This window comes from Elgaria multicarinata, chromosome 4, assembly GCF_023053635.1.
Source record: "Elgaria multicarinata webbii isolate HBS135686 ecotype San Diego chromosome 4, rElgMul1.1.pri, whole genome shotgun sequence".
Lineage (NCBI taxonomy): Eukaryota > Metazoa > Chordata > Lepidosauria > Squamata > Anguidae > Elgaria > Elgaria multicarinata.
Genome location: NC_086174.1, coordinates 41,494,982 through 42,515,164, shown reverse-complemented (window position 1 = coordinate 42,515,164; position 1,020,183 = coordinate 41,494,982). Strand labels below are relative to the sequence as shown.

At 42.5% G+C, this 1,020,183-nt stretch overlaps 5 protein-coding genes and 1 non-coding gene across 8 annotated transcripts; 3 read left to right on the top strand and 3 right to left on the bottom strand.

Annotated features, from left to right (window-relative positions):
* Positions 1 to 11,925: 11,925 nt before the first annotated feature.
* CLIP4 (CAP-Gly domain containing linker protein family member 4) lies at positions 11,926 to 57,972 on the top strand. Its single transcript, XM_063124160.1, has 16 exons — positions 11,926 to 11,953; positions 17,616 to 17,763; positions 24,713 to 24,852; positions 25,368 to 25,461; positions 27,446 to 27,607; positions 32,304 to 32,422; positions 32,875 to 33,111; positions 39,422 to 39,557; positions 40,720 to 40,857; positions 45,111 to 45,188; positions 46,509 to 46,652; positions 48,400 to 48,534; positions 50,757 to 50,880; positions 53,548 to 53,612; positions 54,359 to 54,431; positions 55,294 to 57,972. The coding sequence occupies exons 2-16, from the start codon at positions 17,631 to 17,633 to the stop codon at positions 55,619 to 55,621; spliced, it is 2,106 nt and encodes a 701-aa protein (XP_062980230.1). The 5' UTR covers positions 11,926 to 11,953; positions 17,616 to 17,630; the 3' UTR covers positions 55,622 to 57,972.
* A 5,852-nt stretch (positions 57,973 to 63,824) lies between these two features.
* Positions 63,825 to 774,541, bottom strand: ALK (ALK receptor tyrosine kinase). The gene is made up of 30 exons (XM_063125395.1): positions 774,400 to 774,541; positions 760,545 to 761,714; positions 547,910 to 548,029; positions 512,057 to 512,215; positions 386,899 to 387,100; positions 267,794 to 267,921; positions 208,788 to 208,919; positions 193,452 to 193,586; positions 191,770 to 191,870; positions 172,918 to 173,087; positions 148,519 to 148,613; positions 146,469 to 146,594; positions 120,303 to 120,465; positions 113,785 to 113,932; positions 107,827 to 107,958; positions 106,535 to 106,679; positions 103,919 to 104,101; positions 99,850 to 99,951; positions 98,956 to 99,108; positions 94,566 to 94,673; positions 92,065 to 92,251; positions 82,897 to 82,987; positions 81,687 to 81,751; positions 80,154 to 80,283; positions 73,952 to 74,049; positions 73,080 to 73,172; positions 70,331 to 70,432; positions 69,305 to 69,439; positions 67,212 to 67,302; positions 63,825 to 64,535 (listed from the first exon to the last, which is right to left on the bottom strand). Exons 1-30 carry the CDS (start codon positions 774,539 to 774,541, stop codon positions 63,864 to 63,866), a joined length of 5,478 nt encoding a protein of 1,825 aa, XP_062981465.1. The 3' UTR covers positions 63,825 to 63,863.
* Positions 774,542 to 785,123: 10,582 nt separating this feature from the next.
* LOC134398547 (U2 spliceosomal RNA) lies at positions 785,124 to 785,314 on the top strand. Its single transcript, XR_010025421.1, has one exon. It is a non-coding gene; the product is annotated as a U2 spliceosomal RNA (small nuclear RNA).
* A 72,852-nt stretch (positions 785,315 to 858,166) lies between these two features.
* LOC134398328 (ankyrin repeat domain-containing protein 9-like) lies at positions 858,167 to 859,224 on the bottom strand. The gene has a single exon (XM_063125607.1). It carries the CDS (start codon positions 859,222 to 859,224, stop codon positions 858,331 to 858,333), a length of 894 nt encoding a protein of 297 aa, XP_062981677.1. The 3' UTR covers positions 858,167 to 858,330.
* A 14,121-nt stretch (positions 859,225 to 873,345) lies between these two features.
* On the bottom strand, positions 873,346 to 890,005 carry YPEL5 (yippee like 5). Of its 3 annotated transcripts, none has more exons than XM_063124159.1 (3): positions 889,903 to 890,005; positions 879,891 to 880,051; positions 873,346 to 875,474 (listed from the first exon to the last, which is right to left on the bottom strand). In XM_063124159.1, exons 2-3 carry the CDS (start codon positions 880,029 to 880,031, stop codon positions 875,250 to 875,252), a joined length of 366 nt encoding a protein of 121 aa, XP_062980229.1. In that variant the 5' UTR covers positions 880,032 to 880,051; positions 889,903 to 890,005; the 3' UTR covers positions 873,346 to 875,249. The 3 variants fall into 3 exon arrangements, with proteins under 3 accessions (XP_062980229.1, XP_062980228.1, XP_062980227.1); XM_063124158.1 differs by lacking the exon at positions 889,903 to 890,005 and adding an exon at positions 883,589 to 883,809; XM_063124157.1 differs by lacking the exon at positions 889,903 to 890,005 and adding an exon at positions 881,248 to 882,324.
* A 58,441-nt stretch (positions 890,006 to 948,446) lies between these two features.
* On the top strand, positions 948,447 to 970,026 carry LBH (LBH regulator of WNT signaling pathway). The gene is made up of 3 exons (XM_063124161.1): positions 948,447 to 948,722; positions 953,092 to 953,191; positions 967,342 to 970,026. Exons 1-3 carry the CDS (start codon positions 948,697 to 948,699, stop codon positions 967,528 to 967,530), a joined length of 315 nt encoding a protein of 104 aa, XP_062980231.1. The 5' UTR covers positions 948,447 to 948,696; the 3' UTR covers positions 967,531 to 970,026.
* Positions 970,027 to 1,020,183: the final 50,157 nt, after the last annotated feature.

Here is a 1,020,183-nt window from a genome sequence, read left to right as displayed (position 1 = left end):
TTGCTGCTGCCTTGACAGATGTCAACCAGAAATAAGATTTTAAGCTCATTAGGCTAAGTAGCCCTCGGCTAGTTTGTTGCATTTGTAACAGGACTTTTTTGTTACACCCTGCATTTTACTAATTAGCTTTATATATATTGCAATACATTTCCCCTAATTTCTAAACTGTACTTGGAAGAGGCAGTTCTAAATCAGTTCTTCAAAGAAATATGGTTCGAATGGCAAGTTGCCATTGCACAGACAACTGCAAGGGCAATGCATGACCTTGGATAGATAATACTGATCAGGAAGATAGCACAACAGACAGTGTCAAAAGAGGTTAGAGATGGAAAAGCCTATTAGGTTATCCAGCCCAGAGTTCCTCAGCTTTTTCTGACCTGCAACGTCAAAGCAGTTTGGTTTTCCTTCTGAGATATCACGTGTGTGGTCTTGAGGACTTTCTCCAACAAGGCTTTAAGTAGCTTCAGCGACCCTCCTGTTAACCTACAATGCCACGTTGCACAATTATGCTTCTTAAAAGTTAAATAATTCTCCAAAATCTGCGTTTATATATACACTTGTTCTCTTTTGCTTCTACTTTGATTATTTCAAGTGTTTACATGTAAAGTACAAGACCTCCTGCAGCAGGTCTTGGGTGGCCTATGAATTACTCACCAGGGTTATATTTCTCAGCATCACAATTACACTTAGTAATCTTCTCTGTGCCAAAAGGCGGGATGAACACAAGCAGGTGCAGTTGATTAGTCTAATGAAAATATCCTTCAGGTGATCTTGGATGGGTTCCAATCCACTTTACTTTCAGTACAAACAAGAGATGCAATCTGTTTGCATGCAGAGCAGGTGAAGAATATTCTCGCAAAAAAAAATCACAGGCATGGAAGATCTAGTCTTATGTAAAGTTTGGACCATCATCATCATCATTATTATTATTATTATTATTATTATTATTATTATTATTATTTCTTGCCCGCCTCTCCACTTGGATTGAGGCGGGGGAACAACAGCGAATATAAAACACATAAAAACTGATTAAAAACATAGTATACATGATTAAAACATCCTAAAAACATTCTAAAAATTCCACTGAATAGGTCTGCCAGAATAGATCAGTCTTTATTGCTTTTTTAAATGCTAAAAGACTGTCAAGTTGAATCTCCTTCGGCAGGCCATTCCACAGTCTGGGAGCAGCAGAAGAGAAGGTCCTCTAGGTAATACCTGTCAGCCTAGTTTTGGCTGACTGAAGTAGATTCTTCCCAGAGGACCTGAGTGCATGGGGCAGATTGTACGGGAGAAGGTGATCCCACAGGTAGCCTGGACCCAAACCATGTAGGGCTTTAAAGGTAATAACCAACACTTTATACTTTGCCCAGAAACTAATTGGCAGCCAGTGAAGAGATTTTAAAACTGGTGTAATGTGGTCACCACTAGGTGTATCAGTGACCAGCCTGGCTGCCATATTTTGGACTAATTGAAGTTTCCGGGCTAGGCACAAAGGTAGCCCTATGTAGAGCACATTGCAGAAGTCGAACCTCGAAGTTACCAGCGCGTGCACTACCATCTTTAGGTCTTCCGACTCTGGGAAGGGGTGCAGCTGGCATAGCAGCCGAAGTTGATAGTAGGCACTCCTGGCCGTCACATCTATCTGTGCTGTCATTTGGAGCAATGGATCCAGAAACACCCCCAAGCTGCTGACACAGTCTTTCAGGGGGAGTGTAACCCCATCCAGAACCGGTTGACACACCTCCAAACCCAGGTTGCGGCCTCTGACAGCAAGCACCTCCATCTCATTTGGATTCAGCTTCAGTTTGTTTTTCCTCATCCAGCCCATTACAGCCTCCAAGCATTCATTCAGAGGAGACACACTATCCTTAGCTGACGCTGATGTCGAAAGCATAGAGAAATATATTTGGGTGTCATCAGCATACTGATAGCACCCCGCCCCATGACTCCGGATGATCTCTCCCAGCGGTTTCATGTAAATATTAAATAACATTTGGGAAAGGATGGCACCTTGCGGTACGCCACACAGCAGCTCCTTTTTTGAGGAGCAGCTATCCCCAAGCATCACCATCTGGAACCTGCCCGAGAGATAGGACTGGAACCACTGAAGCACAGTGCCCCCAATTCCCAATCCCCTCAGGCGTTTCAGAAGGATACCATAGTCGATGGTATTTAAACATTATTAATAATGTTTATTTACTACGCTCAACATCTAAGGTCCTCCTCCAGGTGCCTACTCCAAGGGAAGTTTGGGGGATGGCAACAAGGGAGAGGGCCTTTTCAGTGGTGGCTCCCCAATTGTGGAATGATCTCCCCGACGAGGCTCGCCTGGTGCCAACATTGTTATCTTTTCGGCATTAGGTCGAGACTTTTCTCTTCTCCCAGGCATTTAAGAGCATATGTTGGGTTTTTAACTGACCCAGAATAGTTGTTTAAAATGGATATTGTATTTAATATTTTTTTTTTATGGTTTTAAATTTTGTGTATTGTTTTTTAATGTTCAGTGTTTTAATCTTTGTAAACCGCCCAAAGAGCTTTAGTGGTATGTAAATGTAATAAATAATAATAATAATAATAATAATAATAATAATAATAATAATAAACCATTTTTTTTTGGTTTAAGAGTATTTTACAATTCTCATTCCAAGTTTCCTCCACAGAATCACTGTGACAATACTAAGTCCCAAAAGTAATTTAGTACGGGAGACATAGTCCCATCCCCTTGACCAATATGAATACGGTGATCTTGAGATGGAGAGTTAATCCCACTGCACAGCCGGTCACATATCGGCTGGATTTCCCTAAATACCTTTGCTTATGTGGCTTATGTGACTAATTAACAGTGAGGTTAATTTAGGAAATCTTGCCTGCATGCATGCAAGTTCATTTCTGTCTCTGTGATTGTGTGAACCAGCCCAGAGACATCCAAAGGAGAATGAATGGGTGATTTCAGTTATCCTCACATAGCATGGATAAATACATGTTCTGTTCATAGTGAACAGTAAAATGTCTAAATATCATAAATCAGGATTGGACAGAAATTAGATCTCCAGATGTTTTGGATGGCAGCTCCAAGCATTCCTAACCATTGGTCATGCTGGTAGGGGGGTTGGGAGTTTAAGGCCTAAACATCTGGAGATTCACCTTCTGTGCACTCCCGTCATAAATGACTATGCCCCAGAACAAGGAAAACAAAAAGGAACACATGGGAGGCAAAAAAGGATTTTGAGGGGCATATCACTAATAATATTAAGACCAGTAATAAAATATTTTTATATACATCAGAAGTAGGAAATTGGCTAGAGACGCAGTTTGACCATTGGGTGACAAGGGAGTCAAATGAGCACAAAGGGAGGAAAAAGAGAACGCTGAGAAGCTGAATGGATTATTTGTACCTGTTTCCACTACAAGATAGATACACCTGCCTGAACAGATATTTTCAGGAAAGGAGTCCGGGTGATTATAAGAGATAAAATTCTAGACCTTATTGACCAATCGAAAACAAATCACTAGTTCCAGATTGTGACATCCGTGCAAGAATCTTTAAAGAACTGAAATGTGAAATAGCTGATACTCTACATGTAATATTTTCCTAAGATTGGCTTCTGTACAGAGGACTGGAGAGTGGCCAATGTAACAATGTAATAAAGAAATTAAAATTGGGAGGGAATCCAGGAAATTACAGACCAGTTAGCTTAACACCTGCTCCAGGTAAATTGGTGGAAAGCACAATTAAAGATAAAACTATCAAGCATATTAAAGGATTAGTCTTAATAAAGAGGAATCCACATGGCTTTTGCAAATATGAGTCCTATTTCACTAGCCTTTCAGTGTTCATTGAAGGAGCCAACAAGCATGTGAAGTGATTAAATGTTGCTTAGTTTGGACATAGGAGAAGAGGAGTGGTCCTCTTATGGACTGGTAACTGGTTAAAGAGCAGGAAGCAGAGAGTAACAATAAGTGGACAGTTCTCACATGGGATCCCCAAGGATCTGGTTTGGGACCTGCACTTTTTAACTTGTTCATTAATAATCTGGAATTAAGAGGGAGCTGTGAGGTGGGCAGGTTTGTCATCACCATCAAATATTTAGGGTGGTCAAAACAAAAAGGGACAAAAATATCTCTCCAAGCTGGAGAAATGGGTATTAAAGTGATAAATGTGATATAATGTCAGCAAATGTAAAATGATGCACATTGGGGCAAAAACTCCTAACTACATATATGCTGAAGGGGTATTTGCTGGTAGTGTCTGATCAGGAAAGCTATCTTGCTGTTGTAGTGGATAGCTCAATGAAAATGTCAACCCAGTGTGCAGCGGTTGGTGTGAAAAAAGCAAATTACATGATGGGGATCACCGGGAAAGGAACTGAAAATAAAACTGGCAATACCGTGTTTATGGTATGGAATACAGTGTACAGCTCTGCTCATCACCACATCTCAAAAACAATACTGGAGAGCTAGAAATAGCGCAGAAAGGGGCAACCAAAATAACCAAGGAAATGTTGCAACTGCTTAGGTTCTGGGGAAAGGTTTTCTTTGGGGCTGTTAGCTTAAGGGGGAAAAGGCATATATGGAGGGACTTGATAGAGATGTATAAAATAATGCATGGTGTGGAGAAAGTAGATAGGGGGTTCTCTCTCTCTTTCTCATAATAAACCTAGGATCATCCAATGAAAATTCAGGAAAAGATCAAAGGAAACACAACACATAATTATACTTTGGAAGTTGCTGATGTAGTGATGCCCACAAATTTGAATGGCTTTACAAGGATAGAATAGGTATATCAAAACTACTAGTCATGAACAACTATTGCCTTCAGTATCAGAGGCAATATGCCTCTACATGCCAGTTGCTGGGGAACGCTAATGGGAGGGTACAATTGCTTTCATGTCCTGCTTGTGGACTTCCCATGGGCCTATGTGGGAACAAAATGCTGGACTGGATGTGGCTTTGGTTTGATCCAGCATATGTTCTCTTATGTTCTTATAATACTTTTTGAGGTATGTTATATTGAGAAGGGATGAATTGAAAGCACACATATCTAAACCAACACAAAATGTCACATTCTCAAAGAGGGAGCCTGGTCTTCTCCAGGTATAGTATGCAGACAGGGAAGAGGTAAAAACTTTCCTGACCACCCTCTCCTTGCCCAGGCTGTGTGTTTGCGTTGACAATGATGGAGAGCTTTGTTGCTGAAGTACTTCCTACACTTCCTTGAAATCTCTCTCTTGGAGACCTTAAAATATGCCTCAAGGCCATATCAAGTCTCTTTTCTGTTTGTCTTTCTGCTCCCTGCCTATCAAGATAATGAATGTTACTGATGCAGCCACCTTTCCTCCATCCCCCCCATACAGGTACAAGGCTCTTCTGCAGTAGAAACTGAAATTGGTTTTACATGTCAGGGATTCTCTACAAGAAACACTGAGGTGGAGTATAAGAACCAGTATAAGAACACTGGTTCATTTTAGAGATGGTATAAAGTATGCTGAAAACAGTAGGGACCCCATGTTTTCTTCATGCGGGTCAGTAATGGTCAGCAATACTAGTCCTTAATTAAACAGAATCGAATAACCTATGCTGAGATGCTTTACTGTGAAGCAGTTTCACAGTGTGTACAAGTACACACTTAGAGATTGACTCAGGGTATCCAAGCAATTACTTTAGCATCTCATGTCCATTAGATTTGCACAGAATGGAGCCAGTAGCAACTTAGCAGCTGAAAAACCACTTACAAGACTTTGTTTCACTTAAGGTAAATCAGAAAATCAATATTAATGCAGACAGAGAAAAACAGCTGCATTTTTTCTTCTCATGTGCGTAGTCTTTAATTGTCTTATTCATCACAGCACATCACCTCTATGACATCCTTCCCCCACCTGGTGTTCTCCTGATGTGTTGGGCTTCAATTCCCATGCCAGCTCAGAATACTGGAAATTGCTATCCAAGGGCAGTATCCAACGGTGTCATTCTGCAAACTCAAATAGTGCTAGAGGAGCTCCACCGAATCTTTCCATTGCACAAGCGGTTGCCCATAAGGTCTTGCGTAACCGATTGTGCAAGCAGTTGTAAAACAGGTTTGACAAGTGGACAGTGCAACCAGTCATACAAGAATTATGCACACACAAGCACACAGTGGGCTGTTCAAGCATAATGCACAACTGTGCTTGCACAAATGTAACTTTAGTTGTAGTCTCCTCTTGCAAATAGTTTGGAACTTAGTGTCTGCTAACACAACACCATTTATGCTAATAGGATGACACAGTTGGATACTGCCCCAACACATCTGGAGGGCACCAGGTATGAGAAAGCTGCGTTGTGACAAAGGAAATGCAGCTGTGCTAAATATGCTGCTTTTGAAATAAAGGGTGAATCACATTTTTGTGACACTTTGTCATTTCCCCCCACTAACACTGGAAGGAAAATATAGATGCAATGTTAACAGTTTTCCCATGATACTGCCATTTTTTCATTAGGAAAAAAAAAACTGGGCCTACTAACACGTTTAAAGAGAAAGAAAAAGTTCAAAGAAAAGAATGTTGGGATATTATGAACTCAGCATAGTTTGCTTTCCTTCCAAGTAAATATATTTGGGATTCTGATGCAAGTCTATCAGACTAGACAGCTACTATTACTTTAGTTCAGTTCAAAGATCCCAACATTCTAATTTCTGTCTAAAACAGAGCTTTAGTGTTTCCTTTCCTTTTATTTTATTTTATTTGGAAAGGCCTCATTTTCAGAAGTTTCAACTCTAGAACAGAAATGTGTAAGTTTCCACCAGCTATTGAACTGAGTTTGGTTCTGGAGTGAACCAGCCCATACACAGCTGCTTGACTTTGCTTTCTTGAAGGCTGCAAATAAGATAAGCACACTCCATGTTCCTGCTTGATACCATTCCCCCCACTCCGTGACCATATTTTCCTATCCACATTGCAAGAGTGAGGATTGCCCTCACTCTGATTTGGCTTCAGATGTCATCACACAGCCAAATCAGAGTGAGGGTAATGCTCTCTATCCTCACTCTGGCATCATATAGGATTATTTATTACATTTATATACCACCCCATAGCCGAAGCTCTCTTGGTGGTTTACAACAGTTAAAACCAGTGAACATTAAAAAGCATAAACATTTAAAACCATCAAAAGCATAAAAACAAAAATATCCATTTAAAACAAACTATTCTGGAGTCAAAAAGAGAGAAGTAATGGTTCTCATATATCAAAGCAGGAAGCCATGATTGCTAAGAAGTGGTAAAAAGGGATAGATAGATAGATAGATAGATAGATAGATAGATAGATAGATAGTTTGCATGTAATGACAACCCAGAGAGTGGGTTGTCATTAAAACATGGGTTATTGTTATGTGAAAACCCCACACTATGGTTTAACTATGGGTTGTTATCTATGAACAATCCAGGAAGAGAACCCATGGTTTGTTGTTGGGTTGTGAACTCTGGGTTGTTTGTGGTTAACAACCCATAGTTAAACAATAGTGCAGGGTTCACATGTAAAGATAACCCATTAGGCAACAACCCACAATTCAACAACCCATACTCATTATATGTGAATCAGGTCTAAATGTGTGTGTGTGAGCTTCCCTGTAATCTGCCTTTGTGTCAAATGCATTTGTCTGAGAACTTTTAGTTTAGCATCAAGTACAATCCATCCATCCATCTTAATAATAATAATAATAATAACAATAATAATCCATCACCTAAAATTGTTAGATGCTGTACAAAAGTTAAAAATAATACAAGCTCACAGCGTAAAGACATGACACTTAAGGAAAGAGAGTAAAAATGAAGTAGCATCATTTGGGAAAAAACAGCATGAATAGCTGCCAGTGCAAGCTAATGGAAGCATCCTGTCACCCTCTGTCCTTTGCAGAGCAATTAGCTGCTTTTGAAGTCAAAGAGAGTCTTCTGAGATTTAATATAAACTGATTTCCAACATTCCAATGTACTCTGGTGCAACCAAGAAACAGAAACCATATCGGGCTATCCAGCTGCAGCTAAATGATTTGGCTTTTACTGAGTTCTATGGAGCAAACTTTTTCCAACCCCACTTTGAACACAGTATCTGATTGGAATTCTGACGCAGGTTCTTATCAGAGCCTAGAGGTTTTATTTAATTTGGATGAACTAGGCCAGGCCAAGTTTGGAACAGTAGCAGTGAATGAAAAGGTAGAGAGTGGCATTGGGGGAAAGGACTGGGATAGTCTGTTGCCCCTCCTGTCAAAAATGGGCTCTTAAGCTACGTAGTAAACAATACTTATAGTCAACAGCATTATATTGGTACACTATTGTATATATGTGACACTATATCCAAGATCGGTGTTTTATCAAGGAAAGCAATCATGAATGTAGCAATACATGTTAAAGCTACTATGGTGCACACACCACAGTGAATCAAGAAGGCAGAATCCATGCTCCCTGACCCAGAAATGCAAAAAAAATATGACTCCGCTAGTTCCAACAGATAGGCCTAGTCTTGCCCTAGTATCGATCATGAAATGTGTTTCCAGAATTAGCAGTAAATTATGTTATGTGTGCTGTCCCAACCCTTGTTTTTCTTAAACTATGCCATCTCAAAGTCAAAGCTCTTCCCAAACCATGTCTGCTCCAACTAGTTGTGCAACTTACCTGTCTGAACTTGCATTTTCTCTAACTTCTGGCAGCTTTTTTAAAAAAATCAAAAAAACTGGATGGGCAGGTTTTAAAGACAGCCTGGGATAAAGTCTTCGCTCTCATGGAGGAGGTGGTACACCTGTCTCTATCTGACTTGTACCATTTCAGACTGCAGGCAGAGGCTCACACTATTTCATTTTTATCCCAGCCTTTCTCCAAAGGGCTTGGGGATAAAGTACTCAAATATTCCCTGCATATAGAAAGCTAGAAATCAGAGGGGAAAGTACCTAAAAGTACCTTTCTCAACAGGAGTATTTCATCATATGTACTCCATGCCTGCAGTCTTAAGGTTTTATGTTTTTCAGCAGGATGTGATGCACTAGTGTTTTAGAAAGCATATGTAGTAAACCTGTGTGTACATTGTAAAACTTCAGTTGCAAGCACTGAGTTCATGTGATGGAATACTTCCCTTGTGGGAGGGAGAGACATCTAGTTCAGGCTTCCTGTCTGTATTATAAAATTCTGCATAATCTAACTCTAATATCCTTTTTGTGCATTCATTTTTGCCAGATAATAGGAATGTTCTTTATACATAATAGCCCATACAGGATAGACGGCAGAATTCATGAACAAGCTTCTTCCATTTTTCTTGACTGGAGTATGGTGCTAAAAAATCTGGACACATTTACAACAAAGGGTTTATTTCCCTGTCACATGCAAATAATTTTAAATTGTTGACATCACAACATTTTTCACATGGACATGGCAGGCTGAAGTGACAGAATCTTCTGCATTAACTATTAAAAGGTATAGGTGCCCAGTCTTCCTTTGCATACGATTCCCAGTGACTTTGAAACAGACAAAGTACAATTAGAAGATATATTCCAATATGGGTTAAAAAATTTGGTGCACATAGTGAGAAAATAGGTACATAAAGTAGAAACAATTCCCTCCTGTACCTATAAAAGAGGTACAACAGAAAAATTAGATTCTTCTTTTGTTTAATGCTTTTATTACACTTTTGTTTTACATTTACAATAAGAAATACCAGATCAACATGAAATCACAAGAAATATTTATTTTATTTATTACATTTTAATACTGCCCAATAGCCAAAGTTCTCTGGGCAGTTCATAATTAAAAACATAAAATACAACAGATCAAAACATATAAAGCTTTAAAGTTGGTTTTTTTTTTTTTTTTAAAAAAAAGCAAAAACTATGTAAAGCCAAAATAAACCCAGCAGCAGTTACAGCCCAGGGAAAGCCTGTGTGACAAGATGTGTTTTCAGGAGGCGTGTAAAGGATGATACATTTTCTGCCTCCTGAACCGCATGAGGGAGGGTTTTCCAGATGGTGGGTGCTGCTACAGAGAATGGAGAGTAAAAGAGCTTCATTATTCTATGGATTCAACCTATATTAACGGGTAAGTGATGCCTGTCCGCTTTTTAAAAAACATGTTATGGTATCTCTTCCAAAACGAGATGCAGGTGTTGGTGGGAAGTGTCCAGAGGAACCCGTATTGACATATGAAAAGGAAACTACAGGTAGTAACCAACAGAGACATTATTCTGCTAGCGCTAAATGACTTTGCACTAATGGAAACTAACAGTTGCATAATAGGGAACTAGAATGGGAAAGTATTTCATGCAGTAAGACTTCCCTGTCTTCTCCCTCCTACGGCTCCATATGCGTCCCCTCCCACAAACCTGCTTTTGTTACTTGTAGACTGGCAATCACATCTGGGGCTAGTTGAACTTATCCTCTGTTCCTCCCCAGTAGCATTTTGACCATCTTCCGACCTGGGGGGTCCCATCTTCCATAGGGAAAGTGGAAGGTAAAAGGAAGAGGGGCCGACCAAGGGCAAGATGGATGGATGATATTCCGGAGGAGACAGACTTGACCTTGGGGGAGCTAGGGGTGGCGACAGCCGACAGAAAGCTCTGGCGTGGGCTGGTCCATGAAGTCACGAAAAGTCGGAAGTGACTGAACGAATAAACAACAACAGACTGGCAATGGGGCAGCATCCACCCAAAGAGCAATAGGCTAGTTTAGGCTGCAGCTTGCTGGCTGCTACCAGCTCACTGCCCACTCACACACATGCTGCAACACAACAGCAGGAGCAGTGCACATCCCAAGCTGCCTCTTTGTGTGCTTTGATCAGGGCCCTTTCCCAACAGTGCTAACTGTGATGTCTTGGGGGAAGTTTGTAGGTGAGATAGCCAGCTCAGGGCAGCAACAAGCAAGCATTGTTGGTACTTGGAGCACCTCCCAGAGGATGTAAATGGCCAGGTGCGTGGGGTGGGGGGCAGCCTATAGGAAGGGCTACCGCCCCTCCCAGCATCTGCTGCTTGTGGCAGCTGCTTTATTCTGCCTAGAAGGGCTGGCCAGAATTTACAACCCAAATGGTGCCATCCTAAACATGTTTACTCAGAAGTCCAGTCACGCTCAATGGATCTTACTCTTTACTAAGCATACTTATGGTTGCAGCTGAAAACATCACACAAAAATTGGAACATAAACACCCCTTCTCCAATCCTCAATGTTACATTAAAAAAGAAAAGCTGCAGCTATAATGAAAAGAATATTTTTAAAACGTAAAATGTGCTCAAGTGTGCGCATACAACTAACCCATGTTCAGTGTTCAAAGCACTTCAAAACACCCCTTTCCTTAACTGCAGTTCTGTCACCCTACGCTTTGCAACGCCTATGAAAGTTATTCCTAAGCCAGGCCAGGCTGCTCCTTTGCCCCCGATAAAACACTCCCTTTCCTAAACAAGCGTGCGGGTGGGCGCTGAGTTTATGCCACTGTAGGCGCGCCGAGCCACCCACCCAACACCTTCACCCCAGGACTAGCTGAAGAATGGGGAGAAGCGCCTTGGATATGGGCGTGGCTCCAGCCGCCGTTTCCTAGGAGCTGACAAACCAAAGCGGCGCACCGAGCCGCCAAAGCAATTCGGAGGAGAAGGAAGAGGAGCCACTTATGTAAAACTCAGGCGAGGGGGCGGGGCTAAGGTTCGGCGCAGAACAGAGAGCGAGCGCGCGCGCGCGCAAAAGAGAGGGGAGGGAAAGAAAAGGTCGACGCGGGGGCGGAGTTTAAGCGTTGCCACCGCCGTTTGCTTGGAGACCGCGGCTGATCGTCGATGGAGGTGGTTGGGGGCGGGGCACGGGAGGCGAGCCAGGCAGCCTGAGCCTCGCTCTTTTCTTCCCCGCTCCGCGCCTGTGCGACGGGCGGGGGCGGCGCTGGGACGGAGGGCGGCAGAGAGGGCGGGCTTCATCCATCCTCTGTCCTCCCTCGAGTCAGGGAGCGTCGATTGGCGGAGAGGACAGGTAAGGGGATGGCATGAGGGGCTGCTATTGTCTGTCGCCTTAGCTTGACCTCTTTCTGCCGGTCTGGAGGGGATGTGAGGGAAAGAGACCCCAACACCCAAAGCGAGGGGGCTGCCTGTGTGGGGGTGTGGGGAGAGGGGAGGGCATGCAAGCAAGCCCACCTTTGTGATGTGAGGGGGGTGGCCTCTACGACGCGCTGTGAGGCAGCTAAGCGCCGGAAAGGGGGGCGCCTCTGACATGCCCCACGTGGAGTGGGGTGGCACAGTAAGGGGCGCGCGCAGGCACTGCGGGTGGTTCTGGTGGCGGACCTTGCGGGGTGCTGAATCCGTGGAGGTCAGTTAAGCAGTCGTTAAAGGTGACTTTTAGTTAAAAAAAATTTGAGGGCGCGGGAGAGAGAAATGAATGGTAACCATGTGTGGAGTGCAGCTGAAGGACGAAGAGAGAGAGGGGGTGTACACGGTGAGAATTGAGCGCAAATGCAATCTAGTCTGAATGGGTGTGCATGTCTTGGGTGGGTTCCTGAGTTTTCATTTTAAAAAGATACAGCAGGAAGGGAGACGGGGAGAGTGCGGCCCTTGCTCTGAGGGAGGTCACCCCCAAGTGTGTGTTTTTGTCGCATAGTCTTGCAGCGCTTGTATGACTATTCACCTTCAGAATCCAGTGTTTCTGAACCGTTTTCCCTCTTGCAAATTTGCAAGCAGTTAGCAGCTTTATCTCTTTTGACTTAGGTTTGATGGGAGCTTGCCAAGTCATAGGTAAGGCCTTAGGCAGAGTCTATATCTCTCCGTCTCTCTACCCTCACCTTCTTTATAGTGTAAGGTGTGAAAGTAACAAATCCATTGAGTTTTAGGGCTTGCATGGGTAAGTCTTTTAAGTGTTTTTTTTTAAAAAAAAACTTAGTAAAACTGCAGAATTGGGATGGAGGAAGGGAAAAGGAGTAACTTTGCAGCTGGCTTTCTCGATTGACTGCTGGTTAAGAGAAAATAAGATTTATTCTGAGTTGGTTAAAAAAAAAGCAGGGTGGCAAGAGTAGCTTTCAACATAAGTAGTTCAGAATTTACGATTGTTGTTGAAATACAGTTTGCATCTAATTCCATCCAGAGGTTCACAATATGAACTCCAATATTTCTTTTCTTGGGTGTGTTTCTTGTTTGGACTAACTTGCTGATTATTTCTGTTGGTCGATATTTTTCAGCCAATAGCTTCTCTAACCACTGCATTAGTTAAATAGATACTATAAAATATTTTAATGGGTATGTTTTGACTTTGGCATGGTTCTTCTCTAAAGATCCAGAAATATCACACATTCATTAGTTGAACAGGAAGCTTCCTTTAAGCTATCAAGTGAAGGGTGATCAATGCTTTCCATAACAAATTAGACACCTAACTTTTAAAGGACATACTAATCTGTGCTGCTCACAGCCTTCTGTAGATTGCATGCCTTCTGTCTTCTCATGTTTACCTTATTACTGTAAGTATTGATTTAACTATAAGTAATTAAATGTAAGTGTTTAGTTCAGAAAATAAATCTTATTTGGCAGACACATTTGACTTTTGAAATTGTATGGTGCTGAAACTTTTGCATAGAGAAGTTGGCTGCAGACTGGTAAAGCCTGTTTTGCATTCAGTAGTATGTGATAACCTAATGTGCTGACATATTTTCTTATAATGAATTCAGTCTAGAACATATATAACTACTAAATGTATGTAGATTACTAACTTTTTTTCCAGCAAATATTGACTTCTGCAGTTATCAAGTCATGAATCAAGTCAGGCTAGGTTGTGGGGATCCAGACTGTGAAATCTGTAACAAAACTGATTGAGCAAAACTGATTGCTAAAGCTCATCTCATGAGTGCTGGCTTTCAACCTGTTTATGTTTGGCCTCTTCGGATCAGGGCTGGCCCTAGAATAAATTGCACCTGGGGTGAGGAGTTGTCATGATAAAACAGCAAAGTAAAACTGTGTTTTGCTGATTTTTATTGAAAACAAATGACAGCAAATTGGAAGATAGGGTGGGGATACGTTAAAGCTAATTGATGGAAGTTCATTTTTGCAGCAAGTATCCAAAACCCTGCAGAACTTTGAAGAAAAGTTTAAGGACACTTACAGTTCATCATCCCTGTAAAGTCTACTCAGATGTAAGCCCCACTAAGTTCAGTGGGGCTCACTCCCAGGTAAATGGACATAGAATTGTAGCTTGAGTGCTTTTTTCACTCTTTCTCACTGCCAATAGTGCACTCAACAAACATTGAACTTAGCTTGGCACCTCTTTCGCCTTGGTACCTACAACAAGTGCTGGGCTCCCTGATCCCTTAACGTTTCAGATAACTTGCTTTCAGTTGCTAACTGATAAAGCAAATCTTATTTTAAAGGGCAGTGGTTGGGGAGGGGGACAGATGGCTGAGACTGCTGAATCCATCCAAGACAAATATGTAGTTAGCACATCTCACAGGTCCCAAGTGAAGCGAAGTGAAGGTCAAATTCCATCTTGGTAACTGTCTTGCTAACAATAGACTTGCAAAGGTATGTTAGCAATTATTGTAGCACCCTTTTGCTAATAAATATGGTTTGTCTTATTTATCATTAAAATTCAGATTCCATGTTTAGTCAACTCTCAGTTCACGAATAGTGAAGTTTTTGTAGAGTTGTGAGAAGGTTGGAAGATTTGGGATTTAGACTAGGGGCCACAGCCTGTATAGTTGGACAAATGCCCTCACCTCAAAATATATGGAAGCCTTCCCTTTCTGTCCACAGCCAGTTGGCAATAAATCCAGTTCTACCTTCTGCTATGGTAGCATTCCTGTGAGATGGTTTTTCTCTTGAGTGAATGGGGCTTACTTGCAGAAATGTTTTCATTCGTCCTGAGATATTGAGTTATTATGGTGCCACAAGGTGAGGAAAGTGAGAACATGGTGACCTTATCTGCCCTGCCCCTTCCTACCTTAATATGACTTACACATTTCCGGTATGTATGTGGCACCAGGTATCTGTAAGTTGTTCATGTCATTTCTCAGTTCTTCTAATTGTTCATTAAGGTGAAAGGTGCTAAAGAAACTGCAAAGCTACAGTTGTAATAACAAGCAATTAATTTTGTTCAGCTTCTTCTCTGTATGCACCAATACGAGTTGGAGGTATAGAAAATGTTTTTGAGAAATTACTGTGGGATCTCTGAGCTTCTTCTCAGTTGGGGTACCTTGATCATGGCTGAAGTACCTCTGGCCTCATTTTCCTTAAACAGTGTTTTCTCTCCTGTTTGTCCCCTTTTTTCTTGTAAGTTCACATGTTTCCAGGTAGCTGTGCTTCCTTTGCCACTGCTTCCTCCATGTCTCTTTGCTTTTCTAAATAAATAGACTATACAACTTTTTTCTTTCTCATATTGAAGGCGACTTCATTAGACTTGATAACTGTAAGGATCTCTTATGGATGGAGTACTGACTAGAGACTAATCCTATGTAATTTCTTTCAGGCCACTTAATTCCTGTTTTTATTTATAACAATACTTAAATTGTTCCCACAGGCTATGTCCTAACTAGTGAAGAAGCAATGATGAGTTTTGTAACAGCTTCTGCTGTAAATATAAAACTTTAGAGTTTTATGTAAAACAGCTTCTGCTGTAAATATAAAACTTTTTCATAATAGTAGTAAATTTTTCAGACTGCTCTGAGGATTAATGACATCACTGAAAGAACAATATGTTATCTGTATTTTGGGATCATGTATTTTGACGGTCAGCAGTGACATGCATAAATATGCATGATGCTAAAGATGAGCAAACTTAGAATTATTACATATTTATTATATGGTAAGAGTCGTGTAAGGCAGGGTGGGCAGAAGGTAGATCTCCAGATGTTTGGGGACTTTTAACTCCCAGAAGCCCATGGCAGCATAGCCAGTGGTCAGGAATACTGAAAGCTAACGTCAGAAACATCTTGCAGTCTTTCTGTCCACCCCTGATCTAAGTATGCAGGACTCAAACATTTCAACTTTTGTTTAGATGTCACTGGGTACATTGCTGAATTTAGAAGCACATCCAGGCTGTAAACCTGATTGACAGGCAAGCCCTTTCAATTTTGAACTTGGCTGGGGTTGAGTAGTCCGGAAAGAAACAGAATAAAAAGGGCAAATATGCCCTGGAGTTATATGTAATCCAGGGAGAAATAACTTTCTAAGTCAATATCTTGCTAAGTGTGCCCTCCAGTCAACCTTCAGAGATATGTGGTGAGACTATATGCAGAAGCATCTGAGATTTTCTGTAGTCTATCCTTTTGAGACATATAGTATATATATATATATATATATATATATATATATATATAGTACACCCAGGCACACATTCCTAAATAAAGAATTGCAGCCTTCTATATGCTCCCAGTGGAGGCCTGACCCAAATAAGTTATACAAATGCTGAAGAGCTTATCTTCCTAGGATTTCAGAGTACTACTGCAGCCTTCGCCAACCTGGTACCTTCCAGATGTGTCTAAGAGTTAAAACAAACAAACAAAATAACATATTGGTGCACCGTAAGTGTTACATAAATTATTTGGCTTGACCTTCTGATCAGCTAGATATGGATGAGAAATAGTAGGCTCCCTGCATTTTAATGAAGCTGTAGAACAGGAGGCTCTGTATTTACAGGGAGATTGTAAATGTGGGTTAACTCATTCCACTGGAAAGAATCCCCAAATTTCAAACTATAGTACTCTGGATAACCCAAGCTGCTTCCTAACGCACAGAGAAAAACTCACAAACAACGTTGTATTTTTATTTCTTTGTTTTTATAAGATTACATTTGAAGAAAAAAACGTGTTTAACATGTTATTCAGAACTTGGATTTTGTCCATTAATACCTTATTGTTGAAAGCAAACGTAAGTTAATAAAGCAAAGCTGTTTCTGATTGATGTCTTCAATTTTCTCTATTTGCCTGGCACCTCTCGCTTCCGCTCTCCCAGTTTTATATAACTGAGTTCTAAATTGGTACAGATGTGATTTGAAATAGTTTGGCAGGGACTGAAATGGAGGCAAATAGAACAGGCAAACAGAAACTAGGAATATAACAGGTGCCCATGAAAGTTTTGCCAGAATAGATTTGTTAAGTCTTCGAAGTGCCACAGGATTTTGAGAAGATCTGCTGGGCATTTAAGTTTTGCTGGATGTGTCATTCATCCTGCTGTATGTCCCACTTGGTTTTTGAGACTTCAGCAGGAGTTGATCACTTACTTCAGCCTCATGAAAGCTAGTGGAACTTTTGCTTTTTTAAAAAATGACAACCTAATTTGCAGGCTTAACACCACATACAGGATTGTGATGTGTGGACTTGAAGTAAAATAACACTTTTGACTAAGATCGGCTGATGCTGTGCCAGCTTTTCCATTAGTAAGACCTTACTTCACTGCCTTCTTTTGTGTTTTGTTCCAAATTTTGAGATGGTACAGAAACAATGGGGTTCAGAAGGTTTTCCAAGTTTGTGCAATGTCTTGATTTGGACTCAAATGAATTTGTAGTAATGAGTGTTATTGCCAAAGAGTCTCTGGTTATTACTATTTTATGTGTGTTTGAAAATGGGAATGTTAGTGTAAATTGCATTGTAAGATAGACATTATAACATACCATGCCATCTATACTCTTTGAGGGAATTCTTTCTTGTTTTGTTTTGTTAAAGGGGGCTTTCTAGAAGATGACCATAGAGGATCTTCCTGACCCTTCCATAGAAGGAGACTCATTGACTAGAAGATACCAGTATTTCATTCCAGGCTCTGAAGATTCAGTAACCTATTCGGTTTCTGCAGCACCAATGCCTTCTGAATGTGGTATGGATATTTATAGAAAGGGAGAATGTTTTCAAAATGTTGAGTCAGGGAAGATGTATGGTTCTCAAAGAGATACTTTTAACTCGGAAATTAAAGTTCTGTTTGAAAATGCTACATCTGTCTTCCTCACCTGAAATGTGTCTAATCATTGTATGCTAGATGCTGTAAAGTCAAATCAATTTTAGGGCCTTTCCAGATAGTTGTTTTATTATGTAGATAAAACATGAAAGATGCAAATATCTGTCCACAAGGTTGTTTGTAGCAATATTTTGGTGTGAGGCAAATGAAATTGTTGCTTTATCAAGTCACTAATTACGGTTTGAAGTGCTGTGTGAAATGTTTGTACAAGTGTCACAGGAGCCTGTTACCTAGTGCTCATGATATTGTAGGTGTGAGAAAACCAGTGTAGTGTTGTTGGTGAAATACTAGACTTATTATTTATTTATTTATTTATTTATTTAGAATATTTATATACCGCTCCCTATTGAAAAATTTCAGAGTGGTGTACAAGGTAAAATGAAAATAACAGAATAAAACAGTTAAAACAAAATTTAAAAGAAGCAAAAACAGAAATCCAAGGCTGCATGTTCATATAAATCTAGACTTGGGAGTTGAGGATGCAAAGCTGGTGCAAGTCCTGCAAACCAATATACTGCAGCAGAGACAACCTGTCCGCAGTGTTGATCTTCAACATAGCTTCAGTTCCAGAGGGCATGGAAATTCACACCTTTGACTATAGTATGATGTGGACAGGAAAACCCTGAACAGTAAATAGCTTTTTGGCTAAGAAGCAACCAATAAACAGAGCTTTACAGTAATGGTATGTGTTAATAGTAATAGTATGTGTTGTCATGGGCTTCATCAACATGAAGTAATTTTTAACCTCTTTCCAAAAGGATCATGACAGGTTTTCAAATTTCAGATCTCTATATTTTGTTTTGAGACTGAATTGTGTCCAGTTGTGTCTCTCCTCTGTTGGAAGGCTCTTTGATCTATCAGAGGCTTCCATGAGTGGAAAGGTGGAGGGGTAGCTTTTGGTTGCTTCCCTCTGCATTCTCCTCCCACCCTGCTCCAGTCTGTTCCCAGCATGGGAGCTAGAATGGGGCCTGCAGAAGAAAATTACCTCCTCCCCTTTCTGCTCACAGAATTGGATACAACAATGCATGTGTGCATGCACATGAATACGATTGCTGTAAGCTGGCTCCGTTTGTCTTCATTTTAATATTTTCCCAAAATACAGCCCTTACGATAGCCTCAGGAAAAGTAGAAGTTCAGTGACCTTCAGTTTTCATCCCTTGGCTAAGTGAAGCATTTAGTTTCCATTCCTTCTAAAAATAGCCATAGCTGTCTTGATTCCCCCCTCCCCCAATTCATTTCTCTGTGTCTTTTTTTCAAGGTTTGTAGAGATTTTTTTTAATGGGAAGGCTGCCATCTCTGCTTTGCCATTGGTCCCATCTGTGTAACTACCCTGATAAAAGATTTTCCCCTTCTCACTGTCTGCATCCTTGCCTGGGTACACCAGAGTGACATGGGCACTCAGGGTCCCACTCCTTTTATTACAGACAGCATCCGTTCTCATGATGTAAGATATATCTGTGAGTGTGCATTTGACAGGCTCATGGCCAGACATGCATCTCATTTCTCTATGTGCTGCAGAAGATACAGTATTGTTCTCCTAGATGCCTGTCATTTTGGCCAAGACCCCATCTCAAGCCCAATAGCATTGATGCAGAGATAGTTGAACCACCACGGACCACAATTATCTTTGCAGTATGCTGTTAAGATTCATCTCTGCTTGAGTTCTCCACTTAGGAAGGTGTGTTCAATCCCTACTGAGAATCGTTGTTAGCTACCTGGAGTTCGTGGAATTAAATCTCTCCTGAAGCAGCAGGTTCTATGACTGATGACATTGCCTCTCTTTCACCTTAAACTAGGAAGCTTCCTATGACTTTCCATTTCCTTGCCCAGTTTTCATGGGTTATAATAGCTCTGCATGATACCAGTATTATGTTTTATGCCCCAATAATCATGCTATGATTTTTGCTGATGGTTCTAAGTCGCAAGGTGTTGTGAGAGAAGGGATAGTCCATATCATATGGACTACTCTTTTGCCAGAAGCAGGCTACTCTGTGGCCTTGAATTGCATTAAATTCTTGCTTTTGGAATAATTTGTTGCATGTGCTGATTCTCATCATTCATTTTTGGCAATTTATTGCAACCCTTAGTATGTTTACTGAGAAGTAAAGTGAAACTTACTAGTAAGAGTCCATAAGATTACAGCTGTGCTTTTATTCAGGTTCATCACACATCCATTTCTTTATCTTTTCTCGGTTGGACACTCTTTATTATAGACTTTTGCTGGTTCCTAAATATGTTGGAATTAAAAGCAATGAACTGACTGAACAGGCTGCCAAGATGGTGACCCACCTTGATATTCATTACATAAGAATCTTGTGTAGTTACTTTACCCTAATCTTCAAGTCTAAACAGCAGAAAGAGCTATGGGAAACTAAAACAACACCAAACACAAACTAATATTCCAGGCATAGTCAAATGTGACTGTGAAGAATAGCAAGTAGAAAGTTGTCCTGGCTCAGCTAAAGATTGTACTAGTATACATGTCCAACTGAAATAAAGCCAGACTGCTCACTTGAAGGAATGATATTAAAGGCAAAACTGAAGTACTTTGGCCACATAATGAGAAGACAGGATACCCTGGAAAAGATGCTGATGCCAGGGAAAGTGGAAGGCAAAAGGAAGAGGGGCCGACCAAGGGCAAGATGGATGGATGATATTCTGGAGGTGACAGACTGGACCTTGGGGGAGCTAGGGGTGGCAACGGCCGACAGAAAGCTCTGGCGTGGGCTGGTCCATGAAGTCACGAAGAGTCGGAAGCGACTGAACGAATAAACAACAAACATATCCAACTGAAATGAATAACATGCCACCAGCAGATTCTGACTTTAAAAAGTACAGCAGTAAATCAGTTGGTGACAAAACAAAGTCAACTGTTAAGACAAGTGATTTAGCTGTGGAGCAAGCATGATGTACATAATTTGAAGTGATGACTAGATTTGGAGCAAGTTCTTCTGGAGTTATCACTCAAGATTTCTATAGTAATTAAGACTCTAGAAGAACTTGTTCCAAGTCTAGTAGTCATCACTTCAAATTATGTACATTATGTTTGCTGCACAGTTCAATAGTTCATTTACCTTCAGTGACCCCTCTTCTTGGTTTTCTCAAAATTTTTGAATGAATGTAAGTCTCCAGTGCAAGATTTTCTGGAAGGCTGGTCCACTCAAGCCCATTTTGAAGGAGAAGTCTTGATCATAGAATCATAGAGTTGGAAGGGGCCTTTAAGGGCATCGAGTCCAACCTCTGCTCAATGCAGGAATTCACCTTAAAGCATCCCTGACAGACGGCTGTCCAGCTGCCTCTTGAAGGCCTCTAGTGTGGGAGAGCCCACCACCTCCCTAGGTAATTGGTTCCGTTGTCGTACTGCTCTAACAATCAGGAAGTTTTTCTTGATGTCCAGCCAGAATCTGGCTTCCTGTAACTTGAGCCCATTATTTCATGTCCTGCTCGGATGACCGAGAAAGGATCCTGGCTGTCCTCTGTGTGTCAACCTTTCAAGGATTTGAAGAGTGTTATCATGTCTCCCCTCAGCCTTCTCTTCTCCAGGCTAAACATGCCCAGTTCTTTCAGTCTCTCCTCATAGTGCTTTGTTTCCAGACCCCTGATTATCCTCATTGCCCTCCTTTGAATCCCCTCCAGCTTGTCTGCATCCTTCTTCAAGTCTGATGCCCAGAACTGGACACAAGATGAGGCCTAATCAGGAGCATTCTAATAGCAGAACGCTTTTGATCTTAGCAATGAAAAAACAGTAAAAGACTTGTGTCAGCCAGCTTAATCTTTATTTTGCTAAATCCTCTGAATGTGCAGGAGGTTCCCAGTAGATAATATATATGCATAGAGAGTTACCTGAAAGCAGCATAGATCTCAAAACTTTATCTCAGTTAAGCATATGTTGCTTGACTGTCAAATTCTAAAAAAAAAAAAAAGTTTGCCAAGCTCACCTGATCTTCAACATCCTTCATTTGTTGGCATAAGATATTGAACGGCACACAGTGAATGCATTTTTTTTAATGACTGTCTCGTTCTCCTCTTCACGTTCATGTGGGAGTAAATGACTTGTTCTTGAACAGAAAGTGCAGGCTAAGTCAGCTTTGTAAACTACACATCCCCTAGATGGTGTTGAAGCCAGTATACCAGGGATAGGCAACCTGGTGCCTTCCAGATATTTTGGACTACAAGTCCTATAATTCCTGACTGTTTGGTTTATGAGAGTTGTCTAAAACATCTGGAGGGCACCAGGTTGGCTACTTCTGCAGCATAGTATGAGGTGAATGGATGCCCATTACCAGACGATATGCATTCCTTCAGCTGCCAAAGATGGAATTGTCATGAAGCCAGAGTACAGTGTTACGGACAGACTCCAACAGAACTGCTGCATTGTTTGGGGCTATATGGCTGAGTTACCACTGCTCCCTAAAAATCCCAATTTGCTCATCTGCTTGCCCATGTAACAGAACAGGAGCTCCTCCTCTAGATCATCCCGGTATGTATGCCCCTATGTTGGAGTCTGCTCATCATTACCAGGAGTGGTAAATTTTGAAGCACAGGTGCTCATCATGGCAAGTTCCCATAGCCACTCTCCCAAGGAGGGTGTAAAGATTCAGGCAGCTAAATTAATCCTTATCAACCAATCAGGCAGCTATGTTAATCATTGTCAATGGACCAGTTCTAGCAGTTTTCATTTTCTGCAGGAGCTGGTCTTTTGTGAAACTAATGCGTCTCCATTGCCCATTCAAGACCAAACCACCCCAAAATACTTTGTATTATATAATAGGGAACCATCTATTTTTGCCAGCAAAATCCTCCCCACTCCCAGTTACTCTGGGGATTGCAGCTAAGCGCTGAGAGAACGGGGGATCCTAATAGATGGCATCAGCATCCCTGGTAATAAGAGCTCTGGCGCTAAGCCTCAGCAAACCCTGGCTCCACTACACCATTGATTACCAGCGTTGTTGCTACTTGTCCTACCCTCTTGTTTGCCAACAGATTTTATCTGCTGTTTACTCCTCTCCCTCAGTGTCTCCTTTAGCAGTGCTGTAGAACAGCTTCCCCCAACCTGGTGACCTTCACATTCGCATCATCCCCAGCCACGATGTTGATCCCTTTTGCAAAACTGCCTTATGAGCTGGGGACCTCTGCAAGTTTTTTTCATAGAGTAGTAGAGTTGGAAGGGGCCTATAAGGCCATTGAGCCCAGCCCCCTCCTCAATGCAGGAATCCACCTTAAAGCATCCCTGACAGATGCATCTTGAATGCCTCTAGTGTGAGAGAGCCCACACTCCTTTTCCATCCTAAGTACCTTAGATGTGTGTGCTCTTCTGCATGATGCTGGAAAGAAAGCAATTGTCAACGCTAATCCATTTAATTAGAAAAAATCTTAGTTGCACGGCCAGGGATGAGGTTGACTAATGTTAAAGCTCCACCTGTTAATAGCCATTCTGATGCCTGACCTAACTGTGCAGTCACTAAAGTATGCTTAATAGTCCCACAAATAAAACTAGCTTCAACTGTACAGTGCTCCTAATGCCAATAAATCGATCTGTTTATCCTCTCCAACAGCTGCATACATCAATATGTTTTTATTCAAACCACATCCTTAAATTTACTTAACTGACAACAAATGCAGTTAACTAAGATGTAGTGAACTGCTGCTGTTTGTTCTCTATGTAAACTCTGTAAATTCTGAATAGCCAGCAAAATGCTGAAATTGCCTGTAAGGCAACTTAATTAGACCACTCAGGTTTCTGATGAGATACTTTATTTTTGATTCTAGTAATTATTTGTTATGTAAATGAATTTAAGTGTGTGTGTGTATAAGATTAACCCACCCTTGCCCTGTGGCTGTAGTCCAGTTTTCTAGAGTTTTGCTAAATTGAATATAACGTTTGGGCAGCTTAGCACATAGAAATCTATCAGGGCCAAACTACAAATTCCATTGTGTCCAACTTTTGCATGAACAGATTTCTTTTTAAAAAATAAAATAAAAAGTTGCTTGAGTTGAATCTTTGAATGAAACACTCAGGATTCCCTACCAAGTGTATTTTCCTTCAGAATTACACCTCCCCTGGCTGCTTTTCTTCCTGCATGGGTAGAGGAGCTTGGGAAAGGCAACGTTGGGAGGAAATTTATTGATTAGAGAGGCAATAAACACCTTTTTGCCATTACTATGTTCCTGGATTGCAGCCCCAAGCAGTGGTTTTTTCCCCATTTAAAACCAAGCCACACAAACAAATATGTCCAGTGGGATGTTGTTACATGGATCTCTGCACAATGCTAGTTCGGTTCATAGTTCCTTCATGAATAGGAATTCCTATTTTTCTATTCTCTGCTGTGTAGAACATTTACATTTATTTGTATATTTAAAATATTTGTATCCCGCCCTATATCACTAGATTCTCAGTACAGATAAAAACATACAATATAAAACAATAAATATACACAGCTAAAAACAAATTAAACCATTAATCAAGTTAAAACCAATATATAGCATAAAAGCAGTAAAAACAATTAAAACAGTTAAAACAATATATTGATATGTGAGAATTACCTGTCCTAATTGTGAATGTTGTTTACATTTCATATTTTCACTGAGCATTAATTAACATTCATTGTTTGCCACCAAGCCAGAAAATTTGTTAATTGTTTGTTTATATAATATGTGAATGTCATGTCCATGAATGGGAGCAGGTGTCTTCCCATGCTTTCAGTTCCTGAAATTCTTCAGCTATTGGGCGGTATAGAAATGCAATAAATAAATAAATAAATAAATAAATAAATAAAATTGTTAGAAAATAAATCTACTTTTTCTTCCACAGAGTTCTCCTTTTTTGATCCCAATGATGCAGCATGCCAGGAAATTCTCTTCAGCCCCAAAACGTCTGTGTCTGAACTATTTGCTATCTTAAGACAGTGGGTCCCTCAAGTCCAACAGAACATTGATATCATTGGGAATGAGGTGAGAAATATATTAAGATTTCCTGAGCATTTATAAAGGTCCTTTTTAATTTTGTAATAGTGTATTGAACTATCAACTCTGCTTTTATTTGAGAGCTAAGGTGTTCAAAGGTGTCACCGCTGCTTCCTTATAGGCTAGAAATTTTACTCTTGTTATAATAAAAGAATAGATTGTTGGAATTCTAGCAAGAGCTGGTGAACACTGTAAAAAGTGCATTGGGAACTACATACCATTCTAAACTAACATGTACCTATCAGGGTTTTTTTTAAAAAAAGAAAAATATAGTAGTGATGGAGGAATAAAGATATTGAATTGGTGAAGTGTACAGTGATAATGACACTATCTCTCTATTGGTATGAAGCGTATAACAGAATTGCTCTTGTAATAAACTAAAATGAAATTCGCTGCTAGGCATCACTGTGAAACCGATTAACTTTTATATGCCTGAAAGTAAGTAAGACTTGCTAAATAACTGCATCAGCTTCCTACATGGTCTTGTTCTGGTGTTTCTGCAGATCATCAAGAGAGGCTGCAATGTGAACGACAGAGATGGTTTGACTGACATGACTCTTTTGCATTACACATGCAAGTCAGGGGCTCATGGTATTGGTAAGTGAAGAAATCAGGGCTCTTCAGTGGCCATTGTCTGTGTGGCAGCAGGAGTAGTTGTCCTTCTCTGCCTCTTGCCCCCCTCCCCGGTTGTTCTGCCCCATTCTCTAGAGTTTTGGTTGAAGGGGACTGCACGAATGTGGCTCTCCATGCCGAAAAGAGCAGCTACGGCTGCTTCTAAGGATTGGTCTGTGGGAATATCCAGGATCAGCCTTTTGGATGATGCTTTGCCCCATCCAGCTGGGTCCCCTGACCCTCTGTAGCATTTTCAAGGGGTTGGAGAGGCTGCCGTGGGGTGGAGGGGCCAGGAAAGTGTGCTTCCACTAGCCCAGTTGCACACCCCTAAATCTGGACCCAACCCATTATATATATTCAAAAGTTTAGCTGCTTTCTGCCCACAAAAGGGCCATCAAAGTGGTGTACAAAATCACAATAACTGAAACAATCAAATTACCTAATTAAACAATAATAGTGAAGTGAACACAAACAGAATCAGCAGTATCTTAAAAATGAACCAGCTTTAAGGGTGGGGCTGGGGGTAACCATTTCCAAAGCTCACCAAAAAAGGATAGTTTTCCCCAGTTGATACAAAGACATTAAGATAAATGTCTGCTTTGGTTTCCCCACTGCTAACGCTTCCATGTCTGGAGATGTTTGAGCATCTGCAAGACCATCCCACCCTTCCTTAGAATTGGAGCCAGGAGTCTTGTGTGTGCTTACTTCACTGTAGTCATGCGCCATGGAACTCAGTTTACACTGCTTTACTCCCAAATTTTCTAAAGGCAGTTTCCATAAAGATGAAACCATCAGATTTCCACTTCCAATTCTCTGCTTGTTCTATGGCTCTGTTTGTTTTGTGGCCTCTTACAGGTCACTTTGTGATACACATCTTTCCCTAACTGCAGTTTAAAATGGACTATAAACCCCACAGGGTGGTATTAATTAAAAGGAAATTTGATACGTTGACATTTTAAAATAATGATAAATAGAACCACATGCAGGACATGGTGCAGATAAGATGCTTCCTAAAATAATTTGATACTTTAAAAGGAAGGCTTTTAATTCCAGAACAGGGGTGGGCGACTTGTGTGTCTTTGGCCTCCAACTCCCATTAGTCCTAGCCAGCATTACCAATGGTAAGGGATTATGGGAGCTGTAGGCCAAAGCATCTGGAGGCCAGGTCCCTCCCCCCTGTGTTCTTGCATTTGCGTGTCCTTAGATACATGTAAGACCTGTGATTTATGATCCACTTGACTCAGAGTATCGCCTTTAACCTGTCTTACTCCTATTCATGTCAACAGATATATTTATATCAACACAAATATTCTGGCCACATGTGCATTGACATTGCACCACTAACTATATGACCCACTGTGACATGAGTTGGCTGTGCATTGGCCCTCTGCCACCGTGAGCTGGAATACTGATACCCAGTGCACGGAGCAGTATTGTTAATGATTTGGTTGCTGTGCCAGCATCTGTGTAAGGGAGGAATGGTGTAAGTTGTGAGTAAACCCATGACACACCATTGGTGTTGTAAAAAGTATAAAAGATCTTGCAGACTCTTCTCATACTTCTCCTGTGTTCAGAGGGGTGAATTAAGGCTTAATTTAGCTTAAATCAAAGTGTTTTGGACTGCTTGATATGTTATAAAAGTCCTACGGAGAAGGCCTTTCTCTATAGAAACTAATACAAAACCCACCATCTTTTTGTATGTATGCTGTAATTACATGTAGAGAGTATTATAAAGTGTATTTTCACTGGAGTTTTTCCATGGTATTCAAAGGCAATAGCTGGCTGACTTATTTCTTGTAAAGCAACTCTTGCTAGGAGTGCCTTGGCTTTGTCGTTGTTGCTGTAAAAGTGCCAACATTCTTTGGACATGATGCTTGATTATCTAATGTGTCACAGTAGCCTATTAAACACTAACAAAATCAGATACAAAATGCCTTTTTTTTTAAAAAAAAAAAAATCTGCTTTGCAGGGGATGTGGAGACTGCAGCCAAATTTGCCTCCCAACTTATTGACTTGGGTGCAGATATCAATTTAAGGAGCCGTTGGACAAATATGAATGCTTTGCACTATGCTGCCTACTTTGATGTTCCAGAGCTCATTACTGTCATTTTGAAAAATGCAAAGCCAAAAGGTAAATCTTGCCAATTGTAATAGCAATGGATGCTGTGTTTCTTACCCTTGTCAACCTCCTCGCATCACAAAGAGCTGTTTCCAATGTTGCTTTTGGGTATGAAGACTACTGAAAAATTGGACAAGGATGCAGAGCTTAAGGCAGAACTAGATGTTGTGATAACCCAGTGAGGCTGCTAAAATTGGCAGCACCATGTCGAGTTTGCCTCCTGACCATTTGTGGTTTGCAGTGAATCTTAATTCTATTGTGATGTCTTCATGTTGTACATTTTCCGCACTCCTGCTATACATCATTGACTGCTACTGCGGATTGCGGGCCAGGGAGATAGCGAACTTGGCACGTCTAGTTTTCCCCTTTGCAATCTATAGATAGCCAGATGGATATTTAACATCCATGTGTTCATCTGAACATCCTCAAATCCTTAGTTGTGTGTCTTTGTACCATTCAAAATGGCATATTTTGAATCTTACAAAGACACTCATTTTACGCTAAGTGTGTAGAAGGCAATATCAGAAGTGAGACTTTTGTTCCAATGGGTACACATAAAATACACAATCTTTCTCTAATCTAGATGTTCAGATCCCTTTTTCAAATGTTTTCTCATTTTCTGTTTTACATAATTGAATATTATTAACATGCCAGGTTAATTACAAGCATGTACTTATTTGTTACAGTTTTAGGCCGCCCAATAACTGAAGTTCTCTGGGCAATGGATAAATTGAAAACACAAAATGCAAGATGATAATAAAATAATCACAATAAAACAGCACATGATAAAACTAGCAGCAGGGTTAAAAACAATGCATTCAACCCAAAATTCCTGCTAGCAAATGTATATTTTCACATAGCTATTGATACTATACTATATTAAAATACTTACACATTATCTTTTCAGATTGCATACTGTAGCATGTGATCTTCATAAGTGCTAATATTTTCAGCTGTCACTTTGAATGGGGTAATGCATTGAATCAGTGCTGGAAGCTATTGTTAATCATCTTTTATTTTGGCAAAGAATAAATATGAGAGAGCTGAAGACTTCATAAACTGCTAATGGGAGGGGTGGAAAAAATTGAGAGGAGAAATGAAAGACATGTTTGGGGTGATTCTCCTAGAATGCTGGTTACGTAATGCAAGAGCAGAGAAACAAACTTGTTTTAGTTGCCTGTTTCCTGACTTTTTGATCCCTTTTACAGGGAAAGCATTGGTGTTGGAAAATATAGCTAATCCATTCAGTAGGAAATCTTGTAGCACTTCTCTGTGCTTAGTTTTTATTACTCTTTGAGCAAGCACTGTTTGTTTGGAAGTGGATTTTTCTGAAAGGATTTTAGGCTGGAGCTCTATAGTATGCTGCTGAAAATGGCATCCCTGTGTCAAGCTCTCTTCTTTTTCTAGATAATGGGCCCGTTCAGAAGACACCTTAAACCATGGCTTTAACCACGGTGGTTAAGCCAGAAAGCCAGGCTGAGTTTAGAAGACACCTTAAACCACAGTAAATAAGGCTTTTTGCTTTTATTCACTGTGGTTAAAGCCGTGGTTTAAGGTGTCTTCTGAACAGCAATGTGGCAATGTTCACTCCCTCTTAGAGATTTCCTTATATGCATTTCCCTGTTTATGCGCCACATCATTGGCTCTTCTTACTGGCAGGAAAATGTGCAGCATGATGACATCACATTGCAGAGGAGAGAAGGAAACCTTCATATTTGTGCTTTGCAGCACCCTCAGGTTGCACACAATGGCAATGTTCACAATTAGTGTTAAGCCAGAATTCCAAAGAATCTTGGCTTACTGTGAATTTGCTGAGTGCTGGTGCATATAGTCTGTTCATTCCCTCTTGGGTTCTCATGCATGCAGGAATGACTAAAGTAAGCAGGAGTCAAAAGCTTAGCATTCCTGACTTCTTGTGTCCCTTGCTAGTCAGGGTTCTCGGTTTACTATTACTGGTGACAGGCCAGGAGCCCCATTCAAATGGCACACTTAAGTTTTGATTCCTGGTAAGTTTAGCCACCTTCACTGGTGGGAGGAGCCTTGCAGGAGTGAACAGGAACTCATGGTTCTTCTTCATGGTCTCTGTGCATCACACATATGGGTTCTGCGCCTACAAACAGTAATAAAGTAGAAAGAAGTGTCTCAGCGACCGAACGCAATAATTGCTCGTGGTCCACAGACCTAGTTTCCAACGAGGCAACCACAATAGCGGTCGAAGAAGAACTGAGGAGATTGGCGGGGACCCCAGTAGACGGGCGCACTGGGATGGTGGGGGAGGGGTTCCAGCCCCAAAATTCTTAGCTTTACAATGTCCCCGGATTGAGGCTCCCGAATTGAGTGGTCATCTGTGTGAATGCACAGATGACACTTGAAGAACCACAGTTACAGGTAAGCAACCTGTCCTAATCCAGATTCTCTAGAATTGTGTTCAAATATAGTTCTTGCCTGAATGTTAGTGAATATGTCTCTTCATTGAAAATGGTGTCATCTGACCTGGGAGGTATAACTTAGAATGAGTGCCATTTGATCTGTTTTTATGTCTTCGCTTGAAAATTTTGTCTGTTTTAACATTGTTGCCATGTCCAGTGTCACTAACGAGAAACGTTGACGTTCATATTACTACCATTTCTTCGTCTCAGAGGACTTGTTATAACAAGTGTTCTTCTATTTTATTTACTTATTTATTACATTTTGATACCACCCATTAACCAAAGTTCTCTGGATGGTTCACAAGACAAAACCTAAAACCATAAAACACAACAACATTGTACAACATAATGTAAAAAACACACCTTTAGATCAGGATGTAACCAAAGTAGAAAACACATATTTATTGCCCACCACTGAAAATGGTATTTAGACATAGCTCTGGAGACAGGGGAGGCTGACAACCAAGCATGAGGTGGCAGTTGCACAGTTCAGGAGCACTCCTTGTGAGTCCTGGCTGCTGGATGGCCTCCCTTTAGCACTCTTTTATGCTGTTTTGAAGACTAATCTGTGACACAGCCTCTTTTTGCATGCAGAGAGCATTGCCTCGATCAGAGTAACTGTTGAAAGAGTGGGCAAACAGATCACTTGGCAAAGATCAGCAGGTAGAAATTGTGCTGCTGTTACATGTAATCCTCAGCCATTAGGACCTGCAGGAACATGTTATGTTCTCTCTGGTGTAAGACAGATTTGCCTACAAATTCTTGGGTGTACGCTCTCTTTGTATGCCTGATTCAGGAAAGGGAGGGGTTTACGTAATATGCTTGATTGACTCCCTGAAGACTGAAACTCTCAACTAAATAAAATGAGATCTGGAAGATGTTGCAACAGGCTGCTTGATATTGGCCGATGGCATTCATTTTACTACTTCCAGGGGCTTTATCTACAAACAGAATGTACTTAAGCTTGTGGAGCAACATCTCTCTCTGCTAATTAATCCACTTGGGTGCAGTTGTCAAGACTGAAGTTGATCTTGCCCAGAAAATTAGGGTGCTAACAGACAGGAGTTTGCAAGTGTCAGCCACACTCAATCAAATCTGCAGGGGTTCTATGGTTCTCCAGAACACTTAGATCCCCCCACCCAACTTTGCTATCACATTTTCTTGGAATCTGGAATTGCAAGTTGCAGACGTGGGAACTGACATTTGGGTATGTTGATCCTTGAGTTGCTTCACCATATACCCAAGGCTTGTTCTTTCAATGTAGGCTAAGTTTTTACTATGCAGACGCATCTGGAAGTTAGCCTGGGGTGAAAGCAAAATAAACTCACCCACGCTGGAAAATTGGGGCTTTAGTATGTAGTCAAGCAATCCTACAATTCTCTCCATGTGTTTAGATTTATCCTACACACTCTTATCCCACATTTAAACCTGCTTTCAAGTTCAACCAAACTGGTGTTCAGAAAGAAAAGGTCTAGAAAGGATTGAGATATGCTTTCCCCCCCTATTTTTCAAAAGAAAACATATTTGATTTTCAGAGCAATGAATCCAAATATTTGTCTTGTTGTTATAAAACCTTCTCTTAGGTTGGCTCAAGCAATTGTATATGTCAGTTCTAAACTACTGAGATGTTAATTAGATCCTAGGACATGGTTTGAAGACACATAGTGCAGCAAGCTTGTGGAAGTGAAGGCCAGACTTGATGGGGCACTAATTGTGTGGATGCAATTAACTTGCATGGTTTTAAAATGGAAAATAGTATCTGCTGGGGCCGTGAACAGAATCAGGACTGCAGGGAATGGGAAGGGTGTGTTTAACCCTTCTCTCCCTTCAACCCCCCCCCCCCCCAGCCATAGTCCTGATGAAAATCCCACCCACAGCTACTGTTTTTCATTGGGACCATGGTGGAGTGGGTGTGTGTGTATGTGTGTGGGGAGGATTAAACTCTACCTATCCATTCCCTTGCAGTCCTAATGTTCTTTAGGGTCGTCCACAGCTGCTATGTGACATTTAAACACACGCTAATTACATTCACATCAAGTTTGGCTAGAAGCAGCTCTGGGCTTGGTCTGAATGAACCCATTGTATTCTGCCTTGTCTTCTAAGTTGGAAGAAACAAAGGATATAAATGTGTATAATATTACTACTACTGCCGCTGTGGCTGATAACTGTGTTTACCATTAGCATTTGGATCATGGATAAAACCAACATATGGTACCAATCTAAAATGTTCAAAAATTGATGCATGTTCATTCTCATCTGTACCTGATGCTTAATTTTAGATGTGGATGCCACCTGCAGTGACTTTGATTTTGGAACAGCCTTGCACATTGCTGCCTTCAACTTGTGTACAGGAGCTGTAAAGCGTTTATTGGAACATGGAGCCAATCCTGCCTTTAGGGTGAGGTTTTGATTCACAACCTTTTTTTGTGGAGGGGTTTTTATCTGACTGTATTTGACTGATTCTTTGTTTACAGTAGTTGTCCACAAATGTTCCTGAAAGTTTGATATTTTAAAAGTAATATCGGAAATGTTTCTCGAAAATTACTGTGTGTGTGCCTGTCTTTAGGCACAGCTGGGAAAATAATTTAAATTCCTAGATGCCAGCACTGAATTTTTAGGACCCTCATAAATGGTTGCCTCTAATTTTAAAAAAGTGTTTTTTAAAACAATCAGTTGCCTCTGCTTTTTTAAAATTACCTTTGCTTTAGGCATTTAGCTAGAACATTATTTAAGCCATGGTTGTTGGTTATTAACTAAGTTATGCATGTGCTAAAGCTTTGTTTTGAATTGTGTTAATACCGCACCTGTATTTGCTCCCTTCCTGCTTTTTTTGTTATTGCTGTTCTGCAGAATGACAAAGGGCAGACGCCAGCAGATGTAGTTCCTGACCCAGTAGACATGCCACTGGAGATGGCAGATGCAGCAGCGAGTGCCAAAGAAATCAAGCAGATGCTCTTAGATGCAGTACCTCTGTCTTGTGACATTTCCAAGGCCATGCTTCCAAACTATGATAATGTCACTGGCAAAGCCATGCTTGAATCCCTTGGCTTAAAGCTGGGAGATCGGGTTGTCATTGCAGGACAGAAGGTATGTTGGATAAACTGTGCATAAGGAAAGCAGACTGGATTGAAAAGGCCTCTGGGCTTGATATGGAGAGACAGCCAATGCATTGATGGTGCTATATAAATAAATAATAATAAATAATAATAATTGAGGTGGGCTGTTCCAATCTCAAGATAGTTGTTTGCCTGATGAAGCTCCTAAATGTAGATCCAATCTTTGTTGCTGCTGCTTTTTCCTAATTTATTTACTAATTAAATTTCTTTCCTGCTTTTCCACAAAAAACGGCAATCAAGGCAGTGTGAGGAAGAACCTAGTTAGCAACACCAACTTAGTGGGTATGCATAAGAGGAAGCTTGCTGAAGTTCCTTGCAGAGAGTTGGAATAAGAAAGACTTCAAGTACTCTGTTCCCAACCTTTGGTTGTTTTAACTTCAGAGACTTATTCAGCTTGTGGATACATCGGCCTGATATTTTGGCTGACAATTATTGCAATTCATGGTTGCTTGTCTTAGAACTCATTCATATTTTTGAACACTATTGTTTGTGATGGCAGAAAAATTCACAATAATTCTGTGCAAATTGGATTTTTAGGTGATAATGAATCCTACTTCTGCTCTGAAATGTAATAAAGTATGAAGCCATTTCCACAGCTACCCACGCAAGCAGGAAATAAAACCTTTATGCAAAGCAGTGTGCTTTCACTGTCAATCCTCTCGACTTACACTCTGTGTGTAGGGAGGCAGGCAGAAGTGGCAGTAAGGTCTGCACATGATTCTGCAAATGTTTCCCAGCCATTTACTGTAATGAGCCAGAGGAGATTAGTTTGTAAGGGGCATCTATAACTCTGCATCTTTTGGATACGTCAGTGGATCACACCCACATATAAAAGTCACACAAGCCTTGCCCGCACAAGGAATATGCAGCTGTTCTCTGTCCTAAAACTAACCATGCAAACATGGTGTCAGATTGACTTACTGAGACTTTGCAGAAGTTGGTTTCTTCCCTTGTTCATGTAAAACTGCAGTACATTTTGCATTTCAAAATCTACTTTGCATACTGTAGAGAGTCATAATAATAATAAAAATGTGTTTGTTACCCGCCTCTCCCTCTGGATCGAGGCGGGGTACAACACAACACAAATGCAAATGCCATAACCATGTTCTTGCTAGCACAAAGTTCCTGAAATTCACAGTTAATAACTAATAGTGAAATATGTTAATTTACCATTGTGATTTGTTGATTATTTTTAAAAGGGGACTTAAATATACTTTAGATAACAGGCATCTGTGTTATTCTGGAGGCCTGATCTATTCCGGACCCAGTCAAAGTAGATTCCTTGGATTGCCAAGATAAAACTAGACTACTTGTGAAAGGAATGAATGTTTATTGATAGAAAACGGACATAATAACAATGCAAAGAAAGCTCACACATCTCTTCAGTCCACAGAGCTGGCAGCTCCCAAAGAGCTGGCATTTGCTTGGTCCCCAAATCAACAGCAAACAGAGATCTTTCCTTTGAACCTCAAGTTCTCCAAATTGGTGTGCATGTTCCCTCTGGAGAGAGGCCAAATTGGTTAGGCCCCCAGCTCTGTCATTTATACTCTTTCTGATATTCTAGTATGTGTCCCAAATCATTGCAGGCAGGTAATGAGTTACCTGTCCTATGACTAACAGATCCCAACATGGGGCAGAGGGATTCCTCCTCATCTCCTTAGCAAGATAGAACAGTAAAGCAAACAAAGGAAATTAGGTAGCTACTTAACTTGAGGATTACACCCTTATCAGACAGCTAGCAATTGTTAAGCACGAATATTGGTGCTTTCTTGCTTAATGCACATCTCTCTCTGAGAAGCCACAGAGTGACCCAATATATCTAGGGGCTACACTAAGAAACAAGCAAATTGCCCTTTAAACAGTCCTTTATACATTCAGTAAACAGCATATAGGACAACTGTGTAAGTTTACCACCAAACCTGACTCCTCACTGATTCTAGCTCACTACAGCATCTATGCCAATAGGTAGTCCTATTTCAGAGCTACCTATTGGCCTTTTCCCAATATTGATTTTTTGGAAGAGTTCTGGGTGTCATTTCTTCGCTGGTTGCTACTTCCAGAAACTGGCAAAAAGTAGATTAATTCTTACCCTTTAATAATTTACTATGTTCATAGTGTGCAGTGCATCTACCTTTTGTGGGTGAGGTGGGGAAGATACTAAGGGCATAATCCTATGCATGTTTAGACAGAAAAAAGTCCTACAACTCCCAGCATTCCCCAGCTAGCATTACACCCTAAAACATTTAGGGAGAATTGCATCGAAGCTTCAGTGTTTCATCAGAAAAATGTCATGTTTGTGCTAATAATTTGCAAGTGCAGTTATGCAGTGTTTTTTATAGTTTATGCCATTTTGTTTTAATAGCTAATAAGTGGTCTGAAATTGCTGGTTTGTGTCTTCAAATCTCCACAAACATAATTTTGCAGGAATGCTGCATTTTGGTAATCTGGGTATCTGCACATATTAGAAATTCTATTTTTAAACATTATAAGCAGATATATAATCATAGAGTTTGAGGGGTCTTGTAGGCAGGGCCATTGCGAGACTATTTTGCACCCTAGGCAAGGCGAGCGACTTGCACCCCCCCCCCCCCCAAATTGCCAACTTCTAATTCAGCCTTCCCCAACCTGGTGCCCTCCAAATAGCCAATTAAACATGTTGGGATTTACTTCTAAGTAAACACACATCGGATAGTGTGATAAATAGTAGAACATGCCACAAACCAACTCCCAACAAAGCTCTCTGAGCATTTCAGTACAATTAAAACAACAAAATATATGATAAAATTTAAAAAAATGAAAATGCAATTAGGAAGCGAGGAAGGAATCTTGCTGGTAAGGGCTACCAATCCCAGGCAGTCTTCCTCTAAATCAGCCTCTCTCAACCTGGGGCCAGGTAAACATGTTGGGACTTGCTTCGAAGTAAATGGTGATGAACCATAGAAAATGCCACAAACCAATTCCCAACAAACCAATTCCCAACCAATTCTCTGGGCAGTTGCAATATAAAATAAAATAACATATATTTTAAGAATGCAATTAGGAAGTGAGAAAGGGATCTTACTGGTAAGGGGTGTTCAAACCTATCTGTACCAGTGCCAGCCAGTCTTCCCCTAAAACAGCCTCCCCAATCTAGGGCCCTCCCAATCGCCAGTTGTGGGACTTACTTCTAAGTAAACACACATAGGATTGTGTGATGAATCCTACAAAATGCCACAAACTAACTCCCAGCAAAGCTCTCTGGGAAATTCAGTATAATTAAACAAAATGCATTATGTAAACAAATACAATAGTAAAAATGCAATTAGGAAACAAGGAAGGAAGGGGTATTTAAACTTATGGCTACCAGTCCAGGCCAGTCTTCATATAAGCTAGCCATCCCCAACCTGGTGCCCTCCCAATTGTCAGTTAAAAATGTTGGGACTTACTTTTAAGTAAACACACTGAGCCTCTCCTCTTCACCTGAATTTTGCCTTCGCTAAGGCAGCCACAAGCTTGCCCACGTGGCTCCTGCAAAAACTGCAGCAGGAGGAAGAGGACAAAGACACCCGGGAAAATACTAGAATGGCATCTGCAAGGGCTGTTAACCTTTGCCTTGCTGTGCTGAACGAGGCTGCCTTGCTCAAAGGATAGTACTTTTTAAAAAAACAACAACCCCAGTTTCCTGAAACTGCTTGCGCTGATAGGTAGGTGGGGTGGAGGGGGGTGATTATTATGTGGTGGAGGCCCCAACATAGGCATGGGGGAGGCAGAGCCGGAGATGAATTTTTTTCCTCCCCCCCCCGCCCCGCCCAGCCTCTTGCTTCCATACTTTGGTGGCTAGGGAGGGGAGGCCCTGATATAGGTTTGGGTAGCAGCCCGTGGAAGCCTCTATGGGTGGGGAGTGGGAGGAGAAGGTTTTTGGGGTTTTTTAAGCTTCTGCTAGCAGATGCCAGAGTGGAAAGTGGGGAAAACCCTTTGCACAAGGTGTCTGCCATCTTCTTACCTTCCCAACGATCCAGCAGAAGCCCGGAAGGTTATGGCAGGGGCTGGGGAAGGCTCATTTCCGGAAACAGGCGGCCCCAATCCTTCTCATGCGGTGATCGGGGATGCTGGGACGTTGCCATGGCGATGATCCAGCAGAAGGCCGGATGGGGCTGGGAAAGGCCTGTTTCTTCAAACGGACTATTACAGCGCCTCCTGCATGGCGATCCGGGGTTTTTCTTATGCGCAGATCAGCTACGCCACTAGCATAAATGGAAAGATATCTGCGTGCACAGCGGCGGAACTAGCGACGGTTTAGGGAAGGCTGAGAGGGAAAAAGGAGGAAGCGAAGTGTCCTCCTCAGGCACTGCAGTGCACACCTTTCATCCCATATACGGTATAAAACTGTGACCCTTAAAGGACAGTACTGCGCTCCTCTGAAGTTTCCATCCCAGGCGGCTGCCTGACTTGCCTAAATGGTAGCACCGGCTCTGCTTGTAGGCCATCCAACACTGCTCGATGTAGGAAATCTAGAGCTAGGGCATCCCATAGAGATGGCTGTCCAGCCTCTGTTTGAATACCTGCCGCAATGAATGGTCCCCCACCCTTCTAGGAAAATGGGCAGAATTCAATGGGGCACTTACAGTCTGGCCGATTCTCTTACGCCACGCCAATTCTGTTGCATAAGCAGCCCCCACCGTTGTGCAACATCGAATTAGGGCTTTCAGGATAACCCAAAATGAGCAGAAATGCTGGTTTCTGGAAGGAAGCAGATCAGCAGAGCTCGCATAAGGGAGCTCTGCTGACCTGCCTCCCTCTAGAAACTAGCGTTTTTGTTCATTTCAGGGCTTCCTCTAGGAAGTGCTAAATCTCCCTTGCATAAGTGGAGGGTCCTGCTTATGCCCCGAAATCGGCGCACTGCTTCCAAAAGGGAATTGGCAGCAAATGTCCCTTTGGATTCTGTCGGTTGATTCCATTCTTGAATTGCACTTACAGTCATGATTTCCCCCCTAATGTTCAACCACAATCTACCCTCTTGTAACTTAAGCCCACTAGATCAAGTTTTCTGAGACCAGTACAAATCTTGGCCCTCTTCTATGTGACAACTATTCTGGAATTTGAAGAGTGCTGTTTTGTTGCTTTCCTGCCCCTCTCTCTGAGCAGGGGGTTGGACTTGATGGCCTTAAAAGCCCTTTCCAACTCTACTATTCTATGATTCTCCAAACAAGTGACATGCCCTTTTTTCCATTTCTTATACATGTTGTTTTCAAATGTTCAGTGCCTAAGTAGAAATTAAAGATCTCCTTCACATGGATCGTAGCAGAGATCTCCTTGAAGGAGACCATTATTGACACTTGTTTAACTGAATCAGGGAAGGGCACTGTAGAATAAATATAGATAGTTACACATAGTGGCCTCAGTCCAGAGGATTGCAAGCTTAGTAGGCTTCATGAGCACTGTCAAAGCTGACATTACTATCAGTTATATGGCGGTGAAGAGGGAAATGGATGCCTGACCAGTTTACTTTCTAATACAACCTTCTCGAACCTGGTGCTTTCCAGGTGTGTCGGGCTACAACTCACATCCCCCAGCCAACCATGGGGCATCTGGAAGTTGTAGTCCAACACATCTGAATGGCACCAGGTTGGGCAAGGCTATTCTAATAGGTGATCACTTCTGGCCAATGCTGATTACAGCTTGGAGGATGAGGTGTATGGTGCATGAACACAGAATACATAACTCTTGTGCTGGATCTGGGCTCCTCCCCCTTGCATAGCTGCCTTTTTCTGCTAAGGTGATGCAGAACCATGAGCATAAACAAATTCCACACCTGGAACACTCATTTTTCCTAGATTGGAATGATCTGAATGCATTGGGGTAGGTGATCTCGTGCCCATGTGCACCAGTGTGCCCAGGGACACCTTTCTTGGGATCCACCAAAGGTGCCTTACCAGTTCCACTTCATTTTTATTTTTTTTAATCTAACACATTTTCTTACTGGCAGCTGGTATTGATGTGAAATATTAATGCTGAAAACTGCATTCAGAAGAGTTGTTCAATGTCTTTGGGCTCAGACCCCACCTCTGTCTTGCATTCAGACTTTTGGGCAGGATACTTGCCCTTTGCCACGCCTCTCATGGCAACCATTTTGTGGTGGTGCCCAAGTTAGTTTCTCAAATTGCCAGATGCGTCCAGAGCTCCAAAATGTTGCTTACCCCTTGAATACATGAATCAAGTCATCACATTCAATGCCTTTTTTCAGTTTTAAAAATAACTCACTACAAAATTGGAAACATACTTTCCCTGCTTCTTTCTTTCAGGTTGGCACGTTACGATTTTGTGGCCCAACCGAGTTTGCCAGTGGACAGTGGGCTGGCATAGAATTGGATGAATCCGAAGGCAAAAACAACGGGACTGTTGGAAAGGTGCAGTACTTCAAGTGTGCACCGAAACATGGTATGGTGTTTTGTTTTAGATACAGTGCCTTGCAAACTCTTTTCATGAGCTGCCTTTTGACTTGATGGGGCGATATCCCAGGGATCGTCCCTGTGCGTCCACATGACACACAGGGCATACCGGGAGCAGGGGGGGATGATCTTTCCTTTGCCCCGGGATATCGCCCTACACATTTTTCTCACTTTTCCCTGCGGTCTCAGGATGATCCCAAGTCTGCGGGACGTGTGGCCCCCTGTTGCGGTTTTGTCCTAGCTCCCCGTGAGTCAACGCGAGGAGCCAGGACACAGACACAGGGCACGGAGCTCTTCAGGAGCTCCATGCCAGTCGGGGGTGGGGTGGGGGGAGCAGGAGGTTGTTGGGTTTTTTTTAAAAAAATTACTTACTTTTGCGAAGGAGCGCTTGAACGCTCATCTTGAATTTTAAACAAAATCCAAAATGGTGGGCGCCAAATGGTACATCCTCTTCCTCCTGGGATGTCGCGCACCACATGTAGACGAGGGGGACGATCTCGCGATCATAAAATTGCAAGATGATCCCCCTTCACCACCACCCCCATCTAGCCATGCCCTTTGTCACATGTCTGTCATCCTAAGCAAATTCGACTTTCTCTCATAAAACCACATTCATGGTACATAAGCAGCTCTCCTGCTAAGCCCTTAAGTAGGTATCAGGAGCATCTTCCTCCTTGCATGCCGAATAGATTGCATTGTAATTTAGATTGACATTCCCCATTGGTATTGCAAGTTGGAAAGTGAGCAGTGTGCTCTGTACCTCTGTTACCTGTGGTATCTGTGAAGTCAGTTACATTTATATTACACAAGATTGATGGTTGATGGCTATGCTTAGGAAGGCCAGAAGCGATGGCACAAAGGCTGGGACACCTTAATGAGGGCAACTCTCGTCTCAGTCAAAGGCTTTGTGTGTGTGTGTAAAAGTTTAAGTCTTCAAATTTGTTGTGTGCTTCATCTTCTAGCCATAAAAGTGAAATATTTTTGTAAGGATAAGCATTATATTAAAGGCCAAGTACAAAGCTCTCAAGTATCTAGTATCCAGTACTCCTCTAAATACTCAAACAGTCATAAATGTTTGAAAAGGGCCGTTGAGGAATAGCTGAGCTCTGCAATTAATAGTCTTTATCTGTCTTGTGACTCATCTCCACTAGGTATCTTTGCACCTCTCTCTAAAATAAATAAAGCTTCCGAACACAAAAAGAAAACCAGAGTTTCTTCCTCGCGAATTTTGCCTACGGTCAAGTCCAAGAAAATTGACATAACGCATGTAACTTCCAAAGTTAATTCTGGTAAGCATTACAGTTCCTTAGTTTTTATTTTGAAGTCAAAGGGCACATTAGGAACGTAAGCTATTTTCTTCCTCAAATTATAATCCATCGTTTTCAGAAAATTGTTGCTACGTTGGTGACAGTGGCTAAGCAATAAAACCAGACGTGATATTATTTTGGGGCAGATTGAGTAGGCATAAACCCACTGTTGCAACATGCATTGGTTTTTTTTTTTTTTACCTCATCTCCACAAAATTGGTTTTTGTTTTTTTAGTGTATTTATTGTTATTGTTTTGATTTTTGTAAACTGTTTTGAAATCTCTGATAACTAAACCAGGAGCTTGGTCCCGATAGCTCAGTATTGCCTACGCCAGTGGTAGACAGCCTGGTGCCCTCTACATCCTAATCCGCAACTATTGGTATGTGAGCTGGGGTTTATGGGACTGGTAGTCCAAAACATCTGGGCAGGCACCAGGTTGCCTACACTTGGTATACACCGACTCGCTGCAGCTCTCCAGGGTTTAAGCATGACTCTCTCCCAGCCCTACCTGCATGTGATAGGGACTGGATCTAGGACCTTTTGCGTACGAGTCAGGTGCTCTACGCCATAAGGACATAAGAAGTGCCATGCTGGATCAGACAGAGGGTCCATTTGATCCAGGTGTCAACCAAGGACCAACAAAGCAGGACATGGTACAACAGCACCCTCCCACCCTCCCACCTCCCAACTGGTGCACACAGGCTTACTGCCTCAGATTCTGGAGGGAGCACATAACCATCAAGGCTAGTAGGCATTGATAGCCTTCTCTTCCAGGAGATAGCCTTATCCAATTCCCTTTTAAAGCCATTCAAATTGGTGGCCATCACTACAACTTGTGGTAGTGAGTTCCATAGTTTAACTCTGCACTGTGTGAAGATGTACTTGCTTTTATCTGCACTGAATATCCCACCAATCAGCTTCATGGGATGTCTCCGGGTTCTAGTATTTTGAGAGAGGGAGAAAAATGTCTCCTTATCCACATTCTCCGTATTCTCCCTGAGTGAGATCCCTTCCCTGTACCCCAGTATTTCAAATATATGCTGCACAAGCTCTCTCTATTTTTTCTATTAATAATTTTAATAGATTCATGTACATTTAAGTAAAACATAGTTTGAAATAGTTTATCATGGGAATATGGGGAAGCGTTGGCCATAAAGTGGTTTTGTGCACATTTTTTAAGGTTTCTTTTTGGTAAGTGTAGTTTCAAATGCGCACATTTTTTCCTGCACACTTTTTCAAATGTATATTTCTTTTGTGCGGATTCGTTTTTGCAAACAGAATTGCAGTCTTTGGAAGAATTCGGATTTCAACATCTAACTGTGTTCCAGTTGGTGTGTAGGTTTGATATGAAATTGATTTGAAATGCAAACCAAAATTTGGCAAATTTGATTTGAAAGGCAAACCAACCAAATTTCTCACCCAACCCTACCTGAAACTCTTGTACCTGAAACTCTTGTACACTCCCATTGAAACCAGTGTGATGGATTTTTTTTTTAAAAAAAGAAGCAACCAGTAGAGAATAAAAGGGTTAGGGTACTTCATTCAAGGCAAGAAAAAGGATGGTCCACACTCACCTTCTGCCCTGACTTGCATGAGCCTGGCAGGACTCTACCACTCTGTGAACTATGAATAGATGACATGATAATAGCCTACCCGACCCTCATTCTCCTTAATGGAGAAACTCATTCCTTCCCCTCCTCCCCGTTGCTTGAATTGGTGGGACGTTTGGTGGCAGACCTTCTTTTAAGTAGTAGATGAAGGAACTAACGCATTTTGTTTTTGCATTGCTTTTTTCAAAGCCTGCTTTTTTTTCTATTAATGTTCATTCTGTTTAAAGGAATTGTTTGTTTCTCTTCTTGTTTTTAATATCAGATTCTCTTAGTAATGGCTCTTTCATTAGACTTGCTTCCATAGAGTAAAGTCTTGGTAAGCTGATCTGTAAACACATTTGTTCTTGTTAGGTTTTTTTTTAGGCTGGTCTGATAAAACATCTAATAATAGATTACATTCATGAGTTAGTAAAAAAACAAAAACAGCTCAACAGCTGGATTAAGCCAGTAGGTTTAGCCAATGAGAAATGAAGCCAATGAGAAATAAAGCTCTCTGCCCTTTATGATTTCTGCAAGCAAGATCAGCTGCACACTTTTGTTCTTTGGTAATCGTGAGCAGGTTACCATGGAACATTTCTAAACTTCATTACTATTTTCCATATAAATTTTATTGAGGGTTGGTGCTGTTCTAGCACAGGCTGTTCTTTTAGGCAAATAGTTGATTCTGTTGTCGGCATGCTTTTATATATAAATCCATTTTTTAAAAGTTAGTTTTGAGTGCTTCAAAATGTTTTGGTGCTAGTGCATGTAAATCTTGGGGCACAACGTGATGTGATGGGGGAGATCTGTGAATAGACTCTCCTGTGGTTTAATTAAGAGCAGCCACATAGCCGTGGGGTGTTTCAGATCTTGATGTCTGTTAATTTTATTGCTAAAATTTTAAGAAGTTCTAGTATCATAAAGTACTTTACTTGTTACCCCATTTAAAAGGAATACGAAAGAAGGAAGCCATGTTAGGTCTGAATAATCCAGCTTGTCATTCACATCAGTGTCAGCTAAACAAGGGGAGGGCAGAATTCAGGCTTGCATGATCTACTTTATTTTTTACTAGAACGCCGAGATCCATCAGCCAGAGCCAAGCAAAAAAGATATTGACTCAGTTGACTCATGTAACAACAATTCATGGGTTGTTCCCACTTACCACCTCTGCTTTGCATCTGCTTTGGGAAATGATGTGTTTAAGTTCTGGGTTGTTTAATCCTCAACAACCCAGGGTGCCAGGTCTGGATGTGACGGCTGACAACCCAGGAACTCAGTGTTCCCGGGTTGTGTAGCAAAATGAATGCAAAATGAATGCAAATCTACAGGGGCCCTTCTCCGTGAGCCCCTGCCAAAGGAAGTGAGGCAGGTGGCTACTAGGAGGAGGGCTTTCTCCGCTGTGGCACCCCGGTTGTGGAACGAGCTCCCCAGAGAGGTCCGCCTGGCGCCTACACTGTACTGCTTTCGTCGCCAGCTGAAGACCTTTTTATTCACTCAGTATTTTAACACTTAATTTTAACTTAAATTTAAATTTACTGTTTTAACTCTGTATTTTAATCTTATAATCAACTTTGCTGTGTGGTTTTATCCTGGTTGCGCTTTTTATACTGTATTTCGTAATTGTGTTTTTAACCTGTTGGATGTTTTTTGTGGTTTTAATTTTTGTGAACCGCCCAGAGAGCTTCGGCTATTGGGCGGTATAAAAATGTAATAAATAAATAAATAGATAAAAGTGGAAGCTGTGGCGTGGCCCTGACTAACTATGGGTTGTTTAACCTATAATTAGTTGTTACGTGTGAATTGGTCACATACTTAGTATTAAAAAAAATCTGAGCCCAGGAATTTGTATTGAGTACCATAATTGGACTGAGCTCACAGTCCCTTCACCCAAGAAGCCACTCCAGGTTGTTCTTCCCCACCCTCTACCTTCTTAACTTCAGCAGCATAAATTGTGGGAGTGGGTGGATATTTTTTGTTGCCCTTATTTAAATAGTAGGTAGTCAGAAATCCTTGCTTATCTACTTCAAAATGCTGAGAGATCTACCAGTAGATCTCAGTCTGTCTTCTACCCATCCATGGCCAGTTTAAAATAACTGGCTGTGGATCCTGAATCCATGTCCCCTGGGTTGCCACCAGAGGTTTTTCCCAACTGATGCCTGAGATTTCTTACCTGGATGCTAAAACGAACCTGTCCCCTTATACATTCAGGGCATGGCCTCTACCACTGAGCTACAGCCATTCAGTATTTTGTTTTGCAGTTGGAGAAGTATGATTTAAATAAGTGTCCCTCTCCATTTTTCCTCTTATCTGTAAAAGGGTGAGTAGATGATCCCCAAATTGTGTGAGAAGTACTGAGATTTAAGCTGATTCAGGGCACAATCCTATGCATGCTCAGACAGAAAAATGGTCTACAACTCTCAGCTTTTTGTGATATGGTATGGGGGTGCTGTTCAAATACCAGTGGACAGGAACAAGTCCTTGAGCATGCTTAAAATTCCCTACCTACAGGCTGGGGAATGCTGGGCATTGCAGGACTTTTTTCTGTCTAAACATGCATAGGATTGTGCCCTTAGTCCCATTGCCTGATGTTTATTCTTGAATATTGCTAGACTTTGATGGCTTCATTGATTTGCTTTGGCTCACAGGCTTGTCAACAATGAAAAAAGAGACGACGTCTGACTCCATGTTTTTGGTCGGCGAAGAAAGAATGAAATCTCCACCAGGTAAAGAAGGTAATGTGTACTCCAGATGTTTTTGGCTGCTGTAATTGGCATGACCATGTGGAATCTATTAGGGCTGTGCACCGCTTCAGGCCCAAACCCAAAGTGATTCGGACCCTTCCAAACCGGATCCGAGGTGATTTGGGCGAAGGCCAAGGCAGCCTCAAGCCGAAGCCAATTGCCTCCGAAGCTTCGGGCCACCTCAGCGCTTCAGAGCTGACCCCACCCCCCACCAGTTTCCTTACCTGCTGCTTCTGTTGCTGCCACCATCTTTCTTCTGCCGCCGCCGCTGGAAATGAAAGGGAGTAGGCCACGCGATTTTAAGTTATCGCGCAGCCTATTCCCTTTCATTTCTGGTGGCACCGGAAGCCACCAGAAGAAAGACGGTGGCAGCGATGGAGGCATCAGGTAAGCCCCCCCCCCCTTGCGTCCAGCAGCTTCCACTCAGAGACGCTGAAGCCAGGAAGTAGGCCATGGACTGAATTTCAAATCAAATTCTTGTAACCTGCACTGCTTACGGAGATCTCAAAATGTCTTGCAAAATATAACTATTTCAGAAAAACAACAACCATGGAAATTGTGATCTTTCCAATAAGGGCACACCCTGCAAGGAACTGCAGCTATTTGGGAGCTCTCTGCAATGTTTCCCCCTTAACAATACAGGTACATGCTAAAGCTTAATATGTGAAGCTCACCCGAAATGTTTACCATTTCCCACAGAAAGATAAATTAGCATTACCTTCAGCTTTGTGGGTGAGTAAGCTGAGATACACTTAGGGTCACCATCTTGCCATACACTCTTCAGTGTTGGTTAGAACAGGCCAGAAGAGGAAGGTATAAAGAGAAGAAAAAGCTAGAGATCAATCTTGTCGGTAGCTTGTACATCAAGATTTCACAAATTGAAATGAAAGTGATTTACCTCCCAATCTTATTTTATAGACTTGATTTTAATATTAATATAGTGCGTAATAGCATGCAGTAGGCACTTCATAATTCACCCACAAAATGTCACTCCCCCTGTTTCTCATCAAAGATTTAATAGACTAGCTATCAAAAGCAAAGGGCTGATGTCTTTTATTACTTGAAGCTGCATTATTTTTACAATTATGCTCCATGCTTACAAGTATTACATTGTATTAAACTAGGCTTGAAAGACTAACTAAGTGATGTCCATCATGAGCAGTTAGCTTTGGGCGTATGAGTTTTTTTATTCCCTTGCAGGTAGGAATGAAAAACCTGGTAAATTGATATTTCCTGCCTTGTGTGCAACTTGTGTGTCTTTCTGATATCTGAATAAAACTATGGTTTTATTATTGTTTTCAGCAACCTCCTTTGGATCCAGAAGCTCTTCATCTTCCACTACATCTTTGGACAATAAGCAAAATTGTCCCACGAAGTGGAATTCCAGAAGCAAGAAGAAGAAGGAAGACTTGAAAGCAAATTCTGTTGCATCCAAAGGAGTTGCCGGTATATTTTTTTGGTTTCATTATTCTTTAGGAGAAAAAAAAAAGTGGGAAGGAGAGCACCACTGAACGATGTGTAGAGAGATTGAACTCTGGTGCTGTAAAAGATGACAAATCTTTGATGGGTGCAGTCATTATTCTTTAAAAATAATTGACTGTAAGGATGAAAATGATGATGGCAGAAAAGGGCCTGTTAGTGCTCAGGGTGAACCTAGACTTCTAATGCAACTCTTAAATGATTAGAATAAGGTCTCTGCAGATTTTCCAGATGAGCCTTTATTGTTGTTATTTGGAGTGTCAATGAGATGGCTAAATAACTGTTATGGGAAACTCAATGCAGTGAGGGCCACCATCCCAATTCAAGGCCCTGTTATGGAAACTCCATATTCTGGAAACTGTGCTTTTCCTGTTCACTTATCCCAGGATGGGAGGAGAATCCATGTTCTCCAAAATATGTCTTTTTACTGTATCGGAGACAGCTTTAGGTGTGAATTGTGTGCAAATTCCACTCTGATTCAACTTCTTAAACTTGTAAACAGTGTGTTGTTGTTGTTCTTACAAGGGAAAGAGCCCTAGCTCAGTGGGAGAGCACATGCCTTGCATGCAGGAGGACTCAGGATCAGTCCTGGCATCTCTAGGTAGGGCTAGGAAAGAATCAAACGCAGGAGAACCACTGCCAGTCAATGTCAACTATGCTGGGCTAGATGGACCAGTGGTCTGACTCAATGTGAAAGGCAGCTTCCTATGGTCTTTCTATTATTAGACTGATAGGGCTGGCCATCAACACATGCTCCACGGCCAGGTTGCAAGGCAGTCATGCTGTGTTCTTGTAAGTAGGCTGCCACCTTTCACTTAGTCCCTTTGGTGTGTGTTGATTAGACATAGCTAAAAATGAAGAGTGAGGCTGCTGCGGGAAGTGTACTTACAACGTTTGGGTCAGATGTACAATCTTCTCTCTAGCATTGAGTTCAGGGGATATCAGTACTGCTGATTTGCAGAAGAAATGAGCTACATGTGGCACTGTTTGGCTGGAACCCCTGATTTCAGTGTGTGAGACAACTGAAATCTGAGACTGCAATCCTCTGCAAACTTCCTTGGGAGGAAGCTCCGTGTCATCCAATGGGACACTTCCGAGTAAGCCATGTAGAAGATGGAGCTGCACATCAGCTTTGAATAGAAAGCAAGTGCATTTGTCTTTTGTAGCACGAAAGTGGGGGGAAGCTGGGCTCTCACCGCAGGAGAGAACCCCCAAACCAACTCTCTGTTCTCATCCCTGCATACTCTATGTAGCTTTCTAAACCCTCCTCTGAATTACATCAAAATAAGTTTGTGAGTTGCCTTTTTCCAAGCTGCAGCAGGCCTTTGTCTGGTGCCATGAATATACCCAAGGGTGACGCAAGGAAATAGATTGTCCATCACAAATGGGAGTGCAGGTCAGATTTCTTTGGGCTGCTGCAATTTTGGTCCCACTTCTTTGAAGGCAGTTTCTAAAAACCTCTTGGGTATAAGCCCTTGTAATCGTGCCAGTCTTGCTTTCAAATATTCTGTGCATATTAATTTTGCCAAACTTCAGAAGAACATGCAGGCCTATTTGATCCTCTGTCTGATTGTCTGGTGAGATCCTGTTTAGTTCCATTAATGCACCATCCTCTGAGATGCCTCTCTGTATGAACAATTTGTACTACTGCTTTTCTCCTTTGATGTGATTCAAATAACTTCTCTTCTCTGTTTTTGTATATCTAATTGAACAGGGGGAAATAACACTTTTCCGTTAGCAAAGAGGAATCCTTTTGATGAAGGACAAATTCAGATTGGAGACAGAGTCCTGGTGGTAGGACAAAGAACTGGAATAGTTAGATTCTATGGGGCAACCAAGTTTGCACCAGGTAAGCTGCCTGTTGGTCTTATAGGGCAGAATTGTTTTGGACTGATACTCAAAAGCCTACCTTGGAAGTTGTAGATGTGGAACGTAGAGTTTATTATATCTGAGGGGGTCATTTTATGACAAAAATGCTCTTCAGTTTTGAGAAAAATGCAGTTAGAAACAATATATTGTAAAACAGCAATGTAATACAATAAAATCGTAACTCAAAATCAATTGGTAAATTAAAAAAACACACCTTTTCAATAGAACCACATAGCAATGATGTTAAATAGCAGTACTAGAAATGAGCGTAACTGTTCCATAAAACTGCAGGTACATCATATTTTAACCTGGTGCCTTGAACTCTGGAAAGAGTATTCCATAACCAAGGCCATCACTGACATCTCTTTAATTGGATTTTTTTTACTATTAGAATGTGTGCCTTGTGGCAGGGACCCACGGTTTTATTCTTGCTTTGTATAGTGCCATGTGCACTGATGGCACTAAATAAATAAATAATGAAACTGGCCCACATCTGAAGGCAAAGGATATGTTTAGCTGTGGGTTATTTCAGAAGCAGTTGAGTTAGCATGGTTAAAAATATCTAGCTGCATTTTTTTTTTAAAAAAAGACAAGTTAATGTTCACTGTTTGCTGAAACAAGCACTTAACCTCTTGTAACTGCACTCCCAAATTCAGCTGCTCAGCCCACAGACTCAGTCAAGTGAATTCCTGCTTCAAATAAAGGATCCTACTGGCTTCAAAACATTGCAGTGCTGTTTCAGAACAGCAGTGTGCAGGGAACAGGAAGCATGAATAATCTGGGCTTCTGTTTTCTGCACTTGTTCAGAAGTTGCAGAGTTGCACTGCCAAACCGCGGACTGCGCATGCTCATTAACTGTTGTTTGCGGCTGTGACAGTGGTGCACTTTTTAGCTCCTGCTTCGGGGGCTTTGGGGATCCATGGAAGCTTGCCTTTGTTTGGCCGCTCCCCTTCTTCGTCTTTCCCTCCTGAACATGTGCTTTGATTTGCCAGACGGCTTTGCACCTCACTCAGTGCAACGGAAAGGAAGTGCAGTATTCTCACAACAAACCTTGCTGTACAACACTGGGCATTTTTTGCTGTGGCTCTTACATAATTGCAGGTGTTGGGTTTCTTTTGTGTATGTGATGGTGCCTCTACCTCAAGCATAGTACTTTTGCTGTGAAAAAAATAATGACGAGAAGGCGGAAAATTATCTTGAAAAAGCTCCAGCTTAATGTGAGTTTTGACCTAAGGGAAAACTTGCTCTTTTCGCGGAGAATGTTTCCACTGTAGCATCTCACTTGACAGCTTTAAAATACAGCAAGCAAAGGCATATTTAGTTGCATAAGCGTTGTTACTGATAAACTGGCAGGAAAACTATCACTGTTGCCTTTTGAAGGCTGGAAGAAAATCACGTCTCCCCAGCTGAGTCTTTTAAATGCATGATGGAGTTCCGGCTGCTTTTGCTTGTAATTAGCATTGCCCTTAAAACTGTACCCTAAGCTCCAAATGACTTGAATTTTAATTTTGACTCTTAATAGGATTGGATAACGTAAGAAATGGTAATAGCGCATTCTGGAACTTCTCCACTTCCTACAGAATTAGCAAATGTGTTGCAAATTGTCGTGTCTAAATGGGTTGCTGTCTGCCGAGACTGTCTCAATGACCTGTGGGAAGATGCATTGTTCAACTGTGCTTTCTTGTAAAGTTCTTCCCATCCTACAAGGGCAGGTTGAGTGAAAGTAACCAAGTGTTCATTTTGAAGTGGTTCCCTCCATGCTTCTGTTTTTTTGGAACAGGATTGAAGAAGGCAGCCTTGACTGGCCTTGTAAATTGGAGGCTATCTGATTTTCATGCTCTATTGGTCTGTCCTACTTAGAACTTAAATGTTTTAGATTGCCCCCCCCCGACCCGCTTTCTTTGCCTCACTAAAACGATGACCTTTGTACATAAAAATGGGATTAAGTGCTACTTTACAAGTTGAAACAAAATTTGAGAACACGCTTGTCATCTTGATCATTTATTCAAGCTGATTTATTTAAGAACCATTCTTCTCCGCCCCGCCGTTCATTCCTCCTTATTTGCTATGGTGATTGCAGATTCAAATTGCCAAGAACATTTCTGTACAAAGAAAAGCCCTTCTGTGCAGCAAACAGTTTTATGAAAGAATGCATTTTTGCTCACCCACAACTCTTCAAATATCTGATTTTGACTGTTGCAGGGTTTTGGTGTGGAATAGAACTGGACAAGCCTCACGGTAAGAATGATGGTTCAGTGGCCGGTGTGCAGTACTTCAGCTGCCCCCCAAGATATGGCGTCTTTGCACCACCATCCAGAGTGCAGAGGTAAGTGTGGAGTTTCCTGATGGCCAGGCAAAATGGTTTGGGCTTCACTTTGATTCAGAAAGTCCTTTCATTCAGAATCTGCTTCCGACTGGAGGGAGGCCTAGAGCAGTGCCACGCACTGCCAAGATTTAGATCATCCCTGTTCTGAGACTAGCCTGTCAAAGTGAAGCAATCAGTCTTTGGAACTAATATGAAAACCATCAATAAAACAGAAAGCTATTTAAGGCTTGTTTGCTGTAAAGAAAAGTGGTTGTGTCAGATTTTTCTCAATTTTTAAAACTCTTGGTTTAGTATCAATGAATTCTTACAATTTAAAATTGTTCTCACTATAAGAGATCTGGTCCTTGCAAGAGGGATTTCTAAAAACATTCATTTGACACACAGTAGTACAAAGGGAGTGCCGTGGCTCAGTGGTAGAACAGATGCTTTGCCTGCAAAATTTCCCGGGTTCAATCCCCAGCTTCTCCAGGTAGGCTGGGGCAGACACACGTCAGTCTGAAAACCCGGGGAGCTGCACCCTCTCTGTTTAGCCAGCATAGAACTAGGTAGACCAATGGTCTCCCTCTGTATAAGGCAGCTCCTTGTATTCTTAAAGGAAAAAGTCTAAGTAAGAGGTTTCTTCTTCCCAGGGAAAGTGTGACAAAATGATAAATTATGTTATTGTTTATATGTGTATATTTAAGTGTTTGGTTCAGGTTTGGATTTCCTGTGGCCAATTCTTTTATTTTCAGGAAATAGTAAGTAAGTGGGAGGGGGGAGTTAGAATGGTGAGCCGTGTGAATGGTGTCATCTGATTGGTCGGTTGATTTGAATGGAGAGAGAAGAGGGGGAGTGAGAGGCAGTTAAGGGGTTATTGGGCAGTTAGAAGAGTCAGTCAGAGTGAGGGTAGGAGTGAGTGGGGTTTAGTAGAAGCTTGTTTCAGGATAGTATTAAGGAAGTGGGGCTATAGGGTTTGGAGGTGGTTAGTATTCCCCAGGAGGTTGAGGGAAGCAGATGTATGTGGATAAAGTAGAATAATCTTAAAGTGTCTCTTAAAACCTTTTTCTGTATGAATAAACTTTATTCTTATTTTGTTTAACAACCACGTCTCCTCACATATGCGTTACTTCAGATAAGAACATAAGTGCCGTGCTGGATCAGACCAAGGGTCCATCTAGTCCAGCACTCTGTTCACACAGTGGCCAACCAGCCATCGGCCAGGGATGAACAAGCAGGACATGGTGCAACAGCACCCTCCCATCCATGTTCCCCAGCAACTGGTGCACACAAGCTTACACACTCACACACAAAGGTTTATTATTCCTTCATTCTTTTAGAAGATAAAGAATAGGGTGGTGGCAGCAAAGGAGAGGTTTAATGATAGACCTCACAGAGCGCACTTAGCTTCTTGTTGAGTGAAGCTTCTTCCTTTGGCACCTAAAGTACAGTGAGGATTTAGGAAACCACCCAGTTGTGGGGGAGGGGTGATGAGGATATTTATTTAGCACTCATTTTACTAGGTGCCCTTCAGAACTGTATAGAGACACCATTGCTGCCCATGGGCAACTTTCATCCTTGGCAACTTATGGCAGTATCCAGCCCACATGGTTGGGGCCAGTCTTTGTGGTGAAGCCAGTATATGGTCACGTGGAGGTAGTTTTTCAAGCAGATTCCACAGGCTACAGCATTGTGGTAATGGGTAGCAGATGAATGTTGGTGCATGGGAGGGTTTGCAGTATTTGAGACTGTTTGAGTAGGGATCTAATGAAAGGAAGAGAGGGACACAGCTTGACTAATGACAGGGCTAATGGTAGATGATAATGCCTGAGCCAGAGGAAGCAGGAAGGTGAATAAGGCAGGGGTGGAGGCAGTGGCTTGGAGATCCTGAAGTGGAAAGACAATGAGCTGAAAGTGGATGTGGAGAGCCACACAAGGGTGATGTGACCTTAGCAGAAGGAATGACATGATCTTGGCAGCACATTCCAAACTTGCTGTAGAGAAGATGGAACAGAGGTGGGAATGACAATAAATAAGAATGCTACGCTAGTTGGACATGCAGGGAGAGTTGGGGGGATGTTCATGGTTACCTTCCCCACCGTGGTGGCACTGTCAGAAGGCCTGTGCCCAATCTGCCCATTTTGTGTGTCCTGCTCACAGTTTTGATCTTTAGAGTTAATAACCAAAATGAAAGAGATGAAGAGCATATAGAGAGTGGTTTGTGGCCTTGAAGTGTCCCTGCAGAGTATTTGATCCTCAATGTCCTTATGCACTGTGGGAGCTTCAGCACATTCTGATTTGCTGTTGCAGGTGGGGGTCAGTTTGCAGGGACCAAGACAGGTTTTGTAATCTGCACAGCCAGTTTCCCACTGTTCATATTCTAGAGACAAAGAGAGCTTCTAATGATGCCAATACTGCATTTCCACATATGCATGGTGCTACTTAAACCAGTTTCTGTGCAGAGATGCCATAACTCTTCCTTTACTCCTGCTGCATTTAATTTTGATTCCTTTGGATCAGTGTGACCCAAAGGAATTCATAGGCTTTGGAGGAATCTCACTTTTTTGTTAATTCCAACTTTTGTTATGCACTGAAGTCAGTCGCTGCCAGCTCTATCATAAATGAAAAATTGGATCCATACTTTTTGTCTTTTTGAGAGAGAGAAGTATTAACACGTGGTTTCATTTTCAGACTAACAGGATCACTAGACTCCCTTGCAGATGTTTCATCAAGTAAAATGAATAATTCTTTCCCTGGTAAGAATTGGAAATACATCTCATTTTGTTGTTCTTTGTTATCTATGCCAATTGCAAATATTGTATTTTAGGGAGATGGTTGTGAGTGAGACTGAAATGAAAGGGAGGTTTTCTTTCTCTCATATATATATATATATATATATAGAGAGAGAGAGAGAGAGAGAGAGAGAGAGAGAGAGAAAATTCCATTTTTTTTCTCTCTCTCTCCATTTTCTCTCTCTCTCCATTCCATTTTTTCCTGTGGAATATGGCGAAACCCTTGCCTCCATATAGTGTATCAGGTTATCTTTTCTTATATGGTCTAAGATCCAAGCTATCCGTCTGAATTGACAATTGTCATCTCTGTATTCAGATTTTGAGCAACTCACGACCTAGTTCAGCAGGCTTGGTGCTGTGCAGTGTCCATTACTTTCAATCACACAATTCATAGCTGAAGCTTAAAATGCAGAGTGCCATTGAGGTTGAGCAGACACCTCTACTATCAATAAGGGCCTGGATAAATGAGGGTAGAAGGGAGGTGGCTGTTCTTAGTTTCCTGTGCTGTGATTTTTCAATATATTACAGCAGCCTTTCCCAACCTGGCTTCCTCCAGATGTGCAGGGAATGGTAGCCATTGGCCATGCTGGCTGGGCGTGATGAGAGTTGTAGTACAAAACATCTGGAGAGCACAAGGTCAGAGAAGGCTGTTACATGGGGTTGCCACTTATTAGATTGTTCTAAAAAGTTCCTTCTCATTTTGTGTTCAGGTTTTCGACGCAGTTTCAGTACAACCTGTGCATCTTCCCAAAAGGAGATAAAAAGGAAAAATTCTTTTGTCAAGTGAGTGACATATTTTTAAAAACACACACAAGCAGAACATGTATATTCTGTCATCTGCTGTGATTAGATCGATTAAACTCTCTTTTTGTCGCTGGAGGACCGCATCTTTGTGATTAAGGATGCCTTTTAATACCATTGTAACTCCCAACTCTCATCCTGAATGCTTCTGGGAAGAAACCATGCCAATGATGGCTTTTGCCTTCCCATGAGTCTTATTTCTGCCCTGGGTGGGAGTCGTAAGGAACAGCCAGCTGTACGTTTAATAATGAAATAACTAAAATCAGAATGGTAGGGAAAGAGGCAGAATCTCAGCCCAGAGAACTGTTGTCCATATTCTCTGCCATGCAAGTGAGACCAAAATGGATGACTTCTTAAAAAATGTTTCTCTCCCTATTCCCCTCCCTCCCATATTTCCTGCTTCATTTTAATGGGGCCTTGCTTGGGGCCAAACTAGATGTGACATTAAATATTTTTCTGCATTTAGTGTGTGTGTGTGTGTGTGTGTGTGTGTGTGTGTTTTAAGTGAAATTAGCAGCTGATAGGAAGGGGGGGGTGATAATTATTGGGATCTGTCAGCTGAGGAGGGGAGTTTAAACCTTTCCTCCAATCCTGTATCCCAACAAGAAAAACAGCTTTTTCAAAGCTATAATTTGCATCGGGAGGAAAGCATCACCATGTTACACTTTCTGTGACCTCCCTGACCTTGTTGTACCTAAAGTACCTGGTCTTTCTTTGTAAAGGGGCCCTACTGGGGTCTTAATATTACAGAGGCAAATCTCTCTGTGAGCAGGGGCAGCCTTAGTTTTATTCTTGTTTTACTTTTCAAAACAAAGCATCATTTGTTGCCTTCTTCGCCACCCAGATCCAACAACCCTTCGCTGCGGCGCAGTTGGAGCAACACCACCACCGCTACGGCCAGCACCGAGGGCCCTGTGAAGCTGCACGAGGGCTCCCAGGTCCTCCTGAGCAGCTCCAGTGAGATGGGCACCATTCGCTACATTGGGCCCACGGACTTTGCCCCAGGTGTGTGGCTTGGCCTGGAACTGCGGAGCGCCAAGGGCAAAAACGATGGCTCTGTGGGTGACAAGCGCTATTTCACTTGCAAGCCGAACTACGGAGTCTTGGTGCGGCCAAGCAGAGTCACCTATCGTGGGATTAATGGGATGAAACTTGTGGACGATATCTGTTGAAGAAAATGCTCTAACCCTGGGAAGTGAGGATGTAAGAAATAAAGTGCACAAAGGATTCCTGCCCATCACCTGCATGGAGTTCTGTCGTATCTAATGTCGCACTTCTGTAACATGAACAGAGCTCTCGCCTGATTGGAGCGCATTAGGACTCGGAGGACTGTGATCTTAAGAGCTTCCCCTACAGAACAGTCCTTGCCTGAGTGCTGCTTGTATAAAAGACACCTTGGGGTTGAGCTGCCATATTATTTGAATAATAGACTGTTTTCTCTCTGGCTCCGTATTGCCATGCTTTGCCACTTCACAAATGAGCTTTTTCATCCTATATCCTAATGAAGCTGTAATGTGACTTGATATAGCAGAGCTTGTTAAACAAAGGAGTAGGATTTGTCAGCTGCCTTCGCCTTCTCTAAAAAAAAAAAGCAATAAAGAAGGAGGAAAATGACAATATTTAAGGATGGGGGAAATATTGAGAAGCTGTTTGCTTATTATTCAGACAGCTCCCCCAAAGCACAGACTAACCAATTGGAAAGAGACGAATGTGCTCCTTCAATGCTATGTACATAAAAAGCCTGAATAAAGGGCTGGCAGGGGGAGCTAATAAAAGAGCACAAATATTTTCAGGTTTGTAGTCAAAGCACTTTTTAACAGTATCTAGGTGTGTGTGTGTGTTTTTAAAAAAGTCAGCAGCATGCCAGAAGCACTTTCAAAAATACAGTTGGCACAAAGTTGATGCACTTTTATCTCTCCTCTCTGGAGAGTCTTTACCTGATGTTCAGGAGAAATGGTTTTCTTAGTTGAGGCGGCAGCCTGTTGCACTGCAACATTTTATATGAACCAAAAGCTCTCTAGTAAAGCTTTCCAGCCAGGAGCTAGATTGGCCGATGGGTCACTTTAAGGTCAGATAGAGATAACAGGCCAAGATCATGTGTGCATGGAGGTGCACCCCCTCCTGCCTGTAGAAACAGGCATCCTCCTCGCATGGGGTGTGTGGGTGTGGAGAGGGAGTGTCTCCCTCTTCTGGTTTGTGACCACCTAAAGTCATTGCCAGAGTTCTCAGCTTGGGTGAAGCACTTCAGCCTGGTCTGATCATGGCTGCCATATTGGAGGAGAAGTTGCCAAAAACCTTTGGATGATTCCAATGTTACTGTAGCTGCACGTTTCTCTTCCTCCTAGGAGAGCAACTCAGGATCTTTAGCTGGAGCCACTGTGTCAAGCCAGCAAAAGTCTAGGGGGTGAGTTAGGCCATATGGCAGTTGTCCACTTGAAATCAGACAAAACTGGAGAACAGCCAAAATAATCCAACTGAATGAAGAGACAGTCTCAGTTGTTGAAATTTTGTTGTTGTTGATGTAGCCCCTTGGGCTTCTTCAAGGAATTTTGTTTTTCTAAGATCCTGAGGTTTGGTTTCTTCAATTCCATTGAGTTGGCTACTTCGCCCACCAACCATCAGTTGCCAGCTTGGAGTCAAAAATTAAGATGGACCTATATCTTGGTGCTTGCATTCCCAGAGCCATTTGGACTTTGATGTTCTGTACAGTGCGCAATAAGAATTATCTATCACTGTGGGCACATCGTTTAAAAAAGCTCGTCATAATGTTTTGTGCGGAAGCCTTTGCTATTTTTCTGTAATTGCTACAATGTTGTGAGAAGCATGACCTATTGGTGTATCTTTAAAAACGCACACAGCATTTAAAACACTTAAATAATGGAGTGATTATGAATTTATAATTTCAATTGATATGAAATACATCATACATCTTAATTGTTTGGCATATTTTAATTCTTCTTATATGTATTCAGATAACTTAAAAGCCACAAAAGCCACAAAATGGCTTCATTCTTGAAAATGAGGTAGCTTGTCAAATTGCACTTAAAAGTCCATTTAAAGGGATATTAGTCTCTTTTTTGACTAAGTTTGAGCTATTTATAAAAGTATGTATTATATTTTCAGCATTGCTAGAACAATTATCCTCATCTGCATTAAACATGAAAAAGCTGCAATATTGCTAATGCATATTTTTAAGGTAATGGTAATAAATTGTGACTATAAACATGCATTTAGTTATAAGTCATCTGAAAACTAGTGATAAGTATTTGAGGATGCAAATGTACCTTAATGCACTGAACCTTGCCATGGCCAACATCTGTTTCTTTGTTGTTTAAATTGTGTTTTTTTTTTCATAAGACTGCTGTTGATAGTTGTGTGACTGTAACGATGCCCATTGCTTTTAAGAAAATTGAGCTATCACAGTATCCTTTTTTGAATCACTTTCTTTTTATGTTAACTTGAAGATTATGTATTTAGGATAGTGAGCAGCAGCTGTAATGTAATAAAGCAGATGTTTTAAATACCCTTTTATGTCTATAAGATATTGCTGTACTCTGTAGACATGCCAATCTTGAACATAAAAATGTTTATGCATTCCCTGTATATCTCTCAGCTTGTATTCCTCTTTTGCCCTCCTCCAATTCTTTGAGTAATGAAGCTTCCAGATAACATTAAAGGATAGAAATATCTTGATACTTGCAAAGGGAATTGCTGCACAATGAGAAATCTATCTCCAAAATATCTATCTGCATATATAACACTCACACATTATTACTGTCTTTTATGTGCTTCTCTATCATCCCGCTAGCAACCATAGTAATGGAACTTAGTTTACTTCAAAACTATTCAATGTAGTCAAATGTAGAGCAATCCTATACATTTCTACCCAGATGTAAGCCCTGTTGAGTTCAATGGGACTTACTCCTGAGTAAGTCCCGTTGTTTTAGTCAGATTTCTTAGCCATCTCCAGATAGTTCCTGTAATGCAGTCTGAACTTGCACATGACTATGGATTACCCTTGATGAAGTTCTGATAATGTGCAACCCATACTCTCAGATGTGAGTATATACGAATTACTGTATGCATGCTGGGGCAGGCTTGGCCCTATTGCTCAGCTATACATTTACTGTCCTTAGTTTGCTGAAAATGTGGATAGCTTTATAATGCTATCCACACTTGCAGAAGTGGCAACAGTTTATTATTTGTTGTGCTATCTTAGGTTACAGAAGGCCTCCGATTTGCCAACTAATATGCTGGTAGTCTAAATATGTAGTCCAGTGGTCTTCAACCACCCAGAAATGGGTTGGGAGATCAGTCCAGATGGGTTATGGCAAAGCTGTTGCTGCTATATTGGGCAATTGTAAAACTGGGTCCCATGGTGCATCTTGAAAGTCCGAGGTGGGTCTCTCCTCTGGACCATGTTCTATACTATGCGCACACTGCCATCGTATTAGTTGGTAATACTCATTAGTTGGTCGTATTTCCTGTCTGTCTTGCATTAAGCAGCTCCTTCCCACCCTGTTTGTGTCCTGAGCGGGACAGGGCCAGTGCTGGCAGTCTCTGGCTCCTGCAGATGAGCCGCTCCTTCCCACCCTGCTCACATTCCAACCGGGGTGGGAAGGAGCCTGACTCAGCTGGGCTTTGCAAGAAGCTCCTACAAACCCTGGCAAAGTCAGACCACTCCTCCATGCTGTTTGTATCCTGATCAGGATGTGAGTGGACTAGAAATGGACTCAGGTGGGCAGAGATTCTTTTTTAAGAGTACATCTCTTCTCATTCCTGACCATTGGCCAGCTTGGTTGGGGCTGTTGGGCTCTGTATTCCAAAACATCTGGGGGGGCAGTGGGGGAAGGCTAATGTCAATGCTGCAAAATCCAAGCCTTAAAACAGCACTGGCAATGTGTTTAGAACAGCTGTACCTTTTCGTCCGGGTTAATGGATGTTCTGTAACCAACAAAGATGTTAATCTCTATCAGTTAGCCTAGATCCAAATAGAATTTTCTTGACCTTGGAGTCAAAACAAGGTTTATTTAATATTACTATGTTTACTATTAACTTCCCCCTAGAGAACTTGCTGCAATTGTTGTTAGACAGATGCTCAACCACTCTACTCGCTGGCCAAGCCGTATCAGTTCATGTTCTGACCAGATGCAAGGCTAATTGGTTTGTTGAGTTATTGCAGACACTACACAGCCAAACAGATGCCTTCCTTTACAGTCATTTTATTTTGTCTTCATGCCTTTAGCTTCACTACACTTGATTACAATACAAATACAATACAAAATACTTAATGACCATATATTAGTATTTTATCTTGAGAAGGATCCCTGAAATGCATAGGCCCTTGATTTATGAACATGTTGCATAAGCTTCTGTACAAATGTGACACACATTCCTAATGACGCTTTGATACAGAAGGAGAGGCTGAGTACAGACATCCATGTGTGGGGTTATGTAGCTGTGAGAGGACATTGAAATGGTAGCACTTGCTCAGGGTTTAGGCATAGGCGATGGCCTCAGTTACAGGAGTGGATGCCCAAAAGGAAATTGTTAACGTACAGCTGCTGGACCTCGCCATGCACTGCAAAATGACCATGGCAGCAAAGTTGCATCATTGTGAACCTCTTCAGAAATAGGGTGAAAGGAAACGAGCGAGACACTGCATTAGACGGTGCTGTGCTCCTATTCACACTTTGGGTGAAGTCCCATAAAAAAACTGGGTAGGACTTATTTTTGAGTACTCATGCATTAGATCAGGCAGGAAGAGTGATGAACCCAACTCAGCCGATTGTATTTTTCAATTTGTCTACCACCTGAACACATGGACTTCCTTACTTCCAATATTGCATGGGGAAGCAGCATGAATGTTCAGACTACAGCTCTCAACATGTTTTATAAAGTGTGTTCTGATTAGGAAGTCTCCCCCTGAACTACTGTGAGAATTTCCGTTCCCTCCCTGGAGGAGGTTCAGAAAAATTCCCCTCTGCAATTTTGTTTGCAAATAATATGGGGCACAACAATGGATCCAGTTCTTGTATCAATGCTGGAGGAACTTAATTCCTCCAGTTCTCCTTTATTAGCCAATTGCTTCCTTCTACCACCACTATAATTAACACAACCGTCTTCAACTTGTTCTCCAGTATGGCCACGCTGGCTGGCGATGATGGGAGTTGTAGTCCAACACACCAGAAGGGCACCAAGTTGGGAAAGGCTGAAGTAACTATCATTTAATGCAGTGTTAATTGAGCCAAAAATTTGAGAATTCTGTTATACCACTACTGCTCCGCATAATATTTGGAAAAATGGCCCAATTTTGCCATCTAGAAATAGGATGTATCATTGGGGGTAGGGTGGGCCATTTTTGTTCAGAATTTCCCTTCTTCTGCTCCACTTTCTTCTCATAGTGCCATGGAGAATCAATTCTCTTCCATACCTGGACTTGCCTTAATTCTACCTGGGTCTCTTCTGCTGAAATGTAATCTATTGCGATATAAATGATAGGGGCAAATGCAGATACTGAAGTGATGTTGTGTTAGACTTACTGGAAGTCTATGTGCCTTCAAAGGTGGTTATTTCCTTCGAATTGGCCCTGAGCCGCTGATTAGACTGTGGAAAAGAAAAGTACATTTAGAAGGCACAGATGGTAACTCCATGGCACTCCTCCAGCTGTTTCATGCCCATTGTTGCCTAACTCATCATGAGGCTAAGGAAATGGCCTCTGCGCAGAAGTGTTATTCTGTGTGGGTCTACCAAGAACCACTATTCTCAGTCATGAAGGTATGGCAGCCTGCATTATTACCTGCATTCATGCCTTGGCTAATAAAATGTAAGCCTTGAAAGCTATTTCCTCCCCTTGGTATAGTACTATGATACTGTTGTGCTGCAGCATGACTCAAATCCTTTATCACTTACCTGTGCTAGATATGTAAGAAGATTTAAAGTTCCATTTCTGCAAGGATGCAGTTCTATAAATAACCCTGGAGTTGCATGTTCTGAGATACTTATTTTGAGGTATGTAAGCTTCACTAACAAGTGTCTTCAGCATAAAATTCAGCCTATCCTCTGCTTCTGTGTGTGCAATCTTTACTCTCATACTTGCAGGAGAATCTTCACTTGAGAAGCTTTCCATGAGCTAAACCATCTAGCTGTACTATAGAAGCTCTTAGCAATTGCTGTTCCTCCAGCAGTGAAACAGGCAGGGTGAAGAATCTGCAGCGTGGCATTAATGTCATGACATGACCCGACATGAACAAGCCATGCAATGATTTGCAAGGACTGTGCAAAAGCTTAACCTCTTACAGCAGATGAGTGCATCTTCACGCTCCTGTAAACCTTGCATCCTACAGAATTTGGCATTCTACTTTTAATAATTACCCCTTGAGCAAGTCATGTGGATAGAGCATGCCCCCTGCTGCAAGCAAGTGGGACTCTCAACACAGTATCCTCCACAGAATGATTGACATATACAGCTTGCTTCTGCTGCGATGAATGGGGGAGAGGAGTAGTTACAAATGAACCACGCCATACCTAAAGAACTGCTTTATAAATACCAGAAAAAGACAGAGACTATCTGTGAAACCGCAGTCTGGAGGTAGGCTTGAGCCGTATCTGTTGGGGCTACACTTCAAGGTTCTTAGTTGTCCCATCAAAGGAAGAAGATGCATTATTGTAAAATTGGGATCCAGGATTCGATTTTTCCAACTGTGATTCAGGGTCATTTCCCGTCGATTTACTGTTCCTCCAGCAAATCCGTATCTATGGAAAAGGGGTTGCCTTCCGCCTATCATTCAAGAAGGTCACACTACTTCATTTACATATAATTCCCAATCAAATCAATGGGCTTTATGCAGGAGGTACAACTGGCCTTCCTTCTCCTTAGCAGCGTTCTTTGGAATAAATGTGAGAGCTAGGTTAATATGCGATGTACAACTTTCATTTGTTTCATTGAGCCTTATGCAGTGGTTTATTCCCATTGCTTGAAGTGTCATTCGAACAACCACGTTAAAGATCCCCCACCCACCCCGATGGTCGACATGCCAACATATTACCTGCCTGCAACAGTGGTGAGACATCGTAATTTCTGATGCCGTGCTTATGCAATCGGCATCACAAGCATCACCAGCTCTAACAGTTCTGCCTGCTTCATTCACATAAGACAGCCATTCAGGGCCCTGCTTCAATGGCAGACTATTTTGGCAAGCCCTTTCAGATCAGACGTTGTTAATGGAGCATTCTCACAGGCTTCGAAGTGTGCTAGAATGTGGATCTCTGGCGTGTTGGTTGAGGCTGAGACTGCAGGGAAGTAATTGTTACGCCATATGCTGAAGTCCCGATTTTTCAGTTGGAGAGTTGGCCAGTGATGGTGTTCTAAAAACATCCCTTCTCAGAACACACCTGTTTCATGAAGCCTTTGGCCATGTGCCTTGATGTTAGTGTATTAATAAATAATATCTTCATGTAGTGGGAAATTGGGAGTAACAAAGCAAGACTGCTTTACCGAATGGCTAAACTCTGCCCCCCTTAATATTAATGCACTTGTAACTGTGGCATTATTTCATTGCTGTATAAAATGGCCATTCCTATCCTGATCATCCCCATCTCTGAAATTTGCCATCACCGCCCCCAACACGAATACACACTGAAGATTAAGTGCTAGTTTTAGCTGCTTGATGCTTGCCACCGCACAACCGCAGCAGACAGATGTTTCAAAAGGGAGAGAGGGTCATCTTCTCACCAAGATAAACCACTGAATTTCCCCATGTTGCTTAACTTTCTGCATTTTTCATCTCAGGGACGATAGGCGTGAGATCCATGTTTCTGTTGCCCTGTCAATGGCACCATGGTTTTTGCATGCTTGTAGAAGGCCCATGCTGTAGCTGCAATGCTGTTTAGATACCTGCATGCCCTTTGGGAGGCCATGTTAGCTGATTTTGGTTTTGGTATGAGTACAACATTTCCCCGCCCTCTCCTCGAACCTCAGACATCAAGAGGCCTTCCCAAGTATAGGAAACTCTCAAACATTAAACACTGGGACAGTGAGTCTTGAAACGGCGCATAAACAACAGAGAGGAAGCAGTGCACAGGGACGGGCATAGCGAACAAGCATGCAGATGATGTGATGCAACAGAGAGCGGGGCCTTGCTGATAATACTGACTGTGTCCTAGGGTGGTGGTTTTCTCTGTGTGTTTTGTGTAGGAAGGGGCTCTGACAAAGTGAAGCTTCTTCAGGGTTTGAAAAACACAGCTTCCAAGGGTGGCACTTCAGAGCAAATTGGCACATAACGGAAGGGAATCTTGGTCTGTTCTCGTGCTTGCTGTGTGGGTGACGCGGACGTTTGCTCCGAGGCTCACGAGTCACGCGGGAAGAGAGTCAGGAGCCCTGGAGGCTTTCAACGGCCCTGGCGGGTCTGGTTCCTAAGGTGAGGGCCCTCGTAACTGCTGGCACAAGGGTGGGGCCGAGGTTTCCAAGGGCAAGCCCTGCTGCTGGTATCCATAGTTAACGTTACCACAGGGGAAATGGCGGAGCCTGAACAGAGGCACTTCCTTAACACTGGCTGTCAGTGAAGATGGTTCTAGAAGGAGGGAGGAGCTTGGCAACCTCCCAGTCACAATGCTGGGTCCCAAAGTACAGTTCCCGTCATGCCCTGAACCTTCCCTCTCAGTTGCCTCTTTCTCTGCCTGTGAAGTGTTTTTGACCACGGGCTTCTCTGAAAACCAGGAGCCGTACGTCGGGTTCCAGAGGTTGGTGGGCTTGTTTCTGGAGCCCCGGCCTTTGTGGAGCTCAGTCGCAGGATTGGACTGTGCATACGCCATGTTGACATGGCCCCCTTCCAGGGGAGCCTGTACGTTGGCACGGATCGGCGGGTCAACACCAGCCGCTTTCATGAGGGGCTTTCCTGGGGGGAGGGCTGAGGCCAGAGAGGGCGGGGAAGGCAGGAGTGGCACGGCACCCTTTTTCTCCTGCTGAGGCAAGACCAACAGAGGAGGAATTGCTTCGGGGTCTTCAGGACGCACTGGGACCTTTTCCTCTTCTTCAATGCATGGGCCATATTCCACAGGCAGAACGGTGTTGATGACGTCAGGATCCTACAAGGACGCAAAATGAAGAGTTCAGAATATGGGTGTTTCTCCCACGTGTGACACTCAAAAAGCTCTGGTGGGAAAATCTCCCTTTTATTCATAATGATTTTTTCTTTGGCTCTAGGCGCGGGTGAGGATTTCATCTCAGTTTGGTTTTGATAACTTTGGGCCTGTTCAGGCGACACACTAAGCCACCGTTAGGCTGCTCACCCTTTTGCAGCAAATGGTTACTGAGTGTGTTTAGATGGAGGCTCGGTAGCCACCATGGTTAGGAATGGTTCACACGACATGCTAAGTCATGGTTCACACGACGCACTAACCCATAATGTTTAGCTCAAAATGCTTAACCACTGAGGCTTAGTGCGCCATTTGAACAGGGTCAATGTACCGAAATTTGCAAAGTTCTCCATATTTAGGACAGAAGGAGGTTGAGATTTTTAAAAATAAAATATGGGAGGGAGACACCAAAAAGGACATATTTGTCCATCCAGGCCAAGTGCTTTGAATGTTTAGCTCTTAAAAGCCTGGCTTTGAAACCGTACGTGTTCAACCATATTAGTGCTTAATAAGAGTTGCTACCTCTATTCTTTTTTGGACCTGCTCTGTGCTGGAAATAGCTGTGTCTATTGAATTTGGCTGGTGCAGATGGGTGACAATTTTGTTTCAGTTAGTTCTTGATAGGAATTTACCAACAATTGCAAAGCTCTTTTGGAAGAGAAAGAACTTGAGATTGAAAAAAATGAATGCAACAGAAAGCAAAACTGGCAGATTCGCCCAATCCCTATCTGTCTTCCATAATACGAGAATTCCTGAACTACTGCTCTGTGCAATGTGTAATTAATACTGTTACTGTTATTACTACATTTATATCCTGCCTTTCCTCCTCCCCCTAGGGGGCTCCTTGCAGGTCTCATCTGCCCTCCCTTGCAAATAGCAGAGCTCTACTGGTGCCTGTCCATCTCCCCCCACCGACCCCTAACCCCCAAGAGCCTGGCAGCACCTATGGTGAAGCAAGGGGCAGAAGGGGAGGAGCCAGGAGCTCCCCTTTGGGAGCACAGGAGGCAGGTACAGCATTGGTTTCTGCATCCCCTGAACCTACAGAATGGCTGCTCTCATCCCTGCAATTTCTGTGATCCTTCCATTGACACTGGGCTGGCTGAGAGTGAAGGAGGAGCTCTTTTGCATCATGGGGCTGAGGAACAGGAGCCTCTCGGGTGTCTCAGGGGATCCCTCGCATGGCAAAGGCTCTCCCTCCCACCTGCAATTGCAGAGCTCCTGACATCACCACTCTCTGCCTCCCCTTGTTTTAGAAGCCTTCAACTCTGGAAGAAAGAGCCATTTGTCTTAAGGGTGGGAACTTCATTAGCGACCCATCTTGACTGCCAACTCATTTAAACTACATGTGGCCTACGTCGTTTCACTACAACCATAAGCACTTTTCAGGTGGTTAAGGGGAAGGAGTTAGGTAGGAGCCATTCCTCTGACACTTCTTTGCATCTTTCCTGAGGAGGCCTTGCCCATGCTCTGGGAGCCCTCCGGGCAACTGGACATAGGCACCATTGTACAGATGTTCTTCGCTTCGTTTCGCTCACTTAGCATACAGATATTATGAGGGGTATACATAGATGGGAAGGAGGCTGTAGGTGCTTATTAGTACGGCACAGGGAAGAGAGAGCTTATGGGGTGCAGGGGGTGGAAGGGAAAGAGGGGGGCAGACTGAATAGTAATAAGTGAGGGTAACACTAGGGCATAAGGGAGCAAGTGGGGAAAACACAGAAACAGAAATACATCACATTAGAAGCTTACTAGAGGCAACACATATACTGATAAAAAACGTTTTAATGGTCTTTTGAACTGTGTGAGTCCTTGTGTGTTATGAAAGTGACAGGTCAAGGGTTTATAAAAAGTTCCCTTGACCAGAAATGCAGACATTGTAGTTTCTTATTCCCCTGTTTAGACAACACCAAAGTCTAATAACAGTCAGTGACTGCAGTAAAGAGGAACTAAGACTCTTTTTGAAATAAATAAATTTACATTGAGGAGGGAGGTGATTTCGTAGAAAAGGGGTGGGATTTTCCAGGGAAAGACAACCTAGAATGTGTCACAGTCCGATAGATCTGAATGTTTTAGAATATGTAGCAAAAAGCAGGCCACCAATTTTAAAAAAAATGTTTTTAAGCCTGAATATGATGGGACTCAGAGTCCTCCTCCTAATTGCAGGGCCTTGCAAAGAGGTCCTATATTGTGAGGTTTCCTTTGTTGGCAAAGAAAGATCTCGTTTGCTGGTAAAGTACAGGCATGAGTAGTAACCATACGGCTGCTAGATTTGTAAGTGTGCCTTATGGCTGAGTGAAGTGTGTGTGTGTGTGAAATTTTCTTTATTCCTCAATAAAATGTACTGAGCCTGGGACGTTAATTCAGTTTTAATTGGTATGATCTGAGAGAATGAGAACATTCTACCTTAGGTTCTTGGATGAAGCGAACCTATGATATTTGGACCAATCCACGTCTATTTGAGAAGGATGCACCTAAGCATCTAATACCAGGGACCCTGGAAGTTTAGGCTTGGGCTTATAACGTCTGCCCTGGTTGGCTTGTCTGTCTCAGTGATTGGGATGTTCCCCTTTTGGCTTTCCTTGCAATGGACAGCATAAGAAGATGAAGCCAAGTAGACTGAGATACCTGGGTGCAGTATTCAATCCTTTCCAGTATTATGGCAAAGTTCGGCCTGTCTTCAGGCTGGTGCTGCCAGCACTGGGTCATTATCCGATATCTACAACAGCAGCAGGAGACCACATTGTAAATGGCAAGAAAGGAGATAGCGGACTGATTTAGGTAGACATCTGGTTTGTCACAGGAGACGAGGAGCCAGCACAATCAAGCAAACAAATTAAAATACCTAATCGCTTTGATTTATATCACTGATGCGTTAGAGCTAGACTTAGTCACACTTAGAGTAGACCCATTGAAATCAACAGGAATTCAGTTACTCATAACTATAATTTATGTCTCGTTGATTTCAATGGGTCTATTCTAATTATGACTCATTGTCTGAAATCACAAATCCATTCAGATCTGGATTTCAGGTCATGTCTGTCTACTCTCTTCATTAGCTTGGTAAAATTAAGAAGACATATTTTTCAGTTTATTTCTTGTCCCCAAGGCAGCAATCCGATGCACAATTACTAGGGAGTAGGCGCCACTGAAATTAACAGGACCTATTTCCAGGTAAATAAGCACAGGATTGTTCTGCAAACACAGCTGCTAACAACATGCCATAAAATTAAACGCAGCTAACTTTCCACATCAATCATTATGTAAGTATATTTTATTGAATGGATTTTTATTGTAAGCCATTATGAATAGATTAGAATAGTGGGGGAACCCATAAGAATGCAGGCTGTCTGAAGGTGGTGTTTTCTCCATATATCAGGAAGGCTACCAAGGGTTTTGGTGTCAAATCAAAAGCAACATTGCGGAGGTCAGTGTATAAGCTTTGCAGTTGATTTTCTGATTATAATGGAAACAGCACAGCTGAAGCTTGACTGAGGTCCACTAAAATGGGATAAAATCAGCTACTTAACCTGGAGTGGGTTTACATTAGTTTCTTGCCCATGTAATGTCCATTTACATGAGGAAGAAATTCCTGGTGTCCTTGATGTTTTATTTCCTGGCAGCATCAGGACGTATATCAGCAGGATATATTATTAAATGAATTGAATTCAGTTAGAGGCTATTTGCAAGAGAAGGCAAAGACTCTTGACTTATTGCAGGAGGATGAGCAATTTGAATATGACACCAGCCAGTGATTAGTACCCACCAAAATGGCTGTGAGCGCTAAACCTAAAATGGCTGACGACTGCCACAAATGGAAACATTCATCCAAATACATTAATAGCAAACTCATTCTCCTTATGTGGCCAAAACAAGCATCATCCATGCACAAGACAGAGGTATTCACAGGTTTGGGGGAAACCTAAAGTGTATGGAAGTGTAAGAAATCTTTAGAAAATGAAATGCTCAAAGGAGGCACCCCCAAAACAACACAATGAACACTGAGCATGTTGTCTGTCTGGAAAGGCAGATGGGAACTAAGGAGGAGGGAAATGGAATGGAATATCCTAGAAAAAGGCGTGGTTGGCTGGCTGGCACCTTGAACAGGAGCTGCAACATTTTGGCCCGTTTTACACTTAAGGGTGTAGAACACACAGGGACGATCCCAGAAGAAGGTAAGTCTGGGATTGCTCCCCCTGTGTGTCTACACGGAAATGCGACATCCTGGATGGGAGGAGGGACATCACGCCCATCACTTCTTTTTTAAAAAAACAGCGCAAAAGTAAGTACAAACAAAAGAAGCCCCGATCTTGCTCCCCACCCCACCCCTGATGGCCCCTGGACTCCCCCACCCCCCCGTCCCGGCTCCTTCCCGTAGGGAGGAGGGAAGAAGCCAGGACGGGCACCCACCCCACCTGCACTCCTCAGGATCGTCCTGGGATCACGGGAAAAACTGGAATAACTGAGGTCTCAGTTATCCTGGGGAAATGGAGGGATCATCCCTCCCTGCTCCCGGGATCCCCTGTGCATCATTTGGATGTACAGGGATGATCCATGGATCATCCCTGGAAAAAAAGGCTGGTGTAGAAAGGACCTCTGTTGCAGGTCTCACTTGTTTTAGCACATATGGCAATACAAAGACATCTTTCCAGAGCAGAGAAAATTCAGGACGCAAGTTTAGTTGTACTGATGGAGCATGTAGGTCTTTAAATGTTTCATACACTGGGCCAGGGCAGTTCTTGGGTGGATCCATCCGTCCTCCACTTGTTACGAACTCCAAGACCTCCTGGTTACTTTTGCTGGGATAGGGCATGTATCCAAGAGAGAATATTTCCCACAGCAATACTCCAAATGACCTGGACACAGAAGAGCAAGAAAGAAGGATATGGACATAGATGCTGAAACCCACACAAAGGTAACTTGCAAAACCCATTTATGTTGTGGGCCATAATTGTGTTGTCTGTGGCTGTGGGCTCCTTTTGCAGCATCGGAGGAATTATATTGTGCTTCTCACAGTGGGCCAGTTAGGATAACATGACAGCCCATGGGCTGCTGGGGGCGAGCAGGAGAGAGCGGATGTACTCTCTGTAGTACACTTCAGCTTTTACTCAGTAATCCACATCCATCATAGGTTGCTTATGGTGTCATCGAAACCTGGACCGCAGGTTTATTTAAGGGCTAAACAACCCAGACGTTATCCCAACAGAAGCCATGGGTTAACTGCAGGGTTGTTTGCCCCCTAAACAACCCTGTGGTCTGGATTTGGAAGGCACCCCAAGCAACCTATGACGGAGCTGCTTGTGGATTGCTGAGTGAAAGTGGAAGTGGCAGATGCCCTACAGGCAGCACAGCTGCTCTCTCTCCCACTCATGTATGACAGCCCATGAGTTGTTTAACCCATGGTTGTCGTGTCATACAAACCAGGTCACTGTGTCAGATGAGAGGAGCACATATCATGACTCCTTTCCACCCCAGGGTTGCTCCAGCACCTGGAAAAGAAGATGCTGGCAACGGAAGGAGCTGCAGCACGGATTCCTCCCAGATGATTTCTGATATTACTAAGTGGCACAGGAACGAGGCCCAGTGCTGCAAACCCTACACCGGCTAAAGGTAACATGGGAAGGGGAGCCCTCTGTCTTTCGGACGCAACGCAGACTGCCGCAAGGAGAAACATGGGCTGCTGCATTCAAAAACCTTTGGCAGTAAGACTGCTTGTAAAATGGATGGAAAATCCTGAGCAGGCCTACCAGGTGTCTGTTTTGGATGTGAATATCCCTTCCATAAAGGCCTCTGGTGGCATCCACTTGACTGGAAGCATTGCGCACCCTCCTTTTCGATAGTAGCTGGCCCTGTTTAGAAGGGGGGAAATTAACAAGAACATGTATTGACTCATTAACTAATTGGCTCCAGAGTGTGGCTATGAGAGTGGTAGGCATTTCTTTTTATTTATTTATTTTTAAAAAGTAACATGGCAAAGTCATGACTTATATATAATTCCCCAACGTACAGTAAAAGCAGGAACAGGATATGCAGTACACTCCTGACACGGCAAAGCAATTGAGAAAGTCATAGAATCATAGAATAGTAGAATTGGAAGGGGCCTATAAGGCCATTGAGTCCTTTGCAAGAATCCACCTTAAAGCATACCCGACAGATGGTTATCCAGCTGCCTCTTGAATGCCTCTAGTGTGGGAGAGGCCACGATCTCACTCAGCCTCCTTTCACCTTTGTGAGCAGGGTAAGCAACATTTATTTATTTACTAAGAATATTTAAAGCCCATCCTTCTGAAAGAATCTTGCTCGATGGCATCGCTTTGCACAGTATGAGGAGCCAAATCATGGCAATTGGATTGTGATGTGGGGTTAGTGGGAAGGTTCAGGGGGCTGGACCACAGTGCTTTTGGGAAGGCCTGAGGCAGGACAAGCATCCCTGTACCATGGGGGTACTAGGGATGTTGGAGGAATCCAGTTGGGGGATGGCGGTCAACAAGCTTCAGTCAGCTAAGCCCCCCTGGACTCTATTCTGTCTTCTGCCAGCTGGCCCGACCTGGTGCATAACAAATTGGGCCAGCTGGTAGAATTTCCTATTTATTATTATTATTATTATTATTATTATTATTATTTTGCCTATTAGACATCTATGCAAATCAGAGGCCTAAAATGCATAATTTGCACAAATTACAACCACAATTTGCGCAAATTATTCAATTTACGGGCATAACTAGTGCAAATTAGCACAACCTGTGGCTGTATTTTGTGCAAATCTCTATTTGTGGATTTTACAGTCAAGACAACGCCCCCCCCCCCAAAAAAAAACACCCATAAAATGTCCCTAGAACTCAATGAAAATGTATGGTTCTGCATAAGCAAGCCAAGCCGGGCACACTGCAAAAGACTGGCAAGCCCCAAATGGGCTGGATTTCCTGATGATGGACATCCCTAATGGATACCAGTATATTTCATTTTCCTAACAGGACAGATGGCAATTTTGTAGGCTGGGTGGGGTTTTAATCAGGGAAATGGTGTAGGAGGAGACGGAAGGCTTCAAGCCCCATCCCTCAATGCTACAGTCCTGATCAGATTCTCATACCCCAATGGTCTATCTATCTATCTATCTATCTATCTATCTATCTATCTATCAGCAATCCCAATGTCGTACTTGACCCTAACTGTCCTGTATGATTGGCCTGTTCACATCCTGTTGAAGGGTAAACTGAAGTGACATCATCAACTCATCTGACACCTGGGATGGTTTTAGTACAGCAATGGCCACAATTACACCAATTCCCAGTTGTGGTGACTCATGCAGACACTGCAAGTGAAATGCATAGTGATGTGATCATGTACACCAGGGATGCTGAACCCCAGTCCTGTGGGCCAAATCTGGCCTGCCAGGGCCCCCAGTTTGCCCTGTGAGTTGGCCACACCCCTTCTCCCGTGCCCTGCTCATTTCCTCAACCACCAATCGTTTGGTGGTTTCCCAGCTTTTGCGTCAACACGCCCCCCCTACCCCGCAATTCTAAATGGTTGAAATGCCTCTCCTTAGTTACAAGCAGTAAAGATTAAAGCAAAAAATGCTGTTATTTTGGCCTTTTTCACTACTGGAATGTGGCCCTGAGTGTTTCCCCGAAACTGAGGTTGAAAGAGGTTGAATACCCCTGATGTCGATAGATCTTCATTGTTGTGAAAATCCGCCTTCCCCCCCTCCACTCCCCCCTTTGCTTTAAAAAAAAGCAATGGGGGTCCAGAATAACCCATCTCTTTAAGTCTCACATTTTTACTATCCAGAATTGTATCCCTGTGGGTAAGGTTCTCAAGCAACAAATGGTTAACACACATATATGCCACTGCTAAGTAAAAGCCCCCAAAATCGGTTCTGTACCACATTATCCGAAGGGTGGCTCTATATATTGCATCAGGAGATGAAGTAATTCTCCAGCCTGGCATTAGAGGGCACTGTGAGAACAGCAGTGTTGCATTATGGATGAGATGGACGTCATTAAAGTCTCCTGAGCGCTTTCTGCAACTGAAGAATCATTAATCCCACCGCCCTGGATACATTCCAGGATGGATAATTACATTCTCCTGACCCTTTCCCCCACCCCCTCTTTTAGATGCTGTAAACTGAAAAGATTTACCAGTGACACAGAAAATGAAGGGGACGGGTGGTGGTGGTCAATAACCAGGAGAATGAAACTGAAACTTCAGTACAGGTGGAAAAAGGTGAAGAAAAGTGAGGATGGTTAGGACTGCACACTAATCCAGTGGAAAACGACCAAGGAAATGCCCAAGGAAACTGATCTGAGGAAATTGGAGTGAGTCTGTAGCATTGAAGTAAGTATTAATACTGTAAGGTAGTATTTGGAAACATACTAAGACCCTTGACTAGAGCAAAATTTAAAAGCCTTCCAAGATGTCAAGGTAGACAAATAAATAACTCTGTCCAATTACTAACCTCCTACCTGGTGATGCTAATAACAAACTACATTTCCTTACCTGTATATGTCCCGGGCCATGCCAAAATCTCCAATTTTAGCTATTCTCCCAGGACCTTTACAAGTAAGGAGGCAATTTCGAGCTGCAATGTCTCTAAGAAACAAAAAAGAGAAAGGAAAGTGGTTCGTTAAATAAAAATAAAATAAAGTTGGCAGACATCTGTGAACCGATGATGCCCTTGGATGAGCAAATGCTCAACTCGTTGGAAAGCTAAAGGCGCAACCGATTGACTATTGAACATTCTCATTTGTTTTTCCTTACAAGCCAAGAAGGGAGATTCAGCAGAACAGGATTTAAAACTCCACAAATCATTCCCACTAGTAAACAGAAGTACACACACACACACAAGCACCAAGAGGCAAAAATGGCTTTGCTCCTTCTTTGTTGGCAACTGTCTTGAAAGCAAACAAATGGAACAAAAAAACTCAGCTAGGTAATTCCCCCCCCCCCCCCCGGTTGGCGGGCAACAGTTGGAACAATGAGATGTTTGACTACCATGAGTATATATTTTAAAGGGTTTTAATTATTCCAACTAGGCTGGTAGTGCCTTATATGAAAATGGTTCAAAACATGTATGTACCCATTTAAAGAGTACTGGTACCCTTTTAAAAAGGGCTGAATGCTGCAGTGCAAAGATAATGCCTACTTGAGTCTTTGAAGTTTTGTCCTCCTCCTCCTCCTCCTCCTCCTTTTTAATGTTCTGAGGCACTGAACCTCTAGGGGGCAGGAGTGCACAGCCAACTTTGCCATTGCATTGCTCAATGCTAATATGCTTTTCTTTTTTTTTCTTTTTTTAGTTAGCCCATTGCAAGTAAGCCACATGTAAGGCATTCGGAAGTGGTTCCTCACCAACAAATGCTTCTACTGCTTACCTGTGAATGAAGTGATTTTCTTCCAAATACTGACAGCCACACGCAATGTCACGAGCCACATGCAGCAGGTCCAGCATGGTCAGCGAGGAGGGGTGAGTCTAAAATAATAATAATGTAAAGAACAACACTTCAGATGTAGGACCTCTCACTGAGTAGGGTAAATTTTAACGGAGGGCTTTGAAATGACCAAGAAATCCAACTGGCCACAGTGCTGGAATTAAATGCTTCAGAATCTGGGTGTTTTATCATATGTTTTACCAGATATTATTGGAAACCTGAAAAGAGCATAGATACTTCCTATGAAGGGTCTGAAAGCCAAAGGGGAGATCTACAGATACAGCAAGGATCTCTGGACAGAGGCTTCCATCTGCTAGTCTTGCTGGAAGGAACAGAAAAGGAACTATGGCTATAACATTACTTCTAGTAAGAGTTGACCATAAATTTTGAGAGGAACCTGCAAATCGCTATATCTACTTTTGGTTTCGTCACAGAATTGAGATCTGAACTCTAAACAAAGAGCTTTTCCTGTTTTCTGCTACATAACCTCTAGGTGGTGCTGTGCTATATCGGAATAGTACAAATACACAAGTAGGAAACTAACTTTTCTTTTGCTTTCAGAAATAACACTCAAATCACGAGTCTACAATAAATACCTCATGTAGGAAAGCTGTATAAAATGAAAGGTAGGAAATCTGGCAAGGCATCTGCCTGACAGATTTTATTGTTTCAGGTGAAGGTAGAAATTTCTGGTATGGCATGAGGCTTTGCTGGATTTTGCTGTGTCTGCACCAGGGTAGGCTAAAGAAATTCCAGTAAGATATATGCAACAGCATCCTTTTAATTTAGGCAGGTAGAATAACCTGGCAATTTCAATCTGCACTGCTATATTTTGCAACGTCTAAATCTATCTTCCTTCTCTCTTCAACTTTCTTTTAGAAATGTTTCCAGTCCCCTTGCAATTGATCTCCCCAGATCCTTCCCGTTTTAAATGATTTGACATCACTTACAGATTACTTATCAAAGCAAACAAGAGCAATGGCCCTTTTCTTTCCTGCTTAAGCACTTTTAAACCAGCAGATTCAGGCAGTAAGTGAGGAAACATTAAGGGCACAGTGAGGGGCAACCAGTTGTGTTTTTTTGAGGTACTCAAAACCCCCACGCAGGGATGCAAATTCTGACACCACTGAGCAGGATGAAGAATAAATATAAGGAAAAACTTCCTGACGGTAAGATCTGTACAACAGCGGAACAATCTACTACAGAGGTTATGGATTCTCCATCTCTGGAGGATTAATGCATGGCTTAATTGATTTTCCTGAACACTGCAGAGGGTTGGACTAAATGATCCTTGCGGTCCCTTCCAACTCCACAATTCTAGGATTCTATGGGGAAGGAAGAGGGAGTCCTGAGAGCACCTTGTCTGTGCCCAAGAGAGAGATACTGGAGTGATTACAGTGAGGGCTTCCAAGAACCTAATCCAGAGTTATTGCTACAGCAGAGACATTTTGCTCTATAAGAAGAAAGTAGCATTATGTCAAATACCAGCTTTGCTCTTGCATGCAGATTCCCCAAAGGGAAATGCTATAGCTCAAAGCTGTAGCAATTCCCATCTTTGTCCAGCTGTTTATACCAGAGGAAAGCATATCTTTGGACAGATTTGTCCCACTATTTCCGCCATGGGCCCCCTCTTCTGCTCCTCCACTCTTTTCTCTTGCCCTGTTTTCTGAGAGGGTAAGATGGGAGAGAGCAGCATCAATGAACTTAAGTCATTCTTTATACTTCTGATTTGTTGAACTCGCTGCAATCGTGGTACAGGAGACCCAGGTGATACCATCAGGATGGCCCTCGGCAGTATCGTAGACTAAGCTATTACTAAGTTTTATGTAAAACTCTTTTCTTAGTTTAAGAAAAAGAACACACACAGAGAGAGACTGTGCTGTCTTTTTTTCCTGCCTCTGCTAAAGTAGAAGCTCTTTCTCCGCCAAGGGCAATTTAACAGGGTAATTTGTTTGAGACATGAAGCATTTGGACCCTTTTTGTAGGGAGATGCAGAGCATTGGAGTAGCCTTGCAATCCACTTTACAGCTCCTTGCTGCTCTTGTTCCCCAGATGAAGGGATGGTGCAGCCAGCTGGAAATTGTATGGTTGCAGCTCAGAGGGAGGGACGGGCTGGAAGCATTAAAGCAACACCATCCGCCTTGTTAGGTCAAACCTTCCGAAAGGTGACCGCAAAACAAACTCACTCCATTGTTCAGCATAATCACTGCTTTAAGCAACAAGCTGCAGGACACAAAGGAGGGAAATTACTGCTTATCTTCCCCAAACCTCTCCTGATTGCTTTTCTACGTGCAAAACCCTTGAGCAGAGAAGTCTTTTAACTCCTTAGGAGTTCATTATGTTCAGAACCGGGGCACATTTCAATTCCAGGGATCTGGACAGCCCTGGGGTCTCTGCCTCGTATCAGTTTCATGTCCGTTTTGCAGAAATAATGACCTCCCCATAGAGAATTTTCTGAATTAAGGTGAAATGGAAATCATATTCAACATTAGATAAAATAAAATAAAACTGAGGGTGGACTGAGTGAACTCTATTGAGTCAGATTCCTAAGGTGAGTTTACACAGTCAAACATGCGCATAGGTTTGTCTCTCTTATCTCTATTCCATATGGTCTGTGTTCATATTAAATCCCAAAATGGGTGAAAAATAATAATCCCTACCACGGCTTGGAGGTCCCATTGATTTTTGTGAAGATGCTATCATGAGTTTACTCTTTTTCAACTTCACCTGTAGTTGCTTGCTTCTGTGTAATATATTCAGCAGAAACTTTTGTGGTTTGACTGTCGTGGTCATAATTTAAAAACACACAGTGTTTCCTTGGGAGCCTTTTTTTCTGTCTCTGAATCGTCTGAACAGAGAGTTAATGCTATAATCTACCACCAGTTGTCACAATTTGCAGCCAGGAGGGCTAATACCATGTTCTGTCTCTAGGTGTCACTGTCTGCTGACATATCTTTAGGTTTAAATACTCGCCTGGCTCAAAATGACAATGCTAATTTCAAAGCTATTTCACTCAAAGCAAACTCCAGCAGATGTTTTAGTTGGAAGCAGACTTAAAGGATTAAAAAGCTTCCCGTGTGTTTTCAGGTGGTGGGAGCAGGATGGGCAGGTGGGAGGGAATCAGAGATTATCGCTGAGTTCAACGGGACTCTCTCCCAAGTAAACACGCTGAAGCAGCAGCAAATTGAAGCAGTGAAACAAACTCTCTCTCTCTCTCTGTGTGTGTGTGTGTGTGTGTGAGAGAGAGAGAGAGAGAGAGAGAGAGAGACAGAAAAGCCATTTCACAAAACCATTTCTCCTCGAATTACTTGCTCAGTTTCATGGATTTTTTTTATTGAAACACTGCTTCTCATGAGCTCCAGTAAGGAGTAATGCTGCACTGTGTTGTGAGCAGCCACAACCATTAACAAAACCCATCCCGTATTTTTAAAAAGTCTACAAAAATCAGGGCCAGTCCAAGACATGTTGCTGCTGAAGCAAAGAACAAGATGGTGCCCCACCCATTCCATGTACAAACGCAGGCTGAACTGGCAAATGGATCTGTCTTCATCACGGACAATGGGATAGCATCCTTCACTGCACCTGAAGGCAGCAGGCTAACTTAGGGGGCACAGAGCAGGCCGCATGAGACATGCCTTTCCTCCAATGCCTTGCTGCTGCCTCTCAGGATCTACTGTGCCTCAGTCTGCCTAATGGTAGAGCTGGCCCTAAACATATCTGCTTCTCAATCCAGTTAACCAACTACAGAAGAACAGGCACGCATGCCAACTGTGAGTTCACTTTGAATAATTCCAGGCAGGCAACTTTGTCAGCCTATGGCAAGAAAGACAACAAAGAGTCCTCCAACACTTTAAAGGCTAACGATTTATTTTGGCACAATCATTCCTGGGCCAGATATCACTTTATCAGATGCAGGAAGTATTACTTCAACACTTATGCAGAATATAAAAGCTCACTTTCAATAGCTACTTGAGTAGCTTTGAGTAGCCGCATGTGAAAGGCAGAATATGGAGTGGTACTTTTTACCCAATGTTAGAAAGAAGTGTTCACACTTGTTTCTAACAGATATAAGTATGCAGAGAGAAAAACAAGATGTTACCATCGATAGTTATTCCCTAGGGTGAGTATTGATTCTATTTCAGTTTGTTTGGCCTTGCTAAGAGGAGACTGTTGAGTGCAGCCCTAAGTGCACTTAGAAGTAGGTTCTATAGAAATATTAGAAATACAAGGTGATTATTTTTACAGCAGTAGGTTGGATGCAGACTAAGTTATACTTGGAGTAGGACTCATTGAAATTAATGGGAAGATAGTTATGAGTAACTTAGAGTAGACACATTGACATCGATTAATTTATTCATGAATAACTTAAGTCCCATTGATTTCAATGGGTCTACTCTAAATTTGACTAAATCGGCATCCAACCCAGTGTATTTAGGGCTGGATTGTCTCTTGATATTGAAAGTTCTTGAAATTTCAAAAGAAAATCCAACGATTTAACAGTTTGGTTTACCTAAAAGACTAAAACATGTTTTCGGAAGCTGTGATGAACCTTGGTCACCTTTCTCCCCAATCCTTCCCTTGTGATGGGAGGAGATTGAAAGTTTCCACTAATGCAGAAGTTTTGGCTTACATCTCGCATGATCCCTCACCATTGGCTGTTCTGGCTAGAGCTGATGGAAGTTGTAGGCCAAAACATCTGGAGAGCCACAAGTTGTCCATCCCTACATGAATGTAAGCAAGGTTTCATGTTATGTTTGACTTGGGCCACTATTCATTATAATAATGGAACCTGGGGTCACTGAATCAAATTAATTGGCAATAAATTGAGGACAAATGAAAATACTCCTTCATACAGTGCATAACTAAGTGATGGAATTTGCTGCCCATGATGTGGTGATGGCTACTGGTTGAAACTGCAAAGTTTAGATCATTCAAATGAGTGTAGTTCTTCTACCAGAGAGCTTCCATGTTTAGAGGCAGTGTATCTCTGAATATTAGTTCCTAGGGTGGAGGGCAGCAATAGGGGAAGGCTCTTGCCTTCATGGCCTACTTGTCAATTTCCTGAAAGAACCTGGTTGGCTGTTAACTATTGGGAAAAAGACGCCAGACACGGCTAATCCTTGGACTGATCCAGCAGGGCTTTTCTCTTATCACAAGGTTTTTCATCCTTGATTGAGCTCTATTATCCTATTTGTTTTATGTGTCTTAAGGCACAATTACATTAATCAGCTTTTATTGTGTCCTTTCCAAAAAAAAATAAAAAAAAATCCTTACCCTTCAGCTTGTCAAAAGTGTGATACTACCAGAATCCACCACAAATTGTATGTATTCTGACAAGATAGTCTTGATTTACTAGTGCCTGTAAATCTCTGCATGACAGGGAGGCGCGGGGAAGCAATTATATGAAGTTAACATTTCCATGCAATCAGTGCTGGTCAGTAATGGGAAAACATTATAGTAGTTTAGAAGACATTTTAAAATGGAGCTATACACAGGCGGGGCTAGGCAGATGGCTGTGGGGCTGAGGTGTTTTTTTAATGACTCATGAGGGTTGCGCAGGAGTGCAGACACACAGCAACACATAGCGGGGGATAGGAACTCCATCCAATATGCACTCCTGCGCAGAGATATGGTTGTAATAAAAAACCAAAACCCACACTTGGTGGTAAAACCCATGCACAGGCCCCTCACAGCTGATTGGCTGTTCGCTGAGCCCAGAACTCACAGCGAACAACAACAACCTCGTAAAGGGGGGGGGGGCACACCGCACACGTTCTTTGGAATGGAAGCGAGAGAGGTGGAAAAAAGTGATAAAAGTAGTCCAGAATATTCTGGGGAAACTGAGAGGTGGAGCTGAGATCACCATGGGAGCAGGTGAACGCCATGTGCCCCGTTAGGGATGACTGTGATACAACCCTGCAATAAATGGCTGGTGTAGACTCCCCATCAGTGAAAAAAGTCTCTCGCTTGAAGTTCTAAAAATTAAAAGGAAAAAAGAGAAAAGAAAACTACAAAGCCCCCCCCCCCCACATAGTCTGCAACTGAGGAACTAAAAACTAAGCTATGTTTAACCTAGAGAGACCTACAAGAAGAATAGGAAACATAAGCCTCCGATTCTGGCATTAAGCAATTCTTTCCCCCTTACCGGCCTTGGCCGTGTCTCCCTCAGGAAAGATTTCAAGTCTCCTCCAGCCATGAGCTCCAGCAGAATAAAGCGTGGCAGAGCCTGCAAGCTCACCCCAATGCAGCGCACAATGTTCTGATGGTTGAACTTGCTGAAAGAGAGATTTATTTATTTTTTATTACATTTATATCCCACCCCATAGCCAAAGCTCTCTGGGCAGTTCACAAAAGTGAAGACAGAACTTTGGATTCAAAAGACACAGGGCATCTTTACATTAAGAAGAAATCACGTTGTGTACCCAGGGCGTTTGTGCTTCCTGCTTTTTATTATGGGCTGCATTACATGGGTGGAGAGGGGGTAACCACGTGGTTTGAATTGAATACTTCCCCTCTGTTCCGTTCTGTTGTGACAGCACCATCTAGTGGCAGAAGTTCCCAGTTTTTTCAGGATGTTACTCCTTTAAAGGTGGTTCTTTACATGGCAGAATTTCCAAGGAATACTGCCGGAGACATCCTATTAGTTGATGATGTCATGTAAAAGACCACAAACTTTTGTGAGTGGTCAATCACGAGCGTGCAATAAATTGCTCGTTTAAAGGAGCCCACAGTTTTGATCTTGATGGTTTGGGTTATTTATGTAGTCCACTAGCCGAAAGGTAACCACAGTTAGATTCGGTTGCAGACTAATACTGTAAGAATAGACAAAAGCTTGGCCAGTGAATTTCTCAAATGGAAGAAACACAATATCCAAGCCTTAAAATAAAAAGCAAACTTCCTTACAAGGCAGGCTGCTTAGCCTGGCAAAGACGGCCTTAGGAGGTGATGGGCTCAACTTTGGGGGAGATATTTAACAGAGGCTGGGTGGCCCCCTGTTAAGGATGCTGCAGCTGTATCCTGTATTCCACAGCCTGCAGTGAGCAGGGGGTTGGACAGATAAACTCCAACATGTATTCCATCTCTATGATTCTAAAAACAGTGGCCAGCCCTTAGCAATGGTTGCAACTATGCGTGGTGGAAGATATCTATAGTTCAATGTTAGTCACATCCCTTTTGTGCTTCCCTGAACTTTTGAGCAATTGTAGAAGGAGGTAGCAATGGGCTTACTATATTTCAGTGGCAATTACAAGGTTATTGCCATCACTGAAAGTCAACATTCACTTTGGGAGAATGTTATTCTTTATTGCTGCATGAGAGCCGGTGATGTATAGAAGCTGAAGAGACTTTACAAGAAACCAGGAAAGCTGTAGTTTGAATCTTGCCTCTGCCATAAATTCACCAGGCAGTTTTCTTAGGCAAGCCACTGTTGCTCAGCCTTAGCCCCACTGGCTGCAATTTGGGGATAATAACCTACCTTACAGGGTTGCTGTAAGGAGTACAACAGGATAATATATTGGAGTCACTTTGAACACCCTTAAAGCACTATATAAATGCTAAGTATTATTGAAATGGTTTTGCCTGCATAAACTCAGGCAGAGAAAATTTCACCCACCGCTTTAAATTCTGTTGGGCGTGTGCTTGAGGTGGAAAGGCCATTGATCAACTTGAATTAACACACCTGATTATAAGAGCTTCCATGAGGAAATCCAGCTCATCTTGTTCTGAACAAACCTCTGGCAAAGTCTAGACAAGAAAGAAGTGAGAGTTGAAACATGAGCAAATTATCTTTCTCGTGGAGCTGCATAAATCTGCTAGATGCCAGTCCTTTCCTAAGGAAATCTTTGGCCAGTTATAGTTGCCACTTTTGTTTATAGAACAGGGCCTAATCTACACCAAGCAGGATATTGCACTATGAAAGCGGTATGTAAAAAGCAGGAGCCACACCCAGCAGGATATAGAGCTATGAAAGTGGTTTATGGTATGTGTTAATGGGCCCCAACAGTTGTCAGTGCACTTCAATACCGCTATAAAGCAGTAGTGTGGCTCCTGCCTTTTATATACTGCTTCCATAGTGCAATATCCTGCTTGGTGTAGATTAGGCCGAGGCTTTTACAACCATGGGTCTAGGGGATGTTGTTGGACTACAACTGCCTCACTATCACTGGCCATGCTGGCTGGGGATGATGAGAGCTTAGTCTAACACCATTTGAGGATCCAAATTTGGGAAAGGCTGTATATAGACAGAGGCACTCTGTATCTAAGAGCTGTGAAACAGGAAACATGGTAGGAAATACTGGGATATTTCAGCAGAATTGGAATATCACAGTTTTGTTTTGCTTTTATATAAAAAAAACACAGAATTACCAGGGGAAGGTGCAGGAGTCGTGCAGGAGATTGCCGACGTCTGAGTGGCCATTCACGAGTGTGCCTTATTTCACTCACGTGAAGAAGCCCTAGGTCAGGGATAGGGGATTTTTCTGGCCTGTGGGCACAATTTGGGGATTTGAGAAACTATTTTGGCTGCCACCATGAAATGGTCGCCATGGCACGTATAGCTAATCATAAAGGACAAGTAATCAGCCCCAAAGACTGAGCACAAGGCAGAGGTAGCGTCTATCTCTAGGTGGTGTCTGAAATGTCTACCCATAGGTAATCCCTGCTAGAGACCAGAGGCTTTAAGTATGCGCTTCGGGATTAAAATTCATCATGTTGCTGAACTGAAGTGATAATGATTTTGACAGAGATTCTTGATTCTTCACTTTCTCTAAAGGGCCATCAACAGGAACATACACACCTTCCTCCCAGAGAAATCGGGAAAATGAATTCAGCGGACAAAATACGCCCTCTAAGCATTGCCATCGATAGTCTTCAATGATTTCTTCACTTACTTTTACAGCCACTTGCAAGGGACTGGGGTCGCTGGGAATCCCAACCACCTGACCTTCGTACACCTCCCCGAAGGCTCCATGGCCTAAGCCCCTAGACAGACCAGAAAGTGAACAAAGGCTTTAATGTAGCATGCATACGTCACCGTGTCCATTTCATATAAAACGAAGTCGTGTATTATTATATAAAGTTTTCATCTCCTGAACACACACGGTTATTATTATTATTATTTATTTATATAGCACCATCAGTGTACATGGTGCTGTACGGTTGAACGTTCCTGTAGGAAGGACTCACTGTTGTATTTGCTGGAGGTATCTGCTCTGCAGACACCTGTGGTTAAGGTGTCCACTTACACATTGCTGAAGACAAGGAGATGCATCATTTAAAAAGAGGCCAAAAATGGACATAGATTTGTATGAAAATTGCAAATGCTGGTTTATATGTACATGTGACAATGTATGAATAATTACTATAATTTAAACCACAAAGACTGTGATGGAACTAGCTCATTTATTATGGAATAAGCTTCTGTGGGAAGTGAACTGTAGGTGCATCAGATGAAGTCGACCATAGTCCACAGAAGCTTATAGCCTTTAAGATCCCTCAAGAGTCTGTGTTGTTTTGGTTGCAACAGACTAACATGGCTACCCTTTTGGAAATAATTTAAATGGAAATGCAGTACATCCCACCATAGTGGGGAAGACTGTGACCAGGTCAGTCTTCTGATAGTTCTTCGTCTTTAAACATGGATTGTACAGCCCTTCAAACAGAGGACTATCTTCTGACACCCTTCAAACAGAAGAGTGTCCTCTGTAAAGGAAGACACATGTCCACCTACCTGTGGTGTTTTGCACCTTGTTCAGTCGTGCTTCTCTACATAAGGTGTGTTACAAGTCGGTCATGTGGGGGTAATGTTAAGCTAATGTTACTACTGGCAATAGTAGATACTCAACAGAAGAACCTGCTAGTAACACCCTCCGCCCACTAAGGGCTTTGCTAGACCTGCTAAGTTTAACGCGCGCCGCCCAGCCTCCTAGACGGCCGACCCGCAGGGACGACGGAAGCCCTGCAGCGTCGGCCATGTTTTTTTTTTTTTTTAAAGGGGCCATGTGGGGCCCGAAGCCGCTGGAGAAGGTAAGTTTTTTTTTTATTTAATCCCCCCCATCCGCCCCCCTCGCCGTCTCCTTCGTCGCCCTCCGCCACCCCTCACCATCTCCTTCGTCACCCTCTGCCATCCCCTCGCCGTCTCCTTCGTCGCCCTCCACCCCCTCACCATCTCCTTCGTCACCCTCTGCCATCCCCTCGCCGTCTCCTTCGTCGCCCTCTGCCCCCCTCACCATCTCCTTCGTCGCCCTCTGCCATCCCCTCGCCGTCTCCTTCATCGCCCTCCGCCATCTCCCCCCCGGATTACCCACCCCCTGGCACGATGGGCACAGTGCTCGTATGAGCGCTGTGCCAGGTCCATGGCTTTTCGCGGCTACTCGCGAGTAAGCGAGTAGCCGCAAAAAGCCGCGGACCTTCCCACACGTTTCGCAGCTCCGGCCTGAGGCCGGGGCTGCGAAAAAGGCGCCCATAAGCGACTTTGCTTATGGCGCGCTGGAGGAGGCCTCACTGTGGCCTGGGCCCAGATTCCCCTGTGCGTCATCTGGACGCACAGCAGGGAAACTGGGTCTCAAGGTGCGCTAAGGCCTCGTCTAGGAAGGCCCTTAGTCTCCACTGCCAGACTGCCTGAAGACCATGGGTCCTTCAAGGTTGCTGGCATCCATTGTACAGATTAGGACAAACAGCTGTGTTTTCCCACAGGTCATTCTGATTATGAAGCATCATGGCTGAGAGAAAAAGATATGTGTGCCTCATCAACTATATAAGAAGTATGTGTGCATTTTCCAATCCAAAATTGAAAAATGGGTGGGTCTCAGTCGTGGCTTTACGTTGTAACCCACCCTGAGCTTCTAGACTATGAAGGCCTGATTTATGCACACAAGAGAATGATGTGGTGAAGTCCAGAGGTGGTAGAATGGCTTGAAGAATTTCAGATTGCAGATAGGGGGGCTCAATACTTAAATACTCTCCCAAAGTGGGGAGGGGGATTCCTGCAGGCAGAAAACTAGCATAGCTGGGAGGAGGTTGGGCTAGACCCTTTCTCCCTAATATGGTTGTTGTTGGTTTTTTGTTCTTGTTTTTTAATTGCATGGAGTATTTACATAGGGAAGCATTCAGTGGCATACCTTACATGCAGTGCAAAGTGGTACATCTATTACCTCCAGGGTCTATAATGACAATCTCATTGTAGAGATCATAGGCAGGCTCATATGGAAATATATGGACTTGAGGTATCATAGTTCCAACCTGTAAAGGTCTTTAAAAGTAAGTATTTGCAGTGATTTTTGAATCCGTCCCTGAAACAAGACAGAAGCGAGTGCAGTAATTTAAGGACGTGGGAAACATATTCCCAATGCCTGATCCCAGTTAGCAGTCTTGGAGCTGTACTCTGAAGTAACTGCAGTTTCCAACCATTTTTGAAGGTATCCCCATGTAGTTTGCATGGCAGAAGCCACTCCATGCCATGGGGGCTACTTATTCCTCCAGTGACAGGGCTGGATTGAGGAATACTATGAAACTGCAAGGTTGCTGCTTTAGGGTGATTGCAGCTCTGAAAGAAGAGGTTGGACTCTACTAGTCTGGACAGAGAAACCACTCATCAATAGTCTCTCCATCTTCTCTGTCTTGAGTTAGTTTACTGGCTTTCATCCAGTCTATTACTGAACTGAAGCACCAGGTCATTATTCCACCACTTCACTGGAATCAAATGAAAAGGAGAAGTAGAGTTGGGTGCCATCCATTTATTGGTGATACCTCAATCCACACCTCTAGATCACCTCACTCAGCTGCTTTACGTTGATGCTGAATATAGCATGAAAGAATCCAATGGAACTCTGTGTGATCCTATATATAAATGCCATGGGTGTGTGTGTGTGTGTGTGTGTGTGTGTGTGAATGACAGATGTTCCACAGTATCACCTTCTGTAATTGACCATCCAAGTAAGAACTGAACTACTGGAATGCAGGGTCTCCAATTCCCAAATCAGATAGCCTCTCCAGAAGGATACTTGGTCAACAGTATTGAAGACTGCTGAAGGACACTATGGTTGGAGCTACTGAATGCTGCTGAGCAGTCCAGGAGAATCAACAGGGTCACATTCCCCCTGTCTCTCTCGTAGCATACATCATCCATCAGGATGACCAAGGTTATTTCTGTACAGCTGTTGGTTATAGATTTTTTTGTCTGTTACCCCCAGCATGCTGGATCTCTAAAATGGGAACAACCAAATTCTGTATTGCACCCCAGAAACACTGTAGAATTATGGTGCACCAAAGCTAAACATTATTACTGCATATGTTGAACAATTCTTTATAAAGTGGGCTTCAGGATTAATTATTAAAAGAATACAGAAAACGAGCAAATAAATAAATCATGCATGCTGTTAAGATAGATTTTCTCCTGTGTGCTCATTACACAAGTTTTGTGTCACTGCTCATTCCAGCCGACGATTAATAAAAATGTAAAAATGTTGTATGTGCAGCAGCAAAGCCCATGAGGCCTTTGTGAGTCCAGAAGTACAACTTGGAAAATATAGGGCTTGCTGAGTTGACAGCTCTGGAATCTTTCCAAACACTTTTTTTATGGGGGGTGGGGGCGTGGAGTAAGAAGAGGGGAAAGGGAGTTATATCCCAATGTAGGGAGTCACAACTGGCTGGGTGTATTTGCGCAGACAGGAAACGGATGAAAACAAGTTTCAAAATCCCAGGAAACAGAAAGAAAATAAACAATAAACACAAAGCACAGAACAACACAGACAGCCCCCTTCCAAGAAAAACAGCTGAGGGAAAACACCACATCAATAAAACAAATTTCATCTAAAAAAAATGGTCAATTGATATGCTAGAAATCAACATAAAAAGTAAATAAGAGACGGAATTTTCTGAACCTCAAAGGGACACTTTGTAGGAGAAGTTGACAGATTTTTGACAGGTCTGTGATGGATTGGTTGTTCAAGAGGTAGGAGCATTGCAAAACTTTTCTTGCTGAGTTTTATAATTAGAACTTTAAAATATCAATACACAATGGTGGAATCATCACATTTGTCACGAGGCTTTCTTTTTAGGGCCTTTCAGGGGACTAGCTTAAAACCAAAGTTTGTTAATCATGAATTACACAGGATCCTCATTCAATAGTAATACTACTGTTGCTGGAAGGCTGCATTCTCCGGGATGCACATTGTGATACATGAGACAAACTGTGATGCATGATTCTTCTCCAAGCCATTTTTGCAACTGCTGGCCACGAAACCAAAGTACAGAAAACAACTGTATGGTGTGGTGGTCTGGCTGGTGCTCTAGAAAGCCAAGGAACCAGGCAGGAGCAGCACCTTTACAGGATAAGGTTGAACCTACCTGGCCTCTGAATCTATTCATAAGAAGAGCCCTGCTGGATTAGATCAAGGGTCCGTCTAGTCCAGGATTCTATTCACACAGTGGCCAACCGGCTGACGACCAATAACCCACAAGCTGGGCATGGTGCAACAGGAGCCTCCCACCCAAGTTCCCCAGCAACTAGTGTGCATATAGGCTTACTGCCTCTGATACTGGAGATAGCACATAACCATCATGACTAGTAGCCATTGATAGCCTTCTCCTCCAGGAATGTATCCAATCTCCTTTAAAAGCCATCCAAATTGGTGGCCATCACTACATCTTGTGTTATTCATACCTGGAGGGTTGATAGGGGAAATCATAGCACCCTCAGGTCATCATCTGTAGTGGTTCGCTGCAGAAAGCAAGATAGCACCCTCCATTTCCCAGCAACCTGCCACGTTGGCATAAAGAATAAGAGCCAAAACAGGCATGATGTGGGAAATATGCAATGTGGGAGACATGCAATCTGGATGTGTGTCCAGTTCTGAGTGAAGCTGACAACTCTGGAATCTTTTCAGGCATATTTTTTATGTAGAGGTGGGTGGAGGAAGGAGAGGAAGCTATGTCTCACATGTGGAGAGAGGGTTTTAACCCCTTCCCACTGCTCCATTTCCCCAATCTAAATGGCACCCCACCAAGTTGCTAATAGCCCTACTGGGAAAGTGTCATAGTTCAGTGGCATCTCCAGTGGAAAAGATCTCAGTCACATGGCTAAGAATGAGCTTGTCTGAGGCTTGGAGAACAACTACCTGTTGGAGCCTCAAATGCTGAGCTAGATGGAGCCTGAAATGCTGGAGCCTCAAATGCAGGAGCATCAAATACTGAGCTAGATGGTCAAATGGTATAACTCAGTATAAGGCAGTTTCAGATGTATCAAGATCTAAGTACCCATGAGTGATGGGTGCTTCAGGGCTTCCTGCACTGTTGGAGGAATTAACTGATTCTTTACAGAAACCTAAGCCTACAATAGCTATCTATAAAAGTCTCTTAGAATGTAGTAAAGTAAGATGTTCAGAAGGTCAACGATGAATGGAATGAGGAAGTGGAATGCGCTATACAATTTAATCAATGGAAAGTTGCCCTAGCTTCCATATGAACTATTTCTGTAGATTTAAAATTGATATTGATTCAACAAAAATTGATGTTTCCTGTATATTGGACATGGCAGAGGTTTGCTAAGACTTAAGCTGGCTAGCTCTGTTAAATGCTGGCAATGTTATGAGGACAATGCCTCACTGAGGCTTATGAGGTGGGCATGTCCTGTAGTGATTCTTTTTGGTTGGAAGTCGTTGGCCATATAAATTTTGGTCTTGAAAAACCTGTGATGTACATGCACTTTTAAATTACATCCCTGAGATGTGAGGATTACAGATAGTCAGCAAAAGAGGATAATGATGATAACCTTTACAGATGCAAAGCTTGGAAGGAAAAACACCCACCACCTATCAGCCAATGGGTTGAAGGTCTTACAGCTTTTGCTACATTTGAGCCTATCTTCCACATCTTTCAAAGTCATATGGATGCTTACTTAGATATATGGACTGCTTATATTAGTATATATATTTGAAATGGAAATCTGAATCCTTCCCCCATTTTTTCTTCTGCTTTTCCCTATATCAAGGGAGTTGATAATGAATGCTGTTTCATGATACAATTCTGCCCTTTTTTCTTTTTTCTTTCCGTTACCATTGCACTGCAGGTAGCAACTGAGACTGGGAAAATGGCAGGGGGAAAGGATGGAGCACCACCTTCTACAAACAGTGGCAACAGTCAAAACCAAAGTCTGCAGGGGATACTTTCCGGGTGGGGTGGGGGAGTATACATGGGGTTTTTTCACCCTAAGGCCCATTTCATGTGTATTTCCCCAAATGTAGGCATCAATTGTGAGCATTTTGAAATATATGGATTCTTCTTCTATTGATTAAAGTGTGTTTGAGCACACTTTTCAAAAGAATACATTTTTTCATGGACTTTTTTCAGATGTATGCAGACCATTGAACACACACACACACACACACACACGGGTCATGAATCACATTGCAAGTTTGGAAATATCTGGACTTTGAGCACTGATTGTGACTGAGTCTGTGTTCAGTCCGGAAGGTAAAAACTGGGTAAAGCCTGATTAAAAATGAACTGAAAAACAAAACAAAACAGATATCCCTACTAGTATTAGTCCCATCTTTCCTGAACATGAGCACCATCCCTATACATAAGCTTTTGTGAACTAACCAGAGAACTTCGGCTTTTGGGCGGTATAGAAGTGCAGCAAATAAATAAATAAACAAATAAATAAATAAATTCCACTACAAATCTTCTTTAAAGCTCTTGGATGTATATTGGCCACTTCTAGTAAATGTTAGATGGACTGTATGGATGGAACCCATCCATGGCTTCATTTCAGTTGTGTCAATTATTAACATTTATATACTGCCTTTTCTGCTAAAAATACATCAAGGCAGTGTTCAATAACTTAAAGCAATAACTCAAGATCTGCTGTGAGAAAGATCACTCCTTCTAGGCAATCGAAGCAGATGGTTCCAAGACCACGGTGATGGACTCCCCTCAAATGCAGGAACAAGACACCCTGCGACACGTCTGCTTTGGTTTCTCACAATGTCCCTGCTGTATAGATACAATAACTTAGGAGCCTCTTCTGTGCTATACATTTCCCATGTTTGATTAAGGATTTGAGGCTCCTAGCTGGCTTCTTGCTTTTCTTGCTATACTGGGATCACACAGCATGTCATACTTTCCAGTGTTCAAGCATCATAATCACACAGCTTTATAAGTTAAAATGCCCTTGTCATGATAGCAGCTATCAATTACTCTTGGTGTCAGCACGGAAAGTCATTCTTATCGGCACAGAGCTACCCTTCTGAAAAAAAAAGGCTGTAAAACACAGCTTATAAAACTTCACGTGGCTTCTTTCTGTCACTTTTCTGTATTTTCTGTCACACTGTAAGATAAAACTTGGTGACTCCCTCAGAGCCAGTTTGGGGCAAAGGCAATTCAGCATGCAGTGCACTGCGGGATTCAACGCAGTAGCAATGGAATGGGTGGCTGGTGGCTTATGGGCCCCTTCAGACCCTAATGTATCCCATGTGGTTGTTTTGATTGGGGTGGGGAAACATGCTTTGATTATACAAGCCCCCATGATCAAACTCCACAATCAAATCTAGAATAAGGCAGCTCCATACGTCTAACCTCAGGGAGGCATTCAACAGGGCCGCAGCCTTTATGCAATTGACATAGTTTTTGCATAAGTGATCTTTAGAACAATGCTAAGAGTGTAAAGGGTTTTCCAGGGATGGTTATTTATAGCACAGAAATGTAACTGCATTTACCCATGGTCTGTCATGACTCCCATGTTTAAAAGCCCTTTAGAAATGTCTCGTTTCCTCCACACTCAAAACCTCCCGACTCAAAACCTGGCTAAACCTGTGGATAAAAAGTAAATATTGAAAAGCTGACAACTTTTTATTCTAAATGCCTCATCAATATAAATAGCGGTTAAATGTTCTTGCCCTGTCAAATTGGGAAAGGAGTCTTAAGCCCATCCCTAAGAAGGGGTTAGATTGTTTTTCTCATCGTCTATATATTGAGGATGCCAGACATTTTGTCCTTGAATGTAATATTCAGGGGGGAAGCCAGTCTGCTGCGGAATCCACGGACCAGATCCTTAAAATCCAAACTCATTTGGTTCTGTTGCGGATTCCGCCGACACCCCTATCTGTCACTATAAATACATAGGGAGGGTTACAATTATCTTTCTTATATCATAGTTTCCTTCAGCTTGGTAATGTCTGACCCCAAAGCCCAGATCCTTAATATGGCAATGATGGGTTTTTCCCTTCTTTATTCAGTCCCCGCGTGTGTTGGGGGTGGGGAAGCAGCTGGGTGGGATGGTTTAACCTCCCTACCTGTAATGGTGGTCCGATCCAGATTAGGGCCTCACATGGTTATACTAAAGTAAAAAATAAAAATTAAGATCAGCTACGCATTTAGGGTAGGATGTAGCTTAGCCCTGGAGGCCATCGATTGGCTTTGCTACTTCTCGGTTTTCTAATTGTCACCATGGTGCCTGGCAAAACAGATGCATTTGCTATGTCACTCTAATCCAGCCTTTCTCAACCTGAGGCGCTCCAGATGTGTTGGACTACAACTCCCAGAATGCCCCAGCCAGCTCCGCTGGCTGGGGCATTCTGGGAGATGCAGTCCAACACATCTGGAGCACCCCAGGTTGAGAAAGGCTGCAAATCGCTAGGAATCCAGTCGCAGGCAGTGAATGAACCTGCTAAAGGTCATTGCACCAGATGCCAGTGCTGTCTAAGAGCCTGGGAAAATTATGGCTAGTGCCTGAAGAATTACTGAGTTTTATCTGTGATAGTTTTTTTTTTTGGATCACCCACAGGAAGCGGATGGTGAATTCTTTTGTCTGCTCAGAACTGGGGTGGGTAGCGAGATCTAGTTTTTTATCCATTTCCCACTATGCTTAAATGGTGAGTACAGAAGGCTGTTGTAAATGCAGCAGCGGTTTTGTGCTTGTGAATGACGATTGTGAATGAAGATTGTACACTTGTGAATGAGGATTGAGCTGAGCCCAAACAGAAGGTGCACGTGTGAAGTTGCTCATGCACATCTGTGGCAGGGCGCATATGGACATAAAGAAGTCAGACAGATTGGCTTACCTTATCAGAGCGATGTTTTTCCGGGGCACCTCTTTGAGATCGCTAATGGAAGTGGTCTTCCCTGCAAAGCAGTAATTGGGGTTGTAGTCGGTCATAATGGTGGAGGTGCGCAGCTTGCTCAGTTTATATTCGGGGCTCTGTAACTCCATCTGCATGGCTTGCAGTTCCTGGTGTTTCCGGCGGTACACTAGAAACAGAGCACAGTAAGTTAGAGCTGGGGACTTCCCTTTGATCATGTGTTGAATGTTGTGTCAGGTAATGATGAATGATTTACTGTGAGTGTTTTGTCTGCTGCTGCAAAGCACATTCTGGCTACAACGCTTGGCTTAGAAAGTAGGAAAGGAGGCTGTACTAGTATTTCCAGTTCATGTGGGTCTGAGAAACACAGTGATGTGGGTCAGGGCCCACGGAGGGCTGTGCTGTTCAGACAGATCACCACAGAATGATGGCCAGAGGCAAGATGTGTGTGGAGCGTGGTGCACTCACCAGCTGCTACTGCTGGGAGGAGTGGAGAGGGGGGAAGGACGTTTAGTGGGCCACTGCCCAATGGTTTGCCATGACTACCGGTATCTACCCTCATTAACAGCTGTGCCTATGCTGTGAGGACTGGGGCTGCCTTACTCCTGACCTTGGTTCACTGTCACGGATGTTATTTATGACAACATCTTTTTGGACCACGTGTGATTATTCCTCAGGATACACACATGGCCACTGTCAGCACCCGGCGTTCTCAGACAATGGCTTGGGCCAATCTCCTGAACCGAGCCCACCTCTACCACCAGCCAGGGTGGTGGACAGCTGGGTCTAGAAACAGATTACCCTTTAAAATGTTCCACAGTGCCCAGGAGGATTGTGGGACATTTTGAAGGGTGACCAGGAGCCCACCAATGTGGGACATATGCAACAGGTTTACAGGAGGCACATTAAAAAAAGAAAAGAAAAAAGGAACCACCACCGATTATTCTTTTATACCATGAAATCTTAAATATATTCAGTACCAGGATGAATGAAATGTCTGCTCCCCACAACACCTGGAATGGTGCTCCTCCTCACCCAGTGGAGGCTGGTGGCTCCGATGTCAGTGAGGTGGTCAATCCACTCCAGGTTTCAGCACTTTGGTGAGCTTCATTTGGTGAGCTTCATTAGAGTTCTGACTAAAACCTGGAGCAGATTCCCCGCCCCACTGACATCAGAACCACCAGACTCCACTGTGCTCACCACTGGGAAGGGCTCTAGCTCCCTTCTCCAGTAGTGAAGCATGAATTCCTGCATATACTTCCCCAACGTGGTGCCCTCTAGGTGTGTCGGACAGCAACTCCCAGCATTCCCAGCCTGGATCCAGGTTAGGGAAAGTCTAAGAAAAGTTTCAGTAGGTTTTTGGAACTAGTTTTCTCTATTAAATTTCTGGTGCTTCCCCTCCCCCCATTGTCCTTGGAAGTATTTTAAGTTTTTTAAAGGGGACAGCTCATTTTTTGTGGATTCCAAGCTTATCCAGTCAGTCCTTGTTCTAACCTTTCAAGTTCCTGTGGGAGCTTTGCCTGCCTGGGGGGAAAGTGCAGACCAGAATTAATTGGACATGCAAAAAGTTACTTTGAAAAAGTAATTGGCGCTGGGCCCGAAAGTTCCCACAGCACATTCTTGACTCTGGGCAGATTAACACAGTGCTGTAGTAGTTGCACTGTAGATGTGGGTGCATCGCACACCATGTCTGTTCCAATAGATAAGTTGCTTGGCTACATGCAAGAGGTGGGCGCGGGGGGTCGGGCCTGCAGAAAGCTGATGTGATAATCCCGTTCCAGTCACTGGAGTAAAGATTTGAGGTCATCATGCCCCCACAGCCCTCCTAACATATGATGCTTGCTTCTAATAATTAAGTAAAAGACCTATTCAAGATCTTGAGATGTGAATGTCCAAGGGGGAAACACACACACACACACTTTCTCTTTAATTTCCAAAATTCCCATGGAATTTAATTTACATTTAACCTGTTGGCTTGTTTAAATCAGGGGTAGCCTCTGGTGGATCATGGGCCTGATCCATCTCTAGAGACAGCTCATCTGGTTCCTAGTAGGAAGACCAAATTTCATTCCTGGTTTGAACCCTGCCTCGGCAAGCCACTCTTTCTGAGTCTCAGCTCCCTATCTGCAATAGTGGGAATAGTGCTGGACCTACTTTGCAAGGTTGTTGTTAAAATCACAACAAAAAGTATGTAAAGTATATTGAACATTTCTTTGTTATAGTTGTTGTCATTCTTGTTGATATTGCTTATAGCTTTTACTTTTACAGTAACCCCATCCACTAGTATCACTCACTTACTGGCATCAGCAAGAAGTGTGATTTCAAAGTGCATACGAGTTGTTGTTGTTATTATTATTACACCATCAATGCTCATGGCACTTTATAGAATACAAGATGTCATTTATGTGATTAAGGAGGGAGGACGCACCCCATAGAGTGACCATTGCTGATTTCTGCATGTTCTGAGCAAACAAGGTACTCACCTATCATGATCCCCGAGAAGGCTAGAATGAGAGCAGCAACCAGGGCTGATGTCACTACCGACAAGACCAAGGAGAGAGGGGGATTCTTTGTCGGCAGTATCAGTTCAGCTGGAACAGATACACAAAGATAAAAGGCATTAGTTGTTCTCAGTGCAACTAACCCTCCCCTCCTCCATCAGGAACTTTAGAAGTGGTAGTCGGACAGTACCTTGCACAGAGTATCTTCTATTAGGGCCTTTGGGGACATCTCATTTTTGGAATGTTACCTGATAAGTGCACACCTAACCATGTAATGTGTGACTGTGACAGGCAGGTGTTTGAAAACACACACATACCATATAGCAAGTAAACTTGTGGTAGAGCTGGGATTGGCGTCATGTCAATGAGTTATCAGGTCAACCATAATGAATAAGAAATGCATACTTGGTAAGATGAGAGCCATGTGCATAATACTTTGTGTACTGAACACTTCATAGGCACTGTCGTCTTCAGCTTTTTCCACACTGAGTGGGCTTTTTCACCTACTCTCTCACAAATGGAGAGTATTGGTATCCTAAGACTGGGTGGCAGTATACTCCTAGGGTTAGATCTAGGATCTGCCTTCTGTGAGAGGAAAACGTCTGTTCACAGATTTCTACACCTGATTTGGGGGGATGCCCCCTTCCACCCACTCCAGCTCATCCCATTCTGCAGACTCTCCTGACTCTCTGTGTAAGACTTTCAGTGGGCCTGGAGGGGTTGCCATGGGCTGGAGAGGACAGGGACCTCGACTTCTGCCAGCTCAGTGGACCCAGCTTAAATCTGGATCCAGTATCCAAAATGGTTTGAAGGACACGCCTGAAGGGCTGCCTATTAGGCCCACATGAACCTGCCCATATAGTAAGGTCATCTTTGGAGGCCTTTCTCCAGTTGGCACCTTTGCTCTCTGAGGGTGGGTGGGGAGCAGAGAGAGGGCCTTCTCAGTTGTGGCACAACATTTTTGGGATGCTCATTCCATGGGAGGTTTGCCCGATACCTGCTCTGACATCTTTTTGGTGCCAGGCAAAGAAAGACCTTTTACGTTTTCCCAGTTTAATAGTTGCTGTGCTGGTTTGAACTCCATTTAGTTTGTATTTTTTATTATTCCAATGTTTAAATATTTTTAATCTGTCAATGAAATGTTGGGTACTTGATTGAGTAGCAGGATATGAATTCCTAAATCAGTGTGTGCAACTGAAGCCATGCCTGCTGCTTCCATGACTTGGGGTAAAAGACTTGGAGAAGCCTGGCATGTACAGCAGATAATACGACCATCTTTTTGCAAAGAGACACCCTCAAGTCAACCCAACACAGGTAGGCATCCAGTCGGTGTACAGGATTGTTCTTCAGCATACGTTGCTTAGTGATTCATTCACCCCCGTTTATTTATTTATTTACTAGCTGTACCCTGCCACGCGTTGCTGTGGCTCAGTCTGGTTAAATTGAAAAGAAAGAAAAGAGAAAGCGGATGTTTCTAATATGTTTAATTTCACAATGCTTGTGGATATACAATATTTTTAGTTGTTCCATTGTCTGTGTAGATATATTGTCTGGTTTGCCGACTCTAGAACACGCAACATATAATTGTCCATGTGAGAAGCAATCTGTGTCTAGATCTAAACCGCACAATTCTAAAGATTGGCCCTGAGCTTTGTTGATGGTGATTGCAAATGCCAATCGAATTGGGAATTGCAATCTCTTAAATTGAAATGGCATATCTGTTGGAATCATAGGAATGCGAGGAATGAGGACATCTTCACCTCTGAAAGGTCCTGTCAAGATTGATCTCCGACTATAACAATTGCCACTTCGTCTATAGTTGGAGCATTGAATCTTCGCACATGTTCTCCAGCAGGCGTTTTGTCAGCATGAATAACTATCTTGTGTGTATCAGATGGCATCATGTCAATTGCTGTTTTGAACAAATGTACTAAATTGTTTTTTTTGTGAAGTAGCTGTTGCAGTTTTGAAACGACGGACCTTTTTATGCCGGTATAAATTCCGCAGCGTGCATTCAATTCATCATTGCCATCACCAATGAAATACATTTGTAGGAATTTATGTTGACTATCTTGAAACGGAAGGAAGGAGCCGGCTTTATGATAAATTTGTCCTTTGACTTTGAAAGTTGGCATAAATGGAGCTGTGATGATTTCTGCGCCGAACGACGTCATTTGGAAGCATGAGTCGTATTTCCTGATGTTAGATAGGAAATGCTTTGATTCTGCGGTATATCCGGCAAGCTATATTCACTCAGCCAATTGTGAGAGAATATGCAAATAAGAGAGGAGGCAGAGGCAGTGGACTGGCCTACTGGTTGGCGATATCACAATGACTTATAAGAGCAAATAGGAGAGAACATGCAAATAGGAGAGAAGGCAGAGGCAGTGGATTGGCCTACTGGTTGGCGATGTCACAATGACTTATAAGAGCAAATAGGAGAGAACATGCAAATAGGAGAGAAGGCAGAGGCAGTGGATTGGTCTACTGGTTGGCGATGTCACAATGACGTATAAGAGCAAATAGGAGAGAACATGCAAATAGGAGAGGAGGCAGAGGCAGCGGATTGGCCTACTGGTTGGTGATGTCACAATGATCAGCAGGACTGGTTTTGAGGAGGCCTATTTCTTCGATTTTAAGACAAACCTTTGACCCCATAGAGAACATAGTTACATAACAACTCTCGCGTATTCGAACGCAACGCTGTGTCAAAATTTCAAAGCAATCGGTGAAGAACTTTCGGAGATATAACGACAGTAACGAACGGTCTTTTTCATTTTTATTTATATAGATTTATTATATTTCTATACCGCCCAATAGCCGGAGCTCTCTGGGTGATTCACAAAAAGTTACCCCCCACCCCCCGGTCCCTTCCTTGGACAGATTCCCTGGACAAATTCATTGTTTCTTATTTGAAGGGTTTTAGTTTTTTTAAAAAAGCAAACAATATTTCACAACCTGTCTACTGCTTTACTTCCACGCAGAGCTCAAACCAACAGCTGCTCAGCTTTTTTGGACTTGCCAGTTTAACATTTTCTCTCTCCCAGTTTTTATGACTTTCCTTTCACATCCATTGAGTGCCCATGTTAATTTCCTGATAGAAAACCATCTGTTTCAATGGCTTGATCTTAATTGAGGAAAGTGGAACAATGGGCCATTGGAGGTCACAGATCCAGGAGTGATGACTGCAGCTGAGGTTCGCCCTCATTTCTGCTCAGCGGAAAGACAAGAGAGGAAATGAATGAGATGGGAGGAGATGAAATGAAATGCAGAGGCATGTGACAGGAGGCTTGCTGTGGTATCTGAGGAATGTATTGTCTCATTGGAGTAGCAGAGTTTATAGAAAGGTACTGATTCCATTAGATATAAGAAGAAAACTGAGATAGTAAGTAGCAAGTATGTGCATAAAGGTTGAGATGGGACATCATATTCTGATATGCAGGGAATTTTAAAGGAACCCAGTGCAGGTAACAGAATAGGCGAACTCTCATTTAGAAAAATTCTCAAATAACTGCACCATAGCAAAGGGAGAGGCTGCGGTAGAGGCTCAGTGGTAGAACTTCTAAGGTTTGATCCCCAGCATCTCCAGGTAGAGCTGGAAAAACTGCATGAAACCCGGGAAAGCTGCTGCCAGTCAGTGTCGACAATACTGACCTAGATGGACAATGGTCTGACTCAGTGGGCCCGTTCAGAAGACACCTTAAACCATGGCTTTAACCATGCTGGTTAAGCCAGAAAGCCAGGCTGTGTTCAGAAGACACCTTAAACCATGGCTTTAACCATGGTGAATAAGGCTTTTTGCTTTATTCACCATGGTTAAAGGCATGGTTTAAGGTGTCTTCTGAACACAGCCTGGATTTTTGGCTTAACCACCATGGTTAAAGCCATGGTTTAAGGTGTCTTCTGAATGGGGCCAGTATAAGGCAGCTTCCTATGTTGCTATACTCCCATGTTGACTGGGGATCTGTACTCTAGTGTATGTAGCACAACAGCCTTGTTGGAGATTCTTGTTGATTTATAGCTGAACCACAGATTAAAGAGGTTTATAGAACAAATCTACATGTGAAAATGCAAAGTTTCACACGTTGATCGTGTGAGTAAAGGGAAGAGGATCTGTGCCACGGCATTGAATGAAGGGAGGTTCATGGAGGCTTTAATAATTAATAATTGTGCAGGGTGTCCAATCACACAGATAAGTACAGTCAGCTCCCACTTCAGACCTCAATTCAAAATGCAGAGGTCGGGGCAGAACCTGGAGGACATGGGGGGCACATGTGCATCCCACTTCCTTTTACTCATGTGATTATCATGTGAAGGGGCTACTGATGGCCACAACTGACTCAAAGAAGAGCTTTCCCATCAGGTTTCATACCTATGCAAGAGACGCCATCCTCAGCCAATACATATCCATAGACACACGTGCAAACAACTTCTTGCGTCTTCATATCCCTGTGGCAGATGTCATGGTCACAGTGGCTACAGTTCACATACAGTTTAATGTTGACTTCACCATGACCCTCGGTCACTAGGAAGGAGATAAAAGAAATGTTACTCATTTTCTATAGGAGTTAGAAGGTAAAAGCTCCCACAAAACCGTGCACAGAAATGCCCATGAAAGGTCAATAAGCAGCAAGTGAAGCATCCAACATCCAACAGAGCAACTTGGGTGCCTTTGGCTGTTATGCCTTGGGTGGTGGGGATGTGGGTGGTAGGGAGAAGAACAAGCATGCCCCAAGGTGGCCTTCATGCTCCTCCTCCTTTCCATTTTATCCTCACAACCCTGTGAGTTAGGTTGAGCTGAGAGTCAGTAACTAGCCCAAAGTCCTAGTGAGCTTCAAGGCACAGTAGAGACTCAAACTTGGGTCTCCCCAGTCCCTTTTCAGCACTCTAACTACTATACCACACTGGTTCTCGTGTGTATGGTCAAGGCAAGTGATTCCTAATATGGCCTCTCTTAATATCAGAGTCTCCTGGCTTTGAATCCTTCCCCCCCCCCATCCAGAAGTCCTCATTGCAGTGTTAGATGGGAGCTATCTGTAAAGAGGGAGGGGGAAGGAAAGCTTATTTACACTTCTGCCAGGAAAACTATAGTAAGCAAGGGGCAAAATCTGCCTTTGTTTCATCAGAAGAATGTACAAGTCCTTTAGAGTACTTCATCATGCCTAATTTAGCAATGTCAGAATTTTCAGACTAGTACATCCCTTCAAAGTTACTAATATCTTTCAAACACATCATAAAAATCACAATCTCGGGTTGATGATAATACCTTTTAATGCTGGGGTAAACAATGAACCATATTGGCTATTAATAAAAGACACACCATCCTCTCCATCCAGCTCTGGGTCATTGTGTTCTGCTGCATCACCACCTACAGAGAACAGAAAAATATCTTAGAGAATACAGTGGTACTGCAAAGTTAAAGAAAATACATACAAAACGACAACAAAAAACCTTGTGGCACGTGAAAGACTAAGAGCCAGAATAGATACTACTATAAATCTGTATCTAGCAGCTATGCTCTTGTTGTTTTTTTAAAAAATTACTCTAGAGTAGGTGTAGGGACCTGCTACAGGTCTTGAAAGGCTCCAATCCCTATGCTAGGATCCTGATTCAGATCAGGCTCCCTGTGTCTAATCAAAAGTAAAAATGAAAAATAAAATACATAGCTGCTAGATATGGGTTTAAGGTAATGTCATAGGGTGGCCATGTGTCCTCTTTTACAGAAGACAGTCCTCTGTTTGGAGGGCTGCCAGAGGATGGTACTCTATTTTGAAGGTGTCCTCTGTTTGAAGGTTTGTCCAGTCCAAGTCCAATTTAAAGATAAAGAGCCATCAGAAGGAAGAGTTGGGCTTTGAAGCTGCCCATCAATAGCACCTGGACAGCTGACTGAGCAAGGCATATAGGTCACCTGATCACAGTCTTCCATACTATGGTGAAATGGATATTTCTACTGAAATTATAATAATAATTTCTAAATTTGCATCTCTCTCTCTCTCAATTAGCACATACAAATTAGCACATATAAATTAGCACCATTTTAATAGAAAGGAATATAAATTTAGTAAATGAATGAATGAATTTGAGTCTGTGGACCTTGGACTTAATATAAGTTGGAGTGGCTAGCTGACTATGGGTTGGATCTAGATTTCAGCAGGATCAACTGTGCTTGCAAAAGTGGTCTTCCCCTACTTCTCCTTCCTACAACAATCCCCCTGTCCCCCTGAAAATGCTACACAGAGAGTCAGGAGATGGAGTGAGTGGTGGTGTGTGGGGGAGGGAAAAGCCCCCCAAATCAGGCGGAGCGGCCTTGAGCGAACAGAACTTTTCCTCTCACAGAATGCAGAACTCTGATCCAAACAGTAAATATCCACCTTCAGCTGTTTATCTGCACTTTGATCACGCTATGCCTATTCATCACTAGTGGGAGTGCATTTGATGAAACTGGTTCTCATTTCCAAAAGTTTATGCCACGACATATCTGCTAATCTTTAAGGTGCCACAAAACTCTTTGTTGTTCTTCCTGGAATAAACTAACATGGCTACCCTTCTGGCATTTGTCATTATGGCAGGTAAAACAATAAAACCAATAATGAACACTACAAAATAAAGAGTATCTGACAGAGAAAAGGGCATTCATCTGGCAAAATGACCAGTAAATATCATACTGGGGCACAGTTTAATGCCTCTGTAGGCTTTTAACTTCCAAGATTTCAGTTTTATAAGATTGTTGTAGTATTAATGAAGTAAATGTATGTTTCAACGCAGTCCCAGGCAGATCCACTGAGGACAAAGATTACAGTTTCAAAGGAAAGGTACTAAATAAATTTCCACACAGTCATTTGATTGAAAGACTGAAAATGTCAGTGTACATAAAAGTTAAACTGACACACGAAGAGTATTAATCATCAGACAGCTTTTCTCTTTTATCCTGTTTGGTCAATGCCAACCTATCTAGGATGCAGGAAAGTGGCTTAGATGACCGATTTAAGATAATAGCTGTCATACGGATTCTGGATTATCATCATGCACATTACAGATTCCTTTCTCATCACCCATTCCTACTCTTGTCTAATCCAACCAACTAACCAATCAATCCCGAACACACTATTTTATTTTCATCTCCCTTGCTAGAAAATAGAAAAGGCACATTTCCAAAAGTAAGTAATCATACAAGAGGCATTCTGTTTTTCAGAGACAGTATACATATACATGCAGTTAAATGAGGTTTTGTAATCTCCTATCATTTACTTCTTCTGGGGTTTGCACGTATATGTGTTGGTTTCACATCACCATTTTGAAGTAGCAACTGATATGATGGAGTCACCACAAGTTGATTTTATTTTTTGCTGGGGGAATCATTTGTACCTTCTGAGCCACGGGTTGAGAACAGGACTTGCCACATCCTGATTCAATCAACATTTCATATGGGGCACATGCAGGATTAGATCCAGGATCATCCTCTTATAGATGGAAGGGCTTCGCTCACAGTGTTAGATAAAGGTAAGCTCTAACAACGGGAGGTGCCTCCCTCTGTTTTGCGGGGATCCCCCCCCCAGCTCACCCCATTCAGCAGGGTCCCCCAACCCTCTGTGTAGCATTTTCAGGGGCCAGGAAGAGCTGTCATGGGGAGGGGGGAACAGGGATACCTGCTTTTGCCGGCTCAGTTACACGTGGCTAAATCTGCATCCAACCCCCCAACAGGAATCTGAGATGTGTCACAAGATTCAAATAACCAATCAACCAACATTTAAAAATTGCCTTATGGTGACTTCACCGCAGCAGCCACCAAATGCCTTCTTGTGTTGTAGCCAAAGAGAAGGCGAGTAATATAAAGTGTAGGACTCCACCCATGGATGAGAAGATGAAGGGCAACCAAAGATATTAAGAACAGGTAGTGAAGACTATGGTCCACCTTTTAAAGGTGACTCATGATTTGAATTTAACCCATGCCACTGCTGACATCTGGCTCTGATACCTGCTGTGATAGGCCTCCAGTACTGCTGTTTTTGCTAGCTTCCCTGGCAACTGGCAACCATTTGCAAGGTAGCCAAAGTTTGGCTATGGAGATTGAGTTATTTGCCCTTTCCCTAGAGGTCACTGCCTCCAGGGCTGAGGCATGTTCATGGCAAACAATCTTCATGGCCAAAGTACCCTGGGGCCATAAAGAGGATCTTGCTATTTCTTCTATTCCATTGCTAAGGAACAGAAATGTCAAGAAAATGTAATCATGATTTGAAAGTTCACAGCAGGATCTTGAAGGTTTATGGCAAGGGTGGGGAGTGTGTGGTCCTCCAGATGTTGTTGGACTGCATTTCCCATCAGCCCTAGCCAACATAGATCATGGAGAGGGATGATGGGAGTTTCAGTCCACTGAAGTCTGGAGGGCCACATATTTCCCATTCCTGGTTTATGGCATGTCCTCATGGGAGAACTCACAATGCAAGTCTGGTTGATTTTGCCTAACATTCTGGACTGGGCCCACCAGTATTGGCTGAAACTTAGGTTAATAATAGGTATCATAGGAGTTTGACTTAGTTGCAGTGTAAGTTGCAGAGTTTTGATGTCACAGATTAGTGCCAAAACAAACCCCAACAGAAAATCCAAACCATGCGGACATGCCCTCAGTTTCCAGAATGCATGAGCCAAAATTGTTGTGGCTACCAAGGCGATTTGATTATGTTACATTTATCTAGCATTAAATGGCAGCATATATACAGGGGGTCAAGAATTCTACAGAAACCACACTCCTCATCAATGTTTGTAACTGAAAATCCTCTACATTCATTTTTGAAATAAATCAGATGTGGACTTAACATTACTGGAAAAATTGAGTTTCTGGCAGAATTTGAGGTTGTTGTTTTTTAAAAGGATCGAAGACACAAAGATGACAAAAACACATGATGAGTATTCTGCAGGACAATTCAGTGTTTAGGGTGAGCTCTGAAAATTATAGAAATGATTCTTTCTGAACAGTGGGAGCCCATCATAGCACCTCCTCCCTAGTTTTTGATGGTTTAGCCACAGTTATCCCACATTTTAAACTTTCCCCCCCTATATCCATGAGGTCTAGAAACTTTTTTTCGTTTCTGTCAGAGAAGAATTAGGATTCTCAGGATTCCAAAAAGGTAGCCCGGTCTAGCAATGGATAGCCAGATTGGTATAAGTACGGTCATGCAGATTCTTAGACCCCCTGCACAAGCACATTGCATTACATAACATTCAAATACACAGATAGATATAGATATGCCAGCTATAGGGAAATGTTGTTTCAGCATTTTGCTGAGCATTAGCACTAAGGGAAGGGAAGGGACACCTTGAACACGAAGCCACTTTACCTATATATCCTCCGCCTCCTCCACCTGAGGAGCACCCCCCTCCACCCCCTCCGAAACCCCCTCTTGTCTCCCACCCCCACTTCTTCATGGCCTGGGGGCAGGATTTTCCTCCGGTAGCGCCTTCCAGCAAGGATTTTCCGGACCAGAGGAAGGAAGTGTTATCATTCCAGCCACCTCCACCACCTGCAGTTTAACAGAAGGAAAAGCAGCTCACATAAGTTGCTGTTGCATCCAGAAAATGAAGACCCCCTCAGCAGGATAAAAACACATCCCCAATAGCATAGCAATGGTACAGGTTTCCTAAGAAAGACTGGACAGGAGCGGCAAATGGAAAGTAAGGCACATCGCCATTACATATGTAAATAGGTTTAAGTGTCACCATTTTGTGTAAAGGAATCCTGGGAGGTGTGTGTGAGAGAGAGAGGGGGGGAAGGAGGGAGAGAGAGATATATCTTTCTTAGAAATCCACTCCTCCTCCTACAGAACTGAGTTCTCAGGATGCAATGAAATGTGTGTGTGTAGGAAATAGATGAAGCCAGAAATTGGTGTCTGGTGTAGCAAGACTTTTAAAATGCTGAACCTAGCGGAGGCACCATTTTGACTCTCCTTCAGGCAGCAGAAAGTCCTGGGCCAGCACAGGGTACCAGCTAGCAGGGGATTTTCTTTATATCACAGGGGGCAATACAGGAAAGTCTAAAAAAAAAACCCCTTCTTTCGCAAAGCACCCAAACATAGCAGGTTAATACGGAAGTAGGGCTAACAAAGGGAAAACCCATAGCCTAGAGCTCCATCACACTTGGGAAAAAATGCTGGCTACGATGGCTTCTCTACTCCTGGTTTCGTTGCTCAGTTACTTCCTGTTTCAAAACAGGAAGTAAACAATGAGCACGAGGCCCATTCAGTCGGGCGTTCTAATCACGCTGCTTCTCCCACACACAGCAGAAGAGAGCAGCAACTTCCGGTTTTAAAAATATTTCAGACTTTTTCTGGTTTTTCTTGCAGCGGAAGGAAGGCCAGAAGGGGAGGAAGGCACGAGACAGGCAGAATAGGTCATGTGAGGAACCTGTGAAAAATCTGTGAGTGCCCAGTAACGTGTGCAATAAAACACTCATTGGATGGAGCTCTTAATGACAAAACATATGTTTTGCATTCAATCCCTGCCATCTCAAGTTAAAAGAATCAGGTAGCTGGTGATTGGAACAGCGTCTGAGATTCTGGAGAGCTTTTTGCCAGTCAGTCTAGGCAATGCTGGGCTAGACGACAAATAATCTGACTTGGTATAAGGTATCTTTCTATATTCCTACGCTGTGCACTTGTATCAGGGTTGGCCCTAGGTTTGAGGGGACCCAGTGCAAGATGTCTTCTAGCCCCCTGCCACTCTAGTGGGCCTCTCTGACCTTGCTGCCTCCCCCTGTAAAACATTAGAAAAATAACATTTTTACTAGGAAGCTAAATATCTTATATTCTGCTAGCAAGATTGGTAATTTTAGCAACTAAAAGAGAGCGAGGGATCACTGATAAGAAAGTGCAGATATTATTAAGTATCAACTAATAGATATAAAATAAAGGTTAATGAATAGCAGAAGGTACTAAAAATGAACAACATGGTGTGGGCATCTGGGAATGTTCATTACACAAATGCCACACCTTGGTTCTTCTCTCACAATCAGTACCACGGATTATAACAATGACTCTTAAAATAATGTACACAAATGAGCTCACCAACAACTTGCTATGATGTGCCTTTGGCAGGTTTCCCTACTTTCACAATGCGTGTTTACAAAAGCATCCCCACATTCCTGTATTCATCGGTATTAGTCTACACACACACACATTATCAATCTGGAATAGCTACTATACTGTGATTCCATAGATAATACACCAGAGATAAATTTATATTTAATGAATTTTAAAATCCACTAATTGCACGTACAAAAGGATGGTTATATGCTGAAAGAGGTTGCCAATCTGGGTTAAGTAAGTTTATGACTTGGTTGATATTAATTGATATTCAAGAGTTCTCATAAGCAGCAATTAGAAAGCAGAATTCCCGGTCCAGACATTAAAAAAAAAAAAAAAAACACCAGTGGAAAAAAAATCTCTTTGATGAATTGGTCAAAAGTTCATGACTTTTCTACTTCTTAAGCACCATTTCAACAACAACACAAATGTATTAAGGGGTAAATAACTCACTTTTAATCCACCTCGTGAACATTTGTGATTTGATCAAGGTAATATGAATAACTCTGTGGTACAGCAAGGAAATAAAGCGACAGCTCAGACTCCAAGTTCACACTCGTAACTCCTGAGCAATTCTTCTTTGCTAATGATCATGGCTGCGTTCCAAAGCAGTTATATGAATGTACAGGGGAGAACCATTTGGGCAGTGGAAGCTTTGCTCGATAAATTGTCACTGCAGCAGTTCCCTGGCAGAAGAGACAAGCTCCTGCTTTTTAACTGCTTGTTTCTCTGGCAGGAGGCGCTGATGCAGCAAACACCCCAAACAAAGCTCTGGATGCTTGGATATTGCTTCTCTGGATCACAACCGGTGGCTTTGACCAGCTGTCTAGTTACACCCGGCAAGGAACTTGGAACAAGTTAGTTGGAACAAGTTACCTGCAGCTCCTGGCCTCCCATTGAGCCCTGGAACAGATGTATCGTTCTCCAGTCTTTCGTGGTCAATTGTATAGGCTTTAGCCCTGTAGGCTCTGCCACCACCTCCTGCGGCAATGATCAAGGGGACTGGCTTTCCATTCTCCATCTTAGCGGGTGGAATTGAGAAATGAAGTTGGATTTTAGCTGCATCAGATATGTAAATAACAAGTTTGTCCCCTACATGCTAGTTGCACTAAGAAAGCCCCCAGGACTGCTGAGTAGTCTAAATTACTGCTGCATTATTTAGATGCCTGCATCTCAAAGATTAATGGAGACCATTCGTTCTATCATGTACCGTATGAATGAGTAGAAGCAGTAATAGTATTGGTAGGTACACAGAGATGCCAATGGCCTTGGGAATCTACCAGTTTTTATGTGGAAGAACTCAGTGACGCTAATCTCAAGGGCTTTAGCATTCATGACATCACTGCCTATGATTTATCAACCTTGTAGCACAACAACATTATCAACTACATGGATGTTGTGGTGTTAAGATCGTAGGACAACATACAGACCACAGGCATTCAGTTACTCATTCTTGCACTTGTAAAATAGTGTGATCTTGCATGTATGGCATGATCCTTTTAAATATTATATCTCTTTTTAATTCCAAGAAAAGTCACTAGACATCAAGGGGTTATATACTATGTTGCTCCTATGAGTAGACACTGAACTGCTATGGATGTCATGATAAACCATGGTTTATTGTGATGGGAATGAGCTGCAGTGAGCCAAACCCAATGAACTATAGCTAATCTTAACAATGGTTTGTTGGAAACAAGCTAACCTCAAATTACACTTAAGGCTTTGGATGTAAGACTACACTGAGATTAACCAAAAATAAATGTGAATGTTTCTGTTCTCTTCCTCACAGCTACACCAAAAGATGACGGAGGGAAATACAGATGCCAGAGGTTTGCTGTGGCTCATTTCTGTCATGATGAACCATGGTTTATCATAACGTCCGAACTGGCCTACAGACTTAACCATGGTCAGTGGAGACTGGTAGCTCTGATGCCAGTGGGGTGGTGAATTCGTTCCAGGTTTCAGTCAGAACCAGTCAGAAGTACCTTGGGTATCTCTTTTAGAGTTCTGACTGAAACCAGGAACAGACTCACTGCCACACTGACATCAGAGCCACCAGCCTCCACTGACCATGTGTGTTCTTCACACGGCAGCCACTTTCTTTCCCAAAGAACAAGTAAACCAAGCCTCTGAAGCTGAAAGGGCCTAGCTCGATGATATGTCCATACCTTAAATATATAACTTGCTCCTCCACCTCCACCACCTCCTCCTGCCCATTCATGGATGCTCCTGTTTACTTTAATTTCATCTTCAACCACATTATTTTCTCCAATACAGACTTTATGTATGACATGGTTGATCTGTAGATAAAACAAGAAGTCCATCTTCAGTCAGAGAACCGCATTATTTCTGTGCACCCAATATAAGACACCCAAAGCCACAAACTCCTCCTCTTACGCCCTCTTCCCCTTCTTCAGTACTAACAAAACAATGCGGCCCAGAGCTGCTGTTGCTGCGGTAACAACAGTCTAAGGATATACGTCACGTTAATTACATAGTATATAGTGGAGCCTGATCTTTATTTTTTACCTTAGAGGAGGTGTGTATGGCCCTGATTCTAACTGTGACCACCTCACACTGGGCCTGTTCGGACAACATGCTAAGCTATGGTTAGGCCGCTAACCCTTAGAATCATAGAATCGTAGGGTTGGAAGGGGCCTATCAGACTATCGAGTCCAGCCCCCTGCTCATTGCAGGAATCTACATTAAAGCATCCCTGACAGATGGTTGTCCAGCTGCCTCTTGAATGCCTCTAGTGTGGGAGAGCCCATAACCTCCATAGGTAACTGGTTCCATTGCCATATTGCTCTAACAGCAAATGGTTAGTGAGCATGTTTAAACCGTGGTTATGTAGCTACCATGATTAGGAATGGCTCATACAACATCCTAAATTCACCTGGCATGCTAAGCCATAATATTTAGCTCAAAATGCTTAAACAACATGGCTTAGTGTGTCATCTGAACAGGGTCACTGTGGTTTAAGCCTCGCCACAAAGCTGTTTGCTTCTCCAAATTGCACACTTTTTACAAAAAAAAACCCCTCCATAGGTGTCAATGGAGGCTCCTCCCCTTTTAGCCCCTGAACACATGCCGGGGGGGAGGAGGGGAAGGACTGTGAAGTAAACAGTGCGCGTGTGTGGAGGATGGTTTAATTCACTCTTTCTGGTGCGCGGTGGTCCCAATCTGAGTCAGGGCCATGCATGCCTAAAGTAAAGATAAAAATAAAGCTCAGCTATATACTATGTAATTAATGCAATGTGTAGTTTGATCCTTAATCTACAGCTGCAGAAGAAGAGGGGTGTAATGAAGAGGAAGAGTTGTGAGGTAATAAAGGGCGCTGTACTAGTTCAGACAGTGGGTGAGGGATCTCAGTGTTAACTATCAAAGGCATTGTGTAGCTAGTCTGTCTTTTCTTTCTTAATGAATTTTCTGAGGTAAGATGAGAGAAGCGGTAAGAGAACATGGGAGGTTTACAAAGGGATGACAATGAAATCTGGACACGCCCCTGCGCCGCAGCCCATGTAGTTCCATGAATGAGGCAAGGTGATGGCAAGCTGAGTCAGCACAGCAGGAAATGAGCTGGGGCAGGGCCTTTCTCCCAAATGAGCTAGGGTTGGTTTGTACTTGCAGGAAGCTTAGTGCATTGAAGCACAATATGATATGAAACCTCCTGGCCAGTAGTTTGGAGCAGTGGAGGCTGGTGGCTCTGACTTTGGTGGGGCTGTAAATCCACTCTAGGTTTCAGTCAGAACCAGCTAGAACACTAAAGGATCTGTCCAAGGTGTTGAAACTAGTTTGGCAATGGGGTTCAGCACTTTGGACAGCTCCTTTAGAGTTCTGGCTGGTTCTGACTGACACCCGGAATGCATTTACAACCCCACTGAAATTGGAGCCACCAACCTGTACTGGTTTGGAGTGCTACGTCTCAATCTACCACCTCAGGTTTTTATCCTTCATTCTGTTGCACATGCAGACCAGGCCGAAGCCAACTGGAACAGAATAGATAATAATTTTAAAAGCTCTATGAAAAAGAACTTATGCTCTTGCCTGGCTTACTGTCTGGGCTAATTTGCTGCTTCATCTAATCATAAAAGTGTTAGGTGGTCCCATAAAGTGACGGCATATTTTTATCTGCAAAGAAATTATCGGAAAAGAGCCCCTTCTTCCTGCCAGTAATTAGGACATTTGGCCTTCATGTGTATTTATTTCAAGGGTTTCTTCAACAAAGGTTAATGATTAGAACCACCTAACAGGTGAGAGGGAATCCAGGCCCTCAGCTTGGAGAAAAGGTCAGGGGCAGAATGAAGATTACAGGGTTTCCAAACCTGTCTAGAAGACTTCAATACATCGTGCTTCAGGACAGCTTTATTTATTGTTTTATTTATTTATTATTGCATTTATATCCTGACTTCCCCCCCCCTCCAATGAACCCAAGGCAGCGTACATCCTTCTCTCCATTTTATCCTCACAACAACAACTCTGTGAGGTAGGTTGAGCTGAGAGTTTGTGACTGGCCCAAAGTCACCCAGTGAGTTTCCATGGCCGAGTGGGGACTAGAACCTGGATCTCCCGACTCCCAGTTCAATACCTTAGCCACTACACCACACTGGCTCCCACTGGCTTTAATGGGATTAACACAAATCTCACCTCCAGGCTGTGAGTTTGGCTGGGCTGCAAGCCCAGCAGAAGCTGCCTCATGTGCTCCGCTGTATAGAGCAAAGCGCAATGTATTCATTTTTGGAAGTAATGCTAAATAATATATATATATATATGCTGTGGGGAGAGCAGCATGGCTGGCTGGCTGGGGAATGCTGGGAGTTGTAGGCCTTTTTCTGTCTAAATATGCATAGGCTCTTTGCACATGTTTTGCTGCCAAAGCTGATGCAGAGGAAGCAGAAGGAAAGATTCTGAATTGGGACGGGGGAGAAATGCATTCAGTTTACATTTTAATGCGAACACTTTCATGCGAACTTGCTAATTTTGCACTTTCTAACTACTGTGTGAACTGTTATTCTTTGAAATCCTCAGTCTTCTGAATTTTGCAATGGAGTTCTTCGATCAAAAAATGCATATATTAAAATATAATATTAAAAAGCATTGTACTGGGAAAATTGCGTGCAAAATATGCATTTAGGGGAAACCACATGTTTTAGGAGAATATGCACAAAAATGCTCATGAATTTTCATGCAAACTTTTTCTTTTTTAAAAAAGATTCAAAGTTCAGGTTGAACTGAATTGCAGACTGGAGAAACTGTCAAAGGTTGAGACGAACTGAACATGAGATTTCTAAATTTATGCCTATAAGTATCAATTTGCATATAAAAATTATATGCAAATTGGTGCCAACTTTGGTCTTCTTTTTGGATGATAGGTTTATTGATGATGTGCAAGTGTCTAGCCTAGTTTCATGTCATCTCACATCATCTTGAAAGGCAATGATTTTTCAAAGCATTTGAAACTTAGCTGTCACTCATCGACGTTCTCTTGCTGGTACCCATGCACCTGCCTCACTTGATTTCTCTGCAATTGATTACTATACTCTTTGATGATTGCCAGCTGAAGGTGTAAACTTCCATTGAGAAACACTGTATTTGAGGTGAAATGAGGAGATACGGAAGTTCTATCCATGTTTTTTTTATCTGAGTTGGCTCATTCAGTCATCACTTGATGTTACAATTATCAAGTGATTAATGTGCATGCCAGGTCTTGGCTTGCAATGTATCATGTAGGTACCCTTGTGTTGCTCTGATCAATTTGGCCTACAATATTGTAAAAAGAATGAAAACACTCTTGATCTCTCTTATGACTTACAGTAGGAAGTTCAGCCCAGAGGCTGAAAAACATACACCCAGAAAGAAAGTATCAATATAATATAAGATATTCATATAAGCAGGCAAATTCAATCCTGCTTTGAGTTAATTTTACCTTCACATGGAAGTATTTTACAAGAACCTGATCCACAGCAACTAAATTCTAAATTTATACTTTTACAGTTAGGGATGTTGATCGATAGGAGAGTCCCAGCAGCACGAGTCCACAGAAGGCTGTTGGTGCCATAAAAAACCCAACACCTGCTAACTCTAATTCACAATTGGAGAAGGGATGGTTAATCAAATGACTTAGTGCAATGACCCAGAGAAACGAATAGATCACAATTGGTTTTTTTCCCCTCTAAAGAAGGCTTCATGGCAAAGACATAACTGATTACAATCCAATCAAGTTAAAGCCACTTCCACAAGTCAATGTAATCTCTTTGCCTCGATGAAAGAATTACATTAGCACTCAATAAATCCTTGCTAAGATTACAGTGGCCTGTAATTTAATGACTCCATATATTATATGGTGCTGCAATGCCCAGATTATGGATACAAAACAGGAGATGGAGTCCGAATAGTTCTCATTCCAAAAAATGTTAACCTCTTGCATTTATGTGCATAGTGAGTAGGGATGTGAAAGGTGCACACACCATCCGCGACTTTTCTGATATTGCATGATGAGCTTTTGCACTGGAGACCCTCCATTTCCTTTGTTTGGTCTATAATGACACCATAAGCACCCAGTGTCTGGACCTTAGCCATATGAAAGATATTCTAGCCAAGAATATCTAATCCTCAGAGCAAACAGCACTGTGCTTTTTTTAAAAAAAACACAAACCCCCCCCCCCCACAACATTTCATATTTCCTTTGTTTTGGAGTTTTCATGTAAGGGACACAAAAGCAAGCTCAAAAAACTATTACAGAAAGAAAAGGGGGGAAGGAACACATCCTGAATTTTATTTATTATTGCATTTATATCCCACCTTTTTTCCTCCAAGGAACCCAAGGTGGCATACATAATCTTCCTCCTCTCCAATTTATCTTCACAACAACAACCTTGTGAGGTGGGTTGGGCTGAGAGTCTGTGACTGGCCCAAAGTCACCCAGTGAGCTTCCATGGCTGAGTGGGGACTAGAACTCGGATCTCCTGACTCCCAATCTGACACTTTAGCCACTACACCACACTGACTCCATGTTCAAAACATGGTAACAGGGGAGCTTAATTCCACGGTGTTACCCTCCCTTTCTTCCAGGCAACCCCCAAGTTTGCCATTCACGTTCACTGAATTTCATGTTCATGTTCAGAATTCACAGTCATGTTCTGAGAGTAGCTCCACGATCAGGAGTGAAGAACTGCTTTCACTCCAATGGCTGGATTTCATTTTCGGAGAAGCCACATTCCTGTGGTGGGTGGAGCCAAATGCAAAGGAATGGAGTAAAAAAAAAATGCCAGCTTGTCTTACTGCCAGTAACTAAACCTAAGGAGAGGCGTTTCAGCTTTTTAGGATGAGAGGAAAAAGCTGCACACAAGCTGGGAAACGCCCCCAACAATCAGTGGCTGGAGGAAGGAGCTGGGACCAGGGAAGGGATGGGATGTTCTGGGAGATCCCAGAGGGCCAGAATGGGACTCCCGGAGGCCTCAGGCCTAAGGGTCTGCGCTCCTATCCTAGATCATCCAAATTCCTCCCCAGAACCAGGTAAGCTGTGCTCATTCAGTGGGGAGAAAGTACGAGTGGCGAGGGGGGGGGCGAGCTTGGCAGCAGCAGCACCACCAGATGAGGGCTGAGCTCAGAGCTCTTCACCCAGTGCAGCTGCCACTAGGAGTCACTCACTCCACCGCCATCCCCTGCCAGTACCTTGTCCTGGCCCAGCAGAGTCAGCAGCTTCAAGTATGAGCCAAGCTCCCACTTGGCTTCAGATCACCAGACTTGACAGCAGGTTGCCGTCGTTTTGAATCCTTGAAAATGGAACGCTCGATGTGAAGATAAGGTGGAGGAGAGGGTGTGAGCGACTGGCGGTGGTAGCAGCAGACACATGGGTGGAGGGCAATGCAGGGTGGCAACAGGAGTGGGCAAGCCTTTGCTTGCCCACTTCAGGCAGAGGAGTGGCTTGGGTTGCCTGTGGCTCTTGCCTATTTGCTGTGTCCTTGGTGAAAGATAGGTATGATAGGAGCGCAAGCTAATTTCTAGGCCATATGCAACTGGGAAATTATTGAGAAGCTCAGTCAGCCAAGATTCCAGCAACAAGAACAAAAACGACAAGACCTGTTAACAATAATACACTTTTGTCAGGAGGGATGATCACTCACGCTAGGGCAGGCATCTTCTCCTTGTTGGCCCACCAAAATATACAAGGTATCGTTCTTCTGGAGTTTAAATATCCCCACCACATTCACACCATGTGACCTCATTATAGTGTTCTTCCCTTTGCCACCAGCTGCCCCATAGCCTGAGATGCTGCAAGTAAAAGAGAAGAAGGAATAAGCCAAAGAGCATCAGTGGAATAAAACTGGCACATCAAATGCAATTGGAATCATATATTCTGATCACAGAACAACCTTCCATTCCCTGGTGCAGAATTTTTCAGATACTTCATTTTCCCAAGTTTTTTTTTAAAAAAACCTAAGCTGTGCATCTTGGCTATGCCACAGTGACGACTTCAAGATTACCTAGACGCGGTGCCCTTCCAAGGCAGCCAGATCCAAGCGAAGGCTTGGCTGCGTCAGATTGACTGCAGAGCTCCAAGCGGCTCACAGAACAGGGGGAATCTTGGAACCAGACCTGACCATGTCCACGCGTCACTTCGTGTAACCCAAGCAATCATTCTTCAGTCAGGCAGCCTGGACACACGAGAGGAAGCGGTGGCCAGAGGATAGGGTCCCGTGAACAGATGCTACGAGGAGCAGGAGCCGTTGAGCTGATTTTCAGCAGGAAGCTATAACGGCTAATGAGGTGCACTATTGAGCAAGGCAAGCTGGCAGGGCTAATTGGCTGCAATTAGGGGCCATATTTTTCCATGTATGAGTAGATTTTGCATATAAGCAATAAAGCCAGGAACCCAGAGAGACGCCGTTAGTGCCTCATTCACCAGCTGTGAAGAAAGCAGAGCAGCAAACCCTGGGTCATGGCTGTTCCGCGTTTGTCAACGCCAATGGCAACAAAGAGGTGGTTTGTTCTGCCATCAACAATAGGCCGCAAATTTGCACAGTGTCGATGACCATCTTGTCGGAATGAGTAGCAGTTGTTGAAGTAATAGGAATGCATAAAACGGCCCTCTCTAGGGGCGCTGTGCATCTAGAAACAGGAATTCCGGTTCTGCAAAACAGACTTGCACATTGGCATTGTTGTTCCTATACCCTGCATTGAGCAGCAAGGGTGAACTTTTAAATGTGATGTCATTGGGGGCACATCTACATGAAGGGTTTGCCCCAGGGTTGAATCGCATTAGCAGTAAGTCATCTACATGATGCAGCCTCCGTTGCGAAGCCATCCGTGGCAAACTATGAAAACTCTACTAAAAAAGAGTCAGGTATTTAGCCTGACTTTTTTTGGCAGCGGAGGCTTGTCACAGCCCATGGTGAACCTGATTGGACGCCATGGGCTGGACAGGGAAGGGGGTGGCCCCTCACCTCTGTAAAAAAATAGAAAGAAAGAAAAACCGGGGGGGGGGAGAGGAACGGGGCCATTCCTCCCCCCATTTTAAATTTTTTATTATCTGTATCTGCAGATAATAAAAATTTTAAAAATGGGGGAGGAACGGGCAGACAGAGGGAGGTCAGAGGGAGGAGAGGTGGTTCACCCGGCAACCCCTCTCCTCACATCCACCTCTGGATATCTCATCCCCCCATTTTTTATTTCTATTATCTGTATCTGCCCAGCTGCGCAGATACAGATAATAAATTTTTTAAAAGGGGGGAGGAACCCCCGCCATTTTCCTTTTTTTTAATTTGTAGAAAGCGGGGAAAGTTCACACTTGAGTTCCTTCCCGTGCAGATGCCGGGAAGAAACGCAAGTGTGCGAGCCAGGCACCTTACGGCACGTCCATCAAGATGGGGGATTGGTGTGTTAAAATTTGGGGAGAGAATACAAAGCAAAAGGATGTAATGCATAACCCATGGAAGCACAGTCACCAAGGCAATTGTATGGCGCCCCTTTCCCAAACTTGTATTGTTAATAGCGAAAGAGAATAGTTTCTGATTAAAATCTTAACATTTGCAAAAGTTTTTTTTTTTTTAAGGTTCTCAAGCAAGCAGGTAAGGACACTTTATTATATGATATTTGCCCTCGTTTCCAATACTTGAATACAAAATACATACAGCTATGAAGTGCACACATATTTGCTTTCAAGACGCTTGGGTGGGGATGCGAGCACAGGGACAAAGAGATTTCCCCCCGCTCACAGCTTCTATATAAATTGGAGGAAAAAATGCCAAAATGCCCAGGTGTGATCCACTTTGTATTTACAGGTTTTTCCTTTAAGTTTGCATTAAGTTTTTACTGATATGAACAAGGGCATGGCATGTGTGTAGATCTGTCATACTTAGAGTAGACCAATTGAAATCAATCTAAGTGCATCCCAACCAATTTAAGCCCCATTTATTTCAATCCTACTCAAAGTATAACTACATCTGGTTCCAGCCCAACATAAAGAACAATACATAGGGGGCACAGTTGAGAAAGCAAATGGTTTTACACAGTGAAACTAAAAGGCAAGAGATGATGATTCATGACCCAATCAGAGTTCAAGGCCAACCGCAATTGACACAAGCATTTTATTCCAGTACTCTAATGTCCAGCTCATGGCATGAAACACATGACGTATAACCCAACCCATTGTGCTGACTCTATTTCTATTTCAGTGTTTTTACAGTTACATTTGACTGTACACATATAGAGGAACAGAGCTCTGAATTATCATGCAGTTGGTGTTTAAACCTCTGTTGCTTCACACCGTCATAGGTGTATATGGAGTCAGTGGAGTGAAGAAAAGAAAAGAAAAGGCACACTGAAATGGCCACTTCCCCTGTAATTGGAGCAGCATCTTAAGGCTTGTGTCATTCTTTTGTGCTACAAATGCAAACAACAGAATATACATGACCTCACAAACGCCTCCTATTTCTCCCACAACTGCATTTTCATGCAGCACTTCACATTATAAACATGGTGGACACTTGACTGTGTTCTTTAGCGTGCGCTGCCACAGCAACAATTGCATTTTGAAAAAAATAATGGAATGGCTGTAGCGTATCTCTTCCCCAACACTCAACCTTTTCTTGCAATTTCTGCTCTTTCCTGTACTCTCTCATCTGCTCCCAGCAAAATCAGTTCAGAGACAACAACAACAACAACAACAACAAAATCATGCTAGGGAACCTTTGGTTCCATTCACCAACTGGTGGGGGAGAAAGGAAGACAACTGAAGCAATCTTATACCCACTTACCTGGGAGCAAGCCCCTCTGAACACCATGGAACTAACTTCTGAATAGAAACGCATAGAATTGCACTGTAAAATACTGGAAGGGGAGTCCGGGTTGTTAAATATGTGCTGCTCTGGATCTTTTAAAGAAAAGCCCAGTCTCTAGCAATAACGGCTGGGCTCTAGACTCTCAAACTTGACGTAAAAGGACAACCACCCTTGCTCTGAAAGTGAGAACTGGCCTTGCCCTTTATGCCGGAACTGCAACAGCCAGCAATATTACGGCACTGAAACTAAAAAGACATCTCAGCAGATTTCAGCGCCATGCAAGGTGCTGCTGTGTGTGTGTGTGTGTGTGTGTTTCTTGCAAAGAGAATATAGTAAGGATTTTAGGGCATTTTAGAGGTATGTTGTCAAGCAGAACTCCATCACCATTACCAAAACAGCATCCTGTAAAGGGTCGAGTATGTTCTATTGGGCTGTGGGTGCCTGCTAAACCTACATTTACTATGATACATGAGCTGTACAGGTGTTTTTATGGCTAGCAACTAGATGTCATCAAGGTGGTTAGGATGGAATTAGCCCTGAACACACACACACATACACACACACACACACACACACACACACACACACACACACACCATAAGCCTCCAGTGTTCTGTATGAAACTGGTAATTGATCACTCCAAAGCATGTAGTTAAAAGGGACAAAATATCAATTGCCCATAGGCAGTCCAATTCCCTGCCTATCAAATTGATGGCTGGAGCTGATGGAAGTAGTAGTACAGCATATCTGGAGGGTGCCAGGTTGCAGAAGGTTGTCTTAGACACTTTTCCTTTGGAGGAACCACCCACAAAATCAGTCACATGAACAGTTATCGATAGCCTATATCCAATCCTCTTTTGAAACAACTTTGTTATCACTTGATGCATAGTATACGTTATGGACAGTGCCAAAGGCCAAAACCCTTCAACCAATACAAGTAACAGAGCTAAGCCACACACTACTCAGAACATAACAACCACAATGACCAAAGGTTGCTGGCCAAAATGGCCTAGAGACTGTTCCTTACCAAATCAGAAGGGCATTCATGGTGACTGCTCTCAGTGCAGGGATGTTCATTCAAATTACTGTGCTTGTGTGATATCCCAAGTAAGCTGGTATTACTTGGCATTGCGCATAAGGTTGTGATGTCTTGCCAGTAGAGAGGATGTTGTATGACACATCAACAACTCTAAAATAACTGGCACCAATTATTTAAACACAAACCACAAAATGCACAACATCCCATAAAAAGGGAGTCAGTATATTGATGACCTGTAACTTTTGATCTACTTGCGAACCTATCAGAGAACAAAATCAGCCCAGGGATACTGGTGAATTTTGTTTCTTCCTCAGGCATTAACATTAAAGAAATGAGACTTCTGTGCATATAATTTACTACTCTCTTTTACTTTGGGGTAATATTTTATATGCGTACATACTATATGCCAGCCTTGAAAAATTCTTCTCACCCATTTCCCCCACAGGCTAGTCATTCTTTTCTGGGTGAGTGAAACATCATTAGTTTTTTCATTATCATCAATCGACTTGAAAATGGGCAGAACAGCAGATTTGGTGCCTTTCCTAGTCAATTTCACTAGATTCCTGCTCTTTGTTATTTCCTGTGGCTGCAATACTGAGTCATGGCGGGCAGCTTAGAATCCAATGTCTGTAGTGCAATGCTTTTCCCCTCTGTCATCCCAATCAAAGCAGCAAAAGTAAACATACTCTGTATTGTGTCTCAGATATTTAAACTTATCACCCTGGTCTTCAGCCATGAGCTCTGCATGAAAATCAGTGGCACACGCACATCATTTCAGTTGGACTGTGTGAAATTCAATGCCTGGATTCTCAATTTCAGTGGAGAAAGTGATTAGTTTAATGGGGTTGATAGAGTGCAGGGTAAGAATAGGAGAGAGTTTAGTTTTGTCCATATTTCTAAGTGAACAGATCTAATATGATCTTTCCGGACCAATATGCAGATTGGAGAACACTTACCCTCCTAACTGAATACCCCTCTAAATTTTGCAATGCCTTTTCTTGGCTCAAAAACTACACACAAAAATGGGTATAGTAGGGAAAGTGGCATACAAAAATGCATATATTAGGGAGCATTGCATATAAATGCTGTGTTGGGGAAATTTGGACAAAAATAGACTAATTTGTCCAATCAGTATCAATATGCATATAAAAAGCTTATTTTAGTTTAAAATGCATATAAAATGCATATTGTAGGGTGAATTGTGTAAAAAATGCATATTTTATGGAAGGTACATTCAAAAACAGTGAACACGTTTTTGCATTCACAAACTGATGTGAAAATAGGACAAAATGGACTTATGAATGAACATATGAGAAACTGACACTGGTCGGAAATAGGCTGATCTACTTATCTCTACCTCCAAGAGTCTTGGCCTCATTGGCTCTTCTTTCAACTTCCTTTTAACAAATCCCCTCATTTTACACCAGTCCCTGGGCACCATTCAGATTGAGTCAGGTTCTCTCTCCTTTGGTCAGTTTATTTATTTTATTCATTTATTTCATTTTTATACCACCCAATAGCTGAAGCTCTCTGGGTGGTTCACAAAAATTAAAACATAATAAAACAACCAACAGCCTAAAAACACAATTACAAAATACAATATAAAAAGCACAACCAGGATAAAACCAGTTCCATGATGAACCTTTCTAAGGCATAGTTCTTTTGGATATCTAGAAATATTCAGAAACTCTAGGCATTCCTTATTTAATTCCCTAAGCAACTGCACATTCTCAGCTTAGGCAGGATCTACACTACTGCTTTAAAACAGTTTATAACAGTAGTGACAACTGTTAGGGCCCAGGACACACTCTATATACAGTTTTCAAACCATTTTCAAGGTGTCCTATCCTGCTTGGTGTAGATCTCGCCTTAGTCAATCTAAGGCAGAGGCTTCACTGTCACAAGAACAATACAATATAGGTTGCAAATGAGGGACTAACTCATGCCCTTGCATGTCCGCTAAAAATGTAATGTAGAGATTGCTGACCCATAAATCTTAGCCATGGTCAAATCTGCAGAGCTCTGGGATTCATTTTAGGTCATGAGCTGACTATGTATGAAATCTATGGGTCAACAGTTCACACACTGTATTTCTCAATGAGTCTACTATGCAAAGAAGCAAGTGTTCTTTTTTGGGGACTCTCTAATACCTGGTACACTCCAGTTCCAATCCTTGGGGAGGTTCTTTGAGACACATTAAGAGAAAATCTCTTCATTATCACTTCTCTTATTCCAAGACTAAGCCCTGGCTTGGAACATAGGTTTCAGAGATAAGGCTTGGGAAGTTCTCTGGGACTAATGAAAATAACAGAAGAACCCTTACCTGTAAGTATTGGTTGCAGGCACTCTCCAAATCTGTATACCTGGGAAATTGCCCTCCGTCCCTACCACTACACTGAGGTTGGCGTTCCTATAGGCATCGTTACATTGGGTCTGGGTGGGACCTTGAGGTCCACTGGCACCACAAGTGGTGAATAGCCAATTATCTGAAAGAGAAACATGCAAATATATGCTGAGTAGTGAATACATTCTTAATCTGGCAGTTGGTTTTGTTGCCTCACATTAAGGAAGAGTCCGCAAAACCCACCACTGAGGGAAAAACATCATGATCATAATAATCACCATCATATATTCTAATTCCAGTACAATTCTCCCAAGTGGTGTGTCACTTATGTGGCCAAAATGGCAGCACCTGCACACAACAGGGAGGTTTGCAGAAGCACAAAAAATCTTTAGGAAGCAAATACTAAAGTGGGGGTGGCGGTGGGACTCAAAAGCACCCCAATGAAGACAGAGCATGCCCAGTAGCTGCAGAATACTGACTGACTGTTGAGAGGAAAAACACTGAAAACCAGGGTGAGCAGGAATGGAAGAGAGCGTCTGGAATCCTGAACAAAAGCATTCCATGTTGCAGTATTTTGTGCAGGTCCCCTTTTCTAGAATATCATAATCATCTCACAGTCCCATAATGCTCGCCTAAACACACAGTCTACAAAGAACAACAAATCAGTCACTCCTTATATATGCCTGCCCGAGATTTGAGATCTGTTGGAGGAGCCCCTCTTCTGCGCCCCACCAACGCAAGGCATACATTATAGTGGGATGTGGGAGAGGGCTTTCTCTGTTGTGGCACTCATGGGGGATCTACACTACTGCTTTAAAGCGCTTTAGAACAGTTTTGACAACTGTTGGGGCCCAGGACACACTGCATATACAGTTTTCAAAACATTTTCAAAGTGCTTTAAAGCGCTTTAAAAGCAATAGTGTAGATCCCCCCCCCCCGGTTTGTGGAATACCCTCCCCTTGGAGGACCGACTGGCTTCATTTCGGCGCAAAGTTAAAACATGGCTTTTTAGCAAGGCCTTCAAGGACTAAATTCTCCATAGTTACACATAGTTTTAATTGATTTTAATTGTTTTATTGCTTTACATTTTTTCTACCGGTTTTAATTCATTAACAATTTAATACATTTTTAGCTGGGTAAATTATTTATGTTTATATTGTTCTGATTTTACCTGTACGCCTCCCTGAGATCCCAGTGATAAATGGGCGGGATATAATAAATAAATATTTGAAGACGTGGAAAAAGAAAGCACAACAGCAATTTCATTTAAAATAATAAACAAATCAAAGAGCTCACTATCTTGAATACATAAACAATGAAGAACCCAAAGAAACAAGAAACATCACTATGTCTGCTAGAATTTTATTCTTGATATAATTAATATATGACAATGTCTGATATTTATAGAAATATTTTATACAGCATAACCAACTTGCCACATATTTCTGAAACAGGTGGTCTTCAAATAATGAAAAAGGCCCCACACTGTAATATAAATCACCATAAATAATGAATTGAGTAGTATTCTTCAGCAGAAGCTTAGTCTCTTAATAGATAGTGGCTGTGTTCCAATGAATGGTGTGAAAAAACATGATGCCTCAAATCTAGCTGAAACTAAACAGATGTGAATCTGGTCAATACCTTGATAGGACACCACCTAGGGGACATATCTATCTATCTATGCCAGGAAAGAACAGTATATAAATGTAATAAATCTATAAATGTTGGCCGTTGGGAAAAAATGTTCCTAATACCAAGCCTTGGAGGTAGTTATCAAGGTCTCTGCTTCACAGGGCAGCAGATTTTGTTGTAAAGCCCTGAAGCAGAGCTGGCTGGAACCATCTGATTCTGGTCTAGAAAAGATTTGGCACATTTTTCATTGACTCTCTGTCAAATGTTTGTGCATCCCTTCTAGATTTTGTTTTGGATTGTAGAATCGCCAGCCCTACCACCAAACGTATTGGGATGCAAAGGGGTAGTAGTTGCAGTTTAGGAGGCTCATGGGGGTAGCTGAACCACGCATGTTCAGAAGACACCTTCCGTAAGAAGCTTGGCATAATGTCATCATAACGATATATCCACGGAGGAGCCCACAGCACACCCATAGCAAGGCCGAATACATCACAAGAGCTCCTGGAACTACAACAAAGATCCTGTTAAATCTGATCAGCTTAGGTGTGGTTTGGCCACGAGCAGAACCACCACTTCAACAACATGAATGCTGACCTCTGTTACACAATTTGAAGCCCTATAAGCAGTTGGTAATGCCAGAGGGCTGCTTATCCTAAAGTAGGTGCTGGACCCAAGGTGTGTGGGGGTAGTTCCAATGTTCAAATCTTATTCGGGGGCAAAGTGGCTCATAGCATCAAGTTATAAAGCAGGTATGAAAAGCCTTCTGGGAATCCCCAGAAGGCCACATCCTGCTCCCCTGGTCCCTACCCTTTCTTCTAATCACCAATGGTTTGGTGGTTTCCCAGCTTTTGTGCACGTTCCTCCCCAATTCTAAATAGTTGAAATGCCTCTCCGAAGGATTGGTTACTGGCAGTAAGTACTTGAAGCTAAAATGTGTCGGTATTTCCACATTTGTGTGTGTGTGTATTTAGCCAACTGCCAGAATGTGGCCCCCAAGACCTTTTCTGGGATGGAATTTGGTCCTTGGGCTGAAAGAAGTCCCACACCCCTGTCATAAAGGATGTAAATCCAGATCTATAATATAAATAGGACTTCTGCATTTACTTTACCGAGATGTCAAAAGCACTCATGAAGGTCCTATTTTCATAATGCCTCGGAGGAAAAAATGAGAAACCATATGGGAGAATCTACAGAATTTCAAATTAATGTATGTAAAGATTCCAAAATAGAATGTGAGTTACACTTCTCACATAACCCTTTCCTTCGTCATCTTGGTAGTTCTGTAAATGACGATCTCCCATGGAAATTTATGTACATCAGCTTAATTGCTAATAAGAAAACGGAGGGCCATCCTGCCAGGAATCCTGGTGTCTTAACACTTTGATATCCCAGTAGACCTGATCCAGATGCAATGGAGCATATGTTGAATAAAATGAGCAGGCAAAAACCTTATACCAGGAATAATAAGAAACAGTTGGATATCTCTGGTGAAAAATTAAATGTAGTTCTGCAGGTGGGAGCAAGCGACCTTGAAAGAAGTTAAAAATAAATAAATCACATAGTGAGAGAGAAGATTAAACAGGAATAATAAAGGTGCAAAGAAAAATCCCCATATCTCGTCAAGAAATAATGGCAATTTAGTAGTTCTTTCCCATACTATGAAAACCAAACTATTTCCTATATCGAGAGCCCATCCCTCATGTTGATTCTGTTGCTGACGATGCCGAAAACCAGACAAAGGAGACAGAAAGTACATTTGGGTGCACAAGAAAGAGACAAAAGGTACATGGTGCCCTTCATATTCATGAACTGCATTGATCAACAGGTATATGACTGTTAGCCAAAGATACCTTAAATTATTATGTTTTACCAACCTGGAATGCGAAAACTACAAGGAATCTGGAGCTACTTAGCTCTTTGTCTCCTTTGGAGCATGATCAAGAAACCACCACTACTACCAGCAGCAATGTCCCTCTACTCACTTAGAATAACTAAGAAGGGGCTGATGCTGTGTCGTTATTGGAAGTATGATCAGGACCAGGTGTCAGAGCATGGGAAGGCATTATCCTCTTGTGTCATCACTAGGACTCCGCCTCCTGATCTAATCAGCTGCTGTCTCAACACAGTGGGTTCATAGAATCAGGCAATGATTCCTACCCCCTTTCACGCCATTGTGTAACAGGCTATTTTGTTTGTACTTCCAGAGACGCCTCTCAAGAGATGTAACCCCCCACCCCCCAAAAACCCCACAAACACTACTCTTATACCTCTTGGACTGACATTTCCATTAGCTTAAAAATAAAATAAAATGCAGTTATAGAGTGATACTAAAGATGATGGCAAGATCATGCATCTTCTCAAAAGAGGCAGCAGCACTTGACAAGAGGAAAAGACAGGAAGAAAATAATGTCTCAGGTAATTGCACTTTTAGAAAAATGTAGTAGAGTCCAAATGACAAAAACTAATCAAAGTTGTAACAAAGAATTCAATTCTACCTTCACAGAGAAACTTTGCCTCAGATACTAATTCTAATGTATTTAATTTATTTAATACATTTATATCCTGCCTTTTAGGGTGTGTTCCTCTTTACTTTAAAGGGATTTTTACCTGTGACAGGTGTAATTCTAGCAAGACAACTAACAAAAAGTAAGGGATACAATATATAGAAAACATTTAAAACAAATAAAAAACAGTACCCAGTTATTTGTACTCAATTCTTATTAATTTTACTCCAATTTAGGAGCAAACTAGAGCTGATGTTAACTGCATGTCCTTAAAAGGGGCGAAAAAGTAAACAGCAGCCACTGGTAAACCTTGGAACTGTGGGAAAGAGAGTTTAACTCTTTTTCTCCTTGTCACAGTCCCTACAAAAATGGCCTCATGGAAGCTGTTACTGGCATTTCAAGAGAACCTGCCGCTGTTGCCCTAACCCTGAGGAGCTCTGTGCCCCATGCCCGGCTCCTTGCGGTTACGTGATGTTAATGGGTTGCTGAGGGAATGAGGCTTTAGTGACCCCAAAGTGACCCATCCCATGTAGGTGTGTATCTGTGTGTCTGTTTCTGTATATAATGTACCTGTGCGTGTGTGTGTACAACACCCCAGGGTCTTAGGTCTTTAAAAAATGAATCACAAGTCAGGATCACAAGTTGGAAATGAATCACAAGTTGGAAATGAATTACAAGTCAGGATTAATTAATGTGAGAATTTATTTGGTAGTAGTGGTTAGGGCATCAGACTAGGACCAAGGTGACCTGGGTTCAAATCCTCATTCAGCCATGAAGTTCACTTAGGCCATGGCTAGACCAGGCCTATATCCCGGGATCGTCCCGGGGTCATCCTTGTGCATCTAAATGACACTCAAGGGATCCGGGAGGGATAAACCTTAGGTCTAGCTAAGTCCTGAGTCATCTTGGGCCAGTCACCATCTCTCAGCCTAATCTACTTCACAGGGTTATTGTGAGGACTCAACAGGAGGGCAGACAGAAACATGTACAAACAAATGTAATAAATATGTGTCCTTTATTGTGTCCTTTAGGGCTGCTGGGCCCTTTGTTTACTCCCTTCTGGTTTAACGAGGAGAATTTCTAAACATAACTCCAAAACTGAAGCATGTGTGCTTTACCATCGCTTCCTGTTCCTTCAGCTTATTTACATCTTCGCTGACACAAAACACCACAAAAAAAGAGCCTCCACATTTGAATCCTGCACATTGGTAGGAATCTTGCTCAAGAATGATGCACACTGGTAAACACCAGGCAAAAATGAACTTGATGCAATTCTATGCATGAAGAAAGCAAGACAGGTGGGGTAGGTGAAGCAGTTTACACGTACCCTTTGTTAATGTGGGGGTGGGGGTCGGGGGGGGGGGAGAAGCAAACCAAAGGACTAACAGATGTGCATGAGTTCAGCACTCCATACAACATTCAGAAATAAAAAAAACCTGGAACAATGGAAGATCGCTAATGCATCATGTCCACTTTGGAAACAAGACCACGTAATCCAGAATGGGGAGAATTTCAGAAGCACTCCTAATCGGGAGGTGGCGTTGGGAATAAAAGTTTGGGACAAGGTCTGGCTTTTGGAGAGGGGAAACCGCTCTCTACTTTAGTTTTGGAGAGGGATGTGTCCCATCCTCTTAGTTTGTTAGAACACTAAATGTATGTGAAGATGCCATTCATAAAGACAAAATCTGAATATAAACATAAAAGAAAGGCCTGAGCCACAGACTGATCTAATTCCCCTACCCACCTTGAGTAATTTCCATGAATCACACATTGATCTAAAATCTTGATTAAATGTAACATTTGCCTGAAGCCTTAAGAATATCAAAACAAGTATCCAAAGCTCTTTTAAAGACTGCTTGTGTTACCTCAGAGGTCATTTCCAGTTAAAATGAATGTTTCTCCTTTGTATATTATGGATTTTTTCCCACCCTCCCCTCTAAGGACTGGGGGAAAGAATTCTGCAGGGTGTCACACACAAGCCATTAAAACATCATACAGATTGGTTTCTACAGGTTGCCACATGTTATGGCAGTTTCGAGTAATTCAATTTGGAGCACAGCTTTTGATCTGCACAGATGAAAGTAGCAGCGTTGAAATGGAACCCCTTTAACTAGCTCCAGAGACTGCAGTGTAGCATTTTCCATCTGCAAACAACTGTAATGCTGTTGTGCATTGTACTGGCAAATGCACGGCTTTCCCTTTGTTCTGCAGCGCAGAACACAGAAACACAATACTGGCTGGATAATGTTATTACCCAGAGCACGCCTGCAAGCTGCAAAGCCCAGTCTAGATTGTAACAAAGTTGCTGAACACAAACTCAGTTGTGCAAATTTTCAAAACACAAGAAACTGTTACCTTCACTATTGACATCTCATGTACAAAAAAGGTCTTTTTCTCTGATAGCTGAGAACTTAACTTTGGAAAAAAGTGCAGGCCAGCCCAACACCAAGGGCATTTTTACATTAGGCATTTATCGTGTGTTCCTGACTTATGGAGGTTGGCAGGTCCTTTTCACAATATCGTCGACCTCTGGCGCCTCTCTCAACATTTTTTAGGTTTATTCCGCCATTTAATAAATTGCTGAAAATGCAGTACTAACCCCCATCTCCAAAAAACCGCCATCAAAGAGGTAATTCAAGAATGGTACGATACTGTAGAAATCTTGCAGTGCCTCCTAGTCGCTGTATAAATGAAATAAATGGATCATGCCCACAAAGAAACCAGGAAAAACAAGGGGGAGGGTAAAGCATGTGTATTGAGCCTATCATTAACCACAAAATTTCAGGAAGATGAAGCCCCAGTAAGACTGTGGGATTTTTCCTTAATGTAGAAAATCCCCAGAAAGCATCTTGGTGAGGGATATCTTCAGTGGCCCCCTCCATTTGTTTGGCTTTTGAATACCTCACTTGAAAAAAGTACTTGTTCCCCATTTTATGACTAGGATGCACAAACTCCATGTGAAAGTTGTCCCTGTCTGATCAGATGATACTTTTGCATGGATGGATCTCATCACAATTCCGTACATGACAACTGTTCCTTAAATAGGCACTGAGGGTGTACATTTCCCCAAATCTGCACCTCCTGAGCCAGTATGTGAGCTGAGATAGAATTCTATCCTAAAACCTGCCCGTCTCTGAGCTTATCAACACAGTGCATCAGGAAAAAATGTGTACAAAATTGCAATACATCAGTGAAAAGCACTCTGAAGAAATGGGTATATGAGAAAAATGCACACACAAAGCCCATAAATTTCCACGCAGACATTAAAAACAACAATGTAGAAATGAGACAGAACAAGCTGAAAATCTGATCATTTCTCTGAGAACAAGATTGTCAGTTCCGTCCATCCTTACTAGCCATCTTGTTCCCACATGGCTAGCCAGATGCTTCTGGGAAGCCGACATGCAGGACTGGAAGGCTATGGCTGTCAACCACTGTTGCCCTCTCCAGAGAGCAGGTAGTACTCAGTAGCATCTTGCCTCTTACATAGGTGCTCCATTAGCTATCATGGTACTGTTTCCCATCATTCTGAATGTATTTGTTCTTGGCAAAGCAAAAGTTTAGAGATTTTCTGCACAAGGCTGTTAATCCACTGTATCTACTTTCATTTTTGTTGCAGAATTGAGATCTGAGCACTACATGAAGAACATTTCCTTCTCTGCTTTTCCACTACATAACCTCTAGGTGGCACTGTGGTATAGCAGAACAGTGCAAACACACAAGAGGAAATTGTGCTTTCTTTTGTCATCAGAAATAATACTCTATATTTACTGCTCTAAAAAAATCCGCCAAAAGTGCTCTTCAGATACAGAAACAAAACTGGAGGGTCACAATGTCATCTACAAGACCTGTAAACAACCGTGATGAGCACATGATAAATGCCTTGTGTAGAAAAGCCCTTAGTCTGTTGGTCTGACATACTCCCTGTACAAAATAGCCTTTACAACAGAGGGCAACTTAACAGTAATTTTGGAAATCTCAGTCAGACCTGTGGGAAGAAAAGGCACATATATTCTGCTGGAGTGGAAAGTAATTTCACTGTGCGCAAGTGTGAGCATGAAAGTGTAAGGAGAACGACAACAAGCATCTTAGCTGTGCCTCACAGGTCTTAGTGTATTAACATAAGTAGTTCTGAGCCAATGGTTAATTAAGCAGATTTACTCGAGAAAAGCTTTTATTAAGATTGGAGAAGATCAAAAGCATCACCCTTATATGTTCCATAAACTTAGCAGTATCTGGCTTAATACATTCTTAATATATCCTCCCACCACCCAGCCCCAATGCAATGCATAACAGAACTTTGGAACTTTTTCTAGACAGGCTGCTGCGTTAGTTATTTGTAGCCCAAACATAGAAGAGCCATGTGGCACCTTAAGGATGAACAGAGATATTGTGGCATGAGCTTTCACGGACTCGGAGAGAGACCATAGCTCAGTGTGACAGAGCACATGCTTTGCTTGCAGAAGGTCCCAGGTTCAATCCCCAGCTTCTCCAAGTAAGGCAAGGAAAAATTCCTACCTTCAACCCTGGAGAGCCGCTGCCAGTCAGTGTCAATAATACTGGGCTAGATGGACCAACAGTCTGACTCAGTATTAGGCAGCTTCCTGTGTTCCCAATTGGATGAACTCCACATGTTTAGACTACAACTTCCAAGAGTTCTGACTATTGGCTATGCTGGCTGGGGCTGTTGGAAGTTGGAGTCCAAAACATCTGGAGGGCACCAGCTTGGAAAAGGGTGAGCTTGAGCCTTCTTTTTTTATCATTGAATTTTAATTTATTTCGAAGTAAAGTTAACAAAATAAAGGCAACAAAAAGAAGAACATATATAAGAATATGATAGTGTAAGGCTTATTTCTTGAGATCTATCAGACTGATTTTGCTCATTTTTGTTTTAAACTGAAGCTTGAGCAGTATAGACATGGAGAAAATTTTAAAAGTTTGAAAAAGTTGAAGGCTCGAGCTTTAATAGCAGTTAATTCCTTCCACACCAAACAGGCAGGGCAACCTTTCTGCCAGCAGGGTGATACGACAGCCGTGCTCAGCCAATCAGTTTGGTGCAAAGCTGGGCCCGGGCGCAGCTGCACACTTAGGCTGTTGCTACCAGCTGGGAAGGAGGGAGGGAGGCAGAAGGGGACAGAGGTGGCCAATCAGGGTGGGCCAGAAAGGGGGTAGGGACACGCAGGGGGATTCATTATGTCAATGATGACATAATGTCAATGATGACATCATTATGTCAATGATGTTACGCTTACTCCGGTCAAGGAAGCTCGTAGCCTTGGCTTTATATTTGACTCCTCGCTCTCCTTTATTCCTCATATTGAGGCAGTAGCTAAATCTTGTTGTTTTTTCCTGTATAATATTGCCAGGATTCGATCATTTTTGCCTGTCTCTTCTGCCAAGACTCTTGTTCATGCATTGGTTATTTCTCGGTTGGACTACTGCAACCTTCTTCTCTCTGGCCTTCCTTCTTCTCACATCAGTCCGTTGGTTTCTGTCCACCACTCTGCCGCAAAGATCATCTTCTTGGCTCGCCGCTCTGACCATGTTACTCCGCTTCTGAAATCTCTTCATTGGCTTCCAATTCACTTCAGAATCCAATATAAACTTCTCCTGTTAACCTTCAAAGCTTTTCACGGTCTAGCTCCTTCCTATCTCTCCTCTCTCATCTCATACTATTGCCCCGCTCGTGCTCTTCGCTCCTCTGATGCCATGTTTCTCGCCTGCCCAAGGGCCTCTACTTCCCTTGCTCGGCTTCGTCCATTTTCTTCTGCTGCCCCTTACGCCTGGAACGCTCTTCCAGAACATTTGAGAACTACAAGTTCAATCGCAGCTTTTAAAGCTCAACTAAAAACTTTTCTTTTTCCTAAAGCTTTTAAAACTTGATGTTGTGCGGACTTTATACTGTTAGTTTTACCCTACCCAGTGCCTGTTTACCCTATCCTGTGCCTGTTTGCATTTTCTTCCCCTCCTTATTGTTTTATTATGATTTTATTAGAATGTAAGCCTATGCGGCAGGGTCTTGCTATTTACTGTTTTACTCTGTACAGCACCATGTACATTGATGGTGCTATATAAATAAATAAATAATAATAATAATAATAATAATAATAATAATGTATGAGCCTCATCTGCATTATTCATGAGCCCCTCTCTGGTGAGGGCACTGAGGGGCAAAAAAAAAAAAAAAAGGAAAAGAGCAAGACTAGTAGCACCCATAGAAACATGAGCTTTACACTAGTAATAAACCAAGATCACTACAGAAACAAAGGAATTGATTCTATCATTATTAGTCTGTAACTGATTTGGACTAGACCCTTCTTTAACAGATGTAGAGCCCAATGAACTGCATCCTAGAGTAATGAAGGAGCTAGTGGAAGAACTCTTAGAACCTTTGTCTATTATCTTTGCAAAATCATGGAAGACGGGTGAGGTGCCGGACGACTGGAGGAGGGCTAACGTTGTCCCTATCTTCAAAAAGGGCAAAAAGGAGGAACCTGGGAACTACAGACCAGTCTGACATCCATCCCTGGGAAAATTCTGGAGCAGATTATAAAGAAGTCAATCTGTAAACACCTTGAAATCAATGCGGCGATCACTAGAAGCCAACATGGATTTGTCAAGAACAAGTCTTGTCAGACTAATTTGATCTCATTTTTTGATAGGGTAACCTCCCTTGTGGACTGTGGGAATGCTGTGGACGTCATATATCTTGACTTCAGCAAAGCTTCTGACAAAGTACCACATGACATTCTGATTAACAAACTAGCTAAAAGTGGGCTAGATGGAACAACTATTAGGTGGATTCACAGTTGGCTACAGAATCAGATTCAGAGTACTTATCAATGGAACCTTCTCAAACTGGGGAGAGGCAACGAGTGGGGTACCGCAGGGATCAGTCCTGGGCCCAGTGCTCTTCAACATTTTTATTAATGATTTGGATGAGGAGGTGCAGGGAACGCTGATCAAATATGCAGATGACACAAAATTGGGTGGGATAGCTAATACCCTGGAAGACAGAAACAAACTTCAAAGTGATCTTGATAGGCTGGAGTGCTGGGCTGAAAACAACAGAATGAAATTTAATAGGGATAAATGCCAAGTTCTACATTTAGGAAATAGAAACCAAATGCACAGTTACAAGATGGGGGACACTTGGCTCAGCAATACTACAAGAACGAGAAGGATCTTGGAATTGTTGTAGATCAAAAACTGAATATGAGCCAACAGTGCGATATGGCTGCAAGAAAGGCAAATGCTATTTTGGGCTGCATTAATAAAAGTATAGCTTCCAAATCACGGGAGGTACTGGTTCCTCTCTATTCGGCCCTGGTTAGGCCTCATCTAGAGTATTGCGTCCAGTTCTGGGCTCCACAATTCAAGAAGGACGCAGACAAGCTGGAGCGTGTTCAGAGGAGGGCAACCAGGATGATCAGGGGTCTGGAAACAAAGCCCTATGAGGAGAGACTGAAAGAACTGGGCATGTTTAGCCTCGAGAAGAGAAGATTGAGGGGAGACATGATAGCACTCTTCAAATGCTTAAAAGGTTGTCACACAGAGGAGGGCCAGGATCTCTTCTCGATCCTCCCAGAGTGCAGGACACGGAATAACGGGCTCAAGTTAAAGGAAGCCAGATTCCAGCTGGGCATCAGGAAAAACTTCCTGACTGTTAGAGCAGTGCGACAATGGAATCAGTTACCTAGGGAGGTTGTGGGCTCTCCCACACTAGAGGCATTCAAGAGGCAGCTGGACAAGCATCTGTCAGGGATGCTTTAGGGTGGATTCCTGCATTGAGCAGGGGGTTGGACTCGATGGTCTTGTAGGCCCCTTCCAACTCTGCTATTCTATGATCTTCAGCTGTAGATTATTTATTCATCCATTCCTTCCTCCCTCCCTCTTAAACTCAGTGTGGGTGATCCTGTGCCAGGAAGTGAAAAAGGGCCCACAGAAGTATTTGTGAATCTAATGAAGAAGAAATACACTCCATCAACAAAATGGCCCAGGGAGGACAACTGAATATTGAGGAGGACAGCTAAGCCATGGAATGCTGGGAGTGTCCGTTAAGCAAGAAAAAGAAAGGGGAGGGGGATAATTGGCCTGCTTATAGCGTATGAAAAATAGGTCCAACACCTTGGATAGCTGCTTTAGAGTTCTGGCTGGTTCTGACTGAAACCCAAGAAGGATTCAGGACCCCACTGAAATTGGAATCATCAGCCTCCCCTGGGGAGAGCTGCGATGTAAATCACACAAAATTGGATTCATGCAATTAAGTGATTTCTATTTCTGCCCGAGTATGTGTTTTTGTCTTTTTGCTCTCTTAATCCCAATTTTGTTTCTAGGGATGCCATACTACAAGGAAGTATAAATTTGCCACGCAATTTCTGATAAGGAAGAGTGATTCAGACTCGCTATTCCAAATGTGCACTGAAAGCAGCCAGACAAAACATACCCTCAATAATTTCCAAGAAAACCATCCAACTCGGTAAAGCAGGAAGCTTTTCATTTCTGTTGTTTGTGCTTAATAGTGTCCCTGTGTGCAATGGCGTGGGACCAATCGCCATTACGGTTCTCAGCAATGAAAGGGACAAAGGTTAATAGTGGAGGAAAATGTGAAAGATGGCCTTCAAACTAGCAGTGGATCTTCACAAAATGTAGAGACTCTGTGTGTGTGTGTGTGTGTGTGTGTGTGTGTGTGTGTGTGTATATATATATATATAGCTAAGTAGAGAAATTGAAAGGAAGTAGAATAATGAAGAGAATAATGGGCCTTTTGGCTCCGTGGAAATTAAATGCCCTTCCTAGAAGAGCAAAAAGAGCACTGAGGGAAGACAGGGAAATTGCAGAGACGCTAAATGAATCCTACGTGTCAGCTGCTGTCACTGCTCAGGATATTCGAGACACCCACACCTGAACCATCGTTTTTTGAAGAATGAAGTCTGGAGAACTTTTAGGTAGACGTGACAAAGGAGGGAAGTTTTAGGCTAATGGAGAAATTGAAACAAAACAGCAAGGAGAGGTGTATGTGAATACTCGCTTCTGCATGTAGCTGAAAGGGATCCTGTTACGCTCCCACACTCCAGTCCTGAGGGCGGGGGGACTTGCAGGGGCTTCAGCGCTTACTCAGAATTCAGTTTCCTAGAAGGAGGGCACTGGAGACTTGTGGCGGTTCCTTTATTAAAATGTTTATTTACACTGTGCTCAGGATAAAGGCCTGTAACATCACAACTCCATGCAACCCCTGCTTCCTCCCAGATGCCCGGGATCTCCTCTCCAAGACACAAGCTGCTCTCCTTTTGTCTTAGTTTCACCCTTACCCCAGATTCATTTCCTTCTACCCCCTCAGGCCTTGTAGAACAAAGGTTACCAGTTGGAGACTCAGAGGGCTGAGGAAAAACTCTTTGTATTTGGAGGCATTGAATCAAGGTACATCTGGAGGTAATTTAGACTGACCTCAAACACATAACAATACTTTGAAGCCACTGATTGGCTCTTTTGCCCTAGTTTCATATGGGTAGAGCTGTCGCGTTAAAGCAGCCATGCCAATGTGTGCCTTTGCTCAACCACGTGCTGCCTTGCTCAAATGGGTTCCATTTCATTTCTTCTCTTATTCCCCTCTGACCTGTGCTTCTTTGACCTCCCCATACAGCCTCTTTGCCACTACTGAGCCCACTGCCTTTCCCCTGCCACAGTTGCAACTACATCCATTTCTATTTGTCTTCAAAGAAATGCAGCACAGCTCTCTCCTGGCAGTGCAGGCACATTATTATTATTATTATTATTATTATTATTATTATTATTATTATTATTATCATCATCATCATCATCATCATCATCATCATCATCATCATCATCATCATCTCACCTTTTTTCCTCCCAGGAACCCAGGGCGGCGTACATAATCCTCCTCCTCTCCATGTTATCCTCACAACAACCCTATGAGGTAGGTTGGGCTGTGAGAGTATGTTACTGGCCCAAAGTCACACAGTGGGTTTCCATGGCTGAGTGGGGACTAGAACCCGGATCTCCTGACTCCCAGTCCAACACCTTAGCCACTACACCACATTGGCTCTTCTTTACAATCTCATTGCAAGCTTGAAAGAGCCAGTGACACACTTTCTTGCTGTGCATCCCTGCTTATACGAGCATGTAACTTGCATGTATACTTGTGTACCGACCAACATGGAACTAATGGGGCCTTTAACCAAAGGTGTGGTGCGTACAGCGGATGTATGCATTATGCTCTTACAAATGGGGATCAGATACTTCTAAATTGGGGGAAATTGCTCTAATTTTCTTTAAAGTCTTAAAACATAGGTTTCATTTTTACAGACTTTTTGTTGTACTCAAAATGTACACATTTGTTACAGGATAGAGAAAAACGGCTTGGTTAGTATACCCACTGCCTAGCACATGGCCAGCATACTTGTTCTCATAGGACAGACCAAGATGAAGAGTTGGGAAATTAGTGTTTACCAAATAAGGAGGGGAAAGTAGTGCTATGGAACTAGCAGAGCAGGGTTGAAAGGCTATGCAACCAAGGGAGTACTGATACTGGTGACAATGGTGGACTGGTGGTGGTGGAAATGGACAGATGTTGGAAGAAAGGAAAAGGGTGGCTATTGTCTGATTTCAGACAATCCCAAAGGACATCACTTCCAGGAAGGTTGCCAAAAGTAAGGAAAATGCTGTGCGTACCTTCAGATTTCTTAGTGTTAGTTCCAAATTAAAAAATGGGGCAAAAACCTCAAGCCAACTCTAATAAGGGGCTGCATCATGTTATCAATAAATACCCAAAGGAAGGTCCTTTGGATGGGTGATGATGGGGAAACCAAATCGAGGCTGGACTATTATTAGGGACTTTGGAACCGCTAGAATTTTGGTAAAAAATAGCAGCATCCATCCTGATAGTGTTCTGACTACACTCCTTTACTTTCTTCCATGTAAATGAATGGTTGCCATTCACTCCTATGGGGAAAAGTGAAATGCTCTTCTTGGGGAATATTGATGCAATGAGGACAAAACCTGTCCTTCACTGGTGACAGTGGAAAGCCCAGGCCTCAATAAATCCCACCAGAGTCTGCAATACGTATTTGTGCAGAGCATACAGAGATGCTCTGCACTCCCCTGGGACTTTTGCAACACATGATCTGTCTCTCCAGGCACACACCCCTTGTCCATCATAATGACAGGCATTTTACTGGTAATAAATAATAATGAATTATTCTTCCACCCTCCCTTTCCTTTGGCAGCTGAAGGGAAAGAGACACTCACCACAAAGGCGATCAAATCCCATCACTAAGCCCAACACATCCGCATGAATGCATAGCAAACCAATCTTTTTGGGTCTGGAGCTGTTCATTCGCTGAGTTAACTGCCACTTAATATAGAAATACTATTCTGCAGACATCTTTATTGCATTATGCCAACAGTTCAGTTAGTATAATTGCATGTGAAGAGCCAACAAATGTAATTTTCTTGTACTTAATACTTGCTCTGCTGTTCCTTTCAGCTCCTTCATCTGATTAACTAATGTGACTCACAGTCCTTCCGAGAAATACCACGTGGCACTTGAAGCAGGACCTTCTCGCTCCTCCACAGACTTCTCAAAGACCCATGAAAACCATCTGCGGTGGGCAGGAGATGCAAGTGGGATGTGGGGAGAGAAAAACAACAACAACAGACCACATCCCGAAACACAAAACATCTTGTCAAAACTGATCTTGGCCATAGGAGAAAAACTAGGCTCATGAAAGATCTGAGGGAGAAGGAGTCAAGGATCTACTTTTGAATTGCCTAATCAAGCCATTCTTTTATCTGTACAGTTTGGTACAAGCAAAGTGTAATTCAGAATAAAATGGAGGCTAAAGTGTTGAGTATTTGAGACTGACTGATATTCATTAAAATGCCAAGTTGATCTAGAGCCTACTGCTTCTTATGTACAGTCCTTCTTTATTTTCCATGAATCCAAGAGTGTCCATCACTAGAGTAGTGCACAATCCTTTTGATAAGGTAGTGCACAATCCTTTTTTATTTATTTTATTTATTTATTACATTTCTATACCGTCCAATAGCTGAAGCTCTCTGGGCGGTTCACAAACATTAATAAGGACATTGATAAGGACAAGCGTTATAGGCGTGTGCCCTTATTCTAACAGGGACCTGGCCTTTATGAGAAAGGAGATCCTTTCTAGCTCTGCTTATGTGATTGTGGCATGAATGTTTTTCAGGCAACAGACTACTTTAACAAGTGCATGTACCGTATTTCTTCGATTGTAAGACGCCATTGATTGTAAGACGCACACTAATTTCAGTACCACCAACAGAAAAAAAATCCTAAGACAAACCTGCGATTCTAAGATGCACCCCGTTTTTAGAGATGTTTATATGGGGGGAAAAGTGTGTCTTAGAATCGAAGAAATAGGGTAACTGACTGAGGAAGCGGCTGCATATGTAAGGGTAATACTGTCCTTATATGCTGGATGTCAAATGCCTGTGTTCTTTTCCTCCCTTAACTTCTATCACCTAGAGTTATTATTAATTATACTCAAGGCATAGAACAGGGATAGTTGGGTTTTTATAAGAGAAAAGTATAAATAATTATTGGGGGGAAATAAATAATTAACAAACATGTACCATACTTAATTCCCAATCAGCTTAACAGTCCCTTTAACTTTTTCCGCTCTCCCTGCTCAGCTCTCTCAGAACTCTCTCTCTCCTTCTTCCCAGTCTTTCAGAATTTTCCGCCCATCCCTTGGAAGGTGGCCTCTGGTACATCGGGTTGCAGGGAGACGGCTGCTCACTTACTGTACATGGTTACACATATATATAAATAGGTTGAAGCACAGGGAAGGAAGTGTTTTTAAACAAGTTGGGAACTGACAAGAAGAATGCAAATGAAATAACATTAAAAATAAGCCATGCCTCACATTTTCCTAGCTGGGATGCTCCTAGAATGGGACAAGAACAACCTAGCCACAGTAGTGCATGCACTGGTAACTTCCCAATTAGACTACTGCAATGCACTCTACATGGGGCTGCCCTTGAAGATGACTCAGCAGTTGCAGCTAGTGCAAAATGCAGCAGCTAGACTGCTGGTGGGTACATCTTACCGAGACCATATAACACTGGTCTTAAAGGAATTGCCCTGGCTGCCTATATGCTTCTGGTCGGAATTCAGGGTGTTGGTAATGATGTTTAAATGGCTTGGGACCTCGATACTTGAGGGAGAGCCTCTCTTTATATATGTCTGCCTGAGACTTGAGATCTCTTGGAGAAGCCCTTCTCCGCATCCCACCAATGCAACACATACACTATGATGGGACAAGGGAGAGGGCTTTCTCTGTTGTGGCACCCCGACTATGGAATGCCCTCTCCTTGGAAGCCCGACTTGCGCCAATGCTGATTTTATTCCAGCACCAAGTAAAAACATGGCTTTTTAACAAAGCCTTTGATGGTTAAATTCACTAGGATGGCACATTGTTTTAACTGTTTTAATTGTTTTTACTGCTTTTAAATAATATATTGTTTTAACTAGGTTCATGATTTAATTTGTTTTCAGCTGTGTAAATTTATTTTATACTGTGTGCTTTTAACTGTACGCCGCCCTGAGATCTTAATGATATGGGGCAGTATATAAATGTTTTAAATTAAATAAGTAAATAAATAAAATAATAGATAGGAATATGAACTCAAGATTGTGTGCAAAATCAAAGCATGATGCAGGCTGAGTATGGAAAGGTGATGGAAAAAATACAAGAGGAAACCAAAGGCCTGCATAGACAATAATCAAGATACACTGAGTTCAAGGGAGGGCAGGGTCCCCATGAGAGGCCCCATTCCTGTTATACAAATGAACAGAGTCTTCATGTGCACAAGCTGAAAACTTGCAGATTCTCTCCGGGGCTTCAGAGTGGATGCTATAGGAAACATTGCCATGTGTCACCCTGGGCAAGAAGTCAACCTACCCGCTCAGAGGTTCATGCACATTGACCCTAATCACTGTGCTCTATATGCACTACTAATGTTCTGTGAAACCCTGGAATGTTTTGCAGAAAATATGGGCATTTGCCACTTGAAGTAGGAAAGCATCCCCATTTGCTGGTAGAACTAGTTGGCTTTCCTCTGTGGGCCACTTACTAGATGGAGACATAACACATTAAGGGTGCAATCGTATGTATGTTTAGACAAAACAGACCGACAACTCCCAGCATGGCCAGGCAGCCATGCTGGCTGGGGAATGCTCAAAGTTCTATGACTTTTTTTCTGTCTAAACATTCAAAAGATTGTGCCTAAGCCATGGTGACAAAGATCCATACTCTGGCTAGCTCCAGTTTCCAACGTATAGAGGACTTCCCAACGTAAGTAATAGGAGCAGTGCTGAAAAGGGGTTTGTTCTGGCCTGGCCTGAAAACAGATGAGTGTAATAATCATGAATATTCAACATTTTTGCTGGAATTAGCTGACCTAGCCAATAAGGATATCAAAAGGAGATTGCTGATCCCAAGCCAGTCATAGATATAGAGTAAATCCCATGGAACAACAATTAAAACAATGGAATTTCTCCAAATTCATGCCCACATCATTTAATGTGATGCATTTTAGTTGGTTCTTCGGTTGTGTGGGTTTTCAGGTCAGTTCAGAGACTCAGTGGAGGGGGAGCAGATTTTATCACTCAGTTGCAACCTAAATGTGACTCTTCGTTATAATCTGATTTGTTAAGAAGGAAATATTACAGCCTGTGATTCATCAAAGAAGCCAAAGATCACATTAGTTGTAATTACTTTTGGCTGGCTCCTATTGATCACTGCCCTCTGAGGGATTTCACTGTGGCGCTAATGCTGCCAGTTCACCAGCCTAGAAGTATATATACAACCATCAAGCTAACAACCTTGGCTGACTCCAACCTCTGTTTCTTGAACTTGTAGCTGGGTTGCCAAAGGGATGGCATAAATCCAAGCCTTATCTAAGGCTCAGAGATAAACCTCTCATATTTAGATATATGCCATTTTTATTCCACTCTTTCTCCAAGATGCTCAGGATGGGTTTTCTGCTTGCCCAATTTAATCCTCTCAGCAGCCTTGTGAGGTAGGTTAGACTGACATTGAACCCACAGAAACAAAGCTACATGGTGGGTTTTTTTTAAAACTAGATTAAATTTTAATCTTCACATATTGAGATCCATTGTGGTGTTATAGCTAGAGTGATGGGTTAAGGCTAATAGGGATGGGGGCAAACTTTGTTTGGTTTGTATTTTAATTATAATGTCCATATTTGAACTTCTCAAATGAATCCATGAACTGGGACACAACTAACTTTCAGTTTTCACATTTCTCCGAATTCTGAGATGCAGTTCTAATCAGAGAAAAAAGCATATAAAAAGGCATATAATAGGAAACAATGCTTGCAAAATAATTGTGCATAACAGGGAGTACAGTCTTCTGTTCGAAGGCACCCTCTATTTCAAGTGTTGTGTAGTCCTAGTCCAGTTAAAAGATCAATATACATAAGAAGGGAGTGCTGAGTCCTTTAAGTTGACATCAACAGTTAGCAACTGGACTGCAGACTGAGCAGGCATAGACCACCTAATCGCAGTTTTCCTCACTATGATGCAAGAGTAATAATTTGGTATTATGCCTCCTGTTAAAAAGGCAGTTAGCAGAAAAGCAAAACAAAAGGCAGAACAGAATTAGCGTTTACCACATGTACAAAAGGCTAAAAAAAGGAGATCACACCCTTCGTTAGTAAAGAAAAGGTAAAAGGTAATACAATATTCTTGCATAAAAAAACCAGTACAGAGTAGAGTTTCAAACAAAGTTGTTCAGTCCATTTCTTTATGTTCTACAACACCAGCAGGAGAGAGAGAGAGAGAGAGAGAGAGAGAGAGAGAAAGCAAACGAGTGTGCCCCCAGCAATGGTAGAAGATCAGAGATAGAGAAGGAGAAGGCAAAGGAAAGGGAGGAGCAGGAAACCATTGTGGCCTGCTTCAGACAACACGCTGAACCCAGCATTGTTTAGCATGTTGTCTGAACCAGGCCAATGTAGGCTGTAGCGATCCCAAGGTTAGCTATGGCCAAATTCCTGAGAACTACGGTAAGTGCAATGCTGCCCCCTTCCTGTAACAAGCAGATGAGGTTGCAATATTTCCAACAGGGAGACGGGCAGAGCTTGCTACTCCCCACCTCTATGTGGGTTCTTTTGACACAAGAGCTGAATGGGACTATTTTCACAAGGCATAGCAAGGCCCTTAACAAAAAGAAAGAAATTAAAAACGTTAGATGCATTAGTATTGAGAATGAGCCGTGTGTGTGTGTGTATGTGTGTGTTAAGAATAGGATGGCAGGCAATGTGAAAGAATATGAGGAGACATAAATTATTAGCCAAAATGTTCGGAGTGGAAAACTTTCAAATTCAAAGGCTGATATTGATGTATACAGTTGTTCAGGTACTGAGCAAGAGAAATCAGAGCCTTGGTCTGCAGCCCAGCTGGTTGTCACATAAATGCACAATGGGGTGCTTTCACTTATTTGTGGCAGTTGTGTTCTGTTCCCTGCTGGCCACGTGTCTCTCATCACAGAAGTGACAGTCCTGCATTCCAGCTGGGGGGAAAAATTCGGATTCTGCTACGGCTCTGCAGGGGCTGTCTGCCACTAGTTTGAAAATAGAGCTAAGAGGGACAACAGGGGGACAGATCAGTTCTTGAGCACAGCGTAATCAGATATTTACTTCCTCCGCACAGCCTAATTACTCATCCACCGCACAATACATCAACAAGAAGAAGAACTAAGCAGCAAAATAACACAGGGAAGGACTAAGCAACAAAATAAAACACGGAAGTTATTGACTGGCTGCTCTTCAACAAAGCTCTCAGAACGGTTTGCAAGAATAACCCCCTCCCTTTGTAATAAAATTGAATAAATTTCAAATAATAAAACATGTCACAAGCAGAGCAGACAAAATTGCAGAATGTAACCAACCAAAAGAAAATGAACAAGCCTAAAAGGCCTGGGCAAATAGAAGGTTCCACTTGGCACTAAAATGAAAGCAAAGACAGCACTAGGTGAATATCCCTGGGAGGTGGAGGAAATTGATAGGACAGGGTACCACAACTGAGAAGGCCCTGTTTCCAGTCACCATCTGCCTCACTTGAAACAGTAGGGAAATTCAAGCAGCACTGTAGAGGCCCAACTAAACATCTGGGCTGGTTCGTGCAGGAGAAGGTGGTTCTTCAGATACTAAACTTTCTAAGGCTTTAGGTCAAAACCAGCACTTTTAATTATTTTCAGAAATGGATCATAAGCCAGTGTAGCAAGTTGCCTGGCCCTGCTGGCAGAATCCTAGAGTCCCAGCACCTTACAGTTCTGGCTCAAAGTAAGGCAGGCAAAAAGAAAACAATGATGGTTACAAAATGATTCCCTGACACGTATGCTACATTTATTTTTCCTTATCTTTTCAGGGTCAATTCTTATGATGTTTTCTGAGAATTTCAGCTGAGGTTTTTGTCAGGACTGGATAAAAACTGCATCTGTCATGCATGGAAAAGAGTTGTGGGAATCCACTCTCAAAAGCACTCTTCATAAGTATTTTGAAGTAGCTTGCCTTCCTCTTTCCCTCCATTTCTCTGACGCTCAGCACGGTAAATGTAAATAAATGTGAGCACTTTAGGAACAAATCATGCTTTGACCTGCTTTATTGCACTTATATTGGGGAATGGCCCTTCAAGTGCAAGCTTTCATCCCGCTCTCTGCATGTTTTATATAGAACACATTATAAAACACATGCAAGATGTACAGCAATCATGAGGTAATGCTAGAAAGTCAAAGCATAGTACCAGGAATCTCTGTTCTTGTCAGAACCATTGCAACTGATGAACAACATTCATTGTAGAACAACATTCCAGAAGTGCTTTTTTATCTTGAAAATGCGGTACAAACACTCTAACTAATGAAATTAGCAGTAGGTGTTGTAATAACTATGTTTACAGCATTGATCATGGTATGAATACCTTTTCCCAGATACAATATGTCTATTTTTGAAGAAGATGTAGCTTGCAGTCTCACAATAGCAGGTTTGCTCATTACTGGAAGACACCTTCAGTCACTTGTATTTTCAGCCATCAACAGCTTTCACACGCAGCATCACCGGGGGTGTCTATATGGCCAATTTACCCTGTCGTGGCTGTGCAACAGCACTGCATTGTTTATATGACCGCAGCCGCCAACTTGCAGCCATGTTGGGCTCCCCACCACCACAAAACTGCATTTTTTCACGATGCTGTTTACCGTGACTTTTTCAATTGTCCCGATAACACAGTGGGCATGGCTAGATGGGGTGATATCCCGGGAATCACCCCAGGATCATCCCTGTGCATCCACTGGGGGTGGGTGGGGAGCACAAGGTTTTCTTCTTTTTTTTACCTTATTTTTCTCTGGAGCGCAAGTGCACTCCAGCTCCTTTTCCTTTTAAAAAAATGGTGCCCGCAACACACGCAATGTCCCTCCTCCCATCTAGGATGTTACGCAGCCGTGTAGACACAGGGCGACGATCCCAGAAGTGGGTAAGTCCAGGATCACCCCCTCTCCAGCCCTCTACACTTGTAGAGGTGCCCCATGTTGCTTCTTCTGCCTGTCACTGGTGGATTCACTTTGGATTAGGAAAGTGGGCATAGCTAGGGACGGCTCCCAGTGCAGCGTAGGCACAGGAATGCAGGGCAGGGGACAGGGGCAGGCTGGACAAGCTAAGTAGAGAGCCAGTGTGGTGTAGTGGCTAAAGTGTCAGACTGGAAGTCAGGAGATCCGGGTTCTAGTCCCCACATGGCCATGGAAACCCACTGGGTGACTCTGGGCCAGTCACAGACTCTCAGCCCAACCCACCTCACAGGGTTGTTGTTATGAGGATAAAATGGAGAGGAGGAAGATTATGTACGCCACCTTGGGTTCTTTAGAGGAAAAAAGGTGGGATATAAATGCAAAAATAAATAAATAAATGCCACCATGTCCATATTACAAGCTGGGGAACAAAAGTAAGGATGGTTGTAATGTCTAACGCATTAGTTCAATGAACTGCAGCAGCACAGATGCGCTGCTACAGGTTTTCAAAGTTGTGTCGAGTTCCCAGAAAACAAAACAAACAAGCTATTTAGGTTTTTTGGTCTGCTGCCCATTCCTGCCATCTGACTACGGTGCTGCGATTTTTCCTCTCTGGATAGTCTGCACTTAGTCCTGCCATTTAAACATATCGATTCCATTTTGCTGCAGCATGCTGCCAGTGTGTGTGTGTGTGTGTGTGTGTGTGGAATCAGGATCCAAAGGGGCGGCAAGGAGAACCAGTGTGGTGTAGTGGCTAAGGTGTTGGACTGGGAATCGGGAGTTCTGGGTTCTAGTCCCCGCTCAGCCATGGAAACCCACTGGATGACTTTGGGCCAGTCATAGACTCTCAGCCCAACCCACCTCACAGGGCTGTTGTTGTGAGGATAACATGGAGAGGAGGAAGATAATGTATGCTGCCTTGGGTTCTTTGGAGGAAAAAAGGCAGGATATAAATGTAATAAATAAATAAATAAAATATAGACAAGCCATAGTATCAAAAAAACACTCCCATTACCATCGGCCATTGGGAATGCAAACTTTTCTTAAAAATACTAGGGATGTGCACGGACCCCCCCAATCCACGCCGCTCCGCCCGTCTCCCGCTCCGCGGATCAAGATCCGGCTTCGCTGCCGTCACTATATGAACGGCGGCGGTGGCGGCACAAGAGAAACCACCCACCCACCCTGCCCCCTTACCTTCCTCTATCGCGGGATTCAATTGAGGCCCCGGTTGAAGTCGGAAGAGGCCTCGGCCTTCACTTCCAGTTTCAACTGGGGCCTCAATTGAAGCCGGCGACGGAGGAAGGTAAGCGTCCCTCCTCCCTGCTTCCTTACCTGGTGCCGCCGCCGCTGCATGGATGGCGGTGCCAGGTAGGCCAGCCCCCCGCCCCGGCCACCGCCCCCTTACCTTCCTCTGTCGCGGGATTCAATTGAAGCCCCGGTTGAAGCCGGAAGAGGCCTCGGCCTTCACTTCCGGCTTCAACCGGAGCCTCAATTGAAGCCGGCGACGGAGGAAGGTAAGCGTCCCTCCTCCCTTACCTGGTGCTGCCGCCGCCGCCGCATGGCTGGCGGCGCTGGCAGTGCCAGATTAGTCCCCCTCCCCCCCCCACTTACCTTCAGGCGAAGCTCCGGATTAAGGCGATCCTCTTTGCCTCGATCCGCAGCCCCCCTGACTCTCTTCGCCTCCGCCTTAAGGGTAGGCGAAGCCCCCCACTTCGCTCCTGCTTCTCCGGTTCGAGGAGAAGCAGAGCACATCCCTAAAAAATGCCTCCCTTCTGGAGCTGCAGTCACATCTTTCCCAGCTCTTTCTGGGAAAGCTACAAACGCACAGTGGATGATGGTAATAGTACAACCAGAGGGTGGTTGCACCCAAAGCAGAATGAAAAGAAGACCCCCCCCCCAAAAGAAGCATAAATTGCCCTTCGTATGTCCCAGCTTGTTTCAATTACAATTCTTCCTCAGGGGAAACTATTCAACATAAAATTAAGATATCAATATACTGGTAGCATCCAATCATTTCCTTAATCCATAGTGAATTCCCTAGTTGGACAGCTGGAAGTTCCAATAAAATTTACTACTCATTGAAAATCCATTATCTCCATACTGGTCTAGTCTAGAGAGGAAGAGCGCGAGAGAGCGAGCAGTAAGGTGGGGGCAAATAACTAGGGATGGCTATAGCCTTTGTGAGCTCACCTTGAGTATCTGGCCTCTCAGAGTCAGAGTAGCTTGATTTTTCTTTGACCTCCCTTTGTAGTTCAGAATCTTTTCTTCCTGTGACTGTCTATAGTGGTGGCAGAGACTTGTGGCTTTCCTGATGTTTTGGCCTACAACTCCCATCATCCCTCATCACTGGCTCTGCAGACTAGGGCAGATGGGAGTTGCAGGCCAAAACATCTGGAGAGTCACAGGTTGTCCACCTTCCTATGTGTCACTTTCCTATGCCAGGTGAGGTAGAATTAAAAATCAGTGGAAACTAGATGCACTTTATATTGAACAGAATTTGATGAAAGCAGACTTTTCAGGGCAATTTCCCCTGCCCACCACCCAGTCTTCCTTCCCCAGAAAAATAAAGCAAACAGACAACTTGTTGGGTATTGAAACATTAAGCCAGGTCCAAAACACAACTGCCAGAACAAAAAGATAGAGAAACAAAGGACTTCTTTCGATTAAGGGGAAATTGCATTTCCTCACCGGGGCAGAGTGCTTCCTGCTTCTCTTGCACAATCCTAATGGGGCTGCATTACATGACTGGAGAGGGTCGACCATGGGGTCTATAATGGAAAACTTCCCTTCCTCTTGCTGCTCATAGCCCTCAATGGGAAAGCGCCCTCTAGTAGCGCAACTTCTTCTGTACTCGACAGGAAATCCTGAGATATTTCAGTAGAATCGGACTATCACAGGTTTTTTTTCTTTTTTCTTTTTAAACGGAATTACTGAGGAAAAGCGCAGGAGATGTGCAGAAGGATGCTGATGCCATTAAAAGGACTCGCAAATTTCCGTGAGTGGCCAGTCACAAGCGTACTTTTATTTCACTTGTGTGAAGAAGCCCAAAGAGAGAGAGAGAGAACATCCACCCTTGGGAGGTATATGCATTAGAGAAATGTGTTCCAAGCCCAAGACTGAATGGGTGGGATGAACTTGTGTGATTTGCCTATGACTTTCCCACAGCGTTTCACCTTGCCTTCCCACAGTACTCAAGAATTTTTTTAAATGTCCTTTTCTTTGTGAAGAGTCTTATCCTAGCTCCCCAAATAAACAAAAATTCTACCTTCTAGCTCAGACATGTCCATTTTGCTCTATCTCATTTGCCAGGATCCCCCCCCCCCATATCTCTCTCTCAGTATATCCTACTGTGTTTGATGGGAGCCTGCACTCTTCTGAAGACTCCAACCATCTGGAATCATTCTCAGCAAGAAACAAATTCCTACCTCCAAGGCCAACTGGTGCGGGATCCTGTGTTGGCATTTCTGCAAACATTTCTTCCCACCTGCCTCTTTCCGTGAGCAGATTGCCTGCATCTGGACTGTTGTCTCTAGATGTCTTCTCTTCATTGACTGGAATGTAAAAAGTAGCCTGGTTTATAACTGTGCAGAGATGGTGTCTTGGTCTGGCAAAGTGAGGAGAACAACAGCTGGTGGTGCATCAAACCGGGCCAAAGGTTTGCAACCATATCACATGATGGCGTTAAAAGGAAAGGCAGGCTGGCATCCATGGCTGTGGTGGGTAGGGTGACCATATGGAAAGGAGGACAGGGCTCCTCTATCTTTAACCATTGTATGGAAAAGGGAATTTCAGAAGGTGTAATTTGTAGGCATGCAACACCTGGTGAAATTCCCTCTTCATCACAACAGTTAAAGCTGCAGGAGCCCTGCCCTCTTTTGTATCTAGTCACTCCAGGCAGGGCTCCTGCAGCTTTAACTGTTGTGATGAAGAGGGAATTTTACCAGGTGCTGCATGCATACAAATGACACCTGCTGAAATTCCCTTTCCTATACAACTATTAAAGATACAGGAGCCCTGTCCTCCTTAGTGGTGGGAGCTGAAACAAATGGAGTGTGAGGGTGGTGGGAACAGGAAGAAAGGAGGAATGAATACTGAACATGCAAACAAGATGAAGTGACATCATAACTATCCGAAAAATTACAGTGGTGGCTGTTTAATTATCCAGTTCCAGCATGTATTTTTAGCTTTTAAATTGATAGAATGCAATTCTTCTTTAGTTACAATGCAACAGCTATATTTTCTTATATATATATATATATATATATATATATATATATATATATATGTCTTCTAATGGTAAAAGCTCAAATCCAATTGTATTAGGATGCAAAAGTACAAGCAAATGGAACTCATTAGAAATAAAGAATAGATTCACAGATGGCATATGTTTATAGAGAGTGGTTATAAAATAGCTATAGAGGAGATAGAGTTTACACCAGAAGAAGAGCTGGATATTTAATACTGTGCTTTATTTATTATCTCAGTTGTGGGAGGCTCAGGAGCAAGAAAACGTAGCTTAGGCCCAAAGTCCGAGATCAAGGAAAACAAGTGCACATCATTTCACATACTTCTGACATGAATTAGTTATAAATGTTATGCTGTAATAATAATACGAACCCTGGCATACAGAACAGTGAAGACGTTTGCTTTACAAATGTGTTTACTGCAATGCAATGTATACAACAGGTATGAGCTCCCAGAAGAGCGATGATCCTTCAGTTCTAGAAGCACAGAGGTCTCAGTCAGTTGGCCTCTAGAACTGAAAGATCATTGTTCTTCTGGGAGCTCATACCTGTCATATACATTCCGTTGCAGTAAACACATTTGGTTGGAGTTGGTGGTGCTGCCATGGAGCTTCAAGGTGTGGCTATTTGGACAGCTGTGTTGTCCACTGTCTGTATTATGGTTGTTGTTTTTGCAGCTGTTCTGCCGAGAGTGTACAGGATCTCAACTAAACTATGCTGATGTTATCCCATTGTAAGCTGGCCACCAGCATGGGGACCATAAGAGTGCTTGACTGAGGAGTGCTAAGTTGCCCCACCTGCCTCTGAGATGACCAAGTCCTGGTTGACTCCCAACCCAATTCTTGGTTGACTGGGAGCCATAGGAACATAGGAAACTGCCTTATACTGATTCAAACTATTGGTCCATATAGCCCGGTATTGTCTGGCAGTGGCTCCTCAGGATTTCAGGCTGGAGTTTTTCCTCCCCTACCTGGAGATGCCAGGGATCAAACCTGGGACCTTCTGCACGCAAATCAGATGCTCTCTCACTGAGCACAGCACATGCTGTGGAACACACGTTGTGGTGCACATGATGTGGAAACCCCAAAATAGGACACACGAGTGAATTGCTTCTTGTGTAACGAGCGAAGGATTTGGTCTACCACGAGAAGATACACAGGCACTCAAAGCAGAGGTAGCCCATTGTATAGTTGCACCTCATAACTTAAAGGCTAATCATGGGCTCACTTACTTGTCAGGTAACAGTCCAGGCTGAGCGATACATTATCGAAAGCAATGATGGCTTCTGATCCAGCTTTCCAAGACGTAATAACCTGAAGCCAAAATCTGTAAAGAATAAGAGAAGATATCAAATTCTGGCAAATGAGACACTACCCATCACAGACGTATTTGGACTTTGAATTTGGAATAGCCAGCCCAGTCTTAGACTAAGAGAGGGAGAGCAATGGATCATAACCGATATCAGACATCTTGGTACCATGCAAACCATCTGTTCCAAGCACAGGGGTGTCCATCCAGGGTACAATTCATTCAGAGGTACTTATCAGAAAGATCAGCTGCTGGACACAAATGAAGCGCAACACCATGTGAACATAAGTATAGTGATGCATATAATAATAGACCACAAGGCACACATCCATTTTTTTCAACGTAACAATGAAACCTCCCCCACTACCCCTGCGGCCAACACTACGGCTTGCTTCTTTCTACCTTCCTGGCATATTTCACTGGGGATCATCTATGGCCAACCATATTGTGCTGCCTCTTTTTGCTTTATGACCCCCTTCAGTTCCAGGATGTGGTTTGGTAGGAAGAGAAAGAAAATGAAGAAAAGGTCTCTACTGCAGCCTTTGAAAAGTGTGGGTTTGGAAGTGCACTTGCCATGTACTTTCACAGGTGCATTATCTATTGCCATGTTACCAGAAATGCCCAGAGAACAGAGAACATAAGAAGGGCCTGGCTGAATCATCCCAGAAACCTCTCAGCATAAGCCAGAGGGCAGTCAGGTTCTTTGTAGAGCCGTGTGGCCCAGAAAAAGTAGCCAGTGTGGCTCTTCAGAAAGCCGGCGAGGCCAAAATGCCTGGCTCTGAGGGGGTCCTTCCTTAGAGCCAGGCATTGTGGAAGACGGTGTTCCAGGAGATTGCCTGAACTCCAATGGGACAGGGGTGGCTGAGAGATGTGGCATGGGGGACGGGACACACAGGAGTGTGGTGATGCTGTGCATACAGTCTCTTCTGCCTCAGGCATCAGGAGAGCTTGTGGATGTGGGACAGAAAGACTAGAACAGGAGTACAGAATCTTAGGCCCAGGCACCAAATCTGGCTCTCTGGGTTCCCCAGAAGGACACACACCCTTTCCTTGGTTCCACCATTTCTCCCAACTAGGAATCATTTGGTGGTTTCTCAACTTTTGTGCAGTTTTTTCCCCATGCTAAAAGGTTGAAATGTCTCTCCCAAGGCTTAGTTACTGGCAATAGGAACTTTAAACTACAATGGGCCCATTCAGAAGACACCTTAAACCCTGGCTTTAACCATGGTGGTTAAGCCAGAAAGCCAGGCCGTGTTCAGAAGACACCTTAAACCACGGCTTTAACCATGGTGAATAAGGCTTTTTGCTTTATTCACCATGGTTAAAGCCAGGGTTTAAGGTGTCTTCTGAATGGGGGCACTGTGCTGGTATTTATTTTATTCTTATTTTTTTCTATTTTGGGCCCTACCCCTTTTGATATTGGCCTTGCCCAGCACTGGGATGCGGTTCCTAAGACCTCCAAAGTGCAATTTGGCCCTTGGGCTGAAAGAGTTTCTGTATCCTTGGACACAAAAATGATGTTCCAGGCAATGATCGATCAGCAGGAATCTATGAACTGTTAATAGTCAAAGGCACAATGCCCAGGGACTCTCACTTGAATGAGCCCCAATAAAATGGGAGTTTTCTGGCTGCTAAATGTATGTGCACTCATTAAAAGAATACGCAGCCTTTAGGCTTAGGGAAAGGATAGGGGAGACAGTGTTTGTGTAAGTCTTGAAAAATGGTGCCAATAAATCAAATACAGGTGAACGATGATCTATAGAAAGTTCATGACATCACCTTTTATCCACAGAATAGATTCAATCTTTCTACCTGTAATAAATGCAAGAACTGAAGTTGTAATAATATTCCAGGATAAGTTTTCACAGCACCATGTAAGCCCAACATTTCTGCTTCCATTAACCAATAAATGCCTATCAGAATATGTACTGCCTTTCTAAGGGAGAGTAAATTCAGAACTGAAATTGAATACCATTGGACATCCCGGATAATTTCTTTTCTTGCCCATTTTCAAGCCAATTTGGCACAGCGAGAGATTCAATGAACCCAAATATTGCTTAAGAATCTTGGGGGTATTTCCTGTAACCCATTCTAAGCTGTGTACCAATTGTGTCGTCCCCCCCTTCTGCACAGCTTTAACCCATCCATCTTCCCTGTCATTGCAAGATTGATCCTCTTATGAGAAGTCAGAAGCATGTTGGGTTGAGGAAGGGGAGGAACAAAAGCATAACAGTCTTGCTCAATGATAAATGGATGCAGGCCGAAGAAAAGCTGGTTGTATAAATTGCCTGGTAAATGTGATGGGTTAATACCTGCCCTCTGTTATATCTCTGCAACTCCCATCAAACTGATGGACTAGCCTCATTAATTCCAGCTGAGCGGTTGAGATGTAGCAGATTGCACAATTTGTTCGTTTTGTATTTAGCAGATTTCTTAGGTGGTCAATTAGGGGGCAGGAGGGGGGGACCAAAACCTGGCTCCCATTTCTCAAGATAGAAACATAGCATATTCCTTTTCTATTCTCGCTTTGGACTGGACGATTCAAAAACTGTACTGAATTCCAGGAAGGGGCAGTGGCAACTATGAATCTGCCCTAATGATTTCCAAAGGGACTCCCTGTTTATTCTCAGGGACTACCGGTCTAAACTAAGCGTAACATTAAATATATATTTTCATTTAATGTAGACCGTTTTTGAAATGGAGATACCCACTTCGGGGAGGCCTGAGTGGGATCAGGACTATGGTGGGTGGAGAGGGGGAGTTTAGCACACACCCCACCCCGCCCCCACCCCCACTGCCATGATCCAAACACATACACAGAAGCTGCAATCTGCACTGAGAAGAAAGCTTCCGTTGGCATGAATGGGAACTTTCTGGCTCAGCAGTACCAATGGGGTGGAGGATGGGGATCCTGGTTAAACATCCCACCCCATACTCCATGGCCGTGATCCTGCTTTGGCTGCACCCGCGGTGGCTATTTACATTTTAAAAACCTCACATGCAGTTTAAATGAAAGCCACGTTTAATGTCACATTTAGTTTGGCACTTTGGTTTTAACTATGGCCTAATCTATACCAAGCAGGATGTTACACATTGAAAGTGGTATGAAAGCAGTATATGGTATGTGTCAATGGGCTCCAACAGTTGTCAGTGCACTTCAATACCGCTATAAAGCAGTCGTGTGGCTCCTGGCTTTTATATACTGATTTCATAGTGCAATATCCTGCTTGGTGTAGATGAGGCCCAAATCTTATCCTCCACTCTCCTAGAATAATAAGAACTTCTTCTTGAATGGGCCCTGGGACTAAGCACATATATAGCCCAAACAAGCATGAACTGGTGTTCTGGTTGCACATGGAGGCTTTTAAACTTCTCCTTGCAGTAGCAGCCTTCTGTGATGCTTAAATAGGGTGGCTGAGTGTCCTCTTTTATCGAGGACTGTCTTCTATTTTGATGGCATCCTTATTTGAAAGGCTGCCCAGTCTTAGTTAAAGAGCCATCAGAAGGTAGAGCTGGGCCCAGATGCTGCCCATCAGCAACCCTCAGACAGCAGACCGTGCAAGGCACACAGGTCACAGCCCTCCATACTATGGTGAGATATACTGTATTTCTATTTAAATTATAATAATTATTTCTTTGTGCTTTTTATGCAGTCATTCCATCTTTTGTCCTCTTCTTTTATTGATGCATATCCTCTGTTGGGTGGATTCACGAGTGGCCACCCTGCACTTAAAGTTTCTCAAGGTCGAGGCCCTTCTGAGCAGAAACTCTTGAGGCGCATGGGGCTGATACCAGAAAGACTTGCTCCTGCACCCCGCAGGAGCAAAAGTGCTTGCTGTGTCCACACTGGGTGGGGTTGAGATCCTGCTCGCTGACTGTGCTGTTTATTTTTGTGTGTGCATTCTCTGAAGTCACCCTGAATTTAAAAAAAATATAAACTTTTAGATTCCACCGAAACACATTCACTAGTTAATGAACATGCTACTAAGTAGCTTCAGGAGTTTCCACTTACTGGACTTTTAATTTTAGAAGTTTTTAATTAGAACTCAACGAAGAGTTGTTTATCATGAGCAGAGGGGAAAGGGTAACATATTTTTCAAGCCCTATTTGGTTTCCCCATTTCATGCATTAAATATGACACAGAGGAGCTTAATCATTCATCTGATGTACATGGCTTGCTTACCATGGATACCCTTAGGATTTGCAAACAGGATTTCCAAGCCTCACTGAGGGTCAGTGCCCATATTTTAAACATTACTAAGGCACTAAGTTGCCCCATTTCATACATTAAATATGACACAGAGGGGCTTATTCCGTCATCTGATTCACGGGATTTGTTTACTGCAGTTGCTCTTAGGACTTGCAAATAGGGTTGCCAGGCCTCATCTGGGGTCGGCATCCAGATTTTTACATGTCCTGAGGCACTTGTACCCCTACACCTCTCTCTCCATCACCTCTTCTCTTCCTGAACTACTACAGGACCAGATCAGAATCCTGGCCATTTTTTATTTTAAAACATATCTACAATATGCTGTTTTATTGTATTAAATTCAAAAGCAGTTCCAAAGATAAAACAGAAATAAAATCTCCATAAAACAATAAAATCACAATAAACCAAAGAATAATAAAAGCAAAGAAAGGAATAGGAAAAGAAACAAGAAAATGCACAACAAAATCTACTGAGGGGCAGAAAATAAAGCAGTTCATTTCAACAGCCATTCCCTCCCTCAGGTTTTCACCCATTTACTAAAGTGAGCATGGATGAGGCGCTACAGTTCTCTCTTGGTAGGGAGTTCTACAACACTGGGGCCACTACAGATAAGGCCCTGCTCCTAGTGGACACTAACCTAGCCTCATCATAACATTGAATTAGAGCCGGGTCTCATCCAAAGATCTTGAACATTGGGGAAGGATCATCATCATCATCATCATCATCATCATCATCATCAATTTATTTATTTATTTCTTACCCGCCTCTCCCTCTCAGCATTCTGCAGCTAGCATGGATGGAGGGTGCATGCTGGGAGTTGGAGGACATTTTTCTGTCTAAATATACATAGGTTTTATCAACGGGCTGGAGCAACTCCCTTATGAGGAAAGGTTACAGCAGCTGGGATTATTTAGTTTAGAAAATGGTTGACTAAGGGCAGACATGACAGAGGTGTACAAAATTATGCATGGTATGGTGAATGTGGGTAGGGAGACATTTTTCTCCCTCTCTCAGATAAAAGGAAGTACTTCTTCACACAGCTCATAGTGAAATTATGGAATCTGCTACCACAAGATGTAGCGATGGCCACCAATTTGGATGGCATTTAAAGTGTTTTGGACAAATTCCTGATGGCTATGTGTTACCTCCAGTATCACAGGCAGTATGCCTATGTTTATCAGTTGTTGGGGGAAATGGGCAGGAGAGTCCTGCTTGTGGGTTTCCCATGGGCAGCTGGTTGGCCACTGTGTGAACAGAATGCTGGACTGGATGGATCCCTGGTCTGATCCATCATGGCTTTTCTTATGCTCTTATGTTCTTAGCTCTTGGGCCTGGAAATGCACAGCTCTATTCTATGCAAGGTATTTAAGGTTTGACTGCCTTTAACTGCCTTCTTATGTCCAATCACTGATTGGAGGTAACAGCAGAAGAAGCTTCTGGGCTGGGGACCTGAGGGGCTACATTTGACCCATGAGCTGGAGGTCCCCCACACCTGGGATAGACCGCTCAATTTATTTACAGTCCATGTCTTCTTTATATGTGTTCACTCCTAAGTATGTTCTGTCCCATATCTGCATAATCTGCAAAACCCCACCCCCGCAATTGTACAAACTGTGCATTTTAATGACCCTGTTCAGACAAAATGCGAAGCCACAGTGGTTAAGAATTTTGAGTGAAACACTATGGCTTAGCATTAGGGCTGTGTCCCTCCATCTTGCCTCAGGGGCCATTTTGGGGGCTCCAAAATGGCCCCAATTTGCCTTGGGCCACCTTGGGGCTTGCCCACCTTGCCAAGGCAAAATTCGCCCCCATCCCAAGGTGGTTCAGCCTGTGCAGGGTTCCTGGGTGGCAGCTGCGTGGCTGTGTGGCAGGCCACCAGGAAAGATGGGGAAGACTGACCGGGAGTCCATTGGACTCCCAACTCCCTACTTCCCTGCTCTTGCTCCCTCCCTCCCTTCCTCCCCCCAAACCCAAAACTGCCTCCGCGCCATTTGTCCTCTTCAGGAAGGTATTGGAGACTCTCTATTCTGAATAGTTCTATGGCCACAAAACACCAGAAATGGCCCTTTATGGCCACTATTCAAAATAAGAGAGCCCCCACAATTTTTCTTTCAATTGCGGCTCAGCTTTGAAGAGGACACATGCGAAAGTAACTCCTGCCAGTGGCAGGAGGTGACCGGGGAGGCAGAGGGAGGTGAGTTCTGTGAGTCCAAATCAGCCTGCCTCAGCTCAGAAACAGGGATTCGGTCTAAAGCAGTGCGCAGTCACACGAACCATTCCTAACCAGGGTGACTACATAACCGCAGTTTAAACATGCTCACGAATCATTTACTGCAAAAGGGCTAGCAATCTAACCATGGCTTAACGTATTGTCTGATCAGGCTCAATGTTTGAACATGCTTCCTTTTAAAACATGCATTTCTAAATGCATTTTATCTCAAGGTATCTATTTTTACATGTATCCCAGAATACACATTTTTTAAAATGCATTTGGTATGAGTCAAAATCTGCACTACAGCATTGAGAGAAGTGTGAAATAGGATGGACAGCTACGTTCTGATCCTCACATTAGTCTGGAGGGTATGGATCAGGTATGTTGGAAAGATCAAATTCTTCAAGCATTCCTACCTGAAGGCAACAGAAACCTCTTTCCCTGCTGCCGACAGTGCACCAATGTCCTTGCTCTGACTTTATTTTCATTGAAATGGCTCCTACAGAAGGAGAGCAGTGCCCTAAAGACCCAGAATTAGCATAGCTTCATATGATCAGCAGTGTAATGACAAGCTTCACGCAGGGATTTACTTTCTTTCTAAGCAGACGGGAAATGTCTTACCAAGCAGAAAAGCAGAAATCTTCAAACTCTCCCTTTGAACTACCTGCTGAATAGCTGTTGAACTGAGGAAAGCTTAATATTTAAGCTTGAATTTGGCCTTGGGGTGAGGTCTGGCAACAGTTCAAATACCAGAGAGTAAAGGATAAAGAGAACCAGTTAGTACTTTTTTTTTTGGCTGCTTTTTCAGCATCAAATCACAACTAACCCAAGCAGCAAGGATGTCTTATCAGGTGTGTTTTCTTGCTGCACTTGCTTAAAGAAGTTACCATCCGTGAAGTTTATGTACATTTTTTTTTTAAGTTTCCTTGAATCTTAGGTTGTTTGGGACCAATGGTCGTATGTCTAAGTGGAAAGGAAATTTTGAATGGACTTTATACATGATAACTGTGTCTGAATCCAAATTGCTGAATCTGAATTTTTACAAATGTGAACATCTGAATAATAAATTGGTGTATTTACCCACTTAACTGGAACTAATCCCCATTAAACTCAATGGGACATACTTCTGAGTAGACGTAGGGCCTTTCTACACGTCCTGGCGTTCCAGGAGGGAGGGGGGGAGGATCTTGATATATTTTGCTGCTCACGAGATCCTTCCCTAAGTCCACACGCTTGTGTGACATCCCAGGAGTAAGGAGGGACGTCGCTCCCACCATTTTCTTTTTAACAGAGATGAACGCACTTGCGCTCCAACAAAAATGTAAGTAAAAACAACAACTGCTCCCGCTCCCCGCTCCCTGATGGACACAGAGCGCCTGATGAGGAGGCGGGATGAAGCAGGGCCAGGCGGCCACACATCTCCCGCAGTATCGGGATGGTCCTGATATCGCGGCAAGAATCAGGTTTTCCCAGGGATTATTTATCCTTGGGAAAACCCATGCTTGTCCCCCCCTGCCCCCAGGAGTCCCTGTGCATCATTTGGATGCACAGGGACTCAGACGTGACCAGTCCGGATTTTCAGGTTAGTGTAGGAATGGCCATAGACAGTATTAGACTATGAACTATGCAATTCAACCGGTGGTAACCCAAGTCATGGTATCACAATAGCCAAATTAAAATAATTGAAACACACACATACACACACACACACACACACACACACACACACACAGATATATATATATATGAGAAATATTAAAATCCTGCCCACCTTCAGCCAAAATGTTTAAACCCTGTGCCACCAGTTATCAATCAAAAATATAACGTTCAGTGCTGCAAACTACAAGACTTTCAAACATGTGGGCATCAACATTGACCAAATGACCTGGATTACTACCCAACATTGCACGTGATGAAAGCTCCTCCACACCTCAGGACCTTAGGATATTGGTCTCAATAAAAGAAAATTACATTGGATCTAAGTGGCAATGTTGCCAGAGGTCAATTTCTTTCTCACTTACAACCCAGCTTGGAGACAGAAATTGCCCAGGCTGCTCTGTGGACAGCCTAGCTGGGAGTTATGGAAGGAAGTGGAGCTTACTGGTCTTCTCATATCTCAGCAGCTTTTTCATCTATCAACCCTAGTATACTTCTAGGCCACTTGTCTGGGTTAGGGTCATAGGAAACCCGGGATCTTCTGCATGACAAGCATGTGCTCTAGCACTGAGCTATGCTAGAGGCACAGGACTGACTGCCATGGGTGGATTCCTACCTAGTGGCAAGGATTCCAGAAAGTAGTGCTGGGGAAGCCATCAAGGGCAGAATGAAGGCCTCCACAGAAGACTTAGGTGGAGATAGAGTTCTTGCATGTCTTTGCTTTTCCATTCATTTCAAAGGGCAGCTCTCTATTAATTACGTGGAGATGTCCGTCCCCCCATTCTGATGAATGAGGAACCTCTTGCATAAGTGGGCCAGGATGCAAGCATGCTGGGTTGTTTAATTTGCACTACCATGTTTAGGTTTAGGATTTGTTTGTCTTCTGATGTTGTTTTAGGGTTTTATTTTACTACATTGTGGCACATTTGCATTTTTATGCCTCTTGTATCCCATCCTGAAATGCTAGGACAAGGTTCCCCAACCTAGTGCCCACCAGGTGTGTTGGACTACAACTCACTATTGCAAGCCAGCAATGTAGGGCAAGTTAAAATGAAGGGCAAGTTAAAATTATTTAAATGAATGAATGTTGTGTCTCCATGTGCATATGAGTCCCTGTGCTCACAAGAGGTTGCTGGATCTGGCTGGTGACAGCGTAACTAAAACACAGTGCATGCATGATTTTTATTTTAGAACTGTTATTTGCAGCTTGTACCTAGTCGTTTATTTGCTGTGGGCAGGGCAGGCAGGGAACTTTTCCTCCCGAGAATGGAGATCACTCTTGTATTTATTCCCTTTCAGCATCTTTCCTTAAATAACAGTTTAGGCCCCAAGGCTTAGGACATCTTCTGAGCAATTTAATGCTGGCTTTCAGGCACATTCATCAGGATCATGTAGCTCTGCTCCAGCTACAATCCCAGAAAGGCTCCATAATCATTACAATCAAAAATCCATTAAAGTCAAGGATGGCTATCAAAAGAGAAACATGAGAGTCACTCACATATACTCAGGGTAAGATAATCAAGAGTGAGTCAGAGGCCTACGGAGATAAACAGAGACCATGCACACACAATGCTTCCCAACTTTTAGATGCCATTTCCCTGAATGACAAGGACTGTTGCTATCTTGGGTGATGATTCTCAGCCTGGCTTTTGCTCTGCCTCAACAGCAAACTTTATGAGCTCAGGCTCCAGCAGGTTTGAATTTCCTATTTGCAACGAAAGCACAAACAGATGAGAACTGACATCTTCACCTAGTGGGAATGAAAACACTGAACACAGATGTCAAAATCAAGTTCTGTCGCAGATGCCGGGTTTTCATTCAGAAATCAAGCACAGAGGGCCTTAAAGATCCTAAGGGTTAACAATTAGGGCTGAGGTGAAAAGGTGGCGGGCAACTGTGTGTGAAATTCCCCCAAAAACTTCATGCACCCCACCGTCCTCAAGGCAACCTGAAGTTTAGCAATCGAGGGACTGTAAAACAGGGCAAACCTGTTTGCTCATTCAGAGTGGGGGCAGGAAGCTTTATTTTTATTAGGAAAAATCAGTTGGCGGCAATGCGTATATTTAGGGAAATGTGTATAAAATGCATATATTGTGAGAAATGCATATGAAAATATGTACAAAATTTTGTGCTGACATTTTAGGGGAAATGTGGGAACAATGTGGAAATGGGACAGAAGAAACTCGATGCTGGAACAATAATAAATAGAGCGGAATCAAACGTCCAAGATTTGTCTGTCCCTACCCTCTTTCTGTTTTGGCTTTGTGACTTCATCTTGTAGCCAATTATGATTGGTTGCATAATGATGCGATGTAATCAGGTTGCCTATGTGCTCCCTGATTGGCTTGGATCTCCTCAGGGAGCCCTGCCCCCTGCCCCAAAGTGGTCTTGATGTTAACAAGCAGAGAAAGAAGCAGCCGTGGACAGGTGATGAACAGTGTGGGCGGAAAAAAGTAAGCAAGGGGGATTTCATGAAAATGCTCATACACTGAATACTAATGGGTGAAAAACTGGTGCAGTCATATCTATGATGCTTAACAGTTAACAGTTGCCAGATCCACAATCTTTAAAAAGTATGTCTGATTAAAAAACAACATCAATGGTACTTGAAATTAAATACTTTCACAACCTTTGCTCCATGAAACAAAACAGAACTTTTTCTTCCAAAAAATTCTATCATCACAAGAGTCCTGTAAAATAAGCCTGTTCTATCAATCCCATTTTACAGATGGGGAATTGAAGATGTGAAAGAATGACTTGCCATAACTGTATCCTTATCTTGCCTTGTAAATTTCAGCCTGCTGTGCAGTAAAGAATAACACTGGTTACAGAATTCAGCATCCTTCTGTGAAGCTCCACTTTTATTTTCAAAACACAACTTTCTAGTCCTCAAGGCTGAGATAATAGGCTTAAAATGTGTGGGCAATGACTGGTGAAATCTCGAAAGCCAGAGGGGATGTAAGTAGGATTTCCAGTGAACAGTGCTCTGGAGGCCCCCCCCCCCCAACAGCTCATTGCCCCACTCTTCCAATAACAGAAGGAGAATAAATTATGCAAACTCAGGCAATTTACATAATTGATACAAGTTGTAGAATCAAATTAGACTGACACGGAGATTTTGACCTTTTATAAAATACACTGTTTTATTTCTGTTTCCCCACCTTCCTCTGTGCTTTCAAATTTAATATAAGCTGTTTTGTGGATCGCTGTAGTATCTGTATGGATGTAAAGTCAGTCTACATATGTATGCATACATATATATCCCCCCCATCTCTCTCTCTCTCTCTCTCTCTCTCTCTCTCTCACACACACACACACACACACACACACACACACCGTCTCTAGTAAAGTCTCCCCTCTCCTAAGCCACTAGAATGGTCCATACTCCCATTCAGAGTTGTTCTGAACTTTCCTTTCATTGTTATCTTGCCTCGATTTAGCTCAGCTAAGCTTCAGGCAGATTTCTAAGAGCAATCACTCCAGTCAAAATCTCAGATCCAAGCACCACCAAAAGTTTCAGCATGTGGGAATTTTGCTAAGTTGTATTTCTTTCACCTGTTCCTCCTCTTCCAAAAATCAATAAGAACATATGAACATAAAGAGAGGAGCCCTGCTTGATCAGACCAAGGGTCCAAATATCATCTAGCATTCTGTTCACACAGTGGCCAACCAGCTGCCCATAGGAAACCAACAAGCAGGACCTGAGTGCAACCATTATTTATAAACCATTATAAAGCAGTAGTGTAGATCCTGCCTTGCCTAGTGTCACTTCTCTACCTCCGCTTTTGTTGCCTGATATTTCCTCTTTCTTTCAGGGAGAGGAAAGAGGAAGTAAAAAAGGGCACGTCGTAGCCCATTCAGGGGCCATCTTTATTGCGCAGCTTCTCGTGCACACAGCAGGAGATAGCAGCAACTTCTGTCTTTAAAAATAATACAAACTTACCGGGTGCTTTTTTGGTCATGTGAAGAAGGCTAGAAGAGGGGCAGGAGGCGTGCGGGAGGCAGACAACATTGTGAGATGGACCTGTGAAAATCTGTGAGTGCCCAGTAATGAACATGCAATAAAATGCTCGTCTGATGATGCCCATAGCCATCAGGACTAGCAGCCATATGCAGTCTTTTCGGGTATGTGTTTTTATAGCAATACAGGAGCGAAGCCGGGTCCCTGAGTCTGAGAAAACTTCCAAGATAGTCATGGTCCTCAAGCAGGCCAGAGACCCAACTAAGATGGAGTCTTATAGTACCATCGCATTGATAAATGTCAATGCAAAAATATTTATAGCAGTGCTAGTGGCAAGACTCAACTCATTTATAACGTCCTATATAAAGCCAGATCAATCAGACTTTACGCCGGGTCAGAGCATTGCGGATTCTATAAAAAAAGTTATAAATATAGTTCCTTTCTGTCATACTACCAAACAACCAGCAGCACTCATATCCCTTGATGCCGTCAAAGCTTTTGACCAGGTTCAGTGGCGTTTTTTAAAGAAATTGTTAGAAGTTATGGGCTTTGGATTCAAGTTTAAACATATTATAAATCAATTGTACTCTGCCTCCACAGCTCTAATTGGTGTCAATGGGATTGACTCTCAGCCTATGCAACTTCCCGAGGCACTAAGCAGGGGTGCCTGTTGTCACCCCTTCTTTTTTCCATCATAATAGAAAGTTTAGCCTCTAAGATAAGAACAAATGAAGAAATCAAAGGTATATGCATTCAGGGAGTAGAGCATAAATTGAATATGTTCACGGATGACATGTTCCTCATGGTCAGTGATGTCTCTAAGGGCTTACTTCAGATACAATGTGAGCTGAATACTTTTAAGGCAGTAGCAGGACTAGAAATTAACACTGAAAAACCAACCCTTATGCTATTAAATGTCACCTGAGGTAACAAACTTTCTTTGCGAAAGAACCGGATTTAAACCATGCTTTGGAGGATTCCGCTATTTGGGGGTGAAGACCTTCTTCAGCTATTTAAAAGGGATTTTGGGCAACTGCACCACCAGATGATGCACGATCTTACTAAATGGAGCCAATTAAGCCTCACATGGCTAGGTAGAATAGCTGCTATTCTATGGCTCCGTTGCTTAAATTATTATTTCTTTATCAGGTTTTACCTATTAATATTCCGGCTAAGTGCTTTTCCAGATGGCAAGCCATGTTGGCCTGGTTTGTAAGTGGGGGTAACCATTCTCGTATCAACAAGCAAACATTATATAGGAAACGCTCCAAAGGCGTTTTGGCAATGCCTAATTTGCAGACATATTTTGAGGCTTTTCAGCTCAGGCAACTTATCACAATAATTAAATGTGAGACTGGAATTCCATGGGTGTACATGGAAGTGGTTCCCCCAACAACCTACGATATCTGCTCTCCCCTTTTTAAATCCTTCCTGGATGACCATTAAACAAATCTCCAATCCATTCACACTTTGCTATCTGGAAAAAATGGTCAACGTATCTTCCCCCATCAGAATCTCCAATGCTACCCTTCCTGGACCATCCTTTTATTAGACATGGAGATAAATATGCCCAGTTTGCGGGGTGGGAAAGGAAGGGTGTCTATCGCTTGAGAGACTTGATAGATAAGGGGCGAGTAATTAATGATAGTAAGCTAAAAGAAAAGTTAAATGGCATTAAACCTACCTGGTTCCAACTGTGGCAAGTGAGAACTCTTCTAAACTACAGGTTTGGCCAGGGAGTAGATCTTCGTCCCCTCACTGCCTTTGAACACTTATGTTTAGGTCCCAAGGGTTTAACCTCAGCGATTTATGATTTATTGCTAGATTTATGATTTATTGCTAGATAAGTGGGAGGCTCCTCCCTGGCACTGAAAAACCTATGGGACGCAGACCTACACATGCAAACAGAAGATGAAATGTGGACGCCAATATGGACAAACATGTGATGTTTTACTGTTTATTGCCAATTATATATGATGTAAGTGTTTGTAATGTTTTCAATGATTATTGCTATTTAGGATGTAAGTGCTGTTTGGACTTTGAATAGAAGGTTGATAAGTGGTTAATTCTATCGGGAGGGGGAGCGAGTGGATAGAATGTGAAGTGAATGCTGATTGGCTGGTGGTTCAAAGGTTTGGATTGGCAGTTAGCAGTGAGAGGGAGGAGTTAGGGGAAGAGCAGTTGAGAGTTGAGTGTGGAGAGAGGAAGTGAGAGTCTGGGTTGGTCTGTGAAAGGGGTTAGAGCAGAGTAGGAACAATGTCTTTTATTATTTGGGGAACAGAGTGAATGGTAGAGGATAGTGTAGGTTAGCGGGTAGCGTAGGTAGGGTTACATATGAAACTATTGAAACAAACAAGTAGTGTGACAAATGAAACCTCAAGCTTTGTAAACTGCGTAAACTTAATGTTAAATAAACATTATTCTGTTTCATAAAGTGGATTGGATCCTTGAAGTACCTGGGATAAGGTACAGTGTTCTATGGTGGCAGCAGGGACAGAAAAGGGTGACTAGAGAGTGCTGGGCTGGTGACTGTGAGGCCAAAAAGGGTCACTGAGTCACAGAGTCAGTGAGAAGCATTCTGATGATGGGCTCCCTGTTTGGGATCCTTTGATTATAGAGAGGAATAAAGGAGACCAAAGGGGGTATGTCACAAAACCCTCCACTTTGAACTCTTATCATCCCGTATTCAGGAGGCAGCCCTAAAGGTATTACTAAAGTGGCATAAAACTCCAATCCAACTTACATGCATAACAAGCTCTATTTCCTCATTGTACTGGAGAGTGTGCGATGAGAGGGGCTTCTTTTTGCACATGTGATGCGACCGTAAAGCCCTAAAGCAGTTTTAGGAACTAGATTTCAAGGTAATCTCAGAGGCCACAGGGCAGAGAATTCTGCCTGAACTGAGCTTGGCTTTGTTGTCCCTGCCGAATGTCTTAAATCCATCCCTCATCCACAAAGAACTCGTAGCTATGTTGCTTATGGCAGCGTGTTTGGAAATGTCTGAGTGTTGGAAAGACCTAAAGGGCCCCACGCTAAATGGCTGGAGAGCAAAAGTGTGGGACATAGCTCTTTCTGAAAAGCTAACGTATCATCGCAAGGTCTCATGGGGCCAACTGAGACATAATCCTTTTCATACAATATGGTCCGCGTTTGACAATTATGTCAATGGAACTGCTGGTAGATCCAGGCCTCTGTTTACTTAATTTCACTTCTGGCTACCCTAATTATTGAATCTTGATCAAAATTGGAATTGATAATGTATTCATACAATACAGACACTGTAAGGCTCTGCCCGAAATATTCTTGCAAGTATATATTTTCGTCATGAAGAAACAACCATCAATGTAACTTTATCTTCTTTTGAAATAAAGATATATTTTTTAAAAAAGTCTTATCCTCCATGAATTTGTCTAATCCCATTTTAAAGCCATCCAAATGGGAGGTTATCACCTCATGTTGTGGTAGCAAATTCCATGGTTTACCTATGCATTGCTTGAAGAAGTATTTCCTTTTATCTATCCTGAATGTCCCAGCATTCATCTTCATGGGATGACCCCATGGGCTTCTAGAATTATGAGATAGGGGGAGAAATGTCTCCCTATCCATTTTCTCCACGCTACACATAATTTTATACATCTCTATCACGTCTCCTCTCACTTGCTCTTTTTCAAAGCTAAACAGTCCCAGGCGTTGTAGCATTTCCTCATAGGGGAGCTGCTCCAACCCCTTAAGAACATAAGAAGTGTCCTGATGCTGGATCAGACCAAGGGTCCGTCTAGTCCACCACTCTTGATCACTGTTGGCACTTTTCTGCACTTTCCCCAAATCTACGATACACTTTTTTTTAGTACCATTACCTTTCAAATACAACAAAGCCCAAACAACCTGAAATCACACACATCAAACCTCACAAGCACAACATTGCAATTAGCCTAGAAATACTTTCGATAAAAATAACACAGTAGTTTGCAAAAGAGTGGCCATATGGGGATTTTGTGGTTCAGAACTACAGCTCACTTTTATAGACTTTTTTTTCAATTCCATCCATAGGAAATGATTCCATTTGAATTCCATTTGCCTTTAAGGTAATGAGTGGCGACATGCCCCAGCTCTTGCTAGTTTCATGCTACGCTGGGCTATTAATGGAAAGCATTAAACAATGACTTTTATTTCTCCCCACTTCTGAGCAAAATGTTCCTGGTTACTTCACCAGGAACAGAAGTAACTGAACATTAGTGATGTGCCTGCATGCCATGGAATTAATTCCAACAGAGCTGCTGGCACCGATGGGGCAAATAAGCTCATTAAAACAAAGGAAACCCATCCATTTTGCACAGATTCTGTTTCTACCTTTGATTAAAAGAATGCAGATATCACCATTGCATATTCAGCTGGTTTTATCCATGGGGATCTGCACTGAAACGGAGTTTGGAAAACTGCTTCACATGTTATGGCCTTCACATTCAGAAAGTGTTCCCATGCAGGAAAAGGCATTCCGCTTCTATATAGAAAAAGAGAACCCACATGGTTCCAATAGGCTCTGCTTGTATATTTGGAAATAAGCAGACCATACGTCCCCAGTGTTCTCTCTCATTCAAAGGAAACAAAACACTGTAGTATTGTCCCTGGCTGCCTCATCATGTAAGAGTGCTTAATAGGTGTGTGCACTAGTTTCAGAAATGAATGCTCAATTACATGAATGTATTCTCATTCGCTTCACAGCGGAACTCTTTCACAAACAGACTCAGGCCTTAGCTAGACCTACCTGATAGTCCGCGACAGAGGAGGGAAGATCTCGCATTGCGATTAACGCGAGATCCCTCCTCCGTTTACACGCGAGGCGTGATGACCTCAAAAAGAAAGGCGTTGCGCCCGCCATTTTTTAATTTTAAAGGAAGAGGAGCGCACGAACGCTCGTGCGCTAAAGGTAGGTGCTTTTTTTAAAAAATAATTTCATTTCCCTGCTCCCCCCACCCTATCCCTGATGGGCGCAGCTCCTGGCTTCGTGTGAGTAATCGCACGGAGCCGAGTCAAACTGCGGCAACGGGCCGCTCAGCCTGAGACTGTGGAAAAAGTGGGCCCAAAGAGGAGGGCTGTATCCCGGGGTAAGGGAGGGATGATCCCTCCCTGAACCTGGGATCCCCTGTGCGTCATGTGGACGCACAGGGACGATCCCGGGGTTCGCCCCACGATAAAGCCTGTTCTAGCTAAGGCCTCACACTCAAGAAAGAGATACAGACTAACCCACTATCTCATTCAGTCTTGATAGCCAAGGGGGACAGGAGATAGACAAACACAGATGATGACACCAAGCCAGGGCTGGCCCAGGATATTGTGCTACCTGAGGAGGACCAACAATGCCGCTCCCCTCCCCCCCACTAGATGACCTTGCTAAATGATCTTGCCAAATACTACTAGAAGCTCAAAGAAGGGCCGTCCCCTCTTGTTTTTCCTTTGTCGTATGGTATTCATAGATGTAGTTCCAATTAACTGTCATGGCAGACGGAAGTAGTTTTGATGGGCCAACCTGGGTGGAGCAGGCAGACGGAGCTTTCAGTAGGTGGAGTCAGTAGATTTGTGGTAGTGGTTTGGCAGGGTGGATGGCACTCATAGCACCTGCTCTTTCTGGAGGCATCATAATCTTTTGTTGCCAGGAAAAGGAAAAACAAACAAACAAACAGACAAAAACCTTTGGTGTAATACAAATGGTCCATTTATTTTGCTGAATTTATGTCCTGGCTGAGGAATAATCTGGTGATTTCACTGCAGCCTTACTTAACTTTGGCAAGGGTAAATAATAAACCTTGTTTCAGAGCAGTCACCTGTGAAGTTCTCAAATGTGAATATGTAGCCACAAGTCATCCATGTTTAATTTTTTTATTCTGGAACCAGATGCCTATGAAAAGTTAATTTGTGGTTCAGAACACTAGAGTGACATAATCTTGATATGCCTGTATTGCATAGATATGGTATCACACCTGCTGATTCTATGTTCATTAAACTGGAATGACTACAGTTCTATAGAGCTATGCACTCCCTTCTTCCTTAAGGAGTCATGTCCAGGGACAGTGCCGAAAGGTTTCGTTACCTTTGGATGAGAGAACCATGGAGAATTGTGGCATCTTTGGAATATTTCTTTGTTTACAAATATAGAAGTCAACCTTATAGGAATCAAGCTGACTCCTAAAAAGAGGCAGCAAAACCTCAGATTCCCAGGGAGTCTCTAGCTCTGTTCAGCCATTTGGTAGTCATGGGTACTGAATGTGTGAAGGGGCATCCAAAAATGCACCTACTTATCCCTGACCCCTAGAAGCTGATGCAAATGCTGACTATGACTCCCAGCCAATGCACAAACATCATTGGTCAGAAGGGGGACTAGGTGTGTACAGATGTACACGTGTAGGGCTCCCTCAATAGAAATGCAACGATTGGTTGATCGTTGTTCACATCCCTTTGAAGGCAGCCCTATGTTCATACATCCATATGTATGTAAAGTCCCCATCAGACTGGCACGGTCAGCTGGGCATGGGCAGCGCATGCGTCACCATATGGGAGCGGGGCTATCTGGGCACATTCTTTATGCATCTGGTACATACCAAACACCTGAACAGGGCTACTGCTTTCATCCCTCTCTGTTTTATAAAACCCAGTTTTATCTAACTTAACCTAAACTTATTTGTTCTCTGTCAGCCACTCTCAGAGTCCAAAGGTGCTTTCAGATGAGGGTTTTATGGTGCTGTCGCTCAGCCTCATTTACAAAGGTTTATGGACACCATCACTGTGTTTTCTTCCTGCTCATTCCTTCTTTCTCCTTAACACAGAAAATCTGTTAAGGAGAACAACTTCTGACTGCCAGCACTAGGAGCCCTCTGGGAGCACCCTGAACTGTGGATGATGAAGTCCCCTGTTCAAATGTTGATTCTGTTGGATGGACTCAAACAAGCTCCTACCTCGGTGCTTCCAAGTGGAGGGCTCCTATCAGTACTAATTTGAAGGCATTATGCAGCTATTCCATCGGATTTTCTGCAGTAACAGAACAGATGGAAGAAGTGGTAGGAAAACGTAGGAGGGTTTTCTCTCACCTGGAAGCACCTCACATTCAAAACTGTAAAATTGTCTCAACATGATTTCCCTGCTTCTCTCATAGCTGGAGGATGTCACATTTCCAAACTCCGCATGGGTGTTGCATTCCAGAAGTCTGGAAAGAGATTCCCGGCTATCAAGGAACATTGTTGTTCTTTTGTTAAAGTCACTCCCTGGCTACTCATCCATTGCCCAGTAATCAAGACAGACCAAACTCCCAGCAATACTCATGGTCACTAATTCAGATCAAAAATGTAAAACAATGCACTGAAAACTCTGCTCTAACATCTTAACCACCCCAATTTTGAATAAAAGAAGTTAAAAGAGATGGGTAATCTGTATTACTGGAATCACTTCAGTGTTTATGAGCTTTCATGGAGAACTCTTGGGAATAGTTTACCTGTTTCCCCTGATATTTTTCCAGCTTGTATTGATGGCTTTTTATTTTGATGGCATAGTTGCTTAGAGCTTGAGAAACCAGCTGCTGGACACACGCGTATGCCATATCTTTTATGGAATGAATATTGGATTTTGCATAACCTGATCATACATTCTCTCCAGCCCTATTCAGGAATTCAAAAAGGAATTAAAATTTGCCCTTTTTCCTCATCACATTTGTTTCTCTTCAATTTGTGGAGAGCAACAGTATGAAGAGCAGAGCCTCCGGGACTCATGGAGGCTCTCCACATGTCCCAGAAAGCTTGAAAATCTGTGTTCTGGCTTGTGTGGTCAGCCTCTGCGGATACAGGAGGCTCTCCTCTTCAGACTATCACCCTCTACAAGTTGAGGGCGACAAACGCGATGAGAGAGAGGAGCGGGGCTGGAGCACTCCTTCTCCTCATGAGTTGATATTAACCCCTTTTTGAATGCCTCGGTTGGGCTTCTCACTCTGCCATATTCACATGCACACCAGAGCAGGGCCAGCCCTACCATTAGGCAGAGTGAGATACTCGCTTCAGGCAGCAAATCTTAGGAGGCATCAGCAAGGCATTGGAAGAAAGGCCAATGTCCCATGCGGCCCTCTCTGTGCCCCTTAAGTTTATTTATTTATTTATTTATTTATTTATTACATTTTTATACCGCCCAATAGCCGAAGCTCTCTGGGCGGTTCACAAAAATTAAAACCACAGTAAAACACCCAACAGTTTAAAACACAATTACGAAATACAGTATAAAAAGCGCAACCAGGATAAAACCACACAGCAAAGTTGATATAGGATTAAAATACAGAGTTAAAACAGTAAAATTTAAATTTAAGTTAAAATTAAGTGTTAAAATACTGAGTGAATAAAAAGGTCTTCAGCTGGCGACGAAAGCAGTACAGTGTAGGCGCCAAGCGGACCTCTCTGGGGAGCTCGTTCCACAACCGGGGTGCCACAGCGGAGAAAGCCCTCCTCCTAGTAGCCACCTGCCTCACTTCCTTTGGCAGGGGCTCACGGAGAAGGCCCCCTGTAGATGATCTTAAGGTCCGGGTAGGTACATATGGGAGGAGGCGTTCCTTCAGATAACCTGGCCCCAAACCGTTTAGGGCTTTAAATGTTAATACCAGCACTTTGAATTGGGCCCGGACCTGGACTGGCAGCCAATGAAGTTGTAAAAGGACTGGCGTAATGTGATCTCGCCGGCCAGTTAGCCTGCTGCCTTCAGGTGCAGTGGAGGATAGGGATGTCTGAGGAAACTGTTTGGAGGTGGAGCTCTACAAGCTTCTATCAGTTCAGCCCCCACCCCCACCCAGACTTCAGCTCATCTTCTACTACCTGACCCGACTCGGTCCGCAGCAAGTCGTGCCAGGTAGCAGATTTTCCATATATTTTTTTATTTGCAGAAATAGACATTTGCGTAAATAGCCTGTGCAATCTGCATAATTTGCAAAAAAAAAAAAAATGCCACAACATACGCAAATATCTATTTCTGCAAATTAAAAAGAGTACGTAAAATGTCCCCAGAATTTGGGGGAACTGTGTGCCTCAGCTCACAAATGCAAGCTGGGGCAGGCACAAGACAGAAGTCCGAAAAGCACCCAAAGGGCTGAATTTCTTGGAGATGGACATTCTTATGGGAGGATGCTTTGCCATTGTCAGTGATGAAAAATGATTCATCTACCTAGGGGAGGACGCTGTCCCATTGTCAGTGATGAAAACCGATGAATCGGTTTTCATCACTGACAATGGGACAGCGTCCTCCCCTAGGAATGTCAACATTTGTTCATGGGATGGATGGGGCACGAACTTGTTTCAGGCAGCAAAATATCTTGGGCTGGCTTTGCCCCACAGAGCCAGTTTTGTTATATACTTCTACCATTTCCTTTCCTTGCAACATCCCTATGGGAACTGGCGATGACTGCACAAATTCCACATGCATTTGTACTTGAGCCTACTTTTCTAACCACACCTGACAAAGTGGTCGCACTGATTACTTCCACAATCCCAAGGCTGCTTCAAAAACATACTTTGAATCCTAGAGATTATTTTAATTCTGCTTCGGTCTACCCAAGATCACAGAGAGTACACAATACAGGGAAAGGATGAGTGTTCCATCGGAGGGAAGCGTGCATGTGATTATCACTCCTGAAGATGCATAGATGTGCATTTGACCGTAGAAATACTTTGAAGGAAAGTAGCAGAATCGTGTATAGAATGTTAACGTTAGCATAGGGCCTTGCAAGCAAATACCACAAGTATACAAGTACGGATGTAGTTCGGAGGGGAGGGGGAATGTTACCTTGGCAACACATAAATAAATTATTTCTCTTAAACGATGCTAGCAAAATAGTAAAGCTATCTTCAAAGAAGAGCATAGACAAATGGAACCTAGCTAAATGAAATGAAGCAACTACATCTTCCTATGGAGGTCAAAGGCAGCAGAGAGGAACAGCAAAGTAAGACAAATGTTGATATTTTTATCTTACGTATTAATTATGCATCCAGTGTCGGCGTCCCTTTTGTACTAGCAGTCTTTGTGCTCTTTCAAGAGTCAGCAAGATGAAAGACACTTTCTGCATAATATCTCAGGAAGCAAGGTAACCCTTATAATGAAATCCATTATTCCTGGGGCAATGAGTTGAATGAAGAGCTAAGGCTCAGATCCTCACCATGCAAACAAACAATAAATGTATCATTTGCAAAATGGGCATATCTAGACGGCAACTTCCCATATTTCTAGGTCAGTGGGGGAAATTTCCCTCGGATAAAGAGATACTGTTGTGGCTTCTAGTCAATCATTCCTTCATTAGGCTGATTGCTGGTTAATAGCCCAGAATGGTGGGTTGCTGTCATCAACAGGAGCTGTAATGAAATGGTTGCCTGACAGGTGAGAGATCAGTGTTGGAATGATATATCAAGAGTTTGGAGATGGTGAGACCCCTTTAGATGAGAGGAGTGTTTGTGTCTGTATGCATGTGTGCATATTTGAGAGGGGCGGCGAGAGAGACAGAGTGTAACAGAAAGCGTATAAGAGAGAGAAAGAAATATTAGCTCACAGGTGCTGTCTTGACATCTTCTTTGCCCCAGGGTGGCACTGGATCTGCGTGGTGTCGGTTAGATAATGCAGCCACAGAATCAAAGCCACCCAGGGGCAAAGAGCCAAAAATATGTGGCTGAAAAGTTGAGGACTTACCCCAAGTTTTCCAGCCAGAGCGAGGGCAGCCTGGCTCTTCCCCCCAGTCTGTTCTCACTCAGAAGCTGCTCCGGAGTCACTCAAGGGGCATTCCTGGAGGATGGCGACCCCTAATTGGTCGCCATCTGCCCGAGCAGAGGGAGGGGGGATGGCCAGCAAGCAGAATGGATGCCGAAATGCCTCGTGAGGAGAAGAGTTTATTTTCTTCCGCACAGCTGCCGCCTTCTCTTGCTATTTTTTTTATCCCTGCCAGCTGCCTCCTACAATATCTTCTTACTCCCTCAAGCTGCCACCGTCACCACTGCCTCCTCCTTCTACAATATTTTCTCCCCCACTCCCCCCAGATGCTGCTGCTGCCTCCTCCTCCTCCTCCTTGCCCTGTCTCAAGGTGGAAGGGGGCGGATGACAGCCATAAACCCTGCTCTTGCTCCGTGGCATGGGGATTATCAGGCACAACCCCACAGGAGCAAAAGTGTGGGATTTGGGGGAAATGTGTTGCCAACGCATCGCCATGAAGACACCCTCACAGTCTTTGGGAGAGGTGGCAGGGGGAGGTTTGTTTTTTTAAAAAAGAAACCAGGAATAGCTGTGAGTCTGCTGAAGGTGAAATCTCTGATGAGACTTAGTAGATCGCCTGCCTGGGAGGAAGCCTGTTTGCCTCCCCTTATGCTCCACTTTCATATAATACCATATTTTCCCTGCTTTAAAAGAACTTGCCAAAAGTGCTGTTTAAAAACAGAGGCAAAACTGGAGGGACACGACAACATCTGAAGAACATGCAAACAATCATGAGCAGGGAATAACAAGCACACAATAAATGTCTTGTGTAAAAAAGCTTCTGCAAAAAAGAGTATTTCCTTTCTAGTTTTTCTACTACATTACCTCTAGGTGGCGCTGTGCTATGGCAGAATAATGCAGTTACACAAGTACGAAAATACATTTTCTTTCCCTTTCAGAAATAATATTTCATTTCCCCCCTCTAAAATAAAAAAAACAGGAAAATGCTCTTAAAAAACAGAAGCGAAACTGAAGGTTCATGTTGTCATCTAAAGAACTTATAAACAATCATGAGTAAGGAATGATGAGAGCACAATAAATGCCTCATGTAGAAAAGCTCTCATTCGTAGGGCCTAACTATAGATGCTGTTAAATGAGTCTTTTAATTAAACATAAAGGTTTATTTGTTTTAAAATGCAAATTGTATCAGATGGGTAGTGGTGATAATTAATGGGATCAGAGGAGGGATGGGATCACAACAGGTTTGGGGGATTTCCACCCCATGCAAATACTAGCCATAAGACTACAGTACAGGAATAAATGGTTAAATTCCTTTTCCATGCTTAATTCTGATGCCATTCATTGTTAGATCACAGCTGATTAATTTGCATTTAAAAGAAACAGCAATAATAAACTGCTTTGCACATTATATGAAAGGACACATTGAACATCAACTGTAATTTGACCCTTGGTGGTTACCCCAAACCACAGTCCGTTTTCGGTCCATGGGAGATGTTCTTTCAAGAATTCCAGACAGCCATGAGTCAAAAGATGCAAAGAATGAAAAAGAAGGAGTAATGTCTCCTACCTGTCTGACACATCATGGAGAGGCCTGACCATCTTCTGCCAGACACCCAATCCTTTTCTGTTATCAAAGTGCCAGAGCTTCCTGCTCTGTTCCTTCCCAGTTTTGTTCTCGACAAGGACCAGGGAAACATCTCCAAGCAAGATGCCGTTGAGGAACCAAGACATCCGAAGCTACAAGGAAAGGATTTGCACAAAGCCAATTAAAACAGAGCACAAAGAAAGAGCACAACCAACAAACTCTCCAAAATGGGTCAAATTCTTCCTGGCCATCATTCTCTTTAAGGCAGAGGTGCAGATGCTCAGGCCTGGAGGTTCCATCCTGGAATTCCAGGGTACCCAGATGGCCACACCCACTTTTCCCAGTCCCCTCCCCTTTCCCTCCAATTGTTGTTGGTTTCTTGGCTTTAGTGCGTTCCCTCTCCCCCCCCCCCCGCCCCATTCTAAAAGGTTGAAATACAGCATGGTCATCCTGAAACGAACAGAATGTTGCCATGAAGAACCTCAATGGCGGGTGTTCCCTGTAGCGGCACCCGCCATCTGGAAAAGCCTCCCTCATGAAGTTCAGGGGGCGGAAAACATAAAACCCTTAATTGCCTCCTCAAACCACATTTTTTCACACGGGCTTTCCCTGGGCTGTAAGTGCTGCTGTTCCCCCTCCCCTTTGGTTTTAAATGGTATTTTTTAAACTTTTATATTGTGTTTTGATTTGCTATAGTTTATGGTTTTAATTTTGTAAACTGCCCAGAGAGCTTCGGCTATGGGGTGGTATATAAACGTAAATAATAACGATGATGATGATGATGATGATGATCTATTGGGCAGTATATAAAAATGGAATAAATTAATTAATAAGCGCTTGTTTGTCTTGCTCCAATGTGTCTTAGGGTCACGTCTCTTATTATATTTATTTGCTAAAACAATTTTATACACTACCCACTCAAGTTGTATCATGGTTTACAACATTAATATACAATAAAAACTAAAAACCACAATAAACCAACAACAACAACCCACCGCCAACAAAGGCAACAGAGAGCAGCAGCACAGCTAAAAACAAAACAGAGCAGGACAAAACAATAATTCATACCCAAAGGCCAACGGAGACAAAAATCTTTCCATTTTTCTGTGGAAGATCAGAGGCTGTTTGAACACCCCCCAGAAGGGAATTCCCTGTTCCTGGAGCCCCTAGCAAAAATGCCTTTTTCCTGGAAGAGGCTAATTTAGAGATGGAATCTGGAACAAAGATTCATTTGAAGATCTCAAGTGCTCAGGGCAGGGAGGTGTGGCATGGGAGGATATACCCTAAAACAAGCCATTTAGGCCTTTAAAGGTAAGAATTAACGCTTTGACTTGGCCCTAGAAACAAACTGGCAGTGCAAATGCTTCAGGACAGGTGATGCATGGGAACAGGTAAGCTGCTGCATTTTGCATTAGCTAAAGTTTCTGAACTGTCTTCATATGCAAACCCATGCAGAGTGCATTACAATCGTCTAATCTATTGGCGAGGGGCTGAGGAGTTTGGATCCAGGAGTCCGAAGTATGCTATGGCCTCCCAGATGCTATCTAGGGGCCACAGCATTGTTCCCTTACTGAATTTTTAGATCTTTACACTGTTGCTGGGTTTTACTTTGGTTTTACACAGTAATTTTAAACTTTTTGAAGTTTTATATTATGTTTTATCATATTGTATTTTACCATTTTAATTGTTGTGAACTGCCCCGAGAGCCTTGACTATTGGGCAGTATAGAAATGTAGGAAAGAAAGGAAAGGAACCTCTTGTGCAAGCACTTGAGTCATTGCTGACTCCTAGAGGGACGCCTGCTTTCGCTGACGTTTTCTTGGCAGACTTTGTAGCTGGGTGGTTTGCCATTGCCTTCCCCAGTCGCAGTTACCTTTCCCCCAGCTAGCTGGGTACTCATTTTACCGACCTCGGAAGGATGGAAGGCTGAGTCAACCTGAGCCGGCTGCCTGAGAACCAGCTTCCACTGGGATCGAATTCAGGCTGTGGGGAGAGTTTCTGCCGCTTACCACTCTGTGCCACACGAGGCTCTATAGAAATGTAATGAATGAATAATCTACAAGTTGCCAGGTCATGAATGACAGTGGCCAGGTCTATCTCCCAGCAGAGGGTGTAGCCAGCATATCAGCCAAAGGTGATAAAGGGCACTCCAGCCACACCTGCCATGTGAGAATCCAGTAACAGTGCTTGGCTCAGCAGGATCCCGAAGTTGCAAACCTGGTCAATAGAGGGATGTGACTCTGTCCAGAACAGCCATAGTCCCAGGCAGCCAGTCCACTGAATCCCCCACTATCAACTCCATCTCATCTGGACTGAGTTCATGTTTATTCACCTTCATACAGTGAACCACTGATTGCAGATGAGCATTCAAGGCTCCCACAGCCTCACCAGGATTTGGTGAGCATGCTGCTGACAATGATCTCCATATCCCCTGACAATCTCTCTCATGGGCTTCATGAAGATCAGCCTTTCCCAACCAGGTGCCCTCCAGATGTGTCAAACTACAACTCCCAGCTAGCCCCAATCAGCATGTTGGGTGTTGTAATCCAACACATTTGGAGGTCACCATATCAGGGAAGAGAGACATAGATGTTAAACAGCTTGGGAGGCAATATTGAACCTTGAAGGTATATTGGTGGCAAACCCAGATGTGGGAAATGCCCCCTAATTTACAGTACTGGAATGTTTTTATTTTCTTTTTCTATCCCCCCATTTTTTTTCTTTTAGCAACCACTTTGCCACTTGTTTTTGCTGCCTCGAGGTCTCATTCTGGGAGTCCTATTAATTCATGCCACGAGGGCATTTTTAGCACAGCAATTATTTATTTATTTATTTATTTTATTACATTTATATACCGCCCCCCAGCCGAAGCTCTCTGGGCGGTTTACAACAAATTATGCAACAAATAAGCAAATTATGCTTATTTCCATTGCTGCAACCATGCTCAGTAAGTATCTAGTACTGATATTGCTCTTCTCCCAGTCCCATCTGACTTTCCATTACACAATTTAGCTGTTGGTCAGGTTTCTTTCCTTCCCTTCCCTTCCCAAGATCACTTTCTTCACCTACAGGCCAGGTGTGAAATCTCTAGCATATGCCGTTTATTACTTTGACAGACTTGTCAGCTCAGTTCTACCTTAAGTGCACATCCTCCTATAAAAAGTACAGCGCTAATACTTGCATGATCCAAAATAGCAAGAATCCCCATCTCCCTTTAGACACGGCCTAATAGATACAAGTTAAAATTGACAGCTTTTTCAGTAATGAACTCTTTTATATTCAGCTAGCAGCAGAGATGAGCTGAAAGTTGCAATAAGAGGGTGTTGCCTGCAATTACACCATCATCCCCCTTGATATTTCATTCAAAAATTAGTTTTTTCCTCTTCTCTGCAGGTGATTATAGACTTTCCAATTATGATCCATTGGTATTTGGATTTTTATTAATTAAAGTGCCATAGCCTGAAGAGATCCCAAGGTTTAGTCTAACAGTCCCTCTGTGATCCTTTTTTCCCCTGTATACAGAATTATTTCACCGTTTAGAACTTCCTTGATCTCACTGTTAAGAATTTTTTAAAAATGCAGTTTGGGCAAGGCTCAATATTAGTGTATTGTTAACATTGCCTGTTCTAATATGAATAGGTTAAAAATGACTAAATCTCAGCTAAAGAAAAGCACTATGTGGAAAAAAAATTTTTTTTTGAAGGCACAAATTTATGCAGTCCCAAGCCTAAAAACAAGAGAATATTGAGGAAAGCGATTTACATTTAATAACGAATTCTTTGGTGTCAAGTACACGATCAGAGAACATTTTTTAAAAATGTCCTCCTTATTTGTTATTATTTCAGTTAGAACTCCAAAGGAGCTATACAAGCTGCTGAATCCAATTTGGGGATAGGGATCAGTACTTTGTACAGCTCCTTTAGAGTTCTGACTGAAACCCAGAGTGGATTCACCACTCCACTGACATCGGAGCCCCCAGCCCCCAATGCTTGTTACCCTATGGTTGCTACATCCCCCTCCCCCTCCAGCAGCCTTCAGTAAGGCACTGACTGTCACGATATATCCTGGCATCCTACTGGGACTAAAACAGGGGTGGGCAACTTGTGGCCCTCCAGATTTTTTGGGTTACACCTCCCAGCATTCCTTAGTATTGGCTATACTGGCTAGGGCTGAGGGAAATTGTAGGCCAAAACATCTGGAGGGCCACATGTTGCCAATCTCCTGATTAAACGAATGCATGGATGCAGCAGTAAGCTTCTCCCCTGAACTACGCGTGTGCATTAAAAGACGTGTACAGAGCCCCACACGTACAGCTTATTCACGGCAGGTCTCTACACCTGTTCTTATTCATGTGCGTAGATTGGGGGAGGAGCTTGCTGTTGCAGTTCCATTGCCATCTGCCCTCATGCAGTCATTTAGCCATTTTATAACACAAGAAAACCACTTACACCCAAAGCTTTATAAAACTACAAGGCCATCCTGAAATGACATGATGCAACGAATGGAGCTGTTGAAGGCAATTTCTCCTGATTCTCCATGATTCAGACACATGTTAGATGGTGCAACACGTACTCCTGGAATCCGTCACATGGAAAAAGGTGAAAATCACACTTTGGCAGTAGCAGCGGTAGGACTCCAAGAATAATGGAGGGTCTTACTAAACATGACACATATAACCAAACCAAAGCAGCCTCCTGCCTCTCCCCCCCCCCCCAGCAAAAGCCACAGGGGAGGGGAATGATTTGGGGTAATCAGAGTAGTTAATGTTCATTGTTTTTAACTTTTGTAAACTACCCAGAGAGCATTGGCTATGGGGTGGTATATAAATGTAATAAAATAAATAAATAAATAGTTCACTGTCCAATCTTCGGAGTTGAGCAATGAAAAGGTTAGCACCTCATCCTCCTGCCTATAGTATGTAGTGCGAAGTTTGGCCATAATTCAACATACATTTTAGTACTTAAATCCACCTTCAATGCCTTGATGGGCTGTAAAATGGTGGGAGATCAATAATAATAATAATAATAATAATAATAATAATAATAATAATAATAATAATAATTTCAGCATTCACCTCATTTATTTTAAAACTATGATTTCTAAAAGTGTGAGATAGACTAAGAAGCCACAAACATTTGTGAAGGGAGGCTGGATCTCATAGTTGCCTGTTTTTGTTCTTTTAATAGTGCCAGAAAGTAGAGAGATGCAACATAGGAGGCTGCATGCCCCTCAGATTATACTTGCTGACTCTACTGAAGGCAAATGATGCCAATTTCCTTTTGTTCTTTGCTTTTGGGCTTCATCTGCTCATCGTCCTGCCTACTACCAAATGAACCCAGTGTGGCAACGGGAGGAAGGCAGAAGAGATCAACCTGCACAACCGAATGGGGACATTTTTCTCCTCGTTCTCTGACAGACCATGAACTGACAACCTGAGACATACTGGACAAGGATTCAGCATGTATTTTCTCGCTGCCGCCACCTGCCCAGCTCTGCCTAAGGGAGGAAATGCAGGGAGACCAGAAACCCCAGCCCTTTCACTGATAAGCCAGAAAGGGTCAGCTGATTCAAAAGCATCCTTTTCTGACTTGCTCTCCAATCTGAAGATAATAGGAAATCTACTTTTCTTGGCTACAGGCCACCTTTGCCTCTGTCTTGACATTGACAAGAGGCCCATGGGGCAAAGTGGCACCATAGAATGCTCTCAGGGCCAAACTAAATGTTCCTTTATGCTAGGGTGACCATATGCAAAGGAGGGCAGGGCTCCTGTAACTTTAACAGTTTTAGAAGAAAAGGTAATTTCAGCAGGTGTCATTTGTATGCATGCAGCACTTGGTGAAATTCCCTCTTCATCACAACAGTTAAAGCTGCAGGAGCTATACTAAAGTGACTAGATACAAAAGAGGGCAGGGCTCCTGCAGCTTTAATTGTTGTGATGAAGAGGGGATTTCACTAGGTGTTGCATGCATACAAATACGTGAAATTCTCTTTTCTAAGCAACTCTTAAAGATACGGGAGCCCTGTCTTCCTTTCCATATGGTCACCCTACTTTATGCAAGCCCCAATTTGGATCAGGACGATGGTGCTTTGGGAGAGGAGGGTTTACACTTTTTCCTCACCCATTTTTGTCCCAACAAGGAACATTTAGCTTTGCCATAAGTGAGCAACATGCTCTGAAAAAAGGGCAAGATCGGGCTGAAGCCTTTTATGCCTCTAGGCCAGAGGTGAGCAACTTTTCACCTACAACTGCCATTGTACGTCAAAACTTTGGGGGGCGGAAGTTGCCTACCCTGCTCTAGTGCCAACCCCACTCTTCCAGGCCCCACTCCTTCCTTGAAGAGTACAAGCCCTTAAAGGGACAGGAACCTAGAATCCCTGCTCCTCTCAGACAGTTTCAGATAAGCTTTTTGACTGCACTGAAGGACCAACCAGGGGATGTGGGTCATAGAATCATAGAATAGTAGAATTGGAAGGGGCCTACGAGACCATTGAGTCCAACCCCCTGCTCAATGCAGGAATCCACCCTAAAGCATACCTGACTGAAAGTTGTCCAGTTGCCTCTTGAATGCCTCTAGTGTGGGAGAGCCCACAACCTCCCTAGGTAACTGGTTCCATTGTTGTACTGCTCTAACAGCCAGAAAGTTTTTCCTGATGTCCAGCCGGAATCTGACTTCCTGTAACTTGAGCCCGTTATTCCGTGTCCTGCACTCTGGGAAGATCGAGAAGAGATTCTGGCCCTCCTCTGTGTGACAACCCTTTAAGTATTTGAAGAGTGCTATCACGTCTTCCCTCAATCTTATCTTCTCCAGGCTAAACATGCCCAGTTGTTTCCTTCCTGGTCTGGAGGACTCCCGTTTCTCAGGCTGTGTGTGTGTGTGAGTACAGACTCCTGCGATTCCAGTTCAGGGGTGCCTGACTCAAGGGCCTCTGATCCAATAGCTGCAGTTCTCTTGCCCAGGCAGCTGGTTGGCCACTGTATGAACAGAATGCTGGACTAGATGGACAGCAGGGCTCTTCTTATGTATGCTCTTATGATGCTTGGGCCTAGGTTGGTTTCCAGTGCCACTGGTCTGATAGATCTGGCTGCCCCCTCCTCTGAGTTGGAGTCAGAGCCCAGCCTGCTGCTCAGGGTGAGGGTCCTGGCAGCCTGGGCCTCGACTGCACAGAGGCAACAGAGAGGGCCTTCTCTGCTTTGGCACCCTGGCTGTGGAATGAGCTCCCCAGAGAGATTGGCCTGGCACCTACATTATATTCTTTTCATCTCCAAGTGAAGATCTTTTTATTCTCCCAGTATTTTAACAGTTTATTATCTTAGTCTTTTAACTTTACTGTTTTAAATCTGTATTTTAAATTTGTATTTTAATTCTGTATAAATCTGTGTATTGTTGCTCGGTTTTGCCCTGGTTGTGCTTTCATATTGTATTTTTATATTGTTTTTTTATACTGTTGTTTGTTTTATACTTTGAATTGTGCATCATAGTTTTAATTTTTGTGAACCGCCCAAAGAGCTTCGGCTATTGGGCGAAAAGAAATACAATAAATAAACAAATAAATAAGATCAGAAAACCCTGATGCAGCACCCTCAGCCCGTCTCTCGAGGCTTGTTACCAAACATATTAGACGGAGAGCTAAAGCATTTGGTAAATTGGAATGGATGCTTTAGTTTGCACACATGTCAGCTGCTTGGATGGAAGGAATTATTGGCATCATACATGGGAGCTCAGCATATCCACAAAGAGCAAAACACAGACTGTAATGAACTGGCTCAGATTGAATTAGCTGGCTTGCTGCCTGAATGAATGTCTTTGGCTTTTAGTTCTCAGTTCCTAATCTCTGCAGGAGGACATTCCAAGGCCTTTCGCACCTGCTGAAGTGAACGAGAGCAGGCAATGATCTGGATGCCCCACGCCACGATGGTCCGATGAGAATGGTGTTCATTTTGCAGATGAGATTGTCAGCGATGGCAGATGGCACTCTCCATACGATGGAGACTTAAACAGACTCACGGCATGTTTTAAAGGATCTGAAACTTGGTGCTATTGTTTCTGGGTTTCCCCCCAACCACAAACCTCTCCCTTGATAGGAATTTTCAGTAGGTTAGCCAGAAGCCAGAAACACAATTAAGAATGTAATCAACCATCCCAGGCTGATACCGTCTCATCACTGCTTTGAAAGCTGAACTGATTCGCTAAATAGGATGTAGAATGAATTAGGAGAACTATCCATTGATTGGGTCCAAGCTTAAAATAAATCACACTCAGGCATAACTACAGCAGCACCAATGCCCATATTGAACTGTGATTACCTCCCTGGGCAGCCTACCAGCTTCCTATAGAAATTGTATAGTGTAGGTTAGAGAGTTCATTTCCAGAGCATGCAGGAATCATTAAGACTTGCATGCAAGTTGTTGGCTTCATAGGAGTAGAAGGAAGAAGGATATAAACTATCACTGGGCATTCCATATCCTTGGGATACAGTTTGGATCTATTTATATCTGTGATTCTGCTATTCTCCTCCCCTCCCCCACTGGGAATACTCCTGCATGAATGTTTTCCATTCTCTGGATCACAGTAAGAGCCAATGCTCTACTTTAATGATACCGGAGCTTTTCAGGGCTAAATACTGGTTGGGAAACTAACAGTAACCTTGGATGCATATATTATATCTCCATCCATCAGATACCATTGGCACAGTTAATCCTAAAGTACAGGATGGGAATATGCAACAGTTAAAGTCAGCAACAAAAGTGGTTCATAGAGTTTACCGGATTAGAGCTGCCACCTGGACAGTTTTTCAACCTTCCTCGCTGGAGTCCTCCCACTTGGCCTGAAATGCTTTCTAGCTGAGGCTTAGTCTTAGGCTATGCATAACTTGAACCCTGCACTCCTGTGTGATTAACATATGCAAACGCGCCATGGCCTCATACTTCCCCCTGTAGGAGAGGTGGCAACCTAAGTCGAAAGGTCGACTATGACAGCCGCTTAGTAATTAAAGTTTTATCATGCTGGAGGCTTCTGCCTTCTCCATTATCTATTGCGTGGTTCAGGCAGGCAGATTGAGGAAGAGATTTGTGGGCAAAGAAGTCTGAAAGTTTGTCCTCTAACATGAATGCCCTGATTCAGTAAATGGAAGTTCCATATTCAGAAAACTCGGAGGAAACTTAATCATACAGTACGTGGATGGAAGGAGAGAGATAGCACCTGCAACAGAATATATTTCAACAATGATCTAACACAGATTTAGATGGGTCTAATCCTCTTGTGACTTGTGACATCCCTCCAAGGTCAGAGCGTGTTTTATGGGTGGATAGATGGATACATCATTAGGGGCATGTAGTTTTCTATCACTTGGAATGGAAACATTTTTTCCCATGCTGTACTAGATGGAGTTTCTTAAAAAGAGGCATATATAAAATATGAAGATTTGACATGCAGGGAAATGTTTATCTGAAATATTCACACCTCTGCACAAATTGGGTTGGGACGCCTCTGAGTTAGGGAAGTCTCTGAACATTTTATTGCCAGAAAGGACTGGCAGTGCTATGAGAACATGATTTTCACACTCTGATTTTGGTCATGACTTCTATGTAGAAGCAAAGTGAATAATGGAAAAGTGATCAGTCCAGCCTTCCAAATGAAAAGGTATGAAGCTGCCTAGGGTACTGGTGGCCAACCGTTTGGGCAAACGTGCCACAAGTCCTAAGAATTTGACAGTGCTGTTCTAGTGCCTGCTGGCTAGAATACATATGTTGTTGTTGTTGTTGTTGTTGTTGTTGTTGTTATTATTATTATTATTTCATTTCTGTACTGCCCAATAGTCGAAGCGAAAATACAACATAATAAAAATTGTCTAAAAGAAAAACTAAAACAATTTAAACCCCTAAACCAATTTAAATAAACAAAAATGATTATTTATTTCATTTCTATAGCTTCTATATTTTGGTGTGGCTTTGCCTCTAGTCTGAATCAGGGATAAGACCGTAGCATTGGATAGGAGATGTTAACAGACCTCATTCTACCACACCCAGGCCAACAAACCTGGCTCATGTCCAGGATTGCCACAACGTCACAGTACTGATGCTATGTGTGGAGTGCTGGGCTGAAAACAACAGAATGAAATTTAATAGGGATAAATGCCAAGTTCTTCATCTAGGAAATAGAAACCAAATGCACAGTTACAAGATGGGGGATACTTGGCTCAGCAATACTACAAACGAGAAGGATCTTGGAATTGTTGTAGATCACAAGCTGAATACGAGCCAACAGTGTGATGTGGCCGCAAAAAAAGCAAATACCATTTCGGGCTGTATAAATAGAAGTATAGCTTCCAAATCGCGTGAGGTACTGGTTCCTCTCTATTCAGCCCTGGTTAGAACTCATCTTGAGTATTGTGTCTAGTTCTGGGCACCACACTTCAAGAAGGATGCAGACAACTGGGCAACCAGAGAATGAAACAACTGAGCATGTTTAGCCTGGAGAAGAGAAGATTGAGGGGAGACATGATAGCACTCTTCAAATACTTCAAAAGGTTGTCACACAGAGGAGGGCCAGGATCTCTTCTCGATCATCCCGGAGTACAGGATATGGAATAATGGGCTCAAGTTACAGGAAGCCAGATTCCGGCTGGACATCAGGAAAAACTTCCTGACTGTTAGAGCAGTATGACAATGGAACCAGTTACCTAGGGAGGTTGTGGGTTCTCCCACACTAGAGGCATTCAAGAGGCAGCTGGACAACCATCTGTCAGGGATGCTTTAGGGTGGATTCCTGCATTGAGCGGGTGGGTAGGTGGGTTTGGACTCGATGGTCTTATAGGCCCTTCCAACTCTACTATTCTATGTTTCTAGGAAGAGCATTCTAAAGTTGCTATGCATTATGTTGCCTTTCTTTTCTCTCCAAGAATTAGCAATACTTTTATCTCGGATACAAATGGGGGAGAAATTAGTCCAGACCGCATTTTGATGAGAACTTTCCAAATTTCGCACTTTCAAACCACTAAACTCAGTTACCTTTTGAAATGTGCACTTCTCTGAAAGTCGTAATAGAGCTCTCCAATCAACAATGCATGGTAAGGGAAATAACATCCAACAATGCATTTTAGCATGAAAATCGGTCGCAAAAAATATTAGGCAAAATGCGTACAAAAATGGATGTACTTGGGAGAAATGTGCACAAAAACACTTACGAATTTGCACACCAACTTTAAAAAGAAAATCTCAGACACTGAGATGAATCAAATTTAAGACTAGATAAATTCTCAGCATTTGAGATGAAGTAAATTTAAGATTAGGAAAATAAGAAACTAAGGGAAAAAAAACAAAATGGAACAATTTGTCAACCCCTAACTGGGGCTGAAATGCAGTGGTGGAGATATCCACTTGCAGTAAACTTAAAGGACAGGTGCAGTTCTGGAAAGATACCGAAAATTTAGAGGCTGTCATAAAACTCTGTCACTCTTCCAGAATGTACAAATAACTGGGCCTAAACTGAACACAAAGGTTCTCTTTTGCTTACTTGATTCCAGTAAACTGATTTTATTAGATGTGGCTGATTGTTATCTGCATCTTCAGTTTTCTGCAATGCCTTTTAATGCTCTGCCTTTACTCTAGCAGAAGTTGACCCAAGAAGCATCAATTCTCTTGGGCCCAAAGCATCTCCCAAGGACCCTGTTTATGAGCATCTTCTTCTCAGTTAGATTTAAACTTCAAGGCATTTAAAAGTCAATTTTGTTAAATTTCTCCCCCAAATCACATGCAAAATATTAACTTTTTTTGGGGGGGGGAGGGAGATTTCTACTTTTGTATGATGTTAATTTGTTTATTCCACCACATCCCCAACATGGTGTGGTACAGTTATGTTACAAAATTCCAGAATTCCAGATTCACTCCTTAATCGTGCCTATGGAAAAATTCACCAGGATCTCTAGTCATAAACCTTCAGAGAAGTAACATATTAGCGAACCACATGGGACAAGAAAATCATAGACTTTACTTAAAAGTCTACTATGATCATGGCTAAACGATGTGAATCTCCTTGTTATTCAATTTCACTGATTACCCATTTACTTTGACTTCTCTCTGAATGGCCATCAGACACTTGAAGTAGATGTTGTTTGTCTCATCTCTTGAGTAAGGACAATGAGCAGAGATATCATGGAGGGAACCAAAAGGTCATTGAATCCAAGCCATGGCCAAAGGCAGATACTTCTTTCCGGGGTTGGGGGGGGGCAACTTCCTGGCCCTGAGAGCCACATGCTGTGCTGGTTGGTGGTGCACATACATACGCATGCACATGCACACATGTACAGTTACACCCACACATACACACTACCCTCCATTTCAGCAGGTAGGGATGGAAAGGTTTAAGTTTCTACTCCTTGCCCATTCAGATCAGGAAATGTGATTGCTGGAATGGGGGAGTTTAAAGCCCATTCTCTCCACCCACCAATACTGATTCAAACTTTTGGGATGGTGTCAGGTTAAAGACTCACCCCTCCAATCCCCCAGTGATCCCAATCCAGATCACTGTTTCCCCACTGCTGTTACATCTTTTTGTTCCCGAGGTAAAGGGGTTTATCTGGGAATCTCAGCGAGACAGGACTGCAAAGCGAAAATTTCACTGAAATTCAATTCAGCAGCATCCCTATGAAACCTGCTGTACAATTCCAATTGCCAGAGAACACAGACTGATTGTGAAATGCTCATTTGTGCTACCAGAGCTAAAAGTGGTTAAGGGGCGAGAAAGAGAATTTTTTAACATGTGAATCTAAGCCAACACAACCAGGAAATGGGAAATGATGGGAGGAGGGGAGATAAATATGGAAAAAGCAGAATTTTAATTTCACAATAGTTATTTTCCAGCTGTAACTATTATGAGTATGCTCACTTGCTCCTGTCCTCGGGGATAATTAGGGGGCAAGGACTTGGTTCTCTGCTTGCAATCGGCTTGGAAGTGCTGTTGAATTATTCCAGTCACATAGACTGATTGCTCCAGTAATATAGTATTTGAAGCCGCAAGCAAGGGCTTGTTCAGAATGGAGACTTTGACACAATATGAAAGGCAAGAAGCAAAAACCATAGCCAAGTTCTGTTGAGCCTTTTTATTACCAACAGCTGGATCTGTGTGGCTGATGTTTAAGCATCACGGGGAGTGACAGAGGTGGGGCAATGATAGATGGCAATTTTCTCTTTCCCTCCCCCAATTCGCTTCCAAATGTAAGTTTAATTATTCACCCTGTTTATGGACAAGGAAGAAAAAATTAATACATCTTGGGAAATGATTCATTCAGCTTCTGACAGCAGGCAGATTATGAGCAATATTCACACTTGCTGGTCTGTGACAAAATGGAGTTTTTAAATATTTAGAACTTGCACGTGCTGTTGGCTTGAGGGAAGAAAAAGGGAGCGTTGTAGGAGGAAGGAAGGAAGACAAGAAAGAAAGAAAGAAAGAAAGAAAGAAAGAAAGAAAGAAAGAAAAGAAACAGCAACCGTGGAAATTGAGTATATGTGTCACCTGGAATATAGGTAGCAAGCATCTCATTATCTGAAGGAAGATGTCCACTAGGACCAAATGCAATCAGACAATAAAGCAAAGTCTTTTAAGTTATGAGAGAAAAAGTCACTATAGCTGAAGGATAGTTGAGAGAAAGCAGGGACTAAGCCCTTTTCTACACATGGTCAATTGCTCACTCGTGATTGCTCAGTCACAGTGGTTTGTGGGTCTTTTACATGACCTCCACCTCCTCCTCCTCCTCCTCCTCCTCCCCCTCCTCCTCCAGGGCCTCTCCTGTGCTTTGCAACCATTATCATGGGGTTGTTGTTTTTTCCTAATGAGGAAAGTGTGGTATTTTTTTTAATGGCCTCTATAATGCTATAGAAATCTTGTGTAATTCTTCAATTCTTCTATACCACAGCACCTCCTAGTGGTTGTATAACGGAACATATAGAAAAACAGAGAAAGAAAAGCCCAGGAACAGAAACCTTGGTAAGGTACAGGTTAAAAACCTTCATGTAGAAAAGCCCTATAGGCCAAATGAGAGGCATGGATGTTTATTTAACACACACTTGGTGGTTTGGCTATAAAGCAGATGTGGTGGTGGTTGATGTTTAAAATAAAATGGAGCATCGAGAGAACAGAGAGGGCAGGAGTAAAACCCACCCCCTCCCCTGCCTTACCTTATCACTTTGCATTTGTTGCTTTAAGATGTTTCCTTCCATCCTGGCTCCAATACAGGAAAGCACCAGGCTCCGGAATAACATCTTAAAGCAGTGGAACATGGAGAGATAACGCAGAGGTGAAGGTCAGGTTACTTTCCTCTAAGCTATGAGCCACATCTAGTGTTCAAGTTTCCTCCTGCACCCTGGTAAGATAAACATAGGCCAGATCTACACCAAGCAGGATATAGCAGTATGAAAGTGGAATATAAGAGGCAGGAGCCACACCAAGCAGGATATAGCACTAAGGAAGTGGTATGAAAGCGCTATATGGTCTGTGTCAATGGGCCCCAACAGTTGTCAGTGCACTTCTATACTACTATAAAGCAGTAGTGTGGCTCCTGCCTCTTATATGTTGTTTTCATACCGCTGTCATGGTGCAATATCCTGGTTGGTGTAGATTTGGCCAAAGTTAATGAATTGTAGGTAGGTCTGATGGTGAGCAGTTCACTAGGTTATTCTCTTCAGCTGGATAACCAGATGTTGAGTTATACTGAGAGAACTGTGTGCAAACTGCTTGCCTATCTCCTTCTCTATGCCCCACTTTGGCAGATGATCCTGATCCTCGCAGTTTTGCACCAAAAGCAGGAAGAGAACAAGAAATGTTGCAAACCAGATAGAAAAAGCAAGCAAACAAACAGGCTTATTCAGATGAATACATCAATTCAAAAGAGACAAAAGCAACAGGCGAGATAGCACAGGGATAAGAGTGCCATCACCTGCCTGTCTGCAACCAGGTATTTCATTCCTAACCATAGTACCTATTTGTCCTCAGCAAACGTCCTGCCTTTATAGCAAGGGTGGAGAACTTATGGCCTTCCAGTTGTTTTGGCCTACAGCTCCCACCATCCCTCACCATTGGCTGTGCTGGCTAGGGCTGAAAGACATTGTAGGCCAAAACATCTGGATGGCCACAAGTTGCCCACTTTTATTTTATAGTGTTTCCACTGGAATGTAACGCTCTCATCCCTTCCTTTATCTTAAGACGAATGCAGGCTGTGTGGCTTCAACCCCAAGCTGGCTTTCTTCTCTCCACCACCCTAGCCTGGTTTGGTTAATATTCAGACTAATGAAGAGTTCTGGGGTAATTAAAAGCTTGTTTTCTGACATTTTAGTGGGTCCTAATAAAGATATTGCCCGACTGGGTTTCTAAGATATTGCCCAACTGGGTATCTAAGGGAACTCGTTGATCAAGATTATCAATATCGATAATCTTACCATTAATAGTAATCAAAAGATAGAAAATCAAACTTCATGGATGTCACAAATACAGATCCTTTGGGGTGCATGTCGCACTCTGTAATTATGGAAATTACGAAAAACCCAGGATGTTTTCGCTTGCCCTAGCATCTCCTATTTGCACAATCCTGCTGTAATTATTCTGTACACACTGCACACTAGTGGCAAAGCGGTTTCCAATTTTAATTTTATACGCCTCTTGGGTATGTCATTTTCTTGCTGCTACGAAAGAGCACCAGTGATTTACATCAGAGATGTTAATTACTTCTAAAGGCCAAACACTACAATTCTCATTCCCTTCTTACTTGAGTGAATCTATCATTCGCAGGAGTCCAACCGCAGTTCAAAGGAAGGGAGAGTCTTTGCTGCCATAGCTGTGCTCCCTAACCTACTAGGTTCCTGACCCTGAATGAATTAAAAATAAATCTGAAGCGAGAGGCTTCTCCCTGGCAGACAGCGACCTACGATCCTTTTTCTCAGGTCTCTCTTACTTCACATCCATACTAGATCTATACTACTGCTTTATATGGGTATTGAAGTGCACTGATAACTGTCGGGGCACAATCCACATTCCATATACTGCTTTCATAGTATTATTTCCTGGTTTTTTATTATTATTATTCCACATTATCTAAAACACTGCAACAAATGTCGTTGTGTGTCCTACAAAGTATATAGGTGGAAGAGGGCTATAGCGTTACCATGATGGGATCGTAATGATTTGACACAAGGGGTAGATCTGGCCCCAGTTTGAATGTCACATCTGATGGGGCTTCCTTCCCCCAATTTATTTTATTTTATTTATTTATTTATTACATTTTTATACCGCCCAATAGCCGAAGCTCTCTGGGCGGTTCACAAAAAGCAGGCCTAGAAGTCCAGCTCACCAGGGGAGGCACCAGTCCCCATACCTGAGATGGGCAGCAGGGTTGCATGCAAACCCGGCATTCCAAATATTGGTTTCTAATGGTAAGTGAATAGCGGAGAGTCCAGGATGACGGGATAATGGCCACTCCACACTGTGAATGATAACTTAATTGCTGTGCTTTACAACAAACCCCAAAACTGGGGAGGACATAGACTCATGTGGAAGTATGTTTAAACATCCATGTTCATATGTTTGGGAACCCTGATTGTGCCAGGGTTCCAAAGTCTATACACACAGTGTATGATGTCCGCTCTATAATGCCCACAGTGCAGGAGGGAAGGAAAACTGACAGATTTGCTCATTGTGTTGATATTTTAGCCCTGAGAATAAACCTGGGTTTCTATTTACTTCTATTTTTTCCTCCTCATGACTCTTTCCTATCACAATGTTCTATTTCACTATGACACCAAGTTCATGTTTTCTAGCCAAGGCTTCCCCTTATGTTTCCCTATTGTACCATTTTATTTTCTGTGTTTGCCTAAGAGACCTTATATACCCCAAGAGAATGCTTTACCACCCTTGGTGCAGTGCTCATTAAATCGTAGACCTGGGTACCACATGGGGAGAGACGCAGCTGGAGTTGCAAGACCAAGCAGGCACTCAAGTTATGTAGATGAGGGTGTCGAGGAGGGGTCATGACCAGAGAGTGAGAAGCTCGATTTGTTATCTAGTTCTCTACATTTGTAGTGTCTGATTTATCAATTAGAGTCCTTTTGGATAATCCTCTATTTATGTTACATTCTCTTTCACTGCCGATAATGTAATCACAAAGAAAGCTTCAAGCACCAAGCATTTAATAGATTTCAATTTTCTTTTTAGTCTGTAGTGATGTTTGTCTGTTTAGACTTAGTTTAGATCCCACCGGGGTGTCTAGAATCCATTTAATATAAGTTCTGAAGCTAAATAAGACCAAATTAACATTCTGGTATGAGTTGTCAGCTCTGAATCAAAGGGGAGGTGGCCAAGAAATATGCCAGGGCATTGGGAAGCGGCTACTAAAAAGGCTCAAATGAGCACACAATCTTTTTAACTCAGTTGGAATCACTAAAGGAAGACCATCTTAGGCCATTTGTACACCAGCCCAGTGTAGAGGGAGGCAGGGCCGGTGCCAGGTTTTTTTTGCGCCCCAGGCAAGGTGAGCTACTTTCAACCCCCTATCCCCAAGCGTCTACTGATCCGTGCTACTCGTGGGGAGGAGGGAAGAACCTGGGATGGGCAGCCACGCTTCCCATGGTCTCAGGACAATCCTGAGACTGTGGGAAGAATAGGATTTTCCCAGGAACTATTTATTCCTGGGAAAACCCGTGCTTGTCCCCCTGCTCCTGGGAGTCCCTGGATGCACAGGAACTTGGCCATGACCAGCCCACATTTTCGGGCTGGTGTAGAAACGGCCTTAATCTGTTTTTAACCAAAATGATTGGGATTCCAGGTCCCCTAATAACAACTTAACCAGCATTTAGTTTCCTCAGCATTGTTCATCTAAGGGCCTTTCTCTTGTATGTTTATAGATAATGTGATGCAGCAATAATCGGGGTTGAGGCTAGCAACTTTTTTAAAAAAAATTCAGATTAGACTGGAGACACTGGTGGGTCTTCTGTACTTGCAGCATTTTTATAACTGTTTCCAACTAATCCAGAAGCGAAGTCTTTTTGCACCTCCCTCCTCTGAGTTAGGTAATGATAGCCAACTTTTGCTCTATTTCTTTTCCTTTCCCCCCAATTCTACCTGTTTCTCCCGCCATGGTCCACCTTTCACCAGCAACTGAGATCCTCTGATGATACAGCCTTCCAATCCCCTGCTATGCCATTTCCCTAGTGCAACCTTCACCTCTTTATTTTGCAAACACTAATTCCCCCAATCTCCCTCTTTGCTACTTACTACGCTAGAGTCAGTATACTGTGCCATTTGCAGGTGTGTGTGTTAGGATATTAATTAAGGCATTTTTCTTGTCCGCAATAAATGTGCATGCGTGCATTTTTGAGAACACAACTCTGTAAGAAAGATGAAGTCTGTGTTTGGACATTTAAAGTAAGTGTGTTTGAGCTAATTTTGAGCTAATTTCCCCAACTTAGAAGTAGCTATTACGCATCTGAGTATGAACGTGGTAGATAAATCCACACAGTGAGTACCACATCTCTGTCCCCATAGGTCCGTGTTGCTTGTTACATGTGGGCACACATTGTGATTGAATGAAGTCACACAGCAACAACTGTGTACGTCAATGTACATTGATGGTGCTATAATAATAATAATAATAATAATAATAATAGTCAATGGAGGTAGCAGCTCATGGAGTGGGGTACTCTAACTCTGAATGTTAGAGGGGGTGACCCCTTTTGCGCTCAAGCTTTTCCCCCCAATTACATCCCATGCCAATCTAATCAAAGGCCCTTAAGATGGCCAGGTGTGCATCTTTTTCTGCTGATTTAAATATCTTGCTGACCCACGTACTTACCTCGCAGGGAGAGTTTTTCATGGGAGCTGGAAACACAGCACTGGTCACCACGACTGTTTCTGTGACTGCCGTCTCACTGGTGTTAAGCAAAAGGGCACATTCTGGAGGGGGGGAAAAGGAGGGGGAGATCAAGGTCAGTCCAAGTTTAAATGGAACATTTGTGCAGTAATCCATCCTATTTGGTTTGTTGGCGTGCAGATGCATGAATGAGAATACACATGCAAATGTTAGGTGTCCCCTTATTATAGAGTAAAGGGCTGCAACCCACGTCTTGCAGGCTGCATGCGGCCCTCTGCTGCTTTCTTTGTGGTCCTCCGAGCCCTGGGGAGTCCCCCCATCCAGCCCTGGGGGCCCCCACCCACTGTTTGCCTGATCAGCTGGGCTGCAGAGAAAAGACCTTTGTGTTAGCACTGCTATTAGCAGGGATAACATATGGCTAAAGGCATTTTTCAATATTCTTTGGATGTAGTAATGCAGTTTCAAATACTCTAGGGTCTTTCCTTGGGAATTATATGCAAGCGCTCTGTCTGCTTCCCTTCACAAACAATGTTTATCCCTGGCCTGGGATTTGTTTTCTTCACTTGATCCGTATCAAAAGGCATCCTTTTTTTTTTTTTTTTTTGAAAAAAAAATTGATTTCGAGTGAACCTTTGCTGTTATGAAAGATGCAAAAGTAATATTTCACTGAAGCTGGAGGCTGAAGGTCAATTCTATCATCATAAAGGCTGTAGGAAGAGAAATCCAAAGGAATGGAAACCTTAGCGTTCTGAATTACTGAGACTTGGAAATGAAACATTTTATTCCTCCTGCAATAAGTTAAAACGTTGAAGAACTACAAAGATAATTAACCAGGCTGAGGATCTCTAGACCAGTGGTCTTCAGCTGGTCCAGGCCTGGGACCCACCTCAAGACTCCCAACCTGAAACACAGGACCCACTTTCACAATTCCATATTTGCCCAACATGGCGGCAACAGCTTTCCCGTGACCCAGCTGGACTGATTACGTGACCCACTTTTGGTTCATGACCCACTGATTGAAGATCACTGCTCTAGACCATGTCTTAAAACTTCAGAGAAGGCACACAAAAAAGAAGAAGTCACAATTTCTGTTACACATGGAGGCATATCTTCCTCCAATTCCTGAAGTTTTCTTCTCACCTAAAAGAGGCTTCTATTTTTCTGTCTCATTCTCAGGGTACCTTCAAATTTCTTTTGATGGTGTTACTCGGGCAGGATCTACACTACTGCTTTAAAGCGCTTTATAACAGTTTTATAACGCTTTAAAACAGTTAATGTAGTGTAGATCCGGCCTGAGGTGGCCAAGGATGTGGAAGGTTCTTTCCTCCCTGGCTGCCTGCACTTCCTGAGCTCCATAGGAGAAATTACCTCATGATGCCTTTCCCTGGGCTTTAACTGAGGTGTGGCAAACCAGGGAGGAAGCAGGTGATTGTACGATACCCAAACTACCCCTCATCCACTTCATAACTAAGGTAAGCCCAAGAACCCTATAACTCACTCATGAGAATTTCATCAGGGAGAAAAAATTCTCCTTTGATTTATTTCTTTTAAAAGCAATTTCTTTTCAATTTTCAATGTCAAAGAAATGTTTAGCACAGCACCCAGATGCTTATTATACACATTTTATCCCCAGCCCCTCATAGTATGATGTCACTGTGATGTACCTTTCAACAAACAGAAGTGGTGATTCTGTGGATTTCCAATGTGCCACAGATGAGCCTCTTGGGAAGACAATGAACTTTGAGTCCAGCCACACTCTCCATCTTCAAAGGAGCAGTAGAAGCCAGGGGGCAGATTTTCTGCAAAAAGAAAAGAAAAGAAAAGAATTGCAGGAGACAAAGAACCTATCAACAACACCTGGCCACAGAATAATAGGGAGCATTGCAATGGGTTCTCCTTGGGGAAGGATTTTGTTCCTCCCTATGCTTCAGCAACAAACATGTACAGCGCTTTTCCTACGGGCTCCAGGAGTTCTATACCCATTATCAAAGCAACCCTTACGGTGGTGGTTTCCAACCTTGGCTCTCCAGATGTTGTTGGACTACTGTATCTACCATCCCTGGCTACTGACCATCCAGGCTGGGGATGATGGGGGTTGTAGTTCCTTGGTTTACGAAGTTCTAGGTGTATCGGACAACCGCAAAGTTTCAGGTGTATTGCGGCTGGCTGGCCCCTCTCCTTCCTCTCTGTGCATTCCTTAGTTGTAAGTGTATCATGTGACTGCAAAGTTGTAGGTGCATCACAGTAATGCAACTGCGAAATACCGTGGCTGCAGGTTCCTGCTACTAGCTGCCCTTTCTCCTTCTGCTCTGTGTATTCTTTATTGTGCACGACATATAAACCTGCGACTCCACTCTTGTGAATGAAACAGTGCTACTGCTAGGGTGACCATATGAAAAGGAGGACTTTCAGCAGATGTCATTTGTATGCATGCAGCACCTGGTGAAATTTCCGCTTCATCACAACAGTTAAAGCTGCAGAAGCCCTGCTCTCCTGACCAGATACAAAAGAGGGCAGGGCTCCTGCATATTGAACTGTTATGAGCTTTTCTGCATGAGGCTGTTAATCCGCTATATTTGCTGTCAGTTTTGTTGCAGAACTGAGATCCAAGCACTACTTGAGGAGTATTTCCTTTCATGCTTTTCCTCCAGAAAACCTCTAGGTGACACTGTGGTATAGCAGAATAGCGCAGGTATATAAGAAGAAACCATGCTTTCTTTCACTTTCACAATTAAATGCTGCATTTTCCCAGCTCTAAAAAAAACTTGCTGGAAGTGCTGTTTAGATACAGAAGCAAAATTGGAAGGTCATGATGGCATCTAAAGAACCCATAAACAACTGTGAGTAGGGAATGATGAGTTCACAATAAATGCCTCATGTAGATAAGCCCTTCAAGGGACTGTCTTAGGCTTAGATAGTATTCACTAAGAACTTGTCATTAACCAAGACAATTCCTTGTCTTTATGACTGAACAATTTACTACAAGGAACTGATCGTGCCCCTATCTACAAGGATTGCTCTTTGATTCAGTGTAGCAGGTAGTCCATCCTCACATATATTTACCCATACAGATCTGCCCTACCCACTGAAGTGAGTGAGCCCACATGGGTAGGAGCTCCCTGTTTGCACACACTGGTGGAGCACCAACTCCAATATGGCTCTGAATTAGGGTGCCTGAGTTTATTGTGGCTACTGCACATGATCACACTATTTGAAATCAGTTCTCTCCCAGTGCTTTTATTCCTTGAGTTCTGCAGAGACTGGGGCAGGATCTACGCTACTGTTTTAAAACTGTAATAGTAGTGACAACTGTTGGGGCCCAGGACACACTCCATATACAGTTTTCTAACCGTTTGCAAAGTGACATATCCTACTTGGTGTAGATCTGGCCTGCGTTATTGTTAAATTTCTGCTTTGGCTACAATCATGTCACAAGTTGGGGATCCTCTTTAGACCTTCAGATATTTTTTTTTAAAAAAAGTTGATTTAATGTACTGCTTGCAGTTTTGAAACTCATATATTTATTCAGTTACTGTCTTGCCACCTTAAGAAAGTTTCTGTGCAGAAAGTAGTATGGATTAATTTTTTTTAGCCATTGGATTCCTGGCCCTTACTAAATCAATATTAAGTCTAATGTGCTCATGCTTAAAGTGTTAGATAGGTCCACGGCTCTGCAGAACTCTGTTCTCTCTTCTTTTCTCTTTCTTGTTCTGCTCTACTCCTCTTACCCCTGCAATGGTGCTGTTAAATAAACATTTTATTTAGCCTGTCCTTTCCTTAAAGCTCAAAGTGGGCAACAAGATTTCCTTATCTCATTCACCTGCAGAGACACAGCATGTTATTTGTTTGTGTATTTAAAATATTTTCTTGTCACCTTTCTGCCAAGGTACCCAAAGTCAATAAATCAATAAAATGTTTCAAGTAGAACACTAATTATTAGGTTGCTGCTGTGCCCATTTTTCACCTTTGTAGTATTGGGGTGGAGATGAACCATCCCAATATCACCCAGGACATCAAAATACTAGACCAAATTCTTGAGTGTTGTGATAGCCTACAGATTAACGACTTTATTTATTTAGGTTTATAATTTCAATGACTTTCCACTTATCCATCCATCCACACATAGGGAAGGCTGATCAGTCTATTCCCAGTTCATGTCAGTTAGGCATCTGTTCATTGATTAGTCTGTTCTGTACTGTTTTTCACATACCAATTTGATTTTAAAAATAGGCACAGAAATGTATATTTAAATATGTATTTTTGAATGTCTTTTCTCACAAATTGTACAAGAAGTATAAAATCTGGGTCAAGAGGCAGCTCAACAACCATCTGTCAGGGTGGATTCCTGCACTGCACTGAGCAGGGGGTTGGACTAAATGACCTTATAGGCCCCTTCCAACTCTACTATTCTATGATTCTAAGTAGAAAACCTGGAGGATAACTGTATTCTGCTCAACACAATGGTCTGGGAGTTGCAGGTCAGGTCAATTTACTTCGAAATGAGGATCAAACAAAATCCTCCAGAATCCTGAGCCATCCATCCCATTCCAAATGCTCAAGACAAAGCTCCGTAAACCACTAAGCCCTTGAAGTGCCGGGGGACATTTCAGCTCAAGCCAGACATCTGTGTGTGCTCAGCTGCACACAGGAGTCCCTTGTGCAGTTATTCCAATGGAGGGAGCTAATCGGCGTGTGCAAAGAAATATGCACACAAATAGAATTAAATTGGGGGGGCGGGCGAGGGAAGCATTCTGGCCAAGCAGCTCCACGAGCACATCATTGCTCTTGTGCATGGCAGAGGTTTGTGGATTAGGGCACATGTGCTTGTGCTGCTACACACTTCCACAGCTCCTCTTCTAAAATAAAGAAATCAACATTACATCTGAGCTGAAACTAGCAGCAAGACAGAGGGTGTCAAGACAGTTGCCTGGGTCATCCCCATCCTCTCCTCATGCCGCCGCTCTGCTCCACTGAGAGAGAGGGCAATGCAAGGCCATTGTCTGGCCTCAGTGCTATCAGCTCTCATTGGGTATGTGTGGCGTTACACCCCACAAGTCAATTCCAAATGTATGTCTGTGGTTTGTAAGTCTGTGGTTTTTAGAATGTTGGCCTGAGTGGGCGGAGTTAGAATGTCTTGGGAGGGGGGAGGAGTGATATATAAGGGAATGACGGAGGAGATTGAAAAAACTTTTCAGGGAGACTTGTTAGGTACTCTTAGAGTCTTTAGTGCTCTCTGTGTTTATGATACTTAAGTTCTGTGAAATTTGAGAGTCAGTGTAGTGAGTGGTGTCTTTAGAGTGTGGTGTGCACATAGTGGATGTATATTAATCAATACTGAGAATAAAGAAAGCTCAAGAGTGATTGTGTGAGAGAAAGGAAAGCGCGTATGTGAATGAGTGACAGGATTGTATGAAAGGTTTCAAAAAGGTTTTTAAATATTGTTATTTGAAACAAAGCTTATGAACTTTTAAAAATAAATTTTGATTGTTTTGTTTTTAACTACCACAAAAATCCCACGTGTCTGTTTGGCAGTTATCATCTTAAGTTTACACATTTAACACCCACTCTGACAATCATTCACCTAAGCAGATATAACTCACAGCGCATTATTATATATATTAAAATCCTTCTCCATTTTAAACCCCTTTCTCCACATAGTTTGGAGGAAGGTGGTTCTTACCCCTTGCCTCAGGCGTATCAAGCGGTGGTGCTTGGCTTGAGCAGGGAGTAGCCTCGGCCGGGTCTGGTGTTCAGAGCCTGTGTCGTGGCAGTACGGGGTACCACAACATCATCACACTAGCTATGCTTTCCCTGCTTGACTGAGATCACATAGCCAGTAAGAAGAAGACATTGTTTAAAATGAATGACCTGTAGCAACTCAGAATATGCAGTGGGGACTATTTGGGGAGCAATGAGCATATCAGCCCCCCTACTTTTCTTGTTTGCCTGAAAAAATGTGGCGCAGTACTAAAAGAAATATTTGATTATAAAGCTTTTCCCTTGAAAGAAGATGCCACATTCATTCTTCTTTCATTGAATTTTGGTCTCTAAATCAGACAGAAGAGTTTGTCTCTTCCTCAGGGTGCTAAGTTCTGAATAAAATGTCAGAACCAAGTGCATCCAGAATTTTTCTTGAAACAGCTCAGTGTGCAGTCCAGTTTAATTCAATTCAGTGCCTGCTGTACAGTATACAGCATGCTGTAAACAAGCCAAAACAGTCAGGGGGAGACATTCAAGCATCAAACACTGCCTAGGGCCCAGGGAAAATAGGCAGGAAAGCTTATTGTGCAAGTAGAAATAGAGATGTATTAAAAGAACAATTGCTAGCCTAGTATACTACTTTCTTCTGTCATAAATATGTCTTTATGAACCTCTGGCTGTCTTGTACTCCAAATATACAGACTTCTTCACTTATTGTAATGTTTCCTCCATGTGGCAAACCAATGACAACCATTTTTTGCAATTCCACCGCAAGCTTTAATGTTCCTGGTTTGCATGTCAGACTACATTGTCCTGATTCTCTTTTGGTTTTCACGGGTCAGAATAATCCAGATTAGGGAAGTCTTTGCACAGACCTCACCAAAAAAGCTTGCTGTGGTTATCATATGCAAGTTAGAGTGGGTTCACATGTGCATGTTGATCATGCAAAAACTGAAATATCAAATGCACACGAAAGCTATCACAGTTCAAATGTTACAGATACAACTTTTGTATCACCTCATTCACACCTAGGGGCTGTGATATTTTCATAAGATATAGGAACTGCAATTAATTTTAACTATGGTTTATCTAACCAAGCTAAGATAATAAACCATGACTTTAAGTTGGTTTGCCACACAAACCATGGTTCAGATGAAATAAAAACCTGCAGTTAATTGAAAATCTAAAGGGTAGTGAACCCAATGCTTGTTCACCTAGCACTAAACTAAGATTTAGTGCTATATCCAAATGCAGCCAGTATATCCATGGTTATACAGTTACATATAGAGAGAGCCCGTTTACTATAGTGATGTAGTGGTTAAGAGTACTGACCTAGACCAAATCTCCACTCAGCCATGAAACTCACTGTGTGAACTTGGGCTAGTCACTATCTCTCAGCTTACCTTCCCCACAGGGTTCTTGTAGGGCTAACAATGGAAGAGGAACCATATATGGCACCTTGAGCTCCTTGGAGGAAGGACAAGATATAAATAACCAGATGTGTTGGAATACAACTCCCATCATTCATAGCTGGCATGGCCATTAGCCATGCTGGCTAGAAATTATGGGGGTTGCACTCCAGCATATGTGGAGGGCACCAGTTTGGGGAAGGCTGGTTTAGACCTTGATCCATCTCAGCAATTTCAATTTTCAGAGTCAGTACGACAAGCATTATGCATTATATGACTATGTAAAACACTTTGGGGCAAGCCATGGCCCTCGACTCCTCTCTCTGCAGCTGTAAGGGCATATGCATTATGAGGCGTGAAACTGACAAGAATTTAATGTATTTTGTAGAAGTGATTAGTTCTGTATGTGTCATGAGCTAACTGTGAGTGCTAAAAAGTATGCTTGAAAATGAGGCAGAGAAGTTTGGTTAATTCTTGGAAGCAAAAAGCTTCTTAGCTTAAGGGAATTGGGGGGAGTCATAACAGGGCTTCTGAAGTCAGTAGCAAACCTGGCTGCATTAGGAAGTAGCCCTCCTAGGATTAGATGCTAAAGCTACATGCAGGAGCATGATCAGGCTTGAAACTTTGGTTGAAGTCACCGACAGAGATGTTATAAAGAGTTTGACCTGATTGAAAAAAAAAAAGATCCTGGAAGAATGAGAAACCCTCCAAACTTAGTTAAATCTGTTCATCATGCCTTCTACATAGGTAAAAACAAAATCTTGATATTAACTGTTAGACTGAGGGCAACGTGAATTTTACTGCGTTAACAATATGCTTGCTACTATTTCTATTATAGTCTTGGCAATACGACAACAGGATTGCTCCTCAATAAATATAAACCCGAATTTCCTTTGATTTGAATGTAGGGTAAGGAGCGTCACACTGCAGCAGCAACAGCGGTTTATTTCCTGAATTTTTTTTTTTCATAGTGAGTTATAAATGCGCATCTACGAAGCTACGGAGGAGAGAGGAGTGAAGCTATCAGTTTTATATACGGAGCTCCACAGATTCATATAACAGATAAACCGGGAGCGGGCGGGGGGGGGGAGGAACGAGGCAGCAGAGGGAAAGGAACGAGGCAGCAGAACATGTCTCCTTCCTCTAGCTGCCCATTTCCCTCTCTTTGTTTTTGTGAACCACCCAGAGAGCTTCTGCTATTGCACAGTATAGAAATGCAATAAATAAATAAATAAATAAAATTGTTTTAAGTAGCTTTCTCTGTGGAGCTCCGCAGAATCAGAGAATTCAAACTAAAACTGGCCTGAAGGAACAAGGCAGCTGATTGGTGGGAAATCGGCCAATCACGTTATCCTACCCTCAAAGCTCCGCCCACATGTCAACATGCGATTTAACATCCCCAAAGACACATAACCATAATGCAGTGCAAACTCAGACGTGATCTAAAACTCGCGGTAAATTGGGAATGCGAAGATGCACATTATCGCGTTAAAAACCCAGCGCTACAGCGAATGGACGGCTGCATCATGTGTCCTAAAATGTGAATATGCACATTTAAGTCGGGGTAAACAAGCTGTATAGACAAGCCCTTGTAGTATTTAGGAATGTTTACAATCTACCTTATTATGATGAAAGCATGTTAGACTGTTTGAGCAATAAATATATCTTCTTTAATACCAAGGTCTGGCTTGGGAGGAGCTTCAAGGACCACTACCTATATGTTAATCCTTGGCACCCAAAACACTCATGTGGAGTTTATAAATCTATCACTGAGTTGGGTCTATCCTCAAAGTGGCTATTTCCTCATTTGGCCAGGTGAATCACAGATGCATCTGTTTAAATATGGGGAGCAAGCTAGTCAGATGGAGGGGGAATGAGATACTTGTCTCACAGTCTGGGGAACCGCTGGGGTGCCCCACCCACTACATACAGCTGATGGGACATCAGCTGGGGGCAGGGAACAGATCACTGTGTCTCTGCTGATAATAGCAGTGAGAAAACAGCAATCTGGGCATAGGATCCAATGTTACTCCTGGATAGAATAGACCCATTGAAACGAATGAAACAAACTAAATTAAGTCCCATTCATTTCAATGGGTCTGCTCTATGTAGGACTAGCGTAGGATGCTACCCTGCATAAGGCTTGCTGGGTTGGCCTCGCCCCCACCCCTCCAAATGATCCTGATACAAATATCAGAACTACTGGATGGGGAGATGCCTTGAACTTTCTCCCCAAAGTGATGCCATCCCCCAATCGCTGAGGTTTAAATATCCCCATCCCTCTGCACTGAGTTGTGGGTGGGTGGATGGGTGGGTGGGGGAAGTGTGTGTTGGTGTGTGTGTGTGCCGTTGTCAGGAAACCCAGCCCTTTTTGGTCTTTGTGGTGCACCCAACTTGTCTTGCATTTCTCTGTGTTTTCTCTGAATTCTGGGAACGTTTTCTGTTTTGTTTTGTTTTTAATTTGCAGAAATGGACATTAGTGCAAATTGCTGCCATGATTTACATAATTTGCACAAATCGTGGCTATAATATGTGCATATATCTGTTTCCAATCATCATCATCATCAATGGAAAATCCGCTAGCTGGCCTGACTCAGTCTGGCCAGCTAGTAGAAGACGAGCCCATGTCTATGGGGCTGAGCTGATGAAAGCTCATTGACCACCACCCTGAAACTGGATTGCTCCAATATCTTTAGCGCACACATGTATGTGTGACACCCCCCCCCCCCCCAACCCCAACCATATAGCACCTCCGGGTCAAACAGGCTGCTCACCTCTTATACAAAAAACTCTTGTGACATTAAAAAAAGACTTTAGGGGTTTGAATCCTCTAGAAGCCTTAAAAACAAAAACACCCCCTCCTACTTTTGAAACTGAAGGCAGTGCTGAGCCACTGATTACAGCTCAAATGCCTATTGGGTTCTACTGATTAATTGTTAAATTATTCTCTGTATTTCATTATGGATTGTTCTTGGATTGCACACATGTAAGGAGCTTTCCTCTTGTTTTGATTCAGAAAAGGGATGAAACAGCAAAGAGTGGTTAGCTGTAAAAGGAAATGGATACTTCTGATTTCTTCCTTGTGGTAGTGCTGGCCCATATTTTGTTGTCTCAGTCAGAGCAGCAAATGCCCCCATCCTCGTCAGGGTACACAGCAAGCACACAAGGCCAGTCACGTTAAGTTACTTTATCACCCATAGCAGAAAATCCCACAAGCACCTCTCCCCTTCTCTCTAGCAGTAAAATTATAATAATATCTTACTCACAACTTGCTTCCTCTTTTCATAACACCCAAAATTATCTTCCTGAGCTGACTATCTCCCTGTGCGTTATGGTAGGGCTGGTCCTGCATCATGGCCAAAGGCTCTTTCATGAAAAGCTAAAGTACGGTTTAACATTACATCCAAACCAGGCCATTGTGGCCACAATAAACCACAGATACCTTGTTTTGTTCCACTGCTGTGGTGGATGGTTGAATGGTCTGTAATTTGCCATTTTACAGGATGGTTACACTACTCACCATCTTAGGTGAAATACTTTGCAATACTTTCCTATTGAAAAGTAGAAGCTATTCACATGCTTAGCTGTGATTGTTTTGAGCAATAAAATGATTATTACCATAACAATATTGATTTATTATTACTTATAAAAAGATGGTAGTATACAAACAAAAATAATGATAGTCTAATTCAAAGTACACACTTTCTTACAAATATTATCAATTATAGTAATGACAATAACACTACAAGGTTGAGCATTCATTCTTTTTGTCATCCACAAACAGAACATACTTCTGGATAATTTAGTCTGCATCTAATATAGCTTTTTCACCCCCCTTTCTGCTACTTGCCAAATCCTGGTCATACAGGCATCTACAGATATTCCCCAGGTGATTGTTACATTTATGTTTGCTGCATATAATAGATCCAAAAATTCCAACTCACATTCTTCCAATCCCCTCCGTAAATCACATAATAAAGCAGTTAAGAGGTTCTGGGAAAGTTCACATCCTGCAGTACTTTTTATAAGTGAAATTATACCCCCTGTCATGTCGTAAGATTTCAGCAGAACAACCAGAAATGAATAAAATCTTGACAGACTTGCCTAACACATCCAGAAGGTTTGGTGGCTCTAGTCATACATTATCTGTGTTGTATATAGCAGGGGGAGGTAACCTGTGGCCCTTCATATGTTATTAAACTCCAACTCCCATCAGCCACAGCCAGTATGGCAAAAGGTCAGGGGTGATGATGATGATGATGATGATGATGATGATATTTATTTCTGTCCCGCCTTTTGCCCAATACTGGGCCTCAAGGCAGCCTTACAAAATTTAAAACATACATTGTAAAACCTAGGAAAAGAAATATACAAAAAAAGAAAAGAAAAAAAAAAGGATGGGAGTTGTAGCCCAATAACATCTGCAGAGCCACAAGTTTCCCAACCCTATTATATAGGAACAAAAGAAGCTGCTTTATACTACGAAGGGTGAGAATTTCATTTCAGTTTGGTTTTGAGATTAAAAAAAAAATGAACATGGGAGAAACTGAAACTGAAAGATGTGTCCATCCAGACCCAGGGTTTTTATGTGCTTTGCTCTGAAAAGGCTGGCTTTGAATCCTTGCATATTCAACCATGTTAGTGCATAAGAACGGTTGCCACCTCTTTTTTCTGACAGGCTCTTCATATGGAAGACACAATGGAGGCTGGAGGCTCCAAATTCGGTGGGGCTGTGAATCCATTCTGGGTTTTAGTTAGAGCCAGCCAGAACGCTAAAGGAGCTATCCAATCAGAGCCACCAGCCTCCACTGGGCAGACAGGTAGTTCCCTCCACACTTGGAACAGCTTTACAAGTTGAATTTGACTGGTGCAGATGGGTGAGAATTTCACTGCAGTGTGTTTTTGAGAAGAAGGTACCAAATTCTTCATATTTGGGAGAGAAAGAGATTTTTTAAAAAAATGAATCTAGGGGAAAACTCTACTTTATACCAAATCAGACATTTATACCAAACATTGGTTCAGCTAGTTCAGTATTATCAATGTTGACTGGCTGGAGCTCCCCAGGATTTTGGACAGGAATGTTTCGCAACCCTACCTGGAGATACTGGGGACTGAAGCTGACACCTTCTGCATGCACAGCACCGCTGACCCACACCCTGGACACCATTTCATTCAAATGTGTAATGCTGAATTTTGTTACATATTTATGGAATGACCTCAATGTCAATATCAAATGATGTGCAGTCACGTGGTATACATGCAAGTTGTGAATCAGCCCTTAGACACATTTCACTGTCTGGCTAAGAGCTGGGAGCTTCTTAAGAACATAAGAAGCTGCAGCTCGTGCAAAATGCAGCAACCAGATTGATTTCGGGAACCAGAAGGTTCGACCATATAACACCTGCTCTGGTCCACTTGCACTGGCTGCCTGTATGTTTCCGAGCCCAATTCAAGGTGCTGGTTTAAACCTATAAAGTCTTACAGGGCTTGGGACCACAATACCTGACGGAACGCCTCTCCCAACATGAATATACCCGGTCACTACGTTCAACATCTAAGGTCCTCCTCCGATTGCCTACTCCGAGAGAGGCTCGGAGTGTGGCAACGAGGGACAGGGCCTTTTCGGTGGTGGCCCCCAGACTATGGAATGATCTCCCTGATGCGGCTTGCCTGGCGCCAACGCTACTATCTTTCCGGGGCCAGGTTAAGACTTTCCTCTTTGCCCAGGCATATGGCAGCACACCTTAATCAACCACATTGATTTTTAACGGTTTTTAATGCTTTACGTGTGTATGTTCTGCATTTTAGAATTTTAAATTTTGTATATTCGTTTTTATCTCAATTTTAGAATTTCTGTAAACCGCCCAGAGAGCTCTAGCTATGGGGGTGGTATATAAATAAATAAATAAATAAATAAATAAATAAATAAATAAGAAGAGCCCTGCTGGATTAGACCAAGGGTCCATTTAGTTCAGCATTCCGAACCAGCTGCCCACAGGAAACCCACAAATAGGACATGAGTGCAACAGCACCCTCTCACCCATACTCCCCAGCAACTGGTGTACATAGGCATACGGCCTCTGTTACTGGAGGTAGCATATAGCTATCAGGGCTAGGAGCCAGTGATAGCTGTATCCTCCCTGAATTTGCTGAATCCCCTTTTAGAGCTATTCAAAGTGGATAACTATGGAAGTGAATTCCATAGTTTAACTATGTGCTGAGTAGGGATGTGCGAAGCTGGGAATTCTATTCCATTTAAACTTGATGGGATTCTGTAGCGTTTTCATTCTGATAAGTGATAATTATTATTTTTTAATTGGCAACCTTGCACAAGTGCACATGATCACAAGTCCGCCTGGCGCCTACACTGTACTCCTTTCGTCGCCAGCTGAAGACCTTTTTATTCTCTCAGTATTTTAACACTTGATTTTAACTTAAATTTAAATTTTACTGTTCTAATTTTGTATTTTAATCTTATATCAATTTCTGCTGCATGGTTTTATCCTGGTTGTGCTTTTTATACTGTATTTTGTATTTGTGTTTTTAGACTATTGGTTGTTTTATTATGGTTTTATTTTTTGTGAACCACCCAGAGATCTTCAGCTATTGGGCGGTATAAAAATGTAATAAATAAATAAATAAAAGTCTGCCTGTCCGCGATGTAGCCCCACACATACACATTCCCCTCTTGTCAATATCCTTGTCAGATTCATCCTCTCCACACACACTACCTCTTTTAGCCCAGCAGAGCCATATCCCATATTCGTCCAAAAACTCGCCAATGTCAGCCTCCAAAACTTGGCCAAAACTGTGTCAATTTCAGCACTTCCACTAGTGGAGTGGGGAGGGGAATTGACAAGTTCATTGACAAGTATGGAATATGGCTCTGCTGGGCTATAGGAATGAGTGTGTGGAAAGAATGAAACTGACAAAGCTATTGACAACAGGGGAATATGTTTCTGTGGGGTTACACAGTGGACAGGTAGACTTGCACTTGTGCACACTTGCACAAGATTAGCAATAATTTTTTTTTAAAAAAATACACCATTTGGGCAAATTTCAAGACCCTAAAAAAATTTAAATGTTCAAATTGCCAGCATGAAAAAAAATCTGGAATCCGTATATTGGCTTAACTCACTACAGACTGAGTCGATGCCAGTGGGGCGGGGGAAATGGATTGAAATTTGCAGGGCCAAACCAGAAAAAAAATCATCGAGTTTTCACCCCCCACCAAACAGAATTCTCATACATCTGGGACACTTCGGGCAAATCTACACACAGTCTTCGGGGCGCCTGGAGTGCGCCTGCAGTGCGCCCCAAAATCGATGCTGTAGACAGTACCTTAAGCGTTCCAAGAAGAGGAGGAGGAGGAGGCGGCCCCGCATCACCCCTCGCGGGGACGGGGTGAAGAGTTGCCGGGCCCAGTGGCTTCGCCGGGGAATCAGCTGCGTCCTTGGCGCTGCCCACCTGCCCACCGGCCTCCTGTTGCCGGCGAAAGAGCCACCTGGGTCATAGAGCTCGGCGGAAGAAGCCGCCGCCGGCTTCTTCCGCCGAGCTCTCCGACCTGGGTGGGCCCGGGTGGCTCTTTCGCCAGCAACAGGAGGCCGGCGGGCAGGTGGGCGGCGCCAAGGATGCATCTGATTCCCTGGCAAAGCTGCCGGGCCCGGCAACTCTTCACCCCGTCCCCGCGAGGGGCGATGCGGGGCCGCCTCCTTCTCCTCCTCCTCCTCTTCTTGGAACGCTTAAGGTACTGTCTACAGCATCGATTTCAGGGCGCACTGCAGGCGCACTCCAGGCGCCCCAAAGACTGCGTGTAGATTCCCTCTTCGTGAAGAAGTACTTTCTTTGATCTGTCCTGAATCTCCCACTAGTTAGCTTCATGGACTTCCATAGACTAGGAAGAGGAAAGGTAGCTTGGCCTAAGATATGTGTGTGTGTATGTGAATTATATTTTTGTGGACCTGTGCACTCTCAGTATTGTAGAACACAAGGAAAGAAAAAAGGAACCCTCTCTCAGTACCCAAACTCCCAATATCACTCCTCCTGTGTACCAGGCTATGCTGGTCACTCTGAGTACTGAAAAGGCAATAATACTGGCCTCAAATTTACCTACTCCAGTAGAGTTCTCCCCTGGTTTTGGCAGCTACATTATTGTGCTATGAGATGAGGAGGAATCTAGTAAAGCAATCATGAAATTGCTACTGGGAAAAAGAATATATCCAGCATATAGGTAATCTAGAAATGTCTGCGCAGATAAGTCCTCAGTTTACAGAAAACTTCCAGTCGTTATGTGGGGGAAGAGCATTGCTTTATTACTGAAGTGCTCTGTTACGATTTCCTTTGTGGGTAGTTTTGTGCTAGCTCACATCTATGAGTACAGTTCAAATGAATCAGCCCTTTTTCATCATAAAATGGCCTCCATAGAACTGTCAGGATGTTACAGTCACCTGCTCGTGTTTCATCTAAAACTCACACAACTCATTTCCTCTCTCAACAAGAGGATATGCCAGGAAAACTCATTCCCTAAATCTCATTCCGCACACTTCCACCTCCCACACACTGTGAATGAAGCTTGAATCACCATGTTTGATGGTGTTTCGGCTGCATAATTCAGGCTTCTGTACTGTTTCATGTGATAACCTGGGCCTTTGTCTTTCTTCCCTGTCTCTCTCTCTCTCTCTCCCCCCCCCTTTTTATTGTAGTAACTTTTCCAGAATTCAGAGTGGTTCCATTATCAGCCCTTGGATAGACGTCTAGTTGACAAAGGTATGTTATGCATGAGAATTATTTCTCTTTCAACAGAATTTCTATGCATTGCTCTGAGGTTGGGTCCAGATTTAGTCAGAGCAGACCTACTGAAATCAATTGGATGTATGTTCCCATTGTTCCTTATGGATCTTTCCCTCCTATTAACTGAAATAATAAGATCGTTTGTTTTCTATTGTTCCCCACCTCCCACTTTGGCTTGCTTGTCTCATCCCTACCTTTACACCTAACATATTTCTCTTTCCTAGTAGCAATACAACTAGTTCAAGGCAGATACTGGAAAAGCCCAATGTGTTGCTTGTGTAAAATGGCAGAACTCTTACTGCATTGAAGGTCACTAATTGGATCTTCCAGCCAAACAGACAACAAGAACATTTCCTGAATGACTTCTTTTTCAAAAGCAACCTTTGTTTTTTGTCCTCATTCTTTTGGATTATAAACCATGCCCATGACTGCACATGGGATTGATGTTGGCAGGGATGGCCTGTACTTGAGAGGACCTGTTTCAGAAAGCATTCAATGGCTAGGCATTATTTCACCCACAGAGATATGACAGTTGTCAACTTTTCTTTTTCCTAAAGCTTTTAAAACTTGATTTTGTTCTGACTTTATACTGTTAGTTTTACCCTACCCAGTGCCTGTTTACTCTACCCTGTGCCTGTTTGCATTCTCTTCCCCTCCTTATTGTTTTATTATGATTTTATTAGAATGTAAGCCTATGCGGCAGGGTCTTGCTATTTACTGTTTTACTCTGTACAGCACCATGTACACTGATGGTGCTATATAAATAAATAAATAAATAAATAAATAATAATAATAATATGACATTTGGAATTTCCTTCCCTGGTCAGAAAAGCTAATGACCTTGGTGTGTCAGAGTGAGCTGGTGGAGTTTTGTTCAATTTTTAGTGAGTGCAGTATTCTAATCACCAATTAAGGAGTTGTTTCCAATTATAGTCATATTGAGAGTAGGCCCATTAAAATGAATGGGGCTTAAGTTAGACTAACATTGGATACTACCCACTGGATACAACCCAAGATTCCCTTGGGTGACTGAGGCACTGGGTACTTCCTATTGATCTAAAAAAGAGAAGTGACATTAAGCCTTAGTGCAAATTTACTTACTGCACAGCTGTCCCTCATCCTCTCCCTCTGCGCAGTCTCTGGTGAAGTCACACACCTGTCCCAGCTTGATCACTGTTCCATTCCAGCAGTTGAAGGAACTCTGCAGAGCCATTTTAGAGCCAGAAGGAGGTCCTACAGACACGAAAAAGAAAGATCCATTCAAACCACTCCGTAGCAAGCTGTGTAGTACGCTTAGCTATGCCACATTCTCTACCAAAGCACCATAACGGTAAGAAAACTCAAAGGCTGCAAACTCCTAGAAGGATACAGATCCTGTTTACTGATGTGCTGACAAAGGTTGGTTCATGAAACCCATGATCGGAGCAGTTTCTTCCATTTCTTCTGATGATCTTTATATGTCTTTGCATGTCTATGGGAAGAATCCCCTGTGCAATTTCTATTCATTTTAATGGGGCTGGAGCAGGAGACATTCCCAGCGTCCCATGTGGACTGCTATGTTTTTACTGGAAAGTGTGTTTCTGGAAAGAAACTGATTAACCGAATGACTTCTCCTTAATGAAGTCCCACTGTCAGTACTTTCAGTAAGTAGTGTTAGGTTAAACAGTGTGCGTTGTGGCTGAGAATACTGCAGCATGATGTGTCCACTCAGGAAAAATGTTAGAAGCGTGGTCTACAGCAGGTCAGAAACTCAAGAGTCCATGGGCACAGTGGAATGCAGAAAGACCCCCAAGTGTGCCTCCCAGACCCCATTCTACCCACCATCCCTGCTTGCATTTTCTTCCCCACTCCCAATCTCCCCACCACCACTGCAGTGATCTCCTCCCTGCCACAATGATCCCCCTGCCCCAGAACAATGTTCTTTTTTCTGCCACAGTGTTTTCCTCCTCCTGCGCAGTGCTGCTGGGGCTGTTGCCAGCACCACTGCCACTTCCACCACAAATTTCTTCCTTCTTCTTGGCCACCATTCACCTGAGCAACAGGAGGTCAGGAAACTTCCACTGCCTCTTTATCGCGTGATGTGGTGAGCATGACAGAAGGAGTATGGGGAAGAAATTGTGGGATGGTGGTGGTATATCTACTCTTTCCCCAACAGCAATTTGCAGTGGTTTCCACAGACACTTTTTCAAAATGTACACCACGCCTGCAGACCCCAAAAAGGGCTGCCTCCCCTGGTCTAAAGTTTCCCACTTGCATCGAAAAGAACCAAGTCATCAAATTGCTAGGAAGAAGAAGGTAGCTTTCCTTCCCTCTGTTTCCCCCACCCCCCGTCCATGCATGTGATACCAGTCCAGAGAAAGGGCTATAAATGAGATCTCTATTTCACATGATGAATGCTCCTTCACCTGCTGGCCATGGTTGCTATTTAGAATGATAGTCTTCAAACTTCTGAAACACACGACCCAACTTTAGACCAAAGATGCCATTTGGAGACCCACTTCTTACATTTTGGAGCCACTAGCCTCCACCAGCTACAAGCAAATAACAAATAGAGACTTAGACCTCCAACCCAATCTGGGGTGGTTCAGTGACCTTTTTTTTTACACTTGTCTATTTGAAGAGCTATCAGAGGACCATCATCTATTTGAAGGCCTGTCCAGTCCTATTTCATCTTAAAGATAATGAACCATAACAAGTATCACCTATCAACAGTTAGCACCTGAATATCAGACTAAACAGGCAGGCACACAGGTCACAGTCTTCCATCGTATGGTATAATGTACTGTATTTCTGTTTAGGTTATAGTAATATTTTTTTAATGTGCATTTAAACTCATGCAGATCATGGCCCTCTTTTGTCTGCTTTTTTGGTGATGCATTACCTCTTTTTCTTGCTGATTTGCAAGTGGTCACCCGACCTGGGCCAGATCTACACCAAACAGGATATAGCACCGTGAAAGCGGTATGAAAGCAGTATATAAGAGGCAGGAGCCACACTACTGCTTTATAGCGGTATTGAAGTGCACTGGCAACTGTTGGGGCCCATGACACATACCATATATCACCTTCATACCATTTTCATAGTGCTATATCCTGCTTGCTGTGGCTGCTGCCTTTTATATACCATTGTCATAGTGCTATATCCTGCTTGGTATAGATCTGGCCTTGGTATATGCAGCTAGGGTTGTGTTCCTTCCTTTTACGAAAGCATCAACTCCAGAGCACAGTGGATGATGTAGGAACGTGTAGCCTTTAAGATGTTGTTAGAATGCAATGCCCATCATCCCTCACCACTGGTGGGGCTGATGGGAGACCATGTAAGACTGAGCTAATTAATCCCCTCGCCACATCTCTGGACAAGCTGGCCTTAAACCTGGAAGAACTTCGGATATAGAACTTTGGACCTTTTGTCTTGTTTTGTACAAGGCAAAAAGATGATGCTGGTTCACAAAAACAAACTCCAGTGCATATGAAAGCTGCTGTGCAGACCTAAAGAAACCCTGTGCAGACCTAAAGCTCCTAATAATGCATTCCCTCCTCTCTGCCATGTTCTGAGCACTACTGAGGGAACCCATTGTTCTGAAAGAAGGAAAGAAGCTTGTGCTACCATTTCTTTGTTTCCCCCCTCTTTTATGTGGATGAATGGAGTTCAATCAACAATGTAGTCACTTTCCAGATAACTACTAAATCTCTTAAAAATATAATAACCCTACAAAGTAAAACAAATGAGAGATTCCAAAAGTGAGTCATGGGCTCCATAGAGCTGTAAAAGATTTTAAAAAAAAACAGTAATAATTTTTATAGCTTTAATTTTACATGTTTATCCTCTGCTCTCTTTTTGTTATGCTCTCTCAGAAGACAGAAAATAAAAACTTGAGTTTTTGATTGACTTGGCCCATCTCCAGATGTTGTACACTCCCCCCCCCCCAGTTCTTGCCTTTCAGAAAAACCTGGAAGAAATGCAACCCTTCTGATTACTGTAATTAGCCACTACTTCATCACTGAAGGCATAGTACAGCACAGAAGCAAATGACATAAGAAAGAGAAAATGTTAAAGAAGTGTTGTGATTTAAAATGAGAAATAATAATAAGAGTTCACATGTGCACGTGCATCCCAGCAAGTCCCTACCCTTGTTTATAAGTAGTGCAAATCTCATGTCTCCATGGGGGCTAGTAGTCTTACAATGATTTATTTATTTATTTATTTATTACATTTCTATACTGCCCAATAGCCGGAGCTCTCTGGGAGGTTCACAAATGATTGGATAAAAAAATATGTTTACCCATTTCCCTTGCAACTGGAACAACTTTACACCCTTGAAATAAATGTACTACAAATAAACTAGCAAAGGTGAATACAAAACTAAACAAAATGTTCTTTTTTAAAAGTTCATTTGCCATTTCTTGAAGTTTGAAGTTGAAAACATGTGATATAGGATTTTCTGTCCTCCGTCTGGTGACCTTTTTCCTCAGCTCCTCTTCCTCCTCCTCTATCACCACGTAACATTTCTTCAGCTCCTTTCCCAACATTCTGTGCCTGTCCTTTCCTTGGCCCAGCACTCTTTAAGAGCTCACAGGAGTACACATTATACACACACTGCCACATGTTATATTACATGCACACTGAGGTGCATATACATTAACCTCCCGTTTGCCTCATCCCTCTCCCTTCCCAAGCAGTCCAAACCTTGAGCTTTGAAATTTTTTCAAGCTTTCAAAATTTCCTTCATGTCTACACTGCTCAAGTTTCAGTTTGAAATAAAAATGAGAAAAAATGATTTGGTAAATCTCGAGGAATAAGGCTTAGACTTCCGTATTCTTATATAAGACGATAAAGTTGGGCTGCATGTGAGGGTGTGAAAAGAAATCTGCACCTTGAACTTCAGGGTATTTCGTAAGCAAAGCTTACATATTCCAGAACTTGTGATTATGTTTGCAAAATGCATATTTTAGAAAAATGTGCATTTTAAATATGTGCATTTTCAGTTTAATTAAACTGGGGAAGTATGCATTGGAGTGCATTTTTTTTAAAAAATGTGCACCTAAATGCACAATTTTCCCATTTGAACAACAACAGCAAACCAAGATGGAATGAGCTTTGAGGTGGAACTCAGAGAACTTCGACAACCCTGGGCCATTGCTGATTCTCCCATCTTCAGTGTGGAATGAATGCATGGAAGAAAGCCTGCCATCCCTATGCACTGATTGCCTCTCTGTGCATAGAAGCACATATAGGCTCTCATGCTATACACACAGAGCTGGTGAACCTTTAAAGGGTAGGGAACCAGCTGCCCTTTTGATGCTCATTGTACATGTGCTGTAAACATGCACAAAATTCTTTGATAACTGGCAGCAGCTCAAGGGCAGATCTCAAGCAGACAAAGCTTCCATCAGCTGACCTGAGGAGCCAATATGGGCCTGGTCAGCCCTATATCACTGTTGATCCAGGATTGGTTCCTCAATCTATGAAGAAAGCAAGGTGCTAATTAGTCTCCCCTTCCCTCCTTTTCCTGGTTTGAAACCAGATTATCAACCTGTTTTAGAAGATGCTTCTGGTGCTTTGGATTCTTCTTCACCTGCTCCTTTAACAACTGGCCTGCTTGATTTGCCTTTGGGCCCTGACAAGTTCCTCCACTGTTGAGTACAGCTCAGGGGTTCTCCTAGTGGGCTGAGTCCTGAAACAACAGGGCCCAATCTACACAGGGAATTTACTGAGGGTATGACACATTATCCCCAATCTGTATTACGTATAGGTTTTCCTGACATAAAAACTAGTGCTGTGCTTATTTTTGGATCCATCCCCCTCACTATGAAAAAAGACATTGCTTTTTCTGCTGATTTTGCAGGGAGGGGGAGAATTTCAAAGAATTTTCTCCTTGGGGAGTGGGGCAGAGTTTCCACATACCTTTTTAAGTTTGGGAGGTGGCTGAAGGCTCTTCTATTTTTTAGTTTACTGTAAAAATGCCCCAAGCACAATACTCTACACAGAGAGGCTTCTCTAGTCCAGCACTTCTTGAACTCCCATGAGACCTCATGATCTTGCCCTCTCCAATAGACATTCAGGAAGAACTCCCAGGCTCCAGAAGCTTTGCGGAGAGACTTGGGCTGCTGCAAACAACAACAAATGGGACTTTTGGAGCTTTAGAAAAAAAATCCTCATCTTGCTCGCTCTATGGGGTTGCAAAGAGGAAGAGGATTTTTCTAAAGCCCAAAAGCCGTGTTTGTTCTTGCGTTGCAGAGCTTCTGCAGCCCCAGAGCCCTTCCTGAATGCTACAGGTGAAAGGCAGGTCACATGGTCTCCTGGGAATTGCTAGGATGGAGAAGAATTCTGGGCTCCTACAAGTACAGGAAAAGGAAAGGAACCTCTCGTGCAAGCACTGAGTCATTACTGACTCTTGGAGGGACGCCAGCTTTCGCTGACGTTTTCTTGGCAGGCCTTATAGCGGGGTGGTTTGCTGTTGCCTTCCCCGGCCGTGATTACCTTTCCCCCAGCTAACTGGGTACTCATTTACCGACCTCGGGAGGATGGAAGGCTGAGTTGACCCGAGCCAGCTGCCTGAAAACCAGCTTCTGCTGGGATCGAACTCAGGCTGTGGGGAGAGTTTCAGCTGCAGAAACTGCTGCTTTACCACTCTGCGCAAGGAGGTGTTTAAAAAAATTGAAAGAAATTCCCTCAGCCACTGCCTTCACTTAAAAAGGTAAGCAGGAATCTTGTCTTCCTTCCAAGGAGAAAGTTATTTGAAATTATCACCTCTCTAGGGCTTTTGCTGGAGATTTTGTTCCCCCCACCCCGAAATGTTGAAAATGGAAGAATGTAAATTTCCACACAGCAATAGTAAAAACCACATTTTCACAAAGTCCTTTTCTAATGGATTCTACAGTTATTGTGACTTCTGTGCATTTTGGGATCCAGTTCATCCTAAACACACGGTACTACTCTAATGGGAGGAGGCGTGGCTTCAGCGTTGCGAGGAGGAATACAAAGTGGTGTCAGCTAAGGGTGGACCTGACATAAATGAAGTTTCTTTCCCCTCCACTGACCATTTGTTTGTTTGTTAATATGTACTTGCAGCGTTGTGAATCTGTGAATAACACCCACACATTTCTGTATTTCTGCTCTCTCTCTCAGCCTGCCCTGTGAACTGAAGAGCCAGTGTATGACGCTTACTCCTGAGAAAGTCAGCACGTTTCTTTTGGGATGAACCCCCCCCCCCATCTCTGAATAGCTTAATGTGTCCCAAGATACATTCTCTCCTTTGTCCTTTTTATTTCTTTGCTTCAAGGAACAACTAGATGAAACAGATAGCCATATCTGCCCAGAAGTAATTCACGTTCTCTTCAATGAGACTTACTCCTGAGAAAGTCAGCACATTGCTTTTGCTGCTTCCCCTCCCTCTGCCTTTGGAATTTTTTTTCAAGCTTTCCCATTTCTTGTCTTTGTCCTTTTTATTTCCTTGCCTCAAGGAACGAGCTGAAAGCACATCTACTTGGAAGTAAATCACATTGTCCTCAATTGTACGTACTCAGCATGGGAGAGAGGGGTGGAGAATTGGGAGTTGCTTTGGGGATGACTTAAAAAAAAAGCTGTGGTCGTTTGCTGCATTGGACCTGTGCATAAAGTTAATACAGGGAGGGGGGAGAGCGAGCTTGTTGATGTCTGAAGACTCCCCCTAAATACAGCCAAATTAATGTGTTTTAAGTTTACATTTGTCTCAGGAAAGCAGTATTTATACCTTTGTCTCATTGTATTAATTCACCACGTGTCATGGAAAGCATAAATGGAAACTCAGGAAAATACGTTTCTGAACTGCAGCAGTGTCAGACAAGACCTCCATGTAGATTGGGCCCAGGTTACTGGAGTTTTTATAGAGAGACTTAATGTTTCTATATCCCTCTGCACCCAAACTCTTAGTATTGCCCATGGTTTCTTTTCCCCTGATTACTTGCCGTTCAGGCAGAGATCTGGGAATGTAGGTTTATGTCCTTTTCAAATAGCAACACATGTGCATCGCCAGCTTTGCTGATTTTTTCCCTTAAAGGAAGATGGCCTATGATCCTGTACAATTGCCAGATATCTGAGTAAGATGTTGTGGTGATGCCCACCTTTCTGTCCCTTAGGTATGTCTGACTTTGTATGTCTAGCTCAGTGGTTCTCAACCTGGGGCGCTCCAGATGTGTTGGACTGCATCTCCCAGAATGCCCCAGCCAGCTGGCTGGGGCATTCTGGGAGTTGTAGTCCAACACATCTGGAGTGCCCCAGGTTGAGAAAGGCTGGCTCTAGCTAGTGTGGAATATTTGACTGAGTGGGTGTGGCTAGTGATGGGGTGAGAGAGGGGGAGGGAGGAGTATAAATAGTTTGGCTGAGGGGATTGTGAGGCTAGTCTTGTCTGAGTCTGATGACTATTCTTGTGGAATGTCTGAGGCTTGTGCGTCTTGAGAATGTTTGCTGTGTGGGGAGTGAGAAGAGATATGATTTTAAGGGACTTGGGATTGTTGTTTTAAATATAAAAATAAGCAGGTTTGATCTAAATTGAAATAACAAAGATCTGTTCAGTTTCAATAAACTTTACTTTGTATTCTGTTACCACAAACCACGTGTCAGCTCGGATTTATTACCTACTATTTTACACAGTGTAAAAACATCTACCAATACACCTGCAGTTCAGTACCTCAACAATAGAACCTATTTTTCAAAACCCTTTACCTTGTTCCCTCACATATAGGGGAAAGGTTGTGTTGTTTTTACCCTTTCCTCAGGCTTTTCAAGAGGTGGTGCTTGGCTTGAGAAGGGTGTACTAGGCGAGGCCTTCTGTGTGAGGTCAGTGTCATCACGGTCTTCATTTAATGTTGCCTATGAATGGTAATTGACAGTGGGGGGAAACTGTCTGAGGTAGTTGGATAGGTGAACATGTACACATGGCCATTTTATTTTTTAGAATAAGGTAGAAGGGTGAGCATGAAGAGGATAAGGAAATGTGACTCCAAATGGTCATTCATAGGCCTAATCTACACCAAGCAGGATATTGCACTATGAAAGCGGTATGAAAGTCATATATAAGAGGCAGGGGCCACACTACTGCTTTATATTTATTTATTTATTTATTTATTACGTTTTTATACTGCCCAATAGCCGAAGCTATCTGGGCGGTTCACAAATATTAAAACCATAATAAAACAACCAACAGGTTAAAAGCACAAATACAAAATACAGTATAAAAAGCACAACCAGGATAAAACCACGCAGCAAAATTGATATAAGATTAAAATACAGAGTTAAAACAGTAAAATTTAAATTTAAGTTAAAATTAAGTGCCACAGCGGAGAAAGCCCTCTTCCTAGTAGCAGTATTGAAGTATTGAATACTATAGCAGTATTGAAGTGCACTGACAACTGTTGGGGCCCATTGACACATACCATATACCACTTTCATAGTGCTTGGTGTGGCTCCTGTCTTTTATATACTGCTTTCATAGTGCAGTATCCTGCTTGGTGTAGATTAGGCCATAGTGTTCCAAAATGTTGTGGTTACTACCTATTTTGCAAGGTATGACCTATAGCCCTAAATAACCTGAAATCAAAGTGTTTATCAGAATGGGGCACAGAATTTGCAGATTGGACAAGCTATTTGAAGGGTTTTTTTAAAAACAAAATATATAAAAAAATTATTGTGAATATTAACAAACAGTACAGAAAATACATCGTGAAAATGAAAAACAACAACAACCATACATTGTGTATATAAAATTATCATCATTTCCATCGTATGTACCATTAAAAAAAAAAAAAGTTTTTACAGGAGCAGAAATTGAGGATAATCAGTCAGTTCAGACAACTTCCCCACCCCAGGTAACTTTAGGAGAAACACGTATTCTTGATCACACCTGTGTCAAACTGTGTTCAGTTAAGAATGACTCTCACTTAAATAACAGAAACAAATATATGTTGCCTAGATCAAAAGGCAACCATGGATGATTTACAACTATAACAGCAGAGTACAGTATTTGTTCACAAGGCACTGCACAAATTTAAAATTCAGAAATGCACATTTTAACTGTGCTGTTTAAACAAATCCACTGATTTGTCGATAAATACTTTCAGCCTTGGAAGAAATCCATCATTCTTGAAAGCAACAGTAACAGCTGAAATTTTATGAATTGTATTATGAGGAAGTGCTGGAAGGGGCACATTATGATAATATAATAATTTGAAGAATATAAGAGCCACAGATAATGTTGGAGACACCCATTTTTGATGCTGTTGTTGTTAACAACATTGTTTTTATCTATTTGTCAGTACAGTGTAAACAATAAACATCTTAGTCTCTTCTTTCCTATCCCCACGCCCTTGAGAAAGAGCCTTAAAGCAACATAGGACACATTCCTACGTATGTTTAGACTAACAAAGAAAAGAAAAAAGGTCCTACAATTTCCAGCATTCCCCAGCCAGCATGGCTGGCTGGGAAGTGCTGGGAGTTATAAGACCTTTTTCTTTCTAATCATGCGTAGGATTGAGCCTTTAGTCTGTTGTCCTATAAACCAGCCTTCCCCTACCTGATGCCCTCCAAATGTTTGAGACTGCATCTCCCACCATTCCTGAGTATTGGCCATGGTAGCTGGGGCTGATGGGAGTTGGAAGCCTAAAATATTTGGAAAGCTCCCAGTTGTGGAAGGCTGCTATACACCCTTACCTGGGAGCAAGTCCCATTGAGCAGAGTGGGGCATATTTCTGTGTAAACATGGATAGGATTGCTGTCAATGTATATGTTCTCACCACCCCCAGACAATAGGATAAAGTGGAACTTTTGATAGACATCTTGTCCTTGGTTTGGCTCTCTGATTCCTGCTGGCAGCTCTGTTTCTCACTGTGCTCCCTCACTGAATGGAACAGGACTTGAGCGATGCGACTTCAGTACCACACCAGGGTTGCAAATCCTTCACGTTGACAACTCCAATTTCTCTTTTGTACAATAAAAGGTAAAAACAAAACAAAAACACCCACCCACAGAGGTGGGACCTGAACCCTCTTGGCAGAATGAGCCATTGTTTGCCTGACTTAGCCAACCTTGCTAAATAACAGAGCTACATCATGTTCCTTGGTTCTACAGGGAGTTGGGAATCACTGGTGATTCAATTAGACGTGAGCTTGATACTTTTATTTATATTGCCTGACAAAACTAAAAATTAATGAAGCGTGTAGAACAACAACCACATTTTTCTTTCTTTCTTCCTGGGATGATTTTATTGTGCAAATCAATTCTGGAGGGGAAAAGTCATCTCCCCTCCACTGCCCCACCCCGCAAAGGCTTTGTAATAAAAGGCTCAGGTTTCTAAGCAGGGTACTCTGTATTACCGTCAGCTAATGTTTTTTTATTGGCTTAGAATGGCTCTGTTTCGCTGAGTACTGCCCTTGTACTTTGATCAGGGTCACAGAATCACTAAAAAGATCTGATCTGAAAGCCACAACATGGAAGGGAGACTACGAACCGCCCCCTTCTGTCCTTTCAATAACGGAGCTATACAATTCTGAGGGCTGCAAAACCTCACACACGGAATATCCATTGCATAAATCCAGAAGACATGGAAACAAAGCTTGATACAAGCTTTGATGAAAACAGTCCAAAGCAAAACCAAACAAATAATCTGATTTCACAAGCTAAGCAGAGTGAATATCTGACAAGAGGCAAACCAGGGTGCTTCACAGAGTGATGGAGAGGCCTTGGTTGGTGTCAGCTGTACTACCTTTGTTTAGCATTCATTTAATATCAGCAGTAGATGTGCTAGGTGCAGGACAGAAGACATCACAGAACCGATAGGGGGCTGACAAACAAAGTAATAGGAAAGAGGCAATGTTGAATGACTAGGGTCGATAGAATTTGGTCGATAAATTATCCTTGCAAAGTAATACTATGGTAACAAACAATTCTCCACCTCTGATTTAGTCACCCAGTTTTCTTTGCCTCCTTTGTTCTCCCACACAGCTGCTCCTGTATTGCATGCAAGTTTTTCTCCTTTATCTTTGGCAGAAGAGAGAGGGAGAAAGTGTGGTGTCTGTGGTTCAAACTCTGAACAATGTCTGAATCCAGCCAATACATCTCTGAACACAATGATTAGGAGTTTTCTTCTCTTTTTATAAACTTCCATCAACTGGAGGGGGGCAGGAGGATAATCTGAATTGGGACCATGGCGTAGCAGGAGGAGAGTTCTCAATTTAATTTATTATTTTAAACCTGCCTTTTAGGGCTGTAATCAAACAATTCCCTTACAATGCTGGCCTCATTGACAGACTTTGGGTCTGTCCAAACAAGACTATAAGGCATGGTTAGGCCGCTAACCCCTTTGCAGCAAATGGTTAGAGAGCATGTTTAAACTGTGGTTACGCAGCCACCATAGTTAGGAATGGTTCACATGACATACTAAGTCATAATGTTTAGCTCAAAATAGTTAACCACTGTGACTTAGCGTATCAGCTGAACAGGGTCAATGAATTAGGTTAGGGGATTTCTTCCATTTTCAATACATACTCATGGGCCAACCCACCAGGCTTGATTCAAATTGGGACTGGGGGCTTTTCTACATGAGGCTTTTAACCTCCACCTTTATGGAGGTTTGTGCTTCTGGATTCTTTGTGGGATTAAGATCAGCTCATTTACACATGTTCCCCCCCCCCCAAACAGTTTTCTTTCTGTGCCTTTCTATATTTTTCATTATGCAACCACTAGATGACACTACGGTACAGCAAAATTGCACAATTACGAGACTTTCATTCCATCTCTTCTAACTAATACCATGCTTTCTTTGCTCTAAAAAAAGCCATTGAAATTGTTGCAGAGTGGGAGAGGTCCTGGAGGAGGAGGATGTCATGTAAAGGACCCACAAACTACTGTAACTGACCAATCGTGAGTGCATAATAAAAGCCTTATTTAAAAAGTCTCTGATAGTTATGGGAAACACTGGTTGCTGCAGCTGCTTTCTTGGTGGCTGCAGCTGAAGGGCATTAGATGGAATGGAGGCTTCTCTCTCTCCCTCTCCCTCTTTTTTCTTCTTTTCTTCCCTGTTGCTATGGCAGGCAGCATTTCAAGTACCTGTGATGCTCAGAAAAAATACATTTCCTAGGATCCGTGCATCTGGGATGCTGCTTTAGTAGAGAATGGGGAGTGAGCAGGAGAGGATGAATGGATGAAAAACAAAGGGGGGAGGCAAGGGGGGAGAGAGAAAAGAGAGGGGGCACAGAGGGGAAGTAGGGCCTCCCTCCCTGCCCTCACAGCTGTAGGGGAAATGCTAGCATGGGGTAGAGCCAGACCATGGTCTCCTCCCAAGTAGCGTATGGCTTCTCATAGTACCTTGGTGACATAGGGACTGCTGCAGCAGTTCCCATGTTGGTGGCATAACACAAGTCATCAGTGGAATAGCTAAGGCTGAACTTTAGGGCTCTGCAGCTAAGTGCGCCTCCCCAAATAATCACCCAGAGAGTAGCAGGTGATGAGCACATCAGGATAGCAAAAGGAAACTCCATTTTATCTCTGTAGCCATGGTGATACTATGGCTTAAGGGCTTTTTCTATCTATCTATTGCACTTCTATACCACCCAATAGCCGAAGCTCTCTGTTTTCTACATGAGGGTTTTAACCCGCCACTTTTCTAAGGCTTCTGTTTCCGGATCCTTTGCAGGATTAAGATATACTCCTTTACTCATGTTTTCCCCTGTATTTTCCTCCTTTCTCTTCCTTTCCCTTATGTTCCCTTACACAAGCACTAGGTGGCTCTATGATATAGCGGAATTGTACAATTACACTAGGCTTTATCCTGCCTTCACAAATAATACCAGACTTTTCTCATTGGAAAAAATAAATAAAACCTGCTAAAATGGTTGCAAAATACGGGAGATGCCCTGGAGGTTGACAATGTTGTGTAAAGGACTCACAAACTAGCAACTGAGGAATCATGAACGCACAATAAAGGCCTTGTATAGAAAGTGAAGTTAAAATGCAAAACCACACATATCAGGGTTGGCAAATATTCCTGCATATAAGGAATGTAGACACAGGTGTAAAGCATGAAAGCGCAGTGGGGAAGGAGAAATGATAGCTGTGTGCTTCACAACAGAAGTAATACTCATGGCCATCTAAAGGGCCTCCCCTAAAACCATTGTGACCAGTGTTTAAAATTACTTATCTGCACCACTGCAAGGCAAAATGATCTGCCCAAGGTTACTGATTCAGTTTCATAGCTGAGCAGAGATTTGAACCTGGTTTTCCTACATCCATTCCTAACCAGCACTCTAGTCCAGCTGATTCCAGAATGATGGATATATATATATATATATATATATATATATATATATATATATATATATATGAATGAGCTAACTAGAAACCTGAAACAAGATATTCCAGTGCCTCATGTGCCTTCTTCACTTCTCCCCTGGTATGCAGAGCATTCTAGTCTCCCAATGGCCATTGATCGCAATCATTTAAAAACCATCATTCTCAATCAGCCGTCAGGAAATTTCTACCAGCTACTGCTGTGAAACAACATACCGCATTTGTCTGTTCATTTATCACAGTTGACAAGGAGCTTGAATGAGCTCAGATATGCATTACACACACAGACACACTTGTATTATATAGGTCAGTGTACACAAACAGCAGCAACATGCACTGTGAGAGTTATTGGTGGTTTATGTCACCGGATAAATTGCTATTCTGCTCTCTTGGTTACATATTCAGAGCATGCATGCAGAAGGGGGGATTCAGGCAGAGAAAAAGATTAGATGGCGAAATATGTATGAAAGAAAGAGCTCAAACAAATTCTGTGTTGTTTTAACTTTTTAACGTTCAAGGAAAAGCATTGGTATTCAAGCTCAGAGGCTGGAGCGCTTAATTAATTTTTAATTAGAATGATTTATTTGATATTAAAAAATGGACATTTAATTTGGCTTTTCATTCCATTCCCACTGCTTCCGTTCACTGGAACCCAGGAGATGAATACGGCTTGTTTTTGCCAGGATCCTGTCTTGTGCAAAAATAGAGGACCGGGGAAGGGGTGGGTGGGTGCGGAATGAATTATTTTGAATAAACCTCAAAGTTAAAATTTGTGGGAGACATCTTTTATATTTACAACTGTGTTGATGTAGCCTGTGGTATCCATAAATTGCACTAGTCATTAAGCTGTAGCATGGCTGGCTAACAGTCTTATAAATTATTATTTAAACAGTAGCATTAAACAAATGGCACTTCAAGCTGCAACTTGACAGAAGAAACAAACAGTTGCTTCGAGTCTCTGTTAGTGTTTATCCGAGATCCATTCCTTAATCTTAGCCAAGATTCTTGAAGACACTGGATCTCAAGGTAGTGGACCCCTGGTCTTCTGCTGGATTAGCAGGACAGAGGGCAGACTGGCTGGAGGAACAACTAGAAAGCATTTATGTCTGTCTGTCTCTGGATACATTAAAACTACAGTATGTTTGGCCTTTGAAAACCTAAGGTGTTGGTGCCTGTGATTTCTGAGGATTCCAGAGGGCTGTAGGTGGGATTAGAGATGTGCAAAATGGTCTCTGTTTCTGGTTTCAGTCCAGCTGGTTGGCCATTGCGTGAACAGAATGTTGGACTAGATGGGCCCTTAGTTCTTAGGCAGCAGGGCTCTTATGTTCTTATGATGGCTTTTCAAATTTAAAATCCCCCACACTGAAACAACAGTCCGAGGCCAAAACTAAGCTGATACTTTCTTGTTTCCCTGAACACCAAATTCTAGTGCAATATTTCATCTTTTCCTCCCCCGCCCCATAGTCACTTAGCCAAATGACAAATGGTGCATTGTGTGTCTTAGTTGCAATGATTCTACAGCTGGATTCAGAAGCAGCATACAACTGTGTTTTCTTTTAATGGTCATATTTGGGCACCATGCAAAACCACAGTTTAGTGAGCAACTTGTGGGCCTCCAGATGTTGTGGCCTGCAAATCCCATTAGCTGCAGCCAGCATAGTCAGTGATGATGGAAGTTGTCAGCAAAATCATCTGGAGGGCCCATCCCTAGTTTAGTACGACAAGAATGAGCTATAGGAAGCCTCAGGATCGTGCATTCCCTAGCCCTCTTTCAACATGGCTGTGTGAAGGAGTTCGGACACTTTTGTTTCTGATTTCCATTTGCCACTGCTTAGTATATTATACAGGTACTATGGTTTGTTTACATAAGCCAGCTTCATAGCCCATTCTTTAAAGCTGGATTTTTTCAAATGACCCATGGTTGTCCAGTCGGGTAGGGGATGAGTTTACCCCCACCCCTTTAAGGGGAAAGGAAGAAGGAACATTGGCTATACTTCTTGAAAAGAGCGGCAGGTGCCAGCCAATAAGAAGCTGGCCAGAGGGGTAGATATAAAAGGCCAGTTCTGCTCTCTTTCTCCCCACCCTAATGGCATGGTATGATTTAAGCCAATCGCTCATTATGGGGCTAAGTAGGAAGGGGGCGACTCTTAATTGGCATCTGGAGAGCCCTGTATTTCATCTACTTCATGCTGCCTGTATGGGCACAAATCTGTTTAATGTGGCTCATTGTTTATTTCATTAGAGGCATAACTAGCCTGTAAAACACAGGCAGGAGGGAGAGAAAATGAGGCACCCTCAGGAGGAAGGGCTGCTTATCCCCTCTGAAGGTGGTTTGCAAACCACAGTTTGTGCTAACCATGGTTTCCTGTTATGTCTCAATTCCCAAACCATTGACCAACCACATTAGGGGCCGCTGCCCCTCTTCCAGAGGCTGTTGCACTGTGGAGATAATCATGAACTTATGTAACAGAGTTCTGAGCAGATACATAAGAACATAAGAAGAGTCCTGTTGGATCAGACCAACGGTCCATCTAGTCCAGTACTTTGTTCACACAGTGGCTGACCAGCCATTGGCCAAGGACCAACAAGGCAGGACATGGGTGCAACAGCACCTTCCCACCCAGGTTCCTCTGATACTGGAGGCAGCACATAGCCATCATGGAAAACAAAAAACAGACAAACACCTCTAAGCTATGTTTTGCCTATTGTATAAAATTTGAAAAATAGTATGAGAAAAAGCCAACAAGATGGCGGATATTACAAAATTGATTTTGTACAAAGCACAGAGTCCAATAATGTATCACCTACCATTCCAGTGCGGGGGGGGGGGGATTTGCTCCCAGAAATACCACTTATTTACACATTTCTATCTATCACTGAACACTGACTAACAAAATAGAGGAAAGCGTCTAGTAAAGGACAAATTACCCAACTGCTAGGAAAATGTAACAAAATGTGATGTCAGCACAAACTTTCCCACTTGTTCTCCTTTTGATAACCTTATGTTTGGCCTTCCCAGTGTTTTAAGGCCTGTCATTGATAACACTTTGCCTCCTGTTACCCTAAGCTACTTTTATTACTAAACCCCTTCAAAAGATTTGGGGAATGGAAAGCGCAGAGTGATAAAATAGGTACGCTCAAGGTCACCCAGTGAGTCAATAGCACAACCTGGTAATCGAAAAACAAGAGCCTTAACTCCCAAGTCACTCTAAAGCACCGTGTTTAATAGAACCAATAAAATCTCTTTGTGCTCAGTCTTTAAACACCTCTGATTCAGAGACACCTGGATGCTGGCAAAAAAACGGTACAAATGAAATTGAACAACAATAATGAATTCCCCCCTGAGATACAAGGCGGATCAAGGCGGTCTTCACTTTTAATTACCAGATTATGGGTTTCCAGGATCCAGGTTATCTTTTAATGCTGCGTTTTGGCCAAAGCAATGCAAATTAGAGCACAGCGCCAGGCTGTAAGACACTTTAATTAATTAAATATTATAGAGATACGCCTTTGTTTTGAAAGGATGTGGGGAGGGCTCGTGAGGCAAAGCTTCATGAACAGCTCTTTCCGGCGGCTACTTGTATACAAATAAAATTAAAATGCTATTTTCGGTGCATGCTAATGCCAAATTCCACCATGGGGGCTAATTATGCTTCTACTGGAGCTCTTTTTGCTTTAAGCTGATGGGACTGAGCTTTGTGTTCTGTGGAACGAGTTAAAGAGATACGTAAAGGGCAGAGGGGAAGGTAAGAACTACCACGTTTTTATAGGACCAACCAGAAATTTACAGATGTTGCAAGCTCTTGAGTTCCACTGAACTCTTCATCAGGCAAAATAAGTATTCAGAGCACAAAACTGTGGCTAACCACTTACTTGTTCATTTTCAATTTCGAGCTTGGTTATTTCTGCAGACAAGATACTTAAAATGGATAACCTCATTTACATCACCCTGAAATCCATGGAGGAAGGGCAGGATAGAAATCTATTCAATAAATAAATTGCGTAGTGCATCCATTAACTTTGGGTACTTACAGACTTTGTATGTATTATTTGCATCATCATTACCTGATTTTCATAAGATAAAGTAACTCACAACAGTGAACAGAGGCTATCTTGAGATAGGCACAGGTCAACATGAGTTCAAATTGCAGTGAAACGGTAGATCACTTGGTAGTTATGGTCAAACTACAAAGGGAAGTGCTTCATACAATAATTGTGAATTGTTAGGGGAAAGGCTGTCCTGGGATCCGATGAGCATGGTAGATAATTGCTGAGAGATGAAGGGAACTGAATTTATTTTCCCCTCTTCACTTAGGAAATGACAAGCATTTTTGCTCAGCTTGGCTCAAAACTCCTGTCTGGCTGAGTTTCAGTTTTTAGTGTTTGTACCTGGTGATGGGCAGTCAGGACAGATTGGGGATTCTGTTAGCAGACTAACCACCCTGTTGTCCATCAGTCTCCCTATCTGAACTGATTGATTTGCGTTGAGGTCCGACTCCATCAGGCAAATTGTTCTTGGGGATTTTAACATTCATGCTGAAGCTACTTTGTTGGGAGCAGCTCAGGAGTTCACAACTTCCATGACACCCTTGGGACTGTCCCGGCATGTCTTAACCCAAAGCATGGTGCTGGTCAACTGTAGCTCTGTGTTACTGCAGTAAACAGGGGGATTTCATTTTTCTCCTTTGACATGGTCAGATAATTTCCTGGTGAGGTTTAGACTTGCATCAATTGTTCCTTCCGTGCAGGAATAGTGGACTGATTTGAATGGTCCACTCCTGGAGGCTGATGGAGCCAGATGATTTCTGGACAGCCCTAGCCGATATTGTGTTAGCTTAACTAGCACTCCTGTCAAAGCCTTGGTCACTTAACAAGATATGGAGATAACTTGGGTGATTAACACAATAGCCCCAAGTGACATCACCCTCTGGACAGACCTTGTTCAGCCAAGTAAGGCGATGAAGCAGACAAGGCAATAACTCAGAGCAAGTGCAACTCAACACAATACTTTGAGGATAAAAGCACTTGCACTCACCTCAACTTAGATCCCACTAGTTCTCAGGTCCAATAGCAAATGTGTCCAAAATATTGTCTATTCTGATTTTGTTGGTTTCAGCTATTTTGGCTCAAGGACGAGGCCAAAGAGCTTGGAGAGGTTTGCTTGCCCCTTGTCCCTCCTGACTTGGCGGAAGACAGATGACTGACATGTAAGTAATGCTTCCTTGTGAGAGGCACCACTTCTAGCCACCTTTATTTTTATTTATTTATTATAGCTTTTTTATCCCACCTTTTTTCCTCCAAGGAGCCCAAGGCAGCATACATAATCCTCCTCCTCTCCACTTTCTCCTCACAACAAAAACCCTGTGAGGTGGGTTGGGCTGAGAGTCTGTGACTGGCCCAAAGTCACCCAGTGGGCTTCCATGTCCAAGGGGGGGGGGGCTATAACCTGGATCTCCTGACTCCCAGTCCAACACTTTAGCCACTACACCACACTGGCTATGTACCACCCCTAAAGGAGGTTTCTCGAAACCCTTAAGATTGTTTAAACTATTGGCCAGATACAAATCTTCCCTTTTTATGCAGATCTCTTGTGTGAGTGGTAAACATGCAACTTCAAGCACTCTTGGATGACACAGATTAACTGGATCCATTTCAATTTGTTTTCCCGACTTGGTTTGGGCACTTAATAGCCTTGGTCAGCCCTGATGGATGACCTTTACTGGCAGAAGGCCAGGGTGAGTGTGACCCTGCTAATTATCTTGGGGACCCCCAATGTATTTTGATACCATTAAACCTGAATCACACCATTGTGTGAATCAATCCAATTAGAAGCTTTAAAATAAGAATCCCTGTACAAATGTCACCTGATGTCTCATTTTAACTGACCAAAGCCATTCTGCTGTTTTTCTCTCCTCCCCCCCCCTTTTTTTTTTTTTAATATTTGGAATCTGGATCCAAATTCTACAGCTTGATTATATCTCCAAAGCGAACTACTAAAACATTCAGAACATTTGGTAAAGGTGCCTCCTAATAGGGTTTGGAAGTTGTTGGCAGCATGATATTACCCAGCAGATAGCTCCTTTAAAACTATAATTAAATAGAGATTTAGAGTACAAAACTGCCCATATTTCACATACTCCCTTTTTTCAATTATAAAAGTTGATATTGGATTAATATTTATCTTCATTGTTCCATAGGAAAACAAACAGAAAAATAACTGTTTGGCTGTAACAAACTACCTTGAAATGTTCTTCCCTATTAATCTTGCACAGAAATGAGGTGGATTTTACGTGTTTTTTTTTTTGCTAGGCTGCCCATAAAACGTGTCATTTTCTTCTGTGATTTGCTTAGTAATCAATGAACAACTTCTAACAACACGTTGTTGAATTAACAGCAATCAGCAGCGGAAGGAGAACTCTGCTTTGAAAGCAAGGAGCATATATTATAAACCACTTACGCAGATTGCAGATCTGGGGAAGCGTGTTCTCTCACCTCCACCCCTGCCCCACATGCTGGGAAAATAGGACATATGAATCATAAATTTCATCCTGCAATGATCACCTCCCATCAAATATTTTTCATCTTCACCACTGCAGGATTTTATCTGGATCACATTGACGATGGTGATGGTTGTATCACATGGGGCAGGAAGTGCTCTTCTGGGAGAGTCAAAGACGAGGTTGTCGTGACTGTGTGTGGTTCACTGCATGCACCTTTGGAACAGGTTTGCAATTCCTTTCACATTGCATTAATTCCAAGATGGCAACCCGGCCTATCTGGCTTGCAGAAGCCTTGAGTAAGGCCCCTTCCCCACCCCAAAGCCCCACCCCCTCAGGGAAGGGGGTGGGAGGGCAACAGAGATGAAGCCTTGAACCTTCTTATATTGTAACTGAGCCCATTACACTGTAACTAGCAAAGAAAACAGTCCATATAATGAGAACCATTCATGCTGCTGAACCTTAGCTTGCGAATGCTCCCTCCACACCGTCGCCCTGCCTCATTCTTGCTTTCTCCTCCAGTACCCCCGCCATCTCTGCTTCCCTCACCTCTGTTGATAGTATTAGCTGGTTTGATCTGATGTTACACTAAAGCTGGGTAGGTCGGAAAGGGAGTCTTCTTCCCTCTGGCTGTCACTGGTTTAACTCAGGGTGGGGGCAACATGTGACTCCCATAGCAGTTTCTGCCTCCCTGCAGCCACCAGCATGATTCTGCTTGCAAAATTACTGTGTCTCTTGCTGCTGCTGTGGCAGCAGCAAACTTGGCAGCAATTTCCCCAGAACAAAAAGCTTAAGTAGGGGAAAGGGAGTTGGGGGAAGGCAGGTAGGTGAGGGATTGAAGGATGTCTGGGGAGGGGCATTGGTGGGTGCGTGGGCGGGCCTGATGATTTAGAGCCCAGTTCTAAGCCTAACATGAGGGAATTCACCGACTACTACTTATAATCTGTAATTTTGAACATCCCATGTGAAATTAAATGCCCATCAATAGCAGCACACCACCAGCTTTTGAATGACCATGTTGGGAGTTGATCTGCCCAACTATCTGAGGACTGAGGCTCTTGCAGAAAGCATTTAGGACAAAGTGAGACATACATTGAAAACAAATAAACCAGTGAAATAATTCTGGAGAGAACCTGAAGGAAATCAATGCCAGCCCACCACAACAAAGCAGGAGTCTGTTTCCCCAACGCACACTTCTTTTTAGAGTAAATGCAATAAAGAAGTGCCAGTGTGAATAAAATTCCCAATTCCAGCTGCATCTACATAAAAAAGCAAGATGTAGGAGACTGAAGTAGGTGGGCTACAGCAAACCCTTCAGAGGACTTCCAACATGTATTCTGTTTCCCTGTGCATTTATTATGGGGTTATTTCCCCTTTACTCCGAAGAATAGGGATGTTGCAAGTAACTGATGAAAGGAATTCATAACAGGATCCTGCTCAGCCCATTCCTGAAATCCTTGCCCTCTGAAGGGCATCTAAACTTACCTGGGATAAAAGAAGGGGGGCAGAGAACGAACCAGCAGGTTCTTCAGGTCCTCTGTGGAGCACCATGTTCCCGCCAAAGAGGCCATGGGTACTACATGCCCCATGTCCTATCCTTGATAAGAACATAATGTTAATTGCATCTATTCATGTTGAGAAGTTTCTCCTTGGCAGAAATAGATGGATATAGAATGAGAACATGATCCCAGGTTCCCAGGTGTATTTTCATATCATGCACTCTATTCCCTCAGCTCTACAAGCCCCTCACCGGTAGCCATTTCCAAGTACTTCACTTCAGGCATGGGGCCGCTGTTCCAGCTGTCAGTGACCCTACAATGGAGAGAAGTGTGGCTATCACAATTATCAGTGCACAATTTTTGAACTGTCAACTACATGGAATTTTGAGCAATGCAGGAACCTATCTTTGCTCACTGCCTCACTCACGTTCTGCTTATACTTTATCTAGCATTCCTTTTGTAACAATAACCATCTTGTTTTATACATTTATGGATAGAACATTGCTAGATTAAGGCTAAATTCTTCTGAAAATTCCTATTACCTGAAGCCCCATTGAACACAATGGAAATTACTTTTGAGTAAACATTTATCTTATCTTATTTTATCTTTAAGGCTAAATTCTTCTGGAAAATCCTATTTCCTGGAAGTAAGCTCCATTGAACACAATGGAAATTACTTCTGAGTAAACATGTATAGGGTTGTGTTATGAGATTGCCTATTTAATCTTTCCATCCTGCCTTCTCATGTCAGCCTCTAAATCAGGGATGGGACAACTTGTGGCCCTCCAGATGTTTTGGCCTACAACTCCCAACTCCCATAAACTGTGGACAGTATAGCCAATAGTGTGGGATAATGGGAGGTCCTCCAATTGCCCATCCCTGCTCTAAAACCTTATCAATAAATAGAAGGGTGAAACGAAAGACATTCCACCATATGGTAACTACTTGTGCAAACAAGCCACAAGGATCCCCTGCCTGGTTTTTCTCCTCTAATACTAATATCCATCTTATGCTGCATGTGCTACTTTGACATGTCAAGAAATCAGCCTTGATGTCCCTATGCCAGGCCAATTTATGTGTTGATTGATGGCTTATCAAATGCTTCTAAAACTCAGTAGGAAACTAGGCTGTGACTGCTAGAGCCTTTGGTTCCTGGAAATCCTGTTTAAGCTTCTAATGAAAGTGGCTTCTTGAGGTCTCGTACAACTAACTCAGCATCCTAACATAGCAATGGGAGTCCTAATACCAACAAGAAAATGTAATAACATGTGTGCCTTTGAGAGTGTTCATCTAAGAATTCGACAGAGAAACAGTACATGGGCATGTGATATCATTTTGCTCCTGCCATGCTTTGAGATGGCAGGAGGAATAGGAAGAGAACCCTGGTATCCACTTTAACAGGCTAACGACTCCAGCCACTGATCAGACTTATCTGCTTACAGTGCCTAAACAGAAAATCAGAGTAGTCTGCTTTATTTAATCCCAAGTTTCTGTGTGGTATATAACTTATTCATGAATCCTGCAGCAATGTGAGCATCCCTGCATTGCTCCATTGCATCTTCTCAAAGGTTGCCTGCTGTTGAGATGAGCTGAATTTATTTTTACAATGTACAGCATGAAACTCATGGATGCACAAGTGTCATTCTTGCTAAGCAAATAAATACTTGAGTAATTAATTAATATATAGACTGGCTTGCTTCTTGGAGGGTTTCAGGGTTCCGCCCATGTCCTGGACCCCCTGAGCATCTCCTTAAGGATCTCTTGCCTCCTCAAGAGTCCCACCTTCCTTCTTTTACCTTCCCCTTTTACCAGTAACGTGGCACACCAGACACTTTTGGTTTAACACAACAAGTTACTAATATATTAAAACAAGCAAATTATAATTAAAGATATTTAGTCAATAGAGCTAAGTGAAAATTTGCAAAATGCTTGTTCTTTTACCCTAGCTGCATTTAGGCTTTTCCAGCTGTCTCTCTCTCTTGGTCTAATTTTTTCCTGCTCTCCCTCTCACTGCCTTTCTCCTCTATTTATACCTTCTTCCCCCAAAACAAAACAAAAAAACACTGCTTCAACCTTAAAGAAATGAAACTTGACTGGAGAAATGAAACTTAACTAGGGAAATGAATCTTAACTGCAGAAATGAAACTACTCTTCTCAGGGATACCCTCTCCCAACATAAAACCCCCAGGCCTCTAATGCCTGACATTTTTATTTTGCCTCTGTAGGCCTCAAACCTTCATAGAGGGCAATGGCCTTCTGTATTCCCTATATTAGGGGAAAGTAGTATACAAAGATATATGGCATGTGTCATGGGCTCCAACAGTTCTCAGTGCACTTCAATACCGCTATAAAGCAGTGGTGTGGCTCCTGCCTTTTATATACCGCTTTCATACCACTTTCATAGTGGAATATTCTGCTTGGTGTAGATGAGCCCTGACCGTTGCTGGGGTGGGAGTGGAGGACTGATTTAGTTTTCTTTCCCACTCATTCCCCAGGGACCTGGACAGATTACAACAAATCCTGATCTCACTGTGTTATCACAACCACCCTGGGAGATGGGTTAAAGTGCCTTGCCCAAGGCCACTCTGTACACTTCAGTGGGTGAGAAGAGATTTTCACCTGGGTTCTCCCACATCCCAAAATCATAGACATAGTGTTCTGTGCCAGTCCAGAGTGGTTGTAGTTAATACAACGGTGGCTTGAGAGCAGAGGTGAGTGGAACAAATCTCTTTCAAGGTCCATTTTCAGTATCACATAAAATGGAGTGACAGCTACCAAAGAGAATCAGACATGAGTGGAATGAAATTGTACAGAAATATTTTGGGGGGCAGGGTAAAGGATTTGTACCAGTCATGCGCGGCAGATTTGCTGCCGAGACGATTTATGGCTGTTATTGCAGAATGTCCGACTTTGAGCTTGGTTTGTGGGGGAAGAAAATCAGTGCCCGCCTTGGCTCCAGTGAACGCTGCCATCAGTGGACATAACTGCACACTATTTATGCTTCTTGTTGAATGCCATGAACACTGATTATGCCTTTGTGCTCCCAAAGGAGATGCAGCTTGTCAACCTTACAGACCATGCTGAGCTCCAGGGGCTTATTGTACATGACCCTGAGCATCCTAGAAGCAAAGCTGCTGAATGCTGGTGACCTCATCCATCAGCCCAAATCCATTTGTCTGCATGCACGCTCCGTGAGACAACCAGCAGTACAGTGGAGTGAATTTGACGGTCCCTCAAATCATGAGTCATAAAAAAGTGGTGTGGGGGGGATGAAAACAAAAGCCTTTACAGAACAATCTGTGGATTGGGTAAGGAATATAATTAAGAGGTGCTAAGCCACTCCAGATAAGAGTTTGAAAGACAAAATAAGAGAGAAAGAAGGAGGCAATTTCCTAGAGCCATTTCCACATATTTGCAGAATGCAGCACTTTATACATAAACAGAGCTAGACTTTTAAGTAAGAAGAAAATGAAAGCAAACATTGAACAGTGAGTACTGAGAACAAAATACCTTTCTTTTCTTGTTAACTTATACAAGCATTTTTCATTTAGGATAACAGCCACACCTGGACATCTCCGATCATGTAAGAAGTGGTTTTATATAATCTAGCTTTTACGTTACTTGTCCTGAGAGAGAATGAACTAGAATCCACCTTATATAGCAACTTACTAATTGCCTAATTAATAACTTATCATGTACCACCAAGCACAGGTGTTGGGAGCAACAAAGAATGAAGATTTATGAGATGAAATGAAGAAACACAAATTTGAAATGAAGTATCCAGAACAGGTCACTTCCATCTGCTGAGACAAGAAAGTGAGCAGCTATCCCATTTAATGAGCCACTGACCATTAGAATACATTGAGAAATGAATCCTAGGGAATGGGATGTTTCACCAAAACTCAGACAAAGAAATTGCTTGGATGGAGTCTAATAGGTTTATCAACCAATTTCTATAACTCAACTAAGTCTATAACACAGAACTATCAAAATTGCAATTTACATCAAGTGTTTCAATCCACCCTAGTGTGGACAAAGGCAAACTTATATTGCATTGCAAACATAGCAGGCAGCCTCAGCACAAACAGCTCATGCAGCAAGGAGAAGGTGAGAGGGAGAAAGTTTCCCACCCTCTGTCCTTCATTCCACTCCACCCTGCCCCAGAGAAGCTGTGAACATGGAATGTACCCAAAATCACACTTGCACATATGATTTCTCTTCCTTGAATGGTGGAGGAGAAAAATCATACAAATGAGGCCTCCAGCTAACCAGGCGTCATCAGAGAGTACCTTGTTCAATAGAATCATAGAGTTGGAGTGGGTCTAGAAGGCCATCTAGTCTGAGCCTTTGTGTGATGCAGAAAATCCAGAGCTAGAGCATCCCCAAGAGATGGTTCTCCAACCTCTACTTCAAAACCTCAAATGAGGGAGAACCCACTCACCCCAAGGTAATTAGATCCATTGTTGAACTTATCATTAAGATGTTACTCCTAATCAGTCGAAAACTACATTCCTGATTAGATCTAGTCCTGAGTAAGCAGACAACAAATCTTTGGCCCTTTTCTATGTGAGATCCCTTTAGGTATTTGAAGAGTGCTGTCATGTGCTGAACATGCCAAGTTCCTTCAATCAATCTCCCTCCCCTCCATATGTTTGTCATGTTGTCTGGCCTTGATCCCCCACTCCAGCTCAGAAGAGGATTGACTTTGCTTCAGAGGACATGACTGTGTCCTGCCCTTCTATCAAGTGAAAGCGCTTCTGATCGGCTCCCTTAGATATTGCGAGCTGAGCCACACAGGACAACCTTTCCCCATGGGGCCCATTTTCAATACTGCAGACTATCTTTGTTGCCCTCTAATGACCTCATTCCAGGTTGTCTGCATCCTTTCTATAGAGCAGTGCTCAGAACTAGATACAGTACTCTGCATGAGATCTGACTAATGCAGAATCATGTGGAACTATTACTTCTCAAGAATGTTATTAATGCCACTTCAAATCTCATTAGCCCTTATTGCTGCAACCCAAAAATGTTGAGATGTGTGGTGGAGGGAGGTGTGCCTATCTGCCACTCAATTATGCAAGGCCAGGGCTACCATCAAGGGCAGAGATGGATGAAAATTTGAGGAGGGGGTGAAAAACAGCACAAGTGTGTGTGTGTGTGTGTGTGTGTGTGTAGATTCTTCCATGGTTTGCTGATGTGCTTTGGAATTTACTTGCCAAAATGTTGGAAGCAGGTCTAGCTTCCAGGTCTATTTACTGTGTTATCTGTACAGCACCATGTACATCGATGGTGCTATATAAATAAATAAATAATAATAATAATAATAATAATAATAATAATAATAATAATAGCAGTTAAGAAAGTTAAGGAGTTTTGATAGAACCATCACCCTTGATTGTGTCCCACCGGATAAATAGATTTGCTAGGTTCTTTGAAACATTACAAAACCTGCAAAACCTGTTTATTGACTTTGCACACTACAGGCAACCATGACACTATAATACCATTTTCTGTCCCCAGCCATTGTCTACTGATCTATACCACTGACATGCCCAATATGAGGCACAGATGGTTTCCTGTGCTAACCATGGGAGGTGAAAAATTATACATTTGTCCCAAGATATATTTGTCAGAAACCTAAAAAACTAGGTCTACACCCTTTTCCTGCTTAATTTTTCTGAGTAAGAAACAGCCACCCGTTATGTGTATGGCATTCAGCAGCTAACAGTGCAATCTGATACATGTCTACTCAGAAGTGAGTTCTATTGAGTCCGATAGGGCTTACTCCCAGGTAAGGGAATGTAGGATTACAGCCTGGGTTTCTCCCAGTGCACACTTCACTTCATACAAAGCGGAAACACTGCACCAACTATAATGAATGTCTCTAGACCAATATTAACACACCTGCTGTATCTCAGAGCTGCAGTTCTTAATCCATAATGCATAGAAAATCTACATTTAGAAAGTTCAGTGAAGTAGCAGCAGCGAAATTAACTGCCCTGAAAGCTGTACCTAAACCAAAGAAATGACTCTTAAATTGGTCATCCAACTTCGCAAAGTGTTTCTTTGAGCGGCAGCAGGAGGCAGGTTGCAATGTGGTGGCATTTGCACTCAATGCCCTGAGCTCCACTTTGATGGAATCTTCCCTAACCTCCTCCCCCCAGATGTAATTACTGCTGTTTTTTAGTGAGCCATATAATTTTGAAGAGCCTGTCACCAAGGTATCACAAAAATGATAGAAGTGCCTTGCCCCAGCATCTAATAGGGATGAAATCAATGAGCCCCTGTCCCAGAGGCAGCAACACATCACACAATGTGGGCCCCACTGAGATTCGATACCAGCACGTTCTTCATGGGTAATAGTCATTATGTTAGCAAAAGTGACAGGACTGCAGCAGACCTTTGCAAAAAGTTAAGGGGGATTTTAAGCACCAGCAGAAAAGGCATACTGGATTTACAGTCTTGTGGACCCAAGTCTCTCTACTAGAAGGCAGCTGTGGAAGAATATGCCTGCAAGCTTCTTGCTTTAAATAAATTGCAGATTAACATTACTAGAGGCAATGGGAGATTGAAGAGCCCTACGTGTACAGGGACTTCACTGTTCTCACCTGTGAACGAAGCCACTCTGCACAATGGCAAATGCCTCCGATCATGTCCAATGCTTGCTCTCATATAATCAAAAGGTCCTGTGCATTTCAAATCAGCCCATTTCTCCTGGATGGCATCACAAAACAAAGGGGAAAGGACATAACTCACTCATGGAACATTTATTGCTAGATGGACTGACCATCTGAAGGTGCAAGGCAGCTTCCTATGTTTTGGTGGAATCAGAGGGAGCTCAATTACATCCCCATGGGGAGGTGTTATGATATGATGGCTCCCAGCCATTTACATCCTTTTGTTAAATGCATTTTTGACCATTAAAACAGGGCAGCCCCTTCAAGAAATTCCTGCAGTAGTGTAAATGACTACTTAATGTTTGCTAAGTACTACACAAGTGTTAAGTTGATGTTGCTTTCTCAACTGCTAATGGTATGGAAATTAAAGTTAATGTCAAGTTTACATTTAAAATTACATTGGCTATTAACCTGGCAAATTAATCTGATTTACATGCATTTTGCAAACTGATTTGATGCTCACTGATTAATGCAGTAAATTAGATGCCTTCAACTCCCATGAGTGATGATATAAATCAAAGCCCCGTCAGTTACATATACCATGTCAGGCTTCAGTGTTGGACGTATTAGAAGTTAAGTGAGAACATCACACTTTCCAATCTCATGCACAAGAGAATCTCAATGCAGGAACACAACTAAGTCCTGACTGGAGTCCTTTTGACTTCTCAATTGTGACACCCCGCTTGAGGGATGTACACCCCAAAGAAGTTTGCCTGGCGCCTACATGGTTATCATTTCGGGGCCACACAAAGACTTTTCTTTTCTCCCAGGCATTTTTGAGACATAGTACTAGATTTTTATGGCTGTTTTATCTCATCTTGTGCGGTTTGTTGTTCTGTTCTGCTTTGTATTTTATTCTTTTAAATAATTGTATTGTATTTTATATTTTAACTGTTTGTATGCCGTTTTAGTTTGTAATGCACCCAGAGAATGTTGGTTATTGGGTGAATTAATAATATAATTAATAATTAAATAATTAAATCATCATAATCAATTAATAAATAATAATTGCTTGCCCATGTCAAACACCCAGCAGCAGATGTCCAAATTTCTACTGAATACTATTCAGGCCTATTTTATTCCATTTGAATAGAGGAAAGAAAACAGCAACTCATACTTTCTAGAGTACTACAGGTGAAAATGGCCCCTTTCTGACACCTGCCTGGACCTGCCTTCCCTGTCTTATTTCAGGTGGGGCCAAGGTGTGTGTGTGTGTGTGTGTGTGTGTGTGAGAGAGAGAGAGAGAGAGAGAGAGAGAGAGAGAGAGAGAGAGAGAGAGAGAGAGGAGCAAATGTTAGATTCCAAGGTGAGGTCAGAAAGCAGTCAACATCTTGAGCAGGCAGGGTCCAAGCAAAGAAGAAGGTAGCCAGGCAGGGCCAAATCCAAAGAAGATGGTCCAAGCACAGAGAGGCCAGTTAAGAGAGCTAGACAATCAGGAAACACAAACGTAGAGTGCGGGGCTCATGCATAGTCATTGTTGCAGCAACTCTCTGTCCGAGACACAGGCGTTTAAGCCTGAGATCCCTGAGCTGCAGATCATCACAGGTCCTGTGGAAGAGGTCTTACTCACAAGGAATCCTTGCTCACAAGTTGCCCCTTACTCGAGGAGCTGTCTTTTGTAACCAGGCATTTCTTCACCTGGCCACCACCTTTCTCTATATCTTTAGCCAGTGATGTTCCCGGGGGCGAGGTGACATCCATCTTCACACCAGAAGCAGAGTCCTCCACTTCTCAAGAGGATGGACCCAATGCCATGTCCCCCTGAGGGCCTAAGATTTTCTTGATCAGACTAGGGCCCCTGAAGGGTCCTGTTCCCCAGGGACACCTGACTCTAGATCTTGCCCCGATAAAGATTCCTCCAGGGAGGGATGTCACCCCTCACTATCATGCACAGGCCTGGGATCAGCACCTGGAACTCTCCAAAAGCTGCTGGGGTTCCAGGGCCCCAACACGGTCCATAACTGTTAATGCCTGCTCTTGCTCCCCTGTACTGGGAGGCTGGCTTTATAAACAGCCATTTTGAATTCCCCCAAATATAGCAGCACTCAGGCATCGTGGGATATTTTAAACGGTGGCTTGTAGCCATCTTCTAATCTGCCAGGTATATGTGCAACTGGAGGTCCACAAATGTAGTATAGTGTCCATTAGAGGGCACATTGCTAAGGACTCCCTATGACCCAGAGGCAGGCCTCAGTGCTATAATCTCTTCTCTTCTGCCAGCTGTAGTATTGATTCTAAATGATAATCATTGTTCATTGCTCTAAGTGGAATTGCAACTGATTTTCTATACTGGGGGATAATGCACCTTATTTGTATGTATTGTTTATATGTCCATCCTATGTTACATCCACAGTAGTCTTCATGTCATGGTTTTGGGGTGGTGGGAGAAGGGAAGAGAAAGGTCCAATTCACATGAGCGGGCATTTGAGTCTCAGTACACATTTACTACAGCCTTTACAGTGGGCACCATTTCTAAAAGCAATCTTGTAATTAGCACTAAACTGCTTTTCTGGCTATTTTTAAAATAAAATAAAATGTTACTGAAACACCACTTAAACGAAAGAGTGTTGCAGAGCTGTAACACAATGCTATTTTTAAAAATACAATTTTAAGAAAAGTGGTTAATAATTGTGAACAAAAAAGGAATTTTACAAATAGCACTATCCTGTTATACTGCAATAACACTAATTTAAATTGCATTTCAATAATATTTTTGTATAAAAAGGGAATTATAAGCAGAAAATCATTTTTGCACTAATTAAAAGATCAATTCAAACAAACCAACGGGGTGGTAAAATGCAAAAGCTTAAAGTGAATGTGTGCTGAACAGTGATAGGTTCGCTTGCATAAGTCACTGCCCACATCAAAACTCTGCTCTTTTAAAATGACGGAAGACTGGACTTAAGAGTATCTAAACTTGTGGACATTGTGCTACTCTCTCATTCTCCTGAAAATGTTAACTTTCTGCAGTCTGAAGAAAGGTAAAAGGACAGGAAAAAGTCTGGGTGACAATGGTCAGATGAAGGTGTCATGTGGATGCCTGGTAAAAAGTGAATGAAAGAAGCATGGCAACCCTATGCTAAACACCTAGTGTGGAAGTACCCCATCTATCATGCCCTGACTTGGAAGCAAAGAATCCATTTGCTCTTCACAACAGAGCTACCCTTGTATAATGAGTTCCCACCAACTCAAAATAAAGCTTGTCAGGCTATGGTAACTATGGTGGTAACTGTCAGGTTACTACAAGGTGCCTTCGTGTTCCTGCTTATGCCTTTACATGAATGTGCACTTGAGTAGTTAAGATGTAACTGCTCTTCCTCCTGCTCTTCATAAGGCCCTGGGAAGATGGCTGAAACCTGGGGAATGGAGATTCAAGCACCTCCCATAAAATATTTAAAATCACCCCTCAAATCTCTGTCAAATGCAAAATAGACAGTGGGTTGGATCCGGGATCTGCCTTCTGTGAATGCAAGGGCTTTGCTCTTAGAAAGTGCCTTTGCCTGATTTTTTTAGGATCCCCCTCACTACCAGCACTACTGCTCACACCACTCAGCAGCATACACACCCACCCCTCTGTGTAACTTTTTCTGGGAAGTGAAGGGAGGAGGAAGAGGCAGGAAGTCCAGTTCCACCAGCCCAGTTGCATGTGGCTAAATCTGGACCTATCCCAGTGATTTGCTGATGAAAGGTAACAGAGAAACAGTGCTGCTCTGAAATAGGTCTATGAGACCTATTGTTCTATGAGAAAAATAGCCAAAAGCCACAGGAAGTTCATTATGTGATGATTAGGAGAAACTAAAATGTCATCAAGTCAGGAGCAAGTTTTGAGTTCTCCACCCCATTGCTCTTATTAAGGCTCGATGCTAAGCAAAAGAAGGGGAAGAGGAAGAGGAAAGGTTGGGCATGACATCTGGGATTCAAATCATGTCCAGTTTCCTTTTGTTTCATCTCGCTTCTCTCTCCTCCCCACACTTCCGAGTTTTATTTTAAAACTTGAAAGCTTTCTGATAATTCTGTGATATCTTAATTGGCCCTAATAAAAATATAACCCTACCACGGCTTTCGGAACTGCTCTGGTAAAATAGGACAAATAAGGACAATGTTAAATAGGCATACAGATTAATGTATTAGCATGTAAATGGAAAGAAGCCCAAGTCTTCCCCTAGGAGACTTGGAAATTATAGCTGTACGTACACAATCATTACTCACTGGCATCCAACTATAATATGTATTGTGGCAGTAGTTTGAAATGGCATAGAGAGGGAATATCTTCTAAAACTGGATTAGGAAGCTCCCAATCGCCTTGTTAATGTCTGTAAGATTGGCTTTGATGCCTCTGTAGTAGGAAGTCAGTGCCGTACTTGGACCTATAATTGGCTACATGCTAAGGAAGAAGAAAAAGGTATTTTTAAAAAAATGTATGTGAATTCACTCTGTTCTTATTCCAATGGGGTCACGTTCAAAGCCTCCCTTCAAAATAACCATTTCCTGGGTGCCTTCATTGCCTTGTTATGCTATGCTGTGATTTTGGCCAACATGCTTTGACCTGATTTCAGATTAAAAATCCATGTGGTGTCTTCTGAATAGGGCCAGTATGGGATGTTTTTAAACCATTAATTAATTATTTAATTCAATTTATATACCGCCCCATAGCCAAAGCTCTCTGGGCCGTTTACAAAAGTTAAAAACAGTGAACATTAAAAAGTATACAAAATTTAAAACCATCAAAATATAAAAACAACAGTATAAAACAACAGTATCCTTTAAACAACCGTTGGGTCTTCTTCTGAATAAAGCATTTTTGGTTCTTTTGCAGGGCATTTTACTAGAGATAGATAGATATCTATTTCTGAGTATTTCAGGTTTAAAAATACGGTTGCATGGAACAGCCTGCTGTGACTTCATATGTGCCTGGTCAGACCCTAACATCATATTCAGGGGTCCTTCTCTGTGAGTCCCTGCAGGAAAGAGGGCTTTCTCTGCTGTGGCACCCCAGCTGTGGAATGAACTCCCTTCAGAGGTTTGCCTGGCATCTACGTTATACTCTTTTCGACGCCAGGTTCTTATTCTCCCAGTATTTTAAAAGTTTATCATCTTAGTCTTTTAACTTTGCTGTTTTAAATCTGTATTTTAAATTTGCATTTTAAATTTGTAGATATTTATGCGTTGCTGCTCGGTTTACCCTGGTTGTGCTTTTATATAGTATTTTTATATTGTGTTTTTATACTGTTGTTTGTTTTATACTTTGATGATGTCTGATGGTTTTAACTTTTGTGAACTGCCCAGAGAGCTTCAGCTATTGGGCAGTATAGAAATGCAATAAATAAATAAATATTTTTTTTTAACAAGCCTGCTTCAATCATTCAATCCCTTTCTTGGCAAGGTATTTAACACTGCACTTATTAGGGGTGTGCTCCGCTCCGTTACGGATCACCGGATCCAAAGCTCAGTTCCGGATCGGCTCAGGGGAGGTCCGGATCAGCTCAAAGCGGTTCAGAACGCCCAAAGCGATCTGGACCGTTCCGAAGCTCCAGACCCAGGGAGGGGAGGGAGGGGAGCTTACCTGGCTCCCCCGTCCGCCACCGCTGCGATCCATGCGGTGACGGCGGCAGAGCCAGGTGAATTTGGAAGGGGGGCTTATCTAGCGCCGCTGGCTCCGTCGCGGTCCAGGTGGCGGCTTCAACAGGCGGTTCCCCCTCCAGATATAGATACACACATCGATACACTCTGAACATACATACACATCCATTCACTATGCCACACAACATCCAGCCCGAGCAATCCTGATGAAGACTGCTCTTTCTGCACTCCTATTGGTAGCAGTAGCAGCAGTCATTTTGGCTGCATGTGGATCACTGGTTAAAGCCTCCCTGCCTCCACCAATCAGAATAGCGGTTTCCCTGCTGGTAGGAGTGCAGTTCTTGGCTCCATTGGGATTGTGGTGGATGTGAGGTGCCTCTCCCAGCCATCCGGATGAAAATCAGTGTCTCTGCACTGCTAATAGAAGCACAAGTACAGCTATCTGTTCCCTGCTGCTCAGCTGGGCAGTGAGGAGACGGTTGGGCACATCAAGCCAAGCAGAGAGTGGCTGAGGGCTGAATGTGGCCCACAAATTGCCCATTTGTGTATCAGAATAATCTATATTAGTCAAATACAGAGGTACAAATACTCTTTTACTGGATGCCATAGTTTACAGGCATAATTGCCGTTTCCTTCTTGATAAATGGCAAACTTCACTAACAGTACTCTATCCCAGCTCCTTTGGTACTGTTGGATTCTTTTCAATCGAAATGGAAAAAGTACCTGGGTAAGGAATTATGTTTATTGGGATTCTCTCCCAATGTATTAACAGCCTTAGGCTACTCAAGTGCCAAGGCAGTGGTCAAACAGAGAATCTGGGATATTGCATTGCAAGAGCATGGAAGCTCATTGTCGTCCGCCAGCCCCTTAAGAAATAAGATCTTTGAGCCAAGTGCTTATTTGTCTGACCTGACTTTTCCTAATTATAGAACAGCCTTTACTTTGGTTAGATTCGATGGTTAGATTCGATGTTCTGCCCTCCAAGCTTTCGGAGGGAAGATTTCAGGGAATACCATTCCAAGACCGCCTTTGCCCCTGTAACAACGGGGATGTTGAAACGGTGGGTCATGTGCTTCTATATTGCCCCTTTTATTGGGATATTTGGATTGACCTCATACTACATATTCTACATAAATATCCGGGTAGAACTGCAAAATTTTATACCTCCATATTACTCTCTGATAAGATTTCCTGTATTACAAATAAAGTGGCCAAATTTTGTGCAATAGCAATAACTTGCCGTTCTTTAGTTCTAGACGAGTGTAGCATTTAAATTTAGATGGACTTGCTGATATAACTGTTATGATCCCTGACTCTATGGTAGGCGACGTAACGGGGCAATATATTTGTTATATATCCTTTATACTGTATTTTGTACTCTTGTCTGTTGTTAAATGTATTGTTGGTATTGGTCAATGACTGTAATAAAATATATTCATTCATTCATACTCTATCCCATATCTTCACTAATAGTACTCTATCCCATATCTTTATCAACCAATCTATTTTCTTAGGTCTCATATTAGATTTCCATTGTCTTACAAAATTCATTCTAGCTGCAGTTATTCAATACATAAAAGCCATTTGAAATTTAGAGGTATTAACATCTGTTACATAATTCAAAAGATATAATTTTGGATCTAACTTTAGAGTGTATATTTCATTTATAGTATTTCTCACAATAATTTCTTGCTCTTTTTCATATCTACCACATAAGGATAGCCCCCCACTTTTCTGTTGCATAATAAAACAAGACAATCAACACCTCCTCGTGGTTGAGCACTACCTGGAACATGAAGTTGTGGAAGACTGACACAAAAGTTGTACAGATATTTTTCAGTGCATTTGACAAAGGGGTGTGAATATCTAGTTTGGCCTTCAATCCTCTTTTCAGCTGTGAACATGTCTTAACTGATCAGTATTAACAGCAGCAGATAGCTGATCACTAACACCCACATTTACAGATATTAGAATCAATTTTATATGTATTCCTTTATTACATTTCTGTACCACCCAAACCCAAAGCTCTCTGGGGATTCACAAACAAAACTTAAACCATAAAATGCAGTAACATAGTGAAACATAATGGGCAGTATCCAACTCTGTCACTTCGCTTATGCCATCAGTGCTGCCCTAGCATAAGCAATTTCTACTGCAATGCCAATGGTCTATGCAGGCATGATGGATTTTTCCGGAAAACCCATCACACCAGCGTATGCTAATGGTATTGCACTACAGATTGTTTACAGTAGCACAACATCAATTATGTAAGAGGAGGGGCAGTATAGCTTAGTGGTAGAGCACATGCCTTGCATGCAGAAGATCCAGGTTCAATCCCCAGCATCTCCAGGTAAGGCTGGAAAAAACTCCTGCCTGAAATCCTTGGAGAGCTGCTGCCAGTCAGTGTGGACTGTGCTAGGCTAGATGGGTCAATGGTCTGATTCAATATAATGCAGCTTCCTGTATTCCAATGTTGGATACCACCCAATATATATATATATAAAAACACATTTAAAACAGAGTAAAACCAAAGTAAAAACCAGGGCAAAAGCCAGGCACAGGGATAACTGGGTGCCTCATTTTTTCCACCACTTTAAAAGATACAGCTGCTCTCCCAATTTTAGTTCAGATGTTTCTCTCTTACCAGAAGAGTTAGAGAAACTCACTTGTCTTTCAAATAAAATGAGATTTTTGGATTCTGAGAATGGAGTTAATTCACCACCACAGTACGTAATTCCATCCTCTGTGGTGCAGGCCACTCTAGGCATCTAGGCTCCCTAAATCCACCGCACCACAGTTAATTTTAGTAGTTGGGTTAACCATGCATGCAAAGTATCCAAAACAATAATGATTTGCTGATCCTCTCATACTATAAGAGTTTATAACTGAAAAACAGCATGGATATGGAAGTTATACATTGTTGTTCTAATATAGGGCTTGTCTACAACAGCCCTTTTGCCCGGGGTCATCCTGAGATTGTCCCTGTGCATCCAGATGATGCACAGGGGATCCCAGGGGCAACCAGCGATGACCACTCCATTTTCCTGGGATAACTGGTTGCCCAGTTACCCCAATTTTCCCCGCGGTTGCGGGACCATCTCGGGGACCACGGGAGGTGTGGGCGCCCATCCCAGCTTTTCCCTTCCTCCCTGCAAGTAGCGAGGCTGAGCATGGAGCTGTTCGGAGGGGGCTCCATGCCCTTGGGGGGGGGCAGCAATTTCGCAATCCCAGGGCACAGGCAGCAATTTCGCAATCCCAGGGAGGGGTATGGGCACATTTTTTTAAAAAATGTGCATATCTGTTGCTATGCATGGGTGCAGCTCCTCTTCTGGAAAAAGAAAAAAATGGTGGCCGTGATGTCCCTCTTTCCTTCCGGGACATTGCGTGGCTCTCAAGAAGCTGGGGGAGGATTGCGAAAGCAGGTAAGTCTGTAATCTTCTCCTTTCCTCCCTCTACACCCATAGGCTCAGTGAGGACAGAGCCATCCTAGAAGTTCAGATAACTCCAAGTGTTGGGGGAATTGCCTAACGTACACGGAGACTGTGGTATGTTACCGAGCCTCCACTGCTAATCTCATTCTGACCCACAATCCACCCAAGGCATGCTGGACCCTTCTGCAACTGAAGACCATGTGGCTTTTCACAATCTCTCATAACTAACAGCCACAACAGAAGTGAGAGATGCCTCATAGTGGGGTGATTCCTACCCAGCCTGGCTTTTATTGTTGGGCAATAGCCAAATGTTATAAAAAGCAACATCCATGATAATTCCTAACATGTAAACAGATTAAAAGCAGTATGAAAAGTTCAAGGGATCAAGTGATAACGGCAATTAGCATACAAATAACATAACAGATTAACTCACTGTAAATTAGTTCATCACAAAGTAAGGGCCATTTCTAATTAAAGCTGGACATAATGAAAGATGTGCATAGCTAATTCTAGCAGCATTTCTCCAATTAGCTGTTAAAATTATTAAAGCGTAAAAAGCCTATAACCAAGAAACTTGTCCTGATTTTATCTTTAGATAAACAACATTTAGTGTTAATTGCTTCTAATAAAGATGATATATTGACTTACATAATGTAAGGATATACCATTTGGCTGCTGTTGCTCTTAGTGGCTTATTACATTGAAATGGACACTAGCACTGGGATCTTAAACAATTGAATTTGGAATAAAACTTAACAGTAAATGGACACTCCAGCATGAATTAAAGTCTAGGGAAAAGGCTAGGATTAGTATAGATCTTAAAACCATTTCCAGCCCTGTCCTCAATGTATTCTATTATAAAGCACAGCAAAGTTAATTCCATTAAATCACTACGGACATTGCTGATCGATGGTGCTCATTGCTACTTATGTATGCGTGTGTTGTATACAATGTTGCAGTTGGAGAGATTTATCATTGCATGGCTACAAAAATAAGCAAAGTAAGATAAATGCGTGAATCACACTTGTTAAAAGAATAACTAGACTGTGACATAGCACATTTGAAAAAGGGCTAAGGAAACATTATACATAGCTCTACATTGGAAAGGGTCGCAGTGCTGACCTAGCTAGTGGGAATGTTTGCTCATTAACAAAAAGTGTAGGGTTAGTTTTCAGCTCAGGCTGGGTGTAGGTTATAAACTGAAGTTTATGTATAGACCCCAATCCAAATTAAGAGTTCAGATTTTACTTCAGTTTTAAAATCCAGACTTAAAAATTAGATTGTAAGTCTAGAAAGAACACATTGAGTCAAGATCATAGTGACTCAGCCGCTTAATCTTTACATTAAGGGGAAATCGCGTTGCTTACCAGGGTGTTTTTGCTCCCTGTTTTTTGAGCAAGTTTTATGGGCTGCATTACACGGGTAGAGATGAGCGACCATGTGGTTTGAACTGAATATTTCCCCTCTGTTCAGTTCCATTGAGACATCGCCATCTAGTGGCAAAAGATCCTGCTTTTTTCAGGATGTTAGCACTTTGAAAGTGGTTCTTTTCATGGCAGAATTTCCAGTGCATACTGTGAGAGACCTACTGGTTGTTGATGATGTCATATAAAAGACCTGCAAACTTTTGTGAGTGGCCAATCACAAGTGTGCAATAGATCGCTCATGTAGAGAAGCCCTTGCATTCCCAGAAGAGCTCAAACTAAATCTAATCCTTAATCACCTACCCATTGTTAATTGTCCACTCTTCCATTTACATACATTTATCTACTGCCTTATATAAAACCATCAAGCTGATGTTAAAGATCATTAGGAAAGGGATCAAAAATAAAATGTCCAATATCATAATGCCGTTATACAAATTTTGGTACGAATACACTTGAAATACTGTGTACCGTTCTGATCTCCACTCAGAAAGGATATTGCAGAGCTGGAAACGCCTGAGAAAAGGGCAATTCCCTATGTTTCTGTCCCATTTGTGTCCATTTGTTTAACTCAGAACAGCCAGTACTCTGAAATGGAAATTTAGCTAGATGTAACATTAAGAAGGTGACTGGTGACTGCATGCTTGATTTTTATTAACTAAACTGCAGCCATAGAGTGGGGAATGAGCCAGATTGGGGCTGCAGTGTGGGGGTCCTTTGCCCCAACATGAACCCAATCTGGATAGCCTCCATCACAGCTATTTTTTCTATTAGCAGCAATTGCAGCATTACTCCAGATCAAAATAGCAGTATGGAAGCCTGCAAGGGACATTCATGCCATGCTTTATTTCATGTTTAGTTTAGCCCTGAGGATTTCTCATTTCTACAGTTCAGGCCTCTTTCTTTCCTTCCCCACTTCTCCTCTGCCAACAACAGTGCATTCTCCCCCATCTGGTTTGTCCTCAGCTCTCACTCCACACATCAGATTTCTTGGGCCCATTTCAATAGCCAGGGTTCCCATCCCACAATAGGCAAAGCCTATAGTAGGTCTCAAAAGAATGCACTGTGACAGCACTGAAGGATGGCCATACAAACGGTCTGGGTTTTTTTGAATAAGCAAATGAGCACCTTCAGCTGAGGTAATGAGTTTCTTCAGCAGGGCTTCTATTGGAATGAATTGTTATTTAATTTAAATAATCTGTGAAAATTTCAGTCAGCTGAAGTGGAGGAGAATCAGCACTTCCACAGGACATATAAGAGAACACGGATCTGTACCTTTGGAGCCTGGTTAGTGGAATGGTGAATCTGCTCCAGGTTTCAGTCAGAACTGGAAAGGAGGAGAGCTCTGATTGAAACTCAGGGCGGATTCACAGCCCCACTGACATCAGAGCTTCCAGCCTCCACTGATCTGTCTTGAGCAAGCCTTCTATTTTTCTGTTCTTTTCGCAGTACAGACATCAGGACTTCCACTCCATTCCCCAACCTCACTTATGCAATCCCACTAAGCTCACAAATCGTGTTGACTTTTCCTAGTTTTCTCTGGTAATGGATCTTGATTAAGGAGATGAATGTATTAAGTGTGTTGATGATTGATACCTCTATCCTTTCACTCAATTCAAATCTTATTTCATATCTGTCATAGTCATTCACATTATCATCATCTTTGATCATAGATGTCACCCAGTTGTAAATAACACTTTCACATGCGGTACAATATAGCATCCTGTTTGCAGTGGAGGCTGGGTGCTCCAATTTTGGTGGGACTGTGAATCTATTCAATCAGAACCAGCCAGAACTCTAAAGGAGCTATCCAAGGTGCTGAACAAATTTTGGAAATAGGGTTCAGCATCTTGGATAGCTCCTTTAGAATTCTGGCTGATTCTGATGGAACCCGTTAATGAATTCACAGCCCCACCAAAATCAGAGCCACCAGCCTCCACTTCCTGTTTCCCACAGAGGTCTGCCAAGTGCCTCTGGGAAAACCACAAGCAGGATATAAAGTTAATAACTCTGCCCAATGTTGCCTCACAGCAACAGGCATTCAAGTTTCTGGATGTGAGGGCTCCATACAGCCACCATGCTAGCAGCTACTTATAGAGCTATCCCCCCTTATTAGGAAAATACAGAGGATAGGAATTGGTCTAAACTCCCCTTAAAACCATATAAGATGCTGACCATCATGTCTTGCAATCGTTATCTTCATAAATTACATATGTGTTGTGCAAAGAAGTACTTTATTTTGTCTGAACTCCCCAGCACTTTCACCGGGTCATCCAAGTTCTTATGTTTTGCAATTTTGGCAATCTAGATTGCAAAACTCCCACTGGTTCTGCCATCTGGATGTGCCCAGAAAAGCAGAAAGAATACATCTGTCACTGTCGAATAGTCAGAGATTTGCTATCCATATGCTACCATAATGAAAACAGCAAAGAATATTCACTGAATCCATTAAAAACAAATAAAAGGTCAGAAGCCAAGTTAAAGAAAGGAGGAAAATAACCCAATCAAACATTGTTGCATTGGAAGATTAAAATAGCTTGATCAGGGAGAGGAATCTGTTTCCTGAGGAGGCTCACTGGACAAGATATTGTTTTATTTTCACTTCTCACAACTTCCACGCAGATGAAATGAACATCTGTCGCTATAAAAGCTAGTATAGATCTAGACAGGTGCCTTGGAAAAATAATGTTACCTGCTGCAGACCAGCTTTTCTGTTCAGATGAACAACTTGAAAAGTAATGGTAAACCCGGGACAAGAGATCCTGATTACATTTAAAATGCCACTAGCCCAGCCAAGGCTTAGTACTGAGCCAAAAGCTCAAGAATACACAAATCATCTATTCTTTTTATAATCCCATGAGTCAAGCCCCTGTCATGATTTATTCTATAAATACCAAGTATGCCAGGTATTTATTTCTAGTACTGAAAACTCATCTGTTTATGGTGCGGGTCCATTCCATTTCCTTCACAATATATGGCAAGTGAATACTGAACACTCAGTAACTGGGTTCGGGTACCATGATAACCAATGGTGGTTTAAATAGATAATGGTTGGTTATTGTGTCGTCTTTCGGGATTTTTTCGCACCATGGTTGGTTATTCGGCCAAAATAACCAACACAACCAACCAACGCTGTGCAGAGTTGATTATCTGAACAACCGTTTGTTATCATGTCATATGTCGGGCACCATTGATTATTTCATCGCAAACAGTTGGTTATTTTCAGCAACTAGAGAGTCCCTTGGAAAGAGCGATCAAAGTGGCAGCTGCTGCTCTAATTCAGCTGGCAGAAATCACAATGACTGATGGGATACCAGTGGGAGGACTGGCAGGGGATGTGTCAATCAAACACACTGTTGTCCAATAGTGAACTTGATGCTGGTCTTAATCCATAACATGGTTGATTATAATCATGTTGTGTGGGAAGTACCCTCTCGATAATCAACGGTGGAGTTGAGTATTAATCCACCATTGACTATTGTGCTGTCCGAATGCAGCCAATATAAATTTATGATTTTTTTAAAAAACGGAATCCTCCTTTCAGTGTTCTTCAGAGCAGTTGATCCACAACAGACAGGGGCCTGGTTTAACATGTAACGACAACCCATGGGTTGTTGGGGCTGAGCAGCAGCAAGCACGAGGACTACCTTCATAGGATCATAGAATCATAGAATAGCAGAGTTGGAAGGGGCCTACAAGGCCATCTAGTCCAACCCCCTGCTCAATGCAGGAATCCACCCTAAAGCATCCCTGACAGATGGTTGTGCAGCTGCCTCTTGAATGCCTCTAGTGTGGGAGAGCCCACAACCTCCCTAGGTAGCTGATTCCACCGTCGCACTGCTCTAACAGTCAGGAAGTTTTTCCTGATGTCCAGCTGGAATCTGGCTTCCTTTAACTTGAGCCCGTTATTCCGTGTCCTGCACTCTGGGAGGATCGAGAAGAGATCCTGGCCCTCCTCTGTGTGACAACCTTTTAAGTATTTGAAGAGTGCTATCATGTCTCCCCTCCATCTTCTCTTCTCCAGGCTAAACATGCCCAGTTCTTTCAGTCTCTCTTCATAGGGCTTTGTTTCTAGACCTCTGATCATCCTGGTTGCCCTCTTCTGAACACGCTCCAGCTTGTCTGCGTCCTTCTTGAATTGTGGAGCCCAGAAATGGACGCAATACTCTAGATGAGGCCTAACAAGGGCCGAATAGAGAGGAACCAGGACCTCACGTGATTTGGAAGCTATACTTCTATTAATGCAGCCCAAAATAGCATTTGCCTTTCTTGCAGCCATATCGCACTGTTGGCTCATATTCAGCTTGCGATCTACAACAATTCCAAGATCTTTCTTGTTTGTAGTATTGCTGAGCCAAGTGTCTCCCATCTTGTAACTGTGCATTTGGTTTCTATTCCCTAAATGTAGAACTTGGCATTTATCCCTATTAAATTTCATTCTGTTGTTTTCAGCCCAGCTCTCCAGCCTATCAAGATCACTTTGGACACCTTCTGCATACTTATCACTTCCACTATCAATTAACAACCCAAGAATGTTCCTGGGTTGTGATTGTGATGTCCAAAGAAATTCTAGGTTCTTTCGGGGTTAAACGAGCCAGAGCAAACCTATGGTTTGATGCTGGGTTAACTCTGGGTTGTTTTACTCCTAGATATTGTTAACTGAAAGCAGAAGCAGGAAGTGTGTGGGAGGCAGGTGCTTGTTTGCTCCCACTAGAAATAATGCCTGGGTTAAATAACACAGGATTTGCAATTATGTGCAATCCAAGTCAGGGTGTACAACTAAAACCACTGCATAACCCATTTATAATTATAAATGATTAAAGCGGTTCACAGCCAAAACCATACTATGCGTTTACTCATAATAAGATGCATGCCAAGGACAATCAGGATCACAGCATGCAGGGATAGGATGGCTTATCCCTTCCTACCCCAACCATGATCCCCTGCCACCACAAATTGCCCGTTGCATGGCTACTGAGCTTAGTAAAAAAAAATCCACATTGGCACCAATGGAGGCCCCAATTTCCATCGCTGTGTTATGGTTTTATATTGTTGTGCTCCGTTACGCTCTTTTATGGTTTTCTAATATTGTTGTGGGTCATCCCATTTTTCATTACAACTTTATGATTGTTTTATTATTATTTTGTTGTTGCAGTAGTCACTTTGGCATTTTGTTTTGTTTTTAAACTGAAAAGTAGGATAGAAATGTTTTAATTAAATACATTTTGGAATTCTAGAAGGTTACAAAATCTGACAGATGGAGCTACCTTTTCCCCAAGGCTGCCTGTTCTACCGACCTGCCTTACAACATGTGGATGAGACATTTCTTCTTAACTACATCCCTTCCTAACTGCTTTCCCAGCGGCAACATTCTCTTTGTTCAGATCAAAGTGTTACCTATAGACAAGCTTTATTAGTTTATTGAACAACAATCCCCAAAACAAAAAGAAACAACTTGAATTCCATGTATAAAGCAAAAAATGTGTCTAGGTTTCACATGCATTTGTTATTTTTTTTACGGATTATTCATATTTCAGGAGTCCTGCCCATAGTAACGACAAATCTTACTTCCATCAATGTCCTAACCTCCAATGTGCTAGAGAGAGAGAAATAAAACTTTTGGAAGCAGCAAAGAGAAACAGCAATTATGTCTCCCCACTGTAACCATTCTAATAATGATAAGATGGTTTGTGGAAATATAATTCATTATTTTGTTTATCATAACTACACTGAAAATGCAAATTACTCTGTAAAATAAGCAGGGGGCATAATGATAAGCATTAAGCATAAGTGACAAGTTTCCAACTCTTTTAATAGTAATTAAACACAGTTCCAGTTGCACATAGGAAAAATCCGCCATCTGTTTTTAATCGATTTTTGGCAACCAGATAGAAAATTAACATATATTTTTTTCTGGGGACAACACGGGAAAACTCCTTAAGTTTGTTTGGTGACTTCATAGTGTCAATGCTGGACTGATGAACCAGTCTCAAAAGTATCACGTATTATTATTTTGCGTGAGTTGCCTAATTTATTAGTGAAACGTTCTACCTGGTTGAAGAGCAAATAAAAACCACAAAATCAGAGGCACTGAACTTCAGGCTTGTGAATAAAAATATTTAGGTACTTGCCTGTCCATCCACTGTTTATCCACCAGGGAAATGTAAACTGCTAGTGGAATGGATTCCCGCTTCCTTTGCAGCTCTGTTCCACCCCCAAATCTGTTTTGAGAGTTTGGGAGACCTTCTGGAGCAGACTGTGGCTGTACAGGGACAGCATACTATATAAATGAACTTTATTCCTGTGACACTGGATGGAACTAGTATTCATTCCACTTGGAGCTAACTGAAGAGCAATGCTACAGCATGCTAACGTGTGGAAAGGAACGACATTTGACATATGAAGCAATGATTCTTCATTGCTATTTAAACTGGTATTTTCTTCTTATGTGTAAGAAGAAAGCAGAAACCCATCCATCCAATTTGAGATTTTAAAGGGTGCTTGATGTGGATAGAACATCACAAGCTGATAGAGAGAGAGAGAGAGAGGGAGAGAGAGACCAATACCGATCGAGAAAGAGAGAGGCTGTTTTGCTGGGATATACGACTGCCTTGAGGGTTCTGTGATGCGATTAAATCAGTCAATGGAATTTTATGACCAAAAACAAAAGGGAAGGATAGCCATCATGAGCAAGGAGAGCTGCCTGACCCAGACTGAGATGAAATGAGCAAGAGGCTGCGTCTGCCAGAAGTAATAAGCCAATGAGGCCACACAAGCTGCACAGGTTGCTCAAGGCAAACGGAAGTAAAAAAAAAGAAAGGAGTGGATTTCAAGGGGGTCAAGTTTGTTGAGAGATCAATACAGCAAAGAGTTTCTCAAGGCAAGAATTTTTCCCTTAATTTAGAGCTCAGAAAGAAGTGGAATTAATTGCCGTCGCACATGTTCTACATAGTTGGCCTTTATGCATTGAGGATACATGGTTAAGATCACCGCCTTTCAATAGGAATTGATATTTCTGGAATAACTACTACACCATTCCATACATAAAATCTGTAGTGCTCATTAGAGTCAGAAAAGCATGCACTCCCCCTTTAAAGTAAGGGGGAAATCAACCTTTTATCAGCACCCTGATTGTGAAACTGAAAGAATGGTTGAGCAAGTGTGTTCAGAATAATTAACCCTTGCTAATAGATTTGGATGTGTGTGTACCATTGGGAAGAAATACTTAATAGTTCCTCTGTTTAGCCATAGAATGGGGATGTTTGCATGACTACCCAACTCAGCTGTGTAGCTCCCAATCTCCTGTTTATTGAATTACTCAGTTGCATTGTTGTCAAGTAGCAATGGCAACTAGGAAATCAGTGCCTGCAGCTCCTTCTCCAAGCTTTCACACTACCAAAACCCTAGCCCTTTAATAGTGCCACCTTTCCAACTGGAGGAACACAGTGAGCACTATGCCTGTGGAATATGCTCTCTTTTTAGTCTTTTACAGCTACAAACCATGGTAGCAGGTTGTGTGACACTCGGGCTGCTACATCAGTACCATGCAGGCATAGGTAGGCCTATGCTGTTATCATGCATGACCACAACAAAGTCTACCATCTATTCATCAGCCATGCACTTGTATAGTGCTGAAGTAATAGCCCCAATGCTTCTCTCACTGTCTCCTGATGCCCTTAGATAAGGGTGCTGAATACCCCATCACTATTCAGCAGTACTCAGAGTGTCATCAGATGGTGGAAGATCACATTTCCCTACTGTTGCTTTTCTGTCCCACAATATGGACGAGCAGCTTCCTCTTTCTCCACGTGGGGAAGAAAGAGGAAGCAAGCAACAACCACATGGCCCATTCAGTGGGCGTTTTATTGTGCTGCTTTTCCTGCACACAGCGGAAAATGATGGCAAGTTTCACTTCAATAAAAAACAAAGGATTTTCCAGGTCTTATCTTTTTGCCGAAAAAAGAGCTGCAGGCACTGATTTCCTAGTTGCTATTGCTACTGGAGTATGGCAATTGACAGCAACGCAACTGAACAAACAGGAGATTGGCAGTTACACAGTTGAATGTAGAATATATCGCTCTGGAGAATTTGCGTGCTTGAGTCGAGAAGCAAGAGCGAATACCTATCACGGATGATAACAAATTTTGTTCAATTTGAGGAAAGAATCTTTAATTCCTCCCCTCTCCCCACGCCAAAACCACTATGCTGCTGTCTGAAGAAGCTTAACGCAAAACGGGTTTATTAAGCCGGCAGCCTGTAAACCAGTTTCTCACTAAGCGTCTCGCAAAACAAGTTTCTTACTGAGCGTCTCGCAACTATAAACAACTTTTTAAAATCAAGTATAACAAGTTTCTTATCAAGCATCTCGCAACTATAAATAACCTTTGTTTAACTGTTAACTTTCTGTTTGTGTGGTTGGAACACTAAATATTACATGCTTGATACTGTTAACGACCTTCTGTTACATTGTAAATTATTTGTGGTACTATTATGATATTATAAAACGCTTCCTTTAATCATTTACCCCATTTCTGTTCATTATTTAGTATTGCAGTTTGTATGCTGGTTAGCACCACTTTATGCAGGAGTGGAAGATGCACAGGAGGTGGACAGTGTCATCCAACGAACACCCATAAGTGGCCAGGAACAAGCACGCTATAAAATGCTTGTCTGATTACGCTCTCTGTGTTGGAAGCTGGTAGTCTGTCAGTATACCATTAGACGATCCACCACTAAGCTCCATACTAACCAAGGTGTCTGTCCTGGGTGACTGAAGCTGTGAATAATAGCTGGGACTGCTAAGGTTAGGTGCTGCTCCCTGTTTCACGGAGGATGAGAGACAGGCACATGTACATCAACCATAGCTCCCTGTTATCCTGGATGCCTGTCTGAGGTTTAAGGCTTAGTTCCTTGCCTCAAGAAGTGGAAGAGCAGTGAGGACAGAAAGAAAGTGCCAGACAGGGGCAGACTGTAGGAGACCACAGCAGTGCTATCACACCAGCAAGTTAATTAAATGGGATGGGAGAAAAGGGGCAAGTTAGGTGCCAAAGCAGCGGCTACGTTACCAAGCTCAGAATAATGATAGGACTTGCTATACTATCACTAACTAAACAAAAGTAAGCTAATCATTTTTGCCAGGCACTTAAACATTTGGGTAAGCTACTAAATGATAGCATGGCACTAAAGGGTATTATGAAAAATATGGGATGTGCTTTCATCTCCACGATAGAAATTTAATGTCTTTGATTTCCCTGATCTTTCAGAGCTCAAATTTTCTGCCTCAATGTTTCATTAATGCAAGTACATGAACATAAAACACACTTTATTATTTAGTGCCTTGGGGCTTACTAATACCTACATATAAATCAATAATAGCAATAATGATAACCCTATAGGAGCAATGAACTTATACATGCCATTATTGCTTATTTATCTGCATAGTAAAGATAGAAGTATTACTACGTGAAGCTATAAAAGTCATGGGGGAGGAGTTCATTGTCAGTACCCAACTCTCCACTGGCAATTTGGAAATTCCTTTTGGGAGACCAAAGTGCGGGATTAATTTTTGTGGCTGTGAAAATACCCACTGATGAGAACCATAAGTACAGATCCCTTTGTTTTAGGATGAAAATGGTGATGCTTCCATCCGTGATACCCAGTGCATATCAAAAAGACATTAGAAAGTAGTGCCACCCAAACTTGCCTAGAGCAAAACTGAGCAAATTTGGGGTTTGTCCACAGGAAAAAGATTCTTGAATTTCTGGGGAACACTTAAGGAGTTTAAATAATATTTGCAAAATTTCTCAGGGAGTGAACTAAACATTTCTAGTACAGAGTACCCTACCAACCAAAATTAGACTCTTAAACTAGTTATTTATGGGAGACACCTATACTAATTCAAAAATCAGTTTTGTTATTCTAATGTGCATGTGTATGTCTGGGCTGTTGGTATTTATTGGTAACTTTTCTTTATTGATTTTAATTGGTAAGCTGTGTTTTTAAGGGTTTTTTATTGAAATTTTTAATTGATTTTTATTGTATCCACTTTGTGTGGCTTTAATCTTAAAGGTGGCCAAAAATAATTCTATGTAGATGTTTAAACATTTTAACATGTCCTTCTTATGTTGCATTACTTGTTGCTTACACCAAGGCTGGGCATGTGCTATACAGGATGGGACCCAAATTAGTCTTTTGAGTCAGGCTATGTTCCTTGGTGGTGACTTCTGGAGCCAATGAGATGATGGGTCCTCTTCCTCTGCATCTACATGATTAAAATACCACTCTGGTCCAACATAAGACTAGCCTTTCAAGCTAAAGGGCCATCTACTCCAGCATCTTGCTTCTCACAATGTTCAATGGGATGCCTCCTCAGCAACTGGCATTCATTGCGATGCTGCTTTCAACCTAAAGGAACCAGATACCCATTGTGATGAATTAATCCTGTTGAAGTGTGACATTGTCAAGGTCTGGTAGGATGAGCAGAATAATTCTGAAAGAAGGTATGATGAACTGGATGTTTACAATCTGGGGTGTTTCCTGATGCTCCTATTTTCCAGTGGTTGTAACCCCAGAAATGCTGGGGATGACAGTGGCCCAGTGACAGTCAAGGTAGTGGGACATGACAGCATAGGTGGCTGGGGTACCAGTGAATGAGACAGGGGATCACACTGTTGGACAGGAACACATTTATTCTGATAAGTGCAGGTAATGTGGAGATTAAACAGAGGGTCCTTGCTCTCAGGGAAGATGGTGGGGTTGCACTAACAGAAAATGGTTATGAAGTGCAGCCACAATTTGTAGAGTTAATAATTAGTGTATTTATATGCCACATACCCATAATAGTATTTTAAGCAGCTCACAGAAGGAGTACATCTTATTTACTGATGTTATCCACCAATGGAAGTGGAGTACAGAAGCCTCCAATTCCATATGCTATTGGACTGGAAGAGGACAAGCCCTGTTTTTCTGGAGTACCTTAATTACTGACTCTTTGTTTGGCAGCTGCTTTGTTCCTGCATCGTCTCCCCTTCCCGCCATTGAGGCTTTTTCTGGCAGCCACCTTCACCCCTCAACCTTCCAAGCCTTAGTCATCATTCTGCCATTCCTCTTTGTAATGACCCTCATTCACTCTAAGTGGACTGTTCCAAACGTAATGGAGCAATTTTCATCTACCCATCTCATGTCTCTTACTTTGCATTTGGGCTTTCATTTAATCATTTTTATGAACTGATTTGACTGTCTTTGTATTTAATCATTTTGCTTAATTAAGGGAAAGACCAACTATTGGTTTATGTGGGCTTTCTGCTCAGTCACTACCCATTTGTTTACAAACTCTTTTTCAGGAGGACTATTTGATTAGCCCCAATCACTTAGTTTAATTTGCTTCATTAATAAATGTAATTCTTGCCTATCCTAAAACCTACTAACTTGTCAACCTCCTTTCACAACTAACTGCTCCCAATTACTTGATTCCCATAGCTCATTTTTACTTTATCTCCTCTCCACTCTCCTCTTATGTTTCTTTTATTTCTTACTCACACCTAATTCTTCAGATCTTGATTTTATATCTTATTCCATTTGGCTCTCCTCTCCTTTTTCATTCCACATCGCTACCATTTATTATCTAGAGTTGACTTTAGCAGAAATCCGTATAAATGCATATACTTAGGGGGCATACCAGCATTTCCCCACATAAAGGATGTTTACCATTTTTATGGTTTCCCTTGGCTTCAAAATATTTATGTTGACTTCTGGTAAACACACTTTACAATTTGTGTGTGTTAGGATCTTGAGTAATGGAGGAATGCCACATAAAGCATCACTGGAGAAAAAGATTATCAAAAAAGGGATCTAATTAAGGATCTGTACTCCTCTATATTAGAAACCCTACCAGCTCTGGTCTCTGAGCTTTCTGGAGACACACCTTTTGATCCATCCACTCTATTTTCAAAACACGTTCAGGAATATTTAAAAAAGAAACGAATCTGGAAGTTTCCTGAAGAATTACTTTGAGATTATGGATGGTATCCAATGCTGTCACAGTGCTAGCATTAATGCCATTTCACTAGTGTAAAACAATGCTGGTGCAATACTATTAGCACTTGCTAGGGCTTCTCTACATGAGGCATTTATTGTGCACTTCTGGCTGGTCACTAACGGTAGTTTGTGGGTCCTTTACACAACACTGTGAACCTCCAGGGCCTCTTCCATGCTTTCTGGCCATTATCATGGCTTTTCTCTTAATTGAGAGAATGCAGTATTTAGTTTAAATGGTGCTCCAATGGCTTGCACATTTCTGGAATTCTGCTATACCTGCATGGTTGTGAAATATACGGTCTGTGGCAATATCGGGGGGGGGGGAACTCCTCATGATTTGCTTCAATTCCAAGGAAAAACAGAACCACTAGCATTTTACGTTGTATGGTGGAGATTCATTCAACATAGATCACAACCAGATTTTTAACAATATATGCCCACTTCGGCCTTGAGCATTTGGACATTATAACAACAAAGGAAGATCATACAGCACACTTATTTATTAGTTTATTAGTTTATTTCTTTTCTCTTTCTTTCTTTTGTCTTGATTTCTCCCCTAAGTTTGTATTAACCAACTTCTCTGTATCAGCTGTTTAAACCCCTATTGATAGGGGACTGTTCTATTTTTGTTTGTTACATCTGAAATAAAACTTTTTAAAAAATCAAAAAAGAAAAAAAATACCACAGCACCATCTAGTGCCTGTATAATGAAACATATAAAACTCACAGAGAAAAGAAATCCCCAGGAAAAGCACATGTAAGGAAGCCAATCTTAATTCTGCAAATAATCCAGAAACAGAAGCCCCTGTAAAAGTGTGGAATAAAAGCCTGATGTAGAGACACACAAAGAGAAAAAGCAGTGATTTGCCACCAATTTTTGGCGACATGGTTTGCCACCAATTTTTGTGAGGAAATCCCTGCTTTTTCCTGTTGCATAGCAAGCACTAATGATGTTGCACTGTTGTTGGTTTATGCTAGCTCTGTGACAGCTTTGTATACTACCATATGTTTGGATTTCTTTTCTTTTTTAATAGTAGAAAGTCTTGCAGACCCCTACCCCACCCCCAAAAAGGCTTCATCCAAAAGCAGTCCTTGAGGTTTAAATGGTGTCCCATCCCTTTTGGGTTGGGAGGAAATGTGGAATCAGAAGTTAGCAGTGTAATCCTATGCATGTCTAATCAGAAATAAATCCCATTCAGCTAAATGGGATTTACCCCCAAGAAAACATGTTGAAGGATCAGCCCAAAAATTTGGAGCCACAAAAGTGGGGAATGGGCCATTTCACAAAGCCATTTGTTCTTGAAATGTTTGGTCAATTTCACAAAATGTTGGTCAAATCAATCAATCTCTCGCTCTCCAGCCTTACCTGGGAGGAATACTGAACTCAATAGGACTTACTTCGAAGTAGGCAGATGCAGGCAGGAACAGGCGCGGATTGAGAGATAGCTCTGGTGCCGATAAAAGTGATTAAAATCTTTAATAATTCTCGTCTGCATCCAGACTGCTCGACGTTTTGGATTAAAAATAATCCTTCCTCAGGAGCTGATGCTGGGTGCCCTACTGCTGTTGCTCCTTACACAGACCCAAGAACATGTGTACAAAGCTAGGAACCACATGCAAGATTTACTGTATGAATGGACAACACCTGAGAATCCTCACTTGCAGCTCCTACTTGCCCTGGTCTCAAGCAGAATGATAGATGTGCTTCCAGCTGACCTCTTACAGCATATTTTATGGCTTTATTTTATTATTATTTATATAGCGCTTATAGTGTAACATTGCTGTTACACTATAAGCTGTGTTCCGCTGATTTTTGCCTATGACAAATGACAGCAAAGTGGAAATTCAAAAAGAAACATACTTTAAGGCTAATTGAAGGAAAATCATGTTTATAATTAGTACCAAACAACCAGTAGAACCTTGAAAAAAGGGTTACACACATTTGGATTTTGCCATTGAGGCTCACTGTAAACAATACATTAAAAAAACACAGCCGCTGATCTCAGCTTGGTGTTCCCCTCAGCTTGGTAGTCTGGGCAACCACCCAGCTTGCCCATCCCTAAGGCCGGCCCTAGATAAAAGTTTGCACTGTAAATTAGGTTTCTAGTCTACTAACTATTTAAAATGAATAATCTTTTCAGGAAATTAAAAAGAAAATTTAAACCAGAATGTAATCCACTTGCGAACTGGTTTACTGCACAGAGCTCTCTCATTAAGTTAGAGCAACGTTTGGTTTGAAATAACCTCTTTCTCAGTGAGGTATTACTGCTCTACAATTTCAGTAAATCCGAGCAGTTAAAATGCCACAGAAACTAAATGGCCCCAATTAATGGTAATAAAAATAAATTTGATGCCGAGAAAGAAGATAACGGAGTTCATCTCCTTACACTGAATCAACAGCTTTTCGATTAGGGTAGGCTTTAATTTAAGGGCAAGGGCAAAATTAAAATCATATGTAGTGATGTTAAAAAAAAATTCTTTATGACTCTGATCACTCTCGCTTTCCAAGTAAGGCAAAGTAGTTGTGGAAAAAATCTCTTAGCACCTTGTGGGTTCAAGACTGTAGGTCATTAATATTTTGAATTTTAAGTGGTGTTTTATTTGAATCTATGCAAGGTGTAACATAGTCAGGGCTAATTACCATTTTCCTATTTAAAGACACAGATAACCCTTTGGGAGTCACATAAATGCCCCCCCCCCAAAAAAAAACCCTGTGTAAATGCAATGGTGGATTTACAATGCTAGGGTGACCATATGAAAAGGAGGACAGGGCTCCTGTATCTTTAACAGTTGTATCGAAAAGGGAATTTCAGCAGGTATCATTTATATATATGGAGAACCTGGTGAAATTCCCTCTTCATCACAACAGTTAAAGCTGCAGGTGCCCTGCCCTCTTTTAAATCTGGTCACTCTAGTTTAGCTCCTGCAGTTTAACTGTTGTGATGAAGAGGGAATTTCGCCAGGTGCGACATGCGTACAAATGACACCTGCTGAAATTCCCTTTTCTATGCAACTGTCTTCCTTTTCATATGGTCACCCTAACAATGCATGTGTCTAGGCTTTGGAAAGTAGATATACTGCTAGTTGGGTGTTAAATAACCTGAAACTTAAGGTTTATTGGCTTGGATCCAGGGGTGTCTTTCATGAGCAAAAATGCACTTCTACTTGTGCAAGGCAGCCCCACTGAATTTCTCTGAATTTCTCCATCCTACTGCTGCCCCCTCCCCATGCTCCATCCCGCATTATTCAAGAGGGCCTGTCAACCCTAAGAAGCATTTTTAGGAGGCGGAACAGGCAGCTGTAGTGGGTAGAGGAACTAGGAAAGCTATGTGACCAGAGTGCCACTCAATCTCCTCTGGATCCAGCACATTACTTTTTTTTTTAAAAAAAAATAGATTTGTATATTAAGAAATGTATAAATGTGGGGGTCGTAATCAGACAGGAGAAATCACATTTCCTTACTGTCGCTTCCCCCCAAGACTTCTGTCCCATAATACTTCCTTTTTCTTTACACAGAGAAGAAAGAGGAAGTAAACAATGACTATGTGGCCCATTCAGTGGGCGTTTCTATCCAGCAGCTTCTCCTGCAGGAAATGGCGTGATGTTTCACCACAGCTGAAAAAGATGAATTTTCTGGGTCTTGTTTTGCGATGGGAAAACAAGCAGAAGGGGCGGGAGTTGCGCAGGAGGTGGATGGCATCATCTAAAGGACCTGGGAAAATCGTAAGTGGTAGCAACGAGCGTGTGATAAATTGCTCGTTTGATGACACGCTCTGTTAGATTGTTTTATAGCATATTTTGGAACTGAATCATAATTATTAAAACTATAAATACCAATAAAATAAAATTATACAGCCTCTGGAGCTGCTTCTGCAGCTTCGTCGTATCCTATCATGCCTCCTCTGGAGGAATCTGAGGAGGAGGAGCTAGAGCTCCCAGAGACATCAAGGAGCATCCATGGCAGGAGGCCCGGACCATCAGGGGAGGGGACCATGGGTCCGTTCCCGCAGGAGGAGGAGGTTTTGCTTCTGAGGCAGAGGCTGGTCAACCACCTAGCCCCTGACAGTCTGATCACCACAAGAGGTGAGTCAGTAGGGCTCCTTTAAGAATCATAGACTCATAGAATAGCAGAGTTGGAAGGGATCTACAAGGCCATCGAGTCCAACTCCCTGCTCAATGCAGGAAGAAGTGCTCAGTTAGAAAGAAGGATTCCTCAAGTGGAAGGGACTCCTCAGGAGCAAGGCATGTAATGGACTGCAACTGGTCCCCAGGTGGGCCTCAGGAAGCTCTGGAAATATAATACTGCAGTATCAGTCTAGCTATTATTGAAAACAATGTCTTATTTTCAGCTCCATTTACCCTCCTGCCATGGTTCCTGTTACACTGTTTTTCCAATTTCAAAAGTAGAGTTAATTGACACTAAGACCCATTCTGAAGACATTTTACTTCCACGATTAGCAAATGGCTTATATTATAACTGAAGTGACATCTGATGCATGCCATGTGGGATGACAGGCAAGGGGGAACATTGCAAGAGTCTGATCACTACGTGAGGAGAGTGACAGAGGCTCCCTCAACTCCACTGCTACAGATGCTGTGTGGTGGGAATCTTCCAGCAAGGCAGCCCTGACAGCTGCTGCCGCTGGGCCAACAGAGAGGGCTTTGCTTGCTTGTAAGATACTTTGAAAGCAGAGTGCCAATTAATAGGATTACTGCTGAGGAACTTCAGATGTTAGCTCTAGGAAACAACCCTCCAAAATATGCCTTTCCAGTTACACTTCTGAGCCTGGAATCCTGAAGCTAATTGCTTCCTCTCAGACCTGCTGAGTTTGAGAAAAGATGCTTTTATCAGACACACCATACCATAAATGCTAGACATATTTTATAAGCATTGTGTTTCTTTCTCCTGTTCTTTGAAAGGGGGAAAAAAAAACCCACACACCTCCTTAGCCATGTTCAATTTACTGATGTTAAGTAAAACAATTATTGTCATTTAGTTGTGCTTATTACTAAGTTCTTTAATTTAATTAAGTTTTTTGGTGAAATGATTTAGTAAATTAATTACTCAAAAATGAAAGAAAGTATTAGTAAGAAAACCATTAAATGCCATTAATAAGTCAATACATTACTCAGGAAATGAACTCAGCTTTTATTACTAGAAATTGCTATCAATTACTAAATATTGCTGTACCAATTACTGTACTTGCAGAATGGACAAATTATTGGGCGACTGTTAATAATGTCAGTTACAAATTACAATGGCAGAAAAGTGGTTAGTTAATTCTTTGCTCTGGGTTCACGTATTAGTGGGTAGCTTGTCACAAAAGGATCATTCCTCTTAAGAGAAATATGAAGTAGGTAATGCAATGACTTTTATTGGGGCAGCATTTGCCAGTGAGAAGGGATGGAAGCCTAGCCCTTTTAAGAAAAAGCAAAAAAGCAGAATGGTCAATAAATTAAAACAAAAGACACTCAAAAGCTTGCAGAAGAGTCTTGTGAGTCTGAGAGTCTCTCATTCATAGAATAGTAGAGTTGGAAGGGGCCTATAAGGCCATCGAGTCCAACCCCCTGCTCATTGCAGGAATCACTAGCGTTTGTTCAATGAAATATACCAGGTGACCATGTGTCCTCTTTTACAGAGACAGTCCTCCATTTGAACAGCTAACCTCTATTTTGAAAGCTTCCTCCACTTGAAAGGTGGTTCAGTCTAAGTTTCATTTAAAGATAATGAACCATCAGTATTGCTGGGACTTGAAGTTGCCCATCAACAGTACCTGGACAGCAAACTGAGCAAGACACACAGGCCACCGGGTCACAGTCTTCCACACTATGATGAGATGCATTTTATTTCTATTTAAATTATAATAATCATTTCTAAATTTGCTTGTATACATATTCATCAAGATATGCAAAATGTATGCAAAACAGCATAACTTTTTGTCCTCTCATTTTGAAAATGCATGTCTTCTTTCTTTGGTGACTCACAACTGGCCACCCCAGTTGGCATTCTGCTGCTGCTGTTGCTGAAGAAAATGGGCAGTGTAGCAATTTCCTCTAATAACCCGTCCCCACTACAGCCTCCAGTGCCCCCTCCAAAGGGTTGTGGGACCCTCTGGAACAAAGTGAGACTGTAAGGTGATGTGGAGAAATCTGCTGCCTCACCTGCTTCCTCCGCCCGGAAGCCTCTGTGGGTCCCAGTTATATCCATGAATGGAAGGAGCCCGTCTGTTTGCTTGGTGGAGGGCAGGGGCAGGGGCAGGAGTAGGGATGGATTCAACCCAACGTAGTTCTGGCTTTACACTAGCAATACTAAACAGCGCTTTTAAAGGAAGATGAACTTTAGCTCAGCAGTGACAAAGATGAAACTCATTACTCATAGAAGACCAGGGTTGCTTTTGAATACATTTCAAAGGACTTCTGATGAGGTTGATAAATGGATACTAGTTCATAGCAACATCCCATGGGACACAAGGTTGGTTCACACTAACCATTTACACATCCCTCCCATTATCCAGAAAGTGGCATTGTGAGTAGAGTGTGACACTGTACACATTTAGGTCAGGTCCCCAAATTACTTTTAAGATCTACCTTCTTGCAGCTTTTGTTTGGTGCTTTAGCCCATAACCAAAAGTGAGAGAAATGCAATGACAGGAGCCAGCCAATCCGATATTCATAGCACCAAGATCCTATAGGATGCAAAAGAGGATGGGGGAAATGGTCCAAGACATGCCAGAGGTCCAGTCCTGGAAAGAGCCTAGCCACGCCTTGTGTTCATTGTGTACCTTGCAGCCATATCAGTGGATTTTAAAAATGTAATCCTAGGGGGCAGGGGGCAATTTCTTTCAGGACCACAGCAGGTGGGGAATTGAGGTTTAACTTTTCCCTCCCTACCTGTGAACTCAACAAAATCCCCCACTCCATGTGCTGTGATTAGCGATGCGGGGGATGGGACACACAACTCCCATTGGGACCAATGTAGCTGGGGTTCCATTTTAAGGATCTGAAATGGCGGTCTTGTCTTGCTTTGGCTCCAGTGCTCTGTTTCTGAACTGGAGGCACTTGAAAGCAGCATAGTTGCCTCCTCGTCAAAACTGGATTTCAATATGATTTGTTTGGCCAAAAGTGAGACATCAGTGAACAGCATATACCTCAAATTCAAAAGGTCATCATCTCCAGGTTTTGCTTGATGACTGTGGGCTCCTCCAGGTCTTTTTTGTTTAGCTATTTAGACAGTGCTGACTGGCAGAACATTCAGGCATTATTCTGCCAAGGCAAACAAAGGGAACCTTCTGGCCTATCCATAATTTCCCCCTCTAAATTTCCAGTCTGAGTTTAACAAGTTACCAGCAGAACAGGCAGCTCAACTAAGTCTTCACAGTGCCCATGGATATGAGGAAAGTTACCGAGACATAACTGCATAATAACTCCACTAGGCTCAGAAGCATAGCATCCTTCAGAATGCCTTTACAGATTTTAATTTATCCTAACTCCATCTCAATGATAGAAGGGAGTGCTATTATTATTCTTTGACAGAATGGCAAAAATAGCTTTGTTCTGACATTGTTTCTTTTCAACCACACCCAAAGAAATTGGAAACAACCTAATGATTCATTCAGAGATAGAACTGAACCATGGGTAACTTTCTCAAGACCACATATGAAATCCCTTGAGTTCCTGAATCTACATCATCCAGTGCTGTTTTTCTCTCTCCCAAAGACATTCAGAGGCATAAGAAGATCACCTTGTCAAAAATAAATATACGAAACATATAACAGATCTTAAAAGTCTTAAAATTCTCCAAAATGGTTAATGTGTTTTTCTGGAGCTCAGTAAGATTCTACCTCTATTGTGTCCCAGTTCATTCTTGCCCATGTTCAGCACTGGCATTTGTCTCTTTAAGCATATGCTTCTAACCAGAGATGGGGAGCATCTGGTTCACAGTTACTCATCTGTGATGATTTTGATGTAAAGTTTTCAGGTCCTCAAAATGTGGATAGAATAGAATGTGGCAATAAGCAGACAGACACAAATGGCGGCTGTTTAAAGAGACCACAGAACTGTGTCACACACAAAAAGACATCTGGAAAAGGGGTAAGTGTTATATGCTGATGCTAGAAGCCTCAGAGCTGATACAGAGGAATTGAAATGTGCAGTACAGATAGGAAGATAGATAGATAGATAGATAGATAGATAGATAGATAGATAGATAATTAGAAACCTCATGGAACAATGGGAATCAGTGGCATATGGTTATCCATGGATATAAAAACTACAGAAAGGACAAGGAAGGGCATGTTAGCTTATTTATTTCAATTCTTTCTGACCTGCCTTGCTATGCTGAAATTAGTACTCAAGGCAGCTTACAAAAAAAGATTTACAATCATAAATACAAAACATAAGTAAAAACCAGCAAAGCCCAAAGCAGCACCATTTTGCCATTAGTGCTGATAGCCCTATTAGGAAACACTAAAAATGGAATTGGTGGATTGGAGATTAGGAAGGAGGCATTGAATGGGGGGAATAGAACTCAAGCAGTTCTATCGCCAGAATTTTGCACCAGGAAGAATAGGCTACTACCGGCTCCATGACCTCAAATCGACAGAATAACATTAGAATGGGAGGGGGGGGATGTAGTTACCTTTACCTGAGCTGCAGTTCTTCATCGCAAATGAATCAATGGCCGCTACACTCTTGTTCCCACTAGCAATATATTCCAAGGAGATCCGAAAAGGTTTCTCGAGGTGTCCCACTCTTTCCTGGAGAAGCACCCATCTGTTTTCATTGCAGCGCAAGAAGAAAGAACATAGGACAAGCATAGTAAGGAAAAGACATAGCTTGCAAAAGGCACAATTCCAGAAACGACTCTTCCACAACAGCCCCATCGTGCTGGCTCTCTAGACTTGGTTTGGTTTCCCTTCACTTAAGCACTTGATTTTGTTTTTGTTTTTTGGAAAAAAAAAACCATTTATGGAGAGGCTGAGATGTTATAAGAGAGAGATACCACCAGCTAATGATAGTTCTATCACTCTGAACTGTCACAGTTCTGTGCTTAGAAATCTTTTGCAAATGGCTTTGTGTGATTTAGAAGCAGCACAACTTTTGCATGGGTTGTGTTTATCCCTGTGAATGGAGCTGTGAAATATTTAACACACAGGCATCTTTTAAATCCTATCCCTCCGCCCCTTAGCCCCTCTGAATCTGTTATTTGGATTCAGAGCAATAAGTTTCCCTCAAGGGGTCATTGAGTAGTTGCAATTCCCAGCCTTATATCTCTAAAGCATTTTGCTTCACTCAGGCAAACGCCATCTACTTCCCAAACACTATTATGAGCTTTAAAATTAAAATAGGCCATTTCCCTTTTTTCTGTTTTATACTGGTCTTTGGCTTGGTTTATGAGAGATTTTAAAAACTGAATTAATGAGCCTGAGTACCAAGGGCCATGAACTAAGGTGTGATCATGTATGTTACACACACTGGTGAGTAACTCATTCTGCCTTTCTGATACTACTTAACAACAACAGAAAGCATGTCTATTGATTTAAATGGAATGGCAGATAAGTAACGGCAGGGCACTAGCTTGTTAAAGTCACTTTAAATCACTCCACATAGCGATTTGTCCAAGTGCAGCACTTCAGGAAATGTGCTTTGTGTTGCCATAGGGTTGTGTGTGTGTCTCTCTCTCTGTATGTGTTTTAAGTTTCAGAGTGTAGAGATAATTGCTCTGTATGGAAATCGGGTCACTTAAAAACCCATTAATGTGGTGCAGTGGTTCTCTCCAGGGCAGGATCTACGCTATACTGCTTTAAAACAGTTTATAACAGTAGTGACAACTGTTGGGGCAACTCCATATACAGTTTTCAAACCATTTTTTGAAGTATTGTATCCTGTTTGGTGTAGATCTGGCCCAGATAGTGCCTATGGTGTTTTCTGGCTTTGAGACTGGCTAACTCTTGGCAGTCTCTGTACATACGGTTACATGAAGATGTAATATGGACCTAAGGGAGTTGTAGTACAGCTCTCCAGAGGTGTTGGACTACAACTCCCATAATTCCTAGGTAGCATGGAATTTATAGCCCAACACACCTGGAGGGTACCAGGTGTGGGAATGCTGCAGTACTAACTCTTTATCCACTCCTGTTCCTTCAAGCTGTTCTTGCCTGGTTCTTCCCTTCTCAATGCCAGCCATTGAGCCTCTGTTCCTAGCTACAGCATCCCAGGACCACAAAGCATTTGCGGCCTTCTTTGGTGCATCTGACAGTGTAGGCCCCTGGCTAAGGATCAGGCAACCCTATTCATACCATATAGGTTGGAATTATAAGGGGAAATATTGGAGTGGAGAGGAAAGGGGAAATAATGGTAGTAAAAAGTTTTGGAGCTGTTTTTTCCCCTGGCTTGTTCTTTGGGCTGTTTTAATTTCTCTTCACGGATTCCTCTGGGTCACCAAACAGAGAAAAGAAAACTGCATAAAAGCAAATAAGATTTCTTGTTTAGCTTATTGCAGTTGGTCATCTGGAAGCAAACAAAAGAACAGGTGCCTGAAAAGGCCTGCTAGAAAAAAATGTCTCAGAACAACTCCAGCTGTAATTTTTCAAAAAAGAAAGAACACAAACTCGTCATGTTTCACTGTTAGATGTTTATAGGAAAATGGTCCAACTACTTCAAGTAAATTTAAGAGGCCAGTGGCAAGGTTTTTTTTAAAGAATAAGTATATTTTACAATTGCCACCTAAAGCTGGAAATATTTCTTATTAAAATGAACCACCTCTTTCCTGTTCCAAAGATGTTGCTCTTCGCTTGTGGTTTCATACCCCTATTACATGATCACCTGAGGAGGTCATTCCATTATCTCACTGGATACAGTTGTCTCCATTTGTGCCCACTGCCTTTGTGCTGTAAGAAAGCTTTACTTGTATGAGAATTCACACAATAAAGAGATAGAGTGGATAAAATGTTAGCCTTGGACTAGGAAGGCTAAAGTTAAAATCCCAGTTTAGGGGAAATCCTCATCTCCCATCCTAAACTACCTCACAGGGTTGCTGTGATTTTTTTTAACCCATTGATCCTGCCCTGAACAAGGACTGAGAAGAAACATGATAAATCAAGTATTTCTTTGATTACAGCTATCACTTGACAACCTGAATGCTATCATCATCACTGTTCTCTAGCAGAAAAATTACCCAACAATGGTTGCTAAGTTCAGCAATAATCTTTCAGATGTTAGATATCTTCCATTATGAAAGCTATTTCTTAATCTAACCTATATGTGTTGAACTCATTGTGATAATCAACTGGTGATGTAAACGAGCTCTCCAGCCACTGTTTATAACCGCAATATTTTATGTTAAATGAGATTACTTGCATCCAGGTCTGATATAAGTAATGTTTTCATAGCATTTCCTTTTCATTTCTTTGATTCTATTAACTTTTGGGAAAATGGGGTTGCCACGACACAGGCTCTGAACACCAGACCTCACGTCTGCCACCACTTCTTATGGGGCAACCCAGGCTCTGAACACGAGACCCGGCCGAGGCTACTCCCTGCTCAAACCAAGCACCACCGCTTGATACGCCTGAGGCAAGGGATAAAAAACACCTTCCTCTAAACTATGTGGAGAAAGGGGTTTAAAATGGAGAATGGATTTTAATATATATAATAATGCGCTGTGAGTTATATCTGCTTAGGTGAATGTATTATTATTATTTATTTATATAGCACCATCAATGTACATGGTCAATGATTGTCAGAGTGGGTGCTGAATGTGTAAACTTAAGATGATAAACGCCAAACAGACACGTGGGATTTTTGTGGTAGTTTTAAAATAAACAATCAAAATTTATTTTTAAAAGTTCATAAGCTTTGTTTCAAATAACAACATTTAAAAACCTTTTTGAAACCTTCCATACAATCCTGTCACTCTCACATTCGCGCTTTCCTTTTTCTCACACAATCACTCTTGAACTTTCTTTATTATCAGTATTGATAATCAGTATTGATGATCAGTATTGATTAATATACTTCCACTACGTGCACACCACACTCTAAAGACACCACTCACTACACTGACTCTCAAATTCTCCAGACCTGAACACAGAGAGCACTACAGACTCTAAGAGTACCTAATAAGTCTCCCTGAAAAGCTTTCCTGACATGTACATTGATGGTGCTATATAAATAAATAATAATAATAATAATAACAAGAACTCACAATCCCCTCAGTCATTCCCTTATATATCACTCCTCCCCCCTCCCAAGACATTCTAACTCTGCCCACTTAGGCCAACATTCTAAAAACCACAGACTTACAAACCGCAGACATACATTTGGAATTGACTTGTGGGGTGTAACGCCACAGGGGTCACTTCACACATATTTTCCACCTAAGAGTTTAAAGTCTCCCTTTTGAGTGCCAGTCAGTGGTAAATCCAGATCTATTTCTGTATAATGTGTGAAATGGACAATATATATATATATATATATATATATATATATATATATTGCAATAATACTGATTTTATGACATGCCATAGTGTGAAACCTCACATGATAAACCTGTGATCAATATTACTTCCATCTTATAGAAAGTGCTCAAGCAGAGGGTATTTTATGTAGATAAATTTATTTGCTTGGACTATAGGTCTTTAAAAATAAACTTGTAAAGAGATGTACAAATAAAATATCAAAAGACTTTACTTCTCGACAATCAGTTATAATTGAAACAACCTATCACATGCTCTAAAAAGTATTTTTAATGGGCATGCCTTGCTTTAAATGCAAAGGAAGCCACCTTTTCGGTTAGGTACCTGTTTCAGTTTGCAAATAAAAGTTATTTTGTTGTTGTTTTGCTTAATAAACAATGTCAGAAAAAATGCTGCCATGGTGGAAAAGGGGTGGGCTCTGGGGAAGGTATCATCCATTTTTCCATAAGGCCTGCAAAATCTCACACACATCTTGGGCCCTCCCTGTGTGACTGATATCTTAATCCCTAGATAGGCTATAATATTTCCTTATCTTATTTATTATGAGAAAAACCCTTGAGATTTTTCGTTTCCATTTTGCTGGTGAGGAACTGAATGACATTAGCATGCAAGATGTGAGGCTTCTAACACACTATTTCAGTGTGGAGTGCTCCTCCTCAGAGGGCTTCTTCACAAGAGTGAAATAAGGCATGCTTGTGACTGACTGCTCATGGAAGTTCACGGGTCCTTTTGACAACATCAGCAACCTCCTGCACGTCTCTCGTGCCTTCCCCCGGTAATTCCGTTTTTTAAAAAACCCTGTGATATCCTGATTCTGCTAAAATATCTCAGGGTTTCCTACTGTGTATAGGGGAAGTTGTGATGCAAAGCAGTCACTAGAGGAGACTATCCTTTTCAATTACAGACTACATGATCACCCCTCTCTGCCCATGTAATGTAGCCCCACTACAATAGCACAAGAGAAGCATGAAGGAAAGCCCTGGTAAGGAAACACAATTTCCCCTTAATCTAAAGAAGCCCAGGGTTCCAGTCAACCAGCCCTCTTCTAGGATGATCAGTTCCACTCCCCCTCTCCTCTAGTTTTCTGGTCCTCCCTCTTCCAACATTCATTGCCCATTAAGCATGCACTGTCCTCATTGGACTACTTTGGTGGGGGTTCTCCTAAGGTGGCCAGATGTTCATTGCCAAAAAAAAGTGGGCAAAAGAGGAGACAGTTTTCCATAGATTTGCACATGCTAATAGATGCAAATTTGGGAACAGCTACTAAAATTTAAATAGAAATATAATACATCTCACCATGTAGGACAATGGAAGACTGTGACCTGTGCACATGCTCAGTCTGCTGTCCAGGTACTAACTGTTGATGGGCAGCATCACTGTCCCTGCTGCTCTTCCTTTATATGGTTATCTTTAACTGGACAAGACAGCTCTTCAAATAGATTCTATTTAATAGAGGATGCCTTCAAAAAGAAGACTGTTCTCTGCAAAGTAGGGCCCATGGCCACCATATTTTCCCCTTTACAATTTTTTCTCCCTTAGTTTCTTCTTCCTAAAGTTTTTTTGTGTGTGTGGCCATCAAACCTTGGGATTCCACATGTGTTAACATATTTCACAAATATATATCATATACTATTAGTATAGGATACCTGATCTGAAGGCCAAGCCTAATACTGAATCTAAAATATGTTAATTGATTTCCCCTGTTCCTTATATTTGTGTACCGTCCCCAGTTCTTTTGTATCTTGAATTCCAACACTTAAACAACAAAGTTTGGTTTTCATTTACTTTTAAACATGCAATAACCTTTTTTTTAATTGCTAGGATATCAGTTTAGTCACACACTAAGAGTGAGGCTAAATTATCATGCTACAGTTTAGTCCCTAATTGTCACTGTCATTAGTTGCAGTTTGTATTGAACTAGGAGTCTGATTTTGGCCCATGATTAAGATAATAAAGAGCATAGCTAACAATTGTTGCTGACTAGTATTATTTAAACCTTCCATGACATTCACTTTGTCAAAGCTTTGACTCCAATACAAACCCAGGGCCAGATTAACAACTATGCTAAAGATGCTCTGGAGTGGAAAATGTAGAATATAAAAGAAATTAAAGGTGACAATGAAATGTAAGCATTTAAAAGAAAGATGCACAATTTTAAAATGAACATATGAGAAAGGAAGCCAGTCCAAGAAAGAAGACCAAGAGCTCATCTACACCAAGCAGGATATTCCACTATGAAAGCAGTATATAAAGGCAGACAACACACTCCTGCTTTATAGCGCTATTGAAGTGCACTGCAGGATCTACACTACTGCTTTATAGTGGTACTGAAATACACTGACGACTGTTGGCGCCCATGACACGTCTACACCAAGCAGAATATAGCGGTATATGGTATGTGTCATATGCCCCAACAGTTGTCAGTGCACTTCAATAAAGCAGCAGTGTGGCTCCTGCCTTTTATATACCGCTTTCAGACCACTTTCACAGTGGAATATCCTGCTTGGTGTAGATGAGCCCATAGTCATATTTATGGGCAAGAAAAAGAATGAAACAAACTGCAGAAAGAAAAAGACCATTGTTTTTAGATGGATTAAGGAAGACTAATAAGGTAATTACAAAACCAAGCCCACATGTAATGAGAAAAATATATGAGAGATCTAGAGGTAACTTGAAAGGAAAAAGAAAGTATTTTAGAAATTGTAATAATCCGCTTCTTTAAAAGGACCTGAATCTACAATGAAAAAGGCAAAACATTTTCTGGTCGGTACATGACTGGGAAGCAGAAGCCATGTAGCTGTAGCAAAATTTGAAGCACAGTATCCTAATTCATTACCAGTAACAGACTGGGAAGTGTTTCCAGCAGTGCCTCTCTCTGTGCAGATGTGCTGGCAGAGGTAAGAGTACGATTTACAGGTCAGAGACATGTGGAGCTCTAAATATGGTTCAGCATGGGGCTTCCCCGAGTTCTTTAATGCAGCCTTGACGGAGTCTCTTAAAAATCTGGCAACAAAAGCAGCTGAAACTATGTCACCTGGAAGCCCTAACAGAGAATTATTCCATCAGAGGCAAGGGGCTGAGCTAGCTTTGGAGGTGATTTACACTGAAGTGCAGAAGCATCTGTGTGTCGTGCAAAACATTCCTTACTGTTTTCAAGACAGATGGATTTTAATTCCAGGTACATGGTGGCCCCCGACAATGATTTCTGTTTCTTTGCTACCACCAAGCCTCTGGCTAAATGTGTCAAGAGTTTTAGGAATTGCTTTTCTGAGTTACTGGTGCAATAAACTTTACTTTCAAATTCTCTGGCCTCCCATAGTTTACCACGGAAACTATATTAAACTTTCAGAGCAGATGCCAGGCAGGTATTTTATGTTGCTGGAATTCAGGACAGTGGAAGACCCACTTGGGGCCAGATTAATTTAAAAATTTGCGGCATGAGTGCCTTGAAACAGTTTATTTCAGAAGTGAGTGATCCACATGAAAAGAGTGGGTAGTTTTCGGGCCAATTTCTCTACAGCAGGTGCATCCCAAACAAAAATCCCCCAAAGCACAAATATGTCACTAATTGCCATTCCCCTCTTTTAGCTGTCTTGGCAGAAGTGCCACAGAGTTAAAGCCCCATAGAGTACAAGTGTTCGATCCTGGAGAAGATGGGGCCATTGCTGAGATACACTGCACAGAAGTTTTGGCTCTGGCTGGTGCCCATATTCATTCATTCATTCATTAATTCTCTCTCTCTCTCTCTCTCTCTCATTGTTCTGAAAAGATAGAACGGCTTCAGTTTGTAGCTCTGGAAACCTGGCACTTTTGACTAGCAATGTGTTCCATTTGAAACTTGAATGCCAGAGGAATGGGAAACAGCATCTTCTGATGCTAGACGGTACAGGGTGAATTATATCAACTGCAGCTCTTCCACTTTTCATATTTCTATCAGGTTTCTTTTGGAAGTATTTTCTTTCTGTTGTTTTATAAAACACACTGCTGCAGAGAAATAGGAAAGGGCCTTTAAACACAGTCTTATTTCTTTCTTTCATTTATACCCTACCTTCCTTCCATAGAACTCAAAAGGGCTTACATAGGGTTTCCCATCTCCCATCCAGGCACTATCCAGGCCCAGGCCTCCTTAGCTTCAGCAAGATTGCTACATTATGTGCCAACTGACTGTGCCCAACTCTGAAGCCCTCCAGGCAGAAGAAGTACACTTATATATGCTTAGCCTGCAGTTGCTAGCAAATGTCAATCAGTGCCTTAAATTCAACATCACACAAGCAGACGTCCCATTGCTCCCCTCCCCTCTGCAATCCCCAACGCACCTTCTCTCCACATTGGCTGATGTGATACGAATACTGCGTCAGTGGCACTGATTGCAAGTGCATTTCTGAGCCCATCTTAAAGTGCTGGTTTAAACCTTTAAACGGTTCTGGGCCCAAGGTAAATGAAGGCCCGCCTTCTCCCGTACCAGCTTGCCTACAGCCTGAGGTTATCAACAAAGCCCCTTCTCACCTGCCTGCTCCTAAGGGCAGTTAGCTGGTGAGTACAAGGAAGCAGGTCTTTCAGTGATGGCCCTGCATTTCTGGAAACAACTTCTATCAGGGCTTCACCAGGCCCTTTACTTGCAGGTCCTTGTCAAAGTCTGGGCCATTAGTAAGTTTGGTTTTTATTTTAAATTTGCACACTTTTTATGGATTTTATTGAAACATGTTTTTATGGATTCCCAGTAACAGCAACAAAACCTGGTGTGAGGATGAGGCTCCGTCTCCCTGGTTTGGTTTCAGATTATAAGTCAGAATCTTCAAGTCTGAACTATAAGCATTCCAAATTCCCCAATACCTTCCAGGGGTCAGGAAGGAATCTTCCCAAGAGCTTATTGAATGGGAGGCTCAGGCTCAGAGATCGCTGTCCCACCCCCTCGGAACTCAATCTTTGTTGGAAGTGGAGGGAACTTTGGAATTGACAGATCCCAGAAGGTCAAACAGATGGAATTGAGAGGAAGTGGGTGGTGGTCCACCAGACTAGCTGGTCATCAGAAGTTGCACCATGACAACCCTCCCTGAAGGATGAGTCTGGTAAAAGCCTGTCCGGCATGGCAAGAAACTGTCCATTTAGTTGATAGGCATAGTCTTTGTTTGTTTGGCTAATTAAGCTTAGAGGATAGCTCCTAGCATTCACAGTCATTTCAGATGTGAAGAGGTACTTTTTATGGAATATAGATTTTGTGGATTGTACAGAGATTCTTTTTGTTGCCTCACATTTTGTTGGGAGGGCTTTTGTAAACCGCCCAGAGAGCTTCGGCTATTGGGCGGTATAGAAATGCAATAAAAATAAATAAATAAATAAATAAAATAAATCATGACACCTAGAGGTAGGATTGGATGAGTCAGTAACAACAAGAACTACAGGATCCTCAGTGTGATTATGGGTAGAGGTATGGTGTTGGGAATTAACAGGCCAGCTGAGGGGAAGTGGTGACACAAACCGTGTGCCTATCCCCTCTTCTGGTTATTTACCAAACCAGATGGTTGTCTGACCAGCTTGCCTTGGGTCTGGTGGTGTCTTGCTGAATGTCATGTTGGTCCAAAATATTTTTTTGGACCAACATGAGTGGCCAGCAACCACTCACTCAAGCACGTTGCCTAGAAAGAGGATATTAGCATTCATACTATAGTTGTTAACACCTTCTGGGTCCATGTTAGGCTTTTTCAGGAGTGGCCTAATAACTGTCTCCTTTAATGCGTCTAGCCCCATTCTGTTGTGTTTCTCAGAAAACTCCTGCTTTCAATGGGAGGCAAATGACGAGGCTTGCTAAGTAATCCACAAAGGTTTTATTAAGCAACAAACGTCTCTTCTACCTGAAGCGAGTCTATGCAAACGAAGCAAAACAATTGTCCACTCAAGGAGAATAGGAAACCACTTCCCAAATGCCCGTAACTTCAGAGAGCCTGGTGCGGAGGCAGGTTCTGGTGTAATTGAACTAACTTTCTCATGCCTTCCTTCCATGCTGTGTATTTGAGCTTCCGGCAGACCCTAGCATCAGATAGCTTTTTGGGATGCTCACCTCCAGAAGAAACTTCACTTCCCACTGAGTGTGTAGGATTTGGCCTTGAGGAGTTAAGCTCTGGAGAGGGCTGACTCTCAGCTGGGGGATCGCCCATGAGAGCTTCCTCCCCAACTGGTACAGGCTGGCTGGTGTCTGGCACTGCGTCTTCTAGATCTGAATCTGATTCTGATTGATTACCTGAAACATCTTCTCCCTAAACAGAGGCAGTAGGGTTAGACATGACACATTCCTTCTTCCACATATACTGGTCCTAGGGAAGTTATTATATTGGCTCAATATTTCTGAGAGCTAAAATCAGGGCTGGTGCCAGACTATTTTGTGCCCTAGGCAAGGCGAGCTACTTGCACGCACGCACGCACGCATGCACGCACACACACAACAAAATTGCCAACTTCTATTTTAAGAACAGATGTTTTGTAGAAAAAATAAAAAGCACAAAACTTGAATTTACTATGTTTTTTTCTTAAAACAGCTAATTTGTCTAAAACTGTGACCCTTAAAAGTCAGTACTGCGCCCCTCTGAAGTCTGTGCCCTAGGCGGCTGCCTAGTTGGCATAATGGTAGTGTTGGCCCTGGCTAAAATATAAGTAAAAGTTCCATTAAAAGATCCAAACAGCTGTGATGTAAATATCCTGTATCTCAAAACTAACATGTAGGAATGGCTACACCAATGGAGACCTCTGAGGCTCCTAACCTCTGTACTACTATATTTTTACTTAAAATTCCAGAAAGCCTTTAAGAAATCTTTCCATTCTTTAAAGCTCGTGCTTTTCTAGTATTTTGTAACTCTACAAAACATATGGTTCTTGTTTCCGAGTACTACAGCTTCACATACAATCTTTGCTGAATCAAAAATGTCGAAATTCTTGTACTGCTGATTTACTATAATATGCCTCTAGCCTAGTGGCAGACACCATTTGAGTACCATACCAAAGGCATGAATAGAATAAAACCACATCCTCTAAACCCTCTGAGTCTATTAAATAAGAGAGCTAAATTCTGACACCAAAAGCTCTTCAATGACAGGGTAAATAACTACAGAAATGATCATTTTTACTGTGCCTTCTGTTGCCCACTACTAATGGCAAATTGTATGTTACTAGACGGATTTGTAAAAAGATGGACAAAGGATAATCGATAAAAGATTGACTTTTTTGAATGGAGACATTCAAGATGCTCTATGTGAAACAGCAGTTCTGAAAATGACACAGTGGAGCCCATTCTTCTCCCTTGTACTGAATTCTTTTCCAATTGGACTCAATCAGGTTAATTTGTAATGTCTTGAAACTAACACCTTGCAGATGTATTTGTTTATATTTAGAAATTCTGTATCTGATCCTGCCTTTCAGTTTCAAGAGTTCCCCAAGGCAACTTAAGACTGCTTAAAACAAATACAAATATGTAAAATAAAATCACAATAATACAACTCTAAAATACAAAACAACTGGGAATTAAAAACCAGAGCAATGCTAAAAACAATTTGTAGCAGTGCATGTAAAATTAAAAATCCCAAATCCAGGTGAAATAAGGATGTCTTTCCCCAGGCTTTCCCTGTTTTGTTTTATTATTTTTGTAATGTTTTTATTGTATTTATCACTGTATTTTATGATTTTTTTAAAAAATCTAAAATGCTTAAACATCTTTTGATGACAAGTGGTATATAAGTAGTTTAAATAAATAATCAATAAAATAATTAATTTGAATGTAGGAAAATATAAAATGGCAGAATGTCAGTTTTGAAGCTGAGGAAGAATACAACAAACGAACAAAACTGAAAATATCTGGATCGCAGGGGGCAGAGGAATGAAAGACACCTCCTTATGATGAGGCACCCTCCTTATCATTCAACCGAGTGTCCCTGTCACAAATGCATTAAAGCAGGATGGGGAATGTGCAGCCTTCCAGATGTGCTTGGACTTCCAACTCCCATCAACCCTACCCAGAATAGCCAGTTATGGTAGGAGTTCCAGTCCAACAACATCTGGAGGGCCACACAGTCCCCATCCTTGCATTAAAGTCTGTAAATAAGGAGCTCATAGGAATTCCTAGTGCTTTTTGTCTTAGAAATATGTAGCGATGATAGTTGTGTCAAACTACTTCAGATCAGCACTCACACTCCTCCCTAATTCCCTGCAATTTCAAAGAAATGAAGGAACTTTGAAAACCACTCTGGTGGAAAAGGCAATGTGTTAATGAGTGCTAAAAATTGAGAGTGAGGGAGAAATGTTGCCTGTTCTCAATTTAAGGGATGACTTTGTGTCAGAGAAATCCAAAGATAATCTCCTCTCCCTCCACAGATATTATGTATTTGCAGCTGGTGCTGAAAATGCTTTCTCCATAATAATGCTGTATGGTCAAGTTCAGCAGAAGGAACTATCAATAGATGCTGAATGAGGTGTGAACAAATTACATGCATACCTAGTTGAAGCAACAAGGAAATGAAAAGAAAAATGTTCCATCTTCTTTGGCTGACCATCACTGCTGAAGGGACAGAAAAAGAGGGGAAGTGTGAACTGAACCATAGGAAGCCTGTCAGGGCCTTTGCTCATTAGATGGTAAGTATGCGACATTTCCCTGTGATTATTTTTAATTGTCCATGCTAACTTTATCAGGTTTCATTGTTGCTTTAAATTACCGAGAAGAAAAGTTGTGCTTTTGTTCTTGATGCTGGTTACCTGCTTTTTAACGGGATCTGTTCTCAACAGAAGCTAATTAACAACAAATTACTTTGAAAGGGTGGTTCTCAACACAGAAGGCAGGCCACTTCAGCCAGGCAATGGCGGTAGCTGGGGAGATTTTAGCCTCTATTTGATCTCTCCTAGTGCATGTTGGCACTAATAACCAGAGTGGCAGAGTTCTTGTGTCATTTACAGCACAATTTATGCATACCTATCTACTCAGAAGAGAGTCTTGTTAAGTTTAGTTCGGCCTGCTCCTAGGTCAGTAGACACAGAATCATAGAATAGTAGAGTTGGAAGGGGCCTATAAAGCCATAGAGTCCAACCCCCTGCTCAATGCAGGAATTCACCTTAAATCATCCCTGACAGATGGTTGTCCAGCTGCCTCTTGAATGCCTCTAGAGTGGGAGAGATCACCACCTCCCTTAGGTAACTGGTTCCATTGTCGTACTGCTCTAACAGTCAGGAGGTTTTTCCTGATGTCTGGCTTCCTGCAACTTGATCCCATTATGGATCAATGAGGATAAGACTTTATTTTTGCATAGTTTTGCTTCTATACATTTAATTTATTTCTGTTTATATTTATTTAGAGTGCAGTCCTACACGTATTTAGACAGAAGTAAGTCCTACAACCCCAAGAAAGCCATGTTGCCAGGGGAATGCTGGGAGTTGTAGGAATAATCTCTGTCTTAAAATACATAGGATTGCACCTATGCAATCTTATGCAATAAATCAGATTTCAAGGTGATGCACAACAATGTAGATATTAAAAATAAAATAATAATAATACAATACTGGTGTTGTATATGTCTACAGTATACACAGGAATCCTCATTTTCTAATGCCACAGATTATTTTGCATACAAATCTGCTTACTTTACATTTTGAGTGAGTAAACCCTAGTCTTAAAAAGTAGTTCATCTTTCTAAAAGATCATGTATTCCATAGGACTTTTTTTCAGTGTGTTCCCCCAAATTTTCAGTTGTTGTTGGGGGAAGTCCTTAGGGGAAAAGGCATTGTTTTCTTTCTAACATTTCCAGGGGATTCCACCCCCTTGCCCGAGGCTTCACATCTCTACCACGGCAAGGGGATGGGGGCACTGTTAAATAGGTGCATCATATTTCTCTCCCATTTGGCTGTGCTGCACAAGGCAGTGTGCCCTTTCCAGTTTGTCTTCAGTTCTCCACCCGTAAAGGGTAGAGGGAAAAGCACAACACAAAGCAGCCTGAAGAGTATCATTCTAGTGTTCGATGTCATAATTACTGCAAGATTTTGTAGAATACTCTTTTCTTAAACTATCTGCCAAACATTATTTCATACTGGTGAATGCATGACATCCCCCTATGCAACTAATCTTTAGAATTTATGCTTCTTGCACAGCAGAGTTTAGTACACCAGCTAGTTCCTCTGCCCTCCAGAAGTAAAACTGAATAAGAGAGAAAATATGTTTCTTTCAAGACATCTCCTGTGGAAGAACGATAACAATGCAGTTCATGCTGATGCAACTTTTTTTTTTAATTATGCCGTAGGTGGAGTTTCACATCTGATGTGCAAATAAATTAGATTTTTTATAATGCTTCCTTAATGCCTGATTGTTTTTCAGTATTGCCTCCTTCACACCCCTCTTCTCCTTGTATACATGAGCCTGATTACACTTCATTTTACAAAGTGATCTTCACCAGAAATAAAATTCTACTTCATGAAACCAGAAAGCAACAAACTGCTAGAAGAATGCCCAGTAAAACCATTACTCCTAGAATGGTTTCAAACCTAAGAGTATTGTGGTGATATGAGGCAGTTAATACTCCAAATAACCCTACAGGGAAAGGCATTATCATTCCATTTTACCAACAGGGAAACTGGGATTAGAAGGATTAAATGACTTGCTGACAACCATATGTAAATTGTCAGCAAAACTGGGTTAAGTACTCTCAGGGCAATCCTATGCATGATACTCAGAAGTAATGGGGCTGTTCTTCAATGGGGCTTGCTCCCAAGTACATGTGCATAGGATTGCAGCCTCAGTTTTGCATTTCCTCCTCATATGACGGTCACACCAAATCAGAAGTTAATAGAGTGTTTTATTGCCAGATACAGCCACAAAACTACTTCTGTTGGGGCTCCCTTTTTGCACGCTCTTGGTTCCATTCCCTTCTCCAGGGAACATGTTTAAACTCCCATCTCTACATAAGGCAGTACTTCTAAATTGCCACAATCACTACAATTCCTAGGCATAGACACTTCATTCCCATAAAGGGCATTTGCCTTTGAACATCACAAACACAATAATAGTTGCATAGAACTAAAGTAAATAAAGCAGCAGAACACTGACCAATGATTTACAGCTTCCACCAAAATGTCATACAAAGAGGCAAAACAACAGTCCAATTAGCTTGGTGGTTGGGGGATGCTGGCAACCAGGTTCATTGTCAGATCCTCAAAATATTCAGAGACAATCCCCTTTCCTTTTGCTAGATGCTGTCATTACTAAGGACTGGGTCTGGCTAGCTTAAGACAGGGCTCTCCAAAATTAGAGCTACTTCAAATGAAGTGTCAGCGGTAATTTGAAATTGCCCCATGTATGGGAAAAAGTGGCATGGTGTTGGTGTAATCCTTCTATACGCAACAAAAAAGTAGTTTTGAGGAATCTCCACATCGCAGCCATATTGTAAAAAGTGGCCATAATTGTCTTGTGAACTGAGAGTAAGCCCCAAGGAACTCAGTGAGACTTACATTTGAGCAGACGTGTATTACTAGGATTGCACTATTTTGACAGTGATCAAGGTGGCATGAACAAAGTTCCCTGTGGTCAAAAGCCAAGCCGAAAGATTACATACAGTATAGAAGTAGGTATAGCAGTCACCACAAAGTCTGGAGACATGAGCATTTTTGAATTAATTGAACTGTTTAACAGCATCGTATAGAAGACCAATTCAAATTAAATTGCTATTATGGAGTGCCAGGGTGAGGGTGAAGAGGAGTGTAAATGTCAAATTAGCTTTGGATTTATGGTCCAAATAATGTGCTTTCGTTTTTGTAAAAAAACAAAACTTGTAATATTGGAAAGAATCTCACAACTCTTTGAAAGACTATTGTAGGCATGCCTACATGTATTTCAGAACAGCGTCTCAGTTAGATTAATGATTAACTGAAAATGTTTAAAGGGGTTATGTGTACATTTCATAAACTATGGAGAATTTTACATGATCTACTATTTCTTGTGTATACAATGAAATGCACTGTGGTGCCTGTGTGTCATGACCAAGGGTCAGAACCCCTATGATCAGGAGAAGGGAGTAGGGACATCAAGGAGGAAGAAGGGTAGGTGTGGGAATCATCCCCGCAAAGAACGCCTGCTCTATGAGAGGAGAACCCCTGGTACGAAAATAACCTCCATCTGCACAGCCTAGTGACATTGCTTTGCCCTTGTCTTTGGACTCTGGAGATTCCATTTCCACCCCCCACCCCCCCGGCAGAACTGAAGGCTCCTGAGCTCTACTAGTACCAATGCCTGAAGGTTCAAGCATGTCCCCTTTAAGTCCTGGTAGCTGAGAGTAGGCAGTTAGAATCCCTGACCTCCCTCAGTTGGGTCCAGACCTGTGCTGGAGCAATATCCTTGTCTGTTACTCTTGGTTACCTGTATTTAGCCTGTTGAACACAGTTGTACTTGGTCCTGTCTGTGGTTCCTCTTCCCTGCCTGAACTCTGGGTGTTTTCCCCCCCTCAGCTCTTCCTGCAGACTCTTTCAGGAACATATATGGTGCTTGTGTATTGTGTAGAAGGGGTGAGCTGCATTGTGTGTGAGATGTGAGGGGTGTGTGTGTGCTTACAAGCAATGTGTGTGGTTTTTGTATGAAAACATTTGGAAGTTCACTCTGACCACTCCATGACATCAAAACAGCCCAGCCAATTGCTGCTAGTGAATTCATTGTTGCTACCACATCATCACAAAATCTCTTTACAAAATAGTTTTAGGCAGATCTAGTGAAACTGATTTTCTATCATTTCCCCCCTAATTAATGAGAAAACAGGATGCAATTTGGAGTTCTAGGTCTTGTATGAAGTGATGGGGTGAGGAACACCTATGTAACATTTCCTTAAAAACCTCAAAGAAGGCATAGTTCATAGCCTCTCTAGTGTGTGTCTTGTTGTTTTTTGGAGGGGATTTTTGGGGTACAACAACAATTCAGAAAACAACAACTACAAGATCATATGAAGGAAAGAAACAGAATAGCTTTTCTAGTGGCTTGTTACATAGCTCTCTTTTTTAAAAGTGTTTCTATGGAAAATTCCCATTCTGGGATACAGCCCACAATACAGAAAATGACAACAAGATCATAAAAGGGGGGGGGATAGAATAGGCTATATAATACTTAACATAAAGCAAGTTCCTGTAGTTTAACACGATTGCTACAAGGTTTGGTTTGTCCTCTGTGGATCTGTTGGTCATATTCTTCTTTTTGAGATTGTTTAGAATATCAAATAACCATATCATCAATGTCTGGATGTCATAGATTCCATCGCCTGCTTTATTTGCTTGGCAATTCAGGCAAAGCAGCATTTCTTGAACTGCACTATGGGACCCTGGTTGATTCTACTATCCAGTTCATATACCCTGGGTGTGGAGGACTTCACCAAAAGGCAGATTTATCTTTCTAGTTTCTTCCCTTGTTTTTTTGTGCAGCTCTCGACTACATGCACTTTTCCTTTTTCATCAAAATTAAGATTTATTGACTCTTGTGACCTCTTGCTCCAACCTCAAAATTTCCTGAACAAACATGGCCAGAGGGAAGCTACCAGTCTGGGTGTCTGCCCGGAAGAACAATCAATACTTCTGAATAAAATCTCACCTATAGATCACAGCTACCCTTACATCTACCAAGCTCAAAGGTTTTGTGAGTTTTCAGCTTGTTTCTCAAATGTTCAAACTCTGGGATGATAGAAAGTTCAGAAGCACATGAACTAGCACTAATACATTTTGCATGAATCTACAGTGTTGGGAAATAGCAAATCCCAGTTACAGAGAGGGAGGGAGGGAGAGAGAGAGAAAGACAGAGAGAGAACCACCTGGATGCTGATGGAGTCTGCATAGTGTAGCAGCCAGAAGGAAACTGCATGAAGAGAGGCCCTTGGGCAATATCTGTATTGCAGCAGTTGATTATGTTTGTCAGCTACTCTGCTTCAACACAGGAGAACTAGCTCTTCAGAGTACCTGCATCAGTTAGACTCCATGACATTGTTTTGTTAGGAATTCAAAAATTAAATATACTCTACGGGGAGTTATCAGCCCAGTAACTAAAATGCTACAACAGAAACACCATCCCCAGAGATATATGCATAATCTTCAACAAAAAGATGGATGTAGACAGTGGACCAGAGACGTTATTGTATATATGCAATATGTGCACGCATAGAACGAGAACACATATTAGGGCATTATAAAACGATAGAATGGTAGAGTAGTAAGTATTTTTCTTTCCAAACTCTCTGTAATCCCAATCTCCCTCATAATACCACCCTCAGTGGGGAAAGAAAAGAAAAAAACTTGAAGAAGGGGCTACAAAGATGAAAGAGGAACCATTCCATGACAGGGTATAAGGAATAGGTACATTAAAACTGGTTTTCTGTTCTTAAATGTCATGTCTGTTCTCTTTAAAAACAACAACCGAAAACCGTTCTGGGGCTCAGAACCTTGCAAGAAAGGTACACCTTCTGATTTGAAAACCAGTCCACAAAGTGTTCTGATGACTCATTTAGGAAGAATTACTACTCTGAATATGTTCAAAGGTGATTTTTATTCATGGTTTGCAGATGATAGAGCTGGGCCCTGGCACAAAATATTATTGCCACAAGGCTGCTCTGAATTTGGAGTGCACAACATTACACTACCCCCATGTGCAACGTCATGCTGCTACTAGCACAATGTTAGTCTGTCCATTCTCTTACTTAATCAGCTAGAAGGAAAGATGCTTTAAAATACTTTACCTATGGCAGTGTGCGTGTGTGTGTATGGATTAGATGATCTTCAAAGTCCCTTCCAACTCTGTCATTCTATGTGGACAGTATTGGTTGCCTGTTGAGTACTTTCAGTGGTTTCAGCTGCATGATAGCTTCAACAGTATAGACTCCCTATGTCTGTTCCAGTGAACAGGCAAATGAACACATCTGGAACTTTGGCCTACCGCTCTGCCACTGAAAGCCATCTAGCTCAGAGATACTGCTGGAACTGGAACTAGCCACTGCACAGGATAACAGCACTTATCCATATTACCCAGATAACATCTATTAAGAGTATGACCCCTAACAACTATAGTTTTCCACCATTGTGAAGCTTGAGTGAACATGGAAAGCCCTTAACACAATGTGTTAAATTGAGGTTTTTTGGATTTTTAATTGAATATCTATCTATCTATCTATCTATCAACCAGTGGTACTACAACCCCTCCTATGGAATTCCCTGCCTCTGGAGGTCAGGCAGGTGCCAAGTTTGTATTCCTTTCAGCGCCTCCTGAAAAAGTCATTATTCCAGGAAGCCTTTCCTTAATGACAAGCCATGGTTCACTGTACATTTTGCTTCTTTGAAAATCTATTTTAAAGTGCTTTATTTTAATTTTATTTTATTTTATCTTGTACACGGCTCTGAAATTTTGAATGAGGAGTGGTATATAAATATTGTAAAATAAATAAATAAATAAATAAATAAATAAATAAATAAATAAACCCTAACGAACTTTGGAGCTGGAGATTGTATGGCTGGCTGCTTCCATATTTCCCTTTTTAATCTATGAGGTAATGTAGCAACCTAAGTCCTGAGTATTCAGCAGCAGGAAACAGGCCACGGGCAATGGGAAACCAAACCATTCTATAGATTATCAGTAACTGGGTGTTAGTGGGTCTTGAGGAAGGGGAATGTCAGCCTGTGTCTCTTGAGCCATTGTTTCCATCAGCTTTGCCACACTCAAGAAACACTTTAAGATAGATTTTATGAGGAGGAATGTCCTAGTTACATTCACTAGCAGGCCACTTAAATGACAACACAAAAGGATTAGCTCTCCATAAACAACAGAATGGTCCTTGGTATTGAAGGAATGGATCTTCACCTCCCAGGGAAACAATCCACACCCAGAGTGGTATCTAAAGAAGGGATGTGCACTAGGCCTAGTGCAGGCAACTCTTTCTCAGACAATTCCCCTTGTTGCTTTTCCTCTAATATGCAATCCTGCCTGAGCCTCCACCTTCTTCAGTCCCTAATAGGTGAGCCACTAGGTCACTCAGTTAATCCTGGCAAATTGGGGTAAATGACAGGAGGTTGTAAAATGTCTCTTTGTCACAGGCAAACAGGGCATCCAGCGAGTGCTGTCCTAAACAGGCTATGCATTAACTCTTTGCCTCACTCAGGTATTGTACTTGCCTCCCAGGTAAATATACCTTTCCCTTATCTTTCCAGCTGCCTCCCTCCTCTGTTCCCCTTTCTTTCTGTCCATCTCTCCTTTCTTCCGCTGTCCTTTCTCTGGGGTATTCTCTCACAGCCACCTCCCTCCTTGCTTTCCTGTCTTTCTTTTATTCTCCCTGCTCCCCCCTCTCCCCTTCGCTGCTGCCCAACTTCAGGTGATACTTATTCTGGCTGATGGAGCAAGCTGCAAACAATGGTTGCTGACATCATTGGTTGAGCCATTGCTATCCACAGCTGCCCTGTCCTTGCTATTTGCACTGGCATGGGAGCCTGGCGATGCACAGGGAAAACCAGTGATGCCATAAGTGGCTTGTTGGGAGCTGGTAAGAGGCAGCAAGCCCTGCTGATCCCTCACACTAGGCCATAAGTTTTGCTACATATTCAAACAAAGAGGATAGGGCAACTCCATCCTTCTTCTGTTACAGACATTAATTTTGCTTCTAGACATGAATGAGCCAGCCTTTAGTCAATGGATGCCTAATAAGTACCCTAGTGGTGCCTTTGGCTGAGTTCTTATGGCGATTCATGACCTTCTGTTTAGCAAAGGAGCTTTTAAACATCTACGCCTCTTACTGAGATGGCTTGGCATCCTGATGGGATAAGTGGACATAAAACAACCATATGTAGTAGGTAATGCCCCATTTAAACAGTCACATTGTCACAGCCGGAGAAACCATGAATGCCTGGAGTTAATGGCATATATTACATTTCATGCTTACTGAGGTGGACCATGCCAATTCCAGAATTTGTCTAGTAAATTCAGGACCTGTGAGAGATCAAAGCTTTTCAACAGGAAACAATATATGGGCAAATAAATAGGCTCCTTGAAGCTTTGTAAGGCCATGATGACGTTAACACACGCCAATGGAAATTTAGCAGATTGGTGAACAAAAGGTCAGTGATATTAAAGCAGACTCTGTTGATAAAGTTTCCCTAATCAGTATAATGCAGCTGCTTTTATTTTGTTAGCCTTAGTAAACACTGCTTTTTAATAAATTGCTCTCAAACAGTAAGCAAAACCCATGAAAATAGCAAGGTCAAAAATGCCGTAATTATCCATACAGCACACATCTATCCTGTGTAACTTCTGTTAAGAACTTAAGGAGTGATTTCCCTCGGCGATAGTAAAATTAGTCTTTCAGTTATTTCACAACACAGCCATACATTAACCTATATAGTTTGAATAACATCACACTGATTCATATTAGTGCTTAGGTGTTTTCTTAATTTAGATGCCTTCTAAATTTATTATCTGCAGTTAACACACGCTTGGCAAGATCTCATACTTAGGTTAAGTAATGAGAAATGTGGCAAAACAATGTGGACCTATGTGCTACTGCTATTACCACCAAGAGCACGCTTCAAGGCATTTGTCCTGCCCCCGCAGCTTCCTTCATATGTATTTTTTATTGGATTTGTACCCTGCCTTTCTACCAAAAACTGGAATTCAAGGTGGCGCAGAGTGGTAAAGCAGCAGTTTCTGCAGCTGAAACTCTCCCCATGGCCTGAGTTCGATCCCTGCGGAAGCTGGTTTCAGGCAACCGGCTCGGGTTGACTCAGCCTTCCATCCTCCCGAGGTCGGTAAAATGAGTACCCAGTTAGCTGGGGGAAAGGTAATAACGGCCGGGGAAGGCAACGGCAAACCACCCCGCTATAAGGCCTGCCAAGAAAACATCAGCGAAAGCTGGTGTCCCTCCAAGGGTCAGTAATGACTCAGTGCTTGCACGAGAGGTTCCTTTCCTTTCCTTTCCTTCCTTACAAACATAATTAAAATTGATTAAAAAAATAAAATGTAATAAAATGTAACAGTAAGTCCTGACTTCATACTGATCCTTCACTGTCCTTGTAGTTTCAGGGTTGGATCCAGACTTTGAGTGGTCCTCCTGACTTCAGTGGTAAGTCCAGTTAAATTCAAGGCTTCTATTCTAGGTATGACGAAATCTGGATCCAACCCCCATCTAGGAAGCAAGGCCTGAATAGAAAAGGACCATATCTATCTATCTATCTATCTATCTATCTAGTATCACATTGCCAGGAAAATCTAATTTAGCCTGATCTCTGAACAAAAGTATGATTTTTACCTTTAGGAATATGATTTAATACCAGCCTTCCCCTCCAGATGTTTTGGACTTCAACTCCCATAAGCCATAGCTAGCATGGCTAATGGTCAGGAATTCTGGGAATTGTGGTCCAAAATATCTGTAGGGCACTAGGCGGAGGATGACTAATTTAATTCTTTTATCGCTTTTATGATGGCCACCTGTTCGAACTGCAATGAATTTTGCACAAATTTGGCAAAGTGAATTTGAATTCAAGGGCATAATCCTGTCAAAGTTCAACACTTTTAAGTTCCATTTATTGCCACTTCTTTCTTCAAATCTCTCCTTTTCCCTCCTACCTTCTCTGTGAAGCCTTTGGTAAAGGTTTATCCCTCATACTCTACTGTAACTACACCTAGGCATGTTTAACTGAAATAATTTCATAATATAAATTTGTACCCAATTTTTTTGCAAACACAAATTATTAACATTTACATGAAGTTGCAAATTCAACATTAATGTTTCAATTTTAATAAGACTGCAACATATGAAATCGTTTGGGAATATTTCTATTTTGTCTTTCAAAAATAAGTTCTATCTCTTGCTCAACAGAACCATCTTTTATTTTACTTCCTTAAGACAACTTTAGGACAACTTGGATATAACTGCTGAACCCTATAATTTAACTCACTGAATTCAATTTTACACCTTTACCCCAAATTCAATAATAACCATAATTTAAAAAAGGACACACATACATGAATTTTTTTTTAAAAAAGCGCTTGAGAACATACCACCCCTTCCCTACCTTAATTTTGGCTCTATTGAACACTCTACTGGGTGGATCAATAGCGTAATCACTAGAATCTTAACAACTATAGAGATTCTGACAAGGTTCACATGATCGCAGGGGAGGAAATAACCCATGGTGGCTTATTTTCCCCACTACATCTGCTCGTCACTTGCTTGGGGGGGGGGGGAGATTTGCTTTATTTCCCTTGCTGGTGCGGTTTGCCATGTTGTGCAAACCTGGTGAGGATGGCTTGTTGCCATAGTTACTAATCCACCTAGAACCACCTTGGTTATTTTCCCCTCCCTGACAATGCGAACAGGCTCATAGAGAGCTATGCACAAATAAAGAATAGTGCTACTAGAAATGATTTCTTCAGGTAATTCTTCCTCCATCACTTTTTCCTATCAGGTGCAAAGTTGAATTATTGATACTTCTGCATCAATAATATCAAAAAGTGAGCATCATCCGCTTGTCATTCCATATAAATGAGTTTCTCTAAAGCCACCATACAGCTGATGCAACAAGAGAAATTTGCTAAAATAATCTGTGTCTCACCCTTTCGCAAATATTCATTGGGTTCCTTTCAAAGCACCAGAACAGCATAGCTGGTTATTGTACCTTCAGGCCAACATCTATTATATTTATTATAGCATTGTCTCCTGGGAGCCTCAATCATAGACCTGGTCCCCTTTGTGATAGGCACTGTACAAAACACACCATGATTGTTTCCCCACAAAGGGCTTGCAAGCTTAAGGGATGCTTAAATCTTTGCTGCCCTATGCACAGTCAGTCACAAAATAAAAGAACAAAACGTGCTGAACACTGTAATAAAGTATTTCGGTTCCCTTAAAATTTCCCCAGAGAATAACCTCATAGATGTACATTGCTGATGCAATGTGGTTGGCTTGGCTTGTGCTTAGGTTGGGCTCTGCAGAGCTCCTTTCTTTCTTATTATTCTTAACACAAGGAACAAATATAACTTAGCTTTTTTAAAGGCCATATTAAGGTGTTTGGATATTGATTACTTGAAATGAGCATCTGCTTCTCTATTATTGGTTCACTTGAAACATTTATTTATTTATTTAACATATTTATACCCCACTTTTTCAGGCAAGCCTTCACAAAGTAGCCTGGAGTAATGTAACTGATCTATTCAAGCAACAGCACTAATTAAATAACAATGTCATAAAGGGTATCTAACTATAATTACAAAAGCTAAGCAGCAGTGCTTAAAAACAAAACCCAGCACAGCACTTCAGTGAATTAAAATGTAAAATAATAAGGCTTTAATTAAAAGTGGATTGGAATAAAAAAAAAAGTTTTAAATATTATTAAAGGCATATCCCTGAAGAAAGAGTTCCAGGTGAGGTCACCACTGAAAAGGCCCTGTTTCCAATCTAGTATATTGGAATGACAGGCCTATGAGGAGGACCTATGATGTCTATGTTAAGGCCTGGGCAAGTTCATATGGATGGATGGGCAACCTGGTGTCATCCAGACTGCAACTCCCACCAGCACCAGATAGCATGGCCAATGGTGATTATGGGAACTGAAGTCCAAAACATCTGGAAGACACAGAGTTGTTTATCTCTGGTTGAGGTGCAAACTGGGTCTTTCAAGGGGAAGTCAGCCAATTTCTATCTAAATTGGCTGACTTCCCAATCCACAGAATCTCCTTTTTATTGGGATTATCCAGCTTGTTTATCCTGCCTGGATATTTGTTCAGGTTTACTCTCAGGGGGATTAGCAAAATAAAATAAAAAATCCTTCCCCTACTTCTAGCAAAATCCCTCCATTGTCTCAAAGGCCTTCCATAGATGGAAGGAGTCATTCCAATGCAGAGTCTGGATCTAACCCATTATACTCATTTGGAATGAAAGATTCATCTTGCCAATTCATTGGGGCCAAGATAAGCAAAGTGATGCAGAAAGGGATGAGGATTCAGATGGGCATTTGTATCTTCATAAGAAATGTGCATGGAAGACTGATTATATATGGGGAACTCCTTCAGTCGCTTTTGAGGCAATAGTGAGGAGGAAGACAAAGGCAGGATCTCCACTACTGCTTTATAACAGTTTATAATGGTTTTGACAACTTTTCAGGCCCAGGACACATTACATATACTGTTTTCAAATCATTTTCACAGAGTTTTATCCTGCTTGGTGTAGATCTGGCTCTACTCAAGAGATGCATTGTCCAGCGGACAGAGACTTGGAGTTGCTACTGGGTTCACATTCTACCTTAGCTGATAGGTTATTGAGTAGGTATACTAATAAGGCTCAGTCTTACTGCTCTTCATTTATGATAACCGCCTATCTCAAATTACTCTAGTAACAATTAATGGAAAGATGATAAAACCCCTTTCTATATTAGAAGTGGTATAAAATAATTAATACTTGACTACTGGATGTCCCACCAAATTATCTCTGGTTTAGTCTTCGGATGAATATGGTCACTTTTGCCTTCATAGCCTTGGGGTCTAGAAATACCCCCCCCTCTCTCTTAATGAGAAGACCCTCAGGATTTAATGGGAGCTCCCAGGCTGAATGTAAAAAGTCTACATTCTGCAAATGGCCATGGACCTTTTGCCTATATGGCCTCAGACAAGCTGCTTATTTTTATATGCATCAGATTCCATCTGTTAGGTGAAGATAACAGCCATTCCCTGTCTCTCAGGGCCAAGGATAATCACATTATAGTGTGCAAGGCACTGCTATAATCAGTATTTTATTACCAGAAAGGTAAGAGGGCACAATAAGAGCAAATGGGTCCAAGTCAATGAAGCAGGGAGAGAGAAACAAATTGCTTTGAGTTGGCCCTCTCTTCATCTTTTACTAGTTTCTAGATACTTGTTTCTGCCCTCACCCTTTCCCAACACCCACAGTCCCACAGCATTTCTGCAGTAGCAAGCCCAGATCTGTGTTATTTTGCAATCAGCAAAAGGCACTAGTGAATCTATGAAGTCAAACAGCCAGGAATAAAACTACTGGAGAGGGGCGGGGGGAGAGGCACAGTGACCCAAGCTGAGTAAGTTACCAGCCAGAAGAGACTGAAGCTGTTCATCTTCTGTTTAGCTACCTTTTATGAACTGCCTTACACTTACCTGTGACCTTCACAAGAAAGCCCACCCATTTAGTACTATAAAGAGGAAATAACCATTGAGTTTACCAAACATCTATCCAATATGGAAACAGTTTGCAAGGACAATACCATGATATATAGGCGGTAATATAAGGAAACAGTAACTTCAAACTTTCTAAAGAAAACATTCCTATAGAAAAACATAATGCTGAGCAAGAATTATTAGTTCTCCTGTACAAAAAGTCTCTATTCAGAAATTAGAAGTGCTTCAAAGGAGAGCTTGCAAGATTGGGCAGCAATTTAAGGAATGTCTGGTTTCAATGGCCAGTTCTTTTAACTAAGCTTAGCAAATATTAGTTTGGTGAGTGGTTACCAAAGTGATTTTGGTGGTGGGTCCAATCTTCTTCTTTTTAAGCAGGCTTCAGGCCATTTTTTAAAATTTATTTATTTTGCAAAGCTTTGGGGAGAGCGATTTTCTGCTGACTCTTGTATATCATTTTAATGCTGACGTGTCTTTAAGCTTATTTGCTATTGTTTTATATATAGTGTTATAAATTTTGATGTTTAATTATGCAAACTGCCAAGAGGAAAATATTTTTAAAAGGTAGGATTAAAAATGATACAAAACACAGCAATCTCGGGGGGCCACAACCACTCCATGAAGGACAAGCGGCAAGTCAATGTTTGGAGAATCTTGGTGTACTTGGACATCACTCATTCACCCATTCCTATTTGTCTGAGATTCAATGGCTGTGATTCTGGAGAAAGGGGATGATTAGATTGCATCATGGAGTACTTACCTAAGTAATATATACCCCAGTTTGAAGAAGTTAAGTAAGTGTGGGTGTCAGGAAGAGGTATATGCATTACTGCAGCCACTGTTCATGCCAATTTAGGATGTCTATGTCATAATTTGAGACACCACCAATAATAATGATATGTTGAAGAAAGTGGTGTAGATGTGTAAGGATGAAAAACCCTGAAGCCTGTGATGACTTCAAACCCACCACCATTTTTCTGTCTTTTGAAGAATTTGAAAATCCAGAATACGAACATATAATTTTCTTAGAAAACAAACTAAGCCCAGCATAGGCACTATCTGCAGCTGGTAGAGTTTGGATGTAAGCATTTCAATTCAGCAAAACATTCCTCACTCTATTAAATTAAGTACTTTAGAGTTACACCTCCAGCTTATCCACCCCCAAAAAATTCTCTTATGAGTACATTGGTACTCTGCCAGATTATACTGTCTTGTACTTGATAATTATGCCTGTTGCTGTTGCCAGGAATCTAATGCCAATGAGATCACATGTTTTGGGGATGCCCTAAAGTTGTTCAAGTTTGATAGCACACGAGTCCTCGGATTATTTTTACTTTCTCTTCTTTGCTAAATTCCACTTTTGATACTTTAATGCTGGATATATAACTTGTTATTTGAGTAGCAGATAAAATATCAGGTGTTTTGGATTCAAAGAGCAGCTTTGGTGATTAAAACAATTATGTTGATAATTGAGAGCTGTGTGATTTCACCTTTAGTGGATGTTTGAGTTACTACTATGCTTTGTGGTGAAGCGATGAGGTCAAGAATATGACAAACGTCTTTACATTGTCTATTCATCAGTGTTTTTTATCTGCTGCTATTATATGTATATTCCTTTCTGTATTGTGCATTTTATATTTAATTGTAAACTGCCTTGAACTTATTTTGTGAAAGAAGTGTATAGTTAGTTTTTTTTAAAAAAAAACCCTAATTAAATAAATGTCATTTCTCTCTCTTTTTGAGCAGTAACTCCATGTGTTTCCTGAGTTTATTTCTTTTTTCCATATTCAGTTTATTTTTAGTCTATTTAGACAGAAACAAGTCCTATAAGTCTCAGCATGCTCCAGCCAGTCATTGCACCCTTCATATATTCGTCTCCTTCTTTAGATAAGGCTCCTGCCTTTTTCATGCTTTCCATCCTTATTTTTCTCTTCCTATAGGCTTCCTAAGTGAGAACGTGAGATGGATGGGTTATGTGGGCCATCTTTGATTTTACTAGTTTAAGAATTGTATTGGTATTTTTTTAAAAATAACACCAATAAAATTCTTAATATTAAAAAGAAATAAAAGCATCAGTGTACACACACACAGGAATCTTTGGTGTCATCAATATTAAAAATAAAAATCATGCTTGTGATTTTCTGGGATTTGAGGCAGCATCTTCCACAACTGTAGATTAATTCTCCCCAGGTCTATATGCAGGATTTTGTGAAATTCAGGCTATAGACTTTAAACATCTGCCCCCTGTTGCTCAAAGTATGACCTGGCTCTTGCAAAGAAAAGATGCTCAGGATCTCAGAACTGATTATATGGCAGAAGAAGACCTTTACACTGCAATAGAGACATTATTAATCATGGCAGCTACTACAGCAGCATGGCTCTGCTCTGAGATTGAAAGTGAGGCCAGTTTAGGGGCAGGAGTTGCTAGAAGACCTGACTCTCTCATTGCTGGGGGAGATTATCCCTCGCCCCCACTGATACACAAGATCTTGTTGTGACCTTATGCTGTGTTTTCTAGATTGTTGCAAGCTGCTTTCTTCTACAGAGATGCCAATTCTGATTTGCTCACATACAAGAGCAGAACAGAACACAACACAACGTACCCATCCACAACTGGTGAACACAACCCATTTCTGTGAGAATGGCTCACTAGAGGAACAGCAATCTGCAAAGTACTTTTGCTGTTGGGGCTGTTAGAAATGTTTCCAGTGCCAACCAGCTGCATCTAGATATAACAACTCAAAACATTTGTGTCAGATAACAATTACAGCAGTTGGCTGATTTAAATATGATGGGCAGTTGAACAGCTTTCACCTAAAATGTCTAGTTGTTAAAAGGAAAGGTTTTCAGTTTGTGTTCATGATCATTATATTCTGTTGTCTTTCAGTCAGAGCATTTAAGAAACTAGATGGGCCTACCATCTTTGAACAGATGGCAAGAGAAGGCATGGAGAAGACATGACATATATTGGTTCGTTAGTTATCCTGCTCCACCGCAAGGCTAGATTTCAATGTAAGGTATTTATTCATTTATTATATTTATTACATTTCTCTTGCATGGAATCCAAGGAAGCTTACATGATCCATTTTATCCTCACACCAATGCTGTGAGAAGGTTAGGCTGAGAGTCAGTGACTGGCCCAAAGCTTCATGGCCGAGTGGGGACATGAACCAGGATCTCCCGAGTTCCAGTCCAACACTCTAACCATTACACCACACCAACTTTCTGTTTGGATTGTTGTAGAACATTGGGTGGAAAGACTACCAAAGTGATTTTCCTGAGTCATTCCTGAATGGTAGTAACGACACCAATGGGAACTTTAAGAAGGGGTTACCATGATGTTCACAGTAGACTTTGTAGACATGATAGTGCAATGAGTTGAGGTAATGTAACATTCTGAGTTGGGAGAGTAGCAATGCGTAACTTCTGAATAGACATAAATGGTGGGTCTTCTGATTAATAAGTTAAGAGCTGCTAGTTTAAATTTTGAACACCTCTCCAAAGCACCTTATGGATCAACATAACCATGATCAATTATTGGCTGCAGAAGCACTAAGATCAATGGAAATACACAGAGGTCCATCAACTATGATTTCTTTTTGCATAAGTAGATGCACATATAAATGTGTAAATATATGCACATGAATGTGTAGATATATATCAGGATATATTGTTTAAGTCTGTGTTTTCCTATTGTTACCTATGCAAAATTTTCTGTATTACTCCCAACTAAAAGAGATGGATTTGCTTATGAACTTCAGTGAAGGAAACAATTAAGTTCTATGTTTGTTGTGATTCATGAAGAGGGAAAATGTATGCCTATGTTTAATTAAAGGGTGGAGATAAACTAGGTAGCAACTTCAGGAGAGATAGGAAACAAATGGGGTAAATTATAGCTAACAACTTATATTGTATGAAAATAGATTTAGCCCAGGGATATTCACACACTTTCACACTGAAAATGAAATTAATATTGATTATAGTTCTGAAAAATGATTTAATTGACTGAAAAATAAGAATACTCATAATTTAAACTGTGTTTGTAATGTATTTTCCTTCTTGCTTAATGCATATAAGCATATCAGTGACTTCAAAGCAATACTGTACTGATGCATCATAAATATTACAAATGTGAATGGTTATGACCTGTCTTTTTGGCTTGGCTTTAAATCATGAGGAAAGTAATAACAAAGGGTTTTAACGCATTAAAGTTTGCAAAACGCTGAAGAAAAATATGATTAAAATTCCAAAATAGGTATTTATCAAAATACCACTTAGAATATGAGGAAATGCATTGATTTGAGTCCAATACTATACATTAAACTCTGCCTCAAAGCCCCCTGGACAAACTCAAAGGTGCTAAATACACATTTTAAATGGAAGCTGAAAACCTAATAGCATGGAACATGCATTAGGAAAACACGCACACCCACCCACACCTAGACAGCTTCTGAGTTGGAACTAAACTTCAGATGAGGACTATGGATACTCCTATACACAGCAATCACTGCAGACTATGAAAGAAATAAGTAATTTCAATTCAACTCTTGGGTGGAGGTGTGTTATTTTCTATTGGCACTAGCCAATAAGGTATATGGACTTTTACTTGTTCTATCTATCTATCTTTATACAATACAATCATAGAGTTTGGAATGGACTTTGGAGGCCATCTAGTCCATCAACTGCTCCATGCAGGAAACAACTGCAGCATCCCTGAAAGATGGGTTGCTCAGCCTTTGCCCACCTCTGCCACCTGCCCTATCTGGTCTTTCAGAAGGAGTGCTATCCCATCCAAAACAATTCCGGGCTGATTTGTCTACTTACCAACAGGACCTCGATATCGGCTTAATGCCCCAGAGGTATACCATGGTCTAGGAGTAGACATTCTCAGGACCTCTAGATGTTTTGGACTCCAGTCAACCATAACCAGCATAGCAAAAAGCCAGGAATAGCCAGGGTTACAGTTCAAAACATTTAGACAACACTAAATTTTCTACCCTGCTATGCAGCTAAGAAGGGTAGGAAACTAAAAGGATTCACTCCTCTGGTCTGTCCTGCTCCACCTTGGCTTCCATTATTTGTTCTATGCAATAGCTAAAGTGATGACACATGTAGTGGGACAAGCAGCTAGATCACATCAGGGAATTGAATTAATTTCAGTACCATGGTCAGCAGTCCTGGAGCTAAGTACTAGGGGTGTGCCAAGTATGTCTTCTCTGCCTCAAAATTCAATCTGGAGCTCTGTAGAGGTGATTCTCTGCCTCAATTTTGGAGTGCCCCACCTCTTTCACCCCTCTCCCCACCTCATTGAATTACCCTTCAAAGAACCGCTCAGTATTCGGGTAACTGGTGTTAACAGACATGCTTACAGCTTCCTCATTTGTAAAGATAAAGAGATAATGCTTGGCACAGTGATAGCTCTTAAGGAGGGCTTTAGCCCCACCAAGTTTGAATCAGATCAGTTCATGCTTTGATTTTTTAAAAGAATTTTTAAATGGAAATTAACAAAATACTTACATCTGCGTTATTTTTATAGATAAAGAGATGAAACATGGCAACGTGATAGCTATTAAGGAAGGCTTTAGCCATGCCAAGTTTGAATTAAAGGGGATTAGACAAATAAATGCATGGATGATAAAGCTATCAATGGCTATTAGTCCTAATGGCTACCTCTAGTATCAGAGACAGTATGAATATTAACAGTTGTTGGGGAACTTGAGTGGGAGGGTGCTGTTTCACTCATGTCCTCCTTGTGGGTTTCCCATGGGCAGCTGATTGGCCACTGTGTGAACACAATGCTGGAATAGATGGACTCTGGGTCTGACCCAGCATGGCTCTTCTTATGACCCAAGAAAGCTTGGAGTTGCAACACCACCACCCATTCTAGACTTGACTCTGAAAAGGAAGATTTGAAATTGGCTGATAATCACTTGGGTAACTATTTCTCAGTAGCATTGATATATAAATAAGAATGCAAAGGAAATGACATGTGGCAGAAGTTTACTTCTGTGGACAACATCATTGGCCCATATGGTTGTGACTAAAAGATTTATGTTCTGTTTTCTCCTTTCTTTGCATTCTTCCTGGTTGTATGTCTAAGCATTAGTGGCCTTTAAAGGACTGCAGTATTTTCGTTTCCTTCACAACATGATTAAATCCTGACTAATAATATTTATGCTGGAGACCTCTTTGAGAAATCTGTTTGGACCCTTGGGCTAGAAGTAAAAAGTTACGAAAGAACAAAATAACTTTGAGTTACACTGCATGGCATTGGCACAAATCACTTCTAAACAAGCTAAATTAGATCTAATTGAACAGCAGATGTCCAATCCCTTGTCTGGAGCTGGTTTATGCTCATTATTCTAATCATTTAAGTCATTGAAAAAGAGCCACTTCAAAGTCCTCTAGAACTAGCCTTGTGTTATGCTGTGACTGTCAATCAGGGATGAATATAAACACTCCCTGTGGAACAAAAATTAACAATTTTTCCTCCTCATAAAAGAGACCACCTGTTGGAGGGAAGTGATTCAAGTAGCCACACTCCCCTGCCCTACTAAGCTCAGGTGCTAATCAGTACAAATTATCAACTCTTTCATTGATTTCCTTCCCCTGGGCAAATGAAGACAATGCATGCTTGCACAGAGATTCAGGTGATGCTACATCAAAGTGAGCCTAATAGAAAGGAAACCATGGTGTACATTTGCATTTTCAGAGTGCAATAGGGTTACAAGGTTTTTGGGGAAAGACTTTTATGAAAATAATCAGCACTCTTCAAAAAAACCTTGGGGTATGTTGAAAGCTGGGACCACAAACAGGACTCCCCAAGAAGGAGTCCAGCATTTTGAGGCCACTAAATAGAACCAGTAAGGTACAGATTTCTATTGGGTTAGGGGCATGGAATGAAGTCAATTAAAATCTAAGGAATCAAGAAGCAGAGGTAGTAGTGAAGTTCTGGCTGGTCCTGGCTGACTGGCCGACACCAGGATTGATGCACACCTTGACTACTAAGCATGTATAGGGCTCCTAACCAATAAGATGATGATTTGAAACTTACTCAACACTGAATAAACAAGAAAAGATGGTGTAAAGGTTGAAGCCTACAGAGGCAAAGTAAAAAGGGTCAGGCCTTAGAGGCCTGGAGTTTTTCTGTTGTATTCCTGAAAGGAATCATTTCATTCCTTTGGTTAAGATTCATTTCCCTAATTTCTCCAGTTAAGTTCCATTTTTCTGAGACTGAAACAGTATTTCTGTTTTTGGGGAGGAAGGTATAAAAGAGTGAGAAAACTGGAAAGGACCAGAGCATGAGGAAGCAGCAGCCAGGAGAAGCCTGAGTGCAGATAGGGTAAAATAGCTTGCATTTTCCAACTTTTATTTTCTTTTAATGCATTTGTATTGCTCAGCTCTATTGACTAGATACCATTATTTGTAATTTCCTTGTTTTAATTTGCTAGTAAACTGTTATGTTAAGCCACAAGTGTCTGGAGTGTCACTCACCCCACTTAGACGTCTCCTGGCTGCTGCTTCCTGCTAAACCCTACATTACTGGGAAGGGGGAGGTAAAAAGAAGGAAGATGCAACTCTTAATGAGGCTAGAGATCTTTAAAGAGTTGCTCAAGGGGTCTAGGACAAATGGTTAGGTTTTAAATTATTGCCATCATCTCTAGTAGGGTGACCATATGAAAAAGAGGACAGGGCTCCTGTATCTTTAACAATTGTATTGAAAAGGGAATTTCAGCAGGTGTCATTTGTATATATGGAGAACCTGGTGAAATTTCCTATTCATCACAGCAGTTAAAGCTGCAGATGCCCTGCCCTCTTTTAAATCTGGTCACTTTAGTATAGCTCCTACAGCTTTAACTGTTGTGATGAAGAAGGAATTTCACCAGGTTCTCCATATATACAAATGACACCTGCTGAAATCTCCTTTTCTATACAAGTGTTAAAGATACAGGAGCCCTGTCCTCCTTTTCATATGGTCACCCTATCTCTAGAGAATGTAAGTTAGAACAGAGGCTAGAACTTTAGAGTCCCCCCACCCAAATCAGGAAAATAGGCAATGGGTTATATATACACAAGACATCTACAATGAGTAACGCATGATGATGTGATGGCTGCCAACTCAGACAGTCTGAAACATGGCTTGTCACTGGCAATTTTACTTGTAACTTCTACGGCAACAGTGACTATTGGCATAGCTAGGAGCTCTCTGTCTGGAAGCACCCTGATGCAGGAGTGAAGAAATATCACCAAAATGACCCTCGGCCAAGTGCCTTATGAAATGCTTTAGATAATGACACAATAAAATTACAGGAGAAATCATCCATCCTTCCCAATATGGAAGGCAAGCACTAATCCAGACAAGCTTTGAGTTGTTTCTCTGCAACACGCTTGATGACTGTTTCCTTCAGACAAATGTATACCAATGTTCCAATATATCCAACTGTGCAAAATCTCTTTCAGCTTTACATTGGCTCCACAGACAACAGGTGTCCCTGTACTTCCAGTAACTTTCCAAAAAATCTAAGCTTTTGACTTTTTGAAGCAGATGCTTCTCCCCAGAAGCAACTATTTGTTAGATATCTGGTGCACACTTTGTACTTTTCTCATCCCATCTTTTCACAGACAATTCAGCATCCACCCGGCAGTTTTTAGCAGCCACAGGAAAAGTTATTCAACATTAAACTACAGCATCTGCTCCCAAATTCTTAAAAAGCCAATAATAACCAATTTTATTTTTATTTTTTTATGTTCTCAGGATGTTTCATTTCATTTTCTTGGCATTCTGTCCCAATTCTTCATTTTTATTCTTTTGTTTAAATGGATCTCAAAGAATTTGTCTTTTCTCTTAGCAATAATTTTTGTTTTGTTTTAAAAAAGATACCTACAACTTGGAAAGAAACTTAAATGCACCAGCATTTCCCAAACTCTTAAATACTACTAGTGATTTGATCAAACATGAAAAGACAGTTCCACATATAGAAGAACTGAAGGAGTGTTGTAAACTGCAAGTGAATCCAATTAAAAAAAAACATTTTTTAAAAAAAGAATTATATGCACATTTAGGTTTTTTACCAGGGGAAAGAATAGCACAGTAGAGTGAAGCTCTCAAATGAATAGTTAGCTCTCAGACTCTTAAAAAGCATCTAATTCACTACCTATCAGCTTTCTCTAAACTCAGGAAATAGAATGACACATTTGACTGTATCATTAAGTATAAGAACAGAAGAAAAACCTTGCTGGATCAAACCAAAGGTCTGTCTAATCCAGCATTCTGTTCCCATAGAGGACAACCAGCCACCTATGGGAAGCCACAAGTCACACATGAAAGCAATAGCACCCTGTTGTTCATATTCCCCAGAAGCAACTGGTGTACAGAACCATACTGCCTCTGATACTGGAGGTAGCACATAGCCATCAGGACTAGCCACTGATAGCCTTATCTTCCATGAATTTGTCTAATACCCTTTTAAGGCCATCCATGTTAGCAGCCATCGCTACAACTTGTGGAAACAAATTCCAAAACTTCGCTGTGTGAAGAAGTACTTTCTTTTATCTATCCTGAATCTGTCCTGAATCTCCCACCATTTAGCTTCATTAAATGACTCCAGTTTCTAGTATAATGAGAGAGGAGAAAAAGAACTCTTTCTATCCTCTTTCTCCACACCGTACATAATTTTATTCATTTCTCATATGTCCCCATTACTTTGCCTTTTTGTCTAAGTTAAAATACCTCAAATATTACTTTATATGAGAGTTGATTTAGCCTCTTGACCATTTTGATTGTCCTTTTCCAATTCCACAGTCTCTTTTTAAAAGTCTGGTGATCAGAATTTTATGCTGGATTCCAAGTGTGGTTGCACCATTTATTTATTTTTTAAAAAGGCATTATGATATTGGCAATGTTATTTTTGATTTCATGCCTAATGCTCCCCAACATGGAATCTGCCTTATTCACAGCAGCTGTACACTGGGTCAACATTTTCATCATGCCATCCAGCACAACACCAAGATCCCTATCCTGGTCAGTCACCCACTACTCACACCCTATCACCATATATGTGAAAGGAGGCGGTTTTGTCACAGTGGGCATCATTTACACACACTTACATTCAATCACACTTCCCATTTTAATTCCCATTCCCGCAGTTTGGAGAGATTCTTTTGGAGTTCTTAACAATCTCTTTTTGTTTTAACCACCCTCAATATTTTGAAATTGTCAACAAAAGCAGCCGCTTCACTGCTCACCCCACATCATTTGTGAGCAAGTTAAAAATCACTGGTCCTGATACTGATCCTTGGTGGAGGGGACCCCATTGCTTACATTCTTCCATTGCAAAAACTGTCAATTTTGGCTTTGAGCCTCTCTCCAGGTAGTGCCTTTGAGAGTCTCTACATTGAAGACCCCCCTCCCCCAGCACCATTACCATTTATTTCTTCTAAGCCAGCATACTGAGCCACATTTCACAATCCCAGCCAACAGTGAGGTTCCGTTAGAGTGAGTCTTTTGGGTTTATATTCACTCCACCAGTGACTGCCATGTAAATTGCATATTCATCATCCAAGTAGTTTGGCCTTACACACACCTGACACTTGAGTATCTCATTGTTTCTAGCCCCAAACTCCTGGTCCTGGATACAGCAAAGACTTAGGCATAGAGAAGACTTATTGTATGCATCAAATCCAAACAAGGTCTTCCAGTGGGTCCCACTAGAGCTGGTCAGATGAAGTGTGAGTGGTATCAATTCCACAGCTGTGTTTACATTGTTTGAATGAGCACATGCACCTACATTTCTTTTTAAAAATAGTTAGTTACATTGAATAACCTGTGATTGCAAGGCTGATCCTAAACATGGATAATAAGCAAGAAATAACACACCAATGATTATCAATACACTCCAATACCGCTATAAAACATTAGTGTAGATCTAGCTTGGGTTGGATCCAAGTTTATGCTGTATCAACTGCACTGTTGGGGACTTCACCACCTCCTTCTTCCCATTGCAGCCCATTCCACCCCTTAAGAAGCTCCATAGAGAGTCAGAAGACCCAGCTGAATGGGGTAAGCTGTGATTGTATGTGGATCTCTGAAATCAGGTGGAAGGATCTTCAATGTGCAGAGGTTTTCCTTTTGCGGACGGTCCCTTTCTCTCATGAAAGGCAGATCCTGGATCCAGCCCATTGTGTGTTGCTTGACCCTATGTCCAGATGGTCCTGGGATAAGAGAAAGATATACATCTTCATCTGTGATTGGCAGTAATATCTAAGGGACAGGGTAAATTCAAACTCCCTGATAGCACCTTCGTATGGAGATATATTACAAGACAAAACAAAGGACTGTGAAGAGGAAGGGTTCAATCACAAAAGAAGCAGCTGACAAGGAAAACTCATGGCACCTGCCAACTTGTCAGTCGTGGTGTTTAAAATTCATGAAACACAAAATTATTTATGAATTCTCCTGGGAGTTTCCAATATAAAAAGACATCCGTTTTAACAAAAATTATTGCTTAGTGCTAAGGTACTTAACCAGGCTGAGATGACACATCAATCACTTTAGCAGACTTTTTGAAAACTGAACCCAGCAGGAATTGGTAATAGCTGCCCTGGCCAGTATAAATTTGGCAAGGTGGCCCCCCTTGTTTCTTCGTTTAAGACAAGGGTAGGCAACATCTGGGGGTTAGGAGAGCCCAATGCTTCTTGGAGCATGATCTTGCTTGGAACCAAGCTTCTCTTCTAAATCATTGTGTTTTGCAGAGAGGATGTCAATAAATAATGAGATGAGACATATAGCATTGGATTTAGACAGGGCCACATTTATTCAAGATCTGCAAAGGGGGTGAAATCCTATAGGGCATCAAGTATGGCCTGTTTACAGGCCTACTGAGTAGGGTGAGCAATTCTTGGCCCATGAGTTGGTGCTGGGCAATTCACCCTCCCTATGGGCCTGCCCCTTTTGGGGTAGGGAGACCTTCTGGTGTCACCCACCTCCAGGCCGCAGGGCTCTGAATGGGTGAGAAATGTTAGCCTCAAAGGTAACCCTTATTTCACCAGCTAGGCCATGGGGCTCAAAGCTGGGAGCCTCAGATATTACCAGTCACCGCAACAATGCCTATTAATGCTCACCATTCCAAAATCCATTCTGGATGCCTGTACCACATGGTTTGCTTCTCTTCTATATCATTGTGTTTTTTGCTGCCACAACTGTGGCAACAAGGGAACATCTCAGGGGCAGCAAAATTAGCTAGGGGCCTACATTTTCCACCCCTGATTTATGGTATCAATGTAGCTAGATAACTTATTTCCAAACTCACCCTTGTCATAAGCGTCTGTGTCACATAACAGCTTGGAATGCTGCCACTGTACTTGATGTCATGTCAGTGGTAACTGACACAGTACAACATGTACAGGTTGCATCCTCTTCTTAAACAATTTTTACCTGCATTGCAGTTCGTAGGATCGATCAAAATGAAGGTTCTTCCCCAGGGTTTACCTTCAAGAGCCCACAGTCTGTATATGCTCTGCAACATTCTCCTTTTATAGACAAAGCTAGTTGGAGAGAGGAGACAGTGGTCCCGTTCAGAAGACACCTTAAACCATGGCTTTAGCCACAGTGAATAAGGCTTTTTGCCTTATTCACCATGGTTAAAGCTGTGGTTTAAGGTGTCTTCTGAACAAGGCCAATAGTGTTGAGGAGGACAGCATAGCTCAAATGGAGACCGCTTTGATTCACTTTGAGAGACTTGACACCTTCCCAGACACACATTATTCCAGCATTTCCTTACATTTATATTGATTTCCTTGTTCCCTTTGTTGTCGCCTTACTAAAAAGCATGCAGGGCAAATTCAGGCATACGTTTTCCTGTGGCCTTTGACCAACATAATGCTTTAAGAGTTTAACTTAAGGGAATTTTCTCTCTCTAGACAATGCAGAAGAGATGGGAACTCTTACATTGTGTCCTTTTTTGAAAGCTGATTGCTATCTCTTCACATCATCTTTCTGTTGGCTTTAAAGGCCATATAAAGTTGAGTCTGAATGGGGCTTGATTCGCACAGCCATTTGAGTGCATGTAAGCTTCTCAAATACTGCCAATCAATATGCATGGAAATACTGAGCATCCTCCATGCACCTACATGGTTCTGTGAACTGGCCCTGAGTGTAAGGAAAAGTTAAAGAAATTTATTTATTTATTTATTTATTACATTTTTATACCACCCAATAGCCGAAGAAAGAAAAACAAAAAAACAGAGCATGAAGTCGGAGTTGGTCACACATGTGTCTCCAGGTCACCAGGATTTGTAGGAAAGAGTGGCTACGATATTTGCTTTTACTATAATTCCTTCACTCAGCCAATGGAAATAAAATATCCATTTCCACAAATGGTGACTCTAAGGAGAACGAATCTTAATCAACATATATTAGTTTACATGTTCAAGGAGCGAATCAGGGATTGAAGTGAGTTTACAGAGTCAACAGCCCCTCACAAGACGGAGACAGGGCCAGCTCTTTTTAGGGGTGACTCCAAATCTACCCTCATTTCACTGGTTTATTTGCCAGCAATGAAACAGAAGCATTTTTGGTGATGGGGGGGGGGGAAGGCAATCATTGGGAAGAGAGGAGTTGCTAATAGTGAGGGCAGCAGTGCTCCTCCTGATGACAATCATTTTCATTTTTCAGAATGATGCTAAATTTTCATATAGTATCATTTTTAGGGAGCTTGCCAGTATCCTACAGGTGGACATGGGGGAAGGGCCAGTTTGGGGGCCCTTTCACTACCCCCCAGGAGCCCCAAATTTTGACTGAAAGTTCTCTTTAGAGAACAGCTGTGTTCAGACAACACTTTAGTCAATGGTGGGTTAATAGTCAACTCCCAGTTCATTATTTTGTACGTACTCCCCATGTCCCTACACAATAAACCAGTATTTGACTGACACAGCCCCCTCCCATCGCCCCGCTCCTCCCTCAGTCCTCCTGGTGCTATCCCAGCAGCCTCTGTGAGTTGTGTCAGCTGTAGCAGAGTAGCCGGCACAGTTTTGGCTGCTCTTGCTCAGGAAATCTATGGCAGCCAAAATAGTCCATTCAACCCTGCAAAATACTCCACTGAGCTGAACAGATAACACGCTAACCAATGGTTGTGCAGATAATCAATGCTCTGCAGAGCATTGGTTATCTCAGTTGATTATTTTGGGGAAATAGTCAATCGTGGGGTGGTTTTTGCCCGACAGACAACACAATAACCAACTGTTCATCACTCAGCTGACGATTGACTACTTAATTCACCATTGCTTATCATGTTGTCTGAACCCAGCCAACATCAGTCTCAACTTTTAGTATGAATTGGTCTCAACTTGCAGGCACAAAGATGGTTGGAGAATGAATTAAAGTGCTAGACACATTGGTGAGCACCCTGAGACATCACAATGGTAAGGGAGGGTTATCCAAGCCAATCTCTTGAAGGGATTGAGGAAAGCCAAGATGGGTGACAGTGACAGCAGCAGGGCCCGGTAAACCCCACTTACCTTTCCGGCAGAGCTCCAGATCGAGGCGAAGGATCCGCCTTCACCTCGATCCTCTTCGCCACGCTCCGCCGGCCCCCCAATCCTCTTCGCCGCCGCCTTAAGGGCAGGCGAAGCCTCCCGCTCCGCTTCTAATTCGCCGGTCCGATTAGAAGCGGAGCACATCCCTACTGGAGAGCATGAAAAGGAACCTTAGAAGCAGCTAACTTACAGGTAGGGTACCCACACTGTTGGAAAGTGCTAGGTGAGGATAGATCTTGCCACTGTAGATCATTGCCACATGGGGTCCCTTTCCATCAGAGGCAACATGGTACATCATTCCTTCTGGTGAAAACAGGGGAAGTACAGCAACTCTAGATTCTTATTATAGCACAGCATCATTCAAGTTAGTGGTTGCAGGAGCAGAATCCCATCCTAGAGATGGAGGTAAGTAGCTGCAGGATAAGCTAGAATGCCCCCAGAGTAATACTGGTAAGTAGATGCAGAACTAGGATGAACACTTATGGAGTGGTATGGCTAAGTATCTGTAGAACTAGAAGGAATGCCCACACACCCTGTAAGTAGATGCAGGACCAGGGTGGATGTCAAGGCTGCAATCCAGGTAAGTAGCCACAGGATCAGAATAAATGCTTATGTGGTGGTGCAAGCTATAGGTAAATAGTTGTGGGGTCAGGATGAACTGGTACTGAGATGGGAAAAGCTTTTCTTGACTGCTTGGTCTTGAACTTTCCTGTCTGCTGCTGTCCATGCTGTAAGGTCTCTTTTACCATTCCTAGCAACTAGTTTTCTAACTTACCTCCTTGACCTTCTAACAAGCTCACTGGATATTCCCCCTTCCTGCTACCCCCTTTTGTACCTTCTGCTTTTTCCATCCACGCTTCTACTTTGCCTTTCCTTTTCCTGCGCTTCCGACATTCAGGCTTTTATCTTGCTTCTGCCCTGCCTCCATCTCCTCCTCCCCCCTCAGAGGCTTTCAGCCATTTAAGGAGCTCTTGTCCAGATTCCCTTTCCTTCTGCTTATCTAGCCTTCCCTGTGACTAGCTATTGTTGCTGGACAAGCTAGGAGATCTGAGGGATTGTATGGCAACCTCTGATGGCTCCTCACATATATAGCTGAAATAAGGTCTTCATTTTTGGTTGTGGGGGGGGGACATGGAGGGCAATGAGAGAACTACAGATGTTCTTGGCTGTTGCAGATAGGCTGTACCTTTGTTTCTGATTTGCAGATAAGTAAATGAATGCAGAATGGGACCCAATTATCTATTTATTTTCCTTCCAAATCACACATTTTGTGATGTCAAAACCTGAATGCAAAGAAAACTAAAGTGCAAAGCTTTGTCCTTTTAAACACAAGTTTAAATCAAACTACTTTTTTTTTAAACCAACCAACCAACCAACAGCTCTCTATTTTCTTAATTTAGTAAATGGAATTAGTTACCTCATAGGAATTTATAAGACAGCCAGAGATATCCTTTGCTTAGAAGAGTGCCGGGTGATCATAGTGGGACATGTACCCCAATGGAGTTAAAAACAGGTGTTATGCTTTGATGGGGAGGAAGTACAGTATTTTGATCACCTTTTTAAAGAAATTGGGGTAGGGGAATGAGAACATAGCCCTCTGGGCATCCTAAGGGACATTTCTTGCTGCTTGTGACATTATGAAATAAAAGCCTATTTGCATGACCTGCAGTAGAAAAAATAAATAAAGCAGCTGTGTATAATTGTCAAAAGGCTGACATTTTCACATTGTATCAAAACCTCAGGTAGCTCTCAGCAATTTCCTCCCAGCTTTAATAACTAGCAGCTGTTCCAAAACAAAATAGGCTTGAAGATGCTATTTTGTTTTCATTGGTACTGGAGGGTTATCAACAAGTAAGAACCAGTCAAGTGTTTCCTTGTATTCCACCCCTCCACCATTTTCTTTTGGGTATATGTTTGAACTTCCTGAATAGCAAAAGGTTTGGCCAGAGCTACACTAAGCAGGATATAGGGCTTTGAAAACAGTTTGAAAATGGTATATGGAATGTGTCATGGGCTCCAACAGTTGTCAATACTGTTATAAACCATTATAAAGCAGTAGTTTAGATCCTGCCTGGGTCTAATAATTTTAAGAGTTGTTTAGAGGTACACAGAAAGCTGATTTTTACCATATCCATCTACTGTCATACTGTGACAGGTAACATCTCTTCAGTGTTCAAAGAGGAATCCTACCGAGCTCCATCTGGAGATGCTGAGGATTAAAAATTGGCCTTTTGAATGCAAAGCATGCACTCTGCCACTGAACTTTGACCCTTTCCCAATTTCTGTACCAATTAAAAGAAAATTTGCCAAGTTTAGTACCAAAGAAACAAAGATTCTGCGTTCAAAATAAATCATGCAAGTCAGCAGGAATAAAGCTTGATTTGGCTGTCATTCTTGTCAGGGTAAAAGAAATGCAACCAAAACCCCCAGACAAACAAAGAAATATGCAAGAGACTGAAATTATCACAAATGATTGCCTTTTTTCCAAGCTTGCCAACAACTGTATAATGCTAGAACTCATTTTGGTGGTATAATCCCAGCCAGTCATTCAACTGTGCAACATGTCACTGAGGCATCACTCTCAACTAAAAATGTCAGCCTGACACACTTTTGCCATATAAGATAACTGACAAGTGTAGCAGATCCCACTGCCATAGGGCCACACAACACTGTCAGACCTTTTCCTGGCTATTGATCCAGTGCAGTAACAAAACATCAATTCATTTTGTAAATAGTAGGGCCAGACTGCTGAGTTCTTACCTGCTTGCTGTTAATCCCAAATAGTTTCTTAGAATGCCAGTGGGGGCAGAGTGGATTAGACCAGAAGGATAAGAAGTAAAAGATGGTATAAGTAATTTAACTGACTGCTAATTCTGCATTGTATATATGTGTGTTGCTTTTTTTTGTTTGCTGCTGCTTTCAGATTGTTGTTAATGTGTTTTAATGATTATTATTTGTATGCTTTTTATATTTTGTAAGCCACGTTGGCCCTGTTCAGAAGACAACTTAAACCATGGCTTTAACCACAGTGAATGAAGCTTTTTGCCTTATTCACTGTAGTTAAAGCCGTGGTTTAAGTTGTCTTCTGAACAGGGCCTTTGAGTGATTCCTTTTTGAGTGTTATGATTCTTGGCCAACCTTCCTTTGCTAGGGAGATTGCTTGTCCAACAGGATGGGTAGTTGTGGTTCCATTATTATTATTATTGTTGTTGTTATTATTTTTTACATTTATATACCACCCCATAGCTGAAGCTCTCTGGGCAGTTTACAAAAGTTAAAAACAGTGAACATTAAAAAGACATATACAAAATTTAAAACCATAAAAAGTATAAAATACAAACAAAAACAGACAATATACATTTAAAAACAACTATCAAGGTTCAATGTACGGTTGACAACTGCACAAAGTCCAGGGAGCATTATTGCCCCACTGTGCTCTCCCATAGGTCAGCATTGCTGCCACCCCATGAGTTTCCATGGGACAAACCCTGGATGATTTTGGGTGGCAAATCTCTAAGGAGCACTACATTGGCCAAATTTAGTTTTGAAACAAGCTACATTTGGCCAGTGTAACATTCTGCAGTGGTTTGCTGCTGGCACCCCCTCCCCATTATGGCAGTGGGTTGTGGGGCCTGCAAATTGTGGCAGGGGCTGTATCAAGGGAATGCACCAGATGTTTGGGAGTTACTGGGAAACCTCTATCTGTTTGAATGAGATAGCCACCAAAGTTTGGAAATGCTAAAGGGAAGAGGCTGATGACACATGACGTGATGAAAAAGCAGGTTGGCAGTTTGGAACAACGAGAGTGAGATGGGCTGAAGGCCTTGTGGGATGCAGGATCTCTCTCTTTGTCTCTCTGGGGCTCTGATGCAGGTAGTGGATCTGCTGCCTGGTAGGAGCACATGCTGTCTGCATCCCCTTATACTGTACTTGTGCATAAATATTTGTGTATATTTATAAGTGAAGCAAATGTTAAAAAAATTCTGTATGTCTTCAGTATTCTCACATCCCCCCCCCCAAAAAAAAACTGTGTTGAGATGTCTCTGGAACTTTTTAATGCTCAGAAAAGTGGCAAGCACAGAGTGGTATGAATATATGGTATTGTCCCTTGAAATCCAACTACAGTCTTCTGAAATAGCAAGTTATAAGCTTATCAACTAGGCCTTAGGTTACATTTCTCCTGCTGTTCTCCTGAGGTAAAGTTTTCTATCTAAGGCTGGAATCTCCAGTCCTTTTGAATATGCTGCACACAAATGTATCTTCTTCTTTTTTAAATCACCTTTGTGATAGCCCATTCATGTCTATAGGCTACCCAGATCCCTGACGGAAGGAGTTAAATTAAATCCAATACAATAAAACCTCAAAGACATCATAATTACTAAAAAACAAAACCACAGATAAAACAAATAAAAGCCAGTAATAAAATCACACAGAGGCCTCACAGAGCAGAAAACTCTTTTTAAGACCAGACTTAAACTCTAAGCGACAGGGTCTAATGGATTTTTCAGGGGGAGAGTTTCAAGATATGGATTCACCACAGAGATAGATGGCCCTGTCCTTCGTAACCACCAACTATATTGTTCTTAATGGCAGGCCAGACAACAAAGCCTCTGAGGCCAATCTTAGAGCTCAGGTAGACTCATAAGAGCAAAGATGGCCTGTCAAATAAGCACGTGTGAGACTGTTAAGGACTTTAAAGGTGTAAACCAGTACTTTTAATTGAGCAGAGAAATTAAGAAGTAACCAATGTAGCTGATGCAGAATTAGTGTTATATTTATAGACCAATGGGCACAGCGCATGCGGCCTGGCAGTGGCATTCTGTTGTGCAGACTTCTACTGTTACTTTCTACTGTTAGTTTTACCCTACCCTGTGCCTGCTTACCCTACCCTGTACCTGTTGGCATTCTCTTCCCCTCCTTATTGTTTTACTATGATTTTATTAGATTGTAAGCCTATGCAGCAGGGTCTTGCTATTTACTGTTTTACTCTGTACAGCACCATGTACATTGATGGTGCTATATAAATAAATAATAATAATAATAATAATAATAATAATAATAACAACAACAACATTCTGCATCAGCAAAGCTTCTGGATTAAATGTAAAGCCAGACCAAAATCTTGCTTTAGTGTAAAGTAACAACAACAAAACCATTCTGTAGTAAAAAAAATCCCTTTCTCAGGGAGCTTTTCTGTATGCTCTATATATCCCACCATGGCTAAAAAGTTGAGCCCCACTGTTTATAGGACGCAGCCACCAACTCACAGCCAAATCATGCTATTCCCTGCGAAACTGCTTTTTTGGATGTGTCATTTTACCGTGACTGTTTACATTGCTCCGATGTCACCACGGTTATTTGCTGTCTGTCAGTGGTGGCTTCAGTGTGGATTAAAAGAGTGTAGTTAGGGGGCAGATCTCAGTGCAACACAGCTACAGAAAGGTGGGCTTGACAAGCCTAGTCATGGCCGCCATGGTGGTATTAAAGTCTGGGGAATGAAAGTAAGGGCAGTTATGATGAATAACACATGAATTCAATGAACTGTGGCAGCGTATCTGCGCTGCTACAGGCTTTCAAAGTTGTGCAATTGCCAGGAAACAACAACAGAAAGGGGTTTTGCGGGTTTTGGTCCCTCGATATTTGCTGTCCATTACTGCTTTCTGACAATGGTGCGACGAATTTTCCTGGCTGGATAGCCCATTCACTCCTGCCACATAACCCCATTGATGCCGCTTTGGAGCAGCGATGCTGTGGGTTTTGGGGAGAATCAGTAGACAAGTGGCATCGTATAGTTGGATACAGGGAGAAAGATTCTAGCTCAACCTGCTAGAAGCCTGCTGTACTAGTTTTGTTGTTGTTGTTGCTGTTGTTGTCGTCATCCTTAACCACTGAGTCATGAGAAACTGTTTCCACTGGCTACCTAAATTAAATTTCAAGCTGAGGGGCATGACTTCCAGGCTGGCTTAGTTTCTGGCAACTCTGACAGAAGAATCAAAGGAAGAAGCAGGAAAAGGAACAAAGTCTGTGAATGAAATACTTGTCCAGAGTCTGAGGGTTTTTAAATGCCAGATGAAGGGAGATCTGGCATTCATTTGAAGATGGGGGTCACGGGGGTTATGTTGCTTTCAATTTGGCTTCATAACACCTTTGGAGAAGTTAGTGACTTTCACAATACTCTAGGGATAAAGCGAATTCACTTCCCCCATTTTGCAGCTGCCGGTTACTGTAATTGTAAGGGCTTCTGAGATGTGATAATTTTTCTAGCTGCTGGGTAGACATTTGAGTTAGCTTTATAAAGCATGTCATGGCCGTGCAGCACATCTTTCATTATATCCATTGGAACGCTTCAATGTTGTGTGACCTGTGGCTAATGATACTTGCGTGGGAAAACTGCTGTGTAAAGGAAGAGAAAGACGAGCTGGGGAATCTGAGATGGGAAACTACTGCTTTGACCATGACTGATCATAAGATACCATTTTACCACTTCTAAGAATGGAAGCATCCCTTCCAATTATCAGGCCTGAGCAGATATACACTAGATGTTATGTCTGTCTCTACGGCTGCTTCTTTCCTGAGTCCTCTCAGCACATAAAGCATCTGCAAGGGACTAGGAAAAAGGGGGAAAGGGTTGTTTAACTCCTTCCTTCCCAGCAGTTTGTCCAGTTAAAATCCACTCAAAATCCCTGCACTCCCAAGTTGCTCAACATTGAAAATATTCAAGTCCCTGTGTAATTTATCCCTTGAGAAGAAAAAGAACTGGTGAGGGGTGGGGGTGGGTGGGATTTTGAGTGAACCAGTGATGAAAAGGTTTAATTAGTTTCTTCATCTCTCGCTACCAGTCATCAGGTCAACCTTGAGCCACTGCTTTCCATGGTAAAATTAAGGCCACAGGAAAATCAATAATGGGATTACTCATAGTTCTCTTCTCAAAGCAAAATTACAGGAGGCTTACCAGTGGCGTAGTGGAGACAGGGCTTGAAGTGATGCAGTGCAGGCATTTTTTGTTTGTTTATTTATTTTGCTACCAGGGACACTGGCGTCATCTGCCACCTCTCTCAGAATTCCCTGTTCCCTCTGAGCTAAGCTTCAATCTTCACAGGAGCTGAGGGGGAATGAATTTTCCCAGCAACCATATATAGTTGTGAGCTATTCCTGTCGTAATCCCAAGCATTTTGGCGTGGCCTGGTCCTTGATGGGCAATTAAGGCCCATCCACCTTAGAAAAGTCCTGCTCCAGGTGGAGATGAAAAGTGCTTGAATTGGTTTGTTGATACGGATTAGGATGGCTGTCTGAATCTTTGGACTCTCCTTGGTGGTGTGGCTTTGGGGGCTGTCCCGATGAGTTCCTGCACCTCAAAATTGACCACTGTGCCACTAGGGCTTATGTGATTGAATTCAGGTACATCCCAGACAGTCATTTGGGCTTTGTTTTAAGGTAAATAATGTGCCAAATGATGGCAGCTTATTATTAGCTGTCTTCCTCTAGTGCTGTAGATCCAAAGAAATTGCAAGATGAGATCCTAATGTCCACCCTATATTGAACCTACTCACTGCACTTCATATTGTGACCTCATTTTAAGAAGGGGAGTGTGTATTGATCGCAAATTTCTTTGTATCTGCTCTGAGCTGAATATCCAAAATAAGTCCTTATGCAAATGCATAAGTCCACGTGCCCAGATATCAAGGAGGCCTGAGCATGGAAGGTGTGCTTGGGCATAGGAGCATTTTAGTAATCCCAATACTCCACTGCAAGTATTAATGAACCCCTTTTTCAGTGATAATGAATAATCATATTTAATTATCCACATCCTTAGTGGAAGAGAACAAAGGGACAAGAAAACTCCCCTCCCTTCCTTGATCTCTTATTCCAAAGCATTGCTATTACAATCAGTTGTTTGTATCTTTTTTGGATTCCTGTGTACTTGAAAATGGGCCTTCAAAAATACAGAGGAAGACTGCAAAAATACTTTCAAGTTACATTTATTTTATAGCAAAGGGGCTTGAGTAAATTAACTCCTTTAGAATCAATAATCTTCCAAAAGAAATTAATGAATGTGATGGGGTATCTCTTTTTTTTATTGGTGAAAATGTCTGGAATTTTTGGCGGAGGGAGGCAGGTTTTGGAAGCTGCTTCAAGAGGCAACACTGTTGATTATGGGATGTGTACCAAGCCTCTCCTGAAGACTTGTATTGAATTATCTAATGAGCCTGTTTGGTTATTCATATAGTTACCTCTCACCAACCTCATTTCCTTTGATAAAAAATGTAACAACAAAAAGTTTCAGAAGTTTGCATGTGCTGTAGACATGGAGTTTCTACTCTGCAGAACCATGAAGAAATTTTTGATAAAAGCTGGCTCTCTGAGGATTTTGAATGCTTCTATTACAAACACACATACACACACGTCAAGAAAGAACATCCTTTTTAACAAGGCCTACAGGGAAGGAACCATATATAATAAATAAATAAATCTGAGAAAAAATGTTGAACCAAACTTTTGTTAAACCACCAAATTCTTTTGGGTTGAATCTGAGAAGCAGTTTTAAAACAAACCCAAGTAGGTCAAATCATTTCTACCAATCATGGCTCACAATAATTCTAAATGGCTCTCAACTTACTAATTTCTCATAGAACAAAATCATAGAACCATATAGATGGAAGGGATCTTGGAGGCCATCTAGTCCTACCCCCTGAGCATCTACAATGCCAGATACAACATCCTTGACCAACTGCTGTCCAGCCTCTTCTTCAGTACTTTTAGTGAAGGTAGTCTCATTATTAGGGTAGTTAGAACTTGGAGTCCTCCATCTGTTCTATGCCCTGATGGCAAGAACCAGGCAGAGCAGGAGGGAGAACGGCAGTGAAGTCACCTGTTGTTCTTACTAAAAAACACACAAATCCACTAGATCGGCCTCTGAGCCCATCTAGCTCACTTATTGGTGGTGGATGGGGATAGCAACAGAGAGGCAGTAGGATCCTGCAGATCCATGCCTCTCCTCTCCACTCCCTGCCCAGCGGAATGCCCCCTTCTTGATCTGTCCAAGGTCATCAGAGTTCACTGCTGTGACCTCGGAAGACCAGCCACTGCCATGCTTTCTGCACCAGCTGAAAGGGGGAGGGGGGATTGGCCTGATCTTGGATTTCCTCCTCCTGAGGTCTGAGAAATGTCTGACCTCAGAGGAAGGCAGAATCTCCCAGGGACCACAGGATTGCTCTGCCCTTCTGTCTTATGTAAGTAAATTAATTGGCTCAAGAAGATCCTGGCCTTAATGTCATTAATTAACTAATGAAGGATTGTGAAAGGAAGCAAAGAGAACTTCTAGAACATAAGAACGTAAGAGCCATGCTGGATAAGACCAAGGCTCCATCTAAGGGTCCATCAGTTGACACAGTGGCCAACCAGCTGTTGACCAGGGAGCTACAAACAGGACATGCAACAGCACCCTCCTGCCCATCTTCCCCAGCAACTGGTGTTAGCTGAAGGTTCAGGGGTTGCCACTTCAAATCTCTCTCTCCTCCCCACCCATAACTAAATGAAAAATGTAAATAAGGAATACAGGATGCAGAGCACTTTGATATCACACTATAAATCCATTTTGCCATGCTATGATTCTGCTAAGATATATTATACAAATAATACATTTGCATTTCCTCTGGGCTCCATCATGGCTCTTTTATATATCATGTCCTTCACAGTAGATGAAGACCAGAACTTCATGGACAGAGTAAAAATTTCAGCTGCAAAAACTGATGCTGTGTCTACAAAAAAAAAAAAAAGGGGGGGGGAACGTGCCAGCTTAAAGCTCCGGCAACAAATCCTAGATGGTGCTTTTGTCTTACTGGCTTAAGGCACAATCGTATGTATGTTTAGACAGAAAAATAGCCTAGAACTCCCAGCTTGCCCCATCCAGACTTTGTTGTAGGCCCATGCTGGCTGGAGCATGCTGGGGCTTATAGTCCCCTTTCTGCCTAAAACATGTGCAGGACTTGCGCCCCTGAAAACTAAGTCTTTGATTCTGCAATTCAGATTTATCCTGAAAAGATGTATGCACCTGTTTAAACTTCAAACATGCAAGTAGCCCAATTGAATTTAGCCAGATTAGGCACTTATAAATGGTACGTAAGAACATAACAGCTGTCATGTTAATAAACCTCTTAGCACAATAATATACTGCCTGTGATAATAGCCAGAAAGAGATGGTACTTCAAGAGTATAATTTCAGATGGGTTTAGAGGACCCATTGATGGGCCTTTGTTATGAGTATGGGACTAAACTGTATCTCATGTCATTCACTGTCATCTTCCACCATTTGGAATCTCAGGCCCCTGCTGAGTTGCAGCAATTTTTCCAAGGAAACCACCCAAAGGCGCAATTTTGCTTAGAAGCAAGATATGCTTTCCCCATGCGCGTTGGAGTGGGATGTGGCTGGTGGATGTCGCCCACCTGTGCCTTAAATATTGGCCACTGATATACTTTCCTCCTGTGGATTTCTCAAGGATCATTTCTGAGTCAAATACTCTATTAGTTTTTTTTTCTCATTCCAGCTGATGACAAAGGACTTGTGTACCATGTATCAGTCAGACTTTGTGTGAAAATACAATACATGCAACAGATATACCTCCATTCTATATTTCAGTATAATGCACATGAAACCATTGGATGAGCACATCCATAGATAGCATTCTGGCTGGCAGTGATGGGAGTTGTAGTCCAACACATTTGGAGTGCCCTGGGTTTCGGAAGGCTGGGCTAAGATATCATAGAATAGCCAGCTTTATCTCTCATTTCCACCAGCAAATCCTGGGGAAACAGTGGAAGCTCTGAACTGGTGTTTGGGGAGCATTTTGAAATGGATGAAGGTGAATAACCTAAGAAAGTAATCCAGATAAGGCAAAGATATGGTTGGCTGAGGATTCTGGTAATATTGGAGGTGTTATTGAGCCTGCTTTGGACTGGGTTGCACTTCTCCTAAAACAGCAGGTTCACAGTTTGGAGGAAGTCCTGGGTTTGCTGTTGCTCTTGGATGCACAGGGGATGGCTGTGGCCAGGAGTCCTTTTATCAACTGTATCTGATTTGCTATGTTAACTTCCCCAGAATTCTTCTGGACCTTACATTGGGACCCAGAGACATTCTGGACAAATTAAGACTTCAGCTGCCTCACCTGGCACATCTCTTTGGAGACTGGGGCCATTATTATTATTATTATTATTATTATTATTATTATTATTATTATTATTATTATTATTATTATTTGTATCCTGCCTTTTTTCCTCCAAGGAAACCAAGGTGGCATACATAACCTTCTTCTTCTTCCTCCTCCTCTCCATTTTATCCTCACAACAACCACCCTGTGAGGTAGGTTGAGCTGAGAGTCTGTGACTGGCCCAAAGACACCCAGTGAGTTTTCATGGCCGAGTGGGGACTAGAACCCAGATATCCCAACCCCCAGTCCAACACTCTAGCCACTACATCACACTGGCATTATATAAATTAAAGATCTGCATCAATGGTAGTTGGCCCTCTGCTGCTGATAAGCCTGATTCTCCCTTCAGCTGCTTTAAAGGGGAAAGTTGGGAGTCTTATCATGTGTTACAGAATTCCTATTTATTCTAGTCATTTAAATTCACCAACACCCTTTACAAATCTCTCTCTCTCTCTCTCTCTCTCTCTCTCTCTCTCTCTCTCTCTCTCTCTCTCTCACTCACACACACACACACACACACACACACCAAGAAGGTCACTGAATAAGTCCAATACCTGGCCGGTTTCCATTCTCTTTCTATCTGTTTACTTATTTATATAATTTTAAATTCACTTGCCATTTTTCCTTAAGTGGTTTGTTTTCTGGTCTCTGAAAGCACCATGGGTACCAAGAGGCCAATTGTCCATGCAGAGATCCCACATCACTTTGGGGCTTAACTTAGCCAACCCCTAATTTGTATAGTTTGGCCCATCCTTGTGTTTATTAAGGACTCTGGTACAGCCAAGTTGTTTGAAAGTTAAGACCACAATCTCTAAGGGGCAATTAAAAGCCCTGCTCTTCTAAGCCTTGTTACAGGGTGGTCCAGTTCAGTAAAGCATATAGTTTTACACTGAAAAATTGTATCAGCTTTGCCTTGGGGATAATTAAAATCATATTGTACCCAAATGCTACAGCAGTTGGAAGCTTTTGTATATCAAGCGTTGCTTTAATTAGAAGGCAGCTTGCATATTTATCTGCCTCAAACAATTCACTCCCTTGAGCATCTCAGAGAGGGAAAAATGAAGTTTGTTAAAGTGCACCAATTCAGTAAGTTCCCCTTCCCTATTTGTAAAATAATATGGGAAAGTCAGACAATTTTGGAGTCAGAGCAAGCCTTGTGTGTTGCAAGGTGCTTCATCAGCCTTAATGAGTTCTTGCAGTATCCCTCAGAGGAAAGAATTATTATTCCCATTCCCCAGGTGATGACATGTCAGATACACCGCCATTTCTGAGTAGCTCAAGGTCACTTAGTAAAATCAATGTCTGAGCTACAAATTAAACATAGGTTGTGACTCGTGCTCCTTTGTTCTCAGTGTAATTTACTTGGAAAATTAGATGGGAATCCATGTATTTCCACACAAACAAAATTAGCAGCAGCTTCACACTCTGACCAGATACAAACAAGGGCAGGGCTCTTGCAGCTTTAACTGTCGTTATGAAGAGGGAATTTCACCAGGTGCTGCATGCATAGAAATGACACCTGCTGAAATCCCCTTTTGTATGCAACTGTTAAAGATGCAGGAGCCCTGTCCTGCTTTTTATATGGTCACCCTGAATCCAGACCCACTCTCACTGAATCTGTTCAGTGACCTGGCACTATCTAACCGAAGTTCCTGGAGTAAACACTGCCTTGATTTCAGCCGGGACAATGTCCTATATAGATGCTGCTGAGCATTCCAGATTCTGTGTGGACATTCCTGCCTCCTAGATGTCAAGCTTTGCGTGTTCCCCCCTTCCTTCATACTAGCCTTTGTTCCATGGAACTCAGGGAAGCATACATACAGGGTTTATCCACACACTGACCTGACCTAGACAGGCTCAGCTTCAGCAAGATTGATGCACCATGTGCCCTGAGACATGAATGCTTCTAAAAGCAACCCAGCATAGTATTGTGGTGGACAGCATGATGAAAATGTGAACCCAGTGTGTGACTGCTATATAAAAAAAGGCAAACTCCACGTCAGGCATAATTAGGAAAGAAATTGAGAATAAAATTGCCAAGATCATACAAATCTCTAGTACGACCACACTTAGAATACCGTGTGCAGTTGTGGTCACCACAGCTAATAAAAATATACTGAAGAGTTGGAAAAAGTGCAGAAAAGAGCAACTAAAATGATCAAGGGGTTCGAGCATCTCCCCTATGAGGGAAAGTTCCAACAGCTGGGATTGTTTAGCTTGGAAAAAAAAGGAGGCTTGATAGAGGTGTAGAAAATTATGCATGGTATGGAGAACATGGATAGGGAGATATTTTTCTCCCTCTCTCAAAATACTAGTTGATTGCTGATTGCTTTAAATGGGTATTGGATAAATTCCTGGGGGAGAAGGCTATCAATGGCTACTAGTCCTGATGACTATGTGCTACTTCCAGGATCAGAGGCAGTATGCTGGTTAGCCACTATGTGGATAGAATGCTAGACTAGATGGACCCTTGGTCTGATCCGGCATGGCTCTTTTTATGTTCTTATTACTTTCCAAATAACGAATTGGCCTAATTATGCCATTTTCCTGACCGCAATAGATGCACACAGCTCCAGACTGACTCTATGCCAGCCTTCCCCAACCTGTCCCCACCCCCACCAAATGTTTTGGACTAATCCCCTAGCATTCTTGAACATTGGTTGTGCTGGCTGGGGCTGTTGAAGTCCAGTATAAATGGAGAGCACCGAGTTGGGGAAGGCTGCTATATATGCTGCCACTGCTGCTGCAGGTCAATTCCTCACTATGTATATTCAGTATATATCACATTAAAATGCAGCAGGTAGCGTCAGCAATAGGGATATGCAAAATCAGTGTATATCTGCAATGTTTTCTGCTTTGCCTACCAACACTCTTGTATATCCACAGACAGTCTGGAGTTTGCCTTGGGTAGTCTTGCTTTACGAGCTATTTCTGAGATTAAGGGTTCTTTGGTTCCCTCCCAGTCCAAAAAAAAATACAGCTGTGGAAACATGGACATTATTGCAGCAAGCCAGTACATGCATATTGGCTAGTTGTGGATGGGAACGTGCACTGGAATGTGCATTTCATTCGGAGCAATGCAATGGCGACAGACATCTACACTTGCATGAGCATTGAGATTGCTTCCCTACTCTTAATCTTCACCTAGCTAGATTGTGATTCTAGCCACTGGTTGTTGTTGTTGTTGTTGTTGTTTTCTTCCCCTGATGAAAAGTAAATCAAACAGGATTATGCACAAGGAAGGTCCAGGATAATTGTGCACACGAGCAGAATAAAAATACATGCGTCATAAATAAAACTGGGTGGATTATCCAGGCTTCCCTAGTGACAACCCTTTGCTGCAGGAAGACTGAATTAGGTCCATGTAGGTTTCCCTGCATTTGCACACAGCACGAAGTTTGTTCCGGGCAGTTCCTATAAAAACTGATGAAAAAACCCACACATTTTGATCATGGGAAAGTAGATGGATTTCTTCCACATTCCCTATAACCAATGCCATCTCTACCCATTTTGTTAATATATGACATTTTTTACTTTTGCTATGACTATGTTATCAACAGACTATTGATAAGATAAATACTTACCAAGTGAAATATAGAACCACACAAGCGAGTGGCAAGTTTATCCTGGCCCTGATTACTGAAATGTATCTAGATGGAAGGAACACAGCAGAACAATGGACCCATCTCTCCTCTGATTTCTTACTGTGAAGGTACAGTGGGGATTTGTTTCCTCGCCTCACAGGATATCCTGGCTCATGCAATCTCTTGTTCAGAGAGCAGCCCCGATTCAGAATAATTCATGAAGATTCTGACTTGGACTGCAGCAAAAGATTTCCAATATACAGCTCTCAAGTTGCCACCAACTAGAAGTAGTGATAAGTTTCTGTTTTTCAATACAATGTATTGCTTAGATCACAATGGAAAAGTTGTATATGTCCTGCAGCTTCTTGCAAGAAAAGGTACATTATCCATTGACCAAAAAGGAGTACATTGCATAATTCACTGTGTGCCTCTCTAGACAACTATTATTGTTGCTCCCTGTAAAGGGAAATCTTGCTTATCTAAACTTCAAACTATCCAAATGTTTAGGATATTTCCTGAGAATATACAAGGTGAACATGACCAGATAGTTTCTGGTAATGGCCTAATTTTGAGTGCATGCATCTCTTCATCCAATACCAAGAAGATGTATGCATCCAATACAACCTTGTTGTGCTGTATAACCTTGACTCTAGGACAGGGTCCTATGCAAATCCATTCATACTAAGGAGACTGCACCAGATGGTGATAGATCACACTCAAGACTTTCACATAATAGATGGTGCTCATATGCCAGAGTAGTTGGACAAATATTTATGTTTCATACATCTTTTAAAACATTGGGTTAATAGCACTGAACTTCCTGAGACAGCCTTCTCAATCTGGTGCCCTGCAGATGTGTTGGACTGTAACTACCACCATTCCAAGCCATGGAATGATGGGTGTTGCAGTCTAATGTATCCGGAGGACACCCAGTTGGGGAAGGTTGGCCCAAGATATGGTGGCTTCTTTGAATTCCATTGCCCCATTTCTCCAGCTCCTGGCAACTAGTTGATTTGCATCAACTAATATATACAGATGAGGGGCGTCTTTGCATTTTTTTTAAAACAACAACAACAACATGCTGCCTTACCGTAACTATCTGCATTTGCTTTCTTTCCTGGATGTGATCAGTGGCATTACACGGGCAGCCACATGGTTTGAAATACTTCTGCTCCGTGTGCTCAATTGACTTTATTGAGACAGTGCCATCTGGTGGCGTAATTGTAATGCAATGCGAGATTACACACTGGGAGATGATGCGATTTCCAGGATAGTCCCACATTATCTCTGGATTTTTAAAACCCGCACTCCCCCGATATTTCCAGGGGAAACTTCCTTGAGTGGCCAATCATGAATGTGCTATAAATTGCTGGTTAGAAAAGCTGTAGGTCTGACTTGGGTTTGCATAGGCATGTAACACAGTCAAAACCAGCACAAAGCACCAATTAGCACATAGTAGTAGCTGAAAATGAGTAGATAACTAGGAGCTGAAAGATACCAACTACATAATGGGATTTAAAACTTTACTGCAGCAGTTCATTATGTTTCCAATTTTAAAATATTTTCCTGTGTTTTTTATTTTATGTTTTTAATAACCTACAAATAGGAGTCATTGGTTTTTTGGTACATTTAGTAAATGAAAACAGAATATTGCTTTTAGTTACAATAAGTTTTTTTAAAAAAACATTTTTCTCCTTTAAGTACCAAACTTTCTAAAAGCAACTGCAGAAAGAAAAAAGAAAATAATAAAAAAAAAACCTGGGGCTTATCTACACCAAGCAGGATATTCCGCTATGAAAGCTGTATGGAAGCGGTATATAAGGCAGGATCTACACTATAGTGGTACTGAAGCGCACTGACAACTGTTGGGGCCCATTGACACATCTACACCAAGCAGGATATAACACTATGAAAGTGGTATGAAAGTGGTATGAAAGTGGTATATTTTTATTTATTTATTTATTTATTATACTTTTTATATCGCCCAATAGCCGAAATTCTCTGGGCGGTTCACATGGTATGCGTCAACAGTTGACGCATACCATGTGAACCGCCCAGAGTTGTCTAACAGTTGTCAGTGCACTTCAATACTGCTGTAAAGCAGTAGTGTGGTTCCTGCCTTTTATATACCACTTTCATAGTGGAATATCCTGCTTGGTGTAGATGAGCTCCTGGAAGACTTTATAAGTGTAATTCTTTGCCAATTGTAAAGTTATGTTGATTGTGGGGTGCTTCCAGATATGCAAAAAGGCAGATCCTTGCTCCAAGGAGTTTAATTCTAAAACTTGACAGAGGGGACGCAATAGCGGGAGGGGAAGAGGGGAGAAACGTGGAAACAGGGAGGATAAGCATTATTCCATTAGTGAGATGTATTCAGGATTAGTTTCAATAGGGAACAAAGCCTACGTGGATTGGAGGGATCTGAAGGAAAAGAAAGAGGCTGCGTCAGGCAGATGTTCTAGGAGAGGTGCAAGCATAAGGGGCAGAAAGAAAGAAAGAAAGAAAAAAAGAAAGGAAGGGCAAAATCATTTAAAGGAGCAGTTGGAAAAGGCAGGGAATTTAGAGATGTCAATGGGGTGGGATATTTATTTTCCTTGGTTTCCCTCATTTATCCCCTTCCCTTCCCTACCCAGAGATGTATTTGCATTTGGGAGTGGAGAAATAAGGTGTAGGGGAACAAGGCCGTGGAGGTCTTCGAAGGTAAGGATTTGTGCTGGATTCCTGAATGGACAGGAAAAGTATTTGATTTCTATTTGAAGGATTCTGCCATTAGATATTGAGGGGGAGGAGTTGCCTGTCTGGTTCCTTCTAGCCTAGTAAAGATATGATTTAAACTTGAAGAATATAAACATTACACAGTATCCACTGCCAAAACAGCACTAAAGTAAATTAAGTTGTGTTAATGTAAAGGGATCTCTAGTGCAAACAGCAATCACGTTAGCTGGTGCAATGGGATTCCCCTGAAAACCCATCATCCCCAGATAATGCTATTGGAATTGTGCTAGAGGTCCCTTAAGCTAGCGCAACGTAATTTTAGTGCTCATGTTGCATAGGATACTGTGAAGACTGAAGGAGGAAACTTCCAAATGCCTGAACAAAAAGCACTGCAAGTTGGATGATTGTGAAGACGTTTATTCTAATGTCTTCACAATCATCCAAATTGCAGTGCTTTCTGTTCAGGCACTTGGAGGGTTCCTCCCTCAGTCTGCACTGCACAGAATACTGCTCATTCTCAAACACTTTCCTAACGTTTTGGTGTGATCCGAAGGAGATATAAGCAGCCCATGGCTGTTGCAAGAGATACCACAGCGGCAATATCATCCTGCAGCATGAAAACGTCAAGACAGTTTCATTGATGAACTATCCAAATTGCATATTAAAACCACCAGCACAGATCTATAAATGCCTCCAAATGAATGCATTTGATACTGTATCTCTGTAAATGCACGGATATTATTTACCGTGGAGAATTTACTGTGCTTAATACAGGTCAGCAGTTTGCTGGCTAAAATTATATGCAAGACAGTAAAAGCATTCTATAGTCAGGGATAATAGACTCTGGCATTTAATTAAAAAAAGTCAAGAGCTTGTTTTCAAGGACCAAATAATAAACTTCATCGTATTCCCATTGAACGTTAACAGAAATTAAACTTAAAATCAATTGAACACAGAATAGGGGATACGGTATGTGTTTTAAAACATTTGTACATTAAATGTAGAGCAAGTGCCATCACTAAAAATAAAATAAAAATTCTATCCCCGCCCCCCATTTAAGCTCTTTCTTTGTACTACTTTCTATTTAGTTGTCCAGATGGTTTTATATGCTGTTATTGTGTTGAGCTTTCATACAGGTAGCTGATTTGTCCAAAAGGAAGGAACTATGCTGGTAAGGAATCCCATGCCTTTAGTTATTGAGGGGGATTAGATATATGTTCCTGGAGGTAGGGTTATCTTCTCCTTATAAACTAAACTAAAAACTAATTGTTTCTCTGAACTCCACCTACCCAGGCTCTGAAAGAGCAGCTGCAATGACTTGGAAGGCTCATAATTCTGGAAACACTGTAAATGCTGAGAGAGAAGTGTCACAGGATGATAGCTCAGTGGTAGAGCACATACATAGCATGCAAAAGACCCCTGGTTCAATCCCTCGCATCTCAAAGTACATCCTCACATGCAGTGCGTAGTTAAACTATGGAATTTACTATCACAACATGTAGCGACAGCCACCAATTTGGAAGGCTATAAAGGGGTTTAGATAAATTCCTGGACGAGAAAGCTATCAATAGCTCTTCATCCTGATAGCTATGTGCTACCTCCAGTAGCAGAGGCAGTAAGTCTGTGTACATCAGTTGCTGGGGAACATGGGTGGGATGGTGGTGGTGTACTCTTATCCTGCTTGTGGGTTCCTGGTTGACAGCTGGGCCAGATCTACACCGAGCAGGATATAACACCTGAAAGTGGTTTGAAAACGGTATATGGAATGTGTCCTGGGCTCCAGTAGTTGTCAATGCAGTAGATCCTGCCCTGGTTGGCCACCATGTGCATGGAGCGCTGGACTAGATGGACCTTTGGTCGGATCCAGCATGGCTCCTCTTATCTTTCAGATAGTTCTGCGAAAGACTCCTCTTCCTCATCACTGCTACCACTTGCTTGCTTGATAGGCAAAAAGCCAGTGAGCAAGTCGGCAGTGGCACCAACTGATCCTCCTTTTCATCACCATGGTTAATTTGGTCAGAGTGAGAGGCAGGTGAACAAGCAGATTGGAATGGTGAAGAATAGGCCCCTGCTGGGGTGTTGGATCTCAGCCGGTGCCCAACCATACCTGCTCTTGACGCCAGCCCTGCCTTTGATTGTCCTTCAGTCCTGACATCTGGCTGGCTCCTTGATCCTGTGTCCTGGTTATCCTTCGGATGTGACACACTCTTTGATCCTCACTCCTGGCTTTGTGCCACAGCTCCTGGTTCTCTGTTCGTCTCATACAGTTGCCAGCACTGTATGGCTCACATAAGGTGAGCCAAACCCCACTCTAAAATTTGGCTTGGCTCATGCTTAGTGTCCACAACCCCAGTCTTCCCTGCTGCTAGCTTCCCTTCACCTCTCCTTTTCCAGACCTGGGGGCTGTCTATATGTGTTAAAAGCCCCACAGTGGCGCTGCGTTGGTTACAGCAGCCACCTTGAAGCCACCACAGGGCTTTCCTGCAAAACTCCGCATTTTAAAAGTCAGGGGCTTACCCCGACTTTTTAGGCTGGAGAGAGGTGAACACGGCTCTTCCAGGGCCTCACCTCGCTACGTTGTTGAGGTGGAGGCAGCCCTGGACAGAATGCGACCCCAGATTGGTCACCTGAAGGCTGGGCAGAGGATGAGCTAGTGAATGGCCGCCGGAAAGCCAGCGCTGCCTTCTGCATATGGATTAGCCACCACCACCCTGCAGCTGCAAGGGTGCAAAACTGGCAGCAATCTAGCACCATCAAGGCGATCCCCTGCCTTGTGAAAGGGCAGGGGGAGGAGGGAAACCAGACACAGGGAATGGTGGGGATGATACTGGGCCGTGTGGGAGCTCCCCAGGCGCAGACTTTCTGAGCTTCCGAAGAACTGGAAATAGCCCAAGCTTCCTGAAAGAGTTCTCTCAAAAGCCTGTAAAAATACTGGGTCCATTCTGAATCAGGGTGTGGGTTTTGTTTTTTGTTTTGGCATCGCCACTAACACGATTGGTATACTGGGCTGAGTTTTGGCTATAGGATGAAAATAACTAACTTCTCAAGAAACAATTGCTTTAGCAAAGTGAAGCAACTTAGCCCCCTTTTTTTCTTGCTTACAAAAACCCCAATGCCAATTAACCTCAGATTCAAATGTGCACATTGAGCAATAGTAACTGCTGCTGGGACAGATTTAAAAGTGAAGGAAGGAAAAAAAAGCCATTATGTCAAGATCAATAACAATCTTAATGAAAATTAGAACACGTCTTATGCCTCTTGGAAATTGTTTGAGGATTACTAGTGTGCTTGTCTTTATTTCCCTTCCATCAACTCTATCATTCAACAGCACATCTACCTTGATGCAATATCGCTTTGAAACCGAGGGTTTTCAATGACCTAGAGCCAAGCTAATCCTCTGACCTACGGCATGGTTTACATACATAACTCTTTAACATCTCCAAAAAAGTTATTTTAATTAAGGAAAGTGACAGAGGGCAACATTTACTAGATCAAGGCAGGTGTTTAGTGAAACCATGCATGGATGTGTGCCTTTGCATTCCTTGTCTGAGGGTCAATGAAAGCACGTTTATGCTAGCCGTGTCTGGCCAATGTTAGCTGCATTCAGGTGTTCACTTATAGTGACGCTGATTTAGTGCTGAAAGTGAATCAAACTTGGCACAAGAGCTTAATTTGTTTATAACATTTCTATCCAATCTCCCCCCTGCCATAAACCCACACACAAAACCCTTAAGGTGACTTACAATCAAAATTTGATGAATTCAAGGGGTGCAGTGCATACTCAGGTTTGGTTTCCTTTGGAGAGGAGAAACCACTGGAGATTTATGGCATTCCTGTAATATGAATTTATTTATGAATATACAAGTTGAGCACGGGTGAGTTTAGGCAACAGCAGCCAATTCACTGTCCCACATCACATCCCCTGGAGGCCCCAGATGCTGTTAGCTTGCACAGCTCAGACTCCGCTCAGCCTGCTCAATGTCTCAGTTTTGCTCTTTCTGCAACACTGCAAAATCTTGGTTGTGCGGGCAGCACTTAATTGGGTCCGGTTGGCAAAGGGAAGAGAACAAATCAGACACAAAGATAATAAATTGGCAACAACTTTATTGACTCACTTGAATAGGCTTGGCGGTGGATCCTCTCATTGGCCAGCCCACCTGCTGACCGATTCCCCTTCCTGGCCCGCATGACAGGAGCACTGGTGGTGGATGGAAGGGCCAGAGGCACACCATGGCATGGGCCGCTAATTTGAATGCCTTTCCACCAACCTGGCCATGGCCAGCTTGCAGCCCCCATGCTGGTCTGGTCTTGGTGCCACATTCCCAAGATCCCTTACTGGAATCCTCACTGTGGGGAGAGCAGGGAGCCCAGTCCCACTTCACCTCACCAATGCCTATGTAAGCTGTGACACATGTTATAAAATGAAGCACCCACAAAGAATTTACTGATAGTCCAGAATAATTTATTTACAATGGGATTAATCTTGCCATAGCAAGGCAAACACCCTGCGCAGTCTTTGCCAATTGGTATGCTGATAAAATTCCTTCCCGGTCCTATTAACTGAATACAACTTCTGCCACTGCAAGACATCTTACTACTGGAGTGGGTGGTTAAGCAAGTCAGCAATTGCAATCCTGCAGCCACATGGGAGCTCTGCCTTTAGGAACCACAAGTTGAACTGGAGTCACAACGAAGGACAGATCTCACTCTGCTGCGTCTGCCTCTTTGGCCCTGCCTCAGTCAAAGTGCTGGTTGGCTCAGCAATCCACTCCTGGTAAGGAGATGCCACTGCTGAAGTTATGCAACCGCTCTTCACCAGCCTTTCTCTCTTTGCTGCTAGCCTCCATACCTCTACAAATCACAGCTCCTCATTAAGAGTGGAACTTGGCTTCCCTGAACGCATTATCCTTAGCCAGTGGTGCAAAAATGCCTGTTGCCTTCCAGAGCTATCTCCAGCTCTTTCCTTCTCATTGTGAATCATTTCTTGTGATTTCCCTAATGACAGGCAACTTGGCCTGCTGACCATTAGCAGATATTCTGCCCCCTTTAAACCTTTTTGACCAAATCCCCAAACTTAAAACAACAAAGTGTTTATTTAAAACACTTTTATACCAGTTTTCAACCCTAACAAAGCCCCCACCACAACAGTAGTTTACATAACAGAACAACAACTCAGCAATAACAAAACTAAAAACAGTGCTAAAAGCAGACAGGAGTAGAGTTAAACTTTCAATTAAAATCACTTAAGAGTCAAGCAGAATAAAAATGTTTTCACTGTCCACTTAAATGCCATCAGAGATGGGGCTAGTCTTGCCTCCTTTGGGAGAGAATCCTATAACCAGGGTGCTGCTACTGTAAAGGCCCTGCCTTGTGTTCCCATCAACCAAAGCATGCAGCAGTGATCAACATGGCTGCCACAATTTGCACCAGCTGCAATTTTGAATGCACCAGCTGGAGTGTGTTCAGAGGAGGACAACCAGGATGATCAGGGGTCTGGAAACAAAGCCCTATGAAGAGAGACTGAAAGAACTGGGCATGTTTAGCCTGGAGAAGAGAAGACTGAGGGTGAGACATGATCGCACTCTTCAAATACTTAAAAGGTTGTCCCACAGAAGAGGGCCAGGATCTCTTCTTGAGCCTCCCAGAGTGCAGGACACAGAATAATGGGCTCAAGTTAAAGGAAGCCAGATTCTAGCTGGACATCAGGAAAAACTTCCTGACTGTTAGAGCAGTACAACAATGGAATCAGTTACCTAGGCCAAATCTACACTACTGCTTTAAAGCGCTTTATAACAGTTTTATAGCGCTTTAAAGCAGTTAAAGCGCTTTATAACTGTTATAAAGCACTTTAAAGCAGTAGTGTAGATCGGCCCTAGGGAGATTGTGGGCTCTCCCACGCTAGAGGTATTCAAGAGGCAGCTGGACAACCATCTGTCAGGGATGCTTTAGGGTGGATTCCTGCATTGAGCAGGGGGTTGGACTTGATGGCCTTGTAGGCCCCTTCCAACTCTGCTAGGGCGTTACTAGACGAGGCTCTAGCGCGCGTTACCTTCCGCAGTCACGTCGAGGCTTCCAGATGACGTTCACGAGGATCCGCCGTTATCCTGCGGTGAAGCCTCTTTCTCCCGACTTTAAAAAAGTGAGTTTTAGGGCGCCTTTTCCTGCCGTCCCGCGGTAATTTGGAGTACGTGTGGGAGGATGTGAGGTCACTGCGGTCCGCACTGGGCAGGAAAAGGCGTGCTAAGGGGGAGTGGTCAGCGGCTTCGGTCAAGCCGCCTCCGCCATTTGCGCGCAGTCCGCCAGCTGGGGCAGCGCGGCGGAGCGTCTTTTTTTTTTTTATTCCCCCAGTGACAGTTTGCGCAGGACCGGAGGACCGGAAAAGTGGCTGGTGACTCCTTGCGGTGGGCAGCTACCGTGGCCGCATAATGGCGGTGCTGTACGCTGCCTGTTAGTGTGGGTACCAGGCTGGCAGAGGGCAGAGCTGTTTGTGGGCTGCTGCCATGGCTACGGCCAGATGTGGGTTGGCTCCTTGGGATGGGGCACAGGGCACAGAGGCGGTCATCGGCGGCGACACCTCAGAGGCATGATGGGAGATGTAGGCACAGAGTGGCCATGCAGACGATTGACCTCGGGTCATATGACACCCGCCACGACCCCCATCAGGAAGTGAGCGCATCAATGTTGACCCTCAACAGCACCAGCAGCACTTCAGCTGGCACTGGCACTGCCGCCGCTGCCGCCGCCAGGGCCGGCGGCGGCATCGCTGACGGCTGCGCAAGTTTGCGGTCTTTCGGACGTGCGCAAACCGTGCAGCGAGCGAAAAAAAAAGCCGCGGCAATCAGGCCGGTGTGGCTGCGCAACCGTGCTCGCGGCGGCAGCAGCACAACCGGCGCAAACTTCCGCCACAAATCGAAGGCAGGTGTGGATCATGAGGCGTCACGGCTGAACGGGAAAATCCGCTTTCACCGCTCCTCAACGACGGAACACCCGGTAGGTCTAGCAACGCCCCTATTCTCTGATTCTATGAAGAACAGCCCCACATGATACAGATTTGTTTATACTCACACTATCAGTGTGTATGTTACCTTCTTATCACAAGAGCACTGGAGGACCCCATATGTTTCCTTCTTATTGGTGATATAATGCCAATGGTGAAATAGTCTTAGCCTACTTTATAGCGATCACCAGCCACACTTCCTGTCAGCATGAGATCAGAGGTATACTCTATATATTCCTTGGCTGCAAGCCAAGAACTAATTCTGAATTTCTAAGCACCCTGGCTCCTGTTCAATGGATATTCTGCTTGATTTATTAATGGTGGTTAGCTGTGCACTAGGAGAAAGATATATCCTTCTAGTTTCCACTTGTTTAGGCAGAGGTGTGCATTATTTGAGGTTTTCTGTTTAGGAACCACCTCCTATAAACAATGTGCCTGACAGTGATCACTGTCTTTATTTGGTCTTAGGTGACATCAATAGATACCTAACGGACCACGTTGTCCCTTGTGTCCTTTACAATGGAGAACATCTCTGAAAGATGCCATCAGCACAAGAAGTGGCCTTACTGTTGGTTGATACACAAAGATTTGTGTCATTTCCCCATACATTAATTTATTTATTTATTGCATTTCTATACCGCCCAATAGCCGAAGCTCTCTGGGCGGTTCACAAAAAATAAAATCATAGTAAGACAACCAACAGGTTAAAAGCACAAATACAAAATACAGTATAAAAAGCACAACCAGGATAAAACCACACAGCAAAATTGATATAAGATTAAAATACAGAGTTAGAACAGTAAAATTTAAATTTAAGTTAAAATTAAGTGTTAAAATACTGAGTGAATAAAAAGGTCTTCAGCTGGCAACGAAAGCAGTACCAGGCGGACCTCTCTGGGGAGCTTGTTCCACAACCGGGGTGCCACAGCGGAGAAAGCCCTCCTCTTAGTAGCCACCTGCCTCACTTCCTTTGGCATGAAATTCTAAGGGCCAAAGTCTAACACTGAGATTTTTTGGTAAGGTGGCATCCGGTAAATCTACTGATGAGTATCCAGGTGATACATTCACAGAGAGACTGGATTATGTCTAGGCTAAATACAGAAGAAAAGAGGCATTAAGAAATGGAAATGTGATTTCACATTGCCAATTTTCCAAAATTTGCTGAGGATAAGAATTAAACATGAGTTTAATTCATTAGTGTTCTGAATTAATCATATTTAATTTAATTTAATTATCATACAGGTGATTCTTTTCATGCTGGGATCATTTACATAACAGTAGTACTAATATTTGCAAATTGCAGCCAGTTAAAGATCACCTGAATGTACAATGTCTAAATGACTATACTTTTTGAATATGATTAACCATTAGTGTGTCGTACAAAGGAAAAACAATCCTTAATCAAACTGAAAAAATAATCTCATTTCCATTTCCAAAACTTCAAGAGTTTAAAATGGTTGACGATACATGAAGCTGGTAATGTTCGAACTTTAAGCAAGTATAAAATGGAGGGCAAATTCCTGCTGCATATGTTCTAAACTCATAAGAACATAAGAAGTCCCCTGCTGGATCAGACCAAGGGTCCATCTAGTCCAGCACTCTGTTCACACAGTGGCCAACTAGCCATCGGCCAAGGATCAACAAACAAGACATGGTGCAACAGCACCCTCCCACCCATGTTCCCCAGCAATGGGTGCACACAGGCTTACTGCCTCAAATACTGGAGATAGCACTCAACTGTCAGGACTAGTAGCCATTGATAGCCTTCGCCTCCAAGAATTTATCCAAACCCCTTTTAAAGCCATCCAAATTGCTGGCCATCACTACTGTGGTAGTGAGTTCCATAATTTAAAAGAAGAAGTACTTCTTTTTATTTTTCCTGGATTTCCCACCAATCAGCTTCATGGGATGTCTCCTGGTTCTAGTATTTTGAGAGAGGGAGAAAAATGTCTCCCTATCCACATTCTCCATACCATGCATAATTTTGCACACATCCATCATGTCTCCCTTTAGGCTCCTTTTTTCAAGCTAAACAATCCCAGTTGATGTAACCTTTCCACATAGGGAAGATGTTCCAGCCCCTTGAACATTTTAGTTGCCCTTTTATTCACTTTTTCCAGCTCCATAATATCCTTTTTTAGGTGTGGTGACCAGAACTTAGTCCGAACTGAGTTTCTAGTTACATCTCTTTTCAGAAAGGTAATGTCAATAAATTACTGGAAAATGGATATTCAGAAGATATGTCAGAACTAGGCCTACTATCTAATATAAGAGAGCTAAACACACCCACACCCACACACACACAAAGACCCTTTCTAATGCTTTGAGCAATCTGTGCAAAGCAGTAAATAGATAGCAGAAAAAGCTTCATGACATCTGCAAGCTATCAATTTACATCTCAAAACTTGATGATGTTTTTATGTTACATTAAATATAGTCTGCTTAGGTGCCTTGGATAACTGATGCATATGGACTCTAATATTCTGCTTAAACCAAGGTTAAGATTTGTAAGGACTAATAATTATATAGAATACAATGGTCGGACTGGGAGTCGGGAGATCTGGGTTCTAGTCCCTACTCTGTCATGGAAACCCACTGGGTGACTTTGGGCCAGTCACAGACTCTCACCCCAACCTACTACACAGGGTTGTTGTTGTGAGGATAAAATGGAGAGGAGGAGAAGGATTATGTACGCCGCCTTGGGTTCCTTGGAGGAAAAAAGCGGGATATAAATGCAATAATAATAAATAAATAAAAATAGACATTTGATCTCAAACTTCCCTAACTAGAAATAATATTCAGCTTCAAACATAGAGTTGCAATGAACATACTGACTTCAAGCTGCTATATCTTTACCACCCAGATCCTAAACATGTTAACTTAGAAAAACACAAGAATAAGTATTTAGAAATAAGTATCCATAGTATTTCAGCCTTCTAAGGGTGGATGGAACTGTCTATATATTTCCTTTTCTACTGGAGAGCTGCAGTTGTCTCAGGGTATCAATTTCTTCTGTTCCTTCCGACATTAATGTTATCTGACTCCCTCTAACCAGGGAGGATTGCAGCCGAATTCACATAGGGAGGAACCAGTTCCTCATATGGTGCCTCTATCTAGACCTGGGATGTGGAATCTACAGGCTGCATTTCATGTGGGCTGCAGCAGCAGCCAACTCTCTGGTCACTGTGGGCTCACTCTTAATTGAGCTCCATCACACCAGTGATTTAATGCACTCTCACTACATTTTGTTTTTGTTTGTTTTTAAAATTAAAAATAGAAAGAAGGCCCCTCAGCAACTGGGTACACTTTAAAATGGTATGTGGATACGCTGTCACACTCTCCAAGGAGAAAATTCTCTAAAATTCTCCCCCTCCCTGCAAAAGAGGCAAAAAAGGGGCTATCTTCATTGTACCACAAACAGAAGTAACTAGTAGTCTTACAGTAATCAGCGTCCACATTGCAATTTACTTTGGGTTTGCCACAAATAACAACAACCGTGGCTGCTGCTTTTCCCATGCCATACACCTGCTTAAACCATACTGAAAATATGAATTTATGCCAACACATCCAGGAAAAGAGGAGTGCATTTGGATACTAAAAGGGATGTTGTGACAAGGTGCTATAGAAAAGACCTGACCAAGCTAAAGTGTATTATAATAACTCTGTACATTCCCCCAGAAAACACTGTGCTACAGTGGAGCTGAGAATAAGACTCAAGGGTGTTATATTGCCTGCATTTGGCAGTTAATTCAATCCCTGCTTTATAAACAAGCACCACAAGCAGAGAAGAGGTTTTCAGTCAATTAGAAAAGTGTTAACAAGCTGGAAGGGATACCTGAGTATAATCCAATGTGTAAAAACACACAAACTCAAACACAGCAGAGGGATTTGGGGAATTAAAGTCTCCCACCCCACCCCCATGGGAAAGCTGAAGTAATACAGCTGTTAACAAATTTACTCTGGAACAGACGGCTCATCATACACATTTGATATGGGGAGTTTGAGGTTAGTTATGCTAATGGTACTCAAGCATCTAGAAAGCTGCAGAGGTAGATGAGGTGGCAGGAGATAGGATGTATTCAGTCTCCCTGCCAAATGAGTTGCAGCAGGTGTCTACTAAGGAGAGGGCCATATTATTATTATTATTATTATTATTATTATTATTATTATTATTATTATTATTATTATTTCATTTGTATCCCGCCTTTTGCCTAATACTGGGCCTCAAGGCGGCCTTACAAAGTTTAAAACATACATTGTAAAACTTAGGAAAAGAAATGTACCAATAAATAAATAAATAAAAAAACAAAAACAAAAACATAAATGTTTAAAATACATGACAAAATTTTAAGTCTTTAACATAGATGGAGGACCAGATTATTCTCCAAATGCCAGGGCTATGAGTGATGTCACCCCAGTTGTAGAATGACCTCCCCAGAGTCGCCTGCCTGACACCTACACAGTGTAATTTTCTGCACCAGTCGAAGACTATTTTATTGTCCCAGGCATTTTAGCCCTTGAGTTTTAAAACCTGCATCAATGCATTTTTAGATCTTTGCAGTGCTCCTGGATTTCACCTTGGTTACCACTTTGGTTTTTATTCTGTTTGAAATGTATGGTTTTTATATTATGTCTTACTATGTTACTTATGGTTTTTGAAACTTATGGTTTTCAAAGAGAGCTTCGGCTATTGGGCGGTATAAAAATGTAATAAATAAATAAATAAATAAATAAATAAGTTTTGTCTTGTAAACTGCCCAGAGAGCTTCAACTAATGGGTGGTATAGAAATGTAATGAGCAAACAAATAAATAAATAATTGGAAACCACAGATGCTTCTTTCCTCTGTTTGAATTGGTTAACATAACTCATCTGTTAATATTCACAGCTATTGGTTCACATACTGTCCTAAATCATAGTGTGTTTCTAGATGTGCTTCATTCACAGAATTTTACAGTGGTCCAGACCCAATCTGGGCCCAGAGAGAAGGGTACATGAAAAAACTTTGTGTGGACCCCTTAACTCATCTGGCAGGTGCTGAACCTTCAATGTATGCCTGGAACTCCATTGTCCATAAAGGGCTCTCCATTCACTTCAGTGATATGCAAATGCCAAGTGAGGTGTACATGGATTTTCTACCTCTTATACTATAGTGTAACTTCCCTAACCTGGTGCTCTTCACATGTTTTGGATTTCAGGTCCCATCAGCTCCAGATAGTATGGCCAATGTTCAAGAATGCTGGAAGGTGTAGTCCAAATAATTTGGACGATATTTATTTATTTTATTTATTTATTTATTACATTTCTATACCGCTCAATAGCCAAAGCTCTCTGGGCGGTTCACAAAAGATCCCAAGCTGAGGAAGGCTGCTGTGAAAGTCCCTGCTCAGGCAGGAGGTTTCTGTATACATTGAGGGGTACCCTGTTCTGGAATGGTGAGCTTTAAGTATAGTATACTTACTATACTAACAAGGATACTGGCTCCAGTACTAAAGCAAGTAAATATTCTATCAGTCAAATGGATATATCTGAGGGATAAATACAGGCCCTAGAGACTAATTCTGTGTCATATTAGCAGTCAGAACACATTGGTTGCTTTTGGACTTTTGTCTATGGTTTCATAAACCATACTTTATGTTTTATGAAGCCATGGATGAGCACCATGGTTGCACACTCTTCCGTCAACTCTGTGCTTCCCTTTCCATCTTGTTTTGCACACTGGCTTTGGCACAGAGGTCATGGTTTGCATTTGTACAGAATTCCTCATTACACTGGAATCAGGGAATTCAGGCTTAACTTCAGTTAACAAACCAGAATAATAACCCAGGATCTGATGCTGGCTTATTATCATGGTTTGTTAGCCAATATTCCTTGATTTGGACATAATGGAGAACACTGACTTAACACAAGCCATAATTTCCACACTGAAGCCAGTATGTGAGGAGGAGGTGAAAGAAGCAATGGATCTTATCCCAGCTTCATAAACCATGGTTCATAAAGTAAGAGAAGAATGTCTGAATGTAGCTTATGTCTTCTGAATGTATACACTACTACTACACAGACACAATAAAAAGTTATGCTAAAAATACATATAGATTCTGCACACACCACATACACCTATAATAATAACTGCTATAATTATTCATGCCTGCCTACAAGGATTATACAAAAAATACTCAAAAAATACAAATGTCAGCTAATTAAAAGCCTGTTGACTTTTAAGAACAAGCTCATAATTAATCATAATATTATGGACCTCATCATATAGCCTTTACTAAGGCAAGTGACCCTCTAACAAGGGCCTGGGATGTGTGTGTAACTGTGCAACTACAGGTTGCATAGGAAAATAAAAGATTACAACAAGGGGAACCTATATTTATTTATACTTATATACCACTTATTTTAATACAATCTCTAAGCAGTTTAGATATAACAAAACAGTTGCAACTACAGTAACATCAACAATGGTAAAAGCAATAAATTGCTAATCTTTAAAAATGCCTAATCTTTATTTACTAGGGGAAAAATATTAGAAGCAAAATAGTAATTTATATGAAACCAGCATGAAGAACACAGACTTTTCTGCAGTCTCGCATTGCTGGCTAGCGAAAGGAACCTAGGAACCTGCTTTCTACTGAGTCAGGCCATTAGGCCATCTAGCCTGGTAATGCCAACACTGACTGGCAGCCATATTGAAGGTTTCTCTCCTAGCCCTACCCGGAGAAACCTGGGACCTTCTGCATGGAATGCACTCTACCACTGAGCTACAATCCCATCATTTCAGAGGGGCACGTGCAGGAGAATGTCCTGATGGCATTTGTTCTTTCATTTGTCCTTAGAGAAGGAAAAAATATAGTATTTCATAGTTGTAGTGTTCAAAATAAAAATATCAGGTGGTTTTGGAATCAGGTAAAAAATTAATGGTGCAATCCTCTGCATGTTTCCTCGGAAGTTAATCCTATTGGGCTCAAAGGGGTTTGCTCCATGGGAAGTATGTTCAGGATTGCAGCCTAATTTCCATTTTGTAAGAGCCAGTGTGGTTTAACAGCTAGAGCAGCCTTCTAGTGCTTTCAACTTGTATTGGGCTGCAGGCTAGGAATGATAGGAGTTGCAATCCAACACATCTTGAGGGCATGAGGTTGGGGTGGGGAAGGCTGTTCAATCTCCAGGTTCAATTTCCAACTCTGCAATGATGCTCACTGCATTATCTTGGGTGAGTCACTATTTTTCACCCAGGGTTGCAGTAAGGATGAAATATTGAGAGGAGAACCATGTGCAATGCCTTGAGCTCCTTAGAAGAAAGGTGGGAATTAAATGAAAAGAAGCTATACTGTTTAGCAGGAAATGAAAGGCAATAAAGCAATAAACACTATCATCTTCTTCTCTCCCCTCCTACTCCACCCACCCTATCAAAACAGTTTTGGGCCAATGCAGACTTCCAAGGAGCTAGCAGTCCATTCCAAACACTGACCACTGCAGCTAGGTTGGGATAGGGTGACCATATTTGGGAAACCAAAAAAGAGGACACCTAGTGTGTGTGTGTGTGTGAAGCCGCTTTCTGAGTCCTGCAGGAAGTACGTTATTCCCCCGCCACCTTAAAGAACCCGATTGGAGTGGAGGAGGGGAAAGGATTTCATTCTGCACCACCACCATCCACTCCAATTGGGGCCTTTTCTATAATGTCCACGAATGACCCACTTTCCCCTTTAAGACCTCAATTGGAGCTCGGGGTGGGGGAATGATGTGCCTCAAGAAAGCATGTCATTCCCTCCTGCCATGCTAATGGCAGACTTAAAGAGGAAGGTGTGTCATTCCAGGACATTATTGAAAATTATAGAAAATCCCCCCTGACACCATGGAAAGAACAAAAAACAGGACAAATCCGGGAAAATCCTGACAGTTGGTCACCCTAGGTTGGGATGAGGTGGGCCTTCACACAAGCTATCCTGCACTTTGTTAAATTAAGAACAGCGGTGTGTTAACTGAAACAGTGCTATGTGTTTGAGGTTTGAAAGGTGAATCAAAGGGCTCATCTACACCAAGCAGGATATTCCACTATGAAAGTGGTATATAAAAGGCAGGAGCCACACTACTGCTTTATAGCAGTACTGAAGTGCACTGACAACTGTTGGGCCCATTGAGAAATACCATATACCGCTTTCATACTGCTGTGTGCTGCTTGGTGTGGCTCCTGCCTTTTATATACCACTTTCATAGTGGAATATCCTGCTTGGTATAGATGAGCCCAAAAAGTAGAGATTGGTTTTTGTCTTGCAGAAGAAGATCGCTGGGGAGCAGAGAAGGAAGCAGGGTTTGCTTGGAGTTGTGATGCTGTAGGCCTTCTTCCTCAGCACAGTGTGAATATACCACTTTATAAAAGAAATGCCACAAGTCTCCAGTGCCTTCCTTCTTGGAAACTAAACTCTGAGTGAGTGCTGAAGCCCCTGGAAGTTCATCCCTCTCAGGACCCAACTGCAGAAACGTAATACTATATTATACAGATGGATTAGATGACATTGTTGCCCTTTATGGTAATGGGTTTGTGTTAGGTTTGCCTTTAAAAATATTATTTTGGTTTGGGCCAAGAAGTGCTTGTTTTTCAGATGAAGAAAGATATTTAAGGATGCACAGCTATCCTTGGTGTAAATTCTACTGAATTAAGTAGGCCTTACACAGCAGATATGCATAGGATTGCAACATAAATGTACTTAGCTCCATTCTTTGACTCTGGTTAATAGGTCTGGCCTTCAGTCAATGTCCCTTTCCATTTTTGGAATAATTTTATGAAATTGACATCTTTAATAATAATGATAATAATAATAATAATAATAATTTCTTACCCGCCTCTCCATTTTGATCGAGGTGGGGAACAACATGATCGAGGCAGGGAACAACAGAACATCACATCTGCCCGTGATTTAGCGATTTCAGTATAACAGTTGAAAAAATTATATGAAAATTACATGAAAATATACCTTCTGGTATATTGTTTAGTGAAAGGGGTGGTACAAGGCAAGATTAATTGAATAGAAATTATACTTAGCCTGGGGCGAGATGGACATCAAAGTCTCATGTTTGTCTTTCAGACATGAATAAAAAAAGGGGGTTGTATTAGGTGAAATAGCTCGACATTAGTTTCTGCGCTCAACCTTCCATTTGCCACATGCTGTTTACATTAAGGCTACAGAATGTGAAAATGCTCGGCCCACAAAACCCCTGGTTCCACATATTTTACAGCATATTAGGAAAATGAAATATCTGAAAGGATGATTGCACGTTTGGCGGGTAGCTCAGAGCCAGGGACTGCTGAAATCCACTAACCGCCTCCTGTTGCTTTTAAGCAGGCAATGAAGCATGCCCACAGACTACCAAAATGACAAGTTATGACAAGTCCTAAATCCCATGGAAACTTGCACATGAGCAAATGGTGCAGGATGGCTACCTTAACAACTGAAACTTTGGGGTCGTCCTGGTAGTGGGTGACAGAACATAATAGTGTTCCCTGCCAACCGCCCAATTTCATTTCAGTTTTGACTGCTTTTAACACACTCTTTGGATGATCATAATGATGATGATGGTAATTCAACTGCCAGTGCACCTAGCTGGATGGCAGCAAAAACAAGCTGTCCAGACCATACAGCCTGCACTGAACCTGCTGGACAGGCAGGTCCCTGGTGCATGAAGACTGCAAGATTCACAATATACACCATCAGTGAATCCCACCTCAGAAATAATCACAGAGTAGGGGTGTCCTGAGGCATACTGTACATGCTTCTTTGAGAATGAGCTTCATTAGAGTCAATGGAATGAATTCCCCAAGGAAGGATGTGGAAGTTGGTATGCTCAATATAGCACCTGTGAGGGCAGTACAAAGCAGTTCACATGCATAGCTCTCAAGTGTGCCTTTGGGATGCTTTGCAAATTACAGCTTTCATTTCAGGTGAGTGGTCTTGCACATGGGGATCATCTGTACTTCAGTTTATGTGCAAGATAACCATAGCCATGCCTTGTGGGAGCACTACCCTGGGTAAAAATGGCTAGGTGGGAAGTATGAAGACATTCTGCTTTTAAGGAAATTTCATTTGCATGCCTTCGTTTTGCCACATAGAAGTCCTTCCCAAAGAACTGAGGGCATAAAGTTTGAAAAGTCCTTACACTGTCTCTTTCAGCTCAGCGGGATGCATTGTCTCTTTGACTGTGCCACTTATCACTGCATGTGATTAGACCAGTATATTCAGTAAGGGCCTTTATGCCTACCATGTGAGGCACTGCTGTACAAAAAATGTGGTGTCTCCAATTATTATTATTAGTATTTATTATTATTATTTATTTATATAGCACCATCAATGTACATGGTGCTGTACAGAGTAAAACAGTAAATCGCAAGACCCTGCCGCATAGGCTTACATTCTAATAAAATCATAGTAAAGCAATAAGGAGGGGAAGAGAATGCAAACAGGCACTGGGTAGGGTAAACTAGCTCTCAGACTGCTCATATAAAGAGGTGTACAATCTGGCACTACATCCTAAAAATTTCTGTGCTGTGGAAGTGAGCTGAAAAGAGTATTATAAATTATTTTGCCCTATGTAAGAAGTGTCTCCTCCTCCTCCGCAATTTCTGGAACCACTTTAGCCTGGTTTGCATGACACAACAACCCATGGTGGGTTGTCAGTCTTGTATATTTCAGAGTGGCTTCTCATGGCATATGAACCCAGCACAGTGACATCAGTGTGGTTTGTTAATCCCACTGAAGCCACCCTGAGAAGCCATGGCTTGTTGTTGGATTATAAAGTGGTTTGTTTTCAGAGTGATGTGCAAATCCTACTTGACGGCTTGTGGCAAAAGGCTACAGAGTCGCTCAGCAAGAGCAGCAGAAACCCAGACAGCTCTGCTTGCTGCCTCATGTTCTCACTAGCCATATGTCAGGCTGGCAACAACTGTGTGCCTGAATCCAGTTCATGATCGCTGCTTGCTCTGCACTAAAGGGAGAATTGCTCAAATCGAGTAGTGGTCAACCATAGGTTTTTTGGGAAATTCCCCCAAATTTGTGCAAATTTCCTAATTTACACTCTCTCTCTCTCTCTCTCTCTCTCTCTCTCTCTCTCTCTCTCTCTGTGGGTGGGTGTGTTTACTGTCTGGAATTGTCTGCAAATTTAGTAGTACAAAAATAGGGGGGGGGCATGAGAGACCAAAAATACACATCCCCCAAAAAAGCTAAAGAGTGAAATGCAGTTTTATGGGATTTGTACTTTTAAACCATTTCCCCCCACTGTTGGGGAGTTTTGTACAGATTCATATTAACTAATGTTTAGTTAATGTGACTTTTAGCCTGGCTGGTGATGGTGGGGGGTCCCCACCCCATATTTTTAGCTTGTGGGTTCCCCACCCCATATTTTTGTGCTACTAAATTTGCATACAATTCCAGAAAGAAAGAAAAAACACACACCTGACAATCTGTGAAACACAGATGGACAAAGGGGAGGAACAAATTATGGCAAACTGAGGGGCACCCAATCATCCACCATAGTTTGTTTTCAGGGTGACTTATTGTGACGTGCAAACTCACACTTTGTGAAAGGGTGAAAAAGTCAGGCGGCAGGTGTCACCCCAATCCAATCACGTGGAGTTTGGACTGGTTGTGGCAGAATGTACAACCCACTCAATGTAACATAGCGCAAAAAGATGACATCCACGCTCAAATGCAAATGCTCATTCACACCGCATTACTTTATGCGCATGCAAATGCACATCCCCAACAATATTCTGCCACCATCGATTATTTGCACAGGTAAACCATGGGATGTAACATCAGTACCAGTTCTAATATGCTACCAACTTTGGATCTGAAAAGTACATTGCATGTTGCTACCGTCCGGTGGAAGGGATTAGATAACACAGCTTGTTCATAGAGTTGGCTGGGACCTATTTATTTATTTCTCCTACCCTTCCTCCAAGGAACTCAGAGTATTGTATTATAGGTGCGATAAGGTAAGCTTAAAGTTGGAACTCACCCCCAGGTCCAATATCCTAACCACTAAATCACTCTGGTCCAATGCTCTGCCAGATAGCACAACCAAGCATTCACCAGGTGCCTACAGGTCAATCTACAGAATTGAAACTTCAGTGTATCTCACAACAACCAGAGAGATGAAACCAAAACTTGTAACTCCACATGATTCAGGTAAATGAACCAAGCCAATGTTGTATGAGAAAATAAAGTAGCTCATCTTCTGTTCTAAACATAAATCCCGCAATGCTTGAAGGAGATCCTGTTCCCATGCCAGCCTACCCATGTCTTAAGCTTTTCTTCTGTTGCTGTAATCCACGTGCCTTCCTTATCAGAAGAGCCACAGAGCCTCCTCAGTGGTAGTGCCCTGGCTTTGGTATGCCCTCCCTAAACAGGTATGCCAGTCACCCATTTTATCACTTTTTATGCCGAATTAAGATATTTTATTTACTTAGGCATTTTCATTTAGAGTATATGATCCCTCAGTCTGCCTCAAAGAAAATATTATAACCTGACTTTTATTACAACTATTCAATATTATTTTGTATTCCATTAGATTTTAATAATTGTAATTTATATTATTCTACACCACCCCGAAGTCTGATTTGATGAAGGCCAGGACAGAAATGTTTCAAATAAATAAATATATCCCTTTTAAGCCTCAACTATTGCAAATCAGTGAGGTCCAGAACACTGAAAAAAATCCATTTAGTGCACATGTATTGGGGGCACAATTTCACATTGTCCGTATTTGCCCATTTGTCATATTGACGGGTCTTTTAGGTCAAATATTGTAGCCATTTGAAGTTTGGCATGAGCAAGTCAATGTCACTCTGGAATCTCTAATAGATTTCACCAAGATGGTTAAAAATCAAAACACATCTCTACTTCATCTTTCCAGGGTTTCTCAGCAAAGTATATTACTTGAATTTCAAATGGTGGGAGATATTATAATCTGTGCATACTGAAGAAAGGGTAGAAATTTATACTCCTGTTATTGGAATTAATGACAATTACACATGTGTCCCAAGGACAATAGAATCCTCCATCTGTAAAAGTATGAATTAAAAATTATAGTTTAGAATTGATATCATCACACACATAAAACCTTAATTACGGTTACAGAGGAAACACTAAATACATCATTCCAAAGCTTTATGTACACAATTATCATTTGAAATAATAGCCAATGTGTAATAATAATGTGTAACTTGAAATACAGTTAATGCCTTTCCTCTGAGAATGGTTTCCCCTCAAGAACAGTAAGGGGGAAAATGTAGTTTTATTATGTGAATTTTTCATTAAAAAAATGAAGAAGAACATATATATCTCTGGTCCCTGAGGTACATTGCCACTAAGAGTGACAGAATAACTACATCTGTTCCCTCCACCCCTTAGTGCACTAGCACTAAAATAGATTTACTTTAAGAATTCAGTAGTAGAAATCTAGAAACCCTCCCCCAGTTTCTCATGCACGGCTCAGTTAATGAGACGCAGGCATACTTTTACCTTATAGCTGCATCCCTTTGGGCATTACTAGATGTGCCATAGGGGAATTAAACAGGGCTGGCATCAAGGCTCAGCATGGTTGGGCCACATGCCTAGAGCCCACATTCTAACAGTGGACCCATTGACAAGAGCCCCCAGACTTGCTCCTCCTTCTCAACCTTGCACCCTACTTTTTCATTCGTCTTTTGCTTTGGCCCAAACCACATTGGTGGTGTGAAGGAAGAACAGTAGATGTTCATGTTCATTGGCAAGTTCATCGGCTCTCTGACTGGCAAACAAGCCGGTGATAGCAGTGATGAGGAAGAGGAGCAGGTGAGAAGGTTGACTCACTGAGAGACAGGGGGCTTTGAGGATGTCTTGCTTAAGGGCCCTCCAAAAACCTGGAGCCAAAACTGAAACTAGAGGTTCTACCACAGTTTTTGTTCTGTTAATTAGCAGCCTGAAAGGGCTGCTTTGAACATTGGAGGAGCAATCTTCTGGGAGAGCAGGTTTAACAACAGCTGTTAATGGCTTTTATATACTGCTGAGCTTATATCTGCTTTGGGGAGGGGCAGTGTGGTGATTTACAGTACAGAAAAGCCATAGGAGAAAGGATTAAGGACCTTCTACCACAGTGCTACTTCCCTGCCCCAAACCAGGAAGTATTTCATTAAGCCAATTATAGGAGCGGGTAGGGAGAAGGGAGCATGTGTGCATACAGGTTGTTCCCAATGTTCCAAAGTAGAAAATGTAATGTCTGAATGCAGCCACAGTGGATCATGGATCATCAGGGATTTGTAAATTAAGGAATGCCTGAGATGACTTCCCCATATGGTGTGGGGTAGGGATGTATGGATTTTGTCTAATCCCTATCATGTATGTTTCACGGATTGCCAGGCATCTTTTGCTCTGCCATCTGGTTGATAATGGAATTGGATTTTTCCCCCTCCTGAAAAGGACCCCCCCCCCCCAATTTATGTAACTCTCATGGTACACAATATTTTGTTTATTTTTCCTGCTGCTACACAGTGGAGGCTGAAGAGAAAATGGAGATGTATAAAACATTGTGTGCATTTTTGTTTGTCTTTTAAATAGCAAATAAATCTTCCACCAATTTTCATACTTCTGTATGACTAAATTTACTTACAATTCCGGATTATTATTATTTTTAAAAAACTCTGCAAATCCACAGAATTCGGAAGATGCTAGTCCACTGCAGAATCTGCGGGTCGAATTCAGAGAAATCTGAAGTCATTTGAATCTGTTTCAGATTGCTCTGACATCCATAGCATGGGGGAGGGGATCAGTAAATTGGTTCTGCCATTCACAATTTCATATTTGAAACTCAAATTTACATTTGTATGTGAAATTTCATCCCAAAATACCATGTGAGTGCTTTCGACTCCTTTGCACCTTTTGATTATTTTAGTTTTGGCAGACATCAGAAATGAATGAGGGAACATGGGAAGCTGCCTTATACTGAGTCAGACCATTGGTCCATCAAGCCCAGTATTGTCGACACTGACTGGCAGCAACTCTCCAGGATTTCAGGCAGGAGTTTTTCCTGCCCTATGTGGAGATGCCGGGGATTGAACATGGGACGTTCTTCATGCAGAGCAGATACTCTACAACTGAGCTACAGCCCTTCCCAAACGTTACAAGGTAGCAGATGTCAAATTCTAAATCAGAATCTAAATGAGTGGTCATGACAAAGTAAAAACATCTGAAGCATAAAACAACTAAAAACCATTTGTAAAACCCACAAATATGAGCCATTTATAAAATAAAAGTTTAAATCTGAAAAAGGACAGACTGATAAACATCAAAGACATCAGCTATACATATGAAAAAGCAGTCACCTACATGCCCAGATGCAAACTGTTGCTTGTAGAAAGGAAGGAAGCAACTTTTTAGTAACACATTGTTTTCTATTAGTAGGGATAAATTTGATCTTTTGCTGAGATGATCAGTGTTCCCTTCCCCCACTATAATTCATCCAGTTATTTTGATCTCTGGGACTGTATGCATACACAATTAGTTTCAATATAACATTTCTAGCATGAACAAGCATCACCTTTCCCTCACCTGCACAAACCTTCACTTTGCTTCTTCTCACCTTGAATCAGATTCAACACTGCATAACACATAGTTAGGCTGCTAACCCTTTTGCAGCAAATGATTAGTGAGCATGTTTAAACCATGGTTATGTAGCCACCATGGTTAGGAATGATTCACATGACATGCTAAGTCGTAGTTCACATGACATGCTAAACTATAATGTTCAGCTCAAAATGCTTAACCACCATGGCTTCGCAAGTTGTCTGAACAGAGGGTCACTGTGATTCTGGTTAAATGTCCTTGTTGAACCTGACATGGAGAATTGGAGTTTCATGTTGATCTATTAACCAGGATTTTAAAACATGCTTTGATCTTGATTTAAGATTCTGATTTAGTAAATTGACATTAAACCACAGTACCTGTGTCATATGAACCAAGGTGCTGGATTTCAGTTTAACTAAGATTGTAATGCCAAAGCTGGCGCATAAAGTGAGGAGGTGAGAGAAGACTGTGCAGGCTTGATGCTCATTTATGTGTTTCTAAACCATGGTTTAGGAAACAAGGATCATTGCTTCTGAAAGAACCCATAGTAACAGACAGTGCTGCAAGTCTTCCACTAAATCTTCTCAACAAATGAAATGTCTCATGGTGAAAGATTTCCCCCCCTCTATATTGTTCCTTCAAGACAGGAACAGTCATTTGCTGGAAATAAAGAAATGTTAAAGATCTCCTAAAGGGGTACTAAGAAAGCTCTGATAAGTAGCTTTCAAACTCAAGGGAAAATTTAAATAGATTATACCATGAAGATGACCTCCCTGTAGAAAGCTTGGCTAAATCAGATTCTACAAAAACATCATTTAGCCTAATTTGGAATTAGGCTTTAGCCCTTGATAGTCTATGCTCATTAAAATGAACAAGTGTAAAATCATAGGATTGAATTAAATGCTCCATCTTAAAGTAGCAGGTATCCTTTAACGATGATCCCTTAACCATTTGCTGCTGCAAACACAATTCAGATAGTCTGCTTTCTTTCTTACATCGATTTCTAATCCAATAGTGGAAAATGTGAACTAATTTATCTGCTGAGATATGTGTTTCAGACCTAAGAAGAACAATGACACATATACAAGCCTTTAGGGTACAGAAGAGGTATCTAAGGATTTTGTTCTGGGGGCTTACATTTCCAATTCTACACTCATAACTATTTCAGCACAGTTTTCAAGACAGTTTAGCTTTTAAAAAAATAATGCTAGAAAACCTTTTCATGCCCATATGATGCTAAAGCTTAGTAACCCATTTGTTGCTTGGTCTGTTTCAGTCTAATTTATTGTAAATTATTCTTCCAATTTCCAGTTTTGGAAGAAAACATATTCCCCATATAACAGTAAGATCAAACTTGCTTGGTTTTGTGGTCATTAATTAGAGCAGCCCCTTCAGGTACCACCTATTGCACTCTAATTTCAAGGGTGATTTCTTGAAAAAATGATTCCCCTTTCTAGTATATGTTGACTCTAAAAAGGGGATGTGTAAAAGGCCTGCCTACCTACACACACACACACACACACGAGCATGGTTCCAGACAAGCAGAGCATCCCTCCTAGGAGAAAAATCTGAAGGAGGAGGAACAGCCTCATCCAAACCTCTGCCAGGCTTGTGCTGGCATGGAGGAAGGAAGGAAGGAAAGAGAGGTAGCTTTCTTCTTCTTTATAACAGTCCCCCTCCAATTGATTCCAACAGGAGATAAATGAACTATGCTAACTCAAGGGTTGGCTTAGGTTTATCCCCATTCTGGGATTGTGGAGTTAGTGGTAGTGAAAGTCTTTGGATCTTGACCAACCTCTCCCATTCCCAGCATGCCCCATGTTGAACGGCTCCATGTTGGATCTGAGAGAGTGTGAATGGCCCCAGAAATCCTAATTTTTGTTCTCTCCAGCATCAAAGTTCTCATATCAGAGAAGTACCAGCTGCAGACCTTTCTGCAGCCTCACAGAGAAAGCTTGCAAAGTCAGGTCCCCTTGCCCTCAAAGGGGGAGATCAGAAAAACCCTACCTTCCCAGGATCCATAAGATCGCAGGCTTAGGGACGTTTGGCAAAAAACAACAACAGGTTGCTGACAATAATGGATGAAAAACAAATATTAAATACCATTGCACACCAGCTATCTAAGGAAACACTGCAGAACCTCCTTGCAGAAATTATCTTAATTCCCTACAATAATTTTAGAAACACCTAAAATGATTTTAGAGATTCAAAATGAATTCAGACATTAAAATAAAAATAGTTTCGCTGTATCTGAGATCATTACCAATAATTAATATTAAGTCCATCAAGCCGTTAAAAGATTTTATAGGCTGGTTAATTGTGTTGCTTTAACCGACAAACCAAGTCAATTAATGGATCAAGAAACACAAAGAGGATAAAATCTCAATATATCCCCAAACCCTTTTTTAATTGGATCAGGTTGTCCATCCCAACAATTTGTGTGTGTGTGTGTGTTGTTTTTGCTTCTCCGTGCATTGCCGGTTATGAATCCTTTATCAGTGGAATGGAGCTGACACTGTGTACGGGGGCCATATGTCCTACTTTCCAGAGAACAGCCTTCTATTTAAAGGGCTGATTTTATCCTTGTTGTGCTTTTATATTGTATTTTATATTATGGTTTTATACTGTTGTTTTATACTTTGATGGTCTTATTTTTTGTGAACCGCCCAGAAAACTTCGGCTATTGGGCAATATAGAAATTCAATAAATAAATAAATAAGACAATCCTTTATTTGAAGGGTTGTCAGAGGACTGTCCTCTGCTTGCAGGTGTCCTCCATTTGAAGGGCTGTCCAATCCAAGTGTAGTCTGAAAATAAAGAGCCATCAGAAGGGAGAGAGGTGGCCTTGATGTTGCCAACCTGGACAGCAGAGTGAGCAGGTACACCAATCATCAAGTCATGCTATGGTGAGATATATTCTATTTCTGTTTAAATTCTAGTCAGTCTTTCTAAATTTGCACCTATACTTATAAATGAACAAATGCACATTTTATGCAATTCTGGATAGAATTTTATCCTCTTTTTTTGATCCATTTCTTCTTCTTTTTTAGTGCTGTGCAAGTAGCCACCCTAAACCAGAGAATTACATCCCTTTGCACCTCCAATAATTTGTGCTGTTTCCTCAAAATCCAATGGGCACCTCATTTTCTTCCACATATACAAGAATTAGGATAGAAGAGTCAGATAACCATTAATTGCATAATAGCTGTTTAACATAACAGATGCAACTATGAGCTGTAATATGCAATGAAATAATTCAATGCAATGAAGCTTTTGTTTAGTTAGTTATTACATTTCTATACCTCAATAGCCAAAGCTCTCTGGGTGGTTAAAAAAATTAACTTGCCAAAAATACGACATAATAAAATATAAAATCTTTAAAAGTTTAAGACAGAATAAAAGAGAGCTCCGGCTATTAGGTGGTATAGAAATGTAATGTAATAAATAAATAAATAAATAAATAAATAAATAAAAAGCTTTTGCTCAGCTTTTACTCAGTTATGCCATTTTGGACTACAGGTGGGGCATGAAATGTTTGAATGGTCTGCAATATATTAAAACATATTTGTGGTTCTGATCACCGCTTGCTTTGTACGAATGGGAGATTTGCACAAATTGAGAGATGATGAAATGGGAGATTTGCACAGATCTCCCAAAATTTGTGCAAATTTTCTCCCCAGACTAAAATGAGGCTGATTCAACCTACTGAGGAAATTTGCTCAAATGGAACTGGGAATCATGAATAAGATGTTCATCAATTTGCTAATATTTTCGGCAGACAGGTGCTTGCGCTCACAGTCAGGGCTTCGAATGGGACATGCCAACATGTTTTGCAGCCGAAAGCTAAATTCTCATACATCCCTATGCTGAATCCTATTTTATTTTATTTTATTTATTACACAAGTTTTACATACTTTTCCCCAGTAAACTATCAAAGTGGTTAACAAAAATAATAAAAACATAAAATATAACATGTGCTGGCTAGGTCGTCTCTGAGTGAAAGCATACAATGAAGAGGTAGGTCTTGAGCAGATGTCTAAAGATCAGTACTGAAGGCACCAGTCTGATGTCAATAGGGAGAGCAATCCAGAGGGTGGCTGCTGCAACTCAGGTGAACACCGCTTCTGCAGGCAATTAGAGCCACATCATGGTGAGATTTGTTTTTAAATTTGTTAATTTCATTCAGTTAAAAAGAGATAAGCAAGAGAATATCATAAAAACAGAAATTAGATATAAGTAGTGTCAGAACACACATCAGTGTCCAATCATCATCATCATCATCATCATCATTATTATTATTTATATAGCACCATCAATATCATCATCATCATCATCATCCATGCTTTTGCTTCTAATAATCAATAAAAGTTGCCAAGTGTTAGCACGTTTTTTACGCTCTGTCTGCCATTCCTCAGTCTATCAATTTCCTTCTTTTTGATGATGGAGCTGTTATTATCCACTCCTCAATTGTGGCTGTCTTCTGTCAATAACAGTTTTTGCTGCTGTTAGTAAATCTGTTCCCATGGGGTAAGTTACTGTAGGCACACAACCTCCTGCAAAACTCCAGACAGCAAAAGCCTCAGGGGATAAGAGCATGCTATATTTTGTTGATTTCTTAACCATTTTAATCTAGAACCATTTCACTGCAGGGCGTAACCACCACATATTCAGGAAATCAGAAGAAAAGGTTACATCAACAACTAATATTTGTGTGACTGTATAGATCTTAATCAACTTGTTTGGAGACATAATATACCAATTGTGCAAAATGAGTTATAATGGGTTTCTCTCATATTTAAGCATATGGACTACTATTTCATTCCATTCAGAATCAGTAATTATGTCACCTATCTCTTTCCAGTAGTGTTTTGAAGCTGTTTCTGACTTCCAAATCTTTAATTATGATATTACATTTTGATTACAAACTTTATGTTTTCTTTGTAGTGTGACAGTATAGGTCAATTTTTCACACTACTTGTGTACATTTTCATAAAGGCACCAACTTTAAACCATTTATAGACAAATAGAGAGAGGCAGAATCTACACTAGTGCCTTATAACCGTTTATAATGGTATTGACAACTGTTGGGGCCCAGGACACATTCCATATACTGTTTTCAAACCACTTTCAAAGTGTTATATCCTGCTCAGGGTATCATTTTCATATATGTAGACACATGGTATAGCATATGCGAGCACATGCACTGCTGACAAAAATAATGTTTCAATTTGAACATGGTATGAAACACAGTGACACGTAACAGCTGTGCACTTTTTATAAAAGCAAGTACCAGATTTATACCATTTGTAGACCAATAGTGAACACTTTTCATGTCTGGAATATTGTGGTATAGCGCCTAGAATGCTCATATGTACAGTAAATTGTGCATGGTGTAATACACAGTGAGTCATATAACGACCTTATACTTTTTCATAAAAGTACCAAATTTACACTATTTGTGGACCAATACCTAGCAATTATTTTCAGATATGAAGGTATGTAATGTTACATATGTGTGTGCATGGTAACTGATTGAGCATGGTGATTTATAAATTTCAAACAAGATGATATGACTTGAATTCATAAATCATTAATATCTCTTGCATGTGCACAAAAGATTGTTAGCTGCATGTGCAAAAGGCTACCTTTCCATACACTGCTCTGTGTACTTGTGAGGCAGAATGATCCACAAATTTGATAATGTGAAACTATATTTTTCTGTAAAATGTATAACATTTTAACAAAGTATATCCCATTTTTTACCTGATTTCTATGAACTGTGGGCTGAATTATATGTGAACCCTCATTTCTCAAATTATTACAAATATTTATAATAAATGTGTATTATAAAACATTAAAAATACCATTGTATGGTTGTTCAAAGCTATCCTGATATATTAAAATGATTTTATGAACTCTGTTCATATTATTTTCTTTGATATGTATGTTAATGTGTGTTGTACCATGCTCAAATAGAAACATTATTTCAGTTGGCTGTGCTTGCATGCAATACTACATATCCCGTTATAATCACCATGGTGTAAATGAAAAAGCATGACATTTTTATTAGTCAGTTTATTGTAACATACCTAATTTGTTACACAGGCATATGCATGTGGAATATGACATGCTTCCATAAGTATAAATGATCACTATGCATTAGTGTACAAATGGTGTCAAGTTGGTGCTTTTATGAAAAAGTGTGCAACTATTATATGAATCACTGTGTGTTGTACCACGCTTAATTAGAAATATTTCAGTCAGTCACAAAATTGCTGCTATGGCATGGCTAGTCAAAAAGGACAGGTAAATTACTCTAAATACTGAAGATAGGGCAGAAGTGGGGGTAAGCCCCAACCCATTAGAACATAAGAACGTAAGAAATGCCATGCTGCATCAGACTGAGGGTCCATCTAGTTCACACAGTGGCCAACCAGCTGTTGACCAGGGACCAACAAAGCAGGACATGGTGCAACAGCACCCTCCCACCCATGTTCCGCAGCAACTGGTGCACACAGGCTTATTGCCTCAGATAGGTAGCACATAACCATCATGGCTAGTAGTTGTTGATAGCCTTCTCCTCCAGGAATTTATACAACCTGCTTTTAAAGCCATCCAAATTGGAGTCCATCACTACATCTTGTGGTAGTAAATTCCATAATTTAACTATGTGCTATGTGAAGAAGTACTTCCTTTTATCTGCCCTGAATCTCCCACCAATAAGCATCATAGAATGACACCAAGTTCTAGTACTTTGAGAGAGGAAGAAAAATGTTTTCCTATCCACATTCTTCATACTATGCATAATTTTGTACACCTCTATCATATCTCCCCTTTTTTCCATTAAACAACTCCTTTGAACTCACAGTTTTCAGTGTCAACAGAAAGCTATTCCTCAGAAGGCAAACTCTTTGCCTCCAGCCTCTCTGTTAGCAAACACATTTTTCCTGTCTCTTTTTCTTTCTCACTCTGGATCACCACCCTTGTCCTGACTCTCGTGCCAGGTCAGTACTCATAGTTAATTATGTATTAGTTCACAACTAAAGTAAATTTGGGGCCTTTCTGGAAAAGTCCATGATTGGTTGGCTATGCTACTGTACTATTATTAGGTAGAACTAGATGATCAAATTCAGACAGTGTTCTTAAATGGCCACTTCTAATTTCAACAGTTCCATAATTGAAAACACTGAAACCCCAAAGGTTCTATAAATCCATTCCAAAATTTAATTTCAATAAAATGTATAGAAGCCTAGGGCTCATCTACACCAAGCAATATATTCCACTATGAAAGTGGTACAAAAGAGCCACACCACTGCTTTATAGCTGTATTGAAGTGCACTGGCAAATGTTGGGGCCCATTGACACATACCACATACTGCTTACATACCACTTTCATGGTGTTATATCCTGCTTAGTGTAGATGTGTCATGGGCCCCAACAGTTGTCAGACCACTTCAGTACCACTATAAAGCAGTAGTGTAGATCCTGCAGTGCACTTCAATACTACTATAAAGCAGTAGCGTGGCACCTACCTTTTATATACTGCTCTCATACCACTTTCGTAGTGGAATATCCTGCTTGGTGTAGATAAGCCCCTAGTTCTCAATTTTTATGGCTGTTACATCCATGCTATCCTAGTTGTGATATTTTATTCTTTTAAATATTTGTATTTTATTTTAGATTTTTAGCTGTCTGTATAGCATCTTAGTATTTTAACTGTTTACCACCCAGAGAACATTGGCTATTGAGAGGATTCAAAATATAATAAAAATAAATAAATCACACACAAAAGGCAAAATGATGGAAGTTATCTTAAAGACCATGAGTGCAAAACAAATGTTTGTAGAGTATCTCTCCCTATTTGAACCGAATTTGTCTGCAACAGCAGCAACCCATTGAAGTCAAAAGGCAAACTGAGACATGTAATTTCATGATCATGAGTGCAAGAGTGAGGGGAGAGATCCACACAGCAGCACAATAGCACTCCTTTGAGCCCATATTTAGCCAGCAGCAACCACCATTGCACAGAAAAAGTAATCAGAGGTAACAATAGTAACCTTACAACTGGGAATGGAAAAATTCAAGGTGATGGGTTAATTCAAATGCTGATGGAAGCACCTATGAATTAAAACTATTTTTTTCCAACACCTATATGTTTAAACATAAATGAGCATATCAAAGTAATGTTTGTTATATGTTCACATATTCACCCTTCCCTGTACCACCCATGTCAATAGAAATGGACAGGTCTCCTGTCTTCTTACATTCCAGTGTGTGTGTGTGTGTGTGTGTGTAAAATATTCTCTGCAGCAAAATAGTGCAGGAGGGAGAGAGAACATCAAATGCCCTGCACCTTTATCTCCCCACAGCAGACAGAAGGGGTCGATTAGGGCAGTTTTTCACAGCCCTGTGCCTTCTTCCTGTTCTGAGGTAGGGGTCTAGGCAAATAGACTGGCTGGACTCCAACTTGTACTGGACCTGGAGTGGAGGAAGAGGAGGTTAGCGGGGCAGCAGAGGGCAGCACAGCTTGCCTGGTAGAAGACCTTCAGATGAGCCCAAACTAGGAACAGGAGAACCAAAGATGCCCAAACTCACTGAAATTCTACAAACTTCACTTCAAAGTTCAGTTCAACTCACTCCTGGGCTGTTGCTAGATGAGGGTTTAGCCCGGGCTAATACCCGGGCTCACCCCTGTGCATCCAGATGACACACAGGGGATCCTGGCGTCAGCCCGGGCTAAACCCTTCCTTGGCCCAGGATAACCAGCACCGGCTGTGGCCCGGTATTTCCGCAGCCCCGGGCTGAGTCCGGGGCTACGGAAGGTCTAGCCCAGCTATGCGGCTTACTCGCGAGTAGCTGGGAGAAGAGTGCTGTGCCCATTGGGCCAGGAGGGGGAATCGTGGGTGGGGAGAGCAGACCTGGTGGGAGAGATGGGGGGAAGAGCGGAACCGGGGGGGGAGATTGCGGCCGGGGGGGATTGGAGATCGCAGGGGGGCCATCAGACATCACAGGGGGGGGAATCGGGGGCAGGGGGAAGTGGGGAACCCTTTTTTTTAAAAAAGCCTACCTTATCATTGGTGCTCTCCTGAGCATATGGCCCCTTTAAATGGAAAAAAAAATGGCCAACGCCACGGGGCTTTCTGTCATGTGTTACATGTAGACAGGAGCGACAGCCCACACTATTTCTAGCGCGGGCTGTCCCCTCCACACGCCCAGATTTAAAGGTAGGTCTAGCAAGGCCCCTGTTCTCATTTGCAGTCTGTCCACACACACAAACATACACACCATCCCAGTTTGGTCAAATGGGAGAAGGTAGTTTTGTTTTGTTTTTTTGAAAGTGCACACTTTCCCCCAATGACTAAAGCATGAAAATGAGGATTTTTTAAAATGAAAAACACAATGAAAAACCCATATTTTTTTTTAAATGCACACTTTAAACACTTTAAAATGTGCCATTTAAAAAATTGTGCATTTCTTATTATGTGCATTTTGGAAGGGCGCACTTCCCCCACTGGCTAAATCATGAAAATGCACATTTTTAAAAGTGTGCATTTTTATATGCCCACTTAAAAAAAACTGCACACTTTAAACGGCATTTTTATTATTGTGTATTTTCCAAATTGTGTATTGCTTAATATATAGATTTCTAAAAGAACACGTTTTGTAAATGTGGATATAAGTTTGGAAATTTGCTAAAACTTATGGAAAACATGAGCTCCTTTGCACATGCATGTTCAGGGTTGTGAATGGGGCATTTTGAGTGACCAGGCAAGGTGAAACAAAACTTCTTGTACATCCCTATTCCAAGCCCTCGCAGCACTCAGCCTTGGAACCTCTCATTCCTTGTGCCAGTCCAGAAGAGTTGAGCATGTGAAGGAGGGCCACTTGAGCACCTCAGCAACATCTTTCCTTTGCCATGTAATAAATAACTCCCTGACCTCCCCTGACAAGTGAGTTTGGCAGCAGCCTCCTTGCAAGTAGGAGAGACCTGCTTTGCCTTTCCGTCCCTCATGGAAAACCCATCCGTTTGCATCCTCCCTGGTTATGCTTCCCTTCCCTTTACTCCCTTCCTTGATCCATGTTTGCCCACTAAGTGCCCTTGCCTTTGCGCCATCCCTTTTACAGCGGCCTCCTGCTGCATCCGGAACTGCTGCTGGCGAGTCCCTAGGGCAGCCTTCCCCTTCCCCCTGCCTGCCAGATACAAATGTCGGACTGCAACTCTCATCAGTCCAGGTAATGAGCATGCTGGCTGGGAATTATGGGAGCTGCAGTCCAATACATCTTGAAGGCACCAGGTTGGGGAAGACGGCCCTAAGGGTGCTCTCATGCAGGCACAAACTATTATTTTTTAAACCCAAGATACTGATTGGCTGCAGCCAGTGTCACCCCACATTCACACATGAAAAAACAGGTCTTGATTGGTTCAGGGAACCAAATTAAAACCCTATTTAGCACTCAGACAGAGAAGCCCTCTCAGCTGCCCTGCCTGATGCCTGCAGGGAGCACGGGTAATGGCCACGCTTCATCTGAGGCAGCACAACAACAGAGGATGCCAGAGAGTGTGTGCAGAACAAGCTGCCAGTGGTAGCCATGGAAGGACACACCCACACTGCAGTGCCAGCAGGATACTTGTGGAGAATCTAGGGCAGAAGGATAGAGAATTTGGGGGCTATCAAAGCAGGAGGGCTCTGCCCTGCAAGCCCAAAGTGAAAGTCCAACCCTGGCTTCTAGGAGAAAAACAAAAAAACAAAACAAATGATAGAGTTTGTCCTGGCTTGCCCAGTTTTTAAAATACAGAACAGAAAAAGTAGCAGGAAGTAGGCATCCAAAGTTTATTTCTGGCAGAGCTCCTGTGGCTTTACACCTGTGTGTGTGACAAGCTACAATGTAGCAAGAGAGTCTTCTCCCACCAGTGCTTTTACAAGTCAGGAGATGCTTAAACGCCTGAAATGTGGCTTGTCATACGTCTATTAAATATGCAGTACCCTTGCTCTAGGAACAAGGTTGGCAACTCTAGCCAAATGACAAGATCCAAATGTTAGATGTTTAGAAGCCAATGTGACTGCCTATTGACTCTCCAGGTATGTTTGCAGACCTGCCAGTGATAGAAAAAAAAACCCTAATAAGATATTCGCCAACTATTAAAATCTATTGATTAAGTCAAGTGTATAGGGAAAATAATACTGGAAAAAGAACGAGGGGGAAAGGCAGCACAGCTTTTAATTTCTCTGCTCAGTGAAGCTTCCTGTTTAAAGGCAATTAAATGCAGGCATCAAAAGTCACAAGGAATTGAGGGGTGGGTAAAGATTAATTTGAGAAGAGAAGCTGTTACAATTAAGATTGATCTTTCTGGAATGAGAAGTGGGATACATTTATCTGAAGAGCTTTTTTAAAAAATAGGTCCTACATTTTCTGGAGGAAGGGAAAAAAATCAAGGGCTTAAGGTTGTGTGGATAAGGGCGGTATGTGCTTTCCCCTTGAAACAGATTTTGCAATGCCCCGGATTCCACTGCATCATTCATTGGTAACTCATGTGTATTGCAGTGATAGAACAGTATATTAAAAATAACATACAAGAAATAATAATAATAATAATAATAATAATAATAATAATAATAATATATTTGTTACCCGCCTCTCCCTCCAGATCGAGGTGGGGTACAACACAAATAAAAACACCATAAAATACATACAACTAATTCAAACGTTTAAAACCAGTGCATCATTAAAAGCAGCACACCATTAAAAAAGGCCTCTTAAAATTCAGCTGGGTAGGCCTGCTGGAAGAGATCAGTCTTTATGGCTTTCTTAAATTCTGGAAGACTGTTAAGTTGATGAACCTCTCCCGGCAAGCCATTCCACAAACTGGGAGCGGCAGAAGAAAAGGTCCTCTGGGTAATAGTTGTCAGCCTTGTTTTTGTTGGCTGGACTAAATTCTTCCCAGAGGACCTGAGTGTGTGGGTGGATTGTACGGGAGAAGGTGATCCCGCAGGTAGCCTGGACCCAAACCATGTAGGGCTTTAAAGGTGATAACCAACACTTTATACTTTGCCCGGAAACTAATTGGCAGCCAGTGAAGAGATTTTAAGACTGGTGTTATGTGGTCACCCCTAGCTGTACCGGTGACCAACCTGGCTGCCATGTTTTGAACTAGTTGAAGTTTCCGGACCCAACAAAGGCTGGGAACTCTGTGGTTAGTGCATTTCTATCTCAGTGAGAAATACAAAGTAAACAAATCCTTATCTAAAGTTTCTTATCTAAAGGTGTGCAGCATGGGGTACTCCTAGATCTATCATTATCATCAGAGCCTCAAGTAGCCTCTATGGTATGGAGTGTCTTCTACCAGCTTCAGCTAGTATCCCACTTGCATCCCTATCTGGAGTGCCTTTGAAGATGGTTTAGATGCTGAAGCTAGTGCAGTATTTGGTGGCCAGGTTGTTGACTGAGACTATGTGATGTGAGCATAAATGTCCAGTTCTGTCTCACCTGCACTAGTGGCTAACTTGGTTTTGGGTCAAAATGGAAGTGCTTGTTTTAACCTATAAAGGCTCAACCTATAAAGGACTCTGATACCGCAATAGTCACCTTTCCCTGTATGAACCTAACGAGTTCCTGAGGTTGGCTTCAAAGGACCTTCTCTGTGTGCCCCCTCTCAGAGAAGCTGGGAGGGGGGAGTTTGGAATGGGCCTTTTCTGTGATAGCCCCACATTTATGGAAATCTCTCCCCAAAGAAGCTGACCTGGTGCCAACACTGTCATCTTCTCAGTTAGGGTGACCATATGAAAAGGAGGACAGGGCTCCTGCATCTTTAAGAGTTGTATTGAAAAGGGAATTTCAGCAGGTGTCATTTGTATATATGGAGAACCTGGTGAAATTTCCTCTTCATTACCACAGTGAAAGCTGCAGGTGCCCTGCCCTCTTTTAAATCTGGTCACTCTAGTATAGCTCCTGCAGCTTTCACTGTGATGATGAAGAGGGAATTTCACCAGGTTCTCCATATATACAAATAACATCTTCTGAAATACCCTTTTCTATGCAACTGTTAAAGATACAGGAGCCTTGTCCTCCTTTTCATATGGTCACCCTATCTCAGTGCTAGGTAAAGAAGTACCTATTTCCCCAGGCATCTGGATATTAGTAATGGCCTGATTTTGTTGTGCTGCTTTTGAAGTGTGTATTATAGGCTGTGTAGATAAACATTTTTCATACTTATTGTTTTTAAATTATGTTTTTATGGTGTATTTTTATTTGTATTTTACGCTGATGATGGTTGGTATTAAATGTGGGTATTTTTGTTTTATACCAATTATGGATTTGTGTATTTGTGTGTAAGTGTGTGAGATGGCTTTTTATGTTGGGAAGCCACATGTACATTTTAATAATAATAATAATAATAATAATGAGAATGATAACAATTGCATTTGTAACAAAGCCTGCCTGTTATACAGCTAGGTTTTACCTTCTTTCCCACTTGGCCTCATGCAGAGATCTGTGTAAACCAAGCCTGCATAATCTGTGATCTACCAAGCCTACTAGCCACATATGGCATCTTGCCTGGGGCTCTATAAATTTCCTGTTTTTGCAGAAGCAAAACAATTGTCAAACATCTGGCATGCCACTGTGCATGGAATGGCGGCATTCAGCTCAGTGGGTCAATCATACAGGTCTGGTATTTAACCAGAGATGTTACATACTTGTACATTAACAAAATGAAGGACAAAACCCCATCATCCTTGTGCCTCTTGTGTGTGCCTGTGCCTGTGCCTGTCCCTCTCTCCCCCCCTCCCTCCCTCCTTGTATGTGTGTGTTTCTTAGACCTTGGAAATAATATAGCAATTGACTTTACTGATTGACGGAACCCGGTAGAAAGAAAGGTTCTTATAAAAAATAAATAAACATACATTCCAATATATTGTTCTTTATGTTTCTCTGCATTTTCATCCCATTGCATGACTGGGAAAAGATCAAACCAAGCAAGATCAGGCAGAACTCCCCTTATTCTCAACAGAGCCAACCTTTACTGCTGTTATTTCAGCTGGAAAATTAGGTTTGGTAAACCTATTAAACAAGGGGCAAGAAAAGAGCTGCATTTGAGATTTCTGTTTTCATTTTATATATAAAAAAGGCATATGGCTAGTAGATTTGTGTGTGTGTGTAAATAATGGATAACTATAGTCATTGACTCAGAGAATTAAATGGTATAGAAAAGGTGCCATGAATGACTCTTGCAAACTGCGGTCATGGAAGCAAGAGTCTTTGAGTGCTACATGGGTGGGTCTCTTCTGCTAAGCCAGGTTTAAAATTTGTATCTATATAGGACTGTGGAAGGTGCAAAATATCCAGATGGTTGCACAACTGATGCAGTTCTGAACCAAATACAAAGCGAGTTGCTGAACAGAAAAATTGCAGGGATGTAGGGATGAGACAAAGGGCTGGCTTCAGATTGGATGGGACCTTGAGCAAAGTGCCTTCAGTAAGTACTTCCTGCCCTGCAATGTCGGGGCTGAGCAGCTGCAGTGGGGCAACAGCACTGGCAGCTGCAGCAATGGCACTGAGAGGAGTGCTGGGCAGCTGCAGCACATAAGTGAGGCACCATTTCAATTCCCCCCACTTTCCCCCCTATGTAGCGTTGCTCTGGAAAGATGCTGCATTGAGGCTATTGGGGGTGTTAAAAAGGATTGTTGTGTACTGGGTCCGGTGGGCCCCTTTAAAATTTTTGGTGTGCTGCTTCCTGGCAATGAGACACTATTTTAATCCCCTCAAAACACCCCAGTTAAAGCTGCAGGAGCTATACTAGCATGACCAGATACAGAAGAGGGCAGGGCTCCTGCAGCTTTAACTGTTGTGATGAAGAGGGAATTTCACCAGGTGCTGCATGCATACAAATGACATTTGCTGAAATTCCCTTTTCTATGCAACCATCAAAGGTAAAGAAGCCCTGTCCTCCTTTCCATATGGTCACCCTATTTTTATAGGGTCACCCTTCCAATCCAGTGCACAGACACACCTCCGCAGCAATACGCCCTGCAGAGATCTTAGGACTTCCTTTGCTGGAGGTATTTAAGCAGAGGCTGGAAAGTAATTTGTCAGGGATGTTGTAGTTACATCCTGCACTGCAGATCCTGAATTGAACATGGAAAGGAACAGATGAGCTTCAAAAGGCCCTTCTGACTGTATGGTTCTGTGAAGGCTGCTGGCATCCTTGCCCTTGAGCTGCCATTTTGTGACATCTGGTAAATTGTGTTCATTATTTCTGGAAAAAACACAAATGCCAGAATGTTTTTTTTAGGAGACGGGATGACATTTTATACACATGGCTAATCTAGATATCTGGATTCTTTCCCTCCCACCTCCCCTCCAAGATGTGATGCTCATCACGAACCTGACCAAGAGCTCCTGTGTATTTCCCAAGCCTGAAAGCACCTTTCTCAGCAACCCTGACAAAATTAAATGGAAAAATAATGGATTCCCCCCCACACACATCCTGTCCCAAAGTTTGAGCAAACTTGGCACTGCTGATGAATTTATCATCTTTTACAATATAAAACTTCTTTGTTCATCACTATGCTTTTAAAAACCCACAAAATGATCTTATCCTAATCCTGACCCTGTATTCAGTCAAGAATAGAACTGAATCCACAGTCAATGAAATGTCTGCCAGATATGCCTGCTGGTTTATTTCAGTTTCAGGAGTGATAATTTCATACCTCAACAATGGGGATCTTTCAAAATCAATAGATAAAATCACCACAAATGAATTAGTTAAAAATAAAATGTCTGAGCATATTATGCATATGTAAAACATAAATCTTGATGAGTTGGATCTAGCTGCAGACATGCTTGGAATAGACCCATTAAAACCAATGGGACTTAAATTCGTCTAAGAATGACTAATGTAATGTGAGTTTCTGCAGGTTTGAATGTGCACCAACAAAAAACAGGAGAACATATTTTTCAGCACTCTTAATTAGACTATTCAATATTTTTTTAAAAAAAGTTATTACATCTTACACATCTACTAACACTAGATAAGGTTTATTCAATATTACTTATTAACAGTCTTACATTCTAAATCTATCATCTTTTCTGTGATATTATCAAGTTCCAATGAAGTTTGTTTATGCCCTTTTAAAATAGTCATGATTGCAACTCTAACTGATGCCAATCTGAGACCAAATAAAATGAAAGTGTTATTTTTAATGTCAGGAACAAGATGCCTCAGCTATTGCAAGCTAAAATAGGATTTGCCTTTATAAAGTACATCAGTCCATTGTTGCTCCTTTTCTGTTCTGAGCTCATATGTAATTTAGTATTCACTTAGAAACAAAACCAAAACCAACAGGGATGTTAAATACTACAAAATAAACGTCACTTTTTTTAAAAAAAGTAGACTGTACATATAATGACTGAAGGTCAATATATATACATACATAGACCTGAGTACAAAATAGACATTATTTGTATCAGATGAGAATGCATTAAACTTCCCATACTTCTCTTCAAAATACATGCAAGCATCACTCAGGAAAGCCCTCTACTTCTGGGCAGTTTGCCGAGAAAAACAAATTCAAATGGATGCTTGTTTAATCTCACCCCTGGTTTCTGAGAAGAATTGATCCCTTTTTGGAGCTAGGCGGCTTGGCAGCCAACTCTCTCGTAACCTGAGATGTAGCCTGACCATGCACATACAGCTCTCCTCGGCATGGTCCTCAAACCCTCAGCCCTGCTGCCACACCTGGATGTTGAGATGTTCTGGCTGTTACATTAGGGCATGTCTACACCAGCCATTTATCCTGGGATCATCCCTGTGCATCCAAATGCCACACAGGGGATCCTGGGAGCAGGCAAGGATGATCCCTCCATTTTCCTGGGATAATCCTTAGCTGTAGAAAGGGCCTAGGATGGAACCTATTCAAAGCAGGAATAACCTTGTATATGTGAGGGAGCCTGACCAGATGTGCAGGGTGAGCTTCCCTTTCCATGCAATGGCCTACTCAGTCAGGAATATGCTTTTGCACAGGAACAGTGTGTTCTGTTCTGAGAGGGTCATAATTAAACAGCTTACCGAAGGTAATACTCTGTGAACATTTTCCCAAATAAGAACTATGAAGAATCAGTACCTATAAAAAAAAATCTTATCCCCTTCATAGAAGTGAAAAATAAAATAATTGCTTTGAGTGCTCAGGCCACTGCACAACTTGCTTCCCTCAGTGTCCTTGGCAATCATGTATCACTCACCACACATGCTTCTCTAATGTGAAAGGAGAATGGGGATTGGAGTATTTGCAGCCATGCAGTTCACATGTGTAAGTGATGTAGCAAATTGATAATGACCACCAATCAGATGTTTCACCAACCTTGAAATCACCTGTTTTGGTTCAGCTATATCTGTGAAGGAGGCAACATCCATTTAGGAGGAAGAGAATCAGAGTGGCCATGATTTTCTCCTCAGAATGCCCTTCTCTAGGTGCCATTTGAATTTGAGGAAATTCAAAATAGCTGCTGCCATTAAAAAAAAAGGCTTTTCTTTTGCCACTCACTGAAGGCCGCCATGGTTGCAGAGAGAAAGCAGTTGAATATCTACAGAACAATAAACACTTTTACAGAATGGCTGGATCATTCCTCCAGCAGCTCATTTTATTTGAGAGGTGTAGCATTAAATACTCCTTAAAAGAAAGAACAGTGATTGAAACACATTTGTTAAAAATATAAAGACATGGTGAGCTGTTCCATGGAACTCTATTTTTAAATGTGCAATACTAGGAAAACCCTTATTTACATTTGGATTTCTTTCTTCCTTTAAATAAGGTTGCCTTGCAACTCCACCCCACACCCCGATGCATTATTTGAAAGCATACCCAAAGCTAAAAGGCATCCCATACTGGTTTTGGGATGGAGGATGGTGAGAGGAGAATCAGAGAATAGCAGCACAATTCTATGCATGCCTAATCAGATATAAGCCTCTTTGAGTTCAATATGACTTACAATCAATCAGTAAATGATCATTAAAATAATGTTGTGGGGGCATTTTATGAAAATGTTTCTCCTCAAGTTATTCATCAATTTCACAGTATTTAGTCAAGTCATGGTTCCCTTACAGCCCTATGGCTGTGTGTTGTGAGAATCATAATCCACTTTGGAGCCATCACTCAGCAAAAAAAAGGCTAGAAAACTATTGAGGGGGGGGAAGGTTCAAGAAGCAACCTTCAACCTTCAAGTCTATGTTGTCACAGCTGGCAGAAGGCCCTTCATTTAGTTTTCTTGGCATCTGTCAATGAAACCAAAGCAAGTGAGTTGTGCATACCACAAAAACACCGTCTATCATGTTTAGCAGTAACCTTCAAATCTCAAGTGCTATTTTGCCGTTTAACATGCCAAGTACAGGATTGCCTTGGTATCTAATAAATATGAGTCCTGCAGACATTTCATCTTCAGCCCACCAGCCTGCATATTTACGTTCAAGGGTTGCATTCTGAGTTTAGAACACATTTTTTGCTGTATGGCAGCAGATTCAAATAATGTCCAAAAACTACGCTCTGTGCAAAAAATAAAAAGGCTGATCGAGAATGTTATTGGTTATGTTATTGTTAATGTTATTAAGAAAGGTTTATAAATGGTGAGAACTGGCTGTGGTTGACCAAGCAAAGGGCCAAATGACATTGGCTTGTATTGGTCACCTGGAGGGGAGAGGATGGGCACAGTTCCTCCCCACCCATCGTGCCTTTCTCACCTCCACCATCCACATATACATGTGGAGACAAAATGCCTGGATTTCTCCTGCACGCACACTGTTCCAACATGTGTAGGTAAATTACCAGATGGTTAATTTCTTCAGGAAATGTATTGTCTGATCCACAGAATTGTGGCACTAAATTGCATACAATTTCTCTCTCAAACTTCCACTCCCCTGGAATGGAAGGCTGGCAGAGGTGGGGTCCAGTAGTGATGGAAGATCCAGGGATACTCAAGCTCACTGAAATTCTCCGAATGTTAATCCAATGCTCAGTTTGGCTCACTCCTGTTTTTTGGTTTAATCAAATTGGAAAGGTTGAGCATTTTGAGAAAGTTGTGCATTTTCAAGCTGCACATTTTGCAAATGTGAGTGCAAGCTTGGGCATTTGTAAACATTTTTGGAGAATGTATGCTCCTAAATGGGGTTATGAATGTGAACTGAAACTAAATTCCAATACTTTCTTAGAGGAGAGGTGGCATCATCCTTTTTCTTCCAGCTGTTTTTTATGCTTAAAATTGCCCACCCACAAGACTGATTGTCACATGTGTTTTGACCAAGCAAATCTTTGAAAACTAGAGGAGTATTGGCTCTCTTGCTCATTGAGCCAATGAATGTGCCACAAATGAATGACATAAGCATGTGTGAGGAGGTGGGCTAATAAACAGTTTTTGTGGGCAAGAAAGATTTGTAGAGCATTATCACATGGGGGAAATTGTGTTTCCTTACCATTGCTTCTCTGCCCCCCCCCAGCTTTTGTCCTTCATTACTTCCTCTTTCTTCCTGGAGAGAAAAGAGGAAGTAAACAAAGACCATGTGGCCCATTCAGGGGCTGTTTTTATCATGCCGTTTCTTCTGCAGACAGCAGGAGATCACAAAACATCCTATTTAAAGAGAAAAAAACTCTTATTAAAAAGGCTTTATTTCACGAAGGCGATCCCGCAGGTAACCTGGCTTAGGATATAAAGGTCAGGAAGTTTATCCCAGGAAGCAAGAACATGAAAAGTTCAGCAAAGGTGTTTTTTTTTTTAAATCACCAGTCAAGGAAGCAGGAAGTTATGAAGTTCAACAGGAAGTCATTCTCAGGAAACAGAAACATAGTTGACAGTAATTAACAAGAAATTAGCCTTCTGATTGTTTATAGTGAGAAAGGGCAGAAATTTGGAAGATAAAAGCCAGAGGCAGAGAAAGAAAAGAAAAAGGAGGAAGAGGCCAGAGGAAAGAAAGAGTCAAAACTGTTGGAAATGGAGAACTGATTGAGAAGGCTGGACCAAGGACAGCAAGTTATTGCTTGGATAGGAGGCCTAGATAATATAGGAACCTAGTCTAGTTAGGTTAGTTTTTATCTCTAGTTGTTTGTTTGTGTGTATGTGTGTGCATGTGTTTTGATTTTAAAGATTTCTCCCCTCCTGTTGATGTTATACTACAATAACTTGTTATTTGAAATTGTATGGTCCCTTTTATGGGTACCCCACCCATCTAATAGGTATCACACACTACCTATAGTAGATACATGAGACCTAAGGCATGTCTACACGTAAGGGTGTAGAGAGAGGGAGGGAAGAGGATCTCGTGATATGCTGATCGTGAGATCCTCCCCCTGGATTCTCACATGGTGTGTGACATCTTGGGAGGAAGCAGGGGCATTGCGGGATACAAATGTTTTAAATAAATAAGTAAAAAAATTTGAAAGCAGAGGGGCCGGTCATGCAAGAGTGAGGCCCCGCTCCAACGAAATAGTAAGGAAAAAAGCTGCCCCCAAACTGCCCCCAACCCCCTCCCTGCCATCCCAGGGGTGCCAAAATTGCTGCCACCCCCTCCCCTGATGGGCACAAAGCTGCACCCCATGGCTCTGTGCCTGTTTCTGGTGCGGTGTTTACTCATGAGTAAGTGGGCACCAAGCGGGATGGGTGTCCACACCTCCCGCGGTCTCGAGCTGGTCCCTGGGCTGCAGGCAAAATCAGGATAACTGGGCAAACAGTTATCCCACGAAAATGGAGGGGTTGTCCCTGGTTGCCCCCAGAATCCGCTATGCATCATGTGGATGCACAGGGATGACCTAGGGATGACCCTGGAATAAAAGTCTCATGTAGACATGCCCCTAGTTTAAAGCTAGTTGGGTGGAGGAAGACGGAAACATAAATAATAATAATAATAATAATAACAACAACAACAACAACAACAACAACAAATGTATTTGTTACCCGCCTCTCCCTCTGGATCGAGGCGGGGTACAACACAAATGCAAACAGCATATAACTAATTAAAACATTTAAAACTAATACATTATTAAAAGCAGATTTATGGTGGCCAAGATTTACACTTGGCCACCAGAAGGGAAAATCAATAAGGGGTAGGGGTACTTCATTTTTCCTCTTTTCCCTCTCACTCAGGGAACAGGGCACTGCTGCTCTGTGACAGTTCCAACAATTGGTACAGAGAAAACAGGTTTTTATCGAAGTCCAGGAGAAGTTGTAGTTCATCAGTGTTTTCTTCCCTAGGACAAAGTTTCCCCCTCAAGATCTGAAATAATGCTTAAAAAAAAGAAGATGAATTACTAGACCTGACTAACTTAATCTACATGCTAAATTGTCACTATGGGGAAATACAGATTTAAAAACGGGTAAGAAAATATTTTTGTGGCTGTTATGGATGGATAAGGTGATTTTATTTTAACCTTGGATCAAGTGGTGGGTATTGTGGGAGCTGCTGCTGAGTTCTTCTCTCTCTCTCTCTCTCTCTCTCTCTCTCTCTCTCTCTCTCTCTCTCTCTCTCTGTTTTGTGGACTAAATGTGATTTGGCAGCTACACCTGAATGGCAATACTTCCAACTGCAACATTTGTTAGTATCTAGGTTTGGCCTTGCCACTTTTACCGCTTCAGTATCTCCCTTGCTATTGGAAGCACTTCTTCAGTCCTATCAGGCAAATCAACCGACGATCCATGTCTATAAATACTTATTATTTGTGAATAAATAAGATATTCAGCTTCTTAAGCAGGAATGGAATAGGGAACAGGATTGTCCCAGTTTGCCTAATCAATGGATTGCTGCCTTGGCGTCTGGATCTGATGTGTGACTGGAGCCATAACTAGATGGGGCGAAATCCTGTCCCTGTGCGTTCACATGATCCCTTGCCCCGGGATCTCGCCCTACCCGTTGAGCCCGGTTTTTCCGTGGTCCTAGGCTGAGCCCAATGGAATGTGTGGCTGGGCGTCCTGGTTTGTCCCGGTTCCTCATAAGGAGCCGGGACCCGCACACTAGGCGCAGAGCACCTCAGGAGCACTGCGCCCATCGGGGGTGGGGTGGGGGGAGCGGGGAAAATAATATTTTAAAAAAACAACTTACTTTTTGCACACGAGTGCATCTTCTCCTTTAAGAAAAAAATGGTGGGTGTGACGCCTCTCCTTCTGAGGCCATCGTGCACCATATGTAAACAGAGGGGATCTCATGATAAAAACATCGCGAGATCTTCACCCCTCCATCGCACAATAACAGGTAGCTCTAGCTAAGGCCTGGATCTCAGGCTGCAGCTTAGCCAGCAAAACCTTTTGTTTCATGTCAATTGGATGCAGCAATGTCCCTTACTCTCTCTAATAAGGGTTTGTCTAAGTCAGCTCATTGTTGGAGGTATAACACAGCTGATGCTTCCTTTATATTAAGCATGTGTTTGGCAATGCCCAGTAGTTGTTCCTTTTTGGGAAGGTGTCATTAAATAGATAAATTTTGTTTTGGAACATCCTTTAATATTTACTGATGTACATGGTGTTTTAAATTACCTACCTGCTTCCTGGAAGTTAATGCATGGGCAATGTAAATGGATTCTCTGTGCCCTTCTGACAGCTGAAAGACTGATATTACAACACTGGAAGGATAAACACTCGCCTCCTATAATGCAATAGATTGAAGTCCTTACAATGCTTTCAGCATTTGAATGGGTGGTGTATAGATGCTGCCTGTAAATGGATATTTATTTTTGATATGTGGTCTCTTCTGTTGAAATTTATGTATAGTTTTTTAGAAACCTGTATTTCACACACACAACACACACATTTCATATGTATGCATTGAAGTTGATACATTCCAATCTATGTGGCCACATTTTTCCTTTCCCCCTCTTTTTCCTTTTCTTTTGTTGAAAATTCACAATAATAATAATAATAATAATAATAATAATAATAATAATATACTCAACATGGCCAGTCCTACATCAATGGCATAGCATGTGTGCTCTCCATTTATTTCTGCCTCCCAGACAATGCTCAGACTATACAATTGCAGTTATGAGAATAGATTATGAAAATATAATTGCCTTGCTCTTGCCTGCAATTTTTTTTTAAAAAAGAACTCCTTAGCAAAGTGATTTATGTGAACAGATTGCCCAAAGCATTCTTTAAGCAGCAAAATAATACCATGCAGTAGCTATGTGACTAGTACCATTAGGGAATAATCTGACACTATTGTGCACCCTGGGAGTAATTATATCAGCTCTTTTAGCAGCCAGATAGAATAATTGATTTCTTTATTACAAAGGATCAATAAGAGTGCAGAGCCTGCCTATCATTAGCTGCAGCTTTACCTACAGAGAGACAAAGAAAATTGCAACAGATGAAAGAAGTGACCAGCAAGATCAGAATGCAACTGTGGTTCCACTTGCAGTTCCGTCTTCTTGCAATAAATTCAGTTTCAGTCACTTACTGCACTTCTGTTATCCCAGTGAAAAAGTTCTATGGAATTCAATAAGAATTAAATCAATACAGCTCTCTGGCTAAAAGTTCTGCCAGCAATCTACAGAATGTAATACAGCAGGCTACAGAATTCAAAAGCAGGAAGGCAACTCTCTGTTCCATTTAGAAAAACCCAGGTTCACATTGGAAAAGCTACCTGTGTAGGTAAACACGTCACGATTGAAGTGCCCTAGTTGAGGGTCCTTCCAGGTTCTCCAGATTAACTGTTGTATTAAGTGCACTACAGAGTATCAAACGCCATTGACAAACATTGTCGGTGGGCCAGACAATGAGAATCAATGGCTCTTCAGCAGAAAATAAGACTGTTCTGAATGTTTGCACAGTTCATTTGGGGGTGGGGGTGGTAAACGTGAAGTTTTTTTTTTATAGTGTGTAAAGTGTTTCCTGAAAACAACAACACTTCATTCTGTGTTTTATGTGCTTGTTAGCAACTATTTGTAGCTACTGACGCTCTTCTCTGTTGCTGCTTTGGTACCATTTTGCTAATGTTTTCTCTTCCCTAGAATTATTCCCTACCAATCAAGGACCATTTAATGAATGTGATCTCAGTCATCATGTCAGTCAGATTTGACAGTGTGATGTAGTAAGAGCCAAAGGACAAGCCAGAAGTATGAACCATGAACAAACAGAAACTAGAACCAAAAGGGCAGGCCAGATATCATAGCCAAGAGCAAAGCAGGGGTCATTTCCAAGGAATAGTCTGGAAGCAAGACCTGAAGGGCAAATTCAGAAGTCAGGACTGAAGAACAAACCCAGAAACACAACAGAATCAGGAAAACCTTGTTTACTCAGGCAATGCCTCAAACAGGGAGACTTTAAAAACAAAAAAAACCTTTCCTCTCCAGGAGGGTTCAGTATAAAGTGCTTGAATGTATAATGCCTAGTACTGTGGCCTAGTATACAAATAGCTACATACAGTTCCAAAGGTTTTCAGTTCAAGTCCTGGCTGATCTTGACATCACCATATAATATCAGTTGCTAGACAAATATCAGATGGCCATGCTTACTTTGCAACCCAGAGAAAAGCAAAACAAGCACTTTATTGGAAGTGGGGTTATACCAAATGAGCTCCTGTTGTTGCTACTGACTCCTTTTTGGTCAGTACAGCTTTGGTTTTTACATTTTGTGATGCTAAATAGGTGTCAACAGAAATTCCCTATGGAAGAGTTGTCAATAGAACTGCAGGAGGAATGCCACCATCTTATGGATCTTCATCATTCAACAACATTCAAAATCAAGATATCTTCTACAAGATCAAACCTGTTGGTGAGGCATTCCACAAAGGAAATTATGTTCCAGGCAGCTCACATAACATAAGGTAAACAATCAATAACAGCAATACATAATCAGTAAGCATTGCAATAACAACATATTACAAAAACATTATGAATATTTCAATAATATCACAACACAAATGAATGAAAACACTTGTCAACAATCAAACCAAAAATCTCTCTATAAATATTAGTATCTCATTATATTAAAACAATATCAACAATCAACCCATTAACTGGAGTTGTCAAAATCCCAACAAAGGGTTTTGGCAACTCACTTCACACCCAGGTTATTGATCTTTTTAGATCGTATCTGGTGAGTCTGATCCAATGCACTTATTTGAATCTTCAGTTTAAGGCTGTAATCTAATACACACTTACGTTGGAGCACGTTCCATTGAACCCAGTGGCGTTTATGTCAGAGTAGACATGAATAGGATTGGATGGTAACTGTTGCATCTAACTGACTCTATCTCAAAATGACCCTCTGAAAATCAGCACTACTGTCTGTCCCAACCTTTTTTGGTGTACCCCACAGCTCAAGACAAATCTAATTGATATGAAGCCAATGAATTGCAGAACACATTGATGGCTGCAAGGAAACCAGATATTTCAGAAATATGTACATACATTTTGGACAGAAGCAGCGAAGCCAAGAAGAGCATCATTTTCTGTATTCTGCTGTCTCTGCACATGCAGATTGCTTTAACAATTCAGTGAGAGCATTAAGCTAGATGTCTTGTTTGCAAAGTACCCATTGACACAGCAAGGAGGACAATTTCTTTTGTATGGACGTAATACAGTTGCCTGCTTTGTCACATACTGCTTAATCCCCATTCTATAAGGTGCAAGCAAAAATCTTTGCTTGGCTGGCTTAACCCCAATCAAAGAGTAGTGTCTGACAGCACTTTCTTTTTCTTCCTCCTGTAAATGGACATGAACTGTAAAGACCTTATCAGATATTAATACATGTAATTCAGGCTAACGGGGAAGAAAAAGACACTTGCTGACACAATGAGCAACTTGAGATATGAGAAAATCCGACCTGAAATTAATTTATCGCCGCACTGACTTTCAAGTGCATTAATTTCAGTGAAACACATTTTCTCCTTCTATTATGGGACCTGATTGTCAGAGGTGTCAAATAGCCACTTCTTCCCTTTGAAATCAGTGGAACTTAAGATTGCTCATCTCTTCCGAAAACCAGACTCATACTGGAATGTATATTAAAGATAGAGTATGATCATTTCCCCCAAATCCCTAAATCTAGTATTTCAGTACCACAAGTACTGGAATGTTCCTGTTCTCTCCTTCTGCTATAGGTGGAATGGGCTTGTATTCATAAGATTTGACCTTACAAAATCAAAGTGTATCCATGCCAAGAAATGGGGAAAAAATCTGCCAGAAGATGTGGTAATTCAGCAATTAGATCGTTGACCTTATGTCTAAGTTAAGAATGCTGTGGGACTGGGTGTAACTATAGCCTTGAGACCAGCAGCTTTCATACATTCAGAGTTAGCGGGCGGGGCTTCACCTGAAGGCCAAGAGTCTAGCAGACATATTCTTTATACAAATGATAGTTGGATGTGCTATTTAGTCAGGTAAATTTTGCTGGGGCAACAACTGACATTACTATAATATTTTGGTGATGCATTCTTTAATATTCATCCAATCAACTATATTAGAATGAATGGAGCCTGTGGACAATATTAAAGACAAATATTTTGGCTCCATACACTCTTATTGTCCTAGGGATGCTCAATATTTTCTTGTACCTATGCTTGGAAAACCACCATTCCTATTTTTACTCATGAGGGGGGGATGTTGGGGATGTTTTTTCTTTAAAGTCATAGAATCAAATATTAGAGTTGGTTGGTAGGTATCTTTGAGGTCACCTAGGCCGTAGCTAGACCTAAGGTTTATCCCAGGATTGTCCTGGGGTCAAACCTGTTCATCTAAATGCCACACAGGGCATCCAGCGCTCAGGCAGGGATGAACCCAGGATGATCCTGGGATAAACCTTAAGTCTAGCTACGGCCTTTGTCCATCTCTAATACTGCCTCCAAAACTGGAAGTAATATATAGCCATGGCTTCCTTGATTTCTTCTCCAGGTTAAACATACTCAGTTCTTTCAACTGTCCCTCATAAGACTTGGTTTTTAGACCTCTCAATATTACACTCACCCTCCTGTGGAAATGTTCCACTTTCTCAGTGCCCTTCTTAAAATCTGGCACTCAGAACTGACCAGGCTTAGATCTGGAAACAGAACTTGGTATTTCATGAAGTCTGCTTCAAAGGAGAGGCAGGATCTATAATGGAGGAGGCAAGTAGTATATAGGATGAACATATCCAGTTCTGTCAACTATTCCTCATAGGACTTGGTTTACAGATCTCTGAAAGCAAAGTGACCAAAATGGTGAGGGATCTGAAAATCAAGTCCTATAAGGAATAGTTGACAGAATTTGATATGTACCATTCTTTTCATATATGCAGTATTCAGGCCATATCTGGAAAACTGGGCTTTACAATTTAAGAGGAACATTGACAAACTGGCCTGAACAGTGCATATATGAAAAGAATGGTACATAAATGGAATAGAGTTCTTCTCTAGTCCATTTATGTCAGCCACTTCCCTCAGATATCTCAAAGTTAATCTCTGCGGGGAAGTATCTACTTGACAAGTGAATAAATAATAACACCCTCTGGGGGTATAATTTTTTTTTTTTTAAATGTAATATAGACCAATGTCCCAGCTGTGGTATTTCCATAGTCATATTAATAATTCTCTTTCAAGGTTGCCATTCTCTATTAAATTATTTACAATTTCTCATGGACATTAGATCTCAAGGACCAACATGTAGCAGCAATTCACACGAAGAGGGCTTTATATAATGGTAACAGTGCAGATCAATCAAAATTTATCCTCCAGGAAAAAGAGGCAGCAAAATCTTCATTACGTATGCCATGAGGCCATCCATTTTTCTGTCCTGTAAATAACTGTGGACACAAATGATGGACACTTGACACCTACTTATATCATCAACTGGTGTAGTCAAAGGAATAGTCATTTATCTGCCAAATTTCACATCCATGTGAGGCAGTGTTCAGCTTTAATAACTGGTTGAGGAGAAGAGGGTGATGCTGCCTCCCCTTCCCACTAAACCAAATAGTCATTCATTTGATTTAAATCCCAGCATTTAATCTCCTTTTTATACTCATGGAAAGAAGAAAAGGGATTCTGTTGGCTGCAAACTCATACAACTGGACATGTGATATGTGTAATACTAAAAGCCTTAATGAGCATCTCCTGTAAATAAGAGGTAGTCGGGGTTTCAAATTTCTGAATCAGAATGCACAATTCATCGTGGAGGGACATTGTTCAGTGACTTGAGCTCCTGTTCAGCAATGTTTCCATTCTCTTGCCTTCCTCCTCACACCCCTGCTCTGCAAAACAAGACCAAGTACATAATTGCCAAATGTTCCAGTTTAGTAGTGATGGGCAATTCTTCTGCAGAGGGTGGGTCTGAGTGAAGGCGTAATAACATTGTGAAGGGAAGAGGTCCAGGGTCCACATCTCTACACAACAGCTCACCAGGGGCAAGTGCCTGTGGTGCTCTGGTGAGAAGAATGGCCCACATCCTCTCATGCTGTTACTCACATACTCAAGCCCCAGTGCAAATGGCTCTGTGTCTACACCAGCCATTTATGGCAGGATAATATCGATATCGTCCCTACCGGGCCACATGGCGCACAGCTGATACTGCTATGATCTCGGCTCCACCAGTTAGTTATTCAGGAAGATCGCAGACGGGTTTTGTAGCAGGGAGTTTTGGCTGTCTCACTATAATCCTGAAGCCTGCAGCTGGTGTGACCCCCCCCCTTTGCGAAGCTGTTGCTGTTTGGTGTGAGCGCCTGGCTCAGCAACCAGCCAACCCACTGTGAGGGGTGTGTGCCTGGGCATTGGCGAGTGTTGTTATATCTGCAAAGGAGCGCATTTTTGACACAGTACCTATCTCCCCTTGTGTTGCTGTGTATTATTTTATTTTATTTATTTATTTATTGCATTTTTATACCACCCAATAGCCGAAGCTCCCTGGGCGGTTCACAAATCTGCACTGGTGCACAACTCTGAGGAGTTATTAAACATCTAAGGTCCTCCTCCGGGTGCCTACTCCGAGAGAGGCTCGGAGTGTGGCAACAAGGGATAGGGCCTTTTCTGTGGCGGCCCCCAGACTGTGGAATGATCTCCCTGATGAGGCTCGCCTGGCGCCAACGCTGCTATCCTTTCGGCGCCAGGTTAAGACTTTCCTCTTTGCCCAGGCATATGGCGGCACATCCTAATTACCCACATGTTTAGATTTTAATCGGTTTTTAATGCTTTATGTGTGTATGTTCTGTGTTTTAGAGTTTTAAATTTTGTATACTTGTTTTTACCTCAATTTTAGAATTTCTGTAAACCGCCCAGAGAGCCTTGGCTATGGGAGCGGTATAGAAGTTTAATAAATAAATAAATAAATAAATAAACAAAAATTCCATGCCCCACAGCCATCTGCCTAGTCCCACCCACTTCTGCCGATACACATTTGGAACCACCGTCATGGGGTGCATGTTCTCCCACAATGGCTCTCCTTTACTTGTGGGAAACATCGGTGGCGCATGCCCCGTGTGCACCGATTGCGGAAGAGGGAAGACTTGCAACCACCCCTCCTCCCATGCGAAGTGGCTGTAGGTGTAGGTTAGGCCTGGATCTCTCTGCTTTGTTAGTTTATCTTGTCAGAATTTTCAAATTGTGGGAAGCCAGAGACCTATCTGCAGCATTTGTCTCTGTCATATGTTTTAAAGGTTTGTTTATGATGAACATTTTTTGTAATTTAATCTTTTTGTGAGACCCCTTCGCAAGTATTGGTATTGCAGTATAAGGACAGAAATGAGCTTACTAAATAAACAAATAAGACACTTAAAAAATCACAGAAAGATAGGTGCAGAGGTTTTTGTGGAAGGGGAGCTTTCAAATATTTTGCATGGGAGGGGAAGTGATTTGCTTTTCTTTCCCCCACCTGGTAGGATTTTTCTTTTCTTTTTTTTGCAACTTGTATGAAAATAACATACATCACAGTTGTATTCCTGCAAAAAAACAAACAAAAAACTGCTGAATTTCTAAATGGTAGATGCAGGGTCAACCAGTTTAAGGCTTTGTTTGTTTGTGTGTGTGTTTCTGCTCAATTCGCACCAAAGTCACAGAAAATGCAATTGGATAGGAGTGAATAATGGTTGTGAAGCATACCGTGGCATAAGGACTTAAACGTCCAATATTTTTCAAGCAATCACCCAATACTACAGGTGCCCCAGACTCTGACAAAACTCTCTTAGTGTTTCCGCTCTTGGGAGAAAGAAAAGACTACTGAACACTGTAATGGTCCTGCGATATGTTACTTCAACAAACCTCCTTCAACACACTGTGATTAGAGAACCTCATTAAAACCATTCACTGCAGTCAGAAGCTAGAAACACCAGTCATAAAACTGCACCCATTCCTTTCACTGCCCCTGTCTCCACTCAGGTGTTTCCCTAAATGCAGGGCTTGGAGCGAAATGCTAGAGCTGTGCACAAGTGGCCTAATTCCCCACCCTATTTTTGGGTATAGAATTTTTTTTAGGGGGGGGGGGAATTTCATTGAATTTCTCTAACAATTTCTCACAGGTAGGTATCACCATTGGAAACAGCTTATTCCCCCCAACCCCAGCAAAAGGTTTTGGGCTTTTTTGCATTACCACTGCAAGTGGCAATGGTATTAACTGAGTCAGCAGCCTGGTGCCCATTTTGCATTTCCCACAATGTCCCATATATCTAGCATCATTCTAGGGCATTGAGGGGAGGGAATGCAACCACCACAAAAAGTAAGGGTGTGTGTGAAGAAAATGTGGAGAAAATTCTGAAAAGTGTCCTTTTATTTCTAGAAGGTAAGAAAAGGAAAATCTCAAGAGGTTCCTGAAAGTTTTCTTTCCCCATGAAAAGAGCTTCCATTTTCCTGCCTCATTTTCAGGGCAGTTTATAATTTATTTTGAATGTGTGTTGATGGTGTTTGGGACCTCAACTAATCCCTGTGAGGTGAGGCTGAGTGTGTCTATATTATTCTTTCTATTACACATCTTCCAATTGCTCTATAGCAGCCTTCCTCAACCTGGGGTGCTCCAGATGTGTTGGACTGCATCTCCCAGAATGCCCCAGCTGGCTGGGGCATTCTGGGAGTTGTAGTCCAACACATCTGGAGCGCCCCAGGTTGAGGAAGGCTGCTCTATAGTCTCCCAGGCTGCCTGCACTTCCTGATCTGAAAAGGCTCTATGGGAGGAATTAAATTTCAAGATGTCTTCCCCTGAGCAGCAAGTGCAGGAACCTAAGGAGGCTACAGTTAGTCGGAGAGATGAATGTATGATAAAATACAGGACACTCACACACACTCCATAAGTAAGGCAAGCACAAGAACCCTGAACCAAACCCATGAGAATTTCTCCAAAATTTCTTCTCCTTTGAATTTCTTTTTGGAAGCAATTTGTTTTCTATCAAATTGAATGAGAATGGTCAAAATTTTCACAGGATAAATTTTTGCCACAGCACTAAGAAATGCATCAATTTTTACAGGCACATTGTGTCTCTATCTTTCTGGATCTCCAAATCACTAATGAAGCTTTAGAAGCTTTAGTCTGCTTCAGAGGAACCCCATTTAGACATCTCCTGAATCTTCCCAAATCATCCTGGTTCGTGATTCGGCCAAATCCAATCCACACCCCTTGAGTATATGCAAATTGGTTTTCCAAGAAGGAAATTAATGCTGCTGGAACAAAGTCCCATCTAGACTTGCGTGCTATTTTCTCATTCGTTTTATAGGCGAGGTAATATGGGACAATTCTAATGGTTAAAGAACAGTAGCCAGACTCAAAGAAGGACAAGTCTCCTGTACCTTTAATAGGCATGAAAAAAATGGTGCCTTCCAAATTCCCATTTTACAGACAAGTATTAAAGGCAAAGGAGACCTGCCCACTTTTTCCTCTAGTCAGTCGAACTAATGCTAACGACAGCTTCCCTATTGCGATTCATAGGATCTGGTGGTGTCGGTGTTGGTTGTCCACTGCGACAGAGGAGGAAAGGTTAAACCCCACCCCCACCCCAGTGCATCATGTCCCAATCCTGATTGCCCTCTGCACTGACTATTTACAAATTTAAAAACATGCACACTTCAATGGACACATTTTGTGCCACATGTACTTTCCCCCTGTGAATCGGGATTCTATTACTGTGTTTTGGGTGCCTGATTCCCTTTTCTTCTCCACTGGACTTTTCTCCGCCGCACTTCGATCAGTTTATCATCCACATCGCCTTTTACTGTAATAAGCCAACATGGCCCCACTGTTATAATCATTCTCTCTGCAGCCTGCCATGTTAAATAAACAAAAAGAATGATGACTGGTTTGAATTATTCTTCTCAGTGTGTATTCTGCAGCCATGAAGGTAAAGTTGGTAATGAGAACACCAGGAATGTATATTGTACATATATTCAAATTAAATTCTAAATTAAATAAAGAGCAATTTGCTTTAAAGCATCTAGAATCAGTTTGCACAACTACGCTCCTGCTGTTTTGCTGTTAACCACAATCTAAGAGAACGCACAGAGAGTCTGACAAATTGAGACATCACTGGCAATTAATCTTAATTACACAACTGGAAGGGGGATATTTCAGCTGGCCAGAACCCAAAAACAGCAAAATGCTTTCATTTGCTATAAACCCTGGACATTCCTCTCAATGCATAAGACCCAATACCTAAACAACAGCAACGTAGCAGGCACAAAAAGGTTCTGTATTGATTAGGAGCCTATTGAGAGGCTGAAAAATTAGCGTTTTTATAGTGGAACCATACCGATTGACAGGCCTCTGACTTATTTAAACTTTGCACTAGACTTGTATTGGGAGAACATAGCCTGTTAAAAAGCAGGTAACTTTCATAGCCAGTGTGGTGTAGTGGTTAGAGTGTTGGACTGGGAGTTGGAAGATCCAGGTTCTGATCCCCACTCAGCTGCGAAGTTCACTGGGTGACTTTAAGTCTGTCACTGGCTCTCAGCCTAACCTACCTCACAGTGTTGTTGTAGTGAAGATAAATGGAAAGTGGGAGGACCATGTAAGCCACCTTGGTTTCCTTGCAGGAGGAAAAAAGGTGGCATATAAAGGTAACCTCTCATCGGCTTTCAGTACCATCGACCATGGTATCCTTCTGGATCACCTGAGGGGATTGGGAATTGGGGGCCCGGTGCTTTGGTGATTCCGGTCCTACCTCTCGGGCAGGTTCCAGATGGTGATGCTTTGGGATAGCTTCTCCTCAAAGAAGGAGCTGCTGTGTGGCGTACCATCCTTTCCCCAATGCTATTTAATATTTACTAGGGGTGTGCACGGACCCCCCGCTCCGCTTCTCTTGCAGATCCGCGATTTACGGATCGGCCCGCTCCGCCCCGCCCCCACTCCACCTATGTCCGCTCCGCTCCGCTCGGAGCTCCGGATCTGGATCGGAGCTCCATTTTCCCCCTCATAGGCTTGCATTAAGCTAAAAAAGTATACAACTTTTTTTCTGTGAAAGTTAGAAACCTCAAGATTGGCACCATGACACCTCATGGGGGTATACACACGCACGCCAAGACTCAAGGCAATCCCATCATCCTCTGATTTTTGGGGAATTTATGAAAATCGGGCACCCCATTCACACCCCTTTCCATAGCTCAAACTCACCACCACGATAGCTTGTCCAGGGATACATACGCACGCCAAGACTCAAGGCAGTCCCATCATCCCCTGTTTTTTGGGGAATTTATGAAAATTGGGCACCCCATTCACACCCCTTTCCATAGCTCCGTCAATTTGCACGTTAAAAATCTCAAACTCGCCACCATGATAGCTTGTCCAGGGATACACGCACGCCAAGACTCAAGGCAGTCCCATCATCCCCTGATTTTTGGCGGGGCTTAAAACTGCAGACATCTCAATGGGGCCATTTCAAAGGAAATCCCAACATGCCATGAATTGGGGAGTACAGATAAACCTATGAAATCTTCTTCCACACTTGAAAAATGGATTTGGAACTTCCAAAAGTCTAACTTGAGTGCAGGAAGGACTTCTCCCGTGAGTCAAAGCCAGACACACACAACATCCCTGCGAGGTGGGCAGGGGAGGAGGGAGGGAAGGCAGGCAGGCAGCAGACATTTCTGGGGGCATAAGGAAGTGAGCCAAGGATAAGCCAGTAATGCATATAAAATGGAATAAATAAATAAATAAATAAACAAAGGAGGGGTGGAATTAAAAGCAGCAGTGTTGCTGAATAAACAACAAGAAGAACTTTTTTAAAAAGGCTATATCTGTCTTTTACCAGTAATAGGGGGACGTGCCCGGGGGAGGGGGAAGCAGCTGCCAATTTGACTGGTCCTAGTGACCAGTCTTTTAAGAAGCAACACTGTCAGTTCAACTCATGAAAGACATTGCTCCACCACTAAGAAGTAAACGCTCACTTCAACTCATGATAGGCATTGCTCCACCAGGTTACTCTCTTTGGAGGGCTGTGATAGCCTCCCAAGTACAGGAGAGAGTGGGGGCACGTCCACATGGGATGCCCTAGGGGAGCTCATCCCCTTGCACCACATCTTTTCAGTTGTTCCCCAAAGTTAGGGTGGATAGCAGTGCTGTGTTTCTATCTCTTATTATTGGCTTAGTATATGATTTCAGGTTGTGTTTGTGCATTTGGTGGGGCTACTGTTTTAAAAAACACTGGGAAAAGTCCGTTCAGTCTAAGAAAGAGAAGTTTCCCAGAATCCCAAGTTACCCATTTTGCCTATCCCCTCCTCCAACTTTGGGATCATGTGATCATGACCGGGAGTTGACTCTGCCCCTCAGTCCTTCGAAAAAGGTATTTCCCGCCGGGTTTTTAAAAAATTCTAGCGCGCGACCCGCACCACGCAGAGAGGTGAGAGTAGTCTCAAAATGACCCCCATCCACGACTCTCTGAGCACAAGAATTTTCAGAACGATAGCTTCAAAAACAACCCAGTTATCCCCTTTTCTTTTCCGCAATTCAATCCTATGGGCGAAATGTTTCAAGATGGCGATCGGAGCGGTCCGCCTGAAAGAGGAGCTCTGAAAAATGGGCGCTTCTCTTCGCCTTGCTTCTAGGGGTCCGCGGTCTGCTTCTACTCCGCCTCTGGGCAAGGCAGAGCAGGCCAATTCGCTCCTGCTTCTGCGCTTCTAATCAGAGCGGAGCACATGCCTAATATTTACATGAAACCCCTGAGAGAGATCATCTGGAGGCATGGGGTGGGGTGCTATCAGTATGCTGATGACACCCAAATACATTTCTCTATGCCTTCAACAACAGCGTCAGCTAAGGATAGTGTGTCTCCTCTGAATGAATGCTTGGAGGCGGTAATGGGCTGGATGAAGAAAAACAAACTGAAGCTGAATCCAGACAAGAAAGAGGTGCTCGCTGTCAAAGGCCACAACCAGGGTACTGGATGGGGTCACACTCCCCCTGAAAGACTGTGTTCGCAGCTTTGGGGTGCTTCTGGATCTGTCGCTCCAAATGACAGCCCAGATCGATGCAACGGCCAGGAGTGCCTAGTATCACCTTTGGCTGATATGCCAGCTGTGCCCCTTCCTAGAGTTAGAAGACCTAAAGATGGTAGTGCATACGCTGGTAACGTCAAGTCTCGACTTCTGCAATGTGCTCTACATAGGGCTACCTTTGTGCCTAGTCCAGAAACTTCAACTAGTTCAAAAAATGGCAGCTAGGCTGGTCACTGGTGCAACTAGAGGTGACCACATTACACCAGTTTTAAAATCTCTTCACTGGCTACCAATTCGTTTCCGGGCAAAGCATAAAGTGTTGGTTACCACGTTTAAAGCTCTACATGGTTTGGATCCAGGCTACCTGCGCGATTGCCTTCTTCCGTACAATCCGCCCCATACACTCAGGTCCTCTGGGAAGAATCTACTTCACGCAGCAAAAACTAGATTGACAACTGTTACCCAGAGGACCTTCTCTTCTGCTGCTCCCAGACTGTGGAATGGCCTGCTGAAGGAGACTCATCAACTTAATAGTCCTTTAGCATTTAAGAAAGATATAAAGACTAATCTGTTCTGGCAGGCCTATCCAGTGTAATTTTAGGATGTTTTTAGGATGTTTTAATAATGTATACTATGTTTTTAATTCAGTTTTATGTATTTTATATTTACTGTTGTTCCCCACCTTGATCAGAATGGAGAGGTGGGTAAGAAATAAATTTTTTATTATTATTATTATTATTATTATTATTATTATTATTATTATCATCATCATCATCAACAAAAACAATACATAATACTATGTTGGAGTGAGATATGTGTAAGAAGGCAGATCAGGCATGAAGGTGAAAGTACCATTTATCCCTGAGCCTTTCAGTTGGGAAATAACCTGATGTAAAGGTAGCAACACCTAGTGATGTTTTAAACCAGACTTGCCAAAAGCTCTTGAGGACAGTATTCCTCTATCTTTGAGAGATTTAAACACCAATATTCAGCAGGTGTATCTTTTTCCATTACTGCATCCACTATGATGGGGTAAAGTATCCTTGTGGGGCTTTTCCCCCACCAAGAGCACTTAAAGGAACAGAAGTTCTGTCCCAGATGAAATATGGGACTGCTCTTTACTACCACCTTTAAAAGATAACACGCTAATAAGTGCTAAGAGGTGAGCGAAGGAGGGAGAAAGGGAGAGAGATTCTCTCAGGGCCAATCTGCATATAGCACTAACAGGACATTAGCTTCAGGCATAAAGCCAGTAGAGGATATGAATTTCAATAGAGGATATGAATTTCATATGAATATGAACTTGTTGTGCTGTACAGTTCAGCCCACCTCTGTTCTCACAGCTGCACTTTATCACCAGCCAGCTACTGTCCTACAGACAGGGGAGAAGGAAATCTTCCTTTGTTTCGCTGTCCAGCCCAACTATGAAGCAAAACCTTTCATAAGGAATAGGTCAAAAACAATCTCATTAACTGGATCTGTTGTTCTACCCACGTTTAGTTCGCTGAGTTTGCTTTGGTGACACATTTCCATACCCATGTCTTTTCACACACACAGTGAGTGCAGGAGGAGGGAGAGAGAGCATTCTGGCTGATAGCGCTATCTTTGACATTGCTACATCCCATTAGCCCAAAGTCTGAAAAGGGACATGTATAGAATTATGCATGCAGATGCTCCATGCAAGCAGAAATGCTGCACAATCAGGATTCACAGTCACATGGAGCCCTTTTTAGACCTTCAGCTTTTGGCACGGAGGCAATGATGTGGAGGCAGGGCCAAACATGCAATTTCAGTCTCTCCCCCATATGTTCATTCAATCTTAAATCTGTTGATGTTGGTTTTGCTCCATTTTTCATTTCCCCATCTTTAGGTTTGTTTTGGTCTGCTTCCACATTAGTTTGAATTAAAAAGAAAAGGTTGCATAAAATTGCATCTGCATTTTTTGTGTGCATTTCTCCAAATCTACAGATTTTTGTATGCATTTGTCCGAATATATGCATTTTTTTGCAGGTGATTTCCCCTAATATAATGCATTTTTGTAGGTCATTTTCAATAATATATGCAAGCTTGTATACACTTTCCACCTAATATACGGATTGTTTTTTGCAGACATTTTTTACTGAATAACTGCATCACAAAATTCAGAAAACTGTAAATGTCAAAGTACAACTGCTTTTCTGTCTGCAGGAGACTTTTGCTGAGTCCAGTCCCTTATACCTTCATGGGAATCATTCCCAAATCCATTCCATGGATTGAAAAATGGTGAAATTGAGCAATATGTGCATTTTGGTAACACTAATAGCTATAAAGCAAAGCATGAATACTGACTCCATTTTGGGAATCTACTCATATTTTTGGAGAGGACAATAGAAACAACCATCATGTAGTTTCCTGAGGAATATTGCAGCTTAACTAGGAGAAGATTTATTTCATTTCATTTGTTTCAAGCATTTCTGGATCACCTTCCCATCAACTAAGCACCAAAAGCAATGTACTATATATTTTATACGATTTCTGAAGATGTATTTCCTCAAATAACTATCACTTAATTTCTGATTCTACCACCAGAAATATCCCTAACATTGTAGAATCTGTATTTCCCCCGTGCTAATATTGGATGATTAAGTTTTGATGTTAAATCTGGGTTTCCCAGACATGATAGCAGTGACATTACTATGTGTAGGAAGGGAGACAAGCTACTGCTAATCAGAAATAATCACAGTGAATGCACAAATAAAAAGCAAAGTGGTTGATCTGAAAGCAGAATCAGGTGTAATTACTCTAAGGTATGTGTGCAAATAGAAATGTATCTAAATATATTAAGGACAGTGGACATAAACACAAAGGCCCAACCTGATCAACCACTCAAAGAACTGAGACTATTTGATTTGTGAAACAGCTTTTGCTTCACTCTTAATTCATCTAGGCCATCCTTCTGCAACCCGTCATGCTCGTTGAGAATTATGGAAGCTTTAGTCCAACATGTCTGGAGGACACTAGGTTGTAAAAGGCTGATCTAGGTGGAAGGATATAGGAAGTGGTCTACAGATGGTTCCACTGATGAAATCTCCTACAGGTTCCATTTTCAATGCCTTGAAGGACAGAAAAGCAACTACCCTTAAAGCAAAATTACAGTATTGTAGGAAAAATAGACCTACCCATGTTTTTCTCTGCTTGGGTTCAATGGGATTTTGATGCGACTTTCATTAACTTGGAGGATCTGAGCGAGATATTCCCCACTTTGTTGGAAGTATTTGTAGACAGCCACTTGAACAGTACAGTCTTCACTATTGCTTTTCAGCCAAGGACTCAAAATGAGGAACTTCGTGCTTTCTGTTGTACTAAGGTACAGGAATGAACCTGCAATAAAAAAGAAGACAAGAAGCCTGTTTACCAGAAAAGGTGCAAATGATCTTCTGGTTCACTTTCCGGGTATATTCTACGTTTGTGGTTATGTATGAGCAATGAAACTGGAAGCAGTCATATTCTCTGGTCTTGACACACCTCAGAGGAAGACACAGATAGGGAGTAGGTGCCTGTTAGAGATAGTGACTCATCATTCCTCACTCCTAGGACATGTCTACACCATAGGGTGTAGAGGGAGGGAGGAAGATTGCAAACTTACCAGCTTCTGGGATCCTCCCCCAGTGTCTTGATGGCTGTGCAATGACGTTGCGGCCACCATTTTCTCCCCCAAAGATGGAGAAGGAGTGCAGTTGCACTCCTCTGCAAAAAAGGTTTTTTTTTTTTTTAAAAAAAAACCACCCACAAACCACTCCCCACCCCCGATGGGCACGGACTGACCCCATGCAGCTCTGTGCTCATTTTACAGTCCCCGCTACATGAGGGGATGACGGGATGACCTGGGAGCAGTGGCCACATAGCCTGCACTCTGCAGGATGGTCCCAAAGTCTTTTGTCATGCTGGGTTGCCCCTAGGATCCCCTGTGCATCATTTGGATGCACAGGGACAATCCAGGGACTACCCTGGGAGATAGAGCTGGTATAGACATGTCCCTAGACTCTCCAGGCCAGAAGATGATGTTTTGCTGGATTCTTCAGACTTGGAAGGTACACTCCAAATCTCTTCCACAGTGCTCTGTCCAGAGTACTGACAGCCTCCACCTTGCCTGAACATATCCACGTGACCTCGCCTTGGTGGACATGACTCTGGCATGCTTGCTGTGACTTTGTCTTATTGAATATGATCCTGCTGTACCTGATGGGACTGTACCATTACTGCTATGAGTGTCTTACTGGTTGGTGTCTTTTTTGTAGCCTATTTCTCTTGCAAGCCTTAAGGCCTGCTGGTTCAAGACCTGCTGGTCCGAGTAGGATTTGCTTTACGTTCATATACAATTGTTCATGCTGGAATCAGCTTGGTGCAGCTGGATTGCTCATCCAAAAGCTACTAAACTTTAGAAATCCTGAACTGGCACTCTGGAGTCCAGAAAAGCCTCTAGGCGTTAATGTGCCTGATGAAACCGTATGGTGCCATCAGCTGAAATTAGTAAAAGAGATCTTAGTGCCCAGGCATGTTTAGAAGACTCTCGCATCAGGGTCAGAAGACATCCAGTGCATATTCAATAAGGCTTAATATATTAAATATTATGGGATTGTGAGAAGATCCAGCTTATTGAGAGCTATCAGTTGGGAATCTTCCTAACAAAAGATTACCTGGCAGATTTGCCACCGACTACTAAGGGACTCTTCAGCAGTATTTCTAGCTCCATTAACCTTCTGGTGTACAAAGCATTCCCAGGCTTACAACACCATGTTGCAGTTTTCTACTTGCAACCTAAGTACAGATGGGAATCAGCCTGATACAGGCGTAGTGTTGTTGTTGTTTAAATTACTTGTGTATTTGTATTGCATTTTCAGAACATAAGCAATACAACTAATCACAAAATGCACTAAATAACAGACAAGCAAAGACTAAAAAAAATAATCCACTCAATATACATAAAAACAAGAGCCAGACCAGACATATGAATAAAGACATAATTAAATAATGATTATTACTAGAATCATCTAGACTGATAAGTGTTCAGAGGAGAGAAATGTTGCAAATAAGAATAGCTATATTTTCTTCTAACATTAAGAAAGAAAAAGATTTATAGCATATGGCAGAAATGTTTTGGAGTACATAAAAGCAAGAGAAAAACAGCAGACAAATCTTGTATGAGCTAAAATGGTTTATTATTATTATGAACTGTGAAATATAAGTATTTCATTTGATGTGCCAATGTGCTGAAGCAAATTATGCTTTGATGCAATAAATTATCTTGATTGACTCCGGAGAGAAAAGTGATCCCCCCCTTTTTTTTTTGTCCTGGCACATTTCTTTAAGGAATTGGGACTTATCATAGAATCATAGAATAGCAGAGTTGGAGGGGGCCTACAAGGCCATCGAGTCCAACCCCCTGCTCAATGCAGGAATCCACCCTACAGCATCCCTGACAGATGGTTGTCCAGCTGCCTCTTGAAGGCCTCTAGTGTGGGAGAGCCCACAACCTCCCTAGGCAACTGATTCCATTGTATTCTTCCATGCTTCCATTTCCCAAGTGTGTGTGTGTGCGTGTGTGTGTGTGTGCGCATGCAGTTCTAATATTCAATTTGGACTTATGTTTATGCCTTTGGGACCTATAAGAAACCAGCATTTAGCTAGAGGATTAATGCCTTCTACATTATAAGGATGTTACATGTCTCTTTTTTCCTTACCAAACCAAATGTGTGATCTGCCTAGTGACTTAGATTTACACTCAACTAAATGCAAGGCTAATTCTTAACAAATGCCTAGTAGCAGCCTTGCCATCAAACAGTATTACATGGGTCCCCACTTATCCACCCATGTCTACGTAGCTGGGAAAAAGAACAAAACAAAAAGCCAAGACTTTGGCCTTAGCTAGACCTAAGGTTTATCCCAGGATTGTCCCTGCCTGCTCCCAGGATATCCTGTGTGTCATTTAGATGAATAGGGATGACCCCAGGATAAACCTTAGGTCTAGCTAAGGCCAATGACTAACAAACTGCAGATGCACAATAGTCATTATTAGCAATTCCAGAATTCCAAGCCAGATGCATGGAGGGAAGTAAATGGATGTGTGGTTATGGCAAGGTAAGTTAGAACAGATAAATCCAGGGGGGAAATTTGGAAGGATCCCTCAACTCAGTCTATTATTTTGTAAAAGCGAAAGAAAGCACAATTTCCTCTTGTGCATTTGTGCTATTCCGCTATATCACAGTGCCACCTAGAAGTTATGTAGTGCAAAAGCAGGAAAGGAATCACTCCTTGTATACTGCTTGGATCTCAACTCTGTGATGAAACCGAAAGTAGATGCAGTAAATTAACGGTCTTGTGCAGACAAGACCAAAAATTATTGTCATGTTCATGCTTGTTCCCTCTGGCATTAACACATTCTGGCAAGCTGACATGAGACACTTACATCAGTGAGACTTCTTTTATTGAGGAAATCACACGGTAGACAGGCTTAATGATTACACAGGGCCTTCCTAGACCTTCTGGCTTACGCCGGCAGGGAGCCGGGGCCGAGGCGCGCTAACGTTAGCGCGCCTCGCCCGGGCTTCCAGACGCGCAGGGACGGCGGGTCCCTGCGCCGTCCGCCATTTTTTTGTTGTTGTTAAAGGGGCCGGGTGCAGCCTGAAGACTCCGGGAAGGTAAGGTGTTTGTTTTTAATGGGGGGGGGTGAAGGATGGCAGGGTGGGTGACAGAGGGGGCGCCGCGCGCTGCCGCCGCCCGAACAAGCAGGCAAGCGGCGCTTGCCTGGGCAATGCCTGCCCGGGCAAGCGCCGCTCGCCTGCTTACTCGAGCGGCGGCGGTGCGCGGCGCTCCCTCTGTCACCCGCCCTCCCCCCTTGCCACCCACCCTGCCATCCTTCGCCCCCCCCGCCGATGGGTACAGCGCTCCTATGAGCACTGTGCCAGTTCCGCAGCTTTTCGCGGCTCCTCGCGAGGAGCTGCGAAAAGCCGCGGAAGTCTCCACACTTTCCCCAGCCCCAGCCTGAGGCCGGAGCTGGGGAAAAAGCGCGCCATAAACGCATTGGCTTATGGCGCGTAAGACCAGGCCTCAGCGCGGCCTGTCTCCGGATTCCCCTGTGCGTCATCTGGACGCACAGCAGGGAAGCCGGGTCAGAAGGCGCGCTAAGGCCTCGTCTAGGAAGGCCCATAGTCTCTAAAAAACACTTAAAGCTGAACAATGGTTAGATGCTTTTATGAAATGACCCTTAAGACAAACACTTGGAGAAGTGGGGGTTAGGGTACGCCACCATCCAATTTGAGCTTCTCCAGATGCTGCATATGCTGGCACCTCAAGGGACATGACTAATCGCCTAAAACAAAACCTTAGGGGAAGCGTTGCTCTGCGATACCAGAGCTGGGCAGGGAAGATCGGTCACGCATTTGTCAATCTCTGCTTGCTACAACTGAGCTGACCCTGGTTACCATGACTTTAGGAAAGGTTAAACCTCAGGCACAGGAGTCCAATCCTTCTGCTAAGGACTGGCAACTCCTTGCCACCGGAGTCTGGCCACACACCCACAATCCACAGCAAATGCAAGTCCAAGGCTATGAAAAGCTTCACAGTACTTTTCATGGCACAGTTCTTAGATATCTAAAGTCTAAATAGCAAAGTGTCTATGTGCAGAGTGCTTTCCAAGTCCCAATCAGAGATGGAATCCAATGCAGGAGGGAGGACAGGCACTGCGTCGAGAGATGAAACCTAGCAAAGCTTTTTCAGCTTTGCGCCAGCATTTAAGGCCTATTCAAAGCCACTTCTGACCTGTAAGCCATGCCCATGTGCCAAGAGGCCGGGACGGCACCAACTGCTACAATGATGCTACAATCTGAGTGAGAGCTTCCAAGAGTGGCCCCCTCCTTATCCAAAACACTCTTAAGTTCCCAGAGAACTAGCAGCTTCAAGGCCGCAACAGGAAGTAAGCAAGCTAGATCCCCTGGGAACTTCTTACAGAGATAAGCTTGCAGAGACATCTGAAATTCTCAAACCATTTCCTAATAAATCTACCTACTAGGTACAAGGCCGGCCTTGTACCTATACCTGACAATTATGAGCTAGGAGTTTCACCATGTGTATGACATCCGAAGAGTGGATGGGTGGTTCTATATTGAAGTGACAAATTACAAGGACATGTTTGATGAGGTTATTAAAGCTATCTATACACATTTACCTGGCAAGGATTGCACTGTTGAAATGTGACATGCTGTGCTGCAGCCCTTTCCCAACCTGGGATCCTCCAGAATTGCTGGACTGCAACTCCCATAATCCCCAGTGAGCATGACCATTGGCCTTTGGGAAAGGTTGCTGTGGCATATAGATATTCTCAAAGAGAAAGAATGCAAAGAACAAAGCTTACAATTACCCAAAGCAAGCCCAGGATTTTCAATCCCGGCTGGCCTGGGATAAGTGCTTAATGCAATTTAATTGCTACAGGAGTTTCTTCTGACATCCTCATTTTATACGCATCTAATCCATATTAAACTGTTTTGTTATTGTCTGGTACATGAATTCTCTGGGCCTAGTCTTAGTCAAATAAAGTGACAGAGATTTATATGAATAAAGGACAGAAGGACAGAAATAAATGAATTTTTACTGTAGCTCCCCTTAAGTTCAATATTTTTGTCCTCTTTGGGCTTTTTATTTTTATTTTATTTTAAGGAAAGTTGGCACAGAACAAACAATGAGATATATGTACTCATCACAGACATGGACAGAATACAACTACAGCCGAAATGGGATAATGGACAATTTCATTCATCCAGGTATCCTTGGTGATATTAAAAATGTGCAGATATTGTAAGTTCAGATATGCAGGGTGTTATAGGTTGTCATTTTGCCTGATAATTTAGTGTCTTGACGAAGCATAATTGAAGCAGAATTTTCACAGTGACTGCCATGAACAGGAAACGCAGAACTTCTGGTGCATACTAATTGCAAGCTAAATGATAAGCAAAGTAAGGCTGCTAAGGCTAAACTTTGGGGAGAGTTTCTGAATTATAAATGCAACAATTAAACTTGGAGGGAATGAAGTAGGCTCTTACTATAAAAGTTATGTCACAATAAAAATGTTAGTTAAGGTGCCACAGAAATCTTACATTGCTCTATCACAGGATAAGAGTAGACGAGACGCACCAAGAAGGCATGTGGATAATTATTCTGTTAATGTCAGGGCTGGCAGCAAAACAAGCACTGAATGGAGCAACAGATATGGACAGTTAGAACAGCCGGGTTTTCACTCAAAAAGCAAATTACTACTTGGGCTTTTATAGAGCTAGGTAGAATCCTATTGGCCCTTTTGGGGCACCCAATGATTGCTGAACACAACGTTAGAATGTTGCACTTTGTTGTGTTGGAGGTTCAGAGAAGAACAGACTAGCAGCTCCTCCTTCTGGCAAATCACCATGATGGCATGGATAGTAAGGTGTCTTGGGTCATGTCTACACCAGGTTGGGGATGGGTGGGGGAGGATCATGCAATGTGGTGATCATGAGATCCTCCCCCTCAGTCCACATGCACCATGTACATTGATGGTGCTATATAAATAAATAATAATAATAATAACATGCGCCGTGCGACATCCTGGGAGGAAGGAGGGTGTCGCACCCACCATTTTTTTCTATTGAAGATGAGCGCACGAGCACTTCATCGAAAAGGTTAGTGTTGTCCCTTCCCACTCCCAATGGGCATGGAGCTCCTGAAGAGCTCCGTGCCCCCATGCCTGGTTCCCGGCTCCTCACATTTACTCACAAGGAGCTGGGACGAAACTGGGACAGCCACCCACATGTCCCAAGGTCTTGGGATGATCCAGACACCACAGGAAAAACCAGGTTAAAAGCCATCCTGGTTATCCCGGGGAAAAGGAGGGATCATCCCTCCCCGCTCCTGGGATCCCCCTGTGTGTCATGTGGATGCACATGGATGATCCTGGGGCGATCCCTGGGATAAGGCATGGTGTAGACATGCCCCTAGGTCTACCTGCCAGATTCTGTAGGGCAAGACTTTTTGGTGCCAAAGAATGGTAAGCATCATTTGGCTTTGGTACCTCATCTGGTTGGCCAGCCAAGTATCTTTCCAGAAAAGCCATCCAATCTGACAACATGGCATTGCCAGGGTGGCAAGAAATATGTGGCCTGCTGACTACATTGCAAGCCTCACCATTTCGACATAATTTACCACCAGCCAATAGTATGTTTTACAATCATATCTTTTGAACTTCGACTGAGAACCGCAAGAATTGGAGCTCTAAATCATGTAGCTGTAATTGTGTCTCTCTCAGAGGAATGCTGAAATCACTGAGATGAGAATGAACAAACTGATTTCAGCTGCTTGCAGACACATTCTGAAGGCTGAAATAATTGCAAATTACAACCTTGCCGATCACAGCATGTTTGATCACTTTTGTGTCTTGCAAAACAAGGGCTTTAAAAACACACACACACCATGACACTGGCAATCGTATTGTTTGGTTCTGGGTAAAACCATGCAAGACAATTTCACAGAATGAATCTGGCCCCTACCATTTTGGTGCCAGCTATGGCATGGATTGGACCTTCCCTGCTTTACATAGCTGACTTTGAATTTCAAAAATTCTGGCAAGTGGCTGAAGCCTAGGGTGATCCCATGTGCTCTGGCCATTCAGGGACAGAGTCCAATGGTTTCTGGAAGGCCAGGAGGTAGAACTTACAACAAAACCTTTTCATTTATCTACAGTGTGGCAATAACATGCTCTGCCCCTTGATGAGAAACAGCATCACCCTCACATGATGTCCAGCCTAACAATCCAGACTCCATCTGTGCTCCAACTGAAAGTAGGTACTAAGAAAATATATCCAGAGAGAGTGAAAAATACAAGCAAAAGAGCCAAGCTGCAGATTATGGGTTAGATTCAGACTTGGGCCTTAGCTAGACCTAAAGTTTATCCCAGGATCGCCCCTGCCTGCTCCCGGGATATCCTGTGTGTCATTTACATGAACAGAGATGGGTGATCCCAGGATAAACCTTAGGTCTAGCTAAGGCGTTGGTGTCCAGCCCAGGTCGTATAATCAGAAGCAAGAGGTGTGCTAACATGTTAGCTGCTTCTTTGGTATTCATATCTTCCTCAGAGTTCTTCTGATTTTTAGTCTCTTTCCCAAGTCTTTGCATGATATGGAAAAACATGTTCTTTGACTACATGTTTTGGTTGTACATAAACTAGGCTCATCTTGTTTCTTTAGGAAGCTCTTTTTTTCTGATGTTGAAGGACAACTGTATAATACTAACAGTCCTGCTATACCTTCTCTCACACTGATGAAGCAACTTCATTTATTTATTTATTTATTACATTTTTATACTGCCCAATAGCTGAAGCTCTCTGGGCGGTTCACAAAAATTAAAACCATGAAGAGCATAAAAACAACCAACAAATTTAAAACACAAATACAAAATACAATATAAAAACCACAACCAGAATAAAACCATACAGCAAAAATTAATATAGGTTAAAATATGAGATTAAAACAGCAAAGTTTAAATTTAAGTTAAATTAGGTGTTAAAATACTGAGAAAATAAAAAGGTCTTCAGCTGGCGACAAAAAGAAAATAATGTAGTGCCAAGCAAACCTCTCTGGGGAGCTCGTTCCACAACCGGGGTGCCACAGCAGAGAAAGCCCTCCTCCTAGTAGCCACCTGCCTCACTTCCTTTGGCAGGGGCTCATGGAGAAGGCCCCCTGTAGATGATCTTAAGGTCCGGGTAGGTACATATGGGAGGAGGCGTTCCTTCAGATAACCTGGCCCCAAACCGTTTAGGGCTTTAAATGTTAATACCAGCACTTCATTCCACCTGTTAGCCACTCCTGATTTATTGAGTTTGGGGTTCATCTATTATTTCTGTCCAGAGTTTCCCCCCAAATGCAGTTATTTATCCATATTCATGTTTTTTAGTCAGCTTTGTAATTTTACACTCAGGTTTGCATGTACACATACTTATTTTTCCAATTCTTCAGCCTTTTCCTTCTGGTAACTTTGCATGTTCCATTTGGTAGCTTTTCCCCCCATTCAAACCTGATGAACCCATTCATGCAAAAGACAGCTATTATATGATTTTATGTGACACTAAGAGGTTATTAACCAAGGGCCAGTTAATGAAATAGTAACAAGGAAGCATTAAGCATGAACACAATTCATTCAGCAGTTAGTTCCATTTTACAATTGGGGAACAGTATAGCTCAAGGTGTTACAGATTTTTTATGCACAACCAACCAGCATCTTCTACTCAGTTCAGTCTATTTCACTAAACTATGCTGTATGTCATGAAAGAATGACAAATGAACCCTTATCTATTGTAATACTCATAGTTCAACAAACACGCTCTATAACACAAAAGTACGTGAAAATAGAGCAGACAGATCTTTCTCTCTCTCTCTATCATGTGGTAAGTGTGAATGCACAAGCACAATCAGGGTTTCTGAGCTCAATTACTCACTGCCACCATTCCTACCAGGAGATACAAGCCACTTACATGTTTACATGTAAGTAAATATACATGTGCTGAAAAAGTATTAGGAATAACATATTCCCACCAGGGTTATTAAGGGCGGAACTAGAAGTGTCCTTAAATTAAATGCATCAGTGCATTATTTAGTGCGCAAGTGTTTTTTAATTTCATGTGCAAATAGCAGCGTGTGTGTGTGTGTGATAATTACTGCGTTCACAGCAGATGATCGCATCTGCTTTCTCTCTGATTGCAGTGCTGACAGATATCCCTCCCCTGAAGCTTTCATTTGCCTTGAGAGGAAATACACCATTGGCTCCATTCCCCTCCCCCACCCCACCGCAGGTAGCAGCTTCAGAGGAGCAACTTTCATTGGGGCAGCAACAGGGGAGGATTCCCCTTTCCCGCCACCTGCTGTAATACCAATAATTCTCTCTCTCTCTCTCTCCCTCTCTCTCTCTCTCTCACACAGGCCACTATTTGCATTTTTAAAAACTGTACATTAAATGCAATGTCATTTTTCAAGACATGACTACTGACCCTAAGACATCATAATGACAGATTCATAGTCTAGCTAGGCTTTTTTTCACACTGATGAAGTACTAGGAAAACCCTTTATGGATGCAAGTCAGATGAGCATAGAGCTGAAAGAAGCATCTTTATAGATAAATAACATTATTTCAGTGACAGAACAACTCTCTTATGAGACTAATGCAACAATGCCACTTAAACTTCCATTTGTGCTCTCTGCAGTTCCAGGTTAAGGCAACACTCTCCAGGGCTTTGTTTGCCTTTGGTGTCCCTGGGATTCTTCCCTGATGATAAAAACAACAGATTTGCTGTGAAAACACAGCATTTGAGATATTTGACACCACCTGTTTCCAATACTGCTGCTTAAAACGAATTCTGGGGAACTGCATACAGACCTGTTCCATTTCACAATGCACTTGTTGTTCCACTGGGAATCCTTCATTAAGGTTTAGCTTTAGCCATATATCTTGTACTGAAGACCCCTTTCCCCAAAGTAATTCATTCAAGTCAATTAGAACTCCTGAATATACCCACACTCCAGTGCAGCTACATCTTCATTTTCCCACTGGAAGAACAATATGTCAATGGGGATTTGACTCAGAAATCCATGTCATCTTATGAGCTATCTTTTTTACTTTTTTTAAAATTGTGGGCAGGCAACATAGGCTGCCTATGCAATGTATGCAGGAAGAGAGGAACACTAAGATACAGTACAGTAGGTATTTCTCTTGTGCTATATCCATGGGAAATTAGAGTACAGTTCTGCCAAAATAAACAAACCCCTCTATGTTTTCAGGGACACAAGTTATTTTAGTGGTGCAATGCACAAATAAAAGAAGGAGAACCACATAGCTTCAGAGTATTATTGTGGAAGCATATACCCAGCTTCTCTGTTAACATTTAAGTATGCATTTTTTGCAATAAACAAACGCCTTATACTACGTGAGTCCATTGGTCCATTTTGCCAGGCATTATATACTAGACTGGCAGCTAGAGTGGTCAGGTGTCCTACTTTACAGAGGACAGTCCTCTGTTTGAAGGGCTACCAGAGGACTCTTCTTGAAGGTGTCCTCTAGAACAGGTCAGTCTTCCACACTATGATGCATTGTATTCTATTTTTATTTAAATTACATTGTATTTATCTTTTCTAATTTTGCATCTATGCTCATGAATTTAATTGTTTGGCATTTTAGTCTTTTAATTGTTTGTTATCCACCCAGAGAACATTGGTGATTGGGAAGATTAAACATATAATAAATAAATACATACAAACAAATAAATTAGCATATATAAATGTTATACAAATTGGTTGTCCTCTTTTTTGGAGATGCATTTCCTTGCTTTTTGGGGGGCAATGTGTAAGTGACGTCCTGACTGGCAGCCGACTTCCAATGAGTGAGACAAAGGTCTTTTCCAAGACACTACCCATTTCAAAACTTCTACCAGAAAACCAAATTTACTCAATGCAGCAAGCGTAAATTTCCAGTGGATTTTGTCAAAAGCCTTTTCAGTATCCAAGGAGACAATAGCAACCTGATCAGTTCTCTCTGAATTTAAAGCTATCAGATAAACAACTAGTTTCAAATTATCAGCCCCCTGCCTGTTTTTAATGAATCCTACCTGGTCTAGTCAGATTAGGATTGTAATAATTTATTGCAATCTGTCAGCTAAAATTGCTGCTAAAATTTTAAACAAAATAGGTCAATAGTTAGCACAATAAGTAAGACCCTTGCCAGCCTTAGCAATAATGGTAATATAGCACCATTTAGCAATGAGAAAAGAGAACCCTATTCAAATATATATTTATAAAGATGATAAAGCTTTGGAGCTAAGAGACTAGAAAACGTTTTATTCACAGGTTTGTGCATGCTGGTTTAGAATTTAAAATTAGTCTTATGTTTAGGTCATCTTGCTTGCTATTTCAAAGCTCCAGACGTCTACTCTAGCTTTGATTAAATTAATTCTTTTGGTGATTTGTCTGACTATTCAATTAATTGGTCAAAATCTGAAATGATGCTGATTGGAGAAAATATATTGTCTGGTATATTAGTTAGAAGGGAATTTTGATGGTGTCCAAAATGCATTGCATATTTGGGAAAACTTGAATAATAATAATAGTAATAATAATAATAATGTATTTCTTACCCGCCTCTCCATTTTGATCAAGGCAGGGAACAACAGTAAATATAAAATACATAAAACTGAATTAAAACATAATACACATTGTTAAAACATCCTAAAACATCCTAAAATTCCACTGGATAGGCCTGCCGGAAGAGATCAGTCTTGATAGCTTTGTTGAATGCTAATAGACTGTCAAGTTGACAAGTCTCCTCTGGCAGGCCATTCCACAGTCTGGGAGCAGTAGAAGAGAAGGTCCTCTGGGTAATATCCATGAGCCTAACTTTGACTGACTGAAGTAGATTCTTCCCAGAGGACCTGAGTATGCCGGGCAGATTGTACGGGAGAAGGCAATTCCTCAGGTAGCCTGGACCCAAACCAGGTAGGGCTTTAAAGGTGATAACCAACACTTTATGCTTCGCCTGGAAACTAATTGGCAGCCAGTGAAGAGCTTTTAAAACTGGTGTAATGTGGTCACCTCTAGGTGTACCAGTGACCAGCCTGGCTGCCATATTTTGAACTAGTTGAAGTTTCTGGACTAGGCACAGAGGTAGCACTATGTAGAGTGCATTGCAGAAGTCGAGCCTTGAAGTTACCAGCGCGTGCACTACTGTCTTTAGGTCTTCCGACTCTAGGAAAGGGTGCAGCTGGTGTATCAGTCGAAGCTGGTAGTAGGCACTCCTGGCCGACGCATCTATCTGGGCTGTCATTTGGAGTGACAGATCCAGAACCCCCAAGCTGTGAACACAGTCTTTCAGGGGGAGTGTAACCCCATCCAGAACTGGTTGACACACCTCCAAACCCAGGTTGTGGCCTTTGACAGTAAGCACCTCCATCTTCTCTGGATTCAGCTTCAGTTTGTTTTTCCTCATCTAGCCTACTACCACCTCTGAGCGTTCATCTAGAGGAGACACACTATTCTTAGCTGACGCTGTTGTCGAAGGCATAGAGAAATATATTTGGGTGTCATCAGCATACTTATAGCACCCTGCCCATGCCACTGGATGATCTCTCTCAGCAGTTTCATGCAAATATTAAGTAGCATTGGGGAAAGGATGGCACCTTGTGGTACGCCACACAGCAGCTTCTTCTATGAGGAGCAGCTATCACCATCTGGAACCTGCTCAAGAGGTAGGACTGGAACCACTGAAGCACAGTGCCCCCGATTCCCAATCCCCTCAGGCGATCCAGAAGAATACCATGGTCGATGGTATTGAAAGCCTCTGAGAGGTCCAAAAGTACCAGTAGGGACACACTCTTCTTGTCAATACTCAGGTGTAGATCATCCGCTAAGGCAACCATAGTGGTCTTAACTCCATATCTTGCTCTGAAGCCGGTTTGAAATGGGTCTAGAAAATCTGTGTCATCCAAAAGAGCTTGGAGTTGGTTTGCAACCACTCTCTCGATCACCTTGTCCAAAATTGGAAGATTTTATATTGGTCTATAGTTATTAAAGTCCAGGGATCCAGGGAGGGCTTTTTTAGAAGTGGCCTAAATTAAACTGAATTAATCTGAATTGATTAAACTAAATTTGAATAAGTTGATTAATGCGATTGCATTGTTAAAGTTGAGTCTGTGGGGTAAAGTTAACACACTAAAATGAACATCAAACCTTGGACTGTATATATTATATGCAAGATTCCTTTACTTATACCTGGGAAATAATTCCATAAATTCAATGCTTGGTCTGATAAATTTGGTGGGGTGGGTGGGTTCCTCTTCACCACAAATATCTGCCAATTAAGGAAGGTGGGTTTGGTTTCCCAGTTCTTGTTTTATATCAGCAGTCTTATTTGTTGACCTTCACTGCATTTTGGTCTTTTCGGGTTCGAATACATTATCTTTAAATCTGACTTTTTATTCTTGTTGTTAGCTATCTAAAATCCAAGTTCCTTAACCTCCCCCAGTATATATCCTTTTTGAGTTCTGTGTTGTGTTTTCTTCAGTTTTCTGTATTAATACAGCTTTTTCCATCTAATTCCATCATGAAGCATGGAATGGGTGCTGCTTCTGGCTCTGGCCATCTCGGGAGAGGGAGAAGAAGAGGTGTTTCTAGTCCCCCACCCCAAAATTAGGCACAGTCTTTTCTCTGCTGTCCCTGCTGGTGGTGGTGGTGATGGTCCTTCAAAGAGGTAGTAGAAGAAGGTGGCTGATTATCTCTATTTTTTATAAACAGAAGATGCAGAGCTGTGCATCAGTAAAGTAAAGGAGAAAAACTCCCTCCATGCGCAGGGGTGAATTAATTTCAGAGGGGTGTGTGTGTGTGTGTGTGTGTGTGTGTGTGTGTGTGTGTGTGTTTATGAGTGGAGGAAGGGTTTGAGGGCTTGTTTTTTTTTAAAAAAAATCCGAAAACGGAGTGGTTTTCCGACGAGTAATCCAGCATTGTGGAGAGACAGCCCCCCTCCAAAAGTCAGGGCAGGGAACTGCCTCATTAGAGTGCTGCTCCAAATTTTGGGGTGGAGAAGACTTGCTCTGCACACCTCTACTGTGTAGGTATCATATATCTCACACTTGGCTCTCTCATATTGCAGATGTGATATAGTGGTTAATTAGCTCTCACTTTTATGGTCAAGTCATTTCACTTGATACAATGCTTTACTTAGGCCAGATTATTTCTTATGAGAAGCTCTAATATTCCCAGGCAATCTCATCCCCAAATTGATCTGTGGAATGCAGAAATGACCCAGGCAGTTGACACGATTGCTCCTGAGCGCCCTCTTCTGAGTAGAGCTCGTACGGCTCCGTGGTATACCCCAGAGCTGACAGCGATGAAACAAAATAGGAGACGACTGGAGGGCAGGTGGAGACGAACTCCTGGTGGATGCAACCAAACTCTGGTAAGTGCTTATAGTAAGGCATATTCAGGGGCACTGAGGGCAGCAAAAAAACCAATACTTTGCTGCCACTATCAAAGCATCTATCTGTTGCCCAGCAGAGCTTTTCAGTTGTCCAGGGGCTATTCCATCCCAGCCCCAAGGACATGGTAGAACCATCTGAGGCCTATTGTAATGAATTTGCTAAGCACTTCCAGAATAAAATATTTGGCATCCGCCAGGACTTAGACTCCAGTGTTATATAGCAGGTGAATCTAGTGAGGTACCCAGAGCACAGCCTTGTCCAGTTTTCTTGGATGAATTTCAGTTGGTACAGCTCGAGGATGTTGACAAGGCGCTTGGACAGGTTTGTGTAACCACCTCTGTATTGGATCCTTGCCCCTCTTGGAAGCGATTAACACCTCTCTGCGAGAGGGAGTGGTCCCAGGCCATCTGAAAGAGGCAGTAGTGAGACTACTCCTGAAGAAATCTTCCCTGGACCCGGAATATCTTAATAACTACAGGCTGGTGGCGAATGTTCCATTCCTGGGCAAGGTCCTTGAGCAGGTGGTTGCGGGCCAGCTCCAGACACTCTTGGATGAGACTGATTATCTGGATTCATTTCAGTCAGGTTTCAGGTCTGGTTTGGGCATGGAAACAGCTTTGGTCACCCTGTATGATTACCAATGTCAGGAGAAAGACAGAGGGAGTGTGAATCTTTTGATCCTCCTTGATCTCTCAGTGGCTTCGATATCATCAACCATGGTATCCTTCTGGAGTGTCTGGCTGAGTTGGGAGTGGGAGGTACTGTATGACAGTGGTTCCGCTCCTACCTGGCTGGTCGGCTCCAGAAGGTGGTACTGGGGGAACATTGCTCAGCTTCGTGGGTTCTCCAGTATGGGGTTCTACAGGGATCAGTTTTGTCCCCCATGCTGTTTAACATTTACATGAAACCGTTGGGTGTGGTCATCTGGAGTTTTGGAGTGCATTGTCATCAGTACGCTGATGACACACAGCTCTATTTCTCCTTTTCATCTTCAACAGGTGAGGTTGTGGATGTGCTGAACCAGTCCCTGGCTGTGACAATGGACTGGATGAGGGCTAATAAACTGAAACTCAATCCAGACAAGACTGAGATGCTGTTAGCGGGTGGTTCTTCAGACCAGTTAGTGGGTGTTCAACCTGTTCTGGATGGGATTGCATTCCCCCTGCAGGAGCAGGTTTGTAGCTTGGGGGTTCTCAGGTGGCCCCAGGTGGCCTCAGTGGCAAGGAGTGCCTTCTACCAGCTTTGGTTGGTGGCCCAGCTACGCCCCTATCTGGACAGGGATAACCTGTCCAGTTGTCTATGCTCTGGTAACCTCCAAATTAGATTACTGCAATGCGCTCTACGTGGGGCTGGTTTAGAAGCTGCAGCTTGTGTAAAATGCAGCAGCCAGATTGATAACCGGAACCAGAAGGTTTGAGCATATAAGACCCACTCTGGCCTGCTTGCATTGTCTGCCTGTATATTTCTGAGCCCAATTCAAGGTGCTGGTTTTAACCTATAAAGCCTTACACGGCTTGGGACCACAATACCTGACAGAACACCTCTCACAACATGAACCTACCCGTACACTGCGCTCAACATCTAAGGTCCTCCTCCGGGTGCCTACCCCGAGGGAAGCTCAGAGAATGGCAACAAGGGAGAGGGCCTTTTCAGTGATGGTCCCTTAATTATGAATGATCTCCCCAACGAGGCTCGCCTGGCGCCAACATTGTTATCTTTTCGGCACCAGGTCAAGACTTTTCTCTTCTCTCAGGCATTTAACAGCATTTCATAGCATATGCTGAGTTTTTTAACTGACCCCAGAATAGTTGTTTTTAAACGGATTGTCTGTTTTTGTTTGTATTTTATGCTTTTTATGATTTAAAATTCTGTATATTTGTTTTCAGTGTTCACTGTTTTTAACTTTTGTCAACTGCCCAGAGAGCTTCGGTTATGAGGCGGTATATAAATGTAATAAATAATAATAATAATAATAATAATAATAATAATAATAATAATAATAATTTATACACTGTGACTGCCAGTATTCTTAAGGAGGTCATAGCTTAGCTGGGATTTATCCAAGTCCAGTTCAGTGGACAACCTTGTCTTCATGTATAAAATATACCCAAAGATAAAAGGCTCTGGAAAGACAAAATCTCAGATCCAATGTGTTTTGTTGACACTTACAAGAAAATTGGCAGAATACTTCTGAGAACCTAGACTACATGTAACCATTGTTTAGCAACAACATCAAAAAGTACAATTGGTTTATCTAGTAGACTATCAGACCAAATTAAAAGCTGACTCCTAATCTCCTCGACAGATTTTGATTTTCTTCCGGCTGACTGGGACATACGTCTTTAGATTTTTATTTATAACACTTCACCTTTAACTTCCTTGGACTCCCTCCCCCCTTCTTAACTGGATACAACTCTAATGAGGCCCTTGGGGATAATGAATAACAGAAACAGCACTGCAACTTCAAACAGATTTTTCTCCTGATATTTGAGCACCTTGAGAATAAAACCTTAGATGAAAGAAGACTTCATGGAAAGTGTTGCTAGCATCATGTTCTACCATGGGCACAATTAAAATAAAGTGCAACCACTGGAACCCTGTAGTAGCCCTGTGCTAAAAGCCCTGAGGTAAGGCAGGGTGTGCAACAGGTCAATCAGATTAACACACTGAATCATTTATCACAGTAAGAATATTTACCATCTGAGGCAATGCCAGCTTCGAGCATCATCGCCGCTTTAATTAAAGGGGTTATGAAATAATGTCATGCCTCCACAATCAGTGGTGCAGCGAAGGGTGGATTTCAGAGCTGGAGTTAAGGGGTTTGCAGACTAGGCGCTCCCACGTGACTTGCCACTGCCCCTTGTCACTTGCCCCAGTTGATAGGGCAAGTGATGAGGCAGCGTCATCAGCACTTTAGCCAGCAGGGACATGTCAGGACCCACCAAGTCTGCTGCTTCTTGCTGCAACATCCTTTCTTTTTCTTCTTATTTTGTAAAATGTTTTATAGTCAGGGGTTTATTATTTTCACTTTATTATTTTCACTTCACTCTGTACAGCATCATGAAAATTGATGGTGCTATATAAGTAAATATTAATAATAATGATATTTTCCTACATCAATTCATTCATTCATTCATTCATTCATTCATTCATTCATATATTTGATTGTTGTAGGATTTATAAGCCGTTCCATGAAACAGAGAGACAGAGCCGCATGTCATCAGCATTCTGATGACATTTAGCTCAAAAACCACTAATGACTTCCCAAAGGCTTCATATAGGTGTTCAATACCATTGCAGACAAGATTGCACCCTGCAGAGCCCCACAATTCAAGAGCTAAGGGGTCAATGAATGGTCACCCAATGTTACTTTCTGAAACTAACCCCACAGGTAGGGATAGAACCAGTGAAGTACAGTGCCCAACCCCCAACCCACAGAACTGGTTCAGAAGGATACCATAGTGGATGGTATCTGTCATGTTTCCAAGCCTTCCCACTGGCATGCAAGACAATAGAGATATCTGCCAAGTAATCCACAAAACTTTATTCAGCAAATAAGCATCTCTTCGCATCTGAAGAGAGCTTAAAGTCTAGGAACTTTCCACTAGGCTAAAACTTGGCTAATTAAGCAAGGCAATTATCCTTTCAACAAAAGAGAAGGTCTTTTCCCTGAGTCCCTTTAAGTTCAGGGAAGATTCCTCTGAAGAAGCCTTTGGTGAGAAGCTAGCTGAGCTGATTGCCTCTCGGCTACTTTTCGCTCCGTCTGTTTGAACCTGCTGAGGACTCTGGGATCAGCCAACTGACGTCCCTTCCCCCTCTGAGGACTGCTGAGTTCTCACATACTCTGAGTTATTAACATTTTCACTGATAAGGTCCAATGAAGATTCATCCCTGGCAGGTGAAGAGCCTGGGAGAATCACCTCCCCTGCTTCCTGTGTAAACTGGTTCCAGTTTCTTTGGCTTCAGATTCTGATTCTGATTGATAGCCTGAAACCCTTTCCCCCCCACTAATGGGAACAGGCCTGACCATGACAGTATCAAAAGCTGATGATTGGGTCACACTTCCCTGTCTCTCATAAAAGTCCTCCAACAGGGTGCCCAATGCCATTTCTGTCCCATAACCAGGCTGCGAGCTTATTCTCATGTAAATGTGTTTAGCATCACAGCAGCAGAACCAAAATCTATTTTATTCTTGTAGTAATGATGGTGCTATGGTTTAAATGAGTTTAAAATGTGAAAGTACAAATGCTCAGCAAATTTATTTTGTAAAAATCAGGTTTTGGATTTTTGCTTTTTTTGGGGTGCTAACATATCAGAATGCAGAAGTAGCTGTAAAGCATGGAATGGCAGTGGGGGCAGGGGAGAAGAGAATTATTACCTATGGCCATCTAAATTGCCCCCCCCCCGCACTGCTGCCTTAATAAAATCAGTAAGCCCAGGGGTTTAAATTACCTAGCTGGTCCTCTGAGGACAACCAGGATGGTAGAGATGAATACTGGGAATGATTATAAATACCATCAACACAGTCAGAAATATGTTACCAGCAATCACTATAGGTGGTTTAGGATGCTGCACACAATGGTAATTTAGATTACCTAGAAGCAAAGCAAACAGTGCTCTTAAGAACATAGAATTTACCAGCCAGGATGACTCTAAGGGGCAGACCAGTTCAATATTCCATTTTCCACCAACTGTGTTCAGCTAGATGAGGACCCTTTCTACACCTAAGGATTATCCCAAGCAAATGGAGGGATTGTCCCTGCCTGCTCCCAGGATCCCCTGTGTGTCATTTGCATGCACACGGATGATCTTGGGACAATCCCGGGGGGAAAAGGCAGGTGTAGAAATGGCTGAGGAAATTCAGAAGCAGGGCAGAAAGATGATGACCATTGCCAGGCAGTCCAAAGCATCTGATAAGCTTTGTGATGTGTTGTACACAACTTAGCAGCCATGTTATTCCCATGGAATAAGAAACATAGAGCAAATAAGATGACAAAATTACTGTCACAACTAGTCTTTAACCCTGATGATTCTGGGAGAAGTTGGCTCTCTCCTTTGATAATGTGTGGTAAAACAAAATGCATGACATGATGTCTCCAAGCTCTGACTTTCTCCAACTTTACTCTACCTCATTGGGTGCCACTTGTGACCACGAGGAAACCCGAAGCACAACCTATTTTATTTTTCAGAGCCAACAATGTATCTCCTAGAATGGCCTCATCTCCTCTGCGACTTTAAAGGATATCTAAAATGCTCTAGCATATCGTATCCCTAGCCTATGACCCAGACCACCCTATACAACAAAACAGTATTCCTTCAACTAGGACAATGGTTCTCAAATCACGTGTGTGTGAGACTGTGTGTCTTCCCTGAGGAAGCATGAGTTAATGGAAGGACCATAGCTTAGTGGTAGAGAACATATTTGGCATTCAAGAGGTTCCAGGTTCAATCCCTGGCATCTCCAGTTGGCCTGGAAAAACACTTGCCTGAAACCTTGGAAAGCCATTGCTGCCAGATGGACCAGTGGTCTGCCTCAGTAAAGGCAGTTTCCTGTGTTCCTATTTTCCCACCGAAACCAGAGACCCATTCCCAGGGATAATGGGATTGAACGGGAGTACATTGCAAAAATGTATTCCCTCCACCTACTCATGCACTTCCCATAATAGCCATGTACCCAAGATCCCAGCATGATCACACATGCATCGAAGCTGGCTTGGGAGCCCCGAACCCAGCACAAACAGTGGGTACACCCTAGTTCAGGGACATAGAAACGGCTAGTACAATGAGGTTCATACTAGCTAAATCAAAGAGGGTCAATGCAGAGTGTACAAAATAGATTAGAAGTGTAAGAGAAATTGGGAAAGGGCATACTATATAGTGTATTACTCTTGGCCCCTCCACTTCCCTAGAGATGCATTCTCATATGTGTTCACGCATAAGAGAGAACAGGTGAACACATCTATCCTGTTTTCTGCTTTAATACACATTATCTGTATGCTGCCCTGAGATCCTTATGATATAAGGTGGGATGTAAATGTTTTAATAAATAAATAATAAATAAATAAACAAAAATTTAAAATACGTTTTGACATGTGGTATTTTGAGCCAAGAATTCCTTCGGAACAGTTGGGAAATTGGAAAGCTGGTAGATAACTAAGATCCAATCCAAACATGTCCAGGACATATCAGGATCTATAAGGATCAGATTCCTACACCGTCCTTCCTATTTTTCTATATCTTTATGTGTTGAGCCCATGGGTGGGAATGTCTTTTATTTTATCTGCATCTGGTATTCCTTTAGTTTGTTTCTCTATCTATAATAATAAAAATATATGTATCTGTCTGTCAGCACAATGACTGTGAAACCTAGACACAAGCTGGGATTAATTTCTTTTTTTTAAGTACTAATTAATTTAAAAATAAATAAATATGTCCATGTGTTTGAAGCATGCATTTTTCTCACCCCATTATGCCCAGTGGTATGCACACCAAATAATATTGTGCACTTCTGCCATATTTTCTTCCACCCTTAGATAAATAAAATCCTGTGGGTGGGTGACATGAGGTAAGATTAAGTTACACAAGCAATTGCAAGGGTATGTGTGTCTTCCTGCACCACCTTGTTCATCACTGGAACACTTTTTTGCTTGTGGAAAGTCCCTTTTCAAGAAAAGACAACATACACACTATCATTCTACTGTTCCTCAAAATGTGATTGAAAATTTGATTTTGAATCAGATCCTAAAATGGATGCAGATTTGGAACACTGTTGTATCATTGATCCTCTATTTCAGGGATGGGGAACCCCCAGACTGCAGGCCTAATTCCCCAATCTTGCCTTCATCACTTTCCCCAGGCCAGACCTCCTCTCCAGGCATACTTTAAAACTCCCATCCAGAGTTCCATGATAGGGATTTAAATCGGTCCTTCTCTGCTCCTCAGATTATCTCCACTAGTGAGTGGAGAGTGCAAAATTTTCATCCTCATCATGGAATGCTCAGTAGGAAGGCTTAGGTCTCCCTACCTAGCATGTCATGACCAGTGGCGATCAGCAGAACAGAGACAGCCCAATTTTCATCCCCTTTGTGATACAGTCCACAGAGAGAGTTAACAATCCCTCCTCAGTGCACCAGGAAGGGGATGAAAATGCCTCTACTCCTCAGATGATCTGCATGGATAAGCAGAGAAGGGGGTGGGGGCTGAGAAGAAAGTATGTGTGAACAAATGAATGAATGAATGAATGAATGGGGGATATGAATACTGTGTGTGTGTGTGTGTAAGGAATGGTAACCACAGTTGAAATTAGGTGGTCCATTTGTAGAATCTTGTGTTCATAATGTCCATATGCATTTCAAGTCTGGATGGCTATCTAACAAATCTCAGTATTTCCGTTATTCAAATGAGATTGATTACAAGGGCCTGGACAGTCTACATAACAAAAGCATCTAAACACCCACATTTTCTGCACAAGTTGGTTGGTTTAACCTTTTCACTCTTAAGGGAAATGTAATACTCGTTTTGCAATACTCAAATAAAATAAAATCAAATTTTATTAAGGCAACCCAGCATGGGTTTTAGCCAGATACAAGAGTCATGATATAAAAACATTACAGCATTGTATTAAACATCAAATATTGAACTTTTACATATAAAACATCATATATAGTGCTGGGATTTTTACCAGCAATCTTAGTTATCAGGGGACACTAAGTCTTTCCTAATTTTTGCCGCTTTCACTGCAAAGCAAGCCAGGTTTAACAAGATGGATTTTGCAGTGTTTGTAAATAAGTAGCCAATTTTATCCAGATCTGTATAATGAGTAATTGAAGCCAGAAATCTCGCTAGATGTTTATCCCTAGGGGTGTTGTATAATTTACAGTATAGAACATAATGAACTGTATCCTCTACTGCTTGGTCACCACAAATACATAAACGTTGTTCTCTGGGGATGTTTTTGAATCTCCCCTCTCTAAAGTTGGATGGCAATGTCTGGAATCGCAGGTTAGTAAGCGCCTTGCGAAGGCCAGGGGTGGTAATTTCTTTCAGATATTTTTCTTCCCTATGGGTCAATTTTATGAGCCGAAAGCTATCAGAAAATCTAGAGACTTTAATTGCAGCCATGTCTATTTTACAAAAATAGCTCTGCAGTGCTTGTCTTATTGCATCACGTTGATGTTGTACGTCTCCACCTGAAATTACTTTAGGATCGAGGCCAAAGTTTCGTAATCTGATTCCGCATCGATCTATCCAGTTATTTCTGAAGGGAGAAATTCTCTGTTCATTTACACAGAGGCTTACTAATTTATTTATCGGATGTTGTATTCTAAGATAATAGAAAAACATAGTCTTCCAAATATAGTATGCTATAGGCAATACCCCAAGTTCCGCCCTTGCATAGCAGGTGGGAGTTCCTGGTAGGAGACCTAGCAGTGTCCTTAAGAAGTTATTTTGGACAACCTCAAGTGGGCGTACATTTGTGCCCCCCCCCATATTTCAGCACCGTATGTTATTTGGGGTACCACTTTCTCTATAAATACTCTACTAGCTGGGGCCACCAGCTGACCACCTCTAACCTTAGCAAATCTTAACACAGTATGCGTTGATTTTTGTGCTTTCAGCTTTGTTGCCGCCAAATGACTGGACCACATGCCATTTTGCTTGAAGCAAATACCTAGATAATGAAATTGGATGGTTTGTTCCAGAGGATGGCTGCTTAGCATCCATTTATGTTTAGGGGGGCGAGCTCCAAATACCATTACTTTAGTTTTTAAATAGTTTATACACAGATGTTCCTTCCTGCAGGCCTCTCCAAAAGCTTTAAGCATTCTTCTCATTTCTATTAAATTTTGTGATAATAACACCATATCATCCACATACATCAGTATGTTCAGTTTTCTCGAACCAACGGCTACAGGAAAGTTTGAATTGCCAGACAGATAACCAATAATATCATTTACATATATATTAAACAGGATAGGTGCTAATAGGCAACCCTGTCTAACCCCTATGGATGTTTTAACTTCCTTCGACAGTTGTCCTCCCCTTCCAGCTCTAACTTGGATGGTCGTATTTGTATATAGTTTTTTTATCAAAATCAGAAGACGCCTATCCATCCCAAGATGCCATAACTTGTACCATAATCTATCCCTATTAATCCTATCAAAAGCTGAGGTTAGGTCTACAAATGTGGCATATAGATGTTTTTTTGGGTGCCCAGAGTATTTCTCTCAAAGATGGTTTAGAATGAAACACTGGTCTATTGTCGATTTGCCACGACAAAAGCCGGCTTGTTCATCTCCTATGATGTTATTTTGAGCAACCCAATCTTCAACTTTTATTAAGAGTTGCTTAGTATATAGTTTGGAGGCCACATCTAGCAGACTAATGGGTCGGTAATTGGCCGGTGATGATTTGTCGCCCTTCTTATAAATTGGTACAACTATACTTTGGGCCCAACCGTTGGGAAATTTACCATGTTGGTTGATAAAAGTAAACATTTTAGCCAGAATAGGGGCCCACCAGAGCTTGTTTTCTAGAAAAATCTCTGGGGGTAACATATCTTCCCCTGGTGCTTTCCTTCTTTTTAAGCTAGAGATTAACCTTTTAACCTCACTTGTGGTAACATCTGGCCATGGGTCTGTCTCTAGAATGTTGGGGAGTACTATCTGTGTCAAGTAGGTTGTTCCCTCTGGATTATACATTTTTTCAAAATATCCCTCCCATTGCTTGATCATAATCGGCGCCGACATCTCATAGATGGGTTCCTTTAATTTACAGGCAACCAATTGCCAAAATTTAGTTGAATCCCAATCTCTGGAAGCTTGTTCGATATCGGCCCATAATTGGGCGAAAAAAGCATTTTGTTTTTGTTTAAGGAGCTTCCTATACATACTCTGATTTGTCACTAAGTCATGCAGGGCGTGGGCCTGAGCCCCGAACTTGGCCTGTCTGCTCAAGGAGCAGAGGACACGCCTAGCGTCTCTGCACTCTTGATCGAACCAACCCTCTGGATGGGGTCTTAACTTAGGGGGGGAAGTGGTTGAACATATAGAGCCCAATTGCTGTGTCATGTTATGAAATAGGGACAGAAGGTCATATTGGTCTGTTTTCAAAAAGCTGGTTCTTAGGGCTAACCACTCCCAACTGAACAATACATCCCATGTCTTCTCCTGTAGATTAATGTCCCATCTTAATCTCCGTTTACCTTGTTGGGTGTATGACATTTCTGGGGGCGTTTCATTGCTTATTCCCTGCATTCCAAAGAGTTCCAGAAGCACCGGCTGGTGGTTGCTCGCAGGTTGAGTCCCTATCGCGAAGTTTTTTACGTTCGGAGCAATTATTGAATCTATCAGGAAATAGTCGATAACACTTCCCCCTTTCTGGGAGGCAAAGGTGAAATTGGCCGTTGTATCGTCTGAGCCCGTGCCGTTTAGGATAAACATGTTAAATTTATACATAAGTTTAAATAGGTTGGCGCCAGCTTCGTTGAATGTACGGTCTCTAGATTTCCTTGTGGGGAGGTGTGCCAAATCGTCCTTGGTTAATGCAAATTTCTGTTGTGCAATAGTATATCCATCACCCATCCTTGCATTGAAATCCCCCATCACTATCATCGCACGGGGGGGGGGGTTTGTTGACTAATTGTGTCCATAAGGGATTCAAGAGTATCCTACATATCGGGGGTGTAATAAATTGAGCCCCTAGGGGGGATATAAATATTTATACACACCAGCCTGATATTTCTGTATTTAGTCAATTGGATAGCCTGCAAGTTTTGCGAGGGAGTGGGTATTTCCTTAATTTCAACATTCAGGTTTACAGATATCCCCAGGGCTAATCCACCACAACTCCTCCCTTTCTTAGCAATCTTTCTGGCGGGTTTAATGAAGAATTGATAGCCTGGAAGCTCTAGTTTTTTTTGTATCCATGTTTCTTGTAGCCCCACTATATGAAATTTGGATAGATATTGTTTGAATCCTATGTCCATCAGTTTATTATCCCATCCTGAGATATTCCAGGACAAAAACCTCAGTGGTGCTAAGGGTGGATCTGTGTGGGCTTTTCCAAAGAGATAGGAGGAGCACTTTTCTTTGTTCATTTTACTTCCAGCAGTTCTTTGTCAGTCACTGGGGGGCCTAGGTTTTAAAGGACAAGATGGCTTAGGCGCCATGACTTTCGCTACGGATGTTTCTGTTATTGGGCTCAATGATAGCTTCCCTGCATAGACTGCAGGGTTAGTGTTCGTCTTGGTGCATTCCCCCTCTTGATCCCTATTATCATTGACTGTAATATCATATTGCCTTATCTCGGCCCCAGGTGCTACAGTTGGATTATCAGAGTGTATCAATGGGTGGCCATCAAGCGCCCTTTTGATCACACTAATGTTTGGGTATAGTATACCTGTATTGTCTGTTGGATTTAAAGGCATGACCTGGTCTCTAATAGGGCTGGTTAGATCTTTATAACACCTCTGACCATTGGGGATATGACCCGTTTTAGGTCGACTTTCCTTAGGGGGGTGTATGGAAATATCGGGGGCTGAAGTATTCATTCCACCATCCGCCTCACTTGTCTTCTTTAGGGGTTGCAGTTCTTGTTTATTAAGCCTATCTTTGCCAGCAGCCCTTTCTTTTTTGATTCGCGGGGTTTCAACCCGTGATTTCACCATATGTTGGGATTTTTGAGGTTTAAGTATTTCCAACAGAGCTCTTAGTCTAGAAAGGGTTTGATGTTGATATATGCTAGGTAAGGCATCAAAACTCTCTATGAGCTTTATCTCTTCTGGGTAAAGTTGTTCCAAGAAGCCACTCCTATCCTCCATCACAAAAAGTCTCATGTCCCTCTCTTCTTTGTTTCCTGGAAGTGTTAAAGGACTTTTAGACTGATTAATTTCTGATTGAAGTGCGTCAAAAAGATCGCCCAGGTCCCCCAGCCTTGTGGGACCCGATTCTCTGATTTCGCCGTGGTTACATGGTGTTACGGAAGTCTTGGGTGAATAATCAGAAATGATTGTTGAGGCTGTATCCTCCAAGTTGATGAGATCACCAATCCTGGGATCCGATTGAGGCAAGTTATGAATATGCACATTCGTGTTGCTGGAAGATCCCAATGAGGACATTGGGGAGATATCTTTGAAATAGCTATTCACTGTCAATCCCCGTCTTAGGTATTCTTCTTTGTTTCTATATATCTTAGCTGCCAAATCCGAAGACGCGAAGGTAACCAGGGCTCGGTTTTGCAATACTCATGCTCGTGAAATGATGTTGACACTTCAATTGATCAGTGAAAAAGTTTGGATTTGGAAATAGACAAAACAGCCACATAGGTTATTATCCACCCCTTGTTCAAAGTTTCTTTTAAACTTATGGCTTTGTTTCATTTCCGTATCTGCTAGTTCACTGAGACCATGTCTCTCTTGTTGTAAGTAAAAAATTATTTCAGACCTGGGTGCTGGTGGTGGGTGGTACTGAGAGAGGTACTGGAAAGGGAGCCCAAGGAGGAGGAGGTTGGGAGGGGAGCGGTGCAGCCCAGGGCAGTAGGTGGGCAAGGAGATCAGGGCTTCAGCTGATGGAACTGCCTCTCCTGCTCACGCCTCTGCCATTCGCACCAGTTCCAGCAATTGCAAACCAACTGTAGGGTAAACACTAGGACACATGAAAATAGCCAATCAGAGACATTATGATGGAAAGCAAGTGTGGTGTAGTTGTTAGAGTGTTGGACTGGAAGTTGGGAGATCTGGGTTCTAGTCCCCACTTGGCCATGAAGCTCACTGGGTGACTTTGGGCCAGTCGTTGGCTCTTAGCCTAACCTACCCAGGGTTGTTGTTGCAAGGATAAAATGGAGAGGAGGAGAAGGAGGGTTCTATAAATTGCCTTGGGTTTCATGGAGGAAATAAGGTGAGATATAAATGTAATAAATAAATAAATAAACTCTACAGTTTCCAAGATGCACTTTGTTGATATGCATACACAGCAATTCCTATATATACAACAAGATCATGGAATAATGGAGAACTTTCATCTATGATTGGATGGGGGGAATTCTCAAATTGATGAGCAAATTATGATTTCTGTTGGGGTATGTTCACCCATCACAAGTGTCTGTGCATGTGTGTGTGAGTGAGAGAAAATGGGTCCATATTTAAATGCACTCACTTATGTAGTGGGAGCAAAAGGATATGGATTTGCCAGAAACGTTACACAGTAGGGGTTTTACTTTAATTCTGTTTTGATTTAAACAACAGTGGCCTTATTCTATAAACCCAGCACTTAATTTTTCTCCGAACAAATAATGAGACACCTAAATAATACTTTTCCTGGTCCTCTAATGTTTAAATCAGAAGAATTTCCCTACAATTATTTTCTCTATAATCGGCTCATAATGCTTTTCCTTCATTAATGAATCGTTCTTTTATATGTTGCTGTTTATTAATTTGCTGTCACTTCAAGCCAGACACAGAAAAAATATTTAATCAAAACCTCAAAGGAATTAATGTAGCTGACATTAAAATATATTTAGTGTTCTCTAATTGCAACAGCATTCAGTAGGAGATAAATGAATTAATCTTATACTCAGGGTTTTGTCTAATGCTTGCCAGCTTGTTGGCAGCATTTCAGAATTAATAGCATAAAAGGAAATGGATGTTTCAGGAGATGAGTGACAAAAGCAAGATCACTCATTTTATCTCAAGCTCTGCCTCAGCCATTTGACATTAAAGGATGCATTATTGTTGCTGTTATAGTCAATTTCATGGGAAAGGTAGAAGAAAAGGATAACAGAAAGTATCCAGATAATAAAGTTTTCACTACCTCTCAATATATAAAAAAGCATACATAGTAAGTCACCTCTTATTAAAACAACAGGCTAGGGTAAGGCAAAACCATCTAAGAAATATTGGCATTGTTATTGGAATTTGTTTGGCTTCTCTTCATATTCTTTAGGCTGTTTCACCTGAGGTGAAAATTCCAGATTTATTTGATTTTGGTTTTGGAAGGAATCTAGCGACAACTTAGGAAAGAGCACCTGCCCACCCATGGGGGATTTTGCAAACTCTTTTGGCTCCTTCCAAATTCCTCAGTTGTTTCACCTGAGGGCTATAGAGTTAATAGAGCAATTGGACTTCAAGCTCAGTTTAAACCAGAGCTGAATAAACTCTACAACCTTCAGATGAAACATCTGAGGCATTCCAAGGGAGCCAAACCAGGAATTTTGAGGAAGCCACCATTGATTAAGGCCTTTCCCCAATAGTCTCCCATTCCACACAAGAGCCGCTAGGAAGCAATACCATGGTATCATTTTGGTGCCTGGCAAAGTCCTGGGCAGGATCTACACTATTCATTACACCGTTGTTTAAGTGCATTGTTGCGTCCTCCCTTGCTACGTTACAAAATGCAACTTGAGCCCAGTCAATCGAAATACCTTTTCTTCTATCATTTTACCCGGGAACACTCTTCTTTAGAACGTTCTTCATTAGCTCTGAAGTAAACCTCCTTCTTCCGGTGACTCTGAGCTAGACCTGCCAAGATAAGCCGGCAGGGAGGCGGAGCGACGCGTAGGGACGAGGGAAGCCCTGCAGCGTCTTAAAGGGGCCACGTGCGCCCCGAAAGATAAGCGGTTTTTTAAAAAAAATTAAGCCTCTGTCCCCTCTTTCACCACCCTCCCTCCCTCTCCCCCTCCCCCTTGTCGCATTGTGCCAGCTCTTCCTCCCCTAGAAAAGCCCTCACGTCCTAATCAGGAAGCAAAGATCATGGTCACGAGACATGACTTTGAAAGATGGCATTGAATACAACGAAAGGTTGGGGCACATTGTTAGTTTTAAAACGATTTTAACAGAAAGTGGAACGGTTTTAAAAGTCAGAAGAAACGTAACAACAACAGCATCATGTGACTGCTGACGTCATCTCTGCCACTTGTTACGTTTCATCTAGACAAGTGTAGACGGGCTCTTGTTTCACCCTAACCCAGGTTTGTTTTTGTTTTTTAAATCCTCCATACATTGTATTTATGCTGCTTGGTGTTTGTTTTTATTTAATCCCACTGACTGATTTATACAGTTCTTTTAATGTTTTTCTCTTAATTTATAGGGTGACCATATGGAAAGGAGGACAGGGCTCCTGTATCTTTAACAGTTGCATAGAAAAGGGAATTTCAGCAGGTGGGAGGAAAATTCTGAAAGTGCCTTGGACTGCAAGAAGATCAAACCAGTCCATACTTCAAGAAATAAAGCCAGACTGCTCACTTGACGGAATGGTATTAAAGGCAAGACTGAAGTACTTTGGCCACATAATGAGAAGACAGGATACCCTGGAGAAGAGGCTGATGCTAGGGAAAGTGGAAGGCAAAAGGAAGAGGGGCTGACCAAGGGCAAGATGGATGGATGATATTCTGGAGGTGACAGACTTGACCTTGGGGGAGCTAGGGGTGGCGACAACTGACAGAAAGCTCTGGCGTGGGCTGGTCCATGAAGTCACGAAAAGTCGGAAACGACTGAACGAATAAACAACAAGGGCACCTGCAGCTTTAACTGTGGTGATGAAGAGGAAATTTCACCTGGTTCCCCATATATACAAATGACACCTGCTGAAATTCCCTTTTTAATACAACTGTTAATGATACAGGAGCCGTGTCCTCCTTTTCATATGGTCACCCTATCTTAATGTTTTTTGCTGTTCTTGTTTTAATGGTTTTTAAATTTTATTTTATAGTCTTTTAAACTTTTTGTGAACCTCCCTGGGAACCTGTTGAAGGGTGAGGTATCAATCAATCAATCAATCCATCCAACAAACACACAAACAATCAAAGCTGTGACAGCACAAGGAGGATCCCCCCCCCCCAAAAAAAATTCACATCCAGTTTTGCTTTAGGCAAAATGTTGGTGGCAATCTCCAACAGACTACTCCAACAATGGACCTATTATATCACCAGACAGGTTAAGATTATCCTTAGGCCTCTTCACTGAAATGAAAACTATGTTGCTCAGTTTTGACTGGATCATGCTGAGTACATATAATCAATAATCCAATTAATTGGTCTAGCAAGATGCAAGCACTCAGCATCTTCTGAACTTGGGAGTCTGAGGGATGTCAAGAACAGAACCGGTCTATGCAGCACCATCAACATCTCTCCAAAAAAAGAATGGACAAGCCAACTAACAAGGTCAGTGAAGAAGTGTTTTGAATAATAATAATAATAATAATAATAATAATAATAATAATAATAGGACAACAACATTCATGTGATAAATCTAATTCCCTATAAAGCTTCCAAATCAATAAATAACATGAGATTTTCTCCTTAGTCTGAATAAGACTTTGCACTTTGTCTGCTGTATCCTGCTTTTCATGTTTCGCTCACTCCATAGCCAAATCTTGCCCTAGACACCGAGTTGTCATATTATCCATTTGAACGTTGCTGTCTTGTAGACAGTGTCCTTCCAGCTGATCATGAATATGAAAGAAAGTAGAGGGGTCAGAGATGTATTCTTTATTCTAGTCCTCTCAGTGTAGAACCTCTTCCATTTGCTCTGTGCAATATTGGTTCCTCAGTGTACAACAGCTGAATCAATTCATCAGGCTATGGGCAGCTTTGGGTCATAACTGGAGGCAATCTATTATTGCTAGGAAGGACATAACAGCAACTCCGTATAAGCAGGTTTAAGTCATTTTGCCTGACATTTTCCTGACTTTTCCCCAGAATCATTTTGACAAGTTTGAGAACCCCTGATTTAGCGGGACCTCATTCTCCAATTATATCACACTAAACAGACATACCAGCTGGAATATTGAGCTATTAAGACGAAGTAAAACCAAAAAAAAAAAAAATCCTATATGACACACACACATACACACACCTGTCTTTCTCAGTTTAGCTCTCCTAGCTTTAATTAACTGAGTATTGTTTATAATCAGCTCCTTCAAAGTGTGACATATATTATATCCATGAATCAAGATAATAGATGTAAGGGTAAAATGAAAAGTAAAAAATTATGTGACATAAGGCACAAGTGTCTACAGTGATGTAAAGCAAACTCAAAGTTTTGCTACCACAATATGACCACACTTATAATCCAGCAATTAAGATCCCTTTGCAAAATGGATTATTATTTTGCATATAAGCTTCATCTTAACACTAAAGGGGGTATTATAGGATTGTGGTTTGTTTTATGTTCTTGTATGAGAGCAAAACACTCCAGCAGATTACAGCTGTAAAACCACTTAATAGGCAACATCCACTGGAGGCCTTTTGAAGAATAAATAAAGCAAAAAATTTCATGTTATTGACTCTGATGAACTGCAGTAGACAGGGAAAAGCATTTTCATTAGGATCACAAAACAGGAGGCTATAGAATCAGTATTGCAACACACTTCATTATATATTTTTAAATTTTGTTTTCCAATATAATCATTCAAAACATTTACAATACATCAACTTAACACATACGTAATATAGCTATAGTTGCTAAATTTCCTGGCTGGAACTTATTCCAATAATTGATGAATGGTAACCAACTTTTTGGGAACGTCTGGATGGAGTTCATTCTTCCATCCCATAGCAACTTATACCTTGTTAATTTATTCATCAGCATGGTAGCCCAAATCTTCTTTTCCCATTGTAACAAAAACGGTATGCATGTTGATCACCAAGCTTTTGCTAAGAGAATCTTTGCAGCTAATAACATATTAACTCACCATCACTAATAAATCTCTAGGGATCTGTTCTTTAATATCACCCAGGAGTATAGTTGTTGGGGTTAATTGCACCACATAGCCTGTGATTACTCTATGCTGTTTATTACCTTCTTTTCATATTCCTTAACAGGATTACAATGCTACCACACATGGGCAAAATTCACTCTACTATTACACCTCCAGCATTTATCTGTTACCTCTGGGAATATTCTAGAGAGCCTGGCTGGTGCACAGTAGCACAGATATATTATTTCATAGAAGTTTTCTCTAGAAGTCACATCTAGTACGCTCCTACAGATTTATGAACAGACATAAATCCACTGCTCCTCCGAAGTTGTTCTGTTCAATTCTCTTTTTCACTTTTGTTTAGTTACCTCTGTTCAATTACCATATATACTTTGGACAATAATCCTTTCTGTATTTTAGAGCTCAATGAATTCTCAAAAGAGGTATGAGGTAATAGAAACATAGAATCATAGAATAGTAGAGTTGGAAGGGGGCTATAAGGCCATCCCCCTGCTCAATGCAGGAATCCACCTTAAAGCATCCCTGACAAGTGGTTGCCCAGCTGCCTCTTGAAGGTCTCTAGTGTGGGAGATCCCACCACCTCCCTAGGTAACTGGTTCCATTGTTGTACTGCTCTAACAGTCAGGAAGTTTTACCTGATGTCCAGCTGCAATCTGGCTTCCTGTAATTTCAGCCCGTTATTCCGTGTCCTGCACTCTGGGATGATCGAGAAGAGATCCTGGCCCTCCTCTGTGTGACAATGTTTTAAGTATTTGAAGAGTGCTATCATCTCCCCTCAATCTTCTCTTCTCCAGGCTGAACATGCCCAGTTGTTTCAGTCTCTCTTCCTAGGGCTTTGTTTCCAGACCCCTGATCATCCTCACTGCCCTCCTCTGAACACGCTCCAGCTTGTCTGCATCCTTCTTGAAATGTGGTGCCCAGAACTGGACGCAATACTCAAGATGAGGCCTAACCAGGCCAAATAGAGGGGAAGCAGTACCTCATGCGATTTGGATGCTATACATCTATTAATGCAGCCCAAAATAGCATTTAGATCTAGCCACATCTACATTCTTCACATTCTGCTATGACTTGGACAGTTAGGAGCTATATAGATGGGATCCTGATATGAGTTCTGTCTCTCTTTCCCAGTATGTAGGGAAAGTTATAGGGCACATGCGATCTATTAGAAGAGGAAGAGGAAGAAGAAGAGGACTAATATTTTCTACCTAAAGACATTAAGGGTGCAATGAAGCCCCTTACCGGGGCTTCACCTTCCAGAGTCTTTGTGAGCAAGTTCCATATGTTCCATTTAGACAGCCATAGATGGCATTGCAATATTGCATGATCCCAGAAATGCACCACCTTTTGATGGAGGTTTATATTTATTACTTCATTTTAGCAAGTAAAAAAAAAAAGCAGAAGAAAGCCTAAAAACAACAGGAGAGGCACCGGAGGTTGATGATGTTGTGAAAAGGACCCACAAACGTCTGTTAGTGAGTGACCATGAGTACATGATAAAAGCCTCATGTGAAGAACCCCTAAATATCCAACGTCCTACTGGGCTCTTGCCAGCAGGGCAGGAAGAATGGCAGAGGCTACATTTGCCACTCTGTCCTCTGAGTATGGGAGCTGAGAATCTGTTGGATCCAGTGGATCCACAGCCTCTCCCCATGTCTCCCACTTTCCCACCTCCATCTCTCCTTCTCCTTCCACCTCAGAGCTTTCCATGGCAGCTGGGAGGGGCAAGGAGTGGGGAGATCTACTGGAGACCTCTCTCTCTCTTTGAAGCAGTATCTTTGCCTATGGCCTTGGTCGGGGAGATATGCAGCATCTTATGCCTCCTCAAATGCTGTCTACAGGCCACACAATTGCTCTGTAAGGCTGTAATCGTATACCTGGGAGTAAGTTCCACTGAACTCAATGGGACTTATTTCTGAGTAGACATATATAGGATTGTTATGTTAAATAGTCAGAAATGTTAATAATCCTCAAACTTCCTCAGCTGTAGGCCACCATACATATTTGTTGGTTGTTTTATTATGCTCTTCATGGTTTTAATTTTTGTGAACCGCCCAGAGAGCTTCGACTATTGGGCGGTATAGAAATAAATAAATAAATAAATAAATTTTAGAGTAAGTAAACTGAGGTAGATAGATATTAACTCCAAAATCTAAGTTCCATATTACATTTTTGTACACATAACTACATGTGCTCATGCATGGTGATCCACATATTTTATTATGTGGGTACATGAGGGAAGTCTACAAAAGCAGGGATTGTTTAGCTTGGAAAAAAGTGGGGGTAAGGGGAGACATGATAGAGGTGCACAAAATTATGCATGGTGTAGAGAATGTGGATAGGCAGACATTTTTCTCCCTCTCTAATAATACGAAAACCTGGAATCATCCCATAAAGCTAATTGGTGGGGGATTCAGGACAAATAAAATGAAGTACTTCTTCACACAGCGCATAGACTATGGAATTCTCTACTACAAGACATAGTGATGGCCACCAATTCCGATGGCTTTAAAAGGGGGTTGGATAAATTCCTGGAGGAGAAGGTTATCAATGGCTACTAGTCCTGATGGCTATGTGCTACGTCCAGTGTCAGAGCCAGTATGCCTATGAACACCAGTTGCTGGGGAACATGGGCAGAAGGGTGTTGTTGCACCGTGTCCTGCTTGTGGGTCCCTGGTTGAGCACTGTGTGAAAAGTGCTGGATTAGATGGACCCTTGGTCTGATGCAGCATGGCTCTTCTTATGAAGGCTGCCTACAAGGAGAAACAGGCAATGGAGGCTGGTGGCTGGATGTCAGAACCAGTTAGAGCTCTAAAGGAGCTATCCAAGATGTGAAGCTCCACTGGAGACAGGGATACTACTATGTGGAATCATTTCAAAAAAGATGAAGTGGTTCTACTTCAATCTTTCACCCCATGCACAAGCTTTATTCAGTAACCATAAACAATGATGGGAGTTTTGTTACTTGTGGGGAGTTTCCTAATGAAAAGTTGTTTACTCTTTTAATGTGAATGCTTTGCTAGGATCAGTTCATCCAATTTATTGTTATACCATATTCACATTTTTTTTAAAAAAAGAAGTATGTGTGTGCTACTTCTTCCGGAGTTGACTACTCAGGAGGCTGGGGCTCACTTCTCTATTGCTTGCACACTCCTGACATATAGAATACAGCCTCCAGATTTTTTCACTCTCCTTGTGGGGAAGTCATGAGAATGTTCCAAAATTCTCCTTTGCTCAGCTACCCAAAGGGGAGTAGTCCTTGAGACTCTTCAAAGCACCCTTTTCAAAGCACCATTCACAGAGTACATTCTTTCCTTCAAAGAGGAATCTAAGTACCTCTCCCCAATAGCAGCAGAACAAGAATTTCAGCATATTAAATCGAGAACGTGGCCTAAAATGAAACTGTCAGAGGGAATGAAAGAAACAAAACCAACAACAACCAAAAAACATCTATAATCTTAATTACCTCTGGACTATGGTAATCAAAACATACTCAACCACTGACTTCCTCTCAGAATGTAAATATTTCGTCAAAAAGGAAAAGACAACTAACATTCCACACAACTAATTAATCCAGCACACAGAGGGGAAAGTACATAGCTGACAGTACACTCATCATATTAAAAGACAACACACAAGTATGAAATTAACTTTGAGCAAAGGGTACAGCAAGTAGAATGCAATTATTATCATATGTGGCTTATCATTGTGAGTTCTTAAAATTATCTATCTATATCTATCTATACACAGAAAAACTCTGAACACTGAGCTCACATTTAATTTAATTTTTTACACCCTGAAGATAAGAACATATGAAGAGCTGTGCCGGATCAGACCATGGCACCATCTGGTCTAGCATTCTTTTCACACAGCGGCCAACAAGCTGTCCACAGTGGTGCCTATGATCCTGGAGGAAGCATATTGCCATTGATAACATTCTCCTCCATGAATTTATCCCATCCCCTTTTAAAGCCATCCAAATTGGTGGTGATCACTACATCTTGTGGACGTGAATTCCATAGTTTAACTACCAACTGTGTGAGGAAACTCCCACCAATCAGCTTCATGGGATGACCCAGGATCTAATATTATGACAGAAAAGAAGAAAAATGTCTCCCTATCCACTTTCTCTACACCATGCATAATTTTGTACTGCTCTATCATTTCTACCTTTAGTCATCTTTTTTCTAAGCTAATCAATCCCAGATTTTGTAACCTTTCCTCACAGGGAAGTTGTTCCACCACCCAAACTCAAAGATCTTTTTTTTTTTAGGGATGGGCAAACTCACTCATGTCCAATTCATCGAACGCTCCTCCTTCTGCTGCCATTTGCCCCACTCACAGCGCCGCGTGAGGTTCTGCTCTGGCTGCCACAGCGAGCCCATCTGCCCTCATTCAGAGCTTTCCTTGTGCGCAACAATGGAGGCTCTGGAAATTACACAATTTCCCCTGCTGCATAAATGGCAGCTGTAAAGGCCCCATTTACACAACTGGGGAAATGTGCAATTTCCAGAGCCTCCTTTGTCACGCACAATGGCGGTTCCAGGTGAGGGTGGATGGATGAGGGTGGGCAGATGAGGATGAATTAGTCCAGGGTGGTGGACACGGGAGAGTCCGTTGGACTCCTGGACGCAGTTGGGTGCCTGCGACATCCCTATCCTTCTTACTCAGTTACCGCTAGCTCAGATCCCATCAATTTATAATTGAAGTTTCCTGTTCTGTCAGCAGCGTGTCCCGCTAGTGCACAGGCAGCATTGAATACTGCCCTGTGTGTCCTACTTTAGAGGGTAGTCCTCTATTTGAAGGGCCATGCAGTCCAAGTCCAGTTTGACGATCTCATATTTTAAAAACAAATATGGTGGGATTGCTCATCTCTACCAACAGGGCTGCAACTACTTTGGAGAAGGTAGAACTTCCAGTAGAGGTTCAATCGCACACGGCATTAATGTTATCAAACTCTTTTTGCTCCCCTCAGAATCCTTGGAATTTCCTTTGGCTGAAATTTATTGACCCTTTAGGACAAGCCCTGCTTGCATCCACCTTCTCTATTTAGCCCAGTTCTGCAGAGAAGATATTGAGCTCCACATCGTGTGCATTATTACACACTAGCTCTACTGTTGCCTATATTAGACTGAAAAAAGGTTGGACTGACATTTTGCAGGGGTGGCTGTGAGCTTGGTTCAAACTGTGTACTTGTGTCCATAGCCCTACTATATACTCTACAAGCAGTATTATCATTGCTTTAGTTTGCAAGATGCGAGTTTCAGAACCTCTGGTGCTAGAAACACAACAAAGAGCAATACAAAAAGCAGAACCTTCAGACTGCAAGCCCGTAGGAAGGGCTTTGTTGTTTTCATTCTATCTTTTATATTGTACAGCACCTTGGTTTTTCATTTTTCTTTTTAAAAAAGGCAAACAATAAATATTATGATTATGATGTTAGGAAAGTCTTTTATGATGCTCTAATTTTATTCTAGCAAGGCCTGCATTATATATTAAACACATCGCTCGAAAAAATTGAAGTCGTTTCCAATATTGCATTCTGTTATAACTATATGCTGTTTTAACTCAATTCCTACATGACTTTGGTGGTGGTTTACAACCCAGCTGATACTCATTGAACTGAAGTTAATTAAAACTTAAAATGCAGCAGTGAGATTAAAGCTTTCCCAGTGAATTTAAATAATCCAGCCTTGCACAGTTGATCAGTCAAGGTTCAAAGTAACAGGACCTCAACCAAATTGTGTTCCTCCTCTATTGTGTAATTATTCTGAGCATTTTGTGTAGATGGGCCAATCCTGCCTCCTTCAACTGGGTTCAGTGCTGAGAACATAAGTATACGCGCTGCTGTTCTCTAACCATGAAATAACCTCCAAATGCTGGGAAATTTAAAATATCAGTAGTCTGCAAAGCATGACAACAAGTTCACCATGCACAATTTTACCTTATATGGTATTGAGTTAGTGAGATAGAGGTTAGATCTAAAGTACTGCTTTATAGTGGTATTGAAGTGCACTGATCTGTTGGGGCACATTAGACATCCTATATACTGCTATTGTAGTGTTATTTCCTGCTTTTTATTCCACATTATTCAAAATGTCATTGTGTGTCCTACGAGGTATACATGTGCAAGAAGGATATAGCATTACCACGATGGGATTGCAGTGATAGACACAAGGTGTAGATTTTTCCAGGGTAAGGATCAGGTCAGTAATTTGATAACAGGCACAAGAAACCAGAAGGCTCATCTGCACAAGCCCCACTGGAACGAACAGAAAAGCACAGTAATCCCAATGGATTGTGCCACTGGTCAATTGGCTGGTCAAATATTGGTCAAATCATGGTCAAGTATTAAAAGCATTAAGTTTCTTAATTGTTATTATGAAACAATGGAATTAAATTATAAACAACTGTATGTAAGGTTGTGCCAAATACTCTCATGCAGATGTTTTCAGCATGACAGGGGAATCAAAATATTCCCAGAACAGCAAACATGATCTGCCCATCTTTTCACTGACTGTCAACTGCCTGATCAGCATCTGTTTTGGAAGTGCCAGACCTCACATCTGGCTTGCCTAACTGTGGAGGGGGGGCATTGCGATGGAGGGGAAGAGCGGGACACATGGCTCACTCCCATTGGTGGAGGAAAATGGTGCCACAGACTGGAGGAGGAGTGTTCAGGGTGTTATCTGTCCATTCGCCCCCAACTTTCTCTGGGCTCTCTGCCCACTTTTGAGTACATACAAGACCCTGCATTCAGTGCTTTAATTTCTTTTCCTTCCTCCATTGAAAGTAGGGTGAATTAGCCATGGTGCTTCAATTTCTTCTCATTTAGTTGAGGCATTTAATTTGGCTCAGGTGGTTGTGATAATTTTTAGGGATGTGCTCCGCTCCGATTAGGAGCGTAGAAGCAGTAGCGGATTGGCCTGCTCCGCCTTACCCAGAGGCGGAGTAGGAGCGGACCGTGGACCCCCTAGAAGCAAGGCGAAGAGAAGCGACCATTTTTCGGAGCTCCGAGTTCAGGCGGAGCGCTCCGGTCGCCATCTTGAAAACATTTCGCCATAGGATTGCATTGCGGCAAATAATCGCGCATAACTAGGTTGTTTTTGAAGCTATCGTTCTGGAAATTCTTGTGCTCAGAGAGTCGTGGATGGGGGTCATTTTGAGACCACTCTCACCTCTCTGCGTTGTCCGTGTCGCGTGCTATATTTTTTTGAAAATCGGGTCAACCGCGCGGCTCAAACGGCGTTTCGGCTTTTCGCCCATAGGATTGCATTGCGGAAAAGAATCGGGGATAACTGGGGGGGGGTTAAGCTATCGTTCTGAAAATTCTTGTACACAGAGAGTCGTGGATGGGGGTCATTTTGAGACTACTCTCAACTTTCTGCGTGCTGTGGTTCACGTGCAATATTTTGTTAAAAATCGGGGTTTGGGTTTTTTTTTATTTTTTTTTTTATTTTTTTGGAAGCGATGACAGGCACATTCAACTCCCAATCCTGATGAGAATTGATCTCCTGAGAAAGCATCCTCCTCCAATCCCAGCGTTGGAGGGGGGACTAAGGCAGACCCACCCTGAGAACTTTCTGTTTTGTGTCTCTTTGTGGGTTGGCGTTCGTGGAGGGAACACTTACTTAGTTAGTGCTCCTGCTTTGGAGATAGATTAGGATAGGTTTAGTTTGGCGCGTGTGTGTGTTTGTTTGCTTCTTTCTGACTTATAGCTTAGTTTGCCCTGTGTTTTCCCCTTACTTTGATTTAATATAAACTTTATTTTTGAATTTTGGAGTGTGTGTTTGGGTTGGTTGGGTTGGTTGCCCCCCCCTTCCCTGTATTAAAGCCTGACTGTTCTGCTTTTGTGAAAGCTTTCTTTTGAAAGCATACACACACTTTTTGTCCCATTTCCCTACATTTATATTCTTAAACATATTTTATTATATTCTTTTACATAGTCTATTAGTATATATTCTCATACATATTATATTAGTAGTATTCATATTTTGTTCTTCTTATAGTAGTGGTTGGTTCTTTTCCCCCCTCCCCTCTCTTAAATCCTGATTGTGTTTCCTTCTATCTTCTATATACCAAAATATACCAAAAAAAATTGATTCTCTTTTTCTTCTCTGTGTAACTTGGACGGAGTGGGCTGCTTTTGTGCAGCCACAGATTGAGCATTTTGGGGAAAGCATACACACACCATTTCCCTATTCTTAAACATATTATTATTATATTCTTTTACATAGTCTTAGTAGTCTATTAGTATATATTCTCATACATATTATTAGTAGTATTCATATTTTGTTCTTCTTATAGTAGTGGTTGTCCCATTTCTTGTCCCATTTCCCTACATTTATTAGTAATATTCTTAAACATATTATTATATTCTTTTAGATATTCTTAGTAGTATATATATATATTAGTATATTCTCATACATATTAGTAGTAGTATAATATTTTATTCTTCTTGTCCCATTTCCCTACATTTAAACATATTATATTCTTCTTATACATATTCTTAGTAGTACCTTATACATAGTATTAGTAGTATTAATATTTTATTAGTCATCATGAAAAGAGGAAGCAGGCGTGCTGAAAGCAGCAAGGCTCAGGCTGCCAGCAGGCTGCCTCTCCTCCTGTGAAACTCAAACGGGCAACTCCTTGGCTGACTGCTCCAAAACAGAAGCAGGACAAGCAGCAGGCAGAGCCACTCTCTTCTGCAACTTGTGCCCGGCGTTCTCTTTTTGAGGGTGGGAATGGGAAAAGTGCCCGTTTGCAAGAGGCACGTGGCAGCAGTGCCATTAGAGGAGGAGGAGTATCCCCAACTCCTTCATTCTCCTTTCAGCCCACGAGCCCGATGATGGACCTAGACGAGGTCCTCAGCACAGTGGAGGGGGGGAGGAGGAGGAGGCGGTGGGCCTCCAGGATGTGGGGGCTGAGGAGGAGCAGCAGCAGGCCGAGGCTCTCTCCCCAGTCTCATCCCACACCCCTGTGTCTGTGGCAACACCAGAGAGCTCAGGCGGGCAATTGGTGGTGTCACCACGGAAACGAAAGACAAGCATTGTGTGGGACCACTTTGAGTTGGGAGCGGATCCCCGCTTTGCTGTCTGTCGCCACTGCAAACTCAGCCTAAGCAGGGGTTCATCGACAGGGCATTATGGAACCAGCAGCATGAAGATGCATCTTCATAGGCAGCACCAGGCGATCTTGCTGGGGAAAGAGGCGGGCAAGGCGACTGGTTCCAGGGGAAAGCCGAAGGCTGCTGCTGGCACTGCCACTCTAAGCTCTCCATCTCCCATCCCCACAAGGGTTAGGCAGGCAACCCTGCAGGACATGGGGTGGGGGAAGTATTGACCCACAAGATGGCGTTTTCCAATGCCCACCCAGGGTGCTACTGTGGTGGGGCATCTGCCGGGACTGACTCCTCCCCAATACTAGATCTATGACATGTCACTCTGCCTGCCCCTCTGCTAGCCTGTCCTCCTCGGTGACCGACTCGCTGGGATGGTTTGCGTTTGCAATGCGTGACTAACTGCAATGCTGGCTTAGAAACCAGCCATCACTTCCTTGTGCCCCCAGAAATGCCCGCAGCCTGCCTGCCTGCCTGCCCGCCTCCCCCGGGGTGCTGCTGTGGTGGGGCATCTGCCAGGACTGACTCCTCGCCTACTCTGCCTGCCTCTCTGCCCGCCTGGTGCCTGGTTTGCTCCCAATCGTCCTCCTCTGTGCCCCTCAAGGCGTAACTGCTGGCTTAGAAAGAAACAACCAGCCATCTTTGCCTCACTTGCTCCTTGCGCTCGCTTACGGGTTGGTTTGCTATGCGTTAGTACTCAAGCCATCCTTGCGGCACTACAATGCATGCTGCCTGCCTGCCTGCCTGCCTGCTTTCCCTCCCTTCTCCCCTTCCCGCCTTGCAGGGATGGTGGATGTGTCTTGCTTTGACTCAGGGGAGAAGTCCTTCCTGCGCTCACTTAGACTTTATCAAGTTCAATAATCCCTTTTTCAAATGTGCCAGAAGATTTAGGGTTATCTCGTGGCATGTTGGGATTGCCTTGGAACTGGCCCCATTGAGCTGTCTGCAATTGCAACTTTAAATCCCTGACATACTGGAGTGTCCAAATTTCAAAAGTTCCCCTAACATCAGGGGATGATGGGATTGCCTTGAAACTTGGTGTCCATGGGGACACATGGGTAAGCTGTCATGGGACCAAAGGATAGGTTTCTAACGTGCAAATTGACGTAGTTGTAGAATGGGACTTGATTTGGGGTGAGTTAAAAAGTTTAAGCCGCGCCAAAAATCAGGGGATGATGGGATTGCCTTGAGTCTGGGCGTCCATGTGGACACATAGATAAGCTATCATGGTGCCGAGTTTGAGGTTTCTAACATGCAAATTGACGGAGCTATCCCAAGGGGTGTGAATGGGGTGCCCGATTTTCATAAATTCCCCAAAAATCAGGGGATGATGGGATTGCCTTGAAACTTGGCGTCCATGTGGACACGTGGATAAGCTATCATGGTGCCGACTTTGAGGTTTCAAACATGCAAATTGACGTAGTTGTAGAATGGGACAATTTGGGGTGAGTTAAGCCATGCCAAAAATCAGGGGATGATGGGATTTGCTTGCAACTTGGCGTGCATGTGGACACATGGATAAGCTATCATGGTGCCGAGTTTGAGGTTTCTAACATGCAAATTGACGGAGCTATCCCAAGGGGTGTGAATGGGGTGCCCGATTTTCAAAAATTCGCCAAAAATCAGGGGATGATGGGATTGCCTTGAAACTTGGCGTGCATGTGGACACGTGGATAAGCTATTATGGTGCTGAGTTTGAGGTTTCTAACGTGCAAATTGACGGAGCTATCTAAAGGGGTGTGAATTAGGGTTATGGGTGGTGCGTTAGAGGGTAGAGCCGCACCAAAAATCAGGGGATGATGGGATTTGCTTGCAACTTGGCGTGCATGTGGACACATGGATAAGCTGCCCTGGTGCCGAGTTTGAGGTTTCTAACATGCAAATTGACGGAGCTATCCCAAGGGGTGTGAATGGGGTGCCCGATTTTCAAAAATTCGCCAAAAATCAGGGGATGATGGGATTGCCTTGAAACTTGGCGTGTGTGTGTATACGCCCATGAGGTGTCATGGTGCCAAACGTGAGGTTTCTAACTTCAACGGAAAAAAAGTTGTTTACTTTTTTAGCTTTCAATGCAACCCTATGGGGGGGAAAAAACGGAGCTCCGGATCCGGATCCGGAGCTCCGAGCGGAGCGGAGCGGAAGTGGGCGGAGCGGGGGCGGAGCGGAGCGACCCGCTCCGGAAAATGGCGGATCTGCAAGTGAAGCGGAGCGGGGGGTCCGTGCACACCCCTAATAATTTTACAAATTGTCACACAATAATCACCATGCCACCCAAGAAGGGACAAGGGGGCAAGCCACCGCCCCTGCTAAGAGGCCAGCTAGTTGACCAGTGTCTGTGTCCTCCTCTGAGGTTAAGGACGTGCCAGACGTCTCCATTATTTTTGGCCCACCTAGCAGCAGTTGAACAAGGAAAGGGGATTACTTCCCCACTCATGCCATCCATGCAGGCTCAGGAGTATCCATGTCCTAGGCAGACTAGGAGACAATCACAATGTGATCTATGGCTTTCCATTTCAGCATGCCTGGACTCGATGGAAGCCTCCTCTATTTCCAACTCCGTTCTGGGTGGTGGACTTCAGCCTGTAATACCATCCATGGCAGCCATGCCTATGCCAGCTCTGATGGAACCTACTGTAGAGGAATGGAATCCTGTTTTTGAACCTCCTGCCACTGGGGCAAAAGAGTTAGGTGAATTGGGTCAGGGGCCAGCAATCCCTGCACAAAACTGGGGCCCTCTTGGGGCCTTTAGGATGGCTCCCACTTCTGTCGAGCTTAGGATGGCCCTTTTCACTAGCTCAAGGCAAGTGGCCTCCGGCTCCAACACAGCAGCCAGAGGGCTCACATAATTCTCCACCCGCCACACCTGTTTCACCTGCTGGGGATGCCTATGTGGCATCAGTGCCCATTGTAAATGAAACTGCTACTCCTGCAGCAGCAGCAGCCGGTAATTCTACCTGTGCAGTGCCTGCTGCCCTAGCAGCAACACCCCGTAGCAATACGGCTGTGGCAGTTCCTAACACCGTTTCTCAACAAGTGACACCAGCAACAGCGGCCTGGGCATCTGTCTGCCGAGGCCTGATTGGGCAGCCCAGTGCAGGGCAATTATCTACAAGTTACAGTATGGCCGATCCTTATGCCAAGGGCTAGGATAATGCTATCCCTATAGCTAGTACTTCTACCCCTTTGGGATACCATTTATTACCTACCACAAGGGAGAAGATACTCCAGGGGGAATTTATTGATGTGTGTTCCCCTTCTTTTTCAGGAAACAGAGACTAAGGATAAGGACAGAAACAGCAAAAAAGATAAGGACAGGATCAGGCATTAGAAGGTCCAGTGCACTTGGGCCAACTGGCTTCCAGGGTTCCTCATGCTGCAACAGAGATTCCTAGAATGCAGTTGGACTCTCACCAAGTACCTGGATATGATTTATAGGGCCTACACGGAGTATGAAGGTGGGGCTTGGCTTGCATATGATGAGGCGCTTTCATCTGAGAATGGCCTTTGATCCCTCTCTCCGCTGGGATTTGAAGGATCAGGACCTCTGGCTGTAGTTCATGACCCCAGCCAGACCAGGTTTTGGAGACAAGTCTGACAGCGGTCACATCATTACCAAAGAGCAACCCACCTCTACCCAGCAGCTCAACACTGCTTGCTCTGCTGGGAATTCAACACTAGAGGAATCATGCTCATATATGGGCACAGCATGGCATTCTGGGCTGGATGGAGGGCTACTAGATCAAGCTGCGGATCTCAGCTGGGACTCAGCTGCTATGCCAATGTCTAGTGGGTAGGCTGGTGAGGAATGCAGTGGGACTACCTCCTATCCACGCTGTTTTGGAAAGGTTTGGTGCATTGTCCACCACAGGTTTTAGTTTTACACCTTGGCAGCAACGACCTTGGTTTATTGAAAGGCAAAGCACTCATTTTGCAGGCTTTGGCTGATTTCCACTTTATCCGGCAGTGTTGGCCAAGTGTTACAATCTTATGGTCCAGCCTAATTCCCAGAAGGGTCTGGAGGGATGGCTAGAACCCATGGGCCCTGGATTGGGCCCGCAAGAAGGTGAACAGGCAAATCGCATGGGGCTTCATCGGCCAGGGTGATGCCGTTCTATCATACCCTAGGATTTTACAGACAAGGAGAGAGCTCTACTGACAAGACAGAGTCTATCTGTCTGACCTGGGCAGCGGTATTTTCCTTGCCAATCTGCAAAGGAGCCTGTGGGAAGTAATTCAGCACAGGTTGGGGGTGAAGACTAAGCAATCCTCCTGTGGCTGGTGGAGGCAGGCACGATTAGGGACTTCAGAGATGGTATGCATTCTGTGGCACTGTGACAAGTGATCCCTGAGGGCCTTTGCTGAAGGTTTTACGGCCCCAGTGGAGGGATAAGGGTTACCTGTGAGGCCAACTCACGTCACCCATCCAGTTTTACAGCCTGGGAGGAGATGACACTGGAAGGCCTCCCCTCCCCAAAAGGGATAAGAATGGGATGTTTTTGCCTGATAACAGCCTCGCTAGTTGCTGACTGAGTCAGCTGCCCGCCCAGTTAGTCCTTTGCAGATTTAATTTGAATAAATGTGGCCCAATTTTATATCATGCTTACGTGTTTCTTCTCTCTATTTCCCCTCATCCACTCGCAATTCCCCCACCCTCACCCGGGACTCAGGGATCACATAGCGAGCATGATTGTGTCACAGTGCCACATAACCAATCAGATTTGTCTAAATGATGAATTCCTGAAGCCAAATTCAGAATAAGTATAATGCTTCCTGGAGCAGCATTGCCTTCACTCTGAGCAAAACCTTTAGCCCTTTTTGCTATGTCCCCTGAAAAATTACAGTAGGGTCCCCTTTTTCAGCTGATAAATGCTTCAGTGAAAAGTCTCCTCTTTTTAGCTCAGAGCTAACAATCAATTCTTATTTGTAAGAATGGAATGCCAATATAAATGTACATAATCTAAATGTATCTGAATAATATCAAGAGATTGAGGAAGTATGTGTGTGTGTGTGTGTGTGTGTGTGTGTGTGTGTCTTTTATTCAGAACACTTTAGTGCAGTTATAATTGCCCAATGCAGTTACAAAACCTGACAAAAATCATTTTAAAAAATCCATGCCTTACAGAAATGTCTGTGTGCTGCTGAGAGTGTAAATAGAGGGAACCGGCTGGTATATAGTTCAAATATAGTGGCCCAAAATATGAATCAGCATAAGGCCTCAATTTACTTTCATTTAATTCTGGGAACTAGAATAAATATCCCCACATTTGCTTCCTGGTGTTGTTGGTTTTTTTTTTTTTAAATTGAACTCATTAGTGTCATGTGCTCTTTTTCCCCCTGCTTAGCTATTTAATTCTAGAAAAGCAGTGCACACTAATTCCCTTTTAAGTGAGTTCCCCCATTATGGAAATCCTGACTATCTGTTTGAATGCTATGTCCTCTATTAATCTTCTGATTCCAGTTAATAGCCTCTTAGCCCTGTGTTTGAATTAATCCACCACTTGTGCTGCAGCCTGTTTGCTGACAGTGGACAGCTAAGTCATGGCAATAAGTTCTGGGGTCTTGTGTCTTTAATATATTGATGCTGTTAAAACAAACCATAGTTTAGGGTTACATCTGAAAGATGAAATGATTTTAACCTGGTTTCAGTTATTAAACCAACATCAAGCTATAGTTTCTAGTTCGGGATGCGACAGGAAACTACTTTAACCAGGACTGAAGTGTTGATACTGATGGATGAGAGAAGGAAAAGCAAAGCAAAGGATGAGCATGAAAGCCTGATGCTTGTTCTTAGCTTCATAAACCATGTTTTATAAAATTCAGCTATGATCCTAGATATGATCAGTTCAGACAGGATCTGAGCTTCATAAACCATGGTTTATGAAGCTGTGGTCACATCTGAACTGATCCATTGGCTCTGGCATTCCTACCTGGGCAAGGAGCGTGCCTCAATCACATGCCCTAAAGAGAGTTGAGAGATATTAGAAAGGTGACAGCCAAATTGATATTAATAAAGATGATGAAAATAAAGCATGCAATTTGTGAAAAGATTAGAGGAACCGGGGACTTGATAACTATCTTCGGTATAGTTCAGTAAGAGGGGACTTGATAACTATCATAAACGAAGTTCAGCTAGCAGAGGCATGAAACTGCAAAACTAAAATGCAGAAGCAGTGCCAACTTTCTGACCACATGAATAGTTTGGCTAATGATAAGGCCTAGCAATTCCTAATAGGGCATAGGACTGCAGAAAAACATTCCTTCATTTTCATCTTCACCTGTGTAACAAACGTTATGAAAATACAATTTAACAATTTCCCTGCTTAACAAAATAATTAAACCTCTTTTTTTCCACTTTTGTGTATTCTTCTTGATGTTCCATATAACGTATTTTGTTCTTTTTCTACTTTTAGGTTAATTATCGTATAAGTCCCCATATTTTCTTTTTCTTTTTTCTTTTAGGCCTTAGCTAGACCTACTTGCTATTCTGTGACGGAGGAGGGAAGATCTCGCATTGTGTTTAACGTGAGATCCCTCCTTTGTTTACACGTGAGGTGAGACGACTTATGTGTGGACGTCATATATCTTGACTTCAGCAAAGCTTTTGACAAAGTACCACATGACATTCTGACTAAGAAACTAGCTAAAAGTGGGCTAGATACAACAACTATTAGGTAGATTCACAGTTGGCTACAGAATCAGACTCAAAGGGTACTTATCAATGGAACCTTCTCAAACTGGGGAGAGGCAACGAGTGGGGTACCACAGGGCTCAGTCCTGGGCCCAGTGCTCTTCAACATTTTTATTAATGATTTGGACAAGGAGGTGCAGGGAATGCTGATCAAATTTGCAGATGACACAGAATTGGGTGGGATAGCTAATACCCTGGAAGACAGAAACAAACTTCAAAGTGATCTTGATAGGCTGGAGTGCTGGGCTGAAAACAACAGAATGAAATTTAATAGGGATAAATGCCAAGTTCTACATTTAGGAAATAGAAACCAAAGGCACAGTTACAAGATGGGGGATACTTGGCTCAGCAAAAATACAAACGAGAAGGATCTTGGAATTGTTGTAGATCGCAAGCTGAATATGAGCCAGAAGTGCGATATGGCTGCAAGAAAGGCAAATGCTATTTTGGGCTGCATTAATAGAAGTATAGCTTCCAAATCACGTGAGGTACTGGTTCCTCTCTATTCGGCCCTGGTTAGGCCTCATCTAGAGTATTGCGTCCAATTCTGGGCTCCACAATTCAAGAAGGACGCAGACAAGCTGGAGCATGTTCAGAGGAGGGCAACCAGGATGATCAGGGGTCTGGAAACAAAGCCCTATGAAGAGAGACTGAAAGAACTGGGCATGTTTAGCCTGGAGAAGAGAAGATTGAGGGGAGACATGATAGCACTCTTTAAATACTTAAAAGGTTGTCACACAGAGGAGGGCCAGGATCTCTTCTCGATCCTCCCAGAGTGCAGGACACGGAATAATGAGCTCAAGTTACAGGAAGCCAGATTCCAGCTGGACATCAGGAAAAACTTCCTGACTGTTAGAGCAGTATGACAATGGAATCAGTTACCTAGGGAGGTTGTGGGCTCTCCCACACTAGAGACATTCAAGAGGCAGCTGGACAAGCATCTGTCAGGGATGCTTTAGGGTGGATTCCTGCATTGAGCAGGGGGTTGGACTTGATGGGCTTGTAGGCCCCTTCCAACTCTGCTATTCTATGATTCTATGACTTCAGAAGGAGAGGCATCACGCCCGCCATTTTAATTTTTTTTTAAAGAGATATCAGCGCACGAATGCTTGTGTGCTAAAGGTAAGTGGGTTTTTTAATTTAAATTATTTTCCCTGCTCCCCCCACCCTACCCTCGATGCGTGCAGCTCCTGGCTCCGCGCAAGGAATTGTGCGGAGCTGGGTCAACCCACAGTACCTGGCCACACATTCCACGGTCTCGGGCTCAGCCCAGGACTGCAGAAAAACTGGGGCCAAAGTATAGGGCAAGATCCCAGGGCAAGGGAGGGATGATCCCTCCCTGATCCCGGGATTCCCTGTGCATCATGTGGCTCCCGGGGTTCGTCTGGGGATAAAGCCCCGTCTACCTAAGGCTTTAGTCTCTCTTAGCTAATGCAATGTTTTATGACCACCTCCCCTCTCCTTTGGTTTGATAGTTTTTAAATTGTGATCCTGAAAGTGGGGATCTGGGCTAGATCTACACTACTGCTTTATAGTGGTAATGAACTGCACTGAAAACTGTTGGGGCACATTACACATTCCATATATGGCTTTCATAGTGTTATTTCCTGTTTTTTATTCCACTTTATCCAAAATGACCTTGTGTGACCTACAAAGTGTAAATGTCCTGCCTTTTCTCCAGTACTGGGACTCAAGGCGGTTTACAAGATTAAAATAATTACAATTAAAACATATAAATATAAATTTACAAAAGTTAAAATAGAATTAAACCCACAATAAAATTAAAAACATTTATTTTATTTTTTAAAGCAGTAACAATTAAAAAAGAAAAGAAAAATCCAATACATTAACACAGGTCAAGGGTATTTCCAAAAGCCTGCTGGAATATATATATATATATATATACATATATATATATATATTGATATGGCTGCCTCTGAAAGTATAAGAAAGAGGGAGCCAATCTAGCCTTCCTGGGAAGGAAGTTCCAGAAGCTTGGAGCAGCCACTGAGAAGGCCCTCTCCCGTGTACCCATCAGACGTGCCTGGGATGTTGGTGGGTCTGAGAGAAAGAAGATCTCAGAGCTCAGGCAGGGTCATATGGGAGAATATGGTCTTTCACATAACCTGGACCCAAGCCGTATAGGGCTTTATAACCAGCACTTTGAATTGAGCCAGGAAACAGACCGGAAGCCCCTGGAGCTATTGTAACAGTGGAGTTGTATGCTCCCTGTTACACTCTGGCTGCAGCTCTTTGCACCAGCTGAAGTTTCAAAGGCAGCTCCATTTAGTGCGTGTTAGATGAATCCAAACAGGATGTAACTAAGGCATGTGTCACCATGGCCAGGTCAGACATCTCTAGGAATGGGCACAGCTGGTGCGCTAGCTTTAACTGTGCAAATGCACTCCTGGCCACCGCTGAGACCTGGGCATCCAGGCTCAGGGCTGAATCCAGGAGCGGTCCCTATATACAGGAAAAAATGCTCAGAGGACTATGGCTGTTTCTACACCTACCTTTTTTCCGGGAATCATCCCTGTGCATGCAAATGACACACAGGGGATCCCAGGAGCAGGCAAGGACGATCCCTCCATTTTCCTGGGATAATCTTTGGTGTAGAAAGGGCCTGTGTTGAATGAACCTGTATTTAGGACCTTAAAGTAGGTAAAATGTGAACAGGGCTGGACACACACACACACACACACACACACACACACACACTGGAATGTGGGTGGGCACCACTATTGCCTTAGGCAAATATAAATAGTGCCCACCCACATTATTATTATTATTTATTTATTTGTTTATTTATTTATTTATATAGCACCATCAATGTACATGGTGCTGTACAGAGTAAAACAGTAAATAGCAAGACCCTGCCGCATAGGCTTACATTCTAATAAAATCATAGTAAAGCAATAAGGAGGGGAAGAGAATGCAAACAGGCACAGGGTAGGGAAAAACTAACAGTATAGAGTCCAAACAACATCAGGTTTTAAAAGACAACTGGACTGACAATTGCATCTTACTTCAACACTGATGACAGGACAGTATCTCATACTGTACCTAAGGACAGGAGGCTAGTTTAGGGGGTGCTGGGCAAACCATGTGGTATACTCAGTTCTGTCCTCCAACACTTTGCCATTGCTCCCCGCCCTCCATCATCTACTGCCTGAGGTGACCAGCTGATGTGAAAGAAGGATGAATTTGCTTCAGGATCTCGCCCCGCAGAGGGCCCACCCACATTCCATGTGAACTTTGATGCCACAGGAACACAAATAAAATATGAATTCCACTTATCACATCGAAGTGCTTACCTGTAATACCACCGGATGACTAATCTATCAACTCTCTAACTCTAAACTTCCCTATTCCCTTGTTCCTGCTCTCCTTTTCATTCTCCTTCATGTGGTACATCTGTATAGTCTTCTGGTATTGCAGGGCAAGCTGATTTGATCTGGTGAATTAATTTCATGTTTGCCTTGCTTTTTATAATTCAATAAATAAACAAATGAAGAGTGATTTTCAATGCTACATTTATGCATTGCAACTGGCATCAAGCTTGCCAGCAACAAGAACTTCCAGTTGTTTGTTTACTGCCTTTTTAAAAGCAAGCCAAATACAAAATTAATTTCCCAAATCAAATAAAAGATAACAACCAGGACACATTTTCTGCATGTCAGACTTTAATCTCACTTTTGCATTAGTTGTTTTTCTCAGTAATGTTGTATCACATATAATTAGGAAACCGGATCCTTTGGAAATGAAACATTTTCCGATAAAAAAGCAAATTGGACTAGTTCACGGTATGCATAACAGAGTGCTGAGCAAGATTCCCCAGCTCTATTAGAATCATAGAACAGTACAGCTGGAAGGGGCCTATAAAGGCCATCGAGTCCAATCCCCTGCTCAATGCAGGAAGGCCTCTAGTGTGGGGGAGCTCAACACCTCCCTAGGTAATTGGTTCCATTTTCATACTGTTCTAACAGTCAGAAAGTTTTTTCCTAATGTCCAGCCAGAATCTGGCTTCCTGTAACTTGAGCCCATTATTCCATGCCCTGAACTCCGGGATGATCGAGAAGAGATCCTGGCCCGCCTCAGTGTGTCAATCTTTCAAGTATTTGAAGAGTGCTTTCATGTCTCCCCTCAGTCTTTTCCAAGCTAAACACAGAATCACAGAATAGTAGAGTTGGAAGGGGCCTAGATGCCATCAAGTCCAACCCCCTGCTCAATGCAGGAATCTACTCTAAAGCATACATGACAGATGCTTCTTGAATGCCTCTAGTGTGGGAGAGCCCACAACCTACCTAGGTAACTGGTTCCATTGTCGTACTGCTCTAACGGTCAGGAAGTTTTTCCTGATGTCCTGATGGAATCTGCCTTCCTTTAACTTGAGGCCTTTATTCCGTGTCCTGCACTCTGGGAAGATCGAGAAGAGATCCTGGCCCTCCTCTGTGTGACAACCTTTTAAGTATTTGAAGAGTGCTTTCATGTCTCCCCTCAATCTTTTCTCCTCCAGGCTAAATATGCCCAGTTCTTACCTCCTCATAGGGCTTTGTTTCCAGACCCCTGATCACCCTCTTTGCCCTTGTCTGAACCCCTCCAGCTTGTCTGCATCCTTCTTGAAATGTGGTGCCCAGAAATGGCGGGCGTGATGCCTCTCCTTCTGAAGTCATAGAATCATAGAATAGCAGAGTTGGAAGGGCCCTACAAGCCCATCAAGTCCAACCCCCTGCTCAATGCAGGAATCCACCCTAAAGCATCCCTGACAGATGCTTGTCCAGCTGCCTCTTGAATGTCTCTAGTGTGGGAGAGCCCACAACCTCCCTAGGTAACTGATTCCATTGTCATACTGCTCTAACAGTCAGGAAGTTTTTCCTGATGTCCAGCTGGAATCTGGCTTCCTGTAACTTGAGCTCATTATTCCGTGTCCTGCACTCTGGGAGGATCGAGAAGAGATCCTGGCCCTCCTCTGTGTGACAACCTTTTAAGTATTTAAAGAGTGCTATCATGTCTCCCCTCAATCTTTTCTTCTCCAGGCTAAATATGCCCAGTTTTACCTCCTCATAGGGCTTTGTTTCCAGACCCCTGATCACCCTCTTTGCCCTTGTCTGAACCCCTCCAGCTTGTCTGCATCCTTTTTGAAATGTGGTGCCCAGAACTGGGCACAATACTCAATATGAGGCCTAACTAGTGCCGAATAGAGGGGAACCAGTACCTCACGCGATTTGGAATTAATGCATCCCCAAATTACTTGATTATTAAGGTAACAAGACACAAAGGAGGGCACGGCTTTTGTATATTTAATACTTAAGAAGCTGCACTTTTGGGAATTCTCTGCCCTAAACAACTTTTTAAAGGCATAGGAATCTTGTCCTCCTTTGCTATATCTGCTGTATTTACTGACTACCTAAACGGTCAACTTTTAAAAGAAATCTAAGCAGAAATAGGCAGCTTATAGGCCTGCACTGTGTCAAACAACAGAGGCAGAAATGTTGCCAATTTTCAAAGTTATTATTAGTAACCTGGCCCAGAGGGAGGAGCTCCTGAACTTTCAATAGTTGTAAGAGGAAACTTTTGTATTTATACAACAACAAACTATAGCAAAACATTTCCCCAACCTGTAACCCTGGCCTTAGGTTTTATGTTCTAAAGCAATTGCAGTTGCGCAGTATGAATACACACACACACACACACACACACACACACACACACACACACACACCAGGCTTATATACAGAAAACCAGTCTAGTCCATTTGTTAGAAAAAACTGAGCTGTAATTAACTCACAGTGGTTTTAGAATCCATACAGGGAATAAGAAATAAGTTTTATAGAACTCCTCCATTCTAGATTTCCATTTCAGAGTATGAGTGAGGAAGTGATGTACAGTGTTATGGTCGGTTCAAAGCTACTAGCTGTTCAACTCTTTTCAGTCACTTTCCAATTTTACTTAAATTATCTAATGAGAGACGGATTGGGATGCTCTGACTTTTCATCATTCCACCAGCTCTCTGAGCAAATTATCTTTAGTTCACTGACATTCTAATTTGTCAGAGCGAGACAGAATTGTATGAGGAAATTTCTGATCTATAATATTTATCTTGCTTGGCTGCAATTATTCCTGCCTCCATTTCAACCATCAACTGCTATACAACATAAATGAGGAAATACAATTCAATTTCTTCAGAGCTGGTTGAAGATAGCCGGAGTGCTGTCTTATTTTAAAGGCAATGCTGCAAGGCATTAGTGTGGCATTCCATGACACAGTCCTTTTAAGCAGCAGCATATAACAGGACTGACAAAGGAGTTGTCTGGACAGCTGAGAGGAATGGAAATGAACTGTAAGGTACACATCTGACTGACTGCTTGCTACTCAAAGTAGTATCAGAAACCACACTTACGTCAAGAGAGTTCGCTAGAGAAGGGCTGATTCAGACAATGTTTGGACAGTGATTGACTGAATGGGAAAAGATACATCACAGTTGGTAATCTGTGCAACTCTTTTGGGGATGAGCAGGGGACTGCCTAGAATCCAGAACCCTACTCACTGATTCATCTTGAGAAAATTAAGTTAATAATGCAATTCTGACATACATTTTCTGTGTATATGTGCTAACAGGGTTACAGTATGTTTAAAAAATGTCACAATGCGTGTCAAACATAACGTCAAAAGCAGCCTGGAACGTTACCACATCTAGAAGAAATGCTACAGGAAACTATCATTTTCAAAATATAAGGTAGGCCTGAGCCTCATTAAAAAAAAAAAAAGGGGTTGGAAACTAAATAGGAAAAGGCCAGGCTCCTCCATCATCGACTCCACCCCACATTTCTTTGCATTTAGACTGGTCTCAGTCACGGAGACTTATTTTTTTATTTATTGCATTTTAATGCTGCCCAAAAGCTGAAGTTCTCTGGGCGGTTCATAAAAATTCAAACAATTCAAAGTATAAAACAAACAGTATAAAAACATGACATAAAATACAATATAAAAGGACAACCAGGATAAAATCAGCAGCAGTGCAGAAATACAAATTTAATAAATAATAAATACAAATTTAAAACAGCTAAGTTAAAATTAAATTTATACACTGTTAAAATACTGAGAGAATAAAAAGGTCTTCGCCTGTCATCTGAAAGAATATAGTGTAGATGTCAGGTGAACCTCCTTAGGGAGCGCATTCCACAGCTGGGGTGCTACAGCAGAGAAGGCCCTCCTCCTGCTAGCCACCTGCCTCACTTCCTTTGGCAGGGGGCTTACGGAGAAGGGCTCCTGAGGATGACGTTAGGGTCCAGGCGGCATTCCTTCAGATAACCTTGCCTCAAGCTGTTTAGGGCTTTAAATGTTAATACCAGCACTTTAAATCAGGCCCAGACCTGAACTGGCAGCCAGTGAAGCTGGAAGAGGATTGGCGTGATATGGTCTCGTTGGCCAGTCCCTTTTAGTAGAAGTGCTGCCCATGTTTTGTACCAGTTGAAGTTTCCACACTGTTTTCAAAGGCAGCCCCACGTATAACTCATTGCAGTAATCCAAACGAGAGGTTATCAGAGCATGGATAACTGTAGCCAGGCTATCTCTGTCCAGATAAGGGCGCAGCTGGTATATCACCTGTGCCTCAAGTGGCAGTTCTGGATCAAAGAGCACCCCCAAACTACAAACCCAATCCTTTAGGGGGAGTGCAACCCCATCCAGAACAGGGTGAACATTACCTAGCTGGACAGGCCTCCATCTCGTCTGGATTGAATCCCAGTTTATTGGCATTCATCCAGTCCATTACCATGCTCAGGCACTGATTCAGAACAGCCACTGCCTCACCTGGGTTTGATGAAAAGGAAAGGTAGAGCTGGGTGTCATCCGCATATTGATGACACCTCAACCACATCTCCAGATAACCTCTTCCAGCAGTTTCATGTAAATGTTAAACAGCATAGGGGATAAAATAGAGCCCTGTGGAACACCATGGCCTAAATGCCACGGCACAGAGCACTAATCCCCCAGCACCAACTTCTGGAATCAGCCATCCAAGTAGGAGCGGAACCACAGCAACACAGTGCCTCCAACTCCCAGCCCAGACAACCTATCCAGAAGGATACCATGGTCGATGGTATCGAAAGCCACTGAGAGGTTCAAGAGAATCAACAGAGTTGCACTCCCCGTCCCTCTCCCGACAGAGGTCATCCCACAGAGCAACCAAGGCAGTTCCTGTTCCAAAACCAGGCCTGAAGCCCGATTGAAATGGATCTAGATAATCTGTTTCATTCAAGAGTGCCTGGAGTTGTCCCACAACCACCCGCTCAAGCACCTTTCCCAGGAAGGAGATATTAGCCACCGGCCTGTAATTGTTAACATCCTCCAGATCCAGGTTAGGCTTCTTCAGGGGTGGTCTGATTACCACCTGTTTTAAAGAGGCCAGCACCACTCCCTCTCTCAGGGAGGTATTTACAAGTTAAAGCAGCTTGAAGATTAAAATGGTAGAATTTTTTAAAACTAGCTTTTTCTTGCAGTTCTCAATTACATGTATAGAGCACAAAAATGCTTATCTTATTCACATCCAAAGCAATCCTACAAGTTAGATTCTCACTATCAGAGAGAGAGAGAAATAGTGAGAATCTAACTTGTAGGCAGAAATTATGATGAAGGTGGAGAGATACTGGGGATGTTCAGACAACCACAGTGGTGAAAGAAGCCATTGTAGCTTCTCCCCACTGCCCCCGCATGTCTGACTATAATAAGCGTAATTATCCACAATGCAGCACAGGTTGCCATGTCATCCGTGCAAGGTACATGGTGGATGTGGCTTTTTACCCAGACCACAACCCATGGCTTATAGTAGGGGTTGTGGCATTGTTAAGAAGCTTCCCCCGCCACACAGTGCACCAGGTTTAGATAACCCAGCAACTTGTGCTGCATGGCAGGTGAATATGCAAATCACAGTTGCACACAGCAAGAGCAGGGGGGAGACAGAAAAGCCACCACGGCTTCTTTCCCCAGTCACTAACTTTCTGTTTTTTGTTGTGAACACTATGATCTGAACCTTGGTCTCTCTAGCCTAACCCCAAGCCAATGCCCCATACAATACTGATGCAATCTTGATTGTATTAAAGGCTGCAGCAAATATGTCCAGGCTTTGTAATGCAACAAGGAATTACAAGTTCTGCTCTTTCCCCCTTTTCTCAATCTGCTCTGCCGGTCTCTTTCTTAAACTCCACCTGTTTGGCTTTCTTATTTTGATGCCTTAGCACAAAGTTGGGATAGACAATGATAAATTTGAGCAAACCTCTGTTGTTATTGTCCTTCAAAGAAAGAGCCCTCACAACAACCTTTCTATTGATCCCCAGGTTCAGTAAAAACGTGTTTTTACAAAGCCTCATTTCTGGGGCTAAATCGAACTGACAGCAGCCCTTTATGGGAGGAAAACAAACTCCCTTAGGAATAAATGAGCCAAAGCAGCAGGGATCTGAACTGTAATGCAGCAATGAATTGTAAACACTAGATTCTCCTGTTTCTTGAGACATTCAGCCACATGGGATTTACCTCAATCACCTATCAGTAGCTTCCCTTATGTTCAATTACAGTCACAGCACAGTTATTACTTACTGGGGCTGAATCTGCAAAGGTTTCTAAAGGCATCCACAGTTCTCCCTTTGCCCCCTACCCTTTCTTTAAGAAAAACATTTGCAAGGACCATTAAAAGGATAACTTTGTACTGGCGGCACATCACCAACATAGCCAGAAGTTAGCCAAAGTTAGCCAGAAGCTAGCTAAATAGAACAGCTCCCATGGTCTATTTGTCAGCATCTACTCTTTACATTTCCAAGGGGTAAGGCTGAAAACTGATAGCCATGTTTTTAACACAATCCTAGAGATTGCTTGCTTAGAGCTGCTACAGTGATGTGTTTTACAAACTACTACTACATACTAATTTTGTCTTCAGTGTTGTGTCCTCGTCAAATCAGCTTTACTTCTTAGAAAAAGAAAGGCCTACTGATAGTGCAATGCAGAATTCACAATTAACTAAGACTGGGTGTGCTTACCATGACTGAATCATTGGAGGCGAGCATTATTAGAACAATCTCAAAACTTGTGTCTTAAGGCCATGTTCTTCCAAATACCTATCAACATTTGAAGCACGGGAAGAAGTCTCCCAGAGGAGTAACTTCCTGTATCAATTATCAAGATTTGAGATCTGGAAGTCATTATGCTTCTCCTATGGCCTGCTAACCACCCATCCCATTCATCACAGTGCCACATTGCCCCAATGCTGTTCAACATCTACATGAAACTGCTGGGAGAGATCATCCAGAGGCATGGGGCGGGGTGCTATCAGTATGCTGATGACACCCAAATATATTTCTCTGTGCCTTTGGTAACAGCATCAGCTAAGGATAGTGTCTCTGAATGAATGCTTAGAGGCAATAATGGGCTGGATGAGGAAAAACAAACTGAAGCTGAATCCAGACAAGACGGAAGTGCTTTCTGTCAAAGGCCGCAACCTGGGTTTGGAGGTGTGTCAATCAGTTCTGGATGGGGTTACACTCCCCCTGAAAGACTGCATTCACAGCTTGGGGGTGCTCCTGGATCTGTTGCTCCAAATGCCAGCGCAGATAGATGCAACAGCCAGGAGTGCCTATTATCAGCTTCGGCTGATACGCCAGCTGTGCCCCTTCCTAGAGTTGGAAGACCCAAAAGCGGTAGTGCACGCGCTGGTAATTTCGAGGGTCGATGTCTGCAATGCACTCTACATAGGGCTAACTTTGTGCCTAGTCTGGAAACTTCAACTAGTTCAAAATATGGCAGCCAGGTTGGTCACTGGTACACCTAGGGATGACCATATTGCACCAACTTTAAAATCACTTCACTGGCTGCCAATTAGTTTCTGGGTGAAGTATAAAGTGTTGGATATTACCTTTAAAGCCCTACCTGGTTTGGGTCCAGGTTACCTGCGGGATCACCTTCTTCCATACACTCAGGTCATCTGGGAAGGGTTTACTCCAGTCAGCCACAACTGGGCTGGCAACTGTTACCCATAGGACCTTTTCTTCTGCTGCCTCCAGACTGTGGAATGGCCTGCCAGAGGAGATTCGTCAGCTTAAAGCTTTCTCTGAGTTTAAGACAGCCGTGAAGACTAGTCTCTTCCTGCAGTCCTACCCAGATGAATTTTAAACCTAAGAATTTTAAGATGCTTTTATTTTAATATTGTGTTGGTTTTATATGCTCTTTTAACAAATTGTATGTATTATATTGAATTTGGTGTTGTTCCCCGCCTTGATCCAGAGGGAGAGGTGGGTAATAAAATAAATAAATGTTATCATCATCGTTATAATCATCATCTTCTCCATCCTGTCCTCATGGTTTATCTGTTTGGGAGAATGAGAATTTCACTTGCACTTTCTACTTCCTTAGGGAGGATGTGGCGTTAAGGCTTGTGAGTCTTAACTCCCAATTTCCCTGCTTTTTGGTGCTTGGATGAAAACTCCAGAACCTTAATGTTGTTTTGTAAATCAGTTTTTTTTTTTGTTTAATGGTAAAATTATCAGCTGTCACATTTCAAAAGAGCTAACTTGCAGCTTTCTTTGTTTCTGAGAAAATAGTAAAACTCAACAGGTGTTTTTTGCCAAGTTAGAGGGAATTTGGATAAGGTTTTCATCCAGACATCAGGGGTTAGATGCCTTTATTCGGAGGTTGTCATGCCTTTCCAGACCAAAACATCCTGTCTTCTGAGACAGTAGCCAGAACCCTGATGTGCAGTTTCAATGATGCAGTCAAGGAAGGTCAGAAGACTGTTGTAAATGGTATTTCTTTTCTGCCTATGACAAAGAGTAGGTGTAAAAAGCTTTCCTCCAAAACCAAAGTCCAGTGCTGAAACCTAGGAAGTATATGGCAGGCAAACCATGTTAATCAATCCAGACAGCCATGACTCCTGGCATTTACACAAGAGCCTGGGCAAGCAGAAAGAGACGATGGCAGATGGAAACAATCTAAGCACTAGCCGAACATAAAAAAGCCTGCCTTTGTGAATGGGTTTGCTTAGTTCACAACTGTATTTGGATTGAGAATGTGGACAAACAAAAGCCTGTTGCTTTATGGATGTCATGAAGGAAAAAGTAATCTGGCTCCAATCCTAGTAAGCCCCGCTGAGAAACTGGCAGAGGCAGAAAGTGAAACTGCTTTGAAAGCCAAGAAAGTGAGGAAGAGGGACTAGCTCTATCTATCACGTATAATACAGGGATTCCCCAGACTACAAATCATGGCTGTAGTTAGAAATCTCTCTCTCTATATCTTCTGCTATCCTTGTAGTGAGAGACAGGAAAGGGCATTCAAATAGACAGGCAGTTTTCTGCATGCACATTTGGCACCTGAAGCCTGGCTGGCAACCTCAGCAGAAAGGTAAAAGACAGACTCTGTCATGGAGGCATAATAGCATTCTTGCCCTGAGATGTGATGTGTTCTGGTCATTGTTGGTATATGTTGCCAGGTCAAGCTAGATGAATTTAATTGGAGATTTCCATACTTGACTCACTAAACGTTCCTGGACAATTCAAATAGAAAAAAGAGCTTCACACACTGACTGGGTTCACACAACATACTAACCCATGACTGTTTATTTTCCAGAACAATCCATGATGGGTTAGCGTGTTGTCTTTGGGGTGTCCCCTTGCCCACCCCCGCAGTGGTCTGATTCCCCTAAACAACTGGCACTGAGAAGCCACAGTCTGCAGTAGGGGTTGTTCATACCTATGGTGGGTTAGTGTGTCACACCAGAGTGAGTTATGGAGATCGCTTCTTGGTAAGAGCTCTGCTCCTTACAAGCAATCTCTATTCCTGCTGTGAAGGAAGCTGGGATATCTCCCTGGCTGGGGCAGATGACCCCAGGAGGAGGAGGGGTGAGGGTGTGTGTGAAATAAACTACTTTGTGTAGCTTGTTTGCCTGATCATCTGACGGAAGCACAGTAGGTTGTTTGCATGACCACCTACCCAGCATAGCTTGTCACCCACCATGGGTTAGCGTGACATGTGAACCCAGCCACTATCTTAGCAATCTAGTAAAGAAAATGTTAGGTTGTATGGGGATGGAAAAGTAACAGCACTAAGGACCTCTATCATGGATGGACTGAAAGTAACAAGAACCAAGCAGAGTATTGTTAACTTCTCTCATCAGGACACTCATACATGAGTCTCTTAAATATAAAACTAAAAACAAACAAGACAGTTCATAAAGTAATACAAGTTTCTTTCGACTAATTAGAAATCTGTCTAAATAAAATCTAAACTGCAGTATAAGAAATCACTTCTGAATTGCAACATCAGTTTAAGGTATTTCTGGCTCATTGAGTATTGCATGTACAAGCCTCAGGTTTGAACTATAACATGGAACCACCGGATCTACACTACTGCTTTGAAGGGCTTTATAACAGTTTTGACAACTGTATATGGAGTGTGTCCTGGGCCCCAACAGTTGCAAAAACTGTTATAAAGCGTTTTAAAGTGCTTTAAAGCAGTAGTGTAGATCCTGCCCAAGTTAGTCTGCTGTTAAAAATGAGCTGATCCAAACTGCAAACACTGAAACAGTTGCTCACTTGCACTGTCTGGAAATAAAATGAGCAGCATTCTCTAGAACTCATGCTAGTCTATCCATCAGTGTGTCCTGAAATATAGCTTATATTAAACACTTACAAAGATCTCTCTCTCTCTCTCTCTCTCTCTCTCTCTCTCTCTCTCTCTCTCTCTCTGTGTGTGTATGTTAGTTAAGAAAAGGCTTTTGTCTTCCTAGCCAGCTCCCATTATCTCATTGTGTCTGCAGTGCTCATGTCGGCAGGCAATTATTTTGTGCTACCTAGATAACAAGCTGATTATCCAAGACTCTGGGGAGAAAAGAAGCCAGCTTTTTGTAAAATTACACTGCAGCTAATAAAGCACAGATGCTAATGCCTAAAGTAAGAAGCCTCCAAGTACAGCCCTGGCTACCAGGCCTGCACTTTATCCATCTAATAACATGAAAGCAGAGGAATGAAGTCAATCCTAGAAATTACAAGTGTCTACTCCAACGGCTGGGAAGTGCTTTCCACAGAAGCCACCTCAAATCCAATAAGCCTTTCTGAAACTTTGATTATAAGCAGAATTATAACTCCATTACAGTAATCACTGTGGAGGGAAAAAAAAGAGGTAGCTAGGCCATTCAGCAGGCAACGCTAATTGGGAATTAGAAGACAAAGGAATAGCATACGGCTGCTCGCATAGGTGCAAAAGACTTTATAATTTCTAAATTAAATTAAAGGGAGGATCTACAGAGATATTGCCATGGCACTAAGGTATTGGGAATTTTCAAGCCTGAAAGAAAAGCATTCTGATTACCACTACAATAAATATCTGGTTGCCAACTTTATGCTGGGCCTGCTCCTGTGTCTTTAATTGCAGCCTGACTTACAGAACATAAGCAGATGCAGCTTTTACCATCATTTTATTTTCATGCCAGGAAAAAGCTTCAGTGCCTACATTTCTGGATTCAAGGGTGCTGTTAAAGGTGGATGAGTTTAAAAAAAGAGTTGGGAACTGAGACGAAATGCGATTTTTGTGTGTGTTGGCTAGATGTATATTTGAATGTTTGGTTGCAGGCTTGAATTACTTTAACAAATCTTTTCTCCCAGAAGCAATAGTAAATTGGTGGGAGGGTATGTAGTTAGTATGTTTAGCTTTTTGAAGGGTGTCTCTTGATTGGCTGTTCCATTTTCAGTCGTGTGTGTGTGTGTGTGAAAGAGGGGGGAATAACTGTCCCTTGGTTTTCTTTGCAGAGTTAAAAAAGAACCGGCTTTAGAGAGGGATCGGGGAATCTGGGCTCTAGATTTGAGGGGTAGGTTAGATTTCCCTTGGAGGCGGAAGGTAGTATATTTATTGTAAAGTCTGATTATTAGGAGAGGAAATAATAAAAACTTAAAACATTCATTTAACACCATGAAACCTAAGCTGTACTGAAACATCTTAATCCTCATTAAAATAAATTTTTTAAAAATTGGTTTTGTTCTTTTAAACCATGCCTTTCTCAATCTTGTTTGTTACCAATAAAGGGCTAAATGAAACCACAAAGGAATTAAGCCAAAGGTTGTAAATAGACACCCACCCACAAAAAAGTTTAACGTTCTTCTTGCTTAATAAGGAAGAGGATGATGGTAGCATCACAGTTTAAGGGGCCTTACTACTGCCAGTACCTAATATTCATCTAGCATCAACGGCATGCAAGGTACTCCATACTACCTCTACACCTGCTGAGAAATAACTGGACTCAGAGTGGGTTTTTTACACTTTTTTTAAAAAAAGTCACAATTTCAAGGACATTTTTGCCCCCCGCCCCCTCTTTCTCTCTCACACACAGTCCTCCACAGTCCCATAGCTGTAAAAAGAAAAAGAAACCTTTGGTGGTGACAGTTTATTTGTTAGCCCAGCTTCTGGCTTGAAACCTCATGCTGGTTTGGGTTCTATGCCAACAACAACACTCTGAGTATCTGTAAGATTATTTATTCTGATCAGATTATTCCTACCAGGAAACATGTCATATGATCATGATATGAGTTGGCTTTCTTAATCAGTATAAATGAGCCTGCCACAGAAATCAAAACCGTTCAGCCCCAGTGAGGATGTAAAGCTTTCGCATAGCTCCACAAAGAATGGGGGCGTTACTAGACGAGGCTCTAGCGCGCGTTACCTTCCGCAGTCACGTCGAGGCTTCCAGATGACGTTCACGAGGATCCGCCGTTATCCCGCGGTGAAGCCTCTTTCTCCCGACTTTAAAAAAGTGAGTTTTAGGGCGCCTTTTCCTGCTGTCCCGCGGTAATTCGGAGTACGTGTGGGAGGATGTGAGGTCACTGCGGTCCGCACTGGGCAGGAAAAGGCGTGCTAAGGGGGAGTGGTCAGCGGCTTCGGTCAAGCCGCCTCCGCCATTTGCGCGCAGTCCGCCAGCTGGGGCAGCGCGGCGGAGCGGCTTTTTTTTTTTATTTCCCCAGTGACAGTTTGCGCAGGAACGGAGGACCGGAAAAGTGGCTGGTGACTCCTTGCGGTGGGCAGCTACCGTGGCCGCATAATGGCGGTGCTGTACGCTGCCTGTTAGTGTGGGTACCAGGCTGGCAGAGGGCAGAGCTGTTTGTGGGCTGCTGCCATGGCTACGGCCAGATGTGGGTTGGCTCCTTGGGATGGGGCAGAGGGCACAGAGGCGATCATCGCCGCCGACACCTCAGAGGCATGATGGGAGATGTAGGCACAGAGTGGCCATGCAGACGATTGACCTCGGGTCATATGACACCCGCCACGACCCCCATCAGGAAGTGAGCGCATCAATGTTGACCCTCAACAGCACCAGCAGCACTTCGGCTGGCACTGGCACTGCCGCCGCTGCCGCCGCCAGGGCCGGCGGCGGCATCGCTGACGGCTGCGCAAGTTTGCGGTCTTTCGGACGTGCGCAAACCGTGCAGCGAGCGAAAAAAAAAGCCGCGGCAATCAGGCCGGTGTGGCTGCGCAACCGTTCTCGCGGCGGCAGCAGCACAACCGGCGCAAACTTCCGCCACAAATCGAAGGCAGGTGTGGAGCATGAGGCGTCACGGCTGAACGGGAAAAGCCGCTTTCACCGCTCCTCAACGACGGAACACCCGGTACGTCTAGCAACGCCCTGGGTCCCTCCCAACATGGCAAAGTTCCCTCCACCAGAGGCCTTCTGGATGGCCATACTGGAAGCAGTGCTTCTCTAATTCCAGAACTACCACAGAACTGAGTAGAGAAGAGGGAGAGATACAGGTATGCTCACAAATTTATGCCAATTAGGCATAAACTCCCATTAGGCACACCAAAAAGTAGTGTTCAATCTAACTGGTGGATTGAAGTGGCCACCCCCCTTTCCCCCTAGCACAGAACCAAATATGCTGCTCAAAACACCCTTGCTGCTTAGTTGCAAAGACCAGAGAAGCTATGCTTTTGAATGCTCTGCAGCCAAGCTCCTAGTTCAAGGATTGGGATAACTTACTGGATGACCTGGGGTGGCTGTATGAGGTAGTGAAAGCAACCCATCTTTTCTCTTAGCGTAGAACCAAGTGTAACAGCACCCAACCCTTTACTCAGCATGTTTAGATGCTATGTAATTGTAATATTATTATTTATTGCATTTATTTATTACATTTATATACCGCCCCATAGCTGAAGCTCTCTGGGTGGTTTACAAAAGTTAAAAACAATGAATATTAAAAAGAAATATACAAAATTTATAACCATGAAAAGCATAAAATACAAACAAAAACAGACAATATCAGTTTAAAAACAACTATTCTGGGTCAGTTAAAAAACTCAGCATGTGCTGTTAAATGCCTTGGAGAAGAGAAAAGTCTTGACCTGGCGCCAAAAAGATAACAATGTTGGCGCCAATGCATTAAGTAATGCATTGCTTAAGTGTCCTTAGGATCTTTGCAAGTGAGGAGGATGCGGAAAAAAACTAGATCTAGCTGGTTCAACCTACTGCGACCCTTAGGCTCTGCCTTAGCTATCTTGCCTTCTGCCCCAAGAGCCACAATGGACATCAGCCAACAATATCATAATAGCATCATAAGACACAGCAAATGAAACCACAGAAATAATGTAGAAGCATTATACACATTTTAAATCCTGGATAAATAAGAGTATCTGAACTTGGCATCTAAAGTCTTGCAAAGTAGGCCCCAGATGTGCCTCCTTAGTGAGGCTATTCCAAATCTGGAGCCACACCACCGTGTACTCCCAATAAGGATGGCACTTGGAAAAAGTTATTAGTGATAATTATTTTGTTTATTTGAATTACTCCAATCATCTACTGCACTTGTGTGTGGTTGTTTTTTTTTAAAAAAAGCTGTGTCACATGTTAGTTAAAACTTTCTTTTTCTAACACTCTGGTTTTTGTGTGTACAAGTGCAAAGATTGAACAGAATAATGTGGAAGGCACTGGGCTGGTTTGCGTGACTCAACAGCCCATCAGAGCATGTGCAAGGTGCACGTGGCCTCTATTTTGCATATCCAATCCCCAGTTGGTGGTTGTCATGTCATGCAAACCTAGCAAGTGTGGGTTATGCAAGACTTATACAATCCTCGCATAACCCTAGAACAGACCTTGGATTATGGACTCACACAATCATCTAACAAGCCTCAAGCAGTGGTTGGATATGCAAAGTGTCACCCACAGGTGCCATGGCTTGTCATAGGTTACATAACCCATGATGAACTGCGCCATGTTGTGTGAACCCGGTCACTGTATTGCTAAAGATTATTGGAACCCAGACCACCAATGTTCAAGGTTTGTCCAGCATGGAGCTGTCCTCCCAGAGAATTCTGTTTTTAAGTTATATTCACCTAAATAAACAATTAAATAAATGTTGACTCTGGATGAAGCAAAACAGATTAACAGGCTAATCGTTAAGTATGCCTCTAGGGCAGCAGGCTGCCTCCAGTCAAAACTTCATTATCTTTCCAAATTCTGTTTACTAAGAAAATGAGATGACCTATTTATTTAAGAATATAAAGTTAATTAGGTGGTTGATTTATTTATTCAGCTCTCATCAATAACATCCTTCATCAATGATGTAAAGAGAAGGTGATGACTACACCTTGTACGTACATGATTATGTCTCTTGATACTTAAGCTCTCTTTTTTCAGGTATACAAAAACTGCTGCAGCTATAAAACTAAATAGTACTCCAGCTACAACATGTTAAGAACATAAGAAGTGCCCTGCTGGATTAGACTGAGGGTCCATCTAGTCCAGCACTCTGTTCACACAGTGGCCAACCAGCCATCAGCCAGGGGTGAACAAGCAGGACATGGTGCAAGAGCACCCTCCCACCCATGTTCCCCAGCAACTGGTGCACACAGGTTTATTGCCTCGAATGCCTGCCTTCTCTACCATAATGTGTAAATTAAGAACAGGATATCCCTAACAAGATGCACCTTATTTCTTAATGTCCAGACAATTGGAATAGAAGAATTTGCCAACATACTCAATGGTCACAGTCCACACTCAACATCAAGCCCACAGAAAAGCCGAGGACCTCTAAGCCTGGCAATACAGTGTGTGCACTCTGGCAATGAGTACTGGTCTCATTTGCCAGAGTGAGATATATGCTCATTATGGTTTGCCCATTGATTTGTCATAAGAACATAGTAAGAGCCATGCTGGATCAATCCAAGCGTCCATCTAGTCCAACACTCTATTCACACAGTGGCCAACCAGCTATTGACCAGGAACCCACAAGCAGGACAAGAATGCAACAGCACCCTCCCACCAATGTTCCCCAGCAACTGGTGTACATAGGCTTACTGCCTCCCAATACTGGAGGCAGCTCATAGCTATCAGGGCTAGCCGTTGATAGCCGTCTCCTCCAGAAAAAGCCATCCAAGCTGGAGGCCATCACTACAACATGTGGTAGTTAATTCCATAGTTTAATTTTGTGTTGTGTGAAAAAGTTATTCCTTTTATCTGTTCTGAATCTCCCACCAATCAGCTTCATGATATGACTCCAGGTTCTAATATTATAAGGGAGGGGGGAAATGTCTCCTTATCCATATTCTCCTTATCATGCATAATTTTGTACATCTCTATCATTTCTCACCTTAACCACCATTTTTCCAAGCTAAAGAATCCAAGCTATTGTAACCTTCCTACATAGGGGAACTGTTCCAGCTATGCAAGCTAGGGCTGATGGGAGTTATACACTAAAACCTCTGAAGGTCACAGGTTGCCTATACTGTGGTTCATCCAAACTATAGTTTGTTGAAAGTAGCATGCTTCATAACCCAAGGTTTGAAGTTGGGTTGTTTTGAACAAAACATAGTTAAGATTAACCACAGTTTGTTGGATTCAGCCAACATGACAAGCTGCAGTTAATAATAATAATAATAATAATAATAATAAAAAAGCAAAAACTTCCGAACTCCTCACGGTCATGCCAAATGAGGTCAAAGAAGTGGAGCACATGAGACTGGTGGATAGGCTAGGGTCATGGTTTATCATGGAACACAGATACTACAAAACAGATAAGCTCTAGCAAGTGAATTTTGACTTTATGAGCATGGAATGGAACCAACAATGTTTAAGGTGTAAAAACATGTTATGACTACCCATTTGTCACATCATGGGTTTAAGAGGGGAAACATGTCTGAGTACGATGCCAGAAGTGAATGGTGAAGGCATGTTTAGAGTGACCATTTGTCCGGATTTGTCCGGGTTTTTGATGGCAAATCCGGGAGGGGGGAGGGGAAATCCGGTTTTTTTCCGAAGAGCAGCTCTAATGGGAATTAACAAAAATGCTTATAACTCTGTCATTTTTTAAGATAAAGATATGAAACTTGCCACAATAGTAGCTCTTAGGAAGGGCTTTAGCCATACCAAATTTGAAACAGATCGGTTCATCCATTGATTTTTTAGGAATTTTTTAAAAATCGAGGTTTTAAAATTATTTTTAAAATCGTCATTTTTAAAGATAGAGATGAAACTTTGCACCATGAAAGGATTTAGGTAGAGCTTTAGCCACACCAAATTTGAAACAGATCTGTTCAGCCATTGATTTATTAGGAATTTTTTTAAAAAAGAGGTTTTAAAATTATTTTTAAAATCATCATTTTTAAAGATAAAGAGCTGAAAGTTGGCGCCATGATAGCTTTTAGGTAGAGCTTTAGCCATACCATATTTGAAACAGATCTGGGGCCAGTAGCAAACCCTGTTAACAACAACAGCAGCTTGCTATGAGTGAAGATACAGTCAGAAAAGATATTTGAGGGAAGGGGAGAATGTAACACACAGAGTATAGCAAAAGCTTCAAAGTACAGCAAAACCTACAAAAGTAGGAGTGAGTGAAGTTAATTTCAGATACATTGAATCTCTCACTTGTTCTTTATTTCAGTGATTTTAACATTAAGATGTTATGTAGAACAGATTTGTCTTAAATGTGTGCTGTAAAATCAGACATGTGACCAAGGCTATGTTCGGATGGCCACGCCCCCTTGGTACTGGACACGCCCCCTTGGGGGCAACCATGTCCTCCTTTTTGGTTTCCAAAATATGGTCACCCTAGGCATGTTACAATAAATGCAAGGAAAGGGGCTAGAGTGCTAGTCTATATCAGTATGTACATCAATGAATTGGATTTAATCACTTGAACTGGATTTAATTTGTTTTCAAAATGGGAAGATGATGAACAGGGAAATCATTCTTGGAGAAAATTAAGCCACAGACAAATTAAACCCAATTGAGCTGCAGTCCAGAAGTCTGAGCTATAATGAACTCTTCAGCCTTAAATCAGAAACATGACATTCTCCAAGGTTTTTGCTTATGGAAGTGTAGCCTTCAACATTCTAGGGAAGGGTGATTGCGTAATCAAGGCCCAAAAGACACCATGCTGAGTGTGCAGCTGCCACCAAAGGATGCAGCCACCTGTTTAGTTCCTCTTTTCCCCTATAAAATGTCTCATGGAGCCAATAGCACCTTCCCACCTGGGGTGAATAGCAGCTTCAACTGGGGAGACGTATCAGTTGGGGCTACAATGTGAGGAGAAAGGCTTATAGCTCTCTTGCAGGCCTCCCTGACTGCATGGCCAGTCAGTGGGTGATCTCTCCCCCCCCCCCGACACCATTACATCCTCATCATACCATCTAGTGGAACATTTCCAGGTGGTTTAGGGCCTTTTGCAATCTGGGGGCTCATCTACACCAAGCAGGATATTCCACTATGAAAGTGGTATATAAAAGGCAGGAGCCACACCACTGCTTTATGGCAGTATTGAAGTGCACTGACAACTGTTGGGGGCCATTGACACATACCATATACCACTTCCACAGTGTTATATCCCGCTTGGTGTAGATGTAGCATGGGCCTCAACAGTTGTCAGTGCGCTTCAATACCACTATAAAGCAGTGGTGTGGCGCCTGCCTTTTATATACTGCTTTCATACCGCTTTCATAGTGGAATATCCTGCTTGGTGTGGATGAGCCCTGGGTCATCTGGAGTTATGAACAAATCAATGAAGTTATGCTTTGATGTGTTTGCAAAGCACTTTACAAAAATCCCATCTGCAATGTCTTAGAGGTGAGTATTCAATCAGGTCCGTCTTTGGAGGTCTCCAGTGTTTGGCCTGGATTTTATTGTTTGCTTAATTTCAGTTAATTGGCCTAAGGATGTAGAAAGGGTGCTTGGACTAATGCAGCCCATCTCATGTATGCGCCATCCCTGCCCTGCTTAGCTCATTATTCCTCTCCTCACTATGAATAGGTTAAGACTGTTTTTCTCTCTGTGTGCATTCATTTTGGTTTGGAGGGTTTTATGAATTGCTGCTTTAGTTTGTGTTTTGGTGTGTGTGTGTGTTATCATGTCCGTATTTTCTAATGGCTGTTCAGTGCAAAAATCAGGGAGGGATTGAATGGCTGGGTATAGAAGGCCGCAAATGACTCACAGTTCCAACTATTCAACATCTACATGAAATAATAGAGTGAGGTCTGAGATTTTGGTGAGATGTAAGCAACATGCAGATGACATCTAACTCTATTTCTTCTTGTCATCAAATTCAGGCAAAGCAGTGAATGTGCTAAATTCACGTGACCATGGTAACGGACTAGAAGAAGGTAAAAAACCTGAAACTCAACCCAGGTAAGATAGAGGTATTGAGATTAGGTAGTTCACTTGCACAGAGGTGGTTTTCATCCTGTACAAGGACGTGGTGCACTCCTCTGTAGGAACAGGTTCCCATCTTGGGGTGCTCCTTGATCCGTGCTTGGCACTGGAGGCAAACGTTTCCATGAAACGGAGTGCCATTTATCTGCTTAGGCTGCTGCACCATTGGCTTCATACACAAAGAGATAGTTCAGCCTGAATGATGTATTTAGTGTGGCTGCCTTTGAAGAGAGTTTGAAAACTGCTGTTAAGTCAGACTATTGGAGCTAGATTAGTAACTGTGTCTTGGTATTGTGATAATCTCACTTCCAGGCTACATCAGTTTTACTGGCTCTCTATCCATTTTAGGGGGCAATTCAAAGTGCTGGTTTTGACCTTTAGAGCGCTTTACAGTTTAGGACCAGGATATATGAAGGATCCCATCTCTGTATGTACCTACCCTATGTCAGTTTTTTCAGTGGAGGTGAGGCAGGTGGAGATCTGGAAGAGGGTTTTCTCAGTGGTAGTGCCCTAATTATGCAATACTGCCTGGCACCTACTTTATTGTCCTTTTGGTACCAAAGTCCTTTTTCATTTCCCAGGCCTTTTAGACTTAATTTGAGCACTGCATATTGTTTTTATATGGGTTTAAAGAGTTTGTTGGCCTTTTGTTTTTAAGTTTTATTATTGTTATATGTGCTTTAATTGGTTTCGAATTTTCCTTTTATGTAAACTGCCCTGGGAATTTCTGCTGATAATATAATAAATATAAGAAGTTTTATAATAAATATAAAGCAATAAATTCACTCCCCAGTTCTTTCTTCTAAGTATATGGGTTATCCTCTATTTTAATTCTTGTCCTATATTATCTTAAATATGGATTAAGCAATCATGCATTATTATTATTATTATTATTATTATTATTATTATTATTATTATTATTATTATTATTACCGCCCCATAGCCGAAGCTCTCTGGGCAGTTTACAAAAGTTAAAAACTTTACCAATTCTAAAGGTGAGACTTCTGATATTAAGAAGCATTCTTTAAGCATTTCTTTCCCCCTCCTTTTTTTAAAAAAGGAATTCCTATTTGGAAGGTGTGAGGTGTTGGCAGAAGGGTTTTGTGGTATGCATAAATCAGATCTCACTTAAGTAGCTAATGTCAGCCTTGGGTTGAGGGGTGTGGGGGGGAGTGAGATACAAAATGAAATGCTTGTTCTGAAAGCCAGTACTTCTTTTGCACTTCAAAAACTGGGAAGAATATAAATCAAGGCATGATATAAACTGACAAAGCTAATTCACTGCCTGGCTCTTTCATTTCAGTTGCGTCTTCCTTAATATCCTCAGTGACTTAACATGGCCTTTCCTTGAAAGATGTATAACAAATCAAAAAGAGAAGGGGAAAACAAATTTATGACTGCCTAAAAGGGAAGGTGACTCATAAGAATGTTGCGTTAACAAAATGGCGGGCAAGAGAAAACGAGTGCTTGCTCTGTACTGGTTTTAATGATCTAATGACTAATATCATCCATTAAGGAAAGCAGGGGCAAGAGCTCGCAAGCTGATTAAGGTAGTTCCTTATCTATATTTTTAATAAAAGTTTTAATAAATGGCACTCCCTGGCCATCTATGTAGTTAATTAAAATCCTGAAAGCTCCCTGAGTATGCATTTCACACTGTCACAGGAAATATTAAATTAAAACCTATGGAGGGAAGAGAAAAGGGGTGGTACTGAGTCAATGTATCATCCATATATATATATATATATATATATATATATATATATATGTTACAATGTACAGGTAGTGGGGTCCTCATGGGCCTAGTATGCAAAGAACTCTAAAGTCCATATGTATTTGCACAAAACCTCAAAAAAGTACCAGAGGCTCAACAGGTGCTGAGATTCTACAAAGTCAAATTGCACACAGACCCAGGCAGGATCTACGCTACTGCTTTAAATCAGTTTATAAGAGTAGTGTTGAGGCCCAGGACATATTCCATATACAGTTTTCAAACCTTTTTCAAAATGTCATATCCTGCTTGGTGTAGATCTGGACCCAGACAAGTTGTGATTGCGAAGGATCCTTTTGCCAGACATCTCCATTTACAGGAGCAATCACTTATTCTAATAGTGAACCTGCTAAGTGCTGCTAGGATTGTAGTCAAAATGGGCCCTTGGAAGAACAAGTATTGGAATGCTTGAGGAACACTGTGGTTGCAGAAGTAGAGAAAAAAAGTATTTTTAAAAAAGGCAGCAATCCCCACTCCCCCGCTCAATGAGAACTGACCATATTGAATAGATGCTGAAAGTTGAGTGATAGTTAGAAAAGGAAACATGGGACATTGGGGTGGGGGGAGGAGTGGAATGCCTTCCTGGGGCAGAATGGCTGGCTAGAATTCTGCAGACCAGTCCTTAATATGGAGAATAGACTACAGTATTTAGGCCTCACTTGTGTGAAGTAAAATATGAAACCTAGCATTGTCTTAAGCACAGGAGATACATCATCAGATTCCACCAGAATCAGGTTTCATTGGCCCCATTCAGAAGACACCTTAAACCCCATGGCTTTAACCATGGTGAGTCAGGCAAAAAACCTTATTCACTGTGGTTAAAGCCATGGTTTAAGGTGTCTTCTGAATGGGCCCCGGCTTTCTGGGGCAGGATCTACACTATTGCTTTAAAGCGCTTTATAACAGTTTTGACAGTTGTTGGGCCCAGGACACACTCCATATACAGTTGTCAAAATTGTTATAAAGTGCTTTAAAGCAGTAGTGTAGATCCAGTCCACCATGCTTAAAGCCATGGTTTAAGGTGTCTTCTGAAAGGGGCAACCGTAATCTGCAATTTTGAAAAAAAAAATCCTGTCAAAGTACTTTTCAAATGTGAATTTTCTCTCAAAATATTATTTAAATGTATATTTTTGCTACATTACTGCTGCGAACTGCATCACAACATTTGGAGAACTGTGAAATCCTATGGATAAGCAAGTTCCACATGTTAGTCTAAGTAATGCAGATCAGGTAGTTTCATATAACAATTAACAAAGATTAAATTCCTTAAGAAATCCTAAGTAGGATTAGGCTGTAAGTCTCATAAATGCTTGGGTTCGGCGCTTGTCTTTTGACTTGTAGAAAGGAACCTTGGAGAAAATCAAACTAATACTTAATACCAAACCATTCCAGTGTAGTGTTTACCTCAACTGATTTATTACGCAGCAGTAATGGGAGCTTTTTCATTTATGTAACTGACTGCTTTTCAGAGCAGCTGATGTAATGGGTAAATAAGCTTTTTATTTCTTCCCTAATGTACTCCAAGATCTTTAGTTTGTACGCACATGTGCAAAAGTGCAGTATGCATACTTAAAGCTAGTGCTACAAGTGTCAGGCCAGGCCGTATTTAAATTGACAGAGCAGGTTTGAATTTCTAGCATTGCTAAATTCATTTTGAAGATCTTTCATCTAGCAGAAGATACTATAGCATCCATCCCATCACCACAGTCTTGGATGATTGGGATGTTACATGTAGTGTTTTGGACACTTTTGCCAAGCAAACAGCTTCTCTAGCACCTTGCCTCCAAAGTGTCGGTGTAGTCCAGGAAGGTGAGGTAGTATAGGACTAGCCTTACAGGGCAAAACAGTGTGGTGTAGTGGCTAAAGTGTTGGACTGGGAATCGGGAGATCAGAGTTCTAGTCCCCACTCGGCCATCGAAACCCACTGGGTGACTTTGAGCCAGTCACAGACCCTCAGCCAACCCTCACAGGGTTGTTGTTGTGAAGATAAAATGGAGAGGAGGAGGTTTATGTATGCCACCCTAGGTTCCTTGGAGGAAAAGAGGCAGGATATAAATGCAATAAAATGAATGAATGAATGAATGAATGAATAAATCAGGTTGCTAACATATACTATGTTTTCTCTTTTGGAACAGACAAAAAGTGTGGTTTCTGCCAAATATTCAGCAGGCCTAGGACTTCTGGAAAAGTGTATATGCCCCCTGCTCTCCACCTGACCCCCATCTAGCCAAGCTGCAAAGTGTACCCACGGAATTTGCTTTGAGAGCACTCAGAGCTAAAGAGCAATGCACTGAAAGTACTAGAAACCCACTGTAGGAATAATACCATGATGCATTAGCACAGATTAAAATCTGGTCCCTAACCCTTACCCCTTTTGCACTCTGAACCTATGACAGGAAAACCAAACCCTGTCATTTACATCTATGTGATTCATGCCCTGGTAACAACCCATTCAGATTATGGTAATTGTATGTGGGTCTGCCCTAGAAGACGATCCAGAAACTTCAACTGTTGCAAAATGTGTCTGCAAGAATTCAAACTGGGACCAGGTGTTGTGTTCATATTATGCCAGTCTTCTCTCACCTGCGCTAGATCACCATTTTTTGGCTCCATTCAAAGTGCTAAAGCTCTACATGGCTTGAGATCTTGATACTTGATGGAACACCTCCTCCAATATGCACCTGCCCTTACCGTAAGGACATCCACAGAAGCCCTTCTTCAAGTGCTCCATCATTGGACAGTGGCAATGAGAGATCCTTTTTGGTGGTAGCCCCCACAAATCTGGAATGCTCTCTCAAAGGAAGTTCACATAGCACCACACTGCAAACTTTTTGGCTGCAGGTTAAGACTACCATGTTTCCCCAGCTTTTAAAGTACTTTTAAATATTTTAGTATTTTCAGGGTTTAATTATTTTAATCTTGGTGGTGTAAAATGACCAGAAGAAAGTTATTTTATGAGGTCTTTAATAAGTTAAAGAAAGAAAGAAATCAACATCCCTTTCTCTCTCTCTCTCTTTGAATTGAGAAATAACCTTTCCCAAAAGTGAGTCTTTACAAGTTTGACTCTGGCTCAGTGAGAGGCTTCTATTTTCTCTCCCTATTTTTGACCCAACACTCTGTTTTTGTACCATTTAGGTGGGTTCAAGCAGAATGCAGGTTTTTGTTTTAAATAGTTCTATACTGTTCCGGACTCTGACAAAATCTGAGGCTTGCCGGTGCTTGAGTTTTCCCAACTCAATGCCTTTTTCTTGGATGTTGAATGTTAGGGTGCCCATCAGTAACTCGTAAGAAATAACACATGCAAACACTGGTGTTCTGTTGCAAAAGACCATCCCCATGTTGACAGAAAACACAGAGGAAGAATCTCCTTTTCCTTAGGAATATGTAAGATCTCTGCTACAGCCTCATTCCTCTTTCTAATTCTGTCTCCAATCTCACCAACCTCTAACTCAGGGTTTCTCTACAGGAAGCTTTTATGGTGCACTCATGATTGGTCACTCACTTTTTTTGCAGGTCCTTTACATGATGTTATCAACCTCCAGGGCCTCTCCTGTGCTTTCTGGCCATTTTAGAGCTTTATTCTTAAATGGGAAAATGCAATAATGATTATTATTGTGCTTTGAAGAGAATTAGAGAATTTCCAGAATCCTGTGATATTGTAACTATACTACATCGCTATCTTGTGGCTAGATAATGAAGGATATAGAACTTGCAGAGAAAGACACACACACACACACCTGTGGCATGTGCAATAGGCTTATCAGTGGTGGTACCATGGTTGTGGAACATTTTTCCTAAAGAGGCTTGCCTACCACCAGAAAGACATTAATATAGGCATCTCATGCAAAGATATTTTTTTATTCTCTTAGTCTTTTAAACATAATTTGTATATCATTTTGCTAACATTTTAATATACATTTTATTTGAGTCTCTGCTTTTTATAATTGCTGTGTTTTGCCTTATGAGGTATTTCAGTTCTCTGCTCTGGCGGATTTGTCTTTTAGCGCTGTAATTGTTGTATTGATTGGTTTGTGATTTTATGTTTTATAAGCATTTTTATTTCTTAAATTCTACATCATCCAGAGAATGCTGATTATGGGGTGACTCAGAATTACTGTAAGTAAGCGACTAAGTAAGTAAGCAACTAAGTAAATAAATAAAGGTTGCATCTACATTTCAGTATCTTTCTCCAACCTGATTAGACTCCCAATATCGCCCTCTTATTCCTTTCCATGGCATTAGCCTCTCTAGCCCTTGTATAGCAGCAGCTTCCTACTCTGTGTTGCATAGACTTCTCCTGTTCCCTAACTTCTCTATAGTTTTAACCGCATCATTACTGGTCCCATTCTAGATGTTACATGTGTATGTGCTCTGACTATCTTTCTAAAGAACTATGTATTCATATATCCCAGACCCTGGCTTGTAGTCTCTCCTTCTTTCTCCTCATTTCCTCTCCTGTCTTAATTGCCACTCTGGCATGCTCTGACTGAAGATTAAAGATTCCAACATATTAACGTATCTTTTTCATGTATACATGGTGTTGCCACACATGAGTAGATGGGGACATATATTAACAACCACATCTCTCAGAAACAATCAAGTTGTTTCATACAAGTTACCTGTAGAAAATTTGAGAGCCAGAAGCTTTGCCAAGAAAATAAATATTCATAACTGTGTGGGATCAAACTCTACTGAACACATGTGACTTTCAAGCAAATATGCATAGGTTTGTGTTGTTAAATGTTATGCTGTATGAAAGAACCATCACATCTATGTTTTTCTCAGCAGCCTCCATGTGGCTGCTGAAATGGATGAAGCAGCTCTGATTCAGGGAAACATCCACTAGAATCAACAGGGGCTTTGATAGGTAAGGAATTAATTTGTAATAATTCTCTTATCCTGGCTTTTTGCCTGGCTTCTGCTTACACTGCCTTGCTGCAATTCTACACAAAATGTATTAATTTAGATTTGCTGTGCCTATCACAATCTCTAGGTGCTTAAAGCCTCATATGTTAAATCAGAACTGTCAGAGACAGATAGAATCACCTCCCTCAAAACACCTTCCCCGTCCTAAAGCAAAACAACCAAGTGTCAGATAGAAACATACCTAGTAATACATCTTGGGTATTCTGCAATTAATCTCCCCAACCATAAAACATAAGCTGAGCTCCTTCCTGACATATAGTTTGAATATTCTCATAACAATCCCACTGTGCTGAAAATAATTATATGTGCTGGAGAAATTTTTAGGGAAATGCTTCTTAAGCAACATAACCAAAGCATGATTGTCGAAAGATGGGAATGAAAATGGGGCAATACTAAGGTTGTGTCCAGAATATGGCATTTCTCTTTAGCACTAAATGTGTATTGACTAAGGTGGAGGGGTACCTCACAGAAAAGGTACCAACTAATGCTGAGTTTTGCTGCTGCCTTTATTGGTTTTGTGCTATGGTGCCTGTGCCTGCCATCCATACTGATCTCACTAGGCTACTTGGAGTAGCTACGATCAGCAGAAAGGAGTGTAAAATAGCCATCAGGAAACAATAAGTGAGCATCTTCCACAAAAGCTATAGTCTGGAAGCAGTCTAAGAACATGAACCTTGCTAGATCAGACCAAAGGTCTATCTAGTCTAGCATTCTGGCTGACCGTGGATAACAACTGCCCCAATAGGAAGCCCATAAGCAGATGAATGCAATAACACTCCTACCCATGTTCCCCAGCAACTGATATACAGAAGGATACTGCCTCTGATGCTGGAGGTAATATATTAGTCATCCTGAGGTATTATATATCTCCGTCTAAGCCAGTGGTAGGCAAACTGATGCCCTCCAGTTATTTTGGACTAATACTCCCATTAGCCCCAGCCAACATCTGGAGAGCACTAGGTTGCCTACCCCTGTTCTAAAGTATCAACTTTACTCATTTTCAAAACAATAGATGAAGTCATTGACAGGTGCTGTTGAAGAGATTTATAGCTGTGGTTTTGCTAGGCATCAAGGGGGGTTGGGTAGAAATAAAGCCCACAGAACATCTTGGTTCTTCCAGTAGTGGCAGTAGAAGAAATGGAAGAAGGCAAGTACTTTTCACAAGATGGGTGGGTAGCTGGTAAGTCTGTTTCACTGCCAGTTTGTCCCGTCTTCTGCCGTAGTTTGCTGTTCCTACCCAACAAGATTGGGGTCCAAATCTGGAATCTAGTCCATGTTTTGTAGCATGTCATGCAAAGCACAGTAAAGCAGCCAGGCAGCTAGTGGTAAGATACTCAGGTTAACAATGCTGGAGCCTCTGCACTGTTTCAGTGTGTGTGTGTGTGTGTGTGTGTGTGTGTGTGTGTGTGTGTGTGTATATAAATAATAGAACTACTATTTGGATGGTAGTTCTAATCCAGATGGAAAGGGTGCAGATTTATTACCTTGCTTTATTTGTTTCCAGATCCTTTAACACTTGCTGTATGAGAGGATCTGGAATATTAAGAGCGTCATCAAATTTAGTTCATCTCTATTGTTAAGTATATAGACAAACAATTCCTGAAACAGCCATTTAATAAATTTGCCTGCATTGATCAATGAGTTCGATCCTCAATTGTACAAGGATACCAGATTTGCATTGTTCAGCTACTATGGGATAACTGAAGCTCGGGCCATCCATAAGAGTATTATCCCCATTATAAAAAATGGAGTGGCAATTATCTCTAAGGGCACAATCCTATTGGTTGTGTCTTCGGTGATCAGAAGCTCCTGGACCTGGAGGGATCAAATCAAAACAATCTTTTAGCATTTAAGAAAGCTATAAAGACTGATCTCTTCTGGCAGGCCTATCCAGTGGAATTTTGGTATGTTTAGGAAGTTTTAATAATGTATACTGTGTTTTGATTAATATTTTATGTATTTTATACTTGTTGTTGTTCCTCGCCTCAATCATGATGGAGAGGCGGGTTAGAAATATATGATGATGATGATGATGATGATGATCCAATGCAGGATGGGAGCAGCAGCAGATCTTCACCTCCCTGTCCTCCCAGCCTGCAGATTTTGCTAGAGGGGCTTTAGAGGGAGAGAGAACGAGCCTGGAGGAAGTTCTGGATAACTTGCATCCTGACCACTCTCATCTCCTCTTGCCCAGGGACCACATGATTGCTTTCTTAGTAGCAAAATTTAGGATTATAATATAGAAATTAAACCTTTTCCTCTTAAACCTTAAGGCTTTAAACATCACTCTGCTTCCTCCTGTTTTCTATGTACAGAACTGTTCTGCGAACATCACCATGTTGAGCAAGAAGTAGCAAGAAAAGATTGGATCAGTCACTGTAAGCATGCCTGCTTACTTAAAATCAACATATTTTTGCAAACACCCATGCTTAGAGCAAATAGGTTTAAGCAAAAGGTTTTATGATGAAATGTAAAATGTTATTGAGAATACATTAGACGAAATCGTGGCTTTACGATACTTACTTTGCAAGGGCTTACATTTTAGGCTTTAGTATTCTTATGGGGAGAGGATGAAAACAGAAAAATAAATTAGGATGTAGTGAGCTGGAGGACATATACATTTACAACCATGCTAGTATAAGTAATTGAAGATCCTGACTTTGGCAGCAGAATTAAGCCTTAAAGGTTTAATTTTTCTTGTTCCACTCCATGTTCTCCGTCCTTCTGACCATTCAAGAAACATAAAGAACACTGCAAAGGTTAACATGAGAAGAGCCATGCTGGATGATTATCTATTCCACCATTCTGTTTGCACCATGGCCAACCAGATGCCTACGGGATGCCAATAAACAGAATGTCAATCCTCTCACTAGTGTTGCTCAGCAACTGGAATACAGAAGCATGTTTCATCTGATACTGCAGATAATATATAACCATCATGACTAGTAGCCTGATCCTCCATGAGTTTTCATCTCCTCTAGAAAATGTCCATGAGGATGATGCCTGCAGTTTTAAAGGTTGGGAAATTCTTGGAAAAAATCCAGTCAACTCCCAGGCTTCAATATTATGGATATCTGTTTAGAATAGTGCTGTGCCAAAAATTTTGACCATTCCATTTTCGGGATTTTGTGGTGGGTGGGAAATGAAAATGCAGGCAAAAGAGGCTGGGAGAGGTGAGAATTTCTGAGGATTTTCTCCTTAGGGAGAGGAACAGGTCTTCCACATACCTTTTTACATGTAGCCAGTTGTCCAGGGGTCTTGGTTCACATAATCAAAAGAGGCCACTGTGGTTTAAACAAGCCATATGGTGGCTTGTTGTGAACTGCACTGTGTGCTGTCATATGCTGGGCACAATCTGCGTAATCATCACCCCAGCTGTGACTTCTTGTGTCATCTGAACCTGGGCGACATGGCTTGTTGGATGGTTAAACAACCCTCAAATAACCCCTGGGCTGTTGTAGGGCTCCTCTACTTGACTCTTAGTATGCTTTTATGATGGTTTAACAATGTATACTATGCTTTTAATCAGCATTTTATGTATTTTATAATAACTGTTGTTCCTTGCCTCGATCAAAATGGAGAGGTGGGTAAGAAATATTATTATTATTATTATTATTATTTTATTATTATTATTATTATTATTATTATTATTATTATTATTATTATTATTATTATTATTATGCAATAAACAAACAAACCACTGCCCCTCACTCAGGACTGGTTCTAGGAGCCAATTCTTGGTCCATCCAGATATCTTTTTATATTTGATTTCAAGAGTTGGCAATCCTATAGAATGTAATGGCACTAAATAATGTGACACCCCCCCTCATCCCTCCCCACAACTCTAAGTAATCTTTTTTATGTCTTTGTTGTTTTCCCGTGCTTTCTTCTTCTTTTTTCTTCTTCCACTGTCTACTTTTTATCCCATTGCTCCCATTTCTGGTTTAGTTTGTGCCTTGACTGGCAACATCTTAGACGTTCTTTTACAAAGCCCACCACCCACTTTGAGAATCATGAATTGAAGACTTTGCTATTTAAACGCAGAAGAAACGAACTAAGGCATATGACCCAAGATCAGGTTTTGTGATGGAAATTATAGACAGTTTTGTACTCTTGAGGCAGATTTTAATATGCTAATGTAAACCTATATGGATTAAACAAAGAGCTTTCCTCCGGCTAGAGAAAGCTGCACAGATTATGAAAATGGTTGTTCTCAGGTTAAGTTGTCCAGGAATTCTCCACAAGAAAAGTAAATAAAAGAAGATTCTGTGGAGCAAATCAAGCTAGCAGCATGCAGATTTTGGTACTTCAATATATTTCTCCTACATCAAAAATAAATCAAACATGCTGACTGTACTGTTTCTGTGACTTTACCAAAGCATTTATTAGAAGTTTCTGCCACTCTATATTGATTTTACATAAAGTCATTTAAAATCTCTCACTTGCAGGGTTGGTAAGAAAAAATGGAAAACATGGGGAGGAATGTTAAAGTTTGGGTTTTTTTTTAAAAAAAGAAACATAAAAAAATGCAAACTACATCTTCCAATTAGTACAGATTTTTAAAACAGCCATGTTTAAATAGAGGATTCTAAAAACCAGCAGAGGTTACTGTGTTTAAAACACACATGTATTTATATTTTCTCTCTCTTTATCTGGTGTGCCTATTTCATCCTTCACGTAGTGCAGTCTAAATCAGTATGTTTGTTTGCCTCGTTGTTGTAAGCAAAACTCCTTTTCCAGATTTTTTTAAACCAAAGCTGCCAGCTTTTCCCCAAGCATTCTTACCTCCATATTTTAATCTGAGCATAGAGGCTGCAGGTGGCAAAAGAGCAGGATGACATCTTCCTGCTCCACTCACTAGACAAAACTGTCCTCTTTTGGTGCTCAGTGGATGCATATGTGTCATCACAATGTCCAAATAGCTCCTGTACATGTTGGCCTCAGTGCATAGTTGAGTCCTAGATTTGATTATTTGAGGTAATGAATGATCAACCAGTTCATGTTGATATGCATTATATTTTTTTATGCTTAGACAATATGCACACATTGTTTCCATGTAGGTATCCAGCAGGCCAGGAAGTGGGACTAAGGAAAGACACAATCTTATTGTCCCACTGCAATAAGCACCTAGCAGACAAATCAATATATTGGCTTTTCTAGAAGGAATGTAGCCCATTTCATGGCTGTTCTGGTGGGAGTGTTACAACAGCAGGAATGTAACTGGTATATTTCAATTCCAACATTAATGCAGTGATAAAGAGCGACAATAAATGTGCTGCCTGTTTGAATCGAAATGCCAGGATTCGAGACAGGCCCCACATGAATTGCCTTGCACTCTTGAATCTTCCAGGAAACTCCTGCACCACATGTATTTATTTATTTATTGCACTTCTATACCACCCAATAGCCAAAGTGTAAAATGTAAACAACAGTATAAAAACACAATATAAAAGTACAACCAGAATATAACCAAGCAAAAATGCAAAGATTTAAAATATAGATTTAAAACACCAAAGTTAAAAGACTAAGATGGTAAAATGTTAAAATACTGGGAAAATGAAAAGGTATCAAAAAGATACCTTTTGATACCTGGCATCAAAAAGAGTATAACGTAGGTACCAGGCGAACCTCTCTAGGGAGCTCATTCCACATGTTCCTGCCCTTGGAGTTTAGGTCAGTGGCTACCAGAGACAGAGCATTTTCTTTTATTGTGGAGCGACAGGAGGCTGCACAATCTTTGGTTCTCTTCCTGAAAAACATGTGAAAACTTGTTCTTTTCTTCCAGAAGACATTTTGTGTGGCGTGATGTCACTTTTAATGATGCTGTATTCATAGCTTTAGGATAGTTTTATTGTTTTGTTAGAAGAGATTTTTTTTATTGATTTGTTAACCCACTAGGTTTTAGAGATGTGGTGGGTGTGCTAATAATAAATAGATACCATAAAAAATTTTTGATGGCACAGAGCAAGCAAAGTGCATTTTATGCACACTGGAGAAGGGGGAACCTTTGTGTTACATGTTAGATTTCTGAATCTAACATGTAAACTCCATGGTTTAAACATATTTCCCCTGAAGTAAGTCCTATTGATTTTGATGGAGTTAGTTTCAAGTGAGCATTCTTAGGATTGCAGTTTTATTTCAATTTCCAGTGTATGACTCAATTATAATTTGGATCCAGCAAGTGTAAGTGTGTGTGTGTGTGTGTGTGTGTGTGTGTGTGTGTGTGTGTGTGTGTGAGAGAGAGAGAGAGAGAGAGAGAGAGAGAGAGAGAGAGAGAGAGAGAGAGATTGGTGCTTTCCCCCTCTCACCCCCTCTGCTGCTGCCTATGAACAGGTATAACCGTCATGGGCATACAGTAAAATAGTACCTGCTTTTTGGGTTTGGACTTGCCTCACCAACTGTAGTGAGTTGGTTAGCTAGCAAAAAAAAAAAAGGAAACTTCACAACATTCCTAAATGCTGGTAATAAAACCAGTGTTGTTTGGCTTAACCGGTGGCTTTATGGTTAAGTAAGCAGGCCTCTCACAACAGGTTAGTAATTTACAGCTCTACCTTGAAGCTGTTTATTCCAGCTAGGTTATGGGCTTTGGTTTCCATGAGAAACAAGCCTAGCCCCCCTGCTCATGGAAGAGGGAAGTTTCCTCATCTCCTGAATTTGTGTGTGTGTGTGTGTGTGTGTGTTGGCCTGTTGGTTCCTGAAGGGATGGGGGAGAGGCATTTCCTGTCAGCTCATGAGTTTAGAGTGAGAAGTTTCTAAGCTGCAATCCACAGGCTTTGCACTTTGGTCTTGCTCTAAGGGGCAATGGGTGCATGATCAGCTTGGAGAAACTTGGGGTTTGAATGGCTTCTGTTTGTCAAGGGAACCTAATAGACACCCAGTTATGACAGCTTGATTAGCTGGAAAGAATATGCAAAGAAATATGCTTTCTTTGCATATTTGTTTCATCCATATACTAACAAACTGCCATTTCTTTGCACCAGTGGCTTTGTTTCATTTTGGTGCTCAAAAGAATCTAATTTGACTGGGACCTGACAGAATTAAGACCCCAGTTCAATACACCAATTCACAATTTATACCACCCTGGAAATAGGCTGAGGTATGAATAGAAGGACTGTGGGCTTATTCTAGTGAAGCAACTGTACAACTGCTCACTATCTGCCCAAATCTCAATTTTTCAATGTGGCTGGCAGTGCCGTTGGCTGCTAGCTCTTAGAACCCTTGGCAAAGGCATGGTAAAAAGATCTAACAGCATAAAAAATGACTATGTGGTAAAGCTTTATGACCACTTACTTGTATGCTCAAATATAGCCTTCATTTCTTCCAAATGCCTTATTTCTGGTCATTTTGGGAGAGTGTGTGAGCCAGTCTTATTCTGCTCTCCCAGAACATCTACCAACTACGATTTCTATCCTAGAATTTAAAAAGCATTTGAAAACGTATCTCTTTTCCATAGCTTTTGGAACACTAGCCTGATTTATTGTTCAAAATGCTTCGATTATTCTATTATTCTGTCTTTGTGTAACCTGTACCCCTCATATGTTTTAATGCAATTTTAGATTGTAAGCCTATGGCAGGATATTGTTACTCTTTTATTTGTATATACTGTACAGCACCAAGTTGTTGGTGCTATATAAATATTATTAATAATAATGTTCTTTTGAAAGTAATTTGCTATAGCTTTCTCATTCAGATGCCTTCAAACCTACACACACACACACACACACACAGAGAGAGAGAGAGAGAGAGAGAGAGATGTGATTCAATCTGGCATTATTTGTTACAAGAGACAAATGCAGTTTTATGTGTTGGAAACCAAACAAAACTAACATATAAGGATTTATGCATCAATCTGTAGTCTGCTTAATACTTAGCAGTCACTCAACTTATCTAGATCATTGTTTAAAAGAGTGTTAGGCTATTCATCTTTCTGTCAACCAGCAGTAGATCATTTGGTAGTAGCACTGAAGGAAACAAATGTTCCTTGCTTTTCAAAATAAAGTTTGCCTTGTTCCCATTTGTGACATAAGTTAGAGCTCTTAGGTTACAACTGCAATGTTTTATGTGCAGGAAACAGATTTCACTGTAGCAAAATCCCTTCGTTGCATATCCATAAGATGTATATGTTTCCTAGTAGAGTTTCCCATTTAATAAAGGAGTATAAATAGGGCTGTTTGTGTGGTATGATTCTGAGTAAGTGCAGAAGGTCATAGAATTCAGCGCCTTTGAAATCTTAGTTTTCATAGCTTTTTCAAGTTTCTAGTCCACAGGTTCGCAGAGATAGGTAAATCCAGTCCAGTTTGTATCATGTTTGCATTTTTTTTAATGATTTTGTTCTGTTCTTACATTAATTTGTGGATCTTTTAAAAATGCTCTCAAAATGGTTTAAATCTGTATTTTCTTTCAAAATACTTAAAAAAATTGTACCTTCAGAAAAGTACAAAATAAGAACAGAAGAGCCTTTCTGGACCTGATGTAAGATCTATCTAGTCCAGCACTCTGTTCCCACAGGGACCAAGCAGATGCCCATGGGAAGCCCATAAACAATAACGCCCTCTCACTCGTGTTCCACAGCAATGGGTATTTTAGAGGCACGCTGCCTCATGACTAGTAGCCATTGATAGCCTTAGTCCCCATAATGTTTTAAAGCTGTTAGCCATCACGACATCTTGTGGCAGCCAATTCCATAGTTTGTGCACTGTGTGAGGAAGTACTTCTTTTTATCTGTTTTGAGTCTTACACCCTTCAGCTTCACTGGATGACCCTGGGTGCTAGTATTATGAGCGGGAGAGAAAGCCTTCCCCTTATCCACTCTCTCTAAACTATAATTGTATACACCTCTACCATGACTTTACTTGACTTTTTCTAAGCTAAAAATGCACCAAACATTGTAATCTTTCCTCATAGGAGAGTTGCTCCAGCCCCTTGATCATTTTGGTTGCCATTGTCTGGTAGTTGGCTAAATTGTAATCCCACATGAGTTTGAGAGGTCTGGGTCAGGTCACTTTATATTAGAATTTATAAAAATCCAATTTTTCAAGCATCCCTATATGTTGGCAATGCCTGGTGAAATCATGGAAACTGGAGGAGGTGCCAACTAAGATTTCCCATGGCCCGAGGCTGGGGTTCCATGCTCTGCATAGGTCTTTGCCTCTCCCCTTGACTAGTGTGTAGAGCTGGCAAAAAAAAAAGTGTTTTGATTAAAAATTCATGAAATTGATCCAGTAATACAAGGTGTAACAGTTTCATGATTTATCACCCCAACTTAATTTCACTTCGCTGATTCATCAGCATGTCTACTTGGGAGTATGTCCAATTGAGTTTAATGGGATTTAGGATGTAATCCTATGCATGTTTAGACAGAAAAAGTCTTACAACTCCCAGCATTTCCCAGCAGCATGTTTTATGTCTAAACATGCATAGGATTTTCACCCTTAGCATCTTTCAGTTTTTGCAAGATATTCTTATTTATTTTGCCATTACTCCCCCCACCAAAAAAAAAAGGGCAAATCAAAACAACCCATTTTGATGTGAGCGAAACAACTTCAAAATGCTCATTGTCATTTCAAGCCAGCCCTATTAGAGAGAGTGGAATATATTATGCAAAACAATAGAAATTGCATCGCGCTGGTGATGCTGGTGTAGCAAATCATGTCAATTTCCCTGCCTGCCAACACAATCATTTCCTGCAGGCGTTAGTGGAACAACGTGGAAGAAGCCACACAACAGCAATCTCAAGCTACTGCCAGTAGCATATGAACTGGGCCCGAGGCAAATGGGAAAACAAAATGCTTAGAAATATATTCCAGACAATACAAAGATATGCAGTATAAAGGGGGGTTGAGAGGATGGATATCAATGAGTGTTAGCCAGTTGATAAATTGCAGTGGTGTTCCTGTGACCACTTGGAAAGTTAGTTGTCTGTATTTTCCTGCCATGTATTGAGGACAATATTATTACTTTGATTTCTCCGATTTTTGAAATGTACATTTTTTCTCTCCTCTTAGCAGGATAATACAGATGGCCAGGTGAAAATGTGGTTACACACATATGCTAAGTTACTAAATGTCAGGATCAAGTTCATTCTCACTAGTGTGAAGGACTGGGTGTCAGAGCATCAATCAGACTCAGAGGCTGAAGAAGAAGTGGGGGAGGAAATTCTCTAAGACTCTTCAGAAGTCCATGAGTGATCTTCCCAGGAGCTTATCAGATGGGATCCTCAGGTTCAGAGATCACTCTCTCCCATGGAAACTCAATCTCTGTTGTTGGGGGAGGGAACACTGGAGCTGACACACCCTACAGTCTGCTGCAGGGTCAAGTGGATGGAGTTGAGATGAGGTGGGAGGTAGTCTGTAAAGTTAGCCACTCAGCAGAGGCTTCAACTTGGAAATCCACTCTGAGAGAGGTATCCAGTAAAAGTCTGTTGGGCACTGTGGGGGAAATTGTCCATTGAGTTGATAGGCAACTGCCTTGCTTTGTTAAGCTCATTAAACTTAGAGGATAGCTTCTAGCTTTCACACTCTCTTCAGGTGTGAAAAGATGTCTATTTACTGAATAAAGCTTTGTGGATTGCACAACAGATCTCTTTATTGTCTTGGTGGGAGGACTTGGAATCATGACACTAAGATGGCATTGGGTAAGTAGTTATCTATAGCTCCTTAACCAGATGTTCAACTTTGAATGAACATGTGTGAGGAGAGGTGGCATCAGACAGACAGGCACCAGCTCCAACCTCTGAAATTCATTAGAATAGATATATGTGTGAGGAGTCTCAACAGACATTATAATGAAGATGGTTAGGTCAAGGGTGCCACCACAATGCCACTAGCCCTCTCTCCCCACCCCACTGCTACACATTCATTAAACCTAGCTGAATGTCTTAGGAAATTCGTATCTAACCACAATAAAGAATATATACATCTATGTAGAACTCCTTTTAACAGTATTAAATGCTAATGAGGACCATAGTTCTATATCACTACAGCCTCCAGTAACTTAATATTTATAGTATCTGTTACAAATCCAGAGTGTTGTTCTTCCTGTAGATCATCGGATTTTATACCCATTATCTAGGAACGTAAGAAGAGTCCTGCTAGATCAAACCAAATGCTTAACTAGGTAGACTGAAGACCTATCCAGTCCTGCCTATCTGGCCAACCAGAGGCCTATGGGATGTGCACAAGCAGAACATGAGTGCAACAGTCCTCTCCTACTTGTGTTCTGCAGCAACTGGTATCCAGAGGCATTTTGCCTCTGATACTGGTGACAATATAAATGTTAGCATAGGTGCCTCCATTTTCTAAAGGAAACTATGAAGTAGCCATTATACAGCAGGCGAAGTGTCACGTACGCGAGGGTGTCTCCTTGGGTGTCTCCTTGTATCTGTCTTATCTAATGAAAACAATAGCCTCGGCTCCAGGCAAAAGTTAGCTTACTGTAACTTACTGTAGAGCAAAGGGGATTGTTTAACAAAGATTAGCTATGCTCCAGTGTTACATTCTGATTGGCTCATGCTGCTACTGGGAACTGCCCTTTGCAGGCTTCAAATGCTGTACTGAATTCTCTGTTTTCTCTGTCTGACTGCTCGCTTTGGAGAGACTCAGATCTTGATTATAATCAATAAAAGCGCTTTTAAACCCTCTGTCGCTGAAGTGTGGAGTCGTGCTTAGGGGCTGATTGGATCTCGTCCCCAAGGGCGAAGAACTTGTGCAACAACAGTCATAACTAATACCCATCAATAGCCTTACCCTCCATGAGCATAAAACCCTTTGTTTATGAGCAACTGTAATAAAAATGGGATGTGTTTAGAAGAATGCATGTTTAGTGCTAGAGGCCATTTTGCTGTTACCCAAGTGTTATCCCACTTTTTGAGCAGGGTCTGTGTCAAGTTTGGAGGGACCCTCCCATCTGGGGGTGTCAACAATAGAAAAAGTTCCCTGGGTGGTGGAGGCAGCAGCAGAACCGGCAAAGACCCCCTTCCTAAGTTGTGCAAGTGAAATCAAGAAAGCCCAGGTGATGGCTTAGTGCTCTTCACCTTACGAGGCAAGTGTGCACCAACAGAAGCAAAAAAGCCAATTCAGTAGTGAGTGAGCACTGCTGCTGCTTCAGAGGCTGGGGCAATGCCCCAGAGACGTTGTAGGGGAATTCAAATGGTGGAGCTAGCACCAAGAGTGCTTACCAGCTACTAAACTGGCTTCTTCTTTTTTTGCTGCTGCTGCTGCTACCCCCTCAAGGTAAGGGGGGAAGTTAAGGGGAAATGGGGCAGTGGATCTTCCAGAGGGTTTTGGCCCTCATGAGGAGCTCAAGGGTGCTAATGTTCTGAAAGCTGGAACGAGCTTCTGTGTTAATGCACTACTGTTCTACAGGAAGAAATCAAGCAGTCTTAAATCTATTTAATGTAGTCTCCTGAAAACCTATTAACTCCTCTGTTTTAGAGAATGTTTATCTTCACTGGGTTAATATCAGCAGACACAGAATATCATTTTGATGTTTTTGCTTTGCCTGGAGAAAAGTTATCAATGTTTTAAAATAAGACGCAATGCAAAAAGAGAACATATTTTCAAAGGCACCGAGATAAACTTCTTTTTTAACCTTACATGTTTTGGAACTCCTTCAGCAGGGGCAATCTGGCTTTTGTCAGAGGTGAAGCCAGCTTTCAAAGATGCCACCTTGAGTGCCATTTTTCATAGATAGGTGGGGGATAAGTCAAATAACTAAGTAAAATAAAGGTGATGCCTATCTTCATATACCATCTTCCTGATACACCTGATGGTGTAAGGAAGATAGCCATTATCTTTGAACACTGGCTTACCCTGTTTCCAGAATTTGGGTTTTGCAAGATTTCCTCTGATGAAGGACTTTTTGATTCCAAACCAAGTTGGAATCAGGTTTCCTTGGCACCTTTGAGATATGTTCTCTTTTTGGGTTCTGCTTTCTCTTAGTGCTTCCCTTGTGATTTTTGTATAATTTAAAAGCCCTGCAGTTTCAACATTACATGGCCAAATAAAATGTATATATACAGAGAGAGAGAGAGAGAGAGAGACAGAGAGACAGAGAGACAGAGAGACAGAGAGAGACAGAGACAGACTTGCACTTTGTTTTCAATACAAGGCTGCCCTAATCATGTAGCAAGGTGAAGCAGGCACATCCGGAGGTGGAATTTAAAAGGATAAATGATTCATTGATGTCTGAATCATCAGCAGGAATCGATGTCTGAATGGTACAGCAAGACTTGTTAAAGTCTAGCATGGGGGTGGAGATTTGGAACTAGAGTGGCCACTTCTGAATTGCCAGAAACGAGAACAAAATTTGGTTTGATAAATTGTTTTTAGATATATGTTGTCTCTCTCTGCATTATCTATTTATATGATTTTATGTAAATACCTTTCTTTCTGTACTTTGTATAATGTGTTTTAATGGTTTTTAATTTTTGTGAACTGCCCATACGCTATGGGACAGTATAGAAATGTGATAAATGATATTATTATTATTATTATTATTATTATTATTATTATTATTATTATTATTATTATTACGTTTATATACAGTACCATAGACAAAGCTCTCTGGGCAGTTTGCAAAAGTTAAAAACAGTGAAATGAATGAATGACACATATGTACAGATTAATGTAAATGGTTTTTTTAAATGTTTTTTTAAATTTTTGTGAACTGCCCAGAGGCTATGGGGCCGTGCAGGATCATCATCACATGGGGGAAAATCATGTTTCCTTACCGTCGCTTCTCCACCTGTGCATTTGTTCCTCATTACTTCCTCATTCTCAAGGGAGAAGAAAGAGGAATTAGACAATGTGCACATGGCCCATTCAGTTGGCTGTTTTGATCGCGCTGCTTCTCCTGCACACAACAGGAGATAGCGGCAAGTTCTGTCTCATAAAATAAGTTGGACGTACTGGGGTGGTTTTTTATTGTGCGAAGAAAGCTAGAAGGGGTGGGAGGCGTGCACGACGCAGATGATGATGTGAGAAGGACCCAAGAAAATCTGTGAGTGCCCAGCAATGATCGTGCAATAAAACATTCGTCTGATGATGCCATAGAAATGTAATAAATGAATGAAATGAATGAATAAAACGAGGACACATATGAATAGATACAAATGATTTTTAACGGTTTTAATTTTTGCGAACTGTCCAGAGGCTATGGTGCAGTATAGAAATGGAATGAATGAATTAATGAAAAAAGGACACACACATATATAGGCAGATGCAAAATTATAATTATTATAATTTAAACAGAAATATAATATATGTCTCACCATATATTATATTTCTGTTCAGCCAGCTCAGGTCGACTCAGCCTTACATCCTTCCAAGGTCGATAAAATGAGTACCCAGCTAGCTGGGGGAAAGGTAACTGCGACTGGGGAAGGCAATGGCAAACCACCCTGCTACAAAGTCTGCCAAGAAAACGTCAGCGAAAGCAGGCCTCCCTCTAGGAGTCAGCAGTGACTCAAGTGCTTGCACGAGAGGTTCCTTTCCTTTCCTTTCCTCACCATATTGTGGAAGACTAAGTAGATGACCTGCATGCTCTACTCAATCTGCTGCCCAAGTGCTGTTGATGGGCAACTTCAAGGCTCAGATTTTCCTTCTGGTGGTTGTTTATTGTTAAATTGGATTTTGACTGGACAGCCCTTCAAATAAAGGAAGGGCCTTGCTAGACCAGGGATTAGCATGGTGCGAGGCCCGTGCTCGTCCCTGTGCATCCAGATGATGCACAGGGGATCCTGGCCTCAGCCAGGCCTCGAGCCGCCCTGGCACCACGCTAACAGGAACCGCTTGTAGCGCGATTCGTCCCGCGGTCACAGCCTCAGGTCGGGCTGAGGCTGGTACCGCGGGTGTGTAGCCAGGTCCGCCGCTTTTCCAGGCTTCCGGATTTACTCCCGTGTAGCCAGGAAAAGCAGCGGATGGGCCGCAGTGCTCCACAGGACCGCTGTGGCCATCAGGGCTACAGTGGGGACATGGGGGGGCAGGAAATGGAGGCCAGGGAGATCGGGGGGAATTGCGGCCCAGGGGACAACCGGGGGGGGGGAATTGTGGGCAGGGGATCGGAGATCGTGGATGGGGGGCAGGCGGGGGAAGGAGAACGGGGCCGGGAGGGTGGGCGGGGGAAGGAGAATTAAAAAACAACAACCTCTACTTACCTTTCCTGTGTCCTGCCGCTTTAAAAGTTAAAAAAATGGCGGCCATGACGGCTCTCCTCCAGAGCTCGTCATGGATCACGTCTGAATAAGGGCGAGATCTCGCGTTATTCATAACGTGAGGTTTCCCCTCCTCTCCCCTGGATTCTCACTGAGGTCTAGCAAGGCCCCCAGTCTTCAAAATACAGGACATTCTTCTGTCAGCCCTTCAAACAGAGGACTGTCCTCTGTAAAAGAGGACACAGCCACCCTAGGAGCTTTGCTTCAGACATTAAATATTTTAAATGAGCTTTGTTTACAAAAGAGACACAGAACACCACTTTTCTTCTGTTGGATTATTTGATTAAACACACTATTAACTCCCGTAGAAAAAATGTCCTACTACTAGATACTAGCTTGAAACTAAACCTTACTCTTCCTTTGATTTATTTCATTGATCTATTAAAATGGCCCGTTAATAATCAAATCACATTATCAAGGGGCAGTTCTAATCACTGAAGCATCACAGCAAAACTGGCAGGGATGCAGTTGGCCAGGCAATTAGACCACTTCTTTACCAAAAGCAAACTGCATGTCACATACTGCAATGTTGTTTGGGGAGAGAACATGAAATAAAATGCTTCTGGTGCCCATTTAAGGAAACTTGTATCAAAGCAACACTATAGGTAGAATAACACATCCAGGAGACATTTTCAGCTTTGAGTCCAGGAAACTGAACAGAAAAGGCATAAATCACCACAAGGGGATTTGAAAGGTAAAACAACGACAACCCCAGCTGAGAAAACCTAATAATAATAAAAAACCACAAATGATGTAAATCAGTATTATTCTCCTGCAGTGAATGCTGTATCAAATGAGGATATTATTGATATAAACTAAGGACCCCATGGGAGCCATGGTGGTCCGGTGGATGAAGTGCTGGATTTTAATCAATACAGCAATTGAACCTATTCCAATTTTAAATCATTGGGGTTTGTTTGTTTTTTCATTTAGTTTTTCTTTCCACCCTATCCGAAATGTTCTGGAAACAAAAGCAGTGTATGGAGTTAATGGGCTCCATCACACCAGCGTTTTATCGCACACTCCCCATGCCTGGTATGCAGTTTTGCAACCTGATACCCACATGACGTCATTCACATCATGCACACATTTTGGCTCTTATCCTCCATGTTTCATTTCCTTATGGAGCACAGAAAAATAGGATTATTATTATCCCTCCCTGCGAAATAAATGTTCTCCTCAATCCTCTCTATTTCTGTGGTTGTGTTCTATCAACCATCCCGTTCTTTGTTGGGGGCGTGTGTGTCTAAGGGCGGTCTCACTAACAAAAGAGGAGGCCATGAAGGGGGAGGGAGAGAGGTCCCATTGAACTCTACGTTCTTACTCCTGAGTAGGGATTTTCACCTTAAAAGAAATGTGGAAAATGCACCCTTCTTCCTTGAAGCACCCTCATTTTTAAAGATAAATAGATCAAAATTGGCACAAAATTGATTTAAGGAGTGCTTTAGCCACACCAAGTTTGAATCAGATTGGGTCATCCCTTGATTTTAAGGGATTTTTAAACAAATGCTTACATCTGCATAAATTTTAAAGATAAAGAGATCAAAATCGGCACAGTGATAGCTCCTAAGGAGGGCTTTCAGCATGCCATGTTTGAATCAGATTGGGTCATCCCTTGATTTCTTAATGATTTTTTAAAAAATTTCCCCCTTAAATCCTTTTCCTGGTAGTCCACAAGTGTGAAGGATTGATCTTCCATTGCTTTGATCATGCGAAGCTATGCATCTTCAAGTTCATAAACTACAGATCTGCTGGTTCCCTTACTCAAAAGTAAATCCCATTGATTTCAATTGCATTTACATCCCAGTCATATTAAAATCAGATGTAGGCTTACCTTTGAATAAACCCCATTGAACAGAGAGAGACTTACTTCTGAGTAAACACATATAGAAGCTACTTCCTAGGAAAAAACAGTGAAAGACCAGGAGTGCCCCATGTCAATTACTAGGGAGGGCGAGGTGTCCAACTACCACCAAACAATGAACTTTAGGGGAGGTACAAAGGAGATCTGGGAGGGATGTGCATCTTAACGGAACAACAGTGATACGCTGGTGCGCAGGAGAGGAGAGGTGTAAAGATGAAGGCTCCACAATTCAAGAAGGATGCAGACAAGCTGGAACGTGTTCAGACGAGGGCAACCAGGATGATCAGAGGTCTAGAAACAAAGCCCTATGAAGAGAGACTGAAAGAACTGGGCATGTTTAGCCTGGAGAAGAGAAGATTGAGGGGAGACATGATAGCACTCTTCAAATACTTAAAAGGTTGTCACACAGAGGAGGGCCAGGATCTCTTCTCGATCCTCCCAGAGTGCAGGACACGGAATAACGGGCTCAAGTTAAAGGAAGCCAGATTGCAGCTGGACATCAGGAAAAACTTCCTGACTGTTAGAGCAGTGTGACGGTGGAATCAGTTACCTAGGGAGGTTGTGGGCTCTCCCACACTAGAGGCATTCAAGAGGCAGCTGGACAAGCATCTGTCAGGGATGCTTTAGGGTGGATTCCTGCATTGAGCAGGAGGTTGGATGGCCTTGTAGGCCCCTTCCAACTCTGCTATTCTATGATTCTATGATTCTATGAATGAAACGAAAAAGCGCAAAGGTGTAAGTGCTCAGGGTTTCGTACGCTATGGAAACGAAGGCAGACATGTAGGTGTGATGGAGGTAAATGTCTCTTTTTCACAGCCAACAGACGGAATTCGGGCAGAATGGGAATATACAGACAAGAGACTAAACACAGAGAGGTAGCTGCTCCCATTGAATTCTATGCAACAAAGTAAAGGGAAAGGTGTTGTAAGGCTGCATATCAAGGAGCTATACCTACTGTTGGAGCCCTAGGCCATAGCTAGACCTAAGGTTTATCCCTGGATCATCCAGAGGTCAAACCTGTCCATCTAGGCGACACACAGGGGATCCAGTGCGCAGGCAGGGGCGAACCCTGGAATGGTGAGATGAGTAGGGCTATTAACATGATCGCTCCTGAGTGCCCTCTCCATTGCTGGGGAGCCAGGGCAACTCCCTCATTTCAAAGAGAGTTGGGGGCAACGAAGCAAGCCGGACAATGGCTAGAGCACAGATGGTGGAAATCTCATAGTGAATATGACCAAAAAGTCTGAGTGTATGATTGTGCCCTACCATGTAGGCAGTGAAGCAACCCTACTTCTTCACCAATTCTGCATCCCAAGAAACCATTCAGTGGAGCTATTTAGGGCTGTGTTTGGTTCCAATTTGCCTTCTGGTTCATCACAGCCCCCTGACAAATGTGCTTATGGTTGGGCCCATGGTCAATATCCAGGCAGCAGTGAGCTAAGCAAGGGCTTTCTCAGTTGTTGTGGCCTTGTTAAGGAACTCCCTGTCTTTGGAAGAGCATCAAGCATATCTCCAGTAGATTGGATTTATTGGTTACTTAAGACTCCCCTCTTTATCCAGGCCTTTCAGTCTTTTTGATGAGAACTTTCAGTCTTCTGTCTGTTGAACAGTCTTTGTCATCAGACAGGGTGGGTGGGTCACATTTTCCTACTATTGCTTTGCCTCCTGCTTCTGTCCCACACTAGGGGCAAAGAGCTTCTTCTTTCTTCATGCAGGGAAGAAAGAAGAAGCAATCATTGACCACGTGACCCATTCAGTGGGCGTTTTTATTGCGCTACTTCTCCTGCACATAGCAGGAAATGGCAGCAAGTTTTGTTACAGTCAAAAGAATTGGATTTTCTGGTAAAATGAGCAGAAGGAGCGGCAGACCTGTGGGAGGCAGACAGCATGGTGAAAAGGACCCACAAAAATCTGTGAGTGGCCAGTAACAAGCGTGCTATAAAACGCTTGTCTGGTGACACTCTTTTTATGTATTATCTCACTGCTGGTTGGTTTTGATGCATTTTTATAGTTTCATAGTATTGTTTTATTAGTGCTTCTGTTTTGTATTATTACTTTTCATTTGTAAACTGCTCTGTGATTTGATATTTGGAGCAGGTATTATACTCTATTCATTAAATTAATTAATTAATTAATTAATTAAAGATATGGCTATAGTGCCTGGTGGAAAGGTTTGAGGTAATTTGCTGCCAATTTTGTTTGAGCCCTAGTACCTTTAAGATATATGTAATTGGTAAGCATTCAGACATGCTGCTGCTTAATTTACATCTCTTACAGGAATCCCGACTGAGAAAAGGTGACAACCTTAGTTCCAAATATATGGAATGGGAATAACAGTGATACGCTTCACACATAGGGCTGTGGTGAAGATAAGTAATAATTGCAAATCATTTTGTATTATGAGAATAATAATCACTTCACTCACACAAACATACTTTTGGAGGGGTTATTGAGCACACTCTGTTTTATATTATAAAAGGCTCACAGTAAAATAAATCTGTAAGTAATAAAATTAAAATATTCGCTGGTATAAAGGGCATTTGTATCCCTCTACAAGCTGATCTTTCTGGTCATCTTATTACAAGTTATTGTGACTGATGCCCTAGAAACACGAAAAGCAAGTAATGACCATCTGCCTCTTTCCTCCCTTGGATCCTGGGAGTATTAATGGCTTTGGTAATTATGTCTTGCTGTATGGAGAGGCCTTAATGTAGGAGGCAGTTATCAAAGATCCATGGCGTAAGTTATGAACTATAAAAGTTGTGATCAACGGTTGAAGAAGCAATTGCTGCATTTGATGTACTCTTCATGTAAACTGTTTTGTATCACCTTTTCAATAATAGTGGCCATACAGAAAGTGTAACTGAGACTCAAGAGGACTCATGTAATCTGTATTTAGCATCACTACCTATTTTGCATGACCTTGGCAAGTTGCTTTGTTTCCATGCTTCCAAGTTTAAAATGGATGTTTTAACAATATTCATCTACGCACCATGTGTTTAATGAAGATTCATTGATCCTTGTAAAATTACATTAGGACAGTAAACTGAAAAGCATTGTCAAAATGAAGAGCGCTAATTACAAAACAAGAAAAATGATATTATTCAAGAGAAAAGTCACTCATTTTGCACTCATTTCAACACTTCCATATTCAGCATTTCATGTGGAGGTGGGGGTGAAACTAAAATTCAGGTGAAAGAGGCTGGGAGAGGGGAGAATTTTGAATGATTTTCTCCTTGAGTAGGAGGACATGATTTCTATTTACTTTTTAAGTGTAGGCAGTGGCTGAGGGGACTTTTTATATGTTATTTTATCTAAGCAACAACAACAACAACAACAACAACAACAACCCTGCACTTGCAGGAGCCTAGGATTCTTTCCCACCCCAGCAACGCTTTATGAACTCCCAGGAGACCATGTTACTTCATCATCTCCTACAGGAATTCAGGAAGGGATTTGGGCCTGCAGAAGCTCTGCAAATCAAGAACAAATGGGGCTTTTAGAAAAATTCTCTTCTTGTTTGCAGCTACATAGAGAAGCAAGTCAATAGGGTCCCCCCCCCTCAAAAAAACCCTCCAGAAGTCTCATTTGTTCTTGCTTGGAACAGCCTGGGACTCTTTGCAAAGCTTCTGTAGCCCAGGAGTCTTTGCTTTCTGAATGCCTATTGGAGAAGGCAAGGTCACATGGTCTCCTCGGAGTTCACAGAAAGAGCTCCTGGGCTTTCTGTAAAGAGTCTCATGCTGGGGTATTTTCAAGTAAACTAAATAGGTCCTTCAGCCACCTCCCGAACTTAAAAAGCTAAGTGGAAATCCTGCCCCTCTCCCCAATGAGAAAATTCTCCCCCTCCCCACAAAAAGGCAGAAATAATAATGCCTCTTTTGTAAGGTGAGAAATAATTCCAGAGGATAAGGGACAGGATTCAGAACAGCACATTCTTTGCTGCCCTCACTACCAACCACCACCACCACCACCGAGAATTAGTCTGTGTTTGATGAGATTTGTCCTGCGTTTTCCTCCAATGGTTCCAGCATTCATCCTCCTGTTTCATTGCTCTTCGTTCCCTGCCAACCTGGGAAGCTCACCCGGCCCTTAGGAGCAATAGTGTCAATGGTCCAGGCAACTTCCATGTTCCAGATATCAGCCATGGCTTTGACAGTATCACCAACAGAAAAGGTAGGAAACTCCCCAAGCACATTCAGAAAACCATTCAGATCGATCAGGCACCTGGGATGGGACATTTTAACCAGTCCACCACCCCCAGAAAGGTTTAAGTCAGCAGCTACTCTACAACTAACTAGTATGTGGCCTAACCATGTCAATGGCATCAGATGTAGCTTCTCCAACTTAGGAGCACCAACTCCACCTGAATAGAATATCAAACAGACACTAACTGGGGCAGGTCCATGGTTATCTGATGGGCATGAAATCCTGTGCCACTCTCAACTAGCGATGTCAGAGAAATCTGCAATGGAGATGAGTTAGGATTTCTATGAATACAACCCATGCAGACTAGCTTTTCCCAAGTTGCACAGATTCAGCAGACTTGCAGGTGTGGTTCTTTTTTTCTTTAATGTTCTGGAATTTTATGCAAATTTAGTTGTAGAAAAATACATAAAATGAAAACCCACCAGCTGAAAACTAGCGTTTTCTCCCATATGTGAAAGCATGAAAGTACGTATTTGGTGGGGGTTTGTGCAGGGGGTGTATGTGTTGCGCATTTTTGAAAGTGAATTTGTGCAAATGTGACTTTGCACAAATGCAAAATTGCACACATTTGGGGAATTGGGAAAAATCTGATTCTGCCAATAAGAGCAGATGATGAAATGAAAGGCACCTGACAATTTGCAAATTGCAGTGGAATGCATTTTTCAAAATCCATACATGCCTATTCTCAACTGAGTAACCTCTGCGTGAATGTTGAAATCTCATAGCACAAGAAGCCTAGGGTAGTATAACACTGATCTTGAGATCATCCCATCTTCCTCAGGAAAGGAGACCGTTGGGCAGCAGGGTGGACAGTATGCCAGTGAGTCCTCACCACTCAACTAAAGCAGTATGCTTCAAAAGTGGCTGAAGAAGCATCTGGTTAATGACAATGCTTTTATAGATTGTTGCCGCTATAGTCTGCTATACCACAGAATAACCTGACAATCAGAGCTGGGTGAGGAACTTCCCCTACTTCTCTTAAACAGGCCTCTGTGATACAAACTAGGTCAGTGTTTTCATCCAGAATCAAATCCTACAACTGAAATGGCATTTCCCTATAACTGAACGGGCATTAAAAAGCAAGCCTTTTTGGAAGGAAGGCCTAGCTTCATTGTCACCATAGCTTTCTTGGCTTGACTGCAACCTCAACGGATGGAAGGACAACCAATATGCCCCAATTTCTCACAGGGACAAGCACAGCACACACAATAAATTCTTTCGAAGGAAAAATCTAGTTTGATAAGGAAATCTGTAAGCAATAAATTATTATTGTTATTAACTCCCCATCTCCCCCCCACCCCCGCTATGCATTTTCAAGGAGAAGTGGTCTTTCGATTTACTCTTATATGAAGACAGAGACAAAATTACAGATGTCATGCTGGTCAGTACACAAATTCATTTAGGAAGCATTCTATAAAGTGACTCTATAACGTTCTGTGATAAAACGAGTGCATGGCTTTGGGCACTTCTATGAAATTATCTGGCCTTGCTTGGCAGTACAGGGTGATGACAAGCTCTGGTTGACTCCCCCGAAACACAGATGTGATCCAATGCCATATAATGATTTCCAACTATCAATTTCTGTTTTTCATTGGCAATTGGCAATTCTGACTCCTTAGTACAGTAGGATAGAACTGGCAGTATGTAGCATCATGTTACTGCATTACCACAGTCCTTATGTAACCTTGAGGAAGCAATTGTAGCCTGTATCAAGCTAACCCAGCTTGAGCTTCCTTCATTAATGCTTAACATATGTAATCATATTTTCCTACTGATGCTTGGATTAGAGTACCTCAAGAGCCAGTTCTTATATTATTTTGGAATGATATGGGAATTCTCTGAAGATAGGCCTGCACACCTTTTGACTGATAAATTCCAGATAAGCCTTTGATAAACCTCTTATTTTTGCTGCCTACATGGAATCTTGTATGGTACAAGCCACAATATATAGCTGTCAGGATGCTTTCAGCTTAGTGTGTCTAAAGTTCCAGGCAAGTTCAGTTAAAATGAACAATGCAAAATGCAGTAAAATTGTGTAGTAGTATTTGCTGCCACATTATTCCTCATCCTAATCATGTATTTGAATGATAGTTGTTTTACTTATTAGTCATAGTTCTTTTTTTCTTTTTAAAAATGTGACACTAGCATGAATATTCAGTTCTCTGCATCCTCCACAAGGTTCAGTTTAGCGGAACTGAAATTTCTGCCCTTCATGATAATAAAAAGTAACTGTATGGTAATAAACAGACTGTGCTGATACCACAAGGTGCTGCAAAGAAAGTAAATCATATTCTGGATCGTATTGGTTCATAAAACACATACAAAATATAAACCTAAGGCGCATGAAATTTATGAAAGATATTACCGAGGTATAATCAACAATCATTTTCAATTCCAACTTCACATAAATTCACCTAGTTGGAAAGTCCACTATTTATTTACTCAGGAAGGATCCATACTTCCACTTTTTAAAGAGAAGATACTGGTGCAAATTCCAGTATAGCAAGAAGAGGATCTATTGCTTACTTTGATTTATAACTCATCTTATTTCAAGAAATTATACCAAGTAATCATTTTCAAAATTATATAATCAATTATAAAATTATGGATCTCACAGCTCAAATGGCTCATAGCCTAATTCATGGGATGGGGGAGGAATTAAGGAGAAGCCAGACTAACTGCCTACTCCACCCCACATGCACACACACACACACATGCACTTGCTCAACTGTTCTGTATATTTTTATTATATTTTTATTAATGTTCCCCCTACATGAGTGAATCTCCATTCAGCCTTCTTTTGGAGCTGAAATCATTCCATAGTGCAACACTTCAAACCCTTCCTGACCCGAAATGCAGCCCAAATATTCTCCCAGAAGGATTGGACAGTCGGCTTTGTCTACTGTCGCAAACTATAGCCCAAGCTTTTCTATTTTCTAATAAATTAATACCTAATAATTGCCGTGTAATGCATTAAGTCTAAACGTTCTAGTTAATAGTTGGCATCTACAGGAAACGGTGAGCGTTTTTTGTCTGTGTTCAGCATAACTGTACAATAGTGACAGATCCATCCTTCCCTACCATGTTCCCATGATGGCTATGCTTGGATTGCCCAACTAATCAGTTCATGTCTCTGGGGGTTGTAAAACTAAATTTGATGTTATATGTAGGCACCCAAATTGATATATAACATTTAACTGCAGGACACAGAATAACGGGCTCAAGTTACAGGAAGTCAGATTCCAGCTGGTCATCAGGAAAAACTTCCTGACTGTTAGAGCAGTACGACAATGGAACCAGTTACCTAGGGAGGTGGTGGGCTCTCCCACACTAGAGGCATTCAAGAGGCAGCTGGACAACCATCTGTCAAGTATGCTGTAGGGTGGATTCCTGCATTGAGCAGGGGGTTGGACTTGATGGACTTTTAGGCCCCTTCCAACTCTACTATTCTATGATTCCATGATCTATGATCACTTTGGACGCCTATTTATATAGGCAGAGAATGTGACAATCAATGTGCCTCAGTGTCCAAAACAGTGGATTTGCAGAACTAAAGAAAAAGAGCATATGCATGCAGAGGTCTTCCTATAATACATTAGGTTAATGTGGTCAATAATGGCACTATATATATTATATATAACACCTGCTCCAAAGTTCATATGACAGTCCAAATCAGGTATCTGAGCATCCATCTATCATCTAGTGATGACAGAGGAGTACATGATACTGACAAAGCATTTCTCTCCTTCTTTTTGCCACAGCAAGCATTTATAATTATAGCACAACTAACCTTGCCTGTCAACAGTTTCCATCTCATCAGGCTTAACTGACTCTGACATTTCTGTATTAGCCTTTGTATTTCGACATGCCTATCTTTCTCTCCATTTAAACCCTTGTCAATGTATTTACTGTGAATTACAGTGGTCTGTAACAAGGCAGATGCCAAGTGCATCTAGCTTGCCGACCCTTTCCTACCCAGTAGCTAGAGAGTTGGAAATAAGAAGAGAAAGTTGAGCCTGCCAAACTGGGCCAGGTTTCAACAACTTTCTTAAATGCATTGTAACTGGGTTACTCTTAATCTGTTCAGCAACAATTAGTTCTCAAAGCTGCAACAGCTGCATGATGCTGAGGCTTTCCAGATGCAAGCAAAGGAATTAAATCAAGAGCTAATTCAATTGGAAAATTGGGTGTAATTATGGAGAATGCAGAGTCTGTTAGGCTCCTTGTGGTGATTGCTCACTATTTTAAAAATAGCATAGTGGTCTTCCGCACAGTACACACTGCATACAGATAGGAAGCTATGTTTGGAGAAATCTCATTTGGTTTCATGGAGATAAAGATTTAATGTTATTAGAAATGTACTTGACGGCATGAATATGAACCTGCTCACTACCCGTTTATTGGCAAGAAAGAGGGTAATCCAATATCACTTGCTCATAGCATAATAATACTTTGCACTTATAGCACCTTCCATCTGGAGAAACTCAAATTACTTTGCTTACAACAACAGAGCAATTCTCCTCTGAAATCAGCAATGGAAACATGGCTTATGTCTGTTCTTAAATTGATCAGGTCCTTCTATCAGCCTGCTGGCTGGTTTATTAGCAACTAGCTGATATGCCTGGCGTTGCTGGGGTCCGTGAATAACGTGTATTTGATATATAATGAATTTCTATGCAACTTATTCATCTTTAGGTTAGTTGGGTTTTTTTTTTAGTTTGGTTGAGTTAGTAAATTGTTTTGTTAGAATAAATGGGAAATTTTGTTAAGAAGAACTGTATTTTAAAGTAGAGCTTTGTGATAAACCACATTTTTTGTTTTACCTGAAAAGCCTACACCTCCCATCATGCCTTGGCTGGAGCAGCCATATAAACATCAAAAATAATCAGGGCACACAACACCCTTTCTACCAGCTAGAAAAGATGCAAACCTAAAAATATGTTTTCACAATATACCCAGCATTGCCCAGATATCTGAATAAAATATAGTGGGGAAGTGGATCCACCATCTTAAAGTAGCAGGCTGGTGCTAGGCCTGTGAGTTAACTTTTAAACAAATTAAATTCATTACCCACCCTCTCTTACCCTCACGACAACCCTGCAAGGTAGGCCTGTCCTAGGCCTGTGAGGTGATTTTGAAACAAATGAAATTAGTTTCTTCTCTCCCTCTTCCTCAATGTCTCGCCAGGTCCACCTTGAAGTTGTCGCCATGATTTTCCTTGTCCCCACAGAAAACAAAAACTACAACTCCCAACATGTCTTTTGCACAGAGCTGCAACCACCTTTACTTCTGCTACTGATGGGGCCTAGTAACTGAGGCAGCCAACCCAGGTACTCTCCCTTCAGCCACTTCACAGCCTGATAAATTTTCCCTCCCACCCAAGGCTATTGAAACAGAAGAGTGAATGGAGGAATGACTGACAGCTAAGGCTAGAATGGAATGGTGGGTGGGGTGAATGGCAGTTGGGCAAAGTCAGTTAGTGGGGGCCAAGTTAGGACTGAGAGATAGTGATGCCAGTTCTACACTTCCCAGCATGCCTTTGGTGGCCCTCAGGTGCTCATGTCCTCTGAGAGGTCCTTTCCTTCTCTCATGGCTGATGCTGCTCCTTGACAGAGCAAGCAGATCGAGGAGTAGCATTGCCAAGGATGGGAGGTAAGCGGCTGTCAGTGGACACACACAACTCCAACTGAGACCTGCTGGGACTGCCGCAGCCCACACTTCTCACCCACGAAATGCTCCATCAGGAGCCTACACTGAAGGGCCAGGACTGCGCTGGACACTTGCCCCCCTTCGTCAAGCCTGTTTCTGGGCATGCACAGAGTGCTTCCCTTTCCTCCCTCCCTCCCTTTTAAGGGTGAAGGATGTGCATGTGCTTCCCTCAGTTTGTGAGAAAACCAATATCAGGACGGGGGGGGGGGCTTGGAGCATGCTTTGCCTCTCAAAGACATGCTGTTGTATATAGTTATTATGATTTTAAAACCACATGTGACAGGTGGGAGGAGGCACCACAAATGGATGCAGCCCATTTATGTGGAATTGGGTTGACTGCTTGAGACTGAGCTTAGGAATCACAATGGCCACCAAAACCTAGTAAGTCTGGCCCCCAACCAAGGCATGCTGGGAGTTCTGCCCAAGGCATGCTAGGTGTAAACCTAGTTTTTTTAAAAAAATTCTTTACAAGTACTTAAAATCCCAAAATACATATTTTTAGATTTTTTCTGATCCATGTACATGAAGACCTGTCTGGGTGAACAGAATTAAGGCAGTACCATATGTGGAAGTGGGTCAACATTTCAGGTCATACTTTCCGCTTTATAGGTAGAGATATTGAGAAACTGAACTATTTTTTGATCATGTTAATTCTGCAAAGCCAAATCAATATAAGAAGTTCCTAAGCATATCTGGATGCATTCCATGGGAAATTATAGGAGTTTATTTGCAAGTATGTACATTTAGTATTGGGGTGCAAGAGGAATGATCAAATTGTAGTTTACCACAGCTCAGAGCATTTCAAAATTAAGAAAAAGAAAGGACAGGAGGACCTATGAGTAAACATCATGGCTCCAATCTGAAGAAAAGTAATTGCACTTACATTTTGCTGAACTAAAGATTAAAATAAAGCAGAGTATGATTATTTGATAAAATATTCTTAAGGGGTTGGATCCAGACGTACATGCATGCAACTGAGCAGGGAGAAGCAGAATTTCCTCCCTCTTCCTCCCCACTCAGCCCCCTTCAGATGCTACACAGAGGTTTGGGGGACAGCTGCTGAATGGGGTGAGCTGTCGGGCAGGAAGAAGGAGGGGATCCTTGAAAACCTAGTGGAGGCATTTCTGTGAGCTGTCCACATAAGGCAGATCCTGGATCCAACCCAAGTATCTCTTGGGCGGGGTGGGGAATATTAATCACTCGACCTGCCCACCAGGCAAAGGGATTGAATCACCACAAGGTGTATTTGGGTAAATATTATCATAGCAATAAGAACAGTTAATGAAGACAATAAACTTGCTAGGTAAGTTATGGAATAGTTAGAAAGACATCTGTCAAGGCTGCTTCATGTTACAAATATCTTCTGGGCTAAATGAATTCTATGGTTCTGCAAAGTGCTAGTTGACTGCCAAAATAAGGAAGTACCAACCCCTTTCCTTTAAACCATCACAATGGAGTGTTATCTATGCTAATAAAAAAAAAATCATTACAAAACAGACCAGCTGGTCAAGTAATAGAAAATAAAGAATTTTTTTCAGACAATGCTATTTAAAATCTTAGTGGCATATGGAGAAATCTCATATGGAGAAATCATTATGCACAACAAGGTTGAACATTGGGGTGGGAAGAAGAAATCATTTGGCTTATTTCCTTAGTTTTCCGTTAGACAAATTCTTGAAATTTATAAAATTGGCATTTAAAAAGTTAACCTTTTTAAAGACAATTAAATAATTCAAACCAATTCCCAACACAAGTTAGAGAATTGCCTCAAAAACCATTAGAATGAATTCTAGAACTCCAGAGAGCAGTATATTTCTTATTCAACTTCTAACTAAGATTCATATAGATTATATCAGATGGGATTGCAGGCCTGCGAAATACAAAGTGTGTTGTCTGGGAGTCTTCCAGGACTCTGTGAAACTGGGGAACCTCAGGTGGCTGCAATGTCCCAGGGTACATTTTACCATCCTAGGCTTATATGCCAGCTGTGAGTCCATCTGGAGCCGATGGACCTTGCCTCCATTATCCATGTACTAGTGACATCCAGGCTGGACTACTGTAATGCTTTTTATGTGGGGCTGCCTTTGAAGACAGTTCAGAAATTTCAGTTGGTGCAGAATGTGGCTTCCCATGTGTTGGTGGGGGTGAGGCGATTCAATCATATAACACCTATACTGTGCCAGCTGTATTTTTTACCAGTGTGTTTCCAACCTTTTCTGACCTTTAAAGCCTTAAATGGTTTGGGACCAAATTGCTTGAAGGACCGCCTTCACCCATATCAGCCTGCCTGCACTTTAAGATCTGCAAGAAGACGTCTTTTTCATTTACCCATCTGTGAGAGTAGTTCAGTAAGTGATAGGGTAACCATATGAAAAGAAGGACAGGGCGCCTGTATCTTTAACGGTTGTATTGAAAAGAGAATTTCAGCAGGTGTCATTTATATCTATGGAGAACCAGGTGAAATTTCCTCTTCATCACAACAATTAAAGCTGCAGGAACTATACTAGAGTGACCAAATTTAAAAGAGGGCAGGGCACCTGCAGCTTTAACTGTTGTGATGAAGAGGGAATTTCACCTGGTTCTCCATAGATACAAATGACACCTGCTGAAATTCCCTTTTCAATACAACTGTTAAAGATACAGCAGCCCTGTCCTCCTTTTCATATGGTCACCCTAGTAAGTGATCACACGAGAGAGGGCCTTTTCTGCAGTGGCCCCACACCTCTGGAACACGTTGCCATCGGGTGTCTTTTGGCACCATTATTATAGGCTTTTAAGAAGGCCCTGAAAGCATACTATTTTACTCTGGCCTTCCCCTGATATGTTTGTAGTTGCTGTTTTTATATTTTTATTGCTGTTTTATTGTGGTTTTATAATTTTTAATACAGCATCAGTTTATATTAGACTGATCTCTTCCGGCAGGCATACCCAGACAAATTTTAATATGTCCAATTGTTATTTTAATATTGTATCAGTTTTATATGTTGTAATCAGTTTTATGTATTTCATGGTATTTTTGTATTTAATATTGTTCCCCGCCTCAATCCAGTGGGAGAAGCAGGTAAATAATAATAATAATAATAATAATAATAATAATAATAATAATAAATAATGTATTTTATTGTTGTACCATCTTGGGACAGCTTCATCCCTGAAAGGTAGCCAAGAAATATTTTAAATTAAATAAAGTAATAATAATGTGATGTTAGTCTCAAATGTGTTGTTGAAGAAACCAGGGTTATGGGGGACTTGAATCCTCAAAAGCCCACTGTGATCAATTTGGTGGACATTTTGCAGATAAAGTAGCTTGTATCCATGCTGATTTAGGGCCTTGCTAAACGAGGCCTTAGCGCACTGTGAAGCCCGGTTTCCCTTCTGTGCGTCCAGATGACCTCCCTTAACGCGCCATAAGCGAATTCGCTTATGATGCGCCTTTTCCGCAGCCCCGGCCTGAGGCTGGGGCTGCGGAACGTCTAGCGAGGTCAGTGGCTTTTTGCGGCTTTTTGTAGCTGGGAAAAGCCAGAGACTGGCACAGCACTCATACGAGCGCTGTGCCCATCGACCCGGGGGGGGGGATCGAAGAGAGGGGCAGGGGGAAGGTCGGACCCGGCAGGAGGGGGGGAGAGCAGGCATCGGAGATGGCAAGGGGGGAGGGCGGATGAGAGAGAGAGCGGCAGGCACCGCCGCCCGAGCAATGCCCGGCATGGGGGGGTGCGCCGCTGCTAGGGGAAGCGGCGGGTACCGCCACCCGGGAAAGCGGACAACCACCGCCGCCAGGGCAAGGCCTGGCATGGGGGGGGCAGCATCGCCCCGGGCGCCGCCACCCGGACAAGCACCGCCGCCAGGGCAAGGCTGGGGACAGGGAGGGCGGACGGCACAGGCATCAGGGATGGTTTTTTTTTCGTTTTTTAAAAAAACGGACTTACCTGGTCCGGAGTCTTCGGGCTGCACGTGGCCCCTTTAAACTTAAAAAAAAATGGTGGACACTGCAGGGATCCCGACGTCCCTGCGCGTCCTGCATCTGGAAGCCGGGGCGGCGCGCGCTAACGTCAGCGCACCGTCGCACCGCCTCCAGACCGGCTCAGCCGGCCTGGTCTAGCAAGGCCCTTAGATATCATGGTTTTAAAAGAGTCAGAGCTGGATGTGAGCAGAGAGCCATCTAATCATGTTATCATGGATCTCTTCCAGCTTGTTCAGCCTAAGGATATTGATAAACTGCTTGGAGAACTGAGACTCACCACTTGCTGCCTGGACCCTAGCTTGTGTTATCAGATAGAGCTGAACTCAGTATTTGGACTTCAGAGGTGATTAATGCCTCCTAGAGGGAAGGGGTGGAAGAACATAAGAGGAGCCCTGCTGCATCAGACCAAGGGTCTATCTAGTCCAGCATCCTGTTCCTACAGTGGCCAACCAGCTGTTGACCAGGAACCACAAGCAGGACATGAGTACAATAGCTCCTTCCACCCATGTTCCCCAGAAAGAAACTGAGCTTAGATCCATTGGTTTCTGATAATTATTGCCCACTGTCCAATTTAGCATTTGGGGGCAAGGTGTTGGGACGTGTGGTAGCTTCTCAGCTTTAGGTAATGTCTCTTTTTATGGAACTTCTATTGAATGTGTATTTATTGATTTTTATTGTGTTTATTTGGTATAATTTTTATCTTATATGCCATCTTGAGAGGGTTCCACCTTTAAGGACAGCCTAAACATAATTTGTAAGTGTGGGAAAGGAGGGTAGGGCAGAAGGACAACACTAGCAAATTTGTTGACTAGCATGTTTTGGCAGACCTAAGCTGGGCCTTTCTGAACACAAGAGGAAAAAAAAAAGGTTCACAAAAGTTCTGCTCATTTCTGCATGTTAGTAGATGGATATGAAGGTTATTAGAGATCAAAGCCACTGTAAGTAAAATAAAAGGCTAGCATACTTTAACAAATGGGGGAGGAAGAGGAATAAGTATTAAGGTCATTTCAGCCCGAGAAAATAACAGAAGTGATTTGTTGTCTGCTACACTTACCACAGTGTGTACTGTGACTAATAAGGTTATTTTAGCTACAGCGAAGTGTTCAATAACTCAGCACCATCATGAGAAACTGTTTGGCTAGGGTGATAAAAGTGGCTTATTATCAATTACGCAGCAAGTTAATTAATTTTTGCCAGTCAACCTTCTCATCAAGTCATTCTCACTATAATGTGCATTTGTTTTTCAATTAACGGAGAATCTAGGGGGTACTGTTTCTGTTTAGACCACCCACTAGGATGACAAAAAGCATAGTTATTTGAAGGACAGGCCATTAGCACTGAACACCTAGTACATCCAGGTCCAGCCTTAGTCATTCTGCCAGCCAAATCCAAAGGCAGCACCATATGCTGGCACTCCCCACCCATTTGCAGAGGGGCAGGCTGCCCTACAGTAGCTAAGAGAGGTATGGGCCATGCTCTTGATGTAAGAGTGGAATTCTAACTCAAGAAGAAGCTAACCCCCCAACCCAGCTTTGCTTGCTTACTCTTTATCAATCAGAATGGACTGCCAATTCCGAATTTTAACCCTATGCATTATGTTAAATTGTGGTTCCTTGTTGGCCATAATTCAGTGTTAAGCATCCAGTCCAAACAATCTGAGACATTTTGGAGTCTGTCATAGTTTAAGTGTGTGTCTGTGATCTTTAGATTTAAATAAAATAAAAAAATAAACAAATTCCATTCTGGAAATATTTCTATTGTTTTCTGTTAACCTGATATATGTAGAAGATTAAACACAGAGATCCCAAGATAACAATAACAGGGTAGGTAGAGGCCATTCTTTAAAATAGCTTGGGTGCAGGGGACAAGGATTTTGTGCTTATACTGAGTCTACAGAATGTATGTAATAAATACATTTTTAACAAAAATAACTAAGTAGTCTAGGCCCACCCTTTTCTAATGTTATTTCCCACTTTGTGTATGCTATAAGGTATAAATCTGAAAGAGGGATATAGTGTCACCATAACGGGATCGTATCGATATGACACGAGGTGTGGATCTGTCTCCAAGTGGAAGCTGTCTTCATGGCTCTATGATCTGTATGGCTGCTCCATCTGTTTTTGAAGCCACTGTAAACTATGCAAATAGCAGCAGTTACATGAAAGCACACGCAGGAACTAGTTCTAGCCTCTGAATGAGCATTACTGGGGCCGTGTGCGTGCACCCCGACCATTAATGTAAACTGAACTAGATTAGGGCTCATTAAAAAACACAAAAAAACTCATATGAAGAGTGTTGTGCATTACTATTCTGGCAGATCTTGGCATTTGTTTATAAATGGCATCAATTATCATGTGCATTTGCTAAGCAGTTTTTAAATGGGACCTCTGGCCTTGTTTAACAGATACTTACTTTATTACACAAGCCAAAAAGGAAAGTCATTAATTTTTAAGGAAGCCACAGCTTCTAAATGGAAACATCTGGTAACTTATCGACTTGCTTAGTCCATTCCTTGTGATCATCAGAGCATGATAGAAAACACACACACATAATAATAATAATAATAATAATAATAATAATTTCCTAAACTGTTAAACCTCTTGCAGAGATAGCATGAACTTGAAGTAAATTTCGAAGGCAGCTTTGGGTGGACATCTACAGCATGAATATTTTGTTTTTTAAATAGAGGGCTATTTTTGTGGTGTATGTTTGTGTGTGTTACTGTGTTTCTGTTTAACTTTGGCAGCTTGTTGCTGTCCATGGATGCTACCTGGTAAACACATAGGGATGTCCACTATCATAGAAAGGAGCTCATGGACTTGGAGGGTCTTTAAGTAAGACACACACACCCCAGATATGGAGCAGTTCTTGATTTGAAATAGTGTCAGATGTACAGTGGTCTTCCCACCAATCAACCTTATATTTCAGGGGCTGCCCAGGAAATTGTCTGGTCCCCATATCCCAAGTACGAGCCACATAGGAGATGAGATAAGGACGTGACTGGCAATACCAATTCTAGTCCTCTCCAGCCTTAACAAGCAAGATGTTCAGGTTTGAGACAATGCACTGATACTGGGAACTGGAGTCCCCCTCCCAAAAACCTCTACCTTTCTCACTTCTAAACTGAAAATCCTGGCAAGCACTAAGGTGAAGAGGGAATGATAAAGAATGGAAGAGAACTTTACAAGGAAGAGAAATGGAGGTATAATGGCTGCTTCTTTATTTGCAACTGCAGGGGGGGTGGCTAAGCCCCCAAATCTTGCAGCTCTCTGCCTGTCCTGGTGTAGGGATGTACGTACGGTGACCAAATGAAAAGGAGGACAGGGCTCCTGTAACTTTAACAGTTGTATTGAAAAGGGAATTTCAGCAGGTGTCATTTGTATATATGGAGAACCAGGTGAAATTCCCTCTTCATCACAACAGTTAAAGCTGCAGGTGCCCTGCCCTCTTTTAAATCTGGTCACTCCTGCAGCTTAAAATCCAGGATTTCATCAGGTTCTCCATATATACAAATGACACCTGCTGAAATTCCCTTTTCTATGCAACTGTTAACGATACAGGAGCCCTGTCCTCCTTTTCATATGGTCACCCTACGTTAAATAGAGCAAAAACACTGTGCAGTCGGTTTGTCTCCACAGCAAATGAGAGCTAGAAGAGCAGAGGGCCTCCATGGTCAGGATCCTGAAAAAAAACATTGTTTATGTGCCTGAGAAATTCAGGAGCTTAGGACTACTGCAGAAAAGGACAACTAAAGTGATCGAGGGGTTGGAGCAACTTCCCTGTGAGGGAAGGTTACAACAGCTGGGATTGTATAGCTTGGGGGGAAAAGCCAAGTGAGAGACATGCTAGAGGTGTACAAAATTATGCGTGGTGTGGAGAATGTGGATAGGGAGACATTTTTCTCCCTCTCTCATAATACTGGAACCCTGAATCACCCATGAAGCTCATTTGTGGGAGAGTCAGGATAGATAAAAAGAAATTCTTCTTTACACATGTAAATGTGAATTCCATAGTCAAACTATGGAATTCACTACCACAAAACGTAGTGATGGCCACTGTGACAAAATCAACTCATTATGTTGTTTGTGAACCGCCCAGAGAGCTCCGGCTATTGGGCGGTATAGAAATGTAATTAATAAATAAATAAATAAATAAATAAATAAATAAATAAATAAATAAAGGTTTTATTGTATTAATAGGAATCTATCTAGCTTGCAAGAAATGTATATACAGGTAAAAAAAGGGTTAACTATAAGCAGGATGGGACATGTGTGATTGACTATTTTACTTCTACCTGGGGAGGGGAGAGAGAGTGAGATCACAAGAGGGTTTGTCTGTTTTGACAGTTAGTTTTGAGGAGCACCATCTTTGTTAGGAGATTGGTGGAGCACCATCTTAGTTAGGGAGGGAGGATTTAGAGGGGTAATAAGGCAGGCTTTGGCTAATTAACAATGTATATATAAATAATAATAAAATCTATAACATTGAAACATCTTGTAAATAATAAACTTTTATTTTGTGTTACTGAGTTAAATCCATGTGCCAGTTCAGTTTTCATTTATGCTACCTCATGCATGAACATTGAATGGCCAGCACCCGCTTCCCCAAATTAGAAATAACAGTATCAGTGATAAATTTGACACACTTGGCATGAATTGTAATAAAAGGTTAACTAAGTCAGTAGGTACAGCTGATTTGGCAGTGACGTCCCACTCCTTAGGTTTATTATCCTAGTCATGAAGGGATAATAGGGGAAAGCCTGGGTAAAAGGAGGGTGGACATCACAGCCACCAATTTAGATCGCTTTAAAAGGTGGTTAGATAAATTCCTGAAGGAGAAGGGTATCTATGGCTACTAGCCCTGATGCCTCTATGCGACCTCTGGTATCAGAGGCAGTAAGGCTATGTACACCAGTTTGTGGGGAAGCCCTATTGAATATAGTTGGTCTCATTTTGATGCATACATGAATAGGATTGTGCTATTATTGTATTATATCCAAAATACAATCTGTATTAACAGAAGCATAGATTTTATTTTTCCAGTTCTCAAAACAAGCCCTCCAGTTTTGCATAAAATGATATTTTATCTTTCTTCCTTTTACTTGAATGTAACTAGCTAATTTTTCAACAACAGTGAGAATTTGGATCTTGGAGAGACAGGGCTCATCTACACCAAGCAAGATATTCCACTATGAAAGTGGTATGAAAGCAGTATATAAAAGGTAGGAGCCACACTATTGCTTTATAGCGGTTTTGAAGTGCATTGACAACTGTTGGGACCCATTGACACATACCATATACTGCTTTCAGCCCACTTTCATAGTGTTATATCCTGCTTGGTGTAGATTTGTCATGGGCCCCAACAGTTGTCAGTGCACTTCAGTACCACTATAAAGCAGTAGTGTAGCTCCTGCAGTGCACTTCAATACTGCTATAAAGCAGTAGTGTGGCTCCTGCCTTTTATATACTGCTTTCAGACCACTTCCGTAGTAGAATATCCTGCTTGGTGTAGATGAGCCCTCAGATGGCTCCGGCATGCTCTCAGACCACCTCCTTCAACTAACTGCCACCAGGTCTTAGTTTTGAAATGGAATACTGATATTTAAACCAAACAATCACAGCACAGCTACAGTGTTCTAAGCCTTGAGAGCCAGGCTCAGTCAGACCCACATATTTTATTATTATCTTAGTGACATTCATTCCTCATTAATGGAAATGAATAACTCACCAATGAAATTAATAACTCACTGGACTAGTCTGATTCATCAGAGTCTGATAAATAAAAACTAAGCTTGGCCCTCTGCCTACCTAAACTGTAATTTGCTAGTGCTTTCTTAAACAAGACCAGCCAGCACCGTGCCTAAAGCATAATTTTCATGATAATTATAGCCTTAAGATCCCATGGAAATGACTCGATGAGGCAGCACGCCATACCTATCATCGCATTAAAGGGAAACACAAAGATATCCAAGGAAATGTATGCAGCTGTCTTAATTATGCTCAAACACAGTTTCTGGTCATTATGCTGCAAGCCCCCTTGTTGGTCACTTTAACTGGATTAAATATAATATAATCATTCTCAGCTTTAAAAAACACACACACCAACATATTGGGATGGTTTCCCTCCTATTTTCTAAAATTAGAAAGTTTCCGAACTGGTGATGTCAGCCATTAGTACATTACCAATTCCCCTGAGGATGTTTTAACGACAACTACAGTTTCATGATGATACAGTGCCTTTCAGGTGCACTTCCAATGTATCTTTCTGTATAAATCACAAGCATTATGCAGCTTCAGTATGTTTTATAGAGGTGTGTGTGTTTCAAAGTAGCACTTATTCACTTGCTAACTCTAAATGTACATAAGGATATTCAGAAATACATCTGATGTGCGCCATTTTAGGAACATTTAAAAGTCACCATCTGAAGTCCAAAGATCCTATCAATAACTAAGGCCTTAGCTAGACCTAAGGTTTACCCCGGGATCATCCCTGTTCATGTAAATGACACACAGGATATCCCGGGAGCAGGTAGGGATGACTCTGGAACGACCCCAGGATAAACCTTAGGTCTAGCTAAGGGTTAAAACACACAAACAAAAACACTTTTGCTGTGGTACTGGCTGATATGTTATCATTACAGACTACTTGGCACAGTCCTCAGAAATCAGAACAGTCATGGAACCTAACCAATGAGGAGGTGTGCCAGGTGGAAGCTTGGATTTTTTTTTTAGAACAAAACCGGAAAGAGGCACTATCTTCTGGACAGAACCTCCAATGGGAATAGCTTCCAAACTTTTACTTCCTCCTTTGTCCTTTCTTCTTTTCCTCTTAGTGGGCTTTCCGCAATAAAGGAAAAGATGGGGAAAGTGGTGGGAAAACATGGGAAGGAGTCATCATCATCCGGATTCCCCATAAGCATCCATGAATGAAGTAGGGTGACGGCATCATAAAAGCCTTGACTGGCAGCATCCTAAAAGGTATGGAAATGGGTCGTGGAACCATCTTTCTAATTTGGGTGTGCTGATTTACAACATTCATCCATCTGGGCATTTTGATCATTAACTGGCTACTTTTTAAAACTTTGCTAAATTTACCCTAGCATTCTAGGTGGTTCAGGTTTCAAATACTTTTTAATGTTTTTGGCTTCGATCCTAATTTGCTCCCTTCATCCTCATTCATGTAAGGGTGCTCTGTGATTTCTGCCAACTGCCCTCTACATCTGTAATCCCCTGCACCACTCCTAAAAGTTCCACAGGAGGTGAGCTTTGAGGTGGTATTCAGAGAATCTCAGCAATCACATAAATTGCTTGTTCAGCCATCCTGAGTTCAGATAGGATCCAACCTGCAGCTAGTAATTATTATGAATAATTTTAAGCTTATAATGTTTCTTTCAAGACATTTTCACATACGCATCAAATACATACAGCGTAGGGAATTGTGATTGCATCCAATATCCTCTGATCTATATGCACTCAACTGAAATCAGGGGTGTTAAACCTCAGGCCTGCAGGTCAAATCGGCCTGCCTGGGGTCTCAATCTGGCTCTCTGGGCCACATCCCCTTCCCCTTCCCTCCTTTCATTTGGTGGTTTCCCAGCCCCATGAAAGCTTTGCCAAAATTGTATATGGTTCTTGGGCTGATACCCCTTTCCTATATGCATACAAGGAGTTTGACACTCCTGTCCTATATGCATACAAGATTTCTCCACAAGATAATGAACCCTGAAAAAGGCAGGCTCTATGATCACACATACAGTTAGTCGTACGCATAGAGGACATGATCCCACTCCCCACATATATTCACTATATGTATGTCTGTTGTATGGAAAGTGTGTTTTGCCCTCTGTACTTCCCAACTGGGAGAAAGGTTGAGAACTGGGCATGTTTAGCCTGGAGAAGAGAAGATTGAGGGGAGACATGATAGCACTCTTCAAATACTTAAAAGGTTGTCACACAGAGGAGGGCCAGGATCCTCCCAGAGTGCAGGACAAGGAATAACGGGCTCAAGTTAAAGGAAGCCAGATTCCAGCTGGACATCAGGAAAAACTTCCTGACTGTTAGAGCAGCGCGACAATGGAATCAGCTACCTAGGGAGGTTGTGGGCTCTCCCACACTAGAAGCATTCAAGAGGCAGCTGGACAACCATCTGTCAGGGATGCTTTAGGGTGGATTCCTGCATTGAGCAGGGGGTTGGACTCGATGGTCTTGTAGGCCCCTTCCAACGCTGCTATTCTATGATTCTAAGGTAGTTTAGTACAGGTTTAGTTTGCTTCTGTTGAGAGAGCAGCAGAGACTTACGATGTTTCTTCATCATGTTTGTAGCTTTACAGATGTGGTAAGCAGCAGCAAGTAGACATCAAGTCAGGCAGTACTAGCCTTGCAACCATAATCAGATCCAAAAGCAGTAACTATCAGAGGCTACTAAACAAGTGCTGGAAAACTATGGAAGTCTCCCTTCTGATTTTTCTTTGGGACAAAATACTACCCTGGCCAAGACACTGGTGATTAGAGAAAGAGAAGACTAATTTTTGCCTTCATTTGTACTACTGATTGCACAATTTTCTCTTCTGGAAATCCATGGAAACCATTCACTTCTTCAGGAGCAAGCAACTGCAGTGTCATCTAACTAGTTATTTATATATGCATAAAATATATACTAGATTTGTTATTACTTAAACAGCAAAATAAACTAAACAGCAGAATGGCAATTAAACAGCAAAATAAAACAGAACAGCCCTCACTCTCTCACACACATACACACACACACACACACCACAAGATTATCAGACAAACTCACACCCATCCAAGTTCTAAACTACATGTAAATGAATAAATAAATGCCTGTTGCAGTATGCACACTTCATTTAAAATAGCATCCTCTAAGGGATGTAATGTTGCCTTTTTGGAGAAAGTTTAGTACAGAGAACAAAGGACGTACTAATAAGTAGGTTAATAATAAGACTAATATCCCTGAATTAGCTATCTTAAAAGAATATATTTCCTTTATGCCACTTAGTCAGTTTTACAGTACTTTCTTTGCACTTTGCATATGTTAACACCTCCGTTGAAGCGCAGGGTATCATTTTGTATTTTCATTATATGACCCATATCTCTACGTTTCTCTCTAGATAGCTTATGTTGCTGTGCTAAAACTTAGAAGATAAATCTGTAATGATATACAGCTGGAGGATCCATTTGTTTTGAATAATAGATATTGAGACAGAGCACAGTCCCTTCTGTTTACAAAGATCTTGGAAAGTCAATCTATTCAACATTTCTAACCTTGATGAATAATGTTAGCTATGTAGTTGTTACAATGTTGTACATTGCATTCATCTTTTTCTGTGGCATGAAGATAAAATAGGGAAGATGAGAATGATGTTCACTGCCCTGAGTTCCTTTGGTGGAATAATAAATAAAAACTAATTAAGATGATTTTCTATGCAGGGGGAAATCTGATTTCTTATGTGAATCAAAAATTTTCAGTCCATGACATTTTTTTTAAAAAAAGTATTTTTTTTAAAAAAAAAATCATACTCTTGTATACCACCCTGGCATCTGCAAAAATAAAAGGCCATTTAAACATATTTTAATTATAGATAAATAACCATTTTAGCCAGTCTTGGTTCTGACTCTGACATAGATCCACTTCTACTAGAGAGAGAGAGAGAGAGAGAGAGAGAGAGAGAGAAATTATTCTTGAACTGAGTTCTACAGACCTCTGATAATCCATGGTGAACTTTCATGGTGTACATTTGCGCACACTGCTGCTGAAATTTGCACAAATTTGCATTATTTGCACAAATCTCTATTTGCACAAATTACAGCTGACGCACTACCTCATCGCTCTGCAAAACACAAAAAGCCCCTGGAGTTCAGGGAAAAGCCACAGCTCGGATCACAAATACAAGTTGAGTCAGGCACACCATGGAATTATAGAGAGCTTAAACAGGTGCGGATTTCTGCAAAATGGCCATCCCTAGTTCAGTGCCAGCCCTATCATAGAGCATAGTGAGGCAACCACCTCAGGCTGGGTGTGTGTGTGCAGAAATGGCAGTCCCCTCCCTATTTCTCGTGACCCACCTACCCCGGTCATTCCACTCCCTTGTAGAACAAAGCTGTGAGTGCCACACAAACTGCAGCCCCTAAACTAACCTGCTCCCCTCAGGTGTGATGGAAGACCTTATCCGGTTGCCAGCACTGGGGGGGATCTATACTACTGCTTTTAAAGTGCTTTAAAGCACTTTAAAGCGCTTTGAAAACATTTTGAAACCTGTATATGCAGTGTGTCCTGGGCCCCAACAGTTGTCAATACTGTTATAAAGTGCTTGAAAGCAGTAGTGTAGATCCCCCCCAGGTCAGGTTCAAACACCAGTCCAGTTGGCTTCTGTACATGGAATGGAAGGGAGTGCCTTCGTGTCCTTTGCCTCAGGCAGTAAAATGTCTCGGGCTGGCCCTGGAAAGTTCCTTTCCTTTGAATTGAATAGAATCGATGCTGCTTATCTGGTATGCACATTTTAACTTCTATGTACACTTTTATCTTTCTATCTGGGTATTTCTCATTATATGCAAACTAGGAACCTTGATGTTCTTTTGTTACTTATTTTCCTGTGAGCACATGCCTTGATTTATCCCCTCTGGTTGTGTTAATATATAATATTTTGTTCAGGATTATCACTTTATTATCGTGTAGTGTCTCCCTCATCCCTCTCTGTCAAAAGGACCATAAATTAAAGTCAGCATGCATTTACAGTCCAATAATTCATTGTCTCTAAATGCTAATATCCTTACTGCCTCGGTCCCAGTACATTCCATTCTGTGACCTTTGTATCTTGTATTTCTTGTATTTCTACAAGAAAAAAAAAGGAAGCATCCAACTAACAAAGCATGCAATTTTTTTCACTTTAACGTCTTCAGATTGGGGAAACTGAGGCCTAATCTACACCAAGCAGGATATTCCACTATGAAAGTGGTATGAAAGTGGTATGTAAAACGCAGGAGCCACACCAAGCAGGTTATTGCGGTATGAAAGTGGTATATGGTAAGTGTCAATGGGCCCCAACAATTGTCAGTGCACTTCAATACCGCTATAAAGCAGTAGTGTGGCTCCTGCCTTTTATATACCACTTTCATAGTGCAATATCCTGCTTGGTGTAAATTAGGCCTAAAACTCACAAAATCCACTTACAAGTTTATCAGGGTATACTTGTCCCTCAGAGGTAAATGACAGTCACAGTTTGGAGGAAGTATTTGGGGTACTTTTTCAATTGGTTCTTGACTTGCTGCTGGGAAAACCAAGACACACATGCTTCCAAACAATCAAATGGTGGGGGGAAAATGCACTCTGCACCTGTTCAGGGGCTCAATCATCTATCATGACAAAAAAACCCCAATGAGATAAGAGAGCATTCTGTACTTGGTCATAAGCTTACTCATGGCTCATTACACAAATTAAGCCACAGGGGAACATTGGTCAGAAGATCTCAATCGCTGATAACGCAATATTAAATCTTTTATAACCGTGAGTCTGCATATCAATTTCCGTGCTGAACAAAGTTCAACCTGGAAATTTAAAAAGCATTTTTCTTTCAAAAAACTCAAAATATTTTTAAAGGCTTCATAACAACTCATGCACCTCAATTCATTGTTTAGGATATGTTCTGAGTAACCCATTTTGCAGATGCACCTAGAAGTCAAGTTGCTCTCTGAAGGTGGCTCTATGCTCCACTTATTTACTCCTCTTACCCACAATCTATGAATGGAATTGAAATGGGAAGCAGCTAATTGGAATCGCATTTGCAGGAAACAAACAGTAGGGGTTGAAATTACTGTGCCTAATTATTCCAGATTGAAGTAGACCACACACAATATTTCTGTGCCAAACAGCTGTGATTAAAATGATTTAAAATCGAATAGGAGATGCTGGCTGAAAGAGCAAAAATTTGAAGTGATTATTTAAAGACAGGAAAAGAAACAGCCAGCTGCAAATCACAGGACTGCAGTTCCACTAAGGGGGCTTTTGTCAGGGTTCACCTCACTGGATAGGAATTATTAACAGCTACTCGTCATTGATGGTTTCTACCAAATTACTTGTTTGAGTCCACAGTCTGTAGGCAGCTCTCCTGATTTAGGAGAAACATAATATTCCCCATCTTAAAGTAAACTCTGTGTTTTGTAATAACGGCATGCTATTGAACAATTTGTAAGAACAACCCCCATCTTCTAATTATTTAAACCAGTTCTACCCAACCTGGTGTGATCCAGATGCCCTGGTGCCCTCTAATTATTTAAACCAACTTGGTGGCAACCACACAGGCTGTAGATGGTGGGATTTATAACCCTATAAGGCCATTGAGTCCAACCCCTTGCTCAGTGAAGGAATCCACACTAAAGCCCAGAGAACCGCCCAGAGAGCTCCGGCTATTGGGCGGTATAGAAATGTAATAAATAAATAAATAAATAAATACCTGACAGATGGCTGTCCAGCTGCCTCTTGAATGCCTCTAATGAGGGAGAGCTCACTACCTCCATAGCTAACTGGTTCCATTGTCGTACTGCTCTAACAGTCAGGAAGTTTTTCCTGATATCCAGTCAGAATCTGGCTTCCTGTAACTTGAGCCCATTATTCTGTGTCCTGCACTCTGGGATGATCGAGAAGAGATCCTGGCCACCTGTGTGACAACCTTTCAAGTATTTGAAGAGTATTATCATGACTCACTTCAGTCTTCTCTTCCCAAGGCTAAACATGCCCAGTTCTTTCAGTCTTTCCTCAGAGGGCTTTGTTTCCAGACCCCTGATCATCCTCGCTGCCTTCCTCTGAACCCCTTCCAGCTTGTCTGCATTGTCCTTGAAATGTGGTGCCCGGAACTGGACGCAGTATTCAAGGTGAGGCTTAACCAGGGCTGAATAGAGGGGAACCAGTACCTCACACAATTTGGGAGTTATTCCTCTATTAACACAGCCCAAAATAACATTTGCCTTGTTTACAGCAACATTACACTGTTGGCTCATATTCAGCTTTTGATCTACAATTCCTTCTCACTTGTATTGCTGAAGCAAGTATCCCCCATCTTGTAGCTGTGCATTTGGTTTCTTTTTCCTATGTGTATTATCCCTATTAAATTTCATTTTGTTGTTTTCAGCCCAGCACTCCAGCCTATCAAGGTCCCTGTGAACTTTGTTTCTGTCTTCCAGGGTATTACTATTTCATCCAATTTTATGTCATCTGCATATTTCATAAGTGTTCCCTGCACCTCCTCATCCAAATCATTAATAAAAATGTTGAAGGGCACTGGGACCATTACTGAGCACTGCGGTATCCCACTCGTTACCTCCCCTGCCCCAGTTTGAGAAGGTACCATTGATAAGCATTCTTTGAGTCCAATTCTGTAACCAACTATGGATCCACCTAATAGTTGTTCCATCTTAGCCCACTTTTAGCTAGTTTGTTAATCAGAATATCATGGGGCACTTTGTCAAAAGCTTTGCTGAAATCAAGATCTATGACGTCCACAGCATTCCCACAGTCCACAAAGGAGGTTACCCGATAAAAAAATGAGATCAAATTAGTCTGGCAGGATTTGTTCTTGTCAAATCCATGTTGGCTTCTATTAATCATCATATTGTTTTCAAGATCAATGTCATTATAATGTGCTCCAAAAAGTTTCCCAGGGATTTATGTCAGACTGACTGGTCCATAGTACGCAGGTTTCTCCTCTTTGCCCTTTTTGAAGACAGGGACAACATTAGCCCTCCTCCAATCATCCAGCACTTCACCTGTCCTCCATGATTTCACAAAGATAATTGACAATGGTTCTGAGAGTTCTTTTGCCAGTTCCTTTATTACTGTAGGATGCAGTTCATTCAGACTTTGAACTCGTTCAAAGTAATTAGGTGTTCCTTGGCCATTGTCTATCAATCTCAAGCTGCAATCCTTGTACTTCACATTTCCCAGGGGTGGGTCGGTCATAGATTCTCTTTCGGGAGAAGACTGAGCCTAAGTAGGAATTGAGCACTTCTGCCTTTTCTTTTGCCATCCTCACTGAGTAGTTGAACCCCCATTTCTTTCCTCTTATCTTTTACTCTGCATATATCCAAAGAAAGCTTTTTGTTGCTTTGAGCATCACTTTCTAACCACAACACATTCTCAGTTTTAGCCTTTCTGATGCCATTCTGCACTTCTGTGTTACCTGTCTGTACTCTTCTTTTGTAGCCTATATGTGTTCGTTTTCGTTTTCAGATAATCTCTAAGTGTTTTTTGGAGCCACAGTGGCTTCTTACATTGTCTTCTACCTTTTTTACTTGTTGGAATTGTGCCTTTAAATTAATTAATTAATTAATTTTATTTACAATATTTATATACTGCTCCCCATTCAGAATTTTGGAGCTGTAGACAAATAAAATAAGAATAAAAACAGAATAAAAAACATTAAGAAATGTGTTTTATTATTTGTGACACTTGTATACAGCCGAATACAATCAAATCCCATAGTGGTTCCCTATATATAGTAAATATTAAATGCAATATTAAAAACACAATATCAAACAACATTAAAAACGCTTCCAACTACGGTAAAAACAATTCAAGGAGTAGTAAAATGAGAAGTGTGATTAACTTAGGGCTTTGCTAGACCTGCCGGGATAAGCCGGCAGGGAGGCGGGGCGACGGTGCGCTAACTTTAAAGCGCGCTGCCCAGCCTCCTACATGGCCGACGCGTAGGGACGACGCAAACCCTGCAGCGTCGGCCATGGTTTTTTTTTTTTTAAGGGGCCATGTGGGGCCCAAAGCCGCCGGAGAAGGTAAGTTTTTTTTTATTTAAGCCCCCCCCCATCCGCCCTCCCTCGCCGTCTCCCGGTCGTCGCCCTCCGCCCCCCCTCACCATCTCCCGGTCGTCGCCCTCTGCCCCCCCTCACCATCTCCCGGTCGTCGCCCTCTGCCATCCCCTCGCCGTCTCCCGGTCGTCGCCCTCCGCCCCCCCTCGCCATCTCCCGGTCGTTGCCCTCCAGCATCCCCTCTCCTGCCGGTCCGGCCTTCCCTCCCCCATCTCCCCCCCCCCGGATCACCCCCCCGGCACGATGGGCACAGCGCTCATATGAGCGCTGTGCCAGGTCCATGGCTTTTTGCGGCTACTCGCAAGCGAGTAGCCGCAAAAAGCCACAGACCTTCCTAGACGTTTCGCAGACCCGGCCTGATGCGACTTCGCTTATGGCGCGTTAGAGAAGGACTCAGTGCGGCCTGGCGCCGGATTCCCCTGTGCATCATCTGGACGCACAGCAGGGAAACCGGCCCATAAAGCGCGCTAAGGCCTCATCTAGGAAGGCCCTTACTTACAGCCCAGGGAAAGCCTGGGTGAACAAGTGCATTTTCAGGATGTGTTTAAAAGATGTCACATTTTCTACCTCTCCAGCTGCACAAAAAGGGGTTTTCCTGAGGGTGGGCAGTGCTACAGAGAAGGCCCAGCATTGGGGCACCTCATTTTGGAATGAGCAGCAAGGCCTGCTTTGCTGAACTTAAAGGTTACTTGGGTATGTAGAAGGAAAGTTGTTTTAACATAGGTGTTATGTGAGCATAGCTAGGTATCCCAGTGAGCACTCCAGATGTGTAGTGTAACACATCTGGAGGGCACCAGTTTGGAGGAGGCTGACTTAAATCTTATAGGTGTTTTACAAATGCCACACCGCCACGAAATGCATCCACATGATCAAACTTGAACTTGCATGTGATGTGACTCAGTGGAGATAGTCCTGCATGTGCATTGAAAGCACACACATACACATTGCAGCTTGGTGAGGCTGCCACATGTGTCAAGTTAAAAGGACAGTTAACAGTTTTATTAATGAGTTTCCTTTAGGAACTACAAGAAGTTTCAGTATCTTCCCTTGAATTTTAAAACCCTGCAACAAAATCTAGAAATTGCACCCATATAGAAATGGCATTGTTATATCATAGCCTGGAATTGTCTGCAATCCTTAAAATGTTTATGGAAAGACAAGGTTACTGAAATATAGCAAACTTGTAGGGCGGATTCAAATGTCCATACTGTCAATTTGGTAATTGCCAAATGGGATAATTATCACATGATAGCCTGCTTGCTTAAAGTGCCATGCCACTTTCTATAAGTTGTTAATAGGAACAAAGTTCTCAGATGATGTCACCTTGCTAAGAAATTGATGAATTCACCATAAATTTTCATTCTGGTTTGGACTGGATTACCTTGCTGTGTGAGGAATTCTTCTGGAGACTCTACTCAGATTTAGTATGTTGTACATAAAATTACATATTATTATTATTAGTAATAGTAATAGTAGTAGTATACAGTTAATGTTTTCTTGCAGGCTTTCACAGCAAACATATTGTAAAATCATAAAAAATATTGCAGAACACGATTGTGGTTGAAAATCCCATGCCCATCGAAATCAACAAGCCCCACCATTCTGTTAACTTGATACAATTTTTCACTTTGTTGCTCTCACCTTTTGCTGAATCTTCAGAATAATCCCTTTCTGGACCATCCAAAACATGGAGGTGTGAGAGCTCATTCGCATTCACTCTGTACCAGGATCTGTTATGGCCCTCTCTCATGGGGGGGAAATATTCTAGATCACAGGATAATTCAAAATTGCAGTCAAAAACTGGAAAAAGAAAACAGAAAGCAATTATAATATAACTATCTCTGCCAACAGACAAGAAATATTTCATTTCTATTTTTCTATTTGTTTTTTTGCCGATTCCACATTAGGAAAATAGATCATATCTAATGGTATGTGTTTTCTCACTATGGTTCAACTTCAGCCTGTGCTGAGAAAGAAAATATATCTGTACAACTAGAAATAATACTTAGGAACGATTCCTCTAGGACTTTTAAGTAAAAGAGGAAGTGAAGAAGTAGTCAACATAGGAAACATGTATCAGACCCCCACCCCACCCCCTGGTACAGTTCTGTCAGTTTTTGTTTTATTTATTTGTTTATTTTTTACATTTATGTCCTGCCTTTTTTCCTCCAAGGAACCCAAGGAGGCAGACATAATCCTCCTCCTCTCCATGTTATCCTCACAACAACAACAATCCTGTGAGGGAGGTTGGGCTGAGACTATGTGACTGGCCCAAAGTCACCCAGTTCGTTTCCATGGGGACTAGAACCAGGACCTTAGCCACTACACCACACAGGCTCAATGACATGAGCAGCAGAAAGTAAGCAAACAAAGAAACAAAAGAGGAGCAAAGGCTAAGAGATCATGAGGGGCAAAGCCAATTATGCGATTTCAAGCACACCATGTTCCTCTCTTTACCAATGAGGAAATTTATTCAAGGGTAGATCTGATGGGTTGTAATAATAATAATAATAATAATAATAATAAATTTATTTTTTACCCGCCTCTCCCTCTGGATCGAGGCGGGGTACAACACAAATGCCAATGCCATAAAATACATATAATTAAAACATTAAAAAAGTAATTCATCATTAAAAGCAGCACATTATTAAAAGGCATCTCAAAATTCAACTGGGTAGGCCTGCCGGAAGAGATCAGTCTTCATAGCTTTCTCAAAATCCGGAAGACTGTTAAGTTGACGAATCTCTCCTGGCAGGTCATTCCATTGTTGTTTTTTTAACTTGAAATGGTACGTGTGCAGTGAGACTTTAATTTTATTTAAGGGTTTTCTAGAGTGGGGTGGATCAGTTATGTTTGCCTTCAGTCTGTAGTTGGCCTAGAAATTTCAGACCTGGGCTGGGGGCAGGTAGGACTGCTGCTCTTTGGAGATTTTCATTAACATCTATTATTATGGTCCTAGGATGAGATTAACCCAAATAATTGAAGTTGACACTAGCCAAACCAGCCAAGACATTTTTTAAACTTCAATTAGATTCTCTATTAAACATCTAATTTCTTTCCAGCCTGCATAGATTTATGATCTTCACCCCCTTCTCTTGAAGGCAACATACCTTTTAATCCTAAGGTTAATACCCTTGCCCTTTCTCTGATCTATTTCAGATAATTCACCTGTTTAATGACAAAGTGAAATGAATTTGCCTTTTTACATTCTCCATTCTACTTTCTTTACCATTATACTTCCACTTTCATGACATTGCTAGCGCTTTCTTCACACCATGCGTCCAGAGATAATAACAAAATCTCAACATATTATTAGCCGGGAAGACATTAGCACCTTCCAAACGCTCAGAAATCATGTCAGTTGAATGTGTAGCAGGGGAATGGGAACATCCACACTCACAATCTCCATGCCTACATCAGTTTTACCTATGTGTAGGCTCTCTCCACGTGAATGGGGAAAGCAGAGTGCTTGGTTATTTATGCAGAGGATTATATGTACAAATAGTACATTCAGGGCTAGATCTACACCAAGCAGGATATGACATATGTTTGAAAACTGTATATGGAGTGTGTCCTGGGCTCCAACAGTTGTCACTACCGCTATAAAACATTTTAAAGCAGTAGTGTAGATCCTGCCCCTGTTCTGTATACAAGGATTAATGAATATGCAGGCCACCACTGGGGACAGCAGGTATAAACTCTCTCCCCCTCTGTGCATTTAGCCTACATAGTTTCCAACAATATGAAAAGAACTCTTGTATTGTATGCACTGCATCAACAGCTACTTTGTTCAATATTGAATGTATAGCAGAATGGAACTTGATTCCACTCAATTTACTTTTTGATTGTTTGGCATTATCAGCGATGGCTACAGAGGATGCTAACTTGATGACTGTTTAACAGCATGCATGTAAAACAGGGGTTCATTTGGTAGAATTTGGAAAATTGGCCAGCCACTTACCTAATAAAAAATGATTGATTGTGCTTATTCAGCAAAGGTATGATGCTCATATTGGACCATTTCCTTAATCTGTGATATGGAGAAAACAATCATGGAGTGGACTAAATGACCTTTCGGGAACATGATTGATGATAGATTGGTCTTTACGCAAAGGAAGTGTTGCTCAGACTAAGGAGCCAGAGCAAATTCAAAGGCTTTATAGCAAGGGTGTTGAACCTCTTTCAGGCCAAGGGCCAAATTCAAACTAGTAAAAGCTGTTTGGGGCTGTACTCCACTGGCAGAAGAGGCTGAATCCAAAAGGGGTGGAGCCAAAGGCCAAAACACCAAACTTGCAAGCCTATTTCAGCTTAAACCTCTTACTGCCTGTAATGGAACCTCAGGAAAGGAATTTCAACTATTTATTTATTTCATATCTATACTGCCCAAGAGCCAGAGCATTCTCAGCTGTTTGCAAAAATTAAAAATCACAAAATACAGTAAAAAATATAGTCTGTGCTGAAATTTTGACCATTCCGATTTTGGCATTTCGTGGGGGTAGGGGGGAAATGAAAACTTGGGGAAGTGAGAATTTCAAAGAATTGTTATCCTTGGGGAGGCAGACAGGGTTTCCTCATACCTTTTTAAATGTAGCCAGTTATTGAGGGGTCTTTCTTTTTCTTTTTTAAAAAACACCCCCAGCATTTTCAGGAACCCAGGAGTTCTTCCTGAATGCTTATTGGAGAGGGTGAGGTCACATGGTCTCCAACAGGCATTCACTAAGAACTGCTGGGCTCATACAAGTGCTGGGAGAAGGAGTGTTTTTTTTTTTTTTAAAAAAAAAAACCCCACACACACTAAAAAATAAGAAAGCTCCTTAGCAACCAGCTTCACTTAAAAAACTTATGTTGAAACCCTCCTACTCTCCCCAAGGAGAAAAATTCTCTGAATCTTCCTCCCCTCCCTGTGAAAGAGACGGAAAAAACAATGCCTCTTTTGCAGGGAGAGAGAAAGTCCCACAAAATAGGGGCAGGATATGACCCACCACTAATAAAATACAATATAATGGCTTAAAACTGCAGCATAAAAGTGTAACCAGAGTGAAACCTAGCTACAGTGCAGAGATTTAAAATACAATAGCAGATTTAAAACAGCAGAGCTAAAAACTGGAATGCTAAAAATGCTTCAGAAAATAAAAAGGTATCTACACCTGGCATTGGAAAGAGAAAAACATAGGTGCCAGTTGAAACTTTTAGAATGGTGGGGCGAGCACCATCAAAATCCTCAAACTACCAGAAGTTGGGGGAAAGGGGTGAGTCCGAGGCCATCTGGTGAGGCCTGGAGGGTCAGATTGGGACCCTAGCTGGGCCAGATTTGACCCAGTGGGTCCCTATACAACGCCATGTTGTAAGTGATCAGCTCCGTAGCTGCTACAGTTTTCTCCATGCTAGTTATGAGGGAAGAGCGGGTGGGGAGCGCAGTTTCCTTGCTCAAAGCTCAGAACCTTGTCTACAAGCTCGGAGCCAGGAAACTGAACAATCCTAGACTCTGTCTAGGGGACCATAGGATTGCTCCCTAAAAGCCCCACTGCCAAGCTTATCAAGTTGGAGAATAAAAATTTATTTTAGTTGTGGGAGATTTTCCTTGGTACCACTAGGCACACATGGAGGGGAAATGTAACCCTTTTCTCCACAGCCATGGTCATAAAAAAACAACCTTCCCCTTAACACACACAGACACACCTACACCTACCCCAAGAAGGAAACCTTCATTGCCTTCTCATAAAAGTTATAGACACTTATGTTGTCCTTGATATCCATAAAAATGATGTTAGTGGACAGGCTAAAGTAATACAGAGTTTAATTTACTCATTTTAGTCTTTCACCATAGTGATTTCAGTAAACATTAGGAAAATCTAAAGAAGGAATGATAAATTCATTACCGCCTGGCCTTCTCATTATTCTCATAAGATTCCATGTATGAGATACCGTATCCAAATTCCTGGTGTATCCTCAGCAAAAGGAATTCCCTTTGGGAGATGCTTTATTTACCTTATGTAACTTAAAATTGCTGTTTTAATTAAAAGCTCAAATAAAGATAAGACTAGGCATCCAAGGCAATGTAAATGCACAACATCCATACGGTATATAACCCCATTTATAAGCTGCCTACGACTTGCTTGTGCTGTTTATTGACTGCTGCAGAAAAATGAGCTCTGGCAGACATAATTTCTTCTAGCATTTGTCAATGGCTTCTCATTAACAATTAGTACTACTGCAGATACACATTGAAGGGCATTTTTCATGCAACACCACCACATTTTTCTTTGTCACATCTTATGTTTCATCTATTTTTTCCCTTTTATTTTTTCTGGGTTTTTAATTATTATACATACATGGATTTGTATATATCCATAGCAATGAATGCATATATATGGAAATACAACTTTCTAGTGATTATACATATGCTTTAATAGAAGGGGACTACATATTCAGATAAGTACCCATTCAAATTGTAAAGTCCTCAAACCACTGCAGGTGAGTGTTTATCCTTCCAATGTTGTAATATGAGTGTTTTAGCTGTCAAAAGGGCACAGAGAATCCATTTACGCTGACCACTCATAGAATCATAGAATAGCAGAGTTGGAAGGGGCCTACAAGGCCATCGAGTCCAAACCCACTCATTAGTTTCTATGAAGCAGGTAAATCATTTGTAAGAGTGAATATTAAAGATTGCTCCAGTACAAAATTTATCCATATAATAACCTTCTCCCACCAAAAAGCAACTACTGGACATTGCCAAAGTATATGTCTAAAAGAGGCATTAGCTGTATTACACTGCCAGCTGAATTAGACAATCCCTTATTAAAGAGACATTGCAGTGTCCAGAAGACTATAAAAAAAAATTGTTGAATAAGATACAGACTAAGGGCCTTGCTAGACCTACCTGTTAATCCGGTGAGCAGAAGAAGCGAGGCCGCTCTGCAGCTAGCGCGGGCCATCGCCCCTTTCTACACGTGAGACGCAACGGGGTAAGGGAAGCACCGTCGCGTCAGCCATTTTTTTAAAAAAACTTAAAGGGGCCATGTGCACAGGAGCGCACCAACGATAAGGTAAGTCTTTTTTTTTTAAAAAAAAGGGTTCCCTGCTCCCCCCTGCCCCCGATTTCCCCACACACAATGTCTTATGCACCCTGCTCGCCCCCCCGCTCGCCTGCCCGCCCCCTTGCTCACCCATCCGCTCGCTCGCCCCTTCACTCACCCGTCCACCCCCCCTCTCGCCATGTCCATTCCCCCCGCTCGCCATGTCCCCCCCGCTCACCTCTCCTCCACACCCCCGCTTGCCATGTCCACCCCCCGCTCACCTGTTCACTGCCCCGCTTGCCATGTCCAACTCCCGCTTGCCATGTCCACCCCCCCTGCTCGCCTGTCCACCCCCCGCTCACTTGCCCACTTGCCATGTCCAATGCCCCCTCCGCCCCCCCGTCCGTGATCTCCCCCCCCCCCGCCTGATGGGCACAGTGCTCAGTGCACGGCTTCTCCCGGCTGCTCGCCACAAACCAGGCCACAAACGGATCCGGTTATCCCGGGTCAAGGGAGGGTTTAGTCCGAACTGACCCCGGGATACCCTGTGTGTCGTCTGTACGCACATCAGGGAGCCCGGGCCTCGCACCGGGCTAAACCCTCGTCTAGGAAGGCCCTAAGATCCTTACATATGACAAGTGGAGATTCACTGATTAGGCAAAATGGGACAATCTAATTCCCTATTCCATTCCTGCTTAAAATCCTGTATGTCATGTTTATTCACCAATAACAAGTATTTATAGACATGGATTGTGGGTCACTTTGTCTGACCAGCCTCAATAAGTACTTCCAATAATGATGGAGACTTGGATGCTATAAAATCACTGACAAATTCTTTAAGTACAAGTGTTGTCTAGTCATGTTTAGCACACATGACAGAAATGACAAGAACTCATCAGTAGTACCCACCAGTTGATCCAAAGTAAAAATCACTTATCTGTCCATGTCTGCCACAAAAAACATTTTCTTACCAATTTTTAGATCTGGATTGCCCCATAGAGTCAATTTAGCATGAGCAAATGAATCAAAGTGTAACTGATGTGATATTATACATCCCCACATCTCTAACAGTAGAAACTATGGGAGGAATCCTGATCTGTTCTTATATGCCTAGAATCTGATGCTATCTATTTAGAGAGAAGAACCAGTCAAAGACAAATATAACCGCCCAGAGAGCTTCGGCTATTGGGCGGTATAAAAATGTAATAAATAAATAAATGAATGAATGAGATTCTAAAACTGACCAAGGCTGAGGATCTGATGTAGATAGGAAAGACCAAAGGACAGTACAGGCCCACAGATAAATTTGATGATATAAAGCAAGATCTGGAAAACCAAATCCATCTTTTTTAATTGGAACCTACATCCTTTTAGAAATATTATTATTAATATTAATTTTTGTGAACCGCCCAGAGAGCTCCGGCTATTGGGAGGTATAGAAATATAATAAATAAATAAATAAATATTATTATTATTATTTGCATTTCTACACCGCCCAACAGCCGAAGTTCCCTGGGCGGTTCACAAAAACCAAAACCATTCAAAGTACAAAACAAGCAGCATAAAAACATGATATAAAATACACATTAAAAATTGATTAAAAACATACCATACATGATTAAAAATCTTTAAAACATTAAAACATTTTTAAAACATTCTAAAATTTCACTGGATAGGCCTGCCGGAATAGATCAGTTTTTATTGCTTTTTTAAATTATAAAAGACCGTCAACTTGATGAACTTCCTCCGGCAGGCCATTCCACAGTCTGGGAGCAGCAGAAGAGAAGGTCCTCTGGGTAACAGTTGTTAATCTAGTTTGTACTAGCTGAAGTAGATTCTTCCCAGAGGACCTGAGTGTGCGGGGTGGATTGTACGGGAAAAGGCGATCCCGCAGGTAGCCTGGACCCAAACCATGTAGGGCTTTAAAGGTGATAACCAATACTTTGTACTTCACCCGAAAAATAATCGGCAGCCAGTGAAGAGATTTTAAAATTGGTGTAATGTGGTCACCTCTAGGTGTACCAGTGACCAGCCTGGCTGCCATATTTTGGACTAATTGAAGTTTCCGGACTAGGCACAGAGGTAGCCCCATGCAGAGCACATTGCAGAAGTCGAGCCTCAAAGTTACCAGTATGTGCACTACCATCTTTAGGTCTTCCAACTCTAGGAAGGGGCACAGCTGGCGTATCAGCAGAAGCTGACAGTAGGCACTCCTGGCTGTCGCATCTATCTGGGCTGTCATTTGGAGCGATGGATCCAGAAGCACCCCCAAGCTGTGAACGCAGTCTTTCAGGGGGAGTGTAACGCCATCCTGAACTGGTTGACACACCTTCAAACCCAAGTTGTGGCCTTTGACAGCAAGCACATCCATCTTGTTTGGATTCAGATTCAGTTTGTTTTTCCTCATCCAGCCCATTACCGTTTCCAAGCATTCGTTCAGAGGAGACACACTATCCTTAGCTGACGGTGTTATAGAAGGCATAGAGAAAAATATTTGGGTGTCATCAGCATACTGATAGGACCCCGCCCCATGCCTGTGGATGATCTCTCCCAGCGGTTTCCTGTAAATATTAAATAGCATTGAGGAAAGGATAACACCTTGCGGTACGCCGCACAGCAGCTCTTTTTTTGAAGAGCCGCTGTTCCCAAGCATCACCATCTGGAACCTGCCCGAGAGGTAGGACCGGAACCACTGGAGCACAGTGCCCCCGATTCCCAATCCCCTCAGGCGTTCCAGAAGGATAACATGGTCGATGGTATCGAAAGCCACTGAGAGGTCCAAAAGCACCAGCAGGGACACACTCCCCCTGTCAATACTTAGGCATAGATAATCCGCTAAGGTGACCATAGCGGTCTAAACTCTGTATCCCACTCTGAAGCTAGTTTGAAACGGGTCTAGAAAATATGTGTCATCCAACACTGCTTGGAGTTGATGAGCAACTGCCCTCTCAATCACCTTACCCCAAAATGGTAGAATAGTCAATAAAACAGAAATAGATGTTTTTCTGGAACTCCCTGGCTTTCTCCATTATCCAGCGGATATTGGCAATTTGGTCTCTAGTTCCTCTGCCTTTTCTAAACCCAGCTTGTACATCTGGCAATTCTCGCTCCATGAATTGCTGGAGTCTACCTTGCAGGATCTTGAGCATTACCTTGCTGGCATGTGAAATAAGTGCCACTGTCCGATAGTTTGAACATTCTTTAGTGTTTCCCTTTTTTGGTATGGGGATATAAATTGATTTTTTCCAGTCTGATGGCCATTCTTGTGTTTTCCAAATTTGCTGGCATATGGCATGCATTACTTTGACAGCATCATCTTGCAATATTTTAAACAGTTCAGCTGGGATACCGTCGTCTCCTGCTGCCTTGTTATTAGAATGCTTCTTAAGGCCCATTCAACCTCACTCTTCAGGATGTCTGGCTCTAACTCACTGACCACACCGTCTGAGCTATCCCCGATATTATTATCCTTCCTATACAGATCTTCCATATATTCTTGCCACCTTTTCTTGATCTCTTCTGTTTCTGTTAGGTCCTTGCCATCTTTGTTTTTGATCATACCCATTTTTGCCTGGAATTTACCTCCGGTGTTTCTAATTTTCTGGAAGAGGTCTCTTGTCCTTCCTATTCTATTGTCTTCTTCCACTTCTGCACATTGCTTGTTTAAAAATAATTCCTTATCTCTTCTGGCTAACCTCTGGAATTTTGCATTTAACTGGGCATATCTCCCCCTATCACTGTTGCCTTTTGCTTTCCTTCTTTCTTGGGCTACTTCCAGTGTCTCAGCAGACAGCCATCTTGCCTTCTTGGTTTTCTTTTTCTTTGGGATGTTTTTTGTTGCCACCTCTTGGACAATGTTGCGAACTTCTGTCCATAGTTCTTCCGGGACTCTATCTACTAAATCTAGTCCCTTAAATCTATTCTTCACTTCCACTGCATATTCATTAGGAATATTAGTGAGCCCATATCTAACTGATCTGTGGCTCTTCCCTATTCTCTTTAGTTTGATTCTAAATTGTGCAATAAGAAGTTCGTGATCTGAACTACAGTCAGCTCCAGGTCTTGTTTTTACTGTCTGTATAGATGTCCGCCACCTTTGGCTGCAAAGGATGTAGTCAATCTGATTTCGGTGTCGGCCATCTGGTGAAGTCCATGTATAAAACCGTATTTTCGGTTGTTGGAAGAGAGTGTTTGTTATGCACAGTGAGTTGTCCTGGCAGAATTCTATCAGCCTATGTCCCGCTTCATTTTGTTCTCCTAGACCATGCTTACCTGTAATTCCAGATGTCATTTGACTGCCCACCTTAGCATTCCAGTCTCCTGTAATGAAAATAACATCTCTTTTTGGTGTATTATCCAGTAGGTGCTGCAGATCCTCATAGAACTGATCTACTTCTGCTTCTTCAGCATCTGTGGTTGGGGCATATATTTGGATCACTATGATGTTAAATGGCTTACCCTGAATTCGAATTGAATTCATTCTATCATTTTTTGGATTGTATCCAAGCACTGCTTTAGCCACTTTATTATTAATTATGAAGGCTACTCCATTTCTTCTGTGATCCTCTTGTCCACAGTAGTAGATCTGGTGGTGATCTGATGTGAAGTGGCCCATTCCAGTCCATTTCAGTTCACTGACACCCAATATATCTGTATTTAATCTTGACATCTCACCAATAACCACATCCAATTTGCCCTGGCTCATAGATCTTACATTCCAAGTTCCTATGGTGTGTTGATCTTTAGAACATCGGATTCGTCGTTCACCACCAGCACCGTCAGCCGCTAGCCGTCCTTTCAGCTTTGAGCTAGCTGCGTCATCACATCTGGGGCTAGTTGAACTTATCCTCTGTTCCTCCCCAGTAGCATTTTGACCATCTTCCGACCTGGGGGTCCCATCTTCCGATGGTATATCGACATATCTCTGGTTGTACTGATCCATTTAGTTTTCATGGCAAGAATACTGGGGTGGGTTGCCATTACCTTCCCCAGGGATTGTATTTAGTCTGAACTCTCTACCATGACCTTCCCGTCTTGGGTGTCCCTTCATGGTTTAGCTCATGGCGTCCTTGAGGTGCTCAAACTCCAGCACCACGACAAGGTAACGATCTCCTTTGCTGGAGATTTATGTAGGAGCTGTATGGAATCCATAGATCTTATTTGCTTGGAAGGAGTTGCTAAGGTCCAGTGAATCACAAATCCACCTTTTACATGTACACTAGAATCTAAAGGCTTTTGCTGTTCAAACCCTTTTGCAAACAAATGGAGTGAGAGTTTAGAAAACCAGCTAAAGTGAACCAAGATAATTTTACCACATTTTGTCATCATTAGAACTGTTTTTAGGAAATAAATAAATATATATTTATTTTATTCAATCTGAGGCTGCAAGCCTAAACATATTTCATAAGATGTAAAAGCCTACTGAAGTCTGTAGGACTTACTAAACTTAGGCCTCAGCTAGACCAGGGGTTTTTACCATGATGATCTCACGATTTTATGATCGCAAGATGGTCGCACTGGTCTACATGCAGCGCACGACATCGCGGCCACCATTTTTTTTTGTTTTAAAGAAGAAGGAGTGCATGAGTGCTTGTGCACAGAAGGTAAGTTTTTAAAAATAATACTTTCCCCTGCTCCCCCCACCCCCACCCCAATGGGCACAGAGCTCCTGAGGAGCTCCGTGGCCTGTGGCTGGCTCCCAGCTCCTCATGGTTACTTGTGAGGAGCCAGGACATGCTCTATGGTCTCAGGATCAGCCTGAGACCATTGAAAAAGCGGGCTAGAAGTGGAGGGCAAGATCCCAGGGCAAGGGAGGGATGATCCCTCCCTGCTCCCGGGATCCCCTGTGCATCATGTGAACACACAGGGATGATCTCGGGGATTGCCTCAGGATATTGCCCTGTCTAGCTATGGCTATAGTCAGTATCAAGGTAACAGTGTGGATAAAACATTGGTAGTACTTGTCTTTGGACATGGAAGAAAAGGGCAAGCTCTCAAATGTGCAATGGATGGTAAGATTAAATAACACCATGTAATCCAGAGAACAAAGTGAGAAGTGACACACTCACGAAGCTCCAGTAATGTAGTCCTTCAAATCCTCTAGTCTGTGGGTTCCAGGTTTTGAAACTTTAATCTAGATCTGAGCATACGGGCATGCCCATGTTCTGGTATGCTTGTGATTGCTATATCTAGACTCTAAACTGTAGGCTGAGATTTTATTTTTATTCACTGTTCTGTGGTATAAAAGGTCTGCTGGGAAAGAAACCGGTGACTCATGATCAGCCCCATCCTGCCTTTCCTGGTAAATTCATATATTCTTCTTTTTCAAAATATGGCACACTGGAATCCACAAGTAGTAAAACTAGACCTACAATTCACATTGGTTCCTGCAACTGAAACTGCACAAATGTTTGTATAAATGCAAGAAGTATAGACAATACTAAGACATTTTTAGTACAGTTAAGACCTTCTAAATAAATATTCATAGATATGCATTAGGGAGGAGATATTGTTTAAATTGCTTTCTTGGGAGAAGTACTCTGCTCAGTGAGCCTTGGGACCTCTATTAACACTGGCTAACCTCTATATACTTAATTTATAATGCCTATAAGCTTTTAATTCATGATAGGGAAGTGACACATTGATTTTTCAGTTACTAATTTCAAAAGCAAAGCCAGTTTCTAAAGGTTTCCCAGTTGCCTTTGTGAGTTACTATAGTGCTCAAATCTCCTTAAGAAGGTGCAAGAAGTTTCTAGCAGCAGTGCATGCTGCTCCTTGACCCCTCCCATCCCGGAACTTGTATGCATTTTCAAAGACTCAGAAATGGAAAGAGCTAACCTGTTCTTCTTAGATGTTTAGCACAAGCACAAAACAGATGTGTGGAAATGGAACAAAGCAAGAGGTGCCAGTTTGAAAAATGGCATTGTTTATTGTTTGCCTTGGAGGCACAACTCCTGTCCCCTTAGCTGCAGCATGGGCAAGCAGGGAAGTGCTTGTCACCTCTCAAGAGCCTGAACCATAAGAAATATCATCGTCAGAGGAGGAGACTGAGGGCCTTGCTAGACCTGTGTGATAATGATAATCTGGAGGAGAAGAGGGGAGATCTCGCATTAGGAATTAGGGGTGTGCACGGACCCCCCGCTCCGCTTCACTTGCAGATCCGCCATTTTTCGGATCGGGCCGCTCCGCCCCGCCCCCGCTCCGCCCCCTTCCGCTCCGCTCCGCCCGGAGCTCCGGATCCGGATCCGGAGCTCCGTTTCCCCCCCCCCATAGGCTTGCATTGAAAGCTAAAAAATTATACAACTTTTTTTCTGTTCAAGTTAGAAACCTCATGTTTGGCACCATGACACCTCATGGGGATATACACACGCATGCCAAGTTTCAAAGCAATCCCATCATCCCCTGATTTTTGGCGAATTTTTGAAAATCGGGCACCCCACACACAACATCCCTGCGAGGTGGGCAGGGGAGGAGGGAGGGAAGGCAGGCAGGCATGCAGCTGGCATTTCTGGGGGCATAAGGAAGTGAGCCAAGGATAAGCCAGTAATGCATATAAAATGGAATAAATCAATCAATAAACAAAGGAGGGGTGGAATTAAAAGAAGCAGTGTTGCTCAATAAACAGCAAGAAGAATTTTTTTAAAAAGGCTATATCTGTCTTTTACCAGCAATAGGGGGACGTGCCCGGGGGAGGGGGAAGTAGCTGCCAGTTCAAGACAATGACAGCCACCAACAGCTCTGAGAAGAAGTAAAACGCTCACTTCAACTCATAACAGGCATTGCTCTACCACTGAAAAGTGACCATTCACTTCAACTCATGATAGGCATTGCTCCACCGTTTTACTCTCTTTGGAAGGCTCTATGGCCTTCCAGTGCAGGAGAGAGTGGGGGCACGTCCACGATGAGATGCCCTAGGGGAGCTCATCCCCTTGCACCACATCGATTCAGTTGTTCACCAAGGTTAGGGTGGGGAGCAGTGCTGTGTTTCTATCTCTTATTCTTGGCTTAGTATATGATTTCAGGTTGTGTTTGTGCATTTGGTGGGGCTACTGTGTTAAAAAACATGGGGAAAAGCCCGTTCAGATGAAGAAAGAGAAGTTTCCCAGAATCCCAAGTTACCTGTTTTGCCTATGCCCTCCTCCAACTTTGGGATCATCATGACCGGGAGCTGACTCTGCCCCTCAGCCCTTTGAAAAAGGTATTTTTCCCGCCGATTTTTTAAAAACTTCTAGCCCGCGACCCGTACGATGCAGAAAGTTGAGAGTGGTCTCAAAATGACCCCCATCCACGACTCTCTGTGCACAAGAATTTTCAGAACGATAGCTTAACCCCCCCCCCCAGTTATCCCCGATTCTTTCCCTCAATGCAATCCTATGGGCGAAAAGCCGAAACGCAGTTTGAGCCGCGCGGTTGACCCGATTTTTAAAAAAATATTGCACGTGAACCACAGCACGCAGAAAGTTGAGAGTGGTCTCAAAATGACCCCCATCCACGACTCTCTGTGCACAAGAATTTTCAGAACGATAGCTTAAACCCCCCCCCAGTTATCCCCGATTCTTTCCCTCAATGCAATCCTATGGGCGAAAAGCCGAAACGCAGTTTGAGCCGCGCGGTTGACCCGATTTTTAAAAAAATATTGCACGTGAACCACAGCACGCAGAGAGGTGAGAGTGGTCTCAAAATGACCCCCATCCACGACTCTCTGAGCACAAGAATTTCCAGAGCGATAGCTTCAAAAACAAAATAGTTATGCGCGATTATTTGCCGCAATGCAATCCTATGGCGAAATGTTTTCAAGATGGCGACCGGAGCGCTCCGCCTGAACTCGGAGCTCCGAAAAATGGTCGCTTCTCTTCGCCTTGCTTCTAGGGGGTCCACGGTCCGCTCCTACTCCGCCTCTGGGTAAGGCGGAGCAGGCCAATCCGCTACTGCTTCTACGCTCCTAATCGGAGCGGAGCACATCCCTATTAGGAATAATGCGAGATCTCGTCCTTATTCAGACGGGAGCCGCGACGAGCTCTGGAGGAGAGCTGTTGTAGCCACCTTTTTTTTAAAAAAAAAAAAAGCGGCAGGAGCCACAAAGGGTAAGTAGGGTTTTTTGTTTTTTTAATTCTCCGTCCCCGTCCGCACCCCCACTCGCAAAGTCCGATCCCTCACCCGCCCCCCAGGCCCCGTTCTTCGTCCCCATCTGCCCCCCCACCCGCAAAGTCCGATCCCCCCCGATGTCCCCACCGTAGCCCTGATGGCCGCAGCGCTCCTATGGAGTGCTGGGGCCCATCCGCCGCTTTTCCCGGCTACTCGGGAGTAAATCCGGTAGCCGGGAAAAGCAGTGGACCTGGCTACACGCCCGCGGTCCCGGCTTCAGCCCGACCTGAGGCCGGGACCACGGGAAGAACCGCGCTACCAGCGTTTCCCGTTAGAGCGGTGCCAGGGCGGCATGACCCCTGCCTGAGGCCGGGATCCCCTGTGCGTCATTTGGATGCACAGGGACGAGTACAGTCCTCGCACCAGGCTAATGCCTGGTCTAGCAAGGCCCTGAGTCAGCCTTGCACTTTAGAATCAAGACAAGAATCCCAGCTCTGGATGAGCGAACTGACATCTCCAATCATGCCAGGGCTAGGAAGAGTTAGCCCTCCCCACACTCCCAATATGCGCCCTTGAAGAGGATGCCCCCATCTCCATCCCTACTGAATCTTGGCATGCATCTATGTACTCATTGCCCCATGCTTTGGGCTTGCAGCCTCATACAGGCTGTCCCAGGATCACCAGTTGACCCTAGGAACAAAGATGTCAATAGTTTCAAGTTAAAGCTAATGCCAGGTGTTGGAGCTTCCACCTCACACCGTGGGATCTGTCAGGTTATTTCAGAGAATCCAGGCCAAAATGGATGCCTAACAGTCTGTATCAAGTTTTGGAGCCCAATCCTATCAACTGCACCCTCACTGCTTGGAAGCCCCTGAGCTCAGAGGCTTCCACAATTCCTGTGCCCTGCCAGGCTAAAGCTGGCAATGTTTGCCTGCCTCCCCTTCAATCTCCTATATTTTGTTAGACTTCAGTCCATCTAGCGAAGGCACTTTGGAGAGGGAGGGAAGGAGGGTAGAGGAGGGTTAGGATGATAAATCAAACCTTTGCCTCTCTAGTTTCCTCCCCTCTCTGCCCACTAGAACACCCCCTTTTCCCTCTTTCTCTGAAGTCAAATTTCTTGTTATGAATTCTTTCACATTTTAGAAGAAGTATTTATCCTGTGTCCTTCCTGAGCTGAGTGGTACAGTCACTTTTGCCAATCTTGGGACGAATCTTGCAACATATTTTAACATTCCCATTATAGTTTCCACCTCTGATTTGGACTCTGTAGTTTCCTGTTGCTTTATTGCTGCACTCTTGTCTGGATCTGGTTTTGTTCTTTCAGCAGTCAGTGTGTGGCCAAAGTAAGTGACTCTGTTGAATCCAATCTGAATTTTATTTGGATTTAATTTCAAGTTTTTCTCTCTACACTTTTCCAATAGTGCTTTCACTTGTCTCCGATTTTATTTAGTGCATTATTAATTTTTGTGAACCGCCCAGAGAGCTTCGGCTATTGAGTGGTATAGAAATGCAATATATATATATATATATATATATATATATATATATATATATATAATACATACTTGTCCAAAATGATTTCTCTTTTTTCACTTGTGTGCTGGACATTTCCACACCTTTGAGTTTTTTGTGTCCCCCTTGACAGAAGTAATCTTTTGGTAAGGCTAATTATCTGTTTGTGATTTACTTGTCTATTAACTCCATAGGACTTGCTCTGCAGTATTTCCATTTGTGCTCTGGACATCCCATATGCTTTTGCCTTTTTAAATTTATTTAATAGATTTATATACCACTGAACATATTTAAAAATATCTCTAAACAATTATCTCTTTCTTAGGGTTACATCTTCCTCTTGCAGTAATTTCTCTTGGATCTCTTTTGAGTTGGCTCTTATTAATAGTCTGGCTTTTATCATATCATCACTGTAATGAAAAACACAGTCCTTATCTATTAGGTTTAGTTCTTTGACTCACTCATCTACTGCTTTTGTTGTCCTTTGCTGCCTTTCATAAAACACTTTTTGTGTTGGATAGAGACTGTTTTCTGTGTGCGCAGTCTGCTTTAGGTCATAAACCTATGCCAGTGTGGTGTAATGGTTAGAGTGTTGTACTGGAAGTTGGGAGATCCGGGTTCTAGTCCTCACTCAGCCATGGAAACCCATTGGGTGACTTTGGGCCAATCACATACTCTCAGCCCAACCTACCTCACAGGGTTGTTGTTGTGAGGATAACATGGAGAGAGGAGGAGGAGGATTATGTACGCCACTTTGGGTTCCTTGGAGGAAAAAAGGCGAGATATAAATGTAATAAATAAATAAATATTTAGTCAGAAAACTTTCCTACAACTCCTAGCAAGCTCTAGCATGCCCACCTGGGGCATGCTGGGAGTTGTAGGATTTTTTCTCTCTGAACACCCGTAAGATTGTGTCCCTGAACAATGCAAACAGTACTGGAGTTTTCTTTCTATCCTCTGCAGAAAGTATGTCCCTAACACCCTAGGCCCTGCAGGTATCTCTGCCTTACTGCCCAATGCTGATATGGAACTATTCGGCCTTTTGATCTTCAATCCACATGTCTGCTTCTGGGATTGCAAAGATTAGTTCCGTGAGCATCCTCCAATTTTCAGCAGTATTCCCATTATCAAAGCCCATAGCAGGTATTTGCCTGGTGCTTGAGGCCATATCTATTCTTTGCTGTGGTATTTTCAGCTTTTCGCTCTGCTTCATTTTTGGCATCATGCACTATCTTTGGTCTCTTATTTTATTTTATTTAGTTAGTTTATTTATTTCATTTCTATACCGCCCAATAGCCGAAGCTCTCTGGGCGGTTCACAAAAATTAAAACCACGAAGAGCATAATAAAACAACCAACAATTTATAAACACAAATACAAAATACAATATAAAAAGCATGATCAGGATAAAACCACACAGCAAAAATTGATATAGGTTAAAATATGAGATTATAACAGCAGAGTTTATATTTAAGTTAAATTAGGTGTTAAAATACTGAGAAAATAAAACCAGGTTAACACTGTCTTGTCTTTATAAACACAAGTTTTATTTAACCTTCCAGTATTTTCTTCACAATGGTGTGGAGTGAATGCTGTTGCCCCTTCTGGTAGCCTGAGATAATACATCCTTGTTTAATTCTATGTATTATACTTGTTGCTTGCTTTTCATTTTACCATATGAAACTGCAAATGCTGAAGTCATTTGATATAACATTGCTAAGATATTTATGTAATATGGTATATCTTTGGCCAGGCCTCTTTTTCAGCCTAGAAGCACACTATAATCTATTAGAGCTGGATATGAAAGGTCATGCTTCAATGTAGGGAATTGGCAACAATGACCTTCTGGTCTTTTCTAGCTTCTAATGCTACAGTTCTATAATGCTGCAATAGAGGTTGTTCAATACTCAGCTTTGGAATATACAGCCTTGGGGTCTAAAGAGGAAATCAGCCCTTTAAAACCTGCACTTGAATTCTGGGTGCTGAGTAATTGAAAATTCAGCTTTGTAGCTGTGGGTTATCTACGTACGCAAGGTAAACTTTTAAATGTATTTATGTAACAGAAACTTTCTAGCTGGAAATAAGAAACCATTAGGTGAGGTCATGTTTGGTGCTATTGTTTGTTTTGGAAAGACCACAGGGTTTCAAAAGCAGGACATTAAAGAAGCATTAAACCTTTCTCTTTTGACAAATTTCACAAGCCTGTCAGGGACAATTTCTTCATATATAAAGACTTGATGTTTCAGCTTGTAATTCATCTTATTGAGATGTACAACATCTATAGCCCTGTTCAGAGATTCATACATATTGGTAATGCTCCCTAGACTCCTGTGTGTGCCAACTCTCCACGTTGATCAGAGAGTTCTGAAGGAGCATTTTATTAGGGGTGTGCATGGCCTCGGTCCTGAGCCCTGAATCTGAGCCAAAGTGGACCAGTCCAGCCTGCCTTGACCTGAATCTGAGTCGGAATTAGATTGGGCTGCCTCGGGCTGCTTCAGTCCCATGGCAAGCCACTGTCCCCTGCCTGCCCCTGGAACTTACCTGACCTATCTACTTGAGCTGGTGAACTACCTGTACTCTAGGAGCACCCCTCTACCCTGTCGTAGATCTTCAGTTGCAAAATATGGCCGCTGGAAAAGACCATTTCTGGCATGAACAGACAGATCAGGTAAGTCCCATGGGAGGGCAGGGGGCAGCAACTTGCTGGGTTCAGGGACAAAAGGGAGGAGACGGGAGGGGAGGGAGTCATTTGGAAACTGCAACAGCCAACCTGCTTTGAATTCGGATCTGAATCTAAAGTGAGCTGGGGCAATTCTGAGGGGCCTTGAGCTGAATCAGGGCTTCTGAACCTCCAAATTAGCCTCCTAGGCGTATCTGGGGGACTGGGCACAGTCCTACATTTTACTAGATCTCTGTTCTATTGAATGTATTGAAATGATCACAAACATTGATCTTCAAACATTACTGCTCAATATGGCAAGGACATAGACAAAGGGAGAAAGGACAGGTATGCATGGGGAGGTTTAAGTTTTAGCCCTCGTGCATTCAGGCCAACACCTTGAGTCATATAACCATGATGTGTAGGTCTTTTTTAAAAAATGTTTTAACATTTGAGTAATTCATCATTTAAACGATTATTTGGAAAGCATGGCTGCAGGAGTTACAATGGGTAAATTTTAAATAAAGATATTATTATCCCTACTTCTCCAGGTGTAATTTAATGCTTCAAATGATGCAAACTCAGGTTTCAGCATTCATCATCTAAGGAATTTAATATGAAATTTTATCTGAGAATTTTAAAGAAAGGAGGAGTTGGGGGGCATATTGGGACTAGAAACTTGATTAATGGTTTAATTTGTTTTTAGCTGTGTGTATTTATTGTTTTATATTGTATGTTTTTATCTGTACGCTGCCCTGAGATCCTAGTGATAGAGGGCTGGATACAAATGTTTTGAAATAAATAAATAAATAGAAATTTAGGAATGGAGACTTTTTATGGGCTAGGAAGGGATGAGCTAAGAAACTGTTTGGAAAGGGGGTAGCAGACTATCTATGAGGACCTATGATTTAAGGACTTTATCCAGAGCTTGAACATTTCATACTCTAACTTGTATTAAGTTACTGCTAAATTGGATTGCAAAGGAATTGATGCTTCAGTGGGCAAACAATCTCTAGCTGTGAAGAATCAAGATGAGATGTTCAGCTCAATGTCTGCCTATTTCTTGTATCACCTGAAGGGATTGGTATGCAGTAGAAACAGGGTATTAGATTAGATATGCCAAGGGGCGTATCCAACATGTCAAGTGGATGATAGACCATACCAAGCTCTTACAATCAAATAGCCATACTTTATGCTGCTGACCAGCAGATGTACCGCTGACCAGGCAAAAAGGTGCAAGACACTTGCAAGGAATAGAATAGCCAATATGAGTTGGCCATAGTACAGCTGAGGCCACATCACATCAACCCCAAATACAGTAATAGTCCTCTGACATGTGATGCAATTTCATTAGGCAATGGGCTTGAAAGAGGGTGGGACTATCTTTGCTGTGATAATAATTAATAGTTTGGGTATGCAAACAGGGATAGACCTTTAGCTCTGTGGATATTCCAACTTTTCCATTTACTGGCACTACATATTTTGAACACTTATTTGCAAAATGAAGTATGTTATTAACCATGATTCACTTGATTGTGTATTATGTTGCCCCTTCAGAAGCTAGGGCAAATTTATGCAGTTCAACTGAACCATTGTTGCACGTTGAATGAATATTATTTTCTGTAACTGGCTTAACAGTACATCAGTTACACATCATGTTCCTACTTTTTCTTTTGTGAATCAGGTAATAATTTTCTTAAATCTGTTGGCTGCATGTTCAGGACATGTATTCACAATAGCGAATATGCATGTTTCACATAGGATGTGGGAAATTATGGATCATAATGGCATCTGTTGCTGCAAGTTCAGTCAGACATGTGTGATCTAGATGAGCTCAGTTTGCTGCAGTTTTCATTCCTTCAGTTCCTCTGTTTCCTTATTCGCTTCTGTATTACTGATGTGCACATACTCATCGATAAAATCCTTCAAAAATAAATCTTGATATTATAGAAGGTATGACTGCATCATGACTGGTTTTTTTTTGGGGGGGGAGCATTTTTCTAATGCATATTCATGCACATTGATGAGATGAGAGAGAGAAGGGGAAAGCAATGGTCATTCTGTGCTTCACAACGGAAGTAACACATGTCATAATTCACATTAATATAGTACATTTTAGAGTGGTACATGTATAGGATCTTAGTAATCCTTACAGCAGCCCTTCATGGTAAGTCAGTATGATTATCCACATAAGTAGGGAGGGCAGAGGGCTCAATCCAAATACAATGTACTGGCCCAGATAATTCTGTTAAGAACTAGGCCACTGTTTCTTTCATAACCTGCAGCAACACTTTCCTGAGCAGAGAGCCCAATGAGTCTCAGGGTACGGGAGTGGAGGGGAGAAAGAGGCTTTACAAAAACATGCTCCTTTTCCTGGAGCGTCTGGGGTAAAACACAAGGCACAGAGATGCTTGGGAGCAAAGAAGTGCCCTGATGGGTGGTGCTGTTTGTATTGTATTGTTGGCAAGGATAGCATGCAGGTCTCATGTGAGTCCTCAGCAATTGCAGAAGAGAAGATGGGAGGTGTGCCTGCTATGTATCAGTGTCATAGCTAGGGCTGTACCTGTACCTTGGGGCAGCCTAGAGTTCAGAACCAGTCAGAACTCTAAAGGAGTGATCCAAAGTGGAAAGCTTCACACCTTGGATCACTCCTTTAGAGTTCTGACTGGTTCTGGCGGAAACCTGGAGCGGATTTACCGCCCCATTGACATTGGGGCCACCAACCTTCACTGCCTTGGGGTCAATGTCCAGGCCCCTGCAGTCCAGCCCCCTCTCCCCCCAAGGACCATCCAAAGAGCAATAAATGATGGATGGAGCAGCAAACAATCCTGACATCAGCACTTGGGTCTGCATGGACATGCTGGGACCCACTAAGGCTGACTGTGCTCATCTTCAACAACTTTTCTTTCTTCTTATTTTCAAAAACATTTTATCATCAGGGGGCAGCCAGCTGGACATTTTCATGCTTCCAGATGCTTATTTTATTATTTTTACTTTAAAAATATCACATTCTTTTCTAAAAAAGACAAACAAAAAACGTTCTTTTTCCCAAGTGTGTTTAACATCAGGTCAGCAGAAGCAAACTCCATTTTATTCCTGCAGTCATGATGGTGCTATGATTTAAATGAGTTTAAAATGCCAAACTACTCTTGAACAAAGTCATGCTTGCTTGCTTGCCTTTTTCTAGCAGTGATGCCAAGTAGTCTCTCTCTCTCTCTCTCTTTCCCCCTCTCAATATATCAGGAATGTAGAACCAGTTGTGAAACATGGGATGACAATTGTGGGGAGAAGAGAAATGTTAATTGTGTGTTTCACAACTGGCGTTATGCATATGGCTATAGGAAAAAGAGGCAACTAGCTCTGGTGCTATGAAATGTCAAAAAGGTTTGTTTATTTTTCTATACGAAATATAAAAAATGTTCTAAAAACCTTAAACCAAACTTGTACAACGCTCAACATTTCGGATATTGTGGATCCTTCGTCCGGAGCTGTACAATGAAATTAATTGCTTTTCTAACTAATTATACATTCAATTTTTTTTTTTTTTGCAAAATCGCAGTTGTGTTCATTCTGTCTCCGTTAGCAAACTGTTCTGTGGTTGGGCAGATGTAAGACCATTACATCGAGGGTCTGCAATTACCTCGCTGTACTGCTGTGTGTGTTTACCAAGATGAGGGATGAATTGTGTGTGTGTGTGTGTGTTAATGTAGAGTGACCATATGAAAAGGAGGACAGGGCTCCTGTATCTTTAACAGTTGTACTGAAAAGGGAATTTCAGCAGGTGTCATTTGTATATATGGAGAACCCGGTGAAATTTTCTTTTCATCACAACAGTTAAAGCTGCAGGTGCCCTGCCCTCTTTTGTATCTGGTCACTCTAGCATAGCTCCTGCATTTTAAATGTTGTGATGAAGAGGGAATTTCACCAGGTTCTCCATATATACAAATGACACCTGCTGAAATTCCCTTTTCTATGCAACTGTTAAAGATACAGGAGCCCTGTCCTCCTTTTCATATGGTCACCCTAGTTAATGGATGGGTGGACATGGAATGTGGAGTGCTGTGTGTGTGTGTGTGAGAGAGAGACAGAGAGAGAAAGAGAGAGAGAATAACATCTGGGTGAAGTAATGAAGTGATTGTGTTAAAGGGAGAAAGTCTGAGGAACACTATTGCCTGTGCTGCCCCAGGCAGCAAAATGGGCTGGCTTTGCTTAGAGCTGTTTGCTGACATGTACCATTTGAAAGATCTCTTTTTTTTTACTAAAAACATTTGCAACACCACAAGGGGCAGTTGAAGCCAATATTTCTAGGAGGAAGAATCATTCAGGTATTTTATGGGAAAAAAGTCAATTTAAACAAGGAGTATTATATATAATCTTCACTACAAATGTATTATAACAATGCAATCCTGTTTTAGGTTTTCCTTTGAATGTTGGTAGAAATTGTTACATTTCAGGAACTGATTGGATATTGATATGAGCACTGCTGCTTTACTGTATGAATCCATTGGGAATGAGTTCACACAGCTACAATTATGAAACAGCTGAATTGACTGGTTCGCAGCAAATTACAGAGGAAATGCCATGTGTGACAAAAAGGATTGCTATCTACCCACTATCATCTGTTGGATTCTGTGATAACTAAATATATTAATTTTGCAACGCACGGCGTGTCCTTTTGTCTATCCTGAAAAACAGCTAAGTAAAAAGGAGAGAACCAATGTGATATGGTCAATCTCTGGATATCAGTTGTGTAGGAAGGAGAGGAAAGGGCATCGTAGCAAACAAACAGGTTTGTTGATTTGACACTATGTGTTCTAAAGGGGCAGACTCCTATAAAGAATCACCATGGGTGAAAATACCAGGCTCCAAATGTAGTTCAGTGCTGGGGACATGTTCTCACCCCCGTGATCAAAACTGGAGCTATATGCAAGTGGTCTCTTGAAATTCTCCACCCTATTTGTAGGCAGAGAATTTTGGGGTCGACGACAATTTTACCGAATTTCTCCAGCGGGAGGAGAAATTCTCCAACAATCACCATTGGCAAGGGTCCTAGAACAGCTTATTTCTTTCTTTCCTACGGATTTTGGCTTTTCTGCACTACAACTGCAAGTGCAGCAGCATCAACTGTGTTAGCTTACATTTATATACCACCCCATAGCCAAAGCTCTCTGGGCAGTTTACAAAGTTTAAAACATTGAACGTTAAAAACCAACGTACAAATTTTAAAACCATAAAAAGCATAAAAACAGACTACATTCCAGGACAGACAATATTTATTCAAAACAACTATTCTGGGGTCAGTTAAAAAACTCAACATGTGCTATTAAATGCCTGGGAGAAGAAAATAATGGTGAAGAAAATTTGGAGAAAATTCTGCAAAGTGTCCTTTTATTTCTAGGAGATTAGAAAAGAAAAATCTCAGGACTTTTCTGAGAAACATGTATTTTGAGAAATTTTGGTTCATAGAATCATAGAATAGCAGAGTTGGAAGGGGCCTACAAGGCCATCGAGTCCAACCCCCTGCTCAACGCAGGAATCCACCTTAAAGCATCCCTGACAGATGCTTGTCCAGCTGCCTCTTGAAGGCCTCTAGTGTGGGAGAGCCCACAACCTCCCTAGGTAACTGATTCCATTGGCGCACTGCTCTAACAGTCAGGAAGTTTTTCCTGATGTCCAGCTGGAATCTGGCTTCCTTTAACTTGAGCCCGTTATTCCTTGTCCTGCACTCTGGGAGGATCGAGAAGAGAACCTGGCCCTCCTCTGTGTGACAACCTTTTAAGTATTTGAAGAGTGCTATCATGTCTCCCCTCAATCTTCTCTTCTCCAGGCTAAACATGCCCAGTTCTTTCAGTCTCTCTTCATAGGGCTTTGTTTCCAGACCCCTGATCATCCTGGTTGCCCTCCTCTGAACACGCTCCAGCTTGTCTGCGTCCTTCTTGAAGTGTGGAGCCCAGAACTGGACGCAATACTCTAGATGAGGCCTAACCAGGGCCGAATAGAGAGGAACCAGTACCTCACATGATTTGGAAGCTATACTTCTATTAATGCAGCCCAAAATAGCATTGGCCTTTCTTGCAGCCATATCGTACTGCTGGCTCATATTCAGCTTGTGATCTACAACAATTCCAAGATCTTTCTCGTTTGTAGTATTGCTGAGCCAAGTGTCCCCCATCTTGTAACTGTGCATTTGGTTTCTATTCCCTAAATGTAGAACTTGGCATTTACCCCTATTAAATTTCATTCTGTTGTTTTCAGCCCAGCACTCCAGCCTATCAAGATCACTTATGAAGTTTGTTTCTGTCTTCCAGGGTATTAGCTATCCCACCCAATTTTGTGTCATCTGCAAATTTGATCAGCGTTCCCTGCACCTCCTCATCCAAATCATTAATAAAAATGTTGAAGAGCACTGGGCCCAGGACTGATCCCTGTGGTACCCCACCCGTTGCCTCTCTCCAGTTTGAGAAGGTTCCCTTGATAAGTACTCTTTGAGTCCGATTCTGTAGCCAACTGTGAATCCACCTAATAGTTGATCCATCTAGCCCACTTTTAGCTAGTTTGTTAATCGGAATGTCATGTGGTACTTTATCAAAAGCTTTGCTGAATTCAAGATATATGACGTCCACAGCATTCCCACAGTCCACAAGGGAGGTTACCCTATCAAAAAATGAGATCAAATTATTCTGACAGGACTTGTTCTTGACAAATCCATGTTGGCTTCCAGTGATCACTGCATTGATTTCAAGGTGTTTACAGATTGACTTCTTTATAATCTGCTCCAGAATTTCCCCAGGGATGGATGTCAGACTGACTGGTCTGTAGTTCTCAGGTTCCTCCTTTTTGCCCTTTTTGAAGATAGGGACTACTAGCCCTGATAGTTGTGTGCTATCTCCAATATTTGAGGCAGTAAGCCTGTGTGCACCACAGTTGCTGGGGAACATGACTGGGAGGGTGATGTTGCACCATGTCTTGCTTTGTTGGTCCCTGGCCGAAAGCTGATTGGCCACTGTGTGAACTGCTGGACTAGATGGACCCTTGGTCTGATCCAGCAGGGGCTTCTTATGTTTTGTGCAATTGAAACCCTACACATGTGAGGGTGCCCATTTGTACTGACTGTGCTTATTTGCATACCATGGTACAGTTGTTTGGCTTACACATGGGATTCAATCAACATATCCCTGAATAGTAATAAACACAAACCATATCCTTTAACCAGTAGTGGTTACTTCGAATTGCTAACTTTTTCAGTCACTGTGGTGTGGTTGACTGTTGGTGTTGGTGTTGGACTGGGGTGGGGTGGGGGCTCATTCACAGTTCCTTCTCAGCTATGTAAGTCCTGGCTGGCCTGGGGCCAGCTACAAACTCTCAGCCCTAACCTACCGTTTTGCAATGATAAACTGTGATATCCCCATGTGTGCCTCATTGAGAACAACAACTATAAATTATCAATAATGCATTTTAAAACAAATCAAATTGAGTGCTCATTTGACTTGTGTCATATACAGTGCAAAGTTAACCACAGAAGCAAAATATAGACAGAGACATATAAGAAAATATTTTAAAAAATGTGAATGATGTGTGAGAAAGAAACCCAAGAAACAAATTTTACACACTTTTGAAAACATTCACAGTCACTACTGGGCATTAGTCCAGATATGGAATGGAAAATTTGTCTTTAGTTAAGACAAACTAAACACTAGCATAGGGCTGCATTATTTATTATTTTGTGAAGAACTTCATAGCAGAGTGGGTTAATAATTATTTCAGCTGAGCCAAAAATAAATAAATAAATTCATGGCTGGGTATTGAGTGTCATGCAACTCTCAAGTTAGAGTACTATCAGCAATGGAAACTGGAGACTGATATGCAACAAGAATTCAATACAAAGAGAATGCTTGAAAAGCTCTTGGCTTCAAGTTCTTAAGCCCTTGCCATATGAAACACAGTAAGTGCAATAGACCAGTGAGAAAATCATTCCAAGAACTGGGAGCCTAGTCTAAATCCAATTGAAATTATTGGGCAGCTTTACTGACCTCAGTGGAATTTAGATTGAGCTTTGAAAGAAGGTGTGTAGGCAATAGTTGGAAACATACTGACTACATCTTGCCTTGCCTTGAATAAAACAGGCCACGCCCATCGTACGTCTGGGGTACAGCTCAATTTGATCAGTACCGATGATGCCATTGCATCTCAAATCATGAGTACACTGATACAGATATGTGATGTGTAATTATATACAGTATAGTACCCTACATAATACAGTACACTTAATGCTAGGAATGTTGTTTTTTAATAGATGGGAGTAGTGAGGTCACTGAGGTTTGCATTAACCTAGCTTGGAATGCAAATGCAAACTTCTCTCGTTCAGAATTGTGCTCAGCTACACTTTGAATCAAGCATCATGTCACCAATATATTATTCTCCAGTTCAGAAAGTAAACCAACTTTCTAGGCATACACGGATCACCAAGATGCGGTACATGTAATTTTCCAGGATACCTGAGTACTAAGTAGGATTAAGTAGCCTGAAAACTACATATCCCAGGACTTCTTGCACCTTAGATGATGTCAGGCATGCTTATAACAGACAGGTGTGTATCAGAACTGAGGTGGTAGTAGTGGGAAACTGAGATATTTTTTCAGTTAGCTTATTTGCTGATCCTAATTCCATACCAAAGTGAGGGGAATTCACCCATCACCAGAGAAATAAGACAAGTCAGACAAATTTGATCTCATTTTTTGATAAGGTAACCTCCCTTGTGGACCGTGGGAATGCTGTGGACGTCATATATCTTGACTTCAGCAAAGCTTTTGACAAAGTACCACATGACATTCTGATTAACAAACTAGCTAAAAGTGGGCTAGATGGAACAACTATTAGGTGGATTCACAGTTGGCTACAGAATTGGACTCAAAGAGTACTTATCAAGGGAACCTTCTCAAAATGGGGAGAGGCAATGAGTGGGGTACCGCAGGGCTCAGTCCTGGGCCCAGTGCTCTTCAACATTTTTATTAATGATTTGGATGAGGAGGTGCAGGGAACGCTGATCAAATTTGCAGATGACACAAAATTGGGTGGGATAGCTAATACCCTGGAAGACAGAAACAAACTTCAAAGTGATCTTGATAGGCTGGAGTGCTGGGCTGAAAACAACAGGATGAAATTTAATAGGGATAAATGCCAAGTTCTACATTTAGGCAATAGAAACCAAAGGCACAGTTACAAGATGGGGGATACTTGGCTCAGCAATACTACAAACAAGAAGGATCTTGGAATTGTTGTAGATTGCAAGCTGAATATGAGCCAACAGTGCGATATGGCTGCAAGAAAGGCCAATGCTATTTTGGGCTGCATTAATAGAAGTATAGCTTCCAAATCACGTGAGGTACTGGTTCCTCTCTATTCGGCCCTGGTTAGGCCTCATCTAGAGTATTGCGTCCAGTTCTGGGCTCCACACTTCAAGAAGGACGCAGACAAGCTGGAGCGTGTTCAGAGGAGGGCAACCAGGATGATCAGGGGTCTGGAAACAAAGCCCTATGAAGAGAGACTGAAAGAACTGGGCATGTTTAGCCTGGAGAAGAGAAGATTGAGGGGAGACATGATAGCACTCTTCAAATACTTAAATGGTTGTCACACAGAGGAGGGCCAGGTTCTCTTCTCGATCCTCCCAGAGTGCAGGACACGGAATAACGGGCTCAAGTTAAAGGAAGCCAGATTCCAGCTGGACATCAGGAAAAACTTCCTGACTGTTAGAGCAGTGCGACAATGGAATCAGTTACCTAGGGAGGTTGTGGGCTCTCCAACACTAGAGGCCTTCAAGAAGCAGCTGGACAAGCATCTGTCGGGGATGCTTTAGGGTGGATTCCTGCATTGAGCAGGGGGTTGGACTCGATGGCCTTGTAGGCCCCTTCTAACTCTGCTATTCTATGATTCTATAAGTAGAAACCCATAAGAGAAGAGTCTATCTTCTCCACGATTTGGCAGGGCCAGTGGAGGCTGGTGGCTCGGATTTTGGTGGGGCTGTAAATACACTCCGAGTTTCCATCACAACCAGCCAGAAGTCTAGGGGCTATCCAAGGTCCTTAACCCTATCCCCAAAATAGGTTAAGCACATTGGATAGCTCCTTTAGAGTTCTTGCTGGCTCTGACTGAAAGCCAGGGTGGATTTACAGCCCCACCAAAATAAGAGGCACCAGCTTCCGCTGGCAGTATGGCTACACTTCTATTTTTATTATATTTATGCTTAAACAGAGGTGCCATACAATGCATGTTTTGCCTCACTACTCATCCTTCCTGAAAATTATGTACATACGGTCTACTTCCAGTTCTAATAATTGCATGTTATTACCCACTGGCTGTATGTAGGTACATTTCCAATTATATATAAAACCTTTAAATCCATTAGCCTCTAAGAGATTTAAAAACCCCACATAATTGGTTGCCCGCCCCTGCAGTGGTATATGTTAGCTTCCATTGAAGATATAATTATGACTGGAGTGCAGAAGTTTTAGAACAAGGAAGGGTAACCTATGCCCTGTGGGAAGCCTCATTAAGAACATAAGAAGAGCCCTGCTGGATCATGTTGGATCCTGGAATGGATCTTGGTTATGTTTTCCATTGCTTTGTTAATTGCTGAAGATCTGGAAGAACAGAGGACTCAGCAGAAACTTAAAGGTCAACTCTACACCTGGACATTAAGTGTCATAATTGAATAATTGTCTAACTGATTGTCTTCAATTAAGGGTTGCAAGGAGTTGCATCATTGTACAGTTTGTCTATAAAAGTAAATGTATTTTCATGTTCGTTATAACTTCCATGTCCCTTACCCAACTTGATGTGAGCTGTATTGACTGACCGTTTGTAAGTATTTGTATCTGTACTGCCATAACTAAATTATATATTTATTTGCCAGTAAAAGGTTTATTTTAACCTACATGAATCTTTGTCTTAATTAACGTCTTTGCTGACTTGGCTGAGAACCGCTGCAATCTCTGCTAGTCTCTGGAAGGCCCAGACAGAGACTTAACACAAAAGGTTATGTGCCAGAAACCCAGTCTGTGCCATAACTAATCAGCTTCTAAAGCCATAACTCAACAGATCAGACCGAGGGTCCATCTAGTCCAGCACTCTGTTCACACAGTGGCCAACCAGCTGTCGGCCAGGCACCCACAAGCAGAACACGGGTGCAACTGCACCCTCCCACCCAAGTCCCCCAGCAACTGGTGTAAATAGACTTACTGCCTCAGATGTTGGCATTTATTAGGGGGAGGTCACTACTGGGGAGGGAGATTCTGCCCCCACCCACTGCAATGAGGCTTTTAAAAGGCTCATTACAGCACACATGCCCTTAAACCCAATCCCGGCTCCAGGATATTATAACTAGAGCTGTGCACATGTGGCCTCTTGAAATTCTCCACCTTATTTGTGGGCAGAGAAATTGGGGATAGGATGGGACAATTTCACCAAATTTCTCTAGGGGCAGGAGAAATTCTCCAACTATTACTCCCAGGTAAGCATCACCATTGGCAAGGGTTGTAAAACAGCTTTTCTTTTCTTTTCCTATGGGTGTTTGGTTTTTCTGCACTGCCAGCATCAAGTGTGTTGGCAGCCTGACCCCCATTTTGCATCCTCCACAATACCCTTTATACCAGCCTTCCTCAACCTGGAGTGCTCCAGATGTGTTGGACTGCACCTCCCAGAATGCCCCAGCCAGCAGAGCTGGCTGGGGCATTCTGGGAGTTGTAGTCCAACACATCTGGTGCACCCCAGGTTGACGAAGGCTGCTTTTATACCAGTCGTCATTCCAGGGCATGGCAAGGGTGGGAAACGGAATGCAGACACCACAAAAAAATAATGGTGAAGAAAATTTGAAGACAATTATTTCTAGGGGATAAGAAAAGAAAAAAAAATCTCATTTTTTCTGAGAAACATGTATTCTGAGAAATTTTGGCTCAGCTATTATATTGTTGTTCTATACTGCCCCACAGCCAAAGCTCTCTGGGCGGTTTACAGTGTTCAGCATCTTTTCTAAGGTCTTCCATCTGTTACATTTCTGAGGGGTGATTGTGAATACATCTTGTCTCTAATGCAGATGCTGGCAACATCGCTTCTTTCCTGAAAGCCCTATAGCAGGTGTGAGGAGGAGGAGGGAAGTGTTGCATACAGCTCCAGGGAAAGGGTGGAGCACAGTTTTTGACTGTGAGGTGGCTGTCTGTATTTTTCTTCCTATTGCACATCTCAACATTGCTCTACATTCTCCCAGGCAGTCTGCATTTCCTGATCTAAAAGGCCCTGTGGGAGGAATAAATTCATTACGTTTTCCCATGGGCAGGAAGTGCAGGAAGCCAAGGATGCTACAGGCTGTCAGAAAGATGGTTGTTCAATGAAAGACAGGGCACACACACATTGATTGTTCAATGAAAGACAGGGCACACATCCTCCTCATAAGTAAACCACCCAGAGAGCTTTGGCTAAGGGGCGGTATATAAATGTAATAAATAAATAAATAAATAAATAAATAAATAAATAAATTTTATTTATTTATTACATTTTTATACCGCCCAATAGCCGAAGCTCTCTGGGCGGTTCACAAAATTTAAAACCACAATAAAACACCCAACAGGTTAAAAACACAATTATGAAATACAGTATAAAAAGCGCAACCAGGATAAAACCACACAGCAAAGTTGATATAAGATTAAAATACAGAGTTAAAACAGTAAAATTTAAATTTAAGTTAAAATTAAGTGTTAAAATACTGAGTGAATAAAAAGGTCTTCAGCTGGCGACGAAAGCAGTACAGTGTAGGCACCAGGTGGACCTGTAAATCATAAGAAACTTGAGCCAAACCCATGTGAATTTCTCTGAAATTTCTTGTCCTTTGAATATATTTTCAAACGCAATTTCTTTTCTATCAAATTGAATGAGAATGGTTGAAATTTTTGTGAGAGAATTTTTTGACACAGCCCTAACTATAACTCAGGGATATTGAACCTCTTTCAGCCCAGGCACCAAATTTGATTTTGGAGAAGCTCATGGGGGTTCATTCCAGGGGTGGGTAGGGCAAAAGGGGTGGAGTCGAAATGCACCCCTCCCCCAGTATATTGTAGTTTAAAGCTCTTCCTGCCAGTAGCTCAGCCTTAGGAAAGACATTCAAACTTTTTGAATGGGGAGGAGAGCCTGCACACTTATTGGGAAACCACCGGCATGTGGTTGGGGAAATGGGAAGAGGGGCATGAACCTTGGGGAATGTAGTGTCTGGATTCGGCCCAGGCTTCTTGTGGAGGCTGAAAATTCTGAATCAGGTTCAGAGGCAGAGTTAGGAGGAGAAGAACTGGGTCAGAGAGCAGGGGAGGAAGTTCCCCAAGAGACTCCAGGAGTCAAGGAAGAATCTTCCCCAGGGCATGATCATCAGTTGGGCTAGGCACAGATACCACTTCTCCCTTTTGTGGGAAGCAGCAACTCACAGAGGGGGAGGAGGGGTAAGACCTGGCAGATGCAAGAGTCTGCCGTTGCTTTAAGAGGGTGCAGCATATGAGGGAATTGAGGTGCACTGCCAGATTAGCCACTCACTAGAGTCAACGGAGGGTGGACCCTCTCTGAGGAAGTCCTTTGCATTCTGGGTAAATTACCTAATATTAGTTTAGCAGCAACTCCCTGACTCCACTGATGTCTTTTTCTATTAGAAAACTCAGGATTAGCTAATTAGACCTAAGGCAGCTTTGGCAATTACCCAGTGTCTATTGTTTGAAAGACTAGCTATTAGTATATTAAAGGACTTTTGAAGATTGGGTCTCTCCCTGGTGATTGCATTGTGGGAAGTCCTGTAATTCTGACACTAGGAGGGCCTGATTTACTCCTTGGGCCTGAGGTTCCCCACCCCTGCTATAACCAATTATGGGCTCAAGCAGGCCTTTTCCCTCCTTCCCCCATTTTCTAAACAAACTCCTCCCATCATTCCAGGGTGCAATTGTCATCAACACTGTGTACATCCTGCAAGTCACCAAACATAGGTCCTTGTCAAGCTGTGTTGCAGGTTCTCCAACCCGCCCAAATTTCCCTTTTCTTTTCACTTACAAAGCCACTAACTTATTTTTATATATATATAGCCCTATTTCACTTTCAAATGAATAGCAAGGGACTACTCAAGTTTGACATTACAAGAATGATTTTTCTCTGAATATCAAGGCTGTATTTCTGACAAGCATGGCTAACAATAATGAACAATTAAATTGTCTATTAATGAATTATATTGTCTATTAATGTGCATAAACACCTGGCACTAAAGTATGTCTTTTACAACCTAAAAAATGTGATGGCTTTCTTTCAGAACAATAACATACAGTTCCAGAAGTGTGATCAAGGCTTGAGCACTCAACATTTATCCTCTCTCTTGCAGAAATTAATTTAGAGAGGGGGTGTCCTTTAAAAATGTAATTTATTCTGTCTTTCAATCAAAGACATCGATCAATTAACAGAACAAAGGAAGAAGTAATTAAAAAGACTAATATTTCCTCACTTCAGCAGTGCCAGTCACTTAATTAGAAGGGTCCCATTAGACTATTAGGCAAACAAAGTTTTAATAGAAGTTTTATTCAACACTCACTTGTACTCTTAATCAGGCAACAAAGCTGTGAACTGTTAGAAAATTATTTGTTCACCCCATGTATGGGAATGGAGAGGTCTTTAGTAAAAGAGACCCAGGAGGTTCAAGAGGCCTTGAACAAATCATTTAGTCACGCTTTAGCTCAATTTTAACCTCTGCAAAATGGTGACATGTGTTAGTGGGCAATATTCATTTATCTTCATGCTATGACAGCAAAAGAAGCTATGTGAGGGTCTTCTTTCAACATTTAGAGCATGTGTTTCCCCCAGAAACTGTGTTTCTGAGGGAACTAAAGAGGCGGAAGACAAATAATGAAAGGATAAAAGAAAGAAAAACATCCTTGGAGAAGCCACAAGGAGAAGAAAAAGCTGTTATCCTAAGATGAAACTAGAATGTCCACATCATTCAAGCAGATACAAAAGCAGGGTAACAGATACTTTATGCCATCCCAAAGAATATGTACTGCACAACATAAAAGGCTAAGGCATAAATTTAGAGAAATATGTGATGCCATCGCACAGGTAGGTCAAACTTTTCCCTCAAGCAGATAATTAGAGGCTTGGGGTGAGTAAATCTTATTAGCCTCTTTCCACCCCATCTGTTCTCACAAGAGGCTAGCAATAGATTCATCCTGCTTCATTTTCCAAAAGGAATGCTGAATTTCGCCTTTCCTTCTGGTCAAGGACTGCAAGAATGCCTCGGCTGGGCCACTGGTATGGCTGATTTTTAAAGAAGCAAATTAATGAAGTCCAGATTGACTTCTTCATTAGTAAAGCCAGCTACCAAATGGCACTTGCGGATGACATCACTGATTCACATGAATTGTTGCAGTTGGTGACCAGAGTAGTGTGGTGGGATGTTGCATATGACGATTGTGAATTTACAATACCTGCATCACAATAATGTAATATTCCAGATGTCTACAGGCTTTGTCTCCTCTCTCTCTTTCTCTCTCCTATCTTCCACACCTTGGATAGCTTCTTTGGCGTTCTGACTGGCTCTGACTGAAACCCAGAACGGATTCACCACCCCACTGACATCAGAGCTACCAGTTTCCACTGGCCTATTGTGACTTCTGGCTCCACCTACCTATGGCTTAGCCTCTGGTATTAACTGCACTGCCCTTTGCCCCACCAGTCGCAATGGGCACTAGCCAGCTCTGGTGCTTCTCCCGAGTAGAAGCTGCAGTGAAATTAAATCACCTTTTAAAGGAAAGCAAAGAAGACTGCGTTCAGTGGCACAGCACAGCAAGTGTTTCGCTGATAACGTTCATTCTCTTAATGCTTACATATTCAGGTTAAGTAGCAGGTAGCACTGATGATAGCTAATGCACAAGTAGGGGTTATTCATCTCACATCAGGGCTCCCATTCTTGAATTGCATTGAGCTGATAGCAGAAATGGTTCAGGCTCACTCACCATCACTTTGACCCATATACATCCCTATGTGCCTTCAAAACTGAAAATGTAGGGGTAGGTGATTCTGTCAAGTTGGCTTTTGCTCAGCTCGACAATTTCCCACATTTTCGTTCATCCTATCCTGTTTCCATTGAAATTTGCTAATTTTGTGCATAATTAGGAGAAATGCACACATTTCTATGCATACTTTTTCAGATATACGTGTTCCTTCCCAATAGTATGTAGTGATTTTGTGCACATTTTACCTTAATATGCACGTTTTGTGCGCAATTTTCCTAATATGTGTATTTTAAAATAGAAGAACATGTTCACAACATTCAGAAAAGTGCAGATTTTGAGATGTAACTGCATTTTTGTGTAGATGTTTGGGGAGTATGAATTAAATAAGATTGTATCATATTGTAAACCAAATGAACTTCTCAGCCATCCCTAGGTAAATGAAGCCTGCTCATTTGTGTATTTGTTAGATAAAATCACTGTTGTGTGGGTTAGGGCACTTTTATTTTGTGGATCATCTTTCCCAATGGTATCAGATAGAGTCATTACTTGTTTTTCACTGGTTAGGTAAGACTTTTCTATTCACAATGGCATTTTAAACATTTTACTCTGTAATTAATTCCTTTAAACCTGCTATTCTCATGCTGCTATTTGGTTGTTGTTTTTAAAATAGATTTTTAAAAAAGAGTATAGCTATTCCTTTATCATTGAGGTTATGTCTTAATTGTTAAAGTTTTAATACTTTTTTAAAAAAGTGGCTAATAAATCTATCAAACAGACAAATAAGTAGTTTTTCACATGCATATTATTGAGTTATTGTGGGTTGGATCCAGATTTAGACACGTGCAACAAGGCTGGTGGAAGTGGACTTCCCTATGTCCTCCTTCCCATGGCAGCCTCTTCAGCATCCTGAAAATGCTACACAGAGAGTCAGGGGACCACACTGAATGTGGTTAATGGGGAGGGTGGGGAAACTGGGCAGAGGTACCTTTTATAGACTGAGTCCTTCCACCCACACAAGGCAGATTGGGGATCCAACCCCACATATATAAAGTAAGGTGTGAGTGAACTCACCTGAAATAATTAATGGTGTGACATTATTTTTGGAAAAATGCCGCCTTTTAATACTATGTTTTCTGAGTGGTCATTCATTTTAATATTGGATCCTTTCCAAATGACTGGGAAGATAGAATGGATGTACTTACAGTGCCGCCCTCTGGGAGCGAAGGAAGGGGAGGAATCTCTCATGACCCAAGACAAATTCCAAGCAGAAAAATCCAAAGAATGTGGAGGAATATTTGTTGGAGAATCTGGAACGTTGAGACCTGACCAATGCAAAAGTAATATATTAATACAAGAAAACCACCTTTCAATCCTGACAATGTGAAAATACCGTCTGCTGCATTTTCTAGGCTGCATGTAAGAACAAATGAATAGTACTGTCAGCACTGACAGTGCTCAGCACATGTGGGGAGAGAGGTGAACAGTGCTGTTTCAATTAACAGTTGCATCCTACTGTTCAGCAGTACACATACAAGCAAAGGAGGCTCAAGCACATTCAGTGATGGATACAGGCCATGACTCATCCAAAATCTTCCTATGCATGAGAGGCAGCTCCAGAACTATATTAAGAAATATTTTACCATTAGGAGTGAGGAGAATCATGCGTGCTGGATCACAGCAGTTGCATCTGTATAAAACTAAACCAACTTTGCAAATACTAGTTTAATTAGCAACATAAATGTTTCAACTGTCTTAAATGTAAATGTGAAAACTTATCTAAATTAGACATTCCAATCCACATTTCCATACAGTCATTTCAGTGGATTACAACGAGTCAATTTTCCCCAACTGTTGAGGAAACATTACTCCAAATAGGTTTCATTCTCTGCAATTTCCCTTTTGCTAGGACTTACTATATGACCAGTTGAAGCTTTGCTCTCACTCTAAGCATTATTGCTCTCCGTGACCACAGTGCATAGCCAAACCTGTTTACCCACAAAGCATTGTTACATCATCACATTCATTCAAGTTGTAGGAGGGAGGAAATGGACCATGCCCACCAGCTCTGTGCCAGTCATTGGGCCCATCTGCACATTTGGCATGATGTCTGAAGAGTGGCACCTATGCTTCTACAGCTGTACATACATAAGCTCTCCATACAATCAGGGTATCATTAAATGGTCACTTATCCCTTTCAGTAATCTTGAGTATGTATCTAATTAGGGTTACCAGCTGTAGTAAAGGGCTAAAGGGAGAAGGCCATTAGTCTTTTCTCACTACTAGATATATACCTACCAGTGGCTGGTAGGTATAGCTCTCATATTGAAGTATTGTACCAAGCTTTATCTATTTGGCTGGCAGCTTCTCAGTGTTCTTGTGCCATGCATTTATTTATTTATTACATTTATATCTCATCTTTGTCCTCTTGCATGGAACCCAAGCTTATCCTCCTCTCCATTTTATCATCCTAACAACAACCCTGTGAGATCGGTTAGGCTGAGAGACAGTGAGTGACCCAAAGTTACCCAGTGAACCTCAGGGCTGAGTGGGGACTAGAACCTGGATCTCCCGAGTCCCAGTCCAACACTCTAACCATTACACCATGGTGGCTCTCATGGTTCTGTTCTTGTTAATATGTACCTAGACCCATTGAAGTTAGTATGATTTTGGCTGCATTTAGTTTATATCAATATCTATATATCAGAAATCAATTAAAGATCTCCCATTGTAAAGTATAGTTTGGCTTTCAGTGCTAATATAGATTGTTAATAAATGTGGAATAGTTTTCAAGAATTCTTCAATTTGGTCCTCTCATCAGTTCACCATATTGTATGGATAGCTATACTGTAAGAGTTTTACTCTCTACCCCATTGTGAGCATTATCATCCTAGACATAAAAACCAAGTATATTGATTTCCATCTGAAAAAGGCTGAAACATACATCAATACTGAAATACTGTTGCTGATTTGGGGTAGAAGACACACAGCAATCAATATAATTCACACACACACACCAGCACAAATGTTTAGTGATGATTACAATTCCTGGTGGAAATCTGTAATTCCTACTAATTGTTTAAAATCCAGACTTGCCTTGTTTAGCTGCCACTGTGTGTGTGTGTGTGTATAAAAAAATATTTGGGGAATATAAATGCTGGTGTCAAAAAGAATGTTTCTCTTTTTCTCCTGCAACCAGGAATGTAAAGTACAAAGTATAAAATTACTTTTAATGGATAAAAACGTCAACTTCCTCTGAACAAAACTGTAAGCAATATCCCTCTGTGGGAAATTGCAGATTCTTGGTGTAAGGTCTGACCTCAGAGCATTTCTCACTTGTTACTTTATTTTTAGCCTCTGGAGAGCTGGCACATAAAGCAGGTACCTTCACACCCTGCTGCATTTCAGTGTCACAAATTAGAATGTTTGATGCAAGCCTCGAGGGATTATCCTGTCCCAATGACCCCCACATCGGCCGTGGCGGTCTGTTTTCATCTATATCCACTCTATAAACACCTGCCAGGCTAGCATGAGTCTGAAAGTGTGAGATTACCACGTCTGCTGTTCTGATCAGGGAAGCAAGCGAGCCAGGGGCACAGCAAGCTGGCCATGTCATGGGGACTTTTAATTCTTTTTGTGCGCATTTTAATAATTCGAGTTGTTTGACAGTGTAATTTTTCTTTTCATGTATAGATAGGAAATAGAAACTGGGACAAAAATTGTTTGATTACAGCAGATGTCCAATCCTTATATTCACAGATAACTCTTATTGGCTCAGGAGCAAAGTGACAGCAGCATCCCATCAGAACAGTTCCACTAAAATGGACTTCTAGGGGGATCTACACTACTGCTTTAAAGTGCTTTAAAACGCTTTATAACAGTTTTGACAACTGTTGGGGCCCAGGACACACTGCATATACAGTTTTCAAAATGTTTTCAAAGTGCTTTAAAGCACTTTAAAAGCAGTAGTGTAGTTCCCCCCCGCCCTAGTCTCTCACTTCTAATCGCTTGTGTCGCCTGCCAAGCTGTTCTCTGTGCTTGGAACATCCCTGATCAAAACTGCTCTTCTTTAATATTGACCTAGCCGTTCACCCACAAATATCCCTCCCACCATCACACATCCCTGCCAGCAAGCCAGACATGTATGCACAGATATTTACAGTGAACCACATCTGACATACACACAACACAAAGGCACATTCTGTTAAATGTACTCCGCTCATGATTTTTGTTTTGGCCAGCAAGCAAGCAGTGGCAGCATAGTTGCATGGAATCAGATGTCCAACTGCCAACAATTCCTGCCCAACCATCGGCATGTTCCCTGGTCTTGTTCCCTCTGTGCAGTTTCCATCACACCCACACCTGCTGCTACCAACCCTCTTTACCTTCTACAAATCATAGGAACTGAAGGATGGCTGTTGGGCGGCTGGCCAACTGGGCAGTGAGACATACAAGCATGTGGGAACTGAATTGAACGGGGTGATGAGTAAATGGCTGGATCAGATAGCAGGCCGGCACAGCAGTAGTGATGATGGCTTTGGTAGTGGCTGAGCAACATCTGAAAATGCTGCTAGCCAGCTGCCCCACTGTTCCCTGTATAGCTTCTCTTGCAGTGAGGGCAGTAACACCAGCACACTTGCTCTGCTGCACCAAATTCTGAACTTGTTCTTTAGCAGTGGTACAGAGAGGAAGAAATTCTGCCTCTGTGACCGTTGCTAGACAAGGGTTTAGCCCGGGCTGATACCTGGGCTCACCCCTGTGCATCCAGATGACACACAGTGGATCCCAGGGTCAGCCGGGGCTAAACCCTCCCTTGATCTGGGATAACCGGATCCGCTTGTGGCCCTGTATTTCCGCAGCCCCAAGCTGAGCCCGGGGCTGCGGAAGGTGTAGCTGGTTCCACGGCTTTTCCTGGCTACGCGGCTTACTTGTGAGTAGCCGGGAAAAGCCACACACAGGGCACAGCGCTCCATAGTGGGGAGAATCGTGGGGGGGGGGAGAGATGGGGTCGGGGAGGGAAAAGTGGACCCAGCAGGAGAGATGGGGGGGAGAGCAGAACCAGGGTGGGGAGATCAGAGCAGGGAGGGATCGGAGATCATGGCTGGGGGGGGGGGCAGAGGGGGCATCCGGCATGGCGGGTGAGCGAGCGGGTGGGCCGGATGGGTGAGCAAGCGGGCAGGGGGGCATCAGACATTGTGGGGGGAGGAAATCGGGGGGAGGGGAGCGGGGAACCCTTTTTTTTTTTTAAAAAAAAAAAGACTTACCTTATCGTTGGTGCGCTCCTGCGCACATGGCCCCTTTAAGTTTTTTTAAAAATGGCCAACGCGATGGGGCTTTCCCTTACCCCGTCGTGTGTCATGTGTAGACTGGGGCGATGGTCTAGCTGCAGTGCAGCCTCACCCCTACTCCCCACCAGATTAACAGGTAGGTTTAGCAAGGCCCTGCAACTGTGAACATCAGGAACATGGCAGTAGTGGCAGTATGAATCCCTTTTTCTTGGTGTTTGGGGGGGGGAAGCATGACGGTGTCTTGCAAAATTAACTGTTTGCTGCAGAGCAGCTCTGATGGCTTGAAATAAGAGAGGAAACCTCAAGTAGGCTTTGAGAGGAAACAGGGACTTCTGGGTTGAGTCCTGGTATTAAAAATAGATTCTTGGCCTGAGCCTTGTTTGGAAGGAATTAGAGCTTGTTAGAAGAACAATACACAGGAGGAGCACTTTTGTAAGGAGATATTACAAAAAAGTGTGTGTGTGTGTGTGTGTGTGTGTGTGTGTGTGTGTGTGTGTGCAAGCAAGGGGCAGCCAGGACAGGACCAGATTTGTGTGGAGAAGGGCTGAATTTTTGGATTATACCTTAAACTGGTGTAGGAGGTGGAGACAGGAGAATTGGTGAGAATCACTAATGTCTACCCCAGCATTCTCCAACTTGGTGCCCTTCAGATTTGTTGGACTTCATCTTCTGTCATCCCTGAGCATCGATCATGGTGGCTGGGGATGATGGGAATTGCAGTCCAACACATGTGGAGAGCACCAAGCTGAGGAATGTGCAAAGGGATTTTATGGTGGGGATAGAAGCCCCTGCCAGTGCTTGGCTCAGGTTCTTTGTTATTATAAAGAGGCCTGACAATCAGAACCATCTCTTTACCTAGTATACTATTAAGTATAAAATATTCCCTAAGAGTCAGTGGTCCTGTTCAGACAATACGCTAATTTATTTATTTATTTATTTATTTATTACATTTTTATACCGCCCAATAGCCGAAGCTTTCTGGGCGGTTCACAAAAATTAAAACCATAATAAAACAACCAACAGATTAAAAACACAAATACAAAATACAGTATAAAAAGCCACTAAGCCAAGGTTAGGCCACTAACCATTTTGCAGGAAATTGTTAGTATGTTTAAACTGTGGTTATGCAGCCACCGTAGTTAGGAATAGTTCACGCAACGTGCTAAGTCATGGTTCACATGACACACTAAGCCATAATGGCCCCATTCAGAAGATACCTTAAACCATGGCTTTAATCACGGTGAATAAGGCTTTTAAAACTATGGTGTAAGGTGTCTTCTGAACAGGGCCAGTGTTTAGCTCAAAATGCTTAACCATCATGGCTTAGCATGTTGTCTGAACAGGGTATGTATAACTCTTTTCTTCAGAGTGGTTTTGTTTGTTTTTTACAATGAACACAACAATAGAAGATATTCTTTTCCAGAATGTATGGGATGTGTTATGCAAAGATCATTCTAAATTTAGAGATTAAAGATTGTGTTGCTTGAACAGAAACCCTGTTGTGTTATGCTGAAAATTAGACGTTATTCTAAAAAGTTCATCTCTCTCTCTCTCTCTCTCTCTCTCTCTCTCTCTCTCTCTCTCTGTGTGTGTGTGTGTGTGTGTGTGTGTGTGCTGTTAGAGCATTCTTTTGCTGTATGTTTCATAGGTGTATAGTACTGTAGCTTCATCACAAAGTATTTATTCAGGTAATTGGCACTTCTACAGGGAGTGAAGATTATATCTGAAGATATGAAGTCTTCCCAATTAACCTATCTTCAGAGAAAGATACTGGATAAAATGTTTGCATATACCTAGGATGGGAGATGCCACAATGAAGAATTAGCCAAGGAAAAAGAAAAGGCATTTCTTTGCTACGACTTTAATTGGTTTCCCAAATAGTGCTGAGCTAAAATTTCACTCTCTGAGAAATAAAGTCCAATTTTTGACAAACGTTTGCATCCCTTCATAAAAGGGTAGGAAAGTGGAGCTAGGGGGGAGAGGAAGCCTGCAGCCCCACTGCCAGGCAACTAGGCTGACATTCTCTCACAAGGAAATACATTCCCATCTACATCCTATTGAAAATAATGCAATGCAGAATGGCAACATTTGTATACAAATCTACATTTGGATATGCATCCTGGCATGGATGTCATTCCTTTGGACTGTGCTCCTTTCAATGGAATATATGTATGTGGACGCATAACCCAATGTGAGGGACTATGGTCTTGCTTGCTTGGAAAATGGAGGAATTCCATCTCCCTCCTCCCATGTTGCAGCAGACAGGGTTAACAATGGGCATCATCAGACGGAGTGGGGGAATTGTGTTTCCTTATACCATCACTTCCCCCCCCACTTCTGTCCCACAATACTTCCTATTTCTTCAAGGAAGGAAACAACGGCCATGTGGCCCATTCAGTTTTTATCATGCTGCTTTTCCTGCACACAGCAGGAAATGGTGGCACATTTCACTTCCAAAAAATACATAAAGCAGATTTAGCGGGTTCTATTTTGTTGCGGAAAGAAGAACAGAAGGAGCAGGAGATGTGCGGGAGGTAGGCGGCATCGTCAAACAGACCCGCGAAAAACCTTGAGTGGCCAGTAATGAGCATGCGATAAATGCTCATCTGATGACGCTCAATGGCTGTGCACAGGCATGACAGAATGTGCAAAGGAGTGTCAGATGGAGTCTTTTCACAAACATTTTGGTTTAGAAAGGCAATGAGCACAGCAAAAAACACAAGAAAATTTGGTGCAGTGCTACTTCCAGATATCCCAGGTCTTTCAAGGTAATACCGTATTTCTTTGATTGTAAGACGCCATCGAATCTAAGGCGCACACTAATTTCAGTGCCACCAACAGGGAAAAAAAGCTTTGATTCGAAGAAAAAATAAATTTCTCCAATCAGCCGGCAAAGCAATTTTACGGTACATACACGCAGCGGAGGGGGAGAGGAACAGGGAGCGAGCGAGACACAGACACACACGTGCGCACCCACACGCACACGCATAGAGGCAGGTTACATGAATGGGAAGCAGGAACCAATCGTCCCCTGCCTGGGAACGGACAGCCACACATGCATTCAAAAGCTGGTCTGCACCATTCACACGGACGGGAGGGGGTGGGCGGGCGAGCCCAACCAGCGCTGCTCAGGTGATTCTTCCGCTTCCCATCTCCTTAACAGAGGCGAGGCCGAGCTCTTTGGAAGCTCGCTGGCCTGCCGGAGCTGGGGTCCCTCCCAGCCGGCTCCCGGCGGCAACGTTTGAGATGCTCCGAGACGTTGCCCCTCTCCCCCCCGCTTCTCTCTCCACTCCCTTCTCTCTTGCTCGCTCTTCACCCCCTACCCTCTTTCCCCACCTGTCCCGCTGCAGACTCGACAAATGTAATTACCGTATTTCTTCGATTCTAAGGCACCATTGAATCTAAGGCGCACCCAATTTTTAGAGCTGTTACTTTAGGGAAAAAAGTGTGTCTTAGAATCGAAGAAATACGGTAACAATAGACCTGCAAGTCAAAGGGCAGGCATGCCTATGTTCTCTAAATGTGACCCTCCAACAAGAACCAAGTAAGAAATTATTTTCTAGGCATTTCACAGGGCTGTGTCTTTCTTTCCCTTTTCTGTATTCTCAGAAGATACAATATATAAAGTCAAAATATATTCAGGAATTTTAACTCCAGCCTGAACATGCCAGCTATGCCTTCTGGCTCTGTGGACCAAGGTGGTTTATCACTTTCCTGCAGACACACTAACCTTTTAAATAAATGAATGAATTAAGAACTGGAGGCTGACAGCTCCATTTTTAGTAGCCAGGAGTCTGGCAGGGTACAATAAACCACACAGAGGATGTCGGTATCCAAGCTTTTAATTTAAAGTCTTCTTTTATACCTATACCCATTCTCAACATTTCTGCCTAAAGGAAAACTTAAAGCCAAATACTGCCTTCAGATACTCCAAAAGCTAGTTATTGGTATGCTTATACATGCTATACAGATACAATGCAACTCAGAAATCCAATACAACAAATGGGATTATGTAGGCCTTGGGTGTCTGTGCCCCCTCAGCTTTGTTCCTTTTCTCTGCCCCCATGATGTCTCCCTTAACACCCCCCCCACCGCCCCCAATTGTCAAAGTCAGAGGGCCTGAAACGTACATGAAAAGGACACTGCTCTACACTTCCCACTGCTTCCTCCACCAGGAAATGGGAGATAAAGGCCTAATCTATGCCAAGCAGCATATTGCACTATGGAAGTGGTATGTAAGAGGCAGGAGCCATGCTACTGCTTTATAGTAGTACTGAAATACACTGACAACTGTTGAGGCCCATTGACACATATCACATACCGCTTTCATACTGCTATATCCTGCTTGGGGTGGCTCCTTCCTTTTTTATACCGCTTTCATAGTGAAATATCCTGCTTGGCCAAAGACTCTTGGGAGATCACAGGGGCCTCTTGTCTTGAGCAAGACGAAGGCCATAGCTAGATGGGGCGAAATCCTGGGATCGTCCCTGTGTGTTCACATGATGCACAGGGGATCCTGGGATCAGGGAGGGATGATCCGTCCCTTTCCCCAGGATCTCGCCCTACCCTTTGAGCCCGGTTTTTCCACGGTCCCAAACTGATCCCGAGACCGCAGAATGTGTGGCCGGGCATCGCGGTTTGTTGCAATTACTCCTGAGGAGCTGGGCCCCACACATGGGGTGCAGAGCTCCGCAGGAGCACTGTGCCCATTAGGGGGTGGGGTGGGGTGAGCAGGAAAAAATGTTTTTTTAAAACAACAACAACACTTACCTTTTGTGCATGAGCGCTCGTGCGCATCTTCTTCTTTAAGAAAAAAACAAAATGGCGGGCATGTCGCCTCTCCCTCTGAGGTTGTCACGTGCCACGTGTGAACAGAGAGGGAGATCTCGCAATAAAAATATCGTGAGATCTTCACCCCTCCGCCTCGCTAGACAGCTAGGTCTAGCTAAGGCCTGACTCTTAGCCGTTTACTTCCTGCACTGCTGCTTCTCCACACTTCTCCCCTGGAGAAAAGGGGCACTGAAAAGGGGCACTGGCCCATATGAATTTACAAACCTACTTTAATCTACTGTATAAATCTGTATAAATCTACTTTATACAGAGTCAGACCATTGGTTCATCTAATGTAATATTGTCTTCATTGACTGGCAACATATCCCTAGGGTTTCAGAACCACTTTAGCTTTCAAAATGCTTCATGTATACCACCTCAGAAATCCTTATAACACCTCTGTATGGTGGATCAGTGTTATTGACCTCCATATTGCAGATGGGAGCTGAATCTCAGACATAGCTGCTTTACCCACAGAGTTCTTCCCAAAACCAAAATTTGAATGTTGTAGACCAGTGCTGTAGTCCTCCAGATGTTGTTGGACTATAGCTTCCATAAACTTAAATTATTGGCTATTCTGGCTGGAGCTGATGGAAATTGGAGTCCAACAGTATCCCGAGGGCCAATGGTTTCCCACTGTGGTTTTAGAAATGTTGGGAGGAGATATACCTAGCTATTAGAGAACAAATACAAAACTTTGGTAAAATGAATTTTTACCGAACTGGACTTATTTCTAAGCACTCTAGATCCACCCTTTGATAATGAATTTGTGCCAGGTGGGATACCTAATAAAAAGCCATTTATAAAAGTTCTAAAGTGCTATAATTGAATTAAAGATTCAAGATTTTAGGTCAAATTCCACTTAGGCCATTTCTAGACCGGCCTTTTTTCCTGGGGTTGTCCCTGGGTGTCCAAATGGTGCACAGGGAGTCCCGGGGGCAGGAGGACGAGCCCGGATTTTCCCAGGGATAAAGAAACCCTGGGAAAACCTGATTCTTTCAGTGGTCCTGGGATGTTCCCGAGGGCCACGGGTGGTGTGAGCACCTGTCCCAACTTCTTCTATTGTCCCTGCAAGTAATGGGGGTCAGCAGAGGGAAGGAGCCAGGCTGGGGGCAGTCCAGGGTCATCGGGGTGGGGTGGGGAACAGGGTTGGGGCTTCTTTTCTTTTTTTACTCACATTGCTCTGGAGCACAAGTGCGCTCCTGGATCCATTTTTTTTAAAAAAAGATGGAGGCCGCAACAGACATGACATCCCTCTTCACTTCTGGGACATCGCACGGCCGTTTGGATGCAGGGCGATGATCCCGTAAGCCAGAAATCCTGGGATCGTCTCCCCCTCCCATACCCTTAGGTGTAGAAACAGCCTTTGTTACACAGTGAGCCTGGGAATATATTGCCAAAAAGACCCACCTGCTCTCAAACAGTTGTTTGACTAAAAGCCAGGAATTCACCTTGATAGTAATTTAAGGCCTCTTTATTCATTTTCCAGATAAGTGATTCCAAGAATGGCAGCAGAAAGCGGAACTCTTATAAGTATACTGCAGAAAGCCAAATTTCAACAGAGTCTTCCCAACTAGGTCAGGGGTACATACTTTTTTTGCCTCTGTAACAAAAATAGCATAACATAAAATGAAAACGTCCTATCATTTCCATGTGGACCCTCACAAACATGCCATGGGTCATATTTCATCTAGCTCCACTATGATTTCGGTGTGGCCCAGAACTATTATGCCAAATCCACCAAAGTGACCCCTTCTCTGAAGCAATTTCCACAAGACTCTTGATTCAGTAGCTGTTCTGAGCTTTCCCAAATAGCTGTCTTAAAGGAAGAAATTCTGCTTTAGATGGAGGAATAGGCTATTCCTAGCTTGCTATTCTCCGTTTTCATCCTTGATCTGAATAGACTCTTATCTTTCCAATACACACAATAGGCACCCCAGCTGTGGAATGAGCTCACTAGAGAAGTTTGCCTGGCACCTATGTTGTACTCTTTCCAGTGCCAAGTGAAGACCTTTTTTATTTTCCTGGTGTTTTAGTCTTTTATGTGTTTTAAATCTGTATTTTAAACCCATATAAATCTCTGCATTGCTGCTCGGTTTTATTCTGGTTGTACTTCTATATTGTGGTTTTATTTTGTGGTTTAAGCTTCCATATTTTATGCATTAAGTTGTACTTTATGGTTTTAATTTTTGTGAACTGCCAAGAGAGCTTCGGATATTGGGCAGTATAGAAATGAAATAAATAAATAAATGCAAACTGTACAAATGTAAGGTCTGGATGCATGATCAGAAATGATACAAAAAGCATGCACACAATGGTTTGTTCTTCTCACAGTCTTCTCTGAGAGTGTAAGGTGGGAGGGGTTCCTCCATGGTAGACAGTTTCCCAGCCTCATTTTTGCCCCTGCAAATGTTGCAGACTGGGTGTCTCTGTGTCATTTGTCCAAGGCATGGATTGGCTCTGGAAAATGGTTCTAATTCCACCTGGTCTTTTCAAAATATGTTGGATTTTTTTTTTGGAGTCGATCTCAGGGGAGCTTGGGAGAGCTCACCCATCTCTAATGGTTACCTCTATCCACCTGTAGTTCGCATTTTGACAAAAAGTTGGCTACCTGTTAGCCATACATATTGGGCCATGCATGTGAACCTGCTCTGATTCTCAAGGCAAAATAAAATTCAACATTCATTATTCAGGCCATAATCCAACTGAAATTAAGCACTTTTAAGCCCTGTTGATTTCATCTGAGAGAGTTAAGCACATGTTTAAACCTCTCCTACTGGAATCAATGTGGCAGAACAGTGCTCAGGTTTGGCTGGATTCCCCCTCTATTTTGTAAGGTACCCATACTAAATAGTTCTGTCCTATCTACCTATTCCAGCAGGGTGTACAACTTTAGTCCAAAATTCCTCTTTTCCTAATCCAAAATGCTCAGTGACAACCTGTCACTTCATCTTTTCCGTTTGGAAAACATGTTAAATAATGTATTAAGTTACAATGATTTTATGTCACACTCTGAAAGCTTGATGAGTGCAAATAAACAGTATTATAGGTGTCAGAAAATCTGTACTGAACTCTTGCTGAGAAGGGAGCATATACAGATAGCAATTAGTAGGTGGTAACAGACAACAAGACGTTTCTGATGCTTAAATGGACCACACTTTTGGAAACATTTGCAGTGACTGACAATGTTGACTGCTTATGATCAGCTCGAAAGCATCATTTAGTACTTAAGTGTATACTTCAGTACTTAAGTGTATGCTTTCCCCTGCCCCTCAAGTCATCTAAACATAAAGCTTCTCCATGTGAGGCTAAAATCTCAAGCCCTTATCAGGGCTTCTGCTTCCAGATTACTGGCAGGTTTAAGATCAGCTGCAATACACACAAAACCCAAAATCCTGTCAACAAGTTCAATATGTTTCATTATACAGTCTCAAGATTTTCTCTTCTCCCAGGCAGTTAACAACATGTGCTGAGTTTGGTTGTTTCTAACTGACCCCAGAATAGCTGTTTTTACAAGGATACTGTTGTTTTTATGCTTTTTATGTTTTTAAACTTTGTATATCTGTTTTTAATGTTTACTGTTTTTAACTTTTGTAAACCGCCCAGAGAGCTTCGGCTATGGAGCGGTATATAAATGCAATAAATAAATAAATAAGATGGAGCTAAAATATAGCTGCAAACATAGCCTGACCATATGAAAAGGAATGAGGAAACAAGCTGAAGGCAAGGGCGGAACAAAGGATAATCTCAAAAAAAAAAATTTGTTTGAAAAAAGATTTATTGAAGATAGCCTACGCATTTCAGACAAAAAACATCCTTCCTCAGGGCAATTCAAATGGTTGTTACAGTTTTTGTCCAAAACGCATAGGCTATCTTCAACAAATCTTTTTTCAAACAAATAATATTTTTTAAGATTATCCTTGGTTCTGCCTGGAGAAGAAAGAGGAAGTAAACAAAGTCCATGCGGCCCATTCACGGGCCATTTCTATCGCACTGCTTTTTCTGCACACTGGAGGAAATGACAGCACATTCTGTTCCACCCCTCACCCCCCACTCATTCGTTGAGGTTGTGGGGAGTGCACGAAAAGGAAGATAGGCACTGCAGCTCTGGAAATCAGAATGGAAATGTCTCAGGGACGAACTTTTCATATATTTATTTACAGCCACTCAAGGGAAACCCAACTTTTTAAAAATTCCTCCTATAGTCCTATTAAACTTAGTGGGAAGTTTAAAATGACCACCATATATATTTATCTCATATATGAGAGAGATTTCTTCTTTTATTAGCTTTGTTCCAACACAGTTCCAAAGGGGGGTTGCAAAAGATTCAGACCGAGTTAGTTTATTGAGAGAAGCTTTTTATTGCACTATAATACATTCATTGTGTCCCTGTGCAGATATGGATTGATGTTTTTGTCTCTTTCATTTTCTTCCTCTAACTCACATGCAGCATTTTCCATGCTATTCTTATGATTTTTCCTAACTTTAATCTCCTACGCCCGAATAGCTACCTTATTTCCCCCTTCCCCCACAGCTCATGCTTTCCCCAATCATATGTGAAAGTGGGGCACATCCTTTTACAAACCACAATGACTGCGGTCTAGCAAGCATCACAATAGTTGGTGAAACCCTCTGGATTTCAATAAGCTTTGTACAGGGACTGCATGGAAATGACATGAATGGAACTCGCCCAGAAACCATACTTAGTGGGCGCGAATCCAAAGTATTTCTTATTCATAGGCTATGGAGCTGTAATCAGAAAAAGGTATCAGGCAGTTTTCCAGGAATCTGCAATCTTTCTATTTACTACAATGCTTGTGTGTATATTTAAACAATTACATATGCAAAAGAGGGACAGGTGGATAAGTGCAGGGAATTCTCATAGGAAATGCGGGAGGGGGGTATTCCGGGATATCAGTGCACTGATGAGGAGGAGGAGGATGGCTGGCCTTGAGAGGTGGAAATGGTTATGTGTAGCATCTCCTATCCTATCAGTCTGAGCAAGGAAGTTGTAATATCTCCTTTATTCCAACATACACAGGAGATAATGTTTAAAAAGTACTAGCAGGAAACTGGGCAAGAAACATGATAGGAAAAATAAAAATCCAAATTCACAAGCATTTGAACGTAAGAAGAGCCCCTGCTGGATCAAACCAAAAGCCTCTCTAGTCTAGCATTCTGTTCTCATAGTGGCCAACGAGATGTTCATGAGACGCCACAAGCAGGACATGAGTGAAACAGCCCTCTCCTGCTATTGTTTCTTTGCTACTGGTCTGCAGCCCACAATGGCTGATTTAAGTCGCTTTAAGTGATTTAAGTGGGTTGCGGTGCATGCAAACAGCCTTTTTGAAAATCCAACCCCTGATGGAGGGTTGCTATGGTCTATCACATCATCTGAATTCCAAAGAACCCTACAACAGACCAATCCAACACAGCTGGTGAGCACTAGGTCGGGGAAGGCTATCTATGCATTGCTGCTGTATTTTGTCACTACTTTGTTGACAGAACTAAATCTGTTCCCCCACTGCTTAAAAAAAAATCTTTTGATAATGATGTTGGCAATTAAAATATTTTCCCCTCTCATGGGATTTGTTTTCTCTGGAACATTTTCTGTCCTTTTCAAAAGATGGTGCTACTTTTAAACCTGTGAATTTCCCTATTGTGTGGGGAGGCACAACTCATCAGGAGAGCAAATGCCTTGCACACAGAAGGTGACAGGTTTAATGCCTTGCATCTCCACCCAAAAAGAATCAGGTAGCAGGTAAAAGGCCACAGGTTGCCACCGGCAGCCAAAGCAAGCAACACTGAGCTAGATAAACCAACCATCTGGACCAATATAAAGCAGCTTCATATGTTGAATGAGTGGGTCCTTCCAACAAAATGTTGCACTGTATAGTGCTCCTCTTCAGGGCTCCAGCCAGCATCTATGCTCTTTTACAGGATACTCCATTCCATTCCTCCTCCTTCCTGATCAGGCACAGCCTCAGCACCCAACAAGATGGGGCAAATGCAGAGCTCAAGGGCCCCCAAGGGCTACGGACATTTGCGGGTTTTGTTTGACTCACATTTCTAAGTGAACTGAAACTGTATCATTGGATAAAGACTCCCAACCTCTTGTAAGCTTTTTCAGCCCAATCCAAAACTCAAATCGGCTTTTTGCTTTCTTTGGCCAAACTACAGAAGCTGCCCTTGCAGCTCTGCTTCTCAAAGTGGTTTCATTTAACTCCCATACTGGCAGAAGAGTGTGACATATTCCAGAAGCCTTGAGTAGCTGCCTAATGGCCAGCTTAATGAGCCATTGTTGCCACTGTGAATGATCAAGCTGCCAAGCCTAGCTACTGAGGGGGCTACTTGACTAAGACAGCATGTCTGGAATGCTATCTACAACCTGTTTAATTTCTAAAACCCGAAAAAGTCTAGGCCATTAAAAATAATGCTACAGAATGCTCCGAAGCATTACATTTGCACAATGAAAACAAATTATGATGGCTGTAGGGTACTGTAGTTTTGAATTTCTTGCCTTTTGTGTATTTAATACCATTTATTAGTAGCATTCAGCTTTGGGGCTGAGAAATACCTTAGCAAAAAAGATAATGAACTCACAAGATGTTTCTAACGCAGAAAGAACACTAGCCATTTGTTATGAGCAGGAAAAGTTGTATTACCCCAAGAAACAGCAAAGGGATGAGATTACTATTTCCATCTGAAATCCAGCTGTCTTGGCAGTAACCATAAAACCTTGTTCATATTCCCTTGACTGGGAAGGATGCCAGTGTACTTATGTTGTCTGTTTTCACTGCAATATTTCTGCTTTGCTTAAGGTAAAGGATATCATCTCTGGCTACAACTGTAGGAAATTTAAATACATAGAAGCATTTGTCATCAAAGTTTTGTAAGTGTTCCTGAAATGAAGGTCATAAAACACCTGAGTAAAACATGAAAAGCTCTTATCTTCACCCAGATAGGCACCTCCGAACTGACTGCAAATGGAAGCTGTAGACGAGAAAATTACAGTACCTCATCATTTTGTTTTCAGGCTGAAAAGTGGGGAGGGGGGCTATAGGAGAGAGATAGGAAGAGCCTGGAGATCTCTCTTAGATATAGCAAAATGCAGTCCATAACATTCCTCTCTTCAGTTTTCAGGCTGCTGCCGCCAGACCATTCTTTGTCTCTCTAAAGGTAAATCTCTGGACAGGGAGATCAGATAGTAGGGGCACTCATTCATCGAGATCTCACGCTTCATGTACCTGATCTCTCACCAGGGTGGCTGTGGGTTATATCCATTGTTAGAGTAGTCCCACTGAAGTGAATGGGACTTAAGTTAGACTAACCCTGGATACAACCATTCAGATACAGCCCCATGTGTCCTACTTTAAAGAGGACAATTCTCTATTTGAAGGGTTGTCAGAAGACAGTCCCCTATTTGACGTCATTCTCTGTTTGAAGAAATGCCCACTTCTAGTCTGGTTTAAAGATAAGGTCCCATAAGAAGGGAGTTCAGGAAGCTTGAAGTTGCCCATCAGGTTAGCACCAGGACAGAAGAATGAACAGACATACAGGTCACCAAGTTACAATCTTCCCTGATATGTTCAGATGTATTGTATTTCTATTTAAATTTATCTTAACTGTTTCTAAATTTGCATCTCTACATAGAAATTAGCATATGCAAATTTTATGCAAAACTGTGTTCTCTCTTTTTGCCAATGCATAAGCCACCAACTTATCTCTCACCCATAGGCATAGCCTATGAAATAGAGACTGCAAGGCATGCATATGATCTAAGATGATGCTGGGCTCTCTTTTGAGGCCCAAATGTCCAGTGTAGCACCAGAATCTAATCTAGAGGAACTTCATTATGACGCATACACATAAGTAGTGTATTCCATATGATAACAAGAAGATGGGTTTGTTTCTTTTCAGTAGAATTTCTGAGTGACTTGGAAAACTATTGTCCCCCCTCCCCCCAGAGGCTAACTGCACAGGCAGGGGAAGCTACTGGCTAATATTAATGTAAGCAAAATCTGAGTAAGTCAGAATCAATTGAGTTGAATATGGAATGATTTCCCACATTCTGTAGCTTAGCCACTTGACTCTTCTCAGCAAAGGCAGAAAGTGTTATTGTCAATGTGTCTAATTCGTCAATTCATCTTTGAAAATATGAAGTCCAATGAATCTGCCACCAACTACAATCTGGGCCCCTAAGACATATTTACTTTATGTCAAAAGGACATTCCCACTCCATAGCGTAGTTTGTGGGGTGACGTTCCCCATTATTTAGTGACTTTCTGATTTCAAGTTAGTGGAATTCTGGGAGAGAGTTACCAATACTACTTATCAGGATCTTGAGCTGAACCAGGGCATGCAGTGGTTGGGTGTGAAACTAGTAGAAGCATTATGTGTTTTTCAAAAAGATATTTGTAAATATGCTTAGCTACCATAATTTATTCACCTAAAATAATTTCTGAGTACATAATTTAGTGTAGAATATATACAACAACCTTAATTCTCAGTGCCTAAAATTTAATCACTGGCACTTGTCTTGCTGGAAAGGAAGGGCTCCATTTGGCTTAGTGGGGGCAAAAGCTCTGTGAGTAAAAAGGCAATCTTTCTTTCATATTACTAGTGACAAAAATATGAACATGGAGCCTGGAGAGTATGAACAGATAAGGTTCAAAAATCAATTCCTACCAATTTCATTCTTCTGCAGGTATTTACTTCATAAACAATATTCTTTATCCACTTTCATCAAGGTAGCTTGATGCACAAAGCTGTTGGTCCTACTGAAGACAACAGGATAATTGGGTTTCTGAATCTGGGTTGCAGGTCTCTAAGCCTTATAAATGGGCTAACAGCTGAGCTGTGAACCCAGCGACTGGTTTGGCCAAAGTCCTCCTCACATAATAATCATGCATATACAGAATGCATGGAAGGGGGCAGGATCATGCTCACTGAACTTGCCCCCAACTTCTGTGGATACAGCCAAAGGTCTGAATAGAGTCTATGTATGTACAACAATATAAGCTTATGATCTCTCTGATAGGGGATCTTGCATTCTTCCCTCCCCCCCTCTCTCTCTCTGACACACACACATGCACCACAGTGAACTATAATACAACCACAATGTTAAATTCTCCATCTGAAAAATAGGTGTTAGTAATCTACTCAAGTTAATATTGTATTCTAATTAAAGAATAGTGGGTATTCAACCTGTTCTGGATGGGGTTGCACTCCGCCTGAAGGAGCAGGTTCATAGCTTGGGGGTTCTCCTAGAACCATCTCTGTTCTTTAAGGCTCAGGTGGCCTCGGTGGCACAGAATGCCTTCTACCAACTTCGGTTGGTGGCCCAGCTATGCCCCTATCTGGACAGGGATAACCTAGCTTCAGTTGTCCATGCTCTGGTAACCTCCAAATTAGATTACTGCAATGCATTCTACATGCGGCTGCCTTTGAAGACGGTTCGGAAGCTGCAGCTTGTGCAAAATGCAGCAGCCATATTGATAACTGGAATCAAAAGGTTTGAACATATAAGACCGATTCTGGCCCACTTGCATTGGCTGCCTATTTGTCTGTGAGCCCAATTCAAAGTGCTGTTTTTAACCTATAAAGCCTTACATGGCTTGGGACCACAATACCTGATGGAACACCTCTCCCAACACTCAACATCTAAGGTCCTCCTCTGGCAACAAGGGAGAGGGCCTTCTTAGTGGTGGACCCCCAATCATAGAATCATAGAATAGCAGAGTTGGAAGGGGCCTACAAGGCCATCGAGTCCAACCCCCTGCTCAATGCAGGAATCCACCCTAAAGCATCCCTGACAGATGGTTGTCCAGCTGCCTCTTGAATCGCCTGGCACCAACATTGTTACCTTTTCAGCGCCAGGTTAAGACATTTCTCTTCTCTCAAGCTGAATTTTTAATTGCCCCCAGAATAGTTGTTTTCAATTGATATTGTTTTTATGCTTTTGATGATTTTTAATTTTTGTATATCTGTTTTTAATGTTCATTGTTTTTAACTTTCGTAAACCACCCAGAGAGCTTCGGCTATGGGGTGGTGTATAAATGCAATAAAATAAATAAATAAATAAATAAATAAGAGATGAAAACAAATTCTCTGTCTCCTGGTAAACAAAATCTGGTAACAACTTTGTCCAGAGTTTCACTCCTTTTTTCTTTTCTTTTTCCTTTAAAGTAACATATACTTCCACTTCCAGAAGCTGGCCAACCATGTGGTACACTATTTGGTTTCCAGCAGGGGCTCCAGGTTCAAATCCTCACTCAGCCATAAAGTTCATCTGATAGCCTTTGGCATGTTGTTATTTCTCACCCTAAGCAACCTCACAGCTATGAGGCTAAAGGAGATAAGCACTGTAATGCACTTTGTGCTATAGAAATGATTAATGACACTTTGGGAATGTATTAGGCATGGAGTTGAGCCAGTGGAATTATCTTCACTTTATAGTTCAGTGAGGCCACATGCAATTGATTGACCATGCAACTCAATTCTGTACCTGTCCTGTTCAGCAGCTATACTTCACATTTGGGTGCCTTCAAACCATTCATTTGAAAAATAGTTTTTTTAAAAAATGAATCACCATATAAATGCTTTGTTCATGAGAAGTAGGAAGTAAACAGCCTCCAGCATTCGAAAACTCTGGTTCTGCTTAGGAAAAAGAACTAACTGGTATACAGTTGGCAGCTGGCAGAGATTTCCTTGTGACTATTGCTTAGAAATGGTTACTTGCAAGCACCTTCCCTCATGGGGATTGGGTAGAAGAACAGCCAAGGGAGGAAGTCTCCTTAAAGAGGTGTCATCTGTCATGACAAGTTGCCTGTCCTGAAGAGACTTGTGCTGAGGCCGCATTATGATGACTGATGAGGCCGTCTGGAGCTGTTAACTCAGCCATTTGTAATCATTTCTCTTTCAGGCCTTTCGGTAATCACTTTGGGAAATTCTTTTCGAACAGCACGGAATCTGGGCAGCGGAAATGGAAGCGAAGTTATTTCACTTTAGCAGGAAGGGATTTAGACAGTCATAAACTCAAGGGAGTGGGGGAAAGCAAGTTGGTATAAAGCATCTAGATATTTTGGCAAGGCCATTTATTTTCAGACTAAGTGAAAGCTCTTTCCGTACCATGGGTAGAGAGAGTGGTTGCACAAATTTCACTCTTCCTGAAGCCACCCTAAAGCCATAAATTAGAGCCATAGAGGGGCGACTTAAGCACTAGGTTGCTGAACAGACAGTCCGCTCAGCCACTGACTTTCTGCAAAGCTGTGGCATTTTGGACCAGTATTTTAACTATGTACTTAATATTCACCCTTTCCACCTGACTGTCACTGCCAACAATGTCCTTACATTATCCTTTGGCTGTTCCTCTCTTCCCCATCATTCCTAGTTCCTTTTCCAATAATCTTGCTCTTAGCCCTGGGGGCTGTCTTGACGATGGCATGTTGGCACCATGAGACCCCAAAACCCTGCACTTGTGCTCCTGTGGGTTGTCCCCATGCTAAGGAGTGAATGTGGGGTTTGCAGCTGAAGGAGCCGCTGTTGTCATGCATCGCTGCACAACTGCTTGTTTACTTTAGCTTTCTAAATGAGGGGCCAAACTCTCATCCACCTGCCCTGATCCATGCCTCACGGACTCCCAGCACGCCCTTCCCAGAGTGGCGTCTGATGAAGGCCTGGCTGCAGCTGCCCCGGGTGGCAGGCTGGGCGGGGAGGAGGGATCATGGCTGAGGAAGTACCCGGAACTTCAGCCCAACCACAGCATACCTTGGGAGTCCTCATCTTATCGGCATGGGAACGCTGGATCAAGTCCCCGTTTGCCACATTTTACTTTTTTTTTTTACCATTACATGCTTCTCTGGTGTGGGCATCCTTCTGCCCAAGCCAGAGAAGCACAGAGGCATTCCAGTGGCAACTTGGCTTGCTGGCCTGCCCCCTCCTCTCTGTCTAGCAGATGACAACCAATCAGGGGTCGCCATTGTCCGGGATACGCTTTCACTGCAATTCCAGAGCAAGGCGACAGACAGAGATGCATCGTCATTGCCTTGCTCCACAGAAAAAAGTAGGGGTAAGTCCCTGACTTTTTAAATTCAGAGCTTCAAGGGAAAGCCCTAGGATGGCTCCGCAATGGCTGCTGTGTTATATAAATGACCTAGTGCCCCTGCAGAGCCACGTTGGGGCTTTCCCCTCATATAGACAACCTTGTCTATGAAACATCCCAGGTGTATCCAACACAAAAAAACTAGCTTTTCATTTCTTGCATGGCCAAAACAAGAGCTGTGATCTAAGGAAGCAATGCACATGTTTGGCAGAATCATGGATTCAGACAAAGCTATATTTGGTATTGGCACCTTGTGTTGTGTTGCCAAAGGCACTCGACTCATCAAGGTTTAACTGAAAATACTCCCCCCTTTTTTTACACAGAAGGTTTTGTTTTGACATTTTTGAATGGCAATGTCTCTAGGATACCAGAAGAGGTGTTCCAATAGAATCTATTGAACAGGTGCAAGAAATGGTTTAACACAACACAAGTCCCAGCTTTCAATAGAACATCATCCTCACCAGAATGTTTTCCTCAGAGACAATGTTTTAGAATTCCTCTTCTGCTGGCTCCAAAAGAGCTATACATCCTAATTTCTGCAATGGCTTCATTCTGTTAGACTATCTCTATTCTATTCTACTGAAAATGTATGTACTGGAGACAAAAAAGGAAAATTGCAAATCTGGCTCAGTCTTACTACAAGTGAAAGAAAGATCTGTTTGAAGGCATGGTATAACCACCTTTGCAATATACACTTAACTTTTCCTCAGATCACTGACAAGAATAGCAAGACATGGGTGGTGGAGAAAAGAGGCCACATCATCCATATTTGAATAATTTCAGTACAAAATATTGCACTTCATATTTTGCAAAGATGAATATTGCCCCATGATATCCTGATTAACAAACTAGCTAAAAGTGGGCTAGATGGAACAACTATTAGGTGGATTCACAGTTGGCTACAGAATCGGACTCAAAGAGTGCTTATCAACGGTACCTTCTCAAACTGGGGGGAGGTAACGAGTGGGGTACCACAGGGCTCAGTCCTGGGCCCAGTGCTCTTCAACATTTTTTTTAATGATTTGGACAAGGAGGTGCAGGGAATGATGATCAAATTTGCAGATGACACAAAATTGGGTGGGATAGCTAATACCCTGGAAGACAGAAACAAACTTCAAAGTGACCTTGATAGGCTGCAGTGCTGGGCTGAAAACAACAGAATGAAATTTAATAGGGATAAATGCCAAGTTCTACATCTAGGAAATAGAAACCAAATGCACAGTTACAAGATAGGGGATACTTGGCTCAGCAATACTACAAATGAGAAGGATCTTGGAATTGTTATAGATCACTGAGCCAACAGTGCGATATGGCTGCGAGAAAGGCCAATGCTATTTTGGGCTGCATTAATAGAAGTATAGCTTCCAAATCGTGTGAGGTACTGGTTCATCTCTATTCGGCCCTGGTTAGGCCTCATCTTGAGTACTGCGTCCAGTTCTGGGCACCACACATCAAGAAGGTCGCAGACAAGCTGGAGCGTGTTCAGAGGAGGGCAACCAGGATGACCAGGGGTCTGGAAACAAAGTCCTAAGAAGAGAGACTGAAAGAACTGGGGAGACATGATTGAGGGGAGACATGATAGCACTCTTCAAATACTTAAAAGGTTGTCACACAGAGGAGGGCCAGGATCTCTTCTTGATCATCCCAGAGTGCAGGACATGGAATAATGGGCTCAAGTTACAGGAAGCCAGATTCCAGCTTGACATCAGGAAAAAACTTCTTGACTGTTAGAACGGTACGACAATGGAACCAGTTACCTAGGGAGGTGGTGGGCTCTCCTGCACTGGAGGAATTCAAGAGGCAGCTGGACAACCATCTGTCAGGTATGCTTTAGGGTAGATTCCTGCACTGAGCGGGGGTAGGGTTGGACTCGATGGCCTTATAGGCCCCTTCCATCTCTACTATTCTATTATTCTATGATTCTACTAAACAGAAAACAGGTTCTGTCCCTAATCTCTATGTTACAGACTAGGTTCTCAGGGTGTGTGTACATGCATTCATTACTGGGAGTCAAACAAAAAAGAACTGAAAACTCTACTGAACCCTGGAACCAAGCATGATCCATAAAATTTAAAGTCTCTAATGAACTAAAATGGGAAGAGACCCAATACCAGCAAAAGTCAAGTTATTGGTTCACAATAATGATTTAGCTGGTTCACAATAATGATTTATAAATTCACCCCAATTTATATCTGAAACTGCACATTTATGGAGGGAGCTTTTATCCTTTACTTTGCTGATGCACAGTTGTGCATCTTCAGTTTATAAAAATAAAGACCTGCTGCGTTCCCTGACAGTTTGCTTTAATGGGGTGAAATGGGTGTGTGTGTGTGTATGTTCTCCCTATGGGAGTAACCCCACCCCAATTTTGCCCCATTAAAGCAAATGGTCAGGGAATATAACAGATCTCTATTTTTATAAACTGGAGATGTACAGCTGTGCATCAGCAAAGTAAAGGATAAAAGCTCCCTCCATACATGTGCAGTTTCAGATATAAATTGGGGTGAATTAACACAGAATCAGAGAAGCTAAGGGCCATGGTGACCTCACTTTGAAGGAAAAAGTTGGGGTAAGTTCCCAACATTTTTCCCCGCGCAGCTTTGTCAAAAAGCCCCATGGTGGTTGCGAGTTGGCGAGTGCGTCATATAACTGACCCAACGCCACTGCACAGCCACTGCAGAGCTTAGAAGATGTACAGACAGTCCCCAAGCTTCTGTACTCTCTATCTTTGAGGTTATAAAGAAGCAGATGGGGTTGGTCTATACCAGGGAAAGGTGGTAGAGTCCTGATGTGGCAGAATGAACCATTCCACTTCAGAATGCAGGCGGAGGCTGATATTTTTTAATGTTTGTCTATATAAAATGCTCCCTGCAAACAAAACATTAGCATAGCAAGAAGAAAGATTCTACCCCAGCTTTCTCTTTGCTATACTCATTTTATGTTTGTAAGACAGAAAATGTGGGTGGGTGGGGTGTGTACTTCATCAAACCTGTAGTCTGATGAAGTAGAACAGCTCTACTGTCTTACCATTCTACCACCTCATCCATAAGTATGTATAGACCCATTCTTAGAAAGTGCTTTAATTAGTAGCACATGCTATATAACCAGCTTTTACTTCAATTTTTTCCTGGGAAGTGGTTACCACAATTATATACAACCTCTGGGCTGGTCTACATGTTTCCCCCCCAATTATCTATTTAATAAGTATATACGTTGCCAATTCAAATTTGTTATATTAGTTTGTAGCAAAATAATACATCTGCTTACATGTCATGATGTTCTCACTGAAGGTCATTATATACCTGCTGGGAGAGATAATTGCAACATCTCTAAATGTTTCTTTTAATCGAAATCCTTTCAATTAAGATCAACTAACATCAGGTAATGTAGTTCTATGGAAATAAAGAAAACTTTTTACTGAAGCAAGAAAATAGCTTATTCCATTAATAGCTTACTCGATTATTAAATGAGATCTCAGCAGAGGAAAATATTATGTAACAGATACTAATCCTAATGATAATTTGATAACATATAGGTGGGAAAACTTTGTTTTTCATAACAGGCTTTACAAAAGCTTTTTGATGAAAACTGAAGAAACACAGAAAGAAACAAAAGATGCTCTAATGTATTGACTTCAACACTTCTGTTGCTTGTTAAAAAAAAGTAGGGGGGGAAGAACTTGATTCTTTGAGGAAGCTTTTAAGTTATAGCTATGAGAAACCAGGTTACCCTGAAGAATACTGACTTAAGTTGTTCAGTATTCCCCTCATCCATCCTGACTGACTTTCCATTAAGACTGACTTAGACAATCATGTTACTTAATTTGGTGTTGTGATCTTGAATCTGCACCCCGGCCCAGGGCAAAGTGTCCTCTGGTGGTGCCCTCCCTAGTGAGTTTATCTAGCTTTGATGCCAGTGCTCCAAGCAGTACTGGGTGCATGTACCTAGCCAGCTTTTAATTTCCTATAGTGCTCCAGAATGACACTTGGTTACTTGGTGCTGCATGGTTTGCTAATGCCTCCAAAATATAAGGAGTGGGGGATTTCAAGGGTAGGCATCATCAGTAGGCACTGGCAGGACCCTGCCTAAGAATGCCAGGTGCTAATGCCGGCCTGGTCTGCCCCCATTTATGGAAGTCCCCATGTGAATGGCATGGGATTGTGTAAGGGCCACTGCCAGATTTGTGGCCATGTGAGGGCTGTGTGAGAAAGAAGGGGGACTGGGAGCGGCTTGAGGCAGCTGGGAGTGGCTTGAGGCAGTGTCTTCTTGTGGGAAAGATGAGGGAAGAGAGAAGCCAGCTCTGTGGAGAGCCATTGCCTCAAGGTGCTCCCAGCAGTGGCTCCTATGCCAGTGAGGGTGGGGTGGTGAATCCATTTTGGGGATATGCTTCAGCACTTTGGATAGCTTCTTTAGAGTTCTGACTGGTTCTGATTCTGACTGAAGCCTAGAGTGGATTCACTGCCCCACTGACATAGGAGCCACCAGCCTTCGCTGGCTTCCAGTTGGTGGGTCTGCTTGCCTCTTCCTCAAAGGGAAATGTAAGGGATAAGTGAAGCCAGCTCAGTGTGTGTGTGAATGGGATGTGGGCGGGTGTGGATGTGTCCATGCAAATAGGTTTGGGATTGCTCCACCCATGTGCTTGCCTGGAGCTAATTTGGTCTCCAACTCCTGCTTTATACGATTGTGGTAGCCCTTTTTCAGAGCAGCATAGCCACATTTATTGTCTCCTTATGGAGATATTGCCCCTTTCAAATCCTTTTGATCTCTAGCAACATCTATTTTAACTTGAGACTAATTTAACTCCATGGCAGCATTAACATGAAATTATCTTTAAAATCACTGGAACTTTCCATAAATATTCAAATTCAGGTGATAAAACAAATTATGAATTATTTAGCTTATTCCCTAATTTCAAGTGGGAATAGAACACTGGAGTAAAGCTTGTATATTACTTCAGCAGCAGGCATTTCAGTTCCATAAAAAGGAAAGCCATCCTATGCTAATATGTTGGACACATGTTTCATTTTAGCAGAGGTTTCAACTGGTTATGGCATTCAGACTACCAAAAATATATGTTGAGTCACGATCTGGAGACTCTTGGCAAGCTACTTATTGGACCTGCTTGCTGCTCCTGCCAAATATCCTTGGCAAGTTTTGTGAGGGTTAAGACATTATTTGGAGACAGGGTGGGAAGGAGCTTGCAGCAGTTTTGAGATGGAGAAAGGGGTTGACATGTTTCTCCCACTAAAAATCTTCCCCCTCCCCAAACAGAGATGCCATTGCCAAGGATAATGTTACATGTAGTGTGTAATTAGACCCTTAGTCTGCATAATGACTTTGTAGGCTACTTGCTGTCCATATGTTTGGACTGTAGATCAAGAGTCTTGCTTTACTTCTGTTGACAGCTCTTTGACCATTTAGCCTGCCCACTACTGAGGATGGCTGGGTTAACACACTAACCCACCCAGTGTAGGTTGTTGCTGAACCTTTGGTTATCGTGTTGTCTGAACACAGTGTGTTTTCTGCAGGGTGGGTTATTGTATTGTCTGAATGCAGCACATTTTCTGCAGGATTGCTTGTTAACCATGGAGTGTAGTTTATTAACCATTCTGAACAACCCAACAACAACCCGTGGGTTCTCAAGGTGGCCTGTTCAAGAAAAATAAACCACGCTACATGTTTAACAAGCCACTCTGTGGGAAACGCATTGTAGAAAACACATCAAATCAAAGGGCTGTGACTACAGCTCTCCAATAACTCACTCTCTCTCTCTGGGTAAATATATCACAAAGACCTTGTCACTTTGGGAAACCTTCCGGTGTTATCAGCAATGTTCAGAAGACATACCTCCCACCAGGGTGTCTACTTTCTAGAGGTGTGCCCGAACCACAACATTCAGTTCAGACCTTGATTCAGAGCTTTGGAAAACAGAACAATTCAACCCAGACAGATTTGGAGACTGCCTGGTACAGCTTTGGCCCAAATCAAAATCTCAATTTGGAAATCCAAATCAAATGCATCTCAACTATCACTGGAAATCAACAAATAGCTATAACCTTTGTTCTGTTTCTAAGAATTGGATGCAATTTGCAGGTATAGTAGTTGTAGGCATAAAGCAGAGTATGTTGTTGTTGTTTTACCTTGCATTGACATCAGTTTTGGCACAAACATCAATACAAGGTAGTTTGGTGGCTCTTCAGATTTGGCTTTGATGCTTTTTGGAAATGTATGCCATCAAGTACACAGATGCTTGGCCTGAAGAAGGCAAAGCAATCCAGATAGGAGAGCTGGCAAGTTGTTGTGCCGGTGAGCAAATAGCAACAATCTGATGACGGATGGTTTTCAACTCAAAGACAAACTCCTCAGGTTTAGGAGTGAGGCCAGAGTCAGGGGCTTTATAGAGGCAATTTGAGCCTCTTTGCCCCCTTGTGTCACCTGAGCATTGCTGAGCTGGAGGCTGCAGTACTGCCCTCTGGCCATCTGCCTAAGTCTTTGTGTCAGAAGAGAGCATGCCAATAAGTCTTGAACTGCTATGGCAGCATAGAGAATATAGCTGCCAAGATCCCTGCATCTTACAGTTCTGGCTATTTTTTTTAATCTTTTCAAATTGTGATCTTTCCCAAACCGAATGAGCACAGAAGGAAAACTCAAGACTGGGAAAAGCTGACACTTATACCCTGTTATGCTAGAGCTATTCCACAGAATAATAGAAACCATCAGTCTGCAGTATCTATCAACCACACACCTTTCACCATGCTTAAATTTTGTGTGAAATGTTTTCAGGCTATAAGGTGCTTCCAAAGAAGAGATGGTGGCTTTTAATCTCAAACTGTGCAATAGTGAGAGGAGATTTGAGCTCATGAGAGAGAATAAAAATCCACCCACTTCTTCCTTAAATGTCCCTAGTACCAACTATTTCAGATCTATCAACAGTAGTAGTGAAGGCCAGACCAATTTCTTCCCATGTCACCCTGAAATATATATATCTGAGACCTAGTTTTTCATTTGTTACTATCTCAGAAGCACACCTGCTCACCAAGGATATGTTGATCAAAAATACAGTTCAGTGGTCTTAAGAATTTAACTTATTATCAGTAGCCACAGCTTGCTTGAATCATAAAATCAGCTTAGAACTGAATCCTGCAGTCATTAGTATTTGCTTCCCCTTCACCACCCAGTTACTTTTAAGTATGTGTTTTAGATGAAGAATAATATTATTTTCCTCCCTCCTGAGACATTCTATTAGGTAATGAACCCAGTTCACAATATATCAATGCCCTACCTAAAGAAATTTCTAAAGCACATTTTTTCTGCTTAATACCAGTAATAATTGCTCTATAAGAGGTTATGTAAGATGAGCTTCAAGTTGAACCTGTGGCTGTAGACACTGCTGAATTACAAGATAGGGAAACAGATCCATTGAGAGATATTTTGTGACAATAATCATATGGGCCATTATCCAGAGCAGAGATGGGTGGCAGTGAAATCCATCCATCCATCCATCCATCTATCCATCCATCTTTAAAAAGGCATCTATAGAATTATGAGGCGCTACAAGGGTCAGATTTAGCTTGTTTGCAAACTAAATATCACTTTTTCAGCTAAAAGGCAAATTTGCCTGCTCTGCAAGGCAAATTTTAGTGGTAATATTTAATATTAAAATTGGGGATGGAGTGCAGCCCATGGAGGGCCTATAGGTCAAAAATGGCCCCTGACCTCTAGCAGTTGCCTACCCCTGATCTACAAGATTATCTAACCACAGCATCATCCCTGACTTGACCCTTGCTTTCAGTCATGTTCTCCAGCCTTTATCTCTCCTCTGGCTCAGAGGAAGACAGAGGGTGGGGGGAGGTTTCAACAACTAACCTATCTTCATCTTTTCTGACGCCTTCTAGGCCAGAGGACATAGCTTTTCCAGATTCCTCAAACTCAGACGACACCCCTCTAATGCAGTCCTCAACCACTTCCATGCCATAGGAGCCAGCAGCTGCAGAATGAGACAGCTTCTCAGAAGTGGATAGAGTTAAGAGTAGGTCCAGACTTGCCAAACTCAGCAACTGCGCTGAGTGAATTCCAGCCAACACAGATCTGTCCAGGGTCCTGAATGTACTGGCCTTCCATTCTGCATAGCTGGACTTGACTCTGCTTTGCCCTTCCAGTAAGTGCAACTGCTTCAGATTGGCTCACCTGGGAACCTTGCACCGAGCTAGACAGCACACTATTTCTGGGTCTCATTCTCCAGTCCATGCACCCGGCAGCCATTTTACAAATCATTCAGAAGAAAGTGGTTAGGTGTATTGGCAGAGTCTTGGCCTGTACCACTCCAGATTGAAATTGGAGGATTGCATTTCTCAATACTCCTCCATAAAATCATCAACATCATCACCAAATGTAGAAAACTAACACATTGGGGAGAAAGGTTAAGCAAGCATAACCCTCTTCCTGATATGCTACATTTACTCAATGCAGGTAACTTTTTAGTGCCTATTAGTTGACCTGCACTACATTTTTGTATTTTCCACCTTGGTCAGTCTTGAAATCTTTTTGTCTGGATCCTCTCTCTAAACAAATTGCATTAATTTTGCAGCACATTAAAATGGATAGGGTTCCTCCCACATTTGTGGCTGTTAGCCATGTGTGCCATGTAATGTCATATCAACCAAATTTTGATCCATTTTCTCATGCTAAATTGATTCTATGGAGAAACTTTGATTTAAAGGTTGGTAAGGAAATGTTTTTGTGGTGGACTTGAAAGGATAAGTTGATTTTTACCTCGGATCAACTAGCGGGTGCTGATGATGAATTTTTCTCTATCTTGGCTTTGTGGCCAAATATGATTTGCCTGCTATAGCTGAATGGCAATACTTGCAACTGCAACATTTGTTAGAATCTAGGTTTAGCCCTGCCACTTTTACGGCTTCAGAAATAGCACTTATTGAGGCTAATCAGTTATATCAACCTATGATCCATATTTATAAATACATATTATTGGTGAATATAATACCCAGGAACTTCAGCAGGAATGGAACTGGATTGTCCCATTTTGCCTAATCAATGGATCACCACCGCTTCAGTGTCTCTATCTGAAGCATCAATGGATTTTAGGTTACGTCTTATTCAGCAAAAACTCTTGTTCCATTTCTACTGGATGCCATGACATCTCTTTAACAAGGGTTTGTCTAACTCGGCTAACTGCTGAAGGTGTAACATAGTTCATGCTTCTTTTAACCATGTTTAAGCAATGCCCAACAGTTAACACTTTGGGGGAGGAGGTTACTATATGGAAAAACTTTGTATTGGAGCACTCTTTAATATTTACTGATGCACATGCCCTTTGAAATTATTTACCTGCTTCCTTGAAGTTAATGCATAGTCAGCACAAATTGATTCCTCGTGACTTTTTGGCAGCTAAAAGACTGGTAACACAGCTTTAGAAAGATAAAATGATCACCTCCTATATTGCAATGGGTTGAAGACCTTACAATGCTTTCAACATTTGAGCGGGTGGTGTATAGATGCCACCTACAAATGGTCAGTAATTTGGATATTTGGTCTGGTTTTGTTGGAGTTCATGTATATTTCTTAGATATTTTTTTTCATATATATATATATATATATATATATATATATATATTCATTCCACACTCACCTCATATGTATTCATTGAAATTGAAATATTCAAATTTATGTAGCTACATATTTTCCTTTTCCTCTTTTTTGTTTTGTTGAAATTTCACAATAAAAATAATTATTAAAAAAATCTCATTGCATATGCAGGTAGCAGACTAGTTTAGGACATGTAGGACAGGCTGAGTGACTCATATAGTTCTCTCCTGCAACAGAAGGGGATGGTTAGGGGACTTAGTATGAATGGCCTGGAAGGTTAGAACTGCTGCCCCACCCCCATCCTCTAGGGCTGGCCCTGTCTCTATATTCCACACTGGGTGTACTCTTTTCAGGAAGACACTTTTCAACTCTGAAGCTTATCTTTGAACTATTAATTGTCTTTTTAGATACATTTTCCATTGATGGGAGCCATGGAAATGTTTGAAACTCATTTAAAACTGCCTTATAGTCATTCTTGACTGCTCTCTTCCCTGTACTAGGTTGTTCTAAAAACCACCAAAGTCAAGAACATAACGGTTTCTTTATCTCATGCCATATTCTGAATGACATAGTAGTAGCCTGTAGTAAATTCAACCCTGGTGAATTTCAGCACAGATCGCTAGTCAAACAGGAAAACAAAATCCCACTTTACCATACATATCTTGAACCTGCTACAAATAATAATAAAAAAATAGGATTACATTTTCCCAGCTGTGTAAAACCAGTCAGTTATAATGTCCAAAATTACTGCTATCTAGAGCAACTAGAGGGAAGTAAGCCAAAAATCTTTCTAATGAATAAAAGTCTTAATGGTTTGGCAAAGCATCAGAAAGATACTTTGCTAAATAAATAAAAAAAATCCTTGGTAATTTAAGTAACATTTCTGCCAATATAACATCGGTGGCTTGGTTCCAGGAAATATTGATTAAGTATAAAATACCATATTACAGAGATATACTCCAATACTTTAATCTCCTAACAGATTCAGAAAAGGGTAATTTCTATGTTCCATATTGACTTTCCGACTCCAGGTTCTGGTTAGACCTAGTTACGTTAAACAAAATTAACAACAGCAAAAAAATCATTTCAGCTTTTTAAATTCCTTAATGTTCCAGCACTACTTACTTTGAAACTTACTTCAGCAACTATGAAATTCAAAACTTTTCCTTAACTTCAACCTTGAAAAACATATAATATGTCAGCCCTTTGGGCCAGTCACGGACACTCAGCCTACCTCACAAGGTCGATGTGAAGATAAAATGGGGAGGAGGAGAATTATGTACACCCCTTTGGGTTCATTGGAGGAAAAAAGGCAGAATACAAATGCAATGATAATAAAAAGAAGTCATTTCAGCAAATGCAGCTTATCCCACACCTGCTGGATAAACCGTATCTGCTAAAATTCTCTCCACTACAGCAATTAATAAAGGTAGAGGAGCCAAATCTTTTCCATCTTAGACCTAATTTACAAAGGCCATGGGTCATGGAGAAAGATGGTATTCATGTAAACATTTCACATGCACCCAGTTATGTTTATCTATACTTGACACATGTGATGTCCTACCTGCATGTTAATTTAGCACAGCAATGTTCAATGATGTACCACTAGCTTGCTAATATTATACGTGGCTAGTGCATTTAAACATGCCCAAGTGCATATGGAAAGTTTACATGAATAAGGGTTGTCCATCCTGTACAAATCAGGCCAAGTAGGTGTATTCTCAAATGACATAAGCCATTCCTTTTCTAACAGTTACTTGGGCTAGATCTACACTACTGCTTTATAGTGGTATTGAACTTCATTGATAACTGTTGGGGCGCATTCCACATACCACATTCATAGCATTATTTCCTGCTTTTTATTCCACATTATCCAAAATACTGCAACAAATGTCACTGTGTGTTCTACGAGGTATAAATGCACAAGAGGGATTGTCAGCATTTCTTCTATGACCCGGACCCCACGAGCAAATCCTTAAGGATCTCTGTCTCCTTAAGAGTCTCACCTTCCTTTTTTTTATCTTCCCTTTCCCAGTAACGTGGGGTTTATGCTGTAGTTGTGGGGTCAGTGAGGCCTTTGCTAGACCTACCTTAAAATCCACGATGGAGGAAGGGAGAGCCCACGATGCAACTATCACGGGCTGTCACCCTAGTCTAGACGTCAGATGCGAAGAGCTAAAGGAAAGACCTGTCACGTCCGCCATTTTAAATTTTTTTTAAAGGGGAGATGCGCACGAATGCTCATGTGCTCAGGTGAGGATTTTTTATAAAAATAATTTGATTTTCCCACTCCCCCCACCCTGCCCTCAATGGGCGCAGCGCTCCTGGGGAGTGCTGCGCCCCGTGCACGGCTTCTCCTGGCTTCATGTGAGTAATTGCGCGGAGCCAGGAAAAGCTGCAGAACAGGCTTCATGCTCGCAGTCTTGGGCTCAGCCTGAGACTATGGGAAAAATCGGGCTAAAGGGGGTAGGCTATATCCCGGGGCCAGGGAGGGTTGATCCCTCCCTAAGCCCGGGATCCCCTGTGTGTCATTTGACACATATGGTTTAACACAACAATATACCAGTGAAAAAAGAAAAGAAAAAACGAAGCAAATTACATTAAAGGTATGTAGTCAGTAGAGAGGAGTCATACAAAAGGCATTAACAGAAAATAAAAGTGGCAAAAAAGGCCAGTTCTTTTACCATAAGCCTTTGCATAGACTCCTTCAAGCTGCATCTTTCTGCTCCTTCATCATGGTCTGCTCTCTCGCTCGCTCTCAACCAGAGAAATGAAACTACTCCTCTCAAGGATACCCCTCCCAACAGAAAAATCCCAGGCCTATAAGCCTGATTTTATTATCCTCCCTATGTAGGCTGCAAACCTACATAGGGATATAGTGTTACCATGGTTTGACACAAAGTGTAGCCCAGGCTCTGGTCTCCATGTCACATCCACAACCTCACCATTCTCAAGCCATGAGAAATTCATTTTGGATGAATTTCACAGGGCATGTCTATACTAGGGGGGTGGTAGAGGGCGACGATGTCATGATTTTATGATCGCGAGATCATCGTCCTCATCTATTTATTTATTTATTTTTATTTTATTTATTACATTTATATACTGGCCCATAGCTGAAGCTCTCTGGACAGTTTACAAAAGTTAAAAACAGTAAACATTAAAAAAGTATACAAAATTTAAAAACCATCAGAAACATAAAAACAACAGTATCCATTTAAAAACAACAGTTCAGGGGTCCATTAGAAAACAAACTTAGCGTTGTTAAATTCTGTTAAATGCCTGGGAGAAGAGTAAAGTCTTCTACATGCAGTGCACGACATCGCAGCCACCACTTTGGATTTTTTTTTTAAGGAAAAGGAGCGCACAAGCGCTCAAACGGAACAGTAAGTTTTATAAAAAATAACAACAACCCTCCCCTTCCCCCCACCCCCGATGGGCACAGAGCTCCTGAGGAACTCTGTGCCCCATGCCCAGTTCCTGGCTCCTCGCATTTACTCACAAGGAGCTGGGACAAAACAGTGACAGTGAGTCACACGTTCTGCGGTCTTGGGATCATCCCGAGACTAAGGAAAAATCAGAATAGATTGGTAGGGCAATATCCCGGGCCAAGGGAAGGATCTTCCCTCCCTGCTCCCAGGATGCCCTGTGTGTCATGTGGATGCACAGAGATGACCCTGGGATGATCACCGGGAAATCGCCCCATCTAGACATGCCCACTAGGGGTGTGCACGGACCCCCCGCTCCGCTTCACTTCCAGATCCGCGATTTGCGGATCAGGCTGCTCCGTCCCGCCCCCGCTCCGCCTATGTCCACTCCGCTCCGCTCGGAGCTCCGGATCCGGATCGGAGCTCCGTTTCCCCCCCCATAGGCTTGCATTAAGCTAAAAAAGTATACAACTTTTTTTCTGTTAAAGTTAGAAACCTCAAGTTTGGCACCATGACACCTCATGGAGGTATACACACGCACGCCAAGACTCAAAGCAATCCCATCATCCCCTGATTTTTGGGGAATTTATGAAAACCGGGCATCCCATTCACACCCCTTTCCATAGCTCCGTCAATTTGCATGTTAAAAATCTCAAACTCACCACCATGAAAGCTTATCCAGGGGTGCACACGCATGCCAAGACTCAAGGCAGTCCCATCATCCCCTGATTTTTGGGGAATTTATGAAAATCGGGCACCCCATTCACACCCCTTTCCATAGCTCCGTCAATTTGCACGTTAAAAATCTCAAACTCACCACCATGATAGCTTGTCCAGGGGTGCACACGCACGCCGAGGCTCAAGGCAGTCCCATCATCCCCTGATTTTTGGGGAATTTATGAAAACCGGGCACCCCATTCACACCCCTTTCCATAGCTCCGTCAATTTGCACTTTAGAAACCTCAAACTCGCCACCATGATAGCTTGTCCAGGGATACATATGCATGCCAAGACTCAAGGCAGTCCCAGCGGCAGAGCCCGGTAAAGGACCAAGGGAGAGGGGGACCTTACCTGCCTCCGTCCGTGGTCCATCGCCGTCTTCAATTGAGCCCGCGGTTCCACCAGGAAGTCTGGGCCGCCGCCCATGCGGTGATGGCGGCAGAGCCCGGTAAGGGTCCAAGGGAGAGGGGGGCCTTACCTGCCTCCGTCCGTGGTCCGTCGCCATCTTCAATTGAGCCCGTGGTTCCACCAGGAAGTCTGGGCCGCAAGCGGCCCAGGCTTCCTGGTGGAACCGCGGGCTCAATTGAAGACGCCGACGGACCGCGGACGGAGGCAGGTAAGGGAGAGGAGGGCGGGGACGGGGGTTACCGGGCCCTGCTGCCGTCGCCGCATGGGCGACAGCGACAGCGGCAGGGCCCGGTAAACCCCACTTACCTTTCTGGCGGAGCTCCGGATTGAGGCGAAGGATCCGCCTTCACCTCGATCCTCTTCGCCATGCTCCACCGGCCCCCCAATCCTCTTCGCCTCCGCCTTAAGGGCAGGCGAAGCCCCGCGCTCTGCTCCTGCTTCTCCGGTCTGATTAGAAGCGGAGCACATCCCTAATGCCCACAGTCTCCCATTCTTTGACCACTCTCATAAGTAGTATATTTTCACAAGAACAGGGATCAATAACAGGGATCAGGGACAGATTGTGTGTTATCCCTTGAAACACTACTTAGGACCAAGGTCTCCCTTGCTTTACTATTAACTTTTGTTTCTTAATAGAATCATTCAGGACAGTTACAATACTTCAGCTTAATACATATATAGTATAGCTATAGTTGCTAAATCAACTGGCCAGTGCCTATTCCAAAAATTAATAAATGGTATCCAACTTTTGGGGAAAGTCTGAATGGAGTTCAGTCTTCCATCCTATAGCAATTTATAATGTGATATTTTATTCATTACCATGGTAGTCCAAATCTTCTTTTGTCTATTGTACTAGAGACAGTATGCATGTTGATCTTCAAGCTTTTGCCAGGAGATCTTTAATATCACCCAAGAGTATAATTGTCGAGTTTAATTGCAACTCATAGCCTGTAATTTCTGTAATCCTGTATATTCTTTTCTAATATTACTGAACATGATTACCATGCCACCATATATGTGCAAATGTTCCTCTACAATTACATCTCCAGCATTTATCTGTTACCTCTGGGAATACCCTAGAAATCCTGGCTGGTGCATTGTACCACTGATATATTATTTTATAGATGTTTTCTCTTGAAGTCACATCTAGTACATTCCTACAGATCTTTGAACAGACATAGTTCCATTGCTCCCCCAAGATGGTTATGCTAAATTCACTGCCCCACTTTTCTTAGTGACCTTTGTTCCATTATTATATATAAATATTAATATTTTATATTTGTTGTTTATTCGTTCAGTAGCCTCCGACTCTTTGTGACTTCACTTTGGGCAATAATTCTTGCTATATCTTTGAGCTAAACAACTTCTCAATAAAAGTATGAAGTCTAGCCATGTCTATTCCCCTAGTTGCTTCTTGAATATAACTTCTCATCTGCAAATATTGGAAAAAGGGAATGTGCAGGTTAATATTTCTATCTGCCAGCTGAGTATATGAAAAAAACCCACAACTCCCTTGGAAATATAATCTTTGAATTTTTCCAACTCACTTGTGAACCACACAGAGTAGTCCCCCAGTTCTCTTGCTAACATAAGCCCAAAACTATTAAGTACTGGGGCAAGGGGAGGAGAATACCTGGTTCCAAACAATGATTGAATTTTATTCAAACACTTTTGTGGAACCTTAATTGGCAATGTAAAAAGAGAAATACAAATCTAGGTAAATTATTCATCCTAACAATTGCAATTATCCTCATCCATGAAACAGACAATTTTGCCCACAATGTTGCTCCCCCCACAAATTTGAGAACTGTATCTCTGATTATATGTATCTGTATTCCCCCTTTCTTCTGTCATGTATACCATATCCATTCTCATAAGGGTATAGACTATCCCTGCTTGTTCTCCAATCCTGTTCAGCTTTACACAATATCCTCATTATTCTCAGAAAGATTATTCCCCAATATTTGACCCGTCATATAACATGTAAAATGAAACTGCTATACATTCAAATTCTATTTTTTGCTTCCTTTCCATATATAATGATAATATTTCCAATTCTTTTGGCTTCACTTCATATCCAGAAACATTACCAAATTCATTTATCTTGTTTTTTGAGAATTCTAGCTAATCTTATGGATTCTTGCAACAAAGAATCATTATTGCATCATTACCTGCATATAGCATTATCACTATCTGCACATCATTATCTGCATATAGCATTGCTTTACATTCAAACTGATCTAAATTAATGCCTATCAACTTTTCAATGTATGTATTGATAAGCACTTAATTCAATGCAAATGTGAAAATATTTCTTTTCTGTTCCCACCCCCTGGTTTTAACCATCAGGTTCCTGAATAGCTTACACATAAGTAATCTAGAGGGGTGCCTTCACTTATATGTTGCTGCAAAACCAAAAAAGAGCCTTATGGCACCTTAAAGACTAGCACATTTATTATGTCATAATTGCAGTAACATCGCAGTTACAATGCATGCAAATACCACTAAAATCAACAACGGAGAGAAAACAGATGATCTTGATTTTGACACATTTGAGCTGAAATCCTCTATGAGCTCTGGTCCCATTTTTGTATGTAACTGGGCCCGGAATTGTAGCCTTCAGCCCAATCATATGAATATTTACTCAGAAGTATGCCTCACTTTCAACGGCAGTTACTTCCTAGGATGACCATATGAAAAGGAGGACAGGGCTCCTGTTTTTCAAGAGTTGTATAGAAAAGGGAATTTCAGCAGATGTCATTTGTATGCATGCAGCACCTAGCGAAATTCCCTCTTCATCACAACAGTTAAAGCTCCAAAGATCCCTGCACTCTTTTGTATCTAGTCACTCTAGTATAGCTGCAGCTTTAACTGTTGTGATGAAGAGGGAATTGCACCAGGTGCTGCATGCATACAAATGAAACCTGCTGAAATTCCCTTTTCTAGGAAACTGTTAAAGAAACAGGAGCCCTGTCCTCCTTTGCATATGGTCACCGTCCATATGCAAAGGGCTGTAGCCATAAAGCCTAGCCCTGTTTTCTTACATGAATATGTACTCAAAGTGGCTTATAGGTTTTCTTAAGGAAACAGTAGCCAATAAAACAATACATAAAAGGGTGGTAAAGCCCAGCAAATAAGACACTCAGCACTAAAATAGTGCTTCTTTTTCTCCATAATAGTGAACTTGAATTGGCACTTTAGTGTATGCCAAGCTGGACCTATTGAGTCCAGCTTGTTGCTGGTTGCTGGCTTCTTAAGATTCTCTCAAGTACTGCAGAGTTAACAAATTGCACAACTGACTGACTGACCGCTTATGACATCCATGCTTCTGGATGTTCCCCCTTGACACCATTGCACTTAATTTTGATTAAACTACTGTATTAGCATCATCTAATAAACAATGCAGCCAAACAACAATTAGGCAGCTATAAATTAAATATGCTTGGTGCACAGATATAAATAAAAATGCCAATAGCTCAAGCAAACTACATTAAACACAATTTATTTATTTTTGTCAAAAGCAGTGCTTCGGTTTTTAAAGATGCAACTGGGAAACCGATAACCTGCAATTCTAACCACACTTGCCAATTATAGTTAACACTTAGCCAGATTTTTAATGCCTATGCTCTATTTTTAATAAAGATGATGGCCCTGAGGCAGGTTCTTAGTCAAGTCCCCTCTCCACTCAATACATACATTTGCCACCATTTTGCAACTAGAGAATGATGATGCTCCACCACACAGCTTTCTTAGAATTGTGCAGGTTTCCACCAAATCACCTCCAGAACCTAAGTGATTCATTGTTATATAATCCAAACCAGAATATCATAGCAATCCCTCAATACATTGGTTAAATGGGTGATGTGTGGAAGAGTCTTGGTGATCTCTACCATGGCTTCTACTTTCCATGTCATGGTAGCTCTTCAAGCTCTCCAAACAAGCAAGCAAGCCAGTTTCTGTTGGAACTTTAGCACCATCTGACTTACCCCTTTTCAAAGACTGAAAATCGTAGGGAAAGGAGTGGGAGCTGAGCTTGGATCATAATAAGCAGAATGGGTCTTTTCTACACTAAGCCGTTAATATGTTGCATTTACATTTGGTTTTCCTGTAGAATTGAGATTCCAAGCACTACACGAGGATTCATTTTTTCCACTCTACATAACCTCTAGGTGGCAGAACAGCACAAATATTCAAGTGAAAACGTATTTTCCTTTGCTTTTGCAAATACTTACCACATTTTCCCTGCTCTAAAAAAAAACTCACAGAAAGTGCTCTTTAAATACAGAAGCAAAACTGGGAGGTGACAATGTCATCTTAAGAACCCATAAATAATCATGAGTAGGGAAAAATGGATGAACAATAAATGCCTTGAGTAAAATGCCTTAAGATCTCCCCGTGATCTGGTTTCTAGTCATTCATTTCTCCTGAGTCTTGACTTGGGGCTCATCTACACCAAGCAGGATATTCCACTATGAAAGTGGTATATAAAAGGCAGGAGCCACACTACTGCTTTATAGCTGCATTGAAGTGCACTGACAACTGTTGGGGCCCATTGAGACATACTACATACCGCTTTCATACTGCTATGTGCTGCTTGGTGCGGCTCCTGCCTTTTATATACGACTTTCATAGTGGAATATCCTGCTTGGTGTAGATGAGCCCTTGTTCTTTGCTCCTGACGGCCTTCTGTTCTGTTCTGTTCTCCAATCTTACTTCCTGCTTCATCTTCTGGTTTTGACTTAGCAGCCCAGACTCCTGGCTCACTCCAGGGTGCTGCCAACAGCCCAGGTCGGATTACAACACGCTCCACATGCTTCACTGAGTCCTCCTCCTCTCCAAGAGTTCAGCATTGCATTCAGTTTAAACTAATATGATCTGTGACTATATCAAAGATGAACAAATGAATCCAAGGGGCTAGCCTAAGCCTACAAATATATGATGCTTTAAGATAAAAGATAGCAGTGTCTATTTAAAAGGCAATAGTATTATGGATTACATAGGGTGACCATATTTTGGAAACCAAAAAGGAGGACAACATGGTCGGCCCCCAAGGGGGCATGTCAAGCACCAAGGGGGCGTGCCCACCCGAACATAGCCTTGGTCACATGTCTGATTTTACAGCACACATTTAAGACAAATCTATTCTACATAGCATCTTAATGTTAAAATCACTGAAATAAAGAACAAGTGGGAGATTCAATGTATCTGAAATTAACTTCACTCACTCCTACTTTTGTAGGTTTTGCTGTGCTTTGAAGCTTTTGCTATGCTTTGTATGATACAGTCTCCCCTTCCCTCAAATATCTTTTCTGACTGTATCTTCACTCATTGCAAGCTGCTGTTGTTGTTTACAGGGTTTGCTACTGGCCGGCCGGATGGCTGGCTTTTTTTAATTTCAATTTTTTAAAAAAGCTTGTGTATAGTTATCACAAGTTTCTCTACTCTAACATTAGGTTGGGTGTTGTGGCAGTTCACCTAAAGACTGGAGATCCCCTTAATGCCAAGGGCTGAAACTGCTCAATATGCAAAACCCCAAAGAGGAGGTTTGACAACCTGAGTTTGAAGGATATGGCTCCAGCAGTTTTAAAACACAATAATTTTAAAACTTTGAACTTTTAAAAAAATCCTAAAAAAAAAAAGGATGAACAGATCTGATTCAAACCTGGCATGGCTAAATCTCTCCTTAAGAGCTATCATGGGGCCAACTTTCAGCCCTATATCTTTTAAAAATGTCATTTTTAAAAAACAATTTTAAAACCTCAAACTTTTTATAAAAATCCTAAAACTCAATGGATGGACAGATCTGTTTCAAACTTGGCATAGCTAAAGTCCTTGTTAAGAGCAATCATGGTGCCAAGTTTCATCTCTTTATCTTTAAAAGTAATATTTATATTTTTTAAAAAAATTAAATCCTCAAATTTTAAAAAAATTCCTAAAAATCAATGGATAAACAGATCTGTTTCAAATTGGGTATGGCTAAAGCTTTACCTAAAAGCTATCATTGTGCCAACTTTCAGCTCTTTATCTTTAAAAATGACAGTTTAAAAATAATAATTTAAAAACCTCAATTTTAAAAAAAAAACCTAAAAAAATCAATGGATGATCAGAGCTGTATCAAATTTGGTGTGGCTAAAGCTCTACCTAAATCCTATCATGGTGCAAAGTTTTATCTCTTTATCTTTAAAAATGATGATTTTAAAAATAATAATTTTAAAACCTCAATTTTTAAATAATCCTGAAAAATCAATGGATGAACAGATCTGTTTCAAATTTGGTATGACTAAAGCCCTTCCTAAGAGCTACCATCGTGCCAAGTTTCATGTCTTTATCTTAAAAAATGACAGAGTTATAAGCATTTTTGTTAATTCCCATTAGAGCTGCTCTTTGAAAAAAAATCCGGATTTCCCCTCCTCCTCCTGGATTTGTCATCAAAAACCCAGACAAATCTGGGCAAATCCGGTCATATGGTCACCCTACCTTGGTGCAACCCAGGCTGGCAAGTTTGGAATATATATAGAGATTAGGGTGCAGAAAGCCAGAGGAGAGTAAAGCTCAAATCTTACTGCATTTGACCAATCTTTAATATCCTGAACCCTCTAAAATCTGGCTGCATGTTATATTCAATTCCTTTATGTGTGAATAAGGCTCATAACTTTATGCCAAGCCACCATAAAGGTTTTATGCTGTGTTTGTTGTTTAAACCAGTTCCACTGAGGTCAACAGAAAACTTTTCAAAGGCTTACCACAAGCCTTCTGTATACATCCAAATTCAAACTATTATATTTTCTCTAAGCAGGCATTTCATGCCATTACATTATCTCCAAAATTTTCAAATTACCTTGGAGAAGTACAATGCAATATAAATTTATTTTTCAGGACAAGCAACCCAGAAACTTAATAACAGAGCTAGCTTATTATATGAATCAGATGGGCTTGTTTTGTTTTCTGTTCTTATTTCTTTCCTATTATCAATCTGAACCCAAAAAATAAAGAGTAATTCTGCACCTGGAGCTTAATTTTAAACAATAACGAGTAAACAGCTTTCATTTGATCAGTGCAAACCTGAGGAGCATTTGAAAAAGCGCCAGGGGCCAAGGGCATTATTGAGATATTGGCAGAGACTTTTCTCTGAGTTATAGAATGGAGGAAAAGACCCCTCTTAGCATTTGCAAAGGCTGTTACAGCAGATTAAGTTTAGATCAATGGTGTGCTTGATTATCTAATTTCGTTCTACAAATCCTTTTCAGGTTCTGGTGTTGCCAACCATGAAAATTAAGACAGTTTACAAAGCTTCAATAGCACTCCCTCTAGGCTTTACCTTAACTTAGGAACAATCCAACATTCTCAACTATTTCGAGTATCTCTTACTGAACTACTGTGGCTGGCAGAGGGACTGACAGAAGAGATAAAGCTCCATCTTCTGAGCCTGGGCAAAGATTCTGAGATTGTACCATTGCAAACCATTGGAAATCAAGGGGGAAGGTTTGAGCATTTTATATTGGGTGTCAGTGAACTGAAATGGACTGGAATGGGCCACTTCACATCAGATCACCACCAGATCTACTACTGTGGACAAGAGGATCACAGAAGAAATGGAGTAGCCTTCATAATTAATAATAAAGTGGCTAAAGCAGTGCTTGGATACAATCCAAAAAATGATAGAATGATCTCAATTCGAATTCAGGGTAAGCCATTTAACATCACAGTGATCCAAATATATGCCCCAACCACAGATGTTGAAGAAGGAGACTTAGATCAGTTCTATGAGGATCTGCAGCACCTACTGGATAATACACCAAAAAGAGATGTTATTTTCATTACAGGAGACTGGAACGCCAAGGTGGGTAGTCAAATGACATCTGGAATTACAGGTAAGCATGGTCTAGGAGAACAAAATGAAGCGGGACATAGGCTGATAGAATTCTGCCTGGACAACTCACTGTGCATAACAAACACTCTCTTCCAACAACCAAAAAGACGGCTTTATACATGGACTTCACCAGATGGCTGACACCGAAATCAGATTGACTACATCCTTTGCAGCCAAAGGTGGAGGACATCTATACAGATGGTAAAAACAAGACCTGGAGCTGACTGTAGTTCAGATCACGAACTTCTTATTGCACAATTTAGAATCAAACTAAAGAGAATAGGGAAGACCCACAGATCAGTTATATATGAGCTCACTAATATTCCTAATGAATATGCAGTGGAAGTGAAGAATAGATTTAAGGGTCTAGAGTTAGTAGATAGGGTCCCGGAAGAACTATGGACAGAAGTTCGCAACATTGTCCAAGAGGTGGCAACAAAAAAATGTCCCAAAGAAAAAGAAAACCAAGAAGGCAAGATGGCTGTCTGCTGAGACACTGGAAGTAGCCCAAGAAAGAAGGAAAGCAAAAGGCAACAGTGATAGGGGGAGATATGCCCAATTAAATGCAAAATTCCAGAGGTTAGCCAGAAGAGATAAGGAATTATTTTTAAAGAAGCAATGCGCGGAAGTGGGAGAAGACAATAGAATAGGAAGGACAAGAGACCTCTTCCAGAAAATTAGAAACATCAGAGGAAAATTCCAGGCAAAAATGGGTATGATCAAAAACAAAGATGGCAAGGACCTAACAGAAACAGAAGAGATCAAGAAAAGGTGGCAAGAATATATGGAAGATCTGTATAGGAAGGATAATAATATCTGGGATAGCTCAGACGGTGTGGTCAGTGAGTTAGAGCCAGACATCCTGAAGAGTGAGGTTGAATGGGCCTTAAGAAGCATTGCTAATAACAAGGCAGCAGGAGATGATGGTATCCCAGCTGAACTGTTTAAAATATTGCAAGATGATGCTGTCAAGGTGATGCATGCCATATGCCAGCAAATTTGGAAAACACAAGAATGGCCATCAGACTGGAAAAAACCAACTTATATCCCCATACCAAAAAAGGGAAACACTAAAGAATGTTCAAACTATCGGACAGTGGCACTTATTTCACATGCCAGCAAGGTAATGCTCAAGATCCTGCAAGGTAGACTCCAGCAATTCATGGAGCGAGAATTGCCAGATGTACAAGCTGGGTTTAGAAAAGGCAGAGGAACTAGAGACCAAATTGCCAATATCCGCTGGATAATGGAGAAAGCCAGGGAGTTCCAGAAAAACATCTATTTCTGTTTTATTGACTATTCTAAAGCCTTTGACTGTGTGGATCATAACAAACTGTGGCAAGTTCTTGGTGGTATGGGGATACCAAGTCATCTTGTCTGCCTCCTGAGGAATCTGTATAACGAACAAGTAGCAATGGTAAGAACAGACCACGGAACAACGGACTGGTTTAAGATTGGGAAAGGAGTACGGCAGGGTTGTATACTCTCACCTTACCTATTCAACTTGTATGCAGAACACATCATGCGACGTGCTGGGCTTGACGAATCCAAGGCTGGAGTTAAAATCACAGGAAGAAACATTAACAATCTCAGATATGCAGATGACACCAATTTGATGGCTGAAAGCGAGGTGGAGCTGAGGAGCTTTATGATGAAGGTGAAAGAAGAAAGTGCAAAAGCTGGGTTGCAGTTAAACCTCAAAATAACCATGATTATGGCAACCAGCTTGATTGATAACTGGCAAATAGAGGGAGAAAACGTGGAGGCAGTGAAAGACTTTGTATTTCTGGGCGCAAAGATTACTACAGATGCTGACTGCAGCCAGGAAATCAGAAGACGTTTACTTCTTGGGAGGAGAGCAATGACAAATCTTGATAAAATAGTTAAGAGCAGAGACACCACACTGACAACAAAGGTCCGCATAGTTAAAGCAATGGTATTCCCCATAGTAACCTATGGCTGCGAGAGCTGGACCATAAGGAAAGCTGAGCGAAGGAAGATAGATGCTTTTGAACTGTGGTGTTGGACGAAAATTCTGAGAGTGCCTTGGACTGCAAGAAGATCAAACCAGTCCATACTCCAGGAAATAAAGCCAGACTGCTCACTTGAGGGAATGGCATTAAAGGCAAAACTGAAGTACTTTGGCCACATAATGAGAAGACAGGAGACCCTGGAGAAGAGGCTGATGCTAGGGAAAGTAGAAGGCAAAAGGAAGAGGGGCCGACCAAGGGCAAGATGGATGGATGATATTCTGGAGGTGACAGACTTGACCTTGGGGGAGCTAGGGGTGGTGACAGCCGACGGAAAGCTCTGGCATGGGCTGGTCCATGAAGTCACGAAGAGTCGGAAGAGACTGAACGAATAAACAACAAGCATTTCTGCCAAGTAAATAGGTATCCGTTGTTATTGTTAATAAATGTCATTAATTATTGCTCTTAATGCATAACATCTATTACAATTAGTATATTATTTGTAGGCTTGCCAACTTGATATTTCAAATATATTGCTTTCTAAATAGCATAAACAGGGTTAGTTGATGGTTAGCCCAGCCACAGAGTTGTCAAGGGATAAATAGAGCCTGGTAGTCTGGAGATAGGATCAACAGCAAGCAATTGCTGAGCTGGCTATGATGTTTACTAACTTTTCAGATATCGCTGAACAACAATTGGCAACCTTCCCATTTTTTTTAATCCTCACTCCAATATTGTGAAATTGGTGAAACACAAGTGAAATTCACAAAGGGCAGAATGCAACAGAGTGTTTACATCCCACCAATTCTCTTCTGCAGGTGGTGCATCCCATCAGTTCCGTTGAGTGTGCAGGACCCACCATTTAGTGCTTCCTAGAGGAAACTCCCAAAATGAGCAAAAATGCTCATTTCTGAAAGGAGGCTGGTAGGCACAGCTCCCTTATCTGAGCACCACCAACTTGCCTCCTTTCAGAAACAAGCATTTCTGCTAATTTAGGGATGCCCTGGAAGTGCTAAATCACCATTCCACAAGCAGTGGAAGCTGCTTGCACAACAGAATTGGGAGGGCATAAAAGAGAATCAGCAGGGACATATGTGCCCCATTGGATGCTGCTCATTATTAACAGATAGTCAACATATGGCAAAAATTCTGAAAGTTTTTTTTTCCTTTGAAATTTCACTCTTGAAATTTTAGATTGGGGTACTCTTTTTTAAAAAACACACACACCGCTTTCAGGATTGGGTGCTTTTACATTGTGTTTTTAAAAGTAATCATTCACAATACAGAATGTTGATGAAAAAAGAATCAAATTAAAGTATTTTTGCAAGCTGCTTTGGATTAGCAAGACTTGTTTTATTTAGTTTTAAATCATTGCTACTCTAGAAACTTCTCAGTATTGTTGCCATTTTACAACAGAAAATGCAGACTAGGGCCTCATCTATACCAAGCAGGATATTGCAGTATGAAAGCGGTGTATGGTATGTGTCTATTGGTCCCAACAGTTGTCAGTGCACTTCAATACCACTATAAAGCAGTAGTGTGGCTCCTGCCTTTTATGTACTGCTTTCATACCACGTTCATAGTGCAATATCCTGCTTGGTGTAGATGAGGCCTAGGAGTTAATATCTCATCCAAAGTCAGGCTGGGAGCCCATGGAGCAAATGTGATTGGAATAAGAACAGCAGAGAAGATTAAAACAACAATTGTAAAGGCCTGTTTAGCTTGAAAAAAAAAAGAATGAAAAAGGAGGCTATAAAGGTGTACAAAATTATGCATGGTGTGAAGAATGTGGATAGGGAGACATTTTTCTCCTTCTCCCATAATATTAGAACCCAAGGTCATCCCATGAAGCTGATTGGTGAGAAATTCAGGACAAGGGCTTCTTCACTCAGCACATAGGTAAACTATGGAATTCACTACCACAAGATCTAGTGATAGCCACCAATTTGGATGGCTTTAAAAAGAGAGTTGGAGTTGGATAAATTCCTGGAGGAGAAGGCTATCAATGGCTATTAGCCCTCTAGTATCTGAGGCAGTAAGCCTGTGCGCAGCAGTTGCTGGGGAACATGGGTGGGAGAGTGCTGTTGCACTGTGTCCTGCTTTTTTGATCCCTGGCCAACAGCTTGTTGGCCACTGTGTGAACAGAGTGCTGGACTAGATAGACCCTCGGTCTGATCGAGCATGGCAACTCTCATAAATAATAATAACAAAACAGCTACACCATCATTCCCTGTGCATTTAAATATTCTTCTCTTTATCAAGGACAATTGATTTCTTCAAAACTTCTGAATATTGCTTAGAATTTCTTGCTTTTAACTCACTGATGGAAGAGTGTAAAGTGGGACTTGACCTTGATCTCCCAGCTCTGCATTCAGCACTCTGTACTGGGGCTTCTACAAATAAGGGACATAAATATGCCATGAAGGTTTATTTAAATAAAAATGTCTTTAGCAGGCGCTGAAAACTAAACCATGTTTGTGCCTGCTTGACATTAATAGCCAGGGAATTCTACAGAGAGGGAGTGAGGACCCTTCAAGTGGATTCTATATGGGCCACAGGACCTTGTATAACCACCAGGAGCACCTCATCTGATGACCTCAGTGACTGGGAAGGCTGGGATTGGAGAAGGCTCTCTCTCAAATTTTCAATTTCTTAAATTATATATAATATGTATTTTAATAGTATTATAATTCAGGATAACAGAATTACCAATCTAAATTATAACCACAAGTGCCTTTTCTCAAAGTAGCCATTACCTGTACTTTAGAGACAGCTCTGTCTAACTAAATTAACGAATTTGACAGAGGGCAATTTGATTTCCACATGGCTCAAACCTTAATTTCTAGCTAGATTGCTGTCTGTTTATCTGTTTAAACATGACTCACAGTGATCCTTATTGCCTGAGACAAACCCCATTTGATTTTGGTTCAGATTCCAAATAAGAAAGTTCTGGATTATGGCTAAGGCTTGGCCCAGTTCTTCCTTCTTTTTTAAGGATGCAATCAGCAATGAATTCAGTAGCAGTATAAACATGATCAACAGTTCTACATATTCATTGAACCACTCTACAAATAGAGATCATAATATGTTATTGCATTGTGACTAAGGGGTCATTGTTACATTCATTAGTCTTCTACCATGCACTGTATGTCTTTTGCTCCTCATGGCACAAATAAAAAGTTTGCTAAGCTATTAAGGAATTAAGCACAAGCAACTGTTACCAACAGCATTTTAAAAGAATACAAGAGGAATTGTACATGACAAGATAGAAAATCTAGATTTTAATCAATATAAAAAGTTTCATATTCTGCGTAACAGTAGTCCAGACATGGTAGGGATGGATGAGAAATTGGTTTAATTTCATTTTTTCACAGAAACTATCCAATTCACACCTCAAGGACTAAATGTGGATCTGAATGCAATCTGCTGTCTGAAGTCTGAACATTCCTGATCTTGCAATGCAATTTGCACAGCAAAAAATGTGTTTGAAAAATGTGCATAAAAAATGCATGCTTGAAAAATGGGCATCTAGAAAATAATCCACAGCTAGTTGAGCAACCATACTCAGTGAGTGACCATTAATGTCTCATAGATCATAGAATAGTAGAGTTGGAAGGGCCTAAAAGGCCATCGAGTCCAACCTCCTTCTCAATGCAGGAATCCACCTTAAAGCATACCTGACAGATGGTTGTCCAGCTGCCACTTGAATGCCTCTAGTGTGGGAGAGCCCACAACCTTCTTAGGTAACTTGTTCCATTGTCGTACTGTTCTAACAGTCAGGAAGTTTTTCCTGATGTCCAGCCGGAATCTGGCTTTCTGTAACTTGAGCCTGTTATTCCATGTCCCGCACTCTGGGATGATCAAGAAGAGATCCTGGCCCTCCTCTGTGTGACAACCTTTCAAATATTTAAAGGTCTCAGCCTCCTCATGGAGGGAGGTCTTGAGTAGTTCATGCTCTGAACTAGGCCTTGTGCTGTTCAACATTTTATAAATGACTTGGATGAGGGTGTAGAGGGGTTGTTTGTCAAATTTGCAGAAGACATAAAGCCAGGAGGGATGGCCGATACCATAGAAGACAGGATCAAGATTAAAAAGGATCAAGACAGGCTGGAAGGCCAAGCCTAACAAGATCAGATTCAACAGAGATAAAGACTGTAAAGACTTGCAGTTAGGTACAAAAAAGAATCATAGACACAAGGATAGGATGGGGCTTAGCAGCAGTACATGTTGACACTAAAGTGTCCACTAAGGTGACTTAGTACAGTGGTTCCCAATTAGCTAAGTACTGCGGACCCCTTGTTTTTCACATGCCAAGCCATGGACCCCCTACTTTTGAAAATTTTGTTATCTCTATGGTAGTTACCTGTGCAAAGCAATTTTTTGGAGAAAATAAGGAGTAGCCCCTAATAAGCAAAGGATTTTAGGTATACTAAAAAAAAAAGATCATAAAATTCATGATATTTGTGATATTACCATGCAAAAATGACAATGATTTAGTTAGGAATATAAAGACGAATTTAATTTTACTAACGTCTAGTTAACAACTGAACAAATTATGACATGTCTAGCAGCTACTAAACCTAAATGTGATGGGAGAAATCATGCCTCTTTTTGTCCCGAACAATCCCTTCTACATCCAGTTCAATATTTCCTACTTTTAATCTCAAATCTGGATCAACATCGAGCCAATTTCTATGCTTGTTCTTCATATAACAAAATGTCGAAAATGTTTGTTCACAAAGATATGTGGAACAAAAGGTAACTAGGTGTTTCAAAGCTTTTTCACCTAACTTCTTGTAATCAGGAAAAACCTTCACCCAGAATTGGTCCAGTCTATATTCTTTGAAAAATGATTTCAATGAACCATCATAAGTCACATCAACAAGTGCATCTTGCTCTTCCGCAGATAGAGTTGTTTGTTATACATCACCACATTCAAAAGCATTCCCTATCCATGAGTTTTCAGGATTAGGTGCAGGGAAGTAATATCTGAAGCTAGTCGCAAAATCACGCAGGTGCTCAGTGATGTTATATTTTACTTCTGGTAGGAATTTGTCATCAGTGGACTCCAGAAATGAATGGTGAATATGTGGGTCCATGGACCACCAATTGGGAACCACTGACTTAGTAGATCACACTCTAAATATGAACCAACAGTGCAGTGTAGAGAGATAATGCTATCCTGAGCTGCATTAACAAATGCATGGTGTCCAGATCATGGAAAGTAATAGTTCTGGTCTGGTCTGCGTTAGTCAGGCTACATTTGGAGTATTTGAGTTCTGTGTTCAGTTCTCAATTACCCATTTTAAGGAGAACATTGACAAATTGGAGCACATATAGAGAAGGGCAATCAGAAATGGTGAGAGGTCTGGAAATGAAGCCCTATGAGGAATTGTTGAAAGAGATGTGTATATTTAGCCCAAAGAAAAGACGATGAGGGGGAGACATGACAGTGGTCTTCAAATATCTGAAAAGTTGTCATGCAGAAGATGGAGCAGACTTGTTCTGTGCTGTTTCTGAGGGCAGGACTAGAACCAATGGGTGAAAATTGCAGGAAAGCAGATTTCAGCTTATTATTAGGATAAATTTCCTAACAGTGAGAGCTTTTCAGCAGTGGAACAGATTGTCTCAGGAGGTGGTGGGTTCTCCTTCACTGGAGTTATTCAAGCAGAGGCTGCCAGGGATGCTGTAGCTGCATCCTGTGTAGCAGAACCTGCATTGAGCAGGGGATTGGACTAGAAGTCTCTGAGTTTCCTTTCAACTCTATGATTCTATTATATCTGTATTTATGTGTACCTACTCCTCAATACGAATTCTGCTAGACATGATTTATGAGTGAGAGGCATGTGGTACATGGCTCAGTGTAAGGTCCCCCACACCCTTTAATTTAGCCATGCCTTTCTATTACTCACTATCCCTTGTCATGCGTCCTCTGATGGGCTACATATTCAGCATGTGAAGTTATCTTTATTATAGGCTCTGTTACCAAGTATGGATTTTGCCAAGTAGATAACAATATCTCTTATTGCACTAACCATTCCATTTAGGCTCAGATAATCTCTCCCCACTTCCTTGTGCACAAATCAGCCCTTATATCTGGGACAATAATATTAACTAAGGTAACCACATGCATAGAGTGCTGGATGATTTTTGTCTCCCTCTGTTGACAATTACATTATTCATGAGTATATTCCTCTAGTGTATCCTTTGGTCTTAGAGTAGTCTAAGAAACATATAAGTTATTCACATTTTTAAAAATTCTTCATCATCAAATGTGGTCTTTGTGAATATTTTTCATCCTATAAAATAAATCTGTTTTTACTCACAGAACAGACTATTTCTCACAATATTTCCTTGTCAACTTTCTTTTTAATCAAACCAAACCAATGCAAACAGGGATGTTGAAGAGATCCACAATAGATTTAAATGAGTTGAGATGTCTCTGAATCCAACCTCTGGATTCCATAGCAGACTGGCATTTTTCTGAGTTGCACAGATTCCATGTACTTGTGGACTGGTTTTTTTAAAAAACAAAAAACAACAAAACTTTGAGCATTTTTGTACAAATTGAACAAATGTGCATAATGTTAATGTGCATTTGCACGAGCGTGCATTTGCGCTAAGGCACATTAACTCGAATGTGTGCTAATGCACCCTTGTGCAAGTGGAACAAAATACTTGTACATTCCTAAAAAAAAAAAAAAATTCTGATTCCACAAACGAGCGGATGATGGAATGAAAGTTGCTTGATAATCCCCAAAACACAGATGGAACAGACCTGACAAAATCCATACACTCTTAAATGTAAGTTAATCAGAAAAGATAGAGATAAACAATTGCCCTTAACTTACAACACTTCTATCCAAATCTTGGCTGGTTAGTAAAACAAACCCAACAAACCTGTAACTTCATAGAACATGGCACCATCCACAGGGATCCCTGCCAAAATGTGCCCAGACATATTATTTAATTAAAATCAACACAATAGATAAAGAGCTCCAGATCGTACACACCAATTATTATTTTTATTGAAACAGGACTAAATCCATTGGGAACTTTTCTGGTGTGAAACCTATTGAAAATACACAATTCAGCTTTTGCACAGCTTCAATTGATTTCAATGGGACTTGTGCAGTAGAACTCTGTAATGAATTGTGCCCAAAGGAACCACATCAGCATTTATTTTTTTCACTTCTAATTCACCCAATAACTACTGTACATTCAGAGCAAGGTTGTCCTGCTGGATCAGGCATGTCTCCGATCCTACAAGTGTGAAGAAAGCTTAATTTGAGCTGGGATTTGTCAGGGCTTAGTGCAAAACCTATTTTTATTGTCAAGGATCAGCTACAGAGATGTGAAAGACTAGTAAATAAGAGAGAAGAAGCATCTTTTCACTTACCACTGAGGAATTACAACACCAGCCACCGCCCATCTGTGCAGTGGGGCACTTGCACTCAAGCCATTGCAGTGGGCATCAGACAGTGAAACTAGATTGACTAGCTATACAATTCAAGCCCAATGAAGCAGAGGAAATGAGGAAATGGCATAAACATTGCAGAGAAAATGAGATTCATATGCAGTCATGTAAGATGCAGTATGGGCATATCCCAGGCAGGAAATTCAGTGAAGTTCATTTGCATCTGGTTCTGTACCCAGGACCAATGGGGAACTTGCTTAGCTGTGTCTGAGAAAGCCTCACTCTTTCTTGCCATGCTAGATGGGAATTACTAAATTTGTTCAGAATTCAACTACGTTTGCTGCTGTAAGAGTTCTACAGAATTTCCAGTTCATTTGGTTCCTACCACGTATATGGATGCAGGGGAGGAAATTACCTTGAAAATCTGAACTTATAACTTACAGTAAGAATGGGCAATGCCTCTGGCTTCATCCCATCCCACATCTTTCTGCTACTCAAGGGGCACTTTAAGCAGTCACGGTTAAGTCATAACCTGCATGCTGACTGCCAAAATGTGTACTACTGGATGACGTCTCATCTTGCCTTCCTAGCTGCAGATTTAAAATGAAGCACTGGCTGGAAGGAAAGGAAACTGCTGAAAATGTGTGTGTGTGTGTGTGTGCGTGCGTGCGTGTGTGTGTGTGTGTGTGTGCGTGTATTAAACCAGAATAAATTTTTTTTATCTGAACACAAGTCAGTTTACACACAAGTCAATCTGAATACAAGTCAATTTACACTTTCACAGCTTGACAGTGCCTGGTAAGTGAGAGGTGGGGTGGGAGAAAAAAGAATGACCAAGGTGGCCTCAGCATCACCCCACAATTCCCCCTCCAAAATTTTCCCATGAGGCATTGGGACAGGAAGGGGTTTCTTTCTCTTAAGAACATAAGAGCCAAGCTGAATCAGACCAAATTCCTATCTAGTCCAGCATTCTGTTCACACAGTAGCCAACCAACCCTACTTAAAGCAAGAACAATGAGTCAAGCACCTGCCCAGACATCTCCACATATGCCAGTTGCTTAGGTGAGCAGCATATATGACTGCCACCATGCATGCAGCTGTTTTATTTTATTTTTTTTAAAAAGAAACCACCTGATAAGTTGAAGGGTGGGAGACAGCAACCAGTGTCAGGGGAAAGGGAGGAGGTTGGGCAGAGGCACGTTGGCTGGGCAATGTGGGAGCAGCAGCTTTGGAGGGGATAGAGCAGCACCTTGTCCAGGGTCCCTTGCGACCTAGCAGTGCTACTGTACCCAACCTACCTTCTCTGCTCTCTGTAGTAACTGTGTATAAATTCCTCTTGAGGAGATGGGATATATTCTCACTTCTCAGTGAGGGAAAGCAGGAGGGGGGATTGTGTTGTTGATTCATGTATTTGGAAATATGCCAAATTAAAAAGTCTTTTGTAAGAACATAAGAAGAACCATGCTGGATCAAACAAAGGGTCCATCTAGGCCAGCATTCCATTCATACAATGGCCAACTAGCTAACCACAGGAAACCCAAAATGCAACAGCATCCTTCCACTCATGTTCCCAGTAACTGGTATACATAGGCATATTGCCTCTGATACTGGGGGGAGCTCATAGCCCTCAGGACTAGTAGCGATTGATAGCCCTCTCCTCCAGGAACTTGTCTAGCCACACTTTAAAGCCATCCAAATTGCTGGCCATCAATACATCTTGTGGTAGTGAATTCCACAGTTTGACTATGCGCTGTGTGAAGAAGTACTGTCCTGAATCTCTCACCAATCAACTTCATGGGATGACCCTGGGTTAAAGTATTATAGGCGGGGGGGGGGGAATGTCTCTATATTCACCTTCAAGGTACAGTGACCAGAACTGTACACAATATTCTAAGTGTAGTCACACCATAGATTTGTATAAGGATAGTATGATATTTGCAGTTTTATTCTCAATTCCATTCCTAATTGTGCCCAACATGGAGTTTGCCTTTCCCCCCCCCCTTTCATTTTTTTACAGCAGCCATAGCTAGACAGGGCGAAATCCCAGGGCGATCCCTGGTATTGTCCCTGTGCGTCCACATGATGCACAGGGGATCCCGGGATCAGGGAAGGATGAGCCCTCCCTTGCCCCAGGATCTCACCCTACCCTTTAGGCCCAGTTTTTCTGCGTTCTCGGGCTGAGCCTGAGACTGCGGAACGTGTGGCCAGGTGCCGCGGTTTGTCCCGGCTCCTCGCAGTGCCTTGCGAGGAGCTGGGACCCACACATGGGGCGCAGAGCTCGGGAGCACTGTGCCCATCGGGGGTGGGGTGGGGGGAGCAGGGAAAATGTTTTTTTTTTTAAAAAAAAAAAAAGCTTACCTTTTGCTCACGAGCAATCATGCGCATCTTCCCCTTTAAGAATTTTTTAAAAATGGTGGGCATGACACTTCTCCCTCTGAGGTCATCACGCACCGCGTGTGAACAGAGGGGGAGATCTCACGATAAAAATATCGCAAGATCTTCACCCCTCCATCCTGCTAGACTGGTAGGTCTAGCTAAGGCCAACAGCTGCATACTGGGTTGATATTTTCATCATGCTGTCCACCACAACTGTATACTTTTACAGAGAGATTCAGCCAAAGAAAATATGGCCAGAATTAGGAATAAAATGCACATACATATGTGCATGCACACATACACACTGTATATGGTGGATTTACTTCTCTCTCTCTCTCTCTCTCTCTCTCTCTCTCTCTCTCTTTTAATTTTAACTTGTCAATTCCTTTCTAAGAGGTATAGTAGATTCAGAATCAGGATTTTAAAAAAAACCTCATTTGCAATATCTGTTAATCATCATACCCTTATTCAAAGGTGCATTCAGATCTCCATTGTGTTCTGTGTCACATTCTGCAATAGAAGCAGGAAGTATAGGAACAAGAGAGACACTTTACGTGTACAATTGCTAGTCCTCTCCTAATGTTCAGAATTTATCTTCTTTGTGGCATAGTGCTATGATTGCAGCAGACAAAGGCAAGCACAAGCTCATTGGATAGCTGGTAGTCATTGTAAAAAAAAGGGGGGACAGGTACAATTTGCAAGAAGATATTGCTGAATATAAAAATTTAGAATACTTAAAAACTTGTGGAAATTGTTTGGATGCTGCTAAAATTAGAGTCGTGTATTATGCAAGCACATCTTTGTAGATCCCATTTAGCTAGCTGAATGTTGTAGAATTAGACTGCCAATCGAAAATGTCTTGTTGATGACCGGGAGTAAAACTTGTAAGGGTTCTTTTTTAAAATTTTGTTCTATCTTTGTTTTGCAGATTGTCAGGTGCCTTTCGTTCTGTCATCGACTCATTCACGGAATCAGATTTTGTTTATCAAAATTTTATTCTACTTGCACATATTTGCATTAGCACTGATTTGCATTAGTGGTAATGCACACTTGCACTAATCTGCATTATTTAATGTGAATTAGCATTATTGTGAATTAACTAATGTAGAATAGTGCATTTGCACAAGTGTGCATTAGTGCTATTGCACACTTGTGCAAATGTTAATTAGTGCAAATACGTGGAATCTGCAGGACTCAGAAAAAGCTGGTTTGCTGTGGAATCTGCAGGTCAGATTCATAAAAATTCAAACTCATTTCAATCCTACAGATTTCTTTGACATCCATACTTGGAACTGAAATATATCTATGCAAATTTTAACTTAGTTATATATCTAAACAATTGTATCAGCTTCGAAACATAAAAAATGTACAGCAAAACATAGATTACAAAGTACCCAATAGCAAGTATATAATTAAAAACAGGGAGCTAAAGAGTTTTCTAAGAATATACCCATAGCAGGAAATAAACAAAAAGAGCTTAACATAACCCGAAGGTTCGGCAAAATAAAATGTTTTTAAAATTTGCTGGAAAAAAACATTACAAACTTATATCAGCTTTATGCAAGTTTTACTACTGCAAAGAATTATGGGAATTGTAATTTGGTGAATCTGGTGTAAAGTTTCTGATAGAGGGCCTTATTCTTCCCTGATAGACCTACAGTTCCCTGGAGGAAGGGAACGACTGCTATACCAGTCTAAGGCCAGATCTGCACCAAGCAGGATATGACATTTTGCAAAAGGTTTGAACACTGTATATGGCATGTGTCCTGGGCCCCAACAGTTGTCACTACTGTTATAAACAGTTTTATAGCAGTCGTGTAGATCCTGCCTAAGTTTGCACTATGCTATACTGTACTGTACTATATTTATTTGTTTAATTTATTCAACACCTCATAAAATAAATTTATCAAGGCTTTTTACAGAAATGATAAAAATACAACTTAAACCACAATGAAAACAACAATATAAAACTATTAATATGCCAAATAAAATACAGTATCACATTGTAGGCACTAGAATAATTAAACAACCTTGAAGGGACTAAAATAATAAAACACAAGAGTGTTTTAGTTTTTTATTTTAGTTTTTAAAGAGTTTGGTTGTTGCTTTTTAAAGCCTGGGAGAACAGGAAAGTTTTAGCCCAGCATGAAAAAGATAGAAGTGTGGGTGCCTGGTGAACTTCCCTTGAGAAAGCATTCCAGACCTACCGGCCAGTACCCCCACCCCCAAAAGCACTCTTGTTACCATGCTCGGAGTCTCAGAATGAGGGGGCACTTGAAGAAGGGCTTTTGTGGATAACCTTAAAGTATTTATGCCCACAGTGTGAGAATGAGGGATGGTTGACATTTTTAAGCAAGCCAGTCTAATTTTTACTTCCCGGAATGATCTATAGATTGGAATGCCATTATTCTTTGGATTATGCACTCATCTGAATTTTGTAAATTTCTTGGCTTAAAAAAAATACCAGTGGGGGAACTGAAAATGTATATTTAAGAATGAAATATGTACAAAATATGCATCTAAGTATTTAAATGTGAATTTTTTCATGTTTTTTTTTAAATTAGAGCATTCACAGATTGATGTGGAAACAGGATAGAACAGATTTATGAAGCACCATTTTCTTGGTGGAAAGGCAGGGGGCAAATCAAATGAATTAATAAATACATGCAGAACTGACACAGGCTGGAATTGGAGTGGTCCATCCAGCTGAGAATATAAACTAACTGAACCAATTAAATTGGCATTAGCAAACAGTGTGGTCAACTAATAAACAAGCCAGCTTGTGAAGACTGTAAGCACAAGAGGAGAGGAAATTGCAAAAAGGAAAGGTAAATTAAAGGATGGGGGAAGCATGAGCAAGAGAGAGAGAGAGAGAGACAAAGAGAGACAGAAGGAGGAAAATTGATTACTCAGGAAATATGATTTCAGCTGCTTAACTTAATTTGCACTGGTATGACACATTCCAAAGCCACGCAAGAAACTGAGCCAGTGATGAAAAAGCATGGCCTCATCATCTCTGGTGATCAATAAACCTCAACTCTTATTGATGCTAATAGTGATGTGAATTATAGAGCTATCTGTGATGAAATGTACAGTGTAGGATGACCTTTGAAATATGGTTTTTTTTCCCCTGACAGGACTAATTGAAATGTATTGCATTTAGTAGGTAGGTGCTGGCTTGCCTTGACGCCACTTGGTGAGAGGTGAGATATAAATATTCTAATCAAGCAATGCAATGACTGCTATGAAGGAATTCTTTTTTCCTTAAATTAAAATGGAGGCTCCCTTCAGTGGTAGCTGAAATGACCACAGCTGGAGATGTGCATTGGATGGAGATTGCGCATTGGAAGTCTGGTAGATTCAGCTAGCAGTAGTCTCTTACTGGTATGTCTTGGCTTGCCCAGCCAAAGACTAACCTCTAAAGAATGTTATATAGTATCCACAAAAATTTCACAAAAGTTTGACCTCATGATGAGAAAGTCCCCCCGACTCTGGTTCACTCCATCCTGCGTTCCACTCCCTCTGAATTCTGTTCTAGGTTAGAGAACTTCTAAAATTAATTCCAGAACTGAAATAGTTGTGCTGCAGCTTTCAGCTCCTTCAGTACATTTTTTCTCTCCCCTCTATGTGCACGACTGCATTGTTAAAGCACTTCAAAAAAGAAAAAAGGAAGCAATCACAAAGCAATTACTGTACATACAACTGTATCAAGATTCTGTGTGTGTGCGTGTGTTTAACTGATGCACACTTACACTCCTAGACAACCACCACCCACAAAGAATATTGATAGAATCATATGTACAATCACATCAAATAAATGCACATAAGTGCACACGTATATTGGTAAAACACATCATGGCAACAATGCAATCACAGAGAAATTGTGGGGTGTGGTTTTTTTGCAGTGTTTTATCAATGCACTGAGAACAAACTCTGTACACGCAATTATTTGTACAAAATTTGGGTAAAAAAATAGAACAGAAAATTCCTACTGGAATTTCATTTTCCAATTTGGACTTCCAACTTCCATTGGAAACAATACCAGGTAATTCAAAGCTCCAAAATTCAGAGAAAATTTGGATGATGCTAATTTCAGAAGCATCCATGGTTTGAACCCATATTACTTCCTGTAATTGTTCACACCTGTGCAAAGAATGTAAGCAGTGAAATACCAGGCAGGGTTCTAAGAGATCTGAATATATGACTACAAAACTGTTGTGTCACATGAGGCTCTTTAATTCATTTTTCTGTTCCACAACTCTTGAACTGAACTAAACTACTTTGTAAAGTGATTTGAGAAGATCGATAGGTGAGGGAGTTGATATTAGTGTTTGTACAGAAAGCCGTTAGGCAGTGTAAAATCATCTTAACACTTGTGCTTAGAGGAACAATAATTCAGAGTTTAGAAATAAAATAAAATAACAATAAAATATTTTATTAGGAGGTAAAATTCAGTGAAACAGGCAGCTCAGCAGCTGAAGGTACACTGCCACATATTCTGCAATTGTTTCCTTTATACAATACTAATTACGATTGAAGCTTATGTGCACAGAAGCAGCAATCCTCTGCACATTTGCTTGCTCATGGCCCATGCCAATTTGCATAGCCACTTCTGAGGTGGAAGAGTCATGATGACCATTCCTTTTATGTTTTGAAATGGTGAAATTGTTCAATGCAAGAGAACCTCATGTAGTAAGATTATCTTTACCATATCCTGGAACATTCTCCAGGATGTGATCAATATTAATCCACATGCTCCCACATGACCATTTCCTCCTTCCAAAATCAAGGGGGAAGAATGAACCTTCTGGTACCTTTTCCAGTTCGAAATGTTTTCATCGAATCTTGCCCCTGAAATCAATGTCATTAAAACCAATAGGATATATTCCTAACCCACTGTGTAAGGTAATGGTACCCAAAACAAGATCTGATTCTTACTGAATTATCAGTGAACCTGTAGCACTTCAGACTACAGATGGGCCTGACATAACTGAATGCTTCTGTGTACAGAACAAAATTAAGTTCTCTGCACATAGAAATTAGATGTCAGGGTAAAGGGTTTGAACCTAAACTTTTTGCTACTAACGAGTTTTCTAAATGCAGGGTTGTTTATAGCCCCCCACCTGTACAGATTACGCAGAGGAGTACTACCTTACTGAAGGCAAGACCCAAGGGAAACTGAAGTAAAGTAAGTTGTCCAACTAACCTCTCCGCCCTTGTCTTAAAAATATCCATGCAATTTTTCTAACAGGCATGCTTTGGAATTAAAATTCATAACCACACTGAATGCAAAGGACATTGAGTTAAATGGAAATCTTAAGAGTCTTGGGTCATTACTTGCAATTTCCTGCTGGCCAATGTATCATCCATGTTTTAAATGATAAATCTTCTGTGGTTCAGCTACTAGCCCACTAAGGATATATTTGCACTTGTATCAAACTGTGTCCTACATATTGCAGAAAGTAAACTACTACCATGCTATTTGCTACCAATGAAGAGGCTTCTCTGACTTGAAGACTTTAAATTTTATACTCCCACCTGGACAATAAGTTGTGTCAAGACCTGCTTCTATAGCACCATACAAGATAAGTTGACCCAATAAAAGCTATAAACTTAACTAAATGTTGTCTTGCTCTCTGGGGTCAATTTGGCTGTAGGTCTATCTAAAGCAGTATTCAACTTACTCCTAGGGGCTTGTTGTAACTACCCCAAAATTAAAGGTAGCCTCTCCGTTCTGGTTTTCCTACCTCCAGCTGGTTAACAGCACAGTAGCAATCTAATTGTCTTGGTCTATGAACAGCTATTAGTCATGATAGCACAATAAAACCTGAATTGTTAAAGGCAGCATACCTTTGAGTACAAATGAATCCATCAATGCTGCTACCCTGAACTAGGGTGGCTACTTATGCTTCACCGAAAAAGATGACAATTTATACCCAATTTACATAAAATGTGCATGTGCTAGTTTATAGATGCAAATCTATAAATGATGACTAGAATGTCAATGGAAATACAGTACATCGTAGCATAGTGGGGAAGACTAACTAAATGACCTGTGTGCCTGCTCAGGCTGCTGTCCAGTCTGCTGTCCAAGTGTGCCTGTTCAGTCTACTGTCCAACAACTTCAAGGCTCCTGATGTTCTCCCTTCTTATGGTTCTTTGACTTTAAAACTTGGACTGTACAATCCATCAAATAGAGGGCTCCTTCAAATACAGGACTGTCCTCTGCAACGTAAGACAACTGGTAACGCTATCCAGAGGACTGTGGGAAATTTAAATGGTGGACAGCTCCCAGACCAAGCCACCCACCAGAGTCCCCCTCCAAGCAGATGTCAGCACAGTGGTAGGCCATGTCACGGTGCCTACTATTAGTTCAGCCCTAGCGAGAAGAGCAGTAGTGACAGACAAGCTTTACAAAAAAATAGCTTGCCTAACACTACAAGGCACAGCATATTCTAAAAGAGAGCTTCAGCTATTGGGCAGTATAGAAACACAGTACATAAATAGATAGATAGATAAATACAATTCTTACTTCAACCAAAGCAAGAGCACTTCAATGGGCTTCACCAGAGCTTATTATGCACCCTTAAATGTGCCGCAGAATCTTCCATAATTCACAGTGTTTCAAAGCAGGCAAGCCAATGTGGAAACGGTAGAGTTTCTGAAAACCATGGCTCTAGCTGAAGGAGGGCACATATTATTGGAGAAACTCATACTTAGCAGTTCAAAATCAGCCTGCTTCTTTCCATCAAAGTTATGACTGTTGAGTAAGGGTGCAATCCATTGCATGTTTAGACAGGGTGGAGAAGTCCTACAACTCTCAGCGTACCCCAGCCAGCATAGGATTGCACCCTAAAGCTATATATAATACATATTCAGTACATGCATGCTAGTCATTCAAAATCAGAAGGCAAACAGGGAAAATCAAATCAAATATCCTTCGAATTTCATCATACTGTATTCTCCCCAACCTGATAATAATTTCCCAAATGTTTGTACTTCATATTTACCCAGAAAATAACTAAATAGATCAGAATTTCTTTGTTGGAAAATAAAATATTGCTTTCACAACAACTCATTCTCCCAACACTACCACTTGGCAATGTTGAATTCCATTAAAGTGAAAGTCATTGCTATCACTATTAGTAGTAGTACATAGGGGCTCCTTTGAAACATGTCCTATTGTTTAAATACACAAACTACTCTCAGCACCAATTGACCTTAACATTGCCCAGCTATTTGACAGTTAATTATCTACTGATCTCCCTTCAATAGGGCACTGTTGCTGAAATTACTAATCCATCAGTCATGCAGGTGGGTTTAATAGCACTACGCAAGCATTTCTTCTGAACTTAAGAAACCTGGGTAGAACCAGAGAATGAGTCAAAGAAATGCTTCATACTCACTGCTATGAAATAACCTGGGAATTTGATTAGATCATTTCCAGTGTAACTATTTTTTAAAGAATTATTTTTAACTTGTATGAAGTTACATTGGAATGGTATGTATGGGTGCTTAGCAATAGTGAGATATTAAAAAAGGGACTGAGTAGGAGGCTAACTATACATTATGCACTGACAACATTTTGTTTTTTTAAAAAAACAGCATCAGAAGAGAATTTGGATTGGAGAAATTGTGCTTTTAACGCAGCCTCCCCAACCTGGTGACCTCCCTAATGTTTTAGACTGCAACTCTGGCATTCTTAACTGTTGGTCACGTTGTCTAGGGCCAATGGATGTTGAAGTCAGGTCTGACCATTCTGATGCCACATTTTCCTGGGTATGTGGTGTTGTAGTTCCCAGCATATCACCCATACTGCCCTAATATAGAATCACTACAAAAGAGAAGGCTTGCTAAAAGAAATTATTTTTGTCCACCCCTGAACAAAGCGAAGTTACACTATACTCATTCTTCTAGGTTGCAGCACATGCAATAGTAGTTCGCAAAAACAAACCATTTTGGAGCTTGCAAAAATAAACCATTCTATTTGCATGTAATTAAGATAAAACTGATGGAACCATTAAGCTCTGAAATATGTGACAGGGTCCAATTTACTGTGGTTCCTTGGTCTGATTGAGAAATGGTCCTTTTCTGGTGCAATGTTTGTTCATAACATAAATCTGATAGCACCTCTCTAGACAGACACTTGCTTTTGGGATGAATGTTTTTTCCTTGTCAATCCAAGTACCAATTAGGAAAGTGCTGTCGCTTGGGTCTCTTTAGGAATACTAACAGTCCTGCTGTTCAGGTGCCTAGGTAGCCTTGAACAAACTGGCCATCATGAAGATGCAAGAAAGCTGAGAACAAAGAGAAGCATCCCAGCTATCATTATATATCCACATAGCCAATCATCCAGTTAGGTACAATGCATTGCACATCTTTCTTGCCATACTTTTACTTCACGAAAAAGTTCCACACTGAAAGTAGTTGTGCTAAGTTCGGTCCTACTAACTCCAAAAAGTAAGGCTTTGTTCACATTACAGTTCAGTGTTCTCTTATTCCAAGCACTGGTCCTTTCCATCCTTTGTATCTTGTGAAGGTTTAAAGGACAGTCAGCATGTTGTCTCAAATCAAGTCTGTAATGTCACTCTTCCACTAGAGACCAGATAACATCCTACCTAATCCCTGGGGGGGGGGACCCCTAGGGCTGTTATCACACCACACTCCAGGATCCAAACTCCAGGTTTCACCTTGAATTCATAGGGGAAACACTTCAATAGCAGAACTGTTCTTTCTGTACGAATGGAGAGAAGTGTCCCAGCTGCTCTAAACCTGTATGAACTGCAATTCACAGTGGATATTTGAAAAGCTAATGACACCAGACATACAGGTGAAAAAGGACTCTCTTCTGAACAGGCACTTCCTTGGGCTTGAGCAACGCCTCCTTAAACAGGTAAGCGCTCACAATCTTGGCTTTAGTTGAGATTACATTGGACGGTGGTGGGCTTCAGAATTCTTAATGCAATTCTGTGAAGAAAGAAGGTTCCATGAGTGTGAAACCATTGCATTTTCCCCAAAGTGAAGTTCAAAGCAAATCTGGTGTCTCCTTCTCAGGTGAAACATTTGAGGAACATTGAGGGACCCCTGAAGAGATCTGGTAAAACAAAATATCTTAGAGCGTGGAATGGTTCTGCACCATTGCTCCTGCATCTCTCCTAAAGTTAATTCAAAGCAAATGCAAAAATATTAGGAACATTTCTTGAGATTGAGTAGGCCTCAGGGTGGTGCTGGAGGATTTCAGTCAGGGCTGGGCTAAAGCATCATTGGTATGTTGCAGCTCTACTTTGCATTTCCACCTACTGATCCTAAGGAGGCTGTGGAACTTCTATAACAAGGATGGATAGGATGGATGAAGGTGAACAAGCTGAAACTTAATCTAGACAAGACTGAAGTTCTGTAGGTGGGAAAGCTTGTAGGTCTGGATAGAAGTGTTCAAAGGGTCCTAGATGGGATCAGTCCCTTTGAAAGACCATGTTCACAGTTTGGGCATCATCATGAGTCCTATTTAGGCATTCCATATCTAAAAATACTAAACATGCAAAGGGAGAATGTACTAGCAAAGAGGGAGAGTGTACTGTCTTTGCATTTGACATACTCTACTTGTGGAGGGGAACTTTGTGAAGAGGACAGTCTCCTGCATCTGTTGATGCTCTCCATACAATAAGGAAAACTGGAAAATTACATACATAACTTCCACAGATACAGGAGGCTGTCTTCTTCACAAAGTTGCTTTCCACAAGTAGAGGAGGGAGGTGAATATGATGACAGAGGTGGGCAGGGCTAGCACATACTCCCCTCTTTGTATGCTTAGTATTTTTACTAGCATTTAAGATGTTTAGCCTGAATAGGGCTCTGGACTCATGACTACCTGTGAATGTGCACATGACTGTGGTAGCCAGGAGTGTCACTTATCGACTGAAGAGGATGCAACAGCAGATGTATCAGCATGAGTATCAGCTGTGAGTCTATCTTGATGCAATGGATTTTGCCTCAGTCATTCATACTCTGGTTACATCCAGTCTACACTACTGCAGTGCACTTTTTTATTATTTTTATTTATTTTATTTATTGCATTTTTATACCACCCAACAGCCGAAGCTCCCTGGGCAGTTTACAAAAACTAAAACCATTCAAAGTATAAAACACAGTATAAAAACATGATATAAAATACACATTAAAAACTGATTAAAAGCATACCATACACTTTATGTGGGGCTGCCTTTGAAGACAGTTCAGAAGCTTCAGCTAATGCCAAATGCAGTAGCCTGGATACTGATGGGGGAAAGACAATCAGAGCATGTTACACCTATTTTGCACTAGCTCTACCTATTCCTTCTAGTCTCAGTTTAGGGCCATTGAAAGTCCTAAATGGTCTGGGACCAACTTACTTGAAAAACCACTTGCACCCATATCAACCTGCCTGAGCTTGAAGAAATGCTACAGGACCCCTACTTGCTTGTGAGCCACTATGAGCAGATAGGCTGGCAGGTGTGAGGAACAGGATCTTCTCAGCAGTGGCCCCTTATCTGTGGAACTCCCATCCACAGCATTTATAGTTGTCTCCCTGAACTATGTTCTAAACGAATCCTTAAGAACTTTCTTTTTCAGTCTGCCTTTGGTTGAGATTGGCTTGGGGTGTTTATGTTCATGTTGCTAGTGCTACCTTTCTTCTGGCTAGCTCTAAATTATTTAACTTTTGAATTGTTGTGAAATTATCTCAAATGCTATGTTTTATACTGCTATTGTCAAATTTGTTTTAATATTTTTAGTTTTTCTACATAAGTGGGTTTGAAAGAACTGTGTTTTGAAAAGTGCCCTAAAAAGAATAACAATAATACCATACTATAATGTATGTAAGTGATAGTCTTTCAGATATGTATCCCTAGAAGCTTCCCACGGTGCAGATTCAGCAGTTTAACACTTGACTCAAACAAAGAAAACAGTACATAAAAATAGCAGTACAAAGGTGTGCATACATGAGCAACAGGAGGTTTTGCAAAATTCCTCTGCTGAGATTGCACCACCATACATAACTCTGAGATTTCATGGATTTGCATGAGGGTTGGTACAATCACCATGCCACTCACATGCAAGGACTGGATGCACTTACAGGCATTCAGCCCACAACCCCCCTCTTGCAAGCACGTCCACAGGGAGTATTGCTACTGTTGGCTACAGAATTGGACTCAAAGAGTGCTTATCAATGGTACCTTCTCAAACTGAGGAGAGGCAACGAGTGGGGTACCGCAGGACTCAGTCCCGGGCCCAGTGCTCTTCAACATTTTTGTTAATGGTTTGGACGAGGAGGTGCAGGGAACGCTTATCAAATTTGCAGATGACACAAAATTGGGTAGGATAGCTAAGATGCCTTTTTTAATGGTGTGCTGCTTTTAATGATGCACTGGTTTAAAATGTTTGAATTAGTTGTATGTATTTTATGGTGTTTTTATTTGTGTTGTACCCTGCCTCGATCCAGAGGGAGAGGCGGGTAACAAATAAATATAATAATAATAATAATAATAATAATAATAATAATAATAATAATACCCTGGAAGACAGAAACAAACTTCAAAGTGACCTTGTTAGGCTGGAGTGCTGGGCTGAAAACAACAGAATGAAATTTAATAGGGATAAATGCCAAGTTCTACATCTAGGAAATAGAAACCAAAGGCACAGTTACAAGATGGGGGATACTTGGCTTAGCAAAAATACAAATGAGAAGGATCTTGGAATTGTTGTAGATCGCAAGCTGAATATGAGCCAACAGTGCGATGTGGCTGCAAGAAAGGCAAATGCTATTTTGGGCTGCATTAATAGAAATATAGCTTCCAAATCGCGTGAGGTACTGGCTCCTCTCTATTTGGCCCTGGTTATGCCTCAACTTGAGTACTGCATCCAGTTCTTGGCACCACACTTCAAGAAGGATGCAGACAACCTGGAGTGTGTTCAGAGGAGGGCAACCAGGATGATCAGGGGTCTGGAAACAAAGCCCTATGAAGAGAGACTGAAAGAACTGGGCATATTTAGCCTGGAGAAGAGAAGTTTGAGGGGAGACATGATAGCACTCTTCAAATACTTAAAAGGTTGTCACACAGAGGAGGGCCAGGATCTTTTCTCAATCATCCCAGAGTGCAGGACATGGAATAATGGGCTCAAGTTACAGGAAGCCAGATTCCAGCTGGACATCAGGAAAAACTTCCTGACTGTTAGAGCAGTATGACAATGGAACCAGTTACCTAGGGAGGTTGTGGGCTCTCCCACACTAGAGGCATTCAAGAGTCAGCTGGACAACCATCTGTCAGGTATGCTTTAGGGTAGATTTCTGCATTGAGCGGGGGGTTGGACTTGATGGCCTTATAGGCCCCTTCCAACTCTACTATTCTATGATTCTATATTCTTTTCTCCTCTGTGAAGTTAGTCAAAGTCCTTTGAAGCTTTTGAATATCTCAAACATTCCTAAACTTGGAAGGCCAAGTTTAGCCTATGAAATGTGTGGGGGCAATGATGTTGCTTTATTAAAATCAATTTAGACAGGTGTTTTTTTTTTTACCCTATGAAAATGAATTAGGCAGTACATTTTCACTTTCTTCAGTTGTTCTCGGCCATGTCTTTTCTAGACGTTTGGCTTGCCACACACTTTTGACAAGCTTGCACTTGATGAAAAGGTATAGGACTCCACTTAAATATCTGTTCCATCGTAAAGGCCTGAGCTAAATTCTTCTATTATGCATGAAGCTGCAGCACATGCAGCTGTGCCCAGAAAGGAAAAAGATGTCTTCCAAATGGCTTGCAACATGTTGCCAACAAATCAAAAGCAAGTTCAATAAACGTCAGCAGCTCTTGCTGTTAGAAGAAAATATATCTTAAAGGAATCGTAAGGCACACACAGAGTTACATCAAAGTCCCTCTGCAGTTAATTTGTTACACTGCCTACATTGAATTATTCCATGTAAGATTTTTCATATACAGCCAAATATCCTTATAGATACAGCAGTAGTTTACTCAAAGAAATTATCCCTGTAATCTATGCCAAAACACACACTGTTTTAGCACCTCACGTGTCTTGGCTCTCTATATATTTGAATTATACCGTTCGTAAGAAGGAAACCATATGTGATTCCAATACATACAGATCAAACCCTAAAGCTTCAAAAAGAACCTAAGTCCTAATCTTTGACTCAGGAGATATGTAAGCCCCCCCCCCAGTTTTAGAACATTATTTCATGTCTTCTTCAGATTGATGGAGGCAATGCCATTGCCTTTTGGCAACATTTTTCTCTTTATTGGCACAGCGTAACTTAGGGGACCACAAAACTGCCTATATTATTTAGCATATGAACATTCCGGGTCATCTTCCTGAGTCCCATCTAAGCCAGGGCCAATAACTTGTACTCCACACTTACACAACCTGGTTGCCCTCAAGATGTGTTGGACAGCATGGTCATATATTAAGAAAGTGAGGTGTGTACAGCAGAGGTCAAGAATCTGATGTTGTTGGAGTCCAGCTCACATCAGCCCTAGCCTGCATGGCAAAAAGTTGGGGGTGATTGGAGTAGTAGTCCAGCAAGGTCTCTGACACGGGTTCCCCACCACCTGAAGCATGCTATTAGGCCAGATTATGCGAGGGGCCATCTGTGCTCCCATTTGAACTTGCTCATGCTTTAAGATCAGCATCAAATGCCCTAGTTGTTGCCCACCTTTAAGAACATTTAGATTGGCAGTTGGTAATGGGCGCTACAAACCTGCTCCTTCAGTGGGAGTGCAACCCCATCCAGAACAGGCAAAGACCCCAAATCTTGGACCTGGGAACTTGCCAACCCATATGTTGAATCGTTTACTTGAAGTGTCTGGTGGAATGAATGTATTGGTTAATTGAACCAAAAAAATAAGGCTTTTGATATCTTCTTTTTTAAAAAGGAAAGGTTCAGAGAATATTTGGAAAAGAACATGTGGTCAGCTGTGTTAATCTGTTCATGCATGAGTGTACAAAATGTCCAGCAGCCTTATAATGATGTAAATGGCTGGGGATCTTCTAAAAAAGATAATGGGACAAGCTTAGTACAACCTCATATGAGTTGGTACTAAGAGGAAAAAATGGGAGTCTGGAGGTGGGAAGAGAGAACAGGAACATCTTGCAGAGATATGATAATTTTAGTACCTAATGTCACCCTGGGAGGCAAAATTATTTAAACCTATAAGCCATTGCGAAGGAAAGGGCTGTTCACAGAATATACCAAAAGCCAATTTTTAGCACATTGACATTGCATCCAAGAAAACAGCAAGATCACAATCATAAAATTATAGTAAGAGTGAATTGATTTTGTGTCACTCTCTCCCTATGGTTTCATTATGGCCTTTGACAAAAGAATGGATTCATTTAGTGCCATTTCCTTTTTAGTTGCTGAGAGGTTCTCGCTCTCTCCTTCATCATCTTTTGCCAAAAGAATTGACTGTCAGGAATAGACATTTTTGCTCTTCTTCTGCATATGTCTAACACAATTGAAACAATAAGGGAGTTAAGGAATTTACTTTCAATATACAAGATGTTTGATCTATGGTTTTCTAGCCATTCAGTCAAACAGCCAAAATCAAGAAAATAAAACATCACAATTAAAGGCCACCCTGAAGAAAGAATACCTAAGGAAGGTGAAAAACACACTAGCCCAAAAATCAGGGCTAACATAAAAGGGGACTAGCATAGGGGGACCATATGAAAAGGAGGACAGGGCTCCTGTATCTTTAACAGTTGCATAGAAAAGGGAATTTCAGCAGGTGTCATTTGTATATATGGGGAACCTGGTGGAATTTCTTCTTCATCACAGCAGTTAAAGCTGCAGGTGCATATGTCTTTTAAATCTGGTCACTCTGGTCGTTTAAATCTGGTCACTCTAGTATAGCTCTTGCACCTTTAACTGTTGTGATGAAGAGGGAATTTCACCAGGTTCCCCATATATACAAATGACACCTGCGGAAATTCCCTTTTCTATGCAACTGTTAAAGATACAGGAGCCCTGTCCTCCTTTTCCTATGGTCACCCTAGACTAGCATAAAGTAAGTCTAAAGGCCAATTATATAACCACAGGTTGTGCGTCTGTCTATCTATCTATCTATCTATCTATCTATCTATCTATCTATCTATCTCTTTCTAACCATGGTAGTTATCAGAGTGTTAAGTTACTCATGTGGGTTGTTGGGTGCATGGATTGTGCCAAGGCAAAGCAGGAATGGGGTTTTCATAGGTCTGGAAACAAAGCCCTATGAAGAGAGTCTGAAAGAACTGGGCATGTTTAGCCTGGAAAAGTGAAGATTGAGGGAAGACATAATAGCACTCTTCAAATACTTGAAAGGTTGTCACACAGAGGAGGGCCAGGGTCTCTTCTCGATCATCCCAGAGTGCAGGACACGGAATAATGGGCTCAAGTTACAGGAAGCCAGATTCTGGCTGGACATCAGGAAAAAACTTCCTGACTGTTAGAGCAGTACGACAATGGAACCAATTGCTTAGGGAGGTAGTGGGCTCTCCCACTCCGCGCGCAGCTTCTCCCAGCTACGTGTGAGTAATTGCGCGGAACTGGGAAAAGTGGCAGAACGGGTTACATGTTTATGGTCTCGGGCTCAGCCCAAGACTGTGGGAAAAATCGGGCTGAAAGGGGTAGGCTATATCCCGGGGCCAGGGCGGGTTGATCTCTCCCTGAGCCTGGGATCCCCTGTGCGTCATCTGGACGCACAGGGACGATCCTGGGTATCAGCCCGGGATATAGCCTGGTCTAGCAATGGCCTACGATTCTATGGTCCTATTCCCAACCTTTATTGCAAGGTTTATAGGATTCAAGGCCAAAACTCTGGTCTCCTGAGACTTAAGAGTTGTACAGGTCAAAAGGCCAAAACATTCAGTCTAGCTAAACTTCAGAGGCTTCTTCAAGGAGTGGGTTGAGGTCAAAAGCCTTCCCAAAGATTGGACACTGGGATTAGGAGGGGGAGTATGATTTCTTCTTCTTTCTAGTAGTACAAAGCCAAGTGCATGTCACTCCAAGGAGTGGGAAAGTAGACCTGGAAGATCTGCTGTTGCCAAGGCACAATTTACACTGTGTATAATCTGTTTACTGTTCTAAACTGGAAAATAGAAAACTATTAAAACATCACTTTAACTGAGGCAGGATCTACACTACTGCTTTAAAGCACTTTATAACAGCTTTGACAACTGTTAGGGCCCTGGACACACTCCATATACAGTTGTCAAAACTGTTATAAAGAGCTTTAAAAGCAGTAGTGTAGATGTGCCTCCTTTTGTATCACAGAAGTAATTCTGGGTTAGACCTATTGTTATGGATTAGGAAGTTGATAGAGGAACTTTATGTCCCTTATTGTATTTCATTAGAGTTCAAGTTAAGGTGGTTGCATTGAATTTACCTGACATCAGGATTACGTTAGTGGATTTTGATGCATCACCTTTAAATTCCCAAGTGGCTCAGTTGGCCTTTGGGACTTAGATAATATAGGCCATGGCTAGACGAGGCCTATATCCCGGGATTGTCCCGGGACCATCCCTGTGCATCCAAATGACACACGGGATCCTGAGAGCAGGCAGGGACGACCCCTCCATTTGCCTGGGATAATCCTTAGGTCTAGCTAAAGCCATAGAGGCATTCAGGTATGTCTTCGGATACATACATTCATGTGATTAGTGCTAACAGCATCCGTGAACATCAATAAATAGTCAGACAAATAACTGCATAGAGGGGAATCAAAATGGCGTGGCCTGCCTCTGACTAATGTGCATTCAGTATAGACTAGGTGAGCAAATACTGTAGATCCTATGTGTGTTCAAACAGTACACGGTCAGGAATCCTGCAAAAAGCTGTGTCTCATGTGCATGGCCAAGCCCATGTGCTAAGTTCGTAAACACATGCAGTCTACACAAGATGTGCAAGGCACAGATAGGACTTCTGCGACCCTGATACTCTTCCCCCACTTGGGCAACCACTCACCATGATTATAGAGATGGACCTTTGAAATAAAAACCCCTGTGTCCTTTTATAAACTGTTGGACCCCCCCCCCCGGCCTCTCACTGAGTCTAGGACATAGGCACACACTTCTATTCTAGATTCCAATATCCTGCTGATTTATTCAGCAATTGGGGTTGTTTTATTCTCTCCTTTCTCATTTACTGGTAGGAAGTTATCCTGCTGTTATCAAATTGCAAATAAACCCAGGATATTGGATAACACTCTGCAGAATCCATCAGACATTACAATTCCAGAACAATGATTACAAATGTATAAAATAGACCCAGGAGCAAAACTTGTTGTGCACTATAGTATCATAAGTTTCGGACACATTTAGAAAAATGAAGCTTAAGAGAATTGAGTTACTGCAAAACCATACCCAGGAGGTCACAAACCCAGACCTACAACATCAGAACGTTTCTGCACGCCTCACATTTTTGCCATGGCAGGTGTCTATAAGTCTGCATCCCACTCTAATGAGATCTCCTCGCCCATCCCTCCATCTCTATTTCTAAGGCCAGATGGATACTAGTATAACAGAGAAATGTCCTCTTCCAGATATCATTGCCCCCCCTTTCAATGGCATTGCTTTTTCAAAAGGTTACAAGGAGGTACGGTTCATGAAGCTCAGTTGCCTTGGCAGATTCCATCAGCCAATTTTCAAAGCATGCGGAAGAGAAAAGGGAAGGTGGGGGCTGCCACTGCAAATACATCTGCTTCAGTTCATCAAGGTAAGAGTGTGTCTGCTCTGCCAGGACTCAGACTAAAATAAAATGCACCTGTAATTGTGGAAATCAAATGGAGGTGTGATTGCATAAAGAATATAATATCACCCTGAAGGTACATTAAAATCTATTTATCCCTACTGCATGTGATGTCATGTATCTCATACATGGTTGGAAATACAGGGAATGACTCATACACAATCCCACATCTAACTACATATGGATTAATCCAGATTAAGTGTTACCCCTTCGTTTTGTATTCATTTATCAATAAGGCAGAATTATATATCTGCTTTCTCCATTAGCATGTGTTGAAGGATGTCTGTGTGTGCACAGGGGAATCCATAAGCATGTCCTTCAGGACAGTTCAAGTATGCTAAGTGGTAATCAATATGGATCATATAGATAGATAGAGATAGAGATATATGCATCCTAGACATTCTTGGGTGAGTCATTATGCCTTCTGAATCTCCAGCCCACAAAATAGAGAAAATGCTTTGCGCCAGCTAATAGCAACACAAACAAACAAACAAACAAACACTGTAGGTACAAATGCTACAGTTTAAAGAGAACCCCACTCTCAAGAAACTGCTGGAAAATTTCTTCTCCCCTGCAAAGAATGTCCAGCAAAATGGACTTTTTATTTTTGCTTGCAACCTGAAACCTGCAAAAAGGTTAGAGAATATCGGAGGGCTATTTTGGCTTGGCTCTAATTTTTGCACTCCTAGTCAGGCATCAAAACGAGGGGTTATAAAGCCCTTGGAGAGCTGCCATCCATGGCTGGTGGACTCTGTTAATTATTATGAGTCACAAATTGAGCAGGTTTTGGTAATAGCATAGCAACCCTCATTAAAACTGATATGTTGACTATTCAGGGGATGGACAAATTCTTGCCAAACTTCCCATATGGCATCTGGATGGACATATGAAAATATACTGCTAGCTCCAGTACATAGTAAAGACTTCGATCATTTTTATATGCCAACACTTGCCACTTTACACAACACATTCTTCTTCCCTGACAATTGAATGGTTCATGCAGGCAACCAGTTCAGAATCCTTAAAATCTCTGCTTTTAGAAGTTTCTGATGCTCTTGATTGCATAAATATTCCAAAACTGTAGTAGCACTGCACCTGTCAATCTTCCAGTAGCTCCGTAAAGTTGCCAAGGGTGCTTCCTACTTGTGTGATAAGTGGGAATGGCTGGCTGAGGGCTATAATTCTCATTTGATGACTGCAGCACCAAGTGACGAATTGAATGTGCGGATGGACCATCACAGTTTAATAACCACGGAAAGAGCTTTTAATATCACGCATGTCACATTAAGTTCTGACACGTCCAATGATGAGCAATCAAGTTCTAAGGAATCAAGTGATGAACATGCATATATGTACCTGAGGAGAAGCAGAATGAAAGCAAGAGTGGGCAGACACAAAACTAACAGCCCCCTCCAGCATTACCTAAGCAGCCTAGAGACCATTCCTTCCATCAGTTCCTGCATCACTCAACTAATGTCAGGAGTCCTGAAATCACATGAGAGGTGTACACAGCATGGCTCCTTTTAATACTAGAGTGAAGAATTTGTTGACCATCCCTGCAGAGCAAGACAGAGTGCAACACTCTTTCTTAAGCAATGTCCTTCTATTCACCTTGCCTTTTGGGAAGAAAGGGAACTTCCTGATATGTGGCCTTCTGTCTGGAAGACCCCCAAAATGAGGGGGAAATGGAAAAGAAATTGGGGGGACTGTTTCCATGAAGTGTAAATGTACAGACTGAAGCAATCTTTGTGGTGTTCAAATAAAAGGATAGGTTTGGGAATTGGCGCACTGCTGCAGCCACGAATATGGGCATTGGTTACCGAGAAGTATAAGCAATTTTACAGATCATTTTGTAATATTACTAAAATATTATACATTAGTAGGTAATATGGGGATAGTAACATAGGTAAGACACAGACAACTGACTGGGTTAGTAAAGCTTTAATTATATTCAAAAGGCTCAACTCTATAAGCCAAGTCACAAGCAGAAAAAGCGTCTTCAGAAAAGCACATGTTCTTATGCAAGCACTTTTTCATTGTCAAGAAATCTCTCTGTCTTTTGAAAAAGTGCAAAATATTAAACATCAGAGATGGGAAAGTTCCAGGAATAGTGCCAGGACACTGTAGAATGGGCAATGACACCCCAGATTTACATTTCTTTCAGGTAAATACAAAATATTCAGATATCCCCATGAGGAATTTGTAAGGTCTCACTCTTGCTCACTCATTGCACTTCCAAGGCAGAACACCCTACGGGAGGGTGCCTTCATCATCTGTTTTAGATATATTGTGTATGTGTAGCAGAACAATGAAACCTGCTCAATCAGCTAAGGCTTTGACCCATGCAGTTCAAGTTTGCCCCCTTATGGCTGGCTTTGAAACATGATGGACCAGAGGCTAAGTATTAGTTAAAAGATCGTAGACGATGGCTGTTTTCTTTTCTTCTCTTTATGGTCATAAATCAGTCAATCAATGCAGATATAAATTTCTCTACACATTTTGTAATACACATAGAAAATAATGTTATTAACCTCAGGAGAAGGTAAGATATGCACAAGCTGTATTACAAAATCTGTAGACATGATAAGAGAGTTGGGGATTAATTTTTGAGGGAAGCACCCCAAACCTAATCATGTGGAGCTGGAAGTAAACCAGCAACTGCAATGTAGGTGCCTAGCAGTGGCCTGGATTTATAGGGAACATGTTGACAAGAGGGAGATAGTTGTCACTCTGGTCTGTCTTGAAGCTCTTAGCCAAGCCAACCAAAGCTCTGATTGCTCTTGGGGCATCTCTTGCCACCACAAGGACTGTGGCATTGTGGCTGAGCCGCCACCTGATGCTCCCTCTTCCCTGATGGAACCCCACACCCCACAACCTTGATCCCAGGTGAGCCAGGAGCTGTATTTGGCCTAAAAGCCTGGAATACATATACTGTAATGAACAAGAGAATGCAAGCTTTCCAATAAAACTCAACAATCTCCCTGAAATCTTCATAGGGCCAAGTGGCAGATGAGTCTCTTTAAATGTGGCCTGCCCCAATCATGTATGCATAGGATTCTGAATTAAAGAGCAAAAGGTGTGTGTGGATGCAGGGTGTTGAACCCTTCCTTGCCATGTACCTCCATGCAATCACTATTTATGTGAAGTAAGTTAGGGTGAGAATCAGTGACTGGCCCAAAGTGAGCATCATTGCCAAATGGGGACTAGAACCCGAGTTTCCCCAGACCTAGGGGGGATCTACACTACTGCTTTTAAAGTGCTTTAAAGCACTTTGAAAACGTTTTGAAACCTGTGTATGCAGTGTGTCCTGGGCCTAAACAGTTGTCAAAACTGTTATAAAGCACTTTAAAGCAGCAGTGTAGATCCCACCATGGTCAAACATTCTAACCACTACATCACACTGGCCGTTCACTACCTCTGGATGCATTTCTACCAGCACATATTGGTATCCAGTGCAGAGAAAAGTACATAAGGAGACAGATTATAGGGAATTATAATGTGTCTGTAGTGGGTGGTAAGGTTGAATGTTCCTCCCTTACATATTAGTTTTGCTCTTTAAATCAGACTCCCAACCCTACTTTAAATGATGTGGCTAGAGCAGTCCCACCTGCAGCCATTGTGTCTAGTTTGACCAATGATCATGCATTTTAAAAACACCTTTCACTATTATTTAAAATATTCATCTACATTGCTAACAATCCACTGGTTCAGTATACACAAATATGTTCCTAAACTCAATAACAGCAGCAGCAGCTACAAACAATGCAACATGTATTACATATGTATTTTGCCCAGCATGCAGATAAGCCAATTTCAAATGCATACTGTTTTTTCATATTCCAAAGTAAGTATGTGGATTCCTAAGCAAGCACCATTGATTTCATCGAGACTTAACACCCAGCAAGTGTTTAGGAGTACAGCTGAAATGTGTGAGTGGGAGAGAAGGCATAAAGAAAGGTATTATTAATCTCCCCCAACCCCCCATCCCGCAACACTCCCCATCCCATAGGCTCAGGGAAGGTAACATAAAGCAAAATGAAGCTGTATTAGAAACATAGGCTGTAGCTAGACCTAAGGTTTATTCCAGGATTGTCCTGGGGTCAAATCTGTTCATCTAAGTGCCACACAGGACATCCAGTGCTCAGGCAGGAACGATCCTGGGATAAACCTTAGGTCTAGCTACGGCCATAGTTTAGCCTAAAATGTTATGTCTTATATTGCCCAGCCACTACTTACCCAAATAAAATGCCTTAATGTCACCTCTGGAACATCAGGGGGAGGGATTTGAACCTGGAAAAGGGGCCTTAAGATATTTGAGGAACATGCCAAACTCTGAGTAATTTGAATGTCCAGAGAAATTGACAATTTGGGATCAGCCTCAGAAATGGCCATTTGGATGGAGATGCTCTAGGAAGCATCAAGTGGCAGATTCATACTGGCTTCTGCAGCCTACACTTTTCAGGGTTTGAATCCACAACCCCCCAAAACAGAGGCAATTCTATCCACAGCAAAGTAAAAAGTTGAACACAGGACAACAACAGCAACAGAAGTGGCAAGGAAGCAATCTCTAAGCTGCAGTTGCTCTAAGGCAGCACTGTCTCTAAGCTGCAGTTGCTCTAAGGCAGCACTGCCTCTCCTAAAATGCTAAACAACCACTAAATAATGTGTGTGTGCAATGATGTTGTGTGCCATCCTGGAGGTGCTTCCTATATGACCACAGCAGTTGCTAGAGGAGGAAGAGGTGTACCAGGTCCATGAGGCAGGTGGGGAGGCGGAACAGTGAAAATGACTGACCACAGTATAAAGGCAGAACGTGTCCAGAGGGTGAGCTAAGATTGTTCACCATTGGCTATGAAAACAATGAGATCAGTCCTGCTTTTTTGAGGTCTCCTACTATGTCTCTGTATCTGCTGCTCTTCCCAATTCCTCTTGTGTCTAGTCTGTGTCACTTCCACATGCATCCATCCATAAGTCTATTGCAGGGAAACATGCATTCTACTTACATTTAAATAAAATATGCCGGGGCCCAATTCAAAGTGTCAGTCTTAAAGTCCTTCACAACTTGTGCCCAGGGGACTTGAAGGGTCATCTGCCTTCACATGAGCCTGCCCTTTGAGATCCTAAATCGAGATCCTACTTTAAGTTTCCTAAAATCTGTGGTGCAGAATGTGGCTTCTGAGGAGAGGACATTTTCAGTAATAGTGTCTCAGCTTTTGAATGTTCTCTTCAAATAAACTTTACCTGATTACAGTGCCAGGCAAAGACTTTTCACTTTGATCTATTTTACTTAAATTATTTTGATTTTGCTGTCATTATTTTGATATAATTTGCTGTTTTTAGCTTATTTTAATTTATTAAAATTCCTTGGTATTTTGAAATATAATTTGATAATTTGAAGAGTAGGGTATAGTTTGAAGAGTGGGGGTATGAATCTAACTAATAAAATAAATAATTTAAAAATGAATTTTGCTCAAAATACAAATTTCTAGTATTTTCTCTCAAAATCTGAATTTTCTGCTAATTTTGATGCATTGTTTGAATGAAGAACTGGGTTGGAAGTGCAAATCTGATGGATAACTAACTTGATTTTACATTACTTTGGAATGTGTAAATCAGGACAGCTCATATCACAATTTGCAAATATCAAATTCATCCGTATAAGAGCTCTGCTAGATTAGACCAGACCTACCCACTATAGCATTGTTCTCACAGTGGCCAACCAGATGCCTATGAGAAACCCACAAACAGGACGCGAATGCAGAAGCACCTTCCTGCTCATATTCCCCTGCAGCTGGTATTCAGAGGCATAATATATAGTCATCATGACTAGCAGCCATTGATAACAACTTGTGTCCCATCACTTAGTTTTTCAGCTAGTGGGTAAGGCTTGTCTTTTTACTATCCTTGTGTAACACTAATAGGTGTTTCAGAAATAATAATATTTCTTTCCCCATTTATCAAGACATTTGACAGTTTCAAATTGTTGGTAATGTTCTTCACTTTCACAGTGAGAGGTGCATTTTCTTTCATTTTATATTTTTATCTATTTTCTTAGGAACTTCAACCTGCTGTCAAATTCAGTGGTATCTTTCCACGGTCTCCAACTGTTCTGTTGCTTAGGGAATTGGTTCTTAGCATTTCTAGATAAGTGACAAATGGGAGGATTCCATTATCATGGGAATGGGTGCACAGTTGCTATGAGAGATTGTCTTGCAACATAACTTTTGCAATGGGGAAAAGTCACAGAAGGGTATATGAATCTCTCCAGATATAATTGTACCCGTGCTGGTTCCCTTACGTTTGCACCTATCAGATATGTGTGAACACTCTTTGTTCCTAAGCTTCATATTACTCTTGTATTAATTGTGCTGGTCTGCTGTAGTGGTGGCATTTTTAGTGGAGATACTAAGTAAACATCAGCACACTAGCTAAACAGTTGACAGCAATTAAACATTAAACAATGGAGAAAGGCCCTATTCAAACCTATAAGGGACAATATCTCTGTGGAATTGCACCATAGGCAACTATTTGTGTGAAGTGTGCAATTAATCTTGCTGAATTGGTATAACAGTTCAGAAAATCACAGCCTGATTTTTTTAAAAAAAATATGTACCAGTATATCTGCCTGTTGTGTGGAAGTAATGTCCTGTGTTGTGCCATTGTTCTAGCCTTCCCTTTCTGGAGGATTTATGTGTTGGTATCCTGGAGGGGGCTTTCACACATCACTCTATTCCTGTAGTTGCTGCCGTGGTCACTTCACAACCTGAATGTGTGCATCTGCTACAGCTATGTGGTATCTGATTACACGAAGTGGCATCACACATGTTGTCATATGTAGATGCATGGATAGAGCCCTACCGCTGTGAGTGATCAGTTACATTTTTTGTTTCATATGCCTGTGCTCACAGAGCAAAATAGGTGCAAATGCAAGTGTATGCTTAAAACAAACAACAGCTAAACTGTGAGAAGCTTCAGTTGAAGAATCTGTTGTTGAACTGTAACCTTTCATGGTGCCCAGATATGAAAGTGCTAAAAATGTACTCCATCTGGGAACGTGGCCAGACCAATCATGTCCATTATTTCAACACTTTGTGATAAAGAAAAGAACCAAATCACTGTGTGTGTTTTCTCTGAACTGAAGGGAATTTTGGTATAGTCAGCAAGATGATATTAAAAATGGAAAGCTCCCAGGTAATGAAATCATGGCAGGAGGCTTATAGACTAGATAGCATCATAGGTCAATCCAGTCTTGATTACAGATCATTGCATCTTTCACCTCAGGCAATTTCCACAACAATAGCAACTAAGTTAGAAGATGATAAATCTGTCATAGGTTGGTTATCATCTATATCACTTAAAGTGAACATATAAACTCTTCCCTGGAGTATCCAATTCTGGCAAAGTGAAGTGATCAAAAGGATTCAGCTTTGCTAAATGCTGTAGAATGGCGGGAGAAGACAGGCAGTAAACTGACCGGGAGGGTTCAGTCCAGATTTCGTTTCCAGAAATCAAGGGCAATTGGAGGCAGGTTTTTCAGGGCTTTGGACCACTGACTGTTTTTATACTCCCTGTGCCTGGCTTTCTTTCAGACTCCACCTTGTTGTTGGGCTTTAAAGGAGCAGTCCTCTGGCCTAGGGTAACACTCTATCACCAAGAGGGTTTGCCCACCACTGAATATGCTCCCTGATGAATCCAGACTCAAGCAAGTCTGGGGGACACTTGGCTCAGCAATACTACAAACGAGAAGGATCTTGGAATTGTTGTAGATCACAAGCTGAATATGAGCCAACAGTGCGATATGGCTGCAAGAAAGGCAAATGCTATTTTGGGCTGCATTAATAGAAGTATAGCTTCCAAATCACGTGAGGTACTGGTTCCTCTCTATTCGGCCCTGGTTAGGCCTCATCTAGAGTATTGTGTCCAGTTCTGGGCTCCACAATTCAAGGAGGACGCAGACAAGCTGGAGCGTGTTCAGAAGAGGGCAACCAGGATGATCAGAGGTCTAGAAACAAAGCCCTATGAAGAGAGACTGAAAGAACTGGGCATGTTTAGCCTGGAGAAGAGAAGATGGAGGGGAGACATGATAGCACTCTTCAAATACTTAAAAGGTTGTCACACAGAGGAGGGCCAGGATCTCTTCTCGATCTTCCCAGAGTGCAAGACACGGAATAATGGGCTCAAGTTAAAGGAAGCCAGATTCCAGCTGGACATCAGGAAAAACTTCCTGACTGTTAGAGCAGTGCGACGGTGCAATCAGTTACCTAGGGAGGTTGTGGGCTCTCCCACACTAGAGGCCTTCAAGAGGCAGCTGGACAACCATCTGTCAGGGATGCTTTAGGGTGGATTCCTGCATTGAGCAGGGGGTTGGACTCGATGGCCTTGTAGGCCCCTTCCAACTCTGCTATTCTATGATTCTATGATTCTATGAGTTGTTCCGCAGATGCTGAGATGAGGAGCCAGACAGGAGTAAGAAATTTTATAGGGTCATGTGGGACTGTGTTAGCAACGATCGTCTCCTGGATCCATGTTGGACTGGTGGGTGAAGTATCATCCTCCAGCTATCTGCTTGAGTGGTATACCATGTACGGTATTTGCCATATCAAAAATACCGTCATATGTTTAGCTCAGTGAAGTGTATATGAGTGAAGTGTATCTGTGAACCGCCCAGAGAGCTCCGGCTATTGGGCGGTATAGAAATGTAAAAAATAAAATAAAATAAAAAATAAATAAAATATGAGGTAGGGGTGTGCACGGACCCCTCAATCTGCTTCGTGGCCCGATCCGGAAAATCCGGATCGGGCCCGATCCTCTTCGCGCCGCTCCGCTTGTCTCCCGCTCCGCTCTGCGGAGCGAGATCCGGCTTTGCCGCCATCACTATATGGGCGGCGGCGGCGCAAGATAAGCCACCCACCCATCCCACCTCCTTACCTTCCTCTGTTGCAGGCTTCAATTGAGGCCCCAGTTGAAGCCAGAAGAGGCCTCGGCCTTCACTTCCGGCTTCAACTGGGGCCTCAATTGAAGCCCGCGATGGAGGAAGGTAAGTGTCCCTCCTCCCTGCTCCCTTACCTGGTGCTGCCACCGCCGCCGCAACATGGATGGCGGCGCCGGCAGCGCCAGATTAGTCCCCCTCCCCCCCACTTACCTGCAGGCGAAGCTCCGGATTGAGGCAATCCTCTTTGCCTCGATCCGTAGCCCCCCTGACTCTCTTCGCCTCCGCCTTTTTCGGAGGCGAATTATGCCGCCTCGCTCCTGCTTCTCTGAACTGAAGAGAAGCGGAGCACATCCCTAATATGACGTTTGAAGTATGTCCTCACTGAGGCCTTTGCTAGACCAGCGGTTATCCTGGGCTGATACCCGGGATCGCCCCTGTTCGTCCAGATGACACAGATGGGATCCTGGGATCAGGGAGGGATCATCCCTCCTTGGCCCCAGGATGCAGCCCTACACTTTGGGCCTGTTTTTTCCTGTGGTCTTGGGCTGAGTCCGAGACCACGAGCATGTGGCCTGTACTCACACAGAGCCAGGAGCTGCGCATGGGGCACAGCGCTCATCAGGATTGCTGCTCCCATCAGGACTAGGATGGGGGGAGCGGGGAAATCATTTTTTTTTTTAAAAAAAACACCACCCTACCTTTAGTCACTCCAGCGCTTGTGCGCAGCCAGCCCTTTAAAAAATAAAAATAAATGGTGGGCGCGACACCTCTCTTTTTGAGGCCGTCGCACCTTACGTGTAAACGAGGGCGAGATCTCGAGTTTTTCACAACACAAGGTCTCCCCTCCTCTCCCCCTGATTTTCACTTAGGTCTAGCAAAGGCCTGAGACACACAACCCATCAATAGCCCTTCTATCTTTACAGCTTTTGCCCTTCCAGGCTTGTCTCATTAGTCCTGAGGTTGTCTAAATCATGGATCTGTAGTTCCTGCTAGAAGGCACACAATTAATAGTCTTCTTGAAAATACATCTGAGTAATGTTGAATATATTTTACAGGTTTTATTTCTATTCTGTAAAACCCTAACTGCTGCCTTCATTGATATACTGCCGGAAGGCTTTGTCCTGTAGTAAAATAAAAAAATAAAAAATCATTGCATTGCTCCCTAGTTGTCCTTTTCTCTATTCTCTAATTCTCTTTCCCTTGAAATATGATCTTCTTTGTTCTTTTTCTATTTCTGCTCAATACATATACTACACATTCAGATGTGCACATATGTATTTGGTATTATTACTTATTTAACCCAAGCTAATTTCACTGCACTGAGGTTAGGTGTTATTCTTTCCCCCTTGCCAGACTTATTGGTGCCATTAATGGAACCCCTGTCAGGAAGAAGATAGTATATACATCAGGAGTTACTAAAACAATACTGCAGGTTATTGAACAATAAGCACTTTTAAAAGCCTATTTACATTTCTTGGATTTAAATAAGATGATACAAGTAGGCAGGAAACTCTATAAGTAAAATTATTTTTCACCAACAGATACTGTTTGCTTTCCTAAAAAAAACATAAGGGCTGTCTTTTGCAGCTTATTAAATTGGTCTCATACTCTCTCTGAGAGTGTATGAGAGCAGAAGCAGCAATAAGAATAACAATATGCCAAAGGGTTTCCAAACCATCTTCCACGGGAATCTGCTTTATACTGAGTCAGACTGCTGGTCCATCTAGCTCAGCATTGTTATCTAAATGGGGGAGGCAACCTGGTGCCTAATGGGAGTTATAGGCCAAAAATCTAGAGGCTCACAAATCACCTATCCATGCATTAGTCCAACAATCAGAGCAGAGGAAAGTGATCTTGTTACACTATTCTGCCCATTTCCATATTGAATTCTTTCTATTTGGACATAACTGTGTTTTTTACATCAGCCAGGCTAGCTAACCTTGAGAGCTTCCCATATTATATATCAGTTGTGTTTAACCCTCAGCTATCCATGGCCATGAAATCATACCATTTTGTCCGACTCCAGGCTTGACCCAGAGTCCACATCTGCTTAGCGCCACTGGCTCGATTTGCACTATCAGGGAAGGAAAATAAGCCATCATAGCTTATTTTCCCACCCCGCTCATGTTGGTTGTGTGCCACATCATTACCATAATTACCCTCACCGAATGTAGTTTGTCATGTCATCCGAACCCTGTGCAGGTTTGTGTTGCATGGATTTACAAACCACCCTAGAACCCATAAGTTGTTCTAGGGTTGTGGGGTGGTTTGTAACCCACCCATGCTGGTTGTGGACAACACGACAAACTGCACCAAGCAAGGGTAACTATGGTAATGACATGGCACATGACTGACATGTGTGGAGGAGGAAAATAAGCAACAATGGCTTATTTTTCTTCTCTGATCATGCAGCCACTGTCTCTACCTTCATTTCCTGCCAATTGCACACAGCCTCTCCTGACTCCACATCATCATAACAGTTTTTAAGGGCAAGCCAGAAAAATGCATAATTTTGTAGCCAAGCCCTGAGGTTATTTATTTATTTATTTATTTATTTCGGCGTAGCCTAAGCTTTCTGGGCGGTTTACAAAAGTTAACAATGTTTACAAAAGTTTACAAAAGGTTACAATGGCATGAATTGAAGATGCTACATCTACACAAGAGTCAGGGCTGCGGACTTTTCTTACAACACAGTAATGAAAAAGTACTGCTAGCTGCCAATACAATCTGGAGATCCAAGTGTTGAAAAGCACCACAAACCTGCCTATCTGAGGAGGTGAACCTCCCATTGCTGGTGAAAGTAAATCCAGATGGCTACTTGGAAATTGCCCAAAAAAGAGAACAAGAGAGGACATGTATCTACATAAAATTTGCACATGCTAATTTATATGTATAGATACAAATTTAAATCATTATTAGAAATAATTAGTATCATTTATCCTTTGAAAACTTGCCATATCCCTCAGTCATGTCATAGACATCCTGTGATTATTGGTATTATACAAGGCTGCTGAAGTCTCAAATAGGACAGTGCCATCTCTAGACTTTTAGGGGCCCTTGGGCAAGATTCTCTCCATGGCCCCCTCCTTGAGTTGGCCCATCTCCTCTTCACTGCTTCCCATTTAATTGCCCTTTCTCTTTGGTCCAATCTGCCAAACTGCCCTGAGAAAGAATGTGTCTAAAGGCTGTGACATCATCTTTTTGCTCCTGTTGCTTAGAGAGCAGAAGTGATCAGACAACGTAAACAAAGGAGATGTGGAACAGAAGGTAGGCAGCTCCAGGGTTTGGCAGCAATGGACTCCCTGTAGAAGTGTAGGCTTTGGCAGGTGCCCAGTGATGCAAATCTCTGACATCATAGATAAAATAATTGAGTGTTGTCAAAGTTGGTTTGGAGATATAACATAATCACCTGTGCAGCAATCATAACCTGACAAAGTTAAGATTGTGCTTGGCAAACTTCTGAGCTTCTCTTTAAACCATGAACCTCAGGAGCTTTTCAAAAGTTTCAGATTTGTTCCAGTAGAAATGGGAACATAATGCAATGATGCAACAGTTGAGCATGTAGTTACCAGTATGACTGAAACACAAGAGGGCTGCTTTGAGGGGCAGGACCATCATCAAGGGTAGGCATAGTCCGGCAGAGCCAACATCCCAGCCGGGGGTCCCCTTCACCACTGCAACCTGCTTATTCACCGGCCTCTCACTTTGACCCAGACAATGGTGGTGGTGAGAAGAGGAAGCCTGATTGCTCACAGCCTGATTGCCCACTGTCTTTTTGCCTGTCAAGCAAGCAAATGTTGAGGAGCCATCACAGCTGGTGACCATGGCAGTGAGACGGTAGACTCACTGAGGAAGGGAGCTCATTGGGGTTGTCCTGCCCAAGGATCTTCAGAAACCTAGAGCTGGTGCTATTCAGAAACTACAAAAAGTGCTTCCTCTTTCAGTGATTTGGATGCAAGGCTGCAAGAGGGAGGGAGTGCAGACAGGAAGCATTGCCTTTCGTTCTGAATCAGTGATATGGTTACATAGGCAAATGTGATCAGCCATTTGGTTTGATAACACCACCGCATCTACTGTGGATTCCCCAATTGTCTGGGATAACATTTCTAGGACAAAGAAGGTTAGCACAGTTGTTGTTTTAATGATGCCAAGTAGTTACTAATTAGGCAGTAAAAAGCCCTTGAAAGCCAGCAAAAAAGGTAAGTGAGGGGGCTTCAGGGAACATTTAAGTCCATCATGTGCACACTTTTGATGCCAGATTTAATAAAGTGGGGAATCTGAGCATTCATCTTTTTTTTCTTAAAAAGAAACAAGAATTTATTCCCTGTGGTTAGAGAGAAAATTCCACATAAATATGTGGGTTAGGCAAGGCTTTAGAACCCAGGGGGGTTTCCGGTAGCTAGCAACTCCCTGCATAGCTCTGTATTCCTCTGACATAGAATTACTCATTCCATCCCCTGTTGTCTATTGATTTTATGTATTTCCCTCCCACAAAGTTCAACACTATTGCTCTCAAATTCCATTTGAAGCATCTTCCTGGATGAATCAGAAAAGGGTTTAAAGAGATGAAAACTTAATCTCTGAGCTAAGCACTGGGCAATCACTGACACCCGCACATTGCAGCTGGAGCCGCTGACCTTGGCCAGCCCCACTACCATCGATGTCTGCCTTGGGGTTCCATACAGAGTGCCCAGTTCTGTGAGCAACCATTTAAAATTTCCCACAATGACCCAGCATCAGTCACGGTGGGTGCCACCATTTAAATTGTGAGAAATTTAAAATGGAAGTTTATAGCCTGTCATGACTGCCAGCAGGCAAGTTTCTGGCCGGGGGCCCACTGACATAGGAGGGAGCCTATGGGCCCCTTCAAATCCACAGCCAGCTCATAACATGTGGTGCAGTAACCTGTTCCCACCCCCAAGGCTTACCTCAATGATTCCCATCAGCTTTACTTTTACCACCAAAACGGTGATTCTTTATCACTTGCCTATGGAGAGGTCGTTCTATAAAAACAAATGTAGCCTAGTTCAATTCAGCATTCTAAATGGATACAAAAATGGAAGAAACTTGATAGGTCTCTCCAATAAGGAAGAATATAACTTGATGATTCCTTCTGACTTACAAACAATTATGTTTTTACACTGCTGTTAACCATCAATAGGCAAAAACACTTTTGAATACATGCGGCAACAAGAAGATCAGACAGTAGTAGTATGAAGATTCAAAATACTGACTTCTATTTTATAAAATCAATTAGAACAATTCAAACATACAAATTTGTGAAGATGACAAATTATCAACCAAATAGTCACTTTTTTATGATACCTTATCAATAAAATTATAACAACAGACTGGATATTGTTGATGTACTAAATTATTAATTATTATAACAGGATTCCGGTTATCTTTCCCGTTTCATCATTTCAGACTTCTTCGGATGTACAATCTTTCAGGTCACCGCATGCCATATAGCCGTGGGAGTGTAGACAGAAGATAATGCTCCCTAAATCACCGCCAGTTTTCAGACAGGGAAATTCTTTCTTGTGTCCCGGCTGAAAATTCATTAGCTTCCAAGTGGCGAACAAACAGTCCATCAGGTGATCCCGCTCAGGCTTAATAATTAATAATTTAGTACATCAACAATATCCAGTCTGTTGTTATAATTTTATTGTTAAGGTATCATAAAAAAAGTGACTATTTGGTTGATAATTTGTCATCTTCACAAATTTGTATGTTTGAATTGTTCTAATTGATTTTATAAAATAGAAGTCAGTATTTTGAATCTTCATACTACTACTGTCTGATTTAATTGTTAAAATTGTTATGCAGTTGTGTGCCTGTTGCCGTTCCTTATAATTTTTATTATCAACTGCAGACTTCGTGTGTTTTGCTGCAACAAGAAGATGGACATCTTCTTTTATTTGCAAACAGAGCAAATTTGATACTGTTAAAGGGGGAGGGGAGAGTATGGCCTTAGCTAGACCTAAGGTTTATCCTGGGATTGTCCCGGGGTCATCCCTGTTCATGTAAATGACACACAGGATATCCTGAGAGTAGGCAGAGACGATCCCGGGATAAACCTTAGGTCTAGCTAAGGCCTATGTGAGAGTAAATAACTCTATAAAGCCCTCTGAGCTATTTTCCCAAGGGCAGTCTTAGGGCAAAGCAACATTTTACATAATTTTAAATAAGAATCACAAATCTATTAAAATACAGTCATGCTCCTCCTAAGCATTTTATTATTACACACACTTAAGTGTGAATAAAGAGCAAAAGCTGGAGTTAATGGATCAATTCAAAATACATCATTTAAAGTTTACAGGGATACTATTTTCTGTAAGTATATTACCTAGAATAGCAATTATTGAGTTTTTAAATACATTCACAGCTTGGATAGAAATACGATTTAACCTAACCATTTTGTCTTTCCTTTCCCAAAACTATAATACAAAGAAATGTTGGGAGAGAGGTATAATTTGGTCACCTTGTTCTGTTACCTATTATTATCTTTTATTTCCCTTCTGCCCTGGCTGTGATCAGAGAGCTTAAAGAATATTGTTCATGTTCTTTCGACTTCAATGTACAAAGCAACCATCTTTTTTTTTTACAAGACACTTGTCTTCATGAGATTTATAGTACTATTGTGTACAACTGAGATTCTCGCCTCCATATAGGGCTTACACTGCGAAAAGTGCTCATAAAAATGCATTCACGTTTTAGATGAACTCGCTATGATTGCTGATTCACTCCTCTTCCTATTTGTTTCCTGTGAATAGTCTAGCAAGCATATTTACTAGCAGGAAAGTTTGCTGAAACAGTAAATTTTAAATACATTTGGCTAGGCAGTTGAATTGATAAACCCCAGTATTTCCAGTGGTTGGAAGACTTCATTCAGTTAACAGGTACACATAAAGCATTCTTTGTCAGGATCACTTCATTGATACAGGATCACAGCAACATGAAATAGCTATGTGGTGGTGGTTTCACACAGGGACAATTTAAAAAAATAAATAAATGGAAAAACTCCAATCACAAGAAAATGGAAAGAAGGAGGCCTTGAGGTGCACAAAAGAACATTTTTATTGGGATATACTCATTTCAAACAGAGTTTCTCAGGGAGATCCTTGAACAACCAATTTCAGTCATCGTCTGTTCACATTGTTGCAAAACAATTCTAACAGAATTTGGCTCAAAAAAAGAAAAATAGATGTTTCCTTCCTTCATATTTCCTGCTTCCATGCAGGAACTATTAACATCTGGACACAACTTGCATACTCTCCGTACAGCTGGGCCAATCTATCATTCATTGGAGTTTCTATGTGCCACCCCTCCCATGTATGAAACCAACCTAAAATCCCAATTAAAACTTTTATTAATACTCTTAACACACAGGCCACAGCGAGACCTAAGGTTTATCCTGGGATCATCCAGGGTTTGCCCCTGCCTGAGCACTGGATCCCCTGTGTGTCACCTAGGTGAACAGGTTTGACCCCCGGACGATCCAGGGATAAACCTTAGGTGTAGCTATGGCCACAGACCCTGAGTGTTCAACTTCACTTACTGCTTTAACCACAATCCTATTGATGCATATCTTCCCACTTAAAATTCAGCATCCAATCCCACTCAGCCTTTCAAGACTATGGCCATAGCTAGACCTAAGGTTTATCCCTGGATCGTCCAGGAGTCAAACCTGTTAATCTAGGTGACACACAGGGGATCCAGTGCTCAGGCAGGGGCGCGCCCTGGATGATCCCAGGATAAACCTTAGGTCTAGCTGTGGCCTATGTCATAACAAATGTTGGACTCCAGAGGTCAGCAGTGCTGGTTTTGAGTCTAAGGACTCTAGATGCCACCAGTAAAAAACACCCAATCTCAGTGCTTTGGGGTACTTTGGGCCATCACTGCAGAGGAAAGCATAAACTAATACAATGATGGATCATAGAAATATGTCAATTGCCTACTCCCAATTCTATTTGACAGCAGAGTCATGGATAATAAAGACAACTTATTTCCATTGATAGTTTGATATCTCTCCATTCCTGAGCCCCTAACTAGTCACTGTATATTCATTTTAAGTTTGTCAGTCTTTGGCATTTGCTCAATTGAGAGTGTGAAAGCAAATCTATGTATTTATTTTTTAAAAAAACCACTTGAACTTTTGTTTTAGTCTTTACATGCTCTATATCTCCCTTTTAAATTTATTCTATTTACTTAGCATGCTGCTCAAAAATTTAGTTGCTGATGATCCTGGAGAACCCAGCATGGTTGCCGATGCATGGACTATGTCAGTTATTTTACTTCAAGCAGTTTTTGTTTTGTTTTTAGAAAAACAACAAAGCCACATAAGCAGGTTCAGATTTTAAGATCTTTGCCATTGACCATGAAAGTAATGATAAATGGAGGGAAACAGCTTGATTTTCCAATAGCAACTTGCGATAGGTTTACTAGGCGTTAGAAAATACTGTTTTGATTTGTTAAGTGGAAAAGACTGACAGCAAAGCCACTGACTGAGAATTGATTCAGATCTGTTATGAAATCTGTTCTTCTGAGCTCTTAAATAATGTATACCAGAATTCAGAAGGCTGGGCTATTTTCTAAGACAGCTCTAAAACAAAACAAAAAACATTTCAGGCAATAATAGCTGTAATGTTTCCATCCATCTTAATATATATTCTGGAGGCTCTAAGATACATTTTGCAAAGTGCAAAATGCAGTTATATAGCCCATTTGCTCTGACACTTAGTGGTGTTAAGGTCCCTCTGCAAATTTGCCACTCCTTCCTAGAGTAGAAGCATAGTAAAGGACCTCAACACCACTAAGAGATATACTTACAAGCTTTGCCATGGTAGGCAAAAAGCTGAGCCAAGTTGAAATTAACATATTCACTTCATCACCTTATTCACAGGTTATAAAGTGTCACATCCTCTCTTACACACTCATGTAGACACATGATTTGATGGTGATTCTGGTAGGTGACAAAGTTTATACTTTGGGCTGCCTGAACACCCCAAGCCCCACCCCCTTACCTTCACTTCATTTTTTTCTCTGGGTATTTGCAGCCACTATGATCACACTCATGTTGTTCTTCCTGTGCTATGGAGAATACCACTGAAAGAAAGGTGTTTTTTCTACATGACCCCCTTTTCTATTTGCGGTTGGGCAGTAACTGTACCAGGTGTTGTTGTCTGCAGTTATGCAACCCCCGGTTTACACTAAGCCCCTTTTTTCACAGTGGCTAATGGTGGGATTTCCCATCCAAACAAGGGAAGAGGTTTATCACAGAGGGTGTCTCTACATTGAGGAAAAGAAATGCTCCCCTACCAGGCTCCCCACCCCCCTCGGGTCTTTCCATGTTCACAAAATCCTTCTTTAAACAGCAACCAATGACTACCGTGATTAGTATTTGAAAACATCCCCTCTGAACAATGTTCCATAAAATTCAATGAAACAGTGCCAACTAGTGGTGGAATTAATCCCACAATTATTTTAAATACTGCGTTATCTCTGGATTTTTTTAAAAAAAAGCGAGATTACCAGGGGGTGTGGGAGATTTCTGAAAGTTGACAGCATCATGTAAAGGACCTGCAAATGTCCATGAGTGGCCAAGCATGAGTGTGCAATAAATCGGTCATGTAGAGAAGCTCAGAATATGTTCAGGTGTCATTTCCCTGTCCACCCCCTTCCCCCAGAGTACATTTTCTCCATTCTGAGCATGTGCATTGCTAAATGTAAGTTGCTTGCACACGCTAAAAGTGTTGTATTTTGGAAATCCTACTAGCAGCTGTCCTACTACTCCTGCTAACATCCTACTTGGTTTTCCAACAAACATGGCTGCTAGAAAGGGGGGCTACTGGTGGGCAGCTGAGAGTAAACTGAGGAGGTTCCCATCTCTCTGCTTTGTAAAAGGAAAGGCTACCACCCCCATCACAAAAGCTACCACCCCCATCACAAAGGTTACCACCCCCGTCACAAAGCTATTTAACACAATTTTCTTTATAATTTACAGTCCTTGTGCAAGTTGTTCTGGAATACTGCCAACATATATTTGCAATTATTTTTAAAATAGTAACTACAAAGTTAACCAGGTGACCTCAGTACTGTGTTCCAGGAGTAAAGAAGCAAAGGAAACAATTAAGTAGTTGCTAATGCCATTTTGAAGGGCTGAAAGGAGATCACACCAGTTTCAATGTAAAAAGAAAACATCAGACAACCACTCCCACTCCATCACCACCATTGCAAAGCTGTCTCACACATCTAAAACTATTCATTCATTCATTCATTTGTTCATTTATAGTCCTTGCACAAGTCTGTTCTTCTGGAATACCACTAACATATTTAAAAAAAAATGGCAAAGGAAACTAGAAACTTAAATAAGTGATTTCAGTAGTGGTGCTAAACACATTTTGTTCCAGGTGTAAAGCAGTAAAAGAAACAATTAGTTAAATGGCTGCTAATGCTGGAAGGAGCTGCAGGACATGGTTCTACAACAGAAAATAAATGGTAAGTGATGAGAAAAGGAGGGGCATCTCCAACATGTCATCCACCTTCCCCAGGGATATTTTCTCCCACCCAGCTTCCATTCTGCATTTTCCAGTCCACACTAGCAAAGAAAATGTGCAGCTGTTCTGCTCTTTCTCTCCTTAACAGATTTTTCACACTAAGTAAAAGGTCCCGGGAAAACCTGGGCAGATTACAGAAGTGTACTGTCTTTGTCATCTGGACCACCCGTGAAATGTGAGTTAATGAGCCATGGTGATTCCTCAATAAATCCTTGTCTGGAAAAGCCCATCGATACACAGGAGACTGCCTGTTGCCTAGGGAGCTGGGTGACGGAGCAACCAGGCAACTTTTTCTTCCAGTGCTGTGAAGAAAATGGCTGTAATTCTCATGGCTGTGAAAAAACCCTCAGCAGACTTGAACTTGGAGGTAACTTGGGGTTTATTTGATGGAGTGGCTTCTGTTGGACAATACATTGGTTCAATCGTCACCCTCCAAATAAAACAACAACAACAACAACAACCCTCAAACATCATCAATACCCATTCTAGATTCTAGCAAGCTCTCTTTGCATATCCTGCTTGGCCTTATAGCTTGTTGAGTTCCTGTAGAACCTTCTTTATCCCACAAAGCTGCCTGCCTGAACTAGGCATCTATTGCTGAAATCTCTGGCTTGCCCCTTCATTCCCTCTTCAGTTCAGCTCAGTAAGGAGAAGGTAAATAGAAATACAGTGATCGCTGAACTTGCCAGCTGTTCATCCTTTCCTGTCATCATCTCTCAGGGCCAGTTCATACATTCTAAAATAATAATGGAGGAATTAGCTGGCACTCCAAACTGACAGGTGGTAGTTCCCGAAGGTGATTTTGGTGACATATTATTTTAGTCACCCAATTTGTGTGAACTGCCATCAGGCAACAGCACCTGTCAATGTGGTTACGTCAGCTGGTTTGTGATTCTCCATGCAGTCGTTGTAGTGTTGTTGTTTGCCTTTCCCAGAAAATGCTGCTCAGACAACTTCTGTAAAACAAATGGATGAACTACCACAGCTTTTAACACCTGACCCCACCCCTGGCGCATGTTAATGCCAAACCTCAACCATCAAGTCTAGCTGATTCCCAAAAGATTTCAGTGCAGAACTGCATGTTAAACTTGGACATGGGAATGCTGTGGAAAACAGTAGGGACGAATGAATCTGTCTGTTTTGGTTTCTACAACTTACAAGTTTTTTGAAGCACATTTCTTATATTGCATTTTTTGCATCAGTTTGCATACATTTTGATAAAATGTCTGCATGAACATCCATTTCCCCTAATATACAATCTTTGTATGCATTTCTCCCAACATGTATACTTTTGTATGCATTTCTCCTAATGAATACATTTGGAGAAATGCATTGAAAATCCATACATTGCAGAAAATGCAAACAAAAATGTATATATATTCAGAGAAATGCATACACGGATGCATCTGTTAGTAAAATGTGTATTAAAATGCAATACATTAGGAGAAGTGCATATAAAATGCATGGAATTAGGAAAAATGCATATAAAGTTCATACATTTCTGTATAACATTTCCTCTAATGTACACATCCTTTTATCAGAGAATTGCACTGCAAAGGAGAATTCCAAATCACAAGAATAATTGGAGTTCCATTTTGTGTGTTTGATTGGGAAGTGCATATTAAATTGGATTGTATTAAAATGTGAACCAAATGGATTTCTCCCCCATCCTTAGAAATCATGTTGTGTTTCCTCCCTTTCCCCACCTAACCTGTAGAATTACAAGTTCCATTTCCTAATGTCATCATGACATGCATTTCTGTGCTCCTGTTCCGCGTGGGAGTCAGTAAAAGTGAGAGCCCAGGAGGGGGTGCTGTTTTTGGCAGCAGCCCTGTGTTGAATGTAACATGTAGTTCCAATTTAATCAGGTTTCCAGAAGATGATGAGGCTTTGGTGGACTTTCTTAAAGTGAGAGGGCAACCATGATTTCTAGGATGAAGGTCAATTTTAAAAACAGCTATAGCCAATTGGGCCTAGCAGGGTGATGGGAGCATGAAATCACAAGGGGAGCACTAAAGTTGGAGGTGGTTCACAATTGCAAGAAATGCCATTTTGCACCCATTCATGTGCCCACCTAAAAAAATACAACCTGGGGGTGCACATGATATAACATGGAGGTCAGTTGTATAAAGAAATAAAAAAAAACTGTAAACAATTGCAGTGAGCTAGTACAAGCCTTTTGCATGAGCCAAAATTATTCTTTGGATCCTGACTAATTGTTATTATTATGTCTTCCAGGGCTAATGCTTTGACTTGCAATTTAGTAACAAGATTAAGTCCTGGCTCAAACCCTCAGTTTTCTCCATCACAAACTACCTACATAGGAGGGGCCTGTAGCATTATACCAGTTACTGCACAACTGGGTAGAGATCTAAATTATAAAGAGGGAATAAAAGCCAAACTCTCAGCTTCTAGCACAGATGATGCCTGGACCATGCCTCTGGTTTCAGCGGCATCTTATATGCAGACCAAGTAAAGGAATCAGCAAAGAGCTCCAAATGGGATTCAACTGCATGAGTAACTTCTTTCTTCCTCTCTTATTGCTCTTGACCTTTGGTCCAAGCAACTGCAAGCAGTGTAGAATACACATAATTTTGCCTTCCCACCAGCAAAAAGAAAAGTTATTGCCGTATCCTAGTCTGCTATCACCCCAATTACTGAACCATCCTGACACTTTCCGTTCTCAAAGGCCGGGCCTTGATTACATTCCTATATGATAATAGTCATAAGAATGCTAAGCCTTCTTCTCTTCTTCTTCCTCCTTCTCCTGTGCTTCATATTTTTGCTTCCCATTACTACTTCCATACAACCAGGCTACAGCTAACGAAATTTAAGATTGAGCTTGGCCCAGATGACCTTTCTGAATTAAGACTTAAAAGCATCATTATTTAGCATTATGTTTTGTGGCCAAGGGATAATGCTGCCTTTAATACATAATACAAAAGCACCCCTGCAATTCATTTTCCCCCTTCCTATTACAAATTGTTTCCTCCATATGCCTCTGCATAATAAATTAGATAATATGCCATTTGCTGATGATATAAAAGGAATATGTAACAATTGCTGGGTGAAACACTATTGGTAGGTATGCAACGTTGCCCTACTGTTGGCAACAAGCACCACTGTTTCCTGGTGTTCATGCAGCTGGCTCTACTGCAACGCAGCACTTCTGGGAGTAAGCACGCAACCGACCAGGAATGCACGTTTCTGGAAGGCGTGGCCTGCTCATTGCCAGCAGTAGGACACCATTGGATCCTACCCAATGAATGGGTTATGAGTTTTTTCAATATATGCTGCTTCTCTGCTTAGGTTCAAAGCATTTGGCAAAGTGGTCTAGTGTGAGCATTGCTTCAGAGATCTTTCAGATAAAATAAAAGTATGGATTGTTCCTCCATTCACAGCACTGTGCCAAAAATGTTCACCTGTTTCAGTAGGATGGTGGTGAAAGTTGTGGTTTCAAAAGGTAAAAATATATATTTCTGAAACCTTCCAAATCCACAGCCTGCTCACTGCTAGTCTTTCTTCGATTTGCCACCATTAAAAATCAGCACCATTAAAAAACCTGGCTCTTCTTTTTTCTGGAATAGTCAGATGGGTGATCCCAGGCAATCAGGGGTCACCCAGTGAACAGGTTGAAGTTATCCACAACATTCTATACCTCCATTATTTCTGATTTCCCATACAGGCTCATCTTTTTCTCTATCTCTCTTCAACTATGCCAAGAGTACCTACATTTTTTTCTGTTTCCCTTTGTGGAACAAAACTGATATTTATGTGCCACATCCACCTTAACACATCAATGAACGAGGAAAATGTCACATCATAGTATATTCTTATTGCTATAAAATAGGAAGTTATACACTTATGAGCAAAGAAGGCCTAAAATGAGAGTGGAAGAACAAGTAGAAACCCTTCAAGACTCAAAATAAGTGATTAGGTGATAAATGTTGTGATCAGTTGGGTGGCAGTGCGGATTTAGTACATGGAAGACACAGCGATAAAAAGAATACGGCTAGTGAGGCAGAGATCTGGAATGACCCACAGATGGAAAAGAGTAGCGATGTGTTAACTCCCACCTGTCAACAAGTGGTAATGGTACTTGGCAAATGGCTTGATTATTCCTATGAAATAAATTGGACACCATCATCCTCCACAAACTCTTCAAGACCTCCAACCTCACCATCAAATTCCCTTACTAGGTGGTGGTAACACCTGCTCCAGCAGCCAGGCAAACAGATGGATAGGAGGGAGGTGCTTCTGTTCTCCTTGGTTCTCGGTGGCACCTGCCATGACAGAAACTTAGGTAACAGGAGCCCTGGCAATTGTAATTTTCCTTGGACACCTGATGAAATTCTCAGCTGCTGGCATCTAGGTCACTGCCCTATTCTAGGTTCCAGGGGACTGTGGGGAGGCAACCCTTCCTCTACCAGATCAGCAGCCAAATCAGTGGATGGGAAGGAGTCACTTTCTGGCTCAGATTAAAATCCAAGCCAGAGGAGACCTTGAGGATTTAAGGGTGAAAAAGAACATAAGGTGAGCATACACATCAGCAAGGTTCATGGTTTGCAGTAGGGGCTGTAGGGTGAGTGAAAAGTCACTATGCCTGTGCCATGCACGTGGTTTGGACAACACAACCACCTGCAATGTGATGTGGGTAATTAGGGTAATCCCAGTCACACTACCAGCATGCGCAGGTGTGGGGGAACAACTGACGCTGTGTTGTTTCCCCTGTTGATCTTCCAAACCTGGCCATTGTGAGGCAAGGGATTACGAACTTCAGTGACATCACTAGAGAATAAGGTTGAGGACTGATCTTGAGGAAGGACAGAAGCACAGGGAGGAGCAAGAGCGTATATTTCCAGACTACTGAGTTTTCTTACTAGGGGGTTGCGAAAGAGCAGCTGGGAAGACAATTTGGAGTGGGGAAATGGAGAAAGGGTTTAGCAGTTCCTTACTCCCATAGGTTCTGTGCTTACGATTGTAGTCTTCTGATGCCGCTTTTGATTTAAACAAAATGGGGGAAAGATAGATGCAATTGCATGTTATGTGTACCTTGAGCCTAATCCTTTATTGGATTTATTGGGTGTTCATAAATTTAAATAGACGTCCTTCCCTCTGCAAAGCTGCCTCTTCACAGAATTGAGCATTCTATGAAAAACACCGGCCATGGTTGTGCATTCTTACTCTTCACACAGCCATGTGTATAGAGACTTTATCCCTTCTGTAGCAATTTAACCTATAGTAGTTTATTTTTAATAGCTTTTATGTTGTCAGTCCCCAAAAGCTACTTAATCTTGGATGGCCCTCTATAATTCATAGACCGGGCTAATAGAGTTTTAGCAAATTGGATTCCATCCATCAAAAACTGTGACTCACATAAATAATGAAAGCCTGAATGAAAAGGGACAAACTAAACTGTTTTCCTAACACCGTGGCAAAATAGGCACTTGTTCTTGATACTGCAATATCACTAAACACCAATGTTGAAAAAAGTTGCAAAGTATATTAACACAACAGTTTCTGACATTTCCGTTGCTAATGTCACTATACTTATAATGGACAAGAGCAACAGCTGGGATCATTGCTTTACTGCCACTAATGGTGATGGTAAAGCAGCAAACTCCCTTCCCCAAAGACCTCAAAGCAGCATAGTTCCCCAGTATGAACCTTTCCCCCACCCCCAGTGTGTGTGTGGGACTCCCCCACCCCAGCAAAATCAGATTTGGCACTTGGGACCAAAAAGGTTGTGCATCCCTGATTTAGACTGTAGGTCAATGATCATCAGAAACTTAAATAGGGCAGTGGTTTCACCTTCTTTAAATTAATGGTGCACAATGACATCTGGCTCTCAAAGGATTTTTCTGCCGGCCCTTCCACTGCCACCAAATTGTCCTCACACAGAGATCCTCACACAGAATCCTTCCTTCTGCTGCTGCTAGTTGTGAGGAAAGAGCAATCTCTCAGGATGTGGAGAGAAGGATCTGTACTCCCTTCCTAAGAGATCCCCATACAGATCGCTTGTTTGCGCGTGCATGCATGTACATATATATATATATATATATATATATATATATATATATATGTGTGTGTGTGTGTGTGTGTGTGTGTGTGTGTGTGTGTGTGTTGCATCAGTGTATATGCACACATATGTGTGCATGCCACCACCAACTCACCTTGGGGCCAAAAGGTTGTGCTCCCCTGTAGCAAACGATTCTTGTTGCTTTGATGTAATTATTAGTGGTGTTACTTAAGCTCCCTCCACAGCTTGGTTCAAAATGATTTTGGTTTTTCCAAGCTTCCTATTAGGATTTTTGGGGAAAGATTGGGTCTTCTGAGCTTTTTTCAAAACCATCACCACCTCCACTATTTAGAAAAAATCAAATATGGAGATCATCCTCCAGGTAGTTCTCCCACCTTTCAAGCAAACATACCCATGCAAAAATTATGCACCAAAATGAATATGAATTTTCAAGAAAACATATCCCAAGAAATTCTCAAAGTGCAGGAAGAACCAAACATAATAATGGGAAAAAATAAGAAACTGAAAGAAACCGAAACAAAATGACAGCAAATTTATCTATCCCTACATGTAAACCCTTTGAAGAGCAGAATTCAGTTTCATAGACTCTAATAGGATGGGCTTCACTCCAAGACAAAATGTCCTACATAAAAGTCACTTCTAAATAGATAACTACATAAGACCCTCATGTGTGATTAAAGTATAGAGATCTATTTTGTAAAAGATAAATAACCAGTAAGTGGGTGCAGCTGAAATACCCTGCTATTCCTTGTTGATATAAGAAGGAGTTTTCTTATATGCTAATAGTGAACTCATTTTCTAAGTGCCAACCATTATGTAGCCAAAATGGCAGCATTCATGGAAAAGGGGGAGGTATCAACAGATGTAAGGGGGGTGGGGAAGGAACGATTTACAGAACTACATACACAGAGACGCACACTCTCTTTCTAAAGGGAAACCCTCCAAAACAGTGTATTGAGGGCTAGGCATGTTCAATTAAACTCTGTGCTGCAATATTTTGTTTCAGGTTCCACTTATTATCCTAGAATAACAAACATAGGGCAGTATCCAACACTGCCCCTGTGCCTCTGCTGATTGTGTTGTGCCAATGGGACCTATCTCCAGTGCAATGGGAAACTAGTGCTTCCTAGAGCAACCCCAGAAACAATCTGAAACATTCATTCTCAGAATGGGACAGGTCAACAGAACTCCGTTCTACAAGCTCCACTCATCTGTACTATTCCTGAAATGAGAATTTTGGCTTGATCTGGTTACTTTAAGAAGTGCTAGCTTCCAATTGGGGCAGAACTGGGTTGCATAGGCAATGTTGGATACTGCCGATACAATACAGGGGCCCCTGTATTTAGTAAGGATATAGAACAGTGTTCCCTATCCTGCTGTCCCAGCTTTCCTGACCATGGGACATACTGACTTGCAATGATGGGAGTTGTAGTCCAATGCCTTTGGAGGGCACCAGGTTGGGGAAGGGCTGCTCTAAACAAAAAAAGAGAAGTAGGTGGCCCTAAGTTGTTCGTCATCAGTTTTCCACAATCCCAGTCACCTCTGCATATCCTATTCTCCATCCTGTCCTCATGGTTTATATCTGCTTTGGGAGAATGAGAATTTCACTGGCACTTTCTGCCTCCTTAGGGAGGATGTGGTATTAAAGGCTTGTGAGCCTTAACTCCCAATTTCCCCGCTTTTTGGAGTTTGGTTGAAAACTGTAGAACCTTTAACGTTGTTTTGTAAACCATAGGTTTTTTGTTTATTGAATAATAATTAATCATAATCACTAAAGACACAAAGGAATTCTCTAATTATATATCTTAGTTTTTTATGGAACATTTATAATTAAATGGCCTAAGTAGGAGCTCAGTTTCTAATGAAAGTAAAAGTACAGGTTCTACAACATATAAAAGGAGTGTGTGTAGGTGTATGCCATTTTGTGTGTCTGCACAGGCAACTGCACTTTGTTGGAATTTTATCAAAAGTTTAAGTGCCTCAGCACAGGAAATGAATGGAAACCATTATGTCATAATATTCTTCACATTCTTCAAATGCCAGTGTTAGCTGGAGTACTGCAAGCCAGGTGAAGATTTACATCTAAGGCCTACCCCAACCAGGATTTGACACTTTGAAAACGGTTTGAAAACTGTATATGGCGTGTGTCCTGGGCCCCAACAGTTGTCACTACTGTTATAAACCATTTTAAAGCAGTAATGTAGCTTCTGTCTTACTGAACAATGTGGTTAGAATACTACCTACACATTTCTCCTTATATTTCTGTGAAGAAGAAAAAAAAGGACTATATAATTTTATGGGCAATGGGCAGAGCACATGTTCTCTATGCAGATGCTCCTATGTTCAGTCTCTGGCATTTCTTGTCTAAAAACATTCAATTAGAGATGTTGGGAAAGGTCACTGTTGGCCTAAGGCTGCATCCTATGACAACAATCTATATAAGAATAAGGTAGCATAAGGCTTATTACTTGAGATCTACAGGCCAATTTTGTTCATTTTTGTTTGAAGCTTTAGTAGTACAGACTTGAAGAAAATTTTGAAAGTTGGAAAAAGTTCAAAGTTCAAGATTTCACAACAATTAATTTCCTCCACACTAGCAGGATGACGAACAGCCCTGCTCGGCCAATCAGCATGGCAAGAAGGCAGGCCCTGGGCGCAGCTGTACAGTTAAGCTGTCACTGCCAGTGGGGAGGGGAAAGGAATGGTGGTGACCAATCAGGGCACATGAGGGATGGGGCAGAGTTGCGCCACATGCAAAATCAAGGTGGGGAATCAGTATGCATGAGCCACATTTGCATTTTTCATGAGCCTCCCTGTGGTGAGGAGACTGAGGGGCAACAAATCAAGAAAGTAGCAGAGCTACTAGCACCCATAGCAACATGGGCTTTACACTAGTTATATTATCCAGTAGCTCACAGGTGGGAAACCTGTCACCCCCCCACATGTCGGACTAGAAGTCCTAGAATCCTTCACCATTGGCCATATTGCCTGAAGATGATGTTGGGGTCCAGCAAAGTTTGGAGGGCCATCAGTTTCCCACCCCCCTAGGTAGCCAAACTCAGTGTTGTTGTTTTGGAAGAGGTTCAGTCCTGAATATCTTCACTTAAAAAGAATCACTTTTAGTTGGTCTGGAACAGATCATCTAGCCTGGAGACGGTGGGACTTTACAGCTGTGAGTAAGTCCCATGGAACTCAGTTGGATTTACTTTGGAATAGATATGCTTAGGATCACACTGTAAGGACACATGGTTCCCATTCGGCATAGGATTTGGGAATAATGCCTTCAAAGACCCAAACATTATGAAGAACCATAAACTCACTTCAGCAAGTTTGATAAAGCCCAATAGTGCTTCAGCAGAGCAGCTTGTACTCAAAAGTAGATGAACTGCTCTCACAATTGGCCTGATATGGAAAAAGGGGTATATAATGGAAATGGGAGAGCGGTAATAAACTCTCCACTGAAAGTTAGTTTAAAAACTCATTTACCAAACTTGTTTGTGTTTTTCCTCTCCCAATGCTGAAAGTAATAAAGGGTGCCTTTTACTTTACTTTTTTATTCATTTTAAAGGAGTGCAGCAAAATGTGGCTGTCACCGACTGAATTCTGATGCAAAATGAACTTCTGTAAATTGAAGAAAAAGCACGAGAGGTTTTTTTAAGGCCCCAATTATTTATTAAAGCACTTTAGTACACCTTGTTCTGATGGTCTGATCCATTTTTAATTAGCTGGGGTGTTAAGCATTCTTTGTCAAGCACTGCTAAAATTTCAAGTGTGTATCACGGAAGTGACACTTGAATATAGCTTGCACCTCTTTGGTGTTACAACCATGTCTGCATACGTGATGCTAATTGCACCTCAATGGGCCACAATGTTGCTTTAGCAACTGGCATTTTCCAGAAGCCTAAACGTGGCACTAATTCTGGGTAGAATTTGAATCCATGCTGACACGGTGTGCTCAAATGTGCTCCTTGAAATTGTCAGTAGAGCCCACAATGCTTCTCAGCTCATCAGAAAAGGAATCTGAACATAAAAATAGAACCAGCTATTCTGGGGACTATAACCCTGCTTTCAAAGAAGGCTTGATGAATTCCATGGAATTCATTCATCTTTGGATATAGTAATAGCACATCAATTGCTGTTGCAAGAACCTTTTTGACAATGTTGTCTCTGATGAGATGACTACAATGTGTGAACTTTCTTTACTCAGACTTGGCTGCCACCTTTCGTGTCTTTGTAATAATGAGTCTGGACAAGTTCAATACTCTGTATGATCAACTTCAGACGTTACAAGAAGCAAGAATAAGAGGATGTACAAGTGATTTGTGCTTCTAGCTTTTGCAGACACCACACTGACAACAAAGGTCCGCATAGTTAAAGCAATGGTATTCCCCGTAGTAACCTATGGCTGCGAGAGCTGGACCATAAGGAAAGCTGAGCGAAGGAAGATAGATGCTTTTGAACTGTGGTGTTGGAGGAAAATTCTGAGAGTGCCTTGGACTGCAAGAAGATCAAACCACTCCATACTCCAGGAAATAAAGCCAAACTGCTCACTTGAGGGAATGGCATTAAAGGCAAAACTGAAGTACTTTGGCCACATAATGAGAAGACAGGATACCCTGGAGAAGAGGCTGATGCTAGGGAAAGTGGAAGGCAAAAGGAAGAGGGGCCACCCAAGGGCAAGATGGATGGATGATATTCTGGAGGTGACAGACTTGACCTTGGGGGAGCTAGGGGTGGCGACAGCCGACAGAAAGCTCTGGAGTGGGCTGGTCCATGAAGTCACGAAGTGTCGGAAACGATTGAACGAATAAATAACAATAACATATTTGCATCCCATCCTTCCTGTCCATTGGATTCTCCCATTATATCCCTGTTCACTAGGGACTTTGATTCAGGTCTCTCTGGTCCACATGCAACATTCTGTCAAGCTTATTTTGATTACTTTCACAGCTGATAAGAACACAGCAGCAGCCCATCTCCAGACAAAAAGCAAGTGACTTGTCCTCATGGTATGTCTGCAAAATCTTGCAGTGTTCAGGCATGAACACAGAAGTACGCCTGTCATCCTTGCCATACAGTCTCTCATGCAGAGGATGGAGAACTTCTTTTTATGTCCAAATGTAATATGCAATCCCTGTTAGGTTTGCTTGCAAAAGACTTCCTAATGGATTTTTTATAGAGAGAGACAATTAACATGAGGAATGCTGCTTGGCCATAGAAATTACAGAGCAAAAGAAATATGTCCTTCCTAAAGAAGAACCACCATCCAAAGTGAGTCTTGGGTCTTCGCTTTCTTAAGTAACTCCTCCATGCTGCATGGCAAACCATGTTTAAAGATAACAAAGTTATCTTTAACATTATCAGAGCAGGATGGCCACATGACTATTCTTTTAGCCTCACCAGCTGGGCTTTGGGAAATCAGTGTTTTGTGACTGATCACACACACCATAGCAACCTTTTTGTGAATGGGCAACCCTACCAATAGCTGCCATGTTGTTAGAGCATCCACAACACTCTCCCAAAATTGAAAATGTGCCCAAAAAGGTTGAGGCCTTGGCATACAGCAGTTCCAAGGGACAGGCATGGGGAGAAGTCCAAAGTCCCAATGGATATGTGAAACCACTCCACTTTCCTAAAGACACCTGGACTGACACCATACTGGACTGGCATCTGTATGTCTACAATCACTTGACGCTGCATGCTTTACTGTGAATTTTTTTCATTTTGAAAAAAGAAAAGAAGCTCCAATGCTGAAAAATATAAGTGATGATTACTCAAATATATACACAAGATGTTCCCAACCTTTGCTCCTCTGACTAGACACGATTGCTGAGGGGTAGCTGATAGCCAGGTCTATTAACTCTCCCCATTTCTCAAAGCATCAGAAGAAACACTCTATAATTGGTGGACTTTGCTAAGTATTTGATCAGCTTGATGGATGAAAGGTGCTCTGGAAATGGCAGGTAATTACTATTGAACTTTTAATAAAGTAGGAAAGCATAGGTAGTCAAAAATTCAGAAAGATAATACCACAGGGTAGGATTCCAAACTGATATGGAGATCAGAGATCTACTGACTGGTAATCTGGATGATCTTAAATAAGCTTTGCTTGCACATGAAATTTACACTCACCAGACATAGCATGTGTCCCACATGGGAGACAGTCACAGCTACAAGGTTGTCTTCTAGCAGGATTGGGAAATTCCAGTCTGTGAGCCATTTTGGCCTGCTAGGACTGCCCATGCAGCCTGTAGGACCTCGGATGATGCCCCTGCCCCTCCCTGAAAACCCCATCCTTGAAACCTAGTGGGGAGGAGAAAATGGGTTCATTTTTATTTTATTTTCCTAGAATTTGCAAACGCACACTTGTGAATGACAGAATTTTCTTGTAAATGCCAAGCCGTTTGCACTGTAAGCACACCAAAACTCCTGCAGTAATTTTGCCCATACTCCAGCAGTATTTACACTTGCCTGCCCCAATGCCTCCATCTCATTTAACATGCATGGAGGGGATGTTGTCCTGCACTGCTGATAAGACAAAATAAAGCAAATAGTGGACAGGTGAATGTGTGCACTTGTGAATTACACTAGAAAAACAAAGCCATTTGTTACTTCCGAAGCATTGAGATTGTTTTTGAAAAGGATACAAATGAGTTACAAACATTTACAAGTGTCATTTCTGTATTGGAGGGAGGATGGAGGCAGCAGTAGCAGCATGGTGAGGCCCTGCCATGTTTTTACTGCTCTTGCCAGTTGGCTCTGTAGCTGATTGGGAAAAGCCACTCACAAGGCAGTGTGCATATCACTACAAGTTACCCTGAAAACAAGCCACCCTGAACAACCCAACAACAAGCCATGGGTTATCAGGATAGCCTGTGTATGGTTAACAACAACTATGTTTGGATGTCATGACAAGCTACTCTGAAACAAACAAGGCTGTTAATCCACTGTGGCTTATTATATTTAGCCAGGCTATGACCTGGTTCACACATCTTCTTGCCATGACAAAGAGGTAGAGCTACCCTAGATAACTCTGCCCTAGAGTCCTTGATCGTTGAACCAAACATAGGGAAGGAGATGCTGGACTTAATCCTAAGTGGCATTCAGAACCTAGTGTGAGACAAAACTCTTTCTGAACCAGATGAAAACAGTGAGCACAGAATTATCAAAGTCAACATATATGTCAGAGGAAATTTGCCCAGAAACTCCAACACAGTTACATTTGACTTCAAAAGAGGAAACTTCTGAAAAATGAGGGTGCTGATAAAAAGGAAGTTGAAAGGGAAAGTCAAGAGGGTTATAAGAACATAATATAAGAAAAGATGAATAAATCATTTGCATTTTCCTTCATTGTGGAAGTTGTAGAGCAGATATTTGTGCCTGAACTAGCTTTTTCAGGAACAGAGTCAAAAGAACTGCATCAAAAAGATGGAAGAAAAAATAAAATTAAGAAATCACCAGGTCTGGACCCACCTGAGAGTTTTGAACAAAGTCAAATGAGTAATTTCTAATATTCTAGCAAAAATATGTGACTTATCCCTAAGATAAGGTTGTCCTCTGTACCAGAGAACTGGAAAGTGGTCAACATAACACCATTTTAATAAAGGAATCCAAGAGGGGTAGTGGAATCCAAGAAATTTCAGGCTGGTTAGCTTAACATCTGTTCTGGATAAATTGGTGGAAAAAATATTTTTTTAAAAAAATGATCAAGCACATAGAAGTACAAGACTTATTGAAGACAAGTCAACATGGCTTCTGTGAAGGTACATTCTGTCTCACTAACATTTTTAAGGCACAATCTATCGACTGCACCGTTGCTGCTCAGAAGGCTTCCAAGATTTCCTATGCCCTGACATGCTGAAGCTGGCAGGGTGGAAGGAGTGATGAGGCAATTCAACTCCCCATCCTCTAGGTTTGCTGATTTTTGCTAGACAGTTTCTTTAGCCCATCTAGCAAGGCTGCTTCAGAAGGGGAGGAAGAGAGGCTGGAGGAGGCTTAGGATATCTCACATCCTGGTCTCTCTGGTCTCCTCCTCTGAGGTTGCTTTTCAACCTCGAAGAGGCAGCCAGCAGAGTTCTCTCCATGCCAGCTGCAAGGATGGCATCTGGGTTTTGATCCCTGACATCCCCACCTGAGGTCAGAGTGCTGTTTCTGACCTCAGAGGAGTTTTCTGAGCAATCCTATGGTCCCTAGGATGCTCTCCCCAGCACCATGGGATTGCTCTCTTAGAGTTCTTGGAAATAGTTAATAAATTATTTATTAATTATTCATTTATTACATTTTTAGTGTACCCTACAACAAGAAGTTCTCTGGAGCCACCATCACCCATTCTCTTCCTGGTTTCCGGTGACCAATCGCCAGTCGCCTTCAACCAGAACCTCCCCCAAGATCGGCCAAGGAGCAAGGTCAGGTGACAGAACAGCCATACGGCCCTCACTCCCACTGAAAAAAATCTCAGCCACCATCAGCTTTGGCCATGTAAGGACAGCATCATGGAAGCAAGCTGAGTTGAACACAGTGGGACTTACTTCCAAGTCAACATGCAGTGCATGTGCTTGAAGGATGGGGCCAGACAGCAGTCCTAGCAATCAGTAGCCAGAAGCAGATAAAGTGCCTTTAAGGAAAAGCAAGTACGTTTCACTTCAGGTGGGGAGCGGGGGAGTCCACATTTGTTTCTGGATATTGAAACTTCCATAATAAAACGCCACCTGCTTATCCATTTGTGAACTCTAGTTCATTGCAAAACATCTCAGTGACTACGAGTCTGCAAATGTTGGCAGGGAGGCAAGCATGGGGGTGGGGGAGAGAGAGAGAAAAGCTAGTGAGGATGACTGACTGACTACTCCGCTTGCTTGCATATTCAGAATGGGTGTGAAATGTGTCTACTACCACCTGCTGCCCCAATGGGAAAATACTAGCTATGGGCATAATCATAAGCTACAAAATGTATTTGTGTGAATGCCTCAGTCATATGAGAGCTAAGGTAGGGAAGCAGACTAAGCATTGGATTTGAATACAGGGTGGTGGGGGTGGTGGGGGATCCAGATTAAAAGCTTAGTGGATGGCCCTCTACCTACTTGCCAGGGTTGCAGAGAGGATAAATGAAAGAAGAGCCAGAAAATTATTTCATCACTGATCATAAGAATTTAAATTAGGATTCTTTAGGAGACATATAGTGAATAGCATCTACCTGCAATTGACTATTATCTGTTTTGTGTGCAGCAAAAGTGTGCTCCAAGTTCAGTGGGGCTGTGAAGCCATTCTGTGTTTCAGTCAGAACCACCCAGAATTCAAAGTGAACTATCCAACATGCTGAACTTATTTGGTGTTAGGATTCAGCACCTTGGACAGCTCCTTGGAGTTCTGGCTCGTTCTCACTGAAACCCAGAATGGATTCACAGCCCCACTGAAATTGGGGCCTCGAGCCTCCACTCTATGTATGTCAACACTCTGGAGAGAGGTAGCAGAAGAAAACAGAACTGTAATTGCAATAGGATCCTACATTTCATGCTGGCTGGGACTAAGGAAGGCAATGGGTCAGCCTTCGGAACAGAGGAAGCTACCTTTTAACGAATCAGGCTATTTGCCCATCTTGTCCACTCTGATGGGAAGCAGCTCTCCAGCATTTCAGGCAGAGGGCTTTCCTATCACCTGGTACCTGATTATTTTAATTGGTAGTGCCAGGGATTGAAACTGTGGCCTTCTGCATGCAGTGCAGGTGTTCTATAACCCCTCCCTAATATTTGGTAAAAGGAAATACATCACAAGGAATCAAAACCACAAGCAAGTGGGCCTTTTTAATTGCTCTTGAGAAGTTATGTGTTAAGTGGTGTCTTCTTCTAGTCTGCTGTGAGCAGAGCCTACTTATTCTGCACTTAACCATTTCTGCCCTTCCTCTTCCTCCCTCAAGATCCCACCAAACATACAGAACATCCATGTGGAACATCCATTCTTGCGAAGGTGCAGAATGGATCTACAAATCTGTTGGAGGAGCCCTTCTCTGCATCCCACCAGTGCAACACATACACTATGGTGGGAGATGGGAGAGGGTTTTCTCTGTTGTGGCACCCCGACTGTGGAATGCCTTCCCCTTGGAGGCGCGACTGGCACCAACACTGATTTTATTCCAGTGCCAAGTAAAAACATGGCTTTTTAACAAAGCTTTTAATGGTTAAATTCACCAAGTTTGTACATTTTTAACTGTTTTAATTGGTTTTACTGCTTTTAAATTTATACTGGTTTTAACTTGATTCAGGGTTTAATTTCTTTTTAGCTGTGTATATTTATTGTTTTATATTGTATGATTTTATCTGTATGCCGCCCTGATTTAAATAAATAAATCCTTTACTGGGAGTGTGATGCCATTCTCATTGGGCTATTAGTATTACCCTGTTCAGAGAATGGGTTGATCCATTGCGGGGGGTGGGGGTGAACTTCTACCCCTGATTTTGTGGGATGGGGTAAAAATGTCATAATTGTTTCAGAGGGGAGAAGGCTGTGTATTTAAAACAAGAACAAGAGGGTGGTGGGAAGCAACCATTAGGAAGCCAACTGTCTCAGATATCAGATGCTAAGGGGAGCAGAGAGCTGCAGTCCCTGACCATTACTGCTGAACCATTCTCCTCTGTTGGAGAACAAAGTTGTATGCACCATGTGATCTGTCATACACCTTCTAAACTAGCCTGCTATTCTTAGTTATAGTTACTGTCCCAACACCAGTCTTGAAGGAAAATTCAACTGCCAATCCAGTTGGCTTCTGTACATGGAATGGGGGAGAAGGAGTCATATTGTCCTTTGCAGCAAAATAACTTGGGCCAGCCCTGCTAGATACCCATCTGGACAGCAAGCCAGAAAGCAGCAATGTGTTCTACAGAAACTACTTCCTGTCAGGATAGTACATAATTTCCTGTCCCCTCAGTCAAGGAAGTGGGGGCATAAAGAGCTGCTTTGGTACACTACATCAAGGTTTCAAGTGCAGCCTCCCCCACCTCCACAAACAATTCAGAAATTTTAGTTGCTCACCCACAAAATTGGCAAAATGCCCTCTCCTGCTCCCTCCACCCACCCATGAATGGGGTTGCAAACTGGAGGAAAGCATACTGTAATCGTCCTACTTCTGGGTCTATTTCTGCTGGGGAGAAGGTCCTTGGAGCTTCATGCACCCATGATCATTTGGCAAGTGTTTGCATGAAATGTACATGAGAGATAAAGATTTTCATGGTAAGCAGAGGGATGCTCATTCATCCCTAGTGAACACTTAATGTTCTCTTTTTAAAAGCAACTGCTGCCTTTTAGGATGATATTTCAAAACTAAACATTTAATACACACCATCTCTGTTTTTTGCTGTGGTCCTTAACCGATTGCTACATCATTTTGGGAACAGCACTTGTTTGCTGATGCTAATAGCGTAGTCTGTCAGCCACTCCATCCACCTTACAAGGTAGTAATCAGTTAAGCTATTTCTCTAGGTCCAGTGTAATGTTCTGGGTATCTGCAACTGTGTTGTTACTCTAATGGGATGAAGTGTCCCAAGACAGAATATATTTATTTTAGGGGCAACAATGTGGTATGGGTGCATGAGCAGCACCAATAATTCTTCCCATCTGCACTGAGTTTGTTCAGATAGATTACACATCTGGTGCACAGTAGATCCGCGGAACAATGGAAGTTGTGTAAGTTGGGCACTTCTGACGTTCAACTTTACCTGTGGATTTTAAGGATGTGTGAATCAGCAAAACCTGAGCTTGCCAAATTTCTCTGAATTTCATCTCAAAGGTCATTCAGTCAAGTCCATATCAGAGTGCAAGCTTTGTTTATTCCCCTTTGTTTTCAATGAAAATCCATGCATATTTCCCCAGATGTACGTATCAATTGTATGCTTTTTGAAGTGCCACATTCTGCAACAATTGATAAAAGAGTATTTGTGCACATTTTATCAAAAGTATGCATTTTTTCATGCACATTTTTCATGCACATTTTTCAAACTCAGAAACTCAGAAATGTAAAGACTTTGACCACAGATTGCATCCGTCCATATTGATTCTGGAAGGTGAGAAATGGGTAAAATCCTGATAAAAAAATGAACTGAAACAAATCTCTCATACAAGTGGATTTACATAAACACCTCAGATAGATGGGTTTTCATGAGCAAAACTTTAGATGCTCTAATCATGACAATCCCATAGAGTACAAGACAGATAGATAATGTTGAATGCTATCAGAATGATGCCCCAATTTTAACCACATTTGCTGAGTGCACTGAAAATTAAGTATAATGTACAAAAGAAAGGAAAAGAGTAGTATTATCCAAAATGAGATATGAGGGGGAGAGAGGTTATCATATTGCTAGCAGCGACTGCTTAATTCAGAAGAAGCCTGTGTGATAAACTTGGGCAGTGCAGGTTGGTTGAACTCTGAACTCAACATGAATGGTGTGCGCTCAGTAAACTTACTAAAGAATTACATTATTCATAAGAAATGCTCCATTCCTGTCTGTCTCTATCATGGGGATCTGAGGAACAGGGCATACTGAAAAAGGTGATTATAGCTACCTTGTTTGGGGCAAGACAAAGCCAAGAACTCTCAAACTGAAAGGTAAATGAGAGTGCATCGCATATAATAAAAACAGCGTCTGTTCTGTAGCTTTTCCCAATGATGCGTGACTAGGAATGTATGATTGCCATAAAATTTCACATTTCAAAACTGCTATCTGAGGGAGGGGGGAGTCCTTTTAGCATCTAGTGTGGAATTGACTAGTCATTTCCTGTTCCCTCCTGGCAAACAAGCCCTTTAATTACTAATTTCCTCTTTGCAGTCAAAGCAATCCTATTATCTACTTGTGGGTGTTTTTTTTTTAAAAAAATTTTTTAATAGTTCCAATTCATTTTAGCAAAAGGCTGAGACAAAAATATATATTAATTAATTATGTGAATTCAATTGACATGCTCATTTTCTGATATAAAAATAGTAGCCTAGAGAAAGCCTGTGCAGTCTCAGAACCTTATCAACTGGGGAAAGGGTTTAACTCAGCGAAGGCTGGTGGCTGTGATGTCAGAAGGGTGGTGAATCCACTCAGTGTTTCAGTCAGAGCCAGTCAGAACTGTAAAGGAGCTCTGTGGTGCACTCTGAATAGCTCCTTTAGCGTTCTGGCAGAAACCTGGAGCAGATTCACTGCCCCACTGACATTGGAGCCACCAGCCTCCACTGGTTTAACTCTTTCTCTCCCAGCCACCATTCCAATAAAAATAGTCTCTCCAAAGCTTTTTGTACAATGGCAGCTCCCCTTGAAAGGCAAATAGCGGCTTCAGAGAGAAGATATTTGTCAGGAACATGTCAGAAAGAGCAAGAATTTTTGTGAACTGCCCAGAGAGCTTTGGCTATTGGGCAGTATAGAAATGTAATAAATAAATAAATAAATAAGAATTACCACCCCCACCGCACACACATACACACACTTGACATGGTGTGAAGGTGGCTATAGATGCCCCTAAGCTGTTATTTACATAACAAAAACCATGCCTGTTCATTATATTCACACAATTAAGTTCCATCGAGGTCAGTCCTAAGAGGCAAGAAAGGCTTCCCCTGTAAGGCACCTATTTTGGAGCTAACCCTTTCCCTCCTCTGTTGCCAAAACATTTAGGAGGGCAGAGAAATGGGAAGCCTTTCTTTCCTGATGGATTTTTGCTGGAAGCTAAAATTCAACCGTCAGGGACTTATATGGCGGGAAAGGTCCATGTGTATTGGCTTCTCTCTAGAGGGCTCCTTGTATGCCAAGATTTTAACATTTGCATGATCATTCAGGCTTAGACAAGGCTCATGCAATATTAAAATGTTTACGAAAGTCCTTTCTGTGCTCGAAGCAGCAACAGCAGCACTGTGGAGGTGGTGGGGAAGGAGCAGAATATCTCAAGAGGGAACGGCACTGTGCTATGAAGTTGGCCTCCAAGCCAGCTTCTGATTAATCTCTGCAATAAATCCCAGAGCGGTTAGCTCAGCTTGCGCTGTAGCAATCCTGCCCTTTGCCACTGTGTTTCGAAACTTCTTTAGCATGTCAGTGCATCAATCACTGCATAGGACATGGTTTTATTTCAAGAAAGATTTCCCCCCTCCCATTTAATGCAATCTGTTGCTACAGTGAAAACATTCCGGATGCATCTCAAGGCTCTTTAACACAGCGAAAGAAGAATCTTTTTCTTTTCCCCCCATTCTGTTATTATGCAACAAGGGAGAACTTACTCATCTCCCCCATGGGGGAGATTCATGAGTTGGAACTAGAACTCACATCGAGGAAAGAATAAAGGGAGTAGACACAAGTCACTTGCACATCCCCCTTTGCTACTCAGAAGACAGAGCATAGAATTGCTCACTTAACCCTCCCCCCCCGCACAAAGCAACCCTGTTACCACAGCACACTAAGGAAGTAATATAGGAGCCAGGAGAGGCAACATAATGGCAGCTCCTGAGGAGGCTTTGCTCCCCCCCCATCATCTCCTCCCCCTCCCCCAAATCTAGAGGGAAAGAGAATGTGTAAAGCTCCTGGAGAATCAGAATCCCCTGGCTTATATGTTCCTTCACAACAAAAGTAGGGTCCACTTGTGGGAGATTCTTTTTAAACACAAGAACTTCTTTTGTCATTTCTTGTAATGTTCCGAAGAGCCTTCAGAAGGAAGAATCCTGGACCATACATGGGTGGGGTGGCTCATAAGGGCTGGTCTCCAGAGGCCTCAGTCACACAAACCTTCCACTATGATTCACTACTTGAGCGAGAGAAATCTCATGACCAAGTTTTCTGGAGAATGAGGAGCATTCAAGGATGTCCTAATTCAAATGTTACTTCCCTTCTCCCCCAATTTGGCTGCTGTGATGGGTCAACTCCAGATTAAGGTTTTTTTTTTGTTTTGTTTTTTAAATGAACTGGAGCAGAGATGAGACCTAAGAATTGTGCAGGGCATATTTAGTCGGAGGTAAGTCCTATTGCTTTCAGTGGGTCTTACTTCATAGAACTGCAACCTTAGTGCAAGGATAGGGATAGTCCTCCAGATGTTTCTGGACTGCAATTCCCATCATTCCTTAGCATTGGCTATGTGTCACTGGCTGCCAGTCCAGGTCAGGGCCGGATTCAAAGTGCTGGTATTAACATTTAAAGCCCTAAACGGCTTGGGGCCATGTTATCTGAAGGAACGCCTCCTCCCATATGTACCTGCCCGGACCCTAAGGTCATCCTCAGGGGTTCCTTCTCCACAAGCCCCTGCCAAAGGAAGTGAGGCAGGTGACTACCCGGAGGAGGGCCTTCTCTGCTGTGGCACCCTGGCTGTGGAATGAGCTCCCTAAGGAGGTTCGCTTGGCACCTACATTGTATGCTTTTAGAAGCCAGGTGAAGACCTTTTTATTCTCCCAGAATTTTAACAGTCTATAAATAAATTTTAACTTGGCGTTTTAAATTTGTAATTTTGCATTGCTGCTGTTTTTATCTGGTTGAGCTTTTATATTGTATTTTATATTATGGTTTTATATTGTTGTTTTAAACTTTGAATGTTTTGAATTTTTGTGAACCGCCCAGAGAGCTCCGGCTATTGGGCGGTATAGAAATGTAATAAATAAATAAAAAGTGTTGGTTAGTGCTGATGGGACTTGAAGTACAACAGCATCTGGTAGGCCCTCAAGATACTGTTGGACTATCCCATCCCTGCATTAGCAGGTGAAGTGGTTGTTGACAGAGGAAACCATGCCATGTGGACAGATGTACTGCTTTTCAGTGCTCACTGCTAGTTCATGAGATCAGAGCATTACAAGCAACCAAGCTAAAAATCTTTATTTTATTTATTTTTAAATTTTATTTATTTCTTTACTCCACTGCTTATCAATTTATAAACATGAGTTGCCACCAGGTTTCACCAGAAGCAAATTTTGGGGATGATGTTGGATGTATCTGCTCAGGCAAAACATCTGAGGAATTTCAAGGCAAGGTAGAACTAATGACATATCTGCTGCGTGTGTGTGTGGGAGTCTGTAAATCCCTAAACAGCTGCTGAGTTTCACCTGAAACAAACGTTCAAAGCAACTTTGGAGGCACAAGCTCAGGCAAAATATCCATGGAATTGTGAAGGAAGCTCAAAGTGTTTTATAAAAATTAGTGGTTTCATAAGTAAGTTCTGCACATCCTTAGGTTAGAGAGCCAAATCTATTCAACCATAAAGCTCACTGGGTGACCTTGGGTTAGTCAATAGCTTTATTATTATTATTATTTATTTATATAGCACCATCAATGTACAAGGTGCTGTACAGAGTAAAACAGTAAATAGCAAGACCCTGCCGCATAGGCTTACATTCTAATAAAACCATAATAAAACAATAAGGAGGGGAAGAGAAAGCAAACAGGCACAGGGTAGGGTAAACAGGCACTGGGTAGGGTAAAACTAACAGTATAAAGTCAGAACAAAATCAAGTTTTAAAAGCTTTAGGAAAAAGAAAAGTTTTTAGCTGAGCTTTAAAAGCTGCGGTTCAACTTGTAGTTCTCAAATGTTCTGGTAGAGTGTTCCAGGCATAAGGGGCAGCAGAAGAAAATGGACGAAGCCGAGCAAGGGAAGTAGAGACCCTTGGGCAGGCGAGAAACATGGCATCAGAGGAGCAAAAGGGAGGGGAACAAGACCATGTATATTGACTTGAGCTCCTTGGAGAAAAGGCAGGACACAAATATAATACATTAAATTCATGTCCTGTTCTGTGTGCTAATAAACAAACGTCGAGAAGCCAATGAAGACAACCAAGCAAAAGCCTCCTTTCCTTCTTGGAAGGAGTCCATATAGGTAAGGTTTTCACAAACCTACCTATACAATCTATGATATTGGAAAGTTGCAAAAAGAGCAACCAACATGATCAGGAGTTGGAACAACTCCCCTATGAAGAAGGGTTACCATGTCTGGAACTGCTTAGTTCAGAAAAAAAAGTGCATAAGAGGAAACATGATTAGAGGTCTGGAGAACGTGGATAGTGAGAATGTTTTCTCCCTCTCTCATAATACTAGAACCCAGGGTCATCCCATGAGGTGGAATGGTGGGAAATTCATGACAAATAAAAGGAAGTACTTCTTCACACAGCACATAATCAAACTTTAGAATTTGCTACCACAAGATATAGTGATAGATGACGGCATGCTTGGCATTAAAGGGGGTTTAGAAAAAATCATGGAGAATAAGGCTTTCAAGGGCTACTAGTCCTCATGGCTATGTATTATCTCCAGATTCATAGGCATTATGCCTCTATATGCCATTTGCCAGGGGACACGAACAGGAGCATGCTCTTGCACTCATGTCTTGCTTGTAGTTTCCCAGAAGCATCTATAGGAACAGAATGCTGGACTAGATAGAACTTTGGTCTGACTCAGATTACACTTCTGATGTTGTTAAACTGTAGCTTCGGATCTGTGGACATTTCAGTTGAACAGGATGGATGGTTGAGGTATTCTAGCTTCAACCAGAGACAAGCATTTCGAAATGCTGTCCTCTAAAAATTGAATTCCCTCTGCATAAAACTAGAGCGGAATTAATTTGCTATTCAAGCTATTCTGTATAACAGTAGATCATAACGGTATAGTTTATTTGTGTTACAAGCAAATGTCTGGACTATATATTTGCTAAATATAAGCAAATAATCTGGAACACATGTGAAATTTGTCTTAACATTAGTTATTTTTATAATATCTTTCTATTTAACTCTTAAATAAAACATCTTGATGTGCATGAGTCATTAAAGTTTTAGCTGACAAATAACGTACGCCTGAAAAATTTATTTGTAACGCTCAGTGTGATTAGCACACTCAGTCAATGCCTCAGCGCACTGTGTCAGTGTGGGTGTTGGAAGCAACACATTAGCAGGATGCACTTTATACCCATTAGTGGATGCCCTTTGGGTGTCTTATGTATGGATAAGAATGCAAAGAGAAACAACATTTTTAAAGGGCATTACCAAGCTCTGAACACACTCAAATAACGCACACAGCTAACTGATTTTCAATCTCTCTGAGCACATATTCCATGCCTTATAAGATGGAAACTCTGTGGATTGGTGGTTTCTGAGTGTAGGAATTGGGTAAGCAACCTGTTCAGGATGGGGTTGCGCTCCCTCTGAAGGAGCAGGTGCAGAGCTTTGGAGTATTCCTAGATCCATCCTTGTCACTGGAGGTCCAGGTGGACTCCGTGGGCCAGAGTACTTGGGGCCAGCTTCTTCTGATCCATCAGCTATGGCCTTTCCTGGACAGGGATAACCTAGCCACAGTAGTGCATGCACTGGTAACTGCCCGATTAGACTACTGCAATGCACTCTACGTGGGGCTGTCCTGGAAGATGGCTAAGAAGTTGCAGCTAGTGCAAAATGCTGACTGGTACATTCCACAAAGTCCATATGACACTGGTCTTAAAGGAATTGCACAAGCTGCCTATACGCTTTCTGTTGGAATTCAAGGTGTTGGTAATGACATTTAAAGCCTTAAACAGCTTCAGATCTCGATACTTGAGAGAGTGCCTCTCCCTACATATGCCTGCTCGAGACTTGAGATCTGTTGGAGGAGCCCTCCTCTGCAACCCATCAACAAGACATACACTATGGTGGGACATGGGAGACATCTTTCTCTGTTGTGGCACCCCGGCTGTGGAATGCCCTCCCTTTGGAGGTACGACTGGCACTGGCCCGGGTTTCATTTCAATTAAAATGTGGTTTTTTATCAAAGCCTTTGAGGGCTAATTTCACCAAGCCTGCACATAGTTTTAATTGGTTTTTACTATTTTTAAATTCTTTACTGGTTTTAGCTTGATTAATGGTTTAATTTGTTTTTAGCTGTGTATATTTATTGTTTTATATTGTTTTGTATTATTTTATCCGAGTTCCTTGTGATACAAATATAATAATAATAATAATAATAATAATAATAATAATAATAATAATATACTAGAAAATCAGCTCATGGGGATTCTCTGACTTCTCAGCTGGTGAGGTTAGGCAGAACCATCAGTTGCTACAGGTTGATTGAGATGCAAGAGGAACTCACACCAAGAAGCAAGAGTGGAGAAGGGGGCATCACAATCAGCATCATACAAGGACACCATTTCTGACAGGTTTGACTGGCAAATAGCCTGTATCTGCACTGGGGCCAGTCACCTGTGCACTTGCACACTGCTAACTCTGACACCTCCTACCTCCACTGCCTCCTCCTGGTGCTTATAAATAAAATTGGGAATTCTCCTATTCAATTTCCCCACAGTAGTGTCTTGCAATTTCACCCAGCAAACTACCCCACCAGCCATTGCTGCTCCTAGTCCTATGCTGAAGCTTCTGAAAATACTTGGTTGAAACAATTTGAGCCATCACAAGGTTGCTAACATCAGTCTGAAGAGGATCAAGCATATACAGTTGGTAAAAAGCTGCTCTAGAGACTAGATAAATAAGTAACTTTCTATCAACTGAAGACAACTAGGATCAGGGATGACACCAAGGCTGCAAACATGAGTTGATGTGTAATAACCACCTTATCAGTTTTTGGTATAGCAAACACCTCTGGAGCAAACATATTTTCTATCAGCAACTGAATCCAGCTGGATTCATTTCCCATCTGTTCAGCCTCATGCATTCAACTAAATCTTCTGAGCACCAGTTGTGGACATGTATGCCTGTCCCTTCCATTGATACTTTGCATTTACATTTGATTTATTTGTTTAAACAAATAAATGATTGACTGAAGGATATGTATCAATCCCAGATTTATTTTACAATAATTTTAAATTTGCTGAACACCAAGAAAGCTTGAAAATAGCACTGTAGATTTTCAGAAACTGCTCCCAAGGTTTGATATTTTTAACGGCAAAATTTACATAACCCAACTTTTTAAAAATCATTTGGAACTGACAGTATATGCCTGCTAAATCTTACAGCATTTGTGAAAGTGTGTGTGTGTGTAGTATATATAGTATATATTCTTCTCTCTCCCATAGGAACCTCCCTGTTCACTATCTACAAGTCAGAGCCTCCTGGTTGTCCCATTGCCTGCAGAGGTACAACTGACAATAACCAGGGGGAGGTCCTTTTCTGTTGTGGCACCCCATCTTTGGAGTTCTCTCACTTCCTGCAGTGTGACAGGTGTCATCTTTGTACTCGGGCATTTGTTCATTTCATATCTAGCTTAGTAGATTGGGGCTGTTCATTTTTATCTTTGTGCTTTATTTTAATTATTATTTTAATGAATTTTGTACACCATCCTGTAATTTCATAAGGATAATGAAATCACCCTGTGAAGTGTGTGTGTATGTGTGTGTGTGTAAGTGTGTGAGAATACATGGAATCAACACAGCAAAAGTTTTTAATATGGGTATACCATCATTAGATAATAGCAAGCCATTAATTACTTGGAATAATTGAGGCATATCTCTCTGCAGGCCTAGAATGTCCTGGATAAGTTTCAGCATTGTCTACTGTAGACATGGTGCTTCCAAGTTTGAACTGTAGTCATTCACTTTTGTATTAATTGTCTTGGTAGCTTACAATTGCTGCCAACAGGCTTATGACAAATACCTGTCTATAAATATTCCATATGGCTTTGTTTACCTGTAGGTATACATTTTATATTTGAAAGACCAGAGCAAACAAGCAAAACAAAACAACCCCAACACATTGCTAACTTCCTAAATGAATAGGATGATCTTGCCATTCCATTTATTCTTAGTTTCCAAGGAGATTAAAATTTCATTTGCTGAATGATGTAGTTCTCTCTTTTGAATGGTTTCACAATAAAATATGTTTTGCATAGTTTTTCCAGTTTAAATAAGCAAACATTGATATTATTTTGCCTATTTACAGTATTGCTTTGTTATCCAAATCTCATAAAATCACTCCTTGAATATGGTCATCCATATCATAAGTTTTAGGAATGTTCCAAAACAGTATTGTCCTTATTGAAAGCTACGTGAACATACCAGTGTGCTGCCATTAGTCTTGTGCAAAGAGCTTTCCCCATTCATTTCAATGGATGGGCCCATTTATGTGCCGAAAGTTGATCCATACATTGAAATGAATGGAAAAGACATTGTGTGTGTTTGAAGATCTCATTTCCCCAAGAGATGATTGGACAGAGTATATGCGTGAAGATGGTTTAAGATTTATACTTTGTGAATGTTGGTGTGCCTGGTAGTGGCCTTGGCATGGGATAGGAGCTGGGATATGTCGAGATTGTGTTTTGACATTCCTGGAATTCTTTCCCATTGCAGCAGTGATTGGGATTTGGGCCAAGTGCTTATCTGCTACAGTTCATTTTGGCCTAACAACCAGCCACTGTTCAAGTAGTTATCTCTTTGTGATCTAAGAATCCTCAGGAATGGGGCTGGTCAGGGGCATGAGTACTGGTTGCCATCAAATGATCTCACTTTTGCCTGTCATGTTCCTGGCTGGACCATGGAGTCAGCAATGCCTTGTTACACAACCAAATATCTAGGTTCCAGGAGTTGGCCCCTTATGGCTGGGCAGTACCAAGATCCTATGCCCAACATGCTTTGGGATCTGGACAAGGTGAGTGATGGAAGACATGCTATCCATGCATTCTACCAGTGAGCAGGTAGGGAATTCAGTGTTTCAGAGCTGAAAGAGGAACTTTCAGCCTTTGGCCCATCTCAGGTAACTAATTGCTGGAGTTGTAGGTGATATTACCCATGGGGCCCCCCCTCTCATTTCCCCAAGAGATTCATGTGGATAGCCACATGAACCTTATGAGGTAAGCTAGCTGGTCCATCTTTGCTGCCATGATGAAGGGGTGGTGGTGCTGGCAGCTCAGCAGATTTTCATGTCCAGGGAATATTTGAAAGATGGGCAAGATCACCTGATGGGGCTGGTAAGCCCTTTCAATTTTCTGATGCTCTGTTCATCACAACCAGAGGAATCCTGTACCTCCATAGGTCCAAACTGGCCAGAAGGGCTAAGGGGCCATTGTAACGCTGGCTGTGGCCTCAAGTGAGGGTATATGCACAGTAGCATTTCTGACCCTACTTACCCTCTGGGCAAAGGAACATGGATTTCTGTTTTATCACAGGACAGGGCTGCACCTTATCTGGTACTATTGAGATGGTAGCCAAGACTCTTCAGAGATCAGGCCAGGGAATTATTCAGTTTTTGGACTGTCACCACTGCAGTGGCGCTGGGAGATGCCAAGATCTGGGCCATAGAGTGTTGGTGGTCTTAGGCATGCATAAGTGTACATTCTGTCAGGAAGGTGGTTGCAGTTACTGTTGATTCAAATGTTGATAATTGTGTTCCTTTGACAGATTGCCAGAGGAGAACACAGCCCGTGGGGGTATTGATCTGCAGACACAGCGTGGCATCTGGGAAAGCCATAGAGCGATGTGAACAATTGTTGGCATGGAGTTTGGCTTGGTCAGTCAGCCTCTATCCAGTGGGGTGGCAGGCGAGGCATGCTGTGGTGGCATCTCCTCCATAAATGGTCCACTCCAGTTGGCTTTTGTCCTGCCGCAGGTGTTGGTGCCCACCTAGGGGTTATGATGGGGTTTCTGGAGTAGAAGTCCCCAACTTTACAGGCTAGGGCAGACCTGGAGGATATCTATCTGGATGGCCAGATGTTTGTACAGTGTGATCAAATGTGCTTCCTCTGCACTAGAGGCATGAGAGTGGGGAAGCCCATAGTTTAAATAGGGCAATGACAAAAGTCAATAGGTAAATTCATATGTCTCCAAGGATTGGCAGGAATGTGTGATCCACCATCTAAAAATTTCCAACCAAAGGGGAACCTTATAGGGCAGACAGGTTCACTTGTCCAATGCAGGCAATTATATTTTCCTGCAGGACCTACATGTGAGCCTATGGGATTTCCTCTTGGCTGGTGGGGGTAGGGCACTGAAGCTGAGGCTTCACACCCTCCAGTGGTGGGGTGTGCAGGAATCTGCATGATATTAGAATAGATATTAGTTGAGCACTCTGGCACCTTTTGGTCATTGGCATATCCAGAGGACCTGTTCCTCGGGGACTGTGTGGCTCTTGTGGGTGATGCAGGGCGGTCTCCCCACACTTACTAGGTGTCACATAAGAAAGGAGCCGGGTTTACCCGACTCCTGGCTTTGGAGAGTGGCTTGTCCATAATGGCTGGCTAGTTGCATGAAGAAAAGATCTAACAGATTCCTGCACTTTCACATGCAGATCCAAGGAGGGGTGAAGTTCCCTTATTTAAATAAAGAGGCCCTAGTTTATCCCACTCTCTGGTGTCTGTGTCTTTATTCCATGTTTCCTTCTCCACTTGCAAGTGAGTGGGGCAGTGTGCCTACCTCCAGGGAAGTAGGTGGTGGAGTTAGTCTTGTGCCAGATTCGAAACTAGAAAAAAAAGCACTAGGGGAGGAACTACTTTGGGCTATAATTGAAGTCTGGGAAGCTAAGGAAGCTACAGGCAGTCAGAGAGATGATTGTAGAATGAAAGACAAGACACTTACACATACTCCTTACCTAACTCCTAAGTAATGTAATGTAAACACAAGAAACCCAAATCCAACCAATGAGAATTTTGCCAAAATGTTCTTCACCATTAAAATTATTTTCAAAAGCAATTTCTTTTCTGTAAAATTGAGTGAGAATTGTTGAAAAAATTGTGGGGGGGAAATGTGGGGGAAATTTTCAGCGCTACTCAAAACCCACATTTTAACCCACCAATGGCAGAAACATTGTGCACATGTTACCCCATTCTTTCAATAATCTAAGTGCGAAAATTTATTTAACATGTGAATATATTTATTTATGACATTTTTTCTATGCCTTCAGTACTGTTTTTCACAAGAGATTGTTGATTAATGGCCAACATGTAACCTTTGATTAATTGGCTGATATCCTAGGATAATATCCTTGAACTTTCAGGTGAATTAGTATAAAGAGCCCCTAGAAATTAATTACTGTATATCAAAATGAGACATGACATGAGTACGTGCAGATAGTACAAGTGGTGCCTTGAAGAGGAAACAAGACATTATCCTTGTTCTGTTCAAGAGGAACTGATACATCAGAGGCTGTAGTTAAGGCTTCATTTTATCATAACTTTTTGAAGGTATCCTGTGACCATGATTTTTGCCATAATGAGCCAATATGCTAACAATATCTGAACCAGGATATTTTTTTGCCCATAGCATGTCTTCTTTAAGTCCAGTCTTTGCCAAAATGATCAGAATTCCATAAAAACATCTTCCCATAAGAGGGAAGAATTATATATGAACATAAATAATATAAATATAACATAAATAATATAATATAAATAATAATATATAATATAGTTTTTTGATACAGCTTTAGTTTATCACATTATATATTTTGCAGTTCACAACACGTAAAGACTTTGTCATACATTTGCTCTGATCAAGTAACTTAACCTATTTGGAACTATATGAGATACTTTTTGCGTAGTCTTCCTGCATGTGTGTTATAAGATATCAGAAATGTCAGGTTGTACAAAGAGAAAGAAGCAATGACATTATTTTTCTTAGTTATCTTTTAACACTTGGCAACTACAGGATGGATGGATAGACTTGCAGGATTTACTTACATTTTTTTACTAGAATTTCAAGATCCACTAATTTGTTTACTGCTGCCCTTCGTATGCCTACTCTGAAGTAAACACCATTGAGTTTGATGGATCTTATTCCCAGATATATGTATATAGGGTTACAGCCTTCAGAATTTCATCAGAGTTTTCAACCCAAGTGTTGTTTTAACATTTCAGTGTTACTGCTGGCTGTTATTGGTAATGTTATTGTTACTGCTGGCTGCCAATCTGTGTTTCAACTATTATGTTTGCATATTGTTATAAATTGTTTAAGTCATATGTTTTTTCAGTCAGCATTGTGAAATATTTTTCTAAGTGTGGGATAAAGTTTTATTAAATAAAACAAAACAAATAATAGATAAACAAATATGCCTTGCTCAAATATGATAACCCAACAGAAAGGAAGGGAGATAATGAACAAACCTTACTAGAAATCCATGAATCTGAGAATAATCAAAGATCTAACTGGGTACTGGGCACATAGGAATACTGGGGGCAGAGCTTACATGCATGTCCATGTCCTTTGCCACACTTCAGCCCTGCATGTGAACAGTCAAATGCCTGCATAGAGCTAATCTCTCTTTCATTTCTCACTCCTATCTTTGCCTATTGAGCATGAAGGTGTGGAGAGAGCTCTTTAAGCATGTTCAGCTGAACTCATTTACAGAGTTTCTGCAATTGCTAACCCTGCCTTATTAAAGGTTACAGAGCCCTCTTCAGATCTTTGTGCTCAATGTACACAAGTCTAACTGGGTACCAGGTACGCAGGGATGCTGGAGGGCATGTGTACCAGCTACCAGGCATGCAAAGATGTGGCTTAAGTGCATAGCCACATCCCCTCCACATGTTAGCCCTGCAACAGCCTCCAAAACTACTGGCAGTATACTATAAACCATCTAGCCAATTGGAAGGCATGGTTGACATTTTACTAAAACAGATTATAAAACATTAGAGGAGTTAGACTTAGGCCACAGCTAGACCTAAGGTTTATCCTGGGATCATCCAGGGGTCACCCCTGCCTGAGCACTGGATCCCCTGTGTGTCACCTAGATGAACAGGTTTGACCCCCTGGACAATCCAGGGATAAACCTTAGGTCTAGCTATGGCCACAGTAGTGATGGGAGATTGCAACTATACTGGCTTCTGCTGAAAATCTATTTCTGCTAAGAATGGAACAATGAACACATTTATTTTTACTTGCCTTGCTGACAACTTCATCTCTCAGAAGATGGAAGAATGAAAAATGGGATCTGTTGCACTGGATTTAAACCTGAACAACAGCGAAGAAATGGGGAAGTGAAAGAGGGAGTCTTGGGGCAAAGTGAGTGTATAACCTTGGAATTCATGATACTGAGGGTTGTGAAAACTGAGGGTGGCCGGGGGGGGGGGAGCAATTTCACCATCCCCAGGATGGCTGACATTGCTTTTGTTTAAAGATTTTCTTTTACTTGTTTTGAGGATCAGGGAATTGCAATTGCATGACCAGCTCCTCTTTCCAAAAAACAAACAAACCACACCACGCTGGACATCCCTTTTTCCTTCCAGGACATTGTGCTGGCATATGGATGCTGGGGGAGAATTGCAGAAGCCAGAAAGTCTGAGATTCTCCCTGCCCCCGAGTCCCGGAAAGCCCATAAGTGTAGACATGCCCTGAGTGTAGTTGGATGTGTACCTTGGATTTTAGAAAAGCCATTTTCAAAAAGCTCATGGGTAGGATCTCATGACTAGAAATTCTGAAGGAGCAAAGAGTCCAAGAGGCATGGGAGATTCTGAACAATTAGATACTGAAGGCATAATTGAACATTATTGCCACGAGATGTGGAAATGGCTGCAGAGGGAGCTCTTAGATGAACTGAGATGTTAAAAGAATATGTATACCAGATGGTAGGAGGGAAAGAAGGAGAAATACAACAGAGTAACCTAAACCCATAGGGATGGTGTCAGAAGGGCTAAGGCCCAAGAGATTTGGGAGTAATGTGATCAGTTCTGGATGGCACATTTTAAGAAGAACATTGTTAAATTGGAGGATGGCCAGAGAATGCCAACAGGATAGTGAGGGGCCTGTGAAGATATTAAGGGAAAACATGATAGCAGGTCTTAAAAAAAATCTGAAAGGCTGTCATGCAGAAGATGTAGCATACATCTCTGTTTCCGGAGAGGGCAGGCCTAGAACCAATGGATGGAAATTGCAGGAAAGAAGATTTAGGCTAAATATTAGGATAAACTTTCTAATGATTAGAACAGCATGAAAGTGGAACAAATTGCTTTGGGAGGTAGTGGGTTCTCCTTTACTGAAAGCATTTAAACAGAGTCTGGACAACCATCTGTCAGGAATGATGGGTCTCCATCCTGTATGGCAGATCCTGGTTTGAGAATGGGGTTGGACTAGATGACCTCCAAGGTTCCTTCCAACTCTATGGCCTGGTTCAGGCAACATACGAAACCATACTGCTTAACCACAAAATGGTTAATGGAACCATTTTGTGGTTAAGCAGCATGGTTTAGCGTGTTGTCTGAACCAGGCCATAGTTTGTATGATTCCAATCCAGAAGGCTCATACTACCTGTCAGTCACAGGGATTGTTTCACACACTAATACATTCTGTGCTTCAAGAAGACTTGGAGGCTTGAGCACAGATAGTGTCAGGAAGCTCATTTACCCAAGTTCCACCCTGGGTTATATAAGTCAAATACCAGAATCCCAGCCCTGAGATAGAGTTTTGTGCACATTTTCTAAAGCAATAATGCTCTGTTTTAAAATAATTACATCTCATTAAAGTTCTGCACGATGAAAACAATCTCTTTGAGGGCCACTCTGATTGACAAGTCTGGACTTGGATTATCTGCTGCAACCTACCATAATGGAGATTGTGTATGAGTAATTGGAAGAAATAAACCCCATGACCAAGACTATTTTAATAGTGCTGATGGGACCTCACTATCAAACTAGACTGCTTTACTTATGATTTTGAAAATTAGATGGGAAAGAAATATGAAAAGAGGATGAAAGGCCAGCCAGAATGCTCAACCATCTGTTACGGTCTCTCAGTTAAAAATTATGGTGGTGATTATTTGCTCCCCTTAGTGTCTCCAGAGAGCTCATTTTAGCTGAAATGGGAATGGTGGCAATAATGGCTCATGAGGAAGCACTCATTTGCAGAGTATGCAACATTTCTATCAAACCAACCATACAAGTCAAAAGGATATATTAATTTGGTGATTTTACATCAGTAACCTGGTCTACATGCATATAACCTTGCATTCATAAGAGGGTTGCAGCATTTCTAATGTTAATTCAGAAATTACATATCTGATTCATGAACTATAGCACTGAATAGCTAAATAGAATATTTTTAAACCATATATGGATATTGGAAACTGAAATAATTCACTGATATATGTTAGGAGCAGATAATTTTCAACAGACAGTGTGAGGTGTAGGAATATAGGCACAAACGCTCCAAACCTTGACTTGTAAAAGCAGGAAGAGTAACCAATATTCCTCCACTACAGACTGTGGCCATAGTTAGACCTAAGGTTTATCCCTGGATCGTCCAGGGGTCAAACCTGTTCATCTAGGTGACACACAGGGATCCAGTGCTCAGGCAGGGGCGAACCCTGGATGATCCCAGGATAAACCTTACGTCTAGATATGGCCTAAGTGCCACATTGCATGTCAGTTTTTTGGGATGAGTGAGAAGCTGCAGCTGGTGAGGAGATCAGTTATCCCTACTATATGTGAGAGTACTTTCACTCAGGTAAGCAGGGAGTAGAATTCAAAGCCTTGTCTGTAACTAAAATACAAATATTTTTTTGTTACTGAGCTGTTTGACACGTCACTCTTCAGTGTGTTTTAAATAATTTATGGATGAAAATATATAGTTCATGGATAAAAATGCCTTCAGTGTTGCTCCTCAAAGTTTTCTGTGGCAGCACTTACCTCATAGCACTTGGGACCAGGGCCAGATCTACACCTCATGTCATATTGATATGATTCCATCATGGTGATGCTATATCCCTCTTGCACATTTATATTTTGTAGTACACACAATGACATCTTCATGTACTACAAAATATAAATGTGCATTTGGATAATAAGAATAAAAAGCATATACTACTTTTCTATACTCTAGAAAAGTAGAATATGGAATGTCTTATGTGCTCCAACAGTTATCAGTGCACTTCAGTGCACCAATTAAAAGTACTAGTGTAGACACACAAGGGATCCCAGGGTCAGGGACGGATGATCCCTCCCTTGCCCTGGGATAGCCAGGACGGCTTTAAACTCAGCTTTTCCCACAGTCTTGGGATCATCCCGAGACCATGGGACATGTGGGCAGCTGTCCCAGTTTCTTCCTGGCTCCTCGTGAGTAACCATGAGAAGCTGGGAAGCAGGCATAGGGCACAGAGCTCTTCGAGTGCTCCGTCCCCATTGGGGTGGGTGGGGGGAGCGGGATCAGGGCTTTTATCTTTTTACTCACTTTTTCACTGGGGCATTCATGCACTCCAGCTCGTGTGTGTGTGTTTTTAAAAATGGTGGGTGTGACATCCTCTGTCCTCCTGGGATGTTGCACACCATGTGTAGACTGAAGGGGAGGATCTCGCGATCATCATATTGTGACATCATCCCCCTCCACCCCCCTGGTCTAGCCTAAAAGTCATTTTGAGTTAGGGTATGTAAAACCAGCATTTCTTTTTAGCACATGTAAATTTCAGCAAGATTGGTGAAATATTTTTGATTTTATGAATGTTAGAATGACCCCCCCCCCAATTACTGTGTTCAGAAGAGGGCAACCAGGATGATCAGAGGTCTAGAAACAAAGCCCTATGAAGAGAGACTGAAAGAACTGGGCATGTTTAGCCTGGAGAAGAGAAGATTGAGGGGAGACATGATAGCACTCTTCAAATACTTAAAAGGTTGTCACACAGAGGAGGGCCAGGATCTCTTCTCGATCCTCCCAGAGTGCAGGACACAGAATAACGGGCTCAAGTTAAAGGAAGCCAGATTCCGGCTGGACATCAGGAAAAACTTCCTGACTGTTAGAGCAGTGCGACAATGGAATCAGCTACCTAGGGAGGTTGTGGGCTCTCCCACACTAGAGGCCTTCAAGAGGCAGCTAGACAACCATCTGTCAGGGATGCTTTAGGGTGGATTCCTGCATTGAGCAGGGGGTTGGACTCGATGGCCTTGTAGGCCCCTTCCAACTCTGCTATTCTATGATTCTATGATTCTACTGCTTTATAATGGCGGAATGCAGAATCTACTCTCTACTCTTAACTACATGGTCACTGCAGTGTCCATGTAAATATATATATGACAATACAACTTTCTAATAACCACTGTGATGCCTTTGTGGAATGTGGTATATAAATTTGAATAATAAATAAATAAAATATAAAAAACACATATTTCTGTAAATAAAGTAGTGATGAGTCTTACATAGGGATGGGTGAGAAATTCATTTCAGTTTATTTTTGATAATAATGTACCAAAATTAACAGATTTATTCTTATTTAGGACAGAAAGAAGTTAAGATCAAAAATAAACAACATCATGAATGTGGGGGGAGGGGGAAATGGACAGATTTGCCCATTCAGGGCCAGGGCTTTGAGTGCTTAGCTCTTAAATGTTTGGCTTTAAATTTGCATGTATTCAGCCATGTAATGCTGTATTAGGGTTGCCACTTTATTTCCCTTCTGGCAGGCTTCCCATGTTATACAGCAATATTGTAGGTGGATGAACCATGGATTCTGGCTCTTCGTCCTAGAACTCCAGGTATCTTCTTCATGCTGAAGTGGGGCTACCATCAATTCCTTTCAAAGTGAAAAAGGAAATTTTCTTTTATCTGAAAATATTGATCAATATGTCTGATCACCATTTGGCTAAATGTTGCTATTTAAAACAGAAGAACCTGGATGGTTGGGCTTTTTCCTGTTTAAAAGCCTGGCTCATTGTTTTCTCTCTTTAGCTTTCCATCATTTAAGGGAATCTAAGGTTAGAGTTCGAGATGAGTTGTACTCACATGATGCTAAAAAAGTTACCATCCAAGTAGTAGGCGGTACCATCTTCATAAGTTGAACAATTTTTCTTTCATTATTTTAATCCTTGATTCACTCGGAGCTAAGGAAGTCATTTACAGAATTACACTTCCTGACTATGCCTTCTTCATATTTGGATGGGAGGTATGCAAATGTTCCCATATTTCACCATCCTATATGCAGGGCCTCACTAATAGAGAATATTATTCATTATATATCCCTTCTGTGAATTGCACATCAGTCTGAGGAAAATAATTCTTGCACCTTTGTTGGAATGTCTGACAGAATTCTGAGTGAGCAAATATTGGCTGAGTAAACTCTAAATAAACCTCATAGAGATATTTTTAAATATAAGCCATATATAAATCTATAAAATAATAAAATAATGCAAATAATGTGTAAAATATGTATAACTATGGATCTTAATGTAACCAGTGAAGTAGCTTTTTTGCTATGGCTGCTAAAAAGATTAGAACAAATATCCTAAAAACGTACTGTAAGCTGTGCACATGATGAATTGATTTGATTTGCTTGTTCAATATTTTCTTCTTTTTTATGACTATTTCTTTTCTAATAAAATTGTAATAACCTATGTTTATATACAATAGAATTGACTGGCTGGCTGGTGGAGAGCTGTACCTATTTAATATGGTCAGTTCAGATGGGTGAGAATTTCATTTCAGTATATTTTTTTACAAGAATTTACCAAAATTCAAAAAATATCTTCATATTTGGAAAAGCAAAACTGACACGTTTGACCTAAAACACGAACTTATATCTAGCTCTTGCACTGTTCTGCAGGACCATGGCTAAAATTGAGAAAATTGTTCTATTCCATCATTTTACAATCATATTGGTAATCTATTAAGACTCAACCTACTTCTTAAGTAAGGTATTTGAGACATTCATTTTCAGTAAACACAATGATCTGGCAATGTCCTTGGCCTAAGACATAATTTTTATTCCCCATTAATCACATTGCTCCCAAGACCAAGAATGTGCCAAAGATTGATTAAACTGATGCTGTCTAATTTGATGGCTTTTCCTCCAAAATGATGTCACAATAAATCTGTATCAGTCATTGGACTGCAATGATTTAGCAATCACAGTGTGATGGAGAAATATAAGACTACTTATAGATCAGAGGCAAGAATTGCTTGTTCAATAAATTATTATTATTATTTATATATCACTTACTGCTATATAAACAGAAATAAATACTCTAAGGGCCCATAGTAAAAGACACAAAATGTATAGGGAAAGAAAAAATGGAAGTGACAGGAAGTCAACAAGTTCAGCAGAAACATCAATAGTAAGAAAAAAGTTAGTCAGGGACAGCGTGAGTAAAGGGAGAGGTCTGAAAAAGTCAGATGAAGGAGCCGAACAAATATCAGTGGAAGAGAATTCCAAGGATAAAGGATCCCATAATAGAGAAAGGACCAGAACAAGAGAGAAAAGAACTTAGTTGTAGTTTAACAAAGAGACAAGGACAGAGAGAATGGGAAGGAATATATCACTGAAGGCAATGAAAGCTACATAGGAGCAAGGGAAGGACTACAGGCCCCACTCATTCACCTTCTGAGTTAGGAGCTTCAATTTGCCTCATGATTGGGCTAGAGATTTAAAGAAAAGAGACATGTCTCTGGATTGTATCCAGTACAATGGCAGCAGAAAAAGTGTGAGAGGTGGTATTGTTTTGCTAGTGGTTATGTGTAGGGACAGATGAATCTGTCGATTTCAGTTCCTCTCAGTTTCTTATTCTTCCAGTCTTAAATTTGTTCCTCTCTTGAGAATTTCCCTTGTTTAAAATTCATGGAGATTTCACGGAGGGAGCTTGGTTGCTCCCACAGTAGAGGTAGTCTGAAAGAAGATTGTGCCACAATTATTGTACGGTGCAGAGATTTGGGGATACAGTAATGTTTCCCCTCTAGAAGTGGTGCAGAACTCCTTTCTGAAATCATTACTGGCTGTCCCCAAAGGTACACCTGTCCCATTTTTAAGGGCTGAAACTGGGCTAATTTCCATACTAATCAGGGCGCATGTTGCACTAGCCCTTTACTGGTTGAAGCTGGCTAGCATGAGTGACTCCAGACTCCCCAAAAATGCTTCTTAGAGCAACTAAAATATTTGTCTAGAAGCTCTTGGGCAAATTCAGTCAGTACGATACTCCATCTTTATGGGATTGATGTGGAAGTTCTTTCAGATTATTCCTCTAATAGAGTTAAACAATTTATTAAAGAAAAAAATTACCTTGATTTCAAATGGCGAGACCTTCATTTACTTTCCCAAATGGCATATTCCTCCTGGTACCCTATATTTAAAACATCTTTTGGGTTGGAGCAGTACTTTATCAACTTCATGTTGGCTCCACTCCGAAAAGCATTCACAGTTTTGCGTTTTCAGTCTATGCCCTCTTCCTATTTAAAGGGAAGATTTAATAACACCCCGGTGCATCAGAGACTCTGGCCTTCGCTAGACCGAATGTTTATCCTGGGATCATCCCGGGGTCGTCCCTGCCTGCTCCCGGGATATCCTGTGTGTCATTTACATGAACAGGGATGACCCCGGGATGATCCTGGGATAAACCTTAGGTCTAGCTAAGGCCAAAGTATCTGTGAGTCAGGGGAAGTGGAGGACATTCAACATTATCTGTTGTGATGCCCTATATATACATCCCCTAGACAAAAATTTCTCGATTACATTCTTCATTATCTTTCTGACCAATCTTCCCTTGAGCAAATCTGTATATTGCTGGCTGGCAATAATGTATTTATTACTGATCTGGTTGAAAATTCGCCTTAGCTGCAAGTAAGTTGAGAGCTAGGCACCAAGATTCCCAACAAGTTTTATAATGGAGAGCTGGAGATTTCATTCTGGTATATGTACTGATCTAGTTCCTCACTCGTGAATTCTTAATGTATGTTAATGTGATTTTTTATCTTTACATTCCATTTGTGTTCATTATTTTCATTTTACTTTATATTATCCATTTTTAACTCACTTAAGTTAGTTATTTTAGCTTATCTTTTTACTTGTTTTTATTATGTCGAATTGTGATGGCTTATCGCTTTTAGCAATAAAGATTTCATTCATTCATTCATTTCATCCTGAACATTGAGATAAAAAGCGTGCATGAATATTTATAAGCATTTTTGTGCATATTTCTCTGAATACATGCATGTATTTTTGCAGCATATACAAAGTTTGGCAAGCACTTTTCCTAGTATAGTGCATGTTCAAGTGTTATTTTCCCTAATATATGCATTTGTGTTTGCAATTTTTGTTTGGAGAACTCCATTGCAAAAATGGGCAAGTGTGAACTTTAAAGGATAACTTGTGTTTTGTTTTGCATAATGGTTCGTAAATGTGAAATTTGGTGAATGAATTTCTCCCCCATACCTAGTGTTCCATAAGCAATTGCACAAGCACTGATGGAACAACTAGTGCAAGCAAACACAAAAGGTAATGAATTAATAATTGGTTTAGAAAGTTATTTGCACTATCTCTTGCACAAGTGGAATCAAAGTGATTTAACACTGCTGCAAAGAAGAAAATGGGGATTTCACAAGCATTAGAAGCTTTGCGCTTGTAGAATGACACCATCGGATACAACCCTCTAAATTTAATATGGAAAGTGAATAGAAACCAATGTTCATGAAATAGATGTGTGACATGTACAGAACCATTGGCAGAATACTGATGTAAAGTATTAAAATGGAATGCCTTCTTTTTTTGAAGACAGAAAATCTGGGAATTGTATCTGCCCCAGAGCCAGGACCTCACAGAGGTCAAAGGGCTCAGGTATAGGAGGCTGCTGGCATCTAAGGTAATGTTCTTAAGGAGGCTAAAGTGTACTCTCTCACATCAGAGTTTGCAACATTTTCCAGTTTACAAATAAACACTATACATAAAAAAAAACCTTGGCCAGAAGATAACAGTACAACAGCAATCAAATTATTTAAAATATTCAAAGAGAGGGGAAATTTAGAAAGGTCAGATTAAAATGACATATCAAAACCTTCTTAAAAAGGAAAGTATTTATCCACTTCTGGAAAGTCATTAATGGGGAAGCGAGATGGGCCTCTTTTGGAAGGAAGTTCCAGAGCCTAGGTGCAGCCACCAAAAAAAGCTCCACTTTCTAGTCCTAAGCATACCTCTGGAGTTATTGGACCTACAAGCGGCCCTCCAAAGATGTTCTCCAGGTGGGCAGGCTCATATGGGAGAAGGTGGTCCTTCAGATCTTCTGGTCCTAAATCATTCAATCTTCTGGTCCTAAACCATTCAGGTTTTAAGGTTTTCAGCAGCACTTTGTACTGTGCTGGTAACCAATTGGAAGCCAGTGCAGCCATTTCAGCAAGGGTGTCACAGCCTCCATGCACACAGCTCCTGTTAACAATTTGGCTGCTGAATTCTGAACCAACTGCAGTTTCTCAATGCTCTTCAAAGGCAGTCCAATGTAGAGCACATTGAAGTAATCTGGATGTGATGTAATTAAAACATGTGTCACACTGGCCAGATTTGCATTCTTCAGGACTGGGTGTAGTTGGCATACTAGCCTCAACTGGGCAAAGGTACTCCTGGTCACAGTTGAGACCTGAACAGTCAAGTGAACTGTGTAACTGTCTTATCTAGATTCAGGTTCAATTTGTCAGCCTAAATCTAGACCTTTACCATCTCTGGACCTTGACAGAACCTCCCTGAAATCAGATGAAAAGGAGAGCTGGTTGACATCTGCAGAGTGGTGACACTAAATCCCCAAAACTCTGAAAGTTGTCCATCAACAGTTTCATGTAGGTGTTAAATACTACCTAAAACATCTTCTATTGGATCAGAATCCTCTAAAAGTGGCCAGTGTTTGTGCGGCTGCCATAAGCTAACAGAAATTGATGTTGACGAGTTTTATTGCATTTTAGATTCAGGTTGAATGTTTTTATGTATGTGTTTTATGTATGTATTTTATTGTATGCATTTTATCGGGGTTTTTTAATATTATTACTGGTGATGTTTTCTGCTGTACTGGTCCATGACTGAAATAAATAAACAGAAACTGGTGTTAAATAGCACGACTTGATTAACCCCAAATACTGTGGAGGTATTCCAGATATTTAGAAAGGATTCTCCCTAAATGGTGTAGTCCAAACTGATCAATGTCCATTTCACTGAAGTACGATACTTTTCAGAGCTGTGCAATCATATAAATGAACCTTTTCCGAAGCGCCCCCCCCCCCCCACAAAAGCTAAACATGTGCAATGGAAACTTATTACAACCTGTTTTTCTGTCCCTTCCACTAGCAGGGGTGTAGAACCTCAGCTCTGGGGTCAAAGTCCAGCCCTTCCAGAATCCCAGTCTGGCCATCTGGGGTTCCCCAGAGGGCCCTAGCCTCTCCTCTGGCTTCACCCCCTTCCCCCACCTTCCATAACCTATTGTTTGGTGGTTTCCTGGTTTTGGTGCAGTTTTTCCCCATTCTAGATGGTTGAAATGCCTTTCCCAGGGCTTAGTTAATAGCAGTAAGACCTTTAAAATACAATAAGTGGGTATTTTTGGACCTGCCACTTTTGCCTTCAGCCCTGCCCACCTCTGGATGTGGCCCCTGAATGCTTCTCTGAAATAGGATTTAGCCTTTGGACTAAAGATAGTTCTGTACCTCTGCATTAGTTGATTTGTATTCTCTTCCAAATGCAGGCGAGAGAGATTTCCAGCCATCAAGGAATGTTAGTGCTATCTTGATAAGACCCTGAATGGACTTAACCAAATATCTGTAATGTTCACTGATGTCTGGAAACTATTTGTCCAGAGATAGGCCCATTTACAGTAACCAAGACAAGCCAAACTTATAATACACAAATTATTAAAGGATTGTAATGGATTATGCCATTATGACAGGGGAGGGGGATAAATGTATTTCATATTTGTAATTATGCTGTGAAGTGTCATTAATCTTTACCGGAAGTCTGCCCTTATCAAGCAAGAGGACACATACTCCAATGCAGCTAAACGCCCATTTATGTGCAAACATTCTGCCTTAGGAGCCATTAGAAGCATTTACATAGCAACTGAAGGGCGATGAGGTGCACGGTTCAAAGGAACCAAAATGTACTGGGTTTAATGAACACAGCAGTCAATACTCCCACTACTCTGTTTATCCGTGACTGCATGCTTTGACTAAATCTACAACATACTTGAAGAGTGGACAGAAATTGTAAAGGTAATCACAGAAGACTGAATGTAGTGCAGAGAAGCTTACATAAACATGGAGCAAAGAAGATGTAAACTGTAATCAAGGCAATCTAAGCATGCATTATAATTTTAGCTTCCTTTCAATGGAATTTCCTTTCCCTTCCCCAATCCTTGCAAGTTCAAACATTTTTAGTTTTGACTCAGTGGACTTAAAGCACAATTCATTGCCAAACTGGACTTAGCTAGACCTACCTTTTGTTCCGGGGGAGAGGAGGGGAGACCTCCCATTGGGATTAACACAAGATCTCACCCCCATTTACACGTAAGGTGCGATGACCTCAGGAAGAGAGGTGTCATGCCCGCCATTTTTTAAAAAATTTAAAGGGAGAGTAGCGCACGAACGCTTGTGTGCTGAAGGTAGGTGCTTTTTAAAATTTAATTTAATTTCCCTGCTCCCCCCACCCTAATCCCGATGGGCACAGCGCTCCTGAGGAGCGCTGCGCCCCGTGCGTGGCTCCCAGCTCATGCAGAGTGGGGTCAAGCCACAGAAATGGGCCAGACATTCCGCGGTCTCGGGCTCAGCCCAGGACTGTGGAAAAAGCAGGCCCAAAGCGGAGGGCTATATCCTGGGGCAAGGGAGGGATGATCCCTCCCTGATCCCGGGATCCCCTGTGCATAATATAGCCTGATCTAGCTAAGGCCTGTGACTTACATGAATGTATTTAGACCTCAATAGCTGCAACTATTAGGTAACAGCACCTTCAGGAGGGGGCAACTTGGAGTGCTGATGTGACAGGAGACAATGCTTCACACTCTTCTCCCCTACAACTCTTCCTCCTGTCATTTGCTTCCTTCCCTGTTTTTCCATATCTGTGCTTGGAGGTTCCTTACAAGCCTGTAACCCTACAAGTGGAGAAGCAGCATGGAGAAAGGAGCTGCAGAGGAAAAGCAGCAAGTTAAGCATCCAGTCCCTTCTGGCTATTTCTAAACTCCAAATTATACTTCTCGAACTTGCTGGTCTAATAGAAGCTGTTGTGGGGGTTTAAATCAATACAGTAAAAATGTTGAAATAGTAAAAATATAAAAAATAAATGTGTTTAGAATTAGGACAGTAGTTTTCGCTTTTAAATAAGTGATACTGCTTTGTATTCTCACACATGTACAGAGAGAGCTGAACAGAAATATGTCTATTGTCACTAAGCAGATATAATTCTGCCATGCATTTAGTCTGAATATTTTGAATTATGCTCCCAGGTTGTATAATGGGTCTAATTACTAACTGCAAATCAATATATGTTAAGTACTGCATCAACCAGGGCATATGGATGCTTGTTCAGGAAATATATGCATTTCAAAATGAGAAATTTGATTTTAATAAATGACTCCCTCACCCCTGGTCATTTAAATCAATCCACCATGGAAGAAAATATATAAAAAGAGGTGTGTGAATTGTAAGTTTATTCAAACACTTAAGAACTTAAAAAGAACCGGAAACCAGTGTTTCATGAAAATAGTTTGACAATGGGACAATAGGTTCATCTATCTCCTCATTTAGTCTTGCTAAATTTATATACCATATAGGACCAGATATTAACCTGCTAAGCAAGGAATTAGTGAGCCATTTATTGTTAGCAGCAAGATGGCTGATAGCCAAACATTGGAAAGATTGTAAAGGGATTCATATTGAAAGCTGCTACCAGAGAGTATGGCAGATTGCTCTCCCAGAGAAATTGACACAAAAGTTAAGGATAGCGTGAGGACAATTAAGGGAAGACAAGTTTGAAGGAAAGTATGGAGGAAATTCATTGAATTTGTAAATACAGCAGAACATGGGAGAATGCCTCCATTAGGATATACAGGGCTATGGAGAGCATAGATCTAAGGAAACGAGGCTTCCTTTCCAACAGGCCTGGAAGAAAACTTGGTCTGTAAATGGGGCAGGATCTACACTACTGCTTTAAAGTGCTTTATAGCAGTTTTGACAACTGTTGGGGCCTAGGACACACTCCATATACAGTTGTCAAAACTGTTATAAAGCGCTTTAAAGCCAGCCGGTCTAGGGATTGAGGTAAGTGAGGAAGGGGGGACAAAATGGGGGCTGAATAAGTCCCCTCCCCACTTACCTGGCTCCGCCATCCGCTGCCACACAGTCCACGGTGGTGGGGGGCGGCAGAGCCAGGTAAGTCCCCCTCCACTTACCTGCATCCATCACAGTCCGGCGGCAGCTTCAACTGAGGCCCAGGCCTCAGTTGAAGCCACTACTGGACCACAATGGAGGCAGGTAAGCCCCCTCCCCCTTACCTGGCTCCACCGCCGTTGCCGCATGTACTGTGGCGGTGGCAGAGCCAGGTAAGCCCCCTTCCCCCTCCACTTACCTGCATCTGTCATGGTCTGGCGGCGGCTTCAATTGAGGCCCAGGCCTCAAGCCAGAAGCAGGTTGCGGCCTGCTTCAGCTTTGAGGCCTGGGGCTCAGTTGAAGCCACCACTGCCACGACGGAGGCAGGTAAGCCCCCCTACCACCTTACCTGGCTTTGCTGCTGTCACCGCACGGACTGTGGCGGCGCTGTCAGGTAAGTCCCCCTCCCCCAACTTACCTGCATTTGGAGCTCTGGATCGAGGCGAAGCAATCCGCAGTGGAGCGATCCGCTTCGCCTCGATCTGCAGCTCCCCCGACCTGATTTGGATCCGCCCTTAGCGGATGCGGATCGGGTCGCTCCGCTCCCGATTTGGGGATCCGAATTGGAGCAGAGCATAGCCCTACTTTCTGCTTTATAGTTAGAATCCAATCTCCTTTTAAATCAACCAAAACTAGTCATCACATTTGTTGCAGGTAATTCCATAGTTAGCTCTGGGATCTCTTAAGAGGTATTTCATCTGTCCTGAATCCCCCACCATCTTTTAAAATTTTACTTATGGAAATATTTATACACTGTCTTTTGGGGTACAGCAAATCATTAAAACATATTCAAACAGAGACCAAAATTAAGAACAGTGAATCTCCATATTAAAAGCTATTCAAAGCCAGTTTTTCACTACCCACCTAAAACCGAGCAGAGGTGCACAATCCTTAAGCCAATCTTGGTTCACTAGTTGATCTTCACAAGCCTTGTAAAACACAGCTGTGCTGGTATAGTAGGCAGCATCCTAATTGAAGGAAAGCTTTCCCAGCTTACCTTCAATGGGGTTTTTGTACGTGCTGTTTCAGCATCCTGCTCACCACAGTGCAACCATATCAGATTTTGGCACTGGAATTTCATTTTTATGTATATGTTGCCTTCAACTAATAATAAAGAAGTGTCTGTAAAATAAAGTACTTTAATTATATACATGCATCTCGAAGACTTAGGGAATTAGAGTTTCAGCTAATAGTCAGTACAGAAATGTATTAAAATAATTAAAAAAATAATTTCTATGCTTTAATGTATCATTGTTATTGTTAATTAACATTCTAATATAAAAACAGGATAAAAATGAGCACATCACTCTTGAAATCTCTTAAAGGCAACACCACAGCGTTCATCTTTATATCAAGACTACGTCTTTAGATCTCTATTTCAGACCTTTGAGTTTTCATGACGCTTTTATATTTCCAGACCCTGCTGCCTGAAAGGAAGAAGAAATAGTTTGTTACTACAAATGTAGTACCAGAGAGCGCTGTGCGGCCAACTGTAAACATTTTAAATTCAATTGCCCTTATGCAAGGAAAGTGTAGGAGGCAATTAAATAAAAATCAATGGCCACATTTTGTATGGTACTCTCCTGCCCCCCACCCCACTCCTAGTCTTGATTAAAAAAATGCAACCCTGGCTGAACAAATTTGTACTTTATGTTTCTCCCCACCCTCAGCTCCACTGCATTTGTGGCATACAGCCGCAATCGAAGCATGTGGGCTGGCATTTGAGTCACAGCATGAGAAGCTTTAGTCAGAAAGTGACACTGCATGCACAGCCATCTATGCAGAATAATAAGAGGACAAAATAAAGACTGGGGGAGTGAAAGACTTCTCATCTGGATGGAATGCAAAGTGAGTCTTATAGAGCTGTATACACCTATAGGCCTGCAAAAACAGCAGCTGGGGTCTTCCTGTGGAAATGGCACCCACCCCCTTTAAAGCTCCAAAACCAGAGACTTCGTTGCTACAGCAGGTTAGAGAAGAGGGCAGTGAACTGATTGGTGAAGCAATAAAAAGGAAGGCTGCACAGAGGCTCCATTCTGTTTTGACACTCCAGAATTTTTAAAAAGATGGGCACCATCTCTCAGTAAAGATGTGGCACTCCTATCATGGAATGCTGTGCAGGCAAAGGTTAATTTTCAAATGAGAAATGTGAGAGCTGGAAGGCCTCTTCTGTAATGCTAGACATGTAGGAATACCACTACATTTGTTTGTTTGCTTCATTTTATTCTACTTTTCCACCAAAGAGCTCAGGGTGGCATACTGTCAGGAATTGGCCCAGACTCTCTGCAGAGGCCATGGAAGAAGACTCACAGCCAGATGAAGAACAGTGCAAAGGGGGTGGAGAGGAACCTGAACCTCAAGGAAATGGAGACAAGGAAGAATCTTCCCAGGTACAGACTAATCAGTTAGATCAAAGTCCAACTACAGCCTCTCTTGCTGTGGAAACACAGCAACTCACAGAGGAGGAGAGGAGGAGGTAGGCATGACAGATAAACAGATCAGAAGTAGGGTCAAGAGGTCTCACAGGGAAGGCCTTCCCTGAAGATGGAATTGAAAAAGCCCTTCAAATTCTGTGCTGCAGATTTGCAACAACTTCCTCTTCTACTGTTGTGCGCCCCTCAAAAAGATCATAGGTAAGCTATTTAGTGTTGTGTCAGCTTAATCAAAGATCTTAGTGTTAGGTTGCCAGAAGATGACCAGGTCTGTAACCTGAATCACTGTTAGATTTACATAATGAAGCCTACTTACTTGGAGATCAACTTCTTCCTTCGACTTTGTTTGACTACAAACAGCTGGGAGGGCTTGTGATCTGACACATACACACTCCACAACCCTATTATCCTGTTGGTAGGCAATCCAGTCCAATTCTCTTCACTACAAATTTTGTGGAACATGAATCAACTAATATGGACAGACAGCAGTCAAACTCATATATTTGCACGAATGTGCCTTGCAGGAACTGCAGGAATTTACTGAAAAGTAACAAAATGGAAAATATATACATACAGGAAATGAAGTGGAGATGGACACAGACATGTTGTGTGGTTATTATGTATTTGTCTGTTTGATAAATTTATTTTCTATACCTTCACCAATGGGGATCCCAATGCAGCAAGCAATACAGAATAGATTATAGAAATAAGATCTGAAAATATACAATAGAATACAATTATACACAATAGCAAGAAAAAGTAATAAGAACCACTAAATGTACTAAAATGCCTGGCATCTGTATAACATCAGTGATGCCAGGTGAACTTCCAGGTGGAGGGTGTTCCAGAAGTGGGGAGCCACCAATGAAAAGGCTCCCGCTCTGGTAGCCACCTGCTGTACCTCAGAAACTGGGGACCCCTGAAGAGAACCTCAGATTATGATCTAAGTGTCCAGGATGACTGGTGTAGGATAAGATAGTCCAGTTAATAGGTCTATCAAGGTTAAAAGAAACAGAAGAACAGACGAGCCTACCTAGATCAGACCAGGGGTCCATCTAGTCTAGCATTCTGTTCACACAGTAGCCAGACAGGGGTCAACCCATGAACCCACTAGCAGGGCATGGGTACAACAGCACCACACTGCCCATGGTTGCCAGCAACTGGTGTATATAGGCTTAATGCCTTTGATACTGGAGGTAGCCTGTAGTTATCAGGACTAGTGGGCACTGTTAGCCTTCTCCTCCAGGAAGTTGTCTAACCCCCTTTTAAAACCATACAAATTGGTGGCCAACACTACATCTTGTGAATTCCATAATTTAACTATGCACTTTGTGAAGCATTTTTAACTGAGCATGGAAAACAATCAGGAGATAATGCAATGTTTCAAAATGGGTGAGATATGGCCTTGTAGTCCAGCTCACACTAGTTGTCTGGCCACAGCATTCTGGATCAGTTTTAAAATGCTCCATGTCCACACATTGCAATAATAACGTGGTCTAGAAGTTATCATGTCATGTATGAACATAGCCAGGACAGTGAAAGATGAGCTGGGATGGGAACATTATATTTAATTCACATTTATATGTAGGGGGGGGTTGTGAATTAGCCATGGGGAGCACAATTTGGATCACAACCACAGTGTGGGTTGTATACAAATTTCTTTCACCTGCATGAAGGTTGCCACTTTTGGCAGGGGGTGCGGGACCGATCACAATATGTTTATATTTCCTAAATATCAAGTCTTATTTTTTAGTTGCGTGGAATATCAAGAAGAGGATCTTTTGCATAATTCTGCTCCAATTCCTCCAATTATGCCTCTCTAATTATGTAAGCAGGCAACACTGTTTTGAAAGATGCCATTGCGTTTAGATTACAAACACCCTGGATACCTGTCACTCCATGTGTCAGACCTATAGCACTCCCTACAACCCAGCTGTGAATCAAGAGAGGAACGAACTCAAAATGAATGCTGAAGCTCCCCAACACTTGGCATCTTTCAGCATTTTGTTAGATTGCTCTGCCTTTGTTCTTTTCCCCTGTGACACCAACTGTGAATTCACATTGTTTTCAAAATTGGAAACTAATTAACACTCCATTGTGGCACTAAGCAAGTACACCTCATTCATTACAGTACTAAATGGCTTATTGCCAAGGGAACTTTCAGAAGGGAACCATTCACATACAGTCCTGCTTGCCCCTTTTCCAGGCATGGGACAGGGGGTATCAGGCAGAAAGGCTCAGGTTCCATACATGGGTGCTTTGCCTTTGCTGGAACAGAGCAAATATGAAATGAAAATAGGCACTGCAGCCAAAGTACTGCTTTCAGATAGGTGCAGAAAGGAGCCCCATTCATTCCAATGGGACTCACCCTTTCAAAGTGTGGGCAGTATCCTATGCTGCCCACATACCAGCAAGATGTACTACTAGTGCAAAAGGGAACTAGCCGTTACTAAAATAAGTGGAAACACTCATTTGCAGAATGGTGTATGTCAGCAGAAATTGCAGAAGGAAGCTCTGTTGATCTGTCCCGATCTGGAAACAAATATTTCCACTAATTTCCAGAGTTAGTTTTAGAATTGATAGCTACTTATTGTGCTAGCAGTGGGTCCTACAGGTACAATGATATGAGCAAGAGCACACCACCTCCATTGGATGATGGTGATGATGATGATGATGATGATGATTTATTTCATTTCTATAGTGCCCCATAGCCAAAGACCACGGGGCAGATTAAAACAAGGGATACTGCCCATAGTTATTAGTTTGCTGCCAGTAGCACATATGACAATTTGTTACAGATGGAAGATAGTTAATCCACCCACAACTGATGAGTGGTGTATAAAACTGTGGGCTGTGGTTCTTGTGATAAAACTGACCAATATAATAAGGATTAGAGAAAGCAAGTTAATGGACAATCCTTTAATAGAAAAATAGGACTATGGAATGGAAGAGTTCAAATACCAATTCAGACATATTCCCTGTTAAAAATGATTTAATATTTGATTAGTCAGAATGTAAATGGGATTATTTATTTCATTAGCATACATGTCATTGTTGTTATTATCAATATTTATTATTTTCCAGTTTATTATTTGTATCTTTATTAATATGTCCTTTTGTCATATTTTACTGTTGTTAACTTTTGTTGTTACTGTTGTCAAAATTATTATAAAGATAAACAGGCAAAACAACAACAACAACACGGAATCCTTATCTCCCCTTATTTGTAAAATAATACAAAAATAATAACTGCTATTCTGGATGATGACTTGTGCGTAGGCCAAGAAGAACATAAGAACATAAGAAGAACTGTGCTGGATCAGACCAAAATAAACAGTGCTGGATCAGACCACAACAAAATAATGCTTCTCAAAAGGAAAATGCTAGAATAAGCATGGGATGCATGGATTGTGGTACTGCTTCATTCTTTATTCACACAAGAAGTCATTTTTTGTGGTTAAATAAAGATAGATGGAAGAAGCACACAGCTAATGTGAGGATAAGATGGAGAGGAGGAGGATCATGTAAGCCACCTGGGGTTCCTTGCAAGATCAATAAAATATATAAAAACAACAAACACTAAACACAACTTTTCCTAAAAGCCTGTGATGTTGGGGCCTAATGGAAACTGGACGGCAATGCATTCCACAGGTGTGAGGTCACTATGGAAAACTCCCTCTTGCGCATACTTACCCTTCTAACTTCCATCAAAGATGGGTAAGTGAGCAATTAAGCCCTACTGTAGAACTACCCAGGATTCCCAGAAACTATCCAGATCTAGACCTGTTTAATATCCACATAGGTGCTGTATTATGGGCTTCAGATCATCCCCTAGGACCAGATCATCCCCTACATATTTCATAGATTGGAAAAGGTTATGTTGTAATTACTTATCTGTGTAACTCTTCCTGGAACAACCCCATCAGCAGAATTTTAGATTGCCATTGAATTCTCCTTGCAGAGAAATTGCATTGAAAATCTCATCTGCATGCCTGTGGGATCCCTGCCAGATATTCATAGCAACCCTCTGTATGTTTACTCAGAAGTAAGTCCTACTGCACTCAATGGGGCTTCGTCTCTGGTAAGTGTGTTTAAGATTGAAGCCGCAATGTCAGAAGAGGGCCCAAAAACTGTTTTGTAGTTCCCATGTGATACTATATTATGTGCTGACATAGCTCCAGTGAATTCAATTTCCGAGATAATATCTACACAGCTCCCAGAAGCTCTGGACAAAAAGCACCAGCATTTTACTCATTCAGAACTTTGTGCCAGAAATGCCTCCAAACAATGACATTTTTACTTTCACCACAGTATTCATTATGTTGTTCCTGCCACTTTAATGTAACAATGACAAAATATAGCTTTCCTATTTGGATACCAATTTTCATTTTCACGGCTTCCTTATAGCTTCAGGCAGAGGGAAAGGTATACGTCAAGCAACAGCACAGGGTTTAATATGGCTAGGGATCCAATTCCAAAAGGGGGGAAATACTGAAGGCTGCCTTTAGACACAAGACTGCACATTTCCCAAGAAATTCATTACCACCACCTGCTCTCTGTCCTTTGTCATACAAACTTCTAGCCCTGTACATTCCTTCAAATATTTGATTATTATGAAATGCATTGCTTTTCATAACAATGACCGATTGTCAGAGGGATACATTCATTGATAGTCTTTCCTTCCATTTCTACTTACCCCACCTATCCATCACCTCATTTTCTCTAGGTGTTTAAGCAGATCTCTTTCCAACACTTCACCTACTTCAATCAACTTTTTGGTGAAACTGTTTCCTGCCTCTATCTTATCTGTTCGACTGTCTGTGTATCTATCTATGTTCCAGCTGAATTTGGGTCTAGAATTCTTCTACCAAGATATTATTTGAAGACCTATTCAAATTATGAATCCACACTCAATGAGCATATGAAAGGGAGAGCAAGATTGTGCCCACTGGCCTAAGCTTGAATTCTATGTGTTTTCAGGCAAACTTCTGAACAGAATATTCCCATGTAGGCTTTGTTTAGAGGTCTAGAGGAATATGCAGAGATTGATCCTGCTCCCCACTCCCACACACACTCATTGAATACAGACGAGTTTAATTCATTAATAGGACTCAAACGTAGCCTGGTTTCTTAAGATGGCAGTGGCAGTCACTTCACCAAACACTTCTCTTTTCAGTGGTGGGCTGCTCCATCACTTCCTGTCCCTGCTGTTGCATCACCAACACCAACAACATGTCCTGGTAAAGTTGTGGGAAGGGGCACCAAGACAACAGTGAAGGTGGTTGATGGACACCTTCCCCAGGTTGCCTCAAAACTGGTGCCAGCCCAGGCTCAGTAATTCTCTTCAGTATAAAGCCACACTCATACAATATTTGAAGTGCCAGAGACAAGTGTGCAATTGAGTATGAACAATATATGTTTACCTCAGTGCTGAGTTATGGCAGCCATCTTTACTAAAGTACATGCCTTCTACATCAAGATCACAAGGTGTAGTTTCCACACAGACTTGAATGCTGACAACTCTCTCCCCCATTTTCCCCTGAAAATAAATTCCACAGCCTTAAGATAAAATACACTGTATTTAAAGTATCCCTGCCAGAGAGATGCTTACCCAAACTTTCCTCAGCAACCTCCAAAGGAGATTGTATGACTTCCCTGAGCTCGAAGCTAGCTCTTAGGAGCTGCAGTGCTCAGGCAGTCTCTCTTACTATTTGTGTTGACTTGCTCAGGATATTATTTAATTCATCTGGAACAGGAAGAGGCCTTCTGAGATACAGGAAGTAGCATTTTTGTCACACATAAATATCTTCATTTGGTACTAGACCTTGGTACTTTGTGGATCAACCTAGCTCACTATCCAACTTCCTTTCAGCCTGCATCTAAACCCTTCTTTGAGAAGCTTTAACATTTTCTGCCTTGAGATTTTGATATCCAGAGCTCCCCTTGAGTGGTAAGCTTTAGATCCATTCCATGTATCAGTATTGAATGCTTCCTATAATCTCTGCTTGTTTGACCCTTGCTTTGCTCAGTCCTCTCTGTCCACATTCCAGTTGTTGTTCTATCCAAAACTCATCTCTCCTGATCTTGGCTACTTTTCCTCAGCACTGGCACTGATCCTACATATCTGCCCCAATAATAATTTCACGTACAAATGTCAGTATCGAAATAACTCTTCCCTGATCCCTTTGCAAAGGCTTGATGTCTCCCCTCCCAACCCCCAGCCGTGCTTTTCAGCATATTACTTGATCCAGACTTGGCTTATGGATCCTTGGCAGACAGACCCTTTTAGGAATATGTTTATTAGGGGTGTGCAAAGTGGGTCTTCTCCACCTCAAAATTCAAGCCAGAGATCTGTTGAGGTGATTCGGAGCAGTTCCCCTTACTCCGCTCCATCGGATTACCCATCGGAGAACTGCCCATATTCGGATAACCACTCTAGTCAATCCCTCATTTTTAAAGGTAAAGAGATGAAACTTGGCATGGTGATAGCTCTTAAGTAGGGCTTTAGACATGCCAAGTTTGTAGCAGAACCTTAATGCCTTGTTTTTTAGGAATTTTTAAATTCCCCCCAAACCATTACCCCCCCTCCTTAAACACACATATACACACATACACGTTAATCCACGCCTGCATATTTATGGAGGGAGCTTCTATCATTTACTTTGCTAATGTAGAGCTCTACTACTGCTGGTGTAAGTTTCTACTCCAGCTTTCTCCAACCTGGTGCCCTCCAGATCTATTAGATGGTGCCCCCGCCCCTGCACTGGAAGCCCAGCCAGCCCCCTGCACTGGAAGCCCAGCCAACAGGAGTAATAGTTTAACTTGAAATAAAGAGCCTGCCTGACTCAGGTGTAGAAGCTTACTCACTCATGATGCCAGCCCACCCAGCAGCACTTTCATTGTGGATAATTGACTTCTATGAGTCCAAACAGAAACATGCTCCCTCTCTTCCCCAAGACCACAACCAGCAGCAAGTTAGAGTTTCCCACTCCCCCAAAGACTGCGATTGGAGGGGAACACGGTCACAGAAAGTGCTGTGGCAATTCCTAATTGATTAGCCACAGATGTCAATATCAATGCTACCCCTCACCCCACTCAGCATCTTCCAAATATGGAGATATTCAGTTCACACACACACACACTCACACACACAGCATTGATGCCTGAAAAACAGTTGTATAATTTTGGAGATGTTAGAAGCTCTGATTGGGCAAGTGTCCTCTCTGATATTAATTGATGGGTTTGGAAGTGGCCAATCTCTGCTCTGGAAGATTGAATGCTCCATGGATGTTCGTGGTTACCAGATAATTCCAGGGCAGAGAGCACCCCCTTAATGTTTATCACTTTGTATAGTCAGCACCATTACTATATTTTCCAGGCAGACTAAGGGAGCAATCCTATGCATGTTTAGATGGAAAAAGCTCCTACAACTCCTAGGATGCCCCAACTATCATGGCTGGCTGGGGAATGCTGGGAATTGTAGGGCTTTTTTCTGTCTAAACAAGCATAGGATTGCATCTGAAGTACCTTCAAGGTAGCTCAAGTAGCTCAAACCTACCACTGCCTCTCTGTGGTTAACGTTCACACCATGGAGCTACAGGGTTGAAAACATGCCTGGATGACAAATCATATATCCTTTCTTATTATTTTTGTATTGTGTAGTTAGATGGGCATTCACCAGGGAGGCCTAGATTCACATTTATGTTCAGCTGACACAACTCACTGGGCAAGCATTGGCTAATCATTATCTCTCAGCCTAACCTAGCTCTCAGGGTTGTTTTTAGTATAAAAATAAGGAAAAGCATTTATGCTGCTCTGACCTCCTTAAAGCAAGGGCAAGATAACATTTAAATAATACATACATATTTTATTGTAAGCTGCTTTGGGGCTTTTTCTGAAAACTAGAAAGCAAACATAAATGCAAATAATCATAATGATAATAACAAATCAAAAGTACTGTTGTGACAGTATACGACATGTTGTATACCTCTTCATGACATATGGGTAACATCTGAAAGCTGGCATGGTTCTTGAGCAGTCAGAAGTGAAAGTAGCTACTAACAATTGGACAAGGAAAAGCATGGCTGGTCAGGGAAAGCATTAAAATATGAGAAGAATGATCATGAAAAATACATAAGCTGGGAGATATACTTGAAGATTCACTATCATCCATCTAAATCACTTCTGAGCCCAAAAGCTTAGTAATAAGGTAGTTTGTATGGATTGCTCCCCACCTCCATAGCTGATGCAGTTGCTTTCACTCAAACCATTTGAATGGCTGGTGTGATGGAGTGAATCATCCTAGCAAATAACCTTTTTCTAAATACATTTTCATCTGTATAAAGAGTTAGGGAAGGTATCTAAATGCTGATATTGCTTAGTTTGGATGTATGCAACATTTTATTTATTTAAATGCAATGTCTATCCCAAGCTAAACCAAGGGCTTGGAACGGGCAACAAGAGACTTAAAAAAAGGGGGGGAAGTAATATACTCTAGGTAATTACAATAATCCCATTCTTACTTAAACCAGTAATGTTTAAGTCTAAACAAGAAGTTCTTACATCACTTTGGTCCTTAGAGACTTCTTAAAGAAAGTTCAGCCACTAAGAAGGTATCTTTGGCTCCATTTCATGGCTACACTAGGAAGAGATATTGTCATGCTAAGTAAGACCAGTAAGCAAAAATATAACTTAAAATTGTGTAGGACACCATGATACCCGAATATTTAAAAGGGGGAGAGAGCAGGATCACATGAATACCAACATCCTCTTTTCTAAAGTATCCAGAAAGAATGGTGAACCCCATGAGAAAAGACATCCCTGCATGCGCACAGAAATTCTGCTGGGTCAGAGAGGAATTTAGAAGTGCTTCCAGATGAGGCTTTTACTGAGAAATTGCCCTGCCTCATTCATGGAATTTGACTGGAGGGCCCCCCCAGTTGATGGTATTTGTAACCCTCCCACCACTTCTCCTGGATTTACCATTGGCTTCTGGGGTGCTTTTTGTCTCCCATGCCTTTTAACATCTGCATGAGCCTGCTGGTAGAAGTCATCCAGAGGTTTAGGCAAAAATGTCATCAATCTACAAATCCCAGGTAGACTGTGGAAATCTTGAGCAGATTTCTGGATGAAGTATTAGGATGGATGAGAGTAAACAAACTGTAGCCTGAATTCCCTAAATAAGATGGAAATACTGTGGGTAGGAAAGTCTGGTAATCTGGGCTAGATCTATACCAGGGCTGTTCTCTGCCTCGGACTGAGGCCCCGAATCGGTTCCGAGGTGGGTCTGGCGCTGCCTGAGGTAGCCCGAAGCCAATCGGCTCTGAAGCTTCAGGCCACCTCAGCACTTCGGACCTGGCCCTCGGCAGGTCCCTTACCTGCTGTGTCCACCTCCGCCGTGGCAGGTAAGTGGGGAAGGGGGAGGGGAGGCTTACTGTCTTTGTGTCCAGTGGCTTCCATGGCCACCGAAACATAGGCCCGGAAGTAGGCTGCAGCCTACTTTCAGTCTTATGTGTCGGCGTCAGTAGAAGCCGCTGGATGCAAGCATGGTGGCAGTGGCAGATGGTGGAGGCATCAGGTAAGTGGGGAAGGGGAGACTTTTCAGCATGCCGGCTGTGCAGCCGACACCCAGAAAAGTCCGAGTCACCTTAGAGGGCCTGAATTTTGCCTTGGCTTCAGCGCTGAGGTGGCGCAGGCATCCCCCAAAGCACCCCCGAGCCGAACCAGGGCTGCTTCGTGGGCTCCAAACCAGCCTCCAAGGCAGATAGGGGTGTGTGTGCACAGCCCTAATCTACACTGCTTTATAGTGGTATTGAAGTCCACTGATAACTGTTGGGGCTCATTACACATTCCATGTGTTATTTCTAAGGGTTATTTCCCTTTTATTCCCCATTTTCCAAAATACTGCAATAAATGTCATTGTGTGTCCTACGACGTATAAATGTGCAAGAGAAATATAGTGTTACCATGATGGGATCGTAATGATTTGACACAAGGTGTAGATCTGGCCCTGTTCTGGCAGTAATAGACTGTCACTGCAGTTCAGATTACAATAGCAGTGGTCAAATTCCAATCTGAGATCAGAGCACAGGAGGGCAGGCAGACAAGAGGAGCAGGCATAAACAAGAGTGGTCACAAATTATGTTTTTAATTATGCAAAATGCCTTGAGGGGCTTTATACATTACATATTTATACATTACATATATAAATAATAAAACATTAACAAATAGGCATCCAATATGGGACATTAGTAGGTGAAGCAACCTTTGGCTGTGGAGTGGGATAAAGAAACTTCAAAGAAAGAAAGAAAGAAAGAAAGAAAGAAAGAAAGAAAGAAAGAAAGAAATGGAAACAAAGAGTGTTGAGAAATATGTCTGTAAGGATAAAAGAAAATTATTATAAGATAATTTGGAGGTGGTATCTAACTCCAATAAAATTAAACTTAATAAATAAAGAGAACTCGTTAATTTGTTGGAGAGGATGTCAGGAGAAAGGAACTTATATACATATGTGGTGGAATTGTACAAAAATGTACAAAAATTATGGAAAATGGTGTATAGAGAAATAAATGAAATAACTGGAATGGATTTAGAAGAAACACCAAGTGTAGCATTACTATCAATGTATGGAAATTTTAAATGTAATCAGATGGGAAAAGAATTAATAACGAACCTGTTAACAGCTGCAAGGTTAATGATATCCAGAAATTGGAAGGTTCAAGGAGATTATGATATAGAACATTGATATAATCTTCTGTAAACTGCCCAGAGAGCCCTGGCTATGGGAGCGGTATATAAGTGTAATAAATAAATAAATAAAATAAATATAAAGAATTATGGGCTATTGCTATAAATGATAAATTAACATGTAATACTAGATTTAGAAGGGGGATAATAAAAAACAATGATTTTGAAGAGATATGGAAATTGTTCCTAGAACATGTATTTTTAAAAGGCAGAGGAAGAACACCTCCAGAAGATTCAATGCAATGTTGGAAACTAGAATAAGATCCCGAGGTTGGGGGGCACTTATTAATGTGAGTTAGTTAAGAAGTAGAATGTATAGCTAAGAAATAAGAGGAATGTTGTGTTATGTATGTATATGTTTTATTATGTGTTGTTGTTAAATAATAAACATTTAAAAAAAAGAAAAAGAAAGAAAGAAAGAGAAAGAGAGAGAGAGAGAGAGAGAGAGAGAGAGAGAGAGAGAGAGAGAGAGAGAGCACGCTATGGGGAGTTTATAAGTCAGAGTGAATCACTTGTTGCTGCAAAGTATACACCTGAATCTAACTGCCCTGGTTCTTGTACAAACAAAACCAAGTCAGATGGTTGCAAATCGAAGCTGAGAAAGACAAGTTTTTGACCTATTTGCACATCTATCCAAAGAGTTGGGGTTGAGCCTATGCTCATTCATATTGGCACAATGCCATGGGCTTCAGTGGATTTACTCCTTGTTTACTGACATTTGATGGAAGATCAGAATCTGACTAGCTATCTTCTGATCTTATGGAAGGAAATGAGATCCAAGCTCTTGATTCCCAACAGGCAAAATATTATGATGTCGCTGCCATGCTGGGCCAACTCACAAATCTCTTTAAAGTGACATGCTTATTGATTGATCTACAGACTAGACTTCTACAGCTCCTTTAGGCCAAGCTGTTTGATGAGAGCACTACTGTTTTGATAAAAATGTAGAACTGGCTGTAGTTGTAGTTCCTTTTCTAATAATTGCATAAACTGTTTCCCCCTCCCACTACTGCTATAGCCAGAAGCAACTGAGGGCTAAGCAGAACATAGTCTGCTGACAGATAACATTTATTTTAAAAAACCACAATTTTTTAAAAATATGTGTTAATGCTATTGGAAAATATTTAGTTGTTAAGTTAACTATTCACAGTCCACAGTGTTTCCATGCCTATGGCTGTCCACTAAGGTCAAGGGATATAGGAGTAGTTTCTGTGTAATAGCAGAAGGATATCTCAGGACTTCCTGCATACTTTCTGTTGTGTGCAAAGGTGCTAAACTGCAAGCACAGGCAGCTATCCTGAAGATAGCTGCGAAACTCCAAATAGGTTTTATTCCCATGGAGCTGTTCGTGGTGCTGAAATTGCACCTTGCAATCAATTCTTGTGGCGCTGCATTCACAGCTGTATGAATCTGGTGTTACCGAGTAATAAGTGTCTTTAAAAAGATTTCCTTTGCCACTATATGTCTGTGGCAAAGCATGAGAAGTTGAGAAAGCAAAACATGATTGTGCATGTAAACAAGTGCCAAGGTAGAGGGCTTGCTAGCTGAGTCATTCTGATATGCACAGGAAGATGTGATAGGGCAATCAGAAACAACCATGTATCCTTGAGGATTAGCTACCAACATGCTTGTGGCTGTCTGATTATGATTATGGATCAGTCCATTTCTAGTCCATGTCACTTTTATATGAGTTCACCCATAAGCCTGTTGAGTCCCATTTACACATTATTTGGCAATTCTAAAGATATTCACGTAAAAAAAAAAAGGATTTAAATAGGTATTCTTATAGGTATTTTAAAATTTATTCACTCACATTTTAAATAGTCACTAGAAAATTCACAGTTAAATATGGATTTAAACATGGAGTTTTAAAGGGATTCTCTTATATTTTTAAATGTTTTTTTGGTGGTGGTGGGACATAAACTATGACAGAAGATTCAGGAAATTTGGAAGGTAGTGAATAAGTTCCAATCTATACCATACATTCATCTGGAAGGTGCTGATCAGGTCAATTCATATTGTAATTTGAAAAGACTGAATTCCTTTGTGCAACCCTAATTATGAGTATAAGTCACTGGATGAGCTTTTTAATGCCACCTTCTGTACAGCCCTCCTAGGCAACTAATTAAATGGGCCTTTTGCACTGACCAGGGGGTGAAAGGCCAGGATAATTGACTCCACCCACTGATTCATTCCCATACAAATCAAGACACAAGCAAAGGGCTCTAACCACCTCCTTTGTTGCATGAACAACATCCGAGGCTTTGTTAAGTCTTTTATTACATTATGCAGTCCGGTCACCTACTTCAAAACACAAAGGAGATTTTAATTAATCCTGCATCCCACTCCCAGCTCCAAGGTGAATAGCAATAGAGGCTTTGACAGAGTTCTACTCTTATGTGCCCCACTTTCTCAAACATGTTTGCCTGAAGCATATAAGAACTGTGACAGGTGGTGTGGGCCAAGAATGTGATGCAATGTTGCTCAACTGTGTGAACACTGCTGCTCTAATGCTTGCAAACAGAATCAAGGCCTAATGTGCCCCAAATTTATTGGATGGAACCCCCTCCCCCTGCACCCAGCCACTGAAATAAGGAGCCTGTCTGTGCCTGACTCAGGTGTAGACGCTTTCTCACTCGCCATACCAGCCAGCCCAGCAGCACTTTCACACTGTCAAAATGTGGATGATAGACTTCTATGAATCTGAGCAAAAACATACTCCCTCTCTCCCTCCCCACCCTCATGACCAGAATCAGCAGCCTGTTAGTGTTTCTCATTCCCCCAAATACTGTGATTGGAGGAGAACACAGTCAGGGACAGTGATGTGGCTATTTCTAATTGCTTAGCCACAGAAGTCAATATCAAAGCTACCCCTCACCCCACTCAGCATCTTCCAAATATGGAGATATTCAATTTACACACACACACACACACACACAGAGAGAGAGAGAGAGAGAGAGAGAGAGAGAGAGAGAGAGAGAGAGAGAGAGAGAGAGCAGGATAATTCTGGAAACTTCAGAAGCTCTGATTGGGCACGTCTCTCCCTTGACATTAATCGATGGGTTTGGAAGTGGCCAATCTCTGCTCTGGAAGATCAAATGCTCCACATATCACCAGATAATTCTGGGTCAGAGTGAACACCCCTACTAAATACCTTTATCGTAATTTGGTTGTTTTAATTTACTAGTAAACTGTTGTGTTAAGCCACAAGTGTCTGGACTGCCACCTATCTGAGGCCTACAGCCTAAACCCCATGTTACTGGAAAGGGGAAAGTAAGTAGAAGGAAGATGTTACACTTAAGGAGGAAAGAGATCTTTAAGGAGTCACTCAGGGGATCTAGGTAATAGAAGGAATCCTGACAAAGAGATTGCACATTTTGACCATTCAAGAAATCTTTCCTCACATGATCTGATTTCAGTGGTTTCATAACCCACTGAACCCTAATAGGCTATATCATTTATGTCTCCAAAGCAGCTGCTCATATGATGTGTTTGATGGGATCGTATAATGCTTTTCATAACCTCAATCAGGTTGCAAAACAAAGATGAACTGTACTGTGTAATGGATACCACACTAATAACTTGCCCTCATATAACAGCCTACTGATTTTTAGAAAGGGTTTTTAAAGTGGGAGGGGGCAGTAGCAGAAAGGAAAAATACATTTAAGGAGATAAAATCAGAATGTCTTCCAAAAACACTTAGAGAGAAGAAGAATATTCAGCTATCTTTTAAAAGTGAAAGGGATTTGGATGTGGAGAGCCCTACACAGAGGGGCAGTGCAGTGAGATACCATGGCAGGATTCCTGAAGAACAACCAGTATCTGATTAGCATGAGCAAACCTTGTTTCCCAGAACAGGCCTTGGATACTGCCAGGGCCTAAACTTACACAGGAATAGTTTAGGGCAGGAATGAAGAACCTGTGCTGCTACATATGTTGTTGAACTACAACTCCCAGAAACCCTGACCATTGGCCATGCTGGCAGTGGCTTATGGGAATTGGAGGACAGTAACATCTGGAAAGCCAGAGGTTCCTCAACCTTAATGCTCTTAATACCAAGTTCACTGAAGTTTTAAGTTCAGTCCTTTGCTCTGCATGCAGCCTATGTAAAGAATGGAGGATGTATGAAGTATGATCATTTTGGCCTAAGCCAACTATCAATATTTTGCTACATTCTGAAAAGGCTACAAGCAATACTGAAAACCTGGTGATCACCTATGTAAAAGGAAATACTGGGAGTCAAAGCTCATGGCCACCAGAGTATGGACTCAAAATCGCATACTAAACAAATATCAAATTAGGGTTGTGAAATCTTTTGAAGGTGATGCATTAACCATCACATACTATAAACATCAGAGCGTATTTCTTACTTGAGGTCTTTAGAGATGGAACAATCATTTATTTTGTATAATTATTAATACCATTACATTGCAACATATAAGACCGACTCTGGCCTGCTTGCATTGGCTGCCTGTATTTCCAAGCCCAATTCAAGGTGCTGGTTTTAACCTATAAAGCCTTACATGGCTTAGGGCCACAATACCTGATAGAACACCTCTCCCAACAGGAACTTACCCGTACATTAAGCTCAACACCTAAGGTCCTCCTCTGGGTGCCTACTCCAAGGGAAGCTTGGAGGATGGCAACAAGGGAGAGGGCCTTTTCGGTGGTGGCCCCCCGACTGTGAAATGATCGCCCTGATGAGGCTCACCTGGCGCCAACATTGTTATCTTTTCAGCGCCAGGTCAAGACTTTTCTCTTCTCCAGGCATTTATCAGCATATCTTGAGTTTTTTTTTAACTGACCCCATAATAGTTGTTTTACATAGATATTGTCTGCCCTGGTATATAATCTGTTTTTATGCTTTTAAAATTTGTATATTGGTTTTTAATGTTCATTGTTTTAATCTTTGTAAACTGCCCAGAGAGCTTCAGCTATGGGGTGGTATATAAATGTAATAATAATAATAATAATAATAATAACAACAACAACAACAACAACAACAACAACAACAACAACACTAATCCTATGGAGAAGTAAGCCCTAGTGAGGTCAATGAGACTAATTCCCATGATAATATGTATAGGATTGCAGCCTAAACTAGCAATCCTGTATGTGCCTAAAGAAAGTATCTTTTTTAAATAATAATAATAATAATCTGATTGCATTATCAAATTATGTTTTATGTTTGTTAACAAACCTGGCAGCAATGATGCTGAAGGAACTTACCCCTATTATTCTTAAATAATAAAAATGAAAGGTTTTTATTCAAAGCTGTCCATCCACCAGTGGAACAGAAATTGCTGACAAAACAGATCCCCTCCCCTCTGCAGTGCCTCCCTGCTCCCCCAAATCCACTCCAGAAGGTTGGGGGACCCTCCAGAGTAGATTTGGCTGCATGTAGGAGGAGGAAAGCAAGGAGAAATCTGCTTGCATGATATTGGATTGAGCCTAAAATTATAAAAAATTAAGAGCTCTACAGAAAAAGCCACAATTCCTTTGTTCTCAGATGATGTGCACACATGATGAGCAGGCATCACAATCTAAGAAAAGACATCCCTTGCTGTGAAAGAAAGGAGGTAGAATTAACTCGTCTAAGATGACAACACCATCCACTCTTTTTGGTATACTAATATTAAAACAAAACAAAACAATATAAGAACATAAGAAAAGCCATGCTTGATCAGACTAAGGGCCTTGCTAGACCTGGTGGAAAATCTGGGGGAGAGGAGGGGAGATCTTGAGTTATGAATAACACGAGATCTTGCCCTTATTCAGACGGGAGCCGCGATGAGCTCTGGAGGAGAGCCATCGTGGCCGCCAGTTTTTAATTGTTAAAGCAGCAGGACGCCCCAGGCCCAGGGCGGTTTGAGCCCTGCCTGAGCCCGGGATACCCTGTGCGTCATCTGGACGCACAGGGGTGAGCCCGGGGCTCACACCAGGCTAATGCCCTGTCTAGGAAGGCCCTAAGAGTCCAGCATTCTGTTCACACAGTTACTGCCCAGCTGTCAACCAGAGACCCACAAGCAGGACATGAGTGCAACAGCACCTTCCCAGCCATGTTTCCCAGCAACTGGTGTACATAGGCATACTGCCTCTGACACTGGAGGCAGCACATATCCATCAGAACTAGTAGCCATTGATAGCTTTCCCCTCCAGGAATTTATGTAAGCCCCTGCTAAATAAATCAGGTTACTTTTTAATCAGCCAAAGGACTTTCAGTTCAAGTAATCCAACCTATTAAGGCTGAAATCCTGTAAACACTTACCTGGGAGTAAATCCCATTGAACTCAGTGGAGCTTAGACAACTATAGGGTTGCACTGGAAATGTTGCAGTCCTACCATGAGCCCCCAATTTTCAGAAAATGAACATTGAACCATTTTTGTTGTTGTTTCCTACTGTTAACAATAAGAGAGTGACAAGGGATAAGAATGCTACCCTTGTGATTGAGCTCATTACTGGTTCTGTTTTGCAGCCAAATACTTGAGACCATTCTTCTGAGGCATTAAGAGAAGTCATGTGTGACTCAGAACTCTATGATCTTGACAAGAGCCTTTTGAGACTAAATTAACAAGTCTTTGGTTTTGATTGTCCTTTTATTTTGCTGACCCACACAAAGTGCAATTGTGTGTATGGGACACTATAAATCTAATCCTCCGATGACCAAGTGACAGACGATTTTGAAAGAGGTGGGCCACACAAAAACGGAACAGTGGTATGAAAGAGCATGTAGGCAACTCAGGGAAACAGACTGTAGCACTCTCTATCATAGGAAAGAGGCCCAAGGAATTATGGAAGAGCACGAAGGCTGGGCTTATTACTATCTTCAGTGGAGCTGGAAATTGTGTTGCGGACTCTTTGAGTTAAACCACACCACTGTGGGAAGAACTTATATTGGAGTAATGCACTACGGTAGCCCTCGTTCCAGTTTGAAAGATATAGATACTGAGTCCTGCAAAAGAACAGCCATCAAAGAAACTTTGTATCACCAGACTTCACCACTAAACTGCAGCCTTCATGAAAAAGCAAAATAAATAAATAAATGCTCTAACTTTTATCTCTATTTTACTGGCAAGTCTGTTTCATAGAAACACAGAGTTGGAAGAGACCTAGGAGATCATCTAGTGCAATCCTCTGCTCAATGCCAGCTCTACACTGTAGGCTGCAGCTACAACATCCCTGACAGATGGCCATTCAGCTTCTGCTTACCTCCAGTGAAGGAGACGTCACTGTCTCCAAGGCAAATCTGTTCCACTGCTCCCCCAGCTCTTTTAGGGACATAGGAAGCTTACTGAGTCAGTCAGATCATTGGTCCTTCTACCCCAGTATTGTCAACACTGACCAAAGCTCTCCAGGGTTTTAGGCAAGGAATTTTTCCAGCCCTACCTAGAGATTCCAAGGATTGAACCTGGGACCTTCTGCATGAAAAGCATGTGTTCTACCACTGTGCCACAGCCCCTCTCCCCTCTCAGTTAGGATGTTTCTCTTAATGCTAAGCTGAAATCTGCTTCCCTGTGATTTGTACCCATTAGTTCTAGTCGCCTATGCGGCAGGGTCTTGCTATTTACTGTTTTACTCTGTACAGCACCATGTACATTGATGGTGCTATATAAATAAATAAATAATAATAATAATAATAACAGGGAGCAAGTCTGCATGACAGCCTTTGTTGCAGCAGAACTCCTGGGTTCAGGCTCACTGTAGCTCTGGTTCTTATGAGGTATAGGGAATCACAACATATTCTCTTAAAATACAGTGCTTTCTAATCATGAATATACCCAGTGCTGCAATCTAATCATGAATATATCCAGTGGTGCAGGTAGGGCTAGAACTTGGGGCTAAAGTTCAAGGTCCTGGGACACAGCTCCCCACACACACCCATGACCACTCACAGAACAGCAGGTGATGAAGGCATCAGGGTAGCAGAAGCAAACTCCATTTTATTCCTATAGTCATGATGGTGCTATTATTTAAGTGAGTTTAAAATACAAAACTGCATGTGCTTAGAATATTTTTTTTTAAATATGGTTGCCATTTTTGTTCTTTTTGTTCTAACATATCAGTAACGTAGAAGCAGTTTTAAAGCATGGAATCATGTTGGGGGGATATGTGTTGTGTACTTCATAACTGAAATAATACACATGGACTGGGTTCACACAACACAGTAGCCCATATTCAGCGGTTGAGTGTGGGTTGTTGTTGAACCATGGGTTGGTTGTTGAACTGTTGTCTGAACTAAGGACATTTTCCACAGGGTGGGTTTTAACCATGCAGTGCATCTTATTCTTCTCAAACAAGCCAACTTGAGAATCCATGGTTTGTTGCTGGGTTCTTCAGGGTGGTTAACAAGCTGCACTGCACAGTTAACAAGCCATCCTGGGAATAATGTCCTGGGTTCAGACAACACACTAATCCATGATACAACAAACAACCCACTATTCAACAACAATCCACACTCAACCATTGAGTGTGGGTTTGTGTGTTGGGTGATCAGCCCCACTGTCATCTAAAGGGCCTCCCCATAATACCATTAAGGCCATGGTCTAGTATTACCTAGGTGCACCACTGAATAACTCCAAGAGTCACCCTGTTATCCTTTCTAGATGTCTCCCCACCGACACTTTACTATCTTTGCCCCTTCTGTTGAAACTAAAACTGATACTCCTGCAGGCCACATCTATACCTCTTGGCCAGCCCTGAAATTGGGTCCTGCAAACAGGAGCATGTATTTTTATTTATTTATTTATTTATTTATTTATTTATTTATTTATTTATTACATTCTATACCGCCTAATAGCCGGAGCTCTCTGGGCGGTTCACAAAAATTAAAACCATTCAAAGTATAAAACAACAGTGTAAAACCATAATATAAAATACAATATAAAAACTCAACCAGATAAAAAGAGCAGCATTGCAAAATTACAAATTTAAAACACCAAGTTAAAATTTATTTATAGACTGTTAAAATGCTGGGAGAATAAAAAGGTCTTCACCTGGCGTCTAAAAGCATATAATGTAGGTGCCAAGCAAACCTCTGAAGGGAGCTCATTACACAGCCGGGGTGCCACAGCAGAGAAGGCCCCCCTCCTGGTAACCACCTGCCTCACTTCCTTTGGCAGGAGCTCATGGAGAAGGACCCCTGAGGATGACCTTAGAGCTTACCTCACATCTCTGCCCAGCTAAACAGCCCTTGCATTTGGCTTGATCCCTGAGAACATAAGAATCTACTTTATAGCAGGTCCATCTATACGCCCATTGCAAAACCTACCACTTGAACCTTTTAACAAGATGCTGAGGACTGAGGCTAGAAGATTCTGCAAGCAAAGCATGTATTCTATCACTGAGAAATGGAATTAAGTAATCCTAAATGCCTCTTCAACATTCTGAAATACTTTGCCTTAGGTTGACATCATATATTCTCTCTCTGCAGGGCTGCAGCTTGATAAGAAAGTACTGGGAAACTGTTTTCACTTAATACTCCAATAACACCAGCCTCTTAATTCCTATGGCAGCGTCTATCCCTCGTCTATTCTACATTAGCTGGAATGTCCATGGGAGGCTGCAGTTGGGCAGGTCTCAATTTATCTCTCTTTCATAGGAATGAATGGCTAAGCACAGTGAATATGTAAACAGTTCATGTTCTCTCATCTTGAATTGCCTCACAAAGTGTGCAAAATAAAGAAAGTATCCAATGTAGCAGTGAATATAAAAACACAGGGAGAGAACCCAACATCAAATGTGACTGCAAGACAAAAGGTTACAGTGGACCAGAAATAGTTTCTTATCCACGGCAATCAACAGAAATTACCTAACTATATATCCTATAGAAGAAACATATTTGCTCATTCATAACTACTAAAACAACTTTCCCCTACCTGGTACCATCTGAATCTTTTGGACTTCAGTTCCCATCAACCCTGCATGGCCAAGGGTCAAGAATTCTGAGAGCTATAGTCCAAAACATTCAGGGGACACAATGAAAGGGAAAACATCTTGCCTGCGTTTTCTCTGTCTTCAAGTTGCGTGTTGGAGGATGAAGCGGTAAAACAAAACACAGACACAGAGATTGGGTTAAACTTGGGCCTCTTTATTTATAACATTGGATAGCTACATCCCTCCCTGGATCTTCATGTGACAGTGCAGGAATTAATATCCTGACTCAGGCCACTTTGCCTGTCATTATGGGCAAGCCACACTCCAAGCCAGAAGCCAGATAACCCGGCTCCTTGCTTATCCATCACTTTGTAAGTGTGGGGAGACCGCCCTACTCCACCCCCGCATGCTGCTATAATGACAGCAAGTACATGAAGCAGGAGGGCTTCCAAAGGCATACCATATCCTGACACATGAGCCATGGAGCCCCCGCGGCATAGGCCAATCACCCAAAAACAGGTGCCAGTGTGCTTACCAATCCTACCTAAACTATCCAATTCCCGCACATCCCTGTCACCAATTCACCTATTTAAACACCCTTCCTCCTAATACCTCCAGTATGAAGTAGGCAAAAACCCCGAGGGGAAAAATTCCTACTTAGCCCTCTCCCCAAAGAGAGTGACTGGCTATTTCCACAGTAGAAGAGGGAGGAGGGCGGGGTCAGCGACCCGAAAGAGTCCAAAATGGAGGTGTGGGCTGCTGATATGCAAGCAGCCCCTCCTAAGCCCCCACGTGACCCTAGCCAATGGGGGAGCATTGTATTTTGCTCCTCCCCAAATGCAACGGCCGGCTTCCCACCCAAACTTGCAGTTGGGCATGGGCCAGTTTTTGTAGTCATTGTCGTCGTCTTCGTTTTCCTCTCCCCCAACCCTCAGGAGTCAATGACTCATATGTTTACAGTCTGGAATGGGCTTATTTATTTATTTATTTATTTATTTATTATTTTAAATTTGTGCCCCCACATTGCTAGTCCACAGGGCTCTGAAAGCAGTTTACAAAGAAATAACAATGCAACAAATGTTTAAATATCAATTTAAAATAATAAAACCAACCAATTGAGTTCCATATCTTGTTGGTTCTGGGGAAGTGGGAAGGCGATATAAGGGAGTAGCAGCTGGAGGAAGGAACAAGTTTCACTAGCAGAACACTGCTTGGAGAACGGAATGCTCTATTCCTACCTTAGAGTGGCCCTCTGGCATCATGAATATGTGGAATACCCATACTTATGGGTATAATTTAGATATCCTGTTAAGGGTGTTGGACATAGAGGATTCTGAGGTTGTTGAGCTGTCTCCATTTACCTCTAGCATTATAGTTCTATGACTCTGTGATAATATTTCAGTATGTTCCAAAATGTAAACATAAAAAGGCTGTGGTTTATAAACATAACAAATTTAAAAACTCATCAATATTGGCTCAATACTTTTAGTGGCAATTTATTTCACTTAGATAGTTTGGGAATATATTTTGTTGTTATTGAGACTTGATTCTTCAGGCGTTGATGCTCATCTAGCACAAATCAAATGCTGCCAGAGCCATCATTCCCTTATAGAGAGCCACAAGTTAACAACCCATTACGACGCTGCTGAACCTCCATTCACTCAATGATTTGTCATACGTTTATAACCAAAGAGTAAGCACAGCATGATAGCTTTCCTTAGGCAGTCATTTTCATCAAAAAATTGTATTTTTCTTGTCATATCAGAACTGTATAGACAGGGACTAATTTAACACCACTAAACAATAAGAGGAGTATATTTTATCACATTTAATCACATTAAAATCCTCAACACATCTGCTGTCCTCTAGTCAACTCATAGAATAAATTATCACCCTAAAGAAGTAAAGGTGGTCTTAACTTGCTGAAAGCAGCAAGAGTTTTAATGGAGATGACTTAAGTCTTTGCACATTACAGGAAGTATCAGAAAGCAGTTGTATAACTCACATTGGATCTGCTATTTGCTTTTACAGGACAAAGTGTAAATGGAGAATTCACATATCTCCCCAAAGGAAAGATGCATGAACTGTTTCACAGTAAGAACTCGTGCTTCTCCATTCAGCAAAGCTGCTTGAAATTGTCTCTTCACACAACACCCCAGAAGGTCAAAACACAGAAGCAAAAGTGTCTGCTTTTTTTCACCACGTCTAGTAATGTGGCTGGCCAGTTCATTTACAATCAAAAGCTTTGCTTAAGACACCCTTTTTAAAAAAAATCTATCAACTTGTTCAGAAGATCAAGCTCACAAAAATCAAGGGGACAAAAGGAAATGAATATTGACATTCCCTAGTGAAAGTATCAAAAAGAAATATGGTGTGAAATGAGGTTGGAGTAAGGGATGCTGAGAAATGAACACTTGAATCCAATTGCCTTTCAGAGATACATATGCAGGCAACTGATTTCTAATGCCCAAGGAACTCTTGTGAGAAAGAGAAAGATTATTCGGAACATGGAGTGGAGTGGATGAACAGCAGTCATGAAATACAAGGGAGAATGTAGCATAGATATTTAATGGATAAAATAATGTATTAGCCTCTAATTTATTCTGAAAGCCTGGTGACCTTACGGGGAAGGCATTCTAGCATGGCTACATAGATGCATCCTATGAGTCATGCCATCATTAAGTAGGGTGACCATATGGAAAGGAGGACAGGGCTCCTGTATCTTTAACAGTTGCATTGAAAAAGGAATTTCAGCAGGTGTCATTTGTATATATGGGGAACCTGGTGAAATTTCCTCTTCATAACACCAGTTAAAGCTGCAGGTGCCCTGCTCACTTTTAAATCTGGTGACTCTAGTATAGCTCCTGCAGCTTTAAATGTTGTGTTGAAGAGGGAATTTAACCAGGTTCTCCATATATACAAATGACACCTGCTGAAATGCCCTTTTCTGTGAAACTGTTAAAGATACAGGAGTCCTGTCCTCCTTTTCATATGGTCACCCTATCACTAAGGCTCTTTTTGCAGTCCTGGGGTCTTGTTAGAAACCTCTAAATCCCAGCTACCACCTGCCCTCGCTCAATTTTTTCTGTATCTCAGAATTGTTGCACAGATATGTTGTAACACTTCTTACCCAATCATCACCCTTCACTTCCAAAGGCTAGCAATAGAAAGAATGGTCTCAGTGCAAGGGAACAAAGGTTATTTTACTTTGCACCCTTTGGAGCAAATCAGGAACTTCACAAACAGCATTTTTAGGAAATGTCAGAGCTCCACCCTATGCCATGAAGTCAGATGACGATTCAGGTTTTCTTAGGTCCTAATGCCCGCTTTCTGTGCCTTCTCTTGTGGGATGGATAGGGGCTCCTAGCTTCCTAGCTTGCTAGTCACCAGTTGTCCCACCTTAAGTGCTGAATCATTTGTTAGCATCTATAATAGTGTTGCAAACTTCTAGAGTGCTCAAACAACCAGGCCTGCAGTGGCCATTTGAAATCTAAATTGACATTCTGTGGAAGCTGATGGACATGGTGAATTATTTGTGTATAGCTACTTGCCAATATGAATCCACGATATTTACAACACATTTTTGGTAGCATAGGGTGGCATGGTAAAATCCCAGTGGGGAGCAGCTCAAGACACAGTTTGCATATCAGGCAGTCACCAAACAGCTGTTTGTGTGAATCAGGCTTAACAAGTGACATGCTCTAGAAACTAGGGGTGTGCACTCTGCACCGAAAATTGGGGGGTTTGGTGGTCCTCTGATGGACCTCCGAACTCATGGTGCAGTTAGGGGGCGGTTCAAATACTGCTGGAAACCTGCAGTGCCGGTAGAAGATCAATCAGAGCCCCAAAGAGATCCGTATCCAAAGGTTTTTTAGGCGACGTGAGGGCTCATCATTTCATGTTGATGGATGGCTAACTGAACACTTCCATATTAAAATGATGCTGAGGGGTAAAGGGAGGGAAGTTTTAAGATTGACATCTGTGGCTAACCAATAGCCACAGTCTCCTCCCTGCCATTCCTCCAAACATGTTGCTTAGGGGGAGGGAATTGCAAATGATAAAACCCATTTTTCCCCACCCTAGAACTCATTCCTCATGGAGCATTGAGGAAGGGAGGAAGAGGAGAGATTCAGAGAGAGAGAGAGAGAGAGAGAGAGTGCTCTCGGTCTGTGCTTGCTTGCTTTGCTTCATTTCTATCTGCTTCCTCTTTTCTTTTCTTTTTTTTCTTTTTTGGCTAGGTTGCTTTTATTTGCTCACCCCATGCTCACCGGTTATTGAGTGTGTGCGTGTGTGTGTGTCCTTGTTTTACCCTATTACCCCCACTGAGAAATTTAAAAAGAAATTAATAAAAATCATTTCTCTTTCCAACTTTTCTTTAAATCTCAGGCCATAGCTAGACCTAAGATTTATACCTGGATCATCCAGAGGTCAAACCTGTTCATCTAGGTGACACACAGGGGATCCAGTGCTCAGGCAGGGGCAAACCCTGGATGATCCCAGGATAAACCTTAGGTCTAGCTGTGGCCTCAGTCTGTCTGTCTCAGTCAGTGTGTTTGAATCGAAGTTGCTTCAAGGCACCACACTGCTGTGTGTGTGTGTGTTTTACTGTTACCCAGTCTACTCCTCCCTCAAATCTATATAAAAATACAAAAAAAAAAAATCTATTGTGAGTTCTATGTTGTGTTTACTACAGTCTGTCTAGTTTGAGTGTATGTTGCAGCACACATTTTTCTCAAAAAGACTTCTCTCTTCTGGCAGGCCTACCCAGCTGAATTTTAAGATGCCTTTTTAATGGTGCGCTGCTTTTAATGATGCACTGGTTTTAAATCTTTGAATTAGTTTTATGTATTTTATGGTGTTTTTATTTGTGTTGTACCCTGCCTCAATCCAGAGGGAGAGGCGGGTAACAAATAAATTATTATTATTATTATTATTATTATTATTATTATTATTATTATTATTATTCTCATGCACAAGCAGCACACATTTTTCTTGATTAATAAAGGTTTATTATTACAACATGAGGTGTGTAATGGGTACTGCTGCTGGCTCTGGCCATGTTGGGAGAAGGAGCAGAAGGATGAGAAAAAACAGCGGGGGGGGGGGGGAGGAATAGGGTGCATGAGGCACCCTGAACAGTTTGAGGGGATATTTTTTTAAAAAATCCTAAAAATCAAGAGATGAAGGAATCAATTTTAAACTTGGCAAGGCTAAAGCCCTACTTAAGAGCTACCAAAGTGCTAAGTTCCATCTCTTTATCTTTAAAAATGACAGATGTATGCATTTTGTTAATTCTCATTAACAATAATAGCACAATTCTCCAAAAATGGAGTTTTCCAACAAGTAATTCAGTGGTGCAGAGAGATGGGCAGCCTACAGAAATTGGACCGATGCACTCACTCAGGAGAGCTCTGCCCAAATTTAGGGGTGGAGAAGAACCGTTCTGCACACCCCTACTAGAAACACAAAGGCCATTGCTAGAGCAGGCTATATCCCTGGCTGATACCCGGGATTGCCCCTGTGCGTCCAGATGATGCACAGGGGATCCTGGGCTCAGGGAGGGATCAACCCTCCCTGGCCCCAGGATATAGCCTACCCCTTTCAGCCCAATTTCCCCCACAGTCTTGGGCTGAGCCCGAGACCGTAAACATGTAGCCTGTTCCGCGGCTTTTCCCGGCCCCGTGCAATTACTCACGCGTAGCTGGGAGAAGCCGCACATGGGGTGCAGAGTGGGGGAAGTGGGAAAAACAAATTCATTTTTTAAAAAAACCTTACCTGCGTGCATGAGCGTTTGAGCGCATCGCCCCTTTAAGAAAATTAAAATAATGTTGGACACGACGGGACTTTCCTTTAGCTCGTCGCACCTGATGTCTAGACTAGGGTGACAGCCCATGATAGTTGCATCGCAGGCTCTCCCCTCATCCGTCATGGATTTTAAGGTAGGTCTAGCAAAGGCCATAGTATTATATTTGATTAGTTCTACCAGGGAATTTCTAGTAAGTTCTGTTTCCTGGAAATTCCCCAGAATTTCTTATCCCCATAGGCCAGACATGAGGAGTAACTCATCCTGTTCTCCTTGCTAACAGGTGCCAACATGACTTTATACCATCCTAGATGTTGTTAGACTCTAGATCCCATTATCCACAGCTAGCATGGTCAGGGATGTTGGGAGCTGTAGTCCAACAACATCTGGAAGGCCACAGGTTGCCCACCTCTAGTTTACATTGTCCTCTGCTGGTTTTCTTCAAGAAGCACAAAGGTGTATGAAAGAATATAAGTAAACTTGTGCTGGATCAAACCAAGGCCTATCTAATCCAGAATTTTGTTCCCATAGTGATCAACCAGATGCCCATGGGAAGCCCACAAGCTGGCAGTTGCTCTTTTCCAGCCATACAGATTGACACTAAAGTAGCATTTTTGGAGTTTCCACCATGGACAAAATACCCGAGAAAGTTTTAATATGACTAACAAAATTCATCCTGGGCAGCTTGCACTCCTTAGGTTGTCACATAAGATGCAATTTTAAAAGAGCCCAATTATGTTCCATGTTGTCCATCTAGGAGCATAGGAAGCAGCCTCCTTTAAAAATACAGCAAGTAGGCTTTCAAGTTATTCAGAATGCTTGTTCGAACTTAGGGCATGTCTAGACCAGGGGGGTGGAGGTGGAGGCTCACGATATGCTAATTGTGAGATCCTCCACATCAGTCTACATGTGGCACACGACGTCCTGGGAGAAAGAGGAGATCGCACCTGCCATTTGGTGGTGGTGGTGGTTGTTATTATTATTATTATTATTATTATTATTATTATTATTATTATTATTATTATTGAAAATGAGCACAGGAGTGCTCCAGCGACAAACATATTTATTTATTTATTAAAAGAACCACCCGCTCCTCCCACCCCACCTCCGATGGGCACAGAGCTCCTGAGGAGCTTCATGCCCAGTTCCCGGCTCCTCACAGTTACTCGCGAGGAGCTGGGACAAACCAGGATGGCAGCCCACACCTCCCATGGTCTCGGGACGATCCCGAGATCATTGGAAAAACCAGAATCAAAGCCATCCTGGTTATCCCAGGGCAAGGGAGGGATCATCCCTCCCTGCCTCCGGGATCCCCTGTGCATCATGTGGACGCACAGGGATGATCCTGGGGTGATCCCCGAGATATCCCATCATCTAGACATGCCCTTAGTTACTGAAACAGAGAGAGGAGAATGAATGGAAACTAAATGTCACGTGGCCAATACCATGTCTATGTTGTTGCTTTTTCAAAACTTAAATACAAGAGATTGGAGCAAATATTTAAGTTAATTAGGTTGCAAAGAGTCTGGTTTTACTGAGAGCTTCTCCTGGGAATTTAACCACAAAATATAAATGAGATACTTCTGCATTTCCAGTTTTGTCCGGGTCACACAGAATCCTTGGATAGAACCGAACAGATAAGGCAAAATATGGTAGTCATTACCCAGAGAGCCCTGGCTATGGGAGTGGTATATAAGTGCAATAAATAAATAAATAAATAAATTAGTAAAGCCAGATATTGCTCTTGGGAAGCATACAAGGGTAGAGTCAAGTGAAGTCAAATTTGTTAGTGCTTACACAGCATTACCCAGAAAGCCTGTGGTATTGAACACTGTTCTCTCAACAACTGCAGCTACTCATGCCTCACAAAATTGCATCTCACTTTGTAGCCACTTGTGCAGCAGGATGTCTTGAGATATATCATCTCTGTATGACTGTAGGAAAGATTGATTCTGGATTGATGCTTTCACTGAGATTCTGTAATTCACTTTGTCCTGTTTTCTCAACTGGTATTAGACGATGGTTTGATCCTTAATAGCACTTTGCCCATTCACAAACTCATTTATCCCTGTGTTCAACCTGCTGCATGGCTGTCTGGCTTTTGAAGCATTGCGATGATGCAAATGAGACAATCTTATTTCTTAACTTCACAAGACCCTCAACTCTCACCTCCGACTTCCAATTGAATGTTTTTCTGCAGTTAAAATTAGTTATTTTCAGTCTCGCCATGAACAAAAATTGAAACATTCTCCATTTGGCCAAAGACCCTGAAAGCATTACCTTTTCTGAACAAGATCTTATTTTTTTCCATTCAAGTTTGACTTTTTTTAGACTGTTAAAAAAAAAAAAAACTATTCTCACATCTTTGTACAAATGATAGGCTTGAAACAAATTCATTGGTCTGGACAGTGCTGATTTTAGGTTGTGTCAGCGCCACTTCACCATCTTTGATCTTTTTCATATTAAAGTATTCTTTTTGGTGTCTCCACGAAGCATACCTTGTGCATTGTAAAGTGCAATACATGTACACTCATTATGACAGCAGCCCTTTGTATTCTGAGCAGGCTACGTTGGTTATATTTATATATAAAAGGTACAGCACATGTGTGCAAAGTCAGAGATGGGCCTCTTTTATATAGGGCTGACTTTGCTAACATGTGAAACATCTGAGGAACAGGAGAGGACCTTTGAAAAGAACTCTAAAACAGCATCTTTGTAAAATAGGTTACCATGTGCAGAATGAGGAAAGAGGAAAAACAAAGTTGAAAAAGTGTTTTTGGTGAATAATGATGAACAGAATGGGTGGATATGTGGCCAATCAGATCAGAACAATTTTAAAAGAGCTTTAACTCCTTGTAAATGTAGAGTAGAGGAGGAATACAAAGGCTACCATTCAAAGCAGAGTTGAGGTCAAACTAGACAAGATATTAAATGTGTGAATGTATTTAATATGTCTCTTTCCCCCCTAAATAGCAGCTACATGGAGGAAATCATAATTGGGACTATGGTGTGTAGGGGAAGGGATTATAACTGAATAGTTTGCACTAACTGAGCAATGAGCAGAAATAGTTTACAATAACTGAGCAATTACAGTAATTTGTTAAAGAATCAGGTTAAAAAAGCTGGAGGCCTGTAATTGCTCAGTTATTGCAAACCATTTCTTCTCGTTGCTCAGTTAGTGCAAACTATTCAGTTATCATTCAGTCTTTGTAAACTATTTTTGCTCAGTTATTGTAAATGACTTGTTCAATTTCTGTAAGCAATTATTGTATTCTTATGCTTGATATGCAATGCAGCACAATTAATACATTTATTTATTTTATTTTATTTATTACATTTTTATACCGCCCAATAGCCGAAGCTCTCTGGGCGGTTCACAAAAATTAAAATCATCATAAAACAACCAACAAGTTAAAAATACAAATACAAAATACAATATAAAAAGCACAACCAGGATAAAACCATGCAGCAAAATTGATATAAGGTTAAAATACAGAGTTAAAACAGTATAATTTAAATTTAAGTTAAAATTAAGTGTTAAAATACTGAGTGAATAAAAAGGTCTTCAGCTGGCGACGAAAGGAGTACAGTGTAGGCGCCAGGCGGACCTCTCTGGGGAGCTCATTCCACAACCGGGGTGCCACAGCGGAGAAAGCCCTCCTCCTAGTAGCCACCTGCCTCACTTCCTTTGGCAGGGGCTCACGGAGAAGGGCCCCTGTAGATGATCTTAAGGTCCGGGTAGGTACATATGGGAGGAGGCGTTCCTTCAAATAACCTGGCCCCAAACCGTTTAGGGCTTTAAATGTCAATACCAGCACTTTGAATCGGGCCCGGACCTGGACTGGCAGCCAATGAAGTTGTAAAAGGACTGGCGTAATGTGATCTCGCCAGCCAGTCCCTGTTAGTAAACGGGCTGCCCTGTTTTGTACCAGCTGAAGCTTCCGGACCGTTTTCAAAGGCAGCCCCACGTATAACGCATTGCAGTAATCCAAACGAGAGGTTATCAGAGCATGGATAACTGTAGCTAGGCTATCACTGTCCAGATAAGGGCGCAGTTGGTATATCAGCCTAAGCTGATAAAAGGTGCTCTTTGCCACTGAGTTCACCTGTGCCTCAAGTGACAGTTCTGGATCGAAGAGCACCCCCAAACTACGGACCCGATCCTTTAGGGAGAGTGCAACCCCGTCCAGGACAGGGCAAACATCACCTCGCCGGACAAATGAACCACCCGCTAACAGTACCTCCGTCTTGTCTGGATTGAGTCTCAGTTTGTTAGCCCTCATCCAGTCCATTACCGTGCCCAGGCACTGGTTCAGAACAGTCACTGCCTCACCTGGGTTTGATGAAAAGGAAAGGTAGAGCTGGGTGTCATCCGCATATTGATGACACCTCAGTCCACATCTCCGGATAACCTCCCCCAGCGGCTTCATGTATATGTTAAACAGCATAGGGGATAAAATAGAGCCCTGCGGAACCCCATGGCTTAGGAGCCACGGCACAGAGCAATAATCCCCCAGCACCACCTTCTGGAATCGGCCATCCAAGTAGGAGCGGAACCACTGCAACGCAGTACCTCCAACTCCCAGTTCAGACAACCTATCCAGAAGGATACCATGGTCGATGGTATCGAAGGCCGCTGAGAGGTCCAGGAGAACCAACAGGGTCGCACTCCCCCTGTCTCTCTCCCGACAGAGGTCATCCCACAGGGCGACCAAGGCAGTTTCTGTTCCAAAACCAGGCCTGAAACCTGATTGAAATGGATCTAGATAATCCGTTTCATTCAAGAGTGCCTGGAGTTGTCCTGCAACCACCCGCTCAAGCACCTTGCCCAGGAAAGGGATATTAGCCACCGGCCTGTAGTTGTTTACATCTTCCGGGTCCAGATTAGGCTTCTTCAGGAGTGGTCTAATTACCGCCTCTTTTAAAGAGGCCGGCACCACTCCCTCTCTCAAGGAGGCATTTACAACCTCCTGGACCCAGCCGGCGATCCCCTCCTTATTTGATGTAATGAGCCACGAGGGGCAAGGGTCAAGCACACAGGTGGTCGACCGGACTTGGCCAAGCACCTTGTCCACATCCTCGGGCCTCAATAACTGAAACTCATCCAATAAAACTGAGCCGGACGGCAAACATTATATAAAATGTTTGTTTACCCCAATTCTTTTGATATCATTTAACATTCTAGCAGTTGTGTGCTTGTTAACATTAATCTATTTTGGCATTTCCAACTGCAGCCTTCTGTATTGTTTCATTGGTACCAATGGACATTTCCCTCCATGGGCTAATAATTTAGGGAGAAGTCACTTTCATTAAGACTACACAGTAAGAGAAAGGGTTAACTGCTGCCCCACTCCACCACCACCCCACCCCGCACTCCATGATCCTAATTCTTAGCATATCTAGTTTGGCCGTTAATGTGTCCATTGAAATGACATTTGCATTGGATTGTTGGAAAAGGAGTTGGAAGGAGTTGGGGGGTGGGGGAATGTCCAAATAATACACAATCATAATTTGTCATGCATGAGTTTGTGGTAACATTTGTTATATTGAGAAGTAGGGATGTGCTCTGCTTCTCCTTGAACCGGAGAAGCAGGAGCGGAGCGGGGGGCTTCGCCTACCCTTAAGGCGGAGGCGAAGAGGATTGGGGGGCCAGCGGATCGAGGCGAAGAGGATCGCCTCAATCCGGAGCTTCGCCTGAAGGTAAGTGGGGGGGAGGGGGACTAATCTGGCGCTGCCGGCGCCGCCATCCATGCGGCGGTGGCAGCAGCACCAGGTAAGGGAGCAGGGAGGAGGGACGCTTACCTTCCTCCATCGCCAGCTTCAATTGAGGTCCCGGTTGAAGCTGGAAGTGAAGGCCGAGGCCTCTTCCGGCTTCAACCGGGGCCTCAATTGAATCCCGCGATGGAGGAAGGTAAGGGGGCGGCAGCTGGGCCGGGGGCCAGGGCGGGGGTCTGGCCTACCTGGCGGCACCAGGTAAGGGAGCAGGGAGGAGGGACGCTTACCTTCCTCCATCGCCGGCTTCAATTGAGGTCCCGGTTGAAGCTGGAAGTGAAGGCCAAGGCCTCTTCCGGCTTCAACCGGGGCCTCAATTGAATCCCGCGATGGAGGAAGGTAAGGGGGCGGGGTGGGTGGGTGGTTTCTCTGGCGCTGCCACTGGCGCCGCCGTCGATATAGTGAAGGCGGCGAAGCTGGGTCTTGCTCCGCGGAGCGGAGCGGGAGATGGGCAGAGCGGCGCGAAGAGGATCGGGCCCGATCCAGATTTTCCGGATCAGGCCATGAAGCAGATTGGGGGGTCCGTGCACACCCCTATTGAGAAGTATGGATGTTAATGCAAAAAACAAAACAAAACAAGAACCTCCCAGTAGGGCACATCAAGTGCATGACATTAGGCTCACCCTGCACAAGCTGCAGCAGCAGTATCAGAACATCTTTTATATAAAAAATTAGCTGACATATCCTTAAAGGGAGGTGAGCGCTTATAAAGACTAAAACTATATAAAGAGAACTAATAGTGATTCCTGAATTCACGTTGCACAATATTTCCATCACAATACATTGTGATAGGGTTTTTTAAAAAAATGTAATTGGTTGTTCATGATGACAGGATTTGCAATGAACACTTTAACAGCATCATCTACAGATTCCAAGTATCTATTGCGAAAGGAAAGAAATTCATCTCATACAGCCACAAAAGAAAGTGCGGTAGTCTAGCAATCAGCACTTAACTTAAACAAAAAGCAACTGCATTTCTAGAGTACTAGGAAAGGTGACCTCTTGCAGAGAGGGAAAGCGTCTTTGGAGGGAATGAAGAATACCTTGCCTCTCTGTAGGCATCAATAGGGTACGAAATCAAAAGACCATTAAGCAGCCCACTGAGAATATTAATATTAATTTACCCTCTTAAATGGACAAAGTTCCTCAAAGTGCTTTCTGTTCTTTTCTATGATCTAAAACAGCCTCTGTGCAACCTGGTGCCCACCAGATGTGTTGAATTGCAACTCCCATCATCTTTAGAGTGGAGTTGTAGTCTGACACATCTGGAAGGTGCTAGGTTGGGGAAGACTAATCTAAAAGCTCTGTGGTGTTTTTGGACTCTAATTCAGATTCAGAGTCAGAGCTAGAAGAAACCCAGTCAAAACAGGGATGAGGTGGAGAAATTCGCCAAGACTATCCAGGAGTCAAGGATGAATCTTCCCAGGGGCTTATCAGACAGGAGGCTGAGGTTAAGAGACTGTCATACCCCTTCCCTGTGGGAACTCTGCCAATATCAGAGGGGTCGGGAGCACCAGAACTGACAGACACCAGAGTTCAGTGCAGCATTAAGTAGGCAGAGTTGAGAGGAGGTGGGAGGTGATCTGCTAGATTGAAGGAGGAGCCCGGTAAAACCTTCCATTTGAGTTGGCAGGCAACTGCCTTGCTTTGCTTAGCTTGTTAGGAGTTCGTCCCTGCCTGAGTGCTGGATGCCTTGTGTGGCACTTATGCCATTGCTAGGTGAGGAGTTAGCCCAGTGTGAGGCCCGGTCTCCCTCCTGTGCATCCAGATGACGCACATGGGATTCCGGGGGCAGGCTGGGCTAAGTCCTCCCTTGAACTCATAAGCGGATTCGCTTATGGCCCGGCCTGAGGCCGGGGCTGCGGAAGGTCTACCAGGGTCCGTGGCTTTTCCTGGCTGCTCACTTACTCATGAGTAGCTGGGAGAAGCCACGGACTGGGCACAGCATTCCATAGGAGCGCTGTGCCCATCGGGCTGGGGGGGAATCACGGGGTGGGGGGAGATGGGGACCAGGGGAAAGAACGGACCCAACAGGAGAGATGGGGGGGAGAAGAACAGGGACAGGCATGGCGGATGGGGCCAGGGGAAGAAGAAAGGGGACAGGCATGGCGGACGGGGCCAGGGGAAGAAGAACGGGGACAGGCATGATGGAAGGGGCCAGGGGAAGAAGAACGGGGACAGGCATGATGGACGGGGCCAGGGGAAGAAGAACGGGGACAGGCATGGCGGACGGGGGCGGAGGAAGAAGAACGGGGACAGGTATGGCGGACAGGGCCAGGGGAAGAAGGACAGGGACAGGCATGGCGGACGGGGACAGGGGAAGAAGAACGGGGACAGGCATGGTGGACAGGGACAGGGGAAGAAGAACGGGGACAGGCATGGTGGACAGGGACAGGGGAAGAAGAACGGGGACAGGCATGGTGGACAGGGACAGGGGAAGAAGAACAGGGACAGGCATGGCGGACGGGGACAGGGGAAGAAGAACGGGGACAGGCATGGTGGACAGGGACAGGGGAAGAAGAACGGGGACAGGCATGGTGGACAGGGACAGGGGAAGAAGAACAGGGACAGGCATGGCGGACGGGGACAGGGGAAGAAGAACGGGGACAGGCATGGCGGACGGGGCCAGGGGAAGAAGAACGGGGACAGGCATGATGGAAGGGGCCAGGGGAAGAAGAACGGGGACAGGCATGATGGACGGGGCCAGGGGAAGAAGAACGGGGACAGGCATGGCGGACGGGGGCGGAGGAAGAAGAACGGGGACAGGTATGGCGGACAGGGACAGGGGAAGAAGAACAGGGACAGGCATGGCGGACGGGGACAGGGGAAGAAGAACGGGGACAGGCATGGTGGACAGGGACAGGGGAAGAAGAACGGGGACAGGCATGGTGGACAGGGACAGGGGAAGAAGAACGGGGACAGGCATGGTGGACAGGGACAGGGGAAGAAGAACAGGGACAGGCATGGCGGACGGGGACAGGGGAAGAAGAACGGGGACAGGCATGGCGGACAGGGACAGGGGAAGAAGAACGGGGACAGGCATGGTGGACGGGGACAGGGGAAGAAGAACGGGGACAGGCATGGCGGACGGGGACAGGGGAAGAAGAACGGGGACAGGCATGGCGGACAGGGACAGGGGAAGAAGAACGGGGACAGGCATGGTGGACAGGGACAGGGGAAGAAGAACGGGGACAGGCATGGTGGACGGGGACAGGGGAAGAAGAACGGGGACAGGCATGGCGGACGGGGACGGGGGAAGAAGAACGGGGACGGGGACAGCCATGGCGGACGGGGGCGGGGGAAGAAGAATGGGTACGGGGGACAGCCATGGCGGATGGGGGGAGGACGGGAGAGCGAGCGGGCAGGGGAGGCATCAGACATCGGGGGGAATCAGGGGGAGCGGGGAACCCTTTATTTTTTTAAAAAAATCACTTACCTTTTCCGTTGGTGCGCTCCTGCGCACATGGCCCTTTAAGTCTTAAAAAACCTAGAGGACGCGACTGGGCTTTCCCTTACCCCGTCGCGTGTTACGTCTAGAAAAGGGTGACGGCGCGTGCTAGTTGCAGCGCGCCGTCGCTCCTACTCCCCACCGGATTATCTGGTAGGTCTAGCAAGGCCCTTAGGTGAACAGGTTTGACCCCAGGACAATCCTGGGATAAACCTTAGGTCTAGCTACGGCCTAAGTCTCTGTTGCCTCACTACACAGTGGGTGGGCTTAGCAATTCCTAGTTTCTCTTGCCTCCTATATAGCTGTATTGATAGAATCCATCTTTACTAGATTCCCTTAGAACCCACCATTTTGCATCTCACCTAGCAATCTAATTAATTAACCCTTGTGGCAAAGCAAAGCACAGAATCAAGTTGTGTCAAATCTGCCTAAAATGAAAAAAAAAAAAAGCTGTCCAGTTCAACAAATGCAAAGGCCATGAGCTTGGATAGACGACTTAATCACCTGCAGAATGCAACAGGTTTTGGATTTGCCCATAGGTCTGTCCTCTAAACTTGAAATACTATTACAAGGTAAATTTGAAAAACATATATTCTAACAGTGATATAAAGGAACAGAAATCCCATTTAGTTAAAGCAGCATAATATGGCAAACTCCATCCCTTCACTCATGTATACTGCAAGACAGCTCCAGCTTTATCCAACACACTTTACACCTTCATATTAAGGTGAAGAGCTTTCAAGTGGGAATAATGCCACCCTCTTTGATTTATCTTTCCTATCAGTCCAGTCCAGACCTTGATGCAATCTCACACTTGGCAGCTGTAGGTATCTTTCTTAAGCAATAATTCTTGCATTTCTTCACATGGGCTTTGTGCTCGAACTCTTTACTGTTTAGAGGATATTGCTCTATTCATCCTTAGCTTCATAGCCTCTTTTATGTTTATCTACCACCATTGCCATCTTTCAAGCTGTGCTACTTAAAGATAAGACATTCTGCATCTGATTACCACCCTGCTATTTATTGCTGGCATCTCTCCTTCTTGCAAACAGAAAATATTTTGCATGTTTACTGACAGCTTTCACTACTCTGTTATACCAATCACTGTCACAGGATTAAAAATGGAGACATCAATGAGTCTTGAAGCATTAGGATCTGGCCATAACCAATACTCATTTATTTATCTACCAATCTGTTCAGAATTAAATATAATCTCAATTGTAAAGATATAGAATGACTTCTGTTATATAGGACACTAGCTGATATACTCGGTGTGGCTCGGGGACCCCAAGATATATGTCTGTGAGGTAATCATCTTAAAGTAGTAGCCAGTGCTATGCCTCTGAGTTAACTTTTAAACGAATTAGGGGTGCTCCAGATGCTGTGAACTATAGCTCCCATCCATCCCCAATGGCTTGGCTGATGGTTGTGGATGATGGTATTTGGAGTCCAAGACATTATTCAGCAAAACCCCTTGTTCCGTGGACCCCACAATGTCTCTTTAATAAGGGTTTGTTTAAGTTGGCTAATTGCTGGAGGTGTAACACAGCTAATGCTTCTTTTAACCATATGTTTTGGCAATGTCCAATAGTTTCCTCTTTTTGGGAGGAGGTTATTATATGTATAAATGTTGTATTGGAACACTCTTAAATGTTTTCTGATGTACATGTCCTCTTAAATTATTGACTTCCTTTCTGGAAGTTAATGCAATATCAGCACAAATGGATTCACCAGGCCGTTTTGACAGCTGTAAGACTGCCATTGCAACATCAGAAGAATAAAAACTCACCTCCTTTAATTCAATGAACTGAACACCTAACAATGTTTTCAATATTTGAACAGTTGATATAGAGGCACCACTTGCGAATGGATACTTATATGGATATTTGATCTGCTTTTGTTGAAATTTATGTATAATTCTTAGAAAGTCATATAGTGTTTGCATATGTACATACACGTTTCATATGCATGCATTAAATTGATATATTAAAAATAATATATTTTTTAAACAAATTAAATTTGTATCTTTTTTACCTCTCTCATGCTCAAAACAACCCTGCAAGGTAGGCTGGTGATAGACCTATGATATAACTTCAAAACATTTTGAAGTCTCAATATCATGAAGGCATATCCCCAGATGCCTCAAGGTGGGACATCAGCAATACACAAATGTTGAAGGTACTCCAGAGTTTACCACCTGATTTTATTTATCACATTTGTATCTCACTGTTCCTCCAAGGAGCTCAGGGACAATCCCATTACTCTCACAGTAACCCTGTAAAGTAGATTAGGTTGAGAGATATTATAAACCTACCCACACATAGTTTAATTAGAGAGCTTGCTTAATTTTGGAACAGACTATCGAGGTGGTTTGCTGTTATGTTGCTTTTTTACCTGGTTAGAGTTATGGATAATTTGTAATTATTTCATGGTTTTAATAATGGATGTTTTATTGTGCCATTGTTTTATGGGGTGTGTGTGTATGTGTGTGTGTGTGTGTTTCTCTTCATCGTACACCACCTTGACAGGGCTTCAGAACTGGAAAGTGGTATATAAATCTTTAAAATAAATAAATAAGAAATAAGAAGAACTCTACTAGGTTAGACCAGTGGCCTATCTAGTCCAGGATTCCGTTTCCACAGTGGCCAACCAAATGTGTCTATGTCCACAAGGTGGACATAGACACAATAACCTTCCCCCAAAGTTTGAATACCCCAGCAACCGGGGGGGGGGGATCTACACTATTGCCTTTAAAGCGCTTTAAAGCACTTTGAAAACGTTTTGAAACCTGTATATGCAGAGTGTCCTGGGCCTAAACAGTTGTCAAAACTGTTATTCAAAGGAATGTTGTGTAAAATATGTATGGTATGGAGAAGGTGGATAGAGAAACGTTTTTCTCCCTCTTTCATAATACTAGAATCCAGGGTCATCCCATGAAAATGAATGGTGGGACATTCAGGACAGACAAAAGGAAGTACTTTTTCACACAGTGCACGGTTAAACTATGGAATTCATTTCCACAGGATGTAGTAATTGGCACCAACTCAGATGGCTTTAAAAAGAGAGTAGACAAATTCATGGAGGATAAGGCTACCAATGGCTGCTAGTCATGTTGGCTCTATGCTAATCTCTCTTCAAAGCTAAATTGGTGGTTGCCACTTCATCTTGTAGCAATGAATCCCATAGTTTAACTAGGCACTGTGTGAAGCAGTACTTCCTCCCACCCCACCCCACTGTTCAGCTTCATGAGACAAGCCTGGTTCATTTTAACTCCATGCATAATTGAATAAACCTTTGTCATGTCCCTTTTTATTCCCCCTTTTCTAAACTAAAAAAGCCACAATCACTGCTAACTTTCATCAAAGGAGCAGTGATCCAGGCCCCTCATCATCCAGGTTGCCCTTTTCTGCACCATTGCCAGCTTTACAATATCTTTCTTTAGATGCAGTGACCAGAAATGTACACAGGATTCCAAGTGTGGTCACAACTTATATTTGTACAAAAGGCAATATTGGCATTTTTATTTTTGATCCCTTTCATAATTATTCCTAACACGGACTTCACTTCTTCTTCTTTTTTGTGGCTGCTGTACACTGAGCAAACATTTTCATTAAGCTATCCACCATGTCCCCACGATCTCTTTTTCTGACCTGTCACCACCAGAAAACAACATTGAATTTTCTTGCCCAAATGTGCATCACTTAATGCTTACTTACAATGAACAGGTGTTTTTGTTTTTGTTTTTTTGCCATTTTGCTGTCCATTCACCCACTGATCCTTTTGGACCTCTTCATACCAGGTCAATAAGCTATATGCCTTTATATTCCCAGAACATGACATGCATCAGAATCCTTTGCAACATCCAAGGATTTTGTGACAGATGTACAAGGTTCTTCAGCAAATAAGCTGCTGTAGAATGATTTCCGAAAGTAAAAAAAAGTTGAAAACCCACTGCATCCCACCTTACAGACTCTAGCCTTTGTTCTCTGTTAATATATATTTATGTAAAAGTTAATATTACAATAGCAGTATCAGGAGCAGTACGCTTGAAGAGGAGCACAGAGTTGGGGATTTTAAAGGGATACCCCCATTTCTGCTTTGGATAAAAGGAAAGTATATAATAACATAATGGAAATGGAAAGGGGATCTTCTGGGCAGTAAAGAGACCTGCCGTTTCATCCTCTGATTTGAATCCAGCTCAGAGGGATGTCTGGAAGTCTTTTAAAACCCTCCAAAGAAATTGCAGTTTTTGCCACATATGTTCATCTACAGGAGACACTGCTCTCAATTTTCTCTCTCTCTAGTACTTCAGCCAATTTCTCACACCTTGTATCCCAGCCAACCCTGTATATTCTCATTAGAATAAAAGTTTCCCTCCCCATTAATCTTGCTGAACAACTAGGGGTGATTTTTTTTAATCTCTAGGCTCTATTGCCCATAATTTGAGATTCCTAATTCCTGAATATCCATCACATGTAAATCGATTCTAAGCACTCCCATTACTCACATGTTTGGTTATGTCAAAGCAAGGCCACAAAAGAGCTCCTGCACCTCTTAGAATTCTCTTTGATTTTTCACACCAGAGAAGCCAAGAAGATATAACTGAACAAACTATTCTTCTGTTAAACCAGAGTGGAGGAAGAGGAGAAACACTCATTCAGAAAAAAACTGGCTAATACAAAAAGGCCTCCATTTCAACACACACCTAAATATTTAGATGCTTCACTGAACTGCATGGATGTGATAGGACAATGAACCAACAACTAGATATTCAGCCACAGCTAATTAGGATCTATTTCTTTTCATTACATATCCCAACACAATCATTCAAGACAGTTACAATATGTCAAGTTAGCACATATAAAGTATATCTATTGTTGACCGATTGCATGGCAAAAGCCTATTCCAATAATTGATAAAAGGTATCCAACTTATTTGGAAAGTTTAGATGGAGTTCATTCTTCCTTTCCATAGCAACTTATAACTTGTTATTTTATTCATCACCATGGCAGTCCAAATTTTATTTTTTTTTCCATTGTAACAGACGAGGTCTGCATGTTGATCAATATGTTTTTGCTAAGAAAATCCTTGCAGCTATTAACATACATATCTCAGCAGCAGCACTAAATCTCTAGGAATCTGATCGTTTACTCTGATGTTGTTTATTATCTTCTTTGAATATTTCTTAACAGGATTACAGTGCCATCATATAAGGCCAAACTTTCCTTTACCATTACATCTATTATTTACTGCTGGGAACCTCCTAAAGATCCTAGTTCTAACAGACACCAAGCAGGATATTCCATTATGAAAGCAGTATATAAAAGGCAGGAGCCACACTACTGCTTTATTTATTTATTTATTTATTTATTTATTTATTTATTACATTTCTATATTGCCCAATAGCCGGAGCTCTCTGGGCGGTCCACAAAAATATATTATAGAGGGCATCGGACATGGCGGGTGGGTGATAGGGCGGGCAGGTGATCAGGCAGGCATGGCGAGCGGGCGGGCGGGCAAGCGGGCAGGAGGGGGTATCAGACATGGTGGATGGGGGGGGAAGAAGAATAGGGCCAGGGCAAGGAGATCAGGGATGGGGGGGAAGAAGAACGGGGCCAGGGCAAGGAGATCGTGGCCGGGGGGGGCGGAGGGGTGGACAGGCGAGTGAGCGGGGGACAGGCAGGCGAGTGAGCGGGGGTGGACATGGTGAGTGGGGGCGGACGAGCGAGCGAGCAGGTGGGGGGCATCAGATATTGGGGGAAATCAGGGCAGGGGGAAGCGGGGAACCCTTTATTTTTTTAAAAAAAGACTTACCTTTTCGTTGGTGCACTCCTGCGCACATGGCCCCTTTAAGATCCAAAAAAAATGGCCAACGCAACGGGGCTTTCCCTTACCCCATCACGTGTTACGTCTAGCTAGGGGCGACGGCCCGTGCTAGCTGTAGCGCGGTCTCGCCCCTACTCCCCACCAGATTATCAGGTAGGTCTAGCAAGGCCCGGGGAATACAGAACAAATTTTACACTCCATGTCAAGTATTGATATGCTGTGAGGAGGTAGGTGGCCAACATATTAAGGGGTAGTTGGGATCATTGTTTTCTTAAGGTACCAAAGGTCTCAGAGAATGTGGGGAGTCTAGCATGGTCCAGGATGTCTCTAGTCCTTAATAGGCTTTGCCACACATCGCTAGAGGCCTTTACAATAACATCCTGGAGGGGGATCAAAGCATGCATGGTTGTGTTTCAAGATGCATTAGAGCTCACCTCACATACTATTTCTCAACCATACCCAGAGTTCACCATAAATTGATGTGTCCCAGGTCCTGGTCAAATTTGTACCTGGGGATTTGGTCTAAAGTCTGAGAGAGAGGGGTGAAATTCAGCTAATGATGTATTCTGCTATTCCCCGGGAGTTCCCCCTCTCTAAACTATTCCTCTGTAAACCTAGGACCTCCAACCAGGGCTGGAACACTTCTACAGAGTAGCTACCTTCATATGTTTTACACGTTAAGGGAGCTCTACATGATCAAGGGGCAGCATGGCCACAGCCCCAAAGTTGCATCGCTGCACCTGGACCCATTAGGCATAGATGACTGCAGGGAGAAAACCTACATGTGTAGATCATGGTTCTTCCTCCCAGGAAAGTCTTCTTGACTAGATATCTATGGTGATAGGATTTTTCCCTGCTGACATCCAACTCAGAGGATATCAGGTATAGGTGAAAAAGCCTAGAAGATCGTCTTGCATCAGAATTTCCACCAGAACCCCATCCATCTCTCTCATTCTTCCTCATTTTCCTTTTCTGTGATGCCCTTGCTTAACTCCAAAATTGCAGCTAGATCTAAGTAAATGTTAACTTATCCTGTGACAGTCATTCATTCTTTCCTTTCTCCCTTTGGCCTTAGCTAGACCTAAGGTTTACCCCAGGATCGTCCTGGGGTTGTCCCTGCCTGCTCCGGGGATCCCGTTGTCATCTACATGAATAGGGATGACCCCAGGATGATCCCGGGATAAACCTTAGGTCTAGCTAAGGCCTTTGTTGTCTTGCAATGTATTCAGATTCACCCAGTGATTGAGCTGGTTTTTGAACCTGGGTCTTTCTGGCCTTAGCCTGTCACTGAAGCTCAGCCTTCTCCAACCTGCTGCTCTCCAGTTGTGTTGGATTACAACTCCCAGCATTCCAGCCAGCATGACTGATAGTCATGTTGACTGGGATGATGAAAGTTGTACTCCAACACATCTGGAAGGTGACAAATTGGGGAAGACTGCTCTAGCTGATATATCACTCTGGTTCTCACACTGCTTAGTTGTGGCAGTTGCTTCAAGATGGCTAGAAATGCCAAACGTAGGTAAAATGGCTGCTGCAATCAGACAATGATATAAAACACGTTTTACTTCAGATTCCTCTCTTTGCCTTTAGTAAGTAGCTGCACTGAGTTTTCCAGGAAGGTTTATGAAGTGTAGCTAATGGGTTTTTCATGTGGTGCAAATTTCCAAAGTGATGCCTGAATGGAATGACTGGTCCCTGATTGGAATCTGTTTCCATTATATTGTTCGTCTTTAGAATCTGTATGTCAGCCATTGTTTTATAATCCCACCCAAAACAACATTCAAATAGTTTAGCTAGATTGGTAATAAACTTCATACATTAAGTCATTCATAAGCTAGCCTTTGAAGACTTAATATCAGCCCATAATAATCATCCATAAAGTGTTATTGAATCAGGCCTTAAAAATTAATGCTGCTTTCATTATACCTAAGGAGGAGGAGATTTTAGATTGGCAGGCAATGGGAAGAAAAGTCAGTCCCCGTGTCTGATCTAAACTTGTTCATGTGATTTAAACCTTAATCACTCCCAGAAATGTGGTCCTCCAAAATGTTATCATTTGCACTTCACAATGAATTCATGTCAGTGAGCCTAAACTGTGCACAGTGAGATAAATGGGGGAATCAGTACCAATTATGTCATTGGGATTAGTACAAGACATGCCAGTGGTGGAAAAAGGCAGCCCAATGGAACTAGAGAACTGTTAACTTGGCACCATAGGAAAGATGTAGTCAGAAGTGGAAAAGTTTGCACACAGGAAAGTAGTCAGCTTTCCTATATGACACCATATTCAGAAAGAAGTCTCACTGAGAGTTTAATCAGGTGTATTCCCATTTAAGGATGGCAACCCTTCATCAGACACTCTTGCTAGTTGTGCAGGTGGTGTCAATTGAGAGAAACACTTTTTCCTGCTTCAGCTGGCTCACTGTTTCTGTCAAAGGCAGACCTTGCCACAGTCATTCAGATTAGACTACTGCAATGCCCCGCTATCTGAGGCTTCCCTTGAAAAGAGTCCATAAACTGCAGTTAGAGCAGAATGTATCAACTAGGTTGTTGGCAGGAGCTAGGCATTATGTCTATCCTTTAACTAGTTATATTCAGTTTCATCGGTTGCTGGTTTGTTTCCAGGCTCAACTAAAAGTTCTTAAACTTTGCAACACTAAATGGCTTGGGACCTGGGTACCTTAAGGTAGGGGTAGGCAGAAGGTAGATGTCCAAATGTTTTGGACTTCGACTTCCAGCACTCCTGACCATTGGCCATGCTGTCAGGGTCTTATGGGAGTTGAAGACCAAAACTCCTAAAGATCTACCTTCTGCCCACTCCTGCCTTAAGGACCACCTTCTTCTATATGTTCCTCCCCATATGCTCTGATATCACCTGAGGCACTACTACAGAGCTGTTCTAGACTCCAGAGCCTTCTCCATGGTTGCACAAGGTTATAGAATGCTTTGCCAAGAGATTAATCAGGCCCTAGCACTGTACTGTATTAGGTGGTATATAAAAATTGATTCTGCTTGAAATAAATGCTTTAAGAAAGCATTTATTTAAAAGTTTCAATACTCCTTGGTGGGTTTTTTTTACCCTTATGATTAACTAATTTGATTAATCATTAAATTGTTGTTTTATTTATTTATTAATTTGTTTTAAGTTTTATTATTATTATTATTATTATTTATTTATTTATTACGATTATATGAGTAAAGGATTGGAAGTTACTATTTTAAATTTTGCCATTTTTGTTTGTTTGCCATCTTGAGTTCCCTCTCTAGGAAACAGGCAGGAGATAAGCTTTTTAAAATACATAGAATAATAATCACATAACACTTTAAAGTAAACATACTTTCTAGGGAGTAAGTCTCACTGAATATCCTGGGACTTGCATCCAAATAAATATACATTGAATTGTGATCTTTCTAGGCAAGCCAAACATATTTTGCCATCCAAAGCAGCTGCAATGCATGATCTGAGATGAAGTTGCGGCAGGAACCCTTACAGTGGAGCAGGGGATTCTGCAGTTCATCTTTTTGGATCAAGGGGAGCATCATCAATACCCCTAAAAAAATTGCCACTGCAAGGGATTTGCTTTGATTGCCTTCAGAGATAGTTTAACCTGGTTCTGAATTTCACACACACACACCAGAGAGAGAGAGAGAGAGAGAGAGAGAATTACCAGAGTGCAGCATGCACAACACACACAAAATTATCAGAGTACAATGTACAAAGAAAGCACATAGTACTTTTTTTTCAAATGCTTAGGAGGTTGGAAATTAACAAAGTACTTCATGATTGTCCAGGTTCATATAGATAATTTGCATTTGCAATCTTCTGCATCCTTTTTATATAACGATGGGCAATATCCATTGATACTCCTACAAAGTGTAAACCCACTGAAGTGAATGGGCCTAGTTTATGTTAGGACTACCATTGGATAACGCCCCATGTTTTTATTCATTCACACATCTAGGGTGCAATCCTATGCATGTTTAAAAAGGAAAAAAATCCTACAACTCCCATTTTTCTGTGTAAACATGCATAGGATTGCACCCCTACTCATTTATTAAAAAATAAATAAATAAAAGAATAACATCACTTTAGGCTGCAATCCTATACCCACTTATTTAGAAGTAAGCCTCATCAAACTTAGTGGGGCTTTCATCTGAGCCGACATATATAGTATTGCACTCTGCATTAATAACAACAATGAAAAGTAAGTTGCACAGTGGCTTGTGCTAAATTCACCATCTACATCAACTTCAAACTCCTAGCCCTCATATTTACGCTTATCACATCACTGGCCCAACTCTCAAACTATCAAAAGCTCATCTTTTGCTGTTTTAGTCTTGTAGTGGTTTGTGTATTTACTGTTTTTCTTATTTTACTGTATGTCGCCCTGAAAGGGTCCCCACATACACCTGAAGAGCAGCATAGAAATCTTTAAAATGAATAAATAATTGATTATTGGTCACATTTCTTTTCTTTTTTCGGCACTCCTGTCTCTGCTATCCTGCTTTCATTTCTCTCTTAGATTTCCACCAATTGAGGGTGCTGCACCTTATAGGACAATGGAAAGCTTGCTTGTTATTCTGTAGTTGGGTTGTTTGGGAAATGAGACATAAAGGAAGAAGTTGAGTTTTATAAAAATTGTGGCTGTTGCAGACAGTATTTAAATGCATTTTTATAAAGGTCTGTCTGCAGGTATTCTATTTTCTCCAAAGGATTCTATGAACATCTGGAAGATTTGTAGGATAATATTTTATGCAGACTGTTCAAAGATACTTGTTTATTTGGTTATGCTAATAGCGATTTGATTGAAACACCTGAGTCAACAGTGAGAGAACAATATGTTTTTTCTAAAGATGGAAAGCTCCCTGCCTTCACTAAATGTTACAAAAATGCACAATATCCATTGTAGGTCTCAAAAATAATTGTAGTCTACTAACACTTTTACGTCTGCTGAGTAAGAAACCATGGCTGAAGAAGGAAGTTTGAGAACAGGAGGCAACCTCTTATCTCTTGAGAGGTTTTGTGAAGCTGTTTGGGGGCATAATTCCATATTTCCCCATTATATACTCATACTCCAATGGAGAGAATACATCACTCTCTGTATCCTTTTCTTTTTAATTGATCAAGATCCCCTCCCTGAATTAATATAGCCTCCATGAGCCAGAACTAGTATAGCAAATCGTTATAGATGATCTTTGTGCTGAGTTGTAGGAATAGCAAAAACAACCTGAGATGTTACTACCTAATAAAGAATCCAAGGGTCAAGCTATCATTAAAACTGCTTGAACGTGTTAGTGCTGGTGACAACCATTCTGCCACAAGGCACTCTGTTAATCAGTGCAGGGAAACATGACACTTAGCCAGGAGGTTGAAGCACAACACTACTGCCATCACAAGTGTTCTGGAAACTTAGGATACACACTGTAGTTTGCTACCCCCTTTTTAAGTTTGCTTATTGATTTCATAGCAGATTTACCGTAAGAAAGAAGAAAAACAAGAAACAACAAATTGCCCCACCTAAAGTCCCACTTCACCCCAATACAAGCACATTGCTAAAATAAGTGAATACCCCCCTCACATTAACTCAAACCTATCAATCACATTTATTATTATTATTATTATTATTATTATTATTATTATTATTATTATTGTTATTTAAAAAGTGAAAATGCTACACAGAAACAATAACACACAAGCATACATCTTTTAAAGGTGCCGTCTAAATTTAGGATGCCATTGCTTTGTCACCATTTTTACAGCAAGAAAAATAGGAATTATGAATGTATTTGGGGAGGGGCAGGCCAGAGAGGAAACACCCCTTTCAGGAAGGTTAGAGCCTTATTTGTTTGCTAATGAAAGCTGAAGTGAATAATCAAAATTGTGGGTACCTGCAGGAATTGCCCAGGCACAGTACACCCTATTTATTCTAAATTATATGAAATAAGACTGCTGTAGAAATTAAAACACATCTATAATACTTTTTTGGATTGTGACATCATGGCATATGCAATCATTTTTAAAAATAAGAGACATTTGACAAGCATTCAGTATATGTAAATGACAGAATATTATATTTATTTAATAGAATGCAGAAAATTCAGCTTTGCTCTGTAAAGTATACCAACATTTGCGATTGAACTCAAACTTTAATAGGAGATTTGAACCATATTTTAAAGCAAGTGTTGAAGTGATTTGATCTTCTGATTTCCTATCCTTATAGTTTTTTCATGTGGTAGTTCAAACATTAACTATTTCTTTACTGGGTTCTTGGATGTTTTGCATTTTTCAAAGTTAAAAGGTACACTGAAAAGATTGGCAGGAAATATTTGCAGGGCAGATTACTCCAGATTCACTATATGTAGATAAAGCACCACATTTCTTTCCTTAAACATTTTATCTACCTTCGGCTGACGCAAAGCGATTGTTGATCAAGCGATAGATGGGGTCATTCCTGCAATTATATTTTGAATTCTCTTCAAACAAATCTCGCCTAGCATGAAAGTAGGAATCAAAAGTTGATAAAACAAGTTGTTCCTGAAATGGAGTGTTTTAGAAGCAAAATTAACCTATAATAACTGCTCTGGCCTCCTCTTAGGCACTGGAAAGTAATCCTTCCTCATTAGCTTCAAGTTTAATTAGCATTAGTAATGAGAACTGCTTCTGAAATAATCATAAGGTCATGCTTCCTTCATCTACAAAATCTAATAATACCTATTAGTGGACTGGCCATTTCAATTTAACCAGGGCCATAGCTAGACCTAAGGTTTATCCCTGGATCATCCAGAGGTCAAACCTGTTCATCTAGGTGACACACAGGGGATCCAGTGCTCAGGCAGGGGCGAACCCTGGATGATCCCAGGATAAACCTTAGGTCTAGCTGTGGCCCAGGTGGGTACTAAGTTAGCCAACTGAAATAGGTTGGAGTAGCCTGTACATCTGGGCTATGTCACAGCTTGGAATTGGTCATCCATTCACTGGAGGAGGGTGGCCCCAATGTCAGTGGGGTTGTGAATCCCCTCTGGATTTCAGTCAGAACTGTAAAGGAGCTATCCAAGGTGCTGTCCCCTGTCCCCAAAATAGGTTCAGCACCTTGGATAGCTTCTTTACAGTTCTGACTGAAACCCTGGTGGATTCACTGCCCAACTGACATTGGAACCACACACTCTACTGCATCCATTATGTTAGGCATCTTCTCAGATGGTGGCTGAAGTCAAGTCACAGCTCTTGCCACACTTCTTCTTTATTCCCTTCTCCTTGCTATCTACTTCTCTACTAATGCTCAACAATAGAAAAGTTGTTGGATACTACTACACTAATAGCAGAACTCAAGGCCCTCTGCTCAAATTTCTTATAGTTCTTCTTGAGAATGTAATTACTTTAAAAAAATAAAATTAAAATAAAAAAAAGCTTAGGCGTGGACTTCATTGGCAGCATATAAGCTTCTATTTTCTGCTAGCCTAATAATCTAAGTGAAGAGACGGGAAGTAGGTAAAATGTAATCATTTATTGGAGTAGCTAATCACTGAATCATGTTCCAAGTTTCTGATTTGTCAGATAGTGGTGTTCAGGTTAAAAAAAAATTAAAAAAATATGGATCCAGGTATTTAGTTAGGATGGAGGATACCTGACTAGGGCTGCTGCTGCTCTGGAAATAAAGAATAGTGAAAGCAGATTATGATAATTTATAAGATTGCACTCCTTTCAACTTTGCCCAGAGGAACAAGTTATTTCTGCTTTGCCTGGCGAAAAACATGTATTGGAAATGTTCAACATTGCAATAATTGCATTAATAAATATATATATAATTTAATTCACTATAAAACTCTCAGTCTGTGGGATAAAACTGCACTACTAATATTTCTGAAGGGTGTTAACTGAAAGGTCTTGAAAGCCAATTTACACTACCATTTTTGAATGCCAAAAGGCACTGGATTATTGTGCCAAGCAGTCATCTTTGGAGCAAGTAGATCAAGAGCTTTGGGCATTCAATAGGAAACCTTATTCAAATCAAAATCCATTTCCCAAATCATTAGGAGGATAAATGAGATAAGAATTGTAAAGCACTTTATACACTGCAATATGGATAACAATTGCAAGAAACCACTTACAATTATAATTTATATTAAAAAAAATAGTTATCACTGAGTTGAAATCTATTATACTGTCAAACTATAAAAATGGGCTTATGCATAACTCAGTAATCTGTGTTAGATGACCTTCTAGATAGAGGATTTACAACCTTTGTTTGCTGTATAGAAATTAGTTTTCACAATACATGCTAATAACATTATTGAACTACATACTTCACAGGGAAATCATTACTGTTAATGTGAAAGAACTCCTATAGGGGCATCAAAGGGACTGAGTGTGCCCAGAAGACTCTTCATCCCACCTCCATACCCTAATTTGAACAGCAGTCCTCCTATCCATTCTACATCACAAATTCCTTCTGAAATCCCCCATGTTTATTTTAAACATAGTGTGCTATGGGGAAGGTTTCTTTTTCTTTTTCTAATGCACCAAAAGCCCTTCGAGGCACACAGAATTGTTTATCTTGTTCTTTAGGACATGGGAGTGAAGCATCAGCAGAAAAAGTAACCCACTACTCAAATTACAGAGGGGTGGTGTGTATGTGCAACCTTTTGTGGCTACTGAGAAAGTAACTGAATTCTTACTATAGAACAAACATATTTAGATGCAGCCTCCACGTGCTACAGTGGCTATGTACTAGATCAAATAATTTAATAAAATAGGTATAATTAGCGCAAACCCCTATTAACTTAGAAGTAAGTCCAACAGCATTCAGCAATAAATGTGCATAGAACCACAGCCTTAGAAGATATAGCTCTGGTGTAAGACTCATTTTGCCAGTATAAGGGCCAAATCACATATTGCATAGCACGAGATATATCCTTATCAGGGGTGTGCTTCAGATTTAGGCCAAAACCCAACCTGATTTGGAAAGATTCAGGAGATGTCTCAATGGAAGCGGGACTCCTCTGGACAGAACCTGAATCTGAACCCCCCCAAAGGTTTAGTGATTCAGAGGGACTTAAAGATTGAGACAGTGTATCTGCAAAATTAGTATACTTCTCCCTAACCTCTCCATATAAGCAAAACAATTTATATGAGGGGAGAAGGAGAGGAACAGAGGTAATTTTCTGACTGACACATCTAGCTTCGAATCACAGAGGATGGTTTTACCAGGGCTCTTCATTCCCAGTGCTTTGGAGAATGGTTGTTGATGTAATATATTCCATGACTGTCTCAGAGGTTCATCAGATGAGCGTTTAACACACACTCACTACTGCCCACTTACGGATGTGTGCACGTCCTTTAGATGATGATGTCCACCTCCCACACACTTTCCACTCCTTCCGCTTGTTTTTCCATAGTAAAGTTATAATTGTTTATTTCCAGTGACAGTCAATGTGAGGCATGGAATTTCAGAATTCTGATTCAGAATTCCAGTTCCCCCACCCCATGTCAAATAGAGCAGCCTTCACATCAACTTTAAATGAATCAGGATATTTTCTGAATTGAGACCTGTATTGAATCTTGTGATAATTGCACAAGTCTGGTGTTTTCTTTTGTAACTGAGAGCACCCCCTAGAGCCTTTGAGTTTCAGTGGATATGAAAATAAGAAGAGCCCTGCTGAATCAGACCAAAGGTCCATCTAGTCCAGCACTGTGTTCAGCACTGTCAACCATGGACCCACAAGCAGGGCATGGGTGCAACAGCAACCTCCTGCCCATGTTACCCAGCAACTGGTGTACATAGACTTACTGTCTCTGATACTGGTGGTATGTGTGGGCGTGGGTAGCAGAGAGGAAAGGTTGCTAATGCTGTTGTATTTTTTATTATTGTAAATTTCCTCATGTGCTCATTCAGTAGAGGAGGGAACCTTCAAAATGTATCCTGCTTTTGTTCCCATAGGGATCCTGCTTTTGTTCCCACAGGGATAAAGATATACGTACGTGGTCCTTTCCCTTTGGAAGACAAAAAACAACAGGTGGTTGGCAATTTTCACCTAAAACTGTTTGGAAGGGGCTGGATTTAACAATCCTTCATTGAAATTCACAGCTTCTTAGAGGTTGCTTTCAGTTAAAACAAGAAAATTTCAGAGAAGTGATACACATGGCTGTGAGTAACATGTAGCTTTGGTGTAAGATGTGGATAGTAAAAGCTACAAATGGACACTAGCAATCTTTACACATAAATTGACATCTATGGGATATGCAAGATTAGGGCATATGTGAACTCTTATGCATGTTGGTGCCATCTTCTGGATGCAGTCAGAACTACTCAATTAAAAAGATTGAATAAAAGTGTACATTTATCCGTTTCAGTCAACACTGTTTTATCCCAATTTAGGCAATAGTTTCTTTCCTAACTTCAGTCATCTATTCACATTAGAGGCACAGCTTTTGTACAAAGAAGAATTTTAAACATCCATTTAGTCAGCTCATGTTTTATGGAGAAAAGTTTTTTTTAAAATCTAAAGGATTTCAAATCTCACAATTATTTGCAACTGGCATAGAAAGAAACATCATCTCATGAACTTATAAATGGAAATTCCTGTTTGAGGCATCCTATGGTGTAGTGCTTAATCTCCGGAGTGTTTAGCATCAGGTACAAGGGTCCCCTTCTTTGCATTGCATCATCGTAATGATGCACCTTCAGTGCTCTCATAACTCCTCAGGGAACAACTATGTGGTGCACACAACTTCAGCAGTGTGTGAAAATCCTCCTGGTTCTATCTGTCCAGTTATACCATGTCTACTAGATAATCTCTACCAATGTGCTTGTTGATACTCTGCCAATGAACTACAAAGGGATGCTGAAACTTTTGCAAGAGCCATGTTTATTCTTCTTCACCAAGACTTGCTTCTTCATGTAGCATTTTTTTTTAATCAAGAAACAAAAGGTTATTCCCCAATTTTGAATCGAAAAGCTAAAGAATGATAGACTGTGCTGGTGGTTTGAACAGAGTTGTTCGGACCATGAATAACAAGTTAGTTGCACATTTGCAAAGAAATCAAGGAGTCTAAATCACGATCTAAGCCATTTTTTAAAAATGCACTAACCATTTTTTTTAAAAAAACAAACTTGTAGGTTTAGATCAAATTATCTTATTATTAGGATATGATTGCACACGAGCCAACTGTTGTTCTTTTCATTTCACTCTTTTCCTCTATTAACACTGTGTTGGATAAAGAGTTGCGCAGAGCAGAACTCTGAAAACTGTGGTCAGAGAGAGGGAGAGGTGATGTCTGCTGATTCCCCATTCCCCTGCAGTCCCTATGCCCTCGGAAATCTGCTCTCGAGGGTTTGGGGACCCTCCAGAACAGCGCATGAGGTGTTGGTGGGGGCCTACTTGCCCTTTTCTTCCAGCAAAGCATCTCTATTGGATCCCAGTTCCCTCTGCCAATCGAAGGAGCCTCTCTGTTTGCAGAGGAGCAACTCTGGATCAAATCTACTGACTGTTTTAAAAGAAAAGTAACAATATTATTTTGTTTATTTATTTGTTACATATATATCCTACCTTTCCTCAAAGGAATCCAAGGTGGTGTGTATGAACTTCTTCCTCTCTATTTTATCCTCCCAACAACCCTAGTTTAGGCTGAGATTCAGTGGCTAAGTTCATGCAACATGACAGTCCGTACTCAAGGTTGAAAATGGGTTCAGTGTGGGTTGTCACTGAAATGTGGGTTGCTGTGTTGTATGAATCCAGCCATGCTGACAAACCAAGGTCTGCTAGCCACAAACAATGAAATGTGGATATACCAATGTATGTTGAAGATACCGTGGACTGACTGAATAACAAATGAGGACGTACTATGTAGGGTAAACAAACCAACAGAATTAATAAATACCATCAAAAGAAGAAAATTGCAATATTTTAGTAATATTATTCGAGGAGAAAAATACACCATACTCCAACTTATTATACAAGGGAAAATTGAAGGGAAAAGATAAGTGGGAAGAAGGTGAGCATCATGGCTAAAGAATTGAGGGAATGGTATAGCTGTACTTCTATTCAATTATTTACAACAGCAGCATCAAAAACAAAAATAGCTGTAATGATAGCTAACCTCTGATAGGAGAAGGGACCCTAAGAAGTAGAAGCCAAGTAAGTGCAGTTACATCCATGCATCGGGACATTTAACAATAACTTCTATGCAATGTGTAAGAAAGGGTGCTAGCAGTCTTGGGATTTCTCCAGAGGATTGTGATATAGGTTGTGCAAACTCAAACACACACACACACAATAGGCATAGAGCCTCGGGCATACTAAACTCCAAAGGACCTAAGAAAAAGTTTGGGGCCTAAAAATGATTCAATTCAATTAAAGTCAATTATTGATTGATTTAGCAGTTTACTCATACAAGTATAATATGTTGTAAGTAAATGTAAATGAAACATTAACTTTGTGGCTCTTTTCGTTAGCAAAATCACAGATTTTGCAAAGCTCATTCTCCAGTGAAAGTATTGGAAGTGTAAGTGCAGATAGTCATTTCTGATCCATGGTTGATGTAAGGCTATGTGTTTCAGCTTTGAAAAAGTACACTGCCCTCCACAACTTGTTCCAAAAATGGCAATATACAAATATTACTTCTAAAAGTAATGTAGATATTTGGAAAACTTGTCACTAACTTGTTCATGATTTGTGTAATGATTGTTTTGGCTGCAGATTTCCTGTCTGCATACATACATGAGAACTATAGAAATTCTTCTGTGAATGCATGTTCAATGTCTGATGGATAGGTATCTATTAATGCCCTTGCACTAAAGATCATTTCATCACTGGACATAGACCTATCCACAAGAAAACTAATGGAATTTGTCACCAGCACTCAAACCCAAGTCAGTATTATCCATGCATACCAACTTCATCATAAAACCAGGTTCTCAGTCATTTGTGTTCTGCTGTCGCCTTGTAGTTGAAGGGTTGTAGTTCTTTTGCAGCAGTTTTTTTCATTAGGTAATGGTTAGGCAAGGCTTTCAGAACTTAGCCTTGCCAAATTTTGTTAAAGGTGAGTGTAGCCTATGGAGTGTAGGCACCCAGGAATCCACAAAGGCCGACCTGCTTTCGGGGTGGGTGGGGGGCTGAACCTCGCTTTGTCTTCAGTACCAAAGCAAGGTGGCCAAGACCGGAAGCAACCCAAGTCAAACCAGGACTGTTTTCAAGGCTTTGAAACAGCCTCTGAGGCAAATCAGGAGGGGAGGGGCCTGTGCAGAGCCCTAATGATGATACATCTCTTTCAACTAATTGCCAGAAAGTTAGTCCCACTGTAATGAGATATTAACTTTCAAATCAAGTAACCAGGAAGTGAAGTGCTAATTAGGGACAAGAAATAAGGTGGAGACTGTACTAGCTCCTCATGCTATTTTCAGTGACACATCACTTTTTAAATATGAACTGCACCAACTATAGATTCTTAAACCACTTTGAAATTCTTAGAGACCAGCAGCATGCAAGTACTTCACATGAATCAATTGTTCCCTTTGAATTATCAAGGGATCTTTATCGCCTCCAGGAACAGGTGTTTATTTTTTTAGCGCATACTCTACTCTTTCTCATCAAAGAGAAAACGGATGCCTATTTTGTTCTGAGAGATTTTTGTCTTGTTTACATTGGCCAGTGCAGGCAAAAAAAATGGTAGTAAGCATAAAGAACAGCCCAGTGTATACTACAAAGGGCCATGAAGATATCCAAAATGTTCAGACAATCATGCATCAAAAGCAACAGAAGTGCTACTTGCCTAGGGTTACATCAACTTGGGGAACACATAGACTCCAATCTTGTGCCCTCTAGATGAGTTGAACTACAACTCCGATTATTCTTAGCCAACATGGGTCATGTACAGTTGCTAGTGAACATGGGTGGGACGGTGCTGTTACACCATGTCCTGTTGCCCTGGTCAACCATTATGTGTATGGAGTGCTGGACTAGATGGGCCCTTGTTCTGATCCAGCATGGCTCTTCTTATGTTCTTCTGGGAATGATAGGAATTGTAGTGCAACACTAGGTTGGCAAAGGCTGACACAGACATCATGTTAATTTTAATTAATGAGGTTGAAATAATGGAGGTGTGAGTTCAAAGGAAAGAGATGGAGAGTGAGTGTGTATGTGCCTTATAGCAGGTGCTATTTGGAAGCATTCTCCTGGGTGTCACAAATTTCATACTGCCAATAAGTAAAAGTAATTTAGCACATTTAACATGAACATGTGAAGAGAAGCCATTGTGCAAATAGCTCTTACATGTGTAGTCCTGCCCTATTCAGACACCCATACTCAATGTGTATTTGTTTTGTATTTTACATTGTATTTGATGGTTTTAACTTTTGTGAATCGCCCAGACAGCTTTGGATGTAGGGTGGTATAGAAATGCAATAAATAAATAAATAAATGTCAGGGGGCACGAGTTGGGAGATGTACAATGTCAGGGGTGGGTCCAGTGCTGTCCGTGGCATTATTTACCAACAATACCACATGTACCAAGTGTCCTTCTTTACAAAAGACAGTCCTCTATTTTGGGAGTTGGCAGGAAATAGTCATCTATTTAAAGGTGTCCTCTATTTAATGGGTTGTTCAGTCAAAATCTGGTCAGCAGCAGTCGTTCCAGCAAGCTGAGGTGAGGAAGAGTAGAGCCATTCCACAAGGCCTGCTAAAATAATTAATTCCCCCCCTTCCCTCCCCATTCTTTTTAACTTGTGTGTCATGTCTTTTTAGATTGTAAGCCTGCTGGCAGGGACTGTCTTCTTGAAATGATTATATGTAAACTGCTCTAGGTGCCTTTTTGGATGAGGAGAGGCATAAAAATACTATGACTAATTAATAAATAAAGTCAAAGAACCATAAGAAGAGGAAGCAGGGGGCCAATCGACAGTTTAGACAGCACTCTGAGAAGGCACTCAAGTCACTTGGTCAGTCTTATCCACTAGGATGAGATGTATTGTATTTCTATTTAAAATAGAGTTATTATATCTAAGTTTGAATGTATACATATGAATCTGAATATGCAAATATTATGCAAATTGATGTCTTCTTTTTTGATGCCTGTGTGCACCAGTTGCTGGGGAACATGGGTGGGAGGGTGCTGTTGCACCATGTCCTGCTTGTTCATCCCTGGACGATGGCTGCTTGGCCACTGTGTGAACAGAGTGCTGGACTAGATGGACTCTTGGTCTGATCCAGCAGGGCACCTCTTATGTTCTTATGATGACACAATTCCTCTTTTTTTTTTTTTTTTGGCAATGCATAAACAGCCACCCTACCATATTGTACTCATGCATGAAGAGCATCAATCAACTCATCATAACAATAGACATACTATGATATTATGCAATGTTCAAGCATACTTCCAAGAAGAACCCACAGAAGCATTGATAGAAGCTTCCAATGACTAGCAGTCAAGTGGGCAATAACTATTACATACAGCCACAGAGTTTCAAGGCTCCCTCCAGACAGGATTACTGTAGTGAGACTTGGGCATATTGGACACTTCCTGATGACCAGTAACTGCAGGTTTAGCAAGTTGCCAGAAGACTGGGTCACCTCTGAAGCCCATTACTCGAGGAAATGTTGAGGATTCAGGTGGTTGCTGCACAGCTGAGCTGATTACACAAATGCCACAGCTGCATCTGGTGGCCAGCTCAAGGGTTGGCAAGGAGGGTGAGCAGACTGGGCTGTGTTTCCAGGTTCAGTCTGATAAGAAGCCCCAATATTTATTGGGGAGTATGGCAAATTACCAAGCAGAGAGTGATGGGATCCAGGAGGTACCTGCTCCTGCATTGAGTATGGACAGATTCCTCCCTGTCAGCAGGATTCTTTGCTCAAGGCCACCTGCATGGTGAAGTCCTTTTGTGTGTGACAAATTATTGGAAGAACTAGCCACTGCTGCGAGGGCACTGGGGATGCCTGCATGAATGGTTTCCAGCCAGACACAGGAATATCTCCCAAGCCAGCTACCTGAACCATTTTCTTCTTAATTGCTTCCCCTGAGTGTGAGAGCAACACATCTTCAGCACTTTGGTTTGTCTCCTTTATTAACCCCTTTTTGTATTTCAAACCTATAAAAGTGGAGGTGTTACTTTTCAGGGAGAAGTAATGGCCTCCACCAGTAGGACCCCATACGGTTATCCCACATACATTTCCAGAACTGATAACATTGTTCTCTGTTCCTTGTGGGAAGAATAGGGAATACATGTGGTACAAATACCCCACCACACTGTAGTTTGAATTCCCTTGCAGTCCAAACACAGCCAGCACTAGCCTTCAAATAATGTTTTTGACAGAGTAATAGCCAGGGACAGACAAGGAAGGAAGATGTTCCATTCCAGACATAACAACCAAGCCAACCCATTGCCCATTGGATAGCAACCTGCACATGAAACCCTAGTAGTGCTCTCTCTCTCTCTCTCTCTCTCTCTCTCTCTCTCTCTCACACACACACACACACACACACACACCAGGGTGCAGGGAAAGGGAAGTCCCATTGAGTTGCTACATGGGAAATGCAGGTATAGTTCCATATAGTGTGTTTGCATGGGTTCCTATGTGACAACACACTTTTTGCAAGGGAGAATGATAGGAGACACATAAGAATACAAGGTCACAGTTAAAAAAAAAAGGATGTTAACTGGCTTATAACAGTAGGAAAGAAAAATGTAATGGGATGCAAGAGAAGGGAATTCAGCTCCTGTTCCACTACAGCACCATGTACATTGATGGTGCTATATAAATAAATAATAATAATAATAATAATAATAGGTAACCAGCCAGCAACAATAAGTTGAAATAGAGAAATAGAGAGATAGCTAGCTAGACTAGAACCCAGGTCTTCCAAGTCAGAAAGCAATAAACTCACCACCAGATGCAGGGATTATGATGGGGCCTTTATATTTTCCTAGGTACCTAGCCAATGACAGTGGTGGCTGTACTTCCCATCACATCTACAATGCATGCTAGGTGGGACTTTACTTGGTTTAGGGGTTTTGTCGCCCATAGTCTGTGGCCTTGGCTGCAAGTGCATGCTGTACACAGTGTTGATACACTTGCTACAACCTGTTCAGTGGAGGAGAGCTGTTAAATGAATACACAGTTGCCTCTCACTGCAGGAGATTATCTTCCACCTTTTTTTCAATACACCCCAAGGTTGCATATATAGGTTTACAGGAGGTCTTCCATCTAGGCAATGACTAGATCCACAGATTAGCCTCAGCGGTGTTGTTGCAGCATGTGCCTTTAGACCTTAACCTTGATCACTGCCAGAGCACCTGAGCTAGTGTTTCTTTGCTGGTGCTCTGCCCTGATTTGCTTGGGAGCCAATCCCTTGTCATGTCTTATTCACATGAAGCAGGCTTCATGTGGGTGAGAACAAGTGTGACGATGGGACATGATACGCAAGGAAAAAGGAATAGGGAGGGAAGAGGGGGATTTAATTATTTTAGCAGGCCTTGTGGAATGGCTCTACTCTCCCTCACCTCAGCTTGATGGAATGACTGCTGCTGGTGACCAGATTTGGACTGAACTGTCATGTCTAGCTCTGCTCCCCTAGGGTTAGGAGAAGGTGTTTCAGGTGATCAATCAGAATCTGACTCTGAAGTAGAGGAGATGGCACCGGAAACATGCCATATTATACCAGTGGGGGAGGCAGCTCTCATGGGCTCTTCACCAGCTGGGAATGAATTTTCTCCAGAGCTTATCTCCTCAAGGGTAAACAACACACAGTCAATGGGAAGCTAGTATTGTTCTGAAGGAGAGGGCACAGAGGTTAGCCAATCCTAGAGTATGCCACAGACTAAAACAAGTGGAACTAAAGGAAGGTGAGAGAAAGTCAGCCTGGTTGGCATCTCATCAGAAGCTGCCTCACACTCAGTCTCTGAAGTTAACACATTTTGGGAAAGTGCTTTCCATTCTTCTTGAAAGGACAATTGTCTTGCTTAGTTTGCATAGTTTTGCCTAGAGGAAAGTTCCTAGAGATTAGACTCCCTTCAGGTGGGAAGAGACGTTTATTGCTTAAATAAACATTTGTGGGTTACTTAGCAGACCTCATTATTGTCTCCCAGGAAGGCAGGAAGTCTTGGGAAACACAACATGAACAGCCCATCAAATAGAGGACACCTTTGGCTAGCTCTCCAAAATAGAGAACTGTCCTTTGTAAAGTAGGAGACCTGGCTACCATACATATGGAGTGGTGCTGGCAAAGATGTCATTGACCTTATGGGAGTATTTGTTAGTGTTATTGTTCCAGTTAATGTTTCATTTCCAAAACATTGTGATTGTGAGAGTTTACGATAGTGACTAAAAAATTCTGGTGCAGCTGCTATAGTGTTGTGAATGCCAGCATAACAGAATCATGGGATCGACATGTTGGTCTCAAAATGCATTTCTTGCCTAAATATTTAAACACATAAATAACTTTCAGCTATTCCACCTTGTCATTTTAAGCTTTCTGACATTTATTGTTCTGAAGAAAAGAAAGGTCAAACTTATCAAATCTGCATTTATACTTCCATGACATTTTTCTCCAACCAAATTTTTCTGAATTACAGAGGCAAGACAAATGTAGCTCATTTCATAAAGGACCTTTTTCATCTATGCATGGTTGCCTATGTTGTAGCACACATTTCTGAATATTCTTTGAATAAAGGAAAGTCATAATTCAGTTCAACAGGAATTTGGCAGGCTGTCTTGGGAAATGAGGCTTGTGTTCTAGTTCGGTCACTGACTCATTAACAGTGCAATCCTGTATATGTCCACTCAGAAGTAAGGCACAGTGGGTCTAATTCCCAGGTAAGTGTGCATAGAATCATAGAGTTGGAAGGGGTCTATAAGGCCATTGAGTCCAACCCCCTGCTCAATGCAGGAATCCACCTTAAAGCATCCCTGACAGATGGTTGTCCAGCTGTAGTCAAAATATATTGGACAAAAAAAGTAGTCAAAATATATTGGACAAAATATATTGGACAGTGTAGTCAAAATATATTGGACAAAAAAAATTCTCAGGCCTCAGTTTCCAAATATGCTAACTAATTTAGATTGTCTTCCCTTCAGATAAATAAATAGAAAGCAGTTTAGTCCAACTTTTGAATGCGCTGAGCAATAAGTCTGTACACAGACTTGTCTTCTGTTGATTTTCACAATAATTCTATTGCTACTAAATATTTACCTAAAACAGCCCCTTGAGGGATGGCCAATTTTCAGAAACAGATGTACAAAATAGCCCCAGCTAAAGTAATCACTTTTGAAGAAACCCTGTATATATTCCCTTATATTAAACACAGTTCCTCCTTCATTGTTATGTTGCACAATGTATTATTGTCTATCAATATTTTAGAAGATTGAGTTACTGTTAGGAATTCAAACAAAAGCAAATTGAATTTTAAGCAAGTGTAAAATTAAATTATATTTCAAGAAAGCAAATTTCAGATTCATTGGTACAAGTCTACACTTCTAAGTGCGAGACACCGAGCTGAAACAAATCCATACCCCAGCCTTCAAAGAGAAGCTTGAACTTTGAATATCAAATGTACGCAGTGACCTTCGCATAAACAAGTTACAGACCAAGAAACATTTGCTGAAATTACGTGGCAAATAACTCTGACAACTCAGAGACATCCATAAGCTACAGATGGGCAGTTTGCAAACAGGGAACAAGGCTACAGTTTGTCAAATAAATTATTTTTCATGAAAACTGCTCAGGAAAAGGAGGAGGGAAGTAACTCACTGCATTAAAAACTGATGTTTTATTGGGCAAATCAAAGAGAATCCAGACATCCTGGCTGCTGAAGTACTTGTCCTCTTAACTAAACAGGACTAGATATTTAAGATGCAGCTTCAGTGATAACTTCTCCTGAAAAAGAACTACAAATGAACTGGAGTTCTAAATACCCATTTTTAGTACCAAGGAAGTCCAGTCCTGAAGGAATCATTGTTGAAACTCCTCAAACCTGGACTCTATTTGTGATTGGTGATGATTCAGCAAACTGGAGCATAATAAACAATGTACCAAGTACTGAGATAGTTCAGTGGTCATGGTATCGCCTTAGGAATTTCTTTCCCTACTGCAGATATTTTGCTTCCAGGAGAACTCTAAGCATTTCTGTACCATTGTTCTCCAACTGTAACTGAGAATAACTGAATTTCTTTATTATACAGGTATGTGGCCTGAATCGATGTTGCAATAAGTTGTTGGTGGCTTACAGAGGTGGTTGTCAATGTTGCTAGCAAGGTTGAGAGAAAAGCGCCTAGAAAATTCAACGCTGCTTAGGAACCCTGCCAAGCTTAGGTCATGCAGAAACCACTCTTCATGCATACTTCATATTGCAATTAAATTGCTCTTTGAACTCAACTTCTGTATAGGACATTGAGAACCAGTGGATAGTGCTCTTTTCCTTTCTTTTTAAAATAGACTGGATTCAATTCCAAGTTCGAACATGGCCTTGGACAAGTTACAATTGCTCAGCATGAGTCCTCATCTGTAAATTGGGAGTTACAATTACCCTACAGGATAATGTAGAATATGAACAAATTAAAGGCTGCAAAGTACACACATGCACACACACATTGCATTTGTGTATACTGTAATACTATTGAAGTCTGTGGGATTTAAGCAGTATTGAAGGCAATAATTGTAAAAGCCATTTGCACATTAAATATGCACTTATTTAATTATCAGTCCAAGGCTAGATCTACACTACTACTTTATAGTGGTATTGAAGTGCACTGATAACTGTTGGGGTACAATGCACATTCCGTATATCACTTTCATCATGTTATAGCCTGCTTTTTATTCCACATTTGTAATGATTTGACACAAGGTGTAAATCTTGCCCAACTAAAGATTTTCACAATTCAGTGTTAAACATTCTTGTAAATTTGACTGACATCAATGAGACTCAATGGGGAAAAGATATTCCTTTTGGACTGTAGGAAGATTCCACTGGAGGTTGCATTGCATTTGAAGTTAAAGCCCAACAAATATAATTGACTTAAACACACAATAGAATAATTGCAGGGAATTCATAGAATCATAGAACACAGAATCATAGAATAGTAGAGTTGGAAGGGGCCTATAAGGCCATCGAGTCCAACCCTCTGCTCAACGCGAGAATCCACCTTAAAGCATCCCTGACAGATGCTTGTCCAGCTGCCTCTTGAATGCCTCTAGTGTGGGAGAGCCCACAACCTCCCTAGGTAACTGATTCCACCGTCGCACTGCTCTAACAGTCAGGAAGTTTTTCCTGATGTCCAGCCGGAATCTGGCTTCCTTTAACTTGAGCCCATTATTACGTGTCCTATGCTCTGGGAGGATCAAGAAGAGATCTGAGCCCTCCTCTGTGTGACAACCTTTCAAGTATTTCGAGAGTGCTATCATGTCTCCCCTCAAATGTCTCTTCTCCAAGCTAAACTTGCCCAATTCTTTCAGTCTCTCCTCATAGACCCCTAATCATCCTCATTGCCCTCCTTTGAACATGTTCCAGCTTGTCTGAATCCTTCTTGAGGTGTGGTGCCCAGAACTGGATGCAATGCTCAAAATGAGGCCTAACCAGTGCCGAGTAGATTAAAAAACAACAACCCAGACTCTAGACAATCAGCAAATTATGTAGCTCTTCCCATTAGCCTTTGCCACACATACCCTAGTTTATATTTTTCACTTGAGTGCATTTTTTGATGTTCTTAGGATTAGTAAAACAAATGAAAGGCACAACATAAAATGAATGTTCTCTGGGGCCGCTGAGTACTATCTCATATGCTCTAAGCCTATGGGTATATTTGCACTACAGATGTAAACTGATTTAATAGTCATTCCATCTCTCCAAGGAATGCTGGGAATTATAATTCTGTGAGGGGGGACTAGGGGATTATAACAGACAATGCTGAGCACCTTCATCAAACTGTAATTCCTAGGATTTCATGGGGGAAGCCATGCTAATTAAATTGGTGTAAATCTGATAGACATTTGTAGTGTAGATATATATTTAGAGCCTAAGGGTTTCTGTACACTGTACCTTTTTCACCATTACTCTGAGGCAATTGCTAGCAGCTCTTAATACTGTTAAAAAGCAATCAATGGCTATTAGTCCTGATGGTTATGTGCTACCTCCAGTATCAGAGGCAGTAAGCCTAAATACACTGGTTGCTGGGGAACATGGGTGGGAGGGTGCTATTGCACTCAAGTCCTGCCAATGGGTTCCTGGTCAACAGCTGGTTTGCCATTGTTAAGAGAATGCAGGACTAGATGGACCTTTGTTATGATCCAGCATGACTCTTCTGTTGAGAAAAGTAGACTGAATTTACTTACTAATAGATTCCCATGTGCTCCTAGTGAACTTCTTCTAGTCACTGCACAGACGTAGGCTTGCAGCCATGCAAAAGAAAATTAAGCAGTCACTGCAACTAACAGCCAGAACACATGTAACATTTGCCACAAGGATATCATCATTAAAGGCCAATCTGTGGAAACTGTCCTGGCCACAGCATGTCAAACTACTTAGCATGAGGTTCAGTATCCAGCCTCATGCTAAGAGTCTCTAGACCGAACCTTGGCGATGCCAAGAATGTGCATCAGGACATGAAGATTCACAACATGATGAGAGAAAGAGATCCATATTTCAATGTACACTTTGTGGTAGAAATGCTGCCAGTTGCTACAGTGAGTCCATTTCAGCAACTTCTTCATAGTGTATATTATGTATGCTGTGGCTTGAAGGGGTGAAATAGTAAAATGTGTGATATCAACAAGTTCTAAGGCTATACAATCCTAAAAGCAATTAGGCAGCAATTCTTAATTAGCTTCCTCTAACAGAAACCAACTGAAGCCAAGGGGGAAATTCCAGGATTCCACCCTGTAGCTAGAAAGACAGGCCAACACCTCAGAAGGGAAAGGTGAACGACTGTTGAGAAGGAAAAGTCATGGCTGGCAGAGGGTGTCCATGGTATTTCAGTGCAGTGTGCCTGGCAATGAAGAACAGTAGCTGGGTAAAGACCTCCACATTGTCAGTGACATGGTTCCTAGAGATGGAAGCCCATTCTGCCCCTGGATATCTTGTAGAAGCGTGATGAAGGGCAGGGCTGTTGTTGGAAATTAGGGAAATTTATAAAGGATAAGGCTATCAATGGCTATTAGACATTATGGCTATATATTACAGAGCTGTGTACTATTGGCCTCTGGAAATTCTCCACCCTATTTGTGGGCAGAGAAATTGAAGGGACAGTTTCACCAAATATCATCAAAGAAAATCTCAAAAAATTCTCACAAGTAGGGCTCACTCTTGGTAGGGGTTGTGGCTCAGCTTTTTCTTTTCTATTCTATTTAAGTTCTTTTGTGCTGCCACTGCAAGTACCAACAGCATCAACTGTGTTGGCTGCCTGCATTTAGCATCCCCCTGCCATTTTCTTCCACCACAATGCAGGTGGGTGCGGGGGGGGGGGCAGTGTTGTGTCTAGCTCCAGGGAAGTGGTGGAGCAAGTCTTGTGCCAAATTCTGTCCTCCAAGTTCCTGAAAGTTTTCTTCCCCCATGAAAGAAGCTTCTGTTGTACTGCATCATTCAAATTGTTTATCATTAATTTTGGTGGTGTTTTTTTTTTTTTTTTTTTGGCTTACCTAATCCCTTGCAAGGCAGCCAAGGGTACTGTGTGTTTGTTTTCTTTCTTTTATACATTTCTCCATTGCTCTGCAGCCTCCTAATATGCCTGATCTGGGGGCGGGGGAAGCCCTAGGGGAGGAATTACCTTGCACTGTCTTCCCCTGCACTTTAATTGAAGTGCGGGAAGCTAAGGAGGCTACATGTCGTAGAGATGATTGTACAATAAAAGACAAGACATTCGCTCACACTCCTCACCTACCTCTTAAGTTATGTAAGCACAAGAAACCCAAATACAATCAATGAGAATTTCTCCAAAATTATCTTCGCCATTACATTAATTTTCAAAGCAATTTCTTTTCTGTCAAATTGAATGAGAATGGTTGAAAAAAATGTGGGGGCAATATTTGGCACAGCACTGATAGATTACCTCCTGGATCAGAAGCAGTATGCCTCTCAATACCAGTTCCTAGGAGAAACAGGCAAGAGGGTACTATTGCGCTCAGGCCCTGCTTCTGAGCAGTGGTGCAGCTAGGTAATTTTAGACCTTGAACATAATAGTTTTATGGGAGGGGGGCTGCATGGTCATGTGCATTACTTCAGTTATGAAGCCCACAACTAACATTTCTCTTCCCCTCCCCCTCCAGCCACCATTAAATTCTTTCTACACTATGTTATGTTAGAAGAAGAACAAAACTGTTTGCCAACACTAATTCAAAACAACAACTCTGAGCATGTGCAGTTTTGCATTTTAATCTCACTTAAATCATAGCATCATCATGTCTACAAGCATGCCTTTTTCATCTGCTGCTCTTTGAGTGGTCATTTGGTCTGGGAGCTGGGCTGTGGGCCCCTGGATTTTAGCCCCAAGGTCCAGCCCTAGCTTACCACTGCTTCTGGGCTTTTCACCAGCATCAAATTGGCCATTGGTGGAGCAGAATGCTAGATTAGATTTTTTATTATTATTATTACATTTTTATACTGCCCAATAGCCAAAGCTCTCTGGGCAGTTCACAAAAATTAAAACCATGAAGAACATAATAAAACAACCAACAATCTAAAAACACAAATACAAAATACAGTATAAAAAGATAGGACTTGAAATAAGAAGAGCCATACTAGATCAAACCAAGGATCCATCTAGCATTCCATTCTCATAGGTCTCATCTATACCAAGCAGGATATTACACTATGAAAGCGGTATGAAAGTGGTACATAAAAGGCAGGAACCACACTACTACTTTATAGTGATATTGAAGTGTACTGGCAGGATCTACACTACTGCCTTATAGTGGTAATGAAGTGCACTGACAACTGTTGGGATCTATGACACATCTACACCAAGCAGGATATAACGCTATGAAAGTGGTATGAAAGCAGTATGTGGTATGTGTCATGGGTCCCAACAGTTGTCAGTGCACTTCAATACCACTATAAAGCCGTAGTGTGGCTCCTGCCTTTGATATACCACTTTCATAGTGGAATATCTGCTTGGTGTAGATGAGCCCATAGTGTCCAACCAGCTGCCTATGGGAAACCCACAAGCTGGGCATGAGTGCAACAGTACTCCCCAGCCATGTTCCCCAACAACTGATGTACACAGGCATCCTGCCTCTGATCCAGCACAGCTCTTCTTATGTTCTTGTTATGAGTGTGATGGAATCCCTCCCCTCTAAAACTGCACACCTGGGGAAGGGAGCAATCCCATCCTCTTTTTCTATGATGAGAGGACAAAGACCACAGAGGACACACCTGGAGGCAACATGGAGGTCAGGGCATCACAGGATGATTCAGCAACTAAACATTCTGAGTGTTGTTGCATAGTGAGCCACAATAATCTATCTCAAGCTGTCTAAGACAGCATCCAGACAGAAGATTGCTTTTTCTGTTGTCTGGTAAATTGTCAATGCATTTTGATTCCAGAAGCCAATTACTGTGCTATCCCTCTGCTGATCACCACTAGTCCGAACAACAGAACAGAGGGACCTGCAGATCCAGCTTAGGCACCACAGTCCAAATAGAAGGATTGCTGGGAGGTGGGTCAATTCAAAACATCATGCAAAATTGTGTACCTCTTACTTGTGAGTATTGTTTCCTGGGCTAGGTCTACACTACTTCATTATAGCAGTATTGAAGTGCACTGATAACTGTTGGGGCACATTAAACATTCCATAAAGTGCTTTCATGGTGTTACTTCCTGCTTTTTATTCCACATTATCCAAAATACCACAACAAATATCACTGTGTGTTTTATAAGGTATAAAAGCACAAGAGGGATATAGCATTGCCATGAAGGGATCGTAATGATTTGACACAAGATGTAGATCTAGCCTTGTACTTCTGCTTTAACTTTTGTGAACTGCCCAAATAGCTTCAGCTATTGGACAGTATAGAAATGAAATAAATAAAAATAAATAAAGAAAAAAATTGTGTTATCCAGATACTCAGTAAGTTGCCATGAGAAGTACACCTTACACATCCATGCAACTAATCCATCTAGACCAGTGTATATATTTAAAGTACTTACATACTGTATCCTTTTCATTAATATTACATTCTCTGGAAGATAGTGTGGTTGATGTATATCCTTACTGTTTTGTCACAAGGCTGTCTCAACATAGATATTTACCTTTCTCATCCTGCTTCATGGCCATTTTAGCATGGGCAATATCAAAGAGACAGATGAGCCTCTCTCGTGTAAGAATGAGCAATATCTTTTGGTTCCACCTTGGAAAGTTTTAGCAGGCTTGAAGCGAAAAGAGTGCATTCTGCAATCTATTCCAGACATCCTTAAAGTGGAAAGTATGTCCAGAGGATATTCCCTGTCCGTGCTAGGCATATCAATGCATATTCTGTGATCTGCAGTATGCAGAAAGGTCAACAGCACTCTCAACCCCTTGCTGTACATGGCCTATATGACCAGATTCTTTTGGACATCTCCAGCCTATGTTAAACCTAACCACCTTATCTTTGGTGAGTTTCCAGACCAAAACCCACCAAAATACAGGTCCCAGGTCCAGTTCAGAAATAATTCTGCTCCAGCTAGCACCCTGTTTCTGGTCTGAATTCCAGTTGAAAACCTGATCTATTCAGTCTATAGATTGGTTTCCAACAATTTCTTTCCATTCTCTTTCTTGTATATGACATTTCATGTCAGTATATGTCTCCTTACATACTGAAATTCAGTGGCCAGGTTTTTGCATACTTTAAATCTGTGGAGCTCTGCTACTCTTGGTATGTAGAGTCTAAAGGGGAACCAAGGCTACATTGAGACCCTTTCAGAACAACATTCCATCTGCTTTTGAAGTGTGAGCATGGCAATACGTGTAACAAGAATGCAATTACAAGCTATGGTGCCAGAATAGCTTCAGACATGTTAAATTAGTATTAGTCTACATGTGAACTGTAGATAAGGGATAAATGTACCCACAAGTCCCAAATGAATGTGTTAAAGGTTTCTGTTAGGAATACTGCTCAACATTTGAATCTGTCTCATGCATCAAAGGATCATGTCCTTCTGAATCATCTCTAGACTACATTACACAGTCTATGCTTTAATATACACCCCCAAACACACAGCTTTGCATATGTGAGTGATAACTCACCATCATAGAAAGTTAAATCTTTCTTATCCTCCACAGATTACTGAAACATCCCAACAAACTTGCTTGATGTAGCAAACATCTCCAGCACTGTATCAGCAGATTTACCTATAGCTGAACTGCATGGCCCCATCGTTTATAGATCTTGGCCTGAGTTCATACTTTCATTGGGGCTGGGGCTGTCCTTGCAAGGTGCTGGAGTAAGCTCATTCCTTTCCTCTTCATCATACAGATTGTCTCTCATGTGAGCAGGGCACTCCATCACATAAATGCCCTATCATACACAGAGGCCTAGTCTGCATGATTCTTCCCCCTCCAAAAAAAAGTGTGAGGGTGTTGAGCTGATCATGTAAATTGACAACCAGAAGAATGGACATTTGTGTGGAACATGTGGCAGGCACAAGGTATTATTTACATGGTGGAGGGGTTAGAATCATCCAGATTGAGTAAAATTCTGCCTGGTAAATGAAGGAACTGGAACTCATTTCTATCCAACATTGCAGCCTAAAGTATTATTCAATCTTCAAAAATTGCAGAATTTCACACAATTAAAATTTATGAGCTCCTGTTCACCTGTAAATTGAGAAAGTTTTGGAAAACTCTGAAGATCCTTTGACAAAGGGTGAGAACTGCAGTGTAGAATCCCTACAGTCCCAGTTATGCCTTGCCTACCAATTGAGAATAGGACGTTTCATCTAAGGATTTCTACTGCCATGTTCTGAAAAAGTCCCATAGAGCTTCCATAGTTATCCTTTAAGATTACTTATTTTACAAACGTTCACCATCAGCTTAAAATTAATGCCCACACACACTTAGGGTCATCCTTGATTTGTTTAAAAAGGAAAGGGTGAACTTCAGCTAAGTTTTTTTTTAAAAAAATGAGCTTCATTCTGTTTGTGTGTTTATGTGTGTGTGTATTCATAATTAAGTCAACAAGAACATTTACTGGAACTTCTTGCTTGTTTGAAAACCAGATAGAGTTCAGCTGTAGTTTGTTTCCCAGACTATCAATACTCTAATCTCAGTTTACATGAAGAAAACTTTGCCAGCCAACAACAACAAAAAATAGGATGTTAATTATGTATCTCCATTTGTGGCAATTGTGAACTGCTCACTGAAAGGGGAAGGAGAAAAAGCTTACAGTTTATTAAACAAAGTGTTTTGCATTGTTAACTTTAGGATTGCATTGTTTGCAACATGTTTCCAATTAACTTGAGCAATGGAACAACTGCTTAAATGTCACTTCTGCAACAGCTTGGCTGGTGTTAACAGCATTGGAAGTTCTTGTGTAGATCAACCAGTGTCTTTGGATTGCGTTGTAAGTATAGTACTGAACAAGCATGTCTTGAAACTGAATGCATAGTCTACAGCTTCCCCAGATAGTAACCAGAAAGACCTTCAGGTTCCAACTGTTTCTCTGAAATCACATCTTTGATGGTTCTGGAATTGAGGGCAAGGCTTCTGAGACATTTTTTAAAGAACCCACTGAAGGTTCCCTGTCAAAAAAACTGAATATGACCCCTGCTTGTCCAATTTTTATTTCATTTAGACTGCTTTTAGTCCAGATTATGCCCACTGAAGTAATTTCAGCAATTTAAAACTTTCTGGCCCATTGATTCCTGTATAAGACAGAAGCTGGATACTTCAGCTTTCATTTTCAAACCAATCAGAAGATATAAATCTCTTCAAAGATTTATTTAAGACTGAACTGCCAGCCACTAATGTGGGGTTACTAACACTCCACTGATTAGGGTTCTCTTTAATAAATGCCAGCTTATGTCCTTATGGCATGTTATAAGGGATATGATGCTAATTAGGGATTACTTAAAATTACAGAAAAAGCTCCAGTACAGACGATATTACTGGTGAAGCACGTGAAGAGAAGGAGGGATGAAATCTTGATTCAGAAGTCCACATGAGAAAAACTGGAGCAAGAGGGCAGGCAATTCAGTGGTCTGATCTTAGAATTAATGGGACTGAATCCATGTATACAATCATTGAGTCCATTCCTTAGAATACAGGTGGGCAGGTTTTGTTTTGTTTTTTATTTGGGAGGGACAGATCTTTCCTCGTTAAGTTTTTCATGTGTTGGAGCAATCTGACTCAGTCATTGCAGCCCCCAGCATAGCTTGGCCATGGAGGGTTCATTTTCCTAGGGAGAAATCTCAGCAGGTGCCCATCCAGACAAAATAGAAGGATACCACAAGCTCCAGAACAAAATCCTCACATGACATGCTTTGGCTTGGCTCCAGTGTTGCAAGGGCAGATGTCCATTCATGCAATGGGACTTCTACTGATGCAATGGAGCTTCCACCCACACAACTGGACTTCCCCATCCTCCCCTGCCCCCCATGTGCACACCAAATCTGTTCTAGAAGGTCCCTCAGCTCTCTGAAGTAAATTTATCAGGAGCAGAGGGAGGCAAAAGCTGCCAGTAATTTCCCTTCCACTGGACCCAGCCCATACATACTGTTCCCATTCTGTCATGAGGAGTGACAGGAGCCTGAAAGAATCATGGCATAGGCCACAGGCAGCCTGGGGGCTGCCAGTTGGCCATTGCTGCCTAAGAATATGGAAGCATCCTCTTGGGATAGAAAAATGCCCCTGAAAAGCATGATGCAAAAGAATTTCCCCATGTATATGCTTCTCCATCCTTTGAGAATAAGACTATTGTCTCTGCTTATTGGTCCATTGTCTAGACATTTCTTCCTAAATAAATAAATTCTGAAACTTTCAGTGTGCTATTTGATTTGTACATAATATACAGTACATTCTTCAAACCATTTACTCTATAGCAGCCAAAATGAACTCAGAACTACTCTGGAACCAGTAGACTGAGAAATGAAGTCTGGCAGTCTGATATACAATCTAATTAAGTCTCAATATTTGTATTTTTCAGCAGTTTAGATCATTTGAAATTCATGGACTACATAAACTTAAATCATAATACTTCATATTACCCACATTAAGAAGTGGGATGTATCCTATTGTATCTCTCCAGATAGCAATCCATATTCTAACGTTCATATTCTAACAGAGTAAACTATAGAGACAAATGATTAACTGTTTCATAGAACTCACGCAGCATGCATTTACATCATGGGGTTTAAATTATGTCTTGTGGGACGTTTTTTTCTTAAGCATACAGATAAACAATCGAAGGGAATCTCTTGATTCAGGCAATGCGTTTAAGGCACCTGCACTGAAATACTGAGATATTGATTTTAATCAGTTAGTTAATGGAAGAAGAGGTTAAATTGAAATTAAGATTGGCCATTGACAGGTCATTAATCAGCTGACAGCTTTAGCAGTTAAAGACTTATATAGGACCTCAGTGATGTTGGTTCAGAATAAGCGACCTGTAAACTGCAGCTAAAGAAATCCATCCTCCTTACCAATCAACTACTCTGTAAAGTCTTTTCTAGGCAAAAGTGGGTTTTTTGCAACTCAAAAGCACACACAATTTTTCACAACACATGGCTGCTCCAATACATCATGCTGTCCACTTTGTACATTTTCCAAGACCAACAGACTCAAGACCTTGCTATTCTGTCTTGAGAATTCCTTTAAAATGTGATTTATCTTACACATTTAATTGGGAATAAGTAGCCATGCATAGGGTGGAGTTGTTAATCAATTACCTAGAAAGACAAAGAACTAACATTTGCACTTCTATAGATAAAATTAACATTCCAGTAGAACCAGAGCACCAATGTCCACTGGATTGCTTCAGTGTATGTGATTCCCTCTTGGACTGCAGCTATATGACGTTCCTCCTTTATTATTTTCTAAAAGGGGAAAGGGCAGTTCATTGGTCAAGGAAAAGAGGAACATCGCTTTGATCAGCCTTCTCCTATTCAGCAGAACCAAGGTTCCTGGACAGAGCACTGCAAGGCCCTGTGCCTACAAGCCTGCAGTACATTATTCTACAGTAGGCACCTCAAGGCCAATGGAATGGGGTGGAGAAGAGTTCAGGCAAGCACAACTGGAAGAGACAAGCAGTTTTCAATAAACTCCTCCAATTCCATTCAGACACACATACATTTTCTTACATCGTGGGATGTAGCTGGGTTGTTGTTGTTTTAAAGTCATGTTGGACATTTTTAGAGCACAATTCAAACTCTCAAGAAGAGGCTTGGAAACAGCTATATGACTGATATTATGAGGAGGTAAAGTGAATTTTAAAAGCACTAGCAAAATACCTCATTAGATTTCTGGGATAAATAAGAACAGAGACATAGTGGTCTTCCCGCATTCCCCTTCCAAATCATCCTGGCCCAAAGCGTGGACTCAAAGAGGGCAAAGAGACACAAACCCCCTACAACCTTGCTATTTGACTCCTGGTAGGCTTCCCAAACTTTTCCCAGCAGCAGACTTGGCTCTTCCAACTAGGTAACTGCAAGTACAAGAAAGCAAATGATCTTATCTGGACGCAGAAGTCGCTAAACAGCTGCTCACCTCTGGTGGCCATCTGGAAGAACAAGCGGGGCTGGGAAGCTCTGATGGCCGCAGATAAGCTGCCTTCCTTGCCCTGGAAAGACGCCTTCCTCTCAGGCATCAACCGGATTCTCAGCCTGCCTTCTCCGGAGCTGATCCACGAGCTGAATTCCTCGGTGAGGGTAAACTCGAGCTGGCTGGCCTCGGCCCCAGTCCTTTCCCCGGCACGATGCCAGGCGCAGTCATCCCTCAGGTTGGCTTCGCCCACTTCCAGCACCAGCTGCTTGGCGCGGCGTAGCTTTCGCACCGCGCCGCCTTTCAGCACCTTGGACGGGGCTCTGCCGCGGCCGGCCGGCTCTGCCGGGGCGCTCCGGGGAAGCCAAGCGCCGGCAGTGCGCAGCAGCGGCGAGCAGTCCAGCACCAGGCTGCAGCGCGCCTGAAACCCGCCCGAGGGCTCCCCCGCGCCGCCCAGCACCAGCTCCCGCAGGTAGGTCCGGAACAGAGAAGGCACGATAAAATCCATGGCCAGGCTCTTCCTCTGCAGCCTGGAGAAATTCGGCGCCTCCCGCTGCGGCGGCTGCCCAGGGCGGGAGCCCAGCGGGGAGCTCCCCGCTTCCAGGGGCACCGCTCGGGCGGCAAAGGCGAGCAGAGCGGCCGGGAAGAGGAACGGCGGGAGACCGGCCCCTCTCATATTGCCATGGGACGGCGCGGCTAGATGGAGAAAAGTCGCCTGCCTTGCACTGGAGTTACCCGCGAAACCACGCCGCTCAGGCGGCCCTCCGACTCCGTCCCTCCTTTGCCCTAGGCGAAACGGGCTGGCCGCGCTGCAGCCCGCTTCCCGGCCTCGCCAGCCCCGGCAGCGGACTAAAGGTCCCGCCACCGCCTCGTGGCGCGCGCACACGCTCTCTCGCCCTCGCGCGCTCTTCGGTGGAGAGGAGAGGCGAAGAGAAACGGCGGCTCCCCTCGCCTGGCTCTCACGCCCAGGGCGAAAGGAAGCGACAGTTGGCTCCGTTTGGCGGAAGCGTAGTTGGCAGCCCGCTTCCCTGCTCCGTGTCCCTCTCGCTCCTTTGCCAAGTCCGAAAGGACGCGCCGTAGACTGCGAGAGGCACCTTCCGCTTAGTCCTCTCGGAGGACCCCCCGCCTTCCCGAGGGGCGCCAAGTAACTGCGCTCGCTCCGGAATCCTCCTGCCTCTGGGAGTTCCCGAGGGGGTGTATCGCGTCGTAGCCTCTGAAAGTCCGTCGTCCTCGCCGTCGCCACGCAGTTAGCACTGGGCTCCCCGCCCGGTCAGCTGGCGCTGGCGGGCGCCTCCTCTCTCGCCCCTGCTAGAGGCGAGCGGGAAGGGTCCGCAAAGAGAGCCGCCGCCCCCCGCCCCGCCGCCCCGTGCTGGAGGCTCTCCTCGAATCCTTTGCCTGCCGTCGGCTAGAGCGGGCGCTGGGCTCCCTTTGCGCGCTGCTGCGCTTCCCTCCGGGGGCGCTTCTTCGGCTTTCCTTCGCCCCCGGCCGCGAGTAGGTGATGGAAGACCTCCTTTTGGCGGGAAGGGCGGGCCTCCAAATTACCTCAGGGCTCGCCGCTATGGGTGGTGGCCAGAAGGTGAGGAGGCTTCTTCCCTGCCAGTTGCCCGCGCTTTTCTCGGTCCCTCGCCCTTCCCCTTCTTGCCGCCTTTGCAAAGCGAGAAAGCGAAGGCGGGAGCTGGTCTGTTGTTGCTGCCGCCACTTGAGATAGTCGCGGCTACTCCACACTTGCTTGGCTCTTCAGCCTCGCTTGGTTCCTCTTCTTCTTTTGCTTTCTGCGGCCACCGCCGCTGCGAAGATTTTTACAGGCTCCAACTACCCGCCACAACCCAGGCATTACCCTGTGAGCGCTGACATCACGCACGAGCGCGGCTCCTGGCAGCCAATGGACATTTGGGGGGAATTCATTATGCAAATGAGTAGAGGCAAGAGGGAGGGAGGCACAAGCGGGAGAAGAGCCGGCCATTGAGAAAAGCGGCGAGATTCATTCTGTCTGTCGCCCGCCCCTTCCCGCCCGCCCGCTCTCTCTCTCTCTCGCTCTCTCTCTCTCTCGCTCGCTCTCTCTCTCCTATTTCACTGATGGCAGAGCAAGCTGGCTGTTTTAAGCAAATGAGAGAACTCTTGAAGGGGAATTTGCAATCATGCACTTTCCCTAATTGTGCATTAAAAGATTAAGTAGACCAAGCAAAAGAAAAGAAAAAAGAGGTGGTGGGGCAGAAGCCCCTACAAAATAATACAGGACGTGCATAGGAAGCCTTGAATTCACCACCTCTCTTATTGCTGTAACGAGATATAAATCACTGTCTAGGAGAAATAAAGAGGCAGATTTGAAACACCAATGCAAGGTGAGTGAGGGCTAGTGCAGATCAAACGATTCAAAAGCAAAAAGATGCACTCTACTGCTGCCCAGTAGAGATGGAGGTAGGCTCCCTCTGTTCAAAATGCCCCACACCTATGTGAGGTAAGCCCAGACATTTCTAAATGTGGGCCTGATCTCTTATTGCTCCCTATTTGGGCAGTTTTCTGCCAAGGGCCCCCTCCTCATGGCTCCAATTTCGGTGGGGTTGTGAATCCACCCTGGGTTTCAGTCACAACCAGCCAGAATTCTAAAGGAGCTATCCGAGGGGCTGAACCTGTTTTGGGCTAGGTTTCTGCACCTTGGATAGCTCCTTTAGAGTTGCTGCAGGAAGGAAGATCTCGCTCCCTTCTTTCCTCCTTCCACTTGCCACCAGACCAGCTACCATAAGTAAGGGGTGGGAGGGGAGGGTTTGGAGGATTTTTAATGGGTGAGTGAGAGGTTGGGGATTTGGGTGGAAGGAGCTGGATTCTTCTCTTTTGCTCAGACTAAAATTTGAGGCAAGGAGGACAGGTGACAGCACTAAGGACTCGGGATTTCCCATTAATTTTTTTTTAAAAAAATGGTCTGAGCTTCCACAATTTCCATTTGAATCTTTTTTTCCAAGGAAAGCCCCTGACTTTCTTCCTTGTCCCCATGCTGACTTCTTTCCCTTTGCTGAAATGAAATCATTACACCTAATCAAATGTCCAAATATAGATGTCTGAAACTACCAGATTCCTCTTGGGTGTTACATTCTGAACAAAGGGTGGTGGTGGTGGTGGATCTGTTTGAATGCTGAAGTGTAATTTTCATCAACCTTTGGCAGAGGTTTCCATGGAAGGTCACATATGTGTAGCTTTTCCTGCCAGGTGAAGATTAATAGCCTCTGCACTGGGGTGACTTTCACACTAACGTGTATTTAATTCCTTTGACATTATAAATAATAAAAGGTGGGTTTTACTTGTAAAGCTTTCCCAAATGCAGGAGGTACAATGCAAGCCAATATATCAATTTCATTTCTAGCCAAGTTACAGCACAAGAGACTCATGATCTCTGCTTGAAACTTTGAACTTAGCCCATACAATCATTTGGCCACCAGAACCATCACCCAGGTTTTCTGTTTCATTTCTGATAAGAGAGACCCATGTAGAGGGTCAGACTTATTCAGAAGGCCATGCCTCCTCATCGCAAAAACCTTTGCCATCAATGGTAGGTGCTCTGAGGACAGTGGGGCTGTGAATCTGCTCTGGTTTTCAGTCAAAACCAGTCAGGAGCTATCTAACGTGCTGAATCTATTTTGAGGAAAGGCTTCAGCAACTTGGATAGCTCCTTTAGAGTTTTATCTGTTTCTGTCTGAAACCTAGAGCGGATTCAAAACCCCACTGACATTGGAGCCACCAGCCTCTACTGGATGCTGGTTATGGTGATGACTCAAGGGTAAAACGTAGAGCACTCAGCACATGCTCTTCATTGCCACCATTTAGACAGTTCTTTTCTGGAGTGCTTTTGGAGTGTGCTGCTTGCTGCTTAATTAACAACTCAGTACTGCTTCTGCTCATTTTGTTTGCTTAGTTTGGCTTCTGCTGCTTTTATTAGTATGTTGCTGTGTGTTTTAGGTAATAGTTTTCATCTGTATTGCTTTTTGTATAGACTGTAAGCAACATCGGAGATTTAAACTTAAATCAAAAGGCAGGGCTATTTTGAATGATCAATAAAAATGCCCATGTTCAGAGGCAGTTCAGACAACAACAGAAGGTGTTGAAAATGCAAGAAATGAAGATTTCAGCTGACACTAGCTCAGAAAATCAATTCCATCATTTCCACAGTGAGGATTGCCAGGGTGTTTCCCCCGTCCCCTTGAGGAATTCCAGAGCCTCTAACAGCTGCATGACAAGAAAACATTCAGAGGATGCAGGGATGGGAATTCAGCTTCTTCTTCTTGTTGTTTTTATATCCGTGCATATAGTGCCACTGATGTATATGGTGTATCTGCGTCAGAAACAAAGGGAGTAATGTTAAAAACCACTCTATCTACCGTTAAATGCACAGCAACTACAGCACAGGGTACCGAAATTTAGCAAGCGTGCTGCTTATCAAGTCAATTTGCTCAAAGGTATACTGTGGTGAAAAATTAGGTGGGAAAGAGGTAATCTCTCTTCCTATATTCTTGCATACAGCTGCCAAAGACACTTTATAGATCAAGGCTCAGAGATTATTGCTTGGCGTTATTGCAAATGCATTCATATCACCACATGTTTTCCAAGACAGAACCCTGGCAAATCCAGTTATTGATTTATTCTATTTTTTACATTTATCTCCTGCCTTTCTTGAATAATGGAACTCATGGCAGCAAACATAGGATTTTCCTGGCACTCTGCCTTACCAACATCAACCATACTCAGCCCTGCTAAGCTTCATCAAGGCTGATGCATCAAGCCCCTTCGCTAGTTTTTATTGCACAGACCTGATGCAACAGGACCAGTGTTCTGCCTAGATCTTCATATGGAATTTTGGCTGGTGAAACTTGCCATGTCACAGAAAAATCCCTCTTTCAGTACAGCCTTTGAAAAGTTTAGAAACTCTGGGCTGCAACTTTATGGATACTATTTACCTGAGAGTAAGCCTCATTGAACACAGTGGGACTTCTGAGTAAACATTCAGAAGATTGCAACTAAGATTGTAGTGCCTGAATTTGCTTTCCTTTCCCCCCTCCTCCTCCTCCCTCCCAATCCCCTTTCCTTTTGTGTCATGTCTTTTAGATTGTAAGCCTGTGGGCAGGGACTGTCAAGAAATACTTTTGTAAGCCGCCGTGAGAGCCTTTTTTGGCTGAATGGCGGCATAAAAATCCTTAAATAAATAAATAAAATAAATAAATACATCATCCTCAATCTAATCTATTGAGCTCTGCACTTCTCTGCGTACTGGTTCCAAAGATGCTTATCATATGTAGAGGGTTTCAAACCAAAATGCTTCATTTAAAAAACAACAAACCTGAAATGCTGAGAAATAGCATAATGCAGAGATGGGCAGAAGATAGATTGGGATTTACTGACAGATCACGATGATATGAAGTACATTTACCATGGAGTTTTGACTTTCAACTGTTTAATTGGCTTAAATGTCATTTTTGGTCGAATGGCAAGAGATATATAATATAAAAAAATAACATCAGCAACAAAATGACTGCACCATGCAAGGCAAGCACCATGCTAAAATGAAGAAAGCTTGAGGTAGCCAGGAGTGGAAATATATGCATTCTGCACCAAATGGATCTCGAAGTTCTACTAGAAATTAAAACACATTCTATATGTCTGAAGTCCACCCAGCTCTGATGTAGTGGTACCAGAAGCCTCAAAACCATTTAATCCACCCAGTCCCTTTTTGAGTTTGGATTTGTTTGTTTGTTTGTTTTAATTTAACTTCTCAAGAGATGAGGTGTTTGAAAAAAATTAAGAATAATAAAAAATAAAGAATAACAAAAAAAATCAGATATTTAAAATTTTATTGCATATTTATTTATTTGTTTGTTTATTTCATTACATTTTATATGGCTCTTCATCTAAACAGATTCCAGAACAGTGAACAATAAAAGATTAAAAATGAAACAACACATTATTATTATTATTATTATTATATTATTATTATTAAAAACAGAATACCAATAAAAACCATAACTGGTCAATTAAGGAAGGCTTCTTGAAATAAAGATGTTTTCAGATGGTGTTGAAAACAACACAATGTTGGTGCCTGCCTGACCTCTAGAGGCAGGGAGTTCCAGAGAAAGGGGGGCCCATCACACTGAAGGCTCTTCTCTGGATGGATTCTAATAAGCCCATAGGTCCATGCGGAACCACCAGGAGCATTCGCTCTAATTTGCTCAGGGACTGGCCAGGTTGATAAGGGCACAGGCTTTCTCTCAAGTACCTAGATTGTTCACCTGCAGCCATGGCTTATCTTCCATCTTTATTTTTTGTTCAATACTTAGCATTTTTAAGGAGTTAAAGCAAATAATAAATTAAAAAGTGAGAGCATGGAACGGGTTTGATCACACATTTATTAGAAGCTGACTTAAGCCTTAGCTAGACCTAAGGTTTATTCTGGGATCATCCCGGGATCCCCTGTGTGTCATTTACATGAACAGGGATGACCCCGGATGATCCCGGGCTAAACCTTAGGTCTAGCTAAGGCCTAAATTACACATACAAAGTTTTGGGAAGTATTAATAGTAACAGTAAATAAGTGTTCTGAGAGTAAGGAAAGAAATTTGCCTGGGCATAAAATGAGTTGCCGAGTGGTGTGTGTGTGTATATATATAATAAAACTTGTTTGGATTTATTTTTTTGGCTCAGTCAGTTGCATGATACAACAGAAATGTACATGATTTATATTGTACTGTATCAAGAGGATTTATGAGTGGTAGCTAGACCTGAATTTGGAGGGTTCTGTGCTCAGCTCAAAATGGAGCAAGGCTCTCCAAACTGAGAGATTTTGTATTCTGAACTCTTCCAATTCTGAATTCACCATCATCACTCACAGTAACTAGAGAGTGTGGTCAGGACAACATTGGAATTCACACACAACTTTACTGTACTCCAGTGGTAAGACAGTGGGCTATATACAGAATTAGTTACAGTTTATTTATTTCAGTCATGGACCAGCACAGCAGAAAACATCATCAGCACTAATATTAGAAAATCCCTACAAGATGCATAGAATAAAATACATACATAAAGCACAGCAGTCTCAGCCTAAATCTATAAAGTATAGTGATGGAGAACCCACTATCTCCCTATATACACCTATACAACAGTTGCTGGGGAACATGGGTGGGGGGATGCTATTGCACCCATGCACTTCTTGTGGGTCCCTGGTCAACAGCTGGTTGGCCAATGTGTGAACAAAGTACTGGATCCTTGGTCTGATCCAGCAGGGCTCTAGGAGAGCAGCTTCCGGGTACGCTGTTCGGCGCCCTCGATTGCTTGGGGCTCTAGGCGGCTGCCTGAGTTGCCTCTATGGCAGCACCGGGCCTGCCAGCCATGCTGTCTGGGGGAAGTTGGGAGTTATAGGACCTTTGTTTCCTGTCAAACCGTACATAGGATTGCACACTCAGGTTTATTAGCCCCTTTCAAGGGTACATTGTGTGAAGGGGACTCAACCATAGAATGGGGATATGGAGTCACACCTCCAGCCCTAATCCTGATCGTGCTGGATTTAAGAACGTAGGGAACGCCTATGTGTGTAGAAGTCTACCCATGTAGGTTATCTCTTACAGATGTCCATGCCTACCATGTGGATGTCAGGGTTGGGGCTTGAGGATGGGGCTAGAGATAAACATCACTGCATCCCCACTCTGTGCAGAATTCCCCTTCCCATGCTGCACATGTGAAGGGAGCTCTTATTTCATTTGCTGTTGTATAAATTCATTTTCATTTCTCATAGCTTTGAATGGGAGACCCAGAAGCTCCTCTTCAGCTTGTAACTTCTGTGTTTTCCATCCAATTGGCATGACATTTTCAGACACTTTACTACCATGCCATGTTTCAGACAGAAAAGGGGTTGCTGCTTTATGGGCAATTAAAAAGACACACAAACGCACAGAGATCAGATTATTTACTAATGTATACCTCTAAACTACAAAAAGCCAACTAAGTACAAGGAAATTGGAGATGTAGAGAAACACCGTGTAGACTGAACATTCTTAAAAGAACTGTCAGAGATGACTAAATGGGGACTATTTTTCCACAAAGACAACAAATTGACCAACCTGCAAATGTTCAGTCTCCAAAGTGAAAAAGTCACAAAGGTGGGGAAAAAAGATTGCTTCCCTCTTTTATAGAACACTTAAGCCCAATGAATCTAGAAAGGTCTTGGAGCATTTTCACAAATGGTGCTAAGAATATCTTTTATTTGGGAAGGCACCAATTCCAAACATTATTCATGCTGGATAGAAAATGGAAAAGAGGTGCTGTTTTGCAATTAAATGTACCTTTTAGCCAATTTTACTTGAAATATACGGTAGAGTAATAAAAGCAGTGCAGGCAAGCATAGAGACATGCATGACAGAATCCTTTTATTTCATTCTTACTCTATTATTTATTTCTATGTAACTATTTATCCAAATTTTGCTTTGTGATTTTACTTCTATATACACACCATACCTTTCCTCTTTAAAGGCAGGATAACATGATAAAAGTTGGAAATCTAAAGGGCAGGAAGTGGAGCTAGAGGGCAGGTGTGGGGGGGGAAGGGCTTACTGTCTGTATTATATTGAAAAATACTGTTGTTTTGAACGTTTACATTGTATTTTATGAAGTATTTTGTGGTTCTAATTGTTGTGAACCACCAAGAGAGCTTCAACTGTAAACAAGTTGAAGTAAAATGAGTAAACAAACAAATGGGGGAAAATACACCTGTTAACAGCAACAACATGTACCTTTTATCCAATATAGCTTTTTCATTCCAATTACATACATCAGAAAGGCAAGAAGAAGAAGAAGATGCAGATCTTCATGACCCACTTGTAAAAGCCTATCTCAGTCCTCCAAAAGCTGCTGAAGCTCAGGCTCCAGGTGAAGGGAGTTCCACAGGTGTGAAATATCCTTTTCTCCTCCCACCTAGCTTGGAACATCAATACAGCATTCGCCATAAGGCTCTGTTGGCTAATTGAGTGTCCACATTTTCCTTTCGGCCAGATCTACACCTTGTGTCAAATCATTATGAATGTGGAATAAAAAGCAGGAAATAATTTGAAAGTGGTATATGGAATGTGGATTGTGGCTCAACAGTTGTCAGTGCACTTCAATACCACTACAAAGCGGTAGTGTAGATCTAGCCTTAGTGCAAATGATTCCCACAAACCAACGCAGCACTGGCAATGGCGTCATACTGATCGCCTACTGGTACACTTTGCAGACACGGGGCTCCAGCAGATGTGGTAGACTTTCGATGTCAGAAAGCTCTCACTGGCGTTAGCAATTGTACCCTAAAGCTTTAGGGTACAAGTTTGTTGTGGCTTTGTGCAGCCAGGCTTGCAATTTTGAGCTAAAGAATAATGTTCACTTGTTCTTTCACCACCTTATTATGGGCTCTACACATTAGGCAAATTAGTACTATCCTCATCAAACATACCAAACCAGAACTAAGGGCTCATCTACACCAAACAGGATATTCCACTATGAAAGCGGTATATAAAAGGCAGGAGCCACACTGCTGCTTTATAGCACTACTGAAGCGCACTGACAACTGTTAGGGCCCATGACACATACCATACACCACTTCCATAGTGTTATATCCTGCTTGGTGCAGACGTGTCATGGGCCCCAACAGTTGTCAGTGCACATCAGTACCACTATAAAGCAGCAGTGTGGCTCCTGCCTTTTATATTTATTTAAAACATTTGTATCCCGCCCTATATCACTGGATCTTAGGGCGGTGTACAGATAAAAGTATACAGTATAAAACAATAAATATACACAACTAAAAACAAATTAAACCATGAACAAGTTAAAACAACATATAATTTAAAAGCAGTAAAGTCAATTGAAACAGTTAAAACAATGTGCCATCTTAGTGAATTTACAATACAATATACCACTTTCATAGTGGAATATCCTGCTTGGTGTGGATGAGCCCCTAGGTGTCCTTGAGCAGACCTGCCCTTAGAAATCATGATGGGAAAATAAAGAGTTGGTAGCAACAGTAAAGAAGCAGACCCCAACCTTTATTTTATGCAAGAGGTAAACACAGCCTTTATTATATACAACTACAGAAAGACTAACTGAGAAATGCAAAAATGATGGTGGTGAAAGCATACATTTCAAGTAGAATTTGCTAAAAGGAACGTTTAATTGCAAAACAGCACCTCTTTTCTATTTTCTATTCAGCATGAATAATGTTTGCAATTGATGCCTTCCCAATCAAGGAACTGGTTTGAATGTCCCTGCTGCAAAGACCTGCTCATGCTTGAATCTAATCATCGGTAGATTTTTGGTTCCTGGTCGACAGCTGATTGGTCACTGCATAAACAAACAAGAGTGCTGGACTAGGTGAACCTTTGGTCTGTTCCAGCATGCCTCTTCTGATGTTCTTACGTAGTAAGGCCTTGAGCGTCGTAAGATGGTTAAGTTGTGAGATGATACATTTTACAGCAGGGATGGGAAACGTCTGGCTCAAAGAGGCACCCTCCTCCTCCATGCCCCCCCCCAGACGAATCCCCACTGTTATTTCCAATCTATGATCAGAGATAGAGATAACAAGGATTCTCCTACATACCCCTCTTCTCCCTGTACACTATTTTATTTATTTATTGCATTTTTATGCCGTCCAATAGCCATAGCTCTCTGGGTGGTTCACAAAAAATAAAATTAATCAAAGTATAAAACAAACAGTATAAAAACATGATATATAATACAATATAAAAGCACAACCAGGATAAAATCAGCAGCAGTGCAGAAGTACAAATTCAAAATAAAATTTAAAAGAGCAAAGTTAAAATTAAATTTATAGACTGTTAAAATGCTGAGAGAATAAAAAGGTCTTCACCTGGCATCTGAAAGAATATAGTGTAGGTGCCAGGCGAACCTCCTTAGGGAGCTCATTCCACAGCCAGGGTGCCACAGCAGAGAAGGCCCCCCTCCTGGTAGTCACCTGCCTCACTTCCTTTGGCAGGGGCTCACGGAGAAGGACCCCTGAGGATGACCTTAGGGTCTGGGCAGGTACATATGGGAGCCGTTTAGGGCTTTAAATGTTAATACCAGCACTTTTAATCAGGCCCGGACCTGGACTGACAACCAGTGAAGTTGGGAAAGGACTGGCATAATGTGGTCTCATTGGCCAGTCCCTGTTAATAAACGTGCTGCCCTATTTTGTACCAGTTGGAAGTTTCCAGACCATTTTGAAAGGCAGCCCCACATATAACGCGTTGCAGCAATCCAAACGAGAGGTTATGAGAGCATGGATAACTGTAGCTCTCCCTTTCCCATCCCTAGCCAGGGAATACCTTACACAATGAAGCTGGTTCCTATATGAAATGCTGGCTAGAAATCTAGCTGGTGCTTTGGCTGTGGACCAGATGACCCCATGCCCCAACAATAAGGGTGGCCATTCCCCCAGTGTCAGACGCATGGCCATGCCCAAACATCATCTGGCCCACAAAGGCTGGGGTGGGGGTCATTCAACTCCCACCCCCAAAGCCTTCCTCACTTGTTATCTACAGCATCTGCCCAGGCAAGGTGGCTGGACCCTGCCCAGCCCACTAGTTGCATCAGTGGAGGCTGGTGGCTCTAATTTTGGTGGGCCAGTGAATCCATTCTGGGTTACCATCAGGGCCAGTCAGAACTCCAAAGGAACTATCCAAGGCCCTGAAACCTATTCCCAACTAGGTTCAGTAGCTTGGATAGCTTCTTTAGAGTTCTAGCTGGTTCTTCTGACTGAAAATCAGAATGAATTCACAGGCCTGCCAAAATTGGAGCCACCAGCCTCCACTGAGTCAGGTAAAGGCATTTCCCTATCCCAGGGAAACCCCGAATACTTCCAGTTCACTGGTTTTACTTATCCCCCTAATTACTGCCCCATCTGTCTAATTCCGACAAATATGACAGGAAAGCAACCTATTAAATTTTCTGACTGCAACTTAAACTTTTACTCCAAGGAAAGTGAAAAACATGCCCATCCCCAGCAAATCTGGAAATCATGTGGGAGGGGGAAGCCTTCCTGTCCCCCCCATCTCCCCCCAAAAGAGGTAACAGAAAATGTCTGAGGTAAACCTGTTATCAAGAGAAGGATCTGAACATCATGGAGACCTCGAAGCAATGGGTGAAGCCTTGAATAGCCTTGCCCCAGCTTTTCCACACTGAAATTTCTCAACAGGACTGAAATCCCATCCCTTGTGAGATTTCCACTTCCTGATTGTCTCACAATATCCAGGACCTTTTTGGCTACTGTGAGTCTGAAGTCATTGGGACCACATGGCTACATGTGTAAATGAATTGTTTCCTAAATGATTGGCACTACATTAACTGAGGACAATGACACTGCTGCTATTAACTTTAATGGTCGAGAATCAGAATAAGCTTAAACAGTACAATTACACTCTGCATGAAAATTAATCACCTCTTGGTGCTGTTGCTGCCGATTGAAATAAATGAATGTCCATTAGTATGCGTAGTTTGCGTGTGTATTTTGACGATGCAGGTATGCTGACTACATAGTAATTCCAGCAACATTATTCTGTTGTGTACATTGCCATATCATTATAGGGAATTAGCAGTAATTGCAAATATACAAGCACAAATCAATTTGTGCTTTTCTACAACTACACTTGAATTGTACTGAATATACAGGATAATTACAGAAAGCGTGTTACGATGTATACCCAACCCATAGTTTTACATCCACACCATTTAAATTTAAGCATTCTAATATCATAACCACAACACCAATGTGGTTTAGTGGTTAGAGTTTTGGACTGGGATTCAGGAGTTCCAGCTTCTAGTCCCCACTTAGCCATGGAAGCTCACTGGGTCACTTTGGGCCAGTCACAGACTCTCAGCCTAACATACCTTACAGGGTTGGGGTGAGGATAAAACGGAAACGAGGAGGAAGGCCATGCAAGGGGGAAAGTGGGATATAAATGGCATAATAAATAAAAATAAAATAAACACCTCATTTTACATGAAATTGTGGTTTTGATAGGACTGTGAAATTTAATGCAGATGAAGGATTTTTTGCTGGCTTTAATCTGTAGAGCACTGAATGGAGTGGGACAAGGTTATCTAAGGATTGCCTCCACCTCATGAAGCTACTCACATGCTAAGATCACTGGAGGAGGCCCTGTTGCAGGTCCAGGTACCTTGGGATGTGCTAAAGGCAAGGGAGCATAACTGGATTTTATATTAAGATTGTGGATCTTAAGGTTTTGTCCAGGGCCGGATCTACACTATTGTTTTAAAGCGCTTTAAAGCAATAGTGTAGATCCAGCCCAGGGGACTATCTTCTCAGCGCTGAGTTGGTGCTGCCTTCCCCCAACCCCCACAATTTTACTTACCTGGGGTGCCTTTAGGTAATCCCAACACCAAGGAGGGAGTGCGCAGTTTCTAGTAGTCATCCGGGAACCATAGCCCCCTACATCCCTGCCCTCTTCCAGGTTTCTAGTGACCAATCACCTTCCACCAGGACTGCCCCCCAGATCAGCCACAGAGCAAGGTCAGGCATCTGAAGAACCTCACAGCCCTCACTCCCACCCAAAAAAACCCCTCAGGATAAGTGCCCTGTTCTGGACCAAGCAGCCACCCACAGCAAGGCAACAACTTGCTCTAACAAAGTCTGAAGACAAACTGAAGCCTTTTATGCAGTGGTTCCTGGCTCCGCCCTTTCCCTCAGAACAGAAGCCTTAAAGGGGCAGGCCCCTGGCTTGTAGCCTAGCACACCTCCATCTCTCCAAGAGCTCATGCCTGGCACATTGTTGCCACTGATGCATTGGCTCCCTGGAATGTGGGGCTCTTGTAGATGAGGGTGCTGGTCCAGTACTGGGGCTAGGCTCAGGGAACTCTGGAGACTCAGGTTCAGGAGTCTCTGCAGGCTCAGGGGTCTCTGGAGGCTCTGCAGTGGTGTTTGGACCTGGGGTTTCTGTGGGCACCACTAGATCATCGGCATCAGAATCCTGGGTCATGACAGTAAGTCCCTGACTTTTTTTCTGTGCAGCTTCGTGGGAAAGTCTCGCAGTAGTTGTGAATCTGATGCAGATTCAACTGATCTGCAGAGCAGAATTGCAGCCACCGCAGAGCTTTTGCTGGACAGCCCCCTGGAGCAAGACCAGCTGAACACAGTGGGACTTACTTTCAAGTGAATATGCAGAGGACTGTGCTTGCAGGATGGGGCCAGACATTATTACCACAATCCTAGCAGTGTGCTGCAGTGAGTAGCCAAAAACAGACTAGGAGCTCTGCAGTATACCAGTGGTATACTGTGCAATCACTGTGAATTGCATACAAAGGATTCCAATGTGTTCTACCTTATAATCTGCTGTTACAGTGAAGTACTCTGATGTATCCTGCTTTGATTGCGCTCCCCCCCCCCCAAATAGCGCCGTATTTTGGACCGCGGAAAGTACTATTCTTTTGTTGTTCTCTGAGCAGCCACTGGGGGCACAGAAGAATGACAAGGAGCAGAGTCGCCCAGCCGCCTCCCTCCGCACTCCCTCCCAGGGTGCACGCCACAGCAGGAAGATGACGAGCAGGGCCACCCGGCTGCCTCGGCAGCCCCCAAGCTAGTGCCGCAGAGCCTGGCCCAGCCCTCCCGGGGCACACACTGGAGCAGGGCGGAGGTGGATGTATAATGTTGGTGTGATGGAGCTAACAACAACAACAACAACAGCTTTCATATGCTATGGGATAATTTGAAGGAAATGGGTAGGTGTGATGAAGCTCAAAGTGCCTTTAGGGAAAAGCAAGTACATTTCACTTCAGAAAAAAAGAAAAAGAAAAGTCCACATAGACATCCCCAGGAGGCTCAACTTGCTCTATTGGTTTCCATTGAGAGTTAAAAACTGTTCTATTTAAGCATGGTTTCTTTATGATTGTTTGATGTGGTGTTGGTTTAATCTTAGTCGGTGTTGCCATTTTGCTGAATTTTCTCCATAGCTTGTTGAGATGAATTTTTTCAGTGTGTTATATAGTGATCAATTTTTATTTATTTATTATGATTTGATCATTGTAAGCCACTTTGGGAGCCTTGAGGTTGATGATGCAGGGGGCAATAATGACATAAATAAAAAGTTTTTAAAAAATCCTTTAATGGTAGCTTAATGTCCACCCTAACCAAACCTGTTCTACTTCAGCCCTCTCACTCTCACAAGAGAGGCACTCCTCTATCCATTACACAAATGAGGGATGCCCTGCTGAATTGCATGCATTTGGCTTCCCTCAGGGGGATCATTTAAGGATGGCTGGAGGCAGTGTTTCAGACTACATGTAATTAATCCTGAGAAATAATCAGTTGTAGCTATCTTTCTGGTTAAAACACACACACACAAGTAGGTTATTGGAATAAAATAGTAAGAGCAACAAATGTTTTATTACACACAGAGACACATGAGCAGCCCATTGTGCTTTGTGGACAATATCCCCCCCCCCCCCACCAACTGAAATTTCTCTCCCCACAAAAATCTGAAATGGCACCCTTCTCTCCCCTACGTCCAACCCGGCTTCATCCCGCTAGCCCAATTATTTGTTGACTTACCTGACTGGATTTAAAACGTGCCCTTTCCTGACCCAAGCAAAATCCAGAGGCGCAGCACAACAACCCAAAAAGGATTAAGCCTCCTTCGCACAGCTGCCAAACAACCCCCAGCTGGCAAATACACAAATCTTTTCCATAGTAACAACAGTTGACCTAAGCAGCATTATATAAACCATCTTTTCTTGCGTGTCTTTTCCTTTTGACCCAAGAGCCCCTTTTACAAAACAGAAGAACCATAATTAGCGGACTTAGTTCTGGTCCACTGCTCATTGAATTCTCTACCCTGTGATACCAAAGCAAAGCAATGCCTACTTTCACTGGAATCCAGAGCTCATTGCCCAGATTTTCCCCTCTTAAGTCTAATTCTTTTGGGCTACTCTCTTGCTCACACTAAGCACTAACTTTTCTAGCCAGTCTTTTACACTTACACACACACACAACATTTATTGGAGGAAATGAATTGGTGGGCACTGTAAGAAATTATTTTGAGAATTCTCTTTGAGGAACTGATTACAAGATATCCGGCTGCTAGGTCAGATCAGATTTCCATCTATTTAAAACATCACCAGGGTGTTTCTATGAGTTTCACTAATCTGTGTTGCTTGAAGTTGATGTGATATTCATTGCATTAAAATCCAGAATATCTCAGTCATTGTTTTGAGTAACAAATGAGAAGTCTGCTGTAAGGCGAGAAGCATGAGAGCAGGAATTCTAGCTTGTATTTCCATTTGATGGTTCATGGCTGCAAAAGAGTAGGAAAAGCTGGTTGGGGTGGTGGGGAGCGGAAGAGAAATTGCTCTGCTAGACAGTTATTTCTTTTTCCATGCAACCACTTTGCCTGCAATAGGATCATTTTTTTTAACAATACTATGATCTGAACCTCAATTGCTGCCTTCAGCACCAAGGCATATTTTGAGGAAATTCACTCTGCTTACTAGAAAGTTGAAACTATATAATAATACAGGCTTTCCAGGAAGAAAAAAGCAAGCTGAGTCAAAGTATGATCATATTAAGCCCGTGCCAGAATTTAATAAATGGTTGATTTTTAATGCAAAAGCTGCCAAGAGATAGAAGGTCTGCAAAAGAAAAAGAAAAGAAAAACACCCTACCTTCTACCTTTTTATGTATCTTTTCTCATCGCCTACCTATTGGTTTGATTCAATAAAAACCAAACAGTTCACATTTGCTGATTGGTTGTGAAGAACGAACTTAGTTCCAAACGCATTGGAAGTGAATAAATCCTCCTGGAACTTTGAGAACACTTTCTCCCCTTAAATTCAGTGCTGCATCCCTGTTGGTGGTGTAAGGCTTTGTAGGTCCTGATGGATCAGGACTGAACATTTGAATCAGTTAATCAAGTGCTCATTCAGGTGGCTGAGTTGTTACTGCAGCCTGGGTGGCACCTTTGAAGAAGAGAGCCCGGTGTTCCTCTGAAAACTATGGGCAGAAGTAAAATGTTGGAAGCTGGCTGCTGGAAGTCCTGGGGCTTGTCTATACCTAGGGTCTGGAGGGGGAGGATCTCGCGATATGCTAATCACAAGATCCTCCCCCTCAGTCTAAACATGCACAGAATGTCCTGGGAGGAAGAGGACGTCATGGCCGCCGTTTTTGTTTTTTTATCGGGACTGAGCACAGGAGCATTCCTACGAAAAATGTATGTGTGTTGTTGTTGTTTTTAAAAAAACCTCCTGCTCCCCCTACCCCTGTGCACAGCTCCCGGCTCTTTGTGGTTACTCACGAGGAGCTGGGACGAAACCGGGACGGGTGCCCACGCGGAAAAAACTGGGGGGAAAGTGAACCGCCCAGAGAGCTCCGGCTATTGGGTGGTATAGAAAAGAAATTAATTAATTAATAAATAAAGTGATGCCTGTTATCTCGGGGCAGATTTCTCCCTGCTCCTGGGATCCCCTGTGCATCATGTGGACATACAGGGATGATCCCGGGGCGATCCCCAGGATAAACAGTCATCTAGACATACCCCTAGTCTCTCACCCACCCCACCCCCTCCTCTCTCTCTCTCTCTCTCTCTCTCTCTCTCTCTCTCTCTCTCTCTCTCTCTCTCTCTCTCTCTCTCTCACACACACACACACACACACACACACACACACACACACACACACACGGCTACTTTACAGAGGACAACCCTCTATTTTGAAGCACTAGCAAATACAGGTGTCCTGTTTTTGATAGAAATATATCGCTAGATTTGCATCTTCCTCTATATAAATTAGCATATACAAATTGATGTCCTCTTTTGTCCTCTTTTTTTGTTGGTGATTCATAAGTGCCCACCTTCTCCCTCTCTCTCTGGCACGCGCGCGCGCGCGCGCACACACACACACACACTACCCTACAGAGTGGAAGGTTATTCTTCTTTTAGTGGCACAAAGGGCTCCTCTAAATGTGCTACTTATTTCATGTGCAAGACTGGCCACTCACAAATGTTTGTGAGTTCATTACATGACGTTATCAATAACCAGGATGTCTCCCACACTATCCCATGGAAATCCCACAATTAAATGTGGTACTAGCTGTAAAAAGCAGGATCTTCCACCACTAGATGCTGCTGTCTCAATGAAAGTGAACAGAAGGGAAGTGTTCAATTCAAACCATGTAGTCGCCCCTCTCTGCCCATGTAATGCAGTCCATAACAATCACACAAAAGAAGCAGGAAGTAGAAAGCCCCGGGTAAACAACACAATTTCCCCTTAACGTAAAGATGCTCAAAAGATGGCCACATATGGCGAAACACCATTTAATGGTGGGAGGGACACTTCTGCCCCTATCATTCTAGTTTAGCCAAGAAAAATGCTGCTTCTTTTTTTAATGGGAATAAATAAAGCTAAGCAAATAATTGCTTGGGGTGTTGTTGTTGTGCTATACAAAGTTGTGATCACAGCAGTGGAGAATGGTCACTGGAAGAATGTGTAGACTATTATAAAGAGACAGAGTATGTGCTTCTCAGTGTACAACAGCTTGTCTTGTGAATTCCATAATCTGAGGAGAACGTCTACAAAGGGTAACAGCTGCACCATCCTTTCTAGACACATCTTATTGCTAAGAATGTAATGCTCCAAGATCAGAAAAGTCACAGGAAGAGGCATTTTGAGTGAAAGCTAAATCAAAGACATATATTTCTTAGTACGGCTTGAAAGGAATATCAAGGGATTTAATGTACCATGAGAGACAAAGATACTAGAGGAAAAAGTAGGCCCATTAATAAATAAAGAAGGAGACAAGTTTCAATGTAGACTCTCCAGTGGATGAGCTGCTGAACTATTTCTTTGATTGTTTTAATGGTCTTTACTAAGGGAAGGAATGATGATGATAATAAGTGATATGGACAATTCGGATCTTGTTATGGTAACTTCTTGCACAGTGAAGCCTAGGAAGAAAATATTTCAGAAATAGGTTGATGGATCTGGACTTACATCTGGATCTGTGTGGGTTAATTAGGCAATGAAACGATTGCCTGTGACACTGGGAATAGAAAAGTCAATGAAAGCAAAAATGAAATAAAACTCTCCAAAGATTTAAGAGAAAGCGCGATTTAGTCTTTTAAAATAAGTGAGGATTCTTGGTGGGTTTATATATTAGTGCTAGTAAAATAATGAAAGAGCTGGTCCCTTCCAGATGTGTTGGACTACAGTTCCCAACTTCCCACAACCATGCTGGCTAGGGATAATGGGATTTGTAGTCCAACACATTTGGAGGCTACTAGGTTGGAGAAGGCTGTGGTAGTGAACCTGATTGTTGATGTGATAAAGTGCAGGCTATTTGAAGCCATGATCTGTTAAACATTAAATAGTCTACATTAAGCAAAACAAACAACGCAAAAACAACAACAACCTTGCATCCTTATCATGGCTTTCCACTTTCAGGTTCTTTGCGATATTAGGGTGGGCTTCTTTATAGGGCAGACACATGGTTTTAATCGAAGGAGTGCCTCCCTTCCTAGGGTGAACATAGGAAAAGGAGGACAGGGCTGGTGTCCTGGTGAAATTTTCTCTTCATCACCACAGTTAAAGCTGCAGGTACCCTGCCCTCTTTTATATCTGGTCACTCTAGTATAGCTCCTGCAGCTTTAACTGTTGTGATGAAGAGGGCATTTCATCAGGTTCTCCATATATACAAATGACACCTGCTGAAATTCCCTTTTCTATGCAACTGTTAAAGATACAGGAGCCCTGTCCTGCTTTTCGTATGGTCACCCTATCCCTTCCTCCTTTCCTCGCATGTGTGCAAAGGAGGGGGAGTCCTATTTTTGTCTGTTTCCTCACAGCCCCCAGGAAAGCCAGTACTTACTTCTGAGTAGAAGTAAGATTTTGCTGTAAGTCTGCAACCCTAGGCACACTTACTTGGGAGGAAGCCCCATTGAACACAATGGGACATACTTCTGAGTAGAGGTAAGACTGCTCTGTTATTCTGCAACCCTCAGCACACTTACTTGGGAGTAAGCCACCTTGAACTTAATGGGGTGCTCTTGGTGGGGTGGGTGATCAGATCTGTCTCCTTTTATTGCAGGGAGGCATTTTACCGTGTTCTCCCCTGATTGCAGTCACAGAGAGTCCGTCTTCATGATGTTCATAGTGCAATGCCACCTGCCGATTTCGTGGCATTAAGGGTTTATTCCAGTTTATCTCTGATCTTTTTGAAAATGGGATAAGGTGTAGGGAACCATGGGAGACAACTTGGCTGTTGATGATGTCATGTAATTGACCCACAAACCTCCATGAATGGCCAGTCACGAGCGTGCTATAAATTGCTCATTTAGAGAAGCCCACCCTGGGTGCAAAGAAGTTGGGGGAAAGGGAGAACTCCAAAGAAAAAAAGATTAGCTAATGTGTGTCAGACGTCAATGATTGGGCTAGTGTGGCAGAAGTGAATGAACAGCCTTGGATTTAATAGTTTGCTTGAACGAATGAGTTATGGCTACATTGGTCCCCAAGAATGTGAGGCACAAAATAAGTATCTTGGTATCTTTAATTGCATCAACTTCTGTGGTTGAATGAGATTTCAAGCACTGACATTTAACAGAAATCTTGCACAGGCAGAATGCAAAGGTAAGCTAAAAGCAGACCCTCACAGTTAGACTTTTTACTCACTGTGAGTTGCTAATTTATTTTATTTGTCTGGTTTTGTTTAAATTTTCCCTGAATTGCCTCTTTCATGCAGGGAACTGGTCACCTGAGGGCCCAGATTGTGATGAAGAATGTCATTACAAATCTTCAAAGGGACTTCAGTCAGGATGCATCCTGCTATGATCTGAGTTCCCTCAGCAAAAACCACAAACAACCATTCTATTGCAGTTAGAATATAAGCAGAACCAAGCAAATAAACAGTCCAGTGTGTGGATACTAATCATGATTACCAGACCTAATTTTTAAGTTTAAACAAAGCAGGCCTAATGCAAACAATTTAGCCATGAGAGATCAAAATGTGACCAAATCAAAGCTCCCCAATCCTGCTAAAGTTAGTAGCAATGGTACTTAAGTGAATCACAACTACGTTGGGCTATTGGTTCCAATGAGTTTTAGTTACAACTATGTCCAGCTGGATTAGGGACAAAAGGCTTACCATTCTAATGGTTGTTTCTTCTTCTTCCTCTTCTTCCTCTTCCTCCTCCTCCAATTTAAAAATCCAAGTGCTTCTTTAAAGATGCAACCATTTCCAAAAGGGTTGCCATGTTAATCTGTTGCAGCAAAAACATCGAAGAGTCTTGTAGCATCTCAAAGACCAGCAAATTTATTGTGGCATAAGCTTATGTTGACTAGAGCCTACTTCATCAGATACTATATGTACAGGTATCAAGCGGTCTTTTTCTTTATTACTAGGGAAATGCCCACCGTAATAATGGGAAGATTATGGAGAGGTGGGAGGGCCTGTGTGTGGGAAAGCAAAGCAACACTGCTTTCCTGTGTTCTTTGAAGTGAGGGCTGGCCCATGCTGAGTCAAGCGTTGGAAGACTTATTTTGCCTTCACCACAACATCAATGTGCAATGCCATCCTTGAGAACAGTTCACCTGATTAAAAATTGTCCATGGCCAAGTAACAAGTTCAATGCACATTTACCGCTGGCAATCCGGCAGTGATAGCTCTGATGTCTAGCCAGATCAATTTTCAGTGTGTGATGAGGCGAGTTTCTCCTTCACACTCCTCCATTGCAGGCTCAAAATTAATCTGGCTGCTCAATGCGACCACGAGGTGACAACTCCGCTGCATGGCCAGCTGTGATGTGCATCGAACTCAACACCATGCTGCTAGTGCTGCCTCTCAGCCATGAAAATTGGCCTAAATACCCCACATCAGATATAGGAAAGCAACAAAGCGCTCTGTCATAGTCACCCATCAATGATAAGCATCCTCCTTCTCCCTTTGGACACTGTGCATTTCACAGGCTGCCCTCCCTTATTAACCTGGGGTTTGTTGTTTCTTTCATTCATCATATCACGGTAATTAGTGCTTTTGCATTTTTGAACAGTGATCCTGCCTATGAGCAATCTGGCTGCTAACGTGACAATTAGTCTCTCATTCTGTTGGACCAATTATAGATGATAATGTTACAGTTTGACAATGTTTATGTTCTAATTAAGAGCATGGCAGCAAATAAGGCATAATGGAGCCAGCCAAGTTCTTGATCCTTTGTTTGGCATTCACACCTTACTTCCAGCTCTTTTTTTCTTTCTGCATGCCCCTGGCACTGTACTAGAGAAATAAAAATAAATGGGTCATTGTCTGGCTTGCTTTCATGCAAATTCATCTCCTCCAGTCCTAAATAGCCAGCATGATCTTGTAAGGTCGACTTGCTTGCCAAGGACAGAGAACATTGGGGTTGTAAGCAAGACAGAGCCCTTTAACTACTTAATGTAATCCATTTTTTAACAACCAAACTCCAGTCACAGACAGTACCAAAGTACTAGTGGATAGAAAATTAGCCTGCAGCAGATTACATCAGCATGAAAAGTGTTGACCATTGTTGGAAATGGCCACAAAATAAGAGGAAATAATCTAACTTTGGTTGTTGGCCAGCTATGCCCCTATCTGGACAGGGATAAACTGGTTTCAGTTGTCTATGCTCTGGTAACCTCCAAGTTAGATTACTGCAATGCACTCTATGTGGGGCTGCCTTTGAAGGAAAATGCAGCTTGTGGAAAATGCAGTGGCCAGATTTGATAACCGGAACCAGAAGGTTTGAACATATAAGACTGACTCTGGCCCACTTGCATTGGCTACCTGTACATTTTCGAGCCCGATTCAAGAGGTTGGTTTTAATTTATAAAGCCTTACACGGCTTGAGACCACAATACCTGATGGAACGCCTCTCCTGATATGAACCTACCTGGACACTACGCTCAGCATCTAAGGTCCTCCTCTGGGTGCCTACTCTGAGGGAAGCTCAGAGGATGGCAACAAGGGAGAGGGCCTTTTCAGTGGTGCCCCCCCCAATTATGGAACTATCTCCCTGACGAGGCTCACCTGGTGCCAACATTGTTATCTTTTCAGTGCCACATTAAGACTCTTCTCTTCTCCCAGGTATTTAACAGCATAAGTTTAGTGTTGTTTTTTTAACTGACCCCAGTATAGTTGTCTTAAATGGATATTGTCTGTTTTTAAGCGTTTTATGGTTTTGAATTTTATATATTTGTTTTTAATGTTCCGTGTTTTAATCTTTGTAAACCAACCAGAGAGCTTCAGCTATGGGGCAGTATATAAATGTAATAAATAAATAAAATAAAATAAAATATTGCTGGAGATTTGAGAATAGGACCCATGGAGTCTTATTATTGGTTGTTGTGTAAATATTCCCTAAGTAGTATTTTCTGGTGGTATGAATGGTGCCAATTTATTAATTATATTTATATTGGCTATGGGGTGGTATATAAACATAATAATTAATAATAATATCCCATTTAATACATTTATATTTCCTACAAGGGGCTTGAGGTGGCAATACAGGCTTCTACAGCCACACACCCACACACACTGTCCTCACAATAACCCTGTTTGCTAGGTTGATGGATTGTGACAGTCACCCAATCAACTTGATCACTCACTGAATGGATTCGAACCTGGGTCCAAGTCTTAGTCCCAGCACCACTATACCACATTGACCCTGTTCAGACGACATGCTAAAACATAGTGGTTAAGCATTTTGAGCTAAACATTATTTATTTATTTATTTATTTGAGGATTTTTATGCCGCCATTCAGCCAAAAAAGGCTCTCATGGCGGCTTACAAAAGTATTTCCTGACAGTCCCTGCCCACAGGCTTACAATCTAAAAGACATGACACAAAAGGAAAGGGGATTGGGAGGGAGGAGGAGGAGGGGGAAAAGGAAAGCAAATTCAGGCACTACAATCTTAGTTGCAAAGTTCAGCACTTACAGTTGGTAGCAGGAGGGAGGGGGCTCTGAGCTGGAGCTGGACCCAGGCACGGTGGAAAGGTGCCTGGCTGCTGCTTCCTCCCTCACTGGTGGCCTCTGCAGAGACAGTTGGTAGCAGGAGGGAGGGGGCTCTGAGCTGGAGCTGGACCCAGGCACGGTGGAGAGGTGCCTGGCTGCTGCTTCCTCCCTCATTGGAGGCCTCTCCAGAGACAGTTGGTAGTAGGAGGGAGGGGGCTCTGAGCTGGAGCTGGACCCAGGCACGGTGGAGAGGTGCCTGGCTGCTGCTTCCTCTCTCACTGGTGGCCTCTGCAGAGACAGTTGGTAGCAGGAGGGAGGGGGCTCTGAGCTGGAGCTGGACCCAGGCACGGTGGAGAGGTGCCTGGCTGCTGCTTCCTCTCTCACTGGTGGCCTCTGCAGAGACAGTTGGTAGCAGGAGGGAGTTTGGCTTTGTGTGTTGTGTGAACCCTGACTTAGCATGTTGTGTGAACTATTCCTAACCATGGTAGCTACATAACCGTGTTTTAAACATGCTCACTAACCGTTTGCTGCAAAAAGGTTAGTGGCCTAACCATGGCTTAAATGTGTTGTCTGAACAGGCCCAATGTCTATAAGCTGAAGAGGTTGCTGCATATCGCTTCTCGGCCTTTTGGCTAAGATCAAGTGTAGTATCTGTTCTTATCAGTTTAATATCTGATATGCCCTCTATTTGAGGACTATATATTAAATGGATTTTTGGAACTGGGAGATGGAATAGGAGCTTGCTCCATGCACTCCACGCATCGACCTGGTATTGCAGTACCTCCAGGAATGGTGCACCAAAGAAGAAGAAGAAGAGGTTGCTGCATGTACTAAAGATTATTAATGATAGCATGATATTGTATACCATTGAAAGTTCTTTGTTTATACATGCTTCAGTCTGCATGCTCATTCCCCATCAGAGCCAGCTTTGAGTTTTTCCACACAAATCCACTGAATCTCTACACAAAGAGTGTTTCCTCTCCAGCTTTTTGGCTGCATGGCCTCTAGGGCGGGATCTACACTACTGCTTTAAAACAGTTTATAATAGTTGTGACAACTTTTGGGGCCCAGGACACACTCCCTATACAGTCTTCAAAACATTTTTAAAGTGTTATATCCTGCTTAGTGTAGATCTGGCGTGCTGTGCTACAGCAGAACAATTACACATGCAGGAAAATACATTTTCTTTTGCTTTCAGAAATAATGCTCCATTTTTCCCAGTCTAAAAAAATCTGGGAAATTGCTATTAAAAAACAGAAGCAAAACTTGACATCATCTTAAGAACCCATACACAACAGTTAATAAAGAATAACAAGTGCACAATAAATGCCTCGTGTAGAAAAGCTCTTGGACAGCACATATTATCCATATAGGATGAGGCGCTCTTCCCCTTTCCCACACCCAAATAGGTAATCGTCAGATTTAGAGCTGAACGCACTGACCACCATTTTGGCAGGTATACGTACAAAGATCTTTGTGTGTAGCTGTCTTTGGACTGGAGTTGATGAGTACATAATTCATTACTGTTTGAGCCATTCCAAGTTTGCAAATAGAAGGGGAAACTCTTGAAGTGTTTCTAGGGAGCTCCACACACCATATGTTTCTTGCTCCTGCTCAGATTTTTATTTAGTAGTAATGTGGCCATGCCTTCATTCCAGTGGAGCATTCCACAGTTAGGTTCCTTCTAGGCCTCTCCCATCGTTGTCCCTCCCTTACTGCCTGGACAGTCACTTCACCTCTGTTGCTACACAGACATATTTCTCAAAGAGCCACATTAGCAGCACCAGCACACCCACTTGAAAAATCAGCCAGAGCACTAGAAGATAATTTGATAGAAATTGATTCTCCTTTTTTCAGCTCATCAAATGCTATATTTGTGACCAGCTCAAGAGCCCTAAATCAGGTATCAAAGGCAGACTGACTAACAGTGGTAAACTTCCCTTCATACGTGATTAAATATCTCTTGCTAAAATAGACAGGTACGTGTTGAGTGTTGTGACACCTGCTGATTGCAATGACTGGTTTTGCCTGTTCTGCATTCGGACCTGTCTAGAGAGAGTGTGGGATTCTTGTGTCTGCTCATTTTAAGAAGTATAAGAGGGTCAACGGGCTTGTAAATGCAAGAGGGAGCATCAGCATATATTAGAGGTGCCTCTTTTCCTGCATGAATTAACAGAGAAAGATTCTCAGACTTGGATCTTACACATTAAATGTCTGTGCCTGGATCCAGATGTTCACAGGTGCTATCCTTAAAGCTCAGTGATTTCAGTATCAGCTGATTTTCCAGGGTTCTCAATGGTATGGAGAGCTGGTGCAGAGGTGTCTCCTGTTCAGATTGTCACCCTCCACACATACAGGGTGGCAAATGTAATGACAGAGGGGGCGGTACTGGACCTTTCCTTGTGTGCTCATTAATCACGGGACCATGAATGTATGAATAGGGCTCATGTATGCACCTTGGTTACCATTCACTTAGTTTCATGCCAGGGGTAGGGGAACAAGAAAAGTGAGAATCCAGAGAAGAAAATCGACAGTTCAGAGAGGGGGGCAAAAAGGAGGGACTTTTCTGCTATGGCACCATGGTTGTGGAGTGAGCTCCCTAGAGAGCTTCGCCTGGCACCTACATTGAACTCTTTTTGGTGCCAGGTGAAGGCCTTTTTAAGTAACCTGTACTTTAGCATTTTATTACCCTAGTTCTTTAACTCTACTGTTTTAAATCTGTATTTTAAATATGTAAAATCTGTGTATTGCTGCTTGGTTTTATTCTGGTTGCAATTTTATAATGTGGTTTTATGTTGTGGTTTTATATTGCACTTCAAATTTCCGTATTTTATACTTCAAGCTATATTTTATGGCTTAAATTTTTGTGAACCACCCAGAGGACTTTGGCTATTGGGCAGTATAGAAATGAAATAAATAAATAATAATATGTCAAATGTGCTCGCAGGCTGGAATAAAAAATAAAATGCTCACAGGTCTGGAAAGGTTGCCTACCACTGCCTTTTATACATTGGGCTGTTCTTTTCACATTATCACAGAACCATCAGACTATCAAGGACATGTGTGCCACTCCTGTCTTAATGTGGTACCTTTATACTAAACTTTTGTCATGGATTCTTCCCTACCAATTCAGACTGCAGTTGAAACCAGGGTCTGTCAGGCCTGGGTCATGAATTTTAGTCAACACACCCAGGTGATAAAGTAACCATAAACATTTTGGAAGCCCAAGGGGAACATTACAATGGTGCTTCAGCTGTATCAGCTCCTTGGGAAAGGTGGACTCTTGGTATCCATCTGGTCTAGCCATGTAACTTCTTGGATCTTCTTTATGAAGTATTCCAAGTCCCCATCAGGTAATGGTCCCCTTGCCAGGTTTCTGGCTCCTGTTTCCTGCTGCACTCCTCAATGAGCTTTGGCCACTCTGTCTTACCCAGATTAAACTACCAGCTTCCACTGCTTACTGGAATCCTTTGACTATCTCCTAGGAGTTCAACACCTCTATATTTTCCATGGTCTCATTATGTTCAGAGTCTGGGCAACAGGAAATAATAACTATTAATTTTGCCACCATGGTCTCAGCGAGACCTTGCTCACACTCTCTTTAATTATGTATTTATTTATAATTACTTTAGGCCATCTTCAAGGGTCGAACCCTCTCAAGGCAGTGCACAAAATAAAATAGAAACAATACAAAATTTCCAAAAGAAATACATTAGAAAAGCAATGGATAAATATTCAAAACAATGCCATAAAAACAAATAACAGCAATAAAAGGTGCAGCCCGTAGGCCAGCAAAAACAGGTGGGTCTTCACAGTTTTGCTGAAGAACTGCAAAGAAGGAGCCTGACAAAGCCCTGATGAAAGATGATTCCAGAGATGTGGGGACAATCACCACTGAAAAGGCCCTCTCCATTGTATTCAACAGCCTAACCACCCTTGGCAGCAGAGCAAGTGAGATGGGCCTCTGCTGATGACCTCAGAGTGCAGGCTGGCTGGTTTGGAAGAAGGCCTGGACCCAAACCATTGAAGGCTTTAAAGATTAAAATCAGCACATTTAAATTGGGCTCACAAAAAGCACTGGCAGCCAATGCAGCTGGCACAGTATGAGTGGAACATGAGCCGACGATCCAGTCTCCCCCCAATATTCAGACGGCTGCATTCTGCATCACTGAAGTTGCTAAACCATCTTTTCAGGCTCACATAGGAAATACACACATTTGTATCCTAGTTCTCTGGGAGCTATTTTTCAAATACACATACAAAAATAAACCACTGTATCAAATACGAATGCATATATTATTCATTGCTTTTCCCTTCCAAATAGTCATGAGCAGGAACCCAGGCTGCTGCCTGTCAAATGTGTTTGGAAGAGGAAATTGAAGACTAAACACATGCATACAGAATTCAAATTTCACATGATCCATGCATAAGGACCTGAGTAGAAAAAGCAGTGTGGGAATCAGTTCTGAATCAGTTCCCACACCAAAAAGTGGGATCTTGAGGATGTGCAATGAGTGGAGCTGGACATAATTTGACACGTATAACTTCTTTACCATGTGCCACACTGACAACTCAGCTCACATTTTGCAAATTATTGCCATCACCCATCCTAGTTTTGGTTGCTTTGCAATGACAAGGTGAACATCAGTTGGGAGCACAAGATAAAGTGACAATATACCAACTGCAAGACAGCATAGGCCTTAGCTAGACCTAACGTTTATCCCGGGATCGTCCCGGGGTCATCCCTGCCTGCTCCAAGGATATCTTGCATGTCATTTACATGAACACGGATGACCCCGGGACGATCCCAGGATAAACCTTATGCCTAGCTAAGGCCATAGATTCACCCAAAGCACATTTTCTTTTTCAGCCCATGAATTAGGATACAATCTTACTCACGCTTACCTGGTGTTAAGCACAGTAGGCTTTACTTCTAAGCACAGAACAGCATTCCACAACATGCTTTCCGACCTTAACATCCCTACCTCTGATACAAGATTTTGCAGTATAATATAAATGTTGCATGGATCACATATGATATTATAAAATCTCATGGTTACTACGGTCATTTTAGGACACCAGTCAGCTGATTTAGGACCTAATCGAAGTACCCAAGCTGTTACAGAAAAATAAAAGCCAGTTAAAGCCACTTTCTACTTTAAAAGTCTATTTCACAAGCTGGGAGGAAAGAAGAACCGGAGGGCTTATTTATACAACCAATGCAGTTGGTAGCTAGTATTGTATGGGGTGCCATGCTGAAAGATAAATCCTATGCATGGCAGTGCATGACAGGCTTTGTCATGGGTTGGGAGCCAACACACTTTATGATATTCCCATTGGACATTCATTTATCTCTCTGTCACAAATGATGGAAAATTGGAAAGCTTTATTATCACCCCATTAACTTGGCAGAGCAAGGAGGGTCTGTCAATTACCCTGGTGTTTTAGTTAGATGGCATCACTGCTCCTGCTATGAAAAAGAGCTGTGTTCCTCTGCATTTCCCCCCCTCCATTACACAACTGCGAGAGGGGAGGGATTACCTAATAAAGGAAAGAAACTTTCATTGCCCGCCACTGCAGGTGAGTTCCCCATTTTATTTCTTGCTGCAAAATGGTCCCACTAACTTTGTCACAATTTGTACGTTGAGCAACCAACCATCCCTGGATCATGTGGAGTTAATGCTGCTATTTGAAGTGTTACAAATTGGAAAAAAAAAGTCAGAGTGGAAGCTAATTGTCAAAGGAGAGGGTTAGCCTTAAGTTATGCAAACTCTTAACTTCTGCTCCGAAACCGAGACACGATGAATTGGTCTGTTTTTAATTCCCTTCCCTGATCTTTGGCTCATATGAGATTTTGATGTGATCTATCATCCCTTACAATATTCCTGACCTTTGTGCCTATGGATTCTTTGTGGATGACAGTTGAAGACTTCAGTATTGGTTTATCAATCCCTTCAGAATTATCCTTCATTCTGAATCCAACCCAGACTGACATAATTATCTGAGTATTTGAGCCGATGGATGGTTTTGTTGGGGTGGGATGGGGTAGGGGGAGAATTTGGGGGGAGGATAGAGCCATTCTCAAATCTCCAGTGTTCGTGATATTTCCGAAACATTCAATTAACCACCTGCCTTGACAACCCTTCCCTGTTCTCAGAGTCTCTTCTCTCCTTGGTGCGATGTGAAGGGCCCATTGCCAGGAATGATGCTTTCCAATGTTCATTTCACGGATGACTTCAGTAATATTGTCAGAGGCTATCCTTGTTTAACGTAACATTCTTCAGCATTCTTGGACTCCCCCCATTGTCCTGGTGTCAACAGCCATTTAAACACACTGTAAGCTTTCAATATCTCTCTTAACTCCGTGTAAGCAAATATTGATTGTGACTGGGATAGTAATTGCACTCATTCATGATAATAGATGGCCCATTGGCTGCAACCATTAGAGCTTGTTTAATCGCAGAAAAACAACTTTAATTGCCTTTCTGGAGAGGCAAGGGCTGATGTGGCAGCAGCTGGGACATTATTATTATTAATAATAATGCAATGCCAGTGTTTTATATGTTGGTAATGGCACATCGGTAACAAATGAATGGCTGGCTGCTGGTGTCAAACAAAAAAGTGGTCAGGAAAGAGAGTCTTATGATTATTTCACGCCCTTAGGTCATGTGAGCCAGTGTGATACTGGAGGTGGACCAAGAAGCCCTGAATTCAAAGTTCTACTTGGCTTGTTAGCTCACCTTGGGCTAACTCCTGTGGTCTCTCCGCCTAACTTTCTTCCTAGGGCTGTTGTGAGGACAGTGGTGCAGCTAGGTGATTTTGGACCCTGGACTTACTGATTGCATGGGAGGGTGGTTTCGATGGTGTTGCATATTACTTCAGTTGTGAAACACACAACTAACACTTATCTCCCCCACCTAAACTGCCAGTCATGCTTTGCGCCCATGTCTACATTCCTTAAATGTTAGAACATTTGCCAACCGTGACAGAATTTTTATTTATTTATTGCATGTTATGCTCACTTAATTTATAGCTACAGGAATAAAACGGAGTTTGCATCTACTGTTCTGCCACTGAGAGGTGATTTGTGGAGGTCTGGGGTGAGAGGCCCTGGACTTTGGCCCAAGGTCCAGTCCTAGCTGTATCAGTGCTTCTAGGCTTCCCATTGGCATCAGGTTGGCCATTGTGGGAGCAGAATGCTGCACTAGGTCTTAAAATAAGAAGAGCCATGCTGCATCAGGCCAAGGGTCTATCTAGTATTCCGTTCATACAGTGACCAAACAGTTACCCACTGGAAACCCACTAGCAGGACATGAGTGCAAAAGTACTCTCCCACCCACGTTCCCCAGCAACTGGTGTACACCATGATTATACAATGCAGCAGCCATCTCTCAGCCATTACAGGTCTTCCTCACAAAGCTGCAAAGCAAAAAAGCCAGGGACATTTTTTCCCTGGAGCGAGGCACGTACAGCACATCTGCTGTCTATCCTCACTGGATCATGGTGGAGGCATGGCAAGCTGGCGGGCAACTCCTGATTTGTCGACTTCCACCTAGGCAGAGGGCAGGGGGTGGGTCTGGCCACCAGAAACCCTGCAGTTTCGCTGCTGCATCGGGATTAGCCACCCCCACCCAACACAGCGAAAGTGTGGGGGGTTGTTTATTCCAGAAGCAACCCACTGCCTTATAGGCAGCCCCAGAGTTGGGGAGGAGTTTGCAGAAGAGTCATTCAGACTGAAGCATCATCCTGGGGGCTGAGACGTGATGGCCTGTTTTGACAGGGGCCTTGCTGAAAGGCCAAAAGCCCTTGATTGTCAACTGGTCCAGAGGAGGCATCTAAAAGTCATGCCTCCCTTTTTAAGCTGATGCAAAGGGATAGAAGCCATTGCTAGGAACATCTTGCTTGCATTGCCTGAAACCCTTCCCTGTTTGCATCCATCATGGTCTGGAGGCATTCTGCACATGGACTATCCTAATTGGAATTTTGGATGGCTGAGGACTTGCCATGAAAAGTACTGTGAGGCTTTTCATAGACTTGAACTCCCATTTGCTGTAGATTTTGTGCCTTTATTTGTCATCAGCTCATTGTAATACTACTACTACTACTACCAATAATAATAATAATAATAATAATAATAATAATAATAATAATAATAATAATAATTTTACTTGTTACCCGCCTCTCCCTCTGGGTTGAGGCGGGGTACAACACAAATAAAAACACCATAAAATACATACAACTAATTGTATCAGCAAACTGGGTTTGATCTACGACTTTTGTACTTTCTTCTGCCTGGACTCATGTGATGTGGGGGTGCCTATGCAAAAGTAGTGGCATGGAATTCCTTACGTCTGTGGGTTTACCCTTCCATTGATCTAGGCCTCGACCATGTAGCCTGGAGTTACCAATGAATGATCCAAAATTGGACCACCTCTCTTTGGGGTGGTTTGTTAGGCCTTTTGATTGCCCGAGGGATCATGTCAGACATCATCCCCATTTCTTGTCTGGGTTTGGAACCTGTGTATGGATTGACCCTTCCCTTGGGAAGGGACAATGGATTGTCCCTTCCCAACTGTGGAGATGACAATGGGAAAACCACGTTGATGAGGATCTCACTCACAGTAGTGGAGATTAGCTTTTGACTGTTCTGAAATTTCTTGGAGCCTGACCATCAGCTATATGATTTCTGAAGTGTGTAATCATTTAGCTTTTGCCGTGAGCTTTCCTGCAATAAATAAGTCTCACTGATTTGGGTGTTCCATGTCAGTTTGCCATAATGTGTGCTTGCCTGAGGGATTGGGAAACCTCACAGTAACCTACTGTGGCGTTACACCCCACAAGTCAATTCCAAATGTATGTCTGCGGTTTGCAAGTCTGTGTTTTTTAGAATGTTGGCCTGAGTGGGCGGAGTTAGAATGTCTTGGGAGGGGGGAGGAGTGATATATAAGGGAATGACTGAGGGGATTGAGAGTTCTTGTTCTTTTCAGGAAACTTTTCAGGGAGACTTGTTAGGTACTCTTAGAGTCTGTAGTGCTCTCTGTGTTTATGGTACTTAAGTTCTGGGAAATTTGAGAGTCAGTGTAGTGGGTGGTGTCTTTAGAGTGTAGTGTGCACGTAGTGGAAGTATATTAATCAATACTGAGAATAAAGAAAGTTCAAGAGTGATTGTGTGAGAAAAAGGAAAGTGTGAATGTGAATGAGTGACTGGATTGTATGAAAGGTTTCAAAAAGGTTTTTAAATGTTGTTATTTGAAACAAAGCTTATGAACTTTTAAAAATAAATTTTGATTGTTTTGTTTTTAAACTACCACAAAAAGCCCACGTGTCTGTTTGGCATTTATCATCTTAAGTTTACACATTTAACACCCACTCTGACAATCATTCACCTAAGCAGATATAACTCACAGTGCATTATTATATATATTAAAATCCATTCTCCATTTTAAACCCCTTTCTCCACATAGTTTGGAAGAAGGTGGGTTTTATCCTTTGCCTCAGGCGTATCAAGTGGTGGTGCTTGACTTGAGCAGGGAGTAGCCTCGGCCGGGTCTGGTGTTCAGAGCCTGTGTCATGGCACCTACCTCAAGCTGTGTAAGGCTCGATCTACACTACTAGTTTATAGCGGTATTGAGGTGCACTGATAACTGTTGGGGCACAATCCACATTCCATATACTGCTTTCATGGTGTTATTTTCTGCTTTTTATTCCACATTTGTGATGATTTGACACAAGGTGTAGATCTGGCCTTACAGCACCCAGACAGAGGATTTTTTTTTCTAGTATCAGGTAAATTGTCAATGCATTCTGATTCCAGATGTTGTAGTCCAACACATCTGAGGAAAGGCAGGTTGGAGAAGGCTGTTGTATTGGCATTGATCTGGGGATCATTTCTAAAGTGTTGCACAACTTGCCACCAAAACCTTGCCACCAAAACCTTTGGGACCTTTGGGAGGTGGTTGGTGGAGAATTGAGGAAAAGAGAGGAGCAGAAGCCAGGATGGTTCAGAAGACTGGAGAACTTTTAGTAAAGCTTGCATTAACATCTTGTCACTGAAGGCAGCCAAGCTGCTATTTGGGAAGGGATAAGGACAGTTTATCACTTAGGGCTTGATAAATTTCCTGCTTTGCTGCTTCCTTGCTCATAAGATGACCCTGATGATCAAGGCCTGCATTTCGAATAAACAATACATTGGGATGAACAGACAATACACTGTTATCTGTTTACTGATAGATTTTTCAGCTCCAGCTCAAAGAACTTTGGGGGAGTTGGGAGGAATCAATTTAAAGTGGTGGGGAGGGGGGATACCAAAAGCTAAGGATCATCATATTGGGATGGTATGTTTGGGGGGGGGGGATTTTTTTAAAGGTGAAGTTGGAGCTGGAAGATGATGAACCCACTTCACATACATCATCTCGATAATCCTTAGCAGTAGCCCTGTAAGGTAGGTCAGTGTCAGGGCCAAACTAGACATGAGAAAGAAGAAGGCAGAGGAGGAGGAGGAGGAGGAGGAAACACAAGGAGAAAAAAATGGAGAAAAAAAAAGAAATTAAGGGAGCAATCGTATGCATGTTTAGAGAGACAGAAAAGTCCTACAACTGGCTGGGGAATGCTGGGAGTTGTAGGACTTTATGTATAGGATTGTGCCCTAAAGGTATCTGGTGCTGGCCTTCTGGTACTAAAGGCTATAAAATAAATAATTGTGGAAGGGGATCTGATACTCTTAAACTCCTTAAAATAACATGCATCTGAAATGGAGGGGATCAAACTGATGTAACAGGAGCCATTGTAGTGTGTGAGGGCTTATGGGCTCAATTTTGCCTCCACACACGTACATCTGAATGGCCTGATTTTAATGGAGAAAATTGCTTGACTTCCACTAGAAAAGTTAATGAAAGAAAATTATGAATAAATAGCAAGTCGCTTTTCAGTGTAAAAGCAGTCAACAGGAGTAAAACGAAATGCCACTCTTGGTGAAATGCACTGGACGGAATGCTGCCACTGGCTAAATGGCACCACTATTGCCTCCTCATTACTGCTATCCCCTGTGAGAGTGCTGCCCTCCAGCATGAATCCAGTGCGCATAACCAACCACAAAGACGTAGATGTTTAAGGTCTGAGCATTTGGAAGCTAAGCTATGCACTTCCACTATTGATGCTAATTTTGCTCTTTGCTGAGAGAAAATCCATAAGAATTTACAGAGAGCAATTAATTCTATAAGCATCTGTTAGCTTGATTTCTTAGGTAGTATTGTTGTTCCTGTCAAATACGCAGGTAACAAATGGTGCGCTCTCTCTCTCTCTCTCTCTCTCTCTCTCTCTCTCTCTCTCTGTGTGTGTGTGTGTGTGTGTATTGCAAGTATTCCATGATTCTTTCATTGGTGGTTTTACACTCTTAAAGAGAAAGCATCCTAAGGTGTGATTATGTGCAGAAAGTGAACGTGCAAATATACACAAAACAACACAGCGGCCCCGTTCAGACAACACGCTAAACCATGTTGCTTAACCACAAAATGGTTAATGGATTTGTGGTTAAGCAGCATGGTTTAGCGTGTTGTCTGAACGGGGCCTCTATTTTGTATTATTTATATGTTACTTGAATTTATATGCCGCTTTCCACAGTGGTACCAAAGCAGTGGACATACCATGCAACATCATAGTATACACCCAACTACGGGAACAAATGTAACAAACATGTATAACAGTGCCATCCTATTTTTGTCTGTTCAAAAGTAAACCCCACTGAGTTCAATGAGAGTTCTTCCCATATCAGTGAGTATATAGAAGATTGCAACCTAAGAAGTTTGTTTTATACTAGCTCCTTCCCTGCAAGCAATCCTTTCGGAGACATGGAGAAACAGCTAAACTGCCTGGTACCTTGGAGATCATAAGTGACTATGGCAAAATCAATACAATATGTTGGAGTGTTGCCATGTCATAAAGCAAGTGCTGCCTTAGCATTTTATTCTATCATTAGTTAACAATATTCAGGACAAATGAAAACAGAATTTAATCAGAAAAAAGTGTTAATACATATTTCATTCTAACTATAGAGAACTTTGGAACTGAAAAGGTTCTAAAAAGACATAGTCCGTATTTTTAATATATATAGGCATTATTGCTCCCCAAAACAAAACACAGATCTGGATTTCCTTGGTGTCTTCATAATATTGAACCAGTTGCCATATGTATAGTAGCTGATACCACTTTTAAGTGTGATAAAAGCACAGAGAATTAATTACTGTGTACCATGTGGGCTACTTGCACTAAGAACCACCTGAGTTCACACAAATCCAATAGTGCCCTATTTTATTTTATCTTAGCCTGAAAGCTATCCTGATAGCATGTGTGAGAGAGTACAGTGAGTGAATCAATTCAGATTTATTGGATCCCTGGAGAAAAGCCTAAATAGTTTAAATCATGTTGGATTCTCTCAGTGTGGCAAAAAAATCTTGTTCCAGTTACCTGACATGGTGTCTGTACAGCAGACACTGGCATTTAGGAATCTATACCCAGGACCTATTTTGGATCTGACTCTAGATCCTTCAGAGTCTGTTCCAATCCAAAATAATAATTGCCCTAACAGTACCACAGTGCTCTTTGGAGCCATCCCTGCCAATGTCCCCCACTTTACATAATTAAATAGGGCAAGGGGAAATATATATAATTCTGCAGGGTCAGTCCTGCCATTAGGCAGAGTGAGGCAGCTGCCTCAGGCAGATTATTGTTGTCATGAAAAGGTAGCAAATGGTTACTTATTAATGTATTATTATTATTATTTTGTTTCTTTTTACTGCTAGGGGTTGGGAGAGGTACTTATGGGATTTTCAGCCTCATGTGCCAAAATAACTTGATTTGCTTTGGATACTATGTACCATGACTTGGGGAGAGGGGTGTCATTAGGCAGCAAAGCATCTTGGGCTGGGTCAAGATGGCGCCAAGTTTTGGGGGGTCCTTGGGCAAGGCAGTGAAGCTACCTTCTCACTACCATTGTCTCATCATTGCTACCACCTGCTTCCTTGACAGGCGGAGAGCCAGGGAGCAAGTAGGCAGTAGCATCTATTCCACCACCTTCTCACCACCACAGATATCTGGGCCAGAGCAAAAGGCAGGTGAACAAACAGCTTGCATTGTTGAAGAGGAGGAATATGACCATGAGGCTTTTATCAATGGCCCCTTGGTGGAGTGTGGGCCAACTGCAGGTGCCTGAACTTGCCTAGTCTTGACACTGGTCCTGGTGATGGCCATGATTTCTGATATTGGTCAGCAGCATCACATCACACCTGGTGTGGAAGGAGAACGATTGCTTCTACAACTGCAGGTGCCTGAACTTGCCATCCTTACATGTCACAGGTCAATTCTCAAATTCCCTTTCCCTAAAGTGGTATCTGATTATTTCAGCTATTCTTCCTGTCTACTTAGCTGTCTAATCCATGGATTCATATGCTAAAGCATGAATGGCTGGGGAATACTGGGCGTTGTAGGACTTTTTTTCTGTCTAAACATACATAGGATTTCACCTTAAAATAGCTTTCTGCTTGTGTAAATTCTAGCTGTAGAAAGGATAGTCTACCTTAATCATAGCAGAGTTCAGAAAGTGAAAGGATCATTACAGATCAAGAGTTTATTTCTTTCCACTTCTTCCTAGTTGTAAGTCTTTTCTGCAGTACAGTCCAAATGAATTTCCTTTACCCACAGAGCTCAGAACATAAAGCCTTGGAAATGCAACCTCATGGAACCCATCCCCATGGAGGGGTTTCATTGATCTTGATTAGAGATCAAAATCAATATTCAGCTCAGAACAAAATAGATCAAGCAAATCTTTGCTTACACTTACAAAGTTCAGGAATTCCGTTTGCAATGAAATGGCAGAATAGTCATTTTGGTAGTCCATTATTTATTCCACCATCAATATTGTTATTTTGTCAACATAACCAATATGCCAGTCCCAACTACTGGCTTTAGCTGAAGTGGTCTGAGTGGTAATTTGTGTTGCTTCATCATTGTTGCTGTTGTTATTGTTGCTTAGCTGTTGATGATAACAAGGAGGAGGAGGAGGAGTTCTTCAAGTTTTTATCCCACTTTTGTGAGAGATACGTAGAATTAGTTTCAGAAAAAATGCAATAGAGCAGATGGCCCCATTAAATTGTGAAGCAGCATGGCCCTTTGCCTGGAAGCAGAAAATCCTTTCCCCATGTCTGTTGCACACGATATGGCCAGCACATCTTCGCAAGTCCTTCGGGACAAACAAACAGAGCTTTAAAAGATGGCATGGATGTATTTGTCTCCTTATCTCAGACATTTCTACCCCATCTTTCAGTTTTAAAAATAACCAGGGTGGCTAATAATATGTATCATATCAAGGATAAAATGACAATAATTTTGTATAAGCAAATAATAATAACATAAAAGTTGTTAAAATGCATCAACAGTAAGCAAACATTTTAAAACAATAGCAACCCAGGACAAAATTAAGACCCCCACAAAAACTGCTTGAAAAATATTTTTCTTATACCCTGCCCAAAGGCAATAAGCAATGGAGCCAGATGGATGCCTAAAACATGCCACAGTTGGCACCTCCCCAATGCTGGGGAGGGGGCACTTTCTAAGGTGTGCACCACTAAAGAGAAGGCCAACTTCTGGGCTGCCACAAGATGGCAGTCTGCAGGTGGTGGTACAACCAGCCAAGCCTCCTTCAGTGCTCTTAATGATTGCCCAGCTTTATGTTGGGGAAGGCAATCTGCTAATTACTCAAAAGAAAGTGTGTAGAGGGAGGGAAAAGCAACACACTTAGGTAGATAGAGTTGGAGAATAGAATTCGGCAGAGTTAAGAAGAGCTACAGATGTGGAAAAATAGAAAGACTTTGGGAGAGCCAGAAGTGTAGTTACAGCACTGTTATAGAAAGAAGCAGCCATGATGGAGACCTGGAGTGGTTCCAGACTGAACTGAGAAAGCTGGCAGCTACCTTATTGTTAAATATTTGCATGGTAGGGAAATCGTCTTCAGCTGGAAGAGTTTTGCTCTCTTTCTTTTTCTTTGCTCTGCTGATTAACTGTTCTAAAATCAGGGTTCCAATCCCTAAAAGTATCTTCTGAATATTTACTGAACTGGTTAACTTGTGTTACTAGATCTAGGACCAGCCCTAGGATAAATAGCGCCCTGTGCAAGGAATGCCTTTGGTGCCCCTTCCCCCTGTGGTCAGCTTTGCAAGGCCATCAAGGGGATTCATGGGGCCTGGTGCAGGTGCGATGTTGGGGCCCTGCTGCTGCCCGCTACAAGGACCCATGCATGAGTGTATAAAGCTGGGAGGGGGGGCACATCCAGGAATTATTGCACGCCTGGACTACATCTGAGGATTTTCGAATGCAGCTCCTCCTTACCTGCTTAAAAAGTCAGTTTGGGGCAGGGGCAGGGTGCTATGCAACACAGCAGAATAACCACACTCTTTACTTTTAGCATGTTTTGTTTTGTAGCACTTCTTATCGTTTGGCAAGCATTTTTATTTTAGAATTTTTATTATTTTTATTTAAAAAAATAATAATACAGAAAAGTTATAAATTAAAAAGTATCTGGGTGACCTCTTACAGTTAATAGATAATGATGATGCTTTATGTAGAGCTTATAGAGTTTACAGTATTCGAAGTGCTAAGTGCTCAGCAATGTTGCCACAAAGTAAAGCTGTGTTCCACTGATTTTTACCTAGTGCAAATGACAACAAAGTGGAGTTTTTAAAAAGAAACTACTTACTTTAATTCAAGAAAGATCGTTTTTGCAGTTAGTGCTCAAATAAACTGTAGAACCCTGGAAAAAATATTACAGGTATTTGCTGTTTGCCCTCTTAGCTCACTGTAAACAATGCATTAAAAACCCACAGCCACTGAGTTCTCTTTGGCACCCCCCTCAGCCCAGCGCCCTGAGCGGCCACTCAGCATGCCCACCCCTAAGGTAGTCCTTGACTAGATCTTTAAGTAAAGAGAAAACTGGTGTCTTCAGGACAAACAAATTGTTTTCCACATAACATTTAGTGTGTGTGCAGTTGCCCTTCTGCTAAATTGCTCACAAGTGAACGTGAACGGCCCAAATCTGAATAAGGATCACCATGCACAAGATGAGAGGTTTGGGGGTATCAATTCTGAGTGAGACCAGCAGGTAAAGGAAGCTAAGGAATATCTGACTACTTCCAGTTTTGTATAGTGTTTGATAGCACCACACTGCTAAGTCAAGTTTCTAATTCAGATTCTGTGGCTCATTTTATAACCTTGAGAGTATCATAATTGCCTCATCAATTGCAGCGTGGTGATACTTGTATGTGGTCATTGTCACTGAGACTCTTAAATTGGACACTGTGGAATACTGGAGCGTATTCAGAGGAGCGTGTTCAGAGGAGGGCAACCAGGATGATCAGGGGTCTAGAAACAAAGCTCTATGAAGAGAGACTGAAAGAACTGGGCATGTTTAGCCTGGAGAAGAGACGATTGAGGAGAGACATGATAGCACTCTTCAAATACTTAAAAGTTTGTCACACAGAGAAGGGCCAGGATCTCTTCTCGATCATCCCAGAGTGCAGGACACGGAATAACGGGCTCAAGTTAAAGGAAGCCAGATTCCGGCTGGACATCAGGAAAAACTTCCTGACTGTTAGAGCAGTGCGACGGTGGAATCAGTTACCTAGGGAGCTTGTGGGCTCTCCCACACTAGAGGCATTCAAGAAGCAGCTGGACAACCATCTGTCAGGGATGCTTTAGGGTGGATTCCTGCATTGAGCAGGGGGTTGGACTAGATGGCCTTGTAGGCCCCTTCCAACTCTGCTATTCTATGATTCTATGAATGTATCTTTAAGGGACCTGTTATGGAACAGTCTGGTGGTTTCCTCTCCAATAATTGCCTAGCACAGCTATCATTTTGGTCTCTGTGTGTGCATGTATATGTGTTAGGAGTAAGGGAATCATTGTACATTCCTTGTTGTGAGATAGTTATGTTTCCATGTGTTGTTCCTAATAGAAAGGAAGCTGTTTATCAACCTAACCTGTCTCTGCTGAGTGCTGACCTGAGAGCAGAAACTATCAGGGCAAAGGAGTCTGAGGGCTTAATTACATGAGGCTTTTATTGCATGCTTATGATTGGTCACTCATGAAAGTTTGTGGGTCCTTCACATAATATCATCAACTTTCAGGGCACCTCCCATACTTTTTGAGCTTTATCTTGCTTTCAAAAAGATCAGGGGAAATCCAGTAAAAAGACTTCAAAGTGCAATTCTGTGAAATTCTGGAATTGTGCTATAACCACAGTGCCATCTAGTGGACATAATGAACCACGTGCCTAAAGGAGACAATATTATTCCCACAAAGAATCTGGTCGCAGATGCCCTGGTATGGCTGCAGGATTTTAGCTTTGTGTGATGAAGCCCTCCGTGAGTATTCCACAAAAGCACCCACAGGTGTATGGGAAATATACAAGATTGTTGTGAAAATTAGAAAATTGGTTGCTACACCATTAGCAAATTGTGAATTAAAATGATAGAATATTATTTTAGGTCATCAACAATCAGCTGCATGTTCAAAACAGAAGCGTTGAAAGACAGAGTTCACTTCTGACAAAAGTGAATCAAGCCACCCATGCAAATAATGTAGGCAGCTACCAGGACACCTGTCAAGTTCTGAGTCTGCTGTTTATTAGGAATATTTTTGGTAATCATAAAGCTCAATAAGATCTCAATCTTTAATATGCACACAGTGTATTTTTGTGTATCCGCAATGTGAGTTGTTCCACAAGATTGTATGCTTGAGAAAGTTTTGCATTTTTGTTGCATAAACTCTTGTTATGCGCAATTTCTGTAAACATTGTGTAATATATGGGTACTATATAGTTATTTGTTCGACATTTCTTCCAGTCTGGTGGTTGCTTTTTGGTTTTCAATAGGAGTCTTCTTGTTTATACATGCAAATAGGCCATTATTTTGTGCCATTCATACAGAACATCCATATATCAGAGCATGTACAGGAATATTTTAGTGATTGCCCCAAAATGGTATCATAAAGCGAACAAACTAGAGCCACTGTTATCTTGTTTTAAGCTGCCCGTCTCCATCAAGTTCTGGAATGCTAGACCAATGGACTCCTTTGAAGTTTCTCAGTATCTGGTTTTCTCGTGTATAAAAGGGCAATTGATAAAGCGCCAGTCTGAAAAGTTCAACAGCAGTGGAATGCTGGGGGGGGGGGGAGAGAGAGAGAGAGAGAGAGAGAGAGAGAGAGAGAGAGAGAGAGAGAGAGAGAGAGAGAGAGAAGGCTCTGCGTTTACAGTCTCTGCTCCCTAGCTGCACTGCTCACCTCGTGGTGGGTTTTGCTTTGCTTTTTAAACTGCCCCATATTCCTCCTGTTTTCAAGGACTGGATAAAAAGGCTGAATATATTGTAGCCGTATATTTTAAAAGGCTGAGCCATTTGTTTTGCACCATTATGAATCTCAGTAGCGTAGGATAAATGACTCCAAATCGAAAGTAAGGCACCCTCATTATTTATAGTGTTCTTCTCAAAGCCTAGAAAAAGTGGTTAGAGAGGAGTTTTACTCTCTCTCGTAATACTAGAACCTGGGGTCATCCTATAAAGCTGAATGGTGGAAGATTCAGGAGAGATGGAAAGGACATGGTTACTGTGTAGAATTCACCACCATAAAATGTAGTGATGGCCAGGAAGATGAATGGCTATAAAAGGATAGGATAGGTGTATCAATGGGTACTAGTTATGATGGCTGTTGTAGACGCTACAGTTGATGACCTGTCCCTGTTATTAAAAATGTTGCAGATGGAAGGGGACGCAAGGAAATAACGACACAGACACTAGAGCTTGGGTATAACTAGGGCCTCTTTTTATTAAACATGGAAACTCACCCCACTTTGATCTGCAAGTGGGAATCCAAGCAACCTGTCTCAGGCAACTAGCCTGCATAAAAGGCGAGCCACTCAGCCAAGTCAGGAGTCGGATTGAAACCGGCTTCTTTCCTGAGCGTCACGTGTGTGCTCGGGGGCAACCTCACCATGTCGCTCCCTCCTGGGGCCACCAAACTCCAAGTGAGTGAAACAGTGAGGTTCCCAAAGGCAAGCCATATCCTGGGTCAAGAGCCATACAGCCCCTGAGGACCAGGCCTCTGAACCTGCCAATCACCTTAAGGTGCCCAACGAGTGCTCACCAACCTCAACTGATATCCCCAGATTCCCGCACAAGCCTGCCAGCAAATCAACCTATTAGCCCCCTTTTCTAATATTTAACTAAAATCCAGTATGGAGTAGACGAAAAAAGATGAAAGAGGCCGGTAAGCGTGCGGAGCTTGTTCTTATATGGAGCTCCACCCAACTGCGACTCCGACTTACGTGCTCAGCACATGAGTTGCCATTTCCCCCCCCCCCCCTCCGCAACAACCCGCTCTCGTCCAGCCGTAACTGCAGGGCAGGATGGGGCCTTGTGTAGTCTTTAAAGATGTATCATTTGGCTCCAGATCATCTAAATCCACCCTAATGTTTTTAAAACAAAATCTGTCCCATCTTTAAGGAAGAAGGCTTTCCTAAGGACTAGAATTTTACTTCTAAATTCCTCGCTGAGGTTCTAGGATTAAAGCCTGAAAGTACATGGCTGATTAAGGATTTGAAACCAGTTCATAATAAAAAAACTTGGCATGTAATGGGGAGATTGACACATGCAATCAGATCTGACAAAATTGCTTGCTACTTGCTGCCTTTTGGAGACTTAAAAATGTTCATGTTTGAGCAGTAAGAGACTGATGATAAAAGTGTGCAAATTCTAAAATCAGGCAAGTGGATGCCTTCTCTGTGGTGGCACCCGAACACTGGACCTCCCCACAGGCACCAGTTCAGCTATCCTTTGGGAGCCAGCCAGGTAAAGCCAATCCTATGTGATTTGGTTTTTAAATGTCAGGGTCCCCAACCTTTTTGGACCTATGGGCACATTTGGGACTTTGAGACCATGCTGTGGGCAGCACCAGAAATGCCTAATCAGTTGATTGCCACTTTGGCAGTTACCAGTCACATCTATGGGTCTTAGACGGTGTCTCATTTCACAAAATTGTTTGCTTCATGTCTATGGGACACTGCAACATCTCTTTAATAAGGGATTGAAGAGGGGGCGTACAGACACAACCTTTAAATGGATACTTTTCAGATATTTGGTCCACTTTTGCTGAAACTCATGGTTATTGCTAGAAAGCTGTATGCATTTCATCCAAATCCATGTAGTTATATTTTTAAAATGGGGTGTGTGTTCCTTAAGTTTCAATTTCTTTTATCCTTAGGGCCCATGGGACACTACATTGGGATCCCATTCATGGGTCCCATGACATGCTGTGTTGGGGCTCATGGTGTATGTGAACTTCTACTATTTTATCTTATTATTTATGTTTTTATCTGCTGGTTTTGTTCTTTTAGTTTGTTTGGCTAAATTTATATTTATGGGGTTGGATCCAGACTATTGCCTTAGCTAGACTTACCATTTGTTCCAGGGCAGAGGAGAGGAGATCTTGCGTTGGGATTAACGCGAGATCTCTGTCCCGTTTACACGTAAGGTGCAACGACCTCAGGAAGAGAGGCGTCGCGCCCACCATTTTAATTTTTTTTTAAAGAAGACGTAGTGCATGAACGCTCGTGTGCTAAAGATAAGTCTTTTTAAAAAATTAATTTGGTTTCGCCACTCCCCCCACCCTAACCCCATGCGTGGCTCCCGGCTCCAGGCGAGTAATTGTACGGAACGGGTCAAGCTACGGAAATGGGCCAGACGTTCCACAGTCTCGGGCTCAGCCTGGGACCATGGAAAAAGCAGTCCCAAAGGACGGGGCTATATCCTGGAGCAAGGGAGGGATGATCCCTCCCTGATCCTGGGATCCCCTGTGCGTCACGTGGACACACAGGGATGATCCCAGGGTTCACCCAGGATATAGCCTGGTCTAGCTAAGGCCTAAGTCATACTTGGAACAGAGCCAAGTAATTGGATTTAATTCAGTCATGACTAACATCAAGATCCGCCCATTGTGAACTGCCCAGAGAGCTTCGGCTATTGGGCGGTATAGAAATGTAATAAATAAATAAATAAATAAATCCAAGAGTCTACACAAAGTATGCATGAACCTGGATCCATCCCATCATATTTCCTTATTGTTGTGGCTGTTTCAGAGCAAAAGGCGGGGCAGGATTTTGTAAGTAATTCATGCATAAACAAACAAACAAAAACAAAAAAGTAAAATCTGAAGTGAACATTTCCAAATTTATTTAATGGAGTATGTCGACTGCTTCAGGCCCCATGGTCCATGCACTAAGTTTGCTTATTGCCATGATGAGATGAGTCCATTTACTACAAAACAAGCACAACCATTTGAGTTAAATGATGAAGGGTATGGATATAGTGTTTTCATTTCCCACTCCAGGCCAGTTTTGTCAAATCTTTCCATATCTACTCCAGGAGCAGATCAATGTGAGTGATAGCCTAAGCATTTTTTCTTCTCTGCCTGACTCTAATGCAAAACACTTTGGGATCCTTCACAGTGAAAGGCATTATACAAGCATTATTGGTATATTATTACCCAGTCATAGACAATGTCATATTGTTTCATGACTTGTTCAACAGGCATCAACATTTCAAAAACACCAGACAAATGTCTTTTTATTTGACCTTTTTAATGCACTGTTGTAGATCATTTGTGGGTTTAACAGCTTTCAAAACACTGATGTGGGTGTGCTTGCAAAATAGATATGTCCTCGCTCTTTTTTTCTCCCTTCCTCAAATGCCATGAGAAATTATTTAAGGAAGTCTTAATGAAATGCATCTGTCACTTATGAAGATAAATGGCCAGAGTATGGCTTTCCATTACTGGAAATGGCAGAATTAAATTAGAAAATTACAATCCTCAGCATCTTCCCTGACTTGTTTTTGCATAATGTGTTAGAAAATATGCCCACATAGGCAGAATGCTGCAGTACCAATGGAGCATGTCGTAAAACAAGACTTTTTTAAAAATAGATGTTTTGTTAATTTGCAATGGGGAAATTTTCTCCTGGGGATAATTTTGGTATCCTCCTGGTCATTCAAATTCCCAATTAGTACCAAAGGAAGAAATAAATTAGGACAACCCAAACCACAACCCAAAACTATAATCGCTTCTTTTTTTTAAAAAAAAAAATCAAATCATTTGTAGCGACAAGAATATGAAACACACTAATTTTCTTAGCTGGGAAAAACAATACATGACAATATTTAAGAAAAGGGGGGAAAGGAAAAAGCAACGCTAAGTCCATCAATTTGGAGCAAGGAGGGAGGTGCACTATAGCTTCCAAAGCACTGGTGGTGCCTTCTTGTACTGCAGATAAAAACTGAGAACTAGAAACTTTACATCTAGCTAAGAGAAGGATTGTTTCTGCAACCCTGTTTGTTGAATTATCAAAATGGTTGTTTTAATTACTTTTAACAAGAATGGTTGCATCGCCATCAATTATGGTTATTTTACTACCTTGAGCATGTTTTGAAAAAGCAATACTGGCTCAATGGAACGTCCACATTCAGGGGCAGTATATCCGGTGCTGGCTCCGGGTTTATATAATTCTACAGGGACAGTCCTACCCTTAGACAGATTGCAGCAGCTGCCTCAGGGAGCAGATTATTGCTGTCATGAAAAGGCAGCAAATTAATGATAGAATCATAGAATAGTAGAGTTGGAAGCGGCCTATAAGGCCATCGAGTCCAACCCCCTGCTCAATGCGGGAATCCACCTTAAAGCATAACTGAAAGATAGTGGTCCAGCTGCCTCTTGAATGCCTCTAGTGTAGAAGAGCCCACAACCTCCCTAGGTAACTGGTTCCATTGTTGTACTGCTCTAACAGTCAGGAAGTTTTTCCTGATGTCCAGCCGGAATCTGGCTTCTTGTAACTTGAGCCCGTTATTCTGTGTCCTGCACTCTGGTCAGCTGCTGCCATGCCTGATGGAACGTAACAAGTGAGCAAGACCATACTGGTTGCAAGGGCCAAATCATTCTCAGAAGCCAGAGAAGAAGTAATGAAGTGGGGTGGCACTTGGCACACATCCATTTCCTTACTGATGGCTACTAGATAGCCATGGAATAGATGCGTGGTGTGTGGGGGAATGTGTCATAATATGAGTTTTCTTGTTTGGTTGGTTTGTGTTTGTAGGAAAAGAAGCATATGGAGTTTTTCCGCTTATGGTATAGTTAACTCTCTTTTTTGCTCATAAAATGACATGTAGATTTGCAGTATAACTTGTGGTTGTTGTTGTTTTTGTTGTTGATAATGATTTATAATGCTTCTATACCACTTAATATTGGGGGGGGGGTTGGGGGGAAACCCTAAGCAGTGTTCATTAAAATGTATATATATAATAAAATATACAAACAATACAAAATAAATAATGAAATATTTTACATCAATAATAACAATAAAACAGCACAGTGACATAGTCCATTACAGGTCAGGGAAAGTCTTAGTGTGAACACATACATTTGTTTTCAGGAAGCATTTGAAACTTAGCACAGTTTTTGCCTTTTGCACTCAGATGTTGGAGAATGTTCTAGAGACTGGGTGCCACTAGTGAGAAAGCCCCATTTATGTGCTGTTAAACGGTGACATTCTATTTGTTCCAAAATGACCACTAAGGCCTCCTTGGAAGATCTCATGCGTTGGCTCAACATATGTAGGGGAAAGTGGATTTATTATTGGGTTGGATCCTGAAATCTCAGGGGACTCTCCAAAGGCGATTTGGAAGGTGCACAGGGGACAGCGTGGGAGTAGAGAGGACATAGGAAATCCTTTTGTACAACCAGTAGCCTTCTGCATGGGGCAGACCATTTCTAGATCCAACTAGTTGTAGTTGTTATTATATGCTTCATCAAGTGGTAAGAAGTTCCAGGGGCAACTGTACTAGGGAAAAACTGCTTGCAATATAGTGTATATTAGGACACAAAATGCACAGATATTGATAAGCATGCTTTGGGAATGGACAATCAACCAGCTATAACTCCACCTAACAGTAGCATTGACTAGCCCACATTTTATCAAGGGGCTGTCTATACACTTTCAAAGCCCCATGGTGGTTGTGAATTGGTGCTGTGCTGGTTATATGACACAGCCGGCAATTTGAAGCCACCATGGGGCTTTTCCCCAAAGCTGTGGTGTAAAAAGGCTGGGGCTTACCCTGACTTTTTCCTTGGCAGCGAGGTCACCATAGCTCTTCTGCCATGTGACTTTGCTCCAGTGTCAATCCGGGGGGGGGGGGCATTCTGGGGAGGATGGCAACCCTGATTGGTTGCCGGATGCCAGGAAGAGCTCAGTGAATGGGCTCCAGTACCTAGAAACCCTGCACTCCTTGCTGGCATGGGGATTTCCCGCCTCCACCCTGCAGCAGCGATATTTATTTATTTATTTATTACATTTTTATACTGCCCAATAGCCGATGCTCTCTGGGCGGTTCACATGGGGTTTCAATGGCAAGGAGCAGTGAAGTGGTGCTGTGAAGACAGCACCAGTGCCTCATCAAAAAGAATATCACAGGGGATCTTATCAAAAGCTATACAGTCTAAAACATATTTCAAGTTATGATTTTGCTATGCTCTGCCTTAGAGATATATATTTTGTTAATAACGACGAGAACACACATATCACATCGTATCCCCTAAGCACGCCCACCAGGATTGGCCTTTGTGTGTAATATACCCTGTTGCATATTGAGTTGTACCCAATACTAGAAATGAATTCCAACTCATTTGACCAACAGTATATTGTCGTCCAACTTAGAAACCAGATATACTAATCTGATCACTATGTACTAAGCTGTACCTTCCTGAAAATGTTTCAGGTGAAAAAGCAAATATTTCAGGAGATAAATGTGTGTATTTTTAATTCTTCTATCTGCTTCTGCTTCAGCACTGGGAATTTCAGCAGGTGTCATTTGTATGCATGCAGCACCTGGTGAAATTCCCTCTTCATCACAACAGTTAAAGCTGCAGGAGCCCTGCCCTCTTTTGAATCTGGTCACTCTAGCTATACTCACCAGGTGCTGCATGCCTACAAATGACACCTGCTGAAATTCCCTTTTCTATGCAGTGGTTAAAGATACAAGAGCCCTGTCCTCCTTTTCATATGGTCACCCTACTTTTGTGTCCCACTCCTGGTGCTGACCTCATTGCTGTTCACCCAAGAGCATAAAAATGGTATCTATGAGTTTCCTAGACAAGTATGTCCTTTGCCATCGATGTTTAACCAGACTCTGCTTTTTTAAAAAACCAAAATACCTCTGAAGAAATTGAAGGTAGACAGGCGAACTGTCTTCCACTTTCTCAGTGGTCAGAAAGCCAAGCTCATCAGTGTTCAAAAAGGCAATTAAAGCGATTTGCATTTGGGAGCTTGCAGGAAAGATAAAAGGTCTCTAAGATTGCTTATGTTTCTTTCCCTCCCCCAAATTCCTCCCTGCGCTGTTTTTTTCCTGTAACACCAAGAGATCCCTTCAAAGAGGAGGCTCGAAATGAAAGGGAAAAAGATTGACAGGAGACTTTGTTTGTTTTGAAGTCTCTTCCACATTGCCTCTGATTCATAGAGGAGATTGCAACGCATGAACGAAATAGACCTTAAGGAGGGTGAGCAGATGTAAGTGCAGTCTGAATGCACTTCAATTTGATTCCAAGATACTTTTGCAGCATGCAAAGTATACAAGTGTTACCAAAAGATGTGACAAGAAGAGCAAACGGTAAGGCTCAATTCTCATGCTAATGTTCACTGTCAGTATGGCAAGCATAAAGGTGGCTTTTCTTCTGTAACACAATTCCTTTAAGAGTATGCATAACAACACACTTGTGTAACGTCGTTTCCATAATAGCACCCCATATCTCTGTGCGTCAGTCTGCCTGCCTGCCTGCCTGCCTTCTACTTCTGAAAAGGTTTGCCAGAGTGGGCAGGAGAGGGATCATTTGAAATAGGGCGGCCACTTGCGCATCACCAAAACGGTGGGAAAGAGATGACAGATCTTCATAACATTTGCAAATTTTAGATGCGCATTTTGGGTGTGCATTTTTAGAGAAACATTTAGAAATGATTTCTATGCAAATGAGACAATGGTGGCCAGATCTACACCAAGCAAGATATAGCACTATGAACATGGTATGAAAGCAGTATACTTTATAGTGGTATTGAAGTGCACTGACAACTGTTGGAGCCCATGAAACATGCAATATACTGTTTTCATACCACTTTCATAGTGCTATATCCTGCTTGGTGTAGATCTGGCCGGTTTTTGACTCCTAGTGAGATTTACAGAAACCAACACTTGTGCAACATCTGTAGTGGTTGATAATACAACAGAAAACCCATTGGACCTTTACCCAAAAGTTAAATAGAAATACGAGAAAGGCTGTGATCAGGTGACTCGGACATGCCTTCTCAGTCTGCTGTCCAAGTGCTAGCTGTTGATAGGCTTCTTCAAGGCCCCTGCTGCTCTCCCTTCTTATAGGTCTTGATCTTCAAGCTTGACTAGGACTGGACAGACCTTCAAATATAGGATGCCTTCAAACAGAGGAGGAGAAGGCTATCAGTGGCTACCAGTCCTGATAGCTATGTGGTACCTTCAGTATCAGAGGCAGTAAGCCTGTGTACACCTGTTGCTGGGGAACATGGGTGGGAGTAGGCTGTTGCACTCATGTCCTGCTTGTGGATTCCTGGTCAACAGCTGGTTGGCCATTGTGTGAACAGAATGCTGGACTAGCTGGATCCTTGGTCTCATCCGGCATGGCTCTTTTTATGTATGTTCTTAGAAGATTGCTCTGTGTAAAGTAAAGGCCTTGTAAAGTAAAGGCCTCTGTAAAGTAAAGAAAGAACAGGATAATAGTCTGATGAGAGAACCTGCTGCAGCTTTCACCTGGGAGAAAGCACTCCACATGCGACTTCTCCTTAGGAAGTGATGATGGACATGTAGGATTCCATGTTCAAAGGCAACAGGCCACTGAATACCAGTTGTAGAAGAGCAATAGTGAGAGAGGGCTGCTGCCTTCATGTCCAACTTGTGGGCTTCCCAGAAGCATTTTTGGGGGGAAATGGATAAAGTTTTGGTCTTATCCAGTGGGGCTCTTACTGTGAGCTGCTGGAGGAGAGGCAGATCACTCTGGCCAGAGGTCTGAACTGATCCCTTGAGCATCATCATTTACTGCTTTATCATGTTCACCCCAAACCTCTGAATACTTAGCAAATCATACATTAAAGGAGCAAATTTTACCATGTCTGATAGTTCTCTAAGTATCAGAGCAAGGATGGATGTGGACACACAGAGGGAGTAACAACCAGCCCAACTACCACCCAGGAGAGCAACTGAGTAGCAACGGAGGACTTGGCAAGGAAAGGGCAGAGGGAAGAATCTCAACGGACAAAGTGAAGAAGGAAGCAACTGCCAAGGGAAAGAGAAGTGGGGCCAACAAAAGCTGGCACCAATAAATGTGCTCATCCTTATGGCCAAATATCTCTATATCCCAATTCGGGTGAAGGCTTGGTCAATGGTGGTAAGAGGAAAGGACCTTCTCTGTGGATGCACCTAAATTATGGAACTCTTTGCAGTAGGGGTGGGGGTCAGTTGGTTCTCTCACTCTTATGGTGTTTCACCTGATGCAAAAACATTCCTGTTGAGGCAGACATTCGTTTTAGTGGATAGCGACGTTTTTATCTGATGTCTCTATTTTATCTGCACCTGTTTCTGTTTTTATTGTATTGTATATTTGGAATTTTAATGTGTGTTTACAGTCGTCTTAAATTGCTGTAAGCTAGCTGGTGTGGCCATTCGTACGCAAAGGACGGGTATAATTATATATTCCTACAGCTGACTGATACCTTGACAGATAATTTTACCATTTATATTACTGGTTTACTTCAGTGTATCTATTCAAAACTCTATTATTCCACCATATTGCCAATGGTTTCCACTGATGTCATAAAATTTAGATGTTGGAATGAAGCCTTGGCTGATTCATTTGAAATATGAAATTTTATTCATCCCCATTAAAATCCAGGTTTTTGACAGTCCTGCATTGATTGATGGAAGTCAGCCACTCTCCCATTTTCTGGTGATATTAATTCTAGTTTCATTCAATAACTTGCCTGTTAAGTTGTAATATTGGGGGAGGTTTTTTTTGAAAAAGTGACATTGAAGAAGGCTGTTAAAAATCAATTTAATAGAACATCCCCAAATCACATAGACTCTTAGGCCTTAGCTAGACCTAAGGTTTATCCCGGGAACATCCCTGCCTGCTCCCAGGATCCCTTGTGTGTCATTTACAATGAACAGGAATGACCCCGGGATGATCCCGGGATAAACCTGAGGTCTAGCTAAGGCCTTACTTAGTTATGTCTTTCCAGTAATTCTAGAACAAATTATGTCCGCCCATGATCTAGATAGTCAAGGGAAACCCTCTTAGATTTATGGGAGAAAAATGCCCGAAGTATAATGTTTTATAAACATTTTCTTTTCCATTTATATAACTTATTTATCTAGATCCATATTCACCAATAAGTTGTTATAATGCAGTTTAATCAAGTCCCTCTTTTTGATAATTCTAGCCATAATTCCTTTTATTGACTATCAACAGGATACAAAGGTAAAATTAATACAAAATAAAGCAATAGCTAAACATTAATTGAAAGAGATTTCATCCAGTTTTGAGTTTTTTTTAAAAAAGCACATAGTATGACAAAAGAAAGCAAAGTTAAAAAGCAAGACAGGGCTTTATTTAAAATGCATTTAGCCAAATGTGTCTTCCCAGATGGACTGATAAGGTGAAATGCTATTAGAATGAGATGAGTCATGATTAATATATGACACCAAAGGATACCAAACCACAGAGAAGCAGTGCAGGTTTGTGGTTGCAATTTTGGTGGGGCTGTGTGAATCTATTCTGGGTTTCAGTCAGAACCAGCCAGAATTCTAAAGGAGCTATCCAAGATGCTGAACCCTATCCCCAAAATAGGTTTGACATTTTGAACAGCTCCTTTAGAGTTTTGGCTGGTTCTGACTGAAACCCAGAATGGATTCACAGCCCCACCGAACTTTGAGACACCAACCTCCACTATGTAAAAGATATTAGTTTCTGGAGAGCCGAGCCTGATGGGTGCATTTGTCTAGAAGAGCTAGGTGCCATCTCTGCCACTGAACATGGAATTCTTCAGCAGCCTTAAGAGCTTCCTTTGTAATCCTATAGCTGCTTGCACAATATCTGTTTACTCAGAACTTAAGTCTCACTGTGTTCAATGGGGCTTACTTCCATGAGAGCCTGAAGTCCTATGCAAGGGAATAAATCTCTTTGAATACAATGTGGCTTACTTCTGAGTAGGAATAGTTAACTCTGTCAGTTTCCCTTTGTCCCTCATTCGTGTTTTGTTTTGTTTTAAATATCTCAAGTTCTCTCTCTCCTGAACATGGGGAACGTTCTGAATCTTGGTAAATTCTTATCAAATAGGAATTGAAACTAACTTCTTATTCATCTGCATCAGCCACATTCAGTATTCCCAACTTGGAGAGTACGTGATTGTTATATAGCTGTTAAAGATGAGGAGCCTATCAGAAAAAGGTGGAAAATTTAATGAAGCACTAACTGTGTAGTTGGATACACAGTGACTGGGTTCAGAAAACACGATAACCAATGGTGGTTGAAACAGTTGACAGTTGGTTATTTAACTCACAGTGGGTTATCCTGTTGTGTGCCAGGAGTTTTTTTAACGAACTGTTAGTTATCTGGCCAAAATAACCCACGCAAAGAACTAACACTGTGCAGAGTTGGCTATTTGAACCACTGTTGGTTATCGTGTTGTGTGGTGGGCGCCGTTGATTATTTTCATCGGCCACCATTGGTTATTTTTGTTGGCCACTGAGTCGCAAGGCAAGAGTGATCCAAGTGGTGGCTGCCACTCTAGTCTAGCCAGCGGGATAGTTTTTCAGCAGCAATGGCTGATGGGATACTAGTGGGAGGACTGAAGGGGAGATAGAGGGTGGGGGATGAGTGAGTCAACTCAGCATGGACTAATAGTGAGCTCATTGCAGATTCTAAGCCACGCCAAGGTTGATTATCATCATGTTGTGTGGGGAGTACCCCTAGATAAACAACTGTTGAGTTGATTATTACCCCATCATTGACTACCATGTTGTCCGAACACAGCCAGTGATTCAGACCCAGACTATTAAGAACAAAACATTCAAATCCCTGGGCCGGTATGGGGGTAGATGGGGGACATGAGTTTTATTTCTCCCACATTTGGTTTTAACACACACACCCCAAAAAAACCCCTCAAGTTCTTTTTGTCCTGAAATTCTCACCCATCTCTGCTTCTGATTAAACCCACATAGGATAGCTCTGTAATTGTCTGATAGTTTTAGTTGCTCTATGCTTGTAACACTTAACTATGAGGAGTCCTATACACATGCAATTGTTTTCCATTTGCTGTCTCAAAGGAATTCTAAGCAGTTTTAAAATTTGCGATGCTCTTCCTACTTTCCCCAAACGATGAATCTGACTCTGCTTTTCCTCCATTTGCTCTGTATGTCCTTGCATTGTACATAGTGACCTTTCATACACTTCCATTTGGATCACCAGCTCCAGCCATTACATTAGCAACACACAATTACCCCCTCAAGGTAGGCTCAAGTGCAGATCCTACCTTAACACAAATATCTTAATGAGATGAAAGTAATGCAAAACTTCTCAGTCATTCAAAGGAAGACTTTGATGTATGGTGCAGGTATGTTTTCAGTTCAGGTTGTTGAGAAAAAAAAGACCTTTGAGATGGATTAGTGACTGTAGACAGCACAAATGTTATCAGAATGTTTGCATTCCATTCAATGATTCTTTAGGGGCTGTTTTTTACAGAGCTGCATATGCTTCCCTTTAAAAATAAAAATAAAATAATGTTATGGCAAAGTTATGGCCCTTTGCATAGGTAGGTGCATAGGTGCTGCACAATGCAACATTTGAGCACAGAATCCAGCTTCATGAAGCAAACCACTTCAATTTATATATGTAAAAAAACAAGTTTCTAGAAAGGTTTCATAGCCGTTCTAGAGGCTATGTGGTTTAGCATTTGCTTGGACCATGGTCTTCTATTGTGTGCTTTGAATTCTTCAGTTCAGAGTACAGAGCTCACAATTCAGCTTTTCCCATGTTCTTCCAGCTTTCCCTATAGAGTTAAGAAACTATTGGTGCCAATGGATGGGGCGGTGAGGTTGGGGAGATTTCCTTGCAGTACAAATACCACCTTCAGAGGAGGGCTTTATCTCAGGACCTCAGCAGGGGAGGAAATGGTAAAATTCCTGCTTCATGCCTGGAGCAATCCCAGTAATTATCAGCCCCTTCAGCTGATGCTTTCCCCATTAAAAAAACAAAACAAAAACCTGCATGTATTTTACTAGTGCTTGGCTGAAACCTGCCCTGCATTTTTTTGAGAACTTTCTCTCTCCCTGAGAAACGGGCATTGTTTTTTCTAGGGGTGTGCACGGACCCCCCGCTCCGCTTCTCTTCCAGATCCATGATTGCGGATTGGGCCACTCCGCCCCGCCCCCGCTCCGCCCATGTCCACTCCGCTCCGCTCGGAGCTCCGGATCTGGATCAGAGCTCCGTTTCCCCCCCCCCCGTAGGCTTGCATTAAGCTAAAAAAGTATACAACTTTTTTTCTGTGAAAGTTAGAAACCTCAAGTTTGGCACCATGACACCTCATGGAGGTATACACACGCATGCCAAGACTCAAGGCAATCCCATCATCCCCTGATTTTTGGGGAATTTATGAAAACCGGGCACCCCATTCACACCCCTTTCCATAGCTCCGTCAATTTGCACGTTAAAAATCTCAAACTCGCCACCATGAAAGCATATCCAGGAGTGCACACGCACGCCAAGACTCAAGGCAGTCCCATCATCTCCTGATTTTTGGGGAATTTATGAAAATCGGGCACCCCATTCACACCCCTTTCCATAGCTCCGTCAATTTGCACGTTAAAAATCTCAAACTCACCACCATGATAGCTTGTCCAGGGATACATACGCACACCAAGACTCAAGGCAGCCCCATCATCCCCTGATTTTTGGGGAATTTATGAAAACTGGGCACCCCATTCACACCCCTTTCCATAGCTCTGTCAATTTGCATGTTAAAAATCTCAAACTCGCCACCATGAAAGCTTATCCAGGGGTGCACACGCACGCCAAGACTCAAGGCAGTCCCATCATCCCCTGATTTTTGGGGAATTTATGAAAACCAGGCACCCCATTCACACCTCTTTCCATAGCTCCGTCAATTTGCACTTTAGAAACCTCAAACTTGCCACCATGATAGCTTGTCCAGGGATACATACGCACGCCAAGACTCAAGGCAGTCCCAGCGGCAGAGCCCGGTAAAGGACCAAGGGAGAGGGGGACCTTACTTGCCTCCATCCCTGGTCCATCGCCGTCTTCAATTGAGCCCGCGGTTCCACCAGGAAGTCTGGGCTGCAGACTTCCTGGTGGAACCGCGGGCTCAATTGAAGATGCTGACGGACAGCGGACGGAGGCAGGTAAGGGAGAGGAAGGTGGGGAGGGGGGTTACCGGGCCCTGCCGCCGTCGCCACATGGGCGACAGTGACAGCGGCAGGGCCCGGTAAACCCCACTTACCTTTCTGGTGGAGCTCCGGATCGAGGCGAAGGATCCGCCTTCACCTCCATCCTATTCGCCATGCTCCGCCGGCCTCCCAATCCTCTTTGCCTCCGCCTTAAGGGCAGGCGAAGCCCCCCGCTCCACTCCTGCTTCTCCGGTCCGATTAGAAGCGGAGCACATCCCTAGTTTTTTCTTCATGTTTCACAGGGAGGGGGGAAATTCAGAGAATTTTCCCCTTGGAAGAGAGGACAGTATTTCCACCTACATTTTTTTTTAAGTTACTGAGGGCCCTTCCTCCTACTTTTTACTTTTTTAAATAAAAAAACTTACTCCAGCATTTGGAGGAGCCCAGCAGTTCTTAGACCATGTGACCTCACCCTATCCAATAAGCATCCAGTAATGACTCCTGGGGTCCTGAAAATGCCGAGGATGTTTAAAAATAAATAAATAAAAAGAAAGAAAACCCCATAATGACTGGCTACATTTAAAAATGTATGTGGAAAACCTGTTCCCCTCTTCAAGGAGAAAATTCTCTGAAATTCTCATCTCTCCTAGCCTCTTTTGCCCGGGTTTTCATTCCCTCCACCACAAAATGCCAAAAATGGAATGCTGAAAATGTTCTGCACAGGACTAGTATTTAACATCATATCTACCTCGGCCTTTTGTCCAGTCTTCCCCACCTTGGTGCTTTCCAGATGTGCTGGTATTTCAATTCGACTATTGGCCATGCTGGCCGGGGGTGATGGGAGCTGTACTCTGACACATCTGGAGGCACTTAGAGTTGGCTGTGTTAAATGGCTGCGGGAGTTTGGCATTAAAAAGCAGAGGCAGGTAAGTTAACATCATAAGCCTTCCTAATTAGGAGTGGGGGCGAGAATGAAGGTGTAAATGGGTGAAACAGAACGAAACGGCATGGTGCTATTTTGAAAGAGCACATAAGGTTAGCACTTTGGGTTTTTCTCCCCCTGTATGAAATATACGAAGGTCTTTCAGCTTTCCCTGTAAGTGGTAGTTAAGAAACATTCTCAGTCTGCCGGCAAAGCTTCATTACATCTGGTTTCACAGCCCACTAGCACAATATGTGATAATACTGCCCTGGAGAACTATAACATTTGAAAAACTATGTTCAATCAACTGAGAATTTTAGGGAATAATAGTTGACAACCCGAAATATAGAAATATGGCTGTATTGTGCAGCAACCTCATAGCCATTCTGAATGTGAAAGTTTCCATCTCGGGTTAGAGAGGGCAGACTTGCCAGCCTGAACTAGCCTACTTGAGACAGAATAGTGTATAGTAAAAAAGCCAGCCAGCATGTTGCTAGGATGTGGTTTTCATTTATTTGAATGGAACATTCTTCCAAGTAATATAGCAAGAGGCTGAGGTACATTTTTCTGAGCTTTTTCGAAATGAATGTCCATACCCCACCTACACCCACTCCAACTGAGTTCAGCAGTTTTTTCTTCAATTTCAGAGACTGGCAAACAAGTTCACAACTTCAAACAGTGCTGGCTTAAGAGGAGACTTGTCACTCAGCACAATACAATAAATTCACCCCGTGCTTTCAAAAAATTGATGCAGGATATGCCTATTCATTCATGGTCATAGGTAGGGTTAGGCTTATGGTTATATCTAGTTTCTGTAGAGATGGGATCCTAATAGCATGCTTCTCCCCATATATTTATGGCTTCAAATAGTTTCCTGATATTTCTTGGGGGGGTTCCCCTTGATGATATATCTGGAGGTGTTTTTGACACTCTGGTTGATCACTGGAACTTGGAGATGACCCAGGTTGTTGATATGATCACTCCTAGGTGCTACTTCTGTTTCACAGAATCGAACATGTCCATTCTTCTCTTAAAGAAACCAACACTTGTTCCAGCTGTTCTTAAAAAATATCACCCCATTTCAAATCTACTGTTTTGTGGCAAGGTCCTTTTGTATGTGCTGATGACTCAACCCTAAGTTGTCTTGGTTGAATCTGATTAGTCAGATACTTTCCAATGGAATGGAATGGAAACTGGCTTGGTCACCCTTTGTCCCATTCCTGCCATCCCTACCATGAAGGTCAATTCCTGTCTTAGCAGGAGCAGTCTTGTCCTTCAAAAATGAGGAAGCTCTGGCTGATAGGGGAACTGTCCAGCAGAGAGCACAGAGAAAGATATTGCTTCAGCAAGGGCTAGGCTCCAACTCAGCTGCCTAATAAGGGATATTGTTGACACACCTCTTCCTGGATTAAGGCCCTGATCTGGAACATGTTTCTTCCTCATGAGTATGGCTCAAGGATATTTGATGTGCTGCCAGAATGGGCATTGTACCTCTACCACTCAGCTTCTGTCCGAACATGCTATCAGCATCCCCTGACCTTCACAATCATTATGACCAGCAATAGGATCCTGCTATTTTTCCAGAGTCTCTTTCAGTTCCAGGGTTGCCTTGTAAGGAAGGTCATGGGATATGACAGCCTAGTGGAAGACCTGTGCTAGAGGAAGGGCAGGGGAAATGTGATGTTGGTGAATCTTTCAGAATTATTTCATACCAACTACCATGGTATCCTTCTGGGTTGCCTAGCCATGGTGGGGCTTGGTGGCATCATTTTGTGGTGACTCCAGTCCTTCCTGGTGCGAAGGCTCAGAAAATAATGCTGAGAGACTGCTGTGAGTGCCACAAGACTGCATCCAGTTTCCCTGGCTATTGAACATCTACTGGATAAGATCACCTGGATATTTAGGATATTCAAAAGGACATTTACTAGGGGTGTGCACGGACCCCCCGCTCCGCTTCACTTGCAGATCCGCCATTTTCCGGATCGGGCCGCTCCGCCCCGCCCCCGCTCCGCCCACTTCCGCTCCGCTCCGCCCGGAGCTCCGGATCCGGAGCTCCGTTTCCCCCCCCATAGGCTTGCATTGAAAGCTAAAAAATTATACAACTTTTTTTCTGTTCAAGTTAGAAACCTCATGTTTGGCACCATGACACCTCATGGGGATATACACACGCACGCCAAGTTTCAAAGCAATCCCATCATCCCCTGATTTTTGGCGAATTTTTGAAAATCGGGCACCCCACACACAACATCCCTGCGAGGTGGGCAGGGGAGGAGGGAGGGAAGGCAGGCAGGCATGCAGCTGGCATTTCTGGGGGCATAAGGAAGTGAGCCAAGGATAAGCCAGTAATGCATATAAAATGGAATAAATCAATAAATAAACAAAGGAGGGGTGGAATTAAAAGCAGCAGTGTTGCTCAATAAACAGCAAGAAGAATTTTTTTTAAAAGGCTATATCTGTCTTTTACCAGCAATAGGGGGACGTGCCCGGGGGAGGGGGAAGTAGCTGCCAGTTCAAGACAGCCACCAACAGCTCTGAGAAGAAGTAAAACGCTCACTTCAACTCATAACAGGCATTGCTCCACCACTGAAAAGTGACCATTCACTTCAACTCATGATAGGCATTGCTCCACCGTTTTACTCTCTTTGGAAGGCTCTAATGGCCTTCCAGTGCAGGAGAGAGTGGGGGCACGTCCACGATGAGATGCCCTAGGGGAGCTCATCCCCTTGCACCACATCTATTCAGTTGTTCACCAAGGTTAGGGTGGGGAGCAGTGCTGTGTTTCTATCTCTTATTCTTGGCTTAGTATATGATTTCAGGTTGTGTTTGTGCATTTGGTGGGGCTACTGTGTTAAAAAACACGGGGAAAAGCCCGTTCAGATGAAGAAAGAGAAGTTTCCCAGAATCCCAAGTTACCCGTTTTGCCTATGCCCTCCTCCAACTTTGGGATCATCATGACCGGGAGCTGACTCTGCCCCTCAGCCCTTTGAAAAAGGTATTTTTCCCGCCGATTTTTTAAAAACTTCTAGCGCGCGACCCGTACGATGCAGAAAGTTGAGAGTAGTCTCAAAATGACCCCCATCCACGACTCTCTGTGCACAAGAATTTTCAGAATGATAGCTTAAACCCCCCCCCAGTTATCCCCGATTCTTTCCCTCAATGCAATCCTATGGGCGAAAAGCCGAAAACGCCGTTTGAGCCGCGCGGTTGACCCGATTTTCACAAAAATATAGCACGCGACCCAGACAACGCAGAGAGGTGAGAGTGGTCTCAAAATGACCCCCATCCACGACTCTCTGAGCACAAGAATTTCTAGAACGATAGCTTCAAAAACAACCTAGTTATGCGCGATTATTTGCCGCAATGCAATCCTATGGCGAAATGTTTTCAAGATGGTGACCGGAGCGCTCCGCCTGAACTAGGAGCTCTGAAAAATGGCCGCTTCTCTTCGCCTTGCTTCTAGGGGGTCCGCGGTCCGCTCCTACTCCGCCTCTGGGTAAGGCGGAGCAGGCCAATCCGCTACTGCTTCTACGCTCCTAATCGGAGCGGATCACACCCCTAACATTTACTATGTCTCCTATTTCTATTATTGGATCCTATGAAGTCTGGTACCAGTTTTCGATTGGATGAGAGTGAACAAACTGAAGCTTAAACTAACGGGGCAGATCTAGACAGCATCCTGAAGGCGCTTGCGTGCGCCTCCAGTGCGCCCTGAAACTGATTGTGTAGATCCTGCCTACCTGCTGGCCAGAAGAGTCAGAGGAGGAGGCAGCTGCAGCATCCCCGCATCGCCCCTTGCAGGGACAGGGCGAAAAGTGTCCGGCCTCGGCGGCTTCGCTGGGGAATCCGGCCGCCGCTGCCGCCCACCTCCCCGCCGGCCTCCTGCTGCCAGCGAAAGAGCCACCCGGGTCAGAGAGCTCGGCGGAAGAAGGTGGGGCGGTGGCTTGTTCCGCCAAGCTCTCCGACCTGGGTGGCTCTTCCGCCGGCAGCAGGAGGCCGGCGGGGAGGTGGGCGATGGTGGTGGCGGCGGCAGCAAGGACTGCCAAGCGAAGCCGCCGAGCCCGGGAACTTTTCGCCCCGTCCCCACGAGGGGCGATGCGGGGACGACGACGCTGCCTCCTCCTCCTCCGTCTCTTCTGGCCAGCAGGTAGGCAGGATCTACACAATCAGTTTCAGGGTGCACTGGAGGCGCACGCAAGCGCCTTCAGGACGCTGTCTAGATCTGCCCTAGACAAGATTGCTAGTTGAGGCTTCTGGTGATCTTAAAGTAGGTGTATCACTGGTTTTGATGGGATCACATTTCCCCTGAAATATCAGGATCACAGCTTGTTTCTCCAGCCATACCCCTAGGTAACTAGGCAGTTGGCTGGAGTGCCTTTTACCAGTTCTGGCTTGTCCGCCAAGGGTGCCTTTTCTTAGACAAACCAAACTTGGCCTCAGTCATTCATGTTCTAGTCACTTTCAGGTTAGACTACTGTAATGCACTCTATTTCTGATGGCTGTGGTTTTTAAGGTCATTGCTTGTTAGGCTTGTTCATTTTAGCTTAAGAGAAATGATATTTTTATATTGTTTTATAGTATAGCATGTTGTTGATTGTACTTTTATGGGACATTATCTAGCCACCTTAAGTACCTTTAAGGGAGGGGATAAAGGCCTACACTTCCAAAAATCAAGAAGGAAGGAAGGGCTATTAGCTATGATACCAACAAATGGAACATCCACATTCAGAAGCAGCATATCTGTGATTAGCAGAAGCTAATGATGAAACATGAGAGATGATGTCAATAATTAATTTAGCCTATAGATAAATAAGAGCTTTCTCAGGAAGAGAAGAGACCAGATCAGTTTTCCTACAGCTGGCCACACCCTTGAGTTCAGTAGGATGGAGAAGCTGTAGTAAGGAGGGAAGAAGTTGGGATGTGGAGTAGGGGAGGATGGAGGGATGAAGCAAGACATTTTATATTGGGTGGAGGTGAAGGAACAGTAATGGGAGAGGGAAGGCCTGCCCCCACCCCAAAAAACCCCAGCCACAGCATCACCAATAAAATTTCAAAGGTCATTAAGTAGTTAATATTATGTCACCCAGGGGCATAGCTGCTATATAAAGCCATTTCACTTATCCCCCCGTCCCCATCCTGTACCCCTGCACAGGTGGATCTCTGCTCCTGTAGGGCAAAGTCGTCCCTTAGCCTCTGTACATAAGTGCGAACATGCCCTCTTAAGTGGTCTGTGACTAGAACCTCACACTCTTAATCTGAAATTCCTTTCTTTCTGCCTGTGTGCATAAGTGTGACTGACGGTCGGCTGTCACCTCTTTCAAATGTCTGCGGAGCATGACCTCAAGTTAATATGCTGAATAATGAAAGAAAGCAGATTCATTTAGTATGAGGATTCTGCTACCCAGAGACTAGCCAGGAGCAATGAGCACACACAAATTGCTCCGTCACTGTCAGCAAGCACAGTGCTTTCCTTGTACTTTCAAATCATCCAGGTACGCCAAGCTAGGGATGGGTGAGAAAATTCATTCCTTTTGCACTTGAATGTGAACTTACATAATTTGCACTTCCTGAAGCTATACACCAACCAGAATGCAGCCATCCGGCAATATTTGTTCTTTTCAGACTTTTGCGATGCAGTTCGCAAATAAAACGTGTACAAAAATGTATATGTTATAGAAACATGCACATAAAAAATCATTTGTTATGGAAATATACACATGCAAATACATGTATTACAGAAAGGCACACAGAAAAATGCTTATATTACAGAAAAGTGCACACAAAAATGTGTATACAGTGGGGAAGTGTGCACAAAAATGCATTAGTTTAGGGGGGATCATCATCATCATCATCATATTTCTCTCTCTGGGTCGAGGTGGGGAACAAGATTAAATGCAAAAATACCATAAAATGCATAAAACTGATTTAAAAACATATAAAACTGGTACAATATTAAAATAACAATCAGACATCTTAAAATTCATTTGGTTAGGCCTGCCAGAAGAGGTTAGTCTTTATGTCTTTCTTAAACTATTAATTTGCCGAGTCTCTCCTGGCAGGCCATTCCACAGTCTGGGAGAGGCAGAAGAGAAGGTCCTCTGGGTAACGCTTGCCAGCCTAGTTGTTGCTGACTGGAATAAATTCTTCCCAGAGGACCTGAGTGGGGAGGGTGGATTGTATGGGGGAGGGCGATACTACAGGTAACCTGGACCCAAATCATGTAGGGCTTTAAAGGTAATAACCAATACTTTATACTTTGCCCGGAAACTAATTGGCAGCCAGTGGAGTTAATTTAAAGTTGGTGTAATATGGTCACCCCTAGGTGTTCTGGTGACCAACCCAGCTGCCATATTTTGAAATAGTTGAAGTTTCCAGACAAGGTACAAAGGTAGCCCTATGTACAGTGCACTACAGAAGTTGAGCTTCAAAGTTACCAGAGCGTGCACTACCATCTTTAAATCTTCTTACTGTAAGAAGGGACGCAGCTGACATACCAGCTGAAGCTGATAGTAGTAGGGACTCCTTGCTGTTGCATCTATCTGGGTTGTCATTTGGAGCGACGAATCCAGAAGCACCCCCAAACTGTGAACAGTCTTTCATGGGGAGTATAACCCCATGTAGAACTGCAAACAATATGTATGTTTGGAAAAATGCATATTAAAGTATGTATATTTTGAGAAGTATGTACAAAAATGCATGCATTTTGATCAATGTGCACAAAAATATGTAGAATGAACTTAACATAGAAAAAATAAGAAACTCACTGAAATCTAGCTTGACCGATTCATCGCTCCCTGCTCTAGCCACTGTCCTTTAAACTTAAAATGTAGCAGCTGATACACACACACACACACACACACACACACACACACACACACACACACACCTCAAGACTACACTGGCTAAAATACCAGTAGTTTAGATTGTTACATTGGGTGTCAAATTCCAGTTCTTCTATGGACTGGTTGGGAGGTCTTGGACAGCAGATCAAGCTCTTGGTGCTGCCATTCATGTTCATGTATAAGTGAGGAGATGTGTCTTACTTTAAAAGTAAAGGGACTCGGGAGCATATAGGAAAGGGACTATGAATCTTCTAGGAAAGGGACTATGAATGGTGAGGCTGTGAATACATTTTGGGTTTGTCAGAACCAGAATCCTTTGGAGTTCTGGCTGGTACTGACTGAAACCCAGAATGGATTCACAGCACCAATGAAATTTAATTCACCAGTCTCCAATGGTTATACTTAGGGAAGTCCAAAGATTCATCACATTTGTATCCTACCCTTCCTCCAAGGAGCTTAAGGATGCCTATTTTGGGTTAACTCATTTTATTCTGGGGTTGGTTAAACAGGGAGCTAGTGGCTTATCCAAGGATGCCTGACATGCTCCCTGGCTAGACAGACATCTGTATGCAGCTTTTTTCTGAACCCAGTTGACCCACTAAGGCTAGGCTTTCCAATGTGGTTGAAGAAAAAGAGAGATGTATACTCTGGTGTTGAATGAAAATTGCAATATTTAATAATAATTTCCTCACTGAAAAGTAAAAATTAATGCGTAGATTTAAAAAAGACAAATTGACGCGTACACTAGCTCGACCTTTCGGGCCCTGAGGTCCTTCATCAGGAGCTGTACCGTTGCTGAGGTTAGTTTGTATAACAAGTGCTGAATATCTTTCCCTATATTGTCCTGAGGAGTTCAAGCAGCACTCCTCCTCAGGACAATATAGGGAAAGATATTCAGCACTTGTTATACAAACTAACCTCAGCAACGGTACAGCTCCTGATGAAGGACCTAAGGGCCCGAAAGGTCGAGCTAGTGTATGCGTCAATTCGTCTTTTTTAAATCTACGCATTAATTTTTACTTTTCAGTGAGGAAATTATCATTAAATGTTGCCATTTTCATTCAACACCAGAGTATACATCTCTCTTTTTCTTCCACTGTCATTGGTGTTTTTGTCCCCCTGTCCATTTCCAATGTGGTGCCATGGGCACCAGTGTACCCACAAACACCTCTTTTGGTGCCCACCAGGCTCCCTGCTCCTCCTGATTTTTATTTATTTATTTTTGATGTCAAAGAATTAATTATTAATTTTAACTGGCAGGCTGCAAACCAAAGTGCCAGCTACCAGTGCAATCTTTATTTCGAAGAATGCCTCTGGGTCTGCATGGCTGCATAGAAATGGCGGGGTGGGGGGTAGTGGTGGCTGCAGCCCAGATCTTTGCTCTGAAGCATGGCTAGCTATCCAGGAAAAAAGAAGATGCAAGCTGGGATGGTAGGGTGTGTTTTGGGGAGGAAGTCTTTTGCTTGTCCTGTATGTGCATATTGCGTGTTTGTGACTGTGTGATTTGCCTGTGTATGTGTTTGTCTGAGCGTCATCAGTTTGCCGCTTGTGAAACAAATGTTTTGTTAAACTTTGTGGAGACAAATATGTGATTTAGAATTTGGGCCTTAGAGCCTACTTCTTTTACTCCATTTCTTGGCCAAGTTACCTGTCTCTGGGCTTCAGCTGGGCTTCTGTGAAATGGATGTTTGAGGAGAAAACTGTGGGTTTAAGAGTGGTTTTGTGTTTTGGAGCGCAGATTCCCCCACCTCTGATTTATACTTAGGTTCCTGGCCAAGTTACTTTTCTTTTTTTTTACTGAATTTGGCCTATTTTGCAGTAAGAGCTGCAAAAATTAGGAAGGAACACGTACAGGTGGATGATTGTAAATAATAGATATACCATAGATATACAGAGTACAATGAGAAATTAGGATGTGTTTACTGTAGAAGATGTGTGCTGATGGGAGTAATTGCTGTACAGAGTCCGGCTCATTTTAATTTTTTATGTAATAATGTGTGATAATATGTGTTCAGCTAAAACCCATTCAGGGTAGCCATGAAATTAAATTAAATAAAATTACTTTTCTTTTATTCTCATCCCTTTTGGGTGCCATCACCACCATAGCATCCATTCATGAATGAACAACCCCCTATTATTATTATTATTATTATTATTTATTTATTTATTTATTTATTACATTTCTATACCGCCCATAAGCCAGAGCTCTCTGGGCGGTTCACAAAAATTAAAACCATTCAAAGTATAAAACAACAGTATAAAACCATAATATAAAATACAATATAAAAGCTCAACCAGATAAAAACAGCAGCAATGCAAAATTACAAATTTAAAACCATGTTATTTAAAATTTATAGATTGTTAAAATGTTGGGAGAATAAAAAGGTAGTAGTAGTAGTAGTAGTAGTAGTAGTAGTAGTAGTATCCCACCTCTCCCTCCAATATGGGGACTGAAGGTGGCTTTGCAAAAATAAAACATATACAATTAAAACATATAAATACAATTTTCAAAAGTTAAAAATATAATAAAACCTGCTGCAATATTAAAGCGTTTAAAACTTCTAAAATACAAGTAACAATTTTTTAAGAAACCAACGCATAAACAGAAGTCCAGACTATTCCCGAAAGGCTTGCTGGAGCAATTTTTTATTATTATTATTATTATTTTGCCTGCCTCTGGAAGTACACCAAGGAGGGAGCCGGTCTAGCTTCCCTGGGAAGGGCATTCCAGAGCCCTGCAGCAGTCGCTGAGCAGGCCCTCTGCTGTGTTCCCACCAGGCATGCCTGTGATGGTGGTGGGACTGAGAGAAGCGCCTCCCCTGAAGATCTCAGAGCATGAGCAGGCTCGTAAGGGAGAGTATGGTCTTTCAGACAACCTGGACCTGAGCTGTATAGAGCTTTATAGGTCATAACCAGCACTTTGAATTGTGCCCGGAAACAAACCAGAAGCCAGTGGAGCTGTTAATAGGAGAGTTGTGTGCTCCTTCTAACCAGCACCCAGGTTTTTTTTAGTGTGCAGTCAGACACAAAATGTGCAGTTAGGAAAAAAATGTGTAGTTGAAAATGTGGTGAAAAAAATAAGATACATATTATGTGTTATATGTTTATTAAAAACTTAACAATAGACAAAGGCCATAGCTAGATGGGGCGTTATCCCAGGGCGATCCCCCGGATCGTCTCTGTGCATTCACATGATGCACAGGGTATCCCGGGATCAGAGAAGGATGATCCCTCCCTTGCCCTGGGATATGGCCCTACACTTTAGGCCCACTTTTTCCACTGTCTCAGGATGATCCTGAGACTGCGGAAAGTGTGGCCCACCATCATGGTTTGTCCCTGCTCCTCACGGTTACTTGTGAGGAGCTGGGAGCCATGCAGGAACTCTGCGCCCATCGGGGTGGGGTGGGGAGTGGGAAAACATTTTTTTTAAAAAAAACCAAACACTTACTTGAGCATTCATGCACTGCTTCCTCTTAAAAAAACAAAATGGTGGGTGCAACGTCCTCTCCCTCTGAGGTTGTCGTGCACCACGTATAAACAGAGGTGGAGATCTCATGATAAAAATATAGCGAGATCTTTACCCCTCCATCATGCTAGACAAGTAGGTCTAGTTAAGGCCAAAGTCAGGGATGGCATGTAACACAAATTATATAAGGATGCAGGTGAAAGAGCCCTCGATGGTGTGACTGATGTTGTTGGGTCCTGTGATAGTGTTGCCTGAATAGATGTGGGGGCAGAGTTGGCACTTGGGTCTATTGCACGGTCTGGTCCCTCTGTCTGTGTCTCTGTCCTGTGTCCTGTTGCTGGTTAGCATCTGCTTCAGGTTGGGAGGTTGTCTGTAGGCCAGGACTGCTCTGCCTCTCAAGGCTTGTGAGAGAGAAGTGTCTGGGCTGATGATGGGTTGGAGTTCACTGATTATTCATTCACTGATGTTTCAATTGGGGGCTGTAGGTGACAACCAGTGGTGTACTTCTCTTGGTCTGTCATCCTTTCTGGGTATCCATATGGACCTGTCAATCTGCCTTTAAGTTTAAGGTGCTACTAGTGTTGGTGATAATCTGTCCAGTCATGAAAGAGAAATAATGTGTTTGGCTTGGGGGTGGGTGGGGGGGGGGTGCATCTGACAGGGCATTTGTGCTGTTGGAAAATTTGCCTTAAAAAACCCTGCCAGCACCAGTTGGCAATCTGGCTGCAGCTCTTTGAACCAACTGAAGTTTCTGAACACTCTTCAAAGGCAGCCCCAAGGCAGCTATCTTATGAAAGCACCATCAACACGCACTCAAAATTCCAAATGTGCCAACCAGTCCAAAACAAGGACACCTGTGACGTGCTATGAGATCCCCGAGCTGTATCACAGTTTGATTGTTTCCTGCTTCATCCATTTACTGGCTGCACTCCAATTTATCCAACCACATCATTGTTCAAATGCCGAGCTATCACCCAGGCTATTAAAATTTGCTTTAACAGAATCACAGGTGCACCCTGGGGATGGGGTGCAGTGGGAGGTCTTATGATTGGCAATGGCAGCTCAATTGGGAGAACACCATTTGCAAGGCAGCATCATGGGATCACATCCATTGTGCTGCATGTTTCATTTATGAGAACAATAAAATCATCCACTTCACTTCGTGGCCCATTGGTGTTGAGTAAACGCCTGTGTCATCTCTTCGTGATGAGCTGCAGAGAGACATAACACACAGAAAAAGTCATGAATGTCCCATCAGGGGCACGTTAAGCGCTCAAAGTGATGCAGCCAACTGGCATGTTCTTCATACATTCTGGGGCTATGTGGTCTTAAAGTGAGCACCAGAGGATGCAAGGGGGTGGGGGTGGGAGGAAATGGGGCAGGTTGCCGGGTCTGGTGGGATCTTTCTGACTGATTTGCCACTACCATAGATGACGTGGGCAAGCCAGCTAAATCATGCAAGCAAGGGAAGTGGAAAGCAGAATTTCAGCAAGAAGAAATTGGGAATCAAAATAGCAAAAGCTGAGCAGTAAAGTGGATCAGCACTGCCATCTTCTGGCCTTGCTGAAAAGGAGGACAGGGCCCCTGTATCTTTAACAGCTGCATAGAAAAGGGAATTTCAGCAGGTGTCAACAGTTAAAGCTGCAGGAGGCCTGCCCTCTCGACCAGATACAAAAGAGTTCAGGGCTCCTGCAGCTTTTACTGTTGTGATGAAGAGGGAATTTCACCAGGTGCTGCATGCCTACAAATGAGACCTGCTGACATTCCCTTTCCTATGCAACTATTACAGATACAGGAGCCCTGTCCTCCTTTCCATATGGTCACCTTAGCTTATCATCCCTTGTACATCCAGTCTTCCAACCTGGCTCAGGGAGTTTGGGGGGCCTAGCGTATAGGAGGGCTGTAGAGTTTGGGTACATTTCCCTCTTTTAACCTCTCTTAGATTATACAGCTGCTGGCTAAGGATTACTGGTTAATAGCCTAGGATGGTCATTTGAGGAGATGGTCTCCTGATAGATGCAGAGCTCTGTTGAGTCCATTGAAGGAGATGGTCATTATAGCTAGGAGGAAGTGACAACATTCCAGGTGAGAGGAGGGGCAGATGTCTATGTGGGGGAAAAGCAGTTGTCAGTTTGGAAGAGGAAAGGGCAGAGAGAGCTGAGCTTCAGAGGAAGGCTGAAAGCCCCTTTAGGATGTGCAAAGTCTCTCTCTGGGGTTCTGGTGTGGAGTAGTTGAATTGCTAGTAAGTGCTGTGAAAAATCTCTGCCTTTGACCATGGAGAAGTACTTCTGCCAGTCATCGTAGGCAATACTGGATTAAATGGGCAAATAGTCTGAGCTGGCATAAGGCCTCTTTGATGCCAGACTTATTTTGGACACTGTGGCTGTGATGCCCCTACTGGAAGAGGAGGTGCTGCCTGGAACCTCCGGAGAGCCAGGGCACCACAGATCAGGTATTGCAGGAGCCGGGGACTTTGGGGGTGGGGTGATGTTTGCAGGTCCATCCCTGTCAGGAGGAGGGGATTCTGCCTCTGAGGCAGAGGCTGAACAACCTCCTGGTCCCCAGAAGAATCACTGCCTCAAGTGACAGGCTAGTAGGGCCCCTGTGGGAAGGAGTGTTCCCTTGCAGAGCAGGACTCCCTAGGAGAACATGACTTAGGAGTAGGGCTCTGAACAGGGAGCTCTGATTATTACAGCTGAGCTCTGGGTGGGGCTGAAACCCTTTATTGTAGACCTAGTCATTGTTGGATCAACACTGTTCTTTCAACTCCTGTGCTGTGCACCTTGCCCTGTGATTGGTACTCCATGTTACTGATTATGGGAGTCCCTATTGATTCTGCCTCTGGATCGTGCAATGTATCTGACTGGTTGCCTGTGTTTGACCTCAGCCAATTACCTGGATCAGCCCTGCCATAGCCATATCCCACTTATCTGACTTGCTGCTCCCACCTGCCAGCATTGGCTGCCTGTATTTTGGCCTCTGCCTGTTATTTGGACCTCTCCTGACATTTTTCTTCCTCTCCTAAAATACTAGAACCTGGGGTCATGCCATGAAGCTGATAGGTGGGAGATTCAGGACAGATAAAAGGAAGTACTTCTTCACACAGCACATAGTTAAATGATGGAAATCACTAACACAAGATGTAGTGAGGGTCACCAATTTGGATGTCTTTAAAAGAGGATTAAATAAATTCCTGGAGGAAGAGCCTATCAATGGCTACTAGTCCTGATGGCTATGTGCTACCTCCAGTAGCAGAAGCAATACTCTTATATACCCCAGTTGCTGGGGAACATGTGGCATCGTGTCCTGCTGTTGGGTCTTGACAGCTGGCCGGCCACTGTGTGAACAGAATGCTGGAGGGGGATCTGCACGTCGTTCCCAGAGCGCTTCTATGCGACCCCAGAGCACCCTGAAAACAATAGTCTGACTTCCCTGTAAAAGAAACGAGGAAGAGCCGTCCATGCCGCCGCCGCCGACGACGAGGAGAGCTCTCCGCCAGAGAGGAGAGCTCGGTAAAAGAAGGCAGGGTGAAGAGCGGAAGAAGCTCTCTAACCCGCCTTCTTTTGCCGAGCTCTCCTCTCCAGCGGAGAGCTCTCCTCGGCGGCCTCGGCGGCGGCGGCATGGACAGCTCTTCCTCGTTTCTTTTACAGGGAAGTCAGACTATCGTTTTCGGGGTGCTCTGGGGTCGCATAGAAGCGCTCTGGGAGCGACGTGCGGATCCCCCCCTGGTCTAGATTGACCCTTGGTCTGGTCCAGCATGGTTCTTCTTATGTCCCTGTGTTCTGAACCCCATTGGATAGAAATCCAAATGCTTGAACATTTGCTGGCTTCATTGCGTTGCTTCTGTTTTTAGCCCTGCCCTCAGAGTCTGCAACAGTCAAAGCGGGGCAGGACAGGCACACAGCAATGCACCTAATAACCTGAGGAGGACCTCACGGCCCTTTTTTGCCTGCAGGGCTGGCCCAGGACATTTTGTTTGTTGCTCTGAAGCCCCAGTGTGGACGCTACTCACAGCAGGAGCAGTCGAAGCGCCCTGCATAGGGGGTGCCAGGAAGGCAGCAGGCTAAGAGATGCATGCACATGAGATGCAGGAAAATCCGGGCTGAGCTCTTTACAATATGTCCACTGTGGCAGCAGAGCACATAGCACAAGGCAGGCTTTTGGAGGAGGAAGGAGGGTTGCAGCAGTATATTCTATAAGGTGCCCCTTTGCTCTCTGCTCCTGTTCTTAGGCCATAGCTAGATGGGGCGAAATCCCTGGGTGATCTCTGGGATCGTCCCTGTGCGTCCACATGACGCACAGGGGATCCCGGGATCAGGGAGGGATGATCCCTCCCTTGCCCCGGGATCTCACCCTCCCCTTTAGTCCTGTTTTTTCCGCGGTCTCGAGCCCGAGACCGTGGAACATGTGACTGGGCACTGCGGGTTGACCCGGGTGCTTGCGATTCCTCGCAAGGAGCCGGGAGCTGCGCATGGGGCACAGCGCTCCTCAGGAGCACTGCGCCCATTGGGAGTAGGGTGGGGGGACCGGGGAAATTAATTACAATTAAAATTACTTACCTTTTGCACACGAGCATTCGTGAGCTGCTGGCCCTTTAATAAAAAAAATGTTGGGCGTGACACCTCTCCTTCTGAGGTCGTCGCACATCATGTGTAAACAGAGGAGGGATCTCACAATAAACACACCGCAAGATCTTCCCTCCTCCATCGCGTGCTAACAGGTAGGTCTAGCTAAGGCCTTAAAACCCTGTATGCTTGAGGAAAGATGGATCTCGTGTGGTTCATTTCTTCTTTGGAAAGACAAGGTCATGGAACAGCAAAGGCCAAGAACTGATTGTTTGTATTCTGGTTCTTCCCCAGACTTGGTTGCTCAGTTGTATTTTGTACTCCGGCTGAGGCTGGGAGGAAACCTAATATTTACTTTCACCTGTGTACACGAGTCTGAGTTTATATTGCTTTATAATCTGCTTCAAGAGAATAATAACAAGGCAGTGTGATGTAATTTATAACAACCATTTTACATTCTGACAGTTCTGACAGTTTCCAAAGCGTATTTGCTTTTAGGATTTGCTTATCTGAATGGCATTTCATGGGGAAATATTTGCACATTCTTCAGTGTATTATATAGCTGACACTGATGTTGTGGGGAATATGGAGTAGAGACGGAACAGAGGAAATCACAGCAGCTTGCCCTTTCTGAATCCCCTGAAATATGGCCTGAAATATAGCTTCAAGCCCTATGAAGAGAGACTGAAAGAACTGGGCATGTTTAGCCTGGAGAAGAGAAGATTGAGGGGAGACATGATAGCACTCTTCAAATACTTAAAAGGTTGTCACACAGAGGAGGGCCAGGATCTCTTCTCGATCCTCCCAGAGTGAAGGACACGGAATAATGGGCTCAAGTTAAAGGAAGCCAGATTCCGGGTGGACATCAGGAAAAACTTCCTGACTGTTAGAGCAGTGAGACGGTGGAATCAGTTACCTAGGGAGGTTGTGGGCTCTTCCACACTAGAGGCATTCAAGAGGCAGCTGGACAACCATCTGTCAGGTATGCTTTAGGGTGGATTCCTGCATTGAGCAGGGGGTTGGACTCGATGGACTTATAGGCCCCTTCCAACTCTGCTATTCTACGATTCTATGAAGTAATCTGGAAGGCGCAGGCAACGCTGGAAGAGAGACTAAAGGCAGGAGACTTGGGTAGACACTGATTGGGTAGACAAGAGAATTTCTCAGGCTGGTGAGATGGGTCTTTCTATCTAGTGATTATGGATTTTGTAAAATCTGTTCCATCTGCATTTTGTGGATTGTCACATGCTTTTCATTCCATCATCTACACTTTGGTGGAATTGGATCCCACCCACCCCTGCAGTTTTCTGAATTTGTGCAAATTCACAAATCCCCCCATGCACATTTTCATGTTTTAGGTAATGGGGAAAATGCCCATTTTAGGGCAGTGTCCCCCCCCCTATATTTTTCTATGACCAAGGGTGCAATCCTATGTGTTGCTATCTGGGTACTTGTAAGCCACCAAACTTGGAGACTTAATGACGCTCCAATGCAAGGTGGCTGAAGCACAGAGGGGATCCTCTCTTCCATGCTCTCTCCACCCAACTTTTTCAGCTGGACATCCCGTTTAGGAAATGGTCTCACCCAGCTTCCAGACTCTCCTCCCCTCCCTGCCCCTGAGACCACCCCCTTTTTGCACTCTCAGTGCTTCGTTTACTGACCATAGAGAGGCAGCAACTGTGATTCACTCTGTGATGGCTGGGAGGTGGAGGTGGAGGGGAGCATGGTTGCCTGGCTCTGTGCTCGGAGAACTGTCTCTGAACTTGGAGCCAGAAAACTGAAACATCCTATCTCCCCCCAGATGATACCTAGGGAACATAGGATTGCTCCCTCAATTTGCATAAAATTCTGGAAAGTAAAAAGACTGGTCTGCAAATTTGCTAAATTCATGTAAGTCAGGAAAACCTGGTCCACTGCAGAAATTGTGGGCTGGATTCATAGTAATCTGAAATAATTTGATTCCATTGCAGATTTCTCTGACGTCCCCATTTCCATCCCATGGGAAGCTCATGAAGTATTTTGTGAACAAATGATGTTGCCCTACACTGAGCTGGACCATTGGTCAGTGTAGGTCAGGAAAGGGCAGAAAGCAGACCTAAATCTACTGGTAGGTCTCTGGACGATTTGCAGTAGATCACCAAGGATTTTTAAGTCATTTGGCAATAACAGCAACAAAATGAGCTCCCACACACACACACACACACACACACACACCTCACCCTGCACTTGCCCTAAATTATGGTGCTGAAATGAAGAAAGCCTAGGGTTTGTGTAGAAGGAGTGAAAGCTCCATTCAGTTCTGGTACTGAAATTCCTGGGCTCAAAATCCCTTAATTCTAAGTGTAGGTCTTTTGTACCATGTTCTGGTTGCTGGATCTCAGGGTTCCAGTAAAACAGCAACAGCAACAGCAACAACACAACAAGTAGATCCTGCAAGCCTGAAACCACTCCTGATCTAGGAAGGCATTGTCTATTCCAGCTGTCGCAAGCACTGCAGGGTTTCAGACAGAATTCTTTCCCAGACTTACTTAGAGGTGTCGAGGACGGAAGCTAGAGCCTTCTGCAGGCAAATCTTGTGCTCTACCACTGAGCTGAAGCCCCTACTTCGTTCCAAAATGGATATGGGGACAGGGAGGCTGGAGAAACCTGTGGCCCATTCAGATGCTAGAGAATCCTCCATATTTATTTATTTAAAACATTTATATCCCACCCTGTATCAATAAGATCTCAGGGCGGCGTCCAGATAAAAGCATACAGTATAAAAACAGTAAATATTAAGCATCCGCAGAGCATTCGATCTTCCAGAGTGGAGATTGGCCACTTCTAAACCCATCAAATAATATCAGAGCAGAGAAGCACCCGATTGGTGCTTCTAACGTCTGCAAAATTAGCTGATCATTTTGTGTGTGTGTGTGTGTTGTGTCTAATTGAAAACCTCCCAATAAAGAAGATGGGGTGGGGCAGTTTTGATAATTGATATTATTGACATCTGTTGCTAACCAATTAGGAATTGCCACAGCGCTGTCCATGACTGTGTTCTGTTCTCCTCCAATCGCAGTGTTCATGGTAGGGAATTTTCTCATGGTCCTTAATTCCACACGCTCATCGGTGTTCTTGGTCTTGTGGCGTCCATTTTGGTAAGAGAGAGAAAGAGATTCTTTTATCTTTGCATACACAGTGCAAAGTGAGATGGAGATGTTTTCCAGCTCCCATGGGGGAGCGGGTGGCTGACAGATGCAAGAAGACTGGTCCAGTAAAATCTGGGCATGAGCATGGCTGGGAGGGGGGCATCAGGTTGTTGAGCTGGGGTTCCAAGGGTTTGGAAGATGAGCATGGTGGGGTTGGGTTACGGTGCCCACGACCTCCCTTGGTCTCGTGCCAGGCTGATCCGGATTCAGCCTGATTCTTGCTGAGGCAGATCAGGGCTGATCTACTAACTCCGAATCAGCCTCCGAAGAGGATTTGGGATTCCACACACAGCCGAGAGAGAGAGAGAGAGAGAGAGAGAGAGAGAGAGAGAGAGAGAGAGAGAGAGAGAGTCATCAAATAGATATATAATAATGTGTGCATGTTTCCCCCCCCCCTTTGCTTTGCATTGGAATTGAAACAACATTCAGCTACTTTGTTGGTTTCTTTATTGAATATGATTTGCCTGTTGGAATCATGCTAGCTTACAACTGCAGTCAAGCAATTGATTCTGGAATCTTGAAGTGACAGGAAAACTGAAGAGGTCGCAGCAATGAAGCATTTTGGACAAAACAAAGCCTTTCATTAAGAAACACAGCAACACACTAACGGGGTGAAAAATGCCAGAAATGTCTGGTTGCCCTGGTCATGAGGACACTGAACTGGAAATAACTCCAAAGATCCTGTGTCTAAAAAGCAAGGTAATTTATCATTGTTAATAAGAACAGAAAGCAGGAAAGAAAATGGGACAAATGCCCCTTTCTTGGAAAGAGGAGAAAAATAGCCAAGCTGGAAATCAATACGTTGGGGAAGAAATTCTCAAACCTCCATCTAAAGCAGCTGTAGCCCAAAATATCTGGAGGGCACCAGGGGGTGGGGGTGGGAACTGATCCAAAGGATGGTGAAATGGGGATGTACGACGACCAGCCAGACCCCCCACTTACATATGGGATGCAACTTACAGTAGTTAGGCCTGGCCTATGCTTGGAACATAGTTAGTTGGTAGAATGCTGGACTGTACCACTTTAGACAACAGGTGGGTGACCTATTTAAAAAAAACCTGTTCTACATTAAAAGAAAAAGCAACCCTGGCAGGCAAAGGGCTAGGATAAAATCTCCATAATGTGTTAGTTTTCTGTTTATAGGGAGGCTTTTTGATCTCGGGCTTTAATGTGGCGGAGCCTCTGAAAACGGTATTCTCCCCACTCCATTCTGAAGTGAGGCATTCTACCACCTCTGCATGCTGTCACTGCATTGCTACTTAATTCAGTTGCAAATGTAGACTTTGGCCCGATCTACACCAAGCAGGATATACCGTATTTCTTCGATTGTAAGACGCCATCGATTGTAAGATGCACACTAATTTCAGTACCACCAACAGGAAAAAACAAACAAACCTAAGACACACCCGCGATTCCAAGACACACCCCATTTTTAGAGATGTTTATATGGGAAAAAAGTGCATCTTAGAATCGAAGAAATAGGGCAACACTTTAAAAACATTATGAAAACAGTATATGTAATGTGTCCTGGGCCTGTCATAACCATTATAAACCGTTATAAGCAGTAGTGTAGATCCTGCCCCGGTCAAAGAGAATGCCCTCTGCCCCAGTCTTCCCCAATCTGTGGCCCTCCAGATGTGTTTGGACTGCAATTCCCATAATTCCCAACAAGCATGGCCATGCTAGCTAGGAATTATGAGAGGGGAGCCACTACCTCACATGATTTGGAAGCTATATTTCTATTAATGCAGCCCAAAATAGCATTTGCTTTTTCTTATTTTTTTGCAGCCACATCACATATTTAGCTTGTGATCTGCAACAATCCCAAAATCCTTCTAGCTTGTAGTATTGCTGAGCCAAGTATCTTGTAAGTTCACTGGGCCACTTACTTTGGGCCAGTCACTGACTCTCAGCCTAACCTAGCTCACAGGGCTTTTGTGAGGATGAAAAGGAAAGGATGAGATGAGAAAAGGCGAGATATAACTGTAGTGATCAATAATAACTGAAAAGGTATCCTAAAGATTGGGCCCTCGTCTGGACGACGTTGGGAATGCTGCACGTGGTGGTGCAAGGCACGGCACCGCCACATTGACGCTCCTTCCAACCATCTACATTGGAAGGAGCACAGTTGTGGGCTTTCTGGGTGCCATCGCCGCTGCTGCGCCCGCCCACCCAAGCACTCATGTGGCAGGTCCGGGGTGCTTGGGTGCATCTGTGCCCCCTCTTCTAAGGTTAGTGGGTCATGTGTTGTTTTTAGAAAAATGGACTGGCTTGTTTTTGTTTTTTTTTAAACTGTAAATGCGAAGGATCACATTTACAGCTAAATGGGAGAAACAACGGGGTAGAAACGGGGTGCTCCCTCCCTGGTGGGATTTCCAAAACCCACCCACCCCTTTGAATTTTATTTTGTTTTCCATAACTAGGCTCCGCAGTGGTGTGGAGCCTCACTCCAAGCTAAAAAAGTGGGGGTAAGTACCTGACTTTTTAAGGCTTTGCCCCTGGATCGCTTTGGAGTGGCGACTGCGTCATGTAGATCACCTGCTGCCACTCCAAAGCTACCGTAGGGAAAAGCGCCCATGTGGACGATCCCTACACTTCCCTCTACCCTAGTCTTTTCTAAAGTCTCTCTGCACTTGGCAGACATCAGAGAGGTTGTGTCTGCAGTGAGGAACATGTGATTAGTGCTGCAGACACCAATGGCATAGGGGAAACATAAGACACTGCCTTATCAAGGCTAGACCATTAGTTCATCCAACCCAGTATTGTCTTCTCTTGTGGGGAGGGGGGAGGGCCTCTCCAGTTTCTTGGGCAAGGCCTTCCCTGTCTTCTGCTGCCAGACCCTTCTAACGGAATGCATCCGGGATTGAACTGGGGCCTCCTTTAGCATGCAAACCACATGTTCTATCTCTGACCTAGGGGCTCTGCTATGTACAATGTTTACCAGAATGTGCCCAATTATGGTGACGAGCACTTCCTCATGGGCAGACTGCTTGAGGTTGTGTATTTTCCTTTGTTAATGGCACAGCTCATTTAAAAGGTGTGTTTAGATGCTTCTGTGCCTTTAATTTAGGAAGCACAGCACGATTTTGGAACATGTACTCCATGGCTGGATATTGATATGCTCTCCCCCCCTCCCCCCGGCCCCTCTTCGCTGATGTGTTTATTTTTATGAAGAGTGACACGTCTGAGTCATGAACAATCAGACTCCAGAAGGGCATGAAGATGTGTGGGCTGGAAGTGGCAAGGCTCTTGTTTGAGAATACGTGCTTTACTGTTGCCTGCATTCAGCTTTCTTAAATACGACAGAACAAACAGTGTAATCCCTGTTACACAGTGACTCAACAATCTCTTCTACCTCCGCTTTTCCAGTGTGTTGCAAAGTGACGAGTCTCCCGAAGTGACACAGTCCATTATTTCATTTGTACTTGGATTGGAGAGTGAGGCTTTTCAAATAAAGCATTTGCAAAAATACCCAGCAGCAACAATAATAAAAAAGGGGTTTTGTGTGTGGGTAATTAAGAAACACTCTGCTTGCAAGTAAACAGTCCTTTACTGCTAGTCCTAATTTATTTAATTGGAATGGCAAACAGCCATCCTATGAGGATTATTGGATTTTGTTGGTAGAAAACTGAGCTGGAAGAAAAATGCCTGCTGGGAGATGTACTTAAAAACCTGATGTAATTTAGAAATTTGTTCCAGATATGAATATGGATTTAAGTGTTTCAGTAACTTTGTTACAAAGAAAGTTCAATGCTGCAAAGAATACTGCAACTGCGGCTATGACGATCTTACTCATGGAAAAAACTCATTGAATTCAGCCAGTTTAGAAATACGGTCTGTCTTCTGAGTGATGATTTCATGCAAGCCTTCATGAAATGAATGAGGGCTACAGGGGACCCCCATAAGTGGAGGTTGGTGGACTGTGCCCAATTAACATATTAGAACTGGATGGATGCGTAACCATAGGCCTGCTTACTGAAGCAGAAGCATACTGGTCCAGTTCTAGGCACCACATTTCAAGAAGGACATAGTCAAGCTGGAGCGTGTTCAGGGGAGGGCAACGAGGATGATCAGGAGTCTGGAAACAAAGCCCTATGAAGAGAGACTGAAAGAACTAGGCATGTTTAGCCTGGAGAAGAGAAGTCTGAGGGGAGACATGATAGCACTCTTCAAATACTTGAAAGGTATTTCAGAGGAGGGCCAGGATCTCTTCTCAATCACCCCGGAGTGCAGGACACGGAATAACGGGCTCAAGTTACAGGAAGCCAGATTCCGGCTGGACATTGGGAAAAACTTTTTGACTGTTAGAGTAGTACAACAATGGAACTAGTCACCTAGGGAGGTTGTGGGCTCTCCCACACTAGAGGCATTCAAGAGGCAGCTGGACAACCATCTGTCAGGGATGCTTTAGGGTGGATTCCTGCATTGAGCAGAGGGTTGGACTCGATGGCCTTATAGGCCCCTTCCAACTCTACTATTCTATGTTCTATGATTCTGTGGTGGGGGGCGTCTATACAATGGCACTTTGGTAACTGATTCCCTCACTGCTGCAAGGTGGAATCAATAAAGTTACATGGCAGGACGGAGCGTGGGCTATCCGACCAGGAAGAACCACAGTGCCAATGGTGGCCATTGACGAGCCCATTTCCTGCCCCCTGCCCAGCATTCCCACTCTGACCCTGCACTTGGATCCACCCCTCTCAATGGCTGAACCAAGGCCACCACTGACAGATGAAGAAACAATGCGGTGACCTCAGAACAACTGAAAAGGCATGGTAAAACAACACCAGGAAAAAGCGCAGTTTCAGGGAGAAAACCCCGATGTGGCTATGAGTTGGTGGCTGTATCATATAAAGGATGCAGCATCACTGTGGAGCCAGGTCATGTAGACAAGCCCCAGAAAGGCTTGATCCAGTTCTTAGAAGCCCTGTACGCCTTACCTTGTGCTAGGCTCCCAGTCTGGATCAGGCTTCCTGTGCCTACTCTAAAGTAAAAGTGTGAGGGGGGGGACATAGTTGCTAGACACAGATTTAAAGTAATGTCTATTGTGGTCCTAGGAGGAGCACCAAGAGTTTCCCTTTCTATAGCCTTCTCGTCATTGCTGTGGATGGATATTCCATTAGTATGCTTCTGATTTTGGTATGCATGCCTATGGTTAGGCATCTTTCCAGTTCTAATGAGTTAATTGGGCGCAGTCCACCAAACTCTGCTTACCCTCATTCATTTCAAGAAGGATACATGAAATTATCGCTCCAGAAATGGTCCAAATCTTATTCTTATCTTTAGGGAGGAATGAGCTGAACTGGAGAGGAATAAAGGATGGTGGGCTATTGTATGTGGGACCACCATGGAGGTTCAAAGCTCTGACAATTTTGCATGACGCAACAGCAGTAATGTATTGCATGACATCACTCTCTGGCACTGCATCATGCAGAGGAAGTGACGCTGTCCAAGCACAAAGCTGAAAGTGAGTGGAGTAATTAAATCTTTGATCAACACATACCACTCTGGCTAAATAAAAATTGCCTCTGGATGTGGAATTATCCCCTCCTAGGTGAAATTATTGGGTTTAGATTTGGGAAGCTGAAATTCTACTTCTGCTATGGAATCTTAAGTATACACACGACATCATCTTGGATGTATGGTCATTTTGCTCATGATCGTGATACTTCACATCTTCCTGTTCTAGTGAACAGCTTTTGGTAATCACAAGGATGTTGGAGAATTTCTTTTGGTCTGTATTTTAAGTGAACCAGCCTAATCGACACTTCCTCGACTAATATAGGGATCAGAATACAGTTATTGTTCGGATCCTGCCCTCTCCTCCAAATTTTGCAAGGCAATTCTTGTCTCAAAAATTGTACATAACGATATGTATATTAGGGAACCTTCTGTTAAAAATTTGCAGGTATTAGGGAAAGATGTCTCAGAAACATATACAAGGAGAAGGATGCACACAAAATTATTTTATGCACTTATTTAAATCAATTTATATATAACTTACCATATCTAAAGACAGCTCTGAGTGGTTTGCAGAATCCAAGTGGAAACATTTGGGATTTTGAGAGAGTGTTGTGGGTGCTCTCACAAAATGGTTGCCATGGGGGCAGCTTACCCATTCATAAAATGGCTACCACGGTGGGCACTGCCAGTCACAAAACTTTCATTTCCTAGAAAGAAAACTGATGAGACTAAAAGAAAAGCAACTTGACCAGATACAAAAGAGGGCAGGGTTCCTGCAGCTTTAACAGTTGTGATGAAGAGGGAATTTCACCAGGTACTGCGTGCATACAAATGACACCTTTTCTATACAACTGTTAAAGATACAGGAGCCCTGTCCTCCTGTCCATACGGACACCCTACGGTTGGCCACTGTATGAATGGAATGCTGGACTGTATGGACTCTTGGTCTGATCCAGTGTGGCTCTTCTTATGTTCTTAAAAGTTAAAACCACTCTTTTGAACACAAATAAAGATCATGATGAAGGTCAGCCTCCCAGTTTTAAAAGAGGTGTAACCACAAAAAATCTTAAGAGCTAAAATAAAAATTAGGAGAGGCAGGAAGCCTGGAGGGGTGGAAAGAGACGTGTCTGTAGTTGCCCATCGGCCCCACTTTGGAGACCTCTGGAGTAGATAGCAAAGCTATATGAAAACCTCATTTGGTAGACTGCATTTAGTTTGGACCAGCACATTTTGGGGGAATGGGATGTTGTATGGCTGCAAGCAAATTGCACTCCAAATGAACTCTGAATCAAGGTGACTGGGTTCTTTTCTGCAGGGAATCCAATCACAAAGCTCCAAACATCTGCTATGACTTGGCAAAGGAACATCAGACGTATTATTATATTATTCTAAATTGGCCAAGTACTGTTGAACAAGAACATCATTAAAAGTATTGTATGCATTAGGGAAGTGGCTAGTCTGAGTGGCCAGATGCTTTCTAATTAGCAGTCTTCATTCTCCTTGACCTTTTCACTTACTCATATATATGCACACAAAGAGAAAAGAAATTATCTGGTCTTTTTTATATTATAAGAGTCAAATGCTCATCATCATGATGGGTAGTGTGTGTCGAGGGAGAGTGTGAATATTACAGGACTGTGGCGAAGGAAGAAATGCATCTGTTATTCTCTGCATTTCTCTGCACACAAAGACACAATAGTAGACAACAAACAGTGAGGATAATCAGTACATGGAGAGGGGAACAGGAATGCTTTCCCTGGCCGGATTCCTTATCTCCACTTGTTGATCAGGTCTTTTGTGCACAACTTATGCCACTTCAAGCTGTATTTGTTTTGCTTTTATTCATTTAATGATTGAAGCAGTTTACATATCATGTTGGCAAATCTGGTGTTGTTTACCCCAGGAATTGCTGGGGAAGAGCAGAGTGTGCAAGCCATTTCCAATTTCAATTAATCATTGAGGACTGCCTGTTCCTGGCTTTTTTTGAGATGTCTGAAGCCAGAAACTCTAGGTTGTTTATGGGTTAAACAACCTAGAGTTAGTTAACCCAATAACAAACCATGGGCAATTGTTGGGTTAACTCTGGGTTGTTTAACGTCATGAAACAAGTCAGAAACAGGGCATTCCTGGATTGTTAATAGATACTGGAAATGGTTCATGCACTCTGTTTATCCCTAGTGGTTCCTGGATTAAACAACCCAAGAATTGCCACAGTGATGTGCGATCCAGCTCAATGTAAAGAGCACCCTTCAACCAATTGATTCCTAGGGCAGTTAACAACAAAATATATACCAATAAAGCAATGGGTGAAAACCATTTTTTTCTGGCCACTGACAGAACATGTTGTCTCTCTGTGTGTACTATTTGTTTATATGTTTTATGTATATGGTTTTGCACTTTGCATAGTGTTTTTAATCTTTGTGAACTGCCCAGAGAGCTTGTGAAACACCCAAATGGCTGAGGTGTGGTATAAAAATATGAGAAATGAAATGGAACGGCATCTGCCAGGGAGACAGATTCCCCTTTCACCCTGAAGTCCCCCGCAACCTCCCTGCAATCTACTCTGGAAGCTTAGGGGGACCATCTGGGGTAGATCTTTGGGGCTGCAGGAGGTAGGAGAGGACAGACCAGGATTGTTATGCATGTAGAGTAGGGATGTGCTCCTCTTCTAATTGGACCGGCGAATTAGAAGCGGAGCGGGGGGCTTCGCCTGCCTTTAAGGTGGAGGCGAAGAGGATTGGGGGGCCGGTGGAGTGTGGAGAAGAGGATCGAGGTGAAGGCGGATCCTTCGCCTCGATCCGGAGCTCCGCCGGAAAGGTAAGTGGGGTTTACCGGGCCCTGCCGCTCTCGCTGTCGCCCATGCGGCGACAGCGGCAGGGCCCAGTAACCCCCCCCCCCGCGCCCTCCTCTCCCTTACCTGCCTCCGTCCGCGGTCCGTCGGCGGCCCAGACTTCCTGGTTGAACCGCGGGCTCAATTGAAGACGCCGACGGACTGCGGACGGAGGCAGGTAAGGCCCCCCTCCCCCTTGGTCCCTTACCGGGCTCTGCCGCCGTCGCCGCATGGGCGGTGATGGTGGCAGGGCCCGGTAAACCTCCCGCCCTCCCCTCCCGGCCTTACCTGGCGCCACTCCCCTCCACTGCGGAGCTCCGATTCGGAGCCGGAGCTCCGCGGCCTGGAGCTCCCTGTCCTCCCCCTTCCAACACCCCCTTTAATTCCGCCCCCCTTAAAAAGGCTCCACAGAGGCGCAGAGCCTGGCTTCAACCTAGAAAAGTCGGGGTAAGGCCTGGACTTTTCTTAGCGTGGAGCTTTGGGGCTTTGCCTCTGGATTGCTTCAGAGTGACGGCTGCGTCATGTAGACTCCGCTGTGGCACCCCGGTTGTGGAATGAGCTCCCCAGAGAGGTCCGCCTGGCGCCTACACTGTACTCCTTTCGTCGCCAGCTGAAGACCTTTTTATTCACTCAGTATCTTAACACTTAATTTTAACTTAAATTTAAATTTTATTGTTCTAACTCTGTATTTTAATCTTATATCAATTTTGCTGCGTAGTTTTATCCTGGTTGTGCTTTTCATATCACATTTTGTATTTGTGTTTTTAGACTGTTAGTTGTTTTATGATGATGGTTTTAATTTTTGTGAACCGCCCAGAGAGCTTCGGCTATTGGGCGGTATAGAAATGTAATAAATAAATAGATAAATAAATAAATAGACCACCTGCCACCACTCCACAGCTCCCCCAGAGTAAAGTGCCCGCGTAGACGAGTCCCGGTAACTGCCTTTTGAGATGGTCTGTCTCACACGTCCTCACTTCATTATAATAACTTTTTATTTTATTTTATTTTATTCTATTGTAAAAATAATAATTATTATAGGTCCAATTTTTCCTTGGCATTATACTGTGGTAGGTTACATTTCAGAAGCTCTTAGTGATTGTGGTGGTGTGAATATAAAAATGGACAAATAGTTGAATTTCTTTTTTTCATTAACCCATAACACCCCATAGATATCCTATAGGAACTGGTGCGATGGGACGCAGTTCACGTAATCTCTTCCTCTCTCTGCATTAGTGGACACACATCTGGGATTGTTTCAGAATTGGCCTACATTCTCACACGACTAATTCTGGCAGAGGTATTAATACCCAAGCTTCCATGCTGAAAAACGTAACCTGTAAATTTCCCCAAGTACCAGATTCAAAGAACAGCAACATGCTGGTTTTCTGAGTGTCTTGGGAAATCAGCCATTTTTAAAAATTGCCTGTGTATAGAACATGTGCGACATCTAGTGGTCAAAGTATGATCCACCTTCTCGTTATTGCTTGCTTTACACTGACGCAATGTGAATGATACAACTCTTTCAAGAAGTGCATTCAGGAAAAGGCGCCATTCCCACCTCCTCCTGTGTCCAATTTTTTGTGGTGTCCAGCAGAGGGCATGTTGATGTGTTTGGAGTGTGACACATGGTTGTGTAATTGTCACAGGTAAGGGATATCAGAGGTGAAAATAAGCACATCAGTCAGGAACAGAGTAATGGAATAAGGCAATGCTTAAAACAGGAATACCATCATTGCCTATGAAATAAATATTACAAGGTTTGTTTGTTTTTAAAACTGTTTGTTGTGTCAGTTCTCTGAGAGGTTGACTGAAAAATAGCACAGCAGGACTATTTTATAAAACTTTCTCCTTGTCCATCCTTAGGGTCCATGCTTCAGTCAATCAATCAATCAATCAATCAAGTTTATTATGGCAAACAGCCAACATGTCAAAGCACTGCATGCTTGTATGTTGTGCTGCTTCCCCGCCATTTCCCCCCAACTAATAATTGCTTTTCCCACACCAGTATCCTCCATCCCTTCAGGAAAAATTGCTTCATTTGTTTCATTCTGCTCCTTCTGAAGCAAGCATTTTCTCTACCCACCTTCCTAGGACTCAAGAGCCCACATTCCAGCTTCTTTAGAGTTCTAGCTAGCTCTGACTGAAACCTGGAGTGGATTTACTGCCCCACAGATATCGGAGCCACCAGCCTCCACAGACTAGTGCAGCCTTCCTCAACCTGGGGCGCTCCAGATGTGTTGGACTGCACCTCCCAGCTGGCTGGGGCATTCTGGGAGTTGTAGTCCAACACATCTGGAGCACCCCAGGTTGAGGAAGGCTGGACTAGGGAATATGTGCATCAAACTGCTCTGTTCCCTAGCTGTTGTCACACAAGTGCTATTGGTGATCAGGCTTTGCCTGATCGTGACACACACTATGTTTAACATTATAATATGTTGGAACAAAATGGTCTGTTTCTTTAAAGAAGGAGCAGCATTAAAGATGGGAGGCGCAGTTTTAAAACTGCCCATGCTAGACACCTATTGGTGAAAATACACTCCTCTGTTCCATTGCTCCTTAATTTTTCTTTCAGTCTTCCTTTCTGCACCAGGTGTGGCCTTTTGATAAAGCAAGTAGCAGATAGCAGCATTTCTCTGCCTCCAGTCTGTTTCTTTCTGGATCTCAGTGAATGGCATCCATTGTTGATGTGATTGCTCTGTGCTGTGGCTCTGTAATTGTCGTAGGCGTTAGATATTGGGCATCAGTGAAGAAAATTAGCAAATATGGTCGGATAAGGAGTACAGGCATGCAATTTACGCTGCAAACAGCTGTACGGTTGGCTTAACCAGACCATTGAAACATGTTTTCATATTCTTTCTACTTCTCCTCCATTCAATAATTGTGGACTGGAGTACAGCCACAAGACTGGTAACCTGAAAAAGATTTCATTACACCACAGTTATAGGTCTGATGGACACCTATTAGGTGTGACATGTTTATTTCGAAGATGTACTGTATACTCAACCTTTCAATCGAGTGATTCTCAATGCAGATTACAATAGCTTGTATTAATAAAAAGGAAAAGGAGGAAAATCCAGCTCACACACACATGCACCATGCAGCAGCCCTTATTCCTCTGGCTGATTTGTTTCTGCTGTCCAGGCCAAGTAGCAGGGAGAGCGAAGCAACCTCCTACAACTGCTCCTTTTTGTCCAATGGATGGGGGCATATTTGTCTCCCCCTTGAAATTATGCAGAGGGTGGGGGCCTCCCAGTAGCCCTATGTCCTCTGGCTAATGTCCTATCCTTTGGGGACTTGAGGATCACAGAGGAAGTGGGCACAGTCAGGCCAAGTCTTTTCCAGGCAGGCCAAGTCAGGTAGGGTCAGGCCAAGTCAGACAACATCACATCAAGGCAGGTCAAATTGCTTTAAGTTGTAGGCAAGAAAATCAGAACCACAGAGAGCTCCAAATTGGCTCTGCTATAGTGAGCGATGTTGACCCAGCAGAGGACTGAAAACAACTGAAGCATCATGTAACAAAGGTTCTGTCATGTTTCTCAAAACCTCCCACCTTCTTGGAAGACAATAACGAGGCCTGCTAAGTAATCCACAAAGCTTTATTCAAGCAATAAACATCTCTTGCCACTTGAAGAGAGTCTAATCTCTAGGAACTTTCCCCTAGGCAAAACTATGCAAACTAAGTGAGACAATTGTCCTTTCAAGAAGAATGGAAAGCCCTTTCCCAAGACACTTAACTTCAGAGAGACTTGTGATGCAGCATCTGACAGGATGCCAGCCCAGGGCAGAGTTTCTCTGGCCTTCCTTTAGTTCCACCCATTTGAGTCTGCAGCATAGTCTAGGATTGGCTAACCACTCCGTGCTCTCCCCCTCAGAAGAATATTGGCTTCCCACTGACTGTGTATTGTTTGCCCTTGAAGAGGTAAGCTCTGGAGAGGGTTCACTCCCAGCTGGTGAAGAGCCCATGGGAGCTTTCTCCCCCACTGATATAGGCTGGCATGTTTCTGGTGCCGACTCCTCTACTTCAGAGTCTGATTCTGATTGATCATCTGAAACACCTTCTTCCAACCCAGGGGGAGCAGGGCTAGACATGACAGGTTCTCCCCTGGGTGAAGCAGCCTGTACTTCATTCTTGAAATTGGGAACCATGATGTCTGATTGCAGAGGCCACAGTGGCAGAATTGATTCCTAACATTTAAAATAGCATGAAGCTGTGCAATTTCAGAAATTGAATAACTGTGCAATTTGGTCAGCATAAATGTAGAGCAGGGGTCCCCAAAGCAGCACCCATGGATACCATGGCACCTACAGGGACCTCCAACAGCAGCTGCGGCTCTCCCCTCCCTGCCACCTTTGAAAATTGTTTGAAGTCAAACCTTGGGGAAATGTTAAGGCAGCCTTCTTTCTCTCCCGTTCTAGCCTCAAGCCTTGCTGTTCTCTCTCCTCTATCCCTTTGCCTTGCTGTTTCTCTCCCTCTTAGCATCTAGCCTCATTTTCTCTCCCGCCCCCACTCTTTAGTGCACTGTTGACTATGGCAGCTATTATGCAACTAGCCACATCTTTTCTGGGAGCCATTTTGTGGTGGTGTTCACAAGTTTTTCAAATTCCCAAAGGTCAAAAAGGTTGGGGATGCCTTCTTTAGGGTGTGTGACCAGTCTCTCTCTCTCTCTCTCTTCTGTGCTATGCTGGACTCTTAGCGTAGTGCAGGCTGAAAGAGAGTGAAAAGGCAGTATCCTCACTTTCTTCTCTTCAAGCCTGCATAATTTCTGCAACTATAGTGGGAGAATAACCGATTCTGAAGATTTGAGTTCTGCTCCAAAAAACATTTCTGGCAAAGCAGAACTACAAAATTGGGGGGTGGAATCCACAAGCATCCCTAATTTAACTGTGATGGGGTGGAAGAGTTATACAGATAAGGGGCTTTATCTGTCGCTCATCTCTTGCATAAACATGCCCAGTTAGCTTTTCTCCAGCCTTGTAGATGATTTCAAGCATCCCACTCAACCCCACCATGGAAAGCAGCTAGAGGAAACCGCTCAAGTAGTGGCTTATCATAGGCCACAAGAAAGGAACAGAAGATAACAGTTGAACATTTAGTATTGAAATTCCATTACAAAGCTCTTTGGTTTATGGGCCCAAATGTCTTCTTTTGCATTGACATGCAACCATTCAGTGTTTTGTTTTGTTTTCTGTTTTCTTCCTGCTCTGAATTTTGATCTTATATACCAAATCTATTAGTCTATCTAGCTCTCTCTCTCTCTCTCTCTACGTTGATTGGCAGGAGCTCTCCAGGATTTCATACAAGGTTTTTTTCCAGCCCAACCTAGAGGGAATTGAGCATGGAACCTTTTGCATGCAAAACATGGTGCTCTCCATCATTGAGCTACAAGTACTCCCAGCTAACATTAGCAATAAAAAGTAGAGTACCTATTTTTTCCGAATTCTCATAATGTTAAAATGGAACTTTTGTCTCAGTGGTAATGGCAAAACAAATCAGTTTTCTTCTTCTTCTTCTGGAACTCCATTATGTTTTTCCCAGTAATGCAAAAGGGCTGAACGTGTGCAGACTAAAACAATGGAAAAAGCAATTAACACAGCACTTTAAATCCAACACATAAAATACAAAAAACAAAACCCACAGTTCAATGGGCTGTAAAAGCAAAAAGACGAATCCAATTTCTGTTGGAGGTTTATTGTGGTTCAATACAATCTGATAAGGGTTTTTTTTTTTTTTGCAATCAACATAATAGTATAGCCCATTTTTTATTATTTTAATATATACTACAACCTTCATCTGTTAGCATGCTGAGGGTAAAGTACATTCACATGGGTAAAAGGTCCTTTCCTTTGTTAAAAGAGGGAGAGAAAGAAAGAAACCTAAATTACAAAATATGGCTTTACTTTATAAGAAAGCTATACTCCATGGTAAGATACAGTGGATTTATCAAGATTTCATTTCATTCAGTAAGCATCAGCATATGCCAATTTAAACTTAAATCCTGAATACTGAAGGGTAGAGTACAGCTGAAAGAGAAATGTTCAAATATTTGAACATCAGCCATTTTTTGCAGCTTCACCAGTCATTATTTTTGAATGAAACCTTTCAAAGCATAATTTGAATGTGCATTTTTAATGCGATTTTTTTTAATTCTCAAAATTAAAAAAACAGAATTCAGTCCATTGTGCCAGGAGATGTTGAGAAGCCTGTTTCTTAGTCGTCCTGGTAGCCGTAGGTTGGATTCTTCTGAACATGCTGTGAACACCCGGTCCTTAAAATCCGTGTTAGTATTATTAATCCTTACAGCAGCCCTGCAAGGTAGACCCACGTTGTTATCCCCATACTGCAGATGTTGTGTGGGGTGGAGAGGAGGAACTGAGGCCTAGAGGACAGTGGCTTGTCAAAGGCCACCTTGTGAGTTCACAGCTGAGATGAGATTTGAACCAGCAACATCCTAGATCTCAGCTCATTCTCTCAGCCACCACTCTATGGCAGTGTAGGCACAAATTATGTCACAGAACTATCCAGTAGATGCCAATCATGTTCTAACAAGTGTTGGATCCAGCACTGGAAACTGCCGGCAGCATGGATTTCCCCTTCCCCTACAGCCCTCCTCACATGCCCCCAAATCTGCTCTGGAGGGTTGGGGAACTTCCCCAAAGTACATTTGGGGAGTGTGCAAGGAGCTGCAGGGGGGAGGAGGGCAATGTGCACTGTGGGATCTAACCATATATTAACACAATGGCCTGGTTCAGTCAACACACTAAACCATGCTGCTCAACCACAAAATGGTTAAGGGGATGTGTTAACCTTAATGCATTCCCTTAACCATTTTGTGGTTAAGCAGCATGGTTTAGTGTGTTGTCTGAATCAGGCCAATAAGAGTGACAAACCTCTGGGAGGAATTATCCCATTTTCCTGGTCAAAATATTGGATTTTGGATGCTCAGAAAATGTGATATCCTGCAACGGTTATGCAAGCTTGAAAGATGATTTGAGCACCCTGTGTTACAAAAATAAATAAATAAATAAATAAATAAATAAATAAATAAATAAATGTACATTAGTCCCAAATCCATCTTGGAGGACTCTAGAATACATATATTAGCAGCCCAGTCTTTTGCAACATTGCTGTACGAAGTTAAAATGAAAATAAAATAAAAATCCTGCTGAGATAATTTCTCATCTACGTTATTTCTTTTCCCTCTCTCTTTCTACCTTGCCCAATCTGCACAATTTCCATCTTGATTCCACACACAGTCCATTTGGTTATAAAAATAAACAATATTAATATGTTCATCACGCAAATGCAAGGATTTTCCCTCCTCTGGGCAAACCCAGATAAATGGATAAAAAAACCGGACGCTGAAAGCTTATTATTGAAAGACGTTCGCGGTAAGCAGGCTTTCAGCAAAACAGGTTAACACAATTAAATGCCAACGGGCCTGAGGTAGACGTGGCTGTAGAATTCTCCTTTCTGCTTCAGAAGACAAGCAAGGCAGATTAGACCAGGGGTGGGCTACTTGTGGCCCTCCAGATAATTGGCTTGTTTTGGTAAGGGCTCTTAGGAGCTGTAGGCCAAAACATTTAGGGCCTGTTCAGACAACACACCAAGCCACGGTTAGGCTGCTAACCCTTTTGCAATCAACGATTAGTGAGCATGTTTAAACTGTGGCTATGTAGCCACCATGGTTAGGAATGGTTTGTACAACATACTAAGCCATAACGTTTAGCGCAAAATGCTTAACCACCTCTTTGTGTGTTTTCTGAGCAGGGTCTTAGAGTGCCACAAATTGCCCACCCCTGCATTAGGCAATGGAAGAAAACAATCTTAGGGGTAGGTTAGAATCCTTGGCTCCTGTCTACTATGACTTAATGGCACCACTCATATACGGTCCTTGCACAGGTTTGGCAGGGGAGCATGAACACCATTGTATTCCCAATACTTAAAGTGGGATGCAGATATATGCACAGGCCATTCAAGCTACCTTCCTCACCATCATTTCTCTCAAGGTGGAAAGATACCACCAGTCATCTGCATGTATAGCTATGCCACGCGTTACACCACAGGCATAGCAGCAGTGTATGAACCAGGCTTATGATTGCTAATGAGGCAGTTGTAACGCTAATGGGTATCCATCCATTAGGACATGAGGTACAGGAAAGATGCCAAAAGAAGTAGTTGGGATAGACCAGTGGGTTGTGAAACGCTTAGATCTGGGATGGGGAACCTGCGACATTTAGCCTAATTTCATGCAGCCCACAGAAACGAGGTGGCGAGAGAGGGGGGGGAAGGGGGAGAAAGGAAGAGGGATGTGTTGCACACACAGAGCGCATACGCTACAAGCTAGCAAGTTCCACCCACTTTGGGCTTCGGCTCTGCTCATCTTTGGCTGTGGCCTGATTGACGTTTGCTGTGGGTCAACAGCCCTTCATAGCAAAATGGCTTAGATCAGCCTTCCTCAACCTGGAGCGTTCCAGATGTGTTGGACTGCACCTCCCAGAATGCCCCAGCCAGCTCTGCTGGGAGTTGTAGTCCAACACATCTGGAGCGCCCCAGGTTGAGGAAGGCTGGCTTAGATGGTTATTTCACATTTTGCCATGTTCATGAAGGTGGCATTGTATTCCAAGTGGCCTGTCAAATGTAGGTAATCAATAATAAGAGGCAGTATTGTAAATGATTGCAGGAATGCTGAAAGCAATACCAAAATGGATTCTTTGCCACTGTCTCATGTACCAGAGTAAGAAAACCCTCCGCTACTACTAAAGTTCATACATTAACATCATGGTGTATGCGTATGTGTGTAAATATGTGTTGCCCAACACTGGCAACTCAATTTTTTAAAAGCTATGCTAAGAGCCATTCTTCATTTATGAAATGGCCACTTGGCTGTGGAATTAACAGAAGCAGGAGCTACGGAGGTTTACCAAATGATAATATAATGAGATTTGGAGAATGGTGTTAACTTGAATGATTTCTTAAAGATCCCTGTCTCAATCCTGTGTCTCTGTGGTTGCAAAAAAAGACTGATAAGAATGAGTCAATCTGATTAGACAAGTTTAGCCTGGCCAGCTCTAATGAATGGAAGGCATCACCACCCGCCCCCAAGAAATGAGTTAACTGAGTATAGGATAAGAACAAAGAAAGAAGGAGAACTGGTGAACAGTGGGTGCTGGAACTGTGTCTAAAAAAGTGGCAGAGAGCTGACATTGAGCTTTGTGGGAAATCCCATGACACTTTGGGTTCCCCTAGAAATCTGATGTGGAACAGAAGCTGTAAATATGTCCAGGGCTTACCCAAGGCGTTTTGCTGTCTTCAGTGAAAGACAAGATGGCGTCCTCCCCCATTCCATGTACAAAAGCCAACGGGACTTGCAGTTGAATCGCACTGGAGGCTGGTGGCTCCAATGTCAATGGGGCAGTGAATCCACTCTGGGTTTCATTCATAGGAACATAAGAAGCCATGCTGGATCAGAACAAGGGTCCATCCAATCCAGCACTCTGTTCACACAGTGGCCAACCAGCTGTCGACCAGGGACCCACAAGCAGGACATGGTGCAACAGCACCCTCCCACCCATCTTCCCCAGCAACTGGTGGATGTAGGCTTACTGCCTCTGATACTGGAACTCTAGAGGAGCTATCCAAGGTGCTGGACCCATTTGGGGGATAGGGTTCAACACTTTAGATAGCTCCTTTAGTGTTCTGGCCAAAACCCAGAGTGGATTCACTTCCCACTGACATCGGTAACACCAGCCTCCACTGATGAATCTTGCTTCATCACTACCGATGGGACATTATCTGTCTTGGCACGTGAAGGCAGCAAGCTAGCTTTAGAGGTGTATGTGTGTGTGTGGGGGGTGCAGGTCAGGGTGCATGGCACACACACACCCTACTCTCCAACACCTTGCTTTCACTCTTACTATCGCTCCCACCCCTACCTGCCCATCCCCATCATCTGCTGCTTGAGCCAGCTGCATCACTCTTCCTAATGGTAGGGCTGGCCCTGAAAGTGCACAATAACCAACATTCCATTCTGCAATTACTGAAAAGAGCTTACTGGAGGTTAGCTAGTATTCTCAGAATGTCTGCACTCTTGTTCTCCTTGTTCCTCTTCTGACCTCCAGATTAGAACTGCAGCTCCAATAGAAATGAAATGAACAGCAGGGCTACAGATTCTAACAGCTGATGTCTGACTGGGACAGGCTGGGGAACAAGTCCCAGAAACCTCCTTCTGGTCCTGCAGGTCCATTGCAGTGGTTAGCAAAGAGCATCTCTGATTCCTGCCTTTGGGAGATGATACAAAGCTGTGGCTGAAGTGGCTAGTGGGTTTTCTACAGGATTTTCTATAAGATCTTTCTTCAAGCAGCAACTATGCTAATCAATCTCCCTTCAGCTCTTCATCTGCAGGGGAGGAAAACACCACTGAGACTACAAACACAGCAGCATGGGGAGTTTAGGGGATTCCTCGTGACTATTGTCTGCTGTGGCTGCTACCATCTGTAAAACAAAACAGGAGATATTTCTTTTTAATAGGATGTCAAAGACTAAAAATAATCTCAAGCTAGGGTAGGATGTATCAGTGAGACATAATATACTTTACAACTAAAGAAGTGCCAAAAATGAGCGTTGAAACGTTGTTCTGGTATGTTTATCTACCAGTTTTCTTTGTAAAGTTATTCATATTTTAGTACTGGAGGGGGGATCTACACTATGGCTTTAAAGCGCTTTAAAGCACTTTTAAAACGTTTCGAAACCTGTATATGCAGTGTGTCCTGGGCCCCAACAGTTGTCAAAACTGTTATAAAGCGCTTTAAAGTGCTTTAAAGCAGTAGTGTAGATCCTGCCCTGCTTGATTCAAATAAATGTGTGTGTGTGTGATATCAAATCACTTGAATTTTATTTTGTGCTGACTTTTATTTTCTATTTGGTGTGTGTGTGATAGCGATTATTTGTCTCTTTTTTCTCTTTGTCTTTTTTGATCAGAAATGTACTCTGATACCTCTAAGACCTGCCTGGGAAAGTTCAGCAGATGCTCACTCTGATGTCCCTGAGTGCTGCAGTGGCCCAGAGACCTTCATTTTGGGCTCTTCTGAAACTCACCCTTTCAAAACAAGGATTGGAAAGGCCAAGGCAGGCCTGTCAACTTTGAGATGCAGCTAGAGCAGCCTTCCCCAACCCAGGCCCCTCAAGATGTGCTGGACTACAGCTTCCATAATCCCCAGCCAGCATATGGGGATGAGAAGTCCAACACATCTGGACGGCACCAGGTTGGGGAAGGCTGTGCTAGAGGGAAGTTCAGGAGGACTCGTTGAGATCATGCAAGGAAAGAGGGTTGCCAATCTGCTTTGTTTAAAAGTGCTCTTGTGCCTTTAATAGCTGCATGATGGAAGTTCAGCAGGGAAAAGTCTCAGTTTGCTACAGGGTTGTTGCACAGTATTATGTGGAATGGCAAACTGGAATGCAATAGGAGATGGGTGGTGGTGGTGATGATGATGATGATGATGATGATACTAATAATGGTATTTTTCCAAACTGAAAATGTTTATCTGATCAGATGGCACTTACACATGATCAAAACAGGAGAAGAAGACACACATTTATATAAAATGTGCATTTGACAATAACTGACTAGTATCCAACAGTGTCATTCCACAAAGTCAAATAGCGTTAGCAGAGCTCTGTTGAATATTCCCATCGTGCAAGTGCTTGGGCATTAACACTTGTAGAAACAGTTGTGTAACAGCTGCACAACCATTTGGACAACTGTGTTTGCTCAAACATAGCATGAGCCGGATTCTCCTCTTGTGCATAGTTCGGAACCTGGCTTCTGCTAGCGAAACGCCGTTTGTGTACAGATGTACATTTAGAAATAACTACTATCATTTAAATATTAATTCAGAAGTCAACAAACCTCTCACATTTACTTGCACAAGAGTGCTGTAATCAGATGCAGAGCTACATTTAAGAGAGAAACTGAGGGGCAGCGTTCTCAGCATGCCGGGTGGGTTCCAGAGCATCAGCACTTACGGTTGCAGGGATGCGCTTAAGCATGTCCATGGAGTGGTGCTGCTGATGGGACATTTGATTTGCTAGGTTACATCAATGGTTGGGGGAATAAGGGGATGGGAACAAGGGGTAGCAACATGCCTCTAGGCAAACATGCCACTTTACTAAATTCTTTGGTTGGAAAGAAGACTCCCATGTGTTGACTCACAAGGCCTCATCCTCTTGGACAGGCAGCATCCTGTTCTCCTATGTTACCAGGGCTGTCAGAGTGATGCAGTTCTCAGCCACTGTAAGGACGACATCACATCTTCTGCAGCCCCCTGGAGGGCCAGCAATGACTAGCACATCCCTCCTTGCAGTGACTCCCCAAATGCAGATAACCGGATTTCTAAGAAACATTATTTCACCCCAGAAACTAGAGGGACACCTTGAATGGAGAGGAATTGGGAGGGGGAGCATCTTAGGCACTCTGTGATTTGCAATTTTCCCTCCTGACAGAAAGGAAATGGGTCTTTTGACACACACAGCTTTTCAAAGAAATTCCAGTTGGGTGGATATCCAAGAGGCCCTTCAATCTTTCCAAAACAATGATTCTTGCCAGTTTTTCATTAAGAGGCCCAACATTTTATTAAGCTGACATCAGGGTGAACATATGGAAAGGAGCTATACTAGAGTGACCAGATACAAAAGAGGTCAGGGCTCCTGTCGCTTTAACTGTTGTGATGAAGAGGGAATTTCACCAGGGGCTGCATGCATACAAATAACACCTGCTGAAATTCCCTTTTCTATTCAACTGTTTAAAATACAGGAGCCCTGTCCTCCTTTTCATATAGTCACCCTATATGACATAACAGAATCTTGCAGCCAGAGGGACTCCTCACCACTGCACTGCTAATACTGAGGCCCATGGCATTTTTGATGCTAACTGCTGGTTCATTATGCATCAGCTGAGTCCCTGCTCCTACCCACCCCGCGCTCACATAAACAGCACAGTGATCAGGTAGAACACAGAGGTTGCAATGCTGCAAACAGGCTGCTTAAATCTCAGTGACGTTAGTGGAAGTTAGGCAGCCAAAGTTTGTGCAGAACTGGAACCCCAGTCCATATAATGCCCTCTGAATACATTGCCGTTTTTAGACTGTTTACATAAAGTACAAATAATAAATCAAGACTTCTGCTACACTGATTTCCATGGGCAAAATGTAAACTGGAAACAGTTCCATTTGATTTGTGAACCGCCCAGAGTGTGAATCGCCCAGAGAGCTTCGGCTATTGGGCCGTATAAAAATGTACTAAATAAATAAATAAATAAATAAAATTTTCCACATGCACAAAACAAACGGAAGGGTCCCCCTTTTGAAAGTGTCGTGCTTCCAATTATTCATAACAATAGATAGCATGACCAAATGAAAAGGAGGACAGGGCTTCTGTATCTTTCACAGTTGCATTGAAAAGGGGATTTCAGCAGGTGTCATTTGTATGCATGCAGCACCTGGTGCAATCCCCTCTTCATTACAACAGTTAAAGATTCAGAAGCCCTGCCTAGCATGACCAGATACTAAAGAGGGCAGGGCTCCTGCAACTTTAACTGTTGTGATGAAGAGGGCATTTCCCCAGGTGCTGCATGCATACAAATGACACCTGCTGAAATTCCCTTTTCTTTAAAACTGTTAAAGATACAGGAGCCTTGTCCTCCTTTCCATATGGTCACCCTAACAATGAAAAATACAACGATTGCATTTAATAAAATATTTCGTGGTTAGGATTTTCAGTGGCATCAGAGACAAATAACTGCCCAGATTTTGTTGGAGACTGGTCAGCAAATTCCCATAAGGCAGCAGTCCTTCTCTGACATACCTGAAAGTAGTCCTATTAAACACAAGTAAAATTACATTGGCGTTCAGATTGCAGGACAAATCACCCTTGAAAATCCAGCCTGAACAAGTTACATTTGAATTTGATATTTAGAAAACAACAACAACCAAAATCATGGAAAAACATTTACCCCATTTTTTGTCGGATGCTGTTTGCCCAAGAAAGGAAGGGGCTTTAGTGCCTGAGGTATCGGTAGTTTCTGGATGCTTTGAGGGAAATGGGAGGGTGGAAGAATCCGGAGGATGGTTTGCATAGCTTGCAGGTATAAAGATGCAGGTACCTTTCCCACCAGGCTGCTGAACTTGTCCTCCCCTAGCAGGACCGTCCAGTGCTCCGGATGCTCCTTCAGGACCTTCTGCATCTTGAAGCGGGGGTTTGGCATGAACAGCAAGAGGTAATCGAGGCAGAGCTTTTTGGACCCCACGTTGACTTTGGAGTCCCACATCTGCTCCAGGATGACGTCCAGTGGGGTGAGTCCTTTGCCGTCCTCTATCTGGGGTGAGGCCCCGTTTCCGAGGAGGATGAGGACGGTCTCCGACCTCAGCAGCTCGCAGGCGAGATGCAGAGGGGTCTTCCCGTCTTCCAGGTGAAAGCAGCCGGTCCTGTTGATGTAGGAGTTCAGGCTGGGCTGCTTGTGTGCCATGCTGATGATGAGCCCCAAGATGTCTCTCCGGTCGTAGGTGACAGCCATGGCTAAGTGAGGGGCAGAGGATGGGCAATAGCAGAAATGCTCCCCGGGGACTTTGAGAGCCTCCTCTGGAAAATGAGACAGCAGGTACTGGGCATAAGGCAGGTGATTGTGCACCACAGCATAGAGCAGGGCTTCAGAAGGTGAATAGGTCCTCTGGCTGGCATTTTCCTCCCAGTAGAAATACTCCATAGTCCTCATGTCCTCCAGCATCCACACGGGCTTGTGATCTCGAACAGCCTGGTAGAACATGTAGGATAAGAATTTGCAATGGCTGCTCTGGGCTTCCTGTAAACTGGCCTGGTTGCTACTGGCCATGTCTTGAGAACCGAGGAGCAAGTCGCTTTGTGCAAATAAAAAGAAGCCCCCCCCCACCTTCAGTGAAAGGCAGATGTTCAATTTGAATGCAGATTCCAGAGGCTGCTGCAACCTTCAGGCTGTCATTGCAGCAGCCTGGACTGCACTAGCCAGAATGCATAGCTGTTCTCTGACGGGCTGTTCATCTCCACCCATTCATTGTTTTTCCCTTTCTCACTGCGGGTGGCTTTGTTGAGATAAGCACAATCTCGCCCGCTCAGTTAACCATTGCCGGGCAAGCAGGCAGTCAAGGCAGTCCGTTCCTTCCCAATGGCACACAGGTTAGCGGAATACCCAGAGCTCCGATTTCATAGGTGAAATGAGAGCGATGTGTGTGCGTGTGTGTGTGGGTGGGGGGGTGTAATTTGCTCTGCAAGGGAAGCAATTTTCTGCCTGCAGCCAGGGCCCCATCTATGCAGATGCTGTGCTGCAATAAACACTGCGACAGATTCCCATGGCCTGGAGGCGCGTCCTGATGTTTACTCACCCCCAGGATTATTGGGGAATGGGAGTGATGCCACGTCTAGGCAGTTCTCCATACAGATGCAGCCCCCCTCCCCCATGACTCATGTATAGAAACCAAAGCTATCTACTACACCTGATCAATGCTTGCATCACAGTTCCAAAGTCCAGGCATATCTATTTATGGCTACAATAGCCAGAGATCTGAGGCTAGCCCTGAAAGTTTGAATATGCACATAAAATAATCCAACCCATCTGCATATCTGTAGTGGCACGTTCCAGGGCTATATCACTTGCCCTGCTCTATCATATGACCTGCCCAAATTTGAAGCATGGTACTCAGGATTCTGTACTAGCACGGCCCTGGGCTAGACAAAAGAAATGAATGGGTTATAACAGAGAGGAGGGCAGAAAGTAAATTTCCAGATGTTTTGTACTTCAGCTCCCATAAGCCCCTGTCAGCATGACTGAGCATGCTGCGAAACGCAGCATTGTATCTTGCTGCAAAGAGCAGAAACAGATCCAAAATCTTGGCATGGACCTTCCCCTCTTACAGAGCTGCTGTTAGAGATCTTAAAGGCCTGATAAAAGAAACTTATTAAGTCTATTTCCTCTACTCTATCCGTGCAGTACAGAAATGATGCAGCATGCCAAGCTCTAATGTACTTGGCGTCCAAGGGCTCCTTCCTTTTATTAGCAAGATTTTTTACTCTTCCTTAAGTGGACATAACAATTCAATGGGAAAAAGGCAACGTCTTGTTGATTTGGCTGAGGGAGGCTGTTTTCAGCTGTTCCTTCCTGCACCATTTCTCTCTTGCACAAAGGATTCTAGATTATTATTCTCCTACAAAGTGTTTATCTTGTTGTGTACGTCTTCCTATTCATATATTGTATTCCAGTACTTAGTACCCCCATTGCTACGCTATAAGCCAGGTTAAGGAACCCCCTCAGTTATTTACAACCTTCATAGGCCCCCAGACAGCATGGCCAATGGTAAGGGACTGTGGGAGTTGTAGTCCAAAATATCCAGAGGGCATCAAGTTGCCTGACCCTGGACTAGGCTTTTCACTCCCCTAAATGGACTTGAATACTGGTCAATATCTCGATCCCTAGAGACCCATTCCTCACTATGTAGCAGCCAAGGAAACGCACCACAGTTCATCCATAGAGGCTTGTGCTTTGCAGTTGAATACGTTTAAACAGGATGATTGGATCCTCTTGATCCTTGGGAAGTTCTGATGGAGCCAGGAATGAATCCATTTCTCTCCACCAAGCATCCAGAGTATATGGTGGAAAGAAGGATGGATTCTGCCACCCATTCAAGGCACAGACAGACCTAGTACGACTCTCTACATGTTCAGACTAGGGCTGTGCATGACCCCCCCCCCAAACTGCTTCAGATCTCGATCCAGACCTTCTGGATCGGGCCCGAAGCAGTTTGGGTCGATCTGGACCCAAACCAGAAAATGCCACAAACCAACTCTCAACAAAGCTCTCTAGGCATTTCAGTACAATTAAAACAACATAATACATGATAAAATATAAAAAAGGATTTTTTAAAAATGCAATTAGGAAACGAGGAAGGAATCTTGCTGGTAAAGGCTACCAATCCCAGCCAGTCTTCCTCTAAACCAGCCTTCCCCAACCTGGGGCCAGTTAAACATGTTGGGACTTGCTTCAAAGTAAATGTGGATAAGATTGCGATGAACCATAGAAAACGCCACAAACCAATGGCCAACCAATTCTCGGGGCAGTTGCAATATATATATATAAAATGCAATTAGGGATCGAGGAAGGGAGCTTGCTGATAAGGGGTGTTCAAACCTATCTGTACCAGTGCCAGGCAGTCTTCCTCAAAAACAGCCTCCCCAACCTAGGGCCCTCCCAATTGCCAACTGTGGGACTTACTTCTAAGTAAACACACATAGGATTGTGTGATAAATCCTAGAAAATGCCACAAACTAGCTCCCAGTAAAGCTCTCTGGGCAATTCATTATAATTAAAACAAAATGCATTACACAAATACAATATTAAAAAATGCAATTAGGAAACAAGGAAGGAAGGGGTGTTGAAACTAGGGATGTGCTCCGCTCCGATTAGGAGCGTAGAAGCAGTAGCGGATTGGCCTGCTCCGCCTTACCCAGAGGCGGAGTAGGAGCGGACCGCGGACCCCCTAGAAGCAAGGCGAAGAGAAGCGCCCATTTTTCGGAGCTCCGAGTTCAGGCGGAGCGCTCCGGTCGCCATCTTGAAAACATTTCGCCATAGGATTGCATTGCGGCAAATAATCGCGCATAACTACGTTGTTTTTGAAGCTATCATTCTGAAAATTCTTGTGCACAGAGAGTCGTGGATGGGGGTCATTTTGAGACCACTCTCACCTCTCTGCATTGTCTGGGTCGCGTGCTATATTTTTGTGAAAATCGGGTCAACCGCGCGGCTCAAACGGCGTTTGGCTTTTCGCCCATAGGATTGCATTGAGGGAAAGAATCGGGGATAACTGGGGAGGGGGTTTAAGCTATCATTCTGAAAATTCTTGTGCACAGAGAGTCGTGGATGGGGGTCATTTTGAGACCACTCTCAACTTTCTGCATCGTACGGGTCGCAGGTTATATTTTTGTGAAAATCGGGTCAACCGCGCGGCTCAAACTGCATTTTCGGCTTTTCGCCCATAGGATTGCATTGAGGGAAAGAATCGGGGATAACTGGGGGGGGTTTAAGCTATCGTTCTGAAAATTCTTGTGCACAGAGAGTCGTGGATGGGGGTCATTTTGAGACCACTCTCAACTTTCTGCATCGTACGGGTCGCGGGCTAGAAGTTTTTAAAAAATCGGCGGGAAAAATACCTTTTTCAAAGGGCTGAGGGGCAGAGTCAGCTCCCGGTCATGATGATCCCAAAGTTGGAGGAGGGCATAGGCAAAACAGGTAACTTGGGATTCTGGGAAACTTCTCTTTCTTCATCTGAACGGGCTTTTCCCCGTGTTTTTTAACACAGTAGCCCCACCAAATGCACAAACACAACCTGAAATCATATACTAAGCCAAGAATAAGAGATAGAAACACAGCACTGCTCCCCACCCTAACCTTGGGGAACAACTGAATCGATGTGGTGCAAGGGGATGAGCTCCCCTAGGGCATCTCATTGTGGACGTGCCCCCACTCTCTCCTGCACTGGAAGGCCATTAGAGCCTTCCAAAGAGAGTAAAACGGTGGAGCAATGCCTATCATGAGTTGAAGTGAATGGTCACTTTTCAGTGGTGGAGCAATGCCTGTTATGAGTCGAAGTGAGCGTTTTACTTCTTCTCAGAGCTGTTGGTGGCTGTCAGTGTCTTGAACTGGCAGCTACTTCCCCCTCCCCCGGGCACGTCCCCCTAATGCTGGTAAAAGACAGATATAGCCTTTTTAAAAAAATTCTTCTTGCTGTTTATTCAGCAACACTGCTGCTTTTAATTCCACCCCTCCTTTGTTTATTGATTGATTTATTCCATTTTATATGCATTACTGGCTTATCCTTGGCTCACTTCCTTATGCCCCCAGAAATGCCAGCTGCATGCCTGCCTGCCTTCCCTCCCTCCTCCCCTGCCCACCTCGCAGGGATGTTGTGTGTGGGGTGCCCGATTTTCAAAAATTTGCCAAAAATCAGGGGATGATGGGATTGCTTTGAAACTTGGCGTGCGTGTGTATATCCCCATGAGGTGTCATGGTGCCAAACATGAGGTTTCTAACTTGAACAGAAAAAAAGTTGTATAATTTTTTAGCTTTCAATGCAAGCCTATGGGGGGGGGGAAACGGAGCTCCGGATCTGGATCCGGAGCTCCGGGCGGAGCGGAGCGGAAGTGGGCGGAGCGGGGGCGGGGTGGAGCGGCCCGATCCGGAAAATGGCGGATCTGCAAGTGAAGCGGAGCGGGGGGTCTGTGCACACCCCTAGTTGAAACCTATGAGTCCCAGCCAGTCTTCCTCTAAGCCAGCCAGCCATAACCTGGTGCCCTCCCAACTGCCAGTTAAAAATGTTGGAACACGCCAAGCCTCTCCTCTTCACCTGAATCTTGCCTTCGCTAAGGCAGCCACAAGCCTGCCCACCTGGCTCCTGCAAAAACTGCAGCAGGAGGAGGAAGAGGTCAACAAGGACCAGCAACAGCGCAGGCCCGGAAAAATACCAGAACGGCATCTGCAAGGGCTGTTAACCTTTGCCTTGCTGTGCCGAATGAGGCTGCCTTGCTCAAAGGATAGTAAAATATATATTTTTAAAAAACAGTTTCTTGAAACTGCTTGCACTGATAGGTATGTGGGGCAGGGGGGCGGAGAGGCCTGATTCTTATGGCTTGGAGACCCCGACATAGGCATGTGGGGGGGGGCAGGCCAGAGATGCCCAAATGGTGGGCTGGGAGAGAATTCTTTCCTCCCCCCCGCCTCTTGCTTCCATATTTGGGTGGCTGGGGATGCCCTGATTGGCATGGGGGAGGCTCCAATATAGGCATGGGTGGCAGGCCGTGGAAACCTCTATGTGGCAGGGGAGGTGGAGAGAAGGAGAAGACTTTTTTTTTAGCTCCTGCTAGCAGATACCAGAGTGGAAGTGCTAGCAGATGCCAGCCTCTTACCTGCCCAACGATCCAGCAGAAGCCCGGAAGGTTATGGCAGGGGCTGGGGAAGGCTCATTTCCAGAAACAGGCGGCCCCAGCCCTTCTCACGTGGTGATCGGGGCTGCTGGGACATTGCCATGGCGATGACCCAGCAGAAGGCTGGATGGGCTGGGGAAGGCCTGTTTCTGTTTCAGCGCCTGCCGCATGGCGATCTGGGGGTTTTCTTCTGCCAGATGGGCTACTCTAGTAGCGTAACTGGGAAGATATCTGCATGCGCAGATATCATCCCACCTATGCTAATAGCGTAGCCCATCTGCACACTTTACGAAGGCTTGAAAGACCCGTGACCTGGGGCCCCTTTTCCCCAGACATTTTAATAAAAATAAAATTTCCCCCCTGGAACCGGTTTGGCTGCACGTTTTCTGGACTTGTCCTGGCAGATCCGTACAGTTGGTCAGCCTCTGGTTCCTTTCCAAGGTGCATTGTAGATTATAGAAAATAGCACCACCAGCAAATACGAGAAGTCCCATAGCTCAGTGGTAGAGCACACTGTTTGCATGCGGTTCAGGCCTTAGCATTTCCCATAGCAAGTTTCCCTGGTAGAGGGGCTAGGAAATATATTTACTTGAAAAGATTAAGTGTTACTACTAGTTTAGGCTACATGGCCTATTCTGTATCAGCATATCTTCACAAAGGGCAGGTCACCAGGTACACCATCTCAAGTACTCCTTCAGACAGGTCAAACAACTACTCTGATCCAGTACACTGACCTGCTCAGAGCAAGTGCAGTGCCCAGACGCTTGTGAATATTGGCCTCTAGGCATTCGTTGTCAGGTTGTCTAGTATACTTAGTATACATTGTGGCAGTTAGGGTGAATTAGATTGTAAGCCTATGCGGCAGGGTCTTGCTATTTACTGTGTTATCTGTACAGCACCATGTACATTGATGGTGCTATATAAATAAATAAATAAATAAATAAATAAATAAATAATAATAATAATAATAATAATAATAATAATAATAATTTAAAGCACCCTGAGTTCTGCAACTAACAGTAAGAAACAAATTTAAAATTCCTGAATCATTCGTAAATGTGTGTTATGGAAATTAGCATCCTTTGCTCCGTGCCAGAAGTATGTGTTCTACATGCAGTGCCAGAAGAATGTGTTATACATACTACATCCAAAGCAAAACCTGTCAAATAGTCTGATAACCATAAAATAAATAAGTCAAAATATTGTTAACACATATCCTATGATCCATTACAAATGTTAAGCTACTGTACTAACATATCTCCAGGTAGCAGGGCTGGAAAAGACATATGTCTGCGATATTGCATCCAGGAAGCAGTGCAGAGGTGGTACCTCTGTGGTTCCATGCCAATCCACACAGCCAAGAGCGACAACAGCAGGACTGATGCAGCCCCAGCAGCATAAAAGGCCTACTTACAGGGTATTCAGGTAAGGATATATAATAAGAGTGCTCAACCTGAGTAGAGCATGGATTTTTCAGCTGAATGCATCCATTACAAGCCCTCACTAATTAAATGATCAAATATTTGCATCTCATAAGAACATAATAAAAACCATGCAGAATCAGACCAAGGGTCCATTATCCAGCACTATGTTCACACAGTCGCCTTGGTGCACTTTCAGCTTTGCTTTTAATGCTTGCATCTGCTTCTCACAGTGCTCGTGACTAGCGCTCGCCTTGGCTTGCCGGTTTTGATCCACTAGGAAGTGGGCGGCTGCTTGCGCTTGGTCAAGCTGGGCTTGGAGTTGGCTGATCTTAAACTGTGATTGCTCTGCTGCTGCCTTACATTGATCTTTACTTTTGGGGGCAACTTTGATAAGGGCGGCTATTTTAACATGTTCAGCTACAGAATCACACTCCATTCTTTCTAATCTATTTGCTAAACTTCGGCTTTTCTTCTCTAATTTTGTACACTTTTCTTTGTACTCTTCTTACTGTTTCCAGTCTTTGACTGAGCTTTGCATATCCAGAAATGGACCCCACAATGGCTGAGCAGCAAGATCTTCTTTTTGGCTTCCACGAGGTAATTGCTTTGTATACACATCTACATAGGCCTCGCACATTGTTTGAACTGGATCCCCAGTTTTAAAACATTCTGGTTTCCAAGGGCAACTACCTTTCTCCATCACCCAGTGCTCTAGTAGGGACTTTGCACATTATTGTTTGAGGAAAGGTTCTCCCTTAGTTACTTGGGAGATCTCTTCTCTCTCTTTCTCTCTCTCTCTCTCTCTCGGTTACTGATGTGGTGTACTGTGCTTTTAATAGACTTGTACACTCTCCATGCTACCACTATCATGCAACAGATGGGCCCTGACTCTCAAAACCTGAGGGGTTTTATACCATCTAGAGCAGTGGTTCCCAAAGTGGGCGGTACCTCCCCCTTGGGGGCGGTGGGATTGCATAGGGGGCGTTAAGGGGCAAGGGGGCACTTGAGGTGGTCTTTTCCAAGAAGTGCCTCTCCAGAAGGTCTTAAAACCCAGGGTCATTTTTATGGGAGAAGGTAGTTTGATCCCAAGTCATACAAGGGAAGAATCCACACATGTATTAATGCCATTTAAGAAGAGTCCTTTTAATGGTAAATTGAAATGTTTCAAAAGCACCAAAACGCTAATAAAGAGACATAGGCCTTAGCTAGACCTAAGGTTTATCCGGGGACAGTCCTAGGGTCAATCCTGTTCATGTAAATGTCACAGAGGGGATCCCGGGAGCAGGCAGGGATGATCCTGGGACAATCCCGGGATAAACCTTAGGTCTAGCTAAGGCCATTTCCTGGTTGGTGTGCCCCGCCACACCGGCTGCAAAACAGAGGTGTTCGCTCTCTTTTCCCTCCCCCGGTAAGCCTGTGGTGGGTGCTTCCCATTTAAAGGGGCCAACTGAGCTACAAAAGCCAAAGTTTAAGAAATCATACCAGGAGTTTTGGTTACAGAAGGAAATGTCGGATCACTATCTTGCACTATGGAAAGTGGTTCAGAAGCTCCTGGTTGCATTTTCAACATATTTGGTGGAATAGTGTGGTCTGCCAACTTCTCTCCAAGCAAAGAAATCAACTTCAGATTACTAGATGTGGTGATTTAAGACTCATGATAAGTGACTTTAAACCAGACATTGGGAAACTGGTATCACTTCATCAAGCCCATCCATCACGTTAAGAATTTACGGAATAGTGAGGTACTCTACCCTAGTTACTAAGTGTGATATCTAATATTCTTGCTAAATGACTATCAAGACTTTGAAAAGATGATATCACTGGATCAAGTTCATCAATTATGTTTAATTGAATAAACTAAAAAAAATGTAATTGGATTTTGAATAAATATTCAATTAATTGTTACAGTTTTGAATTTTATTGTTATTATCTTCCTTAGTGGGTCGTTGAAACCCGCTATTCTGAATAATGATTTTTATAGGGTAGGGTAGGGGGCATTGGGCATGAGTTTGTGGAACCAAGAGGGCAGTTACCTGAAAAAGTTTGGGAACCACTGATCTATAAGAAAGCAGTGACATTTGTAAATTTGATCCTTTTGAACCTCAGAACCTATACCAAATGGGTCCAGAACACCCAGTGGGTAACCAGTGCTAATCCAAACAGATGGAACGAGAGCCTTGACGGATAGCCCATTCACTCCGCAACACTAACTGGCCCCATTCACACATATCTGATTGCAGCTGCTTTTCTGGGTGAGATCCCATGCTGTTCAGGAGTGTGCGTGTGTGAACATAAAAATTACATGGATACCATCAGTGACGTGGGTCTTTCTGAAACTATCCTTGCTTGGATGGGATGAAGAGCACTGATCACACTCGGTTTCCTCCCTGTGTTTAGCATTCCCCCATTGTGCTCGTTTCTGTCTCTGCTTCCCCGTTTGTGTCTCCTGCCATCCCCCACTCCGCTTCACATGATCAAAGGAATGGAACTGCACTCCTATGATCCTTCGCATTAGAGAACTACGAGGGAAAGGATTTAAGGGGGGGAAATTTAAAAAATCAACAGATGACCCAATCCGATTCAAATTCATTATGCTGTAAGCCCTCCTTAATAGCTATTACTGTCCCGAGTTTGATCTCTTTATCTTTAAAATGTATGCAGATGTAAGCATTTGTTTAATTTCCATATAAAAATCATAAAAGATCAAGGAGGGCTTTCAGCATACCAAACTTGAATCCAGTTGGGTCAGCCGTTGATTTTTAATGATTTTTAAAATTTTCCTCCCCTTAAACCCTTTGGAGCTTATAGACCAAAGCTCTCTTTCATTCAACCCTGCAGCCTGGAACCAGGAGGAGAAAATGATTTGAATAGAAATTTAAAAATACCCGCTGGAGAAAAGGCACACCCCTCTCTTTTGCCAGAAATACCACCCCTTGAAAACTTGCCCACCAAGCATTGGATTGAAAACAGGGATTGAAAATACACTTTGAAGTTTGAGCACATTCCCAGAAGAACCAGACTTCCCATGGAGCAAAATACTTTGCTAAAAGCGGTGGGGAGGGACAACCGCAGGACATGGTCAACATCATCAGAGTGATTCGCAGCAACAGCAGACTATAAGGTTGGCATCATATATGTCCTTTGCATGCAATTTGCCCCGACAACAGACTATAAGGCTGTTGTGGTGAAGCTCTCAGAAAGTCTATTTTTCAGTCTTGAAACTACTTTTAAGCCTCAACTTGCTCAGCTAATTTCCTTTGTTTGAACCTCAATAAATATTCCATTGTGGTGTTATCCTATTCAATGGTGTAGATTTCTTTGAGTAAGAATCGCCTTACTTAGCCACAGACGCAAGCCAAAGCAAGCACTAGTCATGAGCACTGTGCGAAACAGATCCAAGCATTAAAAGCAAAGCTGAAAGTGCACCAAGGTGTAATTCCCGCTGTGCGAATTGAAGGGCTGGAAGATTATGAAATTTTTCCTCCACCCCAGAGTGCAGCAACCCTGGAAACCTGGCCAGAAAGTCTAGTTAACCCAGAATGGCAGGATCCACAGTCCATGGCCCCAGTCACAAACATGGTTGTATAGAAAACCTCTGCCAATGGCAGGATTCCCAGAGAAACCGACACGGAGGCCAGTCAATGGGCTCCTAGTCAGGCCAAAGCCATTGCTGACCAATCAGGGCCCCTCAATGGAGACACAGTTGTGGCCTGGCTAGCCAATGTCTGGCAAAGCTATCCCACTGTAAATGCAGTAGACTTGACCCAATTGGCAAGAATTAGTGCCTCCCCAGGAGATGCTGCAGAACACAGCATCAACATGAACCACCTGAGAAATGCCAGTTGCCAAGAGTGGATGAGAGTGGTTCTTAAAGCCCTCTTTCCTTATCAGGACCTAGACCAAACCTTCTACTTAGAGATGCAAGGTCAGGGAGAACTCCCAGAAGCATAAGTAGGTAGAAAGAAATTGCTAGCTGTCCTTTCTAGAAAAGTGCAGAGCATTCAGGTCAATGGAAATGCAGTGCAGAACTATGATGTAGCTCATTTCAAGTCTCCCCTGTATTCTGGACTGAATGGTCAAACAAAGATGACTTTAGGTACCATAGATCCAAGTGCCTTATCTTGGGATGAACTGACCCTTTTGGAACTGACCCTTCCAAAATGCCCAGTCAGGGAGCTAGGTGATAAGCAATGAAGCAATGCGCCTTCATGTCTGCGTTACACAGCCTCGTTCCTAAACACAAAGCAGACGTGTTTAAGGAAAAAGCAACATGTGACCATGGCAGATGAGGAGCCAAGAGATCAGGACAGCCTTGAGCAGCTGGCCAAGAGGCTTTCTGTGTCTCCAAATTCAAAAGCAAGGAGGGGGAAGGGGGAAAGGGATCAGAGTATTTCTGGGTAGTTGGGCACTTTTCTACATCAGACAAGGGGTTTTAACGGGGTATTTTCAGATTTCCCCTATTTGTAGGCATCTTCATCACTAATATGCCTACACACACCTACCTACACACACACACACATCACAACTATTTATTAATTGACATCAGTCCCAAAATTTCTCTACAGTTCCACTCTTGGTTCTCTAATTCACACAAAACCATTTGTCTATCTTTTGACTGAGTGACAACATTAGCTGAAGTTTTTGAACAGCCCTTGGCACATGGTTTGATCAGGGCAACAATTACATAAAACAGAAAAATACAAGAAAATCAAAACAAGAAGTCCAAAAAACAATAAACTGGACAATCTTAGTACCAAGAGACTCAAAGATCCCTGTAACCAAGACTAAATAGACCAGTCCTCCTCCTCCCCCATTTGTGCAACTTCCTGGATATTGTACACGTGTTCAAAGATAGTGTCAAAATGATCAGACATATACACACAACATTCCTGACTATCGGGCATACTGACTTGCAGTGATGGGAGTTGTAGTCCAACACTTTTGGAGGGCACCAGGTTGGGGAAGGGCTGCTCTAAATAAAAAAAGAAAAGTAGGTGGTCCTAAGCTGTTCGTCATCAGTTTTCCACAACCTCACATTCACCTCTCATATCCTATTCTCCATCCTGTTCCCATGGTTTATCTGCTTTGGGAGAATGAGAATTTCACTGGCACTTTCTGCCTCTACTTAGGGAGGATGTGGCGTTAAGGCTGGTGAGCCTTAACTCCCAATTTCCCTGCTTGGTTGAAAACACTAGAGCGTTGTTTTGTAAACCGTAGGTTTTTTGTTTAATGAATGGGATTATTCATCCAATGAGACTTAAACATTGGGGTAGAGAATGTAATAAGATAGTAGAGTCCACACTTTCAAAACAGCTGCTTGTTGGCTACAATAGCTATGGTTTGGCTCTACATATTAAATTTCAACAGCCATATTAATATTAGGCCTTAGCTAGACCAGCGTTTATCCAGGGGCGAACTCCGGGATCGTCCCTGTGCGTCCACATGACGCACAGGGGATCCTGGGATCAGGGAGGGATCATCCCTCCCTGGCCCTGGGATACAGCCCTATACTTTGGGCCCGGTTTTTCCACGGTCTTCGGCTGAGACCGCAGAGTGTGTGGCCCGTTTCCACGGGTTTACTCACGCAGAGCCAGGAGCCGCCCATCGGGGATAGGGTGGGGGGTGCGGGGTAATGACTTAATTTTTTTAAAAAAAGCCTTACCTTTGTGCACGAGCGTTCGTGCGCTCCGTCTTTGAAAATAATTTTTAAAATGGTGAGCGCGACGCCTCTCTTCTGGAGGTCGCTGCGCCTTGTGTGTAAACGAGGGTGAGATCTCGCCTTACGTGTAAACGAGGGCGAGATCTCGCATTAATTGCAATGCGAGATCACCCCTCCTCCATCCAGGATTATCCGGTAGGTCTAGCTAAGGCCTTAGTTTCTTTTAGCAGCTATTTACACATACACTCCAAGGAGTTTCTATAGTTTCAGGGAAAAGTCAAAAAGGTATGTAACACCATTTTGTTGGTGATACTATGAGGATCAAACTGTCATTGAGAAAACCCACAGTACAATCTTGAAAATATAAGTAAGCCACTGTGAGCTGCTGGAGGAAGAAAAGGATAAATGTAATAAATATACAAACAAATTTCCATGCATTTGTTAACTAGAGTACAAAATTGTGCAATTATTTGTTACAATCCATCAGGAGTAGAGCTATTGCTTTAATTATAAAGGCAAAACTACATATTATGCAAGAGATCTGCAACTGGATCTATTGACTGTAAAATAAAAATAAAGCAAGCAAAAGCAGAGTGGGTGAGTGCTAAATTGCATCAGAGCAGTGGGGCTTTTGCCCAATGCCATTTTTCTGGACTGAATCCTCATTCCACACCCCTTGCAAAAAAGGAAAGGAAATGGAAAGAACTCAGGTGGCCAAAAAAGCTGAGGCCGTTAAAGGCAAAACATTTAAGAGTTACCAAGGTTTGTGCTTTGAGCCATGGAATTACAAACTTTCTTTGTGAGAAGTACAGCCAAAGCCACCTCGAGTTTTCTCATCAGAACAGGCATGACTACTGGAATAGGATTTCTAACGGTGGGTGCAGTAGTAACACTGTGAGCATTAGCTCCTGATATTCTGTCTTAATTACCAGAGGTCAGACGGGTAGTCTCACGTGACAACTCTGTTAAATTTAAATAATTTCCTTGACCAAATATTTGCACTCCATTCCACATGAAATTGCACATCTTTTTATTTTGATGCAATTACATGTGTTGAAAAGTCAAAATATGTTGTGGCTTCTCAACCCATACATTAATTGAAAAGACAATTGGACATATTAACTTTACACAACAGTGCCATATATGGCTTTCCTAGAATCTAGGATGTAGATGGGCATATGCAAGAAATGCATTGACCCAAAAAGAAGGAAACAAAACCATTTGTCAGCTGGAGAAATGGTGTAAGTCAGTAAAAATTCTCCATATTCAGTATCTCTGAAAAATGTATAGAAATTTGTCTAGAAAGCAGCAGGCAATCCCCATCACTACCAACATAGTTTTGAAGCAACATAAGACTAGAAAGGCATTTCTTAATATTATTGTGTAAGTTACATCTGGAAACTGAAAAGTCAAGCAGTTTTGCCCTGTTTTTCCCTTTTTTAAAAAAAAAAAAAAACATTTTTTAAAAAAAACTAGGGAGGGTCTTTTCAATGGCTGCACCAAGCCACTGGAATCCACCCCACCCATGAAGGAGGTCTGTTTTGTCCCCTCATTAATGGCTTTTTGCTATGCAGTGTAAACCTTACATTTTAGGAGGGCGTTTGGATCTTTAGTGGCTTGCGCAAAGATGGAAATTGTTTTTAACTCTGTGGGAGATTGCATTAGCGGATGCTTTTTATTCTGCTGTTTTTAGCTTTGTTGCTTGTGTATTTTTGTCTCTGTATTATGTTTTAATTTTCTAAAGTTGTTAGGCGCTTTGGACTCTGAAGGAAAAGTGGAAAAGCTTTCAATAAAGTATATACGTAGAACTACTACGGGCTGAAAAATCAGTAAGGTAAAGCTTGACACTACTCAGAGCTCCACTTCAATGAAAGTCTCAAGTAGTGATATTTGAAGCATGTTTGATAAAATGTGAAGCATATAGTTGGAGACCATGCAGGACAAAACATACTTTATTGTACTGCAACATCAAAAATACATATAGAGTAATCTATCAAGGTCTGTGCCAATGACAAGTTGCCAGGCAAGTGAACTACTAAAATAACAGGAATCTACTGAAGTCAATAGTAAAGATTACTCATCTGAGGCACAATGCACTATTGTTTTTCTTTCAACTTAGCTGCAGTATACATGTCTACATGTTTTCCCTCTAACTTGCATATTAGAGTTATTTTAAGCTAAGAAGGGTGCCCAAACTGCACCTCAATGGCCAGAATGCCACTTGTGCAGTGCGAAACATACAACCACAACCCTCCTCCAGTTTGCTAGTCACATATGGGAGGTAGGGCTCATAGAACAGAATCCCTAAAGGCACTTGCAGTGGCATGCACACACGCCCACCCCCACCCTCATCCTAGCCACTGCAAGTGTGGTTAGGATTGAAGTAATGACCATTATTCTACCAGGTACAGGGATCTCTTTCCATTCCTTGTTCTTTATTAGAACTTAACAGGTGCTTAAGTATCAGTTGCAGTAAGGCAAATACTTTTGTCTACGAAATACCTGACAAGGAGAGTATAAAACTGTGATTAATCCCCTAAAATGCAGCTCTTGGATTTCCAACCAAAGTAATTTGGGCAGGCCATGCTGGCAGCAACGTTTGGGCACCCCTGAGTAAGGAGAGTCTACAGAAAGGTTTGCTCAGATGAGCAAGATCCAATATTGCGACACCATTAACTGTTACAAGAAGCACCAGGTAACCCAGCGACTAAGTACAGCTACATGAACTTGTTATGCTGGTAAAAGCAGTAATGGTGCAGCACCACAATGCTAAGAGATGCAACTAAGAGTAAAAGCTCTGACATCAGATGCAGCATTCGAAGATAAGTCGTTAGCCATTTGAACGAATGTAGATCACATGCCTGGCTGTATGCATGTTTGTACATGCTAACATGCCCTTCTTCCTTATAGCCAGGTTTTTAATGCAAAGCTACAGGATCAAAGGGGAGAAAGCTCGAAGATTAAGAGTTGCAAATTTTCTATTTAAGGAGGTCAGCCAAGGGGGGCGGGGAATGCTGTAGCTACAGCAACTGCTCAATCCCCATCACTACCAACATAGTTTTGAAACAACACAAGACTAGACAGGCATTTCTTAATATTATTTTGTAAGTTACATCTGGAAATTGGAAAGACAAGCAGTTTTGCCCTGGTTTTTTTCTTTTTTTAAAAAAAAATGGTAATAGTCAACACCAGTCATATGGTAGAAGGGGTGCTTAATTAAATGAGGAATGACAACTTTGGGTTACACCAAAAAAGAAAAAGGAAAAAAAGGAGAGACTCAGACAAGCACAGGCTCTGTACCCCAACAAGAATATAAATCAACGGCTAGCGCAAACTTGACTAAACACTGAACCTTTAGCACAATTCAACCTCTTCCTAAGCCAGGTGAAAAAGTTTGGCTAAAAATGAATTTAGAACTTAGGACAAAAAATGGAAATAAATTAAAAGACATTGCTAGACTAAAATTTCTTCTCAATGCAACAGGTATTGCAAACTAAAATCCAACTGATCTCTCTGTAATAAAAAGACATATCCTAAATTCCTTTCCTTTCAGATGATTTGTAACTTCAAGTGCGTACATATCTGAGACCAAGGAAGAAAAGGCAAAGTTACAGCATCCATACAACATTCTCTAAGAACAACTGAGAGAAAGGGGTAAAAAACAAAACAAGAACGTTTCCATCTGGAATTCTTACAATCTTTCCCTCTCTGCAGTTCATGAATCCAGCGCTGATGCTAAGGTGACAGTGTATGTAAGTATATTTTTTGTTGATTTTTCTCTTTTTTAAAGTTTCAACAGAGAAAGCCTGAAGACAAGGAGATGTCCATTCAAGAGTTATCAGACGGAACATGCTCCTCAAACCCTTCACTCTCTCGGACTAAAGCTCTTTCCAGGATAACACGGCCTTCCTTGTAGCGCTGGCTGTCTTCAGTGGCAAATTCATAAATCCAGCCTAGCTTGCTGTTGCAGTTCTTGCAGCTCACGTCACGAACCATGTGGCGGCCAGTAAGCATGACACGGTCCTGGACTTCACTGTACTGCAGATTTACTACCTGTGGAGGTAAAAGAGATAAAAAATAATTTGAGGCATACTGAGCATATAGTGAGAATTTCAAATAGATACCAAAGACGTTCCTGAGACACTCTGGAAAGAAAGCATGGTAGCTGTGCTCCTGTTGCAGAGGCTGCCAGAGCCAGGGGCTTTTAAAGTTTAAAGGAGGAGGAGGAGAAGGAGGAAGGAGGAGGACCTGATCCAACAAGGAGTAATTATAGTAATGTATTTGGCCTATCTTTTTATAATAAACTACAATTTATGGACATTTGGTAAAGTTTCTCCATTCTCAAAATGTTCCATACAAATGTGGAAAACCAAGTTAGGCTCCAAAAACCAAAATTGTGAATTTGTTGCCCTTGCTTTGTTCCTAATTTTTCAGCATTGAAATTTTCATATTTTCAAGTTTTTCTGTAGCTGAAGGCTGACTTTTTTCAAAAGTGACTGCCGGGGTTTTCAAGCTGTAACAGCAATCAATGGGCCATATATAGTAGAGGGTCATTTTGGTGACAGTTTAGGGCCATCATGTGAAACAGATGAGGAACCTTTCAGCCCGACGACCAAATTATTTCTATGCAAGTACAACAGGGTAGGAGTACCCCACTGCTGACATGTGGTCCCCACATGACTGCCAGATCCCATTCACTCACTCACTCATATACATATACACACGCAGTCTCTCTCTTTCACACATCCCACCCACCTATCCAATCCTCCCTTTTACAGGCTTTAAATTAATCTCCTTTGGTGCCAGTGGAGGCTTTTAAAAGGCCTGATTGCAGCAGGGGAAGGGTGATTTTTTTTGAGTGGGTGACAGTGTTGGGGACTGGAGGTTTAGCCCATCCCTCCCCAACAGGCGCAGAGTGGTAAGCAGCAGTTACTGCAGCCGAAACTCTCCCCACGGCCTGAATTTGATCCCAGCAGAAGCTGGTTCTCAGGCAGCCGGCTCAGGTCGACTCAGCCTTTCATCCTTCCGAGGTCGGTAAAATGAGTACCCTGCTAGCTGAGGGAAAGGTAACTGCGACTGGGGAAGGCAATGGCAAACCACCCCACTATAAAGTCTGCCAAGAAAACATCAGGGAAAGCAGGCGTTCCTCTAGGAGTCAGCAATGACTCAAGTGCTTGCACAAGAGGTTCTTTTCCTTCCCTTCCCCAACAACAGCACCCCAAAAATGCCCTACCATGCTGTGATCAGGCTTTTAAAAAGCCCCCATTGGTATATTTTTTTATTCTTAAAAGCCTGGTCACAGCATGCGAGGATGCCGGGGGTGGGGGAGGGAGGAGGAATCCTTTATCTCCAAGCACTGATCAGAGATAAGGGAAGCTAGTGGGCCAAAGGTCCCCATCTCTGATGTAAAATATCAAGACTGACTGATTACTTCTCAGCACACATCCATGCAGGGAAACACCTATACATAAAGAGTATCTGTGCAGGGTGTTTGATATGTGAAGCAGCCCTTAGCTACTGTTACTATCACGTATTTCTGTACAACTCTCAGACTGGCATTTTCTGTTTCACCCAGCTATATACTGCAGGAAAAGTGTAATACCTGTGATGTTACACATATGTAAATAATAAGCCTATGGTTATGGTTATGGGTATGTGTCTGTGTATTTTATGATGTGTATTTCTAAACTGAGAGATGAGTTGACAAGGGGAATGGTGGATTTGCATATATGTGATGATTGGGTGAGTGAGAAGGAGGAGTGAAGTGTGTGTGCTATATTACAGGGAAACACATACCCTGCACGTTTCAAGAAGATTGGTGAAATATTGAGGGCAGGATGGCAATTTAAATAACAAAAGGGGGGAAAGCCTCTCTGTTTCAAACTGACACAGAAATGCTTCCAGGTGGCGACCATTTTTTGTGCACTAAAAGCACCAAATTGGGAGCCTTACTATGCAATCCAGTAGTAGGATTGCGTTGCCCTGTCCATTGATGGAATGGCCTTTTTTTTTTCAAAAGTCCATTCCCTCAATTTTTAATTATTATTTTTAAAATCTAATGTTTCCCTATGGGGAATCTGATAAGGCAGCGCATGTGCCTCAGATTCCCTGGAGGGAGGGGGGAGAAGAAGGGAGAGTGCAGCCCTTCTTTCCACCTGCCTATTCCAAAGTACATCCAAGTCATATGGGATATGTGCTTCGGGATAGCCAGGTGGAAAGAAAGTAACCCTTTGGATGGATTTCTCAATTTGAGCTAACAGTGTAAGGTTGCAGCATAAAAGGCAAATGCAGTTTATGGAAGCAGTATTTTAAAATTCATTTAAATCTCTGATGTGGCTATTATATGTGACTTCCAAGTCATATGTAATAAGCACTTCTGAGATTTAAAAGATATCTGGTCATCTGTTACACAAAGCCATGAAATTCAATAAACAAAAAACCTATGGTTTACAAAACAACGTTAAGGATGTACAGTTTTCAACCAAGCACCAAAAAGCAGGAAAATTGGGAGTTAAGGCTCACAAGCCTTAACGCCACATCCTCCCTAAGGAATCAGAAAGTACCAGTGAAATTCTCATTCTCCCAAAGCAGATAAACCATGAGGACAGGATGGAGAATAGGATATGCAGAGGTGACTGTGGGGTTGTGGAAAACTGATGACGAACAACTTAGAGCCACCTACTTCTCTTTTTTTGTTTAGAGCAGCCCTTCCCCAACCTGGTGCCCTCCAAAGGTGTTGGACTACAACTCCCATCATTGCAAGTCAGTATGTCCCATGGTCAGGGATGCTGCGACTTGTACTTTCAAACATCTGGAGGGTAGCAGGCTATTATATGCAGAGGTGACTAGGGTTCTGGAAAACTGATCAGGGAATGCCATTCTAGAGCAAGGTCAGGCAGAATGTAGATCTCCAGATATTTTGGAGTTCAAATCATAAAAGTCCCTGTCAGGATGGACAGTGATCATGAATGCTGCGAATGCTGTGATCGCAGAGGATTTTTCTTACATGTTCAACAGTGTGAGATCAAAGGCAGAGCTACCACCTAATAGATTCATGTTTAAGGATTATTTTAAAACTATTGATGAAAATGATTTTTTGTCCTCACTGTAACATGGGAGTTGCAGCGCAGCACATCTGGAGAGCACCAGGCTGGAGAAGGGTGGTTTATATTTGGATCCTATACATGTCTTCTCAGAACTCAGTGCCGCTGAGTTTAATAGAGTTTCCTCTCAAGTGGTATAGGATTGCAAACTAATTTCATCTGAAAGGAGTTCAAGACAACCAAACTAATCCTTTTCTGTTCCTCTGTCACTCTGATGAGATGATGTATTGTGGAGGGATTGTGGGGAGTGAACAGTATATTTTTTATGAACTCATTTTAAAGGGGGGGGGACATTGGTTCTTTGAAGGGCAGGGTATTGACAAAAAGTTGAAAATGCCAGCCCTTGCTCTGGTTCTGCATCTCCAACAAATAGTGCCCCTCCTGTTATCAATCGTGCTGCTCTATGCGAGATGTGTGTGAGAAAAAAAAATATTGTGCAGCACCTGTTTTTGGTAAGGATATAGAACAGCGTTCCCCATCCTGCTGTCCCAGCATTCCTGACCATGGGACATACTGACTTGCAATGATGAGAGTTGTACTGCAACACCTTTGGAGGGCACCAGGTTGGGGAAGGGCTGCTCTAAACAAAAAAAGAGAAGTAGGTGGCTCCAAGTTGTTCGTCATCAGTTTTCCACAACCCCACAGTCACCTCTGCAAACCCTATTCTCCATCCTGTCCTCATGGTTTATCTGCTTTGGGAGAATGAGAATTTCACTGGTACTTTCTGCCTCCTTAGGGAGGATGTGGCGTTAAGGCTTGTGAGCCTTAACCCCCCAATTTCCCTGCTTTTTGGTGCTTGGTTGAAAACTGTACATCCTTAACATCATTTTGTAAACCGTAGGTTTTTTGTTTATTGATAATTAGAGTGCTTGGGTTGAGTAAATCAGTTATGGAATTGATGTGAGACGGTTTAGACCAGATTAAGATTTTAGAACTGAGAGACAGGCAGATTTCTGTGGTGATTGTGAAGTGACTGACTGAGTGAGTGATTAGATTTATTGTGTATAAGAGGATATACATTGCTAGAAGTTATAAAAAGTTATGTACTGTTCAACAGCTTAATGTTCTAATTAATAAATATACCTTTTTTATACAAATCCTATGCCTTCTACTCTTGGCTACTTAAGAGGGAAATAAAAAAGAGAACAATACAGGTGATAATAAAAGTTGGTGTGTCATCAGAGGACTGAGGGTGGGTTGGACCTGAGCCTAAAGGTCTTGGTGGCAGTAGAAACATGTGGGGGGGGGGAGGTGTTTCCTCCTGGGCTGGGAAAGGCCTTAGAGAAGGAGAATTCTCTCTGGGAATAGACAGGAATGCCACAATAACGCCCTTGCTTCCCAGGAGCTTCAGGTCTGTATAACTAACCTTGTTAAATAGAAAGGCTCGTCCAGTAGCTCCTGTGAAACGGGTAGATATGAGCTCTGAGCGGTTGGTCAAGATTGTGTCACAATTTGCACAGGAGAATAGACGAGTGCCACCGATATGATCCAAGAAAATCCGTCCCATTTTGAAAGTATGCTGGAATTCTAAAAGAGGGAAGGAAGAAATTGCATCAGTGCTGACAATTCATGTCATCAAATCTTTGAAAAAGCATGGATGGAATAATGTATAAGCTTTTGCTTCGGGATTTTCAATACACTGCCCACCACCACACACATACCTCAAAGATAGAAAAGGAGCAAGTGGGGTTGTCCAGAAAAAACAACTAACCATCCCCTTCCTCCACCCTCTGCTCAAACTTTAAGCTTCTTAAATCTGCTTCTCACTGAAAAAGTGTCAGGATATTACTACATGTGTCTGCAATTACTGTCTAGCTTGGCCCACAGGCTCCGTGCCATGTAAAGTGAACATGCTTGCACACACACACAGGGAAATAGCCATCACAAGAAGAAGATCCATAGCGGGGGAGGGGCAACGGTTAGTAGTAGATCACATTCTTTGCATACAAGAAGTCCTAGGCTCAATCCCTGGTATCTCTAGGTAGAGCTGGAAAAAAAACCTCCTGAATATCTCACATACTATGCTTGAACTAAGCAGAAACTTCTAATGGTACACCTACACGTTTTTAGATGCTGTTAGTACTGAAGGTTGAATCCAGTTCTCAAGTTTGATTTGTTATAGAGAAGCCCTCAAAGTTTTTCTCCATTTTATACTCTTTTACAAATCACATACTGAAAATTATCTTGGTGGAGAAAAATGCAAAGTCAATGCTATATTTAATCCTTTGAAATTATATTAAGTTCCTTTCATGAAAACTGTTTAGTGTAAAATTAAACTAAATATACAAGTTAGAGCAAAACCAACCCATTTCTCTCAAAATGGAATCCATGACTAATTCACACACAACCCAGTATCAAACAGATCGAGTGAAAGGCTGTATGTAATTTTATAAATAACTATAAGATTGATTGATGGCATTATTATTTACACTATAAAGTTGTTTATGCCTTATGAGTAACCTTTTAGGCCTTAGCTAGACCTAAGGTTTATCCCGGGATATCCTGTGTGTCATTTACATGAACAAAGATGACCCCGGGACGATCCCGGGATAAACCTTAGGTCTAGCTAAGGCCCTAGTCACATAAAGCTTCTGACTGAGAACAAGCAACTGAGTTTTACATGGGACTTTAGTGGGTAAGTTAGAGGAGTATCCCAGGTAGGCTGTGATACTCCTATGAAGAACCAAATAACAGCCAGTGAGCAAGCTGCTGTAGTGACTCACAAGGGCTGTGCTGTTTTTCGGCTGGAAGGTGTATGAACTACACACACACAAGTGCAAGGTGGTGTCTCTGCTGGAAGAGAAGGTAGGCATTACTATTCACACTTTGGTTTACCAGGGAAGATGAAGAATTCCTGGACAGAACACAGGAAGCATTTCTGGAAAGACAATAGGAGGTGGGAATTTTCAAGAAAGAGGGGTGGGATGGGGAAACAGACATGGAAGTTGGAAACATGGAAGAATATCACACACAGGAACAAGATAAATAAGGAAGCATTCTATGTTGTGGGAGGTGTGCAGTTGATTCCAGGGCTTCTCCAGGGACAACGATACCGGATCACTGGAACAATTACAGCAGCTGAGTCGATAACACAAGCAAGCATCCTGGTATTGGTAAGCTAATTAACACTTATAGTGAGATAAAAACTTGGCATCTCAATTTATACCACAGATAATAACAGAACTCAAGTTCTTGATAAAAGTTGATTCAGCAGTTTTATGCTGGAGCATCCCTTTGTTCTCCTACTGTTTTCTGAATATTGTCATTTCTGTTGTCAGATTTCTATCCATTTAATCTTTTCCGTAGACACTGGTCCCTTTGCCATAGCAGACGTAGAATGCAGAATAGCATTGCTAGCATATAATACATTGGAAGATGAGTAGTAAATGAATCCTTGATGTTCTGGCTAACATTGGTCCTGTAATAATATTGCTTGAGTAGATATGGGTTTGCTGCAGGGTCTGGGTCTATGTGTCCTGTGGTTGCTAGTGAACAGCTGTTTCAGGTTAGAGGGCTGTTTTTAAGCAAGGACAGGATTATCACCCAAGGTGCATGAAAGAGAAGCAACATTGTCCAGATCATTGATGAAATGTTAGGAGCGGCGTTAGCTGAGAGCCATACATAACAAGTGGTGTTCTCTCTCTCTCTCTTAAGAACACAGATCAGAAGAGTCATGCTGGATCAGACTAAGGTCCATGTAGTTCAGCATTCTGCTCACATGGTGGCCAGTCAGATGCTTCTGGAAAACCCACATGCAGGACATGTGTGCAACAGCACCCTCTTGCCCATGATACCCAGCAACTGATGTACATAGGCTTACTGCCTCTGGTACTGGATGTAGCACATAGCTGTTAGGACTAGTAGCCATTGATAGCCTTCTCCTTTTCTAGGCTGTCCTGTAGCAGAGTACCAATCTAGGTTTGGTTGATCTTTTTTTTTTACTTTAGTTGGTAGGTATTATAGTCTTAAGAAATTCCTGGTGTAAATCCTTAAGCTGCAAGACTTTGCCTTTTGTATCACAACAAACATGCTTGTGTCACAGGACATGTTGTAAAATAATGGATTATGTGGTATACCCAGGGTAGAAGCATGTAGGTATATGTAGTGGTCAGTAGGTTTCTGATATAAAGTGGTACTTATATGTCCATTATGTAGCCCAGTGCCCATTACGTAGTGTCCACAAAATACACCTGCTGTATAAACTTGTCTTGGGGCTCATCTACACCAAGCAGGATATTCCAGTATGAAAGCAGTATATAAAAGGCAGGAGCCACACTACTGCTTTATAGCGGTATTGAAATGCACTGCAGGAGCCACACTACTGCTTTATAGTGGTACTGAAGTGCACTGACAACTGGTGGGGCCCATGACACAACTACACTAAGCAGGATATAGCACTATGAAAGTGGTACGACAGCAGTATATGGTTTGTGTCAATGGGCCCCAACAGTTCTCAGTGCACTTCAATACCACTATAAAGCAGTAGTGTGGCTCCTGCATTTTATATACTGCTTTCATAGTAGAATATCTGCTTGGTGTAGATGAGCCCTTAGTTCAGGTTGATGGTGGGGTGAACGTTGTTGAAGTCCTGGTGTTCATCAATGTATTTGAAAGTTGTCAATGTATTTCAGGTTGAGGAGAGATGTCATCAATGTATTTCAGGTGGAGGAGAGGCTTTTGGGAAAGGGAAGTGAGAAACAGCTGTAGAAATGATTCACCAATGAGTGTGGGGAAAGTCCAAATTGCAACTTAACACCCTTTTGTTTTATACTGTCACTTTGGTTCTTATTCAGGCTATATCTAGAAATTGGGTAAAACAACCTATTATTAAACTTCACTATTTAAGTACAAAAGATCTGAGTATTCATGTTAGGAACTACATTTACCAATTCAAACACAAAGTAACTTCTCAGAGCAACAAAGCATTTGACTTTTCATTCTCTTCCTCTTATACATATGCTGCTTTCCATTAACTGAAGCATGTAAAGCACTTCAAATACATAATTGTTTAGGTAAGTGGTTCTACCACTCACTCTTAACTGGGCATTCCTTTTTCTTCATTACCATGAATTAATTTTTACCACCTCCTGACAGGTTTAAACAGGAAGTTGGTGGGGGTCTCCATGCAATGGCTCACTGGCAAGTCTTGTTAACCCTTTTTCATGTACCGATGTTCACACTGTCGAGTTGGCACATCTTTCTGTTGGAATGTTAAAAATCCAGAAGGGGAGCAGCAAGCTCTTGGGTACATAATTCTTCTTCAGATTACTATGCAAGGGTCAGAATAAACAAGATGTGAAGGACATTTGATGTATTTGATCCAAAACATTTTGATGGGAAAAATTAAAGCATACTTTGTGTAATTTAAATGTTATATTATGTAGAAAATGTCACTGAAATATATGCAAAAATTTAAAGACAATAGCATGCACTTCCCTTACAGTGTTTAATTTTTAATGGAAAAAAAATAAAAGTACTGAAAACTGTTGACACAATTAATTTTAGCAACCCAATGCTGACAAATTCTGTTTCAACCAAATTCCACTAAAAGTTTGTTGAGGCATCTTCAGTTTTGTTATCACTACTTATTAGTTCCATTTCACTGATAGATATCGGTATTTCAATGATGTATATGTATTTTCTCACATATATGCAACATTAAAAATATTAATCACAACATTGAAACAGCTGAACTTGCCTAATATTGTATTTGTAATTGGCATAGATTCATTTTTACTAATAACAGTTTTACTTGGTTTCATTCTGGTTGTACTTTTGTACTGTAGGTTTATATTATAGTTTTAAGCTTTCATATTATATTTTATGATGTAACTTATTATTTTAATTTTTGTGAACCGCCCAGAGAGCTTCGACTATTGGGCGATATAGAAATGAAATCAATAATAAAATAAACTTATGAAATTGAAAATTGTCCACCCTTCATCAGTGGCAGGGCTGTCCCAACAGACTGTTCATAAGCTTCTGCTTGTTCTTAAGAATATTAACAACCCTCATTCTGAACTGTGGGTGCAAATTACAAATAGCTTTTCTATGGGGACTGGATGAGACCAGAACAATCCACTAAGTCCAACAGGTTCAACAATCCTCCCAGCAAGCTTTAGGGATTCCATTTCTGGCATTTCCAGTTAAAAGAGCCTTTGGTGGCAAGGCTGGTAAAAATCTCTCTACATGAGATCTTGATGTAGAAAGGCCAACTTTCCCTTTTAGCAAGCCTAAACACTGTATGTTCAAAGTACAGCAGATGTGTAATCCTGGAACAAAGCAGAATCAAAGCCCAGCCAGCTTGCTAACGACACAGCTATTTTCCTGAACAGAACTATACAATGCTTTTACCTACCCGTCTATGGTCAAATCGAGAAGTTCAGAGCACTGGTGTTAAGCTACTCACCTACTGTCCCCGAAGGATTGAGAACATTCACTACAATAACTTCACTTCTGTTGCTCTGCTTTTTCTACCCACTGCCACTGAAATTCCCCAAATGCAGAAGTATATGAAGAAGATTCAAAATAATTCTTTAACATCATGTTTCAGGCGTAAAGACATCTATTTTTCTGGTCCCAAGGGAAAGACAAAAGACAATAGCAACACTTGAGATAGTACATATAGTTTATTGAGAGGACAGTCACAGTAGCCAGGATGCTGCCCCATTAAAAAACTTTACTTGTAAGGACTCTTGGTCTTCTAGAGTTGTAGGAAAGAGTATAAAAATACACGGTTATGAAGTTTCCCTCCCCATGTACCTATAAATATCAGTTTGTAATTCAACAAAACATCAAAACTGAGAATTTTATTTGATTCACACAATAATTTCTGCTGGTAGGCAAATAGTATTTATTCAACCCCAGCTCTACCTCAGCCATTCAACAGACAGTAATGGAATCTTCTTAGGACAGAGAAGCAGCAGCCTAAATCAGGCCACTCTGATTTATAGAAAAAGTAGTATGCACCAGCCATATTTAGCAGTAAGGGAGCAAGTGCAGGAATTTAACAGCCTAAAACTAGGTCCTTTTAGCTGTGAATAGGTTCAGAGGCTGCAGGAATCTTTTTTGCAAGTCATATCAAGTGAAAACATTTACTTTCCAACATGAAAACAAGGCATGAGTAGCTACCAAAGATCTTCCATGAAATTATCAATTCTAGAAATGCAGGAACACTTAGAAAAAACAGGAAGTGTTATAAACACAAGGCTGCAATCCTGTGCACACATACCTGAGAATAAGCCACACTGCACAATGTGGTTTACTTCTGAGCAGATGTACATATAATTAGGCTGATGTGTTATTAACTAAAGCCTAATCTACACCAAGCAGGATATTGCACAATGAAAGCAGTATATAAAAGGCAGGAACCACATCAAGCAAGATTTAGCAGTATGAAAGAGGTATATGGTATGTGTCAACAGGCCTCAACAGTTGTCAGTGCACTTCAATACCACTATAAAGCAGTAGTGTGGCTCCTGCCTTTTATATACCACTTTCATAGTGCAATATCCTGCTTTGTGTAGATTAGGCCTAAGAGTCTGAATTAAGATGCTTCTTCTTAATGCAAACTATAAAGTCATTTTTACAAACCTCTAAAATAAGCAGTTGAACATTTAGTACGATAAAAGTCATCTGTTCAATTTATTAAATAGGCAGTTGTGTTCTTACAAAGCTGTAGTTAGGACTTTTGTCCCAATCTTGACAATATTGCTGTTAGAAAAAGGTACATCTAGCTCTGTTTTCTCACTGTTCACTCAGAGGCTGCAGGGGAGTTCACAAGAAAAACGAACTAGCATCTGTGTAGGTTGCATATTTTGTAACTCCTGACTTGTGCAACAGGTTTTTGCAATAACCTCCACAGGTTAATTAGGTGTTGTATGAAATGGTTTTGCCTTAAAACCTGTACCAATTTCAGAGCATGTTTGAGAGAATGCATAATGTTTGTTCCTGATGTCATGAACAATCTATTTCCCAAGAATACACGTTACTAGAAAGGATTCAGATCCAGACAAGTGTTTGGATTTGAATACTTCCTAGCAACATGTACATTCTCTTTTGTTTGCAGACAGCTAGTTTTTAAAATGCTTGCAATTAAGTTTCATAAATCCATATAACAGCAAGAACAGGATTTATTTTCAGATCCCTGCATTCAGACAAGGTTTTCATCAAACCTAACTTGCCTTTCACATTATTGGACTTCCACAAGGGATTCACATGACCTTTTCCTTCCATGGGATGGGTTACTTCTAGTATAATGTACAATTCAACCAACTTCAGGTTCTGTGTCAAACTATTAAGAAGTCTTTACATTTGAAGTAGAGAAGAGAGGAGGTGCCCCAAAATGCATGCACCTGATGGAAAGGTTACATTAAATACTCAGATGACTAGAGCAACTGTGCCATATATTAAAAATAAAATCAAAACTATATGAGCATTAGTAGAACTGTTCTGAGACATGCTGACAGTGGTTAAAAGCCAAGCAAATGAATTACTTGTCTATACCAAAGTAACATATAACCCACATAAACTATAGGGGCTCTAGTGAAGGTTTTTGTTTTGGGAGTTCCTTCCCTAGAGATCTTGGTGCACTGAAGTAGAGGAAGAACAACATTCTGCCATTTCTTATCACAAGGGGATTAATGTCCTTCACTCTTCCACAGTCTCCAGAGTTCAGGAAAGAAGAGAGAGAAGTCCTTTCCCCTATCCTAATTCATTTATATCTAACCTTTCTTCCACCATGAAGCTCAAGGCATCACACATACAGTTCCCAAGCAGTCTCCCCTTCAAGGCACTGATCAGACCCAGACTTTTAACAAAGGCCTCATCTACAACAAGCAGGATATTGCACTATGAAAGCGGTATATAAAAGTCAGGAGCCCCACCAAGCAGGATGTAGCACTATGAAAGTGGTATATGGTATGTGTCAATGGGCCCCAACAGTTGTCAGTGCATTTCAATACCGCTATAAAGCAATAGTGTGGCTCCTGCCTTTTATATACTGCTTTCATAGTGCAATATCCTGCTTGGTGTAGATGAGGCCAAAGTGACTTCATCATGTGCCTTTAGTCTACACTCTGCTGGACTGCAACTCCCATCATCCCTTATCAGTAGCTATGCTATGATGGGAGCTGCAGTCATGCAACATCCGGAGGACCACCTGTTCTCTGCCACTGAAGTAGTAACTAAGAGACCAAGGGTTGTGTCTAATTAACTACAAACCTGAGTTGTAAACCCAGCCATTTCCGGTTCATATTCCACCCATGCCATCAGACTACTAATTAATTTTAAATAATCCACCCTCTCTCAACCATTATAAGGAAAATGAAACATGTTTGGAATACTTTAACATTTTATTTATTTAAACCTCACCTTTCCACTAAAATTACTACTTAAGGTGGCTAAGATAATAAAATGCCAACAAATGGTAGATAATTAAAATTACAATTTGCAGAATGCACTTCATTGTGCAGGGGTAAGTTGAACATTCTGAGGTAAGTTCTTATTTGAACCTGCCAATAGTACCAACAATGCATCATAAATGTGTCATACCAGTTTTTTTAAAAAAGAGTTGTGGTTCAATGCAAAAGAGATTGTAAACCCCCTGAAAACCCTGATAAACAAACAGAATCACATATTCTCAAGATTTGCATTTGCCACAGTTTATACAAACTTGTTAGAATACAGAAATCATTCTGAGTCATGCATAAGGTGCTTGGCATTAAAGAACTAAACATTAGGATAGAGTGAAAAATGCAGAGTCTGTTCCCCTTTGATGTTTTAATCACTTAGGCAGATGCTAAATTTAGTAGTCAGCAGAGCTGTGGTAAGAGCAAGAGCAGCACCAATACTGCAGCATGATCTTCCTCACTAAACAACCACTGCAGAGCAGCGCAAGAGGAGTGCTTCTGCCACCTCTCCCAGAAGACCCAGAACATGTTGTCCAGCTCTTATTATCTAAATAGGATATACACAAAGAAGGCAGCCGAGGAAGGGAGCACGCCCTGATTCTGGTCACATGGCTGTCAGCCACCCAACCAGGAAAGGTTCTGCCCATGTCTGGTTTGAGAGAGAGGCTATCCCAGAAGCACAGGCGATTTGACAACAAATAAGAGGAAACAGCTGACGAGAGACCTGTGGGCCCCAAGTTGCTGGTACCTGCAGAGCCAGAACAGAAAGCAACAGTCACTTCTCTCCCACTCCCCCCATCACACACATTTAGGGCCATAAGTTATGGGAACAGAGATGAAAAAGCTGCTTAGAGTGTGCGAACAACAACCAAAAAAGGAACCTACTGTACGAATCCAAAAGCTAGAGAATTAGGAACAAAGTGGCAGGGAGTTAGCAATGATTCTGAAGCCCTCTAACCAGGGAGGAAGGAGCGATGAGAAGAAGTTATTGGGTCTGACCTGTGACGGCATGTTTTGAATCGGAGAATAATTAGGCCAGCCGGGGAAGAGGAATAAACAAAGAGACCGGAAGCAGGGGGAGAGTTGTTGTCCAATACGCATATATCGAATTTATTTCCTTGCAAGTGTTCCAGGCACACGCGCTCAACTGGTCCTAACTGGAAAAACAGCTTTCGAGGTGGTGGGGAACCTTTGGCCGGTCGGTGGGTGGGCGGAGAGATAAGAAGAGACCGATTCCCTTCCTAGGAGCTTGTTAGTGACACAATTTCCTATGCGGGATAATATACCCGATAACATCCGTGGCCGTTTAGAGACTCTTTGCCAGAATCGAGGCTTGAGAGTCCCACTGGACAAAAGGCGATGTGTGGTGGTTGTTGTTGTTTGCGATTCCGGGGGGGGGGGGGGCGGGGAGCAGGGTAGTGGAATGGCGACAGCAAAGACTGCGCTGCCAAACTAAAGCAGGCTCTCGCTTGTTATTGTGATGATGATGATGATGCATAGAGGTGGGGGGAGGGGGAGGGGGCGGCGGGGATGATGATGCATAGAGGTGGGGGCAAGAGGTCTCGCGGGCGCTATAGTGCCATATTGAGCGTTACTGCGAGGGAGGGGGCCGGCTTCGGGGTGTTTATGAGGAGAGGGAGCTAGAAAAAAGAGGAGGGAGGAACACAAAGAGGGTCGGAATGGGGACTGTTTCTGTGTCGGGTTCTGGGTGGGGGGGAGAGAGGCGACAGCAAATAAACAACACCTCACACACGCACACAGAACTAGGGACCCCCTTGGTCAAACAGAGACGGAGGTGGGGAGGGAGGAAAGAAGGAAGGAAATAACCGGGGTGCCGGGGAGCAGCACTGCGCCCGGCGGCCTCTCCTTCCCAAGAGCGCCTTGCCAGGGCCCGCCGCCGCGGCCACTCGCCTCCCCGCCCCCTCCGCCGCCCCCCGGCAGCGGCCCTAGCCCAGCAACAGCCGTTACCTGCGGATGGACAGCGGACCACGCGGCGGCGGCGGCGGCCTGAGCCGAAGGCTGCCGGGGAAGGCGAGAGGCCAACCGAAGACGAACGGCTTCAGCGCTGGCCGTCGACGGGCTCCGTCAGCGTCGCTTCAACTCAGCTGAGAGACTCATTCTAAGCCCCCGCCCCTCCCCCTCCTGGCCCCGCCTCCGACAGTGTCAGTCACCGCCACGCTGGCCAATGGCCACGCCCTCCGAGGGTGGGCCACGCCCCCCGACGCGCTCCGGGCTGCTCCGGCAGCGGACAAACACTGAGGCCACGTGGGGGCGGGGTTTCTTAAAGGGCCAGGCGACGAAGCGGCAGCCTACGGAAGCTTACTATGCCTTATATGGGGGGGCTTTTAGCCGTGCCTTCTGGCCGCCCTCCTTCTTCCAGGTTACATGTCTTCTTTGTTGTGTTTACTTCCGCAGGGTAGCAGCGTTAAGCTATTGCAGCAAAAACAATACTCTAGTGGCAATGCTGGTGGCTCCAATTTCGGTGGGGCTGTGAATCCGTTCTAAAGCTCTGAACCCAGATTATTCTGAACCTTGGATAGCTCCGTTAGAGTTGTGGCTGGTTCTGACTGAAACCCAGAACGGATTCACAACCCCACCGAAATCGGAGCTACCAGCTCCCACAGCTTAAAGACTAACACATTTATTCTGGCGCTATATTACCACCCCACACCCGGATATGAACGGTATGAAAACACACACACAACAGCCCTGAAACTCTCCATAGTACACTGTGCACTTGATGTGGGCAAGAACTAGCCAATAGTCCACGAAAGTTGTTGCCAGAAATTACCTCTGTTAGTTTTTAGGTCACCACAGGAGTCTTGGTTGTTTCTGCTGTTCGCTGTATAACCAGAAGGGCGTGAGAATGCAACCAAATTCTACCTGTTTCTTCACAGGTAACTTGCTGAGCTCGGTAGGGCTCCATAAGAGAGATGGCAGGGGGCGTTGAACCTGTCTGGGATCATCTCAACATGACATTCTTTAACTGCGCTGTTGTTCCTGCCCACTTACTTAGGAGTAAATCTAACTGAAAACTCTAATCTGTGAAATATCTTTTTAGAGTGCTGGCTGATAGCTGATTTTACTCAAATAATTCTATGGCCCAAGTGATAGGGCTTTAGCTCAGCATTTTCTCTTTGGATACAGTCCAGGTCATCTTGACAATTGTTTTTTATGCCAGTTACCCAGAATACACTGTGAACCTGCTTCTGCCTTTGTGTATCTTCCTTTTACTACAATTAGTACTTTTTACTTATTTACATTTTTAAAATTTTAAATTATTTACCAATTTGGCATTTGTGTTTAATAATAAAATATTTTATATTGTTCTAAAATACATTGTTCTCAATAGTCTTCCCAGTAAGTCCAGTGAAGCAAAAACAGCTATTTCTTAAAAATCCAGGTCAAGGCTTTGACTGACCTGAGCAAGCTGGAGCTTATATTTAGAAGGGAAGTTTTAGAAATGTCCTCTGCACTGACAAGGACTCAGAATAACAAACATGGTGAAGGGGAAAAACCAAGGGAGAGGAGTAGGAAGGATAAATCTAACCAGTGGAGGCTGATGGCTCCGATTTTAGTGGGGCTGTGATTCCAATCACAGCCAGAACCATCCCCTCGACATTGGAGCCACTAGCCTCCACTGAATCTAGCTAAGTGGGATTAAGGTCTAGCAAGGGTGAAACAATCCCCGTCTCCTGGGTCCTTCTCTAGTAGTACTTCTGGCAAAGGTTGAGCCCAGGCAGAGCTTGAATGTGGAGTTTGCAATCTGGCAGAGCCTGAGTGAATCCTCTCCAGAGATTACTCTTACAGGGCCTGCTTGCCTTTTGTTTTCTTAAACAATAGAATGATAGCGCTCCAGCCAAATTACTCAGAAAGGAGGAGATATATAGATAAGGGTGTTCTTATACTTGACAGCTCTGCCATGATTGAAGCTAGCCTTGGAGATCTAAGCTTCCCTTTGGGGGCTTTCTTTGGCCTCTCTGATCAGGTATCCCTTGAATCTGATACACAGTATCTGGCATTTGCATTTTTTCAGAAAACTTCCCTTTCTGACGCAGAGAATGCTAAAAGAACTGATGAGTCATGCTGACTCCACAGGTACCCTATCAGTGCTGCCTGACACTGGCACACCAGGGGTGGGGTGGAGTGCTCAGCCCCATGGAAAATTCCAGAGTTACACAGTGTCCCCTAAAAAAAAATGAAAAAGAGTCCCACAGCTCCCCCACTCACAAAAAAACCTTACAGCTATGTCTTGAAGACTCAGATTTGTAGTTTGGGTTGCTATGGAGCACCCCCAAATTCTGCTGTTCTGGAATGGGAATAAGGAGGGGGGGTTGTCTTGGAGAAGAGCAGAATAGCAGGTTCCATAGGATATTGAGGCCTTGCACAAACCATGACCCTTTCTACACCTGCCCCCACCCTCAGGATCATCATTGGATCATCCCTGTGCATCTAAATGATGCACAAAGGATCCCAGAAGCAGGCAGGGACCATCTATCCATTTTCCTGGGATAACAAAGACAACTGACCAGGGGCATGTCTACATGAAGGGTTTGCCCTACGATAGCTTTGCAGTAGCAGCACATCATCTACATGATGCAGCCACCATTGCGAAGCCGGGGGGGGGGGGCAAACCCTGGAAACTCCACTCCAAAAAAGGCAGGCACTTACCCTGATTTTTTTTGGCAGTGGAGCCCATGGCACCCCCTGATTGGTTACCATGGGCAGCCGCACACCTCTGGAAAAGTAAAAGAAAAAGGGGGGAGGAGAGGAATGGGCCGATCCTCCCCTCCTTTTTAAAATTTTATTATCTATATCTGCAGAGTTCTGCAGATACAGATCGATGAGGGCCAGGATCTCTTCTCGATCCTCCCAGAGTGGGTTCAAGTTACAGGAAGTCAGATTCCGGCTGGACATCAGGAAAAATTTCCTGACTGTTAGAGCAGTATGACAATGGAACCAATTACCTAGGGAGGTCATGGGCTCTCCCATACTGGAGGCATTCAAGAGGCAGCTGGACAACCATTTGCCAGGGATGCTTTAAGGTGGATTCCTGCATTGAGCAGGGGGTTGGACTCGATGGCCTTGTAGGCCCCTTCCAACTCTACGATTCTATGATTCTAGAGAGTAAAAAAAAGAAAGAAATGGGTGGATAGGAATGGGCAGCCAGAGGAAGGAGATGTGGTTCGCCCAGTGCCTCTCACGTCCTCCTCTGGCTGCCTTGTTCATTCCCTCCCTGTTTGTTTGTTTTTATTGTCTGTATCTGCAGATTATATATATATAAAAAATTAAAAAGAGCGGGTGGAATGGCCTTGTTCCTTTCCTTCCCCCACCCATTTTTATTTTTATTTTTTTTACTTTTCCAGAGGTGTGGGGCTGAAAAATAACATTTGCCTTCCTTCCCGTGCAGATGCAAGGCACTTCGCAGTGCCAAAGCATCACCGTAAAGACAGGGGCTAGGTTGTCTTTTCTGGCTGAAAGGCAACCAGAAATGCTTTAATAAAAGTAAAGTATCTGACCAGTTAATGGACGAATATGTCAACCCTAGGCCATAGCAATAATGTTGCAATTTGGTATTATTCTGTGGCTAGTTATAGGCAATAAGTATATTGTTTTTATTACATGACTGAACTTTAAAAAGTTTAAATACTCCATTTATCCAATGAACCTGAATAAATATTAATATTCAAACTGAACTCAAATACCAGCCTTTTTTTAAAAAAACTAACAAAATGTATATAAATATTTGAACTGGGTAAAATCAAAATCTAAGGTGGGCTCTGTGTGTGTGTGTGTGTGTGTGTGTGTGTGTGTGTGTTGATCTGTTTTGTCATTTTTCTTTTCCATTTCTTTTAAATAAAGTAAACATGTCTTTTTAAACAGGGATTAGACTTCAGATGGTGGGTATGCAGATGGACAGGTGTCCATGGAACCTGATTGATGCTACTGACAGTAAAAATGACACGTCCACCATGCACAATTTTTGAAGGGTGAGAACTTCTGAAAGGGGACAATACTCTTTAGAATTCACAGAGCAATCCTATACATGCCTATCAAGAAGTGAGTTCTGCCTAAAACTATGTTCTCCTTCCAATTGATTTTAATATCTCAGAATTCAGTTGCCGTCACAGGCCCTATTGAAAGCAATTGCCTGAGGGAATATAAATAATAAAGCACTCTCTCTCTTTCTCTTTCTCTTTCTCTCTCTCTCTCTCTCTCCCCCCCCCCCATCTAATATTCTGTGGTGCATGTCTGGGGTGGGTGGGTGGTTATAGATTTTCCTTGGAGGCATGGCTATAGGGCTGTTATACTGAACACCTGTACTTCAGAACGTACCATTGAGTGTAAGTGGTGATGCTAAGGAAAAGCTCCAAGACTGGGTTTTATTACCAGCAATCTTGAATGCATAGAGCAGAGGAGGGCAACACAGAATCCACGATCCATATGCGGCCCTCTCCAGCCATTTTTGCAGGAGCCTCCTGGGAGCATGTTTTTGCTTCCAAACAAGGTGGGTTTTTTTGTCACTGGGCCACAGAATTTTGGTGGCAAATTCAAGTGCAGCGACAGGGGGCAGACATGCAGCCCCTGAAAGTTCCGGAAGGCAAAATGGCCACCAGACCAGCAGACGTTGCCCGTCCCTGGCATAGAGTTTCATATGAGATTCCACCCATGTGTTGATAGCCACTAGCTTATACCTTGGAATATCAGTTAATGGCAATGGTGGGGAGAGCAGGAGACAGCTGTTGCCTCTATGCCATGCTTGTGAGTTTCCCAGAAGCATCCAGTCAGCCACTGAGGCTGGCAGGAGGCTAGGCTAGGTGGATGGCTCAGCAGGGCTTTTTTTACCAGAAGTTGAGATGACAGAGCACAGAGAGAGCTTTGATTCTAGCTGTATTTTGGGTGGAGAACATGAGACTTTGATCGCTGGGCAGAGGATAAGCTGTGGAGAAAACCAATTTGGTTTAATGTTGTCATTCTGTTGACCGTTCTCAATGAGCAGCTGTGGCAGTCCATTGCAGCAAAAGCAGAGTTTTGTGGCACCTTTGGGCTATGTATTATTCTATACATTTATTCTTATATTCATTGGTTCCTCTTTCACATGTATTTGTGAATAAACCATCTTGTTGTTGCTGTTTTGTAGAGGGTAGAGTGTTTTTGTTTTTACAAATGAACTATGTTCTTTCTACGTTCTTTCTTCCAATGGGAATTCTACCTAAAAAGCCACCCTGGATGTTCCATCGGCATATTAGCAAGATCTTTTCTGGAACATTGTTATAAGACTTGGGGATTTGGTCCCATTAACTTCCTGTGACTGCTAGAGAATGTAACGGGCTGAAGTGATCTTGTAATTAATATGGCAGATCCCAGGTTATTGTGCCACCTTTTCTATATAGATATGAACATTACTTTTTCCTATAGTGGTAGGCAGATGGAGACAAGAGCTATATTGAGGTTGTGCCTTGGTCAGCAAAATAAGATACAAAAGCCTGAGGTGACTCTGCTTAATCTTGGACAGCTTGCTTCCACACATATTGATAAAAATAACAGGTTTTTTAAAAAGGAAACTGCTGATGTGGCACAAAGAGTACTGAGAGCAATCTCATAATTGCAACAGATAATTAGGTTCTTATTCATAGGCAAAATTCTTCTCTTCCTGCCAACAAAACTCTAAGGTTAGTTTCCCATTGATGCTTGCACCTCTCTGCAAGACCCTGAAAAGGCTCATTAATCTTCCTGTGTTTTCCCTTTCCAGAAATATTTCAATGATGCGTTCGGAAAAATACCGTGAGCTGAGACTAAAATTCTGACTGTAGCCTTGTTTGCATTACAGTTCTATATATACCCTTTGGTAAAGAAAACAATGGAACATAGTCACCAACTTTTTCTTCTAGCAGGGCCCTGTTTGCCCTGCAGATGCTGAGTTAGGGAAAACATCACCTACTGAGTTTATTCCTGTTGTACAGCTGGGACAGAAAAGCCCTTCGGGAGAAAAATCTAGCAGCTCGACGATTTGATACCTCCAAAGAGAGGGATATATTCCAGAAATGTGTGTATTCATATGATATTTTGTCTTCCAGAGTTATCCAGGAAGGAAGGGGAGCGGGGGGTGGGGGGAGGACTTTTGAGGAAGGCAAGTTATTCCCAGCTAGTTCTCCACATTCAATATACTTTGCTACCCTGTGTCCTTGGAGTGCCACCCTGCTGAGATTTTCCAGGCGGTTTGTGGTCTTCTCCAGATAGGTTCTCAAAGACATGTGAAAGAGCCTGCAGAGGCCCACTGCAACCTGTTTGCAAAATAGATAGGGAATGAAGAGCTCACATTGTCTGCAACTTAAATTTTGCAGATGACACAAAATTGGGTGGGATAGCTAATACCCTAGAAGACAGAAACAAACTTCAAAGTGATCTTGATAGGCTGGAGTGCTGGGCTGAAAACAACAGAATGAAATTTAATAGGGATAAATGCCAAGTTCTACATTTAGGGAATAGAAACCAAATGCACAGTTACAAGATGGGGGACACTTGGCTCAGCAATACTACAAACGAGAAAGATCTTGGAATTGTTGTAGATCACAAGCTGAATATGAGCCAACAGTGCGATATGGCTGCAAGAAAGGCAAATGCTATTTTGGGCTGCATTAATAGAAGTATAGCTTCCAAATCATGTGAGGTACTGGTTCCTCTCTATTCGGCCCTGGTTAGGCCTCATCTAGAGTATTGCGTCCAGTTCTGGGCTCCACAATTCAAGAAGGACGCAGACAAGCTGGAGCATGTTCAGAAGAGGGAAACCAAGATGATCAGAGGTCTAGAAACAAAGCCCTATGAAGAGAGACTGAAAGAACTGGGCATGTTTAGCCTGGAGAAGAGAAGATTGAGGGGAGACATGATAGCACTCTTCAAATACTTAAAAGGTTGTCACACAGAGGAGGGCCAGGATCTCTTCTCGATCCTCCCAGAGTGCAGGACATGGAATAACGGGCTCAAGTTAAAGGAAGCCAGATTCCGGCTGGACATCAGGAAAAACTTCCTAACTGTTAGAGCAGTGCGACGGTGGAATCAGTTACCTAGGGAGGTTGTGGGCGCTCCCACACTAGAGGCATTCAAGAGGCAGCTGGACAACCATCTTTCAGGGATGCTTTAGGGTGGATTCCTGCATTGAGCAGGGGGTTGGACTCGATGGCCTTGTAGGCCCCTTCCAACTCTGTTATTCTATGATTCTATGATTCTATGAAATGCAAGTAGTTCAGTCTATGGCTGTATCCAGCGCACTATCTGGTTCTATTACTGATGGATAATTTTCCATCGTTGTGGCCGTAGGATATGGACAAGGTGCTTGGTGGAGTCTGGTAAGCCAGCTATGTCCCCATTTGACCTGTGCTCATCTTGGCTTTTAATGTTTAGCCAAAGCATGGGCCCAGGAGGTCATCTGTGCCCCTCTGTGATAAGGTGGATTACTGCAATTATCAGCCAGTTCCAAATATCCCCTTTTGGGGCAAGGTGCTTTAGAGCAGAGCTTAGCACCATGGTGCCCTCCAGATATTTTGATGACAACTCCGATAATTCCTGATCATTGGCCATGCTGGCTGGGGCTGTTGGGAGTTGGAGTCCAAAACATCTGGAGTGCACCAAGTTGGGAAAGGCTGCTCTAGAGGATGATTGTCTATCTTATCTAAAGTTATTTTTAGGCTGCTATGAAGGGTAGAACTCTCTCAAGGCACATTGTTTGTCATACAATTCTGGGCATTCTTGGATGAATCTGATTATTTGGCTGTATTGCAATCTGGTCAGTGGAGGCTTGTGGTCCAATGTCAGTGGGGCAGTGAATCTGCTTCAGGTTTCAGCCAGAACCAGTCTTGGATGGCTCCTTTGGAGTTCTGGCTGGTTCTGACTGAAACCTGAAGTGGATTCACTGCCCCACTGATATTGGAGCTACCAGCCTCCACTGAATCTGGTTTCAGCATGGAGATCACTTTGGTAGTCAGCTTCCTGAATGACCTATGGCAAGGGTAGGCAACATGGTGTCTCTGGGCACCAATGCACCCCCAGAGACCATTCTTGGTGCCCAACAAGGTGCCCAACCCCTCCCACTTTATTTTTAATGAACACATTTTCTTACCAGCCACTGAAATTGCTGAGAAAGAGGTTTCTGTTGGTGCTGAAAACTGTGGTTTCAAAAGAGTTGTTTAGTGTATTGAGGCTCAAACCCAACCTTTGCCTTGTGTTCAAACTTCTGGCAGGTTCCATGTACTTTGCCATGCCTCCCATGGCAGCCATTTTGTGGTGGTGCCCATGACAATTTCTCAAATTGCTGAATGTTCCCATGACTCAAAAAGATTGCCCTGACTTAGGTCAACTTAGGTCAGGACTTTGGTGCGTTGTCTCTCCCTCGTCCAAACTGGTTTTCTGTTTCTTATTCTTTGACACAACGTTAAGGTGACAATCTCAGTAATTTAAAAAATTGGGAACAAACTGTTACAAATTCCAATTAGCCTACTCCCCACCCCCTCACAACCCCTGCCCTGCTATCAGGGCTCCTGTGCCTTCAAATAGGTCCACATGGCAGAAATGTAAGAGGTCATACTTTCTTGATGATACATTGGGCAGAAAGCCATTCCCATAACAAAGTGACAAGAGGAAGAGATAGAACTGAAGTTCGCAGCAGTTCAATCCAAAATATGACAAATGCTTCCTTCCAGATGAACTGCTGTAGCCAATAGTACATCTTAGTCATAACATCGTGAAATCCGTTGATCTAATACACATGGTGTATACATGACTAATGAGCTTTAATCACCACTATTGTAGTTGCCAAAGCACATTGCAGAGCTTGTCCTCACAATCAGTACATCACAGCTTTCCCCTCCAGATAATATTTTGATCTGCATCTCCCATCAGCCCTTGCCAACATAGCCAATGGTCTGGGATGATGGGAGCTGTAGTCAAAAACATCTGGGGGTCACCAGGTTGGGGAAGTTTGGCATACCGCCACATATCCTTGTAGAAGCTGACTTCCTAGGCGCAGTGCAGTGCATTCATTCATTTATTGCATTTATATCCCCAAGGAACTCAAGACAGTGTACATAATCCTCCTTCTCTCCATTTTTATCCTCACAACAACAACCCTGTGAGGTAGGCTGGGCTGAGGGTCTGTGACTGGCCCAAAGTCACCCAGTGAGCTTCCATGGCCAAGCGGGGATGAAAACCTGGATCTCCTGATTTCCAGTCCTAGCCACTACGCCACCTGGCTCTCAGTGCAGATGAGAGACTGAACTTCCTGTGGTCTAAGCCAGCTGTTCTAAAGACATGAAACAATTCTTGGATCAGAAAGCGTTGTGGTGGTGGTGGTGGTGGTGGTGAGTTTTGTCCATGAACCTTTGTTCCCACCTTTCCAAGGAAAAAGAATGTGGATGTGTAGCTTCAAAATTAGGACCAGTGGTGATCCAACTCAAAATAACCTGCAGACTCCCAGCTCTACTAGAAGCTTTGCAGCAACACTTCTTTCTTCCATATTTTTAGACCAATCCCCGGCAGGGAGCACTATGAAGCCTTGGAAAAGGCCACAGCTCAGTGGCAGAACGCACACTTTGCCTGCAGAAAGTCCAGTATCTCCAGTTAAAAGGATCTTAGGTGTTCAGAAAGACCTCGGCCTGGGACCCTGGACAGCTGCTGCCAACCAGAATAGACAATACTTCTCCAGATGTCTGACACAACTTATGACAGCTTCACCTGATTCTCCAACTTGGGCAGGACCTCTGGTGGCTCCCCTCCACTGCTGGATTGAGTGGTGAAGGTCTGGGAGTGCAGGTGAAACCTAAGCTCTCATATTTCAGGTGATTCCAGATGGAAGGTGCTTAGCAGTATCCATCAAAGGGCATTGTGCACCTCTTCTGTCTTTTCTTCCTTACTGGTTCTTTTTTCTAGTAAGAAAAAAGATGAAAGAAGTGGTGAGGCAACATAGAAGGGTTACAAATGGAAGATGATAATGTCTGAACTCACCTCCTCCCTGCACACACATCATACAAAATCCCATGAATGAAGCAGGATGATTGTACTATAAAATCCCCTCCTGGAAGCACCCTCAGACCCAGGTTTTCACTGCTAAACATTGTTATCTTTTCGGCACCAGGTCAAGACTTTTCTCTTCTCCCAGGCATTTTAACAGCATTTAACAACGTTGTTTGTTTTTAATGGACCCCAGAATTGTTGTTTTTAAATGGATACTGTTGTTTTTATACTGTTTTTATTTTATTTTTAATTTTTGTATACTTTTAATGTTTACTATTTTTAATTGTTGTAAACTGCCCAGAGAGCTTCGGCTGTGGGGTGGTATATAAATGTAATAAAATAAATAATAAATAAATAAATAAACCAAAGTCCTGATGGTCTATTCTCTCAGAATAACTCCACCCTCCTCAACATTTGGTGGCAACTATACCCACGTGTCATTCACACATGCTTCTGAAACTTTGTTAGTAGTATTTTTTTCTAGCTTCCTTTAAAATTCCTACAGATGTTTCCCCTGGGCAAGACTTGTCTTAAATTTTGGCTCAATTTTGCTTCAAGCCAAATTATGGGGTAACTTTAGGCAGCAGCCCCAAGGGTTACCACTTTCTGATTTATCAGCAGATTGGGTTGCCCGCCCACCTACATTTAGGACTATTAGGCAGAGTGAGACAGTCACGTCAGGCAGCAGATGCTGGAAGGTGGCAGCAAAGTGTTGGGTGGAAAGAGCTGTGTCCCACATGACTTGCCCTGTACCCCTGAGGAGAGCCTGTTGCCTTTAGCTGTGTTGGAGGGCACTGTCCTGTTTAGAGCTGTGCACAGATCTCCTCTCAAAATTCTCCATTTTGAGAAACTGTTCCCTGAGAAACTGTTTGAGGATTTCTCCTTCTCTGGAGAATTTCAGTGAAATTGTCCCTCTGATTTCTCTGCCCACAAAACTGGGGAGGCAATTTCACTGAATTTCTCCAGGGGAAGGAGAAATTGTCAATCAGTTTCTCAGAGGTGTAGCACAGCTTCTTCCTTTTTCTCTTAGGGTTTTTGTTTTTTGTACTGCCACTGCCAGTGGCAACATCAGCAAAAGTGTTGACCACCTCATCACCATTTTACATCCTTCACCACGCCTGACACCTGGTGTAATTTAAGGGCATTGTGGGGTGGGTGGGGGAGTGGAGGCCATTACAAAAAGAGCGGAGAAAATTTGGTGGTGGCCAAAAGGGCAGTGTCTGCTTTTTCTTTCTATTCTGATCTGGAAAAGCCCTATCCGAAGAATTACCTCATGATGTTTCCCCCTGGGCTTTACAATTAAAGCTGAGGGGGTGATTGTGTAGTGAAAGTAAGGTGAGTGCAAGAACACTGAACCCAACCTGTGAAAATTTCTCCAATTCTTCCTCTTTGAGTTTATTTTTGAAAGCAATTTCTCTTCTATAGAATTGAATGAGAATGGTTAAAAACATATGAAAGAAAGCTTCGGTACAGTGCTTGTAGTAACTCCAGTATTGAAGAATTTTTAAACTGCCACTCTGGTCAGCGTTTGTACATAAAATAAGTGAGGGGTGCCATCTTGTTCTTCAGCTCAGGCAAAACATATGCCATCTCTTTCCAGTTGAGCTGAGAACATTCTAGGAATGGCATGAAGTATCATTCCCTTCTCTTGCCCACCACTGTACCCACATCATTGCATTCCCCTGGCATCTGGCAGTTCAGGATTACTGGCAAAGTAACTTCTACATTCAAAACTTTCAGCACAGAATTGTACTAATTTTGCAAACATTTTGTACAGCTATTTCAACCTAAAAGGGGTTTGTCTTGGGTTAGAACAAGTGGATCTGTGCTAAAATAGTCTCACTGAGAGCTGTCTGTTTGCTCTTCCCTGGTCATATAAGACACTGAAATATTTTGAAAAATAAACATCCAGATTTTTTTTTTTAAAAAAAACCAGACGCAGCATATGACAATGCTAGAATTTAGGAATAACTAGAGAGATCTGCCTGACAAAATTTAGAAAAGCAATGTGTTGGGACAGATGGCAAGATAAAGAAATGTACACAGATGCAATCTGTTTGAAACAGTGCCCAAAGCCCATATATTACTATCCGTAATCAGCTAGCAGCACAAGAGTAATTTAAAAGGTATATCTTGAATATTCTAAGCAATGAGGTCTGCAATAATAATCTTTACTTGGCTGATGGTTCTTTGACGGTGTTTGCATCACATTGCTCCCTACATTTCTCTCTCTTCGGACAATGAGGCACATGGAAGTCACAGTTCTGCCATGAGCAAGCAGCTCCCAGCACCCCAGATTGGTCTTGAAATCAAAGCTGTTAAATTGATCCTCTGATGAACAAATATGGAAGATCTCCAGCAAGTGGGCTGCTGAGTGAAGAGTGACTCATTTCACAGGCTCAACAAACAAAATTGATCTCTTATTTGTTCACACTACATAGAGTTATATTAGGGGCACTCCTGCTGCTAACATTTTGGAAAGTTTGCCCTAATTTGATTGATTCTTTCTCTTCATGACTCAGTTAATGATGCGCACATCCACACAGTTCTAATATTAAGGTATAATTAATGTACCCTAAGCAACCAGTCAATAGATGAGTGTACTGAAAAGTTTTAATGATTCAAATCTTCCTTAGAGAGCTAAAACAATTTATAGGAGAGTTCAGTTGACCAAATTGCAGCTTAATATGCTGAGATATGAATGAGTTGCTTGCCAGCACATGCAGCCTCTTTGTGTGAGCCAGTAAACAAACCAGGAAGTCTTCAATTCGTTTATATTTTCCACTGGACCAATTCACACAACGCAGGTGGGGGTGCTGTCTATAAACACAGAAAGCCCCAGGGTACATGCACAATGGTGGAGCATCGATTATACGATGCAGCAGCCACCTCACAGCCATCATGGGGCTTTCCTGCAAAGCTGTGAAGAAAAGAAGTTGGGGGCTTCCCTGACTTTTTTCTCTGGAGCGAGGTGAGTACAGTGTATCTGCCATCTATCCTATCTCCGGAGCTGTGGCAGAAGCATGGCCAGGCACAGGCAACCCCTGATTGGCCGCCCTCTGCCTGGGCAGAGGGCAGGGGGCAGGCCCAGCCACTGGAAATTCCACACTTTTGCTGCTGTATTGAGATTAGCCTCCACCACCCCAAAGCAGCAAAAGTGCGGGGTTTTGCTTATCGCGGCGACAACCCATGGCCGTGTAGGCAGCCCCTGGGTCACCTATTTAATCCACAATGGGCTGAGGTGTATGCGGGCTGCCATTTTGAATATTCAACCTCTGATCGGGACAATCGGGGTTACATCATGTCATGTGAAACTGGCTGTCTTGGGTTATTTGACAGTTAACCCTATTACTAATTGATGACCCAGCCATATCATGGAAAAACGACAATTAATTGAAAACTTCCTGGTTTGTTTGCCATTTCACAGGAAGGGAGGAGCAAAGGGTCTGTGTTCATAGGCAGAAAGGCTCATTCATATCTTGGTTTATTAAGCCAAGACATGATAATCTGAACACAGTTATAGTAAGATAAACTGGATATTTATGCTAGTGTAGATTAGCCACTCAAACGCATATGAAATTGCTGTACAAGTTTGAACAACTTTTCTAAACATTTTTTTACTTCCAATATTATTATGCTATATTACATGCATATGCTATTGGTAGTAATTTGCAGGATCCAGGTGATATTCTTCACTTTATATCTCCTGTCCCTAGGACCTGTAAGAGATTTTCCCCTATTTAACTGACCTTCCATTTCCTACACAGCCGCTGCACCAACCTTTCATTGACATAGAACAATGTTCTATGTCAGTTAACATTGACTGTTAACTGACATAGAATGTCAGTTAACAGGCTCCAATATCATTGGGGCTCAGCAAATGTTGGGCAGAGGGTCAATGTGATATAACTGCTGCAACTAAAATATGTTAGTAGGTATTTATTCGTTTATTTCATTAAATCAGCATTTTGAATTCATGGCCACTACCTTAGATGTCTTTAAAACAGTGTTCTCCAACTTGCTGCTCTCCAGATGGGTTGGGACACGCTGGCTGGGAATTATGGACACATCTGAAAGGTGCCCGATGGTTGTGGGGTTGTTGCATGGTTAAGTAGTGGGCTCTTGGTGAGAATATCAGTGCCAGAGAGGGTGAAGCCCTGCCGCAGCCTAATAAGTTGGATGATAGCTTGGCTGAACCTGCGGGAATGCAGGCTCCTAATGAAGAGGAGGAGGAAGAGGTGGAAATAAGAGATCTCAGAGTCAGACATCCAACAAAAACAGAGGAGCAACGTAGGGTCATGAGACATTCCAAGAGACTTGCAGCAAGAAAGGTGATCCCATAGAAAGATCCACCTTGAGGATGGGACTTGGTAGGCCACTCATTTGGAGAAGAGGAGTCTGTAGTAGCAAGCAGCAGTTTACCATCAACTCTAATGCATGGTGTTTAACCCAGGTGGTTACCTGAAGCCCTCTCCATTAAGACCATAAGAACATAAGAAGTGCTATGCTGGATCAGACCAAGGGTCCATCTAGTCCAGCAATCTGTTCACACAGTGGCCAACCAGCCATTGGTCAGGGACGAACAAGCAGGACATGGTGCAACAGCACCCTCCCACCCATGTTCCCCAGCAACGGGTGCACACAGGCTTACTGCCTTGAATAATGAGGATAGCACACAACCATCAGGGCTAGTAGCTGTTGATAGCCTTTGCCTCCAAGAATTTATCCAACCCCCTTTTAAAGCCATCCAAATTGGTGGCCATCACTACATCTTGTGGTAGTGAGTTCCATAATTTAACTATGCGCTTATGCAAAGCCTGCTAGAAAAGCTTGTTGTCAATTTCAACTTAAGGATGCTGTCTGTAGCCTGAAGCCCAGCTTGTTTATTTGTAGTTTGCATCATAAACGTAATTGACTAGAAACAAGGTTTGACAGCTTGACCACAAAGGAAGTCAGGGGTCGGACACCCAACACTTCCAGCCTATGGGCCTGATCTGGCCTGTGGAGGCTTGGGCTCCCTCTGCAGGTCTCACCCCCTCCCAAGCCCCAACCTCTGGCCTAGAGACTACCAGGGGCTGATGGGAAAAGATGGGGAGAGGAATCTCCTTGTCAGAGATCAGAGGTGACAAGGAGATTCTCCCTGGTAGAGTGGTGGCTGTGCAGTTGCCTGGCATGTGCAGGAGCTCCAGCAAACACTGGTGGAAGAGTGCGCTTTGCTTGTCTTTGACCTTCCCCTTGCTGGGAAAGTGAAGGAAGAGCAAAGCTGGATTGAGCAGCATTGCTTGTACCATGTCCTCTTCGCAATGGGTAAAGCGGCTTCGCTCCATGTGAGCCTTCTCCAGTGGGAGAAGCCCTGTGCGCAGTGAGGTCAGTTCCTGGATCACCCACAGGGGGGCGAATGATGTCAAGTATCATGACCCCACAGCCCTCTGATGTCATTTGGTAGAGGGATCATCTAGCCCCCCACACCTGATTTTAGCTGCCCACCCATGCTTTCAAAGCAGATTAAACAAATTAATGGTTCAGCACCTTGGATAGCTCCTTTAGAGTTTTGGCTGATTCTGCCTGAGGGGATCTACACTACTGCTTTAAAAGCGCTTTAAAGCGCTTTATAACAGTTTTGACAACTGTTGGGGCCCAGGACACACTGCATATACAGTTTTCAAAATGTTTTCAAAGTGCTTTAAAGCGCTTTAAAAGCAGTAGTGTAGATCCCCCCCTGGAACCCATAATGGATTCACAGCCCCACTGAAATTGGAGTTACCAGCCTCCACTGCATTCATCTACCCACTGCTTTGCTGAGAAACATAACCCACCCATCCCATAATACAAGTGCTCTGCCTTGAGCGGCTTACAATCTCTGTAAAGTGGTATTCATGGGAGAGAAAGGGACTCCGGGAATTCCTGAGTTCCCTCGCTCACCCCCTAGCTATGGTTGATCCTTTTCTGTTACAAGCAGCAATGATTTTTGGATTTACTTATTCTACAGAAGGACCCATCCGTATTATGGGTTGAGAAAAGCTTTGCTAGATTAGACGGATGGTCCTTTAAGTTCAGTGTTTTGTTTCCCACAGTGGTCAGCCAACAAGCAGTGCGTGAAGGCAACAACCTACAGAGGTTGTAAAATGGTGTGTGTGTGTGTGTGTGTGTGTGTGTGTGTGTGTGTGTGTGTACGTGCACCTCCCTGCCTTGACTGGCTGTCTATTTTTCTTTTTGAATGGAGGGGGTTGGCTGGCTGTTCCTCAGATAAGACATTTTAGATGGGTTTTTAAGGTGTTATTGTTATATATTTTTAATTTCAGCTAGGTCTTTTATTCAAATTATTGTATTTATTCCGTTTTTGTAAACTCCCTGACCTATTTGATCTTATGTACAGTGCTTTGTTAGAAAGTGCCATTATTATTATTATTATTATTATTATTATTATTATTATTATTATTATTATTATTTGTCTGAAAACAGGGCTTCCAGCAGACAAGCGATAGTGCATTATCTTCCATGCCACCAGCATTCTGGCATCTCTGCAAGTCTGGAAGACTGAGTTGTGTGGTTCAAAGGTGCTGGCAGAAGTGGCTGAATAAAGCAGAAAGTGAAGAGCCTGGAAAACTTTCTTGAGTGATAAAGAGACAGTGAGATGTATAAAACAGAAGAGCCAGTCAGACCTGCCTTCTAAAAGAATGAAACCACTACTACTGCAGGACAAAATGAACATGAAGTCTTATTATACACAAGAAGCCCAGCCTAAAAGGAAACCTATTTGGCTCCACCCAGTTTCTAGGCAATATTGCCGCCTCCCCTTGTGACCTCTGCCTGCATCCAAGGCTCTCTGATGCATCCAGAGCTGTGACTTAGCTCCGTACCCTGAGTGACTCTTCCTATTGCACTTGTTAAGTGCTTTACCTACTTTAAGGACAAATTAACCCTTAGCTTACACTTCTTTTAGTGTGACCTTTGCCATTCTTATTCCAGCAAAAGGGGCTCTCTAGGCTGCAGTACCAGCTTACCAACATTTGTTGGCAGGCTTTAAGAGTCAAGCCTCATACACCTAGTCCTATAAAGCCATGATCTGAGCTTAGTCTAAGCAGTGGTTTGTGTTTTTCCCAAGTATGAGGACTATGCCAAGCCCCCACTCCTTTTTCCTGATTGCTGCATTGGGTCTTGATTTCTGCCTTGTGTTGATGATGCATCTGCCTCTGGCTCTTGTGAGGTTTGGCCTGCTCTGGAAACCAACCTCTGCTTGTTTGGGACTGGGGCCCCTGCCAGTGGCCTGCTTACACTGCCAGCTTGCCCTCTCCCTAGATCCTGGAATTGGACTGCCTAGATATCCAGACATAGGTATACTACATTTGAATATGGAGGCTCAATCTAGCTTTCATGGCTAGATATATTCATAAACTCCGGGATGGAGGATAGCTAAGTAACTTTGATTATAAATTAGCATCACACATTCTGATTCTGAAATGTTATCTATCTCCCTCTGTCCTTATAACGCAGCAGAAAGAAATAAAGAATTGCTGATTATGCCAAGCAGCTTCCTGAACATGCCTTGTCCTTGAAACACTTGTGTTTGGAGAAAAACACACTCGGCTTCAGTGCCGTGGCTCCTATTCATGCAGTCAGGAAAGCAGATCATGCTGAAAGTGGACGAGAGGATTAGGTAAGGCTGTGCGTCATCGTGGGTAACCAGTTGAAGGAAGAAATAGTGTCCATTGGATGGTCAAGGTACCAAAAAACAAAACAAATTATCTCAAATAAATCCTGTGCGAAACCACACAGGAAGAACCAATTCAAGGGACTGTTGAGAGGCAATTTAGTCTTCATGCTTGCCGGGTCATTTGATGCTGACTACTACAGGAACTGAGCACCATGGGTGGTCCCAGTGTTACTGGGCTGTTTTGTACAAAGAGCTGGAAGAAGCAGTCTTCAAGGAAGCTCAACACCTCCCTCTGCTGTTCAGAAGAAAAATCACATGGACTGACATAAAGGTTCCTAGTCAATAGGAATGTGCTCCGCTCCAATTAGAAGCACAGAAGCAGGAGCGAATTGGCCTGCCCCGCCTTGCCCAGAGGCGGAGTAGAAGCGGACTGTGGACCCCTAGAAGCAAGGCGAAGAGAAGCACCCATTTTCGGAGCGCTCCGTTTTCCGCGGTCCATTCCAATCGCCATCTTGAAACATTTCGCCCATAGGATTGCATTGCGGAAAAGAAAGGGGGATAACTGTGTTGTTTTTGAAGCTATCTTTCTGAAAATTCTTGTGCTTGGAGAGTCGTGGATGGGGGTCATTTTGAGACTACTCTCAGCTCTCTGCGTGCTGCGGTTCGTGTGCTATATTTTTTTAAAAAAACTGGCGGGAAAATACCTTTTCCGAAGGGCTGAGGGGCAGAGTCAACTCCCGGTCATGATCACATGATCCCAAAGTTGGAGGAGGGGATAGGCAAAACGGGTAACTTGGGATTCTGGGAACTCCTCTTTCTTAGTCTGAACGGACTTTTCCCAGTGTTTTTTAAAACAGTAGCCCCACCAAATGCACAAACACAACCTGAAATCATATACTAAGCCAATAATAAGAGATAGAAACACAGCACTGCTACCCACCCTAACTTTGGGGAACAACTGAATAGATGTGGTGCAAGGGGATGAGCTCCCCTAGGGCATCCCATGTGGACGTGCCCCCACTCTCTCCTGTACTTGGAGGGCAATCAGAGCCCTCCAACGAGAGTAACCCGGTGGAGCAATGCCTATCATGAGTTGAAGTGACAGTTCTACTCCTCAGCTCTCGTGGTGAAGCAATGGCTTTCATGAGTTGAACTGGCAGCTGCTTCCCCCTCCCCTGGGCACGTCCCCCTATTGCTGGTAAAAGACAGATATAGCCTTTTTTAAAGTTCTTCTTGTTGTTTATTCAGCAACACTGCTGCTTTTAATTCCACCCCTCCTTTGTTTATTTATTTATTCCATTTTATATGCATTACTGGCTTATCCTTGGCTCACTTCCTTATGCCCCCAGAAATGTCTGCTGCCTGCCTGCCTTCCCTCTCTCCTCCCCTGCCCGCCTCGCAGGGATGTTGTGTGTGTCTGGCTTTGACTCTGGGGAGAAGTCCTTCCTGCGCTCACTTGGAGTTTTGGAAGTTCCAAATCCATTTATCAAGTGTGGAAGAATATTCATAGGTTTATCTCTACTCCCCAATTCACGGCATGTTGGGATTTCCTTTGAAATGGCCCCATTGAGATGTCTGCAGGTTTAAGCCCCGCCAAAAAACAGGGGATGATGGGACTGCCTTGAGTCTGGGCATGCGTGTGTATCCCTGGATAAGCTATCATGGTGGTGAGTTTGAGGTTTTTAACGTGCAAATTGACGGAGCTATCGAAAGGGGTGTGAATGGGGTGCCTGATTTTCATAAATTCCCCAAAAATCAGGGGATGATGGGACTGCCTTGAGTCTGGGCATGCATGTGTGTCCCTGGATAAGCTATCATGGTGGTGAGTTTGAGGTTTTAACGTGCAAATTGACGGAGCTATCGAAAGGGGTGTGAATGGGGTGCCTGATTTTCATAAATTCCCCAAAATTCAGGGGATGATGGGATTGCCTTGAGTCTTGGCGTGCGTGTGTATACCTCCATGAGGTGTCATGGTGCCAAACATGAGGTTTCTAACTTTCACAGAAAAAAAGTTGTATACTTTTTAAGCTTAATGCAAGCCTATGGGGGGGGGGGAAACGGAGCTCCGATCCGGATCCGGAGCTCCGAGCGGAGCGGAGCGGGCATGGGCGGAGTGGGGGCGGAGCGAAGCGGCCCGATCCGCAAATTGCAGATCTGGAAGTGAAGCGGAGCGGGGGGTCCGTGCACACCCCTACTAGTCAACACATGCCTTTTCGAGAAGCATCATTTATATTTTAATGCACCTCCATTGTAGGAAATAAAGCTAACTGTTAGAGCAGTACAGCAATGGAACCAATTACCTAGGGAGGTCGTGGACTCTCCCACACTAGAAGCATTCAAGACACAGCTGGACAACCATCTGTCAGGTGTGCTTTAACGTGGATTCCTGCATTGAGCAGGGGGTTGGACTCGATGGTAGGGCTGTGCAAGGACCCCCACCCCGATCTGCTTCAGATCCCGATCCGCAACTTCTGGATTGGTTCCTTTCTGCGCCAATCCGCCAGTGGTCAGCTTTGCTTCACTGCAGAGCTCCGGATCCGAATCAGAGCTCTGCAGCACCAGTGCCACCAGGTAAGGCCCCCCTCCCTCCTCCCCCCTTACCTGTGTCCGTCTGCGGTCCAGCGGCTGCTTCAACTGAGCCTGAGGACTCAAACAGCGAGACCAGGCGGCAGCTGCGGCCTGGTCTTCCGGTTTGAGTCTTCGGGCTCAGTTGAAGCCGCTGCTGGACCGCGGATGGACACAGGTAAAACCCTTCCCCCCTGCCCCCTTACCTGGCTCTACCACCGTCACCACATGGGCGGTGGCAATGGCAGCAGGGCCAGGTAAACCCCCTTGCGCACACCACTTACTTGGTCTGTCGCAGCCCATCGCTGGCTTCACTAGAGCGTGCGGCTCAAACCGGAACTGTAGGCCCCGGGTTGAGTCACGGGCTCTAGTGAAGCCAGCGACGGGCCACACCGAACCAGGTAAGACCCCCCTCCCTCCTTACCTGGCTCTGCCACCATTGCCGCATGGGTGGCGGCAGCGCTAGGTAAGGCCCCCTTACCTTTTTTTTGGAGCTCCAGATCAAGGCGAAGGATCCGCATTCATATTGATCCACTCCGTGACGCTCCACTGCCCCCCTGATCCTCTTCGCCTCCACCTTAAGGGGAGGCGAAGCGTCCCGATCCGCTTCTGCTTCTCCGATCTGAAACGAAGTGGAGCACAGCTCTACTTGATGGCCTCATAGGCCCCTTCCAACTCTATTATTCTATGGTTCTATGATTCTATATAACCTACGGTCAGGTTGTGGCATGTGTAAGGCACATGTGGCTGCCATTTTGAATGTGCAACTCCCACCTGGGGGTTGTCATGTTGTGCAAACCCAGCATGCATGGGTTATGTGGGGGTTACACAATCCTCACACAACCCTAAAAGAGAACATGGGTTATGTGAGGGTTGTTTAACCCTTGCATCACCCATGCTTGCCAGGTTCACATGACAACCCTTGAGTGGGAGTTGAACATGCAACATGGTGCCTGTGATGAGCTGTGACATGTTGTCCAAACCCTTTCTAAGTGGGTGTGTTACCATTCAACTTGAGAGGTCACTCCAGAACTCAGGCCTCTCAATAGCCAAATTACAAGTGATGCAGTGTTGTCGTGATTGAATCAGGAAGTGGAAGAATCATAGAATCATAGAATAGTAGAGTTGGAAGGGGCCTATAAGGCCATCGAGTCCAATCCCCTGCTCAATGCAGGAATCCACCTCAACGCATACCTGACAGAAGATTAGGTAATAAAAATTCTTAGAGGTCCCAGGCTGCTTCCTTGTCCATCTCTGTAGAACATGCTTGTGGGAATTGCAAATGCATTCCTCTCTCTGCATTAGAAACCCACCCACCCCACACACATGCCTGATTGCCAGCTAATCCAGACAAAATTGCGACTTTTGGGTCAAGGTGGCTCGTGTGACGACCCAAAAGGGAGGCAGAACGGTGCGCTCTGGCAACAGTGTTCAAGGCCACTCAGATCACAGTAAACTCAGCTGCATTCCAAGAGTGAGCCTGTGCTGGACACAAGCAATATACTTCTAAGTAAACACATGACTTACATATTGCAGGTTTTCACAGCCTAATCCTATGCAAGTCATATGATCATAAATTCATCATTGCGGGCAGTACACTACACTGGCTGCTCGCCAATACACAGAATGGCTTACCAGACCAGATCATCAATCTTTGGAATAACTGTTCCTTCTTCCTTTGATCCCAGTAATAGATTGCTCAACAGGGAAGGGAAGAATGGGGCAATATCCTGATGTTTGTGCTAACTGGCCTGTGTTATCTTTTTTAAAATATGTTTTTGCATGGGACAGTAACAAGAAAACCAAAACGACTCATCCTACTTTGGGTTCACCTTCTGATCATTCTCTGTTACTGCTCTGTTGAATTTTTTACATCGTGAAATAATAAATGTTACTTCATTTACTGTTCATTGCTCGTTCGTACACAGCACCAGAGCTCATCTCTTTTTTCTCCACTGTTTAAGAACATCAGAAGAGCCCTGCTGTATCAGGCCAAGGGTCCATCTAGTCCAGCATGAGAGAGAGAGAGAGAGAGAGAGAGAGAGAGAGAGAGAGAGAGAGAGAGAGAGAGAGATGTTGCCCCATCCACTTTCTCTACACCATGCATAATTTTGTACAACTCTTTCAGGTCTCCCTTTACATGCCTTTTTCCCAACCTAAACAATCCCAGCCGTTGTAACTTATCCTCATAGGGAAGTTGCTCCAGCCCCTTGATCATTTTAGTTGCTCTTTTCTGCCCGTTTTCCAGCTCTAGAATATCCTTTTTAGGTGTAGTGACCAGAACTGTGCACAGTATTCTAAGTGTGGTCGCACCATAAATTTGTATAAAGGCACTATGATACTGGCAGTTTTATTCTCCATTCATAATTAAGCCCAACATGGAATTTGCCTTTCCACAGCTGCCACACACTGGGTTGATATTTTCATTGAGCTGTCCACCACAACAGGAGAGCCTCCCTATGGAGAACATTCCAATGTTGGGGTGCCACCACTGAAAAGGTTCTCCTGGGTTGTCACCCACCTAACTTCATCTGGTGGGGGCACCTGGAGGAGGGTGTCAGCTGATCATCTCAGTGGACTGCTCTGGGTGAAGAAGCTGAAGTTGGATGTGTCCTTCAATGCCCTCTCAGGCCATGTAGATTGTGCTGTATTATAAGAAGTGAAATAAAAGGGATGCTAATAGTGAAGCTAGACCTTGCAACCTAGACCTTGAAATAGTAGAACAGCTGGCCAATTAGCATATGCTGAGACACTTATCCTTGATCAGTACCCATGCTACAAAGGGTTATTTCATTATTAATAACTCTGTCAGAGTGCCTTGAATACATTGGTTTTTAGAAGGTGGCCCAATTAAACTTGTGAGAGCACTTAACAATATATGACTTACCTAATTATTCTAGAGACTTGCTATAATGGCATAAGAAAAACAAGTCCAGAGTGAAGCAACATGCAAGACCCAGCAACATGCAAGACTCATTACTTTTTCTTCAGTGTCGCATTAAGAGGAATAACTTTGAAAGCTGATTCCCCCTCTCTCCCCGCTTGCCACCTTCATTCAGCATCCTTCTTTCCATAAGGTGCAACTTTAGCTGCACATGTTAGAAAACCCTGAGATATTTCAGAAGAATCGGGACATACAGAGAGGTTTTTTTTAGAAAAGGATACTTGGAAAGGTGCTGGAGACATGCAAGAGGTTGATGGCATCATCTAAAAGACTTGTAAACTTCTGTGAGTGGCCAGGCCCGGTGCTGCCATAGAGGCAACTCAGGCGGCCGCCTAGAGCGCCAAGCAAACGAGGGCGCCGAACAGCGTCCCCGGAAGCTGCTCTCCTAGAGCGGCTTCAGGGTGTGCTGTTCCAAAGCTGCCGCCCCCAGCCTCCACCCAACCCCAGCGTCCTGGCTCCTTCGAAGCCAGGATGCTGGGGTTGGAGGCGGAGGCTTCAGTACGGCACGCCAGGAAGCCACTTCCAGGTGCGCCGCTTCAAAGCCTCTGCCCCGCCGCCCAACCCCAGCGTCCTGGCTTCAAAGTCGGGAGCAGGAGGGAGCGGGCGGTGAGTGGGCGAGCAAGGGGGGAGCCGTAGAGGTGATCGAGCGAGTGGGGGCGGCGGGCGAGCAAGGGGGGAGCCGGAGTGGCGAGCGGGCGGGTGGGTGGGCGGGCGAGCAGGCAGGGGGAGCAGTGAGTGAGCGAGCGAGTGGGTGGGCAGGCGAGTGAGGGGGCGGTGAGTGAGCAAGCAGGGGGGGCTTCAGAATGTGCCTGCCTAGGGCGCAATATAGTCTGGCGCCGGCCCTGTGAGTGGCCAATCATGAACGTGCCATATATCACTGGTGCAGAGATGCTCAAGATCGAGCTTGATGGATTGGTGGGCCGCTCAGTATCAGTGATATCTTGTGTCCAGGGCTGTAACACAATGCAACCTTCTCCAACTTGGTGCCCTCCAGATGTGTTGGACTGCAACTCCCACCATTCCCAGCCAGGCTGGGAATGATGACAGTTGCAGTCTAGCACATCTGGAGGGCACCAGGTCGAGGCTGGCTGGCTTAATACAATCTCCATCCCGATAATGGCATCTACTGCTTGTAGATAGAGGAGCGCAATGCAAAAGCCAAGGCAAGTTTTTCAAAGACTCTCTGATCTTCTTCCAAGGCCCATTCTGCATTAATCCTGACTTGCACCAGACTATATTTACTGAGTCCAACACATTGTCTAAACAGCTTATCTATCTATATCTTAGTGCAGCCACACTGCCCAGATAGCATCCTGCCCCTGGGTTATCAGAAATATTTGGATAACCAGTCATTTTATTTATTCAGACTTAGGCTGATAAAGAAGAACACAGAGCACACATTGGGAAATATGGACAACTGGGATGCAGAATGAAACGACCTCTGCTCATGGTGCACACTGGTGAAGGAACAGAGATCTGTCTGTGCTATGGTATAAAGGCATTAAGAGATGAGGAAGAAGCTTCACCTCTAAGCTCATTGAGACTGTAGGCTCTGAAACAAACTCAGTTCATTCTATTGATGAAGAAGATCATGTGCAGATTCAGGGGTAGGCATTGTTGGGTGCTTGCTAAGGTCCCAAACCCCAGTAGGGGACCACTGACAGCAGCCCTCTGGAGCTGCTCCTCCTTTTCACTATTGCAACCCATTTGTTCACCTTCTTCTCACTCTGGCCCAATTAAACGTGGCAATGAGAAGGATGAGCAGGAGATACCACGACCTACTTGCTTCCTGGCTCCCTGCCTGTCAAGTTAGCAAGTGGTAGTAATGATGAGAAAAAAGATGAGGAGCCATAGCAGCTGATAATGATGGTGGTGGGAAGGTAGACTCACTGAGAGAGGGTGTCTTGCCCAAGGGGATTCAAAACCTGGACTAAGCACTGTGCAGGTACCCTTGCCCACGCCAGCCGCCCATAGGAAAGCCTTAGAATTGTGCAACAGCTAATGCTGCGTTCCCAGCCAAGCTCCCCTTAGGCAGAGGTGCCATTTGTAACAACCACTCTCTTGTTCATGGGTGCTATAAGCGCAGCCATCCATAATTTGCACAAGCACAGCTGACCTTTTCAGCCCACTGCAACTGCAGAAATTGCACTGACTATTGAGACAGCGACTCCGCCTGCCTCCGCTGCCCCGCTATACACAGTGGTTCTCACCAAAGACCATTACCAGGAGTGCAACCTGAATACAAGCATGGCAGATGCAATCATACACTGCTGTGTATGATCCCATGCCTCAAATGTGAACTACATTGGTGTAAAACAGAGGTGCTGCCCTTGGCTCCTTGGTGCGACCTGTGGAGCATTGGGGACTCCGCCCACTTTCCTCCACAGCCCAACTGATTGGATAGCAGTGGAGAAATGGCCATCTCCCAACTCCCAGCATTCCCTAGATCTCAGTGGGTAGGGAGGGAAGATTTTAACCTCCATATCCCTGTGTGCTGAGATGTATGTGTTTCGGTCTGTGTCTGGTCTGTGTGTATGTATATAAGAGAGTGTATGTGTGTGCGTGTGTGCGCGCACACGCACATGTCTGTTGGGGATAAGTGTGTATGCAGGCAGAAGCATAAAGCTAACTGTGGGAGATTCAAGATGGATAAAAGGAAATACTTCACACATGACATAGCTAAACTATGGAATTCGCTACTACAAGATTTGGTGACGGCCACCGATTTGGATCATTTTAAAAGTGGCTTAGATAAATTCCTGGAGGAGAAGGCTATCATTGGCTGGCTACTAGTCTTGATGGCTGTGTGCTACCTCCAGTAGCAAAGGCAGTAAGCCTATGTACATCAGTTGCAGGGGAACATGGGTGGGAGAGTGCTGTTGCACTCATGTCCTACTTGTGGGTTCCTGGTCAACAGCTGGTTGGCCACTGTATGGCTCTTCTTTTGTTCTCATGCACTTAACATGGGTGTACATGTCTGCTCAAAAAGGGACAGTTATAGAATGCTTTTATTAGGTCCAATGAAGGTTCACAAGTGGTGTGTGAGCTTTTACATCATACAGAAAGCTGGGTGTTAAACAAAATGAAAAGGGGCAAAAGATGTTTCTTTTAAGCCCTTTAAGCCTTAAGCTCTTTCCACAGGGGTAGCCTACAGCAACCCCTAACAAAGAGTATTGTAGCATTTTAAGAATGACACATGTATTATTAAATTGTTGTTGTTGTTGTTGTTGTTAAGCTCTGTCTGCCATTTGTTTCAAATTCAAGATGGCAATGGAGGAAGCCCTTTGCAGACTAAAGAGGTTAGATCTATGCCTTGTGAATAAGATTGTGAATCAGGTTATACAGAGGCATGCTGGGATAAAGAAGCATTGGAGCGTCTGTCATTGATAATTCCAAACCTCTACTGTACGCTGTGGCTTTTGTGAGCTTACCTAAACTTTGGTATCAATGCCATTTTGGTATCTCTATGCCAATGACACATTCTAGCATTCTGGTCTAGTTTCTTGCTGCTCATGGTTTTGCTGGCCTGCTTCCAGCCAGGCCAACTTCCTGGGATTATAGATTGACATGCTCCACAAATGGGATCTGGATGGCAGCCATACCAATGCAAGGTGGCAGGTGGCGTTACTGTTAACCCAGCCAGGTCATGCCTCTGGAAGTTGGGATCAGTCAAAATCCCCCAAGATGACTTGCTAAGACTCTTAGAGGCAAATATTGTACAGGTGAAACGCTGTTCAAGGCAAAGGAGATCACTTCAATAAATGATCTAGGGTCACTCGTGATCCCATTAAGACTTCCTATCAAGTAAAAGACTCTGTGCTGCTGACGTACATATTTCTAATTATAACTAATACCTTATTGTAAGGCCGCTTGCTTAACTGGAAAGACCTTGTCTTTCAGTAATTATGAAAGCATGAGCACTTTAAGAAAACAGTTCCCCACAGCCACAAAGGAAAGAGAGGAATCCCAAGTAGACAGCTATATGAATTTGGAGGGGAAATTAGAGATGAAACCTGGTTCTGGTATGATGGGCACTTTGTGAAGCTTGAATTTGCACATTTTCTCATAGCTGCGGAAATAACTCAACAACATCACACATGTTCAGGGTCAAAGTTTCAGATGAGCCTATGAAAGAGATGCTCCAAACTACCAACTAAGACTTACCCTGATGATCAGTTAAAAGAAGAATGGAGCATTTCCCCCAAGTGATGTTCCCCAACATAAGGCATATTTGCGCTCTCATTCCCCAAATACATGCATTTTGTGTACACCGTGCTCCTCTCATACACATTTTTGTGCACATCTTTTGATTTGTGAACTCCATCGCACCATTCTGAAAAGTATGCTTATCCCTATATAACAGTGTCCCTGTTTGTGTGCAGGTTCAGGAAGTGTGAATTTGATCAGTTTGAATTCAAATGTAAATCCAGCTAATTTCTCACCCAGCCCTAGATTTATTTATTTATTATTTATTTATGATGGTATCATGGCTCAATTCTCTGCCAAATGACTATGGCAGATTAGAATTGATGTCTGTGTGTGTGTGTGTGTGTGTGTGTGTGTGTGTGTGTTTGGGGGGGGCATGGTAATCTGGCTGTTACAGTTTATCATAGGTAGAAATTCAATAGTCAGCAATGCCCTGCCCCACAGTTCCATGCTGGGGAAAACTTCATCTGCTGAACTTCTACCAGTCACACAGGTATTAAAGATGTATTTATTATTGCATTTATATCCTGCCTTTTTCCCTCCAATGAACCCAAGGCGGCGTACATCCTCTTCCCCCACTCCATTTTATCCTCACAACAACAACCCTGTGAGGTAGGTTGGGCGGAGAGTCTGTGACTGGTCCAAAGTCACCCAGTGGGTTTCCACTGAGTGGGGACTAGAACCTGGATCTCCCGACACCCAGTCCAACACTTTAGCCACTACCAGAAATAAAAGCTGTTGCCCAATGACAGACATAGCTGTTGAAATGTTGATCTTTTTACTTGACTGTAGGATTAATATAGAGATAATGTGTCAACTACATTGTGTGTATATCTGTGGGGAGACATTCAGAGAATGGAGTGTGCACGCTGTGGTAGGAAGTGATAGGAAGTGAGGCGGGTGGCTACTTGGAGGGCCTTCTCCACTGTGGCACCCCGGTTGTGGAATGAGCTCCCCAGAGAGGTCCGCCTGGTGCCTACACTGTACTCCTTTCGTCACCAGCTGAAGACCTTTTTATTCTCTCAGTATTTTAATACTTACATTTAACTTAAATCTAAATTTTACTGTTCTAACTCTGTATTTTAATCTTATATCAATTTTTGCTGTGTGGTTTTATCCTGGTTGTGCTTTTTATACTGTATTTTGTATTTGTGTTTTTAACCTGTTGGTTGTTTTATTATGGTTTTAATTTTTGTGAACCGCCCAGAGAGCTTCGGCTGTTGGGCGGTATAAAAATGTAATAAATAAATTAATAAATAAATAAAGCAATGAGAAAATCTGCTGTTGCTATGAAAAATCAGTAAGTTATCTAAGATTTAGCATGGCAAGCTACAACTGCTGAAACCTCCCTCTTCTACACAATTATTAAAGGTGCTGGGATCTGGTCCTCTTTTGCATCTGAACACTCTGCTTTTGTGCATAGTCATGGGAATGCATGAACACTGAACATTGGTGCTCTCAGGGGAGGATTCTAGGGCGGAACTGCAGGCTATAAAACCATTATGTACAGCAGCTGAAATGACCTCACTGTTCAACTGACCATTTTAGTTAGAACTGATCGTAACTAAGAACACCTTATAGGACTGCTGTGTTTTGTTTGTGTTGTTTTTGTAGAGCAAATACCATCTTGCTTTTAAATCAGTGCAGGACAGTCAAAGTAAATGACCACTAGCATATAGCAGACAGAGAAGTGAGTACAGGTAAACACCTTAAACACCAAATGTGTAGTCCTGGAGTCCTCTTGGACACTGCACAAAATGAGGAATCCCAGGTGGCTGTGGAGTCCAGGAGTGTGTTTTATCAGCTTAGCCTGCTATGCCAGCTCTGGCCCTATCTGGAGAGGACCTTGCCTCTGTTATCCACGCACTAGTGATGTCCAGGCTAGACTACTGTAATGTGCTGTCGGTAGTGCTGCCTTTGGTTCAGAGACTCCAGCTGGTACAGAAATGCCACCACCCAAGTGTTGGTGGGGGTGAGATGGTTTGATCATATACTGCACCAACTGTATTGGTTACCATTGTGTTACTGAGCCCAATGTAAAGTGTGGGTATTGACTTTTAAAGCCTTAAATGGTTTGGGACCAATTTACTTGAAGGACTGCCTTCATCCATATCATTTAAGATCAGCAAGTGAAGCCCTTCTCATTCACCCACCTGTGAGAGCAGTTCGTGATTACAGGAGGTGATTTCAGGAGAGAGAGCCTTTTCCATTGTGGCCCCACACCATTGGGTAGGGTGACCAACTGTCAGGATTTCCCCGGATTTGTCCTGGTTTTTGTTCTTTCCATGGTGTCAGGGGGGATTTTCTATAATTTTCAATAATGTCCTGGAATGACACACCTTCCCCTTTAAGGCTGCCATTAGCATGGCAGGAGGGAATGACATGCTTTCTTGAGGCACATCATTCCCCCACCCCGAGCTCCAATTGAGGTCTTAAAGGGGAAAGTGGGTCATTCGTGGACATTATAGAAAAGGCCCCAATTGGAGTGGATGGTGATGGTGCAGAATGAAATCCTTTCCCCTCCTCCACTCCAATCGGGTTCTTTAAGGTGGCGGGGGAATAACGTACTTTCTGCAGGACTCAGAAAGCTGCTTCCCCACACACACACACTAGGTGTCCTCCTTTTTGGTTTCCCAAATATGGTCACCCTACCATTGGGGGTATCCAAGCCTTTATCACTGTAGGCTTTTAAGAAGGTCCTGAAAACATACTACTTTACTTTGGCCTTCCCCGGATTATTTTAGCAGTCTGGGTTGTGTCTGCAGCTGTCTGTTGTCAGTTTTATTTTATGCTGGTGTTTTTTGTTCTTTAGAGTGTGTGTTGCCATTTTTATTGCAGTTTTTGTTGTGTTTTTATTGCTTTTTTACCATTTATTTATGTATTACATTTCTATACCACCCAATAGCCAAAGCTCTCTGGGCAGTTCACTACAATTAATATTGCACATTTGAATATGATCAGTATCACATTTTTAATACCACATTGGTTTTTATTGCATGGTTTGGTGTTGTATGCTGCATGGGGCCCTGAAAGGCAGCCAAGAAATATGGTAAATAAATAAATAAAATATAGTATTGCATAATAAGGGGAGTGGAGTGGTGGAGCTCCAGGCAGTTATCCTGCATGAGAAAAGGGCTGTTCTTATTTTCACCTTGCAATCGTTGGCGACAACAATATTTCTGAATGATTCTCTACTAATGCCTAAAACAACATCGTTCAAATTAAAGAGTAGGGTAATTCATTTATGAGGGCCAACTGCAATGAGCAAACTTTGTTTTACAATATTTTAGTTGGCCCTAATAAAGCATTGTTGTACTGTTACCTTTCAGGATTTTTTTCCAGTAGGCCCACATGGCTACTTGCCATTTTTGTTAAGAAATTGGGTTGATCTTGCAAATTGGTTGTCTTACCAGAAGGGGGAGCATGTCTTCCATTAAATGAAGCCTTAAAGACTACTGGCATTTGGGAATCCTGACAAATACTGTTTCCAGACAAGTTTTTTGTTTTTTTAAATGTGTAATTGCCTGCTTCGTTCATGGAATTTTATGGGGGACTAGATGATCTCGTCTTCCACTTGTAGCCCTTGTAACTGTTTCTTCCATATTTCTAATTTCCACAAAACGAGGGGTGGGAGGGAAACAAAATCCGTTAAGGGCACAATCCTACGCATGTTTAGAACCCCCCCCCCCCAAAAAAGCCCTGCAAATCCCATCAAGGCTGGCTGGGGGATGCTGGAAGTTGTAGGAACTTTTTTCTGTCCAAATATTCATAGAATTACATCCCAAGGAGGAAAAGACAGACTAGCTCCACAAAGCCTTTTAGCTGGCAGTGTAGTAGGAGCCCTCTGTTGGAAGCATCAGAAGAGGAGATAAACCAGAAGCCCGTCAAAGTAAGGCTCTGGTTAGCAATTAACATTTGAAAAGGGCCAAATTTTAAAATGAACTGAACAAAGACTGAAAAGCCAGGCCAGCAGTTGATTTACCTTTGCATGAGCAGAGGGCAGAGAGCACTTTAACTCCCTCCTCCCCAGTTTGAGTTCTCCCATTGTGACTTGCACAATGTGACTTGCTCAATGGGCATAATTTCAGAATCCTGTCTGAACCATTATGGCTGTTCATGCTAGGGGCAGGGAGACTACCTTTGACTCAGGGGGAATAAGTAAAGCCAATGATAAGTAAAGGGCTTTACCAACACCTCTGCAGTTGTAAATAAATAAATAAATAATAAATAAATAAGTTGTTCAGACTTTTGGAAGCCGTGCGGTCCATTGCATTAATTACCTCAACAGCATAGGATTTATTCAGGTGTACTTGCCCATGCATCGCTCTGGGAATGTTTGAAGCAAGGCTATCCTATTTGTGGGACTGGCAGTGGAAGCGGGTGGCTCTGAAGTCAGTAGGGTGGTAAATCCGGTCAGAACTCTACAGGAGCTATCCAAAACACCTTGGATAGCTTCTTTAGAGTTTTGACGGTTCTCACTAAAACCTAGGACAGATTCACTGCCCCAGTGATATTGGAACCACCAGCCTCCACTGGGGGCTGGTATAACGTTTATTTCCCACAGCAGCCATTCCAGCCTCCATGTAAAGTAAAGGTGCTCTTCAGTCCACCCATGTTATTGCCATCCTCCCAACATTACTGCCCACAATCATGCAATTCAGGTAATGCAGGGGCAAGCAACACACAGTCTATGGGTCCTCCACCCCACCCTACTCCCCCACTGCTGAAATTTATGGAAGTTTCTCCCCCCCCCAAAAAAAAAAACCCTCAGTGGTTTATTTCTAATCACCACTTCATGGTGATTTACCTCTGAATTTCAGTGGCGAACTGCCATCTTTTTTGGCAACCGTCATGGGGTGCAGGAAAAATCCCACAGGATGGTGGCAGAAGTGCAGCTCGTGCAGGGAGGACGGACTCCAGGAGGCAAAAGATGCCCCCTAGGATCCCTGTAGTTGCCCACCCCTAAGGCAAGGCATGGATTAGCCTGACTGAGGCTAATAATAATCAAGATTTCTCAGATGTGAAGCTCCAAGGGGCTAAATTGAAGCCCTCCTCTCCTGGCCTCCCATTACCAATCTCTAGAGATAACTGTGTGGAGAACAGATAGAATTGTGCATTATCTGCAGGAGAGATCCGTCAGCCAGGAGAGAATGTGTCTTGTTATCTACCTTGATTAGCCTGGCTGTAGAACAGCTTTATAAAAGTTAATTCCAGGGTGCTCAGCCTGAACTTGCTTGCATCCCTGAGAACCCAGAACAAAGCAGCTGAATTCGGGTAATCGCTTATTCTTCAAGAGTATAAAAACTGGATTGTCAGGCTCTAAATGTTAACATGAAAGAATCATGTCCTATTTATTTCCCAGGAAACTTAACTCTCCTTCCTGGCTCACATTACTCCAGGTTAATCTGAAGTAGCTACCATCCCATCATTCAGTTCTTAACACAAATTAAAATCCCATAAGCACACACTGAAAAAAATTAGGGTAAAATCCATAGTTTTTCTTTAACCAACTTGCTTTTGAGTTTCCTTCCTTTGGTGATCTTGAGTATGTTTCTGCCATCAAAGTAAATCAGGAGTCACTTCTTTAAAGTCCATGGAGCAATGTACTTGTCAAAGTAATGGTGAGTGTGACCCTCTCTAGCTGCATGTAATTGGAAAAATATTCCATCTCTAGCTCATTTAGTTCAAAATATGCTTTGTTGGCCATCATGACTGCAAAACAAACAGTGAAGAATGTGAGGGTCCCTTTGCAGCAGAGGGGATCAGCAGTAAAGCAGAGCAAGAAATTGATTTATATATTAACTGAGCTCAGAGCACGGGAGAAAGATCTGTGCAGACTATCATAGATGTAAAAGTTCTGACAAGTTGAGTGCTGGGAAGAGAAAATTACTTTCAGACATGGGGGTTTACCTCCATTCTTTAAAGAGTTGTAGGGCTTCAAACTCTCAGCTTGGACTGCTGGATCTTTTAACTTGTGCTTCATAAGGCTGGTCTGAAGTTTCATGTGCATGTTCATCACTCAATGACAGCAGCAGCATGTGACACGGCTTGCATGTATACCAAAAGACTTTTCCCAGTAGTATTTCTTTAGACTTGGGAATGGTTAAGTAAATCCGGTTTCTCATGGAAATCTCTTTGTTTGGTAGGCAACCATTATAAGGGCAGTATTTGTTTTCATGATTTAATTAAGGCTTTAAGCTGTTCTAAAACGACTGTAAAAACTCAGGGTCGGTAATAACTTTCTGAAAAAATAATTTACCTATATACAAAGGTTCTGCAGGGATGCCAGTTTGGGACATACCCTATTGCAGAAGTAATGAATGAATGACCAAATAAAAGAATGGGATCTTGGGTGCATTTTTATTGTTCTCATTCTTCTTACCCTGAGAAACATTTCTGATTACTCCCATCAGGTAGGGAAACTTGGGTGAACAGATCCCTGAGAGATTCATGTCCCAAGTTGTGAAGGTTTTTAGAGATGGAAAACAGCATCTTGAATTAGACCAGCAGGCTACTCATTGGTTGAATATGTTTCTTCCTCTCAGCTTCAGCAAGGCTGTGGGCTAAGGCACTTGAAACTTCCAAACTGCCTTCAGCTGCAGCTCCACATCAAAGCCAGATTTCTGGGTTTGAATGTCATGATTAACAACCCAGGTATGGAGCATCACTCAGTTCTTTAGCCACTCCCACTGGCAGGAGGAGCCAAGCAGGAGCACTTGAGTCACAGTGACTAGTATGCTGGCTTGATCATGACAACCCAGAGTTAAAAAAAAACCTCTCGGTTGTTGCGGCGTGTGAACTGAGTGTACTGTACTAGCTGACCCACATGGTTTCAAGGAGTGCTTTGATGATAGCTGCAAGATTTGTTTTCCAAGAAGTGGTTCAGATATTTACATGTGTGCTTGCACATATCAATGTCACTGGAAATACTCTGTGGTCTTTTTTTTAATCTTTTTTTTATTGTGGGTTTTAACAAAATAAAACAATAGAAAAATAGAAAGGGACATATGCAACGACATACTTCAAAAGCCTCATTTTCAAATATCACAACATTCTAAATGAAAAAGGAAGAAAGAAAAAGTAGCATAAATCACACATAAACTTCCATGAAGGCAGACCAAATGTCCAATTATAAGCCCATTCATAAATTGGGTCTGTATAGCACTCTTTCAAATATTGCTAGGGTTGTTGTTAAGTCTTCAGTCCATTGCATTATAGGCAGTGAGCTTTTACCTTTCCAGTGTTGTAGTATCAGTCTTTTAGTGGTCAAGAGGGTGCGAAAAATCCATTTATGCTGACTGTGTGTTACTTTCCAAGAAGCAGGTGCATCATTTAAAATGACATGTACATCAGAAAATATTAAAGAGCTTTCTAATACAAAATGTATGTGTCTGACAATTTCCTCCCAAAAGAAGGCATTTCCAGAACATATGAACAAAAGAAACATTAGCTGTATGAAACCTCCAACAATTAGCTGATTTGGACAAACCTTTATTAAACAGACACTGTGGTGTCTAGTAAACCAAAACAAAACTTTTTGCTGAATAAGATGTAACTAGAGGTCCATTTGCATATCATATACCAATGCCAAAACAGCGGTCCATTGATTAGATCATTCTAATTCCCTGTTCCATTCCTGCTGAAGCCCCCATGTATCATATTGATTCACTGATAATAAGTATTTATAAACATGAATCATGGGTCAATTTCCCTGCTCAGCTTCAATAAGTGTTTCTAATAGCAAAGGAGATTCTGAAGCAGTAAAAGCCACAGGGCTGAATCTAGATTCTAACAAATGTTGTCAGTGCAAGTACTGCCATTCAGCTGTGGCAGACAATTCAAATTTATCTTGCAAAGCCGAAAATGAAAATGTACACCCAATAATTGATCCAGGGTAAAAATCATTCTGTCTGTACAGGTCCGCCACAAAAATATTTTCTTCCCTATTTTTAAAGCCAGATTTCCCCATAGAGTCAATTCAGCACGAAAAAAATGGGTCAAACTGTAATTGGCATGACATTACGTGCCATGCATCTCTAACTACTGAAATTGTGGGTGGAACATTGTCTACCTTAGTATGTCAAGACCCTAGAGCCATCCATTTGGAAAGAGGCTCCAGGCAGGATGATTCTAAAACTGACCAAGGTGAGAAATCAAATCTAAGTGGAAAAGATCAAAGTTTGGCACAGGTCAGCAGGTAAGTTCAATGCTATGTAGCGAGATCCAGCAAGTGAAACCCACCATCTTTAATTGGAAATTGCATCCTTTTCAAGGATATTCTTGGTGGTGAGAAACCCCAAAAGAATTTGTGAAATGAAGTATTAAATTTTTGAAAGTATTTGCCAGGTATAAGTAAAGGAATTCCACATATAACGTAAACAATTTGGTATTTGGTCTTGTGGAAGATGTTTTAAGAGGATGAACATTACAAGATACTTTGGTAATATTTCAGGACCCTTCCTATTGTCCCTGATTTCCAAGTCCATGATAAACATTAACTAATCTAGATGGAATCTTGTATCATCTTCAAGACTAAGACATTTATTATGACATAAGCTTTCTTGAACTAGACTCCATGTCCATAAAACTTATGCTACATCCAGCATCAAGAGAGCATTACAGATCTGGGTGTGGGACAACAACCATGTAAAATGTTTGGAAGAGAAACAATCAAGAAAATTGGTCCAAGGAAAGATTATACTCTCCAAACAAAAGTTTCTTGGCTGAATGGTCAGGTCCCATAGGTTACAGCAATCAATGCCAATTTCATCAAGAATAAGAGGTTAACATTAAATAATTTGTGTGCATGTTCCAACAAATCTTTGCAGTTTCAGTGCCCAACGGAAATGTCATTGAAAGTCAGGGCCTATCATTACAAACATTTGCACATACAAACACACACACACTACAAAGCACCCTTTTATGCTGAACACTGATTGTACATGTATAGACTTTCATTTTACATTTTAGAGCAAGAGAACATCTCAGAGAAAGTAGATTTGAAGCATCTGCTAAAACTGTGACTGTCAGTTAATGCACAGACCTGGGAAAGATATCTGAAATGTGCTGGATATCATGCACATTTTTTATGCATGGTTTTATCCTGGTTGTGCTTTTTATACTGTATTTTGTATTTGTGTTTTTAACCTGTTGGTTGTTTTATTATGGTTTTAATTTTTGTGAACCGCCCAGAGAGCTTCGGCTATCGGGCGGTATAAAAATGTAATAAATAAATAAATAAATAAATGCAACTTGGTAACTATTTCATAAGGCCATGAACCTATAATCTCACTGCATGTCATCCAGCATAATGCTATGTAATGCAACATACAGAGGGCCCAGCTACACCAAGCAGGATATTCCACTATGAAAGCGGTATGGAAGGGGTATATAAAAGGCAAGAGCCACACTACTGGTTTATAGTAGTATTGAAGTGCACTGACAACTGTTGGGGCCCATTGACACAGCCCATACACCACTTTCATACCATTTTCAGACCACTATATCCTGCTTGGTGTGGCTCCTGCCTTTTATATGCTGCTTTCATAGTGGAATATCCTGCTTGGTGTAGATGAGCCCAGAGTAAATGGAGTATGGAAACTCATGTGGGAACAGCATGCATGTCTTACACAAAAATGAAGGAAGAAACAAACACAAACTTTCCCAAACCAGCTCCTGCTTTATAAACTAAATTCCTGATCACTAGCAAGGATAACTATCCATATTCATTTATTGTAAAAGCAATATCGACTACCTGTCCAGTTTCTGAGTTCCATAAAGTCTTAAAAAGTGTCATACTCTGACACAACAAGGTTTAGAAATCACACCCCAATAGTGCAACCCATTCCACTGAATAACAGAATATTAACTAGGGGTGTGCACGGACCCCCCACTCCGCTTCACTTTAAGATCCGCCATTTTCGGATCGGCCCGCTCCGCCCCGCCCCCACTCCGCCTGTGCCCACTCCGCTCCACTCGGAGCTCCGGATCCGGATCGGAGCTCCGGTCCCCCCCATAGGGGGGGTTACTGGGCCCTGCCGTCATCGCCGCCCATGCGGCGACGGCGGCAGAGCCCGGTAAGGAGGAGGAGGGCCTTACCTGCCTCCGTCCGCGGTCCGTCGCCGTCTTCAATTGAGCCCGTGGTTCTACCAGGAAGTCTGGGCCGCAAGTGCGGCCCAGACTTCCTGCTGGAACCACGGGCTCAATTGGAGACACTGACGGACCGCGGACGGAGGCAGGTAAGGGAGAGGAGGGCGGGGGGCGTTACCGGGCCCTGCTGCCGTCACCGCATGGGCGACAGCGACAGCGGCAGGGCCCGGTAAACCCCACTTACCTTTCCGGCGGAGCTCCAGATCGAGGTGAAGGATCCGCCTTCACCTCGATCCTCTTCGCCCCGCTCCGCCGGCCCCCCAATCCTCTTCGCCTCCGCCTTAAGGGCAGGCGAAGCCCCCCGCTCCGCTACTGCTTCTCCGGTCCGATTAGAAGCGGAGCACATCCCTAATATTAACAAAGCCGATGGAACAAACCTTTCCCAATGGATCAATAACTTCCTTCCTGGCTGCACCCCTACCATTTTTTAAACCTGTGCTATATAAGGCAGAGATTCTCAATAGCCACTCCTTTCCCATTTTTTTTTTATCAAGCCCCCCATGAGTTTTAGATTTCTACCACCAGCAGCAGCACCACTCCATCCTTCTACTGAGCTTTGTCAATTTCTGACCTATACAAAAGAAGACGTTCAGCAGATGTTGCTTCTACCATCAGGAATGCCACAATAGCGAGAGAAGCCACACCTAGGCCTGAAAATTGACCAGGAAAGAAAAACATATCCTGCCTTGCTCATGTGCCTTTTAAGGTCAGCTTAATCACTCAAAATCTCCTGGGAAGTTTTCCACAACATGAAGATAAAGCTTTATCACTTGCTTTTGTCTGCCAATTGGCTATTATTACAGACATAGGAGCAGGGATTGGAACAAACAAGGCCTCCAGCCTTAACTACACCCCATTTGAGGAAATTCTATTCTGAGGCCAAATGCGGATGGTGTGCATTGGTTAGAGACTTCAAAGCATTGCTCTTATTTGTGTTAATATCGTCCACTTAAAATTCTCAGAGTCAGATATCTTAAATCATGCAGTCCAAGCTTGTGTTGAGCTGGTCTTGCTGACTGAGGTTTTTAAATGGGGTCAGGATCTTACTCTTTGACACTGTTGCTGCTATCAAGCGCTGCAGGCAAGTGCTAAACATTATGTTCCTTGTAGTCTGAAGTGCTAAAATTTTGCCTTTACAATCAACTGACCTGTTTTCCCCCCAATTACTCATTTAACACCACATTAAAAACAAAAAAGGAGTGTAAACCACTGATGTATCCTGTTATGTGAATTATTTGCTAACAGAACAAACTAACCTGGTTCACTGGAGCAAAAGAACAGTGAAACACAGTGATCCAATAAAATGCTTTAAATGTAGCACACCTAAGTCAAATTCATTTAACTTATATAAACATGAGGACAGGTGCTCTCTGTTTGTTGTTCTGCTATGTGTTCTTTTGCTTGCTTATTCAGAACTTGATCCTAAGTCTGAACCTTATTCTTCCTGTGGAAACTACTGGTACACCAGATAATCCAAATAGTTACTGCTATTGACAAATCAATGGTTACAGCTTCACCCTCTACATCCTAGGCTAAACCCACAGAATTCTATGATTTTAAGTGTGCCCTATTCTTCATAGGATGGGATGTTGGGTTGTAGTCTTGTATACACTTATTTTTGGATTAAATTTCATTTTACTCAGTAGGATTTCAGATGAGTAGGATTAGGCTGAAAATTAGAGCATTTATTTATAGGACATGATAAGCTTTGCTGTAACCCATTAACATTTCTCATACAGTGGGCCAGTTCGCATATCATGTGACTTGTGGCACGTGCTGGCAGTCATTTTAATTATTCAACTTCCAATGGGGGTTGGTGTGCGTGTGTGTGTGTGTGTGTGCCATAGTTTGTTGTGTCATCCGAACCTGGGCAGCAGGAGTTGTTTGAGAGGTAAACAACCCTCAAATAGCCCTACAACAGACCATGGGTTATTTGAGGGTTGTTTAACCCTCAAACAACTCCTGCCATCCGGGTTCGGACAACAGGACAAGGCACAGCCAAGGTTTGAATAGGTTACCTGGGTATTAAATAAGCCATGATGGGCTATAGTGATCATGCAAACCAGGTCATTATGTCAATGACTCTCACAACACCATTATCAGATATGCTAGGATTATCTTTATATTGCAGATGTTATTACAGATGAGAGATTAGTTCCTTGCCTGTGGCCACGTAATGAGTTTGCGGTTGAGGTGACATTTGAATCCAAGGCTTTAGCTAGACCTAAGGTTTATCCTGGGGTTGTCCCTGCCTGCTCCCGGGATCCCCTGTGTGTCATTTACATGAACAGGGATGACCCCAGGATGATCCCGGGTTAAACCTTAGGTCTAGCTAAGGCCCAAAACTTCCCAGCTTCTAGATCAGCCTTTCTCAAGTTGGACTAAAACTCCCATCATCTTAGCCACTATTACACATTTGCTTCCTATAGCTCTGTTTTCACCTTCAAGAACTATGTTCACTGAATACGTGCTGAACGTAATGGAATTGCATCCTCTGACCATACCTGTGAACTCCTAAATGGAATGTGTTAAAAGGACTCCATGCACTTTCTGCTATATGGACATACGTAGGTTCTTCCTTGCAACTAGAAAAGTTCTGCAGTCTGCTATCCGCTCCATACATTCAGTGAACACCACTCTTGAAAGTTGAGAATAGGTCATCTTTCAATCATTGACAAAGACTGGGGGAGTCACATTAATGTAGGGCACATTAAGCAATTCAATCTTTCCCTCCTCACTTTTCATAGCCACATGACAGATAGAAAAGAGCCTTCCTATCAATGCATCTCTGTGCTAGGAAAAGCTTCGCTTGATGACCTTAGCTTTTACTAGCCCTGGTGAAACTGCACTGTATTGCTTTTGCCACTAATAATATTGGCCTTCCTTCATCACCCTTTCATACTGGGATTGTACCTTTTCCCTGGCAGAATCTCCATACCATTAACAGCTGCATGGCAGACAGAAATCCAGCAGTTGCAGTGGTCTCCATCATGCATCTTCACACAGATGTTAAGCATAGAGCTTCAGCAAGGAGGTAAGGCAACAACCCCTCCTCACGCAGATACATTTCCTAATTCCCACTATACCTTCCAGCCTTAGTTGAGGCTGTTCCACTTGTTCCTCTTTGCTTCCACAAACTGCACCCAGCCAGGGAGTGAAACATTGATTGGATTGGCCATTTCTTTTCCACAAGCAGCAGTGAAATTTAAGCACTGTCTGGAAGCCACAGTGAAATGTGATAGGTTTGAAGAGGTTCTGTGGAAAGTAACTGGAAAGAATGACACCATGAGACCCCTTTTTTCCAGCGAAATAAATAGATGGATACACGCTGTAACTAGGAGAACATTTGGTAAGAGGGAGAGGTTGCCTTGGGACAAGTTCAGGTAAAACAATGCTCAATAGCCTGGAGGACGGATTCTAGTAGAACGGGCTTTGCTTAACTGTGTGAGGGTGGACTAGATCAGTGTCTTTCATACTAGGATGAACCTCTACTTGAGCTGTGAGTGACCACATCTGTCGCTCCAACTGAGCAAATGAGTAAAAGCAGCAAAGGATCACTCAGGGACCAGACACATTTTCCAGAGAGAAAGAGCTTTATCACACGTACCTGCTTCCTTTGGATTATCCCCGTAGTGCTAAGCTTTCGCCGTTGTTGTTTTTGCTACTGGGAGGCAGCAATCCTTTGCATACCAGGAAGTGAGTTGAAGGGGGGAAATGTAAAAAATCAATGGATGACCCAATTCAATTCAAATTTGGTATGCTTAAAACTCTCCCTAATATCTATTAATGTGCCAATTTTGGTGTCTTTATCTTTAAAGCTTACGCAGATGTAAGCATTTCTTTAAAATCCTGCTCCTGCGCCCCAGCGGCGGCTCGGAAGATACACTTAGGGCCTTGCTAGACAAGGCCTTAGCGCACTTTGAGACCCGGTTTCCCTGCTGTGCGTCCAGATGACGTACAGGGGAATCCGGGCCCAGGCCGCACTGAGGCCTCCTCTAATGCGCCATAAGCGAAGTCGCTTATGGCGCGCCTTTTTCGCAGCCCCGGCCTCAGGCCGGAGCTGCGAAACGTCTAGGAAGGTCTGTGGCTTTTTGCGGCTACTCGCTTACTCGCGAGTAGCCGCGAAAAGCCACGGACCTGGCACAGCGCTCATACGAGCGCTGTGCCCATAGGCCCGGGGGGGGGGGGGAAGAGAAGGGCAGGGGGAAGGATGGCAAGGGGGGATGGCAAGGGGGGAGGGCGGGTGAGAGAGTGAGCGCCGCGCGCCGCCGCCTGAGCAAGCAGGCGAGCGGCGCTTGCCCGGGCAATGCCGCCCCATGCCAGGCCTTGCCCTGGCAGCGCCGCTCACCTGCTTGATCGGGCGGCGGTGCGCAGCGCTTGCTCTCTCACCCGCCCTCCCCCCTTGCCATCCCCCCTTGCCATCGTTCCCCCATTTAAAAAAACGGACTCACCTGGTCCGAAGTCTTCGGGCCGCATGTGGCCCCTTTAAACTAAAAAAAAATGGCGGACGCTGCAGGGATCCCAACGTCCCTGTGCGTACGGCGTCTGAAAGCTGAGGTGGCGCGCGCTAACGTCAGCGCGCTGCCGCCCCGCCTCCCTGCCGGCTTATCCCGGCAGGTCTAGCAAAGCCCTTAGAAAGCAGGGGCTAAATAGAGCAAATCTTTTTGCTTTGAAGCACAATTAAAGCAGGATGCATGGTAGTACTTCACAATAAAAGCAGATTATAAGGGGGAAAACTTCTGAGTCCTTTGCATGCAATTCGCAGTGATTGCATAGTATAATGCCGGTGTGATAAAGCTCATTGAGCGTGCTCCTTCATTACTTCCTCTTTCTGCCCAGAGGGGAAAGAAGAAGTAAACAAAGACCACATGGCCCATTCAGGGGCAGTTTGTATCCTGCTGCTTTTCCTGCACACAGCAAGAGATCAGGGCACATTCTGTTGTTTTTTTCAAGGCAGATTAAAAGGGGTCCATTTTGTGACAGAAAACAAGCGGAAGGAGCGGGAGGTGTGTGGGAGGCAGACATCGTCATCTAAAGGACTCGTGCACATCTGTAAGTGGGCAGTAGCAAACGTGTATAGCAAAAGCTTCAAATTACAGCAAAACCTACAAAAGTAGGAGTGAGTGAAGTTAATTTCAGATACATTGAATCTCTCACTTGTTCTTTATTTCACTGATTTTAACATTAAGATGTTATGTAGAACAGATTTGTCTTAAATGTGTGCTGTAAAATCAGACATGTGACCAAGACTATGTTCAGGTGGGCACGCCCCCTTGGTGCTGGACACACCCCCTTGGGGGCCGACCACGTTGTCCTCCTTTTTGGTTTCCAAAATATGGTCACCCTAGTCTGATGAACCTCAAAAAAAGAGAAATGAGACCCTGCAAATTTCACATTAGAACCACTAGATGCAGAAGGAGTGTGCACTAATGGGAAACATACGTGTAAGATGGCAGGGAAAGGAGATCACAGATAAGTGTGGGAAGACACACACACAGACATACAAACACAGAGAACATCTACATGTATATGTGTAAGTTTGCTCATAGATGAAGATGTGATTGGTCGGTGCCATTGTACCCTATCAGCATGGAGAATCAAGTTAATAGCTTCCCTTTTACTACCTAAGAACAAACAATTAAACAGGTATGGATCCTTGTCTCTGAACATAGGATATATTGGGCTGGGGTCCTACTGCTCTTTTCCACAGGGCTTTTACTTTGCAATGGGATTTGGAAACAAAAATGGCCTGTGGATTCATAAGAATGAGGCTGGGGTGAATTGTTCGCACTGCCATTATGTCCAGTTTCCACAGGGCATGTCTGCATCTACATTCTCCCCTTCCCTTTCTGCTACTAGTCACCTCTATTTCATTTGTGCTGCCAGACGTTGTGTCACTTTTGGCATCAGCCTTGTCCTCGGTATTAATATTGCTAATTCCTGCATTGCTGCTGCTGCCAATGATGACTCCACCAGCTCTATAAGGATAATAAGGACATCTTTCTGTTATTTCCACATGATTATTCCCTGTATGGTAAGGCATGATGGGGACTATCACGGAAATCCTGAGATGTGGTGTTTCACACATAATATTTTTATTACCCAGGAATGCTCCTGGGAGTCACAGTTCTGGGCTTTAAAAGTCCTGGCTTCTTCGTTCAAGAGTAAGGTCCACTGGTCTGAAAAGAGCTGAATGAAGCTTACTGTCCCTTTGCTCATATATAGAGGGTTGTAGTCAACTCTATATTTGTATATTTGTACCCTACACATGGTGATGGATTTTGTTCTGGTCATAATATATGGAACTGTTTGACACCTAGGTCACTGTTAACGTTTGCTGCCAGCAGCAAACAGGAATCTAGAGTTATCACAATACCAAGGTAAATACTGTTGTTTTATACTGTTGTTTTTATATTTTGTATACTTTTTAATGTTCACTGTTTTTAACTTTTGTAAACTGCCTAAAGAGCTTCGGCTATGGGGTGGTATATAAATTTAATAAATAAATAAATAAATACAATAAAGGCAGCACTCCATAGGTGTGTGCAAGGGGTGTGCTGGGTGTTCCCAGGCACACCCTAATGTCTTAAGCAATAAGCGCCGTGTTGAGGGGGCCATTTAGCAGAGATCCAGAGGGGGATCTAGATGCAGTGAGAAAATGGTCCTCTGGCTGCTCTACTACTGCACTGAAGAACCACTGTCTCTGAGAGAGCACTGTTGCTCCTGGCAGCAAGAGCGAAACGGAATCGCTCTGTTGAGAGCCTCTCTGCCATGAGCCGTGCTTCAAAGAGGCAAGGAGGAGGACCCCTAAAGGCTAATATAACCTCATAAGACCCTCCTCTGGCCAGCGTCACCACAAAGTCCCACCAACGCTGGGGCTTGAGGAGCGTCTCCTCATTCCCACCACCACCACTACCTGCAGTGGTCTTCCCACAGTCAGGCAAGCCAAACACGGAGCAGGGCATCAGTGTTTACTAATAAAAAGAATAAAAATAATGTCCTTTATGATTGTGTATTCAATAAATGTTTGCATTTTTAAAAAAATTAAAAAATATTTCCTGGGTGCATACCCTAATGAAATATGCTGCACATGCATATGCATGCGCAGCACTCCACTTGGTAAGTAGTTCTACATGTTGTGCCCTGGTGCATGATTACTTACCAAAAGTTGGCTGTACTCCATGGTGTTCACATCTTGAATGCAACAAGTGTTCTGGCTCCCACTTTAATAAATACCTGGCTGTGACTGCAGCTTTCCTGGAGTCAAGGCAGACACCTTTCTTGCCTGCAGTAATGTGCAGTCAATGTACGGCAAAGAACAACAGCAAAAGAAACAGGAAACTCCTGCTGTGAATCTTCTGGAAGAATTAAACTACAGACAATTTAAATTTTGCAATGCTGTGCCAAGAAAATGAGTAGCTACTTGTGTGATTTTACATCTGAAATGTATGAATGACCCTGGAAAAATATGCATTCTAATGAAATTGAAGCCATGGAATTAAATGCTTTAATTACAGTTTCAACCTTCCAGGGGGTTGTCTTCATGGTGCTGAGTTGGTGCCGCCTTCTCCCCAAACCCTGTGGTTTCACTTACCTGTGGTGGCCTTGGGTAAACACCATGCCAAGAAGGGAGTGTGGGTACTGGAGCCACCACCTCACTCTCTTCCATGTTTCCAGTGACCAATCGGCAGTCGCCTTCTGCCAGGACCACACTCCAGATCAGCCACAGAGTGAGGTCAGACAGTGGAAGAGCCGGCGTGATCTTGCTCCCACTGAAAAAGTCTGTCTTTTCTGTGCAGCTTCACAGGAATGCCCCACAGTGGCTGCAAATCTACAGCTGTGTTGTATAACTGTTGCAGCACAGATTCGCAGCTACTGCAGAACTTTGGGCAAGTGTAGACAGCCCCCAGAAGACTCCCAGGTCTATTCACATAGCCACATTGCATTACAGACATGTGAAAAACTTAGGCAGCATTGACTCCCAGGTACTTAGGATGACCATATGAAAAGGAGGACAGGGCTCCTGTATCTTTAACAGTTGTATTGAAAAGGGAATTTTAGCAGGTGTCATTTGTATGCATGCAGCACCTGGTGGAATTCCCTCTTCATAACAACAGTTAAAGCTACAGGAGCTATTCCAGAGCGACCAGATACAAAAGAGGGCAGGGCTCCTGCAGCTGCTGCATGCATACAGATGATACTTGATCTGGCTTGGCTTGATACTTGATCTACATGGCTTGGGACCACAATACCTGATGGAACGCCTCTCCCGACATGAACCTACCCGTACACTGTGCTCAACATCTAAGGTCCTCCTCCGAGTGCCTACTCCAAGGGAAGCTCGGAGGATGGCAACAAGGGAGAGGGCCTTTTCAGTGGTGGCCCCCCGACTGTGGAATGATCTCCCCGATGAGGCTCGCCTGGCGCCAACATTATTATCTTTTCGGCGCCAGGTCAAGACTTTTCTCTTCTCCCAGGCATTTTTAACAGCATTTTAACAGCATTTAACAACGTTAAGTTTGTTTTTAATGGACCCCACAATTGTTGTTTTTAAATGGATACTGTTGTTTTTATACTGTTTTTATGTGTGTGTGTGTGTGTGTGTGTTTAAATTGTATACTTTTAATGTTTACTATTTTTAAATGTTGTAAACCGCCCAGAGAGCTTCGGCTGTGGGGCGGTATATAAATGTAATTAATTAAATAAATAAATAAATAAATTGATGAAATTCCCTTTTCAATACAACTGTTAAAGATATAGGAGCCCTGTCCTCCTTTTCATATGGCCACCCTACAGGTACTTGTGCTGAGCTGCTGGTTGAGTGCATGTGTCAAGCAGGGGCTGGATTTGACTTGGCAATACTGCTTACAAACCATCCTGAATGCCATAAGCTGAAAAAGTAACGAGAATGGGCTCTCGCTAGCTAGCATGTAATTTTCGACTCCGGACACAGGGAAGGCTTTTGTCAACTAAAAAGTGTTCGGCAACTCTGTTTTTTTTGTTTTGTTTTGTTTCATGTTTTAAATCCACTTAACTCATCACCATGACACCATCATGACCACAGGAATAAAATTGTGTTTGCTTCTGGTATCCTGATGCTAATTTTATTTATTTATTTATTACATTTCTATACCGCCCAATCGCTGGAGCTCTCTGGGCAGTTCACAAAAATTAAAACCATTCAAAGTATAAAACAACAGTATAAAACCATAAAATAAAATACAATATAAAAGCTCAACCAGATAAAAACAGCAGCAATGCAAAATTACAAATTTAAAACACCATGTTAAAATGTATTTATAGATTGTTAAAATGTTGGGAGAATAAAAAGGTCTTCACCTGGCATCTAAAAGCATATAATGTAGGTGCCAAGCGAACCTCCTTAGGTAAAGTGGGTAGTGGGAAGTGGGTAGTGCTAAAACATTACCTTAAGAGTAAGCACCATTTTGTTGTAAAAAGTGATATTGGGCCTGTTCAGATGACACTTCAGGCTCTGTGGTTAGCAAAACTGTGGTTCTCTGGGGTTAGCACTAACCATAAGCCGTGCTGTTGCACACAACACTTTAAGCCAGTGTTTGAGCTGCTAACCCTGCTGCAAACAGTCTGACTGTGGTTAGTGAGTGAGCAGGGTTTAGCAACATGTGTTGCACAAGACACCTTAACCCTGCTGCTTAACCAAAAGCCTTAACCAGCAGGGCTTAAGGTGTCTTCTGAACAGGACCAATATGTTTTAAAAGTAAAAATAGTAAAATTAGCATCTATAACCATGTACATTGCCAGCCTGTTGACCGTCAACTAAAAATGTTTTTTTTAAAAAAAACAAGAAGGAAAGGAAGGATGCTGTGGCTACCTGCATCAACCGTGGTGTGCCCTGGAGTGCCCATGGTGGCCCAGGTGCTGCCACTTTGAGGGCAGTCATGGGAAGGGGGAGCTGCAAAGCTAGGTCCAGCACTAGCTGCACTATGAACTAGCAGCTCCCTTTTCTGGTTTCTTTTTAAAATTAAATAAAATTTGGGGAGTGATTTGTAGGCGAGCTTTACTGTTGTCAAACTATAATCTAGGAAATTATACTTGAGTAAGTGTTGGCATCTCTGTGTACAAGAGTGACAGACAGAGACAAACAGCCAGACAATGTATGCAGAAGATTATACAAGGTACACAGATGGTTCTTAGGTGACGTGGGTAGGGCAAATGCAAAATTAATCTGGATGTGCGTGCAGCAAAAGAGTTGTGTGATTACTTAACTATCCTCCAAAGTGCAGTTCTATCACAGTCTGGCATTTCACTGTGCCATCAGAAAGTATCTGAGAGATGACAATGAGAGCATGACAAAATGGCTGCCTGCATTTAGTGTTGCCAGGTAACCACCTGTAGAGGAGCCAGTACCTTTAAAAGCTTGGCTCCACAATTACTGCAGAGGCACACACTACATCTGCCCCTGCCCAGACACTGCTGAACAGTGATTGAGATGAAAGGAACAGGAGCACCTTTTAAGGAGAGCTGGGATAGTGGGGAGAGCAAGTGTTACAGGACTAAACTACATGTAATGCAGGAAACCTGAGACGGCATCTCCAAACAAACTTTTATTTTCCTAAAGAGAGATTGGATTTTTTGGGCCACAATACTATGGGAGATGGAGTTTAACTCTCTCTACCATGCTAATTCCCTAATGTAGGGTGAACATATGAAAAGGAGTACAGCACTCATGTATCTTTAAGTTGCAAAGAAAAGGGAATTTCTACAAGTGTCATTTGTATGCATGCAGAACCTGATGAAATTCCCTCTTCATCACAACAGTTAAAGCTGCAGGAACCCTGCCCTTTTGACCAGATGTAAGAAACAGGTCTCCTGCAGCTTTAACTGTTGTGATGAAGAAGGAATTTCACCAGGTGCTGCATGTATACAAATGACACCAACTGAAATTCCCTTTTCTATACAACTGTTAAAGATACAGGAGCCCTGTTCTTCTTTTCATAAGGTCACCCTACCTAATGCAAATCATCTCTCTTATACCTACGTATTTCCCCCTCCACAGTTTCATGGGATGTACAATTTGCATTGAGGAAATAGCTTGGGGAAAAGGATTAACTGCATCCCTCCCTCAGACCTCTAGCAAGTTGCATCACATTTAGTTTGGCCTCTAAGGGCACAATCCTATGCATGTTGTGCCAAAAAAAAAAGAGTCCTACAATCACAGCATGCTGGGAGTTGTAGGACTTTTCTCTGTCAAAACATGCATAAGATTGTGCCCTAAAGCACATTTGATTGTTCAGTATACCTGCCAAGTCACTGGTTATAAACAATGGAATGGAGCTATATAAAATACAGTATAGTAGTATGTCAATGCCCTTTCTTGCGGTTCCCACGCATTGGCACCAAATACATCATCGATACAGGTGGAAAGTTATTATTATTATTATTATTATTATTATTATTATTATTATTTATATGATAACAAAGGAAGGTAAAAATGGTAGTCACATGCCAATGGGCAAACAAAAAAAGAACACGCAGGAAAATGGACAGGAGGGGTGGGCGGGGGACAACAATTGGCAGAACAAAAACTATAGCAATTTCACCTCTGGAGGTGTTTCCCCACTGAGCGAGCTCTTGTCTCAGGGAGGATGCGAGGTTCTCCCCCCTAACACCGCTCACCGCTCACTGCTCAAAGTTGCTTGTTTCATTATGCTAGAAATCTTTTATGTTCTCAGCAACCACCCATAGAGGTGGTGTGCCCTGTTTCGTTTCAATTTCTTACATGGGGATGCTTATCTTCATCAGCATGAATCCTTATTTCTCCGTTTTCTGCCTTGTTTCCTCAGCCCCTGAAACTGAAATTTGATATGGTGCCTCGAAGGCTTCAAGTTTAGGCCTGAGGTTATCAAAAAGTACATAATTGCCAAACTAAAGTGTGATGGCTACTTGTTAAAGTCAAAAGAGACTGCCTGAGCTCCTGACAGAACCGCAAATATTAGTTAATATTTGTTAACTGTTTTCACCTGTGCAAATTGCTAAGAGATCACTCTGTGCAGGTGGATATAGTGCTTGAAGCTGGCAATCTAAACTCATACATTTCTTGTCCCTCAATTGCCATTTGATGGAGAACGTACAGAGCACTTCTTTGCAGCAACAATATAATAAGGTTTTTAAATGTACAGTCGCCTTAACATTGTCCGATTATGGACAATGGTGTGTCACATTCCCCGTTATATTGGTTCACAGTGGTCATGGTTGCTAGGCAGCCACAATCCACTATTCTCAATCCATTGAGCTGTCAAAATGGCCACTAGGAATGGCTGTCATTTACAGCAAAGTACCACAGTAATACAAATTATGGTGTGATAACTTCTGCAAACCTTCCTAGAGTGTTTTTAGGTATACCAAATGGCAAATTGGGTATATGATCATGGAAGCAGATGACTCATTCACAAAGTGTACAGTGCAACCAATTGCAAAGTTGCAAAAGGTAGATGATTATATATGATTCAGCCCTATGACATCATGACATTTGTTCTAATCAGAAACAAAATACATGTTTTGGATCAAAAAGGTTATAATTTTCCCCATAAGCAAGTCCATAGACTCTATCACTTTCTGAATTTGGGATGGAATACCAAAAATGTCAGCCTACGTCTTAGGCCCTAAAATGTTAAGAGGTGCCTTTCAGTCTTGCCAAACTCTACTTAAAAAAAAAAAAGGTAAAATCTGCTGTTAAGAAGCAAAACTGTTCCTTACAATGTAGGGGGCTGACTTGAAATAGCTGTTCCAGCCTTGTACTCTATCTGGACTAAAGTCAGTCAGATTAATCACTCAGCAGTCTTCATTCAGTGTGGTGCTTGAAAAATCAAGAACAAAAGATCCCAATCAGATACCATCTCAGAAGAAACGGCCCAGGCTGATAAAGAGAAAGTCATAGAATTCAAGTGCTGCTAAATAAAGAAGCATTTTTGTGCACAATGTGCCAGGTTTAAACAGGACATCGGATGTTAATTTTGTCTCACTTTGGCGTGCGGGTTTGTTTGAGAGAGAGAAAAGCCTTTAAAACTTGAACAAATCTGTATGGAATTATCATGGAATATATGTTATTATTATTATTATTATTATTATTATTATTTATTTATATAGCACCATCAATGTACATGTATAGGCGTATCTTTTATTTGTATAAAAGAATAAATTGCATATACTATATAAAAACAAAGACATTGTTTATTGCCTGTGAAGATCCCCCTTCCCTTCTTCCCATGTCAGGTTAAGCTGCTGTGATCTAATGGCTGAAGCCAGTGGGACTGGGTTCAGATAATACAATAAGCAATGGTGGTTTAAATAGTTGACAGTTGGTTATTTAATCCACCATGGGTTATCGTGTTTTGTGGAGGGAGTTGTTGTTGTTGTTGTTTTTACCAACGATTGATTATTTGGGCAAAATTCAAGTGCTGGTTTTGACCTATAACGTCTGAATTGCTTGAATCCTATAGAGGTTAGACCAGGGGCAGAGAATGTGCGGCCTTCCGGATATTGCTGGACTGCAACCTCCTAGTAGCCTTAGCCAGCATAGCCAATCATGAGGCATGATGTGAAGTACAGTCCATCAATCTGGAGGGCTCACATCCCCCGTCCCTGCCATTAAGACCAGGTAGCAGTACTACAGCATCATGTTGCAATAGCAAAGAACTGGGAGAGATCATCTTTACAGCTGCTTCCTAAGCCAAAAACAGTCAAATGCTGACTTCCTCAGGGCAAAATTGGAAAGGGGGTTGGGTGGATGGCTGAAGTTTGAATGAGGAACACTCCACACTTGCAGGTCCCAGTTACATTATTCATATTTTTGTCATCTTGCCGGAGCAGGGTCCCTTTGAACAAGAGCAGCAACTAAGCCTTTTGCAGTGAACCCTAAAGTTTTAATTAACTAACCTTGCTTTGCCAGTGTGCTTGAACTTGGGTGCCATTCGCACTTGTGAAACGGAACCTTGCGTTTATTTGATTTTGCCAAGGAGAACTGGGTTGCTTTTTATTTGATCAACTTGCTGGCTCAGTTAAAAAGAAAAAAGAAAAAAAGTCAAATAAGCCTCAAGTTCTTAATCTTTGTTCAAGAAAGCTTTTTTTTTTTAATCTTTGTTTCTATAAACTTCATGGACAGCTTTCAAGGCATCACTGCATGGATTAAATTTCTCTTTCTGGAAGGAAGGTGGGCAGCATTACTTAATTCTCTTAAGGCTTCTGCTGACCCTTTGTCCAAGGGACTGAATGTTAACCATGAAAAGTCAAATGTACTCAGAGCTCTGATTGATCTGTGAGCAGAAAAAGCGAGCTCCTGGGTTCTACAAATTGCACCTGTCCCATTCTATACTATTTGAGTATGAGGAGCTGGGCATTGTTATTGGGGAGAAAAACCCAGAAACATATGTATGTGTGAGTGTAATATGGAATTTAGTAAACACAGAATATATAACTGAGGAAAAACAGGTTTTAATGGCACATTCCTATGCACGTTTAGACATACCCCTGGGCAATGCTGAGAGTTGTAACACCCTTTTCTCTCTAAACATGCATAAATTGTGTGCTAAATCTAGTAATCTATACTCAAATGTCTCTCCACTGTATCATATTTCCAGTCAATATGTGACTGTTGCTTAGGAGAGAAGTCCTCTAAATTTCCTTGCCCATTCTTCCTGGTTCAAAAGGTAACATTTGTGTTTGCTCCATGGGTGGTTTTATTTTCATAATCGGCATAATTGGATAAACCCACGGATTTATTATAAGGACTCTGATGCATGATAGCAAGTTAGCACTTGCTTGCCTTGTTTAAAATCAGAGGCAATAGGAATAATTTTCCCCTCACAGATACATGCCTAAAATGTGGAGAGGATCTATGGGGATGATTGAAACCCAAGCATGTACGTGCATCCCCGGACATAGCATAATTGTCGCAGAATAACCAGTCCTAAGATATAAGGAAAGAGGCTGAATTTTCATAGCTGTACTTCTACTATGGAAACACTGGAAGGAGCAGGTGAGCAGACATACAAATGCATTATAAGCAAGAGAACCAGAACTATTCCAGACAGAAGTACTGCAATCTCCAATACAAACATTGAAGCTTATGACTTTTCTGAGGAAAAATTATAAACTCCAGCATCAAGGAATTTCTTGGACTACATCTGTGCTGTTTTCAGCAAGCTTAAAGTCCTTTGAATGTGCAGGTATCCTTCATACACAGCCATAGCTGTGTGGAAGTCGCTTTTGTGTGATGCAATCTCATGGGGCCATGGTGCGATAATAAACCAAGTCTTTGTTGGCCAGCTTGACATTTTGGCTTTCTTTTCTTTTCAGCTGCTTCAAGACGTGGCTGTCTATTGTCTGTCTGCTGATCCTGAATTTTTCTCCCATTTAAATACTATTCTGCTTTGTTACTAGGCATGAGACAGCTGCCCGCCTCAGGCTGCATAACATCATTCTTATCTTTCTTGCTCTGCTTAACTTTTCACAAGATCCTGCCTCTTTCTCTGTTGTACTATATCAAGTCACAGTTGCCAATTGTGAAGGAGGTTTTTCCCATTAGAGGGGCCAGTGGGACATCCGGAATGGTTCAGAGGCAGTGCTCACTACCCCAGTCCAAACGTCATAGAATCATAGATCATAGAATCATAGAGTTGGAAGGGGCCTATAAGGCCATCGAGTCCAACCCCCCTGCTCAATGCAGGAATCCATCCTAAAGCATACCTGACAGATGGTTGTCCAGCGGCCTCTTGAATGCCTCTAGTGTGGGAGAGCCCACGACTTCCCTAGGTAACTGGTTCCATTGTCGTACTGCTCTAACAGTCAGGAAGTTTTACCTGATGTCCAGCCGGAATCTGGCTTCCTTTAACTTGAGCCCGTTATTCCTTGTCCTGCACTCTGGGAGGATCAAGAAGAGATCCTGGCCCTCCTCTGTGTGACAACCTTTTAAGTATTTGAAGAGTGCTATCATGTCTCCCCTCAATCTTCTCTTCTCCATGCTAAACATGCCCAGTTGTTTCAGTCTCTCTCTTTTGGATTTCAACTGTCAGGATTCCTGACTATTGGCTATGCTGGCTAGGGCTGATGGGAGTTGAAGTCCAAAATACCTGGTGGGCACCAGGTAGGGGAAGGCTGGAGTATACTTTTTGTTCATGCTGCTTTTGTTCTGTAAGAGAATAAGTGCTGGAGGGAGGGGGGCATAATTTTGCTTTTCTGCTTGGCTCTAAAACTGTTGGACTGAGACATGAGATATCACTCTCCTGCTTGTCTCAAAAGTGCCCAGGGCTTTTTGACTGTTCCCCCCAAATCCAGAAGGGCTTTTCAAGTGTTTGGTTTGAACACTCAAAGAAGCCTTACCAGCTTCATAACACACATAAAATTAAACAGGTAAAGCTTTCCATCTTCATGCTGTATCTTCCATCTTCATGCTGTATCTTCATGCTGGATAAAAGTGTCTTCAGCTAAATTCTATGATGCAAAAAGTTAAAAGAATTTTAAAATAACTTTTTAAAAGTCCTGGAATATATTTTATACACACACACACACACACACACACACACACACAATATAATATTTATTTACATTTATTTTGGATATTTATTTTGGAGATATATTTTACATTAAACAAGCAAACCTTTCCACTAACATGACCTACTTCTACAAATTTGATCATGAAGAGCTTTCTTTTGTCCTCTGTTCAAAGAAAAAGGGTGTATTTGTTGGCAGCAGCAGTCAGAAATGGAAAAATTGGAACTTTAATTCACTGCAATCCTCCCTCAAATGCTTACTCATATGTAAACATTTTTGAAATCAGTGCAATATTCTGAATGAATAAAATTAGGATTGGAAATACAGAGATGTTTTAATATGTGCAGAATCTGTTTCTGGTACTGCCTCTTTGCTGTAGTCAAGAAATGAAATGACTAGATGTGCTGCTAGATTAAAAAGGAAAATGGGAAAGCACCAAATACAGGAAAAGAAGGGAGGAAACACATTGGGCTTTTTTAAAAAATCACATTTCTATGCAACTGGAGGCTTCATCCCTTATATTCCAGGTGTGCTGCTAACCCAGCATTCCTGCAGCTGCTGGAGGGGCCGTGACCACCTCCCCTGCTGTTGGAGCAGCCTTCCCGTATCAGAGGCACTAAGCCTATTTACACCAGTTGCTGGTGAACATGGGTGGGAGGAAGCTGTTGCAACCATGTCCTGCGTGTGGGTCCACAGCTGGTTGGCGACTGTATGAACAGAGTGCTGGACTAGATAGACCCTTGGTCTGATCCAGCAGGGCTCCTCTTACGTTCTTACTGTGGGAACTGCTGGAGCATACAGTGCAGGCGGCAGGAGAGGCAATTGCAGCCACTGAAAATCTACCATCAGCAACAGGAATGGTGGAAAATGTCACTTCAGTTCATGGAATAAGCAGATAGATAGATAAGTAGGCAGGCAGCCTGGTACACAGGTGCAGCCAGTACCAGCTCCAGATTTTGGAGGATCTCTCCCTCTGTGAGTCCACCCCACCATCATTGCCACCAGCTGCTATGGCTCCTCGTCCTCTTTCCCATCATTGCTACTACTTGCTTGCTTGACAGGCAAAGAGACAGTGAACTTTCAGGCAGAGGCATCTACCTCTCTTTCTGTTCACCACTACCATTGTCTGGGCCAGAGTGACAGGCTGGTGAACAAACAGGTCATAGGCTTGTGCAGCATATTTCATTAGGGTGTGCACCCAGGGATATATATTTTTTAAAAGGCAAACATCTATTGAATACTCAGTCATGAAGGACATTTTTTATTCATTTATTTATTAAATACTGATGCCCTATTCTGTGTTTGGCTTGCTTGACCACAGATGGGCCATTGCAGTTGTGGGGAGGGGAATGACAGATGCTCTTCAAGCCCCAGCATTGGTGGGCCATTGTGGTAACACTGGCCAGAGGAGGGATTTATGAGATGATATTAGGCTTTGGGGCCCTCCTCCTGGCCTCTTTGAAGCACGGCTCCTGGCAGAGAGGCTCCCAGCACAGCAATTTCCTTTTACTCCTGCTGCTGGGAGCAACAGTGCTGTCTTAGAGGCAGTGGTTCTTTGGTACAGTGGTGAAGCAGCTGGAGGGCAGCCAGGGGACTGTTCCTGCTGCATCTAGATCCCCCTCTGGATCTCTACTCAAATTCCCTTTCAGTTTGGTTCTTATTGCTTGAGACATTAGGGTGTGCCTGGGCACACCTGGCATACCCTTTGTGCATGCCTATGAAGCAGGTTACAATTATGAAGAAGAGGAGTACATCTAGGGGATCTTGTCAGCAGGCCCCTGCTGGGGTGTGTGCCCTTGGAAGTGCCTGACTATACCCATCCTTGAAGCTGACCCTGGATGGAGGCACCAGGCAGGAGGTGGGTGGTTGGCAGCAGGGATCCTTCAGAAGGATGCCAGAGGCATCATCACCAAATACAACAGTAAACATGAATGTAACAGAGCTGAAGACAAATGCCAAAAGGTGCTCCCTTTGAGCAGTGCTGCCATATGGTCATCACTGTGATTTTTTTCATGACAGTGAAAAATGCAGAGGCAAGGGATGAAAGTCTGTTGGCTTATTTTGGTCTCATGGCTCCTGTTCATTTGAAAACAGACATTCTAGAACTATGCACACAGGGTTACATAAGGACTTCTGTGCTGCAGTTTCTTCCTGTGGCATAGCAGGAAAGCTTTAGAGCAGAGCACTAGGCAGAGCAATCAGGTTCCTCTCACAACACAGGTGTAAACCAGTGGGCACCTCTGGCTTTACAAAGGCCTTCCGTTCTCAGGGGTCTTTTTGCTTCACAATGAAAGAGGGTGTTAAGGCAGGTCGTTCCTTGATTCCCTCACAACACAGCTTTGCAACCATTTTGGGAACAAGGAAGCAAGAGTTCGTATGAAGCCAGTGTTTACTTATTTCCTAGGGCAAAATGCAGGATTTAACCTCAAACCTCAGTGTGTGGGAGGAAGGGCTGTAGTTCAAGGATAGCGCAACGAGCAGCATGTGCTTTACCTACAAAGCATTCAACCCTGACCCCTGCAGGCAGGGATGGGAAAGAACCCTGTCCAGTGGAGGCTGGTAGCTCTGATTTCGGTGGGGTTGTGAATCCATACTGGGTTTCCAGCAGAACAATCGTGTACTATCCAAGGAGCTATCCAAGGTGCTGAACCCTAGACCCAAAACACGTCCAGCACCTTGGATAGCTCCTTTAGAGTTCTGGCTGGTTCTAAACCCAGAATAGATTCACAGCCTCACTGAAATTGTAGCCACCAGCCTCTGCTCTCCCTGTCTGAAATCCCAGAGAACCGCTGCCAATCAGTGTAGACCAGTCTGGCTGGGGTATTATGGGAGTTGTAGTCCAACCCATTTGGAGGGCATCAGGTTGGGGAAGGCTGGTGTAGGCCAGGGGGCGTCCAGACCGTAGATCAGGATCTACTTGGAGATATCTCGGTGATTGGCAGCAGATCAGCAAGGGTTTCTGAATCCTCACTGTCCAACAATAGCAATGACTAAAAAACTTTTCTCCCCCTAAATTAGATTGCTGAAAAACAACATTTGGGAGAAATCCAGGTGTGGGTTTTGTGGTGAACTTGGTACTGACCACAAATTCCTGAGCTGAGCATGTGCCTTAATTCTTAGTGCATCTCCGTCTGTCGAGGCTACCTGGCTGAGGTTGATGCTGTAGTCGCTGGGGCTGATAGAGCAGAGGACAAGGCAGATGCTGCATTCTATTGAGAGAAGATCGTATGCGGCTCTTGGCAGCTGCACATGTACCTGGTTGTGGGGGGGGGGACTCTCTGCGACAAGAGGATGGGGGACGGATGGAGAGTGACTACCCCACTTGACCCCAATAAAACTGCCTCTGGGCTGAAGGACCTCCGCGTTCTAGTAAAACGACAAAACAAAAACAAAAACTTTATTTCCCACAATTCTGAAGTCTGCCCGTCCCCCGGCTGAGTCGGTGTAAAGTAGTTTATGCTCCTACGAGATGCAAGTCTTGTGGGAGAACAACCCAGCAGCATGACTTCCTTACTCCCACATATAAACTAACACGCCAGAAATGATTTCCATTCTAGCGAGAGTACTAAGGCATAAAACAAAGTCGCCCAGCCCAGTAATTTATGATCCTGTAAAGCTACTACTTCCTTCCATTTTCCCATGGATTATTAGAAAAACAAACAAAACACAAATAGAAATCAGCCCAGTCGATCCCATCTCTCCGTCCACTCCTCTCAGCCCCCGCTCACCATACAGGTCGAAACAAAAGGGCAAGAGAATGTGCATAATTCCAAATTATAAAGGAAGCGGGCTAGTTGCTGCTCAAGCCCTTGCTTGCTTTAATTAACTATATATTGGGGGAAATGCTCGGGAGACCAGACGTGGCAGGCAGGAAGTATAGCGAGATTTTATTTCAATGCATTGCAGGTGAAGAGGCTTGCTTTTCCGAGCGCACGGAAGATAGATTCACGGTGCGTTTGTCGCCCCCATTGTTATGAATGAAAGACCGTAAATGCACCTCATTGCGATTGTCTTAGCAATTGCATCCTACTTGCGAAGAACTCTTGCGTTGGCAGAGACGGCGACCTCCTCCGCCAGGCTTCATTTCTCACAGGAGTGGGATGCTTTAAACGCGAATGCTAATGCCCGTAAGCCATGCATTCAAAAAAGAGATGGGGGAGGAGGGAGTCGGGGGTTTTGTCCAAAGTTGGACTGAGTGACTGAGATCTGGGTTAGGTAACAACAGACATCAGCCGCAAGCCGCGCTCGTGCTGAAGATGATGCCATTGGAGCCAACCAATAGCAGAGCTGAGAAGCTCGCTCCTTTCTTCCGAGCCGCCGCTCCGCTACAGGCTGAGCTCACGAAACCATTCATGATTTTGGTGACATCATCGGAGGGAGAGGGCGGGCTCTGTGAGCCAAGGCTCGCCCCCGTCGTCTATAAAAGGACCTTCCCAAATTCTTTGTGCGGCTCAGCTTTGAGAGAGAAAGCGGGGAGAGGTTCAGTTGTGTGGGTGAATCACACCAATCAGATTTAAAAATATATATATTGTCTGAAAGAAACCAAACCGGTGCCCTTCCTCCGTGTAAATCGTTTGGTGATCGCTCCTCCCTAAAAAGACCAGCCCGCTCCTTCTCTCTCTTTTTTTTTCCCTTTTCGTTTTTAACCCCCTGCACTGCCGCTGTGCTGCGATACAAAGGACGTTGGGTCAGTCTCTTTGTTAAGGACTTCATGTCTGTATTTTTCCCCATTCACTGGTGAGTACCATACCGACTATTGTCATTCATGTGCGCGGGGATTGCAACATGCGGATCGCGAAGCACGACTCGGGGTGGGAGGTGGAACAAGTTCTTGCAAGGGGAGGTTGCAGGAAGAAAGCTGCAAAACTTAACTCGGGAACTTTAAAAGGCACGTTGAAGGCTGTGCGCACCGGGTGGAAGCAGGAGGCCGAGACACAAAGGAAGCGAACCGCGAAAAGGCGGAGAGGCGCGGGGAAGGCTAGATCAGAAACAAGGAGAGAGCTCGAAGGCGAGATGTTGGTATGAATCTGCCTCCTGTTCTCCCCCACCCCACCCTCAAGAAAGAAACCAGACTTGAAAGAAGCCCCCTCCCCGGCAGCCCGATCCTCTTCACGCTTACTCGGAAGCGAGTCCGCCCGCCTAAGCGTGCAGGGAGCTGCAGCCGCGAATTTTGCAAGCTCTTCTTAGCAGTCGCTGCACGCTCTGTTGCTGGGAGAGGTGGCGGCGGGGGTGGGGGAGAGGTTGCCTGTCAAGCGGTTATTCACTCCGCGTTTGTCCTCCACTTCACCCTCGTCCGGCGAATCTTGGGTTGCTGCAACACGAGCTGGAGCGAGAGGCGGCGGCGGCGGCGGCTGCACGGCGAGGTGGCCGCCGCTCTCCTGGTGTAAGGGGCGTCGTTTGAATGGGCGCTGGCTGCTCCCAGAGGCGATCTTGTAGTAGCGGCTGTTTTTGCAGGCGAGCGTTTTTCTGCCGCCTTTTGGAGTTGCACTGGGAACGCGGGGTGGCGGCGGCGGCGGCACGACTGCAAGGCTCCAGAGGGCTTGGCCTTTTTGTTTTCCCAAAAGCCGGGTGTTGCCCGCCAGGATTGATGATCCTCAACTTGGAAAGTTTTCTTTTCTCGCCTCCTCCTCCTCCGGACTTCTTCCCCCAGAAGATGGAGGGGCGCGTTTTGGATCCCAGACGGAGCTTTTTCCCCCTTTTCTTTTCTTGCGCAATCGGAGGAAAACCACGCTCGGAAGTTTGCTGCTCGGCAGCTGCTTCTTTCGAGGCCAGCAACAAAGGCGCTAGTCATCCGGGCTGCCGACACTGACGGTGGCGGCGGCGGGGCTTGCAGGAGTCGCCGCAGTAACTGCTGCTTCTGCCACTCTTCTCCTCAGGAAGTAAGGGCCTTGGCCGAAGGGAGTGTGAGGCGGATGGGAGAACAGAGGCTAGCTCCCGAAGGCAGCCTCTTTCTCAAGCTGGTGCCGTCCAGATATTGTGGATTTCAGCTCCCAACAGCCCCAGCCAGCATGGCCAATGGACAAGAATATTGGGAGTTGTAGTCCAAAATATTTCGGAAGGCTGATCTAAGAGGTGTAAGGATTTAAGGCAATTAAGTTGGCCGTTAATGCTGGTAAATGTGTAAAAGTGGCTGTGCTAGAAGCTCTCCTTTAAAAACCGTCACGATTGCGTCTTTTCCTATGTGCCGAGGCGGTCTCCTGAGCCTGGAAACTGGCTCTAGGGCAGCACTGGGGCTCGGAATAAGTCCTGGAATGTGGGCTTTAGGCTGCGAGGATGGGATTCTTGGAGGCGATTCTTGGACAGCCGCGTTTGCACCTTGTTGCTGCTGAGCTCAGTACAGTCTCTCAGTTGCTAGGAAAGGAATGCGCTGCCTCCGAGTTGTGTAATCCCCTCCCCTGGTTGTTTTCAAGAGAAGCGTCTGGCAAGGAGTCCGTAAGGATGCTTTAGATCAGCCTAGTGCCCTCCATATGCTTTAGACCTCAACTTTCAGTATTCCTGACCGCTGGCTGTGCTTTCTGGCAGTGGAGGCTGCTGGCCCCAATGTCAGTGGGGCGGTGAATCTGCCGCAGGTTTTAGTCTGAGCCATTCAGAACTCTAAAGGAATTGACCAAGGTGTACTTTGGATAGCTCTTTTAGAGTCCTGACTAGTTCAGACTGAAAACTGGAGTGGATTCACTGCCCCACTCACATTGGAGTCACCAGCCTCCACTGCTTTCTGGAGCTGATGGCAGTTAAGCTAACTAGATTAACTAGTTCAGCCTTCCTCAACCTGGTGCCCTCCAGGAGTGTTGGATTCCTACACTTCTAAAGCCCTCCCATGTTACGGAAGGCTGAACAAGATGGCAATTGGAGTCCTTTTTGATTCTAAGATTTGTCATAATACCCTGCACATTGGACGCTCCTCATCATGAATAGCATTGGAAGCCTGTCTATCCACCTGCATGAAGGGATGCTCAGAGTGTGGTAAATTTCATGCTGCCAGTCTAAGAATGCAGTGCCCTGAATAGAACTGTCAGGTTACGAAGCAAACAGAAATGAGAAATGGCTGTGCAGCTTCAAAAAGAGTGAGTGTTGGGGAAACGGCAGCATCTACTCTGCTCGGTAGACCTGTGAACTGAACAAGGAAAAACAAGTGTTGCGATCTTTGGCAAGTGATCTATTTTGCCTCTTGAGTATATTCTTGTCTGCAAACCATGCTCTTACTTGGCAGAGTACTTCCGCTGTTTAATATTCAGTTATACTTGCCAGATACTGCAATGTGGTTTCTGCATTGACCAGTTTTTAGATGCTGGGACAGCGTTTTGCTGTCCAGTTTGCAGATGCTCCTCAAGCCAATTTTCCATTAAAACCCCAACTCTTGTTTCTATTCCCTTCTGATTGAATTTGAAAAAGGAGGTAGTTGTTCACTTGACCTCAAGTGCCTATTACCACTTTTTTAAAAAATCTTGCAGCTCTCCTACAAACCAAAGCACTCTAGAGTTAAGCAAACTCTATCAAGCTGTTCTGCTTAATAGCCTTGAGTAACTCCAGCAGGGAATTCTAAATAACTGTTTGACTCTTTGCCATTGCAACAATACAGCAAAGCCCAGTTCTGCTTCCTTTTTCAAGATTTGCCATCAGAAAAGCCCCAAGGACCAAATATATGGAGGGTCGGGAGCAGAACGGGGACTACAGCAAGTGTGTGATCACTTGGTACAACCCTTGTTCTGAAGATATATGAAAGTTACGGTTAAAGAGTCAGGGGAAACAAATCTGCTGGAGTGCTCAACCTATCCAGTCCTATAATGTGCAAAGCTAGGCTGATCCCGCGAGATGTAGCTCTCACTTGTGCACAAACCTAGGGTGAAGCAGCAAATACGGGAGCCTATTTTCATGCCTCATCCCTCCGGCTACTTAAAAAATGGTGTGTGTGAGAACCACTCCAGTGCTGTGTATATTGACAGAATGATGATGATAAAATAATTAAGTATGTAATAAAACATATTATTGACTGTGCAAGTGATTTCCTGGGCATAATCTGTTTTCTGTTATCTATCAAAGCTTAAGCTTGGTATTCAATATTTCTAGCTCTTGAAGTATCCATTTATAAGATCTGTAGCAACACAGTGAAATGAGCTCTTTCTGTTCTCCTGCCACCCACCATAGGCTGACTACTGGAGACTAGTGGTCACATACTCCTGATGCTGTTATGTAGTGTCCCTGTCTTTTATTCTCTGCAGTATATCTGTAACATCACTTGGTATGATATATCTGTGGAACCGGTTCAGAGCAGTCTATAAACTGTGATAACACCTTTCTTTATAGCAGCACCATGCAACTGGTGCTCTTCATTTCAATAACATAAATGAATTAATGCATGCAAGGTGTTTTCTTTTTTAAGTACTGAGCCTGGGAATTGAAATGGTATTAGCATATGTGAAAATGCAGAAGTTACAGGATGTGTATGCAAATCTACTTTTGCTTTCACAATTAATTATGCTGGAAACAATGAGTGTAAGAAGAGTGCATCTTTTACTCCTAGCATCGAAATCCTTGAAATGGAAGTTACAGAATGTATTGATTGGAATGGACCAGTTCAGTAAAAACTGAAAATAGGAACTATTTCTTGGGTTAAAGATCTCAGGTCTGTACATAGAATAGTAGAGTTGGAGGGGGCCTATAAGGCCATGTTAGACTCCTGCAAAAGATCCATTAGCCCATCTGGCTGTGCTGGCTGGGGATAATGGGAATTGTCGTCCAACACATCCAGAGGGAATCAAGTTAGAGAAAGCTGCATTAGATTCTCTCCAGCTCGTATTGTAATATGTAGTTTGTGGTGGAGGGTGTTAATGCGTACAAGATCTTCCTTGGGGGAAGAAAATCTTTGGGCTTGTCAGTTCCTATAATTTCAAAATGGCTTGGAATGTTTTGTTTACAAAACAAATAACTGAAGTCCTTTCACAATTTGGAAAAGTATGTATTGACATGGCTTAGTATACTGATCAAGATCTGAATGGTTTCTTAACAATAGGAAGCCTTAGTTCTTCATAACATTTCATCTTAACTTATCTTGCTGCACGCTTAATGGAACTGTAACAGCTAAAGCTATCTCTGTTTCTGTTTCCAGCCCTGATTATTTGAGATCAGCTGACATGACTGAGGTGATGAGCGCTCCATCTATGGAGGAGATTGGTTTAAGCCCCCGCAAAGATGGCCTATCCTATCAGGTAAGATTGCTGGGCATCATAAAACACTGTTAGCCAGTTAGCTGCTAGGTGCTCCACGGAATCTGTTGAGATTAGATGGCGACCCTTTCAACAGACTGATCTTGTTCTTAATATGTTAAAACTTAACAACAGTTTGGAGTGCTTCCTTGGGAAGAGGAGTTAATGCTATAACAACTGGATTCTGTGCATGGCTGTTGGTCCTAATGGCTCTGTTTTACTTCCAGTATCAAAGGCAATATGCCTCTCATACCAGTAGCTGGGGACCATGAGAGGAAAGTGCTACTGCTTTCATGTCCTGCTTGTTGGCTTCTCATAGACATCTGGTTGGCCACTGTGTGAACAGAATGCTGGACTAGATAAGGCCTTTGGTCTGATCCAGCAGGGCTCTTGTGTTCTGGGCTGTATTACTTGTCAAAGCCATTTTGCAATTAAGGTGGCCTCTTTGGAGTTACTTTGCTTACATCTTGTTTGTTTACCCCTAAAGTGGCTTAGGTTCTCCACTAGGCCTTTCTCTGATCATTAAACTCTTAACTTCAAGCCTAGAGAAAACGGAGCCTGTGTGTGTCAACTTCTGTGTCTCTCCATCCCCATTCATTGTGCCAGAAATCTGTTTTTTCACCAAAAAGAAGCCTGAGTGACATTTGTTAACTTAGGGCTGATTTAGACATAATGTTTTCCTACTTGGCTGTACACTTGGAATGGCTCCCCACAGAAGTATGCAATTAGCAAACATTACATAAAGCTAAAAACTCACATGGATTTTCAGTCCTGAATTAATATAAGGTTCAGGGGTCTTGGCTGCTTCAGTTGTGACATGTATTATTAGAGTAATTAAATGTTGAGGCTCAAAGACACTTTTGGCAGGCTGGGGTAATGTCGGTACACTAGGCCACAATTTCAACTCAGATTGAAGGGTAGTTAAACGTATTGAAATCAATTGCTTTCATCATGCTGCTTAATGCCACAGTGGGTTATGACCACCATTTCACAACATCCCTGAGCTGTAGTCAACAAATAGTTCATTGAGTTTGGTCATGGACCAGCTTAATGCTCATACTTTTTTGCTTCTAAATGATCTTTTGGTAGCCCAGCCTTTAAATGTTCTTGATCGTACTCAGCTTAAACACCATCTCAAGAAACAAATGTGCGTTACAAAGTCATGATATGAAATGCAACAGAATTGAGCTTCTTTTCTTTTAAGTGTATCTTCTTGGTGCTTAAGACAGACCAGGGTATGGGCTGTGACAGTACAGATACGCTATTCACTTTGTTCTTAACCCATCCAAGTAGACGTTTCAGTTATCAATGATGAAAGGCCAACTGTTAATTTATATTTTCATATAGGTCAGTTTCCCTCAATCTGGTGCACTCCACATATGTTGGACTACCAACTCCTAGCATCCCTTAGCCAGCATGGCTGGCTTGGGGATGCTTGGAGTTATAGTCTAACTCATCTGGTTGGGGAAAGCTGATAATGACCCTGTTCAGATGACATGCTAATCCACAGTGGTTAAGCATTTTGAGCTAAACATTATGGCTTAGTGTGTTGTGTGAACCATTCCTAACCATGGTGGCTACATAACCAGAGTGGCTACATAACCAGGGTTTAAGCATGCTCACTAATCATTTGCTGCAAAAGGGTTAGCGGCCTAACAATGGCTTAGCATGTTGTCTGAACAGGCCAAACACAAGATGGAAGACTGTTGCCTAACGAGTTATTAAGTCTCTGAGAAGTTCATTTGTATTTTTGCAAGAATTCATCAATCAAATGATCTTGGAAGTTTCAGAGGACTTTTAAAGCTCTTCCTTCGCTCCCATTTGTGCTGTGACTGCACCCCTTTTTTCAAATGCACTCAGGCTGCTAAAACCACACTTATCCTACTTAACTCCCTGTGCCCTTGCAAACTCCAAACACTGGCTTCTGGCCATCTTTAGTGTAAGCAATGAGTCACACTAGCCACATCTTGGCACTCTTTAGATGCCCATTAGAACATTGCCTATATTTTTAGCATTCTCCTGAACAGAAGCTCTTGGCAGGTTCACCTGTCAGTAGACAGCAGATGCAAATTGAAGATCCAGATGTGAACTCATTGCTACCAGGTATGAGGTTTAAAATGACATTCCGAGGATACGTGTTGCTATGTGATGCCTACTGGGATAGTTTGTGAAGCATCCATTGAAGGCAGGGGAGGGCAGGCCTCAGGCTTGTGGGATCCACTTTGTGTGTCTGTTTTCTTAGAACCTTAAGGTCCATCATCTAGAGCCAGATGCAAAATGGTGGCTTAGGAGGCAGAGCCAGTTACTTTCTGAACCTCATGAAATTATGGTCCCCCCATTGTGCAATTTTTTTGTGAGGGAGAGAACCTTTCGCTACTCATCCAAAAATGTTACTACTACAAAATTTTTACATTGGACAGAATATTTCCAGATGTTGGCATTCCCAGTAATGACAGCTGCGAAACCAAAAGCAAAACAGGAAGAGCTCTCAGATGTATCAACTGTTATTCTGGGGCTTTGGAGCTCCCATTGCATTTGAACTAGCAGCAATCAGGGTGGACATTGACATATTGGACATGTTGGTTTCTGGCATGTTAATCGTCCATATAAAAACATGTCCTCGGAGGATCACTCTAATGCTTTTTTGGCACCAGGCAATACTTTTATTTGCCCTGGCCCTTATAGATGCTTATTTTAATGCACTTTTTTTAAAAAAAATTAATATATTTATTTCATTACTTACATTTTGCTTTTAAGGACATAGATTCTTCCAGGGTGGCTTACAAGTAAAGTACTACCTCCAGTATTCCTGCTTGTGGGTTCCTGGTCGACAGTTGTCTTGGCTCTGGCTTGAGTTTTGGTTTTAAGAACCATTGATGTGGGGCAGAAGTTTTTCAGTGCTTAATTCTTCTGTTTCATACATTTGGTAGTAACAATGAATGGATAGCAATTGCAAATACAATAATAGGCGAGCTTGGCAGTTTCAAAGTAATTTGTTCTTTGCTAATTACTTTGAATATAGTGAAGTATTTTAAATCACTATTAAAATACTCAGATAAATATACAATTATGGCTTCAACAAGCAAAAATAAAACAGATCAATTAAACATGCAACAATAGAAAACAATCACATGGCGCAGCATGATGATAATAAATTAGAGGAAAGCTTCCGTAAACAGGTACGTTTTCAGGAGGCATTTAGAACTCACTGCATTTTAAGAGCCATATGAGGGAGGGTGTTCCAGAGGATGAGTGCCACTACTAAGAAGGCCTGCTTTCAAGATGTCACGTGGTGACATCTTGATCACGAAATGACAGCAAGTCTTCCCCTGAGGATCTTAAAGGTCAGCTGGATTTATGTGAGGGAAGGCGGTCTACTAGGTACCCTGGTCAAAGTTGTTGACTGTTGGCTGCCCTTGGGGGCTAAAGAGTGGAATAATACATCTATATGTATGAATGGAGAAGATAAAGCACTATAACTGGAGAAAGCTGATACCTGGAACCCAGTTAAGCCTACGTCTTCTTCTACCCACCAAGAAATCAAATGATCAAAATCCCAATTAAGTGGATACGATTAAATGGGTTGAGGGTGGTAACCAAAGATGCATGAGGATGAAACTAGAGCTTGCTCTCGTCTTTTTCCTAACAGCTGAATATCTACACAGCTTTTTGATGCATCTCTTTGGAGAACTAATATATACCTTGGGGCATATCCAGATGGCTCTAATATCAGGATTTGGGGGTGCTGTTCCAGTGCTAATATGTATGGTCCTAAATTTCTCATTGGCTGTTGATCTGACAGTGATTGACTAATCAGTTTAGGTCCATTATGGGGTTGACCTGTGTGGAAATGCTGAACAGGTTTACAGCGCACTTATGATTGCGGATCCTGGCTTATCAGACATTCCAATAATGAAAGTTTAGCTGAATGCACTTACAGACCCCCTTTCAGACTTCCATAGAATCACAGAAAAGTAGAGTTGGAAGAGGCCTATAAGGCCATCGAGTCCAACCCCCTGCTCAATGCAGGAATCCACCTTAAAGCATACCCGGCAGATGGCTGTCCAGCTGCCTCTTGAATGCCTCTAAGTATGGGAGAGCCCATCACCTCCCTAGATAACTGGTTCCATTGTCATACTGCTCTAACAGTCAGGAAGTTTTTCCTGGTGTCCAGCCAGAATCTGTCTTCCTGTAACTTGAGCCCACTATTCCATGTCCTGCACTCTAGGATGATCCTTGGAATATAACTTTTCCTGTTTTTATATGACATTTTTAATTTTTTAAAAGTTTTAAATTCTGACTTTTGTGCATTGTGGTTTTAATTGTGAACTGTCCAGAGAGCCTTGGCTGTTGGGCAGTATAAATATGCAATAAATAAATAAATGATTGAGAAGAGATCGTGGCCCTCCTCAGTGTGACAACCTTTCAAGTACTTGAAGAGTGCTGTCATATCTCCCCTCCGTCTTCTCTTCTCAAGGCCAAACATGCCCAGTTCTTTCAGTCTCTCCTCATAGGGCTTTGTTTCCAGACCCCCTGATCACCCCACTGCCCTCCTCTGAATCCCCTCCAGCTTGTCTGTATCCTTCTTGAACTCAGAATCCCAACTGGCAGGTGGCGTGCATGGATGTTGGGGGCAGGGCTTGTGTGCATGCCCACATTCCCCCATCCTACAGGAGAATGCCCACATAGGGCTACAAACTCTTTCAAATATGGTTTTCCCTATGGACAGATGTTCAAATGAAGGCTGAAAAGGAATGAAACTTACCATGCCGTTATCAGCCTAGCTTAAGGTGAGTTCTCATTTGTGTTGGGGAGGGGTGAAAGCTCAGTGTAGTAGCATCTCCAGGTAGGGCAGGTGCTGCTGCCAGTCAGTGTTAGGGATGTCTATATCTGGAACATCTGGTTCTTTTGGGGATCAGTGGAGTCCCAGTTTGTGTTGGTGAGCTGAGCTGGGGGCTTTTCCCTGAACTCTGGGAACATTTTTTTGCATATATATTTGATTTTGGCAGGTTCTACAGTTTAAAAAAATTGCTCAAAAATTTGTGCAGATTTGGCCGTTGTTTGCGCAGACGTTTGCTCAAATTGCAGAACTTGCAGGGAAAAAATGCCCCAAATGTCCAGAAAATCCATGAACTGGCACGACTTACTGCAGACCAATTTGAGTGTCATAGCAGGAACTGGAACGAAGTCTAGGGGCTGAACCTAGGAAAACCTGTCGAACTCTGCCCGCCTCCCCCCAGATGGATTTCTCTGACATCCGTACTCTGAGTCAACAATACTGGGCTAGATGAACCCATGGTCTGACTGAGTATAAGGCAGCTTCTTATGTTCCTGTGTGTTGTCCCCTCTTCCCACGCCCATTTCTTCCTGACTTGTGCTTACTATTTGGAAATGCTTAATCATCTACTTGCAAGTTCACTCTGTTAATGCCATTTGCCTGCAGCACTAAAGATGTTTTTTTGAAACTGAGACTGACTAAGGACTACATCTTCTCACTACTCTGCTGTCAAAACAATGCCTTTGACTTGAAACTCTTTTTTTTTTAATCCTCTTGGAATGGAATCTGACCTAATGGCCATTCAGACAAATCTCTCTGGTTGTGGCAGCTGTGCCAGGCAAACAATATGCTTAACTTTCGAGGCAAGTGTTTTCCTTTTTGCAGTCGAATTGCCTTGAACAGCTGGTTAACTAAACCCAGTGTTACTGAAGAGGCAGAGCATTCAAGGCGCAAACAGCTCAGGCCGCCGCTAGAAACACCGGTCTATATGGTTGCCAATGAAGGCCCCAGGAGCTGCAGCCCAGAACAACGGCGTGTTTGCTGAGGATGGCAGGGTGGATCTCCCGCATTGTGCATTGTGCAGGGTCAAGAATGGTCCTCTGGTATCTTCCTGCAAATGTGCGAGCAATCCCAGGGTGCGCTGCTTGGATGGCAAGGCACAGTTGCTTGCAAGCAGCAAAATCTTTTGGGCTGATCTTGTGGATAGTCTTTCTAAACAGTGTCTGGACCTCTTTCTGCTTGAGGGCCAAATTCAGTTTTGGGGAAGCTTTCGGGGCTAGGGGGCATGTTCTAATGGTGGTAAGGACGAAGGCAAAAGTGTGTGTGAGCGGGGAGGGGGGATACAAAAAATACCAGGATATTTTAGCTTAGAGGTACAAGTTTATACCTGTTTAGACTGAAAAATGGCATACAACTCCCAGCATGGCCGACTGAGGCATGCTGGGAGTTGTAGGCCTTTTTTCTACCTAAACAGACATAGGATTGTGCCCAAAAGCTCTTAGTGCCAGAAACTACACCTTCAGAAAGGCATTCCATTTTTTTTAGAATGGGGAAAACCTGCACAAAGGCTAGGAAGCCACCAAATGGTCAGGCAAATAAGGTCGAGCCATCTCGGAAAACAGGAGGGCCGGATTTGGCTCCCAGCCCTGAGTTTTTCTGTACCCTTGGTCTATGCAAACCTTCACAGCTGGTGATCCACTAGACCAAAACCTGTCAGCTGTGCAAAGAGGCCTGCTAGATGCTGGACCACCAGCCTGTTTTTGCCAAGCGAGCAGCAAAAACTGATAGGCTGTATTTGGTTTGATGGAGCCAAGTGTTGGAACCCAGTTGTATCGCTGGCTCTGGCAAGGGCTGCAAAATACCCCACAGGCCTAATTGCTACTTGTTTTGCTGTAGGCCTTGCTGGTTGTATGGACAATGAAGGAATCAGTGGTGCAGCTAGATAGCTATCTTTTAATCTCTCCTCGGTAGTATTGGTTTCCTTATTATTCACATGGTTCCTTACGGGCCGCTTGCACTGTAGCAGACCTCCTCTGGTTTGTACTCAAGAGCGAGCTTGCATACAGCAAGCCTTTCTGTGGTGGTTAAAATATTTTCCACTCTCGGTGCCAAGTTCAGTCAAATCTAGAGGAAGCAGAGTGATGGTGGGGAGGAGAGGTAGGGCGGGTGTCTCCTGGCACAGAACGAGTTGACGTCTTTAAGTGTAGAGCTTCAATTACAGCTCATCTTTGAGGTGGCAGGCAAAATAATTGCTTTTGTTTGGGCTTGAGTTGACTGTGGGACTGGAGTAGTACTCTCTCTAGGTCTCCAACGAGAACTCTGCAAACGATGCTTGGATCAGTGGATCTGAGAAAGGATGTCCCATTCTCCGGCTAGGTAGCCACCATGGGGGGTTCTTGTAGCCCAGGGGTGCAGAACGTCTTTGAACCTGAGCGCTGGATTCCATTTCAAATAAGCTCTCGGGGGTCACATTCCTGTGACTGGGCAGGGCTGAAGGGGTAAGACAAAAAGTACCAGCATATTTTAGCTTAAATCTCTTACTGCCAGTAGCTAAGCCTTAGGAGAGGATTCTCAACCTTTAAGAATGGGACAAGAGCTACACAAAAGCAGGGGATCCAAATGATCTGTGTTTGGGACTAGAGGGGTAGGACCAGAGGAAGGTGTGAGTGGTATTCTGGGGACCCTGAAAGTCTGGATTTGGCCCCTGGGCTTGCCATTCTGGCTGAAAGGCAGGATATAAATGATCTAAAGAAAAATAAATAAATAGTAACTTGCCACTATATTTGCTGAGATGTCAAGTGGCTTCCTGTGTATTGGCCTCTCTTCCAATTCTATCACAGCAGTAAGGTAGCCACCATAATTTCTCCTCCACCATCTATCCTTCCATTGGCTTAGTATTGTATGGAGGCGAAGTGTCTTCTATACAAGAACAGTGATGGAGTAGGCATGTAACAGCACAATTAGGATGAGCCTGTATGATCCAGTGTTCCATACACTGATGGTGTGGGCAGGTTTTTTTGGCAATTATCTCAGGAATTCACTGAAGTATAAAATGTGCCTTTTATATAAAATAACTAACTGAAATGGTAATCTTGGTCCCCTTTGTCTTGTATTGAGGAAAAAGAAAAGCTATCTAAGGCCTTAGCTAGACCTACCTTTTATTCTAGGATGGAGGAGGGAAGACCCCGTGATATTATTGTGAGATTCCTCTCTGTTTACACATCATAGAATCATAGAATAGTAGAGTTGGAAGGGGCCTACAAGGCCATCGAGTCCAACCCCCTGCTCAATGCGTGACATGAGGCATGACAACCTCAGGAGGAGAGATGTCACGCCCGCCATTTTTTTTAAAGCAACAGGAGCGCTCAAGCGCCGAAAGGTAATTTAATATATTATTTATTTATTTATTTATTTATTACATTTCTATACCGCCCAATAGCTGAAGTTCTCTGAGCGGTTCACAAAAATTAAAATCATAGTAAGACAATCAACAGGTTAAAAGCACAAATACACAATACAATATAAAAAGCACAACCAGAATAAAAACCACGCAGCAAAATTTCCCTGCTCCCCCCACCATACCCCCGATGGGCGCTGTGCTCCTGAGAAGCACTGTGCGCGGAGAATTGCGCAGAGCCAGGTCAGCCCGCGGCAACAGGCCACACGTTCTGCAGTCTAGGGCTTAGCCCGAGACCGCAGAAAAAACAGGCCCAAAGTGGAAGGCTCTATTCTGGGACAAGGGAGGGATGATCCCTCCCTGATCCCAGGATCCCCTGTGCGTCATGTGCAGGGACTATCCCGGGGTTCGCCCCGGGATGAAGCCCCATCTAGCTAAGGCCTATGACTCAGTTCAGGAGACGGATCTGAAATAATTCCACTTTAAAAGTTATGTGGAAACTAGGGATGGGCAAACATCCGATGTCGAAGTTTGTTGAGGTTCTCCAAATTCCTCCTCAAATCTCGGTTTGCCTTGTTCATGTTCCCCCACCCCATTTCCGAATAATGGTTGATGTTGTCTATCAGTTTGGGTAGTAGAAGTAGCTGGCTGTTTGTTTACGATCAAATGCCTTCTATGGCATATCATAAATACATAAGCATATAAAACTGTCTCGCTGGATCAGATCAAACATCCGTTTACTCCAACAGTGGCCAGAAACATGTTTGTGGAAGCTCACAAGCCAGTCTTGAAACAGGTGACCATCTTCTGTTTGTGCTTAGCTCCTGGTACTTGGAGCTACAGGTGAGGATTCCATTTAGCTTTCGGGGTTAATAAGCACTGATAGATGGATCTACTTCAGAATTAGGCATCCTCCAGGAGTCGGGGGACCGCATTCCCCGCCTCTCTGTCCACAACTTGCCACTGCTAAATTTGTCTCATTGGCACCTTCTCCAACGTTAGAAGGACACAAGTTGCGCAGGAATTTGTTTACAAGCAGAGTCATGCTCTTGGGAGGCTTCCGGGTGGGCAATTCTGCTCCGTGCATGACTTGTTTTCTTCGAAAATCACTGCTTTTTCTGCCACTGCTGCAAAAGCAGCAAATTCAACAGTGGTGTAGGCAGCCCAGCAAAAATGTCGGGGGGGGGGCATGTTTGGCCCACCCCTCATCTATCCTCCATGGTTTTGCTGACTAGAAGCAGTGCAGGAAAGCTGTCCCATGGAATGGTCCTAAGTCAATCATATCCCCAATTAACTTTAATTACACTTTGGCCTGTAGAGATGAACATAGTTTGAATATGGCCATAGCTAGACCTAAGGTTTATCCCTGGATCGTCCAGGGGTCAAACCTGTTCATCTAGGTGACACACAGGGGATCCAGTGCTCAGGCAAGGGCGAACCCTGGATGATCCCAGGATAAACCTTAGGTCTAGCTGTGGCCTATGAGCTGATTTGCATGTAAAGTGAAGTGATAGTGCAAGGACTCCAACTCGAGCCATGTGGACGCACGGGATCCTGGGATCAGGGAGGGATTGAAGTGCACTGACAACTGTCGGGGCCCATTAACACATACCATATACTGCTTTCATACCACTTTCAAAGTGCTATATCCTGCTTGGTGTGGATGAGTCAAGAGCCCCAACAGTTGTCCTTGCACTTCAGTACCACTGTAAAGCAGTAGTGTGGCTCCTGCCTTTTATATACTGCTTTCATAGTGGAATATTCTGCTTGGTGTAGATGAGCCCTGTGTGTTTCATCCAAAGTGGAAGCTTCTGGTCCTCTTGCAGCCACTTCTTGAGGAGGAAAGGGGAGGAGGAGGAGGAAGTGAGCTTGCTGTGGTTCATTGTCATAACAGTGCAGCATGTAATAAAACCAAAGCGAAACCACCAGTGAAATCAAACAGTATAAAAACCTAAAACGGTTCCTAAAATGCTGGAAGAAAGAAAGGCCCTTAGGGCCCGGATAGGTAAATGATAAATATATGCGTATGCTGGATCTACATCTATACCAGGAATTGGCAATGTTTTGCACTACAGTTCCCATAACTCCTTTCCATTGGCCATCCTGTGTGGAGCTGACGTGTTACTGGCCAGATTGCTTACCCCTGGTCTATACTAAATACATATTTTCACACCAAGGCCTTAGCTAGACCTAAGACTTATCCCGGGGTTGTCCCTGCCTGCTCCCTGGATCCCCTGTGTGTCATTTACATGAACACAGACAACCTTGGGACGATCCCGGGATAAACCTTAGGTCTAGCTAAGGCCCAAGTCTGACATGCTGTGTAAATAGATATGAAGCAAACCTGGAATAGATAGTGTGAGTTCATGCTTTGAGTTTCAAGATCTGTTCAGCAATAGGAAAGTCTTTTTCCATCCAACCTGGCCCAGGACAGAACAGATGTCTCACCTCTGACATTCCAAAGGAGCCAAACACATTATTTTCCTTCTGATATCATGGAAAGGTGTCTCCTGCCAGGTTGGTATTAAGTTACTGACTTGGCATTTTTAGTCTTCCGGCTCATTCTTTGATCAGATCTGTTGACATCCCAAGAGGTTGTTTATTAGGAGAACTGAATGTGTGAACAAAGGCCAAGGATGGAAATCTACTTCTTGTGCAAAGGAAAGAGAGCAGACAGTATTGACTTGATCGCCTTCGTGGATTAAAAAAAGAAAGAAGTCATTATGCAAAGTCTCTTGTTCCTTTTTCCTATAGACAGCCTCCTCTTGTTTCCCAGTCTGTCATGTGCTGGGAAATGTGACTTCATTTATTTTCCATTGGGCCATCCTTAATCCTTGAATGCATTTACAGCAACTCATTTTTATGCTGCCTTGATGATTTTAAAAAAGCATGACTTAGTGGAAAAATCCTGACCTCTTCTATTGCAGCTGTTCGAGATAAGATGGTTCAGGCTATTAAAAACACGCGCGTACGCAGACACACACACACGGCACAACACATTTGGGGGATGTTTATTTAAGGAAATCATTTATTCCTTAGCTTTAAAAGGGGGTGAGCGGAAACAGACAGTTTATTTTCAAAACAGCTATTCTAGGTTTGACCTAATGTCCCTAAGATGGCAAGGGAATGCTCTGGTGTTTCCTGCACTCCTAGGCACTAGAAGCATAATCAGATTATAAGCCTTTTGTTCCCCCATTAGTGCGCCAAATCAGACTTTCCCAACCCTCCAGATGTTTTGTACTAAAAATTCCAGCTTTCCTGATCATTGGCCATACTGGCTGGGGATGATGGGAGTTGAAGTCCATGACATCTGGAGGGTACCAGGTTGGGGAAGGCTTCTTTAAATAAATGCCAAAGTGCTCTGCTGTCTTAAAATTAGGTAAATTGGGTTGGATTCAAGATCTGAGTTCTGCAAAAGGGAGGGCTCTGTCTGATTTTGGAGTGATCCACTTTCCCCTGGCTACAGCTCACCCCATTCATCAGGTCTCCTGACTGTCATTGTAGCTTTTTCAGGGAGCTGGAAGGGCTGCCGTGGCAAGGAGAAGTCCACTTCTGTCAGCGTAAACCTGGATCTAGCCCATAGTCAGTACTGAAGATCAGCTTCATACCAACTATGGTGTCTGGGGGCAGACCTCATTCAACCACACAGTAGGCTCTGTAGTTAAAGCAATTCTGATGTGCTGTAGTGGTGAGAAAGATCACACTGCTTAGATGGTAACACCCTCTTAATGTCTTGGAAGGGATTGATGGGACGAAACACTTTTGCCCTTGCGAGAGTTGTTGAATCACTAATAATTTAATACCCAGCTATTTCCACACTTCCTTTAGGGTGGTTTCACAGGGCTATTTACTATGGGGTGGCTGTCTGAAAACACGGCATGGGAGCGCTCTGACTGGAAAGAGAGCTGGGCATTCATATAGCACTCAGGTACACCGAGAGAGTACCAAGAACTTGCTGCTGTGCAGCTACTCACAAAACCAGGGAAGGTTGGGGGGGGATGCCAGGGCTTAGTTTACTGTCTTGTCAGAGCTGCAAATGGCACAGTTTGACATGGCAACAATGTGTTGTGAACACATTCTGGCTTGCCTGCCTCATGTGTACACGTTGTTCTTGTACACCTGTATACGTGTGTCTGGGAAATGTAGTTGGATCAGAAGCTCTCCATACAGTGTGTAGATGTGTGTACATCTAGTGTGTGCATGCATCTACACCGTGTAGTCTTTAACTCTGTGTGGATATGTCCTATTTGTTCTAAACCCAATCGTTCAATGGATGAGCTGTCCCCTGCTTCCCTGGCATTAGCTTAGAAAGTGGTCAATCTAAGTCTTGGAATATTACCACCAGCCCCTTCCAAAATGCCCTCCCTGCCTCCCACTACCCCAAACACTCTCTTCCCTTTGTTTATGGTTGTTCCAAGAGCTTGTGGCAAGTGTTGAGTGAACTGGGATTAAATGCTCCTTGGCCAATTTGAAAGGCTCTTCTGGAAGCGTTAAGGCCCAATGTAGAGCTGTTTCCAACATGAACATTTTAATAGTGGGGTGCTCCTAGAGATGTGAAGGGCCGGACAAAAACTGGAAAAATTTGGGGGGATTTTTTTTTCCAAACCCTGTTTTTTTCCAAACCCTTTTTTGTGTGTTTTTCTGAAAAATTGGAAAAATGGAAAAATGGATTACGGGATGTTTTATTTTAGCATGATGAATAAAATGTTTAAAACAAGGAGTTCAAATGTTTACTTCTCCAAATGATTTCTAAAAACTATGTACAGTATCAGATTATCACAATTTCTGTGCACCAAGGACAAGCAAGTCCTAGGTTGCAAACTGAGACTACAACTCTCAAATGCAAGAGCAAAGGTGCATTTCTGCCTCTAGGGGGCACTGCCACTGAAGCAGAGACTGAAACTGATAGTGATAGCTGTAGCTCAGAAAATGAGTCTGATTACATTTCATGCATATTCATTGAATCTTTTCAATGAACTTTTAAAACTTTTCAAGAACCTTTTCTCAGTTCTTTTTATGAGAATGGGTGCTTTATGTCTGCTTGACACTGTGGAAGACTAGCGGAGACATAAATATTTTTCTTTGTTTCTAATAATGGTGGTTTCCACTGTAGTTGATTTTTAAATTATTTTTTGCCTGCTCCTCATAAACTGGCAAAACCAAAGAGGTTCCTTACAGCTCAGGTGTTCCTAACAGTTCAGGAGCTTGTAGCTCCATTTGTTACAAAAATTAAGTAAATTCCATTTGTAATAATTGTTTGAATACACTGTACTTTTAATATAGCAAATGTAATAATTTTATGCCAAACCAACTTGGACTTAATTACATTGTATGTTCCTAAAGTAACAAAGTGCCTTTTAATCTGTAAAAAGTGCTAAAATTGCATTATTTCAATTTTTCCCAAAAAATCCATTTTTTTTCCTGAAACCCCCCCTGGAAAAAACCCAGTCCCCCCCCCCCCCCCCGGTGGCTTCAAAATTTCCAGAAATTTTACATATCTAGGTGCTTCAATGCTTGTTGTTCTTTTACCTTCGAACGTCTTGTTGGAACATGATAAAACACAAATTAGAAGATGGTTAACAAATGTAAATATCACTGGATGTTACAGTCATCAAGTCATGAACATGCAAGTCAGAACTTCCAGCTTGTCTTCTATTGCTGTGAGCTCTATGTTGTGTCAGTTTATCAAGTGTCAATCTATACATATATGTATTAATCAGGCCTGGTTCTTGATCAGACTACATATTGTGATATTTCAAATAAGTACTGTGCAAGACATGTGTTGGATTTTGAACTCGCTAGGTGTACTAAGATCTCTTTGGGTGCTTGTTTGTAGACAGAGTGATTTGCTACCCATGAGCGGTTAGTATGTCGTGCTAATCCAGCCACTCTCTACCTCACAGCTATGATAACATCAGAATGTCAGATATACCAAATCATGCCACAGAAACACTCACTATTGTTAATCTCTTGTTTCAGATTTTCCCTGATCCTTCAGACTTTGATCGTTACTGTAAACTGAAGGACCGTCTCCCTTCCATTGTGGTAGAGCCAACAGAAGGAGATGTGGAGAGCGGAGAGCTAAGATGGCCACCTGAGGAGTTCCTGGTCCAGGAAGAAGAGGAAGAAAACTGTGGTGAAGCAAAGAAAGAGAGCAAGGAGCAATAAATGGCACAGAATCTTGTGTACAACTTAAGATGTTACTTCATCTTGAGAGGGAAAGAACAAATGTTCTGAAGCGTCTTTTTCTACAAAAGACATTCAATTTTGCACCTGCAAGATCTTAGGTTTTTTTTGTTTTGTTTTTCATATTCTCGATTGAGAACTGAAGCGCTTGACGTGACAATCTCCAGCTGAAACGAAGGAAGAAAGTTGGGCAGGGGGAGGGGGGAACCTATGCCTGCTCTTCTCAAGACCGCTGTTGAATTGTGCTGAGGTTATCTGGGGGCAGCCGCGAAATTGCAGGGCGCTTTGGTGGAGGGTTAGACAGGCAGGAAGCACGCCTTTTCTGACGCGTGTGGAGTGGAAGAAATGACTACAAAGTGTAAAACGCAGCTGCCTTTATGTAAGGAACTGCCTCTGGCTACGAAAGCATGAGAATAGTATTCATCTCTCAAAACTTTGCCTTCTTATAGTGCTTCTGTTTGTTTGTGTGTGCGCGTGCGTGCATTTGGGGATTGGGAGATATAGTAACATGCCACTCAGATGCTCCAATGACATTACCAAGGAAGGCAGGTATTCCCTGCTGAGCAGCATAGAGGAGCAACGGATCAATAACTTCTTTCCCAGTCCAGTATCTCCTCTTAAAGTCACACAATTCACTGTAGGAGTGCTGGTATTTGGCACTGGCTTACCCAGCCTGTTACACAAAATCTCTCTCTCTCTTTTTCCCCCTCCCCCTCCAGCCCTTTTTTTTAAAGTATGAACTTAAATCTTGCAACGTTGAATAGCTTTTTCTTGGCGCGGTGCTGCCAGCTTTAGAAATAGTCCTTTGCCGCTTGTTCTGCAATAGCCTTGTTTATCCTGCACTAAGTAACAAACAAGTCGTCTCATTTATTTTATTACTAATTTTTTTTCCTTTGGCAAGTGTTTTTTTTAAGCTGCAAGAGATTTTTGCCATAAAAATATCTGAAGTATGTTTCCTTTTTCTGTCACCAAAGCAGCAGTTAAGCCCCCCAGTCAATAACACATCTGGTTGCTGTGAGAGGTTGGCTTCTGTCGTGTCATTGAGGTTGCGTAGTTTCATCATGTGCAAATGCTGTATCAGGGGCTCTCAGGAGACCCCAAATATGATGAGTCTAAACAGAATTTTGGGGATAATCTGAAGATGGAATAATAGGGGTAATGGCTGAAGGAAAGCAGGTCTTCTCTTCATACAAAGAAAAAAAGTATTATGGTCTCTCAGTATTGTGGAGAAGATAATATGTTTTTTTAAAAAACATTTCTATTGGATTTATCGATGGGCATAAATTTAAATTTCCAGTAATAACCTCCACTTCTTTTGTCCTATTTATTCTCTTTTGGAAGAAGGAAATCAAATTTCAGGATAAGCTAAACTTGACACTTCCTAGGGAAAACAATGTCTGGATGCTTGGTGGAAGTCCCTCTTTGAGACTTTGCAGTATGAAAGGACCACTCTGTGAAATCAAAAGCCAATGATTTCCCTTTTAAATATGGAGACACTAAAAAGATGTAATTCACACACATCATGGCCTTAACAGGATATTCAGAGTAATCCCTAGTCTCCCAGATCCCTTGTTTGATGGCTCTTTTTTTTTTAATGAAATCTATTGGGACTTTGTGTGTGTGTGTGTGTGTGTATATATATATATATGTATTTGATACCTCATGAGTAGTAAAAAATGCTGGTAAGGGGTTAGGGGAATTTGCTTGTTAAAATCAGCAGGATTTTTTCCCCCCAGTCTTGTCTTGCTTGTGTTTTCAACATTAATGGCAATAACTTTTTAACAGCTGTGAGTCATTGTTACATGTGGGTGTGAGGTTGCAGATTATGACCCGAGTTGTTGTTTTTTCTTTCTTTTTCAAGTATAATAATGTAGGGATGTAGTTGGGTGTTCTTGTGTGTTACTTTGGCAGCCAAGAACCTGTACTACCTGTCTTGTTTTGACATCACTGAAAACCTGTCTTGCATTACTTACCTAGCCACGGTTGCTTTAAAACTGATGGATCCAGATGTTTTTTGTTTTGTATCCTGCACATCTGTTTTCAGCCCACTGTTCAGTAGAATGAGTTTTTACACTTGCACACAACTCTGAATTGCTCTACTTTTTTCCCCTTTTACTCCCCCACCCCTAATTTTTTGTCCCAGGTTTGAAGTTGTCAAATGTTAGCCACTCAGAAAAGCAAAGAAATCCTTAAATGCTTACAATCAGAGTGGAAATGCTGTTTGTCTTTTCAGTATTTGCATATCCTTTTTCTGCCTCTCTTTTAATTTTTGAAAATTGTCGCTTGTATTTCTGTCACTTTTGAATGTGTCTGAAGAACAAAGCACCCCAGTTGAACTTCTCCAGTTGTATATTAATATTACATTCTATATTTCTGTAAAAAAATCTTTTTTGATCCTCAGGGAAAAAGCTAGCATTTTTTTCAAACTACTTTTGTCACTGTGACAGTTGTAAATAAAGTTTGAAAATGCTTTCCAAACTCCTGTCTATAAGATGTGTGTTCTCATACTTAAAACTGTTGCTTTGGATAAATGTCTATGAAGAGTGAACCTGTGTTGGGTTGGAGGATCTCTAGTGCTGTGGTGGGGAACCTCAGGCCCAGGGGTGAAATCTGGCCCTCCTAAGGTCCCCAAATGACCATGCCCGCTCCCCTACCCCCAGTCAACCATTCCCTCAACCATCAATTGTTTGGTGACTTTCCATCTTGTGTGCAGTTTTTTCTCATTCTGAAATGTCAAAGTGACTCCCCTAAGGCTTAGTTATTGCAAGTAGTAGCTTGAAGCAACATTGGCTGAGCAATAACTACATCCACTGCCCTTCCTGTTTCACTGCAGACAGGGCTGCTGGTTGGATCTTTACTTCTCTTCCATTGACTATAAGAGTAGGGGAATAATTGTGCCAGCCCTCGGATCAGTGCTGAGCCATTTCTCTCTCTCTCTCTCTCTCTCTCTCTCTCTCTCTCTCTCTCTCTGTGTGTGTGTGTGTGTTAGGGGAAAGAGGAGACTGGATTCAGTGGATCTATGACTGACCCCAACACACCCGTGACATACCTGGTTCTCTCTGTGTGTGTGTGTGTGTTTGTGTGTGTGAGAGAGAGAGATTGAGAGAGAGAGATTAACTACATTAATATGCATATTTAAACAAAAAATCCTACAACTCCCAGCATGCTCCAGCCAGCATGTAAATTATGTAATTCCCACCGGGATGCAGCCAGCAAGGTGGTTAACAAGCCCCCATGGCTTATTAACCACCTTGCAATCGCGCAAACGAGGTCAATATCAGTAAAACCATGACCTTCCTGCATGAGCAAGTCAGCACCTCTTTGTTTATCAAATCCTGCAAAAAAGGAATGTTTGTGACTTGCTTCACACCCGTCCTGTGAGTTTCAACAGCCTATGGATTTGCAGTTGAAAATGGAATTGTGCTATAAAAATAATATAAATAGTCCTGCATTGCTTTGAAAACCCTGAAAATGCATCCTCCCACTTAGTTTGGTCACAGTAGCACTTCCGTCACACATTTCAGTTTTGGTCACACATTGTCCCGGAAAAGCATCACCTATATTTTAATTTCTTCCTGTTGTGACACTTAATTGCACAACACTCCTGCCAACGAAACTACAGCAAATTTAAATTCTGGGGACGATGGCCCATTGCTCATATAATGGAATGAAAGTCCCTTTCTCTTCACCCCCTTTTCCCCCTCTATTTCCCACCCCCAAATTCTGTCTGCATTTCCTGTACATACATGTTTTGCTCTGCCAGAGTGACAGGCTTTATTTTTTAATATGGACCACAGTGAAGAAAAGAAACCGCTTTCTGTGAAATTTGCCTGTTTAAGTTCCTATTAAAGCAAATCAGCAGATGAAACCAACAGTACATTTGGATGTGGAAGGAAAAGTAAGAAACATTTTCCTGAAAGGCTCTGATTATGACAGAAACCGAGCAGGAAGTGGGGTTGTGCAAGTTTCTGTTATGACAAATTGTCAGAAGTGTATACCTCTTTCATGAAGTACAACCAGGCTGGGGCAGAAGATAGATCTACTAGATTTAGGGCACCAAGCTGGATATTCCACTATAAAAGTGGTATATATCACAACAGTTAAAGCTGCAGGTGCCCTGTCCTCTTTTAAATCTGGTCACTCTCGTGTAGCTCCTGCACCTTTAACTGTTGTGATCTCCATATATACAAATGACACCTGCTGGAATTCCCTTTTCTATGCAACTGTTAAAGATACAGGAGCCCTGTCCTCCTTTTCATATGGTCACCCTAATAAAGCAGTAGTGTGGCCCCTGCCTTTTATATACCGCTTTCATAGTGGAATATCTGCTTGGTGTAGATGAGCCCTTAGAGAAGATTGGCAAGGACTGCCAACTCCCATTTGTTTATGAATAGCAGCAACAAAATGACCCACCCCCACCCTCCATTATACAGCCGAAATGAAGAAAGCTTGAAGTAAGCTTAGATTTTTATGTAGAACGTTTGCGCCCCACTCAGTTGTGACATCAGAACCTTGTTCAGTTCTGCTAATTCTTTGGCTCTGAATTATTTAAGTGAAAGGGCGTGTCTTTTTCACCTGGCTCCAGTTGATGAAGCTCAAGGTTCTAATGAAAACATCCCAAAGATCCTGCAGGTCTGAGGTCTCCCCTCAGATGTACATATAGGGTTACTCACTTTGAGAGATGTGTAAAAACCAAACAAAGATATTTTAACATTGGCAGTCATGTGTCATAACAGATTTGTAACAACAACAACAACAACAACACAGACACACATGGTTCTGTTTCAAAGGGGGATGGTTTATTGGTCCGAAGAATAAAACATGTGCCCAATCGTGGGAATTAGCTTGTAGTGCACTTCAATAGGGAATTAATTAGTACATATATGTCTGGCAATTCTATATAGACAGTAGAAGATCAAAGGGAGATGGTACAACTCAATACACAAGATTCAAAAGGGGGAGAGAAAAGCTTGCTTAAAGAGTGCTTGAGGTCTAGGCTTTGGTCACATGTGCCTGGCTCTGTCCTGGTTGGGTTGGATTATGGAGTGCTGTTGGGGTCAGATCTAAGCAAATTGGCTTTCTAAGGCTTTTGGGACAGAGAGAAAATGAAAGTGGGGAAGAGAATTACAAGGGGAGGGAAAGAGATTTGCATAGCACAGGTCTCTTTGGGCACTTGCTCTGTCATGCAACAGGAAAGTGGGTAAAAGAGGGGGCCCCTACAATTTGTAAAGAAAGGACATCCAGAAGATAGGACAGTCTTTGGTAGTTACCATTGCAGGGATCCCAATGGATCGTCCAGAAGTTGAAGCTGGGGAGCAAAGGAGTTCTTGTGGTTACCATGGGGAAGGGGCCTTGGAGAAGGCTCCTAGCTGCTGCTTGATGGGCCTCCACTTCAGCAGAACTGGGGCTCAGGCTACCACAACTGGTTGGTCTGGAATGAAAGGGCGGTAAGGTTCTGCAGCAAAGCCCTGGGTTCCATGTCATGTAAAGTGATTTTAGCAAGGAAGCGAGGGTCTGAGGGCTGGTGAGAACAAACAAAACAATGGAACTATCTGAACAATGCAACAGATGACCAAACAATGGGCACTGTGAACCCCTGTGTGTCTGTGTTTTAGTGTTTGAACAAAGCTAAAACAAAAAGGGAAGTTCCCCTGGCCAACGTGAATACCAGCCTTAAAAGGGCAGATTCTCCTGCACAAATCTAATCAAAATGGAATCATCCAGTGGGGACCTTCAACGGATCATCATATTTATGCAGCACCTTGTGGGGGATGCAACTGGGCATATTCATGCCTAATGCTTGATTAAGGTGCCTCAATTCCCATTCGAGGGCACTCATTTTAGTGTGGCTAATTAGGTTATATCACTGAATGATGTCGTGTGTATATGTCCAAGAGTCACAATGCATGAGACAATCGTTTTCTGGGTCGTCTTGCCCATTTCAGGTAGAGATGTAAGCTGTCCAGGCTTACCTTTCTACATGCTGCTCGACTAAGTCTGTTAAAGCAACCTGCCAACATCATCACTGAGGTACAAGACTTAGGCCTTTGAGCCTGAAACTGCGAGCGTGTGGCCCGTTTTCATGGCTTTCCCTGGCTCTGTGCAATTACTCGCCCGTAGCCGGGAGAAGCCGTGCACGGGGTGCAGCACTCCCCAGGAGCGCTGCGCCCTTGGGAGTCAGGGTGGGTGGGGGAGCGGGGAAATGAATTTAATTTTTTAAAAAAAAAACTTACCTGTGTACATGAGTGTTCGTGCGCATTGTCCCTTTAAGAATAAAAAAAAATGGCAGAAGTGATGGCTCTCTTCTTGAGCTTGTCACGCCTGACGTATAGACTAGTGTGACAGCCTGCGATAGTTGCATCGCGTGCTCTCCCCTCCTCCGTCAAGCATTTACCAGTAGGTCTAGCAAAGGCCTTAGATTGGGAGAGTAAAGTGGGACACACACAGAACATGAGATTTCACATAACAGCAATGCTGGATCAGACCAAGGGTCCATCTAGTCCAGCACAGTGTTCACACAATGGCCAATCAGCTGTTGAACTGAGACCCACAAGCAGGACATGGGTGTAACAGCACCCTCCCACCAATGTTCCCCAGCAACTGGTGTATGTAGGCTTACTGCTTCTGATACTGGAGGTAGCACATAGCAATCAGGACTAGTAGCCATTGATAGCCTTATCCACCAGGTATTTATCCAAACCCCTTTAAACCCATCCAAATCGGTGGCCATCACTACAACTTGTGGTAGTGAATTACATAGTTTAACGCTGCACTGTGTGAAGAAGTTCTTCCTTTTATCTGTCCTGAATCTCCCATCAATCAGCTTCATAGGATAACCCTAGGTTCTAGTATTATGGGAGAGGGAGAAAAATGTCTTCCTATCCACATTTTAGTTTGAGATGGATAGTACTAGCAATTGACAGTTTCTAGTTGGCTTATGAGATGGTCTGAGGATGTCTTATTTATTAAAAAAAGAAAACTGTCTTGTACACTTTAAAATATGGTGTTATCTGTCTTTTTTTCCACACAATGCCCCTAGTAATGACACCACATGATCACACTGCATTTCTTACACAGGCATCATCAGCTCTATGTTTGAAGCACACAGCAGCCATATTGCCAAGTGCTTAGCCAAACCGTGGTTCTGTTTTTTAAAGTGTACACAACTTTTAAAAAAACCATTGAACTACCTCTAAAGTCAATTTATAAGGGCTTTTGTTGTTCCCTGCCCCAACACATACGCACAAATGTCAACTGCCCTGATCATCAGAAAGGTTTCCATTTCCCCAGTGTCTCTTTCCCCGCCCCCTTGCCACGCCAAATGTAGGAATGACGGATCCATTTTAGATTCTCTCTGTTTCTCATTTTTCCAATCTTAAATTCAGTTCATTTTAAACTTTGAGATTTTTTTTAAAAAATGCATGAAAATTCATAAGCGTTCTTGGACACATTTCTCCCAGTACATGTTTTTGCCTCCTATAAACTTTTTTGTCATCGTTGCTAGCAATCCTCCTAATATAATGCTTTAAAAAACAACAACATTATTTCTCCTAATATGTGCATTTTGTATGCATTTTTAAATTGGAGAACCCCATTGCAAAATCCGGGCAAGTGCGAATTTCAAAGGATCTCTGAGTCGCATGATCTGAAGCTAATTATCGGTGGAGGGATGGGTCTTGGATTGTTGTTCACTACTCCCTGTGGACTTGGGGTGAAACACCTCTGACTTGGAGCACTTCAGGGGAGAATTACAGGTCTGCACACAGACAGTAAGGAGCCTGCTCACAGCAGGAAATGCCACACTGGCAAAACCCATTAAAGCACGGGAGGAAGTACAGAAAATAAAACCAAAGAATCTGTGACATTTTCATGCTCAGGTTATGACATCCTCTTCTTCAGGCGTATGCTACTTTCTTAGTTATGTTTATCAGATGAAGTAGATAGCTTCTGGGTGCTTTCGTGGTAATGGGTTAACGAGGCCTGCTAAAGAGAGTGAGCAGCCAGCTTCCTTTGTGGCTTCCCTCTCCTCACCATCTTTCCTATCCTGTTCTCACCCTTCGCTGTGTCTCAAAAGAAGAATAAAAGTGAGCAGGGCTCCATGCTTAACATTTTGTTTTCTTCATTTAAAGGACAATTGTTGAACTTTTTTTTTTTTAGCTGCAGCTTGCTACAGGAGATCTAAGCCAGGGATGGGGTAAAAATTGCATTTTAATATGAACTTACTGAACTTTGCACTTTCAACCCCACATGCAAACAAACTCCATCTCGAAATTCGCTCTTCCCTAAAATTTGCAACGGAATTCTCCAATCACGAAATATGTGCAGACATGTTCCTGTTAGAGAAATATGCACCCAAATATGCACGTATTAGTGAAAATAATGTTGAAAAGGCATTATAAGAGTAATGTTGCATGCAAAAAAGTGCATTAGACAAAAATGCATGCATTAGAAGAAATGCGCACAAAGATGCATACAAATGTTCATGCAATGAGTTTCTCTCCCTCCACCCTTAGTTTGGAAAAAAAGTCTAATGAAGCGGATGGGGAACCTTCCACTGGCCATACCTGAAATACACATGTCACGTCCTGCTCACTGGTAATCCTCATAATATCCCTTTAATATTGCCTGGGCTCCAGTGTTTCTTCTAGCAATCTGGCCAAGGCAAGCTCAATTCAATCTGTGGCCACAGCACATTTGAACTCTTATGGCCATGGCTTATTTCCTGTCAGGCCCAGGCCCTGGAATTTGGTTTCAAAATTGTCACTGAGTCCTCAACTTTGGAAAAAAAATACTACAAGGAAACTGCTTCTCAGCATGTTCAGAGTTCCTTCCCCTTACCTCTGAATAGCCACAGCCTGTACAGATTGGAGATCACAGCAAAGATTCCTTCCCCCATTAGGAAATCATTTCTGCCGAGCAGAGAGAGAGGCACAGAACGATGGTTCCTGTCTCTGTGCACATGGGCAAAAAGCCATTTTCTATACAGAGAGCCTATGTGGTGTAGTGGTTAGAGTGTGAGTCGGGAACTCAGGAGCCTGGGTTTCTAGTCTCCACTCAGCCACGAAGCTCACTGGATGACTTTGATCCAGACCCTGGCTCTCACCCTAACCTACCTGACAGGGTTGTTGTGAGGATAAAATGGAAATGAGGATTTTGTATACTGCCTTGGGCTCTTTGGAGGAAGGGCAGGATATAAATGTAATAAATAAATAAATGGAGAAACCCTGCTGTTATGTCAGGGGGTGGGGCTTAAGAACATGAGAACCTAAGACCCATGCTGGATCAGACCAAGGGTCCATCTAGTCCAGCACTCTGTTCACACCGTGGCCAACCAGCTGTCGACCAGGGACCAACAAAGCAGGGCGTGGTGCAACAGCACCCTCCCACCCATGTTCCCCAGCAACTAGTGCACACAGGTTACTGCCTTGAATACTGGAGGTAGCACATGGGAAGCTCTACTCCCTGATGCCATCCAGGCCCCAGGGGATGAACCAGAGAGCAATTTGGCCTGCAGAAACTGAACAGTTCCCCACCCATTCTGTACTTTCACAGCAACACAGTTTCTAGGTTGATGGCAGGCTTAAGTCATGACACCTGTCTCTTAAGGTTGGAGACAGACTATTTTGTTTGGGGATGGAGCTAGGGTTGAGAGGAATTTCTGAACAGAGTGCCTTCCCACTGTTTATACACATTTCTTTGTTCCTGCACTTTAACCCATTTCCCGCCTGCTTCTGTCCTGAAGAAACCCCCTCTTCTGAAGCTAATATTTGCATGGGGAGGAAATCCCGCCTAACCGCAACTGGAGATTTCCCTCCAAAGCAAATACCAGCTCAAGAGGAAGGATTTTCCTTAGCACTGAAGCAGGGGATAGAAGAATTGATTTCCCTCTCTGGGCTTGCCCTGCTCTGATTAATTATTAGCCCTCCCCACCCTGCCTGCAGCTGGAGCAACTGGCATTTTAAAATCCTGCAAGTTAGATGCAAAGATACATTTATGGAGCTCTTTTCCTATTGAATGTCAATCTGGTAGGACTGTATTCTTAATATGTTTCATGCCGTATAATGAATATTTTTCTTAGAGTACAAGTTCTATTTGTAAAGTTTGCCTGCATGAAAGATAGTTTAAGTATGAAACACCCAAGTGGTTAAAAATGAAACGTTCTAAACACCGTGTTCTCTGAGCTTTTGTGATGCCACCGAATGTTAACCAACATGCTAACATCTGAGGGTGAAGGATCAGTTATAAAATGTTGAAAATTACTACAGATGTGTGAAGATCTATATCTGTATGAAGCTGTTGGGAGCGATAATCAGGAAATTTGGGGCGAGGTGCCACCAGTATACAGACAACATCCAGCAGGCTGTGCACATGCTTGGATGCAGTTATGATTTGGGTGAGGGCCGATAAACTGAATCAGAATCCCAAACAAACAGAGACCCTATGGGTTGGCAGTTCCCAGGTCAAGGAATTTGTGTGTTTGTCTCTTCTGGATGGGGTTACATTCCCTCTGAAGGAGCAGGTCCATAGTTTGGGGGTGCTCTTGGATCCATCTTTGTTACTGGTGACGTGGAGTACCCATTACCAAACTTGGTTGGTATGCCAGCTATGCCCATTCCTAGATAGGGATAGCCTAGCCATGGTAATCCATGCACTGGTAACCTCATGATTAGACTACTGCAATGTACTCTACGTGGGGCTACCCTTTGCATGGTTGAGAAGCTGCAGTTACTGCAGAATGCAGCAACTAGGGTGCTCACCGGGATACCTAGCTATGCTCACCAAATACCTGTGTTAAAAGAGCTGCGCTGGCTGCCTATTAGCTACTGAGCCACAAACAAGGTTATGTTATTGTCATAGAAAGCCCTAAACAACTTGAGACCGGGATACTAGGGGTGTGTAGAGTGGTTCTTCTCTACCCTGAAATTTGGGACAGAGCTCCTCTGAGCAGGTTTCACCACTCCAATTTTCAGAGGGGGTCTGTCTCTCCTCACTGCTGGATTACTTGCTCTGTTTTCGGAGAACTGCACTATTATCGCCAATGGGAATTAACAAAAACACATACATCTCTTGTCATTTCTAAAGATAAAGAGATGAAACTTGGCACTCTGGTAGTTCTTAAGTAGAGCTTTAGCCATGCCAAGTTTAAAGCTGATTTCTTTATACCTTAAGTTTTAGGATTTTTTTTTTAAAAATATCCTCAAACCATTCAGGAGAAAGGGCTGCTGCTGCCCCATGTGCCCCATTCTACCCCCCATTTCCCCCCTCCTTCTACTTTCTCTCTCCAAACATGGCCAGAGCCAGCAGTAGCACCCATTGCACACCTCATGATGGAATAATAAACTTTTTAACTGAAAAAATGTGTGCTGCTTGTGCATGAGATTTGAAAAAAAAGTGTGCTGCAACACACACTCAGACTAGACAGACTGTAGAAAACACAACGCAGAACTCACAAAGGATTATTATTATTATTATTATTATTATTATTATTATTATTATTATTATTATTTGTTTTATATGTGTGTGTGTGTGTGTGTGTGTGTGTGTGTGTGTGTAGGATTAGACACACACACACAATATAACCAACTAACAGCAGGCACTGGTGGATGAAATGTAAGATAAAGTATTGGAATAGAAAGCTAGAGATTTTTTGTATTTTTTATATAGTTTTTAGAGGAAGTAGACTGGGTAACAGTAAAAAAACCCCACAGCAGTGGGGTGCTTTGAAGGAACTTGGATTCAAACACACTGACTGAGACAGACAGACTGGGATTTAAAGAAAGGTTGGAAAGATAAAGGATTTTTCTTAATTTCTTTTTAAATTTTTCAGTGGGGGTAGTAGGGTGGAACAATTTATTTATTTATTTATTACATTTTTATACCGCCCAATAGCCGAAGCTCTCTGGGCGGTTCACAAAAATTAAAACCATAATAAAACAACCAACAGGTTAAAAACACAAATACAAAATACAGTATAAAAAGCACAACCAGGATAAAACCATGCAACAAAATTGATATAAGATTAAAATACAGAGTTAGAACAGTAAAAATTAAATTTAAGTTAAAATTAAGTGTTAAAATACCGAGAGAATAAAAAGGTCTTCAGCTGGCGATGAAAAGAGTACAGTGTAGGCGCCAGGAGGACCTCTCTGGGAAGCGCGCGCACACGCACACACACACACACACACACACACACACACACACACTAATGGGCGAGCATGGGATGGTACTCCAAGAAGCAAATAAATGCAGACAGAGACCTTTGCTAGACCTACAAATCCGGGGGAGAGGATGGGAGATCCCAAGATGCAACTATTGCGGGATGTCGCTCCAGTTTAGATGTCAGACGCGATGAGCTCAAGAAGAGAGCCATCGCGTCCACCATTTTTTTCATTCTTAAAGGGACAATGCGCACGAACGCTCGTGCACACAGGTAAGGGTTTTCTTTACATTCAATTCATTTCCCCGCTCCTCCCACCCTGCCCCCGATGGGTGCAGTGCTCCTGGGGAGCACTGCTCCCCGTGTGCGGCTTCTCTCGGCTCCGTGCAAGTAATTGCACGGAGCCGGGAAAAACCACGGAATGGGCCACATGCTCGCTGTCTCGGGCTTAGCCCGAGACTGTGGGAAAAACTGGGGCCAAAGGGTAGGCTAATATCCCGGGGCCATGCAGGGTTGATCCCTGCCTGAGCCCGAGATCCCTTGTGCATCATCTGGATGCACAGGGACGATCCCGGGTATCACCCGGGGATATAGCCTGGTCTAGCAAAGGCCAGAGACACAGAAAAGCAACCCAGGAAAAAACAAAAAGAAAAAAGGAAGCAGGAGCTGTCTCTCTCAGCAGCGAGAAATTAAGCAGACAGAGCAAGCAAGCACAGACTGAGAGCTCTTTCTTTCTGAATCTCTCCTCCTCCTCCTCCCTTCCCAATACTCCATGAGGAATGAGTTCCAGGGCGGGGGGGGGGGAGATAGGCTTTATTATTTGCAGTTCCCTCCCCCTAAGCAATGTGATTGGAAGGGGGACAGGGAGGAGACTGTGGCTATTGGTTAGCCACAAATGTCAATCTCAAAACTCCCCCTTCAGCCCTTGACATCTTCCTAATATAGAAGTGTTCAGTTAGCAATCCATCAACATGAAACCAGCCCTCACATCACCTAAAAAACCTTTGGGTACCTATGGAGCCATTCGGGGCTCCGAACGATCTTCTAACTGCACCGTGGGTTTCTGCCACTCTTCAAATACTTAAAAGGTTGTCACTCAGAGGAGGGCCAGGATCTCTTCTCGATCCTCCCAGAGTGCAGGACATGGAATAACAGGCTCAAGTTAAAGGAAGCCAGATTCCAGCTGGACATCAGGAAAAACTTCCTGACTGTTAGAGCAGTACGACAATGGAATCAGTTACCTAGGGAGGTGGTAGGCCCTCCCACACTAGAGGCCTTCAAGAGGCAGCTGGACAACCATCTGTCAGGGATGCTTTAGGGTGGATTCCTGCATTGAGCAGGGGGTTGGACTCGATGGCCTTGTAGGTCCCTTCCAACTCTGCTATTCTATGATTCTATGATTCTAAAACTGTCCCCTAACCACACTGTGATTTCGGAGGTCTGCCGGAGGTTTGTCGAACCCCTGGATTTTTGGTACAGAGCTCACACCCCTACAGGATACTTAGCACACCGCCCTCCCTGATATGTACCCAGGGAATCTTTAAGATCAGCAGAGGAGGCCTTGCTGGTCAGTCCAAACTGAATAGAACATCAGCATGAAGAACCCCGATGGTGGGCCTTCTCTGCAGTGGCACCCACCCTCTGGAAAACCCTCCCCCGTGCAGTTTGGGAGGCAGAAAATGTGGCTTCTTTCAAACACCTCCTAAAAATGCACCATTTCACCCAGGCGTTCCCTGGGCTGCAAGTAAACTAATTATGCCGCTCCATTTTGCTGCTCCTTTATAGTTTTTACTGCAGTTGTTTTAATCTTGTGCTTCTAATGTTGTGCTTTTAATGCTCTATTTTATTATTGTATCTAAATGTAATCTAGTATTGTGAACCGTTGAGGGATTTTACTAGATTCAATGACAAATAAAAAAAAAAAAAATAAGATGGTGAAGGGTTGGTTTGATTGGGAGGAAAAATCCTAGGAGTTCGGGGATCCCAGAAGGGGTGGCCTAGGGTGCCCATGTGAAGACAGGCTTAAATTGCTTCTTGGGGCAATTGCCTCCACCCAGCATGTCATTTACTTCTTACTCAAAGCAATGCTTTCCATTCTACCACAAGCTTCTGCCATCGATGTTTTGTTGTAGCATGGAGAAAAATCAGCTGACCAAGCCTCTGTGGGCAAATGGTTTGCTGCACTGAGATTGCCCCCATGTGGGCCAATTTTAAACTAGTCTCCCAATGACCTCATGACTTTAGAACTCAGGCAAGTCAACCACCGATCAAGTGGCCAAATTTTTGAACTTCGCCATTTCTATTAGATCCTCCATGACTCCTTGTCTTTTTAAGAGCTAAATGGATACTGTTTAAATGGATACTGTGGTTTTATACTGTTGTTTTTATATTTTTGATGGTTTAAAATTTTGTATACTTTTTAATGTTCACTGTTTTTAACTTTTGCAAACGGCCCAGAGAGCTTCGGCTATGGGGTGGTATACAAATTTAATAAAACAAATAAATAAATGTACGCTCAGTTCTTTTGTACGTAACTTTTGGAATGCTGGAATGGTCTATTGACTGCATTAAAAATTTGTTGTAACTAGTCTCCCTGTGTCGGTTGGTTTCTGTTTCATTGACCCAGCATGGCTCTTCTTATGTTCAGGTGTACAGATGTTTATGTGGAGGCCACAGGGCGCTGGTTTGTATGGGGCCTGGTCTCAGGAGGAGGACCTTCTAAGGGTGTCTGGGAGCCACTCCCAGGTGTGTATGAAGCAGTCAAGTGTTATGAGGAAGGCAGAAATGAGGAGGGGGCAGTCACCCAGAGAATGTTAGGTGATGGGGCAGTGGCAAACAGGCCCAACAAGACTGAGCATGGGAGTGCTGATGCTGCTTGCTGCACCAGCCTTTCTTCTTATGTTTTAAAATATCATGTTATAGTCATTGAGTTGCTGACCTGGTTACAGACATTCATTTAATATATTTTTTTCCTTTTAAAAAAGTATATATTCTCTTTTGCTGCCACAAAATGGCACTTATTCCCAAATAAATGGATGTGTTGCAACTGAAATAATGCACGCAGCTGTCTAAGGCCTCCCACAACTATGTCCAGGGTCCAAAGTTACCGAACTGTTACTACTGTGTGGGATGGGGGTGAGGTCATGAGCCCTGCTGGGATGCTACCTGGCAGAGCTGGCCTATCAGGTAGCAGTGATGTAGACGTGGCTTGTTAGGGAGAAAGGTGGGACAAGAGGGCTGGTTGGCTCCTCCTGATTGGCTCAGGCATACACAGCTGTGGAATCCTCTCCCCCCTTTTTCCTAGTGTGGGGGCTGTGACCTGGATTCAATCCAAGGCCCTCTTGCATGTAAAATGTGAATTGTTCCTTGAGACCGGAGCTCCTCCTGCAGCTCTGTGTGGAATCTCTGATCGAGTGTTGGAGTGGAAGAAACTAATACTCCATCATGTGTGTGATTGCTGTCTGCTGCTATGGCTGAGTGCTTAGAAAGCTGGTCCATGGTGTCCACAGTGTCATGGTTTTGAGTCCTGGGAGCCCTCACCCTTTCTCCATTGGCTGAGCTGGCATAAAACATGCCACCTGTACTTCCAGGATAATCGTGGTGTATCTCTCGACCGGTGCAATGTAAGTATAAGATTGCTCAATTAACTATGCCAGTCATCAGTCCCAGTGAAGTCAATGGGCTTAAGCAGGATTTAAATGGTTTAATTGCCTTTTGCTGGCCCTCTTCTCAGGGGTGAATTTAATCCGTAACAAATTGGATGATATTACAATCTTCCTGAGGTGAGATTCATTGAATAAATTATTCACTAAAAATGATTCTCTCCACTCTAGTTTTTCGTAGGAAATTGCTGGGACCTCCACAGTAGTTATTATTCTTTTCCTTCTGGTTGTTAAATTGCTTGGCCAGATGTGACCCCTGGGCCTGAGTTTCTGCACCCCTACTTTTAAGGGTTATGCAGGCATTCGCCAGCAACACAGTTATACACATGCATACAACAGTTCCCCGCGTCCACTGAGATCCGCTTCCCTACTATACGTTTTTCAGATATCTGGGCAATGCTGGGTATATTTTGAAAACATATTCTTAGGTTTGCATCTGTTTTGGCTGGTAGAAAGGGTGTTGTGTGTCCTGATTGTTTTTGAAGTTTAGACGGCTGCTCCAGCCAAGGCATGATGGGAGGTGTAGGCATTTCAGGTAAAACTATAAAAAAAACCAACCAACCTAAAGATGAATAAGTTGCAGAGAAATGTATTATTTATCAAATAAAAGTTATAAACATTATTCATGGACCCGAGCAATGCCGGGCATATCAGCTAGAAGAGAATAAAACAATCAGTCTCGTGGTGAATAAAACAATTCACTATTCGTCCTATTCCACTGTGGAATCAGTCAAGGAGTGAATTGTTTTATTGCTGAAGTTAGGTGGGAGTAAACTATTGCTCTTTGAAAAGGCCAGTGCAAATATACCCTTAATTATATATACATGAGAGAGAGAGAGAGAGAGAGAGAGAGAGAGACCAATTAAATATTTCCCATTCCATTTTATCTAAATCTCCTTGCTTTGCCTTATGACAATATAAATGCTTCAGAAAGTGGCTTGGAAAGAACTTGCTGTTTATCATCCATGATCAGCAGCAGTAAAACCGAATTGCTTCATGACACTCTTCATGTGGTTAGTTGCAGATTTTGTCCTGGAAAGAACATTCCGTTTGTACAGTGTAGCATGCCAAACATTTTGGGATAATCAGATCCCACAGATTAATGATGAGTCAGCATTAGTGGTTGGTTATTCTGCTTTTGCTTGAAGAACTGATCTCCCTTGTATTTTAATTTTCCCTCCACTGGCCTGCCCTTATTTTTCTTGCTGTTTTATAGTTTGTCAGCTTGGTGGTGGGGCCCTTCTCTCTCTCTCTCTCTCTCTCTCTCTCTCTCTTTTATTGATGTGAGCTGCTTTGAGAGATAATAAGGTCCCAATTCTATGCATGTTTAGATGGTATCTTGGAGGAGAACATGGCTTATCAATGGTGTTTCTAGATGGAGGGCTCCTAGGGCTAGCAACAATGCTTTACGTGTTTTAGAATTTTAAGTTTTGTATACTTGTTTTTATCTCATTTTTAGAATTTCTGTAAACTGCCCAGAGAGCCCTGGCTATGGGAGCAGTATATAAGTGCAATAAATAAATAAATAAATAAATAAATAAATAAATAAATAAACAAGGAAGTGTCGTGCAGCAGTTACATCTTTCTTTCCTTAATGGACTATCTTTTTCCATTAAGGAAAGAGACTGGAGAAGGCATCTAGTTTGGAAGCACCCAAAGACACTCTGTTTTTGTAACAGCTATCTATCTATCTATCTATCTATCTATCTATCTATCTATCTAAAAGCTGATATGCCCAGTATTGCCTGGGTTCCTGCATAACATGTATTTGATAAATAACAAATATCCCTGTAACTTATTTATCTTTAAGTTGGTAGGAGGTTTTTATTTCAGTAAGGAGTGTAGGGAAACTGCTCTGTGTAGCTTCAAAGGTTGAACACTCAGTCCTTGAGAAATAGATTGTTATATTATTTTACAAAGTGTTTTTTGCACGATGGCCACCAAAGTCTGGTAAGTCTGGTGTCCTGCCCAAGGCAAGCTGGAGTTCTGTGCAAGGCATGCCAGAAGTTGTAGGCGGAAGCCTATGTTTTTCATTAAATTCCTTTAAAAATACTTAAAACTGAAAAATTCATGATTTTAGATTTTTCTGGTACATTGTACAGCCAGCCCTACCAGCGTGCCAAATTTCAAATTTCTAACTCCCCTGGAAGTGGGTAAACATTTCTGGACATACAAACCCATATGCATACTTTCAGCTGTATCTCTCTCTCTCTCTCTCTCTCTCTCTCTGTGTGTGTGTGTGTGTGTGTGTGTGTGTGTGTGTGTGTGTGTTATTTATATACTGCCTTTCTGAACCAGTAAAGCATCTTGTACAATTGTATGCAACTTCGCTAAAGTTCTGAAGAGTACTTTATCCAAATTATTATTGGGTCTGTGACAGCATAATAAAATGATGATGATTAATCCAAATTAGTGAACATGCATTCAGATATCATTTTGCCAACATAGCCAAGGTATGGATGTTACTTCCTCCTTATTTCACTGACCTGTTTCATCGGTTATGCTGCAATTCCCAAGTTTTTTAAACCAGTTGTTGCTGGAGGTAAGTGAAGTGATGAGTGCACTGCCTTCGGCATGCTTGTCATTTCTGCTTTCAGTTATTTCTGCTTTCAATTTTCACCCTCTTCCTGGGTTGTTTCATGATGTGTGAACTTGGAAACTCTGGGTTGTTTATGGGTTAAACAACCAAGAGTTAACCCAACAAATGCCCACTTAAAGCGAGCATGACAAGCACATGGGAGTTAACATGCTTATCACTGTGCTCACCCTGGCAGTTCCGTGGCTAAACAACCCAGGAATTACAGCATAATGTGTGATCCAGGCCTATGTATATGTGTGTTAACCCAGATTAATTAGACCAAAGTTCTTGAGAATCCCTAATCCCACCATTGATTCAGTGTTTCATTCCATTGCTCTGGAAACTCTCGACCCTAATCACAGACAAGCAGAAATTAGTGCTATCCACATAGTATAGCCATTATTTGAGTCAGTTCCAGTTATAATGTGGGAATACAAAGACACTCTCCACATTCTCAGAAATAGTGTCTTCCTTATTATTACAAAGAGCCAAACTCTGGAACGGGAAATATATTTGTGACATAGCTCTTGCTCAAATTAGTGCTAGCTAAATAGCATGACCTTGTATTGACTCAAATAATGGCTATACTATGTGGATAGCACTAATTTTCCTGTGCTATTCAGAAGTGTATGTGCATATGTTTAATCTATCAGACTTTAGTCAATCTGGCTAATGAAGGGGGGGCAATTAAAGGGGGCTAAAAAGCAAGACCCAAAATCAGATGTCCCCAACATTAATGTTTATGGCACTGGAGCTTCATTGTAATTTTTCACATGTTTTCATAGACAGAAGCAGACCACAGGAATCAACCTTCTAGAGTTTTTATCTGTAACCACACAGTTGATGCATGGCAAGGGAAAGGTTACTGACAAAAGCTGATAACACACTGACTCTGCTAATTATTGTTTCTAAAGTCCAAAGTCAGAGGAAAAAATGACTAGAATTACATCTTGCACACAACCGCCAAGAAAGATTACTGGAACATCTGAGTCATCATCATTTGGAACAATCTTAATTATATATTGTATATTACATATAAAATGACTTATTTTGAAAGCACATCACTGTTTGTGTGAGCTCAGTCTCTATTGTTTTATTATAGGCATTTTCTTGCCACATGACTTGGGTTTGAGGAGAAAGACCCAGTGAATTTGATTGTTCAGTGGAAATGAATGTTCAAATGAACAAACTGATCTCAGAGTGTACAGGATAAATTGGTTCCTCAGTACAAAGGCCTACTGTTTTCCCCGTAAAATGCAGTACAGATTAGGTGCATGGATGCCTTTCACTGAAACAAAGAGAAAGCAAACTTTTCAGTTTTACAAATATTTCCTGGCATAACTAGAAAAGACAGGGACTGCAGAGAATTAATAGCTAAAGCTGCATATATGTAGCAGATCATTAAACAAAACTACGCTGCAAATATTTGAGTCTCCAAGTAGGTCATGTCCTAATAAATAGGTAGCTAGTGCATCCTCCTTGTGAATAAGCCTAGAAGAGTTACTAGCTTTTCTTTTCTATTCCTAATCTACAAAGAGGCTAAGGCCTGTATTTTCATGCTAGTTTTAGAGATTGGGAAGTTCCCTCCTCTGCAGCCAACATGGAAATACAGGTTAGTGGGTTGTTGTTGTTGTTGTTGTTGTTAAAGTGACTTTTAACTGTCAGGGCTGAGCCATGGGCAGCAACCAAATGTGAGTTAGGAGCCAGGAACCCAAAGCCAATAGTTAGAAACAAAGAAATAAGGACCAAGGATTCAATAGCACATCAAAGCTCAAAAACAATTTGGCCAGATCTACACTAGGCAGGATATAACATAGAATCATAGAATAGTAGAGTTGGAAGGGGCCTACAAGGCCATCGAGTCCAACCCCCTGCTCAATGCAGGAATCCACCCTAAAGCATACCTGACAGATGGTTGTCCAGCTGCCTCTTCAATGCCTCTAGTGTGGGAGAGCCCATGACCTCCCTAGGTAATATAACTGATTCCATTGTCGTACTGCTCTAACAGTCAGGAAGTTTTTAAATTGAAATGGCATATCTGTTGGAATGTGACCACGCGTTGCTGTGGCTCAGTCTGGTGAAATGGAAAAGAAAGAAAAGACAAAGCGGATGTTTCTAATATGTTTAATTTCACAATGCTTGTGGGTATACAATTTTTTTTGTTGTTCCATTGTCTGTGTAGATATAGAGATTGTCTGATTTGCCGACTCTAGAACACGCAACATATAATTGTCCACGTGAGAAGCAATCTGTGTCTAGATCTAAACCGCACAACTCTAAAGATTGGCCCTGAGCTTTGTTGATGGTGATTGCAAATGCCAATCGAATTGGGAATTGCAATCTCTTAAATTGAAATGGCATATCTGTTGGAATCATAGGAATGCGAGGAATGAGGACATCTTCACCTTTGAAAGGTCCTGTCAAGATTGATCTCCGACTATAACAATTGCCACTTCGTCTATAGTTGGAGCATTGAATCTTCGCACATGTTCTCCAGCAGGCGTTTTGTCAGCATGAATAACAATCTTGTGTGTATCAGATGGCATCATGTCAATTGCTGTTTTGAACAAATGTACTAAATTGTTTTTTTCGTGAAGTAGCTGTTGCAGTTTTGAAACGATGGACCTTTTTATGCCGGTATAAATTCCGCAGTGTGCATTCAATTCATCATTGCCATCACCAATGAAATACATTTGTAGGAATTTATGTTGACTATCTTGAAACGGAAGGAAGGAGCCGGCTTTATGATAAATTTGTCCTTTGACTTTGAAAGTTGGCATAAATGGAGCTGTGATGATTTCTGCACCGAACGACGTCATTTGGAAGCATGAGTTGTATTTCCTGATGTTAGATAGGAAATGCTTTGATTCTGCGGTATATCCGGCAAGCAAAGTTTGTAATGGCTCTGGTGGTTCTCCAAGTTGAGGCAGTTTAATTTTTCCAGCAGCGCAACACATTCCTTTTGTTTCTCCATTAAATTTAAGAGCCTTGCAATAAGGACACACTTCAGTCATAGTGCCGGTGAGAACATTCCGCCTCAAACTATAATCATCAGCTGGGTTGTACCGGAATGCAAGGCGATTGTAATCGTGTGATTGTTTACCACGGAGTCGTGTTTGACGCTGATGTGCTGTTTCTCGTTGACGTCTTTCAGCCACTCTCAGCCTGTCGCGTTCATTCTGTTGAGAACAAAGCAGATCTGAAGCTGTAGAATGCGATTGCTGTGCTTGCAACCGTGCATCCTCAAGTCTGGCTGAACGTTGCTTGGCTGGTTCCTTGGCACGTATTTGAGGCATTCTTTTTCTTTTTTTCTCGTTTGCTGATGCCCGTTCTTCCTCAGTCTGATTTGCAATTTCTCGTCGCAGTGCTTCCGCTCTGCGAGTATGACGGCCTAAGTGTGATCTTCTGCGAGGCATTATTTGGATGAAGTAAAGCAGATTGTTTGGTTTTTAAAAAAGGATGTTTTTATGGTGAGGAGGTTAATGGAAATTCCTGGCAGTTACCTTTCTTCAGAATGTGTAACTGTCACAGGTGTGACATCTATATTCACTCAGCCAATTGTGAGAGTACATGCAAATAGGAGAGGAGGCAGAGGCAGTGGATTGGCCTACTGGTTGGCGATATCACAATGACTTATAAGAGCAAATAGGAGAGAACATGCAAATAGGAGAGAAGGCAGAGGCAGTGGATTGGCCTACTGGTTGGTGATGTCACAATGATCAGCAAGACTGGTTTTGAGGAGGCCTATTTCTTCGATTTTAAGACAAACCTTTGACCCCCATAGAGAACATAGTTACATAACAACGCTCGCGTATTCGAACGCAACGCTGTGTCAAAATTTCAAAGCAATCGGTGAAGAACTTTCGGAGATATAAAAGCATGTTTTTACGGTGAGGAGGTTACTGGAAACTCCTGGCAGTTACCTTTCTTCAGAACGTGTAACCGTCACAGGTGTGACATCTATATTCACTCAGCCAATTGCGAGAGTACATGTAAATAGGAGAGGAGGCAGAGGCAGCGGATTGGCCTACTGGTTGGTAATGTCACAATGATCAGCAGGACTGGTTTTGAGGAGGCCTATTTCTTCGATTTTAAGACAAACCTTTGACCCCATAGAGAACATAGTTACATAACAACGCTCGTGTATTCGAACGCAACGCTGTGTCAAAATTTCAAAGCAATCAGTGAAGAACTTTTGGAGATATAACGACAGTAACAAACGGTCTTTTTCATTTTTATTTATATAGATGGTATGGTTCTTAGCATTAAGAATCTGGAAGGTATGCTGCCCCCTAGAGACAATGGGATGAATGGGTATTGTCCCTCCCCCTCCCCATTGACCAGTCATATGACTTGCTATTACTAAGGTAACTATAGCCATGACCACTATTTCTCATCACCTTGTTAAAGACATGATTTTTGACATTTATTAATATTACAACGGACAGAAAAGAAAGTTTTATATTTTTTTTGTACAAAACTGATGTTGCAATGTACAAAGTATGGTCTTTGAAAAATGGTTGTTTGTGGATTTAAGAGAGGCTGTGAAGGAAATAGTTGCTATGGGGAAGTAATTTCCTGTAGCTTACTCCAAATGAGCATGGGGCATTCTTTTGGCTGTCTTTTACGTAAAGAGCTGTAATCAGAAAGTCACTTTCTAAATTATGCAAATGCACTTTGGCAAGATTCTCATGATAAACCCATTAGGAGATCTGAGACACTACCATTTTGCAAGCTGGAAGTGCCATCAATTAAGAAGCAATTTGCATGGCCATTTTTCTCAATGAAGTTGCCATTTGAGGTTGATTCTTTCATTGTGTTTGTGAAATTGGTTGTCAAAATGCTCCAATATATGTCTCACCCTGTTTTGGAAAACCTTCAGAAATGGCAGAAGAAGCAAGATCTGGTGGTGAGTCAACACATTAATAAAAGTGGTTCTGACTGCCTATCAGAGTCTACTGAAACCATCAGCTCTGTTAGATTTAGCATCCTAAAATAAAATCAGACCCAGTTTTCCATCCCCTCCCCACAAGAGACAGTCAGCATTCTATGACCATGTCCACGTCTTTTTGTGGGGCTTGCTCCTTTAGGTCCTCTCCCCCTAAATATAGGTTCTCCTTCTGCAACCCTTGGAGTTCCTGAGCATGGTGATACCTCCCTCTTGGTTCTCAGTAGCTGCTACAGAGCCATCCTAACTCAGCATCTAAGTTTGCTATTAGTTTGAGTGTGTGTGTGTGTGTGTGTGTGGGTATGTTGGGGTAATGTGAGCAGAAGGGCTAATATGCCTGACAACCAGACATTGTGCACATTCACCACACTACACGGATAATATGCACATCAACTAGACAATATACAAAATGTTACTGAGGACTCCCCCAGACTGGTCCTGTTCAGATAACATGCTAAGCCACAGTGGCCCCATTCAGACAACACACTAAACCATGCTGCTTAACCACAAAATGGTTAATGGAATGCAATGCAGATCCAGAGGGAGAGTCAGGTAACAAATAAATAAAATTATTATTATTATTATTATTATTATTATTATTATTATCATCATCATCATCATCATCATCATCATCATCATGCAAAGGTGTCTTCCTTTGAACTGTGTGGTCCATCTTCTAATTCAATAGGACTAACTTTTAAATAGACATGTATTGGATTAGTCATGCCTTCTGAAGAAAGATAAGATATATTTCATTTTGTTATTATTTAAAACATTCCTTGTCTGTCTTTCAGGGCAGAAGCCCTCACAAGGTGGCTTACAATGATAACAAATATAAAACAGTTAAAAAGTTTAAAACAATAGAAACATGAGCACAATAGAATAGCAATTCAAAACAATACAAAAGGAACAATAAAACCAGCAAAAACAATAATGTCAATAGCAGCAACAACAGTACTCATATCATGAGAAGGCCATGATAAAATAATATGTTTTCAAGGCCTTCTTAAAAGCCTACAATGATGGAGCATGGTGGACCTCCAATGGGAGCTTGTTCCAAAGTTATGGGGCCACTGCACAGAAGGCCCTCTCCTAATTGCTCTCATGAGTGAACAAATGAGAAGTGCATTTAAGATGTTTCTGATCTTAAAGTGCAGGCAGGGTGATATGAGTGAAGGTGGTCTTTCAAGTAACTTGGTCCCAAACCAAGTTTGGGGTACTCTTAGATCCATCTCTGTTGCTGGAGGCTCAAGTGGCTGCGGTGGCTCGGAGTGCCTTTTACTAGCTTCGGCTGTTCGCCAACTACAACCTCTCCTGGACAGGGATAGTTTGGCCACGGTGGTACAGGCATTGGTAACCTCAAGATTGGATTACTGCAATGTGCTCTATGTAGGGCTGCCCTTGAAGCTGCTCTGGAAGCTGGAGCTAGTGCAGAATGCTGCAGCTCGGCTGTCGTCTGGAGCTGCCCCTTTCCAGCATGTAACTCCTCTGCTGAGGGAACTGCACTGGCTGCCAATATGCCACCGGGCCAGGTTTAAGGTTCTTGTACTTGTGTACAAAGCCCTAAACAACTTGGGACCAGGATACCTGAGAGAGCGCCTTCTCCCCTACCAACCTGCCTGGTCACTGAGGTCATCCAAGGACCTGCTCCTGGTGGTTCCACATAGACCCATCCTCCAATTGGAGTCCATCAGGAGAAGAGACTTCAGTGTGGTGGTCCCTCTCCTATGGAATTCCGTGCCTCTGGAGGTCAGGCAGGTGCCAACTTTGTGTTCCTTTCAGCGCCTCCTGAAAACCTCATTATTCCAGGAAGGCTTTCCTTAATGGCTAGCCACAGTTTACTGTACATTTTGCATCTTTTAAAATCTATTTTAAAGTGTTCTATTCTGTTTTTATTTTATTTTATCTTGTACACCGCTCTGAAATTTTCAATGGGGAGTAGTATATAAATATTGTAAATAAATAAACCATTTAAGGCTTTAAAGGTCAAAAACAGCACTTTAGATTGGGCTCGGAAACACACTGGTAAGCAGTGTAAATCCAATGTATAAAATGAAATCAAAGAAAGGATTATAGTTTATTGCATAGAGATAAAATCAGAGAGGGATGCCATCTGGGTTCTTTTGAAGGTATGAATAACAAACATACTGAATGGATTTAACCAGACTGACCAGAACACCTGGGGCTTTGCTAGACCTGCCGGCTTATGCCGGCAGGGAGACAGGGCCGAGGCGCGCTAACGTTAGCGCGCCTCCCCCAGGCTTCCACACGTCGGACGCGCAGGGACATCGTGTCCCTGCGGCGTCCGCCATTTTTTTGTTTGTTTGCTTAAAGGGGCCGGGTGCGGCCCGAAGACTCCGGAGACGGTAAGTGGTGTTTTTACTGTTTTTTTAAAAAACGGGGGGGGGGGGGGGCGAAGGATGGCAGGGTGGGTGGCAAGGGGGGAGGGGGGAGATCGCGCTGCCGCTGCCGCAGCCAGCAGGCGAGTGCCGCTTGCCCGGGCAATGCCTGGCATTTGCCAGGCATTGCCCGGGCAAGCGCCGCTCGCCTGCTTGCTCGGGCGGCGGCGGCGCGATCTCCCCCCCTCCCCCCTTGCCACCCCCCCCACCATCCTTCGCCCTCCCCTCTCTTCCCCCCCCCGGGCCGATGGGCACAGTGCTCGTATGAGCACTGTGCCAGGCAGGTCTGCGGCTTTTTGCGGCTCCTCGCAAGTAAGCAAGGAGCCGCAAAAAGCCGCGGAAGTCCCTAGACGTTCCCCAGCTCCAGCCTGAGGCCAGAGCTGGGGAAAAGGCGTGCCATAAGCGAATTCGCTTATGGCGCATTGGAGGAGGCCTCAGCGCGGCCTGCCTCCATGTTCCCCTGTGCGTCATCTGGACGCACAGCAGGGAAACTGGGTCAGAAGGCGCGCTAAGGCCTCGTGTAGGAAGGCCCCTGGACAACCCTGGAGACCTCCAAAAGATGCTTGTCCAGGGCAACCGGGGCTGGGGGGCAATTCACTGGGGAAATGGGCACCCGCTACAATCATGCGTCATTTTCGAGTCAGCTTGCTTTCCCACAAGGAGTCTCATGAGACTTCCGGTGAGATTTCTTGTCTTGCAAGATTTGAGACTGCAACTTGGAAGGCGGGGTACACTTTTGCAGTAAACAGTTCAGCGCAGGCAGCGATCGAGGAAGCAGAGTGAGCAGCAGGGCCAGGATGCATCAGCGGCAGCACTGACACCACCAGTGTCGTCTTCATCAGAGGCGGTGGCGGTGGGATTGGAGGCGGCGGCAGTGGCAGCACCACCACCATCAGAGGCAGCGGCGGAGGTGGCCAAGAAAAGGCCTGGATCGCCAAGTGGCAGGGGCTTGCAGGCCACATTTTCGCACTTCTGGAAATGCGGCCTGCAAGCCCCTCCTGGCTCCTCCATGGCCGTCTGGGGCCTCTTCCTGGCCGGTGCAATGTCAGAAGGGAAGCAAGCATAGGAACAGCCTGAGGTAGGTGTGTGTGAATGTATTATTATTATTATTATTATTATTATTATTATTATTATTATTATTATTATTATTAATATAGCGCCAACAATGTACTTGGTGCTGCACAAAATATACAAACAAAACAGCAATACCCTGCCTAGAGGCTTACAATCTAAAATCACATTGTACTTATGTGATGGGTGAATGGGGTGCATGGTTGTTTGTATATAAATGGATGTGTGTGTGTGTGTGTGTTTTGGGGTGGGTGATCCTGAGAGAGTGTGCATGTTTGTGTGTGTATTGGCAGTGTGTGAGTGTATTCATGTGATGGGTGAATGGGGTGCGTGTGAATGTGCTTAAAAGCATGGCTGATTCATGGCCATGTTTGGGTGGGCACACTCCCTCAGGGCTGGACATGTTAGTGGGCTTGCCTCCTGGGGGGCAGTGGCCATGTTGTCCTCTTTTTTGGCTTCCATAATATGGCCACCCTAATTTAACAACTCCTTATCTTTGCTAATACATTAACTTAAAGTAGCTATGTTGTTTAAAAAGTCATTTGGGCTGGAGAGATTTCTGTGTATTCATGCATAGGATTGGATTGTTAGACCTTCTGCCTTTTCTCTCGGTCCCACCACCATCACAGGCATGCCTGATGGGAATGTGGGAGAGGGCCTTCTTGGTGGCTGCTCCAGAGCTCTGGAACTCTCTTCCCAGGGAAGCTAGACTGGCTTCCTCCTTGATGTGCTTTCGGAGGCAGGCAAAGAAGTTTTTGTTCTGGCAAGCCTTTGGCGAATAGTCTGGACATCTGTCTATGCCTAGGACTCTTAAAATTGTTATGTATTTTAAATATTTTAAATGTTTTAATATTAAAGTGTATTTAATTATTTTTTTAAACTTTTGTAAATTTCTGTTTATAGATTGTAACTGTATAAGTTTTAATTTTGTAAAGCCACCTTGAGGCTTAGCATTGAGCAAAAAATGGGATACAAATAAATATAATAAAAATAACAATAAAAATATCTTTACTGTGTTTTGTTGCCCCTAACTCTCTATAATTAGAAGTCTGACACAATGCCATTTTTAAAGAACCCCCTAAAGTTAATAAAGAATACGTTTCTCCCATCAAAATCAGTGGAACTTAACGAATCCTTCACTTTGGCTCAATTGTGCTTTATCCATTTTGTTACTTTTCAATTGCTTTTCCTTGTTTTATCTTGCCCAAAGTAGGGATGGATGAATCTGTCTATTTCACTTTCTCCCAAATTCAGTTGTGTGTGTTTTTTAAATAATCTCAAGTTCTTTCCATCCTGTTAGTGAAAACGTTTGCAAATTTGGGCAAATCCTTCACAAAAAAATGAACTGAATGTTACCCATCTGCACCCAGCCAAATTCAATAGGTAAAGCTATTCCCAGCATGGAGAGGACAATGTTGCCATGTCACTGTTAAAGATGCCTATAAGAAAATAAAAGAAGTTGGAACCCTCATCTAGCACTAGAAAAACATGGCTAAATATGTGGGGATTCAAACCCAGATTTTTCAGAGCTAAGTGCTCAAAGCCTGGATGGACAAATCTGTCAGTTTTGCTTTCTCCCACATTAATAATAATAGCATATGATTTGATTTGATTGTTAAAACACACACACTTCCTTCCTGCCTATGAAGAAATGTGTGAATTTTGTTAAGTTCTTATCCAAAATATGAACTGAATGAAATTATCACCCATCACTACTCCAGAGATAGCCAGTTTATGAATTCGAGGGGGAAGGAGATTCTATTCTCCGGGTGGTGGCCTGGAAGCAGATTAGCTACACAGCTTGGCTCCTACGTGGGTGGTCAGGCTCTTTAATAAAGCAGAAATGGCTGGAACATTACATACAGGTCCAGAGGATGGGTGAAGATAAAGCATGGCATCTCTTTCTCACTCTCAACTTTTGAAAACCATTTCCTTTTCTTTAAAGTGAAGCTGTGTGCAATCATCATCATCATTATCATCTCATCATAATCATCATCATCCTTGAGATGGTAGAACTGCCAGGAGCCAGATGGAATAATTTTCTGAGCTGAGTTTAGTCCTTTGGGCCACCATTCCTTGAGCTGTCGGTCACATTGAGCCCACACTTTCGGAAAGGAACTCTTGTTCAGATATAATGGATTGCGGAGGGCATGTGTGTGTTCACCACTGGGGTGGGGAGGGAAGTGTGCACCACAGTAGAGGAGCCGTACACAGCTGGCTAATAAAAAACATTTTGGAAGGAAATCAGGAGGTTAGCCTTGCTGCCATTTTTAATTTTTTAAAGGACTGTGAGAGTTGCTTTCAAGGCCAAGGATTGTCACATCTCGAAGTACAAGCCTTAATCGAAGGGGAATTTGCTTGTTCTAGAACACGAGGCTCTTCAGAATGTGATTATAAGGATTGATAGAGTTATGGGACTGAACGTGAGGAAGAAATATTCAAATCCCTGCTCATCCATGGAACCTCAGGAGTAGGGAACTATTTTCCATCTGAGGGGCGAATCAGCTCTAGGCATGCACCCCCCCCACTCATTTACACACAGAGAGAGATACACAGACCATTCACACAGATAAACCTCCCTGTCCAGCACCCCAACAAGGGAGAGGGCCTTTTCAGTGCTGGACCCCCAATTAAGGAACAATCTCCCCAATGAGGCTTGCCTGGTGCCAACATTGTTATCTTTTCAGCACTCAGTCAAGACTTTTCTCCACAGCATTTAACAGCATATGCTGAGGTCCCCCCACTCCCTTAACTGACCCCAGAATAGTAGTTTTTAAATGGATATTGTCTGTTTTATGCTTTTTATGGTTTTAAATTTTGTATATTTGTTTTTAGTGTTCACTGTTTTTAATCTTTGTAAACTGCCCAGAGAGCTTCAACTATGGGGTGGTATATAAATATTATTATTATTATTAATAATAATAATAATAATAATTGGTCCCCTTCCAATTCTCAGCCAATCCACACCAATCAACTGAGGAGTAAAGTGGGTTCTATCTAGATCCTGACTGAGCTGCCAGGTGAAGGAGCATCCTTGAGGCAGTGGCTTAGTCAGGAGCCAGCTTTGCTGCCACATCACCTTTCTCAATTGGGATTTGGAAAAGGTGAGGAAGGAGCAAAGCAGTTGATGATTGTGCCATGGATTGCAGCCACAATCCATTTTTCCAGTATTTAAGAAAATGAAGGCTGCTTCCTAAACACATTGACTATGCCCGTTAAGCTAGTGGTGTACAGATTTTACAAAATCCAACTGCATTTTGTGGATTGTCAGCTGCCTTTCATTCTGATATCTGCTCTTTGATGAAACCAGGTGATTTTTTTTTCAATTTTGCAAATTCACCTTTGTGCAAATTTGCACTTGCGAAAATGTGCAAATCTCCCCCCAAAATGTGCATTTTCATGCTTTAGTCTAGGGGAGAAATGTCCATTTTTTGGCCAGAATATAGATGATGATGATGATGATGATGATGATGATGATGATGATGATGATGATGTGAACACCTTTTCAAGTTCTCCCCACATCCTGCCCTGATATATAGGATTTCTCTGTAAATTATTGCAAACAGTTCCTATGTTTTAGACAGGAGGGTGCTATTTTTCATTTCTGTTGGTATACTTGCTCTCAACATACAATATTTTCCCAAGATCTTCCATGTGACCGTGCTCTAGAATATATATATATATATATATATATATATATATATATATTTCGGGTATTTAAGCTGTCTCTTAAGAAAGGAGCTGCATTAGTTTCGGAGCAGAGGGAGGAATACATCTGGGACCTTGGGAGCACCATGAGCTAAAATAGCTGTGTGAAACAGAAAGAGATGGAAAACTCTGGAATACAAAGGGTTATAGGCAGCTCTGTTTCATAATTCTTTTAATGGGTTGTTTTGTCACAGGCCTTTCATAAACAGGCAGGTGCTGTAGGGAGAGAGGGAAAAACGGTGGATGGAAGATTCTTTAGAATCACTGCAGGTCCAGAGCTGTAATTTGCTACAGGGTGACTAACTTAATTACCAGCTTTACATGTTCCATTTGCTCGCTGCTACCTTGAGGAGATTATATTTATTTGCATCTGGGCACCTTTTTCTTCTTTTGTTGTAACTGCCACACCACCATCCTTCTTCCTGATGATATACGTATGACCTGTCAAGTCACACAGCAATTGTCTCATGCTATTTTTTTTTATTTTGCATGCAAAGAAAGTGGTCAGTAAACTACTCTAAATATTAGGATTGTGATGGTGGTTTTGGTATTTGCACCTGTGTCTTCAACTAGGGCTGAGCAAAATGTTTTGAAGACTGTTATCAGCTCAAAAGGGCAGGGGGGGCGGGGCGGGGGGCAGTCAGGACGGAAAATCGTTTTTGTGGAAACCACACTCAGCTTAACCCCTTTCTTCGTTCTTCCTTTGTTTTGTTCTTTCTTTTTTTCTGCTGCGGCTCCTTGTTTTCTTTGGTTTGTTTCTTGCTGCTAGTGGGGATGGCGCTCTTGGGATGTAGGGTGGCCCAGTTACACTTTGCCAACAAAAGAGGACACAGGTACAGAAAAAAGTTGCATCTGCTAATGTGTATGTAGAGATGCCAATTGCAAAATAACGACTATAATTTCAATAGGAATGCAATGCATTTCGCTAGAGAGGGCAAGATGGGGACCAGGGGACTTGCCTGCCTTCTCAGTTTGCTGTCCAGGTGCTGTTCATGGGAAATTTCAAGTAGGAATGTTGCAGGCATCAAGTTGGATCTGGGAATCCGGCGGGCAACACCCCATCCGTCTGCCCGGACCTGGCTTGCTGAGCCATGGGGTGTAAATGGCCATTTCTGAAAGATTAGAGGTGTAAATGGGGCCCTTTATACTTCTAATCTTGTGGGAATTGCCATTTACAGCAGCCATTGTGCACAAAAGAGCAGATCTGAGCACTTTCAGGAGCCCAGCTTTTATGGAAAATGACGGTTTGCAACTGTCCCTCAGGGAGAAGTGGGCAGCTGGGGATTACTCATAGACCGCCTGCTGAGCAATCTAGGGGCATGCCTGACCCACTGCTCTGGACCCAGGTGAATCCATCCATCTCTAAATTCAAGGTGCCTGCTCTTCCTTCTTATGGTCCTTCATCTTTCAACTTGACTTGGACTGGAAAGCTCTGTAAACAGAGGATGCTTTCAAACAGAGGACTGTTCTCCATAAAATAGGACACCTGGGAATCCCATTGTCTCAAGAACACCATTCCCCTCTTTCCAAGCAGGCCCCATCCCAACAGTGAAGAGAGAAATCATTGCATTCACTCAGATTGGCATCAAAATTCAGAAGAACGCCACCTATATTCTATCGGTATGTAAGTGGGGAGTGATCCACATTGACTAGGCCGGTCCCCTGGTATCTGTGTGTACAGCCTACTGGGGAAGAAATGTAGTGTGGCTACTGGTGAATCTCCAAAGAAGAGTACATGGATCACCAAAAGAAGAGAGCAAAATAGAGTGCAAATTTGCATAAAATTTGCATATGCTATTTTATTTGTAAAGATGCAAGTTTAGAAATATTTACTATAATTTAAATAGAAATACTGTACATGTTAGCATCGTCCTTCTGTTCAGGTGCTTACAGTTGATGGGCAACTTCAAGGCCCAGCTGTTCTTTCTGATAGACTTGGACTGGACACAGCCCCCTTCAAAATGGAAGACAACCCTTGCAATAGAAGATTTGGCACGTTTGCATTGCCACACATAGTTCTGCTCCCCCAACACCTTGCTGCCTCTCACCGCCTCCCCTTGACCCCCAGTATCTGACACCTGAAGCAGTCACTGTCTGATGGCAGGACCGGCCCTGACATGGCTCGCCCTAGAATCAGTGCACATCCGCTCTTGCCACACCTCTGCAGGAATAGTGTTTTGATGGCTCTTGTTGGCCTGCCAAAAGCCCACCTGTGCCAGCATTTGGCACATATCCTCGGCATGCATGTGTTCACTTCAGCCTGTGGCAGCCCCAGCTAGGGCATCACCATGGCCTGACTGAAAACTGTAGCCGCCACATGCTGCTGAGAAGCCCATGAGATTATGCCCCAAGTGTTTGCGCTTTGGAAGTTTCCATAGTCTGCTCTGGAAACTGAAGTTCCCACAGGGTGTTAAGCAGGAACACAAAGATGAACGAATGGAAGAAAGAAAGAGAAGATTAGATCCAAGCAGCACATGGAAAACAACTGTACCTCATTCTCCTGCCTCTTCCTTATCTATATCACAGCAAAATTTCTCTCCTGCTTAAACACAATAATTTCTCCCACAAAGTATAGCTTCCTCGTCACTTGCCGACAGCTATTTCAGCCCTCAAGGTACACCAGCACCTGTTCCCTTACCTTTTGTGAGGTTTATGCAGGCACAATTATTTGAAAATAAGGGCGCTTCTAGAGGGAAAGTTCCTAGCACTATTTATCATCTTTTCCCCCTGAATAGATTTTCTGTGGTAGGAAAAAAACAACGATGGAAGAAGTAGTCGGAAAACACAGGAGGGTTAACAATGGAAGACAACCAATTCTCGTTCTTGTCTGAATATAATGAGTTGGCATACAGACATGCACACACACACACAATTAATATAATGAGTTTAATTATGAGGAGAGAGAGAGAGAGAGAGAGAGATTTTCAGGGTACAAATCCTTCCAAGGTGATTGCAAACATCAAAATCCAATAATAATACAACAGAATTATCTTAAAGTATAAGTAACTAGAATTCATCTTACAGAGCAGTTGGTGGTAGATGTCCCCGTGTCTGTGTGTGTGTGGTGGTGGTGGTGGTGGTGACACTAGATGGAGCAGGCTCTGAGGACCCTCCACGTCTCTCTGTCCTGGAATCCTTCCCACAGGACAGTTCGGTGGAGGCTGGTGGCTCTGGTGTCAGTGGGGCTGTGAATCCACTCTGGGTTTCAGTCAGAACCAGTCAAACCTCTAAAAGAGCTGTCCAAGGTGCTGAAGCTTCCTTTGGAGTTCTGACTGGCCCTGACTGAAACCCTGAGCGGATTCACAACCACACTGACATCAGAGCCACCAGCCTCCTTTGCAGATGGCGCTAACTGTGTTACCATGCTGATCATGTTCATGCTCACATGGAAAATTAGTCCCTTTAGTTCAAACGGATTTATTCACAAGTCAGTATGCATAAGACTGCAGCCTTTATATAATATAAAAGAGCATTCTGAAATTAATTCTAAGTTGTTTGTGTATCACAACATGTGTGGGCTTCAGATTCTGGGGAGGGGGAGCATGGGGAAAATGCCCCCATCCTGACTGGGCATACCCACTCGACATTGTCATCCTTTCCCATTTGCTTGCCCTCTCCCTCTGGGCCTAACCCACACCACTGCCCAGAAGGAGAGCTCAAGGTGTGCGAAGTTTACCACCCATTCTTATTTCTCTCCCTGCTCTGTCACTTGGAGAGGGCAGGTGATCAGGCAGCAATAGCAAGGAAGCGGTGCAGGGCTGGGGGGATTTGTGGATAAGTAGTAGCCCCCCCCCCCCGCTGGAGTGTGGGCCTTGGCAAATGCCTGACCATGCCAACTTCTGACGCCAGTCCTGACAACTTGCATGAAATTTGGCTGTTGGTTATGTGCGTGACATATTTGGAATTTTGCATTCCTTCCAAATGAACACCAAGACCAGGGGGGTGGGGGAAAGAATTATTTAATAGCTGCCCTTGAAACAATAAATAATAATGAATGCTTTAGCATCACAGACTGAAACTCTCCGAGCTGACTAAGGTGGAAAATCTGGCACAGCAGTATGACATTTTGGGAGCGCTGCCTCATAGCAAACTGATACTCATTGTGCCGGCTGGATTTTACTCTGACTCTTGGCAGGGTGATGCACAGAGGAACTCAACATCATGTCCTTCTGTGTTTTGTTTCAAAAATGTGTGGGAAGTTAAAAGGTGGCTCTGCTCCAATCCAGAACATTAACCATGTTGTCGCAAGTGACATTAGGGTCTGTTTTGGCCCCGGAACTTGAAGATAGCAAATAATGCTGGAGCTGTGAAGCACTGATGAATATGCTGAGGCTGTTTGGGATGTGGGGAGGAAGACGGGGAGCTTTGAAAAAAAGTGATTCCTTTGAAGAGCTGGGAGAAAAATAATCACGCGGGCAGTGAGGGAAGGGATGTCGAGGATTCTGTGCTGATGAACGCAGGAGGAATAATCCTTCACGCAAGTGTGGAGTGAGCAACCCTCATGACTAATTCCATCTGCGTGTGAGGCTTCTGTGCCTGGCATTTTAACGGGGATTTCAGTTATCTGCAGGTCAGAAAAGAGGAGAGAATGAACTGTTCTTCTCCATTCAAGGTCTCTGTAGTAAATAAAGGATCCAAACACACACACACCATTGCTTTCTTTTTTCTTGGTTTTCCTTTTAACGTTGTACATAATAAACTAAGCCGATCACTTACAAAGCAGATAATTTAAGACATGGGAAAGATAGGATCTGGAATTTAGAAAGTGAAGCTGTTTGCATTCCGAAAGTCAACTAGTTTGTTAACGATGAGCACGCATGCTTACTGGGAAACCAGTCACACTAATTCCGTGGGATTTATTCCCAGATGAGGTCATAGCACAGCCTTCTCCAACTTGCTGCCCTCTGGATGTTTTGGACTTCAACTCCCATTAGGCCTGCCTGCATAGCCAATGGTCAAGAATTCTGGTACTCCAAAACATCTGGAGGGCACCAGGTTGGGGAACGCTGGTGGAGAAAATTACAACCCACCTCTCTATCTTTAATGTAGATAATTGCAGTTTGTTTTTCCATTCCTGCTACAGAACAAATTTTACTTTTCCATTCTTTGTTTTAGAAGAAAAATCTAGAATACTTCCCACTTTTGTGCCTGATCATAATCACTGTTACCTGCTGATGCTAGAGGAGGGAATGTGTCCCTGCTCACGAGACAACCACCCCTCACTCACCTTGGGTTGTGTGTCCAAATTAACATCCCATTTAAACTAATACACTGCAGAGAAGTGAGATGGGCATTTGCCTGCACGTCCCAATGCAAGGAAGCATTGGCTAAGTTGCCTTGGCAACAGGAAAACACTCCCCACCCTCCCATCCCTCCAAGTAACAGCAGATATCATAGAATCATAGAATAGTAGAGTTGAAAGGGGCATATAAGGCCATCGAGTCCAACTCTCTGCCCAATGCAGGAATCCACCCTAAAGCATACCTGAGAGTGGAACAATAGCTGGGTAAACTATTCCCTTACACTGCATTACTTTAGATGGGACGCATCGAATGCGTATCACAACCTCAGCGAGTATTTCCTTTCCTCCCCAAATCTGAACTGTTGGTGCCCTTTCTCAAATTCATTTCTCTGGATATATACAAATTTGTGTATGAATATATATATATATATATATATATATATATATATATATATATATATATAAAATCCTCTCCAAAAATTCACACATGGTGCCCCTATTCTAAAGCTTTTTTTCTTCATTTTTCAATGTTCCTAGTTTTGAAGACTTTGCACACTTTCAGTCCTAGCAAAGGGGAGGGACCACAGCTCAGGGTAAGAGCACATGCTTTGCGTGCATGAGGCTCCAGGTTTAAACTCTGGCATCTCTAGCTAGAATCAGTGGGGCAGCTTGGAGACAAAGGGTAGTATCCAATCTTAGACCAACGTAGAGTAGATCCATTGGAATGAATGAGACTTCAGTTAGTCATGATCATCTCTGCTGCAGACCCCATGGGAGGGGCTCAATGGACACATCGTTTGACTTGCAATAAGGCAGCTTCCTATGTAGATCAGAGTCAAACTCATATAAAAGACACAACTTCATGTGCTTTGAGGATCATCAGATGTAGATGTTCAACACATCCTGTCCTCGCAAGCTCCATACAATTTGAGCTAAGGTGCAGCAAGTGTGGTGCAATGGTTAGTGTTGGACTGGGACTGGGAAGATCTGGGTTCTAGTCTCCACTCATCTATGGAGCTCACTGGGTGTCTTTGGGCCAGTCACTGATTCTCAGCCCAACCTACCTCACAGGCTTGTTGTGAGGATAAAATGGGGAAGAAGAGGACCATGTAACCTGCCTTGGGTTCCTTACAAGAGGAAAAAAGGTGGGATATGAATGTAATAATACATTATTTTTAAAAAATTGCCATGGGATCTTCCTGTATCATCTATGTTTTGAGGGGTGGGTGACAATGCTCTAGTCTTAACTAACTTTGACCTTGCAATGCCGTCTTCTCTCTTTTCACTCTGCACAAGCAGCTCTTCGCAGCTCCCCCCTCATGGCAAATAGACCTTCTGACTTGTTGGCCTCAAGCAGAACCTGTAATTTCCCACTCATTTGGGGAAATAGTCCACACATGAAAAATTGCAGTTCTCAGTGAAGTGGATGAATCAGATGACCCATTCACCAGAAGCAGGAAGCTACTGTACAGTTTGTATTAAGCAGAAGCCCCAGAATGAGAGGTGTATCTGTCTACCTGAGCTGATTCCGATAATACTGTGAGGAATTGCATCCCTCACAGTTCCCCCAAATGAGGCTTACCACTACATTTCTTTCATTGTGAACAATTTGGAAGTACCATATTTCAAACAAACGGGCATAAATTTACGCATGAATATTTTCCTCTACTGCTCTTATCTTTCCTAATTCCCTTGTGATGGGCATCTACATGCATCGTAGTTGTACAAATGATCCAGCACAAATTTTGACTGCTGGCCAAGTCTTTCAGCAAACTTAAGGCATTTCTTCACAAGGCTTTTATTGTGAGCTCATGATTGCTCACTTACAATAGTTTGTGGGTCTTTTAGATGATGTCATCCTCCAGGGCATTGCCTGCTCTTTGTAACTATTATTGCGAATTTTTTCATGTTGAAGAAAGTCTAGTGGTTTGTCTTTATCCCACCACAGAAGCTTTGCAAAAATGCACAATTCCGCTATATCGTGACACCATCTAGTGGCTGCATCATGAAACATATAGAATGTGCCCAAAAAGAGAAAGAAACTCTCCTGGATGAAACCACGGGAAAAAGAGCTGATCTTAATCCCGCAAGAAATCCGGAATCAGAAGCCCCAGTAAGGATGCACAATTTTAGCCTTATGCAGAAATGCTCTAAGTAATACCTGAAGACTTCCAAACATGAGTTTTACTGTCCGTGATGCTAACACACACATATTAAATTGTTTACAAGGAAAAGGGCTTTTGATACATCAATGTATCGGGGGAGGGGGATCAGGCTACCCACTTTGTTCTCATCTTTGCAAATTCAGCTGAAAGTGTTATAGCGCATGTCTGTGTAAAAGCTGAATGAGCATTGTTTTTCTCTGCACAATCAGGAACTCTGCAATTGCCAGGGTCCTGATTTTGTGTGCATGCACACTTATTAATCTGTGTATTTATTACATTTCTACACCTCTCAATAGCTGAAGCACTTTTGCACACAAAGGCAGGATCTGCACTACTGCTTTAAAAATGGTTTATAACAGTAGTGACAACTGTTGGGGCCCAGGACACACTCCAGATACATTTTTCAAAATGTTTTCACAAGTGTCATATCCTGCTTGGTGTAGATCTGGCCAAAGACTCTGTTCAGACCTACCGCTGAACACTGGAAAGTCAGGATGGGGGTCAAAGGGTGCGATTTTATTCTCCCAGCCATAAGGCGCACATCACAGAAACCATGGCCCAGAAAAGACAGAAGGCATACATGCCTGTTACCATGAGGTGACTGTGAAATCACTTCCATAGGGAGGAGGTCTGGAGAACGGTCGTAAGATTTCATGCTCAGCTGAAAGTGGGAGGGACAGAACATGGGAAAGCAAGGCTGCTATGATTTGGATCCTACCTTCTTTTTGGCAGGGGAGCTGGACTTTGGATAGCTTTTATATGTGACTCCAAAATGTGCATTTGAGTCTCTCTTGCACTGCATATCCAGAAGGGCCCACGAGCCTTCTGGTTCTCATCCCATTGTGTCCAATGGCTCCGAGATTCATCTCTTCATTCCCCAGACTGTGCCAAATCTGTGACAGAGCATAGAATGAAACATACAGTGGGCTGGATCCAGGCTATGCTAGTTGAGCTAAAGTCCCATTACAATCAATGGTGCAATGCAGTCATGACTTACCAAGTGCCACTGATTTCAATAGGAGCTAAGTACAGCAGGGATGGGAAAACTGTAACCCTCAAGAAGTTGTTGGACTGCAAGTCCCATCAGCCCTAGCCCACATGGCCAATGGTCAGGGGTTATGGGAATTGTCGTCCAATCAATTCCTGGAGAACCACAAGTTACCCACCCATGCAGTACAATTAATTGATCAATCTCATGCCAGGTGCGTCCTCTCACATTGGGCCAGTGGATTCCTTGCAAAGCCGTTCTTATTCATGAAAATAATGAATTGGCTTAAAATGATCAAGGATGAGGGCACAGGCAGGCTTGATCCAAAAAGGAACGTGTGGCGCCCGGGCTGTGTAAAACCTGCAAGGCTGTGTGGCTGGGCCCTTCTGTTGCTGTGAACACTGCTGTGCTTTGTTCTTGCTGTTGGAAAAGAATGAGGCTCTCGGGGGCTTTCAAGCTGACTAAGGCAACAGAAAAGACAGGCAATTAGTGAATGCATTGCAGCTTAACCTCAGTGAACTTGCTGGATTGGTTAAGTTCCCAGGGCACTTGGGGCAGACACCTTGGGCTTGGCTTTTTCCCAAGTTGTTTTTTCTTTCTATTAAAGATCATTCATATTTTCCATCGTGCAGTAGGGCAGGGCATGATTGTTGGCTCTGCTTCTATTGCTCCCAGCATAACTGGAGAGAGAGAGAAAGAGAGAGAGGAGGGGGGAAGGAAGGAGCAGAAACACTCTAGGAGCTTTTCTACATGACACTGTTTATCAGTGTTAACCCACCGTATCTAGTTTTGATTTCAATGCAGAACTGACATCCAAGCACTCCACAAAGAGCATTTCCTTTCCTGCTTTTCTACTACATAACCTCTAGGTGGCACTATGGTATAGAAAAATAGCAGAAGTAGAAACAGCACTTTTCTTTTGCTTTCACAATTAAATGATGCATTTTCCTTGCTCTAAAACAAATTTTCTGATTAGATAAAGAAGTGAAATGATGTTGTCTAAAGAACTCATAAACAACCATGAGTAGGGAATGACAAGCACACAATAAAAGCCTCATGTAGAAAATCCTTACGTCCACAGGTGCAAATGACTTGGAGAGGTATCTGCCATCAGCAGTGTTCGTACTTTTCAGGAAACGGATAGAAATATCATTCTCTGATGAAGTAATGCAGACATATTGCTTTAAAATGCTTTGGGATATACAAGCACAGAGCATGTTGTGGATAGGTGTATGTCATCGTGTAAGTCTGTTGTGTCCATGGTCCTGAAAAGTGCTTGTTTCCACAAGGACTATATGTGAACTGGACACATAGAGGTGGTCTGGTGTTTCGTGCCTCTACTTGTCCATGAATGTGCAAACTGAATCACATTTATGTACTTGTTGAACCAGGAAAAGATCAACTGGACTCAGCCATGGGGCATGTAGTAGTACAACACATCTTGAGAGAAAACATCTGGAGCACTGTTTCTACTTGTGTATCCTTGGTTGGGAAAAGTTGACATAGGAGAAGCAGAGCTGGTGAGCCTCAATATTTTCACATTTAGAGCAGGAGTAGAAAGAAGCAGGACGGAGGACGGAACCTGCTCCCCCAATACTGCCAAACCTTCATGAAGTCACAGTAAACTGGACAGAGCGGCTAAATAAGTAGCAACTATTGGCATGAGCTGAAGGTCAACAGCTACATATTTCTCCTTACTTGCACAAACCTGGTCAGCAAGCGCCGTCTGTGTGCTGAGTCCTGAACAGGGATGTCAAAGAAATCTGCTACAGATTCAATTGAGTTCAGATTTCTGTGAATCTGACCGGAGGACCAGGTTTTCCAGAGAGTCGTGCAGATTCTGTGGATTTGAAGACTGCCTTTTTACTTTGTGTGTGTGTGTGGGGGGGGGGGTTGTGCAAATTTGCACATGTGCTAATGCACATTATGACCACTTGCACTAATGCCCATTAATGCTAATGTGCTTTGTGCAAGTGGAATGAAATTCTCGTACATCCATACAAAATAATACTCCGATTCCATCAATGAGCAGACAACAGAATGAAAGACACCTGACAAACTGAGAAATGCAGACAGTATGGATCCGGCAGACTCTGTGCATCCCTAATCCCCAATGCCAAAGAACAGTCGGTCTTCCTTGCTATCTTGTCCTCTTTGCTCCAGCCCCTTCCTCTGCTGGGCTAAGTGTGCATTCACATGTTTACCCTCATTTTGAAGGTGTATTTCAATAGCCATTCACAACAGCCGTTACAACCAAGCTCTGAAGATGGGAGATCCAAGGGTGCTTCCGGATGGAGGACTCTTCGCACTTGCAATCAAGAGGCTTTGTGCAGCTACTCCATCTTTCTCCCCTTAAAAGATTTCCTTTTTCTTGAAAGAAAAAAAAAATTGGGTAAGTGATGGGAAAACAAATGGAAGATGGCATCACCTGGGCCTCCTGTAAAGTTCCATGAATTAGGCAGGGTGATTGCCCAGTAAAAGCCTCGACTGGAAGCATCCCAAGAGACCAGAGGGTTGGCGGCATGGCGTGTAGCTGTGAGCAAGAGAACAAATGCATTTTATAATGTACGTTTTGTACATTGAGAGCCCAATCCTATGGGTTGTGTCCTGGTTACTGATAAGCCCCCAAACTTGAGGACTTACAACTGTCCAATGCTGGGTGGGTGCAGCATGGAGGGAATCCTCTCCTCCAGGCTCCATCCGCCCTGCTTTTTCAACTAGACGGCCAATTTTGGCTGTCTAGTTGGGGCTTTGGAGTAGAAGTGGGGAGGCCGTGCAATGCTTAGGAGGCTGTCAAAACCAGCTTCCAAGGCCTCCTTCCCGCTCTGCCCCTGAGATCTCTCCCTTTTCACCCTCTAAGCACTTAGTTTACAGCAGTGGTTCCCAAAGTGGGTGGTACCACCCCCTTGGGCGCGGTGGGATTGCATAGGGGGCGTTAAGAGGCAAAGAGGTGGCAGAGGGGCGCTCGAGGTGGTCTTTTCCGAGTCGCGCCTCTCCAGAAGGTCTTAAAACCCAGGGACATTTTTATGGGAGAAGGTAGTTTGGTCCCAAGCCATATAGGGGAAGAATTCACACATGTATTAATACCGTTTAAGAAGAGTCCTTTTAATGGTGAATTGAAATGTTTCAAAAGCACCAAAACGCTAATGAAGAGACATACCCTGCTTGGTGTGCCCCACCACACCGGCTGCAAAACAGGCGTTTGCTCTCTTTTCCTTCCCCGGGCAAACCTGCGGCAGGTGCTTCCCATTTAAAGGGGTCAATTGAGCTACAAAATGACATTGAGCTGAAGCCAAAGTTTAAGAAAACATATCAGGAGTTTTGGTTACAGAAGGAAATTTCTGATTGCTACCTTGCACTATGGAAAGTGGTTCAGAAGCTCCTGGTTGCATTTTTAACATCATATTTGGTGGAAGGTGGTTTTAGTGTTGTCTGCCTACTTCTCTCCAAGCAAAGAAATCGACTCCAGATTACTAAATGTGATGATTTAAGACTCATGTAAAGTGACTTTAAATCGGACATTGGGAAACTGGTATCACTTCATCAAGCCCATCCATTACATTAAGAATTTACAGAATAGTGAAGTACTCTACCCTAGTTACTAAATGTGATATCTAATATCTGATAGCTAAATGACTATCACACTTTGAAAAGATGATATCACTGGATCAAGTCCATCAATTATGTTTAATTGAATAAACTAAAAAAATGTAATTGGATTTTGAATAAATATTCAATTAATTGTTACTGTTTTGAATTTTATTATTATCTTCCTTAGTGGGTCGTTGAAAACCGCTATTCTGAATAATGATTTTTATAGGATAGGGTAGGGGGCGCTGGGCATGAGTTTGTGGAACCAAGGGGGCGGTGACCTGAAAAAGTTTGGGAACCACTGGTTTACAGAGCATGGAGAGGCAGCTGCCATGGTACACTCTGCACTGGCAGCGAGGGCTGGAGGGGCAGGGAATGTGGTTTCCTGGCTCCCAGCTTGGAGTACTGTCCGTGAGCTCAGATCTAGAAAACCAAAAATATCCTATGTCCACCCCCCCAAGACACTGTCTAGGGGACATAGGATATAAACAGTTACAACTTTCAAAAAATAAGAACCAAAGAAATAAATAAAATCTGATCCCATTGCACCTTTCAAGATGTTTTAATAATCCAGGACCGGCTTATCCTTTTCTGTATGCTCACTTCCTATTTTTTCATTCCTCCTATTCTTAAGATTAGGATATATTTTGTCACAGCGATAGCATCACCTTATCACATATTCAGATCAATTGTGTAATGTGAGTGGTATTCACGTTTCCCCACATGAACTAGATGGTGAAGGTATGCCAAACTGGTTACTGAACGTTTACTGGCATGAACAGGAACCACACTGGACCAGCTTTAGCCACAGCTAATCTCAAACTGAACCAGCTTTAGCCACAGCTAATCTCAAACTGCAACTGGATATTTGTCTAGCGCTTTCCAATGCACGCACATTATCTTGTTGTAATCTTAACAACAACCCTGTAAGGTGACTCAATATATTATTATCCCCCATATTGCAGATCAGGTGTCTGAGGCTTAGAGAAAGTGGTTTGCCTAAGGCCACTTCGTGAGTTCAAGGCAGATTGCGATTCAAACTAGAGACTCGTAAGTCAGATTCTTTAGCCATAATGCAGCTCTATGCTCCTGTGCCTTAAGCAACAGCCTTACATTCAGAGATTGAGCAGGTGATGCCTTTTCTCATCTCTTTGCCAGGAAGAAAAGCTTTGCCTGTTTAATTACTTTGTGTAAGCCATTTATGAATGCCACAGAAGCCAAGAAAAGAAGTTGGCAACTTCATATGGAAAAACAGCCCTCCCTAGGGCCTTGTACCACAATTTTCAAGGTGATCCAGTGTCGGGGCGCCATCTAGGCTCCTCAGGTCAGACATTGCTAGGTTTGCCAAATGTCCCTGCTCCCACTAGTGCCTCTGTTCTTTAATGGGTGAACAAGCAGGTGTCCAACAGATAAGTTTTATCTCCCTTGCGTGCAGTTGCAGGGATCATATAAAATATTCACTTCCTGGGCTTTCTGGTTGTAAGTCATAACGCAGCTGTTGGAGGTACAGGAACTTGCCCGGAAAGGTGGAGCTGGAAACTCTGCATGTGATACCAGCTATTAGCTATGTCAGCTAAGGTTGGCAAAAGGTACACATTTCCTGGTTCAAGGGATATGCAGTAGCACCTGGCGACTTGCATTACCTTTCAGCCTAAATAAAGTGAAGAGAAGCACACGTTTGTTGCAACAAATTGTGCAGCAAATACATAACCATCAGGGACTTCAGCTGTAGTGTGTCTTTAAATGAAGATTTTATAGCACCGCAGATGTTCACGGGTCATTCTTAAGATGCTGTCAGGCTCCTGTGCATCTCCTGCTCCATTTTCTGGTTTTAGCGCTAAACATAAACCCACAGAAAATCCAACTCTTCTGGGATATATCAATATTTGCCAGGTTTTTTAAAATCCCCACTAGAGGGCGCTGTCCCATTCAGCTGCTCGGAGGCTGTACAAGCCATGAAATTGCTGCTCTCTTCCTCATGTAATTACAGCTCATTGCAGAAGTGGAAGAGAAGCAGGAAACAGAGCCACAGTAAGTGAGTGCAATTCCCTCCCCCCACATCTGAAGGAGCTCATAGGCAGAAGCTACAATGGTCTCAAGTGGCCATGGTCTCAGTTAAAGAAGGGGGATGTACTTGCTGCCTTTCTTCTTGTAGGGCTGCTGTGCATTTTTCAAAGTTAGAGACAGATCTTGTATCTATCTTATATAAGAATATGGTAGTGTAAGACTTATTACTTGAGATCTACCTGGCTGATTTTGTTCATTTTTGTTTTAAACTGATGCTTGAACAGTGTAGGCATGCAGGAAAGTTTGAAAGTTTGAAAAAGTGCAAACCTTGAGTTTTCATAGCAGTTAATTTCCTAAGTGTCAAACAGGCAGGCTATTTTCTCTGCCAGCAGAATGATGGACAGCCCTGCTTCGCCAATGAGTGTGACATGAAGGCAGGCCCTAGGTACAACCACATGGTTATGTTGTCGCTGGCAGTGGAAAAGGCGAAGGGGACAGAGGTAGCCAATCTGGACATGCAAGGGAGGGACTGGTGCTGCAACTCATGCAAATTTTGGAGGGGATTTACTATGCATGAGTCAATTATACATTACTATTGAGCCCGGGCAAAAAAAGTGGGAAAGGAGCAGGACTACTAGTGCCTATGGCGGCATAAACTTTACACTAGTATTTGTTGCACCCGGTTCTAGGCACCACCAAGAAGCATGCAGACAAGCTGGAGTGTGTTCAGAGGAGGGCAACGGGGATGATCAGGGATCTGGAAACAAAGCTCTATGAGGAGAGACTGAAAGAACTGGGCATGTTTAGCCTGGAGAAGAGAAGACTAACATGCTAGCACTCTTCAAATACTTGAAAGGTTGCCACACATAGGAGGGCCAGGTTCTCTTCTCGATCATCCCAAAGTGCAGGACATGGAATAATGGGCTCAAATTACAGGAAGCCAGATTCCGTCTGGACATCAGGAAAAACTTCCTGGCTGTTAGAGCAGTATGACAATGGAACCAATTGCCTAGGGAGGTCGTGGTCTCTCCCACACTAGAGGCCTTCAAGAGGCAGCTGGACAGCCATCTGTCAGGTATGCTTTAAGGTGGATTCCAGCACTGAACAGATTCAGTGGCCTTATAGGTCCCTTCCAACTCTACTGTTCTATGATTCTATGGTCCTACAGAGTGGGGCTGGAACTCAGGGCCAAAGTCCAGTCCAGGGTGGGGTGGGGGACAAAGCAAGAACTTTGGCTATTAGATGGTATACAAATGCAATAAATAAATAAATAAATAAAATCACCACCCAGAGACCTGCAGGTGATTAAGGGATTGGGAACAGGCTCAGCGTCAACACCTGGGCCAGCACAGGTATGCCTTGGCCCAGCAAGGATAACACTGCTTGCTGCAGCTAGAGATGCATGAGAAACTCTTTCCAGTTTGTTTGTCTTTTAAACCAGGATTTACCCAGTTCCCACCTTTCTGGACTGATCATGGATTTGGACGCAATCTATGCCCAAAGTCCGTACACTACTGACCTTCCAATGTGACTCGTGGGCTCCAGAACAATACGTTTGACAGCATGCATACTTTGAAGTGTGTGCATGAAAAGAAATGCGTATTCAGAATAATGCGCACAACCACGCTTTAATCCATGGGAGAAGAATGCGTCCGTTTTAAAGATGCACACAATTGATGCACACATTTGGGAAAATACATGTGAAAATACACATACATTTTCATGCTAAAAGAAAAAAAACTCAAAGATCACACTCTGATATGGACATGAGATGGAACAAGCTTCGGGGAGGAATTTGGAGAACTTTGACAATCTTGAGTTTTGCTCGTACGCACATTCCTGGCTGCAGCATCCTTCCTTCCTTTCTTCCTATTTTTATGGTCAAGGGGCAGCCCACTGAGCAAGTATATGACTGAGGATGCCCCCTTTATTATTTTTACTTTAAAAATTTGTTATCCTTTTCTAAAACAAAATAGTGCTTATTCTCAAGTAAATGTGTTTAGCGTCAGGTCAGCAGAAGCCAACTCCATTTCCTTCTAGTAGTCGTGGCTGTGCTTTGATTTAAGTGTGTTCAAAATGCAAAACTGCACATGTTCAGAGTATTTCTTTCTTTTTTTCAGGGTTGGCAAACAGGTATGTAGGGGTGGTGGTTGCTGTAAGGTATCAGGAATGTAGAAGCAGTTGTAAAGCACAGAATGGTGAGGGAAGGGGCAGAAGAGAAGTGTTAATTTTTTGATTAACAAATAAAGTGGTACAAATTGCTGTGTCAAATGGAATTATATTATGTCCAGGGTCTAAAATTTCTTAGCTGCAGCACAATGACCCTGCTCAAATGACACACTAGACCATGCTGGTTAACCAATTTGGATTAACCATGAGGGCTTAGCATGTCATGTGAAAGGGGTTTATCTAACCATGATTGCTGTAAACCATGCTCTAACCATCTTCACTAACCACGGGCCATGATTCCACGGTTGTATGCATTAGAAGTACATGTGTCTAGTGGTAACCACAATGAGATATGGTTAGCATAACCATGCTCCCCAAAGTGTTGTCTAAACAGGGTCTATTATGTACTGTATATGTCTACCTATACTAGTGGTGGGCAGGCATCACAATGTTGTTTTTTAGTAGAACCCCAAAGTCTACCAACAACTGCAAAATAGGGGTTTGGGGGAAGGTGGGGGGGGGCAGACACACCTTTAGAATTAAAGAACAGGGTGCCTCTGAGCATATGCTCAGCTCAGGAATTTGTTTTCAGTACCAGGACTGAGTTCATAGTCCTTTCAAACAAAAAGGCACTCCTAGCTATCTTAACTCTCTCAAGCTATCTTAATTTCAGCAGCTTAGTTCAATCATTTTGAAATAAATCTTTTTGTTGTTACTATTGTTAAGCAACAGGGAGACAGAAATGCTGTTGATCTATTGCAAATCAGCTAAAGATCCACTCCTGAGCTAACTTTTTTTAATACAGATGCAGATGATGCAGGAAGATTCACCTATTGCATTCCTACCTGCCATATAATTGTTAAAAGGATATACCATCCTAGGAAAACCAAAAGATTTAATTTAACTTCATCTGGTTGCTGAAGGGACACAGACAGACGGGGACACACACACACACACACAAGAGAGAGGTACCCTTCAGAGCTGCACTGTGTGGAAACTTTATTTTGAAATATATACATAATGCCCACTGGGCTTTTTCCTTCTCTTATCCACATCCTGCACTAAATGACTCAGTGATGCAAAGAGGCAGAAGGAAAATGATATGAAAAAAAGAACTGGGAGATTCTTGAGATTCTTTCCGATGGAAAAAATATAATCTCTGCTTATCACTCAGTGTCAACAACAACAGCCACCTGCTTTTAAACCTGGCAGAGCAAGAGGTAACTTAAGGTCTCCTCTTACACCTAGACAGGTTTCTCTTGTGGCTCATGTAAAGCAAACAGGAAACTCCTTTAAGCATAGGGTTGGTCTGAAAGAGAACAAAATATTCAAATACTTTTCATATGCTAGTGCATTCAACTTTGATCACTTAGTCAGTCTCATTTAATCTGAGCCATCACACACAGAGCAGCCAGCATTTGAAAACATAGCTGAGCTGTCTCACTCTCTCTGCCATTGAACTGGTACTTTTCATACATTCAAATCTCATGTACAAGAAATGAAGTGGGCTAGTAAAAACTCAATGGTGTCTTCTTGAACCAGAGTCTGGCATCAGTAAGGAACTGAATGATAGCCAGTTAAGAAGAACTTAAGACTTTGTCCAGACAAGACTGAGGTGCTGTTGGTTCATGATATAACTGATCAAGAAAATAGGATTTGGCCTACCTTGGATGGGGTTGCACTCCTGTTGGCTGGAAATCACATGACATCAGGGTCATGGTCCTCATGTTATTTGGCCATGCAGGGCTGAGTGAGGGACATTTGTCCTCACCCCAATTTAGTTACCAACCCTTGTCCTAAAGTAAGATCTGCAGGTTGGGGGATCTTAAAGATCCTGCCCTGGGCCTTCAAGTGTTACCCATGTCTGGAACTGCTGTTAACCAATTATAGCAGTAGACCTTCCTGGAAAAACATCTTCACTATGTATCCACAGTCATCTCTGCCCTGGTAGCCTCCAGGTTAGACTACCATAGGGATGTTTTTGAAGTCTGGGAACTTCAACTGTTTCAAAAATACACCCTTGAGTACGACTGGTACAAGCTGTTGGGATGAAAATACCTCACTAGTACTTAAAGAACATCACTGTTTACCAGTTTGCTGTTGGGCATATTTCAAAGTGCTTGTCTTGACCTATAAAGGCCTAAATAGTCTAGGAATGGGAGAGCTGAAGGACCACAAACTCCCACACAAACCTGCCCAGCTGTTACAACCTTCAATGGAGATCTCTGTCTGGTTGCCGCCAATTCATGTATGAGGTGAGTGGTTACTATAGATAGTCCCTTCTCAGTGTTGGTGACTCAGCCATGCAAAATTCTTCACTATGCCTATTCAACTGGTGCCTTTAGGTACCAACTGAAAACACTTTTTGTTAACCAGGGCATTCAATGACCCTTAAAGTGATAGGTCAGGGTATTTACTTAGCCTCTTCTGCTGGTGCTGTTTGTAGTAGAAGTACTACTTTTAGTCTATATTGTAAGGCTGCCTTGAAAATCTGAAACAAAAAACTGGCACAACAGCCCTTGCCAAAAAAAAGAAAGAAAGAAAGAAAGAAAAGCAAAGAAAGAAAAGCAAAGAAAGGGGGGTGGCAACCAGAGAAGCTGCTGAAAAGAGAAGGCAAGATCTGACAAAACATGGATGAATTAACAGCACAGACGTGGCAAGTAGATACAACTTCTGTGCTCTATAGTGTGGCCACTATAGATCAACAAAATAGAGGACAAAAGAAGACATAAATTGGCATATCATTTGCATGCACAAATTTATATTTATTGGTGCAAATTTAGAAATAACTGTAATTTTAATTTAAAAATAAAATAAAATCCAGTGCATCTCACCATAGTGGAGAAGACCAGGCAAGGCTAGTGACTCTCAGTTCGGTAGTGAATCTTCTCCGGCTTTCAGTCAGAACTACAAAATTCTTCACACCTTGGATAGTTCCTTTAGAGCTCTGGCTGGTTTTGACTGAAGCTCAGAGTGAAATAAGAGACACCAATCTCCACTGGAGAAGAGTGACTGGTGACCTCTGTGCCTACTCAGTCTGCTATCCAAAGGCTAACTGTGGATGGGCAACCTTGAGGCCCGCTGCTGCTCTCCCCTCTTATGGTTCATCAACTTTAAACCAGGCAGGCCTTTAAAGGGAGAATCCCTCCAAATATGTCTACTGACAGCTCCCCCAAATAAAGAATCATTCTCTGTAAAGTCGGACACTGGCCACCCTTGGTCCAGAAAGTAATCTGTTGGTGTGAGGAGGAAGTTGCCTGGGTAGCTACAGATATGGGAATGATGTGAAAAGCACGAACAATGTGGCAGAAAGGTAGAACTCAGAGAAATGGGTCATGTGAGTCTGACAGAGGAGGTGATCTTTTTACCGAGCACAAGGTGGAAAAGCAGAAATGAGATGACGAGCCCTGGCAGCGACTCTCTGCCTCTTCCACGATGAAGCACCTCCAGTGTGGCTCCCATTTCTGTGGGGTCCTCTAAGCCTTGCGATAACATGCACACACTTTCATAAAAACAATAGTGGTAGATTGGGAGCATAAGCAACGTCGCGTTCCACTGACAGGCCCTCAGAAGCCTCGAGGTGCGGCTTGTGTTTTTGTCCTTATCTCTTCTCACCCAGCCAGGAGGACTTCATGAAAGCGGGGGGGGGGGGGGTTGTGCGGAGGGGATATCATGTTAAAGTTTCCCATCCTCATTCCTGAGCAGCTGCCGCTTTTCCATTGTTCAAACGTTTTCCTGATTTCCTTTAAGAAAAAAGGAAACGGGGGGGGGGGGGAGGAGAATTAATTAGCTACCTCTCATTCCCTCAGCCAATCAACTAAACAGCTCCTGTTAAAAGCCATTGCGTAATTCAGCATCATTTGCTTCCTGCAATGTTACAATTACTCTTCAAGGCTCATTTGCTTCAAGATCATTTTAAAAAGCCATAAAACCCAGGAGGGTTTTATGTCTGGGCTTTGGGAATGTTTGTCAGAGGAAAAGAAAAGAAAAGAAAAGGGAATCCAGAGTAAATAAAAGCCAGTGTAATTATGTGTGTGCCTTGCTATTGCACCCGCTGTTCATGTGTGTTACATGCTATCCCATTAATAACTGACATACGTTAGTATGGGGTCATGAGGTGGCCAGAATTTCTTTCCCTCCACCGGCAGCTGCTGTGCCTTTCACAGCTGCATGTCAAGCAGGATTTCAGCAGGTGAAGTAGCGTTGCTACCTTTGGCTTCAAACTCCCCCAGCCATTAAATAAAAGCCTCACCCATGTGCACGATTCAGCTTCCATGCCCCTCCCCATACAGCAGGGCTCAGCAACTTTATGGGGTCCAGTGGCCACTTTCGCATATGACCCCATCCCCATGGGCCACACTCCTGGTGCTGCCACCCCACTGAAATCTGGCAGTGCAAAGGTAGTAAAAAAGAAAAAAACATATTAAAAAGGGACAAGTTGCCACTGAATTTCAGTGGCAAACTGCTATGGAGGCTTAGAAGTGACAGATTTAGCTTATTTACAACAAAAAAACCCTACTTTTTAAAAAAAAAACACCTCCATGCCATCGAATTTCAGTGCCACAGTGGGGTCAGGGGGTCACATGCAGCCCACAGGTGGCTTGTTGTCCAGCCCTGACATATAGAGATGGAGAACAGGAGGCCCAGATGTGGAGAACGGGAAGCCAGGAGTGAAGGTTTGTTTGGGGAATGGACAGGGAATGCTGGGAAGGAAAGCAATTGGCCAATACAGGAGGTTCAGTCTTTCTCCCTGCCTGTCGGGAACATAGATAAGTACCAATGGGAACTGTGCAAATAGGTGAGTTTTAGGGTGACAGTGGGGTGGAATGGGGAGGGGGCAATTTTCCATGCTGCAAATCCTTCACCTTTCCTTCCTTCTACTCCTGACCTCAGCCAAACCTTTGTTCTCAGTCTGCTGTCTTCACAATATGGTCTCCAGGCTTTCTTCCTGAGGGGTGATTTGGATCCACCCTCCAATTTGTTTCTTTAAATTAAAAACAGCAACAAATGCAAGGATGCATCATTCCATTTCACATAAATGCACCATAACATTTTTATTTGAATTTATTTAATATTTAAGTTGTGGTTGTTGCTGTTTGAAACTGCCTGAAGTAATTCTGGTTTCTTGCTTTCAATATATGTCCAATTATAATTTGCACCATTGCCCTGCTTTTACTACATCTATAGGAATATTTTATTTATTCATGTGAATGCCCATTGTGAAAAACATGTATTCTTGACAGTTGTTGCTAACTAGTATTTGCACTAGGGTCAACACAACCTTGTAAAGCAGGGGGAACCTCTGGCCTGCAGGCCAAATATGGGCCTCCACACTTCTCCATCCAGCCCTCCATACTCTCCCCAAACCATGCCCCCTCCCTAACCCATGTCTGCTTTTTAATCCCATTCTTTGTTATTGATAGGAAGGCTGGCATAGGAGCTGGTATTCTTTCAAGTGCCTCACAAGACTTTTGGCTAAATGGCATTTACAGGTTCAGAGGCAGCATGTCGTTGAATGCCAGGGGCTGGAAGAAAGCGATCAGGATAGGAATGTTGTCTTTATTTATGTATTATTTCTTTATTATAAATATTATTTATTTATTTGCTTATGTATTTGTTTGTTTATTATAGCTACCCCATATTCTCTGACAGCTCACAAACAAATACATAACTAAAATAAGTCTAAAATAATGAAAACTATTGCAGCTAAAATGGCAAGTAAGCAGGGCCTTCTCAGCAGTGGCACCCTCCCTCTGGAATGCTCCCCCATGAGTAGTCTAAGAGGCAGAAACTGTGGCAAACTTGATTAAAGAACAGATTTTTCACCAAGAGCCCAGGCTGAAATTTATTTTAAGTATTATTATTTAAAAGACCTGAGTGAATAAACAGCCACTGAAAAGACCATAAAGATGGTACCTGGTGAGCTGCTCTGGGAAGACTCTTCTATAAC

What these genes read in the sequence shown, in the direction of transcription:
- YPEL5 (XM_063124159.1), bottom strand. Translation starts at nt 880,031, where the DNA reads ATGGGACGGATTTTCTTGGATCATATCGGTGGCACTCGTCTATTCTCC. An exon ending in GAGCCTTTCTATTTAACAAG is followed by an intron (nt 875,475 to 879,890) that starts GTTAGTTATACA and finishes TTACCTCCACAG; the next exon opens with GTAGTAAATCTGCAGTACAG.
- ALK (XM_063125395.1), bottom strand. Translation starts at nt 774,541, where the DNA reads ATGACCCAGGATTCTGATGCCGATGATCTAGTGGTGCCCACAGAAACC. An exon ending in TTCTGAAGATTCAGCAAAAG is followed by an intron (nt 387,101 to 512,056) that starts GTGAGAGCAACA and finishes TTTTTATTGCAG; the next exon opens with GTTCATTCCTGTACCTTAGT. An exon ending in GTTTACCCCAGCATTAAAAG is followed by an intron (nt 99,109 to 99,849) that starts GTATTATCATCA and finishes TCTCCTTCCTAG; the next exon opens with TGACCGAGGGTCATGGTGAA.
- LBH (XM_063124161.1), top strand. Translation starts at nt 948,697, where the DNA reads ATGTCTGTATTTTTCCCCATTCACTG. An exon ending in GTATTTTTCCCCATTCACTG is followed by an intron (nt 948,723 to 953,091) that starts GTGAGTACCATA and finishes TTCTGTTTCCAG; the next exon opens with CCCTGATTATTTGAGATCAG. An exon ending in AAGATGGCCTATCCTATCAG is followed by an intron (nt 953,192 to 967,341) that starts GTAAGATTGCTG and finishes CTCTTGTTTCAG; the next exon opens with ATTTTCCCTGATCCTTCAGA.
- LOC134398328 (XM_063125607.1), bottom strand. Translation starts at nt 859,224, where the DNA reads ATGGCCAGTAGCAACCAGGCCAGTTTACAGGAAGCCCAGAGCAGCCAT.
- CLIP4 (XM_063124160.1), top strand. Translation starts at nt 17,631, where the DNA reads ATGACCATAGAGGATCTTCCTGACCCTTCCATAGAAGGAGACTCATTG. An exon ending in TGCATCCAAAGGAGTTGCCG is followed by an intron (nt 46,653 to 48,399) that starts GTATATTTTTTT and finishes CTAATTGAACAG; the next exon opens with GGGGAAATAACACTTTTCCG. An exon ending in AGGAAAAATTCTTTTGTCAA is followed by an intron (nt 54,432 to 55,293) that starts GTGAGTGACATA and finishes TTCGCCACCCAG; the next exon opens with ATCCAACAACCCTTCGCTGC.